Source organism: Equus caballus, chromosome 1 (genome assembly GCF_041296265.1).
Source record: "Equus caballus isolate H_3958 breed thoroughbred chromosome 1, TB-T2T, whole genome shotgun sequence".
NCBI classification, from domain to species: Eukaryota; Metazoa; Chordata; class Mammalia; order Perissodactyla; family Equidae; genus Equus; species Equus caballus.
Genome location: NC_091684.1, coordinates 45,041,283 through 46,137,765, shown reverse-complemented (window position 1 = coordinate 46,137,765; position 1,096,483 = coordinate 45,041,283). Strand labels below are relative to the sequence as shown.

Genomic DNA, 1,096,483 nt, shown 5'->3' with positions numbered 1-1,096,483 from the left:
CAGAAAATTTTATCTATACTCGGATGAGTCATATTCAAACAATGCTCTGAAAAATGGGGGGAGGTGGAATGATGTAAAATTATTTTTATATTTTAATATCAAATAACAATCTAGCAAACTAACAGCTTGGCTCTGGCTTGCTGTCTCTGGCATGCTCTGACACCGACCCCTAGTGGTGAGATAGCCTGTCCATTATGCATTTCTCTTGCTTCTCAGCTTTCTTTTTTTAAATAAGAATTTGAATCACAATTAGAGGAGTAATAACCAAATTAGGTAATTAAATGAGAAAATGAAACAAGAATTTTAAGAATCAAATTCTGCTTATGTTGCTTAGTGTCCCTAGGAAACGTGGAGTAAAAGTAATTGACAAAAAGCCTGAGTGAGTGAATTAGTCTGCATAGCAACACAAGAAATAGCATAACTACTCCTTACATTTAAATTACCGCTACCTTTCATAGAAGTAGGGAAATAAAAAATTCAGCACTTGAAGCTGTCTTTTGAAATGAAGTTATATTTGTTTTAATCATTGTACCCTTTGTAATGTAACTCTCAAAAGATACACACCACTGAGTACTTAATCTACTTAAGTCATTACCCATAATGATTAATTCACTTTAGACCTCTCCTGTAGCATTAGCATTTTTTAAAGGTGCTTTTCAAGACTTTCAATATAGGAGCACTATAGGAAACGGTGTTAAATGTTATTAACAAACTGTACAGAATGGGAAACTGGCCATAGTTTTTTTTCCCCTTTCTGCTTTTCACGTTAATGAAGCCCCAAATGGTTTCTTTAGTATTATCCATGACAAATGAGATTTTTCAATATTCAGTGCAATTAACAACAGTCATGTAAATAAACATAGGATCATTAGCTATTTTTTCTGTCTGAAGTATGAGGGCCATTATGTTTTGAATAACTTTATTACAAAATCCCGACCTGCTGTGACTCTTTTCCAAGAGTATTATAATACTATTTCATTTTTGAAAACTATCCATTGCATTTAAAAGTTCTGAGACCATAGTACAAAGAATTAATTCCATACCTTATAAAGAAAATATTATCTATCATGTTCTGAGAGATGGTTCCGCAGAGAGCAGTTCTGTGGGATGGTATTAGGTGTCTCCACTAAAAGAGTCCTGTAGTCAAAAAAACAAGAGAAAAATATTAGATTTAAAATGGTTAAAAAAGCTTCTTTATTATAGAGGCCTTAGCACCTTTAATATTCTAATGTCTAACCTGAGAAAAGGCTGTAGACTGCAATGTTTTCCAAATTATTCTAATGCAGACATTTTGCAAGCAGCATATAGTTGAAATAACATCAAAAATGCTGACCTCTATGTTCCTTCAAATTCTCTGAATGTTTTATTCTCTTTGATTTCCACATTGTGTTTGTGTTGATATATATGTGCAGAAGTGTATGAGGTCAAAGAGCTGAACGTGCTAATGGAATAAGGCAATTTTTTTTCTCCCAAGTGTATGAAACAGGGTGCTCTCTCCTTGAAGGTGAACAGTTCTCATCTCCTGCAGCTTATGGAAGGACAACTGTATCACTTTAATGTGCCCCTTTAAGCTGCTACCTACAATCATAACAATTTTACTCCGGTGTTAAATACAGATTTAGCTCCAGGGTAAGACCTGAGGGCAGTGTGATCCTAGCCCTGTGCTCTGCTAGATCGTGAGCAGGCTTGACTGTAAGATATCATCCTTTTATGTTAAATAGCAAGGAAAATATGTGACTATTATTGCAGAACTTTTCCCTAAACCTCTACATTCTGCTGAAATGAATATTGCCCTTCTTGTATTTGTATTTTTTTTTTAATTGGATACCCTAGACTCCAGTTACTGGTGAAAAACTGAAAACGTTGATGCTTTTCCATGGCAACTAATGAAAGGTTCATCTATCCTATAGCGTTTATTTTTTATGTTGGAAACATTTTTTAAATTAATTGAACCAAAATAATTATTCAGAATATTGTAGACTTCAGCATTACTTGCATAATTTGCTTGCAGAAATTATTTTTCTTTAAAAATATTCAATGAATTTTCATGTTTTTAACAGCAATTAAATGTATCTTTATGATTTTACCTTCTAATAAAGTGAAAGACTTAAATTATTAAATGTGGGCTTTATTCCCCCTCTATCAGTGATATGAGTTTATTAAGAATTTGAACAATCACTTCCAGATTTGTGTTGTGAAAGAAGAAACTTTTATTATTTTTAGATAACCAGCAATAATAATATTAACTTTCTGGGTAAATATACTTTTAGGGAATTGAACTCTTGAAAAGGCATCAGGCATTTTCCCCGGATGAGCTGTAGGCTTTGCCACGAGGTGTAGACCAGAGCTCCATGCGTAGTTTTGCTCTCCAGACTCTGCAGTACAATAGCTGTGTTTTCTAAAGGTTTTCTCGAAATATTTTCTTATTTTATTTTCACAGAAATCCAGTGAGGAAAGTACAGTCCCAGTTACTTCCAATTTAGAGTGATATAAATTCTTCTGATTATTGTGAGGGGTAGGATTTGTTTATTTTAATGAAAATCCTCCATCCTAGAGAAATACAAAATAAGATTTCAGAGCCCCTGGGTTAATTTCAGACTTCAGATTGCAGGTGTGCTTCTGCTTTTGTTTTTAATTGGAACTTTTGCTAGACAATTGGAAAAATCAATGTGATAACGTTACTTCAGGCTATATTAAGAAGAGAAAGTAATATTTTTGCTCTCTTTTTGTTTTATTTTATTAGGGTAATTAGTGTCATTTAACTTATTGTTAATATTATAAAGTGACAAAAAGAGTTGCTTTTAAGTCTCTTAGGACCGCATCTGCTTCTGTTTCATGAATTATTTTATTTTTTTTTTATTAATGTTATGATAGATTACAACCTTGTGAGATTTCAGTTGTACACTTTTGTTAGTCATGTTGTGGGTACACCACTTCCCCCTTTGTGCCCTCCCCCCATCCCCCCTTTCCCTGGTAACCACCGATCAGATCTCCTTGTCAGTATATTAACTTCCACCTATGAGTGGAGTCATATAGAGTTCGTCTTTCTCTGACTGGCTTATTTCGCTTAACATAATACCCTCGAGGTCCATCCACGTTGCTGCGAATGGGCCAATTTTGTCTTTTTTTATGGCTGAGTAGTATTCCATTGTGTATATATACCATATCTTCTTTATCCAATCATCAGTTTCTGGGCATGTAGGTTGGTTTCACGTCTTGGCTATTGTAAATAATGCTGCGATGAACATAGGGGTGCAAGGGACTCTTGGGATTTCTGATTTCAGGTTCTTAGGATAGATACCCAGTAATGGGATGGCTGGGTCATAGGGTATTTCTATTTTTAACTTTTTGAGAAATCTCCATACAGTTTTCCATAGTGGCTGTACCAGTTTGCATTCCTACCAACAGTGTATGAGGGTTCCTTTTTCTCCACAACCTCTCCAACATTTGTCGCTCTTGGTTTTGGATGTTTTTGCCAATCTAACGGGTGTAAGGTGATATCTTAGTGTAGTTTTGATTTGCATTTCCCTGATGATTAGGGATGATGAACATCTTTTCATGTGTCTATTGGCCATATTCATATCTTCTTTCGAGAAATGTCTGTTCATGTCCTCTGCCCATTTTTTGATTGTGTTGTTTGATTTTTTGTTGTTAAGCCGTATGAGTTCTTTGTATATTATGGAGATTAACCCTTGGTCGGATAAGTGGCTTGTAAATATTTTTTCCCAATTAGTGAGCTGTTTTTTTGTTTCAATCCTGTTTTCCCTTGCCTTAAAGAAGCTCTTTAGTTTGATGAAGTCCCATTTGTTTATTCTTTCTATTGTTTCCCTCAACTGAGGAGTTATAGTGTCCAAAAAGATTCTTTTGAAACTGATGTCAAAGAGTGTACTGCCTATATTCTCTTCCAGAAGACTTATTGTTTCAGGCCTAATCTTTAGGTCTTTGATCCATTTTGAGTTTATTTTGGTGTGTGGTGAAAAAGAATGGTCAATTTTCAATCTTTTGCATGTGGCTGTCCAGTTTTCCCAGCACCATTTGTTGAAGAGACTTTCTTTTCTCCATTGTAGGCCCTCTGCTCCTTTGTCGAAGATTAGCTGTCCATAGATGTGTGTTTTTATCTCTCGGCTTTCAATTCTGTTCCATTGATCTGTGGACCTGTTTTTGTACCAGTACCATGCTGTTTTGATCACTGTAGCTTTGTAGTATGTTTTGAAATTGGGGATTGTGATTCCGCCGGCTTTGTTTTTCTTGCTCAGGCTTGCTTTAGCAATTTGCGGTCTTTTCTTGCCCCATATGAATTTTAGGATTCTTTGTTCAATTTCTGTGAAGAATGTTCTTGGGATTCTGATTGGGATAGCATTGAATCTGTAGATTGCTTTAGGTAGTATGGACATTTTAACTACGTTTATTCTTCCAATCCATGTGCATGGAATGTCTTTCCATCTCTTTATGTCGTCATCAATTTCTTTCCAGAAAGTCTTGTAGTTTTCATTGTATAGATCCTTCACTTCCTTGGTTAAGTTTATCCCAAGGTGTTTTATTCTTTTCGTTGCGATTGTGAATGGGATTGAGTTCTTGAGTTCTTTTTCTGTTAGTTCATTGTTAGTGTATAGAAATGCTACTGATTTATGTATGTTGATTTTATACCCTGCTACTTTGCTGTAGTTGTTGATTATTTCTAATAGTTTTTCTATGGATTCTTTGGGGTTTTCTATATATAAGATCATGTCATCTGCAAACAGTGAGAGTTTTACTTCTTCATTGCCTATTTGGAATCCTTTTATTTCTTTTTCCTACCAAATTGCTCTGGCCAACACCTCCAGTACTATGTTGAATAGGAGTGGTGAAAGTGGGCACCCTTGTCTTGTTCCTGTCCTCAGAGGGATGGCTTTCAGTTTTTGTCCATTGAGTATGATGTTGGCTGTGGGTCTGTTATATATGGCCTTTATTATGTTGAGGTACTTTCCTTCTATACCCATTTTATTGAGGGTTTTTATCATAAATGGGTGTTGGATCTTGTCGAATGCATTCTCTGCATCTATTGAGATGATCATGTGGTTTTTGTTTTTCATTTTGTTGATGTAGTGTATCATGTTGATTGACTTGCAGATGTTGAACCATCCCTGTGTCCCTGGTATAAATCCCACTTGATCATGGTGTATAATCTTTTTGATGTATTGCTGTATTTGGTTTGCCAAAATTTTGTTGAGGATTTTTGCATCTATGTTCATCAGTGATATCGGCCTGTAGTTCTCCTTCTTTGTGTTGTCCTTGTCAGGTTTGGGGATCAGAGTGATGTTGGCTACATAGAATGTGTTAGGGAGTACTCCATCTTCCTCAATTTTCTGGAATAGTTTGAGGAGAATAGGTATTAAGTCTTCTTTGAATGTTTGGTAGAATTCTCCAGAGAAGCCATCTGGTCCTGGACTCTTATTTTTGGGGAGGTTCTTGATTACCATTTCTATTTCCTTACTTGTGATTGGCCTATTCAGATTCTCCATTTCTTCCTGATTCAGTTTGGGGAGATTGTAGGAGTCTAGGAATTTGTCCATTTCTTCCAGGTTGTTCAATTTGTTGGCATATAGTTTTTCATAGTATTCTCTTATGATCCCTTGTATTTCATTGGTATCTGTTGTGATTTCTCCTCTCTCATTCCTAATTTTATTTATTTGCGATTTCTCTCTTCTTTTCTTGGTGAGTCTGGCTAAAGGTTTGTCGATTTTGTTAATTTTTTCAAAGAACCAACTCTTTGTTTCATTGATCCTTTCTATTGTCTTTTTTGTTTCAGTATCGTTTATTTCTGCTCTTATTTTTATTATTTCCCTCCTTCTACTGACTCTGGGCTTTGTTTGTTCTTCTTTTTCTAGTTCTGTTAGGTGTCGTTTGAGGTTGCTTTTGTGAGCTTTTTCTTGTTTAGTGAGGTGAGCCTGTATTGCGATGAATTTCCCTCTTAGGACTGCTTTTGCTGCATCCCAAATGATTTGGTATGTCGTGTTCTCATTTTCATTTATCTCCAGATAATATTTGATTTCTTCTTTAATTTCTTCAATGATCCATTGTTTGTTCAGAAGCGTGTTGTTTAGTCTCCACATTTTTGCACCTTTCTCTGCTTTTTTCTTGTAGTTGACTTCTAGTTTCATAGCATTATGATCAGAAAAGATGCTTGATATTATTTCAACTCTCTTGTATTTATTGATGTTTGCTTTGTTTCCCAAAATATGGTCAATCCTTGAGAATGTTCCATGTGCACTTGAGAAGAATGTGTAACCTGCTGTTTTTGGATGAAGTGTTCTATATATATATATATCTATTAAGTCCATCTGGTCTAATTTTTCATTTAATTCTATTATTTCCTTGTTGATTTTCTGTCTGGATGTTCTGTCCATTGGTGTTAATGGTGTGTTGAGGTCCCCTACTATTATTGTATTGTTGTTGATGTCTTCTTTTAGTTCTAAATATATACTGTCCCTCTTTGTCTTTCTTTATCTGTTTTGCTTTGAAATCTACCTTGTCTGATATTAGTATAGCGACACCTGCTTTCTTTTGTTCATTATTAGCTTGGAGTATTGTTCTCCATCCCTTCACTCTGAGTCTGTGTTTGTCTTTGGGGCTGAGGTGTGTTTCCTGGAGGCAGCATATTGTTGGATCTTGTTCTTTGATCCATCCTGCCACTCTGTGTCTTTTGATTGGGGAGTTCAATCTATTTACATTTAGAGTGATTATTGAGATGTGGGGGCCTACCACTGCCATTTTATGTCTTGTTTTCCGGTTTTCTTCAGTTTCCTTTGTTTCTCGTCCCATGGTTTAATCTGTTCTGATGAAGAGCTGCTACTCTCTGTTGTTGTCCTTCTACTTATCTCCTCTGCTCTTGGTTTTGTAGCCCCTTTCCTTTTTTCGATTTTTCAGGAATGAGGGTTTTCCTGAGGATTTCCTGAAGAGGAGGTTTTGTGGCAATGAACTCCCTTAATCTTTGTTTATCTGGGAAGGTTTTTATTTCTCCATCGTATTTGAAGGATAGTTTCACTGGGTAGAGAATTCTGGGCTATAGGTTTTTGTCCTTCAGATTTTTGAATATATCATTCCACTCTCTTCTAGCCTGTAAAGTTTCTGCTGAGAAATCTGCTGATAGCCTGATGGGGGTTCCTTTGTAGGTTAGTTTCTTTTGCCTGGCTGTCCTTAGTATTTTCTCCTTGTCGTTGACTTTTGCTAGCTTCACTACTATATGCCATGGGGTTGGTCTTCTTGCATTGATAAAGTTTGGAGATCTATTGGCTTCTGTCACCTGAAGATCCATCTCTCTCACCAGATTTGGGAAGTTCTCAGCCATTATTTCTTTGAATAGGCTTTCTGCCCCTTTCTCCTTCTCTTCTCCCTCTGGTATACCTATAATCCTTACGTTGCATCTCCTAATTGTGTCTGATAATTCTCGGAGAGTTTCTTCATTTCTTTTTAGTCTTACTTCTCTCTCCTCCTCTGCCTGCAGCATTTCTATATTCCCATCTTCCAAACTGCTAATTCTTTCCTCCATATTATCAGCCCTACTGTTCAGTGCATCTAGATTTTTCTTAATCTCCTCTATTGTGTTCTTCATTTCCAGTATTTCTGTTTGGTTCTTCTTTATCGTATCAAACTCTTTTGTGACATAGCTCCTGAACTCGTTGAGTTGTCTATCTGAATTCTCTCTTAACTCATTGAGTATTTTAATGATGGCTGTTTTGAAGTCATCATCATTTAGGTTATATATCTCATTTTCTTTGGGATTGTTTTCTGTGTATTTGTTATTTTCCTTCTGTTCTGGAGATTTAATGTATTTTTTCATATTGCTTGATATTGTAGGTTTGTGCCTCCGCATAGAGATAGAGTTTAGTTTCTCCTTCCACTTGTTTCTGCTGGTGTGGTGGGGGAGCAGCTGTTTATACTGCACCAACCAGGAACCCTATCTGCAGTTGCTAACTGGGCCTGGGCCCCTCCTTGTAGTCACAGTGGTCCTTTGGATTCCCTCTTCTGCCGTGGGGGCTGTCACGGGGGGGGCTTTAGGCTGCTTGTGCCTGCTGTTGCAGCCCACCTAGACGTGCTCCCTCCTTGGGGTCTGCAATGGTGTTATGGGCTTTTCCAGCGGCCAGGGGTAGGATCACTTATATTTGCCGCTCCGTCACTGTCAGCACCCACAAAATCTCACTTGTCCACTATGGGTCGCAGCAGATCTATTGGCATCTTCTACAGTCTGTGGTTAGCTCACCTAGCTATGCTACTTTTGTCCTGGGGTCTTCCAGCCTTGTGGCTGCTGGATGGGTGCTCTCTACTAGTGCTGTGCAGAGGCTTTCCCTGAGGCTGCTGTGAGCCTGTAGGGTTTCCCCCTAGGCTACAAAGCTGGGTCGCTGGAACTCCACCCAGCCCCAGTCCTGTTCCCCAGGAACTCAGGGAGCCCTTTGCCCTGTCTGGGGGGATAGCCAGAGATCCTGATTTCAGTGGTAGCTGGTCAGCTGCTGCCCTACCTGATATTCTCCTCTCCGGGACCCTCCCGGTGTTGTGGATGCTGGGTGTGGCCCTTCCGCTAATAGCAGACAGAGAGTTTTGTCTGCTGCCCGGGCAGAACTCTGGAGCTTCCCCTCCGGGCTGCAGAGCCGGCCTCTGGAGCTCCCCCCAGCTCCAGTCCTCTCTGAGACCTCCGGCAATCCCTTACCCCACAGGGCGGACAATGGCAGCTGGGGGTCACCTCACTCTCTGGGATTCTCTCCAGGACTTTCCCGGAGTTGTGAATGCTGGGCGTGGCCCCTCTGCTAATGGCAGACAGAGAGTTTTGTCTGCTGCCCAGGCAGAACTCTGGAGCTTCCCCTCCGGGGCGCGGAGCCGGCCTCTGGAGCTTCACCCAGCCCCAGTCCTCTCCGAGATCTCCAGCAATCCCTAGCCCCATGGGGCGGGCAATGGCAGCTGGGGGTCGCCTCACCCTCTGGGATTCTCTCCGGGACTTTCCTGGAGTTGTGAATGCTGGGCGTCGCCCCTGCGCTAATGGCAGACAGAGAGTTTTGTCTGCTGCCCGGGCAGAACTCTGGAGCTTCCCCTCCGGGGCGCGGAGCCGTCTTCTGGAGCTTCACCCAGCCCCAGTCCTCTCTGAGATCTCCGGCAATCCTTTTCCCCACCGTGCAGGCAGTGGCAGCCGGGGGGCCGCCGTACCCTCAGTGATTCTCTCTGGGACCCTCTGGGTGCCGTGAACACTAGGTGGGATCTCCCCGCCGATGGCGGGGCGAGACTCTCCCCGCAGGCTCAGGTGTGTAACTCTAGAGTTTCCCTCTGCGTTTAGGAGTAATTGCAGGGGGGTTAGGTAGGGTTCTGGTCACCTGTTTCCACCGTCGCTCCTCTGGTGTGTGCTCGCTCCTGCCCTAGGTGTGTGTTGAACTTCTGGGGGCGTCCATTGGAAGAAAGCCGCTTGCAGGTACTAGGCTGTTCGGTCTGGGTTGGAGAGTTTTCACCTATCTCCACATCCGCCCAGAGGGAAGTCCGTCTGCCTTCCGATGTATAGTCGCGTGGGTCTCTCAGACATCCTGAGATGCTGTCTGGATGTCCTTTGTTAAGTGATGAGTGTCCAAATAATTGTAGACTCAAAGGGGGAGAGACAAAGAGGTCTACTCACGGTGCCATCTTGGATCCTCCTCTCATGAATTATTTTTTGAACTGTTTTCAAGTTTTTATTCAGTTGTCTCCAGTTGCAACATAATATACTTTAATGCTTGAACGTTCAAATCTTACGAAAAAATAGATTCTTTGCCTTTGTGAAGGACTAGACTAATGGACAGCATAAGACTAGAGGAAAATTAAAATTTCAGTCATATAACCTTATTTAAGGTTCTTAATGTCTTCACTCTTTTTCCCCAGGATAATTATCTGCTTGGAATAAAATCTTTTTTTTTAACTGAAAAGTTTTCAGTTCCCTTAAATATATATTTCTCCAAAACAGAAACTAAATAAATGCTTTAAGCTTTGCATAATATTCAAAAATAGTTGTTTTAGGGTTCTAAATATTTAAAGTTGAAATTGTTATGAATATTAATGAGTTGACTCCTAAATGGAGAGTACTGTTCTTTGGGAAATTGGATATAAAAATTGTGAGTTCTTTTGGTCAAAATATTATATATTGTGTTTTTTAAATTACATATTTAATGCTATAAATAGACTCATATCACCTTAAACGTATAATACATATGTAAATATACACACTCACTCACACATATATGTACATACGTTTATACATATATATGTATAAATTCCAATTTTATATTACTGTTGTTCTGTGACAGTCTTCTTCTTGAGTATCCCATAATTTATACAAAATTATTTTTAAATGCATGCCTCTGTAGCAGTTTAATCAATTCATACTAAATCATTTAATATATTTATGTAATAATAATGATATGTATCACTACAGTTAGCTGAATTGGCTCATATACATATACACATACATTTGTCTGTATAGATACATACAAATCTTTTATTTCCTAAATTTAATCTAATTAACTCATATACTTTATTAGATTTTTATTTTTATTTTTTTATTTTTATTATTTTATTTTTTTGAGGAAGATTAGCCCTGAGCTAACTGCTACCAATTAAATCCTCCTCTTTTTGCTGAGGAAGGCTGGCCCTGAGCTGACATCCATGCCTATCTTCCTCTGCTTTATATGTGGGACACCTACCACAGCATGGCTTGTCAAGCGGTGCCATGTCCGCACCCGGGATCCGACTGGCGAACCCCACCACTGAAGCGGAATGTGCACACTTAACCACTGCGCCACCGGGTGGACCCTAGATTTTTATAGTTAGACATGGAAAGTGGAATTACTCATTGAGTTTGTTAATTTTTTCCTGCAACTATAATGTATCTCTGGATGATAGGATCTCTGTTCTGATTTCCAAGGCTTCAGATGTCCTGTTGTGATCTACTTACATTTCCAATTTAATCATCAATATCTTCTACTTCTGCCATTGCAAAATTGAAAATTCACTCTTTCTTTTCCCTTTGAGCCATTACCACTTGCTTTCATCTCCCCAATACCTGCTTACCATAACAGACTCGAACTTCTCTTTGACGTAGTCAGGTCAACAATAAGCCAAACAAGCCTATACCTAGCAGGATAAAAATGTCATTCTCTTACTAAAACTATTTCCTATTTCCTATTAGTTCTCCAAACTCTGTAGAAACAATGCTTTTCCACCTCTCACTTCCATTGCATCTCACTAAAAACAGCCGCTGACTAGTTGGTATGTCTCAGACTAATTTATCTGACTTGTTAGCCAAGCGTTTTGATATTTCCTACTTCTATTGCTTTGTGCATATATTTATTCTTTCTTTCAAGTTATCTTTAAAGGCGTAGATCAGCTAGTTTCCTTCGGAAGTCCTGAGTACTTGTCGTCACCTATGGATTCAGAATGTTAAAGCAGTATATGATTTCATATGTGAACATATTATTGACAATATTCCACTATTTTATAAATGAAGACACTAAAACTCAGGGGAGAGAAATAAAGCCACTCATCTAAAGTTTCATATAGACCATCTAAAATAATTTTCATTCCTTTAATAAGCATATTTTTAATGGGATTAGCACTCAATTAATTTACTCATGTATATTATATGGCACCCCAAGCAATATTTTAACCACTTGAGAGAATAACTTTCTTTTTGTTTGGTAAAATCTCTAAAACCAGGTAGAAGAGTACAAGGAACATTTTTATTTCTGAACCATTTGAGAAGTTGCCATACAGTGTCCCTTCACCATAGAATGTTTCAGAGGGTATTTCCTATAAACAAGTACATTCTTATACATAATTACCAAAATCAGGAAATGAATATTGAAATATTTCAGTCTTCTAAACATCAAACTTTTATTTGTAAGGTATATAACATTTATTTATGTTTCTAAATTAAATTAAATGTGACCTAGTTTTGCATCCACTAATGGCAGGAAATTGAAAGTCAGTCATTTTAGAGAAGGTCCTCTCCATCTTCACAGAGTCTCATTTGAGTCTAGGGCCTTTCAGTTGGCCTTAAAAAATTCTTCTTGGCCTGTGACTTTTCACAGTGTTCTTTCTCCTGGCTTCAGCCTTTGAAGGTTGACTGCTCCATCACTCAGTAGGTTCAGGGCTGCGTAGGTTTGCTCAATGACAAATATATCCATAGCCAGAGATGTGTCTGAGTTCTTAGAATGTGTGAGCTTAGGGGTGAGATGGGGCAGGGAATGTCCATTATTAGATGGTGCCACTTTTTGACTATGGAGAATTAACTTTATATTACTTACTTACCTATAACTTTTTGCTGATCTTAGTGCTATGCAAGCAACAAGAACTTAATTCATTCTCATATGTGCTTATTTTCTCATATGTGTTGTACAAGTATTTAGAGAATAAATTTTTCAAATAGTTTTCATCCAAAAACATGTTAAATTACACTTCAAAATATGACAGTGGTCACAAGGAGCTAAGTAGAGTAGAATAATCATTTCTCAGAGAGTTTTAGCCCTGATGTTCTTCTAGAAAAGTGAATTCAATCAGGACTTTTATGATCTCTAGTAATACTTGGGAAAAATATCTTCCAGCTTCTTCTTTAAGAAAATAAAGAGAAAAATAACATGTTAAATCTATCCCCCCAAATTATAATTTCAATGGATTACATATTTATATAATTTAAGAATACTTGACTATTAATAGACAGGCTAACAAATAATAGTCAAATTACTTGACAGATAATATAGGAATAAATATTTAATCATATACATATATGTATTCATATGTATATACATATAGTCATTATATAACATATCTTTAGTCATATGAATGACTACACATAAAGATTGAAATAATCTGATTTTACTTAATATGTTTGAGGTAATTGTAACCATATTATCAACTAACTTAATTTGATTGTATATTTAAATAAGAAAACGATAGACCTTTCATCCATAACTCCTTTCAAACTTGCTCTGATTGATTTCTTTCACGTAATTTAACAATATCTATGGGAAGATGTCATAGACTTCTGATAACTTTCAACTGTAAGAACACTTTCACTTTCAATAATTAAAACTACCTTCTAGGTATTCATCAATCTAATCCCTTTAAAAGTTCACTCTTACATTCATTTATTGATTCTCTTCCTCCTCCACTGCAGACCTCATCCATAGGCCAGAACCAGCAGTGGAAATTTGGTCACGATCTCTTCTTTCCTTTTTTGGGTAATCATTACTGTTTTGTTTTTGAACCTGCATGGTTATGTTACCGAGCAAGGGCTCACTGCCTGATGCACATAGAAGCCAATACTATGGCACTGGCTTTTGAGAGAAGAAAGAGCTTTATTGCAAGGTCAAACAGCAAGGAGACAGGAGGCAAGGCTCAAATCTGTCTCCCCAAGCTGAAGCGAGGATAGACTTTTAAGGAGTTGAAAAGGGAAGTGATTATGCTAAATACTATCTTGATGGAATATGATTGGAGAGTGACAGTGTAACAGTCTTTTAAGTCTGGGGTGCAACAAATCAAGGGACCCCTCACTTCCTATTAGGTTCCCCACACCACCTTTTCTTCACATTGAGTTCCACAGTTAGGGAACTTTTGATTCCTAGACAGCTCAAGGTCATCTGAAGACAAAATTTCCATCTTCTGATCGTGATCCAGCTACGTGACTTGCAGTTTTTGGTCATTTCCCCTGCAAAATGACTTTGATATTTGGTTATTGATATGATATTATACAATTGGGCAGGTATGAATTGGTCTACGATGGCTACAATTATGGGCAGAGGAATGGAATGAGAGGAAGAGGGACTGGGTAATATTATAATCTGGCTGTCTGTGACTCTTTTATGGCAGGTATCCATATGCTGACAACTTCATGTAACATAATTCACGGTTATTTGAATTTTCCCCAGGAAAATCAACTCTACACTTTCCTTTTGATTCTTCAGTGGCCAGCTGATTTTTGTGATAACCTCCACCTCCTATCCTCTTGCATTCTGTCCCTAGATCTACTTGATAATAGTCCCCTGACTCCTGCCAACTACACTTTGGGGGACCCCTAGTAAAGTGTTTCATATCTGCCTACATTCTGAAATGCGTTTTCCCAATAGCTGTCCCCATTCTTCCATGCCATGATAGATTACTTCAGCCACCTTCCCTACCTTTAGCTTTCTCCAAGTGGGACGCATAAACAGATATCCATATCTATGTTAGCCCTAAACTCATAAGGTCATCATTTTGATTCTTCTAAGAACTTATGCTTAGCTTTTCACTCGAGTGAGAATACTAAATGATCACTTGGATCAATGAGTTACCCTGGAACGTGAAGATCATTTTCTCTTCTTCTAGACACACCCCATATGGAAGATAGAATAATGGCTCCCAAAGACATCCATGTCCTAATGCCTGGAAATGTTGAATATGTTACCTTATATGGCCAAAGAAACTTTGCAGATGTGACTAACTATTGAGTCATCCAACATGATGTTTCTGAGAGGGTAACATCTGAGCTGAAATCTGAATGATGTGGTTGTCAGCTTTATCAAGTTTGGGGAGAGGAACTGGCGTTAAGGTTTCTGGTCAGAGGAAAAGGGAAAAGGAGCTTAACATATTTGACGGACGATTCAGGCCAGTGTGGCAAGAGTTTAATGAATGGGAGGTGGAGTTGGATGGTAGGAGATAAGGTCAGAGTGATAGGAAAGAAATTTTAGGGCTAGATAAGAAATTAGAATTTATTTAAATATAGCAATAAATCAGGGGAATGACATGATCTGACATATTTTTAGATTATGATTTTTGTTGGTTTGGTGTCTCACATTTGTATCTATAGACATATCTAGTTGCTAAGCTGCTTATGGACAGCCCTTCCAATTAGCTTGCTGAATTTTTTCAGTTTTCATCCAGATGTTTTGCTATTGGCTGCAGGGAGAGGACTGATGAGAAAGGGAAATACATCTCCTTGAGATATTTTAAAAATTTCTGTTTATTATGAGAATGATTTGAGAGCCTGTTAAAAAGTCATCCAAAAATAAGCACTGTGCTTGTGATGTCTCAAATGAGAATAATTTAATGCTTTTATTTTCACGTACAGTTAAAATGCCTTTGTTTTCGTTTGCTTTGCAGGTATAAATTAGTACTATGAAAACTCTCATAAAGCTTTGTTGATAAAGAGAATCAGAAGTAAATGACAACTTATCACTATATTATGCTTGATTTGCTTTTGACATCCCAGGTCATTTGGATCATAGTAACTTTCAAAGAAAAATATGCTCCTAACAGCATTACATTTTATTGTAATATTGCTAGGTATCCACTCAGTGAAAAACTCTATTTTAGGAAACAGAAACCCAGAAACTGAGCACTTATTAACCAGATGACACTGAATTTAAATTTTTCTAAGTTGTATGATAGAGATTATGTGCTCCAGCCTGTGTGTGTCTTTTGTGTGCACATGTCTTTGTGTGATTTTCAGTGTGCCCATGAGTATGTGCAAACACGGCATTTATATGTCACTATCGTGGCTGAAGAGTAGAAGCAGGCTATGCATTTGTCTACAGGTTATTAGGTAATCTGTTAACTCTGTAAAAAGAAAGATCAGTCCATTAAAAATCCTTTCGAAGCATAAATTCAATCACCTAAACAAATTTTTTTTTTTTTTAATAACTCTTAGATGATTACTTGTGTGTCATGTCCTGGAAAGAGTCAAAAAGAATCTTACCAGTGTGCTCCTCTACTTGGATCTTACAGGTTTAGAGACTTAGTAAGATGGGAACTATTACTTGCACACGGCACAACCACCATGTTGAGTCACTTGGTTCTGGATTGCATCATCTAAAATGCATGAAACTTAGAATATTTAATGTCATGGCTTGTTCCCAGAAAAACATGAAATATTCAAGCCAACAACCTTTTGTGGAAAATAGGCTATTTTTATATCAGTTGCTTACCTTCTAATATCTTTGAAGTCTCAGAAGCATGACTCTTTCTATTTGAGCGTTGGATTATAAAGTATGTGTGAATGTAGAAATAATTTGGACAGCTTTATGAGGAAATTGACTTGTAATGTTATAAAATGAAATAAACAGGTTGATTTGAACACTTCTAATGTGATTTATAATGTTTACACATATCTGTTGGTTTTGCTTTTCAGTAAACCTGCCAATTAATTTTAGTAACACAAGAAATATGCCCTCTTCAAAGGAAACATACAAGCACACACATTGTACAGAAAAAAAGTAATTCTCCCCATCCTTGTTTTTTGATGCCTTGTAACTAGTACAAGGGAACAATGGCACAATAAAATATTGGGTAGAGGTCTCAATGCTGTTATGAAATTATATTCTCACTAGCAACATAAGTGACAGATATGTTCTTTCAGAGTTGAAATGTGAAAGGAAAGGACAGAAGATTAGAGATGTCCAGGTGTACTATGGCATCACTTAGAATAATGAGTTCACTGGCTAGGAGAAAGAACTATATTTATAACACACCTAGATATCCCGAGTTATAGGAAGTATTATTCAGAAAATTATTAAGATCAGATAATAACGTCCCTTTTCACTTAATAAGAAATATATATTGACATGGCAAATTGTAATGATTCAAAGCACGGACTTTGTAGTCACAAAGCCCAGGTTTTATTGACAATTTACCAAGTGTGCTTCTGGAAAATTTAAGTAAACATTCTGAACTTTAGGAATTATAAATGTAATATGGAGATTGTAATTACAGAGTTCATGAGAGTGTCCATTTCATTCAATCGTTTTGAGGATGAATGAGATTACACACATTAAGCTCATATTACAGAGTCCACAAATATTGGCTATTATTATTTTTGTTAAAGAAACGAAATAAGCTATTAAATATTCTTAGTCTATAAGAAAACTCTTGGTCTCCAAAATCTTATTTTTAAAAGCAATTGTTGGCCTGTAATTTTTTTGTTGTTTTATTTAACTTTCACTAGTTGCCATTTTTCTTGTCAAATTTATTCATTCAATTTCGGCTGCTATTTTTGTGCAAATATATGTGGAATCCAGAAAGAGATGAATTATCTTTATTTTCTAGATTTTCATAGTCTATTTGTATTGTATATGTGTAAAAATAGCTAATGTTTAAATAGCAGTTGTCGCTTTTACAGCATTATCTCACTTGACTTTGAATATAAACCTGAAATATGTTTTGTTTTGCATTTCAATTTACAGATGTGGAAACTAAGGTATTGCTCTAGGTTATACAGATGCTAAGTGGGAAATAATAAAGGTAGGCCTTCAGATTTCAAATCCAAGGCCTTTCTAACGTAACAAGCCAAGTCGGTATAGGAAAAATGCTATTTGAGTAATGATGTCAATAAATACTTGCATGCATCTTGAATAATGATTCATACATGCCAGTGCTTGTGTTACCTCTCCTTGTACAGATCGATTAACTGCGACTATTTAATTCAATAATGGTTGAGAAAATTGAAAAGGAAATTTCCAAAAAGCTTCATATCTCTAGTAATCAAATGAGACTATTAATGCTTCGCTTTATGGGTATTCTATTATTTTCATTATTACATTAAACTCTGGTGATACAATGTGTGATAGAACTGAAGACTGGAAATTTGAAGTAAAGAAATAAATCGCTCTAATTTACCTAATTCTTTTTTACTTTATCATGTGCTTCTAAATTCAAGAAACATTTGCTTTACAAGATTAAATTTAAGCAATAGTTTCATGATGAATATTACTTTTCTATTCTTTTATCTTTTACTATAGACATTTTAAAATACAAAGCAACTTTAAATTTATATGCAATATTATTATAATTATATCACCAAAAACATTAAATAACATTTGTTAGGGGCTTACTGCATGTCCAGGAGCATTTATTAGGTGCTAATGTGTGAATAGCTAAGTATTTTCCACATATTACCTGCTTAAGCCTCATTATAGCCCTTTTATATATATATTAGTGTCAGTATTATTAGAATTACAAACAAGAAAATTTAAGTCCTAAGCAGATTGTCTGACAATCTGAAGGCCCTTACACAGCTGATCAGAGACATGCCCTAGTCTGAACCTTCTACGTAACTTTGAATTTTAGATTTTAATGGTTTCATCTGTTGTACATGTGACCCCTTCCTTCCTCATATCATGTATCTCGTTTAGCACAATTGGTGCTGAGTAGGAAACTGTAATGGATTAAAATTCAGATATTAGCATGCTGAAGATTCATTCTTTTGTCAGATAATATTTTAGCGCCTATGGTATTCTATGCACAGAATCAGTTCAGAGGCAGGTACAAAAATGGAACATGTATAAATATTGTTCTTGGGGAATTTTCGATATTAAAGCAGAGATACAAGATGTACATTAAAAATGACAATACAGGGGCTGGCCCCGTGGCCGAGTGGTTGAGTTCGCGTGCTCTGCTGCAGGCGGCCCAGTGTTTCATTGGTTCGAATCCTGGGCGCGGACATGGCACTGCTCATCAAGCCACGCTGGGGCAGCGTCCCACGTGCCACAACTAGAAGGACCCACAACGAAGAATATACAACTATGTACCAGGGGCTTTGGGGAGAAAAAGAAAAAAAATAAAATCTCTCTAAAAAAAAAATGACAATACAAAATTTATTTTAGTACGTTTCTTCACAATTATATGGGTAGTGAGAAAGATTTTCAAAGTACTGTGGCCTCTTTTTATCAGTGTGGCCACATTGCCTCCAACCACGCCTTTCAGAACTCCACACACATTTACCCTTAAAAGTCTTTTAACTTTGGGTAAACGCAATGTTGACTTTATTCCTGTACTCCAGTGACCATTTCGCAGTAGTACCCACAGAAAGCAATAATTGGCTCCAGATCTAGCACAGGATTTCAGAGGGCAAGATTTAACTACCTTCTGGAAATTCTCTACTCCGTGGATTTATGTGATTCTAGTACCAGATTCACTAGGTGATTCATATCTCCCAACACAAATATTCTCACAGACAGGCTAGTCTAGGAGTCAAACATTTATCACAAAGTTAATGTTGTATATAACTAGAGGAAAAATCATACAATTGTGTAAGACTGAGGATTTTGTAAGGTTAAATCCATCCAATATGGGGCTTAAAGAACATTAATCTCAAGCTTCCCAGAATTAATACTAGCTTCCCACAGGTGACCTTTCTAGAATATACATATGAAACAATAGAATATTGCAGACATCTCTCCATTTTAAGACCTACTCAATGTGATAAAATAGCAAGAATTTTTGAAATGTATGTACACAAGAGGATATGGAAATATCTATTATGTATGCATGTGCACTAATTTGAGTTGTGTCCATGTGTGAATATGTTGGAATATATTGTATAGGATACATTGGAACAAAGAAGGAGGAGTGATAAGTGGATGGTGAAAATTTAAAATAGACTAAAATAGGATAAAAGAAAACGATTGTTAAAGAAACAAAATTACACCCACACCCATTTGAATAGGTACATAGATATCTTTATATAGATACACAGATATCTCTAGTATCTTTCTAAATGCTTTCTATAAATGATAACACATTTGAATGAGTAGAATATTAAAATGCATGGAACACAAAAGATAGAAAATAAAGACATAATTAAGATAAAAGAGATACAAGATCCAAGTTAATAAAACAAAGAATTTAAAAGTCAATAATATGATAATTAAAGGATAAAGGACAAGAAATTTACAGATAATGAGATATAAAACTGTGTAAATGTTAAAAAATGAAAGATCATTTAAAAGTGGAGTAAAAATAAAAGTAAAATAGGATTGAAAACAAGATAAATTAGCCCAGGGAGGTAGGATAAGGCTTTAAACTCATGCCAAAAGGAAAAGCCAGAGAAAAAGAAAGAGAATTTAGCACTTGGGTGGGAGGCAAATAGATAGGAAGAGAAAGAGCTGGCTTTTCAGCCAGAAAACCATCCTTTCCATATTTTAGTCTTCAATTTTCCCACAGCTACTTTTAAGGTATGCAGTCAGGGAACTGTGGAAAAAATCAGGGCTCAAATTATCTCTTGGGTAAAAACAAACTCCTGATAAACATAAGAAAAATTGTTCAGCTTCACTAGTAACTTTAAAAATGGCAATACAAATAATGACAAAATCCAGATTTATCTCCAAATAGCAGTATTATAAGAACAAATATCCAGTGTTTGTGGTCTTTTTTTGCTTTGGTTTTTGGAGATTTTTTTTCGTACTTAACAAGTTCATAGAATACCAGTACACAGAAATAATGTAAAGGGAGTTGCAATCACTAAAGTAAGAAACAGCTCAAGGATTAAGGACCAAATGGTAAATTAGAAGAAGAAGACAAAAAATGATCTGAGACTTAGGTGGGAACCAGACCTCTCTACAGTGTAGGCATTTATCTGATGATAACACAGGACAGAGGAGAATATAAAATCTATTTATCTTCTACTCCTTTCCCTCAGACACGTTTGTTTATTCCTTCATCCAGCAATATATTAATTGAGCTTTACTGAGCAATTGTGATCGGATACAGGGAAATAGTGTGGTGAACAATACAAGATAACATGATACACAAGTTCTTGTATAAATATGACCATTTCAAATAGAAAAAAAAAACTGAAGAAAATAAAGCAGAAGCTTGTTGGGGTGGATGGAAAAGAGAAAATTCAATTATGAAGTCAGGGAAAGTTTCCATGAGGAGCCCCTACTTAATCTGCTAAGTCATTATGAGGAGCCAATCATGGGAATTTTAGAGGGGAGATTTTCATGGGAAGAGGATAGAAAAAGTACAAAGGCTTAGAGGCTGGTCTGAGGAATGGAAAGTCCTGTTTGCTGGATTATAATGATTGTGCTGGATTATAACAAACTAGGAGGAGAGGTGTGAGATGAGATCAACCAAACAGAAAGGGATTGATACCCCTAGGGTTTTCAAAACCTGTGGGTTAGAAATGGTTTTGTCTACGGTGGCATTATTAAAACAAAACATGCGTTTACCAGCCTGTATTTTATTTCTGAGCCACCCTCCTTTCATGTAAGAAAAAGACTATGCAGTATATCCTATCAAAATGTGTAGTGGTGGTAAGGGGATGACTATATGGAAATTCTAGTGTCCTTCTCTTCCAAACAGTAAAAGTCACTCTTGTGTAAACCTGCCATATAATTTAGTAACTAATGTTGTCCAGTCATTGGCCCTTCCCCACGTACACGTTCGTTGGGCAGCTGACTTCCTATCTCTTACATACATCTCCAGTCAACTGAACTAATGCTTTTCAGCCACTCGAAGTTTTGTTTTCCCCCTCACTGCTCATAGTGTTTAATTTTCTCCCTTTTTCTCCAAAGACCAGAAAGACAAAAAAATTAATTCTAGGAAAATCAACAAAGAGCTTCTAAATAAAAACAACGGTTCTTCCTTTTACTGGAAATTGTTGAATGCTTTAATCATAATGGTTAGCCTGTACTGAGCGCCCACTGTTTGCTGAGCACTTTGCGTGTGTTTTCTTATTTAGCCCTCATCAACTCTGAGGTGCTTGTGCCGTCAGCACCTGTGCTGTGCACATAAAGAAAATGAGGTTGGGGCGTGCAGGCAGCGCAGCAGTTAAGTGTGCACATTCTGCTTCGGCAGCATGGGGTTCACAGGTTCAGATCCCAGGTGCAGACATGGCACCACTTGGAAAGCCACGCTGTGGTAGGCATCCCACATATAAAGTAGAGGAAAGTGGGCATGGATGTTACCTCAGGGCCAGTCTTCCTGAGCAAAAAGAGGAGGAATGGCAGCAGATGTTAGCTCAGGGCTAATCTTCCTCCAAAAGAACAAAAACGAAAGAAAGAAACTGAGGCTAAGGGTGGTTAAAAACCTGTCAGTTAATCAAACAGCTAATAAAAGTCAGAAGCAAAATTCAAATGCAAATAATACAAAGCCAATAAGATAGAGTCTGTTGGCTCACGTGCATATGATTGCAGCATTTCTCTTTCTTAACAGAGACGTTTTTGTCCCTCACCTTATGTTAATGTTGAAGTCAAATACCTTCTACAAGTACTTTGAACCAGACAGCGATATCTCCTGTCAGAGGGTTTATTTGGATCCTGCTCATGTACTGTCTTGATGTAGCTCTGCTTCTGTCAGTGCTGGGTTAGCATGCTTTGATACAAGAGGAATTGAAGATGTACTGCTCTGAAATTGAGCCCTGCACACCTTCTAAACCTTCAGAGCGCTGCTTTGTAGGAGCATATCTATCAGATGAACTTCTACACTGGTACCTAATTAGGCTGGCAGTCAAGTGTGCGCTCTTGAATAGGAAATCATGTTGAGGAGATTTTTTTTTTTTTTTTTTGTCCTGTAGATTATATAGCTCAGAAAGGTGTGGAATTTATCAGGCATTTGTAATAAGATTATAATAGGCTTTGGTGAGTGCTGTTTGAATGCTGGGTTCTCATCATCTGCCATTAGAGATCAGGTACCTTCTATCTCTCACCAACCTGGTAGTGCACATTTAAGCAATGTCCAAATTTATTTTCAGCTCCCTCCCTAAAATATTCTACTGAAATCTTTGCTACTGCATATCAGATTTCATCATTTAGCAGTTGAGACTAGTCTGAGAACACTGTGTTCTTTCTCTTAAGGCAAATGCCCCCATAGTCACTTGTGATTTTGACCTTAAGAGTTGTGCTATTTTCTGGGGTTTATGAAATTACTATAATTAAGCAGACTAAGTGTTATTTGTGATGAACCACTAAGAACTTTATCTTGGATACTTTGATATATTCTCAATATATTTTTTAAGCCCAATGTATTATGTTGATAATGTCACTGTTCATTTCTACAGTGACTTTTTTTTCTTTTTAAAGTGTTTTTTTCATTACCTTGAAGAATATCCTCACATTTATTTTTCCATTTGATCCTCCCTATTGAGATCAATCTCTGAAGCAGTCTGAGTGAGGCAATGGGCTATTTCCCCAAGGCCAGAAAGATAATGAGAAACCTAATGAGCACTGGAACCCAAGTATGCTGGATATGTGTTCATATGCTTGCATCCATCTTGTTGTTAACAAAATGATCATACCCAAGTGTAAGAAGTAACTGAATAGATCTGCAGGAAAAGCCCGAGCTTTGTCAGTGGCTGACTTTAGGCAAATCATTTAGCATGTCTATGACACGTATTTTTCCTATATCAGGAGAGGGAGTTGAGGTCAGTTATTGTTACCGTTTCCATATGCTCTAAAATTCTATGATTTTATTTCCGGTTGAAGTCAGACAACAACACACCACCTGTGAAAACGAAAGAAGTAGAAAATGGTGACAGTGGTTAGGTCTGGAGAGGGGAACTCGGTACCTGGGACTCAGGGAAAGGCAAGATTCACTTTTAGTTTAATACTGTTTTGGTATCCTTCTGTACTTTGTATAAATAAATGGATTACATTTTTTAAATACTAAAGATTTCAAAACAAAAAAAAGCTGGTAGAAAGAAGAGTATTAACTACTCTTTGCCATATTAAAAACTATCAAGCAGTCACCACAAAGTTTTCATGAATCTAATTCTCTGACTTGTCTAAACACTTCTACATCAAACAGTCTATCTATTTCATTGCTTTCTTTAACATAACTTTTCCACTTAAAAATACTTGCCTAGGGGCTGGTCCTGTGGCCGAGTGGTTAAGTTCGCATGCTCTACTTCGGGAGCCCAGGGTTTCGCCAGTTCGGATCCAAGGTGTAGACCTAGCACCACTCATCAGGCCATGCTGAGGTGGTGTCCCACATAGCACAACTAGAAGGACCTACAACTGGAATGTGAAACTATGTACTGGGGGCTTTGGGGAGAAGAAGCAGCAGAAGGAAAAAGAAGATTGGCAACAGATGTTAGCTCAAAGCCAATCTTTAAAAAATAAATAAAATTACTTGATTCAGTATTGCAGTTGTATTTTAAGGAAGATAATTACTCCTTAAATTTTTCTGTTAGTATTATTTAATATATCATTATAAATATTGCAGCATTTAATATATATAAGATGAACCTAAATTTATTGTCCAAATCACAATATTATTGGCAGTAATTAGATTGTTTCAGTAATAATGGGTGTAAACACTATGATTTCAAGCAAACTAGGGTGTATGATTATTGTAAATATATGGAATATTGTATACAATTAGTAATAAAGAGTTACTTGGCATGAAGTTCTGATGTTATTGCCTTTCTTGGGGTGAAACTTACGGAACAAAATTGAAGAATAAAACACTTCTTAGCATCATTGGAAACATTGCTTATAATTAATGCATTACAGGTTGGCAGTAATACAAATATTAATGGCTAGCAGAGTAAATTGAATAATTTCTCCCCCATCATGAATTTGCAATTTGAAAAACTCTTGAAAAGATCCTGTAGGATTTTCAGACTGCCTACCTAAGGACCGCAGTCATTTATTTGACAATATTTAAATGAAACAATAAGTGATTTGAAAGGAAAATGAGTGCAGCAGAAAGCAAAGTAAATGTAGTGGGTTTGACAATACAGCTTTGGGAGAAATACAGGGCAGTAAAATGCCTAGGATGATGTTTGCTTTGTTTTGATGCACTTTTATGTAAATTTGTCATAAAGAATGTTAATTGCAATTACTAAAATGTATTGGATATTTGCCATGCAAGATACTTTGTTATGTACTTTACCTGGCTATCATTTTAGAGCATCTAATTAGATACAATTATTATTCCCATTTTTTGTTAAGCTGACTAAAACTTAGAACAATTAAGAAAGTTGGCCAGAGTCTCATGTCTTGTAAGTGGCTAAGTTGAGAATCAAACTTAGGACATCCGACTCTGAGGTCTTACTAATAACTTCAAGCTCATATTGTCTCTATATGTGTTCAACTGTATATCCTCGTACATTGGAGGATGGCTTTGACAAATATTCTTAATGGTCATTGTTTTCCCCTTTAATTATGCCAAACTGAAAAGAATAAATAAAGTCTACCCAAAGATTTTGTCTACTAAACCCCCAGGTAAATAGTCATATCTGAAGCCACGTTTGGAGGTAGGTCAACAATTGCAAGGGATATATTCAAAAGGCATATATTTCACTATCATTGAAAGTTCCAATTAAAAATCCAAAAGAGAGACAGAAAGATTTTATTATAAGTATTGCAAAGGAAAATAATCTTACTTGCATTGTACAAAATTGACAGGGATCTGGGCATGTCATCAGATTTTCTGCTAGATGGAAAATGGTTTTATAATTCATATTGTTTATTTAAGATACAAAAAAGTTAACATTCTCTTTATTCAATATTCTTTTAAGTAACCTTTTCATTTTATTGCAAGTAAAGTTTTAAATTATGGTAATACTTTTCATAGGTTGACTAAATTATAGGCTTTAAGAGTACAGACACCTTATGTGTTTGTCTGTTTTGCTGAAGTTGTTATCTCCTTACCTAGCATACTGCCTGCCATATAACTGGCAATCGATAGTTATGTGTTTAATGGATAAATGAGTGAATGAAAGAATGCTTTATTCATATTCTTTCCCAACCCTTTATTTTCCTCTATGAGGTTTTAAATGATATGAGGAATACCATAATCGTACATTAATTTTATCATGAACACAACTCACATAATCACGAAATAATAATGATATTGCTTTTTTTTCGTGAAAAAGAAATATAGCTCAGCCATGGTTTCTCTCACTGTATCTCTGAGAAGGAAATGCTAAAGTTTCATGTTTTCTAAAAGTACAGTGTAAGTGACTGAAGTGTACTTTTTATGCTGTGTTCAAGAAAGTGAAATACACGAAGAAACTCAATACCTCAGTGCCCCTATTGCATGTGAAAGCCATGAATCACTGTTTTGTTAGAGTTTATTTTGCAACTCTCAGTCAGAACGACAGCTTGGGTTCTTTGAAGATAGAGACAACATCAAAAATGTAAGACTCTGTGACCACTGGACTAAGAGTTTCATTTGAAAATTCATTCTGATCATTTATACTTTCCCTGAAAAGTAACTCTTAAGAATGAGGCAGTGATGGATAAGTGAAGGGAAGGCCTCCGTCTTCTGCTGTTTCTCAGCTCCTAGGGCAGCATGACTTAACATTTAGTAGGTGTGCAAAGTTATTTGTTCAATAAACTGTTGAAAAAGAAAACAGAATCACAATGAATGAAGATAATCCAGAATGAAAATTTCTATTTATAAACCCCAGGATCTTGTTTTACCTTATATATAAAGGGAATCTCTGTTTGCTGAACTGAATAAAAAGTAAGCTGTGCCAAAACTTCATAAAAAAAACAGTGCTGGAAGGTAAAATAAATACCATTTCTAAGTTTAAAGACATTTTTATGGAAATAATATAATACAAATCAGTACAATGTTAAAGATTATGCTAATGAACAGTGATATGTTATAGCATAGAAAGGGTAATTCCTAGAGTGAGCTTATTGTACATATCTTATTTAGTTGAGTACTTTGAGATCTATATGTTTTAGATCCATGTTTCTAAAACTTTGGCTTGCACAAGAGTTACTTGGAGAGCTGCTTGAAATGCATATTCTTAGCTCTACCCCCAGAGATTCCAATTCAGTAGGTTTGAAGCAAGGATGAGAGTTTGCACTTCTCACAAGCTGTCAGTTGATGTTGATCATGGCAGTTTGAAGATAAGACTTTCTTCCTACTTTAGATGATTTTAGAGTTTTCAAATGTTCACTTTATTTCAAATCCAGATGTTACAGATGTGGTAGTGTGTGTGTATATTTTATATATTATATAATAAATAGTATAATATATATTTTTAAACATAATTTTATAATTTTATATATATATATATATATATATAAAATTTATCCCCCTAAGAACAAATTTTCCTTTCTCTTTCACAGTTTTCTCTGTGAAGAGGGTGGCGTTTTTCCTCTTAGAATTGGGTAATAGACATTTTAAAGTAAGCACAGTAGCATGATCCCTTCTTGAAAATGGAAGCAAAGATTTTTGTTGTTTTTATCTTTGTTGTTCAGGAGGTCTTTCCAGGTACTCAATAAATGTCAAGTGTATGTGAACGTAGGTAATGTTATGCGACAGAAAATAGCCACACAGTGGCAACAGGGCATATACATATTTCATGTCCTTTGGGGATCATAGAGAGCTAATTAACTTCTTTTAGCCTCAATTTCCATTTCTGTTTAATATGGTAAGTAATACATTCTTCAGAGTTTGGAGGAGCTGGCACAGATAGAGGAGATAATACAAATAAAAGCGCATCACCAACATTAATGAGAATATGAATTCTGGTCTGATTAAGCTTGTTGTTTTCCGGCATCTGATGATTTTCAAAAATCATTAATTACTGAAATTTCAACTTAGATTTCTTGGGAGTTTTAATGAATCTAGAACACTATGAAAAGTAAAGTACAAAAACGCTTACTGATTTAAAATAAAAATAGTTAAAAAAAGATTTAGTTCTTTAAAATGGCTGAAGATATGAATTTTAAATACGAGAAATTAGGAAAAGGTGAAGTTTGAGTTAAAAATGGTCATGACACACCATTTGATTGAAAGTTCATAGTATGCAGTTAGGACACTTTATTTTCTAAGTTATAATGTGTAACTAGTTCTTATAAAATTAATATTAAGAGAGGCATGAATTTTGCTATAACATGTTATTTTCTCCATTAATCACTTTATCTTTCTATCATCTATCTATCTATCTCTCTATCATCTACCATCTAACTATATTTTTTGTTTTCTTGTAGTTCTTTCTTGAAGTGTTTGTTTGCCTGGATAAGTATTTCTATTGAACAGAACTCAGGTTGCGTGTTTAATGCATTGGGCCATGTGTTTATTTCTTTGTCTTTAAGGTTTTATAGCTTTCAGAGGCTCTCTTTTGGAAGAGTGATTTATGTTTTTCATTATTCTCACCTTTTTATTTTCTTAAATATGCAAGAAATGTCAGGTCATTCAAAGGGCTAGTGACAATGACCACCTGTTGCTCTATGGTACCTTTCTTCAGTTAATGTTCTTCAATTAAAAATATTCTTTTTTCTACAATAACTTTGTATAATACTGATAAATCATTACTTGTAAGATGAAGATTTAGCTATTGGTTACCACTTTTTCGCTTGGTAATACAATAAATATATTATTTACTAATTAAAGTCTTGCCCAAACTCATGTTTCCAATATTAGGGAAAATAAGTTTCCTGCTAGATTTCTCTGATAACTGAAATCACGAAGGACTTTCAATGTAAAATTGTAAACTCTAAAACTGAAGAACAATGCAGGCTTAGAGTAGACATCTTTAAAAAATGAGAAGGAAAACATTTGCTTTTTGAAGGATAGGGAAATTATATGCAAAAAATTGTGATCTACAGTTCATTTTTCCCCAGTCTAATTCTCCATGAATATTTCCCTAATTGTACCTCCTAAAGCATCCCTGTATCTCTCCAAACCTTCATGCTAGTCAGTTTCCCCCTTTATTCCCACAGGATGCTGTATATGCAACCAATATTACATTTCCTCACTGCATTTCAATCAGTTATTTACTTGTCCTTCTTTGCTTAATTCTGAGTTCTTCAAAAGTAGGAATGATTCTCATTCATTTAAGAAAATATCTGAAATACAATAAATAATATGTAAATGTAAGATATAATCTGATGCAGTTAGTTCAGACTGATCAAAGTCTTCACTTTTAAGCAATAATTGTAAAACATTCACAAAATTTTATTATTAAGAATCAATGCGAGGGATGTATTTTTGTGTGTGTGTGTGAGAAAGATTGGCCCTGAGCTAACATCTGTTGCCAATCTTCCTCTTTTTCCTTGAGGAAGATTGTTGCTGAGCTAAAATCTGTGCCAATCTTCCTCTGTTTAAGTGGGATGCCGCCATAGCGTGGCTTGACAAGCAGTGCCAGGTCTGCACCTGGGATTCAAACCTGAGACCCCCCAGCCACCAAAGTGGAGCACGCGAACCCAACCACTAGGCCACTTGGCCGGCCTGATGTGCAAAGGATATTTTTTGTTATGCTTATGATACTTCAACTCATAGATAATTTTAATAATTTTAAGTATTCTAATTTATTTGATCTTATAGCTATTTCATTTTACTGTATATGAATGAATCTTTGATACTTACATGTAAGCAAATAGCACTTTTTAAGAATTTCAACTATAATAATAATGCACCAGCTTGTCAAAGTTTAAAGACAATGCAGTTTGACACTTTGGATGAATATTAATCATATAACATTTTGTTCCTTCATGTAATTTACTAAACCACTGCTAATTAATCTTAAATATTCTACTGACGCATGAGGCTGTCTAGAAGGTGGGAGGGAGAAAACAATGCTGCCAGCTGCCATGTTTTTACTAATAAGAGCAACGTTGAATATTGATGAACTGGTAATCTTACAGAGGCATTTCTCTTTGCTTTCAACCTCATTACTTTAAATTAATAATGTATTGCGATGTGATCGATAGTGCTCTAGTCATATAAGATGTCAGAAAAATCACAATGATGCGTTCTAGGAAGGTGATGAGGCCATGTGGTAAAAGTCTAAGAAAGAGATGACTTTATGCACTAGTTCCTCACATTATCTTCACTGCCATAACTTTTTCAATTAAATTTCAACAAAAATGTCAAATCTAAAGTGGTTTCAAATTCCTCATCTGCCTTTTGTAAAGTGATTCGGTTTCTGTGCTGTGGGAGCCACTTATTATAACATGTTGCTGAGTCTGCAACTCTGACGCAGTCAGCAGTCTGGAAATTTTCTCAGATCTAGACCATTTAATGTAAATTATTTTCTTTTCATGACCTTACTTTTTATTAAGTGCTTGCCAAAATTAGGATTGAGTCTCTTCTTTAGATTAGGCCTAATGTGAGTCCTTACAAAATTTATAATGAAATTGAATTTTCTATTACCCAGAGTTTTAGAGGCAAGTTAAAATGGATTTCTATTACTCTTTTATTATCTATTTAAAACAATAGTACACGTGACTCAGATATTACCACACAGGGGTTTTGTGAAAATTATATTATTTTTCACAAGTCTGAACAGTTTTGAAGCCTCCTGTTTTTGGGCTGCTAGGCACAGAGTTTTCCTGACAAACAAATGTCTCCTTTGAAGGAGGGTGGACTGCATCTTGTAAACTCTTAATGTAAAAATGAAAATGATTACCTATATGAGCACAATAAAAACTCTATTGCTTAACGTGAGGCAGCCACAGTGAACAAATCCTTCTCTGTGCTTACTAATGTTAATTACAGAAACTGGTAGATTTTGTGGGCAAATTTACCCACAAGTATTTTGCAAATATTAAATTACCACTTCGTGCAACAATGTAAAAGTTACATGTCTGGGGAAGTTGCGTATGTCTTTTGATGAGTCTTACCAGAGTACAATGTTTCACAGTAGTCTTGCGTATTCCTATCTCTTTCCAAGAGAAAGGCAAAAACCCCCACAAAAACCAAAGAACACATTTAATGGTGAGTGTCAGGGGGCTTCAGGCTGATAGAGGGGAATTATAGCCAACGTTTGCCTGAATGTTTCTCCCCTTTCAACTGGAATTAACGGAAGTTAGCTTTTCTGCAATCTGAAAGTGCTCTATCATCAGCCGTTCTTTATATTAACGTGGATTAATTTTGTTATTCACTCATTTGTATGTGCCACATTGACAGTTTTGTTCTCCAAAGGAGTTTATGTGAATGAAATAAAAGGATATGTCATAACTGCCCACCCAAAAGGAGATTGTGAATGGATTGACTTCTTCAGAAAGAATTAAAGGCTTCTCCTTGTCCTTATATTTCTGTGACCTTGTTATAGTACTTAGGATATGAAATTATTTATTTGATTTATTATTATAGATGATATGAATATTGACAGCGAGTAAGCATAGATTTTTCAACAACACCTGACACTTGTATCTAAGAAAATATTTGTTAAATGAAATGAATAAATGAAGGACAAAATCAATGGTGAAACATATATTGAGTTACCTAAGTCCTAGAAGACATGAGACTGGGTGCAAAGGAAATGTTTAGATTACTAGGGCATCAACTCTGCTGTTGAAATATAGTCAAAATGGAGAAGTGAGTAAACTAAATATGCAAGCAACCATTTTATCAGAAAGTTTAATAAGACAAAATATTATGTGCTTTTAGAGTTGAGTGGCATTGCATGTAGTAGAGAGATTTCTGGACAGGTTTTGTGAAAATGTTTAAAGAATGAGTATTATTTGCAAGTGAATATGGGAGAGGTGAGCCTATTAAGAGAAAAATTTATTTTTTGTGTGAATTTTTCTAGCAGTGCTTGGCTGCTTGACACTGATAACGGTGGGGAAGCAGTAGCTGCCCAATGTTACTGCTGGAGGATGAGACCAATGCAGGCAGGCACTGGGACCGTCTTGTTGCATAGGTTCCTAGACTGCTGCGTAATACCTGGCACATGGCACACCCTCAAGGGATATTTGCTTAATGATGAAATGGATAAAATGTTGGGAAATTTATAATTACAATTCAAAAACTATAGTTGGAAGATCTAAGTGTAGAAGCACGTGTGTGAAAAATAGTGAACAATGGACAGTGTATAATTTTGTTCTGTTATGCAATTATAGGGAGAGAGATGTTTGAGTGCAGATCTCATGAGAATTGAGCCTTTTAGAGTAGCTCAGAGTCTAGTGAAAATGGAGGTAGGCATTCGTTGAATTGACATAATATGAAAAATTATTTAGAGGTAGTAGGTTTTTGAGACAGTTGCTAGACTAAAATAAATTAATTCATTTTGTGGAATACTGAAAAGGAAGTATAGCCACAATTTGGAAGACCTTGAATGTCAATATATATATAAAGTTTTCCATCTAATACTAGGGGCTACTGCAAATTTTCAAAAAAGAATAGATTGAAATATTCATTTATTTCAGACTAGAAAAGTTAAAGACTAGTTAGGTAAAATTTAAAGACACCAGAAAGGAAGAATACAGTGTGTCTAGTAACTCTCTGCAACAACAGAGGTATACCCACAGTTGCTCTGGCTCATGGGGAGGTTGTCAAATGCTTCTGGACATTACCACCTTGTTTAGGGAACAAGATTTCTTTTCATGTTTCCATCCCTCCACAAGGTATTGAAATTCCACACTGTTTGTTCAAGGGGACTTTTAAGTGTCACAGCTGATGGATAGTGGGTTGTCCACAGGGATTAGCTATTGAAAGGTCTATATTCTGAATCTCTTTCACTCTTTCCTTGGGTCTTCACATCACATGCTTTTTCTTACTACTCGTTCTTTGATGCACCTTATTTCTCTATATTTTTCTAACTCATTCCAATACCACATTTTACCACCTCTTACCACCTCTCTTTGCTGTCTCTCTCCTCCCACAGTGCTATTGATTCTTCGCTAGCAGGGCAACTGGCTCTGTATGCATGCAACCGTATAAATATTCTTTGACCCTCACTCAGGCAAGAGGTTTCTATGAGGTTTTTTTTTTTTTCCTTTTTCTGTTTTCATGTAGGCAGAGGATACCCTCAGGGGATCAATGAGAAAGCAGAGAAGTGAAACAGTAAGAAAACAAACAGATTAATACTTCCGGATATAATCCTGCAACTCATCTATAAAAAAGCACAAGTGACTTCAAGATAGAAACCTGGTGAAAATACTAAAATATTTTAATGAAGAAAGAGCAGATATTTGGGTCGAAAGCTAAGGAAAATATATTGACTTCTATGCAAAATTTTACCCTCCCTCCAAAAAAAAGAGAAGAGAAAAAAATCGCTACTTTCCAAAAAGCTCTTCTGCAAAATTCTATTAGAGCAACATATTGGATATTTCAGACTGCCAGCAAAGAGATGATGAGTAAAGTTATGAAAATGAATGAGCTCTCAAAGGGGAAAATAGACAAGACAAACAGAAGGTCAAGAATGACATGCAATGCAAAAAAACAAAAGAAAAATTATGTTTAGCTTATGCCTATAGACCAACCACAAATTTAATTTCCATGTAAATTAAATATGGCTTCTAGTAGTCTTCAGGGATCAAAATCCATTTAGTAAATTTAAACTGAAACCCTGAGAGGTAGGCTACACCTAGGGTTTATACAATTATGTCAAAACATAGTTGGCTTCTGCTCTATCACTGCCTTGACTTAGCACTTCATTTTCTCATCTAGCTGGTGCTTATGCATGAATTCCCTGAGAGCCATGGCTTTGAATGACTTAATTTAATAAAATTAACTCTTTGACTTGTTTGGGTCAAAACCACTACCATTAGCACTAATGCATTTTGAATTACTATGTGGGAGTGTACCCTAGTGTTGCATGACTAAATACATGTCTCGATATATAAATAGATAAAATCTCTTGCTTTTACTCTGTGTCTACAAAATAAATCTCTTGAAATAAAATGTGTGTCACTAACTCTTCCTCTCTGTTACATAATCTCTTAGTTTTGACAGCAGTGATCTCGCTGTAGCCTGTATTCTTATCTGTCATCCAACAACCACTTCATTCTTAATTTTTCCAAAGCACTATTTTCAGTTGCCATGTCTTACCAATATATTTTATTCACTAGCTTCTATTTCATACTGCCCTAATTCTGTTTTCAAGAAGCTCCCCAAGAATCTCACCTTCATGTTTATGAATCTTACAGGTTTTTAAGACCAAGCTCAATTCTTATCTCAAATACTCAAAGGGAACTTTGGCTCACCACACTGGCCACTATTTCTCTCTCTCTCTTCTGTCTATGAGTAAGCCTTAGTGTACAGCAAAGGTCAACTTGAATAATGAAATGGTCATACAGTGTATACTATTATTTTGAGTATGTTAGTTCAGCTTGTTTATTAGATGTGACAATCTTAGATAAGGGCAAGGATTTATATATTTTGCTGTTCTGTTTAGGGCCTGGGGAATGACAACTCACTATCTGCTCTGTTCTGTGCAGAACATGTCTATAATTTAAAAAGAAAAAAGGATAAAAATGGTTTCCTGGAAGAGTTCTCTTCTTTTGAATTCCAACACAGAACGTGCAAACTTAACAGCTGCACCACCGGGCTAGCCCCTAGAACAGCTTGATTTTTTATTTATTTTTGTGGTGAGGAAGATTGGCCCTGAGTGCTAACATCTTTTGCCTATCTTTCTCTTTTTGCTTGAGGAAGATTGTTGCTGAGCTAAAATCTGTGGCAGTCTTTCTCTATTTTGTATGTGGGATACTGCCACAGCATGGCTTGATGAGCGGTGCATAGGTCCACACCCAGGATCCAAACCTGTGAACCCTGGGCCACTGAAGTGGAGTGCATGAACTTAATCACTACACCATCAGGCTGGCCACTAGTCTGACTTTTTTCACCCTGGAAAGATTTGTTTTTCCAATCAGGATTCTTGTAGAATTCTTTCTTTATACTTGAATTTCCCTAAATTGGGAATTATGATCATAGCTCTTTTATATCAAGCTTTATCCATCTATTGGCCCATCTATTATCTATCTAACTTTTGGACACTGTATGACATTTTCCAACATTTCAAAATTGTTTTTTATTACATATTTGAAGACTTTTTGTATTTCATTTGTTGAATTTTCTAATTTCAGAACACCCTTGTTTTTATTTTGTATTATTTTGTCATTAGATTTTACCTTGTAACTTTTTATCTCTGCATGCATGTTACTTTTACATTTAATGTGATTATGAAAATCCTTTCTTCAGTTGCATAATTTAAATTTCTATCATGACTATTCTCTTCCTAAGTTAGTTACTATTTCTTTTATGGTGCTGTTTTGTTTTTGTTTTTGTTTTTTCAAGGAAGATCAGCCCTGAGCTAACATCTGCTACCAATCCTCCTCTTTTTGCTGAGGAAGACTGGCCCTGAGCTAACATCTGTGCCCATCTTCCTCTACATTATATGTGGGCTACCTGCCACAGCACAGCTTGACAAGTAATGCCATGTCTGCACCTGGGATCCAAACCAGCAGATCCTGGGCTACCAAAGCAGAATGTGCAAACTTAACTGCTGCGCCACTGGGCCAGCCCCATGTGGTGCTGTTTTGATCAGCTTGTACCTTTTGATCTATAATCATAATTTGTATTCAATTCTATTGCTCTGTCTTCTCTTTTGTAAGCCTAAATTTTAATGATTTCATTATTTTATTAAGTTCTAGAGTACAACAAATTTGAAGGAATTTTTCTGTTAATTTTTGCATTATGCCTTCTTCAAATTTTAAATGGATCTATCTAACTATTTTAGTATATTTTCATGACTGCTATTTATCTGTGTTATTTACATATTTAGTACATTTGCATGATACCATTCATTTTTTTCTTGCTTATATTAAATTTACATCATCCTGTATATACTTATTTCTTCTAAAATAGTGTGAGTGAATTCTCTATTACTGTTTTCCTACCATGAGATACTTACAATTTGAAGAGTGAGTTTTCTGTTCCATGCACTTTTATGTAAATTTGACACTTACTGGGATGAGTTGTGGCAGGTACACAGAGCCTTGTGCTTTTTTCCCAATAATTCAGTTCAGTATCACTTTGCCATAAAGACTTAGTTTAGTTTACTAAATCATTGAAAAGAGCTATAACCCATCATTCATTGAAACTTGTTCTGGGTTGTACAATTTCTCTTTGTTTTTCGCTAGTCTCTGCACAGTTGCCACTGTTACTTTCTCTTCCATCTCCCTCAGACTCTCCCAATTAGAAAAAGAAAAAGGCCATGGTATTATATTACTACTACTTCTCTTCAAATTTAGGAATCTTAGTGAATTTCTCAAGATTTGCCTAAATCACAGCTTCTGAAGGGTGGGCTAAGGGTTTAAAACTATGCTAACATCAGCATCTTCTGATTCTTTTCATTTGTATAAGTTTTGGAGAGCAAGATTGTTAGAACTGGCTTCACTCTCCCATCTGTACTGGAAGATCAATAATCCTTAGAGACCTGTCTAAAGAATCAGGTCTTTCATTGATGGGCTCTTAGGTTATTTCCAACTCTTGGCTATTGTGAATCACGCTGCAATATATACATAATGGAATACTACTCAACCATAAAAAAGATGAAATCTTGCCATTTGTGACAACATGCATGGACCTTAAGGGCATTATGGTAAGTGAAAGTAAGTCAGATGGAGAAAGCCAAATACTGTCTAAAAACAACAACAAATACATAGATGCAGAGATTAGATTTTGGTTACCAGAAAAGGAGAGGGGAGGGTGAAGGGGGTGAAAGGGCATATGTGTGTGGTGACAAATAGTAAATTACTCTTTGGGTAATTAATGTGGCCTAGTCTTCACAGAAATGGAAATATACTGAGGTACACCTGAAATTTATATAACCTTATAAATCAATGTTACTGCAATAAAAAAATAAATAAAAAAATAAATATTCAGATCTTTCCCCACCTCTTTAAACTATTCTTCATTCGTGTCTTCTCATGTCTCATTTGTTTCAGTCTCTCCTTCAGGAACATAAATTGTCATCAAATAAGCTATTTTTTTTTTTCTGCCTTCAGTATCTCTCATCTTCTTCATTATTTATCATCTCTTATTTTTTTTTTCTTCTTCTCTATTCTTCTCTATTCTAGATCTTTACAAGTTTGTCCCAATCTAACCTCTCTAATTCAGTTTTCTATTCTGTGATGATTTTGGGACCTGAAGCTGAACTGTATTATGATTTTGCTTTTTTTTTTACTTCCCTTATTTTGTTTCATTAGCTCATCCATTTCTCTTTTCACTTTTTTGACACTCAGCCAGCTCACCTTTTATCTTAGTCTGTTTTCCTATTTTAAACATTTCTTTGCTTGTAAACATTGTGCTATTTTTCTCAAATTGGGGAGAAAATACAGCAAGTTAGGTTTAAAATGTGTTTCTTTAATAAATATATATTATATACAATACATAAGATATATATAAATAATATAAAATAATATAGATATTTATGTATTTGTAATAATATTTATTTTTAGATTATAATCTATTTTCAGAATTGCTTGTATGTTTGTTTATTTCTTATTTGCGCATCTTGTCCTGAAAAGAGATCTATCCATTTAAATGTTATCCTAAGAGTAAGTTGGAAATTTCCTTTTAAATAGCCTCACTAGCACCTCTGCTGGTCCCTCTCCCAATCTCTACTTCAGTTGGCAGACAGGATTGTTCCTAGACTTCTAACCAGTGACACAATCTACTTCAGAAAGGAGAAACCCTATGATGCTCAAGGGGAGCCTTGCTCCCTCGCTGGGTTTGGAATAGCCACATAATTTCAGGCTTCTGCTACCAGTTGTTTTCAATGCCGGTAATTCAGAATAGACATGGAAACTTTAAATGATGTGCTCTAAGAATGTCCCATGGCTTTTTCTTTCTGAAAGCCCTAGTTCCACATCAATCGTGGAGTGTTAGCAGGGTGCCTTTTCAGGAAAGTTTACATTCATTCTGAGACACTGTAATGCTTCCTCACTTGAGGAAAGTGGCTTTACACAGATAACTATGGCTTCATTTAACCCTATCCTATCTGTATGATATTTCACATGATGTCTTTACAATATCTGGATGTGGATCGTGTTCTTTTCTCAGTTTCAGTGTTGATGTAGATAGTCCCTTATTTTTATATTCCTGTGATGATTTCCGTTGGCTTCTGAAAAGATGTCCTTTCTCAATTTGTTATCTTAGCTGAAAGTCACAACCATTTATTTTTGTTGGGTCTAATTTTAAAGAAATTAAATACAGGATCGTTTTTTATTTGACAAAAGAAAATGACCAAACCCAGAATTAATATTTTAAAATCAAGTATTTTAATCCTTGAAAGAGAGGTTTCTCTCTAGAAATTCAACCATAATCAATCACAAGTATAAAAAGAAAAGAAAAGATTATTATTATAAATTAGTAGGTTTCTAATGTCATGTTTAATTTTTATATCTATTGCAAAGTAATTTTTTAACTTTTAGCCTGTGACTGAAAAGTGTTGTGAAGAACTCTTACAAATCTATTCAACAGATATTTTTAAGCTTCTTCTATGGATCAGGTAAATTTCTATAAGTTGATCAAGACTGCAAAGTCCGTGATATCAATTTATACTCTAATGGAGGATAAGCAATTACTCAGTTAGAGATATGTACTATGTGAAGTAAAATGGAGTGGGGGATGGGAAGTGACAGCTAGACTAGGCAAAATTTTATATGATCCAGGAAGGTCTCTGTAAGAAATTCTTTTTGAGCTGACACCTTAATTATAACAGAAAGGGGAGAGAGAGACAGAGAGAGAGTCAGCCAGCCATGCAAAAGGCTGGTGTGGATGGAAGAGAAGGGATGTAGGGATGTGGGATAATGCTGAATTAGAAGAATTCGAGAAATACAATCACATGTACTATTCGAATTTAACACTGAGCCTTTAAGAAAAGAAGAAAGAAAATAGAAGGCTTTACAACACTGAAAGTAGACAAAGAGGACCTGGCATAAGCTGCTTTTTCTCCTCCTTTCTTCCCATTCTTGATTTAAGAGGATTTTCACATTTGTGGAATTCTCTTCTTTAGGTAGATAAGGTTTCCTGCAGATGAGATTTCAGTAATCTCCATTCCTAGCCTTGATATATAATGATTGTTCTGACTGTCTTCCAGAACTCCTGCCTTGAAAAACTGCAGATTTCATCACCCAAAGTGGATGGATGTACCACTGAGCAGTGGGGTTCATTATTTTAGAGTCCACCTCCCAAAACTGTCCTTCAGAATAGGAATTCCTCGATAATGCATCTACTACCAGGCTCTTATACCAGAAGAGGAAAATTCTGGCTTATTGAATGTTTTCATCCAAGTCTCACTTATTGAGAGCAGCCAACAACCACAACCATTCGGTTAGCATGAACATGTTAGTAATGCTTGACTCTCCTTGAGCAGTACGAAGATTTCTCTGATCCATATATATTCAAAATATTATATTCAATGTCAAAAGGGTAACTATAATTTTACTTCTCTTATGAAGATTAGGTACTTCAGACAAATCTATTATGAAGCATTTACAAAATATCTATGGAAAAAAATCAGCTTTGGAAAAGCAGGAAACTTTTTATTCTGTAATGATTGATCAAATTCCAAACGTATCACTCAAGCATATATTTGCAGTTATTTTTTGCTATTTTGAAAAAGTAAATATATATGTGTGTATATACGTAATGTGTGTGTGTGTGTGTGGGTAGGTGGCTGTAAATAACTAGTTCAGGAGCCGTAGATAATCTGATAGTAAATTCAGAATAAATATTAGATTATTTGATGTTCAGTCAAATGTTCAGTATATTTTATCTGAATTATTTTTGTGCTGTTGTGTAATCACTTTGTAATTAATTTAACACACATTTTTGGATGTTACTCTTTAAAAATCTAGGCAGATTAAATAACAGGGGAACAAACTTCTAAAAATCACATTCATTAACTCTCAGAACATCAATATGATCATTTGTTTGGTACCAAGATGATCACTATGATGAGAATAAGGATTTTAAGTTTAAGAAAACAGATAATTAGCTTACAGCTAATAACTATCAGATATTGAACTAAAATAATCTAGCTGTAAAACAAGTGTTTAGGACAAACACTATAATTCTTAAGAGTCGGGAATAAAGGTGGAACTGCCACAAGTCCTCCAGACATTTTCCATAAGATAAAACTTTAGCTAGTTGTCTTTAATTTCAGATCCATGGTTTCAAATATCCATTTCTATGGTTTTCAAAGACATTTATGATTAATTTTTAAAATTAATTAAGATATGATTAACAATTGACCTACTTATGTAGAAGTGAAAAAATTAGATTTCTGTGCTATTTTTCTTCTTTCTACTTGGAAAGAACAATTCATTTAAACAAGCTTGAATTTCACCTTCCAATTCTATGGGGAGTAAGATTATGTCTTCTGCTTCTATGAAGGTGAAAAAAGTCAAACCAGTTATTTCTCTCCAGCGGTGAAAGTTGAATTTTCAATTCTCCACATGCTTCTGACAATCAGACATCTGATTCATAAGATACATAATTATATTAGTGCATATTCAATAATTTTAAAAAATGTGCTCTATCTTTATTTCCTGTGTAGGCTAACACAGATAAACATAGATGATTAAGCATCCTTTAATTCTCCATATGCAGTGTGAATTTTATATAATCCACTTCAAATAATTGACAATATTTCATCTAAACTCGTTAACAATGCTTTTGTTGTTTGAATTTATTCTTTGTGGTTTACAGCTCCAAAATACATTATTTGAAAAGAACTTGGAAAGTTAAAATTAAACATTGATTAATTGATCTTCTGAGAACAAAGATTCTTTTATGGCTAGGCGCAGAGCAAGTCAAGGGAGTTTTAGTTCTTTTCAGAGTACAGGGATTGAGAAGGAGTGGCTAAGGAGATAGACTACCACAAATCTTCCATAAGCTGGTCCAGGATGAAATGAGGACTGGACCACAAGCTCGGCGTTCATATATTCTAGTACCTGGAAGTAGATTAAGTTTCTGTATCAAAGAGTGGGAGACCACATCTCATCCAAGTCAAGACTCTTGAATCCCTGAAAGAAATTTCGTGTTCTAAAATGACCCACTATACCTTTTAAGAAATTTTTTTCATGGTAAATATAAGGATGTAGAAACAAGAAATAATTATTAAGAGAATGAATAGGATCATTATATTCATTCGCTATCTTCATTAATCCATCTGTTAAATCATAGCTCATGACCAAATGATCATAAAAAATATATTGAACATAAAAACACTAGCCACTACCTATGTCCATTAGTTAGAGGATTTTCTCTTCTATTTTGGTTATATTACCATACATGGCCATAAAATATATTAAAGACTTTATCTGTCCTGTCTTTCTGTTCAACCAAAATGTTAGTAATGTCTTTGACTGTTTGCATAATTAGTATGCCTCATTTACTGAATAAACATGTATTGAGCATCTACTCTTTCCCAAGTATTCTATAAGATAAGAAGAAAGCCAATGGAAATGAAATCTTGCTTCTGGATTTTGCCACAAAGAAATCACAAAGTAGAAGAGAAAACAGACCATGAATAGCTAACTCTATCATATGTGACACTTGTTATAGTAGTATTATGAACACGTTGAAGGGAGCAGTGATTTTTATTTGGGTAACAAGGTAAATATTTACAGAGTGGATAATATAAGCTAGGCCTTTAATCAATAAGAATTCCAGGGGCCAGCCCATTGGCGCAGTGGTTAAGTGCACACGTTCTGTTTCTCGGCAGCCTGGGATTCGCCGGTTCGGATCCGGGGTGTGGACATGGCACTGCTTGACACGCCATGCTGTGGTAGGCATCCCACATAGAAAGTAGAGAAAGATGGGCACAGATGTTAGCTCAGGGCCAGGCTTTCTCAGCACAAAGAGGAGGACTGGCAGTAGTTAGCCCAGGGCTAATCTTCTTCTTCAAAAAAAATAAATAAATAAAGAGAAAGAATTCCAAAGATAGAAAAGATCCAGAAGGACATTCCAGAAAATGGGTCAGTATAAGGAAAGATAAGAAAGTGTATATGCAGCAAGTTTTTATTGTAGGAGGAGTGGCGTTTGGGGGAGTAGCATGTAGTATAATGTAATTAGAGAACAGAATGCTAATTGTGTGCAGGAAGAATGCTATAAGGACTGAATGCAGTTATCTTTCTTCCATTTCAACTAAGCATGCTCATGTTTACCCTGAATTTTGAAATTAGATTTAAATCAAGACCTTCTGAATTAAAAAAAATTCTTATAGATCATATATTTAGATCATTATATTAACCTCTCTTTGTTAGAATTAATTTATGATTCTAATAGACAGTATCTATATATTCCATGTAAAGATATGTAAAGACATTTCTTTTTTCAAGGAATCTGCCACAATGCTTTGTGCCTAAAGGAAAGCAACTGTGTCCTCCTAGATTTTGACTCCAGTGCAACTGACTATTATTATCAGCATCTTCATTAGTATTCTTCTCTCCAATAGCCTTTGAATTATTCTGGGTTTAATTTAGAATCTAAATATTAGATCATTATATGTAGAACTAAATTTAATTCACACTATATATGATGCATTAATAAGCATAAACAAATGCATTGAGTATGGCATGAGAGTTCGTTGAAAAATATGTTTATCAAAATTACATATTACAGGTTTCATAAAATATAATTTTAAGTTTTCTGTAGAGCTTTTCTTTCCTCTGTTTCCTTCTAGAAACAAAATGTAAATGTGCCATTTTATTTACTCCAGTTGATTTTACACTCTCCTCCAGTACTAAACATTGCAAACAGGAATTGATCTACTCAGTCTATCTCCAGTGCCTCCTTGAGTTTATGCCTAAAGATAAATGTCTTCCTAATTCTTCGTATGTAATGGAGAGTCAACAAATATGTGTTAGATAAATAGATTTTGGAGGAAAGAAAAAATATGCCAAAGTAATCTAAGGAGTTAGCTATAGCTTTCTCAAGTTCTTTAAATCTGTGACAGTGTGTACAACTGGTAACCTTAACACTGTCAACGGCAGGGGTTGCGCTACCTCCCTATTTCATGAAACAGCATTCAACTCTCTGTTGGAAATGCTTTCTCATTCAGAAAAATTAATCACACACATGTGTGCGCACACACACACATGCACACACTCACACACACACAACAAAACAGAAAACCAGATGATTTTTATGCATTACAATCCTTCAGTGTTGTTCATTGGGTAAGTCACTTGCTTCCTCAGAAAGTAGTATAAGAAAAAATAGTCTACTTCTTTCTCTGGATACCACCTTTCCTGAATTTGACACAAGTCCTATGGCAGACATTTTAATGCTAGTATGACTCATACCTACAAATCTGTAAAACTTTGACTCTTGGTGAGATTTTCGAAACAACCAATTTTTGTACCAACTAATACTGAAGCCCACCCGGCTTTCAGTTATATGAAAAACTGAATTCTCTATATTGTGCACTTATTTCATCAGTGATTCTCTTTCTTCTCATCTGGAGTATTCTAGATACTATACATCTATTAAATCCAGTTTATTTAAATCTTGAGTTTATTCACGGGCTTATACAATGTATACCAGTGTATTCTGAACAAATGTTTAACCATTTTTTCCTTAATAAGGAAGATTATGATACATGTACCCCTTCAGAATTCAGTATTTAAATAATAAAATACTAGTTAAAAAAAAAAGAAAAAGGAGATAGGCTTCAAACCCAGTTCTCTCTGCCTTTAACCTCTAAACTATAGATGGCAAGTGTAACAACTTCACCTATTTAAGATGCAGGACCTCCCCCAGGCAAGGTCTTGTGTACCTACTTTGAGTCACATAATATGTGGTTGAGAAAAAAAATCTTCCTTTCTTTTTAAAGTACGGTGTAAGTCAGAGTTTCCTCTAATTTTCACTGGCCTTATCCTAAATTGTATTCGATTAGTGTATTTTTGCATTATTTTGGAAGTTTAGATTTAGAGTTTACCTCCTGTTCTAACATTCATCTTCCATACAAGTGTATATAATTTTGTCGTCTGCAGCTTCCACAAACATTACCATTCTAATCCATCCATTTGTTTTGCTCCCATTACTTCTAATTCTACCCGAGTGAAAAAAGAGCAGAACTTTTCTGTATTGCTGCCTATGGCAATTTGCTATTTATTTCAAACATTTTTCCTATAAAAAAAGAATTCTCTAATACGATGATTTATTTTAAAATATAAATTTGAGAACTATGATGTGTTTCTTTCTTAGTTGATTGACCTTTTTTCCTTAATGATTTTGTTTTAATCAAACAAATGTTTTTATGTCTGTGCTCGTTTCTTTCTGAGCTCAAAGTCCACCTTGCTTCTCTTGTCAGAATTCAGTTTGCTAAGCCCTGTATTATTCAGGTGTCCTTTGGGGCTCATTTCACCCTCTGAAATGTTTTGAATTCTGGAGTCATTCCTTAAGGTATCCCTCCACACAGTGGTGAAACTATAGAAACCTCCCAAAGAGAAAGTGAAACAGGCAGGTGACGTGAGAAACCAGAAAGTCTTGCTCTCTGAATCAGTCCTCTGCCCTCTGGTAGCATTTGCAATCTTGCTCATGGTGGGAATGACTGCTCTGTGGCTCTCCTTTGCATTAAGTACAGCATTGCAAATGAGAAAGACGCACATGTGTGCCAGTTTGCACCAGCTGCCTACATATTCGGCTTAAATTTTTGGAAGGAGATGTAATTCCTTTGTGGCCAAAACATTATAAAATCTTAACCAACTTGTCAGCCTAACTTCTGTAAGACGAAATATTTTAAACTCACAATCGCTCGATCTTTTTAAAAGAAAATAATTGAATGAAAGAGAATAACATTATACTTTGGATGTGAACTTTTATTCACTTGTTTGAAATCTTGTGTGTAGCTAGATCATCTTTTCCTGCTCTAGGATTAAGGAAATTCAGTTTTATTTAAGGTATTAATCATTACTGGCAGAGTTTTCTTTCCCAGAGCCAAGTTCTTTTAGACCCCCAGGGCAAAGGCTGCTTCAACTGTTGTTCTTTGCTTAGTCTCTTATCTTTCCTCAACTGCATTCTCTTAACCACCATTGTCCCCAAAGAGGTGGCAAGAATAAAGAGAGGGAAAAGCTGGCATAGCATTTCTCTGAATTATAAACACACAAAAAGAAGCAACAGGAATAGGAGTAAAAGGCAATTAGCATTTGTGATTGAATAATGTCATATTAGGGTGTTTTCTAGGGCATTAGATTTTTCCCCCTAATATTCTTTAACAAAGTTCTCCCCATCTCTGCAACTTTTCTTCTATTGTTTGATCTCTATTCTCTCCGCTTCAGCTCAGCACAGAACTGTTAATTTGAGTCTAGTACACATACAGAAGTTATTCAAGTATACTTGCCTTCCGAATACTGTGTACCATTTATTAAAACCTGATTCCCACCACCGCCCTAGATTTGCTGAAGCAAATTTTCCAGTAGCTAGGACAATTCAGTACATGTGTGTGTTTGACCTCAGACACTATTGTATTCCTTGAAATACATAAAGGAACAGCCCAACATCCTTATCCTGTGGAACTTTGTTCTAGAAACAGGGACAAGGGCAGAAAATCTGCTTGGAAATCCTATTTGGAGATTGCCACTGAGGAGTAAGAATGCTGACCCAGAGCAATTTATTCTTAATTACAGCTGTCAATTTTCAAAAATATAGGGTGGCTTAGAGAAAGTTACTCAAACACTCAAAGTCTCAGCCCTTACCAGTACCATGCAATGTTAACGATACCATCCTAATTGCTTTTGTAGGGACCTGGAATTGGCCACCCCAAGATATGTCTCTTTGGCATGATGATTATTTGCGGCTCTTTACTTTGCAGACAGGAAAGCAACTGAAAAGTAGAATTTACTTACCCTTTGTAAGAGACATTTACATCGTGAAGGAAATGTCCATTTGTAAATATATCTCCCTCTCTACCAGGAAGAAGGGGGGATGACCTTATCTCTAGAAACTCTTAATCAATGGTGAAGGCAAGGACTTAAATCTGCATTTGTTTATTGTGCTTGTCTGGTACCCTCCTGTAACTGACTTCCCCCACCCCCAACATCTTCCTTTGTCTTCAGCTGGATATGATATTTCAGCGGTGGGGATTTCAGCCATTTTGGCAAGTTGCTCAGCTTGCCTGAGCAGCTCCCAGGTATACGTTGACAGATAGAAATGGCAAGCAATAGGATACATTGGAGTACATGAGGAAGCCATTTGGTGTAAACCTAATTCGCCCTGACTTTGCTATTTTTTCCAAAAGGGCCTGACTGTGGCCATTGAGCACACATTGTATATCTGCTTTAAAACATTTACTGTGGCAAGAACAAAGGCCCTTGAGATAAAGGTGCAACTTCCCTCCCCCTCCCAACATCGGCATTTCTTTAAGGATTAAGCATCTTTCCTTAGGCTAGGAACTGATTGCTGCACTCACCTGTGACCACCCAGCTTCAGGCAATAGACTTGCCTCCTGCTATGCCTTCCGAGATAGCAGACCCACTACCTGCTGTGTCCATCAAGTGTTGTGCCAACAGGGCAATCTTGTGACTATTGTGGGAGGGACATCAATCATATGTGAAACACCCTGTTTGGGGGTATATAACCACTCTGTGCACCCCACTTCTTCAGTGCCCTTTCTTCCTTCGGGAAGAAAGGCCCTGGGCCATGGTCCTCATAAAGCTTTGTTTAATTTTCTCCTGCTATTCTGTCTCCTGTGAATTTAATTCGTTCTCCAGCCAGACGAACCCACATTTGGTAGGGGAAATGTCTTCCTCCCCTACACTTTCCAAATTCTTGTGAAGATTAAAAACATTTTAATAGAACTTTAAAACTGTTAAGTACTGTATTTCATCATGATCACATAAAAAAGAGCAACTGTGTCAAAAGAGAATTTGGATTCATATTTCATAAACAAGATATAGGAAAGTTGCCGTGAAAATGAAGTCAGATATCACTAGAAGCAAATTAACATGTGGCATCTTCTTTAAAAATTTCATATAGAACAGGATACGATGAGATAGAAAAGGTAAAGGCAATTTTACAAAGGATCTTAAGCATGAATATGGTTGCATTTGCATGTATCATCCATACCTTTACGTTCAGTTGAGCAGCCCTGGAAGATGAACACCAACTTCAAGAAAATTTCAATAGTGATTACAATTTCAAGAAAACAATGGGAGTCATGATCTTGCCTGTATGTTGACACTTTGTGCTTTTATATTTAAAATTAAATGTAACAGTTTTTATGAAGTCATGATAGATGGTTGAACTTCCAAACTTAACACTTGTCTTTGATATAAACGTAAATCCTTTGCTTTTCAGGAAGTATGTGTTTATGTATCTGAAGGTATTCTGTTTATTCATTTGCTTTTAGTTTCAGAATTGTAGTTGAGCTCAGATATTGCCTTTCTTCTGAGACATTTTCTTTTTTTGTCTCCTTGCTTTTATTTTCTTTCATATTTTTCTAGTGAAATATACCACTTTTGGAATCACAAAGAGCTTGGTTCAAGCTGCTTCCATCATTTTTAGCCATATTGGCTTGGGCAAAGAACTTAAACTCTTTAAGTTGGTCTCTTCATCTATAAAATTGGGAAAATAATAGTATTACCTCATAAGGTCAACCTGAGGACTAGATAAGAGAATGGGTGGGAACAGTTAACTGAAAATGTGCCACCAAGCAAGTGATCAATAAAGGGATTCAATTACTTTTGTAAATATTGGCCTTTGCTTGGGGTTTTAAAGTAAAATCTGTCACAGGTTGAGTTTTTTGAGGTCAAGTATGGAACTGATATTTATAAACTTTGTGGGATGGTGAAGTAACAACCTGCTTTTTCATCTCCACTACTTAATACAGTGTTGGATAAAAAGAAATGCACTCAATAATTATTTGTCAAAAGAACTTGTAAATTGAAAATATATATGAAAATGTTGACAAAAAACTATTCTACCTCACCTTCTTGGATGATAGCTGTGTTATGGTAAATAGGAAATTAAATCTATTTGAGAAAGTATTATAAACACAACAAATATACATGCTAGCAATAATTTAAAAGTATTTTCCTAAAATAGTGTCCTATCACTTTGTTATAACCACAATCTATGTGTGTTGAATACCTGTAACTACTTGAGAGGGAAATCCTGAAACTATGTTACATTCCTTTACTTAACTCTGAAGACTCTTTTCTACATTTCTCAGAATGCCACTTACAAGTCTTTTCTATCCTACATAAGCCCTTAGTGACACTTCAACCCTATCCTCTCTTCATGTGTCAAAAATTTCTATGTCTCTAAGTTGTGATGACATCCAACAGCAGTTTCTTCACATCTCTCTGCTGTCCTAATATATCTTTAGTTATACTCTCCTTTGTCTCAGAAAATGAAATAGATCTTCTGACTAAATCAAGACACAATGACTCTGCTCCTAATCTCGTTTGCCCTCTTCTCTTCTGCAGTCCTGCTCTACCGATCCTCTTTTACTTCTCTCGTTGCGTTTTAATATTCTCATTACCAATTTATTCTTTCTGTAACCGTAACAAACATGCCCACATACCTATCTTATACTGAAAAAAAATAAAAAAATACTCACTGATATATTTTTATCTCTAAGCTTATTGTATTATCCCTCTCTTTCTTTCATGATTTAAGACACTATTGAAAGTTGTCTTGCTATGTCTGTTTCACTACTACCACTGAGCCTTTAACCCATTATATTATAATTCACCTGTCAGTTTCCTCTCTCTCTCCCACTCCCACTCTTCAAATGCAGATGTCCCTCAAAAATACTAATCAGTTTTTTTATATGCTCCTTCTCACAGAATACAATGGCTTTAATTATCATCCCAATGTCTATCCCATAAATCAAAATTTTAGGTAGTAATCTGTCATTCTTTTCCTTTTCAATCCTATCTTCTTCCACCTCCTTGAGCTGAAATTTCATATTGTAAAACTCTTCTACCTGCATATTCTTTTGGCACCTGAAACTGAAAATTGATTATACCCTCTTTCTTCTCACAAAAAGTATTCCCCACATATTAACTCCCTCTCCTTCAAACTTTCAGGCACCAAATCCTCTCTTCATTTACTCTTCAAAGCCACCAATAACCAAGTCTTACCACTTGCATCATCTGTTATTCCTCATCCATTCCTAAGGCCATTTTCCTAGGCCAAGTGTACATTGCTTGGGCCATTATTTTTCCCACCATCTCTGCTATGTTTTTATATTCATACGTTTGTATTTTAGTCCCAAACAAGTCGCAAAGTTGTTTAGTGAATTTGTAGTTAACCCAGCTAAATCAATATGCCTATCTGAAAACCAGCAAGAAAATGCTAATTCTTAGGGAGTTTTAAGTAATGAATATCATGTAACATATGTGATATAATATAATATATATAATACTAAAATGTATGTATGTGTCTCAGGCAGTATATGTATCTTTCGGCTCACTGCATAGAGCATTTTTAAGCATTTGATAAATGCTGTTACCTGATGTTGTTATCATAGAATGATTATTATGTCATGTCCATAATCCTGCAATCTATTTTATATAGTTCTACGGGCTTCATCTTCTTGCAATACAATTTTAATTTTGTTCTCCACTTATTGAAAATATTGAAATGGTTTGCATTGTGCTATAGAATAATATAAAAACTTGTTAGCCTGAAATTCCGAGTTCTCTATAATTTGATTTTCACCAGTTACAAGCTTATCTCCTACTTTTAATTTTTTCCCTCAAATTTCACTCAAGCTGAATTAGTAATTATTCTTGACTTTGCGTTCTGCTGTATCACTTCCAAAGGAAATTTTCTGCCCCAGAATATTCTTTCCACTCAGAAATTCTGCCAGTCTAACAAAGACCTGTTAAAATGCAAAAGAAAGAAATAAAAAAAAGCTAGATGTAATCTATTGATTCTGATTTCCTATTATACTTGATTTCTACCTTTATTGTGTGAATCTTTTTATGTTATTTTGTAGAGCACTTATTTAAGATACACTAAACACCAAATACATGAATTTTTAAATTCTAATAACATTGTATTGGATTGTGGGGGCCTGGAATTGGCCACCCCAAGATATGTCTCTTTGGCATGAGGATTATTTGGGGCTGATTGCTTTTAATAAACTGCAGACAGGAAAGGAGGCTCTGAGGAGTGGAACTTGCTTGCCCTTTGTTAGGAGACATTCACATTGTAAAGGAAATCTCCATCTGTAAAGTTGTCTCCCTCTCTGTACCACGAAGAAGGGGGATGACCTCATCTCCAGAAACTCCTATCAATACAGAATGCAAGGACTTAAATCTTCATAATAATCTTATTCCTGTTTATTGTGCTTGTCTGGTAACCTCCTGTAACTGACTCCCCCCACCCCCAACATCCTCCTTTGTCTTTAGCTGAATATGATATTTAAGGTGGGGGCTTCAGCCATTTTGGAGAGTTGCTCAGCTTGCCTAAACCTCTCCCATGTATACATGTTATAAAGCTTTGTTTAATTTTCTCCTGCTATTCTGTCTATGTGAATTTAATTTGTTCTCTGGTCAGAAGAACCCACAGTGGGTAGAGGAAATGTCTTCCTCCCCTACAGGATGAACTATTATATTCATGAAACCCTTTATAAAAGCATAAATAGTCATAATAGGTTGCTATTGAATTCTAATAATTTGGTGTTTGATAAAATATATCTCTTATAAATCTTCTAAAGATATAAGTGATATTAAGCTATGATTAGTCCACACATTTTGTCCCAAAGTCAATATTTATTCACTGACCAATTATGTTTGACTGTTAAATAAGAACCTAGAAGTTTTACAAGTGGCTAACTAATACATATATATGTCTATGTATATACATATACATAGACATATACAAAGGCATATATATATGTCTTTGTAGAAATCTTGGAAAATAGGAGGAACACAAAGAAGAAAGCAAAAGTCATGAGAAATCTCATGAGCCAGATGAAACTACAGTGACATTTGGTTTCTGTGACAGTCCATTTCTCTTCTCTTTCTCTATCTCTCTACCTTTCCATCTCTCTGTCTTTCTCTGTTGCTGTCACTTTCTTTCAACACACAGATGCAAACACACACACACACACACACACACACACACACACACACCCCTATGGAACTATTAGAATGTATAGCATAATATCTGAAAAATGGCATGTTAAGAGAATTTGGAGATACAGGGAGGGGGAGTTGTACGCCTCCTAAAGTGTTTAGATTTTATTCCATGCAGGCTGGGGATTTTAAGTAGAGGATGATGTAATCTGATTCTGCTGCCAAAGAGGTATTTCAAAAATGCTATTCTGATTTTTGGGCAAAAAGAAAAGTTTTGCCACAGCCTAGAGAATGAATTGAAGAGGAATAGCTGTAACTGTTGGCAGGCAGCCAAGTTAAGAGATTGTCACTGCAATCTAGAGGAGAAATAATGAAAGCCTGGAATAAAGCAGAGCCAGTAGCAGTAGGGGTGGTAGGAGGAAATCACATTTGTGAATTTATAAAGGTACACGTGATGGGATTAGGTGCCGATTAGATGTTATCTTTAAGGAATATATGGGAGTAAGGATAATTCCAAGATTTCTGGATCAATTGACCAAATAGATGGTAATGTCATTTCTTGAGTTGATGGGGGGTGCATAGAGGAAGAAAGAAAGAGGAAAAAGGGTTCAGTTCCAAACCTGTTGAATTTGAAGTGCATATAAGATGTATAAGTGATAATCGTCAAGAAAAATTTGGATATATGGTCCTGTGGTTTATGTCTGAATCATAAAAAAAGACTACAGACACACGTATACACACACACCCCTCCACAATATATTCACAGGGTGTTTGGGGCTATGTCCATGAAAGCACTAAACAGAGAATATTCCTTGTAATACTAACTAGATGATTAGCTTTCTTGAAGTTAGGAAACAAATAGGTCTTCCATTTCAAATAATGGGATCTAAATAGGAAAATTATTACCTTTCAGCTTAGCATTTGATTTCATTTGTGTCTGAGAGGAGAAGAGTGGATAAAAGTTTACCTAGTTATTTTAATCCTAAATGTTTACATTGTAGCATCATTCAAGAATATGTGCTTATTTTGTTGTAATTAGGAAATTTATTTACCCTTTACATGTAAAGATGCAGTATTTCAAAAATGTTCTGTGATAAAAATAAATTATTAAAATGGCTTTTCTATTGATAATAGTCTTAAATTGCAATCAGAATGCATGATACTTTTGTTTGACTTGAATATTAGTTTCCTTCACTAAATTAGTAGTATATACTCAATTACCTTTTATATATTGATTAAAATTATAACCATTATTCAAAATCAATTGCTACTTTAAACCATAAACATCTACTGTTAAAAGTGTGGATGATTTTTTCTAAGCAGTGAAAAATGTTAAAATTCACATTTTAGTATTTTATCAAATAGAAATAAACAGCCTAAGAAGTTCCTTTTTCTTGAGTTAATGATTTTAAAATATGCCATAAATGGACTTGATTTAAACTAATTTATGTAATAAAGGAATAGTCAGAAGATCTACAGGCCCGCTTATTACTTTGAAATGTACTTTTCTTCAGAAGTGACAGCAGATTTTTAAAAGCATTGCAATGTTCAATATACTTATAAATGAGTACACAGATTTGCATAGCTTATTGCATTTTCACAAATTGACCATGCCTACAGACCCAACACCCACATCAATAAACAGAACATTTGTGTTATTGTTTTTAAAAAACTCTGATACTTTAATATCAGATATATTTTTTAAATTTTATCATATTTTGCCAGTGTTTTTAAAGGTAAGAACACTTCTTTCAAGGACAACCAAGGAAAGTTCCACTGAGAAAACGTTGAAAAAACGTCAAATTCTGAAAGATGGTCTTGGACAGAAAAATATGTAAACACATCCTTTATTTCATCATGATCAGTTGCTCCTCTCAGTCTCTTCTTATCTCTACCTCACCTTTCCAACTTATTCATCTTATTCATTGACTTTGTAATGGAAAATAACAGGAATTAATGTTAGCACAACAGGGAGAGAAGTCATTTTGTGGGTTTCTAAATGTCCCTATAAAGAGTGTAAATTGTCTATCATTGGAGAAGCACCATTTTAAGGTTTTGAGGAGAAAAATAATACCATAAAGTGAGAGCTCAGAAGATGAATTTGGTGGAATAGTGCAAAACAGATTAAACTGAACAAAGGGGATTAGACATAAAGAATGGCCAATTAAAAAGCTGTTGATGAGGCCAGCCAGTAGCATAGTGGTTAAGTTCCCGTGCTCTGCTCTGGTGGCCTAGGGTCATAGGTTCAGGTCCTGGGCACAGACTTAGCACTGCTTGTCAAGCCATGCTATGCCAGTGTCTCACACAAAAGTTGTTGAAATTATCTAAGGATAAAATTAAAAATGTAGCAATGGAGGATCAAGTAGATCCTCTGGCTTGGATTTGTGCTTTCTTTTCCCTTCCTTGTCTCTTTCTCTCCTATTACACCAATCTCATTTGAAACTAACCAGTGCTTTCAAAGCTCACCTAAAACATTACCACATATCCTCCAGTTGAAATCAAGTCTTCTGTCTTTTGCATTCTCATTACGTCACATTTATGTCTCATTTTAGCACTTACTATACTATGTATTTCATTTTTTTTTTTTTTTTGAGGATGATTTGCCCTGAGCTAACTACTCCTATTTTTTGCTGAGGAAGCGTGGCCCTGGGTTAACATCTATGCCCATCTTCCTCTACTTTATATGTGGGATGCCTACAACAGCATGGCATGCCAAGTGGTGCCATGTCTGCACCCAGGATCTGAACCAGTGAACCCCAGGCCGCCAAGAAGCAGAACATGCAAACTTAACCGCTGTGCCCCTGGGCTGGCCCCTATACTATATATTTCAATTAATCTTTATTACATGCCCAAATCCACTCATATTTTGCATAGTAAGTGCTCAGTAAAAGAACTTGAATTAAAAGTTTATTCAAATTAATCAATTGAAAGAGTAGAATAAGATTACAGAAGAAAAGAAGGCAGGAAGGAAGACAGACATTAAATGCCTGACTGACTTATGGTACAAATGAGAGATGCATATTGTTGGTGCCATGTGGGTGTGTAAGCTATATACGAATGAACAAGTTTGGTGACATATCAAAATGCAATTTTATTTTACTGTCATGGATTCTTGAAAATCTGTTCATTGGAATGTGGCTATTTGATATAATTTAGATAAAACTGGCAGGCCCATTAATTTTCTTGAAGCCATTGATTAATAACCTTCATGTGCTCTTTTTTGTCATGAACATGATTTTAATTTGAAAATAAGAATGTCTAGTGCTACATCATAATTTTAAAAACTCAAATCTAATTTATCATTAAAGCTTCCTCCCACCTCCTCCACTGCCAAACTAGATGCTACCTCAACCAGGTATGTGAAGTTAAAGAGAGAGCTTAGCCCTCATTCTTTTCTTTTTGTCTTGCCTCCCTCTAAAATGGTTGCAACTTCAGCCCCTTTGGGGATGGGTGAAGGTAGAGAGCAGGAAAAGATCAAGAACATTTCTTCTTTGTTGAAAGCTTTAAGCCCTCTGGGGCTCAAGAAGGTTTGTATTAATTCTTTCTCTTGTGAGGCGTTTTTGAGAGTTATTTAAAGATTCTTGTTACAAGGACTTCAGCAGCGGTAACTCTTATGGTGCTTGTGTTGCATTCCTTTCCTGTGACTGAATTTTCATCCTCAGGTTTTAGTTCATTAGTGATCTATCCCATACAGACTCTCTTTGCAGTCCTTTATCTTCCCAGAAGGTTTTGTTGGGAAATATTTGATTAAAATGTTAAGTTTCTTCTTTCACAAGGTCCCGTTTTGATTCATGGGAAGTAGGTAATTGTCTCTACAACTCAAGAAGTACAGAATTTACCTGCCTCTGCCAAAAAGGCAATTTGTTTCTCAACTGATTTCAGACTTCTACACAGAAATCAGATGCCTTCTGAAGTGTCTCCAAGAGAGTCCAAAAAGCCTTATTTACTTTAGCCTTAAATTAGAAAGTAACAACCCACTACCCTTTTCTTTGAGAAGGAAGAACCCTTAGCAAGACTCTCTTTAAGGAAATCTTCCGCAGATCTTCTGCATTGCTTTTTTGTGACCCCTTTATGTAACCTTGATTTGACTGGGACTCCAAGAGTAGTGGAAGAGGTTCTCTTACAAATTTACTGTTTATCTTACAGTTATTTTTGTTCTTAATATCTATTTTATTGGCATTGCATTGAATATTAGAACAAGAATTATCCCACTTCAACATGATGCTATGGATAATTTTAGTTTTAAGTTTACAAGAGTGGATTGATTTAGGGAAGTGAGGAGCTGTGCCAAGAATTACGAAGGATCTGAGTTGTTGCCACGAATTCAAGCTAACGAGTTAGTCAACCACAGTTTCATGGTTGCTGGTAACTGTCATAAGATTCCTGAGTTAGAGACTAAGGGTGATTTATTACTCACTATAGCAATAGTAATAGCATGAGAATTTTGGTGCTGGTCTTTCAAGCTCCGCTTTCCAAAGGGTGACATGAAGAGGGCCAGATGATACTTGCACCCAAGTGGGTTGTGTTTCAGGCAGGGAACCTGAAGCTTTTGTAACTGGCAGTAAGTATGCCTGTCGTTTGCTCCAGAGGGAGATATTACCATCACTAAACTGGAAAGTAAGCATGCCTGCCTGTCATTACAAAGCGAAACAGTATTTCTCTCTTCTAAGATGCTTGCTGTGTGAACCAACCTGAAAAAATAGTGAGGGAAAAAGGATGGTCAGTGCCTCATCATAAGTCAAGCAAATGAACGAGAACCATGGAGAATAGCCTCCTAAAAGATAAAGGTGGTTTGTGAGAAAAATATTAGTTGGATTTTTGTGTTAAATTTGAAGTGATAGCTAAATATTTAGATGTGAATTTTGCATAAATAGTCTGAATGTGGAGGTTAGAATTTATTATGTTAACTTATTTATGTTAATTTAACTTCAGTGGAAATCAATTTATTAATCCATAATAAGAAGGAATTTGCCCTTAGGTTATAGGTAACTTTAAAATTTCATGACTCTGTGTTAGTGACAGATAACATAATCTTATAATAAAAAGAAGATTTGGAACATTTTTTTAAAGGTGATTAAGATTTATAAAATAAGTTCTTTTTAATTAAGAGAATAAAATTACTCATGTAATCTTGTGATCTGATAACATTGCAGGTTTTGTTATGATACTTGGTTTTCTATCGAGTAAAAAAAACTATATTAAATTATGTCATCTTTTTTGTTCTAAAATACCCTTAGAAAAATCCTAGTGTTCCATTCATTATAAGGTCTATTTTTTATCACAGAGATAAAATAATCTAGGACTATCACAAAGTCTAGCATCACTGTTTACAAAATGTTCTGAGTGTCCTTGCAAAACAAATTATATTTATCATTTTGTTCTAATTTCTATTTTGAAAAAGCATTTAACTCCCAAGTCTAAACTCTTCAGAGATAACAATTGTTTTATTTCTTTAAAGAGTGTCCTAAAAGAATGCTAGTTTCCTTTTCCCAAGATTTTATCCTCATTCAAGCACATTTATTTCCTTATCTACAGACTATTGCAATAGTTTCCTAACTGTTCATCATAGATAAACTTTTTCTCGTGGCTTTTTCAACTTGCAACACTGCCAGAGCAATCTTAAAATACCCCAAAACTTCAATGACTTAATGCATCAGTGAAAACCCCTGGTTTTTAGTTTTTCTATGAAGTTCTCTATGCCATCAGCTTCCCTTTGCCTCTGTCTTTCCTGGGGTGCTCTTGGAACCAGATCACTTAAAATCTTATCCCTTACTATTCAAAATGAATTTCATTTTACTTCAGGTTTGTTTCAACATAAGTTGCCAGCTTCCCAGTTTCTACTGTGCACCGTTGTTTTGGAGTACAAACTTAAATAGTGTATCGATGTTTCCTTTGATATTCATTTGACTTTATTCTATAAACATTATTTTGGCTATTGAGTTATATTAGAGATACCAATGATTCAAAGTGAAGAATGTCAGCTGACCACTGAGGTACAATTCAAGTTTGATAATTGCTATCACATTTTTTTCCTCTTCCAGCTACAAAAGCACTGAACTATTGGCCTATAGACAACTGAGTTCTTTGTCACTTCATATAGGCCTTTGGGGTACATTATTCTGCTATAACTTTGCTCTTAAAGATTTCTGTATATGTTTATACTCTGTCCACAATGCCAAGCTGTATATTGTAGCTACAAAATAATTATTTATTGATATTTAATGCTCCAGAAACATATTATTAGATACCTTCTCTTGGCCATAATAGAGATGGTCTGCTGTTGAACATTCTTGTTTAGGAGTGCATATGATTTTCATATATATATTTTTTTAAACACCCAAGTATTATGCTTTCAGGCAACAAAGTGTATTTTACACAGTGGAAATGTTTCCAGTTATTATATTCGTTGGAAATCTTCTCTTCTTCAGTTTCTAGAGAATATTGAGGTTTTTTTTTTTTCTTTTGAGGATGATTAGCCCTGAGCTAACTACTGCCAGTCCTCCTCTTTTCCCTGAGGAAGCCTGGCCCTGAGCTAACATCGTGCCCATCTTCCTCTACTTTATATGTGGGACTCCTACCACAGCATGGCGTGTCAAGCAGTGCCATGGCCGCACCCAGGATCCAAACCGGCGAACCCCGGGCTGCCGAGAAGCGGAACGTGCGAACTTAACCGCTGCGCCGCTGGGCCGGCCCCCAGAATAATGAGTTTTAGTTCATTATAAAACATAGGAAAAAAAATGTTCAATACATATAGATGAAAAAATTCCTGTGTTATTTTTTCAAAGTGTATTTTAGATACATACTACATTCTTATTAGTGTCATCATCTGAGTTAAACTATGTTAGAAGAGCTAGAGGGAAAATGGAGGTATGGGAGACTAGAATGAGACGAAATTGATTTCGGTCTGAAATATGAGTTCCCTTTTATGCTGAAAGTGTTCCACTTGCCCTTTTGCTCTGTGGCTGACTTATAAGAACTACATAAACGAGTCCCCTTTCCTTTTGGAATTCAGTTGATTCAGCCAATGGAGAACACCAACAGTCTTGAGAGAAGGAAGAAAGTGAAGTTGAGGTGTCTATTTCTCTTTCTCCTCTTGATGGTAGATGCAGACACATAACTCCTTTGATTACTTGTTAGAGCTTCTATCTAATAGCTTTTTGTACCCAGTTCTCTCTCTGGGAGTTCTTGTAGCTGCTCTCTCTTCTTATCTCTTAGGGCTCAAGGTGTATCTTAATTTGGTTTTTCCCACAAAGACTTGAATTAAGGACTTGGGTATATAGGTAGTTTAATCAAGAGCTACCCCCAAATCCTCAGGACAAGACAGGAGGGATAGTCAATAAAAAGTATGCTATTGAACTTGATAAAACTTTGAGCAAGTGGGGCTCAAGTGTGCTGGAGACTCCCTAGGGAACCGTGTGGGATGTTCCTCAGGATTTTTTCTCTGAAGGATAGAAAGCTTGGATACTTATATATAAATTCCCACCCCAACCCTATTGCTCCTGGAGTGTTAACTCCCCTGCACTTTCCTGCGATTTCTACCCGCATAAGCCTCCCAGGGCTTCAGAAAAATTCTTGAAGCACAAGGGATGAATGGCGGGCAATGTGTACAAAATTGTCTACCATACTTGGGTTGAAATCAAAAGTAGGCTAAGGAGATGTAAAACAGGGCACCAAGCATGTCTGCTGCAAGATGAAAAGAATGGGGCCACTGTTACTAACGTTAGCGCACAGCACCTTACCCTGTGGTTTCCTTATTTTCTGCCCACATCTTTTAAATTGTGTCCTTATTAAACTTTTCTCATATTGCCCAATTTGAGTGTACTATCTTTTTTCTGCCAGGACTCTGATGGATACTCCCTCTGTCAGTAATGGTTGCCACATGACATAATGTTTCTAGATATCCAGCAGTTGCTCTAATCTTTCCTCACCTTTGACTGGACTTCCCAAGTATATCGAATCATAGTCAGTATTCAAACCCACCTCCTAAATATGCTGCTGAGAGCAGTGGGTTAATTATATGTCATTAAAGTATATCTGTGTTTGTCAGGTTTTGTGTCTCTCTAGTGAATAAATAACGTAAATGTGTTTAGGGGTGCATTGAGGTGGAGTAATCTGCTGTAGTAGGAGAAAGACAAAAAAATGTATTCTTTATGGAGACTACTGGCCAAGAAAGAACAGATAGACAATGTTAACTTGAGAAAACTTAGCTCTGACAATGTACAACTAAGAACGTGGCGGCATACTGGTTTTAAGTATTTTCTATAATAGAAAACTTTTATATAGTATGGTCCTTGGAGGTCTAATTTCAATTATAAAAGCATTTCCAAAGTTGTGTAGTTATTAAACATAGTAAAGGACCATGTGGCTCTGTTTGGTAAGGTATCTGATTAGTATGCTTTGAAGAAACATTTTTTTTCATTATAATCAACATGAGGATTTCTTTGTTATTGAGTGAATTACAAATGAGAGGACTACAAATTTTGTACTATAGTTCATGACAAAGAAAATATAATATAGTATATCAAAAATAAATTCTTTCTTTCCCTGATATTTTTATTTTTGTCACTGTAGAAAAGTGCTGTTCACCAATAGAGTAATTTATTAGAGAGAAGCTACCTTGTTTGGTTTTATAAACATAGTTTCTCTCTATATTTTGCAAAGAGGAGCAGAACTTGTCATTTGCAATATGATTTTTTTTCCATAAAGATGGAGTAAGAGGCCCATAAACAATAATGGTAAATATTGTAAGGGTGGGGACACAATTACCAAAGCTGAGGAAATAAAGTTGTGTTGCACCTTACTTAGTTTTTTCTGTATTGTAGACAAGTGTTTCTCTTTTTTAAAAAAAATTGTAGCACAAGTTGTTGCTATTAAAGTTACACTCATAATAGGATGAAATATTATCTCTAGCTGTTTTTCCCCTTTTGGGAGGGCGAGTAGTATCCAATTAGCTTTTAACATGCTGAGTTACTTTCTCATTTATGCAAAAATGGTAAATATATTTTAATGGGTGATATCCAATTCCTTTTTACTTTTGTGTTTTGCTTTAAGCAGTTTTGCATTATAAATTGTTCAGTTTATTTTCATGTCATAACATCCAAATGAGTACTAAAATCTGAAAGAAAATTAAGTGGCACGATTAAATTCATAAAGGATGTAAGATTCAATGAGATTAAATTGTCTAAAATTTCAGGAATATAATGAATAGATCTAAAAATGTTTGAGCATCTCCTTTGAGCCAAGCATTCTGCTATTTGCTATGGGTGCAAAAATTGAGCAAACGTCATGAAGCTAATGTCATGGACCTTGCAATTTAGTGAAGTAGACTGACATTAATCAAATAATCATACAACTATTTAATTACACAGTAATAGTTCCTTTACATCTAAAATATGAGTATAAGAAAGGATGCTATAAAGAGTCTTGAAATTGTCTATGGGATCGCTGAGCTGAGGTCAGATGGGCTAGTATTGCAGTTGACTAAGCAAAGAGAGTGGGGGCAAAGTTGCTGAAATGTTCTGAGTTAAGGAAAAGATTTATGTCCTGATGTGAGAATAGTGAAGGTCACAGTGGTAGGAACACCGAGATGGATAGGAAAAAAGGTTCAAAATGCCTGGAGTGGTAATCAGGTGCTGATTCCTACAGAAACTTAAGAGTCTGATAAAAATCATGCTCTTTATTTTAAGAAAAATTGGTATGACACATTCAAATCTGCATTTTCAAAAGTTCTTTTTTTAGTTGCCATATGCAGAACTATTTCGAGAGGCTGGTGGAGGATGAATATTTGCCCACTAGGCTGCAGTTTCATTGCCTGTGTGAAAGGCCACATCCAGAAGGAAAATCAAGACAGAGAATAGATGGATGGATTTATGAGATACAGTTAGGAAGTAAAATCAAAGGGATCTGGCAGTTAATTGTATAAAGAAGAGGAAGTCATCAAATGTGATTCTTATGTTTTCATCTTGAGTTAAATAAACTCACAGTGCCTTCTCTATATTGAGTTAGAGAACACTTGCACGTGTTTAAATTCTTTGAAAGGGCTGAGCTATATGTTTAATTTAGGATGTATTGAGTTCGAAGAAATTTGGACAAAGGCAAAAAGATGTTTAATAGACAGTTGGTTATATTGATTCTTAATTTAAAAGTCTGGACTAGGTCCACATATTGAAAAGACGTCCATGTAAATATTACCATCGTGGGCAGATTTTTCTACGAAGAGAATCTGAAGAGAAAGGACAAGGAGGTCTTGAACTTTTTCTTGAGATACACCAAGATTTAATGGTTGATAGAGGTGAATGAGGCTTTAAATAGGCCATATATTTGAGAAGAATAAATAAAAAGACATGATTTAGTGAAAGTAAAGAGAAGTGTTTGTCTCTGACAAACATTGAATGAAGCTCAAGATGATAATATTTAAAAACACCATTGAATTTAGAAACACAGAGGCCACTGATGACCTTGGTGAGAAGTGTTTCCATTGGATGTTAACAGACTGCCAACTACCTTGGAGCTGAGGAAATGGAATCACTAACCAGAAACAAACTTTTAAATATTGGCTTTATAGAGGAGAGATATATGTTAACAGCTACTTGGATAGTTAAATTCCTTTTTTATACTAATACCTCACAACAGGTCTTTACCATTCAAAAAGGGCTTCTATAATTTTTAAAGTTCAGTTATAACCAGCTTCCCTAATTTTGAACATTTTTAGAAAAATATATATATTGTAATACCATATTCCAAAAGTATGTGACAGAGTTATTAAATGATCTCTATCATTCTTTCTTTTATTACAAATTGTATTCTCTCCCCCCATCCTCTCTCCTGAGATCGTGGTCTGTCTCTACTAGTATAGCTCTAATTATTCCCCATTGCTTTCCAAGTATTGTGTTTATTTTGTTTTAACTGAAAAATAGAAAGAGAAGGAAGAATACTCTGTAATTAATTCTTAAGCTTTAAGGAATTTTTCAGTTTTAAACCACACATGATTTAAAGTGTTTAAAATCTTGAGACAAACAAACTTGAAGTCTCTCTTTGTAAATGTTTGTATCAGGAATTGAGAGTACCAAAATCATCACAATTGGAAGAGATATTAGTTTACTATATGTCAAGAAAAATAATTCATAGCTCTAATTATTGACTAATCTTCATGTTTAAATATATTTACCTTTAGAAAATTTTTCCATATTTGAATTTCATAATTTCCCAAGCAGTTTTGTTTTAAGGTTATATACTATGTCAAGTTCAGAAATAGAAGCGTTACCCATTTGTATAATATGTCTTCATGTCTGAGATCTTAATTTCACATTTTCTAGCAATATCTTCTCCACTTTCATACTCCTAATAAATTTAACAATTTTTCGGTATATTCAGTCTTGTATTTTTTTAATCTCCTAAATTGCTCATATTTTAGTTCCCTAAAATGTACGTATATGCATGTTTGCATGTGTGTGTGGGAGGGGGCAAGAAAATCTATTGAGATATTTATTTGTGCTTTCTCTGCTGTTGTATTTCTCCCATTTCCACTTATTCTCTCTTTCAAAAAGTATGGAGTGTTTTTGCACTTCGTTGCTTCAAATGAAGGGTATTCTATTGGGTTGAAGGCATCAATGTTACATTCCTTGCCTTTGTTTCTTTGAAGGCTGAGTGTCATGTGTGAGTTTTACTAGGGAAGAAGAATAAGCAAGCCCTCTGGGGAACAACGTGAAAAAGAGGGAGAGCCCTGAAGCCTAGAGAGGAGAGGAAGGTCTGATATTTTGAGATGAGTGGTGATATAAGCGTCGCTGTTTTGCTGAGCTCCACAAAGTTCATGGCATCTAGGGCCAGGGTCCACAAATAGCTGCAAAATATCTAGGGAGCTTGTCACCTAGGCCTTGGGTTTCCAGGCTTGGCAGAGTAACCTGTGCCCTGTGTATGACAAAGAACCAAGTCTCTAGACCTTAAGCAGCCATGTGCAACTTGGGCAGTGGACAACTCACTGAAAGCCAGCTGTAGGGACCTCAATGAATGTATTGGACACCTTAATAATGACAGATTGAATGTTCCATCAGCCAAGTGAATTGGAGGACAGGGAGTCACATTTAGTTTGAAAAAAATGGGAAGTTTTGGTTACTACACATAATATTTTAAAGGAAGTAATAGATGGGTTGATAATATAATATTGATAAGATAGTTACCAGTCCCTTTCCCCTTATTTGCTATGCATCAGCAAGATTATCCTCTTTCTGTTTTTATTTGCACTAAGATTGCTTCTGTGTGAGGCCTTTGTACTTGCTGTCCTCTCAACCTGAATGTCTTAGCAGACTCCTTGTTATTCAAGGCTGACTCACTTAACACATCACCTCCTCAGGGAGACTGTCACCGAAAGCCAAATATTTATTATGCCTCCTACCCAGAGTCACTCTTTGTTATCTTTACAGCACTTACTCTAAATGAAATTATCTTGTTAATTTATTGATGTGCTTATATATGGTTTAAATCACCCACTAGAAAGTAATTCCCTTGGGCACAGGGGCTTTGTCTGTCTCTCCTACTCATGTAAGCCAATCACATAGTTAGGCCTTCATGAATATTTCTTAAATGAATGAATACTAGCCTTATAGTCTATTTGCATACTGGCAAACTTCCTGAGTGTATCCATTTATAATTTCACCTTTTATGATTTTTTACTTCAGGTTATACAGTTTTTTAGACTCCCTGGAGCTGGATGGGTTTCCATAATCACGGAGTGGTCTATTGCTAACCTTATCCCCATTGTAAGGTTTTGAACAAGCAGAAAGTATTCTCAATTTTTTTCTCATATTATTTATATAAAATATGTCAGGATCCTAACACTCTGTTAATGCAGACAGTGAAGGACTAAGTAAGAGACAAAAGAACAGAAGATTTATCAAGACTTTAAAAGAAACATCAACAAGTTTTGCTGTTTTCCCAGGCAGGCTGTTATTCAAAAGAGTTAATGAACTAGAGGTATGTAATTCTGAGGAACAGATGCAATTAAGTAAAGTATTGACTTACTCATTAGAAGACAATTAATCATTTTTGCTGTAAACTAAATGAGAAACTTTGGTTGTTAATCAAGAATTTTGTTTTGCTCTTCAATTTTAGCCAGCATTGGTGGTCTAGTGGTTAAGATTCCATGCTCTTATCATTGAGGCCTGGCCTGGCTTTGTCTCTGGATCAGGGAACCGCACCACACTACCCGACCCCTCTGTCAGTTGTTATACTGTGGTGGCTGCGTGTTGCTGTGATGCTGAAAGCTATGCCACTGATATTTCAAATACCAGCAGCATCACCCATGGTGGACAGGTTTCAGCAGCGCTTCCAGACTAAGACAGACTTGGAAGAAGAACTTGGCTACCCAATTCCAAAAAAATTGGCCATGAAAACCCTATGAATAGCAGCGGAGCATTGTCTGATATAGTACCAGAAGATAAGAGGATGGTGCAGAAAGACCGGGCAGGATTATGCTCTGCTGTGTACAAGGTTCCCTGGAGTTGGAATCGACGCAATGGCCCTAACAACAACTTTAGTTTTAGATTGCAAGGGTAAATTCAATTTTTTTCCATGTTCAGTAATACTATGGCTATTTCTTTTAGTCTTAGAGCAAGTGATGCATAGATAACAAGGACCCTTGTAAATAATATGAAGAATGGTGAAACATAAAATAACTATTAATACAAAAAGAGAAATTACACATCACAAAGAATCAGCTCTGATAATAAATATTAATTTTGTTTGTGATCCCAATAAATGAAAGAGAATGTGGCTTCAGTGAATTTTCTCTAACTTCATAACTGCTGAGTGTAAAAGAAGATTTCATAAACTTCAACTTTTATTGGTAGATGGATTTTACAAATCTCCCTCCATTCTTCTTAGGATAGAAAAAGCAGAAAAAGGATCTAGGCTTGCTAGTTCTCTGCTATCCCTTCAAGAATTAGAATCTTTAAACTTTTTTGACTGTAACCTAGTATAATAATAAATTTTCCATTGCCACCCAGATCATGCATAGGCACGTGTGTGTGTGTATTGCACACACACTCACACAGATTGGTGTGTGCAGTTAATCCAAGATTTCAAAAGAATAACATTTGTCTTTACAACATGAGACATGTTTTAGTCAAATCTATTCTGAACTAAAAAGTGCTAGGGGAATGACCTCAAGTTTGCAAAATCCTGTCTTAGATTGAAGGAGGGCTTTGCTGTGCATGTGGCCCTGCGTGGATTTATATAGCACTGGGTTGTATAGCTTTCTCTTGGCTTTGGGAGGCCTTTGTTATTTTTCTTTCAGAGAGAGAGACTTGTGTAGAGGAGCTAAGGTTGACATTCTTTAGAGGTGTCCTTCCTGCTATTAGCATGGATCATGAGAGAATTTTTACCAAGATCAAGGAAAGGGTGTCAGTAAACATTATAACTGATGATATTTAGTAATTTCAGTATTCATTAATTCCAACTAGCCATGGGCACTTTTTCAGAAATTACTTGACTGATCACAAGCACCGTGGCAAGAAGAAAAGTGGTTCCTCAGTTCTGGTAGCTGAGGAGGAGTAACTAGAGGCCTTCATGCCTTTGTCTCCACTGGCTTCCCTGTCATTAAGAGTATTATGCTATGTCCCCATATCAGGTGGCATTTTACAATGACTTGTGTATGGAATAGTTACTTTGTCGCATTGCAGTTACTACAGCTAGCAAGGCTAACTCCCAATATTGAAATCAGGCATCTTATAAAGATGATCGATCTTTCTTTAGATTATACTTGGAGAACGGAAGATTGAGCAAACGTCCAAATTATCCCAAACTGTGTGAAGTCATTAACAGACAGTTGAAAGCACAAGAGAACCAATACATCCCTGTGACTCTCCACAGGAAATGATCCGAGTGATCTGAAGATCTTGCCTAGAAACACTGCTTCTGTGGTAGTTCTGATACTAAGCCTATTACTGACCGGTGCCCATAGGGTTAACATCAAGAGAAGACGGTGAATGTAGTTTCTAAGAGGTTTATCCACAAGGCGATTCAGAATATATCAGTGGAATATCCGTGCCTAAATTGTCTGGTTCCTCAAGTAGAATATTGACCTAAGTAGTCCAGATTTGCAAGCTGAGTCTTTTAGAAGTTTACACTTATTTAAAACCAGCAGACTTTCAGACTTTGAAATCTATGGCAAATATTCCTTCTGGTAATAGTGTTTTGCTAATATTAAGGAATTTGGGAAAGTAATCATAACTTTAAATACCAACATTTTTGGAAATGGGGGATGCTTAGTTTAAAAAATAATTTTGAAGCACAGCCTAATCTCATGTATACAAACCAGGTTCGTGCATGACATATAGTTTTACCTCTTCAGTCCCATTTCTATTTGAACAACTCCTCCCCTTATTTATTTTTTGTGCCATTTACTTTTTGAAGAGAGAAGCTCAGTTGTCTTTTAGAACATCCTGTATTTTGGCTTTGTGTGATTGCTTTCCTGTAGGATTTTTCAACTTGTTCCTTTAGACCCAAAGTCAGTGAATTATGACCTGTGTGCCAAATCCAGTCTGTAACTTGTGTTTATACAGTATTCTAGCTAAGAATGAGTTGTATAATTTAAAGGTTGTTTTAAGAATGAAAGAATGAACAAGCAAATAAGAAAAAGAATATGTAATACAGATTGTATGTGGCCCAAAAGGCTACAATATCTACTATCTACCCTTTAGATAAAAACTTTGCTGACCACTGTTTATATAATTAAATTCATTTAAACATTTTATAAGTTAGAACAAGATTAGTTTATCAGTTGAATGGGCACTACGTTATTACGTTATCTCAGGAATCAAAGTTGTCGCACTATGAAATATGCCATTTTTGAGAATTTGATTAAGATGACAGCCAGGTAACTCCTTTCTAACAGTATGTTTCCCCTTTACAAGTAGCATATAATGCTGAGAGTACCTCACAGGGGCATCTTCGAGATCTTATTTCCTTTCTGTCTTTCACAAATTGGTTGTGGTACCCACTGATTATTCTTGCCTGAATCAAGTATTCCATTAGTGGCTTCAAAATGTGATTTTCTAATTCTGTTATTCTTCCTAGTTTTACTGGATGGTGTTCTTCTGTAGTAAGAAATGTCCCTTAGTTTCTCCTAAAGAGAAATGGTGGTAGTTTAATTTGAGACTTAATCATTAACTTTCAGAATAAGGAGTTAATATTACAGTTTGCACCAGTGACAGTAAATGGATTATCCCTCAGTGCTAAATTCCACCTCTGACTCTAAATCCAGTGCTTGCTCATTCTACCTTTTCACCTGTGAGTACTTTCCTAAAGTTCTTTTCTTAAATATGTTCAAATTAAAACATGCCTAACAGCTATAACATGCATTAAATAATTAAAGTTTTATCTTTTTCTGAATTAAGAAGGCCTTTGCTAGTTGACTTGGATGGCTTAAAATTATCTCTAGGGAAATATAAATTTACATATTTTTCCCCAATAAATTCCCTATGGTAAAAATAGAGATTCCTAATCCTTGTCTGATTTTTCTTTTCAAAATATTCTTTGCAGAATCTCTTACCAGAAAGAACATTGGAATTTGATATCAATGACATGCTACTATAAACAGTTTTGTGACGTTGACTAGGTCACTTAATGTCTATAAATTTGGTGGATAAATTATTAAGTTAAAATAGGTGTTGACAAACAAATAATTCTAGATGAGGAGGATAATGAAATATGATAATAACAAAGTAGTTCTAGTCTAGTTGCCAATGTTTCTTTTTCGCTCTGTGACTAACAAAATAGATTTTAAAGTTATGGTAAAAATTTTGCCCTTTATTTCTGATTGAATTGCAATCTGTTCTTTTGTTGAATTATCACATATGATACAGCTTTAGACATACTGTTACAATTATTCAGTAGGAAAGAAAACAATGAAAACTGTTACTGACAGTGCATATTAATAATGAATGAACTCAGGGAAGATTTGAGGATAAAGAAAAAAGAGAAAGAAAAACTTTGAGAGAGTAGAGAATTAAAATGCAGTGTAGCTGGGCAACCGGGAAGGGATAAATCAATGAACTAATTAGAGATAAGCCCCTCAGAAAATGCCCGACTCTAGGGATCATTCAATAAGGGATGTATATCCAAGTAGATACTAAATGGATCTCAGAGAGAGTACCTTAATAAACACAAGTTTGAGGATTCAAAACTTACTAGAATTTTTATCTTCTACTAAAATAATTCAAATTTCTTTTATTCTGGATTAAAATAAGTGACTCATTTTGGAACATGTGATAATATACTATGAAAGAGAATTCCTGTAAAAATATGATTGCCCTTGATTCAGAGAGTAGTGGTCATATAGTAATGGGAAATTTGGAGTGTGGGATAGTCATACAGTTCTACTACAAAGCTCTATTCATTATGATTGATGAAGCCAAAAAGTGATTTCACCGCAGTCTTCCTCATTGCCTTGTTATGACACTTGAAAATTCCAGTATTTCTATGATTCCATGTTTTATACTGTGGAAACACCAATATGTTCATTGTGAGGGGCAACAAATTTAAACTTTACCACCCATCCTGACATAAAAATATTGCCTCATTTTGTTGTAAAAATCTGGACCTATCCCATTACTCCAACTTCAAAATTGTTATCCTTAGCATATAGGAATAATGAAAATTCTGAGTGACACTATTTAGTTAGCAGAGCATTATAAAGTTTTTATGGGCCAAAGGGCCCCTCCTAAACCATGGGATTTGAGTAGTATGCCAGATCAAAAAAACTCTAAAATCTTTACAAAGATTTTATCCTAACTGAAATTAAGATAATTCCAAAGCTCTTTTCCCACAATATACTATAACCATAAAACCTACTATTACTACTTACACTCTTATATCTTCAGATGTGGTCATTAAAAAACAACTCAACTTTAAGTTTTACTTGGTTCCCAGAAAAAAGATATTAGCTTGAATATAATTTATAAATTTACTCTTTTATTTCTAAATGATTAGTTTATACTGGAACACATTGAAATACTAGTCATCACGTATAATCCATGAAAATTTAATTTAAGAAAAGAGGTGAGAAAAGCAATAGAAGAGACACAAATATGGTTATAACAGATTTTTTCTCCTAAAAAATACATAACACATAAATGACTATTATATGCGTATTTATAGTGATAATGGCTACCCGTTTAAGAAAATTATATGTATGCTTGTTGGTTTGTGAAAAAAAATATATATGTATGTATATTTTACATACATTTCTAAAGTATATATATGTATATTTTACACATCCATAACTATATACACATGCACATGCATTTTATAAAACAGTTTATTTTAGGATTGTCTGATAAAGATACTAATTTTTTTTTTTCCTGAGGAAGATTTGGTCTGTGCTAACATCTGTTGCCAATCCCCATCTTTTTTTGCTTGAGGAAAATTAGCCCTGAGCTAACATCTGTGCCAGTCTTCCTCTGCTTTGTATGTGGGATGCTGCCATAGCATGGCTACTGATGAGTTGTGTAGGTCCATGCCTGGGATCCAGATCCACAAACCCGAGCTGCTGAAGTAGAGCTTGCGGAATTTTAAACCCTCAGCCACGAGGCCGGCCCCCAAAATACTAATCTTGTAAATGTGTGTTGTAATAATACTTGGGTTCACATATTCTATTTTTTACAATCTGAAAATAGGGAAATGAGTAAATTTGTAAGAACTTATAGAGATCTCCACTAATTTTACTGTATTTACGAACTATGAAAATATTTACATTTTATATTTTCTAAGTAATTTTTTCCAATACTTTTACATTATGAAATAAATCAGTCTTTCTTTTTAATGATTCTTTGTATCAGGAACTGCTTTGTAGATGCTAGGATGCCATTTTTGACATCTGAAGTTAATGCCCCAAATTCACAATTTAAAGCCCTGTACTTACTTTTGTGGATTTGCCTTTGTAAAAATGACATTTGTTGTACATTTTTCCACATTAATTAGGAATGACAAAAGATCCGTTAGGTCCAGGTTGAAGTAATAAAATATTCTTATGAATAAAGAGAAAAGAGATCTTTTTTTGAGGCTACATATGTTTAAATTTTGAAAAGACTCAATATCTGAGGATTCTCTTTGGGATTTGGTATCATATTTTTGACATTTAGGTTTATAAATTTGCTCCTTTCAAGTGAATGTGAATTTAAATAGCACCAAAATTATACTCAAGAGACCAGAAGGATTTCAGATGGAAAAGTGTTTGGAAAAATGTTATTTTCAGAATAGCTATAAGTAAGAAACATTTTCCAGTTATTGCTGTAAGTTATAAGTTCTGGTTTTTTAATTTTGTTGGATGAAGGATAGTTGATATTTTCATGACATTAAAGTAAAATTTATCTCATTCAATTACACAATTCAATGTATTTTCAATGTAGGTTCTCTCGTTTCTGTATTACTAATCTCTGTCTCTTTACTGGACCATTTCAAGGTGCATTCAAGCATGTTCTGTATCTGGCATTTTAAGAAGCTCCAGCATCTCTTCTCTTTTTCCCTTTAAAGCAAAATTATTCAAATGTGTTGTATGCATTTCCCATCACCACTTTCTTACCTCTAGTTCATTCTTCAGCCACTTAAATCTGGTGTCTATGCCATTATTCCAGTTGTGTCCATATTGCCAAATGCAAGGGGCACTTCTCTGTCTTTTTACTGTAACTCTCAGCAGAATTTGATAGAATTGGTCACACTTTCCTTCTTTAAACACTGTCTTATAATGGTTTCCAGAACATCATATATTCCCTAGTTTTCTTTCTCTGATGAAGATTAAAATTAATCTTCTCTACTACCTTAAATATTGGAATTCATCAAGGTTTTCTCCTAAACTCTCTTATCTCTTATCTTATATTGTCTTATTATTCTAGTGTTCCCTTGTTCCCTTTGAGACATAGACATTCACACCAACATATCTAGCTATCAATTGATTGATCGACTATTTCATTTCCAGTTCTCAAAAGATAAATTCTCCCCCATCGTTGACCTATTTCTCTGTGGGCTTATAATGTCTTCTATACAGTGGAGTCCATTTGCCATAATAGTCTTCTGGTTCTTAGATTGTGGGCAGATTCTTTTTGAAGTTGTTTTGCATTTGCCTCAGCAGCGCACAGCAGGAATTCATTGATTCAGGACTCGTTTTATATAGATTTCTCAGTTTGGAGTCCCTAGATTTATACTTTATTCCCATGAGTGAAACAGGCATGGAATTCCTCTACATAGAAGAATATATCTATTCTTACATGATTCCTTCATGCTTTCCAGAGCTAGTGAGCAGAATGTTTCAAGACTACTTCACGGGGGGAATAGACGAGCAGTTATTCATGACTTCTTGTTTACTGTAGATTATCCAGTTCTAACTCTCAGGTAAGATTGATAAAAGACAACAGTTTTATTTTCAGCTCTACTGCTAAACAAGTCATATAATTTTTGACAGGCTTCCTCAATATGATCTAACACCTGTCATTTACTCCTAATAGATATGTTGGGAAAGTCAACATACATATCACAGCTATTTTTTTTTTAAAGATTTTATTCTTTTTCCTTTTCTCCCCAAAGCCCCCAGTACATAGTTGTATATTCTTCGTTGAGGGTCCTTCTAGTTGTGGCATGTGGGATGCCGCCTCAGCGTGGCTTTGATGAGCAGTGCCATGTCCACGCCCAGGATCCAAACCAACGAAACACTGGGCCACCTCCAGCAGAGCGCGCAAACCCAACCACTCGGCCATGGGGCCAGCCCCCACAGCTATTTGTTTTAAATGAAAAATGTATGAAACAGTAAGACATTAGTATCCTTGTGATAAAAAAGCACAGGACAGGGGACCAGAAAACCCATCTTGTGATTTACCATTTTTTAATTAGGCCTGTGACCCTGTGTATATGAAATTAATAATTAGTCACAAGGCCAAGATAGTCTCCAATTTCAGTTTTTATATCAGGTTACTTTTTATAGACCCATTAAACTAAAAATATTTGGTTATATATAGTAGTCAATAAGCCTGGCTTTTTTCTTTTTGTAATAACCTCAATTCCAAGGTCCTGAAAAGAACTTTTCCTAAAATAATTACATCTATCAACTCAATGAGTGGAATAACATATTTATATGAATCCAGTTATCATTGTTACATTAAATTAATGTTGAAGACAAATTACACTCATTTGTTGATAATAATGTTTTTTGTGCAATGAATTAGCACTTTTCAAAAGACTGTCCGATACTATTGATTAAACAACGCATGTGCAAATAACCATCCCTGCTGAGCACTCATTCAGTACAAAGTGTCTTTTCAAATCATGTTCAATAGCATTTTAAATGCGAGATAAATGAAAATAAAGTGGGACTTCAAAGCAAGAAATAGAAACTTGCAAAGAATATCGTGAAGCTTTGTTATTTCATGAATGATTATTGCTAGGAATTGGATTTTTTTTTATTTTTAAATTTTATTCAGGAAGATTTGAATTGCCATAATAGATTAGAGCAAGCAACTGGGACTACCTAATGTTCTTTCTTAAATTACGACAAAAGAACTAAAACAATACTGCTATCCCTAGGGGATTTCTTCTTCCTTTCTATTTAAAGTTCAGATCTGATCATTTGTCATTTACCTGACTGGAGACCCATCCAGAGTAACACTAAAAGGATGAAGAGAGATTTGAATTTTGCCAAGAACTTTGAACAACTGACTAAATGGTAACAGATTGGAACATAAACATCTCGTTGCTCATCTCAAAATTTCTAATTAGCAATGATGGTTTATATAAATATGTACTATATATTCCCTAATTTTTAAAATATCTTTGTATAAACAACGCTGGGTGGAAATTGAGAGGAACTTGAAAACCAGTAACTTATTTTAATTGGATTAATTTATTTTCCTTTTATACTTTCAAAGTTGAGAATGCTAAATATATAGAAAGGTAAACTTGTTAATTCCTACTTCATGGTCCATATGTCACAACATCTTACCAGTCACTAGGTAAACTGTAAAATAATTTAGGGGGGCAGTTTCTAAATCTACATCTGTATTTTAATACTCCTTAAACACTCTTCTTTGAGATGCAGTATATCATTAAGAAAAAGTGTTCCCCATTCAAATAGGTTTAGGAAATGCTGAAGTAAATGAAGTTACATAGGCATATTTGTTGTATAATTTATTAGAGCCTTTAAGAAGCTAATTTTCATAATAAACGTCCAATAAAAGAGTACAGGTTACATAATTGTCTTTCTGTCATTTCAAATCAAATTCTTAGTTATCATAAAAGCTTTCTAATGTCTTTGTTGTTTTTAATTTGTGTAGGCCAGTTTACGTAAAATCAATAAACATTTTATAAGCCTTTTATTCAAAGTGTATTAAGACTATCAGAGCACTATATGATCACATATAGATATTTGAATAAATGTATGCGTATCACCTCTTCTTAAGTATGTCTTATGGAGGGCTTAGTTAACTTTAACTCAGCTTCTTTGTAAAGAAAATAGAGACATAAAAATATCTGTCTCTCTGGATTTTAGTGACAGTTCAATTACATAATCTATGTAATAAAAGTAGAACAAAACTTGGCTCATATTAAATTACTATTAACATAGAATCTTGAATTTTTATTACGTTGATGATGTCTCTGTCACATTAACTCATTGCTATATGTTTTTAGATGGTCAAACTTGGATTTCTATTCAACCCCTTCTCTTGGAATATCTGCATTTTCCAGAGGACTTCTTGATTCCTACTAATTCATGTTGCCAGCCTTCATTTGTAAAATAGCTTCTTCTCCTACCTGATCCATTTCTTACTGCTTTTCTCCAAATCTGCCCTACGACTGGCTCTATCCTGATTCCAGCTTCCACTACAGCTTGTTATGCAGGGGTTATTTTGAATAATTGCATTCTCCATACTTGAATAGGATCTGTCCACACAGTGTGTGTGTGTGTGTGTGTGTGTATGTGTGTCTGTGTGTTTGTATGTGTACATGGGTATCATGAGTATATTTTAAAACAAGTAATTTTCCACATACAAAATCAGCAACCTCTTAAACTTGTTTTTGAATTGAAAAAAAATTAAAAATGAAATCTCTGAAACTAATCCATTTTCAAAAATGGAAGGTAGGGTAGTCATAAATGATTTAGTAGGGTGGAGGCAGTCACAACCTAAAGTACAACAGGATAAGTGAGCTGACTTAACCTATAGAAACTAAGAGACAGAATTTGGAGTCACCATGCACTGCAAAATGGAAAGACAAGGTAAAGGAGAGAAAATAAGAAACTGATTTAAAAATCTGTGTTTGGAACAGTCCATTTGAACTCTGCTCCTCCCACCCCTCAACACATACAAATCGCAAGAAAAAAACAAACATCTTGATGGTTAAGAATTAACCCAAGTGACAGATTTCCTTCTAAAGTCATCAAAACTAATCTCCTAGTGAGAACTGTTGTCACATGGTTTGAAGTTTCGAATTATATGATCTACCTAATTCTGGAGTCTCAAAGACTAGAAAATGGATTCAATGTGGTTCCAGTGTTTAACCAGGGTTCTAGAAATAGAGAACAGATAGAATTGGGGAGGGAAAAAACGTGAAGAAAAAAACGGATGAGGATTTCTAAATCTGGTGAGAGAAATATTCAGATTCAAGAGGCACAAAAAATCCCACATAGAATAAATATAAATACTTCCCAATTTAGACATATCATAGTGAACTAGAAAAACAAATAAATCTCAAAAGAAAGAGAACAGTTATTTTTTTCTGCTATTGGATGATAGACTAACAGCAGATATCTCAGTAGTTTAAGTAAAAGTCAAAAAACGGACAGTGGTTAAAAAATTCAAAACATCAATTAAAAAGACTATTAACTTAGAAATGTATACACAAATAATCAAGTAATGAGGAGGCAAACAAAGCTATTTCAGATAAAAGAAAACATTCAAAAGAAGGACGAAGAAAGAAAGAAACTTGAACATCAGGCTAGATGGAAAAATCACAAAAGGAGCTAATGAACTAAATTCATAAGATTATGACTAATCATAACAAATGTCAACTTTACGGTGTTTTCAGAAGCCTTCCATAAACCTGAGGGCACAACTTGTAGACAACAAAATGGGCAATGATATTTATTAATGATATTTTATGCAAATATTAAAAGCAATCTGCTTTGGCCATATAATATCAGAAAACATACTTTTAAGACAAATGTATTACACATATTATCTTCTTTAAACATTGTGCTTAGGTCCTTGCTGTCATAATGTGAAAATAAACAAATGAGAGGGAAATGAAAAAAAAAAAAAAGGTGTGATATGTTATATAGTACAGTAGTTAAGAGCTTGGGAACTTGAGTTAGAAAATTTAATCCTTACCTTTGTCATTTATTAGCTATGTGACACCGAGCAAATCACTTGATCTCCCTGAATTTCCCCAATCTAATTATTAAATGACAGCCATAACAGTAACTACTTGATAGGGTGACCAGCTGTCCCATTATCCTACTGAGAAGTTTCCTGGAATGAGGGACATTCAGGGCTAACACCAGGACAGTCCTGGGAAAGTTAGTTGCTCTAACTGAAGAATAAATAATTTGAAGCACCTTAAGATACTTAACATATTTTTTGGAAGAGTAGCTATTACTGCTACAATCAACAATGAAAACATGTGAGTTCTTATATTTTCATTCATTCATTAATCTATCTAATCATTGAACATTTATTAAAAACATATGATATCCTATATCCAAATGTAATAAATTGAGTCAGAAAGATAAATAATATAGGATTCTAAGTAGAAGAAAACAGGCATCTTAACAAATACACATGGTGACTTTTTTCTGCTGCAATGCATGTTACAAAGCAATGAGCTACATAGGGGAAGGGAGTTGCCAATTACATCCATGAGTATTAGCGTGGGAGTAAGGAAGTATTCATGGAGGAAAGAAAATCTTGATATGGAAAATAATACTTTAAACACTTGAATGATATGTAGGCTTCAGCCAGTTGAATTGGATGGGGAAGTCTTGAGGAAGAAGAAAGAGCTTGAACAAGTCATGATTTTCCACAAGTTTCCAGCTTCTTAGCTATCTCCATACCAAATCTCTTGAACAAAGAAACAAAAAATCCTATTTTAGAAACTTAGCTTTCATTTATACTGTCATGGCATAGCCCTGACCTACGTATTTATTTATCAGGTGGGTTTTGATGTCCAGATAGTTAAACTGAGTTTTCTAGTTACCCAGAATTCATAAAATCAGAGAAGTACATTTGATTCCTATTCTCCAACAACAGCTTTGGTCATTCAAGAGATGAGAGTAAAGAAAACTTTAGCAGATACAAGCACAAAATTGCCAAAGGAATACAGAATGAAATTAATATCACTAAAATTTATGTGCCAATTCCAAGATTGTTGAGTAATTGGGTACTAACATTTGAGGAATATTTTTTACCTGAAAACAGTAATAAAGCACCAAAGAGTATTAAGACTATGCCAAAATACAGTCCAAAAAACATTTAAATTACATGAGTTTAGAAGTAAGAACATACTATTTTCTCTATGTTCTTTTCAAAATTGTGTAACCAGATAACTCCATGTCTTTCTTACTTGTTGCATGCATATGCAAGTTGTTTAACCTCTCATATCCTTCATTTCTGATCTAAATTGGGAATACCAAATATACCCCATCTGTTTTTGTGAGGATCAAAATAATAACATGTGTGAAACGTATCAGTCGTTTTCTTGGACTTGATCAATAGTTTTCCATTGCTCATAATTTTAAGATTTACTAGACATGCCTAAAAGGAGTGGAGGAGATAGAATTCAGATTTCTTCCTTCACTCACTCCCTGTCACTTTTCCACCAGGACAGTTGATTCTTACTTTATTTTTTATTTTTATGTGTTTTAGCAAGTATTAATTTTAAAAAAGAATATTTCTAAATCTCTGGTCTATATCTCTATATTAAATGTTAAGAAAATATTTCATAACATATTTCATTTATATATATGTATATATAAATTTATTGACTGTTCGATTTGCATGGATATAACTTCTCTTCTCCAAAGAAACATAATAAATCTAAAATAAATGCAAATGACTGCTAGACAAATTTACTAAGAAGCACCATATGCTTTGAAACATATATCTAGTTGTGCACTGCTGGAAATCATTTAGAATTGCATTTCAGGGGAGTTGTACCATATTGTATGGAACCCTTTTCCCAGTTCAGAAAATAATAAAAACAAATGGGAACCATACCATGGATTTTTCTTTTAAAAAAAACCCCACACACACCTTTTAAAGAAATATAGATGTAGGGGCCGGCCGGGTGGTGCAGCGGTTAAGTTCACACGTTCCGCTTCTCGGCGGCCCGGGGTTCGCTGGTTCGGATCCCGGATGCGGACATGGCACTGCTTGGCAGCCATGCTGTGGTAAGCGGCCCACGTATAAAGTAGAGGAAGATGGGCACGGATGTTAGCTCAGAGCCAGGCTTCCTCAGCAAAAAGAGGAGGACTGGCAGTAGTTAGCTGAGGGCTAATCTTCCTCAAAAAAAAAACCCCCCAAAAAACAAAACAAACAAACAAACAAAATATAGCTGTAAACCAAAATGTTTTGATGTTCTTTCTGGCCAATCTTATAAACATAAAGGCCTTGTAAACAGTAGATTTACATTATCAATCATTGAGTACCTCATTATCGAATATCTATGACGTGCTTTTCACAATATTTATTTAGTGCTTAGACTACTTACAAAACATTGCAAGTGCTTATCCAGTCTTTGCCAAGCTCCCGTGCTTGGTCCACTGTAAGTCCAATGGGTCAATGTGATGCTCTGATTAAGTCTGCCTTGCTGTCATATAGGCTATTGCATATCAGTAGATGGTTGCTTGATGTCCGTTATCTTAACAAGGTAGGCATATGTCCTAGTGTGTATGAGTTTTATTCTAATCATGAATGGGTTATCTCCTCATCGCAGTAGAGGAGAAGTTAAAATGTGAACAGAAGTTTTATTCTCAGAACAAGTTAAATTGCACCATAAAAAAATTACTATGCAAATTTGAAACCTTGTGACCATATCATTCAAATTGAATTTCATAACTTAACTGTATTGACACACATTTTGCTTGAATCTATTTATATTTTCCAACTGCAATAAATTCTAGCTTACTTATAATTTTTGGAGAATTTACCTTTTAAATATTTTGGGTGTTTTGTTTAATCTTTCTATCAACTGTATTAGTCATAGCACTTTTCTCACATGATTGTTGTGAAGATCAATTAAAATAACTCATATGTGCACTTAAAACTTATCTAGTGTGAATTAATTGCTCAATAAACTTAGCCAATTCTATATCTATTAATATGGTTTAACTTATCACCCTAACAATGATATTGAAATACTGTCACACCTACTAAACAATTCAAATCCAGATATATTTTGAATTTTCAGAATTTTATCTAGTAAGAAAATTCAATGTAGAAAGAGAAGTACAAAACTAGGTATAAATAATATATTAACATATTTTCCTTCTAAAATTTCAAAACACATTTCATATTTCCTTTCTCAATAATAGGTGCTGATGAATTTTTGGCTGTATTTTGCACTTGTGCTGTACCTGTGTATTTTAGGTTTTGCCTGTTTACTTCTCTGGCTTGGCAGAAAGCAGCAGTGCAGTCCCTTAGCATCCTGGGGACCAAAGCGTCTCCCCCCACACTTCCCCTTGCCGCCTTCCTTCAGCTGGGGTTAGATGAAAGCATTTTTCCAAGAGAGCGCTCTTTTAAAAAGAACATATAGCACATTGTGTGTGAGCATAAGACAAAAAGATATCTTCCAAATCTCTTCTTCCCATCTGTCAAACTGCCAAGGAAGGAAATTCCATGGAGGATTTTAAAAATAGGCCTCTCCTGCAAAGCACAGATTTTGCCTTATGTTATTTCAAATCAGATGCTCCTAAGGCCTAACACTATCGAGAGTCAAACTTTAATATTTAAATAAGGCATTTGCTTGTTTTTAAGCTGTGATTTGATAAATGTTTCCACTTCATTATTTTTAAAATGTAAATATACTATTTGCGTGTGTGAGATCTACTACACATTAAATATATACATACACGTGTGTATACATGCATATATATATATATATATGAATATATCAAGCTTCTATTCCCACTTATCAGAAGCCCTATCCCCTTTCAGTTTCTTGAAAGTTCATTGAGCTTCACAAATTCTGTATAGATCCCATAATTTAGTAAAGGCATGGGATTAATTACAGCAAATCTAATATTGAACATCAATTTATTAGGTTAAGTCATATAAAATTGCTGGTTTTGTCAGTCAAAATATAATCTAATATCTGTAACTTGATGTGGTTCCACCTAATATCTAGGTACCATATTGTTGGTGAAAGCCCGCTTATAGCAACCGATGCTAGGCATGTTCCAAGGGCTCCAGGAAGGATGAGGGTACGGCATGACTTGTGCAAGGAATAATAAGTTGTCATTTGCAATATTTTTCAATGACAAGTTTAAGGCTTTATTTTGCTTCCACTGTAAAGGGACTGTTTAACGTTAGGTAAGGGTTTATTTAAATCTATCTCAATCTTTATGGTTCAGATATGGGGTTTTTCCAACCCGCTTTAGAAATCCCTTCTTTAGCTCATCCTTCTATAACAGGGGAACAAGTTGGTATAAATCTAAATAACCAGGTTGATATGTTTCAATAATTAACTCCAATTCTTTGATGAATTTAATGGGATCTTCTTTTGGGTCTGAGAATCCCTTAGCAGGGGCCAATAACTCAGATTTTATCCAGGGGGTAAAAGTGACTACAGAAGAATTACTTTCCCTTGGCTTGACCTTCAAAGGGGCAGTTATGACAGGAGGATAAAGCAAAATTTCAGGATCATCATTATAAAATGGGAGTTCAGCCAAAAAAAGGGTATTGGGCAGGGGGACAAGCGGGTGGAGGAGTGGAGGTAGTGACTATAGCAAGAGAAATGTCAGCTGACGTTTCTAGTTTTGCAAGCGTTTGAGAGAGGTCTGAATTGGCCTCAGTGAGTGTAGGATGAACAGTTTGCAGTGAAGCAACTTTTCAGTTTTGTTTAGAGGCCTCAAGGTACCAATTGAAATAAGCTTCCCATTCAATACTTTTTGCTTCAATAACTTTTCCAGTTGAGCACACAAGTAAACCAATTTAAGAATTTCAAAGGAGCCCCATTTTGGCCAGTGAAGCCTTAAATCATCTCAAGTAATGTGAGTTCAGCAGGACAAAAATCTACATGGAGAAGGACCTCATTCTTTAAACATAAAACCAGAAGGAGTCCCAAAGGGGACCTGCCCTTCAGTAGTCGCCTTAGGAAATCGACTTCCCGTTTGTAAGAACTTACCAGATATAAGAACAAAGGAAGAGAAGTCCATAACAGAAACTAGCAACAGAGGATACCCAGAGAAAGGTCTGAACCTCTACCAAGTGGGAGGTTTGGGCCCAGGAGGACTCACCAGCAGGAGCCAGAGCCTCCAGGGGAGATGACAGACACAAAGTACTCTTGCAGACACCTTGCTCGTGTCCACCCAACTGGCTGGAACAGTCTTTCCAGATGCCACGTTTCTGACACCATGTAATGTCAATGAATAAGAGGCATTCATTATAAGAGAATCAAAAATGTTTATTTGGAGTCTTAGGAATTGCAATTCAGGAGACACAGATGCCAATAGAAACTCATTAACGTGTTCCGAAGAGAACAGAAGTGGCAAGGGTTTATGAAAGTGAAAAGAGATAAATTCTAGTTAGGTAACTTAGGTTGTCATGCAAGATCTTTGATTGGGGCTGGCAAAATCTATTGCTTCTTGGCTATACGTGATTGGTTGCAAAGGCCATCTCCAAGGCAGAAAATTCATATTTATGGAAGGAAGTGTGTTTCTTTGAAAGAGGTCACGATGATAGCAGTGACCTCAGTTCAAAAGTTTATATTGCTCCTGAGGAGAGCCGTGCAAAACCTCCACTTCCCTAATGGCCTCCCTGCTCCATTTTAGGTGCCCTTGATGTGTGTGACTCCATTTTGTAATCACCTTCCACACTCTGCATATCTGTACTGTATGTTTATTTATTTATTTGTTTTGGAACAGCATTAAAGTAAAGAGAAGAGCATCCATGAATCAAAAAGGCTGGGCAAAATGAAGAACTATGTAAACAAACAAATTCCACAACTTGGTGGCTAATCACAATAATATTATTTCTCATGATTCTGTGGGCAGAATGGAGAATTTATTAACACAAGAAATATTTCTTAAAGTTAGACTAGGTTTCCAAAAGTCAGCCTTTTGTTTTCTTTTGTTTTGTATCTCTTGGTTATCAATTCTCTTGGTGTTCTGGCTTGTCATAGACTAAGCCTTACTGCTTAGAAACTTTAGCCAGTATTGGTTTGGCATATACTGAATTGTGTGGCAATAGCTAGTAGTAATATCATAGCTGTTTTCAGGATATAAAAATTGCCTAATTCCTAGTGGTAACTTGCAAGTACCTCTTTATAGAGTTTTATAAGATAAAGAACTTTATCAATCAGAATTTTCCAGGGAGTGGGCAAGGTGAGTGAGGGTAGAGATAGATATTCGTGATAGTGTAGGTGAGTAGTGTGGCAAGAAATAAAGGATTTTAACTGGTGAACAACATGTCCACAAAGGGACTACATTGATGACAGTAAGGAAGGAATTGGAGATTTTTGTACCTGCTAGGAGTGAGGGTTTGGAAAGAGGATATGTATCTAAAGAGGATTTGTTGAAGTTTTTTATTTATTTATTTATTTTTGAGGAAGATTGGCCCTGAGCTAACATCTGCTGCCAATCCTCCTCTTTTTGCTGTGGAAGACTGGCCCTGAGCTAACGTCATGCCTATCTTCCTCTACTTTATATGTGGGATGCCTACCACAGCATGGCTATCCAAGTGGTGCCATGTCTGCACCCAGGATCTGAACCAGAGAACTCTGGGCCACTGAAGGGGACCATGAGAACTTAACTGCTGGTCCACTGGGCTGGCTCTAGATTTGTTGAAGTATTTATTTAATACATTGTATAAATCTCCTTTGTGTTACCAATGAGGAGACCTATAATGTAGATACATTTTTTCTTCAAGGCTTCTGGAATCCAATGTGAATATTAAATATTTTTTATTCATTTATTTTTAGAAAACCTAGATGGACAGAAACGTGTTTCAAGATGCCCAACTGGATTTGGGTTCTAATAAGAGATATGTGTTTTATTTCATATTTGAAGAGAGTCTACTTTGTTTCTATGAGCAATCAGGTAGATTTTTACTTATTTGTACATACTATTTCCCTGAAAAAGCAAACTCAAGGCCTTTATGATATGCTATAGTAGAATTTTAATATGTATAAATTATATAAGTTATCTATTAGAATAATGCTGCTAAAATAAAAATCAATCTGGGGTATATTTTAATACCTTCCATAGAAAAGGCTAACAGAAACAAAAAGAGAGAGAATTGCACATAAGAAAGTAATCAGAATCTAAAAGATCTAATGAGACAAACTTGTGAGTTTGTTAATGTCTATATTATATCAAAATCATAGTTCAAAATGGGGGACAGGTAGTTAATTATCCAGACATGTAGAGCCAAATTGGCAGCAAAATGTGTTACTAAACACAGAAGACTGAAGGAGAGAGGAACACACAGAAAATAAATAAGAATTTAGGGGAAATGATTTGGTGCTAACTCAATAGCATGAGCTATGAAGTAAAATAAGGAATATTCTGCCTAGCAATTTCTTTTTTTAAGAAAAAAGAGCATAGACTCTTTATCTTCCTTAGCTGCATTGAAAGTATAGCAAGTAAAATTAGATGTAGAGATATGCAAATATTACACTTAGAGCATGCTAATTGGCTTTTTGAGGACATAAATGTCCCTTCTGAAATGGATTGCCTATTGGTATTAAGGTTTCGGATCCATAATGGATGACCGCATATCATTGCCCATTTAGAGTCTAAGGAGAACAATTGCAGATGTTCGCAAACATTAAGAATAGCATAAAAAATATTGTTGCTATTATTGAGGATGCATTTAGCTACAGTTCATCCTTGAACTCTGTAATTCTGCAATTTTATATATCATTAAGGAAAACCTGTCTTAAGGAAGTATTCCATTATAACGTCTTTTTTTTATTTGTGTTAAAAATATACCTCTTTTTGTGTCCTAGTCTTCCTTTGGAGCCATAGAAACAACTCTGCCTCTTTTCCAAGAACTATTCAGAGTTTGAAATCAGTTATATACTTCAGTAATTTCTTCTACAAGCTTTTGTTTCCATTTCAGGTATCCATTCCTCATGTAATATTGTTATCACCATAACCAGCCATTCCCAAATGCTCCTTTGAAAATGTAGTGTCTTGCTTAAGAGTAGTAATTTTGGAGTGAAATTGCTCTGTTGCTTACTTGCTATATGATTTGGGGCTGTTATTTAATCTCTGTGCCTGTTTTCTCACCTGTAAAATGGAGATAATAATAACACTTAACCTCATAAAGTTGGGAAGATTAAATAGGTTAATTTTATTACGGCACTCATGCAAGTGTTAGGCATTACTGTTATTATAACAATTATTGTTATAAAATTATCACCACTCTCATTCTGAATACTAGTTTAGCATGCAAGATTTTTATTTGTTACAGGACATAGTCAACTCATTGACTATTACTAAAATCCCAGCTTGAATTCCCTCTGCCACTTCACAAGCCCAATTGCTAATCTCAGATTCCCTTATACACTTGCTTTACTGAGCTGAGTGTGGAACCTTACAGTAATCTGTATTACATTTATTTTTATTAGTTTCAGCCCATCATTTCACCCTAGCAAATTTAGTTGGAGCCTGACTTCATCATTTAATTCATTTACATTTTTTAAAAAATAATTTATAAAAATCCTTTCGCATATATGATTAATGAGCATTCTAAACTTTAACTCAGGTCGTAGGTAAGAAAAGTAGAGAAGAGCTAGGTAAATTTAGTAAATGTGTGAGAGGCTTCTCTGAAGACTGAAACTGAACATATTTTAGACACTTTTAGACATTGTCTTTCTGAAAATTATCCATCTAAATATTCTTACATTAGCCAACATGTACCTAGACAGTTATGATATTTCTGTAAGAATTTATCAAATACCTTTAGGATAAATACACCATTATGAATATCGTATACGTAAGGACCCTTGTACTCTCATCATCTTCCAATCTCTTAGCCCTGTTTCAGAAATGAATGAGTTCAATCTGTAATAACTTATTCTTAATGCAGCTGTGCAAGTTCTCAGTGAATATTTTTCTAGACCATCACTTACTATCCCATAAACAAACAGTTCTAGAACCAATATTGGGATTGATTTGAAGACTAGATCTGACATTTTGGTTTCTTTCTGTGAAAGTAGTAATATTTGTCATTTCCCACTCTTCTAGCACTTCTATTCTAATTCCTCAAATATCAATATTAGTGATTTAGTAAAATCCTGACAACATTTTCTCAAAATTTTCAGAGGAACCAGGTGTTTTCATACACTTCTGGAGTTCTGTGGTGCAGTTAGGAATGGAAGGAATGGTTTTGGGGATGCAGAATTATCATGTACATCTTATCTCAACTTAAGGACAATGTTGTTCCAGAAAACTTGGATTCTAAAGCATATAGCCGACAACACAACCAATGTTAGTAATTCGGGGATCCCCAGCGTGCTAATTTCCAAGTTATATGCATCTCAAAATAATTCATGGCATCGCTTTATTTTCTTCTATACACTTTCCTCTCCCAGCCATACTAAACTTTCAATTTAATTCTCCTACATATACCATATACCAGTTCGCACATAATTAAGAGACTTGGCCACTGTGTTCCTTGTTCCTCTTTTTGAAGGAAACTTCTCTCCCTCTCTGTCTCCTTATCTCCCTCTCCCTCTCCATTTACCTTACTAATATCTACTTATCTTTAAAGTTTATCTCTTCAGTCACTTCCTCTAAGAAGCCGTCTCTTATGCCGTCTCTTCCCATCCCTTCATCTACCTGGTCTCCATTAAGTGTCACTGCTATGTACTCCCATAGCTCTCTGTATGACTTATATGAAACACTTATTACACACTATTATAACATTTAGTTCACACATCTATAATTCCACTGAATCCTAACAGCAATAAGAAAAAATTATAACTATTATTTATTAAGTGCTTATTATGTACAAGTATACATATAAACATGTATATTTCTAAGTATATAAATGTTTATCTTTATATCCATATATAGATATAGATTTATTTTTCTTAACATCTCTATGAAGGATTTATATAAAAAATAATAGAAACAGGAAATTTAAGTAACTCATGCAAGATCACAGAGCTATCAAAGAATGAACTGAGAATTCCCTGCTGTAGGCACCTAGTAACTAATTAATGTTAAATGAAAAGTAGTTCCCAAATGATCAAAATATGAAATAACAATACCCTACCCCCTTTGCAGTTATTTTCCCAACAAGAAGCAAATAGACCCAATGATAATATACTGGAGACATTCCTAATTTTCTTGCAAAAACTCATTGTTGTGTGCCCAGAGGAAAATGCTCAGCATGGAGTGGGTGCTCCAAATATTCCATGATGGAAGTAGTCATTTTTAGGAAGTGTCCAAAAGAAGAGCTTGCACCTGAGAAGATGTGTGCTTTGCTTGCCTTGTGAGGTTTGACCTGAGATCTCATTTAGGTATTCCGTGACACAGCATACCTCTGTGTTATGTAATTTTATCAATCTTTAGAACCGCCCCTAAATGCAAGAATTAGGATTCACCTGAAAACTAAATAAATATTCATGCAAAGATCTCTCAAATTCAGATTTACTTTCCATATGCATTAAGAGTACAACATTAACTTTAGTATTTCTAGGACACTGCATTACATGGTAAAGATAAATCTGTATTAAAATGTATGTCCTTGGTGGCTGCTCAGAATTCTGAACTTATTCAACCTTTTACAACTCTGAAGGATTTTGATGGAAATATATATTACTGAGTTCAGAAGAAGCATTTCATTAGGAATAGAAGGCCAGAGTATTTCACTGTTATGAAAGAAGCAGGCTGCATGGGAATATTATTTATGCACAGTTTGAGTATAAAACCTTTTGTCAGGCTTTACGTTTATATACACACACACGTATATGTATATAAAACATCTATATTTCACACTAAGATATTTACAAATTTTACAGACAAAAAGTGTCAATGTAAACAGAGCTTTCCTAGTCCAGTATACTATGCAGAACTGTGTAGTACTTCTTTAGCTGGATTTTGTTCCCTGAGTTTTACCAAAACTTATCAAAGTAGCATGTGTGATTTTTAATTGGAAAGAGATTTGCTTTAATCTCTTGGGCTACGCCATTGTCCCTTTGTTATTTGTGTGTGTATGTGTGTGTGTATGTATGGTGTGAGTGAAATTTAGGAATTTCTCCAGTATTTTATTATTTGGTCTATTTGCTTTGTTTTCTGGCTTGGAAGATATTATACAAATGTGGCATATTTATCTCATAACTTGACATAATTGTGAGTATGTATCCATCAGGCCAGGATAGTGTATGTAAGTCTGCATGTGTGTGTGTATATCTGTGCATTTACCTGTTTCAGCTATTTGTTCCACAATAGAGTGTGTTTCTTTCTTCAAGATCTGGCTTGGTGATCTAAAGCTGGTCACTCCCTTAAATAATTGTAGCCGTCAGGATGTCAGTAAGGCTTACACTTCCTTCACATGAGACGTGGCATGTGTTTCATTTAAGTTAGTCCTAATTCTGCCATTTCAGCAGTCTGCTTGTGTAAGCAACGATGAAGCTCAGCTAGTCACCCTTGTTTTCTACAGTTACATTGAGAGATTTTGAAACTACTGTCAGTAGACACGATTAGAGCATACTGAAAGGGGAGCATAAAATAAGAATTTCAAAGCCTTCAAGAGCTCACTATACAAAATAGCAGCAAATTATCAGAGTGTTGCTTATGCCACAAGCATAGATGCAAATTAAAACACCCTTGAGTTACAAATGTGAATGGTTTCCTTTAACCTAGAAAAAAATTAATTTTTAGTTGCGTACATAAGCCAAGCATTGGACAGAGATTTCAAGGAGTGAAAACTGATTTTCCATAGCTGCAAATATGGTCCAAATTAAACCAAGCTTTAAAATATATAGTTGATATGCAAAGAGCCTTTTTTATAGCAACTCCTTCTCTAAATATGTGTTTGTGTATGAAGAAATTTTCACCATATATTCACCTTAACAAATCAGTTGTTTTTATTATTCTGCATTCCTTTCTAATTCTTATTCATGTGTGCACATATTTTAACATGCATCATAGATTCATTTTCATGTTCTGTACACTTTTACTTAGTTTATTAATCCTAACCTTTTTCCATGCACTACAAAATATTCACAATTATGATTTTAATAATCTAATTTAATAATTTCTATAATAAATTCTATCATTTTTAATTTATGGCTGTTATTAAATATCCTATGATACTATCTCATCTTTTTTTCCTTAAAATAATTTCAAGGACTGGGGCCAGCCCTGTGGCCGAGTGGTTAAGTTCTTTCACTCTGCTTCGGTGGCCCGCAGTGTCACCAGTTCGGATCTTAGGCACGGACATGACACTGCTCATCAGGCCATGCTGAGGTAGCGTCCCGCATAGCACAACCAGAGGGACCTGCAACTAGAATATACAGCTATGTACTGGGGGGCTTTGGGGAGAAGAATTAAAAAATAATTGGCAATAGATGTTAGCTCAGGTGGCACTCTTTAAAAACAATAAAAAAATAATTTCAAGGACTATATTTACTAGGTGGAAATGTGTGTATATTTTTATAAGTCATATTGAACGCATTTTAAAAAAGCCTCATAAGTGGCAATATTGTGATTTAGGATGTCACCAGATCATGAGATTTTATAATTTTATGTATCTTGAAGTGCTGTCCCTGTATAACTTGAAATAAGTAGATTTTTTTCACTGCTGAAGCCCTGGGGTCTGTAGTTGTCAGAGTGGTGCTAACAGTCTGAAACTAAAGAAGTTCCTCAGAAGACCTATAAAGTTCTTGCTCTTGATTATGTTTGTACCTGGAGTTAGTGACATCTAGAATTTAGCAGTGTCTTGGGGGCTGTGGGGAGCAGGATATGATTATTAGCTTCACAACTCCATCACATGTAGCTTTAACATCTCTCAATTACTCTAGCAAATTTAATGCCAAGTTATATTTAGAAATCTACACTAAGCTGAAAAGTTAAGTTTATATATCTGCATGAGCCTATTTAGTTCTTAGCCATAACCATCTTTACGTCCTAATGTGTCTTGTCAAAATACTCTTACCTTCAACAGTTTGTTATTAACTGATTATTTCATTGAAGATTTCATGGGAAGATATGAAGGGTTTTACATTGCACTCTTTACAAACAAACAATAAAAATATCTTTGAAAAATTAAAAAATCTCTGGGAGATTTCTGCTTAAAGCCAGGATAGTATAACAGACAACAGATTTTCCCTCCTACATGAGTCAACTAAAAAGATGAAATAAAATATGTGGAATAACACTTTTCATATATTGAATATCAGGAAAGTGATTCCTGCAAGAGGGGAAACAGATTAGGTGAGCACTATGATTGCCTTGAGTTAAGGTCTGGAGAGATTTTCCAAGCTATACTGTGCAGGGATAACCCACGTGAAGCCTGGCAATCTCTCTGAGTTTAGGAGACAGAAGTAAATGACTGAGAAGGCCAGGGCAGCTAGAGTTCAAGACAGAGGACTGGAGAGAAAAGAGCTTCTCAAAGAGACCGCTCCTGAGATTTGAAGAGTCTTCCCCAAGTCTTAAGCTGAGTATTGATTGGCACAAGCATGTAAGGAAACTACCTGAGGCTACATAAAGAACCAGAAAAGAACAGAGGAATACTCTTCAGGGCTCACACAGGGCCAAGAATAATTCATGTTCTACCTAACCAGAGTGGAAAAAACTCTACCGTGGTTACTCAGAAGAATACTTCTTAGGAGTGGGGAATTATTAGTCCTAAACTGAACACTGCTCTGGGCACAGCTAAGAAATCAAAAAAACTGTTTCAGAAAGAATCACACTAGTTCCAAGTAATGTGCCTGCCTCCTAGAACAATGCTCAAGAGTATTCAGAGGAATACAAAACCATCTATGATGGAAGGTAAAATTCATAATGTCTGACATCCAGTGAAATATTAGTTGATATTCAAAGAAGTAAGAAATTGTGAACCATTATATAGTAAAAAAATAAATTAATAGAAACAAACTCCTACATTATAGATATGATGAAGCAGTAGACAAGGGCACTAAACAGTTATTATAATTATATTCCAAATGTATAAGATGGTAGAGAAAAGCTTGAGTATCATAGAGATATTGGTAGACAAAAAAAGATAATGTCTGATAGAATAATAGAAACTATCTGAAATAAAACACAGAGCAGTCAAAGACTGAAGACACAATAAACAGAACATCAATGAGCTGTGGGACAATAGCAAGTGGGTGTGTGTAATTGATGTAGCTGAAAAAGGAATGAGAGGAAAAAATTTGTGAAATAATGGCTGTGAATTTTCCAAATTTGATGAAAACTATATACCAATAGATTAAAGAAGCTCAAGAAAACCTAAGCATGAGTAACATGAAGAAAAGTACAAGGCATATTGTAGTAAAATTACTCAAAAACCAAGGATAAAAATTAAAACTAAAAGCAGTCTGAGTAAAGCAGTTAAAGATAAGATGAGAGTAGATATTTCATCTGACACTATACAAGCTAGAAAACAATGGAAAAGCATGTTTAAAATCCTGAAAGGAAAATAACAATAACTGTCAATCTATACACTATACTCTTAACACATCTCTTTAAAAAATGTAGGTGAATGAAGACTTTTTCATCGCCATCAGATCTACATTAAAAAAAATTTTAACTGCCCTTCAAGTAGATGGAAAATAATACGAGATAGAAGTCTGGATCTGTACAAAATAATGAAGAGAAACACAAATTGTAAATATGTTGGAAGTATTTCTTTTCTCTTTTTTCAATCTCTTTAACTGATAATTGACTGTTTAAAGCAAAAATAATGAAAATGTACTGTGATACTTATAACATGTATAGAGGTAAAATATATGAAAAAAATACAACAAAGGCCAGGATGGGGAATTTTAAGTATACTATTGTAATGTCATTGTACTGTAAATACTGTTTATGAAGTGGTAAAATATCACTCCAAAATAGTATGTGATAAGTTAAAGATGTATACTATAAACTTACTTCAACCATTATAAATTGGATTATAGATAATAATCTCACAAAGGACATGAAACGCAATCATTAAAAATACTCAGGTCGGGGCTGGCCCCATGGCCGAGTGGTTAAGTTCACGCGCTCTGCTGCAGGCGGCCCAGTGTTTCATTGGTTCGAATCCTGGGTGCAGACATGGCACTGCTCATCAAACCACACTGAGGCGGCGTCCCACATGCCACAACTAGAAGGACCCACAACGAAGAATATACAACTATGTACCGAGGGGCTTTGGGGAGAAAAAGGGAAAAATAAAAAATAAAAAAATCTTAAAAAACAAAAATACTCAGGTAATCCAAAGACCAAATGTATACAGAGAATATATATAGCAAGTTTGTAGATTTAAATCAAAGCATATCAGTAATCACACTAGGGAACTCAATTAAAAAGCAAAGAATATCATATTGAATAAAGGAGCAGGGTGAAATAATGTTTCATGAAAGAAAGCCATTTAAATATGAAGACATGACATATTATAATAGAAGGACAGGAAAATATATACCATGGTAGTATTAACCTAAAGAAACTGAGGTGGTTATATTAATATCAGACAAAATCGATAAAGAAAATAATATTACCAGGACTAAATAGTAGTTTCATAATGACAAGAGTTTAATTCACCAAGAGGTCACAATAAACTTACTAAATATTTAAAAACCTAAATAACAGAACTTCAAAATAATGAACCAAAATGTGATAGAACTGCAAGAAAAATAAAATGACAGTTACCATTGGAGATTTCTTGACCTCTCTCTCCATAATTGATACAAGAAATAGACAGTGGGATGCTGGTAGAAATGGTAAATGATACAACTGCTTTGGAATATAATTTGTCAGTCTCTTAAAAAGTTATACATACACCAGGCAACCCAGCCATTCCATTCCTAGGTGTGTGTAGAGTTGTACCTCAGTATCTGTGGGAGATTGGATCCAGGACTCCCCTGGGATCCCAAAATCCAGTGACACTCAAGTCCCTTAGTTGGCCCTCTTTATCCATGGGTTCTGCAGATACAAAGAGACAACTGTATAAAATAAGAAATAAAGCATATGTCCACACAAAGCCTTGTGTTATGGGCTGATTGTGATCCCCCTCAAATTTATATATTGAAACCGTATCCCTCAGTACCTCAGAATGTGACTGTATTTGGAGACAGGGCCCTTAAAATGGTGATTAAGTTAAAATGAAGCCCTTAGGGTGGGCCCTACTCCAATCTGACTGGTGTCCTTAGGAGCAAAGGAGATTTGAACACAAGGGAAGACCCCAGGGATGTGCACACACAGAGGAAAGTCCACCTTTGGACACAGCAAGAAGGGGGCCATTGGCAAGCTAACGCGAGAGGCCTCAGAAAAAGCCAAAGCTGCTAAAAGCTTGATCTTGGGCTCTTAAGCCTCCAGAACTGCGAGAAAATAAATTTCTGTTGTTAAGACCCCCACTCGTCGGTATTTTATTACGGCAGCCCTAGTAAACTAATAAAGCTGGTGTATGAAGATTCATAGCAGCTTTATTTGTAACAGCAAGAAAATGAAAACGGACTAAACATTTACCATCAGGTAAATGGATAAACAAATAGTGATATATCCATACAATGGAATACTATTCAGAAGTAAAAAATATGAACTATTGATACATATAATGACATTAAATGAATCCCACAATAATTAAGTGAAAGAAGTTAAAGAAAATACAGTGTTATTTCATTTACATATATACAATTCAAAAAACATGCAGGTTATTCTATAGTGACAGAAAGCAGATCAGTGGTTACCTGGGGATATAAGTGGGGGTGGGGCGGATGTAAATGATTAGAAAAAGAAATTTGGGTGGTGATGCGTCTAATCATCATCTCGATTGTGATGGTTTCATGGGTTCATACATACGTCGACATCTATCAAGTGGTACCCTCAAAGTATGTGCAACCTAATGTGTATCAATTGTGTCTCGATAAAGCTGTAAAAAGCAAAAACTAGAAACTAAACAAACAAACAACAAAAGCTCTGTTCTTTTTTCTATGTTTTTTCTAGCCTTCTGTATTATCTCTCTACCCAACATATCATAGAACAAATTTTCTTTAATTTACTTAGTAATCCAGCTCTTGTTCTCAGGCTGCAATCCCAGCTCATGAAAGCTAAAGCCTCACTAGTTCCTTGAATGCTGCTGACCATGTTCCTTGAGAATATCCTTTAATGATTGGTGATTTCAATCTCTATTTTACTTGTTTTCATGTGGTTTCCTCTAATAAATATGTATCTATACTATATGCATAATAGTATGCATATAATATCAATTATATAACAATATAATTATATATTATAGAATATTGATTATATACAATACTTGCTTATATGACATGTACGCATATACTTTGTACTATACTATATATGTGTGGATATATGTGTGTGTGTATGTGCATGTTTTGTATATAAATTAAAATATGTATTTATATATACACACATGCACTCACAGACATAGACATACTACATTGTGATGGCAGCAATTCTGACATTGTTTTTCATGAGTAGGCTCATGAAATTAAAGAGTTAAGCTATGTAAAATCATGTTAAGTAGTTTATTTTAGTATAGATTCACAAGAAAAGCTGTTTTTAATTAGGACTACCTCACTGAGGAAAATTTTTGAATTGAAATGTGGTTGTGTTATGGAGAAACATTCATGAGGCTTTTCAAAAGACAAAGCAAACCAATGCAAAAGCATACATAAATGAAGCAAAGCTTCACAAAACCGTACTGTGTGAGATGCATGCTGATAATGTCTATCTTACTGTATAATGTTTCATTTGTAAATAGAATAAATTGATTCCTTGTTGTGACTTACAGTGAATATGCTCAGATTTATTTGTACATATTTCATATGTATACTATAGCTAAGATTTTGTTTGCCAGGCTTTAGCACAACTTGATGTTGTAAATACAGTTGAAATGTCTCTTCAAATATTCCTAATCTACAAATTAACATCTTTCCCATGTGTTTGCAAAATCTACAGAACTTATAACATGCTGTCTCGAGTTGGCCGTTCTTTATGATTGCTGGGAATAAATTATCATTTATTAGTGCCTTCCTAGTGGTCTCTGAGGTTGTTAAAACTTTTCTCACCTGATTGTTAAGGAGAATTGGAATTAAAGGCTTTATTGCCTTTCAGAACTTGACCTCAACAGAAAAATAATGTAATATTAAGCCCCAGGGGAAATGACCTCTTATATCCCAGAGTTCCCTTGCAAACCCTAGCAATGATATTATTATCATAATTTTGTCTTCTAAATGTTTCAAGGCATCTTATAGACTTTGGCATATTTGCAGTGTGATGGACTAGAAAGGGACAAGGCCCTCTTCATTTCTGTATCTTCATGTGGGCACAATGAGGCCACATCCTTTCTAAAATTTTTGGAACATATAATTTAGTAATGAGAATCTATAATCAGAGGGACCACTGAAAAACTTGTCATATTTTCCAAACCAACATCATTCCCTTCTGTAAAATTGACATGAACTGTTCTTATAATAGGAAAGTGCAAAAAATTGTACAAAAAGTGATTAAAGTCACTAATATTTTCTAAATGTTTTGGGGCTTGGAGTCAAAGATACACCAACATTCTAGAATCTTTGCCAGTTCTTCTGTGCTAATAAATGTTAGAGCTAGCATTGCTGGCACTTTATTTTACAAACACATTAATGAAGGATCAGATCCAAAAGAGCACAGTGTGGAAAGAGAAACTGATCTGAACAGGAAAATTGGAAGGGTATGCAACTGGAGAGGGGAATTCCAACAACCCAGCTAGACTAGGGTCCTGCAGAGAGATGATTGGTGATAGCCTTCAGTTGGTAGCGGAAGGATTTTTAAATACACTGTTGCTTAATATTCACTTTTATATTGTTTGTTGTACTGCACAGTAAACAAATCCTTTGGGGTGGCCTGGTGGCGCAGCGGTTAAGTGTGCATGTTTGGCATCTCGGCGGCCCGGGTTCACTGGTTCAGATCCTGGGTGTGGACATGGCACCACTTGGCAAGGCATGCTGTGGTACGCATCCCACATATAAGGTAGAGGAAGATGAGCTCGCATGTTAGCTCAGGGCCAGCCTTCCTCAGCAAAAAGAGGAAGACTGGCAGTAGTTAGCTCAGGGCTAACCTTCCTCAAAAAAAAAAAAGAAAATCCTTCATCTTAAAGTCTTCAGTTAAATGCCTTGAATGAATTGGTTTTGGGCAAAGCAATCAGAGTTTCCACAGAATAATAGGAACAAAATATTGTGGGAGGTAAATTGTTAGTGAGATCTAGAAACTCAGAGCCAGAGAGGCCACTAAATTGTAATACTGAAATAATATGCAGGGATTTTGGTGAGAATGTGGGATAAGGGCCTCAACCCAGTCTCTTTCAGTTACAACCATCAGAAAAACACTATTTTATATCTAGATTAGTATATCTGAATTTCACCAATGGCATATTTCAATACGTATATATGAGATGCTAAAATAGCAAATGAGAAAATGAACATCATCAAAATCCCATAATCACATCCCGTAAGGCAGAAATAACATCCTACTTCTGCCTGAAGTGGCACAAACATCTTGGGTCAAAGGCAGGCCTTAGTCCTTTCCTGCTCAGTATCAGGATGGTTGTGCCGATATTAAATTCCTTTTTTGACTCTGGAACTTTCCAAGAAGAATTGCCTTTGTAACCTAGAGCCATTGGAAGTGGAAACTGGAATTATGGTGGCAGCTAAGGAAAGAAGGGAGGCCAAAAATGTCACGACTGAAAAACAAGTTCTTGAAAACATCTTTACCATTCTAGAGTCTCCAGACATTGTTTTGATTCCAAGCAAGCAGGACCTCCTCTGAAAATCATGAGTTTGACTTGCTGGGTACTGGGGACCACAATTTAGCATAAAATTCATAGAACTTATTTCATAAATTGTATGGTAATTGTTACAGGGGGGAAAAAGATGGTATTTAACAACTTCCTGCTCTTAGATTTGTGACATAAAATGAGAGTTGTCATCTTGGGGTAAAAATCTATATCCACAAGTATTTGACCTGAAATTTAATAAGTAAAGCCCAAATCCCCCTCAGATGTTCAAGTGTGCATTTTTTTACAGGCAAAGATCAGTTTGATTTTTTTCCTGTAACTTTGAAAAATATTTATTACATTCTTTGTTATTATCGCTCTTCGTTTGTTGGTTTGTTTTAAACAGAAGCATGACATCAGAATCAAGACCGACTTAAATTCGAGGTGACTAGCTTGAGATGTGTGTGCCTCTGATCGGTAGGGTGCTCTGTGATCTGTTAATCTGCAATGCACCAGCCTGCAGATATATAGCCTCATAGACATATTGCCATCTTTTCTCTACATTCCCAGGAAAATTGGATCCACATGCCTTTTTAATTTTATGACTGAATTTACTGTAAAGGAGCAAAGATTTTAAAAAAAGCCTTCAGCCATGTCTTTCTACTGCAGGTCCGAGATTCAATTGTCTAGTTAATTTTCTGAAGCTATTTTGTCATTGCCAATAACATCTTCTTAATAGTGGGTTGCTAAAAGACATTTCTTATTTATTATTTAATTTACTTATGGAGAAAAATAAAAGGGCTGAGTATTGCTTATCTTCCTTGATAATATACATATTGACTTAAACCAGAACCACAAATTACAATGGAACTCAATAAAATAGCATGGGTTGCAAGTTCAACACTATTAATTTTGCTTATTGGTCCCGTATGGAGGTAGTTTTCTTATTGGCACCTTTGTGAAATAGTGTCTACCTCAATGAGGGAAATTTATATATCCATATGCCTAAATGACCACTGAGCAAATTATCTTAAGTACATTATTTCACAGATGGCAGAATCTTTCATATATTCCCTTATTAGTTTATTAGAATAGACTCACAGGTAGATTAGCCTGGTATTTTAATTCCTACATTATAGGTAATAGGAATAAGGCACAAATTAAATTATGGGCTAAATTTGCCTAGCTAGTCACTGACAGAGATGGTATTAGAACTTGTGATGTTTATGTGAGTCGTCAAATATATAAATGCAGAATGGAGAGTCATTCATATTCAAGTAATGAATGAAAGATATGAAGAGGACATTTTCCAGAGGGAGTGGAATAAAAGAAGAGCAAAGGTCATAGGACTAGGCAATGTGAAATTTGGGTCAAAAGAAATAAACAACCAATTTTAAAGACAAGAGGACTGTGACCACTACTGCAATCATCCCAGCCTTTTTTTTAGGCGTTGTCTCCAAATATTATTGCCTCACCTCTTGGCTTATTAAGTATCAGGAGAATCAACAAATTGATATGATACTGTTTTCTCTTTAATATCTTTTGTTCTAAAGAAATCTCTTCACTTTATCTTTCCATGACATTTTCAAACCAGGCAATTTTTCTTCTAGGATATTTTTGATTTGTCTGATTATTTCCTCTTGGGGTCTTTTACACTGTTCCTTTATTTCCTGTATTTCCTATAAATTGGAAGGTAGGTCTAAAGGCTAGTCTGGACACAGGTTAAACTTTTTTGGCAAGACAATTTCTTAGATCATATTATGCACTTAGTAATTCACTAACAGGTACATAATATCATGTTTTCCCACTATTAGTGATGTTAATTTTCATTACTTGCTTAAGAAAGTGTTATGAGATGTGTCCACTTTAAAGATGTGTTTGTCCATAGATATTAGCAAACTGTGCTGTTTTACCTTGTCTCCTTATAACTGTCCTGTTTCAAAATTTAATAAATGTAATATCCATTTGTGGTTCTTGCTTGAATCAATTACTTGATTAGTGGTTACAAGTGGTGATTTTTCTAAATCTATCATTCCTTCTAAATATGTTAGTAGGCAGTCTTCTGAGAAGTATCTTCCCTCATTAAATAGGGATAAAATGCTGTTCTTCATAATAAGGAATAGAAAATGATTAACAGAAATCACTTTTTTGTTAAATGGTTAGATAATCGTCACCTCCAGTAGTTTTTTTTTTTCTTCCTCCTCCTCCTCTTCCTCTTCTTCCCCCACAAGTCTTTATATTATCACTATGAACTCATTGATTTACAGTTATTATTATGAGTTTTTCCAATCAACTCTTTACTGAATAAAATGTGTCCTTTAGTTGACTTCCTAAGAGGGCTGTTATGTACAGTATGTTCCCCTGTTACTGCTCGTGTGTAACTCTTTCTATAGCCTAGAGGAGATATGTCCATGTATGAACAATTCTGGGTCAGTTTTACCAGGAGCATAGTGCACTATTTTAATATGAGTATTCAGAACATCTATTATGTCATGAACATTTTTTTGAATTTTAACTTCAAGTTGTATTCCTTCTTGAAGGTGGGGACTTTTCTTTAACTGTCCTTTTCTCCAATTCATTTTATCTCATTGTTCGCATCATTTTCATGCTCTTGGCTCTATTTATTCTTGTTTTATATATCCTTTTTTGTACATCCAGTTGTACTATTCTTGGCAACTTTATAGTTTAATTATATTAATTCACGTGGGAAAGTCATCTGACAGTTTTCTTCTGTTTTGTTTCTTTGCTTTTAGGTCAATTTTGTCTGCTAAAATTTAAAATTTTTTTCTACATTCTTCTTAAGGTAAGTTGCTGTGTACTTGTTTTAACAGATTATGTTTGTGTTTGATTTTCTCGTGCATTCCGTGAGACACTGGTATATTTATCATTCATCTTCCTTTTTGACTTACGCAAGCTTAAAGTGGTTTCTGATAGATTTCCCCAGGGAATCTAACTAATTCAAATACATTCTCTCATCTTGATCTTCATGTTTTCTGACTTTTCTCTTCCTGCTATGGAGACAACTCCTGCTCTGCTACCATTCCACTTGACCTCTGTGTGAAAGCTGCAATATTTCTTTCCTATTCCTGTGTTTCAATGATGTCCTCCTTGAGATTTCAGTATTGCTACTGCTAATGCTACTTTCAGGGTTTTTTCCTGTTGACTTCCCCCCTGAAATGCTGCTCAGCCACTGCTTCACTGCTCTAAAGCTGCTCTGTTGAAGTAGAGGAAAAACCTTTTATCTTACTAAACACATTTCTTTGACATACTCTCTTTCGTATTCAACTCAAGGAAGAGTTCAAGCCTTGTGCTCTCTAGATCTCAAATAAATTAACTGTTATATGAATACCACTCTTTCAATTTCTGCCTGCATTTTCCTCAGAGGAATTCTACTAGCCTCTAAATGTCACCCTCTTTTCTTTAGTACCAATTCCTTCTGCCAAAATTCTCCTCACTTTCAGTTCATCTACTCTGTGTACACAAGGCATGTGCTTTACTTAGATGTTTCCACTGCATTTTCTTATGTCTGTGAAGTAGAGGACACAAGTGTGATTATGCCCTTGGGAATAGTTGAGGGAACTGAGAGTTACAGAGGTCAGATAATTTTAATGATCACTTGTCCAGGGTTCAGAATGCTAACAAAAATTCATATCCCACTGTGGGGCGTTTTCTACTATACCAACTACTTCATCTAATTGGTGACAGTATAGCCTAGTGGTTAAGCATTGGACAGACACAGATTCTCTTCTGGGCTCCACGATTCTCTGACTGACCTTGAGCATGTTACGTTCCCAATGATGTCTCAGTTTCTTCATCTATAATATATTCTAACCATTTCATTGAAATAATTATTAGTTTGAACTACAAAAAACTCCTGAAATGCAACTATTTTTATCCTAACTAATGGCAAGCATATGATGTGTGCTAAGTGATCAATATGTGTTAGGTATTATTATCATCAATTGATCTCGTGTCATTGCTGAAAAATGTATATTAACGCTAACAATTTTTAAGAAGAGTTCCATCTCTTGGATAAAGAAACAGGACCAAGTGTAATAAGACGACGTTAGTTTTTACATATTATTATTAAGTATACCTCTTTCTTTGTTCTTCATCTAAGACAATTTCTTCTTTGAAAAAGTAGAATTCTCTAACTTACATCCTTTACAATGGAAAATGAACTTGTGATAATTATAAATATTCCTCGTGCTTTTAATACTATTTAATTTTAAGTAAATTTAAATGAATTTTGACTTGTTATGAGTTTGTAAATTTGAAAACAATGCTATTTCTTGGATTATTTGTTAATATAAACAAATCTCCCACTCATAGAGAAAAACCATTAGTTATATAACCCATTGCTTATCAAATTATATTGTCCCATGGTTGCTCTGATTTCAGGAAACAAATTTGAAATAAGCAAGGTCTGGTCTAAGAAACAATTTCTAATGGAGCTTATAATTTTAAATATAAATTACATTGAATATGAGGCATGGCTGCTACATTAGAGACCAGGTCAGCAAACCTTTTCTGTAAAAGGATAAATAATAAATGTTTTAGGTTTTGGGGGGCATATGGTCTCTGTCATGACATTTTTAGAGCAAAAACAGCCATTAGCTATATTTAAAAGAATGGTTGTGGCTGTTTATCTACAAAAACAGGAAACCAGAAAGAGTTGTCATGCAGACCATTATTTGTAGGCCCCTGAGAGAGAGGCAAGGTTACATCTCTTTGAATGAGAGCTGAGACAGATATCAACAATAAACCTGTGTGTTCTATGAAATGGAGGAGGGGTAAAGAAGGGAGTAGATAGGTACTTAGTGACACTTTAGGTAGGAAGAGCGCTAGAGGATAGGTATTTGTAAGGAGCCTCTGATGTCAGTGGAAACACATATATAATTTTGGTGATGCAATGGGGTGAAGGCAAAGGGGCATATGAATGACCGGAGGTTCTAAGAAATCAAAGTAAACTTGCTCATTTAAGAAATTTGCTTGAGTCTTGGTTTAGTTAGAGCATGTTGCTAACTTACTCAAGGTTATGAATTAATTGAGCTCCTGAAAGCATCATCTATACATAACTCTTGCAAAGCTACATGTTTAGTTTCAAGACATGTGTAAGAATGATTTTACTTTGTAACTGACCTATAAAATCATAGCTGTGAAAAATCATTTTATTTTATAACTGACTTACAAAATTACCTTTTGATTATTTACATAAAAAGTTACACGCTTCATAAAAGAGAGAAAATCAAATTGATTTTACAGATATAAGTACATATTCTATAAATGGTTTGGGATATTTTTCCTCTTTTCTGTTGAACATAGCTCCATTTGTAAAGGAAGACTATGGAACTAACAGACCTTGTCTACTGTTGTTATCTATTTTTCTTTACTAGAACAATGTAAACATCAATTTAAAAGTTTTGAAACTGTGTATAAACAAAGAAGTCACTCTGGAGAAGTGATTACAAAAACCAAAATACTTTCCTTTCTTTTCTTTTGATGTCTGATATAATAATTGTTTGAAAATATTGGTACAATTTTGGAATGAAGGAAAAAAGAAATCACAAAAGAATAAAAAAACTCTTCCCTTTTTATTTCTATAAATTGGGGAGCAATAGGATTCTTTGATGGGTTAATTACATCTCTATGTTTTAGCCTTTAAGCTTCTCAGTAATTTACTGTGTATTATTTTAATTGATTCAAACAGCTCTAGTGCCAGAGTTTGATTTGTTTTTTGTTACCAATAAAGTTTCTGAAACCAATTAATGCAGAGAATTCTTTATTTAACAATAAAGAAAGGAATGAGTGATGTTAATAGTTTATCAAATTTAAAAATAATCTCAAACCAGAATCCACATGATTTTTCTGGATTGTCTTTTATACATATCATTAAAATAAGAAGGTCCATGTGTTTATATGAAACATATCCACAAGTCACATATATATCTTGTTTAAGTGTATTATTCTCTAAATTAGTTATCCTCCATTCTATTGTAAATATTGTATCAAGAAACAAAATTATTGGAGGGCTTGTCTACCCTAACCAACTTCCTCTTTTATAATCCAAAAAACTTAAATGAAATGCAATAATAACATTGAAACAAGTAAAAAATATCTTTGGTAAATTATAAGATTATAAAATCCTAAAAGATAAAAGTTCTGCTATAAAGAAGTTAGTAGGGTAACTCACTTTAGTAGGACTTTCAAGAAGAGAAAATCTTTTAAGAAGAGTATAATAAGGACTATGAGAAAGTTACATATATTATAATGCTGATAGGCATTCAATAGAGATAAGAAGGTGGGATGGAATGACCTGTACGAAGGTGTTAGGATATAGTCTTTTAAAGTTGACCGTGCTCGAGTTACAAAGAGCCCAGGAGAAAAACGTGTGTTTCAAATTTTCTAGATTTCTGCAAGAATTGAATGAGCTAATTCATGCAGAGTTTAGCACAGCGCTGAGATAACAGTAAGTACTCAAGAAATGTTAGCTAGTGCCATGTCTTATCACTTGTTATTATTCTCTCTTTTTCCACCATAGTGCCCTATACATAATAGCTGTTCAGTTTAGTAGTTGATTAATAAATAAAGAGGAGACCTACAGTGATGCATTTTAAATTAGCCGGTCTGCAAGGAAAAGGAAATGTAGTTGTTGCATTAACATTTCACTCATTTGTGTTTTAGAACAGAGTTTACTGGTAATTATGAATAGAGCACTGCTAATACAGATGTACCTCATTATACACAGCAGATGAAGTTCTAAAATGTTATGTTCTATTCAAGCTTTTGTGAATTGAATCATATATTTTTCTCTCATTCTGTTAGAGGAGCACAAAGAATCTGAAATTATATGTAGCTATCAATTGACAGTGATTCCTAACACCAGTTTTAAGGATCTTGCTAATGTAATTGCCCCATCAAGTAGTAAAATAACCTATAAAATGCTTAAATTTACTAGAGAAAGTCGCTATTTAAAGATACCATATATTGAGTCATTCTTCAAAATTAAGAATCACTTTTGTATTTAAGCAATTATTTTGTATATTAGCAGTTTAAATTTTAGAGGGTACACAAATTGGTTTTCCTGATGGCTGCTCACAGCGATGTTTCTTAAATGACCCAGTGATCACAGTTATTTAGCTATCAGGTATTTTTTGTGTCACAAATGTAAAAATGCAATGCGAGAGCATTGTTCTTTCCCTGTGTTCATTATCCAAAGGAACCACATGAACGAGTAAGAAGACTCCTACTTTGGGATCATTGTTTCAACCAGGGCAAAAATACAGATTACTGAAACATTCAGGTAAGAGAAAGAAAGGTAAAACTTGAAAGTGAATACCCAAGGAAGTCATCCAGAAGAAGAGAACCTAGACCGGCCTATGTCATCTCTTATCTACATGCTGCTGATTGCACAATATTTGGAGATGAATTCATCTTTCATAGTCAGTGAGGTCTTTAGTCATTTGGTTCATCTAATGAATTTCCCTTACTATGACTCATGAAGAACATCTCCAATAACAACATTGGCTTCCTTATATAGTTTGTACTGAGAGAGAATTGGGTAACCAGAGGGGAATTGGCTAATATATTTCTCAAGGTAAGTTAATGAATTGGCATTCTGCTGTGAATTCAGAATGCTTGACTAATTCATGAACTGGGGAAATCGATGCACACATTATACTTATTTAAAAGCAGAGGTCAAGCATTACAACAAAGGAGTCACTTTTGAGAGTGTAAACTAAGCTCAACCATTGCTTTAAAGTGAATCTTCAGGTGCCACTACTTGCTGACACTTTTAGTCTCATTCGTATAAGCCTAATGCAGCCACTGGATGAGGTAAAGTTGAGCCCCAAAATGGATGAAAACGGTACTTCTCGCATCTTCCAGACTCCAACGGCTGCTTGGTTGGCCATTTTTAGAAAGTCTAGTGCTTAGAGCAGCAAAAAAAAAAAAGAAAAATCCTTTAGTAGTAAAGCTTAGTTTAATAACGTAGCGCTCAGTTTATAACTATTTACCAGCAAGATTTTGTACTTATATCTTTGTCAAATAGTGATCAATAGAATGTCTCATATCAGTTTCTCAGGCAGAGAAAAAACTGAAGTACAACAGTAAAACATCACACAGGAGCCTTCTGCAGGTTTTTACAAGTTGGAAAGACCTTCTTCAGTTCTCTTAGTCTTCCCGTAACTATCTTATTCTATCTTCCTCCAAGGAAGATTTGACTGGTGCATAATATATGGGAAGGATCAAGTCTTATGCAGCAGGGAGTCAAACTTTACAATGATACAGATATGAGAAAAAGTAACCTTTTCTATTCTCCGTGACTGAGCTTATCTATTTCTAGTGTCCCCAGATCTGCTTAACAGTGTAAAAACAAGCAAAAAGAAATTCAAAAAGTAAACTTATCTGTTCAAGTTATCTCAGTCTTTTCTAGTTGAATGTGGTCTTTTTAAGGTAGACTCAATCTCATCTAGATAAATGCTCAAGATTCCATGGTTTCTCCATCACTTCCCTCCCCTCCTCCATCCACACACACTTGCACCCATCCTAACCTCACATATGCCACATCAATAAAATTTTGAGGGCATACAGACCCAAGGGAAGCTCATATCATAGCCCGAGCTGGGAAAACAGAGATTTTTGTGGATATTTTTCCTGGCTTCTGCTGACTTCTGGCTGAAATGCAGACTGATCTTTAGTTGACAACTTCTGTGTTCATGGCTTAGATGCCGAAACTCACAGCTGGTATAAACTGTATATTTTTTGCCTATATAATGCCTGATTTTTGTCTCATAAAACTGGACAGTTTCTCTGACTGGCGTTTAGTGAATTATGCTGATTCTATGCTTCTCAACCATGCCATGCCCCCTGCTTTTAATGTAGACCTACTATGAGGCTGCTATCAGTGTGCCCCTCACCACAGGAAATCTCTAGCAAGTCACTGACTTGTAATTCACGGAAACCTTTTGCATCCCACAGTGTACATAGGAACATAAGGATTTTTATCAATGTCACTTGCAGGCTGCAGGAGAATAAAGCTGACATTCTATCAAGCCCTTTCTTAGCTGAAAAACATGATAGCACATTTCTACTCTGCCATAATCACCTCACATGGTCATAGATCATTCTAGAAGGTCAGAGTTTTAAATGTTTTGTTGTCAATCACCCCTTTCACTTATGTGAGATCTTAATCCTCAAAGTCCAAAGGTTCACTCTTTGGACCTTGCCTAGTTGAGTAGGTCATAGATTCTTCTCAGGAGCATAGACAGAATTTTAACCCTCGTTTTATCCCGTCTGAATATTTCCTCTTGGCTAAACTACCCACTGTCTAGAAAGGCTTTACTTCTTGCTGTGGAATAGAAACTCCCTTTACACCATATCCTTTACTCTTTCTGTGCATGGCTTATAGTAAAGTGCTTTACTCAGACTACCCTACTTTCCTCGTTTCTAGCCAAGGAAAACTCTTTGAGATTTACAGAAATTATTTTATTCTCAGAAAACCCTGGCTTCTAGGATGGTACTCTTGCTTAAGATTATCAATTTGAATCTAATTTGAATATCTAATATCTAATTTGAATCTCAACCTGAGCAATGATACATTTGTTAAGGTGTAAATTGTACGTGCTCTCTCCATAAAACAATGGATGTCATTGATACAAAAGATGTTGAGTCACAGAAAAACAGGATTTACAGAATATAAAAAATATGTTGGCTTTATATTTCAAATGCATGATACCCATTACAATGCTCTTTCACATACTCAATTGGCATATGCTGACAATTTTCTCAGTAGCACTTGATATTTGAATTGTCATTGGATGAAAATCATCTATTTTCAAGTTATACCATACCAGAGGCAAATCGTTTACATCTCTTTTTTTTGTCATGGATTAAATGGAAATAAAAATATACCCACCTCCTATGATTTTTGTAAGGATTAAATGATATAACAACTGCAAAGAACTTACCATATTTCATGGTACATATTGCTCCATAAAAAAGCTACCTGCTATATTGGTTAATGGTGATGACGATGATCATGTAACACAAACCCTGAATCATCATGTTATATTTGTCAGGGTGATGGGAGTCAAATAAGAAACTTAAAATATTTTCACAAAAGTTGCATTCAACAAAGTAGATTAATCAAATCATAGAGAAAAGTCTATGACTGCAGCAATTTGTCCAGGACTCTGGAAAATGGCAAAATGTAGAGTCGTAGCCAACTAATTCTAATTTAATGTGGGGAAAGGAAAATATTTCAAATAATGATTCATCTGACAATGTTCACTAAAGCAAGATTAGAATTCAGAAGTTAAAATATGTTAGGAACTATGGACTATTGAAGAAATATTGACAAACTCTTGTGAAAATTTTATGATATTTACAATATACACCTGCAGAACTATTGTGCTAGGAATAACTTAATTACAATACAACCAAATATATAGGTGAAATTCAGGATCAAGGGGAAATTACTATAGCCCTCATTTTTAACAGGACATTTATGAAAAAACATGTTCGCCATAGAAACACTACATAAACATCGAGAGTATGTGTAGGCAGAATAATAATCCAAAAGATATCCATGCACCAATCCCTAGAATCTGTGAATATGTTAACTCATAAAGCACAGAGGAATTAATCTTTCATATAGAATTAAGGTTGCTAATCAGCTGACCTTAAAATAAGGAGAGTATCCTAGATTATCCAAGCGGGCCCAATGTAATCACAAGGGGACTTAAAATTGGAACAAAGAGGGAGAAGAGAAGGTTAGAGTAATATCATATGAGAAGGATTTCACCTGATGTTGCTGATTTTGAAGGTGGATGTCATGAGCCAAGGAATACAAGAAACTTGCAAAAATTAGGAATAGCAATGAAGCAGATTTTCTCCTTGAGCCTCCAGAAAGGAACATAGCCTTCCTTACTGACAGCTTGAACCCAGTCAGACCAGTGTTTGACTTCTAACAAATAGAACTGTAAAATAATCAATTTGTGATGTTTTAAACCACTAAATTTGTGATATTTTTTATAGCAGTAATGGGAAATTAATACAGTATCTGGCAACCATGGAACACAATAGCAATATTCTCCCACAGTAACTTTGTTTTAATCTAAGTAATGACTTAAGAATCAATGAACTCATTCTGAAAAATAAAGCACTATATCATACATTGTCATAGAGTATCTATGACACTCTCTAATGTGCCTTACAAAGTAAAGTTTCCAGTTGAGTATTTGTTGATGACAATAATAGCAGCAATACTTTTACTTGGCTCACATATTCTTCAGTGGTTTTCTGACATTCTATTAAACAGTATTGATAATAAATTTCAACAATGATTAGAAATTCTCTTTAAGGGCTCAGCCACTCTTTAAGAAACTAGGAAATTGTAAAAATAAACCTTTGATTCTGTGCTACACATTTAACTCAAAAAATATTCATTGAAGTATATTGTGTGCAAAGCATTATGGTAAGTCATTCCAGGTATAAAAAATACAATTAAGGTTTAGGAGCCACCCTTCAATTATTTTTGGTATCCAAAGAGCTACAAAACAATGAGGAAGTTTAAAATATGTTATGAAAATTCTTTGAGAACTGACTTCTGGAATGGTTATGTGAGGAACTCCATGATCTTGATCCCCAGCAAAACAAACAAAAATCATCACAATTATTTTAAAAAACACAGCCATTTAAAGTCTGAAGAAGTTGTCCAAAGAATATTTAGCCAATAGAAAAATAATATTCAAGAAAATTTAAGTATTGATAAGAATAGTAAAAGTCTATGGAAATTGAGCCACAACCCATACACTCCCCCCACCCTAGCATGGCAAAGGTCTTGTTTGGATTGGTGCAGAGCACAGAGTTATTGCTTTCCACAGTTCCTGGTCAAGGACTGCAGTATCCCCCAGGAGGGGCACATTATCAGTATTTCCATTCTCTTCAGCTGCATATTGTAGAAGCTCTACTTGAGGCAAGAGCAATGAGAGGACTGGGGTTTCCTTTCTCCACCAAGCCTTCACTCTTGGGTGAAAGCTCGATCTCAGGGGTGGCAAGCTGGAAATACTGGGCCTTGACTGTCCTCACTCCAGCTCCTGGAGTGGTAGAGGTTCCATTCTGTGATGTAAGCTGAAAAGACCAGAGGTTACAACCACTACTCAACACACCACATGTAAAGCAGAAGAGAGACAATGTCCACATCTGCAGTGACATAGAGATTTGGCCTTGGGGTTGTGAAAACAGAGAGCTTTGTGTATCATTCTAAGAGAAATGTAATTTTTGGAACAAAATATATGGAAGTTTAAGCAAAAGAGCACTGTCAAAAACAATGGAGATTTCAGTGGTAAGCAATTCAAAGGGGGCTAGTAGCTCCATGAAAGGAAAAGTTAAACCATAGGCCAGGTAGAAGCTTGTCAGACAGAAACAGCAAAATAGAAATTAAACAAACAACAAAAGTACTTTTTCTATAAAATAATAATTATAATTTAAAAATTTTAACTTTAAAAATTATTTAAAGCAATAACTACAGCAATATAGTAAAGGGTTTTAACATGTATATGTAATATGTGGAACAATAACAGCACAAAAAAAGGTGGAGAGAATAGACATGTATGGATTAATGTTGCTTTATCACTAGAGATGTTAGTATAAAATTGCAGTAAGTTCTAATAAAATATGTACTGGAAATACTGGATTAACCACTAAGAAAATAACCACTAAGAAAAGTGTATATACTGTTAAAGAAATTGAAAAATGATACTAGAAAATACTTACTTAATGAAAATTAAAGCAGTAAAGAAGAACAAAGGAACCAAAAATATGATAGAACTCCTGTACAACCAGTGGATCAGAAGGGAAATAAAAAACATATTGAGACAAACAAAAATGGAAATACAACATACCAAAATGATGTCATGTTGTTAAAGCACTTCTAAAAGGAAAGTTTATAGCTAGAAATGCCAATACTAGGAAAAAATAAAGACCTCAAATATACAACCTTACATTTATACCTCAAGAAATTAGAGAAAGAATAACATACTAACCCCAAGTTAGCAGAAGAAAGGAAATAATAAAGATTAGAGCAAAAATAAATGAAATAGAGATTGGGAAAATGATAGAAAAGGTCAATGAAGCTAAGAGCTGGTTTTTTGAAAAGATGAACAAAATTGACAAGCTTTTAGGTAGACTTATGAAGAAAAAAGAGAGAAGACGCAAATACATAAAATTAGAAGTGAAAAAAAAATGAGTCATTACAACTGATACCACAAAAATACAAAAGACCATAAGAGACCACTATGAACAATTACATGCCAACAAATTGGACAACCTGGAAGAGGTAAATAAATTCCTAGAAATATGCAACTTACCAAAACTGAGTCATGAAGAAATAGAAAATTTAAACAGACAAACACTAGTAAGGAGATTGAATCAGTAATCAAAAAACACCCAATAGGGGCCGGCCCCATGGCTGAGTGGTTGAAGTTTCATCTGCTCTGTTTCAGTTGCCTTGGGTTTGCAAATTCGAATCCAAGGTGTGGACCTACTCCACTCATCACCCATGCTGTGGAGGCATCCCACGTACAAAGTAGGGCAATATTGGCTCAGATATTAGCTCAGAGCTAATCTTCCCCAAGCAGAAAAAAAAAAAGGAGGAGATTTGGCAACAGATGTTAGCTCAGCATAAATCTTCCTCACACACACACACAAAACTAAAAAGACCACCTCACAAAAAAAAGCACAAGACCAGATAGTTCCATTGATGAATTCTACCAAACATTTAAAGAAGAATTAATGCCAATCCTTTTCAAACTTTTTTAAAACGTTGAAGAGGAGGATTACTCCTATAACCATTTTAAGAGGCCAGCATTACACTACAAGAAAAGAAAACTACAGGCCAGTATCCCTGATGCATATAGATGCAAGAAATCTCAACAAAATACTAGCAAAGCAAATCAAATTATACATTAAAAGGATCATATACCATAATCAAATGGGATTTATGTCTGGGACGTAAGGATGGTTCACCATACACAAATCAGTAAATGTGATAACCCACACTGACAGACCGAAAGATAAAATATATATGAGCATCTCAACAGATGCCGAAATAATAATAAAAATAAAACTATCTCTATTAAAAATGTACAAAGGACAAATAGACATTTCTCCAAAGAATAAATAAAATGGTTAAGAAAAAATAAAAATGGCTAATAAACACATGACGATATGTTCATAATTATCCATTATGGGAAAGCAAACCAAAACCACATAAGGTACAACTTCACAAACCCTAGGATCCTATAATCAAAAAGACAAATTGAAAACAATGTTGGTGAGGACGTGAAGAAATTAGAGTTACCGTACACTGCTGGTGGGAAAATAAAATGATGCGGACACTCTAGAAATTGTTTTGGCAGCTAGTTAAAATTTTAAACTAAGAGTTACCATATCACCTAGCAATTCAACTCAGGTATATACCCAAGCAAACCATATGACTATACAAAAACTTGTACATGTTATTATTATTCATAATCCCCAAAGTGGAAACAAGCCAAATATCCATCTACTGATAAGTGGACAAATACAGTGTGGTGTATCCACACAAAGGAATATAGCAATAAAATGAATGAATATGCATGCTACAACATGAATAAATCTTGAAAACTTTATGCTAAGTCAAAGAAGCCAGTCTTAAAAGACAACATATTGTATGAGTCCACTTATATGCCATATCTTGAATAGGCAAATCTACAGGAGCAGAGAGTAGATTTGTGGTTGAGTAGAACTGGGAGAGTTGAGGGGGAGTAAGGAATGTCTGCTAATGGATATGGAATTGTTTCTGGAAAGGAGATAAAGTTGATTGTGATGATGGATGCAAACATCTATGAATATACTAAAAAACACTGAACTATGCACTGTAAATTGGTAAATTCTATGGTATGTGAGTTATATATCAATAAATTTGTTAAAAATGCTTTGAGAACATAAAAGGAGTGGTTTTATCTCTTCGGGGGCATATTTCACAGCCATGCAACTTAAGAGTAACTTAATTTAACTTAATGACTTTAATTCTGGTTAGATTAAATAATATGAGCAAAAATGCGGAGATGATAATGAACAGGAATTATGTGGTAAATAGTGTGAAATCCTGATGATGGAATGTAGGAGACAGAAAGGAAAATAGTGAAATATAAGTTCAGGAAGTTAATACGTGAGTAGACTTTGGATGCTAAAACTGCCAAGGTGAAAGAGTTAATGTTTTGTTTTACGTGTAATTTGGAGCAAGCAAAGGTTTTTGAGGAGAGAAAAATGGTGGTAGCAGATGTGGGCACTATACTGATTTTTAGGATCCAATTCAGTTTTAATAATGCTAATGCATTGGAAGGGTGTATTTTAAGCAACCCAACTCTTACAAAATCCATTATACAAAGTGGCCTAATTCTAGAAACATGGGCAAATATATCTAATGAATGGTTCACAAGAAATGATTTGGTTGATGTATTGTCCCTTGGCACTAATGCATAGGTTAGTGTTCTCTCAAAAGTTGCATTGAACATAGTGTATTAAGACAGAATTTTCATCTGTCTCTACATAAACACCTGTGATGTGTTACCTAAGATGATTTTTGTCTTTGATTTTTACTGAATGCATTGCATGTTTAGAATATCCCAGAAGTAATGAGAAGAGTTCAAAAAATATGTATTTCCTACATTTCTAGACTTTATAGCCAGCCTGTCAATAACATAGCACTATTACTATGATGTCTTCGTGCATCCACAGTGGTATTTTGTGCTCCTCTCATGCTACGTATTTTTTAAATTATTCTTAAATTTGGCAATAAGTTTAAGTTCATATAAAGATAAAATCTGTGTCCTTAGTAAAAGCCATACAAGGAAACTGTAAAGACAGATAATGGAACAGAAAACATCTCACAAATTTTTAAATACTATAGATATCAAATCACAAGTTTATTTACTAATGGGAAAATGATTACCTAAAAATATGATTTGCAGTTTACATATAAAATGTTATTTTAAGAAGTCACTTACTTTGCTACTAAAATCATATTTTGATTGTCTTTCTACATCTTAATTCTTTGCATTCAGTGTACATTGGAACAAGAATGCAAATAAATGGACCTTTTAATAGATATTGATAATGAGTGATATCAACCTAACCTTGGTACTTCCTGAACACAGGAATAAGTGCTAAAGCAATTGTCTGTGGGTAAAGATTTACTTTTGCTTTACATAGCTTTCAGAGTTATTACAGAGTCAATGTAAAAGTAAGAGTGCTACAATATAATAAGAGTTGTTCACTGATGAAGCTTGGACGTAGAATCCATAATTAAAATATCCAATTAATGTTGCTTATCTATAGCACATGAGTTTATAAAAGGCCAGCTTTGTAGGGGATTTTATCAAGATTTCCTTAGCAGGAAGAGGATACCAATTAAGGGAAGCAAGTATATGTGCTAAGTCTCAAGCTGCTAATTGGCTTGATACTGATAAATTTCCAATATCAGAAAATTTTTCAAGGATGGAACAATGGGATACCTTCTCCTCTCTTCTACTTTTCTGTTCCTATGTGCATGTGTCAGGGTGTGGGAGATGAATTTGAATCTTTATATTCTACCCCTCAAGAATGATCAAGTCTTTCTATTTCATAACTGCTGCTCTTAGCAATTGGTGGCGAAAAGAAAAGGAAAGAGGCCAAGACCAGGAAGCAACATAAAACACTTCATTTATATAAAACTGCCACGGTCATCAAATCCATCAAACACTTCAATCATAACTACTTGCAATTACTTGTCTTTTTGTGGGTAATTAATTATACACAGTTTAAATTAAGTGTGAAGGCAGAGTGGTCTTTAAGATGGTGCTGTATTCCCTGTCCCAAGACTTGGCTGCAACTCCTGATTTGCTGTTTACCGAATGAGTCTGGACAATGTCCTAAGCCTCTTTGAACTAGGGGAAACAAATGAGACAAGGTACATTAAATGCTTTCTGAAACTACAAAGCACATGCATGTTTACTGAGTTATCATAATGATATTTGCAAAAAAAAAGTAAAAGTCTGTATAATCATAAAAAATGAGGATTATTCTAACAGTTGCATCATTATTTCTCTCTTAATGTCAGCGCTTCTCAAAGTTTAGGATGGATAACAGTGGTTCCCAACGATTTATAGATTGTGGGACACATAAAAATAATACTATTTGTATGGCGTGTTGAAGCAAGTGGGCTGGGCTGCTTAGACTCAAATTGGCCATCTGCTCTGGGGAATTGAGGGATTAATAACACAGCACAACCAGAATCCACTTGTGGCCTATCGATGTGAGGCAGAAAACTCTCCCTGTGTATAAGAATATTCTAGGGATCCTCATTTCTTAGGTTTGGTGTAGGGCTCAGAAATCCACACTTCTAAGTGTTACCCCATGGGGTTTAACACCACACTGCAAGGGAGGGACGTATTTATGACTTAATTGCAACTACTCAATTGAACAACAAAGAGGAGAGTTCTTTTCAGAACCCAATTAAGAAAGTAGTTCTAAACTAATTGTGACTGAGAACAGTAATTTGCCGATATCAAGTTAGAGTAGTATGGCAAAAGGAATAGCAACTTTGAGATCAGAAGACCTTGTCTGCTTCCTACTTGTGAAATGTACCATACCCTGGGAAGATCGTTTGACCTGAGTTGCCTTAGTGTCCTTGACAATCACAATGGGGATAATTAAAATGCTCCAAAGTGTCTTGGTAAGGATCAAGAGAGAGAACATTTGTGGAAACATGTTATAAGCTGCTCAATGTTTTACAATTATCAGAAGTTTTGTTGCTATTATTACTATTAGTATTTCTATGATTGCTTTTGCTTTGGAATGTAGAGGTTAATTTCTTCTATGAGTTTTGGTGAATATTTTGAAAGTAACTGCAAAGTCACATAATGATTTATTTGAAATAAATCACTTGTTTCTGCTCAACAGAATATCTTCCAGAAAACATTTGCAATATGACAAGCAGAAATCTATCAGAAAGATGGAAGTCAGAGGATAATGTAGCTCACCACTGGAATTCTTCATAACGCTTTTCAAATACTCCTAAATGTGATTTTGAAATAATTTTGTGTATCTAAAATAAACATTAAATTGTGATTTGATAAAGTGGGCCGATAGTTTGAAAATAAAATACTACAGAAAAATGGAATGCATTTCCAAAGAAAATTAAGTAAATACATAATCTCTCAATCTTGCCAATTGTGTTACTAACTCATAATTCTGACAGCAATGCATTGCAAGTTATTCATAAGGGACAAAAATTGCCAAAACTTTTTATTACTCAATTAAGGAATCCATATACAATTGATTACATCTGTCTTATTAAATGTTGTGTCTTGGTAGAAGATTTATTCATTAAATCAAGCATCAAATATTAATTGAATTCTTACTCTTTATCAGGTATTTGAATTGTAAAGAGGGACTCAGGCTAGGACCTCAGAAAGCCTGCTTCATTGATGGAGGATTAATATAAGTATATTAATAGGTAAATATAAAATAATTATAACATGGTAATTATAAGGCTTATAATTTCTGTGAGAATGATAAATAAAGTACTAGATGCAGAGTCATTAACAGAAAATCTAAACCAAATGAGGGAGGTGAAGATACGCTTGCCAAAGAGGTCATACTTATGTTAACTCAGAAATTCCAGTAAAAGGAAGACCAAGAGTGGACCAATGGTGGAACAAGACAGAAATTAGAAATAAATGAGTGGAGCAGCCATAAATTAGAAAGTAAAAGTGGGAGAAACTGTGGGGAGCTGAAGCGTGAGCTCCTCACGCAGTTCCAGGTGATTGTTGCCATGTAAGATGCAAACCTACTAATAGCATATATTCTAATATTTTCCAGAAAAGCCAGATATTCAGACTTTTGTGTGAAATTTCCATTTAAAATATTGGCAATTAATCTAATTATTTTATTAACCATTTTTAAAGGGCCATACAACATATGTCTGCTGACCAAATTTGGCCCATAGGCCACAATTTTCAGTCTCTACTGTAGTCAGGAACCATGATAGATCAAAGAAAGTATAAAATAGTTTGGGATATGAGACCCATCAGGATTTCTAAAGTGATTATATGACTATGAAGACTCGTGTCTACACTAAAATCTCTCTTTAGCATCAGGAAATCATAAAGTATATATAAGAAAAAATGTATATGAAGGTATATATTTGGAGTATGGAACTAGGAAACAAACAAAAAAGTAAAGTAAAATTCAGACAAGCTTTTCTGGAAGAAAATCTTAGTTCATATTTCACAAAAAATACTGTGTAAACTCTAAACTATGGGGTTACATACACTTGGTGGGGGAAACACCAGAGAGAAATGTAAACATGCCTGCAGTCTAAATTTTAAGTTATGTCCTAGCTATTCAGCAAGCATGTACTGAGTGCTTTCTATGTATCAAAACAATACAGACACAGAAAGACACAGGAAGTAAAATAGAGAATTGTACTGGAGTGTGGGAAAAGCGAAGATGGAGATACGCATGAGGTACTTCATAAAACTTGGGGGGAATTTTATATTTCAGGGTTCATATTTTCGGGTTCATAGAAAGTGCCTTAAAGGCAGTATGGCTGGAAGTTGTTCTTAAAGAAGAACTAAAGGTAAATCAGGTACAGAGAGGGTGAAATCATTCAAGGCTACCAGAGTTTATGGCAAAATGGAGCAAGCAGTTTCCATAAAAGAATATTCAGAGAATATAAATTTATAGAAGAGAATAAAAAATTCACACTGGAATATGTTTGAAAAGGTGACCGTTAAGGAATAGAGTATATACTTTCTATATATTCATAAAATGCAAGTATGTTTATTTTGCCTCTTATGAGAAGGGAAGAATATCGGGATGTAAGAGAACAACGTATCTACTTGTCATTAGAAGCGAGTGCTTGATACAGCTCATGCCAGAGTTGGTGCAGTGACCATGCTAATAACAGAATGTAACACTCTCCACTGAAAAAAAAACAAGATACTGAAGTTCAGATATCTCATTTGTTAAAGGAAACGGCTGGTCCTGATACTCTAAATTATTTGATAAATTTAACATTCTATAATTCTTTAAAGCATGTTTGTTTTTTCCAAGGAGAATAGCTCTCCATTTTGAGATACCCTTAAAGGAAACCTTATCAACCCTGTATTTTATGCTCCTGTTTTCTGTAACTTCTCCTGGTTCCTCTTATCCCATGTTCCCTGAAGGGATATGGCATATCTGATTTTCTCTTTAATTTCAGATAATGATATTTCATCATTCTCCACTCATGGATGGATCAAGGGCTCAAAGAGTTGAAGCAGATTCTGTAGAAGTATATGGTGGTACTCCCTCAAAATAAAGGCCTTAATAAGCTACAAAAGCTAGAAAATCTGAATTTTGGATACGTGTCTCTTGGATCTTAAAGCCATTAGGACAAATACTGAACAACAAATAACTTAAAAGTATGGAGGAAGAGAAAAGTTTTGAGTAAAACGAAGGAGAAGATTACTATCATGGGGGGGAGAAATTTTAAATATCAATTTGCCCCAAAAAAGCCATAGATATATAACCACCTCATGGAAATGTATACTGACGTAACTAGTATTGATATCTTCTGCAAACATATAGAAGTACAATTTTATCACATTCTTTTATCTTTGAAACCATTTGGATGTGCCTCACCTCACCAATCTGTCAAGCAAACAGAGACTCAGTCACATTCAGAAAACTCTCCCCATTTCCATGATATTCTACAGGAATCCTGAATTTAAATCATCTAGAAATTTGGGAAACCATCTCTAGGGTTAAGTTCTTTATCATATCAGGTTCTGGCACTCCTTGTTCTTTAGAGGCAAGCTTGGACACATTAATTTTTTGAGTCACTGAGTATAGTTCTAGCTTTCCTGGAACTATCTTACTTGAGTTGCATTCTCTATGTGCGCTTGACCGAACAGTGCAAAGTACAAGGACGGTAATCGTGGCACAATACACAATGAGTTAGGTTTCAGATTATGATGTGCTGTGTTTGCATGTGGTTTGTTTTACTCTTCATTATGTTGCTGGTATGAGGAAAGAGTCCTTTAATGAAGTCATCTAATTCTGTTCTTAGCAGAAATGTTTGCTTATTTGTTCAGACGTCGGCTGTGTTCCTTGCATAATCAATTCTTACAGTTTCAGGACTGTAGACTCTCCTCTGCATTTCATCTTCATCTCTTTCTGACAAAGAAAGTACTTGTTAAATTCTCTAAATTAATATATTCTATGTCTACTAAATGTAGAAAATATTTCCTGCCATGCATATGTAACTTCTTCATTATACCTTACATGTCTTCTAGCCAAATGTGTGTTACATACTTATTGTCAACCTAATACGTTAACTTTGTCCAGTATAATAGGCTTCCTTTCTGATCAGTTCAACTCATCACTCTTCCATCTACAGCATAAATCTTCTGAATTTCTTATCTCTTGATGAAAAGAAGCCCCCTCTACACTTATCTTCTTTCTGCTTTTCTGCTTCTTGCTTCCTTTCACAGTCATCTTCCTATTGGGGCTCACTGATGTGGTAGCGAGCATTATTTGTCAGGATGTGAGCCATCTACCTGTCTCATCATTTGAGAAAAATCTCAAGAATACCCCTTGCCAGTTTCAGGAGAAAGCATAAATCAGGGATTGTGCACTCTCTATTCAACTCAAATGACCAATTTTCATCCTCTTTCAACTTTGCAAAAACCAGTTTGATCGCTGTTGATGGACTTCAAAAAATGAAGAACTTATTTGGAGGAGATAGGACATATAATGTGATCTTGGGTCTTAAGATTTGTAATGATGGCTTCTGTTCCTCAGAATGGAAGAAGATGGGGAAATTGTGATCTTTTCTTCACTCATAAATCACTGCCACAGCTTCAAAACATAGCACATTTTTTTAAAAAATCACTCTATTAAACTTGTTATGCACTTGAGGCAAAGAATAGATTTGGTAGATATGGATGTTTATATAGATACCAGCTGGGGAATAACATTATACGCCATCCGTATTTGAACTAGAACTCGACTTTTACTGTAGTCACCTGTATACCAAAAATGCATTAAAAAGAGGAAGCTAATAGAGACAAAATTGTTTAGTGATTGTGTAAGTGCACTTTGGAGGAGAGATTAAATGTTTTTAGCTAAATGACAATGAAAAAATTGATAGTCTTAAGGCATTTAATGTATACAAATTCTAGCGGCTTCAAGAATGATTTAGAGGGTTTCAAGATGGGTTAGAAATGTTGGTAAAGCAGATAAATTCATCTTAAAGAACAAATTTTTCTGCTGGTCTTTGAGGCATCTTGTCCTTGAAATATGCATGATTTTCAAAAATTCTTCCAGTTATGCATTTTCTCTGTGAAATTTTCTATCAGTGTTGACACTTTATGTAGACTCTACACTCAACAAAATAGTTAGACTCTAGCAGAAGCCTATTTCATACAGGCCAGTGTTTCTCCAAGTGAGGCTCTCAGACCACTTATAACAATATCACCTGCCAACATCCCAACAAAGGTGCATTTTTTTCCAGCTTCCTCTGCTTCACACATTACGATTTTCATTTTACATGTAATCCATAAATTAATTAACGAATACATGATTTCCCCACCTCCCTGAGAAGGAAAACTTCAAAGCGTTGCATAAGATTCATATCTGTGAAAGCTCTCGTCTATCTCATGAACTTTTTTGTTCTATACAATTTTGAAGGTTTTTAGTTACACATATTTACATCATTAATATCTGAAACAGATCCACAAAAATTTCTTGAGGAAATAAGCTAATTAAAATGAAAATGTGAAATGGCAATGGAGAAATTTAATAATTAACCTTTTATAATTATTTTAGAAAAATACAGATTGGATGACATATTGAGTTGAAAATGTTATCAAATTCAGCATTATTAGAAGTCCAGGAGTTAGGTCTACAATTCTAATGTATGGTTTTTCAGTATCAGCTTGATTAGTTCTGGTGATAACTACGCTACAACTTCAGGAGACAGACAATTCTATTGTAGAGCATGTCTGTTAAAATTTTTCTTCTTGGGGCTGGCCCCATGGCCTAATGGTTAAGTTTGGCGTGCTCCACTTCAGCGGCCTGGGTTCAGTTCCCGAGTGTGGACCTACACCACTTGTCAGCAGCTATGCTGTGGCGGCCACCATATACAAAATAGAGGAAGATTGGCATGGATGTTAAATCAGGGTGAATCTTCCTCAAGCAAAAAGTTCTGCAACAGATGTTAACTCAGGACAAATCTTCCTCAGCAAAAAAACAAAAAGTTTCTTCCTTACAGTTAGCTTAAATTTACTACATAAAATCTAATTTTCTTTGTAGAGTGACACAGAGTAAGTCTTCATCCTTTGGACACATTGCAGTCATTTGGAAACACCTGTCATAGTTTTCACATTATTTTCTCTACCAACCTAAGTATTCTTAATGCTTTAATTATCAGTTATATTATATTAGCAAATTTAAGGCCTAAAGACTGCAGTCTTACATATGACTAGTCTCAGAGAAGATAAAAAGTGACTTGCCAGTATTTATATCCCTAGATAGAAAGAGTTGATGTTAGAACTGAGGTTCTATGCATCAGGAATAGTTTTAACTGCAAAAAAAAAAAAAAAAAGAATATTGACTATAGTACCTTAAGTATTCTAGAATTAGGCAGTTACTGGTGTTGGTTGATATCTCAGTAACGTGAGGGCTGAAGCTTGCATATTATTTTGGTTTTTATTTCATGGGTACAAATGACTGTTGCAACTGCCTCCAGTAAATCTACGTTTTAGTGGAAGGAGTAGGAAGGAGAAAGGGTCTTGCCTAGGCAAAGAAAACAAAGGCTCGCTCAGGAATCTCCAGAAAACCTTCCATTTAGTGGCTTATTGGCTGCAAAATGGAGTTGTGAGGTAAGTTATTGGTCAATCAACCAGCAGTGTATGCCACAGGAGTCTTCAGATCCTAGACATGAACCTTGTTTTTGATGACATTCTGTCTAATTTATTCCACTTATGTCATGATTTCCAGAATAATAAGATCCTGCTCATCTTTTTAGGCACATAATACTATATTAACCATAAAAATTATAATAACTAATTGAATACTGGGGTAAATTGTGTGATTGTTTCATGTTATTTGATGATTATGCCTGTGACACCTGGCTAGTCTAAATGTCTTGCTTTGGCCAGTGATATGGGGTCAAAAGTGACATAGGCCACATCCAAGGAAGCCATCATAAGATTCCATGTTTGCTTTTTTTCTGCTGCCACAAAAATGGCATGCCCCAAATAACGACTGCTCCTTCAGCTTGATCTTTGAACGAAGACAACAGATGAAAAAGAACAGCAGTCAGCATCAGTCAACAAGTGATATGCATGAAAAGTCTTTGTTGTCATAATTCACAGGGATTTGAAGGGTTTTAGTTATTCCAACAAAATCTAGGAAGAGCTGACTATTCTATGAACAGCTTAGCAAATGCTTCATATATATTTTCTAATGTTATCTTCAACACAGATCTGTGAAATAGGCCCAGTTTTTGTCATTTCTCAAAGAAGAATTAAGGATCAAAGAGATTTAATGCATTTCCTAATGACCCACAGTGGGTAACTAAGGGACAGAGCTAACTTTTCCAGAATGAGATTCACTATTCCAGATGTGTTCTGACTGCTAGGAAGTCCTTGGAAAATGAGCAACTTTGACCTTGATTGTATATATTTATTAAGGAAATCTCAGATTGAATTAAGACTTTTTAGTACATGATTAGCTCAGATGGGGGTAAAATAAAACTTTTCTGGTCTTTTCAACATAAGTATTTTCAAGCTATGCATGACAGTGAAATAACTGGAGCAATAAATACTTTTTGAAAAAATTAGACAGCATCAATCTCTGTAATTCTACCACATAGATTTCCTAAAATATTTCATTATCGATTTTGAATTCTTTCTCTAAAAGCAACTATTTCTTTCAATCTATTTTATAGCCAGAAGGTGTACAGATAAAGATTTAGTAGAAAGCTAGTACTGTATTCACCCTTGTATCTGAATCGCAAGGGGAAATTTTACACATAGTACGCTTTCTAGAAGAAACATAATTATTTTTAGAATTGCTCGTATTGTTGGATGTCCCACATGCGCCATTGAAATGGCCTGTCCCTGCAGAACAAATTCAAATTTGAACATGTGTTTATGTAATTCAAACATTATATGCAGTGTTTTGGGAGGCTTCTTAGATTGGAGGTGTGATGCTCCAAAGTTTCTGAATATACTCAACTGTGATTAGTGGAAGAATGATGATGTAAGCGCTTCAGAGAGCTGACATTGATCATGTGCTGTTTAATATATTTTCTTTTCACTGCCTAATTTAGGGCTGCTGTGAACAGCGTGTGGCTCCCACCTCTTCAATTTTCTCCATTAATTTCTGGTAGTTGAATATAAGACTATTACAAAAGATGGGGGTATGCATCCTCTATTTCCCATGATTTGCAATTCTCCCACCCAGGCTCTACCCCAGAGCGAAGTGATTACAGAGTTGTCTTATCGAGACAGTCAATTTAAGGATGATGAAATGCAGAGAATAATTATAAGCAGGATTCATTAGACAAAATTAAGGCAGGATCTACAATAAATCTGATCCCTTGCACAGCATTTGGCTTTCTAGACTTTATATGCATCTTTTCCTCCAAATGCTTAATTAGATAATAGGACTTTCTGGTGATGGTTACAACTAAGATCATTCAAAAGTAAACTCATAAACACTCTGGAGATTAGGAAGCTTGTCAAAGATGAGTCTCTTTTGTCAATGTCTCTACTCATTGGCCTGCATTCTTTATCTAGGTACACACATTCTCTCTCTTGCTCGCTTTCTCTCTCTCCTTCATGCAGAGGCATACACCCACACATACCCCACAGTGCCAAATCAAAATGAAACTTCCCAAAACGAAACTCACAACACGTGGCAGAGTTCAATTTCAAATGTTGCCTAATGTTGGTTAGGAAGTTAAGAGCTCAATTTATTTAAATAACAGGAAGAAAATAGTGTGCAGGCAGGTAAACTAAGATGCCAGATAGAATTAGATTTTTAAGTACACACATACTGCAATTCACCCCACTCTATTCTTCATGTATTAGAGAACTGTCTAATATCCTAATCCCCTCAAAGGGGACATTTTGTTTTGCTATTATAATGGTCAAGCATTTTCTGTGTCTTTAATCATGTGTGTTGGCTTTTGTAAGCAACAATTCTCTTTTTATTAATAAAAGAATCCCTTTATAAAATTCTTAACTTTTTTCCAAAATAACATTTTAATACAATATTTGAAAAAAAAATTAATGCAAAATATCTACAATACGAAAAATATAAGAATTTTAAATAAAGACAGGACCATATTATTTATTTGTTCTTTTGTGTCAGGCTCCAATCTTAGCATGGCACTGTTATTGGTTTTTGTTTTTGAAAGCCTATTAGATTTTTTTTCTTGTTATCTTCCCCCCCATCTTTATTGAGATATAATTGAAATAGAATATTGTGTAAGTTTAAGGTGTACAATGTAACGCAACTTTTCATATCATTGGTAAATACATATTTTAAAATCATATAGCATTCCTGTTATAATGTTTAAACATATTAGGATGAAAACCCTTAAAATTTTTGGTACTGTACAATTGTATTTACTGTATCATGGCAGACAACATAGGAAATCAAAAGGTCCTGGACAAAAGTGAAACGAAATTAGTGTTATTAAAGCTTAGGGTTAACACATCTCATCCTCTTCACATTCTTCACTGATCGAATTAATAGTAATTTTTAAAAATCATAGTTTACTACAGTGAAAGACCAATGGATAGTTAATAGAGTAGCATCCGGCAAAAAGGTAAAAACTCATTTTAATTAAATTCTTATCATTGTTTTTAAACAGTACAATTAATTAAAATACTGGAAAATTTCACTGCATCTCCCTCTAGCTACTGTGCTCTGTCTTTCTATCCTTTATTTGCTGTATTTGAATTATGCTCTTTATACTCATGTGTATGTGTATATTTTGTAGCTTACAGGCTTGTGGATATTCTTCACTCAAGACATTTCCCCTCATCTTTTTTGAGACCTCACCTGCTAAGTATACTGAAGCTTTCTTTGGGCTTTGGCTACCGCGAACTAGTCTTGCTTTATCTTATTTCTCTCTGGCTGTTGTGCTTAGTGTTTCCTTTTCCCTGATTTCAAAATTTATCAGTTCCATTCTTGTTTGCTTATGTTTATTTACAATTTCTCAAGATACTGTGGACTGGATTATTTTTGTGCTGTGACTCTTCCTTTTTCCCATAAGAAAATACATAGAGGCAAGCACAGAATAATTGGGAGTGCAATTGTAAGAAGAAGTGAGAGGAGGGAGGGGTTAAATTTTCCTCACCAAAATAGGTAATGGTTGATGTCTGAAGGTAAATGTTCCTACAGTGGGGGACTATCATAGCCATTCTTGTGTTTTATTTCCTAGACTCACGTTTTCTCTGTCTTCATTTCTATTATTTTTATTTCATGTCCTTCCTATAATCATTTAGTAAACTTCAGGTGATATTGTGGAAAGGGTGAGTAGGGTTTTGTAGTAAACTCTACATTTCACTTCTGGCTCATCTAGTTATTATGAGAGTCAGAGCAGGGGGGTGGCTAAGAGACTACTCCAGTATGAATTTTGGCGCTACTACTTTCAAGCTGTTTAATGCTGGCTAAGTTAAGTTAACCTAGCTGTACCTAATTTTTCTCCACCTGCAAGATGGGAATATAAATTATAGCTATCTCCACAGTTTTGTGGAGATTTTAAATCTCGTGTCTGAAAACTCCAATATTTTCGTCACTATGGCTCTCTTTTCACTGTTAGTACTTTCTCTAAGGAGATAGAGTAACCATATCTTGGTATTATCTTTTGCACCTGTATATCCAGCCATGTGTCAACTTTTTATTTATATTCACCAAGCACTTTCCTTAAGTCAGTATCTTTTAAGGATTTCTGTCACTTCTAACAAAAATTAGTCCTAATTGATATCAAGGCAGCTGAAATTCAGCTTCATTAGAGAACATGTCTCTTCCTTCAAAAGTAACCATGGTGAGAAATAGGTGCTCCTATGAAATCTGTGCTTAACTACTGGAACTGTAGCTTAAAACATGAATAATCTGCCTCAGAATGGAGCTGCCAGAAAAAAGCTGGTAGAGCGAAGCATAAAGACTTGATAATTAGGTACTAAAGCAGGTGTCTTACTTCCTCATTCCCTGATTAATCTTTTTTGTTTTTCCCATTTCATGCTTCTCAATGAGTCTTGTCCTGTTATTTAAGCACTCTTCCCACCTCTGACAAGCCTCTGTGTTCCCTTCTTTCTGAATAGCTTGATCCACCCTGTAATTATTATGGTGTTTGCTGACCAGTCCCACTTGCCCTTGCACCATGAAGTCTGGCGAACCCCAATTACATAATGCAGACCCATTTATTACTGAGAACTGACCTCTAGAATCCTGTCTCTGCCATTACTGTTGTTTGTTCATTCACTTATTTATTCAATAAATAGTTAATAGTTTACTTATTCAATAAATATTTAATAAAGGTCTGTTCTTTTGTATGTCTTGTGCTGGATACTGAGAATAAAATCAGTGAAAAATGACATGGTACCTACTCTCAAGGGATTTTTAGTGAAATGGAGGGAGAGTCAGCTAAAGTTTCATGATAGTGAGATGCTCTAGTGGGGGTAAATATATGGTGCACAGGAAGCACATAGATAGAATACTGATGTCACTCCCGAGGGTCAGGGATGTGTTATCAAAGATAACATCTGTTTTAGTCCGACTGAAGAGTAATTTATTACTTCAATGGTGAAACTAAGAATAATTTCGCTTTTTTCTAATCACGCAGACCATTAAGCAGAGAACCTAGACAACCAAATATAAGGGAAACAGAAGATACTTATAATGAGAGCTTCTCCTGACCTTCAGGTCTACAGTAAATGAAACGTGAATCAAGGTCTTTGCTCAGGAAGATACAACTCTCCCCACTTGGTGCAGGGGACAATATACTGATGACAGAGGCAGGCATTAGGGGTGTCTCCACAGCCTTTGGATCCCTAGCATCCTGGATCTGCCTCTTCCAGGAAGGGAAAGGATAACTCTGTCAGAGAATTTCAGCAATGAAACAGCGGGCTTCTCCAGAAAGAGTCCAGGACCCTTCACTTCATGAGGCTAACTTGGGGTTGTCCTGCCTTTCACTGAGAATACTCAACTCTCGTAGGATATGATAAACCTGTGCAAAATCCCCACTGGTTCTTGAAAATTATGTCTTTATGAATCCAAAATTGTTTATAGTATAAAAAGCAATTATACTTAAATCGCATGATTGCATAATTGCAAATATGCATCATTTGATTTATTTCTTTGCTAACAGACATAAACACATTTCAGGGACAATTTTGGGAGCAAAGAAAGTAAATTTCATAGTTTTTTTGGAGAGCGTCCACTCCGCATGGGCAAATGTTCCCATGGGACTTTGACAGTAATAGTAGCAACAACCAAAACAATGGTGAGGGTTCATGTGGACTGAAGGTCAGAGACCACTAGACGAGATAGTGAAAACACAGGTAAAAACTTCCAATAAAGACTGAGTTCAATGTCTGAAGTCTTTATCACATGATAATGCGTTTTGGGAGGAATTGTCAAAAATGAAAATGCTGAGAAGTGTTTGGAGGGGGCTTTTAGTGTGTGTGGAGGAAGGGTTGCTTTCTCATTCATTTTCTCCTCAGTGTATTTTGGAGAATAAAAGCAAAGGAAGAAAGACATATATAACTATACTTAGTGAAAATCAGAGATTTCCAGGCTTACCCTTTTGGAAACATACTTAGAATACGTTTGGAATATATTTAGCATGTCATGTAATAATGAATATAATCAATTTTGGTTTGGTAATTATATCCTCTTTTCCACAGGGAAAACTATGCATTTGAATTCTAGTTGAGTAGCCTGTGTTATACCAATGCACACTCATGGAAAGGAGTCATCTCCTCTTTTCTCTGTAACTTTTGCCTTGAAAAAAGAATGCAGATGGATGGTGCACCTACAAAAAGCAGAACATGAAAGCTACATGGTCCCCTGTGGATCCATTAGTTTTGTGGCCTATATATTGCAGCTGTACTCACATTTATTGGATACTTGCTATTTTCCAGACAATATGCCAGGTTCTGAGGAGACAATGATTATTAGGACATGCCCTCTGCACCTTAAGACCTAAGGAAACAGACATTCCTATAACTTAACTGTCTGCTTCACTGGCGATGTTACCTGGAGTCTACGCTGCTTCAGAGATGGAGGGATTAATGGTGGGGTTTTGAACATTTCTCAGGAAAACAAAAAAGGCATTTGAATTATTGCTATGCATATGACAGAAGGGGAATGTTCTTTCCCCCGAAGAAAAAAACACATAATAGCATAATATTCTATGTGAGGTTGTCAGTTACTACACCCTTGCTGCCTGGTATTCTATTATACCAGAGTTTATCTTTATAAATCAATGCCCATTTTATTTTGCTTTTCCAAAAATGTTTTGCACCCTCTTTCACTCTCCTCCAGCTTATTTTCCAAGCAAATTGACAAAGGGAGGATGGAGGAAGACTGTCTTTGAGAATTAGTTAAGAGCCTAGCCCTATGCTAAGTATTTTACATACATTATCTCTTGCAATTCTCACTCAAATCCAGAAATATTATAATTCTGAAATTAACCAAGGAAAAAACAAAATAAAACTTGAAATCTTTGATCTCTGCTTTATGTATATGTATATGCATTTCCATAGGCATGTATTTATTTATTTACCTTCACTTCAGCTCGGTAAAATTACTAGCTGTGTTGAATGAAAGTATATTTTAATTGTTGCAGTTGAAATTAAAGTGGAAAGGAAACAAAAATGATCTAATCAATTTCTGACCCGCTCTAGACAAGGCTGTATTTTAAAGAGCACATCCAGAGAGAATGGACACCTCCATTCTCCTCCACTGTTGGTAATCCTGGTGCTGGTTGTCAAGGATGTAGGTAGTATTCTGGCACTGTTTAATTACAAATTGGGCTTTGGATTCTCTTTGCTACCTGGGAAATTCCTGAACCACCAGCATTTGATTTCTCTCCCTTACTGCTTAGGGAATAGCAGGTTTAGTTCTTTTGTAGTTTAATGCTGATAGGAAGCTTACTTTGACCTTAGGGTGAAGGAACGGAATTTGCCTCTTTTTCCTTTGTTTTTATTAGAGACATCCTTCCGTGTAAACTTTTGGATTGTGCATTGTTACCGCATGTGAGACCAAATGGGATTCACCAAATTAGCTTAATCTGAGTATATTTAGAAAGTAAATCTGAGCATATTTAGAAAGTAAATCTGTTAATCTGCTGCATTAAAAATGGCTTATTATATTCAAAATGGAATGCAAGGAGAGAGCAGATTCTGCATTCATGATACACATGCAGCATAGTTTTGATAGAACAGTTTTACATTAGCCAGAGTGCTTCACCCCTGTTCCTTCCCACAGGGGAGCACTGAACCTCATATTTACATCGGAAAAGGCAACTCTATCCAGCTTTCTAAGGATTATAGCAAACACTTGTTCGTGACCTAGTTTCCTGGAAAAGCCTTGCTGTCTGAGACTTCCTGTAACAGTCCTAGGACCTGGCATTTCTTAGGTTTGCAAGTCATCTGACATTGTGAACTGTTGCAAAGTTTCAGAAATGATCCAGAAATCAAGTAATTGACTTGCATCAGAAATGAAGAATGATATGGAAGAATTTATAAATGCATGATTTTATTTCTTTGGCGGCATGTTTGGAAACTGCATTAGTTGTGTTCATCTCATAATTTCTCAACCAACTTCCTTGGATATGCTAGGATTTTATACATTTTTGTGAAAGGAATACAACATTGTTTGTATGTGTTTATGATGATAAAATAATGGCTAAAAGAATTTAAGGAATTAAAGCCTGTGCCCTACTTCTGACCTTAACTTTTTGCTAAATCCTGGTGAGGGAAAGGAAAAAGAAATGTTTTTGATATTGTTTTTCTATCTCAGTGCGTCAACATCTTTATAACATGGCATGATACAGGTGGGAAAAGAACTTGGACTTTGAGGTCAAATCTTGGCTCTGCCATTCATTTATTAACTGTGGGACTTCCAACAGCTTCTCTGAGCATTGCTTTCTTCATATGAGTTTGAAAGTGTGATAGTAATTTCTACTTCTTAGTGTAGATATGGGGCTGAAACTGAAATAGGTGATACAAAGTGCCTAATCTGTAATAGAACAAAAGCTAATTTAAAAAAATAATTTTCTCTGTATTTTATCCTAATCTTTTTGGCATTTTTTTCCTTACATCCACCCTTTGCCTTGTCGCCACATTTTACCTCTTTGTCCTTTTGGTGAGCCAGAATACCCAATGGGACATAGAAATTTGTCAGAGCTAAGAAGGTGGGGTGTGGCTGAAGTGATGTGATAAAATTTGAGGATTGCTAGAAAATTGTTCAGTTTTTGTTCATTTGCCTGATTGGTAGTTTATGTTCAGTTTTTCCTAATTTTAAGGCAGCTAAGTGCCATGGTCCACTTTGATGTTAGAGAAAGACAAAGAATCTGTTTCTTTATGCTTTCATTCATCATGCTGTTATGTAGATATAGCATTGTAAATATAGATTAATAGAAGCTATGGTTGGAGTAGTTGTGAAATGATTTTGACACCTTACAATGTAGATTTTGTTTCAACTTGAAATTTTTAAAAGTTTGCTATGTCCTTAAACCTAAACTAAATTAACCTAGTAGAGGAAAATATTTAGAAGAGACATAAAAATAAATGTCTGGCTGCCACAAAGATATGTTATAATTAAGTATCCTCTTCTCTGGTTATATTTGGATACAATATAAAATTCTGTTGGATGCATTGTTTAAAGTATAACCTTACATAAATGAGCAGAAATCAACTATTTCAGAATTTCTTTCCACCTTAAGATTTAAAATTAAAATATAATAATACTAAGAAAATATCATCAAATATACTTCATTGCAGATCTTCTAATAATTTTACAAAGCTCAAGTTAAAAAGAAGAAAAAAAGCCCAAAGGGCAAGGACTTCTGATTTTGCTTTGCTTTTATCTTTGCTTAATTTCAGAGCATGAAATTACTTCCTTGACATATTTCAAATTCAATAAAAGCGATCAACTGAGGGCATCAGTATCTTGTTAAAAGAAATGGAAAAACATCATAATTAAAACCAGGCAAAAAGTGTGTTCCAAAAAAGGCAATTCTTATTTGCACCATAATAGCAATACCATTTGACCGGCTAGAGTGCCCGTAGAGTAAATAGGTCTGGTGTTGCCAATTATAGAGCTTGGCTTGGCAACCTGTTGTGTTATTGACGTTGTAGAAGAGACCGAGCTCTTCATATTGCCCTGGCAAACGAACCACATCATTTAAATAATTGTTGAAACACTGCCATAAAATAAAGAGGTACAGAATGTTGTGTTTACGTAAAAAAAATTACATGAAATCTGTTTTCTTTTTCGTTTTTCTTTTTATTTTTTAGTTTTCATTTTTGTTTTTGCAGGAACAGCACCATATTTCGCCTACACAGAGAACACTTGAAGGGGGAAACAAAGTGATCGTTGTATTCTTAGCTGTTATATTTGGAAGTCTGAAAGCTCATGAATTTGATACGTTTTCCTTAATCAATGAATAAAGAATTTAGCTTCAGCTTACATAGAGATGACTAATGCTTCACAACCACTAAGTTAAACACTTGGAAGGTTACGAAATTCCACACTATACTTTCAAAATGGTCACGTATTCAGTTTGATGATGTAGCCACTTCCCATGGGGAGTACAATCCTGTTCATTTTATCACTAGGATATCCCTTCTTTCACATCCATTCCGTCTCTTCCTTCACACCCACCCACCAACATCTTTAGGAAGGACTCTTTTTTCTGCATTTGAGTAAGGGAAGGGCAATGAAAATTCTTATAAATATTTGGCCAACAAGGGAACAAAGTATAATTTGAAGGATAAGAGATACAGGCCACTATTTTTTAGAATGTTGGGCTCTGTATTGTTTGTTGCGAAGATAAGCCCCCTAACACAGAAAGAGGAACCTGTCACTCCAGGAGGTGAAGCTGCTCCCCAAGGGCACAAAGCCCAGGGATCGCACAAAGTGCAGCACAAAAATGAACATATATGACTCTCTGTAAAGTCCAAACTCTTTCCCTACGTCTCCTTCATTTAAGGCAGTAAATAGCTAATGAGAAAGTGCCGCCAGGGCTCAGGCGTGCAATGAACTTACAATATTATGTATCAAGAGCAGATTACAACCATTTTGGGGGAGTGAGGAATTATGCTTCCCCAGTAATGATTTTGAAACTTCACTATGGTAACGTTGCATCATCTCCTGGTTTGTGGTGTCATTATATCAGTTCCTTCAAATCATGTAGCGAGACCTGCCTCCACATTTATTTTTCTTACCCTACACGTTGATGTATGAAAGCAGGTTTGAAGTTTATTGATGAAGTCCAACAACTCAATATCAAGATGTAAAATATAATCTATTTATGGGATATAAATGAGAGGGGCATTTTTGGTTCATTTGAGTTACATTAGACTGTTGGTAAATTTGTGGCTAGAATTTTATCAGTTCTTTGGAGAATGTGTAGTATTATGTTGTCAAAAAGATTTTGACTGGGTTTTACCAATATGAATATCTGGGAAATTTTATTAACACATAATTATATTCAGAATCTTAGGACACATAATTAGACAATTATGACTTGTTGCTGAGAAGAAATTGATCTCTACTTCTTCTTAGTGAAATTAAATATTTCCTAAATATGTTTTCTATAAGTTATTTGTAGAACTTTTGATAATACTTACATTAGATGTAAAAAAGTGACTACAAATATTTCACTCTGACTTCTCAAACTGATTCATTAGAAGAAGTGATAAGGATCTAAACTTTATATTTGACGAATGTTATCAAGGCATTTTCAGTGAGCTTTTCCTACAGAAGTAATGGATTATGATGTCACTCATATAAGGACTTCATAAGAGCTTCATTGTTGGTGCCAGATAATTTCAATGACTGGATATTGAAAAAATATGACATTTAAAGTGAAAAGAATCTCTAAGATTATATGGTCATGAAATACATAATACGCATGTGTGTGATTTTCTAAAAAGTGAGGGAATGATATTATATGATAATCTACATTCTTGAGTAAATCGGATTATTGACATGTATATTATCATTAGAGAATGAAATTCTTTCTCTTATAAACACCAAAATCTACATTCGAAAGCAGTACTAGAGATATTTCATAGAGACTCGATGCTGATCGATGATGCTCTGCGATAAAAATCTTACCAAATAAATAAGAAAATTTCAACCTCGATGCACTTGCTTTGTTCTATTTTAACATCTACTTGATGCTTATAATCACGAGGCCTAGAGCACAAATGTTATCTTAGTGGATGCCATAATCTAGTGGTGTGTCTTCTCATAATCAATCCCTAAAGCACTAGAACATCCCATGGTGACTGATACCATCCTAATTCCCTCATTATAAGCTAAAGGGGAGTGCTATGAAGAAGCTTAGCCTGGTTAATCTGAAAGCAAAGCGTTTTGTGAGAGGAACTTTTCTATATTGAGACTGAGACATGGACTGAGCCACTTAAGTTAACTTCTACTCCGTGTTCCTGCACAGCCGTGAACCTGATGCCTAGAGCAACGCATTATTGCCATTTTATTTATGTCCATATGTGCCCTTTTTTTAAGGCCGATGGGGATATCTCTTGGTGATGTGTTTGTGTTTTAAAAGAAAGGTAGTGGCAATGCTTTTAACGTCCAAGGCAATCCTGAAGAAGTCTGCAGAAGGCAAAATACCCGGATATTTTTTTGTGCAAAAGTAACGAAACAAAATTAATTTCTTCCTTTTGAAATGCAAACAAGTTAGATTTTTTCTCACTAATTTAGACAGTGCCTTGACCAAAAGCTAGCAAACTTTATTATAGACTTTCGATAAATTAGACAAAGATTATTTAAGACGTTGCTCAAATCTACTCCTGGTCCACTCTATTCAGTATTGCAAGCTGCTGCCACTCCACTCACAACTGCCTTTCTCTACCCTGACCATTTTTCACCTTAAAAGGTACCACCGTCTAAAATTATATATGATTTGCTTGTTTTATGCTTATTGTGTACTATTTCTTTCTTGAGTATATATTGAAATTACCACCCAATGAGATTTTTAAAAAATTGTTTCCTGATATAGTCGAAGTGCCTAGAAAAATGCCAATTACACAAGCCACAGAGCGATCAATAGATACGTATTATGTGAATAAATAAAACATTTAAACAATTAGAAGCAACAATAGCAAATCCTAAGAAACTCTGAAATTTGTCTACTTTCAATGGGAATACATATTTGAAAGTATGTCAATCTTGTGATAAAAGTTATAAGAATACAAATAGATATTAAATTGTCTTCAGTCATGAACCAAAACAATTATAGTGATAGATTTATAAACTTATAAATCTGTTTTTCTCACTCAGTTGCAGCTGAAGAACAGAAGTAGCACCATCGAATCAGTCACCATATGTCACTGTATCCTTGTGATGAACAATAAAATTGGAAAATATTAAGCTTAAAATTAACAACATTTAAAACATCTTAAGGGGGAACGATTTCGGCATCAGATCCTTGCATCAGGTTAAGATATTAGGAGATAACTTAAATTCACCTTATGTTCATCTGATGTCAACAAATAAGTATTCTTAATCCAGCAAGTGGATTTTTTACAGGAACTTCATACAGTTGAATATTTCCTGTAAAAATTTTTTTAAGTGATCATAGTTATTTTTATGATGGATTCTAATACCAGTCCTTTACAAATGTGCTCCATGACCTTAAACAGTAACTGTCTTTCAGGGCATTATTTTATACCCCCAAAAATGTGGGGTTCAGTCTCCATGACCTCTGTGTTTCCTTCTGCTGCTGTGTCTGTATGCCTGCGTGTCTTCTGCTTCTGTGATTGTCTCTTATTGTACCATATGTGATTTTGTTTTATGTTAAAACCCTTAGTGTTAACAGATATATCTGGATCTGCTTTTAATTTACCATTTCTACATTTGAAAAAAAAGTGAACATGCTATATTGAAACAACAGTTTTAGAATTAGAATCTCTTATACTATATATTATCTCTATATTAAAGTACGCTACATAATTTATATTATACTACATTTTATACTGAAGATATTTTATAAAAATATATCTTATATTTATAAATTTATATTTTATATATTAAAGACAGAAAATGTTTCTGTAATATTTCCCTTAGAACTATAATTTATAAAGGAAAATGCTCTGATATTTATGAGGAGCCTGCCATATGAGGAACTAATTCAGTTCTAGGTACTACATTAGGCATTTTATTTCCACTATCTCATTTACTGAGAGAAGATAGAGTTGCTAAAAAACCTGACAAATTTAAACACAATATGTTGTTCGTATCATCTTGGAGGAAACTTAGTTATTTTATCTCATGTATTAACTTAGATATCTGGTGCCAAAGCCCACACAATAAATTTTATTTTTTTCAATATGTGAAATATAATACTAAACAAGTTATTAATGTTTCAATTATTTTGCCCAAAACTTTATTTTGATTGTCTCCAAAAGGCCAAAATGTTGCATTGTGAAATGTACTACCCTTGCATTTTTTAATTAATTAACGTATTGAGTATAGGTATAGAAAGAAGGACATTTTTTGGTAAAGTATTTTATTTTCCTCAAGTGTAACCATTATATATGCATTTAATATATATATACAAATATAAATATATATTTAAGTATATTTATTGCCCAATTTAGTTAAAACATCTTGTTTATCAAACCTAACCATAATATTCTTTGTGCATATCTCCATATTCGTTGTGAAATTTAAAGAATTAGCTTCCAAATGATCCAGTATCCAGATGTAAAAACACTCACAAGTTTCATGAATACAAAATTTAATCAGAAATAATACTTTTTAATGGTATAGACACACATTACATTTGTTTCTGTCTGTAGGAATATATAGGGCAATGTATAAAAATTTTACCAACACCAGAAGTTGTAAGAAAATATTTGATAGTTAACAATAGTGTGCCCTTAATTACGTAACTGTTGCTCAGATTAAAATTTGAAAAATGAGTTTGACTTATCAGTTCTTTTTATTTACAGAAATTTGCAATGTCATGTTTCTGAATACTCTGCACAAGATCTACAAATAAGGTATAGTATATTCTATTTTATAGTGAAGTTTACATTTAAAGCCTCATGTCAATAGTTTAGTAACTAAGGGTTGTATCTCATGAAGAGAATCATAAGTAAATTATTGGTTTGGGGATCCAGATTACAACCATCATCTATATGTTGGCAATTACTTGGTGATTGTTCTTTTGTTTTACTGAAAACCCACCTATGTGGAGGTGTCTACCATTTGTTGCTTTTCCCAAGTCTCAGTTGTTTTCAGCAAAATAGAAATGTTTGATTGATTTAGTCTCTCTGCCATTCAGCAAAGACTTTCTTGCTAAACATCATGAGACAGCTGCGACGCTGTAATTGATCCACTGAAAGGAGCACATGTAGAAACATTTGTCCAAATTCAACAGCCACCAGGACAAAACCATGAGAAACATGAATTGATCAATGTCAGAAAAAACATAAAATCTAAAATCTGAGTGTGGAGTGATGTTAAGAGACTGAAAGAGTCCCTTTTTTTTTTTTTAATTCATAGCTCTTTATTCTCAATAGAAAATGGTTGATCTCAGTTATTAAAGAGTGACTAATGTTACATTGAACTCGTGTTATCTGAGACTATAAATTATTGGTAGAAGTATTGTTTATCACTTTATATATTCTGGGGAAAATTTTGTATTTAACAACAAAAGCATTTTGATATGAAATCTGTTTACTTGCTGCTCTTTTCCTCTGAAGAGACTCTTGTCAATGTACTTCTGGCTGAGTGCTTGTTAAAAGGAAGTAAGGAAGGAAGGAAGGGCAGAGATGTTGAAATGTGGAAAGTAAATGCCAACCCTCAAGGCACTGGCTTTTAGGAAAGTTGAATGACAGGAAGCATATTTTTTTTGAAAGCCCTCATTGGAGTGACTTGGGGTTCAAGTTACAAATAAAAATCTAGGAAATAAATCAAGGAAAAAGCATCGCAGTTCGTCGTTATTTTAGTCATGTTTTCATTAGCTTCTCACTAGAACTTTCAGAAAAGTTAACAGCTGGATAGAAGAATTTGGAATCTTTTCAGGCCTCGTATTTCCAGCTGTTTCTCCTCTGGTTTTGGAAGGAGGCACAATTGGATGTGAATGCTTTATGAGTATAACTCTAAATGCATATTTCTAATTTAATATTGTAAAATAAACTGGAAAGTTAAATGAAAGATAGCTCTTTTGCATTTATATTTCAACTGCTTTGTTTCTTAAAAAAGTAGTTTGATACTTTTCAATTACTTTATCACTGCTGGTAATATAAATTTTAAAATAACACTAGAGTAATATGTGGGATTTGAAAAAAAATCCCTGGACATATTCAGCTTGTCTTTTCTAGGGAAATATACATTTAAATAATAAGAACTAGTTATTCCTTCAATCCCTGCCATAGCTAATAACAAAAATAGCAAAACATCTTGCAATAAAACAATCCCAAATTAACCAAAATAAGGTTTCACAGAGGACATTTCTTGCCTTGTTTAAGAATCCTATTAGTTGGCATAACACAATTATATTTTCAAAAGAATTTTACTAGTGCCTGACAAATGAAGTCCAGCACGTAATGCAACGTGGCACAACCCTCTTCTCTAAGATGTTATTTAGAGAAAAGTAGTTGTAAAAGTACAGTAGTGGTGAAAGAGTTTATTAAGCATTGAACTTGTACCTTGTCTTTGAGGCATTCGAGTATACAATGAAGGCTCATTCAGACAGTCAGCTCCAAAATTGCTATGACTTTAAAAGTCTTCTATCCGTGTGTTCGGCCCAATCTTCCCACTGCCTGAGTGGCAGTGGGAGACGAATAATCTGTTGAAGTATAATCACCTAGGCAGTAACTCTAGGATTTCCTATAAATGAGCTCGTGCATTATTGACTTTTAGGAGAAGAAAGAGGAATTAAAAATACCCACAACCCAAATGATCAATATATGCCATTGCTCTGTGCTTATCAGGATAAAAATGAGGATGCACTGTGCTTATTTTTACTGTTCATTCTAAGAAGCTGTCTTTGTATGTCTATTTTTATGTATGTCCCATATTTAAAAGATAAAGTAATGCACATCATGTTTTCTTATCTGAATTTTTATTCTTGATGCTGCTGTCAGAATGATGAATATGTATAGATAGGCACATAGCAAGAGAACTTCTGAAAGTAAGGGAGATAAGAAAATACTCAGTATTCTCAGTAGCAGATAAAAGAAAAGGAAATCTGGTGGTTACATTGGTATTCAGTTCTTTTAATCAGTGCTTGTAAGGCAGGCTTACAGATCTTTTTAGAATATTTGACATTCACTGCTTCTTACTTGCAACCCCAAAGGACAGTAACCAAGCAGAAGATGACCCCTTTGCCTAGTTCCATCTATTCCATTTTTGTAATGCTTCATTTTAAACAACCTTCCTTCATTCAACTGTTATATGTCTTATTTCTTTATGGATCTTGGTTTCTAGTTGGCCATTGGGTAACTGGATTTTTAACACAGAAATAAAAATCATCTTCATCTCGTGTTATTTACAAGTTGCAATACAGCCAATCAAATATCAGATATTTGAACTCTAGAATGTTTTGACTTTGAAGTTTAATTTTCAGGGCAATCTGAATTACTTGTTGATTCTGTGTCTCCTTTTTTCTTTCTTATACCCTCCACTCCCAAGTCTAGCTAGTCAACATGTCCTTTGCTTTGGTTTATGTTGTTTATAAAGTGACTTCTAGATTCCTCTATACTTAGACTGCTCATCACTTAAGGTTAGTTCAAGACTGACTCCTATAAATTCTTCCCTGAACATTATAGCTTTGCTAACCCAAAGTAATTTTACCCTTATCATATACACTCTGTAAATAACCACACGTTATAAATTCCTTGTCTTCTAAGTGCACTGAATAATATATTATTTTATTAATACACTTTATTGTCCATTGACTTTGCATTGCATTAATGTTGTCTCCCAAGCTAGAATGCAAGTTTCTAGTGGGATTGACCACATTTCTATGAGAAGAAAGAAATGAAACAAAAATGTTCCGAAACCAAGTAATAAAAATGGTCATGTCATATTCATATGCTTTACAAAAGTAGTTGCTAAGAAATTAATTGATAATTTATTAAGGAGAGTTTCTTCTTATGAGAACCAGGCAAAGAGCTTCTTATAAATGTTGCTTTTGCAGTGATCAGGCAGGAAGGCTATAGTGAGAGGAGTAATATTTGACATATTGCAACCAAATAACTTATCTAGAATTTGTAAACTGGTTTTCTTCTTCACATAGTTGTATTCTAAGCATCTGTCAAGAGCCAGATTTGATTTGACTGCTTGTTTGGAGCTGTATCCATATTCGGAAATTCTGTAACATTTCTGCCTTCAAAATACAGATTATTATGTTTTATATAATCAAGGAAATTTTTACACTTTATTTTGTAAAATGTGGAATAGAGAATATTTACTTACACAACTCTTTCTTAGTATTTATTAATTTGGGGTTATAAATGTCATTGTTTTCCTTTTTTCTTTTTTACAAATATGTATTAACTTTTTCATAGAAATACATACACACACACTAACCAAAAAAAATTATCATGCTTAAGGAGAAGTTACTTAACATCTGTAAGTCATCAGTGAGAGTTTTGGGATAGAAATTAGGGCTAGAAGTACTTACCTCATGCAAATGATGTAGAGATTAACTATATTATTATAGTTAAAGAGCTTAACAAAATGTCTGGCACTTAGTAAAGGCTTAATAAATATTATATTCCATTAATAGCAATCACAGAAACATTAATTATTAAAATTCCACTTTCAGTGCATTATAAAACACATTTTCTAATTATTTCAAAATTCTTGATTATTAATTATCCTTTTTGGTCTTCTTTCGGATTATTTAGAAAGGATATCTCTTCCTTTATTGTCTGTGTCCTTGTATATCTCAAAGTATCATTCTAGGGGCTGTGCTCATGGTGTAGTGGTTAAGTTCCTGAGCGCTGCTTCCTGGGTTCATGGGTTGGGATCTCGGGGGCAGACCTACTCCACTCATCAAACTATGCTGTGGTGGCATCCCACATACAAAATAGAGGAAGACTGGCACAGATGTTAGCTCAGGGCCAAAGTTCTTCATCTAAAGAGAAAAATATCGTTCTACTTTGAGTATAACAACGTATTTGCTGGAATAGAATTTTAAGCTGAAACATTTTTCCCTTGTAAGTTCTGCATATGATTGTCTAATGTATTCATATATTTAATGATGTAGACAGTTTAGGGGCTAATCTAATTCTTATATCTTTGGTTGTTTATCCCTCTAAGCTTCTATTTTTCTTTGTCACTAACATTTGAAAATTCCAGGAGATTATGTCTTATGTAACACTTCTCATCAAGTTTCTCTGGAAATTCTTAATTTTTAAAATGTGATCTATAAATGAGGAAAATGTTCTTTTATAATTATTTTAGTTTTTCTTTCTGTCTTGCTCCCTTTTCCTTTACTTTCTCTAATTTGTGGATTGAACCTTCCAGATCAATCTCTCATCTCATTATTTTTTCTTTATTTATTGGTTTATTCTCTACTCTTTGTCTTTGAATTTCTGGGAGATTTTTGTGTATTATCTTCTACTTATGTAGATGATTGTGTCCTTTCTTCCAACTATTCTTATTGCTTTTTTTTGTGATTTTTGATTTGACAACCTTGTTTTCCCTTGTCACACTATCCTTTATGTGTTCACATTATTCTTATAACTAGATCACATGATTTTGTTGACAAAATTAAACCTTGGATCTGCAGAGAAAATGAAATTTCTTCTCTTTAGACTGTAACTAGTCTCACCTACATCTCAAGCCTCCATGTTGTTGTTAGCTACAGGGAATAAATAAATAAGTAGTTAAATTCAAACTTAATTATCCTAAGTATTCAGTATTCGGTCTCTCTTGGATTAAAAAAATGCTCCATGTTTTGGTGATGCCAAGTCCTCCTCCTGCCTCTCTCCCTAAAGGAGTGTCTGGGTGTGCAGATATGTGTGGAGGTGTGGGACGAGAAGTATGAAGTATAGTGTAACTGAGAAGATCTCATGATGATATAAAAAAATTGTGGTTTTAGGCACTCAGCTTCCTCTCGTCTTTGATATGACATTCCTGGTCTCCCTGATTCTCTTCCTCTGAAGTCTGAGCCTCTGTATGTTTTTTCATCTTGGGGAGGGCCCAGTAGTGACCTACCCCTTGCTCTGTGATGAAGTCTTACTCTGAGTTCCATTAGCTGTGATGAATGAGGCACGCTCTATGGCCTTCTGCAAGGCCACCTGTTCCTGCTACAAAAACCCTTCTGGTCCACTCCTTAGGCAGAGTCTCAGCTAAGATGATGATTACGAAATTCAAAAAAGCCGAAATTCAGAGCTTCTCTCTCCCTGACAGTAATAAGTTTACAAGTTTTCTTTGATGGGGCTTCCAGAGTCGTCAAGAATATTTGAGGGCAAGAGATCCTACTTTGCCCTTGGTGTTGCCCTCTCTTACAAAAATAAAATTTCCCTCTCTGAGTTTGTCTGCATTTGTCACTCTTCTGTCGTCCTGATTTTTTCCTCACAAATATCGTCGATTAGAAAAGGGGGAGGGCAAGGTTTTACTTCCCGTCTTCTCTCTATCAGTCAGATGTGGTAGCTGTGATAATCTAAAGGGAGATAGCTAAACCTGAATCTATAGGTTCAGTTACTTTTATGCTAAATTGAGTGTGAAGACCAGAACATTCTCTCCCAGTACAGTGACCTAACTCTCATGGATACTGACTCACTCCATCAAGCTGATTTGTATGTTAGAAGCTAACATTTTCCTTGTTCCTTCTCTCAACATTTCTTCTAAAATATATCTTAATCTTTCCTGGAAATACTGATGTCCTGGGTAGAGTAGAAGTAATGGTTAGTACCTGGAAGACATGAGAGAAACTCATAAGTAATTTTCAAATGCCTCCTGCACTTTGTCAAGTGTGTTAATACCCTATTTTTCAATCACCTCCTCTATTTCCACTAGTGAATCTGTGTCAAAAGGATTACTCATTTCCAATATGAGATGTTGTGCCTTTTTCTGACAACATTTTCCCTAATACACTCCCTTTCTTTTCTTGACATTCAGACTTTTGATCACAAGGAATTATTTTCATGTTATCTATATATAATTAAATAAGAGTAAAAGTGTGCTTTATCTAAGGTTGGATTTCTTGCAGCTGTAATCTTTCAGAGAGGGAGAATTTTAGGTTCAGGTGAGTTGCATGAAAATCTCTTTGGAATAGTTGCAAGCACCAAAGGCAAAACCACAATAAGTTTAGATGATCATCTGTGCTGGGCTGATCACTGTATATTCTGCATAATGCTGGGATATTATGAATATTTTTGATGGATAAAGATGAATGGTATCTCAAGTAATGTGCTACCTCCCCTTCATTTCATGGTCTCTTGAAGTGTTCTGTTCTTTTGTCGTGAACTTCATAAGGATCTGTGATGTTCAGCCATGTAACCTGAACGAAATGTTCTCTCAATTAGCAGTATAGGACCTAGGGCCTCACAGCCTTCCTCTAATGCTTTCCCCATCCTCATAATAACCCAGAGAAATTCCATGTAGTGTCTGTTAAGTGGATATTGACATCCATAAATTTAAGTACTAGTGTAGTTTTATTCTTCATTGAATTTTATATTTTATTTACACGTTTTTGTTTTTACTTTGTCTTGTTTTACTTGCTAAATGGGATATTAAGCTCAATAAAATATCTCACAATTCTTGAATATTTTTGGAATCCTATGAACTTAATCATACTTCTTAAACAACTATATTTAGAAACATCAGCTTTCCTTTTTTGAGCTCTATTTACGTAAAGCTGTTATATCTTTTCCCAGGGTCACTTAATAATTGGCAATTTTATTTTTATTTTGAAATTCTTTACTAAGGATTTATAATCACACTTACTGCATATCATCTAAGTTTGTCAAAGTGATCTTTTCACTCCGAAGACCAGAGGCTGCCTTGAGCTGTGTTTGTGCAATATCTGATTATATGGCATATTTCTTTGAGTGTGTACATTCCCTCAGTTCAAACAGTATTATCAAGGGCAATATTTCTAAAGTGAGTTTTTCCCCCTTTAGTCAATTGATCAATTTAAATAAAGCATTAAAAATGATGTGACCTTGGCTCAATAGTTACTCTTTCTCCAGTTTTGTTTGAATATACTATGAGTGCTGTGAAGTTTGGTTATGAAGTACTTTGTCCTCCCATGTATAAATGGTATTGTGAAATTTTAGGGGTTTTCCCCTAACAGTAAATAAACCAGATCATTCATATCATATTCTCTTTTAAAAAATGGTAATGACTATTGATTCAATATATTTAACACATTAAAGCCTTATCTCTGCAGTCTCTCATATTTGCCTCTCAAGTTTATCGGAATCATTTTCCATGACCCACATCATACAGAACACAGAATCTTTAGAGTTCTTGAGCTATCCTAGGTAGTCGTATTATAAGCCAGGGTGACTCATCCATGTATGGATTTATCAGGCTCTTCTCATATACAGGAAAAGAGAGTTATAGTGTCTCTGTGTCATCTTGATCTTGTACCCAGATGATGGCTGTGCTCCACAATTAGTTATTCAAGAGACTTTATAATTCACATCTATCTGACCTTTATTTTCTTATGTGAATTCTTTCTTTGTGTGTGCACATTTGGAGCAGGGTTGAATTTTCAATATCATCATCAATACTATGCTATTGATAATAAGGTAGCACTCAGTAGGTGTTGAGTGCTTGCACACAGATTACATTTTAAACTCTCTGAACAATCCATAAAAGAGGCATTGTTTCTCCTTCTATGCATGTAAGGAAAGTAGACAAAATTACACATGATTAGCAGAACTGATATTGCACAAAATTTTTCTCACATCAAGGACCATTTCTCTCCAAATTTACTTTGTTACTGATTAACTGTATTAGTAGTAAAAGTATGGGAGTTCTTGAATTTTGAGAGTCATCAATTTTTCAATGAGCCAGGTCACTGATGCATATTACACATAACTTGGCATCTCTTTGTGATGTAGTTATATTAATATATATGGCTTATTGGAAACATCATTTATAATACATTGTGTCAAGTGCACCACGTGGAACATTTAACAAGACAGACCATATTCTAATTGCATTTTCCCAATACAATTAAAAGGGTACAAGTCAAGCCAGAGTTTGGAAGAAATTATTTGAAAATCCCACATTTGATAAAGAACATGTATTCAGACTATATAAAAAAACTCTTAAAACTCAATAATAAGAAAACAACCCAACAAAATAAAAGCAAAATATTTTAACAAACACTACACAAAAAGATATATGGATGAAAAATAAGAACATGAAAAGATGCCCAATATCATTAGGAAAATGCAAATTAAAAACACAATGAGGTCCCACTACACACCTTATCAGAAAGTCTAAAATTAATAAAGTGGCACAACTATTTTTGGAAATCAGCTTGGCATTTTTAAAAATTATTAAAAATATGCTCACCATGTGACTTTGTATTTTTTCTAAATATTTACTTAAAAGAAATAAAAGCATATATTTATGCAAAGATTTGTATATGAATATTTACAGCAGTTTTATTTGTAATAGCACCAAACCAGAAACAAACCCAAATGTCCATCAACACATGAACATATAAACAAATTGTGGTATATCAGTGCAATGACATATTCAACAATGAAAAGGAAATGAAATATTTATATACCCAACAACATGGATAACTCCCAAAATAATCAGGTGGAGTGAATGAAGCCAGACAAAAATAATAGTACATGCTCTATGTTCTCATGGATTTGTAATTCTAGAAATCACAAACTAATCTATAGTGACATAAAGGAGATCAGTGATTGAGAATGGGCAGTACAGAGAGAAGGGAGGGCTTAAACAGAGGCATGAGGAAGCTTCTGGGGGACATGGATATGTTCATTACCTTTGTCATGATGATAATTTCATAGTGTTACATATGTAAAATTTGTCAAATTATATACTTTAAATATGTGAAATACATAGCATTCCTTAAATAAAAACTCAAAAGCAAATTAAAATTCAACAAAGCTATTTGAAAGGTATTCATTGTGGAGAGTATTTAAAGAATCAGTAACATGGACAAAAATATCAAAATGAAATCCTTGATTACTAAATCTTGATTGTGGGAGACCAGAGGTGACTTCTAGTTGGTAATTTCAAAAATAAACATCTTTCTTTACTTTCAATGGGGTTACATTCTGATAAACCCCTCATAAGTTGAAAATGTTATAAGTCAAAAGTGCAATTAATACACATAACTTGACAAGCATCATGGCTTAGCCTAGCCTACCATAAATGTGCTCAGATCATAGCCTACAGTTGGGCAGAATCATCTAACACAAAGCCTATTTTATAATAAAGTGTTGAATATCTCATATAATTTACTGAATATTATACTGAAAGTGAACAACAGAATGGTTGTATGGATACAGCGGTTGGAAGCGCCTTGGTTGTTTGCCCTTGTGATCGCGTGGCTGACTGGGAACTGTGGCTTGCTGCTACTGCCCAGCTTTGTGAGAGTATTGTATTTCATATTGCAAACCTGGGAAAAGATCAAAATTCAAAATTCAGAGTATGGTTTCTATTGAATATGTATCGCTTTTGCACCACAGTAAAGTTGAAAAATCGTAAGTTGAATCATTGTATATTGGGGACCATTTGTATGTCCAAGATAAAGAAAAAATTATATATTTTCCATTGTTGAATGGAAATGAGTTATCATTTTGCCTGGAGTATGTTCAGGTTTATTTGCTTTTCCTATAGTTCACTGAAGAATAAACTAAGACTGAAACCAACAAAAGAAAAATCCAGCCCTCTATTCTTATAGACAAAATGCATCACTTTTAAATAGCATTGCATGAGAAACATTCTAAATATTCAAATGAAACTTCTATTAATTTCCCAAAATAAGTATCTTCTTAGTTATGTTTAATATTTAGACAGTATTTTATAATTTATTCCCATTTAATTTAAAATTATATTGCATTACTCTTTGGTCTATATTTTCTTTATATTCTGTTAAAATAGTGTTGACATGGGAATGATCAGGCATGACTGTTAATGGACTTGCATATGAATCACTTAATTGAGGGAGAAAGAAGGATGTAGCTAGTTAGAATTTCAACATATAAACTTAAACACTTTGTCTATATCAAGTTCTTTTATGTAAATCTGTACACAACAAGAACTGTGAATATATATATATATATATATATATTTTAAAAAGTTATCTCCTCACAGTAGAAATTTTCACGTGACTTCATTAATAGTTGCAAAGACCTATTGATATGATGTGTTCCCAAAAGATCCCAAGGCAGGCGGCAGGTCCAGTAAAGCAGTGGTTAAGTTTGCATGTTCTTCTTTGGCAGCCTGGGGTTCCAGGTCCGGATCTCTGGCACGGAACTATGCACTGCTTATCAAGCCACTCTTTGGAGGTGTCTCACATATAAAATAGAGGAAGATGGGCACAGATGCTAGCTCAGAGCCAATCGTTTTCAGCAAAAAGAGGAGGATTAGAGGTGGATGTTAGCTCAGGGCTAATCTTCCTCAAAAAATAAAAATAAGAAAACATTGGAAAGGAAGTAGAGCAGATATAGAGACTTCTGATTTACTAACTTTAGATATTTTGACAGAATTGGATTCAGTCCAGAAGTGCAAATGAAGTGATGCCCTATTTGACCTTCAGCCTATTTCTAGTCGTCTGATACCTCTCAGTCAATATAAAGGGAATCAATGTGCTTAGCTGAGCTCTGCCCCCTCCTCCTTCCCTATCTAGTCCCTCTTGGCAATTTTGTTAGCGATTTGAGCTTCCAAACTAATAAGTGCAGGACAAAGTACATCTGTAATTTTTAATAGAACAAGCTTTTTAAAAAGTCTTATTCAAGAGATTTATAAATGTATGAATATTTTGTAATCTAAAACACAAGCTAAAATTACATGTTTGTGTATACACAGAATTCATAATTTAAGATACACACACGATTTCCTCTGTTACTTTAGAAATGTGAACAGAAATAGCAGAAACATGTTTCTTGCCTTGAAAGATCTGTCTTTCCAAAGTAAGTAGAATACAGAGGGAAGAAAACTGGCAAATATAATAGCTAGATCGTGTTTGAGGTAAATAGGCGACTGGAAGAAATAACCGCAAAATATCTAATAATTCTTAGATATCTTTCCTTGTGCAGAACTCTAAAAACAGGAGTTTGGAACTTTCCTTAAGTCAGATATTAGACAGTTAATGAGAAAACCTAAGTCTTTTAGTTCTATAAGTTTAGAAATCAATTTAAAGAAATGTTTTCTTGGATGATAAAAAACTATTCTAATTTTTAAAATTAAAATAAAATAAAGGAGGAATATTTTCCCATTATTAACTATAAATGAACAGTCCTATTTATGTTGATCTTTTAATTTACCGGCATTCATGTGAGTTTCACTTAACTTACAGCGAAGTGTCTTTGCGATATATAAAAACAATGCTAACGAATGTAGTTCATTGAACTGTTTATTCTGAAAACAAATTCTTATTAAAATAAACAACTGGTGATGAGGACAGACTGACAAAGAGAGAGAGAGAAAGAGATTGTGTGGGTGTATATGTTTTTTGATTGGGTGTGTTTAGATGAAGTTAGTCAACTCTCTCAAACACTCTAAACTGTGGAAAATTCATGAATGTGCCCTTTCTTCCTATTGTTTATAAGATGAACATAACTGGTTCCAGCCTCACCAGCCAGGGAGAAAAAATGCATTCATATTTCATTTAACTTCCAAACTATCCTGTCCTTGAGATCTTGCTCTTCCTTTATGTAGGACCTTAGTGTCCCCTGGGCTTGCTTTCCCCGAGTTTTTCTCACAGGATCCTACTGTCAAGATTCAGAATGTATGGAACGGTCAGAAGCAAAATCCACTACCAAAAGATCCTATTAATGTCTTACATTTTGCCAAATATGAATATATTTAACGTCCAGGTGAGTAGGCAATTGTTTACAAATTTTAGATTATATATTAATTATTATTTTTCCTGTTTTTTTATGCCTTTTTAAAGTACCTGGAAGGTTTTGCCCATCAATTCTCCCACTCCTTTCTTCTTCTATTCCCTCCCTACTGGGTTCTGTTTTCATCCTGCCAATCTGCTTGTGACCAAAGCTAGCAAAAAACCGTATTTTCAAAACCATCACTTCCTTCCCAGTGGAGTAGTTACAAAATGAAGTCTTTTTCTTGCTAATATCGATAGCTTCCTATAGCATGATTCTGGTGTGGCAGTATCACATTGTGATAAAATTCCAAAGTGTTCCAAATACCCTCTATTGTCCCTATCGAGATTTCAGTCATCTCAGTGCTGCATGAGAGTCGAGCGCTCAAACTCAAATTTGTTTTCTTTCCTCTTTCTTGAAGCCCTCGCAAGTATGAAATTTCTCTCCAACACCTAACCTAGGAATAGGACCATTACTGGTGTAGTACTTCTTCTGCTATCGCCCCAAGAACCAATGGCTTTTTCTTGGTCATATCCGTTTAACTATTTAGTTTTCCCGTTCATTCATCCATTTATTGTACTCTTTGTTGGCACTAAAACTATGAGTAAAACAAACAAAAATCTATGCTCTTAAGGGGTTGACATTCTTGGGGAGAAGAGAGTAAATCAATTGATAAATGTCATAATGTTATATATATATGTATATATATAAAACATTCATATATATTTAATGTGTAAGATTATTAGAGCTATTAGGGCAAATAGAGTAAAGTACATAGAGACCTAGGGTGCTATTTTGTACAAAATTGGAGATAGGGGCTGGCCCGGTGGCTCAGCAGATAAGTGTGCATATTCTGCTTTGGCGGTCGGGCATTCACCAGTTCAGATCCCAGGTGCAGACATGGCACCACTTGGCATCCCATGCTGTGGTAGGCGTCCGACATATAAAGTGGAGGAAGATGGGCATGGATGTTAGCTCAGGGCCAGCCTTCCTCAGCAAAAAGAGGAGGATTGGCAGCAGATGTTAGTTCAGGGCTAATCTTCCTCAAAATAAAATAAAATAAATAAATAAGAAAAAAATGGAGACAATCAATACTTCATTTTAAAGCAAACGTGTAATTGAATCAAGACTCTTTTCAATAAATATTTAAGAACATTGAAATGAAAAATGGTAAAATAACTCTATTGATGTGCAAATTACCAAGATTTAACTTTAGTTCTCAGATTACCAGAATCATATTTATTTTAAATTCATATTACACTGAGAAAACGATTACTTTCAAGACATTTCAGATAATTTGGCTAATCACTTCAGTGCATCTCTTTGTAGTCCTACAAACTCTCATTAAAGCCTATTTCTCTCTTCAAACCATTTGAAACATGAAACTTTTAAACCTTGGCCCATCTCTGATTCAGCAGTATGCAAAGAATTTACTCTCTCGAGAGTCTGGTCTTAAGGGATTAAATATGTCTAAGAGCCATTTGATAAAAGTCATAAATATGCACACACACACAAATGCTCATTTTAGTATTCAGCCCATCATGGCTCTTTATGCTTTTTGTTTTCACTCTACTTTTTGTTTTAAGCCAAGTTGTAAAAATCAGTGGTACTTTATTGGTTTGGGCTTTCTTCCTCTAAACCCTATTATAAGGTAGAATATGAATTAGTGTGTTTATTTGATTTAATGTGTCTCTTTACATTTAGTGTCAATAGGCTTTTTTTTTTTAGATTGTCATTTATCCCCTCACACCAGGCGCTGTTCTTATCTGTCAACTAAATTGCTTAACATTCTAACATAGGAAATCTCATAGACATAAAGATACTACTCATAAAAAAAGAGGTTTTTAGGACATCCTTTCCCACTGTTTTCTTGTCACTCATAGACTTAGGGCTCTAGAGCTCAAGCTGTGATCATAGTAACAAAACTGATTTGAGTGTGCAATCAGACCGTTTTGAGCCACACAAGAGAATAAATCTCATAATGTTACCTCATTTTTAATCCAAATAATGTGTAACCAGATTATCCATTCTGCTTTTCTAGTTCTAAATAATTTATTTTTACATAATAAATTAAGCTAGAATGTAAAATAATTTTCCATCTTTAAAGACTACTTCTCACATACTTTCCACTTATGTAAAAGCATTATGCTGAAAACAAAACCATGTTGATAAATATTCGTTTTGTGTTGCCCCTTAGAATCGACAAATAAGAAAAATTGGCAATCAATTTTATTGACTGATTCATTGCTGAATAAAAATCATGACTAGGAAAAGTAATTTGAAAGTTATACGTTTCTTATTACATATAACAACCTATTTTAAAACCATTTCTTTCCAGAGTGAGAATTTCTACGGTATAATGAGATTTGATAACACATAAAAATGCTAGAATTCATACTTTATATGATACTCTTTTCCTTTACCTGAAGTTAATGTTTTCATACATTTTGTCTGTTGGGATATATAAATATGCAGGTAAATGCTTTTTAGATAGGCATATTTTCTTCAAGATGCTTTCTGTCATCTAAGTATAAAGCATAGATTGGAAATATTATTCATTCCTTTCATATTGCCTAGAGAAAACCCTCCAAATTTAACTAAATTAGACTCCAGGGTATTATACTAAAATCTAAGAATATATACATTTAGAGCATTCATACTATAAAAGGATCCAGTGGAAATATATTCTAAATATTTTTTTATTTAGGATAGAAATGAAATGTGTATGATAGAAATTCTGAAATTGGTTTTGCATCTCTATGAAGTAATATTTTGAAACATATTTATTTTAGTCCAAAGCTTTCTATCAAATGAAGCTTAAGTACTTTTTTAGGGCTGTAGTTTAGTTTTGGAATATAAGCCAGAATAAATTCAAGAGGGTAGCTGTTAGCTTCAGTCTTTCCTGGATGACTATTGAATAGGAAGATAAATTTAGGTCCAGAAGGAAAAAAAACACCTTCTGTGGTCTTAAGCACCAACTTGGGAAGTCAAAATATATCACAGAAGTTCTCCTGCCAGCATCATTCACAGCTGGTTTTCTATGGGTTCCCTAGCATCTCATTGAACTAGATTACAAACAAAATCAGTTTGGCAGGAACTACATTCACTCTGAGGACGTGAGTGCTCCCAAGCTCACACTCTGATTAAACATGTAAATTGACTCCTCATGGCTATCGTGACAATATGTCCTACTAATTCACTTTCAGTTCCATTGTCCTCTCATGGCAACTAACTAATGTTGCAAGACTCCTACAAGAGACCTTTCGGTTGCTGGATTTTCAGTTAGCTAGATAATCCTATCACTATTCTGAACAGCATTGTTTTTTGAGGACTTCGTTTCACATTTTGACTGTAAAGGGATACAATGGAAAGCTTACTGTAGTCATTGAACAATAGATTCTTAAACCTATTTTACATAGGTTTTTTTTCACAAAAGAAAATATTACTAAAAGTATTTGAAATAAAATTATAGATAATATATCATTGGGAGGAATATGATTCTTAATGCTAGATTGCTTAGATGAAAGTCTAATCATTTGGGGGGCTGGTGGTGATGGAATTTTCTTTTATTCACCATCCTCTTGAGGCATTAGGAGAAACTTAGTTTTGCAACTTTCTTTTCTTTTTTTTTGATAATGAGATCTTTTGATCCTTTGCCAGCTCTTTCAAACATTAGTAAGAATGTAACTGTGGGAAAGAAGATATTTTCCAAGTTTATGAAGCTGTCGGGAAAATTCACCATTTAAGACATGGCTCCTAGGATATTACTTTCAAAGGTAAAAGGATAAACTATAACAGTCGATATGAAGCAAATTTTAATTATTAGAGGTGAAAAAATAAAAATAGTTGTCCAGTATGTTTATTCACAACACTAAGAAAAGCGATACTGTTAAAAGTCTGTTTCTTAAATCTATTTCTAATAAAGATTATGAGAACTTTTCTCTTCTCTTTAATGATTTTTCAATTCTTTTTTAATGCTAAAATAAAACTTTGTTTTATAGATTTAGAATCAAATAATAAAGATTCAGTCATTTGACAAGCAAGCACAGCTAGGGGCCATGAACTATTCTAGACTCTGAGGATATGGTCGTGAGCAAAACTAAAAAGTCACCTGCCCACATGGCACTTACACTTAAGCAATACTGATATTTTCTAATTTGCATTACTAATGTGTTAGGTTTAGTTTAAAAATTTTAACTGGGAATATTTCTGTCTGTTATTTCAACACATCTTTGAGAAAAGACTTAAAATTAAAATGACATATTATTTTTAAACTTTGGCTTTAAGACGGAGATATGTGAAGAAGCACCAGCAACTGATTGACTTAGATTTCATAATATTCTGATAATTCAAGTTAATCCTTAAAACTGGAGATACAGCCTAGTCCATTTCTGTTATTTGTTACTAGGCTGCCGGTTACACCGGCTTTTGAGGTGGAAATTATCATCTGTGATTCCCAGTGTTAATTATGGTGCTTCATTTAGCATTAACTTTGAAGCAATCCAATTTTAGGAGGTAAGAGGTAAAAAGAATTAAAAAGAAAAAAAAGGAAACAATTCTTTTGCTAAACAGTGGTTGAGGGACTCTATGCTATTTTTATACCCTAATATGTGGGAGGCTCCCAAATTATTTTATTAATAAAGAAATGAAAAGCACACCCTTTAAGCTATTAGTTCAATACCCACTCTCTGAACTCAAATAGAAAGTGAATTAAATATTACTTCTGAAAGACTCTATAGAGACCATATTCATATGCCTTCAGGCATAGAAAAGGCAAAGCCACTTCCTTACATTCATTCTCCCAGAGGGAAGTACAGGTCTGTTTGTCACTCCTCTTTAATTCTTACTGACCCCGCTGAGTTATCCCTTAAAGGGCCCCCGCTAGGAAGCTGCTGAGCCCACATGGCAACCAAACCATGTTCTCATTTTACCCTGGAGAAAAACCCAAAGTATCAAAGACATTTAAAATCATCACAAATCGCAGCGACTGTCCTTCTTTATTTTTCAAGTGCCCTTTAGAAGTCAGAAAAGATGCTGGAAGTCAATGCTTTATTTAAATTCAACCCTGGCTATGTATCTCCATCTGAAATCTCAGTGGAACTTTTATCACAGATATAAAATATTCTTGGCAAGAACCTGGAGGTTTATTCTTTTACCTTTAGATATAATGCTCTTAAATTACATAAAGAAAAATGTAATTTGTACAGCATCAATAAGAAGTCAACCAAATGTTAGATAAATGTGTGTTTTTTTTTAAATCCTGTGTTTTATCCTATTAAAGACTAAAAGTTTTCTTTCACGTATGTCATTTTAACATAAATATTACTAAAATCTGGTAGGCACCTCTCTAATTCCTTATATGAAAATGTGAATTTAACATTTTCTTCTTGATTTAAAGCCATCATTAAAATTTTGATTATTATAGCCAATTTTAATCTGTGAGATAAGAAAACATAAGCTAAGCTACTCAGGGGAGCCATGTAAATAGCAGTCTGAAGGTCTTCACACTGCACATTCTGTTTTAGCTGTTGTTGGTTGATGGAAATGAGAGGTGGGTATGTGAGATATTTAATATGGAATCTGGATCTAAAACTACTGAATCAAGATTTGAGATTTATCCTAAACATACATGGATCTACTTCATACATTAAACTTAAGAAAGGTGTAACCACTAGAGAGAGAGGGAAAAAGCTGGAGTTTAGCTGAATCTCTAATGTTTTCTTTGTTTATTTCTTTTATTTTTAATAGATCTGAAGTTAATTTGGAAAATGTTAACATTAAGAAGTTGTGGTGATTATAATATAAATCTGTAACTCTATAGCCATAAACTTAAAAGCAATATATTAATATTAATTAATGGTTTTGTACAAATATATATTAGTTATGTTAATTATATATAAAATATAAATCTGTGTTGGTGTCGCAATCCAATGTACACATCAGGATAGATGTGGAGAGGGCTGATGGCTAATCTGAGTTTATTATAACCAGTGTTTCAATATATACATAGCTTACAGCTGTTAAACATACACAGGTGTTCTGGATGAAGTAATTAGCAAATGCCAAGAATTCTTAGCAATTTCTCAAGGAGCCCTCCCTCGGCCTCTGTTTTGATATTATCATGTTATTGCTGTGCTCGTATATTTTTATCTCGCAGCAGGCAAGGTCTCCTAGGTAAAAGCCCCTCCTGCTCCCAATATCGATATCCTGTCTCCATCTGTGCCCCCAGGCGACTGCGCCTGTCTTAGGTTGCCCTGCCATGGAGGTCCCCGACATTGGCTGACCAGCCTTTTCACCTCTGGGTCACAGTTTGGTGGTAAGACTTTTCCAGTGATTATTAACCCTTCCTGCATCAGGGGCAGCTACAATCTGCATTTCTTTATGAATTATATTTTATGTTAAAATATTAATATAATTAATTGAATTAAATCTTTTGTATTAAAAAGAAAACCAACATTCAGTTGGATTTCTATTTCTAACATCAACTTATATAAATCAAGCCTCCTTCTGTGCTCCAATAGCATTTTTCCATTATAGTTTATTTTACTAAGTAAAGTACTACAGTTTTCTGTTTTCATGTTTTATTGAATAAAACATATCTTTAAGACAGCTCTTAGTTTGAACCCAATCTCTACCACTTTCTAAGTATGGTCATTGAAAAAAACCAGTTAAACTTGGTGAGCTTCAGTTTCTTCAGGTGTGAGATGGAGTGTGATAACATATCCATATTATGTTGAAATGTTTGAGATATTCTAAGCAAAATGCCCAGAGCATATATATAATATGTCTTGAAAAATGAGGAGTTATTGCTACCATCTCTAACGAATGTTCCCATTACACCTGAATGCAAACTAAACACATATGTGCACACAAGCACACACAAACACACACGTATATATAGATATGGTCTGCTCTTTACTTTGCATCCTGATATAGAGGAAGTTGTTTAAAGTAAGTGTATTTGAACCCAAAGTTCTTAATCAAAGACCTATTTATTGCAATTGTCAAATATCAACATACTGTTATAATCTGTTTGCTACTCCTCATAACCACCTGTCATTTTGATGCTAAGATGTAGTTTTATAATAAAAATAATATTGGGCCCAGTCTGGTGGCACACCGGTAAAGTTCTCAAGTCCTGCTTCAGCAGCCCAGGGTTCGCCAGTTGGGATCCCAGGTGTGGACCTATGTACCACTTATCAAGCCATGCTGTGGCAGGTATCCCACATATAAAGTAGAGGAAGATGGGCACAGATGTTAGCTCAGAGCCAGTCTTCCTTAGCAAGAAAGAGGAGGATTGGCAGCAGATGTTACCTCAAGGCTAACCTTCCTCAATAATAATAATAATAATAATAATAATAATAATATTGATTCAGAGTAAAATGATAGAAACATACATTGAGCACTTAATATGTGTGACGCTCACGAATTATAAATACATTATTTTATCTGCAGCTCACTTCTCTATGATATAGGTGCTATTGTTATACACATTTTAGAAAAGAAGAATGTACGAAACACAGACTTTGAGTAATTTCCCCAAAGCCAAAACTGTAGTTCTAAAGAGTTGAGAGTTGGTTTAATCCCCGACAAAGTGGAAGCTATGGAATGAACTCTTCTAGGCTAAACAGAAATGGAGGATGTGGCTAGGCTGATTAAGTTGTGTAGGTTCTGACACTCGCCCTATGGAATATCTTTGTAGTTGTAAATAGCGATTGGCACCAATACTATGTACAAGTGATAAGGAAGTATGTCTAGATGATAAATACATTATAAATCACTTTGCCCCTAGAATTCTTTATTATAAGCTCTTTGAGGTAAAGATTCAACATCTTATTTCATTGTTTTATCTGTCACAGAACAAATAATTGCTTCTGTGTATGTTTTGTTTCCTATACAATGCTTAAAAAATTGTTAGTATAATTCACAAGAAACTATTAACAATGATTGCCTTTGAGGAAGGAGCTGGCGATGGAAAGGATGTGAATGATTTTGTCTATTGGTCAAAATACAGATATCTTCTCTCCAAAACTCTGTTTTAACTGAAAATGCATATATTTCATGCAAACTGTTTTATATATGCATATGTGCTCTTATCTTTACTAAGTAATACGACATTATCTATTTCTTTGAGATATTCAGTATTTAATAGTGCAGGAAATGGCATTATTAAAAACTTCAATTGTACACTGACCTCAGGGATACAATTTGTCAGGCAGAGGTTCTTTAGCAAGAAGTAAATTGGTCAAAAATAATATGCATCATATTCATGGGCCAATATCATAGAGCTCATATTTTTAATTTGTTTTATGGAAGTTAGATAATTGTAACCTTAATCTGTAGGTAGCTATTTTCATTAGGTACTGAATTTGGAAATATGTAGACCGTAAATCAGCTTTGTTATCAATTAGCTATTTGAAAATCTGACTACAATATCAAATTGAGTACATAACCAGAAATGTTCAAGTTTATTTCAATAGACAATGAGATTTCTCACAGCTGTGGTTCTATTAGAAGAATAAAACATGAATCATATGAATAAATTATTTCAAAGTGTAAAACATCGATTGATAAGTGGCTACGGTTGTGAATAAATTAAGCAAAAGAATACATTGGAAATTTAGGATGGTCATTATTTCTATCAGATAGCGATTTTACCTTGTAAGATACTTTGATTTGCATTCTAAATTTTAAACAAAATTTCAGGCAATAGTTTCTTCCCATAGTATTTTTTCCTCTAGTCATTTCACTTAAACAGGACTGAGTACAATGAGGTTATAATTTATTCATTAGCATAAAGTTTCCAAATCTATTCATCGTCCAAAATGTGCAGATGATCACTTGGCTCGATTGCCCACTCGATAAACCATTGTTCTTTTACTTGTATCAGCAGAGCCAGCTAATATAAGAAAACAATAAGAGGGGTTTCTTTACAATCTATCACAAAACTATCACCTCAAGATAATTTGCAAGAGAACATACGGGAGGATTATGCATTTTGTAGAAGATACCTAACACAATTCCATTTAGTTCTTTTAACAAATTACCAAACTGTATTTCACAAGATAATCTTTGTTTAGGTAGATTTCATCAATTGGTTATCTCCATTAAAATTTATAAATACTCATGAACTTGTTGGGTAATAATAATATAAATATACAATAATTTTAGGAAAAAACTAAGATATATGAAAATACTAAAATCTACAGATTTATAAAAAAGTACACTTTAATAAAAAGTATTTCAATTCATTTCAGAATTTGTAGCATTTATGATACCTAGAATGTCAAATTTACTGTTTGTTTGAGACAAAGCTGCTCAGAAAATTTGTGTAACTTAAGGAATTCCTGACCTTTAGATAATTGGCTCATCTTTTTCTTTAATGGTTAGTAGCTTTTAGAATCTGTGAAGTGGTCCTAAAACATTTCCAACTTGATGGGTTTGTCCTGTCAGACCTTGATTTGGTGCATCAACACTGTGAGCTCTGCTTGGCTGGGAATGAATGCTAGTGTTTCTTTACCACAGAGTTCTTAGAAATAAGATGCCAAAGATTAAATTTTGTAGACTGTACCTTCTTTGCTACATCTTGCCTATCAAACATTGATGATTTGCTCGTGAGATTTTTTTCTAATCCCAATAGTTTCAAGATACTTCGTGATTCCAAGAAACAGTCTGCCAGTAACACAATCTCATAATCTATACCTACCATGATACAAGGATATTTGTTGATGAGGGGATCAGAGTTTATACTGTCTTCATCATAAGGCTAAGATGGTGACTGTTGAACCTCTTCAGGAAGCTCTTTGTAGTTCTCCATAAAACGTCAGATGATGAGTCAAAGAATCACTATCACTTAATTAGATGAAGTAATCTAGAGCAAATGAATGGAGAGTTATATTAAAATATAAACTTCTGTTATGCCAAAATACTTCATATAGAAGTCTACAAACCCAAATAACTTATTCACTAATATGTTTATAATTAATAGATCGAATAGATATATATTGGTTTAAAGTACATAGAATAGATATAGATTTTCTTTGAAAATTTTACTCGTGACTTCTGTTTTCAGAATATTTCCAAGCAGTCATTCAGGTTGAGTATTTTCTGAGATACAGTGGGTCTCTTTTTCCTTGTAAATAGAAGAAACTAGTGAAAACATCAGGCAATTGCTTTCTCACCAAATATGACAAACATTTATAATTTCTCCCCCTTCTGCTTAATAATTAAATCTAGTAAATAAATGTCCACTTATTCTGGGTGAAAAGTAAAGTTAGGTGAGACTAACAACCTCTAAAGTAGATAAAAGTGTCTCAAACAGTTTATTTCAAACCTTCTTAAAGATTACCACTTGGTTTGATTAGATTTCACTAGATCGAGTAGATTGGAGCTCTACTAGTTCTTCCTGACGCATAGCCATGCCCGCATCGTGCTTACTCCAATTTGTTGCAGCAAAATCAATTCTCTTTTCACCCGTCTTACCTTGAAAGTGTTACACTCGGAGTAGTTTATTCATCACTAGCTTATTTTCTTTCAGGTACTCTCATGGAGAGATATGCAAGGATGTATGTGTATTTGTGTAGAGGACACTGAGGTAGTTTTTCAGTCCTGATATATTTAATTGTTTAGTCTTTAAGAGGATGAAAATACACAGTTAAAATCAGGAACTAAAAATAATTTATAAGTCTGGGTCTCACTTATTATTATAAAGTAATATTGATTCATTTAATAAGAACAATTTATTCTAAGCCAAAACATATTCAGTATCTAAATCGAAACATGAAACATGAAACTTTTTTTTGAAGATTCTTCCCATTTGTTAAATTTATTCTGTTAGAAGAGAGGTCCCAGGCAAACTAGAGTTCTGTAGAAGTTTCTCTTTTTCAGCGTATGCTCCCATTCTCTTTTGATGTTAAGCTAATTATATGTGGGTTATAGTATTTTCCTCCTCTTAGACTTTTTCTCTAGTTTCTTTTTAGTGCCACAGAGTCGATTCCAACTACCAGCGACCCTGTATAAAGTACAGCGGAGCCCAACCAGGTCTTTTTGCGCCATCCTTTCACCTTCTATATCAGACAACGCTCCACAGCTATTCATAGGGTTTTCAAGACCAATTTTTTCAGAAGTGTGTGGTCAGGTCCTTCTTCCTGGTCTGTCTTAGTCTAGAAGTTATGCTGAAACCCATTCTCCATGGGTGACCCTGCTCATATTTGAAATCCCGGTGGCGTAACTTTCAGCATCACAGCAGCACGCAGCCACCACAGTATGAACATCGATAGACGGGTAGTGTGATTCCCTGACTGGGAAGTGAACTGCGGCTGCGACAGTGAGCGTGTTCAATACTAGGCACTAGATCGCCATCTTCTGTAGTAGGCCATTTTTTAAAAAACAATCCTTTGTTTCCGAAATTTGGAGTGCAAAAGAGTTGTTACATCTCATTGTCTATAGCCTCATGCTTATAGACATATTCTGTGAAGAATTCTGAGGTTATATGAGTTCAGAGAATCAGACGATTCAGAATCATAGGAATTTTCTTCCTATTGTCAGGCAGAGACCATGGTCATAGAGCCTCTGATAAATCTATTCGGTTCAGGCAGTGTTTCTCAACCCTGGCTGCACATGAGAGTTAATTTAAGCATCCCTATGCCCTGGGACTGAACCAGAAATTCTACTAATTGGTCTGAGGTGTGGATATTTTAAAGCTCCACACGTAATTCTAATGTGCAGCAGTGGTGATGGGCCACTCTTATAATAGGGCTGCAGCAACTAGAGCAGGTCCTAAGACTACCCTGAAGTTACAAGTAAAGCCTGAACTCAAAGGCTTATTTCCAAAATTATACTTTTGGCAAAGTAACCACATGGATAACAGTTTGAGGATTTTTTTTTGGTACATCTTGTTGAGCTGAATGGGGGATAGGAACGAGAGAGTGGTATGGGAGATATGTTTATGTAGAATTTTGATCTGAGAACTTGAAGAAAATGGGGGATTTTAGACTTTAATGCCTTCAGATATGTTTCAAAAATATCTCTAAAATGAAGCTGGTAGGCTCTAGTGGATCGAAATCTCACACAGGCCAGCCTCTCTCAAAGCGCGACTCCCAGACCACCTGTAACAATATCACCTGGAGAACCTGTAGAAATCTCAATTTCTAGGTCCAGATTCTGACCTTAGGAATTGTAATCTCTTGAGGGTGGGAGCTGGGCTTTCCAGATGATTACTAGACACACACAGTTTAAGAACCACTGATGTCAGCTCAAGCTCTGATGGCTGCTGAAGCGTTCTCCCACTTCTTATATCCTAACATCTCTGAGCAATGCTAGTCTGTCTACGTGATCCTCATTTTATGTAGATCTTCTTTCCTGTTTGACAAATTATTGAGCTTCAACCATGTGCAAGGCGGTGTGCTCTCTGGGCAGATATACAGGTCAGGAAAACACAAGAGTCTCATGAATTCAATGTGGTGTTACTGCAAAGGGAAGAAAAGGGTGAAAAAAGTTAGTAACTTACCTCCAAGCCCATTCATATATAATATATTATGTACCTCCCCATTTTCAAGAGGATAGAGTGATGCTAGGGAGAATTATATGCATCCAGGTGCTACTGAAATCCTGGTATTGGGGTGACTTAATGTGAAAATGCATCAGTGTGCAGAGCAGCCTGACATCTGAGAGGCGCCAGCTGTTCTGTGGGAAAGAATAAAGATATTTATCGATTATGTCTTATATCCTAAGGGTCATTTCACTAAATGTGCTCTGACTTTTAGGGTCACTCTTATGAGGTCATTATATTTGAATAAATATAATATAGGTCAGTTATAGAGCTCTTACAAAATTCCAGGCAATGTGACAAGTGCTTTATACGCATTATTGTTTTTTCATGCTAGAACCAAATGAAGAAGATACAATTTTTATTTTCATTTTTCACGTGAGTAAATTGAGATTTGAAAAACATAAATAACTTGCCCAAAGCCACAGTACTTCATGGTGGAGCTGAGGCATAAGCCCATCCTTTTGATTCAGAATGTGAACCCCTATCCTGTAGATATACTACATGCTCTATGGTATAGAATAACTCAAAACACTTGTATTAGTTTCTAAGTGTTGCTGTAACAAATTAAGTGGCTTTAAACTACAGAAATTTATTGTCCCATAGATCTGGAGGTTAGAAGTTTGAAATCAAGGTGTTGGCAAGGCCATGCTCTCTGTGAAGCCTCTAAGAGAAGATCCTTTGTTGCTTCTTCCAGATTTTGGTAATTCCCTGGCAATCTTTCTGATTCCTTGGTTTTCAGCTGCATAACTCCAATCTCTGCCTTCATCATCATATAGTTTCCCTGTTTCCCTATCTGTGTCAAATTTTCCCTCTTATTATAAGAATACCAGTCATTGAATTAGGGCCCACCCTAATCCAGTATGACCACATCTTAACTTGGTTACATTTCAAAGAAACTATTTCCAAATAAGGTCACAGTCACATTTTCCAGGTAGACATGATTTTTTGTGTTGGGGGCAAGGAGAGTGGGAGGAGCACTATTCAAATCATAGAGGAGTCGTCAATGCCTTGTGAAAACTCTGAAGCCATCTGACAACACATTTTGGAATTATAATGATGAATGGGCTTATATTTCTCCTACTCATCCTTAGCTCCAGTTTCACATTTCCGCTGAAATTTTAGTCTTTTTTCCATGTCATGTCTCCAGTGATTTCTGTAACATTTTTAGGAAGAGGAGAGTGGGGAGCACTCACTATATGTTAGAATATGTCTCAATTCGTTTATATCTTATAGATCTTCCAAGACAAGGCAGTTGTGTATGGCAGACTTTCACTAACAGGTCTGCTTAATAGTAACAACAATAATGACATTGATGACTCCATAGCTTTTTCCAAAGATCATGTTCAAGTTCTTTCTGCTAAGCTATGCTGTCTCTGTGATGCACTGATGCGTGATAAGAATATGGACATAATTTTTTGTGCAAGAGGTTTAAAGAAAAGGATGGACTGATTTACTGTATGAAGGAGGAGAAGGTCGGATTTACAAATTTGGGTGGAGAACAGAAAGTTGGTGAGGTGAAATGGGGAGGGGAGGGAATCGAAGTGGTTTGAAGTTGGTCTAGAACATAGAACGCGGTCTGGTGAAGAACCTAGTGTTTTAACACTCTAAGATGAAAAGAAGTGGAAAGGGCACAGTTGATCTGTAGCACCAGGGGGCAGGGGGAGGGGAAGGGAATTCAAGAAAGATGGAATTAAGTCATTTCTCCAAGAATATTGCTTATCCAAGAAAAAATAGTCTAGGTGCTTTAGAGAAGGTGTCTGTGTATAGTCCTCAAACCTAGGATTGCAAATGAACTGCAGTGATGCTAGGAAGACAGATACAGTGGAAAGTATTAGAATAACCAAGCTTTATGGTTGGGAACCATGAGCTTTGGGGACTATAGATGAAGACAGCCGTTTTCAGCCTACATCATACTTTTGCACTAAAGGACCAGTGTGTTAGATGCAAACTATAGAAAAACTAGCTTAGTTTTTTTGTACCTTAACTGCTTCCCAGTCTCATATGTTTGGTTAGAAATGAGTAGGATGAGAGAATTAATCATAATATATTAAAATGCCTGGTACGGTAATTCAATAACCATGATATCTATCCCTATTAGTTAGAGGGTATGTGCTATTTACAGTCCACATATCCTTTGAAATAAAGAATTTAAAGTTGAATTCTAACTCCGCTTGCTATACTCTAGATCTGTGCATTGTCACTGTCAAAAATGAGTGTGTCTATTAGATAACATCAAATAAGATGAGGGTGAAATATAGAACAGCAAAATGTGAACTGCCTGGAACCGGGGTATATCTATTGCAGTATTTTGCTCATAGTAGACATCAAATAACTATTTGCTGAATGGTTGAAAACAATCTGAAGATAAACAATCACCAGCAGAACAGCAAACACAAGGGCCACTAGTGATAGGATTTGGAGAGATGACAGCTCAAATTCTCCAGAGACTGAACCTCAGTGCACAGTGCTGTACCACCCAAGCTCTGAGAAGTGCTACAGAAAGCACACTATTTATTTTGATTCCCACTTTGCCATCAGGATTGGCTTCTCCATATTCCCCCAGCTCAGTATTTTGCCTCTTATAGTAATTCCAAAGAATTACGAGTGGGTAGCAGCAGTTGCTACTTGATGCTATACCATATCCCACAATTTATTTTTGATGGGCAGAATGCCTGAACTCTGAAGATACCACAATTACTGAAATAAGTGTTTATTTTTGTCTTCCCACAAACAGAAAGCAGAATGACACTGTGTTCATTTCTTGTCAAACAAGAAATATCCCTGAGAGACCTTTTCCTTGTTCAGTGCAAACTCTAATAAAATTTGACAGCAAAGAATGTTTTTCTTTGGGTAAATGTTTGGCAGTAAGTAGATATCTGCTACAGATGCCAACTTGTTAATTTCATACCACCAATCTACTGTCTTTCCATTTTTGCATTTCTTTCTCAATTTAGAGGTTAAAGGGATATAACATGTTTCTGTCTTACAAGAAAAGAGAAAAAACTGTTAATATATCTGGGATTCTATTCAATATTCTTCCTTCTAGAAATAGTGAAAAAGAGGAGGAAAGAAAAATAACTTTTAAATAAAAATTCTATGTTTTGGCAAAATTGAGAATTCAAGAGATGTTTTTATCTTAGAATGAGTTTATCCTGAAAATATTACTAGAGCTTTAATAATTAGAAAAGATTTGCTATCTTTGGTATTGACCTCATCCTTTGGCTAGTAACAAGATATAGCTTTTTTAAAGCTTTCTGTACAAATATCACAAAATCCAGGGGAAGAAGAGACATCTTGTTTTTCCCTCTGAGTCTCTCTTAGGAAAGAAAAAGGGTATTCTAGACAACTAGAGTAGACTTCTCACAAATCATTCTCCAAAAATGGATCTTAACCCACTTCTGAACAGATTGTCCGCAAAGGGATTGGAGTTACGATAATTGGCTTAAATTATTCTACTGGGGTAATAGTGGGTGTTAGGAAGTTGAACACAATGCCTTCTATAATCACATTCATTTGAATTGTTTTAATTAAATTAGAGAACTAAAATATTCAAAACTATGCCTGGAACATTATCAGAGCTCAATACATGGTTTGTATTCTTAAAAGTGTTCTGTGATTCTCAAAACTCATATCCAATCGACTGCCAAATTCTGTGTTTTGTTGACTCACATTTTTGAGAGAAATTTCTTATTTATCGGAATCTTCATAAACATCCTAATCACACCTAGTTTGTACTACTCTAGTTTTTATTCACCATCTTCCATCTTCCTATTTCCAGTATCAAGCCTTTTTTCATTTAACAAAAGTATTAGTTTTCTGCCCCCAACTTTTTTCCTTGCCTCACTGAAGTATACAGTGAGATTACCCTTCAGTAGTTACTTCAGAATAGCTCTAAATTTTCTTCTCTCCTTATCCCAAGTGCCCGAACCATTACATTACTCTATTCAATCTAGTTAGTTTTCTGTTTATTTTTCTAATTTAGTGTTCATTATTCTTTATGTGCTACCCATCTTAATATGTTCGTTTCCTTCCTTTGGCTTTGGTTTTCCTCTTAGCTTAAGTGATTGGATTGCCTACAGCACAATTCAGAGATATTTACTAATGTCTATCATGAAAGCAGGCTCTATGATAGCCCACTGGGATTTATACCTCCTGGTATTTGCACCATGTTTAGTTCCCTCCTCTTGCATGTAGACTGGACATATTGAATTGATTCTAATGCACAAAATACAGCTGAAGTGATGGGATGTCCCTTCTGAGATTAGTTTATAAAAGACCATGACATCTGTCTTGGGTACTCTCTCTCCCTTGCTGTTTCTCAAATTTATTTCTCTGGGAGATTCAGTTGACATGTTGTGAAGCAGCACAGTGGAGAAGCACAGCCAACAAGAAACTGAAACCAATAATGTGAATGAATTTAGAAGCGTCCTCTCCACCACCACCAGCACCACCAGTCAAGCTTTCATATGAAACTGCAGCCATAGTGAACAGCTTGACTGCAATGTCCTGGGAAAACTTCATGCAGATTTACCCAACTAAGAATTCCTGATCCACAGAAACTGTGAGATAATAAAACTTTGTCATTGTGAAGCCACTAAGTTTTGGGGTAATTTGTTACATAGCAGTAGACAATACATCTATCCTTGATGTGGAGCTTCCCTGTATTTTGCTGTAACCGCTCTATATTTTAACAAATTTCTTTCATTTCTACTTATGTAAGTTGTAGAGTTGAAGAGCAAACTGATTTTCTTCAGCAATTTTATATGTGACATTTCATATGAAAACTCTCTCTATTAGAAAAAAATGATTTAGGTTTTCTCCCTTTTTGTCCTTTATCTACTTTCTCCTAATTTACACATCACACTTTGTGGTCACCTATATCTTCTCCTATTTTCAATGCCACTAGTTTTCTGGCTATTAGGTTTTTCTTTCTGACTTATTTACCTCTTATAGGCAAAAAAGATGTCATGTGTGTGAAAGTATCATGGATATGCCATTTCTCTCTATTTCTAAATAGCATCAGATATATTACAGAATTTATAAAACTTTCATTTTTTAAAATTTCTAGGAGCTGCCCACTCTTTTGAAAATATTTCTCTGAATTTGCACTGATCTACATGGCATGATGGATTTTTAGAGACTTCATTAAGGAGAGTTTTACATATGATAGCTTATTTAACTGATTAAGTTCAATTAAGCAGGTATTCAAACACAACTGCTACATTTTTGACATCATTAAAAATTATTACACAAAAAAATATTACATAAAAAATTATTTACACCCCTCAAAAACTTAGTTATATCCTGGATACAGCCTTCCAAAATAACTTTATGGCTTTTCATTTCATTGGAGGTTCGACTGAAGGCTGAGTGCCGCTACTAACCCTGACTCTGACATCGCCCATCAAAAATAATGAAGCTTGACAAGTACAGCTTTGACTCTCCCTATCCTCTTCCTAAAGTTATTGTACCTCCAATGCTTCAGTCCCCTTTGGATATAAACAGCAGCTATTCTCTATTCTGGTTCTTATTTTCTGATTAAGGAAAATGGATGGCTCACATATTTATCTGTCTAACAACATTCAATAAAATCTGATATTTTAAAAAAATGAATCTTAAAAAGTAGGGACCTCTTTCAATGCCAGCTATTGATCATTTACAGGAAAACAATATTATCAGAAAATTAATGAGAGATATTGTTATACTTTGATCATCTATGAAAGATTAAAACAGGATAAAAAATTTCATGGTGTATGACTTAAGCATATCTTGATGAACATTAATGACAAGAAGATAAGAAATTAGAAAATAAAAAATTATGTGAAATGTTTAGGTATTTCTGTTATAATATGTGTGTAATTACTATAATTGATAAAAGTTTATTTCTGCCCTTTTAAAAAATGAATGACTGTAATTAAAATGGGCATCAAAATTACTCACTTCTCCTCATCTAAAATAAGTTTTCTCTCCTCCTATTGACAACTAATTTGACTGTACATGAAATTTCATTTTTTTTAAGATTATCACCTGAGCTAATGTTTGTTGTCAATCTTTTTCTCCTTTTTCTTCTTCTTCTCCCCAGAGCCCCCTCAGTAGATAGTTGTATATTCTAGTTGTGGGTCTTTCTAGTTGTGCTATGCATGACGAAACCTCAATGTGGCCTGACGAGTGGTGCCATTTCCTCGCCCAGGATCTGAACCAGCCAAACCCTGGGCCGCCAAAGCTAAGCACACGGACTTAACCAATCGGTCACAGGGCCAGTCCCAAAATTTCTATTTTTGTACTTAATATGTTTTTTCTAGCCTTTTACCAGCTTATGCTACAAACTTTCAAATTATTTTATATCTTGCAATTCCATCTACTCAAGACAGAAAATAACAAATTGAGTCAAATATTTTGTAGAAACAGTTATGGATGTGGATCCTAATACTTGCATTTTCACTGAATTTGCCTGTGATTATCTACACTCATCGTTTAAACCTTGTTTTCACACCAAAGCAAATGCATTGTATAAAGACATATTAGTAGTACCGAATTCTATACATGGTCTACTTCTGAAGATTCTTTAAAAGTCATTACATATTTAGTTCTTGGGCAAACTGACTCCCTAAGATACCGACATTCATACAACTTAATGTCATTGTAGCCGGTCCTATCAGGGTTAGTCCTAAAGTTAGCTAAAAATGTGTTTAACTAGAAACTGCCTGAAATGTCCTCCAGATCCACACTAAAATCTCATTTCCTGAGAAGAGCAATTACAAAGGATGTTTCAAGCTGCCTTTGCTTCAATTCCATATATCTGTTACTCCAGAAGACCAGGGCATGAAAGCTATAGGGGAGGATGAATTTCAAGTCCTTTAGGGAAAAATGACATTAAAATTACAGTGATTTCAGTTACTTTTCTCTAGATTATGGTGAGAGATGCACAATTCTCAATAAATATTATAAAATAAATTAGACAGATTGACCAAATTTGTTTAAAATATTGGAATGTAACACTTAACTGAAAAGATATCATTAAATAGAAGATTTTATATTTGGGTTTAATAAATCAATTCTGTATGGAAAAAAACTAGGGAGAATTACCTTAATAATCATTTATGCGATAAAAGTACCCAGAAAATTCAATTGCCCGTAAGGTTAATTTAAAGAAACAATGTTTTGAGTCTGCAAATAATCAAAACATTAGTCAAAATAGCAATAGATTGACAAAATGATCAATATATTAGACAAAATTGATAAGATCTTTCAAATCCTTCTAGCAGAGCAAAATAAGAAAAAAATGGTAGATCTTGTCAAGATGGTGCTGTGAGCAGACATTGAACTCGCCTCCTCCCATGAACACAACCAGGTTGCAACAACTTTGGGAAGAATCACCCTGGATTGAAAACTGAAAACTGGATAAAAAGAACCCCGACGACAAGGGACAGTCCTGACAAAAGCAGAAGAGGCAGTAACTCCTGCCGGAGAGGAAAAAAGCTACCTTTGGGAGCAACGGAGCTTCTCAGCTGGCCAGGCAGGAGCCACCCTAAGGTACGAGCCCTCCATGGAGGAGTGAGGTCCGGAGCTGGGGCAATACTGCTCTAACCATCCTTCAGACTCAGCCCAACTGAGATGGGGGTCTTACTGTCTGGCTTTGCTGGCTATTAACTGCAGTGAGGATACCCCCAGAAAAGCTACCAGCCGAAAGCCGAAAGATCCGGGTCTTAAAGGGCCCATACACAAACTCACTCACTGAAGCAACCTAAAATCACCAGAGAGAAGGCTGACTGTCCTTTGGGGAAACAAGACTCACCTGGTGGGCTCTGGGGGCATCTTGGTGAGAGGAGGGTCCTCTCCAGAGACTGAGACATTGGTGGAGGCCAATGTTCTGAGCTGGTCCAGGTGTGCTGATAGGGACATGACACAGGTGTGGGCCATTGAGGTGCATCCTTTGGGCTGTTAGCCCAGGGGTCTGCCACACCCACTAGAGCACAGATTTAATCCAGTTCAGCCAGGGCAGGCAACCCGGCCTAGGGACTGGCCCCGCCTAAAGGCAAGCCCTCAGGCTACTTTTCAGCCTGCAATGACTGAGTGCCTTGATCCTCCACAGGCAGGCAAAGGCATCTGCCTTTGTGGGGCAGGGCCTGTGTGAGGACCAGATGAACTGTGGGGGGCATAGGGGCAGAGGTGGGGACCTCTGCAGTGTGGCATTGGGGTACACTCCAGGGGGTTGAGAAGTGTACATGGACCAGAACTGTGTTGACAGTGTATGTGGTCCAGTGGGGGGTGAGGCTTATCAGCACCAGAAGTCTTGTACTTCACAAATAACCATAAAAAGGATCAGCCCCACCTTGCAAAGCCTGAAACAATTGAGTGCCCCCATGCCAAGGGCTGGCCCCACTCAGCTACACTCCTAAGAGAACTGACAACAGCCTTGTTGGCCTCAGGCCTATCACAACTGTACGCCCCTGAGCCTAGCAACCAGCTACACTGCGTACCAACCCAATTAAGAGAACAATTGCAATAGGAATGTGCTGATAGACTTTGTAGCCAACAATGCTGAGCCCCCCCACCCCCCAAACCGGATTTACAAACAGCTGGCCAGGGAAGGAAAGATCAGACTCCCTGGGTACCTGCAGTGGGAGCAACCCTGCCACAGCAGAAGAACACAAGTAGTCCACAAAGGGGTCACTCCTGGTTCTTATGGTCTGGTGACGAGAGGGAAGCAAACTGCTGGGCCTCACAAGGCATCTCAGACATAACGCCACTTCTCCAAGATCAGGAGACATAGCCAACTCACCTAGTACAAAGAAAATAGCACAGAGAAAGAGGCATAATGAGGTGGCAAAGGAATACTTTCCAAGCAAGGGAACAGTACAAAACCCCAGAAAGAGAACTAAGTGAAACAGAAACTAGTGACCTCCTCGACAAAGAATTCAAACAAAATATAATGAGGACACTCACAGATATGAGGAGAAGAATGGAGGAATACAGTGAGCACATCAGCAAAGAACTGGAATATATTAAAAAAAAAAAATCAGAAATGAAGAATACAATACTCGAAATGAGATATTCACCAGAGGGACTCCATAGCAGAGTAGAGAAAGCAGAAGAACGGATCAGCGAGCCAGACAAAAGACTAGAGGAAATCACCCAAGCAGAACAGAAAAGAGAAAAAACAATTAGACAGAATGAGAACAGTGTAAGGGAACTCTGGGACAATATCAAGCATGCTAACATTCAGATTATAGGGGTCCCAGAGGGAGTAGAGAGAGACAAAGGGGAAGAAAATTTATTTGTCAAAATAATAGAGGAAAATTTTCCTAACCTGAGGAAGGAAACAGACATCCAAGTTCAGGAAGCACAGAGAGCTCCAAACAAGAGAAGCCCAAAGAGGCCCACACCAAGACATATTATAATCAAAATGTCTAAAATTAAAGACAAAGAGAGAATCCTAAAAGCAGCAAGAGAAAGGCCACAAGTGACGTATAAAGGGAAGCCCATCAGGCTATCAGCAGATTTCTCAGTTGAGACCCTACAGGCAAGAAGAGAATGGCATGACATATTTAAAGTGCTAAAAGGAAAAATCCTACGACCAAGAATACTCTATCCATCAAGGCTGTCATTCAGAATGGAAGGAGAGATAAAGAGCTTCCCAGACAAGCAAAAATTAAAGGAGTTTATCACCAAGAAACGAGTTCTACAAGAAATGCTGAAGGGACTTACTTAAGTGGGAAAGCAATGACTACAAATAGAGATAAAAAAATTATCAAAAAAATCCAAAACAACAGCAAAAAGCAGGCAATAAAATCACTTGTAAGGTAAAAGTATAGTAAAGGCAGCAGATCAAATACCAGTGAAGATAATATGAAAGTTAAAAGACAAATGTACTAAAATCACCTATTTCAATGATAAGAGGGTAATGGATAGACACACACTAAACACAAGACTATATATATGTGAAAAACATAATGTGGGGGGAGGGGAGTGAAAAAGTAGAGCTTTTAGAAAGAGGTCAAGCTAAAGAGTCTGTCTACTCAATATAGACTGTTATATGCATAGTATATTAAATAGGATCCTCATTGTAACCACAAACCAGAAACCTATAACAAGCAGGAAAAAATGTAAGACAGAAGAAGTCAAACATATTACTAAAGATAGCCATCAAACCACAAGGGAAGAGAACAAGAGAAAAAGAAAGGAACTGAGAAGAACTACTAAAACACCCCCAAAAAAGAAAAAGTGACAAAATGGCAATAAATGCATATTTATCAATAGCTACTTTAAATGTCAATGGACTAAATGCTCCAATAAAATGCCATAGGGTGGACAACTGGATAAAAAAACAAGATCCATGTATATGCTGCATACAAGAGACACACTTCAGACCTACAGACACTCACAAACTAAAAGTGAAAGGATGGAAAAAGATATTCCACGCAAATCGCAAAGAAAAGAAAGCTGGGGGTAGCAATACTTATATCAGACAAAATAGACTTTAAATAAAAAAGTGTAATAAGAGACAAAGACGGGCACTACATAATGATAAAGGGAACAATCCAACAAGAAAATATAACACTTGTAAATATCTACACACCCAACATAGGAGCACATAAATATATAAAGCAATTATTAACAGACATAAAAGGAGAAATAGACAGTAACACAATAATAGTAGGGGATTTTAACACACCACTTACACCAATGGATAGATCAACCAAACAGAAGATCAATAAGGAAACACTCCCCTTAAAGGACACATTAGACCAGATGGATTTAGTAGCTATGTACAGAACATTCCATCCAAAAACCACAGAATACACATTCTTTTCAAATGCCCATGGAACATTCTCCAGGATTGATCACATATTAGGCCACAAAACAAGTCTCAATAAACTTAAGAAGATTGAAATAATACCATCCATCTTTTCTGACCACAAAGGTATGAAACTGGAAATCAACTACAGAAAGAAAACCAGAAAAGCCCCAAAAATGTGGAGATTGAACAAAATGCTACTGAACAATGATTGGGTCAATGAAGAAATCAAAGAAGAAATAAAAAAATTCCTGGAGACAAATGAAAATGAAAACACGACATGCCAAAATCTGTGGGATACAGCAAAAGCGGTTCTACGAGGGAAGTTTATAGCAATTCAGGCCTACCTCAACAAAGAAGAAAAATCCCAATTAGACAAGCTAAAAGTGCACCTACAGGTACTGGAAAAAGAACAACAAACAAAGCCCAAAATCAGCAGAAGGAAGGAAATAATAAAAATCAGAGCAGAAATAAACAAAATAGAGACTTAAAAATAAATAGAAAAAATTAATGAAACCAAGAGCTGGTTCTTCGAAAAGATAAACAAAATTGACAAACCCTTAGCTAGACTCACCAGGAAAAAAAGAGAGAAGGCTCAAATAAATAAAATCAGAAATGAAAGAGGAGAGATTACAACGGACACCTCAGAAATACAAAAGATAATAAGAGAATACTATGAAAAGCTATACGCCAACAAATTGGATAATCTAGAAGAAATGGATAAATTCTTAGAAACATACAACCTTCCAAAACTGGACCAAGAAGATGTAGAAAATTTGAATAGACCAATCACCAGTAAGGAGATCGAAACAGCAATGAAAAACCTCCCAAAAAATAAAAGGCCAGGACCAGATGGCTTCCCTGATGAATTCTACCAAACATTCAAAGAAGACTTAATACCTATCCTTCTCAAACTCTTCCAAAAAATTGAAGAGGAGGGGAGGCTTCCTAACTCGTTCTATGAAGCCAACATTATCCTGATACCAAAACGAGACAAGGACAACACAAAAAAAGAAAATTTCAGGCCAATATCCCTGATGAACATCGAAGCAAAAATCCTCAACAAAATTCTAGCAAATTGAATACAACAATACATTAAAAAGATCATACATCATGATCAAGTGGGTTTCATTCCGGGGATGCAGGGAGGGTTCAACATCCGCAAATCTATCAACGTGATACACCACATTAACAAAATGAAGAACAAAAATCACATGATCATCTCAATATATGCAGAGAAAGCATTTCACAAGATACAGCATCCATTTATGATAAAAACTTTAAATAAAATTGGTATAGAAGGAAAATACCTCAACATAATAATGGCCATATATGACAAGCCCACAGTGAATATCATTCTCAGTGGAGAAAAACTGAAAGCTGTCCCTCTAAGAACAGGAACCAGACAAGGATGCCCACTGTCACCACTCTTATTTAACATAGTATTGGAAGCCTTAGCCAGAGCAATCAGGCAAGAAAAAGAAATAAATGGAATCCACATTGGAAAAGAAGAAGTGAAACTGTCGCTCTTTGCAGACAACATGATTTTATATCTAGAAAACCCTAAAGAGTCCACTAAAAAACTTTTAGAAATAATAAAGGAATACAGTCAAGTTGCAGCATACAAAATCAATGTACAAAAATTGGTTTCATTTCTATACACTAACAACGAAGTAGCAGAAAGAGAAATTAAGAATACAATCCCATTTACAATTGCAACAAAAAGAATAAAATACCTAGGAATAAACTTAACAAAAGAGGTGAAATATCTGTACACCAAAAACTATAAAACATTGTTGAAAGAAGTCGAAGAAGACACAAAGAAATGGAAGGATATTCCATGCTCTTGGATTGGAAGAATTAACATTGTTAAAATGTCCATACTTCCTAAAGCAATCTATAGATTCAACGCAATCCCTATCAAAGTTCCAACTACATTTTTTACAGAAATAGAACAAAGAATCCTTAAATTTATATGGAACAAGAAAAGACCCTGAATAGTCAAAGGATTCCTGAGAAAAAAGAACAAAGCTGCAGGTATCACACTCCCTGATTTCATATTATACTACAAAGCCATAGTAACCAAAACAGCACGGTACTGCACAAAACAGACACACAGATCAATGGAACAAAATTGAGAGCCTAGAAGTAAACCCACACGTTTATGGACAGCTAATATTCGACAAGGGAGCCAAGAGCATACAATGGAGAAAGGAGAGTTTCTTCAATAAATGGTGTTGGGAAAACTGGACAGCCACATGCAAAAGAATGAAAGTAGACTATTCCCTTACACCATGCACAAAAATCAACTCAAAATGGATTAAAGACTTGAATGTAAGACCCGAAACCATGAGACTTCTAGAAGAAAACATAGGCAGTACACTCTATGACATTGGTCTGGAGCAGCATATTTTCAAGTCCCATGTCTGACCATGCAAGGGAAACAAAAGAAAAAAATGAACAAATGGGACTACATCAAACTAAAAAGCTTCTGCACAGCAAAGGAAACCATCAACAAAACAAAAAGACAACCTAACAATTGGGAGAAAATATTTGCAAACCACATATCAGATAAGGGGTTAATATCCAAAATATACAAAGAACTCATACAGCTCAACAACAAAGAAACCAAAAATCCAATTAGAAAATGGGCAAAAGATCTGAACAGAGATTTCTCCAAAGAAGATATACAGATGGCCAACAGGCATATGAAAAGAGGCTCAACATTATTAGCTATCAGGGAAATGCAAATCAAAACTACAATGAGGTATCACCTCACTCTGGTCAGAATGGCTATAATAACAAGACAGGAAACAACAAATGTTGGAGAGGGTGTGGAGAGAAGGGAACCCTTGTTCACTGCTGGTGGGAGTGCAAACTGGTGCAGCCACTATGGAAAGCAGTATGGAGTATCCTCAAAAAATTAAGGATAGATCTACCATATGATCCAGCTATTCCACTGCTGGGTATTTATCCAAAGAACTTGAAAACACAAAGGCATAAAGATACTTGCACCCCTATGTTCATTGCGGCATTATACACAAAAGCCAAGACATAGAAGCAACCTAGGTGCCCATCAAGGGACCAATGGGTAAAGAAGATGTGGTATTTATACACGATGGACTACTACTCAGCCATAAGAAATGATGAAATCCAGGCGTTTGTGACAACATGGATGGACCTTGAGGGTATTATGCTGAGTGAAATAAGTCAGAGGGAGAAAGTCAAATACCATATGATCTCACCCATAAGTAGAAGATAAAAACGACAAAAAAAAAAAAAACCACGTAGCACTGGAGATTGGACTGGTGGTTACCATTGGGGATGGGGGGAGGGGGGAGGGCAAAAGGGGTGATTAGGCTCACATGTGAGGGGATGCAGTATAATTAGTGTTCGGGTGGTGAACCTGATGTAATGTACACAGAATTCGAAATATGATGTACATAGGAAAAAAAATAAAAATTAAAAAAACAAAACAAAAACAAAAACAAACAAAACAAAAAAAGATACAAAAAAATGGTAAATACTTAATAAATTTATGTTGTCTGAAACTAGTGAAGAAACAAATTGTTTTTGCCCTGATCAAATCATAGCGAGAGTCATAGTTTACAAAACGCATCGACTAATGGGAATGCACACTGAAGAGGATGACAAGATTAGAAGAAGGCTAGAAAATTACATTAGTTGGAACTTAAAACACTGAGACTTTTACATAAAAAAGAGAGAAATGTGAATAACATCACAGCTTTATATTACTGTGTTCAGCATTAGATGTTCGTTGGAACTTGAACAACTTATTTAATCTTTCTGAGGTTTCGAATTACTTAACCTTCCTTTGTAAAATGAAGATGTCTACATCACAAGCACATGAGGGACACAGTCGTAGCTCAATAAATGTTAATGTTCTCTATATTTGACTAAAATACGAAACTATCTTATTGAGAACCAGCAAGAGAGAAGAAGGAGGTGAGCTGCAAGGAGCTTGGCAAATCTTTTTTCAATTTAGTTCAGGTACAACGTGAGATGAGTTTTAACTGAAAAGTTTTAGGGTAAAAAGACAAATCTCACAGTAAGGGACTGAAAAAACTTTCAGAAAGAAAACAGAAAAGCCTTATAAGGAGGAATTTAAACTCTGTTTCTAGGGACAAGTATACAGAGGGACTGGGAAGGAGAAAGAAGATATAAAAAGTGTGGGTGAGAAGGACAAATATGAAAGGATTATGCTCATTGTAATGGAAATGAACTATTACTAGTTAGATTTGGGATTTATGAATATTAATTTGGAGGAAAGTAAGATGTATAAATGAGACTTATTAAGGTGTCTTTACAAACAGAAGCAGCTTCATATTTCTTCCCGTGTAAGAAAAACGAGAAGGTGACGGAGAGCCATAAAGAGAAAACGTGGTGATATGAATTCAGTTGAGACATAGCTAGAAGAAGATAATAAAAAGAAGGCTTTGCCCTTAGGAATAATGATACACTCCTAACCTGTGGCCATGCTGGTTTAACAACCATATTAATATCTCATAATACATAAAGCTACATGTATATATCTCTTTTAAAATTAAGAGGAAAATGCTAATGGAGGAATTATCCCATTATGGTCCTATCATTTTCTTTTCTTATTCAGTGTATGTGAAATTCTCCAGTAGTTATTGTTTTCAAGTAAGCTGTCCTATTCTTAAAGTAAAATATGTGGAATAACGTCATGCCACTCACCACAAAAAAATGTTGTTATCCATTGCAAATTATATATTTAAACACACATTTATATACATATGCGTAACTATTTTATCAAAAGGGTTAAAAAGCTAAACCTGGTATAACAAATTTGTTGTTACTTAGCCACAGAGATTTGCATCACTTATAAAAGAATAACAGTGTGAAGGTTGCATATACATTCGAACGGTCCACTGACTGTTGCCATCACAGTCCAGGGCTGATATTCAGAGAAGGGCTCCCATCCAATCATGGGAACTTTAATCCTACAGAACATCAAAAAGTAGACTGTAACACTGTAAAAATATACTGCAGGTGAGAAAAATGATTGCAATTTGCTGGGCATCCCCATTACCAGGGTCCAAACTCAGATTTGAAAACTAGGTCACTAAAGGAAGGGACTGAAAATGGATTTAAAATGGTTTCATGATAGCTGTACAAATTAGGAAAAGCAAGTATATTCTAAGAGTGGAAGAATTATTTGTAAAATAGAACTTTAAAACATATTTAAACCAAATGAAATAACCAATCAACATTTTATGAGGAATCTTAGATTTATGATTCAGGAATTTTAGATAATAACTCTGATTTAGCTGTTATTAAATGGAAGACCTTTTGCAAATCCTTTAAAATGTCATTATTTTTTATTCTCTGTGAAATTCAGGGTTTGGATTAGCTCATATCTATGATACGACGTGAATTTAACAGTATATGATTCTAAAAATATATTTTTATGATTCCCTTTCTATCTAGCAAATACCTAATGCTTATTTGAAAGATGCGAATGTAAGTGATAGAGATGCAGGGGGGAACTCATTGTCCACTAAGCCCACAGTGCAGAGGCAACAAGTGGCTGACAAGCACTGTACAGAAAGTGCACACTTCAGATCTGCAGGTTAGATCTGACAGCCTTTACCGGGATTTAACCTCCTGGTAAAGTCCTCAGAGGTTTATGTCAAGACTTTTCTTCAGATTCAAGGATGAGAACGGAACATTCAGCATTAGGAAAAAGCACTTTTAGCGAAGATGTCATTCAAACCCATTATGATAAAGTCCAGGATCTGCCACGGCAGTTCTTGTCATTGGATTTCTTGCGATGTTGCTTATTCACGTGATGGAGACACCTGGGGTTGTGACACATCACAAAGATCCAAAAATGCTGCTTTCAGGCACTGAGGTTTTTGTGAAAGTACGCATACAATCACCAGATGGACATTTGGTGAAGCTGGTATTAGGCCTAGAGCTAGGAATCAAGAATTTTGGAATCAAAACCATATGGGTTTGTTAGGGATAAAAGCGAAGAACAGGCTGGGGTGGGTGGTCAAGTGTCAACGCATAGAGATCAGTAAGGATCATGGCATAAACCCTGAGGAACATTATATTGTTAAGTCTCAATCGTTCAGCTTTTTATTTATTTATTTTTTAAATGCATTTCCAGGGAAAGCAAAGTTTGCTTGAACAAAAGCTCTGGTTCCTTACGGGGTTGAATATTAAGGAAGCTGGGAACTAAGTGTAAATTTTCTATAATTGCCACTTTAGATCCAATTATTTGCTTTCAAAGATATTTTGAAGCCATATAAAGCCCTTTTGGGTCTGAATCTTTGGGATAGTCTCTTAGTTTTACAGTGATGAAGTCTTTTGATTAGGTCTTAAGCAAATGATCTTGCAAGCTATTCTATATTGGTGCCTGCCCTATATGCTTCCTGAGTTACAGGTAAGATGATGTTGTACCTTTTCTACTAAAAGTGTTGATGTCAGAAGACCTCTCTGCCCCCAATCTTCATATTAAAAAGTCCCCAAATCATTGTGTATGACTCTCAATTACCCCATACTGAAAAGAGAAGAGAGGATGTCTAGGTGATAATGTTTCAATTCATGGATCAATTTATTTGCCTGGAAAAGATACCACTGTTACAGGGAAGCAATATTTTTTCCCAGAAAATAGTCAATAATTAAGTTTGATATAGCTACCCCATGTATAACCAGAGTTCACGTCTTCTGCTTTCAAGAGCCACATATTAATTCAGATATTGAGAAATACGAAAAGAATGTAACCTATGTGATGCTATGCAGTAAACAAATGGAAAAAGGCCAAGAAACCTTGATGAAACGTTCACATTAATGTCCTGGACCTTTCTTGACTGAGCATATTTCTCAGGGTGGAAGATTTATTCTTAGAATAAAATTTTAAATTCTTTTTTATGTCTCTTACTGCAAGAGTCACAACTCAAAGCTAATGATTTGAAATAAAAAGATCCTCTGATAGTAATATTTGTGATATTTCATTTGAATTAATCTCAGAGTAATTTAGGAATTCTGTGGACTGGAAACTTAGTTGAGCCCGTCATGCCTCAGCACATTTGAGAAACGTTTTGGTCAGAAATAAAGATGACAAAGGGCACTTTGAAGCAGGATGCCATGGTGTCACACAAGTGCACAATCTCTTATCTTAAACATTTGTTGCCAAAAAACAGACTTAAAAAATTTATAAAGGAAATATGATGCATATCCAATAAATTATGTATTACCCCTGGTGGGTTCTAGACAAATATTCCATCCTCAAGCACATTAATATTTTTCCAGCGAAGATGTCTATTTAGTTCAGGTTTTGCTGCCAAATGCATTTAAACCAATCAGGGAAAAATAAAAGAAAAAAACAACTTTTGATTTTTCATAGCCTTTTAGATTTCAGGAATACAAAGAAAGTATTGTTATAGTGGCATCTTAAGATATTTTTATTTATCTCTATACTATCTAAAACTCATAAAACTGAAAAAGAAACTTATTCTGAATACTTTATCACAATATATTTTTTCTCATAAGAGTTATAATAAAAAGCTCAGGCATTATTTTCTCCAGGAAGCCTTCCTTGTAACATCAGCGGGTAGCCTGGGCTATTTCACCTCCTCTGTGTTCTCATATCCTCTCTCTGAGGTATTTTCCGCTTTCCATAATACCAGTCTATTTATGCTTCTGTCTCTTCAGGTTTTGTGTTCCCAAAGAGTCACAGTCCAGGGATAGGATGAGCCATCACCATGTCAATCAGTTGAGAGAAGTTTCTTTTTTTTTTTTCTGCTTTATCTCCCCAAATCCCCCCCGTTACATAGTTGTATATCTTAGTTGCAGGTCTTTCTAGTTATGGCATATGGGATGCCACCTCAATGTGGCCTGACGAGCGGTGCCATGTCAGCGCCCAGGATCCGAACCAGCGAAACCCTGGGCGGCCGCAGCAGAGCACGCGAACTTAACCACTCCGCCACGGGGCCGGCCCCCGAGAGAAATTTCTTTATGAAAACTACTCAACGAGAGCAGAACCATTAGAAACAATTCACTTAATACTAATGTTATGCTTCTTCATTCCTACCTCGTGACCTCACTAGAAGTGAGAAACAGTTCAGTGATGTTAATCTTTGTCCTTTGTGACTGCTGACCTACAGTGCTTATTTTCCTACATCTGCTAACAGAACAGAGCCTGGGAAAAGAGTAAAGTGTATTACCACTAGGATTAACAGCAATGTGTGCATTCCATTTAGGCTGTTGTTACAGCTACACTGCAATATAAAGGGGGATTAGCTCAGTCTGAGAGCAGGCCAATTCACAAAATGACCAATTTACCAGTTTCCAAAAAAAATGTGTTACCACAATATTGATTTTGATTAATACAAACATATTAAATACATATGATACTGAGAAAAATATATTTTGTGATCAGTAATAAAAAAATTCAGAATGTCATAAGGTAATATGTTAGTTTACATTGATTATGGTTAAATAATCTCTGAAGACAATTTCTATAATGCCATTTTTATGGTTTTTTCAACTATGCTGAGAATTCTTTTGCCAAATTTCCAAACAGCATATCAACCTTAGTTCATCATTTATAATAACTAGTAGTCAAAATTTACTATGATATTCCTCTTGTCATTTTCTAATTTATCTTACTTGCCTCTTTTTTAGTATTCTCAGCCTTTTTATTTTACTTAATTTGTTACCCTTTTATCATATGAGCATATTTATGGATGATATATAAGTTAAAGTACTAATCACAGTTTACTATGTAGTATTTTTAGGTTTTCTCAGTTCGTTTTTTCTACTTTGATCATCCTACTCTTTCACACTAGAACTTTCTGCAGTTGATTATGAAGGCAAAATTTTCTAATTGCTCCTTGTTAAAAATCAACATTTTAACATTTCATCTGAAATAGGGTTGTTTCAACCACTTCTGCTTTTTTCAGAGGTTTTTGGAGACCGTTTACTTGGAATCTAAATGTAACCACTTACATTGTAATTTGCCAATTTCTCAAGCAGCATCTCTGACTTGATTTTATACTCCTAGTGATGGGTAACCAAAACTGGCATTGCAATTTGATGTGGTGGTGTTAGAGCATTTCTCTTTGATTTTCTATTTATATTTCCTTATGTTTTCTATCTCTTTGTTGAAATTCCTGCTTGGTTCATGCATTGTTCTCCTAACCGCAGTGAGCATCTTTATGACCATTATTTTGAATGCTTTATCAGGTAAATTACTTCTCTCTGTTTCATTAGATCTGTTTCTGGATTTTTATCTTGTTCTTTTGTTTGGAACGTATTTCTGTGTCTCTTCATTTTCTGTGACTCTCTGTGTTGGTTGCTGTGCACTGGATAAAACAACCGGCTCTCCCACTGTTCATGGAGTGGGCTCATGTAGGAGATGAATCTTATCGTTCAACCGGGCCCTAGCTCTTGGTTGTCTCTCAAACCTTTGTGATTATCCAAGCTGCCGTCGTAGTGGCTCCTAATGAGGGTGTGCCAGGACCTGTCAGAGTCCCAAAGGGGAGCATCTCAGTCAGTACCTAGTTGCAGGCTGGTTGGAAGCCAGATCCTCAGGCAGCAGCTTTTAAAGTATGTATGTAGATCTCTTTCAGGCAGAGACTGAGAGCTGAGAGTTTGTGTGCTCCTTCTGTGCTGAGTCCTGGGGGATAGCTGGTTAAGAACTGTTTCTTTGTTTGCTACACTTCATGGGGCCCACAAACGCAAGGTCCATGGGCCACCAGATCCAGGTAATCAAGGGGCACATCCCTTAGGTGGCAGCCTCAAAAGTCCAAGTGTCAGATGTGTGTAAAGCTCCTTCCTGGAAGATATTGATGATTTGGAGTGGGCTGAAGGGAGAATATGGAGATGGTGTCTGATGGCTTCCTGGACCCTGGGAAGGATCATTGTTTATTCCTAGATACCTGCTGCCTGACTTTCAGGCTGCAGCTTTTAAAATATGCAAATAGGCCTCTTTCAGGGAAAGGATGGGAGATGGGTGTTTCATCTGCTCCCTCTGTGCTGAGCCCTGGGGGGTGGGGGGGGAGGTGGTAGGTAGCACAGTGGGTCCTTGAGAGACAGCCAAGAACTGTTTCTTTCTTTCCAGTAGTCCTGTGAGTCTCGTGGACGCAAGCCCTGTTGGCTTTCAGAGCTAGGTGTTTGGTCATGGAAGTGTTAAATGTTGGTGTGCTAGATATTGAGTCAAAATCCTTCCCTCCTCAGCGTAAAGCTGGGAGTTGTGAGTTCCCTCCCAATTGTATGTCACTGTGCCAGGAGTGAGGTTTACGGTGAGAATGCATCTCAGCCTTTCCTACCCATTTGAATGTGGGTATTTTCTCATTCACTGGATGTGTAGGAGTTGCCAGCTAGTTTCTGGATTTCTTTCAGAGGGAATTTTTCCTCATGTCCATGAAAGGAAGTGAGTTCAGTAGCTTCCTATGTCAGCATCTTCAACTGGAATCTGTCTCTTCAATTTTATATTTATAATGAAAATATCAGATCTGGGGTGCCAGTCTTATGCAAAAATTCAGGTTATATATACATTATGAGATATGCATTCTCAAATATTAAATATATTTATAAGAAGATTAAACCACCTTATGATTTTCATTGTTCCACAAATAAAATATTCATATAAATGATGATAATAAGACTAGATAAAATCTTGTCAACAATAATTGATAGAAATTATTAAAAACTATAAAAATGTGGCCAGCCCCATGGCCTAGCGGTTGTGAATGAATCAAAAGATCCAGCTGAAACAGCACAGATTTTTTTGGGAAAATAGCCAGCTAGAGAAAGGGCAGAACAACCTGGAGATGTAAGTGACAACTTAGCAGTAGGTACATTGGATGTTACTAATGACCTAAATTAAAGCTTCACATTTAGTCACAGAAGGAACACCAAAGCACTCTCTGCTTTGGTGGCCTAGGTTCACAGGTTTAGTTCCAGGTCACAGAACTACACCACTCATTAGCCGTGTTGTGGTGGCAACCCACATACAACATAGAGAAAGACTGGAACAGATGTTAACTCAGGGCAAATCTTTCTTGAGCAAAAAGAGGAAGATTGGCAACAGATGTTAGCTCAGGGTAAATCTTCCTCAGCCAAAAAAACACAAAGAAAAAAACTGTAAAAACCATTTTGTGCCACATGAATTGCATTAAATTTTTAAGCACTTAAAAAGTATTTTTGGAAATATAAATTTTGAAAATTTAGGAAATTTATTATCTACAAACTTTTAGCTAATTGGCCTAGAATCCCTATGAACATTTTTTTCTGTCTTAACGTTTGATACCTCTCCTAATCCTACCATTTATTTTACTCTAACATAGACCAGGTCATAATATGCCCTACAAAGCAGTCATAGAATCATTTAGTAATTATGGATATAAAATGATATTAACTGAAATAAAAACACACATCAACTCAACCACACTATAAATATTTGATAGATATTAGAGATACAAAGACACATGAATCAAGGCTCCTACTTTTCAGGAACTTACAGTCAGCTTCATTTCTATCCCAATCTAGTATGATTTGGGAGGTGTACGACTTTAAATTAAAAATCTATATACCTACGATCAAAGCAATAATTAGAAAATCATTTTTACTTTTAGTATTATATGGATGGCCAATGAATCAAAAGATCCAGCTGAAACAGCACAGATTTTTTTGGGAAAATAGCCAGCTAGAGAAAGGGCAGAACAACCTGGAGATGTAAGTGACAACTTAGCAGTAGGTACATTGGATGTTGCTAATGACCTAAATTAAAGCTTCACATTTAGTCACAGAAGGAACAGAGAGTAACAGCCAAGAGACTTGGAGAGAGGTTAGGGAAGATAAAAAGGAAGTAGATAAGATAATTAAGCCATCATTTTTCACAAAGACTTGACTCAAACAGTGCAGATCCCAGGGCTCAAAAGTAAGCAGGAGGAGACATCGAAAGGTCTTTGCGAGGATTTAACAGCTTGCTAAAGACCAACATGGGCAGAAATTCAGCAAGTGACTTTTTCTCATTATAAAAAGAAGATAAAATTTACTAAGCTTTACTACACATTTCACTGAGCATCCTATTAAAAACAAAGAAAAAGCAATCCTTAACACACATATTAATAAGCAAAGGAAAAATTTATAATTTTGGGAAAATAAATTACCCAACGTAATTTGACTTTTTAAAAGAATTCTGCAGATAACAGCAAATTAGGATATGTAGGAGAATAAAACATTTTACGCTCTGGCCATATCAATGTCATGTGGATCGTTAAAGAGTTTTACATAACATTTTCTCACTGGAATCTATTTCTCTCAGTTTTCTTCAGTCTTTGCTTGGCTAAATCCTAATAATGCTCTTCAGCTTGGCTTAAATATTATTTTTTCAGCAAGATCTCCTATAACTTTTCTGTCTAAATTAGTCCTGATATCTCAATTTCGTGACAGATTTCACAGGACTAAATGAGACAGATGTATTTGAAGTTTGTAGGATCATGCAGGCACGTAGTGAGCACTAAAAATGTTTTATTAGTAGTAGTGTGGTTATCAGAATCCATATTGTATCATAGAAAGTACATGCATTTGAGGATTAGACAGCAGTGTATTCAAATCTTGACTGCTATGGGGTAGCAATCCACCACTTGAGCAATTTTCTTGCAATTTTTGCACATCAGTTTTCTCATCTGTAAAGGAGTCAGGGGAATTATACCTAATTCTACAACTTAAAGTGGAAGACATATATGTAGATGCTCAATAAATATTCATTCACGAATACCTTTCTGCTAGCCCTCTCCACCATTGGCTTAAATGGTTTAGTATGTTTAATTTGTTGCAGCAGAGTAAAAATTAATACAATTTCTGTATGCCACTTACTGAGGAGTGAAAATAAGAATGTTTTTGAGGAATAAGAGAAATAAGAAAATAAGAATGTACTTGAGTGTATTTTATGGTATTCAATGTTATGAACACCTTGAGTGTTCAGTTTAATTCCAGGTAAATTGTAATCTCTTCCTCAGATTCTAGGTAGAGGGTATGAACTTGTAAGATCAGGGTAGCTCTGAGTGTAGTTAAACACTGAAACTAAACTGTGAAAGGAAGATCAGTCTTAATGGGAAAGAGAGGATAGAATATTAAGAAAAGAACTTAATATAATTCTAGAAAATAAATGGAAATATAAGAAAATTAAAATACGTGTCAAGATTATAACATACATATGAAACATTCTATCTGTCTATCAAAGTAACACATTATTGCAAAACTCTTTGTAAGACTGCATTTAGAGAATGTGAGGTTTCGGTTCTTTTAGCACAGGCATCACTCAGATTAAAAGGTATATCGGAAGACAAACATTGATTTAGTTTTCACAGTTATGAATGTTGAAGGTCAGAAAAGGTCTTTGCATTTTTAGCAGATTCAAGAAGAACAAGATAGAGATAGAGAGCAGTTAGTAAAATGCTGAAAGCATAGATCCATGACAAAACTATTTAAGGATATTCACTAACTTGAAGCTGAGACATGAATTCTAAGCAATAAACTTTACACAAATTGTGTTTCAATCAGTAAGCTTTGATGTGGAGTAGGATAAATGATATGGGTGATAAATGAAGTAATACATAACATATGGATAGTATGTACTTTGAGTATTATATCAGACTTGAATGCTATGTAACATCCACATTTGTTCCAGTAGGTTTTAACTTAGTTTTATATCACTTTTTGTTTTGTTTTTCAGAAGAGGTAGTTAAGTTGGGCAGGGATCACAAAAGACCTGTCACCTAAAGCAATTAGTGTATGGGCAGGGAAGGGTTTTGGCTTAATAATTAGATACAGGTGGAAAAAGCTACACTGTTAGAAACCAAGTGACAGGCAAAACCAAATTTTTCATATTTTGAAGAGGAAGTTGTTTGACATGATGAGCTGGTGTCAGATTGCTGGAAATTACTTTGTTGATAATCTTTTTTCTCCTTATGACTCAATGACCCTCCTCCCCCAAAAGACTTTCAAAATGTAGAAGAATTAGGTTCTAATATAAGTGAGGCGCACAGTCATTTTTAAGATGGAACAGAAAGGTTCTTCCATTCATCATTCATTCATTCATCAAAGATTTAGCAGACCCTGAGGAATCCGGAATTGAACAGGCCAAAAACACACATATTTATGTGCTTTACATAGTTGAACTCACAAATTTTTTCCATTTGACTATCATCCATTCCTTTCAACAATGGAGTACTGAAATAAAAGATAGCACATCATATTCTGGATGTAATTATATTGAAGCTTTATTACACAGCCTATCAGGTTGAGGTGGTGGTGGTGTTAAGTGATGTGGTTAGTAGTAACAACATCAACAATCGAGTTAGAGAAAAGAGTGTTTCTAGCCATTACTAGATTTTCTTTGGTGTTAACACTTAATCTGCAGTAAAAGTAAATAAATTAGTAGTGAATACAAAACTGTAGAGAATGCTTTTTAGGAAATAACGTATGTGCTTGATTTTTATGTAAATATTACACAGGCACTAGCTTGCAAATACATTTCAGGTAAGATTTCTGCAGTCTGGAAAAATTCCTGTTTCAAGTTGCTTCCCTAGTACTTGGGCATTGGAAGTGGTTAAAATATCATATTGAGGAAGCTAATTATTTCAGGTCAATTTCCAGCTATTTTGACTTCCAAAAATATTGTATATTAAAGACAGTAACAGATCCCCTTTACTCTATGCTATTTGTCTCATTTTTCTTGTGGTTTATGTTAGACCACTTTTACCGTTTGCATTACACTTTGCTACCTCCATCTGAATGTAAACTCCAGCAGAGTTAAGCGTCCTTCTCTGTCTATTCAACATGGCATTCAGAGCAGCCACAGTAGAGTGCTTTTGTAACGTCATAAAGAATATCAATAGAGCCAGCTCTGATGGCCTAGTCCTTAAAGTTCGGCTCTCTCACAGCTTCGGTGGCCTGGGTTCATTTCTGCGTTATGGAACCACACCACCTGTCTGTCAGTTACCATGCTGTGGTGTTGGCTCACTTAAAACTAGGATATACGACTGTGGACTCAGGCTTTGGAGAAGAAGACTGGCAACAGATGTTAGCTCAGGGCGCATCTTTCCCTGCAAAAAATAAATAAATAAATTAGCATAATAGATAATAAATTAGCATAATAGATAATATTAGCATAATAGATAGTAAATGCTCTCATAAAGCCCTGGCTATTCACTCAGCTGTATATGCAGAATTTTGACCACATCATGCAGTACAGCAGTTAGCGCCAATAGCACTTTTGGTTAAAGTTTAAAAGGGCATCCTTTTGGGTGAGCCAAAATAAAAAAAAAAGTGCTCCATCCTCTAATTTGACTCAGCCTTGATTCAGGGAGCAAGCACTAGGGAGTGAATCTCCATTTAGATTTCAGTATCCACTTGCCCTGTCAGCCAGAGTCCTTTGTGCAGTGCCCAAACTGCTCTACCATGCCAGATAATCCTTGGTTTCCTCACAAATATTACATGGCAATTTGGAAATAACTACTCCACTTTGTTTCTGTACTATTTTCTTGCCACAATGCATTAAATATCACTTAAAATTATAAAATTAACAAAACATTTTCAAGGAGGTAATGAAGCACACTGCCAAAAAAAAAAAAAGTTTTCCCTTTCCTAAACACTTTGATTCGAGGAATCGCTTGAAAAACCCTTAGTTAGTGTGATTTTAAGTTAAAAATATAAATCTTTATCCAAGCATATTTTTGAATTAAAAATAATACACAGAAGCAGAAAAACATAAAAGAGAACCATAATAATTCGAACCCTACTCTTTATCCTGCTCTTTGAGGCTAAAACTAAAACAATCGCTCTGACACATTTAAATTAGGCTCAAATTTTTAAAAATAATTATTTTAACACAATTTTCTGGAACACATCAAGTACATAAAGTGATAATCATCAGGCCGATAGAAGAAATTTATTAAAAAGTTCCCACAAAATTTATAAACTTTATTGGATATTTTAATAATTAAAAAACTGATGCAATAAGAATGAACTTTATTTCTAAACTTCTTAATGTTAATAGTGTTACCAGTGACTGCTGGATGTGGATATGTATTTCTACAGCTATTGTAAACATTCGTCAAAAAAGCATAAGGAAGACCTTCTCTAGACAGATGCGTACAGCAGAAGGAGAGTCAGGGAACGCAAAGGTGTGAGGGCATTATGAAGGCACGTGTCTGAATTTCTGTTGAAAGGATAAGGAAAGCAGTATATAAATGCCAGGGCTCCAGTTCACAAGATGTTGTTCTTGAGTTCAGTTCTCCCCAAACTGTACAGTTTTTTTCTTTTGGTGAGGAAGATTGGCCCTGAGCTGACATCTGTGAAATCTTCCTCTATTTTGTATATGAAATGCTACCACAGCATGGCTTGATGAGCAGTGTGTAAGTCTGCACCCGGGATCTGAACCCGCAAACCCCAGCCTATCAAAGTCGAGCGTGCGAACTTAACTGCTACACCACCGGGCTGGCCCCCCGCAAACCGTGTCTTAATATCTTGACTTCAGAGAAGACAGTTTGCTCTCTTTCTCTCTCAAACACATGTATCACTGTCCCCATCTCTCTCGAGAAACACAAACATGCATATTTCATGAAATTAAGATTTCCAACAGTGTTATTGTAGCTTTCTAAGTCTTCTAAATGATATAATACCTTTTCTCTAAGCTAAGTTCATTGTATGTGTATATCAGATGGGCTCTTTAGATATTATTATGCTTCATCATGTATCAAGTCTTAGTCATGACTGATTGAATATATAGACATATTTTTACTTCTTTTAAATTGTTTTTTTTAATCTTTGTGGAGGAACACTGAAATATGTATGAAAGGTCACCCCAGCCATACTCTGTATTCTATTATGAAACAAACATACTGGATTCTATACTAAAACTATTTGCTTGTTTTCACAGTCACAAGACATATTAAATTATTATTGTTTTGCTCATCCTCAGTTTACACGTATTTTCAAACTGGGGACTCATAACCCTGATCCCCATGTTTTGAGTGTGTGATACGTCAGGGAGTATTTCTGAAACTTCAATTGCTTATCTAGTAATTTTACTATAGATATCGAAGCAAACTTGTTTAATAAGCTTTGTCATTTCAACAATCCTCAAAATATTTTAATGAAATTCACTCTATGTTACGGAAACACTAAAATATAAGGATTGAGTGAAAGCAAGGTGTGCATATATAGAAAAACTTAATAACTATTAGAGTGTAAAGTCCATAAGTAAAATCTTCCATTTGAGTTATCTCTCTCAGGATATAGAAAGAACATTAAGCCAGTGAAAGAGTAAGTAAAGATCAAGTGTCAGCCCGTCAGACACCTATAAATCACAATTAAGTTGTTTTCTAATTATAAATGCATTCGTTGGCATTCAACACCAGCTCTAGCATGTCAGGAAGAAATGTTAATATTCTGACCCAGAGGTCTGGCAGCATTAGACTTGCCTGACTGTGGAGCTTACATATTAATATAGGATGTACCTTTGTTTGGCTCAGATCCGTCTCCCCTGAAGCACGATGCCAATTATTTTCCTTGCCGGTTTCTCAGCTGGCAGGGCACAGCTTACTTGTTCAGTTCTCCCCAAAGTTCATGAAGCCAAACGATGCAAAAACAATGAAAGGAATGCTTTATTCAGACTTTTTTCTTTTTAAGAGCTTTCTGGATATTGCTGAGGAGATAGGCTCCAGTAGTACATTTCAAAAACTATTTGAAATATATGATAGATTTCCCTGACTCTGTCAGGATTGTACAAACTGGTAAGGGCTCTTTCAGCTATGCTTTCTGTGGTCCTCTCTCCAGTCATCAACTTTCATTACATTTACATGTCATGGCACTTATTTTGTTTTTCACAATAGCGTCTGCCTTCCTCTTTCTTTGGCTGTATCAACCATATTCACTCTGGATTTCCGGATGACAGCTGCTTGCTATAAAATAGCTAAAATAGTCTTCATCCTCTGGTCTCATTCTGTACTATGAAAAGAAGAAGAGTTTCACTTATCCAAAAGATGCTTCAGTCTGTTTCAAAGAGATTCATTTAGATGAGATAGCATCATATAAAATAAAAGTTTAATTTTACTGATTATATACAAACAGAAACAAGAGATTCTCTGATGTTGTAGAAACTGGGTCAGGGGTAGTAAGCAGGTTCACAACTGCAAAGTCACACGTACATTAAGATCAGTTGACTTTGTTTATAGCTGTGGCACTTCATGTTATTCCTAATCTATGCTTACCTCTCAAATCTAAAAAGAGTTATCTTAGTAGAATTCCGTAACATGTATTTTAAAACTACAACCTTAGATGAGTCCCTGTGGGGCTTAATGACAAAGTTTTCTCCTGAGGTTTGAACCTTTATATTGTTAGCAAAAATTCATTGCTGTAAGAAATAGAAATAAAGGGCAGATCACAAATTACTAAGCATGAGTTACTAGAACCCGAGAAAATGATGTTCAGAAAGGCACTGAAGAAAAGATACCTTGGAGAAGGAGAGGATGCTAATAGTTTTAAGAATAGGCCTGGATAGAGAGAAACTATGTATTTATAAGGGCTCTATCAATTATATCGTTCTCATTTGTTCATTCTTTCTCTCTCTGCCTTTCTCTGTCTCCATCTGTCGGTGTCTCGCTGTCTCTGTCTCCTTCTCTCTCTCTCTCTCTCACACACACACACACAATTCCTCTTTCCCTTTTCTGCTGCCTTACAGATTTGACATTACCAAGAAAGTTATGAATTTTGTAGTGACAGAAAGAGACGAAGTCCAAGTTGCTTGGTATAATTAAAGCTCTTCATCTGTGACATGATATTATCTTAATTCTGACCCTTTTCTCCCTGTGGTAAAAATTATATATGTTCATTAAAATGAGGTCAAGCAGTGCAGAACTAATATATTGCCATATCAAAATAAGCGTGGTTTACGTCAGACAATTTTGAGTTTACACATCTTTATAGGCATATATGCAAGTAGAAAAAGAGACTGCTACAAGTTTAGCTGCTTAACTAGAATAGCAAATGTGTTTATAAAAATGGATTATAATCTGCATGCTATATTTAATTAAAATACTAAATTTAATTCTGTTTTTATTTAAGAAAAGAAAATAATTTAAATGGAAATTGAAGCAACTGATGAACTTCAGATAATTTTTTTAAAGATTCATTTAACAGGAAGACTGTGAAAATATTGCTAAGTTAAAGCCATTAAGTTTTAAACTACATTTTAATGTTGCGTAGTATAGATTGACTCCTTGATAGGAAAATTTGAGAAGACAGTCAATTATCATTTCTCCCAATTTTAGGAATCACACTTTTTAAAATCTTGTGACAATTCATAATAATTACCTTCAGTTTTTCAATCATATTCCCATAGTTTTTATTCTTATTTAATTACATTCAATTCTCACGTCTCATTTAAATATGGTTCTTCCAATACTGCCAGAGTTCATTATTTTTCTTACTTCTTAATTGGTTCAATCTGTGTATGTGTGTGTGTGTGTGTGTAAAAGACTCATGGTGATTGTATTGGCTAGTTTTTTCACATTTAGGATATTTTTATTGGTTTAATTTATTTTGTTTATACATAAGCAGTATCTTAGCTCAATATATCTTTAGGACATACTTTCTTTCCTTTAGAAATCCGTAGACATTGTCTGCTAAATTCAGTACTGTTTGTCACTTTGGAAAATTCTCAAGCTGGTTAAATTTCCTTTTTCCAGGAAATTTGATCTTTTGGTCTAGAAAACTGAAGAAAAATTATTCTTTATCCCTGATGTGCAGTATGTTAATGTGGCTATGTTATTGTACATGTCATTTATATCCACATTTTCCTAGGATATGACCTGTCCTTTCAAATCTTATATTCTGCTCTTTATATTCATTCTGGTGATCTCAAACTTTTCCTCTGTGTTAGTAATTTAATTTTCAGTCTGTCATACTGTTTGTTAATTACTAGTTCTGCAATGGTATCATTTTAGACCGTTTATTAACCTTGAAATTTTCTCTCTACTGATATCTGTTGTTATTATTTCCTTTTTTGAATTGACGTGTTTAATTCATGACATTATTAAAGTAGTTAGTAATGTGAAAAATACTGGTGAGATAATTTCTTTTGTTCTGAGAACAATGTTTTATTCCGTAGATCATATCATTTCTTTTTCAACAAACATGAAATATATTTTTCTCTATTTGGAAGATAAAGCTCAGCTAAAACACTGCAGTTTTATGCACCTGTGTATATGTGTGTCAGAGAGACAAGACCAAGTTTCCGTTCTTTCTTCTAAGATTTTGTTAAATGTGCTATAAAATATTTCACTAACCCTGGTATTTATTCTGCTCCAGTTAGGAATACCCTCCATTTCTGATCATTCAGTCAACTGACTTTGAAGCCATGGAATTTTTAATTCTGTCAGATTGAGTCAACCTCTGTTCTTCAATTCTTCCTAGTTAATCATTCCTTCCCAGGAACTCTAATTTTCTTCTCTCCAGATTTGAGTACACTGATGATGAATCTCAGGAATTTTTTGAACTTACCAGAATTATTTCTGAGAAGTGCGAATGGAATTAGGATCTTCTTGTGCTCCAATAAAATCTTTAGTTTCTTGCACCAATCGATTCCTCAGTTTCTTTGAAGACTATCACATTAGTTTGTAATCTTGTCTTTGTTAATTCTTCTTGATGGTCTTTTAAAGAGGTTTTTATCTATTTGTTTCTATTTTTGTTTTTTTTTTTTTACTCTATTTTTCTTCTTTTATAAGTGACAGATTATTTCACCATGTTTGGGGGAAGAAGATTTTATGACCTACCTACAGTCAAACATCTTTACTCAGCATTTCCTTCCAGGTGGTTTAAAAATATACATGTGATTTTTATATAGAATCCTATGATAACAACATCTTTGAACCTTGATGAGTTTTGTAATGCTGAATGCTGAAATGTTGTGATTCCTTTGTCATTCTTTCTGCTTTGTAGTGAGTGAGTGCTATGTGAGCATGGGGGTATGTGTGCACGGGCGTATGCATATTGGTTAGTGAAGATGTGTTTGTTGTTGGGATTGTGTGTATCAGTATGTGGGGATATGTGTGTGGGAGTATATGTATATTTTGTGTGGGGGCTATGTCTGCATATGCATACATAGGGATGTGTATGTGGAGGGCTGTTGGTGTGTATGAGAGAGAGAGATGGAGAGAGAGAGAATTTCTGTGTGAATGGAAACTTCTAATATTGGCAAAACCAACAGAAAGTTAAGAAGTAAATTTCATGTTATAAGTGTTGAATTTCTAGGTTTGGAGATACATGTTGACACTTTTGACAATGCTAGTGTTAACAATGCTAGTATTAACCTCATAATTGTGATCATAAGGATATGCTTGTATCCCTTCTGCAGTGCAGGTCTACTGACAGTGTTCTTTGAAATTCTTCATCATGCTGTTGTGTCTGTTCAACATACTGCTATAATTCAGCAGCTGGCTAAGCTATCATCCTTTTTGCTCTTTAGATTATAATAGCATAGAGCTTCTCAAGGTAGTTATTCACTTCTAGTTGCACCTTAGCATTCTTCAGTAAGAAACCATCAGGCATGAATCATGAACAATGAGTTTAACTCTCCCGTCATGTGCTCCATGAAGTTAGAAGTCCTCAGCAGATTTTTTAGAAGTTGAAAATACACTGGGTGCTGTATCAGTATGAACCTAAAATGGTCAGAGGTTAATACAATTCATGCCATGATAAAAGCCCCAAACACTTATGGAGCCAATATTGCAGCTTTAAAAAAGTTAATTTGCATAAGTATGAAGGACAAATACAATAGTAGCATATTTCAATGTTTCAATCATTATTAATCATTGAATACTGTCTAAACAGACCATAAAAGCTGAGACACTTTATACATGTATACAACCTATAGTATATAACATTTGTTTCAACATTATACCTTAAAAATGCTACATATTCTCTCTCCAAGAACATATAAAGACAGAAAATTAAGTTTAGTGTTTAAATTTTTCCTAAACTAACTAGTTTCCTCCCTGTCCTCTTTCTTTTTCTTTGTTTGTTTGTTTGTTTGTTTCTTTCCTTCTTTTTGCTCTCTCTCAGGGAATTATTAAGAATCTGAGTTTAAATCCTGGTGATAATAATACTAGACATATTTTATTGAGTTTTAGATGGATGGTAGGTACTGTGGAAAACACTGGATATCCATTACAGTATTTAATATATAAGTTAACATCTCCATTTTACAAATGAAGAAATAAAGACTCTGAGACGTTAAGTAATCTGACTAATAAGTGGCATTCAAAGCATCGAAGTAGGTTTTTCTCTTTCTAGAGCCAAAGATTCTTGCAATTTTGTCATATTGATTGTTAAAAGATTTCGGCACTAGTTAACGAACGGTCGGTTCTCCAAGACCCCGGTCTACCCACAATCAGACACTGAAGGGGAAAGTTCTGTTCTGAAAGCAAGTCTTCAGGAGTCCCATGAACTAAGACTGGAGTCCATTCTGATCATTGGGTGCTCACAATATATTGATTGCTAACAATTTTATATTACCCCGTGTACTATTCAGGGTTTTCCAGAGAAAAGCTAACAGGATGAATGGATGAGTAGATAGAGAGAGACATAGATTATATATCTCTTCCCAATGTAATGTTTAATCAGCCTATGGTATCACCACTTCAGTAACATTTATTTATCTCATCATTCATAAAACTCTTAACTCATCTCTGTATTTACCTGTTGACAGAAGGAATGTTGCTGACATATGGCACTAATGATCAGGCCAAAGAAGGTCCTCATTTTTCTAGTAGTGGGAAGAGTTTTGAGCCAGACCATCCACCTTTTCTTGTCTGGTTGCCCTGGTGACCAAAGTCATACATTTGTGGGAAATGAGGTCAGTACCCAGAGAACACAAGTTTTTATTTCAATGCAAATGTGCTGGCCAGGATTAGGACTGAGTGGCATATTAGCTCTTCAGGATGGGTTGTGCCTGGGCGTGGAAATGTATGAAAAAGAAGAAAGCAAACTAAATCTTTCATAATAGGTTTATACTACAAATACAGCTGTTTACCACTTCTAGTGTTTTCATTTTGCGGGTTAAAACATATCCACACAATCTCTCCATACTTATGCCTCTAAAATAAAATTGGCATTTAAAATAGACGTGTTCCAAAAAATGTCAATGGTGCCCATATTCCAGTGACTATTTGTGCTCAGATTTCGTTCAGGACTAACTAGACTACTGTGGTGGACTCAGATGGGCAGTCATGGAGTATCATTGCCAAAGCTTCTCCTGGGCTTCCTCAGCCTCTCCAAATCAGTCTCTTTATGTTAACAGCCAGCAGGGACGTCAGCTGTGTGAATAGGCTTTTTATCAGCCCAGTTTGGCATCAGCTTAGAGAATGGAAACATGAAAGAAGCTTTAGATGTGTAGACACTTCAGTAGCACTAAAAAAACCTGTAAAATGTTCGTATTTCCTGAATTCAGAGTATTTACATCCCAATGAAATTACACCTAAATGAACATACAAATATCCACTCTTCAGCTTGTGCATTAGGCAACTATTTTTTTGTTTTTGTTTTTTCTCTCAGCCGACATAAGTCAATATATCTGTCTTAGATTTGAGACTCTCTGGGAAAAATCCTTATATAATATCTTTTTTCTGTTAACGGGGTCTAGTGAAGTACTCTCCCCAGTTGATCGCTTAGTGAAATAAATGTTTTATGATGATAAAACCCCTAAACTCTTCAAACTAAAGAGCATTTAATTCCACTTATCTTCTTTCAAATGTAATTTGTGCCGTGCCCAGAAGTGAAAACATATCTATTGACATGTGGAGTTCAGGATCATTTCCCTTTTGTGTGATTCAGCTTTTGGTTATGATGCTGTGTTCACAGAATGCCAGTTTGTTTTCTGTTTCTAAAGCTACAGTATATAATTCATACAAGTGTTGAAAATTTGAGTTGTTTGTAAACCAAATCTGCACTCAGAACAAGTTGTAAATGTACTCCCACAAGTTAGCAGACATCACCTTGTGAAGACCTGCTAAAACGGAAAAAATAGTGACAATTTAAAAATTATCTAATGCTATTTCTTGTTGAAATTATCAAGATGTTTGTGTTTCCTTTGACGTGTATTTGATGTTTGTGCTGCCTGAATTATTTCAAGTGTGAAAAATAATTTTCTCTATGACTCCATAACCATGTTCTTATATTTTGTGTTCCCATAAATCCCACAAAAAATAAAATCTTAAGAGCATGAAAAAAGACGACATAAATAATTTTTTGTTAGCTCAAGAATGAAAAAAAATTACAGTTAGTTTTCATATTATAAAATATTATATAACATACATTTATATTATCAAATATATTGTGAACATATACTTATTAGAATTTTTTAAATTAAGCACTGGATACATTTGCATAGTGATAACCTGCTTCTTCCGAGGGTAAATTAAACTTCCATCAGGACAGTAACCCTCTGCTAAGGTATACGGATTATTTCATATTTGTGCATAACTGTATTGATTTTCTTGGTAGTTGCTCCGTTACTCGGTCCTTGCCTGTTCATTTTGTGAGGTACTAGAAGTTGAGGAAAAACAGACAATTAATTTGCTAGATTTTTTTCCCCATTATTAGAGAATATTTTTATGTGTGTTGATTGTATGGCGCAGCTTGCTATTTGCTTCGAGCACTTTTTCTGAGGTTCTAAGCTTTACTACAATTTAGAAGTAAAATAGATTTCAGTGTTTTAATGTTAAGATGACGGAATTGGATGACCTGAGTGGAACTGATAAAACTGCCCCTCTGCAACCTTCCTCTATGAGGCGCTACAGATGCTGGAGCAAAGAAACAAAGAAATGTTTGCAGATAAAGGGCGAGATTTCTCCACTTTCAGAAGGCACGCTGATAAATGTACTCCATCTTTGGATGGGACAATGCACAGCCAAAAAAAAGCCTCTGGGAGCGTTAGATACAATGGCCATATAATTTAGGATCAATCTGGGTACTTTTGAGAAGAAAGGGAGGGCTTTATTAATTAACAGGAGCAAACCAGGACTGTCTAACTGGTCCATATTGTCTTCTTTGCTTCAGACAGCTAGGAAACACATGGACATTTGGAAGCCTGGTGATCAAATGCACAAATGCTCTTTTCTATTGTAGAGTAAGCACTCAATACATACCATCTGAGTTGAGCACAGAAATTTAATTTGGGCTGACTAAATTTAATTCTTGGCTCTACCCCTTACTGGATATTCAACTTTGGGCGAGTTATTTAATGTCTTTGTACTTCAAACTTGTCACTAATAAGGGGGATAGGAAGAGTTCCTATCTCCTGCTATCATGGGGTGATTTTATAAGATTGTACACATGAAGCACTTAGAACAACGCAAAGCAACAATTATTCAATCAACAATATTTATTTCCACCAAAATAGTTTTCTTGGTAGTATTATTATTATTGGTATTGTTCTGTAATTAGAGCTTTAGAATGAGAATTTAAACTCCGAACTGACCTCATAATAGGTCTTTCTGTTTTCATTTTTGCCATTATTACTATTCCACTATTATTCACTTGGACTTTCTCTTCGCTACAAACAGCCAGAGTAATTCCTTTAAAACCTTCCAATGCCCATCCATCATGCTTGAAGTAAAATCTAAGTCTTTACTTATAAGGCCTGTGTACAAAAGCCAGTCCTGGAAATCTAATTTCCTCTCCCTCTTTCCCTTGCTCAACTCTGCAAGTAATACCCTGTGTTTTTGAGGTTTTTAAAAATTATGCTAAAGTCACAGACCTTCAGGGCTTTTGCCCTTGAAGTTCTCTCAGACAGAGAATCTCTTCTTCAGGTCCCCAAACCAGTCATTACATTCAGGTCTCTGTTCTAATCCCCCTCTGAGTCAGGACTTCCCTGGGTCCCTTCTGATCACTCTCTACACTTTCCCCTGCTTTATTTCTCTTTGTAGCATGTGCCACTATCCAATATTATGTTTCTGTTTATTTTCTGTCTCTACCATTAGAATGTAAGGTTCAATATGTCACTTGTGTTTGAATGTTGTATCCTAGTACATAGAACTCTGTCTGGCACATAGGAGGTACTGGAACAAATTATTTGTTTAATGAATGCCTGAATGAATAATGAATGAAATAATTGAATGAAAGAATGCATTTGTAGGAGGACTTATGTTTAAAGGAACAAATGAAAAGTATAGAAAATACGTTATCATCAGCAGTTCCATTAAAGGCTAGATCATTTTCTGGAGGAAATATATATATATATACATATACAAACTCACATATACACACATACATATATACATATACTTTTTTGCAACATTAAGAAGAAGATTTGATGGAATAGTTAGGCTCTAACTTGAAAAGTATTTTTCCCCCACTACAATCTATAATTATAAGTAATTAGGAGTTGTGTCTCTTGCTAAGGGTCAGAATGTAGGTCAAGTGCAAAAAGACCTATAGAAGTCATAAGCTGCATTATAGTGAATTTATAAGCTTGGCTGTACAGATAATCAAGATCCTAAATTCTAGTTCTGGATCTGCCATTACTGTTTTTAGTGCCCCTGAGAATGTTATCCCCTCATTCTCTAAGTCTCTTTAACAGTGGAATATTATCACTGGACATTCTGATCCCTCCCACACTCCATGAACAGGTAGTATGGGTCCAAGCAAAGTATTTAATCTAAGGCATTACTAGCAATGGTAGGTGTAACATAAGCCACAGGGTTTATGAAATATCCAGAGCAAAAGGAAGATAGTTTTCCAAATAATCTATTCAGTTTTACAAATGTGTGTGTGTATATTTATATGTATATATTTGTATATGTGTCTATATATGTATTTATATATATATGTATTCTAAAAAGAGTACTATTTGGGGGAAGTATAATTGATCTATATGAAAGCTTCATTCTTCCCCTGCAGCAAAGCTGTTTGAACCCCCATTCCCAAAACACCCATATTAAAAATCTGCTTTCTCATACATTCTTGAGCATCATGTTTAGAGAACTTGGAACATGGTAGATACAATAAATATCTGTTGTCTTTGCCAAGTAAATGAAAATGGCGACTAGCTCTATAATAATTTTGAAGGTTTCAATAAGCCCAGCAGGCAATTTAATAAGAGGCAGTTGTTTTCTGCCAGGTCTTCTGTGTGGAAAATCAGGACTCTGTTCCCAATGGACAGAAAGGAATGAAATGTAGTAGATTTAGCTGACTATGTACTGAAAATTGCTTTTCTTCTTACTGTCTATCTTGCAGACTTCAGGACAAAAATAATTAAAACTAAAAAGTACAATATTGCAAATTTAGCAGAATGAAGTTACTTTTAAGACCAAGACTTGGGAATCTCATAACAAGATGTTCAATGGATCATCTTCTAGTCACTGGTTCAAACATTGCCCAGTTAGGATTAGTGGATGTTGCCATCTGTTGTTCGACAGTTTATGAAGAAGGAAGCGTTCACTCCAGTGTTTCTTGAGCAAACATTTTAAAACAATTATAAATATTTGTATTCTGGCTAGTGGACTCAAGAGACTGCAGCACTTTCATACTCAGTAGCTGTTCCTGACCGCTTGAGCTGTATCAATGACATTGCTAGTATAGACACCACTATCCTGCTCGAGAAGCCACTGTCTTCCAGAGGTGAACTGGCTATCTGGCCGTCTGCTACCATAAGACCTTCCCTGGCTTCCATTCCCTACAACACAAGTATTCCCATATGTGTACTTGGAATCCAGCTCCTGGCGTGCTCAGAAGTCCAAGCAGAGTCTTGGTGTGTTTTCAGTAGGAAAAGCAAATAGTTTTCATCTCAAGCAATGATCCCTAGTGATTGCTTGTGTTTGCTTTGCTACATCCAATAATCTGAGTCTGCATCCAAGTTCAGTAGGAAAGAATGCTAGCATTAATTAGCTACACCTTCTAGGGAGGGACGAGTGGTCATATACTTACTTTATATCTGCATTCCCTGGTATAGATTATCTTATCTTTTATGATTTAGCAAGTGGGGAAAATGAGGACCTTTTATTGCCTCACCCTATATTTTTAGTGTAGACTTATTTTTAAGATGCGTCTTCACATGCTTAAAATCAAATACATATGATGCGATTAAAAATTATAACTCATTGCCTAACACGAAGTTTTTACCTCAACACAGTAATTTTGTTTTTAAGTGTAAACTAAATTTGATTTACAACTCCCTTTTTCCCATATTCAAAATATATGCCCCAGGATTTGGCACAGTGCTTCAAAAGATCCACAAATTATTTCTTTTGAGCGAATTAATCTCATTTCAAATATTCTTGTTTCATTTGTGTCTTGCCATTTCATAGTCTCCTCACACATCTACCATGTTAAGTCTATGATGAACATAATTAACTTTGATGTGATTAACCATACTTTTGTTAAACTATCTTAATGTCAGGAAGAATTTCTAAGAGGTGATCTAGGCTTATTGAAAGTTCCCAGATATCAGACCCACAAATTGATTGATTAGCTTATTCAGTAAACAAACATTAACTGAGTTAGGCCCTTTGCTAGGGCCTTTCACCAAGTAAGGGGTAAAGATTTCAAATGATAACATAGAGTATACAGAAGGAACTAACTATGTGAAAACATCAAGCAATGTCTTATTGAAGAAGGATCCTCTGCCTTGGAATAGAATTTTTAATTAAAAGCTGGGAGTACTCACTGAAAGATTTTAAACTTATGCCATGATAGACATACACATTCAAGAAATCACTCAAGATAAGAGGCCGTAAGAATGAGATCTAAGCTTTGTGAACGTATTATGCAGAATATGATGTTTAGTGACGTTTTCTATGTTAAGTGCACTATGTACAATGTCTATAGTATCATTATTAATTCCATATTTTAGTACAAAAAAGCACAAATTAGGGGCTGGCCCCGTGGCCGAGTGGTTAAGTTCGTGCGCTCCGCTGCAGGCGGGCCAGTGTTTCGTCAGTTCGAATCCTGGGCGCGGACATGGCACTGCTCATCAGACCACGCTGAGGCAGCGTCCCACATGCCACAACTAGAAGAACCCACAACGAAGAATACACAACTATGTACTGGGGGGCTTTGGGGAGAAAAAGGAAAAAATAAAATCTTAAAAAAAAAAAAAAAAAAAAAAAGCACAAATTAAGTGATATTTGCTGATTAATCAAGATGGCTGGGGTTAGGATCTTACCAGACATGAATAACATTTAGATTGTACAAATAGGGTATTTTTTAAATTAAAAAAAAATCAAAACACGCCATTTTCATATTTTGAGGGGAAAAATGTGGTGATATTATTACTACCCATATATTCTGTCCCTCTGGATTTTTTCCTAAGATTTTGGGTTAAATGAAGATCTATCGTTTGTGTGTTTCTTTCCCACGGAGACAAATAGAAGCACATCTGGGCTGCTGGAACATGCTCAGTCATGTCCACAGATCAGGTAAGTAAGGCAGAACCACATCTACTACTTTCTGGCCTCACATATCTTCTCTTTCCCCTTTCTTCCTATTCTAAGAGCTGTCAATTGATACACTTGATAGGAAATAGCAGAGGCCTTGATCTTTAGACCGGAGATCACAGCAACTAGCAAGAGTGCCTCCTGACATACTCATAAGGCCAAGTTGTTCTCTTTTGTCAAGGTGGCAAGTGGGAAAAAGCCCCAATTAACGATTCTAGGCACTCGCTGCCTGCCATCTTTTCTAGCGCTGTTGCTGTTATTCCTTTTTCTTTGATGGATCTTGAAAAATGACAGTAACTTGCGTCAAGCAAGGAATTTTACTTCTGGCTTCTTGTTCATTATATCGATTACAATTTACTAGTCCCTGCAATAGTGGGCTTCAAAACATGTGTCCATATCCACACATTTAAATCCTGTGGCAGCACTTTAGAATCCATAAACAAGTGATAAATTTATACAGAGACTGAGAGAACTGGAAAAAGGAAATAAAACCTCTCGAGTTTTATGACGGCACCCCTGCAGAAACTCTTCCACAGGCGTTTAGACAGAAGATGTAAGACTTTCCTTGGAACCCTGGGAACAGTAAAGAGATAGTGCTAATATACTTTGATAGGAGGAATATGGCAGGGTTTGATAGTATTCTAGACAAGTTGTAGATTTATAAGCATTGAAAGTAAATTCTTTTGTCTTTTCTGCTATAACCCTGGAAATTCAGGGAAGAGAAATTGCATAGACCGTTCAAAGAGGAGTCTACAAAAATCTAAATCAAGCATCATCTCTTGGGTTGTAAGAACAAGTTTTTTTCAATATTTTTCTTCCTCTGAGACATAAACAATTTCTGTTAGGTTTTCCTAATTTTAAAATTACTTGCAGGAGTAAGCTTCCATTCACAAAATGAGGTAGAATAGTGCAATTTGGTATAAGGTTTGTTATCATGTGGCTTAATTTTCACTAACAAAATAGATTATTATTAGACAACAGGATAGTATAGCCATTAGTAGCTCTGACTTAAGATCAGAGAAAACTGAATTCAAGTCTGATACTTCCTACCTATGATTACTTCACCCTTTCTATGCTTCATTGAATTTAACATGAAATATATGAATATAAAAGGTACTTACTTCACGAGGTTGTCACAGGAAGTAAGTGCAAAACACCTGTGACATGCTAAGAACAGTGCTGGAATGTCACCAGTCTTATTAGCTTTTAACCATTACTTAGCCACTCTGAGTCTATTTCCTCAGCTATAAAATAAGCATAGTAATATTATCTCTTCAGAGGTTAACACGAAGTACCCAAGTTGAATTTCAGAGCATCTTACTCTCATGCAGTGCCATGCCAAACCATATGAGATTCAGAAGCAGAATGAAAAGTATACCCATGGGTATCCGTGTGTGTACATGCATGCGCACATGTGTATCTACTTGTGTTATTCGAAATTTTGTATTAAAATATTATTTATCCTATTTGTTTTGATTAGTAAGTTATTTGGAGGCACTCAAATTTTGTGTTCAAGGAGAATGCTTCACGCGCTTTACCTAATCCTGGCCCTAATGTTATGGACCCTTCCAAGGACTGTGGCAAAGTGTTTGATGAATATCAATAATGCAAAGAATATTTAAGATTAGTCATCAAGCCAAAAAAAAACCCACCCTACTTTCATTGCCCTAAAATCTTACAATTCCTACAAAATGGAAATGTGTTAGAGAATTTACCAAATTTGACAACAACACTCAAAATTTATAGTTGTGAAGCTAAGGAAACTTCTGAGCTATCAATAGAACAACAAAAAGATAAATCATGATAGCTAGGAGGCTGAATGATCTTTCAGTTATCACTAGAGATATTAAAATTATAAAGATGCTGTCCTATTGAGAAGTCATCAAAAGTAATGAAGCTAAGACATGTAATAAAAATAAGTATCATAGACCTGTATCATGTGTGCCCTTCTAGTTTGCAAATTCTGGATATTGTGATTTTAGTGGTATAAGCCGACTATTAAAATAATAGAACTAGTCATGATTTGTTTTCTCATGTTAAATAAATGTTCACTTTTGATCTTAATTTTATACTTGTAAATTTGTGTTATTTTTTCTTAAAGAGAATCAGAAAATTGTATCAGTTTTAGGACCTAAAAAAATGAAACTGCCACCATACCTATATTGAGGTTGTATGTAAAGTATGTCAGTGTTTTGCATAGGGTTGTGCTGAAAACATAACACATTTTGATATTCAACAGGAGTTGTGATGCTTAGTCTAGAATTCCACTGTAAATATACACACAAACAAAGAACTGGAAAATATGGATATGGATTTTATCAATCACGGGTTGTATGCCGATGGAAAAGTCATCTTCTCTCTATTTCTTCATTGGAAAGCATAAGATGGTTGCATTGTATTTAATTGTCAATATTTTTCTGGAATTAATTAAGATTGGCTAAATAGAAGTACAAAGAAATGATAATAGTTTCATAGGAAAGGTACGTATTTGTCAAATGCATTTTATTTATATGTAGCATTTTCCATGTAAGTATTTACTTATTTCTTTTAACATGTGTAAGAAACATTAAGCAAAATGCTTTTAAAATGATGAAGTTTTTCTCTTCTTTTTGAGCAAATTTTACTATATATAAAATTAATATATCTCTTTAATTCAGGAGGGGGTAACTGAATTGATGACATGGAACTTTACAAATGTAGATTTACCTATTTGAACACCGTAATACAATGATCCTCCCTAAACTTCAGGTTCAACAAACTTTAGTTTTCTAGACTGCATATGGCCTTATGATGCTTATAAGAACTGAAGAAAGAATAGAATAGCACCATATTTAAGTAACATTTGAAATAAAATATAGTTTTATTTTTAAAAAGCTATATGATAAAAAGATAGCTTATAAAGTCAATGAAATAAAATATTAAAATCTATTTATTATCTTGAAAACTTGTGAAAATGATTCAATCATGCAGGACCAATTTTAATCAACATGATATCTTTCAGCTTTAAGAAGAATTTTTAAGAAGGAAAAAAATCAAAGAAAAGAATGAAAAAATGTCACATTCTTGCATCCAAAAAGACTGAGTGAGAACATCAGTGTAAATTAAAGTTGGCAGCAAAAGGAATCTCAATGTGCTCTAAGAAATAACTTCTTCATGCTGGTGAGTGAGTCATTTCATGTAGACTATGGTGATTGGAAAAACTAACTTCATGAAAGCCAAAAGGATGAGTTTCAGAGTGAGAATGCATATTTAGGTACCCGTCTACACTGAATTTGTCATACCTCTCATAGCATCAGATGGGTCTATTGAGGAAGTTTCTCTTGCCCTGCTAAGATTCTTTTCCTTGTCACTGTTGGAATGATTTCTGTGGGGAAGATAGCAAAATTTTTCACACATTTAGCATAATCATAGACCTTGAGATGTTTTCCTGGCTATCACTTGAACTTTTTTCAGAAAACTGGTTTTGGCCGCAGTCAAAGAATGCTTTCTCACAAGGTTAGAGGGCAGTCATTTCCATTACAAAGGCATAAAATAAGGAGAATAGAAAAAGCCCTCTAAAAAAATCTGTAGTATTTCCTTCTCTGTGGAGAAAAAGAGTAATTGATTTTAATCACATGGTATGTGCTTGACATGTGAATATATTGAACTAATCACTTCCCAAAGGCACATACGGTCCCGCAATAAAGAGAGGTGATGCCCTGTCTTGGGAGTAGTACCTTGGTATAGTTGTCTTATGGTACATAATCTCCTTAATAATTAGGCCTTTTATTTCATATTGTTGGATGCTACACTAAGCGTAAAAATTATAGGAAAGCATTAGTGAAACTAAGAAATATTTTTTTAAAAACTGTGTATAAAACAACTTACCTAATGAATTCTGTATTATTACTAAATCTTTATAAGAAAATAGCCTCCAAAATCAAGGACAGTATAATATCTAAAAGTGTTTTAAACAAGAGGAAAATATATAGGCTTTTATTTTTTTCAATAAATGATGTTAAATGAAAATCAGCTATCACTTGTAAGAATGAAAAGTGTTCAGTTTTCAAAATTTAAACTAACAGGACATGATTGAATATGAACAAGCATTATGAGTTAAAGACCCAAAATATGAGCAAGGGAGATAAGATACACTAATTGAATATATTTTTTTTGCATATAAGATTTTGAGAGTTTCTATTTCCTTATTATGTTAGTTATCATGAATTTTTTAAATGCATGTTCTAAATGAAATGGATCTGATCAAACCATCAGGCAAGTTTTTTGGTTTTTGTGAGGAAGATTGGCCCTGAGCTATTATCTGTGCCAATCTTCCTCTACTTTGTATGTGGGACGCCACCACAGCATGGCTTGCTGAGCGGTATGTAGATCCATGCCTGGGATCCAAACCTGTAAACCCTGGGCCACCAAAGCAGAGTGTGCAAACTGAACCACTACTCCATTAGGCTGGCCCCAAGTTTTTTTTTTTTAATACCTGCAGGTACCTACTTGTGTCCTTAGATGCTGTTCTGCAAGAATTTATATTCTAAGAAAAATCAGTGTTCTAGTTACTCAGGTTGTGTAACAAATCACCTAAAAACGTAATGGCTTAAAGTAACAATAAAAAATTTCTTAACTATCATGGTTTCTGTGAGTCAACGAATTTGAGAAGTTCTCAGCTAGCAGTTCTGGCTCAGGGTCTCCAATGTAGTTGCAGTCAGATGGTAGATGGAGTTAAAATAACAGGAGGATAAAGCAATTGAGAGAAATGTCTAGGTATATCTTTCTCTTCGAGTAATCTCACAGCCTCTTAATAGAATCTGTCTGCTTGGCCTAATTTGGGCTTCCTCACAGCATGGTGGTAGTCAGACTGCTTACATGGTGGTTCAAGATTCCAAGTGAGCATCTCAAGAGAACTGGACGGAACCTGGTTAGCCTTTTATCACCTAGTTTCAGAAGTTCTATAATGTCACTTCCACTGGAGTTAGAGTAACAAACCAGGATAGATCCAAGGGGAGAGATCATACACTCTAGGAAGAGTGCCAAAGACATTGTAAGAGAACGATGAAAGCACATTAGTAATCACTAAATAATTTTGCTGAACAGACCCTAATAATTAATCATGAATTTGATTCTCTCCTAAATAAATGAAAGCCTTTCCCTTAAAAATTTTCCATTCTAAATGGAGATGTATCACATTAACATTTTAAGCTAGTTGTTACTCAGTGTATTATGATGAACAGGTAGATTAAATCAAAGAAAAAGAATCTAGACTACACGGATAGAGGGATGGATGAAAAAATGAAAATGAAGAAAAAAAGAACTATGGGTTGTGCATTATAGATTTTGATGTACCAAACTTTGGAGTAGCAACTACATACAAAGTTGTATGCTAGGAGCTAGGAAGATATAAATAAGAATGAAACATTGTTTCTTCCTTAATATAGTTTACCATCCTCTGGGGTATTTAGGCACATAAATATAATTCAAGAGAGAATGAAATGTATACTTTTAGCATATATATGAATATAAGACAGATTGTCATATTAGTAATAGACGTAGATAAAGCTAGTAAAATGAAAAGACTTTCCAGGTGTTGGTGTCATTGTGTGAATGTTTTAACACTCTTGGTAACTTTAGCATTTCATGTATCAAAATGGGTTGATAGCGTACTTTATAAGAACGCATTATGTTAATGATATATGTGGGCCTCATAGTAACCCCAAAAGCATAGTGTATAATTTAGTGTAAGATGAATTCAAGATAAACGAGTTGATTGAAATTACTATAAGTTTCTCATCTTAATACTATTTCATGTATAATTTTACCAATAAAATTATCTCAGTGGTAAAGATCCAGGGCAGCAATGTTAAGTGATGTTCTGGGCCACAGAATTTATTTTCTCTTTTTGACAAATGAATGCTCATTTTGGATTTCTTTAATAGGGAGGCAGTTGATAGAGATGACTAAGAACGTGGCTTTTAGAGACAGGCAGATTGATTATCTTGCTCTACCTTTTAGCGGCTGTATGATCTCAGGAAGTTAACAACATCATTAGAGCTCAATTTCCTCATTCTCGGATTGGAGTTGAAAATATTTACTTAAAAAGATTCATGGTAATTGTTCTATACAAGGTAGCTATGCTATTATTATTATGGCTTCTAAGACTATTCTTTAAATGTAGTATACTACAAACACTTCTCACAGAAAGGTTTTATTACATTATATTTTCAGGTTAATTTTTCTGGAAATCTCTTTTAATATACTCCATATATTTAATGCTAGGACTTTACTATGTTCTCTTAGTATATTAAATAATATTTTAATGAGATATATCACAGCAAAACCTGGTCCTGGTTCAAAGATTGGCATAAATGATAGTTGAGGTTTAGGTTGCTTTCACTTCAATTAAGTACAGAGGAGCCAACAAATTAATTCAAAGAATACACAGAATGATAGACTTATTTTCATTAAGAAAAAAGTAAATATACAAGCTCCCTTGGGTAGTACTGCAGCCCATGCAGTGGGAGGAGGGAGCTGTAAGGTCAGTATGGCTCAGACCTGGCAAATTACTGCATTTTGTACCATTAGATAGTAAAGCCATATAGGGACAGAGACGTCATCCTAAGACCATATAAGGAATATTTCTAGACCTTCGGTATATATTTCTAATTAAATTTTGTATTGTAGCATGGGTCCTATAGCAGATCTGCTTGAGTCTGTGGGGAGGTATGCAAATGTACTTACCATTAATTTTATATATTATTTTTTATTTCATTATTTTTGGACTAAAAAAGGTAAATCCCTTTGGCTTTTGTTTATTCTCTTAGGAGTGATCAAATAGATTATTGAGTTGAAAACACGTTGTTTTTTCTGCTCACATAAATCAAAGGGCATAAAAACACCTTAGTTTCTCATTTCCCTTTGGAAAAAACATTACGTCCACAGCATGACTGGTATTTTGACACAGTGATTTATGTTAGCCTTCTGGTGCTGTGAAATAGTTGTTTCCTAAACAACTAATAAAGTGCCTTGGAATGCTTCTAACTTAATAATTAGGTCTTTCTTCCTCACTCAGCATCTTTTAGAGCATCACATGATCCACCAGATTTCAGTTACCTTCATTACCAATTGTTCTGCATCTACTCTGAAGTCTTAAGCTATGAAAGAGACAGATTTGAGGTTAAATACTAGCTCTTGTACCCAATTATTAATTCTTTATAAATATACATTAAACAGCTTCCATATGTTGGATGCTTCCTTAGATGCTAAGAATATAATGCTGAAGAATACATAGTCTGTGGCCTCTAGTGGCTTGCAGTTCATGGAGACAAGTAAACATTTACTATGCAGTGATGTATGTTAGGGTAAAGGTGAGTATTGGTTCTACTAGTGCACAGGAGGGGCATGTGGCTTAGAATTGGGTGATAAAGAAACTGTCACAATGTTGAATCTAGCTGAGATGCAGAAGATTCAAAGGAGTAAGCAAAATTTTCAATGCCTATGAGTGGGGGTGAAGGTCAAAAGAGAAAAAGTGTCCAAGGCGGAAGAGAAAGAAAATAGAAAGACTCAGAAGTAAGAATATTTTTAATGGAGGGACTGCAGTAATGTACTACAGCTGAATGTATAGAATATGAAAGGGGCAACAGGAAGAGGTATTTTCCGCTGAAGAAAGTGGTGGCCAGATCAAAAAAGACCTTCTATGCTCTTAAAAGGACTTTGCCATTTATTAGCTACAAGGCATTGCAAGATTATTTAACTTCTCTGAACTCAGCTTTCTCTTCTCTAATAATGGAAATAGTAATGACTGAATGTTTCTGTCCCTTCGAAATCCGTATGTTGAAGCCTTAACCCCCAGTGTGATGATATTGGGAGGTGGGAATTTTGTGAGATAATTAGGGTAAGAGGAGGTCATGCAAATACAGCTCCTCTGATGGCGTTGGTACCCTTATAAGTGGATGAAGAGACCAGAGCCCTCTGTCTTTCTTCACCATGTAAGGACACAGCAAGAAAACGCCCACCTGTCTAGTGGTTAAATTTTGGCATGCTCTACGTCACCAGCCCAGCTTCGGTTCCTGAGCATGGAACCACACCACTCCTCTGTCAGTAGCTCTGCTGTGGTGGTAGCTCACATAGAAGATCTAGAAGGACCTACAACTGGAATATACAAAAATGTACTGGGGCTTTGTAGAGGAAAAAAGGAAAAAAAGAGAGAGGAAGATTGGCAACAGACGTTAGCGCAGGGAGAATCTTTCCCAGGACAAAAAAAAGAAGGTAGCCGACCGTAAACCAGGAATAGGGCTTTCACCAAGAACCTCATCATACTGGGACCCTGACCTCAGACTTCCAGCCTCCAGAACTATGAGAAATAAGTGTTTGTCATTTAAGTCACTCAGTCTATGGTATTTTTGTTATAGCAGCTGAAACTAAGACAATGTCATTGAAAGATTACTTTGAGAATTAAAAATCATATATAAATATTTTTGCACAAGGCCTTACATATTACATACACATGTTCAATTTCTGTTTATGTTGTCATTTCTGTACTTCTCAATCAAGTGAAACTATTATTTAAAAGTAAATTCAAATAAACAGATATTTATCAGTCATCTGCTCTGTGCCGGTCATTATGCTAGATGCCAGGATATAGTATAAGAGAGACCCGGGTCTTGATCTCATTAGACTTATGGTCCTCAGACAAGATCAACACCGAGCAACAAATATAGAAATAAATAAAAAATATACCAGGTTATGCAGGCACATAAATTAACGTAAGCTATTTTAATTATTCAGGAGCTTGCAATATTTGAGATTTCAGGAACACAAAAATTAGCTGGCTGTAACAATGTATGTGGAGTATGGGCTGGGGATAAAAATTAGTTCTTGCTGGCAGAAATAATAGCATGTGAGCAGGCCCTGAATGTGGAGTGCTAGTGCCCTGCTTTATTAATTAAATAGTGCTCAGAGTCTCTAACATGCCGATAGTCAAGAGGAGAAGGGAATGAAATAAATCTGGAAGAGAGGAAGGCCAGATTTTAAGAGATTTCAGAGAACATTAATGGATTCTAAATGCGGTGTGACTTAATCAGAAATACTCTTCAGATGTCACTCTGATTGTGCTATGCAGAATTGATTGAGGGCATGCAAGAATGAAATGGAAGTGGAAAGTTAAGATACTCTTCCTCTAGTCTTGAAGAGCAGCGATTGTGGTACAGGGGTGATGGAGAATAAAGAATACATATGAGATATGTTTAGGAGTTATAATTAACAGCATTGTGTGTTTGATTGGAAGTCAGGTGAGAGAGTATTAAGAATCAAGAGTGGCTCTCAGATTCTTGGCTCAAGCAACTGTATAGATGGGAATATCTTTTATGGAAAGGAAAAACACTGGAACACATGAACACTGTAGGGAATAGTGGAGATGGTGGAGGAATTTCAATTTTTTTTGAGTTAGTAAAGGGTGACATCTAATAAGCAGATGGTATGTGGGAAGGGAGTTCTGTTCTAGAGATAAAAACTTGGGAGTCATGTGCTTCAGTGATAAATTCATTTATTGGAGTAGATAGAAGCCTATGGAGCAATAAAAGATTTAGTATGTCTAAAAGAGTGCCTAGGAAAGAATCTAAGTGTTTTTCAAATAAAGAAGGTAGAGAAAAAGAGCTAATAAAAGAGACTAAAAAGGAACAGCCACAGGCACATGAGAAAACCAGGAGAGTGTGGTGTCTGGCAATCCAAGAGAATAGACTCTAGGAGGAGAGGTTGTCAGAGATTCAGAAGAGTATTGAAAGGGCAAGGAAAGGGAAGATTGGGGATTCAGACATCTAAGAGAAGCAATGAAACGTTTGTTTGGTGGTAAGAAAGCATTCGAGCAGTAAGCGGGAGGTAAGGACAATCTTCTCGAAAAGAAGTTTGATATTTAAGGCGAGAAAGGAGAGTGATAGTTGGAAGAAGCCAATGATTTTATTTTTTTTACTGTATCTTTTTGGTTTTGACTTGGTATTGGGAGAGAATTTGAAGATCTGGCAGAGAAAACTAACTGGGTACAATTTTTGATATTTGGGCTTGTGATATGAGAATGTTTTATAACTGATGGTATAACATTTTCATCATTTCTGTTAGTTACCTATCTTACTGCCTTGACAAATGAAGAATTGTGAAGAAGCACTTAATCTTCGGAGGAGGATTCATAGTTAAGCTTCCTTAGCATTTTGGAGTGTGTTCAAGTATGTTTGTAAATGCTAGATAGGATTGGAGGTGAAGTTTTTTAAAAATGAAAAAAGGGGGCCGGCCTGGTGGTGCAGCGGTTAAGTGCACGCATTCCGCTTCGGCGGCCCCGGGTTCGCCTGTTTGGATCCCGAGTGCAGACATGGCACGGCTTGGCAAGCCATGCTGTGGTAGGCGTACCACGTATAAAGTGGAGGAAAATGGGCATGGATGTTAGCTCAGGGCGGGTCTTCTCCAGCAAAAAGAGGAGGATTGGCAGCAGTTAGCTCAGGGCTAAAAAAAAAAATTCTATTCTGAAGAGACCATGGTTTCAGAAACTACCATTTTGAAAACAACTGATTGCATTCATCTCTTTCAACACACATGACTATCAAGTTTAGTTACTTTTTACTGAGATAACTCTAAGAGTTTCAATAGATTTTTAAAATGTTAATCATGTAATTATCACTGAGTTATGATTTGGGCACCAGCAAAATTTTTAAGATTATATGGTTTCTTGTGATATATTTTAATATATGAATTCTGTAGTATAGTATGTATATGTTCCTTCAGAGGGGGAATTTGTTGTATATGTATTAATAAGCTTCTCTTAATAATGAAAAATGCTTATCAAATATTTTTTAACCAGTGTATGAATTGGAAGTCTGTAAATGTTATGTCTAGAAGGATGAAGAATGTCCATGTCTGGTAGATAAGCAGCTAAACCAACAAAACACACTGATGCAGGAGGCACACACTCCTTAATACCTAGGATAGTCCATTAGAGGCATCCCACCCCTGGGATAAGGAAAATTCTAGATCATGTACCAAAGTTGTGATAATAGGTGGAATTATTCTTGGGAATATCAAGGGGGAAGTAAAAAATTAATAATAATGTTTCTGAGATGAAGAATGAGAATCTGAGACTTATTATGCCTCAATATAGCACACAGATCTCCTTGTCACGGGAGGTCCCAAGAGTGACAGTGAAGCAAATCCAGAGCTGTGTTTATCATTGATTTTTGAAAATTGACTAGAGGTTCCTGAGGGCTCATTTTTGGAGGGAGCATTTTGGGACTATTTAAAAACACACAGATTGTTTGAGAAAACATTCAACAAATTATTATTTTTTTGGTAGAAAGAATATTAAATGATCAGATTGAAACTGAGGGAGATATTTGCTCTGAATATGAGTTGTTTCCCCCAAAATGTATTTTCAACTCTTAAATAACTAATGGTTGGAACTAACATATTTTCTCTAGCTGCGGAAATGACTGAAAAATTATCCAAACTTGTTCTAGCTTTTCAAAGGGAGCATTTTAGCTTGAGCAGATTGACAGTATCATTGGCTTCCTTGTCTACCACACTCTCTTCCCTTCATTTCCTCATTTGAGGAATATCTGTTCTTTCATATGCCTTATCCATGCCAGTCTTACTTACTACTGTGTTGCCAGTTCCTCCAGCTTTCCTTGGCACATTATTAGCACTCAACTTTGAGTGAATAAACGTTCAACACTCCTTTTTCAGATAGAGTATCTCTGGATTAAGAGGAGATGAGACTTTTGAAAATAAAATGATAATACCATGTAAATGTAGTATGTAATAAAGCTACCTCTGTACGAGACTAGATTCACACTATATTTTTATTGAAATATGTTTGCTTAACTCAATTTCCTGTTGACTATGTTGGCATTTAACAAAGCTATGCTAAGTATTGTGGTATTTGCATATTTTTATTGCTTGCCAGAACACCCCTTATGAGCTTCCCCGAAACTAACATTAGGTGACCGAACATTCACCTATAAATTTAAGTAGAGCTAAATCTAGAAAGATGTTACCAGCAGAGCCTGTTGATAAGGGCTTGATTAAGATTATAGCATTATCGGACAGTTCCAGAATCTAACAGCTTGCCGAGCATGCTAGAACAAGAGACTCTGTGGTTAAATAACTTATAACTAATATTCACACCTTAAAAATGTGCAGAGTGTTCCCCACTGTAATTTATACCCTCCTACTATGGCCATATTTATATCAGTTTTTGTCACCTGTATCAGATAGAAAAATATTGTTTCTCAGGCTGTCAGTGTTAGTATAGCTTTTGAATGCAATTTATTTGTTTGTTTTTTCAATCACTTAAATTCTGTTTAGAGCTGAATCAACATAAAAATGAAGGTGAGCATAGTTAAAAGTGTATGTGTCTTGGAAGGTATCCCTGTTTCTATATTTCTACATGTTTCCATTAACTGTAGAATTATCCTATCATATCACTTTGAGTCTGGAGTGGAACTTGACCTTGTTCCAAAATATGTGACATGGTAATCTGTTGCTATGGAAATTATGAAGCTCTTTTAAATGAAGCTATAAAGCAGTTATAAATTCCTTCACTCCAGCAGGATATGGATTTGAAGGAAGAATATACATTTTGGAGAGATTTGAATAATTGCCAAGAAATAAATCAACTGTTTATAATCCTTTAAGATCCAGGTGCTCATGGTGATGTTAAAAGGTGAAGGTAGGAGCTAAAGATGAGACTGCCTGGGTTATTGACTTGCTTAGTATAGTACAAGTGAACAAAAGGACTGCGTTTTGACTTCCACACTTGTTAGCTCGTTTGAGTCTGCTCTGCCACGTGAAAAAGCAGCTCACTGGGCTTAGAAGTAACTCAGCCTCTGCGTTCCCTCCGTCTGTGAGGCTGTTTGGGAAAGGCTGGCAGGTATGCTGTCTGCTTTGGATGAATGGCAATTTTCCTTCGACCCACTTGTCTTTGATTGCCTTTGGAGGAGAGAGCAAGAGGTGGAGAAGGGCCAAAAGACAGGATAAATTTGTTTACAAACTTGGGGGACAAGTTTTCCTCCCCAAATTCTGCTTCTTGAAATGGGCTAAAATAATGATTATTGAATCAAAGGGAAACCAGTATAAATAAAAAATTGAAGTAATATAAGTCTCAGTTATGGTAAACCCTAGTCATTTGTCTTATTTCATCTAAAATTAATATTTATACAAATGCATCTAATATTGCGTCTGGTATAGAAAAGTGCTGATTAATATTTGTTGAAACGAGGGCTCCTGAAGGACTATAAATTTGTATAAAATTTAAAATTATAATTTTAGAAATATACATCACTGAGATCACTTTAAAGTCAGCAAAATATTCTGCTGAGGATTTTGTCGTAAGTCCTTGATGCAGCAGAGTGATGCAGGTGATTTGTAAAATTCTCTTTTTTTCCCTATCACCTAAAGTCTAATGATGAAAGCTGTAAGTGACCAAAATAACTATCATTGCCTACTGAATAGCTTTGTGTGTGTGTTTATGTGTGTATTTATGCTATATATAAATAACCTGTGCTTGGTAATAGGCTTTAGGCTCAAGAAATCTAAGAGGATATCTTGGTAATCTTCCCTGGGAGTTTCTATTAAAGGCAGGGAGACAACACAAAGCTGATTGAAGTTTTATTTTACCTACTAACAAAAAAACTTTCCCAGTCCTTAGTTGATTCTATCAAAGTTCAATTCATAGAAGGCATTACCTACCTACAAGACACCATCCCTCAGTACTTCTGCCAAGGGTATCCTTAGGTTATATCGAGATTCTAACTTCTTTTTCTTTTTGGAAATAGTTTCCTCAACGACTCTGGTTTTAAATATGTCAACTAATTAATAATCAGAGTGCTTGTGGTTTAGTGGGAGTGATATTATTTCTTCTCTGATAAAATAATGTACAGTTTTACATATTAAAAAGTCCTCTAAGGTATGCAAAAATATTGAAAGTAAACTTTGTTTAGAATCTTCAACTACTTTTTTAAATTACTATTTATGCATAGATAGATATAATTTGGTGTCTAGCTGAACATATTAAATATATGAGGAGTTAATCCAGTGTGGTAGGCAGAATTCCAAGCTTGCCCCATGATCCCCACCATCTAGTCTTCTGTCCTGTATGGTTATATCCTGTATATCCAGGAGAGACATTCAAGGTACCAGTTCCTTGAATGTGGGAGGAATTGGTGACTTGTTTATAACCAATAGAATATGGCAAAGGTTGTGGGATATCAATCTTGTGATTATGTCACAAGAGAGATGTAAGGCTTTGTCTTGCTAGTCAACAGAGAGCTTCTCCTGCCAGCCTTGAAAAAGTGAACAGCCATGCTGTGACCTAAGAATAGAGTCACGTGGCAGAGGCAACAAAAGGCAACCTCTAACACCTGAAGCCAACCACCAACCAATAGTCAGAAGTCAAGCCCAGGCCCAGGCCCTCCGTCACACAATCACAACCAAATGAAGCCTGCCAAACAACCTAAATGAGCATATAAATGGATTCTTGCCTAGCCGAGCCTCTAGAAGAGAACTCAGCCCAGCCAATACCTTGATTACAGCTTTGTGGAACCCTGCCCTGGATCTATGACCCATACCAACTATGAGGTAATAGGTCGTGTTGCGTAAGCTGCTAAACTTGTGGTGATTTGTTATACAACGATGCAATACTAATACATCCAGCATATAAGAATTGGAATTGAGAGGAAGCAGCATAAGTGTTGCATTTTTTTCTATTCAAACCCGTTAAACTATATTGTAATGTCTAAAATTTTCTCTTTAGAAAGCAAAGTATCCCTAAGGCAAGTACAAAATAGGTAAAAGACAAGCATGGCATTTAGAAAATATTTTGTAATAATTATTATCTACACTTCTTCTTAGTTTTACTTTCCTAGTTAAAAAGATTTTAGATTATGTGAAATAGTCAAATAATTTGACTTTATAATGTCTAATCTCATCCAAGCTTAAAAATAGTTTCTATATTTGAAAGTCCATCAGATGTACATGGAGATAAATTTCTCATTCTATATTCAATATTCCTTAAGAATTGTTTAAAAAATGGTGTGAATAGTTCAGCATCCTCTTCACGTACCTTAGTCACATTATATATGTACATATGCAACGATATGTTTATGAAATTGGTTATTCCTTTCAGCATTGCCCTCGAACTACTGTATTATATCCCCAAATTGCTCTTCTGAAATAATAGTCTGCCTGTTGGAAACCTCAGCACAGCTAAGTATTAAATGAAGATTAGACTGTTCCTTATCCCTCGAGCTGTCACTATAAAACAGGCAAGTGCTAGGTTAAAAAAAGAAAGAAAGAAAGATGTTGCTGGCAAAAAACTATGTTAACTATAGCTACCTCGAATCAAAATAAAGTTGCTCAATATGAAATCATGACAAAGACTTACTGGTGTGAGAATACAGATGTCTCCCCAACCCCAGGTCCCTGGTTGAGGTTTTATCGTGTGGTGATACCCAACAGCTGTGAATCTCAAGTCTGACCACTGACAATAAGAAGCCTAGAACGGCTTGATCCCAGGCAATTTGGTGAGACACTGCTTGTAATCAGCAAGGCTATTTTGATAATACTGTGGAAGCTTTTGCTCACTAAAGCTTTAATCTGGGTTTAAAAAAAAAATGCCTTCTCTACTTCTCTTTACTTTGCAGTTCATGGTGAATCAAGGACTCAGTCCTCATTCTGGAAGGATAGCCAGATCTTCTTATGTCTTCCTTTCTCAATGAGATATAGTTGAGAATAATATATGAGTTAGTATTGGTTTGCTTAACTTTAATCAGATACTTCAAAATGCTCCCTACCAGCAGACTGGAGTCCAAAGCCCATAAGAAATATTCTATTTAGTTAGTATGTAAATTATAAATTTGCCAGAGCTAGTGAATGGAGTAAGCAGCATTTCAAGTCTCTTGATAACAAGAGAAGTAGCTTTGCATTATAATATAATATAAACTTACTGTTTATAGATATGATGTAAATCTACAGTTAAAACAGCCCAAGATTCCAAAACTTTAAATACAGAAAATAAAATTGACCAGATATTTGCTTTTTATTTTTCATTAAATACCAGTGCACCGATGAACTGGCATGAATGCAAAAGTTCATGGTAATCTTCACAGCTGTATGTAGGATGTGGCCAATTTACGACATACAGCTGGAGCAGTATGTTTTTCTATTTTATTGCTCTGTAAAATGTGTAAAATTCATTTTTATGAAAAATTCTCACCAAATGCTAATGAATTTTTAGAATAACACAAAATATACATTTTGTACTAACACAAACAAAAATACATGTAACATATACAAATGATTATCTATGGAAGCAAAAGTGACTGCGAGGAAGAGGTGCTAAAAGGAATTTAAGAAATAAAAATTCATTAAAAGAGACATTGGAGGAAAAAATTCACCACAATCTCTTCAATGATAACCAGCAAATTTATATTCAACATGATATTGCCAGTACATGTGTATGTGTGCACAGTGGCACGAAGTCTTTAAGAAAGAATGAATACCATTTTTCTTCAGCTTTAAAAGTTTTACATTTTATTTTATTTCTCCACGTTTTTCATAGATTTTTTGAATAGCTTAAGGCTGCATAACAATCCTTAAAGACTTATAATGTAATTTACATACCTACCTCTCCATTGTTGATTGACTTTATATTTGATGATTCATTTTTTAACTGTATATATCACTTTTTTCATTTTCTAAACTAAATGAAATTCTAATCTTCAATGTTTAAATGTTTTTAAATAGAAAAGTGTTTTCAAAGTTTAAAATCTTTTTAAAGCTTCTAATATAACCATTTCTTCTTTCATAAACTAAACCTAATTTCATGTATATGTGATTGACTACTACGCTTTAAAGAATGTCTTTGTCAGACTTTGTGCTATGCAGTTTATACATCTTATCCCATGTAAGAGAGCACTCTATTACAGACAAGCTATCTAGCCCACTTATACCACCATGAGATTTGGAAAAAGACATCTTTGGGTAGATGTGGACTGTGGGTAGCACAACATTGCCTTTGTGGGAAGAAAAAGATGCCTCTTCCTCTGGACAGACACAGCCGCAAGCCGGAACACATGGACTCATGAGCTGAGTACATTGGACTTCAGCCCCAGTTGACTCCTTCCCAGGCAACTTTACCCATGACCACGGTTAAAGGTAGTAAAATGGAAGCTCAGGAAGTTAAGTGTCTCAAACCAGGATTCAAACCCAAGTTTCTTTAACTTTTTTTTTTTTTAAGATTTTATTTTTTCCTTTTTCTCCCCAAAGCCCCCCGGTACATAGTTGTGTATTCTTCGTTGTGGGTTCTTCTAGTTGTGGCATGTGGGACGCTGCCTCAGCGTGGTCTGATGAGCAGTGCCATGTCCGCGCCCAGGATTCGAACCAACGAAACACTGGGCCGCCTGCAGCGGAGCGCGCGAACTTAACCACTCGGCCACGGGGCCAGCCCCCCAAGTTTCTTTAACTTTTAAAGCTTTTCTCTTTCTCCTGTTCCCATGAAAGAGATCATCACTATATAATTAACATTTATAGAATTCTTCCTATATGCTTTATATGCATACAATATATGCCAGACATGCTGTGAAATAATGCCTTATACAAACATTCTATGTAATTTGAAAACACTAATTCCATCTGTATTTTTCATATGAGAAAATTGAAGCTTAGAAATCAAGCAAATTGGTGTAGGTCAACAGGCTGGTCAATGTCAGGATGGAGTTTCCAATTCTCATGGTCAGCTCCAAAATACTAGTGCTTAACCACGACATGGTGTAGCATCACTGTGAACTTTAAGAGCTGGAGCTGTGACCACGGATCTCACTGCTCTACTGTGTACAGTGAATGGGCATAGACTTAGCTTCAACACTCCTTGGCTCACTCCAGAGCTTTTGATTCAGAGTGTCTCCAGGAATCTGCATTTTAACAATCACACCATGACCCTTAGGCAAATAAAACTTAGAACATGTGACATAACTGATCACAGGACTCCCTTTCCTGAAATTCTATAGTGAGTCCCTTCTGTCTACATGATAAAAACTCAACTTTAGAGCATTGCCTTACAAGGGTTGGCTTTATCTGGAACTTGCCACTCTTATATTGGCTTTTTCTTGTCTGCACCTATAGTCTAATCATAACAAAGTTTATGTTAAAATGATAATATTAATACCTAAAAATTCCCAAATATACACAATATTCCATTTACTATTGTAAGTATCTGCAAAATATATCACATTTAAATACGTGAAAAAGCCTTTGGGGTATGTATTGTTACTACTTTAGTATCCAGGTTAAAAATCAGAGGCTTAGAGAGATTAAGGATTTAGGTCAAGGTCATACAACCATGAGAGCTCAGCCCTGACACTCTTTCATGTGATGCTGATGTGTTTCCCAAATTATAGACATATTCACAGAAGCATGAGAAAGCATAATGTGTTTAGATAATAGCAAGCTCTCTCAATGAAATTAGACAGCTTTTTCAATTCTCTGATTTGTTTTGCTCACTGTAAATAAGGAGCCTGACTGAGACTTAAATAAGTCAGGCTACTTGCCCTTGTTACTAGCTAACTAGAAGAGGCGAAGCCAGAAATCAAATCCACGTCCAGTTCCTAACTCTTCACAGCTCCCAGCCTCTCTGATGCATGTTCTTGGCACAGCATGGTGCCACTCATTCCACTTTGCTGGAATCCTCCCTTTTGAATTACTTTCATATTTCTATTGCTGTGTTCCAAACCTGAGGTTCATCCTAAATCACAGTTCAACTGTGAGAATACATTCTATACATATATAGCACAAGTATTTCCTTTGTTCTTTATGAATTCTCGTAATAGTAAGAGGTACCTAATACATAATGGTTCTTGTTCCCATGTATGTCTCTCACTTTCACAGACTTTCTTGTTCTCTCTGTCTGGTCTTCTCTTGCTTGTCCCGGATTGTTGTTTCTGCTCCATTAAAATCTGTCTCCTCCATTTTCTGTGCACCAGGAGCTCCACCACTCTTTTATGTATTGGTAAGGAGAGGGGAAGTCTCATATTCTTTACTATGGAAGGACCATTTTATAGTGTTTCAAATAATTTATTTTAAGGGCATATTAGGCAAGCAAGATATTGGAGTTTTAGGTATGTACTTTGTGAATAGAATAATTAAATTCGTTAAATATTTACTATATATGTGAGGCTCTTGGCTAGAGTCACTAAGGCATACAAAGATAAGTTAAACAAATCCCTGCTCTCATGGAACTTAAAGGATTAGGGATACTAAGATACATACAAAAATCATTGTGCCATCTATAAGAATTCACTTGATAATAATGTAGGAACAACTCTCTTGGACCAGTCATTTCCATTCCTAGAGAATTCTGCTAATGATATTCAAAATAGAATGAAAAGTAGTTCTACAAATATATTAAAATTAGAAATTACCTAAATGTCAAAATGCGTTTTGTTAAATAAATTATATATGTACATATAATTAAATATCATTAATAATGAACATTTAAATATAGATTTATTGACAAACAGAATGTCCATGATATTTTGTTAAAAGAAAAAAGGAAGTTAAAATGTAGTGCAAAGAGCAGGATTCAGTTTGGCCTCAAAATGTGTATGTAAAAGAGAGAGAAAGAGAGCTTTAGAGAAGTCTAGGATATTATACATCATATTGTTAACAGAATTTATCTCAAGGTAGTGGATTTTTCAGTGACGTTTTCCCTTTTGCTTTTTGTGGCTTTTAAGTTGATTCCCTAAAATTTGCCTATACTCATCCTATAGTGCAGGATAATTAGTGCATGTTTTGCATCTTATTAAATATATTTTTCCTAAATCTAAACATGGTGATTTAAAAAAAAGGAAAATCAGCTATTGTTATGTGTAAGAGTTCAATCAGTAATGATCTAATTCCTTGTAGGAGGTGAGGAAAAGATGACATTTTCTGTATTCCAGCTATCTGTCTATTGTGTCATCAAAGTTATAATTGAACATCGCCAGGGATGATGTTTCTTAATAAAACTACTTTTATTATATTAACTGACTTTATTAAGAAAAACTGCTTTTAATAATTCTTATTGTTACTGGAACAGTCTTTGTAATGCCAGCTGCTTTATTTAACCAATATTGATGTATGGATTGTTTCACATACGTGATGTTTCACTGAAGTGAAAAAAGTCTTCCCAAACGTAATATTCACAACTCTGTTTAAACATTATTGATAAAGGCGTATTCAGGAAAGCATCAATTTGTAAACTTTTAAAACATCAATTCGTACAACTATAAACTGTGTCTGTCTCTTACAAGTCCGCACCACTGTGCCCCAATCTTCTGTGTTCTGAAGGAAGCAAATGATTTACGTTGTTTGACTTGTACGAAAAAGTAAGAGCATGAGGCTCTGCCTGAGGGACCTGGGGGTGGGGGGGGTCCACCTATGATTTTTCTACTGTTTGCCCACACACGTTTTACTGCTTGATGCTTATGACACATTTGGCTGACCCCACCTTATTTCCACGTTCTTCAAGGTTTTTCCCTCTCCTCTGAAAAACTGAACTTGCAAGATAAGTGAACTTTGTGTTAAATGAGATGTTCCTCTCTGCAAATGTATGTGTACAAATATGGCAACACTCTAGAGGCATTGTGTGCTATTGTTTTTTCTTAAATAGGGTGAATGTATCATAATGATAAATAATCCACTTTGCCCATGAAGAAAACACATGCTGTGGGGATTTTGTCTGTACTCTTAACCTCAGAATCTTTGCTGTGTCACACCACTGCTATCATACAGTCTGATATTGCTTGCGTTTTTAGATTCTTCCTTCTTAGAGGCTCAGATGAACACGTGGGCAAAATTTGGTATGAACTTGCTTAAATCCTAGGCATGGTAGATTCCTTAAGAAATGTATAAGCTGATTTAGACAACTGAATAACTGTTTTTTGGTCATAAGTTTACATGCTCGTTTTCGAAATTTTATTGTGGGCATCTCATATATCACAGTATTGAAGAAATATGCTCTTTTTTATAGTATGTTTCTCCTTAACATCCTTATATAAGTCATATGTGCCTATAAAAACCTAAAAAGTCTATTATTAGCTTCTATAGAATGTGTGAAGTTTCCCTATGCTCAAAAGATGTGGCGATGTGGAGGGATTGATCTAAGAGGGTGAATTTAAAGAGAGAGAGAGGGAATGAATGATGAAAGGAGCTTAAGAGATTATTTTGGCTTGTCAATAATATTGTCATTGAATGTAAGCTGCTAAACTTCTTAGTACTGATGAGGTAAACAGTAAAAACAACCACACAAAAGAGAACAGAGAATCACCACACAGGCTGACAGGACACAGTACAATAAAGCAGCCAACACTGATGATCCGTGGGGCATCCATTTGTCTTTTGGGCTGTAGCACATGCTCCTAATTGGTGCGAAGAGCTCACCAGTCACTGAGTGGTTTAGCGCCCTGAGCTCTCTCCTGTGTGTGCGCTGTGAGCAGCAGGACAGCTAATTGCTGTTGCTTCACTGCCAGTGAATCAACGAGCTGAGCTAACAGCCACAGATAGAGGGCAGACAGATTCCTGCTAGCAGCTCAGAGTTAGTTGCTTGTGGTAACTAAGGCAGTTGGCATACCTTTCAGAACGGAGAGAAAGATACTATGCCTCCTGGTTGAATATGTTGAGGTGTTTTGTTTTTCTCTAGTAGCATTTTCTTGATGCGAGACTGGATATGAATGCCTCACAGAAACGAGAAGAGTAATGTGCGAACGAATCGTCTTGGACCCAGATGATGAACATTAGTTGTTTTGAAAGGGATGTGCAGGAGGCAGTCTTGGCAAGAAAACTTGCTGCATAATCTTACATGGGCTAAAGATGAAACTTTGAACTGGCAAGTAAGTTCTTTTTCTTTTTCTCTTCCCTTTTCTTAATCTTTCAAATTGAAGGCGGCAGGGAAGTATGGAGAAAGTTAAGAGTTTGTTTCGGTACGATGGGTCTCTGTCATGATATCACTTTCTGTCATGCTTGTTCAAAGAAAAGAGTAGGAATGATGTACAAGTAATTATCTGCTGGAGGAACAAACGCAAGTCCTTGTCCTCTCAGTCGTCCTGATTGCTGTGTGGTACTGGAATTTTGTTGAGATGTCAATGTGTTATCTAGAAAGACACATGCTTTTGAATTATGATTCTGTATTGTTTGTCATCTTTTAAAAGTGTTAATTTGCAACCACTTTCTTTGCTTCTTTCTCCTTGACAAAATATAGAAAAAAAGGCATCAGGGTTCACAAGCTATGTTATGTTTTTGTGTGTGCAAATCACACATGTGTGATGTTTTGTTTTGTGTGTGGTAGTTGCTAGAGGTTATAGTTAGTGGGTAAGTTAAAGTGTCTAACTCTGCTCATAATTAACAGTATTACGTTTTGTGTTTTGTTATAGAGTGTTCTGATGTTTTCATTACAGATGTTTTAGTGTATTAGAATATCTCCTCCTTTATGAAATCATCTGGGATCATTAAGCATTTAGAATTCCAATCCAGGTGGACTTTATCCTTTTAATACAAAATTAATACTAGATATACTAACAGCTTTCCTGCTTTGTGATGTGGCCTCTACTTTAAAAACATACTTTGGTAGTTCTAGGGAAGGTGGACCCTAAGTGACAAGTTTCAGGCCCAGTCTGCCGGTACTCTGTGTTTCTCTAATGCACAGATGGTCATCAATGTGATGGAGTTGTAGCATGTATGCAGAGAACCATTGTTAACTAGAGTATAATATGACAGCTTCATGTAAGGTTAACTCCAAGTCAGTACTCATTTGCTTTCACAAATAGAGCTAATTGTCAAATCTAGTAACCAAATACTTAAGGGGTAGAGTTATTGTGTTGCTTAACATCAGAGAAACAAATAGTTTGTAAAAGAAGCGTATTTTAAGCATGGAATGCTTCCTGTAGTTTTCACAGCAAGTTCGAAGCTTTTTATTTATGCTCGTATGAACTTATTTTTCACTGCGAATTGGTTCTCCTTTCAGTTTCTTTAGTTTTCTTTAGTTGCGGCTAAGTGTGAGTCAGTGCATTTATCTGTACATGCGAGTCTTCAAATTTCAGCAACTTGATCTCCTTGGCTGTAGACTCATTATCCTATGAAATAAAACTGCAATTGAATGTGTGCTCAGTTGCATTGAGTGGAGTCACCTCTCAGCTGTTGCAATGATGCGCTGAGCAGGGAGTGTGAATCCCCGTCGCTTTGCCACAAAAATGACCCCTAAACATTAACCATTAGGAGACCTGAACAGATCAGAGTGTGTGCCATATTACTGTTTGCTACTTGTCTACATTATTATGGGGTAAAAATTCGAGTATTCTTTTGGAAGAGATTTGAATAAAACCTCTCATTTTCTGAGAGATTTTAAAAATTATAATATATCCATTAATAATATTAGTTGATGAACTTAATGAGTGTCTGAACTATAAAAGTAGTTTTCAAAAAACACTAGTAATAAATCTAAGAGAAAAAGAACTCAGAGTTCAAGTTAAATATCCATTACAAACTTTGTTCTTTGGTCTTTCCACATTTAAATTTTGCGTAGTATGCATTTTGTCTTTTTATCATGCAATTTTAATGGACAGAGAGACATAAACTGAAGCCATTTGCAAAAATTCCCCAGGATTTTGATCCTTAGCCTAAGTTTGAAGTTAAATGCAGAAGGTAATTATTACTTTTCTTGTCAAAAGAAATCACTATTTTTCTTTGATCACCAAATCTGTGTCAAGCAAATGTGTGTTGAGTAATTAATGATTCCCTTCCATAATCACTTCATCGTGTGGGCTTTTGCTTCCTGAATAAATAATGAGCCTTTACAATGATAGTAAAAAGTAAAACCAAAAATAATAATAAAGTAATCCCCTAAATGTGAATATTTTTTAAGAGTGTATGTGTGTACTCCCCTTTGTTGTAAATGTGCAGGTATAATTTCAGACAACAGGAACTCTTATTTCTACTTACATAGTGTAAAATAATACAAAGCTTCTCTCATAAACCAGCTGTTATCTCAACTTTCTTCTAGCACAAAAGCCCCCTGTATACATTTACATTTCATTGTAGCTTCAACACTGGGGAGAAATATATGGTTTTAAGTTTTACTCAGGATCCCAACCTGTGAGTAAATTCAAGCTGGCAGAAATAATAATCTCAACCAAGAGACCACATTACTTTTAAACGGAGTGGGAATGTTTATCATCTAAAAGTTTAAAATTTCTTGGGACTCTATGTTAAGAGTAGATTTTGGTCACCCTCGTTTCGTTTTTTTCTTTTTTCACTTTTTTAAAAGACTTGTTCTTACCATTGGGATCATGGGTATCTTTGAACTATTTTCTCATTCTGTGTCTCTATGGCTTCCACATGCATGCTTATGGAAGGCTATACAATTATAATATTGAAAACATAGTTTTGTTTGACAGGAGTGACTTTCCAAAACTGTTTTTGCTACTCTCAAGTAAAATTTGGCTTGATGTAGATATGTTTTGTAATGGGCTTTTTATTTGTTACTACTTTATAATATGGCAGACTGTAGATTCAAAACTAATGATGACATATGAGGCTTCATGTATTATTTTCATGCTCAAATATCACTGGTTGCATAAGGAGATATTGGAAGAAACTGTGGGAATTCATTAGTGCTCATAGCCAATTTCAAGTGAGAAAAAAGAGCTACTGTGAGTAATTTACTGCAAGATTATGTTCTCCTGGTAGAATCTTGTATAAATTCCAAAAGTTCAAAGCAATCAGAAACAGAATTAATATGTAACTTTCATTTAAATTGAATACTGGAGCCATTTAGATTGAAATGGTCACAGAACCAGAGAATGAAAAAATATACACAGAAATTTCAAATGCAACTGTTACTTCCTTGCACATATGCTTGGGGAGGGCGCTGAGGAAGTAATTTTGAATGTGAGTATGAATAGTATGGCCTTCAGGTAGACTCCACCTGTGATGCATAAACCAAACTGCCAGATTTGCAGGACTATGAAGATCAGTGTGACTTGGTCTCAGCCTGCAAATAACTCACACACTAATGAAAAAGATACACACGCACACACACACACACGCAATTTATTAATTGGTATAAAGAGCATAGAAACCTCAGATTTTGGTACAAAGATGACAGTTATTTTCCTTGTATAAGGCACGACACATTCCCAACATTTTTGCCTCAGTGTGCACATCTATAAAACTCAGCCTATGAGAGTTTTTGTAAGGATCAGCCAAGGTAGTGAAGAAGAAACCTGGAAATTGCTAAATAAAGTATAATTAACCATTCTAATCTTCTAGCAATTACTTCTCAAGGTGATCATATGTGTGTGTCTTTCTCTCAACAAACCATAGCAACAACAAGATAATTTCCACCCTCAAGAGTAAAAGTTTCTACCTGAGTACTGTGATGGACAAATTTCCTTTTATCTCACAAGTTGTTTAAAAGTTGCATTCAACCTTACATATCAGATCATTGCTATTGAAACTATAAATGTAAAAGGCAAAAGCAGTTATTACTTCAAGAAACAAAAGAAAATAAAGCATTTCTTTCCTTCAGACTGGTAAATAGAAAAGTTCAAAGCTTGTTTATTGTGCTCTTTGATGGATAAGAAATTGACAGGAGGTGTAACTTTCTTAATGGCTTTTAGAGTGTAAGCATTCTTAGGCCATGGCAGATGTGTAGTTGCTATCACTTTGAGAAGTCATTCATTCTAATGCCTAGTGAAAGGGCGGGTTTCAGATAGAATTAGGCACTGTTTCCTGAACAGGGGAGGACAGTGCTGTGTGCAATGAAGTGCATCATTCAAACGGGAGCCCAGTTAATGAATGCTCTCCCTGTTGTTTTCATGGAGGTGTCAGAATGAGCCTTTTCTGATTCTGCATCACTGAATCCTTATGGAAATGCAAATTGTTTATCCAAGGACAGTGACTTTCCTTTTTGCTTTATCATCTAAGGGACCGATGTCTTCAACTTTGCGGCACTGCACTGGAATCCGGAGAAGGTTCATTAAAACTGGATGAGAGGTTATTTCTTTAGAAGAGAGATACTCCCAGAGATATACACTCAAAGAGAAACACAGAGATAGCCACATGAAGAACAAGAAAAACAGACTCATAAAAACAGACATAAGGAAGTTAGAGACACAGAGTGAAAGATGGGCTTAAAAAGAAGAGGCAGAGAGAGAAACTGAGATACAGAGTGAGGAAAGGACAGAAAGTAAGAGGTGGAGAAAGAGAGAGGTACAGTTAGAGAGAGAGAAAAGGAGCAAGACAGAGAGTCAGACAGAGAGAAATGGGCAGAAAATAGACAGACATACTGGCAGAAAGACAAGTGGTTAAAAAAGAAAAAGATAGGGCAAGGGGAGTAGAGCCAAAAAATCTGAAGACAGAGACAGAAAGGGAGATTGAGACAGACAGACAGAGACAGACTGACAGACAAAACAGCAAGACAGAAAAACAGGTAGAAAGACAGAGGGGAGAGCCTGTGATCCAGAGATGGAGAAATGAGATAGAAAGTGTGTGAGAGAAGAGTGAGGGGAGCAGACGGAACTGAGCTTCACTTCTGCTCCAGTCCGCTTCTAGTGACGAGCTTGTTATCTAACCTCTCAGCCCTGATTTCTGTAAAGGTTGACAAAAGCATATGATTCACATATGTAAAGGACCAAAGCACAGGACTGGGAACAAAAGAATGTCTCAGTAAATAGAGGTTGATATTTATCATCAACATCATCATTTAGGTAGAATTCCGAGAGAGTCAATTCCTTGTCTCACCTCTTATTGCACATGCAATATAGTAAATAATTGAATATCAATAAGCTACAGTAGCCTCACCGGCAAAAGTCAGATATTATTTTCTACCTCATCATCTTGCTCTATGAATTAAATGAAAGAGCATATTTCATCTGAGGCTTTGCACAATGTGTTTTAGTAGTTCCACTAACTGGCTCAGTGTCCAGAATTTAGTAAGTACTCGATATTTAATCAATGAAGGCATATTTGCTCTCAATATTAGTTTCCATTGAGTAAGGAGAAGCTGAGATGATGTTTTGGTATTTTAATAGGAAACACTACAATAAAATAGCCAGTTTCCCCCTGTCTGCTTAGAGGAGAATGGTGGGACTGATTTGCAGAATTGCTGTGGCAGTCTCCCTGCAGTCCATCCTACTTCCTCAAGAACAATTAAAACAATGGTTTTGACCGTGAACATTTGTCTTGTCCTCCTGATGACTTTTGGTCATTTTTATTTATTTCTTTATTTAATACAGGGACTATTTGTAGAAGAGAGAGGTGGTAGGAATTTGGAGGAAGTGAGTGTGTAGTAGGAAGAGTGAAAATGAACGAAGGACAAAGAAGTGGACAAGTACATTAAAAAAAAAGCTATAAAACTGACAAATGAGACAGAGGATTTTGTAAAACTGAGATAAATATGGACTAACTTTCCTGAGTTCCCAGAGGAGATGGGAAGAAGGAGCATAAAAAACAATGTGTATGGTTTATAAACGAAAATGTACATTATAAAAGCACTAAAGTTATTCCTAGCTGTAAGGTAGATTATGAGAAAAGAAAGCACTTTGCCAGAAAATAATTGAAGGGCTCAAAATTTCAATTTCAGTTTTATGTCTTCTTTTGTTTGAACTTTTCTTTTATTCTGGAATTTTTAAATACTGAGCTTCTTTACTAGTATATTCCATATACACAGCTATATTTGTAGGAAAGCAGTCTAAGAATGTGTGCAAGAGTTTGATTTGAATGCTTTTTCTTTGTTTTCTTCGATGTACTGTTGAATTTGTTTGATAAATGAATGAAGAAAAGAATAAATTTTGAGTGCCTACTGGGTGCCAGAAATTATTCACGGTGCTTTTAACTATGGCATCCATTTAACCTCTGCAAGGCAGATGATATAGAAAAGATTTTCCCTCCCTGATTAATTTGATTTCTGAATATCTCTGCATGAGTCTCTTCATCTAAAAGGTGTTGACAGTCTGTTAAACAACCTTACTTTCTATCTGATGCTATGAGCATGGCATAGAGTGCTCTGTTTTGGAACATTAGCTATTGTTACAGTGGTGTGCCAATAGTTTACAGAAAATGACAGCAAAAATTTTAGGCATCTTTACAAGGTTTATTGAGAAATTTTCACTCAGGAAACACTGAGTTCTAAATAGCATAGATTATATGAACTCTTGTTTTGTATTCATAAATCAGGGTTTAGAATAGAATAAAATTCAACAGAGCTTCGGATAATAAGGCTTAACTTTATTATAGTTGCAAATAATTTATTCAAATGATGGCATCTTCAATGGAAAATATTGCTTGAGTGAGAAAATGCTAAAGCAAGGAGCATTTCTAGTATTTATGGAGGATAATAAATATTTAGTAAACAGTGGCCATTAGGATGTAGATTACTTTTTCATACACGCACACATACATACATACATACATATGTGCATGTATATATATATTTATATACACATACACAAATCAAAGAAATTTCTTAGAGCTCATGTTTATTTTAACCAAAGCAGTGGGTGTGAATGGTTAAAAAATCAAATTATGTGTATAATTAAATATACAATTTCCTACTTCTCTAGTTAAGTGCCCATAAACAACTTTGTTCAATGCTTCTTTGGGGTGTTTATTTATATCTATATTTCTAAATGATATGCTTATGATGCTATCTTTTGATTTATTGATTCAAAGCACTATTTATTTCCTATTACAGTATTTAAACATTTGGCTGCTTTATGCCATCACCACCTTTTTTCTCCTATCCCAAGTTCCCAATACAGTAATATATCATAAATTCTAGTTACTTTAATATGCTGATGCTATCCCCAAAATAGGCTGTTACTTTATTTTCCAATTTTTGTTTTTCCATCATGAACATATGGCTTTTTGTTCTTACTTTTCTGAATATCTGTCTTTAACTTTTTTTGCAAGCCATTCCACAGATCATTCTAGTCAATTAATTTTCCCAAGTCTTCAGGAATACTGGTGTCTCAATTCCATTGTTTTCCCAAAATGGCAGCCCTCCTTTCGGTAATATTGGAACACAGACTTCTACTGCCTCATGGCCTCTGAGTGGGATGTAAGATCAATTTCTCACTGAGACTCTGCAGTCACAGCAGGTGGCGGGGGGAGTAGATGGCCAAGTCACACTGCTTTGTTACCGTAGGGTTGGGGTGGAAACTCAGCTCCACTGAGCTGCACTGACAGTGGGTCAGGGGAGCATGAAGTCTACAGCTAACAAGCTCAGCCTTGCACTGCCTCCCTAATGAAATCTGCCTGATTCTCGGTTGGACAGGTGAGTGGAGGCTCACCTGGCTGAGCAGTGAAGGATCCGTCTTACAGCGTGCAGGGGGTGGGAGTTGGGGAATCAGAGCTCCTCCTGCTTCTGTCTGGTTGTGAATGGAAGATTCTACCAGGACTGAGCCTGGCAAACAGTGCTGTGTTAATCAAGGTTCTCCAGAGAAGTAGAACCAATAGAAGATATATGTATCTCCTATTGAGAGAGAGACATTTATATATATAAAGAGATTATTATAAGGAATTAGCTCAGCTGATTATGGAGGCTGAGAAGTTCCAAGATCTGTAGTCAACAAGTTAGAGACTTGGAGACCCAATGATGTAAGTTCCAGTTCCAGTCTCAATCCAAAGGCAAGAGAAAACCAATGTCCCAGCTTGAAAGGAGTCAGGCAGAGAGAACAAATTCTCCCTTTTTCATCCTTTTTGTTCTATTCAGCCCTTCAACAAATTGAATGAGGCTGACCCACATTAGGGAGAGCAATCTACTCAGTTTACAAATTCAAATGTTAATCTCTTCCTGAAACACCCTTATATACAACCTCAGAATAACGTTTGACCAAATATCTGAGTACTCCATGGTCCAGTTAATGCATAAAATTAACCATCACCACTACCTTGGTAGGGAAATTGGATTGTGGCTACCTGCTTCTCTGGGGAGGGTCAGGGTTGTCGGTAGTAGAAACTCAACTTCCTACTTGACCCTGCTGAAACACCTGGTGGTAAGGAAGAAGTGCAGTTTTCCCTTTGGTGTTAGGCTGAAGTAGGGCAGGGATTGCCAAAAATTTTGTCTGTTGTATCAGGCCAGCCTTTTCCCAGTCCTTTAGCTAGGAGGGAGAGACTTTTCTTGGAGCTTTTTGGTTCTTTGTATGTTGGCCATTCCTTGTTGGAGGCTTGTCAAGGAGATATGGGACCAAATAAGGAAACCCAGAGGGCTCACTATCATGTTGAAGCCATTCAATATATCTGCCCGAGGAGGCTCTGTGGAAACAGCCTACAGGCAGATGAGAGCAGAAGCAAAGAATTAAGGGGCCAAAGCAATAATCCAGGCAAGAGAAAATGGTGGCTCAGACTAAAGTATTAACAATGCAGGTGGTCAGAAATAATTTCATTCTGGATAGATTGTAAAGACAGAATCAACATAATGTATTGCTGGCTTGAATGTGGGATGTCAAAGAAAGAGCAGAATTTTCTTGGACGGCTCCAAGGTTTTTGGAGTTACTGAGATGAGGAAGCCTGAAATATGTTTGGAAAGGCAAATCAAGATTTGAGGTTTGAACATGTTGTGTTTGAGATGACTGTTGTGTTTGAGATGACTATAGTGTATACAAATTAGATGACTCTGTACGTTTAGAGCTCAGAGGAGAGGTTGGCACTGGATATACATGTGAAGAAAAGAGGTCTGAGGGTTGAGCTTTGGGGCCCTACAAAGCTTAGAAGGATCTATGTATTAAAGGGCATTGATGGTTCCAGGAAGATAAGAACTGAGAAATAAACATTGGTTGTAACAATTGGAGGTCATTAGTGACCATGACAAGCAGTTCAGGTGCTATGTTATTGACTGGAAGATAACTGGCCTGGAAATATTTTGGTCATTGTTATTGTCGTTATTTTTGAGTGTTTGTTTTAATATTTTACACTTTCAAGAGCTCCTCTTTGTTTCCAGTTACCTCATTTTATTTTTTATGAGCATTCTCTCTTACCTTTTTGAGGCTATTAATTATAGTTATGTTTATTTATTTATTAATGGGATGTTATTTTTCTCCCTCTGTATTATTTCCTCTCTCATCTGCACCTTTCATTATGTGTGTTGCCTTGTTTTCCCTTTTTCAGGTCCCAGGTTTTCTTCAAAGCGATTGATTGATTGCTTATTCGTGCCTCTTTCCTCCTTTTCAAGAAGGTGTTAGTTAGGGTATGTAGGCCATGGAAACAAATGCACCCTCACATGTAATTTTTCCACATTTATATTATGTTCATGTAACTATCTCCAGGTGGTTTGCATATCAACAGGATGTTGGAGTCTTCTACATGTGGCTTCCAAATTTTCTCTGAGGGTTTGTCATCCAGACAACCTTCTGTGGAAAACAAGAAGAGGCATGCAAGGGAGGGGTTATGGGTCAAGACTGGGCTGAATGAGGCACATGTGACTTCCTCTCACATACCTTTCCCTAGAACTCAGTTCCATGGCCACTTTTAACTGCAGGAATGTTGAGACATAATCTTGATGCTTACCCAGACAGAAGAGGGAAATGGATTGTTTTGAACAGATGTGTGCCTGTGTCACTAGTGGCAAGGCACTGAAACACTCTTTGGCAGTCCTCTGTGTATGTACGTGGCTTTTCAACAGGTGAACTTTACTGTGATGTATTCAAGCAAAAAGGTGGCTTTGTGTTTGATGACTCGAAATCTGGGGCTCTGTGACAATGTCTTAAGAAAAAACTCTAAGCTAGCGCAGGGGAAGGTTTGGGGAAAGATGCTCAGCACTTAGAGGGGGATCCTGGTAACTTAACCAACACCCTTGTTTAAGGTATCTCTGCTGACACCACAATGCTAGCCTTTTCTTCTGGTACTTCCATTTACTAAGTTTCTCATATGTTATGCACAGTCAACCGAGTGTTTGATATTATCACTATCTCCCCACTTTTGCGTTTTGCAATGAAATTTTCTGAACTCAGCTAAATAAGTTACTGGTATTCCACCCACTTTCAAACTTCAACAAATTTATTGAAATCACACACTTGCTTTTGCCACTTCTTTGTCCTTGTGGTTTAAGAATTCTTTTAATTCCTATAGTGAGCAGAGTTTGTGAAGGATAACGGATAATTGCTTTTGATCAATTTACGTCTTAATATCTCAAATTTACACTTCAAAATTAAGTTAAGAAAAGGTGTTTTGTGGAATGATAGATTTGTAAACAGTTGCATTTAAACATGGAATCTAAAAATTAAAATGTTCATTGAATATCCTTTCTTGATGACAAGATACCAGAAGTAATCAATTGCGCTCTGTAAAATGGTGATTATAATCATTGCTTGTTGGGAAAGATTTGGTTTTGAAAGTATTAAGTATATGTTAAGTCCTTGTCAGTGAATTATATTTGCAGCTATTAAGTCACTTCAAGCCTCTATCTTTTGCTTAAAGCGCACACACACTCACACACACACACACACACACATACACATGTGCTTGAGGCCAGGCTTACTATCACACATTTCTGCTGTTGTGCAATTTAGTGTTGAACATGGATGTTGAAGACATAGCAGGAGGAAGGAATAAGCTGTTACACATCTCATCAGGAAATTCTTTCTCCTGCAGCTTTTCAGCAAGTCACAGGGTAGGAATTTAACAAGGAACAAAATAGAAATAAGATTTTTGGATAAAGCACAGCACTCATGCAAAGAATATGTTTAGGGTGGTTTTTTCTTTCTCTTTTTTCTTTTTCGGTCATATCAAAGAGATTCTTGTAAATCTTGTAAAATAAATTTTGGTTGTCAAATCAATTTTAAATTATGAATGTTTTTGAAGCCACTCACTGTGTTAGAGGTGCTTATCTTTTTCATGTGGGAAAAATCAGCAACAATTTCTGAGACTTTCAATGTTGCCTCCTGTCTTGCATAGTTATGATTCTTCTTATGGGGAAAGTTATATTCTTTCTTGAGAGTCTCGTATAGGAAATGATCAGGTTCTCATGAGCTTGATTCTATAAAGAATTAGATTCATAAGTTGAAATTTAGCTTCAAATTCAATGACCCATTAAGTGGATTATCATAGCAGTTTCACTGTTTCCATTGCAGTATAGCTCCAAGCCCCACTACTTAGCTAAAATGCCTAATACCAGTATCACTGCTGGTCTGCTAGCTAAAAATTCAATGGAAGATTTCAAGCCTTATCTTATTTTCACCCATCTGTATTATTCAATATTGCTGACTACTTTTTAGTCTTTGAAACTCTCTCCTTTCTTATTTTTCATGGCACAAATTTCTGTTCTGTTTTATTGTTGTTGTTGTTCATTTTTTCCATCTTAATTCTCAAGACACATTTCAGGTTCATTTTCAGGCAGTTAATTCTTCCTCTATGTGTGTCTTTCATGTTAATGTGCTCAGATATACTTCCTTACTTTTATTCTCATCCCTTCTTTCATATTTCTTCTGATTTATTTCATGCACTGTTAAATTCTTAACTAATTTCTGTCTGCAGATGGCAGCTAAAATTATCTCTCTAACATCTCCTAGTTTCATTCAGCTCAGATCTGCAAAACCAACTGCCTCTTGGAACTTCCGTTTAGATATCCCATGAGTATTTCAAATTCATTAAGTGCAAGACTCAGTTCATGATCTCTTCCCCACTCCTGCTTCCCAGCCTCTCCTGCTTCCCTATATTCCTATTTCAGTGACTGATGGCAACCAACATCAAACTGCACACACTCAAAACTTATATAGCAGAGTTTGATTTCTCCCCCTCCATTTCTGTTCATATTTCATCAAACGCCACAATTTTCCTGTCAATTCTACCTTATTAATAGCTTTATAATCAAACTCTCCTCCCATCCTTTCCTTCAGGCCCTCATCATTTCATACCTGAAACCCACCATACCTGACTTCCCTTTCTCTACTTCCTGTGCCACTTTTCTCCCTTCTCTAGCCTCCATTGTATCTCTACAATGCTGCTAATCTCATCATATCTCTGCCTTGCTAAGATATTTCAATGTTTTCTCCTTCTATGTATCCAGGCTGTCCCTTGGATCCTGTCTCTGTCTAATCAAGTTTATTTAAAATAGTATAAAAGAAGTTATTGTTCTATGTAATTGAAAACCCCGAAATGTAGATCTGACTTGCTACAAGGATTTAAGGCTCAAATATGACTTTGGGATGCATCTCTTCATTTGCCTTCATTGCTAGCTGAATCTGTTCTCAGAATTCATATATTGACTATTGGCAGCTTTGAGACTATTACAGCACCTAGTGCAAGAGAAAACAGGAAAGTTCACGTTCTGGTAATTCAACCGAAAATCTCTACATTGGGTCTGTTTGGCTCTTATTTACCTGAATTAGCTCATGTGCCGTATGAGGGGAGGAGAGGATGAAAAATATAGATTGGCTTGTTCTAAGTCATATGCTGTACTCTTGGTTCCTGGAGAAGGATCATTTCTAGGTAGGATAGACATAGTGTGACTTGGCTTTCAAAGGAGAATACTTGAAAGTAAGTGAAGAGGTAAACACTTTAATAGTCTCTTACATTGAACCAAATTGTTTGGTCTTTTGACACCAATGTTGACTATCACATCATGAGGTGTGACTCCTTAGACGTGTTCTCTAAACAGTCAAATGTAAAGATTCAGAATATTTACTTTCTAAGCAAAGGACTGTACCATGAATCATATATATTTATCTATATAAGAGTCACAAATAGCATATATTAAGAAGTATGTTATAGATTGTCATGTGTGATCATTCAGATTCTTGTATAATAGATTTTTTTCTCTTTCCATTTTTATGTAGAATATTTTTGAAACCTTTTTAAACTTTGATGTATAATTCGCAATCTGTTCTTAGCATGTATTTGTCATTAATTCTTTAGAGACTTTTTGTTATTTTTCAAAATTAACAGTTTAGTTAAACAATTAATGTGATGATTCACTTGTAAAAGGGAGATCAAGTATTACTTTTATATCAAAATTGACATTCTCTGTGAAGGTAAGATCTTCAAAGGCAGATAGTTTAAGGGCACCAGTTTTTGATGTTACACTTCTGGGCTAGACAAGCAAAATCTAGACCAAACAACTCCAGTGATGTTACATAGCAATATAATTATCTTTACACAGTTGAGTTTGGAAGGAGTTAGCAAAGCTAATTGCAATAGGTACAAACTGTAAAAGCACAATTGTAGCAGTAAGATAATGTCAGGACCTGCTATTCCATGTTGATTTTATATTCATTGTTTTAAAATAATAAGAAATGTTATCTTAGTAATAGATACATGCTGAGGGGAAGAAAGCTCCAAAGTCGCATAGTAAAGAATAAATGATAAGAAACTATGGTTATTTCACTATATTAACATACATTTAAGAATTTATAACTCATCATATTCCAGACAGCATCCTCCTTATTAGAAATTCTGCTACTATACTTATATTTTTCATATTTATATTCCCAACAGCAGTGACCTGTATGGTGCCAATAAATGTTTATTAAATGAATAAATCAGATTTGTTTTTCAAGACGGCTGTTTCTTGTGACTAATCTATACCTCATATCTTTGATCTCTATAAACAGAGCATTATTATACACATTTGAAATCTGACTTGCTTGACTTCTTGGAAAATATTGTTGAGAATACTTTGTTTTTATCTGGTCTTTTGAAGGAGTCTTGTATTATGGAAGATATTTTTCTAGAAGCTCTGACTTAGGTGGTGGCGTGCAGTGAAGCAATATCAGAATCAAGTGCCTATTCTTGGTGATTATACATGTCATATATGATTCATTCAAAAGCTACATTAGAAGGTTTAACTGTGGACTTCCCAAATGATGCAATCATTTTAAAATATCTCCTAACTGATATATTGATGAGAGCACAGAAGTCAGGTTCTCATCTTGTTGCCAGTTTTGCTTCATACATTTTAAAATCACAGAATGATAACTGATGGTGATGAGACTTTCACTTCTTGTAATCTCAGAAATCAGTCACTGTTTCTTATGTTGATATACCTGGAGAAGTGAGAGGAGCATATTATGTCATAAGTGTGGCCACTCAGTACATTTGTTGAATGAATACATGTAGAATCTACAATAAGTACCTCAGACTAAGTCTCTAGGAACTCAAGAACACACACACAAAAAAAGGAAGGAAATCTTTAGCAATAATGTATTATCTTCTTACATCGATGTCAATGTCACTTATTTTTTCACTTCAATTAAAGTTTGGTGTAATACAGTTTTGGTATTTATAGTCAATATTTATTAATATTAGAAATATATCCTTTTTAGTTTTAGTGAATCAAAATGTAAATAAATAGATATTAAACTCTATATAAATTATTGCAAAAATTTGGAATATTGACTGTTTTGATGTCTTTTGAAGTATTGACTAGGTGTCAACATCTAAGGTAAGCTGTTCTATTGTGCAGTGGTACTTAAAAAAGGGACTTCATTAAAAAAGGAACTCATAGTGATGTTTAAAAATATATATATTTTTTCTGAGCTTCCCAGGGATTCTAATTGAATAAGTCTAATCTTTTTTAACCCACGAAAACACAAACAATACATTTGAATGAGACGAATATTATGTATTTCTCCCCATTCTACTCCTTTACCCATATCAAATTCACCCAAGCCCAGCCCAGACTCAGTTGATAAAAGTTTGCAAAAGAAAAAATAGATTTTCTATGTATACCTACTAATGATTCTTTTTTGGATATGAGAAAAATAAGTATGAATGATACACATCTCTGTGCAAATGGACATATTGATATTTATTGCAGTCGATTATCATTTTACATATCTACTGGCATTTTGATTAATATATTAGTATTATCATATGAATATGTTGAGGAAAAAAATTAAACAAACTTTGCCATAAATATGCTCCTAATATGATTTGTGTATCTTGAATGGTGCATAGAGTAATACCTACGAACTTTGCAAGTAGTGATCTCAATTAGAATTATTTTTGTCTTTATATGTTTTATCATTATGCTATTGTCTTCTTGTTTATGCATATTTATGTAATTTGATTCACAATTGCACCCAAACATTGGTTCTTTATATTTTCAACAAAGTTTTGGAGAATCTGACATGGTAATCTGTTGTTATTTTAAGGAATATGGACACTGAAGTGGGATGGGTGATCAGATATTAAAAATTGGTGTATGACCCATGTATCATTCATCCATTGCTAAAATACTTCTGTGTAACCAATGACCTCAAAACCTCAATGGCATGAAACAATAGCAGTTATTGCTCACGCATCTGAGATAGTCGACATGACAGCTCTGTTGACTGGACTGAGCGCATACTCAGCTAAGTGTTGGCTCTCTTCGCTGATCTAGACTGGCTTTAGCTGAGAATACTGGGGCTCCCTGGCTGTGCTTCACATGTCTTATCAACTAGTCTATCATGACATATTATCATGTTGAGGAAAAAAGCACAAAAGATAGGGCCAGCTCAAACGCTCTAGTGCTTTTCAAGCTTTTCACCGGTTACAGCAAGTCGCATGGCTGAACTCAGAGTCAGAGTGTGAGGATACTGCAAAGTTACATGGCAAAAAGAGAGGACACAAGGAAAGGTGAAGAATACAGCCTATTTGGGCAGCTCAGTTTTTTAAAAATTTAGTTCTAATTACCTCAAAATATTCCTACTAAAAGATTATATATCTTTTAGTGGGCTTATATAGCATTTTCAGCAGTGGAGCAAAGAAACAAGGAATTTAAGTGGTGATTCATACTTGGGAGTCAGGTGGATAGCACGTTTGAGAAATCTCTCCATGAATGGAAGAACCCCAATAACTGCCTAGGTATAGAGTTTAGGGTCTTGTCCTGAAGGACAGTTGGCATACCCTATGTGACCACTAGATAGTAGATTAGGAATTGGGGCAAAGTGGCATCGCAGTACTCCAGATTAGGCCACCAGGACCTGGAGGATATGGAAAAGTAGATGTGGATTGCCAGAGACCACTCAGACTGCTCGTGCAACAAGGAAAATTGGGAAAAACTAATCACCTCATCAGTTCTAACTCTGCCACCAGATTCTAGAATGGAATGAGAAATCGATTTCTAAACCTTGGGAGGTGAGGAAGCTAAGGCTATTGCTTTTTGTTGGTGGTGATTGAAGTGCAGAATAATGAAGAATCACATAGTACCCTCTTCCTAACTCAAAAAAAGGAATTGAGATGGGGGTGTGGTAGATGTTAAAATTACTGATAGGGCATATAGGGTTCCTTGAATTTTTCATCCCCATGCTCTTTCCAGTTCAGTTGTTCCTAGGTTTCTACTCATAGGAGGAAATTGTCTGATGTCTCCACACAAGATGGAAACAGAGAAAAATAAATGAGGGTAGAGGTTGGAGCATAGGATGTCTTTTCTAAAATTTCTGTCCATGAAGAGACAGATGGAGGTAGCTTTTAGCCCTGATGCCAGGATTTGAGATTTCTCCAGAGAACAATTTCTCCAGAGAGTACTTTTTTATTTTCTTGCCTCAGCCTGAGTTTGCAAAGGATTGGAGTAGACAGGCTTGAAAGATGAGCAGCCATTTACGTTTATGTTGATACTCAAGCTGATTACAGAAGAATTGTGAGATTCTGCCTTGAGGGTTAAAGAATGTTGGGGAACCAGCTCTCCCTTAGGAATGTTTGTCCGGACCAACAGGGGACCCAGCTACACTTGTCACAGGTGTGCAGGGAGTAACTTTATCAATTGTTTCTTAAATAATCTCTCTGGAAGGGTATAGGATGCTTATTAGGCATTACCTTATCTGTGAGTTTATTAAGGGGCTAGAAAATGAAGGTATTAAAAAGTGAGGGGTTTGGGGCAGAAAAACAAAGTGCCTTCTACTCCAGTACAATTCTGAGGTATGGGGCCAGGTAGAACAATAAGGAGGGAGAGGCTGAGGCAGGCTCTTGTGGATCAGAAAGGATTAAACAGTTATTTTTCTGAGCACTGAAGTTGCTAGAAGAAACAGTTATTTTCCAAGGGGAATAAATAAGATAGAAAGATATTTTTATGTAATTGAAACAGCTTTATGCTGTCTTTGCCTCCTATTTTTTTTTTTTTTTTCTCCTGATCTGTGTCTTCCTCTGACCTGATTTTTTGGTCACATTTGGGTGGCTAAAGGTTTGTTCTGTTCTGAAGTGCAGGCATACTTCTTTTCTTGGTCAGGGTTGTCTCAGGGCTTAGAGAAGGATTAGCGACTTATGTGACAGTGGAAAGCCATTGATGAGTTGGGCATGGGGTAAGAGGAAACTGAATGAAGTCAGAGGCAGAAAAATTAAAATAGCGTCACATATAACAAATGAATTCATCACCTATATTCAGCTTCTAATTATTCAAGGCCAAAACCAATATGGTATTAGGATATAAAGAAAGTAAAAAGCAGTAACCTGCTCTAGTTTTCGTTAATAAATGTTTGTGCACATAGCTGCTGCTTTTTGTCCCATATCCATTTTCTTCTTTTAGTAAAAGCACTCAAATTTTCCTTGGAAGACACCCCTCTCCCACCATTAATTCTAATTTATGGAGTTTGATTGGTGATATCCCACCAAGTTTTTTCCATGTGTAGACACAGGAACAAGCATGATGATTCAGAAGCACAGTGAGTGGCCAACATAGGAAGTGTGTTCTAATCCAAGCTAAATAGAGCCAATACATATCACACCTGGGAATTTAACTCTCAGGAGAATGTCACTATTTCTACTGGAATATATGCACACAATTACCTGCTCACACCATGTTCTAAAAAATAATGAGTGCATTCTCTGTACATATTTATTTAAAAATGTACCAGGGCATGGTTAGAATTGTTGGTTAGTTACGGTGCAACCAAGGCCAGTGTTGTAAATTCAGTATCTGTCCTCTATAGGTATACATTAATTTTACTTTTTTCTTTGCCTAACCCCAAGGAGAACATGAGTCTGAGTTCATAAAATTAAAACTAGTTTTATTTGGTCTCCTGAGGATGCCTGTGTCCTTAGGGATGGCTAGGTGTAGGTCTGAAAGAGAAGCACTGAGAATTATAATTGTGAAGTCCATCATGGGACACTCTTGGAAGAAAGTGGAATTGAGAGAATGGGCTCTTTGTCCCTCAGGGAAAACTGGAGATCCTTCCAGGGAACTGGGCAACTGAAGCATCTTCCTAGAGCAGGCCAGCATCATCTCATCAGACCAGAGTGCTCTTTGCTTGGGTGTGGGAGCTAGACTAATTCTCTTTTGGACTACCTGAGCCTCCACGAGATTGGGAAAAGTTCAGTAGGAAGGGGGAGACCAAGTGAGAGACACCAGACCTCTTTGTTACTAATGGTGAATTCTTCTGTAACTAAGTAGAAATAGGAAAGATTTGATGGTTTAGTACTTTGTCCTTTTACTTTGTTTAACATGTATTAATTGAACAATGCTCTTTGCCAGATGATGGGAAAACGATGGTTTTCCCATTGTTTTCTGAGCATTTCACAAAATGCTTACATAGGCAGTATTAGCTTAGCCTAATTTCAAAGATGTAGAAACTGAAACTCATAGAGTTTAAGAAAATGAATAACTCCAGTGGTAAATTCTGGAGTCAGAATTAGAACTCAGGTATGTCTGACTGCAAAGTCCATGCTTTGTCACAGTATCATACTACTAGACCAGATAGTCATATGGCATCCTCCAAATTGACATTTCCACTGGTTGCATAATCACTACTATTGAGTGAGTATCAATAGTTCTTTTCACACCAGTTAACTAAATCATCAGTGCTATGCATAATATTTCCAAAGGCTGGTCAATTCTGTTTTATAGATTTGTTCCATAACCTAGCCGATTAAAGTTTGCATTTTATTATTTATTTATTTATTTACTTACTTACTTATTTATTTGTTCTGAGCAATATTCACCCTGAGCTAACATCCGTAGCCAATCTTCCTCTTTTTTCTTTTTGCGTGAGCTGCTGACACAGCATGGCCACTAACTGACGAGTGGTATAGGTCTGTGCCTGGGAACCAAACCACGGCCAGTGAAGTGAAGCACACCAAAGCTAGTGACCAGGCCACCCACCTGGGCTGGCCCACATTTTGTTTTTGAAAAGCCCCTTATCTCTGAGACTTACAAGCTTATTTGAATTATTGGCACGTGTGTTTTTGCTGCACTATGACAAATCTAAATTACCTGATGTTGCACATACTTAAGTATATCTTTGTAAGCTTTCTTCTTTCTAAGTGTAAACACACAACACCAGCTGTTGAGGTAATTGAAAGAAGGAACCTTGTGTTTGAAACATGTCTTCATATGGGTAATATTCTTTCAAAGCACTGTCTTCCTTCCAGAACAAAGGATGTGTTTAGAGGAAGCAGATGGTAAAGATGTTTAGTTAGCTACCATATTTAAACTCAGTGGAAAATATAAAGATTTAGAGAACTGATACCCAGTAGTTCAAATATAGAAAAATAATAAAGTTTATCTGAAAAAAACTGATATGTTTTTTAAAATATTTTTCTCATGGGCTCAATAATTCATAGCACATTTATTGGAAAAATATGTTAATGTGATTGCTCCATAAAGATTACTTCATTTCAATGAATAACTTTCCATTAGTTGTAAAATACAGCATCATTTTAATAACAACATTACAGGGAAAAATAAACACATTTAGTATAAATGTACTTTGATGATAAGTACGTTATTATCACAAAGGCATTAAAATATGAAAAGGACACATTATTTTAAAAAAATGTGGTAAGTTTCTTCCTATGGTTGACAATTATCCACATGGTTGTGTTAATTTTTGTGAGTGATGTACGTCATGTAAAATATGTTTCACATTTCCCATATGGGCCAGATCCCAAATTTTTTATGTTGCAAACTACTAACGGCATTTACTTAGAAAGAGGCTCAGTTAGAAGTGAGAGAGAAAGTAGGATCTGAAGTGACTTTTCCATAATGTAGCTGTCATTTTCCTTTACCGTGGATAATGCATGTCAAGTTCTCTTCTTCTATATTTCTATATTTGGGACACTATGGCAATGCTGTTTTTTTCCTAAGGAGATTTCCGTTTTGCTGCAGCATTTTAGATTTCTGCTATGACACTGACCTTTGTTCCCAATCAAGCATCTCTATCTTTCAGTGCTACTATGATTAATCAGCTACCAAATATCTTTAGAAAAGATAATTTACATTCCAGAGTTTTCTTTGGCAGTTGCTTTATCAACTAATGAATACAAAAGAGGTCATTGTTTTCCAGGTTTATTGAGATATAATTGACATACAAAATTATTCAAGTTTAAGGTGTACAAGGTGTTGATTTGATACACTTATATATTGCAAAATGATTATCCCATACCATTAGCTAATACCTCCATCCCATCAAATAATTACCATTTCTTTTTTGTGGTGAGAATATGTAGGATCTACTCTCTTGGCAACCTTCAAGTATATAATACAGTAGTATTAACTATAAACACTTTGCAGTACATTAGATCACCAGAACTTGTTACTCTTCTAACTAGAAGTTTGTACCCTTTGACCAGTCTCTCCCCATTTCCCACCCACTCCCACCAGAGTAACCACCACTTTACTCTCTGTTTGTCTGAGTTTGGCTTTTTTAGATTCCATGTATAGTATAATATCATACAGTATTTGTCTTTCTCTGTCCGACTTATTTTACTTAGCACAATGTCCTCAAGATTCATCCAAGTTGTTGCAAACAGCAGGGTTTCCTTTCTCATGGCTGAATAATATCCCAGTGTGTGTGTGTGTGAAATATCTATATATATATCTTATGTCCTCTTTATCTATTCATTCACTGATGGGCATGAATAGATATCTGAACTTCTAAGTTCATTGCCGCATGTTCACAATAACCAAGACGTGGAAAGGAGGCCATGTTTTTATTCACATCTTGTATCTTGGTACCTTAAACCCCCTCCTTGGCTAGAAGCTTGATAGAGTTTTTCAGAGGCTTCCTTTCTCAAAATGTTTCCAAGAACTTTTGCCAGATTATGTTGATTATGCAATGAAATCTCACATAGTTTATTAGAAAGGGTATAAAGAATAATGCATGAAAAATTCCCCATCTTCAAGGGAGACATTTCTGGTTCCACATCTCCTTTTGAGAGCAAACAGTTGTCCTGGTTTTCAAGGCCTGTAGATTTTGCAGTAGACGCTTGGCCCACAGTCAGCTAACGGTAAGATTTCACCATGTCTCAAAGATTTCTCTATTTGTACTAGAGATCAGATTGATAACTTTCCATTACATTCAAGCTATAACAACAAGCTTACTCACATTTCTACCTATCATAAGCATGTTCTCTTTGTGGTAAGGGTTTTATTGCTGATCTTACTCAAAAGTGATCAAGTATTTTCCTGGAACTAGTTTGTGGCATGTTAAACCAATGACTTTCTTACTTCTCTTACATAGATGACAGGGAGCATATTTGAGAACTACTTTGGGGAACATGTTGTACATTTATTATTGGAATCAAGCAAAATACATCAAAGGGCTAAACAATTTAGTATTTTTCTGCTGCTTTATATAAGAATAAGTGCAAATCTTTCTCATTTGTTTGGTATGCTCTGTTAATTATGATTTTTTTGGTTGCACTAACAGAAATGAGCACTATCTACTTTAATCATAAAAGGAACTTATCTGGAGCATATTAGCCCACAGTGTTGGTGAGAATGCTGAAGAATGAGGCTAGTATATGAAAATGCTGCGGTAAAACCTGACAAGTCTAAGTAGCAAAACAAATTGACAATGTTGTCAGAGCACCACCAATTGAATGAATGACGTCCGTTCATGTTTCCCATTCTTGTGTCATTGCACTCGCAATTCAAATTCCTGGGAATGAGAGTAGGATTCACTCACGCTCGACTAATTATCTGTTGTGTCCACCTTTTGGCAAGTTGAGGGCAGGCCTCTTGACTTACATTCCAGCAAGAGTATCAGATAGCAGAGAAGAGTCAGGGTCCTGTTATCATCAGAAAGTGAAAGAAATACTGGAGTAGCAAAAACAAAAGTTAACTACAGCTAAATGTGCTTATGTTTATGACTGAATCCTGGTCCCTGTTGCTACCAACCCTGGCAGAGCTGATATTATAAAGTATGTGGCTTTGTCCTTGATGTAGAGTTCTGCTCACCAGGCTAGGCTCCTTATTTCATCACCGTATATTTTGGCTCTAGAATATAGTTATCTTTTCCTAAACCTGGTCTTAGGAAGGTGTAGTGAGGTCTGTTTTGTTTTTAAGTCCTGCTACTTAAAAGAGTGTTAGACTTTTCTGTCTCTCCTGAATTAGAAGTTGTAAATATATAAGTAAGAGGAGAAAATCTCTCCACACACCAGCAGCATCTTAGTCCCTTAAAACCAATAAGTACACTGGGGTCAAGGGGAGGATGAAACCCACATCTGCCTCTGGGTAGCACCACCAGCACTGCCAGTGGTCCCTTTCCATGCACTTTTTCACTCTGGTGGCTTAATTTAATGTAAATCAAATGCTGACGCCTTTGACCTCTTTACAAATAGTACCAATTGGGACTATGTATTTGATCTGCAATTATCAAGGGCTTTTAAACTTATTTCATTCATTACTATGAGATTCAATCAGACCAATCAAGAGTACAGAAACACTAAGGAGAATTTATTTTAGAATCATATTTAATGAAACTTGATGTATTTAATATCCCAGATATATCCTTTTTTTTTTTTTTTTGAGGAGGAGGATTAGCCCTGAGCTAACATCTGCTGCCAATGCTCCTTTTTTTTTTTTTTTTTTTTGCTGAGGAAGACTTACCCTGAACTAACATCCATTCCCATCTTCCTCTACTATTTTTATATGTGAGATGCCTACCACAGCATGGCTTGACCAGCAGTGTGTAGGTCCACACCTGGGATCCGAACCTGTGACTCCTGGGCCACCAAAGCGGAATGTGTGAACTTAACTGCTGTGCCACCAGGCCAGCCCTCAGATATATCCTAATTTTAAGGAGAATAATATATTATTCCAAAATTAGAGTAAAAACACCAATCAGAAACAAAAGCATAAATGAAATGAAATCTGACCTTACAGCCTCTATAAACATGAACGAGAACATAAGCTACTACCTAGCTCTAGTTTTATTCCACAGCGCTTCCATATAGCAGAAAATATTTAATGATACTTACCCAGAGAAGCACTAGCTGCCAAACCTCCAATGGAACTATAATGGGTTTTGTGACTAAAATTTAATGCAACCACAATATCCTCAAAATAATTGGCTAATGTAGTCTACATAGGGAGTGTGCAGAAAACACCTATCAAATTCATGCTGGTAAAAGCAAGGGAATTCATCACTAAATCACCCTGAGGGCAAATCCTCATATTGAACTTACCCAGGCAAACATACGGCATTTGTGTTAACAACATTTTCCTTTGCTTTGCCCGGTGTCAGCAGATCACTGCAAGATTTAATGAAGAGAAGTTACCTCTTGCGAGTGGCAATTGAGGTGTTACTAATGACTCCTTCCTTGTTTCACAAAGTCTTGGCCAGTAACTTCTGATCCTGTGTGCATGCAGTATGCACATAATTAATAACTCTTTTCAAGGTTTCCATTCTTTTGCTAGCTCAGCTCTACTGATCTCCTGAACTGACTCCTTACTTCCAGCAGGATTGACTGCAATAAAAGGTCTAAAACCGCATGCTACTAGCTGACGTACTTTGGAAAACTCATAAGGGGCCCTCATTTCCAGCTTTGCTGTAAATTACCTATATTATCTGTTAGCAAAAGTAAATCTGTTTGAATTTTCTCATTTTTTCCTTTTCAATTGTTCTTCAAATCAGTACAGAAAAGAGTCACAGAAATTACTTAAAGTTAGAAACTCTGAGTGAAAATTTGTGTGAAAATGAGCAATGATAGAGGAGAAAGAGCACCTTGAAACTGTAAAAGGATAAGTACACTTAAATTGGACGGATGCTTAAACTGAAGCAACAAAGCTTGTATAAGTCCACGTTCCCTTCTTTCCGTCTGTTTTATTTGGAGGGGAACCCCCCCATATCCTTGAAATCCTCCTCTAACCCAGATGAGGGGACCCTCTTATAGGCAGTCTTGGCTCTTGCTTCAACCTCTCCTTGAGATCTGCTTCACCTGTTGTAATGGATACCTCTAAGATTGCTCTTTTTTTTAATTGAAATATATTTGAAATATAACACTGCGTAACTTTAAAGTGTACAACGTGTTGATTTGCTACATTTACATATCGCAATATGATTGCCACCGTAGTATTAGCTAGCATCTCTATCACTTGATATAATTATCATTTATTTTTTGTGGTGGGGAATTAAGCTCTAATCTCTTAGCAAGTTTTATGTTTATAATATGTATGGTTGTCTATAATTGCTATACTGTGCATTAGATCTCTAGGACTTATTTACCTACTAGTTGCAAGTTTGTACCCTTAAACATCTCTCCTATTGCCTAACCCCAGGTAATCACCAGTCTACTCTGTTTTTACAAGTTTGCCTTTTTTAGACTCCACATGTAAGTGACATCACTCAATATTTTTCTGTCTCTGTCTGACTTATCTCACTTAGCTAATGTCCTCAAGTTCCCTCCATGTTGTCACAAATGACAGGATTTCCATTTTTCTCATGGCTGAATGATATTTCATTGTATATATACACTTATGTACTGCATCTTCTTTATCCATTCATCCCTTGCTGGACCCTTAGTTTGTTTAATAGACACATAGACTAATAGAACAGAAGAGATCCCAGAATTAAAATCCTGCATATACGGTCAACTAGTATTTAACAAAGGAGCCAAGAACACCCAATGGGGAAAAGATAGTCTCTTCAACAAATGGTTTGGAAAAGCTGGATAACCATATGCAGAAAAATGAAATTGGACCGCTATCTTACACCAGTCACAAAAATTAAGTCACATTGGATCAAAGACTTAAATATAAGACCTGATGCCATAAAACTCCTAGAAGGAAACACAAGGAAGAAGCTCCTTGACACTGTTCTTGGCTATGATGTTTTGGGTATGATGAAAAGCTCAAACAGCAAAAGCAAAAGCAAAACTCAACAAGACTACATCAAACTTAAAAACTTCTGCACAGCAAAACAAACAACAAGATTGCTCTTTTCATTTCTCTAACCTGTCAACTCTGCTGATAGATCTGAACTCATTCCCAGTTTAGAAACTGTCTTCAACAGAAGAGAGCCACTGTGACCAAGATCACACCCACACTCTGCCAAGGAGTCAGCATCCAATGACTGGCCTGGTAGTGGTGTTGGGATGAGATAGAGGGTTTTATATAAAGATCTACAACAACTCCATCAAGGTGAGACAGCTCATGGGTGTTAATTCTGAAATAATTGCATGCAAATAGCTCTCTGAAAGTCTGTTCCAGGGCAACCAACCTAAGTCATCCTTCATGGTATCTCCCACAACAAATCCAACACATCTACCAGAAATTGATATTTTAATGAGGCTTGAGCAAAATGATTGAGAAAGGGATTTATATCATACTCTACACAGCATAGACATTTTTTTTTCTCTTAAGATATATTTCTTCTCTCCACTCCCTTGTTTATTCTCCTTACAGACCTCCTTTTGACATTTGTATCTCTCCTACTGCCTCCAATCTCCTTCTGTTGTTACACTTGGAATGTCTTCTGCTCCTCGTCATGCCCAGTGCTGGCCTCACCTACCCCCACCTGTAAGAGACATATGAAACAAACAACAAACCTAATAAACCAAGCCTAACACCTAACAAACTCAAGCCTTCTTTTAAGCGAAAATTCTGCTTGTAGGAATATTTTAGATCTCCCTCCCTTGCTTATTTTATTTTATGTTATTTTTTGCATTCCCTTAGTCTGAACTGGAAACTGAAGATTTTCATGAGGTACTCGCCCATGAATTTTTACCAGAGGCTCCTATTCTTCCCCAGTTGCACTCCACCATCAGTATTTACCTCCACATAGATGTCTTATAAAATATTGGTAGAAAGTCATTGTCCTCAAATATATTAGAGTAGACTGAAGTCAGAGGCCTGCAGGTATGAGCTGCTATTGAATCTTTTTTTTTTTTTTTTCTGATAGCATGATTATGGGTCTTGTCCAACAGTAGGTAAATGAACTGGGCTTCTAGATCCCGTATAACTTCAGCTGGGACTGGTCAATTTTATCAGCCAGTTTTATGAACCATCCCTTGAATTAAAATGTCAGCTGATGAAATAATTTCATTGCGTTGAGATCCTATAAACAGAAATACCAATAAAACTTCAGTATGTAAAGTCGATCTTGTTAAGATAAAAATATAACAACAATAGTAAATCACATTATTTCTAGGATTACCCTTCTGCCCAAGACTTTCTGTAAGCTATTTATTATCAAGTTTTTGAGGCATTTCTCTCCCTTGGGTTCTTAATAAGTTAAAAGATGTATTTTTTAGCAGACAGAAACAACATCTGTATATTTCCCACATAATTAGATTATACTTTTGTTCTGCTAAATTGCTTTCAGGTTTTAATAAAACATTGATATGATTCAGTCCACTTGCCTTAGAGGGCATATTACAAAGGTGAAGCTTGTATTTAAGTAAACCTCAAAGAAAAAATAACTTTTTTTCTTCTTTATTAAATAGATTATCTTGAAAGCAAGAGGATATTTAATAAGAAATAAAACTAATATGAAAAAAGGAGTAAATGTCAGATACTAAAAGTAGTAAGCCCCTGATAATGACTTATCTAAGATTTCAAGAGCTGTGGTTTCTAATATTTATCCACTCATTAAACACTCTGCTACATTTTGACATTTAGATTTTGCCTGCTAGCGGAATTTAAATGAAAATAGTCTTCTCTGAGGCTTAGTAGATAATAGTGTCTGGAATAAGTAACCATTGGTGAATTTAAGTATATGGGGTTGGCTAAACATAAGATTTAATATTAATTTATATGTGTGTGTACACAAATATGCCTGTGGGGGTGGTTATTCTTGGAGAAATGTATATTTAAAATTTGTGATGCTTTCTTCTCCATTGTTTTTAGTTTCATGATATAATAGATGCATATAAGCTCATTCATTCTAGATTTCAATCTGTCAGTTTATAGTAAACCCTGACTGTTTTCACTGCCCTCAATGTTTATGACATGAATGTATTTGTAAGACTGTGAAGAATTCCAGGTCATCTAGACGTGACGGTTATGACTCACTAAGCAGCATGTGTTAAGCAACAGATCGCCCGAGATAAGAGTCAGGTCTTACACAGTTATACAGCTGACTATATAAGAAATCAACTTCTTCTTACTGTATGATGCTGCTAGCTTTTTTTTCCATAGATTATTTTGGCAGCATTGCATGATATTTTCTTGATATTTTTGAAAGTGATAAAAATAAAAACAGCTAGAAACAGTCAACAAAGAACTCGAAAAATAGTCTTTCTAGTCAGAAGTGAGTAGGACAAGTTATTGATCTATTAGTAATGAACTAACATATTTATAGAAGAATCAAGAAGTGCTGGAAGCAGCAAGTCTCCATGTGACACTATAACAGTTATCTCTGCCACCTCCAAAGCACTCCTAGTTGAAAGATTTAACTAGATCTCTTCGTTCCTAATGTGACACTGGGAATGACTGGGGGTTGAGACTGCATCTGTAGATGTGGGTGATTAATGATAAAATCTAGTGAGGTCCCAGCAGCCAAGTATCAGGGACATGGATGCTAGCTGTACCCACATTGTGAAGATGGAAAAGTAAGATCTTTCATTTACATTTTTGGATGGCCCACATGTGCTGATGAGCGCAGTTCTAATTTATTAGGAAAAGAACTACAGATTAGGGGAATTGAGCGTTTGTGTATATTTATATTTCATTTGTAATCAATGGCTCATTTATATCCAGTGTCTCCCTCTAAGACAATATTTCTAAGCTATAATTATATTATACATTCTGAATGTAGTTATAACACAAGAGCTGTTTAAAATTATTTATTCCAGGAAGTAAATCTTTAATTATTGGGATATATGTTTGGACATGAACATTACAAAGAGTAAAATGTGCTTGAGAATGTGCATTTAATGTCTCTTCCTAAATAAACTTGGCTTTAGCTTTGGAATGTAACGGAAAGGCTGATGAATGAGAAGTAATTACTTAAATTTATATAATACTTAGCTATAAAAACTTGGGTATTTCATTGATTTCATGTTCTTACGCCTCTATTTCTTTCTAATATTCCTCGAATATCTCATACAACAGGGGAGAGGAAAACACACTATCTGAATAGACGCCTGAGTGGCTTTTCCTGTTAGATGTTTTACATTTAATGGCTGGCATTTATAGCATGTTTTATACTGTGATACTTAATTCTGCCAAATACTTAATTTGCAGAATCCAAACGCTGTCTCGTTTGCAATGTGATACAATAGAGAAGATTTTTAGACATGACTTTGCCTGATTTTACATGTACAGATACCTCTCATTTATTAATTTATATTCAAATGGTGATATAGACCAGTCTACATGTGTAAGTAGAAGATGCATTTTGTAAACTTTTTAGGATGGCTGTGTGAATTTAAATCAAACGTTAACCTGTCTTCTATAACCTGAGTTTAGATATCAGTATAACCAATACTTACAATTATGCCTAATTTGTATTTATCAAAATAAATATTTGCTTGATGTTATTTCACAATGGCAATTTAGTTAAGGTCTAAGCCCTTTAGAGTTTGTGGAATTATTCTTAGCACACCAAATTTTTCATAATGTCTGAACAAATTCAAGCCTATTGGTAAAATTTACCTACAAACTAAGCCCCATAATTTCATCACTCAATCCTGATTAGTTTAAACCATTAGGTTTTAGAGTGATTTATTTGTCTTACGATAAACTGCAAAAAATGGTTTGGGAAAATATCTTACATTATTAAATGTATGACTTAAAGATATTGGCTTACATGCTAACACAGAAAATAAGAGTTAAATATATGTTTTCTCCACATTGATCACTTTGGGAGTATGGTTTCTTTAAAATCTCCAACAGATTTGACAAGGTTCAATCTATCTAAAATAGTCATTTCTTTTCTTCCCTTCTCTTTGCCAATGTCTCTGATAGCATAAACGGCTAAACGTTTAACTTCAGATAGAATTAACAATTGTGGGGGAGATTAAAGCAATGTTCTGGCAGGAGTGGGCAGGACCATGATGGTTAAATTATTCCTAAGCTGCTGAATTCAAATTACCCTTCTGGGCCATGATGGGTGTGTCACCAGTGCGTGAAGCCACCGTGGCAGAGGGCAGGGAGGCACGAATGGCATTTCAGAATGTCAAGTAGATATCCGAAGTGGATTCCAATATGGACACATCAATATTTAGGGCTCCCTCCAGTTCTAAATACTTTCCCATAAACCAACCTGCTATGTTAAAAGCAAAATATTTCTAAAAATGGTTAGAAGCTTGCAGAAAGACACGTATTCAGATGACAGGTTAAGCAATCAAATTTTAGGAAGGACAATGTGAGCAGAGCTCTGGGGTCTAGGGAAGACAAACTAATGAAGATCTCTTCCAGGTAACTGCTGTTGTGATGAATTAATTCCGTTCGATTTTGCTCCTTGTAAATTCCTGCAGTATGATCCAATTGGTTGACCTGTTTCCAACGTCAAGTTCTAGGCTGGCGGGGGGGATGGGCAGATCACCTTGACTGACAGAATTGTCAAGGTTGCATGTAGGGAGATTTTAAAAAATATAGTACCCTTAGCAAAAGGAAGAGAAGCATATGCTAGGCAGGTATAAACAGTAAATACCCGCCTCACTCACTGTGTTTTAGGCATCATTGAACCAAAAAGAACATTCAAACATAAGCTGAATGTATTTTTCTAAAAGGATGAGTCTGTTAGTGTCATCCTTTAGGTTTTACTAATAGAGTTTAATATCATTCATGAGGAGGTAGCTGTGAGGAAGCCTTCAATGTTTGGTAATGAGTGCTAATGAGATTTGATTTTTGTTACTCTGAAATGAAGTGGGCTCTGTATCTAATTTGATCGCTTGTAGCCTTACTAGCAAAATCAAATAGAATAATGGAGTGAAGGATGAATATAATATCACATGGTATCAAGGTCCTAACTTAAAACTGTTAACAGAATCAATCAACCCATTAAAAAAGTCTTCTCTAAGCTAAATGGAGTCACTTATGTTCCAGTCAAGTTGTCTATGCCTCAGAGCAGCACTGTCTAATAGAACTTTCTTCAGTGATGGAAATGTTCTATATCTGTGTTGTGAAATACAATAGCTGCTAGCCACATGTGGTTATTAAGCTTTTAAAATGTGTCTAATGTGACTGAAGAAGTTAATTTTTAATTTGATTTAATTTTAACTAATTTACTTTAAATAGCTAGATATGTATGTTGACTACAATATTGGACAGCAGAGACTTTCAGTGTTCACTTTCGTCAGACAAGCAAACCAAAAGTAGAGACCCATACAGAAAAAAGTTGTATTTGCTAAGGAATTCAAGAAATGCAGTCATGCATCACTTTACAACAGAGTATGTCCAGAGAAATGTGTCATTAGGCAATTTTGTCATTGTCCAAACATCATAGAGTATACTTACACAAACCTAGATGGTGTACCCTACTGCACAGCTAGGCTATAGGGTACCACCGTTGGATATGTGGTCTGTTGTTGACTGAAATGTCATTACACAGGGCATGATTGTAAATTGCCCGAATAAGAGAAGGATTGTATCTATCAGTGTTCTGAGTTGCAAAAAGTAGATCTCACACTAAGAAAATTATATAGGAAAATATATTATTGAGGGATATAGCTTGCCTGCTGACTCTTGGGCACTGGATTCCAGAAACTTTGTCATAACTGCTTTCCAAAGGGGGTTACTTCTGCTTTTGCCTTCACCAGAATGGATTCTGTACAGAATCTCCTTTCTCATACCATTTTGAATTGATGTCTCCTGTGAATTATGCAACATTTGTGGATCCCAGGTTGCATGCTAGCATCCTAGCCATAAGGAAATCTACATAACTGAGTTTGCCTGTTCTGTCTCAGGATGCACAGACTCATGAGGTGAGTTTGCATAGTGTTGTGTTCTCCAAAATCACCAATTTTCACAAACATAAGAATGAGTAAAACTTTATTATAGCCTCAGTCACCATATCCTGAGAAACATCCCTACAGATGTTGCAAGTATTTTTAACTTACAAAAATTCAATTATATGTGCTTGGTAAAAAAGAAAATGTAGTGGAAATTTTAAAAAATACGTTTATATTCTTTTGGCAGATGTTCCTGCCAGTCTATTCAATAAGTGTATGCTCTGGAGGGACTGGCAATATGAACCCACTGTTATCTTTATCTATGGCTGTCTCCTGTAGCTCTCAACATGAAGGATCTTGCAACTTTGATTATGACTATTGTTTAAAATAGTTATTTTTTATTCCAGTTGTCTTCTATACAGGAGCTAACTACTCATGGAAATCTGATTTCTTATATACAGAAATTTCATTTGTCTTCAGATCATTTGGTTGATTGAGAGAAACGATGAATTTGTCATTTCTGTGGGCTCAGATGATGCAGATAATCTGGGGAATTAAAATTAATGAATGTTTCTATACCAGGTCTCAAAGCTTCATCTTTTCCCAGCTAGAGTCCTGTCCTCGGTATAACAGACTGTCTAGATTTCAAATGTAACCTTTTCTGGAGTTCTGGAGTTTTAAGTTGAAATCTTAGTCCTACTCTTTAACTTTCTCCGCTTTCTGGCTGCAGGAGATGAACTCTTCTTTGTATGCTACTAGGAGCCATCACACATAGTCTTTAGTCTTTAAAGGACAGTTAATCATCCTCAGTCTATTACTGTGTATCTCAAAGTACTAGTTGGCCCTAGCAAGAACCATGCCATTTCATTGTTCTAATAACTACTGTTCTCACATAGTTTCCAAATATTTGATACTTACCCCCTCCTAGGGCATTTCCTTCTGCTAGTACCCTGTCTCAGTTCATTCCCACCAGTGAAAATTTTACAATCATAGGCTACCTTGTTCCATGAGTTCTCTGTGATCTACCACACCCCAGTGATAGGACTCTCATTGCCTGCCAGGCAGCAAGTAACCCAGCTCCAGAATCTTATCTTCATGTCAATTTTCTCACTTGTGGCACCAAAAATTGTTACTTAGTTTCCCCATAAAGGAGACTCTGAAATGGAGATTATCTTGGAGGATGTGTGTTAGGAAGTGCTCTAGGACCAATGTTTGTTGGTCTACATCTGACTATCTCTGTTTTCTTTGTGTTGTCTTTTCTCCTCATGTGCCTGACTTGTGTGTGTGTGTGTGTGTGTGTGTATGTGACATAATAATTATGAAATTGTTGTAGAGAGAATTTGAAGCTTGGAAAGATGATATTTGCCTCCAGAGAGTATTTACATTTGCTTCTGCCAGGAAAACAGTCCAGGACACCAACAATCCAGAATCACATTAATCCAGTTTCTGGAAGTGACAAAATTAACAGCTGAACTGCAAACTATGTGAAAGGCTTTATACTTCTATTTCACTCTACTTTGTGGGTAGGAACTTTCAGATTCCCAGCTAAAAGTAAAGGACTGAGCAGTTCCTATTTGTCAGGCTATGGGTTGCAAGTTCTTTCTCCTTACATCCACAGGAATAGTAAATATCTCACTTCGCCCTCTCAGCCTCTCAATGGTCCCCTGTGGAACTGGAAAATGTCCTCAGGAGTGAAACATACCCAAAAGCTCAGCTCACCTTCCTGGATTTCTATCATACCTCCTGGTCCCCAAATCCTGGCCTGGCAATTCTTCACCATTTTGTTAACTCTATGATGCCTTCGAGCAGATGTTTTAAATGTTTCATCTAGCTTTTCTGATAATTCTCAGGAGATAGTTTCATGCAAATTATTTAATCCACCATTAACAGAAGTCCAAGTTGGTATTTTCAAGATATATTTACATTGTAACTGATCTTACAGGTACTAATCTTAAGAATTCTTAGCTGAAAATGCGTTATATTTATTACCATAAACATTATAATGCCACAGTACAAAGGCAAAGAAATGCAAATTCAGAAGATTACAATCTACACTGTATATACTACAATTTGTCCTGGAACACTGTATGTACATATGTTTAATAATCATCTAACTAGAAAAAAATCTATTTTATGTGAAACACACATCTTCCATGTACATAAGGTAACTAGGATACAACTACAGTTTTAGAAAATTAAATTGTGTTTGATAAGTTGAAGGAGATGTTGAAGAAGGCAAATAATTAGAATAGATGGTGGGGAGCTATCACTCTAATGTAATGCTTTTCTCTATAAGAATGCGATATGCTTCTTTCCCTGGATTAAGCTGAGGAGTAGTGTCCCTGTGCAATCAACACAGAAAATAGTGTCAGTGGCATTTCTATCTTTCTTTGGTGCATAAAGAAAAAATGTTTTGCTGACTTAAGGACAAGTCTTTGCTTTCAACTAATCTCTCTCTCCTAACTTCTCAAATACCACGATTAAACAGGAATTTAAGATGCAAACCAAAGAAAGTTGCATTTGGCTTGTAGGTCGTAGGAAAGAAAAGATCACTGAAAGTATAACCTTTCAGGGAGAATAAGGCAAGGAGGAAAACAGAACAGGTATTCGTTTAACTTCTGTGGTATTTGCTGATTCCTGATTGGTGTAGTTACAGAATGACTGAATAATGTAGATACTTGAAAGACACAAAGATTTTAAAAATATTATTATGAATGGATCACAGCATCATGGAGAGGGGTCATCTCCATGTTTATCTACGATATCTATCCATTATTGTGATGAACAGCCATATCCGATTCATCATGACTTTCACTTTGTTCCTCCTAGACTCCCATTACATTTTTTTATTTCAGTAAGATTTTGTGCAATGAATTTCCTCAGTTCAACCAAAACACATATTTATTGGGCACATATATGTGTTCAACAAGCAAGTAAAATAAAATGAACTTAGAGTCACACAACCTAGTTTTAATTCAAAACTCAAATGTGTTGCATGAGACAAAGCAGACACCCAATAACAGAAGTGATTATCAGTCTTCACTACCACCGTCACCATCAGCATCATCATGATCATTATCATTGGTTAGGTTTGGATTTAAATGCAAAGATTTATTTGACATGGCCTCTTTCAATGAATGGGAGCAGGGAAGTTAGCCAGCGCTTGCAATATTGAGGTTAGTGAAAGATGTATTAGTTGACCCCTGTGAGAGGGTAAATGAGGGTATTTAGTGCTCTTGATGGAAGGAAATTCTAGAAGAAGGAATGGAGTTTTCAAAATTACAAGAGCATCTAACAGTATGGTTTGTGCAGGAAACTTAAAGCTGCTCAGAATTTCTCTGTGTAAATCAGTTCCTAAGTGGCATGATAGGGGTTTGGATTGCTGACAAGGGCAAGGTCAGGGAAGGCTGGATATGCCATGCAAGTCACTTGGGTTTGGTGCTATAGATGATGGTGAGCCACTGAGGGATTTGAAGGGATGGTTGATCTCTGTTAAAATCTGAAAGTGAAGTGAGAAATTAACATAAGAGTCGGATTGCAATTATTTGGGTTTTAGCGTGCCCTTCACCTCATCCATACCCATTAGTTTTCTAAAGTGGTCCTTCAGTCTTACCCACTCCTTAATTCTTTTGTAAAGCTGCTCAGTTTCTCTGGGGTCCTCAGAATATAAACCCGCAGAATATGACCTCAACTTTAGCTCTTCTCCTAAGTTTGTTTTGGTTTAATGTTGGTGAGTGTAGTTTTCTCACATAGATTGTAATCTCTCTGAAGGTTACATCTTTTTACGGATAAATTAATACAATAACAGAGCTAGGTGGGGCTTTAGAACTCTTATAGTTCTGTTCATTCATTTCATAGCAAACCGGGGACCAGAGGAATTGAATACCTTTCCTAAATGTACACAAGCAGCTGTGCAGAACAAGAAGAGAATGGCTTCCTGTCAAGTTCACTAGACTGTGTACTTTGTGTTATTTCTATGCCCCTATGTTGTTATGCACCTAATATTTGCACATAAACGCATTGATGTTTAGAGTCACATAATATCAAGGCTATGTCCTATCAACATGATTTATGACTGTTGATACTGACCTTGCTCACCTGGCTGAAGTAGTGTGGGATTTCTCCACTGTAAAATCACGCTTTCTTATCGCTTTCCATACTGTACTCTTTGGAAGGAAGTCACCTCACACAGTGACACTTAAGAACTGAGGGTTATGCTCTCCTTCCTTTAGCATGGAGTAGCTACATAATTTTTTGGAATTCTTCTTAATGGGAAATTTTTCTTTTTTCCTTCCAATTATTAGTTAATTTAATCATTTATTTTTGTCAATATGGATTCATATAAATAAATGCATAGATAGTTGTTTTATGCTTTGGATTATCACCCAATATTAATAGGTTCTTTTTTGTTTCCTTATTAGAATTAAAGGAGCTTTCCCTAGTCCTTTTTAATATTTATAAGAATTCTTTTCAGTTTACTAAATTTTCATTCAACATTTTAAAATATTTTATCATTTTAATGAAGTTTGAGCCAGTTAGTTCATATTTTTTAAAAGTCTGAAACAATATCTACAGGGTAAAGAACATGAAAGCATTGTCATGTGTCCTTTTTAAGTAATAATGCTATTAAATCTATAATGTTAAAATTTAGCATTTATCACTGCAAAATTTAGTAAATATGCTTACATGTTGATAGGAAGTTTATATTAAGAACAAAATATAGTATAATGGATAGATTTTTAAAGATGTTTTCACAGCCTTAAAATTAACTGATTCGTATCAATTTAATACATATCATTGATCCAGCAAATATTCATTAAATACTCAGTATGGTCCCTGGCCTTGAAAAGCTCATAAGTGTAGAGAGACCTAAAATAAATAATCTTTTTATAGTATGATAAGTGGTATAATACAAAGATATTCAAAATCCCTGCTAAAAGTCTTTAAACTTCTATAACCTGGGTACAAAGTGTGTATTAAGAAGATGAAATGTTATAAATGTTTTATCATGATATTAATCAAAGCAAAAGAGATTTGTTGTTGCTGTTGCTATTTTTTTCTTCTAATTAGAATATAGCTTGTTTTAGATACCTCATAGTTGTTCAATAAATGAATGAATGGATTGATGAGTCTCATGCCGTATTTCAGCTACAGTTAAAAATCTCAGGTCAGATATAAAAGGGCAATTACTGAAGAGCGCGCAAAGTGCTTATGTAATAGTTTTCTGAAGTTTGTTTTTAACCTGGCTTACTTAGTTCAGTTGTTTTGCTATTTTCAAACATTTTCCCCAAGACCGCTTAATTAAAGCACTCTTCGTTAATCCTTCAAACTCACGCTTACACAAGAGGATCTAATCTTTGTAGTTCTCATTAAAGTAAAAAATTACAAGAGGATATCATACTGTGTCATAATTTTTAACTTTAATTACAACCATCTATATAAACGATAACATACAGGATAAGTTGAGAGAACAAAGGAATTTGTAATTTTGTCTTGTATCACAGATCAGATAACAGCTGAGTGGGGTCCCTATTTCACCAAGTTGACTGTTTTGATGATAAAAAATGATAATTTATTACAGATAATAAAGCATGATAATTTATTACATGCATATGGTTTTAAACCTTAAAATAAAAACTTTTATATTTTTAACCAAATGATACAAAGAACAAATGTTATATAAAGGTTGGTTTGCATAGATATTTAACAAAAGTGCATACATAACATTTTAAACAATGTATAAAGTAATGCACTTTACAATATCCAATTCAAGCAGGATTCCATCTTTTTAGAGATAAAATGGAGCATCTCTTGTTATTTATACTTTCTGATGCACCACTGCAGATCACACATAGGCTTATGTACTTTGTGAAATCACTTTTAAAAATAGCAAGTTGATGTCATCCTAATTACTTGGAGACATGACATTTTGGATTATTTCCCCTTGTGATTATGGGATTAACTTCAGTTTGAAATTTAAGATGTTTGAAATCCTATTACTATGTGTGGGTTCCTAACTTCTATTGCCTTTTTTTTAACCTATGTTGTAGTGTTGAGATTATTCTCATGAAGACCAAAAGAATTTCCAATTTTCCTATTAAACAAGAAGTTTCTATGCTTAATACAAATATCAGTCGAAGCTCCCTCTCTCGCGTGGTTAGTGCCGGACTACAGGAGGCTCTGGAATAGATGTTCAGAGCTGAGGGTGGGAATGCCAGGGATAAAACTCAACTGGAGCAGCCAGACCTGCCAGATTCACAGCATAAGTTCCCATAATGGAGATACAATAACTGTTTTACTAGTAGTAATCATTGTCCTAACTTAATGACAAGAGTTAATCTGTACTAAGAACTTATTATGTACCAGCTGCTTATTTTTATTAAGAGTTTTTAAGGCAATGTCACAGGTACCTCATGCTCATTTATCTCAACTCCAAACAGCCCATATAAATAGGATGCCAGCCCCTAAACAATGATGGATTTGAATATTTGAATTTTATTTTGCCCTTCATAACTGGTTTTGAATTCTCTCAGCTTTCTGAACTCTAAAATGAGGAAGATTTACGGATTAAAATAAATTGCTTATTAGTTCAATAAATACTAGCAGCTATTATTATTGTTGAAGTTATCGTTATTTTACAGATGAGAAAACTGGGGGCTCAGAGAAGACAAGCAACTTGCCTAAGACTGTGCAGGTATTAAGTGTCAGGGGTGAGATTTGAACATGCATCTTGTCTAGATCCAAAGTCAAATCTAAAGGACAGAAATACAAAGACTAAGTTTCAAATGAGAATGTCATAAACAGGGGTTGGAGTCTTGGGTAAGAATCATTTCAGGAACTTAGTTGCCTAGGACCGTATAAAAAAAGAACAAGGGTTGTCCTCTGTGTTTAGTACATTTTGTTTTGAAGTTCCTGAAGCTTAACCATTGCGTATTATCAGACTGATGTAAAGGTCAAGAATGAGAAGAGAGGCCAACCCAGTGGTGTAGTGGTTAAGTTTATATGCTCCACTTCGGTGGCCCAGGGTTCACCTGTCCAGATCCTGGGTGTGGACCCTACACACCGCTCATCAAGCCGTGCTGAAGTGGTGTCTCACAAAAAAGAACTAGAAGGACATACAACTAGGATATACAACTATATACTGGGACTTTGTGGAGAAAAAAAAAAAAAAGGAAGATTGGCAACAGATGCTAGCTCAGGGCCAAACGTCCTCACCAAAAAAAAAAAAAAGAAAAGAATGGGAATAGATGGAAAAACCTAATTTCTTTGTATTTGTTAACTTGTATACTGTTTGATTGCTAAGAACACTGTCATAGTTCGGTGGTTTCCCTCCAGTGGTACAAAAACCAATCATGCAACACAGGAATTGTAAGAGTGTAATGCTAGCTTTTCATACAGTTATTAAATTGACACATCTTTAATCAAATTTTCAGACCTAGACTGCCATGTCTACTCTTATTAACCTTGTTTTCCAATAATTCCCCAACATGTAACATCTTTGCTTGCTGCAGGAGAGAGTCATCCTATTTCCACTGTTAAGGAATTATATTTTATATGTCACATTACTAAATCGAATCCACTTTTATTTGTTTCAAAAAACATATTTGCCAAATTTTAAACACATTATCAAAAAATCTATAAACATACATACGTCCTTCTCATGAAATAATTGAATAAAATCCTCCTTTTATTTTTATCATCATAGGACTCAGGCTCTTGGATACGATAATTTCTGAGACGTAAGTTCTACTAGATAGCCCATGAGATTCCATTAAAATGAAGATTCTTTGAATTCAAAATTCCATATATTGATCTTGTATAATATATGCAAGTCGGTGTTTTCCGTTTTCTTTTAAATTGTATAAATTTTTTCTTCTTGGACCTGAAATTATATTTTTTGAGGTATAGTTAATGGGGTCTAGTAGTTGGTTGTATGTAATGTTCAACTTCTTAAATAAAAATAGCAAAAGATGTGCTAGGATTTTTCCAATTTGACCTGCCACAAAATATTTACAAGGTCTGCCAGAGGAAAGGAGATGTTTAAGGTTTTGAAGCTCCCGGATGCATGCATGAGGTTTTTCTTCTCATGAATTCTAATCTACCTTGAATAATAAAATATTATCTCTGCATTCAACTGCAACAAGACAAAGCAAAAAAGTGCTAAAAAGTAAGAATGGCACGTATAAAGTGTTGTTTTGGGTTTTTTTGTGAGGAAGATTGGCCCTGAGCTAACATATGTGCCAATCTTCCTCTTTTTTGTCTGTGGGACACTGCCAAAGCACGGCTTGATGAGTGGTATGTAGCTCTACGACCAGGATCCGAACCTGCAAACCCCAGGCTACCAAGTGCAGCACGGGAACTTAACCACTACCCCACTGGGTTGGCCCTATCAAGTTATTTTAAACCAATTAATTAGTCCTCATTTTATTACATAAGGTTTTGTATATTTTTGAGGACATGAGCAAATAGAGCCCAAGTATAATCCTGAAATAAAGCCCTTAAAATAATCCTCTAATAAAAGCCAAATGTAGTCTCTCTTTTATTGATATGACATGGCTAATCTGGAAATGTCTAAGTAGAGTCAAGACCTGAACCAATGCATCCTCAATAGGATTCTTTCCTGTTTTATACCTGATACTGGCAAGAAAATTTGAGAAGTTTAACATAAAGAAAGAAAAGTAATAAAATCATAAAAAAAAAAATCTGAGGTTTTTAAAAGAAAATATTAAAATATTCTATATTGTTTTTTATAGACAGTGTGATAGTTCATAGTGGCAGCTGAATGAATTATTTTTTAGGCTGTTTTAGAAAGTAGCTGTTCTCCAAAAGGCTTGGTAACCTATCACTCCAGTGGGAATGTTTTCCAATCATTGCTTACTTACATAAATCCCGTCACGCTGCAATGTGTGTTTAGTAAAAACTGAGAAGTAAAACTACCATAGTGGATTAATATATAGATAGATTATATGATCTTTATCTTCCAAGAAACTAATTCATGCATTGTACTGCTAATATAAATTTTAATTTAAATTCATTAAATAATGATTTTCAGTAATTGAGATTATTAATTTATCATATAATTTCTCTATATATTTAATTCATTTCACTTCTCTTGAACTTATATTTTTGTGATTTACTTCATTTGATCCCTTGGGAGCAATGCAGAGTTATATTTAATTATTGAGAAAAGAATAGATTCTACTAGCAAAAATTCTCAAGTTGTTAGGGCTGGCCCCGTGGCTGAGTGGTTAAGTTCGCGCGCTCTGCTGCAGGCGGCCCAGTGTTTTGTTGGTTCGAATCCTGGGCGCGGACATGGCACTGCTTATCAAACCACGCTGAGGCAGCATCCCACATGCCACAACTAGAAGGACCCACAACGAAGAATATACAACTTTGTACCAGGGGGCTTTGGGGAAAAAAAGGAAAAAAATAACATCTTTAAAAAAAAAATTCTCAAGTTGTTTTATTCAATGTAATCTTTAGTGCTCTGATATACTCTTGATTTAATAGGATTATCAGGGGGCTGGGCCCGTGGCCAAATGGTTAATTTCATCTGCTTCGCTTTGGTGGCCCAGGGTTCACTGGTTTGGATCCTGAGTGATCCTACACACTGCTCATCGAGCCATGCTGTGGAGGCATCCCACGTGGAACTATCACTTACAACTAGGATATACAACTGTGTACTGGGGCCTTCCTGAGAAAAAAAAAGAAGATTGGAAACAGATTTTAGCTCAGGGCCAATCTTCCTCACCAAAAAAGCAATAACAAAATAGAATTATCAACACAGATGTCTATGTCACTAAAGTCAGTAGCCAGAAATCGTTTGAGGAAACTTATTTGTAATATGTTTTTGATTGAGAAGCAGGCAAAGAGTACAAAGGAGAAAATGAATGTTAATGATATAATTGGTCAGTGTTTATTCTTCTATTTTAATATTTTTTAAGTTGTTATGAAGCCTATTATTACTAGGAAGTGTTAGAAGTTCCCAAGATTGGATATAGTACTGTGATGGATATAGCCCCCCAAAGATATCCACACCTTAAACCCCAGAACCTGTGACTGTTACTTTACGTGACAAAAGGAATTTTACAGATGTAATTCAGGTTACAGGCCTCAAGATAAGGAGATTATTCTGTATTTGCTGAGTTTACTCAGTCTAATCACTTGAGTCCTTAAAAGCAGAGAAATTTCTCTCAGTGGAAACAAGAGAGCAGTGGCAGAAGTCAGAGAGATTCCAAGTGTCAGAAGGATTCAACAGGCTTGCTCTGAGATGTTGGAGGACAAGTGTAGGGACCAGAAAGGAGCCTCTAGAAGCAATGAGCAGCCCCAATGACAGCAGCAAGAAAACAGACCACGGTTCTACAACAAGAAGCTGAATTCTCCCACCAACTGAATGAGCTTGAATGCGTACTCTTCCCAGTGCTTCCTTTTCAGAGCCTTGCTGGCCAACACCTTAGTTTCAGCCCTGGGAAACCCAGAGGAGAGAAATCAGCAAATCCAACCCAAATGTCTGACCTCCAGAACTATGATATAATAAATAATGTGCTGTTTTAAGCCCCTAAGGTTTTGGTAATTTGTTATGGCAGTGATAGAAATCTAATACAAGCAGCATCTGCCGATTTCCATTAAATCAATAAGATATCGTTACTCTTTTAAACTGTTCCATTCAAATAATCTCAAATAAATATGTACTGTGGGCTATTTCATTTTAATAACATGAGATAGGAAAGAGGATACTTAAGTCACTGAGCAAATAAAATAACCTTTTCAAAATTCCTAAATAAAAGTTACATACTCAACAGTCTTTTGTCAGCCCATTTGCTCTCATGCTGAGGAATATTGGATTATGAGTATGGTAGAAATTTCATGATTTTTAAGTCATATTTAATCTTCAAAAAATTTTTCCATTTATTTTGTCTAAATGGAAATTATTTAGAGTGCTGGTGAGTTGCTTTATTAAGGTGATCATTGCATTCTTTACATCAATAGAAGTGCAATCCTGATATTAGTAGCATTCTATTTTAATGGAACTTTCAAAAATGACTCTATTTCTTAGCAGCTCTTCGCTAATTCCTTGACTTTCTTGGAGAAAAGTAGTAATTCAGCCTAAGAGCTAAGAGCTAATGCTCTTTTCCCACTTCTTCCCAGTTCATTTGACGGCCTTTCCATATAGAAGTTTCTTTGTCATCAATAATGGTAATGAGTAGCTGATTAATTATTTAAACTAATCATACATTAAGCAATGTGTTAAGCACTTTACATTGAAGAATCTTAATAAGACTATGAAGAAAATTCCATTAGTTTCTCATTTTTACCAATAAGAACTCTGAAGCCCGATGAAGTTAGCCCATTTAAGTAGAAGAGCTGATGCTCTAAATCATAAGAATTTAAGACAAAGTCCATACTTCTAAGCACTGTTTTTTCCTGCTTTCCAAATAGCCAATGTGGGTTTGGGCTTTGGTGGTATTTCTATCTACTAAATAATAGAAAAGTGATTCAAATATTTTACTTGAACACTAAGTATAAAGCATTCTGTGCTAAATAGTTCTGATTTAGATTAATTTTCTCATTTTTTAAAAAAAAGCATAATGTCAAATATTTTTGGTTTTGTATACATTCTGTGAACAAGTATTCATTTTTTAATACAAAAACATCTTTATTCAGCATTTAATGTGTAATAGGTATTAGTTTAAGTCTGAGCATACGACAGTGAAAAAATATGCAGGAAATAGCCCACAGAAAGTTTATATTCAACTTTGGGTCTGGTGTGAAGTGATAGACAAACAAATTAACAAGTGAAATATATAGTAGATCATATGGTAACAACTGGTACAAATAACAGCAGATCAGATAAATAAAGTGTGGTGAATAGGGGTGCTATTTAAAATGCTGGTCAGGTAAGATTTTACTAGTGAGGTGGCATTTGAACAGAGACTTGAATAAGGTAAGGGATTAAGCTAGTTGGACATCTGAAGTAAGAGCTTTCCAGGAAAAAAGGAAGAGCAAATGAAGCCTGAGTGTCCTTGTGATGTTTGGAAGAATATCAAAAAAGTGTGGTTGGATCAGAATGAGTGAGTAGGAGAGAAGTATACTATTATGACATAGTGTTTCGGGGAACCAAATCATGTTCTAGTTTGCGGATCTGAGTGAGTTGGAGTGACGTGATCTGACTTGTTTTGGCAGAATTACTATATCTACTGCATTATGAATAACCTCTATGGTTGGCAAAAATGGAAAGATCCCTATAAAAAGGCTAATTCAAAGAGGAAGTCATATGGCTTGGACCAGAGTGGTGGTGGTAGAAGTGATGAAATGTGGTGGATTTATTGAAGTTAAAGAGAGAATCAAGAGTATATCATTTTAGATAGGACACAACATAAGAGAAAAAGAGAAGCTAAGGATGCCTCCAAGGATTTTAGCCTTGGCAACTTGAAATATGGTGTTGCCTTTGAGTAAAGTGGAGAATATGACAGAAGGATCTGGTTTGAAGGATGAGGAACTTGGTTTTGGATGTAATGTTTGTGATCTCTGTTGGACATCCAAATGGAAATGAGGAGTAGAGTATGAGTATGAATATGGAGTTCAGAGAAGAGGTTCACATTGGAAATGTAACCTTGGTAATCTTTAGATTATAAATGGGACTTCAAGTCATAGGACTAGATGACATTACAAAGAGGAGTAAGCGTAGATAGAGAAAAGAGCAAATCTAAGCACTGAACTCCTTGTACCCAATGTTTAGAGATCAGAGACAGGAGGAAGCACCAGCAAAGGAGACTGAGAAGTTAGATAGAAAGAAATTCTGGAAAGTGTTGAGATCTGGAAGTGTAATGAAGATAGTTTTCAAAAAGTAGAGAGTAATCAACTGTATCAAATGCTGCTAATAATTCAAGTAAGATGGCTATGGAGAACTGGCCATTGGATTTAGTAATCTGGTGATTAATAGTGCCGTTTTCGGATTGTGATAGAGATAAGAGACTGATTAGAATGGGTTCAAGTGTGAAAGAGAATAGAGAAATTTAAAAGAGAGTATAGAGAGCTCTTGAAATAAAATATTATAGATAAGTTGCAGAGGCTCCTGTAAATGAATCCTGTGAGGTTTGCAAAGGAATAAAGATATGAGACTGTATGCCAATGAGTATGATATAATAGAGAGGAGATGTTATGATGCTGAGATAAAGGAACAATTGCTGGAGTAATATCCTTAAGTTGATAAAAGCAAAGTTAATTATAAGAGCATCTAGAATAACTTCATAGAAAGTAATAAAACACCAGAAAATCTCCTATCACTTCCTGCCATTATTTTCTCCACTGAAAACGTAACAGAGCAAATGTTTTGATTCACCGTCGTTTTTCCAATTTGAGTACATCCAGCTTTTTGTTTTTCTTAGTGAAATACTAATTTGAATTTTTTTCCAAATCAAAGTATTTTCTTTAATTTCTGACTCAATCTGTTTATAATATATCAAAAGTTTTTATCACTGTTTGATTGATTTGTATAAAGGGACCTGCTTTTTCTTGATTAGTAATGTCATAGTTTGCATTAATCACATTCACTTGGGTAATAGAAATTTATACTTAGATTTTATGCGTGACAAGACGCTAACACCATCAGTGATTTATAAATTAATTAGTAATAAGTTTTAAAAGGTAGTTTAGCCTTGAAATAATTTAAAGTAGAATCAAGTCAGAGGAGAATTCAATTCAGTATACTCTTTAACTCTTGAGTGTGAAAGTGTAAAATATTTCACAGAATGCAATGCTCTCAAAATGAAACTCTTTCTTTATCTTATTTCACTACATTGAGATATCTCTCAATAGATAGGTAGATATCTCTCAATAGATAGGTAGATAGACAGATAGATAGACACATAGATCATTACTCCTTCCCACTTTTTTTTGCTCTACTCATCTCTTTCACCTGTTCTCTTTTGCACATTTTTCTTTCAATAGAAACTTTAACATATTACTCATTTTTATTCTCCTATATTTTATTTTTGATATAATTTTTCTCTTATTCCAGGTGTATTGCATGATTATTTTCCTTCAACTAGGAGATATTCAAAGTATTCAGACTATAGTTCACACAAAGACACTGCACATACTGTTGCAGAGAAAAAGTCATGATTCTTTTATTACTATTTAGACAACAGAGCATAGAGTACTTAACATGAAGTTGTGAATTCTAAGAACTAAGAGCAGAATTTCCTTGCCATGTGAAGCACGTAAGGTAATGTGAACAGGGCCTTCTCCTGTCTTCCATGAAATTGTGTGTTTCCATTGACAACGTTTTCTCAGTATCATTACCCTCTGGAGGGTTATGCCATGTTGTAAAGGAAAGAGTGTGTATTTTGATGTCACTGTGGCTTTGGACAATTTACTAAGATATCTGAAACTCCTATTTGTCTTCTATAAAATGAGGATAGTACCACCTTTCTCCAAGGTTTTCGTAGTGATTCTGTACACAGATTAACTTGTATAAAATACTTTGCAGAGAGAAGGGCGCATAGTAGAAGGTCATTAGGTCATTTATTCACTCTAATACAAGTTATTTCAATCTTTTAAAATTTGTTCAGTCATTTGATAAATCTGTCGAGTACTCACTCTGTGCAAACACAACTCTGAGTAGTGGGGACACAGCAGTAAAAAGAAAAGAAGAAAATCATTCCTACTCTCATGAAAAATTATATTCCAGTGTTTGTTTCACGTCATTTTGCATTTGCCCTTCTGTTCTATTTATGATTATTATCGCTAGTCCTTTTACTTTTTATCTCAAGTTCTTTTTTGCTAAATGAGTTTGACAGTGGTTCATAGAAGTCATTACTCCTTGGAGGTGTGTAATAAATTCTGAAGGGAAATAGGTGAAAAAACCTTGCCAATACGTTTACTATACCACAGTCCTGTGCCTCCTATTACTGCTTATTGTTTTCTTCTCTTTGGCATTAGCAGATCTCAAAAGTTTTGTATCTGGCATGGCAATATCACTCAGTGAATCATTTCTCGATTCCTCTGTGCCTGAAACAAAGCTAGATACTTTGAGTCATAAAGATCATAAAATGCTTAGAGACCGTTGAAAGAACATGTATTTATTTCCTTTTGTCTTATTTTCCACTTCAATTTACTTTAATCATGATGTGTTGAGCTCAGGACAAGGAAATCTTGGTAAAAGTTCTCTCTCTCCTTTATGTTGGTTTAAAGATATCTTTTCACTGTTTTTATTTTTAAAGATTTTATTTTTTCCTTTTTCTCTCCAAAGCCCCTGGGTACATAGTTGTGTATTTTTAGTTGTGGGTCCTTCTAGTTGTGGCATGTGGGGCGCCGCCTCAGCGTGACTTGATGAGCGGTGCCATGTCTGTGCCCAGAATCAGCGAAACCCTGGGCCATGCAGCAGAGCTCTGGAACTTAACAACTCGGCCAGGGGGTCAGCCCCCCTCTTTTCACTTTTAAATATTGGGTCTACTAGATCATATCTGCATGTTAATAGGCCACCGTCCAGTTCCCCTAGGAAATCTACAGGTTTCTTTTTAAATTTAAAAAAAGGCTAAACATTCTGTATTAACATTTTAACTTAAATGCCACTCATTCCCATGATTACTCTCAAGAGCTCTTTTCTGCAGTTAGCAATATAAATGCAGGCACTTTGAAAAGGGGAGTATTTCATGGTAATATTAGATTCTGACCTTATTGAACTTTGAAACTTCTTAACATCTGTGTTTTCAGTGTCTCATGGAATCTGAGCTACAAAATGGGAGTCCTATTCTGGCTTTGTACTCGTGTATACCATAGGGATCTCAGTGGTTGCCACCTGTTGTAGTGCACAGCAATATTGCAAAGGTTTGCTGGCAGAGCCCTGGATTTTTTTCCTCCAGTATAGTTCTTTGTGTTTATCTGTACCAACCACCTGGCACTCTCCTGCTTTCACAAAAAGCCAGGGTGGGCCCTTCCTCAAAATGACTCTCCCTATTCCCTGAGACACAGATGAAATAATGTCCTCTCACAGACGGTCTTCGATGTATACCTTAGTTGAATATCTAATCATGACAAGTAGTCAAGGATTAACTGCAAGTTGCAAGAATCAACTTCAACTGTGACACAAACCTATGCTGGAAAAGCAAAGAGCAAAAAGATTATTTCAAGATGACAACATTGGCAACTATCCTCTATTTGAAATGTGTGTTTGGCAATAGCATTTCATTTCACTGCAACATGTCTAAACAGCTCAAATGTGTGAATGCAGTTGAAAAATATTCCTGTTCCATTTCAAAAACATTAGTTTGCATGATTTTTTTTTTAAATGCTGGTTAAAATTCTTAAGACTTTTATAAATGCTTACTCTAAGAGGAATGTTTTCACTATTAGAGTGGTTTAGTAAAAAATATATATTGGATTTTTCAAAGGATTTTTTTTTAAAGCAGACAAGCATAAACTTATAGCTAAGATCTCAATAGTATGGCATTTGCTTTGAGAGATTCAAGAAAGTTTTTGTTTGTTTTTGTTTTACTGAATAATCTATCAAATATGCCATGATAATTAGAAATATAAACTCTTGGGTTTGTGATTTGGGGAGGAAAAAGTTTTTCTTGACCCTCAGAGTCCCTGGCTAGGGTCCCTGGCTGTCTAAAAATTAAACTGACAAAGACAGATTTCAGAAAAGTATACACATGCAAGTTTTACATGACATGGGAGTCTTCATAAGGAAATGAAGACCCGAAGAAACAGACCTGAGTAGTTTTGTTTGATGAAGGGTGGACAGTCATGGAGAAATATGATATAAGTCAAGGAGTATTGAGGTAAGTGTAGTAAACTGGGGGAAACTTAGCAAGGACTGTTTGTTCAGATTTTTCTCCATGTCACTTTTTCTCCATTGATAAAGATGCTGCAGAGAGGGCACCTTTCATAAGAGGGTTTTATGACCTGTTTTAGGAGACAAGGGTGGGCGAAGAATAGAGCGATCGTCCTGCATCTGCTCTCTGCTCAAACTCCTTCAGCTTAAGATATGCAGTGTGCCAAGCTGCCATGTTTTGGAGTAGTGTGTCCTCAAGCCCATCAGTGAGAACATTTTAATGTCTTCATTGTCATCAGATATCATTCAGGAGATTTTAACCTAACTTTCCTTCAAATGACTGTCTTACTCATAACCGTATTCAACCCAGCCTAGACCAAATTCTCGCATTGTTGTTGTTTTTCTTCTGAGACAGGGAAGTACAACATTATTTGGCTAGTATCTCCAGTGAAAATTTTTCTTGAAGTTAATTTACATGTAAATACTTTTTCAACATGAATTTTCACTCTAATTAGCATTTTAGCAAGCTAAAAACAATGAGCTGTGAAAATTTCACTCTGTGATATTCTTTCTATATGAGTATACTTATATATACTTCTGACATTTTGCTGTAACTCAGAAGTAGGAAGAATGTGATTCAAAGTTAAATTAGTTGAATAGTTTATCTGAGTCCTCATTTGACTAGTAAGAAGATTGGTCTCCCAACCATGGCCAAGGCCTGCTGTCAGTGGTAGGCATACTGTGTTTGGACTAATGTTAGGATATACATATTTTGTTATCACTGCCTGGCCTTCTTCTTCCTTGACTTTTACTACTGTCCAATCCGGGGAATGCTCCAACTTCTTCTGAAGAATGTTTTAGTTCTGTTTTAAAGATTTTTCTGCAATGCTTACATTTTGATTATAGAAAGCAGTTGTTTTTGACTGACCAGAATCCTTCCTTCATTATTTTGGTAAAAGAATGCTAGTTTTCCTTTGGAGAATTACCTCTCCCTTATTCCTAGTCCATTAGTTTCAAAACCTTGCTCTCTAGATCCAGAGTTGGGTATATTATCTAGATCATTCTGTTCCATGATAACAACTAGTTTCTATGTCGTAAACATGACCCAAGTTAGGCAAAAGTAGAGTCAATCTTAGGATTTTTTACTGGAAATTCCTAAGAAGTTCTCTTTTGAGAAGGTCATGAGGAGGAGGGCAGGGGGTGTAGGATATGAGAGTTCATGATCATTTTAGCCGCCATTATTGGGAAAGCTAACATGAAAATTAAGCCATCACGGAGGACGGCAGAGAAATAGAGAGACAAGTCCCTAATGACATTGTTTGAAGCTCTGAATGTAGCTTCTCTTCCTTTGAACTACTATTTACTAGAACTACCAGTTATTTGAGTTAATAGCTTCACTGTGTTTTATGAACTATTTTGACATTGGATATTCCCACACAAAACATGCATGCTTATTATTCTACCCTAGCATTCACAAATTTGAACTCACATAATTCCCACCTTCCCCAACCACTTCCATTTTGTCTGAGAAAGAGAACTTCTATTAATAAAGAGATAATAGATACATGAGAATCATGCTTATCAATTTTCCCTAACTTTGCATTTTTCTGCCGTCTGAACTCAACATTTAATTCTAAACATCTTAAATTGCTTATGATGTTCACAGTCCTGATAAATAAACACAAAGTATGGATCATTGAATTCACTAGCTTCAAAGACAGAAAATGATCAAGAGTGCCAACATCATCAAACACTGCTGTTAAAAACCCAGGCTCAGGCAGCAGTTTGTGAATTGCATGGATACTTCCACATTTACACTTGGATGTGAGTTAATTTGAGTAAGATATTTAGTAGCCACTTCTGATTTTCTCATTATCCAAAGTGTTAACATGTTAGATGAGGCATGAGGTGGTATGTGTGGGAGAAGATGTTCCTCACTGCCATGGCAAATAGAACTTCAAAGAACTAGCAAAGTAAACTCACAGGGAAATGTGATCAGTTATTTGGTAATTTGTAAAAGATATTCTCGGAAAACAGATCAAGGTATTGGTCCCCTGATACACTGTATAATTTTAGCATTTACCACTTCACAAATTATGATCAAGGTTTTCAAAACTTTCTAAGTATGTACTCATGAAACCTTCTGAGACTAAATACAGGCAAACTTCACCAAATTTTTTGGAGCATTTTTTAGTAAATATAAGCCATGGCCTATAAGCCAAGCTATCTATCAAGTCTCTGTTGTCTTGCTAACACCTGAACTCAATGTGAACTGACTCTCCTTTGCCCCACTTGAGGAGCTCACAAGATGAAGAGTATCTTCTCCTAAAGCAGGAGCAGAGGAGAAGGTGTTTATCCACTCCTGTAACCCAAGGCTGTCTTTGCTTGAGGAATAGTAGAGACAGGATCATTCTGAGGTGCAGCTACACAGAGGCACCAATAAGTTCAACAAATTCAACCCCAAAATGAGATAAGTGTAGGACAGATGAGAGAATTTACACATAAATCTATTCCCTGGAGACAACTTTAGGATTTCTCTAATAGTTGGAGAAGATTTTATTTCTTGGTGGTTTGTATTATTGCTTGAAGGTAAGTATGCATCTTAGATAGGATGTTGTCCATTTCCTCATTCATGGAGATTTTAAAAAATACTCTGCCAAGAGACACATGACGTCCTAATTCTGTTCCCAGGCATGGTCTTGATATTTTCTAAATGAAGACAGGGAGAGAATAGGGGCATATACGGTTAAAGAATTTAACTGCACACATGCAAATTGTTTCTGTACTAACAGAGAGAAAACAGAAATATTAAAGGGAAGTATGGAAATGGAAATTTCTTTAGGATTTATATATTTTATGAAAGGTAAACATCTTTATTATGTAATATCATTTCTATGAAGCTAATTCATATTTATTCCTATTAAATTATTCATTCATATTTTGAAAATTGTGTTCTGCTTTATTGCTAAATTGATAGCAAATTTCAAAAACTCACATTTTGCAACTTAAACAAGGGAAAATTCAGATATTTGCTTGGTAGTGTTTGAATGGAGTTGAACATTTCTGGAAGTGATTTGCTTTGAATATCACATATCATATTCTTCATTGTAAAGAAAATGATGGTAATATCTTTCAAATGCCTTCTGAAAATCTAATTTATTATATAAAATGATTTTTTTTTCTGTTTGTACATGAAGATATTGATAAGAAGTAAGATAGATGGAGGGACAAGGAAGGAAGGGTCAGGAATAGAAGTAAAAGGAAAATAATAGGTAGTGAAAGAGATGCCTGAGGGCATTTGCCAGAGAGATAAGAGAGGAAAGGTCAGTGGGAGATCAGAAAATGAGAGAGCAGAAGCCAGACCTGGAGGAGGCTAGGATAAAAAAAATTCAGGCAAGAGCCAGGAAACTTGGAAGGATAATATCATGCAGAGAAATAATATAACTAGGAAAGCCTCTGCTAAAGAGAAGACTTAAAAAATATAATCTAATATTTACCAGAGAAAAAAATTTTATAAAAACATGTTATTTCGGATCTCATCAAGATAGCTTAAGCAGGCTCTGAACTTATCCCCTCCCACAAACACAACCAGGTTACAACTATTTTTGGGAAAATTACCCAGCATAGAAAACAGAAAACTGGATAAAAAGAACCCCCACAACAAGGGGCAGTCCTGACGAAGGCAGAAGGGGCAGAAATTCCTGCTGGAGAGAAAAAAAGCCACCTTCGGGAGCAGCGGAGCTTCTCAGCTGGCCAGGAGGGAGCCACTCTAAGGCATACAGCCCTCCCTGGAGAAGTGAGGTCTGCATGCAGCAGGGCCGATACTGCTATAAGCATACTTCAGACTCAGCCCAACTGAGACAAGGGTCTTACTGTCTGGCTTTGCTGGCTATTAACTGCAGCGAGGATACCCCCAGAAAAGCCATTAGCTGAAAGCTGAAAAGACCCAGGTCTTAAAGGGCCCATGCACAAACTCACCCACCTCAGCAACCTAAAATCACCAGACAGAAGGCTGACAGTCCTTTGGTGAAAAGAGACTCACCTGGTGGGCTCTGGGGGCATCTTGGTGAGAGGAGGATCCTCGCCAGAGACTGAGACTTTGGTGGGGGCCATTGTTCTGAACTGGTCCAGGCATGCTGAACAGACCCCAGCAGACACCATTGAGGTTATTCCCCTGGCCTGTTAGCTGAGGGGGCTGCCACGCCCAATAGAGCACAGGTTTAATCCAGTTCAGCCACTGGCAGGCAGCCCTCCCTAAGGACCTGCCCCACCCAATAGCAAGCCCTCAGGCTACTTGTCAGCCTACATTGACCGGGTGCCTTGATCCTCTACAGGCAGGCAAGTGTGTCCACCTCTGTGGGGCAGGGCATACGTGAGGACCAGGTGAACTGTGGGGGGCATTGGTGGAGAGGTGGGGGCCTCTGCAGTGGGGTATCAGTGTATGCTCCAGGGGGTTGGGAAGTGTGCACGGACCAGGACTGTGTTGATGGTGTCTGTGGTCCTGTGGGGGGTGAGGCATATCATCAGCAGAAGACCTGTTCTTCACAAATAGCCATAAAAAGCATCAGCCCCACCTTCCAAAGCCTGAAACAATTGAGTGCCTAGGGCCAGCCAACTCAATATAGATTGTTATATACATAGAATATTATTTAGGATCCTCATGGTAATCACAAATCAGGAACCTATAATAAGTAAGCAAATAAGTAAGACAAAAGAAATCAAACATATTACTAAAGAAACCCATCAAACCACAAGGGAATAGAACAAGAGAAAAGGAACAGTGAAGAACTACTAAAACACCCAGAAAAAAAGTAACAAAATGGCAATAAATACATATTTATCAATAGCTACTTTAAATGTCAATGGACTAAATGCTCCAATCAAAAGGCATAGGGTGGCCAATTGGATAAAAAAAAAAAACAAGACCCATAGGTATGCTGCATATGAGAGACACACTTCAGACCTAAAGACACTCACAAACTGAAAGAGAAGGAATGGAAAAAGATATTCTATGCAAATAGCAAAGAAAAGAAAGCAAGGGTAGCAATACTTATATCAACAAAATAGACTTTAAAACCAAAACTGTAATAAGAGACAAAGAAGGGCACTACATAATGATAAAGGGAACAATACAACAAGAAGATATAATACTTGTAAATATCTATGCTCCCAACATAGGAGCACCTAAATATCTAAAGCAATTATTAACAGATGGAAGAGGAGAAATAGACAGTAACATAATAATAGTAAGGGACTTTATCACTCCACTCACACCAATGGATAGATCGTCTAAACAGAAGATCAATAAGGAAACACTGGCCTTATACGACACATTTGACCAGATGGACTTAGTGGATATATATAGAACATTCCATCCCCAAACCACAGAATACACATTCTTTTCAAATGCACATGGAACGTTCTCCAGGACTGATCACATATTAGGCCACAAAACAAGTCTCGATAAACTTGAGAAGATTGAAATAATACCATGCATCTTTTCTGACACCAAAGGTATTAAACTAGAAATCAACTACAGGAAGAAAACCAGAAAAGCCACAAAAATGTGGAGATTAAACAAAATGCTACTGAACAATAATTGGGTCAATGATGAAATCAAAGGAGAAATCAAAAAATTCCTGGAGAAAATTGAAAATGAAAATACGACATGCCAAAATCTATGGGATACAGCAAAAGCGGTTTTAAGAGGAAAGTTTATAGCAATTCAGGCCTACCTCAACAAAGAAGAAAATTCCAAATAAACAATCTGACAGCACATCTAAGGGTACTGGAAAAAGAAGAACAAAAAAATCCCAAAATCAGCAGAGGGAAGGAAATAATAAAAATCAGAGCAGAAAGAAACAAAATAGAGACTAAAAAACAATAGAAAAAAAATTAATGAAACCAAGATCTGGTTCTTTGAAAAGATAAACAAAATTGACACACCCTTAGTTACACTCACCAAGAAAAAAAGAGACAAGGCTCAAATAAATAAACTCAGAAATGAAAGAGGAGAAATTACCATGGACACCTCAGAAATACAAAAGAGAATAAAAGAATACTGTGAAAAGCTATACCCAACAAACTGGATAATCTAGAAGAAATGGATAAATTCTTAGAAACATACAACCTTCCAAAACTGGACCAAGAAGAAGTAGAGAATTTGAATAGCCCAATCACCAGTAAGGAGATTGAAATAGCAATCAAAAACCTCCCAAAAAATAAAAGTCCAGGACCATTTGGCTTCCCTGGTGAATTCTACCAAACATTCACAGAACACTTAAGACTTATTCTCCTCAAACTCTTCCAAATAATTGAACAGGAGGGGAGGCTTCCTAACTCCTTCTACGAAGCCAACACTGTCCTGATACCAAAACCAGACAAAGACAACACAAAAAAAGAAAATTACAGGCCAGTATCACTGATGAACATCAATGCAAAAATCCTCAACAAAACACTAGCAAATCGAATACAACAATACATTAAAAAGATCGTACATCATGATCAAGTGGGTTTCATTCCACGTATGCAGGGATGGTTCAACATCCACAAATCTGTCAATGTGATACACCACATTAACAAAATGAAGAATAAAAATCACATGATCCTCTCAATAGATGCAGAGAAAGCATTTGACAAGAAACATCATCCATTTATGATAAAAAGTCTAAATAAAATGGGTATAGAAGGAAAATACTTCAACAAAATAAGGCCATATATGACAAACCCACAGCAAATATCATTCTCAGTGGAGAAAAACTGAAAGCTATCCCTCTAAGAACAGGAACCAGACAAGGATGCCCACTGTCACCACTCTTATTTAACATAGTAATGGAAGTCCTAGTCAGAGCAATCAGGCAAGAAAAAGAAATAAAAGGAAACCATATTGGAAAAGAAGTGAAACTGTCACTCTTTGTAGACTACATGATTTTATATATAGAAAACCCTAAAGAATCTACTAAAAAATTTTGGAAATATTAAATGAATACAGTCAAGTTGCAGGATACAAAATCAACATACAAAAATTGATTGCATTTCTATACACTAACAATGAAGTAGCAGAAAGAGAAATTAAGAATACAATCCCATTTACAATTGCAACAAAAAGAATAAAGTACCTAGGGATAAACTTAACCAGAGAGGTGAAAGATTTGTACACTGAAAACTATAAAACATTATTGAAAGAAATCGAAGAAGAAACAAAGAAATGGAAAAATATTCTGTGCTCTTGGATTGGTAGAATTAACATAGTTAAAATGTCCATACTTCCTAAAGCAATCTATAGATTCAACACAATCCCTATCCAAGTTCCAACAACATATTTCACAGAAATAGAACAAAGAATCTTAAAATTTATATGGAACAACAAAAGACCTCGGATAGCCAAAGGATTCCTAAGAAAAAAGAGGAAAGCTGGAGGTATCACACTCCCTGATTTCAAAATATACTATGAAGCCATAGTAACCAAAACAGCATGGCACTGGCACAAATACAGAAACACAGATGAATGGAACAGAATTGAAAGCCCAGAAATAAACCCACACGTTTATGGACAGCTAATATTCGACAAGGGAGCCAAGAGCATACAATGAAGAAACAAGAGTCTCTTCAATAAATGGTTTTGGGAAAACTGGACAGCCACATGTGAAAGAAGAAAAGTAGACCATTCCCTTACACCATGCACAAAAATCAACTCAAAATGGATTAAGGGCTTGAATGTAAGACATGAAACCATGAAACTTCTAGAAGAAAACATAGGCAGTATGCTCTTTGACATTGGTCTTAGCAGCATATTTTCAAGTCCCATGTCTGACTGGGCAAGGGAAACAAAAGAAAAAATGAACAAATGGGAGTATATCAAACTAAAAAGCTTCTGCACAGCAAAGGAAACCATCAACAAAACGAAAAGACAACCTAACAATTGGGAGAAGATATTTGCAAACCGCATATCAGATAAGGGGTTAATATCCAAAATAGACAAAGAACTCATACAGCTCAACAACAGAAAAACCAACAAGCCAATTAAGAAACGGGCAAAAGATCTGAACAAAGACTTCTCCAAAGAAGATACACAGATGTCCAATAGGCATATGAAAAGATGCTCAACATGATTAGCTATCAGGGAAATGCAAATCAAAACTACAATGAAGTAACACCTCACTCCGGTCAGAATGGCTATAATTAACAAGACAGGAAATAACAAGTGTTGGAGAGGATGTGGAGAGAAGGGAACCCTTGTTCACTGCTGGTGGGAGTGCAAACTGGTGCAGCCACTATGGAAAGCAGTATGGAGTATGCTCAGAAAATTAAGAATAGATCTACCAGATGATCCAGCTATCCCACTGCTGTGTATTTATCCAAAGAACTTGAAAACACAAATGCATAAAGATACATGCACCCCTATGTTCATTGAAGCATTATTCACAATAGCCAAGACTTGGAAGCAACCTAGGTGCCCATCAAGGGACAAATGGATAAAGAAGATGTGGTATTTATACACAATGGAATACTACTCAGCAATAAGAAATGATGAAATCCGGCGATTTGTGACAACATGGATGGACCTTGAGGGTATTATTCGAAATGAAGTAAGTCAGAGGGAGAAAGTCAAATACCGTATGATCTCACTCATAAGTAGAAGATAAAAACAACGACAAACACATAGCAATGGAGACTGGATTGGTAGTTATCCTAGGGAAAGGGGGAGGGCAAAAGGGGTGATTAGGCTCACATGTGAGGTGATGGTCTATAATTAGTTGTTGAGTGATGAACATGATGTAATCTACACAGAATTCAAAATATATTATAATGTACATCTGAAAACTATATAATGTTATAATCCAAAGTTACTGAAATTAAAAAAAGATAAAAACAAAAAAGATCCGTCTTTAAGAAGAAATGTGGTGTGCCGTGAAAAGAATTTGACTCACTACTTCTGGCTTAGAAGACAGAGGAAGAGGGCTACCTGCCTATGAATGTGGGCAACTTCTAGAAGCTGGAGAAGGCAAGGAAATGGATTTTCCCCTAGAGTCTCCAGAAGGGACACAGTCCTGCAGACACCTTGACTTCAGCCCAGTGACACTCATTTCAGACTTCTGACCTCCATAAGTGTAAGATAATAAATTTGTGTTGTTTTAAAAACAACAACAACAACAACAAATATGTTATTTCATTGAAAAGGGACAGTTCAAAACTCAAGCCAAAAGTTCAATGGTTAGGTTTTTATTTGGATTTCCTTTGTAATGATATCATCCAAGCTTCTCTCTAATCTGAATCAATTGAGTATTCTCATTCATCTGGTTCTACTTCCTTTACATGAAGGAGAAAAGCACCCACAATTTAAGTATAAAAGAACGGTTTATATTAATATATGAAGATACTCAAAATTGAGTGATTCGATTTATTTACACACTAAGAAATTTTAATGTGAGGAACTATTAATTACCGTTAATAGACTACAGAGTATATAATTTGTAGTTTAAAAATTTAAGGGGCAGGGGCCACCCAAGGGGCACAGTGTTTAAGTTTGCATGTTCTGCTTGGGGCCCAGGGTTCGCCGGTTCCGATCCTGGGTGCAGACCTAGGCACCACTTGTCAAGCCATGCTATGGCAGGCATCCCACATGTACAGTAGAGGAAGATGGGCACAGATGTTAGCTCAGGGCCAGTATTCCTCAACAAAAAGAGGGGGATTGGTGGTAGATGTTAGCTCAAGGTTAATCTTCCTCAAAAATAAATAAATAAATAAATAAAGTAAAATAAAGAGCTACATTAAAAAAAAAAATTAAGGAGCAGGCCTAATGGAATAGTGGTTAAATTTGCATGCTCTGCTTCGGCAGCCTGGGGTTCATGGGTTTGGATCACAGGTGCAGACCTACACACCACTCATCAAGCCATGCTGTGGCAGTTATCCCACATATAAAGTGAAGGAATATTGGCATGGATGTTAGCTCAGGACCAATCTTCCTCACCAAAAAAAATATATGCAAAAAACATATATAAGAAGGAAAAAATTTCAATTGACTTCTTTTATACCAAAAGCATATTCATATTTATATTTTTTATAGATGTCCTCTTCAATAATCTACTCAACTAGTGTTAATTTAGGGCTTCTTTGGTTATAAGAGAAAACCAGCTCAAATAAGCTTAGGCAATAAAGAATGTTCCAGGGAATTCTTCAGGCATGGCTACATCCTGGGACTCAAACAGACTCCTGTTTTGATGTTTTTCTCCTTTGTGTCCCATGGTGTTGGGCTTTTATTCTCAGTCAAGGTTTGTCCACCCAGATATATGTTAAAGCTATTGATAGCCCAAACCTTAAACTCATGACTATAATTACTAAGGAAAGGAGGCCTTCTCCCTCCTGGCATGCGTAAATAAATCTTCAGGGAATAATCCAATTGGTGGTATCTAGGTTCCTTAGTTATCATTGGTGATAGGTATGGCACTGTGACTACTACAAAGAGGGCAAAAGAAGTGGTCCCCCCCCCAAAATCATTTAAAGTAATAAAAGAACAGATGCTAGACAGGGAAAAACTGTACCTCTCTCTCTCTCTCAATTTTTGATAGCCTAACATACATATATTTATTTCTATTAGAGATAATTTTAAATTGCCCCCACCTAGGATAACACAACTATCCCAAATACAACTGAAATTATCCCTGCCTAGAAGGATAACATTCAAAGCTGTATTTTATACTTCTCATTTATCTCTCATGTTATCTGAAAGGTGTTCGCCATCATGTTTATTGAGACTATGGTTATTCTATTGAATGCAAGTTGCTTAATAAAGCCGATACTTACCAAAGCATTGTCTATCGTCAAATAAAAGGAATTCTAAATCCTAAACATGTTCAAACACTCCTCCCTACCACTTATGAATTTTATTTTTTATTAACATAAATTTCACAATGCAAATATGAAAGAATAACTCAGAGACAATTAGTTAAAATTCTGAGTATTTACTTACATATAAATTGGAAAACTCTCTGAAATCTTTCGCCCTGATCAAATGCAACACCAAGACTTATAAGTCAAAAGACTCACACAGACAAAATCCAAAAAATTTCACACACAGAAAAGTGACTGTTTTGTTTAACAAATCGTTGGTTTGGCAGATGGGTTGCAGTGGAGCTCTGAATAAGCCCTTTACTGTTCCACCAGGTCCATTAAATTGAGTTTTTTCTAAGATCTATGTGAACCCATCTAGCCCATTAAGGCTTTTAGTTTGGGTTTTTTTATTTCTTTTTTTTTTTTTTAAGAATTCACATCCATGTGTGGCTTGTTCTTAACTTACAGTAGAAAAGTCAAACCGGAGCAGAGAGCCAAACAAACATGGAGTCCAGCACGGCAGTCAGGATCTTTTTCTGTGTATACCTATTCAAAAAATGACTGTTACTGCCTCCTGTTGTGTACCTGACACTATGTAAGGGGTGGGTGCTAAGAAGTAACAGGTAGCGTTTGTTCTTGCACTCCTGGAGTTTACATCACAGGGAGAGTGCAAGTAGCATTTATTTACCATCTGCTATGTTCTATGCACTGTACTAAAGAAACACTTCACATGCCTTTATTATTATGAATACTATCTATAATAACCCAATGAGGAAAGTAGTGCATTCTCCTTATGAGCCAACAAATATCTTTAGTTCATTCTTATTAATCTTATGCAGTTTGTTATGTAACTAACTTAACTGCTTTAAAATGAAAAATACACAGCGGGATCTTTATATATGGGGCTCTGTTTAGATTGAGCCATAATTTTTAATATGGTGTCAATAAGACCTGTAGTATCTTACCTTTCTTATATCTTAACAACATGTATCTTCCTTTTCCCTGTTTTTTCTATTTTTTTTTGTAAAACCTGCCTGGGATTTTAAGTAATTTTATTCTCCAATTATTATACTTTGTACTAAGGTATAACTAACTAGTGCATATGACTGGTTGATTTATTTTACTCTCTACACAAATCTGTATAACATTAAGCCGTGTTTTAAGAAAAAATCGTATTAATCATTTCCTGTATTTTGTATCTCATGAGAAGATTAAAACATTGATGTTGATTTCCACATAAAGAGAAACTATAAGCATGAACAAACATGACAAATAATTTTACCTTAATCTACTTAAAATATTTAAGAGATTGTAGCTTGAATCTTAGAAGAACATACATATATGAATTGGCTGTGATTTTTTCCTGGCATGTTATAATAATCTAATTATTGTGTGAACAACACTAAATTGGTTATTTCCATCATTGTTTTTGTTTCTTTAAGTAAAACATTTTGAAAAGAACTGAAATATCCATATAGAATGCTGTCTTTGAATTGGAATCTAAATTAATCAAATCCACTAAATATACCTTAAAGTTTGTTAAACTGATAACAGTTAAATGATATGCCAAATATCAGTGTCTAGATTTCTTACTTAGAATTTCTTTCTAGTAAAAATCTATTTCTGTATTACCAAGCAAAAATTAAGGTAAAACTTCCTTAATTGAAATAATTTTATGTGTATCATATAAATAGAGTGTATTGTTTTAGTCTACCAAAACTTAATAAGAATTTAATTTTGAGCATCATGGGCTCAAATTACATTTTAGTTTGATGTGATACTGTATATTTTTAATACAGATTGCAAGCCATTGAAAGAAAGATTTCATCCATTATTTGCAAAACAGTATTTACCAAGAATAGCAATAATGCGTCCTTGGCTCAATGTTTGTTGATTGCACTGTCTCAATCCACTAGAATATCACCCTTAAACTAGAGTTTTATGAAGAGTTAGCAATGCCCTGGTGATTTTAGTCTAAAGAATCTAATCTAAAGATTCTATCTTAAAGAAGTTTGATGACCAGTCTTGTCCAAAACCACTAGTAAATTACTCAATTTGCCACTTTGCTTGGCAGCAAAGATCTGGGTAATAAACTCCAAGTACAACGCAGATTTAGGGAAGTGAGCCAGCGCTCTGCAGTGCAGGTGACCTTTCTCTGCTCAGGGACATGCCACTAAGGGAGACCATTTTAGTCTCTTCTTAGTCTGAAGTGTATTAGTTTATTCCTTCTTGCTTTTCAGAGAATTTTTGCATATATTACAGCATTTCATTCTTAAAATAGCACAGTGGGAAAGAAAAGATATAGGTTTTTCTTAGGTTGCAGTTAAAAAAAATTCAAACAGAGATTAAGTGACTTGGTAAGATCAAATAAGCAGTTGGGATGAGAATGTAATTTAAGGAATTTTTTAATCCACACCTCCTTTTTATTAATCCATGCCAGCCAACATCCTCAGGTGCTATATGTGTCTGAATAATACCTATCTAATATATCTAACATATGTCAATGCAATATTTATATGTGGGTAACTCCCTACTTATCGGTATCTCTGCTATGTGACAAATATTAGACAGACAGTGTATAGCTGCTTAATTCAAAACTAATCTTTGACAGAGAACCATATTGTCAGTATATTTTGTGGTTGATTTTCAAAGATTTTTTATTCTTTTTTCTCTATTCAGGTGTCTCTGTTGCTACTTTGTTTGAATCCAAATGAGTGGGTTTAACTCTATATGAATCACTGACTTTTACCCTTTTCCACATGTACAGACTGTGCACCCTGCTTCATGTATTTCAACCACGTGTGCCACTGACTACAAGAGAAGATAGGTGGGAGAGTTTGAATGATTGCAAATTCCTCATGACTGCTGATAAACCAGCAGGATACTTTCCTGTCAGTTGACTACATGACATTTTCATTGCTTACAAATCCTAAAGATACATCGGCATCATTTTTTTTAAAGCATAGAAGAAATCAAAGAATGTAATAGAATCAGCCAGTTCAATGTATTCATTCAAGGATTTATATACCCCATAAAGACTATAAAGCAAAAACGATTTGTGTGACACATAGGAAAGATTGTTTTATTCTTCAAGGTGTTTCAGATGGCATTAGCTTTATACAACTTCTGCAACAATTGTTAACGCTTATACATATTCCTGGTAATACAGATGTAGCTTGCAATGCAAACTATAAGTACTGGAAATGTTCTTAATTTCCATTTCTCTGGATAAAATTTTTGAATAATAGTTTCATAACAAAACAAGTCTTTTCTAGGCATTTCATTAATTACAGACTTTGAAAGAGGGCTATGAGGTTTATTGGTACTAGGTTTTGTTTTCTTAATGGTACTAACTAGAAACATATAACCATATCCTTATTAAAATATTGGGAAAGATTTTTAGGCAAAAAGTTTTAAAACTAAATGTTCTCTCTTTTTAAAAGCTTTTGCTAATGTGGAAGATGAAAAGATGCAATAGTTCTGAATATTTTCTTCTTGTTTATTTTTGAGAATTAGCATCTTTCTCATCTTAGATTGAGAAAAGAAACTGTAAATATTATAATTAAATCCACATTCTTGATATAATCCAGAAATTTCTAGAAAAGGATTCATGAAACTGGCGTTGAATCTGGTCTTGAAATTTTCTAGGTAGCAAATTGGCTAAATCGTTTAACTCTCTTTGTGAAAGTTTTTTCTAACATAGGGTGTTGGACTAGACTGGTTTTTAAGATTCTTACTAGGTGAAATATATCATGTTGCACATTTCCAAACTCTTTCTTTCCTTGTGCTGGATACTCTTGAGTACTTGAAAATATCAGGATGTTATTGTTATATGTTTAGCAGATGCCATCTGTTTGTGCATATTTTGTAAGCAATTTTAAAAGCACATCTCTGAGCAACAGCAAGATGTAGTGGAATGATCATGGACTCAGAATTCCACAAACCTAGTTGTGAATCCTGGCCCTCCTATGAAGTAGTTAAATATATCAGGAAAATTTTTAACCACCTGGACTTAAATTTTAATTCTTCAGCATAGTAGGATTAATAATTCTTATCTCACGGGGTTGTAAAGAATAAATGAGCTCCTGTGTATAGTGCTTATACATGGAATACTTCCTGCTAATTCTTAGTAAAACTTTGAAAACCATCTATCTAATGCAAATATATTTTAATATTATTGATATTTATAGTTTTCAAAAGTGTTTACTGCAGTATTTGATAGAAATGTAACCCCATTAAATGTTATTAACTCTCTTGCTATTTCTCTCCAATATGCTTTTAACTCATATTTGTTTATTATAAAGACATACATTTTTTTACCACTGTTGCCATTGCATGTAGAGCTAGCATTTCTAGGCAAATATAAACTAGATACAACCACCATCAATAAAATTGAGAAATTATTAAACTTTTATTGCTAGCAATGACGTTTGAATTAGGAAGAGCATTTTGAATTTTAGGTAGCATTGAATTTGCTGCTGGCAATTTTCAGTCTTCTGTTATGTAAGCTGGCAAAAATTTAGATATTAGTGTCTATGAAATAAATATAAGCCTCTAATATTATTTTTACCAAGCAATTTTCCTTATGTATTTGCACTTTATCCTGAATTCAATAGTATTCAACCTACATTAAGTACAGAAAAATGTTTACTCTTGATTTAAAATAATGTTAGAAAGAGGGTAATTCATAACAAAGAATGTTTGACTTTTCTCCAAAATTTGTTTTCAAAGAAATTGAAGTTAAAATAAAAAAATTAAAAATTTAAGGAAAAACCTTGAGGGTGAATTGTATAACACACTGTAGTAAATCATTACAATTTGATTCATCATGGGGGAAATTGATTCTTTACACGCTCGCTACCAAATCTTTGCCCTAATTGACCTGTATTCATGGAGGAGACTGTTTCCTTTTGTTGGTTGACTAGAGTGGTTAAAGAGGAAAGAATTTAGCTATGATAATTAGTTATTTATCCTGTCTTTAACTTATTTAGATCCTGTGGATAAGCTGAGAATTTCACATTAATAATATGAACCATCTCTCTCAAATTATTAATAGAATAAAAGAGTTTTAAAGAAGTGAAAAGGAATAATTGTAAAAGCAGATATAATAAAATTAGACTTGGGAGAACAAGGAAATTAATTTGTCCAACTGTATTTTAAATTACCCTTAAATAAAGGAAGACAGAAAAAGCAGGAAGGAAGGAAACAGAAAAAGAAGAAAGACATTGCATCCATCTGGGTAGTAGGAACCTTGATAATGAGATAATAAGATTAATGTTTATTACTAATGAGAGCACTAACATCCCCCCTGCCCAACGTTCACACACACACACACACACACACCGCCGCTCTTTAATGTGTGAGGAAACTGAGATCAGAGAAGTTAAAACAGATGTTCAAAGTCACTAATCTAGGTATTGGCAAACCCGTGATTCAAACCCAGATCTATGTTACTTCAGAGCTCGTGCTCTTGCCGGACACTGCAGGCTGGGTCGTAATCATTTACTCAAGAAAAACAAAACCAGACAAACATCTAGCTTTTTAAACTTCAAACTCTTCTACCACACATTTGTCAGTTGCATTGACATTTGTGACCTTTGCTTAAAGACACAATAATATCAAATAATAAGCAAAAGTACTTGGAAAGAAGTAACTGGCTGATTTCTGTTCGTATCTAAGAAGAACGTGTGGAGCCAATTTGAAGAGCTTCCAAAACAGTGTAGCCATTAAAAATGAGTCAGTGGGGCTCTGGATTTTACAAAAGGAACTGGAGATGCTATAATATTAAAATATTTCAAACATAAATTATCTTCTTGTAATCCAGCCAAAGAATAGCTAGAGTTTTGGATTCTTCTAGTATGCTCCTTAGTGTTACTGGGTGAACTTTTATCACCATTTGGGATCCAGGAAACAGTTTATTTAAAACCAACTACTTCATAATGTATTTCTTCTTAGTTCTCAAAGTAACAGTTTCTGCAAATTGTCATTATTAAATATATGGTTATATCGCTGCAAAAGCATTACATTTAGTTTAAACTTCTTAAATAAAAAGTTGTTATCCGAGTAGTCACTGAAGCACCTTTGCATATAGTGGAAACACTTTCGTCTGGGAATTAGAAGGTTGTTTTTTATTGGCACATCTAACTAGTCCTTACTCCCTGGGGCTCTATCAGGTTTCTTCCCTTAACTTTGTGACCTCAGTCAAGGTACCCTTGCAGACAGGAGCATTTGTTGAGCCCTTTTCACCTGCTGAAAAATAATGGGTCAGAATAGTACCCTTAAGGTACAATTTTTCACAAAGAAACCAGGATAGCTAGCTCAACAGAGAGTGTTAGAATGAATAATACACAAACAAACTCATGGCCATGGGCATGGGGCCAATGCATTTTAGCTGTCTAACCAGGAATAATGGTACATTAAAAGGAATGAAGATAGCATTTAAAAGCAAAGTACTCCATCTAATGAATGCTTTCCAGCTCTGTTTTGAAAAATTGCAAACACAGAAGATGATAAATTTGTTGCACACACTGTGGAAAATGTTTGTGCCTATTTACATTAGAGGTGACTGGTACAGTGTTTCGGCAACCTACGGCTTTACCAAGCCCTCTTTAGAATCTTCTGAATGAGATCAAGGTCCACCTGAAACCCATTCTTAGCTCAGCTTAGAATCAAGGAAACAATTCCTATAAGGCATTCTGTTTTGTCTTTATTACACTTAAAAAAAGAAATTCCATTTGCCTTTAAACTAAAGATCTAAAAACCCTGGGAACACATAGACTCTGGACTATGATCCTTATAAACTTTTATTTTTAAATTTCCTTCCAACAAATATTTGTTAAATGGTATTTGCCACATACTATGTAAGGTGCTGGGGAGACCAAGGTGAGAAAAGAAGAGCAAGGACTTGGCTCTTATTAAAGATGACATTCGTGTGGCGGGAGGGGTGGTGAGCAGATGATAATCCAATAGTAAAACCTAAACTAACCCTTAGGACAGTAGTTACAAAGGAGGATCACGTGGTCATGGGAGATGTTTTGCCATTCATTGTCATGAAAAGAGTGGTGCATTTGAATTTTTTAAAAATCAGATGAAGCTAATTTTCTCAAACCATCCTATTAATCCAGAGCAGTTTGTCTGGACTGAAGAACACTATACAACTCAATTAGTCCCAAGAAAGAAGGTAAGCATCGAGTGATTTTTACCTTTAAAAATGACCTAGGCTTCTTGGCACAAAATGGTTGTTGATGTAGTTTTAGATTCAATGTAAATTCCTCATTCTCTTAGAGATTGGGTTTGGAAATTATATGACCAGAACATTACTATATGCCATTTCCCTTTCACTGAAAATGGACTCCTCTGTGGCCTATTGAATTGTTTGAAGATTTTCTGGAACTGCATCTCAATCTGGCACAATTAAATTAACCAAAATCTTCTTCTATTTAATTATAAAATCTGTGATTATGCTTCATTGCCTGAAAGAGTTTAAAGAGGAGGATTTAGTGAATTTGGAGGTATGTATCTCACTATTCAGAGAAGATGTTCTGACTACCATTCCAACCCATTATATTCCTATTCCCTAAAATAATTCCGTGCTAGACTACCACATCTGCAAGAAAATATCTCATAAATATCTCTTTTTTTCTGTAATTCCTGGCTCACTCAACAATGTCATTAACTAGTGATTAAGCTTCCCAGACATTTAGAAACTGTTAAACAAATGTGCTGGCCAATATTTGAAACCACTCGTGCCTTCACTGCAGATTGATTTTACGTTCTCCTTTTATGTATTAGCCAGTTTCTAAATCAGTGAGTTCTGCTCACCATTCCCTCCCCCCTACCCCACACACACACTTTTTTTAATGAAGTGCTGTATTGACCAGTAAAAAAGTGTTTCTAAACCTGCCTAGAGCACGGAAATCCCAGGAAGTAAAAAAGTGTTTCTAAACCTGCCTAGAGCACGGAAATCCCATGAAGTAACAGCACTATGTGGAATCCAGCCAGAAATTCCCTGCCAATCTTTCTAACTGATTTCAAGGTCAATGTGAGATTTGGTACATTGTGAAAGCAATGCATTCATGCAGCATACCTCAATAGACTCCTGACTGGTTACACAGACAACTTGTTTACCCTTATGAGAGAGAACTTGTTTACCCTTGTGACAGATATTATGTACTTGTTGATTCTTCTTGTCTGTTTTGTGCAATACTTCTGATTAGATCACTTTCTTTCCCTTTTATGTTGTTTCACTGTGTATGTAAAGGATTTGGTTTTCATCTCACCTTTCTTTGAAGAGTGTTTCCTATGGTTAAAGGCAATCAGCAATCTAAAGTTTCATCTGCACTCTAATCACATGCAATTTATAAAAATCTTAGAGGAACACGGGTAGGTACTAAGTAGTCATCAACTTAGCTTTGGAAAGACAATTTAATTGTTTTTATCCACCACAGTCATAAGCCTGGTGAGTTGATGTAAATCATTGAAGTATGATCACTTTTGAAAGACTTTTGATTTTTCGCCTTCTTATGAAGTACTTATTAACAAAATGAAAAGTCTACATTCAAAAATTAACATAATTTTATGTCATGAAGGAAATTTTACTCATAAAATTCAGTTAGTGATCGAATTTAAACCTTGTTAAGAATAGAGGCCTTTGCAATTTCTTGGAATCATTCACAGAAGAAACATTTGTTAGCAGACACGATGTTTTTACTGAAGTACGGGGTTGTCATTTCCTGTTCCCTCATTGAAGGACAGGTGCCTATTCACTTGGGTTGTTGCTTAGTCTTGCCACAAATTTGTTACTCAGAACTTTATTTATTGTAATAGTATTAGAGTAATAATTACTGGGAGAGAAGACCTTTCTTTTGGAATCCTTTACATTTTCCTTAAAATACAAATTCTGACTTTGAATCTTTGAATAATTTTTATGACTGCTTCCTATAACTTCTCTGTTTTCTGTGTCTTTCTTAACTTCACAGTCTATAGATTTCTGCCACATTCTAGCTTCCTATTAGAGTGTTTAATATAAGGAAAAGATACTTTATGATTTTCACGTGCTATAATCAAATAACATGTTGAAATCTGATAATTTACGTTAACTGCTACTAGCTCCTGCATCTAGTTTTTTCTGCTCAAAAATTGTGTTCTCTCTCTTGTGTGTTTGTATATTTTTATGCTTTAGTTATACATTTCTGTTTAACACATTCTCTCAAATCTTAGTCACTAAAGCAACAAACATGTATTATCTCACAGTTTCTCTAGGTCTGAAATCCATGTGATGCTTAGCTATGTGCTCTGGGTGTGAATATCTCACAAGCTACAGTCAAGCTGTCAATGGGGGTCTAGTCATCCCAAGACTCAACCAGGGAGTGAGTGGATCGACTTCCACCTCCACTGTCACTCAAGTGGTTGTTGCCAGGATTCAGTTCTTCCAGGGCTATTGGCCAGAGGCTCCCTCACTATTTGATCACATGGGTCTTGTCCATAAAGCAACTCAAAACATGGCTTCAACAGAGCAAGCAAGTAAGAGGGCAAGAAAAAGCAACAAGAAAAATGTCTCAGTCTTTTGTTATCTAATCTTGGCGGTGATTAATCTCAAACCCACTATCAAGGGGAGGGGACAGGACATGAATATCAGGAGGGGATCACAGAGAGCCATTTCAGAAACTACCTACCACAGTGGGTCTGTGTGTTGTGTGTGTTTTATGAAAATAAAATTCTTTTTTTTTTTTTTTTATTGGCACCTGAGCTAAGGTCTGTTGGCAATCTTCCTTTTTTTTTCTTCTTCTTCTTCTTCTCCCTAGAGCCCCGCCCCCAGTACATAGTTATATTTTCTAGTTGTAGGTCCTTCTGGCTCTCCTATGTGGGACGCTGCTTAAGCATGGCTCAATGAGTGGTGCTAGGTCCGTGCCCAGGATTCAAACTGGTGAAACCCTGAGCTATTGAAGCGGAGTGCATAAACTTAGCCACTGGGCCAGGGTGCCGGCCCCCCAAAATTCCTTCTTTTAAAGAAATTTGATTTTATTTTCTCTATTTTCTTTATACACCAAATATTTTAGAAACTAACACAAGAGGATAAAAGTAAATTTTAGTGTACACCATGTCACGCTCAATATGTAGAAGCACAGCATAACACATATGTTAAGGATGCTGCTTCCGCCCATATATTATATTGGAAAGGATATATTCATCTCTTGCTCTCTTTTTTTCTCTCAAGTGGTGGTCATTTATAATGACTAGATTAAAATAGACTTACAAACCAAATTAAGAACTGTACTTTAGGGTATTAGTATAAGCTTATTAAAGTATGACTAAGTGGCGCTGTGTGCATTTTCATAATCTCCAAACTTTTTTTTCCTATTGAGTCATCTTTTTGTATTTGTATGAGTATGGCATCTGAAATAGGAACTTTCGGATAAAATAGAAATCAATTATAGCATACTGCTGTGAAGGAGTCATATAGCAACATGTAGGGGAAAGGTCTGGCTTGAAAGATAAGCCCTAAATAAACTTTTAAGTTCTTCCAAAGTATTGCACCTTCTCCTCATGTCTCCAGCACATATATCTCAGATTTCACTAGTCTGAAATCATATTTTCCTCAAATACCTAAATAAAAAGCCTGCCCCAATCTTATTTCATTATATATAAAAGTTTATTTACCAAGTGTCCTGAGATTTCCAAGGACAGGTATCTCTTCCAGAATCTTTCCTGGTCTTCACTTGCCACCTCCATTTACTATCTGGTTCCAGAACAGAACCTCTAACCACTTTTCTGGAGGTTACTCACTTCTGGCTTTCTTTATGATCATGTCACTCTTTTCTAAACGCTGAATTCTAGACATCTTTCCAACCTTTCTGCAGATACAGTTAGAAAAAAGGCAAGTTTGTAACTTTTAACAAAGTTATGCTGAAGATTGTGAGAGTGATGAAAATTTCAACACGAGGACATTTAAAATTTAGCACGCAACATGGCTGTTCTCAAAGAACGTAAATCCATAAGTCTCTATAGCTGTCCACTACTGGTTAATGCATCACCTGTGAAAGAAGTGGACTTCTTACCTAGCCCCAAGCTGCCACCCTAACACAGGAGCTAACGTACCACTGCACTATGGAAGTGCCCTTGGGCACACCTCTCCTATCTAGTAAGCAGGTCTTAAATACATGTCTTTGAAGAAAGAATATATCTGGACTTCATGCCGGTATAAGACCTGCCTCCTTGGCCCTAATATTCTTACCCAGGATATGTCACTCTTAATATAGAAATTTACAGTGGAAGTCTATAATCTCTTCAGGAGAAAACCAGTGTTCCAGAAGCATGGGTGGATACCCTTTCTCTGTCTTTCACACAGCAAAGTCTTCACTATTCAATGTATATGTTTCAAGTCTAGCTTCTGCAGTCTTGAGTAACATCATCATTCATTTTAAGTATTCTTATCATCTAACGAGTACTAACAGTGAGGCTTGCGCACATCCCATCTTTATGTCCTCTACTCCCAATTTCCCTAGTCCCCTTCCAAAAAATAAGACACATACCTACACTCCAAGAATAAGTGATATTAAACATGTATTTGATATTCTAGGTTCGTAATTTGTGAAGTCTGCTGCATAGCTAACTTCTCTCATGATCACACAGAGAAATGCGGTAATAAGGGCAGAGTGGTAAAATGTTTGTTGGTTTCTATAAAGAAAAAGTAATTAAGTGGGATAGTCTTGAAATAAGTGGTAGCATATATATTTTACTACATATATTCAGATTGATTCTGACAAAAGTTATGATTAAAGGGGAAGATTTATCTAGCAGTCATCACCTTAAGCCTATTTCACCATTTGTAGTGGGCAGAATAATGGGCCACCAAAGATGCTAATGTCCTAATTCTCAGAACCTATGAATATGTTATGGTACCTGGCAAATGGGAATTAAGCTTGCTAATCTGATACTGCAATGGCGAAATTATCCTGGATTATCAAGGTGGACTCTGTAAATATAATCATGAGCGTCCTTTAAAGTGGAGGAAGGAAGCAGAAGAGGTCAGTGCAAGAGCGGCACAGATTGAAAAAGACTCAACTGACCATTACTGGTTTTCAAGATAGAAGGGGGCGAGAAGCCAAGAAGGGTGGCTAGCCTTGAGAAGGCAGAAGCAAGGAAACAGGTTTTCCTCTCATGCCTAGAGAGGGAACACAGCCCTGCCACCATTTTGATTTTTCCCAGCAACATATGTTTTTCACTTCTTACATCCAGAACTAGAAGATAATAAATGTATGTTTTAAGCCACCAGTTTCTCAGTAATTTGTTCAGCAGCAATAGGAAACTAACATACTATTCTTCATATTTCTCTGCCACCAATACGTAAGTCTCCCCTTTCACTTTCTATGTGAACTTGACCATGTGACCTCCTCTGTTAAGGGGGACATTAATGATCTCATGACATTGAGAAGAATATATGACATAATACTTGGAAAGAAAAAAATTTTAATAACTAATACACAAAATATATAATCCTATTTATCTTTTTTTCCTTTTTATCATATTACTTAGAGCCATAAATCACCTGTCTGCGATAGTGGCGTTTTACCTCTGGATCCCTGGAGAAAGTGTTGTGGGCATCTAGTCTACTCTGGGATAGGTAGAATATTTTAGCCACCCTGATGGTCACAATGTAAAAAATCTAAATTAAAACACGTGGAATCATTTTAGCCAGGGTATTAATTTTACAGACATTATTGTGAGTTGTATCTTTTAGAAACTATTTACTTCCATACCCCTGTTTACCTCCTCGCCCCATTATAATCTATACTAACACAGCAGCCAAAGTGATCCTTTTAAAAACCTATGTCAAATCACATCATTTCTCTGCTCAAAATCCTCAGTGACTCCCTATCTCATTCTGAATAAAAGCCAAATTCCTTGAACATCTTATGGGTGCTACATGTTCTGACCTCCTCTTAACTCTCTGCCATCATCCCGTAATAGTTTCCACTTCTGTCACTTGGCTCAAGTCACACAGCTCTTTTTCATTTTCTTGGAACATATGATGTACGCTCCCTTCTCAGAACACTTGTACTGTTCTCTCTGTCTAGGATACTCCTTCCCCACTATCCAATTGACTGGATCCCTCACCTCTGCTTTTCAATGAGAACTACTCTGGACACCCTACTGAATATTGTACCCCACCTTTCTGGCCTTCTTATGCACCTTCCCTTCCTTTTCTCTGTGACTGATCACATTCTAACCTACTACACACTTGTTTATTTTGCTTTGTGACTTTCCACTCTAGATTTAAACTCGAATAGGGCAGGATATAAGTCTCTTTTGTTCTTTACTGTGTCTTGTTAGCAAGAAGAAAGGTGCCTAGCACGTGACTTGTGCTCGATAGTAGTTATTAATGTTCAGTTACTTCTTTGCCATAGATTATGATCTTAAACAAATCAGTTTCAAAGTTTGAAAAAAATTTATTTCTCTAACATCACAGATGGAATAAATGAGGCCCAGAGAGGTCACACAGCTGTTGTCACCAGAAGTAGAATTAGAGAGCCGCCCTGACTTTCTTAACTGCTTAACTACACTGAGTACAAGTCACCTACATACTTATAGCAGCAGCCTAAAACTCCTTCCAACCTTAAACATTTAGAAATGACTAACCTATTATGTTTATTGTATTTTATTTTACTCTTAATGGAATTGTTCACTTCTAATGTGACATTCACTCTTAACCTTTCCATTCCGCTTTCTTAACACTGTTATTTATTCCGTATTTTATAACTGCAATGTGTAAAATACTCCCATAGTACCGTAAGTATTTCAAAGATGGATTTTAGCTTTATGTTTACAGCTTTATGATACATATATACTAAATCAGACACCTCTTATGGCCACCTCAGATCCTTTCGGTCTCACCTGTCTCTCAGGCAGATGACCGTGGAACAAAAACTCTCGGTAGTTTCTGACCAATTTCACAGGTGCAGGTCCCGACAAGGCTTACCTCAGACTCTTGCTGCATTTCTCTCCCCTCTTCATGTAGGGCTTCAGTATTGCCACTGAGGCATGTGATGCTTTGGGACCTTCTTAGCACCAATATGAATGCAGCTCAGTTGCACAGGGAGTTACTGCTCCATTGGATAAACGTTTGATCAGTGGGAAACGGGAGCTGGCCTATGATTTGTGCCCCTGGAAAAAGCTTATTGGACCTCTTTGAATGCAGTCCTTTAAAACCAAGTGATCCATCACCCGTGACGCCAGCAGTGTCCAGCTCAGTAACACACTGTAATGTTGGCTCTGCCTCCTTCCCTGCCTCACTCTACTTTTCCCTCCTCCTGCTGCTCTGGGGTTGTATTCCTAACAAAATGGATGGGACACAAACTTCTGCCTCAGGCTCTGCTTTCTGGGAATGGCTGAGAAACTGCCTTTAAGGACCTTGAGACCTAGTAAAAGAAGGTATATTCAGACATACATGACTACTACAAAGTACCATGGGATATTTCTTAACAAACACATGCAAAGGACTACGCAAGTTCAGAGAAAAGAGAGCTCTTTTTTTGACTGAGATGTAGAAGAGGTTTTGTTAAGAAGGTGAACTTCATTAGGTATTGAGAGATGAACTGGCTTTTGCTAGAAAGGGAGAGGTAAGGACAACAAAATCTATAACACTGGGAATGGTCATGGCGTGTGCAGGATTTGAGCATGGAGTGCAATTACTTAGGGCTGATTACAATTCTAAATACAGAGAGGGGTGTGTGTATGTTGGAGAAATATGTTGAAATCATCTTTCAAGAGCTACTTTCTAGACAAAAATTGATCATTAGACACTTTAGATTGATAAAACAAATTTGCAGACCTGACTCTGAAACGCGACTTGTATCCTCTAGTAAGTTAGGGATTACAGCACTTATCAAGTACACAGGTGGCCATACTTCAGAGAAATAATACATTGATACCACTGCGTATGTTTATATGCTACAGAGCAAGAGGCAATCCCCAGTGTGTGAATGGCCAGGACTGTTGTGCCTTCTATAGGCTCGAGGCAGATAATCTTAAAATGGGATTTGACTTGAGGAAATTCAAGATCCTGACGTTCAGAAAGCATGGTTCTCCATTTCCTGTTCATTTTTGTTACATTACACAATTGTATGTTTAGTGCTTCAAATAGATGAAAAACAAAGGAAAGCAGAAATAAGCAAACTTAACAGCCACTAAATTAGATAGGCCCTGTAATGAATTCCAAATCAAACTGGACTGATTGACATTCTCATATCTTTTAGTGGCTGACAAAACCAAATCAGGAATTGATTTAGTGGATCTGATGTCTGATCAATGAATAACTACGTGGAGGTGTGAGTAGCCTTTCTTAATTAAATATGCTTGGAAAGACTATAGGTATTTTCTTAAGAGAGAGCTAATTTGCTATCTTGATTCTCATTTATGGTTTACATGGTTTTTGTGGAGCAATGCAACTTCACATTATTTTTTAAGTGTATGCTTTGTCTCATTAGTCTATTTTTACATTATTTAACATTAAACTGAATATGTTACACTCGAATTTAAATGAAGATTACCTCACAGACTTTCTAAAATTTTGTCTGGGATTTTAAAGTTTGAATCCAAGTTGGAAGAAGGAATAATTTGTGGGTCAAAATCTCAGAAGATCTTTCAACCTAAGTCATTTAAAATGAACCATTTGAATATTTTCATGAAAATAACAAGAATCAGAATGGTTGCCCAAAATAAGGTTTAAAAATGCTACAGGTAGGTTCATATATCTGTTAGCTGTGTTTAATGTTATCTTAAAGTACATACATTCTCTCAAAATCCGATGAGGGACTTTTGAATTACATTTCCTACAGTGTGTCCCTCTTAACCGACTCCTTGCCCAAGTCTCTCCTCATTAACTGAGAGTGTTGTGATCACGAAAACCGGTGAGGGATGAGAAAGTGAAGATTTTATAGGCTGCTGGTTATGTTGTCACAGGCAAGTTATATTTCACAATTATAGCTTTGAGAACAAGAAAACAATGGTAGTACATCATTAGTTTATTTTACTTATCCGGAATCTTTACCATCTCTCCATTGCTCCCACCCCAGCCAACATGTACACTTCATTCTCCTGAGATTTAAATCAATCAAAATATTTAAATAATTTATTTGTCAGCCTATCAGTGATTCTGTCTATAGTGGCTATGGACGAGTACTTTCAACGTGTTTTATTAAACAGATACTTCTACTTCTGTTAAATAAAACCAGATAAATAATTTGATAGCATGAAGATTAGAAGAAACTTTGTGAAGATAATGTTTTGTTTTGTTTTCTCCCCCAAATCTGTTGACAGTAACATGCACACCTGATAAAGGTGCAATCTGTGGGTGGCTTTCTTGAGTCTGGGTCAATGTTAGTTGCTTTATTCATGTTATCCCATATAACCTCCACCTCTGTTCTATACAATATGTGATATGACCACCATTTCTCAGATTTTATTATTGACTATCAGAAAGGTAAATTCAGTGACTTGCTCGAGGCTAACTTAAGGCTAACTAGTTAAGTGGCAGAACTAGTTTAAAACCTAAGTCCATCCGAAAACCATATCTGTTCTCTTCATAATGCTGTGAAAATCAAAGTATAGGAAGAAAATATAACTTTGCTTGTATATTTGTTTTAAAAGTAATATTTGTCAATACATGTGTGGCTGTAAATACGCCACTATTTTCCTTTCCCTTTTAATGTTTTTTAAAATGTGATTGAGTTCTCTTGGACATTCTCTTGGAATTTCCCCTCAAAACAATATAGGGGACCTGAAGGCTACAAAGAACCATTTATCCATATGACTTAGACAATAGACAAAATGATTTGGAAAGTTCTAAAATAATAAAATATTAGGATGAAGTTGGTCAAAAATAAAAACTTCGTACATAATCATGGTTTTGAAACTGTTTGTTCTTGTACTATTTTCCTATGCACAAAACTTATATAGATTTTAACACAAAGATCCATCTAAGGGATACTATAGTAAAATAACTAACAGTATACCAGACATTTTTTACGTCAGTTGTATTGAGATATAATTTATGAGTAATAAAATTTATTCTTTTTAGGTATACAATTTGATGAGTTCTTTTAAATTGTACTTTTAATTTCCATACAGTAAAATGCATACTTTGAAGTGGGGAGTATTATGAGATTTGACAAACATATAGAGTTTTATACCCACCACCACAATACAGATACTGAAATAGTTCCATTACTTCAAAGAAACTCTTCTTTCTGCTGCTCTGTAGCAAAACTCTCTCTTCCCTTATAGTTTTGCCTTTTCCTGAGTACCATATAAATGGAATCACACAGTTTGCAGTCTTTTGAGTCTGACTTCTTTCATTTAGGATAGTGCATTTGATGTTCATCCATGTGGGTACTGTGTATCAATAGTGCATTCCTTTTTATTGCCTTACAATGCTCCATTGTATGGATTACCATAGTTCACCCATCTGCTCACTAGTTGAGGTGCATTTTGATTTTTTCTAGTTTTCTACCATTATGAATAAGGGCATTACAGACATCTGCATACACAATTCTGAGTGAATATAAGTTTTCATTTATTTTGGGTAAATACCTACAAGTAGGGATGCGAGGTCATTTGGTAATTAAATAATTACTTTATGAGAAACTGCTAAATTCTTTTCCAAAGAATCTGTATATTTTGTATTTCCATCAGCAATACATGACTGTCAGTTGTTCCACATCCTCACTGGGACTTACGTTGCAGGGCTGTGGTTAATGTCTTACGGGATTGGTGGGCCGGGTAACACTTAATGGTATCAGGTTTGGTTTTGTTTTATTTTAGTCTGAATTTTAGCTTGTTTAGTAGGTGTGTAATGCTATCACATTGTGGTTTTAATTTGTATTTTCTTAGTGACTATTGTTGTTGAGCACATCTTCCTATTTACTTAATTGTCATCTATCTTTACTTTTGGAGAAATGTCTGTTCAAGGCTTTGTCCATATTTTTCTTTTTTTATTATTGAGTTGTGATAGTTCTTTACCTATTCTGGATGCATGTACTTTACTAGATCAGTGATTGGCAAATATTTTCTCTCAGTCTGTGACTTGTCTTTTCACTTTTTATTTATTTATTTATTTTTCTTAAAGATTGGCACCTTAGCTAACAACTGTTGCCAATCTTCCTTTTTTTTTTTTCTCCCCAAATCCCCCAAGTACATAGTTGTATATTTCAGTTGTGGGTTCTTCTAGTTGTGGCATGTTTGACGCCGCCTCAACATGGCTTAATGAGCAGTGCCATGTCCTCGCCCAGGATCTGAACCCGCAAAACCCTGGGCCGCAGAAGCAGAGTGCAAGAACTTAACCACTTGGCCACGGGGCCGGCCCAGTCTTTTCACTTTTTAAATAAGTTCTTTCACAGGACAATTTTAAAAATTTTACGTAAAGTCCATTTTATTACTTTTTTTCTATTGGTGTCATATCTATGAGAGCTTGGCCCATTCCTAAGTCATGGTTTTCTTTGACGTTTTCTTCTAAATGTCTTATAGCTTTACAATGTAAGTTTAGGTCTAGGATTCATTTAAAATTAAATTTTGTATGAATGAGAAGCACAGGTCAAGGTTCATTCTTCTGCGTATCGATATCCAATTTTTCTGGCACCATTTATTGAAAACAATTCTTTCCCCTAATAATTGCCTTTAAAGCATCTTCTTCAAAAAATAAATGTATTATTGTGAGTCTATTTCTGTGCTATCTTTGTTGTTCCTTTCAATTGTGTGTCAATCCTTTTGCCAGCAAAACACTGTCCTGATTACTATAACTTTATAATCTTTTAAAATCAGATGTTGCAAGGCCTTGAAATATATTCTTTTTAAAAATGTTTTAGCTATTTTAACTATTTTTCCTTTCTAGTACTTCAACTTGGAATGTGTAGAATGTATAGATCAATTTAGCAAGAACTGATAATTATGGGAAGTCTTAATAATTATGGGAAGTCTTAATAATTATGAGTCTTCCAGCCTGTGAACACAGTATATACAGTTGTCCCTTGATATCCTCAGGGGAATTGGTTCCAGGACCCCCAAGGATACCAAAATCTGGGGATGTTTAAGTCCCGTGTATAAAATAGCATAGTATTTGCATATAACCTACACATATCTTCCCGTATACTTTAAATCATTTCTAGATTACTTATAATACCCAATACAATGTAAGTGCTATGTAAATAGTTGTTGTACTATATTTTTTAGGGAATAATAACAAGAAAAACATCTATGTATGTTTAGTACAGATGCAATCATCATAGGCCTTTGGATCTGTAGTTGTCTGAATCCTCACGTGTGGAACCCTCACATTTGGAGGGCTGATTCTATACTCATTGTTTAGGTCTTCTTTTGTTTCTTTTCTTGGAGTTTCGTATCTTTTCAACATATAGATCATACACATATTTTGTTAGATTTAAATCTAAGTAATTCATTTTTGTTGATATTGTACATGATGTAGTTTTAAATTCTTTCATTTATAGACATTCATTGCTAGTATGTAGAGATACAATTGAGTTTTGTATATTGTCCTTGTATAAAATTCCCTTATTATCCCAGGAGCTTTTAAAAAATTATTTATTTTTGTAGATTCCTTGTGATTTTCTACATAAACAAATCATGTTCTCTTTGAAGAGAGTTTCTTTCTTTCCAATCTGGGAGTGTTTTATTGATTTATTTCACCTTATTTTAATGTTTAGGACTTCCAATACAATGTTAAATAGTAGGGATGAGAAAAGACATCCTTGCTTTTTCAGTCTTTCCCCATTAAGGTGTTAAGTATAGATTTTTACAGATGACCTTTATCAGGTTAAGAAACTATCTTAGTTTGCTGAAAGTTTTCATGGTAAGTGAATATTGAATTTTGTCACATGCTTTTGTCTAGAGCTATTGATTTTTCTTTATATTCTGATAATATCAAGAATTATGTGGAGTCAGCCCTGATGGTCTAGCGATTAAAGTTCCATGCACTCTACTTCAGCTGCCTGGGTTCAGTTTGCCAGCACAGAACCACACCACTTGTCTGTCAGTAACCATGCTGTGGTGATGGGTTACACAGAAGAACTTATAACTGTACACAAGTATGTGTATGTATACTATGTACTGGGCCTTTGGGGTGATGAGGGAAGGAAGAGAAAATGAGGAAGATTGGCAACAGATGTTAGCTTAGGGCAAATCTTCCCCTGCAAAACAAACAAATCAAAAGAATTATGTAGACTTAATTTCTGATGTTAAAGCAAGTGCACATTACTGGAATGAATTCCACCTGACTGTGATATAATAAGCTTTGTACGTGTTACTGGATCCAATTGCTTGATATTTTGTTAAGAAATTTTGCATCTATGTTCATGACAGATATTAATTAGATGTTTTCTTTTCTCACCAAGGTTCTTTGTCTAACTTTGGTATTGGGTCAACAGTGGCTGTTATAAAATCAAGTGGGAGGTGTTTCTTCCTCTTCTATTTTCTGTAAGAGGTTGTATAGAATTGTTATTATTTCTTCTTTAAATGCATAGTAGAATTCCCCAGTGAATCCATCTAGACTAAAATTTTCTTTTTTTGAAGATATTTTAACCCTAAATTTAATTTCTTGACTAAATGTAGGACATATCTTAAGTTATCTATATTTTTCTTAAGTTTAGGTTTTTCTCTTTCTCTCACTTTTGTCAGTCTGGCTGTAGGTTAATCATTTTTATTGATTTAATATGCTCCAGATCATTTAGGTTGATATCAGCTGATAGGATTTTTGAACTTAAGTTTCTCTGCTTCTCACTCCATGCTCTCTATAGTATACTGTCCTGCTTCAATTACTTTAAGTATAAATTTTGCCACTCATGCTCTCTCACTCTCTTTCTAGAATTCTCTCTTATCTTCTTCTCCATCACTTTCTCTCTATACCTATTCACTCTCTAGTCAAGCACACACACACACACACACACACACACACATCCCTACGTGGGTAATTATAACAATAATGAGATTTATTTTGAAGCTTGTCCTGTAGAGTCAATCTCATTATTTTATAAACATAGAATATGCTTATCTCTTTTTTCATAAGTGCTTACCTGTAATAATACTTACTTTCTTGAGAGATTGAAGTAAGTTTTTCTGTGGAATTTGCTTACTTATTAAATATTTCTGAACTTGTCACCAATATTTCTTTTTTTTACAAAGGGATGTAAAAGTCTTTTAATACTGTCATTCACCCCCAGCCTTACAAAAGAGAAAGAAAAAGAGTTAAAATGTTGATCAACTAGAAAACTCTTCCTCTGTAGCCTGATCTTGGGCAAGTCTTTGTTAAAAAGGAAGAGTTATGCCCTGAGGTTTGCATGGTTATACTTACTTGTTACGGTTGCCTACATGAGTTCAGACAGATTTCTGTTTAAACCTCCCTTAGTTGACATGCTGACCTGTGACAACCAAGTCAGTGCATATCAGCAGTATTTGTCCCCAGAAGTGAAGTCTGACAGGCAACTCCTCAGAATTCTGGGCCCACGCTTTCGTGCTCATCTTCCCTGTCAACTGTTATTGAGCTCAGCCACTCACATGGATGCTATGATCCCTTCTTTCTCAGTTTTAGCTTGAGACTGCTCTTTTGAGTTAAAAAGAAAGAAAGAAAGCAAAGCTGTAAAAATATAATTTTCAAGTTTCTAAATAAGCTCTTAATGGACTTAGAGTGAAATGCAAGCTGTGGACAATTTCCATATGAACACTACAGTTGTAGTCTTAATTATATTTCTCCTTACATCAGAGAAATGAGCCACTAAATTGTATCTTTAACTGTATCAAACTTAAATCCTTTGCTTTGCCATAGTCCCTCTAGCTCATCTCTTTATAATTTGTCTTTATTCACTGTCTAAGAACATGGATATTCTTTTCAATGTTTTTCAGCTGAATAATGTCTTCTTATACATCTGTAATTTAAATACGTGTTTGCAAATAAGTAACCTTCATTCATAGGGATTTTTATTAGAAATGGTCAAAGTAGTAGTATCCTTTATTATCATCTATTTTTCAAAATGACCCATGAATCCCAAGAGTTCCACAACTCAATGTGATGTGTCTTATTTTGACATTCAAAGCATATAAAATTCATTTTTGTGTTTGCAGCTACTAAGAAGGTAGATAGATAGATAGATAGATAAGTGATAGTTTTGGAGGACGGGTTTGCTGACCCTCTGTCTGACTTTTCTCTCCTGTTGAGTACTTTATTTCAGAAAACATTTTAAGAAGGTAAAAATTATATGTATTTTGCTATTATTTTTATACTTGTTCATATTTTTTGTATATTTTGTTGAAACATACAAATTTTACCCATAATCTTTCAGTGAAAGTATACTACTCTCTACAGCTAACAGTAATTTATTAATGGATAGGAAAGTCAAGTCTATTCAGATAGTTTATATAGTTACCTTTTGAGATGATAATTATTTTAATTCAAGTTCAAATAAAGCGTGTACCACGGATAAAGTGGTGGACTAAGACAGATATAGTTCCTGCCCTTGTGAGACTCACTGTAGTTTCTGGTATATTTTTAGTTTGGGAACAGGCCTAGAAAAAAACAGTAGGAATTACCAATCTCAAGGTTTGTCTTAATGAATATGTACTTAGTACTTTCTATTAGCTTAATCATGAAAACATTGGGGTTTTCACTTTTTAAGAAAATGTCTTCTCCCCAAAAAATAAATATAAAAGCATATACTACATGACATCATGTTAACATTTTTTGGACTTGAATGTTCTTGTTTACATCATAAACGTAGAAGTTACAAATATGTAACATTAAGTGAACAGAAAAATATGAACACTGCAAAAGTTATGTGTGTGACCTAGAAAGGTTATAGTTCGGGAATGATAGGAGAACGCCTATGAAATTTGAAAAGATGTCAAATGTTGACCTTGAAAGGTAACCCTCTTAGACATGGAATGAAGAATTTAACTTCCCAAATCCCATGGCCAGTTAATGGAGCCAAATCATTATGAAATGAAGTGCTGTCTTTAAGGAATTTCTTAAGTTATTTAAGAAGCCTATGAGATCATTTCATTATGCACTTCGGAAAAAGTTACTCAGTCAAATGCAGCTTTTCAAATGTTATGATTCCTATACTGGAATTCTATCATAATGCTATTAGTATTAAATTCAGTGATTAAGGCTTTTTAGAAATGACTATGTTGAGTCTTACTGAGGATAAACAGTGAGTATTTTATAGGACATATGTGTATGATATTTGCACACCTGAACTTGTACATAGCACATTGCACACAAACAAAATCTGAGAGTGTGCTATAAGTTCTGTTATTTTATGTACGTATCTCTCTCTGCTCACCTCTACACCACTGAAAAAGGTTCCCCTTTGGTTGTGGCTAGAGAAGCTATTTACAGAAACCGGGGATGTTTGCAATAGACAGTTCACCTCACAGGATACCTGACACCTTTCTCAAAAAGAGATCTCCTTCTCTGATTACAGTGCTGTGTCCCACTTTAGTCTGCCTGACATTGTTCTTTCTATGTAGCGTATAGCTGTGAAGTCGTGAACGAAAATAAAACCAAAGAAAAAAAAAGGCTGCTACATGGTCAATGTTTCTGATGTGAAATTGAAGCTAAGCGAAGTTAAGAAACTTCAGTGGGAGACATTGTCAACCACACAGCTTCTGTTCTGCTCATGATGCTATTCTGCTTCATTGACAAGTGTCAGATATGCAATTAAGATGAGCTGCTTGGTTCTTCTGGGAAATCAAAATATGAAAAATTATTTCAAAGGTCTTCAAGTGAAAATTCAACTTGAAGTTGGTAGGAAAAGAGTTTAATCTTTTTAATACACCTAGTACGTTTTGCTTCTTTGAGTCAAGGGAAATAAATTTGTTAGGCAAATTATTTTTTAGTTAATTTCTCAACTTAAATAAATAACACACCTATAGAATAAAATACAACCTAACAGAGATATGGCCAAATAAATTCAAATATTCTTAGAGCTTTATCAAGAAATATTTAAGTATTTCGTAATAAAGTTTTATGCATGTTGCTACTTTGCATGGACACTGATTATATTCATGAGCTAAAACATATACCAGGTTCTAAAATCTTCCATGGTTTGTAGAATTGTGAATAATTAATCAATCCAGATTGTATTTGAACTGTTGTTTCTTCAATTCTAAGAAAACCACAACAACACAGCTGGAAAGAGTTAGCATGTATTAGCAATTTGAGCAATACTTGCTACACTGTATACAAAATGGGATAGTTTCTACCTTGTACCAATCTTATATACCTGAATATGCTAGTCTTCTGCTTCTGTCTGCAGTGGTAAGCTGCAGAATGACATGTGTAACTAGTTTTGTAATTTGATGGTATTGAAAATTTTTCTTTGATGTCGACTATTAAATGCAAACAACTTTAAATTATTCCCTTCGTTATTTTGAAACTTTATTCAGTTACAAATGACTATGTCTAAGCAAGCATGTCAAATTGAATGAATTCTATATAAAAAAAAATTTAAATGACTGTTCTAAATTTACTCCAGTGCAGTGAGGGAATTTTCAAATGTATCCGTTTTGCTACTGGTGACTTATGTTACCAGTACCCAGGGGCATAAAGGGACAATCTCTTTAAATGTTGAAGTAGGAATTGAAAGTTATCTTTGAAAGTCTCATTCATGCCACCTTCTTCTGTTGTACACCTGATATATGTCTATTTTAAGCATGGAATGCTAAAATCTGTTTTATTGCATAATCAGGTTCAAAGTTCATCTAAACTATCCATCTATTTTATGATTATCATAATAGGTAAAATTGCAGATGTGAATCTTGATACAATATAACTCAGAAGAATATTAATTCTGTCTAGTTTTTTATTTTAGACCTATATTAATCTGCACTCCAGTTGATTAACTGTTTATCTCTATTCTTACCATCTTACTGGGTTTAATGTTGCTGGATTCAAATGTTGTTCTCCACAGCTATATGAATGCTAGTTTACGGCTACCTTGGTTTTCAGCGCCAGAGCCCCAGTGAAATCTCTCCCAGCCACAGAACAGGCTCCACCCATCAACCTTGTTCTCCCTATTTGTAATGACATGCGGAGTTCTTTCTTCTACTATAAATAGGAGAAATTTTCTGAGACATTGTCTATAGTAGTTGGACTTTTTCAATAGATCCCTTCTTATCTCAAGCCTTCTTAAAGTGTATCTTTTCCCTGTCATTGTCTCTTCTACCTGTGTAGTATTTCTCCATGTGTTTCCTCCACTGCTTATACTTGGAATACAGATCTTTTCTCTTAGCCTAAATGCCCAAAAAGATTTTAGTTCTTTCTTCCATTTTCTTACTGGCGGTTTCTGGGTTATACTCAGTATATTTTTATTGTCTTCTCTAAGACCTATGTTTCAAATTGAAGACTAGTGGAAAGCATATCAGATGATTTCCATAATATCTTTAAAGAAAAAATAATTCCTATTCTCTCAACATTCAAATTTAAGAGTGCCTCAGAAGACCCCGTTACCCTGATAATACATGAAAAGGAAATATCTGTAGGTATTTCAAAGTTCAACAATGTTTAACACATAGTGTCATAATCAAGGACAGAAAAGCCAGAACCAATTAAACATCATACAAATCTAAACACCACTAATGATACAAGATCTGAAAATTAAACTGTGAGAAACGATTATAGAAACAGAGGATATTGCACATAAAAATGATACTGTATTGCAAATTCAGTTGTTTCTAATTCTTGAAGGTTAAAGTTTTAAAAATTGAGTAAACTCTTACTGTATGACTACAAACATTAGAACTAAGGTTGAAAAAATAATAATATACATTTGGGTTTCGAATTAAGGTAAACTATATAATTAATAAATGTATATATTTTTAATTGGGCTTTCTTTTGAAAAAGTGATCTGACATTTCTGGACATTTGCATGCAGAGAAAAGCTTACTAGAAATCACAGATATGGTAGAGGTGATTTTTTTTTCTTTTAGTGTAATGTTGGACTATATAATGGACTGTAAGGTCTATATACCTACTCAAAATTGTTTGGTTCTTTAATTTTCATCCATGTAATAGCTGAGAGACTTTGTGTTTTCCTTATTGTAGTGTCCTGAGAATGGATGTTTAAGGTTTGTAGAAAGCCGTATGTGTTCAAGAAACTCATGATGACAATTTATTCCATTTCAAAGTGAAGCTCACTTGTTTCCAAGTGTTACAAGTGCAAGTTTGTCAGATTAAATCTCTGAAAGGGAATGCCACTAGACCTGCTCACATCATTACTGAAAAAAATGGTATCAGGACCTCCTTAATGCTGCTTCAATTATATGTTGCAATGACTTGAAGTATCAGAGGGAAGGCATTTTCTTTCTCTAGAGTGATAAATAGATTAATCAATAGAACTAAACTCTTCTGACTATTTGTTCAGGTCCAGAATGTGAATAGCCTGAGTTGTCACAACAGGCAGCCTCTTATCTGTTTAGCAGATCCAATAATCACGTGGGTCAAGAAAGTGAACTTTAAAAGAATCCCAAGGTGCTTCTAAATACAGTATTTGCACACTGTCAAACACTGGAATAGAGTTCCTCAGATACAGGTGATCCAAAACCCTGGTTTCCTCGAAGCAACTCCAGTTTATGCCTGCTGGGCAATCATTTACAGCACTGCCTTCACTCTCAAAAGGATTCTAGTTTGGAACATAAGTGAAACAGTCACCTTACTGCTAATCAGAAAATTTGAAATGATAACAATTAGGTGGTAGACTAAGAAAACTCCTGAAAAAATTGGTCATTCAGTAAAGAAGTAAGCAAAATATGATCAAAACTTTTGCTGTATGTTTTTTGTTATTTTTTTCCTGCTCTTATAAATGAAAGCTTCATTTTGTTCTAAACTAAGGATTTCTTGCAATGCCAATTAGAGAAACACTTCTGTCCTGCCTCTTCCACTTCGTGGTAACAAGTTATGGCAGGGTGGGAGCAGGAGCTAGAAGGGAAGTATAATTCAAAATCCTTTTGGCACATGCAGGCTGAATTCTAGTCTGTGGCCATTTAGAGGCTGTTATTTTCTACAGCAGCCAGTAGATAATGAACAGGCTAATAATACATAAGATATTACTATTCCAATGCTCTGAGTGGTGCGTAGTCTTGAGAGAGGAATGTTTCACTCAGAAATTTGACCAACAGTAAGAATCAAATCATCATTATTAAATAACGTTAAACTAAACATGAATAATTTTGAAACCAGCAGTATCCATCACAATACTTTTCCAGAGCTATTTATTGATTTCTTAGTGTTGGTAACCCTTAGAGGCAAGCTCTTGTCACTAGATAACTGATGTTTTCCTCACTAGTTTTATAAAGAGTCATCTCATGATCCTCCTCTGGAGTAGGGACTGACAGCATCGATTGGAATCAGTGCCATCAGAGGAAGAAGGATTACTCAGACGCTTGCTTGGCAAGATCATGTCAATATCTTTCTGAATGGCTATTTTATGCAACTGATATCACATACAATTATGGATTGTTAGTAATTGCAAAGGCTTCTTGAGTGTTTCCTTGTGCCGGGCATATCACTAAGGGTTCTTTCTCACGTAATCCTCTCAACAATACAGGTAAATGCTATTATTTTTATCATAATAGTTATTAATATTATTATCCTCGTATCAATTTTACAGCAAATAAAATTGAGGCTTAAAGAGATTAAATAATGTATCTTTTGAAGGGCATGTGTATTTGTTTACTAGTAGATAATAATGTATGGAGTAGATTTTTTTCCCACTCTCCTCAATCCATCCAAAAATAAATGTAGAATATTGGAACCAAGCATAGGATTCTTAATTTACTAAAAGTAGATTGATACATAAATAAATAAGCTCTTTCTATAGCATGTGATGAAATTTCAGGCACTATGAGGAATATGTTTGCAAAAATCTTGTTTCACTGGTTAAGCAACTAATTTCTAATAGGAGAGAACGGTAACTTCCATACAATGCATTGTTTACCTTTCTTTTTCTTTGGAATGAAAGAAGTTAACCAATGATTGTGAAAAGTTAAAGCAAAACTCCCCAGCCATGTCTCCATAGTCAACCTAGAATTGTTCTTCCCCAAAGCCAGGGCACTTCACAACACGATACCTAGCTCAAGGAGGTGAAAACGTCAAACTCCTCTGAGGAAATGGTAAAAACTTGTGTGTGCTTCAGAGACTTTGTTCCTAATATTTTTTAGTGATAATTAGAATTATTACAGCTCATTATCTGAGAGAACAGTTATGAAATTCTGTTCAAGCATTCAAAGAACGAAGGTGACCTCACACATATGTATACACTTTATTCTGACCTCTATGTGGGTGATGCTTACTAACTTAATGGTGTGCAAATAGGAGGAAAATATTTGAAGTAGTTCAGTTTAGAGCCTACAAGGACGCCAATACTGTGAGAATAGGTAAAATCAGAGCTGAAAGATAGTCTGGATAATCAGGTAAAAGTCTTGATTTTGGAAAAAGAAAACAAAGAGGAGAGGAAAAACTTCAAAATGAATAGCAGCAAAATTCACAGTTCTGGCAGAACGGCAGAAAGGAGAAGCAGAAAGAATGAGTGGAAAGGAAAAGGAGTTCTACCTCTGAAATCTCCCTGAAGATAATTTAGATCTCTATTTTTTATATATGGACACCTGACTCTAGTAAAATATAAAAAATGAAAACGATAAACTGTCACCATTATTTTATTATACTAATAAAAGTAATTAGACAGGCATTTCTCAGAAATATTACCAAACTACTTTGTTCCAAAGCTACTGACATTTCTACATTCATATCTTAATTATTTCCTCCATTTTGCACATTTTAATTTATTACAGTTTAATTTTTACAGTTTTCCATTATTTCTCTCTAAAGTTTTTAGGTGTTGGCACACAATAAACAGGTTTTTATTTTTTTGATGCATATAAGACTTCTTTCCCAAGAAGATACCTTATCCAAGAAAATCTCACTCAAAAAATGAAGGTGATGCATCATAGACACATATACACACATGCACACACACACACACACACACACACACACTCAAGTACTTTATTCTAGACAATTGCATAAGTGTATGGGGGCACCGACTAGAAATTTGGTTGAAACACAACTATGAAGTCAGCAGTCATTTTTTTCTGTAGTATTTATGGATTCATTATAAGCTGTTTTTTAGCATCAAAACTGAAACCTTTCTGTACTTTGTATATAGTTACGTAGATGCTATTTATGCCATTTAGCAAGTTACATATTCTATCATCTCAATGAAAACTACTCAACTCTGTAAGATTCAGCATACTGTATTCTCCATATTCTAACCTGGGTTTGTCTGCTTTACTGATTGCAAATTGAATAGCAAATATAAGCCATATTTCTTTGCTTTATATCTTGCATCCCTGAAGTCCTCTCTCTGCATTGTTGCCATAGCGATTTATCTGCAATATGACACTAACCTTATCACCCTTCTACTTAGCATGGCTGTGGCTCCATTGTGATCCTCCATATGACATACAACATGTCCTTTGTATCATGGTCCTGGCCTGCTAACCTGACCTTTTTCTCCAGCACTCTCCAACTTGATGTTTATGTTATAATAATATAGAACTGTTTATAGTTCCTCAAACACATCTGTCTTTTACAATTGTCTGAATTTGCTCGTGCTTTTTTCTTTGCCTAAAACATGACAGCCCGTAACATTTATTTAGCAACTTCACTACCTACATTTAATGTTTATGTTAGATATTGTTTCCTCTAAAAAGGCTCTTGACTAGATCAAAGGGTTCAGTGCCCTTGCTCTGAGTTTACGTAGTGTCACCTCTTTCCTTTCTTAAAATTGTCTGTTTATGTGTTTATTCCTTTAGATTGCAAATTCTTTGATGGGAGAGCAAATGTGTTTTTCATCTCTGCATGCTCATCACTGAGCATTGTGTCTGGCAGACTTAGGTGGTAACGCATATTGTTGAAATGAAATAGCCAAAGCTTTTCATGAAATCAGAATTTTGCCTCAAACCAGTTTGAGTATCAACAAAGTAATCTTGCAATATTTTGAAATAAAGGCATGCATAAAAGAGCAAGGTAGGCTAGATTTTTCCAGTAATCATAAATCCACACCATACTCTTTTTTTTACTGCTTTCAGAAAATTCCTTCATTTTTTCATTCCTTTGTTTGGTCTTCATCTGTTATTTACATAACTTCTGAGGATGGGGTCCAGGCCTCTGTAGTTGTTTCAAACTGTCACCAGTTTCTATACCAGCAACTTACTTCCAATAGGAGATATACCAAAATATGGTATATTTAGACCCCTTTATTCCTTAAGCCCATATGGGCTTGGAGGAGTAATAAGATATTGCTACCTGAGGCACTATTTGTTTCTCCTAGGGCAAGCTACTCTCATTGAAGTTTGCTTGCAACAAATTGCATCAACTGTCTTACTTAACAAGTTCTCTGGTCTTGTTTTGGGGCTGACCAGGCTTGCCTGCCACTTTGAATAGCTCTTAGGTCAATGGCATAGGTAGATAGCTCAAGATCCAATCCATTCATAGCCTATAGAGATCAGCAATTAGGAGTACACCACAGTGCTCCATAGCTCTTATTATAAACATGTTGAAACCCTTTTAGAATTGCATTAGAGAAGTAGATCTGTATACCGTCATGTAGTTAGGTTCTGTGTTCTTAGTAGGTTTGTCTGCTTCCTTTGTTCTAAGGTCTAATACATATCCTCTGATTTTTCATTTCCTGAGAGTCAAGCCTCAAATACCTGCATGCTCCTCAGGGATGGTGGGTAAAAACTGAAGAATTAGGAAATATAGCACTAATTCCAAAATATTATATTATCCTCCCTTACCCGTCTAAGGCATTTCCTCTATCAAGATCAGCTCAGCATATCCTCTAGTTCTTCGAGACTTCAATGCAATGTAAATTCTAATAATGACTCTGGGTAGTGTTTAATCAGTAGACTAATATTGAACTTTCATGTCTAGAGATCTTACCTTTTTCAATTAGACCACCAGTTCCTTGAGGGCGGGGACTAAGTTTGACATTATTATCAGTCCTACAAAGCAACTAACAGAGATTTTGACTAAATGCATATTTACTAACTTGGTTCTTCTAGAAAAATAAGCTCTTATTGTTCAGTATGGCTGAAATCTGAGGGACTGGTTCATTGGGTTCTTCTATACGTTTCTAATATCTAATATTATATCCCAATATTCTCCAATATATTTGGGGACTAATTTTAGGAAGTGATGTGACTACAAATAGTTTTGCATTTCTTATGCTTTGGACACATTTTTATCCTTATTCTCCTTTTCCATTATCAGCAAGTGGGGATGACCTTAACAATTTCATACCTCACTATGCACAAGACGCATTCAGTAGCACTATATTTTAAAGTCATTGGTTGAGACTTAATCTCATTAGTTTATGTTGGAAAAGTAGTTGTTCAGTTAAAGCTCCAAAGCCAAAAAATATTTGGTGAAAAAAATATTACATTTTGTTTCTTAAAATGTTTTTTTTTATTTTTAAAATTTCTCTGGAGGTGAAATTCTTTAATAGACTCCCACCCCAAATTTGTGTAGTCATCTACATATCACTTTAAAAGCCGATTAAGAAACAATTTGTTCACATTATATGACATTTTATTTATTTATTTATTTTTCTTTCCTTATTTTTTTTTTTTATTGAGTTATGGATAGGTTACAATCTTGTGAAATTTCAATTGTACATTAATGTTTGTCAGTCATGTTGTAGGTGCACCACTTCACCCTTTGTGCCCACCCCCCACCCCACCTTTCCCCTGGTATCCACTAAACTGTTCTTAGTCCATAATTTTAAATTCCTCATATGAGTGGAGTCATACACAGATTATCCTTCTCTCGCTGGCTTATTTCACTTAACATAATTCTCTCAAGATCCATCCATGTTATTGCAAATGGAATGATTTTGTTCTGTTTTGCAGCTGAGTAGTATTCCATTGTATATATGTACCACATCTTCTTTATCCATTCGTATATGACATTTTAAAAAATAAAATTTTTAAATCCTCAAGTGTCAAAACTTGGTTTCTAGGGGCCAGCCCGGTGGCGCAGCAGTTAAGTTTGCACGTTCCACTTTCGTGGCCTGGGGTTCACCAGTTTGGATCCCAGGTGTGGACATGTCACTGCTTGGCATAAGCCATGCTGTGGTAGGCATCCCATGTATAAAGTAGAGGAAGATGGGCACAGATGTTAGCTCAGGGCCAGTCTTCCTCAGCAAAAAGAGGAGGATTGGCAGTGGTTAGCTCAGGGCTAATCTTCCTCAAAAAAAAAAAAAAAAGCTTGGTTTCTAATCAATTCATTATTGCAATTATTGATAAACCATTGCTATTTAGAATGAATTTGTTTAAAAAAATTATGGAATTTTTATTTAAATGAGACTTTTGCATTTTTTCCTTCTGCTTTTTCTCCCCAAATCCCCTCAGTACATAGTTGCATATTTTTTTTAGTTGTTGGTCTTTCTAGTTGTGGCATGTGGGATGCCACCTCAGCACGACCTGATGAGTGGTGCCATGTCTGCGCCCAGGATCCGAACCGGTGAAACCCTGGGCCACCAATGCAGGGTGCTCAAACTTAACCACTCGGCCATGGGGCGGGCGCCAAGACTTTTGCATTTTAAACCAGAGTTCAGTGTAAATCTCTCATACTCTTTACTTTTTCACTTACTACTACCTCTGAGAGCAATCGAGATTCAATTATCCTCAAAAGTAATACATCTAAGTAATATAATTTATTATAATATTACAGATTTATTATGATGTTTTAATCTAGTCATCATCTTCTCTTCAGTTTAATTTCTCTACTCACCTGCTTCGAACTCTGTTTCAGCCGTAATTCATCTTTTCAGTTCCTCTAATAAACTATTTTTTCCCACGTCCCTGGGATTTAACATCAGCTCGTTCATATGTACATGGAAAATCACTTATGCTGTAAAGTATTTCTAGCCTTTAGCAGCTCCCTTCCTCTCACTTTACACAAAAATCAAGTTCAAGGGGTTTGTACAGTTAATAAAGATTCTGGAAGATACCATAGGAGAGTATCTTCATAAACTTGGGTAAAGAATTATTTCTTATATGAGAAACAAAAGCACTAATTGTGATGAAAATATAGATAAGTTGTTCCATATTAAAACTAAAAGTGCTTATCAGAACACATAATTAAGATAGAAGGCAATTCATCGAATGGAAGGATATAGTTGTAACACATATAACCCCAAAAGAGGTAGTATAAAGAATACATGGGAAATTCCAACAAGTCAATAAGAAAATTATTGATAAATCTTGGAGAAAAATGGGGAAGAGACTTCAACTAGAACCTCACAAGAGGACCTTCCCAATAGGGAATAAACTTATGAATAGGAGGCCAACTTTATCAGGAAAATGCAAATTAAAACTGCAACTAGGCACCACTGCATACCCATGAGAAGGGCTAAAATTGAAAGATAAGTAATGCAAAGTAGAGTGTGAAGCACTCAGAATTTTCAAAAACTGCTTCTAGTAGAAATGTGTGAAATCACTTTAAAAAACGGTTTGACATTATCTTCTAAATTTAAATCAATGCATATCCTATGATCTGAAACTTTTCCTCCTAGGAGGATAGTCATCAAGATTGAACTAAAATATCAACATGTTTTTAGCAGCATTGTTTGAATAACCCCAAACTGGAAACAACTCAAATGACCATCAGCAATAGAATAATGGTGGTATAAATGAACATAAATGGTGATAAGTGAGTAATTTATACCCACAGATTACAATATAACTAAATTAATATTCTCCAGCCTCCTGCAGGAATATGGATTGATCTTATTGATAAATGCTGAGCAGCATTATCCAGACACACACAAAAATACTGCTTTATTTCATTTACAGAACATTAAAAAATAAACAAAACTATTTTATGCTATTAAAAACCAAAGGGGAGGAGATGTGACATGGGTTTCTGGTGGGTTTTGATATTATTTTCTTCACCTGTGTGGTATTTTCATGGGTATGTTCATACTGTGTCAATTTTCTGAACTGTACTCTTAAATTTCTACATTTTTGTGAAGTCTGCTGTATAGTTATAGTTCTCCAGAGAAACACAACCAACAGGATATGAATAGAGAGAGGTATAAGAGGAGATTTATTTATAGGAATTTGCTCACGTGGTTATGGAGGCCAAGAAATCCCACAATGTGTTGCCTGTGATCTGGAGAACCAGGAATGCCAGTGTCTGAGGGCAGGAGAAGAGGGATGTCCCAGCTCAAGCAGAGAAAGTGAATTTGTACTTCCTCCACCGTTTTCTTCTTTTCAGGCCCTCAGAGGATTGGATGATGGCCGCCTGCATTGGCCTCCATAGTCTTTTCCCAGTCTACTGACTCAAATGCTAGTCTCTTCCAGAGACATCCTCACAGGCACATCCAGAAAAAATGTTTTACCAACTATCTGGGCATCCTTTAGCCCAAATTGACATAAAATTAACCATAACATATGCTATACTTACAATACATAATATTTAAAAGGTTTTAAATATCTTTAGAGTCCGGTGAAACCAATATTATCACATGCAGTTAGTATGAATTTAAGTTGGTAAGAATGTTTATGAAGGGAAACTATGTAATGTGCATAATGAGTATAGAAATAGTATTAATAAACTCTATTTCTAAGAATTTGTGTAAAGGAAATGATCATTGCCTCACTGATATTTATGACTAAGAATGTACATCCTGGTATTACTTGATAGAAGTAATCATTCCTATCTTAAAAAATGACACCATTATCTACCTGGGATTTCAAGCCCTAAACCCATGAATTGTTCTTCTGTCTTCCTCTTTCCATTAATCCCACGTCCAATTCATTCTCAGAGCTGTCATTCTTTTTGTACCTACTACTAACTTGTTCACTACTCCAGCCTCTCATCATCTCTGGTCGTCTCTGCTTCCACACAATGCTTCTTAATATCCATTATTCAAAAGACTGATCTTTACAAAGATACATTAGATTATATCACTTCCCTGAATACACTTCTTTGAGCAAAAGGAGGGGGCTACAATATAAAGTAAGTCTCTCCAGACACTCTCAATCATAATTTCCTTAGTGCTCTTACAGGAATTATTGCTATCTGGATTTTTATTTATTTTCTGCTTTGATTTCTATCTTTGCAATAGAATATAGGCTCTACGCAAGGAGAGAGATCTCAGTACCACAAAACAGAGGGAAAAGATGACAGTGAGTTTAGAATAGATCTAAATGTCCAGCCATAGTGTATTTAAAGCATTAGATGAAGTATTATGTAGCCATTAAAAACAATATTGAAGATGAAATTTTCTTCGTACAGAAAACAATTCAATGCCCTATTTCCCTCTCTAAACCAAGATGGAAATTTTTACTATTTAAGGCTTTTACTGAGCATTAGTTGAAAGAATGTATTTAAAGACTTTTTTTATTTTTTCCTTTTTCTCCCCAAAGCCCCCCGGTACATAGTTGTATATTCCTTATTGTGGGTCCTTCTAGTTGTGGCATGTGGGACGCTGCCTCAGCGTGGTTCGATGAGCAGTGTGCCATGTCTGCGCCCAGGATTCGAACCAACGAAACACTGGGCCGCCTGCAGCGGAGTGCGCGAACTTAACCACTCGGTCACGGGGCCAGCCCCGAAAGAATGTGTTTAGAATTAACCTACAAAAATAAAAACACATACAAAATAATTTTAAGACATAGCTGATTTTTATATATTCATGTTGTCCATTTGTTTTCAACTATATAAGACCTAGTTGACTAGTAAGATACCTTTACAAAATATTAAATGGACAAAGAAATTAAGAAGTATTTACCTCCATTAAGATGTTAAATTGTGTAACACTCCAAGTATATTATTAGAATACATTAAGAATATATATTAGAATTAGAATTAGAATTTTTCCCTAATAAATGTGAGATGGGAATGCAGAGTTATCATTATCATTATAATACAGTAAAAATCATATTAGCCACAAAGGAAAACATGCAGAAATCCTTCTCCTCAGGACTCTTGTTACAGCTGTTTGTATTCACGTAAGACAGGATCTGAATAATGAAATTTGCATGGCATCCAGTTCATGACACCTTGATAACTTTTATTCCAAAATATGGCAAACTTTTTCTTCTGTAACATATGAGTTAACAATTTGATGAAGATATATCATACTTTTACACATAACCTATATTTCAGAATTGTCAAATCATATTACAAAACCCTTACCTTGCTTTTGCTGAGGAAGATTCACCCCGAGCTAACATCTGTTGCCAATATTCCTCTTTTTTTTGCTTGGGAAAGATTAACCCTAAGCTAACATCTTTGCCACTCTTCCTCTACTTTGTATGTGGGTCACCACCACAGCATGGCTGATGAGTTGTGTAGGTCTGCACCCAGGATCCAAACCTGATAACCTGGGCCACTGAGGCAGAGCACTGCAAACTTAATCACTATACCATGGGCCTGGCCCCCCAAACCCTGTCCTTTTAAAAGTGGCAACATCACTGATAAAGATTTTGAAATATCATACAAGTGCATTATATTATGTGGAGCTCATTTTCCTTTGTCAAATGTTATTACCACTTCAGACATTAGATCTTTGTCCTACGAAGAGAAACAAATTTTGGCCAAGCTTAGGCTCCTTTTATTTTTTCTTTTTTTTTATTCTTCTGAGGAAGAGGATACTACTTTTATGAACATACTTACTTGATTAATATTGACTCCCTTTTAAATGGGAAAGAAGAGGATTTTCCTGTTTAGTTCTTTAGTGAGGGAGTCCTTTCTCAAGAGCATGAAAAAAATCACCATAATTATCACCATAGTTTCAATAAGAAACTTTTACACAAATGGCACTAGCAATAGTTAAAGTATGACTGCTCTCTGTAGGCAAAAGAAAAGGTGGCTCAATTGTCATGGAAGAAATAACAATAGATGGTACTCATAAATGTTGGCTATTATGTGCCAGGCACCGTGTTAAAATATTCATCTGTGATCTCTGAATTCACTGTAGCCAATCAGAGTAGCTATTATCTTCATTTTACAAGTGATACAATTAAGAATAAAGAATTAGAGAGGTTAGGTAATTGAGCAAAGTTATAGAGCTTTTAAGTCACTTAGAGGAGACTTAAACCACGTTCTGCAGGCAGGACAGCTGAGGATCTTTGCACGACCCCATGCGTGACAAATATCCATCTTTCTCCTTTCCTCTGGCAGATATAGCAAATAAATTACAGGTTTTGTTTCTGCTCAGCAACACACTCCCTTAAAATCCTTCTAAACCCGAAATCTATGTAACACTTATCTATTGACTAGATTTAACACAACTGATAAAACCTAAGGAAACATTCTATCAAAATGTGCCAAATAGTCTTCTCCAGTTTTCCTTGAGTGGTCACATGTCATTGTATCTGTGAGTGATTTCTTAACTATTTCAATAAGCTTATTTACATATTACTTTATCCCAACCCTTCAAATATTCTCTTCCTCTCTAGTTTCCAGACTTTCCAGACTAAATTTTCTTCTAGCCCATGAAATCAATCTATCTGGGTGTGATTTCTAGCCAAGTGAATGCCAACTCTGTTTCCTTACAATTCTCTACTTGGTTGACTTTCCCTTACTCTAAATGCTTATGACTAGGTTGAATGAAAGGTTGATTGTTCCAGATAATCACGGATCTGTTTTATGTACAACTGGGATATACAACCATGCACTGGGGCTTTGGCGAGGGAAAAAACAAGAGGAAGATTGGCAACAGATGTTAGCTCAGGGCGAATCTTTCCCTACAAAAAAACACGATGGACCTGTTTTTCCTCTTGTTTGCATCATCACTTATAAGCATCATCCACCCCATGTTAAGACTTTCTCCCAGATAAGTATTGATTTAGGAGTCTCTCTGCTAATGATGAAAAGAAGAGGTGCAGAAGCCTCTAAATAGAGAACGTCGCAAGTGCCTAATTTGTATCTACTTGTCTCACAGAAGAAGAAATGACCAATAAATGGAAGAGGAGTTTTAAGTAAGAAAACTTTTTTTTCTCTTTCTCTCTTCCTTTTTTGATATATCTTGAGAGGTTATGAATGGAATCAGCATAAATAAGCATAAACATTTCTACAGGGGTTGAAAATTGCAAGTGTACAAAGATGTGAATATGTGTATTTCAATGTTCATAGCCTTGTACATAGTGGAAAATTAGAAACAACATAAATGTCTAATATAACAATAGGTTAAATAAATTGAACTGCATTCTCAAGAGAATCATATACTTTAATTATTAATGAAGATTTAAATTTATATGTGAATATATCTTTGGATATATGAGCTTAAATTTTAAAGATCATGTTATCTGGACAAAAAGAGTTTCAAAGCAGATAAGCATATCTGGTATGATGCTATTTTGAGGGCAAAACTTACTTTTTCAAACTCTCAAGGATACGTAAATAATAATAGAGGCTATATCTGAAATTTTAAATGACTTACCATTTTCATCCTATTTGATAATCTGTGGTTACTAAAGCTTATCTATCAAAAAGTCACTCCCTATGTAATAACTACAAATAAATAAAAAATAAAGTCATCTCTGCAAAGACTTAACGACAAAAACAGCAGCATCAAAAATTCCCTCTGCATCCTGTAAGACCAGCGCTTGATAGACAGGAAAGATGTTGGGAGAAAAACACATCGATAAAAACATCCCTGAGAAGACTTATAACTACACTATTTTATTTAAGGAACTAAAAGCTTTTGGAATAGTTATAGAAGTCAAAATCAAAACAAAACTAAAACATAAGACGCGACCATGCCAAAGCAGAATTTAGAATACTGAGCTAATTATCGGAAATAGTCTCTGTTAGGTCAGAAGTCAGGGAAGGGTTTAGCTTTCAATTGCCAATGTATTTTTCTTCTTACTTTTTTTTCTGACACCTATAGTAGATTTAAAATAATTTTTTTAAATGCAGTATTTTGTAGCTAATTAAATAAAGAGGATATGTTCCTATAACTTTCTTTATCTTAAAAATAATATATATCATTTATTGCTAATATAACCTATTTGGCAAGTACACTGGTTATCCTTTATAGCACTTGTTTTATTACTTTGATGACTTGATTTATTTATTTTTAGTTCGTTAGATTTGAACACATTTCTCCTCAGTACATTTTCCTCCCTTCAGGACAGAGACCACGCCTTCTTATAATGCTTGGCTCATATAACATAGTAGGTTTTTAATTTATTTTGAGGATTCATTTAAAGTATTGGCTCATTTATTCCACAGATTTCCTAAACATGGAGAAATTTTCTTAGAAATTGAGTAAAAATGTTGAATATTATTTTGTCCCATTCACTCTCGACATTGCCCATGTTGATTTTTACACTTTGCACTTATTACTTGACATCCTTATGGTGCATCTTGGCATTCATTTGACTGTATCCATTACTTCTTCCAAACAGAATAAACCTTTCCAAAATGGACTGTTTCTATTCCCATTCAGATCATTTTAATTGTAGTCTCAAAGCATATCATAATAATAACACAAAAGTTCATTCTTATTGAGAATTTATGTGCTAAAATATTTATCTGTATCATTTCATTTTAATCCTTGAACTGTTACGATTATCCCCAATTATATAAGTGAGACACCTGAGAAAAGGAGAACATTACATTATTCACATGAAAATCCTGGACTGAATCTCAGGTCTAGCTGAATCTGAATTCATGGTCTTAAAACTGTTTCTTGGAGAGAAAGAACTCTACTGTTTTTATTTTCTTGGCTCTCTCGTCCAATCTCTGAACCCTAGAAATTTCACTCCATAAGTGATGCAGGCTGGCTGTGAATCAATGAAGTGTGAGAATTGCCCCCAGTAATTATCTTAGCATTAAGTCCTGTTCTGGTGGACATGGTCCCTTTGCCACCCAACACTCCTTAATCTAGTCAATTCTAGATCTCAGATTGATAGTCTTTCTCTATCCGTCTGAAAATACTTCTTTGGGGAAAGGTGAGTGATATAAAACATAGATTTCAATGCAAGTTGAGTTACTGGAAAAGCAATACACTTTTAGAGCCCATTTTTCGTTCAGAAACCAGGTTAGAGAATCAATAATCCGACACAGCTCTGACGTTTCCACATACTTCTAATTCATTAGGGTCAGACAGAGTGTTTGTTTCTACCCAAAAGGTTAAGAAACCCAGATCTCAGAAAATGCTGCCAATTTAGGCTTTGATCATTTGCTTTTTAAAATAGAAATAACTAATATACAGTGTTGCTACATCTTTTAGTATTTGAATTGCACACTTCACATCAAGAGCTCATTTACTTACATAAACTAAGATGTAACTAACTATAAGGAAAGAAACATAAAAAGAAGATCGATTTTCAAGATTGTAATTCTTCCTGGTGCAAAAAGAGAGAGAGAAGGAGAAATGTTGTGATAAGAATTGCTCTCATTTACTTGAATAATTACTTTGCGCTTCTGTTTATGTTAAACATGGGACATCATCTCATTTAATCGTTATTATACCATTTTTATTTTGTTCGTGATATACATGATATTGTAGTTCTTACCTGATTGATGAGCTTATTGTTTTGAGTTCTTTATCACAGATGTTTGGAATTATTCTGTTTTAGGTTTAACGGTAGCTTAAGCATATGACAGTTTAGAAATTATGGAACTTATATTTCTAGATCTTAAGTAGCTGAAATCATAAGCTTTAACCATTTCTTATTTGTGGGCTATTTTCTACATGTGAGCTGGTTCAGGAAAGGCTAACCAGAGAAAAAGAAGATTGTTTAATCCAATTAGGTTTCATCTACCACGCATCTGACTTGAGAGGAAACCCAAATTTAAATGCCTAAGAAATTATTTTCATTTTTAGAGTTTAAGCAGTAAGACATAATTTGAGTCACTGAATATTAGTAGAATTAAAATCCTGCCAGAAACAAATGTATACTAGTTTAAGACTTGAAAAGCAGTGATAATTTCTGTAGATAAATTGAATCTGTCATTACTATTTTTTCTTTCTTTCTTTCTTTCTTTTTTGAGGAAGATTAGCCCTGAGCTAACATCTGCTGCCAATCCTCCTCTTTTTGCTGAGGAAGACTGGCCCTAAGCTAACATCCGTGCTGGTCTTCCTCTGCTTTATATGTAGGATGCCTGCCACAGCATAGCTTGACAAGCGGTGCATAGGTCTGCAACCAGGATCCGAACTGGCGAACTGTGGGCAGCCAAAGTGGAACATGTGAACTTAACAGCCCACTGTGCCACCGGGCTGGCCCATCATTACATTTTACCTTATATATACATGACTATATTAGGCACAGAGCAGGTAGCTGTGTAGATATGACCTTGCCTTTGAGGTGGTCTTCACCTGTGTGTATGTGTGTGTGTGTGTGTTTGTGTATACACTATATATAAATATATATAGTGAATATATTTAGCTCTGTAAGAAGATGCACAGATAAGAATTGGAAATACAGCTCTTTACAAGTGGCATATCCTGTGAGCTTGATCTAAATGAAGAAAGTAGTCTACAATTTCAGTTCAATGTATGCAGATGAATACAAAAATGAAGCTAAAAGACCCTGAATCATGGTTTAAAATTATATATCGTTATTTCTCTCTCTGCAAGTTTTTGGAAGAAATAAAAATTATTGGAGACATTTAAAATCATCATCTCTGAAATATAGTTATAACTAAATATTACTTTGAATTTCACATGAATTTTTAAATGTATTCCTTTTTTTCCTGTAAAATGGCTGAAGAATTTTCTTATGCACTCCATATGTGAAGGAACATGCAATTTCTATTTCTTAAATTTGATGGTTTCTCCGTTTCCCCTCAAAAAAGATTGTAAGGTCAGTAAAGCTAAATTTCTGAGGGACTTAAACTTCATAAGCAGGAAGCCTACGGAAGACATAGTGTATTCTCTCCAAAGCTGTCAAACTGTTTCTCTGAGCCTCACGTAAGACTCACAGGAAGGGTATAAAGAAATTTCTCCTTCAGAAATCCAATTTCCTTGAAGAATGATGTTCATATCTACGGTGTCTATAAAATACCAAAATTTAGATGATCATGTGGCTGTAAAGTTTAGCATTGTCATTACTTGCCATTTCAATGCTCGCAATTCCATACCTGGAAGAGTACTTTCCCAGCTCCTGCAGAAGAAAGTTTTCACAGTTAATAAATTCCTAGAAAAGACTATGCTTAACTTAAAATTTATTGGTCATGAGCTTTGTAATAGTTTAATCGGAGGCTGTGATATTGAAGCAGAATTATAGGAACACTATGGGTTCCCAGCTAAGGTGTTTTTTGGGTTTTTTGGTGAGGAAGATTGGCCTTGAGCTAACGTCTGTTGCCAATCTTCCTCTTTTTGCTTGGGCAAGATTGTTGCTGAGCTACCATCTGTGCCAATCTTCCTCTATTTTATGCGGGATGCTGCCACAGCATGGGTGGACGAGTGGTGCTAGGTCCGCACCTGGGATCTGAACCAGTGAACCCCAGGCCACCAAAGCAGAACATACGAATTTAACTACTATGCCACTGGGCCAGCCCCAGGGGTTTTATGGTTGAAGAGTTAATGCAGGAGAATTTCACAGTTTGAAAGCTCCTAGTGGCTATGAACTATACCAATCGCACCTAAAATATCACACTGCAAGGAGATATATAGTAGATTACCACTCATTAACTATTTTTAGTGAACAGGATTATTTGTAGGCTGCTCCTAAATGCAAATGAAATAACACATAAAAACAGGGAATGTAGTGTTTTCAGAGACATATCTACAAATCTAGACACTGAAGGGACTGCTTTTTCAATGAAGATGCATTTGACTTGTGGATTCTTCTATCTGAAGTTTCTATTAAGAATATTTTGTTAGTAAAATGGATTAGAAAAACAGTTTCCTCTCTTCTTCTGCTATGCGCTGTTATGAAACTGCTGTACGCAGTCGTGAATTATTTCATTCTTTCTTTTCCACCGTACCATATACCGTCTCTCTTGGGACCATTTGCAAATCATGAGTACAGACCCCACTCTACCTACTTAGAGGAACTCCTCTCTCTCACGGGCAGAAACTTGAGGGGAAAATCTGGCATTTTTCTCACTGATTTTCATCTCCTTTAACCTATTATCAGATGCTATGAAGGACAATAACTTATGTACCTATTGTACTACTTGCTTTTCTAGGGAAACTGAGTGAATAAGCAGAGCTTCAAACGTAATAAGTGATTTCAGAAGTTAATGAATGATGTTAACTGACCTGAAGAACTTTAGTTGATCTACTATTATTATTAATGGTTTGGAAACTTCTTATATCTTAAAATGCATAATTTGAATACTCTGGCTTAGCACAAGAGAACTTTGATATTAGACCCCACCACCATCTCCCCGTGCTATTCCCCCACAGCTCCAGCCATGTGTGTACACACACGCACACGACTTTCGGTACCATCAATGAACAAAGCTGTTTCACGACTGCTTTTGACTGTGCTTTTCACTTTAACTGGGTATAAATTGTCTATTGCAAATTACCCAAACATAGCAGCCTATAAAACAAACACATATTCCTTCAAACAGCCCATGGATAAGAATTTCTGAAATGTCGCAGTCAAGCTGTTAGTTGTGTCGCTGCGGTAAGATCTGTTTCCAAGCTCACTAATGTGACTGTTGGCAGGCCTCCGAAAATCTCCTTCTAGGATCCCTCACTAGTTTCTGGCAAGCCTCAGCTCCTTGCCACGCGGGCCTTTCCACAAGGCTACCTCATGACTTGGTAGCTGGCTTGGAACATAGTTTAAAAAATGAATTTAGTGCTTTGAGAAATTTCCCAATAACTGTGCTCTCTGTTCCATATATTACGATCTGGCCTCAACCTGCTCTTCCAACCTGCTCACAACCAAATGTCCTAAAGACCATTGATATGTACACTATTTCTGGATCACACTGTGTTCTTTATACTTCTGTGTTTTCACGTGGTCTACAGTGTGTACCAGGAATGTTTTTGTCTGTCTGATGACCTGTCACTCATCCTTCAAGAATATTCTCCAAGACCACCTATTCTGTGAAATCTCTATCTACTACCCTGCCCTTATCCAGAACAATTGTTTACATTTTCCCCAGTACCCATGGGACTTGGTATTTGTTTGTATTATAATACATATTCTGTTATATTATTATTTACCTCTGCTTGTAGAGGTGAGAAGTGCTCAAAGGCAAGATTCTAGCTTCACTGCTATCTGGTCTGTGCCCAACATCGTTCTGCAACTATTATTTGATATTTGGGATAGACATCATTATTTAATGTCATTTAATAAATGGATTATAAAAATGTCAGAGATATCCAAATATATTTATCTCCTCGATCCTTTCTTCATCGGCAAATTATTAACTTACGTAAAGTGCTTACATAATGCTTAAGCTCTTCGTTTCTGGGAATTTTGTAATTACCATATCCAAAAAAGAGTGCTTCTTATTTGAATCTTTTAAATGAAGAATCCAACATTTCCCATATTTATTTGTAGACTTGCTTATATTACCATCATTTAGTTCAAAAACTTAAAAAAGATCTATTTTATACCCATTTGAATCTATCATTTATATAGATAAAGAGATATAAATACTAATATTAGCAGAGATTCTTCTGTTAAGGTTTTGGTAACTCTGATTACACAATTGCAGTAAAAAAAAAATCTAAATGTGGGGGCCGCCCCGTGGCCGAGTGGTTTTCTCACACTCTGCTTCTGCAGCCCAGGATTTCCCCGGTTCGGATCCTGGCTGGGCTCCTAGCACTGCTCATCAAGCCATGCTGAGGCAGTGTCCCACATAGCAGAGCCAGAAGAACCTACAACTAGAATATACAATTATGTACTGCAGGGGCTTTGGAGAGAAGAAGAAGAAGAAGAAGAAAGATTGGCAACAGATGTTAGGTCAGGTGCCAATCTTAAAAATAAGACAAAAAACTTAAATGTGATTAGAAGAGAAGGAAAACATTTTGGAAATGTCATTGAGAAAGCCGGAAGTCAATCTAGTAGATAAAAATATTGAATTACTCTTGAGCTCTGGAATTTTTAAGCAGGCTAAGTTCGCTTTATTGAGTCATCTAGTTTTTACAAAATTCATTAACTTTATTGTGACTTTCTAAATGCTCTTAATATAAATATTGACTGAACTGGTCCAGATTTTCTCATTCACAATGGCCAAGTATAAATACAAGCCTTGGTTCTTTTTCCTGTGGAGACACAACTTGAAACTGCTATGTCAAATTTTCCTCATGAATTTTTCTTATTGAAAAAGTAATTGCCTTCATAGTTGATTTAGAGATGCTGCTTTTAGAGTTTAACTTCTGTGCAGTTCTTGAGTTGTAATGGAAATTTTAATAGGGGTTAGCTTATCTCTGCATCATCACTAACTAGCAACTCTAATTCCACATGCCTAGATTCTCAAAACTAAGAGGAAAGAAGAAAACAATGTAAGCATGCTAATCTAAGCACCTTCCGACACATTCAGTAAGAGCTCTCTGTATCTTTCACAAGTGTATACTCTTCAGACAATACAGCATTTACCTTTAATATCTAGACCTATTAAATTTTGGATCCTGAAATGTAAAGGTTATATTGTAATTCTACTTGTATAAGAATGATGGAAATTTATTAAACATTTAGTTCAAAATGTTTTTAGCCAGAGTCAGATTGAACTGCCATTTGTTAGTGACTGTTTTAGCATCGTAGCAATCATCTTGGTTTAATATGAGTAGCCCAACTCCGAAGGAGTGAAATTAAGGCTTAGAGGAGTAAGTAATTGGCCCAACCCTACCTAACTAGTAAGTGCAGTTGAGAGGCTCAAACATAAGTTTTAGAACTTCAAATTCCATCATTTCCATTATTCTACTCTTCACACAATTATCCTAATTTTTAAAATTACATCTTCATCAAGCTCACAATTTTTTGATTAAATTGAAACTTCAGAAATAGCTTTAAAATCATTTTAAATATTTTGAAGACTTCTTTTTGCTAAAAAAAAATTAGTTGAGGACTGACCCCAGTAGCCTAGTGGTTAAGTTTGGCATGCTCCGCTTTGGCGGCCTAGGTTCAGTTCCCAAGCGAGGACCTACACCACTCAACAGCATCCATGCTGTGACAGCAACTCACATACAAAATAGAGGAAGATTGGCATGGATGTTAGCTCAAGGTGAATCTTCCTCAGAAAAAAAAAACAAATAAACAAAATAAATGAAATTAGTTGAAAATAACTCAGTAAAGCATGTCTTATTAGTATTTCCTTAAAAAATAACAATCTAAAGCACAACTCATTATGTTAAAATTTTCAATAATACCCCCAGAAAACCTGCCAAAGTATTAAAGAGACTTTGACCTTTCTCTGTCTAGGAGGTATTTTGTATATTTATAACAATAATTCATTCATAGTAGACAATTTTAGTTTTCTAAAACATAGAAAATATAGACCTGGGTCATTATTAAAATTGGATACCCTGCTCTCTTGGATTTGGATTTCCATACAAGAATTGGAAAAGTAGGAACATTAATTTGAAATATATATATATATATAAATACAGATTATTTCAATTATATATTGATTATTTATATGAAATATATGTATGTATATATATGTGTGTATTTTTTTATCTACACATGTACACACATATACACATACACAGAGAGTGGCATATTTGGAAATGGAGTGAAGTGGATGAAGCCGAGGGATACTTTGAAAGGAGAAACCACAGAACTTCAGGAATAGATTGAATAGGGGAAAAGATGATGGAACGATAGAGGCAAAAGATGGATGCAGGGAGATGAGGATACAGAGGACCAAATAGTGAGACATGAGTGCATACCCAGCATGGTAAGCAATGCAGTCGAATTGTGGATAACAGGACATTTAATTAGCTTTTTCTATCTACTCTGTTGTTTCATGTTGAACAATTTAACATTAACATATTTTTCAATGATAAAAGTTATATAAATTTAAGTATAAAAACATGAAAAGAGAATTGCTGAATTATTTATTCTGCTACTTCTTGCAGAGATAAGCATTTTTTCATTTCTCTGTTTAAATGTATGTTGACATACTATTCTCATAAGTACTTCTGTTTTCTATGGGAGAGCACTGTGAAAATTATTTGATTTGGGGATAAGGTGTAAATTATTGTTGCTGTTAGATTTTCTATAAAGAAAATGCAAACTTTGGAGACTTAATTTAAATACACAGGTGGTATTGTCCTAAATGTTTTCCCTGCCTCATGGGTATTTTTTAAGTATAAAAGTGAAACTTGGAACATCTTTCTTACAATTTCATTTCAATAAGTTTAACATGTTTAAAGCTACTTTTTCTTATTATATATCCTAATGTGTACAGATTAAGAGGAAAAATAAAATAAGCTTCTTTTATTGTCATGGTGAGATATTAAATTTCTTCTGTTCAGAGAATATGCACCTGCTATTGGAGTGTGAAAGAATTTTTGCTTTAACTGATAAATGTCTGACTCTTGTAATGGTTTCAACTTGTGTTATTAAGGGAAAAATAAAAGGAAATTATTTTTTGTGATTTCAGGTAAAACATCTCATATATATGTTCATATAAAATATCCATGAAAATACATATTTATATGTATTTTATTGAATGGGACATATAACTGTAGTTAGATTTTCTTTCAAGAAAATGTAAAACTTTGAAAATTCAATATAAACAATCAGGTTTTATAAAACTAAGTGGTTTCCTTACCTTCTCAATAATATGTCTTAGAAAAGCTTTCCATTTCAGTGTATAAATATAATTTTTAAAAAATGGATACAGATAATATATTCCATCCATACTATAGAATTTCATCTATCTATTTATTCCTTAATAGTGTGTGTTCCGACTGTTTCCAGTCTCTTGGTATTACAAATGATACCTCAGTGAATATCCTCAAACCTCATACCAAGCGATTTGGAGATATATATGAGCATATCTGTAGGACAACTTTTTAAATATAGAATTGCTATCTAATGTAACACGTATTGTAATATTTGATAGATATTACCAAATTATGTTCAGTAGAAGTTGTAGCATTTACATTGACATTAGCAATGTATGAGAGAGTCCCTGTTTCCCCACGCTTTCTTCAACATAAATTGTGTATGCGTATATCTAGATACACAGATATAGTGTGTGCATGTATACATATATATTATATATACTATGTGTTTCATGTGTATATAATGTATAGTGTGTGTGTGTGTGTATGTGTTTGTGTCTGCATGAGCATGTGCACTAAAGGGATTATTAACAAATAATCCACAAATTACAATGACTTAAAAGAACAAAGCTTTATTTCTAATACATGCAAATCTTCTCTGTATCCTGTATTTATGGGAGCCATACTTCATCTGTGATTCAGGAAACCAGGCCGGATTTGATCCTAAGGCTTCATATCAGGCTCCTTCCATGATTGCCATCCTTGGAAAGGGAAAGACTAGATAGCTGAGAGGGGACTTTTTACTTCCGCTGTCCAGAAATGATGTATATCACTTCTTCTCATGGTTCCAATTGTCTTACATGATCCTGACAAATGTGGGAAGCAAAATATTCCATTTTCCCAAGAAGGAGGGGAGAAATGTACAGTTGCAAACTGATATTTTCTACCATCTTGAATTTCTTTTACTCAGAAAATGCAATCTAACTTATTTTTATAATAGGCCCATGGGGAAATAAAATTCTTATTATAGAATTCATTTTTTTTTTAAAGATTGGCACCTGAGCTGACAACTGTTGCCAATCTCCTTCTTCTTTTTTTTCCCTGCCATTTCTTTTTCTCCCCAAAAGCCCCCAGTACATAGTTGTAGATTTTAGTTGTGGGTCCTTCTAGTTGTGGCATGTGGGATGCCGCCTCAGCATGGCCTGATGAACAGTGCCATGTCTGCGCCCAGATTCTGAACTCTGGGCCGCCGAAGCGGAGCGCGCAAACATAACCACCCAGCCACAGGGCCGGACCCTGTAGAATTTCTTCTTTGCTTTAAAACAATAATTTGTCAAGCAACATTTCTGAAGTCAAACTGATTTTTGTTGTTGTGGCATTTGTATAGTTGGCACTAAAATTAGATAATTTAACTTCCAGGGAAATTTTCCATGTCCTAATTTAGCTACCACAACAAAACTGGATATAATCTTATAATGCCTTTACAGTAAAAAAAAAAAACAAACAGCAGTTCAGTCAACGTACATGTTTCTCTATTCAAATTTACAGTTAGAGATGGTGTAGTGTGTTTCCTGTTTTGTTTACATTTGTTGTCATGTGAAAAAATAATAACATTGTTGCTAGATATTCCTCTGGAATACTTTTGAAAAAGATTAACATTGTCAGTTGTGGTTACCAGAATTCCTTACCCTGAGGGTTACATCCCTGTAACCACCATGGACATTGTTGACAAATGGCTCTACTTTCACTATCTTGAACTTATAAAATATGTAATTATCTATTTAGGTTTTTTACACATATTTATTTCGTTTTTACACATATTATACATTAACATGTTAAAAACTCAACCTATATCAAAAGTATAAAATAAAATAGCTTTTGCCTGCAAGGTTGGGTGCCACTAAATATATTAAATATTAAAGTTTATTTCATTTTCAAATACTAAAAATTGTTTATTCAAAATTCTGAAGAAGTATTTTCATTTTGTTATCAACAATTAAAGGTTTTTTTTAGACCAGAGATTTATAAACTTTATGAGTAATGACCACTTTCTGGGAACTTAGATGACCCTCCTCCATAATTCACATAAGTCCATTTATAAGAAATGTTATAAACAAAGTATTCTATTGTATTTTGAAATTGAAGATTTATTTTACTCAAACAGAAAATAAAGTTGTATTCCAACATGCTAGGTACTTTCAAACTTGTTTTATTGAAAACACTCATGTCCTCTTACTGAAAATAAATAAATCCAAGCTCCACATATTTTTACAATTGTAAATTTTGATTAAAAAGATTTGCAATAAAATTACTTTTTTTGAAGTGAGAAATTGAAATGCAGTAGTTTTTTGGCATGACAAAGACTCATGCTCATGAATTTGTTATATCCAAATTTTTATAATTTCTCTTTTAAATGGCAACATGGGACCAAAATCATGAATTAACAAAAGTTTGTGCAGCATAAGAAATCCAAACTTTATGGGGCCGGCCCAGTGGCGCAGCGGTTAAGTTCACACATTCCGCTTCTCAGCGGCCCGGGGTTCGCCGGTTCGGATCCCGGATGAGGACATGGCACCGCGTGGCACACCATGCTGTGGTAGGCGTGCCACATATAAAACAGAGGACGATGGGCACGATGTTAGCTCAGGGCCAGGCTTTCTCAGAGGACTGGCAGTAGTTAGCTCAGAGCTAATCTTCCTCAAAAAAAAAAAAAAAAGGAAATGCAAACTTTGTACTTTTCTTTGCTAGAAGAGATTTATTTTCTTTGTTAAAAAACATTAGAATTTTCCAGTTCCATTTTTATCACATTGTTTTCTTTGTTGGGAAAGACTACATAATGAATGCTGTTATTGCCATACTCTCCAACGTTATTGATATTTTCATCTTAAAATCTGTCATCCAAAAACAGTGAACTTAAGTAGATTGCTTCAAGAATATTGCTAAAATATCATCACTGAGCCCTAAGCTGCAGGAGCACTTTCTCCAGCGTTAGAACATTTGGTAGCCTCTCTTAAGAGTGGCTACTTGGTCATTGTTTATTTTTTTATTTTTTAAACAGAATCCATATTAGAAACTGCCATACGTCAAGTCATTGAAATCCTTCACGTCAAATTCTTCCAAGGGAGGGCTTTTCTGTTATGTCATCCAGTCTATCGATTAATTTCAAATATATTCTTGAAATTTAGTTAATTACTTCAAAAGAGCCTCCAGAAAAATCAAGTAATTCCTAGGTGATAGGACTATTATCAGCTTTCTTTTGCTGTTTAAGCCCCTTGACAATGTGGTGGTTTGGAATCCTGGTGCTGCTCTTCACGTCAGTGAGAAAAAAATTTAACATTTCTTCTAAAGTAGTTGGTAGAGGCCATGAGGTCAGCAGAAAACAACATTTCACAGCAACAGGGAACTTAGTTCTTCACCAAAGAAGCAAAACCAGATGAGCTGTCGTACAGAGTGACTCTTCCACTATACACCAGCTTCTACCAAAAATACTCAGTCAAATACTTTCTACCTCCTATTTGAAAATGTTAACTATTTTTGAGGATTTCAAAGGAGGCTCCATGATAGAATGCTTCTTTAGTGAACTGTTGAAAAACATAGTAATTTCCTTTTTATGAATGCTAAAGGGAAATAGCATTAACTATTTGCCCTTCCAAGCCATGCTTCAAAATATTGGATGAGCTATCAGCAGTCTTTTAGCAGACATCATCCTTTCTTTACCTCTTGAAAGCTGCTGACGGGTTTGGACATTTCCTGGTGTGTCACGTTATCAATATCTTTCCACTTACGTGGATTTTTATGATGCTTCAAAACTAAGCTTTAGAGATAGGACAAATCCGAGTTTTAGTGTGATTACAGCTGTCAACTTAAAAAGCAAATTCGCTGTTATTTTATTTCAAAATGAGTTTATCCGGGAATACCGAAAGAATTGCAGCTCAGGATGTTCATGCTATGGGAAACCACAGGTAATCAAGCAAACAAAGAAGGGGAGCTGTTTTTATAGAGAAAAAGAGGGAATAGGGAGGAGCTGTTCTAAATGAAAGTCCATTGGGGGAAAATGGTTCAGAGTGGCAACAGCTTCTCATTGGCTGAGCTGTGGCATTTCTCATTGGCTGTTCTCTTGCGGATGGAGAGAGAAGTCTTTCTTCAGTAGTAAAGTAGTTTATTTCCTGTCCAAGATGCAAGTGTAGCTCTCTTCCTGTTTGGTGCAATTGACTATGTATGGAAGGATGTGAGAGCTGCCTCAACAGGTCTTCCGGACTCCAAGTTAGCTAAGGTTTCTTTCATTTATTTCCACATAACTTTAACAATATATTTTAATTTTAAAAAACTTGCACTGCTTAATTTATTTTCAGGATGCACATATGTAATATGTTCATTCTCCTTCATTGGTCTCATTCCTGCACTGTGAAGGAAATTGCTATTCATGAATTGGATATTTATACCATTACATTTGACATATGAAAGCCAAATTTTTGTGATATTTTTTCCTTTCTCATTTTCCAACTTAAATGAGGTCTGTTTTAAATGAAGATAGATGTCCACATTCCTAATAATAGTGTCGTTTTCTTTAATTCCTATCAAAAGGAAAATAATATATTCATTATAGCACAAAACAATAAAAGTATCTTATCTTACAGCACAAAATAACATCCTAAGTTCTATTAGATATGAATCTTTACCTTAACACTATAATATAGTATTTCTTTTTTGTAAAGACAATTTTGAGAATATCAAATAAAATACATTGCCAATATATTCCATTTCAAGCACTGTATTAGCTTCCTAGGTCTGCCATAACAAATCACCACAATCTTAGAGCCTTAAAACAACAGAAATATATTCTTTCTCAGTTATGGAGATCAGAAGTCTGAAAACGGGTCAGCAGGGCTATGCTTCCTCTGAAAGCTCCAGGCAAGAATCCATCCTTGCCTCTTTTAGCTTCTAGGACTCCAGGCATTCCTTGGCTTCCCACAGCATCACTCCAACCTCTGCCTCCGTCTTCACATGGCATTTCCTGTCTTTCTGTCTGTGTCCTCTTCTTCCATCTCTTATAAGGACACATATCATTGGATTTAGGGACCACCCAGTTAATCCAGGATATTTCAACTCAAGATCCTTAACTTAATTACATCTGCCAAGACCCTTTTTCTAAATAAGGTCATGTTCATATATTCTAAGGGTTAGAACTTGGACATATCTTTTTGGGACCACTGTTCAACTCAATAAAAACTTTAAAATAAAACCCTATGGGTCCCATTGTAAGAACCATGATATAGTGGAAAAAATATTTCCCAAAATATGATAGTAATTAAAATTTAAAACATGATGTTGTGCATATATTACTCACAATGTCTGCTTTTGAAAATAACTACCCATATATTTTCACTCATCCAAATATTATCTTCACTTTAAAGGTTCATCTCAGATATTTTCCCAAGAAATCTGAACTCCCTTCCAGGTATAAAGGATTGTGTTCTTATTAACTCAAAAAATCCTATATTTTTTATTTTTCTTATAACACTGAAAATTTTTTTCTTGTGCCGTAGTGTATTAAATACCTCTTCCTACACTATTTTCTAGTTACCATTTTAACAGTTTACAAAGGAGAAACTAAAGCATTGAAGGGCTCAAAAATTCACCCCAGGTGATGCAGCATGAAATGGGCAGAATCAGGATTACATGTCAGGTTAGTCAGACACAGATTCTGAGCGTTTAATCATTGCATATGCCAGTACTGGAGACACCTTGGGCTTCAAAGTGTTGTGAAAAGACAATGGACATGGACTTGAAGACTCACTTCTAGTCTTGTCTCTAATGTGTGATCTAGGTGAGGCCACCAAACCTCTCTGTGTCAGCTCCTGCCTTGTTCGTAAAGAAAGAAAAACACTTATTTTTATAATTTTGATGTGTGAATTAAAAGACAACATCTATTTAAAGTACCTAGTTCAGTATCTAAAAATAAAATATAGATGCAGAATTACTGTAACACGTGAAACTTGATGATGGAGTCCGTTCTGAATGCGGTCCAATATCTTGTCCCTGACATGTACTCAGTAAATGTCTATTGTATAAATGAAGTTTTTTAACTTATTAGTAGCATACGATGATGGATGAGACTCATAGTTCTTGATAAATAGTTCACGTCAGTTTTCCAAGCACTACTTCAGTTGTTTAGGCCAAAGTGGTGGTTAATACAACAGAGGAGAAAAAGCATTTTCATTATTTGCTGGTATCCAAATGTGGTGAATGACTACCGCCTTTGAAAATGTTTATTTAGGATTCAGTTATGAGATTTAAAATATTTTGTTAAATAGAAAGATTTTAAAGGGATTATTTCAACATAAATTAAATGTAAAAGAAACAAACGAAATTAGTAGCATTTTACCTACTCTAATCCTGCATCCCGATAGCTGATGGTGGCTAGAGAAAAAAGAAAAAACAAACTTCAAGCAACCTGTTATCCCTCTGCAGTAACTATATTACATTTTCTCGATTAATTTTTTGTATTATTTTCCAAATGAATACTTCATACCTTCTCTTTTTCCTCAAACATCCAATGCACCTTTCCCATCCCCAAACTTCCACATACCCTTAGCCTTCTCTCCAGAAATAATGAAGGGACTCAGAATGGCCACTGGAACTCATTCCCTTTTACCAAACTAAAGACATCTTTCTTGCAATTTTGCCCACTCTCTCCTACTTTGCCTGCACTACCCTCTCCCATGGAGTATTCCCATTAGTAACAGTCCTGTCTTTCAATATAGACACACACGCACACAAACATACACATATGCACACACACACACATACACCCCAATTCCTTGACAAACCATCACCACTCTCTTCCTGGACCCACATTTTGCTGCTCACTTATACAGCAAAAAAACACCAAAGAACTGTCTAAACTCTCTATATTTCTTCGAAATATCTATGAATGCTTCTGTTCCCACTGCTCCACTGAAACTACTTCTGTTCAGGACACCAGTGACCTCTGTTTTGCCAAATACCCAATGGTCAATATTCAGTTCTTATCTGCCTCGACCTGTCAGCAACACTTGACACATTCACATCTTCTCCTTTTTGAAACCCTTTCTTCACTTGGCTTCAGGGACTCTCTCTCACTCTTTCTCAGTTGCTTTAGCTAGAGCCCCTTTATTTTTCTGATCTCCAAATATTTGCATGTCCCTTTTCTTCTCGCTTTATACTCACTCCATAGATAGTCTATACCAGTTCCATGACTGCCAACTTTGTATCTCTCTTGCCTTCCAAATTCAGTGATATCAATCTGTGGGACATGTTTACTCGGTAGTCTAATAGATATTTCATTCTTTAACTTTACAAGCCAAACTCTGGCTTTCTACTCTGAGTCTACTCCTCCTCCAGCATAACACATCCAAGAAGGTGGCACATCTAATTTCCTGGTTTCCCGAGTCAGCTACTTCTCTCATCTCATCTACGACTAATTCTCTCTCATTCATTGTGCTATAGTTAAACTGGACTATTTGCTCTTTCTTAACCATTTCTGGCACGCTCCCAACTCAGAGCCTTTGAAACTGGTATTTCTGCTTCCCAAGGATAAGATTCTTTAAAATGTCACTTGCTTTCTTTGGATCTCAGTTCAATTGTCATTTTATCAAAGAGCTTTTCCTGAATACCTTAAATAGCTAGCAACCCTCTCCCTACACCAACCTTCTTTCTTTTCCCTTACATCTATCTTCAAGTAGTAACACTACTTACATTATATTTGTATATTTTGTCTTTTCTCACAAAAATACAACCCCCATAAAGTCCTTGTTACATAATGGTTTTCAAACGAGGTTGAAAGAGGCTAAAAAAAGACAAATATGTCTGACTATTGTATTTTTAATACTTAATATAAGGAGGAATGCATCTCAGTATGAGATGGTAAGTCAACACTCCAGGTTTGTTTTCCTAAGTTGTAGAATTTCATTGTAGAAGGGAGGAAAAATAAGCTTAAACAGTGACACTGAAGAGTGTCTCTGGAGACACACTGCTGAATTGTTGGTCTTTCATTTCTGTTTGGTTAGAAGCTCCTCTTTATTTTCATTCATCTCCTACCACTACATTTGCCACACAATACAAGAGAAATAGAGAACTCATCACTATTGTCCTTGGGGAGAAAACCTAACTTGCTTTCAAAAGGGAGCAAAACGTATAAAGAAGTGAATATATTTCATCAAAGTTCAATAACATATGTTTTGATTAGGTATATTTTATCTTGGCAGTTTAACATACATCTTTTAATATATCATGTTCACAAATAAACACATACACAGTGATCTTAGAAAAATGTTCTCAATCCATCAAGTATGTGTTTCCCTCAAGAATTAAAATTATACTCAAATTCAGAAGTTTACAAGTTACTAGAAAATGATTGTCTTAAAATTTGTTTTTAAGAAACTAAAGTAACAATACTTTTTAAAAATAAGCAACAGGGATTCATTTCAATTTGCAGTAGTATTTTGCTTCTATGCAAAAGTTTAAATAAAACTTTCGTTATCAAGCTGAGTATTTTCATTCTCTTATTAGATTTTTGTTCATTCTATAAACAAATCATTATTGCCAGACTCTTACCTCCTCTGTGATTACTGTTGCTTAAGAAAGCTTCATTCAGAAAGAAATTACCAGAAAATTATAGACATCAGCCACACTTAAAGTTGTTTAACATGACAGTTAGAATAGCTTTTTCCCTCCATGTATTACTTGACTGGTAGAAGATAGTGCAGGACTCAATTTTAGTTCTCACTCAAAGCATTAAAATTAGTCTATTGCTCATATATTTTCAAGAAAAGTGATATTTTAGAAGCTAATCTCTATACACAGTATTTCCCATTTTAATTAACAATGCCTCATAAAACAGTATGCTTTGCTAGTGCTTTTGTTTGTCTAAATCCTCTTTTGGTAAGCATCACGACATACAAGCGATTTTTTTCTCTTGAATACAGTAAACTCCAGAGAAAATTTCTAAGATTATTCTAACAAATTCCACTATATCATATATTTTACTATCTATATATATTTTGAAATTCACATTTATGACAAAAGTTGTACCAAATGTTTCTACAATTCTAACTATGTCATCAGGGCTTCATTGTTCTATTCAATCTTATATTGGCACTGTTTCCTGCCATATTTAGATATTATTTTGCTTTTAAAAAGTTATATTTTCTCCAAATATAATACTATATAGGCCTTCTCCTTTCTTTTTTTTTTTTATTTTGGTGAGGAAGATTCACCCTGAGCCAACATCTGTTGCCAATCGTCCTCTCTTTTTGCTTGAGGAAGATTTGCCCTGAGCTAACATCTGTGCCAATACTCCTCCATTTTGTATTTGGGGTGCCTCCACAGCGTGGCTGATGAGTGGAGTAGGTCTGCGTCCAGATCTGAACCTGTGAACCTGGGCCGCTGAAGCGGAGCATGTGGAATTTTAATGACTAGGCCATGTGCTGGTCCCTCCTTTCATCTTTATAATCACCTGCAAGATAACTTTCAAGGTGGTTTTAATAACATTCTGAAAGTCATTTAGAAAGGCTTCCTTTGAGTCCAATTTATTGAAAAATAGAAAAACCTACAGGGAACAAGTCTTAATGATTGCAATCATTTACTTCTTTTTCATTCTCTTTTTGTTGTTGTTTAATAAGTGGGGGAGCAATATGCATAACTTTACAATTAAGTATGCGCTTTCATTGGAAGGTGAGATGCCATTTGTATTGATGCTCACAAAATGGTAAGCAGAAAACACCAAAAGCTAGTTTAAAAGGTTGTCTAGAATCATCCATAAATCCTAAAAATTATAGAAAAAGCATAGGTAAATGTCATCTGTATGAGTTTAACCTGGAATTTTGTATGATTTTTAAAACTGCTCACGTGATTACAAAATGATAGCATAAATTGACACGAGACAAGAACAACATCTTCACTATGATGACTGTGCCCTAAAGGCACACTTACTTTGATACAGTAGCCGTGCAGCCAAGAAAATGTTTGTGAATATATATGTATGTGTGTATTATATGTGTATTAGTTATTAAAGTAACTACATGGCATTTCTGAAAATTTCATTTGAGAAAATTCTGACAATAACAGTCCTAAAGTTTCCGCCTAGGAGCCTGGGCAAACTGGTGCACCCTAAACTGTTATAATTCTCAAAGAATTTGACTATGAAAAGAGGTTTTGTGGGACATGATGATAGTACTGTTGCCCTAACTATATAGAGACAGCTGTGATTATGTAACTGGCATCCATGACAGACTCTCAAACCTGAGGTTTCAGACTTGCACCACGGGCTGGACAGCAGAAGCAGTTATGGTTTCTTTGGCCAACACTGTATGTTAAAAATAGTTTAACTTAAATAATTTATTGTTGCAAAATTCACGTTAAAATCTAGACATTCTGCTTTATCTAAAATATTGGAAGACCGAAAAAAAAAGGAAATATTTGTCCTTCCTCAAAGAAGCTAGTATCAATTTAAATTCAGCAGTCTCCAGCTCTCCATTTTCTCTCTGCCAGTTTCGCTTATTTACAATATCTTCCCAAACCTCGTAGTTTTATTTGTTTGTGATCCCTTCTTTAAACAACTGTGCTTACTTAGATTAAATAATGCATGTGACCTAATACACACATAAACACACACACATCTTCTTTCCCCAGTTTCTCTTTTCTACACCTTAACGTTCATTTTCATCCCACCACAATTATATCTTATCATTTTTTAATCTTCATACAGCCGCTGTTTACAAGCTATTAACAAAATATACTTTTGAAATGCATGACATTGCTGGATATAGACAGAGGTATGGAATTTGTTTCTTCTTCGAGTCTTCCTTTCACTCTACCGTTATCATTATTAAAATTGCAACTTCAAAGTCATCCATAATATCTGATTTCATCTTTGCCCATGGGGATCACATTAATAAGTTTCTAATCTTAAGACTTCTACTTCCTTTCATCCACAAAAATTCCTGATTCTGATTTATTCACCCATGTCTGAAAGGGGAAAGTGGGAGAAAAAAAAGTCCAGCTATTAATTTGCATGAAAGTTAGCACTTTTAATGATATTTTTTCTAAGAGAAATAGCTTGCTAAATCATGTGAAATAGGGGACTTTTCATAGTTTTGAAAGTTACATTGCATGCTTTATAATTAGTAATTAAAAACTTGAACCTTTAAACTTCTGCAATAATTTTTGAGGGGAAAGCATGACTTTATAAAATGATTATTGCTTAATTGGACAAGAATGCTAATTAAGTAGGAAAAAGCCCTATAATTTATATTCCCATGCATGCTTTGTTCAAGCCTTTGCTTTTGTTTTCCAAAAATTCTTCTTAAAGAAGGTACTTGTCACTTTCCATTACTTTTTCCATGTCAACAAAAATGTTAAAATAGTACTATCTGGCTTTTGTTCACTTTTTAAATTGACTTTTCTATGAAGACCCATATCAAAAATAGACATTAATATAGGTTACAGAAGGCTCTGCTAATATCAGCATACTCAGATATCGGGGGAATTTGTTCACTTTATTACTCAAAAAGCCTAACCTGCATGAGTAAAAGAAAATTATTTAAATCATGTTTGCCCCTTAAAAGTAAAGACTCTGATCATTGTACTAAGTTACCACTATTAGATACAGCAGAATTTTAAAATTACGGTGCTAGCTATCTTTTATAAGGAATGCTCTAAGATCAGCCAATGTTCCTTTATGTTTATCTGTCCTGCAAATATTAAGCAACCCTGCTAGAGGATTTAAACAGAGGATAGAAGTGAAGTAATGACAACATTCCATAGCACTTAGTTTGCCTGTTACTCATCTTTCCCCTCTCGAATCCATTCTACAGATCTCTACCAAGAAAATCTACATATCATCCTCTTCATGCATCTTCTTTTCTAAACATCTCAATGGGTCACTATTGCTATTGAAAAGAACCCCACTTCAGTAGCCTAGATTTTCCAGTCCCATATGATTTGTTTATTAATATGTGCTTTCAAAGTTGTCACTTGCTCGTCCACTATGTAGACTCTATTTCCAGGTAATCTTTTCTTAAGATTCTTTTTCCTCTGTTTTTTAACCTTATTCGTCCTACTTGAGTGATTTTGCCTCCTTCCTTTTTCCCACCTAGATCTTATTCAAACTTGGATGCCCTGTGGAAGTTCCATTATATTCGTGAAATAATTTTTGGCATTCCAGTTGTCAGCTGACACTTGCATCCATACTACTACCGAAGAACCATCTTTACTCTTTTCCTATACTACATACTATTGTTTATTATGTTTTGACTTGTATATCTTTTATTCTCCAAGCTAGTAATTCTTAAACAGTTGTCAATTTTTTTAAAAATCTGCCGCAGTGACTTGATGACCGTTAAAGAATTTACAATGTATGGGTTGATTGAAAATACAATATTGTTTTCTCTTTACAGTCTTTTCATAGCCATAATTTAATTTGTATTCATTTTATCATCAACATAAATATTCAAAACTTTACATTCTCAATTCAGTGCTATAATTTGCAAACATCCAAATATTTAAAATATTTTATATCTTATCTCTCTTGTCAGCTCTTTCAGCCACATATAAATTAGATATATTTTGATATAAAATTGTCCTATGATTATTTTTCTAGTTTCTAGAGAAATTGCTGCTTACCAGAACTTCTGTATAATAAAATAAAACTCAGCATTACGTTAAAATGCAGCCTCTTTAGGAAAGATCACAATGACTTTGATGGGTTTGTAGTGTAAATGAAGGCCTTACATGGCCCTTACATAGTCAGTTATTTTTCTAAGTCAAATTGCTCATCTTCAGACTTTTGCCATTTGAGAAGATTGAACACTTCCTTAATCATATAGGTCTATAAGATACAAGCAAAAAGCTTAAAATAATTGCGTCAAAACAAAGCTTTGACATATTTCTAAAAAACACTTTCTTATCTGTATGTCTTTCCCTGTTAAACTATTATTTGTGTTGCTATTTTTGAGATAATACTTTTGCATATATCCAAGACTATAAATTTCGCTTATAATTCCTTGGTATAAATAAGAAAAGCACAAAGTGAAATTAAACAGAACAATCTACCATTTGTTTATCAAAATTAGTAAAATATGTCTAACGATGTTAATAATAGTAATATCTATTATACTCAAAATATTCATCTTTAACAGTATTTTTATTAGTATCAAACATACAGATTTAGCTCTTAACAGAATTTTTCAATTTTAAAATATGATAAATGAAGTAGTTTCATTTCAATGTGCCAGGGATCTTACCTAAAAAATCCTGCAAAAACAATACAAAATAAAATGAGGATATGGAGTAGTTTCTGTACATACACTGACATAGTATGCAACTTTATGATCCCTGGTTAGCATTCATATAATGTGAACTATAAATAAAGCCTAGAAAAGGCGCAACTTCTAAGACCATTATTATAAGAAGGGGGGCAACTGAAGATGAACTTAGTTTCACTGATTCTACTTATACCTCACTTAGCAAATTATTTAAAACATATTTTCTAATCCATGCACATTAAATAAAAGTTATAAATAAAATTTATATAGTAGATATTGAAGCTACATAGTAAACAAACATTTTATTAATTAGAAGTCCTGTTTCCCAATCAGTGTTTACTCTAGCCTCTATTATAACATTTTAGTATTTAAGTAAATATTAAGTGATGTTTCCTATTATCACCAACTATATGTAATAAAAATGGCATGCTTTATTAAATGACTTTCCATGGTCTTAATGCAGGCAGGTTTGGAAGAACAAATGAAAAATTTAAAAACTACCGTTTGACATGTCATTAAACACTTGTAATTTTTTCTTAAAATTAGAACTGTCATAAACTTTCATCCTAAATCTATCACTTACTTAAAAAGTTATTATTTAAAACCATATTTCTTACCAAGCTTTAGCAATTGCAAATCAAGTAAAGTAATATGACTGAATTCTAGGACAGATTTTTTCAATTAAGGAAAAATAAAGAGATTTATCAGGAAAAATGAATTTTGTGTGTAACTGATCATATATAAAATAATTAAATCTTAGTGTTTCCATTTATTTTCAAACTGCAATTTATAGTGCAGAGTGCAATTTTCTAAATATTAAGAATTATTGTAATTTCTGTAATTTCCAACTTTATTTTAGTACATAATTGCACATAGCAAACCGATTTCCAATTTTACTTATCTAAATAAAATATTAGTGCTTTGTTTTTTAAAAGCAAATTGGAACATCATTCAAGTTTCCATAGTCTAAAACACAAGAGTAATTTGTGTGTATTGTCTAACTTTTTAGTTATGGCGTATAGCAGTTCTTTGTAACTCTAGCATTAAGGAACATATTTGTGCTTCCTACTTTTATTTTATACCTGTAAATTGGTTTATATTATCATTACTGAAATTGTTATTATGCTAGTAATATAAATACAATTAAAATATATTTTACTCTAAAAGGTTTGGCAGTTAAGGATATAGTTATATCATTCTGGTTAATTTGTTTTGTAAACAATCTTCTTAAAAGAACTTAATTCAAGATCCAAGAAATAGAATAAGGTAGTTAAAATTGACTGTTTGGGGCCTTTTATTCTTTAGTGATCTTATCACTTACAAGTAACTCCAGGAAAACAGTGTTTGTGCATGAGACTTCCATGTATACCTCACCACAGGCACCACTTATAGAATTTTTAATCGTTGTACCACAGTGCTGGAGGTTGTGTTGTTCATACACTTATTTCATTGAAACTACAATTGGTCTGTGCAAGATGACTTTCTTCTTTGTTGCGTGTATATTTCCCGCTTCAATTGTGTTTAATACTTCCATTCGCATCCTCAATCCCAGAAGTAACCATCATCTAAAGATTTAGAACAAACACTGAACTGATTGACATTTTGCATACATACATTTTTCATTAGATCCTTCTGTGTATTAATTTCTATTGCTAGATACGAATTGCTTAAAACAACTCACGTGGATCATCTCATAGTTTCCATGCATCAGGAGTCTGGCCACAACTTACCTGTGTCCTCTGCTTAGTGTCTTCCAAGGCTGCAATCAAGTGCCTGCTGATCTGCATTCTCATCTATAGCATTAATTGGGAAGAATCCCTTATAAAGCTCATTTAGATAGCTGGCAGAATGCACTTGCTTTTGGTTGTATGACTGAGGGCTGTTGTCTGGAGGCCACTCTCAGGTACAAGTAGTTACCTGTAATATGTCCCTCTCCATAGGCAGTTCTCAACATAAATATTTGCATCTTCAAGCTCAGATGGAAAATGTCTCTTTTTCCAATGTGCTAAGAGTGAGTCTTAAACAACTTAACTGAATCGGGGGATGGCATCTCATTACTTTCACCATATTCTATTAGTTATAGGGAAGTCGCAGATTCCACCTGCATACTATAGGAGGGGATTATAAAAGCGTGCAATTCATTGTGGGCCACTTTAGGGTGTGAGTCTCATACCCCATTAGACTGGAAACTCCACATGGACCATTATTTATTTATGTATTCATTCATTCATTCATTCATTCACTATTCATTCTTTCAGTTTTTTTCTCACACGTCTGTAGTTTCTGCATCTTATAAATTATACTGTCCAGAATCAGCATTCAATAAACAGGTACACAGTAAAACTTGAAAATGAATATTCTTTAGTGCTCCTATGATTTTTTTTTGTCGTTCAGGTTTTCATCTGTTAACTACAGCAGAATAAAATGGATTTTATTATCCTAATTTTAACAAAAGTCTCACAAGTTCTCACTAGTTTACCATTTATATGGCAAAGAAGTGCAGAGCTAGGAATGCGCCATGAGTCTCTCTCATCACAAAGTCAGGACTTTTTACTATAATACATCAAAAAAGTCACTTGCGGGGCCGGCCCAGTGGCATAGCAGTTAAGTGTGGACGTTCCTCTTTGGTGGCCCAAGGATCGCCAGTTCGGATCCTGGGTGCAGATATGGCACCTCTTGGGAAAAGCCATGCTGTGGTAGGCGTCCCACATATAAAATAGAGGAAGATGGGCATGGATGTTAGCTCAGGGCCAGTCTTCCTTAGCAAAAAGAGGAGGATTGGGAGTAGTTAGCTCAGGGCTAATCTGCCTTAAAAAAAAGAAAGAAAAAAAAAAAGTCACTGGCGTTTTCACACTTTCACCTTCAATCTCTCTTGACTGTCTTAATACTTTGATTTTTGTTAATGGATTTACTCTAAGAGAAAAATAATTTATTCATTAATCTATTTGTGTTTCTTGAAATGTTTAACCCTCATCAAACAATAATATTAGTCATAATCTGCTTCCTATGACAGAAATATTACACAGAACTCTCCTTCAGGCTTCCTTTTAAAACCATGCATACACTTTCCTGAGCTTTCAAATATAGTTTTAAATTTACTTGGTTATATTTTTATGTTAAGCACCCCACAGAGAAAATAATGCTTGAGCTTTTTCTATTTCAGAGTGCTGGCTCCTTTCAAACTAAGCTTTTTCTTGTTATTTTTCCAAGAAATTGTGAGAAATATCTTTATGTTTAAGACTAGCTTTTAGATTATAGTTCAGAAAACATGGATTCATTGGAAATCCCTTAAAATTGGAAATTAAAATTCATTGCTTCCCTAATTTAGAATCATTTTCCTAAAGTACTTTGAAATGATATGTTATGGCAAGTATGAAATATGGTACTTGCTCAATAGCAAAGTCATTGCAAGGAAACTAAACTGATTTATTTCTGCAGTAGAAGCAGAGAGTCTGACGTGTACTCAATATCATACAATAAATTCTTATTGAGTAAATGCATGTATAAACACTAGAAAGAGTATGCAATAAGATAGCAATAGTGGACATACATATTGAAATCCACTCTCTTTTTAAAATTTTGATTTATGCACATTTTATTAAGCAAACTAGTATGACTAGCTTATTATTATAAAATAATGGTTTATACTTGTATTGATTAAATTAAAAATTGACCTTTTTCTAGTAGGATACAATCTATAAATGTAAATAGGCTAATTACATTTGTCAGTAATTTGTTTTCTTGGTGAGGAGTATTACCCAAAAAGAAAACCAATATCTCTTCCTCCTTTATTAGAGTTTTATGATTAAAACTACCATTTAAAAAAGGGTAGACCCTTGCTGTCATGTTGTTACTGATTGAATTTTCTAAAGGTGCACCAAAGTTTGTAGAAGAATGTCCAAACTTGGACTTTCCTTATGTATATCATGTGGTTTCAGGAAATAATGTATTTTCAGTTAAATCAGTCTCGTTTAATGTTTACAACTATTGAGTATATAATTAAAATGTTTAAAACTGAAATTCAGCACATTGTCTATAAATAATTGCAGTGACGGCAAGATTAGTTCCTATGGATTTCTTCTCTTCCGCATTTTGAAATTATTTTCATCAGCTTTCTTTGATTCTACCACATTGAGAATGTATGTGTATATATAAATATATATATATAGTGAGAGTGTGTGTATGTGTGTTTATATATATGTATATATACGGAGAGAGAGCAAGAGCACAAATAAATATACATTTTAAAGTGGACAGCCAAGGTATACTCAGACGTTGTGGCATGTCAACAAGCTGTAAGCTCCAGCAAAGATCAGATAAGCCTGATTTGTCTGGGCCAGGCTGGTGAGGAGCCTTAGATCTCACAGTGCCCAGTGAAAACATAGGTTAATTTACTGCCCTTGCCTGGAATTAGCTACAGTCTGGCCATTTCTGTCCTTGAAGCAGAATCCAGCTCATGACTGAAAGAAAATATAAATGAGAGATAATATCATTATTTGTATATGGATAGTATAAATTTCAATAAAATATCAATGTATTTCTGTACATAGATTTTATGTGTAAAAATGTGATATAAAGTTATATAAATATATTTTACTATATTTTATATTACACAAAATATGATATACTTTGTATTACATAGAAACATATTTCATTATATCTTCTATATTATATGAGTATATTTTATAAATATATCATATGTAGGTATGTAATATAAAAGTATAAACAAATATATTCTAGATATATTTAATACAAATTACATATAAATTATAATAATGGAAAAAGTATAAAGTAATCTAGAAAGAGGGCATATATCTGAAAGAATCTCTGAAATTTATTTCTTGAAGTTCATATTACAGAGAAAGAAAGAAGCAAAAGAAGATTCATCCAGTCATGCATATGAGTGATAACGATTCTCTGGAGCAATGAAAATCTTCTTGATGTTTCCCACCATGGTGAGGTGGAGGAGAGCTTTCCAACCAGTCAGTTAAGGAAATTCATATTTGGTGTGGGGAGATGTGGTGACTCTGGAAAGCCTCGTGCTTTCAATCTGATAGCTGAGGCTGCTTTGAAGGAAGTTTGCTTTATTCTAGCATGTAGACAGTATATATTTCTTGTAAGGAATACTGAACTGTGACAGGTTTCATTTTTATAGCTCTATCTAGATGCTGTCAGAGACAGGAGGCACCAGAGTTTGAGTGAACAGACTGTTGAAGGGCAGATGCATGTGTCCAAGTCCCGCTTCACAGAGAGATTCCAGCTTCCTGCCTGACACGGTATTGATAGGGGATTTCTCAACACAGTATTGGCAGCAGGCTCCAAACTTTGATATATCAAGGAAATTAGTGGTTTTTCACATAGCAGTCAGAGACAGAAGCTAAAAAGATAGTTGACGTTGTCAAAAATATTTCAGTGGGAAAACCACCGTGATGTCAACTGTGGCTGCTTTTGTCATGTGCCACCGCAACCAACTCGGATGCAGCGATCAGAGATAAACACGTGAAGGGCAGAGCTTTGTGCATTGCCAGCCTTGAAATTTATGCTGCTTGAAAGTAAAACGTGGTGAAAAACCTTTTTTCTCCTTCCAAGAGATGAACAGCAATCTGTACTCAGGGCAGTAGATGCCATCAAGGGTGCTTTCAGCCAGGGCTGTTGGAATAAGCACTCTTTCCTTGTAAAGTTCTCCTTCAGTTACATTATCAGAAAACATTCTGGTTTCTTCATATAATCTTACTTCATTTTCTCAACGACAATCAAGTGTAAAGTGACAGTATAAAATTTTTAAAATGCAAACTGATATTTTCATGTTACTTACCTTTTAACATGTTATGTAACTTGTTTATGCGTAGTGTTTGTCTATCTTCATGTTGAATGTAGGATTCTTGAGGGCAGAGATATGAGTGGGCTTTTTATATTGATATTTTCCAACTACCTGGATGAGTGAGTGGTACTTCATAGACTCTCCATGAATGCTTGTTGAACAAATGAATTTCTGAGAGCATGGAATGCCATGGAAATGAATGTGAGCTTTATCTGGTGGGGGATACAAATGATGTGAAATTCATACTTGGTATATTGCATCCTGAATAATTGTGGTAAAATATTCTTAAGCCTACAGAAAACACCTTGAAAATTTCAGGAAATTCAAGCCACTTACATGTACTACTATAACGTAACTGGGAAAGCTGTTTTCTTTCCCAATATTTTTAACAAGACAATACTATTCCCAAATCGCTATTGCAAAACCATATCTTTATTAGCTATACCAGAGTGTTGAATATGCCAATTAAATTATCTCCTGAAAACCAAGTGCAATGAACTTACTGATGGGTCAGTTACATTCCTTTTAAGAACTAGACATGCTTTAGATTGCCAGAGCATAATGTTATTGGCCAAGGAGATCTGGGGGGAAAATTTGTACTTAGAGAACAATGGCAGAGTTTGATATGGAATTTATTATAAAGGTACAACATTGGAGGTGTTGTTTGAAATGCCTTCATTTACCTACAATCATTTAACAAGATTTGGGGTTCCATCTCCCATAAGAACTTTGTCTGTAATTCTAGAGATTGTAAAACTAGTAATGAAATGGTTGCTTGTCTAAAGTGTTCTATCTGTTCCAACTTATTTGATGACAGAAGTACCACTGGAAAGTAGACTGTCATGTGAGTGGCACAATAAGTCTATTGAACATGCTGGTCCTTAGTCTTTTGACTGGAGAATCCTAGCATCTTTCCAGGAGGTATCTTCTCATTATGTCTTTATTTAGAAGGCAGGATTTTCTTAAGTCAGTATGTGCTCTATGTTTTGGGGTATCAGGTTGATGTGGTGAGTCATAACTTTCGTTCAGGTTGCTATAAATATTGAGCCCATTAAAATTATTAAAATTGCAAGGCTGGCCCAGTGGCGCAGTGGTTAAGTTCACACATTCTGCATCTCAGCAGCCTGGGGTTCGCCAGTTAGGATCCCGGGTGCGGACATGGCACCACTTGGCACGCCATACTGTGGTAGGCGTCCTACATATAAAGTAGAGGAAGATGTTAGCTCAGGGCCAGGCTTTCTCAGCAAAAAGAGGAGGACTGCCAGTAGTTAGCTCAGGGCTAGTCTTCTTAGGAAAAAGAAAAAAAAGAGAAAATGATTAAAATTGCTTTGGAAATAATGCAGACAAATTGAAGAGTAGAAAAAATAGAAAAGTTACTCTCTTTCTCATTATTCCAAAATAAACAAGTGTAACACATTCTCCAGAATATTCTTATTACTCCAGGTGGTAAGTATTGTATCTATTCTAAATGAATTTTTATGCAAGTTTTTATTGTAATGTTCTCAAAAATATAAATATGATCCTCTAAGAAAAATGTGCAGGATCACATATCAAGACGTTCTATTTCTGGAGATACAATAAAAACAATGGCTTTAATGATTTTAAAATTATGACCCATCAGGTTGTTTTCATCTTGAAGGCTGTTAAATGAAACCAAATGGTTTGAATCAGAAGCAAAAAAAAAAAATAGCATATTTGTAAAAACATAATAGTGAAAACTAAGCTGGTAAGAGGGAAGTCAAGGTGGTAAGTTAAGGACCCACCAAGGAACACAACTTAGTCTTTTTGCCATTTGTAAAGATATTGCTTTTCCTCTAAGTTTTTTCTAATAAATATCCTTTAAGTGTTTTTTCTTTATTTTTTAATTTTAAGCACTATTTTCTGTTTCTTAATCTTGTCATTTACAAAAAAAAAGGAACTGAAGCCATTATTTGCCTAAATTTTAGTAGGGCTCTGCTCCAGGTTTGGGAGGAGGGAAGCAATATTGCTCCCTAAGGGTACAGGGCAGCGATACAGCTGGCCGTCTAGGCCTCAGATCCCTCGAAACCTTCTGAACCACGTGTCCTCTTGGAAATTTTCTGGTCCTTTTCTGTTATGGAATGAGCAGGTCCATTCTGTTATGGAATGATGAGATGATGGGATGTCATCTTGGTAACCTTGAGCTGGTGAGCATGACCTTTTCTCCACAGAACCGAGATAATAACACCTACCTTAAAAACTGTGCTAAAGACAGATAGAGAAAATATTTGTTTAAGCACTTTGAAGATTCTGCAGATGCTGAGTCAAAAATACCCATATTAAGCTCTATGGAGTACTCACCCTGTTTGAGGCGCTATTCTGAGTGTATATTTATAGCCATTTACTTGTTTAATCTTCAAAATAAACATGAGGTAGTTACTATTTTATCTCCACGTTAATGACAAGGAAAGTGAGACAGAGATGCTATTTAATGTACTCAAAGTCATATAACTGGTAAGCTGAAGAACTTGAATTTAAAAAGAAGCCACACTCTCATCCATTGCTCTGACAACTACTGACATTAGTCAGTTTTAGTTTTCTTTTTCCTGCAAGTGAGCATAGATCATTATGTTCTCTTGATATCTAACGATGGGCTCTTCTTTGGGCTATCTGTGCCTGGAAGTTATAAAAGTAGAGTCTGCGTCCTTTACCAGTTAGGGGAAAAAATGTGTGAGAGCCAGGTAAAAAGAAGGCTTTCTTTTTAGATAAAGAAACACAAGAAGAATAGATTCTATTTTTAAATGTGTGTGATCTAGTGGAGTGACCTTTGAGATTTAAGGAATGTGTATTCCATGAGTAAAAAAAAAATTGAGCTTGCCCTTTTAATATAATTTTAAAATAAATCACATATATTTGTATATGCTGTTGTGCAAATAAACTTTATAAAACACACAAAAAATAAAACAGAAACATGGATGGAATAAAATGCATGTGAAAACAGAATTCAAGTATTCCTTTGTACATTCTTGTGAACCTTATCCACAACTGGTCTAGGAGAGAGAACCCTGGGCAGGAGTCATAAACTGAAGGATCTCAGGGAACAATATGGCCTGCCAGAAGCATTTAGTTTATAAAGAGGATTGGACAATCATCTAAACACTGAGCAATCTCACATGGAAATTTGGATTTATACCATCTTCTGGAAAACCAGAATGACTTGTCAACACTGGTTTGCATTCCCATATGACAGCCATTGAAGGATGCTGAGCATCTGCTCTTCCCTTCAGATAAACCCGGGACTACACAGTGTAGCACAGCCTTCACCGTCCCTCTTGTCTCTTAAGGCTAATTCACCCTTTTGTCTTCTTGTCCCCTGTAGGCATTTGAATTTGGAACCTCTGAATCAGAGAAACAGACTTCCTATCTCTGTGATGCTATGATCTATAATCAGGGTCACTTTGAGCAATTCCATGTGAATAATTTCTTCAATTTACAAGGAAACTGAACACATCATTCTTTCAGCATGACTTTCTGGTGTGCTCACTGACCGCTAATATCTCATTGAGTTTCTTTACTTATTGGGAGTTAGCAAAGAAAAACAAAAGAATTAAACTGAAATTAATTCAAATGCTTCAAAAGACAGATGTGGTAAAAATTGATGCTTTATCCTTATTCTTAGTTGGCATAGTCAAGTCACTCTCTTATCACTCTACCAGAAAGGAATTAGCATTTCACTGATGGGTTTTTCTACTTGATTGTGTAAAACAAATGTCCATTGAAATTTTCATGTAGTTTCACCATCTTAAATTACTGTAGAACAACTTATGGTATAGACAAGATAAATTTAGTAACAAACTGATTAACATTTGATTCACTCACTGGGTCTCAGTTTTAAAGAGGGTGTGGTTCCAATATTATCAGTATGTTAACTTCTCAACTTACTTGCTTGAAAAATAAATAACAGAAAACTGTCCTTACTTCGAAATTGCTGGTCTGCAAATTCATGTAGATAAAGGATTCCAGCGCATTAAACAAGTGTGTTACTTTGTTAATGGATAGCATGGCACAGGTAATTAACTATGAAGTCATTAAGGCTTTTCTACGCTGTGACGGTTGTGTTTACCTGTAACAGATTAATGAACCTGTCAAATGTGTCTTCTCTCTCTTGTTATTTCAGATCAGCCTTGAGTGGAATTTGACAGAAGATGTTACAGCAGTTTTATCTCTGGAGATGGTTAGCTTCAGGGATTATCCTTGGCTCTCTCTTCGCAATCAGCTTGGGCCAGTATGATGATGGTAAGGCTGCTTTGAGTCTGACCTTTAGAGTTAGCCAGATTTCTGTTATTAAACGGAAAATGAAACACACTGCAGAAAATGAATAATGCTAATTTGTAGTTCATTTCTAAAGGTTAGTAGCTCCATGCAATAATTTACCTTAATTAAAATAATCTTACAAAAGTGGCATCCAAAGTACTTTGTTTGTTAATAAGGACTGCAGAATGGTAGAAAATTCAACACAAGTAAGTGCTCTACATGGACACTTACTCATTCTCACTAAGGGAATGCTTAACTGCTATGCAAAAAATAAATTTTAAATTTTAGTGCCTAACCCTCAAACAAACACAAACAGTGGTCTCAAATAAAGCTTAGCAGTGGAAAAGATACCACGATTTCCTATGAGAAAAGATCTCTGAAGGACTGAAAAGTAGAAACCGTAGGTGCTTTTAGTGTTATTGCTTTAATTGGCAATGTGTTATTTCGTCTCCCACTATTTTATTTGGAAAGAGTGAAAACATGTAAAAGACTTGGCAATCAGACTTTGTAAGTCATTTCCTACCAGTAAGTCAGTCACTAAAATGATATATCAGTCATCCAGCTACTTAGGGACCACTTACATCATGTCTTCAGTGGCCCAAATGTGCCCATCTTGGATATTTTCATATTGGAGGAATCTGTCTTTGAATACCACATAATGAGAGTTAGGAAATACATAATACTCTAAGCTTAAAGGAAGAAAAAAAATGGACAAATATCCTCATCCTAGAGCTCAAGAAAACTGAGTTTTGTACTCTTCTATGTTTTTGAAAAAATTTTCATTGTTTTTAAAAATTTTTCACTATTTTTACTCAATATTTGTTCAACATTCAGGGTGCATAGGCGGTTTCCTGATCTTTTTTATAGTTGCTCTTAGTGGTAGCAAAGAATGTGAACTTTTTTATGCTTTGCTGGGCTGAATTGAATGATCTGAGGATAGATGACTTAATTTGACTTTATTGCAAACAATGTTCAAATTGTGCACTTATTAAGACATTCCCAGTCCTCCACAGTTAGAAAACTATGCCTCTTTTGGGATTTGCAGAATAATTCACAATAACAACAATTTTCATAAAGTCAACACCCTGAAAAGTTCTGCTAATTAGCACAGTGTTCACTTCAAGTGCATCTGAATTTAATGCTCATGTTGTTACCATTTATGGAGATTGTGAATCTCCAGTCTAAAAACAAATTTTAAAAAATAATGTAACTAGTTCTTTGAAGCAAAAGTAAAAATCAAAGAAACTTAAAAGAGTGTGACTTTATGTTAAAAGAATGCATTTTAAGTGGTACCCCAGGAACAGATGACAAATCGGGATGTTGAGATTTCTTTGTCATCAGACATTCTATTTTTGTTCATATTTAGTGTTCACACTTAGCAAGGAAGGGGTCGCTGTCAGTGTACACATTAGACAGTCACAAACCCTTTAGTTCTTAGCGATGTAATTTAGGTTATCAGAGGAAATCACTCCTGGTTTAACCTGTAATGTGATGGATTGGCTTCCTTAACAAGTTCATTATAGCTCTTAGTCTTCCTAAATGTGCTCAAGTAGCCTGCAAAAGAAGATTACCAGGTCACTCTTGGCCATCAAGCAGTCTGCTTTCTGAAGCAGAGTGCCACTTCACACCTGCCAGGGGTGGGCTACAGTGGGCTGCCCCCTGGAGTCCTGCACGGTGAAGACTCCCCTACAGCCACAGTTAGAAAGCCTTCTCAATTCTCTCCTCCTCGAGGTAGGTGACTCAGTTCTTAAGAAGACTGAAGGGATAGGCGCTGTGGCAGAGAAATGTAAACTTATTGCAATGTTTTATAGAGATTTCTTAATTGTATGTGCTTTTCAGCATTCCTTCCACACTTGCATCCTCCAATGTGCCCCCAGAGGTAATAACACAGTCTATTCACTTAGGTACTCCCCAGGCCTTTCTTCTCTCAGACCCCTCTCAATTAGGGACTCTTGACATCACTTTTGTTCAGTTTTCAGGTATGGGTGCCTGAAAATGGTTTTCATAATTACTATTTTTTTGAATCTGTATAAAATTGTGAGCCCATACTATATAGGAATGAAATCAGAATTCAGTACAGCGTGGATAACACAAAATAACACTAAATTGGAATATGTGATAAGAATTTCTTGAAGCAATTTTTTTTTACCCAAATGCTTGGGAATGCAGGGATGTGGTTAGATGGAAGGAAGACAACGGTAATGATCACAAACATGATAGAAATATGAGAGAAAAAGTGAAAATGAAAGGAACACTTTTGCCATAGATAATCCACTGGTTGGATTAGTCTCTTAGGATAGTTAACAACTGATTTATGTTCATAGTTGGGATTTTCAGATAGAGAAAAATGAAGGAGAAAAATTTTAAACTACCCTAAGTCTATCAGTATAACAGTCTACATTTTTCCTATATTAAATAATAGGATTCTTCTGGACTTTTAAGAATAGTTTCCTATGCTTTTCTATGCATTTCCTTAATTAGGCAAAAGGGAGTTGGAAGGAAAAAAAAGATACTGTTTATTTAATAAATATCTTAACCTAAAATGGAATATTCTAGTCTTACCCAAATGTGTGAAACTGCTTCCAAGAAAAACATACTGTATAATTATTATTTTTAATATTTTATAATTACTTGAGGACTTGGCTAAGTTTTCAGTCTTTTTACATTTCTCATTCAAATTGCTGGGATAAGGTTTTAGATTCAGTAACAAAATTTGTAGATGGCCTATTCCATAATGGACATTTCATTTTTTTGATTACTACATATCTAAGCAAGCACTAATAATGTAAGTGAGATTGATAGTATTATATTAAATTTAAAAAGTCAGAATTTAGCCAACTGATAGAAAATTAGAAAACATAATAGATTAGAAGTTTATGGTATTTTTCTCCTCCTCTCCATAAGAAAGCCTTAGGATTGATATTTTAGCGTATAGTTTTATGCATTACCAATCATGACAATTTTATTCGAATGGGAGCATGAGAAGGAAGTGTCATGAGAAGCAGGGCCATCTGCTAAGTTGTATGTTGTGTGAGATAAAAGATATGTAAAATATATACCTTGTTCTAACATATTATTCATAGTGAGGTAAATTAACCAAGTTGTCCACGGGGTTTATGTTTTTGTTTATTTTGGTTTGATTTTGAGTTCATGAATGAATGATGAAAGGGAGGGAGAGAGAAGAAGAAAGTAAAATTATATATGGGTAATGGGTATGTTTTATTTTAATTTTTGTTATTTCCTCTGCATTTTCAAATTGTCCATATTGAATATATATTACTGCCATAATCAGATAGGAAAGGTATTTGTTGAAAAACAACTTTATGTCATAACATTATGCCCAACTTTGAACCAAAATGTTAGAGTGTTACTTTTAAAAAGATATATGTGCCAATGAGTATGTGTGTGTGTGAGAGAGTGTGTGTTGAAGACAGACAGAGAGAGAAAGAGAGAGGGCAGACCGCAAACCACAAAAGCCAACATGAGTTTATTAAGGAAAGGCTTCTCCCTGGCTGCTGGAGCATTTAGCCTGGAAGCCAAAAATCTTTCATCTTGCCCTCGAGCTGTTACATAAATTAGCATATATCTATGATGTGAATGGAACCCTCACATAGTGCACAACCAGAACAACTATATGGGGGGACCTTGTTTATAACCTCGAAAGTCACAACACTTCCTGAGGCTTGGTGCCCTTATAAATAATAATAACTCTCTGAAACTTGATTTTATACAGTTTAGTGCTGCACCTGACATATGGCTAATGTTTACTGAAAAAAAATTCTTTTTATTGCTATTATTATTTCTCATTATTTCTAAATTATTATACTTTTAAAAATAAATTTAGATATTTATTTATAAATGAATACTTTGTGATCCTCTGCACTATATGTGTATTCTTTCTTCATCTCTCTCCAAATTTACCAAACACCTTGAAGACTTAACTTTGTTAAATTACATTTTATTCTTAAAAGTATTAATGACTATACCCTTTCATTTTTATCAATGCATCCAGAGGTCATGAAGTAGAGTGCCACTGGCTTATGCTAATTAGACTTAGAAGAGAATGACAGACACATTATGATGCTGATCATAGAATCATAAGGAAAACCTCACTACCCAGTGAGCTGAAACACATATTTCTGAGCAAGATGTTTCAGCCCTTTAGATGCCTTAAGAAGAGATGGTTAAACAAACGTAACAGCTCTACAAGAATAGTTCAATGCTCTTAAAGATCCCTGTCACCGGGCTGTCATAGACTGTCGCATGGAGCACTGTTGTGGTAATATCTGTAGTGCCTCGAGGACTGCGTGCTCTATTTGTGGGACATTCACCGTCTCCCCTGCATTACGCTGAAAATCTTAAAAAAATTCCTTATCCCTTGATTTTGTTATTTATAAGCTTAATGTAGGTTATCTTCATCTTCTTATCTTTCTCTGAACATAGGACAATGCAATAATTTCTTATGAGTCTGTTTCAGTTATAATCAAATTAAATTAAAGGTGATTATTGGAGACTGTACCTAAGTAATTTTCAGTGAACTTGGTTGTCTCTGAAACTTCTTAATCCCTCATTTAAATATGATTCTTCAGATAGCATACATAGAAATGGAACAAATATATGTGCACAGACACGCACATGTATATAGTACATAGATAATACACATCTTAGACAAAAATAAAACCATGTACTGCATACATTTTTATGCAAATTGTTATCTTAATATGTTGTAGACATCTTTTCATTGAAAGGAATACCCCTTTCAGGTATTCCGTTTTATAGAGTGAATTTTTATTCTGAGAGTTTAAATTCAAGTTTTGTTTCCCCTACAGGCTTAGTTAAAATCCTGAATGTTTGTCTTTATTTTTTGAAGCTTTGTAAGCTATTAGATTTATATACATTGTCTAGGTTACATTATAATGTGACATTTAGAATGGGATGACAAGAAAGAGCATTGTTAGTCTCAATGCTTACTCCAATAAAGCTTTCCTAAACAATCTAACTTTCATCTCTAGATGAAAGCTTGGCTGTTCCTTTTTTTAGGTTGTACTCACACTTGTATTTCTCGTCACTTCTTTTCTGAAGGTGGGTAATCTTGTGGATGACTGTACCCTCAAAATGGATTTAGTTTTAGAGCAAAGGTTTGAAAGGATATGTCTTTTCTTGTTTCAACAACAATTTCCCACTAAGCAAGTTCAGAAATATAAACTCTGTGTCTTCTCTAAGCTCTGACCTTGTGGCTAGAAGGATTACTTCAATAGCTTTTGTATATACCAGTAGTAGGCTCACTCAAAACGTATTTGCATATCCTGGAAGGCCAGAGAACTAAAGAACCAGAAATAAATAAACTCTGATAAACAGAAGACCAATTATCGTACTTAGAAGATTCTTTGCTAGCATGCGCATGCATGCGTGCGTGCACACACAAAAAGGTTATTTCTCAGATAACTTAGAATAGCAAAGTACTGATGCTTCAGATACTCTCATTTGTCCTGTTGAGACAAGGAAAAGAAGTAAAAGGTCTAATTCAGTGTCTAAGCTGTGCAGATAAAATTAATGATAACTGGTATGGTAGATACTTCCCTTTGTGCTTTAACAACCTGAAAAATTTGAACCCATTGAAAAATAAAATGCTCACATCCTCGTTGCATGAAAAGGCAGAACTCATTTTAAATGTTCTTAATAGAAACAGAAATTGAGCAAAAATGTAATTATAATCTTGCTTGGCTCTGAGTCATCAATGACTCGTACAACTCATAATAGAGTGGCTTTTCTTAGTTGGATCTTTTCCTGTCAGATCTCTCTACTTGTCACCACCACTTCTTCACCAATTCCCTTAAGCTCTGCAATTTCGTTTTTCTCACAACTCTACTAAAACTGCACTCTCTAAGGTCTTCAATGACTACTTTCTTGCACAAATCCTGTAATTTTCTACCATTTCAGCAAACAGCATTATTGATCTTCCTTTCAGTAACTTCCTTTTTCTCAGACGTTCTTTGTACTGACTTTCTCTGATTGTCTACGTATCAGAGTTCTTCTTCATCTTCTTGGTGAATATTCTACCTTTTCCTACTCTATGATTTCAAACTGTCCCACTCTTGTTTATATTTCCATAAGGAGCCATACTCTATAATAAACAAATCTGGGTATTTTCTGATTTTTAAAAGAGATCCTGTCTTTTGTCATTTTCTGTTCCCTCTAAATTCCCTTACATAATGCAGTCATCTAACTGCATATCCAATGAATATAATTACTTTTTCTCCAGTCCACATTTTCAATTCTCTGTAGAATATTTATTTAGTTAATATTTTATTGAATATTAACTCTGGCAAAAATATTAGGGAAACAAAATGAGGCAGTCTCTTCATTCAAATATAATAATGAGAAGGCCAGTCAATACAATGTGATCTATATAATAATAGAATATATACAGTGTATATGTTTTGGGAGAATAACAAATGGAAAATCTGACAAGGAATTTGGGGTAGAGATAGTGAGAAAATGTTCGCAGGACAAATTTTGAGTTTTCATGTTAAGGAACTTAAGGAGACTATGAAAATTTTAGACAAACTGAAAAATACCCAACTAATGTTCTGAGTTAGGATGTATACAGTTATCTCTGTGCAGCACGGAGGGTTGTACATGCTGTTTTATAATCTCATTCAAAGAAGGCTAGATTTTAAAGTATCCAAAGGTAACAAAACAACGTGTACTTGATTGTGATCACCGTCTATCCAAGGCTCATTTATAAGCTCATCTCCTTCATAGAACTCCAGCTAAAAACAATCACGCCTGTGTCTATCTCTGTCTCTCTCTGTGTCTCTGTCTCTCTGTCTGACTCTCTCTGTGTTATACCCCTAGAAGCTATCCATCACTTGCTTGTGGTGCTCATTTTTGTAAGTGATTTTATTTAACGTCTTTTCATACACTATTAAAAGTCTTCCTTCATATTTCATACACATATTTCCTACATATTCAACAAATTTCTTGAAATCATGAATCATATCGATGTGTATTTTATGTGAAAACAGCATCTCGTTGTAATAACCACTAATATTTATTTATCATTTATTAATTAAGCCCTTCATGCAAATTGTTTAATCTACACAAGAACTCTATGAAGTCCTTGTAATTCTAATAATAATTGCATGCCATTTCACTACTGTCATGCCTCATTTATAGGTCAGGAAACTGCAGAAGCACGGAGAAGTTAAGTTAACTTCATGTTGTGATATTAATCCCAATATTAAGTGGCAAAGCTGAGACCAAACCGATTATCTCAGCTCCATATGCAATAATCACATGCAGTGCTATTATATTATGACATCAAGATCTTAACCTTTCCTTCCAAATTTTACTCAAATTCTACTTATTCCTTGATACTAACTTTTTCATTATTTTTCGATGTTGTTACTATTGACACTCAATCAAAATTAAATGAGGACAGGGGTCGGCCAGGTGGCGCAGTGGTTAAGTGTGCACGTTCCACTTCTTGGTGGCCCGGGGTTCGCCAGTTTGGATCCCGGGTGTGGACATGGCACCGCTTGGCAAGCCATGCTGTGGTAGGGAAGATGGGCATGGATGTTAGCTCAGGGCCCGTCTTCCTCAGAAAAAAGAGGAGGATTGGCAGCAGTTAGCTCAGGGCTAATCTTCCTAAAAAAATAAAAATTAAATGAGGACAAGTTGGTCAAAAGGTACAGACTTCCAGCTATAAGATGAGTAAGTTCTGGAGATCTAAGTACAGTATGGGGATGATAGTTGATAATACTGTGTTGTATACTTTAAATTTGCCAAGAGAGTGAATCTTAAGTGTTCTCATCACACTAAAAAAGAAAAAAAAAGGTGACTATATGAGGCGATGGATGTGTTAATTAACCTTGTTGTGGTAATCATTTCACAATGTGTAAGTATCAAGCCACCACATTATATAAAATTTTTATTTGTGAATTATACTTCAATCAAGCTAGAAAAAATTGATGTCCATCTTCCCCTTTATATTATAACATGTCATAGAATGCCTGTTTTGATGTTTGAATTATAAATCCTGAAGACAGAGACTGTCTCATTTACTTTAGTTTCCCCCAGCCCTTGGCAGAATGACCCAATTAGCAATTATTGAAACAAGTAAGCATTAAATTAAAAAAAGTAGATTGAGAGATGAAAGCTCTCTTTAATAATATAGAAGCAAGTTGGTGAGCTGCTTTTCATTTAGAAAAGTCTTTGTAGAAAACTCAGGCTGAACTCTCCTTTCTTCAGGTGTCTTTCTCTTTCTGATTATCAGCTGCTGTTCTGGGCATTTGTTCCTAGGGTTGGCAGATCACACTGCAGCGATGGTTCCTGAGATTAGCAGCCCAGTCCGTGCTACTAATCTTCCCCACTCTGGTAGGATCCTGTACTGCCCCTCAGGGCTGCTCAATTAGACTGCTAGGTGATTACGGTTCAGATACTCAGAGTTTATTAAGTGTCTTTATTGAGCAATTGGAATACTGATGAGACCTGTTCAGCCTCAGACTTAGATAACATGTGAAAAAGACAATGTTAACTCAGTCATCAATATTTTGTTGGTTTTTATTTTTTTGAGGAAGATTAGCCCTGAACTAACATCTGCCACCAATCTTCCTCTTTTTTTTTTTTTTTTTTTTTTGGCGAGGAAGACTGACCCTGAGCTAACATCCATGCCCATCTTTGTCTGTTTTATATGTGGGATGCCTGCCGCAGGATGGCTTGACAAGCAGTGCATAGATCTATACCCAGGATCTGAACTGGCAAACCCTAGGCCACCGAAGTGGAATGTGTGAACTTAACCACTGCACCACTGGGCTGGTCCCTCAGTCATCAATATTTTATGCAGTTATATCCAGGATTTGGCCACAGTTGGCCTGTTGGATACATAAAATGCAATTCTGGTGATATCCCCATAGGGAAAAATATACAGCATTTTAAAGGTATATTAATCATGCTTTATACTCATTATTTTCTTTCATTCATTCATTTATTTAGGTATAGCAAATATATATAACATCTATTATGTGCAGATTAATTTTTTAATAATTATAGCTAACACTTATCCAGTGACTTGCATGTGCCAAACACCTTACACATACTACACACTCTACTCACATTCCATAATTATATTGACATGTGTAGTATATGTACCATTACATTTCAGTTACACAAGCTTACATAGTTTTATACAAATATTTTTAAGTGACTGCTAAGTGTCAAGCCCTGTTCTAGGTGTTGCAGATGTAACAAACCACCAAATAGACAAAAATTCTCATCTTTCTGGGGTTTGCTTTATATTGGAAGGAGATAGAAAATAATCCAAATCAATAAGAGAATTATGTAGTGTGTTAGTATGTGAAGAGGGTTATATCAAAAAATACAGCAGATAAAAGGAATACTGGGTTGGGATACAATTTTAAACAGGGCAATGTGGGAAGGACTTACTGAGAAGGTACCCTCTGAGCAAAATTTTGAAGAGCAGGAGGGGAAAAGCCGTATAGATTCCTAGGGGAAGAGCAGGGAAAACAGGGAACAGTGAGTTCAGAACAGAGTTGAGATGGGGACATGTTAGTGTGTTTGAAGAACACAATCTTGCAAGCGAGCTGTGATGGGTGAGATGTGAGCTGAGAGGCAAAAGTGATAATCAGAGAGATGAGAGAGGAAGCAGATGGGGCAAGGCCTTGTAGGCAATTCTGAGGACACTGGCTTTTTCTGAGCGAGAAGGAAAGCTCCTGGAGTGTTTCAAGCAGACAAGTAAAGGATTTCACTCATTTTAACAAAATTGCTTTGGCCCTCATATTGAGAATCAGCAGTCAAGATCAGGGTGACCAGTGAGAAGTTTGTTAACCATATTCCAGGCAGAAAATAAAGATACCTTAGACCAGGTCTTCATGACAGAGGTGGTAAAAATGGTTGACTGTAGATATATTTTGAAGGTATACCCAATAGAATTTGCTAGTGCATTGGATATAGGGAAAACAAAGATGGCATTTAAGGTTTGTTATCGATATATTTGGTCTAACTCTCAGGAGAGACTGATCAACCTCATCAAAGGAATAAATGTAGTTAGAACTGAGCCATAAGAACACATAAAAATATAGTCCAGGAAGATGAGGAGAAATTGAAAAGGATATTGATCTGGAGAGACAGTTAATGAGAGGAAAACCAGGGGAGGGTGGTTTACTAAAAACCAAAAGAAGAGAGCATCGCGAGGGGAAAGTGATCAGCTTTGTCAAGTCGAATCAAGTAAGGTGAAGTATAAGAAGTGAATATTGAATTAGCAATGTGGCACTCGTTCCTGACGTTGACAGAAATAGTTGTGGTGTAATGTTGAGGGTGAAAATTTGTAGTGTTCTTTTAAAATATTTTTTCTTTTATACTTTTTTTTTTCGTGAGGAAGATTGGCCCTGAGTTAACATCTGTTGCCAATCTTCTTTTTTTCTTTTCTCCCCAAAGCCCCAGTACATAGCTGTAGATCCCAGTTGTGTCATTCTAGTTCTTCCCTGTGGGATGCTGCCACAGCATGGCTTGATGAGCAGTGTGTAGGTGTGCATCCAGGATCTGGACTGGTGAATCCCAGCCCACCGAAGTGGAGTGTGTGAACTTAACCATTCAGCCACAGGACCAGACCCTTATAGAGGTTTTGAGAGAGAGTGGAGGAAGAGGAAAAGCAGGCAGTTTGAAGATATAAGATGTAAAGGTGTTTTTCCCAGAAAGTGTTTTTTCCTTTCCTCTTTTTTTTCTCTCTGTTTTAGTTAGAGTGACAGTGTTAATAGAGGAGCAGGAGTAAAAGTTCAAAATCATATACTCCACCTCAGGTGCTGGTAGTGCAAGGATATGGTAAAACAACCACCACCCCTGAGAGAACTCCCGAAAAATAGCATCTTATGGGAAGAGCCAGATTTCTAGTAGAGACAGAAGAAAGGAATGTTCAGCAAAGTGTACATTCTCTAATTTATTTAATCTTCACTAAAATATCATGTGATAAATTCTGTTAAATTCGCTAAAGTCCCATGAGGTAAATTATTCCTATTTTCCAGATGAGGAAACTAAAGCTTTAAAGATATCAAGCCATCTTGCTTAAGGGCACACAGCTCCTACATCTAAGAACCATGATCCTAGCTCAGGCAGCCTGACTCAGGCTGTCACACTCTTAACCACTATATCTTATAGTCTTAGTATAAAGTACTACAGGACTCGTGAAAGTACAATACTATGGACCCTGATCCATGGGACCTTAGGAGGATGATGGAAGCTATTATCAATTCCTTTTATATGTCCATTTATTCAATATGTATTTATCAACATCTATCATATGCCAGCATTTTGCTAAGATCTGGGGATACAAATATAATACATTTTGTGTGTGTGTGTGTGTGTGTGTGTGTGTGAGGAAGATTGGTCCTGAGCTAACATCTGTTGCCAATCTTCCTCTTTTTGCTTGAGGAACATTGTCACTGAGCTAACATCTGTGCCAATCTCCCTGTTTTATGTGGGATGCTCCCACAGTGTGGCTTGATGAACAATGCTAGGTCTGCGCCCAGGATCCGAACCTGCAAACTCTGGACCACTGACATGGAGCATGTGAACTTAGACACTACGCCACCGGGTCAGCCCATTAACATATGCTTTTTGACCTTATGAATGTTAGAGCCTAGTTCACAAGAAACGTCAGCAAAAGGGACAAATTGAGATCACGAGTATAAATCAATATACTGTAGATTGTGAGCATCTGGAGTTAAGAGGTTGCCTGCTGAGAAGTGTGTTAAAGTTTGTGCTAGTTGTAGTTAGTCATAGAAAGATCTTAGGATCAGATAGTTTTGAGTGTCTTGGAAAATGACCGAGGAGCTACATTCAATTCAAACTCGATATGTTATAAATTCATATGTGCAGTCAAAGCAAAATGGAACAGGAGAGGATTAATAGATGATAAAGCCTTGGTAGTGCGTGGATATGAAAGATTATCTATGGCACAGTAGTTGAAGCATGAACTTTGGAATCAGATGGGCCTTTTTCAAATCTGGGCAAAATCAATATATGATTTATGATGAGTTATGAAACTTTTCTAAGACTCAGTTCTCTGTTAAAAAAGGACAGTAACAACTCTGATTAGATTGCTGTTAGGATTAACTGATGTTATGTATGTAAATTTTTTAGCATGCTTTCTAGCATATAGGTAGTGATAAATCCATGTTTTTTGGTATATTAAAATAATTATTACTATTTGCAAATGAAAGTAAGGTAGACTTAATATTTCCTCATCATTAATCAATGTTTCTTTAGGTTTCCTTTGTCTGAAAACATTTACACAAATATACACACACAATCACACAGTATATGTTAAATTGACCACACTTTTCTTAGAACAATCACTATACCTTCTAGGTACTTCTTTCTGTGTACTGTAATTCTTTGTGTGCTTTTCTCCCCATCTAGCCAGTGAATATCTAAGCTGCATTTATTAAGGTAACTGGCATAGAATAGAAACTCAATAACCATTTGGCATCTGTACGTTTTCTATTGTTTTCTTATTTCTTCTACCTCCTTCAACTTTCTGTCAATTTTCATTAGTTCTTTCTTATATAATGGAACTGCCTTTAGTTCCTTCTTATTACTCTTTCTTCACTCATAAGTGGATGTCTCTCTTATCACTTTATTCTCATTTTTTTTAGTCTGTTTCGCCCAACCTCTCTTCTGTTCTAATTTTTCTATCTCCTTCCTGTGTCTTTGTCTTGTCTTCTCTCTCCCTCTCTCGGAGCACTTGCTCAACTCTTGTTATCTTTGTGCCTCCCTTTAGCTAGTTTAAATTCTAGAAAGCACAATATGTATTTTCTCAAGTCCAGTTATTTCATATTTCTCACTGCTGGGTCTACTTTAATAAAGGTAATCTTAATCAGACTTTTAACCTCCCTTGTTGCAGAAAGAAATAGGATAGCACTTTAGAAAAAAGAAAAGAAAATTCCCACAGTAGCTTCTTATAATATAAAATTCCCAGAGTGCACACACACATATTTCAATGCCTCTAAAATCTCCTTCTATTATTAGATGAGGAACACTTTAAAGGAGATGCCATCCAATTTCCTTCCCAATGATAGTGAAGTTTGAAAGATTTTCAATTTATTCTCTAAATTTCTAAGATTTAAGTTCAAACGAGGATCTTTGTGAAATAGCGATTGTTAAATATCAATTCCATGGGAGTACGTTTGAATATGTAAGGTGAAATACACCCACAGAAAAAGAAAACTAGAAGGAATATTCTCCAGTGACCTACCGACACTGGAGCCAAGACAGCGCATGCAATCTGTATTTATCACTGAGAGTTCCCTGGATCCATTAAACCTGATAGAGCAGTCCCTCTCTCCAGCCAGTTTAAATGTGGCTTTTGACAGCAGGCCCTCAAAAGTGTGACCTTTGAAGACAATCATGATGCGTTTCTGTTTGTTGTGTAATATTAACTGCTTCATTCCATAGCATACCCAAAATATACACAGAAAGGCTAACTTACATATTAAAAACAGTAAGATAATCAGTTTCTATTTACCGAAAATTCTTTATCTAAGAGTTTTCTGGCAGCAATACCATGGCAATGTTAAAAGATACATCATGCAAATATCCTTGCAAAGAAACTCTGTAATTCTGGATTATGTACTAGCCCTATCCCATCACTAGAGAAGATTAATGGAAATAACAATAGGCCAATGATAGAATTGTTAATAAGAATAACTAGAACCTGGAAGTGGTTCAAGATAGTAGCATAGGAAGAGCCTGAACTTACTTCATCCCATGGACACAACAAATATGTAGCTACATATGGGTCAGTTTCCCCAGGAAAGAAACTGAGAGCTAGCAGAACCCCTGCTCCAATACAAAGGATAAAAAAGAGTGCATCGAGATGGGTAGGAGAGGCAGAGAAATGCTCTGGCCAAATACCCCACACCCAGTATGGCAGCGGCACATAATAGGGAGAGATCTCATCACATGAGTGCTTCTCTGGGAGAAGTGAGGAGTTGGTGCCTTATATCAGGCACCCAAGACCCTGGAGTTTGCACCAGAAAGATGAACCCCCAAAATATCTGGCTTAGAAAACCAATGGGGTTGATGGCCGAGGGCCCCAAAGTGCTATAGGAAAGGGAGATTCCCCTATTGAAGTGTTTGTGTGTGGTCTCCCTAGCCCTGAATAATGCCAGTGAAATAACAGCATTTTGAAAAGTACAGAGACTACATATGAAAGAGAATCATTTGCAAATCTAAAAACATATACTCATCAGGAACCCTGATATTTGCAACTATCATCCAGGGGACTCCTCCAGATCTCTTGGTATGAAGGCCAGCAAGGATTACAGTTTTGGCCCCATAGGACTGTATATATTTGCATAATTTAAAAGCTGCTCCCTGAGGATCTGGCTTCCAGTCAGCCTTAATCCAAGTGCTAAATGAGATTCCTCCCCTTGGAACACTGACAGGTCTTGGCATGCCCTCAACAACCAGGGCATATCAAGAATAAATCAGGTGATTTAGACAACCACAAAGGTTCAAGAGACAACCAAGAACTAGGACAGAGTTGAACGGGAAGGATCATCACCTACACAAGGTCACCACCACTGAGAGAGGTAGCAGTTTCCTCTAATACATAGAAACACACACAGAGAGCCAAGCAAAATGAAAAAGAAAAAAACACAGAAATATGCTCCAAACAAAGGAAAAAGACCAAACCTCAGAAAAAAGACCTTAATGATATGGAGATAAGTAACCTACCTGATAAAGTATCCAAAGTAGTGATTATAAGGGTGCTCACCAAACTCAGGAGAATAATGGATTGACACAGTGACAAATTCAACAAAGGTTTAGAAAATATAAGAAAGAACCAATCAGAACCAAAGAATACAATAACTGAAATGAAAAATACACTAGTGGGAATCAACAGCAGATTAGATGATACAGAAGTAGGGATCAGTGAGCTAGAAGACATGGTAGTGGAAATCACACAATGTGAATAGCAAAAAGAAAAAAGAATTTTAAAAAATGAGGATAGGTTAAGGGATGGCTAAGACAACATCAAGCTTACTAACATTTGCATTATAGGTGTCCTAAAAGGAGTAGAAAGATAGAAAGGGGCAGAAAAATATTTGAAGAAATAATGACTGAAACCTTCCCTAACCTGAGGAAAGAAACAGACATCCAGGTCTAAGAAGTACAGAGAGTCTCAAACAAGATGAACCCAAAGAAATTCAAACCAAGACACATTATAATCAAAATTCAAAAGTTAAAAATATAGAATCTTAAAAGCAGTAAAAGAAAAGCAACTAGCCACATCCAAGGGAAGCCCTGTAATGCTATCAGCTGATTTTTCAGAAGAAACTTTATGGGACAGAAGGGAGTGGAATGAGGTATTCAAAGAACTGAAAGGTAGAGACTTAGCACCAAGAATTCTCTACCTGGCAAGGTTATCATTCAGAATTGAAAGAGAGATAAAGAGTTTCCTAAAACAAGCAAAAACTAAAGTTGTTCATCACCACTAGACTGGCCCTACAAGAAATGTTAAAGGGACTTCTTTAAGTGGAAAACAAAAGGCCATAGATAGAAATATAAAACATATGAAAGAAAAAACCTCACTGGTAAAGGCAATTATATAGTAAAGGTAGTGAATCAACCACTTATAATACTGCTATGAGGTTAAAAGACAAAAGTAGTAAAATTAACTCTAGCTACATTAGGTAGATAAGGGATGCACAAAAAGATGTAAAATATGATCTCAAAAACTTTAACTGTGGGAGGGGGGAGTAAAAATTTAAAGCCTTTAGAATCCATTTGAGCTTAAGTGACTTTCAACTTAAAATAGACTGCTATATGTATACAGATTGTTATATATGTGGTCATGATAACCACAAACCAAAAGCCTATAATAATACACACAAAAAAATAAAGAGAAAAGAACTCAAACATAGCACTAAAGAATGTTATAAAACCACAAGGGAAGAGAGCAAGAGAAGAAGAAAGGAACAGAGAACAACTACAGAGCCAACTAGAAAATAATTAATAAAATGGCAATAAGTACATACCTATAAATAATTACTTTAAATGTAAATTAAGTAAATTCTTCAATCAAAAGACATAAGATGGGTGAATGTGTAAATAAACAAGACCCATCTTTATGTTGCCTATAAAAGACTCACTTCAGATGTAATGACACATACAAATTGAAAGAGAGGGGATAGAAAAAGATATTTCATTCAAATATAAAGAAAAAACTGGGGTAGCAATACTAATATCAGAAAAAATAGGCTTTGAAACAAAGACTAACAAAAGACAAAGAAAGGCATTACATAATGATAAAGGAGTCAATTCAACAAGAAAATATAACATTTCTAAATATTTATGCACCCAACATACGAGAACCTAAATATACAAAGCAAATATTAACAGACATAAGGGGAGAAATTGACAGTAATACAATAATAGTAGGGGACTTTCATACCCCACTTACGTCAAAGGATAGATATCCAGACAGAAAATGAAAACCGAAATATAGGCCTTAAATGACAAACTAGAACAGATGGATTTAACAGATATATACAGAACATTCCATCCAAAAACTGCAGAGTACACATTCTTTTCAAGTGTACATAGAATGGTAGATCACACATTAGGCCATAAAACTACTCTCAGTAAATGTAAGAAGATTGAAATTATATCAAAAGTCTTTTCCAACCACAACAATATGAAACTAGAAATCAAGTACAAGAAGGAAACTGGAAAAAACACGAATACATGGAGACTAAACAGCATACTACTGAACAACCCATGGGTGAATGAAGAAATCAAAGAAGAAAACAAAAATTACCTTAAGAGAAATGAAAATGGAAGCATAGATTTCCAAAAATCAATGAGATGCAGCAAAAGGAGTTCTGAGAGGAAAGTTCATCGTGATAGGACTATCTCAAGAAACAAGAAAAATCTAAAATAAAAGATCTTACTTTATATATAAAGGAACTAAAAAAGCAAACTGCAAAACTAGTAGAGAGAATCAAAGAATGAAGATTGAAGTGGAAACAAATGAAATGGAGACTAAAAAAACCCCAGAAAAGATCCATGAAACTAAGAGCTCATTCTTTGACAAGATAAATGAAATTGACAAACTTTTAGCTAGACTAAACAAGAAAAAAGAGAGGGTTCAAATAAACAAAATCACAAATGGAAGAGAACTTACTGCAGAGACACAAAACAATCTTGAGACTGTTGTGAACAATTATACACCAACAAATTGGATGACCTAGAAGAAATGGATAATTTCCTAGAAACATACAGTCTTCCAAAACTGAGTCAGGAAGAAATAGAAAACGTGAATAGACCAATTGCTAGAATAGTTGGTTCTCTGCATCCATGGGTTCCACATCCATGGATTCAATCAAGCTTGGGTCAAAAAATACTCATACCTACACTACATAATGATGCTTTGGTCAACAACACACCATGTATGCAACAGTGCTCCCATAAGATTAGTATCATATAGCCTAGGTGTGTAGTAGGCTATACTATCTAGGTTTGTGTAAGTATACCCTATGATGTTTGCACAATGATGAAATCACCTAACAATGCATTTCTCAGAATTTATCCCCATTTTTAGGAGATGCATGATTGTACACTATATTTTTGATCCACAATTTGTTGGATCTGTGGATTCAAAACCCAAAAATAGGGAGGGCCAATCATAGGGAGTTTAGCATCTGTGCATTTTGGTATCTGCAAGGAGTCATGGAATCAACCCCCTGAAGATACTGAGGGATGACTGTAATGAAATTGAATCAGTAATTATAAAAAACTACCAAGAAACAAAAGCCCATGACCAGATGTCTTTACAGGTCAATTATACCAACTATTTCAAGAAAAGATAATACCAGTCCTTCTCAAATTATTCCAAAAATTAAAGAGGGAGGATTGCTTCCAAGCTTATTTTATAAGACTAGCATTACCCTGATACCAAAAGAAGACAAAGACACCACAAAAAAAATAAAATTAAAGGCCAATACCCATGGTGAACATAGATGCAAAAATCCTCAACAGAATATTAACAATCTGATTTCAACAACACATTGTAAAGATCATACACCATGATTGAACAGGGTTTATCCCAAGGATGCAACATCCGTAAAGCAATCAACATGATACACCACATTAACAAAACGAGGGATGAAAATTGTATGATCATCTCCATAGATACAGAAAAAGAATTTGACAATATTTGACATTCATTTATGATAAAAACTCTCAACAAAGTGGGTATAGAGGGAATGCACCTCCACCGAATAAAAGCCTTATATGACAAACCCACAGCTAACATCTAACACAGCCAACAAAAAGCTTAAAGGTTTTCCTTTAAGGTCAGGAACAGAACCAGCTAACTGTATCCTGAAACTTGATTGTTTCAGCACCATATTTATTGAGCTCATGACACACACCAAATAATTCATTGTGCCCCTTGGGATAAACAGAATAATAGCTCCCCAAATATTCCCACGTTGTAATTCCCGGAACCTATGAATATATTGCATTACATGGCAAAAGACAATTAAGATTTCAGATAAAATTGTTAGCTAATCAGCAGACTTAGAATAAAGAGATTATCCTGGAGTATTCAGAGGGCCCAGTATAATCACTAGGGTCACTAAAGTGGAAAACTAAAGCATTTAATTCAGAATCAGAGGAAAATGTGACTATGGAAGAAGTGAGAGTGATGTGCTGTGAGAAGAACTTATATGACTGTTACTGACTTCAAAGATGGAGGAAAGACCATGGACAAAGGAAAGTGGGCAGCTTTTAGAAGCCGGGAAAGACAATAAGATGGATTCTTCCTTAGACCTCAGGAAAAGAACACAACCCTGTCCACACCTTGATTTTAGGCCAGTGAGACTTGAAATATAAGGTAACAAATTTGTGTTGTTTTAAGTCACATAGTCTGTGGTGATTTGTTACAACAGCCATAGAAAACTAAACACATCCCTTAAAGATTTTACAGCATAGTTAGGGACACAAACAAGAAAACTCATGAAACTGTCAAAGTGTCATTTGCAGAGTATTATGGAAATACAAAATAGCTAACTAAATCATCCTGGAGTTAGCCACAATAAAATTTTTTTTTAAAGAATTATTCTTAGTTGAGTCTTGAATAGGAGTAGCATAGGCAGAGGCAGAGATATGTGGTAGAGGGAAAAAAATTAGCTCAAACAAAGAAAATAGCATATGCTACAACAAAGTTTTGAAAGACATTTACATACTTGGGAGAATCACAGCTTACTGAAATCCTCTTTACTTCTATTTGCTATTAGTATTTCTCAATATAGCTACGATTTTCCTTTACATGATTTTGGGTGAAACAACCAAAAATTTGGCCCTGTTTTCTAGTATTAGAAAATGATAGGGGGACTGGCCTGGTGGTGCAGTGGTTAAGTTTGCATGTTCTGCTTTGGCGGCCTGGGTTCTCCAGTTCGGATCCTGGGTGGGGACCTACACACTGCTTGTCAAGCCATGCTGTGGCAGGTGTTCCACATATAAAGTAGAGGAAGATAGGCACGGATGTTACCTCAGGGCTAATCTTCCTCAACAAATAAGAAAACAATAGGACGATAATATTTGAGAACCTAAGCTTTTTTATTAATGTTATAAAATTAAAGGCCTTAAAAATTTTACATTGTATAGACTTGAGTCTCTTTGTATCTTTCTATCATTCTAGTTATTAATTCTGAAAAATTAAACAGTAATGCTAGGCTGTAACCTGGCACCCTTACCTAGGTCCTTCTATCGATTTTGCTCTTTTCCCCCTTCATTCTGTTTTGTACATTTCAGAGACCTGACCTAAAACCGTAAAGCACACTGTATTTTTTACCATATGTGGCTTCTTGAAAATATATTTGTTTGAGATAGCGTCATGGTTTGTCATCATTTGTGATATGTATAAATTTCAGATCCAGAGGGAAAATGTGATATATCTAAAAAAAATGCAATTTAGTTATACAGTGTGCAGAAAAGAGACCTGAGACTGCTGACCATAGAAGGGTCTGCTTAGAAGGATGGTCTTTGTCTGGCACCGGGAGAGTGGTGACCTCTGGGGGTGGTGAGGCAGGGGGATGGGGGACCAGAAAGGTTCAGATGTGTAGTATCAGTAATGTTGTAGTTCTTGGGTTAGGCAAGTTGGCAAATGTTCATTACATTATATAAATAAACACCTTTTAAGAAAAGCACCATTCATTGATTAATCATATGATTGACCTAATAATCTAATGAATAATCTAATTAATCTAATAAAGTACCTTTAAGATCCAATTTAAAACGTTAGCAATGGGAAAAGAAGACTTTAGAAACAGACTAGTATTTGACTCTTAGAATTACTGGATTACTGACTTCATGCCAATTAACCTGACATTATCTCTTTAAGCTTCAGTTTTGTTATTTCACAAATGTTAATAATGAGTCTCTCAAAATGTTTTTTTGTGGGAGGTTAGCCATTAGATCTATTATCAAATATTTTTGGTTCTCCATACAGGCAAGTTACAGGATTGCACTTCTGTGGGGTTTTTTGTTTTGGTTTTGGTTTATTTAATTGATGCACAACCATGATATTTGTAATTTAGAGTGAAGTTATGAGAGTCACCTCTGAAGGACAACTTTAAGAGCCAGTGTATAATTTACCACACTTCCTTCCATCTGCTGGGTGTCATTATTCGTTTCTGTCAACCTGCTTTTCTGAGCAACTACAACAGCAGAACCATGTGGACATGGAGAATGAACAAGAATATATAGTTTTTGTTGTCTTCAGTTTCTTTTATTTTTTATCTATTACCACAGCATATCTTTGCCTATTTTAACTAATAAAATTTTTATTAAATGAGATAAAATAATGTGGAGCACTCAGCACAATGCCTAATATATTATATATGATTGACAGATAATGGTAATTATATTGTGAATTCCACTTATGTAACAGAGCTCGGACAGAATACCACAAAAAATAGGTAAATTATAGTGAGCAAAAGATTAGAAAATTTCCCAGTTTATGGAGATATATATGTATCCAAATGATAAATCAAGAGGCATTAAATACAATTCTGTCACCACTTTTTGCCTGGAGCTGTTTCTTATCATTTGAATTGTTAAAGCAAAGTTCAGCTAAAGAAGTAGGTGTTTTACATGAATTTCTTAAATGATTATTTTCATTCCAGCTTTGCCTTGACTATGAGTCAGGAAAGCAAGTCCCAGAATAATTTACTTATTTATAATATGAGATCATTTTTGTACATTTCAAAAACAAGCAAAACTAAACAGTATATTGTTTAGGTATACTTATATATGTGATTTTTTTTCTTTTTTAGCCAGGAAAAGATAACCATAAAATTCCAGTCAGTGGTTACAGCTGGCCATAAAAGTTCAAATTTGAGTTGATGGCTGGATATCTCTTTCTGCCTGAAGAGGCCACGCACACTTACGAATTTACTCTTTAAAAAAAAATCTCTATTTTTCGGCTTGTTATCCAAAGTAGTGACAGCAGATATTATGTGATATTTTAGAAGTGCAGAGAAGAATGAACTGTAATTTTATGATTGTAAAGAAGCCCAAACATGTGTCTTTTCTTTTTCACTGAGCTTAAAATGTTTGTTTTATATCTCCAGAGCTGAAGCCATTGGAAGATAGCATACATGCATAGGCATTGTTCAAATTAACTGCCTTCATTACCAAAGTTAAAACCAAATATACAAAATTTCTTCTTAGCTTCTTTTCCTGTTGTTTATGTTGCTTTCCATTCTCCTCATCCTCTTTTAAGAATATTTACAGAACCCTGACTCATACAGTAAGAGCACAGCTACCTCTTGATTAACAAATAGATAACTCTCACTTTTCCAAATGAAAATGTATACTTTTGGAGAAAATGCAATAAGTCCAAGGACTTATTTCTCATTCAAATATTAAAATAAGCAAAATATTCTTCATTTTCCATAGCTACAACAAAGTGGAATTACTGTTGACATCAATGAAGGAACATTTTGAGATTTTAATTATTTTTAATTTTTTTATTTGCTGTATTGACAGATCATATAAATAACATTCCTAAGTGTAGAAAACAGCGTCAGAATCTCATAATTTCACTTGTAAAAGTTCAGTTCTCTTGAAATGCTCTATTGTTTTTGTCTTTAATAAGAATAAATGTTGCTCCTGATACAAGGATATGAGAATGAGGAGCGTTGGTGAATTAAACTTAGTTATATGTCTGTAGGCACAAGGAAACCAGATATATAGAAAGGATTGTGAGGCTGAGGAGTAGCTCTCAGAGAAGGAGATGGCTGCAGGGCTTGTGTGTGGGCATCTTGGAATATCAAGGGATGCCCGGATTCATGGGTAGTTCTGGCTGCGTCATTTATAAATTTTTATAAAATCTCTCTATATACCTATACTCTTTCTATGATTTAGATTGTTTTTCAGATCTACATGTTTATTGTAGAGAGATCTCTCCACAGTGAACATATTCATTAGCGTTAGGTTAGAGGCATAACTGATTTATAGATCCTTATATTCTGAAAGCTTGGAGATCACAGTCCCATTTCCCTCAATGGGTCAGTGTTTGTGCGGGGAGTGGGAATTTACACTGTTTCATTGCATTGTTTTGCATTTTGCATCTATCCTCTTATAAACACTTCTTTTCTCCAGAGTCAAGGAGTTCTTGACTGTAAATTGCTCTATGTTCTCTCCAGTCTCCTCCTTGGGTTCAGACTTGCCCCACTCAATACGCTACTGCCCTTCTCTGCCTGAACGAGAGAAATAATATGATAAACAACCAACCTTCTTTACTCTCTGACATTACTATTTTTTATAAAACAAATTCACCAGACTTCCGGGTCATGCAAATCTCTATGCTGAATGATGAGATCAACTTCTGAAAAGAATTAGAATTTTAGAGGGAAAAGAGTTGAAGTTCTATTTAGAACGCAATATTCTTTTCCTCTCACAAAAGAATACATCTGAAAACAAAGGCATTCAGGGGAAAATACACAATAGATAAGCCTTCGCTTCTTACTTGGCTCTCTGACCTTCAGGTTTACCCATGTTCCCTTCTTCAGATTACTGTGTTTTTAAAAAATGGTCTAACTCCTTCTGCAGGAAGTTATCACATTTACTGGGACCTTCTTCAATCTCCATACTCCTTCATGGTTTTAGACCAAATAGAATTTGAAGTCAAAACTCAGGCTTTAGTCTGGTAACCAGAGATTCTCATTGAGCTATAATTTCATTTGTGCAAGTGAGAATATACTTTTCATTCCCTGCTTCCTTTTTAATCTTCCCGTTAGTGAGAGTACAGGCTATGTAGTGCTTATCCTAGTTGACTTATAAAGCATACACAGTTCTCACAAAAAACTATAGTAATATTTTTTCTTGAAACATACTGTCCAAATACTTTTGAGGCAGGATCCAAGTCTGATTTTAGAGTCTAAGGCATATTTTTTGATTTGGAAATTTCAGATAAGTGATTAATAAACCTGTTTGTACTCTCCTTTTGATCCAATATTGGGGAAAGCACAAATTCTTATGTCTTAGAGTCTTCCTAAAAATGGAAGAAGAATAAGGATGCCAATGCCCCAATCCTTAAACCACATTTCAAATGTCTTTTCTTTAATGCTGGGTTGTTGCATTTCTTCCTTTCTGTCTTTTTAATATACTTTCATAAAGGTTTTTTGGTTTTTTTGTTTTGTTTTTTTTTTTTTGCTGTGGAAGATTAGCCTTGAATTAACATCTGTTGGCAATCTTCCTCTTTTTGCTTGAGGAAGATTGTCCCTGAGCTAACATCTGTACCAATCTTCCTCCATTTTATATGTGGGATGCTGCCACAGCATGGCTTGATAAGCGGTGTGTTGGTCCACGCCTGGGATCTGAACCAGTGAACTCTGAGCAAAGCAGAGCACACAAACCTAACCATTATGCCATGGGGCCAGCCCCTAAAGTTTTTAAATATTTAATTAAATGTAACATACGTAAGTATTAGCAAAAATTTTATTAACACTTGCTGACTTCCACATACAAAAATGATGTTGTTTTCTCAGAGTACCACTTAGTAGTTTTGCACTTATACCTGAGTGCACTTTTTTCAGACTGAATTTTTTCAGGGTAGTTAAGATGAAAATCACTCAGGAATTCATCATCCTAAGACCTTGACATGTGGTGTAAATTTGGCTCCTATGTAAAAATTGTTTGTGTGTGTTCTTGTGTGGGCTTCCATTTTAAACTAGGAGGGAGGGGCCAGCCCGGTGGCACAGCGGTTAAGTGTGAATGTTCTGCTTCAGTGGCCCAGGGTTTGCTGGTTCAAATCCCCGGTGCGGACATGGCGCTGCGTGGCAAGCCACAATGTGATAGGCGTCCCACATATAAAGTAGAGGAAGATGGACAGGGATGTTAGCTCAGGGCCAGTCTTCCTCAGTGAAAAGAGGAGGATTGGCAGCAGTTAGCTTAGTGCTAATCTTCCTCAAAAATAAATAAATAAAAATAAAGTGGGAGGGATATCAAGAGGGAAAAAGGGGGCATTTCTACTGTCAGGTGAGTAAACTTCTTTGTGTTCTTTATCTAAAGGTAATATTGACTAATCAGCACCACCTGTTGATTTACCCAATCTAGACCATTCCTAATGGAAGCAAAGGGGAAAATAAAGAACTGAGACGGAAGTTTTGGTAAGAGCAGAAGGTATGCCTCCTTGCATTTAGTGAATATATTCATGAATATCTAGTATTCTCACCATCTCCAACCATAACCAACTGTCTCTTGGACAGTGATCTCATAATGTCATATTCTTTGTTCGATCCTTTGTATCCAATACACACAAGAGCCACCATGGGCTTTCGGTTTCTCTGACATGAACTGATGAAAGACTTCAAGTAACGAATCAGATAATTGTCTATACCTATTCCAATTGACACTTAAATTTAGACTAATTTCTTAGAAGTATAACTTCTAAGATGTCCTATAACATCATTTCCCATGTATCATTAGGTTTAAGATTTGTCTGCTTCCTTATAACTTCTAAGTGAAGACTTATAAAAATAAATTCAATAAAGGCTTTAAAAAAATAGGATTTATGTGATTTTAGTGCCCATATGATAAAGGAAAATTTCTATTTCACTGAAAGTCCAGAATAAGAAAAACTTACTTGAATGATCAAGTTGGCAAGCCTCTGGGAAACTTAAAAAAAAAAAAAAAAAACAGAGAAAAGGTTAATCTATAGTTCATGTGGGAAGAATATAATGCCAACATGGGAAATTTTGTCTCCCTGCTCCTCCTTACACACAGTGACTCTTATGGTTGATGTCTGCAGTCGTTCTGTGCTTTTCCCACGTATTCAGCTGCTTCCAGCACCTACCCTTGCTCCTTTGATTCCTATGCATGGTGCTAATTTATGAAAAGACAGTTTAAAGAAATGAGGAAAACGTTAATTCATCAAAAAGTTACTTAGTCTTTACTTAGCCTCTTTTAACCTGTTACCACATTTCCAGTAAAGTCAGTAATCATAGCATATTCCTCAGAGGGCAGCATGGGAATTAGATAAGAATGCTGTAATCTACTAGCCCAGCACATGACACATGCTTAGCGGTCTATATTAGTTACTGGTCTATATTGTTACCGGTTTCTTGTGACAAAGACTTTCTCCCTGATCAAACTTAAATCAGGTTCCTCTCAGCCTTCCTTTCAACCAAGCCTCAAATTTGGCCAATGAGAACTGCAGACTCTCAGCTCAAATGATTTCGGGCACCCCACACGTTAAGAGGCTTGAACAAACACTAGCCTAGTTCCTAAGAGCTGAAGACTACATCCCTGGGCTGTCTATGACAGCCCCCTTAAGAGCCTGTCTGAGAAAGCTCAACACCACCAAAAGAATTTACCTTTGTTCCAGCCCAAACCTGACGAAAAGCCCTTGATCTACCTTTTCTTAGAGCATTTACTTTAGAAAACTTGCAATTGAAAATTCTTCCTCTGTCTCTTTGAGACGCGTCTTTTACAACCAAGGAATATTGTTCTCAAGGACCTGGGAGCCATCCCTTTGGAATGTAATCATCAAGAAAGATAGAGCCCTGTCTCCCAGTCTCCGTGGAAGGGTAGGAGCCTGACTTTGATGAGTACGAGTTAAACACAGGTGGCCTCATCACATTGCCCACCTCCCTTAAAGTCCTTCATTGCCTTTCCTTCAGCATACCCAGCATTTGAAAAGCCTCCTGCCTTTTGCTTCAGTAGAGTTAAACCCAATTTATACTGAAATCTTTCTCCCAAACTATAGCAGTCTGAATAAAATCTTTCTTGCCGTTTTTCACGTGTTCAGCTTTGTTTCTCTTTGACATTTGTAATGTTTGTAATTTGTCATCAGATAGCAAATTCAAAGCCATGGGCAGTTTTATATTTTGCAATAGTTTTAATACTTATCCTTTAAAATATCAAGTAAACCCCAGACAAATGGTTCTAAATCTTTTTACCATACTTCTCTTCTCTTTTTATTCCTCCACTATAAACTCCAAGTTTAAAAGATGGCATAAGCCAAATTACATTTAGAGAATTATAATGAATTTACTTACCCTGTTTTAAGTAGCCAAATACATATACAAGTATCTCTATAGAGAAACAGTATCACAAAATTAATGAACACAATTTCAGCATGAACAAATAAATGTCTGATTACCTAAGGGCTTTTATAATCTAAACATTTTAATTTTAATTTTCTTTGGGCTTTTAAAAAGATTTTTAAGAGCCCCAAACATGCATCTACCTTTTTCTCTTTGCGATCACTATAATAGATCCTGGCAAATTAATTTAAAGTGATTCAATTTCAAGAGATACAACCTTGTACATATATAAACCATCAAATAGTTTCCACATCTTTCCATGTTTGTGACAGTAAATATCAGAGCAGGTAGCTAACAGAGTCCAATGTGTAATTCTGAATCAACCAGCAATAAATGCTTTTAGAGAGAATTGATTATGCAAATTGTAATGGTTTAGAAACCAAAATATCTCAGCTCCATCCTGATTAAGAACATGGATTTTTAGTGTGACTCGCCTTTTAACTGACAAGGCTCAACTTATGCAGGTTAGTGTTCTAGAGAATAGAAGCTTGGTTTTAAGAGTCCAAAATATGGCATTGTTTATTTCTAACTAAAAAAATAGATGAGTCAAGATTTTTCCTCACTAATGTTAAAAATAATAATAATAATAAAATTTACACATTATTATCTAAGATTGCACTACACATCCAATTAGATAGAGTATAAGTGAGGAAAAAAATGAAATTATGATTTTATTTTTAACCTGCTTCTTTAGGATAGATGAGGAGAAATGAATAATGGATGAAGTGAAGAAATGAATAATGGAAGAATTCATGTCAAATGAATTTGTATGTGTGTAAGAGAAAATATGTGTAAATCCTCAAAAGGAACTTCCACTTACTATTTTTTCTTTATCACTTAAATATGTGGACTTAAAGCCCTGTTAATGCTCGATTATTGAGATAAGAAAGTCATTTCCAATTGCCCATAGCTCATACATAATGTTGTGACAGATGGGGGAAACCAGTAATAATTGTATGCCAGCCACTAGCAAACCACTAGCAAAAATGGATGCAATTTTATTCCCCTCATAGCTTGAACGTCCACAATAATATCATGAGTGTGCCTGTTGTAATTATTTTAGAATGTTAAGTTCAGCTGTACTGGGTGTCGTTCAGGTAACTATTGACCGTATAATTTTTCTTTGATTGAATGCACATGTAAATAATTGATAAAGTAATATGGTGCATTATATTTTTAGTTGTTTTCTTAAATCATGTAATATAATAGTACTTATCCACTCTGGTGATAGTTTCAACTCCTTTAAGTGAAAATAAATTGTGGAATATGGCAGAAAATTGAAGAAATATAATGAAAAATGAAGGAATATAATCAAAATAGATAATCCACTGAAAGGCTTTGCAATTTGAATTTTAAAATGATCAAACCTTTTAGCTTGACCTGTAAGTGCTCCAGAATTTACCCTGCCTTCATTTCAAACTCACTCACTCAACTTCTACCTGATTAACAAACATGCCAAAGAACTTAGAGTTACTCAAACAAAATAAGGAATTTATGCCTCAGTATCTTTCACAGAGTTTGTCCGGTATCTCACTTGGAAAGCTCCTACTCATCCTTGAAGAACCCCCTCTGGCATCTTTCCCTGGAAGCTTCCCTTCGTCTTCATCCCTTGTGGAGTCATTTACTCTCTGCTGTATGTGCCTAGTATGCTTTGCATGCAACATAGCATTTATCACATTGAATTACTAATCTGTTTCCCCAACTAGACTATCAAAACCTTGAAGGTAAGAATTGGGTCATATTTATCTGTATATATGGGTATTTTTTATCAAGTTGACTCTCCAGCCTGGTAGTTTGCCTTTAAGGACTACTTATTTTGCCTGCGGGCTTGGCTGTTAGCTCTCTATTAAAGACTCCTTCTATCTGATTCGGCCAACATCTCCATGGTTGGAATCATAAAATTGCTTGCGTTTTGCACCTGTCTTCTTTAGCAGACCCTTTAATTTGGATTCAATTCTTGTTAATGGTGTGCCCTCTTAGACATGGTTACTTAGACTGTCTCTTTTTCTTGAGACTTCCAATGTTCAGCCTTGCCAACATGGCCACGTACATCCATTTTTACTCCTAGATAAAATTCAGCCTGAGTCTCATCACATTGCTAGGTGGATAAATTGTGCATCCACAAATATACCAATAAATAAATGTTAAATGAGTCAATGGTTAGATGAAAATATGTATATGTTTAAAAATATCTTAATATTTGAATATTTTCCTTAATTCTGGAAACAATGTTATTTTTCTTCCTTTAAAAATTCTTCTTATTCCAATATGTGAATGAGAAGAAGTACAAATCATTTAAACTCTGAGTTTATATTTTTCCTTATTCCTTTGAGAGAAAACTGCACGAATATCAAATCTCTAGTTTTATTTTTTAGACATGCTTTATGACATTCCAAACATTGAGTATAGAAAACAAACAATAATAATTAATCAAAGTTGATTTTAGTTGTCTGAAGCATTATCTGTGAGGAAAATAGCATAGCAAACATTCTCATAAAAATATTCTGCTAATGTGCCTCCAAAACACAATAATAAAACAAAAGATTATGAACTCCTCCTCACATGTAGTTTCTTTTATCTTTTTATTGTGGTTGGTTTCTTTGCCAGGTTTTGACAGTTTCTTTTCCTCATAAATGACAGTTGTTTTTTGTAAAATTCTAGGACTTATTGTATTTCCATCCAACTCTTCTTTCCTTCTCTTTTTGTCTGGCCATTGTCAGCATTAGCAAAAGGAATACTCAAAGACAGAGGTTGATTTTCACAAAAAATAAAAAAATAAAAACCACTCAGTTTGCCATAATCAATGAATTTTTGCAAGGTACTAGACCTCTAAAGGAGAAATGATTGTTTTTAATCAAGAGTAAGCTGAGGAGGGGCTGGCCCCGTGGCCGAGTGGTTAAGTTCGCGCGCTCCGCTGCAGGCGGCCCAGTGTTTCGTTAGTTCGAATCCTGGGCGCGGACATGGCACTGCTCATCAGACCACGCTGAGGCAGCGTCCCACATGCCACAACTAGAAGAACCCACAACGAAGAATACACAACTATGTACCGGGGGGCTTTGGGGAGAAAAAGGAAAAAAATAAAAAAAATTTAAAAAAAAAGAGTAAGCTGAGGAGGTGGCAAAAAACGTGAGCCCTCTTGACCTTGCCAATGGGTGGTGCTCTTCGCTTTGTCCTAACATGCTGGCCATCAGCTCCTGACATCCTCTAAGGAAGAACAGCTGCCTCTGTTTCTAATTAGCAAAGGGAAAGGAATACACGTAATTTCATGCAAAGCAATTCTGTGCTCTTTCTCTCTATAGGAAGCAAAGAATGAACTTCCCTATCTGTTGCTTTTAGAGTTGTTTAATTTCCCTAACTGGTTTGTTTGTGGGTTTCTGAGAAAAAGGAGCATAGGTGATGGCATATATCCAGTGTGAAAAATTGCTAGGAAAAGATCAAGTAGGTTGAAAAACAGGACACGTTTACCTAGAATCCACCCAATGTCATGTTCTCCAAATGTTAAAAGAGTATGTTGATTTCTATGCAAAACTCTTTAATCCTTTAATCTCTGCTTTTCCAGTCATTTGCTCCTCCAAAGGATATGCCAAAATTCCATTAATCTGTGAAAATATAAATCTCTCAATGATATTAAGGAAAGCCAATAATAGGATAATAGGATTGATAACAGGATGCATGGATATGGCAGTTAATAATTTTAATCTATAACTTAGACTTGATTTCTTTTTCTAAGAAAGACCTTAAAAACAGCTAAGATGTGCCAACCTGCTTAAAGCTTGCTCTCAAATTCAGGTTATGTAGTTACTAATATTTTCAAGTAAAATTTAGTAACTTTTAATAAACATTAAACCTGTCTAATTCTATGAAAAAAATATACACACATAAATATATGCATATAGATATATGGATACATAAATATCAACCTATATAATTGTCAAAAGGTAGGAAAGGCAATAGTAAATGAGAACAAGATTGTTACTATGTACAAATAAATACTTTGTAAGGTCCGTTATACTGTCTACAACATAAACACCTCATAAGGTCAACTTTTGAAAGTTTTACAAAAGCTATTTAGGAACCATGGACTCTTCCCAAACTTTAAATTTCACTAACATTTTAATACCCAGATACATACGTTGTATCCTAGTAGTTATTCATTAATTTATCAATGCATGTATTCAACAGACACTTAATTGTCTTCTATATTCTGCCAGACACTATCCTAGGTAAAAATACAGTGGTGATAGGACTTAATGATCAAAGATTACTATTGTAATCACAAAAAAAAGGATTTTTTACTAGACTTTTAACATCCTAATTAAAACCATGTAAGCCCCTGAGGCTTAAAGAGACTAAATTATCCAAGGTTATTAGATGAGACAGACAAGATACAAGTGTAGGCACATCTTACACCAAAGTTCATGACCTCTATTGCCCACCACAGCAACCATAGGTCTCCAGTTGCCTACAAGTATGTTCCAATTGCCTGCCTGCCCGCCTTCCTCCCTCCCTCCTTTTTTCTATGCCCCTCCTCTTTAATCTTTCAATTCTTCTTTCCTATTTTTGTAATTATTGGTAATAAACAAACATACAAAAACAAAATAGTAGATTCACGGTCACGTAAGCTTCTCTGTGGATATTACTTTTTTTTAATTGCATCTATTAAATGGTTCTAGGTAGTTTCACCATAAACATCTTTGCCGCAAGCATTTTCACCACATGACTAATTGGCTGTATGGCAATTTTGCTGTAAAAGATTAAAAAATAACTGATGGACAGGTTGTTTTTTGGAAGCTTGGTTTCATTTCTCCATTGATGAAGTTCTAGCAGTTACTCCCATTTTTATATGATACAAATCTTAGCTAGCCCTCATAATGGTCTATGGATTGAGGAGGAGACCTGACGGTGGTGGTGGTGGAAGTGGTCTTAAAATAGCAGTTCTTCCAGTTAGCAATGTTTTAGTGATGGTTTTATCAAGCTGACAGGTATGATGATTTGCCCCAAGAGTTGACGCCATATTTTGCAACACTGCATTGGAGGAGAATGAGAGCCAAGGGCCTCTTCATTGAGGTCACAGAGTTGAACCAATATTTCCCATAGTGCTTGGGAGAAGTGCTTGGAAAGGCACAATGTATGCAAAAAAAATAAAATAAAATCAGTTCTTTGTGGGGCCAGCCCCACGGCATAGTGGTTAAGTTTGGCATGCTCCACTTCGGCAGCCCATGTTCGCAGATTTGGATCCCAGGTGCAGACCTCCACCACTCATCAGCCATGCTGTGGCGGTGACCCACATACAAAATAGAAAAAGATTGGCACAGATGTTAGCTCAGGGTGAATCTTCCTCAGCAAAAAAAAAAAAAAAGTTCTTTATGCAATATTGCCATGAATCTACATATACACATTTTAAGTGTATTCAAATACCTTGTATTTCACAATAAATTCTTTTTAATTCTGTTGTTTATTTGTTCATGTTTTATTATATTCTTTTAAATAAATTTCCCTCTTTTATTTTTCATGATCTTATCTCTTATGGCAAAATTGCCTTGTGGCCAGTTAGTTATATGGGCAAAACGTTTGTGGCAAAGATGCTTGCAGTGAAACTACCAGGCATGCTACTAAATACAGCAAATGTTGGATGACTTTACAATTCTATTTCAACTCTAAATTATTATCTCCTTCTATATCCATTCAATTATAATTTAGAATCCTTGTGCATTTTACAAGTAAAGTTCAGTATTGAATATTTAATATTTTATTTAAATTTTTTATTATGAATTTTTAAATATAAGTTTTTTGTCAAGGAAAATAAGGATTTTTTAGCTTATAATAAACTCTGTATTTTTCAGATTCTCTTCTTCATTTATAAATATATTCTACGTTATTTAATTAAAGGGGCATAGTTTTCCCTGTGCTGCATTAGTGATATTTTTAATTCTGCTAAAACATCAATATAAGCTAAATGCTTTTTTTCCCAAAACAGTGTAAAATAAGGTTAAAAAAACTGAAAATACAGATACTTTCATAAAGTTATCCATGAGATAGCACGTATAACATGAGGCACAATGGAAGTGTGCAGAGCTTCTGCCACCCTCACATCTGAAGGGTCAAAGGAGGCCAATAGACAACTGGAGATTTGAGTTTTACTCCAGTAGTTGGCATTATTTGCTTAGAGGGGTAGGGCTGGAAACAGTGATTTCAGGGAAGAAGTCAACACAAAGGGGAAACTAGTCTACCTAAAACAAACTAATGGAAAGTCAGGGAGGGAAAGTAAAATCAATTGAACCAAACTGTGAATAATTAGGCTGATGAGATTGGACTTTATTCTGAAGTAATGGGAATTCAATCAAAGAGCTAAGAAAAGAAGTATGATGTTTGAAGAAAATGTTCCTGAGAGTAGTAAGCAAGATGCCTCAGGTCTTGGGAAACTGAAAATAAAGAAATTACTATGAAAGAAACCACAAGGAAAGAGGAGATTACGGAAGGCATTGGTAGAAATAGGAATGGAGAGGAACTTATAGATGTGTGAGACATTATAGAGGAAATAACTACTGGATTAACTCATGGATTTGTAATGGGAAAAGAAAAAAGGATACACAGATTACACTGACACTTGACAGTAGGATTTTGGATAATGAAAGTAAGCATTTAAAGTCATTTTGCAGAATAGGTTAAAAGCAGTAGGATAAATGACACCAAACCAGCCAGAATGTCTCATTCCTCAAAGTAGGATTAAAGTCTTGTCACTGATTATTGTATTTTTCAAAGTCAAGGGCATCAATAAATTCTCTTTAGCATTCAGTTTCCCTGCAGCTACAATGCCTCTTTTCAGAGATAGGAAAAGCTTAGGGACATCTGACACCTAACTGCTCCCTCCTCACTTCACCCCTGCCCCCACACACAGACAGGCATAAACTTCCTCCAGTAGATACAGACAGCATTGGCCTTGACCTCCACACACACCCTTATCAATGTAAAGAATAATCTATCTCTTTTTACAAAAGGGAGATTACTCCATAATATTCTCCTTTTTCATCTATGTATGCTGCCTACCCCTCTCCACAGAACCTCATCCTTACTTAGCCAAAATCAGTTACCTTATAAGAAAGACTGGTGACTGAATAAACAAATAACTTGCATAGAAAACTTAAATCCTCATCCCTCACTAATAACTCTAACTTTCAAAGTTAAAACAATGACTCTCCTTGTGCTAATGGAAAAGCAATACCTCTTTTCTCCTTTCCTTATAGCATTTGACGCTGTCAACCAATCCCTTTCTCTAATTTCACTTCTCCTTGGCTGCACCCATGTCAAATATCCTGTTTTCTTCCCTTTCCTGAGGAACATTCCTCCCCTTCTCTTTCTTTCCCCTCACATTTTAGCATTCATTAAGTTTTCCATGTGACTCTTCTTTTATTGAATCACCAGTCTTTCTTATAAGGTAGGTGATTTTGGCTAAGTAAGGATAAGATTGCCCAGAGAAGATTGGGATTTGAGGAGAAAAGATAAGGAGTTTGAAAGTAAAAACAATGCTGAAGGACTGTACTATGAAAAAGAAAAAAAATGATTCTTTTAAGATTAAAAATAAGAAAAGTGGGTAGGAACTGAGTATTCACAGCCAGGGGAAATAGAAGATATTTAGTATTTTCTGTCGTCTGAATAAAGTACATGGGATTATCTGCTTAAAATGTCTGACTTTAGATGGATGAGAGACTTCAGAAAAATGGGCCTGTAGGGACTTCACGTTTTGTGAAGCCCTAATAAACTTACTCTTTGCACATGTGATCTTGGTTTTCTCAAGCAAAGTACACTTCCTTTACGCAACAATCTTGGAGATATACGACCATATCAGCATATTTAATAAATCGAACCATTTACGATACAGTAGGGGATGTATTTTATTAATAATCGTAATTGTTGCTGCTGGCACAAGGTTAGGAAGGTCACTAATCAATAGATATTCATTTACTTGAAATAAGAGAATCCTGGCATTAATCCATTTTAAGATGAATGTTGCTTTTGTTTTGTAAATAATTACAACCAAATTTAGCGTTTATGAGTGAATTAGATCTATGTCCGCTGTATCATTTAAAATAAATAATAATTTCTCCACCTATGCAGTGAAATTTAGGGAACAGGCTATACTTAAATCTGCTATTTTAGTGTCTTTCAAAGAAGGGATGTATTTTCTGTCCACTGAATATTTGAAGATTAGATATTTTTATTCTTACTTGTTCAATAAAATTAGTACTAGATCTTTTACTGGATTGTATTTTTACAAAGCATGGTAGATTGTTTTATGAACAAGTTTTCACAAGAGGGGCATAGTGGGAACATCGCATGGACAACTTTCCCCTCAAAATGGCGATGGCATTCATACAGACTGCCTCTTTTTCTTTGGCAAACAGAATTCTATTCCAAATACAGACAATCCTACAGGATGTATTGGAGACATATAGATGACACAATTGTAAGATACAATTGTAAGATACAATTTTGCAATAAAAGGTATTCTATTATCATTGTTGTAATTATATACTAATAAGAACAATTTCTGCCTCAATTTCACAGTGGCGTCTATCATAAAATGTGCTTTTCAGCTTTCCCAGGAAAGCAGACAATGAAAACATTCAGATTTAAATGTGCTGATACAGGCTTCTTGCTAAAGTGCCCTGGCGTATTCAGTATCCTTGACCTTCACAGGAGAGTAAAAAGAATCAATTTTAGAGCCCAACCCATATAATTTGTTTTACATGATCATTTCCCCCCAAAAGCTTTATTTGGGCTCAGTTTCATTTATAAGACTAGAAGTATCAGAATCTTTTTACCACCCTAATATCTATGTAGTAGAATAAATCCATTGTATCAGAGTTTTCCTATTTAAAGTAATAAGATGAATGTTTTATCAAACTTTGCCTAGATAACGTTCTCATTACTCCATGATTATATCGTAGGTTCACAGCCTGATTTTCTCCAAAGCATTTCCATTCTATGCATATTTAAAAGAATTTCCTAGAGCAGGGGGTCAGCAAACTTTTTTCTGTAAGTACTAGAGATTAAATAACTTATGCTTTGTGAGCCAGACGGTTTTTGTTGAACTATTCCACTCAGCCATTGTAGCATGGAAAACCATCAACGATATATAAAGGAATGGACAAGACTGTGAACACTGAAATTTGAATTTTATGTGATTTTCACATGCCAAGAAATATTATTCATTCTTTGATCTTTTCCCAACTATTTAAAAATGTAAAAATCATTCTTACCCTGTTGGCTGTACAAAAATCAGTTAGGAGGCTGGATTTGTTCAGTGGGCCATAGCTTGCCCACCCCTGTCCCAGATGACACAATGAGCAAACCTACTCTTAGAAGCCCAGTCACAGCTTTAGAAGGATACAAATGTAGAAGAATACAAGTATGAAGCAGGAGATATTGTAAACTTGGTCCGCACAGCAATGGCTCCAGAATTTCCATGAAGGAGAGTCTTCACTGTGGCAGTTTAGTAAATTAAAGATGCTAATATACGTAGAAATGGATTATAATGGCAATGTCAGCAGTTAGACACTTGTTTTGAAGCCACTTTTTGCAAAGTAAACATACTTAGATCCTGTGTTCATTTAGGGTGTCTTTGGTGGGAGCCAATCCTTCTTCCTGTCATCCCTGTCCCCTCCATTCCCCACCCCCAGTGCTTACTTAAACATGAGCAATCTGTTACAAGAGTACACAAGAAAGGAAAACTAATGGTAAATCTATGTGTTTCTCATCAGTTTCATCATGTGTAATATTTGTGTTAAAATCCTCAACCTAAGACTTCTCTCAGTGTCACTATGAAACCATCCATTTCCCTTTCATTTCTTCTCTTACACCAATCAATGATTATCAACCTTCCTTCCTTTAAATTATTTAAAAGTTTTTAGTCATTATTAACAGATGTTAATTAGCAGTCTGCCATGCAAGGGAGTTGGGGATTCTTATTTTAAATTTCTTAAAAATATTAATTCTGAGGACTCAGGGCCCATCTTAGTATCTTCACTGGTTTCTCCAGGAGAGGACTTCATTTTTAATTACCTGAACATTTTATTTTTTTAATTGAATCAAGCCTGTAAGATGAAATGTGAAATTTTTCCAGGCTCTTAACTATTCATACTGAAGATCAGTGCTTGGCCCTCTTTTCTCTGTGCAAAAGGGAACATTTCATTAAAAATAATAGTAATAATTAACAGCATGGACCAAAAATCAATTTTAAAAATTCAATGTGAATATTTTGTTTTAATGAAAATATCCGTTTGATACTCTGATATCTTCTTGGGGTGCCCTTTTATCTACGGATATATTTTGTCATTTAGAATAACATGCTACTTATATCTCCATATAAAGCCACCTTTGTGTATCTTCATGTACAATTGCTTTCAAGTGAGGTTATTGTGACACCAAAGATCTAAGTCTTTTTTATTTTGTTAAGGCACATAAATTTTTATAATGATATTTAAGCATAATCATGTATTCTAATTATAAAAGTAGATAACATGTAGCAATTCATGATTTCACCCAGCCTGCATCTGTGTGTATGCACATATGCTAAATGGATAATATGTTATTACAATATATATGCTTATTTACATACAGGGATAGCTAATGAAATAATAATAATGATAATCATCATAGTCATAGTAATACATTAGTTGAATTCTTACTGTGTGCCAGACATTCTCTTAAGCACTCTACTTGTATTTTCTTATTTGGTGCTCACAGCAATCTTGTCGATGAAACACAACTTCATTATCGTTGCTTCATTGCTATTAAGAATGAGTTTACATGAAATATTTCCCTGGTTCTCCCTCATGATGTATGTCCTAGCATGAGGCTAGCCAGCTATGAATATTTGCATGTGGGAAATGTACCAAATAAGGAAAGAGCTGAACTCAATAGAGCTATCGTTGTGGCCTAAATATCACTTTAGGAAGAATGTGTGTGTTCATTGCTTCAGCCAAACAGGTGGTTATGCTCTTATTTTGATAAATATATTTCAACCACAAATACTGATCTGTTTTATTAATATATGTAATCTGCCTATAGCAAAACTAAAGATATCAAAATATACATTGTCTATTCTCATATCATGCTAAAATGACAGGGGTTTTAGCACATATTTATAGTGGGAAATAGCTTATGTAGATGAACTTCTTAATACTTCAATACCTCCTAAAATGGAAAGTTACAGCTGGGCTGAAAACTCATTTCAGATGTTTATTTGGATGATTTATAGACCCTTCTTCTAGCTCCTCACCCTCCTCTTCCTCCTCCTATTTTTGTTCTTTTCCCTCTTTTTCTCTTAATCCTGCTTTATTATAAATGGTAATGGCAAGTTACATTATATATTGCATTCCTTATTCATCACATAGGTTTATAATCTCTAATTTTCTCACTTAGATGAAGTCCAGATTCCAGGTCACAAAATTTTAGCTATATGAGCCTATGATGTAGTTACTTTCCATATAAAAAAGTGCGGGTTCTCTTTATCTTATGTTAATATGATTTATTTCTGAGTAAAATTGTTTCTAAGACACAAATTTACTACTTTTCAGAGACAGGTTCACATATAGATTAGATAAGTAAAAAATTGCTAAATACATCATCTTGAGGAGCTAAAATTTTATCCATGAGTTGTTCAGTGGTTGCCATGGCACTAGAAATAATCTTACTAATACTCTTAGGCCTTTTGCGACTTTTATCAAATATTCATGTTTTTAAAGTTACAATGAAACTGAATCTGCAATAATGATTCATTGCGTATTAACTAGGTTTTCTTTTTTATGCTGAACTTAAACTATAGGTCTAGAAATGCCATTTTGCAAAAAAATGAAATACTTTCAAGTTACTAATTTTATTAATAAAAGTGGGCAACCAAGAAACATTAAAAATAAGACTGGACTATAATGCGATAAAATATAGAGTCATGGATCTGAACATACATTCAGATCACCTAGTTAAGCTTGTTATAAACAAAGATCTCTTGGGGCCCACTCCCTGGAAGTTCCAGCAAGTCTACACGGGGCTCAGAATTTCTAATTAAAAAGTGTCCTTGGTGGCTAGTTTCTGGATCAGTATTTGAGAAGCTCTCAGTCTAGTGGTATAGTTACAAACATTTACTTTGTATTAAAATTAATTAAAGTTTCTTATTTAAAAATCCAGATTTTTATTTAGAAATCTTATTTAAAAATGCCACAACTAGAAAGACCCACAACTAAAAAATATGTAACTATGTACTGGGGGATTTGGGGAGAAAAAGCAGACAGAGAAAAAAAAGAAGATTGGCAACAGTCGTTAGCTCAGGTGCCAATCTTTAAAAAAGTTAAATAAATAAATAAATAAATAATCCAGGGCCGGCCCAGTGGCGCAGCAGTTAAGTGCGCATGTTCCGCATTGGCGGCCCCGGGGTTCGCCGGTTCGGATCCCAGGTGCGGACATGGCACGGCTTGGCAAGCCATGCTGTGCTAGGCATCCCACAGATAAAGTAGAGGAAGATGGGCATGGATGTTAGCTTAGGGTCAGTCTTCCTCAGGCAAAAGAGGAGGATTGGCAGCAGATGTTAGCTCAGGGCTAATCTTCCTCAAAAAAATAAATAAAAAGCCATATTTTTGTGCCCAACCAAAACTATTGATTCTGTAAATCTGGAATGGTGTTCAGGAACATATATTTTAACAAATGCATGAGGTGATTCCACTGTTGGGAATCCATAGACATACTCTTAAAAATAGGCTTATCCATCAGGACACACTTGGACAGATTTTAGTCAAATAATCCCAAATATATTAAAATTTAAGGCCTCCCCAAGCAGGATCTTCTATGATTTCACTCATTTAAAAAAGTTTCTCATCTATCTCAGAATATTTTCTTTACTACTGATCTAATTTTGCATAGAAAATTTAAAGAAAGTTGCTCTTTCTTATTGTTCTTCCTGTGCTTTCAAACTTTCTATAGTTTCCACGGAGCTCTCCTTCACACTTCTCTTTTGTGTTATAACCCTTGAGCTCAAGATCAAATATTGGAAGCCTGAAAGTTGATTTCACCCACAGACATAGTTTTGGGATTTATTTATTTTTAAATTTTTTGCCTACTCAGTGTTTGTGTTTAAATTGAACCAATCGTTAAAACATTTGCAAAAGCAAAAAATTCTAGATTTATTTCCTCTCTTAAAAGTATGAGATAATTTGATAATACTGAGTCTGTAGTTGTATTTGGCAATGATTTCTGAGTTGAAGCCACCTGCTGTAAACAGAATGTGGTATATCTAGTATACTAGTATCTCTACTGCTCCTTGTAATTTCTCTGACACTGAGACCAAATATCCATGGTTATTTTTCACTGAGAATATTTTTTGTTATTGAGAAACTTCTCTCTGTACTCATGTTTCTATAAAAATTCATAAACCATAAAATTGGAGCGAAAAGACTGCATATTTCAAGATAAATGAGGGAGATAATTTTTTTGTGAAAGTACAGTATTTTACTTGTCATTTTGTAAACCCGAAACGCTTCACTCATTTTGTTATCTGTAGTCATTTGAGTTTACAATTCCTGGTTTGCATATTTTCTCTGTGATGTTTTTATGCAGACTCATGTTACTTCTTATTCATCTCTGTGCCCCAAGCACCAAGCTAGCTCTGAAAAACCTGGTTTAGAATAGATAAACATATGTGTGTTTCATTGATTAATATCATTGTTTATTTTTCTTTTGAGGAAGATTAGCCCTGAGCTAACTACTGCCAATCTTCCTCTTTTTGCTGAGGAAGACTGGCCCTGAGCTAACATCCATGCCCATCTTCGTCTATTTTATACGTGGGATGCCTACCACAGCATGGCTTATGCCAAATGGTGCCATATCCACACCCGGGATCTGAACTGGCAAACCCCAGGCTGCCAAGAAGCAGAATGTGCGAACTTAACCACTGTGCCACTGGGCCTGCCCCAATATCATTGTTTTTTGAACTTTGTATCACCATTATAGATTGCTTTAGTCCAATTATTTTATTTTTTTCTTTGCCATATTTTCCAATCTATTGCATACCTGTTAAATTGTCTTTTGCATGTTCTATTCCTTCTGTTCCTTACCTCATTCCATAATTTCCAAATATTTCTCTTTAGTTAAAAGAACACAAAGTAAAAAAATCTATCAAGCCTACTTCCACATGGAACAGTGTATGGAGTACAGAATAATGATCTCATGTCTCAACTGCTATAGCCTTACGGCTACCAATAGAAATCATCCACTTCCCATTTTCTACTTTATGTACTCAATTCATGTTACTTTAAAACTTACCTAGTGCATGTTTATTCTCACTTAATTCATATTATCTAATCACTCACCTAATGTATGCTTATTCCTTTAGATAACAGCCACATTCCAGTGTGCTTTTATCCCTACCTTTAGCAAGCGTGATGAACACTTAGACAACATTGTGTGAATGGATAAATATATGTCCAGCACATAGTAAAAATTAAACGAAATCCAAGCCTGAGTGAGCAGTAGTAAAAACAATCACTATTTACTTAGCACCTATTCTACGTTAGGCATTACACTAAGAAATTTCTGAACAGTATCCCATTTGATCCTCGCTACAACTCTTTGGCATGATTATTCCTCCTTCACTGAGGAGAAGATACAGGTTCAGGGAACAGGTAGTAACTGTCAGAGCCCAGGATGGAATGGCAAACTCTTTGATCCCAAACCTTTGCTCCGCCCATAGTATTCTGGAGTAGGACTTGACCTCCAGGTGACACTTCCTGTGGAAAAGCAGGGAGGAATTCAGGAAAACACAAGGAGAAGGTTGAGGAATAAGAACACCCCAACAAAATATTCATTTATGGTGACAGAGAACTTCATCGGTGCTTATTTTGTTTAAAGCGTTAACGTTGAGGTCAGATAGTGCAGGCAAAATTGTGATGTAAAATCATTGCTTTGTGGTTATTTTGATCATGAAAATTATTCAAGTTTAAATTGCGTAAAGCTTCCAAAAGGATAAAGTTCTGACGTTCAAATGCCTTAAAATTTAAGTCATTAAAATTTCTTTAAAGAGCAATATTGCCTTGATAAAAACCCTTTAAAGATGAATAAAACTTTCAACATTTCCAAGGGCTTTTACATCGATTTTAAAAGTTCTTGGAAGAAGGAAAATAGCATAGATTTGCTACTGGCAGGAAGTTGGGAAATGCTTGAATGATCCGACAGATGGTAAAACTCAAAGTCACTGCTGACCTCACAGCCCCTCTAGGCTAGCGATGGCTCAGGATTTTTATTGTAACATTTGAGATATCTAAGCAACTATTTTCTGTAATACTAATATACCGTTTAGGGACATAGCAATGCCATGTTTACCTAAAATAAGCAATACAGAATATAATTATTGTTTCTAGGCCTAAATCAGTATTTTTTTCTAATCATCTTGATTTTCTGTTTTCCCAAATATAATGACTGCTTTGAATTAAAATCTAAAATTATACTGTGCCACTTACGTGTTTAAAGTGTAATTAAATGAAAACATACACTTTTTTTGTCTATCAGTGGTATTGTTTATGCAACTGAGAAACATATAAGAAGCTAAAAAAGATTTAAATGGACGTATTTAATTTTTAAGTATCTGCTGCCGTTTTAAAGGAAGCAACGAAGATTAGGTAAATAAATATTGTCTCCAGGTGACTTTGTTAATAACTAGGTGCAGTTAACTCCTTAATATAGAAATCTGATCATCTTGCATAGAATAAATATTCTAGTTAAAGGTTAAATAAATATATCTTCCTTGTTAACTGACTTAATTCATTTGTATGGCCAGCATTATTCTAGGAATTAGGGGTAGAACAATGAATCAGATAAAACCTCCTGCTCTCTTTTGGTTTGCAAAGAGCTAGAGTTTATTTATTAGTGTACAATGTGTTCCTCCATTTATGCTATTGACTTAAAGGGCAAGAAAATTAATAGTAAAAAGAAATATTAAAAACATAAATATCAAGATGGACATTGCAAAGTAAATCTAATTAATAGCAATAAGAAACTTGCTTAGAACTCATAATAGAATGTATTCACATAGGCTTTTATGCTGTGTAAATTAATACTTTAATCCTCTCTCCGTACAACTTTTTACCCAATTTTTAGGTCACAGAAGATATATTAAAGTGTGTTTCTGCAACCAGTTTTATTTACCTCACAGAAGTAAGTCAAAGGCAAAATTTTCATCTCATATGTTAGAACATAAAAAGAACCACAAACTATATATTTTGCTGTTTGCGTTCCAAATTTTTAAATTATGATTTTCTCTAAAGATTACTGTCTTTACTTTGTGGGGTATATCGATAAGAAGGTATCATTTATCCTCCCAACACAACTTGATCTAAAATTAGTCTAAGAAAATAAAAATTAGTTGTTTTATTTGACGGAATAACAATTATTAAACGTTTAACAATGCAAAGAGGGGAGTAGTTTTTCTGCAGGTGATCGAGTTTTGTGTTAGTGAATAGCTGAGTTTAAGTACTTCATTTTTCCATGCCACTCTGTAATACCAATTTATTTGAATAAATGTATTTTTGTAGAGCTTTAGAAATATGTCTCGTTTCATTATGCACAAAAGGCCTTCACCAATTAGGTATTTTTTGTTAAACTGAGGGTTTCTGATTTTATTTCATTTTTTGTCTCTGCTACTTTGGGGATTGTCTAATTCTTCATCTCTGTTTAAAAAATGATTTGTTATGTTCCTCCTCTTCCAAAGATACAAGGGCCACTGTATAAAAACAGCCAGAGAGGTTTAAGAACTGTATACCTTAAGAAAAGAAATTTAATAAAGGAAGACGGAGTTCATTATTATTGATTTTAGTTTTTCCGTTTGTTTTGGGGGTTGTTTACTCTGTACTCTTTGAAGGGTAGAATACTATAGAAGGGGGGTGACTAAGAAGAGAGATTATTAATCAATCATATAATTTCTTCTTTTGTCATTTTTCTTCTTACTCTCTTCTTCCTGGTTGAAGAAAGTTTTAAGTACAAAAGGAGTAGGAATATGTCTATACCAGGGAGATTGATGTCAAATACAGGAAGCTAAGATGCTGATTGACTAGGCTATTCACAAATCTGCTTTAGGTATCACGTCTGGACTGCCCCTAAATTGCTTGGATTAAATGCAGAGTAACTAAAGCTTGATTTTGTTGCTCTCCTACATTTATCTCATTGTCTCTTCCGATACCCACCTGCTTTCTGTGTTCTATCTCCGGGCGAAAGGACAAGACCTTTCAAATTCTGTTCTCATTAACATATTTGTTCCTTATTGGCGGGTGTGCCATTATCTCAGCTTACAGAGTCTGCTCTTGATCTAATTATCTGGGGAAAATAATTCTCCTGAGGTATGAATAAGCTTAAACATCTAATGGTAATTTTTATTTTAAAGAGGACTTTTAAAGTACGTGCTAATAGGATTCTAAAGAAACAGAGGAGATACTTTTGAAGAGAAGTGCTTCTGTATCCTTTGTTCCTATTTCAGTCACTCTCATTCCTTCCACTTAAATTGTCTAGAAGTTAACAAAAAAGCATAAAAACATCAATATTCCTGATCTATATCATCACTTCCTTGCTAATGTTTGCAAAGGAACCCGATAGTGTCTAAAGACACATGACTTGGGGAGAAAATGGGAGTTAACACAGAGAATTACAAAATGGGAATCACAAATACTTAAAATCAAATTTTCATCTCTTAAAGTGTAAGAAAAAATACTATGTTGTGTTTGTTTTCATTTGAATTTTTTACACTGTCCATTACTATGCTCACCTATGTCTTGCATCTGTGGTTACTTAGACTGTTTAGGTAATCTAATAAAGTGATAGTCACAAAGATCTCCAGAAGTCATGCACCCATGTTGTTCCATCCTAGAGCTGTGTTGTTATTTAAAAAAGCAAAGAGGAATGACAAAGAAAAAGAAACAAAATGAAACAAAACAAAAAGCAAAACAAATAGTATTGTGTCTTTTACATGTACTTTTTGATTACTACCAGCAGGATGCATTGTTCTAGAATATAACTTTTCATTTCTTTTGCATTCACTGGCTGCTCCCTTAACCCATTCTCTTCTATCCACTTCATCTTCAGAAAATCTTCTCCCAGGTCCCAAGCCTGACTGCCACTCATTCTTCTTATGCCCCTCTTTTCTTACTTTATTTATTATTACGAAAGCCCAAAAGAACCAGTATAGCAAAACATAACTCTACTCAGAGGCCAAAAAGAATGGAAAACTTAGGTAGGCTAAGCTAGAACATTTTACAGAGAGGAAGAGGAAAGCCTGGGAGTGCTCTTGGCTAAAAAGACCGAAAAGTGAGGGTAGAAGAAATACAGAGTTAATGATATAAATTTTGGACTCAACACAGACCTGGGCTTGAATCATACTCTGCAACATACCACTTATGTGACCTTGAAAAAGTTAGTTAACCTCTTGAATCCAAATTTATTTGATAGTAAGATGGCTAAAATGTACCTATCTCATGGGATTGGTATACAAATGGAAGGAGATAATGTGAGTTAAAGGTTAGACAGTGCCTTGCACTGTACACTCAGTATAAGAAAATATTTTTTGAGATGCCAAATGTTTGAAATGCAAGTTCCAGGGTTAAAACCATAGGACAAATACAAAGGCAGTAGTTTTTAAGCCATAAGAGCTAATACACAGCATTTCTGAAGAGATTCTTTGAAACAATCAGAATCTGTCCTAGTAAACAGGGTCCTTCAGCATCTGAAGCCGTGATCTGACCAGGCTATTTTTACATGCCCTAGGAGGTGGAGTAGGGACTGTGATGGTTATAGTGATAGCAAAACTGATGGAATAAGATAAACACAAAGGTAGTAATTAACAATTTCCTGTGGCGATTTTACCTATGACACACCCTCAGTATCGCTGATGGAACTATCCATAAATACAAATGAAAATAAAGCACTTACAGAACTTATTTTAATGACATAAGTATATGAAGATAATTAAGCTACATAAGAAGAGTTAAACTAATATTTAGCTATCTAATATATTGTAAATAGCTCTGCCTTTGCACAGATTTTTCTCTGGGGAGCAAATAGAGTTATATACTTTCTCTAGATATTCATTGTTTTCCAAAGTGTCTTTCTTATAAGAATGTTAAATTAACTGCAAGGGTCGGGGGAGGAGGTTAAGAAAACACACTGCCTTATACTAGCACATATAACTATGTGATTTATATAATGAACGCAACCACCACGGCAGTATATTTTCTGGATGTTAATAGCCTGAAATTCCTTTCAGTAGCAGCATTAATCAGTCAAGGATGGGTTATTTTATGGTCTTTAATGGCCTTCCTTGATAGATGGAGATTTTGTTTACAGATTATTCTTCATTGAACCGCCATACATTGCGATCTACGATTCTTAAGAGATGTTCTCAAAATACAAATTGTGCTGCTGAGAAATCTGTTCACAGCTAAATTAAATTAGATGGCTGCATTCTGCATGAAGCCTAGGTAATGGAGCAGTATGCTCAAATGCCTTTTCCTGAAGCATTAGTGTGGAATGTCTTAAACGTACAATTTTTTCCCTAAGAAATATTTCTCTGCTTGTGTGCAACTTTATGAACCTACTTGCTGTTGCTCCAGAGTAATTTATGTAGAATACACAACATTTGAAATTTGCTTTATGATGTTTGACTATTATAATGAATATCTGCCTTCAGGTCAGACATTACCAACAATTTTCATTTTTTAAAAATGAACAAAAACAGAAGTGCCCATTAATATTTTCCAAATGTTTTAATATTGTTGAATATAGTGAGTGCAGTAGTGAGAGTTTTAATAGCGGTCGCAGTTAATGTTTTGTTTCACAGAGAATACTTCTTTATTGAACATTTGAGGGTAGCATTATTCACATGCTTGTAATACATGATTATCATTCATCTTGGTTCTAATAATATTTTGCTCACATACGTCTTGTGGATTGAGTTCAAAGTCTAAAAGTGTGGGTATGAGTACATTACTTCAAAGCACATTTTTATTTCCCAAACATTATTGACTTTTAAAATCTCTACTTAGGGATTTAATGTACAACTTTTTGTTGTGTTTTTTGAAGTTTTTTTTATAGAAAGCAATAGCTGTAGAAACAAATGTTTGTGTTTGAACTACACTAAATAAGTTAACTCTTAATTTAATTCAATGTGGAAGTTGGAGTTTTAAGACAATTTAAATGCCTGGTTTCCTAAAGGATACTGTTTGACTAGATGACATCACTTTATATGGTGCCTCTCTCCCTTTTTTTTTGAGTGAAGTTTTACATAGAGTCCCTCCCAGACCAGAGCTGTACTCTCTCCTCTTTTTAGCTCTTCTTAGGACTTTTACACAATTTGTCAAAGAAAAAGATTTTGAGTTAAAATTTTTATTTTGAAAATTTCAGTATTTTTGCGAGTCTGCTCAAAGAAACCACAATGATATGGGCAAAACCTTTCCAAAGAGAAATATTGAGTGCAGAAGTAGCGTGATTAGCAGTCTGGCCTCACTTAGTCAATAGACCTTGTGGCAAGGCACTTTTTCCCCACCATCATTCCTAAACATCTGTAAGCATCCTTTGCCCTAGACAGTAAAACTTTTTAAAGTTACTATTGATTTAGCGAAATGATCTTAGTTCTAATATATATATTAAGATAATATAAATTTGAAAATCTCCGTTACTCTCCAGTCTATTTCCTCACTGAGTGAAGTCTTTTTATGCTAAGGCAATTCTAATGCTAAGGATCAGAGGTTATTTTTTATTCCGAACCTGAAACTAGAATAAAATTAGCATGCAGACAAATATGCAAGAAGTAAACATATGCTGGGAATTGAGAGGTCCCTGAGGGGAGGGACCTGCATTTCCTGTATGTTTTCCAACTCTCTTCTCCCCATATACTTATGCCATTCTCCCATACTTGTTCCATATTTAATAATTTCACACACTATCATATATTAGGTGGGGGAGGGGGTACACAAAAGACCAAAAAACTTGCTCCAAGATCCTCAAAGAAGAAAATTATTAAATTTAGATAAGTTGTATAGTTATATCACGTTATCAATGGTATTTCACATGTTGCACACATAAATTCTATAATTCAATCCTATAATTATCTTGTGACTAGATCAATTATATTGTGTCATATTTTATGATTTGATGTGTGTAAAAAGTGTTAATTTATTAAATATAGACGTTGAAAACAACTCATTTTCACAAATATTTTTCAGCATTATTTTCACTTTTAAAAATTGCACTAAATCTTAAAAATACGAATAACCTCAACAGCTGAAAGATCCTATTACTGATCTTAATAAACCTTCCTATCTAACTCACATTGGTATACTATATCTTTTTTTGTTTGATACCTTGTCTTCTTATCGGTATTTGTAACTACCCATCATTTCACCTTAGGGTGATGACATCGGCAATTGTGGATAAAAAGCTTTAGACTAGTCAGACTCTATAACAGAAGACAGAGCTTTTGAAGCTTTTTCTCACATCTCTCTGTTCCTGCCTCATCCTTCCCTCAGGAATTCTGCTGTGCTCTTGGTTACTAATTAGCTCTGATTTGACTTTGCCTTGAGTTTTGACCATCCTTTCACCAATCTGTATTCCCTGCTCTGTGCTTTCTGAACAGGAAAGAAGTCTGACCCGGCTTCTCTGTTTGCCTGATTTCTGATCCCTTCTCCTCTACTTAGGATTTTGGTTGCTGATTCTATTTTAAGGCATTCCTGATTTTCCTCTTTCAGCTCTAAACTTCGGCCTTTTTACACAATCTTGATCCTGACCCATTTCTTCCATGTTCAAAGCAGCCTACAGGGACAAAAACTTTTCTTCAGTTTCCTTCAGTCTTCCTGTCAGCAAGAGAGATGCAGACTAGGGAAACACCTCTAGGCAGTATGTGAATGCTGGCCAAGAGAGTTGAAATTATTCCCCTGTATCTCAAAACTGAAGTTGATTCTTGTCCTCTGTGAAGGCTTTCTAGGAGTTGCTTTTAGAGTTCTTAATTTGTCTTCTTCCATCCTTCTATCCATGCCAGGCATTCGCAGGCAGCAGTCTCCACCTGTTAGGAATTACAGTTGTCACACTCATGAGCAGCTCCTGCAGACAAGCTAGGGTACAGCAATAATAAATCCCCAAAGAAACGTGAACTGCAAATTGAAATGAATACTTTTCTTTCTATGCTTTTGTGTATTTAATTTTGACCTCCAATTGGTATCCTGAATATCACTTTTGACATTTATTCACCATTCCTTCCTATCAACAAGAGAGGGATATATCTCTTCATGGTTTCATACACTGTATATCTCCCATTATGTCCACAAATGTAGAGTGTTGCTATAAGGATTTGACTCTCCTTGGCATAGGTTCAAGTTCAGGTCATAGCTGTCTTGTTGGAACATTCATTGTTATCATACATTCTGTGGAGCATCTGCTGTTAGATTTAAATTGGGTTCTGATGAGACTGGCTTGTGTTGAGCGTAGTTAGGACTGACTGAGACATAGTGATATCATTTTTTATAAGGATATAATGACAAGTTTTCAGGTGAAAGATGATTAGGCAAGCTATATATTTCTTCATATTTTTGAGAGCATATTATAAACCTTCACAGATTTATTTTTTATTTATTTTTTAAGATTGGCACCTGAGCTAACATCTGTTGCCAATCTTCTTTGTTTTTCTTCTTCTTCTCCCCAAAGCCCCCTGATACATAGTTGTATATTCTAGTTGTAGGTCCTTCTGCTGTACTACGTTGGAGACTGCCTCAGTGTGGCCTGATGAGCGTGTCGTGTCTGCACCCAGGATCCGAACCAGAGAAACCCTGGGCCACCAAAGCTGAGCATGTGAACTTAACTACTCAGTCATGGTGCCGGACCCCACAGACTTTTTAAATAATTCAAATTTCTCAAATACATAATATAGAAATACTCTAGGTTACATTTTATTTTTTCATCGTATTTTCATTTTTGTACATCAGATTTTGGCATGCTGTGTGTTTTTTAAAATTTATTTTAAAAATAGTCCCTAGTTGGGGTTAGCCTGGTGGTGTAGTAGTTAAGTTTGCTTGCTCTGCATCAGTGGCCCAGAGTTCACCAGTTCAGATCGTGAGCACAGACTTACATACTGCTCATCAAGCCATGCTGTGGCAGCACCCCACATAGAAGAAGTAAAAGGACTTACAACTAAGATATACAACTATTTACTTGGGCTTTGGGGAGAAAAATAAAAATAAAAAGAGGTATATTGTTAATAAATGTTAGCTCAGGGCTAATCTTCCTCACCAAAAAGCATACCTAAAAAGAAAATTAAAAAAAAATAGTCCCTAACTATAATAGTTATCTATTGCTGCTGTTGTAAATTACCACAAATTTAGTGGCTTAAAACAACATAAATGTGTTATCTTACAGTTCCATCAGTCACATGTTTGACACGGGTATGAAGGGGCTAAAGTCAAGATGTTGGCAGGGCCGTGTGCCTTTCTTGAGGCTCTAGGGGAGAATCTATTTTCTTGGCTGCTCCAGCATTTAGAGGCTGCCCACATTCCTTGGCTCCAGGCTCCCTTCCTCCATTTTTATATCCAGCAATGTTAGATTGTCCTGACTATTCTTTCGCAGTCTCATCTCCCTCTCTGACCATAGCCAGGAAAGACTTCTTACTTTTAAAGACTCATGTGCTTAGGGCCAACCCAAATAATCCAGAAAGATCTCCGCATCTCAAGGTTCTTTTAACCTTAATCATACCTGCAAAGTCCTTCTTGCCATGTAAGGTAACATATTCACAGGATCCAGGGCTTATGGCATGGACATTGGGAGAACGTTATTCTTCCTACCACACAAGGCATCTGGGTTCTAGGGGGTTGAGGTATCTGCCTAGTGGCTGTGTCCTAGGGCTGAAATAGAGAAGAATCAAGATGTATGTATATATATACATATATATATATACACACACACACTTTCCCCTTTATCAGTGAGATTAAAAATTATCTACTGGTTATGCCATTGAATATTTACCAACTATGTATATCTATAAATACTATTCCCTTTGCGTTTTTAGCTATTTTTCCAAATGTAGTAAAAGAAAGATATTTTGTGTTTGTTTTTGCTTTTAGTTTTATTTTTGTTTTTGTGTTTTAGTACAGGGTAGTCACATCGAATGTATGGCTATACAAGGTGCAAAGCACTTTTGTGCAAATTAACTCATCAGATTCTTACAACAATTCCTTGAGGAAGGCAAAGCAAGTTTTATGGTGCTTTCCTCTCTGCCTTTAACAGAGCAGAGTCTTTAACAGATCTTTAACAGATCAGGAAATATGACTTAGAGTCACAAAGCATCTAATGTTGTGGGACTTTTCAGTGCTATCATCAGAGCGTATCTAATTAACTTTCCTGGGAGAGACAACTTTCCAAAGATGAAATTTGGCTGCCAGAAATATTTAAGCCATTTTCATAATGTTGGCCCTGAATATTTGTAAATCTCTATACTCTAAATAATCTTTTGCTTATCAGAGTTAATAAATGATGGAACCCATAAAATTATCAAAGTCATCCAAAACACCTAATTTAAGCAGGAAATAATTTTTGGACCAATATAGCAGATCTAACAGACTTTGAGACATAATGGAATCAGCCCAAGTTTTGGTGTCAGGTAAATACGTTTCAACTTACTGTTCAATCAATTTTTATTTATATGACTTTGGGCAATTCAGTTACGTTCTTTCAGCCTGAATTTTTCTATTAATAAGATGGGTATGATAATACTTGGTTGTTGTGTGCATGCAGAATAACATAAGCAGAGGCATTTGATTAAAAAAAAATATGTGCCCTAAATGGCAAAAATTATTAAAATAATGTTTAATAACACTTAATAACATTTTTATTAGGAAATAAATAATAACCAAACCAAATTGGAAAAGTGAATAGCAGCCTTTGTCGTTTTAAGACTCTTCTCGTGGTCTAGGAGTAAACAGTTAATGGCAACTGAGATAATAACAATGCCCATTGCCATGGTGTATAGATTAATCTAATACCCAGAATTTCCCTTCAAAGGGATGCTTCTTTGTTCCTTCATTCACACTTATTGAATGTTTGCTATAGGCTGGACACTTTTCTGTAATCTTGAATTATCAGTGAATAACACAGAAAAAACTGTCTGCCCTCTTACAGTCTACATTCTATTGAGAGACATAGATAACAGAGACAAAAATTAGATAATAAAGAGTTTATTAATATGCCAACCAGTGCTAGGTGCTATGGATAAAACAAAAAAGAATGGCCATGGGGGGTTGGGAGAGGGGGTTAGGACAAATTGGACAGCTGGGCCTCACTGAGAATGAGATGTTGAAGTACCGGCTTGAAGGAGGTAAACAAATTACCAAATTTGATTTCTTGGAGAAGGGAGTTCCAGGGAGAGGGAACAGCAATGTAAAGTTCTTAAAATGTTAGATATGTTTGATGAAGAAATAAGCATGACTAGAGTAGAGTGAGTGAAAGGTAGACTGCTAGGAGATGTGATCAGAGAGAAAGAGGAGGTAGAATCTTTTGGGATATTGGGGGAGCATCATATCTCAGTTTCCTTCAAACTATCCATTCAAAAACATATGTATTGGGGCTGGCAAGTGGCATAGTGGTTAAGTTTGCACACTTTAATGTGAAGAAAACCACATTAAAGCAGGTAAGAGAGGCTGGGACACAATTTTGCCATAAACCCCACTCCTGGAATGGCAAACCACAACCAGGAAGGAACTCAAACCTGGAGCTTATCCCTGAGGAGTGAAGGATTCAAAACCCACATCAGGCACCCCAACTTTTAAGGCATGCTCTTGAGAGATGAGACCTCAAAGCATCTAACTTTTAAAACCGATAGGGTTCACATTCTGTGATCCCACAAGACTATAATGATCTGAGAGGTGCCTCTTAAAGGGCTAATGTGTTCAGACTCACCCACCCCAGGGCCCAGCTCAGAGGCAGCTGATTTCGCTTAAAGTGACTTAAGGTGAAGGGGGCTCACCTGCTTATATTAAAGTGTTAGCCTAAAGGACAGGCATATAATTGAACACACACATCCAGAAGCCTGCTGGAACTCTCTCTGGGGACAGAGACTGGTGGGCACCATCTTCACAGTGTCCCCTTGCTGAGCTCCAGAGCACCAATATCTCCCTTAAAGGAGGCTTTACATGCATCTGGTGTCCCAATTTTTGCAGCTGTCACCCAGGGGGGACCTCTTGATCACCTGGCTCTGAAAGCCAGGGGAGCTAGCATTTCTGGTCCCATGGGACTGTAACAATTGATGTCGTTCAAAAAGTAGCTCATAATCCTATCTGGCATCCTAACTTTTGTGACAGCTGCCAGGGGACACCTCTACATCACCAGGCTCTAGTGGCCAGTGGGGCTTATACTCATGGATCCCACAGGACTATAACCAACAGAGAAAGGTTCTTAAACAGCTACCATCCCCAGGGCACAGCAAGATGCAACAGACCCAGGAGATTGGTCTTTCTGTGAAGGAGGCCTATGAGCTAATCATCATGACTGTGGCCTGAAGGGCAGGCTACTAATTAAACATACCTTTAGGGGCTGACTCTACTCCTTTCCAGAGACCTTGGAGGGCAGGTGCTATCTTTGTGCTTACCCTCTGCCACACTCCAAAGTGCCAGTCTCTCCTGGAGGGGAGCTTTATATGTGTCTGATGCCCTGGTTTTTATGTTTTGTGCCCTAGTTGTTGCAGTTGCTACCCAGTGGATGCCCCTTGATCACCTGGCTCTTGTGGCTGGGGGGGAGGGGGGCACTTGCATTCCTGAGTCCCACAGGATTGTGCTAATTGGAGAGGTGGTTCCTGGCAGGACAGCACTCTCAGGGCACTGCACAGACAGTGGACTGAGACACACTTCCACCCTTTCTGTGAAGGAGGTCTTTTTACTTGTCCTGGAGCTTTGGCCTGAGAGGTCGGCTTCAGGTTTGGTACACATCTAGTGGTCTACAGAAATATTCTCAAGGAACGTAAGTTCTGGATGCCATCTTGACACTCTCCTTCTGCTTTGCTCCAGCTTGCCAGCGTCTCCCAGGAAAGAGCTAAATACTCATCTGGAACCCCAATTTTTGTGACTGCCACCCAGGGGACACCTCCAGATTGCCTGGCTCTGGTGGCCATCAGGGCTTATGTTTGTGGTTCCACAAGACTATATATATATTTACATAATTTTAAAAGCAGCTGCCTGGGGCTCTGGCTTCCAGTCAGCCTGAATCTAGGTGCTAAGATATTCCTTTTTGGGACATTGACAGGTCTTGGTATATCCTTAACTATGGGGAGATTAAAAATATAATAAATAGGCTGCTAGGACAAGCACAAAGTTTTGAGAGACGACCAAGACCTGAGGCAGGGTTGAATAATAAGTTTCTTCTCCTATGTGAGGCCAATCTTTCAAGACTGGGAGAGGTGGTTGTCTCACTTTCTGTATAGAAATCAACACTGAAAGTCAAGCAAAATGAAGAAATGGAGGAATATGTTCCAAATTAAAGAATAAGATAAAATCTCAGTTAAAACCATAATGACGTGGAGAGAAGTAATTTACCTGATAAAGAGGTCAAAGTAATAGTCATAAACATGCTTGCTAAACTTGGGAGAAGAATGGATGAACACAGTGAGAACTTCAGCAAAGGGTTGGAAAATATAAGAAAGTACCAAATAGAAGCCACACAGCTGAAGAAAACAATAACTTAACGAAAAAATACACTAGAGTGTTTCAATAACAGATTAGATGAAGCAGAAGAAAGCAGTCAACTTGAAGACAAGGCAGTGGAACTCACCCAATCAGAGCAGCAATAAAATGCAAGAATGAAAAAAAGTGAAGATAATGTAAGGGACTTGTGAGAAAATATCAAATGGACTAACATTCACATTAAGGGCTCCCAGAAAGAGAAGAGAGAGAGAAAGGTGCAGAAATCTTATTTGAAGAAGTAATGGCTGAAGATTTCCCTGACCTGGGGAAGGAAACACATCCAGATCCAGGAATCCCAAGGAGTTCCAAACAATAAGAAGAACCCAAAGAGACCCACACCAACACACATTAGAATTAAAATGTCAAAAGTTAAAGACAAATAGATAATATGGCAAGAGAAAAACAATGTTATGTATGAGGGAACCCCCACAAAACTATCAGCAGGTTTTTCAGCAGACACTTTGTAGGCAAGAAGGCAGTGGTATAATATGTTTAAAGTGCTGAAAGAAAAAACTTCCAACCAAGAATACTCTACCTGGCAAAGTTATCATTTCGAATTGAAGAGAGATAAAAATCATTCCAGACAAGCAAAAACTAGAGGAGTTTATCATCAGTAAACCAATCTTACAAGAAATGATAAGGGGACTCCTTTAAGCTGAAAAGAAAACGGGCTAATTAGTAACAAGAACACATGTGAAAGAATAAATCTCACTGGAAAGATAAATATGTAATAAAGATAGTGGATTAATCACATATAAAGCTATGGAAGTTGGGGCTGGCCCAGGGGCATGGTGGTTAATTTCACATGTTCTGCCTCTGCAGCCTGGTTCAGACCTCAGATGTCGACCTAATGCACTGCTCATCAAGCGATGCTGTGGCAGCATACCACATACAAAAGAGAGGAAGATTGGCACATATGTTAGCTCACGGAAATCTTCCTCACCAAAAAAAAAAAAAAAAAAACTATGATGGTTAAAAGACAAAAGCAATAAAAAGAACTATGATTACAATAATTATTTAAGGGATACACAAGATAAAAAGTTGTAAAATATGATATCAAAGACATAAAACGTGGGGAGAGGGAGAGTAAAAATTTTGAGGTTTAGAATGGGGCCAAACTTAGGTTGCTATCAACTTAAAATAGACTATTATAGACATAAGTTGTTATATGTAAGCCTGAAATGGTAACCACAAATGAAAAACCTACAGTAAATACACAAAAGATAAAGAGGAAATAATATAAGCATAGACTAAAGAAAGTCATCAAATCACAAACAAAGAGAGCAAGAGACGAATAAAGGAATAGAGAAGAACTACAAGAACGTCCAGAAAACAATAAACAAAATAACAATAAGTACATACCTATGCATAAATTAGTTTAAGTGTAAATGGACTAACCAAAACACATAGAGTGGCTGAATAGATTTTAAAAAAAACAAAATCCATCTATACACTATCTACAAGAGACTCAGTTTAGATGTAAGGACATAGACTGAAAGTGAAGGGTTGGAAAAAGATATTCCATGCAAATGGAAACCAGAAGAAAGCTGGACTAGCTATATATGTCAGACAAAACAAACTTTAAAACAAAGACTGTATTAAGAGACAAAGAAGGGCTTTATATAATGATATAAAGCTCAATCCAATAATAGGATATGACACTTGTAAATATTTATGCACTCAGCACCCAAATATAAAAAGCAATTATTAACAGACCTAAAGGGAGAAGTGGACATCAATACAATAATAGTAGGGGACTTTAATACCCCAGTTACATCAATGGATAGATCATCCAGACAGAAAATCAATAAGGTAACATTGGCCGTAAATGACATGTTAGGCCAGATGGTCTTAACCAGTATTTACAGAACATTCCACCCAAAAGGAACAGAATACATATTCTTCTCAAGTGCACATGGAACATTTTCCAAGATAGATCATATGTTAGGTCACAAAACAAGTCGTTAATTTAAGAGGACTGAAATCATATCAAGCATCTTTTCTGACCACAATGATATGAAATGAGAAATTAATTACACAAAGAAAACTTTAAAATTCACACATATGTGGAGGTTAAATAACATGCTACTGAACAACCAAAGGGTCAAAGAAAAAATCAAAATAGAAATAAAAAAGTACAGGCATACCTTGTTTTATTACGTTTTGCTTTCTTGAGCTTCGCATATATTGTGTTTCTTACAAGACCCTCCACCAGCAAAAAGATTATGACTCCCTGAAGGCTTAGATGATGGTTAACATTTTTTAGAAATAAACTATTTTATTAAGGTATGTGCATTGTTTTTTTGGGCATAATGCTATTGCACAGTTAATAGACTTCAGTAGAGTGTAAACACAATTATATGCACTGGGAAACCAAAAAATTATTGAGATTCACTTTGTTGAAATATTTTCTTTGTTCTGGTGGTCTGAAACTGAGCCCACAATATCTTCAAGGTATACGTATACCTTGAGGCAAACAAAAGTGGAAATATAACATACCAAAATTTATGAAAGGCAGCAAAAGTGGTTCTAAGATGGAAGTTCATAGTGACAAATAAGTATTTCAAGGAACAAGAAAAATCTCAAACATCCTAACTTTACACTTCAAGGAACTAAAAATGAACAAATGAAACTCAAAGTTAGTAGAAGGAAAGAAAGAACAAAAACTGGAGCAGAAAGAAATGAATAGGGACTAAAAAGACAATAGAAAATATTAATGAAACTAAGAGCGGATTCTTTGAAAAGACAAACAAAATTGACAAACCTTTAGCTAGACTCACTAAGAAAAAAAGAGAGAGGGCTCAAATAAAATCAGAAATGAAAGAGGGGATGTTACAACTGATACCACAGAAATACAAAAGATCATAAGAGACTACTATGAACAATTATACACCAATAAATTGGACAACCTAGAAGAAAGGGATAAATTCCTAGAAACATGCAACCTACTAAGATTGAATCATGATGAAATAGATCAGAACAGACTGATTATGAATAAGGAGATTGAATCAGTTATCAAAAACTTTCCGACAAACACAAATGCATGAAGAGATGGCTTCACTGGCAAATTCTTCCAAACATTCAAAGAAGAATTAATACGTATCCTTCTTAAACTCTTCCAAAGAATAAGAGAGGAGGGAATTCTTTCAAACTCTTATGAAGCCAACGTTACCTTGATACCAAGAAGACAAGGATGCCACAAGAAAACAAAATTACAGGCCAAGATCCCTGATAAACATAGATGCAAAAATCGTCAACAAAATATTGGCAAACCAAATTCAACATACATTAAAAGGATTATACACCATGATCAAGTGGGATTTATTCTAGGGATACAAGGATGGTTCAACATCCACAAATCAGTCAACGTGATACATCACATTATCATAATGAAGAATATCATTCAACAAAACAGACAAAGATTCTATTACTTTCTTGAACTCTGGAAAAGCTTATGAAAATAGTCCCAGCTTTATAATATCAACATTTTCTTCCACTAGCAAGCAAACATTCTCAGTCTTTTTCCAAAGTATGGCACACTGCTTTAAGAGGAAAAGTTTTTTAAAAATTAAAGATATAAAAATTTTTTTAAAGTAGTAAAATTAATATTTTTGGCACACTGTAATTTACATTGAGAATTAAAGAATCAAAGTCAGCTACTTTTTCTATAACTCTTTGCATTCAACTCAAAATTTACTTCCAGCATTATTATTAGCATTATTATTTATGTCTCTCTGCTGCATTTTCATGTTTGCTGGCCAATTCTCTCTTTTGATTGCATTGAAATTAAAGAATTAAAGTTTTTTTGTAAAAACCACATTAAAAGCAGTTTGGATAGTGCTTGCTCTCTTCTCATCTTATAGTTTGTTGTATGGAGCGAGCACCTTCTCTGTGCCTTGACAAATTTGCATCATCTTCCTTATCTTTTGTCCTTTCAAGTTCAGTGTTATGAAGTATCTCTGTGAATAACTTTAATGTAAAGTGTTTGTTTTTTGCTTTTTGGAGGTCTTTGCTGGCATCACTTTATCTGGAGCATCTTCATCATTTTCATCACAACCACTTTCTTCACTTATGCTGTTTGATAAGTTCATCTTCGCTAAGTTGCTCTGGCTGCAAATCCAGGGTCTCTAGAATGACAGCAGTGTCAACATTCCTACAGTCAGCTATTTCTCCTATAATTCTATTTGCCTTCAATTCAAATTTTTACTTCCTCATTTTCCATCGTTTTTGTCTTTACTGTACTTTCCTCTTCTCTCTGATTCTCTTGATTATTCATTTTTGAACAATGTCACTTGGCTTTGTCACTGGAAGACAAGGAGACAGCATCACTGCACACTCCTCTGCCTGTGCATGAAGTGAGTAATAGACGTGCAATGATCAATCATAGGCTGACTTTGAAAGGAATGACATGAGTGGTCATTGATCATGAGGCACATCTCGTTTACATGGTGATTTTTGGCTAAAGGGCAAGGAGTAAAGATGGTACTTTATGTAATTACTCACAGTTAGCATTCTGTGGTAACTGAAATCTGAACTTTGTTCTTGGGAACTAGTGTAATCAAACTAGACCATGGTGTATTAGTCAGCTCAGGCTGCCATAACAAAATATCATAAACTAGGTGGTTTAAACAACCGAATTTACTTTTAGGATGTCCAAGATCAAGGCGCCAGGAGGGTCAGTGTCTGATGAGGGCTCTCTTCTTGGGTTGCAGATGGCCACTTTCTTGCTGCATCCTCACGTGGCCTTTCCTCTGTGCTCTCATGGAGAGAGAGAGGGAGAGAAAGGAAGCAAGCTTTTCAGCGTTTCTTATAAAGATACCATCACATTGAGAATTACAGTTTCAACACAAGAATGTTGAGAAGACATAATTCAATCCATAGCTCCTGATAACTGAAATTTGTGCTTATGGGAACCGTGCAAATTAACAACTACCCATAATTAGGAGCTCATACTATAGAGTCAGATCCTGCTCAAATCTAAAATTTAGAATTTACTAGTTATGTGACATCAGGAAGAAACTTTACCTTTCCAAGCCTTAGTTTCCACACCTGTAACATGGGATAAAATGTGGTTTATATTACAAGATAGTTAAAAAGATTAAGTCCAATGATGCATGTAGAGCAAGCACTTGATGGACACCGAATAAATATCCAATGTGTATTAGTTATCTGGATTATTATTTCCACTTTACCAGACTGTAAGCCCCTTGAGGTCAGGGACTATGTTATCTTTATTACCTAGCACAAGACCTAGAACAGGTAGGCACTCAATCAAGCTATTTTAAATGAATGAATCTTAGTTTCTCCAGTCTTAGAACAGCACTATCAATAAACAGAATTATGTGACACATTTTTTTTTCTTATCATGTCAAAATTTATTTTCAGGAAAATTTCAGGATTTATCTTATGTCCTCCTCTCCTGCACATCCAGTATCTAATGGAATAGCGATAACTTCTCTTTTTTAAATGAAAATTATATGACTTGTGTGAGCATAATAAATACTACAAAACTAGGTCTAATTTTCCTGAAAACTAGCCGTAGAGGAAAAACTGGGAGTAATTTTGTTTCTAACTTGATTTAACAGTTAGTTTTATTAATCTTATTCTCTCTTCTTGAGACAGTACTGTCTTTGCACAAATCTACTGGGCTTTTCCAGATACCATCAGATTAACTCACTCGTGCCTTTGAGGCAGAGATGAAGTGGCTATTTTTCAAATCTCAAGTGGTCTACCCACTGGAAAGCAATACTATTTTTTGTTTAATGAGCTTTAGCACATGAACAATTAAGATATAATTGAATGAAGCTAATCAGCAAAAAGCAAGAGCTTGCCTCTGGGAACCCGCTGGAGTTGGTTGAAGCTCTTATCTGTGGGTCATCTGTTAAGTTGATAGTTCTAATGGGTGGAAGAACACCAACTAGTAATTGTACAGCTTTGGTACCCCGTGTTTTAAAATGGCTTTTTAAAAATGTATAATACTAGGAGGACTGATGATGCTGATAGTAAGAGAATGAAGCTATCGGTTGACCTACAACTGTCAGATTACTATTAAAGAAGGCAAGTAGATTTTTAAAAAAATTCTTTTCGTTAGCTAGTGCTCTGAGGGTCAGCTTTATTTACTGTGAGGGAACTTTCCTTATTTTAAGGTAAGTGGTAAGCCATTTAATGAAGTACAGATTGATGAGTACTTTTGTTCAAAACTTAATAAAGGCTGAGTTTTGAAATATTCAGCTCCCTAAAACAACTGGGAATTTCTGTCTCTCTTGGTTGGGAAATGGTAATTCTTAGGAAATTGCTATATTGGGAGTACCAAAATCAAGAACTGGAAAACCTCGCAGGATTGATGTCCCAATTAAAGTAGTTTAGCTCTTAGTTGGGGTGTACAGTGGGGGGCTTGTTTAAAGTAAACCTTTAGGGCAGCCAGCTTCTTTGAGTCATAGACAGCTTTAAAGAGACAGAGAACTTGTATATCTAGAGCTCCTGAAAAGTGGCTTTCTTCAATCAGGCCCTAGATTAAAGTACATGTGCATGGAGTTCTTGGGATAGTTTTAGGTTTGCAATTTGGTATATTTTATAAGTGGATGCTATAAAATATATATTTGCTAATTAGATTTTCATATAATGGAAACAAACCTATTTCATCAATACCTTTTTATATTTGTAACTGCTTCCAATGTTTTCCTTTGGTTTGTTTTATTATTTGAAAATAGCCATATTTTTTCTTTATATGACTAGACTATCGTTCCTAACGGGAAATGGCCAAATTCGTTTTATTTATAGCCATAATTTTAATATATATTCACTCACTACTTGATTCCCGCTGTTTCACACAAAGACATCTGCCAGCACAGCTAGCTTTCTCCACAGGCAGGAGATGAAGAAAGAGAGAGGAGAAAGATGAACTGGGGTGAGGAAAACAGAGAAGAAAAATGTAATGAGGGTATGAGTAGAAAAGAGATATGAATTAAGGAAGAATAAAGAGAAAAGATTCAAGTCACTAAAGCAGGAGAAAGAGTTAATTGGTAAAAGAAAAAAAGAAGCAAAAAGACGTTATTGTGGATAATATTTTTCCCATGATGAAAGATTTAGGGGATAATTTTTATCACTATTGTAGAATTTTTAAGATTTGTTTCATTTATCTCAACTTTGAGATAATGCTACTGAGTGTTTGCAAACTTTTGAACAGAAGCAATTCTGTTTCTAAAATCATTTCTTATGCAATAATAATGAAGTGATTGATATATTTTAAAAGAAATTAAAGTAGAAGATAAGTTTTGAAGAAATTAAAAGTAGAAGCCATTTTTCTTATTCTGAAAGTTGTGTACCTTTTTTCTTTTTAAAGATTGTCACCTGAGCTAACAACTTTTGCCAATCTTTTTTATTTTTATTTTCTGCTTTATCTCCCCAAATCCCCCCTGGTACATAGTTGTATATCTTAGTTGCAGGTCCTTCCAGTTGTGGCAAGTTGTGTATCTGTATGGTTATTTGTTTGTTTGTACATCTTCATATCCTAAACAAAGGCACATAAGATATTAATATCTTAAGATCAAATATTTTCCTATTAACCTTTTAGTTTGGTCTTAATTTAAAACAATATAATAGGTACTTACTTTTAGGCAATAGTTCTTGTCTACTGTTTTAACTTCAAGTAAATAGTTATAGCTGAGTAGCTCTATCTCAGAAGGGTTGTTGTGCAGGTGTTGAATCTACTTTAGACAGTGTCTGTTTTCACATGTCTCCATTGTGATAGCAGAAAACAAAATCAATTTATTTCCCTTCCAGACTTGTAAATATGGTTGTTAATGAAAGCAACTGCTGCGGTTGATTAGCATATGGACGTTATATTAGAAGGTGTCTGAGAGCCGATGATCTCACCTACTACATGTTGGAATTTATGTGTGTTTGGATACTATTACACCTACAGTTCTGCGTGTCCCCTTTCCGTCTGTAGGTCAGATGATTAAAGCATTTGCCAGTTGTAATACCTTTATTGACATATACCCCTCCCTATGTTCAATTTAGTATTCTCTTCATGCCCATACCCACACTCTGGCTATGAGTGATCCTTAATTTTGACCTGACTGTGAAAAGGTAACATAAAATAGTATACCAATTAGTAAAGTAAAATGGGGGAAAAGAACAATTATTCAAGTAGAACAGTACAAATAAAAGAAATTCTACAAAACATTTGACTTCTTTAATTGTTAGGTATAGTAATCTATATATTATGCCCACTGGGTCAAATTTGTTAATTGCATGGATCAAATATTCTATATTCAGAGTGTTTGGTCTGTTCGATCTATCAAAAGCATTTCATGTATGTAAAGTTGAAAAAAGTGAAACTAGCCCATAGATTGTTTAGGTATGTATACATTGTAGTGTATCTATCAACTGAAGTAAGTAATAAATAACACAAAATTCAGGATAGTATAGGAAAGGGTATGTAAGAGATTTGGATGGAGGTACTATTTCTTAAGTTGAGTGGCATCATATGTACATTTTTAACTTGACTTTTATTATTTAGTAAATAGAATATGCATACTACTTTGTGTGTGTAAATTTTTTTTCATAAGAAAAAGAATGATTAAAAGAGTGTAATTATGACAAGAATGCAATGTCTTGGTTGTGAGCTAACGACATATAGGTCTCTCACTAGGTTCCACGTTTACTACTTAATCACTTCACATCTGATGTCACTGAGGCTATGTCTTTTACCAATTGCAGATTCAATGAAATAATCAGATGATCAAAGGGAATTTAACAATTTTTATGAAAGCAGACTAGAGTTGTTTTATATAATTGTAAGGATATGCCTATATAGTAATAAGAATTTTCCTTTTCTTTACAAAGGTAGAAAACAGAAATTTTACATCTTTAAAAGAGGACACTAAAAAAAATAACACTAACAAATGAAATAAATAGTGAAATATGTAAGGAAAAATAAAATGATTGGAAAATAGCGTAAGTAATAAGGTTTGTTAATATTATTATGTATTGTATTGGTACATAGTTCATCAAATACTCTGTGTGTGTATGTATTATTAATCTCCAGATCAATACAGTATATCTGGTATTATGTAGGTAAGTCTTTTAATCCCCGTTGCACAGAAGACAAATGGAGGTGAAATGAATACTGTACATTGCATTGCAAGTAAAGGGAATAATTTAAATGTAAACAAGTAAACACAAGTATTTAAAATATGTTACTATTTAGGATACAATGATAAAAATATAATTATTCAGTAATCTTTGAATAACAGAATAAATGTTTACTAAACTCATTTATCTCCTTATATCTAAAGTGAAGAACCTATATTTTAAAAGAATATAGAAATAAAATTTTAAATTGCATAATGTTTCCATCTTCCCAACTAAATCTCATCTATTTAACTCCACCTATCCCAAAACAGGCCCTAGATTTCACAATGCTGTCCTAGAGTCCAATTTTTATAAGGGGATATATTTTTCCTTAAAAACCCCTTGAGACCCTTCATGGGTGTAAATAGACCTTGCTATATCTTTTGGAGAGATTTCTGTTTTAGTTTCAGCTTGGTTGTTTTAATCCGACAACTCTAGACAGAAAGCTTTTTGATATTGAACTATGGGTCTACCTTTTCAAAGATTCTTTTATTCCCCTGTAGGCTGACTTATACGCACAACCTAAGGATACTGTGGTCTCTTGCAGTTTGCTTCAGGTCTTGTTTATTTTAACTCTCACTTTCAAAACAATGGAGAGAATGGGGGAAAAAAATTAAAAGACCAAAATATGGCAGTGGAGTTGAGATACCCAAACTATTTAATTTTCAAGATAAAACAAGAATTAATTCTCCATAACAGCAGGAAATCCTCCTTCACCCCCCCCCCCCCACAGCTTTATCTATGAGAGATAGCCTAGTAGGCACTCAATAAATCTATATTGAGTGAATGAATGAATGTATAAACTAGATTAAATTACTGCTGAAAATGTATTTAACTCTGGGTTTTCAAGGATCCATTAAAGCTTAATGACTTCATAAAGACATTTTATTTAAGAGTCGTTCCCCAGGTGATTTTTTTGTTCTCACTCTCCCGAGTCAGACATCAAAAATTGACTAAAGTTGCACAGAGAGATGAGGCCAGTTGAGAACAAGAACTTGGGAACTGAAAGAGACCAGCACACTTCTCACATTTCACAATGCATCTTCAATGATTAGAACTATTTTGGGGCCTCTGAGGCTCAAACAAAACTGGAAAACATCTACTCAGTATTTTTTAAATAGACGGTTCAAAAACTACCCTTTTAACAACTTTCTTTGTGAAGAGGTGGCAGCTAAAATAAAATAAAATCGTTTTACATCTGTTTTTCAAATATGTTGTTTTCTCTATCGTGATCAATGTTCTATAAATGTCACTTTCCCCTACTCCTTTTTAATTTAGTTCTTCATGATTCACCTAGAGGAAAAAATAGCAGGTTATATCTCTACATCGTGTATTAGTGAGATCTTGAGTGAGGGCACTTTGGTGTTATTAAAAATAAATACGTAAGTAGAGAGCAGCTAACAAAACTATGAGTGCATTTCACTCCATAAATATTGCTTAGTATTTTTATACTACCAAAACAAGTTTGTAGAGAAGTATGACTGTGATACAGGCCAAAGTCCCTGGGCGCCTATGATGGAATGGGTTAGAGTAGGCACTTAGGGACATTTTGTTTCTGCCCTATATTTTTCCAGTAGATCAGCAGTCTTACCGTTATCTTTTTCATGATGATACTATGAAAGCAGTCAACGTCTCTTACAACTGCATAATAGCAGTCAGTCTACTACTCTATTAAATCCAGTGTATCAGCAGCAGGACTACCCTTAGGAATAGGAGAAGGCAATATGATGAGATGTGGAAGGACATGCCCAGCCTCTGAGCTTCTGATAGCTCTCTCCCTGGCATGCTGTCTGTTGCTCACCATTAACATTTAATTTCTTAAGATCTCCTTGATTCCTCAGGGTTATCTGATAAAATGCTAATTTCCCTAAACCTTATAAGGGAATTTTTTGGTTGAGGTTACTTTGTCATCCATCCATTCCTTCCTTCTTTCATTCATCCATTCATATTTGAAAGGTGTTGCTCTGCTGGTGACTGGGGAATTGGATTCATATATCAAGTCTCAGCTGAGTCACATCTGTTTGAAACCTTCACAGCTACCGCTTCCCAATCTCAATCCCCTTGAACAATCAGTCATTCCTTGTACTATTCACAATGAGTTGAGTTTATATTTAAGTTTTTCTATTATTCACACTGTATTAAATTATTTGGTTGCTTATCTTTCTCCTTCAATAGAATTCAAGCTCTTCAAGGACTGTGCTACTGTCCGTCCAGGTCCATCTATTATCCAATCAGTGTAGTGCCTAGCACCTAGTGTTAATTGTTAAATGTTTGTTGATTGACAAAATAAATGTATGAATAATTAATAAAGATAAGTGATAGGGTATCTGCTTAAAGGCACTTCTTTCAGAGACAGATATATGACATAAATAAATATAACTATTATATAGCAGGACATTTGTGCCACAAGGAAGAGGTCAGAGGAAGACATTCTTGACTACTTTCAACCCAAGAAATGGTTCAGAGTCGGGTCTTCTCCAGTTTTATAATCATGATGAGTAGAACTTTCAAAAGAACTACATCAAATGTAAAATGTAGCTTTTTGAGATTAAAAATGCTAGAATTTGATTTTATATAGATTTATTAGCATTGAGTTAGTTGGCTACTTATTTGGAAAGCTTGTACTTACATAGTTCCAAAGCAGAATTAAAAATAGTTAAAATTTGAAATCATTTATAAAGAAGCGTCATTTTTCATTAGCATCTTTGGTCAACAGAAGATGGATCACATTGTTCACCGATATTTTCCAAAATAAGAATGAAATTTACTACACAAGTGGATTTATTGTGGTCATTCAATTTTCGATCCTAATTGAAGTTCTTATTTAAGTATTTCTGAATCATTTATGCCTTTCTAATTTTGTAACAAAGAGGGAAGGATAAATAGGATTTAAAAAATGGTTTAGATTAAGTTCTTATGGAAGAGTTTGACTGCTCCCTGTTCGTCTTCAACAGGTAAAGGAGCTTCACAATCCTATTATACACTTTCATCTTTCTGAACAGGAAACTGACACCGATTGATTGATTTAGAAGAACAAAATAGTTTCTTGATTTGAACAAGCTATGTTTACTATTATTATTTTTAACCACGCTGGTTATTTATTAAACCTCAGGGGAGTATTTATTAAAAAGATCTGTTAAAATCATTCCCTTTAGGATTTCCTATAAGGTTAATAATTCCTTTAATTAAAATACAGAATGTTAAATACAATTTCCCATGTATCAGAATATTATAAAGAGCAGTTTCTTTACAATCAAGGGTGTCATACTCACATTTGTAGAAATGATTGATGACACCACATTAATCAGAGCAAAGGCTGATTTGTATGCCCAAGACCAGCGGCTCTCAATCTTTGGGGAGCATGAAAACTGCCTGTAGAGATTTCTTCAAGAAAGGCATGTCTGAGTTTACTTAAGGGATTCAGAAAGCACTTCAGAAAGTACAAGGAGTATATGAATCAATATTTTTAAAAGGCTCCACAGAGGATTCTAATACGCCCTAAGGTTGCAAACCACTGTGGTCAAGCATAAAATTTTCAAAGTGTCTATAAATCATCCAAGATAATGCATGAATTAATGTTGTACAATTTTAGTTTATACTAATTTAATTTGGCTTATTTAATTTAATTATGACATGCTCTTTGGAAGGATTCATCAGGGCTGTGGGTAAGCTGCTAGCAGACTCTTGGAAGTGGAATTATTCTGGAGGCCGGAAGCCAAAGAATCCTGTCACTGAGTGGAGCTCTTCTGAGTGAGGACCATGTGTAGAGGAGAAGGCCTTATGCAAAGAGTGGATGCATATGGGTTGAGTAATCTAATCTGTTTATTGGTTCCTGTAAGGGCTATAACCAGTAACGTGATTATGATGAGAAACCATCATAGGAATGATCGGCTTTGAACTTCATCTCTACAATTTGAAAGTTCTTAGTTTTCATGAAGTAATGATATGTGATAGATTAATCTTGATATTATTTTCTTTTCTGTATTCTCTCCAACAAAGCATTTTATGATCAGAGAATATCTGAAGGCACTTTTTGAGCCCAGAGTTTCTAACAAGAGAACTGTTGACGTTTCATAGTAACTTGCCTCCACATGAATCTTGAAAGCATTGAAATGCTTAGAAGAGAGTGCACCAAAGAACAAGAGTCAAGAAAATTAAATTTTTTCTTCAGATCTTCCAGGTCTCCTTTCTTTGCCCCCTTTTATCTTGGCTGCATCTCAGTCTCCCAGGTTTTCAGGCATCAATCCAGACATTTTTTCTTTACCTTTGAATCAAATTTTCAGGAGGAAAATATCTTAGCTAATTCCACCAAAGGCAAACTTCTCAAAGGCAGGACTACTAATATAACTTTTGCTAAATGCCTGCCATTGAGCAGATATTCAATAATATTACTTGTGTCGACGAAAATAATCCATAACCAATCTGTAAACGAAAATTTGGGTGAGTTTATTCTGAGCTGAAATCTGAGGACCATGGCCCGGGGCCTTTCTTCCCAAAGGAAGAAAGGGCACTGAAGAAGTGGGGTGCACAGAGTGGTTATATACCCCCAAACAGGGTGTTTCACATATGATTGAAATGTCCCTCCCACAATAGTCACAAGATGGCCCTGTTGGCACAGCACTTGATAGACACAGCAGGTAGTGGGTCTGCTATCTTAGTGGGCATAGCAGGAGGCAAGTCTATTGTCTCGAGCTGGGCGGTCACAGGTGAGCGCAGCAATCAGTTTCTAGCCTAAGGAAAGATGCTTAATCCTTTAAGAGCCGCCAACGTTGGCAGGGTGAGGGAAGTTGCACCTTTATCTCAAGGGCCTTTGTTCTTGCCATAGGGAATCTCTAAAGCAGATATACAATGCATGCTCAACAGCCAAGGTCAGGCCCTTTTGGAAAGACAAGGTCAGGCCGAATTAGGTTTATACCAAATGGCTTCTTCATATTCTCCAATATATCCTATTGCTTGCCATTTTTATTTGTCACTTGAAAGAATGAATGAACTCTTTACACTAAAGTGTAAAATTCTTGATTGTACTAAATATTTTATGTACACACCTTGGGTCAAAGGGATATAAGTCAAGGTTTTGATTTGATGAGATGAAATTAGGAAGGAGAGAAATCTAAGACATGGCAATCACACTGATGGCTAATGGAACTAAAATGTTTATGGAAAACATCCTGATATGTTACCATACTATAATTTTGGAGAGTGATGTTGATCATAATGTGTTCATCAGTTTCTAAAGTTTTCTCAGGATCTGGATGCAACCTCCCAAGACTTGACATCTTTTAAGACTGAGTCTGATTGAATTCTCTGTACTTGAAAAATCATAGGAAAAGCACAATTATAACCTACAAATCACTTTCTAGTTCTCTTTGATAACTTTATGACCTTAGCAGAGAGAATTTCCCCCCCCCCCCCAAAAATGCAAGATAGATTATAGTCCAAGAAAGCCTTACCCTGAAGCATGGCAATGAGTGGCTTTATTTACCTTTTTCGTTTCCAAAAAGTTGTCTTTACATGATCAATTATCATTCTGTAAGACATAGTCTTACTTTTGAAAGAAGATGCCACCAGTCCAGTGTTGTCATCTTAGGTCAATATTTATTTCTTCAAGCTCTGGTGCTAAATCTAACACCTAACCAAAGGAGTAATCTAAATATCCAATGCTGATTTTTATAGGGAGTGGGCCATTTTGTACCCAAGCCATATGTTTTAGTTGTTTTAATTCATGAAGTGAGAGGATAGAAAGGAAGATTTTTCTTTCAAAATATTATTAAGCATCAAAAAACTACTAGCATCCATCCTTTCACTATAATGTACTTATGGTCATGACACCGTTTGTGCAATATTTTAAATCAATAACACATAGAAGAGCTAACAGAACATATTATATTATATGGCAACTTTTACACCTAAAAACTGCTCAAAGGAGATAGTTGTCAAAATGGGAAAGTAATTCTACATAGCAAAACAAGATAAGTAAAGCAAATTATTAAATTTAAGCAACTTACTTTGAGCTTCAGGGCTTGTTTGTTTGTTTTTTAAATTGTGAAGTAAAAGAAAAGACATCAATTCCATAATAGTACAGGATTTCAATACCCAACTTTCAACAATATATAGCTCTGCAAGACAGAAAATTAATATGGAAACATTGGACTTAAACTACGTGTTAGACCAGATGGACCTGACAGACATATATAGAACATTTTATCCAACAGCAGCAGAATACACATTCTTCTCAAGCACACCTGGAATATTTTCAAGGATAGATCATATGTGAGGCCATAAAACAAGTCTTAATAAATTTAAGAAGACTGAAATCATATCAAGCATGTTTTCCAACCACAATGATATGAAACTGCAAATCAATTACAAGAGGAAAACTGGAATTCACAAATATGTGGAGATTCTACAACATGCTCCTGAACAACCAGTGATTCAAAGAAGAAATCAAAAGGGAAATCAAAAAATATTTTGAGGTAAATGAATATGGGAACACAACACATCAAAACTTATGAGTTGGATCAAAAGCATTTCTAAGAGGGAAGTTTATAGTGATAAACACCTACAATAAGAAAAAAGAAAGATCATAAATACACAACCTAACTTTACACCTAAAGGAACCAGAAAAAGAAGAACAAACTAAGCTCACAGTTAGTAGAACAAAGGAAGTACCAAATATCAGAGCAGAAAAAAATGAAATAGAAACTAAAAAGATAAGGGAAAAGATCAATGGAAACAAAAATTTCAAACCATTTTTGGAAAGATAAACAAAATGGACAAACCTTTGACTAGACTAAGAATAACAGAAGGCTCAAATAAACAAAATCAGAAATGAAAGAAGAGACATTACAACTCATAATACAGAAGTACAAAGAATCACAAGAAACTACTATGAGCGACTGTATGACAGCAAATAGATAACTTAGAACTATATAAATTCCTAGAAACATACAACCTAACAAAAATGAAGCATGAAGAAATAGAAAATCTGAACAAACAAGTAAGGAGATTGAATCTGTAATCAAAAACTTCCCAACAAAGAAAATTCCAGGACCAGATGGCTTCACCAATAATTTCTACCAAACATTTAAAGAAGAATTAATACCACTCCTTCTCAAAACTCTTCCAAGAAATAGAATAGGAGGGAACACTGCCAAACTCATTTTAGAAGGCCAATGTTACCATGATACCAAAGTCAGACAGGGACACTACAATAAAAGCAAGTTACAGGCCAATATCCCTGAAGAACATAAATGCAAAAATCCTCAGCAAAATATCAGCAAAGTGAATTCAGTAGTACATTAAAGGATTGTAGGCCATGAGCAAGTGAAGTTTATTCCTGGGATGCAAGAATGGTTCAACATATGCAGACGAAAAAGTGTAATATACAACATTCACAAAATGAAGGATAAAAATAGTATGATCATATATGACAAGCCCACAGCTAACATCTTACTCAGTGGTTAAAAGCTTTTCCTCTAAGATTAGAAATGAGACAAGGATGTCCACTCTCACTACTTTTATTCAACATAGTAATAGAAGTCCTAGCCAGAGCAATTAGGCAAGGAAATGAAACAAAAGGCACCCAAATCAGAAAGGAAGAAGTAAAGTTGTTGTCATTTGCAAATGACATGATATTTTATAGAAAACCATAAATACTTGAAACTAACAAATTCAGTAAAATTTCTGGATACAAAATCAATATACAAAAATCTGTTTCATTTTTATGCACTAACAAAGAGCTATCAGAAAGACGAATTAAGAAAGCAAACCCATTTACAGTAGCATCAAAAGAAGAAACAAGTAAATAGAAGGATAGTTCATCCTCATCAACTGGAAGAATTAATATTGTTAAAACAGCCATGCTAACCAAAGTCATCTACAAATTCAGTGTAATCCCTATCAAAATTTCAATGACATTTTTCACAGACATAGAAAACCAATCCTACACTTCATACGGAAGCCCAAAAGACCTTGAATAGCAGGCAAAACAATTTTGAGAAAGTAGAACAAAGCTGGAGGAATAACACTCCTGATTTCAAACTATATTAGAAATCTATAGCAATCAAAACACTGTGGTACTGGGGTAAACACAGACACACAGATCACTGGACCAAAATAGAGAGCCTAGACATAAACCCAACCATATATGGTCAATTAATTTTGGACAAAGGAGCCAAGAATATACAATGGGGAAAGGACAGTCTCTTCAATAAATGGTGCTGTGAAAACTGGATATCCACATGCAAAAGAAGAAACTTATACCACAAGTATCTTATACCACACACAAAACTCAGCTCAAAACACATTAGAGAATTGATGGTGAGGCTCAAAACTGCAAAATTCCTAGAAGAAAAACATGAGGGTAAGCTCTTTGTCATTGGTCTTGTCAATGATTTTTTGTATTTGTTACCGAAAGCAAAGGCAACAAAAGCAAAAATAAACAAGCGGGACTACATCAAACTCAAAAGCTTTTTCACAGCAAAGGAAACCATCCAGAAAATGAAAGGCAACCTATGAAGTGGGATAAAATATTTGCAAACCGCATATCCAATAAGGGGTTAATATCCAAAATATACAAGGAATGTGTACAAGTTAATAGCAAAAAACCCAAATAGCCCATTAAAAAATGGGCAAAGGACCTGGATAGACATCTTTCCAAAGAAGACACACAAATGGTGAACAGATATGTGAAACAGTGTTCAACATCACTAATCATCAGGGAAATGCAATTTAAAACCACAGTAAGATATCACCACAAATCTGTTAGAACGGCTGTAATCAAAAAGAAAAGAGAGAAATGCTGGTGAGGATGTGGAGAAGGGAGCCCTTGTAACACTGTTGGTGGTAATGTAAACTGGTACAGCCCCTGTAGAAAACAGTATATGGACTCTCCAAGAAATTAGAAATAGAACTGCCATATGATCTAGCAATCCCACTTCCAGGTATATACCCAAAAGAAAAAAAAATTACTGTCTTGGAGAGGTCTGTACTCCCATGTTCATTGCAGCATTATTCACAATAGCCAAGGCATGGAAACAACCAAAGTGTCCATCAATGAAGAAATGGATCAGGAAAATAAGGGATATATATACACACACAGATATATACACACATACAAACAAATATAATGGAATATTATTCAGCCTTAAAAAAGAAGGAAATCGTGTCATTTGTAACAGCATGGATGAGACTGGAGAGCATTATGCTAAGTGAAATAAGCCAGATAAAGACAAATACTTCATGGTATCACTTATATGTGGAATCTTAAAAAAAGAAAAAGTCAAACTCATAAAAACAGAGACACAGAGAATAGAATGGTGGTTACGAAGGACTGGGAGGTGGGGGAAATGGGGAGAGGTTAATAAAAGCATAAAAACTTACATTTATATCTGAATAAGGTCTATGTAAACATGTAAAATATGTAAAACATGATGAGTAGAGCTGATAATACTGTATTATATACTGGAAATTTGGTAAGAAAGTAGAACTTAAGTGTTCTCAACAAAAAAATTTTAAAAGGTAAATATGTGAGGTGATTGATGTGTTAACTAACTCAGCGATGGCAGTCCTTTCACAATATATACCTCTCTCAAATCATCACCTTGTACACTTTAAACATATTATAATCTTCTCACTCAAGTATACCTCAATAAAGCTGAAAAAAGAAGAAAATAGTGAGGTAAAAGATGTTTATATAACTTCAAAATTGGCCATTGGCCAGGACAATGAATTAACTCTCTTGCTCGGGCAGAAATGCTGTTGTGACTCTAATGACCATGGGCAAAACTGTGTAGTTACTCACTAGCAAGTCTCATTAAAATCAGTGTTGTATAGAATTAAATGTGGTACAAAAACGTGGGTCATTACTCCAGGGCCAGCCTTCTGTTAAAATTAGCAAGTCTCACGTGAAAGTGTCTGAGAACTACTTTAGAATTCTCGTGAGCAAGCAGCTCACTTGTTTCTTACAACATAAATGGTCTTTTGTTCAGTTTTTCACTTCTTTCAGTTTTTTTATATTCTGCTTAGGAATTATCAATTTACCTAAATACTCTTTGAGAGTAAGTACAATACAGCAAGGTGTTTAAGGTGAAACTTTAAAAGACTAGGGAAAATAAAAGCATGTAGATATCGATCAGATATAGATGGAAAAGCTTTCTCTGTCCAAGATATATTGCTAAGTCTTGTTATTACAGCATAAATACAGTACAATTTCTTCATATCTAGTATTTTAAATATTATGCCCAAATATTGAAGCCAAATGTTTTGGCTATAATATTTCTTTGCAATAAAATAACTTAGTTAATATTTAGGAATTAGCTATAATAAGATTTGGTTTAGGATATTATATCAGACAAAGATTTGAAAAGAAAGAGATGAAATTATAAAACAGGGCTAATTAGGATTATTTATTAGCTAATTAGAGCTAATAAAGGGATTATTTACCTATTTTTATAAGTAAGGATTTATTTCTAGGTAAGGGTAGAGTTCAGGGACCACTACAAAGGATGATGCCATCAGTACCTGAGGCTACTGTTAGCAGGACGCTGTTTCCATCTTTGAATCCGGGCCTGTAATCCAGAGAGGGAAGGATAAGGTGCAGTTACCAGGATCTGAAGTCAGAGAAAGCTATAAAGAGAACGCCACCTAATAGGTGCTGTGGCCTAGATATTGACTTATACATTAATGAAGTCTGTGTAACTGTTTATAGTGTTTTTACATGCCTTTTAAATTTAGAGAAGTTCACTGTAATGCAGAGAGTTAGAAACTATTTTTGAGCAAATGGCTCAAAAATCAGCATTTACCCTCAGGCTAATAAGCCAAGGGAAATTGTCCAAATTATGTGCTTTATTAGACACAGAAAACATTAATACTAAATACTGAATCTTTATGAGCACCAAATTAGTGTTACCTAACCTTATCTTTTTCCTTCTAAGTGTGTGTGTTTGATGGTAGAGAGAAAAGAAAAACAGCTTGCTGTAAACTCAGCCTCAGCATTCACATTAAACGTTTTTCATGAAAAATCATGAAAAATCAAGAAAAATAAAAGAGAGACAGAGTATATTCTGTTTTACTAAACAAAGGCTACAGTTTCTCAGATTTGGAGTATGTGGGGTAGTACTTCTTTTAGGAAGAGACTTGATAAGAACATGGGTCAGGGTCCTCATTTATCCGCTCTTCCTGAAATTGGGGGAAATTTATGTATACAAAATTATACACATGCACACACAAGTATGTATACATATATATATAAAATTTTCCAGCAGGTGCAAGCCATGGTATAATTTGAACAAAACATGAAGAAATAAAACATTGATGTATAATATAGCCAAGTAGAACATCAGGTTGTGATTATAATCTTTGATTTGCAGATGAAGAATTGAAAAGGTATGTGATTTCCTCAAGGATACAAAATTAGCACCAGGGTAGAACTTTGGATTACCTCTTCTAGTTTTGCTGAGTCTGATCCATGTACAGGAAATGCAGAAATTACAATAGAGAAATGAATACTTTTTCTCTCTTACTTCTGTACTTATCTGCTTGAATTTAGCCTATCTTCATAATGAATTTTCAGAATGTCTCCCACAGGCCGGTATTAGAACTCATTAATTTATTAAGTACTAAGGGAACTAGAACTCATTGTAATTATACTTGAATCAGCAGCATAATGGGTTCCATTTGGAAGTGTCTGCCATGATCATTGTCACTGTCATCAAACACAATAATATGTTTCCACAAGCAGAGTGCTTGACCTCAAGAGGTCTGTCTCTACTCATATTTGGAGAGAACTCGACAAGATTAAGTATTTGCACAGGGAATGACCTCCCTTTTAGATTCTCTTTTTGCCTCCCTTTCAAATTGTCATTTTGTTTGGAAATTTCTAAATGTAGGAAATTGAGTTCTTTCTTCTATTCCATAGAGATTAGGATTAATGCTGCTCTTCTGTTTCTAGAAGATGGGCTATGAGATGGAGCCAATTTTCTGTGATTCTCCTAGTCTTTGATGTTATAAGCAGTATTAGTAATTATAGCTGACACCTGCTAGAATGTAAGCACCAAAAAGAGCAAGAGTTTTGGCTTGATTTTCTAACTGCTTTATCCTAACACATAAGAGGTACTCAATAAGTAATTGTTAATAAATGAATAAATTTATTACACATTCCTATATGATAGACATGGTATTTTTTCATTTAATTCTTATAATAAACCTGAGTGCCATTACTATGACACGGTTATTGGTGAACAAGCAGAGGTTTTAGGAGCAGAAGTAACTTGTCCAAATTCCCCAAATAATAAGTTTCAGAAACTATTTGAGACCAGGTGTGTATTATTCCAAAGCCTTTGTCCTTAACCGCTGTTCTTCACCTCACACTCTGTTTTCCTATCTGCTGAGAAGTCCTGTCATCATTCACTCTGGAAATTTTCAGACTTTTGATTCTTGAAGTTGGTACATAAATCCAGAGCCTAAGCATTTCTGTCTGATTTAAAACAATAACGCCTTTTGAGGCCAGACCTAATAAAATGTGAAAAAGGTGAAGCATGTACGTAGTAAAACTGTAACTTCTCATTTGGTACAAAGCTTGCACCCATCTCTTTGCACCTGGCTGTTCATGAATCCTGTTTTATTTCTCAACCTTCGGAAAGCTTATTTTTCAGAGCCTCCACTATTTCCCATTTCAGTATTTTTTTAGCTCAGTCTAGCTCACGAAACTGTACTGAAGAGTTACGTGAGTGCTAACGGGTTAGTGTGTTGCCTTTCCAGGTGTTATAATTGTGTTTTAATGAGGGTACTGTGAAGATAAAATATTAATCCTCTGCTTTGCTTTTAATGATGAGATTTATCAGACACTGAAATATTTAACAGAAAACGCATTGTACTTACTATAATCATGCTTTCCACCAGGAAACCATTTCTCTGCAACTCTTTGAAATTACAGTTATTCTCTCCTACCGCCTGCATCTCAGAGCCAGGAAATCGAACTGGTACCCTTTTCCTCTACCCACTTGCTAAAATTCTTGCTTTTTAAAGGCCCAATTTCTCCATCTCTTGTTGTTGATGCAGCTCCCAACTTCTTATTAGTCCCTCCTCATTCAAAGTTCTAGCTCAAAGGTCATCCTCCCTACCCCAAGTTCTCCCATAATTCTGACGCCTTTCCTGTCTACATTGATAATCTGATGCATTGGGCCCTCAGTTCCTTGATCTGTTTCCAATGGCCTTTACTCCACCTTAGGCACCCACAATCCAAGGTCAAACCTTAGAATTTATTAACCTTAGAGACACTCATTTAAGATGCAAAATTTAAGGGATACCAATAAAACTCAATAATCAAGATAAGTCATATATATGTGTATTGTGTGTGAGGAAGAATCGCCCTGATCTAACATCTGTTCCAATTTCTTCATTTTGTACATGGGTCACCATAGCATGGACAACAAGTGTAGATCTGCACACAGGATCCGAACCCACAAACCCTGGGCCACCAAAGCAGAGCACACCAAACTTAACCACTACACCATGGGGCCAGCCCCAAGATAAGTCATATTTTAATGCAGTATTTAAAAAATGAAAAAGTGAGTTAGAATTCCATATGAAACAGTTTATTAAAATATTAAAGTCAGGATCATTAAATTGAAGTTAATAGTTAAGATCTTGGTGAAAAGAAATTGTGAAACATAACAATTCTATCAGTTGAAAATGAGATGAGCAAAGGAGTAGATTTTATTTTATTTTATTTTTTAATTTTAGCATTTACTCTTTGTGTTGTAATATGTACCTATGTAATGCAAGTATATACTGTACTAACATACCCATATTTCCAAATAACATTATGTGGTGTAGTGCAGACTCTCTGCAGTAGCATCATGGGTAAGCTGTGCCTTTACAGTTTACAATCCACTGTTGGCTGCTATGAAAAGTATGATAACAGATGAAGAAAAAAAGAGCTAATTATGAATACACTTTTCCAGACATACATACGCACAGCTTACAATGGAACCCCAATGGAAACAAGTCAAATGGTAACCTTTGATGTCATGTCTACAAAATGTAGACTCTGCAATAAAAAGCCAAAGGCGCATAAAAATATATTTTAACTTTAAAAATAACAGTTACAGTAACACTTTGCTTGTGACTTACCAACATGTAGCTGACAGCCAAAATTTTGTGGCATAGATATACAGTAATATTGAGGGATATATAAGAACTACAAGAAAATCCCCCAAACCCATAAAGTTGTTCAAATGTGAAAACAGAAGTGTTAACACTGAAGAATTTGCTGTGGTGAACCCAAACAATATAATATAGAAAAGAGTCTAGAAAAAACCTTAAGTGTTAAACAAATTTTGACTTTCTCTTGCTCAGAAAGTGCAGAGCCAAAGAGTGGATTTGAAAAATGGTATTGATGAATTTGCTTTCATGAAAGACAGAAAAGTAAAACTGTAATATATCCTGGCTCTGGTATATGTAAAATATTTAAACTTAAAAATAATATTGTATGTTTTAATATCCTACTTTTCAATTTTTCATTATTTTTTAACTATTTTAATGTGCTGGGAAAAAAGAATTATTAAAAAACATGAAAACTTGTATATAGCAGCGCACATTTTTCCTTTTGCCTCAGGATCCAATATGGTTGCACATGGCACTACTGATCACCACTTGTAATTCCTCCATCACCTCTATGCGTTTCCACCTGTCACCTCATTGCCCACTCCTAGGATAGTGAGATACACACGTAAACACAAAGAAACCCTTGTAGGATTGACAAAGAGATTCTACTGCTTATGAAAGATTAACCTGACAGGGCCCTCATGTCCATTTAGTAGTCTGAATTACTAATCTTGAACTCCAGAGCTTATCTAAAAACCCGGAGTGTTAGAACCAGCATAATCTCTGACTCCTGGTGTGTATTGAAGTCATCAACTACAAGACATTTTACAGCAAGACTGTTGTGTATCTTAACCTCTTAGGCAAGAAACTCTGAAAGAACCTTGTGTGTGACAAATTATTTCATGGCAGAACTCTCATTTTCTTTTTAAAGCTTTCTTATTGCAGTGTCGCCAGCATATTGATGGTTCCCAAGGAGTAGAAATTATTCCTGTCAGACCTATTGCCCAAGCGTCTGGCTTCTAACTTGATCTGGAAATCCCCAAAACCCAACTTTGGGCTAGAACAGTTACTGTATTTTGTTTTGTAAAAACTGCATTAAGAATTTATTTTGGCACAATTATCTACCCCAATTCCAACTTCCCCAACATCTGCTTACTGGAATGGAACACTTTAAAATAAATTAACTAAAATAATAGTCATCCTCGTGTGCTATTGATATTAATGTCTTAGAAAAATAAACATCTTTGTTCTTTTACAAATATCCAAGAAATGTTGATTTTAGAGAGTTTTGTGCCAAAAATTTTCTTGTGAAAATTGATAAATGAAAATGTAATGACTATCAAGCAAGGTAAAGTAAAAATGAGATTAAAACCCACACATAATTGAAGGGCATTTGTGCAGGAATATTGCTGTAGAGGTTTTCTTCACAATATAATTTTTTGTATATTTTCTGTCATTTTTTAATATATATTTTAGTGAAAAATTTTGACACTACCAAATTATTTGCCTTCACCTCAGCATGTGTAGTTGTGGTTTTTTTTATGTGAGGATTAAAACATGCTAAAAGTCCATGTTTTCTGCAAACATGATTGTTTCAATATAAAAAGCGATTTAAAATTACATTAGAGCGATCTGGTTTTACAGATTATTCTGAAACGCAGATTCCAGATCTGAGTCCCACATGAAGATAAAAAAATTTATATATTACAAAATATAAAATTACAATATGTAATTTTTTTAAAAAATGATTTATGAAGTTTACTAAGATCTTAATTTTCACTGATGGTTGAGTTCTATAGTTTAGAAGAGTAATGGTAAGTTTAAAAAATTCTCATATTTGCTTTTCCAAATCTCTTTAATTAAAATAGAAAACAATACCAATAGAGGATATACATGTTGCATAAACTCAACACACTAAACAAACTGTAAAATCCCATTTATATAAAGTTCTACAATAGGCAAAAGGTCTATAGTGGAATAAATCAGACCAATGGTATGCCTTTGTGGGGAGGGGAAGATATTGACTAGGGAGGAGTATGAGCAGACCTGGGATGATGAATTGCGCTGTATCTCCCCAGTGGGGTGAGTTCCACAGGAGTACACATTTGTCAAAACTTTTAACTGTAATGCTTAAGATCAATGTACTTTACTCTGTGATAATTATACGATAATAAAAAAGAAGCAAACAAAACATAATCTTAGCTGAAGACTATATTTTACTGATTTTGTAGTCTAAAAAGTCCAAATTTGAATAAATAAATGAATATATAATATGTCAGGTAGTGATATGTAGTATTAAATTAAAAAAAGAGGAATGTAAGACCTGAGAGAAGGAGTAGTGGGCTATTTAGAGGGTGGCAAAATCGGCTTCTTTGAGAAAGTGACCCTTGAGTGGAGACAGGAAGTAAATGAGGCCCGAGGCATGCAGGCAGCTGAAGCAAAGCTTTTCAGGCGAAAGCGAAATACAAAGGCCAAACTAAAATGGGAAAATGTTTATCATTTTTAAATTAGCTCTAAAAGGGCTGAAACCAAGGGAGTGAAAGGAAAAAAATATTAAAACTAAGTTTTAAAAATATGCTTTAAAATATAACACAATATCTTATGAACCAAAGTGCACAAATTAGTCCTCTCCCTGTTAGATGTAATTTAGCTTTCCAATTGGGCACAAGGCTCTATTGCTTATAAGTGAGCTTATGTAACTGTATGTAACAGAAATGATTTTAACAACATAGAATCGCTCTATGTAGTTTCAGCAACTGCTGGAAACCATGCAAGATGAAGGCTTCTCTTTATGTTGAAGGAAATAGCACAGCAGGAGTGCCCTTCATGATAAAACTCTGCAACTTCTTCACCTTCTGCCGGGTGCCTCTTGACATCTTAATAAGATTACTTATATATCTTGACCTATTTTGGTTTCCTTATCGTTGCCTCTATAAATATACTTATAACTAAAGTATAAAAATCTTTTTGGAATAATTAGAAAATTCTGCAGACAGTAAAATAGCAGTTTCAACATTATAATACTTGATTATATAGCATAGAGTCCTTGAACTGTTAAAATAGATGCAAAAGTTTACGCTAATTTACTGTGGGATTTTTTTTTTATCCTTGGCCTTTTAAAAGGTAAATCATTTGCTTTCATAACATGATAAAAAAATGACCACTTCATAATGGTTTTGAAGAATTAAAAGCATGAATAGAAAATGTGAAAGGAGAAATTATACAATATAATTAATTATATTTCTTTTTCAAAAGTATTGTTTTTATTGAAAACAATTATGCCACAAATTGCAGTCTTTATCCAAGTCTTCACGAACCATTTTATTTATGCAGAAGAACTACTGTAGATATTTCTGCTGAATGAACCTACTGATGTATAATTTACATAAAATAACATGCAAGAAATTACATTTTTAATTTCATGAGTTTTCACAATTGCATACACCTGTGCAAATACTAACTCAAAGAATAAAACATTTTCAGCATTCCAGAAAGTAACATCATGCCTTCCCAGCCAATTTTCTCTTCCATTGTTATCATCATCATCATCATCGAGATCATCGTTCCGAAATCTCCTATGCAGCCATATTGATGCTCAGTTTCTGTTTCAACATTTTCTTAGGATATAGACTTAGTGCTGCAATTAGAGAAAGACTGGCTACAGCTGTTCTCCAGAGAGGCTTGCTGGCTGACCAGGCCAGACCTCAACGGATGGAAGCACCTAGGTGGGGAAATCAAGGGCCAGAGGCTGATCCATTGTTCTAGAAATTCAATTTTTGTCTGCATACCCAGACACAAGTGGACTCAGGGGAAGGGATCACACTAGCCAAACCCATTTCAGACTGATCCATGTGACAAAGTGCCAATTTGTTGATTACAATAAGGAATATAACTGACAAAGGGGGTAGAATGTTTGAATCTATTAGGTAATACAGTTTTTCCCTGTGGGAATATAGAAATAGGAAGCCAAGTTTCAACTCAAAAACTGCAATTAGAATCAGATTTAGTGAAATGCTGATAATGATTTGGGTTCATCAAATTTGATAGCCACATGCATCCACTTGTGTTATAGAAAATAGATATTTCAAGGTGTTTTTTTATGCATCCTTTCTCTTGACACTGCTGAAAAGGGACTGACATAATTTTTTTGCTTCAATTTTTGTAGGTTTTTTTCAAGTATGTAGCATTTCTGCTAACACATAATATCCACATTTAAAAATAATTATTAGTAAGTGACATTTGCAATAATATGGAAATAAACAATGATTTGTAGAGCATTTTCTTTGTATTTGGTTCTATGCTAAGGACTTTCCATACATTATTTTAACTTAATCTTCATGACAACCCAAAGAGATAGAAGTATAGTCCCATTTTATTGATGAAGTAACTAGTGTAACATTTGCCCATCTTGCCCTAAGACGTAGTAAATATTCATTTTTATAGGTTATATTGGCATCTGGCTTTCTTGCTAAAATAAATAAATAAATAAAGGATTGACCACCTAATTCTAAAATGTGAGTCACAACTTCAGTATGCAAATGAAACTGGTAAATGTGGGTGGTACGTGGGATTATAGTTTTTTAAAAAATTTATTATTACACGCTAAAGTTTACAGTCATTTTAGTCAGAACATTCTATTTAAAATAGTCTCTATCTATTACACTAAAGGTAAATCTGAAAATAGCTTTCACAAGACATCTTCTGCTATTTTTAACATGGCACAATTTTAATATAATTCCGTTAATGTAAAAATTATGCCAGATTTACCCTAATTCCTATTAGCTGAACTTCTGAATCCTCTCAAGGTGATGCAAAACTCCACTCTTTCTGGATATTTTAGGACTTTCAGATATAAACATATGACTCAATTTAATATCTCAGTAATCTTTTCTTATATATAATCATTTGGAATGAATAGATCAAAAAGTTGAGCTAGCTTTAAGATTTTGGTGATAATTTTGGTGGATTCAATAGCATGTGGAAAAAATAACAAATGTAGAAAATTACTGTGAGTTATTTTATTTTGGGTGATTCAGCATTAATTAATTAATTAATTCGTAATTAAGAAACAGCACTCTTGTCCTCTCTACTATTTAATCTCTGTGTTCTTGAGAACAAGCCAGTGAGCCTCTCTTGGGCGTTTTCATTTGTTTTGCTTTGTTCTTATTTATTTATTTATTTTTCCTGTAAAATAACCAGCAGAATATTTATTTTCCCTCAACCTTGACCAGAGGAACAAGATCTGTTAAACATTTAATTTCTCAGAGTGATGGTTGTGCTTTTTAAAGTATTTTGCTTTGGTACTGTGTTGCTTTTATTGCTGCAAGACACACGACAGGAACAGGAAGTGGATCTTCTACCTGCCACATTCTCAGATCTCAACCTGGATCCCCAGTTAGACAATTTCCCTCCCTTGCTGAAGCAAGCACATGGTCTGTCTTTTCAAAGATATTGCTAATTGGGCTATATCCCACTGGCCTAATGACACTTTCCTACAACTATTTCTAGAGAACTTTTGTCTGAGAATTTGTCTACACTGTTCAATTAATCTGTGACTCCTTGCCAGCTGAGCAGATAGCTTGGACTCTTCCAGGTATCAAGATATCTCATTGGCCTAAGTACTTTCTTTGGTGGAAAAAGTAACATAGTACTTTCACTGGATTTACATTTGGATCTGTTGTCGGTGACACCTGCCAAATCCAAGTGCTAATGCAATTACACATGTAAATCCATGGTTTCGTTCAATTGCATGTGCAATCGTACCAGAATGGAAGTGGTACAAAAGCCATGGACTGTGGGTCCATGGCTCACGTTCACAGTAGACCCAGCATGAAGCTGGCGACATTAACAGTAACTGGGCTTACTTCAAATCCTGGGCAATAATTTGAATTAAAAAAAAAAAAACTTTTCAAAAGAAATGTATCTGTGATAAAAGAAGGATCAGAATGGTAACCAAAACATAAGTTGCTTTAAAAGCAATCTTGGTAGCACTTGTTTTTGTATCATTTGTCAATTGTGATAAACACCTTCAAGCTCAAAAGTGAGTTTCTCAGCCCACTAAGACCTAATGCATTAATCTTTTCTCTCTGGTACAGGAGTAAATAAATAAATAATAATTTTCAATACTGTTTCTTAAAAGCCTAGATTCAATAAACTTTAGGTTTCCAAGTGTTACTTTTCTGCAATTCATATAGACAAGTTCATATAGGCCATTGAGTGTAATATTGACCTATCTGAACGGGAAAATGACCCTTTCATTTTTTGGACCTCTAATCATTCAGTAACTCTCTCTCTTTATCTCCATGTCCATCTCTCTCTCTATATATATATCTATATCTATTGATATATTTAGAGAGTTGTATAGAGATATATAGAGTTTTATACATATGTATAACTGTGTTACACATATGTATATGTATATATGTATATATCTCCTCATACTCATTGTTTTTAAATAAACTTTCCTAGATATTTGATATATAAGAGATAGGCTGTTCTGTATTGCATGACCTTGTACATGATGAGGGACTTTTTGTAAAAGTAATCATTGACTTCATTATGCATAACGTTGCCTTTTCCTTGATATACATTTCTTGATATACAATATTGAATTCCTGGATTTCTTTTAATGCATCTCATTGAATCCTTACAATTCTTACAAGATTCAATGTGATGATACAATCCTTGCATGATATAATAAGAAATTACCATCAGATAGATCTTTCAAAAAAATCAGTGAGTTAATCTCTTTTTTTCAGGAAAAGGGATCACTGACCAAAGACTGACAAATACTTGATAACAAATACTAAACAATTTACTTATGTATGTCAATTACTGCATAAAGTGAATAGTGACTTTTCAATTTAAATTAAGAAAGTTTTATAGAGAAGATGAAACCTAGAAAGTGAAATAATGTCAATTTTGAACAGACTTTTCTTCCACCCCTTCCTTTTACCAAAGTCATCACCATAGCCCCTGCTCATCGGTGTGTGTATCTGGGAATACAAAACAAAACAAAACAATGCTATTAGAGTCGCCAGAATCAGATTCAATCTGACCAGTTGCTTTTTTCTTTAAGCCAGATGTCCCCATTTAACTAGAGTAGTCTTTGCCGCCAGATGTTTTGGTTTTTGATAGAGATTACACATCCTGCTCCTTTCAGCCTTCCTTGCTTTTGGCTCTTGCTCATTATTAGATTACATTTCTACAATTAACATTTTACAATGTATGTTTTCAAGTTGTAAGCCCTCACTTGGAAAATCATGCGTTTTTTTCCCCAAATTATGGCATCAAAATTGCATTAGATACTATGAAAATAAACTTCCTAGTGCCTGGATGTTATGAGTGTCCACACTGATTATTCCCTGGATTGCTTCTGTGTTGACACGTGGTAACAGCTAAAACAGGCATGTTGGGATTTTAGTTAAGATTTTTAAGCATCTTTTAATTTTTTTCATAGAACCTGGCTTGTCAACTTGTTTTTGTAGGTTATTTACTTTCATCATCTTACTTTTGACTAATTTTTAGGTTCCGTTACGGTGCTCACATTGTCGGAATTTCTAAACCAGTGAGGGAGAAAAGGATTCCAACTCTAACTTATTCAAAATCATTGTGCAGAAGGTAATGGATTTAGAGATTTTCCAATATATTTACTAGTTGGCAGGAACACATAGGTAAGCTATCCAATGTCTTTAATGGCAGCTTATGTGAATCAATTTTAAAAAATACAACACTTCTTGCTTATCTGGGGGATAAAAGAGGGACAATTTTCATTAATATCATAACATGTAAATTTCTCTTTTTTTTTTTTTTTGAGAAAGATCAGCCCTGAGCTAACCACCACCAATCCTCCTCTTTTTGCTGAGGAAGACTGGCCTTGAGCTAACATCCATGCCCACCTCCCTCTACTTTATATGTGGGATGCCTACCACAGCATGGCTTTTTGTCAAGTGGTGCCATGTCCGCACCCGGGATCCAAACCGGTGAACCCCGGGCTGCCTAGAAGCGGAATGTGCAAAATTAACCCCTGGCCACTGGGCCGGCCCAACATGTAAATTTTTAAATTAAGTATGCAAAGTGTATTCTTTATAGCAGAAAATTAGAGAGATTTTCTTTATAGCATAAAAGAGCGAAAACTATAATGCAAGAGACTGTTTTTATTGAAATTGTTGTGAAAATGCAGGTGACATCTTTACATATGATTTATGAAAAATGAAATATGTACATCCTTTTGAAAGGGCAATTTGGAAGATTCTAACAAAATTTTATACCTGTATATTATTTGATGTACATTATTACAGAAATGCTTGTATATCATTACAAAGTATCATACATAAAAGGTTTTCCTTGCAGCACTGTTTTAGTCAATAATTGGGAACAAACTAAGTATGTAGCAATAGGAAAATAGTTCAATGCTATGCAATGATTTTAAAGCATTATTCTCATATCTATGTGCTTTGCAAAATATCATCCAAAACACTCTCAAGAACACTCACTTTTAGAAATCCTCACCTAAGCCAAGAAATAGAAACAATGTTAATCATACTTAAGAATTTGGAGAGGAAATTACTATAATTTATGCGTTTCCTGATGTAGATTAATCCTCAGGTCATCCTGTGCAAAAAATACCTTATGAGCAGACATTAGGACTATTCCCTGAAAAACTAGAGCAAAGGCTTACACAAGGGCACTTTTTCAAGTTATATAACTACAAGGTTATATGATGAGTCAGCCCAAATTCTAAAAGCTCAAAGCTACCAATTTCTTTCTCAAATGCAGTAATGCAATTGATTAAAGGCAACAAACTGGGTCACTTAAATGGATTTCTTTCAATAGACATTATGACATAACTAATGACATATATGCAGCATTGTATAGAGTGACAGAACTTTATTTATGGAATTAATTTAAATTGCCTTAATAGCATGGGATGAGAAATTTTTCACTATAAGACAACTAGGATGTTAAGTAAATTTATCGCAGCAGGGGCATAATTCTCCTTTATGCCAATCATCTCTAAAGTCAGAAACTGATTCTGTCTAAAGCATGCTTGTTTTGTTTTCAAGAGGAGGTCATCGCTAAAATCTGTACATCTAAAGTGGTGTTTCTCATTGGTGGTCTTGCAGGACATTTGTTATTGGACCATATCCATCTTTGTTTAGTCAATGAGAGCTTTTGGTGGAAAAAAATATTCAATCTTATATTTCATTCCCTGAAGGGGATTCAGAAAATATGGCCTTGGTCATTTATCTTCAGAGTAATAATCAGACCACATACACAAACACATACTCAATGCCTTGTACTGGCATTTTTAGAGCTATGACTCGATCTTGCTGAAGATGCATCATTGAAGTTTTGTGAAATATTTTGAGACTTGACCTCTACAAGTGGTTTCATTTATACAGAGGTTGTTGATCCACCTGGAGTATTAATATCAATAGCAAGATTAATAGCTACTGTTAAAAGAGTACACAGTAGGAATTTTAAATACATTATCCTTTGGCCTCACAGGAGCATTTCAAAATAATGAGGACCATTATCGAGCATGTAGGGTGTGTCAGGTCCTGTGCTAAGCTCTACCCTTGTTACATATTTTGATTTTCACGTCTAATCTGTGTATAGATAGTAAGAATTAAAAGAAAAAAGAAATGGACTAAATAAGCAGGTGAAAACAGACAAGTTTTTATAAAATAGCATATGGAAAAATCATCAAAAAGAAAGACAAATTGTAGGGTAAGCCTTTGGAGATATATATAGAGGAAACAAACACCATAGTTTTAGTGAATAAAATATATACAAATGATTTTTTCTCACATCTTTCGGCAAAAGTATATGATGGAAAAATATCATAATGCTAGTAATAAAAATAATAGCATAATAACAACTATTTGTGTTTACTCTGAGGCAGATACTGTGCTAAGAAAATCTATCTTTATTGGAACTTACTGCAGCAAGCATAAACACTACCCTGACAAAAGTTACCAGTGTCACAGAAAGGGGAAATCAGAAGTGAGATACTTATGAGCTTTGAAGATTGGGCTAAAGTGATTTAAACTAGGTTACCTGAGACAGGGAACTAATTGAGATTGGATTAAGTTCATGATATAATACCTTAAGATTGGTGGGAGTAGTGAAGTGAGACCCTTGATAAGTAAACTGTTGTTTGATAAATAAGCTATTTATTCTGATGAGCAGAATGTTGTCTCCAAAAAATTGACTATAGGAATTTCCTAAAGCAAATAATAATTTATTCGATTATGGTTTTATCTTTCCTTGGAAAAGGTTTCTGTTTGTTTTTGTTTTTTTAATTGAGGTAACATTGGTTTATAACAGCATTTCAATTTCAGGTGTACATCATTATGTTTCAATTTCTGTGTAGACTATATCATGTTCACCACCCAAAGACCAATTACCATCATTACCATACACGTAGGCCCTATTACTCCTTTCTCCCTTCCCCCTCCCCACTTCCCCTCTGGTAACCACCAATCTAATCTCTATCTATATGTTTGTTGCTGTTGTTGTTTTTATCTTCTACTTATAAATGAAATCACATGGTATTTGACTTTCTCTGTCTGACTTATTTCACTTAGCATAATACCCTCAAGGTCCATCCCTGTTGTCTCAAATGGCAATATTTCATCTTTTTTATGGCTGAGTAGTATTCCATTATGTATATATACCACATCTTCTTTATCCATTTGTTGCTTGATGGGCACTTAGCTTCTTAGCTATTGTGAATAATGCTACAATGAATATAGGAGTGCAAATATCTTTACATGTTTGTGTTTTCATGTTGTTTGGATAAATACCCAGATGTGGAAGAGCTGGATCACATGGTAGCTCTATTCTTAATTTTTGGGAGAATCTCCATAACGTTTTCCATAGTGTCTGCTCCGGTTTACATTCCCATGCTTTCATTGAAAGCATTTCAAGCTTTCTTGAAAAAGGCAAGGAGTAATAATGTAAGGTACAAACCAGATAATATGGCTACAAAATAGGCTATGGTTGTGTTCCAGTCTCCACTGGCTGTTGTGGAAGCCTTACCAACTGGAAACTGTGGAAAATGAAATCTCTTAATCCAAGTTTTACTTCCCTTTCCTCTGTGTCTTCACTGGCTGGCATGCTGCTGGAAAGTTCCTGTACAGCAGCTCCTGACTCAGTGGTAGAGTGATGAGGCCCTAGGAAACTGTCCCTCTGGGCTTCCCACCCTTCGCTAAAGCCACCATCATCGCTCTCTGTCACAGTGTATGAGGATTCCCTTCTCTCCACATTCTCTCCACACATTCGTTATTTCCTGTCTTGGTAATTATAGCCATTCTGACATGTGTGAGGTGATATCTCATTGTAGTTTTGATTTGCATTTCCCTAATAGTGATGTTGGACATCTTGTCATGTACCTGTTGGCCTACCGTAGATCTTCTTTGGAAAAATGTCTGTTCAGATCCTTTACCCATTTTTTAATTAGGTTGTTTTTGTTGTTGTTATTGAGTTGTATGAGTTCTTCACATATTTTGGATACTAACCCCTTATCAGATATTTGATTTGCACATATCTTCTCCCAATTGTTAGATTGTCTTTTCATTTTATTGATGGTTTCCTTTGCTGTGCAGAAGCTTTTTAGTTTGACGTAGTCCCATTTCTTAATTTTTTCTTTTTTTTCCCCTTGCCTGGTGAGATATGGTATTCAAAAAAATACTGCTAAGACTGGATGTTGAAGAGTGTACTGCCTATGTTTTCTTCTGGAAGTTTTATGGTTTTAGGTCTTACATTCAAGTCTCTAATCCATTTCAAGTTAGTTTTTCTGAATCAAAGCAAACAAAGTTATGTTAACAAAGATGGTCTCTTATTTCTCAGACTTTTCTTGTGGTCCAGCGTAATCTGGAGGATGAGCAATTATCATCTGGATAAAGGATCAATTCAGATCCACACCACTATTTGAAGGATCCTGATTGCATAACAGGTTTCAGGTGGGGAACATTTTGACCATCAGGTACATCAGATTTTTCTGTTCTTTTGCTGGATGATCATTTGGTGGATCATATATGGCACAGTAGCTACACAGAAACATTTAAGACTATGGAGATCACACACATGAATGTTGAGTTACCGACAGATACCAACAGAAGGATTATGACCAGAGTATTTTACACTTCTAAGCCACGAGCCAAAAATGTCCAAATTAAAACAAGCAATGTGGGGATATTAGTCAAAGTATCTAATTTTATTATTATTTTTTATTTCCTCTTGTCTTAGTAACATAAAAGACACCAGAATGATCTGTAGGGTATGAGTAGAACATTCTTCCTCTAAAATGCCTCATATTCTATCTTGATTGGCTGATACTATTTCTGGGACTGCTCTGTTATAGAGCATCACCAGCCCAATATTATGAAATTCTCAGATGATGCATTCTATGTCCTTACTGATATCCTCCAGTGCTGCTGACAAAATCTGAGCCATAGTATGGTTTAAAGACAAAAGCAAACTGGTCATAATTGCATATGAACTTTTTTATGAGAGTCTACTTTTATGATACCCACCTTCTTGAGAAATTCATTAAGCTGTTGATTTCTTTTAGTTGGGGTTTCTGCTGATGTCAAAAGCCCTGTTGTTCTTGGAACATTCCAAAATCATGGAGTATTCCAAAGATACATCTGTACACTCTCTTAGCACTTGGTAATTGACAAGCTCAGGTTACTAGGATAAGTTCTGCCGCCTGGGGTGATTTTATTCCTGATTATTCAAGGCAAAGTCAGTTTTTGGACAGACTTAGACGGTCATGGAACTCCCCTTCTTAAACGGGAACAGGGTAGCAAGATTTTCAATAGTAAAGGAATGACTAGAAAGGGAAAAATTCATAAAAGTTCATAGGAGGTAAGCCTCCATGCTGAGAAATGTATATTTTCAGCAAAAAGAACCAAAAAAAAGCAAGTATTGCACAGCAGGAGGAATCAAGTCCGTAGAAGTCTCTACTAGGATAATTGCTGATATTGCTGCCCTTACGCAAGGTCAGTAGATTTTTTGTCACTAAGTCTAGGAAAAGGTTATAGAATACAATTGGCCTTTAAAGATTCTGATAAGATTAAGTCAGCATAACAATGGCTTGTTCAGATTGCCCATATACAAATTGGCAAAAAGATTCAAGATAATTAGAAAGGCCAAAGAGCTAATTTAAAATCCTGCACATGCATGTGTAATACACACACACAGACACTGATTATGTTAGAAATTGAGGGAAGAGATTCAGTTACCGAGGACTAAGTTAAATGTTATAGGTGAGGCAATTTCAGAAATGTTGGGAACGTCTTACATGCAGTAACTTATGAGATCCAAAAATCTGTTATTTTTTTTTTAAATCTTAACACTTCTAGGAAAGTTTTCATTGGTTTGTGGTACCTGAAGAGTGATGGATTTATTCCCCTGGGATAATTATTTCCTAGACAGTACGTTTTCTTCTGACAAAATAATGACTTTTCTTTGGAAAATTTGTTTGTTTTCTGAGCTATAAGTAGTAGTTAGATTCAGTCTCAAAGCCCATGTGATTGTTAGAACATAGTAAAAGTTAACCTGCATATTGAATAAAGGTAGAATTAGAGAGATTCGCGGTCCTTTAGATTCTGGTTGAGGATTTGTGAAAAGTAGGAGGGTGCCCCAATACACCCTTGAGGTAAAACTCTCCAGTATATTATTGATTGTCCCAGGAAATGACTAACAAGTATTTACTATCTTGATCTAAAAGGGACAATAAGCAAGTCAGAACATGGATTTAGAATGATAAAATACATAACCTGAGGTGACATGCAAATCAAAGTAATATAGGGGTTCGTTGACCACGGAGGAATAGGGACGAATATTTTATTGATGATACCAGGGTCCTAAATGAATGGATACTCCAGTCCATTGGATTTCTTGGCTGGAAGAAGAGGATTGGTGCAAGGACTGGTGCAAAGTACATTTACTTCTGTCTTTATTAGATTTTTAACTGCTGGCTTTTGTTCTCCTTTTGCTTTTGGTTTTAGGGGTCAAATGTGGATAGAGAATTAGATGAGTTAATCAGAATGTGATGGGTTCTTCTTCAATTATTCTGCCAATATCAGTAGGTTTTTTTTTGTTTTGTTTTGTTTTGTTTTTTGCCCACAAATAATTAAAACCTTCCAGAGAAATTCAATTTAAGCTTGATTTAGACACAAGACTAAGTTAGGTATGATTTGATTAAGAATAGGTGATCTTCAGAAATCTCAAGAGAAAGATCATCTGGAGATTATTTAAGTTTATAGTTCTAGTTACACAGTCATCTGCTATGGGCTACAAACATAGGTTCCCCACCCACCATACAAGAGGGGCCAAATAAAAACTGGAACCAAAAGCATATGGCAAGGAAAGGGTTTTATTTCGGGTGATGTCAGCTGGGGACAAGAGTGAGCCCTCAAATCCATTTGTCTTGTCTCCCTGAAAGATGGGAGGTGAGGGGTTTTAAAGATTGCAAGGAATGTATCTGCTTGTGCTGGGGGGCTGAGGGGGGGGATCTAGGCCTTGCTGGTCGGAGCTTTCCCACCAGCCTGCATTCAGCCTTGGGAGGCTGCTTACAGAGGGAAGGATGATAAGGGAATTTGCAGGTGGATATCCTTGGCAGTTTGTCTCCCCGTGACAGATAGTGGATTCTAGAGCCAGTAAGGAGGGAGTAAGCAGGGAATGAGTGCTTTGATTTTAACCCCATATATGCTGAGTTTAATGTAGGGGAACTGATATCAGGGCCTGTATCACACCTATACTCATTAAATGAATAGATGTGCTGCCACAGAGGAGAAAATTATGTTAAATGTCTGAGGGTAAAAGATATAGACTGACATAAGGGGAGCGTCTGTGGATTTTTGCAGATGTCCATCTCCTAAGTACTTCATTAGCTCTGAGGAAGAGATCATATGACAGGGGCAGGGTTTGTGAGGTTTGTTACTATGCCTGAATCAATTAAAATCTTCAAAACTATCTTTTACTATTTAGAGAAATTTGTCCTTTTGACTTGAAGGATAAAATGGGAAACCAGGCACATAATAACCCCTCAGATCAGCATCATCTTCCCTGATCATAACCTCTTTTATTTGTTTTCCTTTATTTTCATAGTTAGTACAGAATAACTGTTTTGTTCAATGCCCTTTCTGCTTACAGTATCTACCAATGTCTTTATTCAATAGGCTTCCTCCTCTGATGCTTGAAGAATTGGGTGGAAATATCTAGTTGTTTTATCTGTAAGGTTATTAATTTATTCTGAATTGAATGCTGTTTTTGTTCCAAGGTTTTTTCAAAATGTTCACTGAGGAACTGGTTATCTGTCAATGGAGCCATTTCCAATTTCAGTTTTTCATGTGTCTTGCATACCCAAATTTCAGACTTGATTTCTTCACAAAAAGTGAGGAGAGAATTAAAGTCCCATCTCTTTCAAGATCTACCCCCATCTTCTAAAGATTTTAGATCCTATTCCTAAAATTTCCAGAGGACTCATCCTTTCTTTTTAGGCATGGATGGAAGTCCAATCTATTTTTACAGGAAAGTGTTTGGAGTAGACTCCAAAATATTTTCTCCATTATGTACAGAATTCCTATATAATTCTGGTGTTCTATAAAATTTAGGATCTTTTTGTCACCCTCGGATTATCTTGACTATGAATTTTTTCATCTGATATTTTTAACATATAATTTTCTTACTAACATAAGAATTTATGTATATCTGTGAACCATAGATTGTACATTGTTAGAACTATTCTAAATTCCTCTATAAATTTCTGTCAATCTTGTCTAGGCTTTGGAAAGTCTATCACAAGGATTCCTAGCTCAGACTGAGATGAAGGCTAACAATGAACTGTCCCAGATCCAATAATCTAAGATTCTTGGCAAACAGAAACTTTTTACAGGAGATTTCATACAGAACCAGACCCTCATGGACCAAACAAAATAAGACCCAGGAACATTCATATGAAATTTTGCTAAGCTATCCCTGGCAAAGTTTGTCCAAAGGATACCAGTCTGAGAAGGAATCTTTTGAACTTGTCTGCCCAGAGGCTGACTCTAGGAATCAATTTATCAGGACCAATGTCTGACCTTTTCCCTAGAAACTTTCTGTTATAGACTCATAAAAATGATGGGGACAGAAGGAGACAATGAGTAGTGTTGGTAATAAGGCATATTTTTATCAAGCATTTAAATTTTCAAACCTGATTAGATTACACAAGTTGTTCTAAAATAGATTCTATTTCCTAGTAGATAAAATAAAGTTAGCATTTGGGCACTTGAGGAAAACAAATCAAAGTTCAGACTCAATATCAATACTTACACTCCACTCCCACAGTTGAAGAGACTTTATCAAAGATTCTCCAGTGTGCATGATATTTCCAAGTCAAGGGTCTTGAGCCAACATAGAGAGGAGGTGTCAAGTGAATCACAGTTGTGCTTCCAGGTCATTTATCTCAAAATATCACCAGATAATCTGTTAGTAAAGCATACCTAAATTTATTAGAGTGTATGGTAATCAGAGAACGCATCACCTTGAAAGAATCTTAGCAATGTCTCAGAAGTGTAAGCCAGAGTGGGGTTTATAGGGCCTTAGAGTCTGAGCTGAAATAATTTAATGTAGATCTCTCAAGGCAAGGAAATAATTGGGATTAGGGAAAGTTAGTATAATAGTTTAGGATATTGAGGTCATATCTTGTGAGGTCATATCTTGAAGCAGTAAACTATTGTTTGATAAGTGAACTGTCTGCGCAAATGAGCGGACAGTTTTATCTTCAAAAAATTCATCTGTAGGAATTTCACAGAAAAATAAACAACAGTGAAGCTTTTGATTGGTTTATAATAAATTGATGGGCAAAGGTTTCCTGACAACAACTAAGTCATTGTCATATACTTACTTGAGTAATGTTGACATAGCTGATCACCTGACCTCACCTCTTAACAATCCTACATAATAGGTATGAACAGTTAATGCTTATCTTACCAAGCCAAAGTGTGTCCACTTCTTGGTGAGTTGAAATCAAAGCCTTCACCAGAAGTAGTTGTCACACAAAGTAAATTTATTTGCAGCAAATAAGGAGCCCACAGGGAATTATTTCCAAGCCGTGACTCCCTGATCAAGGGAAAGCAGGGGCCTTTTATTTCGCCTGGGGAATGAATATTCAAAAGGGAAGTTTCATCATTACATGTTGAGGTGGGTATTCACTTGTGCAGGAACAGTTGGAAAATATGCTTCCACATACATTACATGTTATGGTAATAAGGATTAAGTTCCTCTTGGAGCAGAGATCTTAAAATTAAAATGAAGCAAAGGTAATCTGTTGGTCACTTCTCAGCCCGTCTGGGCAGGTGCTGCTCTTGTGGTGGGCTTTGGACCAGTTCAGGGAGGTTGGTGATTGCATCTCTTAATATAGCTAAAAAACAATTTGGAAAAGCAGTTAAATTCTTCTGAAACCTCCTTTGAATTACTCCAGGCAGGTAGTCAGTGACACTTACATGTCACATACAATGTGCCAGATATTGTTCTACCTGCTTTATAACTACATCATTTCATTCTTGCAACAACTCTATGAGGTAGATACCTTTATTATCACCTTTTTTACGTTAAGGAAGTTGAGACCCAGAAAGTGTAAGTAAGTTTCCCAAAACAAAGCAGGAGAGAGCTCTCAGCTGGGATTCAAACCAAGCAAACGATTATTAGCGGCTGTGTTCTTAATTATTAAATTTTAATGCCTCTAAGATATTAATAATTCCAATTAAGTTTTAGAGACAATAGAGAACTGGCAATGTCGTTAAAGGGTTTCATGTTAAGAGAAAGCATGGACATATACTTCAGAGAGAGGCTTGACTTCTCACTCTGCTGCTTGCAATTGGCATAACAGTGGAAAATTTCCTTCATGTGTACGACCTGCCTTCCCTTGAACTATAAACTGAGGATAATATTTTTACTTTTCTAGAAATTTGAAAGTTTTCATAATGGAGCTAGTACATGAAGAATAAAAAAGGTTTAGTTGTATAGAGGGTAGAAAAGAGAACGTTCTGGAAGGGAAGAGTTTAATCATCAAATATTCAAAATTGCATATAAGCCAAAGTTTTCAGAAAAAATATTTCCAACTTGAATAAAATATTCATGCTGGGTAACATGAGGGAGAAGTAGTTGGTGTCAAAGTAGTCCCATTATATGAGTCTTGAAATCATTTAGTGGAAGTTCTAATTGACGTGGCTGAAAGGGAAACTCCAAATAAAGTTTCGATCATTTCTTCTTCTTTCAAATTATATTAGCATACTTTATATTTATTTTTTATTTAAGAATAAGCTGTGTAGGATTCAACAAAAACTTACAGACATTAAAATCAATGTATTTCTAACTTCTATGTGTGAGCTGTAGGTCAGTTCAAATTCTTTTGAGGTACAAAATACATTTGTACTTTTTTTTTCTAGGAAAACATACCATTTTTGAAGTGACTGTAAATGAGGAGAATTGAAAGAAAGGCATTGTTACCAACAGGAATGAAATATTTTTAAAAATGTGATTGAAGCAAACACAGTAATGAAAATGATAGCCTGATACGCTTTAAAGTCAATCAGTGTATGCACATTTTTTTAAAACAAGAGAATAGGATGCGAGTTAGGATGTGGAGGCATGCTGGTATACTGGAGTAAAAATTGAATTTTGGTCGCAAAATTTTCTAATGTCTAAGTATTTATTTTTATTATATTTTGCTCAAAAATTATTCTTTTAAATCATATTCCAATTGGGTTGTTTTATTTCATTTTAATATGCTCCTGTCTGGTTATGATACATAAACATTTGCTTAATGCCGTTATGCCCAAAGTATCCATGCAGTAAAAGTAGCTGTTATACACTTGATTTCTAGATTAACATCCCTTCCATTTAGATTAGTACATCCTGTTTTTGCGCGGAAAATAAATTCCTTGATTCAATATGGATTCAAATTTCTCCCCACTGCCTGTTTATATTTGTGTGAATATGTTTTTTTTTTTCTTTTAGCATTTAGAGAATTTTGATGTTTACTACATTTGTGGTATTAAAAACGTTTTTGAGAACTAATGTTAACTTGTTCTAAACAGAGAGAAATTTTGAATTTTGTCTTAAAATTTAAATTTAATTGTACCATTCAATGCAAATTAGACACCTCGTTTAGATTTGCATTGTATTAAAAGATCATAAATAGCAACGTCATTTATTAAAAATTCATATATTTTTTAAAAATGCTGATTTTTTTCTAAAAAAATTCTAGGATAATTTAGTCATCCCATATTTTTAGGCACTTCCATAGAAACCTGATGTAGCAAGCAATCTGTCTTTACATCACATCATTAAGTAACTTTTACATAAGGCCAATTTCAAGTTTAGTCACAGTTCACAAGAAAACAACAAAAAAGCCACGCGTGCTCACACACACACAAAACCACACAAACACAGAAAATGGAGATCACTGGTTCAAGAGGAGAATGGCAAAGGAGAGTTTTCCAAATTTAAGTTATGTATAGTCTAATTACATGCAGCTGACTTAACAGAAATAAAGTTTGTATTGCAATTTTTTTTAGGCTAGTCAAATGAAGCAGTGGGAATAAAGTTTGTGTTTTTTTTTTTTTGAGGAAGATTAGCCCTGAGCTTACTACTGCCAATCCCCCTCTTTTTTGCTGAGGAAGATTGGCCCTGAACTAACATCCATGCCCATCTTCCTCTACTTTATATGTGGGACGCCTACCACAGCATGGCGTTTGCCAAACGGTGCCATGTTTGCACCTGGGATCTGAACCTGTGAACCCTGGGCTGCCGAGAAACTGAACGTGCTAACTTAACCACTGCGCCACCGGGCAGGCCCCTAAAGTTTGTATTTTGATACTTACAAATACCCTTTTTCTAACTAAAGAGAGGTCATTTCTAACTAAACGGAGGTAGTAGAAATTGTAAGAAGTAACAGGGGCTTTCTGTTTCCAGGATAAATGTTGACTGGAATTTCAGAAAACCACTCCTTAAAACTGCTGATAACTAGAGCCAGCCCAGTGGCATAGCGGTTAAGTTTGCACGCTCTGCTTCGGTGGCCCAGCATTCACTGGTTCGGATCCCTGGTGAGGATCTACCCACCACTTATCAAGCTATGCTGTGGCAGGTGTCCCGCATATAAAATAGAAGAAGATGGGCATGGATGTTAGCTCAGGGCCAGTCTTCCTAAGCAAAAAAAAGAGGAGTATTGACAGCAGATATTAGCTCAGAGCTAATCTTCTTCAAAAGAAATTCTGATAACAAAAAGAACAAATCGAACTCTTTCTAAAATGTGGCTATAATGTGGAGAAAGAAAAAAAAAAAAATCACCCTGAGGCCAGGTAAAATAAAAACGCATGAGTCTATTGATGTAACCAAGTTTTGAAGTCCACATTTGTTTTGGAGCATCTGTAAATTGCCTGTTGTCTGGATTCTGTGCTTTAAGATTTTGAGTTTTGAGTGATTATAAAATTCAGAAGATAAAATCTGGTGCCTGACTAGGTGGTGAAGCCTTAAGGCAAAAATATATTAGCTGTAAAGATAGCCATCATACAGTGATTTAAAAGATTCAATTCATAGCTTGATTTGGGAATCATTTCACATAGTACAGTATAGTAAATCATTATATTTTACACCCTTAAATTATACAATATTAATTTATCAGTTATACCTCAGTAAAGCTGGGGAAAAAAAGTTCAATTAACTAAGAAGGTGTAGCAATTCTAAACATGCATGTACTTAACTGCATGGCTTAAAAATATATAAAGAAAATTCACAGAAATACAGAGGGAAATTAACCATCATAGTAAGAAATATAAACACATTTCTATCAGTAATTGGCAGATCAATAGCTACTCTATCAATAGGATGTAGAATATGTCAACAACATATCTAAGATCTCTGATGGGCATTTATAAAAGCCAGCTCCCAAAAAATTGTAGAACATACACTACTTTTAATAATCCATAAACATTTTTTAAACATTTATATGCTAGGCATTAAAGCAAATCTCAGTAAATTTCAAAAAAATCTATTAGTATATCCACATTCTCTGACATCAACATAAATTGTTGAATAATTCAGTAACAAAAATAATAGAAATTAAATACATTTGTAAATTTTTAATATTATCTCCTAAATAATTCATGGGTAAAAAGAAATCATATTTAGAAGATAATTGTAACTAAATGATAATAAAAATTAATTTTAAAACTTTTGGAATGTAGTTATAAAAGTATGCAGAGGGCAATTTATATATTTAAATATTTATATTCACAATGAGAAAGTCTGAAAGTCAGTGAACTAAGCATCCATCTGAAATTGTGTGTGTGTAATTAAAAGATACTATTATCAAAGAAGATAGAAAAAATAACAAAGACCAGAAAATACCAAAATAACATAGAATCAACAAACCCAAAAATGAGTTTCTTGATCAATTTATGAAAAAATAAGCAAAAAAAATTAGAGACAAATACAGGAGAAGCCAACTAAACAATATTAAGAATCATATGGGAGAAACTAGCAAAAGAGATTAAAAGATTTTTAATTGAAGATATTATGAAAACTGTATGCTAATAAGTTGAAACACTGGAGGAATAAGTACATTTCTAGAAAAATATTAATTATAGATATCAACATATGACAAAATAACTTGAATTCTAGAGGTGGTACTTAAAGTTGCCCTACACAGAAAACCCCAGTTTCAAATAGTTTTACACATGAGATCCAAGAAATATCCAGGAAAAAGCAAATTACAGTGTGACTCCAGAGAGACACAGGAAAATATTGTCACTGAATTCATAGAAGGGCAGTATGAAAAAGGAAAGTTGAAGACCAATCTCACAAAGAGAGAGATGAAAATTTCCTAACAAATCATTAATAAGCTGAATTCAGCAGTGTAAAAAAAGATACAGCATTCTGGAACAAATTTGGTTTATTTCAGGAAGACAGGTCATTTCATTATATGACAATCTATTAATGTAATTTCTCACTTTCATCAATTAAAGGAGGAAAAGTGTTGTTTATCTCAAAAGCTGTAATGAGTGTACTTGAAATGATTTAGCCACTATTCAAAACTACGCCAAAACAAAAAACTCTTAAATAAGATAGAAAAGAACTTCCTTAAGTTGATAATAGCTATCTACAAAGAGCTGAAAGCACCATCTTATTTAATAATACATCAATATAAGGATTATCTTCAAAATCAGGAGGAAGAGGATAGCATCTCACTACTTTCGTTCGACATTTCATTGGAGGCTAAGCTAGTGCATTAAGGCAAGAAAAATTAAATCATTTCCTTCAGAATGGAAGAGTCACTAGTGACTTTTGCAGATTTGACTCTACCTTAAAAAAACAGTAATTCACAAATTATTAGAATTAACAAAACTGTTAAGCAAAGTTGCTGGTTGAAAAATCAATATGATAAATTCAGTTGTGTGTGTATTTTTTATTGCAGCAAGTGTAAAATGTAACAATAAGGATTTCATTTGAAATAGTAACCAGAGTATGTTACCATAAAATAATATAACAAAATATAAGTGAGATCATTATTTGAAATTAGTAAGGTTTATTGAAAGATGTTAAAGAAGACTTAAACGTATGTGTGAATGCATAGATGGCATTTACACTGTCTAGGAAAAGCCAATAGCTATTAGTGTAGAAAGTGATCTACAAATAAATTGCAATTCCAGTTCAAATTCCAGTAGTTATTTTCTCTGGAACTTGACAACCTGATTCTAAATTTATTTAATAGAGGGGAAAAAAAATCAAGGCCCATCAAGAAATTCCTAAGGAAAAAGAATAAAATGGGTGGATTTTCCCTACCAGTCTTGGAGATTCATTTTGAAAGCTGTAGTAAATAAAGTAATGTGATATTGGTGCAAGCAGAGACCAAATAGACCAAAGAACCAAATGGAACATGCAGAAACTAATCCACACATATGCTCTGAATAAATAGAAGTGTAAACAGAGGTGGCATTTGCAGATCAATGGGGATATAATTAACTCTTTCACAAATTGTTCCCAGATAATTGATTTCTCATATAGAAATTGAAAACTATTCTTCAACACTTATTAAACAATTACAAGTCAGTTTCAAATACATCGATCGCTTATGAGTAAAAAACGAAAATCTAAAACTGTTTGAAGAAACTGTAGAAAAATACATTTATGACCTTATGACAAAAGTTTTCTTAAATAAGACATGTGAAGGAAAAATGTGTAAGTATGCTACATAATATAAGAATCTTCTTTGTCAAAAGACCCAAAAGAGGATGTTAGTATGCTCCATAAACTGGTAAAAGATATTTTTGACACATGTAACTAACATTCAATTAGTTACCAGAATACATCAATTTAAAAAAAGATAAGCAGTGCAATAGGAAATTGAATGAGCATTTCGCAGAAGAGGAGACACTCAAGTTCATTACACATGAGAAGTTTCCAAGTAGTCAGAAAAAATGTAAATGCAAGCACATTCATGTCACAACAGTCAAAATGACAAAAACTGAGCATCAGATATTATGGAAGCTGAGGAGAAAGAGGAACTCAGAAATTGCTGGTAAATGTACAGCAATTTAGGAAGCCAATTTGAAATTACTTAGTAAATTTAAATATGTACCATACTTATGACCAAGAACTTCTGTTCCTACGAATATGACCTAAAATACTCTTCCTACTACACACCAAGAGAAATATGCCATAATACGTATTGGGACTTTGTTCATAGAACACAAAAAAATCTTAGAATAATAATCCTACTAATAGGGGAATAGGTAAATGGAGTGTAGTCTGGTTATACAATGGATTAATCTATAGCATCAAGTCCATAAAGGTACATGCATGAGTATAGATAAATTTCAAAAGATAATATTGCAGGAGAAGAGGCAAGTTGCAGAACACATTCAATGTAATTCTATTATACAAAGCACAAAACCTTGCAAAATTCCATCAGAGGGCACACCAAAGATTTATGAGATGCTAGTAATATTTTATTTCTTATTGTGGGTGGTAGAGACATAAATATTCATTTTATTATAATATTATTGACTTTAAAGCTCTACAAATATAGTAGGTGCCCCTTTTTTGTATATGACATAGTTGACTTTTTAAAAAGGAAAAACAATGTTAATAGTAAACAAAGAGAATAGTGACAGAAGATGGATGGCAAGATGACTTGCTGTGTAAATAAAACTTTTTGCTTGAGAAACATTAAGCAGTGTTAAATGTCATGTTAAACTGCATGGACAAGTATTTTATTTTCTCTTTCAAAAATATTACTAGCTTACTTTGTTCATAGTGGAAGGTATCCCACTGCATGATAAATGGAAGAAAAATAGAGTAGAAGTAGAGGAAGGAGAGCTGAAGTATTTTGAACACAGTGAGTGCCAACAAATACTGACTGGATGATGGCTCTTCCCTGGTGTGTACTGGCCTTTGATTTGAACACGAATCTCCTGTTTATAGCTTTCCCACAACATCATGGCAGCCTTCATGGAGTGGTCTACTCTAGCTCAGCTGCCCCAGTGAATACCAAATCATTGATCCTTTGAGATCCTATCTTTCATGCTGCCATTGGTGCCATATACCAAATTTCAAAATCTGAATTGATGGGGATCATGCTGAGCTGAAGGAGGCATTAAAAAATAACTACTACTCCTCATGTGGAAATGGCAGCCTCTGGAGGTCTGCAGTATGGCAAGTGAAAAGAAGTCAACTCTCAAGGCATTAATTAATTTTAAATCTACATGTGTTATAATATAACAGATTTCACTATTACAGCATTCTGTATTTATATTGTTTATAGGCTTATTTATTCTCTTTAGAATCTTTGTGATATTCCCCATAAGTATTTTTCTAGATAATGTAGTTCCTTGTTTTACCTTCCAAATTGGGTTTATCACATGTTTTCTTATTATAAATGCAATGCCCATGAACAATTTAGGAATTTAAAGCAATAGGAAAGCCCTAATATCAATAACAATAATAAACACAGTGGTCATCTATTAGCTTTTAATATTGACAGTTTTATATAAACTGATCATAACTTACACACTTCTAAAACCTGCTTTTAATTATTTTTAACTTTTTATGATCATTGCTCATGACATCAGAATTTCTTCAACAATGTGAATATATTTTTTGATGGCTGATTTAAAATTGTTAGATTTTATACTAGCCTCTTTCATCTGGAATGGACTTATTAACATGTATCAGGTGACTTAGAAGGATCAGAAAACTAAGCTAGGATGCTACAGACACAAGATCAAAAGAGCTGGAGGAACACTGAACTACAACTCTGGACTTTCTAGTGGAAATCCCAGTGGTGTACCACCCACCATGGCACCCAGGATACCTAAGCCTGACAGTAATTTATTTACCACAACTGCCCCCGCAGAACCACACACTTTCTATATTTTGCTTACCTGAGTTCCCTTTCGTTCACTTCATCTTTTCTTTCTACCAAGTGTCTTGAGAATGTGCTCTGTTTGGCAGGTTATCAGGTAAAACCCACCAGCAAATGATTCTAGGAAGTGCAAATTTAAGCATCACAGCCTCTGTAGTACAAAAAATCGTGCTAGAAAAGGGGTTGGAGTAGGTGGACCAATCTACAATATTTGTAGAGTATGTTTGAATCATAATAATTTCACAGAGTTGTATAATCTTTTACTACAGTATATATTTTTAGTAGCACTCTATACTTGTCTGATTATTTCTATATTAGCGTATTCCCCAAGATAAAATTTTCCTATCAAAGGGTGCTTTCTTAAAATTCTTGACCAATTGCTTTATGATATTTTCTTTCTTTAAAAAAAAGTATAGCTTCACCAAAATCACCTAGTAATTTTTATATCCTTATGCTCTAACCAATTCTGGCTATTATTCTTTTAATAAAATTTTTGAAAATTTGACAGAACAAAAATATCACTTAATTTTAATTAGCATTTGTTTTTATTATAAGCCTCGTGGATGTAAATCTCTCTAAAATATATTGTATACTTTTCCATTACTTTAAGAGTTTGCATAAATTAAACATTACGGTGATGAGTTAATGTGATTAACATAATTATTAATTAATACAATGCACCATAAAGCCGCAGTGGAGCTATTTTAGCACAGAAGGGTATTATTTACTCCAGGCAACTAAGCTTTGTAAGCTCTTGTATCTACTTTTAATAATTTTTGTTCTCTCTGTCCTTGCTTTCAAATTGAAATTGTGCCTTCCTCTCAGCATCTTTTTTTCTCACACATTTCCTACTATTTTTTAAAAAAAAATCTATTTTGGATTAGGAAAGAAGAAAATAAATTATATTATAATAATATCGAAAAGTAGATTTGGTTCTCCTGATGACCGAGGGCTTGCTCTAAGTGTCAAGTTCATGAGCTGTAGTATACAGACATTTGGAATCTTGGGGAATGTGTTTTTCTTATTTGCTGGTTCTTGACTCTGACTACGATAATTGAAATTTTTCAAAAAAAAAGACCTCCTGATGATAGCAATATTACGAAAGTTTATGGGAAAAAACTGTTCAATAATAGAATAACAAGTCCATCACTGTATTCAAGTAAACTAATTTGAAGAGAAGTATAATAAAATTCTCTTAATGTAGCGAAAGTCTGAAAAGATTGATTTTGGCTTTTTGTAGTGTTGCCCTCTTTTGGGGTATCATATGTAAAGCTCCTATGTATAGTCCATTACACATACAATACTGAAAATGGAAGACTGATTGTAAAATATAAAATCACGTAGCTTGGAAAGCAACAAGGGAAGCAATTATAACTATAAAGTGTTCTTTGGGCTCCCGGTTGGCAAGATATGTGATATGAGCAAACACAAAGAAAGAAAATATGGAATCTTACCCTTGAGAAGGCCTCTTAACTAGCAGCAGTTCTTCAAAACTACAGGTATCTGTATAGAGAAGATAGTCTAAAAATGAACCTATGAATGATAAACTGTGCAGCACATAAAGCTTTTTTCATCGTATGTTGCACATGTGAAGAGCAAACTGTCAAAAATATCATCTGTAAATGCCAAGGGTAGTAAAATACTTGTCTTTCAGTACTTTAGTATTTTCAGTTTTGAAGAACTCTAAAGAAAAAAACTTCTAATCTCCCCCAAAACTCAGTTTATGAATGATATGTTTTTATTATTATGGCCATGGTCAAAAAAGTGAGGCTTAGCTCACTTTTCTGGAAAGAGTTAATTTGCGCACATGCATCTTTTCAACTTGGGGCCATAGTATGTTCCGCCAAACTTGCCAGCAAAAGTTTTCTTTCTACCCAACATATGTCAGATCATATTGCAAGTCTGATTTGGCTTTGATATCACTCTCTACAAGGCTTATGATGCAGAAATGGATGATGTGTTAACCAAAAAAATGTCATTTTAAAAATAATTGACACATGCAGACATTACCCCTCTGACACATTGTGCTCCCTGTGAAGTAATGGAAAGAACATAAATTCATATGAAGCTTGTGTTTCTGTGTTCAGCTTTCCTCTGGAATGACTTCTGGCTGTATAATCCTAAGCAAATTAAGTTACTAGATGGAATTGTATCTGAGGAAGAGCTCTGAAAGCAAGATGAGATACATGGAGAAAGTAGGAAATGAGTGTTCTGTGTTTTTTGTTATCTTTTACATTCTTCTTTTCTATAACTCTCAGTCTCAGGCCTCTACCCATTTCATTCTCAGACTTTCCCCTTTGATAAAAAAACCTCAGACCTAACTTTCTCTATGGCATTGAGAAATGAGAATATAAGGTAATGGAAAAATATTGCTGGATTTCCTGTTATCTTTATATATTCAAATATATAAAGTTTTTCTGCCAGACAGAGAAACCAACTTATTCCTGCTTCCTCTAACAACTCCCCTGCTTTATATGTTAATAAAAATAGTTATATCTTAAATGATGAAACAGGAAGTTAAATATTGGTACACTCTTCTGAGGTTCCAGAAATATAAGCCAATATTGTTTCATTTAAGTAAGAAAGTTATTTCAACATGTAGGATCTTATAATTTTGGCAGATCTGCTTTAAATGAAAGTCTGTTATACATGGAAAACAAATATCAGGTTCCTGGCCCACCCTGGCGCTGGCTGGCTCCCATGAAATCCAGCAGGGTTCTATGAACCCAGGCCCCTGGCTCGTTCCAACTTCAGCTGTCTCCTGCTGACATAGGCAGTTCTTGTGGCACCAGGCTCCCAATTAACTCCCATGAACTCAGGCAGTAGGTGGGTACCCACAACCCCAGGCTCCTTGCCCAGGCCAGCATCAGGCCACTGCTACAGACCCAGAATTTTGGTCCACCCCAGTGAAAAACCAGCCTCCACAGACCTAGAATCCAGAGTAGATCCTGTGGACCCAGACTCCCAGCCCAACCCAACACCACACAGTCCCCCACAGAACCAGCCACCACAGAACCAGTCTCCAGGCTTACACTAGCACCAGGCTGGGCCCCATTCCCCCAGCCTACAGGGCAGCTTCTATGAAACCATGTTCCTGGCCCATCTCAGCACTAGACTGGATGCTGCAGACCCAAATGCTGAGCCCACGCTAGTGGTAACTGGCACCTGATTGTTCCTTGTGAAGCCAGAATCCAGATCCATCCATGCAGACCCAGATCCCAGGATATCACTTCAGACTCAATTGGCAAGCCTACCCCAGTGAACCCAGGCTCCAGCTCACTCTTGTAGGCCCAGGCACTAGGTTGGTCCCCGTGTACTCAAGCACCAGGCCTGCCCACCTGTTGCTCTGGGCAGCAAACCTGCACACTCAAGGACTCTAACCGCAAGCCTTCTCACAGACAACACCAGACCACCCAACCAGAATCTCTGGTTGGGCTGACTGGTGCAAGGCTTTGCCACTATTTAAAGAATGGAAGAGGTGCCTACTTCCTCAGTTGTACAGACACCAATGCAAAGCCACAGGGATCACAAATAATCAAGAAAACATGACATCACCAAAGGAAACTAATAAAACTCCAATAATTGACCCTAAAGAAATGGAGATCTATGAACTGACAAAGAATTCAGAATAATCCTCTTAAAGAAATTCGGTCAAACACACATAAAAACTAAATTAAATTAGAAAAATAATAAATGAATAAAATGAGAAGTTCAATAAAAAAGGAGAAACTGTTAGAAAATAAAAAGAAATCCTTGAGTTGAAGAATACAATGATTGAACTGAAGAATTCAATAGAGAGCTTCAATAGTCAACTTGACCAAATAGAAGAAAGAATTAGTGGACTAGAAGATAGGTTATTTGAAATCACCTTGTCAGAGGAGAATAAAAAAATGAGAATTAAAAAGAGTACAGAAAGTCTAAGTGAATTATGAAATACCATAAAAAGAAATGATCTATGCATTACTGGCGTGCCAGAAGGAGATGACAGGGAGAAAGTAGCATAGAGCTTATTTAAAGAAATAAAGGTTGAGAACTTCCCCAATCTGGGGAAAGAGTTGTACATTCATGTTCAAGAAGTTAGTAGATCACCCCCAAAATTTTACCCCAAAATAGTCTTCTGAAAGACACATTACTGTAAAAGTATCTAAAATCAAAGAGAGAATTTTAAAAACAGCAAGACAAAAAAATTCCTCACATATTAGGGAATTCTCATAAGACTACTGGTGGATTTCTCAGCAGAAAACTTGTAGGACAGGAGAGAGTGGGATGATCATTGAAAGTCCTGAAAGAAAAAAGTGCCAACCAAGAATGCTATACCTGGCAAACTTGTCTTTTAGAAATGAAGCAGAGATGACTACACCTGACTTACAAGCAGTGCTGAAAGGAGTTTTTTAGCTGAAATGAAAGGATGCTAATTGGTAACAATAAGACATATAAAAAATTTAAAAAATACTGGTAAAGGTAAGTATATAGTCAAATTAAGATTATTATAGTACTGCAATAAGGTGATGTGTTAATCATTTAACTTTAGTATAAAGTTAAATTATCATAGTATAAGTTATAATAACTTAACCTTTAGTGCAAAGGTTTAAGGGATAAATGTATTAAAATAATTATAGCTACAATAACTAGTTAATGGATACACAATAGAAAAAGAAGTAAATTGTGATCAAAAATGTAAAATTATGGGGGCCAGCCCCATGGCTGAGTGGTTAAATTTCTGTGCTCCACTTCAGCAGCCCAGAGTTTTGCAGGTTTGGATGCTGAGTGAGGACCTAGCACCACTCATCAAGCCATGCTGAGGTGGCATCCCACGTAGCAGAGCCAGAGGGATCTACAACTAGAATATACAACTATGTACTGGGGGCTTTGGGGAGAAGAAGAAAGAAAAAAAAAATTGGCGAGAGATGTTAGCTGAGGTGCCAATCTTTAAAAAAAAATAGTGAAATTACGGTGAGGAGGGAGTAAAAGTGTAGAGTTTTTGTATGTGATTGAATATAAGTTGTTATCAGCTTAAAATAGGCTGCCATATCTATAAGTTTTATGTAAACCCCATGGTAACCAAAAAGTAAAAATTTTCAAGAGATATACAAAAGATAAAGAGAAGGAAATCAAAATGCTTCGCTACAGAAAATCATCAAATCACAATAAATAAAGCAAAAGAAGAAGAAAGGAGCAAAGGAACTAGAAAACAGCCAGAAAAGAATTAATAAGAAAGGATTATAAGTCCTTACCTATCAATAATTACTTTAAATGTAAATGGAATAAATTCTCCAATCAAAAGGCATAGAGTGCCTGAGTGGTTAAAAAAACAAGACCCAATTATATGCTGCCTACAAGAGACTCACTTCAACTTAAGAACATACATAGGGGGCTGGCCTGGTGGCTCAACGGTTGAGTGCGCACGTTCTGCTTCGGTGGCCTGGGGTTCACCAGTTCAGATCCTGGGTGTGGACATGGCACTGCTTGGCAAGCCATGCTATGGTAGACATTCCACGTATAAAGTAGAGGAAGATGGGCAAGGATGTTAGCTCAGGGCCAGTCTTCCTCAGCAAAAAGAGGAGGATTGGCAGCAGATGTTAGCTCAGGGCTAATCTTCCTCAAAAAACAAAACAAAACAAAAAAGAACATGCATAGGCTCAAAGTGAAGTGATGGAAAAAGATATTTCATGCAAATAGAAACCAAAAGAGAGCATGTATAGCTATACGTATATCAAACAAAATGGACTGTAAGTCAAAAACTGTAACAAGAGACAAAGAAGTTTATTATATAATGAAAAAGAGGATCAATTTAACAAGAAAATATAACAATTGCAAAGATATATGCACCTAGTATCGGAACAACTAAATATATTAAGCAAATATTAACAGATCTGAAAGAATAAATAGACAAGAATACAATAATAGCAGGGACTTCAATACTCCACTCTCAACAATGGTTAGTTCATCCAGATATAAGGTCAGTAAAGAAACATTGGATGTGAATCATACCTTACACCAAATGCACTAACAGACATATACAGTACATTGCACACAACAGCAGCAGAATACTCATTCTTTTCAAATGTACATAGACTGTTCTCCAGGATAGCTCATTTGTTAGGTCACAAAACAAACTTTATCAAATGGAAGAAGCCTGAAATCACGCCAAATATCTTTTCTGACCACAATGGTATAAAGCAAGAAAATAATAGCAGGAGGAAAATTGGAAAATTCACAAATATTTGGAAATTAAGCAACACACACTTGAACAACAAGGGGTCAAAGAAGAAATCAAAAGATAAATTTTAAAAAGTTGAAATAATCAAAAATGGAAACACAATATACCAAAACTTATGGGATGCAGCAAAAGCAATGCTAACAGGAAAGTTTAGGGAAAACTGCCAACATTAACAAAAAAGAGGGTCCAGTCCAGTGGCACAGTGGTTAAGTTTGCATGTTCTGCTTTGGTGGCCTAGGGTTTGCTGGTTCAGATCCCAGATGCGGACCTATGCACTACTTGTCAAGCCATGTTGTGGAAGGTGTCCCACATATAAAGTAGAGGAAGATGGACATGGATATGAGCTCAGGGCCAGTCTTCCTCATCAGAAAGAGAAGGACTGGCAGCAGACGTTAGCTCAGGGCTAATCTTTTTCAAAAAGAAAGAAAGAAAGAAAAATCACCAATAAACAAGTTAACTATACATTTCAAGGGACTAGAAAAAGAAGAAACTAAGCTGAAGGCTAGCAGAAAGAAGGAAACAACAAAGATCAGAACAGAAATAAATGATACAGAGAACAGAAAAACAATAGAAAAGATCAATGAAATTACGAGCTGTTTTTTGGAAAATATAAACAAAATTGACAAACATTTTACTAGACTAAGAAAAAAGAGAGAAGATTCAAACAAATAAGATCATAAATGAAAGAGGGCTCATTACAACTGACACCACAGAAATACAAAGGATCCCAAGAGATTACTGTGAACAATTATACACGGACAAATTGGATAACCTAGAAAAAATAGATAAGTTCCTAAAAGCATACAACTTACTAAGACTGAATCATGAAGAAATAGAAAACTTGAGCATATCAATAATAAGTAAGGAGATTGAACCAAAACCTCCCAACAAAGAAAAACCCAGGACCAAATGAGTTCACTGAATTCTACCAACATTTAAAGAATTAATGCCAATCATTCTCAAACTCTTCCAAAACGTTGAAGAGGAGAGAGCACTTTGAAATTCATTTTATGAGACCATAATTACTCTGTTAATAAAGCCAGATAAGGGCACTACAAGAAAGGAAAACTACAGGCCAATATCCATGATGAATATAGATACAAAAATTCTCAAGAAAATACTAGCAAACTGAAACCAACAGCACATTAAAAGGATCATACACCATGATTAAGTAGGATTTATTCTTGGGATGCAGGATGCTATTCAAATCAATAAATGTGATATAGCACATTAATAGAATGAAAGATAAAAATCATATAATCATCTCAAAAGATACAGACAAAAGCACTTGACAAAATTCAACATCCAGTCATGATAAAAATTCTCAACACCCTGCGTATAGAAGGAATGTATTTCAATGTAAAAAATACTCTATGTGACAAGCCCATAGCTAATATCATACTCAATAGAGAAAAGCTGAAAGCTTTTTCTCTAAGATCAGTAACAAGATGAGAGTGCCCACTCTCACCATTCCATCAACATAGTACTGGAAGTCTTAGCCTGAGCAATTAGGCAAGAAAAAGAAATAAAAGACATTCATATCAGAAAGGTAGAAGAAAAATTGTCTCTGGTTGCAGATGATATGATCTTAAATAAGAAAATTCCTAAAGACTCCACAAAAAAAGTTTTAGAACTAAAAAACAAATTCAGTACATTTGTTGGATATAAAATCAACATACAAAAATTACTTGTATTTCTATACACTAACAATGAATTACCTGAAAAATAAAGCAATGCCACTTACAATACCATAAAAATGATAAAATACTTAAGAATAAATTTAAACCAAGGAGATGAAAGACCTGTACACTAAACACTGTAAGATATTGATGAAAGAAATTGAAGAAAACACACATAAATGGAAAGACATCTCATGCTCATGGATCAGAAGAATTAATATTGTTAAAATGTACACACTACACAAAGCCATCTATTGATTTAATGCAATCCCTATAAAAATTCCAATGGCGTTTTTTCACAGAAGTAGAAAAACAATTCTAAAATTTGTATAGAACCACAAAAGACCCTAAATAGACAAAGCAATGCTGAGAAAGAAGAACAAAGCTGGAGGCATCATGATTCCTGCTTTCAATCTTTATTACAAAGCCATAGTAATCAAAACGGTATGGTACTGGCATAAAAACAGACACACAAAAAAGCTTTTTGACTGGCCTTGGCAATGATTTTTTGGATATGACCCCAAAAGTGCAAGCAACAAAAGCAAAACTAAACTAGTGGGCCTACATTGAACAAAAAAGCTTCTGCATAGCAAAAGATACTATCAGCAAAATAAAAAGTCAACCCATGGAATGAGAGAAAATGTTTGCAAGCCATCTATCTGATAAGGGATTAATATCCAAAATATATAAGGAACTCATACCATTCAATACCAAAAGAACAAACAATCAGATTAAAAAATGGGCAGAGGAGCTGAGTAGACATTTTTCCAAAGAGAATATACAGATGACCAACAAGTACGTGAAAAGATACTCAACATCACTAATCATCAGGGAAATGCAGGTCAAAACCACAATGAGATATCACCTCATACCTGTTAGAATGACTATTATCCAACAGACAAGAGATAACAAGTGTTGGTGAGGATGTGGAGAAAGGGAATCCTTGTGTGTCATCAACAGGGATGTAAATTGGTACAGCCATGCTAGAAAACAATATGGAGGTTCCTCAAAATATTATAAATAGAACTACCTTATGATCCAGCCAGCCCACTTCTGAGTATATATTCAAAGAAAATGACATCGCTATTGAAGAGATATCTGGACCCCCATGTTCATTGCAAGATTATTCACAATTGTCAAGACATGGAAACAACCTAAGTGACCATCAGTAGATGAACAGATGAAGAAAATGTGGTATATGTATACAATGTAATATTATTCAGCCTTAAAAAGAAGGAAATCCTGCCTTTTGCAACAGCATGATGGACCTTGAAGGCATTATGCTAAGTGAAATGAGCAGACAGAGTAAGGCAGATACTGTATGTTCTCACTCACATATAGAATCTATAAAAGTTGAACTCATAGAAACAGAGAGTAGGATGGTAGTTGCCAGGGACTGGTGGGGAGGGGTGGCGGGGGGGCTGGGGAAATGGAGAGATAATGGTCAAAGGGTACAATCTCCCAGATCTAAGATGAATAATTTCTGAGGGTTTAATGTACAGCATGGCGACTATAATTAATAATACTGTATTATATACCAGAAAGTTATTAAGAGAATAGCTCTTAAATGTTATCACCATTAAAAAATGTTAATTATATGAGAGTTTGTAGATGTTAATAAACCTTATTATGGTAATCATTTCACAATATATACATGTATCAAATCATCACATCATACATCTTTAATTTACATATGTTAAATGTCAACAATATCTCAATAAAGCTGGAAAATAAGAAATAAGAAAACATATGTGATGTTTACATGAATATTTCCTTTAATATTATAAGCAATTAAACCTTAAAATTTTTTCCTTATAATTTAATCCATAGAGTTTGCTTTTTTGTTGACAGCCTTGGTAATTGGCATGCGGCAAAGAATTTGGTTTAAATAGGCAAAGTAGGCTGTAAACAAAGACTTATTAAGAATTCCTGTTTCATGAATACAATTTCAAAAGTGACGTTGATGCTGCAGCTTCTATCTTTTGACCTTGTTGAGTATCTTAGTAAGACTCATGATTGAGAATTTCCTCTGAGCTAACTCATTGAGAATAATTAGAAAATAAAATAACAAATTAGCTTTTGGAAATAACACGGATGCAAACTCTTTAACTGCTTTTCATAGTGTTCCTTGGATAATTTTCTTTTCCTCATTGACACAAACCCTTATCCCTTTCTTTCTCCTTTATATTTCAATTATAAAATATAAAGACAAATTCGATAACATGGTAAAACAAGATAACCAAGAGAAAAAGCTGTTTAGGAAGATTTTAGAATAAGAGAAAGCAAGGTCTGGCAAAGAGCTTTTAGAAGGAGTACACGATCTACTTTGTATTGGATTGTCCAAACAGAGTTTTGAATTTTATTTTAGTTGCAAGCATTCCTCTGATAATTTTCAAATAGAGATCCTTTCCATGATTCAGTTACCCTCAGCAATCTGCGGCCTTATAATTAAATGTAGTGTTTCTATTCCAGTAGGTTAAATGCCTATCAAAAATGCTAACATATCATAAACTTATTTTGATCTGCTAATAAAATATGGCTTTCCTTTGAATGTTGGAAAATGTAATAAAATGCTACTTCATTAAAAATATGTAAAAGTCATTGCTTTTAAAATGTAGAGAGGGACACATTTTGTAAGTGATTAGGTCATTTAGTTAAAATAGAATTTACCTAACAATAACATATAAAGTACTTCTATATGTCAGGCACAATTCTATAAAACAGCTTGTGTTTTACAAATAATGCAACTGAGCTCCAGAGGGTTTAAGTAACTTTCAAAGGCCCTGAAAGCTAACAGGTGGTAAAATGTGGTTAGTATTGAACCTAGACAGTCTGTCTCCCAAGGCCACGTCCATAACCACAATACCATGCTGCTGCTTCTGATGTCGGTGGTGACATTACACCTTGGACTAAGAATTATTCCTTCTATCTTAAATTTCTCAAATGTAGTCATGGTTGCTCCCTGGAAGTTTAGACAAGTAAGGAAAAGCTGTCATTATCAATGGAAAGAAATCCCAAACATCTTCTAACTCACGCAGTGTAAATTATATATAAGAAAATTACATTTGGGTCCAAAGAGTAACATGTTTGACAATGGATTTACATGAAATTATAAAGTAATGAAGTATAGTAATATATTCGGTGAACAAAAATAACCTTAAAAATATTTATTTGGGGGCTGGCCTAGTAGCGTAGTGGTGAAGTTTGCGTACTTCACTTCAGCAACCCAGGGTTTGCAGGTTTGGATCCCAGGCATGGAGCTACACACTGCTCATCAAGCCATGCTCAGGCTGTGTCCCACATACAAAATAGAGGAACATTGGCACAGATGTTAGCTCAGGGCCAATCTTCCTCACCAAGGAAAAAAAATTATTTGCTCTTCTAATTAGACTTACACTGACAATTTATTTCCTGCCCTGCCTTCTTCCTGCAGCCCTGACTTATCTTTCTTGGGTTACTCAGATTCTTTAACTTCTTGAGAATAAGAATAGGTTTCTCTCTCTCACAAAATGCCATCCATGTACAAGTTTACTGTTGCTGATAGACAATTAGAATAAAATGAAGTAAGTAGTAACCTTAAAAAAAAGTAGAGCCTGGCGGAGTCATAGCCACTACAGTAAACATTGCTAATGAAAGCAGTGTTGTACAGCAATAACCATTAATGACTTCAGTGGTCATTACTAGACCATGTTGTTGGAACATATTGATCAAATTATATAATCCAATTAATGATGACACTAAGGCATCATAAAATATACCTTCCTCCCTCCATGGTAAGATTTGAAATCTAAATATCAGTGCTGACAGAGTAATCACCAAGAACATATTTTATTCTTGTATTGACTTATTGCCATGTCTTAGTTTAACCATTTTGTTTTGCTTTTCTTTAGTCATGGCCACATCTTTGTTGACTGTAGTTTTAGACAATGTAACTTAAAGTATGGTTCCATTGATCTTATAAATTTCAAGGTCAAACTCCTTTTCTTTTGAGTGAGAGTTGAAATATAAAACAAGGAATTCCTGTCTTAAGATTTCACTCCTATGTGTATTTTCCTGGAAATGAATATTCTGAAGATCAATAGAAAAAATGAGAATAGTCCCTCTGCTGCTGCTCATGACAAGCAAATTGAAAGTAAAATGTTTGTGCAGCATGAAATTTAAGGAGAGTACATTAACCCTTTGAATGAGAGGCCAAATTGCTTTGAACTAAGCAACTGATTCAGTGTGTGTGTGTGTGTGTGTGTGTGCACGTGCATGCAAACACAAGCTTTTAAACAAGAGAGACTAGATGACATTGAATATCCAAGTAGATAATAGAAAAATGTTGAGAAGAGTAAAGGTTTCAGGAAATCTGTAACTGTTTCTTGATCTTTCTGCTTGATCATTTGGTCATCAGCACATATGAAGACTAGCGCAGTGGGACCAGTGGATGACAGTGAGCACGCCATCATTTTTTTAAACCTAAGGTTCAAGGATTCTGTTTGCCTCTAGTAAATTCAATCAAGGTTAGTGTCTCTAGATTGATATCTGGAATAGGAATTCCAACGTATTTCTGTCCATGCAGACCACCAGTGACATTTCATGTGACTCCCCTTATTCCTAATGAGAATGCACTTCAAAACAATGTACATAAATAAAATCAGCCCTCGCTGAATACTTAGGGAGAGCCAAGGGATTCTCCACTGTCTTTTGATTAAAGGAAAAAAATAGGAAATACTCTCCAAATATATTTCTTCTGAAAATAATAATAGTGTAAAAATTAAAGGTGTATCTATCTATTCTGCCTGTACATTTTGCCAGGCACTATTCTAAGAAATTATCATAGATTATTTCTTGTATCCTTGTTGTAATAAATCTAAGAGGTAGTTATATTTACTATTATCCTATTTATGTAAACTGAGGTATGAGAAGTTAATAGTCTGTTCAGTATTACACAACTATTAAAAGCCAAATTTAGCACTCGAAATTAGGTTTTTTGACTCCAAAGCTCATGTTCTTAACCTCTATACTATACTAGGAATCAATTCCTTCAGCATCCTAAAATACTCCCGCATAAGATTTGGAATGACTACTACTAAGGATTTAATAGGTTATTTATTTTATTCATTTGCCATGTAGGAGGATATTCCCATGTTCACCAAATATATTGAATGATAACAATACATCAAATAGGGGGCTGGCCCCGTGGCCCAGTGGTTAAGTTTGTGCGCTCTGCTTCGGTGGCCCAGGGTTTCACCCGTTCAGACCCTGGGCGTGAACTTGGTACCACTTGTTAGGCCACGTTGAGGCAGCGTCCCACATGCCACAACCAGAAGGACCCGCAACTAAAAATATACAACTATCTACTGGGGGGATTTGGAGAGAAAAAGAAAAAAAAATACATCAAATACTCTGCTGAGTGCTATTCATTGATAACCATAGGGAGCTGGTAAGGAAATAGCCGAGTAAAAATTCTAAGGTGGCGCAAAAGTATTTGTGATTTTTCATGTCATGGAAGCTTTGGTATCTGAGGTCTTTGAGTTTTATTTCTTTAAGGTGCAATTTGATAAAGTCATGAAAGAGCTAAGAATGCATCCTTGCTATTAATAGGATATTGGAGTAATCTTGCTCCATAATAGTTCTTCAGGCTAGGCAATTGGATGATCAGAGTGTAGAATTCTAATAGAAACTGTAGATAATAGGAAGCAAATGAAAAATTTCTCCTTCCTTCTCTTTTCATTATTCCTCTTTCTCAATTTTTCATAACTAATCCCAAAGAAACCCCAATTCCTACAAAATCATCTATATGTTACTGAACCAGGTTCACTTTTACTCACCGCCTGGGAAGCCAAACACTGAGATGATGAGATTGTAGCACAGAAAGAGCTTTAATCACAAGGCAGCCAAACGAGGAAACAGGAGAATGGGTCTCAAATCCGCCTCCCTGAAAATGGGGACTCAGGGATATTTATGCATTAGCGGGCAAGGTGGTCTGAAGTGTGGAAATAGGTGATTGGAGGTGAAGAGATGTGACATAATTGATGCTCTGCACGGGCGGAGTCAGACATCATGCCTCTTCATAGGACGCATGTTCACAAAATGGTGGCGTTAGCATGATCTGAGGGTGGAGTTTTTAGCCTCTTAATGTCAAAAGGTCACTTACCAGGCATCTGCATGGGCTCAGTTGGTGGGTTCATGGTCTCAGTTGGCCTGAACTGGAGAAGGGGACCATAATTCCTGAAAAACAGCTCAAACACCCATTACCATGGTGACCCAGGTGCCAGGGAGATTTTCTCTATAGGAACCTGGTGAGAGTCAGATAGCATATTGCCTAAGCAGCACAGTTAACAGTGGGCAGGAGAACAGCTAAAGGCTATAATCAGTAAATGCAAAAATAGAAAAAAAACTTCAGTTACTAGCTACCTAATCATTAATGGCTAACTGTTTACCAGTTTCATATGCCTTTCTTTACTTTAGTGGTAGCTTTTCACTTGTAGGGGAGGAAAAATACTTTTCCCTGTATACTTATAGGTTCTTGGCTGACATCCCCCTGTATAACAAGACAGATTAACAGGAGGAAAGCAAACTTCGTTATGTACAAAGATATGACACTCAAAGGCAGCCGGGCAGTTGAGGCTTATATCCCACCCTGAGCTAAGGAAAGGGATGGGGGTGTGGGACTTCAAAGGGGAGGAAGGCAATTCATAGGAAGATGAGAAGAGGAAATGTTTGGTAAATAAATGTTTTCCCTGCCATGCAGTCAAGTCTCTCAGATGTCCTGTCTATGACCTGCTCTTAAGCTTCAGGTTATGATAACAACACGGTATCGCAGGCTTAGTACCTTTGAAACCAATCATTACATATCTTTCGATTACTTCTTTTTGGTTTTAAATCCAACCTGTGTCTGAGATTATTTAAAAATATATGGCTTAGTTTTAGCTTGATGACAAAAATGCAGAAATAAATCACACTGAGTGTTCAGGTATTTGTATTCACGTGTTGTGCTTTACAACAAATTGGATATGGGAAGTGGGTAGGGGCCTGAGAAGTTAGAAATTTGAGGCATGAAAAACAATGAATTTGTGGTTTAACCAGAACAGTCAAGGGTGAAATTAAATAGATTAATGAAGTCCATTTTCAAGGTACAGGAGTCGTCAGCTAACCTGTGTTTGCTGTGGCAGACGGATTATCCACAGACCAGAGAGAACAGGATCTCCGGGCCCCCAAATTGCTTTCTAGTCTTCACTTTGATCTCCATTTGGATATTTTGCATTCACAACACCTCCCTGGCTATTCCATTCAAAATTACTTTTTTTCAAGACAATTCTTAATATACTTGTTATTAAAAATATTTTTGTGCATTTCAAAACTAATGAATTATACTTTCATGAATGTGTCATCCAAAACAAACACTTTGGCTGTTGTGAACAATGTTATTAATAGTTTATTTTTCTGTATCTGACTAATCTCTCTTCATTAGTCCTGTGAGTCTTTAAAATTTTTTTTAAGTTATTTTTTGTTTGATCCAGAGTAAATAAAGTATTTGTTGGACGTGAAAACATCTTATTGGAGAGATCTGGAACCTGCTGGAGGAATAAAGCTTAGTGCAAGTCATCTAAAGAAATCTGACCGGGAGGAACTGTAGCTGAGCCTTTACTCCTGGGCTGTTTCTGCTGGTGAGGACATAATGAGAACAGAGACTTCTGAGCAGCTCTCACATAGGGATGTCCAATGGAGATTGTAGCTGGGCAGACCATAGTTCTGAAAAATCCCACACACCTTCTTTCAGGATCAACCCTTGCCAGGTTCTGAGGTTACTAAGAAGAATGTGACACAGACTTGGTGTGAAGGAGCTGTTGTCAGAAAGACACACTATTTTCTCCTGGAATTTAGTGTGTACTGAAAGAATACAGAGAAGAGGCATTTAATTTAGACTAAAAACAAGGAAGATTTTCTAGAAGAAGGGAAGCCTTGCCAGGTTCTGGAAAGAGAAATAGAAGTTAACCAGGGGAAGAAGAGGAGGAAGGGTGTTTCAGCAGATGGCACAGCAAACATAAATTTGGTTTGTTGTGGCTGGAGAATGAACTATGAGAGCAGAAAGAGTAAGAGGGTTAGTTAGGCAGCGCTGGGATATGGGGAGCTGTACTTGGCTTAGCTGTATAGACAAAGTTCGTCCATAAATTTAATAGTAACCAATTGGTAAGTTTTAAATACTTATGCCCAACTTCCTCCTTCTTTCCTTTTCCTTCACCCTGCCTGCCCGTGAAGTTATTGGTTAAATATCTACTCCTCCACCAATATTCACACACAAGTACACAACACTTTATGTCTACTCTCTGCACCTATGATGGTCTTAACTAAGACAGTGGCCATATATATAGGGGAAACAAATAGTCTTGAAAAGTAAGTTCTCTCTGAAATACAAATGGAAGAGATGTTTGGTAATCCAAGAATTGCTTCTTGTAAGAACTAGTTACGCTTCCTTTATTCTTTCCTTCACAATCCTCCCCTGCCTTCTTGTTATCCCATCTCTACTCTCCATATATATTGTCTCTTCTTTCTTTTAATCATTTGTATCATTAGCTAATTTATTAAACAATTGACTTCACATACAGGACATTGTACTATACCTGTGTTTGTTTATGTGTCTATGTTCTATTTGTTCTCTAACCTTCCCCACCTGAGATCTTTGAAGAAAGGAGCTATTTATTTTTTATTCCCATGTTCAGAACAGAGTAATTCATCTACAAATTTGACTGAATCATGAATAATTTTTGAATGCGTAAAGGAATAAGAAACTAGATGAACAACACATTATGAGAACATGGGAGTGAAATATAAATTCTTGACTGGGGATGTGGACCAGTTTTCAAGGAATATGTGAAATCTAGTTCTACCAAGAGAAGAAGGGATTTGCCAGGCAGAAGTAGAGGCAGAAATGAACCTAGGTAACAAAACTTCCCTAAAAATACAAGGTATGTTCCAGCAAAAGTAAGGAGTCTGATGTGATTGAAGGGCATGGTGCTTAATTCTACATAAAGGATGATGAGACCGTAGCATCCTTTGAAATGTTACCCTAAACTATTTAGGTTTGAAAAACTTTGGTATCCCCCCAATTTTTTCTTTTACACCAAAGGAAACATACCAGGTGTTTGTGTAGAGAAGTGTCATTATTTATGCATGAATGGTGCATGAACATAATTCACGTAGAATGAATAGATGAATGTAGGATAAGAACAAAGCTTCTGGGAGATAGGTGAGGAAATCATTGCAAGAGTAAAGGTGACCAAGGGGTACATATGTATGGTGACAGATAAAAACTAGACTATTGGTGGTGAACACCATGCAGTCTAGACAGAAACTGATATATAGTTATGTACGCTTGAAATTTACACAATATTATAAGCCAATATGAACTCAATAAAATAATTTTTAAAATTAGGGATGACAAATAGTGAGCACCTGTGCCATGGCAGCAGATATAGGAAGGGGAGGAAGGAGTGTAATGAGTATGAAATATTTTAGATCTAAAAATGTTGTAACTTGAAATTCCTTGATTATTGACAAGGATGAAGAAAGAAAAATTGTAGATCTCCAAGATTTTCAGCTTCATGTGAAAGACCACATACCTTACAAAGTAGAATAGTCCTTGTCAAAGGTCTTATTAGTCATGCCCATGTGCATAATAAATAGAATTTTAATAAGCAAATAAATAATGGAGCATGAAATCACCTTTCAAATAACACATATACTTGGATGGCTTTAAGCAGATTTGATTTACACTGCAGTCACAAAAGTGTGCCATGTACATTTAACTGCATAACACAGCCCCGTAAGACTCACCAAGTACCTCCTAGGAGAGTGCCTTACTTCTCAGAAGTGTACATTTGACATCTCACAGGCAAAGCGTTCATGTTTTAATTATCATGGATATTATAGCTCTTTATAATATTTATATGTTCGTTATCCTGAGATTAATGGCAGGATATTAGCAGTGTTTGAAATAATGAATTAGTCGTCACCACTGATTGACAGGCAGTATTCTTAAGGTTTGTTCAACACAGGGACAATAGACTATTCATAAGTAAGTCGTATTTACCTTTTCATAGCAAACATATAGATGTACTTTGTGTTATTTTCAAGTCTATCTATAATAAATTTTTAAGATGCTAAAAACATATTTTATAAAGTTAATATATTTATATTATATTAGAACTGCAATATCTGATATAAGGATTTTATATATTTCTTTTCCACAAATCATTTGGTGATGTATCTGTTATTGTATAATGCTATTTATGTCTTTAAATCCGTGCTAAATATATACATATATTCTTTCTTCCTTTCTTTCCTCCATTTTTCTGATCTGCTTCCATTGATGACTCTATACTTTTGACTCCAGACTGGCAATATGAGGGTAAGATGACAAAAATAAAAATTCCAAACAACCTCATGAGCATTGCTTGTCTGTCTTTGTTTTATTCTCTTTAGAACATTATTAGAATTCTATTCGCTCTCTTTAATTAGACCCTTTATCACAATTAAAGTCCAATTATGTTTGTTTCTGTTGTGAAGTTCTAATTACAATTTATCCATGGTAATCATTCCTTTATGTTATTTCTTTGGGTTAAATTACCATCCCATTATCTCTGTCCTGAAGGACTTCTGCTCCCCAGTGGTCTCTACTGGTGTTTTCTAGTAAGAATTGAACAGTTTCTTGGTGTACAGAGTGACTGTGTTATAGTGTGGTAAGGAATCTATGTGGTTCTTACGAAAATTTTTTAAAAATAAAGAATTGTTAAAAGTAATGATGCATATTAATTTGATTGTAGGATTTTTCTTTTTAAATATCAATATACATCTCAATGAATTTGATCCCAGAATGAGCGCCCCTGCATTTGTGACTTCTTACCATTGGTTGTTTTCTCTCTTTAGATTGCAAACTAGCGAGGGGAGGCCCACCAGCTACCATAGTTGCTATTGATGAAGAAAGTCGGAATGGTGAGTGAGCTTTATGTTTTACGAATGACTTATCTAAGGGGGATTTCTGCTAATTTCAACCCTAGATCTGTTATGTGTGGAAGTACTAAACGAAAGCTTCAATCCAAATCCACAAACAGTTCACCTTTAGTTTTTTCCCCGTATGCATTTAAATTACGCCATTCCCTGGAAATGCTTTACTTGAATTATATTCTGATCGCAACTCTTTCAAAGACTACAAGTGTTGTTTAGTTTTGCATGTGAGGGAGTCATTTGATTCAGGATCAATCTAAGAATGCATCCAGATGCCTCCTGGAATTTTTCTTTGTCAAAGGCAGAGTTGACTATCATGCATACAGTCACCTAGTCATCTAAATGAGACTTGTAGTATTCCTCCAAAAGAAGTGGACCACAAGGTAAGACTTACACACTGCTAAGTTCAATTGACTGGAATCTGATAAGGATTAAGATCCATAGCTTATTAGACATGACAATTGAGGAACGGTTAACGGAAAATGGAAAGTTCTTAGAGATAGAGAATTTGACAAAAGGTTTAGAGCAGAGGAAGAAGTCTGAATTTTCATTTAGGTTGTCAGCTGCAATTAACAACTGATACCTAATTCATATTAAGTTCTTCCTCCAAAAGGTAATTTTCTTTATCAAACCCCAAAATAAACATAATTAGCACTTTTGTTCCACAACACTCTCCTAACCTGTCTAAACTTTAATGTACAAATATTTAAAGATTCTCAGTCTCTCTTAGGTGGCAGTAAAATGATAATCTCTTGGGTCTTGGTTTCTATTTTAAACTAAGTGTTAGAATGTGCACTGTGGCTCATTTTGTCTACTAATTCCATGTGGAGCTTCTCTTAGGCCTGTCTGATTTATGATTTCTGTCTATTCTAAACACTGTTTTCCAGATTTATATTGTTAAAAAAAAAGAATTTATCAATTGGCTTGTTAGAGAATGACATTTTTCCTGGAATTCAACCTACATATTTTTGAAAACTCCTATAATATACAGAATGCCTTCATTGGTTCACTTCATCATGGATTTATTGTGCTGCATTAGAAACGTTCCCTTTACTCCTTTGAAGAGTTGGCATAAACTTTTTTTCTGGCACATACTTTGGAATTGGCCAAAAATGCCCACAGCATTGCTGGTGCCTGTTTAAACAAATTTAAGTGTCTATGTTAAATTTTAGAAACATTAAAAAAATCACAAAAATTTGAGTTTTGATGATTTCTAAAAAGTCAGGCCCTTTTGAGCATGAAAGCATATGAAGTTAATGAGTGGTTATGATGCGTTTAAATAAATTAGAAATAAATCTTGTATGTGTCTGCAGAAAAGAAAAAATAAATCTGTATTTTCTAAATGTTCTACAATGAAAACAGTTTGCCTTTTTAACCAGGGACAAAAAAATAAACATGATAAAGGCCAATCTATATTTGATTTTCTTACTGTTCCATTGAATATATAACCAATTCCCTTGAATGTGTAAGCTGAGCTGAACTAAAACATTTAATTTTAGTAAATAATTTTGTTTTAATGAGTGATTCTATACAGAGCTTATTTTGCCAAACAGATAATTATAGCTATGGTAATGATGATATTTGATCTCTCCTTGTCATGCTTAGATCCCCCATTTCAGAGGAGCTCAGTAACTCTGCAAAGATGTTGCCCTAGCAGTGCTGTGTGGTGGCATGTGGTGAAAGTTCGATATTTGTGTTTTAGAAGAATGTGACATGATACAGTGTGGTCATTTGTACTCTTTAGTTGGTATATTTTGTAGAAACTGCCAACTACTCAGAATCCTGCCAAATTATTTGGGTGTCATCACAAGGAGCATAAATACTGATCTAGAGACTAAATGTTTTACATTTTTCTTTTACATTAAATTTTGAAAAATATAGTGATCAAATGAATCTCTGCCAGATATTACAATATAGTATGTAATTCTCCTTGTCTTAAAATTCTAAAAGAAACAATCCATAAAAATGTTTTTCATATTGGTCTTCAGGTAATCTAAGAAACTTCCCAATTAGACAGTTAATTCTAGTCCTGCTCTGAAACTCTCTTAATTTCTCTTTTCTGAAATAGTTCAATTGGTAGCAAGAAAACACGTGGGTATCCTATTTTACTGGTATAATAAGTGCTCATTTTTAAAGGTTCTGGAGCTTCTTAAAAGTAAGGCATAGCAAATCCTTTATTAAGCCAAACTAGTATGTTTATTGTGTGTCAACTTGCCTTTGGCTTACTTTATTGATGTCTACAGCTAAACAATCTCTATGGTTAAATACACCCTCTACCAAAGTATAGCTTTTAAATAACTCAGTTTTCTTTAAAATCTATACTTAAATTTCTGATGTAAGTCACTGAGGTGCATTTATAGAATGTCCATTATTTGTCACACGCATCTGCGTCTTTCAAGGTTTTTACACTCTGTGAGATGGAAATATTTCCTCTTTGTGAATATCTATGCTAAATGCATTTGCATGCATGTATATGTTTGAAAGAATTAAAACTTTAACAGGTGGCAACCCATAAACTTCCTTCTCAGCCTGGTCCCTGTTATATCCTTCTTCTCCTTGATTATTGTCCTCAACAGCATGTTGATAACAGATTTATTATATCACCTTTGATCTGAACCAAGAGTTCATTTTTATCACAACTAACAGAAAATCAAGCTTATCTTCTGAGGACACAAAGTTAACACATAAAGAGACACCTGTTGGTTCCTGACAACCATCAGAATGCTCTCGAGCTTGTATGCGGAGCCTGTTTAGTGTGTAATTACATTTGGAGGGGAGAATGTATACAAGAAACAGACTTAGGATATATTATCCTGTTTAATAAAACGAGAATGTCTGAATATTCTTCCTGGAAAACTTATGTCCACACAAAAACCTGCAGATGGATATTTATAGCAGCTTTATTCATAATTGCCAAAACTTGGAAGCAACCAAATTGTCCTTCAGTACAGGAACGGATGAATAAATTACAGTATATTCAGACAAATTCAGTGCTAAAACAAAATGAGCTATCAAGTCATGAAAACACATGGAAAAACTTAAATGCCTATTACTATGTGAAAGAAGCCAATCTGAAAAGGCCACACACTGTATGGTCCCAACTATATGACATTCTGGAAAAGGCAAAACTATGGAGAAAATAAAGTTCAGTAGTTGCCAGGGATGGGAGGGGAGAGATGAATAGGCAAATCACAGAGGATTTTTAGGGCAGTGAAAATACTTTGTATGATATTCTATTGATGGATATACGTCAGCACACTTTTGTCCAAACCCATAGAAAGTATAAGACCAAGAGTGAACTCTAAGGTAAACTATGGACTCTGGGTGGTTATGATGTGTCAATGTGGGGTCATCCTTGGTTAAAACAAAGTACCCTTCCTGCGAGTGATGTTGATAATGGGGGAAGCTATGCATGTGTGGGCGAAAGGGGTATATGGGAAATCTCTGTGTTTCCTTCTTATTTTTGTTGTAAAACTAAAACTGCTGTAAAAAATACTCTTAAAAATTTTTTTTGAAATATATTTTCTAGTTTCACTGGACTCTGAGTTGCTTATGGCATTGAGTCCTCCCTGGAAGGAGAGAGGAGCAGTTACACTGGGGCTATTTCAAGCCCGCCTCTGAATGCCAGCCAAACCAAAGTCCTGGCTGCTTTCCAACAATTATTGAATGGCATTCAAATAGGCTTTGGAACAACTGGTTCAGACTAATTCTCAGCAACTGAATAAATACATAGGTAGTGCTGAGTCAAGGGGACAAGAAAATGATTTGAAGTCATGATTAAAACATAACAGTGTGATTGTACAAAAATGGACAGGTTCAGAGGCAAAAGGATAGCATTATTCATGTGAGGGATTAGAAGGCCCATCCTTAAGGTTCTTTATAGTTTTAGAGTCAAAAAGATATTGTGGGCTTGCAGCAAATTTGAGAAATGAAAGATGATATTGAGTGTCTACAGTTTGAAAGCAGCCACTGACAAAGGAAGCCACAGCTGACTCAGTGAAGAACTTTCTTTTTCCTTGTCAGGGCACATGAGCCAGAGTGTGAAGCAGGTTGAGAATTACAGACCCTAACATGCTTTCAGGGAGGTAGGGGAGGTCTTAGAAAGGAGCGATGGATTCAGTTGGTCACTCCTTCCCTGGAGTTTCTCTGACCCAGGCACACAGTTAGAGGAGGGTGGGAAAGGATGGAGAGGTTGGTCCTTTATTTGAAACAGTTATGGTACTGAGGTTGCTCCTCAGCATTCTTTTCCTTCCATTGTCAAAACCACTGGGCTTGGAGGAGCAGGAGACTAAATTTTTATATTGATATTTTTCCTTCCTTATAGTTGCCAATTACATACCCCTTGGTTTATAGGAAGGAGTTAGCCAAACTCTGCCCTGCACACCTCTAAGGGTCCCAAATGAAAATGCATGCACTCCTAGTGAAAAACGCCTTGCACTCATGGACAGGAAAACCTCAAATAACCAATATGTTTTTATGACAACTCCCAAAGTGTAAACAAAGTGTGATGTGGTAAAATTTTTGACATCTAAGTGTTCAGAACCCTCCCCATTTTGTCTACGTTTCTTCATTCTTCTTCCTTCTCTAAAGACAGAAGAGTCAAATCTTGCAGAAGGTTTTTGCGAGAAGAATCAGGGTGGAAGAAGAGTAGAGTCTGTATGGAATAGCTCAGAGTAGAAGATGGCTAGAACCTCAGATGTGAGACTGAACAAGGTGTTCAGAAGGGAGGGGACTGAGGAACCAAGATGGTGGTATCAGGCAGCCTGGATGACAGTGTTCTTGCGGGGTAACCCAAAAGACTCTCAAGAAGTTGTGGATGCTAGGAATATACAGTAGATGGAAGAATGTTTCAATAATAGTTGCCATAGACAGAGTCCTTGGCTCATGTAAATATTTGAAGAAATGTTATTAACGATTGAAATTTTTCTCTGGGCCTGTCCTTGGGCCATGCCTTTTGCAATGTGTCAAAACTAGGACACCAGTTTAAGATGTCTCTAGATTTAATTTTCAGTCTCTCTCTCTCTTTGATTCTTTCTCTCTCCATCAGTTCTATAAGTAACTATTTTGGTTATTTCAAATAAGGCATGTAACAGAGTGTTGCCTACATAATTTACATATTAAATGAAATCTGAATTATAAGATACTTCCTAAGATATTAAGCTTTTGAAAAATTGTCTAGAGTTTTACTCATGAAAATAAAAGGGAGAGGGGGGGATCTAGTATATGTCTTATGGGGGGACAGTTCTAAGTGTTTGATTTGAAACAGTTACTTTCCGTAGGCACTTTTGTCCTGCCTCTATTCTGCGTTGTTGTTTTATTGCTAAGGTAGACAGCATCTCTTTCTTTGGCATTTTCATCACCAAATCTCAGAATAATTTGATATGCAAAATATGAAAAATTAAAAGGCAAATTTAAAACAAATAAATGAAAATATGGCTTTATGCAGCAGACTACACACTTATGAAACACAGCAACTCTAACAATAATAGAAATTCTATAAAGATTAAGGTAAATAATGGATGGCTGCACAAGCTTATAAAATGAGACTAATATTTTATATGAAGTTATATAGCATCATCAGTGTTGACATCAGGCAGATGATCTTTAGCCCAAGATGGCAGTTTTATTTTTCTGGTTAAATAGGAAACATATTTTTTTAATTCTATAATTTTATAACATCCTAACTTGATTCTTAATTGCCAAAAAATTAAATCTTTTATGACATTAGCGATCTTCTGGCTAGATTGCTTGTGGATGTTGCATAGCACCAAAATAATGATTACAATCTTCTTTATTGCCATTCTACTGTTTTCTTTTCCCAGTCATCATCAAGGCATTCTGAGTTATTTCCAGTGAAAAGTACACAGATTGATGAGGAAATAGAACTTTTCCATAAATTATGAAGGAGGAAATGAAACTATCCAAAATACATTTGCCAAAATTAGGCCTAAGTTGATGTAAAAAATAATCATGTCCAATTCCTCATGTATTTTAATCCATTCATTATTGTGACTGTAAGACAACTGTTGTAATAGAAAACAATTTGGCTCTGCTCATTACTACTGAAGCTACGTAGGCAGTGATGCATTCCATTTCTTTTCATTTGTGCCAAAGAATCATTTTCTAAAAGGTCAGCAGCTGCAAACCTTCTGAATACACAACTGTGAAATGATAAGTAAATGGAAAAGTTTCCAGGCATTAAGGAAATAGATTGTTACTTAACACATCAAGTTGTATAGAATTTTCTTGACATTTAGCCATATATTAGATTACATTTATGATGTTTTTCTCATTTGTTGACTAAATAACACCCAATGTGCAATGGGATTGCTGGGGATAATGGAATGATCATAAAACAAGGGACAGAAGAAGTACACAAAGCAGACAGAAGTCAAAAAGGCCAGCAAGCTAGGGCATTTTATACAAGGAAAACAACTCTGTAAAAGTTACCAGCCTCTCATTTACTGTTTAAATTTCAGAATGCTAATGTTATTAATGATAATGAAAAGATTAAATTGTGCAAAGTAACCCCTGGTTTCTAAGGAAATGAAAAACACCTTTAAGGAAAATTCTATTCTAATTGTATCTTTCCTTTTTGTTTAAATCCTCTATTTTAATCTCATGTCTAATAGGAGTAAATCTGAATTATATAGAATTAAATTATATGCCCCCCACACACGTGCATACACATGCTCTTAATCCCAATTCTGCTGTTATAATGACCCATTTTTCGATAGAAAGACTATCAAAATCGTAAACCAGTAAGGCAAACAACTGAAGCTATGATTGATTTTCATTGGCATAGCCTGTTGGAACATGGGTCGTGGGCTTGGTCAGCAGTAAGAATGGGCCTGTGTAATATAAGGAGGAAAGGCCTGTTGGGGTCTATCCACTTGTAAACTTGTAGAAAAGAAGAACTTTCCTTTTTTTTTTTTCAGAATAATTGGAAATTCTGTATATTAAAGATAAATCATCCTAATTTAAATTTTGATTCCTTTTTTTAAGCCAAACAAAACACATCTGTCTGCCTCATATAGCCTACAGGCTAACAGTATTTTGACTGTTAATTTAGAAGACAAAGATGAGAGAAGTGAATTCGGATAATGTTAAAGACAGAGATTCTTCTACCGGGGGAGCAGCATCCATAGGGTGACACTTTTGTTGGAAGGCAGTGAGGGGACTCGGCTTTCAGCTGTCTTTGCATATCCAGCACTCTGTTTATACTTAGGTTGTGTGGTTTTTGCGTTTAGGCGGGGAATGAGTCCCTGATGGATGTTATTTAGGAACTTGGGGATGGAAGAAGCACCAAAGTTCAATGACTGGTTTTAGAATAAAGCTTCTGGGGTTTTTCTCAGTCCAGAACCTTCCTAAGCAATGTCTACCTCTTCTTTTCCTCCTGTGTGCTTTCTTGAGGCCTTAAATTCCACCATTCTCCTGCCCGCCAAAGACTTTCTTTCCCAAATTGCCTTTTAGCATAAACGGTTCTCTCAGTTCTTTTGTTCCTCATGATCAAATATTGGTTGCTACGCTATTGATGTTTGCTGCTGAGGCTGTAGAGCTAAGAATTTTCTTCTCTGTTAGGACAGTTGAAATCTGAAACGGGTCACTACTCTCACTTTTGAATAAAGCACAGTCATCCACAGTATGAAGGTTCTTAACAATCACTGGATGAAAACTGTAATTTCCAGATGATTTGAAACATTTCTTGGTCTTAAAATACTGCCTCCCGCAGTTTTCAAAACAAATGTTCAAATGCCATGTGTTTCTAACTGGAATTGCTAATGCAATTCAATTCAATTTGCTCATAAGGATCTGGCCCCGTGGTCCACTGGTTAAGTTCGTGTGCTCCACTTCGGTGGCCCGGGGTTCGCTAGTTCAGATCCTGGGCACAGACATACATATTGTTCATCAAGGCATTCTGAGGTGGCATCCCGCATAGAAGACCTGGGATGACTTACAACTAGGATATCCAGCTACACTGGTGCTTTGGGGAGAAAAAATAGAGGAAGATTGGCAACAGATGTTAGCTCAGGGCCAATCTTCCTCACCAAAAAGCATACCGTAAAAAAAATACTCATAAGTGTGCTATGTGTATTAACTAATATGAAGGTACTTGGTATTCCTTCATCTATGGGTATGTCACAAAACTATGAAGGATGCACGAGAGTTAGCATTTATTTTATATTTATATCAGGTGGTACAATGTAAGCAACTAGTACATACTGATTCCTTAGAACAAATACAAATGAATCTCTAAATTGTATTCAACAATAAAAGGTTTGGAGAATTGTTATAGCTGTGCACCATTAAAGAACACTCAGCTTGGTTAAAATGCAAATAGTTTTATTAAATAGAATGTGGAGACATACTGATATATTAAAGCTGCTTTCTTTTCTTTTTTTTTTTTTGAGGAAGATTAGTCCTGATCTAACATCTGCTGCCAATCCTCCTCTTTTTTATTTTTTTGCTGAGGAAGACTGGCCCTGCGCTAACATCCATGCCCATCTTCCTCCACTTTATATGTGGGACACCTGCCACAGCATGGCTTGCCAAGTGGTGCCATGTCCACACCTGCGATCCAAACCGGCAAACCTGGGGCTGCTAAAGTGGAACGTGCGCACTTAACCGCTGCACCACTGGACCAGCCCCAAAGCTGGTTTCTTTTTAATCTACCCAAACTACTAGCCATTGGTGACCAGAGGCAAGGGTTTTTAGTAGTAGTCCTCATTTTTCTTTTCTATGTTCTGCATTTTGCCAGACAGTAATTCCTAGTTCTCAAGTCTCAAATGCTGGTTGGTTAGCATTGAACTCTCCTTCTTAACTCATGACACCCTGGGAACAAGGCTCTTTCCATTTTAAGAGCAGTAAACAATTTTCTTTTATCTGCTCATGCTTTGGGTGGTATTTTTTTCCTTGTTTGTTTGCTTTTGAAAATTTACAAATTTACGAAACACTGATTTGAATTGTGTGTAGTTGAGAGGGTTGCTTCTTAAAACGGTTTTGAGTAGGGAAGGAAGGTGTTCTAGAAAAATTATCCTTCCAATTTTCTCTCTCTCCTACTTTACAGTAGAACAGGTGCACTATTACACAAGTGGAGACCACCTGCTTGCAATTCTCCCACTATTACAAACAACCTGTAACACATGCCCACATAATTATTGTTGCTGCTATTTTAATCAATCACTCGGTTATTCAATCATTATTATATTCAACCATTTGTTTATTTAGTCATTTCTTCAAGAGATACCTACTGACAGTAAGTGGTGTGAGGTCCTATTCTAAGCACCAAGGATGCATCAAGGAGGAAAACAGGAAAAGCCTCTTCCACCTGAAGCCAGGGGCAGGCCCTCTGGGGAGAAAACGTGGAGCAAGAGAGCTGCAAGTCATGGGAAAGTGAGAGGCAGTGGTGCTGTTCCAGGTAGAGGAAGGTTTCTCTCAGGAGATGATATTTGAGCAGGGCCCTGTACAAAATTGAGACTGAAGATGTGAGCTATGCATTTACGAGGAAATTTACATTACAGACAAAGAAAAAAAACATTCAAAGGCTCCAAGGATGAAGATGGTTGGCAAGTTTAAGATGTGGCAAATAGTTGGCTGGAGAAGATGAGTGATAACAAAAGTGGTTGAAAATGTAAAGAAGATAGGTATTGATTGAATATTTGTAGTTAATCAGAATTTTTTTAACTGATTTGCCAGCAAGTCAGCTGATAGTGATTTCATCTAGCAACCTATAGTTTGGTAAAGATAATTCTCCTTCCCATCCCTCACTCAATGTCCTAGCTTGGCGTAATTCAAAATTTGAATACATAGCTATGTTTTGTATGGACGTTTGTTTAAAATCTCAGATAATCTTATCCTTTGAAAGAAATCTGCTCCACTAAAAAAAAAATAATTAGAAAATACCTTAACTCATGCAATTTGACTCTGTGGTATCACTGTCTCATTTAACACGCAATAGGAGACTACTGCAATCATTCCACAGGTCAACGTGAACATGATAGTTTTCAATCATAAATGAATACTGAGTGTTTGAAAGTTTGATAGTGTGGTCCCATCAAAATGATCATCAGTGATCGTTTTGTTATATTACATTGTTTTCAAAACATCACTAATAAAAAGAGGAGATTTAATGCTAGTGGATTCACATTTCAGAGAAATCCTTGCAAACATATTCACTTTACTTGATAAAATGGTCATCTTTATACAAGAATATTTTGCTGAAAATGTTGATTAATGAGCTTGATTTTATCTTAATACTCAAGGACAGGCAAGGTGTGGGCATTATTAGTGAAGAAGGAGCGTCCCGTTAATAATCCATATAGGGTCCATTTCCTATCCTTAAAAGTGTTTATTTAGGGATGATGTAAGGACACTTATTGACAATAGTCAGGTTAGAGGTTATAAATTAATAAAAAACAAAGTGAATAATTTAAATGCTATCCTTGAGACTTTGTCCCAAGTCTTAGAAATAGTCAGGTTAAGATTTCTTTGTAGTGAGTAAGCTCTATGGAACCCTGTTACAAGCTCAGTTTTTCTTTCTATTTTGTGTTACTAATGACCAGCTAATACCTCTATTACGTTTCCATCCTATGGTAAGTAGCAAATATGAAAGTGAAAGTATCATTTGTATTATTTGCACACTCTTTTGACTCCTTGAATCTTGATGTCTCTCAAATGATGTTTCATAATGAATAGGTTCTTGTCGGTTAATATCATTTGGTTTTTGAAATCTATTGAGTCCCAGAACAGTATTTCAGTTTGATTTCAGTCTGTTTCAAAATGCCAACTAAATCTCATAAAATATCGTTTTTTCCCATACTTTTTCATTCTTCACCTTATGCTACTCCTTGCTTTTTTATTTTTTCAATTGAGGCAAAATGAGTATAATTGATATCTGACTTTGAGGAGACCAAATACCAGCAATTGGATATTGAATAAAAAATAATTGTTGTCTTCCCACAGAATCCTAATGAAGCTGCTAACCATTTGTATTTCTCTGATTGGAAATTCCTATTTTGGCCATAGAAATCTTTATCATTTTAGGTGAATGAAACATTAATAGGAAACTGTAAACAGTCTTTTGGCTCTACATCTGCTTTTGTTTAGAAGGCTTTGCAGATCATATTTTAGGCTTCAGTTTTATAAAAGCATGCTATTTAAATTTTTGAAATGTTTTAGTATTTTAAGTACTAATGTGAATTTAGCATTCTCTTCCATGGTATGTCTATCTTCAAATTAAATTTTAACTTAATTTTTAAATTATTGACTATAAGTTAAAATTAAGGCTCATTCTGTGACACAGTCATTCAGGGATGGCACAAATATTCCTGGTATATGTAAGAGAAATTTCTGTCTTCTGTGAGTCTTATTACACAGATAAGGCATATAATGGTATTTATTTTAACAGTGGTTGAGAAAGAAGGAGAATCCCTGCAAATATACGGAATTCAGTTTGCCTGTAAATAAAAATCTGTTGTCTAGGGGAAGGACGGAAGGCAAATATGCCTGTGGCTAATATTTTTCTACCAACAGCATGGTACCTTTTAACTCAAAATGAGGAATATTAGGATCATTATATTACATTGCAAGGTTTGTGAGAGCAAAGACTATATCTGCTTTGATTCATTACTATAATTCCAGAATGTAGTGAAATGCCTGATGCATAGTAGGCATTAGAAAAGCATTGTTTGAGTGAGTCATTAATGTGATTAACATCCACCATCAGAGATTAACAGCTACCATCAGAGTTAAAGGGCAATTACCGTCTATTTAGGATAGTTTGGAGTATTATTATCATTAAGATTGTTTAGCAAAATCAGCCTTTCATCAAAATTCACTGTGCTTATATAAAAATATAGTGTCCTTTTTGTTTGTTTGTTTGTTTTTGTGAGGAAGATTGGCCCTGAGCTAACATCTGTTGCCAATCTTCCTCTTTTGGCTTGAGGAAGAGTGTCACTGAGCTAACATCTGTGCCAGTCTTCCTCTATTTTATGTGGGATGCCACCACAGTGTGGCTTGACCAGTGGTGCTATGTCCACGCCCAGGATCTGAACCTGCAAACCCCAGCCACTGAAGCAGAGCGGGTGAAATTAACCACTATACCACCTGGCCGGCCCTTAGATAGTGTCCTTTTTAATTTCAAGTGTTCTTTTTGCCTGCATGACCACGTCTACAATAATGAGATAAATTTATTTTTGTATTCAATAGGATTTTATCTAAAATAATAGGAAATAGCTATGATAATATTCAAAAATAGGGAATGCTAATATACATATAAAAAGCCATATTGAATGTTACCTCAAATCCAAGAAAAAAATAAATCTAATTTAGAAAGTCTACATTGTGTCATCTTAAAGTATGAAATACACATATTTCATGTATTCATACTTTTTACTTTTTTGCACATTTAAATGTATTTCATAAAATAAAACCTGATTATATAATCAATCAATTAAATTTACAAAAATATGTCTTATTTTCATTATTTTGTAGTGTTAGATAGTTTGGGGTAACCAAAATTTATCAGTCTACTGATTTAGTATGATATCAAGGTGTTTATGTAAAGCTACCATCTAATTCTAGGAAAAAATCTTATGTTTCAGTTTTTAATATTTGATGGTAAAAAACTTTACTTAGATCTATTAGCCTTTAAGGGAACGGAATAAATTAGACACGTCTGTCATGGGTTGACATTTTCAAAGAGCATAATTAGGCAAAATAGAATATTTTGAATTACGGGGGATAATGGAGGGTCATGTGATACTTTCGCTGGTAGCTTGCTATGTACTCATCATGTGTCAGTAATTTTAAAACAAGAAATATTGTGTATAAGTAAATATTATTTAAACCTCCCTACAAGCAACCACAAAATATTTAAAACAAGTCAATTTGCCATGTGAGTTTACAATTCATTAATTGGAAAAACATCTCCATTTCCAATTTTACAGTTCCAATTGTTTAAAATTAAAATTCTAGAAACAGTGACTATTTTACTGATTTCTTTTTTTGAGGAAGATTGACTCTGAACTAACATCTGTGCCAGTCTTCCTCTGCTTTGTATATGGGATGCCACCACAGCATGGCCTGATGAGAAATGTGTAGTTCCGTGCCAGGGATCTGAATCTGCAAATCCTGGGCCACCAAAGTGGAGTGTGCGAACTTAACCACTATGTCACTGGGCCAGCCAAGTAACTGATTTTTGACAACCCATTTCTTCACTAAAATAAAATAAAATAAAATTGAAATGCCATTTTTTGTAGGATAGCAATGTATGATATGTTCAGAAAAAGAATAGATACATGTAATCTACCAATAATATCAGTTGCACACGTACCAACACACACAATACCCAGAAACGTCTGTGCCATATTAAAAAGAAACGAAGCTTTAAAATATTCAGGCTATGATAGGCTTCCTAAATCCTTGCCTGCATATCTACTAGTGAAGAAAGTATACTCTGGATTCTAATAGATTTCTTACTTGAATTTTAGAAATCTGCATTAAGTGCATATTATGGAAACTCTCTATTTTGTTGGACGTGCTGGCGGAGAGAAGCATATTTAGAGAACAAAAAGCCTAGAAAGACTGCTGGGAATTTTGTCATTTAAAAAAATTATTTGTTTTAAAAAATTAAAAGCAACATCAAAGGTCCACCTGGACTTAGACAAATGACATAGACCTTTAGGCTCTCACCTCTTAAGCTTGCAGGTGTTAGTTCTTTTATATATTCAAAATAGGGTTTATTATGAAATAGCTTCTTAAACATGTGGTTAGTATCTATTCTTGCCTTTAAAATTCATTTGTGAACACTCTCCCAAGGAAAAATAGATTGAAGCCCTCCCATATTTGACCTTACCTATAATTTTATAGCATTTTGGGGTCACAGTAAATATGTCTAGAGACATTGTTAAATATTGCTATTAAAAAATATGGAGGTCTGACCCCACAGCCAAGTGGTTAAGTTTGTGCGCTCAGCTTCCACGGCCCAGGGTTTCGCCGGTTCGGATCCCAGGTGTGGACATGGCACTGCTTGTCAGGCCATGCTGAGGCGGCGTCCCACATAGCACAACCAGAGGCACTCACAACTAGAATATACAACTATATACTGGGGGGTTTTGGGGAGAAGGAAAAAAAGGGACGATTGGCAACAGTTGTTAGCTCAGGTGCTAAGCTTTAAAAAAAATATGGAGATAATTTATACCTGAAATATAATAGCATTATAAGTATATTTCAATCATATCTTAGAGAGTGAGGCTAAATATGTGTTTGGTTTGTGGCTGAGAGTTAAATATCCATAGAATTTAAAGTTCCTTTCAAATATCATGTGATTGCCTGATATGGGTTATGTATGAAGTAACTATAGTCAACCTTAAAAATAAAACAGGGTGCTGGCCCAGTGGCATAGCAGTTAGGTTCACATGCTCTGCTTCAGTGGCCTGGGGTTAGCCTGTGTGGATCCTGGGCGTAGACCTACATCCCACTTATCAAGCCACACTTTGGCAAGTGTCCCACATATAAAATAGAGGAAGATGGGCACAGATGTTTAGCTCAGGGCCAATCTTCCTAAAAAAAATAATAATAAAATAATAAAACAGCCAGTTATTTTACCAGCGAAACAAGTTTATATGGGAATAGTAGAATTGCAATTCGGGATGTGCATGCTATGGCAGACCATAGGCAAATCAACAAACAAAGGAAAGGAACGTTATTTTATAGATAAAAAAGGAATAAACTGGGAGGGGTTGTTTGGAATGAAAGTCCAGTAGAGAAAACCAAGAGCTCAGGGTGGTAATTCTCATTGCTGAGTTGCTTTCTGTTTGCGATGCAGTGTACATTTTCTTCCTGTAATTGGCAATTCTTTCCTGTTGACTTCTTTCTGTTGGGGTCTGTAATTGAATATCTTCCTGTTGATGACTTCTTTCTGTTGTCGTCTGTAATTGACAATCTCTCCTATAATTGACCTTGAGTGGTACTGCATGGGCTCTCCGCCTTCCAGATTCCCAGCCCCATTTTAAATGAGGTCTCCCTTTACTAATTTTCACACCATTCATATATAAACTGAATGTTTCAGTTGGGATTTGATATGGGAAGCCAAGCTACAAAAATCAGTATGGAATAAGAGATTTCTTGAAAGGAATAGACTTTAGAAAACTGAGGAACTGGTGAAGAAATCTATGAAAGAATGCCACCTCTGCATCTAGTGTTAGGCATGGAGAAGCTGCAGGTAATCTAGGCTCACAGTTGGGATTGCCTGCTATTCAGGCAAAGAATAGCTGTGGAAATAGACTGACTGATATCCTCTAAGTGGGTCATCTTTACCATCTGCTGAGGTTACCCTTTGATTAGCATCTATATATGACACACATATCTTCAAGCTCCATACCCAGGTTGAGAGAGTTGACATAAATCTTCTTTAAACCTCCTTGTCACAAATGCTCCAATTGTGTTGAAGTCCTAACTATCTAGCCAAACCATTAGCTCCTCCCAATGAATCCATATGGTTGTGTACTTTGGCTATCTCTCCTTTCAGGAAAAATGAAGAACTATATATGCTGCTCACAGTTCTGCTGACTTCAAGCGTTTGCCTTCACCACTATCCTCAGGGCCACTCTTAGTGAGTTCATAGTGTTGGACTTGTCTACTTTCAGATGGTACCAGCATATCATGCAGAATTATCTCGAAAACAGATAGTTTTATAATTCTTCAGTCAACCGGTTATAAGGGACTCCACATGAGCCCATAGATGCTGATTAAGGCAGAATTGGAAATGTAGCAGGAGTGGGGATTATAGTTATGAGCAACTTACTCATGCAGTTGCATCTGCCTTAAAAACCTTCTTGAACCTAATTTTATATATCAGCACTTCTGTTTGGTGGTAGGGAACTTCTATGCACACCCAGCTTTATGACACAACACCTTGCTGATGATGGCCAGCTTAGGTCTCATAGGTACTGATAACCTATGGTCAAGTGTATAAATTTACTAGAGTCCAATAGCAAACCATAAGGGAAACCGTTTTCCGCATAGAATGACAGGACTTGGTTACACATTTCTAAGGTTTTGTCCTGTGATTTACTTATAGGGACCTGCCAAAGGGATATCTGTTAGGGATAACACTATTGAATCTATGGTACAAATCCCCCACATGGGGAGATTTTTGAGAAAAAGCAACCATCAGTAAAATTATGCCAGAAATATAGGCATAAACTGAGATTATCTTAGGTAAACCAAAATGTTTGGCAGGCATTTGTAACTAGATTTTGTAAAATTGGTTGAGAGTCTTATGTAAAGAACACAATATTCATTTCTATAGTTTTAATGGCCTATGAAGGATTTGCAGAAAGACAGTCAGGAAAAGTGATAAAAGCAAAAACAAACTAAATCTAAAAACTAATAATTCACATGCACAGTGTGTCCAAGTTACCTCAGTTTCTAGTTTCCATCTGCAGTTTTACTTATACAAATTTAAAAATCAATACTTTCCATACTATTCACAGTTTAGAATCTGAATGGCTGACACAATCCTGCAAATTTTAGAGGCTATTTGGAAAATATTCTCTTATCTTCTCCTTATAACATGCCTTATCTGTCATGTTGTTTCCTTTTGCTCAGTCTTCAAAGAAAAGTTTCACACAGTTAATTGCCAAGGGCAAATTTGGAAAAGAGATTTGCCCTGTTCTCTGATAAATGTCATTAGCAATACAAAGAAACCATGTTTCTTAGTTTGCCTAGTGTGAAAGAGGAGCAGATAATTACTCTGTTATCTTAATCTCTGAATTGCAAAAGAAAGACTTTGGGTCCTTGGAAAAACAATATTGCTCAAAAACATATCTGAATGCTTTTGGTTGAGTTCTGTGATAGTCTGTGGATATTTTTTGTCACAGATAGTTATTTTCTCTTGACATATATAGGTCCAGCAATATATTCCCATGGAGGAATAGCATAAATCATAGAATGTTCCTAATACTTCCATCTTAGAATTCTTTCATTCATTTGTTCAATAAACACTTGTTTAGCCTCTGCTTTGACTTTGGCACTGAGTTAGATACGGTGGACACAAAAGCACTCAAGAAATGGTTCTTTTCCTCAAGTGGATAGAGGAATCAGAAAGTAAGGCAATAAATTACAGTGTGATATAAAAAATAACTATTATAAAGATACGGACACTATGTTATAAAAACAAAGAGAATGGATCAACTCAGTCTACCTGAAAGGACTTAGAAAGACATCATCATACCAAACTTCCAGGAGAGCTCCACTAAGGAGGCTATTGCCATATGAAAGATGCAGTCAGGAGTGATGTCAGCAACATGATGACATAAGATGTTCTTCCTTTTGTTCATCCTTTTTAATCAATGAATTAGACAATCATACACAAAGAAAAAGACCTTTGCAGATATTTTTGGACCTAGCACTTTACTCCAAGAGACCAGTGAGGAATCTTGCCCACCAGCCAGCCAATAAGATACAGACAAACCTCTCTACAGGTTACTGAACCAGTAGAGCCAGTAAAACTACCTGCACCCCTCTCACTGCTGTTGGATAAAAAATCCTAAGGACAATTGAATGAAATCAGGAGTAAAATATCTGAACAAAATGAGTTATTCACCACAGAGATTGAAATTTTAAGAAAGATCCAAACAGAAATTCTAGAGCTAAAGAATTCAATGAATGAGATGAAGAATGCAATAGGGCATCAGTAGCAGGGTAGACCAGATAGAAGAAAGAAAAATGACTTGGAGGATAGGAATTTTGAAATAACACAGCAGAGAAAGGGGAGCTGAAATTTTAAAAGAGGAGATAAAGCCTACAAGACCTGTTGGAATCCATCAAAAAGACAAACATCAGAATAATTGAGATAGAAGGAGAAGAGAGGGAGAGTGGGACAGAGTTTATTTAAAGAAATAATAGCTGAGGACTTTCCAAACCTGGGGAAAGACTTGCACAGACAAGTCCATGAAGCTAAGGGAACACCCTATTATCTCAATGCAAAGACTTTCTTCAAGATATATCATAATGAAATGATCAAAAATCAATGATACGAAATATTTTTGGCAGCCAGGGGAAAACAAGGATGTAACCTACAATAGAGCCCCCATTAGTCTATTAGCAGATTTCTCAGCAGAAACTCCAAAGGCCAGGAGAGAGTAGAATAACATTGAAAGTGCTGAAGGACAAAAATTACCAGCCAAGAATACTTTATCTGGCAAAGCTATCCTTCAGATATAAAGAACAAATAAGGCCTTTCCCAGACACACAAAAGCTGAGGGAGTTCACCCATTTTGCAATAAATACTGGAAGGAGTTCTTCAAGTTGAAATGAAGACACTAATCAGCAACATGACAACATATGAAAGTAGACAACACACTGGTAAAAGTAACAATGTATACAGTCAGGCTTAAAATTTATCTCTAAATTAGGATAGTGTGTTAACCACTCAACTGTAGTGTAAAGGTTAAAGGAAAAGAGTAGTAAAAATAACTGTAGCTACTATAAAGGTTTAATAAATACACAGCATAAAGAGAGGTAAATGGTGACATCAATAATATAAAAGGAAGGAGAAGAGGCTGGAGTCTTTATAGACAATCAAATAAACCAAATATAAGTTTTTATCAGCTTAAAATGGACTGTTTTATCTATAAGATGTTTTATGTAAACCCCATGGTAACCATAATACAACAACCTAGAGTAAATCCACAAAAGACAAAGAAGGAGTACCAAGCATACCACCATGGAAAATAGCCAATCTACTAAAGTAGACAGAGACAGAGGGAAAAAGAAACAATGGAAGTAAAAAACAATCAGAAAGCAATTCACAAGATGGCACAGGTAAGTCATTGCATATTAGTAAATATTCTTAAATGTAAATTTATTGAATTCACCAATCAAAAGGCACAGAGTGGCTGTATGGATAAACCAATATGACCCAACTATATGCTGCCTACAACAGACCCACTTTAGACTGAAGGATGCACATGGACTCAAAGTGAAGGGATAGAAAAAGATATTGCGTGCAAGTGAAAACCAAAAGAAAGCAGGGGTAGCTATACTATATCAGCCAAAATAGACAACGTTAAGCCAAAAACAGTAACAAGAGACAAGAAAGGTCATTATATAATGATAAAGGGATCAATCCATCAAGAAGATATAACAATAGTAAATATGTATGTACCCAACATAGGAGCACCTAGATATATCAAGCAAATACTAACTTATGTGAAGGGAGAAATAGGCCACAATACAGTGATAATAGGGGACTTTAATACCCCACTTTCAAGAATGGATAGATCATCCAGACAGAAAAACAGTAAGAAAATGGTGGACTTGAACCATATGTTAGACCTAAGAGACATCTTTAGAGCATTCCTTCCAACAACAGCAGAACACAGATTCTTCTCCAGTGCACATGCAACATTCTCAAGGATAGATCATATGATAGTACATAAAGCATGTCTCAGCAAATTTATGAAGACTGAAATAATACCAAGTATTTTTTCCAACCACAATGGTATGAAACTAGCAATCAATAACATGAGGAAAGCTGGAAAATCTACAAATTTCTGGAAACTAAACAATGCACTCCTGAACAACGAATGGCTAAAGAAGAAATCAAAAGAGAAATCAAGAATATTTAGAAACAAATGAAAATGAAAACACAACATACCAAAACCTGTGGGATGCTGCACAAGCAGTTCCAAGAGGGAAGTTTATGATGATAAGTGCATATATTAAGAAATTGCAAAGATCGCAAATAAACAACTTAACTCTACACCTCAAGAAACTAGAAAAAGAAGAACGAAGTAAACCCAAAATTAGCAGAAGGAAGGAAAATAATAAAGATCAGACTGGAAATAAGTGATGTAGTGACCAGAAATAATTAGAAAAGATCAATGGAAATGAGATAGTTTTTAAAAAAGATAAACAAAATTAACAAACATTTACTGAGACAAAAAATAGATGATTCAAATAAAATCAGATACGAAAGATGAGATATTATAACTGACACCACAGAGATACAAAGAATCATAAGAGACCACTATGAACAATTATACGCCAACAAATTAGATAGCCTGAGAACATTTATAATTTCCTAGAATCAGATGACCTACCAAGACTGAATCAGGAAGAAATAGAATGTTTGAACAGACCAATAACAAGTAAGGAGATTAAATCAGTAATTAAAAAACTTCCAACACCGAAAACTCCAGGAGCAGATGGCTTTGCTGGAGAATTCTACCAAAGAAGAATTAATACCAATTCTTCTCAAACTCTTCCAAAATATTGAAGAGGAGAGAACACTTCCAATCTCATTCTATGAGGCCAGCATTGCCCTAATACCACAGCCAGATAAGGACACTACAAGAAAAGAAACATATAGACCAATATTCTTGATAAACATATATGCAAAAATTCTCAACAAAATATGAGCAAAGAAAATTCAAGAACTCATTGAAAGGATTATACACCGTGACAGAGTGGGATTTATTCCCGGGATGCAACGACGGTGCAACATATGCAAAGCAATAAACGTGATATACCACATTAGTAGAATGAAAAATAAAAATCATATGATGATCTCAATAGATACAGAAAAAGCATTTGACACAACATTCTATCATGATAAAAATCCTCAATAGATTTGGTATAGAAGGAACATATGTCAACATAATAAAGGCCATAAACAACAAGCCCACAGCTAACATTTTACTCACCAGAGAAAAATTGGAAGGTTTTTCTCTAAGTTGGGAACAAGACAAGTGTGCCCCCTCTCATCACTCTTATTCAACATAGTTCTGGAAGTCCTAGCTAGAGCAATCAATCAAGAAAAAAAAATAAAAGTCATCCCAATAAGAAAGGAAGAGGTAAAATTGTCATTACTTACAGATGATACCATCTTATATACCGTCATGCACCATATAATGATGTTTTGCTCAATAACGGACCACATATACGACAGTGGTAAGTAAGATTAGTACTGTATAGCCTGGGAGTGTAGTAGCCTATATCATCTAGATTTGTGTAACCTTATGATGTTCCCACAATAACAAAACCGCCTAATGGCTCATTTCTAAGAACGTATTCCCATCACTAAGCGACGCATGACTGTATTGACAATACTAAAGACTCAATTGGAAAACCATTAGATCTAATCAATGAATTCAGTAAAGTTGCCAGATATGAAATCAATACATGGAAATCAGTTGCATTTCTACACTAACAATGAAATATCTGAAAAAAGAAATGAAGAAAACTATACCATTCACAATAGCATCAAGAACAATAAAATACTAGGAATAAATTTAACCAAGGAAGTGAAAAATCTGTACAATGAAAACTACAAGACTTTGCTGAAAGAAATTAAGGAAGACACAAATGGAAGGACATCTCATGTTCATGGACTGGAAGAATTAATATTGTTAAAATGTCCAAAGCTATCTATAGATCCAATGTAATTCCTATCAAAATTCTATGGCATTTTTCACAGAAATGGAAAAAACAATCTGAAAATTTGTATGGAACCATGAAAGACTGAAAATAGCCAAAACAATTGCGAGAAAGAAGAACAAAACCAGAGGCATCAATTTTCATGACTTCAAAAAATAATATAAAGCCATAGTTATTAAACGGTATGGTACCGGCAAAAGAAAAAAAAAAAATAGACATGTAGATCAATGGAATAGAATAGAGAACCCAGAATTAAGCCCTACATACACAGTCAACTAATATTTGATAAGGGAACCAAGAACATCCAATGGGGAAGGCATAGTCTCTTCAACAAACGGTGATGGGAGAACTGGATAACCACCTGCAGAAAAATGAAATTGGACTCCTATTTCACACCATTTGCAAAATTTAACCCAAGATGGTCAAAAACTTAAAAAACTTAAGTTTTATAACCTGAAACCATAAAACTTCTAGAAGAAAACATGGAGATGAAATTCCTTGATATTACTCTTAGCAATGATTTTTTGGATGACACCAAAAGCACAAAAAACAAAAGAAAAAATCAACAAGTGGGACTAAATGAAACTTAAAAACTTCTGCAGAGCAAAAGAAGCAATCAAGAAAACAAAAAGGCAACCTATGGAATAGGAGAAAATATTTGCAAACCATCTACTGGATAAGGGGTCAATATCCAAAATTTATAAAGAGCTCATACAACTCAATAACAAAAAACCCCCAATAATCCAATTAAAAAATGGGCAGAGAAACTGAGTAGATATTTTTCCAGGGAGGACAGCCAAATGCCAATAGGTACAAAGGTGCTCAATATCACTAATCATCAGGGATACGCAAATGAAAGCCACAATGAGATATCACCTCACACCTGTAAAAATGGCTATCATCAAAAAGACAAGAGAGAACAAGTGTCGGCGAGGATGTAAGAAAAGGGATTTTTGTACACTGTTGGTGGGATTCTAAACTTGTTCAGCCACTATGGAGAACAGTATGGAGGTACATCAAAAAATTAAAAATAGAACTACCATACTATCCAGCAATCTTATTTCTAAGTATATATCCAAAGTAAATGAAAACAGGTTATTGAGATACGTGCACTCCCATGTTTATGCAGCATTATTCACAATAGTCAAGATGTGGAAACAATGTGTGTCCATCAACAGATGAGTGAATAAAGAAAATGAGGTACATATATATACAATTGAATGCTATTTAGCCATGAGAATAGAGGAAATCCTTCCATCTGCAACAGCATAATGGACCTTGAGGACATTATGCAAAGTGAGATAAGTCAGACAGAGAAAGGCAAATACTGTGTGATATCTCTCATACAGAGAATTTAAAAAAAAACTCAACTCCAAAAAATGGAGAATGATATGGTGATTACCAAGGACTGGGGGGTGGGGGGATGGGAGAGATGTTGTTTAAGGATACATCCTTGCAACTTGTAGATAAATAAATACTGGAGATCTAATATACAACACAGCAATTTTAGACGACAAAACTGTATTATAAACATTAAACTTGATGAGAGACTAGATCTTAATTGTTCCCACCACTAGAAGAAGAAACAACAAATCTCTTTGTCAGATCAAGGAGAAATTTAATCCCAGGTATTCCATTTCCTAATAGCATGATCTTGGGAGAATTACTTAGTCTTTCTTTGTTCTTTTTTTCCTAAAGATTGGCACCTGAGCTAACATCTGTTGCCCATCTTCTCTTCCTCTTCTTCTCCTCAAAGCCTCACAGTACATAGTTGTATATTCTAGTTGTAGGTCCTTCTAATTCTGCTGTGTGGGATGCCACCTCAGCATGGCTTGATGAGCAGTGCTAGGTCGACGCCCAGGATCCGAACCAGCAAAACCCTGGGCCACTGAATTGGAGCACAAGAACTTAACTACTGGGCCACGGGGAGGGCCCCCTATTTAGTCTTTCTGCTACTCAAGTTTCCCAATTATATAATCAGAGATACAATATTTGTCTTGGAGAATGATTGTGAAGATTAGAGGAATTAATGTCCCTAGTGCTTCTGGTACACAGTAGGTGCTCAGTAACGGAAACTATTATTATTAGCAGCACTACTCCCACTACCAAGACCTCTACTATTCATCCCGACAGAATGTTTGTATTGTGAGTGTCGAGAAAGTTGCAATACTCCTACCTAAGTTTTCCTGTGAAGAGCCTGAAGCTCAGAGAGAGGAAGTGACTTTCACAGGTCAAAATGATAGTTAGTTGCCAAACTAGCACTGTAGGGAGTTAAGCCAGTGTTAACCAAGAGAGTGGGAAACTTTGTTTCTTTGTGCCTCAATATCCTTATCTGTAAAATGGGAAAAAATATACACCTACCTTAAGGAGCAGATATGAGGGATCATATGAGTAAAATGCATGCAAATTTACTATATACTTTATGAAACATAAAACGTACCTAATAAATATTAGCTATCAGTATTGCCAGCTTCTCATTATTCTATTCCATATACTTTGACAAAGCTGTGATCATAAAGTAAAATTCTATTAAGAAAACATGTAAAAGTATTAAATTGAATGCACATAAGATGCGTGTGTGTATATATATAATATTATACTTATGCAGAAATAAACATATTTTGTTATTCTTACTTAAATGGAAGTCTGTAAGATGAAAAAGCAAGAGACTTACATCAAAAGCACATTGAGATTCCCAAATAATGTGAGATTATTAAAGTACTTTGCAAGTGTAAAGCGCAAAACAATTGCTTCCAATAACACCCTAAAATGTTCTCATGAGGAACAACTCGCTATTTTTCTTTATGTATGCATGAAGAAAAGCAAGTTTATTAGCCATGTAATTATCAAAGGGATCCTAAAGGCATGCATTAGAATTATGTTCTTGTTAAGAAAAAGCCTGGATATTTAGAAGTAACCATTGCTTTGCTTATTTTTTTTTAAGATGAGTTAATAAAAAACATGTTTTAGGCTTTAAAAATATGTCTACTGAATTTACATCTACATATTTATTTGTTTCCAAATGTTGTAATGTCCTAGCACCTATACATAATCATTAGGATAGGAACAGGAACTTCTATGTGCTTTATTCATATTTTTAATTTTCTCTTACCCTTGGGAAGCATTGCTGCAGAATGCTGATGAGTTAATAATTGGCTTTATTTTTTACATTAATTTCGTTCACACGGAAAAAATTATTTTTCTAGCCCAGCTTTTGCAGTCAATTTAGTATCTACTCACAGTTTAGTTACTTTTTAAAAAAAATTATAAAAGTGTTTCTGCTTTGTTATTATACTAAACTCAAAGGTATTAACCTTCAACCTTTAAACCTTAGGGTGGAGCAATGGCCATTTATTACAGAAATCCAGCTCTATGTTAGAAATGACTTCCTAGGTATAAAGTCAAGCATTCTTTACATTCTGGTATATATTGTTCCAATATTTTTTAAAAACCAAACATCAGTACTTTCTCACATACATTTCTATGTAACGTGGAAATGATTTGATTTCCATTTAATATCTCAAAGAATAACTCATCTAAAATGTTTGAACTTGAGATACTCAATGTAATCCTACTTGCTTCCTTAGTCCTTAGTATTCATATTATATAAGGTACAGTCCCTTTGAATTATCCACCAAACCAGTAACTTTATAGAAATGATTTTTTAAGCCAGTCTGTATATTTCCAATATGCTTTATCTGGATTGAGGGAAAAAAATCAGTGTGTCATAGCCTCACTATTCTCTCACATCTCCAAGTGGCTCAGATGTGATCTCCCATAGAAAAGTCTTAGGGTTAGTAAATATTGATTTGTTGAATATTTAAAAGAGCTGATTTGAGCCATGAGCTATGCATTTGACATAGCAAATAGTATGATGGACAGTGTAAGATGGAAAATGTCTAACAATATAAGTTACACATTGCTACTCAGTGTCAGTAAAATTCTTCCAAATGGTAGTCCAAATATGCTTTTTAACTAACTGCTATTATCCCGAAACAGTCACATTGTTAACTAATATCACTATTATAGGAGAAGGAAGACCTCCCATATCACTGAGAATTCGGTTTTTATAGCAGTTTAATTAGGTCAACTTTCACAATTTGATTTTGTACCTCCTTAAAAAATATTTTAAACCCACAAAATGTCATTGCTCTTTCTAGTATCCATAAAAGCTATTTCAAATTATTTGAATTATATTTGTATGACCAAACTAGATAGAACTTGGAGGGGAAAATGTATTGGCATAAAATGAAAGTCTGTCTGGGTAGCATGTAAAGATTTTCATGTTATAAACAGGCAAGTGGGTTTTATACTTAGGACCAAGGGAAATATCTCCTTCCTTCCTTCACTTTATTGTAAATACATTTTTATATATAGATATATATAAAGGTATATATATATATATATATATGAAGAACTGAAGAGACCTTTGGAATATATGCATAATTCCCTTGATAAAGGGCCTATGTCCTTGACCTTGGATAAGAGAAAGAGATGAGAAGGATTTTCTTAAAGCAACCCATTTTAGAATGTGGCTACAACATCTTAATTTGGAAAGTACTGAGTTATCATTTATAACCCATGGTTCTGAGACAATGACTGAAAGGAGTGGTAGAGATTTAGGAAAAACAGTAAAGGATAAATGTCCATTTTTTTATTTTAAGGCATCTTCATTTTTTGTGATCTCACAACTCATCAAGTAGCCTACTCTCTCTCTCTCTTTTTTTTTTAAATTTCTTTTTTTTATTTTTAAAATTGGCACCTGAGCCAACAACTGTTGCCACTCTTCTTTTTTTTTGCCTGCTCTTTTCTCCCCAAATCCCCCCAGCACATAGTTGTGTATTTTCAGTTGTGGGTCTTCTAGTTGTGGCATGTGGGGTGCTGCCTCAACATGGCCTGACAAGCGGTGCCATGTCCGCGCCCAGGATCTGAACCAGCGAAACCCTGGGTGGCCACAGCGGAGCGCGCGAACTTAGCCACTTGGCCACGGGGCCGGCCCCTCTGTATTTTTTTTTTTTAATTCCCAAGTTAACACCCTTTTTTGACCTGAAGTGTCAACAGTGTAAGTTAATAATTTGTTTTGTATTATGTTAGTTTATCATAAGTGATTTTTCTCCAGTCAGATGTATTTACTGATGGTGAGGATCCAGACATATGTTTTTCTAGACTGAAAAATCATGAGTGAAGGTAGATAATGGCAACTCTACTTTTCCAACCATGCAAACCCTCTCTCCTCCCTATAAATTAAGACTTGGATTAGAGAACCCTATGTAGAAACTGATGTATGTGACGGAGATGAAAAAAATATAGAACCGAGACTTATACTTTAGTCTTAGGGTTAGCATAAGAAATAATGAGGTTCAATAATCATTTATTATTCACTTAACACGTACCAAGCACTGTGGGCTAACCACTGAGAATACAAAAAGTGATTAACATCATATCAACTCTTCTGGAGTTTACACTTTAGTTGTGAAGATAACAATAAAGAGACAATGTGAAGGCATTAAGATAAGTGTCTCCAAGGCACAGAATTAATACAGAGGAGAAATTGATTAACTGTCTGGTAGAAAAAAGGAGGAGTAGGGGAAAACTTGGGGAGGAGAGCAATACCTTAGCAATACCTGAGCAGGACTGTGAAGAATGATAGCATTTTTCCAAGACGAAAAGCTTAGATGGGGAGGGGAAGAAGTTCTAGCCAAATAGTCATGAAATAGGGGACCTGGTAGTTCTTCACGACTATATGGTATTTTATCTCACTTCCTGGGGCATGTGTTAAAAATCAAATTGCTAGGTCCCATCTCAGAAATATAGAATTTCAATCTTTGAATTCAAGACCCAAATATTTGCATTTTTATAAGCTCCTGAGAGACCCTATGTATTTTAAAGTTAGAGGACAACTATGAATATGTAAGTAGCCCAAGATACATGTGATGAGAGCTAAGAACTGACTGCTCTTCACCAAGAGCTTGTAGCATGTTTTATTTATTTATTTTTGGTGGGGAAGACTGGCCCTGAGCTAACATCTGTTGCCAATCTTCCTCTGTTTTGTTGAGGAAGATTGTTGCTGAGCAAACATCTGTGCCAATCTTCCTCTCTTTTTTTATGTGGGACACCACCTCAGCATGGCTCAATGAGTGGTGCACAGGCCCGCGACCAGGATTAGAACTCATGAACCCTGGGCCACCAAAGCAGAGTACATGAACCTAACCACTATGCCACCGGACAGCCCCTATAGTGTATTTTAATAGTGGAGTGTCATGATCAGTTTGCACTTAAGAGGATAATTCCAGAGACTGTGGATTGGTCAGGGGGACCAATTAGTGGGATGCTGTTTTGATCCAGGAGATAAATGATGAGGACTTGGACTGCATTCATTGCAGTAGGAATTGAGAGAAGCGGACAGACATGCCAGGTATTTAAGTGTTAAAATATATGATCAAAGAATGTTTCATTTGTTGTTGCCTCACATTCTACATAGTTCCCCTTCATTTCTCTCTGGCTATAAATATAAGAAGGGATTAACTTTCAATGTCAAGTTTTACATAAACCATAATTTTGCCAATCTGATGATTTAAAAGAGTGCATGCTATATATATTTAGGCACATTCTAGTGTGTCTTAGGAGAAAAGTTTCAGAGATCTCTTGCTTTAGTTTCACTTCATATAACCATCTGAGTCAAACTTAGTACAAGCACTAGCTTTCTAGATTTTTTTTTTTAATTCTCTCTACTCTGTTTCTATCCATGTCTATTTCTGGCTGAAATATCCTACTTAAGTTCCCTCGGTCATCACAGGCCCAGCCCAGCATCTCCCCTAATTTCCCTTCCTTCTCAAGCAGCAGCTGTCTCCAGCTCCTGAGTTGCTGTAGCATTAACTGTGTTTTCTTTCCATTGTCTTCTGCCTCTCATTTCCTTGCCTGAGATCCACTTTTGATGCGCTATGCAGGCTGAGGTTCAGAAACCATCAGTGTCTCCTAAGAGTGCCATCACCATCCCTTGCATTCCTGTTGCCAAATTAATTTTAACTACAAGCATCTACACTAACAAGTAAGATTTTACAGTAAGCTTAGAAAAAGTCATTTTATATGTGTGATACAGAAGGCAAAAGCATAAATCCACAGGAAAGAGAGAATCTTTACTAACAACAAATGCTTATTGTGAGCTAAGCATTGTTATATAAACTAGAGACAATAAAATGCATGATATGAATAGATTTACAATCTCATTGAAGGGCTGAATGTGTGGGAAAAGATAAATAACATTTGAGAAACAGTGGAAAGAATACGACATACAGAAAGGAAAATTGGATTCAAGCCCAACTCAACAACTTACCAGAACTTTCAAGAAAGCAATTAGCCTCACTTTCATTATTTGTAAAATTGAGGGAATAATACCTATCTTTCTTTATGGGTTATTCTGAGGCTAAATATAAAATGAAATCATTCATTCATTCAACAAGTACATATTAAAGGAGAAACTCTATCTTGTATGTGATATTAGGGAATAGAGACAGTATAGAACAAGACAACCCAGACTCCCACTTTCTTAGAGTTTAAGTTTTAGTGGGCAAGATGAGAAAAAAAAAAGATGCATAAATAAATAGATAATACAATTCCAAGAGTGAGGCACCCAGTGCTAAGGCCCTACGAAAAAGCTTGGCCTGTGGCTTAAGGAGCAGAGAGGAGGCCAGTGTGGCTGGAACACTGTGATACAGGTGAAAAATGCAACAAGAAGGCTGGAAAGGTAAGCAGGAGACAATTAATATCAGCTTATGTTGCTTAAATTTTATTTTTACCAGAAAATGTGTTAAGCACCTTTCATATATGAATACTCAATAAAATAATCCCATAATGTAGCAATTACTATTATCCTTATTTACAAGTGAGGAAATGGTGTCTTGCTCTAAGCTACATATCTGATGGGCCCAAGATTTGAATTTAAGCATTCTGCTTCCAAATTGATGCTGCTGACCATAGGAGGAGTAGTTCAGTTAAAGAAGATGAAGGGGAAGAAGACAGAGGAGGAGGAGACAGACTAGGAAGGGGAGTGGGTGAAGGGGAAGAAGGAAGAGGAAAAAGAAACAGCAAAAAGATCACATTAAGAAAACCAATCTAGCACGTGTTATATACTTCAATTTGTGCGAAATTACATATGGACATGTTTACATGCAGAAATTGGAAAACATAAACATTTGCTTACCTTTGGATAACCATAACATATTTTTAAAAAGTAAGTCACAGACTAATATGTATAGAATGATTTTGTTTAGTTAAAAAAGAGTCAGCCCTGCTGGCCTAGCAGTTGAAGTTCAGCATGCTCTGCTTTGGTGACCCCGGGTTGGTTCCCAGGAATGGAACCACAACACTTGTCTATCAGTAGCCATGCGGTGGTGGTGGCTCACACAGAAGAACTAGAAGGACTTGTAACTAGAATGTACAACTAGGTACTGGGGCTTTGGGGAGAAAAAAAAGAGAGGAAGGTTGGAAACAAATCATATATAAATTTGTACTTATATGCTTGAATGTATATAACAATGGAGAAACATATACATCAAATTTAATAACATTGGATATTTCTAGAGAAGGAGTTGGAAAACACCATATTAAAAAAGACGTTAAAAATAGAAAAATAGGCAAGTGGAAAGGGGAATGTAAAACACAAGTGACCTTTCTTCTCATCTGTCATTGGGTATGTTCATAAAATATATAGCGGATCAAAAAACAGAAAGAAGCGTAAGGATTTTGGCATTAGACTGGACTATAAGAGTCTTTTCAAGGTTGTGGGTTAAACACTGTGCAAAGTAATTATCACTTTTGATGGAATAATTTGGCATTTACTTTATCGGTTATGAATTGTTAACAAAGCACTATGGATTTGCAGACTGCTCCAGGCAAATTAGGGAGATATTTTTAATCCGTTCTCAACATCACTTCTTTTGTAATTTTCCACTATTCTCAAGACTTTATCATCCCTAAACCCTTGGATAGACAGTGTACAATTCTTCCATTAAAACCATTCTTGCTTTGCTTTTGCATGTACCATATGGAAGCTTCTCTGGGGAGGTCATCTTGTCCTAGACTCCTGTCCTCTCCTCAGTGACAGTAAATGACTTTTGGGTTAATTGCTTTAAGTGTTCCTTGCCAGTGTGTTTATTGCTGATACGTACGTACATTACTCTAAATAAAATAATACTTTAAGTAAAATATATACATTATGTAAAATAATACTTTATTCTAATTTGCACTTTTAAGATAAACCGTTTCTAATTTCCTAAAAAATAAATCCAGTGGTAGGAGTGGGAGCAGAGTGGGTAAAGTTATGGATAAAATGTATGAACAGGAAACCTCCAGAAACAACGACTTAATCAAATAAAGGTTTATCTTTTAACAGATGAAAGAAGTCTGGAGGGGGGCAGCTGAGGGCTGGTGCAGTGGCGCTATCATACCACTTGTCTCCTCTTTTTCTACTCTGCTGTCCTTAATGTGTGGCCCTTGTCTTCATGGTCACTAGATAGTTCCTATATCTCAAAGCGCCTCGACCACATTTCAGGCACTAAGAGGAAGATGGAAGCAACAAGAAGGAAAGAGTAGTGCCCACATAAGGAAAATAGAACTCTCCCCAGAGACTTCCTCTCCAGCTTCCTTGTCCAGAATTGTGTCATGTGGAAACTCTTAGCTTCAAGGGAAATGGAGAAATTTAATTTTAAGCTGGAAACATTGCCACTTCCCAGCCAAATAAAAGAAAGACTAGTGAGGAAGCAAAGAAGGTACACTGGGGAGGTGGGCAACAGTACCTGCTGGAGTCCACCTCTTTGTCTAGACGACATCACCAGGCAAACTTTTTCCCAAACATGGAGCATAATCCTCTCCTCTCACCTCCCTGTGAGAGACGATGGCCTGAAATCTAATCCAGCTTTCATATCTCATCAAACGTCCAGAAGTTTACTCTTATCTGAAACAGAATACTATTGTCAAGATTTCTACAATAATTTTGTTAAGATAGTAGGGGAATGCTTGTAGCTTACTTGTTAAGGGGAGAGTACATTCAAAAGAGTGTGTTGAAGAAAAGTCTGATTTGTAAAGGAGAAAGTAGCAGGCTATTGAAAAATCCAGATGAGAGACAGTTAGATAATGTGAGACTGAACCAAAAGTATGGAATGTTAAAGAAAATTTTTGGACATAGACCTCACTAGATCTAATAAATATTGAATAGATGGCAGGATACCAGGCAGAGGTGGTTAATGAGAGAAAAACCAAAGGTTATGCCAAGGTTTAAATGTGTGATGAATAGAAAAAGGCAAGTTCTCCATTTGTCTTCTCTATAATTTCTATTATCTTTATGGAAGGAACTGAGATTATAAAGTGCATCCATTTCAAGGAAATAGTAATATACTCTCCCACTTCTGAATGCTACTCTTCAATTTACAAAGGACGTTAATGGTAATAGAAATACTATTTATTCAGCACTTATCATGGGCCAAGTTCCATGCAAACCATTTCAACATTATCTCATTTAATCATCACGATAATGTAATAAGAATGGAAATATATTCTATTCTTCCAGATGCAGAAGCTATCTTAGAAAAGAACACAGAGTTGGGATTTAAGCTCAAATTTGCATTGCTATGAAGGACATGTCCTTCTTTCTGTATTATACTGCTTCACGTACCTTATCATTCATATCCACATATATTTGCATTTTTGTAGACTAGCTTTTAACCATGGAAGCATCTCTAAATTTTCATATGGATGTGGAAAGTACATTGGAAGAGAAATTTCTTTCTAGGGATCTATGACCACTATTAGCTCTTTTCCCCCTGACTCTCATATTCTCTGTGCTAGAACAAAAGGAACTTTGATCCATGATATTAGAATTTTGGAAGGTTGCAGACCTCAGATACAAAATATTGTCAGGACCACCAGAGAAAGCAGAGAGCTGGTAAGAGGAGAGAGTGGCTGGTGGGGGTGAAAGCTATTGGACCATGAAGTTTATGCTAAAGTCAAAGATTGTGGATTATGCAATTAAGGAACTTCAGGAAGCAGGGCTTCCAGAATTGAACCCTGGATTCAGTACCACCAAGACAAGCCACTTCTCATCCTTCCTTGCCTCTGCTCTTCCTTGACTGTGGCCCTCATTCTCTCAGTCAACTAAATAAGAGATCCAGACTTAGTAAGGAGAGACTTTCTTCAAAACGAGTTTTGCAAGGAGAGGCAAAGAACTATTGCAATAGGGAGAATGCTCTGACCGTAAGATCTGCAAGCTTCACAAGGGTCAGGTAAAAGGGGCTTTTCTTTTACTGAGAGGAGTGAACAATGTTGGAAATGGGATGAAAGGCAAGATTGGATAGTAGGTCAAAAATGTTTGACCCTGAGACCTGCTTATTCTCAGTAGGGGTTGTATGCTGGAACAGGCTGAAGATGAGTCAAAGTTAGCGTGTCTGGGAGAAGGAGAGAACCTTCATTAAAGTTTTATCAACAAACACTGTCTCCAATTGATCCGTGGTGATAGAAAAGTACAGCGAATCATGTACGAGGCATGAATTTGGACAGTCTGTATCTGTCCTTGGCACAGATAAATAAGGGGGTGTCCGTGATTCTTATCTAGGTCGTGGAGAAGGGTGGTTCTCTGCAGTGAACCATTCCCTAGGACACAAAAGGGTGAGAAAGTTTCTCAACCATCACTATTTTCCAAGATCACAGGACTCCGGTGAAGTCCAACATTGTCATCTATTCCAGATAAGTTTTCTCTTTGAGTAGTTTTCCCCAGACACACACTCTTAAAGTTAGCTTCAAAGAGCAAGAAAAATTTAGCTATTCTCTTCTGACTTAGAAAATTCTAGGCAAGGATTCCAACATGCCATGTGCCAATATCTGTGCTCAGTGAAAATAGGGTACAATGATATAAAATGCTGATTGCACGTGGTTGGGTAAAAGTGAGAGATGGCACAATTCATCTCTTCTAGGATTTCGTTTCCTAACAGAAAGAAAATACAGTTATCAGAACTAGTGAGATAATAAATTTTGCCGGGCAGCCAGAGACGATAGCTACTATGGTCCACCATGCCTTATTTCTTTATGATCATTTTGTAAATTTTACTTTGAACCACGTACAGTTGGGAAACAGTTTACTGAGACCTGAAAACTCACAGTATTTATCTCAGACAGCTAAGTGTCTTTGACGCTTGAGTGCCTCAGCACATCTGTCCACTTGGAGTGGTACAGGTCTTTACATCTCTCACTTCAATGTGCATCGAGATGAATGTGTGTTCATGTTGACACATCTTGCCTCTTCTATTATTCAAGGGGCTCTGCGTGAAACTGACATTTAAGCTACTCCTTGAAATAGGGTTCAACTTGAAGTCGTATATTGCACTTAAAATATGCAGCTTTGCTATTATTGCAGCTATCCTGCTCCTAATGGGAAACAGCAACAGTCGTTATTAAAGTACTGTAATACTAGATAGTAGAGAATAAATTACATATCTCTAAATTTTACAATCAGGGCATGTGTAATATCAGCTTGTATTATATTATCTGCTTTTATAACCAACCTTTTCAAACGTAAAATTAGATTCTCAATTGGTTATAGTGATTTCTCAATGAGAGTTTCATTCTTCATTTTTATGGAGAAATTAGTAATGAGCCAATAGAGGATCTTTCACAATATATCCCTAAAAGTGATAGTAAAAACCAGAATTTTGGTTTATCAGAAAACATCATAAAAATTATACCAGTGTCACTTTGATTTTTACAGATGAACTTAATAATATTCTACTGAACTGAATTTTGAGGTTCAATTATTTTCAAATGAGCATTTGGAGACTTGCAGTCTTTGAGAAAGGACTTTTTTTTTTAAGCGAAATGGATTCTAAAGTAGTAAAAACCAATCACTACCAGAACATTGCTTGCTGAATCTTTTCTGCATTACTCTTGAGACTGAAAAATAAAAATTAAAATGTTATGCCTGATTCCAACTACAAGAAATTATCGCCACTGCTTTCTATATTTTTTCCCTCACAGTTTCAAAGGAATTTGATAACTTCCTTTTCTTAAACTCTTAAGAACTTACTACTTTGTAAGCATCTACTCTATAAATATAACACATGGGAGGATTACTACGGAGTAGTTTAGATTTCTTTAAAACTATGTGGATTGTTGAAGAAAGAACTTTGAACTTGAATAAGGCTAAATTTAAATCCTGAATTTACCAGTTGCTGGTTGTGGGAACGTGAACAAATTTCTTAGGGTTTGTTTTTCAGTCACCATGTGGGAATAATACTTGGATTTTGTTAAGGATTCCAAAATATACAGAGCCCAGCAGTTAATACATGGTAACTATTAAAATTCAATCATCAACTTTAAACCAGTCCTATAAGGTGCCTTTTTTCTGATGACTTTGAAGTGATATCTTAATTCCTACCATCTTGGAATTCTATTGGCCAGCTGAATTTGCTATACTTGCCTCCCAAGAAGAAATTGACTGCTGAGAGCGGCCTTCCTTTCATATGCACAGGTATTTCCTAAAGCTCACACTTTGATGAAGACCATACTGTTGTCCCTAAGGAAATATGCTCTGGCCATGATGGGCTAAAAATAAAGCCACCACCCAATGCTACTGAAGGCAAGCCATCTGGATTCTCATGCAATTCTTGGGTTCCAAGGCATCATTTCACTACTTGTTTTAGGGAAAGGTGCCATCTTTGGAGCATCTAGATAAAATATTCTCTTCTGATTTTGTCTTCATAAACCCATTTTTTCAGTAAAGCCAGAAAATGAGAAAATTGGCAGAGTTCTTAGCATGAAGTCTTCTGTAAATGTGATCAGTCTTTCAACTTTTACTCCTCATCAAATTCTTTGGTGGAGATTTGTAAAAATACTCTACTTCAGACATTCTTATTCACAGATCTGGGGGAGAACGGTCTGCTTTTAAAACGCCATGACTGGTCCTGGCATGCATCAAAGTTTAAAATCTCTTGTTTTTACATCTTCAACATAAACTTGAAGACATAGCATATGCTGACTTTTAAAGTTCTCATATGAAAAGTTAGGAAGTAAAGATCCACAAGTACAAAGATACTCAAGTATTAATACTTTTACAATCATCTTTGTTCCTTTGGCTCCTGACAACTCAATGTTTCTCTGTAATTAAGTGTAAATAGTATTAGATGAGTCATAATAGCTGAGATATAATCGTAATGCTTCCCCATTATGAATTTCCTTTTTAGGATCAGATTTATAATTTATTTAATTCTTATCACATGCCAGTTATTGAACTAGACATTTTACATAGAGTACCTAGGATGTTATTTTCCTCATCTGATATGTCAGGAAAGTGAAGGTGGTAGAGTTGAGGATTGTTGAGAGAATGCCCAAGTTCACATTCATTAACAAGGGCAGAAGAAAGATATCAGCCTCATTCCAGACGATTCCAAACCTTGATCTCCCTCCTCTAAATTTAGCCTCTTCAGGAGCGAAATGAAAAATACAATCTAACAGTTACCTCTGGTTTGTTTCTGTTTAATTTCTAGCATTCCTCTTTCCTGTTTTTCTGCAGAGATCCTGAAACTGTCCTGTGTTGAAGATCTAATTTCTATCCTATTGTTTTTAAATGGCAAGCGTGAAAAGAAAGCAAAACTTTCCAGTTGGGTACATAATGATACAGCTGTGCTACATTTATTAGAGGACAAAATATATCAGAATAGAGTATAATAGAATCTTCTATTATGATATATTATATAACTATTCATAAGAATTCGTAATAATGTTTCCCTGAGGTTTAGAGTACATAGTAAGAGTATTTCTAAATCTCCAGAGTGTACAGTCTTTGGAATATGCATATCTGTGTGTGTGTGTGTGTGTGTGTGTAGTGTATGTATTTTAAAAATTGTATACTCTAGAGATTTATAAATATACATTTTAGCTGAAAAAAATTATCTTAGGAAAGGCTTTTATTTGACAAGTCCTCTCCTATAGCTCTCAAATAGTGTAGACCTGTGTAAGAAATGTGGAGCATATCAAACAACTATAATTATTTTCAGCGTTACTTTTTTTATAGAGTAAAAGAACAAACATTTATGATTTTTCTGTCTGAGACATCACAAAGATAGTATTAGGTAAGAAAATGCTTATCAGCTAGTATTTTCAGTAAGAAAGGTTTCTGTGTGTATATATATTTTTGTTGCTGTTTTCCAAAAACGGCTAGCACATTAGAAGTATTAGAAGTTCAGTTTATTTTCTAGATTCAATCAACAAAACCATATTAGGTATTTATACATCTAGCACCTTCTAGCAACTTTTGACCATGACTTTAAGAGGGCATGAGGACTTTGATTAATATATAGATCTTTTTACAAACTTGACTACTCAATTACCTTTAGAAATAATTGAATATATATATAATTTCCTTTGTAATTATTTTGACTAAAAGACCCACTTCATTTGTACCTAACCCTTATAAAGCTAATAAAGTAAAAGTTGTTGCAGTGATTTTTAAGATCTTTGAAAAGCTCTGACTTTATAATATAAACTAATTTAGCAAATTACTTAGCTTCATGGAACAGAAAATTCCCATGTAATAATAACTTAGGTGAGAATGGCAATTTGCTTCCTAGGAGGCACACCTGGATATAGGAAGCAAGCAGCTAATACTGCAGCTCCCTGAAGTCCTCACTAACTCAGACTCTTCCCAGCTTCCCCTTTTTCCATCCTTAAGGTCTGACCTTTATCCTCCTGGTCTGCAAAGACCGCTGGAGCCTAGGAACTCTAGAGTTACTAGAGTCAAAGACTAGGGAAGAGAATAAAGAAAAGAAGAAAAACAGTAAACTCCTGTGTCTCCAAAGACAGTTTCTGGAATTTTTACACAACACTGTGCTTACATCAAAGTAGTTAAAACTTAATTCCAAGGTCACCAATAATTTGAGCAGAAAGTGAAGAGTTTTATGGTCTTTTAGACTTATGACTAAAAATTGTGATTTTTACTGCTAAAGAAAAAAGGGAGAAATAGATATTTGGTGACAACTAGTAGCCTGTACCACATGTAATCATTGAAGTTAAATCTAAGTTTAACACCACAAATGTAAATCAATGACTTTATTATATGTTTTAAATTTGAATCACAAAGTAGAAATGTTACTCCCAAAGGACAAATTTTCTTAAATATTTTAAGAACATAAAATAGCAAATACTCAAAGACTTCAAACATTCATACTCTAGTATGGTTCTCTTCACTATGTATACACAGAGTTCAAATCTTTCCAGGGTAAAAAGATACATACTCGTTAAGGAAACCCTTTTGTATCACATTAAGTGTTTTTGATGACCTCCCTGGGCAATGTTTGTACTTGCCTTTTCAGCTTGTTGAAGTTCTTAATGACCAGCCAGGACTCGACCAGCCTGTGACTGGATTGTTCTCTGTGACACTGATGGGACTCACTGAGCACCGTTTATTGTTCCTATGTCAACGTGGCTTCATGTCCTGTATTACCTAGACTCGAATTACTGATTAGCCAATCGTTCTGACCACTCCAGGAAGACGAAAGTCAGCAAACTCCACCCATGATGCTACATCAGTGGCTGAACTTTACAATTGTCTTCCCATATAACCATTACGCATCTATTCCTCTCATGGCTTTGTCTCTGTCCCTATGTCTAACGTCATTCTATTACAAGAGAAATTTAAAGGATTACTTCAAACTCTTGGTTGCCAGGGCATACCTCAAGGATATAGTTTTGCCAAATTTATGGGCAAACAGTCGTGTTTCAGAACTGAATGTAAATTGCATGCACTGATATGGATGCTCCCTGCTGAGAACTGGACTTTTGAAAAATAAATGGCTAAAAAATTCGTGGTCTATAAAGGTGAAAAAGCAACTCCATCTGTTCTGTTTCCTTAGGCTGAAATTCTCCAGCTTGTTTCTTCTCATGAATATATCACAATTGAAGTCTAACAGCTGGCTAACTTCTAGCCTCATGAAAAATAGAACCAAGTGGCCTATTGTTTTCATTTTTCAAGGGACAGAGACAAAGTTTTTCCTAGAAAGAGGCAAACATAAAATGTAGCAAGCTGTATGCAATTTTGCATGTTTTTCCTAAACATTAGATATAATTGACTCCACTCACTTTTTCTTTCTCAATATTCAACTTTTAGCTAACTCCAATACACTGCTTATTTAAAAAAAGAGGTTCAGGGGCCGCCCTGTGGCCGAGTGGTTAAGTTCAAGAGTTCTGCTTCCATGGCCCAGGGTTTCACCAGTTTGAATCCTGGGCACAGACATGGTACCGCTCATCAGGCCATGCTGAGGCAGCATCCCACATGCCACAACTAGAAGGACCCACAACTAAAAATATACAACTATGTACCGGGGGGCCTTGGAAGAAAAAGGAAAAATAAAATCCTTAAAAAAAAAAAGAGGTTCAATTGCTTGGTTGAGGAGCTAGCCTCCCACATAACATATTTTGGAAACCCTTTCTAGGAACTCATTCAATTAATGGGATCCTTTGATTTCCTAGGGTAACAAAGAAAATGAAAGATTCTGGCATATAGAAACTTTTTTATTACTTAAAATAGAAGAATTTTATTACTCAAAAGTTCTGACTATTATGATCACTATTGGCAGAAATTACTTCTGTTTGATTCCAAAAATGTATATTCTGAACAAAATTTATGAGACAAAAGGTTCTTCTCTTACTATAGAATCTCACAATCCTTTCCCAGTTTCAGCCTTGTCTTATTACTATTGCAATTAGGAGTCTCTTCACAGGGAGAAGCCTCGCTTTCCCTATGGCCTTGACTTTTATATCTAAGATGTTTGGCCATAGAAATTACTGTTTATACATTCTTCTTTGCTATTTCAAATACTTTGAGTGGCCACAGACAACTGTGCAGTACTTGATAAGATGTCTGAAAAAGCTGTTTGGACATGTCATTATGATGATGTTAACACGATCAGTTAAGACTTCTTGGAACTTAGAGACTATTCAACTACAGAAGTAGATACTTTTTCTCTTTGTTTTTAATTTTTTTCTAATTCCCTACATTATCGTGTAATTTCTGACTATGAGTCTATTATACATTTTATTGATTTTTAAATTCATCCCAAGATTAAAAGAAACCCTTTCTTCATCCTCTGGGGAACTGGAATTGATTTTATTTCCTGCTTCTTATCTCAGTTCATTAATGTGACTTGAGTCTGACTTATGGCTACTGTTCCCTCTTCTGCTTAGTGCCTTCTTGACTGCTACTACTTGTGAATTTCCCATTTGAGATATTTCAGCTTCCTTTGAAGATTCTTCCAATTCATGTGAACAGTATTAAAAGAAAAAAAAAAGCATATTTGTAGAGGCTGCAGCTGAAGCCTCTACCCCGTCAAGTGAAAACACTAACTGGGGAATTCCATTACGAATGCACTGAAGGTTGGAAAGCACTATTAGGTGTTTGAGTCAGTCCCTTGAGAGCGTGAGAAGGAAAAGCAATCTCTTTGCTTCACGCTCAAATAAGGACACTTCAGTGCTTTTCCACACAGGTACTGACAAACAGCCAGTTTGCAAAAATGTCACTTATTATGCTCTGTTCACATGGTAGAGGTTATTTTTCTCTCTCTCTCTCTAAGACATCTGTTACTGCCCTTCTGTTCAATTCAAAGGGCTGGCATCACGTGTGGGGTTCCATTACAACAGCAAAATTTCAATTTCGGGTTGTATAAGCTAGTTTTCCTCATTAAAGGAGCAAGGGAACATTTTTGAAGATTATGGAGAACATAAAAGATTTTGAACAGTAAAGGAAATCATCTAAAACCTAACATGGTACATCAGTCTCATTTACAAATGAATCAGACTCAAGTTTCTAAACCAGCTCTTCTACTTACTAGCTGCATCATTAAACAATTGAATGCCAATTTCCTTATCTGTCAAAATAAATTCATAATATTTATTTGATAGAGGGGATGTTAGGATTAAACTGAAAATGTTTTTAGAGTACCTGGCATAAAACATTCATTCGCTTCCTCACATTTTTAGAATTAGAAGGGTACCTTTCAAAAGAAAGAGTGAGAAAAAGAATGGAAAAACTGGAGAGAACCGAAGTGTAGCATTCATTTCTTCTTGTTTTCTGTTTCTTTCTATCCGCTTCCATACAGTCCTGTCATCTTCCGGTAGACATTACAATTTGCTTGTGGAGCTGTTTCTCCTCCACTACAGTGCGACCCCAGGAGGACTCTCAATTTCAGTGCCATCTTGGAAGTTACATTGAGAAACAAAGTCACAAAAGGGCGGAAGGTGTTAGGGGCTGACACAACCTGATGGAAGCTTCCAAAACAGAAAACTCATAAGTCCTGCAAATGGGAAGACTCAACTAAAATTTAATATTCAGTCCTCTCCCTTCGGGAAAAATTTTGCTAAGAATCCCACATCAGTGTAACTTGTTCTTTGTCCGTAACATGATCTCTAGGCATTTGACTCTTCCTACATTCTAATTCAACGTTCGCTTGGCCCCAGACGGATCCTCTGGACAACCCCCTCGAATGTTGCTCTTCCCATATCTCTCTGTTCCTGATGACTGTTTTTCAGAGACAAGAATCAGGTTTTAGAATTCTCATATTATTTTCTTTCCGTTAAGACTTTCTCTCACATATAAGAATCTGGAAGATGATTCTGGAAGAAATAGGACCATTTCTTATTGTCGGATTCTCTTTATGGTATTTGATTGCTGATGCCTTTTATTAATCTGCCGGCCATTAAACCTCGAATCTCTGCCATGCATGGTTCTGATAGCTGCTAACTATATAGCTACTTATCATTGTTTTGATTCTGGCACCTGCTTAGCAATTCATGCTTTACTCCTTTGTGCAGCCCCCTTGCCAACTATAAATCCAAGCTTTGTTCTCTGGTCTGCTTCCTACATTTCTGATTCTGAGCCACAAATGTTTGGAGAACAGGTGAGTCCATGTGAACTTTTCCCACAAACATATGCTGTTCCGTAAACCTAGTCCTTTTGCCTCCAAAGAATCGTTGTATTCATTTATTTTAAAATGCCTTGATGAACTCACCATTTTGCTTCTGCTTTATTAAGAAATATGGGGCACGCCCTAGAGCATGTGCATGGGAGGCAGATCAAAAAATAATATAATTTTGCCGAAGCAACACAGTTTGGGTCTCCTACACACTAGCTATGTAATCTCAGGCAAGTTATTTAACCTCCTTGAGCTTTTGTTTTCTCATCTGTGAATCATGAGTAACAATACAACTTTCTTTTTATAACCTCATAACACGGGCAGTGGATGTTTAAGAAATTTCTGTCCCCAAGGTCTTCTGTAGGGGAGGAAAAATAATTTTCCAACTCCCCTTCTGAGTTCTTGGCTGCAATCCCTATAATAAATTGAGACAGATTAATAAGAGAAAACAATCCCTATGAAAAAAACAGATTAAAAAGAAATTAATAAGAGGCAGATTAATAACATATATACCTCATGTATACATGGGAGATATCCAAAGAAAAATGAGTAACTCCCCAAGGTGGCTTACATTTCAGGCCTAAACATCATCTTAGGGAAATGCAAGGAGGGATGAAGACCTCTTAGGGGACAGCAAATGGTTTTTAGGAAAGATAAAGGGGCCCTTGGAAGAATAGATGGGAGGTCTGATAGTTTATGAGAAAGTATTTGTCTGGGTGTGGTGTGGACTTCTAATCTCCTCTAAGAGTCAGTCTTCCCTGGTTGATAAACTCCCTGGGAGGGAATTTGTGACAATTGAGTTCCTTATAGAGGAAACAAAAGGATTTGTCTTTAGGCAGATAAGGGGAGTTCAGAGAAAGCCTCTACCAGTATCACTGTTTTTTAAGTGCCTACAGCTCAAAATAATCAGTGTATCAAAGTGGCATTTTTGGTGGGGCGGCATATTCTGCGACTCTTGACTACCTTCACCTCACTACCTCACCACTTTATTCCTCTTCCTCCCGCCATATATACTTGTTTCTCATCTCTGTAGGATGGGGGATATATAGACAGGGGGAATCTAAAGTCACTTCAATGAGAGTTAGGGAAGATGATTTGTTGTCAAAATCTTCTTACGAATGTTTCAGTCAATCTTTTAAAAAAAGAAATCCCAACCTCACCCACATTGCCTACTGAAGTATTTAGTGCCTTCTGTACTAAGACACTGAGACCTTCCTGAGAAATTGAGGTGCAAATACTGGTGCTTCTTGTTGACTCTATCCCAGTAGTTACCTTTGGTTTTGGTTCTCTCAGCTCTGCTAAATCATTTACACACTTGTTATTATCTCCCAATCTTCCTTAATTTTGTTGCCATCTCTCAATCTTGATTATCTCTTTCCAAGTGCCTTTGTTCTAATGAATTAGATCTTTCTATTCGATTAGATAGGGCTTCTTGGAGGAGTCCTAATAAGTTCACATCAATACTTCATGTTTTCTGGAACTCTAAGGAGATAGTCCGTTAAGGATTCTGCATCTGAAACTATTATAGATTACTTTCTGTGATTTTAATATAAGTATACTTTTATGTCTGTATTTTCATAATCTTTATCCACATTTAACTCCTTTATTAGATGTTAATTATATAACACAGCCCATACCCACTGAAAATGTGCTCTTGCTTTGGGAACTCAGTAGAAAGTGATGCGGGGTCAGTGAGGCGAGGAGTCAAAAGAAAGATTTCTTAGACTCTTAAGATCTGGCAGTAGTGCTCTTTTATTTAGAGAATAGAATAGCATGGGGACAGGACCCACGGGCAGTCAGAGATGCTGCTGGCATGGGGAGCTGCTGCTGCCACCGCTGGCGTGGGGACAGGACCCATGGGCTGGCGGAGCTGCTGCTGGCGTGTTGCTGCTGCTGCTGCTTCTGCTGCAAACATGGGTGGAGAGTAAGGCTAAATTTAAGGCATAGGTATGTCAGTTATCTCTTTGCAAGACAAAGGAAAGAATATGTAAAAAAGTTAAAATGGTATCAGTGCCCATAGGGTCCAACCATTTGGCAGTCCCAGAACTTTTAGATAAGAATCAAACCAGATTGAGTAAATGGCAGAAGTCACACTTGAATATTATCCTCAGCTAAAGACAAAGGAGGATTTGGGGGGGGGGGGAGTTGGTTACATGAGGTTGCCAGACAGTAACCAACTTAAGTTCTTGCCTTCCCCATTAAGAGTTTCTAGAGACAAGGTCATCTCCCTTCTTTCACAAATGCAAATGTCTCTCAAAGGGCAAGCAAATTCCAGTCCTCAGAGCCTGCCTCTCATGTGCAGTTTAAAATTAACCGGCCTAAAGTCCTCATCAGAAAGTATTTTGCTTCAGTTTGTTTATTGAGATTCTTTTATTATGTATTTTTACTTTATTTTCAAAACATAATTGTTAGAAATTTCTTTAAAATATTGTTTCGTTATATAAGCAAAGAAAAATTTGAGATGAAAGGTAGAGTTATAGTACACTGTGTACATTTCTACCAAACTAGAATTTGCTCTGTGTTCCAGAATATATGCAGAGTCTCAACACTGGTTATTAGAACTGTGTAATATCAAATTTTTTTCCTAGTGGGTGGTTTGTATTCTTATTGTAATTTTGGAGGCATAGTGAATATTAAATGGCATGTATTTCTACAGGGACACCAATGGGGTGCATCTGAATAAATACATTCTCTGCTTATCTACCCAGAATAAGCTTGGAAAAGAGTTTTTTTTTAATTGGAACTTATGGTAATCCTCAGGTCAGTCTTGTAATTTAATTAGGGTATCAATCTGTAGCTCTTGAACCTACATTCATATTTTCTCTAGAATATAACATCTGGTCATATGATGTAGTTGATGTTGCACCTCCCCCACTTTTTCAACATTATTTTGTTACTGTAGAGACTATACAAATTTGAGTGATATTTTTCTATGAATGATTTCCTAATAACTTAAAAAATGCATAGACTGGGGCCAGCCTGGTGGTGTAGTGGTTAAGTTTGTGCACTCCACTTTGGCAGCCCAGGGTGTGCTGGTTCCGATCCCAGGCACAGATCTACACCACTTGTCAACCATACTACGGTGGTGACCCAAATATAAAGTAGAGGAATATTGGCACAGAGTTAGATTTCCAAATGAAAATTTTTTAATAAATTTTCTTTAATAAGTGTTGGAAATTGAAATGATTGGCACATTTTAATCTTTTTTAAATTTATCTTTTTTTTTTTTTTTTTTGAGGAAGATTAGCCCTGAGCTTACTACTGCCAATCCTCCTCTTTTTGCTGAGGAAGACTGGCCCTGAGCTAACATCCATGCCCATCTTCCTCTTCTTTATACGTGGGATGCCTACCACAGCATGGCTTTTGCCAAGTGGTGCCATGTCCGCACCCGGGATCCGAACCAGTGAACCCCAGGCTGCGGAGAAGCGGAATGTGCACACTTAACTGCTACACCACCAGGCGGGCCCCTAATCTTTTGTTAAAAATCTCAAATGTGCAGGACTTTATTGCCAAAAGTCAGTTTATTCCCAGTGAACCATACTCTGGAAAATAGCTGTTTTGCTTAAGGAGAGTTTATTTCTGCAGTGCAGTGGTGATCTTTCTAGTACTGTATGAGATTTGGAGTCTGGGCCTAAATAGGATGATTCATTTTTCCTCTGTTTTAACATTTACCTCTGCAGTAACATTAATTTCCAATTGATGGAACTTTATATAAATATACTATACACTAACTTGCTTTGGGTATTGAAATCCAGGAGCTCTATGGAAGTGGTATTACTCACTTATCAAAGCTTGGATAAAAGTTAAGTATTGAATAATAAAAACAAAAGAGAAATAGGATAATTTAATTTTTAAACACCTCAAAATCATATAAATCAGGAAATATAAAATAAATTTACATGCAGTCCCATCATTCAGAAATTACCAATATTGGCATATGAATATATATCTTTCCAGAAAAAACAATCATTCAATATATGGTAGCTATTACAGTAAGCTCTAGACTAGTGAGCATCCAATGAAAAGCAGCTATGGGGGCTGGCCAGTTGGCATAGTGCTTAAGTTCTCATGCTCTGCTTTGGTGGCCTGGGGTTTGCTGGTTTGGATCCCCGGTGCAGACCTACACACTGCTTATCAAGCCATGCTGTGCAGGTGTCCCACATATAAAGTAGAGGAAGATGGGCACAGATGATAGATCAAGGCCAATCTTCATTAGCAAAAAGAGGAGGATTGGTGGCGGATGTTAGCCTAGGGCTAATCTTCCTTGAGGGGGAATAAAAAAAGTAGCTATGATTGCAAGTTTTTGGTACAAAAAAATGTACAATCTTATAATCATATTGTGAATCTTTATAATTAGTTGTATTATTTTCATTTTCTTAATAAATTTTTAATATTTCTGTTAATTAAAATTTCATGGTATATTTATATATAAGTAGCATTTATTTATATAAAAAGTATGGTTAGCTCAGGCAAATCACTATTATTTATTGGTAATTTTCATATAATTTGAAATGAATTTCCAGTAGAACCAGACCAATTTAGAGTACAATGAATGCATATTGGAGAAAAATGTACAATATAAGAATTTTTGTGCAAGAAAAGATTTCTTCAAAAAGTATTTAGGACGATTTTAACTTGACTAAAGCATGATGAACATGACTACTTTATTATATTTTAGAAGGAAATTAAATACTGAATGAGTGGATAAGAGTCTTTAAAGTTCTTTTAAATTCAGAGATTCTGTGATACTAAAATCTGAGTTTAATATCAAATTATAAAATCATAGATTATTAGATTTGGAAAGAACATAGATATTTATTTTCAAGGAACCATCATTTCAAATGTCTCCAAATATGGACAATATGTAGAGCTCTCATACCTTTATTCAAGTTTCACACTGTCAACAGAAAAAGTTGAAAATCAATGTCCAGTATTTGCTAACGTTTATTAGAAATACATGTTTTCTTATGTTTAGCAAATACTTTTGACATTTCTCTGAAAAAAGAATGCCTGTCATCATAATAATCATAGTTACTGAATTTTAATATTATCTCTTACTTTAGTAAGTTGCCAAACAATTACTTCTTCCAGAAAACTCTAGGAAACACCTCTGTGCCTAATAATATTTGAAATTTCAATCTTTAGCTTTAAGCTCCTCCATTTCGGTTTGATAATGGGGATGGGATACACCCTAGTCTCAGTGTGCATTCATGTAAGTGTTTGACTGTGGTAAGGTTGATATTTTGCAAGTGTGACACATTTTATCTTGGGATAAGACCTCTTTCTTTGTATATTTTGCAGAGAATCTGTTTGGATTTTGAGTGGTAAATAGCCCTTTTATATAGGTTCAAGATCTTTGATTTAGGTAAGATGATGAGTTCTCAGTTGCACTAATGTTTCACAATCTCACAAATCCACCTTTGGTTTTGGTCAGGTCAACTATTGCTGTAGAACCTCTTTGATACTGATAGGCTGTTGAGTGTTTAAGTGTACACAAGCTTCTGGACTAGTTAGTATGTTCTAGTGGTCGAATCGTTTCTTCTTACTCTATTCACTGATGTAAATTCCAAAAACAGCTCAAGGCCACCAATGAAGATTTAATTATGCAATAAATTTAAAATTTTTTATTTATAATTATCGACATTGGCTATTACGGTCTGCTGATGGCTGGTCAAGATGGCATCCTGTGTTTCAACCCAGCTGAGCTCCCAACAGAATGTGGTTAAATGAGTGACTGAGTCCTCACCATATCAAGGAGAAGAATGACCCAGCAGAGCTCAGGCAATGCTCATAATCCTGAGAAAAACTAAATTGTTGTTTAACGCAACCCCCAGAAAAAGATGACATCCTGTTACCTGATCACTATTCTATCAAATAGTTAGCAAAATTGCTATGCTTTACAACAGTATGTGGACTTAATAGTTTTGCTCTTTCAGTTGATTTTAATAGTGGCTTTTATTCTGGGGGCTGGCCCGGTGGCGGAGCAGTTAAGTTCCCATGTTCCCCTTCTCAGGGGCCTGGGGTTCGCCGGTTTGGATACCAGGTGCGGACATGGCACTGCTTGGCAAAAGCCATGCTGTGGTAGGTGTCCTACATATAAAGTAGAGGAAGATGGGCATGGATGTTAGCTCAGGACCAGTCTTCCTCAGCAAAAAGAGGAAGATTGGCAGTAGTTAGCTCAGGGCTAATCTTCCTCAAAAAAACAAAAAAAAATAGTGACTTTTATTCTGACTAATGGTGAATGCTTCACAGTTCTATTTTGAGCCAGAGAATTTCACACCCACTCTTTTAGTCATCTCAGGCTGCTATAACATAAATTCCATAGACTGGCTGCCTAAACAACAGACATTTATTTCTCATGGTTCTGGGGGCTGGGAAGTCCAGGATCAAGGCACCGGCAGGTCTTGGGTGTGGTAAGAATCCACTTCCAGGCTTGGAGGCAGCCACCTTCTCATATCCTCACGCAGCCAACAGAGACCATCTCTTCATGTCTCTCCTTACAAGGGCACTAATCCTGTGCTTATAAGAGGCACAGAATGAGGGCTCTACCCTCCTGACAGAGTTACCTCCCAAAGACCCCAGCTCCAAATACCACTATGTTAGACATTAACGCTGCAACATATGCATTTGGGGGAATGCAAACACTCAGTCCACAGCACCTAATTAAACCAAATCACCAAGAACAGAGACTCAAGAAAGTTTTTATGGAGACTGGTACTGATTCTGCAAGCTGTAGTGGCTGAGGGAGTAAACTGTGGATAGGAAGTGTCATATGACATCACCTACAGTCACAGTTGTAAGAAAATGCTGACTATGTCTTTAAATAATTTGAGTTCTTTTCAAAGTCTCCTTTCTGCTGGGGAGAGGTGAGGTCTTTTTCCTTTGATCATGAAGAGAAGTGGGAAATTTTAGTGAAGGAATTGCAAAGTTGCACTTCAAAGGGCATGAGTAGTGGGAGGGTGAACAGATAGAGTCAGTAGTTTTACCAAAAAATACATGGTTTACCTATATTTCTTTTTTTCTTGCTTATCATCTTCCATAAAGAGAGAGGATTCTTTCACTTTTTCATGTAAAAATGTTATTTCTGTAGAGAGAATTCCTTCTGGATTACAATCTAGAAGAAACTCAGGCACTTAGTGGATTATATAACGTATCACACACCTTAGCTGATTGATAAAGTGTGTCATTAGAGAATTGCATTGAATTATTTGTTCAATAAATTATTCATACATCTTTAAATTTCAACCACAAATATAATGCGTTTGACTTAGATTCCTCCCCAACCAGACCTGAAACGCCAGATAAGGAAGCTCCTCTATGAACAGCATTAGGGTGGAATTTAATTAGGTCCATTCAAACTGATAAATTCACTAAAGTAAAATGGATTTTTAAAAATCTCACAATCCAAAACATTTTACAGGCCCGTATTGATATAGAAGAAATTTTTCTTTGATTGAAATTTTAATAAGAAATCCAGTTAATGTACAACTTTTTTCCAAAATTTATTACCAGATCAAGATTAAAATGTTGCTGTCTTTCCGCTTACGTTGCTGGCACAATTTCCTGTCTCTCTCTTTTGTTTCTTCAGGTAGAACATATTGTGCTAATTTCGTGAGACTGGATTCCAGTATGACACACATGATGACTCTGAATTTATATTGCATCTGTTATTTCTGTTTTGCCTCTAGACTTGACTATGATCCCAAGCAACACAATATGTTACCATTTAATTTTATAACATGCCATTTGCACAGCTTTTTCCATTTTTTTTTTTTTTTTGCAACAGTTTATTAACGGAACTGCTAGCATAACTCTTTGGAAGACATAGGCCAGAAAGGAAAATGACACCACCAATGAGGGTTTAATTCCCGAATTATTTTAAAATTGCTTATTGAGTTTGTTCTTAGGTGAAATGATGGAAAGATGGTGTGGCGCAAAATATGACTTATACTAATGAGTTAATGTGCTCTCCTGAAATTAAGCAAATGTTTATTTTTGTATTAAATATGGGCTTTATGTCACTTACTGTAGTAGCTAAAATTTCTTCTGTTGTCACAATATGGCTTAAAGGAATGAGATAGATCTTTACATTTCAAACTTGACAATACATGCTGTTAACATATTTTGTTTCCCGAAAAAATAAAACGTAAATAACAGACTGAATTTTGGTGCTATTAGCTATCATTACAAATTTGAGCATTTAATTTTTAGGGTTTGCAGCTTACTGGTTTTCAAGCTTTTCTCCTTAAGATATGTCTTCATTATTTCCTCTCTGTAGACCCTATACTTTAAAATTTTCATTTTATTCTTTCAAAAAATTTTCAAATCTACATATGCCTGCCAATCAGAATCTCTCATCAAAATGAGACAACCACTGGCCTCACTATAAGAAAAAAGTGGATGTTTTTGTTAGTGTGTGTAGCTGTGGCTGAGCAGTGGGGAGTGGTTAGTAAATAAATGGTCAATATCTTTAGGCTTTTGTAAAATAATGGGAACATTATTAGGGTGACTAGTTATTTGGGCCCTTTGAACTTGACCTCCTCTAAAGTACCCTACAGCAATAAAAATACAAAAATCTATGAACCTGAACTTCAATATCTAAAATTAATGTCAGGTTTTAAGGAAGATTTGATTGCTTAACGGTAGGTGGTCTCTGCCAAGTGAACATTTCAGATTTTTTCTGTATTATATTTGTTTATTCATTCAACTCAAGTGCTTTATAAGCATCTAGTATGCAGCAGGCCCTGTTACATTCTGTGAGCAAAACATAGTCACTGTTCTCAAAGGTCTTATGTTTTATGACAGACACAGATGTATAGAGAGGCAATTATAACAGCTTGCTATGAGTGCAATTATAAGAACAGTAATAATAAAAATAAAAGGAACACATAAGGGCAACCAACCCAGACTTTAGGGATCTAGGAGGGCTTCCTGACAGAAGTGATTTTTCAGCTGAGAACTGCACATCGTGTAGGAGTTTGCCAAAGAGGAGGAGTATGTATGTGGGAGGGGAAATAGGAGAAAGTTTACAGAAAAATGGAACAAGAGGTGCTTTGAGAAAAATGCAGATTGTTCAGCCTATACTGTGGTATTTACGTGCATAAACTGTTGGAGATAAGACTAGAGTGATAAGTTAGAGTTGAACCTTGAAGGCCTCACTTTATTGTGAAAGTAACCATGTAAAGGGTTTAGCACCGGTGTAGCATGATCCCACATGTGGATTTGAATGCTCCCTCAGATAGCACTAAGGAGAACAGATTAAACGAGTTAATGCTAGAGTCAAGGAAACAATTGAGAGCCTGTTACAGAAACCAGGCAAGAGAAATAGTATCTGAAATAAATTAATGACAGTTTGGGAATGGAAAAAAGTATTCAGATTTCACATATACTTAGGAATTGATGATAAATTGAAGATGGGAGAGAAGAATGATGATGGAGCCAAGATTACAGGTTCAGTGTTTATAGACCTGTAGGCTTGTTCATTCAGAGATGGCTACAGACCAATAGACAAACACAGATGACCTCAAAAAGAACCCAGATCATAGAAAAATATTGGGGTCTACATCAAGGAGGAAATTTTGCCCTCTCAATCCCGTCTGTTGGTTTCAGAACACAGAGAAAAAAGAACATAGAGATACAGTTAAATATGGTAGTTTCTATTTACCAGTTTTCTTTTCTGTGGCAGCCACATGAGGTCGCATGAGAGACCAACAAGGATAGGTACCGTGGAGTCTGAAATGCCTACTTATGCAATCTGTTTCTGCGATGTATCTTAGACCAGGTCCTTAAGTAATTCATTTACTAAGTAGGAATAACAATCCCTAAATTGGGATAACAGCCTCCTCATCGTGTTATGAAAAGGACATATAACACATTATGAGTGAAAGCATTACAGCATTCAGCACAGGCCGTGGAAGTGCCCTGGACATTTTATCACTGTAAGTATATATATGCTATGTTAAGACCTGGCCTTGAGGGAATTCGTCGAAAATTTACATACAGATGGATCAGTGTAAGTTTATTACCACTTGTGAAATAATGCCCGTGGCATTCCCTGACAGTAATAATCATTTCCTTTACTTGCAGCTATGTATACAAATTTCACAGACACCTGTTGTTTATTACTAGTCTCTCCTCTGAAGCAATGCAGAAATGATAATAAATTACACTGGTTTTCCTTTTGCTAATTGACTTACATTTTGCTTGTCTGTGTAAGTATGTATAAATAAGATACATTTCAGAAAAATATTGTATAATTGCTATGTTTAAATATTCTATAGGTTCAGCAAAATGAAATATAAGTAAATTAAGATTTATTATCTACTATGTGCCAAGCACTTTGCTAGTTACTTCATATGCATTATCTGAAATATACGTGAGGATCTTGCAGATAGGAATAATCAGAATTTTATAAAGATATTGGGGTTTAAAGGTATTAAATCAATTGTCCAAATTTCTACAGCTGAAACAATGATGGAGTTAGGAGGTAAACTTCGAGAGCAGGTCACGCTTTTAGATGAAATTTAGATTAAAGTTAAAATAAATGGTGACTATTATAATAATTTAATTTTTTTACCGTCCATACAGTGCAGTAATCATTGGCATTATTTGTCACTAAAATATTAAATAAGTAAAATCAAAGGTTCAGAGCTAACTTAATTGCTGAAATACAAGTTAAATCTGCATGGTAAAACAACATTTATACCAAATATTTGAAAAATTAAGTATAATAAAACATTATATTCCTTGTTATGAATACCCCAGTCCAAAATGTAACTAATATACTTTTAAAAAACATTCCAGAAGAATAATTCCTAGGTTATTTAAAGTTGTGAAAACACACCAGTCTAAGCTTAATTTCATACTATCTTCCATGTAAAAGAGGTCGAGAATAATTTGTAAAAAGAAATTAAACTTCATTTTTACATTTTTAAAGAATTTCTTTACTGATGAAGACACTCTATCAAAATCAGTATTAACTGTTCTGCAATCTATTTAATAAAGTATGCCAGAATTTCAGTCATCTGTCATTTGTAGCTGGAGAGATGTTTACGTTTTGTTCTGTTTTTTGTTAATAAATCAAATATTTCCAGAGTATGGAAGCAATACCTATGGATAACATTGGGTTGGGTAGATAACTCAGTCTCAGAATATTCTCCCTTCTCATCTGGCTTTAGATCTCTGTCTATTCATCAGCAGCCTGTCCTGAGAGCCTGTCATGTGCTCAACCCTGCCTTTCGGGAATATTGTGTTAGTTGGTTTGATTTAAAAAGCTTGGTGATCCTGTGAACAACTGAGCTAAATACTTTCAAATAGATGACTCAATGGCCTCAGAGAAGCTTACTCTAGTGGCTTTAGCATAGGATTTAACACCAGAAACTCTGCTTCTTGTTCTGATCCTGAAATTCCTACCTGGTGACTTTGGGCAAATCACATAATCTTTTTGGATCCAGTTTTTCCTCATCTGTGAAACAGAGAATAATTTGAGACTTTTCTTTTCACTTCTAAGAATCTAAGTTTAGATCTCTCTCAAACTTTGTGTTTTTATCCCTAAGATTTATTCTATTTGAAAAATATGGATACTATTGTAAAGTGATAAGTTCAGCAGATGTCTTGTGCCTAATATACTGTATCCATATATTTCATAAGCAATACAAATAGCATATTCATTGTTGACAAATTCTTTGCAATTTAAACGTAGAAATGAAAGTCTCCTTTCTTTGTATTTCTGTTTACAGTAAATTTGCTTTGGCAAGAATCTCTCTTTAGATTTTAATTGTTCGAAAGGTTTATATACTTAATTTAATATATTGTCTTGCTAGCTTGCAAATTATTGTGACCACTTAATTTGATTGTCAGTTTTACAATTATGTTTATAGAGACTATTTTTGTTGAGATATAATTGATATATGTTATATTAGTTTTGGGTGTGGAATATAATGATTTGATATATGCATATATTGGGAAATGAACACCACGGTAAGTCTAGTTAGCATTCATCACCATACATAGTTACAAATTTTTTTTCTTGTGATGACAACTTTCTTAGCCATTTTCAAATGTGTAATGCAATATTGTTAACTATAGTCACTGTACTGTACATTATTCCCCAATATAGAGAATTATAAAATAACTAAATATTTAATGCCTTGGAAAATCTAATAGAATTTGAGATAATTGTCCAATATACAGAAAAGTGATTAATTAGAATTCTGTGTTTACAAATTTCCTATAAATTTAGAGACACATTTTTATATGCTCTAAGATTTATATATGCATTCCTTGTGTTTTTGGAGATGATAAAACAATACACTAAGGACAAAATATTGAAAGATACCCTTTCAATGGGTTGTTACATTATTTTCTACAGTATCTTGAAAATCCAAGGTCTTCTAATAAACTGAAGAACAGCGTGCGATTTGAATATTGAACATGCAGGCAAATAATTAAAGCACTTATTTAACCAAGCATGTTAGTGAGAATTGATGTGTTAATATTAAAATAAAAGTGAAACTTGAATCTAAGTAATATTATGCTCAAAAAACATTGAGAATCCGTCTCAAATAGAATGATCTTTACAATTTTTCTCTCCAGCTCTTTTTCCATTGCTTAACCTAATGTTTGTAAGTCCTAAAATGAGTTTCTGAAAATCTCTCTTCTCAAGGGCATATCTTTGTTTATGCTTTGGTTGGCAACTTTTCACTTGATATGTTTCCAGAAAGCCCCTTAAAAAGAAATTTTTGCTTACTATGATTTTACTTTCTTAGAACCTCCCCCTTTAAAAGGTATCTTTGACATATATCTGGCCAAATCAGCAATCAGTATTTGCATATGTTTTCATTTCATTCATTTTAAATTAGTGCTTCTTAAATTTTTTAGCTGTTGATCATTCCTCTGGCAATCACTAAAAACTGATCTAGAAAAATTCTGCGTAACAAAAGCAAAAGCACCTCACCCTGATTTACCTGTTCTCTGCATTCCAGTAAAACACTGTACACAGTTACCTAATAGGCTGCATTTCCAATATGTCTTTGTCAATAATTTTCTTCCCCCTGAAAGCAGTGAGGGATTGTTACATGGGAATTTATTTTAAAAATTACTTCTTCAAACAACACAGGTAATTTATAGAGTCTTCTATATATATGATATATTTCACCATCTGGTCATTCTTCTCTTTCCGTGATTCTGTTTATGTGCCTCTCCATGTGATTTTCTTTCCACACTTGTTCACTCTCCTCTTCATCCTCCAACTGTGCCCAATCATTGCCACCTCTGGAAGCTTCTCTTGACCCCATGTCTTTCCATACTATAATCTACTGTGCCTACACTTCTGTCCCTGACCTACACACATTTTTTTTAAATTTTTGTTTTTCTGGTTTTGTTTCCATCTTATCATCTCTCTAGATTTCGAAGTTCTTTTGGGTTCTGATGCCTAGCACATTGGCTAGCACCTAATAGGTGTCAATAATCATTTATTACAGGAATTTCTTGTGTCTCATACACAGGTCATTTTATTTATTTATTTTTTAGCACAGTGGCTTTTTGGCTACAGTTTACGAAATAAAAGAACATGCGGCCTAAGACCCCTTGGCAACTTTCTTTACACTCACTAAGACTGTGGCTATCGAAGGTGACAGAAGTTAGGTGAAAACTCTTAATAAACCTAATACCAAGTAACTGATTTGACTAGTTTTCCCATCAAAATGATTTTTTTGCATGATATTTGTGTAACAGCAACAAATACCTTTTTTTTGTTCAAAGTTACCCAGTTTAGGCAAAGCATGTTGATACAACCCAGACTTTAGCACATTAGAAAATAAATAGAATATTCTGCAACAGGGTAATATGCAGAATCTCTTAAGATACGTTTCATATTTGTAAACAACATTTCATATTAATGTTTAAATAATATTTTTATGAGATAAACATAAGATCGTATTTTTGTTAGACCTTATTCATGTCCTACTAAGTTGCCTAGCCTTTTCCTCTCTCTGTCTTTATGTTTGGAAAGTGAGCAGCATAACTTCACTGGCTTAATGCTGAAAATCCATTTTTGCTGTCATAAAATAGATTGTCCTATAAAAATCATGTTTTTTTTTTTTTATGCCATGGCTGAGTATTATTCAGCAAGCAACAGCATAATTACTTTTATGAAAGGAATGAAATGTTCAAAAGTATATGACACTAATTTAAAAAGAAATAATTTGCAATATTTATCAAACTACATCTTTTTAATTTATGAAATTAAGTCTTTTAAGTTTCTGATTTAAGGAAATACCGGGTTATACTTAATTCATTGTTTCAAGGTTAATTATAAACATAGCCCTCTACTTTCATCATACCTCATGTTTTTTTACCATTAACATATAGGAAACCATACTCTATAGCAAACAAATGTATTTCTAAAAAGATAAATTTTAAATGCCCCCTTCTGTTCTTGTTTCTATAAATCAACCATTTGTTAAATGCCTACTACGTGCCAAGGGTATAAAATCTTCTATCAAATAATTTCAGAAAAATAAATAAAAGTGGATTGGAATAGCGGCTCACATGAAAGAGAAACTGTTCTAAGGCTTCATGTGAGAAATTGCTAAATAATGTTATGGACAGTAATTGCTGTAGTAATTAAAATAAAGAAATATTAATTCAAATTTGGAGAGCTTGGAAAGTGTTTTTAGATAGAATGGAATATGTGATTGACGAGTAAAAAGATAAGGGAAGAACATTGCAGAGAAAAGCAACAGTGTGATTGGTGTCCAAGAGTACAGAGGAAGGAAAAGGTAAAAGAGTAAAGCTAGAAGTCAAGCTCTAAGTCAAGGCCTGTTAGTCCATAAACCATGTACAGTAACCTCAGTCCCCAAACCTAAGTTTAGTCCCTCCTCCCTCACTTAGCTTAACGAAGCTTCTTTTTTAACTGCTTACTCTCTCTGTCTTCTATGGCAAGCTCTATTTGACTTTTTGTTCCCAGAGAGAAACGCTTGATATATCTAGCTTCCTGAAATAGCACCCATTCTCTCAACCGATCCTGGTGCCCCAGGACTGTGCTACATGGCTGGGCTGGTGGAGCCCTGCACCCAGCACAAAGGTTCTCCTTCCTAAACCACCAAGACTCCCCATCCAGAATCTTCTCCCACACTGTCTCTGACTTCCCCTACATCCAAACCCCCATTACCTAGATATATCAAGTGTTTTCCCATTTTCAGGCCTCTGATCACACATATTATTTTTCCATCTAAAATGCCCTTTGCTCCTGAATCAGTTCCTTGAATTCTTGTGTTTACTTTTCAAGACGGAGTTCCAACGTCCCTTCATATATAAAGCCTTCTTTCTCTAGCTCTGCTAATGCTTTGTCACCACTTTGCCATAAAAAAACAACATGCATTTAATGAGGTCCTCTACGGGGTGGGCGTTGTGGGAGGCTCTGGGAATAAGGAGTTAAATAGAACATCATCCCTGTCCTTGAGGGTCTTGAAGTATGGTGAAAGTCTCACTGCCTGGTGAGAGTGTTTATTCCTCTCTTACAATACTTAGACAGTTTTATTAAAAGAGTATGCTTACTTGGCTTCCCACCAGAAGATAGTGAGTTTTCCCTGGCAAGGATTTGGCATATGGTTAGAAAGTAGTTTCTAGACTCTTAGAGCAAAGATTCTGAAGTCAGACCAGTTAACTGTGTGGCCTTGGTTAGGTTAATTATGCTCACTAGGTCTCAGTTTTCTCACTGATAAACAGTAGCTAATTTTTTTCTTCTTACTAATATTATCGTTCGTGCAAAATAATTATTGTTAATTGGTTCAGATTTTAAATTATCTTTGTTAGATTATATATTTTAAAATTTACCCTATAAGTGAATTCATTACAATATCTAAAATCAATATTAGTAGGATCAAAGCAACATTTTAAGACATTCCTACATTAATATTTACTGACCTATTTGTATTCACCTTATAAGTTTTCATCTATAAAAACTTCCTTTATGTGTAATATATATTATATATTAGCTTCTTTAATGGGTGAGCAGAGTTGGGTATGAGCCTCTCCTCCTTACAGAGTTCTAACATGGCCGGAATGATCTTTTGGCACATTTGATTTCTTTTAGTATCCAATGTGTGTTGAAACTGCTGTTAAACTACTTAGAATATTGTCTTACGTTGAATGTAAGTTTTAAAAGGCTTTGAAAAGTTTTGGTACTATAGTAAAAAGTCAACACAACAGGGGTCAGCCCAATGGTGTAGTAGTTGGGTTTGCGTGCTCAGCTTTGGCAGTCCGAGGTTCTCGGGTTTGGATCCTCAGTGTGGACCTACACACAGCTCATCAAGCCAGGTTGCAGTGGCATCTCACATGCAAAAAGTGGAGGAAGATTGGCTCAGATTTTAGATCAGGGCCAATCTTCCTTACCAAAAGATTTTAAAAAAGTGAATCAACACAACAGAATCTGAAGGATAAGAATGTGAAAAATATGTCAACCCAAACAGCTGAGATGTAACAACATCAAGGTTTACAAACAGGAGCTGAAGAATCTGGGAGTGAGTAGTTTTATAAAATATTCATGTTCAGATGAAAGAGAACTGACATGACCAATGCAAAATAAACACACATTAAATATCCAACCAACGTGCACTGTTGGTTTGAATAAAATAGGACCTCATAAAATATATATATTTTCTTCCAGAAATTGGTATACAAATGTTAAATATAGTAGTTTAGCTCATTAAAATCTAACTTCACAGAAAGTCCTAAAGTTTGCCAACATTGCCAAGAATTATAACATATTTGAAGGAGATTTCTCAGATTCCAAAAGTTAACTACCAGTTGTATTCGCTTTGAGACTCTGAGAAGTAGAGAGCCTAATAACATAAAGGAATCCCAATTAAGGTTATTTTTTCTTTGTGTTAACAAATATCTCAACTCACGTAAAATGCTTATGTATTAAGCAAACTACTGTATAACAGAAATAACTAAACTTTACTAAGTTTTTATCATATACAAATCTGTCTTCTAAGAGCTTTGCATGTGCTAAATTATTTAATTCTTACAATAGCCCTATGAGGGAGGTTCTGTGTTATCATTGGTTTCATTTTACAGTTGAGGCAACAGATACACAGACTGTTGTAAAAAACTTTTTCAAGGTATCAGTCAGTAGTTAAGATCTGCACACAGTTAATCTAATTCCAGAAGTCCCCACGTATGTGACACATAAAGGGCTGTTGTTGTTAATATATGTTCCTGTGTATGCTTGTAAAAAATCTCAGGAAGCTTGAGTATTCTAGGCACTGAGTCATAAATCCAAGAGATGGTCTAATCCCAACAGTTAAGACTCCACAGTTAAGCCCCACATGGAGGTACTCACATTAATGTGATTAGCAGCAGTGCTAAGAAAAGTCTTTTTTTTGTTGGCAAATCCGTGTAAAAAGCCTAAAAAAGATAAAGAAAATAAACGTGATGTGCTATACATGAAACATTACTATGGCACATAAATTCTTTTCTGAGCTTATGTTGCACTTGGTGCTAAAATGACCCAAACTTATACTCATTCTTTGTAGAAGAATGCTGGCTGGAAGATGCTGTCAGGCATTACATTTATTTATTTATTTATTTATTCATGAGCAAGTTCATGAACACAATGAAAAAAATTCTTTGGTATTGCTTCTGAAATGCATAGCTAAGCATGAATGCCAGTGGCAATTATTTTGTCACTCTTTTAATAGGTGATATTAAGTAGCAATTCTATACTATAACATCATTTAACTAATGAATTAATAATACGCAAAGAGCAATCATTTAGGCACCTTATATCTGTTTATCAGGCACTGCTATAACTGACATTGATTTATCTTTACTCCTTCTCATAGAAATATGTTTTTCAGTGAAAGTTGCTAATTACATTTGATTAAAAGTATGTATAAAACTATTTAGCACCCGCACCTTGGATTTCTCAAGTGCACTTCAAGTTCATTTTTTCAAAATCACATAACTCTTCAACATCCCCTGGCCCCCACACACAAAAAGATTTTCCTCCACTTTCTCTATGTCATTAATGTCACCACCATCTACCTAATTCCTCAAGCCAGACAGATGAAAGTTGTTTCCAATGCCTTCCATTCCCGCATCTCCCACATTCAGTGCAATAGAATCGAATTGTCTATTTTTTTGTGTAGGATAATTATCTATTATGCTACTTTGTGTCTCTTGATGATTTTTGTTTTTCTTCTGCCACAGACAGGACTTGAGCACCATGTTTTGACCAACAGCAGGGCTGGACATGTAGCAAGTGTTTAGTCAAAGTTTGTCAAACAAATGAGTGGCTGAATCTAGGCAGGAAATCACAATTCCCAGATAGTTCAGTATGGAATTATGAAAGTCTTATTAGGCTTCCTCGTACCCATTTTATTCCTCTGTTTTAGTCCAACAGCCATCTCCCTCACTACTGAGATTAGACCCTATTATTCCACTTTCATTACTCCCTCAACCATCTGTGGAAAAAGGAACAGACTTGAATGTTTTTATTTTGAAAGACTTCAACACAGCCTTATAATGATACATGTAAAATAAAAGTAAAGGAAGATAGTTAAACTAAGTGGCCAATGAAAGGTCATAAAATGCCCCAAAATATTAGTAGCAAGATTTGCCACAAATAAGATATATTGCAGATTTTAGCCAAGGATAATACAAAAGTATGAGTGAAGAGACCACAGAAACAGAAATTTAGTCTAAACTTCTTGTGTGACATTATAGGGCTCCAGTTTCTTCATCTAGGGATTGGAGAAGATTTTGTATGAAATTCCTCCAGTAGTGGAATTCTATGATTACTTATGAAAGAATTATTCTTTCATAGGAATAATGTTTCTTGTATTTCTTTCCCTTATTTCTATTCTGTCCCTCACTGCTTGTTCCCAGTGATAATCTTCATGAAACACTGTCAGTCTCAATTCTAAGATCTTTATATAGGATTAAGTCATTTATTCCTCACAATAACCTAAAAAAGTATGTCTTACCATGAGTATGTTGTTGACTAAACTAAGACGTTGAAAGGTTGAGTAACTGGTCCAAGGTCAGCAAAACTAGTACATGGCCTTGGGATTCAAAGGCAGGAATCTTGGCCCCAGAATGTGTTGTCCTAACCACTAGGAAACTCTCCCTGTTGAGTTCAAGGACAGAGGTATTTCTCGAAGGGAGTCAAAGGGAGGCACATATGGTGGATGCCTGTCATCAAAGAGTAAGTCCTGCATGTAAATATTTTAAAACATGAGATAATCTACGATAAAGGATGGTTATGTAAAGTATTAGGTAACAAGGAGAGAAGATTCACTCTGCAAGCATCAGAGTGTGTTTTCAAAGAGGCGACACTTGAGCCATCTATCCAATGCTAAATACAAGTTAGAGACAGCCTGACAGGTGGAAGAAAAGTCAAGAGAAGGCAAGGAACCGTGAACGGAAATAAAATATTAGGTTTTGAGGTTGAGTGAATAACATGGGGGGAAGAAGAAAACTTGCGTTAGGTTAGAGTGTGAAAGGCTTTATCTTTCAGGCTAGGAATTTAATCTTAATGCCAAAGGCGATGTGGAATTATTAAAGTTTTCTAAGCACTGCACTCATGCATTTTGAATTTCTAAAGACAATAACTTTTATAGTGTGTGAGAGAAAGTAATTGTCCATGGACTAAGGGATGCTGTTGAACTGCCTTCATGTCCAACAATGATTGGTAAGAAACAGATGGAGAGAGTCTACAGAGTGAGCAATAAAATATCATTGTCCAAAAGTAAAGGAGAACAGGATCTACAACTCTAATACGAGACAAGCATATGGAAAGACACATCCTTTAAATAATAGAGGTACATAAAACACGCATAAGGAGCACGCATACTAGTCAAACTAAAGTCTCATTTGGCAGTACCTATTGCAAGCATGCCCTCATGAAAACAGAGCATGAGTTTCAGTTTTATTCAGTGGCCATTGATATATGTTATCAACATCCCATATACAGCCCAAACTACTTGCTTTGAAACAGGAATATTGCGTTATGCTCACATGTAAAACAGTGCTGAATGCATAGTAGAAACTCGACACATAGGTTTTATAGACTTTGTAAAGAGAGAACTTTTGCATTACGTTTTTCCCTATAGCACACACTTTCGTGTTCATAATTATCATTTTGATACTATTTCATTTTACATCCTTACAACTATGATTTATCATTAAATTTTAAGTATATTTTTAAAATGTTGTTTAGCAATTTTAGATGTGATTGTATATTTTTTATCCCTAGAATTTTCCCATCAAAACACATTGCTAATTAGCTTTTACTTACCAGAAGAAAAAAATAAAATTTTAGATAATCCAGTTTTTTCTAAACGTGAGCTGAGAGCAACAGCAGGTGGTTCACACACTGGGGAATAATCTGATAACGTTCCAACTGTGAGACAGGAAATTGTGAAATGGTGCAATATAGGAATGAGATATGAAGGCTAAGGAGAGCTTAGTGGTTCAGCACAAATTCGTCTCCTCTTGAAAAGAAGATGCAAAAGTTAACTGAAGAGTAAAGTGTCCAGAGGTAAGAGAGGAGAGGATGTCATCAGTCCTTGGCTGTCACCACTACATTACATGTTAGTTTTCAATCTTCCTAATGTTGCTCATTGTTTAGTTGTTACTGTTTTTTAGTAAAACAGTGCATACATTTGTGAGGAAGGCTGACTTTGACAGCTCATTTTCTTATCACTGACAGTTGGAGTTGACATCAGTCATCCGCAATAGATCGTGTTGTACTATGCACAATACTGAGACCTGAATTAACTGCTGAATTCACGATTTATGTAAGTCTTTGCAAGGCTGATTTACACTTCATTATTCTTGCCTTGTCTTGAATTGCACCCCTAAGAATAAAAGCTGAAAAAGATATGAGCAAAAATTGTCAAGTATACTAAAATATTTTAAAACTAATGAGATGCAGCCAAGATATCCTTGCAAGATGTCCAAGCACAAGGTTGCTTGAAAGAGTGAGAAAATAAAAGAAAGGAAATGTATTGTAAAAGCTCTCTTTTCACTTAGAATTGTTTGTTTGGTTTTCTTTTTAGAAAGCAAGAGTGTTTTATTTCAACATAAATATGTACTCTTTTTACCTGGAAATGATAGGCTAAGAATGGAGCACCCTATTGAAGCATATATGTACAGGTCTGTCTACACATGTGCATACTGGAAAAAAACCTTAAAGGAATAGTTTGCACAAATACTCCTTAATTCTTGGTTGAATTAAATTCTGAATATATTATGTTAAATATTTTAAAATGTTACCATGTGCTATTTTCTCTTCTGTAATTCATGCTTTAGAATTTGAGAATTCTAAGTTCTAAACTTATATTTTTCATATACAGACAAAAACACCTATTAAAAATAAAGACCTATGGGCCAGCCCCGCTGGCCCAGTGGTGAAGTTTGGTGTGCTTTGCCTCGGCAGCCTGGGTTCGGTTCCTGGGCATGAACCTACACCACTCTGTTAACAGCCGTGCTGTGCTGGCAACTCACATACTAAAAAATAGAGGAAGACTGGCACAAACGTTAGCTCAGGGTGAATCTCCTTCAGCAAAATATAAAAAAATAAAATTAAAGACACACATTTCAATAATATTGAGTGTGGAGGTAAACAGTTAGTATATTAAAATGACAATAAAACCCTACATTTTATATAAATTATAAAAGGATGAATAAGTTCAAACAAGAAATGTTCCATAATAATCTTTGAATGCTGTATATTTAGTATGATGCTATTTTTGGAAATTTTTTTTATATAATTGTCCATGGATACTCTTTATAATCTATAAATGAAAAGCAGTATCATTATCTTATATAATAAAGAATAGGTATTATCCTGTTTGGTCATTGGTTTGGCCTTATTAATTGATATTCCTTTTGAAAAATTTTAGTAACTAAAAAATAAAATGTATATAATTTATATTTATATAAATTTTAAATATATTTACATTTACATGTATGTTCACATTTTTATAAATATATATATGACCTCCTTAAGACCAATAGCTTGGAGAGAACAATACCATCTGTATGAATTTTCTAGGGCTGACATAACAAATTACCATAAAACTGGTGGCTTAAAACAAGAGAATTTTATTCTCTCATAGTTCTGTGGGCTAGAAGTCTGAAATCAAAGTGTTGGCGGGTCATGTTCCCTCTGAGGGCTCTAGGGGAGAAATCTTCCTTGCCTCTTCTGAGCTTCTGGTGGCTCCTGGAAATCCTTGGCATTGCTTCTTGTAGCCACATCACTCCAGTCTCTGCCTCTGTCTTCGCGTAGCCTTCTTCCCTGTGTGTCTGTGTTTCTGCATCTGAATTTCCTTCTCCTTTCTCTTGTAAAGACACCTGCCATTGGATTTAGGATTTAGGGCCCACCCTACTCCACCATAACCCCCTCTTAACTACTTCCATCTGCAAAATCCTATTTCCAAATAAGGTCACATTCTGAGATTCTGGATGGATATGAATTTGGGGGTGGCAGGCACTATCCAACCTGGTACACAATCTAATTTTTGTAAAGAATATAGTCCCAGTCTTCAATCTAGTTTCTTTCCTTATTTCTGCTTTGAGTTCCAAGAAAAGAATTGAACCCTTGAAAAATTCCATCCCTTTCACACCTTCAGTGCTTCTATAAACAAGAGCTTTTGGGGCGACTCCAGGAGAATCTATTCAACTGTTTGAGGGATTGCTGTGCATCGACCCTACAGTGGAAGATAAAAAGTGAAGGGAAAGATAAGAAGTATAGGAGTTTGGGCCAACTGACTTTATTCCTAGGATTTTCTTGATCATGTGATCTTAAGAGTATATATAAATTCTTTAAACTATAGCTGCTTAATTCATTTATTAGGATAAAATATGACTCAAATTCTATCAATCGTTATGAAAGAAACAGAGAAAGCCAGTGTCTAGGTGGTAGAACTTGCTGAAGTTAACAAGACAAAGGCAATTGTGAAATTCTACATAGATACTCAAAATTTTCATGATTAAAGTACAGGATGGAAGAGAATCATTTTACAGGTGGCATATGAAAATTACTCATGCTTTCTTTGCCTCAAAGATAGACAAGAGTCAACAACAATGTATGTTCATATGCCCCCTTCCCCTCAAATACCATTCAGTTATTTTAATGCAAAAAGAATGTTAAACCTGACCTTGTCTCTCTGCCAAGTCAGAATATACCTCAAAACCAGGTGCCAAAAATTGAACTGTGAGATTTTGAGGAAATAATTGTTATATAAGTATTCTATATTATGATGGACATTAGTAAAATGAGTTCTACATAGTTTAGAGCTCTTGAATTAAGCAATCTAACAATAACTTGAAGGAAATGAGTGTTTCTAGCCTGGACAGGAAAAGTCTTAAGGGAGTATTTGATAGTTATTCTTAAATATCAGACTGATCATCATGAATTACATTGACTGGATTTGCTCTGGATCTGAATAAGTTGCGGGATCAGTTTTCAACTTGTTACAATGTAATGGGGAACATTCTTATTGAAATCTCTTCCAAAGTCTACTGGAGACTTTTAAACAAAGTAAATGTAAAGTAACATCTAAGTGATATATTTTTATTTGTATCATAGAGCTTTAGGGTAGAAATAACTCTGTAGTTTCCATTAATTCGTCTTAACTAGTTGACATTGGGGAGGATAGCTTAAAGAACTACAAGTGGAAGAGCTATTCAAACTTATTTTGATCTTCTCTAGTATCCCATCAGTTTTATTTAAGGTTAATTTAGTAGCCACCTAGTTCTCAAACTACTGGAGAAAGTGGCAAAATAATTTCCAGTTCAACTTTTCAAAACACAGACGTTAATTGTATAAATAAAACTCTTTCCAAATAATTTGACCAGAATCCACAAAACAGAAACATCTGTTATTCAGATTCATCCAAGCTATACCTTATTCTGTATTCTGTATTTATGAACCACAAAAGATAATGCATACTACTTGGTGAAGTCTATAGGCCTTCATGCATTATTTATAAAGTCAGTAAAAATTTCAACTATTTACATGATAATTGATGTTAGCAGTAAGAGTATGAGGTTATAAATAGTTCCCAAGTGCCAATAAATGCCAATGGTAGAGAGAAATAGAAAAAGGTGATTTTATCACAGCTGATTTAATGTTGTTTTTCTTTTATATTTCTACAAAGCCAGTGGGATCTTGGCAATGAAAAAGATAAATAGGAACAAATTTTACATTGTTAGAAATAACATTTAAATTATATTTGTGTTTGTGAGCATTGTACAGAAAATGAGTATGAGAATTCTAGGTTTTTGAGGTGTTAGGTAAATTTAGGTATCTTGAGTAATTTAAGTTTATTGACAAGATTTTGTATATTCACTCAAGGAAAACTTCACGTTGAAAATTGCTCATCTTTCTTCATTAATTGGTAAATCCAACTAAAAACTTTGGAATGTACATTTTGGCAGAGTTGTGTTGCTGTTGTTTAATTGTATTGAATAGGTCCAAGAGACATTTTGTTTATGGAGAATTAGTAAAATAAAATATGTGATGAAATATGTGGATAATTTGAGTTTATTTGATTTTCCTTTTGAATGTGAAGACCAGAGGAAATATGGTAAACTACACAGAATTCTTTTTATTGAAGCAGGTAAATTCCCTTTGTTTATGAATATCTCTATAGATCTGAGCAAAATTATTCTTTGTTCACCTTACTGATAACTTCATAAGTTGGTTATGATTACCTATATGTGTCTTTAGTAACTAGTTATCTAAATGACTAACTTTCTTTGGAAGATAGCTCATATAAGTTAAAGGAAAACAAACGAAAAACAAAAAATTAAATGGTATAGTACCATTACACTGGTCGATTCAGTCTTCAATGACTTCCGGCAACATTACCTGACAGAAAGCCATGAAATATTTTCAGTAGAGGAAGGAACAATCATCTGTCACTTCAACTTGCTTCTAAAAATGGGAATGTTTGTCCCTAGAGACAAAGAAATTCTGTTTGGTTGATTTGAGCTCTTTGTATCTTGCTATCTCCAGCACCTGTTCAAATCTTGGGAAGATCTAGGCTTTCCAAGACTCTCAATACCAAGGGTAAAGCATGTACTCTCCCTAAAATCAGCAATAATAGATCAAATAAGTAATACAGTTTTGTAGATTCTGCATATTTACCAAGAAAAAGCAAGAAATCTTTGTATGACAATAAGGGAATATTCTTCTAAGTTTCTCTGTGTGTGTGTGTGCTCATGAGTGTTTTATTTATTTTGGTTGCTGGATACTGGATAACTCCACCCCCACACCCTATAATACCTAGGAATTTATGGATTCAAGGTGAATGACTCAAAGGAAACAATGGATATGAATTAAATTTATTATTTACATCATGTTGTTACATAATAAACAGCAAAAGCATTCTTCAATGAAAAGGCCTCAGATTCAATGAGAAGTGAGACATAAGAAGTGTATGGTTCTGGTATTTAATGTAGTCAAGGAGTGAATCTGATTGAGTCCCTCTGCCTCCCTGCCTCTCCTGCAGTGGGCTGAGGTTTGCATGGTTTGAACTTCCCCATCATAGCGAAAGGAGGGAGACCCAGGGTTTTCCTATTGCTTGCCTAGATGTGAGGCAAAAGGGAAAGGGAGAGGGATGGGCTTGAAAGTTGTTAGCAGTCAACATCAATAATGAAGTAAGACTCTTTATCACAGGAGAGAAAAACTCTCAGAAGTAAAATAAGAGATGTTGTCTCAGGAAACTTAAGAATTTCAAATTGTGCCAGAGAGCCTAAGCATCCGTTCATTTATCAGTTAAAGAGGAATAGAAATTGGGTTTGGTTAACTGACAATATGAGTGCTACATATAGACATCTTCTAGACTTTCAGAGAGAAAAGTTTGTAAGGAGATTTTTGCTATCCGTGTTTGCCTTTGAAGTTTAGAGAGGATTACAGTCAGCATGCAGAGATAATATTGTTGTAACGTACAGTTTCAACAATAAATTCTATTGTTAATATTTCCTCTCTCTTTTTGGTTTTATTTAAAAGAGTTCATAAGATTCTGGTCATTGTTTACCATAAGAATCTTAGGACCTTATGTTTTCTATTGGATTCTTCTTAATTATGGCCACTAGGAGGGGCCAGAATTGATTCCATTAATCTACTCTAAAACTTAATTGCCCCCTCCAATTTAAAAATTGAATGTTTGATTACTGGCAAGTAAATGATTCTACAATATTGGCAACCTTGTAACTTGCTTGAGAAAGTAATAAAATGATTAATCAGCTAAGGCATGATTAATAGACGTTCCAGGATCTGGCTTCTTCTCTTCCCTCCTCTGATTACCTTCCTCTGGGCATGTCACAGCTCACAATCATCTTAGAGTATATGTGAGACAATTAACCCACAATAATGTTTCAGAACACTTTATTACCTGTTTCTATCCATAGTCTGAGGTTAGGTTGGGGAGGCAGATGCCACTCTTATAAGGGGAAATAATAAATGATATGTTTTAATTATGCATGCTTTTCATGTGGACCAATTATCACGAGTAATGGACAAGACAGTATTCTTTGAAGGTAATTAAGAGCAAGATCTTGGAAAAGTAAGAAGCATACAGACATTCAGTAATACTTAATAGCTTAATTTCACAGGAAAATATTAGGTATTCATTAGAGAATGTATTTATGAGGAAAACCAGAGAATGGAGAGAAGCATTAGCTTTACTCAACTTTAATAATTATGGTACATTGGATTGTGAAGGAGATGTTTGCTAGTAGAAGTGATGGTATTTTTCTGAAAGCAATCTAGCCTAAAGCATATCACCCACTACCATCCCTTATGCTCTTTTTAAGCTCTTGAGTATACATTTGCAAGCTCATAAATAGAAGCCTATAGCTTACCCCCAAGATATTGGGGTTACAGGAGCAAATCGGTGCTATCATTGGCTCAGGGCGAGATTTCCTGTTTATATTCTGAACAAAATTTTACTCCTAACTCCTGCAAAGAGAGATCTGTTTATATTCATTTCCTGCATGGTTTGGCATATGAATAAAGGATGAGGGCAAATATAAGATAAAAGATGGATAAAATTTTCATTTGGAGTCTTGTAGTAAGTATGAAGTAAGAAAAGAAAAACAAAAGAAAAGAAAAAAGTCACAAAACAGTTGACAAATGAAAGGACAAGATCTTTGACTCAGAGAAGATGAATGCTGCAGTAAGAATCCTCAAGAGATATGAAAAGATGGAACCCAGGGTGCAGAGTAAACAACTGACAGTTGAGAAAAGGAGATACAGCTCCATGGAAACAGCAAAGAAGGATTCTTCCCTTGACCTCAGGAGAAAGAAAACTATATCCATATAGATTAAGTATGGATTTCTGTGTCCATGTAAAGACATATAACGTAGTACAAGAAGGAGTACTTCTCACATGTGGCTAGACATGGAAGACGTTGCTGATCAAAAATAGGCCAGGAGCTAAATTTGTGCCAGTTTACAAAACAGAATGGTCCCATTAAATGCCAGCTACTACACTTAAAGCAAGGCATTCGTGCTGTTACTGGTGTATAATAAGCTCACAGTCATTTCAAATAAATAAAACATTAAAAGATGCTTAAGGAGAGAGTGGCTGCATGGCTTAGATAAATGGCTAAACATTTAATGATAGGACAAGCTTCTGTTTTAGTCTCTTTTAGCTCAGAGAGACAGTTAGATCAGTGTGTCAGGTGCTTCCAGAGGGTTGAAATTGTATGAAATTAACATAATCATATTTCAGAAAAATATGTACAGTATGATACTAGTTACAGAATAAAATCCTCCTATCTGAAGGAAGGTAAATTGGGAATGCCTATACAATGGGCTCTAAAGAAAGATATTAAATTAATTCTACTTTTTACTTGGCTACTGGTAAGGGTTCAGGGATCATCTCTGTGTGTATCTACAAAGAGGAGAAGGCAGATAAGATGCTCAGATGTGTGGCTGTTATTTGTGCCATTCATATCATAGTCTATGTGAATGATGCTCCCTGCAATTACTCAATGCACAACTTGCGTTTTTTGAGGTGCGATGGGTAATGCTTAAGATGTAAAGACAGTCTTTTTCATTATGTCTTCTATACTTTATTTATTTATTTTTTCACAACAAGGATTCATTCAGGCAAAACTTTTATGAGCAAAAATGATATTGAGATAAAGAATTTTCAGGTAAATATGTCCCTACTTCCTGCTTGTTGCAGAGTGTTAATGAGTTATCTAGACGGCCTGAGTTAGTTGTGAGAAATGTAAAGATTTTCTTGTTAGAATACTATTATTTTGAGGAAAAAGACATGTGAGGACTTTGTTATAGGTTCAATGAGGAGGTTTTCAACATGTGCATGTGTACTTGGCAGACACAAGCCACTTGCGCCTGGAGAGATGAGTAGCACAGAGGAGAGCTGTAACAGAGCGTAGAGCCCTGTAAAAGAAAACTCCCAGCAGAGGGCAAGAGACAGTGGTGAACTGATGTAGATCAAAGCAGCCAGGATAACTATGACTCTCAATAAACACTTGAAGAAAAATAAATGAGATGGTAATCCTGGGGATTATTAAAATAGAAATCAAGGAGTCACTACCCAGCTATGGCCCCATCACAAAATCAACAATTTTTGATATGAAAATTAGAAGCAGAAGAGAAATTAGCATTTTATGGATAGAGACAGAACTTTGTGGTCAAACAGATGGAAGTTTAATTCTGGAGTCCTTCTATTTATGAGGGTTAGTTTATCTTCCTTTCTGAATCTCAGCTTCCTCTTTCATAAAAAGGGTTTAATAATAATTATTTCATATAGTTTTTGCTTTGTTGTTAATGTACCTGTGTGAGTTACATGAATAATGTAAGTGCCTAGGATATTTCCTGGCACACAGATTTCATTAAATGACAGTTCTCTTTTTGCTCCGCCATCAAATCTGAAAAAAATCCCACTTAACAAGGGACTTAGGAAGATGAGTATAAAGTCATCTTAGAGGGAGGAGTATGTATCAGGCAGGCAAGAACACTCAGAAAAATATCCCACTCTAAGTATTTCAAGTAAAAAGGTATTTAATATAGGGACTTGGGGACATCCAGTGATTGAAAGGTCTGGGTAGGTGAAGAAAGGAGAAAAATGCTGCTATTTTTATGAAAGCTGAAAATGCAGGAGAAAGTTGATACCAATGATTTCAGGTGCCTTTCAAACTTAAACAGATCACTAGAAAAATGCTCTAAACCCATTCTCTATTCCTTGCCCATCTCACATTAGAGCTCTTTATTAGCATAATCTCACTTGGAACTCTGGTGTCAAGAGAGCTTTGGAAACATAGTGCCAGGTTTCTCCCTTACAATTCAAGGAATTCTCTAGAAGTTGGAAGAGATGAGTTGATAACAGGAAACCTGATGCAGGATGAAACTTGGCTAATATTATTTCCTAACCATAAGTTTGGTGATAGAGAAAAAGCCAACAAAATGGGCTGTCTTTCTCTTCTTAGTATTTATCACAGTAATAAAGAAGTAATTGTGTAATTCTTTGCTTAAGGTCTGAATCTCTTACTAGACATTTAAACTCCATGAGGACAGAGACTCGGTCTGTGTTTTACATTATTGTTTAGGACTCCAACACTTTAGTTAGTCAAGGAAGAAAACAAGATTTTCTTTTTCTAAAATGAAGCAATCTGCAGAGATACAACTCTATTCTGAAGGAAGGCAACTATTGACATAATTATGGAGAAATTCCTTATCCCTTAACTGGGTTTTTGCTATCTCTTTCTATAAACAAATGATCTTTAAAGTAATTTTTTTAATACAAAATCAAAGATTGGTATCCCTTCAATAGTGAGTTGTAGCTTCTACCTATTGTGTAATCAAAACTTTTTGAAGTGTTGAATGCATTATTTTCCTCCAAGATTTCAGAGAATCCAAGTCCAATATGGTCAAAGCTCAAGATCAAAGAACCTGGGCTTCCCTCTCAGCCCACCTTTGACTTCCACACTCCACCAAATACCGTACCTCAGAAGTTTCTGCTAGAAGAATAATTTACCTAAGTACATTGCAATGAAGTGGATTACAGCAGTGAGACAGACATGCAGGAAAATATAATACCACATTCCAAGGGAATCCCTCTTTATTTATTTTCATTTTAGAAATTTTTGCTGTATCCTGAGAAGTTGTCATTTTAATCAATTTTTAATGATAGATTAATAGCTCTCACGGAATCATACAATATGCTTTCATCCCTTGGTGGTGAACGCAGATGGAGAGGAATGTATGTTTCTTTCTCTCAAACCCCCTCTAATGCTGTCCTTTAAGCTTTACTCACCTTCTCCCTCAAGCTTATTTCTTTAATCAGTAAAGATGGTTCTGCTTCTGTGTCTCTAGGTCTCCCTGTCACTCAATCCCTGTTGCTTATTATGTCTTATCACCATAATAGTGTCTGCAGTGATTTACCTCACTAAAATGTATCCTGGAAACTCAAGAAATGTGTGTTGAGTAGAAAAGGATTCTCAAATTTGTATAATCATGTATAAACTCTACAATTACAAATTGTGATTTAACAAACATTTATTGATACAAGATCTTTTTTGCTTAGTTTATCTCACTGAATTCTGTGGCCAGAATTACATGTGTTAATAACTTGTTGAAGGGTACAGCTAGTGAATTGTGAATCACAATACAGGGACTTCAACCGCCCTCCAATGGCTCACCCACAGCTGTTTCTCACGTATCAAGCTGGGACTCAATTAGAAGGTTGGAATCAGTGACTCTAGAAGACTGCTCAGAGGGTCAGTAGAACTGACTCATGAACATTCTCATTGTAGGTAAAGGACACATTGAGTTTAATAGTAGTTCTTATGTCTTTAGTTTCTTAAAAATAACAATGCTGGTATTTTCCAGATGTAGTTGAATTTGTTGTTAACTAGTGTATAGTGGAAGAAGTAATACAGTAGAAAGACTTTCAACATCCTTTGTCCCGCTGAAGTGATTCATGAATGAGAAAACTTGAATTACTACATATTCATATCTTTTGCCAACCGCATGCCTATATGAGTCTTGGGGAAGACAGGAAAGGGAGAGGAGATTGAGAGTGAAACACTGTCTTAGAATATGATCAGACAGTTGTGTATTGCTAAGTTATTAATTGATATTTCAAGTGTTTCAAGTAAACTTCAAGCACCTTTCGTGAGCTGAGTGCTTAATTTTATAGTCAAAGCTATTAGAGCTAGAATGATTCTTAGTAGCAAATGTTTTTTACAGGTAATGGAAGAGAAGTTAAAGGAAGGGAATAAGATACCTAAGGCCACATGGAGAGTAGATGTCACGTGGAAATTTGGCAATGGTTTTGTGATTCTGGTCCCTGTCTTTTTTTTTCCCCAATATAAACTTCCCTAAATTCTTGTTTTCTGATATAAAGCAACGTTATGACTATATGTTTAGTTTTACAAAGTGTGGTATTTTTGTTGTTTATTGAATGAATTGATAAAAATAATTATGACCGAAATGATAAGCAGTGATCAAGATATTTATAAAAATGCGATTTTTAAAAAATGGATAACATAAATAAGGGGAATGTAGGAGAAAGAAAGCTATAGTTCAAGAAAGGTATTTCAAATTAAATGTTCAATGCTGTTCTAAGAATTTCACTCTCTAAATTAAAGAATGGAGATGAAATTTGATAGCACATTAGAAGGATAGACGTTAGAGAAATAAATCTAGAATCATCTAGAATTTCCTAAATTCTTGATTAAGTCAAAATGGGAAGAATTTTCAAAGCGACTGCAGAACTAAAGGGCAAGTGATTTGGTATTCACTTTACTTGGGAAATAGCATAATAAACTTTAAGGAGGTTTTCCTGAAACTGTTCATTTTTAAGTGTAGAAAACTTGACCTAGTTTTTTATTGATATTTTACCTCCTATCTAAACGCCACCTGCAAATAGCTTATTTGCATGGGGATAAAACACAAGGGCCTTCATCTTCCTTTTACTTATTGCTTGGATAACAAACCTCCGTTCATGAAGTACAGCATCGTTTTTGTTATAAATGAAGAATCAGCCAACACTCTGCCACATCTGGCTGCTGATCTATAAGCTGTGAATAAACACTAGACATTCCATTGCCAGCATCCATTCTTTAAAAATGAGAGCCTCCCCCCCTCAGTCAAATTGCCCTTTACTATAAGTGCATTTTATCTTTCAGAACAACCAAGACTTTAAAAAGAGATCGGATTTTATGATGCAGGGTGGAAAACATTTATTAGATCATCTAAGGACAAATTTATTTGTAGTTCATATACTAAATCTTTTCCCAATGTCCAATTACCCATAAAAGTTAAAATGGCTACCACAGGCAGAATATTTTCACAGTATCAAAACTAGCATTTGCATTGAAAAGTAATTTCTACTCCTTTTTGAGAAACTTACAGCAAAGTTATTAATTTTATGAAGAATAGAGAATCAACCTGAATGAAATCTTAATGGCTTTCTGCTGGGCGAAGAGGATGAGGGCAATTTGAACACAACAGCTAAAGGGTATGGCATTTACAAAGTATATTTAATTGAAAAATAAAGAACATCTCCCGCATCCATAAAATTCAACGTCCAATATTAGCATTTTTTCCCACTGCTTCCAAATAGATCTCATCCTCCTTACCTTAAACTTTCAAAACACTTGCCTATAAATAGAGGTATTAGTCACAGATGTGTGGAAATATCTATCAGTGTAACTACATAAAAGTTCACTAGAGCAGGGATCAACAAACTCTTTTTGTAATGGAATAGATAGCAATGCCTCATTAAAATACTTCAGCAGATTGGATGCAGCCATAAAATACCAGACTGTTGTTCTCACGATTTGTTTGCTTTTATTAATAGAGCCTCATAATAGGACAGCCTGTTTTTCTTTTAGGAGCCCCATCAAACTGTTGACCCCCATTGTACTTGTAACAGTAAAACATGGATAGCTTTGTCCCAAGTCTTCTTTTTGAGTTCGTCTTATATCACTCTTAAATCTCTTCAAGTTTCTTCAAGCCTCTTTTTCAAACTGAGATTATGTTGAATTTTTATGCATATTTTATGTTATTGTCTACACTCCCAGCTTACTGTGATCTGAAAATTAATATTAACTTCTTTAATAATTGATCTATTTTTCCTATCTGGAATTTATAATTTTCATGGAAGGTGTGAAGAATGCTTTCTCATGTCTCCAAATTTTTATTTCATCCCGAATGAATGATGGATACTCTTAGATTCTCGAGAGGAATGGACCAGTCTTTGCAGGATTTAATAAAAAGTAGCCAGATGAATTCTGTGACTCCCAGACTTTCACTGATCTCAATCAACTTGAGGTTGAGATTCCTCTTTTATGTAAAGAGGAGTCAAACAGAGAATGAGTTGTCTGCTTATGTGAGGGCTCATTCAATCATTTCTTCATTTGGGTGGAGAACTAAGCTTCCATTTTATGGACAGGTAGGAAGAGAATTCAAAGAAATTGGAGTGATTTCAAAAAGGAGAGAATGAGATATCTCTCTTCTGTTGAATTGCAGACCCGTATAGGTTGCCTGTGGTGCAATGGAAGCATGCATGATGAGATGATTTTAGGAAAGTTTGATATGTGTCCTCAAGAATTCGAGGATAAAGCCAAACATGGCTAGATCAGTCCTAGTATCTGCTGCTTGCTTTCAAAATTCTGAAGGCTAAATGCCTGTTGAAGCCTTCTGTAATGGCAGGGCAAGGAAAGAGGAAAGTCATCAGATTACACTTCCACATTTTGGATGAGTGAATATCCTTTAGGCCAACTAGATGCCACAGAAGATGGAAGAGGCATATACCCTCAGCTTGCATCCACTGGCAGGATGTTGTAAGAAGTCAGTGAGAGAGCAAATTGTATGGGTTAGAAAATGTGTAAGGGCTGGGTTCCAAAAAGCTCACAAATCCTCTCTATGACAGAACCAGCATTTGGATGTCTACCTCTCAAGAGAGCAAAGGCCATATTGTTTAAAAAGCCTCCTGCTCTTTTCTTTTAATTCTTCCTGCTATAATCTTCCTGCACTTCCTGCTACAATCGTGAGCGAGCCATAAACACTAAGGAAGGAAAGCTGGATAAGCAAGGAACCGTGGCAGAACCAACCTCACCTCTTCCTGTTGCGTATCAGTTCTGAGCTGGGAGTGAAGAGTGAAGAGGGAGAATGTTTTGATTTGGTGACAAGATTGCAGTTTTGGTCTAACATTAACTAGATCTTTTATAAGCTGAAAATAAGTCAAATTTACCCAAATTAAATTTGTTTATGTAACATAAAAATTCTGTTGAAAAATCTTTTGAAAATTACTAGATACCTGGAGCTATTGTCACCAAATGGGGAAATGAGATCCCAATGGGTGTGTCTGAAGGCAGTGATGAGAGTGGGGTAAAAGTATTTCTTCCTTTACACCAATAAGTTCAGACTGACCGATGAATCTGCTATATAAGAATTATGAAAATATTAACCAGTACTCATTTGCTTTTTTAGTCTTGTTTCTTTCTCAAACATCTGCATGTTGACATTATTTGAAAGTTGTTTATCTCTTCTTCCTTATATAGTAAGGATGATCTCTCTCTCTCTCTTCCTGTATGTGTGTGTGTGTGTGTGTATATATATATATATATATATATATATATATGTATATATTTCCCCCAATATGTATAGTAAAAGTACATCCTGATTTCCCTTCTTATAGATGGCAAAGGATTAGGATCTAAATGCATAATGTACCTACTTTCTCAGGAAAGTCCTAAGCTAGTTAAAGGCCAATGAGAAAACAAACAGAATGGAGTACCCTCATCCATGGTTTTGGATGCGACTTTTGTTTAATTCATCACTCCAGGCTAAAATAAATCTCCATTTTCCTCAAGTATATGTTTATTTTCAAGATTGAAGTGTTATATTTGTCTGACACCTGTGTGTCTGTGTGTGTGTGTACATGTATTTGCGTTTTGTTGTTGTTATAGTATTTATGGCTTATAGAATTAAACTGTGCTTTGGGAGGTAAGTCCCCCAAAAAGCTAGGTGCAAAATCTATTTCTTATATTTGGTTAAGGAAATAAATATAGAACTTGTTGATGGTTTTTCCAAATTGATTATAGAGAGGACACAATGATTTTAAAAACAAAATAAAACATTGCTTTACTTCTAAATGTAAACATGTGGTTTACAAGGAGGTCCAAATTATATGAATGAAGGAGAGGCCCTAATTCTCTGTAGCTGTATTCATTTCTCTTCCTACCGTGGCCTCTTCATCCACTAACTATCCCATGAAATGCCCTGAAAGGATTATGAAATAGATAAGGAGAAGTGCAAAGAAATTTTGGGTTCTTGGAGTAGAAGACTGGGTGAAAAATGAAAATTGGCACTGGACAGTGAGAGTTGGGTTGTTTAGAGATACAAGAGAAAAAATAAGTCAGAGTAGGACCTTTTTGTTGTTTTCTTTTTTGAAGTAAAATAAAATAACCCTCAAAAATAAAGATAAGCCATATCTTTTTCTATGCTCATGGGCTGTTCCCTGAGTTTGCTAAAGGAAAAAAAAAAGACTAATTTGTAAAATTGTGCTCTTTATTCCATCTCCTTACATTGAGTGACATTAAGGTATTTCACTTTTTCTTTTTCTTGTGTTTCTTTATCTATTAAATGAGAAGATATTATGCCTTACCATACTGTCAAAGTTCTTGAAAACATTTAATTGGTATAATGTATGTAGGATTTTGCAAATTAAAAATTGTTATACAAGTGGAAAGCATTTTCTCCTTCACTTTTTACTCAACCACAACCTCACTCTGTCAGGTCTCTTTTTTATGATTTTTATTTTAGACCCATTTTAGTATGCCTGTTGAGGCCAAAACCATGTAGCTAGCATGCACAGAAACTTGAACAAGCAGTAAATTATAATTAAAAGGCATACTGGAGCAGAACACATGAGAAATAAAACTCAGAGGGAAAAAAAAAGGAGAGAAATCCCTTACATATGAATTTACACAATAATTACAACCATAACCAAAAAAGTAACAAAGGCTTATTTACTTTAGCTTTTGGAACTTATGGCATATTTTCCACTTCTAGACAGAGTGAAATGTTCTTCATTTTTCCTTGAATGAGCTATTTTATAAAATAAGCAGCCAATTTTGACTATCTCATGGTCTGTTAACTACTTCTATGTAAACTGGCCCACAAAGGTGAGCGTGACCCCTCACCACTAAAAGAAAGTTGGAAGTCAACTCTGGAATCAAAGCATATTTTCGATAATAAATAAGAAATTAAACATTTTCAGAAAGCGAAATATTTTTAATTTACTACTCAATGTGTTAGTTTGTGGGCTGCTTTTATAATGAAGTGGTAAATTTACTGTTTGAGATTATGCAATATAGTAATAATTATTAAGGAGTGCATTATAACAAAAGATGTCTTTTACTAGATTTCTAATATAGCATTTTAACTTGTTTTCTTAATAGGCATATTAAAATATAGATTTAATGAATATACCTAATCAGGTCAAAAGACATAAAATTATTCAAATTATATAGGAACTACATGTAATCTAGTTAAATATATTTCCCAATCTCTTCTTCAGTTTTTCTAAGAACTTGAAGGCATGCCAGCACCAAAGTCGAATTAGCATTAGATTGCTTTATCCAAGGGGAGTGTGCAGAAAGGCACGGCATAGAAAACAAAAGAACAATCTAAGATTAAGAAACAGATTTATATTAATTCTGTATAAAAAAGCATCTTCTTGCTTATTTTGACAATTGGTTTTCCCCATGCCCTATCTTCCATTTAGGCACTTCGTTTCTATATTTCTATTACCTCCCTGATACCACAAGGCTCAAAATGTTCTCTTAGGTCAAGTTCAGGAAGAGTCACTTTTTCTGATTAGGATATCAATTATAAAGCCCACTTGAAAAAAGGAATATATAACTAAAACAGCCTTGTTAAATAGATTTTTACCCCATTAGACTACTCTTATTGATAGAGACTTATATGAATCTCTATGTTGAAAAGGTTTCTGCTGCTCTATCAAGACTCATGATGTCATGGGCAAGAGAAGGGAAAGAGACGGCACATAGCTATGCAATGTTAGGCATAGTTAACCAAAATAGGTTAAATAAATATTTCCTTGAAATACTTTGTTTACTTTCTTTGACTCTATGTGTCTCAATTTACTCATCTGAAAATGGAGTGAATAATAGATCGCTCTGAGTATTGACTGAGTTAATATATGTAAGCTTGCTTAGAAAAGTGTCAGTATGTAGTAAGCACCCAACAAACGTCTTCTGTTAGTAGTGGTAGTAGTACTAGTAGTAGTATCCTCTTGTCACTTTTGGACAATAAAGCCTACACCTGTAGAGAGATAATGTTATAAAAAGGGATCAATCTTTACATTAGTTTTGACCATTCAATCTTTCTCAGTTCATGAGGTCTTCTCATCAAAAGTGCCTCTAATGCCAAGTTAGGCATGATTTTAATCTGGCATACAATTAAATCTAATAAGCTCTGAGACATTTTGCGGATTTGGATAGAGTCCATATACAGATGTCAAATGAGATACTCAGAATGAGGGGGAAAATGTTGCATGTTTGGCAATAATGGATTTCAGTTAATATCTGAAACATTAATTAGGGCAGTTTTTCCTCCTTTGTCCACATGCAGAAGCCATTTGCTAGCCAGTTATGCTGTTGAAGTAGCTAATAATAAACAAAGCTGCCAGGGCTATTGCCAAATTTTAGAGTTTATTATTTTGATGGTTGCTTTTTCCACATCAGGCATTTCAATAATTGTGTTTTGTTCAAGGCGACAGACAGAAAGCTTGTTTTATGGACTAGTGAGGAATTTTCTAAAAGCAAGCAACTAATTTTATTAAGATGATTAGATTAGGATATTGGACATTAAAGCAATGGTTCATATCTATAGCATCCCCCCGCCGCCCCGTACAGTCCCCATATGGTCCAAGAGGTAATATGTGCATCCACAACATAAGCTACAGATGATTTTGTTCATCATCTTGGATGAATGTTCTTGGTTTGATGTTTCATAATCTGTGCCATTCTTCCCATTAAGCAATTCCTATATTCTTTGCTTTGGGTGCCTGTTAACTCTGCAAGATATGTGTAGCAGTGTTCACTCACTATCCCAGTCAGAGAAGAGATCTTGTTCAAATGAAGATATGGGGCAATCACATTTTTGTGATTGCTGGTAAAGAGCATGAATTTTTACAGGAACAACAAAAGTCCTTTGCAGGGCTTCCCTCCTCAATTTGGAACCCATATTATCTAGCCAGGAGGGAGAAGAAAGGCCTTGTTCAAATTTCTCACGTCTTAAATCAGGACTTTACGGGTTTTGACATAATTGTTCTCTGGTCCACTTTTAATAACCATTCTCTGTGGATCAATTGGCAACCAAAGTCTCCGAGTGCAGACCGGGGCTAAGGGTAGTTGCAGTAGAGACAAAGTTGTGCGTTGTGTTTACTATCTTAAATTATTGGAGTACCATACTTTGTTTTTCCCACAAATAAAAAGAGATTTTGAATCTTGGGTTTGTAATAGGTCATCTATTTAGTCATAAAGATGTCTTCGTAAGTTCCACAAACGGCATCTTAACCTTACTAAGTACTTAATAAATACACATGTTTGGGAAACAAAATGTGTGTGAGCTTTCTTTTTTTCATTATAGCATACTTGGTGTGTGGGTTAGAGAAAGTCAGAACTAGCATAAAAGATGAAAAAACATGCATAAAAATCAATTAAATGAACCACTTTGTGTGCTTGAAATTTTAATGAATCCTGTAAGAATTTCTGGAGCTATAATGGCCCTTGGACTAAAACTTCTCACATCATTTCTTATTGGTATATATGCCTTAACTTATTAATACTTTAGAGAACCGTGCTATTAAGCTCTAGGTTTTTCTGTATGTTGCTTTTTTTCTTATTTCTTTTGTTTACTGATAAAATGTTTTATCTGACTAGTAAACCAAAACGTACAGTATATAAAGGTCACTGGCTTGTCTTTTGTTATAATATCCAACTTTATTATAAGCCAGGGTAAATTACTTTCCTCAGTGAAATTTGTAAAATAAAAAAAATTAGCAACTATAAGAACCTCATTCGATCAGGATGTGTGTTGTGTTTGAGTTTGCATTCTAATTCATTTTCTGACTGACTTTCTTTCCCATTGCTGTACCTAACTCTAACATTCCCTTTCTACTTTATGTCTATTTGTAGCTTCTAGTTTGCCTCAGGTTAGAAAAATAAGAAAAGTAAACTTGGAAGAATTGTGTGTTACCCAAGGTTAATGAGACCCAGAGCTGAGTCTAAAATAAGGAATCCTTTAGGCTTTCAGTAGATATTTTTTGGGCATATACTTTGGTACTTGTTCTCTGTAGCTTACAATTTAGTGCAGACAGCACCATGGCAAATCACAATGCCATGAAGTCCTAGAGGTGACATGAGGCCTAATCTAGGCTATGTGATAAAGCTTCCTTAAAGAAGGGACATTTAATTAAGATTGAAGAAATAAATAAAAATTAGCTAAAAGAGGAACAGTGGGGAGAGCAAATTCCAGGCAGATGGAATCATAGCTCAAGACTTCGTGCTGTGTAAGAACCCTCTAATAAGGCTGGTGTGGCTGGGACATAGAGGGAGACGAGATGGATGGCGTGAGATGAACTGGAGAAATAGGAAAGAAGAGAAGTTACATAAGTTCTTCAAAAATTTGCAGTCCGTCATAAAGATTTTATATTTAATCCTAAAATCATTGAGAAATCTTAAAAAGTTTTAAACAGAGAAATAAGGTATATAAGTTTTAAAACACAGAGGTGCAGCAAATAAATACATATATTGTTTCTCACTGAATGATCCTGTGGAAGATATTTTTAACTGTTCACATCAATTTCGTCCTAGTAAAACAGGTATTTTCATAGACCTGTATAAAGTACCCCAAGCAATTCCAACTGCTTACAGTAATTAATAAAAAGAAATATGTTTTTTATCTTTGACCTAAAAGAGTAAAACGTGCAAGGAAATGGTGGCATCAGTTTTTTGTGAAGAGATCCTTTTTACTTACTGATAACTCTAAAACTTTGTTATGGAAGGTGAAGTTGTCAGAAGGCTGATCTTGGATAAGTAAGATGGTTTGCTACGTGTGTTAGGGATAGACGTGTGTACAACCAAGGTCTCCTTAAAGCATCAGCATTTGTATTATAGTTTATGCTATTAATTAAGGTGTAATTAATGCTATTAAAATGCAAGTGTAAGAAGAGATGTTAGTTCAATACAAATAAATATATATAAATCTCTTCATCTGAGATATATTAGAAACCATTTCGATCTTCTATTGGGTTCCTTTGAAAAATGCTCTGAGATGGATATGTGCAAAATACTTACTGGAATGCTCTTGGGATACATACCTGTAAGAAAGTGAGGAAGGCAGAACTGGCAGAGGGAGATGCTCACCTACAATGTGGATGCAGCCTAGGTATGGTTACTAGATTTAGCAAATAAAATTACAGGATGCTCAGCTGAATTTAGATTTCAGACAAACAATGAATGATGTTAGTATAAGTAATTCCCAAATATTTCATGGGGCATATTTATATTAAAAGATTATTTGTTTTATATCTGAAATTTAAATTCAGCTGGGCATACTGTATTTTATCTGGCAACCCTAAACTGAGTCCTCAGCCAGTGCTACTGGGAGCCCTTTAGAGTTGTCCCAAATCCAGGCAAAGGGGGTGAGCCTTTGTATTGTTACATTAGCCAGTCATGGGCCAGTGGCTCCCCTCTTGAAGGAGGCAGAATCTTGGGAGGGTTAGTTTCTCTTAGTTTGCCTTCGGGCAATGCTCCGTGAAGGGTACAGATGTGAAAGTCAACTGAGGACATTCCTTATGATTGTGGGATGGATGTGTTCCCAAGAAGGGGAGACCTGGATGGTGAATCACACTATCCGGTACAAGAATTTCTCTTATGTCAGTTTCCACAGTGATGGCTTGGTAATATTTTTTATAGCATTTTTGTTTGTTTTTATTGTTATGGCTTTATTCTCTTAACAACTAATTTTCCACCTTTGTGTGAATATAGAAAGCTGACGAATTATAGATACAGATGATGATTGTAATTTAGAGAGAAGGAGGTTTCTGCTGACCTCCTTGGAGGGCTTCTTCTCTTTAGCTTTTAACAAGTCAGGAAAAAAAATCATAAAAATGTATACATTTATGCAATTTCAGTCTATTGAATTTCTTGGTGAAAGTAAAAGACATTATAATTATGGCCTATTTTATCGTGAAAGAAGAAAAATCATATTCAATATTTCTGTAACAAAATTAATTTTTTAAAGGACTATAGACTGTTTTATATAAATGGCTTAATTTGACATCCCCTAAGGAAACAGAGAGAACAAGTTGGAAGAAATCAGGAGAAGGAGAGGTGCTTACAAGAAAAAAGAAAGAAAATACACTTGATAGCCGTGACACGTAATAGACACTCTGTAAAATGAACACCTGGGTTTCATGAGATACAGTGTAGCAACAAAGGTCTAATTTCACAAAAATACTAGCTCAATATAAAATCCAATCTTATCCTTATATGATTATTAATTCTGAAAGATGGAACTTTTAAAAACCTTTTGTTTGGTCAAAAATTTTGTTAAGTAAAGCACATTGCATAGTATTGGCACTTTTAAACACTCAGCAAAGGTTTTTTTTGGTTCTTGTACTGTTACTATCGTCATGTGGAAAAAGTACTATTTTAAATATTCTGTAATTGCTTGCTACGTTTTATCAAGTTAAAGTATCTAAAAGTAGATATGTTTTGATATTGAAGATAAAATAACTACCCTAAAACAGAAGAAGTGAATTCAAAGTCAATTATCCTCCAGGTCAGACAGATAACACAGAAGACAATAAGGACTGTGGAGAAGCGGAGACAGCATAGTCAATGTAAAGATATTCAAATTCCATTATGAAAATAATAATCTACTTCCCAGGTAGCCAGACTTGTGTTGAAACAAGCAATTTATAACTCTTAAGAGAGAGACCATCAGAGACTCAGTGTCATTACCAATTTGAAAATGTTATAGTGTAAAACATAGTTAAAGCAGTCATAATTGAAATGAAGATGCCCTAGATATCATTTTCTTGCAAGAGGTAGAAAAAGATTTAAATTGGCCTTAGTAAAGCAGGAGTTCAACTGAAAGGATAAAAGAATTTCTTGAGGACTGGCCCGGTGGCACAGCGGTTAAGTGCGCACATTCCACTTCGGGGGCCTGGGTTTCGCTGGTTCGGATCCTGGGTGTGGACGTGGCACCGCTTGGCATGCCATGCTGTGGTACGTGTAGCACATATAAAGTAGAGGAAGATGGGCATGGATGTTAGCTCAGGGCCAGTCTTCCTCAGCAAAAAGAGGAGCATTGGCAGCAGTTAGCTCAGGGCTAATCTTCCTCAAAAAAAGAAAAGAAAAGAATTTCTTGCACTCCCTGGAAGTGGAAAACCATTAGATCGCTGCTCATTTTTCTCTATTTCTGAGTCTCATATGGCTTCTGGTCTCTATTCGTCTCTGCTACTATCCTCTCTGAGATGAGATTCTTGTACAGGCTCTTAGTACTTTCTCCTCTTAGCTTACTTGACTTACGGCTTTGAGTTGCCATGGCGCCACATCTGGTCTCATGCTAGTGGACTCCTACTTTAAATGCCTGTAATTAACACAGTGGAATATCCAGTCTCCTAAATCAAATTCTTGAGAAAAAGTCTTATCTATTATTTGCTTCTCCTTGAGTCAGACTTCCATTCCTACTTTACTGAGCTGTAACCAGAAAGCAAGGTCATGTGGCACAAATAGGACCTGCTTTAAGCTCTCTGCTTTATTACAATATCAAATTAAGACATTTAAAGGCTCTGAGTGCTGAAAAAATTTTGTATTCAAAACAAAACATTTTGAAACTCTAAAATACACACTTGCAGAAGCTAAATAGCTAATTCTAAATTACAAAGTTCTGGATAAGACCATGAAAGTCAAACCTTTCTGTTTTTCTGTGTGTATGGGTACATTTGGTACCCTAAATGCTGAAGCACATTTTCAGCCTGTTTGATGGTAATCCAGCTGAGGTTGATCACTTGTTCAGGTCTAATCTCACTCTTCATTAACATTCCTCAACCCAGATGGTCCCTCTGCTAACAAACAAAGATTTGTAGATATTTCCTTCCCCCACGGTAGGTTGGTAATAGCTTCCTTGGGCAAAGAAGACAAAGTACAGACTGATTGAGTACTTGTACTCTGGTCTGTTTGCTTCAGACTGAGGTTCCAAGCTCAGACTCCCTATGAAAGCCTCACTAGGGCCAAAGTCCTTAGCAATGATCCATCTCCCTCCCACATCCCATCAGGTAGGCCCTCGTTCTATCTCTTCCTCCCCAAATTTCTCTAGCTCTTTCCATTCTGTCTTCTGTCTCCTCTAATTCCATTACGCTAGCAAGTTATATTAATGTCAGATTCCTAATTCATTCAAAGGGAATAATGGTAAGGAATAAGGCTAAATACTGAACTGTGCCATCCTACTTTTCCCCTTTTCTTAGCTGAGAATCCTTGGATAATTTAGTAACCAAGGGAAATGTGTGGAATGTCTCCCAGTGATCTAGTGGCAGGGTGGCATCTGGCCTGGGTGAGTCAAACCCTGAATTTGCAAATATCACCTGGTAAATAAGACACTATCAATAAGTTTCAACCTGCTGCTGGTTGCTGAAGCTTTACAGAAACTTAGAAGAGTCATAAGGCACCACCTTAGTAAGCTTACATAGAAGAAACCTTAGGCTTAGAGAAAAACGGCTCTGACTAAAGCCAATCACAGAAGACATATAGCAAAAAAGGATTGAAAAAGAGGAAATTAGGCAAATGGGATCTATGTATATACGTTTCTAATGGTTTATAAGTTTCTTATTCCAAGGTGCTGTTTAATGAAAATTTCCACTTTTTTAAGAAATAGAATGCAAATGATCAATGCTTTAACAATACAGTAGACTATTAGCACATGCGCAGGATTTGCAGAACTGCAAGTCTCTGCTTCCCTACTTGGCAGTGCCAAAATCAAGTCGAGAAGCTTCCACTTACGCCTATTGGATAATGCTAGTCAAATTCAATAGAAATGTTTGATTTTGTCTTTGAATTGTCATTTTCATTCCATGGTTCTCAACCAGGGGCACTTTGATCAGTCAGACGATATTTGACAATGTCTAGAGACATTTATGATTGTCAAAAGTTAGGGGGAACACTACTGTCATCTAGTGGATAGAGCCCAGAGGTGCTGCTAAACATTATACAATGCTTAGGACAACCCCCCTGCAGTAAAGAATTATTCAGCCCAGATGTTAATAGTGCCAATGCTGAGAAGCAAGTGGTGCTCTAAATTGTCCTTCATTAGTCAATCATATTATTGTGTGAAGTGACTGTCACATATCTAATAGTAAACAATATTTTACTGAGCGTTTATTTAAGATATGTCATTCTAAGAACTTTACGTGCATTAAGTTAATTTGTCTTCGCTACGTTATAAAATGAGTTATGCTATACTCCCCATTTAACAGATGGAGAAATTGAGATACCGAAGAGGTAACTTGCTGATGATCACATAGATAGAACCCCACTATTAGCTACCATGTTGAAAAGAACGAAATTCTGCAAGTTAGTTCCCTTTACTTCTCCCCATGAGCTTGCAGCTCTAAGAGGACCTCTGCAGATCTCCATCTACAGAAGAGCTTGTAATTCTGGGAGCTTCTTAGAAAATAAGTATTCTATGCTGTATACAGGGTTCCACCACAGGTGTACCAAGCTTTGTCTGCAAAGTTAAGTTTGTTTTGTTTTCTTAATTAAGGCATAACTGATTTATTCCCTCATTCCTAAGACTGGATTAATTCAGATTTATGAATAATAAGATTAAAAAAGAAAATATAATCTCAAACTCAAATTATTAAAATTTAAATTACATAGGTCCAAAATTTAGGGAGGTGAGTTTGTAGACATTTTACACTAATTATCTAACATTTTACTTTTTCTATTTTATTGCAATATTTACTTACTATATTCATTTTATAATATTCATATATAAAAATTAAATTGTAAATGTAATGAAATTTATTTTATATAGTCTAGTATTTTAATATGCATTAATGCCTAAGTGATAATGTTAAGCAATTTCTTTAGTTTTATAATTTTTAGATGCAGACTCCAACCAGAATCCATATATTGATTTCATGTTATAGTATTGAAAAACTATAGTCAGAGACTATTTCTAAGTATTTTGCTTATGGTTTCATCTAATTTAAATCTTTTCATCATATTTTAGATTTTTTTTTTGTAATAGTCATCCCATTTTTTAAGTGGAAAAAAAACAAGCAAGAATTTTGTTTCCCTTTACATGTGATAATTGTGTTGAAATCTTCAATAATAATTGCTATGGATACAATATTTAACAATAGACAACACTATTATTTAGTGAGGCAAAACATACAGTTAAATAACTGGAAATGGCAGAAAGCTACAGAGTATAGCAATAATGCAGAGCATTATTAATAATGTGGAGCAATGTGCTCCACCTTTTTCTGTGGTATTCTAAGTCAAAGGCCTATTAGAGCCCATATTTACCAATGATCATGTTTTGTGGTTCTATATTCGCCAGTTTCTTGAAGTGTATCTATGTCCCACTGGTGGTATATAAAGTGTTTATTTAAAAAATATTTCTGGATGTAATATTTATTGGGAAAATATATTTGTTTTCTACGTATGCTGAGAATTTTAGCAAATCCAGTCAACTGGCCTCAGGACTTCCTCTTTTCAGTACCTACTGCTACCACTAGAGTCTAAGCCACCATCATGTCTTCTTGATAAGTGTGCAAGTCTCTGACTCTCTCTCTTTGCTTCCATCTCTGCTCCTCTATATTTTGGTCTCCATGGAGCAAAGAGATCTCTTAAGAACGTAAATCAAATCATGCCACACTTCTGCTTAAGACCGTCTCATGCTACTCATTCACTTAGAACATCAGCCAAATTCCCTATTGTGACCTGTCCCATGAACCCCGTTCAGGTCTCATCACTTACAGCTCTACTCCTGATTCACTTTTCTCCAGCAAAATGTTTTTTTTGTTGTTGTTTCTCAAACATCATTCCTTAAAACATTGAGCTTATTCTTGCCATAGGACATTTATACTAGGTCTCTCCTCTGCCAGAAACATTCTTTTCCCAAATCTTCTTGCTGACACCCTTGAGGTTTCGGCTTAAATGAAACCTCCTTGGCATCTTTCCTGAAGTAGAATAGAAGCTCCAGGAGAGTCGGATGCAGGGAAACCCATGAAGAACCTATTTTTTTTTTCAGTTTGGTATTTTTTGAAATAAACATTATGAGCAATACATTAAGTAAATGTAAGATGAAAGGAACACTATAGGTGTCTTAATTCCACAAATTTCCTCAGTTATTGTCTATGTACCTACCACCTGTTGTTGGCTAGAAACTTCTCAGGATTTCCATGTAAACAACGTATATGTTAAGAGAGTTTATTCCTTCTGCGCCAAATTCTATTCAATATCTTTTATTTTATGATTCACAGTGGTTGCTTTGCACCCCTTTTCCCTTAGGGTCCTAGAGCATGAGAGTCTCCGTGCCTCTTAAACACAACTCTGCTCTCTCCTCCACACGGCCACAGGAGGGCTGTTGGACATTTCCTCTGCCTGAATTCCTTTTGCTCATCCAAGGCTTTATAGTAAAAATCTGCACTCCTGCTCGGCCATCTGCTTTTACTATTCTTTTCTTTGTTCATTCCCCAATTGCCACTTTTACTGATTGTCCCCAGCAGGATAAAGCTGTTTCTAGTAAAATTCTGCTTAAGGGGAATTGATGACTGGGGAGAAATAACTGTTGAGTGTTCGGTAGTATTTATCAGAAGGCAAATCTATTGTCTAGAGGAGAGAAACACATTGCTAAATAGAGTATCTTGAGTCAGGAATTCAGCAAGTTTTTGGAAAACACTTTCGTGATATAGAACAGGAATTCACATTTAAATTCTTGAACCCACAAGATTGAGTTGAACAATGTAAGCAGAGTTTGACCAAGTAAAGCAATGAGTCTAGGTAAGAAAGTTCAGGCATCAATCCTATTTGCTGCTTATAAGGGTCCAAAAGAAAAAGCAAATGCAAATGGAGGAATCAGAGGTGGAGTTACAGGTACAACTGCTGGCTCTATATTGGGGAAAAGTCAAGAAGAACTTGGGAGAAATGTGTATGATAAACAAAGTATGACTTATGAAAGGATTGGAGTTGGACTCGAGCTGTTTATATGTATATATGTATATTATATACATGAGCACATGCATATCTGCGTATGTATGGTATATGAATATGGATATGTATGTGTGTTCTAGGTGTCTAAAATTTAAATTGTTCTGACAATTTAACGTTATCATGTAATGTTTACCTGTGCCAATAGAGACACCTTACCACCAGTTCTAACATGTTCCCTGCTTGTCCATGCCAATAGAGCCATTCTTGTATAATCTCTAGTGGCCATATAATGTACTTATATTTAGCTTTTGACAATGAATTTTAGTATCCATTTGAATATTTTGATTGTGCACAACTTTCTTTTCTAACATATATGACTTCAGTCAATATCATTTAGTATAAACTTAACTATTTTCTAAATTCCTACAAAGGGAATTACTGCCAAATAGCTCCTCATAAATGTTGTACTAAAAGTTGTATTCTCAACTAAAATTAGAGGGTCTCCTTGCCTTCTTGCCAACATAGAGTATTTCTTTTCTTCTTTCCACCTTTCCTTCTCCCACTGTTTTCTACCCTATTCTTTTTCTCTCTTTATTCCCTCCTTCTCTGTTTGAACGTTATTTTTTTCAGATATTTACTGACCATTTGATTTTTTAAAGTTCCCTCAATTTCTATTGAAACATCCATGTTTTTTCTATTGACCTTTAAGCTCTTGTTTAATAAGGGTATTAACTTCTGTCTATAAATAGGGTGACCAAGTAATTTATTGTTCAGGTTGGCACACTTTTAGGGGTGTTTTGAGGTAGTCTTAGTAATTATTCTGGGACAAGAGACATAAACCAAATACGTTACCATATCTTATAATATATAAAGCAAAATACTTTCTCTTCATATTTTGGGATTTTCTTTTTTTCATAGATTTTTTTGAGTTTGAAGAATTTTAAAATTTCTATGTAGAATAATTTTTCTATCGTTTCCTTTATGTATCTTTAATATCATACTTCACCTTTTACTACCTCAAGTAATGCACATATTTACCCTCTTATTTTTCTTAATATGCTTTCGGTTTTATGTTTGTCATTTAAATGAAATGAAGTTCCATTTGAAATCTATTTTGGGAATAAGAATTTAAGTAAGTTTTAAATTCTTCTCCTCAAATAGCTAGCCTAAATCCTATACCATGACAAGTCTGCTTTGTTTTTGTTTTTGTTTAAGGAGGAGGAGGATTGTCACTGAGCTAACATCAGTGCCAATCCTCCTATGTTTTTTCTATGTGAGATGTAGCCTCAGCATGGCTTGATGAGTGATGTGTAGATCCACGCCCAGGATCCGAACCGACAAACCATGGGCCACTGAAGCAGAGTGTGTGAACTTAACCACTACACCACCGGGCCGGCCCTGACAAGTATGTTTTAAATAAAGATATATTAAATTATCCTTTTACTTGAAATTATAACTTTATCAAAAATTTAATTTCAAAGTACAATGTAAGCTATGTGAGGACTTCCTATTTTGTTCCACATTTATATACCTATTTCTGTGCTATAGCTCACCATTATATTAGGTTTATAATTCAAAAGCAGGCAAGTCTGTCTTAATTACTCTCATTTTATGAAATTGTCCAGTGTCTTTTCATGTTTATTCTGTCATATGAACATAAGAACCACTTTTCCAGTTCTAAAAACTCTCAAAAATGTTTTAATTGGAATCTTGTTAAAGTTGGAGATTAATGTTCAATTTGTGGAGTAAACTGACAACATCAACAATATTCAATCTTCCCATCTAGGATTATGGTATGTCTCTCACTGTAGTCAAGTCTTCTCTTTTTGGCCTTCTATGACATTTTATTGTTTCTTCTTATATCTCCTATGCATACCTTGTGACGTGTGAATTTAGTTATTGTTGCTATTATAAATGAGATCTTGTTTTTAGTCTTTTATTTTTGTACTTTTTTGAGGTTATGATATTTTAGAACCTTGTGAAATTTCAGTTGTACGTTATTATTTGTCAGTCGTATTATAGGTGTATCACTTTACCCTTTGTGCCCACCCACCACCCCCCTTTCCCCTGGTAACCACTAATCTGTTCTCTTTATCCACGTGTTTATCTTCCACATATGAGAGGAAGTCATACAGAGTTTGTCTTCCTCTATCTGGCTTATTTTGCTTAACATAATACCCTCAAGATCCATCCATGTTTTTGTGAATGGGATGATTTCATCCCTTTTTCTGGCTGAGTAGTATTCCATTGTATATATATATCATATCTTCTTTATCCAGTCATCAGTCGATGGGCACTTAGGTTGCTTCCACATCTTTGCTATTGTGAATAATGCTACAGTGAACATAGGGGTACATGAGTCTGTTTGAATTGCTGATTTCAAGTTCTTTGGATAGATACCCAGTAGTGGGATGGTGGGGGTCATATGGTATTTCTATTTTTAATTTTTTGAGAAATCTCCATACTGTTTTCCATAGTGGCTTCACCAATTTGCATCACCACCAGCAGTGTGTGAGGATTCCTTTTTTCCCACAACCTCTCCAACATTTGTTATTTTTTGTCTTGGTTATTTAGCCATTCTGTCAGGTGTAAGGTGATATCTTAGTGTGGTTTTGATTTGCGTCACCCTAATGATTAGTGATGATGAGCATCTTTTTTTCATGTGCTTATTAGCCATCTGTATACCTTCTTTGGAGAAATGTCTATTCATATCCCCTGCCCATTTTTTGATTGGGCTGTTTGATTTTTTTGTTGTTGAGTTGTGTGAGTTCTTTATATATTATGGAGATTAACACTTTGTCAGATATACAATTTGCAAATATTTCATAAATGATCTTTTAAAAATTTTATTTTCTAAATAAAAAAATAATTTTTGCTGAGATATAAGAAAGTGATACTTTTTTTGAAACTGTCATGTGTTTAATAGGTAGCTGAATCTGCTTCCTGAACAGTTTCATTATATGTGGTGCACCTTAGTCACAAAATAGAGCCTGAAAGCAGTGGGATCTTAAATCAAACTTGTCCTCAGCCTATGGGTTGTGATTGCTTCACAGTTCCACTTGAGATACCACATTGTCTCTAAAGTTTAATTTACAGCAATCTTAGCAGTTGAATGAACTTTACAAAAAGAAAAAACAGTCAGCTACTTGTTGCTAATTTCATCCTGGTCTGAATGTTTATGCATCAGCTGTTTCCCTGTCAGCAGAGGAGCCCTCTCTTGCTCTCTCCAGTCCTTCTTCGTTGCTGGTAGTGACAGCTGCTGCCTGAAGGGCATTGCTGCTGGTGATTTTTTTTTTTTATTAAGATTATGATAGTTTACAACCTTGTGAAATTTCAGTTGTACATTATTGTTAGTCATGTTGTAGGTACACCACTTCACCCTTTGTCCCCTCTCCCCACCCCCCTTTCCCCTGGTAACCACCAATCAGTTCTCTTTGCCTATATGTTTAACTTCCACCTATGAGTGGAGTCACAGAGTTCGTCTTTCTCTACCTGGCTTATTTCACTTAACATAATACCCTCAAGGTCAATTGAAAGTGGTACATTTTTGAATGTTTATTTTTCAACTGGCTACATAACTAAACTTACATTGATTCCAAAAGGAATTTTTCTTAAAGTTGATTCCTTCATTTTCCTAAATAGAACATCACTTCGTGTGTAAACATGATCATTTGAACATATTTATACAGCTTGTTGCATTTGTTTATCTAAGTGTGTAAACTAACAAAGATTTTGAAATGTATTGTGTGTAAAATCACCTGAGTAGACTCTTAATTATGCTGATTCCTAGGTGCTGTTGTCAGAGTTAGAGGTCAGGGGTGGGGAGAGTGGGGAGGCTGAGGGGTCCCAGGAATCTGAAATTTTAAGTAGCAACCTAAGTGTCTTTTGACCAAATAGTTCTTGGACTTCCCTTTGAGAAACATTGGCTTTAATCTTGCAGAACCGTAGTCACAAAGAGCCTCTCTCAACAGCTAGCCATTCATGTATTATTTCTCATTTGAATGAGAAGACTCCTAGTTATTTTTCTGTTAACAATACTATTTCCTGTTGACTGTGAGAGATTTGCTATATTGTATTAAGCCTATTCATTCATTCAACAAATAATTAAAATATCTTCTGTGTTCCAGGCAACATGTTAAGCTTTAATTTTCCTGGTGAACCTACACCCATGATCCCTGTCCTCACAGAACTCACAGTTCAGTAAACAAGTATGTAGGCCATGGCCAGGTCTGAGTTTCTTGTTCCCTCCTTGGCCTGGAAGATGTAGTGCACGTCAACAGGTTGCGCATCCTTATGTATATGCAATATGATGGCACACAAATGTAGCCTAGTCCTTATAACATAGCTGTAGACAGTTGAACAAGATAATGTTGGTAGCTGGAACCTGGATGGTAAATCCAGGTGAATGGCTTGATAAAGGCAGATTTCTCAGTAATAGGCAGTAACGCTAGAGTTTTAGAGTCCTGAGTCTGAGGGTATTAGAGGACAGGTAAGCTGGGAAGGAACGCATTCTGGACAGGCAAAATATCAACCATCACGGCTGGCCTGGTGGTGCAGCGCTTAAGTTCTCATGTTCCTGTGGGGACCTGGAATTGGCCATGTCAAGATATGTCTCTTTGGCATCAGGATTATTTGAGGCTGATTGCTTTTGATAAACTGGGACAGGGAAGGAGGCTCTGAGGAATGGAACTTGCCCTTTGTTAGGACACGTTTACATTTGTAAGGTAAATCTCTATCTGTAAAATCTGCCTCCCTCTCTGTACCAGGAAGAAGAAAGGCGATGACCTACTCTCCAAAAACTCTTAATCAATACCAAAGGCAAGGACTTAAAACCTGCATTTTATTGTGCTAGTCTGGTAACCTCCTGTAACTGACTTCCCTCCCCCTCCCAACGTTGGCATCTCCTTAAAGATTAAGCATCTTTCTTTAGGCTGGGAACCGATTGCAGCGCTCGTCTGTGACCCCCCGCCAGCCCGAGGCAACACACCTGCCACCCTGCGGTGCTCACTGAGACGGCAGACCTATCTGCCTCCATCAAGCGCTGTGCTGACAGAGCGGCCTCGTGACTGTTGTAAAAGGGACATTTCAATCACATGTGAAACACCCTGTTTGGGGCTATATAACCACTACGTGCACCCCACTTCTTCGGTGCCCTTTCTTCCTTCGGGAAGAAAGGCCCCGGGCCATGGTTCCTCATAAAGCTTTGTTTAATTTTCTCTTGCTATTCTGTCTCGTGTGAATTTAATTTGTTCTCCAGCCAGACGAACCCCCATTTGGGGAGAGGACATGTCCTTCTCCCCTACATTCCTCTTTGGTGGCCCAGGGTTTGCTGGTTCAGATCCCAGGTATGGACCTACACACCATTTGTCAAGCCATGCTATGGCAGGCATCCCACATATAAAGTAGAGGAAGATGGGCATGGATGTGAGCTCAGGGCCAGTATTCCTCAGCAGAAAGAGGAAGATTGGCAGCCGATGTTAGCTCAGGGCTAATCTTCCTCAAAAGAAAAAGAAAAAAAAATCAACCATCACATCTAACTTCAGCACATGTCCCTTGAGGAATTTGGGAGAACTGATATGTCTTGCTTATCCAAATCCCCAGCTTGAAATTGTCTAGAATGCTTGGTTGAGTATCATTCTTTTGGCACTTTAGAGAAATTTATAGTAGCACGGATCAAGTTTCTGTGGGACAACTCTGGTGAAGGCCATTTTAAAGACATGATATTAAAGCAGACCCACGAAAGTGGAACTTCCTTCAGCAATTCCTATTTTATTTAAGATTATATATATGTATATACATTTTAATTAGAGGTTTATTTTTAATTTTATCAAATGCCTTCACTCACTTTTGTTCTTTAATTCAGTTACTGACCTCTATCTATTCTGAGTTCCTCGGTCTCCTTTGCCCGTCACATGCCCTCAATCTGCAATACACACTCTTCTGCTAAGCACCTTAGAGTTTTCCTTCTTTAATCACTTCACATGTCCTCGGGTCATCATTAGAAATGAATAAATAAAAGATGTGGCCCCTAAGAGCTAAATAGTCAATGCAGCATACTCCCTCTACTGTCATTCACTGAAGTAAAGGTAGAAAATAAACAACCGATTTAGCCCCAAGAGCTGAAAGGCTAATGTAGCATATTCCCTGTTTCCATTAGCTGACGTAGAAGTAGAAAGAGGTAAAAGAGAATGAAATAAATTACCTAGTCAAAGTAATGAGGGTAAGCTGAGGATATGGCCGTGCTGGACTCAATATTGGTCTCTCCGATGAGTCATATCAATTCAACTAAGCGTTTTGTGTGACTGCTGTGTGACAGGCATTTTCTTGGGTACTGGGAACCCAGAAGTGAATAAGACACAATTCTTGTAATCAAGGAGCTTACTGTCTAGTCTTACATGAAAAGTATTGGTAGTTATCCAGAAATATACTGATAATGACGATACTAACAAACAGCCAACACTTTTTAAGTGTTATTTCAGATAAAGTGCCAAGAGATGTACCTGTATGCATGATATCATGATTTTCAGTTTGTAAATCTCAACAGAGATTCGGTAATCTTCTCAGGATCACATTGCTGGTGAATAATAGGGTTGTGATTCAAACACAGCAGTCTGATTCTAGATCTTTAGGACTTTAGGGAATATTTTCTAAACTATGCCCTACAGTTATACTAGTCTTTTTATTTTATTTTAAAAAACCAATGAGATTATAGTTATTCAAAATCCTTTCAGTTTTGATTTTGTGACTAAAAAAGATTCCGCGTATATATTGGGAATTAGTTTTTAAAATCTGCCAAAAGAAAGAGTCTAGTACATTAATTCAGAAGCACAGTGGATCCTGTATATGATTGGAATACGAGCATGGCTATGGTTAAATATTCTTTTATTAATGCCCCGCTACCTGAACAAATAGCAAGAATTAACCTAGATGATGCACTTCATGATAAGGCCAGGAACTTCTCCTTTGAATAACTCAAAGTTTTCCACAGTGCTTGCATGCACGTGTGTGTGCGCGCGCGCACACACACATTTAGACTCTATATATCATTTCTTTGCAAGTTCTACAAGTTATGTTGTAGAGTGGGAGTACCCCAGCTATTCTTATAATGGAAGCCTGCAGAGTCAACTGTGGAATAGCAAAGCAGAGCCCTGTTTCAACAACGCCAGCTCAGCCAGACTCATTATCTTCTCTTTTGCTCACAGTGCGTCTGTCAGTTTTGAAAGTGATTGTTACCTTTGCATTTCTAACAGAATCTTCACTAAAATTTGCATGTTAGCCTAACTTGCAGAAACTTACCTTCAGGATTTGAAAGCAAAGCTAATCATATTATTGTATCTTCAAGAGGCCTCCTGTTTTCATTTTCCTCAGAAATTTTGTATATTGTGAGTTTCATCAAAAAGTGAACGAGACTATTTGGAAATAGATAAAAACAGGACTGAGTAATTTCTTTCAAAAGAAAGGTGTTTCTGTGCAATTATTTATATAAGTGCTAGCATTTCAAAAGCTTTTACAATATCTACAAGAATTACCAAACCCATCTGTTTCTGTTAGAATATTCCCAGCTAAGTATTTTCTTTGAACACATGATTGCCTCTGAACTCTAGCTCCCAGAGCTTCACAGTCAAGCAGAGGCTAAACGAAATAAATGAAAAGTCATAGCCAAATTCAAAGCCACGATCATTCGGCATCCTGGCTTGTTTTGTTAAGAAAGGTAAGTCAGAGAGCTGCGATGTGCTTTTAAGCAATCACAAAGGAAAGAAGAGCCCGATTTTCCCCCTCAGGTTTATGTGTATAGAAGCAAAAACTAGATATGCAGGCAGAAGATGCTTCAAATCCATCCTTTCCCAGAGTCAAAGAGGCAGCAAAGTTTATGGCCATATTATTAACCCAACCCTGCTCTCCTGATTACTGGAATAGCTGAAATTTTGTCTAAATTCTAAATTAATAAGACGCCTTATGCAAGAGGATTGCAGTTTTGGCATTCTCATAAGGTGTACAGAAAACTGGATATGAGATGGGGCGATGGTTTCACTAAGACTGAGAAAACAGTGGAATGCGTCATAAGTGGTTGTAGCAGTAAATACTATGATAATGATTTGAGTATGAGGTTGATAACGTATATAGCAGGGAACAGCTACTCCTGGGAATCAAGTACTTTGCCAAGATTGCTGACTCTCTCTCATATCCTGTGTTGCTGGGGGAAGAATCTTCTACCCTCGTTAGTCATCTTCAGCAGTGATTTTATGTGAAATCTGTAGTATTGATCAGGGACCTTGGTTACGAAAAAACAGAATACACTCTACCTTGTTTAAACAGAAAGGATTTAATAAGTGGTGTAAATAGCTCACGTATTATTCTTGAAAGGTTAGAAAAGGTAGACTCTGTTTCGACCTTTCAGGAACAACTTACAAAACTACAACGAAACTAGACGGCCATAGGAAATTCTGCCCTTGCCATGATCCAGAAGAGTCGAATCAGAAAGCTGCTGCCACGGTTGCTAACTCCAGAACCACACATTTCTGCTATGATCTATACTTACCTAAACAGATGCCTAATACCTGCTTTTCCCCGTATAATTCATTCTGAACAATGTCTCAGGCAAAAGCATCTTGTCAATGTAATCCAATCAGACATAGAACCCTAGCTTCAATTGAATCTTGTAAGAATAGCTTTTAGCTTCCCAGTTTATGCATTTCAGGAACATGTGCAAAGAAGGTGGTTACAATAAATATTGTGTCAGCTTATCCACAGTATCAGCCACAACTGTTCCAGGCTGGCATGTTGTCGTCTGTCTCATGTATGGTAATATAAGCAGAGTGCAAGTAACATGTAACGTTGTGTTAAAACTTATGGAAATAGATTTTATTTTCAAAATCACTGTGGACTGTGAAATATATTAGGAAATTATTAACATTTAATTTATAACCTTTGGTTTTACACCAAATGATTCCAGTGTATATTTTATAGAAATGGGATAATCATCCTTGTGATTTGAATGAGATTGTGTATTTACCACAATATATTTTGACATTATGAGATGTTCATCTCTGTGATAGTACTTTTAAGAGAGGAAATTGTACTATTATGGAAAAACATTGTCATCTTGTAAACATCATTAAAACTTCTACATGATGTGCCTCTGTACATAGAGAAAACAAGCATGTGTAAGTTATTTTTAAACATATCTAGTTATGTTCCTAAATATAGTAAAGGGAACTCCTCAGAGTTATTCTCCAGAAAGCAAGTTTGCCATTTTCTTTGCTCCTTGGCTCCTTCTCTTCTTTAGCAAAAGAGATTGGAAGCTAATTTAACGTTCAGAAAAGAAAAAAATAATCCTGGGTCTTTTTTCCCCTAGTGACACAAGTGGATGACAGAAGCCCATTTTTCTGGCAAAAAGACAAATCACCTCTATAAGTCTTTTTAGTTAAATGAGAAGCTAGAAGAAGCAGTAGTCTATCAAAATTATGTAACAAATACTTTTCACTTGAGGAATCATAAAATTTCAAATATATACATTAAATTTTGTGTTTGGTAAGTGGCAAGTGTTGAGGTTAAATTTTGTTTTTCATATGGCTACCCAGTTGTTCCAGCACCACTTGCTGAAAAGATTTTCCTTGCTGCACTGAATTCCTTTGAAGTTTGTCAAAAGGCAACTGTAGAGTCAAAAACTATATTTTGACTTTATTCCATCAGTTTCCAATTTATGACTCATGGCCTGTTTTTGCATGAGCCCCAAACTAATAATGATTGATGAATACTTAAAGGATTGTCAAATAAAAAGAAGAAGTGGCAACAGGCATCTCATATGTGGCCCACAAAGCCTAAAATATTTAACATCTGGCCCTTTACAGACAAAGTTGGCCAATCCTTGATTTAGTCTATTCCACTGATTTATTTGTCTAGTTCTTTGCCAATCTCTATTTATGTCTGTAGCTTTACGGTACATATTAAAGTCAGATAGTGTAAGACTTCTAGCTTTAATATTCTTTTTCAAGCTTGTTATGTCTATTCTAGATCATTTGCATCCCCATATACAGTCATGTGTCACTTAACAACGAGGATATGTTCTAAGAAATGCACCGTTAGGTGCTTTTGTCATTTGTGCCCACAAGGTAGAGTGTACTGAAGGGGAAAAAAATTTGTAACTCAAAAATGTGTCTCTTTAACATGAGGATTATTTTAGGCTGATTATTTCTTTTTATTTTTATTTTTTGTGGAAGATTGGCCCTGAGCTATCTGCTGCCAATCCTCTTCTTTTTGCTGAGGAAGACTGGCCCTGAGCTAACATCTGTACCCATCTTCCTCTACTTTGTATGTGGGACACCTGCCACAACATGGCTTGACAAACAGTGCATAGGTCCACAACTGGGATCTGAACCTGCGAACCCCAGGCCGCCAAAGCAGAACATGCAAACTTAACCGCTGCGCCACTGGGCCGGCCCCTGATTATTTTTAAGAAAGAAAAAACTCAGAAAATTTTTCTTGTTACCTCCCCCTTATTGCTTAAAAGAATTCAAATAAAACAACAACAAACAAAGCAAAACAAAGAAAGAATTCAGATAAGAAAAACCTGTCTCATGAAGTGAGCTGTCACCTGAGCATAACGTGAACCAGGTGGTAGACAGGGAAGAACGCAGTAAAGCCTGGTTGTTGAGCCCCCTTCTGTGTTCTTCTCTTTCTATGTGGGCAAACAAATACTTTTTTTTCAAACGTTTACTCCTTTTTGCCTACTTGTGAATTGCCTTCCTTCCCTTTGAAGTCCCTGACCCTCCCCACCCACAACATCTTCTTTTGTCTTTAGCTGAGGATGGTATTTAAGGTGAGGACTTCAGCCATGTTGGTGAGTTACTCAGTTTTTCTGAGATTCTCCCACGTATACATGTTATTAAACTTTTGGGGGTTTTATCCTATTAATCTGTCTCAGGTCAATTTAATTCTTAGACCAGACAGAAGAATCTAGAAGGGTGGAGGAAAATTTCTTCCTCCTCTTCAGTGCTTACACAAAACTAGATGGTATAGCCTACTACATGCCTAGGCTATATGGTGCTAACCTTTGGGACACCATTATATGCGAGGTCCCTCATTGATCAAAACATTGTTATGTAGCACATGACTGTAAAGTTTTGAGTCAGTTTACTAATTTCTATGAAAATCTTGCTGCAATTGCAATTGAGATTTCATTGAGCCTATAAATATATGGGTTAAACTGACATCTTAACAATATTAAATTTTCTAAACCACAAACACAGCATGTCTCCTATTTATACAGATCTTCTTTACTTTATTTCAGAAATATTTTGTAGTTTTCAATGTTGAGGTTCTAGCAATCTTTTGTTAAATGTGTCCCTAATTATTATGTGGTTTTGGTGCTATTGTAAATGAAATTTTTTATAGTCTAATTTTCAATTTTTTCCATTTAGAATCTTTTCCTCATCTTATAGTTTTAAATATTTATCTTGTGTCTTGAGGCCATGATAAACTTATGTAAAGTTCTAGTTGTTATTTTGATGCTTTTTTAAGATTTTGTGGGGCAGGCCCCACAGCCAAGTGGTTAAGTTCACATGCTCTGCTTCAGCGGCCCAGGGTTTCACTGTTTTGGATCCTGGGTGCGGACATGGCACTGCTCATCAAGCCATGCTGAGGCAGCATCCCACATAGTACAGCTAGAAGGACCTGCAACTAGAATATACAACTATACAACTGTACTTGGGGAAGGGGGTGGCCTTGGGGCAGAGGAGAAAAAAAAGATTGGCAACAGATATTATCTCAGGTGCCAATCTTTAAAAAAAACAAAAAGATTTTGTACATAAAAATCATGCTGTCTATAAATAGGAATAGTTTACTTCTTCCTTTTTAACCTATTTTTTTTTTTTTATTCCTTGCCTTATTGCAGGGGCTAGGATTTCCAGCGACCATGCTGAATAGAAGTGATAAGATTGAATACCCTTCCACCTTGTAGGTGTTAGCTGTAGTGTTCTGTTTTTTTTAAAGATGTTGCTTATTAGAGTGAGAAGTTACCTTCTAGTCCTAGTTTGCTGAATTTTCTTTTTCTAATATTGAATAGGTGTCTAATTTGACAAATAAATTTTCTACGTTTGAGTAATTTTTTTCTCCTTCATTCTGTTAATAGGATTTGATTTACTTTAATTGTTTAATTTTTTATACTTTAAAAAATTTAAATGAAAAAGATTAAACCAACCTTGCATTCCTGGTATAAAACCAACTTGGTCCTGAGGTATTATACATTTTATATATTGCTGGATGTGATTTGCTAATATTTTTTCTAATAATTTTATGATTAGGTATTTTTCTTTCTAAGGTAATGAGGATGTTAGTCAACACTTATTTTTCTTTGGCAGTTTTGGTATATTAAACAAGATAGTATATGTTTTCTCCCCCTCCAATTTTTGTAAGAGTTTGTTTAAGATTATCTCTTAACAAGTGAAGAATACTATCTTATGTTTTGATAGAATTAACCAGTGAAGTCATTCAGACTTGAAGTCGTCTTTGTGAAGTAATCGTAGTGAAAAAATTCAATTTCTTTGTTAAATATAGAACTATTCAGATTTCCTGTTTTACCTTGTCTCTTTTGGTAAATTTTGTTTTTTGAGTCAGACATATTGGTAGAAAGTTATTAATGAGAGTCTCTTATTTTTTTAATGTTTGTAGGAGCTGTAGTAAAAGCCTGTCTTTCATTCCTGACATTAGTAATTTGTATTTTCTTTATTTTTTTATCTGCCTTACTAGTAGTTTTTCAATATTATTTTCTTTTTAACTACTCAAAGTTTGATTTTGTTTTTTGTCATAATTGTTTGTTTCCTATTACATTGGTTTCTGGTCTTAGGTAAAGATATTTTTGAACATTCATGATAGCAGCCTCTAGAACTTTCTAGCCCAGTACTCATAAGGCACACTTGTGTACTAAATGACTATGTAAGTGAGTTAAAAGAACCGATTGCTAAGAATTTGAGTTGAAACCCATAAGAACGTTAAAGCCCTGTTATTAAGGTTGATCTTGAGTGTTCGTCTTTCTCTTCTGGGGAGTGGAATTATATCAGAGGCATTGCCTCAACCACTAGACTCAAGGCTAGCAACAGGGACTGCTTTGCTGACCTTGTCAGCTCTTCATTTCCCAATGACGTTCATTTTTTACCAGAGATTTAAGTTCTCTCATGTTCTTGAGAAGCCTTTTTTCCCCCCACAGGATTTTCTAAATTTCCTTTTGCCCTGTAGATGTGATCTTGAAGCCCAGAAAATTCTATGATGAGATAATAGGAATTGAATGAGTTGATTACCAAATAGATTTGATTAATTTGAAGGAGACTTTCTCTTTAAATGAAATATTAGGAAGTGATCAGTCTGGGCTCAAAGTTAATTACTGTAGTGAAATTGTCCAGGCTGGCACTGTGAATACTGTGGGAAGCATGAACTTCACTAAGGTTACATGCTTCAGATGGAACTCAAGAGTGTCCATTTTACTTAAAATACAGCCTACATTTATCATGGATTGGACTGCTCATATAATACCTATATGCTTAGTAGTCCGGAATTAGAGATGTAGTGGAATTTTCAAGTATTCTGCACCTCCAGCAGTTATTTCTAAGTGGGGACTCAGGTTGAATTGAAGCATGTTACTTGCAAGATTTAGACAGCAAATATTTATTGAACACTTATTCTATGCAAGGTTTTCTGAGAGGATGTAATTAGGAAATAAATTAATGGCCAGTTATGATTATTGGCAACAATCTATCACCTAAAAATTGAATGATATATTATGAAATAATTTGTTTTATCCTATGTATTTTGCCCTTTTTCCCCTTGTTTCATTTTCAACATATGTACAAATCCATTCTTAACTTTGTGACCATTATAACCATAACTGGTTTTTGGATATTATAATTGTGGTCTAAAATATGTGAGATTGTTCAGGGTAATGTTATTCCAAATATCATTATATCACCATTTATTGAGCTAAATCACTCATAATTTGTTGTGACTTGGCAGCAGGAGATACAGCACATTATGTTTTTCTTCTTTTTTAACATTATCAACTCAAAAATTTAAATTAAAACTGCATTTTATCTTACATATGAACAAATATACAAAACTCAATGAGTTTTCATAAAATGTATGTAACTTTGAAACCACCGTCCATTTCAGGAAGTAGCTAAAAGGTCTGCTCATGCTCCTTCCAAAAATTTAACTCCTTCTGCCTCCACAAAGGTGCGTAGTATCCTGATTTCTAATCACAGCTGTATTACATAAATGGAATTATTCTGTATGGGTTCTCTGTGTCTGGCTTCTTTTGCTCAAAATTGTTTGTGAGATTTATATATATTAATGTGCATTACTCTATATTCATTTCTTTGCTGTATAAAATTCCACTGTATGACTATAAAAATGAATGTATTCAGTCTACTATTCATGGATATTTAATAACTTGTTTCCAGTTTGGGACAAATATAAATAGTGCTGCTATGAACATTCATATACGTGACTTTTGGTGTACATGATGCTCATTTCAGTTGTGTATATACCTTGCAATAAAATGTATGTGCCATCAGATTTGCCTATGTTCAACTTTAGTACTGAATGCCAAACTGTTTCTCAGAATAATTTTACAAATTTTCACTCCCATTAGTATTATATAAAGCAGGCCATTCTTGTCAATTCTTAATATAGCCAGTCTTTTTAATGTTAGCCATTTTGATAGTTGTTTATAATATGTTCTTGTGAATTTAATTTGCATGTATGTGGTTAAAAACAAACAGGCAGAATTTCTTTCCATATGTTTATTGACCATGTAGATATCCTCTTTTGTGACATATGTGTTAGGATATTTTTTCTATTTTTTTAATCACATGGTTTTTTTCTTTCGTTTTTCTTATTAAACTATAATTCTTCATATGCTCTGATCATAAGACTTTTGTCAGTTATATGTATCATCTCATGCTCTGGGGTTTGATGTTTCATTTTCATAATTCTATCTTTTGACAGCGTTATCAACTTTTGATAAGTTCTTCATTTTAATACCATACAGTTTATCTATCTTTCCCTTGGATTTAGTGCCTTTTGTTTTCTGCTCAGGAAACTCTTACCTCTCCCAAGATCTTAAAAATTCTCTCTTATCATCTAGAAGTGTTATTATTTTATCTTTCACATTTATTTCCACAATCTGACTGTTTTTGTGCTTTTATCAAGTAGCAGTCAAATTTCATTTATTTTAAATTTCCATATTCAGTTGACTCAGGATCATGAATCTTTATGAGTGAATCTCTTTCCAGACTATTTTGTTCCAGTTGACTATCTGTCAATCATTGCATATTCCCAAGTTGTCCTAATTACTGTAGGTTTTGAATACATATTGATATCTAATACTGCAGCCCTTCAATATAGCATGTTTTCTTCAAGCTCATCTTAAATATACTTGGCACTTTGACATTTTATACAAATTTTAGCATTACTCTAGTTTCTTCAAAATTGCTGGGATAGTTATTGATATTGCATTGAATGTATTGATTGATTTCAGGAGACTTAACATCTTTAAAATATTGAGTTTTCAAATCCGTTAATATGGCATATTCCTCCACTGTTTAGATTTCTTTAATTTCTCTCATTCATGTATTGTTTATTTATTATTTTTGTTTGCTTAGAGGCATTAAGCATATTCTTTGTACTTTTTACTAGATATTTGGTATTTTTTGATGCTATTATGAGCGACGTCAGTTTTAGCATTTTATTTTTCTTTGTTATTAGAGTAACGAGTTATTTTTTATAAGGCTGCATCCACCTGTATGTATGGTTTTACAATCCGGTTGAAATATTGAAAACATAATTAACCTAAAATGCATTTTTCCTGAATATATAATGACTTTATTTTTCTCGCCACAAATCTCTCATTTTCCCCCAAAGTTCATATACAGTGTTTCCTTGTAAGGTGATGTCATTATTCTGTAATTCTATAACACTGACTCAGAAAAACCTTCAAGGGCAGTGACCACCTAGAGTTAAAGTTATTTTTATACAAAGCAAGCCTTTAATATAGAATAGAGGTGAAAGGAATCTATAAAAGCTAGGAAATATCTCTGAGAATTAAAGACACTTTAATATGTTCCTTCTATTTTTCACAAATGTGACTAAATGTATTTAACTTCTTAATTATCAATTGTTTCAGGTATGCATGTGCTGCCCTGGAAATCACTGAATACTTCTAAGCACATTCTCATTAGTGGAAGTTTCCTGTGTATAGTTATTACATTCACTGCAAACTATAAGAAAAATACATGATCTCTATAAAAATAAATTGAAGGAATGCAACTTGCTTTTATTTGCATGGAACATATTCTCTCTCTCATTTTGTATTTTTGGTGATTTTTTGCTGGCAGATACCTGGAAGAAATATGGCCTTGGAGTCAATTTTGTTTGTTTGTTTTCATCTAATCTTTGTCATGGGAATGATACTTTGATGTTGAATAAGTAATTTTCAATTAATTTATACTCTGCAAGAATAATGAATTATATTAGACTCCCACTGCAGCCTTATTGAGGGAACTAGAAGAGTACATATTATTCATAATATTAATTTCTAATGCATATTCATAGCATAATTGTATATTGACCAAAAACTTGATTTAACCAAGGGCGACTTGCATAACCATCTTTTATGATATATGTGACATGATGGAAACATGTGCATCTTATAATTATCAGTTGATGGTGAATTGGTAGTGAAATAATTAGGACTAGCACAATGAAAAACTAAAAAAATGAAAAAGATAGAAGAAGAGGCTTTGTGCGTTTTGTTAATGGAACAGAAATGTATTGTCCACCTTCATAATTTTCATGTTAAAGCAACTTTTATTGTCAAATTAGGGACCATGCTAACTATTGGATTGGGGAATCACTGGCTTTTACTAATCATTACACAAGTATTCCTTCCTTAATTTTCTTGCTAATACTTTTCTTTAAACAAACAAATACTTTATCTTCTATTCTGAAATACAGTAAACATATAGAACTTGTAAGATTTAGCAGAACTCAACTTTATTATTTCCCCTGTGAATATCACTTTTGTGAACCTAATTCTTCCTTGTTTGCCTTATATTCTCGGGTTTGATGACTTTCTCTCCCATTGCCTTATTCTTCTCTGCCTCTTCCTCCAGCTTGCTAAGTACTGTTTTTCACCTCCACAGGTTTGAGAAGCAGGAGAAGTAAAGAGGAAGGAAGGGTCTTACTGCCATATTCTCCTGGGATGGTTTGACTACCTCTGAAACCAATTTGTGAACCATTTGGGTAGATTCTTCAGAGACTTCCAACTTTGGATAGCTCTCACTGGCAGTTTCTTGGTCAAGCTGGGGCATGCTCCATCTGGTCTCTTACTTTTGCTATTGCTGTGGATATGGCTGTACAGACTATCACCTTACTACTGAGGTCTCCTCACTCCTGGTGGCTTTCTTGGGCAAGACCTAAGATCATCTGATTCTCACTCTTTTGTGTGGCCCACATCTGATGTCAGAAATACTCACTTTAGACCCATCTCTACTTGGAATGCAGTTACCTCCCAACTGTAATCTCTTAATCTCTTGCAAGATCCCCTCATCTAGACTCTAACTCTCACCATTCAGAATCATCGAGCATGAGTCAGACACCAGGCAACTAATTTCTCTAAAGTCCCATAAACTCAATCCTCCTCAGAGATCTCCTTGGACCTCTTCTCATCAAGATTATGGAGAATTGTAAACAGTCTGAAACCTTACTCTTGGTAGGTTGGACCACACATTAACATCCTTTTCCTTTCAAATCCTCAAGCTTCCAAGCTCTCAGAGCTTCCCATCTTTGATCTTTTTATCCCATTAAATAGGTGAAGGGCTTAACATTACACACTGATTTTCAGTCACTTCTTTTCCTTGTCCTATAAAGGTTGTCTGGCAATATCTTCACTGGGTGAGTAGGTAGCAGTTTCAGTTGTAACAGTTTCTTTTTTATGTTCAGTCACATATGTGTTGGGAAGTTCTATGCAGCCATGTAAACAACTTTATTTTGAAGAAAATGCTTTCCCTCTGAGTGACAGTTGCTCAGAAAATCTGAAAGGAAAAAATATACACCAAATGCGTATGACAAAATAATTAGCAGTCTAAACTAAATCACTAGCATTTTTTTAGGAAACTGAAAACATCTCACTGTGGCAGAACACACTGTTTAGTATAAATTTCTGCAGCTTAGACAATGCTTTTGAAGTACGAAGTCCATTTAAACTATTTGAATTTTAAGCTTTGTGTACGTAAAACTAAAAGTTGTTCATTTATTTTGGCACTGTCTAGTCTAATTCTACCCTATGCTTTATTCATAATGCAACCCAGGTCCCTGATTCTTTGCATACCTAGGCTGTCAGAAGACTTGTTGGTTTTCTGATTTTAAAAAACAAACAAAAGATGAAACAAAAACAAAATGTGCCTTCTAAACATCATGGTTTTCTCTGTTGTTTTTTTCAGATTGCATAAGAAGTATAAGTTTCTCTAAGAGAAGGACACATTGACATGGGGTGAAATTCCATATGCATTTTTTTTTTTTTGGGTGAGGAAGATTGGCCTTGAGACAACATCTCTCACCAGTCTTCCTCTTTTTGTTTGAGGAACATTGGCCCTGAATTAACATCTGTGCCCATCTCCCTCTATTTTTTGTATATGAGTCACTACCACAGCATGGCTTGATGAACAATGTGTAGGTCTGCACCCGGGATCTGACACCATAAACAACAGGTCACTGAAGCAGAGCTTGAGAACTTAATCACTACACCACCAGGCCAGCCCCCATATGTAACTTTTTATTAGTTGAAAGTTGAAGGTATAGTCATTTAAAGACTCTTGACCTTTTCTAAAAATACCCTTTTCAAATGAATTATATCATTTCTCATTTTATACCTACACTGTAATATATTGGCTATCATTTTTGGAAAATTATATTGGGCATCAAGTTGATAGATATGAAAATTTTAGTCCTTGCTCCTAAGCATTCTTAGTGATAGTCTTTTTTTGTTTGTTTGTTTTCGCTGAGGAACATTAGCCCTGAGCTAACATCTGTGCCAATCTTCCTCTACTTTGTATATGAGTTGCTACCGCAGCATGGCTGATGAGTAGCATATGTCTGTGCCTGGGATCCGAACCCACGAACCTGAGCTGCCAAAGCACAGCATGCTGAACTTAACCACTATGCCATGGGGCTGGCCCCAAGTGATACTTTTTGACTGATGAAAGTTTACATTGAGATTCAGAGATGGAGAGAAAGTTTACATTGAGATTCACAAATTTTGGTTTATAACTCATCTTCAGGTGAATAGCATAACATTTAAAGAAGTATTTTTAATAATATTTCTGTGTTGGGGTTATAATAAAAAATGAAATACAACAAAATAAAATCATAAGCACTTTTTCTCTTTTTTTTTACATTTTTAATTTTTTTAATTGCAGTAGCATTGGATTATAACATTATATGGCTTTCAGATGTACATTGTAATATATTTCGAATTCTGTGTAGATTACATCATGTTCACCACCCAACAACTAATTATAGTCCATCCCCTTACATATGAGCCTAATCACCCCTTTTGCCCTCCCTTCTATTTCCCCTATGGTAACCACAAATCCAATCTCCACTGCTATGTGTTAGTTTGTTGTTGTTTTTATCTTCCACTTATGAGTGAGATCATACGGTATTTGACTTTCTCCCTCTGACTAATTTCACTTAGCATGATACCCTCAAGGACCATCCATGTTGTCACAAATGGCCGGATTTCATCATTTCTTATGGCTGAGTAGTATTCCATTGTGTATAAATACCACATCTTTTTATCCAGTGGTCTGTTGGTGGGCACCTAGGTTGCTTCCAAGTCTTGGCTATTGAGTATAATGCTGCAATGGACATAGGGGTGCATGTATCTTTATGCCTTTGCATTTTCAAGTTCATTGGATAAATACCTAGCAGTGGGATAACTGGATCATATGGCAGATCTATTCTTAATTTTCTGAGGATACTCCATACTGCTTTCCATAGTGGCTGCACCAGTTTGCACTCCCACCAGCAGTGTACAAGGCTTCCCTTCTCTCCACATCCTCTCCAACACTTGTTGATTCCTCTCTTGTTAATTATAGCCATTCTGACCAGAGTGAGGTGATATCTCATTGTAGTTTTGATTTGCATTTCCTTGATAGTTAATGATTTTGAGCATCTTTTCATATGCCTGTTGGCCATCCATATATCTTCTTTGGAGAAATCTCTGTTCAGATCTTTTGCCCATTTTTTAATTGGGTTATTGGGTTTTTTTTTGTTGAGCTGTATGAGTTCTTTGTATATTTTTGATATTAACCCCTCATCTGATATATGATTTGCAAACATCTTCTTCCAATTGTTAAGTTGTCTTTTTGTTTTGTTGATAGTTTCCTTTGCTGTGCAGAAGCTTTTCAGTTTGATGTAGTCCCATTTGTCCACTTTTCCTTTTGTTTCCCTTACCTGGTCAGACATAGTACTTGAAAATATGCTGCTAAGACTGATGTCAACGAGCATACTGCCTATGTTTTCTTCTAGAAGTTTCATGGTTTTGGGTCTTACATTCAAGTTTTTAATCCCTTTTGACTTGACTTTTGTGCATGGTGTAAGGTAATGGTCTACTTTCATTCTTTTGCATGTAGCTGTCCAGTTTTCCCAACACCATTTATTGAAGAGACCCTCCTTTCTCCATCGTATGCTCAAGGATGCTCACTGTCACCACTCTTATTTAACATAGTATTGGAAGTCCTAGCCAGAGCAATCAGGCAAGAAAAAGAAGTAAAAGTGATGCATATTGGAAAAGAAGAAGTGAAACTGTCACTCTTTACAGACGACATGATTTTATAGATAGAAAACCCTAAAGAATCTTTTTCTCTTTTTTAAGAATAAATTTAAAAATTAAGTTTGATGACTTTCTATATGTGAAATCTGGTTAAATAGTAGTTAAAGCAAGTTTTGTGGGAATAAGTCCAATGTGGAAATAATTACTTTAAAATGTCACCATCTAACTTCTGCCTGAGCTAAGACTTTAAAGTTATTTCTAGTAAGCAATAAATAAGATAGTTTCAGTGATAACAAAAAAATCATATTTATGACCAACTAAAATATTACATCATATTGATTTAATAAAACCTCACTCAGCAGAGTATTTGAAATAGAAGGGGCAACAGATCATTGAACAGGTCACCGTGAAACTTGCTTCTGACTTTTAAGAACCTAGGGGAGTTTGAATAATGACGTTCAAACAGATTGTCTTAAGTTTGAAAGTCTAAAATCCTTTCAATAATGACTAAAACTTCTGCTTTGTGGAAGTATCTTCAGGACAAATCTATAAGGAATTTTTAAGGGCATCATCATATCCAGTATGTTTACAAATCTCCACCAACACAAAAACTGTTATTATGACTTTTTATACCTTTGATATCCAGTGCCTGGTTTGATGTATATAACGTTTGTAGAAACACATATTTGAATTTTATGTTACTTTTGTGATTATTTTGGGTTTTTTTTGTAAAATGAAAATAGGTTCCAAAATGGAACTCATTTGCAAGACAAGACTTGGCAAAGGTTCTGTCAAAGAGAAATTGCACAGTGCAGAGTTAAACAGGCAAGGAAGATTTTGTTCAAGACTATTGTAATAGAGAAGAGAAACTGAACTCAACTCTTTTGAAACAAAAGACAAGAGGATTTTTAGACTCTGGGTTGAACTAGTGGAAAAGTATTGGAGAAAGTTAAAGGGAAGTTGGTCCATGTGACTAAGCCATGTGTGCTTGCTATTTGTTTCTTTGGGGAGTTAGGTTCCCATCTTCCCACAGAGACTGGGAGATAGGGACATTTTCTTTCTTGATGATTACATTTCAAAGGGATGACTACTAGGTCCTTAAGAAAGATATTCCTGGGTTGTAAAACTGGCAAGATGCTGGGAGAAAACTTACATGTCAAAGAAGCAGAGAGAGAATTTATAAGTGGAAGCTTTCTAAAGTAAATGCTCTGAGAAAAGGGAGATCAGGAGCATAGAGTCAGGAAGAAATTTTATCTAAAGTTTAGTCAACCTGAGGGGAATAGGGATATTAAGGCCATCTTGGTCAGTTGACTTCTCATTGTGATTCAGAAGCAATCCCATACTTGGATTCAAATTCTCTTTTATTTAAACTCATATTTTGAACTCTGAACATCATCTTTCCACCAGTCTAAGTATTCCTTAATGCTTACATTTTATTAGGATATATCTGTGCATTTGACATGAAAAATATTTCAAGATATTTCTCTGCCTTTTCTTACTTTGTATTTGCACATTAATTTCCAGAATTTAAAAAGTGACTTCTTTCTTCCATGTTTCATGTCAACTTCTAACAGGGAAACTGATTTTAAGAACTATAATGAAAACACATCAAAGGAACAGTGTTGAAAAGAGAATGAAATATGAACTCTGTGTTAATACCATTGCTCTCTCAGCAGGAAAATACTAAACAGACATATTGGTTCAAGAAGAACCTTTTTTTAAATGACTCCTCTCAGCACACATACACACAATTTCATATCATACAATCATGTGTTGAGCCCTCATATGCTGAAAGGTATTAGATATCTTTATGGGACTTAATAAATCACATCCTATGCATAATTGAATGCATTGAAAATGGGGTATTCATATATTACAAGATAGAAAAACATGGCAGTATATTTTATGTAAACATATCCTCAAATATATTCATCAAAAAGTTAAAAGCAGTTTTTATTTTTTTCTTTTTATTTATGTGTATCTTCAAAAAGTCTACATATCATATAATGTATACAATATCACATATTGTAAAAAGAATGTAAAGGTTAATGTAATTCACATAATTTATGGCAGTAATTCTCTATCTTAACACCAGACTTAGTTTTATATTTTTAATTTTCTTTATAATCTGTTCATTTGTTATCATGTGTGAGCTGCAACTATATTCTATTGCAGAGTTATGGCATGTCAAAGTTCTAGACTTGCTTACCTACATTACTATTTCCTTTCTTTTTTCATCCCTCTTTCTTTCCTTCAGCTACTTCCCCTTTCCTTCTTTCCTTCCTTCCTTTCTTCCTTTTCCTCATCCTAGAACACACAGTAAGCCATATTGTGGAAGCATAATATTAGATGTTACGGAGGAGTACAAAAACGTATTTTAGAACAGCTCTGACCCTCAAAATTGGACAATCTAGAAGTCGAAATTACATGTGCATTAATAGCTACAGGTTTATATATAATTAGAGCATTAAGAATCATGTTGATGTGTTATTTGTGTTTTCTCTTTGAAGAAGTGAGGTTGCTCTTTATACTGACAATATGAGGCCAAGCATGATGAAGAAAAGGACTCTTACATAAATCACAAACGGTGGATAGAATATTGTTGCAAAGTCTTGAGAGAAGAAAGTACAGATTACATTTTAAAGGTAAAAGGAAGACCCTCTAGTTTTGTTTTAAAAGTTTGTGAATGGAAAACTCATGTTAAGGAAATAAAACTTGAAAAATAAGTTGATTATAGATGATCTGAGTGGTATATTTTCCTATATCTCTTTCCCTAGAGTTCATCTCCAAATCTGATATTCTTCTTTTGTATTCCGTTTTGTTCAGTCCTACTGTTTCACTACTTTCCATGGTGACTATCAAGTTTTCTGAGTCTCTCACACTGCAAATAATTTGTAAGTGCTAAAAAAACTTGATAGTATTTCCTGGTGGTGTATCTATCTTACCAGAAATATTCCTGAGAAAGATAATTTCACCACCCAACACAGTAGTTCAAATGATAGGCATTTCAATTTCTATATTATAACAATTAGGGAGATTGTTATGTTGCCCCATTCAATAACTTTATACTACTTTTTCAATAACTTTTGACTACTTTTACAAAGAAATTGTCCAGGCTTCATAGTTCTAGTTTGTTTAGAGTAAAAAGTTTGCTCACAAATTGCATGTAGTGAGGCTGATTCCATACAGATTTCAAATATACGACTGAACCAGGCTTGCAGAATGTCTGAATCTAAATTCAAGAGGAAATGAGCCAAACATCTTAAATTATTAATTAAAATGCTCTCAGAACTTAAAAATTGTATTAAGAATTTCAATCACATATTGATGATAAGTTATGATGCACTTCCTTTAGCTGTGCTCTGGCTGGATTCAAAGCTTTCTCATTTTGCAAAAACGCAAGTGTTTTTATAGGCATCTCATTACATTTTATAAGGACACAGGAAAAAGAGAAACGACTTAGTATGCTGTGTCATCATTTTTTGTATGAATAAAGTCAATTTGGGGAATATGTGAGATTATAGAACTGAAGAAGCTTAATACTTTTATAAAGAGGTAACGTTCATAGAGGAAAAAGATGTCTTCATTTTCACCCTGCTGATGTTTCCTCCTTTACACAACAGGATAACATTTCTGCCTTGTCAAAACTTTTAAAGTAACAGTGAGATTAGCAACATATCTATGAATATTCACTATTATGTTGAGGAAGTGAGAACTCCATTCGTGTCTTTGCATGTCCTTCTCGGTCACATTGCTATCCATGCTGACATTCACATCTCATACTTCTTTGTTTGAAAAAAAGTTTGTTTAGGTTTCTTCATTTGTCAGCATTCATTCTCTCTCTCTGCTCACGTGTGTGTGTGTGTGTGTGTGTGTGTGTTTGTGTCTGTGTGTTTCTATATTTGTCACTTGTGATATGTGTATCCTTATAATGTGGTATACTTAAAACATTTCATGTCCATGTAGAGGTTTAAGGCTTAGATAGATGGATTTAGTACTGTTAACATTAGAGTTTTCCATTATTGGATGAGTTTCTTAGCCTGAAGGTAAAGCAGACAAGGTTTAAAAGATGGAATGGGGTGTGATAAAAGCCACAGGGTCCAGCGTTCCAGTGATGAACTCTGAGACTGCAATGACAGCAGTGACATTCATTCATGCCTCAAATGTTGAGGAGATAGGAAATAAGAAAAATATGTAGAATTTAAGAGTAATAGCGGAGTGATTATCATTGAATATCTCCAAAGCAAATGAGAGAGAAACACTTAACCACGTACAATTAATTCCCAACATCTGTTACATGGTCTTCTAGTACTTTGCTATATGAGAATTATTGTTTAAGCCAAATATGCTTAGCTTGAGGGTAAGGAACATAAACTATGTATAATGTGAATAGTCTTGAGTAGCATCTTTTACTTACTACTTCCTGAATCCCCTGTGTTCCTCCTGTAAATAAAGCTAATAAAGAAACGACAATGTGGCTTAGTATGTATTTCATTTATCTTAATAATTTTTTCCCTCATCTAATTACTAGTGGACATATAGCATTATATAAATGAACTTTTGAATAAAATTAGCTGAATATACTTACAAATAGAAAACCTCTAGCTTAATGCACATTGCCAAAAGTAGTATTTTTGTAATTATTTTGTAAATATTAGAATATTTCCTTGGAAGTATATAAACATGAGTAGGCCTAAGTTACAATGAGAGTCTGCTGGAAGGATCCAGAACTATTACATGGAATAATCTAGGCCTGACAATGAACATCACAAACTACAGTCTCGAACGCTGTTAGGACCTCCTCTCTCATCTCTACTACTTAATACTATTACATCTGTAGTATCACACAGCTGTGCATAGAAGCTTTTGTTTCCTTTCCTCTAAAACAAGTTTCTTCAAAAGTAGGAAACCTGAACTTTATATTTAAATGGCAGCCACATGAAAAGGAGCTGAGCTTTCTTTCTGGGATGCAAGTGCATAATTCTAGGACAGAGCTCTCTGATTGCTAACCGTGTGCCAGAAGCCCAGATGATCCGTGAATATTGGATCAAGCTGTATGAATTGGCTACTCCTGCACAACTGTAAAGACATGAGAGAGAAGCATTACTCATTCTTAAATGTATCCTATTGTTAAATTCGACTTTCCAAGCAGAAAAAGCTGTTTGCCTGTAAATACGTTTCTAATAATACATGTGCAGCCAGCCCTGGTGGTCTAGTGGTTAAGATTCGGCGCTATATCTGGTTCGTTTTCTAGTCAGGGAATCATATCACCCCTCTGTCAGTTGTCATTCTATGGTGGCTGCTTGTTGCTGTGATGCTGAAAGCCATGCCACCAGTATTTCAAATACCAGCAGGGTCACCCGTGGTGGACAAGTTTCAGCAGAGCTTCCACACTAAGACAGACTAAAGAAGGGCCTGGCTGTCCACTTCCGGAAAACCTGCCCATGAAAATCCTATGAGTAGCAGCAGAGCATTGTTTGATGTAGCACCGGAAGGTGAGAGGATGGTGCAGAAAGACCGGGCAGACTTCCACTCTGTTGTACACAGGGTTGCTAGATGTTGGAAGCAAATCCATTCCACTAACAAAAACAAATAATACATGTGAGTGGGTATGTGCATATGTTCATTTTTCTAAAAACTCAAATAAAATTTTTTTTCCCATACTTGGCTCTCTCTTTGTTATATACACACTTGCACACACACACACACACACACACACACACACACTAATACAGGTCTTCTGATATACATGAGCAAGAATTTTTCTTCCTAATTGTAACCTAATTTACAAAGAGAGATGATAAATTTTAGTAACTGATTCTTGGTGCAAATGGTGCTCACAGTAGGAGGACATTTCTAACAGAGACCTCTGGACAAACGCGAGATATTTCTTGCTATACTAAGTAATAATTCTTAGAGCAGATGAAAAAATAAGGACTTTGACACATAACAGTATTTGAGGCACTCTTTTAATTGCTTTGTACTTATTATAATTTTGCTTTCTTGAAAAAGTTAATTACATATCTGGTGCCACAGCCACGAGAACAGCAAAAAAGCAAGAAGAAACAATGCACACGCCTAATTATATTTGTGTATTTATATCATACTTGTTCTTCTGGATAATTTTCAAATGTATAAAATATTATATAACAGCATTTCACTGAGGTGAAAGAAGGAAATAAAGATGGGAATAAAATGGAGTAATACTTGAGGCTAAAAAAATGCAGGTTATGATAATATATTTACCCGTTAGTGATGAGATATGCTTCTAGATCTAAGCTTTCTGATAGCCAGCAAAAAAAGAGAAACATTGCCAGTCAGAAATTTCAAAATGTCTATAAGTTTAAAATAAATCCATTACTTAAGAGAACTACAATTCGTAATGGATCATACAGGTTTTAATCCAGGAGAAAACACTTCCTGGAAGGAGCGGGGAATATAAGTATCTTGTATGTGGTATGTGAAGTCATTATAAATAGAGTGGTTAGAGAAGGCTTCATTGAAAAAGTGATATTGGAGAAAAAACCAGAAGTGGTAAAGGAACAAATCTTGTATCTTTCTGAGGAAAGTGGTTCTGGGTCAAGGACACAAGGCAAAGGTGCTAAGTCCAGGCAAGAGATAATGTTGGTCAAGAACAAGTTGGTAACCATAAAGATAGTAAATAAAAAAGATCAAATCTGGATATGTTCTGTATATAATAGTATTTTCTCACAAACTGCATATGGGACATGAGGGACAGTGAGTCAAAAATGACAAAAAAATTCTGCCTGGAAAAATTGGAAAGATGGAGTTTTCTTTAACTCGTCTCAGAAAGACAACATGAGGACTAGGCATAGAAGTATGTGGAAAGGTCCAGAGCTCATTTTGATCAGATCTCAGTTTGATTTGCTCATTAGACATATGAGTGGAGATGTGGAGGAGACAGTTAGGATGTGTGTTATTGGTCCAGGAAAGAGGTCTAGACTGGAGATTTAAATTTGGGAGTCCTGAGTCAAGAGTATAGATGGGATTGAATGAGACAATCAAAAAGAAAGAAGATACACAAAGAATAAAGTCATGGAGACAAGGATGAATAAGCAGGGGAGACCAAGAGGGAGCAAATAATGATGTTGAAGTAAGTCGGAAGAGTATGGTATCCTGTAAGATAAATGAAAAGAAGTATACAGAGGACAAAGTGATTAACTATGTGAAATGCTGCTCACAGATAAAGTGAGGTAAAGACTGATAACGATTACTGAATTTAACAACATGGGGGCCATTAATACCCTAGACAAGAGCTTTTGATGGGATATTGGGATGAAAGCTGGACTAGAATATGTTCAAAAGCATGTAAGGTGAAGCTGTGGAAGAAGGAATATTATCTTTTTTTGAGGAGATTTTCTGTGAAGAAAAAATTCTTCAATTACTAACACAACCATGGCATGTAATAGGTGTTCTGTTTTGAATGTGTTTTTCTTAGATTAAGGGACCTTTATGGGGCCACACAATAAAGTTGTAAAAGAATTGGTTTAGGGCTGAAGGTAAGGATTTCCTAAGGTGGAGTGTATCCCACACGTGTCCAGCCAAACTAACTTGGTCCAAAGTAGAGTCTACTTAACTTATTCTTTAGAAAGTTAAGCCTACAGACTTCTGAGTCCATTACCCTGTTCTGGAGTTGGCCTAACACTCAGCAAATGAGGATCCTCCATGACATTCACTGGAGAACAAATAAACTGTTTTAATGGTAGCCTATGAATTCTTTTTTAACTTTAAAAAGTTTTATAGCAGCACTGTTATATGGAGTATTGTATGTTCTTTCAAAGGAATATAATGAGGTATTTGATATTTATGACATGGAGCAAAATGTAGATTATATAATGCCATAAGGTCTGTCAATAGGATCTAAGCTTATAAGTATAACATTTTTTTGCTCACAATAGAACCTTGTTCTTTATAGAAACTAATAAATTTGTTTTTCTTAAGCTAGGTTAAAAAGGTGTTTGCGCTTCTGATAGTGGGGATAGAGAGAAATGGAAACAAAGCACATGTAATGCAAATTAAACAACTTAGAGCTGATTTTACATGGACACATAGAGGAAACCATAACTAAATAATGTCAAATGCCACAACTTTATCATCCCTAATATTTATTATATGGTCCTTACTGTCCAAAGCCAATCACTCATACTTTATTTCATGAATTTCTCCTTATTTTCACATGAATTTATGTTCCATAATTCACTGCTCTTAGATTTTCTCAATAAGATATATTCAGGAGAGACTTCCATGATATAAGGTGGATCAGTGCACAGAGATAGACCATTTGCCCTTCATAGCCAATTTCCACCTGCATAGTGCTCTGTGGATTACATCAGAAGGCCCCTGAGCCCTCTGGCTTTCTGTTGGCTTCCACCAATGGGCAAGGTTAAGAGAAGAAGGAAGGAGAGAGGAGTAAGTGGTAGATACGTGTTTCCTTGGTGCTTCTCTATAGGTGCACCCCTACCTTGCTGCCTTCTTCTCTAAATGTGGCTCTTATGTTCTCCTTTTGGATTCTGTATTTTTTTTTTTTTCTGGTAAGTTTTACCTTCTGGATTTCTTGTTGTTTCGGTATATGACATTACCCTTTTTTGTTTCCTTATACCCTGTCCACACCTCTATCATGTATCCATTTACTAAATCCACATTAGACTGGCCTCATTTGAAGGTGATGACTTTTTCCTGCCGGTACATCAACTAATACAGTAATTGGTACTTGAATTGTTCCCAAGAAAAAGGAAATTCAGAATGAAATTATCGGATTGGATTGTGCATATATTTGAGAAGTAAGGGATTATGCCCATTTCTGGGGGTTGGGAGAGCCAAATGGCATATGGCTAATCCATGCCAAGCATGGCATGACGATTATTCAAATTAGCATGTGTAGTAGCATGAAATGAAGTGCAGGTGTAGAGTTTGGGCAAGGAAGTGGCTGAATCGTTTAATCACCATGGCAACAGTAATAATTATGATTACATTTGGTTTCTCCGGACAACTCCAGAAAATAGTCATAGGGAAAATGTCAAATTAACAGCTATGAAATACAGTAAAACTACATGTGGAAAACCAGAAATTCTCAATGGCAGCATTGAAGAAGGCTTATATCATTTTTGTAATTTTAAGTCTTTCAGAGATGCAAGGCCACCTCAGTTTTCAACACTTTCTGGTCTCTTAAGCTAACAATATGGCACTGCATGGGAGTAAGAGAGATGTTGAGACACAAGATGGGAAAATGATGAGGCCCAGAACATTGAACCTCTAAATTCCATGAAGCTCTTTGGTCAGCGAGGGTAAACCATCCCTCTTTCTCTAGTCCCCAAGGAATCAGCCCTCTTCTACTTAATAGCCTTACACTGACTGTCCTTGCATAGTTGTCTCAAAAGCTAATGATGATGCTTCTCAGGAGCCACACCTAGCATCACTCGCTGCCTTTAGGTTCATAAGAAAAGTTAGTTTCAGACAGCTCAAACAGAAAAATAAGACCAGCTTCAAAACAACATAGCCTATACACCAAAATAGGTGTAAGACATTGTCAAACTCTATTGACAGGGGCCAGAGGGCATGTATGAGAGTGAATTCTAACAATGTTAGACAAGGGAAAATGAAATATAATTCTTGCTTAGGCTGACTTCTTTTTCAGGAGTTCACTCACCTTGGATTCATGGTGTAATGTGTTGGCTGGCACTCTGAAAAGTGGTGTTAATAGCCTGCTAGATTGGCTAATTGAAGCCGGGTCTCAATGGCAGTTTACACGTAACAAGGCCGAAATATTTAAACTTTCCCAGCATATTATAAAACAGAAGGTCTCTAACATTAGCAAGCATCAGAATTACATGGGTGGCTTGTTAAAACACATATTCCTAAATGCCACCCTCCAAGTTTGTAATTTGGTAGTCTGGAGTGGAGACACAAATAAGGAAAAAAGTTCCCATATAAAGCTGATACCCTGCCTGGGGACCACACTTTGAGAGTCATTGTGATAAACTTTAGTTACTTAAGGTGGGTTATGCAGGCAAGCAACCTTAGCATCAACAAGAATACATCTATTATAAATACTAAATATATCTGCTAAACCAGAATTTGTAATTCTAACAAAGATCCCTAGAAGATTCGTATGCATATTAAAATTGAGAAGCACTACTTTAGAGAAGGAGAATAAAGGCTCAGGGTGATGGAAAAGTGAAATGGATTTATTTTTATGAATAATCTGATAAGCCACACTTTATCCAAGCCCTTCAAGGGTTCCCAGAGGACATCTATGGCAACAAGTTTTAGCAAATGTATTAATAAAGGGAGTATCCATTTTCCTTGAAGAGCTCTACGTACTGTTCTCTGTAGATTAGGGATGACACTGAAGATGTTGTAAGGGAATTTGGTTTTCTGATCTCAATAGGAATAAAGAAATGACTCTATGTACAAAGTGGCCATAATAATAGGAATGGGATTAATAATTGGCTCAACAAGGTGTTCTCACTAAGGCTGCTCTGGCTGCCTGCAACACAGGCCAAATCTGAGTCACTAATATGGTGTCATTCCCCAGGGGAACCAGGGTTGCTGTCCAGTGACACAGATCCTCTTTTATCATGGAGAGGACAACACATTGTTCCGTATGGATTTTGCATTACCTGCCTTCAGCACTTCTGTCTTTTAATTGAAGTACAGCTTTGCAGGAAAGACTATTAGTAGTTTCTTGGGTATTAATTAATATTAGATTATTAAGAGATACAAATGCAAAATTATAGGGTTTTTTTTGTAGTCTTAGTTTAGCTTATACAGCTTTTAATTTTATTTATAGTGCTAATAAGCCAAATGTAGAAAGTGGACACTTTCAAGTGAATCTCTGCTTAAGATAGGCTCAATTCAAGTTGAAAAACTTTCACTTAAATAAGAAAGTGATAGGATAATACAGATTCTGGGACTTTAAAATAGCTTCTTCAGTACGTAAAATGCTTTTCCTTGATGTTCATCATAGAGACTAACCAGATAAAAAAAAAAAAAAAAACTTTTAAAAATATCTGAGAGAAGCTTGCTTGATTTAGTTTGATTTATTTGATTTTTTAAAAATGAAAACTACCTATAGTATGGAAAAGGGATAAGAGTTAGAAAATTTATTTCATTAGTAGTCATAAAGCATATAAATTAAATTTGCTTAGCTGAATCAGCTTTTCGTATGATGGGCCTATCTTCCTATACCTGTTAGAGTTTTTTTTTTTTCAATCTGTTATTTAATATAATGTCAAGGAAAATACTTTAAAGAAGTAATCTTTTGTAGAAAACTTAACATTTGAGTGCATTTGTGGCTCTTTAATAATAAAATTGAAGCTTATTTACTTTTCTGGTGCAGAGACATTTTGATTAAAAAAATGACAGAATTTATTGTCTTAATACACGTCTGCTTTTATATACAAAAGTAAACTGCTTGCTCACATAAAGTGTTAATATGCCCTCCATTTAATTAATTGCTTCCAGGGGCAAACTACCTGTTGAAACAAAATATTTTTCTGTGATATCTTTCTAATTGTTACCTAGTAGAGTCATAAGATCCTCATGTTTTATTCTTTACTCCAATTTCTCTTTAAAGAACTTTGCCTTATTGTTTATGGCATGTTTCTTTGAATAATTTTAGAGGTGAGAAAACAGATTTAACTCTAGTTATGACCACTCAGAATTCTCCCAGAGGTATTGGAAAGCCGCATTGCTATTGTAAGAATTGGTCTACACACAGTGTAATATTTTAAAAACTTATTGAAAACTAAATCTGAAGTAAGAAATGACAGAAGACAATGAAATCTACCTTGCTGCTTAGAAGATAGTAAATCCCTTTTGAATCAACTGGAAACTCAGAAAATATAAAAAAATAAGTGAAGCTGTTGGAAGATATGTTCATTGTTTCATTATTACCATTAATTTTTCTCCCATTTCTTTTTACCATCTCCTTTCTCTTTTGTAACTTTTTCTGTGGTCTTTCATTAAATGAGGTGCTTTTGTTTATTTATTTTTTAACACTTTGAGTGTTGTGCATGAAAAATTGCTTGGTTTTAAACTAAAATTTATTTAAGTGGTACACTTAAAATCAAAATCATATTTGACTGTAAATTTAACTTATAAATCATATTATTTCTGTAATAAATGTAGGAAACTGGTAAAATAAAAAGAAAAAACACCTTCATTTATTTTTTGATTAATGTTCTAGTAGTTCATAAGTTTAATAAACTTAATTCCTCTACACTATTAATTTTATGTGCAGTCTTTAATAATTGAACTCCTGTGACATTTTAAATTACATTTATAGGTTTGATATAAACTCTTCAAACATCTAAAGGAATAGACAAACATAGCCAACAGACTTTTTTACCTATATGGTTAAGTAACTCTTTTAATCTAATCAATCACACTTATAAATGTACTGAATTGAATTCTTTAAAACATTGAAACACTATTTAAAAGCTTAGTCTAATCTCTATCTTAAATAACATCTAACAACAATGAAAACTTCCTATAGCTGCCAGTTCACTTAAAAAAAAAAAAACAAATTCACATTCTCAACTGAAGTTTTGGTAAAAAATTGGGATCTTTATCTTGCTAGTGATTTGATTTATAGTTAGAGTTGAAGAACTCTCCAGGATTCAGGGTTTCTAATTGATTCTAATGGAGCCACAGGTTGACAGGTTGACAGGTTGAGTCTCTTCAAGAACTTTTTGGTTTTCACCTTTTCGAATTACTCAGTTCCTCCTACGTGTTTTAAAACAGTATCTTCAATGATTTTTATTTCTCTCATTTCAACCAGTGAGATATTTTGTGAGCAGCAACTACCTGATCAGAGTCTATAATCTTTCCAGTGGTGGGGGGAAAGGGGGAACCTGCCTTGTTTTTAAAGTATATTTCTATAATCATTTTTAAAAATATATGGTACGATCTGTTTCTTTATTTCAACTGCATCAATTTGATGGTTTGAAAATAATGAAATCTTATAGTATTCTGAGAGTATGAACCTGTATCGTTTTCATATGCCTGAGAATTGGATACATTGTAATCAGTTAAAGTCTACATTTCATCATTTAGCCCATCTGACATAGGAAGCAAATGTTCATAAACATTTTGACCTCGGTAATATGACCTCCCTTGCTTGTTATCTTGTTCACTTTTATTTTTGCCAGGAAGAAATGGCTTTTTGCTTCATGACAAATTCTCAGTGATAACTGTGAATAAATGGTTACTCTCCCCCCTTTTATTTTCTGTTGTGCATATGCATGATATTTTTCTGTTGGTTTTAATATATGTTCTCTGCTTGTTTTAGCTCAATTGTAAAAAATAAAGTGATATTACATTTTAAAATATTGTGACTAATGTTCCCAATTTAATGAAATAGAATAAATAACCCCTTATATGTTTGAATCTATATAAACTTCCAGTGGCAGTGGGGTGAAAAGTATTACTTATTGAGTAACTACGTGCCTTTACTTACATGCATTACTTAGGTTATTCTTCATAATAACACATATTGCTGACCACAGAAATCTAGGGAACTTGCCTAAGATCACAGAGTCAGTAAGTAGTGGGGTCAAGATTTTGAACACGAATATTTTGGCTTTAGAGCTGTATTAGTTATCTGTTGCTGCATAACAATATTAAAATGAATAGTGTTTTACAACAACACACATTCTTTCACAATTTCTTTGCGCCAGAAGTTTAGGCACAGCATTGCTAGGTGCTCTACTTAGTCTCCCAGCACTGTGGTCAAGGAATCGTCAGGGTTACAGTCTCAGCTGAGACTTGAGTAGGGAGGAATCTTCCTGCATGCTCATTCAGGCTGTTGGCAAAATCCCCTTCCTTGTGGTTGTAGGACTGAAGTCTTCTATACCTGGGCAGCTGTCGGCTGAGGCTACCCTCAGCTCTTAAAGGCCATCACAGCTCCTTGTCACATGCATCTCCTAACATGGCTAATTGCTTTATCAAAGCCATCAAGGGAAAGAGAGAGAAAGAACCTCAACAAAATAGTCACTAGAATCTTATGTGATGTAATCGTATAATGTACGTGTAAATATGACTTCTCATCACCTTTGCCATATTCTTTTGGCTGGAAGCAAGTAACAGGTCCCACCCACACTGAAGGGAAGGCACTCACATGAGGCACAAAACCAGGAGGCAGGCATCATGGGGGCACCTTAAGAATCTGTCCACCATGGAGCTTTTACAGCTTCCCTGAGCTCAGGATCCAGCTTCTGTGTCCAGGATTCTTCCCTCTGCCACAGTAGAAGGAAGGTACCATAGTTGTTCCAAAGGACTCTCTGTCGGTGTTTCACTTCTTAAACTGATACTCCCAGTCTGACCTGAAGTTTTGTTGGGCTATCCTTAATGCCAACTATCTATTCTCTTTTATCAGTGGTAAGCTATAAGGTCAGAGACTATATCTGTATCCATATCTGTAATTTGGGAAAATTAGTTCTAGGGGCAAGTCACTGATGATTCCATTGTACACTTCTCCATATATCTTAATTCAAATTGTTTCCACTTTAACACTGTAAATCTTTGCAAGAAAATTATAGGATATGAAATTCCAAATAATGAATTTATACATCTACAGGATCTTTGCATGCGTTTCCCATCAACTCAAAACAAAACAAACAAGGTCTTCAGCATTTCATATTTTTCAAAATTGTTTGCCTATTTCCAAGGTGATAGCAAGATATAGGGAAGGGAGATCTAAAGTGTGAAGTAGGAAACCTGGGTTTTGGTCTTGGAGATGCTTTTTTTAGCTATACCACCTTGCTCAGGTCATTTCAATGCTTGGGACAGCAAGAGGTGGAGACACCAGACATCTGGCTTCATTTTCCTCGTACAAATACTATGACGGGATGGTAGGTTCTCTTCTAGTTCTAAAATTCTGTGATTCTATTTTTAGTTGATAAGTGACATATAAACAAAATAAGCATCATTTCAATACCAAAAAGCATAATATACATGCATTTACTTAATACTTTATTCACAACAGACTACAAATACTAGCACTTTTCTAAATGTCAAGGTATTTATATCAATTTCTAAAAAAAAGTTAAGAATAGCAGGAAAAGACCTTTTCTTCCTGGCGTTTTATACTTGGATGTCTATGCCATGCTTGATATATCACCTATCATACAACATAAAGTAAAAATCACAAGATAATAAAAGATATTGTTACTTAAGTAATGTGAGTGAAGTACACTTGAACAAAGCTGCCCATTTTGTAGTAGTTTGTTCTTTTGAGTTAAATAAAGTATAAATTGTAAAGATCAAAATAGTTTTACAAAGCAGCATGGTTTTAATTTTTGTAAGTTTTTGTTTTCCCACTGTTGACTTGATCGGTATAATTTTCCATCTTTAGCAAATATTGCGTGTGGTTAATATATCCCTAACATTCAAACAAAGCCGAAATAAAATTTGTATTTTCTTTAGAAAGTTGCTGGATACACATGTATTTCCTGCCCTATAAAAGTTTACCAAGTAGTTATCTAGATACATTATGAACATATGCTTAGCTGAAATTATATAATTGTAAACCAAGAAATGTGAAATATCAAAATAAAGAGACTATTTCCAGGAAAGCCCTAGAAAGTTTCAATAAAGAAGAGGAATTAAGCATGAGAAGAGTTTTGGTTGGTCTGTTATTCTTGGAATCTAGATTTTACTCAATAAAAACCATATAACGGTCATGCTTGTTTAACTGCTACATATCAGCTACATTTTCACTTTTATTTTTATTGTTTTAAGCAAATAGTGTACATTTGGCAGCTTTGTTTATGATTTGTTTACAAGGAATAACATGCAAAGAGAAAGCAATGGATGCTTCTGGCTACATAACGTAGCTGAACGTTCTTCCACTTGGCCTATACTGGGGAAAGATTGTTGCAGGAGATTTTATGCAATTCGCATTGGTTATACACCTTTCAGTAATTAATTGTTTTATAGCAACAAGTATAGGATTCTGTGCAGAGAATGATTTTATTTATTTTAATGTTTGGAATGAACCCAAACAGTCAATTACTCTCTCTCCCTGTAGAACTTACTGTTCCAGCTTCATTGAATTAGGTTAATTAGAAAAGCAATGGACCACCCCCCCCCTCCACTGCCACCTCCACAGAATTTTTATTTTTATTTATTTATATATTTTGGTGTGGAAGATTGGCCCTGAGCTAACATCGGTGCCAATCTTCCTCCATTTTGTATGTGGGACGCCACCACAGTATGGCTTGATGAGTGGTGTAGGTCCACGCCTAGAATCTGAATCTGTGAACCCCAGGCCACTGAAGCAGAGCACCCGAACTTAACCACTATGCCACCAGGCTAGCCCCTCCACAGCACTTTTAGAGAGTAATCCATTTGTGTTATAACTGCCTATTTAAAGAAGCAAATAAGTTTTGCAGGAAAACGTTAAATATTCAATTATGATTTATACCATATATAAATTTAGTTCATATAAGTTACATATATGTATTTGTATATGTGTATGTGTGTGTTCAGTTCCCAATAGAACTAAACATGTGCTGGAGATGAGTAAAAAGTGTTCAGTCTAAAGATCTCTACTCGTATGAATTTGTTGAATAAGATATTTTTCTTGACATCAAATTTAATTTGAGTTTCTACGAGAAAAATCAAAGTTGTCTGAGGTAGTAAATGGAAAGAGTGGGCCTCGCTCCCTAGTGATATGGGGCCTGGATGGATTGCCTATCAGTTGGAATGCAGTGTAGGTAAACCTCGCCATTGGAGACAAGGGCTTCTCTTTACAATTTATCTAGAGCAAGCATTCTCTCCCTACCTTCTAACTTCCTAGAATGATTATTTTGGATTCAAGTCTTTCGAGCCCATGTAATTCTTCCAGAGTGCTTGCCTTAACTATGCATTGACCAAACATAATCAATCTCGCTTTGTGACCCCAACAGTAAGTAGACTTGGTTTGTCATGACTTTTGGGACATAAAATAAGTCATTTTGCTTTAGCTTCAAACACTTTCCCTTCCAAAATGGAGTTAATAACATCAACAACAGTAGCCATAATTCACATTTTCAAGTCCTTATTCTGCACCAGAGCCTGCAGTCAGGACTACCCATGTGTTATCTCATTTAGTCATCAGAGTAACCCAACAGGCCCCTCTTTTATGCAAATTACCTTATATACATTGGTAAGTAGGGGAATGAAGTTGATATAATGAGGGAATTGTGTTGATTCATAAGTTATTTTATAGAATATTTACATTTTGAAATATTCTGGACAAGTTTTTCTCATAACTAAAAAGAAAAGACTTAACTATGTGAGAAGATTTTAAGAAAAAAGCTGAAAAATCTATAGCGCCTTTATTTAGTGCAAGTAGAGTCTACATTAGTGGCTATGATTGAGAGCATACTAATCTGGAGAAGCTGTGTGTACAGATGAAGGAGCTGCAAAGTTATGTCTCTGAATTAAAACAATAGATTCACGAGAAACACTAAATACGGAACCAAATTTTCAATTTTGATGAAAAAGCTTTCTATTTAGAAGCAAATGACCCTCGATACTTTTGCTTGAAGGAAGAAGCACAAACTGCAATATTTAAGGCTGTAAAAGCTTGACTGAGTGTGATGCTTGGTGCAAATATCATTAAATATTTAACTGTGCTAGTATTTTTTTGTGATTGTGATTGTTTTTATGTTTGTTAGTGCTCTGGATACAAGAACACAAACTTTTTTTTAGGTACACACGTATGGTGTTGTAGTAGAAATCCCTGTTCTATTGTGGTACTGATTTTGTAGAACAGAGAAATTGAGGGCGAGTGACGCTAAGTAATCTATCCATTTTCATGCAGCTGGTAAATGGTGGATACAGCATTAGAGTCTAAGTCTGTAAATTCTAGGACTAGCTCTCTTTAATTTCTACCATATGAGGATCAAACTAAGTTTGATTCCTTTTCCTGATTACAGCATTTTTTATCATGATGAAAGGAAATTTTCATGCAAGGGAAATCCCATCTTGGGTACCACCGATTCTTCAAGACAGGTCTCCTCAGGGTTAACACTTATTGATGAACTGACCCCTTTATTTTCATGAAACATGTCTCTTAACCTCTAATAATAGTCCTTGTTCTGGTATACTCTCTGGCAATAACAGAGCCATCTGGCTTTCTTATTAGTGTTGCGTAGTGTATCCAATCCTTTTATTTTATATGTATCTGTGTCTTTACTTTTAAAATGGAGTCCGGGATGGGAATGGATTTTACACATCACATGGAAGAGATTAAACAAGAGGTTTTACTGGAGAAAAGGGAAGAATTCATAAGAAGACAGGAAGCAAAGGGATCACACTGTCCCAGCATGCCCAGACATTCTGCTGGACAGCTGCTTACCGGCATTGTCTCAGAACACCAGCTGCCCAGATCTGGAAATCCTTGAACTTGTGGGAAAATACAGTCCCCACTGCTGGGGTAGAGAGCAGAGAAGTGCGCCTGGCTCTAAGTTAGCCTCAGCTTGGAAGTCAATTATTATTCTGGGAGAAGGGTGGAGGACAGCGTTGTCGAAGCAAGCCAGAGTGAACACCTATGTTAAAAAAGTTTTTTTTTTTTGAAAAATATTACCCTTTACATCATATGTCTCTTAGCTGTGCTCTCTTCTCTCTCTCCTCCAAACTTATGGTCTAAAGTAACATGTCATATGAAAATCTGGAGAGAGATTTGGTAATGTGAATGGAGTATTCTGCTGAAAGAAAAGCAAAGTTCTTTCTTTCTCAGCACACTAATGCTAGAAACACTGCTGAGTTTCAGTGACTGAAGAACACAGGGGTGAGGAGAGAGCAAGATAAACGTATTCAGATCTTCTCCATGAAAATGAAACAAATCATTAAATAAAATGTAAATCCAGACAGTGTTTTAGTTTCACTGCTTTAATAGTGGTTAAAATAACTATTACGACTTTCTCTGATTATAATCCATTTGCATCATAAAGGAGAGCTCATGGCCACTTCCCTTCATGTGCCTGTGTGGTGTGTACATATACTATAGAAAGACCTGCTGTTATACAACATGAGTCAAGGCATAAATGTTAATGTTAGTTGACCTATCCTTGCACATTTCTTTATTTTTTTCTTGATCAGAAAATAGAATCCCATTTATTTTCTTAATTACGTATTGAAATACAGACAAAACAATTTTTCAAAGGTTAGTATGTGAAGTAATTGTAAACATGTGTGTACTTGGGCCTTGAAAATATTAGTAGGTCAGAAAATGCCATCATTGTCTGAACTGTACTTTAGACGTATTATCTGTAGGTTAACTATTTACCATTTCACTAAAAAATAGGTCAGTTTCACTCAATATTTACATATATATGCACTATGTGAAAAAGTAGAAGAAAATCTACCATTTAGAAAAGTACATTTGTAGGAGAATGTTTGTGTATAAACATTATTTAGATTTATTGTTACAAAAGAATCTTTCCAAGATTCTCTAGGCAGATAAAGCTCATTAGAAATAATATGATAAATAAATATTATTTCCTTATTATTATTATTATTGTGCTGAAAAAATCTTCCAAAGAGACCCCCCCTTTTATTTGTAATTACACAATGATATAACATTTATCGAACTCCATGCCTTAAGAAAATGAGCAGATACACTTTACATTATTATTCTTCAGGCTAGATTCATATTTATGGATTATCTATATATTCTTATATGCTATCTTAGCGCAATGAGTCCTTTAAATATATGCCATTTATTCTAATGTCCTCAGGAGGGTACATTTTTGTTTGCATAGCCACAGCTCTTCTATGTGCCATAAGTTTAATAAAATAGATCAGCTGAAAATGATTGCCCTAAACTATAGTGCATTATTGTTGGCAAAGCGAGCAGTGATGTATGGGGGAAAAATGGGATTTGAATTGTATCAGATGCGTTTGCATTCAACTTGCAAAAGTTCGTGGAATCTTTAACAGTAGGAAAGATTAAAGATGTATTCTCTTTCAACTCTTACTCAACAAATGTCTACAATTCAGCCTGCTGAAAAAATAAATTAAAAAAGCAAGCATTGAAATGTTACATTGGAATAGTGTGTTATTCTAGTCGAGTACCGCAGACTTGTCTTAAAGAATGGCTTCTATTGTGTGTCTGCACACGAGTTTTGTCTTTCACATTAAGATTTATGTTTTATGGATTTGCCCAAAGATAAAAGAAAAAGAAACAGTTCTCACCATGGGAGACTCGGCTGCTTCTGTATCTCTTCTTTTTTCTTCCTTTCTCTTTTTTTCCAAGATATCTGCTTTCATATCAGAAGTCTTGCTGGGTGAATTGAAGTATCAGCCTCTGTTATTACAAGCATTTCCTTTTGTTCAGGATAGAATTCAGTGATAACTCCTATGAGAAGTGATGCACAGAGAGAGGAACAGATTCATGTTGATAAAGGGAAACAAGAAATAGATGATGAAACTCACCAAGTGTTTGACTCTCTGCCTCCCACCTTCATCTCCCCAAATTATCATTTATAAATAGCATAATAAAGGTATTTATGCCTTTTTCAAACAGGCCATTTTCTATATTATGCCAGATATAAAGTTGAATATTCTCTGCTTTAAGAACAGATTTGCAAGTCAGCCGGGGTTTAAGCATATGGTCTTTGTAAAGGATGCATTCAAGTAGAATATATTTTCAAATAACATTCTTTGGTTTGCAGGTACGATTCTGGTGGATAACATGCTGATCAAAGGGACTGCTGGAGGACCAGACCCAACCATAGAACTCTCTTTAAAGGACAACGTGGATTACTGGGTGTTGCTGGATCCTGTTAAACAGATGCTTTTCCTGAACAGCACGGGCAGAGTTCTGGATAGAGATGTTAGTGATATTTTTTTTTTCTTTGCCCCTGTATTACAGCTTTGTTATAATTTAAATATCTGCATATGTTTGTTGATAGAACATCAAATTTTCTTTATATATAATTTGAGTTTATATTCTGTGTTCATTAACAAAAACATTTTTTTTAACTCCTTGAAAGAAGAATAGGAAAGCAAGGGACCATCTGTGTCTGAGAGAACCACTGTATTTTGCTTCTGACATTCTGGAAGCTTGTCAGATTTCTGAACAAGGAGAGAAAAGAGTGATCAGAATGAAGGCGTGGTAACCTTGGAAAAGCAGGATAAAGATGGCGATAATCCATGAAAAAGTTGGAGAGTACAACTAGGTGTTGGCTCCAGGACAGACTTGGGTGGAATACTAACAGGCAGCTGCTCTTACAAGCAGTAAGCATTGGTGGAGAGATGAGTTTGTAGCAATGTGCTCACAGAGCTGTAAAAAAATTAAAAGAAAGTGAGGACAGTTTCCTGGCAATGTCCCAGTCCTATTGTTCTCAGGCAGCATAACCTATTTAGTTATTAATAACAGTTAAGTTACCAAAGTCATCGAATGTCTTATTTCTGAAAGGTTGAAAAACTTGAGTAGATTTAAGCAGCTCTCTAAAGCAACTTTAATCTCACTTATTTGCATTGCAGTCTTGAGTGCACAGAAGAGTGTGGGAGGGGAGAAGGCGGGGAGGTAGGGTTATAACCAGTAATTGTGCAGGACCTTGGGAAAACTAAGGAGTGCATCTAAACATGCCTACTCCCAAATTTCCACTTTATGAAATCCAAATGGCAGATATTCACCTTAGTGAACCTGAATCGTCTCACTACGTCGCTGAGGATTTATGATCCACTTTACAGCATGGTGTGGAGTAGATGATTCCTAATCTATTTCACATCTAAAGTTCAGAGTCTTTATGAGTTTTGTGGTGTAGTGGGGAGTACCTAGGACTCTCCCACCAGCATAGGTGTCTTTGTGCACTTGGGGAGGCCCATAATTCAGCTGACTGAGTAGTGGTGGCAGATGTGAAATGTGGTAGCAGTGGAGAATAGGAATGGGACTGTTGGGCTCAAAGTAGGGGAAAAAAGTCATCCTGATGGGGCCTCATCCCCACCACTGCTCCCCACTCACTATGTCCTTTTATCACAGCAACTTTCTTTATACCCCAGTTTACAGTTTTGACTGGGTGACTTAGAAGGTATAAAATCGAATAAGAACAGTTGTTATCTTAGAATTTATCTTAAGTCTTACTTTTATGAAAGTCATCTGGATAACGGCACAAATGGCAAGCTGCAGGAGTTCCCCCCAGCTGCATTACTCACAGACATCCTTTACTGGTCTTAATTAGAGACATTCATATCCAAGACCTATGAATTTTATAATGTAACATGTTAGGAGAACAATTATAGAATATTTATCTATTTTAGACCACTGTCATTTTATATTCTTTTCCTTTTTTTTCAAAAGCACCTATAGCTGATTGCAATAATTTACTGGTTTAATGATAAATTATTTTCTTTTTGGAAATTTTTTTTCCAGTAATTTTATTGAGATCATAATGATTTATAATGTTGTGCAATTTAGGGTGTACATTATTATTTATCAGTTTCTGAATAGACTTCATTATGCTCATCGCTAGTAGTCTAACGTTTGTCCATCACCATGCATGTGCACCCTTTTACCCCTTTCACCCACCCCCAAACTCCCTCCCCCTCTAATAACCACTAATCTGCTCTCTTTATCTATGTATTTGTTATCTTCCACATATGAGTGAAATCATGCAGTATTTGGCTTTCTCTGTCTCGCTTATTTCGCTTAACATCATACCCTTAAGTTCCATTCATGTTGTCACAAATGGGATAATTTTCTCCTTTATTTTAGCTCAGTAGTGTTCCATTGTGTGTGTGTGTGTATATATATATATATATATACATACCACATTTTCTTTATCCACCCATCCATAGAAGGGCATGTGGGTTACTTCCACATCTTGACTATTAAGAATAATGCTGCAATGAACATAAGGGTGCATAAATCTCTTTGCATCATTGATTTCAAGTTCTTTGGATAAATAAAATTACAACTAATCTAGCAGTGTAATACCTGGATTGCATGGTAATTCTATTCTTAATTTTTTGAGGAATCTCCATCCTGTTTTCCATAGTGGCTGTATCAGTTTGCACTCCCACCAGCAATGCATGAGGGTTCCCTTTTCTCCACATCCTCTCTGGCATTTGTTGTCTCTTGTCTTGGTAATTATAGCCATTCTGACCGGTGTAGGGTGATATCTCACTGTAGTTTTGATTTGCAGTTCCCTCATAATTAGTGATGTTGAACATCATTTCATGTGTCTGTTGGCCATCTGTATGTCTTCTTTGGAATAACGTCTGTTCATATCCTCTGCACATTTTTTGATTAGGTTGTTTGTTTGGTTGTTGTTGAACTGTATGAGTTCCTTACATATTTTAGAGATCAACTGCTTGTCAGATAAGTGATTTGCAAGTATTTTCTCCCAATTGGTGGGTTACCTTTTCATTTTGTTCATGGTTTCCTTTGTTTTGCAGAAGTTTTTAAGTCTGATGTAGTCCCATTTGCTAACTTTTTCTTCTGTTTTCTTTGCCCAAGTAGGCATGGTATTTGAAAAGATGCTGCTAAGACCAATGTCGAGTAGTATACTGCCTATATTTTCTTCCAGGAGTTTTATGGTTTCAGGTATTACATTCAAGTCTTTAATCCATTTTGAGTTCATTTTTATGTATGGTGCAAGTGAATGGTCTACTTTCATTCTTTTGCATGTGGCTGTCCCGTTGTCCCAACACCATTTATTGAAGAAACTTTCCTTTCTCCATTCTATGTTCTTGGCCCCTTTGTTGGAGATTAACTGTCCTTGGATGTGTGATTTTATTTCTGGGCTTTCGATTCTGTTCCATTGATCTGTGTGTCTGTTTTTGTGCCAGTACCATGCTGTTTTGATTACTATAGCTTTGTAGTATATTTTGAAGTCAGGGATTGTGATGCCTCTGGCTTTGTTCTTTTTTCTGAGGATTGCTTTGGCTCTTTGGAGTCTTTTGTTGTTCCATATAAATTTTATGATTCTTTATTCTGTTTCCATGAAGAATATCATTGGACTTCTGATTGGGATTGCATTGAATCTGTAGATTGCTTTAGGTAATATGGACATTTTAACTATGTTGATTCTTCCAACCCATAACCAAGGAATATCTTTGCATTTCTTTGTCTTTTTCAATCACTTTTGATATGTCTTACAGTTTTCAGTGTATAAGTCATTCACCTCTTTGATTAAGTTTATTCCTAAACATTTTTTTCTTTTTGTTGTGGCTATAAATGGGATTTTATTCTTCATTTTTCTTTCTGCTAGTTAGTGTACAGAAATGGAACTGATTTCTGTAAGTTGATTTTGTACCCTGCATGTTTGCTGTAATTGTTGATTATTTCTACTAGTTTTCTTATGGATTCTTTAGAGTTTTCCATAAAAGAATCATGTCATCTGCAAATAGTGAAAGTTTCACTTATCCCTTTCCAATTTGTATCCCTTTTATTACTTTTTCTTGCCTAATTTCTCTGGCCAAATCCTACAGTACTATGTTGAATAAGAGTGGTGAGAGTGGGAATCCTTGTCTTGTTCCCATTCTCAGAGAGATGGCATTCAGTTTTTCACCATTAAGCATAATGTTGGCTGTGGGTTTGTCGTGTATGGTCTTTATTATGTTGAGGTACTTTCCTTCTATATCCATTTTATTGAAAATTTTCATCATAAATGGATATTGGATCTTTTCCAGTGCTTGCTCTGCATCTATTGAGATGACCATGTGATTCTTATTCCTCGTTTTGTTAATGTGGTATATAACATTGATTGATTTGTTTATGGTGAGCCATCCCTGCATCCCTGGTATAAATCCAAGTTGATCATGGTGTATGGTCCTTTTAATGTATTGCTATATTCAATTAGCCAATATTTTGTTGAGAATTTTTGCATCTATGTTCATCCGTGTTATTGGCTTGTAATTTTCCTTGTTTGTGTTGTCCTTGTCTGGTTTGGTATCAGGGTGATGTTGGTCACGTAGAATGAGTTAGGAAGCATTCTGTCTTCTTTTTATTAAAATAAAATTACGTATTGTTTTTAAAGATTGGCACCTGAAGTAACATCTGTTGCCAAACTTTTTTTTTATTATTCTTCTCCCCAAAGCCCCTTGGTATATAGTAGCATATTCTAGTTGTGAGTACTCTGGTTGTGCTATGTGGGATGCCACCTCAGCATGGCTTGATGAGCAGTGCATATCCATGCCCAGGATCCAAACCAGCAAAAGCCTGGACCACCAAAGTGGAGCATGGGGGCTGACCCCTGTCTTCTTCAATGTTCTGGAATGGTTTGAGAAGGATAGGTATTGAATCTTCTTTGAATGTTTGTTATAATTCTGGAGAGAAGCTATCTTGTCCTGGACTTTTGGTTTTTGGGAAGTTTTTGATTACCATTTCAATTTCTTTACTTGTAATTGTTCTATTCAGATTCTCTATTCCTTCTTGATTCAGTTTTGGATAGTTGTATGAGTCTAAGAATTTATCTGTTTCTTCTAAGTTGTCCAATTTGTGACTTATAGTTTTCATAGTATTCTCTTGTAATCTTTTGTATTTCTACAGTATCTGAATTTCTCCTCTTTCATTTCTAATTTTATTTTTTTGAGTCTTCTCTCTTTCTTGGTGAGTCTGGCTAAGGGTTTGTCAATTTTGTTTATCTTCTCAGAGAACCAACTCTTAGTTTCATTAATCCTTTCTAGTAATTTTTTAGTCTCTATTTCATTTATTTCTGCTCTAATTTTTGTTATTTCCCTCCTTCTGCTGACTTTGTGCTGTATTTGTTCTTCTCATTCTAGTTCTGTTAGGTGCAGGTTAAAATTACTCGTTTGAGATTTTTCTCGTTTCTTGAGATGGGCCTGTATTGCTATGAATTTCCCTCTTATGACCGCTTTTGTTACATCTCATAAGAATTGGTATGTTTTATTTTCATTTTCGTTTGTCTCCAGGCCTTTTTAAACTTCTCCTTTGATTTCTTCATTGATCCAACAGTTTTTCAGTAGTGTCTTGTTTAGTCTCCACGTATTTCAGAGAAACTTTCCCAGTTTTCTCTTGTAGATTTCTAGTGGTCAGAAAAGATGCTTGAGATGATTTCAATCTTCTTAAATTTATTGAGGTTTGCTTCATTTCCCAACATATAGTTTATCTTTGAGAATGATCCATGTGCATTTAAGAAGAATGTGTATTCTGCTGTTTTTGGATGGAATGCTCTCTATATATCTATTAAGTCCATCTGATCAAGCGTTTTGTTTAAATCTACTATTTGTTTGTTGACTTTTTGTCTGGCTGATCTGTCCACTGATGTAAGTGGGGTATTGAGGTCCCCTCTTATTATTGTGTTGCTGTTTGTTTTTCCGTTTAGATCTGTTAATAGTTGCTTTATGTATTTTGGTGCCCCTGTGTTAGATACATATATATTAATAAGTGTTATGTCCTCTTGGTGGAATGTCATTTTTTCTCATTATATACTGCCCTTCTTTGTCTCTCATTGTCTTCTTTAACTTGACATCTGCTTTGTCTGATGTAAGTATGGCAAAACTTGCTTTCTTTTGTTTGCTATTAGCTTGGAGTATCATCTTTCATCCCTTCACTCTGAGCTTATGTTTGCATGTAGAGCTAGGAAGTGTTTCCTGAAGGCAGCATATTGTTGGGTCTTGTTTTTTAATCCATCCAGCTAATCTATGTCTTTTGATTGGAAAATTTAATCCGTTTACATTTAGAGTGATTATTGATATATGAGGGCTTAATACTGCCATTTCACCTCTTGTTTTCCAGTTGTCCTCTGTTTTTATTGTTTCTCTTCATTCATGTTTCTGACTGCCATTTCATTTTGGTGGTTTGCATGATGTTTTCTCTCTTTTTGTGAATTGTGACTCTCCTCTTATTTTTTGTTTAGTGGTTGCTGTGAGGTTTATATAAAAGATCTAGTATATGAAATAGTCCACTTTCTCATAGCCTCTTATCTCCATTAACCTAAGCAGGTTTACTTTCTTTCTTCTTCCCCTTCTGAGTTTTTATTGTCACAAATTATTCTGTTTTTAATATTGTGAGTTTGTGACTAAGCTGAAGTGTTTATAATTACTTTTGACATTTTCCTTACCTTGATGTTTTAAGTTTCAATTGAGTATTTGCTTCTATGATCTGATAGAGAGCTGCAGTTCTCTGATTTTTGTCTGTCTATTTATCTCCTTGTTCAAAGCTTCATAGATGTTTGCCTTTTTGTTTCCAGTGTGAGGTGGTCTTTAATTATTTCTTGTAGGGGTGGTGAGTTCCATAGTGGTGATGAGCTCTCTCAGCTTTTGTTTATCTGGGAAACTCTTATTTCCCCATTGTACCCGAAGGAAAGTTTCACTGGATAGAGTATTCTTGGCTGGAAGTTTTTGTCTTTCAGTGTTTTGAACATATCATTCCACTCTCTCCTAGCTTGTAGCATGTCTGCTGAGAAAACCACTTAAAGCCTGACAGGGGTTCCTTCATAGGGTATTGTCTTCAGCCTTGCTGCCCTTAATATTTTTTATTTGTTGTTGACTTTTGCCAGTTTTATTGTTATATGCCTTGGAGAATGTCTTTTAGCATTGATGTAATTAGGCATTCTATTAGCTTCAAGTATTTGTAAATCTAGTTTTCCCCAGGTTAGGGAAGATCTCAGCTATTATTTCTTTGAACAAGCTCTGTGCTCCTTTCTCCCTCCCTTCTCCTTCCAGAATATCTATTATCCTTATGTTGTTTTTCCCAATTGAGATAGATATTTCTCAAATAATTCTATCATTTAAAAAAAAATCTTAGTTATGTCTCCTCCCCCACGTATAGCAGGTCTATGTTTTTATCCTCTAAATCACTAATTTTTTCCTCTTTAACATAAGCTGCATTTCTAAGTATTTTAAATTACTTTTTATTTCATTAATTGTTTCTCATATCCAGAATTTATGCTTGAATTTTTTCTATAGTTTCAATCTCTTTGATGAAGTATTCCTTCTTCTCAATAATTTTGTTTCTGAGCTCATTGAACTATCTTTCTGTGTTCTCTTGTAACTCATTTAGTTTCTTTATGACAGCTATTTTGAATTCTTTGTCATTTAGATTGTAAATTTCTGTGCCTTCAGGGTTGGTTTTTGGTGAATTGTCATTTTCCTTTTGGTCTGAATTGTTGCTGTAGTTTCTCATGGTGTTTGGTGAACTAATCTTTTGGCAATGCATTTGTGGTAGTATCAGCCTGTAGATACCAGCTGCTACTGCTAGGGGGATTCGGGAGCAGATTTTTTCATCCCACCCTGTCTGCTGTAAGTTGTGGGGTACTGTGGGCACTTGCACTGGCCTGGAGAGCAATCAGGAGCTTGTCTAGATTGCACTTAGTGTGCAGGACTTCCTCACAGGGAGTGAGCCTTGGGGCTGCAGGGGTACAGCGGGCTCCCCCATAGCTGGGAAAGTGATCACAAGTGGGCTAAGGGCTGCCACCACCTTTTTTGTTTTAAATATTAAAATTAAACATTTATTTTATTATGATATAGAAGAAAACTGGGTTAGACTGGAAGTATTCATTCCTTTTCTTTTTAACTTTCAGGTGTACATTGTAATATATTTCTAATTATATGTAGGTTACATCATGTTTGCCACCCAAAGACTAATCACAATTCATCACCTCATACATGTGCCTAGTCACCTCCTTCACCCTTCTTCCTCCCCTCTTCCCCTATAGTAACCACCAATCCAATCTCTGTTGCTATGTGTTTGTTTGTCATTGTTTTTATCTTCTACTTATGAGTGAGATCATATGGTATTTGACTTTCTCCCTCTGACTTATTTCACTTAGCATAATACTCTCGAGGTCCATCCATGTTGTCACAAATGGCTAGATTTCATCATTTCTTATGCCACCACCTCTTCTTACTGTCACCCCAAGGTGTGTTCCCACTCTCAGGGCTCAGTGGTACTATGGGCTCTCATGCAGACCTGGAATGTGCTCACCCCAGCATGTAAATCTGCCACTGCCCATGTTTGTGGTCCCATTGGCCACTGTGCTTTATGGGCAGGGCTTCCTCTTGGAGACCAAGCTAGGGATACTGCTATGGGCCACAGCACATCATGGGCACCCCTACTGCTGGGAAAGCAATCATGAACATACTAAGGGCTGCTCCTGCCTCTTCATACAGTCACCCTGGGACATGTTCCCACTTTCTGGGTGCTCATGCCAGGCTGGAAAGCATTTGTGTGCATGCACGGGCTGCTGTGGTAGGGCAGAGAGTGCTAACCTATCTCCATCACTTCCTGGAGAGCCGGTCCATCCACCCTCAGATGTATAGCTGTGTTTGTCTCTCAGGTGTCCTGTTGTGCTGTGTGTGCTTCCTCTGTTGGCCAATGAATGTCCATTTAGTTTTAGTTCAAAGGGGGAGAGACAGGGAACAGCCAACTCTGCCATGTTGCTGACATCTGAAAACCTGGAAGTATTTTTTTTCTTCATTTTATATTAAAAGCACAAGTTCTAGGTCTGACTTATGACTAGAGAGAAAGTATATCCTTCAGTATAAAGAAGCTGTCCCATCACTCCAGCCTGTAACAGTGTTTTAATTTTAATTACTTACCAAAAATTATCTTTACTTTTTAAGGTAAGTATCTTTTTTTTAGCATTCTTTTTTATTTCTGATAAGGGCAATTTATTGAACATTGGCTAAACTGAGACAGTATTATGGCAGTACACTTAAAATTGATTTGACCTGAAAGTAAATGTAAAAATGTGCACAGGTATTATTTAAAGAACCATCCAGGCTAGTTCTTTAACAAAATAATAAAAAATAATTTCCTTTCCATTTAAAATATTCTTTTAGATTAGGAATGCTACCATCAAGTTAAACTTGCAAAGATAATTTGTAAATTAAAGTGTTGTCAATGGAAACGTAACTGAAATTAGCTAAAGATGCTGGAGACACAGGAATGTTAAATGTTAAGTGAATATTTCAGAGGAAAGTCTGTAAATAAAAACGAAACAAAAACACATGCTCACATACTTGCAATGTATTTACCATTTGGCAAATAAACTTGTTGAAATAATGGCAATACATTAAATAAAATATACTTAAACCTTAGTAATGTTTGATTTTAAGTTTGTATAGTTAAAGAATGTCATGCCAAAGATCTAACATTGCCATCTCGTCCAAGTACTCTCACCTGGTGGTGGGACTTAGAAAACCTAAATAAAAAGGGACTTGAAACTTCTATGAGTAGGGACACTTTGTGACTTTTTTCTTTTTCAAATAGAATTCATAATCATAGAGGAAAGAGTCACAGATAAACAGTAAGATGTTATGCCTTTGTCTTCTTTCCTGGCAGCATTAATTGAGAAACTGTGGAGGAAGATGCTTTTAGTTCAGAGCAAAAAATAGTGACAGTAAGAATTTCCTCAATCTAGAATATTGAAATGTGAAGTTAAATGAATGGTGTAGCTTTCTGTTACAAAATTAAGATGGTGAAGACCTTATTGAGAGAGTTCATGAAGAAGAGAGGAAAAGCCAGATGGTAATAACAAATGTAAGATCAAGGCAAGGTTAACTAGATATGGTGCATATTTTTAATATAGTATTATTTAAAGTTTGCTGAGTACAGATGTTTTACAGAATTATTGAATTTTAGAGCTGAAAGGAACATTAAAATTTTGCTAATTCAGTATTTTTTTCATAATCTATTGTGCTGTAGATTTAGATAGCCAGTCTTTAAAATTTAACATTTTTCTATGATGAAATTAGAAAAATAAAGCAATGGAGTGATTTTTTTCCTCCAAAGCTAAATGTACTCATTTTACTCTGATATCATGCCCTTTTTACATTTTTAGGTATTATAAATACTCCTAATTTATGTGGTCTTGTAGATCATAGGTGGCTTTTGTTTTTTAAAAGTCACTTTTTAGAGAAATAAAAGCTTATCTACTCTGTGTGAGCCTTCTTGTGTTCTTTGTTTGTTTGTTATGTGTTGTAGTTGTTATTGTTACACATTTTAATGATCCACTGCTCTAATGTATTATGCCTTTAGATGAAGAAAGCTTAATCTAGAAACTATAAATGAAGTCTACACAGCTAATTAACAAGGAAGCCTGTTTGCCAAATATTTGATTTTTAATACCAGGGAATTCTTGGATAAATGTGTGAACTGAATTTAAGCATAGAGTTAGAAGTGTAAGTGTAACAACAGCACTAGAAGTAGAAGAGTAGAAGGAGTGTAGAAGCAGCAGCAAGAAGTGTTAGAAGAATAAGAAGAGTAAGATAGTGTAAAATGACCTGTTGGCTGGTGGATTCCGGAGAGTTAAAGAGCAATGATACAAGGGAAAAAAGACAAGGCTGGTGTAAAGAAACAGCTAAATCTTTATAATATATCAGGAATGAATTGCACCATTAAGAAATATTTCTTTGGAGACGCACTCCATTGATATTAAGCAGTATTAAATTTCCATGAGTCAAGGAATTAACGATAATAGGCTGAAATGTACTTTTTTGACTCATGGATTTGTCAGTAAGTCTTCACCTTTGGGGGATGGAGCACTTAGTCAAGATTCTGATCAATCTACGGACTCATTTCTCAGGAAAAGAAGCTTGTTTGCACATGAATAATCATTTGCAATCAATTTCAAGAGTTTCACTAACTACCAAGGTTTTATAGACCCCAGGTTACAGATCTTACCTTGGGTATATAATCTTCCTCTCTTTTAGTCTCAAATTATTAGAGAATCTTGCATCACAAAATTAGTAATTCTAAGTAGAACTAAGAGAAGGAATGATTCTATAGCACATATGTGCTTTCATATCCCGTCTCCCTGGAGTAACTTGCTGTAGTAATAATGATTTTTTTAGATATTAGATACCTGCTGCATTCTCCATAATAGAAAGTTACCCTCATGTGACTTGGAAAAAATAAATCACAATTTCACCTCTTATTTCAGTGCAGTTCACTATGCCCTATATTACCTTTGAATTTTTTGAATCGTTGTGAATTGCTCTTGCTGCTGCCACATTGCTTTTAGGGCTTTATTCATTAAAGTATAAAGGCTTTTCTTCTGAAAATTCTTAACCCAGTGCCCATATGTTTTATGTGAAGCATAGACCATTGCTGCTATAAAAGTAGTGTGGTAAATCAGTGCTTTGATTCCAATATAATCACAACTAGAAATTATGGTTTCATTTAATCGTAAAATAATATAAGCTTACGGTAAACATATAAGAAAATAAAAAGCATATGTATAACCATAATTTTAGCTCCTAGGGAAATATTTAATATATATCCTGCCATATTTTCTCTCAAGCATATATGTGTGTTGGTGTTTTCGGAATACTTATAAAATTGGATCATACTGTACATAATGCTTTCAACCTACTTTTTAAATGTGATTTGTAATATAAATTTTTTCCAGTGAATGAATGTATGTTTATATAATCATTTTTAATGACTGCATAGTGTTATATTGGATGAATAAATCAGGGATATTTTTCAAACCAACCTCCTATTTTGGATATCAAGTTTATTTGCAGTTCTTGATGAATACAAAAATGCTGTAGTGAAAAATGTGTATATGCGTCTTTGTGTACTTGTCCAGTTATTTGTGATGATAAATTCACTTATCTGCATTAAATTACTGGGATACTGAGTAATACACATTTTACTAAACAGTCATCTAGATATATTATAGCTATATGTGTCCATATCAATATTGCTAAATCATTGCAGTGTTTGAAATAAAGTAATAATACATTTTAAACATTTGAAATGACTTTAGTCTACCTGGAGAGCTGTTGTTTACTTTATTGTTTTACCATCATTTATATTGATTTGGAGTAAGATTTTGTGTGTATGTGGGTATGCTTCTCTATGCTTCTAGTTAACAACATTTTCTACAAAAAATTAACAGATAATTCATTTGAAAAAGTGTAAGTGGCCATTTTTATATAGATTGCATTTATAAATAATGCGTCAGGTGTTAACTTATTAGTATTGCAAATATAAATATATATATGTACATATTTATAATACTTTCAAATTTTATTTAATTTCAAACATGTTTCTACTCAAAAACCAAATAGTGATAAATTATACATTATTGTTTAATAACTATATTATTATGGATACCAAAACATTTGTAGTTCTTTTTTTAAAAAATATGGTCTTTATCTCAAAGGTAAATCTTTTTTTAATTGAGGTATAATTAACATATAACATTATATTAGCATCAGATGTACAACATAATGGTTCAATATTTGTATATATTGCAAAGTGATTGCCACAACATCTAGTTAACATTTGTCTCTATGTGTAGTTACAAAATTTCTTTTTTGTGATGAGAACTTTTAAGATTTACTCTCTTAACATCTTTCAGGTTTGCAATACAATATTCATTATAGTCACCAGGCTCTACATTACATTTGCATGACTTATTTATTTTATAACTGGATGTTTGTATCTTTTGACCCCCTTCACCCATTTCGCCCACTCCCAGTCCCTGCCTTTGGCAACTGCTAATCTGTTCTATCAGTTTATTTTGGGGATGGATATTTTTGTTTTGTTTTTAGATTCCACATATAAGTAAGATCATCCGGTATTTGTTTTTCTCTGTGTGACTGATTTCACTTAGCATAATACCCTCAAGCTCCTTGTCACAGATGGCAAGGTATCATTTTTTATGACTGAATAATATTTCAAATAATATATATATATACCACATTCTCTTTAGATAATTATCCATTGATGGACACAGGCTGTTTCCACATCTTGGCTATAGTAAATAATGCTGCAATGAACTTTGGAGTTCATATATATTTTTGCATTAGTGCTTTTGTTTTCTTTGAATAAGTGTCCAGAAGTGTAATTGCTGACTCTCTATTCTGTTCCATTGATCTATGTGTCTGTTTTTATGCAAATACCATCCTGTTTTGATTACTATAGCTTTGTAATAAAGTTTGAAATCAGGGAGCATGATATCTACAGTTTTGTTCCTCTTTCTCAAGCTTACTTTGGCTATTCGGGGTCTATTGTGGTTCCATATAAATTTTAAGATTGTCTATTCTATTTCTGTGAAAAATGTCATTGGAATTTTGATAGGGATTGCATTGAATCTGTAGATTGCTTTGGATAGTGTGGACTTTTTAACAATATTGATTCTTCCAATCCATGAGTACAGACTATCCATTTATTTAAATTTAATATTAAAATGTTAATAATAATAAAAAGTATATATTTAAAAACATTTTATTGAGGTCACATTAGTTTATAACATTATATAAATTTCAGATGTGCATCATTATATTTCAACTTTTATATCGACTTCACAAACATCATTAATTATTAGGGAAATGCAAATCAAAACTACGAGATATCACCTCACACCCATTGGAATGGCTATTATTATAAAGACAAGAAATAAAAGGTATTGGAGAGGATGTGGAGAACAGTGAAATCACACACACTGCTGGTGAGAATGCAAACTGATACAGTCACTATGGAAAACAGTATGGAGATTTATCAAAAAATTAAGAATAGAAGTGCCATATGATCCAGCTATTCTGCTTCTGGATATTTATCCAAAACATTATTTTAAATTTAATATTACATTTAATTTATCTGTTTCTTTTTAAATTTCTTTCATTAATATCTTATAGATTTCAGTGTACAAATCTCTCACTTCCTTGGTTAAATTTGTTCCCAGGTATTTTATTCTTCTTGTATTGTATTTTATTCTTATTCATTTTGTATTGTATTTAAATGGGATTATTTTCTTATTCTTTCTTTCTGATAGTTTGTTATTTGTGTATAGAAATGCAACAGATTTTTGTATATTGATTTTATATCTTGCAACTTTACTGAATTTATTAGTTCTGACAGTTTTGGTGGAGACTTTAGGGTTTTTTCTATATAATATGTCATCAGCAAATAGTGACAGGTTTACCTCTTCCTTTTCAATTTGGAGGCCTTTTTTTTTCTTGACTAGTTGCTCTGGCTAGGACTTCTAATACTGTGTTGAATAAAAATGGAGAGAGTGGCTTCATTGTCTTGTTCCTGCTTTTAGAGGAAAAGCTTTCAGCTTTTCACCATTGATTGTGACACTAACCGTGGGCTTGACATATAAGACCTTTATTATGTTGAGGTACATTCCCTCTATAACCATTTTGTTAAGAGTTTTTATCACAGTGGATGATGAGTTGTATCTATTGAGATGATCATATGATTTTTATCCTTCATTTTGTTAATGTAGTGTATCACATTGATTGATTTGTGGATGTTGAATCATCCTTGCATCCCTTGAATAAATCCCACCTGAAATCATGGTATATGATCCCTTTAATATATTGTTGAATTCAGTTTGCTAATATTTTCTTGAGGATTTTAACATCTGTGCTCATCAGGGATATTGGACTGCAATATTTTTCTTGTGATATCCTTATCTGGTTTTGGTATCAGCAAAATGCTGACATTATAAAATGAGTTTAGAAGTGTTCCCTCTTCTATTTTTTGGAAGAGTTTGAGAAGGATTGGTATTAATTCTTCTTTGAATGTTTGCTAGAATTCATCAATGAAACAGTCTGGTCTTGAACTTCTGTTGGGAGGTTTTTGATTACTGATTCAATCTCCTTACTAGTAATTGGTGTGCTCAGATTTTCTATTTCATGATTCAATCTTAGTAGATTGTATGGTTCTAGGAATTTATCTTTCTCCAAGGTTGTCATAGTTGTTGGCATGTGATTGTTCATGGTATTATCTTATGATCTTTTGTATTTCTGCAATATCACTTGTAATGTTTCCTGTTTCATTTCTGATTTTATTTCTTTGAGTCCTCTCTTTTTTTTTCTTGATGAGTCTAGCCAGAATTTTGCCAATTTTGTTTATCTTTTCAAAGAACCAGCTCTTAATTTGATTGATCTTTTCTATTGTCTTTTAGTCTATATTTCATTTATTTTCACTCTGATCTTTGTTATTTTCTTCCTTCTACTAACTTTGGGTTTCATTTCTTCTTTTTCTTGTTCCTTGAGGTGTAAAGTTAGGTGGTTTATTTAAAACTTTTCTTGTTTCTTGATGTAGGCATTTATCAATATGAACCCTCTTAGAACTGCTTTTGCTACATCTTGTAGGTTTTGGTATATTGTATATCCATTTTCATTTGTCTCAAGATATTTTTTTATTTCTCTTTTCACTTTTTCTTTGGCCAATTGGTTGTTCAGTAGCATGTTGTTTAATCTTCTCATGTTTGTGAATTTTCCATTTTTCTTCTTGTATTTGATTTCTAGTTTCATAGCATTGTAATCAGAAAAGATGCTTTCAATTATTTTAGTCTTCTCAAATTTATTAAGACTTGTTTTGTGGCCTAACATATGAATGCTCCATTTACACTTGAGAAGAATGTACGTCCTGTTGCTTTGGAATGAAATGTTCTGTATATATCTGTTAAGTTCATCTGGTCTAACATGTTGTTTAAGGCTGATGTTTTCTTATTCATTTTCTGTCTGGATGATCTATCCATTGATTAAGTGAAGTATTAAAGTCCCCTACTATTATTGTATTGCTATCTACTTTTTCCTTAAAGTCTGTTAATATTTGCTTTATATATTCAGGTGTTCCTATACAGATTGCATAAATATTTACAGGTGTTATATCCTCTCTTTGAATTGACCTCCATATCATTATTAATGCCTTTATTTGTCTTTTGTTAAAGTCTGTGTTTTATAGTCTATCTTTTCTGATATAAGTATAGCTACTCCAATTTTCTTTTGCTTTACTGAAATGTAATTATTTAGGTTGTTTCCAAAGTTCTTTGAATTGTTCACTTTATAAATCCAATAAATCATAATAAAAAACACGAATGCCAAGAATCAGGGTTTCACCCTACTAACAACTGCCAAAGCTCCATATTATGGTTGCTAGGCTGGAATTTATTTTAGTCCTTCTTAGAGGAAAATTGCTCTGGAAATTTTTTTTTAGTGGAGATTTTTCCATTAAGTCTTCGGAATATAGTGATGCTCTTCTTAGTGTCTTAGTCCATTTGGGCTGCTAAAACAAAATATCACAGACTGGGTGGCTTGTAAACAACAGAAATTTATTTTTCACAGTCTTGGAGGCTGGAAATATCAGATCAGGGTGCCAGCATGATCATATGAGGACTTTCTTTCAGTTTGCACACTTCTCCTTGTATTTCTCACATGGTGGAAAGGGACAAGGGAGCTCTCAGGTCTCTTTTATCAGGGAACTAATCTCATTCATGTGCTAATCACCAGACTCCTGTTGTTTCAGGGAAATAAGAAATAGACGATGAAACTAAACAAGTGTGAATCTCTGCCTCCCACCTTCATCTCTCAAAAATACTTTTTATGAATAGCATAACAAATATATTTTTGCCTTTTTGAAATGGGACATTTTCTATATCATACTGGATATAAAGTTGAATATTTTCTGCTTTGAAATAGATTTGCAAGTCAACCAAAGCCCCCACCTACTACTAATACACCTAATACTGTCACATTGGTCACTAGGATTTCAACATATGAATTTTGGAAGGACATAAGCATCTAGACTGTAGAATAGGAATATTCTAATTTTAATCAAAGTTATTTGGCTTATAAGGAAGGCACAAAAATGCCTTCAAATAATCTTAAGTCAATGGGTGGAGAGTTTTAAGAATTTCTATATCATAGCTGGGAAAAGCAATTTCATTTTATCAAAATTGTAAGTTGACCAGGGACAGAGGGAACTACTTGGTCTTGGACCACATGGTATCTTAGCTATAGCTTTATCTGTGAAGATGCTCTATTTTTCTCCCTGCAGATCAAATTCCTTTGTCCATTTATAATTTTGCTCCTCTGTTTCATTGGTTTGCACTTAGCTTTGTCTTTTATTGATGTTCACTCCATTCTAGCTGCCTCTAAGATTTCAACGCAATGCCTACCACATACTGACCATAGTCTCTGTGTTTTTTCCAATTAGTGAGAGAGATTATTTAAATACCAACTGGCTTGAATCAATTATCGCCAGGGAAGTGGGGGTGATATCACCTGGTACATCCACATTCAATGATACTTGCCCTTTCAACAACAGTTAGGAGAAAGTGTATTTTCCAGAGGAGGCATTCCAAATTATGTTTTCTATACTTTGTTCATTGAACCCATAAACTATCATCTCTGAATAGAAACATTTGAACAATTATGGCTACAAAGAACTAAAAGAAAGTTTAATGTAAATAATAAATGTTTTTAAGATTAAATGTTAAAAAAATAAGCTAATAACATAATCTTCATGAAAACTTCTGAGGATAAAAGTAAAACATAAAAATTCCCAAGCCCCAAATATTTCTATTTAATTACAAAACTTTGATATGACATTGTATAAATATGAGCTGTTGACATTTTCAAGCTTGGTTCATAAGACTTGCCCTGATGGTCATCACTTTTTTATTCCCCATTTTTGTTTCTGTTCACTAAAGTTACATAAATTTTCTTCAATAAAAGAAAAAGAGAGAGGGTATAAAATGAGTCACAAATGATTTAAAAAAATATGTTGTCTGGCATGAAAAATGTCAATAATGAAGGAGCACCACATAAGATTTTTGAAAGGCCAAATTATTGACTCATTTGACCAATATTCTCTAATCACTCTTGAGTATGGGATAATAATGATCATGATAACATCAATAATGAAAATAGTAACAGAAAGAAAAATATGATTCGGACACAATTCTGTTATACTTATCTTAAAACTCTGGGCAAACTTTAACAGCTTGAAGTAGAGAGAAATTGTATTCTTGACAATCCCAAACATCTTAACTTCTCTTCTTTCAGACTGTAAGTTGGTAGCTTCACAAAGAGCTTTGATTCCTCTTCCCTGGCCAATATCCATTTAACTACTAAGTTTCGTTTTTGTGATTTTTTTCTTTGAGGAAGATTAGCCCTGAGCTAACATCTGCTGCCAATCCTCCTCTTTTTGCTGGGGAAGACTGGCCCTGAGTCAAAATCTGTGCCCATCTTCCTCTACTTTATATGTGGGATTCCTGCCACAGCATGGCTCAACAAGCGATGCACAGATCCACACCTGGGATCCGAACTGGCAAACCTCAGGCTGCCAAAGTAGAACATGTGAACTTAACTGCTGCGCCACCAGGCTGGCCCCCACTAAATTTTCTTTTTATCTCCACAGTGTGTCTTGCACTTGTATCCATCAGCATAACTCCAGTACAAGCACTCTTAGTTCTCACTTGGGCTCAGGAACTATCTCCTAATGTTCTCTTTACCATATTTCATGATTCAACCTATTCTAGATTCAGTGCCCAACACACAGTTCTGACCTTGTTAGTAGATGACTTTTCATTGCAACCTGGTTTATCTGGTCCTTGAGGTTTCCTAGATTCAAGCTGCAGCTTGTCTATCTCATTTCTTTTTATTTGGAAAATATTGACTCTAATCTAGGAAAACTGAGCTAACTGCTGTTCTCTATACATGATCTGTTTTTTCTTTGTTTGTTTTTTTTTTTTTATGTGCGGGACGCCTGCCACAGTGGCTTGATAAGCAGTGCTTGGGTCTGCACCCAGGATCCGAGCTGGTGAACTCTGGGCCACTGAAGCAGTGTGCACAAACCCAACCACTGTGCCACTGGGTCAGCTCCCCTCAATCTATTTTTTAATCATGGCTTCCCTGATACACTTTTGAACCTATGCTTTGAAATCCCCTTTATCCATTACTATCAGATGAATGTCATCTACTACCAAGACGTGTCTTAAATGCTACTGTCTACGTAAAATAATTCCTAATGATAACACTAATGTGTAATTCCTTGCTTTAAACTCCAAAGTCTCCAAAACTCTTTTTTAACTTGAATTATAGTTATTCATGTTCACCTCCCGTCGGTTTTACAGGATTTACTTAGTGCACAAGGACAACATCATATTAATCCCACCCAAGTTGAACTTTGCATATAATAAATACAATTAAATAAGCTGAATGTCCTTAATAACTGATTGTGAAAAATCTACAAATTTATCAACTATTATAGGTACTTAATTATATTTTCAAGTCAGTACTTTCTTCTTTGGGTAAGTTCTCTAAATATATCATTCATTTTCAAAGTTTAATTTGTGAAGGACACTCATAACCCTGGCCAGCCATTTCCTTTGTTTCATTATTTAAAAATCATTTCTACAACACGTCATGTCTTATTTCCTTTCACCATCTTCCAGCTTATTTGTGAAATGATGAAGACTTTTCATTTTGTAAAGGCAGTAAGTACACAGGAAGAAAAATCATGACAAAAACTTCTCATTCCTGTGAGGATTGAATAAACTTTGCCTTTGCTGAATGAAAAATAAAATCGATTTTTATACAGGTTTGCTAAAAATTTATTTTCCCCCTAGATCATTAAGCTCTCCAAATAATGCAGTTTCTAGAAAAAACTCCAATTCCCTTAAGATTGAAGATGTGTGTCATAATCGACACCATTTACATCAATAAATTCCTTATAAAAATTTTGCTTGCTGTTAAATCCTAAATGATTGTCTGAAAAACTCATAACAAAATTTTTTACTTTTGTCTTTTTTCAAATTACAAAATTCATACGTATTTGTTGGAAATTTTTCTTCCTTTATTTTCTACTCTCAGCCCTGCTTTTCAAAGATAACCTCCATCAATTGTTGGTATGTATCATTCTTGAACTTTTATCTCTGCATATCAAAATCTACACACATATATGCACTAACATACAAATATGCAAATACACTTTCAGAGTATTATGTTACACATGCATTTTTAAATTGGAAGAATCGTTTGCATGTCTAGGTGTATATGAATGCTAATTATTTTAAATAATTACCCCAAAAGAATTTATACATAGTTTTTTTTCTTTGTTTCATGAATGAAGCAATTGAAAAGAATTAGAGAAAATAAAATTACCATAACTTATTTATGCCACCAGTTATGAACAATAAACCAAATTTCCCGAACATGTTCCTAAGCATTTTGGAGTCCCTAAACTCTCACTAATCGACTTAGTAGAACTATGCTTGATATATTTATGACCTTCTTATACCACAGAATAGAATCTATTCCAACGTGAAATTACAATGTGTGTTATATATTAGCCACAGGGAATTCTTGCCTTCAACGTGATCCATTATGGTTGGAATTTATGGTGAGCTGAGTTCTATCCATGCTACCAACAGTTGCATAGGGAGCTAAAGTCGAGAGCGACGAGAGTTCCAGGTGACCGGGTTATATCTAATTTATGGGCACTTAGCAGAACTAAGTGGGAGCTCAGTGCACAGTGCATCCGATCCTCTGCCTGCAAAGATGGTGACCTTTCTGTCCCAGTGCTACCACTCAATATACAATTAGAAGTTGAGAGGAAATGGTTTTATAGGTCTCTCTTGTAATCTTTAGAAGATAAATAACTTTAGAAGAACATAATTCACCTGATTGTCTTCCAAGAGGTTTGCCAAGGGATAAAAGTACAAGTATTTATTCTGTTTTTTACTTTACAATGGAAATATGCAGGACTTTTCTTAAAAAGCCTATTAAAGCAAACACTTTTAAACTGATAGTAAAGATGGAGGTCATCTAATTCGAATTCCTCCCAGAAATCTTCAAAGACCTAGTCTTTTTAAATGATCTTTTAGCCTCAAGCTTGCAGATTTTCAGTCATGAGCTTGCTTTATAGGATCATCCATTTTATTCTGTGCTGCTTTGCATTAGTGGAAAACCTCTATTTATATTGAAAATATACGCTTTATAATACTTTTTATTCATTGTTCTTATTTCTGCTCTCTGGGACTCCAGTGAATAAACTAATGGATCTTTTCATAAGAACCATTCAGAGGTCTGGTTAATCTTGTGTTTTTTTGCTTGAATATCCTCAATTTATTTATTTATTTATTTGGCGAGGAAGATTGTCACTGAGCTAACATCTGTGCCAATCTTCCTCTATTTTATATGTGGGACGCTACTTCAGTATGGCTTGATGAGCAGTGTGTAGGTCTGCACCCGGGATCCAAATCTGTGAACCTCGGGCCACCTAAGCAGAGCATTCAAACTTAACCACCATGTCACCAACCCAGCTCCAAACACCCTCACATTTTATCACACATTCTCAAGGTGTTCAGACTGCACATCCTATTTGCCCATAATATGGTGCTTATTATAATCCACTGATCTCTGCAGCTATTATTAATGAATATGAAGTTTGTATTATGTTCCAGTGGCCCATTTGCAGTATTGGAAAGATGTAAAACTTGTAAATAAAAGATGTAAACTCATCTTTTATTCATCAAAATTTCACAATTACGTTTTCACATTAATATTTGTAGCCATTTATTATATTTGGGTAATTAAGTTTTTTTCAAATATGAATAAGGTGATAAATTTATTACTGTAAAAATATATCATTTTTGTAACCTATTATTCTGACATTAAAATGATTTTGAAACTTGATTTTTGTCATTAAATGTATTGTATGTTCCTTTTAGCTTTGTGATATTCACAGATTTTATACACCTGACTTTAAAGCCTTTATTTATGTCAGCAATTAAAAGTGAAATGATGTTAGATATGAGAACACAAAGCTATGTGATGCTTCACTAGATACCTTCCTCCATATGATAATAATGTTTCAATATATTCTCTTTAGGTACAGTTATTCAACCAGGTACAAATCAATTGAACTACTTTTTCTTTATTGGCCATAAAAATATCTAGAGACTAAACACTATTTGCTTCAGTTTGGATATAGTTTCGACAACATTTTGCTCATTTAGAAATGTGGTAACTGGCATTTTTAAGGAATCTATCCTAGCTTTCTGTAATAATTGCTATATCTTTAAATTGTTTTTAATACAAATATTTAATAATTTATTTTAAAATCTAGGATAGGTCATATTTTGTAGATTCCGCATTTTTCACTTCTTTGGAAATTTAGCTTTTTATAAGTAAAAAAATAGTTTACATCCATTATGTGTTAATATGTGCCTAGCACGTCATAATTTCTTATAATACTTAGAGTGATTCTAACATATCATCAGTGTTTATTATTATCCATGTTTCAGAGATGAGCAAACTAAGCACAGAGAGATTTTGCATCTAGATTATATAGTTAGTAGGCTATGAAACTAAGACTGGAAGTCAACTAGTTTGACTCGGGTAGTACACGATCACCTCTCCTAAGCACAGTGCTAGTTACTGAGTAAAGAGATTTAGTCATGACTGAAACGACACCCCAGGCTGTATGGAGTTTCCAGTCTAGTGAAATTTGTTTTATGTATAAAACAAATATATAAAATGTGTAATATGCCAAGTGGTAGATGAGAAATGCAGTAAATAACAATAAATAGGGAGAAGAGAAGTTGAAAGGAAAGAGCAGGCTGGTGCTGTGACATTTTAGATGGGGTGGTCTGAATAGATCATTCTGCTAAAATGATATATTTAGGGAAAAATTTTATAAGGTCAAAAAAGATTTAAAATATCACACAAAGGAATATTTTGTAGAGTTAAACACTTTAACTCTAGAGTCAAACAGGTGTAGATGTTCATCTCAATTTTGCAAGCCCTTACCCAAGGGATCTGAGTAAATAAGTGCCCCTTTGATCACACTTTTCCCATTTCAGGAATTTATCAAAAAAAAAAAATACACAAGTTATCACATAGTTATGTCTAGAATTTTTATTGAAGTATTTTTTATAATGACAAAAATTGACAACATAATAGGGGCTGGCCCCGTGGTGTAGTGGTTAAGTTTATATGCTCCACATTGGCAGCCCAGGGTTTGCAGGTTCGGATCCCAGGCACGGACTTATGTACCACTCGTCAAGCCATGCTGTGGCGGCATCCTATATGCAAAATAGAGCAAGATTGCCACAGATATTAGCTCAGGCACAATCCTCCTCAAGCAAAAAGAGGAAGATTGGCAACAGATGTTACCTCAGAGCCAATCTTCCTCACACACAAAAAAACTTGACAACATAAAACATCTCATTATAAGTCTTTTACTTAGACAAATTCTGCTATAGACTCATAATGGAGTGCTATTAAATCGCATAACGTAGCTTCATAGTCATATACAGCAAAATGTGACAGTAAATCTATATTTACAAATATGGGATGATATTCACTGTGTATGTGTTTATAATAGGTGTATATTTGGAGAGAGGAGTAGATTAGCACAATAAGCATTTGAATGTATAGAATGAGTAAATTTGGTTGGACTGTGAATGAATTCTCTTCTTTTGGTTATATTTTAATTTTTATCAAATGTGAGCATATAATATTTTAGCAAAAATATAGATGAACACAAATGTTATACAATTTCTCTTCTCCAAGGATTTTATCATTAACATTTTTATAAATTAGAAGTTCATATTGTTGCTTCTTTAACTTTTGAAGGCACAGAATTTGTTTCATCCTATCAAATCTCAGTGTTAATTCTGTGTGATTGTATTCATCTCAGTCCTCTAATTGTGAACATAATGCTACCTGAGACTCTATATTTTGAGACACAAAATTGAACAATGGAGTAATCACGATTGTCTTCCCCTGTCCTTAAAATAGTGCAAAATGGATCAATTTTAATAGGTTGTTATCATTTAAAAATGAACAAGAATAGAAAATTTTATTAAATAAAGTGATTTGACAGTAATGAGAAGCTTCAGTTTCAATTGATTTTATAAAGATGCAATTTCTGCATTGCAGCCACCAATGAACATTCACTCCATCGTGGTGCAAGTCCAGTGCATCAACAAAAAAGTGGGCACTGTTATCTACCATGAAGTTCGAATCGTGGTGAGAGACAGAAATGACAACTCACCCACATTCAAGCATGAAAGCTACTATGCCACAGTGAATGAGGTCAGTTTCTGTTTACTCTCTGTGTCCTTTTTATTGATAAATGTAACTAACTGTATACTATAAACAGTTTGAAATGATTGCTCTATAATAATAGGCTTAACTATTTAGAAATGTAAGGAGAACACTTTAAGGAATAGTGGTGTAGAAGAAATAAGGTCTGGATGACTCCTGATATGATTTCAGGAGTTCATTTTGCTACAGGAAAAACCTGTTAACTGTATCTATGTGTTTGTTTATCTTTTGCACAAGTCAAGTCATACTGTAATTGTCTTTCTCTGCCTGATTTATTTTGCTTAGCATAATACCCTCAAAGTCCACCCACCCACGTTGTCACAAATGGCAAGATTTCATATTTTTTACACCTGAGTAGTAGTCCATTGTGTATGTCTATATATATATACCATATATACCACGTACAAACGTATATATACCACATCTTCTGTATCCATTCATCCGTTAGTGGGCACTTGGGCTGCTTCCAAGTCTTGGCTATTGTGAATTATGCTGCAGTGAACATAAGGGTGCATGTATCTTTATGCATTCCTGTTTTCATGTTCTTTGGATAAATACCCAGAGTTGGAATAGCTGGATCATATGGTAGTTCTTTTCTTATTTTTTTGTGGAATCTCCATACTGTTTTCCATAGTGACTGAACCAATTTACATTCCCACCAGCAGTGAAGTGATATCTCATTGTAGTTCTGATTTGCATTTCCCTAATAATGAGTGAAGTTAAACATCTTCTCATGTGTCTGTTGGCCATCTGTATATTTTCTTTGGGAAAATGTCTGTTCATATCCTCTGCCTATTTTTCGATGGGGTTGTTTGTTTTTTTGTTCTTGAGTTGTATGAATTCTTTATATATTTTGGAAATTAACCCCTTGTCAGATATATGATTTGCAAGTATTTTCTCCCAGTTGGTTGGTTGTCTCTTCATTTTCTCCAGGGTTTCCTTTGCCTTGGAGAACCTTTTTAGTCTGATGTAGTCCCATTTTTAAATTTTTTCTTTTATTTCCCTTACCTTGAAGAGACATTCATTCAAAAAGATACTGCTAAGGCTGATGGCAAAGTGCATACTGCCTATGTTTTCCTCCAGAAATTTTATGGTTCAGGTCTTACATTCAAGTCTTTAGTCCATTTTGAGCTAATTTTTCTGTATGGTACAAGATAATGGTCTACATTCATTCTTTTGTATGTGGCTTTTCAGTTTCCCAACACCAGTCATTGAAGAGACTTTATTTTCTTCATTATATATTCTTGGCTCCTTTGTCGAAAATTAGCTGTCCATAGATGTGTGGGTTTATTTCTGGGCTCTCAGTTCTGTTTCATTGAGCTGTGGGTCTGCTTTTTCAGCTAGTACCATGCTGTTCAGAGTACTATAGCTTTGTAGTATATTTTGAAATCAGGACGTATGATACCTCCACCTTTGCTCCTTTTTGTCAGAACTGCTTTGGCTATACAGAGTCTTTTGTTGTTCCTTATAAATTTTAGGGTTCTTTGTTCTATTTCTATGAAAAATGTCATTGCGATTCTGATTGGGGTTGCGTTGAATCTGTAGATTGCTTTCGGTAATGTAGACATTTTGACTATGTTAATTCTTCCAATCCATGAGCATGGAATTTCTCTCAATTTCTTTATGTCTTTAATTTCTTTCAACATTGTCTTGTAATTTTTAGTGTACAGTTCTTTCACTTATTTGGTCAAATTTATTCTAGGTATTTTATTCTTTTTGTTGCAGTTGCAAATGGGATTATATTCTTGTTTTTTCTTTCTGCTAGTTCATTGTTAGCGTGTAGGAATGCAACTGATTTTTGTGTGTTAATTTTGTACCTTGCAACTTTACTGTATTCGCTAGTTCATTGTTAGTGTATAGAATTGCAACTGATTTTCGTGTGTTAATTTTGTACCTTGCAACTTGACTGTATTTGTTAATTATTTCTAATAGTTTTTTTTGGTGAATTCTTTAGGGTTTTCTATATATAGAAACATGTCATCCACAAATAGTGACAGTTTTACTTCTTCCATCCCAATTTGAATAACTTTTATTTCTTTTCCTTGCCTAATTGCCCTGGCTAAGACTTCCAATACTATGTTAAATAAGAGTGGTGAAAGTGGGCATCCTTGTCTTGTTCCTGATCTTAGAGAAATACCTTTCAGTTTTCCACCATTGAATATGATATTGACTGTGGGTTTGTCATATATGGACTTAATTATGTTGGGATATCTTCCCTTCTATACCCATTTTATTGAGAGTTTTCCTCACAGTGGAGTTGAATCTTGTCAAATTCTTTCTCTGCATCTTGAGATGATCATGTGATTTTTACTCTTCATTTTGTTAAGATGGTGTATCACATTGATTGATTTGCAGATGTTGAACCATCCCTGTGTCCCTAGAATAAATCCCACTTGATCATGGTGTATGATCCTTTTAATGTATTGTTGTACTCTATTTGTCAATATTTGGTTGAGGACTTTTGCATATATGTTCATCAGCAATTCTGGCCTGTAATTTTCCTCTTTGGTATTGTCCTTATTTGGTTTTAGCATCAGAGTAATATTAGCCTGGTAAAATGGGTTAGGAAGTGTCCCATCATCTTTAAATTTTTGGAAGAGTTTGAGAAAGATATGTATTAAGTCTTCTTTGAATATTTAGTAGAATTCACCAGAAAAGCCATCTGGCCCTGGACTTTTGTTTCGTTGAGATTTTTGATTGCCATTTCAACCTCTTTATTAGTGATTGGTCTATTCAGATTCTCTGTTTCTTCTTGACTCGGTTTTGGGAAGTTGTATGATTCTAAGAATATATACATTTCTTCTAGGTTATCCAATTTGTTGGCATATGGCTTTTAATAGTATTCTCTTATAATCTTTTGTATTTCTCTGGTATCCATTGTAATTTTTCCACTTTGCTTGTGACTTTATTTATTTGAGCCTTCCTTCTTTTTTTCTTAGTGAGTCCAGCTAAAGGTTTGTCAATTTTGTTTATTTTTTCAAAGAACCAGGTCTTAGTTCCATTGATTTTTTTCTATTTTCTTTTTAGTCTTTATTTCATTTATTTCTGCTCTGGTTTTTATTTCCTTCCTTTTGTTGACTTTGGCTTCATTTGTTTTTTTTCTAGTTCTTTTAGGTATAATGGTAGATTGTTTATTTGAAAAGTATTGGTATGATTGATTATATTGGACACTTTAATGTCTGAATCCACATACATGCTTACTGAGGCTCAATAGGAGCTATTTATTCTCCTTGTAAGATATTGAACTAATTTTTTTTGTATCTCTGAGGTGGTAAGTAAATACTGGAAGAAAATATTTATTTGAGATTGTATTAACTAAAGTCATTTTCTCAATTTTAAAACCAAGTTCCAGCATATTCAAAATATTTAAATATAAAGCACAACTAAATTCTGATAAGAAAATACTGATCAAATTATAATAAAATATTTTAAAAGTAATATTATTGCTTTTATTAAACATGCTTTTTGCTGTTTACTGTTTTGCTCTGTTATGTTTTCTCTTTGAGCCAAAGACTCCTTTTATGTTATTTTTTTAAACAATGGTTACTTTATTAATTTTTTATTATTCCATCAAGTTAGAAAATATTTCTAAAGCACCTCTAACATCGCCTATTATGTGTACTTTAGAAGCACAAAAATGAACCATATTTTTAATAGTCCATATTTTAGCAAATCATCTTTACTTCCAAGTTGTTTTTTTAATCTTAAAAAATATGTACTTACTTTATAGGAGGAAATCAGTTTGATATGGCTATTAAACACAGCATTAGGCCTTTAACCTCTACATGCTTTTTGAAATTATTTAAAATATCTCTCATTTATCTCAACATTCTTCTATTCATAAAAAATTGAAGAACTGATGCTGCTCATACTCTGAGACTTCCTAGATTTTATTACCTAAAAACATAAACTCTTCTTTTAAATTTAACAGGATGAGTTACTGTTCAGTGAATGCTTAACCTTTTTGAGCTAACTTTTTTAACAGGTTTCTGCTAAAACAGGCAGATTCTAATTAGTGTAATTAATCATGATACATGATTAATTATTTTAGCATCTTATTTGAGCATCTGAAGTATACTCTTTGAATGAAATTTCGCTTTGTTTGTTTGAGTGCTAACTTCATTTGGGTATAAAGTGATAGTCAGATGAATTATCTTAGGCAGTAGATCTAATTGTAAAATCAGTTCTTGTACCCTATTTAACCGTTCCTGGATAATTATCTTTAGTTCATTTTTCATAAAGAAACTTATAATGTTCAATATGAAATTCAAATTATCCCATGTGATTTGACTACTTGCACTACCCCCTCCAATAATTTCAGCACCTTGCTGAAAAATAACCTTTTCAAATACTATTTTAATCATGTCTCTCTCCTATTCAAAAATTGTGTAATTTCTCATTATTGTCAGGAAAAAGGTCAAATATTTCCATCAGCTGAGTTTCGAGGCCTTCCATAGTTTGACCTTTTGTCAATGTATTCTTAACTTCAAATTCTTTCTGATAATGCCTCACTCTGTTCAGATTAATTTCATCGTGTCTCACAAATATTTCCATTACTTGGGCTTTGCTCACACTGTTCATTTCAGTTAGAATAGGATCCTCCTTACCTTGCAAGTCTCCAAGTTTTCTTCATCTTTTAAAGTTTAACTCAAGCCCTGTTTCCATTTCCTATTTCTGTAGTCATCCTGGACTATTTACATTCATTGATCTTCAATTTCTCCAAACCCTAATGGTTTTCCATTGCAAAAACCATTGCATTGGCATTTCCCTATAGCCACCTAAGGCAATTTTATCCCACTGATACTATGGACATATCTTCTATGGTTTGATTGTATAGAATGTGTGTCATTGATGATCATATTTCCCCCTTTGATTTTGCTCCTACTCTCTCATATCTATTTTCTCAAAAAGAAGCAAAAGCTTATTTAAACCTCAAAACATAATCACAAGTAAAAAGTGAAGTTTAGCAAGTTTTCTCGTCCTTCATTTATGTGAGCAGTTCTTCCGTAGTCGTAGCTCTTAGTTGAATTGGCTTTAATGTATAGCTATATATTCACTGGGAAAATACACTGCAATTGTATATGCATATATGTGTTTGTGTGTGTGTGCGTATCTGTCTCCTGCAACTATAATGCTTTCTGTAAAATAAATTAAATGAAATCGATTTCACTCTGTGAAAGACTGAAAGATCTTTTCCCTGCTATTTCCCCTTGTAGTACAAGACATGCAGTTAATGCAGTTAAGACAAGAAAAATCTAAAAGTTTTTCAAAAAAAGATTATGCAGAGTTTAACGGATTGTTGGTGTCAAAATATTTTACGCTTCATTACAATCCAAAAGACAGGTATAATGTCATTATCACAGATTTATAAAAGAAGTCACCAAAATTAAAGTGCTGATTAGTCACCCTCCTTCTTCACTATGAGAAAACTAAGATGGGAGCAGTAGGGTGAATTGGCTATGTTACACAGTAAACTGTTGGTCACAAAGTTGAGAATAAAATGCAAGTCCTTAGTTCAAGCATCCTTACACTACTTATTAATAGACATCCTATAATGTTAAGTTATAACCACTTTCATGTAACGGATTTTGAAAACAAATATCAAGCTTTATACTTATGGTATTATATCATAATATTATAATCACAATCAGTACTTTTATGAATGCCTTAAATATCAGTCTCTTACACTCTTTGTAATCATGTTCTTCTATTACTGTGTCAAGAATTTGCTAAAACATTAATGGCTGTATCTAAATGTTGAGCAAGAATTATAACAAGGTTTCTATTTCCCTGTTTGTAAGACTTCTCAAGTATTTTTGTATCTTTGGGTAATTGGCAATTCTCAATTAATTTTGGACAATTGTTTCATTAAGTACTTAGTCTAGTTGGTTTGAAGAGCAAATTGCACAGTCAAATTGTTACTGATCATTCTTAAGCAACTTTTGGAAGATAAATATTTTCTGGCAGCAATGTCTTTACTAACACATGCATCCCATCGCACAAAACTCCTTTTGACCTAATAAAAAGTAAACAAGGGCAAGTCAAGGCAGACATAATGTTTCCTTGGGCCTATGAAGAATTAATCTCAAGATAATATATAGGTTATATTTGTCCTGGTCTTTAATGATCTCTTCACAGATGGGGTAATTTTTTTGTCAATATTAATTTTTCTCTTTATCACCTTGAATATCACCTTAAATGTACTTTGCTGCTATGACATGATGTGATTTATTGGAGATAATTTGTTGGCACTTTCTGGAAGAATGTTTCCTTGCATTTCTCTTGACAGGTAGATGGTTTACAGTCTCTTAGAAAGGAAGGAAGGAGGGAAGGAAGAAAGAGGGAGACAGAGTGAGGGAGACAGAGTGAGAAAGGGAGAGAGAGAAAAAAAAATCAAATTTTCAGTTATTTTAAGCCTATAATCTATAGTTTAGATAGCTTTTCATTTTCTTTTACTTTGCTTTGAAAATGTACTTACTGCAATATGCTTTGTAATTCTTAATAGATTAAAAGTAGTACACAATTTCATTGTATTATGTAGGATGTGCTTTATTTGTGTGATATTTTCCATCCTTCTACTCAAATAGAGATTACTTGTAATCTATTTAATTCTTTCCACTTTGGAAAGGAAAGGATTTAGTCCAGATATTGCCTATGCTTTCCAGAAAATGTACCTTTCTTCATATTTCACTAGTCTATATATTGTTTAGATTAATTATGGTTTGTTATTTTATAGTTTCATTTTGTTTATTTAATTAGGTTATTTAATTAATAACATCTTTGCTTTGGATATTACTTTTAAAAAATAAAATTTATATGTGTAATAAAATTGTCTTACATTGGGACAAAAGCGGTTGAGAGTTCTAAAACTATGGGTGATTTTTAAAATTTTTATGGTTTCTGAAATTTCCATAATGAGGTGATATTTTTCCTATAGGATATACAAATTCCTAAGAATATAAAAACACAAAGCCAAATGTAGGCAATTGACATGGAACACAATTAAATATAAGAATTCAGAAATCTTAAATATAAACAGATGGAAGTAGATATACCATATAGTCAGTTACCGTGCAAAAGCTGATTTAGGCTATACTATTATCAGACTAAATGGACTTTATGGGAAAACACATTGGTTGAGAATAAAAGGAACTTTTCATAATGATAAAGATTCAATTTGCCACAAAGTTATGGCAATTGTGAATTCAACTGAGCTTAATAATATGGCCTCAGAAATAATAAAGTAGAAATTAATTGAAAGAATTAAAAGAAAAATAGAAAAATCTGTTATCATTAAAGAATATTTTAAAACATGTGATAGGTAGAAAAATAGCTCCCCAGAGATGTCTATACACTAATCCTTGGCAAAAGAACTTTACAGACATGATTAAGGTATGGAAGTTAATCAGGAGATGATCCTGTATTATCCTGGTGGGCCCTATCTAATCACATGAGCCCTTAAAATGAGAGAACCTTCTCTGGCTGGAGCCACAGAGAATCAAGGGAAGAGGCAGCTGAAAATATGGAGCAGAAGGAGAGAGCAAAGGGAATCAAAGAGTGAGAAGGACCCAACCCGCCTTCGCAGGCTTTCAAGATGAATACAGCCTTGAGCGCGGATTGCAAGCACATTCTAAGAGCTGAGAAGGAAACCAGCTGGGAGCTCCTAGGTCCCTTAGCCCTAAAATGGCAAAAATAATAAACTCCGCCAATAACCTGAATGAGTTTGGAGGTGAATTCATTCCCAGCGTCTCCAGAAAGGAGCCCAGCCTGCAGACACCTTGATTTTTAGCTTGGTAGACCTGCCTCCAACTTCTGACTGATCTAACTCTGAGATAGAAAAGTAGATATGATTTTAACCCACTAAATTTATGATTATTTGCTATGGCAGCGGTAGAAAATTAATGCAAAACCACTCAGTAATTGACAAAATAGGTAAAGAAAAAATAGCAGTAAGGGAATAGAAGATTTGAACAAAATTGAGCTGGTAGGTTCTTATGGAAGAAACACTATGCTCAACAACTACTGAACTCATTCTTTTCAAGCACATGGAACATTTAAGAGAATTTACCAAATGTTAGGCTATAAAGGAAGTGTCAACATATTCCAAATGACTGAAATTATACAGAGTATGTTTTCTCATCACAGTGCGATTGAGCTTAAAAATCACTAAAAATAACAGAAACAAACTAGAAATTTCCCATATATTTAGAAAATGACATAAAACTCTCATGATCACAAATGGCATTATTGTATATGTAGAAACCTGAGTATTTACATAGAAATTATTACAGTTAAAAAATGAACTTGGCAAGTTTGCTGGAGACAAGATCAATATTTTGTAAAATAGAAGTAATTTTTTATAAACTGGCAAAAAATAGAAAATGAATTTTAATAAGTAATCCCCTGATCCTAGGACCTAGCAAAATGGAGTTTCAATTAATCCATTTATTTTAAGTTAAATTGAGCTTTTTTTAATTGATTGGTATCTGAGCTAACATCTGTTGCCCATCTACTCTTTTTTTTTTTTCCTTCTTCTCTCCAAAACCCCACTAGTACATAGTTTTATATTCTAGGTGAGAGTGCCTCTACTTGTGCAATGTGGGATGCTGCCTCAGTATGTCCTGATGAGCAGTGCCTTGTCCCATGTCTGCACCCAGGATCCAAACCCACAAAACCCTGGGCCACTGAAGTGGAGCACATGAACTTAACCACTCTGCCACGGGGCCGGCCCTCAGGCTTTTAATTTAAAGGAAATAAGATCCCATGTATTGGTAAAGATAGGGAGTAACCATAACTTGCATACATTGTTGGTGGATGAGTAAGTTGGCACAATTACTTGGGAAATCCATTTGTATTGTCTACAAAAGTTGAACAGATAGATACCTTATGACTCAGCAATTCTGCTCTTGTATATATACCCCAAAGAAATTAGTACGTATGTCCACCAAAATATATGTGCAAAAAGGTTCATGGAGATTTCTCCATAATACTCAAAAACTGGAGACAGAGCAAATATGCATCTAGATTTGGTTTATCATTTACTAGTTGCATTTAGCTTTAAAGAATTTTTAATTTTCTCTCTGCTTCAATTTTCTCACCTAAAAAATGAGAATGCAAATATTAGAATATCTACTTTATAAAGTTTAATAAATACATATAATAAATTTTAAAACAGAAAAGAAAAAACACCCCACAGATTTTCAGTGTATCACACATTTCCTATATATTTTGTAACTATTTTAAGAGCCTATCTGAAATGGGTTTTCTTTATACCACCTATCTACACCTGATATCATATATGTATTTATTTGTTACTTGTATATCTGCCCCATTAGAACTGAATCAGTGTTAGAGCTGGGACTTTGTTTTGTTCATTGACAGTGCCTGGCACATTGTAGGAGATCTATAAATAGACTTATCAATGAATTATGAATGGTACAGTCATGAAACAGGAAAGTGTTATTTAACATATGTGTTCACTTTGATTTTTCCTGAGATAAAAGAGTGAGAGTTTGTTTTGAGTTAAATTTGAAAAGAAGCTCGTACATGGTAAAGATTTTTAAGAAACACGTAAAACTTTTCTGGATTATTGTGATAAATTACATAGGTTAACACAACAGTGATGACAACAAAAGAAACACTTTTTTTTAACTTGGTAAATATGAGATATGTGAATTATAGTCCTTTTTACATAATTCTAGAGGGAAATTATGTATTTGGGTGAATTATAACACTTTTACATAACTCTAGGGGGAAATTATGTATTTATTCAGATATGACTATTATACTGCTTGAGAAGTTTTACCCTACTTTTCATGTCCCAGGAAAACTAAAGTGATATTGATTAAGTTACATTAATATAGTCCCCTTTGACCAGATGTCCCTATTTTTTCTACAAGACTTTCCTACATGCACAGCTTTACGAGGCTCAGTGCAGAGGGTCCCAAGTGCATCACAGTCAATTCATTAAATCGATGTTTGATCAAGTTCTTGAAGTTCTTAATAATAGGAAATAGAGGATGCTTCATAAATCTAAATTTAAAATGCCATTTACTATTTAGGAAGGTGAAGTTAGCAGTTTAAATAACCTTGGGTTTCAGGAACAGTCTAGTTGTCTCATAATTATTGACATTACAAGTATAATGAAAATCATATCCTGGTTAAGAGCTTAAATATCTGTAAACTTTAGATTCATGATAATTTTGTATTTAATTTTCTTCTTTTATTATTAGGCATACTCATTAGGAACTAACTTTATATCAGATCAATTTTAAATTTATTCTCACCAAAATTTGTTCATAGAAAGATTTTTGCACAGATCTTCTTGCCAATTTAGCGGCAGCATATCTCCTGAAGTTGAATGGAATAAGGACGGGTTACAATATTAGTAGTAGGTTAATTCTAACAATTATCATTTATTGAGTACATTTTTTAATGCTAAGTGTTTTCCATGAAATATCTCATTTAAAACATTCATATCTATGCATGGACTCAAATTATGTATATTATTTTCATTATATGGACGAGAAAGTACAGAAATAGAGATGCACTTATTAATTTATATTTATTAAAATGCCCAAGCATTTATTAATTTCAGTGCTAATAAGTGGCAGATCTAAGCCAGAAACTGAGGCAGCCTCGCTCCAAAACTGAGTGCTGGATCACCATATTGTACAAAGGCAAGAGAATAATAGAGCTCAGATATACATAGAAAATTCCATGCAGTTTTGAAAATACTTATTTCTTCCCCATGTCTTAAAATAAGGTTTTTCTGAAAAGTAAGGAATAAAAAGATAAGACCATTAACATGAATACTACTAACACTAATTCGATAAGAGTCACATGTGCTGTTTGGTCTAACTTATCACCTTGATTCACAGTTTAATAAAATAATTTTGTGCTAGGTAGAGTTATGAGACAAGAACAAAGCCTTTGGACTCAGCATTACCTATGTTCCAATTTCAGGATGATCACTTTCTGTATGCATAATCACAGAAAATTGATCAATTTCTAAAAGGCTTGGTTTCCTCAAGGGAAAAAAACCCACTGTATCTAGGTTAGTGATTGAAGACTATAGGACATGGAAAATTTAGAGTGAAGCCTGTGGTTCTGGGTACATTCTAGGGACTCAGTGAATGGTAGGAATGGCGACAATAGTGAACTTCCTGCTTATATCCAGCAGTCTCCAGCTCTATCCAATCCTGCTTCCCAAAACTTAATTTGCAAAGTAAGATATACCTGAATATTTTCACCATGAAACAGTTCTCTTTGCTGAAATGTTTTATTAATTTAATTTTAACTTTACCACCTTTTTTAGGATAATAGTTGTACACCTTATATCCATTCTAACTATATTGCCGGTATTGTATATGTGTGTGTATATATATTTTTAATACTTTTTCTATAGAATGTCTATAGGTTCATGAAGAATTATAAAAAGTAATGTAAAGATGAGCATCTTGATATTATTCATGTACAATAGTTGGCATACCATAGAGGGTATTTCACATTAGCTGGTATCATATGCAGGTTAAATTAGGATTTTTATTTTACTTTACTTTAAATGCTGTCATACTTATTTCTCCTGACATGGCATAATCATGTCCTTCAACAATACCCATTAGGTTAATGCGCTCGTTAATTTTTAAAAATTGGGTTCTAAAATATTTTAGTATTTTTTTAAGGTTTAAATGAATGATTAAAAACATTTTAATGATATTATCAATCAGCAGGAACCAAAAGCTGAACTTTAGCCAAATTGAACCATAGCGAAGTATGAGAATCTCTCCCTTGGTCTCTCTTTCGTTCTCTCTCTCTCACACGCACAAGTCTACCTCATTTAATTTTTTGGGTAAGAGTTGGTTCAAATGTATGTTATATATTTATACAAATTAAATGTAATAAAAATGAGTAAAGTTTTATTATCTTTAAAAAACTTTTTCTTATAATAAATGATATGTTCAAGTGTTGGACTTTGTTATAATGAGAGTGGCCATGGAAATGGTCTGTTTATGACCATATTTTCTATTATTTATTTAAACAGTTTCCTAACTATTTAGACCTAAGTGATATTTTAGTAAAGGTAATGGATTGCCCATATAGTCCACATCCAATGTCCCTTATTGTTAACATCTTTCATTAAGATGGCACAGATTTTCAACAACCAATGAATGAACAGTGAAACATTATTAACTCAAACCCATATTTTATTTAGATTTCCTTAGTTTTTACCTAATGTCCTTTTTTTGGTCCCAGGACCACATCTATGATCCCATATTACTTGTAATCATCATGTCTCTTTAGTCTTCTCTAGACTGCGGCAGTTTTTTACTTTCTGTATTTTTGGTGACCTTGACGGTTTTGAGTACTGGTGAGAAAATCTTTCTTTTTAACATATATATACTATATGCTATATATATAGCAATTTATACTATAAATTGCTTATGTGTACAAATACCATATAGTCATATACATAATATATATTATATATCACATATATAGATATATGAAACTATTTTTTCTCTATCAGTGAAGACTAAGTTGTACAAATGAAACCACTTAAATTCATAATACTTTATTATGTATTTCCTAAAAGCAAAGGCACTGCTCTACATAACTGTATCATCAAAACCAGGAAATTACATTAATACAGTATTAGTATATAATTCTTAGATCCCATTCAAATTTTTCTGAGTTTTCCATTAAACTCTTTTTTGGTCAAAGATTCAATCTAGGATCAAACATTGCATTTAGTTACCATGTATTTCCAGTCTCAATCTTAGTACTTTAGTATTTCCTTGACTTTAATGACCTTAATAATTTTCAAGAGTGGTAAAGTTTATAGAAAATTTCTCAGTTTAGATTTACCTGATATTTCCTCATGATTATAGATTTTGTTTATGAATACCACAAAAGTGATATCGTCTTCTGCATAGTCCATAATAAAGAGACAAGCAATGTCAATGTGTCCTGTTACTGATAATGATAGTTTTTATTACTTTGGTAAGAGTATCTGCCAGCTTTTCCACTATATTTACTAGTTATTTTGTACCTAACAACTAATAAGTAATTAAAACTATTTTGTGGAAGATGACTTTGACTTTGTAAATATCCTGATCCTCGTCAAACCTTTACCCAACATTTTATTTACTGATTTGTGAAACATTGATTTTTTGCAAAACCATTGATGAAAAGGCAAATTACTGTGGTTGGATATATTTTCTTCCTTCTTCTCTTTGCCCTTCAAGCATTTATTGAGTGCTTTTTCAGGCATTATGCAATGCACTAGCAATAAAGATTTGATTACTAATGAAAAAGTTAGCATTTTGAAATCATGATGAATTTGGGAATTCATGAAATAATTTGCTTATTGAGAACCAATCTGTTTTCAATAGTAATAATTATTTAATATGAGATGTCTATAATGCAGGGACTAGCTAAGTTGAATTTCTTTGCCCTTCTGTAAAATATCTCAAAAGTATTTTTCCTTAGGGCCAAACCTAATTTATCTTTGGTGGAATACATAATCCAAATTCTGTCATTTCAGATTATCTGTTTATCTTGGGTTCTATTATGTGCCAAGTTATATTTATTTCCCCTTTCATTTCTCTTTTTCTCAAAAGTTTAATAACTACAAATATGAAATTTCTGAAATAATACATTTCACAGTTCCTGAGAATTAACATTTTAAAGTTAGACAATCTGTGCTGCAGTCTTTCTCTACCAAGTATTAGAATTATGACATCAGACAGAAGCTCCCTTAGCCTATGATTCCTTAACTATAAAATAAGTATAACAACAAAAAATAATGTCACAAAGTTGCATTAAGGATTAAAAGAGATAAAGTTTTTGGAGCCGGCCCCCTGGCCACGTGGTTAAAGTTGCACATGCTCCACTTTGGCCTCCTGGGCTCATGGGTTCGGATCCTGGGTGCGAATCTGCTCTGCTCATCAGCCATGCTGTGGAGGCATCCCACATACAAAGTAGAGGAGGATTGGCACAGATATTAGTTCAGGGACAATCTTCCTCAAGCAAAGAAAGAGGAGGATTGGCAACAGATGTTAGCTCAGGGTGAATCTTCCTCACAAAATAAAAAGAGAGAGAGAGAGAATGTTTTTAAAGTACTTAGTACAGGGTCTGGTGATCTTTTCTTTCAAGTCGTCTCTGACTTGGATATATGCTTTAGAAATAGTAATGTATTTGAAAACCAAAGGGGTCTCCACAATTGAATTGCAAAAAGATTTGTAAACAGGCAGTACTTAGGGGAACAACATTGAAAACTTCAGCTTTTACTCACAGTGATGAAATGATGTTATCTCTGAATCTATTCAATTTGAGCTTTCACTTTCGTAATCAACCTCTCTTAGTTTTGAGCTCTTCTTTCACATTTCCTCAGGACTGTATCATCTCCTTCCATTTAACACATGCATTTTTGAACATCTGTTCTTATCAGAGTCATTCTCATAGATCTAAGAGCACAGATGGTCTCCATGAAGAAGCATAACAGTGAGATTCCATATACAGTTAACTATTTTTTAAATACATTTTATATGTTTTCTTTACATTCTCTAGATATAATTAGGTGATTTTTAAATACAAGTTAAGTAATTCTTTTTTTTTTTAGAAAAGTGGTCCATCATATTGGAAACTTGATAAATGTTTTCAACCACTCAAGGAATAAAAATCACTGGACCTTCAGAGCCATTCCCATCACAGAATTTCTTTGAACAGACAGTGCTAGCATTTAATCTACAGCTCACAAAAGCTTCTGAAGAAAGAAAGGAGACTAATTCCTAGTTCCTTTTACTTGTCCTCATTTTCTTCCTCAGCAGATTAGGCACATTCTTTCTGGGAAGCAAGAGACAGGTACAGTAGGAGAGGAAAAAAGAGAAGGAGATTAAGGCAAGGGAAAGAAGCACATGAAGATGTGTTTTCTACTTTAAGCATGTAAATGGGATTCAATCTTCCAGCTGCTTTAAAAGATTCAACTATTCAACTATTTAACAACTTTCAAATTTAATAAAGTCTTTCATCCATGTATTCTCTCTCTGCATGTATATGTGTAAACACATACATACACACACATATATTTTAGCTTCACTGAATTAAGTTTTTACTTAAGATGAGTAGAGCACTTGTCATTCTCTCTAATAATAATCCTTTATCTTATTTTGAAAATACTTATCTACGTGAATTTGCCTTTAATAATTTCTTCACAGGAAATGATTTTCAACATTAATTGTTTAGCTTTTATGATAAAAAAATGGAGTCAAGATTTTATACACAGTTGTAAAAACCATACTATGTAAATGGGAATATGAAGAACAAATGTAATTCCTTTCTTAATTTTTCTCTTGGATTTGAATAAATCATTGCAAGATAACATCTACTGAATGTGAATTCAAGAATGTGTACTCTTTGCCATCAATTCTAGAAAGTTTTAAGATAAATGTTAAATAGTCACTTGCTTTGGATAAATCTTTGAATAAAATAAATATTATATTAACAAGTTAATATAAAAACAACATAATAGTCACAGAAACAATGATTTTGCCCATAATAATCTTTCAATAAATAATCATAGATTTAGAGATAATGTAATTTCATCATTGTGAGAAAAAACTGGAGTTCTCAACAATGTGTACCTGTGTATAGATTCATCACCCCACTTCATTTGTGGAGACCCCCTTGCTTTTCAAATGTATCACTATTTCTAAAGTATGTTTCCAATGTAGGAATAACTTGTAAGATAGAGTCATGAAATTACTTTATTTGAGGAGGAAGTTAAAGGCTGAATTATAGCAAAGGATGAATGGCTTCTAATTTGGAAAGATTGTTATTATGGAAGCTGATCTTCAGACCATACAGTGTAATTGAGAAGACCCTCAAAATAAGTGTAAGGAGAGAAGAGAGTAATCATTTTAAAATAGGTTTGTCGTCCAGGACTACATAAATTAGAGTCCAGGAATTTACAACTTCTTGCATAGATGACTATGGAAGCACTTTGGGTAATCTTCAAAGGATCATGAAGTATGATCAAAGTACCAAAAGATTGTATGGTCCCTGTTGCAGTTAAATCAGCAATTTTTTCACAGAGTGTTACATAGTGGGTATACAGATTTTGGTCATTTAGAACATGGGAATCTAATCTTTACAACTGCAAAATCAAATACTCAATTTTTTTCTTCACTAATGAGAAACTAGATCAGGGATCTATTAGTTCCCTAGAGAAACAGAACTGATATGTAGGTAGATAGGTAGATAGATAGATAGATAGATAGATAGATAGATAGATAGATAGACAAAGATATAGCAAGGGAGATTTATTATAAGGAACTGTTTCATGTGATTTTGGAGGCTGAGAGATCTTAAGCTCTACAGTCAGGAAGCTGGAGACCCAGGTGTGCTGATGATATAGTTCCAGTCCAAAACCCAAGTCTGAGAACTAGGAGAATTGATTGTGTGTAACCTCTAGTCTGAATCTAAATCAGAGTCAAAAGAAGACAGATGTCCTAGCTCAGAGTCAAGCAAGGAGAGTGAATTCTTTCTCACCCAGCTTCTTTTATTGGATTCAAGCCTTCAATGGGTTGGATGAAGCCAACCCACATTTGGGAGGGCACTCTGCTTTAAGCAGTCTACTGATTCAAATGTTAATCTCATCTAGAAACACCCTCACAGACACACCTAGAATAATGTTTAACCAAGTATCTGGGTAACTTGTGGCCCAGTCAAGTTGACACATAAAATTAACCATCATAAGGGATATGGATCCATACTACACAAATGCAAGAGAATAGCATAAAATTGAAGTCTCATTGTTAATTAAACATGAGAGAGTGCCTCCATTTCACTAGCAATGATAACTTTTACAAAATGATACCTTCTGATGGGTGTTTTTTTTCTTAAGAGCATAATTGGTTTGAATTGGCTATCTAGTAGACAGTATATCAGATAACGATATTGGTATTTGAAAAATAAACATGTATTAGTCTAATATAGACTGATATGTAATCTTACTCCACTAAACATAATGTTTCTGCTTTGATCATTTCTATTGATATGAAGCCATCACCAGCTACCATTGATAGTGTTTCTGTCACTAAATTATTGTTATTATAGCAAAATCATTATCTAGTGAATCCTATTTCAGCTTATCTATTGTCCACACCCCTTCAGATGTTCTGTCTCTCTTTAGGGCATAGGGAAAAACAAAACAGTTGGATTCTTGATCAAGTATGTAAGAAAATAAAATCTCATCGATTGCATTTTAAATCATTCCTTATGGTGGCTTTTCCTTGGGCAGGTGTCCAAAGCTAGATAATACCATCATTTTCTATTAATGATTTCCCAGTTAAAGTGGTATTATTTTAGTTATACTTATTGTAAAATGTACTTTTCTTCTGGACTCTAGTAAAGTGTCTCTTTAATCACTAAAAACATCAAAGTCTATTAGAGGCGTTGGCTGGAAATACATGTGAAAAAGTATTTTAGATAACCAGAAATTATATAGTTTAGCATTTTATTTCTACTGAAATGTTTGTTTTCATGTAGATATATTACATTAGACTCCAGGAAATATTCAGTGTATGCAAATACCAGGAGATTATTGCTACCCATAAATATAAGGGGATTGATGCCAGTGGCATTCTCCAATCACTAAGTATATATATTTAACAAAATATTATGATTTATGGAGTGCTTTCCAACATTTATCCTTCCCAATATTTTATTCAAAGTGGCAGCATACCATTTCTTTGCTGAATATAGATTTGGTCTAGAGTGAAGTCAGCATCATGGTGGTATAAGATGTTCCTCCTTTAAGTTCCCCTTTTAACAAATAAAAATCAGTATCCATCCATGAACAAAAGTACCTCTTTGGTAGTTGTGGGATTTAGCACTATATGCCAAGGGACCTGGAAGTAGTCCCACCCACCTGTGTATTGGGTAACAGGCGGACAGACCTCAGTTTGGCCATGGATTCAGCAGAAGCCAGGGAACCAGCCCTAACTGCTCTCAACCATGGTCTAGGGAAACCTGGAGAATGCTGGCTTGCGTAGATACCTATGAAGGAGAAGGCTTCTCAAAGAGAGATTCTAGCACTCCATTAGAACAAAACTTAATACGAGTTTGAAGGTAAGAGGAAGTTTGCCAGTGCCACCCCTCCCTCCAAGGTGACAGAGTCCTGGGGCTATACTAGCCAGTGGGACCTCTCTGGCAGGGGAAAATCAGTGTCTTGCTACCCAAGCTGTGTCTGATGCTGCTGGAGAAACCCATTACTCAGGGAGGGAGGAGGTTAGGAAAGAGACAGATAGGAATATCAAAGGTCTTGAAAGGGATGAGGTTCCTACTGACTTTGTTCAGGACTCCAGCAGGATGCCAGTCCACAGGCTGCTTAGAGAACCTCATACACGGATCTCCCCAACTGGCCTGTGGGCATGCCCAGTGGCCCAAGTGCTAAACCCACACTGCTCCCTCTCTGTGCTCGACTCTTTGTGCACACTCCTAAGTGTGGTGGTGAAATTGAGCTTTGCAACAGCAAATATGTTCAGAAAATCAGGCCAGGGACTGTGGGCAAGGGAGAAAACACCAATTTGACTGTAGCACTACCTTCTGAGAAAACAGAAGTTTCCAGCAGCCAGCCTGGTGAGTTGTAACGACTGTAAAAGACGTACAAGCTTAAGAATTCAGCCACGCGAGGTAGCAAGAATGTGGAACAGGTGTATTCATGTAAGGTTGAAGAAAATCCCAAATGTGAGCAGGACCAACAAAAAATATCTCCAACTCAATGATGATTAGGGAAGATTTGAAGAAGTGTCTGCTACTTTAAATAAAAAAGCTGCAGCCCCAAACTCCAAGGCACATGAGGAATCAAAGAAACAGGTCATCACCAAAAGATAACAATAATTCTACAGGAATTGAACTCAAAAACATAGAAATCGGTGCCTTATCTGATAAAGAATTCAAAATAACTGTTTTGAGGAAAGTAAATGGGCTACAAGAAAACACAGAAAGACAGCTCAAGGAAATTGGGAAAACAACACATGAACAAAATGAGTTGTGGAGCTGAATAATTTAATGAACAACATGAAAAATACGATAGAGAATATCTATAGTAGAATAGACCAAATATATTACATAAAGTGCTTTTAAACAGAAGCACACATAAAACAAGGTCATGCATCGATCAGTTGATGAAAACGTTGGAAGCAGAGGCTTGTAGGAACCTAACTCTGTGTCCCCCTAGCAAGGTAATAACCTTGTATTTCCCTGAGGAGCCATGTTCAGTATCTGTGAATTCAGTGTTCATAGCGACTTCATGGAACATAACTACCATGAATAGAGAGAATCAACTGTATTTATATGAACCTGTGAATACAATGCTTCTGCGGGGAAGTATTGTAAGTAAGCTTAATGAAAACAAATGTTCTCTTTTTAGAGCATTGTTCATAATTTTTAGGCCGGCTTGAGTAGCTATGGCTCACAAGACATCCAGACACTTTACTGAGAACCGCTCACCTTTTACATTTACACTCTAATTTCTCTTATACATCTTCTTGAAATACTGAATTTCCTTGCTCTGATTATCTTTAACTTTTACATTTGCATTTATCTATGTGTTTTCTATATTTTCCAGTAGCTGTATAAAATCATTTGTGAAAAAAAGACATGAACTAAATAAGGAAGAGATACCCTCAGGCAGCTACCCATGCTGATAATCATCTCATGCATGGAATGCTCATCAAAAAACTAAATTTATATGTTTGAGACTTGTTGAAATGTTAAAGGACACAGAACATGGCCACCTGCACGGCAGATGTGCCCTGAAAACTGTGAATAATCATGTATAAGGCAAGACATTGTAATAAACAACCTGACCATCATGTGAAGATTTTCAACGCCCATGTAATATTCAGAAATTCATAAAGCACCAGTGTACTACGTCTCTTGTAATGAGAATAAATAATGGTGACATGTGTGAATTTATCTTTATGTAATATATGTGTGCATTTGTATGCGTGCGTAGATATGTATAGATTTCTGTTGGGTATATATATAAAAATAAATTAATGAAATAGGATGGTGAAATCTACTATTTTTGGAAAGCATTTTGTGTGCTCCAACTCTCTTTTGCTTGTTTGCATCTGGTATGGGCCATCTCATTGGAGCCTTTTTAGCCTTGAAAGACCTTCCACATTAGCACAAAATGCCTTCTCTACTTTTTTTTTTTTTTTTTTTTTTAGCTATTTCTCTTATATTAGCTTCAAACACTTCAAACCCTAGCTTTTATTGGAACAGGTCCACCATCTGAGTGGCAGATCATTGACAAATGTGTGCAGGCCAGTTTCTGAAACACTTTAGTATTGCATTTTACATGGGTTTGTCTATGTGTGGACGTTTGCTTATTCTCATAGTACAAATGAGTAGGAATAATCTGTGCTAAGATGTTTGGCCTCAATGCACAACTGTGGAAGAGAGCAAAACTCGCTAGTCTATACAAATACTGAACTAATGACTTGGCGTACTACCTGAGTCCTCTGCTGTCAACAACTAAATACCACATTTTCCAAGTTGGGGGAAAAATCTTTAATCTAATTTTTACTGAAATTGTAAACAGATACAGCACTGTGAATGAAATAGGATGCTGAAATCTACTACTGCTATCCTAATGCTGCCCATTTAATTTTCAAGGATATAAAGTCTTTATTTAAAAAGAGCTTAATGGGCCTGCCCATTGGCATAGCGGTTAAGTCCGCGTGTTCTTGTTCACCAGCCTGGGGTTCACCGGTTCGGATCCCGGGTGCAGATATATGCACCGCTTTTCAAGCCATGCTGTGGCAGGCATCCCACATATAAAGCAGAGGAAGATGGGCATGGATGTTAGCTCAGGGCCAGTCTTCCTCAGCAAACAGTGGAGGATTGGCAGCAGATGTTAGCTCAGGGCTAATCTCCCTCCAAAAAAAAAAAAAGAAAACAGAGCTTAAAATTCTATTTAGAGATCATTCATAACCTTATTTGATATCATTATAGAAATGATAAGGTTTATTCTCTATTTCCACAGCTGGGCAATTGTTTCTCTTTTATTTTCCATTCAAAAATATACACTAAAAGAATTTATTATAGAATCATATTTCTACTTGTAATTTCAAGGAATAATAAAAAATATATAAGCATATAAATTCTTTGAGGGACAATTATATGTGGTACCCCAAAATAAGCTAAAATCCTAAAATGAGAGGGATTGGAATTGAATTACTTTTTTAATTAACCATAAATAGCAACCACAAACAAATGCATTGTAAGTCCTTTTTCAATAACAATCTTTGTTGAACTTTGTCACCAAGCGTATTTTTTAAAGGCAACCAAAGAAAAATAATGTGGGGTTTATTTTAAACAGCTAGATATTAAAAATTATATGTATTTATAAATGTGATTTTTAAATGGTGAGAGACTGTCCGTGATGAAGAAAACCATTAATTGACAATATGTTAAAGCACTTCTATGTTGACTTTTCTGAGTTTCAAAAACATTTGGACAGCTAAAGAAAAATACAGATATTTTTCATAGTTAGAGTCTTTGATTTTGCAAATGTGTCTTTGGATTTGCAAATATTACATTGTAAGAAATAAAATCCTTCAAACCATCTATTCCAGCCAAATACTGTCATATAATGTTTATTTCCAGAAACTTAATCTTGAATAAGACTGGAAAAATTAGAAAATGTTGAGATTTAGAGAATATTATACTTTATTTTCTCCCTTACTAAAAACAGTTCTTTTCTTACAACAATTGCCGTTCTATTACTTCCACCAAATCATCAGGGTGGTTTCATTTATGTCTTGGATTCTGAGACTCAAATGTCAAGTTAGTTCTTTTCTTTTTTTCTACACACATAGGTAATACTTCAAACTTTACATCAGGTCAGATCAAATTTATGTTATTAAACCAGCATGAAGAAAATCATCTACCTGTCTTTACATAATTTAAAATTTCCCAAAGAAAATTATCATTGTGTAGTAAAAATGCATTTGAGCGTTAGAGAAACTGTCATACTATCAAATGAGAGGGTGGTAAGGCTTTTGTTTGTTTGTTTGTTTTAATTTTAAATAACTTTGATATGTGATCACTAATTGAAGTCCCAAAATTTCACAATGTATAGATGATGTACTGCTTATTCTGTTGCAACCTTTCTTTAAATTAGAAAACCTCTTAAAAAATAAAAAAAACCGGGGGCCAGCCTTGAGGTGTGAGTGGTTAAGTTCAGCGCACTCTGCTTCGGTGGCCTGGGTTCGCAGGTTTGGATCCTGCGTGCAAACCTACACCACTCATCAGCCATACTGTGATGGCGACCCACATACAAAATAGTGGAAGATTGGCACAGGTGTTAGCTCAGGGCTAATCTCCCTCACTGAAAAAAAAGGAAAATTGGTTTTAGTAATGATGAGTAGATATTAAAAAAATCAATGTTATAGCAAATTTTCCTTCATGTACGTATTAAGTGGGCTAGCAGAATTGATTAAGTAGGGAAAGTGTGGTTTCTTTCAGCACTCTTTCTGCTCACATTTGTTGCAAAACTCTTGTTTCCCTGGCTTCCAGCTGCTCATGGATCTCAGGAACTTCAACATTTTGGTACATGGTCTAAGCAATCCCTGGACCTCTTATGCTTTCCCTGTAACACCAATTTTATTGCCTGGGCTACGGCACTTCAGGATCCTGCTCTGTAATGAATCAAGTACAATAGTATATGTTGTCTCAGTGAGTAGGTTGAAAGAGATGGACACATTGTTTCAAAATTTCCAGACACTTACTGTTCCAATTTTTTCTGTTTGTTTCATTTTGTCTTTGTTTTGCTTCATTTTGATTTTTTAATTTAACCCCATAATACAGTTATGTTCTTTAGCAGCAAGGATCTTTGATTAAGTACTTTGTTTATTGTATTAGATATCGAGAAACAAATCATTCTCATTCAATTTTAAAATTTCATAATTTAAAAATCAAAGCCTAGCTACATAAGAATGGATAAATTTTTCTAAGAGAGTACGATGACTTTTGGAACGAGATTCCATTAAAAAATCTTAAAATGTTGGCTTGGAAACCTTTTAATTGACTAACATTTCCATGAAACCCATCCTGCTCTGGTCTCTCAGTGTTCTTACGTGTCTAGTTAAACCACCTTCTCTCACTTCATTCTCCACTCTCTTTGAGCTGTAGTCAAAGTTTGCCTTTTAAAACTGTCTGCCAGGAGGGCTGACTTTATAAAGATCCACCACTTTATACTTATGGTTTATTTCTTTACTCATAGTTGAATTCTTTTTCTAAATCAGAAGTTGAAAACGACTGTGGTTGCTGTGCCAATGCACGTATTTTGTTTAGCCCATTAAAGTCATAATTTAATTTTCTAAAATCTGCCATCAACCTTAGAACCAAGAGATTTCACATAAAATTAGAATATTAGAAGACCTAGTAACATTGGCAACACATCCCATTATGGCAAGTATTTGCTAGGGCCGAGGAGCAGCTGCCACTTTAGAAGGAGCATGTGCTCCCCAGTCGCCATCATTCCCATCAGGTTTGCTTCACTCATTTACATTACCTGATGGATCCCTGTAGACATTTGAGTCTGTAGTGCTGAAAATAGAAGTCAATGAGACGACTATTTTTTCTTTCTTGGAAACTGTTTGTCCGTGAAGGAATCCCATTTAAAAACTAACAAAACATATCTCACAACAAAATTTAAAAATCTCTGCTCTTTAGAGCCAAAGGGCTTATGTTTATTGACAAAACTTATTTATTCATGGTGACAATACAATGATTAGGGAAGAAAAGTGTAAAATGTAAGCACAAGAAAAACGTGCACCATATTCTGACGCTGGTGGAGAGTGATATATCAGGGATGGTTTAGAAGAGGGTGATACCTAGTTAAGTTGAAATGTAACTAATGAGTAGGATTCCAGCTAAAGCTTGAGGGACTGCAGACTCTGGATGTAGGAATATATTATGCAAAGACGTACAGATAGGAGAAAATAGTGATTCTCCGGTTGAGATCAATAAGAAATAAAGCTAGACACTTAGTCCAAATGCCAAATCATGGTCTTAGACGCCACATTTAGTTTTGTTGTTGTTTTAATACAAAATGAAAAGATATGAGCACTCTCTCCAACTCTTGTCACATGATAGCTTTCTACTCAACCAATATTGCAATCACTGAAGAAATTTCCAGCTTTCTCTCTCCTCTGATAGACAGGGAATCCATTGTCTCCAAAGCTCTTCCTCAAACTTGCCACTTGCGTGTAACTACACCCTGGATTTCATTGATCTCTCTGAAGTGGATTTTGATTTTGAAATAAAGTAACTAACTTCCTCATACAATTTAAATTCTAGCTTGTAGGTAACCTAGTGCATCAAGGTTTTTAAAGGAGGAACAACAGACACATTTTCTCCATGGGGGCTAAGATGCTAATCGTCATAAATTGGTCCAAATGTGCTTCCCACTGAATCAGGGCCTTCCATTTCTTTACCCAAAGCAAGGCCCATGATGTTGGAAATTTCAGACTTTATAAGAACTCCTATATGTGTAATAAAGGGCTGGTTTTTGTGCTGGAACACTTCTAGCGTGCAGCTGATGAAATAAGAATTGACAATTTTTCTTTCATTTTCTTTTCAGCTCACTCCAGTTGGCACCACAATATTTACAGGATTTGCAGGAGACAATGGAGCTACAGACATAGATGATGGCCCAAATGGACAGATAGAATATGTTATTCAGTATAATCCAGCTGATCCGGTATGTAAATACCTACTTGCAGTAGGACTTTACTATGAGGAATAAAGTTAATGTTTCCTTCAGCTGATATTTATTGTATTGTTCTGTTACTCAGCTTCTGGAATCATATTAGTAATCATACTATAATTAAACATTATCTCAAAATTACATTCTTTTTAATATTTGTGATGTACTTTTGAAAGCTAATTTTTGGTGATATTTGTCAGTAAAAGTTTAAAATGTATTTATAAGTAAAGTATGCCATTTCTACTAAATTGCCATGATCCTTGTGGACCCCTAAGCATTCTAAACAAATCAATGGAGATATAAAAAATATGATGCATATGCTTTATGGAGCTCACAAATTAATATCACCATGCCACTTCTCCACATAAACACACCCCAGACACATCTCTGGTGATGACAATCCCTGAAAATCCCAACCATCCCACCAATCAAAGCTAAAGTAGAGAAAAGGACAAAGCCTCTAGCCATAGGCTTTTTTCCTTTTTGCATTAGACCATGGGATTTCTACATTGTTTTCTAGGCTGTGAAATTATTTCTTCTAATGATATATTAAACAGTACAGATAAAATCAGAATTGTTTTCTTGAAGCTCAAGCCAGAAATTGTGCTGCTATCTTCCTTCCTCTTTTCCCAAGGAAACTTCTCAGAACACGATGGGCTCCTCAGAGCATAGTTTTAAAATCACATCTTAAGTGAGTTTTCTAAATTAACGCTTTCCCTTTATGTTTAATGTTAGAAATATAAAAAGTGGTAAAGTTAACATTATATCTTCATTTTTAAGTTACATGTTTCTTATATAAGCTTTAAACAAACAAACAAAACTATTGAGCTTTCAGAGACTAAGAACTCACAGTAAGATCTACCTTACAAAATTATTGTTAGAAGTAAGTGGATTGCAATGCATTTTCTCATTTTATTGTCACAAGTCAATTAGTAGCAATATCTCTATTGCTTAGGCAAGAAAGCTGGCCCATAAGTGAAGCAATTTGCCTAGTATTGCACAGCCAATTCTAAGCCATAGAGTCAAGACTCCGATTTCAAAGTAGCATGCGCTTCACTCTTCCTCTATTGTGTTCTAACAAAATAGTTGTAGTGATTGTGTTAAAATTTTCAAAAAATTTGGAGAACCAAAAGAGTCCATGGGCATAGCAGGGTCAAGGGAAGATTTGGGGGGATTTTTTTTTGTTTTAGTTTTTCCCCTAAAAAGTATGTCTCCACATGTTTGTAGGCAGAGACAATGAAACCAAGAGATAGGGAGATAATGAGAATGTGACAGAGAAGGACAGTAAGTATGAGGGGTTACACAAGAAATGGAGTAGAAAAGAGCAAAGAAAAAGCAGAGGAGAAAAGGGCAAGAGAAACACTTTTTCCTTAAAAGTAGAAACAGACAGCTGACTACACAATCTATTTCTAAACCATTTGTTTTTTTTACTGTTTAGGTTTCAAAATAATTAAGAATATGCATGTGCCATGTCTCTAGCTTACATTTTATGAAGATCGTTTCCTGATCTTTACTTGTTAAGTAGTAAAAATGCAACCTCCCAGCGAGTATAGAATAGCCAGGCTATGTATTTTAGGAAAATTTTTATTACATTGCATAAAAGAAAAACCTATCCAAGGTTTAGATATAATGCGAGACAAAAATGTGTTACTTAGAAACTAGCTTTTAGAAGTTTTGTGAGGCTGAAATTCCTTGTGAGCTGTCCAGTAATTCCTTCTGAATTCTTCCCTCTTTCGAGGATTTGTGGGCTTGGCATCAAATACAATACGGATCTTTTACTACCTACAGATTGGATAAGCCAATCAGTCACATGCAGTTTCCAAATTGCAAAAAAAAGAAAAATGTACTTTAGCAAGCTAGCACTACTGCGGAAGAAAGAAAGAAATTTTCTGGCGTGGTGCTATTTCAATGAGGCAAAAGAACACGACATCATGACAGCACCTAACTAAGGGTATCTTGGAGAGAAAGTATTAACCAAGTCACATCCTTACAGAGAATCCATCTTTAGCCATCGCAGAAACTTAGTGTAAACCTCAGTATCAGTTTTGTCTCTTGTAAGATCAATGAGAGAGAAATGATTTTTATATTCTGCCACTGTTACATTTCTAGTAATTCTGCTCATATTAACAGCATCATAATATTCTTCTGCTTATTTCTTAATGTCAAAAGAAAATTGTATGTGTTACGAACATATGTAACCTGAAAACGTGACTACATCTGGCCTTTGCAACCAAAATCATATTTCTTTCAAAGTAGTCTCACACTGTATAGTAAATGGTAAAAGGTGTAGATTGGTCTGTTCTACTTAAAAATCTTAGGTTTTCGGTTTTTTTTTCATTTGATGCTGCATTTTTCATTAGCAGAAATCACAAATTAGTGACCTGGAGTTTCATTCAACTCACAGACATTTCATTTGGCCACAAATTATTTTAAATAACTTTTTGAGCCAATATCTAAAAATCATGAAATTTCACATTCAAATTTAGGTTTCTCTTCTCTCTTAAGAAAGAGAAATACGGCAACACTGATCCTAATTTTGAAGACAGCAATCAGCTAGAGTTGAGTTCCAGCTTTCCCATTAAGATCAAACTTCTATTACCCAGGCAATATTTCTACATCCACTTATACCATTGTTGCTTCACTCAATTTACATTATCTACTTCATCCGTCTAGAAATTTACAAATGTAACTCTTCCCTTACAGTAAAACAAAGTATTTTTAATTGATTCTTCCCATCATTTTAAACACTGGCCTCTGTTTCTGATAAGAGAAGTCAATGGAAATTTGAATTTCCCCCTATGTAATGTGTTGTTTTTCTCTGGCTGCTTTCAAGATTTTCTTTTAATCTTGAGTGTTTGGCAACCTGACTGTGGCATGCCAAGGTGTGGTTTTCTTTGTATTTATCCTTTTTGGGGAGGCTTTGCTGAACTTCTATAATCTCTGAATTTCCCTTTCACCAGTTAAAAAAATTATCACTTGTTATTTATCTAATATTTTCACTCCCGTTTCCCTGACTTCTCTCCCTCCAAGACACCAATTACACGTATGTTAGGCATTTAAACATTGCTCCACAGGTATAAGCTTGGTTCAGATATTTTCAATATATTTTACTCATTTATCTGCAAACTGGGTATTTTCTATTGACCTATATTCAAGGTCTCTGCATTCTCTGCCATCTCCATTCTGTTGTTAAACCAATCCAATGTATCCATTGGTCTCTCTTTTTTTTTTTTTTAATTTTAGTTAGCATACTATTCAGGTCTAAATTTTCCATATTTTTATATTTTTCATATCTTTTCTGAGATTTCTCATCTTTTCATTTATGGTGAGCATATTATTTTTACATCTCTAAGCACAGGCATAGTTATAGTAGCTGCTTTAAAATCTTGGGCTTGTTCTAACTTTGGTCTTCTTTGATTTTTCTCTCTTGAAAAGGCATCATATTTCCTGGTTCATCCTATGTCAAAATGTTTTGGACTCTATCTGGGATATTGTGAATATTATGTTGTGGAGAGACTCTTGATTCTATTATATTCCCCTGAGGAGATTTTATTGTTTATTTGTTTGTCTTTAATTTTAGTAGAGAATTTGGTTGAACTCAAATTGAAAACTTTCTCTTGGGTACAGCTCAAATCTCAATTCAGTATATATTTTTTCTGAGTTGATCTGCTGTATGACCCAGGCAGATATGATTTAGCAAGCAACTAGAGATGTGGACATAGTTTATAAGTGGAATCTTGTTCTCTCTCTTTCTGGCTTTCTCCTTTCCAATATTCCCCCTCACTTTCTATCAACTTTAGTTGTCCCCAAATCTATCCCCTGATTCTTCAGGTCAGAAAGACTTCAGTCTTTCCATCAGATTTAACTGCCTCCATGAGGTGCTAAATTCAGCCTTCCCTCAGGCTAACTACCCTAAAATAGGAAACTCACACATGTTGTCTCTTCTTTCAAGTGTCTAATCTCTTCCAGAATATGCCTGCTTTGGTTACCTCTATGGGGATGTCAGGTATTTTTTTGTTTGTTTGCTCTGTAGTTTTTCCAGAGTTTATAAGTATTATTTGTGGAAAGATTGAGTCTAGTAGGAGTTAATCAGCCATATAGAAGCAGAACAATTGATTCCCCGTGAGTTCCTATCTTCAATATATCTTTAGAAAAATAATACTCATTCATTTTTGCTTCTGAACCATTTTTACTTTCCTAAATCTTAGGCAATAGCAACAATGATAGCATTTCAAAGTTTTAAGAATGAAAAAAACATGCGTTCATTTCATCCATGACTATGGATCTGCAGTGATGCGCTGTCTGCTAGTTTGCCACTGACACTAGTTTGTAACCAGAGATACTGACATTTCAAATCTACTTCAGGCTGTTTTCTCTATAAGAAAGGGAAAATTGAAGAAAGGATTGAAAGGGAAGGAGAATTGAGATGTCTATTCATTTATCTCTAGAAAAAGAGAAGATCACTCTCTCGAATACAAGAACGTATGTGAGGATACTCTCATGTCAATGTGTTCCTAAATATCAGAGAAGTAAAAATATAGCATCACTTAAAATTACTAAGTTAAAGACTCAGCAAATGTAGTGGTTATCAATTACCAGTACTAAATATATCCTTTAGACAAGTCTTAGGGAATAGCATAATGCATTAGCATCTGTTGCTGTATAACAAACTATCACAAACTTGTTGGCTTAGAACAACACATGCTTATCTTTGCACAGTTTCTGTGGCTGAATCATTGGACAGCCTGAGCTGGGCCCTCTGCTTAGGCTCTCACAAGGATGCATTCTAGGTGTTGACCAGATTAGTCCTCATAGGGAGAGTTGGCTAGGGAAGTGTAGAGGAGGAAGAACTTCTCCTCTACCTTCTAGGTCCTTCTGGCTGGTCTAAGAATTAAAGTGACATGAACCAGAGTAAAAGAGAAAATCAAACAACGTTTAATAACACATACACGTGGGAGAAACCCAGGAAAACTGTGTAACTCTCCAAAAAGGCCAAAGCCACCACTTAATTATTCAGCTAAAGACAAAGGAGGACGTTGAGGGTAGTGGTTTGGGATTTGAAAAGGGAGGAAGGCAATTTGCTTGGAGATGGAAAAGCAAATGTTTGGTAAACAAGTGTTTGTTGGGCCATCTATAGACAATCCCCCCCACCCAAAGAGATCTTTTGATGAAATGGCCCTTGCTAGAAGCCTTCCTGTCTACCATGCCTAGAATTATCTATGGTGATAGCTCCTTCCTGAGACAGGCCCTTCTACCTTAAACTCTTTTAGGCAATTTGGGGGAAGGTCAAATGTTCTTCCTAAGTCTTTTGTTCTTAAAAATAATCAAGCCATGGGGCCGGCCCAGTGGTGCAGCAGTTAAGTGGGCATGTTCCGCTTTGGTGTCCCGAGCTTTGCTGGTTCGGATCCCGGGTGCGGACAAAGCACCACTTGGCAAGCCATGCTGTGGTAGGCATCCCACATATAAAGTGGAGAAAGATGGGCATGGATGTTAGCTCAGGGCCAGACTTCCTCAGCAAAAGAGGAATATTGGCAGCAGTTAGCTCAGGGCTAATCTTCCTCAAAAAAATTTAAAAAATAATCAAGCCAAAGAGACACATTTCCTGATGGCAAATTCTGATCCCCCACAGAAGAGTCCCTTTCCGAGTCATCTCAGATTGCTGTCAGAATTCCTTTCCTTATGGTTGTAGGACAGAGGGCCTTGGCTTCTTGCTGTCTGCTGGCCAGAGGCTGCTCTTAATTCTTAGAGATCACCTTTAGTCCCTTAGCTTCTTACTCCATCAAACCTGCAAGTAGAGAGTCTGGAGCTAGTCTGTTTGCAAGTCATGGCCTCTAGACAGTGAACTAGAAGAATTTGTACTATGCCCATCATAGTTATTGTGAAATACTGTTTTTGCTTCCTCATGGTAATACAAAATAAGACCATTCATAAAGCTTTGAACTTATTAGATTTTTAAAAAAGAAAAAAGAGAGATAAGAAAAACTCTAAAATGTTTAAAATGGGTCAGTATTTGTCATCACATATGTGCAGAAATTCCATCTTGAGGAGTTTATCTTTTATGGAAAAAGGCAATTATAATAGATATCATTCTGATATTTTAAATCCCATTGTTAAGTCAGATTGATAAGACTATTCATCCAATAGCTTGTCATATCACTTTTCTTATCTTAATCGTTTTTTATAATGGCAGACTGAAGTGATGTGTATTCAGCATTTTAAATGTCTTGAACTAAAGTGGTAACCAGGGAACTGATGACATATCCCTTACATCAGTCTCCAGCCAACTAAAGAAGCAGTATAGCATTTCCTTTATCTACTGATGTTACTCAGAAAAGCACTGAGGACATTTAAGTGGTTGGCACAGGCAGCTTCTTTCCTGGGGGCAGCAGAGTGCTGTTTCAGTGGGTGGGTGGTAACGTCTTTTAACAAGTCCTGCTGAGTCAATTGTTCTTTTATGCTTAACTCCCTATAGTTTTGAAAGAATTGACAAAAAAGAGTCATCATTCTTTTGTAATGTGTAAGCATGTAATACCTTTGAATTTCCTGAGTCAGGAAGTGAAAATTACAGTTTAAATGCAAAAGATTTTTAGCAGATTATTATCCTAAAATAGTTTGGTCTATAAGTCAAAGTCAAAATTTCAAATATTGTTGAAATATTTTGGGCTAAGCAAAAACAATATTGCTACTTTTAGATAGGTCACTAAGAACATCGTTTTATACTATAGTAATGTTTTTACAGGGTGCATTGTATCATGACAGTCTCATGGCCTCATAAAGTCATATTATTCATATTTTACAATGAACACTCATGTTTAATTAAGTCATTGTCTAAAGTCCTTCTTTATGTAAAACTTTGAGCCCAGATCTTTTCACTGTAAGTCTGTAACATTTTAACTTCACAACATACATGCCTCTGAAGCCAACCGAAAACTTCTAAATACAATTTCTTAGGAAATTGGTTAGAACAAGGTGAAATGAACTACATTGTAATCTTTAATATATCTTTAAATGTGCATATATATATTTGTGTGTGTGTGTGTAGCAGGGAGGAATAAATTTGTATGAAACAAAGAAACAATCATCAGAGTGTCGATATTCTACTAGGAGCAAATTAATCTTTCTGCTCAAATCCCAGGCCCTTTTGAGTGGACACGGGCCACATGACCCTGCTTACTCATCCGCTTTTCACTTCAGGTAATTTAGTTAGAGGAGACACCCCACCAGTGGCAACCAACCTGTGGATGAATCAGCGGTTAACGACATGGTGACCTGATTTCATCAGTGACAAGCGGAAGATTGAATAGGGACTGATTAGGGCACAGAGTTGGTGCTGTTTATTGGAACTAAGAGATAAAGTCACAGCCATGTTCCAGATGAACAAATGAGGAAAGCCTGAAGAGAGAGAGAAAGAGGTTGGGGATGATGGAGAGAGACAAACAGAGAGAGACAGACAGGTTGAGAGAGGAGGGGAGAGACTTCAAAAAGATGGAGAAAAACAGTGATAAGAGAATCTATAGCTTCTGAGAGACAGGGAGAGAAGTCTTTCTTGTTACCTAAATTCCTACCACTTCCCAGTTACAGGCCCAGTGAGGCTTTCACATCTTCGTTCCGCCCTTAGATCACCAGGAAATAGATATAAAGATATGTGTTTATTTGTATGTGTGTGTCTGTGTGTGTGTCTGTGTGTGCGTGTTTGTCTTAAAAATAAATGGGTCTTCTTTTGAACTGAATATCTAGTCCTTACTGTTGAATGGAGAATATCACAAACAATATTTTTAAATATAGCATAGATGTGAGAGGTCAAAAAGAATCTTTCCTGCTTCCTAGGAAATGATGAATGACCAGAGCTTTCAGCTGAGAACAAATAGCACTAAGTACCCCATATTCCATTTCTAGAGGATCTCTAACTGTGGGGCCCAACACCTCCTTACAAGACTAGCAGAGAGGTGTCATTTTGTCTAATTGGTACTAACTCAGCTTCACGCATATTTAATCAAGAGGGTTGTCAGGGGATGGAGTCATCTCTGGAGAAACACAGATTTGATAGAGTATCAAAATTCCATCTCCCTTCTTTGGTTAAGTCAGTGTGAGTGTGTGGGGGGCAAGTGGGTACCACACATGCCTCTTACGCTTTATCCCCTACTTCCAACAGTGATAAAATCATTCAAACTGTACTATGCCCTCATTTACTAAATGGAGAATTGACCTTTGTCTGACAGTTGTTGAGTCACTAAACTGCCAGGGAGTTTGAATGGAATCTTAAAAATGTGTTATAGAAGCTTATTTTTGAGTTGAGGCTATAAGCAAATGCCAAAATTCTTACTTATATGCTTAACGTGGTCCTAGCCATCTCCTATTCCAGTATTTCTCAAAGTAAAACCTGGACCATCTACATGAGAATCACCTGAGAGTTTTGTTAGAAATGTAGACTTCTGAGGATTTCTGAAATTTGAGAGAATATATGCTTGGAATCTGCAATCTAAATGATACATTTCTGTGATCCTTATATGATCTAAACTTTGAGAATAATTGTCACATGCCTTTATAGCCTTATCATATAATATCTTTTTTTAAAAAAGAATCATTTTTTAAACTTAGGTAAAGCTTTAGAAATATTACTAGAATGGGAGATTTACTTCAAGTTGATCTAATCCAGTATTCTTTTCCCTAGAGGAAAAATAAAGAGCACCCTAAAGACACATTTCATATTTGCTTCTAATTCTTCTCATGATTATGATTCTATAGTTTTTGAGACAATTGATATTCCACAAATACTTGTTTAATTAATAAATTAGTTAATTTTAGTACAAAGGCTTTCCATATACAATAATTCATAAGCAACATTGATCATAAAGTAGATATTCTTTCTATGTTTCTTAAAACAGAAGTATTTATGAAACACCCAGCAAAATGAAAATCTCGGATACCTGTGAAAGATGGAGTTAGCTAATAAGAATTATGTTCAATTAAAAAGTGTTTTGAAGATGAATAAACTACCTAATTACTAAGTATATTATTTGTAATAATTCTACAAATGTCCATTGAAAATCATCAACTGGAAAAAGATCACAGGGGCCAGTCTGGTGGCATAGTGGTTAAGTTCACGTGCTCTGCTTTGGTGGCCCGGGGTTCACCGGTTCAGATCCTGGGCATGGACCTACACACCACTCATCAAGCCACGCTGTGGCCCACAAACAAAATACAGGGAAGATTGGGGCAGATGTTAGCTCAGGGCCAATCCTCACCAAAAAAAACCCACAAACATCCATTAAGTTACTTTGCTGGAGTCATAAATACCAGTATCTCCAGATCATAGACTGAGATGCTTGAGAAATCTGTGAGGAGAAGCAGAAAATACACAAATAACAAGTGTTGTTTGGAAAAAGTCATGTAATATGAGATCAAAGACTTAATCCTAAATTGGATGACAAAGAAGCTTTCACTGGGTAGGATTTGCAAGATTTACTACCCAGAGAAATGAGGGATAGGCTGTTCAGGCAGGAGAAAATAAGAGCAACTGTCAGATGTGAAGAGTAATGGCACATATGGAAAGGAGAGGAGACTACAGGATGAGGACACGTAGACAGGAGATAGTCATGTATCAAAGTGCTTTCAGCTGCAAATAATAGAAAACTAAATTGAAAGTGGCTTAGCCAATAAGGTCATTTATTATCTCTCATAATATTTTGTTCAGAGATGGGGTGGCGTCAGGATTTGCTCAGTAATTCAGAGACAACACAGATCTAGTCTCTTTCCATCTGTTCTGCCTTCCTCAGTGTATTATTTACTTTTAGATTAATTTCATCAATAGTCCCAAAATGGCTGCTAAAGTCCCAGGTCTTACATCCTTACAGCAGCTTCTATAAGCAGAAAAGGGAACATTTTTTTAATGGTGCGCTCTCTACAATTAAGAAAAATTCTTCATGTTACTTAGAATTAGATCTCATGTACATTTCCCAAACTATCACTGGTAAGAACCATGGAATTACCACAGCTGAGTTAGATTAATCAAGACTCATCCCTGTTAGGGACATCACACCCCCTAAAGCACAAAGCCACCAGTTATCTGAGCTCATTTGGAGTCCGGCGTGGAGGGATGAGGTGGTTTTTTGGTAAGCAACCCACAGTATCTCCCATATATATGCTAGAAATTGGCATGTCTCTACAGTTATTGAATCTCTAAAATTTAACAACCCTCTAACCACACATTGAATTGTGTTTTACCATGTAAATGGCAATTATTAACTAAAGTTTTCCCCATAATTAACATAGATGTTCAGATTAAATCATTTTTACTCTCTCCTGACATAGTTGAGAGTCCCACTCAGAGATACCAGCAATGCTTAAATAGGCAAAAATTTAGGGAAAATGTCAAATGCTTGTTTTTAATTGTAGATATCCTTCACCATACATTTTATGTACTTATATTTAAAAGTATTACTTTTAAATAACTGTATCCAAGAAAGATCTGCAAAGCCAATTATATGGGCACAGAGTAAATCATCTAAACATATACATCAATTATGTACTGTATGCGTGTGTGCATGTGTACCAGAAAGGGAGGGCGGAAGAAGAGAGAGGAAGAGGGAGAGATCATAAGTCTAGATATTGGAGGTTAATCCACCCACATTCCCCCAATGAGCCTGAGATGGGAGATTTGAGTCGCCTTTCTCTCATTAAGTCTCACATCCTGAGTGACTCTCCTTGTGTCATCTGCAGAAAGTGTCCACACACACACACACACACACACACACTTCCTTCCCTTTCACTTTTTCTCCTTTTCCTCCCCTACTTCCTTTCCTTTTTTGATCCTCCCTTCCTTTCTTTCCGCCCTTCCTTTTTCTCCCCTCCTCCTCCTCCTCCTCCTCCTCTGAAACACTCTAATGTAGGTCCAAGCTAAGCATTTCACCTGTGCCCAAAATCATATGCACAATAATAACTACATAAAACAACTAATGAAGCAAAAAAAATTCCAGTGCTGGAAGTAAACCTGATTTGTTGTAGTTATTGAGAGACTATTTTCTGAGTCTTCAAAATGGCACTAAAACACAGGAGTGATGTAAGATTTTTTCAAGGATAAAAGACTGATCTTATAAATTATATTCTCTTAAGGTGTGAATATACTATCTTACACTGAGGGCTGCTTATACCAGAGCAATGCTGGAAGGCATTTTAGAGATTGCCCTATGACCAGCATGTCACCAGGAAGAAACTCAATCTCGGACAGGGTAGGAGACTTAACCAATTGCAGCAGTTCTGAGGCCTGAAAAAGATTAACCTATAACAGATTGTTTTTTCACAAAAGCATGCTGTTTCAAGTTAATAGTCGTATTTAATACTTGAAAATGCTGAGAAAACAGAATAGGCACCACTGTTGAAAAGGGATGTTATGTAGAAATCACAAATTGCAATGTTTAAATCCTTTGTTGATAAAACAAGTGATGAAAAGATAATATGGTAACCAGGAAGATTTCTAGATACCTGCACTTTGACTTAGAAGTATCCCAGGGCTGTTGATGGATAACCCTAGTAATATATGAAAAACTATCACAGGAAACAAGTTTCCTGGTTATTATCAAAGGACTCTGGTGAAACCCATTGATCAAAATGGAAAGTTTTTAGAAATGATAAGAATATTCAATCTGAAACTTATGCTCACATTCTATTTTCAGCTGATTAGAATGCCAACTGTAATTTTCAAGGGGACTAAACTACAATATCGAATTCTTTAATTCATCTTATATTCAAATGATCCGAAATATGTATCTTTACCTTTTCACAGACATCCAATGACACCTTTGAAATTCCCCTCATGTTGACTGGAAACGTAGTGTTAAGAAAGAGGCTCAATTATGAAGATAAGACTCGCTACTTTGTCATCATCCAGGCTAATGTGAGTATTGAATTTCTCTTACTTTACTCCTGTGAACTTAGGAGGTAAAAACCTTATGCAAAATGTGTAAGTGCTCGTAGAGTGTTCAGTGTAATTTGCAACCTCAACAAGGTCGTCCTGCCCTCTGTGTAATTTATATATTATATCGTTCCAGCTGAAGAATGGGATAGGATGGGGTGAGAGGCTTGTTTCCACTCATTGTGTTCTACACTCTCTGAATCACTTGCACCCACTCTTCAATAATTTGTTTTTAGTTCAAACTGAAGTATTTCTCAAAGTGTGGTCCACCAAACAGCTGCAGCTGAATCACCTCGGGAGCATATTAAAAATGCAGATTTCTGGACCCAACCTCAGACCGTCTGAAGAAAAGTTGTAGAGGGCAGAAGTAGAATACTTGCATTCTTTAGTAGCTCTCTAGGGGATTCCAAAGTACACTAAAGGTGGAGAACAGCTGTTGAATTGGTAACCTTTCCCTCATGCCTATCGTTTATTGACTAGCTGCTCACCAGATATCGACTACTATAACCATAACTGTGATATGTGGACAGGAGTAACAGAAAACCTGAAAAACAGTTGCTTATATAACATGGTCATTTATTGTTATTATTATTATTTTAATAAAATCCCTAGATTTATGTGGTTCAAGGGTTGGTTTGACAGCTCAAGTATATCACCAAAGACTTGACTTCCTTCTCTCCTTCCACTCTGCCCTTCCCTGAAGTTTGGCTATTTTTCCAATGTCTTATCTGTTGGGTGCTGGGGACTACCACAGTCATGAGCATCACAGCTGTATTTCAAGTCTGAGTGTAAGCAAGAAGAAAGAGTTGAAAAACTAGGACTCTTTTTATGTTTATTGATTCTGTCTTCTTTTATCTGAGAGGAAACTCTTTCCCAGAGCCCTCTCCCACCCAGCTTCCCCCTACAGAACTGGATCACATAGTCAGCATAGTGGAAAGGAAGGTTGAGGAAGTCTGTGTGTGGTAAAGAAGAATGAGATATCATCTCTGGATGACACCAGGAATGGTTCATCTCCCGGGGCTGGGCACATTGATGACCTGGAAAAGAAAATTCAACAGCAAGGAGAAGAATGGAGCTGGCATTTTTGCAAAAAACCAGCAGGGCTGGCCACAGATAGCATCTAACATTGAAAAACTCCCATAGCAAGTGACAAGGCCACGTTCCGAAAGGTAGGCAGACCCTGAAGGCAGTCTGTGCCTTTAATGATGCCTAAGTATTAAAATCTTACTTATACAACAGAACAGAAAGACAGCCGTGAGAGGCAAAGGTAAATATCCTCCATCAGCTGTTCTGAGCCAGTTTATAGGCAACAAACTGTCACTAAATGGCCATATTTTGCCTTTCTTAGAGATACTTCACCAGAAAGTGTGTATGTGTGTGTGTATACACACATATATCTATAAATGCATATCTAAAATGTATATGGGTAAATAAAGACAGAAATCTAATATTTGAAACCCGAATTCTAGGCTTTCATTCAATTTCTTTTTTTCAATTCAATGTGGATTGTCTTGGTGTCCAATGGTAGAGACTAGAGTGAAAACTGTTGTTATAGGAAAAAGTAAAATCTACTGGAGAAGAGCCTTTCAGAGCTACTCAAAACACTGAAGTCTTTTAAAAAAAAAAAAATTTCTACATAAGTAAAAATGTGAAGGAAGTATTTAATTTCCCTGTCTGACTCAGAATTTCTAACATAATTTATGGAAAAGTCAGATTGCTGTGGAATGTATTTGAAAGCTAATTTTAATTGTGCTATTTAAAATGAGCTAATTTTTGTAAACAAATGGAAGCTAAAAGAAATCTTCTGAATTGTTGTCTAATTTGAAATGTTTATAAAGCCAAATAGAACAATTTGCATCCAGTTTGCTAGACTACTCATAACTGAGGGAGAGAGTGATACATTTTTAGCATCTGAGGGATAAAATTATGAAATAGAAGGCTATACATGAATGATTGAACAGATGGAATAGAATTGGTGAGAAGTTGAAGGAAGATTTGAATTTATCTGTAATAATAACTTCTATAAGAAATTTAAATTATACCATGCAAAATGTGAATATTGAATACAGACTATAAGCTTTTTGTTGTTTTTGAAGATTTTCAGAATTATATCCTTTTAATAGCTGTAGAATATACCAAAATTAGGATGTATCACGACTTATTCAACTATACTTTGAGGTTTTTTTGCTTGTTTGTTTGTTTTTGTTTTTTGAACTGGAATTGATGGCTACCCTCATGACTCTTATGAGAGGCTGTGAATGCAGTATGGTGGTAAAAAAACCTCTAGAACCACATTGATTGGATTGAAATCCCAGTTCTGCCATTTACTAGCTGTGTGACTTTGGGCATACTTTGTATGTTGGTTGCTTAACTAATAAAATGGAAATATTAGTGAAATATACCACATAGAGTTCTTGTATTAGCAAGTTAGCAAATATAAATGTACTTAGACTAATGCTTGGAATATATTCTGATATCATTACAGTGTTACATAAACCACTAAATGCTGGTACTTTATAGAATCAAAAGTGGATAATTAAAAACTGGCACTACTATGAGAAAAAGTATGCATATATATGTATGCAGATACTTTTAATTTTAGTAGACAATGCCATATTATTTTCTAAGTGTTATAACACATCACATCCCCACAAATTATAAAGCGGCATGCCCATTGACTTCACATTTTAGATGTATACTTTACTTAAAACAGTGGGTAATTGGAACCAGAAAACTGGTTTCTATTTGCTTGAGGGCTGATTGTGGGTGTCTCTTCCCAATTCCAAGTTCGCAATTCCTCACATTTGTGGCCATGATGGGAGTATTTATAGTAAGAAAAGTGACAAATGCTATGAATCAGGGCTTCTTGTCTCAGACAGCTGGTTGTTAAACCTTTACTGCTTTGTATATACCAATATCTATATAATTTATATCTTTATATGTATATAGGATAATGACATCCACATATCTAAAATATCTCTCTAATTATTCTTTTATAGTCTTCATTGTTTTTTGTTGTTTTATTGGTGGTATGTAAACCAAAGTACAATGTAAATTATGTACATTAAAAATCTACATATTATCTTGGAGTCATAAGGAGAATTGAAATACGGGCAATCAATTTTGCCTTTAAAGTCAGTGGAATCTAAGAGGTCTGATGATAAATTACTGAACATTGCTCAGCTTGGGCCTGGCTTTGCTTATGGTACAAAGGTTTGATTTGCAAAGTGAGGCATCAAATTTCATGTGGCTGGGAGGTTTCTTTTTATCCATGTGAACACGCTGTGATTCTTAAATAACATGGAAGAGTTTTGGTTGATCAATGTTAGAAAACATATCACTTGTTATCTTGAGAATATGTGCAGCAACATTCCCCACTGTGTTTATTTTAAATATAAATATCCAACGAGGGAATGATTAATTCTAGAAAACAGGAGAAAAAAATCCAGGAAAGGAAGTTCAGTGAAGTACAAAGATCAAGGAGTTTTCATTTTGTTGAAATTGCCAATACATTCCGTGACCAAAAGCTTCAATTTTGGTATGTTACTCTAAGTCACAAAAGAATCAAACTCCCCCATCCATACATTTTCTTCAAATCCACTTCTCCTTTGCATTACTGTCATCCTGTGGGAAATACTAAGGACTCTTAAGTACTCGAGAGCCCTTAAATAATTGTCAGAAAGAAAAAGTTTACGTTTAATTTAGAATCATTGCAAGAGCAATTTCTGAATTATCTTAACAATAGTAGGGCTATTCAATATTTTCTCCTATTCTCTAAATATATTCTACATTTTCTCAAATATCAAAAATCTAGAGACTAGCTGTCTTTCATGATAAGATATTATAATTCCTTAAAATATAGTGCTATTATTTCTTTTTTAGCTCTAGTCTTGTCTTTTAACGGCAATGCATACTCAAAATGTGTGTAAACATCGTGATCCTATGGATTTGGATATAAAAGTCACTTTCTATACTTTTGGATTTCAACCTATGTAAACAACTTTTCAGAAATAACCCACCCTGACCTTTCCTTATATCTGTTCCTTACCAATATGTGGAACCAGTGCTAATTTTACACCCATCCTTTATTGCTCTGCCAATTTCTCGGGCGTATTCTAGAGAGTGGGACTGAAATGAGAGGATAGTGGTTAATGAAGATATGTAAGCATGTGGAGATGTAAGATATGATACTATTCTGTCTACTAGTATGCATAAAAATTTAAGGAAAAGTAGGTAAATGTCTCAAAGACAGACTTTCAAGGGAAAAAAAAGAATTCACTTTCAAAGTGATTTAGAGCAACTCAATCTTGCTGCTGTTTTCTTTTCTGAATAAAGAAATCTAACAGAATCAAGTTACTGGGATAAGTTCTAAAATTTCTGTCAGTGATATTCCATCTATCATTAGTGAACAGAAGCAAAAAAAACACCTCAATGGTCTTAAGTAACTGAGTTAAGATCAAAAGACTCAGGGCAGCTCTGTAACTATGGCAACTTTTTTTTTCTTTCTCTACTGCAAATACTTGATAATGTAATGAAAGAGTCTTTAATATTTGTATCTACGAGCAATTCTAGTAGGTGCTTCTAGCCATTTTATTAAACTACAAACTGCTTGAATACCGAGTATGTAAATGTGAGAAATCTCTGTATTCCAAGGTTCCTATGACACTGCCTTAAAAATAAATCAGAACATCAGCATGTCTGTCTCATACTCATTCTAAATCCGGGTTTCATATAATTTCATAGTATCAGTTAGACTTTACGTGTTTTCTGACCCCACTTCACACAACTAATATTTAACTTAATCCACTTCTAAATACAGAGCAGGTAATTAGAAATTAGCATTTGCCTCTAGTTTGATCAAAGAATAGTGGGTAATTAAACTATTTTATAGCAAGAAAGCCTTTCAGTTGGGTTGAAGGAGTAGAAGTCTTACTTATCATCTGCCGGTTAGAGGAGTTTTACTGCCTTAACATTTTCGCAGTTGAAATATTTGCAATTTCATAAAAATGTGCTTTGTAAAGAGTGGATTGTGACAATGAGTTAGTTATCTCTGAGTTATCTATAAAAGTAATTTTCTTTTATAAAGCTCTACCAGGCACGTATCTCTTTTTTTTAAAAAAGAAATTGTTTCTTTCTTGCAATGTATTCATGAAAATTTCTACTTTTTTAATAAATAATTCATTCAAAAACAGCAGGTGTCTTTGATAGGCCAGATGTCAGGTTACAATATGATTCTGAAGACTTGAACATTGTGTTGCCGTTGGACGGGGCCAGAGGATTGGAGGCTTTGAATAAAGATGCTAAAGATTTAGGGACCAGGTCAATACCACTTCCTTGTGAGGCATTGACAGAATGCTTCAGCTAGGTCAAATCCCACACTCTGATGAATATTCCCATGGTTTTCTTGCTTCTGTGTTGAAGATACATGTAGGCTTTTAAATTTTTACATAAAAGTGCTTTTTTCCCCCCTACAAATAAGCTTTTTATTTGTTTCCATTAAAAGTCTGAATTTTAAAGAGATTCTTGAACTGGTGGCTCATATCCATCAGCTTGTTCAACTTTAGCACTTGTCTCATCCCCAGTAGCTTTTCCAGACCTAATACCTTCACCATGAAGTTCCATGCGTTTTCCTAATTCAAATTTGAGCTTCTTTAGCATTTTTACTTTTCTAACAAAGACATCATGGAGCAGATAAATAGTTTGGCAAGGCTTTTCTACATTAATTCCAATACTGCCTGAAATCAATTTATTGACCACTTCTTTCAAGTCATTTGTCTGCACCTCTTGGGTCATGACTTCCATCATCTTCTTCTGGATTTAGTGGACTTGTTGATGCTGAGTGTAAGAGATCTTCCTAATCTCCTTGTTACAAAAGGCGGTGCAAAGGGAGCCAAGAAGAAAGTGGTTGATCCATTTTCGAAGAAAGATTGGTGTGATGTGAAATCACCAGCTATGTCTAATGTAAGAAATATTGGAAAAACATTACTCACTAAGAACTCGAGGACCCAAAATTGCATCTGATGTCCTTAAGCGTTGTGTTTTTGAAGTAAGCCTTGCTGATCTGCAGAATGATGATGTTGCATTTAGAAAACTCAAGCTAACTACTGAGGATGTTCAGGACAAAAACTGCATAACTAATTTCCATGGCAGTGATCTTACTCATGACAAAATATGCTCAATGGTCAAAAAGTGACAGACCATGATTGAAGCTCACCTTGATATCAAGACTCCCAATGGGGGCCGGCCAGTGGCTGAGTGGTTGGGTTTTCCTACTCCGCTGGCCCTGCCCAGGGTTTTACTGGTTGGGATCCTGGGTGCGGACACCGCACCGCTCGTCAGGCCATGCTGAGGCGGCTTCCCACATGCCACAGCTGGAGGGACCCACAACTGGAATGCACAGCTAGGTACTGGGGGTATTTGGGAAGAAAAAGCACAAAGAAGAAAAGAAAGATTGGCAGCAGTTGTTAGCTCAGGTGCCACTCTTTAAAAAAAGAAAAAAAAGACTACCAATGGCTATCTGCTTTGTCTCTGCTGTGTTGGTTTTACTAAAATATGCATATAAACTTTTATGCTGGATTATTCTTTGTATCATCTGCAATTCCTTGCATAACTGTACTCGCAACAGTTAAATAGTGATTTATTTTTATGGAAGTTAATTAAAGGTTTCATGTAATTAAATGTTTAATGTTAGCAAATGTATAAATATGTGAAATAATATGCACATTAAGAAAATACAAATTTACCAGTCAGACTTAGATAAGTTTTAAAAGAGGAATATTCTTGCTTTCCAGTTACAGTACAGTTTCCTAAATTAATGAGATATTATCTTATTTTTAAATGTTTAAAATTTAAAATATTATCTTATTTCTTAAAAAAGGAAATAAGAGAAATGAGGAAGGAAAATGGGAGAGAAGAAGGAAGGAATTTTTTTGGTAGTTTTTAATATGTATTAGATTTTCACATAGCAATGAACAAAAATGTAAACTTAATGAAATCATATAAAATATTTATGCAAATAATTATGTTTTATTTATCACTCCCAATTTAGAATGCTATTTCTTTTACCCAGAGCAGTCTTGAGCAGTAGCATTTTACTAGAAAGAACAAAAGGTTTTTTGTCATTTTGTTTTTTATCTCAATTGCCAGGGGCTTTGTTTTAGACAACTTTTTAAGATCAAATTTGGTTCCAAACTGGGAGAAGAGCATCATGGATTAGCAACATCTTCCATGGGCTCACAAGTTAGGAGTGTGTATGAGACCTATTTTCAGATCTCTCTTTATGTTGCATGTATTGGTGTCAAATCATGGGGAATCTCCACATGTGTGGAAACCATGTTGATATTTTTTCATTGCTACCTCTCTGCTCAAAGTAGTGAAGAGGAGCAGAACCCAAAATGTTCCTCTTTGGCATATGGATTATTTTAGGCTGATTATTTTTAAAAACTAGCACACACCAGAGGAGTTCTGAAAATCATGTGTAAGTGACCCTTTTGTAAGAGCAATTGACACTTATAAGGGAAATCTCCATTTGTAAGGGTGTCTGCCTCTCTGTACCTGGAAGAGAAAGATAACTAAATTTGTAGAAACTCTTACCATTGGAGAAGGCATGCACTAAAATCTGCATAACTGCATACCCTTGTTTACTGTGCTCTGCCTGAAACTTTGGCTCCCCCTACCAGACACCTTCCTTTGTTCCCAGCTAGAGATGGTATTTAAGGTGATGGCTTGGGCCATTTAGGGGGTCACTCAATTTTTCTGGGTATCTCCCATGTATACAGGAGGTATACATATTGTTAAACTTATGTTTATTTTTCTCCTATTAATCTGCCTTTTATTACCTAGGGGGGCGATCTCAGCCAAGAACCTAGAAAGGTAGAGGGTAAATTATTTTTCCTTCCCCATAGTAGGATCTCTAGTCTTGTTTTTTTTTCCACTTAAAAATTTATGTTTCATATATCAACACTTTCTAAGCAATATCTTTTCCCATTATGAGATAAAAGCCTACATTATGTATTTTGGTAAATGTACACCATCTCTTATGCACTTGTATCCATTTTACGGTGAAGTTACAGTGATACAAAGCAGAAAGTAGTGAGGGATTTGTTGCTGACAGAGTGAAAGAAAGACAGGATAGAAATCCTCCACTTTGTGTATTACAGTGACAGGGTGACATATAAGGTGGGAGGCTGAGTAACATGCAAACTGTAGAAATGCTACTTCTGAGATATTAAAATATTTTTCCTACATCCAATATCACATAAAATTGTTATTTATTTAAAATTTTTCTTAGATTGATTCAGCTTTTTGTAAAACTTTATCCTAAGCAATCTTAATTTTAAAATGGTAAGTTTGATGAGCCTGTTGTGTTTTCTAAAATTTGAAAATAAACCCATAAATTTATGTTAAATTATGTTATTCTATACATACTCAAAATTCACATTTAAAGTAAAATTTTAAAAGTTTGTTTGTGGACCACCAAAATTATCTCATGTGTTACATGCTGTTCCCTACTGTACTTTCAACTGTACTAGATATAATAAATATCATCTCCTGGTTGTTCTCCCTAGAAACCCATTTTTTCTTTCTGCAGAAGCCTTTTTCCCCTATTCCTCATTAAGTTAGGTATACAAACCCAACTTTATAGTTTGTGGTAATGTATGTTTATGCAGGTGCTAATTGTTTTCTTTTTCTTCATGGCCATAAAATGCCCCCAGAGAAAGGATTCATGGCAGACTCACTTCCAGAAGTTTCTGTCTTTAGTGAGATAGGGGAAGCTCTGAGAAGGCTTCTTTCCATATATGTTCAATCTCAAATGTCTTTAGTTTTAAATAATTTTTATATCCACTCTGAGGATTCCAGTGAGTTTCACACTTTGGAAATTTAAGGGTTTTTTCCCCATGTTTTGGCCACAATGTATCTTATAATGAATCCAAACATCAAAGAATACTAGAGTCACAGAGTTATTACATTCCAGAAAGGTTGCACTTGCAAAATTCCACCAATAGAGCTTCCTGCTTTCTGAGATCTTACCGTAGAACACTTCTTTACAACCTTTCTTGAGCAACTAGATTGGGCACAAGCATAACTGGAATGCAGTATTGTGCACCAAGCTCAATAAAGAGGGATATTTTTAAATTGGTAAGCAAATATTAATGTCTGGTAAATGTCACATGAGAAAACATTTTATAAGCAACATATCAACAAATACCAGTCTATTGGTATATTACTTTTAAAAAAATTTTCATGAGGTACATTCACATAACATAAAATTAACCATTTTAAAGTAAACAATTCAGTGACATCTGGCACATTCACATTATTGTTCACTCTCTACCTCTGTTTATTTCCCAAACATTTTCATCGCTCCAAAAAGAAACTTTGTACCCCTTAATCAGTGGCTTCTCATGCCCATCCCTGCTCTCTCAGCCCCTTGCACCTGCCAATTTGTGTACTGTCTCTATGGATTTATCTAGTCTGATATTTAAAATAAGTGGAATTGTACAATACGTAACTTTTTGTCTGACTTTTTTCACTTAGCATAATGTTTTCAACATTCACTCACGTTGTAGTATATATATCAGTACTTCGTCCCTTTTTGTGGCTGTGCTATTGTATATATGCATTTGTCTCTCCATTCATTCACTGGTGGATATTCCAACTGTTTCCAACTTTTAGCTATTGTGAATACTGCTGCGATGAACATGCATGTAAGTATAATGACTTTTTAGAGTTGTACAAAAAAGAATTTTAAAGAGATAGAAAAATATAATGATTCTTCAGGATAATTAAATACTATGAAAGGAAGGCATTTCCAGATTCTACCATCATGAGTGACAATCTACCACCACCAGTTTCATGGTAGATGTTCTGGATGGAGATGATTGGGTCCAATGTTTCTTCTTTGTGTCCTTGTGATAGATATTCTTTAGATAAATATAATTAATGTAAATTTCTAATGAAATCATTGCTGCTCCTTCTAATGAAATCATTCCTGCTCCAAAAAAGAGATTTCTTTCCAAAGAAATGGAAAGAGAAAAAAGAAAGTAACTTTACAGTGCGGAAATCTGACGAACACCATCTCAGCCAGGTGATCAGGGTTAACGTAAGAGATAAATCATGTTAGTAATATACACTTTTTTCTTTTTTTGAGGAAGATTAGCCCTGAGCTAACTACTGCCAGTCCTCCTTTTTTTTGCTGAGGAAGCCTGGCCCTGAGCTATGTCCGCACCCGGGATCAGTAATATACACTCTTGGTATAAGGTGAAGAGATGACACTTTACCTTTGTGGTTTTCCTCCCTAAACTGCATAATCTCAGTCTAATCTTGAGAAAAACAACAGACAAAGCCTGCAGTGAGGGACATTCTACAAAATATCTGACTAGTACTCAAAATTGTCAAGGTAATCAAAAACAAGGGAAGTCTGAGAAATTGTCAGAGCCAAAAGGAGCCTAAGAAGACATGATGGCTGGTATCCTGGATGGTATCCTGAAAGAAAAAAATGGTAAAAGCTGGGTAAAAACTAGGGAAATCTCAATAAGTATGCATTTTAGTTAATAGCAATGTATGGTCAAAGCAAAAATTTCACTGGACAAAGTTAAATGGGGAAGGAAGACTTTATTCAAGACTGTGGCAATGGGGAGACCAGATTGCTGTCTGAACTCAACTCGGCTCAAAAGAAAGACTGGAGAGTTGTTAAGAGCTGGAGTGGGAGTTCTCAACACAAAGCAAAAACCTTTTTTTTTTATCTATATGAGATAATATTAACTCAACTTATTGTGGTAATCTTTTCACAATATGTGTAAATCAAATCATTATGCTATCCACCTTAAACTTATACAGTGCTGTATGTGAATTATGTCTCAATAAAACTGGAAAATAAAATAAAACAAGAAAACAAACCAAAATCAAAGCTAAAAGCCAAAAAAACAAAAAAAGAAACCTCTGTTCTCTTGGCAATATGTCTAATGGAAAAAAGTTCAAACATAATTCCCAAAACTGCTGCAAGGTCACTCTTCTCAGAAACTGTAGCTTTTTAGAATATCAGAGAATAAAAACAAAATAAAACAGTTCTCATTTAGAAACTTGGAAAATTAGGTTATTTTAGTGATGTCAGCAGACTACATGGAGACACAGAATGCTCTCAAAATACTTAATAATAGAAAAGCTTATGTGAAATATGAAAAAATACTTCCCTAATAAGAGTACAGCAGATCTGGTGGGTTTTCCGCTTCTTTCCTTCTCTTTATTTCCCTCTTCATTTTTCTTTTCTGAGGTACTTTTTTAAGTAACTAAAATTTATCTAATAAACCTAAAATGCCTGAAGTATCATCCAAAAAAAAAAAAAAACAGAACAAAAGATCTGGGGTGGGGGTGGAGGAATCAGGGGCCATCAGTGTTTGCTAATTGGCTCTCTCAAAGGAAAAGTTAACTTTTTTGTATCTTCCTGATGGGATAGTTTCACAGTTTGGAGGAGGCCTCCTGTGGAAGTTAGGCTCCGACCCCACTAAGGTGACTGGGAGGAGCTCTGTCTTCCATGATGATTACATCTCAAAAGAATGATTCCCAGGTCTTTGAGAAAGAATCTTGGGTTATGAAACTGGTGGCAGTTTGAGCTGGGAGAGGATTTACATCTTAAAGTGGTAGAGAAAGTATTTATAATCACAAGGTTCCTAAAGTAAAAGCTCTTAAGAAAAGGGAGGTCAGGTGCCTGTAGTGAGGAAGAAACCTGTCAATGCCTACACTTTAGTCAAGATGAAGGGAAGAGTAAGTCCATCACATTGTCTTTTTTCTTTTTTCTTCTCTCACAGGACCGTGCACAAAATCTGAATGAACGACGAACCACCACCACCACCCTCACAGTGGATGTTCTGGATGGAGATGACTTGGGTCCAATGTTTCTTCCTTGTGTCCTTGTGCCAAACACTCGTGATTGTCGCCCACTCACCTATCAAGCTGCCATACCTGAGTTGAGAACTCCGGTAAGTATACTCTCACTTTTTCCCCCTTCTCTTACCCCTCTTTAACCCTAATGAGATCCTGTTCAAATATTTTGAAGACATGTTAAGTGAGAACAGCAAACTTCACTATAAGGGTGTTGAAAAATATTTATGTTCAGAATCATTTTCAGAGAATATGGGCAAATTTTTGGTCACAATGCATAATTATATGATTTACAAAATAGAAAGTATGTCATGAAGCAACAATCCACTTAACACTGAGCATTTTATTTTTTCTACCTATAAATCATAACAGAATTCAGGGGCCGGCCCTGGGGCATAGTGGTTGAGTTCAGTGTGCTCCCCTTTGGTGGCCTGGGTTCTCAGATTTGGATCCCGGGCACAGACCTACACCACTTATCGATCATGCTGTGGCAGTGACCCACATGTAAAGTGGAGGGAGATTAGCATGGATGTTAGCTAAGGGCTAATCTTCCTCAAGCAAAAAAAGAGGAAGATTGGCAACAGCTGTTAGCTCAGGGCTAATCTTCCTCACCGAAAAAAAAAGGAAAAGAAACATCGTAACAGAGTTCAGTGTCCAACATATTCTGAGAAACTCAGAGAAATAACCAACATTTCCTGAAATTCACATATAAACATTCAGTCACAAGTCAGAGGATACACAGGTCAATAGGATACTCTTTAGCCTCTCAGAGTCCTGAAATATTATTGGAGATTATGCTTGGCTGTTTGAAAGTGGGAGCTAATGAATCCTGAATGCAAATATCTATCCCTTAAAGATGTATTATAAAGAAGCAGAAAGGTAAGGCATGAATACATATTTTCTACACTTGATTCCACATGTTTTGTTTTTTTTTAATTCTAATCGAGCTATAAATTACTACCAGCTTGGAATTCACATCTTGGATCTGCCTGGATGATAAATATTTTTACCTAAGAATAAAAATTATAAGGCAAATAGATATCCTGCTTAGGCCAAAATATCAATGTCTCCTATAAAAGTAAAAAAATATTAATTTTCTTTTAGAGAAGTCAGATTCCTAGGAGTTGACTATTTGACTAATGTTTTTGTTGTCCCTCTGGAAAGCATTCATCTTTCTGGGTTAGTAACATGGCTCATGATGTCAGAATTTGTTAGAAAGTATTTGAATTTTTTTGTCAAACATGTGAGAACTGTGGTTTTGGGGTTCTTCTCTGTATTGGAGATTTCTTTTAAGAATAAAACAGAAATTCCTTCTCCTAAACATCAATAGCATTACATTCTATTCACTTCAAAGAGTTCTTATCCATGTTATATCTATCAGCATTACTTGTAGTAGATCTTAAATGGTTGAGAATTACTTTTACGTCTCCTGGCACAAATAATTTCTGGTCTAGTTGACTTGCATAACCAAAAAGCCGGAGAAAAAAAGAATAAATGTTATGATGTGAATTGAATGAAGAAAATAATGTAAATTTCAGCTCAATGGAGTAATTATTCAGACCAAAAGGCTAACAAAGAACTTATCTAGACAAATAGTTGTAGATTATCTAAGGTTATATTTCAAGATATTATTTTGTTGAATGCTGATAAGAAGATTATTAGTGACGGTGAACATGGTGAGAAAAAAAATTTTTAGTATTAATTTATTTTTCCAAGTTAATTTATGTAGCTTGTGTGCCAGTGAGATCCCAACAGAAGGGATATACTGGTATAATATAGACTAAAATCAATGAATCAGTCTGGTGGCTGTTTAGCAGAACTTGATGTAGTCAGAGAAGTAAAGGAAGCCAGATGTTGCAGCTTAAGAAGCAGAATGCATTGACTTTATAAAGGATCTTTGAGTGTCCCTTCCTCTCTTTTCCTGATTACAGACTAAGTATCTTTCTCACTTCCATGCAGTTTCATGCTAGAGACAAGGCCATCCTCCAGCTTTGGGGTAACAATATAAATGATAATAATGACTAATCACTGTATAGCTTGTTCACTTTGTCATGAACTGTTGCTAAACTCTATAAAAATATTAATTGAAATCCTTTTGGCTAGTTAGCATTATTATAGTCATTTTACAGATGAGATCTCTGAGGTACAACAAGTTTAAGTAACTTTCCATCGTCTTACAGTTAATAAGTAAAAAATGTTTTCTTTTAAAGCATGTAGCTTGAATTAAATGTTATGCTGTAAATTCCAGAATGATCAAACGTATGCTTCATAATCATTTCTATCATATTGACCCATTCTTTACCATTCTGTGAAACAAAAAAGATTTTAGTTTTACGTATTCAAATAATTATGCCAAGTATTTGTTCATAAAAGGGTATATTTTTATTGCCAAGTAGAAAAAAACAAATATGTTTACTTGCAAAATTAGGCACTAGTTCTCATTATCAGTAGCTTCATAACAAACCATCAAAACTAAGTGACTTTAAACTACAATCTTTAAATTTGCCCATAAAACTGCAGTTTTAGCAAACTTCAGGGAACATCTCATCTCTGCTCCACGTATCTTTGGCTGGACCACCTTGCCTGGGGGCTGGGTACCACTTTCAGAACCCTTAACCAAACCAAGTTGATTCTGGCTGTTGCCTGGAGCTCAAGGAGGCCTGTGCTCTGGAGGCTTCATCTGCATTCCATATGGGCCTCTCCTAGGTTGTTTGGGCTTCCTCACAGCAAGGCCCTGGGTTCCAAGAAAAAAACTTCTCAAGAGAATTAGGCAGAACTTTTTTATGGACTAGCTTTGTAATTTGCAGCGTCTGCTGTAGTCAAACCTCTGGCAGATTCAAGGAGTAAAAGTACATACCATCTTCTGATGAGAGGAGTATAGAAGTCACATTGTAAGAAGAACATAAGGGGAAGGAAGTTTTGTTGTGGCAACCACTGGAAAGTAAAATCAGCCATAGTACTGACATCAGGTTTCCTTGTGTTCCACCTGTCATGTTGGATACCATCTGGATGGCCGGGGTTAAGAACCGGAGCTAGTTTTTGAGTTTCACATTCAAATTGCTGTGTTTATGTCTGTCTTTTCATTTTTTAAAACTTTCTTTCTTTCTATTTTCTTTTATATATTTTGTTAAAATTTCTGGAAATTTCAATGAGATCTTGCTATTCAGAGTGAGAGAACTAGCCATTTATGTCAGGCAAACAGGACTCTAATTACATACTTGCCAAGCCTTTCCTGAACTAATTCTTCAAATTTTGAAAGCTTTGACATCTGCTTACCTTCTGTGTTGATGTGAAATTTTCCACCAATTACCTCAGTAGTATTCTTGTCTTGAGAAAACATTCTTAGTTCTACTACAAGGTGTGCAGAGTTTATCAGCTCAGAAAAACTTTAAAAGCTAGTGTAGTACAATGTTTAGCTCATAAACTAGGATATAATGAAAATAAAAATTTACTGTTTATTGAAATGCAAATAATCATGTTTAGAGATAAACTTACGTAATAAATGTTTTCTGTTTTTCTACTGCAGAAAACTGCCTCCAGCACAAATTAATGTCCTCACAAACACTAAGATTAATATTGTATTGAATATGTAAATATATAAATCTGGTGTCTCAGGGGTCCTAAAGCAATTCATAGTCCTGTGCTAATTATTATTTATCTATTAATTTGATAAACATCAACTGGACCCTAATATATGCTGAACTCTATGCTAATTGAGGGGACTTGAAAACGGGGATGACATAAAATCCTTCCAATATATTGTGTAAATTTGTTCTCACTTTCTGACTCTCTTAAAATTGTTATTATGCCTGTCTAGTGGACATCTTTTAGTATTATGGAAAAATTCTATGAAATTTGGAGAGTATAGAATCCACGGCTCTATTTTCTCGATTTTGTATTGAAGCACAAATACACAGTAAATCCTTACACGTCTTTTTCAGAACACAGTGTTTGCATACTGTTTGGTTGGTTGGTTTTTAGCTGAATAATTTGTCCCTGTATTAATTTGATAATATTAATAGTGTTAATTTGATAATATTAACATATTATTAATTTGATAATATTAACATATTTTCTGTGTCTTCACTATATCTATACTTTTCTTTCTTTATTGTGCCATACAGTTTTCAGTATTTCAGCAATTGTTGTTTAGCAGACATAGTCATGTAGTAGCTAGAATGCACACCTTAATGAGTTCTTCCCCATCTGTGTTTAAAACGTTCGTTGTATTCTAGAACTGGCTAGCCACAAACACCTCCTCTAGAGTCTTTGTCATAAAGAACTTAGTTTTCAGGTAACTGTCAAAGATAGCCCTCTGCTATATTTATAGTGCTCTCTCCTTCCAGGGAAGATTTCTCAGTTATTACAAGGGTGGTGGTGATTTGCAGAGATGTATAACATTTAAAATTTCCTCTTGCCTCATATTCATTAAACGTATTATAATCGGGGAACTCCCTCCCCCTTGATGGCCCTAAGTTTCTCCTCTAAAAGCTTTGATGGTCTTTTTTTTTAACTGAATCTTTCTGCTGGATTCTTTTATTTGTTTGTTAGTTTATTTATTTATTCATGCTTATTCTTAAATCTTAGGGATTTTCTAGACTTCTATTCTTTGCAGCTTTTTTTCTTAACGGTAGTTTGCACGAAGATTCACCAAACTTACATTGAGTTCTATTTTTTTCCAAATAGGGATGATCTGTGTGTTGTAGAATTGTTTTCTGACTTGAAGTCTCTCCTGATTTCGAAGCTTACATTTTTCACTTTTTCTAGATATTTTTACATGTATTTCCCACAGATTCCTCATTATCCTTTCTCATGCATTCTAATGCGTCCACGCCTACTCTCATGTTACCTCTTGTTACCTTTGGGGTCATTGTTGATTTGGACCTGGACTTCAATGATCCCCTATCTCAAACTCAATCACTCTCCAAAGACACTTTCTGCATTATCTCTGAAGTGTTACTCAGTATGTTTGATGTCTATTTCCACTGCCAAAATACTCATTTAAAAACATACTCTGAACTCTGGACCCCCAGCCTCTAGTCTCTCCCTCCTTCAGCCATCATCTCACTGAAGGCATGCATTTTTCTGAAATACAATTCTGATCTGATCTTTCACTGTTTAAAATAAAAAGCTTCAATATGTTCCATCATAGGCCAAATAAGTTCTAAAGCTTTTAACATATCATTTACCGTAATGTTATATCTGGCCACTTTCCAGTCTCATCTCCTCTAAATTGCCTAACTCAACTCATCAGGAAACACAGAGCTTTGCATATGTACTTGAACTTCTCTGAGAATTACCCTCCCTTCTCCCCACTTTGTTTCATATTTTAAGCTAATTTTGTTATTCAAGTTTCATCTCAGTTAATCTGAAATGATAGGTCTTCAAAATTAAGTTTTTCTCTGTGTCCCAATGTTTTCCTACTCTAAGTACTGGACTTCTCATTGTGTAACAGTCCTGCACCCATTTCTCCTTCACTAAAATATGAGTTCTTTAATTTCCTATTTGTCATTATATCCTAAGGTGGACCCCATTCACGTCACATAGTAAATGTTCAGTAAATGTTGAATTAATTGATCAATTAACATTTCAAGAAATACATATTGGACACTGAGATACCAGATATAAATGTGAATAAGCATGGCTCTTGCATTCTCACTCACAGTGATAGTATATTTACCATAAATATGCATATGTAAAGAGTGTCTATATATACATATAAAAGTGTAGATGAATACACACACTTGTGTGTGTATTTATTGTAAGCATAGATTATTCAAATATTATCCATGATATATATAAAATTTTAATACACTTTTGGTGTTTTCAAATAAGAATAGAATGGCAAGCACTACCACCTTTGGTCATTGTCTAGTCAAGGATGACCTTCAAATAGGACTGTAATAGATAGTCTAGATAAAGTCAGCTGATTTCCCCATTGCCATGGAGAGTCTCAGTCTGTAATTTTTGTCCCAGCACATTGTTCATATTGCCTCCTTTCCCCTTCAATAATCTTCCAAATATTAAATTATATCCTCCCTCAGTCTTCAGGCGACTTATTTTCAAAATGTGTCCTGTGAGCCCACAAAGTGATGGATGAAGGAATAAAAAATTGGCAACTGTCAAACTGCCCATAACCTTCTAATGAGAAGATTGTTTGTCAAAGAAGTTTGAAGGGGAAATGATAAATAATACATCTAGAGTCAACATATTGCATTGTCTTCTGTTTTTTCTCCCACCAACAATCACACCCACATGCCACCAGCAGCAAGTGATCAAAGAAATTTCAGATTCATTTTGAGGAAACAATAGCCAAACAAACAAACGAAAACTTTAATTCAGCAAATATTGTCTAGAGTGTGAAATTGTATTATGGTAATTCTGAAAGTTATGTGTGAAATTATAGGAGAGCAAAGAAATCATTTGTTCTTTTCATCATTGGTTAATGTTTATGTTGAATAGGCTTGACTGTCTCATGTCTCCATTTATAGACAATGTGAAGATATTTTCAACTTTTTATGGAACAGTTAGGGATGGAAACAATAGGAAGAATTGAGTTTATCAATTTCAATTAAACGAACAAAGTCACTGTTCTGCTCAGTAGTAAGATGGAAGTCTACCTCTTCTTGTTGAAGAGTTTGTTCAAATTATTATTTTAAATCAACACTGGAGATGTGTTTTCCTATGAAACACACACAAAGAAAAAAGACAGTAAGTCATTCAAGTTGGACTTGATGTTTATAATTTCATAAACATTTAACTGGAACTCTTTGATGGCTTAGTAAATTATGTAGAAAAATTTTGCAAAGATGCTTACCATCACAATATAGGATAGTTTCTAAGAACTCAGAATTCAAGTTGAAACCTGTGTCGTGTTACGAATGCTGATAATGTCTCTAAACCTCAGTTTGAGTTTGTCATCTGTATAATAAGGATAATAATATCTAAAATGTGGAATTTTTATGAGCACTATAAAGGAAGATTCATGCAGCACACTTAACTTGTTCCTAGCAAATACTAAAGATTTAATAATATTAGTTATTGGTATTAATATTATCATTGTCACTGGAATTTCTTCATCTGACTGGGTGTTTACTTAGAGATTTATTGGAGGAAGTAGCTAAGTCAAGTTAGTTACTAAATATATAGCTATTTTTAATTGAAATATCAGCTTTGAAAACTCAGTTGTAAATGTCGATAAAACCTAATTTATTGTGATTGTGCTATTCCTAATTACTTCAGTCTAACTTTTGTCCTTTAAGAGAATGCAATACCTTTATCGAGAAGAACAGTAGCGTCGTTTTTTAAATAAACAGATTTGGCACAGTCACCGCTTGTGCTGAATTAATTATGTAATATATTATTGCTTTGGGAAGAGGCAGCAGCTGATGCAAAATGCCACAAGGTAATACTGTGAGCCAAAAATATATCAATGAATCAAGTTCTAAATGTCCTCAAGGGAAGCAACTATCCTGCTCCCGTTCTTTCTTTTTTTATGAATACAAAAACAATGGATTTCACTGAAGTTTTTCAAACTGTCCTATAAAACCTCCAGTTCTGCAGAGGCCCCCCTGGGGCATCTACTGCAGTTAAAGATAGGACTCCTACTCCGTGTAACATTTAAAATTCTGCTTTTGTCCCGCTTGCTAATTTAGAAAGTTTTTCATTATTTACTTTAATTAAAAAAAGATTGGCTGGTAATTGTAAATTATGCAAGAAAATTTAAAAAATTATACCCATCAAAAATTGGAAACCCTCAATCTCAAAGCCCAATCTCCAGGACAATCATTATTAATTTGATGCATGTCTTTCCAAACATCTGGAACCTGCTTGAGGCAATTACAGGTTTTTTTAAATTATTATTTCAAACAAACTAAATGACTCTGACCTAGGTAAATGTGAAGTATTAGACTTTCACTGGGGCCTCACTGAATCTATTGGTGACTCGTTTAAAGGGATTAGTAAGTAGAGACTGGGAAACACAAGTCATGACTATGTGTGTGGATGGAGGGGCAGGATCACATGGTCTCGATGTGCCCATGGGGATAGGAGTACTTCTTTGACCTTCTGTTCAAATGCATGCTAAAGGGAGACAGCATCTGATTGACCTAGCCTGAATCACATTCATTCTTTGACTAGAGGGGATAGAGCCTGTGAAGGTTAATTTTATGTGTCAACTTGGCTAGGCCATGGTACCCAGATATTTGGTCAAACATGTCTGGATATTGTTGAGAAGGTGTTTTTTTACATGAGATTAACATTTAAATCAATAGACTTTGAGTAAAGCCTGTTACCCTCCTAACGTGGGTGGGTCTTATCCAATCAGTTGAAGACCTTAAGAAAAATAGACTGACTTTGCCCAAAGAAGAGAGAATTCTGCCAGCAGACTGCCTTTGGAATTGAACTGTAACATAATTAATTCTTCTCTGGATCTCCAGCCCGCTGTCTTACCCAGCAGAGTTCGGACTTGTCAGCCTCCACCATTGCAGCATGAGCCAATTCCTTAAAATAAATCTCTCTCTCATCTCTCCCTCTCTGCCTCTCTCTCTCTGTCCATCCCTATCTCTCAATAGATAGATAGATATATGTTTATAATCTCTCTAGAGAAAGAGAGTAATATACACATATATCCTATCGGTTCTTTTCTCTGGACAGCCCTAATACAGAGGCCCTGATGAAACTGTGTCCAATGGGCAAAGGTAATTTCTCTAAGAAAACAGAGATACTGTTAAAGGGGAAATGAATCTTAGACAGCTGAAAACCCAAATATGTAAGGCAAATGTATAATCAAGACATTGCAAATTTTTGCCTAAAGTCCTACTGTAGCTGACTATCAGGTCTGCCTGAAGTCTACTCAGAATGGTATTGAAAAAAAGACATCAGATCATGTCACTTCCCTGCTTCAAAGCTGTGATGGCTTCTCATTAAATGGTTGTATCTACGTGTCTTCCTATGGCGCCCTATACAGTCCTACACCGTCCTTTTTCACTGACTGCTATAGACTGATGCTTGTGTCCTCCCAAAGTTCATATGAAGAAACCTAATCCCCAGTGTGATGATATTTAAAAATGGAGCTATTTAGAGGTGATTAGGTCATGACAGCAGAGCCCTCATTAGTGGCATTAGAGCCTTTATAAAAGAGACCCAGAGAGACCCCCTCCTCTCTCCCACAAGTGTGGACACCGTGAGAGGATGTACACCTCTGAACCAGGAAATGGGCCCTCATCAGACACTGAATCTACCAGTGCCTGCTCTTGGATTTCCCAGCCTCCAGAACTGTGGGAAATAAATTTCCATTGTTTGTAAACCACTCAGTCTAAAGATATTCTGTTACAACCCTTCGAAAGGACTGACACTGACCGCATCCCCTACCTGCTCCCTTGCCTCCTTTCTATCCTTTAACAAGCCATAGTTTTTCAACTGAGAGCATATGCCCTTATCTGCCTCTTTCTGGAATGTTTTCTTCTGATATTTTCCTGCATCTGGCCTCTTTAGTTATTTGGTTTCTACTCAAATGTTACCTCCTCCAAGAAGCCTTCCCTAACCACACAATGTTTGGTATCCTGCTTCCTCCATGAATTTGGTAATGCATGACCTTGTTTTATTTTCTGCAGATCAGTTTAATATGTAGAAATTTCTTGTACACTTATTTGTGTAATTGATTGTCTACTTCCTCAGAAATATAAACACACTATGAACAAGAGCCTTGCCTATCTTCTTTGCTATCTTATCCCGAACTCCTAGAACAGTGCTCAAATGAAGGATGATCAATATTTACTTAATTGAAATAAATTGAAATTTTCCTTTTCATGAATATATTTCTTACTTTATAAATAGCTGTGTAGAAATAATAGCTGCATAGTATGTCTTTGTATGAATGTAAGTAAATTTATTTATCTTCTTTATATTTTGGAATTCTGTGTAAATTATTACTTGAAAAAAGTGTTCCTATGTTAAAAAATTACATAAAATTTATTCTACTATAAGAAATATATTTTCATCTGATATGTTTTCTTCTTACCAAAATCAATTTTATATCACATATTCTTTTGTTCAGTTCCTCTTGATTGAAATAAATAATGAAGGGCATGGTAATATATTTTAACAGTTTAAACTAAGTTGAGGCTAATGTGTGGCCAAGAGATGATAATAAAATGGGTAGTTCAACTCAGGGAGGTCATCGCAAAAATAACCGAGTAAATAATACTAGGAAAAGTGATAAATGCAACCTGTCAGATTATTCACATACAGCTTTGCTTTTTAGAAACCATAAGTTAGTGAAGTCGGCTTTTTGGTAAAGCTTTTTCTGAAAGCATATTATTTCTCTACTACAATAGCTCTAAACCAATTTGATTTGTAGGCAGCCTAATAGTAATATTTCTGATTTGCACTTTACCAACATCATCTGCAAAGATACTGGAAGAAGGGAAATAAATAGACCATGGGCAAAGCAACTGATTTATTTACTTCCCAAATGATGTTGGTTCATGATGCCTTCAAGACCTTTAGAGGAAATCTGATATAAGCCACTGTCACCTGCTGTCTCTGCTTCCACTTTTGCTTCCTACAACCCATTCTTCACACAGCAGTCAGAATAACCTTTAAAAGCATAAATCAGTTCAAGTTAGTTTCCTGCTTTAGAATCCTCCAGTGGCTTCTGATTATGGTGAGAATAAAATCCCAGCAGAAGAATATGGCCACACGTGATTTAACTCCCGCCTTCTCTCTGCTCTACTGCCAGCACTTGGATTCTGTTCCATGGACCTTCTGAGTTTCTTCTCATGTCCAAGCTTTTGCTGTTTACTCTGTTGTGAAACACTTCTCTCAGATCTCCCAATGGTTGGCACATTCTCATCAATCAAATCCAGATTTCAGCAAAAACATCCCATCCTCAGAGACCTTTCCTGACAACTCTCCCTAATGTAGATTTTCTTTAGAAAACAACAGCAAATTCACAGAGATTAACAGAAGGATTTTATTTGTTTTCAGTCACTATAGAAAGGTGAATAAAGTTGATAATAACCCTGTTATATTTTCAGTGATATTTCCTTAAAGCTCACAGCTGTTTTGTGGCAATATTGGTGATTTAAGGTGAGAATCATATAGGTTAGTAAATAGTACAAAGATAGCTGTTTTCCTCTTAATGAAATTGAGAAAAATCCTCTATGTTAAGATAATCAAAGAATAATTATTATAGGTACTATAAACATTTATACTGATAATGTCAAAGAGTTATAATAAATACCAAAAAACTCTAAATCCTCAGTCAGTAAAATCTTGGCAGACAATTTATCCAAAGACATACAGAATGGAAAAAACACTCATTCCTAAAAAATTATTCTTAAGGTGACATTTTCACATGAGAGAAAAAGGAGAAAAATGTAGGATGATTTAAGTGTGGCTCTGCCAAGAAGCATCTCTTTAATATGATTTGAGGGTCATAAAAAGAGTTTGCATTTATCAGTATGGCATGCACGCATTGTGTTCAAGAGTTATTTTAAACACTACTTTCTACTCAGAATGCTTATTTCTCAGTCTTTGCTTGATATGAAGTGTCAGAAATAAGGAACTTCTTGGATTGTACACTTAAGTTATAAATATTTTCTGTGTTCAGAAGCACTTTAGTACCACACGGTGTTTAAAGACAGTATACACGAGATTGATATTAAAGACAGTATATACGAGATTGATAACTCACATTAGGTCTTTATAAATTATATTGTGTTGTATATACTGCAAAATATCTTACTTACAAAGCATGTGTGATATAGCTTTCAGTTGTGTGACTCTAGATTTTGAGTTCTAATTATTTTCACTATAAAATAGCAATTCATTTCTACATGATGAAATCTGCAGAGGAATTCAGGTGCTCATCCATATTAGGGACAAAAGAGAGTAAAGGTGATTATCTATTTTCAGAATAATTGTGCTCCATACATTAGTTTGTAAATTAGTTGTTTGTAACGTGGAATAGTTTCTCTTAGAAACAATGTTATTAATGATAACTAGAGAAACCTAAAACACAAAAGCTTACTTGTTTTGTAATATTTTTTTGATCTGTAGAAATATAGAGGCATCTTTCTTTGGGGAAAGAAAATACCATATAGACATTCAGATTGGAGTGACAGCAGTAAATCGACCTTCTCAGCAATTCTCTGAGCGGTAATTGTCCTTATACCGTAATGCTCTGCCTGCTGGAGGCGGGGGAGTGGCTCTGAGCCAAGGATGGTACCATTTCTTAAAGCAGCTTCCCTCTGAAGCCTTGATCCTAGCAGTGGGAACCATACATAGAAACTAACTCTAATTCATTATTCAGTAAGTTTTTCTTCTTTTTCTTATTACCCATGTGGAACTGAACTAAATTTGAACAGGGGCAAATAAAGTTTACTTTGGTTTTTCTTTTTTTAATTTTAAAAGCAAAATGAAAGCATTTTGAAATAAAGTTGTAAAATTCACCCAAAAGGTGGCCCAGAGTCACAGGAGGAGCCAACTAGTAGGATGCCACTTTGTGTTAGGTATGTTGTATGAAATATCTGATCACGACATGGGAATCGTCAAAACTCACAATCTAGAGAAACATAACTGAAGCATGTATCACGCATGCTCTATATATGCTATTGTCTTAGTAACTAAGGGTCCAACAGAAGTTGTAGACCTGGCATTTACTGTCTTTAAGTAACATGACCAATAACACATTTCTAGGAGGTAGGTGAGTAGGGATTAGGGTTCATGTATCTAACCAGTAAATATCATCTTGAAATAAAACACAGAGAGATTTCTGTGTAAATTCAGATTGCTAATTGTCATTATCTGAGCAGTTACAGATGTTTCTGTTGCTAAGACAAGCAATAGGTTGCACTGATTTTGAAGGAAATTCAAGAACATTAGTTTTGTATTTTATTCTTAACAGTAATAATATTTAACTTAGCTACTACAAAAACAACCCAAAACTACCATGTAGTCATTGTAATGGCCACTGCAACACTTCCGTATTGATTTGAAAGAGTGTGTATATAAGCAAAAATGAGGAAAGATCAAAAACAATGCCAGTAAAAATATTTCAGCCCTTTTAGATGTAGTGGATGCTCTCAAGCCTCACCTAAGTGCCCCTCTTCAGGACTGAGGCACTTAATTCTCCATTCCAAAATACCTCCTTCCCCAGGTGCTAGGAGTGTTGGTGACCAATGAAAATCACTGTGTCCCTCTACAGGTATTGCCCTTTGTTCAAAGAGAACCACTACCCAACCTCACGCCACATCCCTGGGAGCCCCCGCATCCAGTGACTTGTCAAGGGAATTGGGGCACATGTACAAAAATCCAATTATCTGGACTGAATGCGTGAACACTCTAGATGTCCCCCTGCTGAGATCTTCACTGGTTTTGTTGTGTCTGCCTGGACTGTATTGCTTTTCAACTCCTCCCCCTGCCCAATCCTATGTCCTGTATTCCTTTACAGCTTTACTCCCCCATAAATTCCCTCATGCACATATATCTGAGAGTCTGTTTCCCAGGAAACCATTCTAAGACAGTGGACTACATTTACGTTGTCCCCTCCAAAATACTTGAAAGAATTAGTTTATTTTGTATAAAAGAACGGTGGAAGATTTATATCCTGGACATGACTGACTAGCATTTTAACTGGATCATAAGATTCATGTAATGAGCTTGTTAATATACATCCTCAGCTCCCCAAATTCTGATTCTCTATGTTTGGAAGACACCTGGGAATCTGAGGCTTCAACTCCAGGAAATTTAGATTCAATACGTCCAGGATGGGGCCTACGATTTTGTATTTAAAACCTTTTTTTAATACAGGAATTTAAAGTATATACAAAAATAGAGAAAAGAATATCTTGAACACCCATGAACTCATTACTCAGTTATCAATTAATGAGCATTCTTGGTTCAACCATATCTCCTTTCATCCTTCTCCCCCCATTATATGAAACACATCTCACATATCACATCATTTTATCTGAATATGTTTCAGCGTGTATCTTGAAATGATGTCATGCTAAAATATAATCACAAATAAAAGAGGTTAAAGTTAAGAGTTTGTATTTTTAATGTGTCAAAATAATTCCAGTGATCCAGAAATACTGAGACGCAATGAACTAATTAAAGATTTAGTGTGTAATTCTTAGATGACTTGCCTGAATGTGTGTGCGTGTGTGTGATTACTCCTGCTTTCAGGTGGGCATTTTTGAATTATGCCAAGTGTGTACTTAGTCATGTCATAAAATCAATGACACATGTTGATTTTTGGTAATTATACCTGTGACTTAGTGAATTTGTATCTTTTGCCATCTTGATGAGTTCTGCTTTAATAAGATTAATATGCATAAAGTCCCTGTGAGACAGAATAACAATCTTCAAACTTTACCAGAGAAGTTTAGGATAGGTCGGTTGGTCAGTTACAACCCTTTCATTTGTTATTAGAGCTTCTCTCACTAACCTTTACCTTCCAGCATAATAACAGTACCCGTCAACACCTATTCTTTGAGAAAAAGACTTTCCCTCCTTCTCTCTCTCTCTCTTCATCATTATCATCATGAAATGTTCAAAAATGCTTATCACGAATGACAGTTCAGTTCCCAGTTTTCTCATTATGTGGAGAAGTGTCTAGGAGGCTGAAATCTCAGAACAATTTTTAATCTTAGGCATTTTATCAAGTGCCCAGAGTTCGTCTCTAGCCAGAATATGGTATCTATGTCACTCCAACCGTGAATGTGGACTGAACTTCAATTAGCATAAATAGAATTGAATCCCAAGTTTCTATTCATTTGGTATTTAGATTCAGATAGGAGTAATATCTGTTAATGAAACTAATGGCATAGAAATTAGTGGTATTAATCTTGTCAGAATTTCATGAATATAAAAACAACAGGAAGTACCAATAAACATCCTTTCTCATCCCCAGTCCTTAAAACATCATGTCTTTACTAACTAGCCTCAAAGCAAGAAAAATAGGCAAAAATGAGTTTTGTTTATAAAAAGGTAAATAGATACCCCTAGGATAAATTGGGTTCCTGAGGTTATAAAAGACCCCTGATGAGGAGAACATCAGTACGCACCTAGGAAGGATTCCAGGCCCATCAAGTTAACAAATAGAGGAATTAAACATTAGAATTCAGCTTTGCAGAATGAAGACTTTTTAAAACACATTTTAAAAGAAATGTGCTACACCGTGCAGAACTTTAATATTTCTAATATGTCCTCACATACTACAAAGCAAACAGATAAACAAAATAGTAGAATTGTTATTTGTCATAAAAAATTCTGATGAATAGCTAGAGGGAAGCCTAATTGTTTTCAGATGCCAAGTTCATACTTTCGTGACAATTTTCTAAAATATTTTTCCTGGGTGTATAGCTCATTAAAGCTTGAAATAATGTTTTGAGAAGTCATTAGGCTTAACCAAAAGTGTCATAAAATTTTGAAAATGTGGTATTTCTAACAGCAACAACAAAAGATTTAGAAGTGTTAGAGATCTTGAGCACAAATCAAACAAAATATTTAATCTATGACATATTGATCTGTGTCAGGCCTTGTACTATTGGTTTGTTTTTCATCTTGTCTATATTCTAAAATAAGATATAAGGAAACCTAACTGCACTAAGCATATTGAAAAAGAATGAGAAAATATAATGGTAGAGGTTCACACCTAAAATGCCTTTCCTTTTCTCAAATACCAAGAAGAGTCATATTTTTCAGAGGACTAATAGTACAAATTTCTATTGTAAAATAGTTAAACTATTCAAATTTTTATTGTGTTTATCCTGTCACTGCTTGATGAAACTACAGATGCTATTGAAATATAATATTTTGAAAGGATACAATAAATTATTTTTGTTATATTCAAAACCTGAATTTTGGCAAAATGGACTAAAAAAACATGGATCTAGGAGCCAAAAGATACTTCTTTTTTTTTTTTTTTTTGAGGAAGATTAGCCCTGAGGTAACATCTGCCACCAATCCTCCTCTTTTTCCTGAGGAAGACTGGCCCTCAGCTAACATCTTCCTCTACTTTATATGTGGGACACCTGCCACAGCCTGGCTTGATAAGTGATGTGTAGGTCCGCGCCCCGGATCTGAACTGGTGAACACTGGGCTACTGAAGCAGAGCACATGAACTTAACCGCTACACCACCAGGCAGGCCCCCAAAAGATACTTTTTTAAAATAGATGACTTATGTCTCATATGAATTCTGACCAAGTAGAACAGGGCCAGGCAAGTAGTAGGTTCTCAATAAGTATTTACTGAATAAAATTTATTGAAAACTATTTATTATTTAAATTTTATTGACTAATTTGTTGAGAACACCTTTTCACACAAAATTTTCATGAGCCACATAAAATTGTGTTTTATTTGCGTTATTTTGATGGGTACTATGTATCAGTCACTTTCTTCATTCTTTGAGCCTTTTGCGTAGACTGAAATGTGGAGGTGGTGAAGAGACTTTCATTACCACATGAACCAGGGAACTGGATCTTCAGACACTCTACTCCTGACTAGTTGCCTACTTTCCCTTTCAAGGCAAAAGGTTTTAGATGATGTCTTATATTATGAATGTTCAAGTTGGAGTGAGGAAGGCCTGCTGAGGCTCCTAGCTGTGGTGGAACTGTGCATCAACTTCTAATTGTGGCCAACTTGACCACAATGGGCAGCTTTGTGAGAACAGAAAAGCCAGCCAAGCCAGAGGAGTCTGAACGACATCTCAAGAATCACAGTATTACTTTTCCTGTAAAGGATTCAACCTTCAATTTATTTCAACCCTTTATGAAAGTTGAATGACTTGAGTATCAAATAGCGATCTATGGGATAGAGTAGTGAATTCCTCAGGTAACTTTTTTTCAGTACTGCTTAGATCCTTAGACTATCACTTCTGTTAATATGTTTATGACACACTGGAGAAGAATCCTAAAATGTGCTGTGAAATACCTAGTTGTAAGAATAATGACTTGAGAATAATTACTGGCTTCTGAAAAACTTGAAGAACTAGATTCTGCTATTTGTAAATATAATTAAAATAAGGGGGTAGCTTCTTTCAAAGAATGTTTTCAAATTTTTTCACTGATGGAAAAAGAAGAAGAGATTTAACAAGCATCCACACACAGACATACATAACTACATCTCCTCAAGGTTTTGAATTACTGGTCTTATTCTCTGGTTCATTCTAATCCATTTTATTAAAAGCATTTTAAATCCTTTATTATGGTTTTAATTTTGGCATTTCTTTACTTAATCCATTTATTCTCCCAGTTCTCCTGGGGTCTGAAGCATCAAATGAGGTGTATCACTTAATCTATGTCATCTCATTGAAATGCTAAATTCCTGGTTTTGATTTTGATATACTACTACCCTATGCAGGAGTTTTTTTGTTAGTATTTTTTCTTTCTTGTTTTTCAGTCAATATTTTTGATTATTATAATGAATATGCAAAGAAATAATTACCTATATTGTTATTTTTGAGACATACCAGCCATTTCTCAGAGAATAATCTTAAGATCTCAGTGCTCTAGTGACACTTGACCTCTAACCCAGCCTCTTACCTACACTGAGCTCATAAAACTGCCAGGATCTGTAGTTTCTACACAGCTTGACAGGTGACTGCCTAATTTAAACAGTATGAATTGTTAAATTACTCGCAAGAAGGACAAGAGGTTCAGGTTAGTTATTTCCTAAGAAGTATAAAAGGAGAGTAGATGAGTAAAAAATGAGACGTTAACATGAAATAAGAATGAGAAATACTCCTTTTCCTGTTTCTTGTCAAACAAACTGAGGATACTGCAGAGTCCAGCTTTACTGAAGTACCATCAGATAGTGATGGAATAAAGTTTTGCAGCCTTCCAAAATACTGCATAAATATCTATGCTAGTTTTACTTCTTCATCAACCTCTGTCGCTTACCTATGGCAAACATCTTGGGAGCCCTTCACACTGATTCAACTGGTAAAGACTATACTTTCTGTCTTTCGGTATATTTTCTTCTAGTGAGGTCTACATATTCTAACTTTATCCAGTGGATTCATCCTCTCATCCATCTTTCAATCTATTTATCATAAACAGTTCTTCACAATCTCAAACAGAAATCTTTCTCATATTTGTCCCCCAAAAAAGCACTGACCATTGTTTACCCACAAAAATCATGAAGATAAGCAGGATACAACTTGGTAAATTTTCTAAATTCTATCAATACTTACATCTACAAAATAGCCATTTGGGTCTATCTTTGGTAAATAGTCATTCAGACTTCCAACCTCATTTTTAGTAGGGTCGAAAAATCTCTAATTCACCAGAAGTATAATAAAATATTTATTTCTGCCAGAAGACTCCTCACCCTAATTTTCCAGTGATTTTCAAACTTTAGCGTGCATTGGAATCACTTGGAGAGCTTAATAAAACAGTAATTGTTGGGCCTTACTCCTAGAGTTTCTGATTCAGAAGGACTGAGGTGAAGCCTGAGAATTTTCAGGTTCCTAGGTGATGCTGAGACTAAACTGAAAACTGCTCATCTAGTTACAAATGACTAATTAGATAATCTCCCCTGTTGATAGAAGAAGCAGATATAAGAGTTTTATTGAAGTCTGAACTTAACAAAAGTTTTCAGTAGTAAATGTCAAAGAGCACTGGGCCTGCCCAGAAAGTCAGATGTTGTGGTTGGCTCCAGAAATTAAACTGTTGTTTAAGACTGTGGTTTTAACACCTTTAAAAAATTGAATTATACTCTGTTTTGACTGACACAGGCAGATGTTATTGCTTTTATTACCTTGACAAGAGAATATGTTTGATGAGTTACTAGATATTTTATTTCTTTAATTCCTGTAATATTACCTTAAATTAAGGGCCTGATAGTTATCTGCAATTATATAATAGTTATGTTGTGTTGGCATGGGCAAGAGTTACAGTTTAATTATAGACTAACATCGTTCCAGATTTATTAAGCTCTTTTAAAGATAGTAGTACTAAAATTATTCTTCCCGCCATACAGTTATCTTGGCACCTGGTATAGCTAAACATGATTTAAAAATACTACACTGAGGAATGTTATAAAATAAACTGTAAAACAAAAGGTCAAGTTTTCCTAGAGTCAGATTCTGTTCCCATTGTGCGTTCTGAATCCATTTAGTTATGACTTATGTCCCTATTCACCACGTGAAGTTCATTCATAGCGAATATTCCAAAGATCATTACTTTAAAATAGTGTTTTAGATGTTTAAGAGAGGATATTAATAGAACCAATGCTCATGTTTTCATTTAATTAAGTTTGCCAAAAATGAAGAACATAAATTAAGTTTTGGAAGCAAATAAAATTGTCGCCTTATTCATAAATGTTTTCTTTTTACTTTCATACATTTTTATTCACTGTTCCAGGTGGCGTTCTTTAATTGTGGACTTTTCCGGAATTTTTGTTTTCTTATTTTTCACACTGCGGAAAATATAAAAGTAGATATTATAGCTAATTTCTTTAAAATGTTTGCAAATTTGTTGCTAATGTAAGAAATTTAGCCCCCACTCCCCAACTTGGGAGCCATCCATTTACGTAGGCTGAGAAATTCTCTACCTAATTGAACACAAGGCTGTGTCCCTTCATATAATTAACTTCAAGTCAAGTTTTGGGAAACTTGACATACTGGCAAGGTAAAAATTCGCATGAGGCATCCAATAGTTTATAAATATATGCTTTTTAAAGTTATAAAGCCAATCACCCTTACTTTAAGCAAAAGCAGTTTTTTTAAATATTTCACTTAACTTGAGGGTTGCATTACAATTCAGTTAGGCAAACATTGAGTTTTTATAGACAATGCATTTACTATACTTCCATGATTACTTTTATATTTGTTATATCTATAGGCCAGGAAAAATTGAGAAACGGGACAGTTATTTAACTTAAGATGCTGATATGCAAGACTCCCCTCCAGCAGGAGCATCTACAAAATGACAATCCCTTAAGGGTGATAAGAGCACAATCAATAGAGCTGCGTACTTTATAAAATACTGATTTATAGGAAATTGAAAAGGAATGTAAGAAAAGATAAAAGAATCTATCTATATGAAGATAATATATGGCCACTGAGAGTAAAATTTCAGAGCAAAGACAGCAGATTAAGAGCTAAAGAACAAGAAGTGAAATGGATAAAGGCACTATCATAGACCACTCATTCCAACATGTAGGAGTAAAAAAAAAGAATACTGAAAATCAAGGGTCAAGAGTTGAGATCATGGGTCAGAACCCAGGGCTTGGTGAAGACAGCAGGGATGTTGTAGAGAAGGAAACGTGGAGCAGACTGATAACTATCTTTTAAGATAAAGATGCCTGGTTGTGGCTCAAGGCATAACTTAGAGAAGGTCTTTCATTCCACTGAGCTGCTGTAGAAGTAAAAAACAGCTAGAAATGTTGCTAATTAATTTCTAACAATAATATAGTAAGCCCATGAATAGGTGATCTTAATTTGCTCCTAAAATGCAAAGGAAATTAGAAGGAAATCAAGTAGAGGGTTATACTAAATCCTGTGAGCTTGTAGGTGACCTTGATTTTATTATTTTGAATTAGCTGGCTGTAATCTTCAAAGTTCTGTATCATAATTAAAAGGTAGGGGAATTGGAACTTTGAGCACTTTTTTACCAGAAATGTGCAATAGGTGATATGATGACAATGAAAACAGTGATCTTGCATTAATAGCATTTTAATGAGATACGTCTTTCAGCCATATCAAAACAAGTTTTGATGACCTAATAATTTTTAGGAAAGTCTCAAAGCACCATAGAAAGCATAATGGTGTACATTTATTATTTCTCTCCCCTCTTTTGATAAATCAGATGTCTACTATATGCAGTCATCTGATAAGTCTTTTAAATAAATGTCACTGTAAACAAGTGAAGCATAAAAAGGTTAAAATTGTAAAGATGTGAGTTCCAGGTAATTAATTTTTATACATCTGAGACTGCTCTAAGAAGGGCAGGGATAATTAAAAGAAACTACTGCTAATTGTAATGGGAAAGTGGGTGAGATTTGAGAAGGCAGTCAGTATCACATCCTCTTTAAGAAATGTGTTATGTCTAGAAATACTTATTAGGAATGAGAGCTATCTTCTATCATATTGGGACAACAAAATACTAGTGTTGACTTAAAATAGTAAAGTAATTTTACTTTTATCTATTTTATCTATTCTTATTATCTAAAACAGATATCATTCAATGCCCTTCTCCTCTGTTGGGCTCTCCCACAAGCAGAACCATTTTTTCGAAGTGTTGAGTTTCCAAAGTTACTTAACTATTAATATAGCACAAAACTATATATTTTATGCTTTATTGAGAGAGATGAGACATAATTTAAAATAAATCTTTTTAAAAACATTTAGAAATTGGAGTCATCTTAATATCAATATACTCAATTTTATCTTGTAAACAAGAGATGATTTTGCCAACTAAACATGCTCTTTTGTTATGGAACTTTAAGTTGAAATCATAAGATTTTGCCCAGAAAAAAACTGCCCAACTTAGCATGCCCAGCTATTTTAAGCATTCATTTATTTTTATTTATATTTATTTAATTAATATCTAATATAAATATTTTATACTAATATTAACTTGTTATTTTAGTTCATTTTGCCATTCACTAACACTTGTTAGTGAAAGATGATGGGAATATGTTTAAACAGGATGACTTAGAAGCAAGATCAAAATTGTGTCTTACTGTGCAGATAATATATGAATGTATAATTCTAGATATATAACAAGTGAGTCCAGAAAACTATGGATGAGGTAGATTGAAGTGGGTCTCAAACTAAGATTGTAGTGCAAATTTTTTGAAGTAGGAAAGAGATCTTGGAGCATTATGAGCAAATATAATAACACGAGAAACGGTACATGGATGGAAATTAATTCATTCTAAAATGTATGCAGTCAGCATGTTGCCAGCCTCCTCAGGGGTTATATATTTGTATGGGATTACTTTGACATTCATGCTCAAAATATAGTGCTGTAGTTGACAAAATGATCTCAGCTCTCTTTCACTCCAGTATCTCTTTAGAGGTCCCCAGGATGATGATGTCTCAATTGTGCTTCTTAGTTAAGTCAAATAACTCCATTTTACTTTTTTTCCTGCACTTTAAGGACCATGATCTCATGGGCTGCTGGTTTACCATCATGTTGGCAGTGAAGCATGAGGGGAGAAGAGCTCTTTTATCCCTTTCTAGACCTTAAACTTGGAAGAGGCTCTTTAAATATTCACAAGTCCATCAAGATCAAATATTTTACAGGATGTTAAGATTCATGGATAATGAAAGAGCATTACAACGTAAGAAAGAAATTTACAACACTGGGAACAATGGCAGGATTCACTGACTAGGCAATTGCTAAAAATTATCTTAGAGATCAGACCAATTACTACAGATTCAGGATGAATACAGCTTGAGTCCCACTTTGTAATATGATATTTTAAATATAATAATAATAGAACTAAAATTGTAGGATTGTTGTAGGGATTAAATGAGTTAATATAGAAAATATTTAAATCAAAGACTCACACATAACAAGTTCTATATAAATATGGGCTTTTATTATTATTTTATCTGTATCATCTTAGTATCCTATCATCTATATGCTGACAATGTCCACATTTATATCTTCAATTGGAACCTCTCCCCTAAGCCCCAGACCTATATATCCAACTTTCAATTTGATATCTCCAGTTAGATGACTAATGAGCATCTCAAATTAAATGTGGCTACAGTTTTCTCCATCTTAGATAACAGATATTTCTTCTTTCCAATTCTTCAAGCCATAAACTTTGGTGTTATCTTGGGTTTCAGAATATTCCTCTCATTCTTCAATCCTTTGTGAAATCTGGTCAGCTCTACCTGCAAAATTTACCAACCTAAACCACTATTACCTAAATCTGCCTCCTTTCTCACCTGAAGTATTTCAAAAGCCTTGTAACTGGTTTCCCTTCGTCTGTCATACCCTATTTGTTTTCTTTTCAAACAGCTACTGATGTGATCCATTTAAAATACAATTCAACTATGTCACATCTCAGCTCAAAATATTCCAGTTGTTTCCCATCTCATTAAAGAAAATCTCATGTTTTTAAAATGACTAGTGTTTTGGCCCCCTCCTCTCTGACTTCGTGGTCTTTCATAGAATCTTGTCAAATAACTTTAATAGAAACAAAGAGATATTACTGTGTTTCTATCTTAGAACATCTTCCCCTTAATAATGTTGCCAGGTAAAATATGGGACTCCCGGTTAGATTTGAAGTTCAGATAAATAACATTTTTTTCTTTAGTGTGAGTATGTACAATTTAGTATTTCATTTAGTATAAGTATGTACAGTTTTAGTATGGTATTGCATGATGCATACAGTAAACAGCATTATTTGCTGCTTATCTGAAATTCAAATTTAACTGGGTGCCTTGCATTTTTATTTGTTAAATCAGCAATCCTACCCCTGGAACTACAAGTTCATTAGGAATGTTATTTGCCTTCCATATTCTTGCAGGCGAAAATCTTACCAAAGTATTTTGCCACTGCAGAACATGGATCATCATGATTCCAGCCTCCGTAATTGTTACTTTGCAACTCACCCAATGACCATTAAGGCAATGCAAACATATTTTAGGACTCGTGGTAGGAATTTTAGTATCAGTCAGGATATGCTAGGTTATACTGTGATAAGGACACCTCTTAAATCTCAGTGGCTCAAAACAATTCCAGGTTATTTTTACTTGTGCTATGTTGCACTACCTCATTTCTCTCTGTTGTGCTCACTCGGGAACCCAGGAGGAAAGAGAGAGCACCTCTATTGCTGAAGCAGGAAAAAAAAATGTGCTAAATTTCAACCAGCTCTTAAACTTTTGAATCAGATCATTTTAATTTTTAAGAGATTAATTACAGAAATACGTGTAGCCATCACCCTGTCTGCCCAATTCTTTCTACTTTCAGATTTGAGAGACAGCAACTATCTTGAAATTGGTATTCATTTTCCTTTTGTATGTGTATACTTTTACTGTCCATCACATATCCATAAAAATATATTTACTTTGTTAATTTGTGTAAATAATATACTGAAGATGTCTACTACAATTTGCTTTCTTTACTCAACGTTATGTTTTTGTGATTTATCAGTTTTTTGATTTCCACTATATGAAGGTATTTACAATCCGTTTGTCCATTTCTTGGTTTTGGAGCATTTAAAGTTTTCTAATCTTTCATTGAATTAAAAAACAACACTGAAATATACATTTTTATACAGATTGTATTGTGTACATGTGCAGGGGTTTTCCTAGGATAGATACTTAGTTGCCGAATTTCTTGGTCATAGAATATGTACCTCTTTAAATATCTTACATGCTGTTAGTTTGCTGTTCAAATTGCTATATAACAGGCGTACCTCCTTTTATCGTGCTTTGCAGATCCTGTGTTTTTTACAAGACCCTCTGCCAGCAAAAAGATTGTGACTCACTGAATGTTCAGATTATAGTTAGCACTTTTTAGCAATAAAGTATTTTTTAATTAAGGTATGCACGCTGCTTTTTTACACATAATACTAAAATGTTTTTTTAAACATATTGAACACTTAATAGACTAAAGTATAATGTAAACCTAACTTTTATATGCACCGGGAAGCCAAAAAATTAGTGTTACTCACTTTATTGCAATATTCGCTTTATTTTGGTGGTTTGGAACCGAATTCACACTTATCTCCGAGATATGCTGTAGTCATTTATTCACATTCTCACTCCCGTCTGGTATTCAGAATTTTTAACGTTGCCAATATGATGGGAATAAAATTTTTTTATTAGCATCTCAATTTGTAGTGCTGTTATAATTGATAGCTGAACACCTTTATGTATTTCCTTTATGTATTCTGAACACAAAAGCTTTGCTAGTTCAATATGAGAGCATTTTCTACTACCTCTCTGCAGCTTCCTTTTCACTTTACTTTTGACATTGTTTCATATAGCAAAGTTTTAACTTTGAACATCATCAAAGGTTTTAATCTATTTATTTTTTTGTGTCTTGTGTAAGAAGCATTCTTTATTCAGATACCATAAAGATAGTTCTCTATATTTTCTTATAAATATTTTAGGATTTTACAAGTTGGTATTATGGTTTGAAGTCCACCTGGAATTGAGTTTTGTGTACTGTGTGAGGTAATGATCCAACTTTGTTTGTTTCCCACATTAATAATCAATTGTCCCAACTATTGTGTGTTTCCTCATTTACCCTCTGAGTTTTTATTCCACGTCTGTCGTAAAACAAATACCCTTATGTGAGTCTGTTTCTGAGCTGCTTTTAATTTGTGCTGGCTTGTTCCTCAGTGCTAGATCCAATCTAGCATTTCAGTAAGAATATTGTAGTTACAACAAGTCTTGGTGTTAAGAAGAGATGTATCTTGCTCTTTATTCTTCTCAAGATAGCATTGGAGTTTCTTCCACGTTACTTTTAGAATCGGCTTGCAAAGTTTTTGAAAATTTTGGTTGTAATGACACCATATTTTAACAGTAATTTGGGAAAAAAATTACTCTTTATGAACTTGACATTTCCCACCGTTCACTGTTTATTTTTTCTCTTAAGCTTTTATATAACATTTATAGTTATTCACAGTATGTAGAGACACAGCATGTTGTCATGTATGGGAGCACATACTCTGGATCTGGAGTCTTGTGTTAGAATTCCCTTTGTGCCACGTGCTAATTTTTTAGCTTATACAACTCAATTACTCTCTGTGCTTCAGTTTCCTGTTTTATTGAAATGAAATACTGTGTCACTTGCCTCCTAGGGTCACTGGGAAGGTTAAAGAAGTTAACATTTAATCTTAAATGAGTAAAACACTTCAACCAGAGTCTGGCATGATAAGCACTATGTATGTGCATTTTATTTTTATCTTTAAATTTTTTTCATTGAGGTATAATTGACAAAATTGTATGTATTTAAAGTGATGATTTTATGTACATATACACTGTGAAGTGATTACCATAATCAATTTAATTAACACATCCATTACCTCACATAGTTACATTTATTTTGGGAGGGTGGGGAGAACACTTAAGACCTACTCTTTCAGCAAATTTCAATTACACAATGTAGCATTTTTAACTATAATCACCTTGCTGTATGTTAGATCCTGAGAACATATTCATCTTATAACTGAAAGTTTGTACCCTAAGACCAACATCTCCCCATATCCGCCACCCCCAAGGTCCTGACAACCCCATTCTACTCTCTGTTTCTAGGAGAGGTTTTTGTTTTGTTTTGTTTTGTTTTTATAGTCCACATTTAAGTGATACTATACAGTAGTTGTCTTTCTCTCTGACTTATTTTACTTAGCATGAGGCCCTCAAAGTTCATCCATGTTATCATGGATGGCAGTAAATGGCAGCATTTACTTCTTTTTAAGGCTGAAAAAGATTTCAGTCTGATGTTTATTATTTCCCTCCTTCTGCTACCTTTGGGCTTAATTTCTTCTTTTTTAGTTCCTTGAGGTGTAAAGTTATGTTTTCTTTTGAGATCTTGCTTTTTTTTTAATTAGGCATTTATTACTATAAAATTCTCTCTTAGCACTGCTTTTGCTGCATCCCATAAGTCTTGATATGTTGTGTTTCCATTTTTATTTGTCTCAATATGTTTTGAGATCCCTTTTGATTTCTTCTTTGTTTCATTGATAATTCGGGAGAGTGTTATTTAATTTCCACGTATTTGTGCATTTTTCCAATTTTCCTCCTGTAACTGATTTTGAGTTTCATACCATTGTGATCAGAAAAGATACTTGATATAATTTCAATCTTCTTAAATTTGTTGAGACTTGTTTTTTTGAACTAACATAGGATTTATCCTAGAGAATGTTCCATGATTGCTTGAGGAGAATATATATGCTGTTAATATTGGATGGAATATTTTGTATGTATCTGTTAGGTCCATTTGGTCCAAAGTGTAGCACAAGTCAGTTATTTCCTGATTGATTTTCTGTCTGGATGATCTATCCATTGTTGAAAATGGAGTATTGAAGTCTCCAACTATTAATGTATTGTTGTCTGTCTCTACCTTCAGATCTATTAGTATTTGCTTATTATATTTAGGTGCTCCTAAACTATTGTAGCTATAATTATTTTTAATACTTTTATCTTTTAATCTTAATACTAGTGTTATTTATACACCATCGTTATACTGTGAGAATATTCTGTGTTCAACTATAAATTAACTTTTACCAGTGAGATTTATATTTTCATATTACTCATTAGCTTCCTTACATGAAGAACTCTCTTAGCATTTCTTGTAAGTCAGGCACAGTGGTGATGAACTCTCTCAGCTTTCGTTTGTCTGGGACAATCTTTCTCTCTCCTTCGTTTCTGAAGGACAACTTTGCCAGGTAAAGTATTCTTGGTTGGCGGATTTTTTTCTTTCAATACTTTGAATATATCATCACACTCTGATATATATCTTCTGCTGAGACATCCACTGATAGCATTATGGGAGTTGCCTTGTGGGATATGAGATTTTTCTTCTTGTTGCTTTCAAAATTATCTCTTTGTCTTTGATTTTTGACAGTTTTATTATAATGTGTCTCAGTGAAGTTTCCTTTCAGTTGGACCTGTATGGAGATCTATGAGTTTCATGTATGTGTATGTCTCTGTCTGTCTCCAAGTTTGGGGTGTTTTCAGACATTATTTCTTTAAATAAGCTTTCTACTCCTTCTCCCTGTCTTCTTCTGGGACTCACATAATATAAACATTGTTTTGATTGATGGTATCCTATAGTTCATGTAGGCTTTCTTCACTCTTTTTCTTTGATCTTCTCTGACTGGATAACTTGAAATGACTCATCTCTGAGTTCTTGGATTCTCCTCTGATTGATCAAGTCTCTTTTTGTGCTCTCTATTGCACTTTTCATCTCATTAATTGTATTCTTCACCTCCAGAATTTCTATTTGGTTCTTTTTTGTAATTTCTGTCTGTCAAACTTCTCATTTTGTTGGTGTACTGTTTTTCTTATTTCTTTGGGTTGTCTGTGTTCTCTTGTAGCTCACTCCGCTTGTTGGAATAATTATTTTGAGTTCTTTATCTGGCAGTTAGTAGATCTCCACTTCTTTGGGATCTGTTATTGGAAAAATTTTCCAGGATTCCTTTGGTAGTGTCATGTTTCGTTGATTTTTTTTGTTTCTTGTAGTTTTGAACTGATGTCTGTGCAGTTCACAGCTATCACTTCTTCTGGACTTTGTAGACTGGTTTTGGTGCAGCAGTTCTTAGAGCACTGGTGGATGGGTTGTGTCAGTTCCAGCTCTAGGGAAGCTCGATGGCATAGTCTCCATGCAGCTCTATCAGTTGAGGTCAGCATCAGCAAAGATTTCAGGAGTCTTCAACCACCAAGACTGTGGGTGTCTGCAGCAGCAGTGAGGGCTGTTGGGGTCTTTGATGACAAAGGCTGCTAGTGACCATCTGATCTCTTTTTCTCCCGTGTAGTATGTCATAGTCAAGGAGATCCATCTTAGTGCTGGGTCCAGCTTACAGGCACCATCACAGTGGTAGTGGAACTGGGGCTGATGCATAGTGCTTGTGGTACAGCAACAGATCCAGGGACTAGAGCAGGGGCACTTGCAGAATGACAGCAATCCTGGGGTCCAGGGTATTGATTAGCCCATAGTGGTGGTAAGTACAGCGTCTAAGGCATGGGAATGTGCAGAGCTACTGCAGAGCCAGAGACTGTTGCATGCGTGTTTACAGAGTGTCAGTGGCTCCAGGATCAGGATGCTGACTAGCCCACAGTGGCAATAAACTGTGAGATGCGGGTGTGTGCCAAGTGGCTACAAAGCTAGGATCTGGAATGTAGACAGACATGAAATGAGAGCAACTCTGGGATCAGGGGTACTGGCTAGCCTGAAGTGACTTTGGCTCTGGTGCTTTAAACGTAGAAACATGTGAAGCAGCTGCAGGGCTGGAGTCTGGAGCACAGACACATGTAGAGCAGTGGCAGAGCTGGAGTCTGGAGCTTGAGTGTGCACAGAAGGGTCTTGGGGTCCAGATCTGAAGTTAAGACATAGGGAATAGCCATGGTTCTGGGACATGAACAAGGCAGTGGGAGCTGGCAGCCATAATCCCAGGGCAGCTCAATAGCAGCTCCTTCTAAGGGAGGTGTGGCAGTGCCTCCCTCCCTGGGGGTCTTCAGCAATGATGACTGTTTGTTATCTAAGTGGCAAAAGCTGTTGGCGTCATCTGAAGGACAGTCCACTGCAGTCCACACTGATGAACGCTGTGGGGTCCTTCTCTGTGAAAGTTGCCAGGAGTCCATGGCTGTTGACGTCCTCAGCAGCAAAGGCTGTCAGGGTTCTCCACAGAGCAGGCCACTGGGGACCGAGATGGCACCCACCAAGTGGCTGATCCTGATAGCCCCCACCCTTCTTCTTTGTTCCTTGCCATCTCTGATGTCTCAGCTGTGCCAGTTTCCACAGCCATACTTTCCATGGGGTTATTCTCTGTTTTTTGCTCCATTATGTTACTGTAGGCTCTTAGTTGGACTCCAGAGTCCTCCCAAGGCTGTTCATTCATGGATAGCTGTGTAATTGTTTTTTGTGGGGGAGATGAAGGCTGGTATCTCCTGCTCCACCCTATTACTGATGTCACCACATGCAATTTAAATTAAGAAAAAAATGTATTTTTATTGCCTCTGAATGTTCATTTTTAATGTCTGCTTTGTTCCTAATTGGTTATTACAGAGTCATAGTAACATTGACAATTTTTACATGTTGTTTTCACTAAAGTTGCTGATGTCTCTTTTTGACTGTAATAGGTTGTAGTTTCTCTTGTAATCTCTATGTAAACAATTTTATTGCTTATAAATAATGACATTTTATATTTTCTTTGTGATCTGTATGTCTTTTATTTCTTTATGTGGCTTGGATCTCTTACACTATATTATTTGAAAAGACATCGTGTTGCAGACATCTTTGCCTTGTTCTTTATTTTAAAGAGAAAGTTTCTAATATTTAATTATTAAGTATTATATTACTATAGATTTTTCATGAACAAGTTAAAGGCAATTATCAAAGTTCCATTTATTTACAATTTAGTAAAAATTTTTATCATGAACAATATTAAATAAATGCTTTTTCTGCATGTATTGAGAATGTTTAGGGCTTAGATCTCTTGTTCTCTGAATATGATGAAGACACTAATGCATTATATAATTTAACACACCCTTAATTCCAGGCATAAAAAGTATGTGCTTATGGTGACTTTTTACACACACATACATGCACACACACACATACACACAAGCACACATTATTGAACTGAATTTGCTATTTTATTGAAAATTTTGTACTTATGAACTAGAGTTAAATTGACCTATAATTTAATTTTTTTTTTACTATCTACTTCAGGTTTAGAATCAAAGATCTGCATGCTCACCAAAAAATATTCAACACATTATATTGGTTGTTATTATGTCCCAGACTCTGTTCTAGGCTCTGGCGATGCATCAGTGAAGACAACAGAAAACAGTCAAGGAGCTCATATTCTTGCAGAGTGGATAGAAAATACACATGAAAAATACACAAATTATATGTTATAGCATAAGATGGAAAGTGTCATAGAAATTTTAGGTAGTCTAAGGGGTTTGGGAATACCAGAGAAAATGATAGAGTCCTATATGGGTAGTGACCATAGGCTTCATTGAGAATGTGACATTGAAATAAATATTAGAGAAGGAAGGCAAAGGATGTTCCAGAGGGAATAGCCAGTGTGAAGCTCTGAGTCAAGAGTATAGCTGGTTTGTTCTAAAATTGACAAGCAATTAAAAATCAGAGTTATTACTTAAAGTGTGCTTTATGTTCAACTGTCAAACTATCTGGGCCCATATTTTGAAGGGTAGATGTTGGCCATTCATTCATTCATTGTGTTGACGATAAGTGTATGTTAATTTTTTCTTTTCAAACTCTTCCTGAGTCATTTTTGTTCAATTGTTTTTGTAAAAATAACTTTTATCTATATTTTCAAAAGTAGCTTGACGATAAAGTAGTCTCATGTTGGTTTTTTTTTTTAAATCTCTGCTATCCCAATAGTTATGACTCTCTTTTCATTTATCAGTTTGTATACCATTGCCAACCTCTCTCCTTTTTTCTTTTCTTAATAATCAATTTGGCTAGAAACTTGTTTATTTAACTTGTGCCTTTAGAATCACCTTTTTTTTGCTGTAATATTTCATTTTTTTCTCTTTCACTTATTTCTGCTCCTGCATTACTATTTCCACTTACTTTGTGTGTTTATATTTCCTATATGCTTTCAGCTTTTGCTGTATTAAGTAGGGTTTTCCTTTTCGTATTTGGCATTTTCACTGTCATTCAGTTTTAACTATAGCATAATTTCCATTGTAATTTTTCTTAGAAATACAATTACATACAAGTATCTATTTAAGCTTCCAAACATAACAGTATCCGACTCTCTCTTCTTATTGGTTTTTAACTGTCTTACATTTGGATCACGTAGGTTTAGAATTACCTGATAGTAAGAAATACCATCATTATGTATATGTCCCACTTTAGACAATCTATCTTATTTTTTAAACTGTATTCCTTTACTGTATTATCAAATTATTTTAATTTTAGATTCTATTGTCTATAGGGGTCTATGTTGTGTTTACTCGATAACATCCTTTGAATGATCATTAAGTTATTGAAAACTGTCCCATCTTCCTCAAAATATTCCTTCTCTTTCATGTTCATCAGTTGTAAATAAAAAAAAAACTTGGCATCATAATAGGTTCATAGTGCATACTCAAAATTATTTTCAGGATAATTTGCTAGAAAGACAGTGCATGGAAATGGGGACATGTCTTAAAATAGTCAACAAAATTGTTCTCCTTAGTTTCATTCATAAGTGACATTTTAAGAATTAAAGAATTACATTTAAAAATATTTTTACAATAAAAACTTATCCATTGATTTTACTTTAGGAATGTGTCTCTGTAATAAACTTACTGTTTCTGGTAGAAATAATTTAAATTTCAATATCAATTGCCAGAATATTAATTTAGAATACAAATAGCTGCATATATACAGTCATTAAAGAATATTTTCCACTGTTGTTGAAACAGCAAGAGCCCTGAATGATTTGATAGCTATATAATTAATCAAATAATAGGCTACCTAATTGAATCTGAGTGAGCTATAGATAGAAAATATATCAGGGGATAGCTATAAACAAAATTAAAATTATATCCTTAATATCCCTGCGGGCCTTAAATGCTACAAAGACCAGCAGGGCTGATTTTAAATGATGATTCACATTTCTTTGCTAGTGGGTAGGAGGTCTGGTAGCAGGTTTCCTTTCTTACATGAGAATAAGAATGAGACAACCTGGCTCTAAGGACGATAATAAGATTATATGGCAAGCAATTACCAGAGCAAGGATTTTATTTGTATTGGCCTATGCCCCCAGGATATTCTAGGACAAAGATGTAACATATAGTTTCTTAAAGTTTTTTTTCAGTTTTCCCTTGTAGGTCAGTTCTAGAAATATAAAAACTATGTATAGTTGAACTATTATATGATGTAAGAGTAAATAGGAGTAGGAAAGTCATTACATTTTATTCGTTTGTATTTACTTCCTCTATTGGTTAAGTAAATAAAGACAAGGAACTGCTAAATAAGACTGTGGATGGTGGGGCTTGTCAGCTGCAGAAGACATGTGCTTCTCAAACAGCCACAGAGAGGATAGGTCCCACCTTCCAAAGCCTGAAACAATTGAGTGCTCCTGCACCTGGGGGCCCACCCCACATGGCTGAAATCCTGAGAGAGCTGAAAGAGCCTTACAGGCCAGAGGCCTACAGCAATTGTAATCCCCAGAGCCTAGAAGTCAGCCACCCTGCAGGCCTACTCACTTAACAGAAAAACTGCAACAGGAATGTGCTATCAGACCCTGCAGCCAACTATACTGGGGCTCCCCATGCCAAATAAAGTGACTGAGAGGTCCATAGAAGCCACATGCAGCTGAACATTACAACCAGCTGGCCAAATGGAGAGCCTTGCCTCCCTGGGCACCTGCAGAAACAACAAAACTGCCACAACAGAAGGACACACGTAGCCCACACAGGGGACACTCTAGAAACATTTGGAACTGGTGCCAAGAGGGAAGCACACTGCTGTTCCTCATAAGGTATCTCTTATATAAGGCTACCTCTCCAACATCGGGAGATGTAGCTGACCTACCAGTACATAGACATAAGCACAGAGAAAGAGGAAAAATGAGGAGACAAAGGATTATGTTCCAAGTAAGGGAACAGAACAAAATGCTAGAAAAAGAACTAAGTGAAACAGAAATAAACAATCTACCTGATAAAGACTTCAAACAAAAAATCACAAGGATGCTCACTGATCTTGGGAGAAGAATGGATAAAACCAGTGAGAACTTCAACAAATAATTAGAAAATAACCAATCAGAAAAAGAACCAATCAGAAATGAAGAATACAATACTGCAAATGAAAAATTCACTAGAGGGACTCAATGCCAGAGAAGATGATACAGAATAATGGATCAGAAAGCTGGACAGAAGACTAGAGGAAAACACTCAAGCTGAATAGATAGAAGATAATTAAAAAGAACAAGAACAGTCTAAGGGACCTCTGGGGCAATATGAAGCACACTAACATTCATATTATATGTGTCCCAGAAGAGAGAGACAAAGGGGCAGAGAATCTATTCGAAGAAATAATAGCTGAAAACTTTCCTAACCTAAAGAAAGAAACAGACATCCAAGTACAAGAAGCACAGAGAGCACCAACCAAGATAAACACAAAGAGACCCACACCAAGACACATTATAATTGAAATGCCAAGAATTAATGATAAAGAGAGAATCCTAAAAGCCACAAGAGAAATGAGGAAATTACATACAAAGGAAAATTCATAAGGCTACCAGTTGACATCTCAGCAAACACCTTATAGGCAAGAAGGGAGAAGGGAGTGGCATGATATATTTAAAGTGCTGAAAGGAAAAAACCTACAGCCAAGAATACTCTACCCAGCAAGGTTATCATTCAGAATGGAAGGAGAGATAAAGAGTTTCCAAGACAAGCAAAAACTAGAGGAGTTTATCATCAAGAAATCAGTCTTACAAGAAATGCTAAAGGGACATATTTAAGTGGGAAAGAGAAGACCGTAAATAGGAATAAGAAAATTAACCAACAGAAAGCAATAAAGTCACTGGTAAAGGTAAAACTACAAGAAAGGTAGCAGATAAACCGCCTATGAAGATAATATGAAAGTCAAAAGACAAAAGTACTAAAATTACCTATTTCCATGATAAGAAAGTAACAGATACACACACACACACACACACACACAGAGGTTAGATATGATATCAAAAACATAAAATATGGAAGGAGGACAGTAAAAGAGTAGAGCTTGTAGAAAGAGGTCAAACTAAAGAGACCATCAACTTAACAGATTGCCATATACCAACATTATTATATATGAACCTCATGGTAATCACAAACCAGAAACCTATAAGAAAAACTCAAAAACTTAAGAGAAAGCAACCTAAACATAATACTAAAGAAGGCCATCAAACCACAGGGAAGAGAGCAAGAGAAGAAGAAAGGAACAGAGAGGAACTATTAAAACACCCCAAAAAAAAGAAACAAAATGGCAATAAGTACATACTTATCAATAGCTACTTTAAATGTTAATGGACTAAATCCTCCAATCAAAAGTCATAGGGAGGCTGATTGGATAAAAAAAAAATGACCCAAATATATGCTTCATACAAGAGACACACTTCAGACATAAAGATACTCACAAACCATAAGTGAAGGAATGAATAAAGATACTCCCTGCAAATGACAATAAAAAGAAAGCAGGGGTGGCAATACTTATATAAGGTAAAATAGACTTTAAAACAAAAACTGTAACAAGAGACAAAGAAGGACACTACATAATGGTAAAGAGAACAATCCAACAGGAGGATATAACACTGGTAAATATCTATGCACACTACATAGGAGCACCTAAAGATCTAAAACAATTATTAACAGACATAAAAGGAGAAATAATAGTAGGGGACTTTAACTCCACTTACACCAATGGATAGATCATCCAAACAGACGAGCAATAAGGAAACATTAGCTTTAAACAACACATTAGACCAGATGGACTTAGTAGATATATGCAGAACATTCCATATAAAAACCACAGAGTACACATTCTTTTCAAATGCATATGGAACATTCTCCGGGATTGATTACATATTAGGCCACAAAACAAGTCTCAATAAATTTAAGAAGATTGAAATAATAGCAAGCATCTTTTCTGATCACAACAGTATGAAATTAGAGAGCAACTACAAGCAGAAAATCAGAAAAGCCACAAGTATGTGGAGATTAAACAAATGCTACTGAACAGCAATTGGGTCATTGAAGTAATCAAAGGCAAAATAAAAAATTATCTAGAGACAAATGAAAATGAAAACACAACATGCCGAAATTTATGGGATACAGCATAGGCGGTTTTAAGAGGGAAGTTTATAGTAGTACAGGCTTATCTCAACAAACAAGAAAAATCTCAAATAAGCAATGTCACAGTGCACCTAAATGAACTGGAAAAAGAAGAACAAACAAAGTCCAAAAACAATAGAAGGAAGGAAATAATAAAAATCAGAGCCGAAATAAGTGAAATAGAGACTAAAAAAACAGCAGAAAAGCAACGAAAACAAGGGCTGGTTCTTTGAAAAGATAAACAGAATTGACAAACCTTTAGCTAGACTCATGAAGAAAAGAAAAGAGAAGACACAAATAAATAAAATCAGAAATGAAAGAGGAGACATTGCAATGAACACCTCAGAAATGCAAAAGATTATGAAAGAATACTATGAAAAGCTATACAGCATCAAATTGGACAATCTAGAAGAAACGGATAAATTCTTAGAATCATACGTCCTTCCATAACTGAATCTAGAAGAAATAGGGAATTTGAGTACACAAACCTCCTATAAGGAGATTGAAACAGTAATCAAAAACCTCCCAAAAAATAAAAGTCCAGGACCAGGCAGCTTCCCTGGTGAATTGTACCAAATATTCAAAGACTTAGTACCTATCCTTCTCAACTGTTCCAGAAAATTGAAGATGAGGGGAAGCTTCCTACTCATTCTGTGAAGCCAACATTACCCACACAAGGACAACTCAGAAAAAGAAATTTATAGGCCACTATCACTGATGAACATCAATGCAAAAATACTCAAGAAAATATTTGCAAATCAAATACAACAATACATTACAAAGATCATACACCATGATCAAGTGGGATTTACTCCAGGTATGCAGGAATGGTTCAACATTAGCAAATCAATCAATGTGATACACCAGATTAAAATGAAGAATAAAAACCACATGTTCATCTTAATAGATGCAGAGAAAGCATTTGACAAGATACGGCATCCATTTATGATAAAAATGAATAAAATGGGTATAGAATGAAAGTACCTCAACATAACAAAGGCCATATATGACAAACCCATAGCTAATATCATTCTCAATGAGGAAAAACTGAAAGCTATCCCTGTAACAACGGGAATCAGACAAGGATGACCACTTTCACCACTCTTGCTTAACATAGTATTGGAAGTCTTAGACAGAGCAATCAGGCAGGAAAAAACAAATAAAAGGGATCAAAATTGGAAAGGAAGTAGTGAAACTGTCACTGTTTGCAGATGACATGATTTTATATAGGAAAAACTCTAAAGAATCCACTAAAAAACTTTTAGAAATAGTAAATGAATATTTACAAGTTGCAGGATACAAAATCAACATGCAAAAATGAGTTGCATTTCTATACACTAACAACAAAGTAGCAGAAAGAGAAGTTAAGAATACAATCCTATTTAAAATTTCAACAAAAAGAATAAAATACCTAGGAATAAATCTAACCAAAAAGGAGAAAGATCTGTACACTGAAAACTATAAAATATTGTTCAACGAAATTGAATAAGATTCAAAGAAATGGAAAGATATCCCGTCCTCTTGGATTGGAAGAATTCACATAGTGAAAATGTTCATACTTCCTAAAGCAATCTATGCAATCCCTATCAAAGATCCAATAAAATTTTTCATAGAAATAGAACAAACAATCGTAAAATTTATATGGAACAACAAATACCCTGAATAGCCAAAGGAATACTGGGAAAAAAGAGCAAATCAGGGAGGTATCACACTCCCTGACTTCAAAATATACTACAAAGTGTAGTAACAAAAACAGCATGGTACTGACACAAAAACAGACACACAGATTAATGGAACAGAATTGAGAGCCCAGAAATAAACCCACACATCTATGGACATAATTTTTGACAAGGTAGCCAAGAACACACAATGGAGAAAGGAAAGTCTCTTCAATAAATGGTGTTGGGAAAACTGGACAGAATGCAAAAGAATGAAAGAAGACCGTTATCTTACACCATATGCAAAAATTAACTCAAAATGGATTAAAGACTTGAATGTACGATCTGAAAACATGAAACTTCTAGAAGAAAACATAGGCAGTACATTCTTGGACATGTGTCTTAGCAGCATATTTTCAAGTGCCATGTCTGACTGGCCAAGGGAAACAATAGAAAAAATAAACAAATGGGATTACACCAAACTAAAAAGCTTTTGTACAGCAAAAGAAACCACCAATAAAATGAAAAGACAATCTAACAAATTGGGAGAATATATTTGCAAACCATGTATCTGATAAGGGGTTAATATCCAAAATATATAAAAAAACTCATACATTTCAACAACAAAAAAGCTAACAACCCAATTAAAAATGGGCAGAAGACCTGAACAGACATTTCCCCAAAGAAGATATATGGATGGCCAACAGCCACATGAAAAATGTTCAACCTCATTAACTATCAGGGAAATGCAAATCAAAACTAAAATGAGATATCACCTTATGCCCATCAGAATGGCTATAATTAACAAGACAGGAAACAAGTGTTAAGAGGATGTGGACAAAAGGGAACACTCATACACTGCTGGTGGGAATGCAAACTGGTGCAGCCACTATGGAAAGCAGTAGGGAATATCCTCAGAAAATTAAGAATAGACCTACCAAATGATCCGGTTATTCCACTGCTGGGTATTTATCCAAAGAACATGAAAACATGAATGCATAAAGATACATGAACCCCTATTTTTATGGCCTATTCACAATAGCCAAAACTTGAAAGCAACCCACGTGCCCACCAGTGGACAAATGGATAGAGAAGATGTGGTATATATACACAATGGAATACTACTCGGCCATAAGAAATGATGAAATCTTGCCATTTGTGACAACATGAATGGGCCTTGAGGATATTATGCTAAGCAAAATAAGTCACAGGGAGAAAGACAAATGCCATATGATCTCACTCATAAGTGGAAGATAAAACAACAACAAACAATCACATAGAGACAGAGATTGGATTGGTGGTTATCAGATGGGAAGTGGGGAGGGAGGGGGGCAAAAAGGGTGATTAGACACGTGTGTGGTGATGGATGGTAATTAGTCTTTGGGTGGTGAACATGATTTAATGTACACAGAAATCAAAATTTAATGATGTACACTTGAAATTTGTATAGTGTTATAAAACAATGTCGCTGAAATTAAATAAAATATATATATAAAAATAGGGAGAGGAAATTATATCAAATTGTAAGTTCACTCCTTTTTCAGTAACTAACCTCTAAATAGTGTTCCTTTTATGATCATCTGTTAACTTTTAGGGATCACTGGAAAAGAATTTATAATCAACTTGACTACTCACAGATGATGTCTAGATGATGAAAGAAAATGCTAGGCAAGGAAATCTACTTATCCAAAGGAAATTTTAGAAAAAGAAGAAATGTAGACAGAAGTTGTAAATAATCATTATAAAGGGTACGCACTCAGTTTAAGTGTTAATTGAAGCAGTAAATGTGCTATGGTCCCCTCACAAATTCATACACTGAAGCCCTAATGCCTAATGTGATAATATTTTATCAAGAGGTAATTTTATCAGGAGATAATTAGGTTTAGATGAGTTAATGAGGGTGGAGCCCCCATGATATGATATGAGTCTTTCTAAGAAAAAGAAGAAAGACCAGAGTTTTTCTCTCTGCCCTGTGAGTTCACAGTGAGAAGGCACCACCCAATCTATGTTGTTTTGTTATGGCAGCCAGAGCTGACAAAATGCAAGTCTTTGAAGTGGGAGTTTTGCACTGAGAATTCTATCTATGTATTCAAAAGAGAGAACTCTCTGCCGTTGCAGGACATACTTGTGATACTCGCAAGATCTTGAAGGCTCTATTAGGCCATATGTTTTAAAACATTGCTTAATTAGATCTTATAAGGACCCCCTGGATGTAAAGCTGAATCTGGATAAAACAGGAGCAATCATTCCTAGGCCATTGATAGTGCCCCCTTTCCCAACCATCATGTCCATTGACAAAGAAATCTTAATGTTTCTCAGAGAGTAGTTAAAAAATCACTGTCAAATGCCGTTAATCTTAGGTAGTTGAGAGCTAGTTAGAAATTTAGTAGATAGCTTCTGATCAAATCTCTAGACTAAAAACTCAGTCCTCACACATTCAGGCCTGGGTGAGTGAGATAACATGCATAAAATCTTGTCATGGTACCTAACATACAAGATGTCATCAGTAAATGATATAATGATATGATCTACTCTCTCCTTCCTCCATCCCTCCCTTCTTCCGTCTTTCTTTCCCTTTCTATTTCCCTCTCTCCCCCCAACCCTAGGCATTTTCAATCGGACGGACCTAATTTCTGTCCTTGTTCTGCCACTTTTGAGCTGTAATCTTAGGCAAGTATGTTTAACCATTCTAAATTCTCTGGTTTTTCATCTATAGTGTAAAAAGTATACTACCATTGATCTAACTCACAGATTTTATATGAGAATTAAATGAGATGATGCATGGAAACACCAATATATAAGATTGCACTATGGTAACGGTTGATGTTGTGGTTTTTGTCAAAACATTGGCTAACTAATACTTGATGATATATACGCAAGTTTTAAGTATTAACCAATGTTCGTGAAAACAAGAGTCATTGGAGATTCCATCAGTTGGAGTTTATAATCATAGACCATTGTTAGAGAGAACACAATTCAACTTTACTATGATATCTCAGCTTCTTCTGAACAAGGAGGCTTGCCATTTGTTCTTAAACTCAGGCCCTTCACGAGCTTGCCCCTGGATACCACTCTGACCTCCTCTGCTGTATTTCTCCTGTCACTGCTCGTTCCACTTAAGCCACACACCTTACTGCACCTTATGTTCCCCTCAGGACCTTTGATTGATATACCAAATATAGTATTCTCTTTCTCAGGGCATCCCTGTGGCTGGCTCTCTCTCTTTCTTCAGAACTTTCTCAAATGTAAACTTTACAAAAAAGCTTTTAATGACCAAACTATATAAAATAATCCTTCACTTTCTAGAATGGCTTTCACCTCTTGCCCTCTTTTATTTTTTTTTTCCTACAGCAGTCATTAACATCTGACATATATGGCTTTTTTGTGTTTGTTATTTTCTGACTTCACCCATAAAATTCATTAAAATGGACTTTTCATTGGTTCAGGGCCTATTTTGTTTACTATTATAGCCCAACTACCTAAAACAGGTCCTGACATTAAGCAGTCACCAGGAAATTCTTTATAGAGTCAACGATTATTAGGAGGAAAGGAGGGAGCAAAGTCAAATTTTTCATGTCTGTGTTTTTTCACAAAGTGATAGAGAGTAATATATTATTATTATGCACCAAATAAGTTAGAATCGTGGAAAACCAAATCGATACAATTCTTATTATACTATAGCTAGGGCTCCTTTAAAGACAGACAAACAATAATAAAGATACTTTGAAGTTTTGGGAGAAGAAACAGTGCTTTTACAGCTTCATCCCCCACACACGCTGATCCCCACCCTCTTCCAAAGAATTCCTAATGTTACTTAGAAAATAGTTGACACTATTCAAGGAGCGTTTAAGACATCAAGGATGATGACTGGCAACATTTCTGGTATGTTCATTTGTTCAATAGACAATAGCCAAACACGTACTACGCTCTGAGCATGTGCTGATTGCTGTGGTGGATACAGTGATACAGATAAAGCCCCCCTCTCTCAATGGAATAACAATCTAGGAATGAATATAAGGCCAAAGGTAAATGACAGTTCGATAAGCCAGTTTATTTAACTACCTCTCAGTACATTGCGTTAAAATAATTCAAAGAGAGAATGAACATATCTGAGACAAAATGTGCAATAATTTCACTTCAGGTGACATATTTTAAAATTACAGGCATGATCATACTAATGATTATTGACAAATTTATTATATGTATCATTTAAAAGTTTCTATAAAACATTTTGAATTTTTAATACATTTAAGGGCCCTTGTTGATAAGATCAAGGCATTCTTCAGAAATTGTTGATTGTAGGTTTTTTATCCCTAAAAAAAAGAGAAATCCAACATTTATAGATAATACCGTAATTAAGAGGAAAGAAAACTAAAGAGATTGCAGTAGACTGCTTTTGTACAGGAAAAATGAAATGCCGAAGAGGAAATTCTTATGGTTCTTTAATCACAATCATCAAATTGTAACAAATAGAACTTTCAGTTGAATTCCTCACTTTTACCTGAATTGTACGTGAGATTATTCCTGACTTCCAGGTGAAGTGTCACATTTTATAGTGCATTTCATTTGGCTTCCAACATAGTTATTCTGTTGGAGACATTTCTGTAAAGCTTGTCAGATTTAGAAAAACAATTTAATAAACACTATGATCAGATACCTATGCAATTCTTTTCATCTTTTTTTCTATATATTTCAATGCCTACAAGATCATTGCTAGAATAAAGCGTGTTATTCCCTCTTCACTTTGATTCATTTAACTCTATTCATTTTTCTTTACAAGATTGTTTTGGTACACCTCACTAACTACCAATTTGAGGAAAAGGTCAGTTGCTTTTGTTCTGTAGAAAACACACGCTCTTTAATAATATTGTTTCTTAACAACACATATGGGCTTGCTTTCCTTCAGTTTTTCATTTATCTTCATTTGTTCACCCTCACTGGAAGCTAAACATATGCTGCCAACAACAACTTGAACTAACTGAATATGCTTCTTCTGTGTACTCCAAATTAAGTTTCCAGTTGCTTACTTTTCCATGATTATGATATTGAGAGAATGCGGCTATGTTGGCTAGTATAAGAACAATTACTGAGAGATACCCAGTTTTAGTGCAGGATATATTCTAAGGATCTTTGAAAGTGGGGGGAGTGTCAGGTACTAGCCTGTATTCAAGGCAGATAGGAGATGAAAGTGTCAGATATCCACAGCAGGTAAGGCAATGGTCTTAAAAAAATAAGTTGTAGACATCCTTCCCCTCATAGACTTTGGAAAATCCTAGTAATCAAGGAATAGTTTAGTCCATGAGATTTTCTTGACCACAAGACAAAACCAGTGATGTTCTTAACTGTTTCATTAAATAAAATACGAGCGATGAAAAAACTGGAGCATGTGATAAAAGATTTTTCTTGTATCCTAGCATCCAGCTCAGTGATTAGTATGCTAGATTCCAACAAATATTTATTCAATGAGTAAATAAGGAACTGAGTTACTGGGGACAAAATTCTCTCTCTTGTGTACAGCCTCCTAGGAAATCTTTCGCTCTCTTTCCAGGGCAATCTGGGAAGTCAGGAATAGAAAATGGGAGAGCCCCAGCCTGGGTCACTAAGTGATACCTTGAACTTTCTCTGAAAGAGAAATAAACATCTGTTTTGGACCACAGAAATGTGGACATTCATCTTTTATAGCAGTGAATATTAACTTAACTAATACAGGGTATTTAATCGATTTATAGATAACAAAGAAGAAAAGATATAATTGACACTAATTTTCCATACCACATCCACCTTCTTTGATTTTCTCTGCTTTGGCAGCATTGAAGGACATAAATCAGTGGTCTTTCTGGCTCATGGCTCAGTTGAGTGGAGATTGTTCTCAACATCCAACATGCTGACAGGATGAATGTAGGAACAGTTTTCAGGCCAGTATCCAACATTTTGACAGGTTGAATGCTGTGCTAAACAGAACAGTAAAGAATGTAAAAAAATTTCAGTCTGTTTCTGAGTCCCAAACCATGCAAAGTACCCATCTTCCTCTCTTGCCTATAAAGAAGAATGACCTTTTCACCAATTTCTGTTCTACCCAAAAATGTTAAATCAAGACCCTGGTAACGAGAAGGGAAGAGATGTTATTGTTCTTGGCATATGGGTTCTTAAGACTCATGAAGAGGAGAGTAAGTAAATGACTTTGATATGTTTGTTAAATGACTTTAACTTAAATAAGAAGAAAACTTAAATACTTGTATCCTTCTTCTGGGTGGAAACGATCTCAACACCATGTTACTCCTTCTTCATTCTTATTAATTATACATTTTATAATTATGACAAAGGAAAGAACAGTTACAAGGAAGGAAATAAAAACTTCTTGATATCCTACACACAGCAGTAGCTGTCTTTTCATTGCTATATTTATGTATATAAAATCAAATAATTTCTGGGGCCGGCACAGTGGTGTAACAATTAAGTTAATCCACTGTGCTTCGACAGCCCAGGGTTTGCCAGTTCAGATCCCAGGTTTGGACCCATGCATCACTTATTAAGCCATGTTGTGGCAGGTGTCTCACATATAAAGTAGAGGAAAATGAGCACAGACGTTAGCCCAGGGCCAATCTGTCTCACAAAAAATAAAAGAATAAGTAAATAAAATCGGATAATTTCCTACATACTTATACCTGCTGTTTTATTCATGGAAATCTTTTTTGTGTATATTTTCCCTTTTTGCTTTCTGTCCTCCTCCTTTATTCTTTGTCCTGACACTGACTGATACATATTCTAACATTCAATTCTTAATACTCATATAATACAATGCATTTTATGTGTGTGTATGTGTTTCTTAAGAATATAATCATTCTATATACATTTTTAAGAACCTCCCTTTTCTTTTTAAAAAATACCTGTTGGAAATCCCTCCAGGTTCTCAGGTACAGATCTAATACATTTTTTTAACACTTGCATCCCTTACATCCCAAACTTTAATGAATCTGAGCATTTTTTCAAATGTTTATAGATCGTAAGATTTACTAATCTGTGATTTGTCTATTCATAATTTTGTCCATTTTTACAATTAGTCATTTGCTTTTTCTTACCTATATGAGGGAGTATTGTTATTATTATTAACTTTATATTAGTATTATTAAGGTATTAGGCTTTATTCTGATAAATGACAATATTTCCTGTAATATGTAAGTTATTCACTAATTGTATTAATATCTTTTTCATACAAATGTTTCGATTCTTATGTAGGTAAAACTCTCTTTTTAATAGCTATTGGATATCTATCTTATTCATTGGTTATAGATAACTCATAGATCTTATATTTCATATGTAGTGATCTATGTTTCCTTCTAAAATTTTATTTCTTTACAGCTTTTCTCTAAATTGTTTCCAAATATTTTGTAGATTTTTTTCATCTCTGAAAGACTAAGACCACAAAAATAGTCAACTTTTAGATAAAAAGAATGCTCATAAATAAAGTAACTGCTTAAATATTACGAAGGTTAACTGTCAAACCAACAGTAGACATCGTTTTTAATGATGAAACCAAAAGCCGTTTAAGAACATAAGAACGTAAGAATCAACACAGAGATGCCCACTAAAACAATTATTAGGAATGTTTTGGAAGTTCATATGTAAGATAAAAAAATGAAAATAATTCTTTTAAACATTAAGAAAAAAGAGGAAAATTTTGGCAATGATATAGTGGCATATCTGAATATCCAAAAGATTCTGTTAAATAAAAAAAAAACTACTAAAATTAATATGAATACAATGACCTTAATACGGTACCCCTTGGCTGCATACAAATTAAAATTAAAAAAAACTTAATAGGCTTCCTACTGTCTTTCCTAGGAATAGACATGTATATAAATCACAATAATAAATTTTAACACAAAGTTAATCTGATATACGGTAATCTGATATTCATTGTGTTTTAAAATATTACTTTATTCTTCAGTATTTGTTTACAAGCTTATTGATTTTATTTTACGTATAAATATCGTTACTGTCATTAGGCAAGTGATGGTTCATCAAAATGAATCAAAGTTCATGGTTTCTGTCTTTCCCATGATCTTCCCTGCTTCTAGTGGCATGAATTTAACAGCCATTCTCCTGATACTATCACAGAAAGTCTATCTTAATTCTTAAAATTCATAGGAAAAATTTTTATTTTAGTCTAGATTAAGGTCATATTTACATTTCCTACACAAATAATTAGTATTTCCATTTCCTTGACCTCCTCTGGAAAAGTCTAAGGCTTATTTTTTGTTAAGTTTATTGCCCCTGGGCCCAGGGATTTCTGAAAGTGGTAGAGTTTACAAGAATAGAACATAGAGAATGAGTTTCTAGGACAAAACTGAGTCTATATCTTACAGATTCCTCTAGGTTTCAGGAAACTCTCAGAGAAGAATCAATCTATAGCAATGTCCTTGTCCATTCCACTTTGTCTTATTTAGCTGGCCTATCACATTAATGGGAAGAGTCATAAGAATTATAGTAAAAAATTGCTGACCTTTACTCAGCCAGTACGCCATGCTACTCTCCCTCTACTTGATTCATACCTCTTCTCTTATCATCTCCTCTCTCTCTCCATCTCATTTGGCTTTGTTTGATTACTACTTTTCTGATATAGCACAGTTGGAATTGGTTACATTCACTTTACCCTTTCTTTGGTTTACTCTCTTGTATGATTCATGACAATTTTTTCTCATCTCTCTATGCTGCCACCACAAGCAAGATAAATCCTGATTCGGAACCCATTCAGGGTCCTCAGGACACAGCTCCAGCTAAAGCTTAAGTGACCTCTGACAGGGGCAAGTAGAAGAATTCAAAACATTGGCAAGAGGATCAGTGTTGAAAATAATTTTCTTTCCAAGCTGTGGCCTATTTAGTCAAAGCCTATTAAATGCTGTGCAATTTGTTATTTTCTAAAAGTGAAACTTTTAGCCCTCCTGCAGCATTCCATTATGGTGAAGACTACTTTTAAAGTAATTCTAGGTCACTGTGTCCTCAAATGAAGAAGTTTTATAATTTTTCAAGAAAATTTTCTATAATGCATGCATTTTACAAGATTGAAAGTGAATAAGAAAATTTTAAAGGATACGTGGAAGAAGTAAAAATGTCACTTTAATTTGCTCATATTAGAAAGCACGCCTTTCTTATTTCAAGATGAAACAAGAAACACAAATGCTAAATGGAAAATAGACTTTTTATGTTTTATATCAATATTTTGTATTGTAGGCCAAAGCATTAAAATTAGTGTTCCATAACATTATTTGCCAGATAAGATTTTTGGAGAAATATGGCTATTATAGTTATTGAAAAATATTTTCCCTTTTACCTTTGATATTTTAGTCATATTGGTTATTATTATTTTATTATGCTTATTTCTTTCTATCAAACTATTTTATTTTATTAGAAGAAAATTAAGTGCAGAAAAAAAAGAGTTTCAAAATAAATTTAAGAAGATACTGGTATTATTCACTTTATACACAAAGGTTGCTTTTATATAGAGAGTTCAGGGCCTAGCTCCAGTGTACTTTTGCCTCTGCCCCAAAATCAGCATTATGACGTGATTCCGCTTGCCCTTTAGGAGTCATTTCTATCTAAGGTGAGTTTGGGGTTTGTCCTCAGTAGAAACTATTACTTGGTCCATTTCACTAGAATAGTAAATGTTTAGGTTCAGAGTCTCTCAAGTCCAAATGGATTATTACTATAATAATAGTCACTGTGCTTTTCTTGATATCTATTATATCTTAGTGAATTTCATTCTATTAGTAAAATAGTGTCTTCTCTTCCTTGACTGTCCATATTTTCCTACTGCATCAGTAAAACAAATAAATTTTGCTTTCAAACAAGAACAAGACATCAATCTAATTCACTCTTTGACCTTTGGCTTCCCCTTGGCTACATGAGATTTGCTGTATCTAAGTAACCTCATCTCCAGTCCTTTCATCACTGTCAGAAATAGCTCTAGAATATTGGGCAAAAGTCGGAGCACAGAAGGATGTCCCAAAAAAGGAAAAGAATCACTGAAAGACTGTGAATTTACCAATTTACCAATTATCTTTCACATGTGAAACATTTGAGACTGTTTTCATCTCTAGGCTCTTTTAATACTGAACAGATGCCATCTAATAGGTCAGTTCAGGGCCAGGCCTCATGCGCAGAACTTTGCATATGGAAGCTGTTCCTTAACACTTTCTATTGATTATCTGTACATATAAATGGGCTAGTATGGGTTTCTTCCATATGATGTCAGTTTGGCAAGTATGTTGTTTGAAAACAAATGCTTCCATCGTGTGATTTATTTTAGATCAGTGGCTAAATATATTTGTATGACATCTCACTCTAACTCCATTGATTTACTAGAATGTACTGAAAGCACAGGTATATGCCCTCCACCGCTACACATATAAACCCACAAATTTTCTTATTGTAGGAAATAGATCCATGATGATTTCAGCAAGCTAAATACCAACAAATATCATGCATGTCATAACAGTGGCAGATTTTTTAATTTTAGTTCCTCATTTGGCCTATTTTTCCCCATTAATTTATTTCTCAAAAATAAACAAAAGAGGGTAGTATTTTCTACAAGTTCTATCTTCTTTCAGCAGCCTTATCTTACCACTGGATTTGGGCTTTTGATGTCTTTTAATCTCTCTGTGAAAATAATTGGATAATTCTCTGTACATCACACCACTGCAGTGAGGCTCAAATGAAATAAAATATATGATAGGCTGTAAAACTCTGCAAAACTGTAAAGTAATATTCATATTACTCAGGTTCACAGTTATCAACCAATCTTGGCCCTCAGAATAATTCAGTAGAAAGTTCCACACAGTTTATGCACTATTTTTAATTATCGCTATACTATATAGTAATTGATCTTCTCTTACAATTATGTTTTAAGCTCCTTGACAAGGGAAATCTTGACTTTTTTATTACCCAAGAAAGAATCAGTTCATCAGTTATAGATAAATATTATCTATCTATCTATCTATCTATCTATCTGTCTATCTATTATCTATCAGAATGAGAGAGAGAGAGAGAATGAGAATGAACGAGAGAGAGACTTTTATTGCAAGACAGTGTTTTGGGTGGTAGGAATGTAGAGATTGAGATCATACACCTTCAGGAAATGTACATTTTAGTGTAGAGAGACAGAAAGTTAAAACTTCAATAACAAAGATAATTTCAGGTACTTATGCATGCTATGGTGAACACAACATATAATGGGTGATATGAATGTGAGTGAATGAACAGATTCTATTAGCTAGAGTGCTCAGGGAAGGCTTCTCTGAAGCAAGAGCATTTTGAATTGAGACCTGAGTTATGAGGTAGAAGACTAAAGAAACAGAAAATGCAAAAACCATAGAAACAGAAATGTTTGGCACATTTTAACAAGAAAAATAAGGACTGTATGGAAAACTCCTATGTAACTAACTGCTTCAGGAAGTTTTTAGTCTCAGTGTTCTCCTTCTTGTACTTAGATGGATGATTGAGTGGTATTTATTTTCATGTTTTATACACACTGTTTAGATTAATTATGTCTGTTAGGATACAATCAGAGGAACAGAGCCCATGCCACGTAGTTAAATAGAAGGAATTTAATACAGGGAGCTGGTTACAAATGGATTGGAAGTGAAAGAGGGCATGGGAAAGCAACTCAGAATTAAGCAACAGCAGGAAGCTTCTCATATGGATCATTGTCCCTCAGGGTTCAATCTTGAATTCTACAACTATCTGTTGAATATCTCTTCATGTTATATACTGAGAGAGACACAAAAATGAACCAGACATAGTACTTGTGCTCAAGGATCTGAGAGTCTAGTATAAGAAATAAAATAAATGCAAGTGATCAGAAATAGACAACATCTTTCCTATGAGTATTCAAAGGAAGAAAGGTTCAGTTCCAACTGGAAGTTCAGAAAGAACCTCAAAAAGGAGGTACCATTTGAGCAGAAGCTTGAACTTTTTTGATATTGAGAGTTCATGGAGGGAACAGCATGAATAAAGGAGTGGACTTGGGGAAATGTAGGTGATTTACAGTGAATCATAAGTATTTTAGTTTGACTAGAGCAGTATGTGATGGAAATAGTGAGAACTATGGATGGAAAGGTAGTAGGTTGTAGCCAAATCTTGGAAACACTTTGAACACAAGCTTCAGCTATATAGACTCCAGGAACTGGGTCATGGGTTGGCAAACTACAGCCCACAGGCCAAATCTGGACTGACACCTATTTTGCTTAGGCCTGTGAGAAAAAAATGGTTTTTACAGATGAACGTTTGCAATGTTTTAATGATAGAGAACACTAACTTTGAACTCCAAATAAGTGAAATCTTACATTTCTTGGAAAAAGAATTCCATTCTCCTCATTAGTAGACCTGTATTACAACAAAAGTACTCATTATTATATGCTGAATTTTGTCAATACAAATTTTGGGGAAAAAATAAGAAAAAGTCACAGATGCTAGAGTGCAGGGAATGAGAAATACAATAGTGGGAGATGCACTCAGACAGGTAAGTAAAGACTAGAAACAGGGGCTTTGCTCACATAACGGTGGAAAGTCAAAGCGTTCCACAAAGCATAGGCTTTCAAATCAGATTCTGACTCAAGCTATACCACTCATTTCTTGGGTCTTTTACCAGGTTTCATAGCAATGCTGTTGTGATAATTAAATACATAGAACCAGGCATAAGTAGAAGATCAATAAGTGTTATTCTACTTCCCATCTTTTCACGTTCTTTCAATGAGTAGATGTGGGTTAACTGATCAGGACGACCTAACTCAAATATTTTCTAAGTAAATAAAGCTGACTATATGATTCCCCTTCATTTAAAAAAATATTTATTAATGTTTTTGTTCTTTATTGGGTCATTGTGAAGAATAGTGCAAATTCTTTTCCATTTTGTACTCCACTTTTTCCCCATATTTAATTACCAGCCTACTTGTTGCTGTGCTTGTTCACCAGTTAACTGAATTCAGTTGAGAAATAACACATACATTCAGTTAAGTTGTGGATCTGTGGATGTCTTATGATACGTTTCTACTAGTTTCAATACTTTCAACTGGTATTTTGGGGTATAAATATAGCAATAGGATTCTGAAAGTGGGCTGCCCAATTAGTCAAGGTTGGATATTTGGAAACATTTCATCACTAGAGTATAATTATGGTTTTCAATAATGAGAATCAAAAGAACACCTAAGGATACCCTAAGTGATGAGAGGTAGCCAGTACAATGTAAGTTCAAATGCAATATAAAGAGTTGCCTCAGCAAAATTACAAAGGAAGTAACATGGGCATGAGAATTTGTCCATCATCTCTCCCTTTTAAAGAGTATGGAGAAAGAAATAAAGGTCATGAAGTGGGAAAGATTGTCAGAAAGGGTTAAAAGAATATAAAGTGGTTTGCATAAATCTATATTGTACATAAAAATGTCCTGAGATGTTTTTCCAAAATGCAGATTACCTAGAGCTACCTTCACCTGTTATGATTATCTTTGTTTTATGAGGTCAGGCCCAACAGCTGTGATTTTTTTTCACCAATGCTTCCAATGCAAGTGTAATGGTACCTACACTTTGAAAAATTTTAAGAAGGTAGAAAATAAGAACATCCTATGTGGAAGACATATTTGCTACCAAAGCAGGAATGGAAGAGAAAAAACTATTACATAGAACTTTTGAAGAAAAATTGAAAAGTTTAGCTGAGGTTTCCAGAGACCCTGTGGGCAAATAATCAAGAATACCATTTGGAAAACATTTATGATGCATCTCTCAGTGCCCCGCAGGCATCAGCATTCGGAGTTATCAGCAGCTCCCCTGTTGTGGCTTAAAGTAGTAGCCTCTATTGTAAGGACAAAATAGAAGTCTGGAAACAAGCCTGGGTCATAGTTCTTTCAAATATTAAAACCAAGTGTTTCAGTTTGTGCTTCCACAAAAAGAACCAGATCTTCCAGGCCCCTTCTGTATGCTGGGAATTTCAATCCTGCTAATGGTTTAGTTTTGGGGAAGTTGCTATTCTGTTTGTGATTCCGAAGCTAGCTGTGGGAGTTGGGCAAAAGTGCTCAGGAAACCATGCTATTGTTGTTAGTGCCCTCAAGTGGATTCTGACTCCTAGTGACCCTGTGTACAGCAGAAGGGAACCCTGCCCAGTGTTTTTCTTTTTTGCACCAACCTCTCATCTTCTGATGCTATATCAGATAATGCTCTTCATACGGTTTTCATGGCTAGGTTTTTTTTGGAGGTGAGTGGCCGGGTCCTTCTTCCTAGTCTATCTTAGTCTAGAAGCGCCGCTGAAACCTGTCCTACGTGGGTGACCCTGCTGGTACTTGAAATACTGGTGGCATAGCTTTCAGCATCACAGCAACATGCAGCCACTGCAGTATGACAACTGACAGATGAGGGGGTGTGGTTCTCTGACTGGGAGACAAACCTGGGCTGCAGCCGTGAGTGTGGGAATCTGAACCACTAGACCGCAGGGCTGGCTCACCCACACTGTAGACTGTTCTTATATGTGCTCTGGCAAGTGTTTTATACTATTCAGTGAGGCAGATGTAAGCCCACCATGCCCATCTATTAAAACATGAAACTTTGTTTTTGCTCACCTTCTATTTTCAGGAAATTCAGGTGATATGAGTTCTAGAAAGCATTAGAACCTTATTGTACTAGTGTGTCCTGGCTTGCATTTCCATTTTGGTGTTGTTTTCTAAATTTTCTGTTTGTCAAGAGGAGTCTTGCCTAATCTTTATAAGTTCTTCTCCTTGCTGTTTAAGTCACACAGAAGAACTTTGGGGTGAGACAGTAGGTCCTTTTGGTAACAAGATGCTTCTTTTTCTTCACTTGACTTTCAACAACAAGAAACAGATTGAAAGTTTAAGATATTTTGTGTGCCAAATCAACATCCAATAGGATAAGTTTAGTCTTTTCAATACCTGGGATATAATATATATATATAATGATACTGGTCATCCCAAACTACTTATTTTGTATTCTGCATTTTATTAATTTCAGGAGCGTTTCTACAAAGCAAAATGGGAGTGTGGGTATAATTACTGTTAGTGTACTTTTCCTAAAGCTGATGTACAAATGGATTCTATGTTTAAAATTTCAATATGTCGGATTAAATATAACTGGAAAATGCCATTAACATCTTTTCCTCTAGCTAATATTAAATATCTATGTGGTCTATTAAGTTAAAAATAGAGTATTTGATATCTGAAATCCTGGTTAAAAAGAACTACAACAATATTTTTCAAACAAATCAAGAAAAGCAAAATTGATTTATATTATTTAATTTGTAGCATAATTAAATATATGAATATTTTAATATAAATAGTAAGATGGCAAAATTATTTTAATAGATATTCCTAAAGCTTCAGTTATTTGTATATAATCAAGCCATTAATCACTAATGTTTCTTCTTCACTGGTACAGATTTACAAGAAAGCAAAAATGGTTAATTAATATTTCTGTTTTCAATTAATAAAACAGTTTATTGATGTTCTTGACAAGTCTCCATTTGACAAAAGCTTGCAAGAAAGGAATATATAGGGCTCAAATACCTAAATAATGCTCTAACTTACTACTCTTAATAATAAATGTTCTACAACAAACATATCCATCTTCTTAGAATCATCTGATCATGAAATTCTTTTTGATTGAAATTCGACTTTCCACTATAAGTCTAAATTCATAATGACATCTTCAACAGTAGAATTTGAAAACAAGGGGAAAAAATACAGGAATTAAATGCAGGTATATAACATAGTCCATATTTGTGGCAAAGTTCAGAAATTATTCCACAAATGACGCTGTAAAAGTGTTATTACATTTTTACATACATATAATTATATAGCAAGGAAGTCTATTTGTGGAGCAATTATTATATAAGACAATAAAAGCTATGACCCAGTGTTGTCACAGAATTCTCAATATTCTCAATGTCCTTGAAGCATCTTCAATGTGCCAGGCAATTTGCTTAGTGAAAGATATTATTGTTATCATTACTATTGACAGCAATATTTGAATATGCTGACAGTAAAGGCTACTTTGTGTTAGTTTGGTATACAAGACAATCCAAAAAGATGTAAGAAAATGTAATAATCAATTTTCTCAAGGTCTAATCAATACCTGAAAGTTAATATAAAAATATTGAATTAATTCCACTCAATTTTTTTCCATTTCTTATTCTTTTTAATTTTTTCTAGCTCTGAATCATGAATTTAAAGTTTATTTTTGTTCAGTAAACTCAACCCACCATAAAATTGATCACCTGTCATTTTTTCCCTAATGTTTGTCTCTTTCTTTGGATTTCCCTAACTACCATCTCTATCATACTGTAATTATTTACTCCTGGAATTCATTCAATAGCCAAAAATTTGGTTTTCTCATTGAGTAAATGGTATTGGAGTATCTACAATGTGTAAGACACCAAGTAAAGGCTAACAATGAAAGAAACAGTCATGATTGTTCTCTTCAATGTATTTATATTCTAGATCAGAAATAAATTTTTACATAAATAGAATGATAAGACTTTTAAAAACTAACATTTATCGAATGTTAATTTGGGACAATTACTACAAGGGGCTGCCAAAAGTTACTTTTTTTTAAGCTGAGAAAATCTTGGTGATTAAGTTGATATGATATGAATTGATATAATTTGATGTAAATTACTGTTTCTATTATACATTTAGAATGCTGAATTTCACAAGGTATTCATATAACTAATGAGTTTTGGACCATGGTTTCAGAACTTGGTCTCTCTAGCTCTTTCCTTTGGACTTCTCTGCTCTATAATATACTACAATGAACTATGGGAGGCTTCTAAACAGCAGTCTAATGTAGGTTAAAGCGTATAGCCATGTAAGGAAAGAGCAATGATTCTTTGATCTGGAAAGTTTCTAGAAGACTTTCCCTTAAAGTGACACTCTTATTCACAGATGAAAACATAGTTTTATTTAAAACCTCTTTTATCTTGTCATTTTCCTGCACATAAACCTCGAGTAGAAAGGTCTGGATTGAAATGGCAGGTAGCTTTGGGTACCTACTTTATCTTTATCTGTGGCCTTTCTGAAATACTTGTAGAGACACAAAAAGAGATGAAAAGTTGCATTGACACTGGAAACAAGGAGTCTAAGTGAGATGTTTGCCAGGGCTAGGCTAATATTGCTGCGCTCTTGAAAGAGAGAGGGAAAAATGTACAGCCAGGGATAAAGATAGATTTTCAGGTCCCCCCCACAGAAATATGGAAACTTTACAGTCACAAAGGCATCAATCATCCACCTAATATGCTGCTTCAGACACCCATGAATCCCATGAAAGTTTCCCCAACATTAGAGGAGAACACTTTATATTCAAGATAAAAAGGAAAAAATGTCTTTAAGAAGATTTATTAGAAGAAACACAAGTTATTTATAAAAAGAACTTTGAGTTTAAAATAAACTCAAAGAATAGAATATATAAAAATGAGATTGAAGGTGAAATAAAAATACTGATCCTGGTAGAGAAGAAAATAGAATCGAAATAATAAAACTAAAAAAATTAAAGACAAAATACATAACTGAAGATGCAGAAAATGAAGAACACAATATTACTCATAACTAATCATTATAATATACCTATTTAGAACTTGCTAGGAGGATTGTGATAGATATTTTACAAACCTTTTAGTTAAAAAGGTAATATTGCTCTATTTTATAGATCAGCAAAGAGGGAAGCTCACAGAAACTAGTTAACTTGAGAGGCAAGACTCAGTCTGTAATGTTCTGGTTAACAAAAGAATACTCTTACCATCTTACAGTACTCCCTGACCTGTTTGGGAAATCTTCCCAACTACTGAGGAATTGACAAGAGGAATAAAACAATAAAAATCAGATGGCCAAATTAAAATATAATCAATTTGTGTTGATAAATAAAACAGGTAAAGTGAGCAAATGCAATAACGAAGACATTGTAAAAAGAAAAAAGAAAAGCCTTTAGGATTTTATAAAGCATCTATGTTTGCAAATGGAAAGTGTTCAGAGCATGAACACGTTTAAGGTAAAGAGAGTGATACGTACAAAATTTAGAGTATGGTATGTTTATGTCAAGATCAAAACAAATTTCTACCAGGCAGTTAAAGAGAAAACATAAAGAAACCTAATATTAGGTACAACTCAGATTTCTCCTCCTTAGGAATCAAAGCTATTTGATAATAGAGTTTGTGAATAGAGGAAAAGTTTGTAAAGAGAGAACTTAAAATTTAGTCAAATTTTCATTCAGGTATGACACAATTAACATTCTTATATACACAAGGACTCACATATTCTTAGTGAAAAAAAATACTCAAGGACATGTGTTAGTTGACTGTTTAATAAAAATAAAGAATTTAAAAACAAGTAAATCATGATGTAAATATTTAGATGTGAGCATTAAAACCAATAAAATAAAATATAAATATAAAATAAATGTCTAAATAAAACTTAAATCTAAATATATATGTTTGTAACAATGCAGAAATCTAAAATAATTCTTAAAGGAAATGTAAAATATAAAAACTAGTAATGTGGTTCTCAATTCTCAAATTTTGTTAATAAGGCCAGCAGTTTTGTAATGTGTGTGTGTGTGTGTGTGTGCATGTGCTTGTGTTTCTAAGTGTGTGTTTGGGACTGGGAGGGTAAGTTAAGTATGACAAATTAAAGACGGTAACAAATGCAATTAGATAGTATTTTCTTCTTTGGCATTCCACCATCTTTATCTAGTTTTTTATTATAAGTCCAGATTATTTGGAGCCTAATTCCTTATTTTAAGTCATTGTGTGTCTTTTCAATATCTAGTTTTCACACAGGCACACACACAATCCTAAACGTCATAAATCTTACATAATAGAGGCAATCTGAATTTGTATTTTAATCACTATAGACATGGACAAATTAAAATTTTTTTTTTCACTTCACAATGTATTTTATTCTCTCATTTTCACATTTGGTAATAATAGTTTCTAACATTGTGCTTGGCCCATTTGTAATTTTCTTTTTTTTTTATTAAGGTTATGAAAATTCACATCCTTGTGAAATTACAGTTGTACATCATTATTAGTCATGTTGTAGGTATACCACTTCACCCCTAGTGCCCTCCCCCCACCCCCCTTCCCCTGGCAACCACCGATCAGTTCTCTTTGTCCATATGTTAACTACCACCTATGAGTGGACACATACAGAGTTCGTCTTTATTTGTCTGGCTTATTTCACTCAACATAATACCCTCAAGGTCTATCCATGTTGTGAATGGGACGACTTTGTCCTTTTGTATGGCTGAGTAGTATTCCATTGTATATATATACCATATCTTCTTTATCCAATCATCAGTTGCTGGGCACTTAGGTTGGTTCCATGACTTGGCTATTGTGAATAATGCTGCAATGAACACAGGGGTGCATGGAACTTTTGGAATTGCTGATTTCAGGTTCTTAGGATAGAGACCCAGTAGTGGGATGGCTGGGTCATAAGGTATTTCTATTCTTAACTTTTTGAGGAATCTCCATACTGTTTTCCATAGTGACTGCACCAGTTTGCATTCCCACCAACAGTGTATGAGGGTTCCCTTTTCTCCACAGCCTCTCCAACATTTGTCACTCTTGGTTTTGGATATTTTTGCCATTCTAACAGGTGTAAGGTGATATCTTAGTGTAGTTTTGATTTGCATTTCCCTGATGATTAGTGATGATGAGCATCTTTTCATGTGTCTATTGGCCATCCGTATATCTTCTTTGGAGAAATGTCTGTTCATGTCCCCTGCCCATTTTGTAATTGGGTTATTTGATTTTTTATTGTTGAGTTGTGTGAGTTCTGTGTATATTATGGAGATTAACCTTTTGTCGGATAAATAAGTTGTGAATATTTTTTCCCAATTACTGGGCTGTTTTTCTGTTTCAATCCTGTTTTCCCTTGCCTTGAAGAAGCTCTTTAGTCTGATGAAGTCCCATTTGTTTATTCTTTCTATTGTTTCCCTCATGTGAGGGGTTATGGTGTCCGAAAAGATTCTTTTGAAGCTGATGTCAAAGACTGTACTGCCGATATTCTCTTCTAGAAGACTTATTGTTTCAGGCCTAATCTTTAGGTCTTTGATCCATTTTGAGTTTATTTTAGTAAATGGTGAAAAAGAATGGTTGATTTTCAGTCTTTTACATGTGGCTGTCCAGTTTTCCCAGCACCATTTGTTGAAGAGACTTTCTTTCCTCCATTGTAGGCCCTCAGCTCCTTTGTCAAAGATTAGCTGTCCATAGATGTGTGGTTTTATTTCTGGGCTTTCAATTCTGTTCCATTGATCTGTGCATCTGTTTTTGTACCAGTACATTGCCGTTTTGATTACTGTAGCTTTGTGGTATGTTTTTAAGTCAGGGATTGTGATGCTTCCAGCTTTGTTCTTCTATCTCAGGATTGCTTTAGCAATTCGGGGTCTTTTGTTGCCCCATATGAATTTTAGGATTCTTTGTTCAATTTCTGTAAAGAATGACATTGGAATTCTGATTGGGATAGCGTTGAATCTGTAGATTGCTTTAGGTAGTATGGACATTTTAACTATGTTTATTCTTCCAATCCATGTGCATGGAATGTCTTTCCATCTCTTTACGTCGTCATCGATTTCTTTCAAGAAGGTCTTGTAGTTTTTGTTGTATAGATCTTTCACTTCCTTGGTTAAATTTATCCTAAGGTATTTTATTCTTTTTGTTGCGATCGTGAATGGGATGGAGTTCTGAAGATCTTTTTCTGTTAGTTCATTGTTAGCATATAGAAATGCTACTGATTTATGTATGTTGATTTTATACCCTGCAACTTTGAAGTAGTTGTTGATTGTTTCTAATAGTTTTTCTATGGATTCTTTGGGGTTTTCTATATATAAGATCATGTCGTCTGCAAACAGCAAGAGTTTTACTTCTTCGTTGCCTATACGGATTCCTTTTATTTCTTTTTCCTGCTTAATTGCTCTGGCCAAAACCTCCAGTACTATGTTGAATAAGAGTGGTGAAAGTGGGCACCCTTGTCTTGTTGCTGTTCTGAGAGGGATGGGTTTCAGTTTTTGTCTGTTGAGTATGATGTTGGCTGTGGGTTTGTCATATATGGCCTTTATTATGTTGAGGTACTTTCCTTCTATACCTATTTTATTGAGGGTTTTTATTATAAATGGATGTTGGATCTTGTCGAATGCTTTCTCTGCATCTATTGAGATGATCATGTGGTTTTTGTTTCTCGTTTTGTTAATGTAGTGAATTACGTTGATTGACTTGCGGATGTTGAACCATCCCTGTGTCCCTGGTATAACTCCCACTTGATCATGGTGTATAATCTTTTTGATGTATTGCTGTATTCGGATTGCCAAAATTTTGTTGAGGATTTTTGCATCTATATTCATCAGTGATATTGGCCTGTAGTTTTCCTTCTTTGTGTTGTCCTTGTCAGGTTTGGGGATCAGGGTGATGTTGGCTTCATAGAATGTATTAGGGAGTGCTCCATCTTCCTCTATTTTCTGGAATAGTTTGAGAAGGATAGGTATTAAATCTTCTTTGAATGTTTGGTAGAATTCTCCAGAGAAGCCATCTGGTCCTGGACTCTTATTTTTGGGGAGGTTTTTGATTACTGTTTCTATTTCTTTGCTTGTGATTGGTCTATTCAGATTCTCTATTTCTTCCTGATTCAGTTTGGGTAGGTTGCATGAGTCTAGGAAATTATCCATTTCTTCTAGGTTGTTCAATTTGTTGGCATACAGTTTTTCATGGTATTCTCTTATGATCCTTTGTATTTCTTCAGTATCTGTTGTGATTTCTCCTCTCTCATTTCTAATTTTATTTGAGACTTGTCTCTCTTTTTTTTTAGTGAGTCTGGCTAAGGGTTTGTTGATTTTGTTAACTTTTTCAAAGAACTAACTCTTTGTTTCATTGATCCTTTCTACTGTCTTTTTTCTTTCAATATCATTGATTTCTGCTCTAATTTTTATTATTTCCCTCCTTCTACTGACTTTGGGCTTTGTTTGTTCTTCTTTTTCTAATTCCGTTAGGTGTCGTTTGAGGTTGTTTATGTAAGATTTTTCTTGCTTATTGAGGTGAGCCTGTATTGCAATGAATTTCCCTCTTAGGACTGCCTTTGCTGTGTCCCAAATCATTTGGTGTGGTGTGTTTTCATTTTCATTTGTCTCCAGATAATGTTTTATTTCTTCTTTAATTTCTTCAAGAATCCATTGTTTGTTCAGTAGCATGTTGTTTAGTCTCCACATTTTTGGCCCTTTCCCAGCTTTATTCTTGTAGTTGATTTCTAGTTTCATAGCATTATGATCAGAAAAGATGCTTGATATTATTTCAACCCTCTTGAACTTATTGATGCTTGCTTTGTTTCCCAAGATATGGTCTATCTTTGAGAATGTTCCATGCGCGGTTGAGAAGAATGTGTAACCTGCTGTTTTTGGATGAAGTGTCCTATATATATCTATTAGGTCCATCTGATCTAATTTTTCATTTAATTCTATAATTTCTTTGTTGATTTTCTATCTGGGCGATCTGTCCATTGGTGTTAATGGGGTGTTGAGGTCCCCTACTATTATTGTATTGCTGTTGATGTCTCCTTTTAGTTTTGTTAATAGTTTCTTTATGAATTTTGGTGCTCCTGTGTTGGGTGCGTACATATTTATAAGTGTTATGTCATCTTGGTGGAGCTTCCCTTTTATCATTATATACTGCCCCTCTTTGTCTTTCTTTATCTGTTTTGCTTTGAAGTCTACTTTGTCTGATATAACTATGGCAACACCTGCTTTCTTTTGTTCATTATTAGCTTGGAGTATTGTCTTCCATCCCTTCACTTTGAGTCTATGTTTGTCTTTGGGGCTGAGGTGTGTTTCCTGGAGGCAGCATATTGTTGGATCTTGTTCTTTGATCCATCCTGCCACTCTGTGCCTTTTGATTGGAGAGTTCAATCCATTCACATTTAGAGTGATTATTGAGATGTGGGGGCCTACTGTTGCCATTTTATCACTTGTTTTCTGGTTCTTTTGCATTTATGTATGTTGATTTTATACCCTGCAACTTTGCAGTAGTTGTTGATTGTTTCTAATAGTTGGATGGAGAGCTGTTACTTTGTGTTATTGTCCTTCTGCTTATCTCCTTTGTTTTGGATTTTGTAACCCCTTTCCTTTTTTTGATTTTTCAGGAATGAGGTTCTTCCTGAGCATTTCTTGAAGAGGAGGTCTTGAGGCAATGAACTCCCTTAACTTTTGTTTATCTGGGAAAGTTTTTATTTCTCCATCATATTTGAAGGATATTTTCGCTGGGTAGAGTATTCTTGGCTGCAGGTTTTTGTCCTTCAGAGTTTTGAATATTTCATTCCAATCTCTTTTAGCCTGTAAGGTCTCTCCTGAGAAATCTGCTGATAGCCTTATGGGGTTTCCTTTGTAAGTTATTTTCTTCTGCCTGGCTGCCCTTAGTATTTTCTCTTTGTCGTTGACTTTTGCTAGTTTCACTGCTATATGCCTTGGGGTTGGGCTTCTTGCATTAATAAAGTTTGGAGATCTATTGGCTTCTGTCACATGAAGTTCCATCTCTCTTCCCAAGTTTGGAAAGTTCTCAGCTATTATTTCTTTGAACAGGGCTTCTGCCCCCTTCTCCTTTTCTTCTCCCTCTGGTATACCTATAATCCTTATGTTGCATCTCCTAATTGAGTCATATAATTCTCGGAGAGTTTCTTCATTTCTTTTTAGTCTTAGTTCTCTCTCCTCCTCTGTCTGCAGCATTTCTATATTCCTATCCTCCAAATTGCTAATTCTGTCCTCCATATTATCGACCCTACTGTTCAGAGAGTCCAGATTTTTCTTAATCTCCTCCCTTGTGTTCTTCATCTCCAGTATTTCTAATTGGTTCTTCTTTATAGTGTCAAGCTCTTTTGTGACATAGCTCCTGAACTCATTGAGTTGTCTATCTGAATTCTCTTTTAACTCGTTGAGTTTTTTAATAATAGCAGTTTTGAAATCATCGTCATTTAGGTTATAGATTTCATTGTCTTTGGGATTGTTTTCTGGGTGCTTATCATTTTCCTTCTGTTCTGGAGATTTAATATATTTTTTCATACTGCTTAATGGCATGGATTTGTGCCTCTGCCTAGAGATAGAGTTTAGTCACTGCTTCCACTTGTTGTGACTTGTGTGGGAGGGGGGCAGCTGTTTAGACTGCACCAAGCAGGAACCCTGTCAGCTGTTACTGACTGGACCTGGACCCCTCTTCGTAGTCATAGTGGTCCTGTGGGGTCCCTCGTCGGTTGTGGGGGCAATCGCAAGGGGGCATCAGGCTGCTGGTGCCTACTGTTGCACCCTACTTAGACTTGCTCCCTCCTTGTGGTCTGCAGCGGTGTTGTGGGCTTTCCCAGCAGCCAGGAGCAGGATCACCTATAATCGCTGCTTTGTCCCTAACAGAGCCCACAAGATCACACTTGTCCACTATAGGTCCCACCAGAGCTATGGGTATCTTCTGCAGCCTGTCGTTAGCTCACCTAGCTGTGCTACTTTTGCACCAGGGCCTTCCCGCCTTGCGATTGCCAGTCGGGACCTCTCCACTAGTGCTGTGCAGAGGCTTTTGCTGAGGCTGCTGTAGGAACCTGGAGTTCCCCCCTGGACTATGTAGCCATTTCACCGGAGCTCCACTCTGCCCCACTCCACTCTCACGGGATCTCTGGGAGCCCCTTGCCTCGTCTGGGACACGGCCAGAGTCTGTGGGCCTGGCAGTGGCTTGTAAGCTGTTGCCTTGTGGGGAATTCTGCTCTAGGGAGCTTCCAGGTGTTCTGAATGCTGGGCGGGGCCTCCCTCCCAATGGCGAGCAGAGGCCCTCCCTGCTGGGGCGATGCAGGACCCTGGAGCATCCCCCCGGGTCACAGAGCCGGGTGTTGGAGCTCCACCCAGTCTCCAAGGACGTCCACGGGAAGTCCGGGCACCCCCTGCACCGACCCATGTGCCGGAGACTGTGGGCCCAGCAGCAGCTTGTGGTCTGGTGCCATGCTGGGGAATCCGCCCACCGGGAGCTTCCCTTTGTCCTGGATTCTGGGCGTAGAATCCCTGCTAATGGTGAGCAGAGGCTTTCCCTGCCGGGGATGTGCGGGACCCGGAGCCTCCCCCGGGGCTGCAGAGCCAGGCGCTGGACCTCCAACCATGTCCCCAAGCACATCCACAGGAGGTCTGGATGCCCCCTGCACCAACCCGTGCACTGGAGACCGTGGGCCCAGCAGCAGCTTGCAGTCTGGTGCCGTGCCGGGGAATCTGTCTGCCGGGAACTTCCCTTTGTTCTGGATTCTGGGCGGGGCCTCCCGGCTAATGGCGAGTGGAGGCCTTCCCTGCCGGTGGGTGTGGGACCCTGGGGATTCCCACTGGGCTTAGGTGTAATTGCGGGAGGCTTGAGTAGGGCTGTTGTCACCTGTTTCCACCATCGCTCTGCTGGTGAGTGCACACTCCCACCCTTGGTGTGTGGCGATGCTATGGGGGTGTCTGCTGGAAGAGAGCCTCCTGCAGGAACTAAGCTGTCCAGGGGTCCGGAGTCAGAGAGTTTTCATCTATTTCCACCTCCTCCCAGGGGGAAGTCCATCCACCTTCTGATGCATAGTAGCATGAGACTTAGGCATCTTGAGATGCTATCTGGATATCCTTTGTTAATTGGTGAATGCCCAATTAGTTGTAGATTCGATGGGGGAGAGACAAAGAAGACCACTCACTCTGCCATCTTGGTCCTGCCTATTAGCACACTCTTATTGCAATTGTCCTCTTAATTGCATTGGTACCCAGTGTAGCTGGTTGCTAGGCTCAGGGGCGTACAGTTGTGATAGGCCTGAGGCCAACAAGGCTGATGTCACTTCTCTTAGAATTGTAGCTGAGTAGGGCTAGCCCTTGCCATGGAAGCGCTCAGTTGTTTCAGGCTTTGGAAGGTGGGGCTGATCCTTTTTATGGCTATTTGTGAAACACAAGTCTTCTGCTGCTGATAAGCCTCACCCCCCTCTGGACCACATACACTGTCAGCACACTTCTCAATGCCCTGGAGCATACCCCACCGCCACACTGCAGAGGCCCCCACCTCTGCCCCATGCCCCCCTCAGTTCACCAGGTCCTCACACAAGCCCTGCCCCGCAGAGGCAGACACCTTTGCCTGCCTGTAGAGGATAAAGGCACTCAGTCAATGCAGGCTGAAAAGTAGCCTGAGGGCTTGCTGTTAGGTGGGGCCAGTCCCTAGGGTGGGTTGCCTGCCCTGGCTGAACTGGATTAAATCTGTGTTCTAGTGGGTGTGGCAGATCCCTGGGCTAACAGCCCAAGGGACGCACCTCAATGGCCCCCACCTGTGTCCATATCAGCACGCCTGGACCTGCACAGAACAATGGCCTCCACCAATGTCTCAGTCTCTGGAGAGGACCCTCCTCTCACCAAGATGACCCCAGAGCCCACCAGGTGAGTCTCGTTTCACCAAAGGACAGTCAGCCTTCTCTCTGGTGATTTCAGGTTGCTGCAATGAGTGAGTTTGTGCGTGGGCCCTTTAAGACCCGGATCTTTTCGGCTTTCGGCCGATAGCTTTTCTGGGGTGTCCTCGCTGCAGTTAATAGCCAGCAAAGCCAGACAGTAAGACCCCCCTCTCAGTTGGCTGAGTCCGAAGGATGGTTATAGCAGTACTGACCCCGCTCTGGACCTCACTTCTCCAGGGAGGGCTCGTACCTTAGGCTGGCTCCCGCCTGGCCAGCTGGGAAGCTCCGCTGCTCCCAAAGGTGGCTTTTTTCCTCTCTAGCTGGAGTTACTTTTGTCAGGACTGTCCCGTGTTGTGGGGGTTCTTTTTATCCAGTTTTCAGTTTTCGATCCAGGGTGATTCTTTCTAAAATTGTTGTAACCTGGTTGTGTTTGTGGGAGGAGGCAAGTTCAAGGTCTGCTCACAGCGCCATCTTGATGAGAACTCCCCATTTGTAATTTTCAGTGTGAGTTTAGATCAGGTCACTTTGTGGGTAGGGTCAGGGCTCAGCCTATATCTAGGATGAGAGCTCACACTGCTACTGGAATCATGGCTCAGACTGTGGTTGGGATCAGGGTTCATCCTCTAGCTGTGATTAGGGCTCCCACAAATTAAAATTTTTAAAACAGAATAATGGAATACAATAGAAACAGGATCAGTAGGTTTTCAAAGGAGATTAAATTCTATACAGATGTTCATTTAAGACAGAGAAGAAAGGGAAAAGCCTTGCAGTACATTTGGTCCTGTCCAAAATGTCCATAACACATTTGATCCACGTCAATAGATCCTCGATGTCTCCAAACTGGGGGGCAGCAAAGAGAGTTTTTGTTTTTGGGGTTTCTTTTAGGAAGATTAGCCCTGCACTAACATCTGCCACCAATCCTCCTCTTTTTGCTGTCGAAGACTGGCCCTGAGCTACCATCCAGGCCCATCTTCCTCTATTTTATATGTGGGATGCCTGCCACAGCATGGCTTGACAAGCTGTGCATAGGTCGGCGCCCAGGATCTGAACCAGTGAACCCTGGGCCGCCAAAGCAGAACGTGCAAACTTAACCACTGTGCCACTGGGCCACTCCGCAGAGAGTTTTTAAAAGTAGTTTTACTTCTGTTTTAAAAAAAAGGTTAAAATTCCAGCTACAGTTTGATGAATATTAAGTTTTTACTATTCAACCTTCTTGATAGATTGAAGCATTAAATTTAAAATGTTGAAACCATAATACCTGAAAGCAAATATAGTAAAAATAAAAATATAATTTATCTAACTTTCAGATGGTGAAAGACTAAGCAGAAATCAAAAAAGAGAAAAAGGGATATATTTGAATACATAATAATGCCAAGCTTCTAGATGTCAAAAACAACATTAGAACACAAACAACCAGCTGAAAATATTTTCAAGACTGATGACAAAGTGTTAATTTTTGTGCTATGCACATATGCCATGGAAATAAAATTTTAAAACGCCAAAATTAAAAAAGAAAATAGGCAAAATAAATGAGTAGAAGAAACACAGATAAATACATCAAATAAATTATGCTAGCAACCAAAGAAATGCAAAATTAAACTCCACATTTATTTAGCAATACTCTAGACATATATCACCCTCAGTATTGACAAGTATGTGCTGTTGCAAACACTCACACACTACTGAGGAAGAAATAAATCTTTACACTCTTTCTGGAAAGCCATCTGGCAATTTGTACAGAAGAGTTCAACGTGTTCTCATTCCTTGATCCAAAAATTCCACATCCAGGAATCTAACCTATGAATATAATTAAGGACACAGCACAGTAATGAATACATTATATGTGTCGTGAAAACAATGTACGCAATTTAGATGTTCAACTATAGAGCCTGATTTAAACACTAGTGGAGGTGGCATATTATTGCAAATTGTGTTTTTGAGGCATATTTATTGGCTTAGAACAATGGTCATGACATAAAGTGAGGTGAAAATAATCAACAAAATTTATATGTGCAGAGTGGTGGAATAACACGTGTGTAAATACAGACAGATAGATAATACATACATAGATGATAAATACTGGTAGAAAATACCTCAAAATATTAACAATAGTTATCACTGGATTGTAGGGTTTTAAATATTTTTCTTTTATTTCTCTGTACTTAGAAGATACTCTAAGATAATTTTTTTATCAGAAAGATGAAAACTAATATTTGCTATTTACTTATAGTTTTCTCTTGTCAACTAAATGAAAATTAAACTACTCTTTTTTAATGACTCTCTTCTAAATATTGCTGGATTATCCTATCTATCTACCTACAGATATCCCTAGATTATCTATCTATCTACCTATCTGTCTATCTACCTTTTTATCTATCATCAATTTGCTTTTTTTTTACTCTGTTATCCAGCATCTATCAGATGCAAGCATATCCTTTATCTCTACCAATCTCACCTTTGATATATAGATCAAAATTTGCTTTATTCAAGCTGCATATGCTTGAATATCTCTGATTTTTGTTATTTTGAATGATTCACTCATAATACTTGAATATGTGAGTTTTAATCAAAGCTCTCTCTTAATATTTATTTACAGATGTCTTTATAGGTAAATTCTCTCAATTAGCTTGTGTACATGTACTTTGAGTTCCCAGCCCCACGATTGTGTGTTTCTCCATAGTTCCAGAACTCTTATCTAATTTATTTTATACTGCTTGAACAATTAATAGAGGTTTTTGCACATACCAAATGTTTAATACATTTATATAGCTCATCTGAATATTAATAAATTAATATTATCAAAAAATTCTGTAATCAAAAGAGTAGGGAATGAGTTGATACATTGGATGTAAAACTATAATGTTGTCTGAGTCTGTAGAAAACAATTTCACTGAAGCTTCCTTTTATTAAAGTAAAATAAAATGTTCATTTTAAGTGCTATTCGACTCTCTGATACACTATCTTAAAATTATGTTGAAGTATAATCGTTAAATAATTTGCTTTGTAAGTTTTACATCTGAATATTGGTTTAAAATTAAACATTTGATAAATTACCCAATTCTAAATAAAACCTTCAAAATTCACATCAGTGTAATATTTTCAGGAAACTTTACAAGATATGGTCCCAAATAAGCTTGCACCTTGAAATAAAAAATTTTCCATCTCTGTCTGCTTATAAATGGGAGTCAATTTTAATGCCAATATTACATAACTGAAAACCAATAAAATTAATTTTAAATACTGACTATAATAGTTTCCACATATTAAGCGTGCCACTACTGTTTATTTATATGCATTCTTTCATGAATCCTCCCACCAATTATGAAACATAGATATTATTAATCTCACTTTGAAAATTAGGATTCAAGCTCTAAGGGATTAAGTAGTTTATTAAAAAGTTTCATTGCGACTTATTAGCAAGTTTGGCATTTCTTTTTTTTTTGTAGGATGCAGAAGTTTATCACTCAGTCTACTCAATTGTTTATGAGAATGTTTATTGTACGACCCAAAGGCCATCTCAGTGAAGCACTTTGAGCCCCTATCTGTATATTTTGATCCACTCTCATGGCCACATTATTTTTCCCTCTAGTTGGGTGCAGTGACTTTGTGAGTACAAAGATCTCAGTTATAACATAAAATATGAGAGTGTGTATTTGGATATCCTACAGGAAGCCAGAGAGCAAAGTTAGGGTCTCTGAGACTCAAGAATACCCTAAATAATCTAGAACTGAGAAACCAACACTTCTTGAGTGCCTGTGTGCCACAAATGTTTCTGGTGCTACAGGTGGAAAAGTAAACAGACCTTATCCCTGCTCTTGAGAAGGTTACAGGTAAGGAAACTCTGACACACAGTTAACAAGAGTGTTTGATAAATTTTCAATGGATGAGCATAATATTCTCTGTACAGAAATAGATAAGGGAAATTATCAACTATACCTCAGGTGGTCAGACTACGTGTACAAGTAGAGGACATAGCCAAGTATAAATGAAAAGAGAAAGGAATAAAGAGGATAGTAAAAGGAGGAACTTCTCTTCAACAAGACAATAGTAATAGGGCCTAAATGTAAGCCATAGAGTGGGATATAATATTTACAAAACATTAAGCTGACAAAAGACTTACATTGTAATGTGTAACAAACTCTTATGAATCAGTAAGAAAAAGATAGACAGCTCAATAGAAAAACAGACAAAGGAACATGAACCAACACTTCACAAATATCCAATATCATAAAACAGTTGTTTAATCTCATTAGTCATTGAGAAAATGCAAATTAAAACCACTACGAGATAGCTATACGCTAAACTAAACTTAAAAATATTGAAATTACCAACTGTTGGCACAGGTGTGAATTAACTAAAACTCTCCTACATTTATGGTAAAATGTAAAGTGATACAATCGCTTTAGAAAACTGTTTGGCAGTAATCTAGCCTATCAAAACATGTGCATATCCAGCAATTTTCTTCTTATATTGAACACAAATGCATTCATGTGTGTAAGGAGACATGCACAAGAGCATTTATAGTAGCAGTCTTCATCACAGCGTATATTGGAAACAATCCCAAGTCCATCACCAGTCATGACAAAGGAATGAATGAAGTTGGGAATATTCGTCTAATGGAATACTGTACATCCACTAAAACAAACGTACTCATACTACACTTAATGATGTACATAACTTTCACGTGCATGCATATCATGTAAGATGTAGTAATGAATGAAAAAAGCCAATAATAAAAGAATATTACTGTATGATTCAATTTCTATAAAATTCAAAACAAGTAAAACTGATCTATGATATTAGAAACCAGGTCATCTCTAGGGTGGAAGGAGTGGTAGCAATTGGTGGAGTATAAGAAGTGGGCTTCTGAGATACAGGTGGTATTCTATTTCTTCATCTCAAGGATGTTTACATGAACGAAATATAACTTGATAATTCATCAGGCTATGAACTTATGATTTATGATGGTATCCCATATATTGTACTGCAATACAAAGTTTATTTTTAAAAAAGCAAGTTGTATATTGTTGCAACAAATATTCTTATAAATACATCTCTGAACATATATCTTACTATTTATGTAAAATAAACAGCTCAAACCACAATCCTTATATGTAAGCAAATAAACAAATTTAAAAGGCAAAGAGATTTAAAGAAGTGTTTTGGAAACAAGGGAAATGTTAGCAAAAAAGGTCAAATATGCAATTGAAAGGATATTTAAATGCACATTTTGAATACAACAGTCACAATACATAAGGTAAAAACATATGTCTGAATAATTCAGATACATATTGGAATAAAGAGGAGTATCACATGGAAGGGGTCATGAAGTTTGCTCATGAAATAATAAAACAGGAGTATTTTTTGTTAGCTTCCTGAAGTGCTTTTGTTTGTTTGTATGTTTGTTTTAATGTGTGACATAAAGTTCCAGTGACCAGGCAGAAGCTGATGTGATTTTCGTGGGCCATGCTTATACGAGTATTCCACATGTGTGCTCTTTGCTCTCTCATTCTAGGGAGGATAATTATCAAAACTGTTTGGAAGACTTTGAAAAAATTAGGCATCGTGTATCTTGTAGCGTGTAAGCTTCAAAGATGGATGTAAATATTCCAGTAGTGTTTCTTCTGTGACAACATAAAATGTCTGAAGAAATGGCTTGGCCCATGTCACCCACCCTAATATTACATTTTTTGAAATGTTCACAGGAAGAGAACATTTCAAAATATCTGACACTTTTTCAAACAATTTGATATTTCTGCCACTTGAAAAAGCAAAACTAATCAAAGCAAAAACAGAAATGGTGGCTTGGCCCCTTAAGAAAATGTGTAACTATATGTGTCTATACAAAAGTGTGTGTGAACATGTTTGATTTGTCCTTCCTTTGTGTCCGTGTCAGTTAATATTCAGAAACAAACAAAAATCTGGCAAAACATTTTCAAAGCTTCTGGGAAAATAGTAGATTTACAAATATAAGATGACAATAACAATGGCCACCAAATTTTCTTTCCATAGTCTAAACCTCACTCTTTTGCTAAAGGAAGTGTATAACAGATTTAAAACACAAATTGGATATTAAGAGTTTTTTTTTAAAGAATATTGAAAAATAGAAGTGTCTAAGTATAAAGAACACAAATTTAATGAAAGTAATTTCATAGTAAGTAAATAATAAATTCAATAATTTAGGTATTAAATTATATAGTTTGCTAAACTTTCAAATTACTTAATTACCAGTGCTGGAATGTATTTATAGTTGATGGTGAAGTTTTTACTATGTTGACATAACTATCCTCTTTCTAAATACTATGATTATTTTTTAATTAAAATATAGATGACAAATCTAAGCAATGATGAGTCTAATATTATATAAATAGAAGAGCAGACATTTGCAACAGTCAAAATTAAGAATTATAGTAATTGAAGATAATATCCAAGTTTGGCTTCTATGCCAGAGACACAGTGATTCTATGAGCTCAATTTACCCTCCCAGGGTTGTCTCCAAATATATTCTTTCTTGGGTTTTCTACTATAACAAGGCAAGACTTTCTATAGGCCACTCTTGGAAATTGTTCTAATGATCTCATTTAATTTAAAATACTTTAGCAGGTTCAGTGTAATATTATGTGTGTGTTACTCATATGAAGACATCACTCCAATGCTGAGTTGAAGGACATTTAGAATTTAAACAGTGTTTCTGTTATCCAGTTCTCAGCCAAGGCTGGAGGCTTTACTAATCAATCTACTAAATGTCCACTATGGATTTTTATTTTTAAAATTTACTGCCCCATTGACTTCTACGACAAGTGCTAGATATTAGTTTCCATTGGTGAAATGAAAACTACTTAAGATATAAGGATTGGCTAAAATTTTACAGACAGTCTACCCATGCATGAAACAGATTTAAGAATCAAATGAATTATGAACCATTTTAACTTTAGGGGTGATAGCATAGGCTAAATCCTAAAGCTCTAGGGACGATGACTCTTGTTTGTCTGATGCTAGCTAAAATGGTGACAGTATCCTATGCCTGAAATCGCAGTGTTTCCCTTGAATGTACCTTTTATGCAAGGCAATAGTTTAGACACCTAAACCAACAAAGAGCTGGCACTTCCTTAAACCTACAGAACAGTTTTCTTAATATTTTATTGCTTGCTAAGACATTTTTATTTATTATGTATAAATAACAGAATTGGGGTTGAAACTTGCTTTCAATCTTGTTGTAAGTTAGTTGTAGAAGGAGTAACTAATCCTCACTCACCTCAAAATTCTACTTACCTACGGTTATCTTCCTAGAAAAATTTAGCACTCGAGCATAAAACATTGTCTTAGGTCAATTCAAAAGAGAAGGCACCTCTCCAGAAAAGCTAATGAAGATGAAGCATATATCCCTGGTGGAATAATCTTGGGTTTTATAATCATAGAATCACACAGTATTTCTACTGAAGACAATCTTTTTGTTATTGTTTAATAGTTTCTATGAATATCTTCACAATATGAATCTCTTTACACAGACCTAATTCATTTTAGGGGTGAATCACCATTACTAAATATGTCAGGGAGTTTAACACTGATGGTTCAAACAGCAGTGAAATGCAAGACTGCTATCTGATATGCTTTAAATGTACACCCATTAGTTGGAACAGAATTCAGGAGACGTGACTTCTTCTCAAAGAAAACGGGACTGCAAAGAAAGCAGATTTGCTTTAGAGGCAAGACACCAAAGAGCTTTCCAGTGTTTGTGTGGCTTTTTTATGTGTCTCCTGGGATTCAACCTGATTAGGAAAATATGTTGAAAAGTGTCAGTCCAGGCTGTGGGTTGTAAACACAAATAGGTATTTTCGTCCCACAAGCCAATAAAGCTTTAAGTAAAGAGATAATTAAGGCAATTATACTATGATGGAGGAACAATTTGATCCTTTCTTTAAGGATACCCAAGCTTATCTGAGCCATGGGTGAATTGCTAATTTCTTCAGCATATTTTTCCTCTACAATCCAAATAGTAAAATTAGAATATAAGAGAAATGAGGGGGAAAGGAGAAGAATAAGGAGCGGTAACTACTATCCACTTGGAAAGAATCGGTTCTTCGAGAGAAGTACATCTCTGAATTGCTTGCCTTTTCACAAGAACTGTGAAGTTGTTCCGGCAGCGACCACTGCTGGACTATTTCCTTAGTAGAGGGTACCACAAATTCTACTTGAGAGTAGTGATCTCTGACCAGACTGGATAATTCAAAACAATACAAATTGAGAAAAATATATTAAATATATAATATTTGCCAAATCTCATAAATAATTGTGTGTTCTTTCTATAAAATTGTTGCTTATTCTAAGGAATTGTTTCTCTCTGGGTTTTTCTTGCTTATATGTATACTCTTCCCATACCTGGTTGCATCTAATATAGAGATTTTGGTGGGAGAGAAAAGTTCAAAAAATGATGCATGTCATTAATGTTTCTCCTAATAGATATGTTTTTAATTTTCTAACTCTGAGTTAAATGCTACTTATCTTTATGAAAAATTGTATTAAATATTTAACAGAATTATCCTAAACAAAACACAGTGTCCTTTAATGATATATATTACTAATAGTAAAATTCCTTAATATTCAAAGATCACAATCTACTTGGGAGGTAATCTTAGAAATCATTATCTGAGAATTTTTTCCTTTCACCTTTAAATCTAGATTTTCTGAAAAACTCATTAATGGTAGCATAAGAACAAAAATGTTCTGGGGCTGACCCAGTGGCATAGTGGTTAAGTTCCCATACTCCACTTCAGCACCTGGGGGTTCACAGTTTCAGATCCCGGGTGTGGACCTAGCAGCACTCATCAAGCCACGCTGTAGCGGCATCCCACATAAAATAGAGGAAGATTGGCACAGATGTTAGCTCAGCAACAGTCTTCCTCAAGTGAAAAGGGAAAGATTGGCAACAGATGTTAGCTCATGGCCAGCCTTCCATGGCAAAAAAAAAAAAAGTTCTTAAGTTGCTAGTCTTTATGGGACAAGACAAAGGTTTAGTCCTAAGTTATTTAAGACAACTATACTTCTCCCAATTTTTCAGAAACTTATTGAAGCCTTTACCAAGAGAGTTTATTTTATTCTCATTAGTGCAATTTATTTCTTTATAATATTAAAAATAGTATAGAATGTAGTAACTACATAGTCAAACAGAACTGAATGGCTTTAAATAAATATCTTTCATCCCATCTATCCTTACTTCCAGACCCACTTTCTTGAGATATTTACATTTTGCTATTTCTATTTTTAATTCTGATGATTGCCAACATAACTCTAAATGGTGCACACATTTCTTTTCATTTCTTCAGTTCTCACTATACGATATTTATTAATAACCAACTATGAAAAATGAGGAATTTAATTAGCACTTCTCCCTCCCTCTTGGCTTTGTTTGCTGTGTTAATTTTAGTTTTTCTATTGTTTATATAACTTTCAATAATATGATTAAAACTCCATCGCTCGTTCCAATAACTTTAGATAGTATAGGAAAAGGGTTTTAAACTACATAACTAATTACCAAAATTAAAACCACTTGTGTGTTAGTTACTTAGCAGGGCCACAGAAACAAGCAGATGAAGGTGATCAGCAGGGATGCCCTGAAAATCATGGTCTGCTCACTTTTAGAGCTCAGATTCAATTTTTTTAAACTTCTAGGAATGTAATTAAGTAATTTCAAAAAACTGGAGACCATTTAGGATCACTTGGTTTATTTCCCTAACCGTGGGAAGTAGGATCAGATTCTGGAAAATACTGCATTTGAAATGCCTTCTGACTGTCTGAGTAGAACCACACTTTTGGGAAAGCTACTGTAGATTTAATTAGTTAAACCAGGACTGAAGAAGCTTAGCCGTAAGCTGACTTTGGCTGATATAGTCAGATTCCTTTGAGAAATGACTAAGAGCTAACCAACCAACATTCAAACATATGCGCTTTAAAGGGCCTCAGATATTTTTCAGCTTAGGGAGAAACACAGGTATTACATAAGAAGTAAACCGGCTATTGGGAAGTTACATGTGTATATGTGTGTGTGTTTGTGTGTGAGAGTAGGGGGAGGAGATAGAGAGCTGTGGGGGAGATGGTGAGAGAGCAAAAGGGAGAGAAAGACAGAAACAGGGAATGGGGGAAAGTGTTTAGGAAGAGTGTTGTATTGTGTGAGAATAACAGTATTCACCTGAATTTAATGGAGTAATTTTGATATTGATTTGACATTTTCATGATTCCAAATCCACATTTAAAGAAGTGAATGGAATATCATAAGTTATCCCTACCAAGAGCTCTTTATTCTTAGGAAAATTTTGATAGCATTTATACCACTGAGAGCTCATTATGATTACGAACTCAACAGAGCCCCTAAGATGTATGTAAGCTCCAAATTATTGGTCAATGATTATCTTTACTATTACAACCTCAATAGCTTAATATAACTTTATAATACACTTAATATAACTTATTAATAATATAGCTTAATAGCAATCAAAATTAAGTATTTAAGTATTGTACATAACAGTTTAATATCATTGTTCTTTTTTATTGCATACCATCACTATTCATTTCTGCTGAGATTAGAAAGCACTGATTTTGTATGAGTATGTGACATGTTTCGAGGTTTATTATTTGAGAAGAAATAATATAAAAGAGCACTGCAGTAATTCCTTAGAATATGAAGTTGTCAGATATCGAGATAGACTTTATTTTCCCTTAGAATACCACTTATGTATTTGGAATGAGGGTGGCAAAGAAGTAAAGCAGTATTTCTCAAACTGTGTTCTAAGGGTATTGGTTCAAGGAGATGTTAATGGGTGATTCTAGAAAATGTACAAATAATAGCCCCTTCTTAGACAGTCATCATGCAAATTAGCACATTTAAGTCTCTGAAAAGAGCTGCAGCTCAATAGATTAGCTTTTGAAACTTTATTTAATACCGTGTTTCCCAAGCTTAACTGTGCAGAGTGCACATTTGTTTTTTCAGCATATATGATGTAATACAGCACAGGGATCAACAAGCTGCATCCTAATCACCACTGGTTTTTGCAAATAAAGTTTTATTGCAATGTAGTCATGCCCACTTTGCTTTTGTGTTACAATGGCAGAGTTAAGCAGGTGCAACAGAGACTGTACAGCTGGCAAAACTTAAACATATTTATTATCTGGTCCTTCACTGAAAAATGTTTGCCAATCTGATAGCAGAACAAAATGTCACAGGACTTCAAATTGGGAAACATTGACTTACAGAAATATATTATAATTTAAATGAAATCTTCTTGCAGATCCTTATAAGTTAAATGTACATACCTGCATGATATGTAAATTAATTTTAACCTGGTGATATTTGCAATGATAGGGCTTTGATTTCTATTGAATTAAAGTATCCATTTTTAAAGGTTTTGTTTTAATGTAATCAATTTCTGTGGAACTTTAATACATGACTTAAGAAGAAAGAAATATAAATACTCTAACAAATCTCGTCTAAAGTCAAAGATAAAAACCGTACTTGGGGGGCTGGCCCTGTGGCCGAGTGGTTAGGTTCCTGCACTCTGCTGCAGGCAGCCCAGTGTTTCGTTGGTTCGAATCCTGGTCGCGGACATGGCACTGCTCATCAAACCACCCTGGGGCGGCGTCCCATGTGCCACAACTGGAAGGACCCACAATGAAGAATATACAGCTACGTACCGGGGGGACTTTGGGGAGAAAAAGGAAAAACATAAAATCTTTAAAAAAAAAAAGTACTTGGTAGCATTGTATTTCTTTTGATTAAATCATCTAGAGAAGATTCAACATTTATTGATATCTTTCTTCTAAAATTTATTGATATCTTTCTTCTTTGCTTTCCTTTTAGGAGAAATTTCTGATATAAAGTTCTGTGTATGCAGGTACAATGTCATGTTGTTTTGACTTTGAGGACACCTTGCTCCCGCTTCAGATTCAAAGTTAACTAGTCTGAGGTGTTAAAATACAAATTATGAATTTTGAAACCTGATTTTAAGTACTGGCTCGGAGGTTATCTAGCTGTCCAAACTGTAATAGCTGAATGCCAGTTCTCCATGACGTGTTAGTAATGAAGCTGAACTAAACTCTCTGAATTCTTTTCCAGGAAGAACTGAACCCCATCATCGTTACTCCACCCATCCAGGCCATTGACCAGGACCGGAATATTCAGCCACCGTCAGATAGGCCGGGCGTCCTCTATTCCATCCTTGTTGGTTTGTATCTGCTAACATTTTACACTCTCAGTTGTCGCTCTAGAATCATGTAGAAAAAAGTTGTATCGAATCAGAGGTAACATCTTTGATAGCAAAGAGTTTCTTCCCGGAAATTTTTATTTTTATGTATGAATAAAGTAAAAAATAAGACATTTTCTTCCTCAGAATTAAATTCAGTGAAATGTGTAGAAGCGCAAATAGGAAAACTTTTATTGAAGAAGCAAAACAACTTTAAAAATAGGATGTTAATTTACATATCGGTAGTGTTTTTTGTATCACCTTGGAAAGAATTCTTTAAGAAAATATGCAAAAATCAGTTGAAAAACTTACAGTTTGCTCTACTAGTATTTTATAATTGGTTGGATGTAATTACGTAATTCTGAAAATATATGACTGAATTAAATAAGGGCTCTTGGAGCCATATGGGAGAACCAGAAGCATCATGACTAGCCCAAGGGCGCACAATGCATTGTACCCTTGGCTCATTTTTCCTTGAAAAATTCACAGACGCTGTCTAATCCATCCTTGTGCAGATACCGCTAATTGTACCAAAAGCAAAAATGATGAGAATTTGATTATGCTACTCTTCCCAAATTGCTTTTGCTAAAATATGGACGTTGCTGATTTGCATGGTTTATAGTCTCTAGAGAGACAGATGTGTGCGAGACAGACCATACATCTCTTAATGAAGAAGGTGTTGCTTTTGAAGTGTGCTTGAAAATAACTTCAATGGAACTCGACATTATCCTCAATCCCTTCCTATCCCCATGGCTCCAGCCTGTGTGTATGCACACATTCATAACAACACCGCAACCTACAGACATTAGACGGATTTCAAAATATGACACTATAGCCTGCTTAGAAATGCTGTCTGTAAAGAAAATTCAAGTAATTCTGTTTCAAGCCTTTGGTCTCTAGAACTACACATGTATCATAAACCAGTTGCACAGATTAGACTATCACATTTTTAAAAAGCTCTTATGAACATAGGCATAAGCCTCTTTTAAGTCAAGAGGGACGTTGGCATAGATAAAAGGAAATAGGCATTGTTCATTTCATTAACTTAAGGCTTGATGATATGTCAATCATTGTGCGAGATGCAGTGGATACAAAGATGAGAGATAAATATTCTAAGTTAGGAAGGGGTAGAGTGTATAGTTAGAAACATATCAAGAGATAAATTAAAGCATATAGTTTTAAGCACTATAAGTAAAGTACAAGCCACATATCATATGGCCTCATGGGAGAAGAAGGCTAAGAATTTCTAAGAGAATTGCTGAGGAGGAGTTATTTTGAGAGAAAGACTAGAGTTTCTAGGTAGAAAACTGGAGAGAAATTATCTATATAGATGATTCAGTATGTGCAAAGTCCAAAGGATGAAATTTAAAGACAGTCTTGGGGAAGCATGCTGCTCAGAGTGGGCTGATAACCATTGGTATTCCTAAGTTTCTTTCACTTTTAAAAATTACATTTATTCTTTCTTTTCAATAAATGAGCACCTACTCTGTGGGCAAGGTGATTTCTCACTTTGTAGAGCTGATTTTCTGGCAGCAGAGAGAGGCAATAAACAATTAATATAACAAATAAATAAAGAAATGCACTCATTATAAATAGTTGGTGGTCAGTGCTATGGGAAAAATAGAGCTGGATGAGTGGGACTGGAAGTACAGAAGGGGTGTTGCAGTCTAAGTTGCAGTATTAAATAGGATGATGGGGATATGCCCCATTGAAAAGGTGAGTTTTGAGCAAAGTCTTGCAGAAGTTGAAAGATTTAGCCATGTTGATGTCCGAAGGAAGAGTTTCTAGGCAGAAATAAAAGCTGAGCTTGCTTGGTGGGTTTCAGAAACATCAAAGAGGCCAGTAGCATTGGAGAGGAGTAAGTGTGGGGGATGTAGAAAGAGCATGTAAGAAGGAGTCAGAAAATCTAGAGTCTTGTATACTGTTGATGTACTTTGTCTTTTACTCAGTGAAATGGGGAGCCAATGCAGGAATTAGAGTAGAAAAAGACAGCATAATGTTAAGCTCCAACTTTAGGATGATAGATATAACCTCTAATGCTAACTTTGCTTTCATAGCTAAATTAAATAAAATGATATTCTTTCCTAGTGTTTACATTTCTAGAAAACAAAGCATTGTAGAGGTTGAGAGTATGGCCTCTGAAATTGTACTGTCCATGTTCAAATCCTGACTTTAACACTTACTGGTCATAATAATGTTAGGCAAGTTGTTAACCTCTCTGCTCAGATTTCACTTCTTTAAAGTGAGGTTGATCAAAATAAACCTTTCTATAAAAGGGTTTTGAGGATTTGATCTAATATATGTAAATATGTAATAGTGCCTGGAAAAAAGTTAGCGTTCAATGAATGTTAATTGATGTTGTTATTACCATTAGGAAGAAAAACAAAGCATGTTTCCCAAGTCACAGAAGTCTGGTGTGAATAGAAGCACAACTCCCACCCCCACACCCAAATAGGATTTCCATGGGGCTGACTTTATTTCCTTTGCTAGAGCTATTTGTTTTCCTTAATTGAATAAAATAATTCTGAATGCATATGTTCCTTAGAGCTAGTTTTCTCAGTTATCATGTGGAGAGCTCTGCTGCTCTCACACTTTTTGATAGTCTATTTACTACATACGAGGATGTGGATGCTGATGTATATAAAAAGATCATCCAAGGACTGCTGCCAACTTCTTCACTGGTCCTACCATCACTATCATCAATGGTGGAGTTATTGTCACTGCTATTGATCACCTCCAGCAACCTAAGCCAACCCTATGTCACCTTGATCCATTATTTTCTTTGGTGTGTCCATTGGCTTTCTTTGCTGAAAAATGATATCATCATATCTGTGGGGGCTGGGATTCACGGGGATAATCTGAGTAAAGATACTCACAGTATAAGCAAAACCAAAAAACCCAAAATTGGCTCCTGTTTTAAATGGAAAATTGCTTTACCCCCAAATGGGGTGACTTTTTAGGGGGAGGTGAGTAAAACTGATGATCTGCCCAACCAATCCGACCAATGTTCCTTTCATGTCTAACTATTAGGAGGATGAAATTTAGGTGTAAGTTGGAGCATATACTGAAGGGAAAAAAGATCACAATAAAATCTCAACTGATAAATACGAAATAGAATTTTCTGGTGAACCAAAATTTTCCATCAAACAGACATAAACTTAAATGGACTGAATTATTTTTATTTGGGTACTCATGATTTCACAAACATTGAGTTATAACGTTAAGGAAGCCCCTCAAGACTGTTATTCTCAGTACAGTAAAATCAGTTATATCTTCAAGGAAGTCTCTCAAGATTGGCATACTCAGTATGACAAAATCATAGTAGATATAAGGTTAGATAAAAGTTTTAGTACTTAAAGGATGTATCCCAGGTGAAGTCATTGACAATAGTCCAGTAAGGACCTCTGAAAATATGCCCTTCTATAAAACCAATGAAAAGAATGGTAAAAAAGTCAAACTGAACTCTGATCATTAATTGCAGAGTTGACCAAGGCTTACAGCAATCCAGGGAGTATTTTTTCAAGAAAAACAGCTGAATCTTATAATAACTTCTTTTCTTTGAGCTTTGTGGCATTTTTCACTTTCCTGAGTGTCATTGCCTGCTCTTTTGTTCAGCAGCAGCATTAAAAAATGACAGCCTACATTTCCAAGGTAGCTTGGCAGCCATTGGAAGGGGCAGAACAAAACTGGAACTCTTTCAAAGCCTCATTTCCAAAGAATTGTCATGTGACCTGGCTGGTGATTCCCTCAAGAGCTCACATAAAATGCTACTCAGATCTCAACCAGAGCAAAAAGCATTCTTCTTGGGGTGCATTTATCAAAAACAATTGCAGGCAAGTGTTTTAACTTTGTCACAGAGTGAAGTGGTGGATAACAGTTGGGACAAGCAGTAGGTTAGCCAAAAAGCTTAAAAAGAAAATTAGGGATTAGAGTCTCTATAAAATTTTTGACATATTTCTAGGAATCTAGAAGGACAATAGCAGGAATAGTGCTGTGTATATTCTCAGAAAACACCTGAGAAGGCTTTAAGCTTTCATCTGTGGTGATCTTGAGTTTCTGCAAAGCAGAAAGATAAGTCTAAGATGGAGTTATTGAGGGCTAAAGATGTAATCCAACATGCACAAAGTGCTGCTCAAAAAAAGCCAGATTTCTTGCTTCCAAGTGTGTAAAAAAAAACCAAAGTATGTATACGTCATTCAGAACCATCCCAATTTGAAGATCTTAGCCAGAGAATAGGAGAAAGACAGTGGTATTCTGCCTTTTTGTAAAAAAAAAACAAAGTATGTATACGTCATTCAGAACCATCCCAATTTGAAGATCTTAGCCAGAGAATAGGAGAAAGACAGTGGTATTCTGCCTTTTTGAACCATCGAAGTGCCATGTGATGCATGACATTAGAGTTTCACTTAGCCTTGCTCACAATTTGTAGGGATATATTGAACTAGTGTATGGGAAAATCATATTAACAGTTATCAAGCATTGTTCCAGCGCTAAGTTAATTAACACAGGTAAGATAAAATACGTATTTACTTCTAATACTAAAAGATGTTCCACTGACTTTTGATGTTACTTTTTTAATATTATGTATCTATTTTACTGCTGCCATAATTTCTTTACCTCTATAAAACTGCATATGTTTAACTGATTAACACATAATATCTTTATGACTCAGGTATGTTTTAATGGAGAGAAAAATATAAAACTTAAAAATCCACACTTGATAAGAAAAAAAATTATTAAAATTCTTTGATCTTCCTTATCATACCATTTTTCTTTGGGCATTATGGAAAAAATTGAGAGTTAGAGAGTGGATGGGAGGGTCTCCTTTCCTCCATTTCTGAGGTAAATATTGCCAGTGATTTCCTTTGAACACAACAGAAAATTGAGATGTTGGATTAATTTTGGAGATTAAATGCATTCTTTCCATCGGGTCTTACCTCCACCATCCCTAGTCCCTCAGCTTATGGCTAATCATCCTACTTGACATACAATTGTTTATGTTATGGGTACAGGCACATTGATTTATTCCAGTGTCTTATTTAAATTATGAGAGTAATAGCTCTTAACTGTGTTTATTGCATGTTTATGGATGAATTGATGATTGATTCCTAGGGAACATTAAAATACAAGTAAAACTTTTGTAAATATATCATTAGTTCACCATCATTAACTACTGTCTATTAAACGTTATGGAGAAGATGCAGTGTACATATTTTTTTAAAATGATAAATTTATAATATTTCTTCATAAAACAATCTTTGCTTTTTCAAAATAATTATATAACAGAAGCCCATGATGCTAAAAATGGTCCTTGTCTAAGAGTTAAGGAGAAATTATTATATGTATTTTACTGTTATAACCTAATAGTAAAGATCCTGATTTTGAAGTCTGTCCATTTTTCAAGACAAATTTGTGTTCAGTTTTCTTCTCCATTCTGTTTCTCAATGGAAAGAATAATGTATGAGGTATTGATAAAATCCTATGATAAGCTTTCATATTGGTAATAATTTCCAAAAGAGTAATTTTTCAAAATTACTTGGCAATGCCATTGTGAAAAAATGACTGAGCTTTAAAAGTGGCTTTTGCGAATGTGAAAATGGCAGCTAGTCTTGTAAATCCAAGATAATGTGCATTTGTTTACAGAAGGACAAGAGCCGATCTTCCATCTGGAGAGTTAAGAATTACAGAAAGTTATGCAAGAAAAGTCTACGTCAATTTGAGAGTTCTCAGTTGGCTTTTCCTCAACCATTTTAAAGTCAAATTCATTCAACCTACAGAATCTTAACACTTGTTCTTAAATTGAGGGGAATACCTTTATATTAAAATATCCTTTATCCAGATATCTTTTGAGATTGTGTTCCACATTACTGTAATGTAAAATATTAAATAATGATAAGGGAAGATTGAGCACTTAATTACATCACTTCAATTTTCAGCTTTCATTTCTGTAGTATCTTTTCACCTTGCAGGGATAATGAGTGACTTCCCTAAGTCATACTCTAATCATTGCACATTCTATGGCATAGGCATGTTATGAATTATAGGTTATTGTGTATTTTGAGAAGGACAAAAGACAATTAAAAACTATTAAAAAACAAGTGCATCTTTTCCTCTAGAGTCCAGTGGAAAACTGTGACTCTCTTGATTTTTATAAAGATAATGAGTACTTTTAGTGGAATCCTTGATCAAATCTATGTTAAGTTGGATGCTGGATATGAAATATCAGTGTCTGGTAGACAAATGACAGAGAAGGTAATCCAGAAATGATGATCAAAGAGGCCCTAGGGAATTTATGCACGCAAGAGACAAAAATGCCAAGACAGGCATAACCTGTTGACTTCTTAATAGTATGCGCATATGAGTTTCCTGATCTTAATTATGTTATTGAGTCTGGCCATTTTTTCATGTAAAATTATGTTAACAGCTATCAAGCTCTGCTCCAGCAGCATCATTAACAAAGACATGATAGAATATCTATTTACTTCTAATAATGTAAAAAGGTCTACTGACTTTTAGCTTATAATATTAGCCTGTAATATTAGTATCTTGTAATGCTAGGTACTCTGACCTGAGCACTTACTGGGTGACAAGTAAAATGTATTAAATATAACTCATAGACAAGATGTATGTTACCAAGTAAAATATAAATATTAAAGCATAATTAATAACTACTTTCCCTTACTGTTTAAAGTAAGTTTGATGATTATGATAATATTGTGAATATTCTAGCAACTAAAGACTTAGTGTCATACACTGGTTAAGAATAGAGCCATTAGGGGCTGGCTCTTTGGCCAAGTGGTTAAGTTCCCACACTTGACTTAGGTGGACCAGGGTTTCATGGGTTTGGATCCTGGGTGCAGACGTGGCACTGCTCATCAGGTCATGCTGAGGCGGCATCCCACATAGCAGAGCTAGAGGCACTCACAACTAGAATATACAACTATGTACCTGGTGGCTTTGGGGAGAAGAAGGAGGAGGAAAAAAAAAAACAAGATTTGCTACAGATGTTAGCTCAGGTGCCAATCTTTGAAAAAAAAAAAATGGAGCTGCTAGAGCCAGAAATCTTGGGTTTACATTTTCTTTTACAAATATGTGTTAACTCTGATAAGTATTATTAAATATTAGTATTTTAATGGTCAGGTGTATAGTTTACTGATGTTGGAAAAGTCGTGAGGAAGATACTGACTTGAATGCATATTTCAAATTAAAGAAGGAATGCTCTGGGCTCCAAATTCCTTCTTTTGTATATATCAGATTTCATAAATACCAGAGGGAGAATCTAGATTCTTCGTTTTCTTTTTCTTTTCTTGTTTTGTTTTCCCAGTGCTACACAGCTTATAACTGCCTCCTTTTCCACATCCTGGCCTTTCAAACATTAAGTAACCTCATATATAGTCTATTAGGTGCATTTCTTTCATGCCTTTCTAGTCTCCAAAATGTTGATTCTAATTTTGAATAACCTCCACCAATTCTGAAATTCTTTTTTTTCTTTTCCTTTTTGGATTTTTAGGGTTATTTTTCTCTCTTCTTTTTGAGGAAGATTAGCCATGAGCTAAGTACTGTGAATCCTCCACTTTTTGCTGAGGAAGACTGGCCCTCAGCTAACATCCATGCCCATCTTCCTCTACTTTATACGTGGGACGCCTACCACAGCATGACTTTTTGCCAAGCGGTGCCATGTCCTCACCCAGGATCAGAACCATTGAACCCCCGGCTGCCAAGAAGCAGAACGTGCAAACTTAACAGCTGCGCCACCAGGCCCACCCCTATATTTCTTTTATCAGAAACTTATTACTGGCTAAGAAGCTAGGGTATTGTATTTTATTATTATTGTTATTATTATTATCATTATTATCTTTTAGGCCTGAGAGAAGTTTGATTTCATGACACACATTATTCAGAGGTTGTTTCTCCCACTGTGCAAGTCATATCTACTGAGTGTCAATATCATTAATATGTTTATCACTTCCCCTGAAAATTGTTCCAAAAGATTCATTTCCAATCATATTGAACTTTTTGTCTTTTCCACCATAAGGATCACATAGTATAGAATAATAAGCCTCAGAATAATAAGGAAAAATAGATTTCCCTAAAAATGAGAGCCTAGACTGAATTCAAAGATGAATACGTTATCAGTAGTAATGGGATGGATAGGGTATTTATTAGTAAAGGTACAAGCTGAAATGTTTTTACAAGAACCCTCCAAAACACAGTGGCTTGAATCAAATAGAAGTCTATTTCTTTCTCAAGTAACAGACCCCAAATTTATGTTCATGGGTTTGTGGAGTGGCTTCACCATCCCCAATTCTTGGTTTACTATGTTGCTCCAGTCATTAGCACATCACAGCCAGTGGGAAAGATAACAAAGTCACAGTGTAACTTTGTGGAAATGAACCAAAATTTGTCGAAACGTCGAAACATGAAGTTGTAGAGACAGTGGGTAGTATTTTAGATGTTTGTTGCTGTGCAACAAACCACACAAAAGATTAGTGATCTAAAATGGCAATTATTTATTATTTCTCATATTTCTGTGGGTTGATTGGGATCAACTGGGCAATTCTTCTGCTTTATGTGATATAGTTGAGTTTCTTCAAATATCTATGTTCAGCTGGGAGTAGACAGGAATAGACATCCAAGTTGATTACTCATCCCTTCTCTCCACTGGCCTTACCTGATTTACAGCATTGGTTGTTGGCTTCTAAGAGTGTAAAACTGAAAGCTACCAGTTTTCTCAAAGATTTGTCCCAGAACTGGAACAGTTTCATTTCCATTATCATCTATTGGTCAAAGCCAGCACAAGATTCAGGGAGAGGGAAAGTAGACTCTGCTTCTTAATGGGAAACAAAAACATCTGTAGCTATCTCTGATTTACTGCCAGTAATTCATGTGTATGTTAGCGGAAGACAGTTGCATTTTAAATTGAAGACATAACTTTTTTGATCTCTCATCCCATGAGTTAAAAGTATGTTTGAGGAGGCCAGCCCCACGGCTGAGTGCTTAAGTTTGCATGCTCTGCTTTAGAGACCCAGCGTTCACCAGTTTGTACGCCAGGCGCAGACATACACACTGCTCGTCAAGCCATGCTATGGCGGCATCCCACATGGAAGAACTAGAATGAGTTACAGCTAGGATATACAATTAGGTACTGGTGCTTTGGAGAGAGGTAAAAAAAAAAAAAAAAAAAAGAGGAAGATTGGCAACAGATGTTAGCTCAGGGCCAATCTTCCTCACCAAAAAAAAGTGTACCTTAAAAAAATAAAGCCCTCGGGGGGAGGAAAAAATATGTTTGAGTGAGCCCTCTACTATTTAAAAATTATTCAATAAAGATTATTATCTTTAGTTAAAATGTCCATACTTAATAATTGCATGGAGCCCTGATTATTTTTAATTATATAGAATATAAGTCCACATTTCAAATAATTCTATTAATTGTTTAAAAATGGTCAGTCTGACTCCATTTCAGGTCTGCTTGGATCTTCATGGTTTGACCTAATAACAGACTGATTAAGCCCTTATGCTAGGAGCATGGGAAGTGAGTGTCTTGTCCCTTTTTGATCTTCACTTTTGCATGCATCATAAGCATTATCTTAATCTCAGGTTCATTTGAAGAAATATTTTTAAGCTATTCACTCATTTTTGTGAATATTAGTTTGGTGAAAAATGAATACTACAAAACAACAGTCACTTTAAGTGGCCAAATGAAAACCAAAATCCACAGCAGTGTGGTGAAAGCGAACAGACAAGAGAGAGGGCTTCTGTTAAACCTGCCACACTGTACGGTAATTGCCATGCTTCCTTCTAGACTCCTCGCCTATGTCCCTACAAACATACCAAGAACAGCAAGTGTCAGTCTGAATTTAAATATTCATTAAGCTTGTTTTTGTATTTTTGGGAGGTAAAATAAATCTAAAATTAAAGTTTTAATAGGTGTGGTGATTACATGGGTCTATACAATTGTCCAAAAACATTGAAACTTATCTGTGCATTTTATTGTATGTAAATTGCACTACTAAATAAAAAATAGAAATTTGGCATGTTTTTCCCTCAATCCCACCTTGGGGATCATGTCAGTAAACACTATGTAAAATTTTGTCTAGATACTGGGAAATTGAAGTGGCATTCTAGGAAATTTACTTCACTGATTATAAGTGAATGAAATGTCAGAAAATTTAGGAGGCTATCACAGTGGTACAAGTATGAAAGGACAAGGCTCTGAATAGGAAAGAGAGTAGGACCATACAAACAAAAAAGCATAGCAGAGAATGACAATGACGAAGGGAAGAATCACTTGAACAATGTATGGAGAATTGTTTGAAAGGAATTTGGGGATTTGAACCTGCATAGTCAGAAAAATGTGGCACCATTAGCAAAAATTCAGTTTCTGGTTTTTGTACTTGCTCTTATGTCTGCAAAATAGATATGGGGCCAGCCCTGGTGGCCTAGTGGTTAAGTTCGGCAGCCCATGTTGAGTTCCTGGGCATGGACCCACACAACTCTTCAGTGGCCATGCTGTGGTGGTGGCTCACATACAAAAAGAGGAAGATTGGTAACAGATGTTTAGCTCAGGGCGAATCTTCCTCAGCAAAAAACAACAACAAAAACAGATATGAACGCTTCATATACCCTAAAGTGGTGCTTCTCAAACCTTCAAATCACCTGAGATTATCCAAAGTGTCCATTCCTGACCTTCCTTTTCAGAGATTGTGATTCAGAAGATCTGGGCTAAGATCTTGGTCTTTCTGATGCAGATGGGCCAAGAACTACACTCATAGAAGCACTGCGATAAAACTGCATAAGAATAACAACCCAGGCAAATCTTTGTAGAATTTTCCCAAGTTGAGAAATTGGCTACTAATATATTAATTTGGTTTTCTTGAGAGACAAGAAGAGGGGAATTTGGTAATTTGTTTTGGAGGGGGGATTATAGAGTTATTAGCAATATTTTGGATAAGAAAATGGAGTTTATTATTCATCAGAAATAGCTTAAAAGGTAGTTTGCAAAAGGAATGGATTTAGAACTGAGGTGATTTGGAAAATGTGGAATTGGGACAAAAGGGGTTTACTGTTTTCAGTTAGAATTATAAAAGAAAATTCAATAGCTAAGGGCAAAATGATAAATTTAAAACAAATGGAAGAGAATAATAAATTAGAGGTGGTATCTATCATATAGATTTGAACCTAGGGATAATTTGCTACAAAAAATGTACTTTTAAAGCATAAAGGAAACATGGTTAAAATAAAAAATTTTGACAAAACTTTAGTTATGTGAGGGATAGCAGATGAGTTGAATATCAGAGAAGCAGAATTTTAAAACAATTATCCCTGAGATTAAAATGAAGACAAGAACTAGATGGGGAAAACCCAGAGCTTTGGAAGTATTGTGGAAGAAGCAACATTTTTAGATGAATTAAGAGTAGCTTCGCTAAATTGAATAAATATCACATTATCTAAATGAGAAAATTAAGTGAATCTGTACAGTCCTTGAACTTAGACGTGTACTTTGTTCTTGGGAAACATTTTTGTACTTCAGTCATAACTTGACTTCTACACGAGATTTAACATTCAGGAGTCACTTGAAGGTTTTCACTGAAATCGTGTGGAGATAAGTTGTATGTTATAATTGCTTTTGTTCTCCCAAAGGAAATTATAGGTGTATTCATCAATAACATTTGATTAAGACTGAGCATATATTTTTACATGTCCATGATGTCAAAATTTGAGGAATAGCCATATGTTTTCCTAAATTTCTTTGCCAATCCAGTATTCTATGACACAAATCCAGTTTTCAATATTGAGAATGATAGAATTAGGATACCACAGAATTACTCATTTCATTTAGTGCAAAATGCTCCCATAATAATCATAGAATAACAACACCAACACTATGATTATTATAGACAGTTTAATACTTTTTTTGTAATTTCTATTGTTCTAAAGGTATATTACACTAAGGATGCGATCTCTAGTTACTATCTTTTAAAGGTATCTGAGATAGTTCTTTTCAGTTTGCATTTATGTCACCAACTAAATAAACATTTATATTGATTTATTTTATTTTTTCAGATGTCTTTAAATTTAATGTCTCATAATGATATATTTATATGGCTCCAAAATAAAAACATAGTGGTATAGTTAATTAAATTTAGTTTCAATGCCTATTCCCTTAACTTACTCCTCTTCTCTCACTGTCATATGTAACAAATTTTTTTTTTTTTTTAAAGATTGGCCCTGAGCTAACATCTGTTGCCAATCTTATTTCTTTTTTTCTTCTTCTTCTCCCCAAAGCCTCCCAGTACATAGTTGTATATTCTACTTGTAGGTCCTTCTGGCTCTGCTATGTGGGATGCTGTCTGAGCATGGCTTGATGGGTGATGCTAGGTCCACACCGAGGATCTGAACTGGTAAAACTCTGGGCTGCTGAAGCGGAGTGCATGAACTTAACTGCTGGGCTATGAGGCCGGCCTCTTTCTTTTTGCAACAATTTTTTAATGTTATGATTTACCTTTGTTTTTCTAATATTCTTATTATATGTTCTTTTATATTTTTGTGTGTGTGTATATCCTCTTTTTTTACAAGTTTGCATACCATATGTCCTTTTCTTCAAATTGCTTTTTCATTTGATATGTCTAAAGATGACTCTATAGTAATGGGCAAAGATAGTCATCATTCATTTTCACAACTGAATTATCATCCACTGCAGATGTGTCACCATTTATTGAACCAGACCACTATTGATCTATATTACGGTGATGGCTGATGCCGAGACCACCTAGGCAGCCAGCTGAAGGGGCGGATGGAATTAATGTACAGAACACATGTATATAATAGACACAACACACTCTATATTATTTAATGGGATAGGCGACCATCAGCCTCTAGGACTGAGGTGACATCCCTCTGATTGCCACGTATTTATTTGCAGGCCAAGAAGTACAAGCATAGCAGGAACTCATGCCAGCAGGAATATGCAAGTCAAAGCTCAGCAGTTCTAGTCTTCCCCCCTTCATTGTACCCCGGCCCTACACAAGGCCATTCTCTGAGGAAGTATCCTGGGAACAAACAATCTGGCAAGTTGTGCAGATGGCGTTCCATTCCTGCAAGGGCCCAGCATTCTTAAGCCCCTTGCCTTCATGTTTGATAAGATACTACCTTCCGGCCTTTGATTCCAAAGCACAAACAATCTAACACAGTAATTTATGAGAATCAGGAAGTTGCATATTTCTCAGTCACCCATTTTGTAATTTGTTCTTGCTAAGCTTAAAGCCTTGCAATAATGTTGCTATGCTCTCCTGCAACAGATTGCTTATTTTTTATTATTATAAAGTGAAAATTTCCTAGTAGAGGGATTTCTTGGTCAAAAAGTAAATTCTAATATGATTTTTCCCAATTTTTCTATTGTAGTAAAATATACATAATGTAAAATTTACCATATTAACCATTTTTAAGTGTACAGTTCAGTGGTATTAAATACATTCATAATGTTGGATCCAGAACTCTTTTTTACCTTATAAAGCTAAAATTGTCTAACCATTAAACAATAATTCCCCTGCGCCCCTTGCCCTTTCCCACAACCTCTGGCAACCACCATTCTATTTTCTGTTTCTGTGATTTTGACTGCTCTAAGTACTGCATATAAGTGAAATCATGTAGTATTTGTCTTCTTATGACTGGCTTATTTCACTTAGTATAATATCCTCAAGTTTCCTCCATATTGTAGTATATGTTAGCCTTTTACTTTCAATCTATTCATGTCTTTAGATGTAAAGTGAGTGTTGTAGAAGCATATGGTTGGATCACATTTTCTATCCATTTTGCCAGTCTCTGTCTTTGATTGTAAAGTTTAATCCATTTACACTTAAAGTAATTATTGACAAGGAGGGACTTACTTCCATCATGTTGCTATTTGTTTTCCATATGTCTTATAGCTTTTTATTCCTCATTTCCTGTATTACTATCTTCTTTTGTGTTTGCTCTTTTGTAGCGAAATATTTAATTTACATCAGCTTAAAAAAAAAACTCTACTCCTTTACAACTCAAGTCCCACCCTTTTCAGTTGCTGATGTCACAAAACTATATGTTTATACATTGCATGCCTGAAAATATAAACTAATAATTCTTTTAAATGCATTAGTCTCTTAAATTATGTAGAAAAACACAAAGTGGAGTACAAATTGCTGTTACTATAACACTACCCTTTATAATTGCCATTGTATTTACCTTTACTGAGATCATTATTTCTTCCTCCTGCTTTGAATTGCTGTCTAGTATCCTTTCATTTCAATCTGCAGGGCTCCCTTAAGCATTTCTTGCAGGACAGGTCTAGTGATAACAAATTCTCTTAGCTTTTGTTTATCCTGGAATGTCTTAATTTCTCTACCACTTTTGAAGGACAGTTTTGCCAGATATAAGATTCTTTTTTGACAGATATTTTCTTTCAGTGCATTGAATATATTGGCTCATTGCCTTCTGACCTCCAAAGTTTCTGATAAGAAATATGCTATTAATATTATTGAGGATTCCTTGTATGTTATGGGTCAAGTTACTCTGGCTGCTTTCAAGATTCTCTCTTTGTGTTTGTCTTTTGAGTCTGATTATTATGGGTATTTATGTGAATCTCTGAATGCATCTTACCTGGATTTCATTGAGCTTCTTGGATGTATATATTTATGCCTTTCCTCAGACTTGGGAAGTTTTCAGCCATTATTTATTCAAGTATTCTCTCTTCCCCTTTCTCTATCTCTTCTCCATCTGGGACTCTCACAATGTGTATGTTGGTCAGCTTGATAGTGTTCCACAGATACATTAGGGGCTATTCACTTTTTTCAATCCCTTTTCTGTTCCTCAGACTCAATAATTTTATTGCCTTCTCTTCATGTTCGTTGAGTCTTTCTTCTGCATGCTCAAATCTGCCTTTGAACCTCTGTAGTGAATTTTTCATTTCAGTTATTCTACTTTTCAGCTCCAGAATTTCTTTATGGTTTCTTTTTAGATTTCGTATCTCTTTATTGATATTTTCATTTTGTTCATACATCATTTTCTTAGTTTTCTCTACATCTTCCTTTAGTTCTTTAAGCATCTTTAAGACAGTTGTTTTAAAGTCTTTGTCTAGTAGGTCATCCATCAGGTGTTTTTCAGGGTCAGTTTCTGTTGATTTTTTTTTCCCCCATGGAATGCCATACTTTCCTCTTTCTTTTTGCAGCTTGTGTGTTTTTTAACTGAAAATTGGACATCTGAATCTAATAATGAGGGAACTCTGGAAATCAGATTCCCCCACTTTCTCAGGTTTTCCTGGGGTTTTTTTTTTTATGTTTATTTTTATTTTTGCTTACTGTTGTAGTCTATCCCTGTGCTGAGGATTAGTCTGAAGTCTAAACTTAAGGTCTTCTCAAGTGTTTTCTGAGTCTATACCTTTCCCTAGGCATGCTTTCTAATTTCCGCCATGTATATATATTTGTAACTATATATATGTATATTTATATATAAATATAATTTAGATACAGTTTACATCTTTGATGTAGATTGCAAATATATATATATACATAGTTGCTTTTGAATGTCCTAGTCTTTAATGTCTGGCTTCCAAAAAGAAAAAAAGGAGAAAAATGAAAGTGGGGAAAGGGTGCTGGTCCTTTCAATTCCTTGGCAGTTACTTCAGCCTAGGGGAAGGGGCTTGCAACAATAGGGGAGGCACAACAACAATGGCTGCCTGTACCTCTGTAATCAAAAGCAGCAATCACCCATCAGAGCACAGATATCTGATATTTGGAGGGCAGAGTCCTTTTGACCCACCCAGGCTCACGCAAATAGTGTGCAAACTGCTCTAGGAACATGTGCACAGCTACCTGCCAAAGGGCTGAGGGGTGGAGTATGAGTAGTTGCTACCGTGCTAAGAGCTATAATTGACTGAAATTAATCACAGTTTATTGTCCAACACTTCCTCTGAAGTTGCAAGACTTTGGTAGACTCCAGAGTTCCAAAATAGTTACAGCAAACAGATTTTGCCAATATAATTGTTGTCTAGGTAAAAACAGATTCCTGGTGCTTCCTACTCTGCCACCTCACCAGAATCCCCCAATACTCATATGATTTTGATATCTTATGCCTAACTCCCCATAATGGGATTTATAACACTCCTTTAATAATGCCAGCAATGTCTGGAAGTACATGTTCTCTAACAGGCTCACCAATAGAGTATGGTGTCCACCTTGGACCAGTGCTAATCTAAAAGGAGAGAAATTGAATCACAGTGTGGTTTTAATTTGAATTTTTCTTCTTACATATAAAGGCTGTCTTTGTATATGGTCAAGAGTCATTCACCTTTCTCTTTCTGTGAACTATCTATTCATTCTTTAGCCTGAACCTTTTTTTTTCTTCTCTCCAAAGCCCCCAGTACATAGTTGTATATTCCAGTTGTGAGTTCCTCTGGTTGTACTATGTGGGACACTAACTCCACATGGCCTGATGAGTGGTGCCATGTCCGCACCCAGGATCCGAACCAGTGAAATCCTGGGCTGCGAAAGCAGAGAATACAAACTTAAACACTTGGCCACGGGGCTGGCCCAACCTGAACATTTTTTAATGTACTGCTGAATTTTTTCTTTTCTAATTTGTAAATCCCCGTATGTTAGGAATAGGAACCTTTATCTCTGATATAAATTGCAAATATTTTCCCTAGTTTGTTCTTTATGGTTTTACTTTGTTTATTGTGTCTTGCCATGCAATTTTGTAACGTCATCAAATTTATCTCTCTTTTTCCTTATTGCTTCTTGATTTTGAGCCATAATTAGGAAAAATATGCTCGCTTACACATTAGAGTATAATTCATTCACATTTTCATCTATTACTAGCCCCTGCATTGTTTTACTGTTTATTATTCATGAATATCTTCTCCATTTGGCATTTACTCTAATGTACTGTATAAAGAATGGATACAATTTTATTATTTTCTGTATGACTCTCCTATTTAGTAAAAGCTCCTATTCAAAAATCCCATTTTCTCCTACTGTTTTGAGATAACTCCTTTGTCATATGCCAAATTTTATGTGCAATTTTGACTATTTCTGGATTTTCAAGTCTATTTTACTGGTGCACAATTTTGGGGTTTTTTTTTTTTTTTTTGGTCTCATGTAATGCCCAGGAGAATTTCCCTTCTAGTCTCAGAGTTGAAGCAAAAAAGTAGTAGCAATTAACCCATTTTTGGATGTGTTTGACTTCTGACAACTAGGATTTGAATGTGAGCTCTGTCTTACATTGTCTTTTTGACCTTGGACAAATCATTTAATCTCTCAAAACTCCCAATACTTCCTCTGTAAAATGGGAATGGTAGTTATTGATGATTGATGATTACTTATATAAAGCATTTAGCCCACAGTTGGCTTCCATAATTGGAAGCCATATTATTTTATTCTTATGGTTATTGTTTGCCGAATGCATATACTCTACAGTTATATGATTTGACTTCTACTGTTTCTTCACTTTGGGAAAAAGAATGTTGCAATAAACAAAGGAAGATGATACAATTGGAGGAAATTTTTGCAAGAAGAAATATATTTCAACCCACTAAAATGCCTGTATTTAGGGACTATCCTCCCCGGACATTAAGAGTATCATCAAAATATTTTTATTTAATATGATTAATGTAATTAGCTGGAAATTTATCATAAGAAAAATATTTGCCAAGCTGGAACAGAGTATGCTCATTTTAATTTCCAAGCATCTTGATATTTTGTACAAATTACTGGTCGAAGTTTATTACAAAATATGTTGAAAAACCATGCAAGCTATAATTAAGATTTATTCATGATTAAAATATAATTTTATAATTCAAAATTTGCTCTCTTTACCCTTAATGTCTCTTTTCATGTGATGAAGTTTCAAATTAATTAAAGAGCTCTCTTAATAAATGATATTTGGAAAATCAACCAAACAAGAAATATTTTCCATCCTCTTACCCATAAGCAAATTAATTATATACCACATTTGCCTCTGCTTTCCCTAGACTGCATAATTTTGAAACTTAATTTACTAATGAAATTGTGATTTTGTTCCTCAGTTAATGAAGGGAAATAGATAGAACAGATACACATATTACTTATTGTTCTCAATTATGTGCTGAAATCTTAATGTCTTTCAGGGACTCCTGAAGATTACCCACGATTTTTCCACATGCATCCCAGGACTGCAGAACTCAGTCTCCTGGAGCCCGTAAACAGAGACTTTCACCAGAAATTTGATTTGGTTATTAAGGTAAATTAAACTAATTTCTTGTTTCCTTGTGTTTATAATCTACTAATCAAACAAATCTTTAGAGGCTACTGTAGGCACTTTTATCTTATAAAAATTAAAATTAATTTGGATGGCAATTCGTCAATTTTTCATTAAAAAAAGTGAAGTGCATCGGTTTTAATACATTGTGTCACTTTTCTTCAAAGTAACTTTTTATATTATGATGCAATTTAAAAACAGTATAGTCTTATATGTAACAGATGCCATGGTCAAATTATGTAATTCTATATACTATGCTTTTTTTACATATTCTAACATTAATTTTTTTAATAAAAGGAATTAATTTTTGACCACAAAAGCTTAACCAGTGAATATATTTAAAATGTGCATGGATTTATACTTTTTTATTTTAATAATGTATTATTTTTTAAATGCTGTTGCTCTAACATAAAAAGAAATGATATCACTTGTCTAGAAACTTTTTAACGTATGTCTCATTATTTTCTTTATTTTGAAAGATGATCCTAGACTGGAAAAATTTTCAAAGCTCGGAGAATCCATTGGTCATTACAATGTTGGTTTAATAATATCTAATATATTAAAATGAAATCATTTAAAAGGTACTTTGGAAACTCAGATGATCTGTCACTTCATTCTAACAGACTTTATTGAGAAAGTAAGATTTGAACTAGGCAGTGAAGGAAGTGTAGGAATTTATCACATAGAGATGTGAGTAAGTAAAAGAATTGACATAAAAAAGCAAGGACACAAAGTAAATGCTGTGTGTATTGTATGACTTTTTCATATCTTCACAAACAAAAGAAATAGCTATAAAAAAGCAGGCCTATGGCATTCTTTTAAAATATCAGAGTGCTAAAGGAAAAGGAAATAAAATAAAGAAGCTCACTGAGATGTACATTGTGCAAGGTGTTTTATATACACTTTTCATTGAATTATAGCCACAACCTTAGTGGTATGCTCATTGGTGAAAATGTTGAAACTAACACTCAAATAGAATATGTGATTGGCTCACAATTACATCACTAATAAGCAGCAGAATTGAGACTCAAATTTAGGTTTACCTAAGCTAAAGGCATATTCTTTTCACTTCATCAAGATTCAGTTGCTTAGAAATGGTTGTCTGGTTTAACTATCTGCCGGCGCAACTTCAGAAAATAATATGTAGATGCATTTAATTTTAGCTCAAATTAGGACATATTTTGTTAGCACCAATTATATTATACATTCTGGATTCAGTGTTTATTTAGTGGTCTTTTGTTCTTGGAGAACTTGTAGTCTAGAAGTCATATAAGTTGATAAATCAAATATAACACATCAACTGCTAACAGGAAGAAACGTGAAAAGTGCTAAGGAAGCATAGAATAGGGTCGTTTAAATTAATCTGGGGACTCAGGAAAGATTTTCTGGAGACTACTCCAAACTAAATGTTGCCATATTGGAAGGGTTTGGACAATGAATAAAAGTGGGGAATATATTTGAACGAGAGGAAGAGCAGAGGTAAAATCTTGGAGGCATGAGGGAGCAGGCTACCAGTAGTTAACGGGGAAATGAGGCATAGAGCCAGACCATGGAGAGAGCCTTTTGTGACATCGAAATTTCCTTGGATTTCATTCATTAGGGGTTTGGGAGTCATTCGACAAAGAAAGACTCCTTCACCAGTTGTGTAAAATGGTCAGGCACAAGATTCATCTTCTTGCATTGACTATTTCATTTTAATTATCAGGAGACTATATAAAACTCAAAAATGTTTATCCATTGTCTGCTGTCGATCTACCTGGAGCCCCATGGTGCTGCTCTCTGCAGGAGTTAAGAAACTCAACAAAGCGCTGTTTCCAAACTGCCTCATATGAAACCTGAAATCAATTATTTTTCTTTATTATCAAAGTCAGTTGTCCTGGTGTACCTGGTTACAGTGAAACTTAGTCCATCAATTATAGAAACAAAACACAAGACACAGATCATTTTTTTGTGTTTTAATACCATTTTATATTATTAATGGAAGTTTTTACAGACATTATTAGATTCAAATTACTGTGTTTGGTGTTCAGTCAAGGGGATAATAAGCAACGGCATCAATCTGTAAGAATAATAATGTGCCACCTGCTTGAAGAAAGCTGAGTATCGTGGCTTTGTGTAGGGATCCAGTGAAATGCTACAATCTCACGGTTCTCCTCTGTACTAAGTCTTTCAACTTCTTCTCTTTTTCTGATTTTAATAATGTTTCATTTTTCAATGACCATGAAAGTTTTTATTAGACTTGATCCCAATTTCTGTTATGGAAGCTAAGGAAAAATAACATAAAATGAAGTATCTTCTCCTAGACTTTGAAGAAGACCTGCTTCAAAAAGCTAGATGCACATTGACCAACTGGTGAGTGCCACAAGTTAGAGACTTCTCATCTTCATGTCATTTCTTTCTGCCAGCGATTTATTCAATACACTGACAAATAAAAATGTAAAGGTGGAACTAGGAAGACAAAATGGAGTAGTTCACTAACTTTAGAATATTAAAGGATTAAAACACTTTCAATTAAAAGAGAAAAGGATGTTCCACTTCAAAACACTATTCCAAATTTTAAATAATTGCAATCATTTAAGCATACTTTAGAATGAAATATACATTTTGAATAAGACTCATTCATTTTATTTGTCCAGGGCAGTTCATTTGTATGCCTGTTGTCCTTGTATAATTATTCACAATACCTCTTCCACTCTCAAAAATATCCTAGTTTGGATGTAAAGTTATGTGATCACCACAGTTATAAAGCAAAAAATAACTATGAGCTAGAAAGAAGAAAGCACATTTTAGATTCTAGATAATAATGAATTAGTTCATGCATGGAGTGTCTATAACAAAACCCAGAAAATTCACCTTCATTATTATAAATGCAGTATTTTTAAAAAGATTGTTAGTTGGCATATTTACACTCTGAGCATCTATACAAAGTTTAAATGGATAAATTATTAATAATTCACTGTCTCTCAGTTGCTAAACGTAATTGTGTTTTTCTTCTAAATCCCCTTGATTAACAACTAGTAGCAAGGGTCACAATGACGTCACAGACATCGTTGAATCATGATCTCTCTGATTTTCCTGTTGTTACTCATTGACCTACCTTTACTGTCTTGCAGCCTGCCATACTGAACCACTTGCAGTGCCCTAAACTCACCATGTTCTTTCTAGCCTCCGGGCATTTGCCCATGCTGTCCTTTTTCCTGAACCACTCCCTTTTCTTATGAACAGTCTAATTCAATTGATGCTTCAGTAATTCACCTTGATGCCTCATGTGCTAAGAAGAAACTCCTCTGGAAAGGCATGGCCACTGGTTGGAAGCCCCTCCTTGCATCCTGCTTGTCTCTGTAGTGGCTCTGATTACCCTATATTGAATTACCCTGTTTATTTTCTCCTGACCTTTACAGATGGGCAGATTGTAACATATTTCTTTATATTGTGGCCCAAGGTCTTTTCCCTGTCCATAAACAGTGCACAGAAGATGTTCAATAAATATTTGTTGTAATGGTTTTCTCCTGGGTACAATAAATCTTTTAAGGCTGCTGGATTTTGGTACCTACATATTCACCATATTTAAATACATACCTATAAAGGTGTATGTATTTGATATAATTTTATCTTGTGTCTCTATCCAGAATTATGATGCAATGAGCTTCTCAAATAAATTCAACCCCTGGAAGAAAGTCCAGACCCACGTTAAGGCATAGTTTAAAACTATTTATGACTGTATTAAAAAAAACCTTCTAAAGAAAAGATATATTTTTAACACAGAAAATGAGCCACAGAATTGGGACTGGTGAGCTTAAGTATTAGTGCTGGTGTGCCAGTTCTCCTGGCAAGTTACTTTGCTTTAGTGATTGAGAGCCAGAGGACCACAGCATCCGAGAATGTCTGAAGCCTAGGAGAACAGCCACTGTAACCTTTGACCATACACGTGAATTTCTAATACCTCAACCCTAGAAAATGTTTTGCCTCTATTTGAATAATGGTATCAATTATCCTTTACATCATGGAGATTCAATAGAAAACTCACATTCACTGTTTTTAAGGCATATGGCATTGGCTAGTTTTCACTTTGCCAAATCCTTTCTCACTTCTTATTAAGTGCCTGACATACTGCTTGGTGTTAAGGAGACAGAAATGTATGAAGTCTCTGTCTCGAGAACATCACAAATATCGAAACCATGCTTTTGGACTTCTTTTCCTTCTGATTTCTACATCTGTATTTCCAATTACTGTCTGGATAACTACTCCCAGTATTATGCAATTGTGCCAAATTAAGATTGTAGTAAACTATATACATCCTTTTAAAATGCCAAGACTTCTTTTTTTGATTAGTAATATTACAATCAGCCTGTCACCCAAGCTGGGAACTTCCAGTTCCTCTTATGTGCCTGGTCCCATAGGTCCCCATTCAGTCACTTTTCAAGTCCTATCCAGATACCTCTGGAATTTCTCTTGAATATCTCCCCAACTCTCCATGCCCACTGCAATTCTCTAGTTCTCATCCTCATGACCCGCCATCTCACACCATGATCTCTCAAAGCTTAACCCCTTCTCCTTACATCCTGCCCATCTCCCCAATTGCTAACAGAGTATTGCTAAAACAAAAAAAGTAGATCACGCTGCTCTGTATTGCCTCCAAGCCACTTGACAATTTGCCCCCTACATGAATTTCCAACAGAGAACTTTGTCAATTTTAAAAACCACGGGTGTCAGGAGCAGACAGATTGGGTAGCAAGTCACAGACGATCAGTCATCACTTCTCAAAATAAAAAGAATGGCATCTCCCATGAAAATGAAAGAACTATCAAAATTCATTAAATCTGTTAAGCAGATTGTGAAGAATAAGTTACTATTCTTTCTGCTGTAGTGTATCATCAGTTTATCAAAAAAGAGAAACAAAGAGGAAAGAATAAAGGCATGGAGATTCTTTTCGGGAAAGATTGAACAGAAGTCTTCAGTGAGCCAGGGTTAGGAGAAGAAAAAAAAAACAAAAAATCAGAGCTGATGTTGTCCTGCCACAGGAAACAAGACAAATGCTATGGATGACATACTTTCATAATTCTGGAAATATTCTAGCCATGTGCTCCTCTCCCTATTCTTCTGGATTCTTGTTGAAAGAATGAAACACACTCATACCCTACATCTTAGTTCAGCAGATCAGTAAAGAATAAGCTTGTTTCCCCTGGCGCAATAGCAAGATGTCTAAGGTGAGGAAGTTTGAGCCCATTAAGAGTGAAAGTCGTTTATACATTTTAAAGAGAATTATCCTACAGAAACTTCAGGCATTAGTTCCTATTAGTAATGAAATAGCAATCCCTCCATGGATTTCTTAAAAATAATACACTTTCAGAAATCCGTTGACATGTTTGACACATTTGCCCAATGTTCATCTTTTATTTTTAATTTTGTATTCCATTTTTTAAAAAATTTGGTAGGTTGCCACATAAGACATTATTCTTTTTCCTCAAAAAGAACACGATATCCTTTTATTTCCTCCTGGTAGTCCACATTTCTAAAAGTTCTAAGTACTAAGCTGGATTAATTGAGTAGTATGCTGATTACAGAAATTAAAACAAGAAAGAATGTATGGTGTCCTCTTATTTCATGTTGTGTTCACCCAGATGGGTTAGTCAGAACAGAAATAGAAATTAGCAGTTGACATAGTGGCTATCCAAATGAGGGAGGCGACAAAAGACACACAGAGGTGATATTTTACTTGGCCTCTTTCCTTCTTCACAAGGTGACCTGCAACTGCTTCGGAGACGAAAAGCAATTTATCCATTCTTGTCACAGTACCTTGATTTTGGCAAGGCCCTCTTGTCTGCAAAGGTCGTTGTGAGAGTGCACAGAAAGTCCAAATGTTGTAAAATGTTCAAATGAGAGCCACTTTCTGAGCAGTCCTGGCTGCGTCTTCCTACTACACACCCTTCACACATCAACTGCCTTAGCCCTCCTGCATCATTGTTCCCAAGTTATCTTCCTTCATAAGCTTCTTGATTGTAGCATGACAAACTAAAACTAAAAGGATGTATCTAAAACTTTTAAGCTAGAGAGGTCTACTCACTGTTGGTTTTTTTTTTTTTTTTTTCCCAAGAAGAGCTTGGTACACAGGAGAAAACTTAAACTCTCACTCTCACCACCTTCTAGATTCTGAAGATTGATTTTTTGGGCGTATTGATGATTTTCTGAAATTCAAATATTCCAGGATGGACTATTCCAGTCAACCAATTCACATAAGGCACTCTCATGGAGTTTTCTCCTGGTTGAGAGAAAACTCTGTGAGAACGAGATCAGAACCCAACATAGGCCAAGACAGCTTTGCTGGTTGGGGAGATGACAAGCAGGGCAAAATAGGGGAATAAATCATAAGTTAGAAGCATTCCAGAAAGAAGTTACTACTTCATCACTCTTATAATTTTGTTTCTGGCTGGCTTTGCTATTGATAGCCAAGATAATTGCCATATTAAAAGCAGCAACCAAATAGTCTGACCTATCTATGATTAGCAGGAGTTTTCTAAATCTGTGGTCTTCCCCAGAGCTACTGGATTTTTCTTCCTTAAATCATTCAAAATTGCTTTAGTCATTCTAGTGTCCATTCATATCTCAAACTCTAAGCAATGAGAAAGATTTTTATTATTGAAAGGTATACAAGAGCTTTGAGAATTCATGTTTTCATTACAATAAATTATACACAGAATGGACATATTCTTACTTCAAGTGAAGAAAACATACACTGTATTTTATTAAAAATATTCCCTAGGTGGGAAGTGTGTCAATGTTATTTTGTCATTATAATATAAACCCTTTTTGGGAACATGTTGTCTATATTCTGTCTAGTGAAGATATCTTTTCTTTTTGTCAAACAGAAAAGGTATTTATTTCCAACCAAGACTATACTCTTTGGTGTATTTATGACATTACAAACAAATCAGTTATATAATATAAAAAAAAAATTCTTTGTATTTTATCTGATAAATTTTTGCATGGTTTTGTAAATTCTCAAATATTTTTAGTAACTGTCAGAAATAGAGTTGCTGTCAAACTCTATGCATTCTTTAATTTTTAGAGTATTAAAGTTTAAATAAGAGAAGCTCCTATAAGTTTTAAGGTAATATGACTTTATAAGTAGGGTCAAGAAGGAGGGAATAAACTTATTTTTAATCATTAATTAGTTTGTAATATTAGTAGGATCTTTGACTCAGGGAACACAAGCCCGCCACAGCCATCTCTCCTTAGGACATTCCAAAAGAAAAACGTATGTACATAAAAAACAAGGAAATGTAACCTCTTGCCAAGTCCTAAAGCCCTTGTAGAGCTTTTGTGAGCCAGGCAGGATCCTACGAGAACTCTCTCGCAAAAGTGAGGTTCTTCCACTTTCATTTCCAAACCTCAGGTCCAAGTTGAAATTTGAGACTTTGCTTAAAGGTGAAAAATAGAAACAATCACTTGCATAGTAGACTACAGCAGAGTTAGCGTAAGCTGCTCAATCTAGGCTTTTTGTGTGTGGAACAGCTGCCTACAAGCCTGTGTGAGAGAAGCCAAAATGCCAGGCCCAACTAATTCCCAAAGGACTATGGATTGGACATAGCGGGATCCTGTGATGTGCTTGTTTTTGAAAGCTAGATTTCAAGGCTCCACCCACTGAATCAAGATGCCTGTGTGATTTTCAGGGCACTAAAGTTTGAGAGCTAACTATACATTAAAATCACTTGAGAACCTGGAAAGGCAGGGTACAGTTAAGATGACAATTAAGGAAACAGACAAATAAAGAAATAAATCCACATCAGAGATCCTGAGTGAGCCTCCAGGAATCTATCCTAACAATTCCTTCAGGTGCTACTAAGACAAAAGACAAGAAACAGCTTTAGAAATCACAGTGTGCCGGGGTCCCGCCCTGGCAGAGTCCAGGTTCCTGAGGGATGGACGGCGTCGGCGCGATGAGGGAGGGGGAAAATAAAGGGGATGTGAGACTTGGGTTGGTGTTAGCAAGTCCGACTTTACTGTGCACAAGTGTCGTTTATATATTTTTCAGGATTAGTACAGAAATAGTTTTACAAATATTCTCAGAGAGATAAGGAAGTAAAAAACGAGCACAAGAATATTTATTAGCATTCCATTCTATAGAGCATAAGGTTAATGATCGTCTTCTCTGCAATTAACTAGTGTTTGTTGTCTCTAAGCTAAAGGAGATAGGTACCTAGGCGTCTGTTGTAATTCATGGTAAAGTTAAATCAAAGAGAGAAGGTCCAGGCCTCCGGACAGGACAGCAGTCTGTCTGGTTACATCCTGGTGGAGCCATCCCTGCCTCCCTCAATCATTTACGCCATTAGTGTAGATGGTTAATGGGAACAAAAGGCGACTCCAGGGTGTCTTATCCCCAGGGCTATCTGCATTCTCAGCGAGCAGTTAAACATCTTTACATTTTCGCACCCTTTAGGGGGTGGAAGCATTCCTTTGTCTTTTAGATTGTAGAGCTAACAGTCCCTTAAGTACACTGCCGGAGAAAGTATCATATTGTTAGTAAAGTAAAGGGCTGAAAAGCTAAGCTAAACTATATATCTTCAAGAATAAAAAAGAGAAATAAGTATACACATAACCTTGATAGAAAGCATGCATATAATTCAGAAAATATCAGGGGTGTCGGCCGGCCATCCTTCACCGAGGGGCATTCTTGCACCCCTCGGCCCTTCTACTCACCAATTATTTATTATTTATTGCTTTTAGGAGAAAACCTCTATAACATTTTAACAGAAAGCAGAAGGTCAAGAATAATACATAGATACTTCTTGATCATCCAATTAACCAGCAAACTTAGAAGGACGATGCATATGTATATTTAGACAAAGAACTGGAGGGAGAAGGAAACATTAACCAGACAAAGGCCATAAACCTAATTCGACATCTTATCTGGGCAGGATTCCTTTCTGATTGTCTCAAATAGGACTGTGTGCTCCTCCAATAATTAACTGAAAAATATCTTGAAAGTTACCTGCAGGTGGTCACATTCTCTTACGATATCTAATTTTCCCAGGAGGTAGTGCCTCCCAAGCAGCCACCCAAAGGAGTGAAAACTGGAGGTTAAGAAAGGAAAAGGAATGAAGGGCAATTAGAAGCAGCACAGGTTTCAGAACTATGTGAGGGGCCGGCCGGTATTCTTCACCAAGGGGCGACCCTGCACCCCTCAGCGTTAATCAGCTGGACCCTGTCAAACAGCCGATCAAATGATGTAGCCACGGCTCCCAGCAACAGTGTTTGAGAAATACGGGTAGAAAAAGTACAAAGGATTGAGTCTAGGGCCCGGCTGGTGCTGTAGCGGTTAAGTTCACAAGTTCAACTTCAGCAGCCCAGGGTTCACCAGTTCGGATCCCCGGTGTGGACCTTTGCACTGTTTGTCAAGCCATCTGTGGCAGGCGTCCCACATATAAAGTAAAGGGAGATGGGCACCGATGTTAGCTGAGGGCCAGTCTTCCTCAGCAAAAAGAGGAAGATTTGTGGCAGATGTGAACTCAGGGCTAAACTTCTTCTTCTTCAAAAAAAGACTGAGTCTACTTTTGGAGTCTGGCTTTAGTGAATATATACTTGAAGAGGCAAGCATCTGTAATGCAAAACTATCTTAATAATGTTGGGTTTTCAAGTCACTTCCTAGATCAGCCTTTTAAACTGTAGCATTTGGACTGGAGTTCCCAAAAACTAGTTTACAGTGGTAGGAGAGGGAGGAGTCACCTGTGTGCACATTTTGGGCCACTGAGTTCATAAAATTGTTTTTAGTAACATTTTTATTGAAATGCTGCTTACATACAGAAAAGTGTACACCTTGATGAGTTTTTATAAAGTGGATCACCCAGATATATCTAAAAAATGATACTACAAACATCCCAGATGACCCGTCACCCTCTCCTGGTAACTACCCCTCACACATGTCCAAGGACTACCACTGTATGTTTACTTTTTGTCTTTTTTCAAAAATTTTATAATTGGATTAAATTTTCATATTTTTAATCCAAATCTTAAGAGTTTTATGCACTTTTTAAAACACTGTGACTAACTTAGGAGGCATCTGTTCCACAACCATACACTTGACACTTGTGAAAGAATGCAATAACAATGTATTGTCTTTGTACAAGAAAATTTTTCGACTTTTATAAACATTTGCTTTCAAATAAAAGTCCAAGTAATTCATGTTTGCATCCCAAGACAAACATGTCTAAATGCCTGACTATTTAAAGTTTTAAACTAATAATATTGTTGTTAACAGTAATAAAAGTAATAAATAAATCAAGTGGTTGAAAGGTTAACAATCTATTTTAACAATCTAAATTGATTAGGAAAAATGTTAAATGAATGTAATTTCTAATCAAAAAGAGGAAATGGAAATATAAATTTAGTTCTCCAGCAAAATTCATGAAAACAAGCACTCCTCATTGTCTACTTGGGAGATGAAGTTAGAATTAGAAATAAAGGGATAAAAGGATCTGTGTGAATCCTGGATAGCTGCATAGACCTGCCAATGTTTCAGAGTCAGACTCTTATGAAGGTAAATAAGCAGCTTGTACTTTGCTAGGAGAGGTAAGCTTGAGACATTTCCTCCCTGGTGTATTGAAGGCTTTCCTGAAGAGGAGGATAGCAAGGGGTGTGGTGTCCAAAAAAGGACAGAGGAAGAAGAGGAATCTGAATTACACACTAGCCTTACATCTGTCTTTACGGTCCCTGGTAACACTAATGTCCTACTACCACTCAGAACTTTTTCATGATCTGTTTCCAGTGTACATTCCTTATGCATTACGCACTGACGAGGTACTAAAAACCTTGTATATATCAAATTCTCCCCCTTTGCCCCATTTTCAATCTACAGTTCCTTTTTCGTTACTTTACAATAATAAAAACAGTGAAGTAAAAAAATAGATGCTTCCACCCAAGATTATATTGCTGCTACTAAACAATCTGCTTTCGGATACAGTGAATTATGCCTCCTTTGAATTTTTTTTTGGAATCAAGGTTTTCAAAGGACTGCAGTTGAAGAAGTTTTCCCTTAAAGGTTAAATAGAGGTTTCCCCGGTAGTACTTTTCCATTACACACCAAAACATTTAGTCTTTTTTTCACTGAGGTATGAAGAAATGTGAGATAAAATTTATAGGCCCATATAGACAGATGAATACCCCTAAGTCTCAGAACCCTAACTAAGTCAACTAACCTAGTCAGAGACCCTCCCCGTGTCTCCAGGTGGAGGACTGGATGGAAGGTTTTGTCAATATTCCCACTTCTTAGGTTTTCCTAGAAAACTTGGAAGACTCTTTCATTTGAGAGCAACTTAAAAATATGTATGTACATATATATACACACATACATACATATTAGATTAATGCATAACTAAATTCTTATTAATTAAGTAAGGACAATAGACTATCAAGAGAATTAGACCAAGACATATGAAAAGTAACTGGGACTGAATTTATTATTTATGGAATATTCATACTTATATACAGGCAATCCTTTGTTATGCTACAGTCCGATGACAATTTTAGTGGCACTCAACTTGCACATTTGATAATTGTATTATTATATGTAGCATCAATTACCAGAATCTATGTAAGTCCGCTGACATGACAGCAGTGTCTTTTGGACATATATTATCCTGGAGCCTTGCTGGTCGTCTTTGCTCACCAATAGAGCTAAAAAGAAAGATTTCCTAGAAATTCAAGTTTGGGCATAGCCCAAGCATAAAGAAAGTAGCCAGACCCAGATGGATATCTCTCAAAGTACTCACATTATCACCACCTGAGAGAGTTTGATAAAAACGGAGAGTCCTTGTCTGTATTACAAATATATGAACCAGGATCTTTGTAGGTAGGATGTGGAAACCTACATTATAACAGGCTTTCCAGCTGGTTCTTATGCACACTAAGGTTTGAGAACCATTGCCCTATGTGGCTGCCATGATTTTTGAGAGTTACTTGTCAATAACTTGATGTATAGAGAAATGGCTTTGCCATTTCTTTTCCTTTCCTCCTCCTTCCATCTGTACTTTGCTCCTTCCTTCTCTCCTCCCCTCCCTTCCTCTCTCTCTGCCTTTCTTCCTAAAGTATCTGATGTTTGTGAAAATTGGTCAAGCACATCCTAAGAACTAGAGATTAAAGCCTGCAATTTAGCAAGAGAGATAGACAAGAAAATTGGCAAATAAAGTGTGTTAATGCACTATAAAAGTGCATTCAGTCAGAACCTTGCTAAAGTCCTCAATTTAGCTGTCTGACAAGAAAATGTGTCTAAACCATGTGTTAAGTGAAAAACAAAGTAAATCAGAACAAACATATCTTTGTTTAAGCCACTGCCCATTTAAAAAACACTCCCCCAAATCTAAAAATAGGTATTGGCTTATGTACATAAATATTGTATATAGGCATAGAAAACTTCTGGAAGATTATAGATCAACTTATTCACAGCACTTGTCCCTATAGAAAGGGAACCACAATTGGTGAGTGAGGAGGATAGGGTGAGGCCCTTTATATGGCTTTATATCACTAGCAGGAATGTGCATCAGTACCAATTATCTGTAGGTAAGCTTGGTCACATCTGAGAAACCTTTAAAATGCACAAATACAGACATTCTATAACTTAAGATGTTCATGTTATATACGCACATAAATTCATTTCTATTTCATTTTAATGTCCAAAAACTCTCTATAAATATCTATCAAATGGAGATTAACATCATGGCATATTTCATTTTATTTGTAGAAAATATTTAATGTAAAGCAAAGATGCACATGGCCTATCGAAATTGAAAATACTCAAAATTCACCCCATATACCAGGGACTGACTAAACATTGAGCAATGAATGAAACAGGTGAATTTGCAGTGTTTACTCTCATGGAATTTAAGTCTAGTGGAGAATGATGCCCAGACACTGTTTACAGTAAAGGTTTAGGTGTATAGCATAGAGCAAGAGAATTTGCTTTGCATGCAATATGATTCCATTTTTACTTTTAAATATGTATAAATATAGCAAAATGTAAAATTATCAGAATTCTCAAGATTAAAAAGTGATTTTACCTTAAATTCTTTTTTTAAAGATTTTATTTTTTTCCTTTTTCTCCCCAAAGCCCCCCGGTACATAGTTGTATATTCTTCGTTGTGGGTCCTTCTAGTTGTGGCATGTGGGACGCTGCCTCAGCGTGGTTTGATGAGCAGTGCCATGTCTGCGCCCAGGACTTGAACCAACGAAACACTGGGCTGCCTGCAGCAGAGTGCGCGAATTTAACCACTCGGCCACGGGGCCAGCCCCTTTACCTTAACATTTTAGTTGCAAAATTTAATTTTAACTTTTAAAAAAAGACCAAAATTCATAACGTTAATAGGACTTTTTTTTTTCATCTCAAGTTCGCTGACATGGAATATTTGATATATATGAAATGAGAAGATGGAAAGTAAAATTATTATTTTTTAAAAAAGTTTTTCACTTTTTCCCCATCTATCACTTGAAGCTGGAGATTTTCTCTAAATTATTTTTAATAACAGTTATACAACTAACAGTTATTGAGCAAGGCATTTTCTTTCAAGGCATTTTTGTAAATATTTTGAATATATCGTGTCATATAATTGTCAAACGATTAATAAGACATCTTGCAAATTGCCATTTACTGTGACTCAGGGAGGGTAATGGGCCTGTGGAGGGTTGTGAAGTTGGTTGGATGTAGACGGGGAGACAAACACTGCTCTAAGCCGCCTCTCATATCATTGTTGGCTTTGCAGTAACATGTGGCTTCCTTACCGAAAGGGCATCCGGTCGTTCAATATTCATTAACAGCTTACACTATGTTAGCTACTAGAATAAGCTCCGGAAATCGATATTAACAAAACAGTCACATAGCCTTGATTTCTTGAAAGTTCTATTCTGGTGGAATCATCCTGACAATAAATGACAAATATAATAAATAAATTTTAAATGTTAAGTGCTATAAAAATAGCAGAGTACATTGGAAATGTCAGCATGGCGGATGTAAGTTAAATGAGGTAGGCAATGTAGGTCTTGTGGAGAAAACCATTTGATCCATGTGGACATCTATGGAAAAAGCATTTGAGGTAGAGGGATTAGCCAGTGCAAAGCTTCTGTGGCAAGAATGTGCCTGATTTTAGTGGAGCAACATATAGGATGGCCACAGCATATTTAGTGAGAAGGAGAGTAATGTGATAAAAGTAATAAGAGGTCAGATCCTGTAGAGCCTGAAACAAATTGGAAATCATTGAGGGGTTTTAATGAGACAAGTGACATGATCTGGCTATTATTTAACAAAATCACTGGGCTGCAATTATGAGGATGGGCTATTGGCAAGGGTAGAAGCTGACAGAGAAGTTAAAATAATTTAAGTGACAGCTCATGGTAGGTTGGATCAGGGTGGTAACAGCAGACGAAGTGAGACGTAGTTAGATCTTGCGTATATTTTGAAGTTTTAGTCAATAAAGCTTCCTCAGAGATTAGATGTGAGGTGTGAAAGAATCAGGAGTAAAGGTGACTCCAAGATTCTTGGCCTGAGCAACTGGAAGAATAGAGCTGCTGTTAAAGTGGGAAAGACTGTTTCTGGAGCAGGTTTATAAGGGGGGAGAGGAGAATTTCATTTTTGCAGAGGTTGCATTTGAAATGTTTACCAGATATTGAGTATCTAATAAACATGTTAATAGTTATTAAGTAATAACTATTATAGTTAAATAATAGCTATAATAAATAACTATTGCAATAGATATTAATTAAGGAGAGTTATGTGCACAGTGGATATAGATTCTGGAATTCAGAGGGCCAGGATGGAGATATAAATTGAGAGTCATTACGTTACCGACATTTTTAAAGCCATGAGATTAGACAAGATCAGCAAAGAAGTGAGTACAAAGAAGAGAATACGGCTAAGACCTGACTCCTGAGGTACTCTCATTTTAAATTGAGGAAAAAAGAAGAAAGCAGCAAATGATAATGAGAAGAAATGGATAGTAATATCGGAAGAAAACAAAAAGAGAGTGTTGTCTTGAAACCCTAGTGAATAATGTTTTCAATGCTGATGATAGGTCAAGCAAGATGAGGACCGAGAATAAATATTACTTTGAGCAATGTAGGAGTCACTGGTGATTTTGCTGAGAACGGCTGTATTTGAGTGGTGGGGGTAAAAACCTGGCTGAAGTGGGCTTAGGAAAAATTGGGAAGAGTAAGTATAGACAAAAGTGAATACATAATATGTAAGAAATGGGCACTACAGACACAATAAATAATTGGTGACTTTCTAGGAAAAAATAATTTCCTTCCTCTTTCCCAGAATTTATTTAAACGTCTTGGTGATCTTTCCCCATTTTCTTTTTTCCCCCTAAATTATCATATCCACAAGGAAGGGTTCATATTAGAGATTGGGAAATTTGTTAAATTGCTTGCCACCAGCCAGCTGGACCAAAGTTATTCTGTATTCTCAGTCCTCTGGTGCAAGGAGCTAAGAGATTATCAATATTTGCTTGTTTTAATACTGAAAATGGAGTGGTTTGTCTCTTTCAATATTTTTCCCTCCAAAGTAACTAAATAGTGTATTTTTGATACTTCTGCTATTTTGGCTTTAGTTTTACTTTGGTCTCATTACTGAAAATAGGACTCATGCCCAGAAATTCTCAAAACAAAACCTGGCTTTTAAATCTAATGTTTAACATGTATCTACAGATTTTATAGATATAAGTAAGGTTATCTTTTGGAATTAAATGATTTTTTGAAATACTGTCTTGTTTCACTTGACCTACTTTTTATACTTCTCGCCTCATTCACTAGTGATTACAGGGGAACAGAATAGGTCAGATTTTTGAGAATTCCTCTCTATGTTATGTAGAAGAAGAGAGGATTAGATGAACGCTTTGATGCATGAACCTGTTAGAGAATAAAGTATAATTGCATTAATTTGTTTTTAGTGCCATATTTTAACTCTGATTCAATCTGGAGTATCTATATTTTTAATATTCATTCCTGCCACTAATTTCTCCCATGGGTCTTACATTTGGATATTCATTTGCCTTCTCTAAATTAGAGAAACATGTGGTGAATTTCCCTGTGTAGCTTCTCATAAATCAGGAAACCTGAGTCTGGGCCCTCATCTGTCTGTTACTGAGATGTGGTGTGGCCTTGAACATCAAACTATTCTGTTTGTTTCTCCATCAATATAAAAATGTATGTTTTCACATTTAGAGAGGCAAAATAGCATAGACTGTGAACCTGGGAGACAGATACCTGGTTAGCACATCTGGAACACCTCAAATAGGACAAAATATGCGGCAGCAATCCAAAAATATGAGTCATATTGGCAACAAACTAATGCTAGGGCGATAACAGAGACTTTACAAGTTATTTTTAAAGATATAGTGAAATAGATTGTTTCCAGAGATTTAATTTGAATTTTCTTTCTCTTTTTGTTGGATCACTTTGTTTCCATCATGCAAATAATATATGTTTTCCTGGCTTCACAGCTGGCAGTAAAAGTTAGCAACATATGAGCTGAATGTAAAATATAAGCTTCTTTCATTGTTATACAATTTACTTCTTGTTTTCCCCTCACTGTCCATAAACTGTGTGTGTGTTTATTGGGGAAGGGGGACAAATAATAAAATTTGAGATGTTTGATAATATTATTAGTATGTCCAGGATATGACATAATGGCATTTTAGAATAATTAGATACAAAATAAAAGGAGAGAGAAAATTTCCTGTTCAGAGTGATTTGTGTGTATGAACTGCTCCTGCTTTAATCAGATCAAAGTTATTGGGTTGGAACCCCATATGGACCAATTAGTTTCATCCAGTGGGTAGGCGACGTTTTCTAGTCACAGACTGCACCTCTCACCCTGGTCAGCTCTGTCTAGAAATCCTGCTGTGTGTCATAGAAGGAACTCCTAGAAGAACATCCATGGCTCAGCAGAAATAATCACAACCCATTATGCACAAAGAGTCTATCCACACTGATGGTGTCAGAAGCACATGTGGTTATGTGTGAAAGACACATAATCCCAGAAAAAGCCACACATTATTCTCCTTAGTGCAGAACAGGGGCTCATACGTATTTTGTGCCATGGATCAGTTTGGCAATCTGCTCCCAAATGAAAATTCAAATGCATAAGAAAAACTACATACCGTTACAAGGGAAATTTAATATCTTGAAATAGAGTTATCAAAATATTTAAAAACAAAGATAGTTTTTATTAATGCTTTATAAAATATTATTTCACAACAGGGTTGTTCATTATTATAGTTTAATATTAGTAATTGGCATAAATGATATTTCAAAATATCTTCAATATTAATAAAAATATGAATGATTTTTCTTGCTGCAAAGTCACCAGCACTTCCAAGCATCACTGTGATTTATCACCTATCGTCTCAGTTGAAGAAGACACTGAATTACAATTACCAGAAAGTGGAAAACTATCTTCTAGAGGCCCAAGTTCTTGCCTCCAGATTGAACAATCCGAGATTTCTATCTGAACTAATTATAAACCTTCATGGCCAAAATGCCACTGTATTTCACCCAAGAAAGCATCAGGGGTTTGACATAAACGATCTAACTTTTACTTTGAGTGGATTTCAAAATATAACTATTCCAACAGTGAAGAAAAATATCAATAAAATTTTATGACAGAGAATTTGAATCTATTTCAATAAATGTATATACTATCGAGTTATATCAATGGTTTCTCCTAAAGTCTGGAGGAGATTTTCTAGATGTCCATTGTGATAAAATTGTCCCTTAATTAAATTTTGTGGATTGCTATATTGTAAGACACCATTTTTAAAAAACAGAAAGTCACAGGTTGGTTTTTCTCCACTTACAACATGACCCATGTGGATATTTCCTAAGAAAATGTATTACAAATATAAATTGTCATCATTTTTTTAAACCGAAGAGGGAAAAAAAGAAGAAAACAAACATATTCCAAATGCGTACATATTAATTTTGAATAAGATATTTGTGGTCAAATAATATTTAAAATTCCACAGCTACTAAAATTATTTAATTGAAATTATCTATCTGTCTAGCCTTTATCCTTTAATTTTATACAGAATTATGACTCATTTGGGGATTTAATCATTAGTGTGGAATGAAAAGATGTGGAAGAGACACAAATAAGTATAATACTTTGAGTGTTGAATCTTTTTCTCTTTCAATTAAATATTTTTTCAGCAATTCACTCAAATGTCTTCACTTCTCAATTTTCTATCTTTAAGCATGGTTATCTCTAACAATATGCAATGATAAAATAATACATTGCAGTGATGATTATTATTATTACTTTGAAATATACACTGAGTTTGAGGACGAGACCAAGCAATTAATGAAGGCTCTCTGAATTTCCATTTCCTCTTTTATATTTTCTAAGGGCCTTTTAAATTTAAAGCATTTCTTTCAGGGCCGGCCAGTGGCTGAGTGATTAAATTTGCACACTTCTCTTTGCTGACCCAGGGCTTCATTGGTTCCGGTCCTGGGTGTGGACCTAGCACCACTCATCAAACCATGATGAGACAGTGTCCCACACAGCACAACCAGAAGGACCTGCAACTAGAGTATACAACTATGTACTGGGGTGCTTTGGGGAGAAGAAGAAAAAAAAATACATTGGCAACAGATGTTAGCACAGGTGCCAATAAAAAAAAAAAGCATTTCTTTCTGTAATGAGACCAGTTCAAAAGAGAATCTCCATATATGGTGTGGAAAGTGACACCCCAAAAGAATCTCATAACATATAATTTTCAAAGCTTTTTTCTTTTCTTTTCCAGGCTGAACAAGACAATGGCCATCCTCTTCCCGCCTTTGCCAGTCTACATATTGAAATACTAGATGAAAACAATCAGAGTCCATATTTCACAGTGCCCAGTTATCAAGGCTATATCCTGGAATCTGCCCCCGTGGGAGCAACCATTTCTGACAGTCTAAATTTGACCACCCCTTTAAGAATTGTAGCTCTGGACAAGGATATAGAAGATGTAAGTTAAATATAAATTTTGCTCTTGTTTTGTTAATACATCTCTTGTTATAGTTATGTCAATAGGAAATTTTACTGAGACCTGGTTACATGAGCTATAGAATAGAGAACAAAGTCAGTATAAATGAGAGTTTTGGTGTCATAATTAATTTTGTATCAATGATATTATTTTAAAAAGTATGTTTGAATTCCTCAACTATTCTTTTTCAGTTTACAGACATTCAGCATAAGAAAGGAAATGAATGCTTCACTTGTAATTTCCTAAACTAAAAGAGCAACTTTTTTTATTAATATGGGTTGAAAACTGTTTATATAGTTGCTGACAGAGAAAATAATGACATTACACAATGAATATAAAAAATCATGAAGGCAGCCCCAGAGTGTGAATCGGGGGACTTTTCTGACGGTATATTTTTAAAGAAAACACATTTGGGGCAGCCAATCCACTCACACTTCTGCCAGTGGCTGTGCTGATGTGAACACTCCTCCACTCCACACATCACTGTCCTCTGTTTTTCTGATCCTGACACTAGCTACGAGTCGGAAGCAGTCCAGGTTGCGTAGATCAGAGTATTTTACCTCCTTAGCTAGAGTGATTGCTATGAAGAGTGGACAGAAAATCTATACCAGGGCAGTCAGAGTCCTCTCAGGAATTGAAAGGAAGAAAAAATAGAGCTTGAAGACTTTAGCATCACGTATTAAAGAAGTGGAAATGTATTTGAAGCCATTGTAGCCAAGTCTGCTGAAATCACGGAGAAAGCCCATTATCAGTGGGAGAGAATGAAGCCTGATGGAGACATGCAGAGAAGAGTCCTCCTGAGTTCCTGTGTTTTAGGTTATTAAATCCCCAGAGCTATACTGATTCCTAAAGATTTTCCTCTGATTCTGTGACCTACCATAGTATTTCCCCAAATATCTTTTTTTTAACATACTTTGAGTTTGATTTCTGTCACTTGCAACTCAACAAGTCCTGATTCAGCAATTTCTTTCTCTTCAATAAATCTTTCTGTGATGACAGAAATGTTCTGTAGCTATGCTGTCCAATACAGTAGCCACTAGCCATATGTGGCTATGGAGCACTTGAAATGTAACTAGACTGAAAACATAATTTTAGCAGTTTGCTTAATTTTAATTAATTTATATTTAAATGGTCACATGTCACTAATTGGATAGCACAACTCTAAAATATCCCTAAAATCTCATTTCATGGAGCTTTGTCACCAGTTTAATAAATTAAGAGGGCACTTTCAGACTTTTTCTTTCTCTTTCTCGAAAAATTTTGAAACCCTTAGCAGAGGCTGTGACTATCCTGTGTGCACTCTACTTCTCACCAGATGTTTTATTTTACTCTTGATATCTCTCTCTGCTTTCTTTTGTTCTATCATCCCACCTTTTTGCCCTTAGTCTCTCTCATTTTCTTTCATCATATGTTTTAACAAGAGCTAACTGTAATTGAGTTCTTAGTAACTGCCAAACAATGTACTAAATGCTTTATCTTGAATTAATTCTCTTAAATCTCACAGCAAACATAATAGATGCAGTTTCCCATATTGCAGAAGGGGAAATGGGAGCTATTTTAAATGTCTTACTATGATCAGAGAATTAGTAGATGGTGGAACTGGACCTTGAGCCAAGGTCTATGGGAAACAAAGTCCTTGTTGTGAGCATTAGTCTAGACAGCCCGTTTTATATAGTCTGACTGTAGTCTAACTAAATCAGCTGATAAATCCTATAGACTTTCTTCCTAGAAAATTGCATATACATACACAATTTCACATCCCAGTTCAAGGGGTTTAGGGACCCCCTGAAGTTTAATGAATTTCATGAGTCACAGGTAAAGTCTTCGTTTAGCGAATCCTCACTGGGAAATTCGCGGAGCCACCTTAATAAGTTTTATCCAGGCTAAGCAAATATATGTTGTAGGCCTGGAGGTGTCCCACAAATATTGGAGTAGATTTTATCTCATTTTTTAATTTGAATGCATAATCATACTTTAAGCAGTGACTAGTTAATTTGGAAATTTTTAATAATTTAAGTCACACCTTTATGAACACAGTGGTTAGCAAAAGCAAAATCCTGAAGAAAAAAAATGGAGTTGTTATTTTTTTCATAATAGCAAAATTTGTGTATTTGTACTTGCTTGGGGTATTTATATTATTTAATGGCTGCATATTAAGCCCTGTGCTTGCTTGTGTACAAGCTTACTGGTCTGGATTGCCATTCACTTTAAAATTACAAATGTTAAAATTGTGTTCTAAGGGACTTTGTGTAAAACAGTGGGACTTCTAATGTACTGTTGAGGTAGGGTGGGTTAAGAGCCCTTGGGTCTAAAACCTTTGGGAAACACTACTTAGAATTCTGCTCTTGGAGATTACAATTCCAGTTAGGCTATTAAATGCTCTGAATATTTCCAAAGGGTGGGACAGCATGTTGTGGTTCTTAGGAGCTTGTGCTTTGGGGTTAGACAGCCCTGGGGTTGACTCTTGGTTCTGCCGTGTGACAGCTGTATGACACTGTGAGCCTCACGTTCACCATCTGCCCCCTTTCATTCAATCATCTATGATCCTAAAAGGCATATGGTAGCAATCATTGCTGCCTTGGCCTGCTCCTTCACTTGGGGCTGAAGGAGACGGGCAAGGAGAGAAAATTTCTCTTAAATGATGCCATATACATGGAGAATGGCATAATTACTATGTTTTATAAAACTATCAAGTAATTAAATGATGTGTGTCTGGCCATTTGTTTAATACTTAGGCCCATTGTCTTCCTAAAATTATCTGCAGTGGGTGATTGTCATTAGATTCTTAGAAAGTGAACAAGTATATCTAATCCTCTAGTGACTAAGATTTCTAAAATATCACATATAGCTTTATATATCTATAATTTAAATAAGTCCATACAATAATAAATACAATTTAATTCAACTTTCTCTGCTATGTGAAATGTTGTCTTAAAACCGACTCCTCAGAAATTGGTGTAATACTTCATTGTGCCACTCAAGCTTGAAACCTAGGAGTCATTCTTGACTTTTGTTTCCTCACAACAACTAATAAATCTTCAAGTTCTTCCTATTTTGCCCTCTGAATATTTCTTGACTCTCTTTTCTCCTCTCAATCCTTACAATCACCACCCTCTTTGTCTTTTATCAGAATTGCCTCCTGATCTGCTTGCCTCCAGTTTTTTCAATTCAAATCCATTTTTTCACTCAGCCACTGGAACAATTTCTTCAAAAGCTTAAATCTGACTATATCACATTTCTGCTTAATATACTTTTGTGACTTCAATTTTTCCATGGAAGGAAATTCAGGCTCATATGCATGTCTTTCTATTACTTGGTACCTGATAACGTCATTTTCTGAAGCTTCCTCCTTCACCTATTACATGTAGAAACTGCTTGTATTTTCCTGCCTATGCCAAGCTGCTTCTTATCGAATTACCTTTGTTTGTTACATTTTTTATATTTTGAAATATTTTGTCTTCCATAACACAAGCTGACTTGGATAACTTATGCTCAGTGTTTAGAATTCAGCTCAGATATTCCCTCATTCAAGAATCTTTTCCAGAGTTTTCATTCTCTCAGTTGAGTTGCATGTTTCTCCTTGGTACATTTCCCTGAAATTATACTTCCATCATTGTAGTGAGTGTCTTTCTCCCTCATTGAATTTAAATCCCTTGAGAATTGGTCATACATCTCAGTAACTTTTAAATCCTGAAGAACTGACAGTTCCCAGAACTTAGTAAGTTCTAGTAACTGTTTCATAAATCAACAAATTTACACATGAGTAAAGGAATGAGCATATTTAACATGTGCATTAAAAATTCTAATGATATTGAATTAACGATTTCACAATATGACCAATTCCATGGTCGAACAACTAATTCCTAGAAAGTTCTTCATCATACTGAGTTGAAATCAGCCTTCTTAAAACAGCCGTTATTCCTTATATCTTCCTTTTGCCAGCACACAAAATCAATCTATGAAATAGTCATTAATATATTTGAAGATAGATTTATGCACTTCTGAATCATCTCTTTTTCCAGGCCAGGTACTCTTTAGTTTTGAAAGTAAAGATCTGTGTCAACAAAAGGAAACTTTAAGGCCCTTTTAGTTCAAAGATAAGGATTTTACTACATGGTAAATTCTTGCTGTTTTTGAGTGTCAGGTTTAGTGAAATTAATCAGCATAGGCATAAAGGATTTAAGAATACAGACAGAGACAGATCACCTCATACTGGTGTTAGCAACAGAAATGGAGATTAAACATCAGGCATGAGAAGAGCAGTTGTCACTGCAGAGTTGGTTCTCCTGAGTTGCTTCAGGAACAGTTATGCCAGAGGGCAAATGCCAAGAAGAGGACAGACATGGCTCTATTTGTCCAAAAATTAAGTTGTGTTTCTTCCTTCAATTCAGTGGAAAGTGAGACAGTGTTTTAAGAAATATTAGAAAGGATTGGTGAGTTGTGGTGTTATTAACAAGGTGGATTTCAAGTCAGAAGGAATCTTAAGGATCACAGTGAAACTGAAAAAAAGTAAACAAAAATATTTGTACTAATGTTCCTTTTCTATAGATATACAGATGTCAACATACATACATATATATTACATATATATCAGTCACATTTATGTTTTTTCAAGTACTCTTGCCTCATAGTTTCAAAATAGTCCAGAATATAGGTAGAGCAGTAAGGCACAAGGCTTTTAAGAGGCATGTCTGAAATCACCAGGTTTTCAGGCAGACTCACTAAAAAGTTGATTATTGAATTCTAGTTGTAAAAAATGACAGGGGATAATAATCAACAGAAGTTATGCAATGTTTGTTATAATGTGTCATAATACTAAGAAAAAAGTACATCTAGGGAAGAGTTGTTAGTTTAAATGTACTGGAAAATGTTTTATTTTTTGCTTGTTATTAGTGTATATTGTATGCCATATGTATATTTACTTTTTTTAATTGTTTAATTTGCATATAGGTTCCACCTGGTGGAGTTCCTGTAGGTACTAGGTTTTAATTTTGTGTTTGCTCTTTTTGTTACTTGCTGTGGTTCATTGCCTTGTTCTTTTTCTTTTCTACTTTAATAAGTAGGCAGTTACTTAATTATCACTTAGAAAGACATCAACAACTAGTTTAAATATATATGTATATAAAGATATAATTTAAATTTATATCCAAATTGCATATGAACTTAAACAAAGATATCTTAATTATTACAAGTTTATTTAGTCCATAGCAAACATTAGTAATTCATCACCACATTGTTCCTGAAAGATTCTAAGCTTGAGGTCTAACCATTTTGAACAAGCTACTTCAGACAACTACTGTCAACTAATTCAAATTGTCAGATGAGGTTAAACTTTCATCACTTTTCCCATTATGCTTTATAATTTATATGTATGTACATAAGTATGCATACATATTTATGTGCAAATATATATACATTTTAGTGTTGTATGTGTATATATATGAGGATGCATATTGTGTGTGATAGCAATTTTGATTCCCATTGGAAACCCCAAATTGATTTCAAATCCAATAAACGATCATCTTTGAATGTTTTTCTTCTATATGATGGGATTTTTAAATTTTACATTCATATGTTTGTTTGCTTTTGCATTTGTATATGTGTTTTACTTTCACATTCAAGTTTTCTGTGCTATAAGTGAATATCAGAGTTTATTTTATGCTTTCAGAATATAATACACAAATCAATGAAGTGATAAACTTTTGATGTATACTGAATGTATACTTTAGAATAAAATAATATTACCTTATGTCGGGGGAAAAAGAAGGTTTATTAATCAGCCCTCTATGTACGTATTGATTTAGAAAACTAATATTTATTTTAAATAAATTTATAGACACAAAGACTATATAAAATCTACTGTCCCTATCAGAATAATAAGCCAGAACATTTTCTATTTACATTCAAAATATGCCACACCTGAAACTACTATGATCTTTGCAGATAAATCTCAAGTATTAAACTTTGAGTGATAATTGGCTGAACATTTCCAAATTTCCCTTCTTAACTTTTTGTACTTAAAGAAATACCTAGAAATTCACCAATTGCATCTATGTATGCTGTGTATAGATATAAAAGGTTACTATTTTAAATATTCATAAACTTCAAAAGTTATATTTTAATTAGAGATTGTGCAGGACAGATTAGAATAAGCTATAATATGCCACGTTCAATGCTAGCTTTATGTATTACATTATCTTTTGCATATAAAACAAATAATTTGTAGTTCTGGGAAATGTCGTTTTAATCTCCAGCTAGTTATTAGAAGAGAACTTGAAGTGGAGATAATTAAATTAGCAAAAGGTCTTTAATGTTTCTGGTTATCAAATTAGAGAGAGTCTGTTTCTGAAGTCCTGGTGTGTATATCATCTTCAAAGGGAAGCATTTGACAATGAAAATCTCGTGGCTTTCATAAATTGTTAAATTCACAGTGTTGTTTGTGACACAACCATGTTATACTACAGTCACATATGTGTACGCGGGTTCACAGCCCAGCACTTATTGCAGTATTGCACTGTCAGGATACCTGACATAAAAAAAGTGCTTACAAGTGATGAGTACGTGAATGAATATACCTAACTAATTTACTAACAGAGACTACGGTTGAAAGGAAGAAAAGAAATTGAGGAGGATTAGTTATAAAGGAAGTAGAGAAGGACTGAAGGATTTGAACAAAGGGAAAGAAGTAAATATTTGGTAACTAAGTCACATAGCAAAATTTGATTACCTTAGATTACTAGTGTTGTAAAGGGATGAGTCAAGGAAGCTGTGTTTGTTGGCACCATTGTTGGCACACTCAGAGAACAGAAAAAAAATATGAACTTAGAAACCTAGTAATTTTACCTTGATAGGTAAAATCACGAATAAACACTAAAAGATGGCAGATACTCATATTTATTTAGTTTTTTTGTTAATTGAAACTGCATGCTAATAAACACTTTTGGTGATTTAAAAATAATAATTGAATTTTATTACAATTGACTCTAAAGTATAACAAAATCAGGATCCTCAAAATGTGGCTCAAAATATGTTTAGTTGCATGTATGTTTGAATTTACTTTTTAAAATAAATAATTTAACTTTTTATTAGCTAACATATTTGATTAATCAAAATATTCTACTTCCTAGCCACGCTGAGCAATTGGGGTCATGACACTGAAATGCAGTTGCCTGTTTGAAAACATTAGTGTTAAGCCTCTTGACTTATTACAACTCTTAACAACTTCGATTATTTTACAATAAATAGATCAATGGAAATTATTATCTATAGTATTAATTTTTTATTGTTCCAAGATAAATGTAGCACACTGATCTTATATCAAAATCATGGACTTAGAAGCTACCCTGATACGAGATACTATGAATACAGAATTTGTATCAGGTTCAAGTGAAACCATTCAATTCAAAGTTATTTGAAATATATACATATTGAAGCTTTAAAAAGATGGACAGATTATCTTGTGGATCAAACCATGCCCACCTTTTAATATAATAGTGTGCATTTCTACTTTCTCACGTTTACATAGAAATTTTTAAAATGTGAATTCTAGTTTTTATCCAAATTAACGTATTTAACAATTCCAGACTCTCTACTTTGCCCTCAACTCTTGATACCATACTAGAAAAGTAATCTATTATATTAAATTACATTTCCCACCATACTATGTGTAATATTTTATAAGGTGCCACAATCTATAATAACACCTTATCTCCCTGTATCATCTCTATTATTTTTTTATAGCCTTCTTGGTATCCACTCTCTCTCAATTTTTCCTTTTTGTTTGCTCCACTTCCTTCCTATTCCACTTCGCAGACACCAATCCAAGACTCCTCACTTTGTGTCTCTGTTCCTTCTCTGAATTGCAGAGATTCATGTCTTATCTTTCAGCAATGGCAATAAAATAGTGAAGGGTTTCCAATGCTTAGTTAATTACCTCTGTTTTAAACTTTTGCAATTACTTCCTTTTTATGTATATATTATTTTTTTCTAGACACTTAGACACATGCAGTCAATTCATATATTTTCAATCTAATCATATGAAATATTTTAATTAACATAAATATTATGTTTCCCTTTAGAGAATCTTTACAGCATTAAAATAAGAAAGAGCATGCATGATATTTATAGGTAACGAATTATACATAACTAATTTTATTTCTATTTTACATTAAATGTGAGAATAGGATAATAATATACATACGTGCAGTTTATTACTGCAAATGAAGTAATTGTAAAATCCTACAGCTAAAATCTAAAATTGTGGGCTTCAATTTCCTTTTCTTGCATTTACTTTTTATATCTTGAGCCCAGTGAGGTTCTGGAAAATATTTATATTAAATAATCAATAAGAATATAGTCAATTAAATTGTCTTCTATCCTATCCTTCTTCCTACTCTTTTTCCTTTTATTAAGATTAATTATACTAGTACTTATTTCAGTATTTTGTTTCCCACAGAATGAGTCATTGTCTTTGAATAGTTTAGCTCAATTATCAGTAAATATCTAGTTAAATCTCTTTTTTTTAGATATTCTTAATACCATTATGTATATTTTGTAATAAATTTGAAAAATTAATGTCCAGGTAATGGACTAATAGCTGCGTTATTTATTCAAGATTTTAAATAATGGCATTCTTTTTTTCGAAGACGAAAGACCCAGAGCTTCACCTGTTTCTAAATGATTACACTTCAGTCTTCACCGTCACACAGACTGGTGTCACTCGCTACCTCACCTTACTTCAGCCCGTGGACAGGGAAGATCAGCAAACTTACACCTTTTTGGTAAAGAGATTTCATATATATATATATATATGTATATGTGTATGTAACAAGGAGATGTCTGTTTAAAATTGAAGAGATCAATGATGTGAGAGAAAAAAATGCAATATTTTCAGATAATATCATAGAGAATACCAGTAATAAAATGTTTCTCACGTGTATTTCTCCCGTTTCTGTTCTTAAGTTTGTATAGCTGTTACCATTCTTTCTGACAGAAGAAAAATAACTTTTGAGATGGAAACAAGAAACCAGGAATTTCATGTTTCACCATGCACTCATGATTGATTTCAATTAAGATATTATAAACTAGAAGCTGCAAAGTCAAGAGTTATTTCCTAACCTTTATTTTATTTATTGATTTTTATTTCATTTTTAATTTTGTCCTAGGGTTAGGCCAGCGGTTCTTAAATGGAGATGATCCCCATCCCACCCCCCACACTCATTCTGTCCTTCCCCTGGAGACATGTGGCACTGTCTGGAGACGTTTTGGGTTGCCACTACTATGAGAGGGTGCTATTGGCATGTGGTGGGTAGACACCAAGGATGCTTCTGAACATCCTATAATACCAGGACAGCCTCCCACAAGAAAGAATTAGCTGGCTCAAAATGTCAATAGTATGGAGATGGAGAAAGCTTAGCTTAGATTAATCAAGAAAAAAGAAAGAAGACTATTAAAGCTGTGATTGTAAATAGTAATTATGAGATATATATATATGCATTACTAGAGGTTTGAGAGGTGAATATAGATAAAAAGGAAGTTCTATCTATTATCCAAATTCCTGAACTAGATTTTATTCAGGTATAAGAGAAAAATGAGCTGATGGAAAAGTACGGGTGATGGGACTAATATAGGAGTTCTTTCTGGAGAAACTTACACAGCAGAACTAGAGCTTCCAGAAAACCTAAAGTGATAAAACTTGGATACCGAGTGGATTTCGGAAGTCATTCAAAAAAAGAGTAGTAATGTTGTAGGACTGATTTTGTCAGACCTTCTTAAAATGTTAACCATGTAATTAAAACATCACTATTAACTAACGCCAGTGAGTCCTTTAAAAATTGCCATCTTGTGAATTGCTAGAAAAAGATATTAGATATCTAGGTCACCTTTCTTGACTGATATAAGCACGTGGCTATAAAAGCAGCTATTGTATTGTATACAAAATATGCAAAAGTGGAAAATATTTTTTAGTAATTTTTTAAAGGTTAAATAGTGGTCAACTCCTAAGAATCACTTCAAGCCTCTAAGATATTTTGCATACCTGCTTATTTAAAATGTGCTTGGAATTGAAGACATTAAAAATAAAACAGAATCCTCCATAATTGCCTCTTAGCACATTCAAACACTTTGATTATATGTACTATTCCAGTTTTATCACTTCCTTTTATCAACAAACATTTTAGCACTCTTTTTAAACTGTCAATTACTTATAAGAACCTTCTTAAATTGTAAGGATGAATTCTGTACTGCTTATGTTTGCATGACTCTCTACTAAATGTATTTTTCTACCTCCAAAGATAACAGCATTTGATGGTGTGCAAGAAAGCGAGCCAGTTATTGTCAATATTCGGGTGATGGATGCAAATGATAACACTCCAACGTTCCCTGAAATATCTTATGATGTCTATGTTTATACAGACATGAGCCCCGGGGACAGTGTCATACAGGTAAATACCCATATAATCTGAGGATATATTCAAAGCAATTATTTCCATGGGCATTAACAACTGCATTAAGAAATTGGTTAAGAAATTGCTCAGGAAATGAAAATGAATTTCAGATTTATTGAATGGCATAATTTAGCTTAAACAGCTTTAAATTTATGTTTACTTTCCAAATAAAAGTATATTTATATACACTTTAAAGTAGAATTAACTAGTTATTAGATATAAACACAGCTCTTTGACCTATTTATACTTGACTTTTAAAAATGTAACATAAGGAATATATTTAATATACTGAAATTTCAAGTATTAGACATGTAGTTTAAAATTTCAAATTATTTTGAACTATTGTAGAAATGCGTTAAATTTCTTTTGGTGATGAATCAAAGGACTGCATTAATAAATTGGCAGATAATACCATTAGACATCGGTTGCCTAGATGTAAAATGGAATCATCACAACAGGGAAAATTAAGATTAGATAGTAGATGGTATCTTTGAAAGCACAGAAATCTGGCAAAATCTTCATCTTTGATTAGTATTATTTTTACCATTAACTGTACTTATTGCATTTAAATAAATTGTAAATTATCTCAAAATCTTTTTTGGTATTCTGCATATAAATCATAAACAAGTAATATTCTTTCTTGAGGATTTTCGTCTAAAGTGTAGTTGACTCTGGTATTTTCTAAACTGACTGCACATTTAAATCATCTAGGGAGCTGTTTAGAAATAAGATGACCAGGATTCACTTCAGCCTTCCTGGATCTGAAGCTCTATGAGCAATACTTAGGTAATCGATATCAAAAACCCAAACCCCAACCGTTTCAGTTGCCCAGCCATGTAAAGATTACTGATCTAGATTTTCCTCTAAATCTGAGAGTTAGAGGTAATACATTTAAGATACTCTCAGGCCAAGAAGGCCATGATTTTCTCTACTTTGTAGAGTATTTGAATGCCTCCAAATTGTTACTAAATTTCATATATTATATATTATATAACAATATGTTGTATATGATATATACTAATAGATAATAGTATATAATAGTATCATATGTAATAAATATTAATAAATAAATGTATGTATCTCTATATTTTACTATCAGATAAATAGTTCAGAATATTAAAACAGCAGTCCAAACGCCTCAACAACATACTCACATCTTCGCATCATGCTTCTTGTTTTCCTCTCCAGCTCCATGTTGGGCCCTCTATTCCTATACATATGCTTCAGTCCTATTGAACTACTTCCAGTTACCTGAATGTGCCTTACTCTTTCTCATTTTCTCTAATTATCTCCTCTAATTTGATCTCTTTGTCTTCTGTTTATGGCTTGATTACTTTCTTTTATCCTTTAGATTCTTTTCCTTCTAAGAAAGCGTTCTTTAGTAGTTTTCAGGTGGTAGTTCCTAGTAATTCTTCCTTAATAGTTTCTGTTCTTGCAACCCACCAGTAAACACAGGAGTTTGTAGCCAAGATACTGTGATACAGTGGTGTGTCCTTCTCAGTGTGAGCTGTTTGGGAAGAAACTTTAATAATGCCTCAGGGCTTTTGTATGCTATTTTCTGTTCACCAAGAACACTCTTCTTATCCCAGATTTTACAAGGTTGACTCACTTTCATCATATAAGACCCAGCTCAAAATGTCACTTCCTCAGAGAAAACATGGCTAACAGCTTTGACACTAGTCAGTAGCCTCCACTCACACTTTCTTTCTCTGTAACTCACCCTTTCCTCCTCACTGTCATAGCCACTAGGACCATCTGAAGTTATCTTATCTTCTTCTTACCACTACCCCAAATGGAAAACTCTAAGAGATCAGCGACTGTCTTGTTTGCCACTGTAATGCCAGCACATGCCAGATATACCAACCACGCAGTAAATATTTATTGAGAGGATGAATTATTACCAACTGTGCATGATATAATTGTTACTATAAATTGGAAATAATTCAGTACTATCCCTGTTTTATTTTACTTATGGATTAAAATATGCTTTCTTGAGTGATATAGAAAGGGGTGAGATCATAGCCTGGGCACTGGAATGCACCTCAAAGTGCATCTCATGTGTGAGCATCCTCTGCTGTGTAGGTGGTAGTGGGGGAAAATGTTTCAAACAGCCAACATACATTGTATTCATATCTTGGTTATGGCACTTGTCATATTGATGAAATGCACCTTTTTACCCATTTGTCTTGAGAGAAGAATTGTAATTAGTTTATTTCTGTACCCGTAGCATCTGTAATCATAGTAGTAGATGCTTCATAAATGTTGATTTGAGGATGAAAGGAAAACACGCAGACAAGTTGATATGAATGAATAGGAAGGTAGAAACATAACGGCCTTTATTTCTAGTCAGTTCATGAACCTGGAGAGCTATTTATCTTTACCAAGGCACTCTTTCATAAAGAGTAAAATTATAGTTTGTACAGATAAAGGAATGACAATTATTGTCATGATCTTATTTAATTAGACCTGATTCCCATCTCTATAATAACATAATTGGAAATAAAAGTAAGTTTATACAGGAAAATAGCCAGCAGGGAACTGGAAAGTGTAACTAAGAAAACGATAGCAATTATGTGGTGGAATCGTATCTCAAAAAACATTTGCCTTAGGGGATCAAGAGCTTATTTCTGGCATTTGCAGTCTACAAAAGTTAATTTCCCTTATGTATCTCTTTATAAAACAGATCTTGACTTGCCTTTAAAGATTCATATTTTATATATTTCCCTGAACTATGAGGATTATGAAGATAGATTGTTGTTTGTGTTTATATGCCTTTTGTTTTTTAAATTATTTACATACCAAGAAATAAAGCTTTATAATTAGTATTTTTGATGTTATTCCTGGTATGTGGTAAAAGAGTGGTATAGCTGTAAAACATCTTCCGAGGGCCTAAAAATCAAAGGAAATAGATTTCCCATTGAGAGAAAAATTTTAAAACAAAGCAAATGATTGAGAACTGTGATCTTCAACTGGATTTTAAGGGTCACAAAATAGGTTCTTATGCTCCACCCACCCTTAAGACCTCATCAACTCTGCCTTTCCCCATTATCCCAACAGAAAATCAGTTAGTTTATTTTTGGTTAGTAATCTGATGTCAAAAAGAGTGACAGTATTAGAAACAAAGGTGACGATGAGAACTCTCCAGCAAGGACAGCCTTGGATAACTGATTTTAAGTATCATAATGAGATCATTTTTTATCTATCATTTTCAGTGTGGTTTGAGACTATCTTGACTCAATCTAAGTACGTACTTAATTATTTGAGCCCAGTATCTTTTTGTTACGAGGTAGCTATCCTTGCCTATGAGAAGTGCATAGGTTGGTCATAACGATGTGAGTCACTAGGTCCGGCTTAAAAGTTCTCAGTTATAAATTGGTCTTCTGACTTTATCTACATCTCTTATGCTTGATTATTATGAAAAGGATGAGAGTGATTTGATGTACATGGTTCATGAACCACCCTAAAACGAGCACTGCGTAGAACAGCATCTGCGTCTTTCATAACTAGAAATGAAGTGTAATCAGATACTTAGCACATTTTGGGTTTAGGGAGAAATTACTGGCATGAGTGACAATGATTTTTTTTCAGTATATGCAGCATATTTTGTGCTGCATGAGAGACCTTTTTGTAGGCCATCAATGAAATCTTACAGGTTTACACTAATGGATATCATACTCTATTGTCTTAAGGTCTTATTTCACACATTGCTAGTTTTCTTGAAACACCAATTGCTCTATATTAAAGATATAGATTTTGATACACAGTTTAATATTTTGAAGATGTAGATTTTAATATCAGTAGTTAACTATCCAGTCTGTACTCCATAGATGCTATTCCTAAACTTTTACAATTGTCTTAAATCAATGATTCTTAATCCTAATTGAATATCAGAGTTCCACTTGAGGAACTTTTAAAAGGATCGATGCATGGACTCCACCCTGAGATGTTTCATGTAAATGATCTGGCCATTCATAGTAGAGTCACTTGGAGAGATTTTATTTAATAGAACAAAGCAGCTCTAATATGCAGCCAATTTTGAGAAGAACTGCCTTAAACTGCGACAATATTTTTATACCTCTGAAGATTGGAATTCTGAATTCATGAAGATGGCGTCCCATATGGAGCTGAGTGCTTTGGGTGTCACCCCATCTCTTTCCATTTTTCTCATTCTTCAATCTTCTTACTTTCTTCTGTGATGCTTCTTATGCTTTAAAGTTCACTCTTACCCTCACTTTCACCTGTGCTCCACTAATTATTCCATTTCTTTCCAGTTTCTTTCACTACAATAATCTCTTCCTCTCTACTGGTTCTTTCCCATTGGCCTATAAACATTCTTAAATCTCCCCACACCCTGCCCTAAACACTTCCCCTACATGAACCTTTATGTTGCTATCCCACTCTGGTATATTCAGGCACTTGGATTGGTTGATAAGTTTAGAGAATTTATTAATTTATTGTTATTATTTATAATTATATATCATTTCATTAATTTTATTAAAATAAATAGTTGTATAATCTGACTTTCCCTCACATCATACCACTAAAATCATGTAAAATCATAAATCTGAGTCTGTCTCTTATTGTCAAATGCAGAAGCATTTCCCAGTCCTTAATCTATGTAAAACTCTCAATTTTACCCTTTCATGGAAAACTTGCCTGGTTCTCATCCTACCTCTCTGGTGACTGAGGGACTTTGTTGCTGCCTCCTTGTTAAGTTCTCACTGTTTGGTTCTCTTCTGTTTCATCTTTTACCAAGTTTTCAAGCATCACCTCTATGTATCCTTGAGTCTCCCAAAGTTACACGCCCTGTGATGACCTGAGCATTAGGCTGACATTCCAGGTATCTGTTGCACATGGCAATGTAAATTTTTGACAGGCACTTCAAACTGGACATCTTCCAAGATAAATGAGCTAATTATTTATCTTCCTTTTAATACAGAAGCACACACACACAGCCTCAAACACATATATCCTGTCCTTTATGGAGGCCTTATATTGTGAAGGGCCCAATTAATCTTAGATTACACAGGCTTCAGGCTAGCAACCTCAGAATCATGTTTCTTTTCTCCCTCCTTCACCATGCATCTAGATGGTCATCCAGTTTCTGAAATTGCCATTTCAGACTGTATCTGTCTGTCGTCATTTCCTTTTCCGTGCCTATGCACTGCCGTAAGTTAGACTACTACAGTAGACTCTGACAACCCTGTTTCTGCAGCTTCTCCACCACCTGCTACAAAATGACTATTCTGAAGCAAGATTCAGAACAGGTCCCCATTCTTCCGGAAAACCCACCCAAAGAAGAGTGCAGTCTCCGCACATGCAATCAAGAAGATTTATGCAATAGTTCAAATATTTTGTCATCTCCTGCTACATTTCTCCATGGAGGATCTCAACTCTGAGATCATATACAGGGGGTTTTTTTTGTTTAATTTTAGCATGGAATATCTTTCCTGTTCTATGCCTATTGACATCTCTCTCAAGTTTTAAGTTTTGGTCCACATTACACCTTTTTTCATTCTGTAGTACACAGTTCAAATGTTACTTTTTTAATAAAGGCTTTATTTTGCTAACAAGTCAGAATTCATTGTTCTTTCCACCAGACTCCCACAGATCCAGCTAGTAACCCTGTCTATCGTACATTTTACTCTGCCTTGCATTAAGGTCAGCTTTTATGTCTGTCTAGCCTACTAAACTATAAATTCCTTTAGGACAGAAACTCTTAACAATCTCTAACCACCAGTGGTCAGCATAATAACTTCCACACAGTATGGAGTCACCAAATATCCATTGAATTTATTCCCTCCATTAATGTGCTCGCAATCCGTTTTAAAAAGTCTCATTCTAGAAATGTGTTGTTTGGCTTAAGAATTCTCTCTGTTATACATAGAGAGTTATCTCCCACAGCCACTTCTCAAAATGCTTTGTAACTTCACAGCTTCAGCCGCCTACCCCTTTAACGCTCTTGCTATGGAAAAATACCTTACACTGGAAACGTTCCTGATACATTTCTCTTAGTTGTGTCTGTCAAAGTTCATTGAATCTTACAGCTAGGAATTACTTTGAAAATATTTCTTTTTCACTGCTTAATTTTATAAAGAATTTGAGTTAATACGTTGATAAATAATTTGTCCAAATTCATGAAGTTTACAAGTGGCAGAGTTGACGTTGAATCCATTTAAAGACGATAGAATCTAGAGCCAGACCAGCAAGTTTTGCCCCCTTCTGCCACTGTGTACCTTCATGTGACTTTGGACAAATAGTTTAGCCTTCTATGCTTCAATTTTCTAATCTTTAAAATGGTGATGATAGTACCAGCTTCACAAGGGTGTCATGAGTATTAAATTGGTTATATGAACTACTACCACATGTGCACTTTGCAAATGATAGTCTTGTATAAATGTTATCTAGTTATTATTATGATTATTGAACCAGTCTCATGAGTTATATAAAAGATTTATGATTATTAATACCCTTTACTGCCTTATCTGAGTATATCTCTCTGTGTTATGTGCGTTATTTAGTACTCTGTGGTAGATGCACAAACATTACATATAAAATTATATATTAAAAGTTCTTAAAATAATTTCCAATATTATGACTAAAATTAGGATAAGCCTGTACAGTATTTTAATACCTTTTGACAATTTATTTTACATCAATTAATGATATTGCTCTCTGTGGTGTGTTTGTGATATCATAATTAAAGTTTGATGGTTATATTTATTTAAGGTCTTGGTGAGATTTAGTATTTCAGCAAATACCAGATAAAGATTTGCTGAGCAAAGCTTACAAAAATGTAAATTTTTACATTTGTACATAATTTTGTTTTTGATATTTGAAACAATTTAATTTTGCTAAAGACCACACTACAATTTCTTACCTAAACATTTGCTTTAGAATCAAAACATATAACCAAAATTATTATTCTTAATTTATATAGGGTACCCAATCATCTTGCAGACATTAAGTGAATTTGAAGTTTTGTTACATCATCTATATTTTGTTCAAACGGATGATATTCCTCAGCTAAGAAAATAACAACACCCTCCATTTAGTTATTCAAGCTGGACACCAGAGAGTTATTCTTGCCACATTCTCATTTACTCCCGCTTCCCAATCTGTTACCAAGTCTTACTAATTTCTCCTCATATACTTATTGAATACATCTACTTGATTTTCTTCCCACTGCCACCATCCTAGTAAGAGCCACCATCAGCTGTTACTTAGACAACTGCAATACCCTTCTTTAGATTTTATTCTCTCCTCTCTCTATCTTCTCATTCAGCAGACAAAGGGCTTTTTTAAATTTGAAATCAGATTAATAACTCCCATACTTAGAAAAAGGAACCCTCATACACTGTTGGTGGGAATGCAAACTGGTGCAGCTACTATGGAAAATAGTATGGAGTTTTCTCAAAAATTTAAAAATAGAACTGCCATATGACCCACCTATCCCACTACTGGGTATCTATCCAAAGAAATTGAAATCAGCAATTGAAAGAGACCCATGCACCCCTATGTTCATTGCAGCATTATTCACAATAGCCAAGACATGGAAGCAACCTAAGTGCCCATCGACTGATGATTGGATAAAGAAGATATGGTGTATATATACACAATGGAATACTACTCAGCCATAAAAAAGGATAAAATCATCCCATTCACAACAACAGAGTTGGACCTTGAGGGTATTATGTTAGGTGAAACAAGCCAGATAGAGAAAGACAATCTCTGTGTGACTCCACTCATATGTGGAAGTTAAACATGTAGACAAAGAGAACTTTACTCAAGTAGCTATATTTTTTCCTGTTTGCCAAGTTCGAATAGTTAACTTGAATAATAAAGAGATTAAAAAAGACTTTCTGAGAAATAAGTATTTTGAAAAGTGCTTAATTTTACAATAGACAATTACTTTGTTTAAAAGTCCAACTATTATTACAGGAAAAATATCTGCATGTTATTTATCTGTGTATATATATTTTTTATTACTTGTTACATACTTCTGCCACTTCTACATACTCTATCACTTTCATAACATGACTTTTGTCTACTATAATGAATAACCATATGTTGAATCAAAGATGGTTTGATGTATTAATGACCACGGGGCACCACATACCAGAATCTCAATGTACAATAATCCTAGAAGAAAAAATAGTCATAAAGCAAGCCAAGAAAAATAATTAATCATAAAATTCTTTTCCTATAATATTTAGGATTCTTTTGGTTGAAGCAACATATTTTCAAATTAAATTAGCTTTCTAAATTTATTGATTATTATTTTTTTTGGTGAAGAAGATTGGCCCTGAGCTAACATCCATTGCCAATCCTGCTCTTTTTTGCTAGAGGAAGATGGTCGCTGAGCTAACATCTGTGCCAATCTTCCTCTAGTTTGTGTGTGGAACAATGCCACGGCATGGCTTATGAGTCGTGTGCTGATCTGCACCCAGGATCCAAATCTGCGAACCCCAGGCCACCCAAGCTGAGCGTCTGAACTTGACCACTACACCACTGGGCCAGCCCCTAACCTAGCTTTTTTTAAAAAAGGTATATTTAGGGCTCATATATCAGGAAAAGTCAATGGTAAATTTGCTCAGGCATAACTGGAAACAGTGTTATCAATGATATTCTCTCCATATTTCCTGGTATTGTATCCTTCGCTCCTCAGTCTTAGGCAGACCCAATGCAGACAAGAAGATCAGCAAAAACATCAGATGTAAATTCACTAATCTAGACCCAGAGGAAATAAGAACTACTCTTTTCCTGTAGTTCTAGGAGTTACCCTGACTAAAGGAACTTAGATAACCTGCCAATTCTTGAACCAGTGTCCAGACCTGAACCTCACTCCCATAGCCGGAGCTAAGGCTCAGCGCCACGCAAACATGGGAGTGAAGGGGATAGATAGCTTCCCAAAGGAACAAAAAGGCCTCTTACTAGAAACAAGGGCCCAGGAATACACAGGAGGCACAAATGCCAAACAAGTAACACACTTATTCATCATCAATTTAGCCATAATTCATTTTCAGTGAAAACATATTTATATAAATATGCTATGTTCACACTTTTGTATTGTAGTTTAGGTCTGGTGATTATTTCTCATCAGCTATGACTTTTATTCTATCCCTGCTTCATTTTTGAGACTCCAATTTGAATTTTCTTGTTCAGTTTACGATCCAATATTCTTTACATTTGTTTTTTTGCATCAAACCATATTTGTCAATTTCTCAGACACAGGAAAGGGAGATTGAAGAGAGAAGTAAACTGCAGCCAGAATACAAAGGAAATACTATGGGCAAATCAGAATTTTTTTTTTTTGTGAGAGTGAGATGTGACTGATAAGGATGCCTGGAATATGTACATATCAGAACAGTGAGAGGAAGGAACTGTGGGAGGGTAAGATTAAGCTTCCTGAAAAGGACTGTAGCACATTACAGGAAAGAAAGGCAAACAATTTACTGTTTCTTACCATTTAAATATCATAACATTTAAGTAAAACAGAAATCATAGATTTTATTTTACTTTCATCTGATAACTTATACGGCACACTTTGGCTTCTCCATGTAAACTAAAGCCTTCTCTCCATTCTCTTTTTATTTAAGAGGTAGATTTCCCCTCTGAATTAGGATGGGGCTTCATATACCTCCGTCTCATAGACCACTGATCACAGAATCATTGAATTGTAATTGGATTAAATCCCCACCATAGTTTAGTTTCAGGGTCTTTCGAGGAAGATGTTACCATTTTCTTGGCATGCAGAGTCCCTGTCTCAGCTCCCTTTTCTTATCTCTGACCACCAATAATTGCTTCAAAGTATTTTTGTTTGCATGTGTGGTGATGCAATAATGTTGATTCTTAACCCACTATTTTATTATTGAGTACCAAAAGACTGAAAAATAGTATAAAGCTATTTAAGTAACCTGAATCTAGAATTCACTTTTGGCTTATTTGTTAAATTTCCTACTTGCTAATGGTTTCTGTGGAGCTGGTTGTGTTTCTCGAATATAGTCGCTTTTCTGTGATTGGCCGGCTCTGCAGTTTGGGGGGTATTTCTATGCCCTTCCCTTTGCAGTAATGTTTGGTATTTACAGCACCTCCCAGATGGGTGCTGTCTTCAATTTAATTATCCTCTGGCTTATCCTCCCTTCCAACATCATTTATGAAAATGTTAAATAAGACCAGCCATAATACCTGCATCCCTGAAGCACGCTCCCCAACACTTCTTAACTTGATGCATTGCCATTCATCATTAAATTCCTTTAGCCAATTTAAGTCCCAAGAAGAATGTTAATATTGAATCCAATTTGAGCTAAGTTTTAATTAAGATTTCGTGAGACATTGTGTTAAATGATTTACTAAAATCAAAATTGATATCTCCTCGGCTATCCCTATCCTCTCATTTTCTAATTTTATCCACACACAAAAGAAAATGAGTTTGTCTGTTTGGATAGTTCTCCATAAAAATACATCATTCATTTTGACTGTTTCTGCAAATAGTTTCCTTCTCCTTTGCCTTTAGGACTATGTCTGTCATTCTCATGTAAGTCCCAGAGTCATTTTATGAAATGCTTTCCCTTCTGGCAGCCACATCTGTCCACCCCAAATACCCAATCTCAGGCTTAGCTGAATTAATGTCACTTTCTCAAGTTTCCTTTTTTCCTCTCAATTATTTTTGTTGATGCTATTTCTACACATATTATCACTCTAAATGCAGTGGATAATAAAAATAGGACTAGAATATGAACAGTGTATCCCCTTAAGCATGATGGGATGTGTAAAGTACTTTGTTTATATTTCATCAGGATGGTAAACATGAGCCTTTGCATGGGCCATTAATTAACATGGCATTCCTGAAATTGAATTCGAGTTTCAAGGTAAATGTGCACACTCACGTTTTATCTAAGAAGGTACACCAGAATGTCCAGTAGCCACCCAAAGGAGGCTGTGAATAATAAAGAACTATTACTTTGTAGGAGTGAAACTCAGGGATCAGAAATACATAAGAAAATGTCAATAAAGGAGAAATATTTCCCTACAGTTTCATTTATTATAATCATGTAGTTTTCTTTATTCAAAAAGAAACTTTTAATTGTTTTCCTTTTTCGTGTAAACTGAGGTCACCTTTCTTTTCTCCATCTGTCATTTCTGGGATGACGGAAACAGAAAATTCTGTAAATGTTTATAAAATGGATATTATAGAATTTCCCAATAAAATCTATTTTTTGTTTGTTTTTTCCCACTTAAGTGAATTTATATATATCAGAAAGTCAAGGAGCCTTATTTAACGTATTTATTAAATCATTATTACCTTAATTTTACTTTATGAAATTAATAATGGTCATTCTCTTTTCACACATAATAAACCAGATATAGTCTTTAACTCTTGGGTACCAGGTGCTCCAAAATGATTATAAATTTGTGCAAATTAGCCTTATAGATGCTTGTGTGGTATTATTCCAGGGACTCTGAGTTGATTCCCTTTCCTTAAAAAATATTTCTTGGGCTCAATATTCTAATTTTTTCATTAGATATTCTACAATTGTAGATGCATTTGTTTGATTTTGAAAAGGTAATAATGTAGGCCTTATCAGTCCTTTATAAATCAGAGCAAACAAGATTATAAGAACCTTTCCTGAAGCCAAGTTTAAATAAAGAGGACTCGAGGACAAGAGCGTCTCTGGGAGACAGGAAGGAAAATATTATGAATGAAAAGAATGAGAGCGAAAGAAAAGATGGGCGCGTAAGAACGGAAAACACCTATTTCATTTTTTCAGGCCTCAGCCTCTAGTAAGATGTGTTTATATATCAAGAACAGCAGGTAACATAGAGAATAAAATTAAGTTTCCTATAGGAATATTAGGTTTGCTGTTAGGGCTTTCCTCTTTTTTTCTTTATTAAATTAAATAAAGATCGTCTTCAAGATCCCTCCATTTTTTTTTTATCACTCTCACAAGAAATAGAAAAACAATCCTTCTTGATGTGATTGCGTCAGTATCACAACGGAACACAGTAGCCTCAGTCCAAGAAAACATGAGGATAAATGCCAAGAGAACTTTCTTTACTTATTTTTTGTCTTTGAAAGTAAGCTCCTTTTGTTGGGGGAGAAATGACGCAATGGTGGGAAGTTGAGTCCCCAGAGGACTGATGTTGTGATTTTCAATTCCAGCTCACTGCAGTCGACGCAGACGAAGGGTCAAACGGGGAGATCACATACGAAATCCTGGTCGGGGCGCAGGGAGACTTCATCATCAATAAAACAACAGGGCTCATCACCATCGCTCCGGGGGTGGAACTGATAGTGGGGCGGACTTACGCCCTCACGGTCCAAGCAGCGGATAACGCTCCTCCTGCAGAGAGAAGGTAATTGATACCAGAACCAACGCGTCTTTTCGTCCCTCCCTTTAACCCCATGATTAAATTTAAGAAGCGCAGCAAGCATTCTTTTATTCTATAAACGTGTAAATTAGATCAGAAAATCCGAGAGACAGGATTCTCAGGAACTGCATATTCTTGTTTGTTTAAATTGTGGGAAAAGGACAATAAAGACAAGATTAAGCCACAAAATAATTAGGATTTCACAAATGTGAAAGATGCAGGTCTCTGTTCTAAGACTGAGGAATATCAGAGGCATGTATCCAATTTATTACTTAAAAGCAAGGTTGCTGATAGTGAGGGTCAGACGTGGCAGAAACAGGTAAGATCTCAGGGTTTTGAAGCCACCTCTCAGTGTCTGGGTAATTATTTAAATAGGTATATATATTCTGTCTCTAGATAAAAGTATATACATATATAAACATATATATACCGGTATACAAATATATATATATAATCTGTAGAATTTATTATAGAATTTATCATTTATCTATAGAATATATCTATATATTCTATATATATACACACATATCTATGTATTTACATATTCAAATATATAGACAGGAGACAGGTAGAGAGAGAGAGAATAAAAAGCAAGACTTCCTACTATTACAACTGCGTTTTTCTGGTCCCCCACCTGAGATATCCCTTTTATTAATTTCTTGCTTATTTTCAGTATGCGTTTCAAGTAAAGGTGAATGCATATTAATACATTCCTGCATCTTGCTGGAGTTTTTTTTCCCCCTCAAAACGTATCCTGGGGATATTTTTGCGTATGAATACTGGATAATTCCCTCAAAACCTTTTTCACAACTATATAATATTCTTCATATGTATGTAATACTGCTTAAGAAATCCACTATTCATGGACTTTTAAACTTCAGTTTCGGGGGGGCTCCGTCGCCAAGTGGTTAAGTTCACGGGCTCCACTGCAGCGGTCCAGGGTTTGGATCCTGGGCGCGGACATGGCACCGCTCATCAGGCTATGTTGAGGTGGCATCCCACATCCCGCAACTAGAAGGACCTGCAACTAAGATATACAACTGTGTACGGCGCACGGGGGGGCAGTGAGGAGGGGGGGTTTGTGGAGATAAAGCAGGGGAAAAAAAAAAGATTGGCAACAGTTGTTAGCCCAGGTGCCGATCTTTGGGGGAAAATAAAAACTTCAGTTTCTCTTTTACTGCCAATTAAGAAATAAATAACATTGAAAATGCATCAATTTGAATGTGTGCAAGTATATCAAAAGAGTAAATTCTCAAACTGAGACCAAATGGTATATGCAATTGTAAGTTTTAGAGATAACTGTCAAGTTGTATTCTATGGGGCTTTTAACAATTTTCAATTCCAACTGCCAAGTCTGAGAATGGCTAATTCTACACAATCTCCCTAGCTGTGTGTCATGTCAGGCATTTGGATTTTTGCCAATATGATAGGTAAAAAAATAGCATCTATTTTTTATCCATTTGCTAATGAGTGTTTCAGTATATTTCCTACATTTAAGAGCCAATTCTCTTACTTTTTCTGTAAATTGTGTGTTCATACTCTTTGTCCATCTCTCTATTGATGTGTTAAACCTAGATTAAAATTATTCTATGTTTTCTACTAGTGATTTTGTGGATTCATATTGTATATTTCATTTCATTATATTCATATTATATTATATTCATTATATTATATTCATATTATATCTTTGTCGCATTTGAGATTTATCCTACTGTACAGTAAGAGGTTATCCATGCAGCAGTATTTTTTTCAGACAACTATGCTATTTTCCCCACATAATATGTTGGATAGTTCATCTTTTTCTCAGTGATGTGAGATGTTACATTTATTATATCACACATTTTCTTAGGAATTTGAACGTTCGATTCTAGACTTTCTCCTCTAGTCCATTAGTTCTTGTATCTTTTCATGAGCTATTGTTACACAATTTTAATTGTTAAGGTTTTCAACTGTGCTTTATAATGTAGTAATGCTAACACCTCAATGCTGTTTTGCCCTAAAAAATTTCCTAGTTACTCCTTCTATTAATTTTTTCTTTTATTTATATAAACTAGTTCAGATTTGTTTAGTTATATTTTTATTAGGAACACATTAAATTTATAAATTAGTTACTTAGGGTTAAACTGCATATTTTGGATGTTGAATTTTTCTGTCAAATAACTTTCTGTCTCTTCATTTGTCCATGCTTTTTTTGCATCCTTTAGTAGCTTCTATTTTTTAAGTATCTTCTATATACAAGTCCTATACATTTCTTTGTTGGTCTATTTCTATATCCTTTTATTATTATTATAAATAGAATCCTTTTTCCTTATTCTTCTATCTAGTTGATGTTTCCACATATGAAAAGTATTAATCTCTTTATATTAATTTTAACCGAGGTTCTTATTTAATTCTCTTATGTTTTTGTAGTTTTCAGTTGATTCTCCTATATTATCCAGGAAACTATTTTACAAATAGTGATAATGTTATATCCTTATTTCCATTTTCTTTCCTTCTTTTAATTTTATTTGCTAGTCCGTCCAATGAAAATGGTTGCTTGTTTTTAATTCAAGTGGAAATGCCTCTCATGTTTTCCCATTATATTGGTTTATGGTTTTTTAAACAAAACTTATTATGTTTAAAAAATATCTATCTATTCTTGTTTGACTGACTTTTAAAAATAAAAATGATGGTTTATTCAGGTCAAATAAATATCCATCATCTATGAAGATAGTAATGACTTTTCTTCTTATGCTAATGGTATGATAATTAATCTTAATATAGTTCCTAAATAAATATATTTTGCATTCTTGATATGAATCCCACTAAGCCATGATGTTTTAATCTTGAAATAAACTGCCTGATTGTTTGTTATTTTGTTTAGTGGAAGTACTGTGTGCTTTTCTTTCTGAGAAATTTTTGTGAAAATTTTACATCATTGTTATACCTTATAAGATACAAAAAAATACAGAGAAACACAAAAAGAATTAACAAGTGTAACAGCAAGTATTATTGAGTTATAAACATCTCTAAAAACAATAAATAAATCCAAATTTGGTTCTCTGAAAAGAATCATAAAAACATAATTAAATGGATAAACCACCAGCTAACCTAATCAAAAAGGGAGAAAGGGCAACTTTACATAATAAATTCTAACAGGGAAATAATACAGAAGAAATTAAAAGGATCACAAGAAACAACTTTTATTTAACATATGCAAAAATTGAAAACAGTGAAATGGATAATTTTTCAAGAAGATATAATTTACCAAAATTGATCCCAAAGGTTAAGAAATCTTAAGAGATCGATTTTACAGAGGAAATAGAGAAAGTTCTCAAAGAGCTACTACCCAAAACTATACCAGGGTCAAGCAATTTCACAGGAGAACTATAACAAAACCAGTTTTTAAAATTTCCTTTTAGCCTCCCCCAGAGCAGAGAAAAGGCTGTGTCTCCCCTGCTGCACACCCACAGGGGGGATTTTTTTCTCCACACCTTTCTTATCATTAATCACGGAGATGTGGTAGGTGGACTCCTGTTTCCTCAGTGATGTTTCTAGACTATTCTTCCTCCTTCTCCTTAATATTCCCCCTTTGAATCTTATATCGTAACAGTGTACTATCCACTACCCATCTTTGTTACTGTCATCTACTGACACGTCCCTCCCCATCATCTCTTCTCTCTCACCTCTTCTCTCATGGTCGTTTACAGACCTTCAGGTCACTCTGGAAAAATTTAGTTCCTGCCTGTCTGGCATTCACTTCAATAGTACTTTTGTGAAAATTCTTGGTGGCTTCAATATCCAACATGTGGTTTAAGGTGTCTCTACTCTTGCAGTTGCTCTGGCCAAACACCCTTGGAGCCAGCCGCAATGTCTCCCTTATCTCAAACTCCAAATATAATCTTGAGCAACTCCTCTAAGCTCTACCCCAAAAACATATTTAGAAAACCAACAATTGCAATCACTCTTGTTAGTAACATCCCAGTCCAAGCTGTTGTTCTCTCTAGTCCAGAGCGTTCCTCTTCTAATTAGACTTCTGCCCATGCCCCCCTTCAGTCTCTTCTCCCTACAGTAGCCTGAGTGATTCTAATAACATAGAAAACAACTCTTTCTTTTTGCTCAAGATCTCCTGTGGTTTCACATCTGACTCCAAGTAAAAGGCAGAATCATTAAAAAGGCCAGCGGAGCCCAGCACAGTTTGCCAGCTGCCACCAGCCTCAGGACACTCCCTTGAGTCACCTCTTCATATTAATGTCATCTCCTGCTTAACTCTGCTTCTCTTAGTCCACTCCAGTCGTCACACTAGTCAGTCTCCTATCTGCCCCGAGGCTTGCAATTATCTTCAAACCTTTAAACTTGACTTTCGTCTCTCAGGCTGGATGGCTCCTTCCTCAGATTTCTCCATGGCCTCATTTCCTTCTAGTCATTGCCCAATCATCACCTTCTTTGGAAGGCTGCTCTGACGAACTGTTTACAATTGTAACAGCCTCTCAGTAATTTCATCCCCCTTTCCTGGCATTATTTTTATCCACTGCACTTATCACTAAGGACTACGCTCTTACGTATTTTCATTTAGGGTATGAAGTTTATCGTTTGCCTTGCCTCCTCCCCACAACAGTTTTAGCTCACAAGGGCAAGATTCATTGTACTTTGGTTGTTTCATGTCTCCAGAAGCTGGAACAATTTCTGGAACGGCCTAGGTTCTTAACAAACATCTTTTTTCGTTCATTTTTCTAGGTTCTTAACAAGCATCTTTTTTGTTTTTTAAATAAATGAATTGGAATACAAGATAGTGTGATGAAAAACTCAGTATCTTTAAGGAGACCCCAAAATGAGGAGGCAGATTTGAAATTGTTCTGCCTTCCCTCATACACCAATTCTGTCTAACTTTGTCACTAATAAGTCAAAAATTGGTGTCTGTGAAAGTAAATTTTCTGTTCAGTCCAACAAACCACTTATTTATTATGTAACTCTATTTACTATATTCTGGAAATACGGAGACAAACATAGTACTGTCAATTCTAGGCCGAAGAAAAAAATTACAGGAAAGATTGGAAAGTAAGACTATACATAAGTAAATTCAATTGAGCATGGTTAATTTAGGCTTGAGGTAAATTCTCGAGTTTCTGAGACATTGATGAGAGCACTTGTCATAATGAGCGAGTACTTAGATGGCCTCCTAAACAGGTGAGTTTAGGAGAATGAGAAGTTGACCAGATGAAAAAAGTACGTCACATTATTTGTACAGACTGAGAGGTCTGAAATCGCTTGGAGTTTATGGATAATTACGAGCCAGTCAGTGTGTGACTAGTGTGTAAACTGTGGTTCAAGGAGGCCGGGAGAGTTAAGGGCCACATCATGGAAAATTTAGTTTGTTTTGTTAAGAAGCGTGGGCTTCTCCAGTCAATGGATGAAATTCGTGGAAGGACTTTAAAGTTCTTTAAAGAAAGTCATGTGAGATGATTGGCATTTCTTGAAAATCACCCTGATGTTCTGTGGAAGACAGATGTGAGACAGACAAAATTGTAGAGAAATCAAGCAGAACATCACCAGTGGAAGAGTCCAGGGAAAATGTTGTTGATGGCTTGAACTGGGCACTTTAGGAAGAATAGAGAAAAGGAATTGTCAAAAAAAAAAGCAAAAGAGGGGCTGGCCTGGTGGCACAGTGGTTAAGTTCACGTGCTCCACTTCAGTGGCCTGGGGTTCGCCAGTTCAGATCCCAGGCATGGACCTATGCAGAGCTTGTCAAGCCATGCTGTGGCAGGCATCTCTCAAATAAAGTAGAGGAAGATGGGCATAGATGTTAGCTCAGGGCCAATCTTCCTCAGCAAAAGGAGGAGGATTGGTGGCAGATGTTAGCTCAGGGCTGATCTTCCTCAAAAAAAAAGAAAGAAAAGAAAAAGTAAAAGAATCTCCCAGGTCTTCCCTTTGTCTGAGTTAACTGTGTGTCGATGATGTCAAGATTGCACACATGGTTTGGGTAAAGGAGATGAGTTCCACTTTGGACGCATTTAGTTGTATGTGGCTATAGTTCATACATCCAAAAAGTAAATGGATGTATATAACTGAGTGTGAGAAGGCAGTTAAGGGCTGTTTCTTGTGAAGTAACACATAGAATACTTTTATATATTGAATAGTTACTGTATAAAAATATTTGAGTCAAAGTTTGAATGGATTTTCAATAATAGCTTCATCCTTTCTGGGTTATTCTAAAGAGAAGTTAAAGATGATTGATGCTATTTATTGATCATGCCCAAGGGCCAGACACAATGTAAGCTACTTTATATACATAATTTCTGGTCTTAACAACATTGTGATTTTTGCATAACTGTATTTATTTTTGCAGACTGGAAATCTGAGTCCAAAAGAGGGTAATTGACTTGGCTAACTCTCATCTTGCCTACACACCTACCCACCCAATAAAAAGTGGTAGAACCATAACTTGAACACAGGACAGTTGGATTCTAAAACTTTATCCTCTGCTCTGTACCATAACCATAACCTTTTGTAGTTATTGTTCTGGAGAAAAAAATACTATAATTGATTAATAGCAATACTAATGATGCTAATTATAAGAATAAAGGCACCTTTTGTTTTTAATCATTTTATCTTTTATTAAAGCTCTTTAATAGTCAACAATTTATTGTGTTACTTTTTTTATTTAGGGTATTTCCATGCTCAATAGATCTGATCTAATCTATAGTTGCTTATATATTATGATTGATGTGATTTAACCTCTTTATGGTTTAATGAATGAGATTTTATAATCCACTTCTTACTCTGTTCCTCTTTGCAAGTCAGGTCATTAATTTGCCTAGATAAGCTGTTGCCTGCAATAATCGGTACAATAATAGATTTTTACTTGAGTAAAATTGTATTCTATTCCAGGAAACAAAGTGCCATCTTCAGAATCCAAATGTACAGGTCTTTTCAGTGACACTAGGCATATGGTTGACCTAGCCTCATTGCTGTCTTTATAGGCAATGATTTGGGCACTAAAAGATCACCTTATAATGTTTGGTCAAACATCAGGTGGGACCTGCAGAGAATTAAATCCATGTACCTCCATTCTACCTGCTGGGATGAATGTCATATTCCCTGTAGGATAAAGAAATTTGCTATTTTCTGGAAGAAAATTAATCCTTCAAATTGACTTGATGAATGAACTAAAGAGTTGTGAGGCTTTGCTTTCAGTATTCCTTTGTTATTTCAAAATTATGACCATAAAAGTGTAGATTACACTATATTTTGCAAATTGACCCAACCAGCAACAGTGACATATAAACCTAATTAAATAGTGACATTAAAAATGGCAATTTTCTATCTTATTCTTTTAGATTGGCCTTTAATCCACAAATGTAAATAACATTGACTCTCAAAATAAGGGTGATATGAATTAACTATTTATGTATTTGTTATTCGAATTGAATAAACTAGCTAAAGTTTCAGAGCGTAAGAGGCGCAATAGTCTATAGTATTTTTGCTTTGGGTTATGTTTTAGTCTTTGATAAGCACAAGAGTACAGATAAAAACAAAAAGCCTAAAAAAGTAATAAGGTATTTTTAAATAGTATTTATTTATTGGTGTATCTAGGTCTCCTTATGCTTATTTAATTGAATTAAATTAAGTAAATATTTATTTAATCTTAATATGAATATAGTACTACTATTAGCTTTTATGGAGATACAGAGAATAAAAGGCAGTCCCTGCCCCCAAATATCTTTTAATAAAATTACAATAAAATTATGAATGCATGGCATGGCATACTTTTTTGATCCCAGTTGTTTTGGTGGAATCCAAAGCTGTTTCTAACACAGATTAAATCGTCCATTCTCAAATGAAATTATTTTTCCATTGTGAATAGATATTCTTTAAAATGCCTTCACGTAATATATTTAACATTAGTAAAAATTGATGGAGGTAATCACTTTAACAAAAAATATTGAGTTTCCACAATTCCTAGCCTCTTGGGGAAGAACTGAAAATTTAAGACAAGCTGAGATCTCTGCCCTCATGGCCCCATATGGAGGCACAGGTAAATCTGGAGATGCAATAGTAGATAATGACAAGTGCAGGTTAACTTGGGCGGGAATGATAATGGGCTATCCAAGCAAAGAAACAGAGAAATGACAAAGCCTGGTGTGTTGTGAGAACTACATATTACTTGGCACACCTGAGCATGTGGTTAACCAGCTTAATGATATCCTGCTTAACCAGTCCCCATTGTTGTCAAGATGAAGTTTTTAAATCAACAAGTATAGCACACGAGCCCCTGAATGATCTGGTCCTTGCTCACCTCTCTAGTCTGAACTCCTACCATTGCTGTATTTATACCCTTCTCTTTAGTGGTACAAAAGTTACAGTTTTCTTGTTTATTGTTGAATTTGCACAAGTGTTTCCCTTTGTCTGTAATGTCTATAGTTTTTATACCTAAGTACATCTTGCATTTTCAAACTCTCTCTCTCTAACTTCCCCTGAGAAGTTTCTCTGACTTCCTATGTTGGTTTTAAATCTAAAATCTCAGCTCCTGTAGACTCTTGTATATACTTCCAAAATAGTAAAAGAGAACCTGTGAACATTGTAAATATAGCTTTTCTAGCACAATATTGGTGGGAGACAAGAGAAAAAAGAAAGTAATTTCTCTGTTTTCCAGACTACTAGTGAAAGCAATACAAATACCTATAACCTTCATCTTAGAACTACAAGGTAGAAATGTAGAGTTACAAATAGACACCTTGTAGCGTATGTTGACACATTTAATAGAAAATTACAATACAGATTGTACAATTCTGTAAATGTCAGCTAGGTCATCTCATGACTACTGAGTACTATTGCCACATCCAAAAAATTTGACTTTTTACCTTTCTGTAGTTATATCATTTCCAAAATTAAAGTCCCTTAAGTCTATCTTCACAACTTCTTCCTTATTCATATTTTATTTTGTTCTTATAGGACAAAAATGCTATGGATGAATTTTCATTCATGGTTTAAATAATTAAAATTAATTGTGATATCATAGCCTGAGTCCAAGACATGAAATAATTTATGACTTCCTGAAAGAGAAAATCCTTCATTACAAACCGAGGATGTTTTATACTCACGCACAGAAACACACACCACAGATGACTAAAAAATCTCCAATTTACTTCCCAAATTTGTTCTTGTAGGATGTGGGGAGAAAGGGTAGGCCAACTTGGAATTCAGAAGCCTTGCCTTTTAGTTTATGTGCTGTTGCTAATTAACTTTGTAACATTGTTGATTCAGTCACTTAATCTCATTTTCTAATCCTCTTTTGTAAGATGAGAGAGTTAAATTAGATGGTTTTTAGAGTCTTTTAAAATCATAAGATTATCTGAGAAAATCAGCTCTCAGGCTCTATTTTGACCTTCATTACCAAATAAGAAAGAGAAAAGCTTTGTGATTTTCATTTTTAGAAATAGAGATTTATCTACATCATACTGGCTATACTACAAAAATAAAATTTGTATTATATATATGCTCAGTTTTATGCCTTTAAGACTAGCTATAAAATGGAAATATAAAATGTTCAAATAAAATATTATTTATCAAGTGACTGTCTGGTTTTATTATGTGCTTAACTGATGCCGTTGAATTACTGCTATTTATTATAGCATTAATGCTATCATTTTATTGTTAATACTATTGGTATTCAGTTTTAGGAAGGCTAACTCTGACACCATGCTGACATCAGGGATAAAAAGGAGATAGCATTTTAAAAGGCAATAGCCCTCAATAAGGTCGGTGCTTATTTAAATACATTACAGGGAATTGTCAGGATGTTGAAGATGAAAAATGCTAGACCTTGAAGTATGATCTTCCTCAAATAACTCTAAGATCCACGTCCAAGGGAGGGGGAAAACCATAATTAGCAATTCTAGCATTTGAAATACTGTGGAAAGGAGCAAGGACGGGTGAAGGAGACGGTGGTATTGGACCACATTTGTTCACTGTCTTCTGCCTTGGGGAATAAGGTTCTTTTTTTTTTTTTCTTGGAATTTTAAAGTTTTCTTCTCTGTGTGAGATACACAAGCTTCACCTGAGTTAGTTCCTACTGTAGCATTGTGGATGTAAACAGTTTAGTCCTCAAGTGGGAAAATGGTCAAAGCGAGAAGAATAAGGAAATACATAAAGTAAAAGTTTAGTGTAAACTATACTCTCATGAGCAGAAAGAGACTCATCTTCCAGGAAAGATTTTATAACGTATTCCAGAACAGGGAGCTGAAGCTCTAAAGACTATCGAAGGCAGGAAGGGCCTCACTTTTTGAAAGGAAGTTTTGAATTTGGAGTACGCTGTGTTCTAGGTCAAAAAAATGTTAATCAGTGAGAGACTCGCCTGCCTAGGGGATTACTGAGGACAGCTTGAGGTCAGTTTGTACAGGAATCTCCTGGCTACTAACTAAAGAAGCAGGTGAGTCTACATGTTACATTCGCCGCGAGCTCCTGGGGCAGTGGTTTTCAAAATCTACCGTGTGTAAGTAAAACCTTGAATATCTATGGAAAAACATAGATTCTTGTGCCCTACACCAAAAGATTCTGATCCAACATGTCCAAACCCTCATACTACCACACCCCACTCTGGGGAGAGGGAAGGGGTACACGCCTATAGGTATTTAGTCTAGAAAAGTCAAATGATGCAATTATATGTCTAAAATATTACAAGGGACATGAATAAGGCAAGTGCAAGCTTCTTTACTCCATTCTATAGACTAGACTAAGAAGCCTTATTTTGAACAATTATCAATAATAACTGGTAAATATGTTTTTTTAGGTGTATATATACACACATACACACGTATATATGTTTGATCTTATTTAATCCTTATGCTAACCTTGGATGTTATTGTTCTCGTTTATCAGATGAAAATAGTGAAGTTGAAAGAAGTAATTTGCCCAAAACACAGTGGCAGCATCAGAATTCTAACCCACGAATGTGTGGTTACAAATCCTGTGCTTGACATCACTTAGCTAGAGTTATTACTAATATAATAGAGGGTAAATGTTATGGGACTTATGCATAGAGAATGTGCTGGCAGGAAAAGGGAGCAGACTTATGAAATGTTTAAATAACTTGATAAATAACAGGCACTAATATTAATATTTAATATTAGGGCAAGTGTACATCTTGGGGCTGCTCTTGGAGCCAGATCACTGTCTGGGAGGATAATAAGTCTACTTCAGAATGACAATCCCTTTGTTCCCACAGTATGAGAAGTGGGACTCTGCAATGCACGTTCAATTTTGTAACTTCCCGATATCTTTCTTTCCACTATTCTTTCTTTTACATCTAGCCATATGATTAATACCCATAAGTTTATAAGCAACATTTTGTCATCCATTTTAAACGACTTTAAACATCTTACCTTTAGAGACTTCGTCGTAAAAAATATGTGTATATTTTGAAAAGAAAAGTAAAGCAATTAGAATTTGATTAATTTTACTGGCAAATTTTAGTAATAAAGTAGTAGAGTAAGAGACAAGAATGAAAACAGATATTTTACCTGATTATGAAAGTCTAAGAGATGTTAATTTAAACTGGGATTACTTTGGAACAATAACGTGATAAATGTAAATAAAAAATTCTTTTTGAGATGCTTAATATTCTATAGGTATCTAGTCTACTGAAGATATCTTCAGAAACAACTTGGACTCTGGAATATTATAAGGTGATAGGCTAAAAAATCTATTTTAAGCACCCGTGACCTGTATTTCCCTTCAAAGTTTCTCAAAAAATAGAATATTTTAGTACAATAATCTCAGAAAAATGTTTTTGGTGACCATGTCTTTTAATTGAAGCATGTAATAAAAAGAGTTTTGGGCTCCTTAGAGAAAATTCTAGACCCCAAGTAGAAATTATAACAAATGTGTTTTGAATAAAAATTATAATTTTGTTCAAATAAATTTAAATCATACAACTCAGGCAGTGGTGGTGTGTTTTTATAGAAGAATAACTGTGTAAATTACTAGATCTCATTAACATATTTTAGCAGGTTTCTTCTGTACAAACCTTGAACTTCTTGCTTCTTCAGCTTTTGCTCTATAAAGAAATCTCTGAGTTTAGAGATAACAAAAAAAGTCGATTATATCAATGCTAATGTTTTTGTCCTTATAATAATAGAGTTTTATCTTCAGAAAAATTCCCTATCAATGTAAGGCTTTAATTAAATCTCATTTCTAGCTTTTCATATTATACTCTTTAAGGAAGGTTTAAAAACAGTTTTGTTTGCAACTATTTTACACAATGATTACTTTATGATCCTGACTCTGATATGCATTTGCATTAAGCCATTGATGTCAGCAACAGAACTAATAAAACACAGCCTACATTTTATTTTGTGTGTTATTTTAATCAATACTCCCTCTGCTGGTTTAATAGGAAGAGAGCCCCAAGGACAGTGCATATTACCAGATATTTATAGAATGTTTTTTGCTATTAGAGAAGCACTGAAAAATAAGGTCAGAAGTCGAGGCAACTTAATTTATTAGCTTTATTTGTACAGTTATTCTTTTTTAATTCACACCATTAATCTAAGTAGGAAAAATCAATACCTGAGGCATTTCCTTTTCTTTCACTAGGATAATTTCATAAAAACGTTGTATTTTGGTGGTAGCTTTTATTTTTCCATGCTTTCATTCTGAATTATTTTGTTATTTGCTATAAGAATGCAAAATATACTCTCTGGTAAACCCAACAAACAAATACCAAATGGAGTCTGTCATTAAACGTGATGTCGAGTTTTACCCATCTCGTTCGCTTCTCTCTGTCTGCAGGCACTCCATCTGCACTGTGTACATTGAAGTGCTTCCTCCAAATAATCAGAGCCCTCCCCGATTCCCACAGCTGATGTACAGCCTTGAAATCAGTGAAGCCATGAGGATTGGTGCTGTTTTATTAAATCTACAGGTATGCCCCTTAGTATATATATAATGTTCTATAGCGACAACCTTGAAGGCTAATGGGTTTATATTTGTGCATGGGGAAAAAAAACTCACATGTCTGCTTATACTCTAGTGAACCAAATTCCATCTGGAAACGAAAGCACAGATAACATGGATAGAGGGTTTCCACAGCCAATCTATTGTATTGATTGCTACAGTTGAAGAACTAACGTTAGCTGGCAGGGCCTAGCTGCAATCATTACCGGAGACAATGAAGGGATTGTAAACAGGCACTTGAATATTTTGTACTTTGTATCCAAAGAGTCTGCTGCTGACTATTATTTTGTGTCTTGGATTTCTTTGCCCTGGCAGGATTTATTTTTGCCACAGTATTGTGTAGATAAAATATCTTTAGATTCACTGGCTGATGGTACAGCACTCTAATTCTGAGGCAATTTCATTCTGTGGCCATGGGCAAATCTTGTAATGGCTCCGCTTCAATTTATTCGTTTAGAAGAAGAGAGTAGGTTTAGCTGGTATTTCCATTTGCAGTTCCAGATTCATGGAGCTACTTGCAGGATGATAGCTTGGTTTTCACTATTTATATATTCCTGACAAAAGCACATTGGCCAGAAGAGGCTACATCTTCAACTGAACCTACAGCTTCAAGTTGGACTACAAGTACAGATAACTGTCATTTGCTGTAAAAATCATGAGGACCATAACATGGCATATTATTTTATCTCTGGATGTTCAGAGGACAGAGAATTTCTCTTCTCTTGGTATTATAGGGGCATGGCAGGAATTGCTGATATGAGAATTCAGGAAGCTGACCTTGAAGGTTAGGAGAAATTTTATTGTAATGATTTAGCAAATCCAAGCATCGATCTCTACCATCAAATGAGGTGACACAGGCATAGCTACATCTCGTTCAAATCTAATTTGAATACTGACACCCTCTCACTCAAATCCTGATGATGTAAAAGTGACGATTCCGTAGAATGTTTGTAGTGGAAAGGAGGTAAATCACATGAAACACATCAACTTCATTATCCAGATGTGGAAAGTGAACCCATAGAAAGTAAGTGAGGCCTAAGATCAGTTGACTGAATTCTCATCATTTCCAAAATAACGCTCATTTCCTTATGTCCCACTTACTGTCTGAGGCTGCCAAAAATTTTGTTGGTATTACCAGAAACTTCTCTGGCCCTCTGCTCTGGTATCTATAGTGTTGCTTTTCTCCAGGTAACTAGAGAGAGGCTGCTTCTGTTGTTCCGTTACTATTAAAACATTGGTAAACAAAATCATACGAAAGTATAAATATTAGTAATAAAGAAATTTGGGAGATTTTAATGGACAAAATAAAAGAAAGGAAAAAAAACCTACAGGAGGAGAAAACAGCTAGTTAAATCATTAAAATGATAAAATATGAAAAAACAAATATTAAGACAAGCATATTTAATGGAATAATGAAAATCTTTTCTTCACATATATTGGGAATATATTTGCTTAAACAAGAAGAAAAGAAAAATAAATCTTAGATTTGTAAGATTCGGGCCAAGAAATTTCACTTGTTTTACGTTTAAATATTCCTGAAGAATGTGCCTTTATATAATTTAACTTTCTACGAAGTGAGACATAATTTTACTTGTAAGATGGCTCAGGTTTCATTTCAATAAATCTCAGAAAAATCTAGGAACCATATTATAGGAGAATAATTCTACCTGTGAGTTAAAGATGAAAAGGAATTGGCCTTTTTCACATATCAAATTTCTCTAGGACAAAAGCTGAGAAAAATACTTGAAAAGACATTTCTATTCACCCTGTGTGCTTCTGGTGGAAGCGAAAGAAAGGGTGGCAATTGCAGTGGCAGTCTCCATTAGAAAGAACAAGGGTGACACCATCAAGGCATTTTTTCATAGGCCACCAACCATCCACTTTTGTTCATGATCAACTGAGACTGAATTTAAACTAGTGACCTAAAAGTTGAAAAGCTTCCATCAAATTACTCTTCCAAGGACTTCTAATAACAGAATGCATTAGAGGTACTTCTGGCTGCATCCTCATCTTTTTCATACATGGCACTATCCACTGCTGACTCACTGATCAATTTAGAAAGACAGAATTTGTGGGGAAATATGTTTTCAAAGATTACAGCAGACTGGCTTTGAAATAATCTGTTTTGCCTGAGATCAAAGTGGTTTATTTTCAGACAACAATCTTTGTTTTTCCCCTTCCTCTTCCTCTTTTAAGCATATTCCTTTCATTCCACCAAAAAGTTGTTTGAGGCTGTGATTTTCCTCAGTGTATTAAGGCTTTTTGCCTGGCTGCGTATTGACAGTATTCAGAAGAGAAAAATGTTACCCAGACTTCTGCTTTTTCAAGCTTCTTATGCTGATCAGGGTTAGTATTAGGTGGATCTTTTTTTCTTTCGGACTTGGTCAGATCTTGCTGTAAAACGTGATTCTATATAATTCTGTCCTGCAAGTGAAACCTGTTAGAGTGTTGTGCTGGAGCCAGACCATGCACTGGAGCCAGCTGTGTGCATCTCTCCCCAAGTCCATGTTCACATGTCACATTGTTAGTTTGAAATCTGTCGTGGTGGGTGTATTTATGCCACAGAAATTGACAAACACAACAATTCAGTATGCCCTCCACCCCCGCTGCAGAGCCAATTGTTAAGCTTTCACCAGTACACCATTGGATGTGGAGCCAATTTCCTCAAGGATTTAAAGCACTAAAATATCTTGATTCCACCAGCTTCCTCTGTCTTTGTCCCTCTGCAATTTTGATCTACTTTCATCTCTCTAAAGATGAGCCAGTGCTGCCAAAGAGAACTATGTGCTATACTCAAACACAATACATCTCAGCTTTCTCTTATCCTCACAAGCAAATTATTTCCTTCCAAATTAACCTTCCTATGGCTCACGTTCCCATTGACTGTTTGACCCACTCCTATCACCATTAATATAATCCTCATTTCTTACACATGAAATCTAGTAACATAACTGTCATCCTCGTCTTCATGTCATATTAAGAGCTAACACTTATGTGGCACTTAATTAGACAGACAGGCTTTAAGTTATTTAATTATTGTATCAGTAAGGATAGGTGATTATATTATGCATGCACACTCAAACTCAAAATTTCAATGATTAATAACTGAAAAAGTTTATTTCTTACTCACACTCTATTTCCATTGTGGATCAGTTCCAGCTCTGTTCTTCATCATTTTCACTCCACTTCAGAATGATGGAGCAGGCTCTATCTGGGGCAATGATTTTGTTCTTACAGAGGGAAAAGAAAGTCATAATAAACCATAAACTAGCTCTTAATGCTTCTCCCAGAAGTGATATACAACCTTCTGCCCACATTTCACTCACCAAACCAAGTCACAGGGCTGCCTCTGGGTTAATCACCATAGTGATATATAATCCTCACATGGGAAGCACACTCTAATCACATGACTATGTCTGATGTCAAGAACTATGAGGTCCTTTGGTACATCATTTGCCTTCCAGGTTATTGCAGGCCACAGCTTTGCTAACTGATTCATCACTGGCTAGCATGGTTTCTCTTCCTTACGGGATTCAGTAAGTGGCTTCACCACCTTCCACTCTCTTGAAGCCAATGCTATTTATTTTTTGAGTGTTTGTTGTGGCACACTTCAGTTTTAAGTACCAACCTATGTATCAGTTAAGATAGCTAGGTTTTTGTTGACAAATTTCACATTCAATGCCCATCACAAGTTGGCAGTCACCGTGTTATATTCAGTCGTCACTCCACAACCTAAGCTGATGAAACAGCCTCTATCCAGAACTTTACTGATAGTGACTGAGGGCAATGTTTGCTGTGGAAAACAAAGCAAAGTAAAACCTAGTTTGTTGTTGTTACCCAGAAGTGATGCGTGTAATATCTACTCATATATTTTTTTCATTGGCCAAAGTAATTCACATTGCTGCCCCTGAGTTCATAGGTCAAGAATGTATAGTCTTCACACAGGCAAATGTTTCCAAAAGTCACATGGAAAAATGTCAGTGGGGGCAGGGATGTCTTATTTTACCTGCAAAGAGACTGCCACTATTTTCAAAGTACTTACTTTGAATATTAAAAATTTGTATATATTTAATTTTACATAAAATATGTAAATATATTCTTTAGCACATGTGTAAGTTTCCACATTTATTTGTTATAAAAACCCAATGTAATTGGAGCTACTATCATTGTAATTTTACAAATAGGAAACAGAGCCATATAAAAGTAGGTGGCTCCTTTTCTAAGCTCACTGTGCTAATAAATTGTAGACAAAAGACAGAAACGTAAACAGTCCAGTTAAATGTGTATATGCTCACCCACTATGCCTATTCCACTCCCATGTACTTGAAGTGCCCCTGCAAGTCCTCCGCCATCTGTTCTTTACCCTACTCAAGTTGCTGCCTCCCTGTGGCCACTTTATAGTCTAGCTGATAACCATTGTTCAACATTCAAAAGTCTCCACCTGTTAATTACCCTCCCGTCACCCCTCCAAACGCAGAACACTGACTGTTTCACTTTCTACACAAACAGAACATATATATTCCCCTATAAACAGCTTACTGATAAGCAATCTCTATAGAAATAGCTGATTAGTGCACATTTCACAAAATTCATTCTCAAAGATGGAAGATTAAAATTAATCTTTTAATTGTCAGAACAATTAACTTTTAATTTGAAGATTTAACTTTTAAATTAATTAATTTGATTATCAGCAATTAGTTAATTTTTAGCAATAAATTAATTTAATTAAGTTAACTTTTAATTTAATCCTGTGTTACATCTATTGTTTCTAGTAATAAACAAAATCATAAATAAAAAAATTGGGGTTTAGTTCAGTAGAATTTGATAACTCAGAGTGTTTAACAGATCATCTTAATTCAAACTATTGGTCTTCCTCTACTATAATATTTCTCATTTATTTGATTTTGTTTCTAATATTTCCTATATAAGTTTTGATGCATTATTGAAAGTCAGCTACCTTAGACTGCTAAAAAAGTTACATCTCTTCAACATACGTGTAATGCATCATTTCATTTGGTCATCATCCTGACTCTAATAAATAGGCAGGTACCATTATCTTTACTATCTGGCAAATAAGGAAACCAAAACTCAGAAACATCAAGGTTTGTAAGCCAGAGTGTATTTTTTCCCCTTGATTCCTAAATCAAGACTCTGTCTACTATAACCCATTTTTTTAGTTGAGGCTGGAGAAAAACTATTAAATTTTATATTTTCCATGTTTGGGGGTGGGTGGGTATGTTTTATATTACATTAGTTTTGTGTTTTCCAAAGGCTAATTTTATGATGTTATATGAGGATGAAAGCTACCAAAGGTTGAGGGAAGATATGACTTATTTCAATGGTCCCAGAAAGAAGCAGTTAAGGAAATACTAATTGACATTTTTCCTCTCTCTCATGGAAGATATAGAATGAAATATAGACTATAACCTGGGTAGAGTTGAGTAAAAAAAGATATGAAATTCCAAGCTCCTACCTCAAAGAATAGAAATACCATATGACCCAGCCATCACACTACTGGGTATCTATCCAAAGAGCTTGAAGTCAGCAATTCCAAAAGTCCCATGCACCCCTATGTTCATTGCAGCATTATTTGCAATAGCCAAGACATGGAAGCAACCTAAGTGCCCATCAACTGATGATTGGATAAAGAAGATATGATAAATATATAAACAATGGAATACTACTCAGCCATAAAAAGGAATAAAGTTGTCCCATTCACCTCAACATGGATGGACCTTGAGGGTATTATGTTAAGTGAAATAAGCCAGATAGAGAAGGACAATCTCTGTATGACTCCACTCATATGAGGAATTTAAACATGAGAAAAAAGAGAACAGATTAGTGGCTACCAGGGGAAAGAGGGGGTGGAGGGTGGGCACAAAGGGTGAAGGGTGCACCTACAACACGACTGATAGACAATAATGTACAACTGAAATTTCACAAGATTGTAAACTATCATAAACTCAATAAAAATTAACTTAAAAAAAATGAAATAGCATGTAAATTGTATAACTCAGTGCCTGAAATGAAAAAGAAAATGCTTAACTAATGGTAGTTATTTTTATTCCTTTTCTCCAAGAGGAACATTACTATTCTTGTTTTTCTATTAACTCATGCTAAGATTTAGATTTTAAAAGTGAACAAGAATGTTCTGGGCATTTGGAATAATGAGTAGGAAGGTAAAATGCCAAAGAATATATTCACCTAGTTTATGATTTTACTAGCTCTTTTCTTGAGAAGCAATGATCACTTACAATTTAGAGAACAGAGTGACACTTTGGAAGCCCAAGAGTTAGATGACTAAGAGATCAATATTAATAGCATCAATATCTAATTTTATTTATTTTTTAATTTTAATTTTTACAGCAGTAACATTGGATTATAGCATTATATAACTTTCAGACGTACATCATAATATATTTTGAATTCTGTGTAGATTACATCGTGTTCACCAACCAAAAACTAATTGTAATCCATCACCATACATGTGAGCCTAATTATCCCTTTCCCTCTCCTCCCTTCCCCCTTCCCCTCTGGTAACCATCAATCTAATCTCTGTTGCTGTGTGTTTGTTTGTTGTTTTTATCTCCTACTTGTGAGTGAGATCATGTGGTATTTGACTTTCTCCCTCTGACTTATTTCACTTAGCATAATACCCTCAAGGTCCATCCATGTTATCACAAATGGCTGCATTTCATCATTTCTTATGGCTGAGTAGTATTCCATTGTGTATATATACCACATCTTCTTCATCCATTCGTCCCTTGATGGGCACGTATGTTGCTTCCAAGTCTTGGCTATCGTGAATAAGGCTGCGATGAACATAGGGGTGTACGTATCTTTACACATTTGTGTTTTCAAGTTCTTTGGATAAATACTCAGCAGTGGAATTGCTGGATCATATGATAGATCTACTCTTAATTTTCTGAGGATACTCCATACTGCTTTCCATAGTGGATGCACCAGTTTGCACTCCCACCAGCAGTGTAGGAGAGTTCCCTTCTCTCCACATCCTCTCCAACAATTGTTTCCTGTCTTGTTAATTACAGCCATTCCGAAGGGAGTGAGGTGATATCTCATTGTAGTTTTGATTTGCATTTCCCTGATAGTTAATCATGTTGAACTTATTTTCATGTACCTGTTGGTCATCTATATATCTTGTTTGGAGAAATCTCTGGTCAGATCTTTTGCCCATTTTTAATTGGATTGTTGTCATGTTTGTTGTTGAGATGTATGAGTTCTTTATATATTTTGGATATTAACCCCTTATCCGATATGTGGTTTGCAAATATCTTCTCCCAATTGTTAGGTTGTCTTTTCATTTTATTGATGGTTTCCTTTGCTGTGTGGAAGCTTTTTAGTTTGATGTAGTCTCATTTGTTTATTTTTTCTTTTGTTTCCCTTGCCCGGTCGGACATGGTGCCTGAAAATATACTGCTAAGACCAATGTCAAAAAAGTGTGCTCCCTCAACATCTAATTTTAATTGAATGCTACTATAAGCCAGGAACTACCCCAAGTACTTGAAAGCTTCCTCATTTTATATACTCCCAACAAAGCAGTGAAGTAAATTTTTCAATATCATATAGAACCCTGTTGCAGAGTGGGGATTCCAAATCAAGCTGTCTGACCCTGGAGTCTATCTGGAACCATTGTTCTATTCTGCCTTTCCTAAGGACTGAGATTTGCTTAGTCCCTTCAGTTTTCCTCAGTTGAGCGATCTCTTCAATAGCGGAGCAGATCTGGCTGCAAGGCCAATCATTCTTTTCTTTCTAAGATCTGCTTGATTTGCCTTGATTTTATTTTCTTTTGGTTGCTTCTCGATCCTTTACAAAAGTGATCAAAAATAGTATACAGATAATGTCCACTGAGAGTAGGAAAACTTAATTTAGCCACTGCTTTGAACTTCTGGTTCCATTTATAAGTGAGCTGACTGGTCCTGGCAGTTTGAACCTTTTTCCTTTCCCTGACTTCTCCTTGCTGAAAACTGCTGTAGCAAGTAAAACAGCTCAGACACACACAGCAGGAGAACATAGAAAATGCTGAGAAGCAGCCCAAGAGGTTGGCTATTGCCACCTCTGGTTACCTAAGAAAAAACAGGCATTTTAAAAATGAAATGACTTGGGTGTAAGTATAAGATGGTACTTTGGTCAACTTGCAACATACATTTCTTCTCATCTTTATCCATTCTTCTCATTTTTTAAGTAGTTTCAAAAAGCTGTAGAATTTAAACTATGTGCCTCAAGGAATTATTATTTTTAGTCTTGAATAAAACTCTCTGCTGCCTTGATCTCACTACAGAATTGATCCATTTCCAGAATAGTTTTAATGAAATGCAAACTGTCGCATAGCCTGTCCCTCTGTGTAACTAGGTCCTGTCAGAGGTGCTAATTTGTTTTTCTGACATTTTTCAAATGTTCTAAAGGTTTTTGGAGTTCTTTCTTCTCTTTCTTTTTTTTCTCTTTTGATGAATATTTCTTGTAAAATAGGATATATTTTTTCTCCTGAGGATGATAAGAGTTTATGATTCATGAAGGTTTCACAGCTGGCGCAGGTACAATGCACATGAATCATCAGCCACGTGTCATAGAATTTGCAATGTCATTTATGTCACGGGATCACTTTAGATATGTCACTTGGAGATTTGTTCTTCTGTCATCAAAGAAGATTTTCTGTGAGCATTCTGATTTTTTAATGTGTTACTGCATAGATTAACATTGCATATTGTACTAAAAGATGACTATTTTCCCTTCAGTTTCATAATATATGACTTACTCTACTTAGTAGATTACCCTGATTTTGATAAGTGTGAGAAATGAAAGTCTCATTCATTTTCCTTTTTATTTTCAGTTCAAGTGGTGGAAAGCAAATTTTCTCATCTTTCCTTGCACTAGACTTCAGATGGTTCTTTCATCATCAGCATTATCTCAAAAGAATGTCACTGTGAATGTACATAAGGACGCTGAAATATATTGAACACTGATATGTTACCTGGTTCCAAAGTATAATTTATATTTTGTATGAAGGATAGAGAGAGAGATAGATAATTTGAGAGAGAGAGGGCTTACAATGCCAAGCATCTGCTTCTTGCCAAAATTTGTAATTTGTAGTGTGACTTTTCTCCTGTAAAGCAGATGTTCTGATAGATCTAAGTTTCAAAAAATGTATGATGCCCTTGACACTGTGGGATGTGTACTGTCTAGGGATGATTTTTTATCTCTAGGTATATAAAGCTGTCAAAAGTGAGGAAAACATATTTTTTATGTATTCATGTACATATCTTTCTCTTCCCAAGGAATAAGTTAGCCCCATGTAAATCTTCTGTGGACAACAGTGTGCTCATAACCATAAGGCCAGAGAAGTGTCAGGAAGATTAGAGAAAGGAGAAATGTATCAGACATTTAAAACAGTTATCTCCTAAATCGTGTTTTCTTTGACCCTTCTTTCTTAAAGACGGAAATAAACATGATAAAAAAAAAATGTGAGATTTTGCCTCAGAAGATTTGTAGGCTACGACTTAATTGCACATTTTTAAGGGAGTTTGACTTTACTTCTACTCTGACTTTTGCTCTAGCAAGAAGTAGGGCACATAGGAAATGGGTGAAAATGATCTTTGCCGCTTAGGACTAGTAGGTTAGAAAACTTAATAGAGTACAAGAAATAAAGCCATATTCTCAAGTTTTTTAAAAAATAATTAAGGACCTTAAATAAATTAATAAGATGAAACTTTCTCTTCTGCTGTCACTGAGCGTACAGAAGAGGTGCCGTGGCTGGTGGGATAGGTGAACACAGATGGCGATTCGTGATTTATATTCAGCCTAGAGGCAGGGATTCACTGGCAAGAAGAATAGCTTTGTCTTGGCACCTCTCCTGCTCCATATTTTCATCAAACTCTTGGATGAAGACTTTTCCAGCCTGCCATCACTACATCTATCAGTCTCTCTGCACCTGTAATCATATGTTTTGTTTCTAATTCTGTGATTAAAAATTAACACTCCTTGTTCTTATCTAAATCATTCCCTTCACTTGCACACTAGATCTATGCTTCTCAAACCTCTGTAGAAGGAGGCATTTAAATGAATTACTAGAAAAACGCAATGCAAAAGACAAAAAATATACGCCCATTTTTTCCTATTAGATTCAATAGATATAAAATCACCCTGTCAAATCACTTTAAATTTTCTAGATTACTCTAAATTTTACTCTAAATTTACTCTAAATTTTTTATATCCTCATGATCCATAATAACCATTTTGCAGAATGACATTGCTCTATGAACCACACTTTGAATAGCAGTCAGGACCAGCAGCATAGTTTGCAGGTCCAGTGCCAAATGCAAACACAACACTTTTTAAGTGTGAGTCATTTGCACTGACCCTGATAGCACTCTCCTGGATCCTGTCCACTCTGGCCTGCTCAAACACATGGCTACAGAATTACCCTCTTACTTTCCTGCATCATAAGCATTTCTTGCTCTATCTGATCATTTCCTTCAGCATGAAAATCTGCTATGGTCTCTCCCAATTAAAGACAAAGCATCAAAAACAACAAAATGCCCTTGATGCCATAAACCACCCTAACTACTTACCCATTTCTGCACTTCCCTTCACTGTAGAACCTACTCAAATATGTTATCTCTACTTGCCTGGAGAAAATCTTGGTCATTTTCCCTCCTATTCTCTCTTGACTCCACTATAATCTGGATTTCAATCACATCCATCCTTTGATGCGGTTCTATTTGTGGTCCCAATACTCATTCCTTTGACAAATTCATTCCTCATCTTACTCTCTCCTTAAGCAAGATGTGATAGAATTGACAATTCGTTCCTTATTTAAAAATTTATTTGACTTCCAATACATGACAGTCTCCTGGGGTTTTTCCCCAGCCTCTCTGTCTGCTCTGTCTCAGTCTATTTTGATGGTTCCTCCTCCTTTCCCCAACTATTAAAGCTTGAAATGCCCCAAGGATCAAGCTTCTTTTCCTATTTATGTTCACGCCTAAGATTGTTTCATCTGGTCTAATGAGTTTAAGTTGTTATATGCTCGTAACTTCTAATTCATATCTCCAGCTTAGCTTACCACCCTAAATCTCTAGACCCGTGTCCAACTGGAAGATCAATATTTACTCTTGGATATTAAATAAGCAGCTGTCTTAGGTTGAATTTCCAGAGAAGCAGACTTTGAGATATAGATTCAGTTGCAGAATATTTATTAGGGAGTGTTTTGGGAATCAGCTTCTGTAGAAAGGAAAGAAAGGAAACAGGATTAAATTTAAGGAAAAGTTGAGCTTCAAAGCAGTCCCAATAAAAGCTTCAGCAGACCCCCTGGAAAGTTCTAGAGCTGAGACAGCCCTTTAGAGTTGGAAGGTTGTTACAAGGAAGTAGGCCCTTTATATGCCTGCATCAATGTGTCAGATGCAAGCTGCCTCAGAAAACAGCTTGACCTCAGCAAGGGAGCTGTCTCAGATGAGGCATTCTTCTAATAGGACCGGTGGCTGAAGCCTCTCAGCAGGTGACATTTCCAACATATAGGGAAATAATTTCTTCATTCCTTGAAGGGGAATTTGGGAAGCACAGCACTGTGTTATCACAGCATTTCAAAATTGATGTATCTCAACACCTGGTACTTACTTCCCCCACACCCAAAGCAAAACAGCTGGTCCTGCATTTTCCCCTACTCAGTAAATTGCCACCTCATTTGTCCAAATTCTCAAGCCAAAACCCTTCAAGTCATCTCTGACCTTTCTCTTTCTCCATAGCCCCATCCTCATTTCCAATCAACCAACGAGTCTGTTTGGTCCCCAAGTATTTCCAAAATGTCACTATTTCTTACCACACCTACTGCTTTCACTCTGAGCCTAGCCATCATCACCTTCTGCCTAGATTATTGCAATAGATTTCTACTGGATTTTACTCCCTTCCCTTTATGGTCTATTGCTCACACAACAGAGTAGTTCTTTAAAAATTACTGAAGATAACTTTACTTCTTTGTGAAAATCCTCCAATGGCTTCCCCAATCACCCAAGATAAAAGCAACTGTCCTTCGGATACCTACATGACATCATCTCATGCTTCTCATCCTCTCATCTTAATTCCCCTCAGCAAAATGGTCCTACATGACCACCTCATAAAAAATAACAATACCCCGTGTCCTGTGATCCATATCCACTTTGCTCCATTTGTTTTCACATGTGCACCCTTACTTGTTTATTGTATCACTATGTCAAATATTATATTTGGTCCACAATGACAGAGACTTTGTTTTATTCATGATTGTATCCTCATTAATTAGAACAGTGCCTGGAATCTGCTATATAATCATTAAAGAACCTTTGTGTGTCAAGTGGATCTGATTTCAAGAAAGACTGGAACTGAGGTTTCAAAAAATGTCATCAGTGCATGGCATTTTTCACCCTGGTTCTATTGCTTAGCTCTGTGTAGACTTTATTTTCAGATAGCTTCAGTAATTAGGACACATAGTTGATAAAAACCATCTTGTTCTCGATTAAATCTGAAATAAAGACTTGGGGTCTATGCAGCCTCAAGATGAGGTGAAGAGCTATGGATGGATAGAGAGCTTTCTAAAAGAAAAGATACGCAAATGATGAAATGTAATACATGTCCCCTGGAAATTCCAAAATAATCAAAATAAAACTAAACTAAGGTGGGGGTGAGGGAGGGGTAGGTTAAAGCAGGATTACCCACCCCAAGTAGTACTAAAACTAAAACACCCTTGCTCAGAGGAGTAAAGTCACCATAGCAGTAAGGTAGAACATCAGATCTTTATCTTTAATGGAGTTTTATGGGCGACCACTGGGGAATTGTATTAGCAATAAAGCCATATTTTTGAGATCTGGGCAAGAGACAATTCAAATTGACCTTTATTGCTTAATTATTGCTGTGTTTCTAGTCTTTACTTTTTTTTTTTCCTATCCTATCTCTTAAACCCATGGAGGACTATTTCTAGTTTTTTAGATGATAATCAACAGATACACCTTGGTGTCTTTTAGTCGAATTTTGTAGAAATGATGGAGAAATACTTTTATCAACTCCTTCTTATAAAAGATCCTTCAACAAAAGTTTATAACTATAGTAGGAAGTCATGATTTTTATTTATTTCATGCCAGAAGACTATTGTATGATCCAAAGAAAAGCTTACAATTTCTAAACCTGCTTGACCAAAAGAGTTTCTGTTGTTTCTTGTTTTTTTTTTCCTTTTTAATTGACTAGAATTAAACCATTCTGCTCTTTCTAAAAGTTAAATAAAAGAAAGACTCCTTTGGAATCTGAGTTTGAATGTGGAGTATTTCTTGGGCAACTGCTTGATAGCTACTGGTATTTTAATAGCAGTAATCAGTATTACCTTTAGTAACTTCACAATAAATGATTCTCTGTGCTGTTTTGTAAATAAACTCAGAGTTTATTGCGTGCCTGGAAGCTGTTTATTGCTTCACATACTGGCAAATATTGTTGATTAAAGCTTAAGTATGCAAATGCAGTTATTTCCCTGAGATTTCAATAAATAGGAACAAAAACAGTGTTACCGAGGTATACTCCATAAACAGCTAATAAGTGTCAGTCTTCTAGAGAAAACAACAGGAGATCCAATTGATGTTGAGAAGTGCCTATGGTGATTCTGCACTGAGCTACGAGGAATTAGTTGATTTGGAGCTAAGAAAACAATTTATTTTAGATTATAAAAAAAAAAAACAAAGAATGTTTGCATTGCAATAATTACTTAAGAAAACCGAAGAGTTCAATTACATGTCTCTTATTCCGGTTTTCAATACTTTTTATTTTACGTAAATTTCAAAATCTTGTAGCAGTTTTGAAAAGGAAATAGAGGAAAAAAAGTCTTCATTTCTGTGATCTCCATTCACACAAAAGAAAAAAAGATGTTTTTAAAAAAGCTCCAGATTAAAATAACATACGTTTCAAAGATAGAAGCAGAATTATCCAGCAATAAAAGTTAACACAGCTTTGCAACAGAGTTATTCCCCACCATCTGCCCCCAAATAAAAGTAGTTCATTTTGATTTTGATAAATAAATGATTAGAAAGGACAGCCAAACTTGATTGTCACTACAGTCCTTTTAATGTAGCCAGCATGTGCTGGGTGATTTTGAATGAAAAGTTTTAGAGTCAGAACTCAGTGTTCTAGTTAGCGTCAGGCAATAAGAACCTCTGAATCATTAAGTTCAACCGATACTCTTGTGGAATCAACTTTCAGGCACCATTCCAAATGACAAAGGAATCCCTGGTTTCTTACACTTGTTCATATAATCCACATTATCTTGAACAGCTCATTTCACCAAGTTTGCTCATGAGAAACATTTATTAATGCAATAAGCAAATCCTCTGTTAGTTATAGATAAAGATAACTGAGAAATTAGTTGGCCCTAATCAAATGCTTGCTAATACCCCTTCAGAATGTGTTTTGACATAGGATATTTATTCCTAAGATGTAGAATAAAACTAACATACACACCCATGCACACACACACATATACACACACAAACAGACACCCCTCTCTCTTTTCTGTCCCAAGTTTGGAAAAAATTGAGACACACACGGAGAGCATGTAAGATGAAGTTCAAAACAAGTTTGTTTGGGTTTTTTTTTTTTTACTGTAAATATAGTTGATTGAAGCACAAAACTAGATCACTGTACTTCCTTCATGGCACTAAATTTATCCTCTCAGTCACAGAAAGTGCAACAGCAGGTCCAAAGTCTAAGAGCTAAGGCATATCAGTAACAAAATAGACAACAGATCTGCCTTCATGGAGCTTACATTCTACTAGGAGGAGAAGAAAATTAACAAAATATGTAAGTGAGTTATGTAGACTTAGAAAGTGATAAATGCCAAGTGGAAAAAATACAGGAGGGAAAATGAAGAGGAGATTGCAATTTGATCAGTGATGCTTTCACTGAGGCGACATTAGCAAAGAGTTGGAGAAGTGAAAGGGTGAGCCATGTGGGTATCTCGGAAGAATGTTTCAGGTGCAAGTGCAAGGCTCTGATGTTCAGGTCCACCTGGTGTGTTCAAGCATGAGCAGATACTAGCGGGACTCAAGGAAGGTAAGAGAGGAGGAAAATCATAGAAATACAGTCATCCAGTAATCGGGGAGGTACAGCGATAACTACTCTGAGTGAAATTAGGTACTAATGAAAGAATTTGAGTACAACAGTGCCATGAATAAACTGACAATTTAAAAGAATCATTATAGATTCTCTATTGAGAATGGTCTATGGTGGAGGCATGTGAGAAATTATGGAAATTAGTTCAGGTGGTATTTCAGTAGTCCAGACTAGGCCTGGAGTGATATTCCTGGAAATGCTGAGAAGTGGCTTCAATCTCGTTGCATTTTATAGGTAGAAGCTATAGGATTTGTTGATGATTAGATATGGGAGAGAAGATAGAAGTTAAGAATGGCTACTAAGATATAGCCTGAACAACTGGAAGGACTGAATTTTCATTAACCAGAATAAAAAAGAATGTCACAGGAGGAGTAATTCAATTTTAGACATAGTAAATTTGAAATGTCTTTTGACATCTAATTAGAGCTATTGATGAGTGGGCAGTTTGGTATAAGCTTGGGGAAGAACCATGGGCTAGAAATATGCATTTGAAGTCTTGAGCATTTAAGCATTATGTATTCGCTTATTGTGATGATCTGTAAGTGAACCTAAGAGTTGAGATTGGATGAAATTCTTAAGGGAGAGAATGTAGAAGACATCCAAAGAGGAGGAATGGAGACCCAGAAAAACATATGTCCTGAAAGCCTAGGGAGGAAAGTGTATCAAGGAGAAGAGAGACATCAACTGTGTCTAGTGCTACTGACAGATTAAATTAAAAACAATCAAACCAAACAAAGAAAGAAACAAACCAAAACAAGGATTGTGAACTGATCAGTGATTTGACTAATATGAAATTTACCAGTGATGTTAAAAAGGTTGGAAACATGACTGAACTGAAGTGGTTTTAACAGAGAACAAGACAAAAACAATGAGAAAAAGTAGAATGCAAAACTCTTCCCCAAAATTTTGCCCTAACTAGAAGTTCAGACAGTACATTATCAGTACTAGGAAGAAAGAGTGTGTGGTTACAGCAAGGCATAAATATGACATCTGGGGAGCTTGTGGAAAACTGCTCTGATTTTCTCAGTGAAACAGTAATCAGGATCACCAGCTGAGAATAATGATGGGGTAGGATGAGTTGAGACCTGAGGAGAAAATGTTCAATAATCACGTAAGAAAGAGCGAGAGTGAATGAAGTAGCGAAATATAGTATAATAAATGGGCAGGATTAAAGGTCTTCAGGTAGGCTCATGTATTACAGTGTCAATCTAGATTAGCTGCATTTCCAAGTTTCAGATGTTATATTTACATATTATTTATCATATTATTTACTTTATATTTTTTAGAAAATTGAATAAACATTTTTACTTAAATGAACTTATCTCGAAAAGGAAATTTTATATCAGAATCATAAATGAAAAAAACCACACTACTTGACATAGAAAAGTATGCATCCATTCATATTGAAATGTATTCATCATCATTAACGTTTTGTTAAAGGGCCAACAATTTAACACCAGGAGTGTACACCAACATTTTTGGAAACGTTGCTGTGCTGAATTGAAAGCTTCAGCTCTTGCTCTCAAGTAGTTTAATAACATAAATCAGACTTGTTTGCCTAAGTGACAAATGAAAAGATCATCTAAATCCGTTGATTTTTATCTGTTTTAGAATCCCTAAGGGAAGATACTTCGTCTTAATGTCCTGCGAAATGTGTAGAGTCATTCTGCGTACATAAAGTACACTGTCCCAGATGGTATCTGATAGCTGTGTTCATCTGTAACATGAACAGAATATTAGTTTAGAGAAGACTTTCCTTTTTCAAAATTCCTATATTCCAGTATCTAAACACATTGCTTATTTAGATAAATATGTTTGTGTCCATATTGGTGCTTCTGAAAAATGAGTGACTCGTATTTAGATGTGGCAAGTAATCTGGTTGAGCAGACTAGAAAGACTAGTTGCTTTCTACCTTTTAGAAGTTGTTTGCCAAATTTTCACTTCCTGATAGCTTTTCTGATAACCTAGATAAGTACAAACCCTCCTCCTGCCCTCCCTATATGTCCTTACTGAATTATTGTATATATGGATCTTAAAACTCAGTATTTTAATTAATTTTTTTCTCTGTCTCCCCCTACTGCAATGTAAGCTGCACAAAGGAAGAATTTTTGTCTTTGTTATTCATTGTTGAAGTCCCAGCGCTTAACACAGTGTAGATGTTCAGTACATACCTGTTAAATTAATGAGTACTGTAGGTGTTATTATTATTAACTTCATTTTGTAGTTAGATATCTGCCTAAGAGATGGCACAGCCAGAGCTAGAGCCAGGTGGCTGGCTCCAGAGCCCAGCCAGTAACCTTCGTTAAGCCCAAGGAAGATGCCTGCTCCATTCTTCTCTCGGACCGATGGGCTCGGATTGGACTTGATCCAAAGTAAAGGCATGGGAAATGTTTTTGTACTAAGGATGTGTAATTCCTATCTGTTATATTATGGAAAATACTAAATAACACTACACTTTCCTTTTTTAAGATGAAACGGTTACTATTACCTCTAGATAAAAAAGATATATCTTCCGATTAAGTAAATTATAGAGAAGTCTAATTGGAATGGTGACAGTAAGTAATAAAATGGAAGTCTTTTGCATTTCCCACCTACCTATGAGATTACTATGAGGCTTAAATGCGACAAGGCATGCAAGTATAGTTTCTGACATATAGTAAATAAATATTAACTTAAGTATTCACTATTCGCTATCATATATAAATTTCTACCCATCATTTAAAGAAGATTTGCTAGACTCTTATGTAGGAAAAAAAATTTTTAAGATGTTTTTAGAAATATGTTTTAGGGCACATATGCGCATGTGATCAAATCTTAATACTTCCAAGAATCACTGCTTCTGTTGATTTTTTCAGTTATTCCTTTTATGCATTATTTCTCCCTTTAGATATTGGCAAATAGAGATATCTGGTGTTTGTACAAGTGCTAACACATGTCATGGGTAGATTTCAGAACTCTGATCTAGATAGCATAGCACCACTCCCCCTTGCTTAGTTGACTGAGAAATTATGAATCCTCCCTAATTACCACACCATTTGTCACAGATCCTGAGACAATGGCAAAGGATTGACTAAGAGGATAAAAGGAAGAAAACAATCAAATAAGGATTTCCTTCTAAATCCTGGGTCCATTATGGGTACAACCTCATATAAGAAAGGAGTTGGCAAATTATTGGCTCTCACAACCCCTGAAGTCCTGAGGTATTTAAATGGTCAAAGAAAACTAGGGAAATATTTCAAGGTAGCTCAGGGATTGAAAGTAATTCATTTGGCTGGAAAAATTGAGAATCTTCTAGGAATTCCTCTTGGAATTTTATGTTTAGTAATATAAAAAATAATGACATATAAATAAAATGATACAATACTCACAGTGCTCTCATCCTACAGTAATAATATTAAATATTCGAGTAGATCTGATGCATTAGAAGAAAGGTTCAACATTAATCCAGACTTAAAATTATTTACACAAAGCTATCTTGCCTCAGAATCTGTTTCTTCTGGCTGTTATGAAAACATAAGACAATAAATTGTCTTTCAAGAAACAACCACCACCACCACATACCGATGAACAGGCAAAAGGAAATTGATAATATCTGTAACAATATGACAGGTAAAAATGATTGATTGAAAGAGAAAAACAGAAAAAGTTTAGAGTGAGCTTTTTAGTGATAAAATACAGTCTCCAGATAGAGCATAATTCTGTTTCTTCAAAAAAGTTAACTGAGTATCATTATTTATAGTTCCATTTTATCCTTTTTGATAACACTTACCTGGCAAAGAACAGAAAACAATGGGAAAATATCAAGCATCTATTATCAATCCCATTGTGTTTTTTTAAAAATTCTTTTGTTTCTTATTCTCTACTCTTAGACTTCCATGATAATTAATTTGATAAAATTTAAAATTTTAGATTTAGATATTAATGGAATATTTCAATGGAAGATATTACCCAGGGTGGTTTATTATTTCATTCTATTTTACTATTTTATTTATTTCCATTTTATTTTAGTGTGTGTGTGTATGTGAGTGTGTGTATGTAACAATGCAATAGCATTACCTAAAAGAAGTAAAATCTTGACCTGAAAAAAACACTTTGTCTGCTTAATTGAAAGTTACTAGGGCCAGCCCTGATGGCCTAGTGGTTAAAGTTTGGTGCGTTTTGCTTCATCAGCCCAGGTTTGGTTCCCGGGCACAGAACGGCACCATTTGTCTGTTAGTGGCCATGCTGTGGCTGCAGCTCACGTTAAAAAAAAAAGAAAAAGAAAGAGGAAAATTGGCAACAGATATTAGCTCAGGATGAGTTTTCCTCAGCAAAACCAAAACAAAAAAAACCTGACTATAGTGAGGGTGCAAGGGAGAAAGCAGGGCCATTGTAAAATGGCTATGAACCCATGGAGAAGACGGTATTAGGAAAGGAGTAGAGATGCAGCAGATGCTGCAAATATTTTAAAGATGGATTCGATGGGATTTGCTGATGGTTTGCATTGAGAAGTAAGAATGAGCAGTTCAGGTCAAGATAGGAGGTCTGAGCAAGTAGGGGATGTAGTGGTCACTATTGAACGAGATAATGAACCCCGAAAGCAGCAGTTTGCTGTTTTCTTGAGGAGGGTAAGTGTCGGGGAAAGATCAAGATTTGGGAGCTTCAACATTTTAAATTGGGGATGCTTATGATTCATCTAATTGGAGATTCAAGTAAACAATTTGATATGTCCGAAATTCAGAGGAAACTGCTGGCTTAGAAATATTAGTATGAGAGTCTTCAGCATACAGATAGTTTTAAAGCTATACAATTCAATGAAGTGACTAAGTGAGTGAAGTCCAAGAATAAACCTTTGGAGCACTCCAATGGAAATATGTCTTATAGATGAGGAGAAATCAGCAAAGGAAAATGAGAAGTAGCCGATAAGGTAGAATTAAAAACAGGAGAATATGATATTGTGGAAGCCATGTGAAAGAAGTGTTTCATGGAGGAAATACTTTTATGAGGCACAGATTAAATAATCCTGCAAAGCTTCTCCCACAGAACCTGGCACTTAGTAAATATTATGTGTTATTATTCAGTTGTCCCTGGACTCTGGGGTTTGTGTAGTCCAAGAGAGGCTTGTTGCTATCCATCCATTGTGGTCGCTGAGAGGGCTGTTCTATGTTATACCATATGCCAAAGCCATCTGGTCTACCAGTAGAAACTGTGCCCCTCCTTACGGGTCTGGACATGGGATTTCACACTTGGACTCTACGGCTGGAGTAGTTATTGTCCACATCCATCTCACACATCCATCCCTTTCTTAGGTCCTGCCAACTCCAGACCAATGCCTGTTAGTCAGAGAGGTTGGAATCTCTGGCAGACCAGTGACCTAAATATGAAATTCCTCTAGCCCTTTCTCAGATATTGCACCTCTCCCTACTGACATGCTTAGCCGGATTCTTTTCACATTCCTTTTATGTATCATCCAGATTTCTTTCTTTGCTTATGTCTCCCATAAGGCAACTTAATAGCTCATTGGAAAAGGAAATTATTGGATGTGTTAGAAGGTCAAACTCCATACTCCACTTCCACAAAATAGAGTGTATGTGTTTATTGTGGGTATGAGAAACTCAGAACTCAAAAGTCAAAAGCTATAGTTTTTGTCTTCTCTGACTTGAATGAAGGAGGGAGAAGAAAAGGTTAATGTTGGAAACTTACAATGTGACAGATGTTAGTCTGTGTGCCTGGCCATAGATTATTTCAATGAAACCTCCAAACATTGATTAACTTTTGTAAAATTTTAGTTCTCATTTTACAAGTGAAGAAACTGAAAAATAATCACACAATTTGTAAGTGGAGCCCCATTTAGAATTAAGGCTTTCTGGCTCCAAATTGAGGATTCTTAATCGAATAGCTTTAATGATTTGATATATTATGAGTAGAAAAAGAAAAAATAAGAGCATTAAATACTTTCTTGACACTCTATACATTTATGTAAAGTTTAACACATTTGTTTAAATTGTAGAGATAGACTCGTAAAATCAATACATAAGCTTTAGGGAAACCATTGCTATATTTCCCTACAAGGTAAGTCTATGTGCACATTCAGAAGATATTAGTCTTATTCACTGTTACTACATCCAGATGAGCTAAAATGACAGAAATGCTGAGATCAGATATAAAATTCTTAATTTTACATCTTGCCATCAGCCTATTTTTTAAGCTTTATTTTTTAAGAACATCATGGATATTCTGTGCTATTAGTGTCAAGCTTCTATATTACACTATTCTGAATAGGAGCCATGTCAATTACTTGATAATTGAATTATATTTTCTCTCTGAAGGCAACTGATCGAGAGGGAGACCCCATAACATATGCCATTGAGAATGGAGATCCTCAGCGAGTTTTTAATCTTTCAGAAAAGTAAGTTAAAAATGATTTCTAAATTGATTTTTTTTTCCTTTTTTAAATGTTAAACACTGTACTGGTAGCAAGAGAAGAGACTTCTAATCAGAAGCTTTCAGCTGTTTGTAGTTTTATTTTACTTTTCTTTTCTCTGAACGTTAATGAGAGCTGGGAGGGATAATTCTGAATCCAGAAATCTTCCCCTGGAGACTATTTATTTATTTTAAACATTTTTACCAGGTAAAATCCACTGAGGTGGAAACATCCCATTTGCAGGCATAACCTGGGATTAATTAGATCTCTTTAAAGTTGTCAGCTACTCATAGTAACAAGGCCATTTCTATAAAGAGTAACTTGGCACTCAATTGTTCATTTGAGGGGAATTTTGTAAGACAAAGTGTAATTTCAACACATTTAAAGTACCACCAAAGGCCATCCTTCAGTTTTGGAGTAATGTGGGTATATTCTAAAAAGGCTAACATAAAAATATTACATGTCCGTGCTGAGCCTCCTTGAGCACAATATCAGTGTCATTCTACTTACTTCTCTGAACATATCAGAGATAATGTTAATCACAACTATCGAGAAAACCTGGAGCACGCATTAAAGACTGCATTGAGGTGAGCAGAGGGGTCATTTGCTCCCCCTGGGCAATAGCAAAGTAGCTGTTCTACTGTCACATGTGGCTGGTTGCTAAAGAGCTGTGATTGCTGCCTTTCTGATGTTTTCTGTGTGGTCATGAGTGGTTTTACTCCCTGAGAGAAAAGAAATCTAAACTCAGCCCATGATTATAAAATGAAAAATTTGACAAGTGAGTTAGGCATTGCTTCAGTCTCGGGAACAGCTGGTCCATAATGCCAAATCAAGGGAACTGTGTGTGGCTACTTGGTCTAGTAAGGAACTCCTGCGATTTTACATTGAATAAGATGTTGAAACCATGAGTTAGTATGGCTGCAAACAGGATTTCCCAGACTTTTAGATTTCACAGATGAATAAACGTCCATTTAAAAAATGAAAAGTTCCAGGGCGGCCCTGTGGCCGAGTAGTTAAGTTCGCACGCTCCGCTTCAGTGGCCCAGGGTTTACTGGTTCGGAACCTGGGCAGAGACATGGCACTGCTCATCAGCCCATGCTGAGTTGGCATCCCACATAGCACAACTAGAAGGATCTCCAACTAGAATATACAACTATGTACTGAGGGGTTTGGGGGAGAAGAAGAAGAAGGAGGAAAAAAAAGAAGATTGGCAACAGGTATTAGCTGAGGTGTGAATCTTAAAAAAAAAAACGAAAGTTTTAACTGTTTTGAATTTTTCCTCATAGGTATGTAGAAATCATAAATTAGCTACAATTTACAATTATCCTTAAAGATAGAAAACTTTCTTAAAGGGACACTTTAAGAGTCTAAAGGGACTGTGTGGTCCTGGTATGAGAATAAATGTATAGATTACCAAGATCAACTTAAGAGTCCAGAAATGACCCCTAACATATAAGGTCAATTGCTTTCCAACAAAAGGCCTAAGACAATCCAATTGGGAAAGAATAATCTTTTCAACAAATGAAGCTGAGACACCATACAAAAGAATGAAGTTGGATCTTTACCTCATAACATTCATGAAAATTAACTCAAAGAGCATCATAGACCTAAATATGAGATAAAACTATATAATTCTTAGATGGAATACAAAAGTAAATCTTCTTGTTTTGGGTTAGGCAATACTTTCTTAGATATGACACAAAAAGCACAAATGATTAATGAGAAGTTTGATAAGTTGGATTTCATCAAAATTTGAAAAAAATGTGCTTCACAGGACACCATCAAGGAAGTGAAAGGCAGCCAACAGACTGAAAGAAAATATTTTTAAATGATGTATATGATAAGGAACATATATCAAGAATATAAAGAGCTATTACAACTCAAAAGAACCAGAAAAATAATCCAAATAAAAATGGACAAGAATTCCAGTAGATATTTCTCTGCATAAGATATATGAATGGCCAATAAGCACAAGGAGATATGCTCATGATCACTAGTTATTAGGGAAATACAAATTAAAATCATAAAAATGATACCACTTCACACCCACTTAGAAAGGCTATAATGAAAAAGAAAGGAAATAACAGGTATGGGTGAGGAGGAGGAGCTATGAGAATCCTCATATATTTCTGGTGGGAATGCAAAATATGCACTCTGGAAAACAATTTGTCATTTCTTCTAAATGTTAAACATAGAATTACCGTATAACCCAGTAATTCCACTTGTATGTACTCAAAATAAGTGAAAATATACATCTACATAAATAGCTGTGCAAGAGTGTTCCTAACAAGTTGTTTACAATAGCAAAACGTGGAAACAACCCAAATGTCCAGCTACAGACAAACGGATTAACAAAATGTATATCCATACAATGGAATATTATATATCAGTAGAAGAGAAATACTGAAATATGCTACCACATGGATCAACCTTGAAAACATTATTGCTAAGTGAAAGAAGTCCTTCACAAAAGACCACATATGGTCTGATTCCGTTCATATGAAATGCCCAGAATAGGTAAATCTACAGAGACACAAAGTAGACTAATGGTTGCCTGAGGCTGAGAGTGGAGGAGAATGGGGAGTGATTGCTAATGGATACAGTGATGAAAACGTTCTAAAATTGGCTGTGGTGATGATTGAACAATGCTCCAAATATACTAAAATTCATTTAATTGCACTTTAAATGGATGAATTTGATGATATATGAATTATATGTTAATAAAGTTGTTAAATAAAAGACAACAGTGAAGCTTTCACCTGCCCAGGTAAGCAGGAAGCCCAGGTCTTACTCTCTGTGAAGGATTTCCATTCCTGTGTTTATTAGGTTTTCTCTTGATGCTGCAAGATTTTACAACTGCTGGTTGTGAGATATAATAAGCCACCGGTTTTACCAAAGAAATTCTCCACTTCTGCTTCTACCTAGCAAGTATTTATTACTTCTCTCATCTCTGCTTTTGAAACCAAAGAGACAACTGGCTAGGTCACAGAGTTTCTTAAGGTGTGAAAAATGTCAATGCAGCATCCTCTTTGTCTAAATTAACCGCGATTCTTAATATTTCAGGTCTTAAGTCAATTCGGAAGGCCATCTCCTTAAATGCAAACTGCTTCAACGACAGCTAGAGTAGAGCGGGTGCCTGTGATTCTTGCATGGTCTCTCTTGATGATCATTCTTGAATCAGGGTCCAGCACACTGGGCCCATTCCCTTCTATCCTATGGTCGCTTTATTTCAGCCACCTCATTGGTGTTGTTCTCATTGACGTTTATAGGCTAGCCTACACAATTAGCAATATTATTTCAACACAGTTGAGATGGGGAAAAACTGAAACATCAATCCCTTCCTTCTTTGAAACTTCTGGGATACTTGTGCAAATTAGCACCACCACTTTTCTGTAAGTTTTCAGGATTCGAATAATTTAGGTACTCTTTCAGAAAATAATAGAAAAGAAATAAAGTTTTCCTTTCTCAGGCTGTTCAATTCATACAAATAGAACTTTTGGTTATGTTTTCCTTCTTAAAACAAAGTTTATTGTTCTAAGTATTATATTACTTTATACTATGATGCAAATCTTACCAATAATCATTTCAATATCATTACTTTACCTTTTTTAAAATAAAAATATGCCAAAAATTTTGTGTAATTCTTTAAAAAAATATTGATAGTAATGAATAATCAATTCAATGCTAATATAAATTTATAAAGTATTGAATTGTTATATACATTTTAATAAATTGGATTGGGCATATGGCCAAGAAACTCTTTAAAAAAAAGGCCTTGTTCCTTAAAAATCCAGCCACTATGAAAATCATTCAATACCATGTATTAAATAGCCAGATCTGTATGGTTCTGTAGTATAATGCATTATTTTAATAATTTTTCACAGAATCTGTGTGGTTAGTCGCATATGATTCAGCAAATATTTATTCAACAAACATTTATTCAGCAAGTATTCACATATAAGTAAACATTTAAATAAGATGTAAAGAAACTTCTATAAGTTTCATGGCCAAATATTTAAGTTATTTACTGCAGGAGGTTGGGGAATTCTTATGGGTTGGCATCCTTGTAGCAGAGGGTATGTGATATGACGCAAAGGCTAAGTGCTAAACAAGAGAACCTCCAGAGTTATTTCTGCCCCTTGTTAAAATTTTATTTGAAAATTTTTTATCTTCACTGGTATTTTCATTTCTTTCTATGTGACTAAATTTATTTTCAATTTAAAGCTTGAATTTAAAGCTTCATTGTTTTTCACATCAGTTTGAACTTTATAACTTCGAAGATTAAATAACGTATAAGAAAAATGATATGCATTTTCTTTTCTGTCAGCTCTACTTTCAAAATACACACTCAAATCAAACTATCCTTACACCTTCTTTCTACCACCTTAGTTCAGTGTGCCACCATCTTTTCCCTGAACTGCTACCCTTGCCAAATTCATTCTCCTGGTCTGTGTTTATTAATCACTAATTACCATTTAGCATGGAACACCATGTCAAACTTAAAGCAATCGCATGTTCTAAAGTATACCCTAACCCCTCTAAAATTCATTATAAGGTCTGAAACATGATACCCAAAAGCAACATGATAAATCTCAAGTGTCTCAGACACTTTTAAGTATAAATGATGTTAAATGACAACTAGAACACATTAAAAAAGTTTAAAAGAAGCATAGAATACAAAGCATGGATCCTGTGAGAGAATCTCTCTGTCTATAATGATGCTTCTGCAACATTTCCTAATAAACAATGCAATTTGGGGAAATGGGTACTAATAGAAGCAGGTTTAAATGCTAGCAGGTTGGTTTGGAAGTAGCTCCCCTCTACTATTTTCTGTTCACATGGTTTAAACAACCTTTGAACACCATTTTTTGGTTATGCAAACCAACGCATTGTCTAAAAGAGCTTGATTTTGTCAAGCATAGTACATTTCCAAATACAGCCTTCAGGTTTGGTGAGGGAATTCTGCGCAATATAATTAACGTAATTCACGTGAAATTCGCATAATATCAAATAACCGTTTTTAAAGTAAACAGTGGTGTTTAGTAGACTCATAATCTTGTACAACTACCAACTCTAGTTCTAAAATATCTTCATCACTTTAAAAGGAAACCCAAACCCACTAAGCACTTGCTCACCTGCCCTTCCCCTCAGCCCCTGGAAACGAACAATCTGTGTTCTGTCTCTATGGATTTATTTATTCTGGATAGTTCATACAAAGGGAGTCATACAATATGTGACATTTTGTACCTGGCTTTTTTCACTTAGCCTAATGTTTGGAAGTTCACCCATGTTGTAGCAGGTGTCAGTAACTAGTTTATTTTTATAGCTGCAAATTTCCCTTTGCGTATATATACAACAATTTGTTTATCCTCTCAGAAATTGGTGGACATTTGGGCTGTTTTTCTGTGTATGCCTATTGTGAATGTTGCTACTATGAACACAGATGTACATGTATTTAAGTACCCATTTTCAATTCTTTTGAATATATACCCAGAACTGGAATTGCTATGTCATGTTGTAATTCTATGTTTACTTTTTGAGGAACTGCCGAACTGTTTTCCATAGTGCTTGAACCGTTTTACATTCCCACCAGCAAGGGGTCCAATTCCTCTGCTTCTTCACCAACATTTGTTATTTTCCCATTTGTTTTGTTTTGTTTTGTCTAGCTATAGCCGTCCTAGTGGGTGTGAAGTGGTACTGCATTGTAGTTTTGATTTGTATTTCCCTGATCGCTAATGATGTTAAGCATCTTTTCCTGTGCTTGTTGGCCATTCGTATATCTTCTTTGGAGAAATATCTGCAATCATGTGCCGTGTAACAACATTTCAGTCAACGATGGACTGCATGTACGATGGTGGTCCCATTGGTTACTACCATATAGCCGAGGTGTGTAGTAGGCTATACCATCTGGGTTTGTGAAGTACTGTAGGGGAGGAAGAAATTTTTCTCTACACTTCTAGGTTCTTCTGGGTGATCTAAGTATTAAATTGACGTGAGACAGATTAGCAGGAGAGAAAAAACAGTCGAATAACATGTATACATGGGAGAAACCCAGGAAAACAAGTAACTTTCCAAAATGGCTGAAGCCCTCACCCTAAAAACCATCATCAGCTACAGACAAAAGAAGATGCTGGGGACGGGGAGAGTAAGGGACTTCAAACAGAAGGAAGGCAATTCGCAAGTAGGTGAAAAGAAGCAGAAGTTTGGAACGTAAGTGTTTGGCCACACAGAAATAGAACAATACAGAGGGAAGCCCAACAAACAGGCTTTTCTAGGTTCTTCCCTGTCTACACCTAGTTCATGTGATGCTAAGGTGCTATCCCACTTCCTGAGACAGGGTTTTCATTTTTTTTAATTAATTCATTTGTTTGTTTATTTTTTAGAGTTCACTTTTCATTTTCTTTTCTTTTTTTTTTTAAGATTTTGTTTTTTCTTTTTCTCCCCAAAGCCCCCTGGTACATAGTTGTATATTTTTAGTTGTGGGTTCTTCCAGTTGTGGCATGTGGGATGCCGCCTCAGCATGGCTTGATGAGCAGCGCCATGTCCGTGCCCAGGATCTGAACCGGCGAAACCCTGGGCCGCCACATGGGAGCGTGCGAACTTAACCACTCTGCCACAGGGCCGGCCCTGAGACAGGGTTTTTAATCTAAATTCTTTTAGACAGTCCAGGGGAGGTAAGAAGAAAAACTTCTGAGTCCTTTTGTTTCTTATAAATAATCAGCCTAAATTAATCCTCATGTTAAGGTGACACGTTTTGAGATGGCAAATTTTTTTCCCCTTCAGTCTACTCTATGACATTTACACAATGATGAAATTGCCTAATGATGTATTTCTCAGAATGTATCCCCATCAAGTGACCATGACTGTATTCAAGTCCTTTGCCTATTTTTTAATTGAGTTGTCTGTCTTTTTATTGTGGATCCCTTATATATTTTGGAAACCAGACTCTTATCAGATATATGGTTTGCGAGTGTTTTCTCTCATTCTGTAGGTTTGTTTTTTCACTTTATTGATAATGTTCTTTGATGCACAAAAGTTTTTAACTTTGTTGAAGTCTAATATATTTATTTTCAATTTGCTGCTCATGCTTTTGGTGTCATATCTAAAAATCCATGATTAAATCTAAGGTTATGAAGATTTACCCCCCTGTTTTTGTCTAAAAGTTTTATGGTTTCAGTTCTTATATTTAGATTGTCAATCCATTTTGAGTTAATTTTCATGTAGGCTGTGAGATAGTCCAATTCATTCTTTTGCATGTAGATCTCCAATTGCCCCTTCACCATTTGTTGAAGAGACTATTCTTTCCCTATTGGATGTTCCAGGCATTCTTATTGAAAATCAATTGGCCACAGATGTATGTGTTTATTTCTGGACTCTCAATTCTATTCCATTAGTCTGTATCCCCCAGTATAAATGGGCACTTTTGAATGCTCCAATTTCCCAACAAACTCTCTACTTAGCTTTTCTCTTCAGGCCTTTGGTGCCCTATTGTATGCCTCACTTGTAATCTTTTTGCCTCCGGTGGCTGCCACTTGTTCCCTGCCTTACAATGTGTTCCAGGAATACCCACTGCTTTTCTGCCTTGAGTGAGCTCTGAGTTAGGCAAAACAAAGTCAAGCAGCATGTATAATTCCTCCAGACCAGCTGAAATAGACAAACACAATTTTTGTGACTAAAGGTAATTCTGCTCTTTCCCGAAATAGGGACCAGGGTGTCACACTGGGAATGTTGATTGCCATTTGCAAGGCCACTCCAAACCAAGGAGCGGTGGGGCAAGGACAAGTGAAAATGCCACAAAGCTTTACTACCATTTGGGGTTTTTTTTTGTTTTTTGTTTTTAAGATTGGCACCTGAGCTAACATCTGTTGCCAGTCTTTCTTTTTTCTTCTTCTCCCTAGAACCTCCCGAGACATAGTTGTATATTCTAGTTGTGGGTCCTTCTAGTTGTGCCATGTGGGACGCTACCTCAGCGCGTGGCCTGATGAGCAGTTCTATGTCCTCGCCGAGAATCCAAACTGGCGAAACCCTGGGCTACCAAAGCAGGGTGCAGGAACTTAAGCACTTGGCCACGGGGTCAGCTTTGACTACCATTTTTAAGTTGCATTCTTCTTGATGCTGCCTTCTCTTGTTTGCTGTCAACCTTTGACTATTTTCCAGAATTCTATTAAAGTTGGTTCTGATTTTTCCTGATTCATTTTTTGATGTTTCTGTGAAGAGATCATCTCTTCGAGCTGCCTACCTCACCATTTTCTTTGACATCTCCCCTGTGAAATGTATTTTTAATCATGTAACATTTAAGGAGCCCTTGATGATTAAATAGCACTTAGAAATTATTGGGTTTTTTTTTAAAGATTGGCACCTAAGCTAACAATCGTTGCCAATCTTTTTTTTTCTGCTTTTTCTCCCCAAATCCCCCCAGTGTATAGTTGTATATTTTAGTTGTGGGTCCTTCTATTTGTGGCACGTGGGATGCCACCTCAGTGTGGCCTGACAAGCAGTGCCATGTCTGCCCTCGCCCAGGATCTGAACCAGAGAAACCCTGGGCCGCTGAAGCGGAGCGCGCGAACTTAACCACTCAGCCACAGGGCCGGCCCAGAAATTATCCTTATGTATTTTTAATATAATTAGTTACAAAATTTACTGCATTCCTAAATGCAGCCCAGTATATCCTGGTCTGATAGCTTCCGTCCAGCAGGTAGTAAGAGTCTTCCTTGCTAGTTATTTCTGGAAGGATGCTTGTGGATACCCATAAACTGGTCTTTCGACTATGAATACCAAAAAACACTACCTATTCTTTCTATCTTTCTCCTTCTCCAAATATCCTGTACAGTTGCCTACCACATTGAGACACAAGGCACATGCTATCTTAAGCAAAGAACTATCTTCATCATAATCAACAGACTGGGAAAAATTAGCTGTTAATGTATAATATGGCTCTAAATGGGAATACTATATAAATTTATAGTGATTTTCTAATTTAATGTACAAGAAAGAATAAAAAGTCTTGAACCTTACACTCAGGGGGAAAAATAGAAAACAATAACTCAATTTTCTTCCTTCTTCTTCTTGCACTATGGCTAGGTTTTCAAATTTTCTATTTCTTAAGTTACTTGTGCATGAGTCTCAGAAGCAATAAATGTCTTCCTTTCTCTTTGAATGGCATCTTAGCTTGAGATTATCTGAACCATCTGCACTATGGGAAGTTGATCCAAACCTGATTGTGATGAACTTAACTGGGAATTGGTTTTCAGTTACTTTGACAAAACAGTTTAAGATGTACAAGAAGCAAGGTCAGTTTTTCATAGTCATACCGTATGTCTAGAACTTTTTTAAAATCCATATCGACAAAAGCAACAAAATAAAACAAATAGAGTAACTGTGACTCTCATTTTGATTCATTGGTATTTTATTCTGTACTCAACTACCATATGTGGTGTGAATTTCTTAAATTCCACTATAACAATAAAAGCACTTGTATTAAAAATAAAAGCCTTTTGGGGCTAGCCCGGTGCCATAGTGGTTAAGTTCATGCGCTCCACTTCATTAGCACAGGGTTCACAGGTTCAGATCCCAGGCACGGATCCCACCAATCATCAAACCATGCTGTGGCAGCATCCTCCATAAAGTAGAGGAAGATTGGCACAGATGTTAGCTCAGCAACAATCTTCCTCAAGCAAAAAGAGGAAGATTGGCCACAGACATTAGTTCAGGGTCAATCTTCCTAAAAAAATTTTTAAAAAAGCCTTTTATCAATCAGAAACAAATTATGTTTTTAAAATTGATAAATATTTTAATGTTTTATTATATTAATATAACCTCTCCTCTATAGTAAATGCATGTTAGGCCTCAATTAAAATGTCACGTACAATGTCTGATGGTAATATCTAAGATATAAATGTAGACTTTGTTTTAGAGAGCATTATAAGTGAGCGAACTCTTATAAAACTAATTATATTGGCGAATAAAGCTTTGAATACCTAGAAGCATTTATTCTGAACAGTGAAAAGGTAAGGAGTAGTATTAAAAATATTCTAAGTATGAGAATTTGTCCAAAGGCTCTTTATCTCCCATTATGCATAATAAATTAAGAAACACCTAAATTTCCAAAGAATAGTAAAATGGCAAAATTGTTAGTGTATTGACAAAAGAATTTTGTTTTTATAAATTATAATATGAGAGAGTGAATGCTCACAAAATTGTATTTTCTTAAATAGAATGCAAAACGTGCAGCTTGGTTCCTCTCTTGGAAACAATTATAATGTATTTAAATATGATTATAATAGAAAATTTAAAAAATTACAAAAATAACCATAAGACCTATAAATATGTTAATATTCCACTGTATATTTCCTAATTTTCTTCAATAAACCTCAATTATTTTGAAATTAAGTTGAAAAAATAAATTATAATTGCTAGTGTTTGTCAAAGTTGGAATTTAGATGTTTACATTTTCATGATGAAGATATATGCGATAATGAAAGGTAATGGTGATGTAGATTAGTTATAAGAAACCATTCCTTAACTCAAAGGATTATGAGACTTTGGGAATAAAGAATAATGGAGTCTTTTACCTTTGAAATAGTCACAAACAAGATAAATATATTTCTTCCTGAAATGAATTAAGCATAGTTTTTGTTTTTTTCCTGGAGCCTTGAGAATCAACTAAGTTGTCTCATTCAGTTTGGCAATTTTTCATTATTACTAAGACGCTCAACAGCCTTTTTTTTTTTTTTTCTTTTTCTTTTTAAAGAGTTCTTATTTTTTTTTTTTTTTAAAGATTGGCACCTGGGCTATCAACTGTTGCCAATTATTATTTTTTTTCTTTCTGCTTTATCTCCCCAAACCCCCCCTGTACACAGTTGTATATCTTAGTTGCATGTCCTTCTAGTTGTGGGATGTGGGACACCACCTCAAAGTGGCCTGACGAGCGGCGCCATGTCCGTGCCCAGGATCCTGACCCCTGGGCCGCTCAGCGGAGCGCGGGAACTTAACCACTCGGCCATGGAGCCGGCCCCGTGGAAGCTCAATAGCCTTAATAGCCTTTTTCAATCCCTAACATGAATCCTGGAACTGTACATCTTAAATAAGACTCAAGCTACGTTTGCTGAAGGGGAAAATGCTAACTAAAGGAGTTCACAATAGTAGACAGATTCCCTGTGACATAGTATCTTTTTGTGTCTTAATTGTTTTTTGTTTTCTCTGTCACTAGTACTGGGATTCTGACCTTGGGGAAAGCACTGGACAGGGAAAGCACCGATCGCTACATTCTGATCGTCACGGCTTCAGACGGCAGGCCAGATGGGGTGAGTACCCTCCCTGGGAATGGGTTTTTAAAAATAATCTTGAAGAAACTGAGCAAGACTTGTAGTCTTACACTCTAAAGCAATTTATTGCAATCATGAAATCTTGAATTAATATGTTTTTCACCTGGAGCAACTTCTTAAATTACTCAGAGCAGTGCTCATTTCTCCAATACGATCTTTCAATAGATGAACCTATACTCTAAATCTGTTATGGTGTTGCAACTATGACTTGACAGAATAGATAGTTGTGATTGGCATTCTTGCTTAACTTATGGGGAAAGTGAAATCTAACTTAATCTAAGGAGATTTCCATTGTGTCCACCATCAGCACAGCACTCAAATGCGTTCTGGCAGTTTTACTATGTTGGAACCTATTTCCTTTAATGCCACTTTTGTGGGAGTGCAGAAGGAATTTGTGAATACAGACCGTGAAGTACTCAGGAAACTAAGTTGATTGAGTTCACAGGTTATTTGTAAGCAGCACTCAGAATGCTGACTAATTCTTGATGATCGAAGTGGTTCAAATGGGCCCATAATTCTAGACAAGATAAATTTTATTTCCTCTGCACCTAGAAATCAGTTTTAAGAATAAATAAATTGTTCAGTCATTCTGGTGTGTTTTAAAATCATTTGATTGTGTTCTTCAAAACACCTAGCCCACAACCACCGCCATTCTGATTTTTAAGCATTGTAACATTTCAATTGGTAACATGCCATTAGACTGTTTTTTTCACCATCTCTATATTACAGGGTAGTTTTTTCTTTAGTCAAGTCCTTATGGGCTATCTCAGTACTGTTCTCTGGAAATAATTTCAAATTCAGCATGGGTGTATAAGCAAGGCTCACCCAATTCAAATAGCAACATATCTCCAGTTTACTTGACCTGACTTCTTGGATTTGTATGACAGATTGGTTGGGGGCATATAATGCTTTTCTCACACTTACCTGAGGAGAACTGCTGAGATAATTTTACCATGATTAAAAACATATAAAATTGGGGGCTGGCCCCGTGGCCGAGTGGTTAAGTTTGCGCGCTCCGCTGCAGGCGGCCCAGTGTTTCGTTGGTTCGAATCCTGGGCGCAGACATGGCACTGCTCATCGGGCCACGCTGGGGCAGCATCCCACATGCCACAGCTGGAGGGACCCACAGCAAAGAGTATACAACTGTGTACCGGGGGGCTTTGGGGAGAAAAAGGAAAAAAATAAAATCTTAAAAAAAAAACATATAAAATTGGCAGCTGGACAGTTGTATCATCTTAATTAAAAATTAGAACAATAGATAGGAATAATTAATTAAGCTGGAGAATTATAATCTGTCTATAATAAGCTATTTGCTATTTTTCAAACGTTAAATAAGCAGCTATGTATAAGAATAAAATATACACAAGAGTTTTAGTAAATAGTAGCTGCAAAAAAGGCATTTAGATATTAGACAAGAGAAGAAAAGTAAAATCTAAGATTATTTTTTATATTTTCAATGCCCTTGATTAATATAGTGTGCCTATGTTAGATATGTGTAAAGAAATCAGTGAAAGTCTCAAGAAGAAAATAATTGAAGAATTTGACTTATGATGAAAGTTTAGTGGGTAACTTGAAGAAATAACTAAGTGGGAAAATTCTAAGGAGAAACAGGAATTATTCGACATAGAGTAAGGAACATAATTAGAATGAAGTCAAATTAATAAGGAACATTCAGGTCAACCACTAGGAGAAAACAAAAAAGAAAACATAATATATAGCATTGAGATATGTCGCACTATAAATCAGAAATTAATGACAGTAATATTAGCTAGGATATTTTAAGTCTGACCTTAAAAATAAAGTTTCTAGGGCCGGGCAGGTGGTACAGTGGTTAAGTTCGCACGTTCGGATTCGGTGGCCCAGGGTTCGCCGGTTCGGATCCCAGGTGTGGACATGGCACTGTTTGTCAGGCCATACTGTGGCAGGCATCCCACATATAAAGCAGAGGAAGATGGGCATGGATGTTAGCTCAGGGCCAGTCTCCCTCAGCGAAAAGAGGAGAATTGGTGGCAGATGTTAGCTCAGGGCTGATCTTCCTCAAAAAAATAAAATAAATAAAATAAAATAAAATTTCTTAGACAAGAGAACAGATGGAAAAGTAATAGCATATTAAGTTATCTGACATAGTCTCAATCTACTAATTATGGTTTTGCCCACATCAAAAAATGAAAACTTCTGGGTTAAAATTAGTGGTTTAGTTAGTCTAGAGCATTTTTTTCAGTTATTTACTTGTGTATTTCAATTCCCCTTGGCTAGTTCACTTAACATTCTAGTTTCCCTATTTTTTCATGTTTATGATCAATAAGGTCTCATTCAGCTTTAAAATTCTGATCCCTTTAAGTAAATTTGTTTTATTTTTTGGAAGTTCGTATTGAGAATATCAGTGGAGAAAGAAACATTTAGATTTCAAACAAAAGTTTCTTTGGTTAATTTTATTATTTATATAATTTTAGGGATGAACTTGTATGTGGACACATAGAGTGGGTTCCTGAAGAAAGTAACTATAAAATAATAATATTCTCACATTTTGATAGCAATTTTCTTATCTAAACATTTAAATTATGTTCTTTTTATAGTTATAGTAAAATTAACCTTTAACTTCACTAATTATGACTTTCAAGAAAGATATTTAATGAACACAGACCCCAGGTGAATAAGTTTTCTTACATCAAAATGATTACCAGCAATTTGTATAAAACAAGTTGTGAAGATAAAATTTGAAAATCTCATCATGAAAAACCACCTCCCCAGGAATGGGGTTGGGGTAGAAGAGAGCTAATATTCTATTGGTCATTGCTAATTTTTTGTAGACAATATTGAAGAAATCTTACTTGATGTTCTTACATATTTTCCCTTTTCCACATTCACTTTGTCAGTAATAGTTGTAAAAATCTACACATGTAAGTTAAATATCTCATATAATGCATAATTATAAGTATTTAATTTTCTTCATCTATCATGAATAAAGATAAAATCACATTTTCTAGATTTTAATAATTATTTACATTTATTTGAATTACTTGCAAATTTATGAAGATGTAAATTCCTTAAGAAAGTCCCTACCATTCTTTATTCTAATATTTCACATTTTAGCTGAAATGGACATTAAAAATTTTATGTATCATAAGTTAGTTTTTTAAGCAGTTACATTTTACTTATTTATAGTAATAGAATATAAGATAGCTTTCAAGTGCATTTTTTTCCTTTTGAAGGAATGTACACTTGACTTCCTCTGTTTAGAAGTTTTCTTGTAACTTTATTTACCTCTAAGCTAAACTATGTCCAACAGATCTGAGCTAAAAAGGCATTTTATTGGAAAATCTGGGCAAAGTTTATTATGTTTATGGATATAATACGATTAACAATGTTAAGGAGGAAAAAGTTTTCCCCAACCCTCTTAGGGTCCCTGGCTGGGTCTGAAAATTAAACTGACAAACACAGATTAGCAGGAGAAAGCATACAAATATACTTAAAGTAAATTACATAATGTGGTAGCCTCCATAAGGAAATGAAGACCCACAAAGATGGGGAAACCTACTTGCTTTTATATTAGTTTGAGCAAAGAGAGGCAATTATGGAAAAGTGACTAAGGCTAAAGGATGAAACAAATTAAAAAAGATCTGATTTATAGAATTATCTCAGTCTTAACTTCTTGTCCTTAATGGTAAGAATGTTACTTTCCTTCTGATACAGGAAAGACATCTTTCACATAGGGATTTCTTCTCTTGGTTTTAAGAAAAAGAAGAAAGGCTAGGAATGTTTTTCCTGTATTTGATTTTTTTCAAGACAGTTTAACTCTCAAAATGTAGCAAAGCAGCATATTTTGGGGTGACATGCACTGAAATCCAATAATCAATGGCAGCATTAGCCTTTAAGAATATGGCTATGCTTTGTTTTGCCCAAACAACAGGAGCTTAAACAAAGCAGGGTTTATTTGTATAAAATAAAAAGAAGTGTAGATGTGGACAGGAAAGGGAGTGTGCAGGGGCTCAAAGAGGCCATCAGGGTGCCTGCTCTCTGTTTTCTGATCTACCATTTACAGCGTATTTATTTTCATCTTCATTCTCGTTACCTAATGGTCCCAATATGGTTACTGAAACTCTAGGCATCTGCTCTCCATTCCAGAAGAGCAAAGTGTGAAGATCAATGCCAGAAAAGTCTGCCCTCTTTTCTACGGGGAACCAAAGCTTTTCAGAAACCACACCTAGCAGATTTCCTCTTACATGTTATTATCCATGAGTAGCCACAGCAAGGTGAAAGATAACTAGTCAGTAGGGCTTGTGGATTGTGGTTATATTGATCTACCAATAGCACAGCAAGATATAAATATGCAAATCACAGTGAAAGATATAAATATGCAAATAATAATCAAGGTTTTTGTTTATTTTTTAAAACAAATTTATCAGTTGTCATTTCCCAAATGGCAAGCATTCCTATTCAAAGTATGAAGTTGTTCTGTAGTAAGGATATTTCTGACCAAATTCTATGTGTTAAGCAATATTGTTTTACTTCTTAAATGATGTGGTAGATAACTTGATTCTATCACAGTGTTTGCTATATCTTCTTGCTAGATGTTCTTGAATTACAATCTTGAATTACTCAATTATGGCTTTTTCAGTGAACGCTTGTATAATGCTTTACAATTTCAGATTGGCAGTAAGCTTAGCATCTTTGCTTTGTCCTTGAACCAGCATTATTCCCTAAATTTCTTTTAGATATGACAATATAAATAGACAATTAGAATCTATAAGTTGAACATTTAACTATTTTGTCAAAACTTAGGAAACATTGGCAGAAGGGAAAATGTATATATATGCAAGAATTGTATGTGAAATTCAAATAATTTTGAACTTCAATATAGTTGGTTTAATAAAATTTTAGAATACAATACAGATAGTTATAGAATAGTAAAATTGTATTTATTTGTCTATTTATTTATTTCTCAGTATTTTGAGGGGAAAAATGTGACAGATTTATTTGTGTATGTAATTTTATAAAAAGAAGTGGCCATATATTTTTAAAAGAGAATGAGCTACTTGTTCATTCTCTTTGAGAAACAAATTTATATTTCTTGGTTGTTGGGAATAAGATGCTGATATTTTAGTGTTTTCTGAATTAATCTTCTGTAATTTTTTTTTTAATTGTGAGATGATCTATAGTGCTCTACTGCTTTCTATTATGTTTACATTATATAACATATTTTATTTATATTATATGTCGTACTAATATATTATACTGTATAATCTCCACACACTACACTCAGATGGGCACAGAATAAAAAAACTTCGTTATTTTTTATGCCTAATCTAATCATCTTCATGAGTCCCAGTCTTGTAGGCCTAATTATCTACATGAGTCCCACTCGACAGTAATGTGTGTCTGGGCTAGGGGTGGGGAGAGGCTGGTTTGGTCATTTTTCTTAAAACAGTATCTCAACCTCTTCTGTTTTAAACAATCTTTTCAGGGTAAATACTCATTCACTAATTAAACTGCCAATAGTGCTCTTCCTTTCTTCCCTTATTCTCAAATTGTGTAGATGTAGGATATGTTTCCTAGTCCTTGGTGCTGGGGGGAGGGCAAGCAGCCCATCGCTCTCCATGCCTGCTGGTCTCTGTTTTGTGTAGTGTGTCTGGTTTGGTCTCTAGACTGCTGGCTTCTGAATTCTGTCCTGTTCTTTACTGACCTTTTGAATATTTAGTGGTGTGCATTATTGCTGAGTGCTGATGTTGAATTCACTTTGGCCATCAAGGTCCTTTACCTTCACCCAAGACCTTCTCACATAGCAATCTTTCAGTACCTCAGAGTCTTTGGGAAATTTAGGATCCCTGAGCTACCACAGAAAAACCAGGGTTCTCTCTGGCCAACTCTCTCTGCCATTGCTGCATATTTGCTGTCGTATCCTATTGATGTGATCTTCCATGGAACCTCTGGAGATTTACATTCTCCACAAAGCTCTGCCCCTGTTTTACCCAAAGTTCTCTTACTTTCTCGATAGCTATCACCACTTTCCTCAAACTGGTTTTACAATGACCCCTCTCTTAAGATGTGACCCAAAATAATGGGAGGGGTGCGAAGAGGAGAACCTTTGCATGTCTCCTCATTGTCTTCCTGTCTCCTTCCAATAATCCAGAATAGGAAGAACATCCCTTTCTCTGCCTTTCTGGAAGACACTCTACATTTTATACTGCTTTTTTTCTCAGAAGAGAAGAAAGCATCCCACGTCAGCCTTACTGGTAGGAGGGGCATCCTCTCTATGTCATGAAAAAGAACTCTATGATCTGAATCAGGCTGAATTGGCTCTTGCAGCTACAGGATGATTTGTAGCTACGAACAAAAATGTTTTAGATTAATATTGCTTAAAGAGTATGCCCATTACAGAGTACATGCATTTTCCTTGTCCTTTCGGCCTAAAAGAAAAATGACCAAGTCCTAAACAACACATCCTCATTGTCCCAGACTCCCCATTTTTATTGAAGGAATTTTAGAGGTATTAATAAACATTAGTTTGAACGTTACCTGTTTACAGAAATTTTTTAAAAGAATCTGTATATATATCTCTGGATACATTTTCACATTAACACCAAAAAAAGGCAACTGTCATTCCATTTTCTGTTCCTCAGCTGTGTAGTATATAGCACACATTTTTCTGTTTGTCAGTTTATGAGTATGCAATTTTGTGTAGACTCATAGCAATAGAAAATCATCATCATAATTTTATCTTCAGCAACTGGAGAATGAATACAATTTTAACATCCTAAATATCTTCTAGTTAAACCAAGTTTCCAATAATTTAAGAAATTAGCTTGATAGATTCAACAGAGTCCATCATATAAAACAAAAAAGGATTATAAAATACTTTTAATTACAGTATATTCTCATGAATTAAAAAACCCTTTGTGTAGGGGCTGGCCCCGTGGCCGAGTGGTTAAGTTTGCGCACTCCGCAGCAGGCTGCCCAGTGTTTCGTTGGTTCGAATCCTGGGCGCTGACATGGCACTGCTCATCAGACCACGCTGAGGCAGCGTCCCACATGCCACAACTAGAAGAACCCACAACGAAGAATACACAACTATGTACCTGGGGGCTTTGGGGAGAAAAAGGAAAAAATAAAAAAAAAAATCTTAAAAAAAAAAAAAAACGCTTTGTGTAGATGGAGGTGCATCATTTTTTGACTGTCTTTACATCTCACATTTTTTATACTATACCAAACCAAAGATGCTATATTAGTGTATTTCAGAGCCATATCAGTTTCTGAAAATACATGTGAATTAAAATTGCTTGCTACAACAGAAATATCTACCTGCATTGTTGAGACTGGAATATATGTTGTGCATTCATCTACGATATAAAACAAAATAAAATATGTGACATATTATAATTAAAATAGGTAATGCCCACAAAAGTGATAATTTATCCTACTACTAAAACACAAATATTTCCAGCTAGTGGAATTGTAAGTTGATATAACTTTTGAGAAAATAAGCTATAAGGCAAATTCCCTTAATAGGAAACAGATAGCTTTTCATTTATTAGGTTTATTAGTTGGGTATCTTATCTTTTTTATTTAATTGGCATAATAATTGATTTTTAAAATTAATTGTGAAAATATGTTAGTTGACGTATTGTTCTTTTCATCTACTTTACTTAAAATGATCTGAGTTGATTTCCTAATATTTAAACTTAGCTGAATGAAAATCTATCCTTAATAAGAGACATCAACATTCTGTAGGGCACAGATGCAGGGTATTAAAGCATATTGTTGCCACTTTTCTGAACCCAGCCAAAAATATTTACATGATTATGTTTTACAACTATCTAACTTATAACTATTTCAATAGATTTAAAAGAATAAAGTCAACAGGTCTAATGTGTAGCTCAGAAATCTGCATTTTTAATGATTAACCAAGTGATTCTGACACAAGTGGTCTTCAGACCATTTTTCAAGAAATATATAAGCTGGAAATTATTACTTATTATTAATAAAATATTATTTTTATTTGTTACTTTACATTTCTGCTAGAGACATGGAAACTATTCACTCTATATAAAATTCACTAAAATATGGAGATAGACATCTACATGTTCTGTGAATTTCAGCCCCTATTAGCACAAAAATGGTGAACATGTTATTTAACTCCTTAGTTTACTTAGTGATCCATTCTTTTCTGCATTAATCAGTTACGGTCCACAGTCTTTGACTGAGGACCCAGAATAGTCTGAAAACAACCCTTTCCATGGTGTCAGAAATGGGAATTTTCAAGAATAGGATAAAAAGCAGTACAATGGATTGACAGGAAAATACAGATAGGCTGACAAAAAGAGGATCAGGCAATTTGAAGGAAAGTTAGCAAACTTTACCGTGACTACTCTCTACTCTTAGATTTTGGCTCCAGGCTGTCAATTTTAATGTCTTGTTCACCCTCAGGCAAACAGGGAACTGTTGCTACTGTAAAAACACATCTTTTTAGTGGTTTTAACTCTAACACAACTGATAAAGAAATAACATTTGTTAAACTGCATTTTGTTAAAAGAAGCAATATGACCTTCTTGGAGAAAAGTTGGAAAACATATAAAAGTTAAAAGGAGAAAATAAAATTATCTGTGTTTCATCTAATCAGATAGCCTTTGAATTTATGCATATCCGCATACATCTACACACAAGTATATGTTTGTGTGCATGCATCTTTTAAAATAAATTATTTTGTGGACATGCGTACACAGAAGAGTGCACAAACCATAATTTGCAACTTAATAAATTTTCGCCGTGAACACTCCTGTGTAATCACTGCTCAGAACAAGAAACAGAAATTAATTAGCACCCTGGAAGCACAGCTGTATGATCATGCCAGTCCCTACTCCACCTTCTTCACAAATGTGACAACCATCATGATTTTTTTCCCAGTGGAGAGATTGTGCCAATCTTTGAAATTTGCATACTTAGAATCATATGGTATGTACTATTTTGTAAACTAATTTCTGACTTCTTACACTCAACCTTATGTTCATGAAATTCATCCATATCATTACTTTACACAATACAGTAGTTTGTTCCCTCTTGGTACTATATATTATTCTATTGTCTGCATAAAAAACAATCTGTGTAACCAAATACTACTGGTGGACATTTAGGTTGTTTCCAAGTTTTCACTCTACAATACTGTTCTGGTTGCCTTACACATGTCTTTAAATAAAATTTTTATTGGACTTTTAAATATAGAAATATGCACACATCATAATGAATAAGCTATATGAATTTTTGCAGCATAAGCCCACTGATAGCCAGTACACAAATAAAGAAATAAGCCAGTATCGATACCCAAGAATTCCCTACTATGCATGGTAGTTTTTTAATGACTGCTGGTCATTGTATATGAAAAAAATTACAAAGGCTTGGGATAAAGTTATATTGCCCAAAAGAGGATTTACTTTTGCTTCAGTTAAAATAGGGGCAGATCACCTTAATCCAATCAGAGTATGAATGTTGGGTTTTAATCTGAGTAAGGGCTGGTCTAGACTTCAAGCACCATTACTCATAGAGTATAGGACTTCAGTGATCCCAACAGAAAGGATGGGGCGTTCCTCAGGGCCTCTCCTCCTGGGTAGCCAGGAAATCCAGTTTTTGACCCCTTGACCCCATGACTGCTGCAAAATAACTTCAGATTCACCCTCTTAGTCACTTCTTTATGCTCAGCTTTTTAGCCTCTCACCCCACATCCCTTACAGATTAAGACAAATTGTGTCTGTATTTTTTAAAACAAAAGTTGAGTAATTGTCTCACGACAGTTTGATGCTTTTTCCTCCTTTTTATTTGTGTGTTATTAAATATTTAATATCATAGCATAATGGATTTTTCATTTTTCATCCTAGGGTTCTTTTTTTTCTCTAATTTTGGTCACAACCTTCTGTGATCTGCCCCACACTGTGACAGAGCTAGGTGGAGAAACTGTGCTGTACTCAGACTTTGATTAGAGATAGCAGTTTCCAGCTTGAGTCACGTATGAAGACCTTCCTTAATTGTGCAAAAGTCATTGACCTACATAATATTCTCTGGTTGCCCCAGACCAGGGATTGTCTTTTTAACCAGGTAGCATGTTCTACCGGTAGCTTTACCTGCCTCCCATTTCCTTATGCTGTGTAATCATAAGGTCAGCATTTAATTAGTGGTGTATGGTCCTCAAACTCTTGGTTTAGATGTGAAGCTAGAAAATTACTAATGTAGTATTTTCTGACAGCATTTGCCTACCTGAAAATATCCATCTGACATACCATGCTATTTTATAATGTACTAGTTTTATTTTTAAACAGTGAAAAATGTAAACAGTAAAAACTACAGAAATGTTGCATTTCAGAGAAAAAGGGGTTCATGTGTATATAAACAAAAGCTTGCCACCCATAAAATGTGAACAAGATAAAGATAAAATCACTTTCTAAAGTAAGCCTCCAGGACTTACTTGACATTTTCAAGATGATGTTTGCCCTTTAATATCATCATTTGCTTTTTCTGTCTGTTTTATGAAGTGTTTGAAAATTGTAAGCTTCCTTTTTTTTTTTTCTGTTTTGGAAAGTTAAGGAATAGGAATAGGAATGAGACGCAGATAGACAAATGCCAGATGACCAATTAAATGACATCAAAATAAAATAACTCCTCTCACATTTAATCTTTTATTTTTTCTTTAAGACCTCAACCGCCACAGTAAACGTGGTGGTGACAGATGTCAATGACAACGCTCCGGTGTTTGATCCCTATCTGCCTAGAAATCTATCTGTGGTGGAAGAAGAAGCGAATGCCTTTGTGGGTCAAGTAAGGGTAAGTGGAAAATATATATCTGAAATGTGTTTTGTAAAAGTGAATACATTTTTTATATTTTAATTTTGAAAAGATATTCCGCTAACGCAATGTGTTAAATGATAGAGCATCAGAGTTATTTGAAAGCAATTGGTGAGATCACTTGGGTGTAAGACAAGATGGTAATAAAGTGCATTCATTCTCAGTAACTGTGCTGGATACTCTTCAAGATTTTTTTAGTAAATCTAATAGGGTCCATTTGGATTTAACTTATTAAGCTTGTGGATTTCCATTTTATGACCATCATATAATTTAAACATTGATTCACTTGAGAGTATTCTTTTCTTGTTAATATATATATATATATATTTTTGGAACTATAATAAAGTATTTGTAGAGAAATCTGTAATTAGCTATGTCATTAAATATGAATTTGGAAATGCATACCTCAAAACACATATGTTTAGATGTAAATTCATTTGGTTGTATGAATATACCTTTAGCATCAACTACGTACCTTATATTTCACACAGATCCCTTGTCCAGCATACTCAACACTCATTCCGGGAATGTTCTCCTGATTACTAACTGGACATATTAGCCAATTTCTGTCCTTCTTTTGGTGAATAATTCCATTTTTCTTAAAACAGAGGCAGTGCTTCTTCAGTTGGGCCATGCTTGGTCTTGAACATAGTTAATGTTCTAGATGCCACAAGATGAGGGCAAGTTTTGAGGAAGTACACATATTTTGAAGTATCTACCTCAGATGAGGCATCTATGTGATCTCTCGGCAAGAAAAGAATCCTCCACTAGGAGGAGTGAGTCACCGAGGTGTCCCAAGTCCAGGTTTCAGGATCCTACCCTTTCCCCGTTAAGGCTTTGAGTTTTGAATAGGAGATTTACTGGTGCTTTGAAGTAAGTCTTCTCTACAATTCAGCTACTCTTACAATCAGACAAAAGGCCTGGTTTTCAGTCCAATTTTCTCTCAGGCTGGCAAAGAGGAGGGTTTCTTTCAATGCTGTCATAGAGGCTTTCTGACATTCACACCACGCCCTGAGATTTTGATTGGCTGGTTTGAACTCACCAGTTTTCTCTCAGAGCCTTGCCAATGCTTAGAACAGCCACCAACTCCATAGTCTTTATTATTATCGTTGTCGCTACCTCTGTCAAACACTGGAGAGATTGCATAAGGCATACATGCCCTCATGCCTTTATGCCCTCCCAATTCACCACAGGGAGTGTCTTGGTAATTGTGCTGATACAACATGCCAGGTGGCCTTGATGCTATGTGGCCAGAAAGCCATTCGACTCCAGAACCCCACATAATATCTCTGGTGTCAAAAGTTCTACTGTGGATTCAATAAGAAAAATATCTATAGACAAAACATTCAGGCATAAATAGTTTTTTGAGAAGTTCAAGTAATACTAACAGGGAGGGAAGGAAGAGGTGCAGAGAAGAGAAGGCAGCCATTGAAGGGATTGCTACTAAACCAGCTATCGCTAGGAGAACTGGAGCTTAACCCAAGGGCAAATTCTAGGAAATGGTACAAAACACACGCCCCAGAATTATTGATCCTGAGAAGCGATGGAACTGGCAAATTCATATGCAAAATCCTGAGAGTTCTTGGTCATCGATGCTATGGATGGGGGTACATTTTTGGCTCTTCCTGCCTCCAGCACAAGCAAGCAGCCAGCTCTCTGGAATTTTTATATAAGGGCATTCAGTCAGACTGCAGATACCAGCAGGAAGTTGGCTAGAGAAGATACATGCTCTGAGGGATGTGTCTGGGACACTGATGGTTTCAATTACACTAAGCAAAAGCAAACAAGATGATAAAGTCTATAAAATGGGCATGTGCAGAGAACACAGAAAAGGGGTTGATGCTGAAGTTGACTCATGAAGGATGAATACCAGTGAGAAGGAAATTGGGAGGGGTTGGTAGCTGTCTAGAGAAAAGTAATTGCATGAATAAAAGCATAGACAAATGAGAGCACATGACGTGTCATAATTAGAGTAAATAAGACGTGCCACATCTTAAACATTTCTCTATGCCATGTTGTAGAAGGTGCTGGGGGGACCCTGGAGGGTCAGAGGTGTGGCAACATAAATTTTTATTTTATAAAGATTAGTCCTGAGTAGATCGTAATAAGAGATTCTAAATCCAAAAAGCTGAATTACAAGGCAATTATAATAACCTAGACATATGAGGCTTGAACTAATATAATAGTCTAATCACAATGATAATTAAATTACATTACAGTTGTCATTCTAGGATGCCACACTGATGAAAACTGAAAAATCTGTTTAATCATATCTATCAACTATTCAGATAAAATAAGCAAGTATTGAAATCAATTAGGAAAATTATTCTTCTGAATTTACTTATCATTGGAGAGATAAAGCCCATATGGAATATACAGCTAATAAGACATAATTAACCATTAATATGATGATTAATTTTCAGTTGATTTTATTTTTCCTTTCTCTTAACTTGCTTTTGGCACTTTTCCTAGTGATTCTTTGTCTTGGAAAAAATTTCAGCGTTAAGTTTTTTTTCTGTCTCTGGTTCTTAAAATTGATAAAAAATGGTCTCCATAATTTATTTCAGCATTAAGAACTGAAATATAGACCTTAGCACTCATAATTTGTCAGTAATTTTCCTGGGCTTTAGGCAGTAACATATTTTCATAAAAACTAAAATGAGTTTGAAAGTACAAAGGAAGATGAAAACATCCAAAGCAGGTGCATCCAACTGACTCTACAGTTCCAGAGAAGTTATAATGTCCGTAGAACGGAATTTTGATGCATCATAATGGTCTCCTGTTGCTACCTAATGATAATTATGTAATACATTAATTTCACTAAATGACTCATGCTCCGCTTATAAAATTTAATTTTAATTATCACCAAAAACTATTAAGACACACTTAAAACCAAGATATGCATGGTTAGTTATTGCACTGAATTTGAGTTACTGACTTTGAGTTTTGTTCTAATGATGTTTTAGTATAAATAGTCCAATATTTGGTTTTAAATGCTGAGGGAAGTTTTATTTACTTTTTATTCATTAAGGTAGTGTTGTAGTATCAAACTTTGTTAAAGAGGGAATGCTTCTGAAGCTATATTAATGGATTACACAGAGAAAAAAAGTTTTGTTGCCATATTAAAAGATAAACTACAACCAGTAATTTTTTAATGAAGAACTTACTCTCCACAGGGATAGTATAGCACACATGAGTTTGAAGATATTCTCTATAGCCTCAAAGCACTTGCAGTAGCAGTGTAGTCGGGAGAATAGATGTATAAAACCTAGGAAACACAGTAAGAATGGACTCTGTGTCTCTGTGTCAAGTGTCAAATGTGTCATACTGATTATTTACTAAAAGGAATGAGAAGCACCACAAAGGACTAAGGTAGCTATGTCAGGGTTCATGGAAAAATGTATCAATCTACAGAGCCTTGACAAATTAGTGAGATTCGAGGTTGAAATAAAAAGGAAATAAAGATACCAGGTGGAAGTGATACAAGAAAGAATTGAGCTGAAGAGGCAATTTGAGAACAAGTCAACTGTCTGACCATAATGGAAGATGTGTTTAGAGGAGTTCTGGAAAATTCATTAAAAACATATTGAGTTCAGATGGGGAAGACCAGAAAGGCCTGATGAAGTAGATGCTGGTACAAAGACTGTACGTGTCAGTGTAAGGTTTACAGCACTTCACAGGAGATAGAATCTGGAGGGTCTGTATGCATATTCTGACTCTGGACCACAAGCATACCGACAGTTCATCTTCAAAGTGGGTCTCAGATAGAAGAGGCCTCACACCAGCTACTGACAAACTCTCAGTTGATCCCAAATCTCTGAGTATGCAGATACCAAGCAGAACATGAGAGAGAGAGAGAGATTATGCAGTAGAGAAGATATATATATGATATATACATAGATATTATATATCATATATATAAATTATGTATGTATATATTTACTTATTGTTAAATAAGGTAAATAGTTGAGGGTAAAGCTGGTTTTATTGTTGGGATTATGTTATTTTAAACAAGTTTGGTAAACTGCTTGGATGTGTCTCCCAGATCCTATTTATTCCTGGGACTGAAGCACCTGCTGAGAACAATTCATCCTAATGAGTAAGAGTCCAGCAGATGAGTTTGGTCCCATTATGAACCTTGGCTCTTCAAAAGTGGGGAATGATGACACTTAGTCCAATATGGTGTCTGTCATTTCCATTTGTTTCCCCAACTAATGTCTGATGGGTTCAATCTTGAATCTGGGCTGGGGAGTGAGAAGAAGATAAAGGGAGATCTGTTTAAGCAAACATCGTCTTCCATTCAGGGTCACAAAGAGAATTTCTTTGTACTTGTCTAATAGAATTTAGCATGCGGGAGAATGAGATGGTGTTTTTACGTTGGCACACCTGCCTCCTCAGCAGGGGCTTCAGCACACCGCTGTGTGGGCTAATTTGGAATGAGTGGAAGTTGAGGGGAGGGCAGTGGAGAAAGAAAGCCTTGGAGCTCATTTGAAGGGTGTCTAGCATCTAGTTGAGGAGTTTCTTAGGGGCTGGAATTCTTCATCTCTGTTTGTCAGAGTAGCCCTAGGCATGAGGGCGGGCACAGATGCATCAGAGCAGGCATACTTGGAAACAACATAGCCTGTTAAGTTTAGACAAGGTTCTTAGAGTTGTGTACAATATAGAGTGAGCCTCAAGCCTCTTCCTGGCAAACTTCCAATTAACGCCTTGTAGAAATTCTTATGCTGAACTGACTTCTTTTAGCTCTAAGTAACAAAAATAGAGCCCTGAGTCAACAAAATGTTCTTCCAGTTCTAAAACAAAAGAGGTTGAATTTATTTAACCTGAAACAAATATTTTCCCAATATGAGACCTGCATGCTAAATCTTAGCTGAAATGAAGTGGTAGAGATTCAGTTTTAAACCCTTAAAGCAGTTTTAAAATCATTAGTACATGGCAGTGTTTAGTAGGATAGTGACGGTGTCATTCTAAAAAGAAATTGATATTTCCTTCAACTATACGATTTAATACTAAGCCAAATAAATCTGAACCTCAGTGGTCTGTCTCTGATTAATGTAGTTGTCGTCTCCCTGTGAGGGGTTCTAAAAATGAAATGGAGGTGGGAGCTTTATGGTGTTTTATTTATTTTTTGTAGCACACTGTGACACTCAATAGTGTCTAAAACTATAATACTTCTTTTTTAAGTGGGCCACAAGCGGGGAATTTCATGTGTTCTCTTGTCAAGTTGAACTATATAATGCAAACACTGGACTCAGTCGAGCAGAGAAAAAAGCCCACACAATTTGACAAATTGATAACGTCCATTTTAATGCTGCTACCTAAGAATATTTAGAAAGGAGATTTTTCTGTTGCTCGTGAATGTTTTTGAAACTTGGTGAAACTTTCAGATGTTCAATTAAGAGTTTAAAAATACGTTAGAAAATTCTGTGCATGTATTTTTACAATATTTGCTTGGCGCCTACCCTTTCAGCAACTTTTGGTCTTACTATCAGCTACTATAATGAATATGTGGACATGTTCATGCATTTGTGTGTATGTGTGTATAAATATTCATAGTTGTATAATCCCAGATGTACAATGAATGACATCCAGCCCCAATCCCATGGTCACCAATGACATCTTTCTTGCTAAATGTCATGTTTATCTGAATAACTTCACTGCTGCATTTGAAATGGATCTCTCATCTTCTTGAGACTCTACTACCTACTTGCTCCTGGTTTTTATGTTAGAACTCTGCCTTCCCTTTATCTTTTTGCTCCTTAAACTATTAAAAAAGAATGTATTATTCTGGGGCCAGCCTGAAGGCGTAGTGGTTAAGTTCAAGAACTCGACTTAGGTGGCCTGGGGTTTGCAGGTTCTGATCACAGGTATGGACCTAGCACCACTTATCAAGCCATGCTGTGGCGGTGTCCCACATAAAATAGAGGAAGATTGGCACAGGTGTTAGCTCAGGACCAATCTTCCTCACCAAAAACACAAATAAATAAAATAATGTATTATTCCTTTTTTCTTGCTTTATTAAGTAAGGTATAGTTGGTATACAAAAAAACTGCACATAATTAATTTATATAGTTTGGTGTGTTTGAGTTTGGACATGTATATACACCTGTGTTACCATCACCACAATCAAAGTAATAAATGTACCAATCATCTCCAGAATGAACTTTCGATGTGGAAGTATCTTCTCTGTCGTTCTTCTGATTCTACACATTCCTTTTGGAAAATTCCTTTTACATTAAAGCTCACAGTTATAATTATATTTGAATGCTGATGTCTCCCACAGCTATATCTTTAGCCCCTTCTGCTCCTTTAGCCTACAGCTTCAAATAGATATTTATCTATAAAACAAGCCCACTTGAATGTCCTATAGGCACCTCAAATTCAAGGTGTTTAATACTGAAACTTCATTTTCCCCAGAAAAGTTTCCTTTTTCTGAATTTTGAATCTTAGTTAATCATTCCCCAACACAAATGTTGGGGAGATATCCCACAGTTTCCCCTTTCTCCCTCACTGTCCATATCCAGTCAATCACCAATCTTGATAATTTTATATGTTTCAAATTGTTCTCAAATTCCCTCCTTCTCTCTCCAAACAATCACAGTGAGGCTCTCATTATTTCTCACCCGAACTATTGTTACAGCCTCTTAATTGGTCATCTTGACACTAGTCTTGACACCTCAGTGTAGGTGCTGGAATGATGTCTCTAACAAACATAGTTCAATTGTAGGAGATATTCCTCAGTGCAGCAAACAAGGCACATTTCCCACTACTACTTTTACAAGCTTGCCTCCAGTAATAATAACCTGAATGTAATTACTAATACATGTTCTCATAATGGTCTTATGTTTCTGCCTCGGCTCATGCCTCCCGCCTTGATTTCTTCTTTCTCCATTCTTTATCTAAATAACACATCCTTGAAAATTCTAGTCATATATAATCTCTTCCAGAAAACCTTTTCTGAAATTTTCTATGTCCTAAGTGTCCCCTACTCATGGTCCCATATTATACTGTGTACAACTTTTTGATAGTACTTACTAATGTCCACTGAAGTTACCTGTTTATCCAAATTTCTTGAATGCAGAGACTGTATCATATTGATCTTAAAAATCTCATTACCCAGCCCAGTACTTGGCTCTTTAACATGTTAAATTAAGCTAGACTTAATGAATTAAAAGTATCAAAAAGTAAATTTTTATACCGAAGATTCATAAATGTAGTAGAAAGAAAAGAGATATTACCCAGCCCAGTACTTGGCTCTTTAACATGTTAAATTAAGCTAGACTTAATGAATTAAAAGTATCAAAAAGTAAATTTTTATACCGAAGATTCATAAATGTAGTAGAAAGAAAAGAGATATAATAAATGTCCACATCTGAATGTACATATTTGACTTACCTTACTCACATACCCACAAGTAAATAAGTTCTCTTGATAAACAGAGAAAATTTTTCGATGTTGGTTATCTATGTTTTAGATAGATACTTTTAGAATTTTAGCATGTAAAATAGTACACATAGAGTTGACTTAAAAAGCAGCATTAATGCAAAGAACAATTAAAATTTATGTTGGTAAAGGGCAAAATATTTACCATCCATAAGACAGGGAAACAAATAATGAAGGATATTCCCAGGTGTAAGAAGATTATGTGGAGGAAAACTGTAGCAGACATGCCAGCAGCCTACTGGATCCCATATTTGGAGTTGTGTTTCCCATTCACCCATTTAAAATATATACACTATTTAAATTATTTAACATTTGTCTAAGAAGAAATACCAACTATTTTTGCCTCCCAAACTCCCGTTCCATTCATTTTGCTGTGCCTTTTAATGCTATATTACTTATTGATGAGATCCAACTTTATAAAAATTTGCCTCCTGTTTCATAGACAGATGAGAATTCATGGCTTATTCACTTTAGATGGATTCAGGTATCTTTCTCAACAAATGTTATAGCTCACCACAATTACTTACTTTGACTTTACTGCCTAACTGGGGCAATTAACTTTAGGTTTTGCAGGAAGGATTCCAACTGTTTCTGAAGCCTTTCATTAAGACTAAATCTTGCCTTCTAAACTTTGAGAAACATCTGTAATATATAGAACGTGATTTAAACATAAATGCACAGTTAAATAAATTGTTATAAAGTAAACAGAAATGTAAGTAAAACTCAGGTATATAATGCATCACCAGGAAAGCGCTCCACATTCTTCTTCCCAGTCGTGACCAATTTCCTCCACCTACAATTAACCACTGTGATAGTTTCTTGCTTTCTATTGTAGGTTTCCCAACTAAATAAGTATCCATAAATAGTATAGTTTAGTTTTGTCTTTTTTTAATGTATATAAACAGAATTGTAAAGTATGTTTGCTTTCATATTTACCTTCTTTCCTTCATCTTTATCTTGTGAAGATTCAACCATATTTCTGTTTATTCATGTATTTTATTTTCTGTATGTGGCTATGCCACAATTTCTTTTCATATTCTACTATTAATAAGTATTATGTACAGTACATAATACTTGATAAGGACAATAAATGATTAAATCACTTGTTTATGTATTTACTATTCTATACTTTTTATTGCTATTTTAGAGTACACTCTACTTATATTAAAAAAATTTATAAAACAGTGCACTGTGTTATGATGGCAGCAGCCTCATACTTATCTGCGTTCAGTGCATCTCTTGATTGCCTCATTTTCTCTTGCACGTGATTTAATCCGATGTCATTTTGTTCGTCATGGCCCCTAAGCATACAGAATCCACTACCAATGTTGCCAGTAAGAGGTCACATCGAGTGATTGACCTAGAAACAAAACTAAACGTGATTAAGGACTATGAAGGTGGAAAATCAGTGATGGTTATTGTTCTCCTGTCAAGCAGTCCCATTCCACCATAGCTACAATCTTGAGGAACTAGAGAAAAGTGACTAAAGGTCTTAAAGGGTCTGCTTCTGAAGGCAACACGACTAACAAAATTTTGAGAAGACCCTATATCAAACATGGAGAAACTTCTAATGACCTGGATTGAAAATCAGACACAGAAGCGCATCCTTCTCAGCACCATGACAATCGTGGCCAAAGCACAAAGTTTGTTTGTGATGTTGAAAGAAAAGGCTGGACCCTACTATGATGAATTTACTGCTAATTCCGGGTGGATTAAAAGATTCAAGAATAGTTATTCAGTAGATAATGCAAAAGGTGGTGGTGAGTCTGTGAGTGCTGATGTGAAGGCAGCTGAAGAATTTTTGGAAACTCTAGATAAGCTGATTGTGGAGGAGAATTACTGCCCAGAGCAAATATTCAATATGAATGAAACCTCCCTATTCTGGAAACAGATGCCTGAAAACGACTTTCATACATAAGGAGACCAAGTCAATGCCAGATTTCAAGGTTTTTAAGGACAGGATAACAGTCCTGCTTGGGGACAATGTTATAGGCTATAAATTGAGACTCTTTGTGATAGGGCACAGGGAGAACTCCAAGGTCTTCAAGTATACCAGTAAGCACACACTGCCAGTAGCCTACAGAAGCAATAAGAAGTCATGGAAAACTCAGCTCCTCTTCCCAGATGCCCTCCTTTGTTACTATGCCAGCAGAGTAGGTAAGTACTGTTTGGAGAATAACATACCTCTCAAGATTTTGCTTATTGTCAATAATGCTCCCAAACATCATCTTTTTATTGGTGATCTTCACCCCAATATCAAAGTGGTGTTAATTCCTGCAAATACTACCTCTTTGATCCAAACAATGGATCAGGGAGTTATAGCAGCTTTTAAGGCTTAATATCTGAGGAGGATCTTTACCCAGGCTATTGCTGCAACTGAGGAAGACACTGATGCAATTCTGGAAGGATTACCGCATCTTTGACTACATCAAGTCTTGGTCTTGGGGTGATATCACCAAGGGGTGTATGAATGGCATCTGGAAGTAAACACTCAAGAGGTTCCTCCATGACTTCAAAGGCTTTGTTAAGGATGAGGAGATTGCAAAAATCAATAAGGGAGTGCTTTAGATGGCAAACAACTTTAACCTGGGTGTGGATGAGGATGACATTGAGGAGCTCCTAGAGGTGGTTCTGAGGAATTGACTGAGGAGTTGGAACTGGAACAGGAACGCATAACTGAAGAAGACGCAAGAGCAAAGGATACCATAGGAGAAAAAAAAGAAAAAGAACCCCCAAGAAAATTCACAGTGAAGGGTATAACAGAAGTTTTTGAAGACGTCAACAAGCTCCTTAAAAAATTTGAAAATATGGACCCCAAAACTGAAAGTTTTCCATTAATAGAGAGAAATGTTCATGATGCATTATCTCCTTACAAGTAAATCTATGATGAAAAAAAGAAACAAACCAAGCAAACCCACCATGGATATATTTCTGAAAAGAGTGACACCCTCTCAAGAAGAGCTTCAGGCAGGTCCTTCATGGGGTATTCCAGAAGAAGGCGTTGTTATCATAGGAGATGGCAGCTCCATGCGTGTTACTGCCCCTGAAGACCTTCCAATGGGACAAGTGAGGGAGGTAGAAGACAGTGATATTGGTGATCCTGGCCCTGCGTAGGCCTAGGCTAATGTGTGTGTTTGTGTCTTAGTTTTTAACAAAAAAGTTTAAGAAGGAAAAAATAAATAAATAAATTTAAAAACAGGAGAAAGCTTAGAGAATAAGGATATTAAAGAAAGAAAATAATTTTGTACAGCTGTACGATGTGTTTGTGTTTTAAGCTAAATGTTATTACATAAGAGTCAAAAAGTTTATAAAGTAAAACAATTTCAGTAAGCTAAGGTTAATTTATTATTGAAGAAAGAAAATTATTTTTTTTATAAATTTAGTGTAGCCTAAGCTTACAGTGTTTATAAAGTCTACAGTAATGACAGTGATGTCCTAGGCCTTCACATTCACTCACCACTCATTCATGGCTCACCTAGAGCAACTTCCTATCCTGCAGGTTCCATTCATGGTAGACGCCCTACACAAGTGTACCATCTTTTATACCATATTTTTTACTGTACCATTCGTATGTTTAGCTATGCTTAGATAAACAAATACTTACCATTGTGTCACAGTTGCCTACAGTATGCAGTATAGTAACGTGCTGTACAGACCTGTAGCCTAGGAGCAATAGGCTATGCCATATAGCTTAGGTGTATGGTAGGCTATACCGTCTAGATTTGTGTAGGTACACACTGTGATTTTCACACAATGATGAAATCACCTAACGATGCATTCCTCAGAAGGTATCCCTGTTGCTAAGTGACGTATGAGTGTGACAGTAGGAGATTTCAATACCCCACTTTCAATAATGGATAGAACATCTAGACAGAAAATCAACAAGGAAACAGCAGACTTGAACGATGCTATAGACCAACTGGTCCTAACAGATATATACAGAATATTCCACCTGAAAGCAGCAGGACACACATACTTCTTGCGGGCACGTGGAATATTCTCCAGGATACGTCACATATTAGGTCACAAAACAAGTCTTAATACATTTAAGAAGATTGTGCCTCTGCCTAGAACATTCCATCTCTAACTCTTCATGTGATTCACCCCTTCATTCAAGTTTCAGAGATCTTAACCAGAGGATTTATTAGCATTTTAATGTCCGATATTACATATTGGACTACCTATATTCTTTCTGAAGGAAGAGATTTATAATGCCTTTTTTTCTTTTCTACTACTAAACATTTACTCTCTGCTTTAAAAGAAAAACACATAATTCATTGACGTTGTTAGGCGAATTTCTGATTCACTCTAGGTCAGTCTATCTTTTTTAAAAAATCTCCACTGCCTAAACAATTCTTGATTTGCCTTGAGAAAAGATAATGCAAGGTTTCATGTCCTTCTTTCAAGGACCTCCCACTTACCACAGAAGAGCGTTATCAATTGGGGACTCTGTTTTACAACACATAGATTTCAGATAAACTTCAAAGCCACACCAATAAATAGGAATTTCTGAACAAAATGATATATTTTTCACAGATAACATGTATATATATTTTTTATATGTCACTTGGGGCCACTAGGGCTCTTGATACATAAACAAAACTGAATGAAATCTAAGATCTCTGGTTGGAGTTGGCCTATTGGAGGAAGTTATGTTCTCACGGACTGGTTCCGTCTCTAAGTTCCTACTTCAGTGAATACTCTCTCTCTTTCATACCCTGAAATTGTATGTGTAAAATTTAATCCCTGCAGTGGTCAATTTTATTGCAATAATGCTTTGTAACATGTAACATCAAAGTCTTCATGACACACCACAGTGAATATTCATTTTTCTCACTCTCTGGTCTGTAGGTAGGTAGGGGTTCAAGTGGGTTTGGTTAATCTCAGATGGGTGTGGCTCCAGGCGATAGCTGGGGTTGAGGCCTGCTTCACAAGTCTCTCATTCTCTTTGCCCTGGCACCTACCTTGAAGGTGTTTTCATCATGAAGGTCAGGAATGCAAGACACTATGCCTAATCACATATGTAAATTTAAAGTCTACTCTAATGGGAGTTACTACAATGTCACTTGGCAAATGGAATGGGATGAAAAATTGAATAACGGAGAAAGTGGAAAACTGAACACAGTAATTCAACTTAACTTAATCCCTTTTTTATTTCCACTAGAATCTATTTACACAAGTTATTCATCAGAGAGTGGATTATGCTAGGACAATTAGAGAAGGTAGGAGCATTCAGGAAATACAAATAGCTTCTTATTGTTCAACACTGGTCTTCAGATTCTGCTGAGTATCCCAGTACTGATGATTTTTCATTCTCTTCTCAACCTGTATCACACATAGCCCTCAGTAAGCCCATCTTTGTGACTTTTCTCCATCCCTTTTCTTACTTCTTCTTCCCTGAAAGGAGAAAAAAAAGAAATATGTATATATTTATTTTTTAACTATACAACACTTTAATAATTATATTTTGTCTAGACTTTTGCAAACATTTATAGCTTCTATTCCTCATTTTTAATCCAAGGAGTAGCAAATCGATGTATTTTCCTCTGGGGAAAAATTTATTTCCTTTCTGAGAGGTCATTCTGGTAGAAGTTGTTAAAGAGGATTTTATAAAATTGTCCATAAACTATTTTTGAATTGTTGAAAGTAACTTTAAATCCTTCCTTAATTATGCAGGAGAAAAAATCTACATATGTATTTTAAAGTATATTGTTGCAAAGTGATCACAAAAATCCTGTTACTTTAAAATGTTTTGTTTGTTATTTTTACTATGGTTGCCATCTATTTGCATGTGTACCACATTGACAAAAAATTTAAAATATAAATGTGGATGAATAAATGAATATTCATTAGTACATTTTTTCTTAGAGTACTGCAAGGGAAGTCACACCAATAATATTGTGTATTTTACTGATAAGGTAATCAAGGGTCGGAAAAGTTATGTGACTTTCCCATTTCAGGCATTTATTTATTGATCCAACTACTATTTGAATTTGATTGTTCCTACTCCCAAAGCCAATTATATTTTTCTGCCACACTGCACTGCCTGTGTTGAAAACCTTCACTCCTCACCTTATCCAGTTGAGAAGTAAAGACAAATTTTTGTGGATAAGGATGTGAAAAAATTCTTTAAAAAAATAAAAAAAAAATTCCCTTAAGCCAAATAAATATATATAATGTTGCTTTAAATTTAATTTACTTTTATACTTATTTTCAGTTGTACATATGTTTCGATCATATTTCACTCTGATCCTTTCAGAGAAAAAAGTCCAATCATGAAAACTTACTTTTATGGTGTGTCCTAGTGACTAATGAGGAATTTAAGGCAGCTTTTAGTAAGTCCGTTCATAGTAGTGTATTTTACTTAAATGTACATATATTTATATTTATGTGTTGTTCATTTAATTTTTTTGAGGAAGATTAGCCCTGAGCTAACATCTGCTGCCAATCCTCCTCTTTTTGTTGAGGAAGGCTGGCCCTGAGCCAACATCTGTGCCCATCTTCCTTCACTTTATATGTGGGACGCCTGCCACAGTATGGCTTGCCAAGCAGTGCCATGTCCGCACCCGGGATCCGAACCGGTGAACCCAGGGCCTCCAAAGCAGAATGTGCGCACTTAACCGCTGCACTACCAGGCCTACCCCTATATGTTATATTTTTGACAAACAGCTGTTGCCTATGCTGCAGAAAATCACGTCTAACTTTTATCTATCAAGACTGGCTACTGTTCCCTGAAGAAATTGTCTGAGCTATATCATCATTAGTTTGGTGTTAATATAAATATAGCAACTAAAATAAATTTTAAAAGTATAAAATCTTAAAGGTGGTGGGGCTGGCCCTGTGGCCGAGTGGTTAAGATCGCGCGCTCCGCTGCAGGCGGCCCAGTGTTTCGTTGGTTCGAATCCTGGGCGCAGACATGGCTCTGCTCATCAGACCATGCTGAGGCAGCATCTCACATGCCACAACTGGAAGGACCCACAACGAAGGATATACAACTATGTACCGGGGGGCTTTGGGGAAAAAAAGGAAAAAATAAAAAAAAAAATCTTTAAAAAAAAATCTTAAAGGTGGAAAGCAGCATTCAAATAACTTCTCTAGAATGATCTTTTAATTTTAAGAATTAGGAGAATGAGAACCAAAGACCACGTGGCATGTTAGAATGAGGGCTCAAACTAAGATCTTTCATTTTCAAGTTTAGTGTCCTTCCAACTACGTCACATAGAGAAATCTATCTACTTTTCCAGTGCCCAGTAAGAATATTCTCACAGATCTTCATGGTATACTCTGTGTTAAGTATCTAAATTATGTCTCATCCTCTTAATCCCATTATATGAGATTGTATTACAGTAATACCATTTATTTTTTATACTTGAGTCATAATATGCCATTGTAATGATAAAACTCATATATACAAAGGAAAATCTGATTTTGCTCATGTATTTTATCTCTATCAATATATTAATTTAATTTTTAAAAGAAAAAATATAATTCCAGTATTTTCTAGGGAATCTCTGACATTGCCATTTTGAGTAAGACAAAGAGATTTTCATAAACCAAATTTCAAAATACAATTTACCATAAACTACCTAGAAAAGTTTATTTTTAAAATACCAAACATATGTATAATGAACAAATTGACCAAAATCATCTAAGAGAATAGTTTAGATGTTAGTACTATAAAGCAGGCTGGAAGGATCTATGTTTAACTCACTTTTTTTTCATCCTTATTGAAGTATAAATAACACATAAAACGGGACAGTATTTAAAGTATACAACATGATTGATATGTGTATACATTGTGAAAGGATTCCCTCAATAAGTGTGTAACTCACTTTTAGAACTTAATATAAGATCCACGAAGGGGAAAAATCTCTAATTACTGCTGATAAAACAGGTAGTTTAAAATGGCATGAGATGTCAATGTTATTGAGCTTATTATGTTCATACCACAATAATTTAAATTTTATAGGAAATTCAAAATAGCTGACTAGTCAAATCCAGGTTATTAAAGAAAAAAATGCCATATTGTGCAGCCCAACAAGTTTCAAATTTATGTCCCTTTGGAGCTGAATTTAGTCTTTTCCTCTGGAAGCCCAGAATTTGCTGGGATTGTTTACCACCTGGCCATTATCTTTATAGCTAGAGCTATGCAGTAGGGTATCATCTATTTCTCTGTCTTTGAATTTTCTTATTATTTAATTATACAATCAACATTCCATGGGATATAAAAGGAACATAATAAACAGGAAAAAGTAGTGAAATTAAGGGAAACCAGCAGAATCGTGGGATTACTAAATACACATTTGGAGAAATTTATGGACACCAGGTACTTCTTACCATTTCATTGTAGATAAAAATTAAACATAGAACAATAAAATGAAATTACCACAAAATTGGTTATTTATGAATTGCTTCACTTTCATTTATTTGCGCTCTTCATCAGACTGCATGGTACTGAACAATTTCTGCTTCACAGGACTTCTCTCTTGAGCAGTGGAAAGTTGAATGCTGATCGGAGGAATGGAGTAAGCACAAAGGTGAAGACTTGGGGGGGGGGGTAGGGATAGAGACACAAAGGTAAAATAGAAACAATAGAAAGACGACAAGATCCCAATGAGCAGGTTCTTCTTTGTCCTTTCAAATAAGGAATTTTTTAAATAATTCCAAAAAAGATAAGATATCTACCTTTACTTCTGAAATCCTGGATGATTTCACCATACCCTCCTCAAACTAATGGGACATCTAATCCAGGTAGAAATATTCATACCTAGAAAACTTTACATTCAATTTATGGTCTCACTAAACATTGCAGCTGCTCCCAGTCCTGAAGAGACTAAAAATCAATATTAGTGGATTGAAATAACATTATTCACAGGAAGAACTTAATGACTCAACATAGCTCAACAAAGTTTCATTGGTGACATAAATTTAGTTGACTTTTCTAAGCAAGTTTGCTTTTATGATTTTTCTTTTTGATAGCCACTCAATTAGAAATCACAAATCCCATGAGCTCAAGAATAATTCACAAGTGCATAAAATCTTCCACAGATTTAATATGGATCACTTGGTACTTTCAATTTTTATTTTAAAGAGATACTATACATAAAAATATTTATAGAAAATATTTTAGAATAATATCATCATATATTTTGCAATTTTATTTGTCCTGTGTGTGGCTTACTGTCAGCTTTTGAAATAAGAGTTGTTGAGAATACCTGGGACCTTGTTAGGATTTATTTAAAATAAACAGATGACAATAAATGAGTGCTAAATGAATTTTTGAGAGATTTTCAAGATTCTACACAGATTTGTGGGCATTTAGCCATAGTTGAGAATGTAGGAAGACATTTGTTATAAAAAAATTTAAAATAATATTAGCATTATTAACTAACATTTTTGATTGTTTGCTATATGCCAGATGCTGTTCCAAGTGCTTTCTGTGTTTTACCTCATTCAATACTCACAAAATCTGGTATGGTAGCTACCAATATTATCTCTACACCTACAGACTCTAAGAGGTGAATTATTTACCAAGACTGAGTGCCAAGTGGCAGAATCAGTTGCATCAAGCTGTGAAATCCTAAAGAACCTGTGTTTACCTTTGGAGTGTTAGGGTAGTATTCTGCATAAGAGCACTGACCTTGACATTGGACAGTCTGAGGTTCAAATTCCAGCTCTATCACTTAGCAACTCTATGACTTGGGGCAAATTATCTGATCTCCCTGAATCTGTCTCCTCATTTACAAAATGGAGAGAGTAGTTGTAGTTCATAGAGTCCCCTAAGCTTGAAGAAGAGAGTTCACAATCCCCCAAGCATAACAAGAACTCTAATAGCTAATGTGATAACAATAGTAGCGGCAACAGCAGTAACATTTTTACACTTGAAATTTGAGATCTACCTTGAGATTTATTTTAATCTTCATTCAGCCATCTATGGTATGAACCATTTTGCTAAGCTTTGTATTATCCGTACATTTCAAAATCACGTCCTTTATGCCTTCATAAAAGAGCTGACAGTGTTGCACCAATCACTAATTACTTATAGAAGCTTGCTGCTTGTCATCAGAGTCTTGTCCAGTTTGACCTTCAACTCGGGGATGATTCTTCAGTCAGATCTGAATCTAAATCATTATGCCCTCATCTAGGAAACATTTTTTCTATCTTAACAACTAAAATGTAATGAAAAATTGTCTCAAGAATTTTGCTGAAATCAAACTGTACTATATCTATTGCCATGGAGAAAAAATACAATTATTTTGTCATGACTTGTACTTAGCACAAGTAATGTGAAAGTCACCATGAGGCTTCCAACCTTCCTGACATTATTAGAGATGCAGTTTAGGAGCCGTGATGTGAGTTGAATGCCATTTCCTTTTTTGGCCCCTTAAGATTGGATTAAGTGCCTCTGTATGCTATCATACTTCACTGTACTTTTTTTCATAATACTCATTGAAATTCAAAACTGCCTTTTGCGTGACTTTTTTACCTTTATCTTCCCCATTAGAGTGTAATTTCCAGGAGGGCAGGTTAGAAGCTACTATATGCTGTAATTGTGCAATGCATCTTTACTTTATTACTGGAGTTTATTATTCCAGTAATTTTTTAAAAGGCAATTATTGTTTAATATCTACCTTTCCTGCCATGCTTCAAGTGACAATAGATCAAAGAGCACTTTGCTCCTGCCCTTCTTTACAGCCCCAGCCCCTAAAATGCTGTCCAGCTCCAATTCAACAATATATGTGAATAAATGAGTGAATGAAATCGTGTATAATTTAGTCACATCAAATTTAAACAATTGTTTTGTATTTTTGTGCATCAATATGTTCTTTCTAATGTAAGAGTGGGAAAAATAACCATGTTCAAAAAATTCAGTTAATATTTTCTGAAATGGAATCTCAGTTCAACACTAAAGCATTCATGTGGACAAGGCACATTCTATGCTCTTTTAGAATTTACATTCTATAGCAGAAGAATAAATGCAAATAATTGTATACAATGCAATGTAAAAAGTGCTGAGACCAGCATGTGCAAAGTGCTATCGGATCAGAGAAAAGTGGAAACTAATTTTATTGAACTCTCAGCATTTAAAGATTATATAAATATGTTTTTATTTATTTTTGTTCATTTGGTTTTATTTGATAAAAATAGCATTGTTTCTGTGTCTGTACAATATGTTTTAGAAAAGTGCTCCATTGAGAAAATGCTCTTTTTATAACATGCTTTCCTGAGAGGCAAAAAGGATTTCCTGTGTCTTTACCCCTGCGGTGTTTTTTCCTCCTTTATTATTCTCAAGCGTAGGCTTTCTGATTTCAAACAATGTTTAGTATTAAGTGTGTACCTCTACTTTAGGGCTTCTTTAAATAGATTTCTTGCCTATTTCGATTTGTATGAAATCCCAAAACGCCTAGTTAAAAGTTTCCTCCAACAGCAGAACATTGCTTAAATTTTAGAGCAAGTACTGGCATCCAAATCTTTACATATTGACACACTCAGCTTTTCTGAAGCCTGCCATTATATAACTAGACAAAACTACATTCTGTGTGTGAGGCATGGACAATTTTACACAGAATTCGAAATCCACATTTGAAATGTGACTGTTAGTCTAATGGCCGTGTTTTTCCATCATCTCTCTGAACCTGGTATTATATGGTGACAAGCCTGCTTTTATAAAGCATCTACTTAAGTAAAACCAATAATGGCAAGGAAGAGAAGATGATCTTGGTTTATTCTAGATGCTATAGTGTTCTTTTTGAGACAGATAAAGATTAATTTTACTTTATGTCTGAGACCAGTATTTATCTTACTAGTTGAGCAAAGTTTATAATTTTTTCTTCATGTTCATGTCAGTTTTCAATGAAGTTAATTTTAGGTCATCAGAGCAGATTGGCATGAAGGGTGAGATTTAAGACATGTATGCTATGGTATTGTATATTTCTTAGCATATTAGTTATCATATAGATTAGCATATATCACTATAATAAACAGAGCAAGAGAGAAAGTAGGGGGAGTGATGAATTAGGAAAAGCAAAAGTTTTAAAATAGGAAAAATCTGGGTTGGAGTTTTATTTCTGCTACTTACTAGCTGTACAAGTTGGTCAATTTATTCAAGTTCTTTTAACATTGGTTTTTCCCATCAGTAAAGTGAAGGTGATTATAATAACTTCCTTCTAGTTTTGAGGTGATTAAAAGAGAGAATGTACACAAAAGCAGCTTATAAACTAGAAAGTGCTAAACAAATATCAGTTACTATGTATATGTTCACACTTATACGTGATTATGTCTAATTGGCACGTAGCACTTTATTAGCATGTTTACTCAACATCCAACTTTATTCACAGAACATATTTAGTAACGGAATATAGCGAAGTCTTGACATAATGCGTCATATTTTAGCTTATTTTTTAAATAAGTAATTGTGACATTTTTAAGAACAATTAAGTGGCTGTATTAGGAAATATGTCTTACTCTTCTGTATATATAGCACCAAGCATAGCACCTGGCAAATATTGCAGGTTTTAGTGCATGCTGGTAAAATAAATGATGAAAATAACAGTTCTGATATGAAGAACAAAGAGCAATGTAACAACTTTAGTACCCGTCAATTAAGTGAAGGGCTCCCTTTTCAAAATTTGCAGATTAATTGCAAACAGTGATTGTAGCAGATTAAGTGTTCATAAAGCACTTTAAGACCTAAATTATTTTACCACTTTACTGGCATGGCATCTCAGATAGAAGTAAATGAGTGGTAGCTGTAACACAGCTAATGAGCAAAGGAACTGGGAATAAAAAAGTGGACTTTTCAAGCCGAAAGTTTAGTATTCTCTTAACTGCACTATGCTAAAATGAAAATCTAGAAACTGCAAGAATATCTCGACCAGAATATTGTTCCTCAACCAACACAAAGCCAACATTTACAAGTGTTTCTGATTATAGTCTAAATAATGTCTTGCTTTGCTTCCCCTGAAGAGTTGGATTCTTTCTCAGTTATAAAAGAGAAAATGGTAGCATTTGTCATATGTTTTTCTACTTAATATAAATTGCATCAATATGTTAGATAATTATGATCCTTTTTATCTTTCATTTTTCCACTCTTCAAATGAATATTTATAAAGTATCTATTTTGTGTGGAGCACTGGACTCACAATGCTGGAACAAACCAAAGGGTCTCTGTTCTTATGAACCTCACAGAACACTGAAGTGTCAGACATTAATAAATAAATCCACCATTAGATACAAAAGTAAAAATTGTCATGAGCACTGTGAGGGAAGCAAGAGAGTACTCCAAGTTTAACAGGGATCCTCCTGTATGTGGAGAGGCCCAGGAAAGTCCCCCGCGAGAGAGAGCTATGTAAGTGGAGCTCTGAAGAGTAAGTAGATCGCTGCGAAGACTAATTGAAGTCGAAGAAAATTCCAAGGCTAAAACAGTTTGGCATCATGGGAAAAAATAACTAAAGAACTCATTAAGGAATGAGTGCAGCGATGGAAATGATGTATGTTGGTCTTTTTTTTCCTCCTGGAAGATTGGGATGTGAAGGCATTGTAGGAAGACAACAGATGTAGTAGGAAGTGATTCTCTTTTATTTCTTCATTCTTTTGTATGTGTGCCTGTAATGATAATTTCTTCAGAAAGTTTGAAGGCTGCTGGAAACAGATGAAACAGATTCCGTAAAGAGAGATGTAGAAGATGCCGCAGCATCTACCCAAAAGCATAGCCCCTGGGAACGTGAGAGGGAATTGACTCCATTGATGGAAATTCTCTCCAATTTCAGTAGCAGGAGAAAGGAGAAGATAGGAATAGGTGTTGGATGGTTTATAGATTTATTTTGAAATGATTACCTCCGTATTTCAAAGTAATCAGTGAAATTCATATCTCTGGGTACATTGTACACTGTGTTTCCTGAGATGACATGCTATTTTACTGAAGTATTTTCTTCCCCTCTGATATCCCTTCAGACTAGCTTGCAGCAGAGCAAGGAAGAATATGAGGGGAACCACTGACAATTTTCTGTAACCTAGGTTTTTATTTTTCTAATTGAATACACGTAAATTCTGAGATGCTATGTAATAATAATCTTCAAAGTGTGGATTTCCGTGATATGGTCTTAATTTCCATAATTAAAAGAAGAAAATAAATTCACTATCTCAGAGTGAATTTCAAATTCTTTCCAGATCATCTTACTGCATATCTCTGGGCTCCAATCTATCATGCAGCTAGAATAATTTATAATGCTACACCAATTATAACAGTCCCCTCCCTTAATAATCATCACAAATAGATGGCATATTAATGTCCTAAATTCAAATGCAAGTTCTCTTATTTGCTAGCTGCAGGAACCTGAACAAGTTTCTTAGCTTTTTTGCAATATTCTTAATTATAAAATGTGAATAATAATAACCTGTCTTGCTTTTCTAAAAAATAGAAAAGATGTAAAGCTCACCATATCTAGGATTTCTGCTCTTAAATGAGAATTAAATGCAGAAAGAAAATATGAGCCACATCTCTAGGCACAGGGGTAGAAACACACCATTTTTAGTTTGGGTCAGGACAATCAAACCGTAGATTTTGTTATTTTGATGCCGTACTGTAGCTCTGTAGCTGATTATTTCATTTGGGAACAATGAATGATTGATGTTGTAATGATTCTAATAGGCGCATATGCATGTGTGTGTGTATGATTCATTATATTCTGTTAACAAGGAGATTATAGTCTAATGAAAAGGCAATAAAGATATAGTGGAGGATGATGCAGGCTCGGCGAGCCGAGGAGTCGAAAGAAAGATTTCTTGGACTTCCAAGGTCTGGCAGTAGTGCTCTTTTATTCAGAGAATAGTGTGGAATAGCATGGGGACAGTACCCATGGCAGTAAGAGCTGCTACAAACATGGGTTGAGGGTAGGGCTAAATTTAAGGCATAGGTATGTGAATTATCTCTTTACAAGACAAAGGAAAGAATATGTAAAATAAGTTGCTAAAATAATATTAGTGCAGGTGGGGTCTGGTTATTGAGTGGTCCTATAATTTTTAGATAAGAATCAAACTGAATTAAGTAAATGGCTGAAGCCACCACCTTAAATATTATTTTTAGCTAAAGACAAAGGAAGATGTTGGAGATGGAGGGGGAGTCGATCATGGGAGATTAACACCCAAGTACAGTAAACAAGAGTTAGGTTATTATGCAGACTTGAGTCCTTGCCTTTCACATTGATGAGTTTCTAGAGATAAAGTCATCCCTCCTTCCTGGTACAGAGAGGGAGACACCTTTACAGATGGAGATTTCCTTTACAATGTAAATGTCTCTTAACAAAGGGTAAGTAAATTCTGCTTTTCAGAGCCTCCTTCCCGTCTGCAGTTTTAAAAGTAACCAGTCTAAAATAATCCTCATCAGAGGAGACTGAGAGGTGCCACTCAGATCCCGCTTCAAGGAAGGATGTTATGTTCTAGCTTCTGCAAGTGATGCAGGCAGACATCCTTCAGCTGTCAGCCACTTCAAGGATTCCCTCAGTTGTGAGGAGATGCCTTGCCTAAAGTCAGAGCCTTCTTAATGTAGCCCATATTCTGATTTATGCTCGAGTGTGAAGGCCTGGCCATTTTAGCTCAGTTCAGAGTAACTCTAGTATGTGTTTCTAATTCCAGCTCTCCTTTTGGAGTTGGCCAGTGTTGTTGGCCCCACAGAGTTAGATTTCTCTCTTAATCCAATTCTGCTTTTTCCTTCTGCTTTCCACACGTATTGATCCCAAAGGTACACCCCAATAAACCACTTGCAACCCATTTCTGTCTCATTGTCTGCTTCAGGGAAGCCAGCGTGCAAAGACTCTTATATAACACAGTGTTTTTCCTCATGTCATACAAGAATCAAAGATGGAAAGCTTTTTTTTTTTTTTTTAAATCTGAGTTCAGTCTACAAAATAAATAAATAAAAGCCAGCAATATTTCTTTGGCTTGTTTTCTCACTATTTAGTTTATGATATCTCCAAAGGATTCGTTCATTGAGATTCTGAAACTCAGGACTGGAAATATTCCCTCTGGGTATCATAATTCACGATGTGGATATATAGCAAATGCAGTCTCTTTTTCACCGTCTTATTCTTTCTATCTGAACATTTTTATGAGGCGCTCCTCTGAGCCTACAGTCTTCTCTAATGATTTTATGACTCCTCCGTATCATACTCATCCAAGTCTGCACAGACAGATTTCTGTCAAAAGCAATCAGTCTTTATGAAAGTAGCAAGAGTAATGCTTCCTCTGGGCAGACCAAATCAAAGTGGTTCAAACTTGTCATGTTGGACAGTAGCTTCGGTCTCCATTTAGATTCTTCAGACTCGAAGTTTGAAATAAGTCAGTAACTTTCTTCTTTATTATCTGCAAAGATTCTTGGTAGATAGATTATAGAGTTTCAGTTTCTCAGAGTAATACATTTTATTTTAACTTCTGAATTTTATCTATTTTCTTATGCCAGACTCCAGTTCTTTTATATCACTTAGTTATATTGACTAGACTGTTCCTAATAATCAGCATAATTCTCTAGAATAAATCTCATTATTCTAGGGAAAATTTCTGCTTGAACAGGTCATATTAAAATGCCCTTCTTATTGAGAATATGTTAACAATAAAAGAATGTATGTCCAAAAGAAGTTTTCCTCCACTTTTTAAATCTCCACTTGGACTTAGTTTTCTCTTATTTAACCAGAAATACTTAAGAATGTTGATGAAATATCTGAGTTATTTAGAAATCTGTAACTTTCAAAAATTTACATAGTTTTCTAATATTAGGGTGAATAGTGGTACCATGTTACACCAAAATTAAAGGAAGCAAATAGACAGCACCTTGCATGATGCCTGCTGCATGGTAATCATTCTAAAATAGTTACCAACTGTTCATACGATCATTGGCACACAGGGATGTGCTCTGAAAGTAAAGTGGAAGGAAGGCAGCTGGAAAGGAAGAGAGCAACAGAATTGGAATCCAAAACTTCGGATTCAAAATGAAGTTCTACATTTTGTACATCTTAACTCCCTTCCTCTACACATGAATGCAGTGCTAGGCAGTAAGTAAGGAAAGAGCAACTATTCCTTTCAATTAATTCTATTCTCCTAATTTAAATGAATGTGTTAGACAAGATAGTAGAAAATATTATCTTCAGTTACTTCAGTGCATTGTTGGCAGAGGAATGAATATAAAGTATACTTTTTTTTTTAAAGATCGGCACCTGAGCCAATGTCTATTGCCAATCTTCTTTTTCTTTCCTTCTTCTCTGCAAAGCTCCCCGGTACATAGTTGTCTACATTCTAGTTGTAGGTCCATCTGGTTATACTACTTGGGATGCTGCCTCAGCATGGCTTGATGAGCGGTGCTAGGTCCGTGCCCAGGTTCTGAAACCATGGGCTACCAAAGCAGAGTGTGCAAACTTAACCACTTGGCCACGGGGCCAGCCCCCAAAACATGCATTTTTAAGTCAACCAATTTGGTGACATCTCAGATTGAATGTAGGGGAATGAAACATAACTAAAAACTAATAGATTTTAGGCCTAGCTCAAGAAATGACAGATGACAAAATAAAACCAATGGATCAGAATCTGTATCCTGCTCTGCCTGAGTGACTTTATCAGGGTAGGTGAATAGGATAAGATTGTGACTATGTATATAAAATGGAGAAAGCTCTTTTCATTTTATGGTTGTTATTCGGGAAACAATGTGTGCTTATATCCAGTAAAAGGCATTATCCATAGTATTTGGGAATTGGGAGATACTTTTTTCTCATTAAATAGATACCATACCAGCCAAAGGCATTTTTATTTCTTTTGCCTTAGATATGGAGCTGATAATCTAATTTTGAATATTCTACAGAAAATGTAATTATGGAGAATTTCCAGAGATTCCAGCCTGGTTGTCACATTTTTTCCAGTTTCCAGTCATTATTTCCTTCCAGCACTGATACAAGCAAATCATTTGTGAGGGAACATGATGTATCAATGTAAAGCTCTGTGACAGATAAAAAGACAATACTCAGGGCATAAATTATTATTGGCTGTTTAGGGAAATCCGTGGGCATCTTTATATTTACTTCAAAAAGAATATTGGATAAAATGAAAACGAGATTAGTGGAGAGGATCATAAAGACATCTGATAAGCAAAATATCACATCTTCAATAAGCATAGAGGAAATTATTTAAAGTACTTTAAAAAAAAAACTTAGTGTCAGAACTTGACAGACAAGGTAATCACAAACAAAAGAGCAATGCCTGAGCCAAGCAGATTATTACATAAAATGCAATCCATGGTGATGGTATTTTTCTTACTTCATTCCTTAAAAAGTATGACTATTAACTGCAACTCCAAAGATAGCCTACAAGAGTTATCCTATATAATAACTTGGGCGAATGTTTTAGAAAGTGATGCCATTGTAATGAGTTTTGAAGGAACAATGCTTGCATTAAAATGTTTTTTAGTGGTATATTAGCAACTTACAGAGACCTTCCTTTTGACTAGAGTATTCATTTTCAACAGGGCATATCAATCCCAAAATGGAAAGAATCAGTTCTTGAGAGGCAAGAAAAGACTTACTCTTTTTGTATGTAAAACACTGGTAAACAGTATGTACATAAACAGATATGCAGTGTATCTGTGGTAGTAAAATTTCATGCAGGTGCAATTAGGAAGAAGAAATATCTTAAAAGCCTCTTTAGGGGGGTTATAATGAAAGCAAGTTTGAGTAACACTGGAATAGAGTGTTGAAAAAATAAAACTACTGTATTCAATTCCATAAAAACTCAAAGATGTGTGTACAATGCTTATTTTCAAACTGAACTAGAAATGCATTTCCTTAAAGGACTCTAGATGACTTAAAATGAAATAAAAGCAAGCAAGAGAACAATAACGTAAGTACCAAAATTCAGGGATAAGCAATTCTTGATATGATTGCTCACTTAATTTTCATCTAAAAAGGAAAATGTGTTACATCTCATCTAATAAAAGGAAAAAATATCAACTTTTAATAAAAGACTACAAATACTAAATGACAGTTTTAATTGCTTCATGTGATTGGGTGGTTTGGGTAGGAATGATATGTAAACTGTAAAATGCGAATAGCTTCAGATGAAATTTTTGCAGAAAATTTTGAGTATCTACTACCATCAGTGTGAATAACAGGCATGGTACAGATCTGAACAAGCCAGCCTTCCCTTAAAAAGCTCTTAATTTCATGGGGGCTATAAAAAAAAGTAATAAGGAGCCAGCCCTGATGACCTGGTGGTTAAAGTTGGATGCTCTCACCACTTCGGCTCCCCGGATTCATTTCCCCATCGAGGAAATAGGATAACTGGAAGGACTCACAACTAGGATTTACAACCATGTACTTGGGCTTTGGGGAGGGGGATAAAAGAAGAAGATTGGCAACGGATGTTAGCTCTGGGGAAATCTTCCCCTGCAAAAAAAGAAAAGAAAAAACCAAAGTACTAAGGCCTTTGGTAAAGGAATGTACACTCAGTTTCAGGAGCATAGGAATGAGGCTTTTAACTTACTCAGATGCTTCTGAGAGAGGTGACAGGTAGGCTGAAGAATAATCAGTTTGAGAACTAGGGGGAGGATTGCATGATCGAATAAGGCAGGCATGAACCAACATGGTTGGTTAGTTTGGCAAAATGTACTTAATTCAGGGCTAAAACAGGTTTGTCCATAGAAAAAGATGAGACTGAAGATGTTGGAGAAGTAAAAGTAAGAAGAGGTGAGAAAACAAAATATAATTCCAATACATGACTTACCACCATCACACAAAATAGTATATTACACACCAAACCCCACAATGCAGAATTATAAAATGCAAAGCAATAGGGGGAAAAATATGAAAATCATAAAATGAGTCCTCCCAGATTTTTCTGTACCCTTCTAGTACAATAGGGAATATTTGAGAAAGGGAAAAGATACCCTCACTATAGAACTATATAAAGACATTAACGAACATGAAACATTATTTTGGTTTTTTGTTATGTTAATATGAACCTGACAATAATGCTTTTCTGGAAGCATCGAAGTCCTAATCTCTGAGTGTTTACTCTTATGTGACAAATGAATATGTAAACATTTTTAGTGCAAGGCTACGTGGCTTCTTCCTAATGCTTACTTTTTAATCACCTGGAGTTAATTTACATTCTATCGTTAAGAGAACTGTAGGCTATGTTGTAGCTGCTTAAACTGGCTTGCTTAATTTGATACTCTCAGTTCATTTGCATTGAATATCAGCTAACTCTAGGAAGATAGGTTTTTCCATTTGCTTGCTGTCTATCTTTGTTACTTCTCTTCCTTATTTCCATGCCTGCCCCAACTTCCCACTTCTCATACATTGTACCTTCTCTTGCCAAACAGTTCACAGATTCTTTTCCCTAGTGGTGCCTCCCATTATATAATAGATAAGTGAGCTATGACTTTTAAGACTAATATTTAATTGCACAACATACATAAATAACACTAGAAAGTGGTTTGTGATAAGCACAAGAGGAATCAGAAGGTTAGATGGAAAGAAGAGACTTCTCAGAAAAAAGATGAGTGAAACTGGAGGTAGGTTTTGGAGAATTAGATAGGATTTAAAAACAGAGGACTATCAGTGAAGGTGAGAGAGAGCAGGGTGTGTTTCAAGGACAATGAGGATGGTAAATTATATTATTGTTTCTAATTTTTGGCTGTCTTACACTGTGAGAAGATGCTACTTCCCCACCAGCGCATTAACCTTGGTCATGTAAGGTTTGCCTTGACCAATGAAGCGGGAGTGTACGTCCAAGTTGAAGCATTAGGAGCTGTGGCTTAGTTATCTCATCTGTTTTTTTCCATCAGTCACATGAGCAACCTCTTCTAATAGAGGCTGTTCCTTCAGCCTCCTTCCCGAAGTAAAGGCAATACAGAGCAGAGCTGCGGGGAATTCACCATGGATGCTGTGTGGGCAAGAAATAAACTTCAGTGATGGCAAACCACTGAGATTTGGAGTTGTTCAAAAGCTGACTGATAACTATAAATAAACTATTTAGACTACCACATAGAGTTTGTGTCAAAGAGTTAGTTGTGGTAGACAGGTTAGAACAAGATCACGTAGAGCCTTGAAGGTTAGGATAAAATGTAATTGTGTAATTAGGAATAATTGCTTTGGCTACTGGTAGATTCAAGAAAACATTCAAGCAAGGCACCTATTACTTGATAAAAGGAACTCTTTACTTCAGCGTTTGTTTAGCAAATATTCATTCAACACTTATGAAGAGTAAGCATTAGAAAGTCTGCTATGAGCAATGCATTTTTTTTTTTTGTCCTCAAGTTGTGCGAAGTGTAGTGTAGGAGACAAGCAAGTAAGCAGTCAGTTATGTGACAGAGCTAAATAAAAACAGAATGACAGGAAGTCTCAGGGAAAGGACAGCTGTCTTTGCTTGGGGGAGCCAGGGAAAGAATCCCAGAGAAATATCCAAGCCCTTAAATACAGTTTGATTGACATTTGCTCCATGGCAGAGTGGAAAGAATTTAAGAATGCTAAAAGAGACGTGACTTTGGAGAAAAATATGGGCAGCTGTCAAACCATTTTTCTGAGAAAATACTATTTACAGATTTCTCTGGGTAGAATTTATCTTTACAGATTTGGAAGGAAGACTTGCAGTAGTTATGACAAGTAAGGAAATGTTTAGTGTGAAATAGCTCTTATACCCTTTTCAGCTCTCACTATAATGATTTTAAGAGCCTCACAATTTACGATCAGGTCGTGATCACTCACCCATTGACGTACACGTTTCTTTCCCAATCCATGATGAAATTACTTTAAAATGAAATGGGGAGTTATTGTCTCTTCTCTTCTACTTTAAAAAGAAATAAACTTTTATTTTTCAAAAATATAACTGATTTTTTTCAGGCCAGACATCGCAAACATTTCTCGTGTGGCAATATCCCGCAAAATCATCAGATGGACTTTTTCATAGAAATTCCTCTATCGTGTGTTTAATACTACCTGAATTTATGCATCAAAGGCCTTAAATATTCAGCATTTTTCCTTGTAATAACGAAAGTACTCTTTCATTTGTGTTATTTATCGACTGATCATGTGAGTTTTCCTTATATTTTTATTCGTTGTGCTAAAAACACTGTGTGGGCAGGCTTGATGATCTTTCACAAATGAATTCTTTAATTAATACAGACACCAAAATTCTCAGAAATTCTTGACAACACAAAGTTAATAGAACCTAGTAGACTCACGATACCAGGTTAAACATGATCCTAAGGAAAATGGGATGTATAAATAAGTCAAATAAAGATAGGCTGATTTGTTCTACCAAAAAATAGTCTTTAAGAACTTTAGGACAGAACTGAGTTTTTTTTAATAGTTTCTAAGTAGATATTGAAAACCTCAATAACAATAAACATAGCTATTTTTTATTGCTTACTTAATATGACCCAAGCAGGTTGATAAGTGTGTTCAATTGTCAAGGGGGTAGTGAGTTAAATACCCATTATCACCATCATTTTAAAGATGAAGGGTGGCAACCTAGAGTGATTGACGCACCCAAGGCCGTAGAGTTAGCTTGGGAAAGAGCTGGGCTTCTAACCTAGATCTTAAGCCCTTAAGAAATCCCTAGTTGGGGCTGGCCCCGTAGCAAAGTGGTTAAGTTTGCGTGCTCCACTTCGGTAGCCCAGGGTTTTGCTGCTTGGAGTCCTGGGCGTGGACATGACACTGCTCGTCAGGTCATGCTGAGGTGGCATCCTACATAGCACAACGAGAGGCACTCACAACTAAAATATACAACTATGTACTGGGGATGTGGGGCGCTTTGGGGAGAAGAAGAAGAAAAGAAAAGAAAAAAGAAGATTGGCAACAGTTGTTAGCTCAGGTGCCAATCTTTAAGAAAAAAAAGAAGTCCCTAGTTTATACATGGGTTTCCTAAATTCCTAGGGATTAAATATTTGAGTGCCAATATTTTATGAAAAACTATTCAGTCTGGTTATGTTTTTAGTGATTTGAGCTCAAGCACACTTGTTACCTTCTAGCCATTAAGCCTATTTGCCATTTTTCAATAATGAATATGAAGCATTTGTGTGGAGAGAGGAAAAATTTACCAGCATCTTGAGTTGGTAAATTGCTTCTCTCCTTTTACACTGATAATCACAGCCCTTGAAATAGCTCAGCTTCTTTAAAGAAATATAAACAACAACTATTATATATCTCCTCGGAGTTGGTGGATAATTAGAAAAATGTATTTCCATTAGTAGTGTCATTAAACATACGCTGCCCAACTTCTCCTCTGACCTTCCCGCTCAACAACTTTTATGGTTCCCTCTTGAAGGTGAGAAAGAGTGCACAGCCTCGCAAAATTGCCGTAAAGGACAAGCAAAAAGTAGAGCTACGCTTCCTCTCAACTTCACATCGGGCTAATTAGGTGCTATGTGGTGGTTCACACTTTTCTAATGGCTATATATTGTTTTCGTCCTCAAAGTTCTTTGTGTGTACTTGATTTTTGTGAGAATAAACGGAAATGATTTTGTATCTCAATAATGAATCTGAATGGATATGAGCGTAAAACATATTTCACATTGCAATTAATCATTGAAAAAATGCACAAGTGATCTACCCAGAGACTTCTCCATGGAAAAGGTGCAGATGTCAGCCGCTTCTTTGCTGTTTTATCCCAATACATTCCACCCATACAGACATGCTTTTAGATGGCTACAGAATTTGTAGCCCCCAGTGTAGGTATCCCGGTAATGACCTTCCAATTTTATTGACGGCAAAGAATGTAAACTAGACCACTCTAAAAGGATAATGAGGGAAAAAAAGGGATGAATATAATGTGTACGAAACATATTTCCTGCTTCCTTTTCAAGTGAGTGCTATAAAATGGTACTCAACAAATATTCAATAAATTTTTGTTCAATAAATGCCCTTGTCCATGATCTGGTTTCTTTTTTTTTTTTTTTTGGAGGAAGATTAGCCCTGAGCTGACATCGTGCCCATCTTCCTCCACTTTATATGTGGGACGCCTGCCACAGCATGGCTTTTGCCAAGCAGTGCCGTGTCCGCACCCAGGATCCAAACCGGCGAATCCTGGGCAGCAGAGAAGCGGAATGTGTGAACTTAAGTGCTGTGCCACCAGGCCAGCCTCATGATTTCTTTCTTAAGTAATGATTTGATTCTCTTTAATCTACTCTAATTTTGATTTTAATGATTAAGATTTTCCAGAAGTTTTTTAGACAAATATTCAAAGCTTTGGACAGTGCGGCAGTGTTTATTTGACGCAGACTATCGGTGGGAAATTTCCCAGCAATATGTGTGCACAAATAAGTAGCCACAAATCAGGCCCCATAGTAAGGTGTATATTACAAAATGTGTTAACCGTGGAGAGATGATTATTAAGGTGCAGCTATTACTATTTATCGCTTTGATGTAGTATAAGGGGAGAAGAGATGTGTGATTTTTCTTATTAACAATTTTAAATAACTTTTAATTGATTTCTAAGCAGATAAATGGTTTTATTACAGCATCACACACTGAGTTTCTTGGCTAGATAATAAACATCATTGCAGACTTCTTGACAATACTGCTGATAATAAGGGACTTTATGTTTGCTTACCTTGTCTAACATCTACACATTCAACTATAATAGTAAATAGATGAAACTACCTTGGATAGTCAGCCCATGTCACTTAACTTAAATGAGCTTATTTGTGCTCCTCAATTAATTAGGAGATAGCAAAGGAAGGAAATACCCCTGCATTTTATGAACATCCTAGTTTTTTGTCTCTGTTAAATGTGTGTCTGAGTTACCTTAAAAATTTTAGAGTATTTTCATACAGAATATCACAATCTTTTCTTCCATGAGCATCCAATACACTTCCTTTCATGGAAGCTAGGCGTTCAATTAATTAAGTTGTGGTAAATCACATCAAAATGTGTGTGTGTATGTGTATATGTGTGTACTTAAGTTTGAACATATTATTTACATTTTATACTTAAGCCAACTTAAAATTATAAAACTTTATTGATGAGAATGCCCCATCTAATGTTTATTTTCAGTCCACCTTTTGAGTATGTGTTTGGATATTTTCTCTCAACAAGTCTTCCCAATGAGTAATAAAGATTGCTGTATATTTAAAAATTTCGATATATGAAGAGTTGTGAGATGCAGTCCTGTTCCAAAGAACTTATGTTTGTGGAAAAAGAGTGTAAACTAAGAGCAATACAAGGAAGCATTCATCAAGTGTAAAATTCTGGTTCATAAAATAGCCTCTCTCTAGGGGCTGGTGGCATAGTGGTTAAGTTTGCATGCTCTGCTTTGGCAGCCTGGGGTTCACAGGTTCAGATCACAGGCACAGACCTAGCACGGCTCCTCAAGCCACACTGTGGCAGCATCCCACATAAAATAGAGGAAGATTGGCACAGATGTCAGTTCAGTGACAATGTTCCTCAAGCAAAAAAAAGAAAAAGAGGAAGATTGGCAACAGATATTAGCTCAGGGCCAATCTTCCTCACCAAAAATTAAATAAAATAAAATAAATCTCTAAATACTAGAAATTTTCCTAGAAGAGATGGAATTGGAGTTGGGATTTGAATAATGGATGAATGGTTGGAATTTGGGAGGTGGACAAGGAATCATCATGGCAAGGTTTGGAAGAAAATGTGAAAAAGTTTATGCTAAACCCTAGGGAAATGTAGAAAGTTGATTAAACTTGAGTAGAGAGTGTACACAGGAGAGTGACTAGTAGGAGAACACTGAAAACTTAGGCTGGAATTAAATCAGGCACAGGAGGTTGGGCTTCTTTCTTTAGTTTGATCAACATGAAAGAAGGCTCTATTTCTATTACCCAGGATTTCTAAATCTGATGCACACGATATCACCCTTGAGAATTTCGCCTTGCTCATTAAAATATTAGTGACACTTGAGAAGTTCTGAAGTAATGAAACATTTAAAATTTTCTTTAATCCCAATGTCTCAACTTTATTTATTTAAACACAGACCTCTCCTTCTCTCTCTACCTTCTCTTACTTTTTTCCCCTTAGAAAATATCCCAGTATCATAAGGGACATGAACTAACATTCCATGAAATGTAGTTGGTTTATCAAAGTCGTAACTAAAACACCATACTGTATTCTCTCTCCATAGTCTTTTCTATCAGTTTAAAACATTTTTAAAAACAACTCCTTGGGGCTGGCCCGGCAGTGCAGCGGTTAACTTCACATGTTCCCCTTTGGCGGCCGAGGTTCGCCGGTTCGGATCCCGGGTGCAGACATGGCACCCCTTGGCATGCCATGCTGTGGTAGGCATCCCACATATAAAGTAGAGGAAGATGGGCATGGATGTTAGCTCAGGGCCAGGCTTCCTCAGCAAAAAGAGGAGGATTGGCAGCAGATGTTAGCTCAGGGTTAATCTTCTTCTAAAAACAAACAAACAAACAAAACCCAATCCCTCATTGGCCCTGTTAAAAGCGTATATTTTTCTGGTTATCTTTTCTCTGCCATTTATTCTAGGTCCTTTTAGGAACCCCAACATGGTTGAGAGTAGGCGCCATTTGTTGTGTGAACCTAAGATAGTCATTTTCAAGTGCTGTGTCATGAAAAACAAAAAGTACAAAGTGGAACTATTGTGTGAAAAATATCATGGACAGACTATTAAAAGGAGGCCTTGATTCTGGCATTGCTCAGTGAAGTATAGCAGAGCTTCATATGCTGTATGTCCCTCAAGATATTAGTACGGATTCTGCTAAGCAAACAGCAATGAAAGACTTTTCAATAATTCATCTGGAAACTGTGGTATAAAACAGCCCTGGAGTTTGAGGATCTCAGTAACTAACATCCTATGGACCTTGAGGGTATTACATTAAGTGAAATAAGTCAGAGGGAGAAAGTCAAATACCATATGATCTCACTCATACATAGAAGATAAAAACAATGACAAACACACACATGGCAACAGAGATTGGATTGGTGGTTACCAGAGGGGAAGCGGGGAGGGAGGAGGGTGAAAGGGGTGATCAGGCACACGTGTGTGGTGATGGATTGCAATTAGGCTTTGGGTGGTGAACATGATGTAAACTACACAAGAATCGAAATATAATGATATACACCTGAAATTTATATAATGTTATAAACCAATATTACCACCACAAAAAAAAATCACGATAATAGCAAATATCCTATGCCTCACCCACGCTCAAAACCAATTCAGAGATAGACACAGGATTCTGGCAGATGGGTGAAACTGACATTGGAAGGAAAGAGGCTTAGTGTGAGAGCCAGATGGGTCATATAATGCTGCACCCCTCAATAAAACTCACCTGCCCACACCACTCTTCCCCTAGGGGTGAGACTGGAATTGTTTGTCTTACCCTTAGGAGAAGAGCTTATACAGCTAGAAAAGCAAATCATAAGACATCCTTGTAAAAGAGGCAAATTGTTTACCCTATTCCTTCTACCAAATTCAGCAATCATGAGTGAGTGAGAGAGCAGAAACAGGACAGTTGTATTGTTAAAATGTCCTTTCTCTTGGCAAAATGAAGCATGAAAGAAGAAGTTCCCATTCAATAACCCTAAGTAAAGAGGATTTTTTAATACAGCACTTCTCTGAGCTGAAGTACGTTGGGAAGTTCCCAAGGGAAGATATGGTTAACGTAGCAGTCTGGGAAATACCAACATGAAGCAAGCACTATAGGTGGTTCATTCTGAAACTGAGGTTTGTTTTCATATTTCAGTCTCTTGTTAGAGCAAGTGTCCTCAGAAACCTGAGCTCAGCAGTTTGCAAACATGGGTTGTTATAATCAAATTTGAAGTCTTTCCCAAGTCATTCATTACTAATAGAGATATGCATTTACATTTTTCTAATATTAGTTATGAGGTTATGTCTATAATAATGCCCATTCACTTACATTTGTATATATTTTATTCAGTGAAACAGAAAAATGGCATTGCAGCTAGACTACAAAGAATTATACAATAGCTGTGGTCTATCTTATTCATGTTGTAGTTGATGATCTGTGCCATGTTTGTGAATTTCATCTCAGACATGTATAATGGTGGGAAAAGAGATTCAAAACTGCTATGCTACTTCATGTATTTTATTTTATATTTGAGACACCTGAGACCTAAGGAGAAGAAGTGATATGCCAGAGTTAATGACATCAAAATATATATTTCAGTCTAGAGACACTGCAACTAATCTGCACTTCTATAATGTAGCAATCTCTTTTTGTGTATAAAGGTCAATTGCCGTCTTAACCTACATAGAGCCTTTTTGTCATTCTACTAGAATATTAAAAGTACACGAATATTTACTTGTTATCATACCCTTGTTTAGGTCATGATAAAATACCACTATGTACTTTTAAAAAATGCTGTTTTTCAGCATAGACCTGGAATCAGTAGTTTCACCAAGATGGTCTGATCCTAGATGCAATTCTAATAATTTCACAGTGTTTTTTGTGAGATTCTTTACCAAAATCTCAGAGGATGACAAAGCAAGAGATATAAACCAGAATAAAACCAACCAATAGATACATAATGAATACAACAATTTTAGGAATTCAATAGTACATAGCAGTACCAATACATTCACTGATATACGTTGATATATGTAATTCATTTCTGCATTTAAATATTTAATGCATGCCTACTATGTGCCAGACACTATACTGGACACTGAACATTCAGTAAAAACAAAAACAAAAACCAAAAACTGTACTCTCATGGATAACATCATAAAAAGGGAGACAAGTATTAAACAAATAATCACACTGATAAATATGTAATTAAAATTTATTAAAAGTCGTATAACTGGGGCCGGCCCGGTGGCGCAGCGGTTAAGTTCGCACGTTCCGCTTCTCGGCGGCCCGGGGTTCGCTGGTTCGGATCCCGGGTGCGGACATGGCACTGCTTGGCAGCCATGCTGTGGTAGGCGTCCCACGTATAAACTAGAGGAAGATGGGCACGGATGTTAGCTCAGAGCCAGGCTTCCTCAGCAAAAAGAGGAGGACTGGCAGTAGTTAGCTGAGGGCTAATCTTCCTCCAAAAAAACAAAAACAAAACAAAACAAAAAAGTCCTATAACTAACAGGTGTACGAATCTATTGGCATGTAAAACAGGAGGATCTAATTTACATTTCAGGAGTCAGAGAAGACTGCTTTGAGGAAGTGATATTTAAATTGGCACTTGAAAGATGAGTGAGTATTAGCCTGATAAACAATAGCGGAAGCCCTCCAGGTAGAGGTTTTTGGAGAAGTTTGGAGGTTGGAGAGGTTTGCAATATTCTGGAGCACAGTGAAAGCAGAATTTAATGTGGAACTCTTTGCTTTGTTAAAGGTTTGACTATTGCCCAAGGCAATGGAAATCACTGAAGGATGTTAAGCAGAGGACTGATGTCATTACTTTCTCTTTTATAAAAGATCTCTCTGAAGAGAAATGACGGAAAGAAAATAATTAAGAAGTAATTTAGTAACATAAGCCACAGTTGATGGTGGCTCAGATCAAGGTGGTTAGGACTGAGATATTGTATAAAAGTGGAAATACCACATTATTTATAGATAGAGATTTTTCTGTAAATGCCATTATGTCTTGGACCTTGTTACTCAATACATCACAAATCTCACAGCCTGGAGCTGAGCCTCATACATAGAATTAAATAAGCTTTTCTCAAATTATTGAATGAATGACTAACTAGAGGGTAAAGGGAGGAGATCTTGGAAATACCTTCTGTATTAATCTATTAGGTTGATAGGCCATTTACTGAAATAGGGAAGATTTGAGGTGAAAAGATTTGGACACAGAAGTAATTGAGAGTTCAGTCAGGGGCCTGTTAAGCTTCTGATGCTGTGGTAGACAGAATAATAGCCCCCCGAATACATCCTACTCGTGAATATGTTACCTTACATGGCAAAAGGAACTTTGTAGATGTGATTAAGGTTCACATGGGAAGGTTAGCCTGGATCGTACAGGTGGGTCCAATGTGATCATACAAGTCCTTGAAAGTGGGAGAGGATGCCAGAAGAGTGGGTCAGAGAAATGAAATAGAAGAACAAGGAGGAGAGATTCAAAAAGTGTGAGAGGGACTTGACCCACCATCACTGGCTTTGAAGATGGAGGAAATGTGCCATGAGTCAAGGAATGTGGGTGTCTTCTAGAAGCTGGGAATGGGCCTCACATGACAACCAAAAAGGAGATGGGGATCTTAATCCTACAACCTCAAGGAACCGAATTCTGTCAACAACTCAAATGAACAAGAAAACGAATCTTCCCCTATTGTCTCCAGAAAGGAACATAGCCCCGCCTACACCTTGGTTCTATTCTGGTGAGACCTGTGTCGAACTTCTGACCTACAGAGCTCTAAATTAATAAACTTGTGTTGTGTCAACTGCTAAATTCATGGTTATGGCAGCGGTAGAAAACTAATGTAGATATGTATGAGGTATCCTAGTGAAAATATCAGTTAAGCAGCTGGAAATGTATATAACAATACATACACAACATCTACACACACATGCACACATGTATGTACACACACACATACAGCCACATTAGTCAAATTGAATCATTCTATGAAAATAAATCTTCCATTATATGGATGAAGAAAAACATAACTTGAAGAAGAATCACTTAAATTACTGATTATATAAATAATTGGTTTTGTGATCTTAAGAATTCCCACAGAGAGAAAATGTCGCTGAAATTTTCAAGACTGTCAGTGCTATGAAATAAGACATATGTATATCACATTATTGGATTAAATTTTTCTATTTGTTCAATCAGTGATTTCAGACCAAAAAATATATTGTTTTTTTCTTTTTCAGGGGAGAGGGCAGTGTTGACATTTGTTTCTTTCTACTAAGATGACCAACTGACTCATTTGTCAATAAATTTGTCAGGCCAAATCTAGGCACAATGTAAAAGTAGAAGAAAATATGTCCACGGAAATTCTTCAACTCTTTTTACAGTATTTTCTTTTCCCCCTTCAGGCTTTCCTGTAATTCCTCTTCCATCTTTTCTCAGGTTTAAGCCTGGAGAGGTAATAACCACCCAGGGGCATTTGTGTTTTGATGAGTCAAAGGGACAAATCTTGCTGAACTGTCTGGCATTAGGATAAACAGAAGGAGCACAGTCACAAACTTGACTTTCACCTCTTGGGCTTTATAATTTCAAACAAGACACAAGCATTCAGCAGCCCCACTCCACATGCTTCACCAGTGTTTGTAAAGCTGGATATATGTCTGCATGTGTGCCGTTAAAATACATCATGTTGCATTCCAGGCTTTGTGGATATTAAGTGATTATTGTATCCCTGGCTCATAAGGCAGTCAGGTATCTTGTTGTCCTTTCTTTCCTTAGCGACATTTTGGGGCATAATTATATAGCATGTTATGACTCCTAAAGTTTATTCCAGTTTCTTTGAAGGACAATAATGCAGAACTATTTAACACAAAGTGCACAGTATTTGATACTGAGAGGTCATAATTTATATCACAATTGAATTTTAGATAAGATTAAATCTCATACACTCCATTAGAAGAATATTCACTCAAAATTTGCATTTTATTTGATGCAAAGTGATTTTATATGACTTAAAATTTTCAGTTAATGTGTTATTATTATAACATTAACAGTTCCCAATTATCATGTGGAGATTGTATTCTAATATTAAATGTCCCCTTGTGAGTGCTTTACAGTGACTGTACTTTTACTCCCATTTGGGTTTGGGAGAAGATTTAGTTTTAAATTTCAGTTCCATGCATTAATTTATTCTAACATTTCATTAATTCCACAAATATTTATCAAGGAGTTTTATATTTGAAACCTTATATTAAGAACTGGAGCACTGAGATGTTTATTTCTTGTGTAACTCTAAGCAAGAAAATTAAATTCCATAGACAGAGGATTACTAGGAAGATGGCAGTGTAGGAGAGCTCTGAACGCCCCTCCTCCCACGGACACAACAAATTTACAACTACCCTTCGAATAATTACCCATGAGAGGGAACTGGAAACTGGGTAAAAAGAACCCCCACAACAAGAGACAGTGCTGACTGAAGTGGAAGAGGCAGAAAATTCTTTCTAGAGAGGGAAAAGCCACATTCTGGGTGTTGGCCTGGTGGTGCAGTGGTTAAGTTCACACCTTCTGCATCAGCGGCCCAGGGTTCACCAGTTCAGATCCCAGGTGCAGACATGGCACTGCTTGGCAAGCCATACTGTGGTAGATGTCCCACATATAAGGTGGAGGAAGATGGGCATGGATGTTAACTCAGGACCAGTCTTTCTCAGCAAAAAGAGGAGAATTGGTGGCAGATGTTAGCTCAGAGCTAATCTTCCTCAAAAAATAAAAGAAAGAAATAAAGAAAAAGCCACATTCTGTTGTGGTGCTTCACAGCCAGGAGCAATCTTAAGCCACATAAGGGATCTGCTCCACCTTCCAACACCTGAAACAATTGTGTGCTTAGGGCTGGTTCCTCCATACTGCACTCCTGAGAAAGCTGATAACAGCCTCAGAGGCCACAGGACTAAAGCAGTTGTGAGCCCCTGAGCCTAGAAACCAGTCAGACTGAGGGCCTACTCATTTAAAAGCAAAATGGCAGCAGATATGTGCCATTGCAGCCAATGTTCTAGGGCTCCCCCCACCTAATAAAGTGACTAAAAGGACCATAGCAGCTGCATGCAGCTGAGGCTTATAACCAGCCAGCCATGATTGCAGACACCTTTCCATGCAACTGTAGTAAGAGCAACCTTGATGCAACAGAAGGACACATGTAGCCCACACAGGGGACATTCCTGGAACAATTGGAACTGGTGACTAGAGGTAAGCAGATTGCTGGGCCTCATAAGGCATTTCTTACATGAGGCAACTTCTCCAAGATTGGAAGATGTAGCTGATCTACTAAATACATAGATATAAGCACAGAGAATGGCAAAATGAGGAGACAAAAGAATATGTTCCAAATAAAGGAAAAGAAAAAATCTTCAGCAAAAGAACTAAACAAAGCAGAGATAAACAATCTACCTGATAAGGAGTACAAACTAATAGTCATAAGGATGCTCACTGATCTTGGGAGAAGAATAGATGAACACTGTGAGAACTTCAAGAAGGAACTGGAAAATATAAAAAAGAACCAATCAGAACTGAAGAATACAATAATGGAAATGAAAAATTCACCAGAGGGACTCAAGAGCAGAGTAGATGATACAGAAAAATGGATCAGTGAGCAGGAGGAAAGACAGACTAGAGGAAATCACCCATGTTGAACACAAAAAAGAAAAAGAATGATGACAGTCTAAAAGACCTCTGGGACAACATCAAGAACACTAACATCTGTATTATAGGTGTCCCAGGGTAAAAGAAGGACAAAGGGGCAGAGAATCTATTTTAAGAAATGATAGCTAAAATCTTTCCTAACCTAAAGAAGGAAACAGACATCCAGGTACAGGAAGCACAGAGAACACCAAGCAAGATCAACTTGAAGAGGCCCACACCAAAACACATAATTAAAATGTCAAGAATTAAAGATAAAGAGAGAATCCTAAAAACTACAAAAGAAAGGCAATAAGTTACATACACAGGAAACCCCATGAGGCTATCAGCTGACTTCTCAGCAGAAACCTTACAGGCTAGAAGGGAGAGGTGTGATATATTTAAAGTGCTGAAAGGAAAAAACCTATAGTCAAGAATACTCTACCCAGCAAGGTTATCATTCAGAATGGGAAGAGAGAGAAAGAGTTTCCCAGACAAGAAAAAACAAAAAAAGCTTATCATCAATAAGCCAGGCTTTCAAGAAATGTTAAGTGGATTTATTTGAGTGAAAAAGAAAAAAACACAAATAGGAATAAGAACGTTATCCAAAAAAAAAAAAAAAAGGGCTAACCTAGTGGTTAAGTTTGGGGCACTCCTTTTGGCTGCCCGACTTCAGTTCCCAAGCACAGACCTATATCATTCATCTGTCAGTAGCCATGCTGTGGCAGTGACTCACATACAAAGAAGAAGATTGGTAACAGATGTCAACTCAGGCTGAATCTTCCTAAGCAAAAAAGAAGAAAAAACACTGTTAAAGGCAAATATATAGTAAAGGTAGCAGATCAACCACCTGTAAAGCTAATATGAAGGTCAGAGACAAAAGTACTGAAATTATTGATTTCCGTGATAAGAAGATAGCAGATACACACACACAAAAGCACAAAAGAGGTTATATATGATATCAAAAACATAAAATGTGAGGAGAGGGGAGTTAAAGAGCAGAATGTTTAGGAAGAAGTCACACTTAAGAGACCATCACCTTCAGATAGATTACTGTTTGCGTATGTTATTGTATATGCTTACCATGTAGGTTATGGTAATTACAAACCAGAAACCCATAATAAATACACAAAAAATTAAGAGAAAGGAATCCAAACATAATAATAAAGAAAGCCATCAAACCACAAGGGAAGAGAGAAAAAGAAGAAGAAAAGTACAAAGCACTACTAAAACACCCAGAAAAAAAGTAGCAAGATGGAATTAAGTACATACTTATCAATAGCTACTTTAAATGTTAATGGACTAAATGCTCCAATCAAAAGACATAGAGTGGCTGATTGAATAAAAAGACAAGACCCATATATATGCTGCATACAAGAGACACACTTCAGACCTAAAGACACTCACAAACTGAAAGTGAAGAGATGGAAAGAGATACTCCATGCAAACGGCAAAGAAAAGAAAGCTGGGGTAGCAATACATATATCAGACAAAATAGACTTTAAAACAAAACTGTAATAAGAGTCGAAGAAGGGCACTATATAATGATGAAGGGAATAATCCAACAAGAGGATGCAACATGTAAATATCTATGCACACAACATAGCAGCAGCTAAAGATAGAAAACAGTTATTAACAGACATAAAAGGAGAAATAGACAGTAACACAGTAATAGTAGGGGACTTTAACACTCCACTTACATCAATGGATACATCATCCAACAGAAGATCAATAAGGAAACATTGGCCTTAAATGACACATTAGACCAGAGGGACTTAGATCTATACAGAACATTCCATCGAAAACCCACAGAATACACATTCTTTTTGAATGCACATGGAACATGCTCCAGGATAGATCACATATTAGGCCACAAAACAAGTCTCAATAAAGTAAAAAAGATTGAAATAATACAAAGCATCTTTTCTGACCTCAGAGATATGAAACTAGAAATCAATTACAAGAAGAAAAACTGGAAAAGTCACAAATATGTGGTGATTAAAGAAAATACTACGGAACAGCTACTGGGCCAATGAAGAAATCAACAGAGAAATAAAAAACTATCTGGAGACAAATGAAATTGAAAATTTGACATGACAAAATTTGTGGGACACCGCAAAAGTGGTACTAAAATGAAAGTTTATAGCAATACAGGCCTACCTCAACAAACAAAAAAAATCTCAAATCAACAATCTAACAGTGAACCTAAGGGAACTAGAAAAAGCAGAACAAACAAAGCCCGAAATCAGTAGAAGGAAGGAAATAACAAAAATCGGAGTGGAAATAAGTGAAACGGAGACTGCAAACACAACAGAAAAAAAACAATGAAACTAAAAGCTGATTCTTTGAGAAAATAAACAAAATTGACAAACCTTCAGCTACACTCACCAAGAATAAAAGAGAGAAGGTTCAAATAAAATCAGGAATAAAAGAGGAAAAATTACAATGGACACCTCAGAAACACAAAAGACTATAAGACAATACTATGAAAAGCTACACACCAACAAATTGGATAATCTAGAAGAAATGGATAAATTCTTAGAATCATACAACCTCCAAAACTGAATCAAGAAGAAATAGAGAATTTGAATAGACCAATCACCAGTAAGGAGATTGAAACAGTAATCAAAAACCTTCCAAAAAATAAGAGTCCAGGACCAGACAGCTTCCGAGGTGAATTCTACCTAACATTCAAAGAAGACTTAATATCTATCTTTCTCAAGCTCTTCCAAAAAATTGAAGAGGAAGGGAAGCTTCCTAACTCATTCTATGAAGCCAACATTATCCTGAAACCCATACCAGACAAGGACAGCACAAAAAAAGAAAACTATAGGCCAACATTACTGATGCACATTAATGCAAAAATCCTCAACAAAATATTTGCAAATCTAATACAAAAATACATTAAAAAATCATACACTATGATCAAGTGAGATTTATTCCAGGGATGCAGGGATGGTTCAACATCCACAAATCAATCAATGTGATACACCACATTAACAAAATGAAGAAAAAAATCACGTGGTCATCTCAATAGACACAGAGAAAGCATTTGACAAAATACAGCATCTATTTGTGATAAAAACTCTGGATAAAATGGATATAGAAGGAAAATAACTCAACATAATAAAGCCATATGTGATAAACCCACAACTAATAAACTCAATGGAGAAAAACTGAAAGCTATCTTTTGAAGAACAGGAACCAGGCAAAGATGCCCACTTTTGCTACTCTTATTTCACATGGTATTGGAAGTCCTAGCCAGAGCAATCAGAGAAGAAAAAGAAATAAAAGGGGTCCACATTGGAAAGGAAGAAGTAAAACAGTCACTATTTGCAGATGATGGGATTTTATATATATAAAACCCTAAAGAATCCACCAAAAAACTAGAAGTAATCAATGAATACAGTAAACTTGCAGGATACAAAATCAATATGCAAAAATCAGTTGCATTTCTATACACTAAGAACGAAGTAACAGAAAGAGAAATTAAGAATACTATCCCATTTATAATTGCAACAAAAAGAATAAAATACATAAGAATAAATTTAACTAAAGAAGTGAAAGACCTGTACACTGAAAACTATAAAACCTTGTTGAAAGCAATGGAAAAAGACACAAAGAAATGGAAAGATATTCTGTGATCTTGGATTAGAAGAATTGACATAGTTAAAATGTCCATACTTCCTAAAACAATCTACAGATTCAAAGTTCCAACAACATTTTTCACAGAAATAGAACAAAGAATCCTAAAATTTAGAGAATTTGAGGAATTCAAATACAATTTGAAAAACAGAGAACAACAAAAGACCCCAATTGGCCAAAGGAATCCCGAGGAAAAAGAGCAAAGCTGGAGGTATCACACTCCCTGATTTCAAAATATACTACAAAGTTATAGTAACCAAAACAGCATGATGCTGGCACAAAAACAGACGCACCAGATCAATGGAACAGATCTGAGAGCTCAGAAATAAACCCACACATCTATGGCTAGCTAATTTTCAACAAGGGAGCCAGGAACATACAAGGGAGAATGGGAAATCTCTTCAACAAATGGTGTTGGGAAAACTGGACTGCCACACGCAAAAGAATGAAACTAGACCACTATCTTACACTATACACAAAAATTAACTCAAAATGGATTAAAGACTTGAATGTAAGACCTGCAATCATTAAACTTCTAGAAGAAAACATAGGCTCTTCGACATCAGTCTTAGGAGCATATTTTAAAGTACCGTGTCTGACTAGGCAAGGGAAACAATAGAAAAAATAAACAAAAGGAATTACATCAAACTAAAAAGCTTCTGCACAGCAAAAGACACCATCTACAAAATGAAAAGACGGCATAACAATTGGGAGAAGATATTTGCAAACCATATATCTGATACGAGGTTAATATCCAAAATATATAAAGAACTCATACATCTTAACAACAAAAAAAGCAACCCAATTAAAAAATGGGCATAAGATCAGAATAACCATTTTTCCAAAGAGGATATACAGATACAACTGAGAAGGAGAAAGTCAAATACTGTATGACCTCACTCATAACTAGAAGATAAAACCAATAACAAACAAACACATAGATGACAGAGATTAGATTGGTGGTTACCAAAGGGGAAGAGGGGAGGGAGAAGGAGAAAGGGGTGACTGGACACGTGTGTGGTGATGGATGGTAATTAGTCTTTGGGTGGTGAACATGATGTAGTCTACACAGAAGACAAAATATAATGGTGTATACCTGAAATTTATATGATGTTAAACCAATGTTACCTCAATTAAAAACTTAATTAAATTTTTTCAAAAATTCCCTAAGCCACTATTTTTTCATTTGTAAAATGGGACCAATTATATTTAGTCATAAGAACATTGTGAGGATTAAATGAGGTAATATATATATAAAGTGCTTGAATAAAAAAAATTGCAGAGGGGCCGGCCCCATGGCCAAGTGGTTAAGTTTGCGTGCTCTGCTTCGGCCGTCCAGGGTTTCACCAGTTAGGATCTTCAGCGTGTACATGGCATCGCTCATCAGGCCATTCTGAGGTGGCGTCACACATAGCATAGCCAGAAGGACCTACAACTAGAATATACAACTCTGTGCTGGGGGGCTTTAGGGAGAGGAAGAGGAAGAAAAAACAATAATAAGAAGAAGATTGATAACATGTTAGCTCAGATGCAAATCTTTAAAACAAACAAAAAAAACTATAGAATCTTAAGTTGTCACTTAGTAGGTTGTGTTAAACTAATTATAAATTAAATATGTTTTTTAATTTTAGAATTCAAAATCTGTGAAAGAAATAATACTGGAAAATTCAATATTTTTTAATGTAAGTTTTCTGTCATAATGTAATATTGCTAATGATATCAATTTGTGTTATGCCTATTTTTAATGAAGAATATTAATTAAACTATGTTTTTTTCTTATTTTAGACTTTTGCATTACATTATCATTATCTTTTTAATTTTCTCTCTAGCGAAAAAAGAATATTCAGTCAGAAATATTTCAGCCGTAATTCATTAACTAGTCCCTTCCAGCAGGGCAACATAACAAAACTCAATGTGAAAAAGCGTAACAAAATGTACAATATGAATTTCTTTGTTTCTAATTTCATTTAGGCAACAGATCCTGATGCTGGAATAAATGGCCAAGTGCACTACAGTTTGGGTAACTTCAATAATCTTTTTCGCATCACATCTAATGGGAGCATTTACACAGCAGTGAAGCTTAACAGAGAAGTAAGGGACTACTATGAACTTGTGGTTGTGGCCACCGATGGAGCGGTACACCCTCGCCATTCAACTCTCACCCTGGCCATCAAGGTTTTGGATATTGACGATAATAGTCCTGTGTTCACCAATTCAACATATAGTGTTGTCGTTGAAGAGAATCTGCCAGCTGGGACTACCTTCCTTCAAATAGAGGTATGTGGAAGAAGCATTAATTTCATAAATTCTACATTATAAGATTAGTCATTAGGACAAGGTTGCCAGATTTAGCAAGTAAAAAACAACATGCCTAGTTAAATTTCAATTTCAGGTGAACTGAGTAAATTTTTAATATAAGTATCTCTTAAATACTACATATTGTATTTTATCTAACAACCCTACTTCAGTGATACACCAAAAATTAAGAGAAGGAAAGTTGCACTTGTAGGAAATTAAATAACACTTAATAGATTTTTAATTTTAAAAAGTAATGCTATATACTTATTAAAATTGACAATACAGTAGTTATAAAGAAAAAGTCAATAATCTCCCACTTCGTACCTCCGAAGTAAATTTTTATGTGTGTTCTGTCACATTTATCTTTATTCTCACACAAATGATCAAATAAATATTTACGTACATTTAAATATGTAGGTTTGTGGGTGTGTGCATATATACATATGTGTATATATATATTACATATACATGTGTATAGATTTTCCCTATATTTTACAAAAGTAGGATATCCCTGTGCCTATCATTTTGTAATTTTTTTTTTTACTTTCAATACACAACTGGCATTTTTTCGTAGGTCTAACTCTCCTTTTTAGTAGTGTTTCTATATCCAAACCTCTTTTTTCAGTTCTCAGCTGTAGTATTATCAGAAACTCTGAACATTCTGATTCATTAAGTTAGGTTGGCCCTGAAATCTGCATTTTAAGCAACCATCCCTTTAATTCTGATACACGTGGTCAACGAAGTATATTTTGGAAAAAAAAAAATTCTGGAGGCTGGCCTGGTGGTGCAGCAGTTAAGTGCACACTTTCTGACTCGGCGGCCCTGTGTTGGCCGGGTGCGGATCTATGCACGGCTTGTCAAGCCATGCTGTGGCAGTCATCACACATATAAAATAAAGGAAGATGGGCACGGATGTTAGTTCAGAGCCAGTCTTCCTGTGCACAAAGAGGAGGATTGGCAGCAGATGTTAGCTCAGGGCTGATCTTCCTCAAAAAAAAAAAAAATTCTAGTTCTTCCTTGACCTGCAATCCACAACTTGAATTTTGTTAGCATGGATTTTAAGAAATTGTATTTATTTAATAATTCAGCTCAATAAATGTTTAGGCAATAAACATTAATAAATCTAAAAGCAGCAGATGCTGACCAGGGAGAGGGCCATTATGTTGTCATTGATTCTTCTGTTTATCTGTTCATGCATTCATTCTTTCATTCAACGAGCATATTTTCAGTGTTAATTGTAAGCTAAGTCCTCTGCTAGACCTTGGAGATTCAAACTTGAACAGGACAGATTTCCTGCCTTCGTGACATTTTCAGTCTAGAGTAGCAAACAGACAAGTAAATTGGTAATGAAAACAGAGGTCCTCAAGGCAATGGGCCTAGGAAATCACAGGTAGAGCTTCTAACCTAATCTTCAGAACAAAGAGAACGTTTCCTGGAGAAAGTTACTTTCTAAACTATGAACTGAGGGCAAGGAAGGGTTATTCAAGCACTGAGGAGGAAACATTATTAAGGCAGTGGAAAGAACCTGCTCAAAATCGTGGAGGAGAGGAGAGAGTGAGGGACTGAAGGGCTGGAAAATGTATGGGTCCTTCTCCCCGTATTAAGGAGACTGGGCTTGATCCAAAATGGAATAGACAACAGGATTTTAGGCAGGAAAATGACATAGTAAAATCTATACTTTAATAATATCTTTCTAGCTGTGATGTCGATAATTGATTGGAAGGAGCCAAGACTAAAGTTGACATAGGAGATGTTTGCATTCTGCACGCACATTAGCAAAGCCTGGTCTTCCCCATTCCACTCTTGCTCCATTCTGTGTCTTCTACCAGAGTTGCCTTTGCCACTCTGAACCACTGAAAACAACAGTCATTCTAGAAGACTTCCATAAAACCTGTCCCTCGGCTAGACGGCTTCGCTCTCAATTCTGAACAGCTTTCAGCTGACCTCTCACTTTTTTTCCTTCTATTTTGGTATCTGTGTTATGTTTCTTCTTTGAGGCAGTTACCAGGACAAGAATTGTGTCTAGATTCAACTTGTGCATCCTTACAGCACCTCATGCATAGTAACTACTCAATAAATATTAGTTAAATGGAGGGAGTTACAATAGAGTGATCTCTAGAGCTGTATTATAAGATGCGTATGAGAAGAAATTACTGCTTATGTTTCCTTAGATTTCTTATAGTTCTTTAATAATCTACCATGTTTATGGGAAGCACTCAATAAAATTTATTTTTATTTAAAACATTTTTCAAGGTTATACAATCAGCAGGAAATAGTAAGCAATCATTTATGACAATATTTATTTTCTTTACTGTGGTATGATTCTCTTAATAAGTGATTTTTCAGGTAAAATAAATCTAGTAATAGGATCAACAATGACAAAATCTCATAGGTCTCTGTCTCTGTCTCTTTTTCTCTTTCTCTCTCTCCTCCTCCTTCTCTCTGGTAAATTACTTAATAAAAGTACTTTTCTCTGAAACATGTCTTTTGGTCCTCCTTAAATTCAGGCTGTCCTAGGCGCTGACACATGACTTCTAGGAGTCCTGCATTCCTCTAGTTTGGTAACACCTGATATAACCATTCTTCTGTTTCACTTGTTACAGGCCAAAGATGTTGACCTTGGAGCAAATGTGTCTTATCGGATAAGAAGTCCAGAAGTGAAGCACTTTTTTGCACTGCATCCATTTACAGGAGAGCTCTCCCTTTTAAGGAGTTTGGACTATGAGTCATTTCCAGACCAGGAAGCAAGTATCACTTTTCTAGTGGAGGCCTTTGATATTTATGGGACAATGCCACCTGGTATTGCTACTGTCACAGTGATAGTAAAGGTAAGGAATATAGATGACTGCTGGTTGCCTACTTTACTCTCTACTTGTAACTTCTGGTTTTTATACTATATCCATAATATTTGGGGGCAACAATTCATAACAACACAGTGGAGCCAGACCCAAAACATAGATTTTTGGATGTGAAGTATTTATGAAGGTTTGCTTGAGAAATAACTATATTGTTCGACTGTAAAAGGTAGATTTGAAAGAAGCACTAAATAAGAGTTCAAACACTGTGGCTGCCTGTCTGCCATTAGCTCTGTGATTTCAATCAAGTCATAATTTCTCCAGACTACAGTTTATTCCAAATTCCACAGCACTACGGGTAATAACTTCAGCCAAACCCTTTGATTTAAAAAAGAAAGATTAAGAGTTCTAAGGCCTCAGAACTAATAAGTTTAGTTTGGAACCCAAGATTCTGGAATGAAATAAGCTTTGGAATCAGATGGAACTGAGGGAAAGTTCTGTGTCAGCCATTTTCAAGTTCTATGACCTTGGGGACTTTGTTAACCTCTCTAGATGTGCTGTGTCATTCATTATAATACCCTGTGCAAATGATTGCCTGAAAGAGCATGGCATCTTCAACCTTTTGGGTTTCCAGTGATTTTTAAGTATACTCTTAAAAGAAGACATGAGGAAAGATTCATCAGTTCCCAAATATTAGTGTATATAAAGGTCATTTGACTTTCAGATTCCTCTACTTCTTTCCAAAGGAGTACCTTTTCCATTGGGAAAGCATCATATACGCATTTCTCCCTAGAATTAGAGAAAGTTAGCTTTCTGGAGATTACTCCAATTCTTGAAAGGTGTTTTCAGTAGACGGCAATACGTACACAAGGTTATAAGGTACACAATGTGTTGGTAAACTTTTCCACAATGCTCATTTTTATAGGGCACTGCAGTGTGTAAATGATGGAATAAGGAATCATCACTTTTCTTGAGTTTTCATTTGATTATTTAACTGAAAAATAATAAATTCTATTAGTTTTCTCAGACAGTAAAATATTGATAGAAAATGTAGAAGATTGTTAAAGATTTCATCAGTATGTAATTAGCATAACTGTATTTATCATGTAGGTGAATGCTGTAATGTTATTGCCTGTAAGATCTTTGGGTCTGTTTATTTATTTTTAGATAATCCTGCGACCAAAGTGGCACACAGGGATTATTCCACTGCCTTTTCTCTACACTTGACCTAGGCTTATCTGCCAGTATACGCATGGTGCCATTTTTTCCCTGGAGTCCTGCCGTCTCCTCTAAACTACCTTGGAAAGAGGAACATAAGTCCCTTCCATTCTCAAATGCACTAAAGCTGTCTGCAGAGTTTTATTAGGGTCTGAATTCCTTCTTTCCCAGGGGTCCACAATAACTCTGTTCCTACTTCTTCCCTTTAGTGTCTCTCTACCCTAAGAAATTTATCAATTTCAGGGAGTGGGAAATGTATATTTCAGGAAGGTAAAGTTTTATTCAGCATTAAGTCCTCTTTGAGAGTCGGAACTTGAACAGTCAAAACCTTTTCTTGGGTAACCTGCTTTTTTGTTTGTATCTCTCTTCCTGAGACAATGATTTTCTAATAGGCTAGGGAAGAATCAAGGGAGAACACAAAAATACCAAGGGCCTGTTAGGGGACATTTAGAAATTTGGAAATCTGTTTACAAAAACATTTTAGAAGATGATAATATTGGTGGTTATGAAGATGTCATGATAAGTAAAAAAGATGAAAAAGACTAAGATGAGTCTGATCTAAATGGACTAACTATAGCAAAATAGCTTCTGGACCAGGTGAAAAGTTTAGGACATCTTACTCTGATTGAGCCTTGCCTACCATACGGTTTGGTGGAATTGAACACTAAAAACATTTAAAATTTAAAAAAATGGTCCAATTGCTGACCATTTGGATGATAAGGGAAGAAAAGACTTGCCGCTAATGACCTTGCCCCTAGTCTTCTCAGAGCCAGAGATGGATACTCAAATGGAACAGCCTTCTTTCTCAGGATGGATGTGGTTGGTAATGGAGAGTTATAAACCCTCCTAGACTTTGACTCAGCTGCTCTGGATTCAGTTTAGGTTTGTTTTCTTGGATGTTTTTTGATAGGAGAAATCACTGGAGTCAAATTGGAGTCAAAAATATCATCTAAACAAGTAAGATGTGGATTAAATAATCTTCATTCTCTATCTGGGACTCGAGTCTCTTAAAATGCACTTCATGTTCCCTGACCACCTCTTTATTTTGATATAGGGGTAGCACTCACCAGCCTGTGGGAAGGAGTTACTGATGAGCTCATTCTTTCTTCAGAAATAGGACAGTGTTGATCTGATTTTTGTTGTCTCATTGCTTTGTCTTATTTAGACAAGTCAAACTAATTCATTGGTCCAGTCTTCCTGACTTATACAAAATTATTTCTGATTTATTGTACATTTAAAAACAAAACATAATGAATATTTAATTCTAGACATTTCAATATCAGTTGTTTTTTTTGTTTTTCAAGATGATATAAGCATAACAAGATTTGCAGACTATTTCCCCAAACACAGGCTGACACTTGAATTCCTTCCTGCTGATCACTCAGGGTGAGGTTATCACAAATAGAACTTTAAAACTCTATTGTATACTATTGGGTGCATAAAAATATCATGCTTGTTTGTTTTGAAGCAAAGAATGGAGTACAATTCTCATTTCTCCACAAATGCAGATCTTTCCCAAGCTTGTAAATTTTCTGCTATTGGTCTGTTTACTTGCAGCACTGACAAACTGTCTTGCTGATAACATAATTGCATGGTATTTGCTAAGAGATATTTCTGCCCAAAACAGTCACCACAGGGAAAGCATCTTGAAGATCTCTCTTTGAAAATGAACAGAAACAATTTCTTTTGTACGCAAGAGAAAAAGAAATATCAAGCACTTAATGTCTAGCCCATTCAACTTATTTAAAATTGAAGTGAGAATGGGAAAATTGAAGTAATATTTAGAAGGAGAAATATTTTCACAGTACAAAGAAAATAGAATTTTATCACAGACACCTGCAAAGAGCTTTCTTGGTGTCAAATTTCAGGGATCTGAAACAACACCAATGATGATCATAAAAATAATATGTATTTTTGTTGCAAAGTCTTTGTAGAACAGTGATAAACAAGGCTGTTTTCATTGTACATTTATTGAATATCTAGAAGAATTGAATCTGTGATAATAGTAAACTAGATGATGTAGGTAAATCCCTGGAAAATAAAAATAAAATTCTAAACAGTTTAAAGCATAAAATCCAGAGAAAAACCTGCCCTTACAAACTGAGTTGTAATATAGAATACAGAAAATACATGGAAAGAAAAGGTCTGTTTTCTATAGTAAGCCCAACACTGAATACTGTCAAAAAAGTTGAAATATGCAAATGGATATATGATACTGGGCAGCATGGACAGGACTTTGTAAAGGGCTTGTCTAAGATAGGCAGATGACTTAAGTCGTTCTGCTGATTGTAATTTTAGATAGAATGGCTGCATAGGAGTAGGAGAGAATCAGGGAGATGCCTCTGGGAAGGAAGGAGTCTGGATTTAGCCCTGGCTGTGTTTGCTTATCTTAGAGGTGCAGGTATGGGAGTAGGTAGGGATAGGTGGAACGATCAGAAGTGATAGAACATCCACAAGGACTGAGGTTGATGGGAAATACAGTGTGTTCTGGAAGATGGAGCTAGCATTTTCATCTTTAAGAGGAGTTTCCTCCTCCAGGAAGACAATACATGCTTCCTCCATAGAATATAGGAAAGAGGATGACATTTTTAGATAGCAACTCAATGCCCAGTACCAAGGCAGCATTTGCCATACCATGGACACTTGATGGGCAGTGATGTGCCATTGATGCTCCATGGTGACAGTATTGGTAGAATCTTGGTTTTGTTTTGGTCAGAGACCAAACAGAGCCTTAGTCAGACACCAAATGAAGCCTTGATGTTGCTTGTGGTTTGAGAGACCAAGAAGTAGTCCTGGACTCAAACAAATCAGAAACACTGGACATTTCAAGATTTACAGCATCCTTCCTTCACTGGCTCTGGAGGGAGGAAATTGAATAAAAGATGATTTCAATGAACCAGCTAAGGGAAGTATGATCTAACGGAGTGATGATTATTTTTTACAATTTGCTGATTTTTCCCTTAGGGAAAACACTTGTTTTGAACTATGACCTTCAAATATTTCCCTCAATTCTGTTCTGCATTGTCATGTTCTCACTGGTGTGTTCTTTCTAATGTATTCACTGCCAGGTTTAAAGAGTGTGGATACATCAGGAATAGCTTGTCATGAGGCTGAGTCAGATAGTTTCCTAAGTATCAATATACCCTGCTATTCTAGAGTTTTATGCCTAAGATATAACATGTTTCCTTTAAAGAACGAAACTAGAGGAGCTGGCCCGGTGGCATAGTGGTTAAATTTGCACCCTCCACTTTGGTGGTCCAGGGTTCACGGGTTTGGATCCCGGGTGTAGACCTACCCACTGCTAATCAATCCATGCTGTGGTGGTGTCCCACATGCAAAAGAGAGGAAGATTGGCCCAAATGTTAGCTCAGCGACAATCTTCTTCAAGCAAAAAGAGGAAGGTTGACAACAGATATTCGCTCAGGGCCAATCTTTCTTATGCACAAAAAATAAAAAGAACCAAACTAGGGGAAACAAATGAAATTATCCATGTCCAGAGTTAAAAATAGTATCTCATAAGCAGTAATAATTTATATTTCTATGGGTCTCTCTCGTGGCTCCCCAAATATCACTACTGATTTCTGGGAGTCCCAGGAAAGTGGCTTACCTGTATACATGATTAAGTCTTTTACGCTTCAGTGATTATCACATTCTCCCCTGCTTGCCAAAGCACACGAGACCAGGCTTACTATTGCCACAGATCTCCAGATTGAACTGCCTCCCAGTGGGGCAACGCATGCTGATGTGCCCTGTGGATACCAGTTTCTTCTAAGCACTATCACTATTCTCAGTCCCGTTGTCTCTGTAGCTCCTATCTCCACCCTGATGAACTGGCTGCGATGGATGGGGGTTGGAGGGGGGGACTCTCAATGCATTGGAATTCTCAATATATTCTCTGAAAACTTGAAGTCACCAAAGTCATACAATATTCCAAACAGTGATAGTTTATGCCTTCAATATTTCAACATTTTCAGGTTCTCTCAGGCTGTATTTCAGAGAGCGCCAGCTCCACAAGATGGTGATGAGTGTCTCACAGACAAAGAAGTTCGTAAAGAAACAGATTTGGGAAACACTGAGATATGCACAAGTAAACAGATTTCTACACTGCAGGGCTTCATATAGGAGCCTTCAATATGCTAGTGTACACTGTGAATCTCAAGAAAATAGAATATAACTTCCCACATTTCCTAAAATTCATTATGGGATTCTTTTTGTTTATAAAGCTTCTGATAGGACGAATTTTCCAAAGAATGAAATGTGGGGAAATCTTTTTCAGGTTTTAGTGAAAATAGCTATTGGTGAAGTTAATTATGGAATAAGTTATTGTTTTAAATGTACAAGTACAAATGCTATAAGTTTCTCTCTTTTTACCTAAAAAAAACAGCTTTATAAATAATTATAAAAATTATCTTCAGGGAAGTAAATTAACATGATGCAATGTTTAGATGCTCACTAGGTTGTCAAGATAAAAGTGTAGTAACTAGTTGAAAGAATTTTAAAAATGTAAAATATTTTTGGACAGAGATCTTTAAAACGTTGTGTGTGGAGTTTTTAGTGAAAAATCCTATTCAAGCCATCTTATACATAATCTTTTGATGACTTTACCAGTTCCATTTCTCCTCACCTGTAAATATCAGAATGATTCCTTCGGGATCTGACCTACCAGAATTAAATCATAGCTTTATCCTTTATTAGCTGGATATCCATGAGCAACTTAATCTCTCTAAGTTTCAGTTTCCTTATATTTAAAATAATAGTAATAATAATAGCTAACATATTTTAGACAAACTAATTTGTCTAAATTTAACACACTTAGAATAATGCCTGACATACAGTAAAAATAAACCATATGCACACACATGCATGCACAAATATAATTATTATGCAAGTGTAAGAAAGTCTGAAATAGGGTGATATGGTTAGACAGAATCTGTGCAAAGATTCTAGCTCAGAATATGCACATGTTCTCCCAATTGACTACAGTGTCAAGACTCAGGAAAAATTCCAAAAACTTATCAGCTCCTTTCTCCCCACATTACCATTCCCAAACAGGAAGACCGGATAGGAATGGAATGATGTATTAAATCACTGGGTTTGTCAACATTGTGCAGTGTCATCCTCCCACAACACAGCCATCAATCTTGAGGGACTGTTTTACCTGCCAGAGTGCGTGAGTGATGGGGCATTTTCTCAGATAACAGAGATGCATCTTATGTTAAATTTAGTTAAACTCCTCGCTATATGCTGTTGTCATATCCTTGTACTTCCTCTTTCATAACATCCATCACACTCAATATTATTTGTTTAATTTTTGCTTTCCACACTAAGCTGTAAGCTCAATACCAGCAGGCACTCTGCCTTTCTTGGTGGTAAGCATACCCCCAGCATCTAAAGGACAGCCTAATGCACAGCAGGAGCTCCATCGATATTTGTGATGCTGGAGCCGTGGTGTACATTTTGCTACTTGTGGCAAAGTGTGACTTTGATCACCTCTACGTCAGGGATATACTTGCTCCCAAGAATCCCAGCTCAGAAATAAAACTCAAACAAAATAAAAACAAATTTAGGCAGCTAAGAAGGAAGCTTCTAGTATAGGTTTTGATCCAGAAAAAAATGAGATGTTTAATTGAGAGCCTCATGCAAAATAGACAAAGAAAGATTTGTTTGGTTAGGGATGGGGCCTTTTTGATCCTATGTGCAAAACCGCAAGACAAGGGAGAGAATTTAGAAAAGAAAAAGCAACAAGCAGAGAAACTGAGAGGGACCAAACAGGTGGATTATACAAGAAACAGCAACTGGGTGTCTGGTAATGGAAAACAGAACTGGTAACAGGCAGGGGAGAAATCAACTGGGTACTCTGCCAGGAAGACGAGTTATCAGCTCCATAAACCTCAAGAGATTTTGGAGCACAGGGCAGCGAAACAGTTCTTCGTGGACAGTGCTAACGCTAGAGAATGTACTCTAGTCGTAACGGAAGTCATTCCACTCACTGGCACCCACGTCTGTGTCTCCCCATGGAGCACGTGTGACTGTTTAAGACCAGGGCCAGCATTCTGTACATTTTCATTATTTTTTCACAGATGATCAGAGTATAACCAGTTAGTTCTCTTTTATCACAAAAAAAGCCTCTTATCCAGAAAAGTTTTTACCCATGATTCCAGAAAATCAAAATTTTCATTATCTCTTTCCCTTTACGTTTTATGGAGAACTTGCTGTTAATTTGTAATCTCGTCAGCACGTTCCTGTTTTCCTAGTATGCTCATTAAAAAAGGTTTTTAAATCTGTGGTCTGCAAAGTAGAAATGGTTTCTGTGATTATTTTACACTTTAATTTAGAAAATAAATAAATGAAACTCATTTTCTTCCTCCTAGCTAACTGTACCTTCAGGTGTGCTTTTATTTTCATGGTACATGGAAACAAATTCCAAGTTTACTGGCACACCATTTCTTTTCCTGAGAAAAGCATGGTTGAGAACCATGGTAAAATTCAGAATACTCTTTAGAAACATGAAAAGTAATTTTTATTCCGACCAACAAAAATTATAACCGCAGAAAGCAAACTATTATGGGTCTTGATAAAATTGTTAACAAGAGGACAGAAAGGGAAATTTCTTTTTGCCAATACTGCCCTCTAGTGGAATAATGGGACCGTGGCGCTTATCCTTAATTTGCTGCATAATAGAGCGTTCGTACAGAAGCAAATTTATGTATGTTTTTCTTCAGACATCCCCGGAGCATAAATATAATGAACTATTGATTATGCTCGTTGGCATTGCATTTCAATAAATTTTCCCATTTGAAATAATGCATTGTGCAAGAACTATATGCACTGGCTGCATATTTTAGCCACAGTAAAGGATTCTAATCCCAAAATATGTACATTGTATCATAAAAAGAAATACTGCTGCAATAAGTGTATTGATTTATTCTTCATCCTGTCAATGGCAAGCAAACTAAAGGGGATGATACCAATCTCTTGATAGTCTTCAGTTATTTACAGCCTTAGGTTTGTATCTAATCAGTTTGTGAGGCTAGATGATAAAAACGTCCATTGTGCATTCAATTAGAAGGTGAATCCAGTGAATAGTTTCCAGCAAGAAAAGGTCGCTGTACTCTGCACTGTTAACAGCTGTATTGAGATCACTGAAAAGTCACGCATTTTTTTCCTGAAGAATCAGATTATGCAAAAAGTACCCTGTGAGCCAGCCCTGAAGGTCTAGTGGTCAAAGTTCATCACTCTTACTGCTTTGGTGGCCTGGGTTCGTTTTCTGGTCACGGAACCACACCACCTGTCTGTCAGTTGCCATGCTGTGACAGTGGCTCACATAGAAGAACTAGAAGGACTTACAACTAAGGTGTATAGCCACTCACCAGGGGCTTTAGAGAGGGGGAAAAAAGAGGAAGATTGGCAACAGATGTTAGCTCAGGCGGAATCTTTCCCTGCAAAAAAACCAAAAGTACCTTGTAACATTAAGGTTTTAAATGTCCGTTGAGGGGAAAAAAGAAGAAGAAAATTTATAGGAACGTATTGAGATAATGAGTTTATGACACTGGAAACTCATACACAGGAGACGATTGGGCTCCTTTCCTAACCTAAGTTACAATTTAGGGTACAAGAGGATTTCTACCCCTTCGGTTACGAGATTCACTCGTTAAATTAATTGGCACTCTTGAAAAGAGCAAGAGGAAGTGTGCATGCAAGCGTTTTATATATTTACGCCCTGTCTGGAACCTCAAGATCAATACGCAATGCTGCCCTCATTATAGAAAACCAGTGCTTCCTTGGTTCATTTACTTGTTTAGATTCAAAAGCTCACAATTTATAAAGAAAGCCTTCTGTTTTTACAGAGGAGGTTGTGAATACTATATATCAAGACAGAAGAAATGATATTTTTTATTTTTCAGTTTTGCTCGTAGTTCAACACTTCCTAATTCTTATTAGAGTCTGCAGGGTTTTTCATGTTCGTAACTCAGAAGTCAACTGTATTATGAACATAAAAGTGAGCTCTGTTTGATTGTAATAGATAATTATCCTGAACTCTTTGCAAAAAGAGGTTTTATAATCAGTTAATTAGTGTGTTTCCCATTCATATTGTACAGGAAAACTGTTGTATCAGAGCAACTATCAAAGACTATGCAGAATAATTTTTTCTTTTGTTTTTAATAGCAAGTGAGAAAAAGATGACTTGGAGAGTAAGATAATCACCAAATTTAGCCTTGGATTCAAATATACTTGGCCCAAAACAATGCAGGGTATAATGGTTATTTTAAAATAAGTAAATTTAAGAAATATGAATCAGTACTGGAGAAAAAGCCAAAAAAGATTGGCAACAATTGTTAGCTCAGGTGCCAATCTTGAAAACAAAAGAAATATGAATCAGCCATGTTAAAGAGCATTATTTTTGAGGAAAAAAAAAAATGATGTACTCTTGTTCTTAAAAGATAAAATGATTGAGAAAAAAATGGTCTTACTCTTAGGTGATCAGATTTATTTGTTTGGCTCTTCCAAACAAGTAGATTAATTTAGGCAAAGTCACTAACCCATCTGCAGAATCGGTCTCTTTATCTGTCAAATGACAGTTAAGTGACATGAAGTCAGGGACTTCTTTTTCTTGAGTCATCACAGTATCCTCAGTGGGTAGCATTGGGTCATAAAAGTGGGAGGAATTTGATAAATATTTGTTTAATGAGTGACACTACATGAATAACAATGCACTTATATCACTGCCTTGTGAAAATTAAAAAGATGTATAGAAATTATTTTGAAAAAATCCTTAAGTAAATTAACATTGTTTTCTGTCTATAAGAACATCTAATCCTAGCACACTATTGTGCTATAGGGAAAACATCCTTAAACCATTTTCCATTTGTGAAAATGTAAGATGGGAGCAAAGGATATTTCACAGTTTGCATTTGAAATGTTCTAATCATATCATTTGCTAAGTATATAAAGAATTTTCGGCTGCAACAGAAACTTTAAAAAGCTTTTTAAAAACAACAACAACAACAAAAGACATCTTCTATGCCTGTCTCATAGAATGGCACTTTTTATAAAATTTATTCTTTCTTGTTTTCAAAGTTCAAAACTGTATCATACTATTAGAAGTATCTTCAGAGAAAATTTTAAGCATCACTCTAGTATCTAAAAGGTGTATTTGGTGGGGTAGGGGAGTGACAAACTGTTTACTCAAGTGGAATGGCCTTCAATTGAGATCACACACATTAATGTTTTATAGGAACTCAAAATCTCCTCTTGGGTGCCATTCTGACGTGAGAGTAATGGAATTGAGAGGACGGAAGTCTGACAGTGGCAAATGGGTTGTGTGATATGAAGAGAGGGAGCTGGTCTAGTAACTGTGTGGTTAACCCGGTTTCAAGTGAAGCACTAAACTCTTAATTGTGTTTTACAGGATATGAATGATTATCCTCCAGTATTTAGTAAACGAATCTACAAAGGGATGGTGGCTCCAGATGCTGTCAAGGGTACGCCTATCACAACCGTTTATGCTGAGGATGCAGACCCTCCTGTAAGTAGAAGACATTGATTAATACTCTGAACTGTGGTGAGGAAAACCTTTGACACTCATAAATGGCCCAGTTCCTAAGACGACACAGTCTGGGAGTTTCACTCGATTTGCTCGATGCATTTTGTGTACTCTTGCCTGTTGTATCCCCAGGTAGGGACAGTATTTCAGATGATTATTGAACTTAGACAATTAGGGATTTGCTTTTTGTTATACTAGAATTCAGAATTAACTATTCACCAATTTATCCAGCACTAATGATAAATCTGTGTAGAAGGTATTGTCTCCATTTGGTATCAGTATCATTTGCGTTCTTTATAGAACAGTGTAAGCTTAGTTTAATCGAAGTAGATTTTAGGGGGCCAGCCCTGTGGCTGGATAGTTAAGTTCATGTGCTCCACTGCGGTGTCCCAGGGTTTTGCCAGTTTGGATCCTAGGCATGAACATGGCACCGCTCATCAAGCCACACTGAGGTGGCGTCCCACATGCCACAACTAGAAGGACCTGCAACTAAGATATACAACTATGTACTAAGGGGGATTTGGGGGAAATAAAGCAGAAAAAAAAAGATTGGCAACAGTTGTTAGCTCAGGTGCCAATCTTGAAAAAAAAAAAAAAAGATTTTACCTTTATGTGTTTTCCATTTTATTCATATATGGCTATTTTGTTAGCAAATTCTAAGTCAACATATGACAATGCTTATATTGAATGTATTAATTTTAGTAAACTAAAATCTTAATATTGCTTTAAGGACATATTTAATAGATTCCTTTATTATTCAGAATTTTACCTCTTTTGAGATATCCCAAATTGACTTTCAAGTTAGAGGATTTTCACTGGAAACATTGTTATAGCAGAAGTGAGTAAATTTTTCTTAATGTTGTTATCTTAAAGTATTAAAAATAGCATGTAGAAGTAATAGTATTTATATAAAAATGCCTTCTGTAAATAACTTGAGTGCTTTGTAAATATTAGTTATTTATTCTCATGATAGTCAAATGATGAAGATTTAAACTTTTACTTTGAGCGAGCTCACACTCTAAGTCAGTGGCTGATATATTCTAGAAAAATATTAAAAGTATTAAATAAACCATTTTAGGAAAGTGAGAGAATAGAAAAAGACCTGAGTTTTATAAGTGATTTAGAAGTTCTATTTTGTATTGCTAGTATAATTGTATTTATGTAATGCTATTTATTTAATAAAAGGTGAATGGCAGTCATAAAATTTTTCAGTCTCAATTATGACAAGCCATAGAAAGTCTTTTGTGACTATACGGTCTTGAAAAATAATAATGTTAACATGAAAGCAATGACCTTTCCCTCAGAAGCTTCTTTTCTTGAGTGCGTTAAAATGTCTTTGAAACTGATTTATTGCATCTTGGGAAATGTGATAGGCAAAATTTCATAGCCTTGAACACACCAATAGAGGCAGCGAATGTGAAATTGGTAGCTTGTCTGCTTTTTAAGTAAACTATGAAAGGTACAAAATACTTTGAAATTAGGGATACGTATTCAGTTCTATTCAGGCCATACATTTTGAGCACCAGCTCCATGTTGATCATTGTGTGAACCAGATTTTGCTCTACAGAAACTGACAATCTTATAGGAAAAAGAGAACTCTGCATAGAAATGATAACACACTGTACTAAATGAGCTTAAGCAAACCCAGCATCTTAAAACACTCGTATTTCTGAGAAATTTTCATTAGCGCAGAATTTAAGATAGTGTTAAGTGTAATGGCATTAATGATGAGAGACTAAAAATAGGCCTACTCTTCAACTATATGGGACAGAAATCAAAGTCTTAGCATGGATGGCAAAATCCGTGCTTCACCTTTTTGTACCTGTGACCTTGGTATTTGGTTTGACGTTCAGATCACTCCACCAATGTGAGAGAAGTTGTCTTTGTCTGTTGTCTGTTCTATAAAGAAGTTCAATTACTTCTGTAGAGTGTTTATCTGGAGAGAAGGCCCTGATTTTACACCCTGAAGCTCTTTTATGGAAATTTACCAGGCTCAAACTCCAAATTTCTTTGGAAGAAGTGCTTAGGCTTGCATTCCCAGTAGCAGTTTTTAACATTTAATATCTAATGCAGAGTTTTCAGTAGATGAAAGGTGGATGCCAGTCATTCAATGGCAAACATGAAGATGCTTATTTCAGTTACTGAATATATATTTTATCAGATTCAGTTTTGATTCTTGAATCACTAGTTATTTTTTGGTATAACTAATATTCAGCATTGAGGTTTCCAACTATTACAGCAAATAGGATCCCTTAAATTAGCATCATCACAATTTGGCTGTACCTACACCAATCCAAAATGAAAAGCTCAATTCCATGAAAATTTTCAGAAGATAAATATTATATTACCCAATTTTCAAAAATATTATGATTGATTTTTACTTTTATTATTTTATGTTGGTGCCGTAAATACAAAATAAGTATTTTTTGGTGGGGCTTACCTCATGTTTTCTACTCTGTTATTAGTATAAACATTTGTTAATTAGAAGAAGATAGCTTCAATTTCATGTCCTTCAGGGCTCCTGTGTGAGTTCCACTTCTTGGGCCTGTAAGTATCTGTGGTAACACCATGTTTATTTCATGGTTTCTCTTCCAAACTAGAAGGTAAAGTCCTTAAGGACAGGAATCAAACTTGTTCCAGTTTATATTCCCACATCTAACTCTATAGTTGGTACTTAGTAGTCTGTTAGGGAGCATTTGTTGAATAATTGAATAAACGAGTAAATTAATGGTTATTTCTCTGCTCTTCAAGATTGACAAAATGTGCCAGATCTTCAGAAATTTAGTTATTTGTAACTCTGGGAAAATTTCACAATATCTCCAAGCCTAAGTTTGGCCATTTGAGGGCTGTGAGAATGAATTGGGGTATGGGTATATAATGCTTAGCACCGCTTCTGTACCCTCATAAAGCAGGTATTGTTACTATTCAGAAATAATAATTTCCACCACGAGAAGTTGGCCACATCTTCTTCAAGGCATCATGTTTCTTTTGAATGAAGTGAGAACCACTCGTTTTTAAACTAGAAAATAGCAACAACAAAATCCTTTGAAGCATCAGATGGAGAAACTGGGTAAGGTCTTAAAGCCAGAGAGAGCATCGTTACTGAATATAAATTAAGAATTATAAAATGTATGATGTGCAAAACTAAAGTGCTCTAGAGGGAGACGAAAAAATTCTTCTAGGCATTTTTTTTCCCACTGAATTAAATCTGTTAGGACTTTTATTCTCTGCCTTGCTTTTGTGACATCATTGACATTATGTAGTTCACCGGAGATGTGAATAGTGAATGACTGATCATTTTGGATATTAAAAATTGCTAACCTTTTCTCTCTGCTCACCAGAGACTTCTCACTCCAGACTTTCACAAAACAAAACTGCAAGTGTGATTTCTATTTGCATATTTTTATTCTTTCTAAAACTGCAGGCCAAACCCCATGATACAAGAGTTCTCTTTGTGGATAGGGTAAATGTCTGACAGAATGATATCCTTTGTGGGCATGTGGACATTAGAACAATTGAGAGAAATAAATAAATAAATGGAATTCACAGTTTGCTCATTTCCAAGAATGTGAAATATGAGGGACCCCTGAAGGCTTACCTTCTCATTGTTGTATCATTCTTTGTATTGAATGCGTTTTAGGAATTTATAGGCTTCTCATTTAAAGTAAATCAGTAATTGGAACATATTTAGTAATAGCAATTTTGACAAACTTTCTTATTTGCATGTAATAGTGAGAATTATTTAGACATTGAGTACCTTTGTTTTAGGGTTTGATATGCTCCATAAAAAAGATCCCGTAAGTTCTCCATAGTAATTGGCTTTAAAAATCAGTGAGCATTCGCACCACTTTTTTCAGAATTTATTTTTTAAAGAGGACAATAAGTGCAGGTGTGAGGTTTTTTTTTTTTTCCCCTCTGTTGGGATATTGAGAGCTATACTAACATTTCAGAGTTCAGACAAGCTGCCTGAGGAGTTATTTTTAAAGTGTTTTCACAGGTAACTTTAAAACCCTTCTCAATCAGTCAAGGGCACTTTTGTTGATCTCTAGAAAGCAAAAAAAAAAAAAAGGATCAGTTCTCCTTTTGTGTGATGCATACCTTATGTTTTATTATAAATGTCATGACATCACCAAATAAGGCCAGGCAATTATGGCAATCTTCTCAGAATGCTTAACCCTCCAAATAGTCATTCTGTTGCAACCTATTAGCAGAGGGCATGACAGTAGAGTTAAAGCAAAAATTGCTTTTATCCTTGGTTTCTTGCTTGCTTGCTTTGTGTGCAAGCGTTAAAACTTCCGGCCCAGGTGTGTTATAAGATTATATTTTTATCTCCAGATAACATGGCTGTTCTGTATCATTTTCCATCTACACAGCTATTTTTCATCACTCACCACATACCGGCTTGTGTTGTTATGCTATATTGATTTAGGTTATTGCTAGCAGTGTAGCAGAAACTCTGGTTTTAAACATCTGTGCCTACTAGCCACATTTGCTGACCCCAGAGCATGTGGGGGCAATGTACCCAGCTCAGTGGGGTTTTTTTTTCCTTCACATCAAAGCTGTTAGGGAAATAATCAAGAAGTATTTTCCTGATGCATGTCAGCTTGTGAAAATTGAGATGATGTAGCTGCAGCCTGAGTCTCTTTGGTCTCAAATACTTAATTAGAAAGAAAGCACACCATGAAACAGTTGGGATTTGATCTTTAAAATGACAATGGGCTATAATTAGATTTGAAAGTGTAAATGAGTACAAAAGGGAAGGTTTTATGAGGAAGTTTATACATGATTAATGTCTAGAAAAAGCTTATCTAAGTGTTTTAAGAATCTGTGTCACTTTCTTTTTTGTGGTTTATAGATTCTTTTCAAGAGCATTATATTGTTAACATTACTTGAGATCAATATTAGCTTTAACTATTTCAGATGGAAGTGTTGCTCTTCTAATTAAGAAACTGCCATGCTTACCAGGGTGAAAGGGGGCATTTTTTTTCATTGTAAATGGAAATGTCTATAAAATTTAGGAGCTTTTTAGCTTTTACAAAAGTGTTCACCCAGCGATACATCAATGACTTACACCATTTTTTTTTTGACCATAAACCTCATAGGATTAGGATCCCAAGACACTTCAACAAGAGTGATTTCCAAGGGAATTGAGTAAAATATAACAGGATATGTATATGTGTGTATATATATATATATATGTATTTATATAATATTTATATAATTGAGAGAAATGTAACAGACTCTGGGGCTCACCCATAGGCCTCTCTTATGGCTTAAATGATGTGCTTTATTTTGAATTTCTTGCCAGAGAAAAAGGGAAGAGACCCTCTGAATGAATATCTTGGCTTCTCATGATCTGGATTCTTGGCCTCAACACCCTCAAGGCCAGGCCACTGTAACTCTTAGTCTTGTTGTTATCCACGTCACGGTTCTTCCATATTCTTGAATGGTGACAATACTTAGGCAGTAGACCTACATTCAAACATGTGCCTGGCACAACATAGACACTTCATAATGCTTATTGGATGAATAAATCAATATGAAAATGTATATTGTAGACTTAACAGATACGAATATGACAAGATAAAGACAGAGAAAAAGCCACAATAGTGCATATGAAAGATGCCAAGAAATGCTGTAGTTATTCAGAGAATGGAGAAATAAATGTGTTCTTGTGTGGTCTGAGCCTGTTCTGGTCAGGAATCCAACTTTAAAAAGTGTTAGAGGATTGACTTAAGTGAGAGCAGAAAAAACTGGCAGAGAAATGTATCCAAAAATTACAAGTCAAGAGCCTTCATCATATGTTCATGTATTTGTGTAATGTGATTTGAACTCTGTCTGATTCAGTAAGTGTTAGCTATTTAAAAGAATACCTTAGGACTGTATTTGGAAACTCATTTGTAGATAGGAAATGTGGCAAATATGGTTTTATGAATTCCATTTTATTATATAATGGGAGAAATTTAATTAGAATTAATCTTAATTTTCAATTAAGAAAATGGAAGCTTACTAAGGACTTACAAATAGGCAGTGACAACATCAAAGCTACATATTAGGACAATTAACTTGCTGTGATATACAATATTCATTGGAAGAGATAATAACCGAAAGCCAGGAGAGTAGTTAGCAGCTATTGCTTTAATTTAAGTATGATCAAAACAAAGTGGACAACGGAAATGGAGAAAATAGAAATACTTAAAAGCCATTGAAGTGGAAGAATTAAAAGTGATTGGGCAAGAGGTTGAAGATAACATAATAAAAGCACAATCAAAAGTGAATCAAGAGTTTCTAACTGGAGTGATAAGCATATTCATGATATTAGTTGATAGAAATAAGGTAGACAGAAAAGAACGCTGTTTTAAGGAGAAAATAATAAGATCAAATTAAACTTTAAATGATTCTAAAACATCTAAGTGCGATCACCTTCAGAATGATAGTTGACTGATTCCCTCCCCCAGACATGGAGGCTGAGTGAACTAAGTCAGGACGTAGCTAGTGAAGGAGTAATGCTCACTAGATCGTTCCAGGAACTACAGTGCCAGGGCTGGCAGGAAGTTTATCCCTTGCCCAGAGTTATAGGTTCATCGAACTAAGGTGTACATAACACCTAGTCTGAGAGGAGGCTGAAGGTAGATGGCAGGATGGGGCCAAGATTCCTTTGCAAGGTCAACAATGCCATGAGGAAGACTTGAGGCTGATACGGGGTTGCCTAAGCAGCTTTGATCTAATGCCAGGATCCTTTGGCTACATTGAGAGGGCCAGAGATGGATCAGGCAGAAAATACGGGAGTGAGGGCTCAGGAAAAAAACATGGAGTAGGAGCCACATGAATAGAAGTTGAAACTATGAAAGTATATACATTCTCCAAGGGAGAAATCATAATCAGGTAAAAGAAAAGCTTGGAAATAAGTCCTCAGGTTATGCCCTTTTGAGGATGAGCCAGGAGCTGAAGAGTGGAAAGAGCCAGAGAAAGGAAAGACCGAGAGCATAGAAGAAAAATCTGCTTGTGACGTGGTTCAACTGGAAAGAAGACATGTTCAGTGAAGGGAAGGAAATTAAATGGTAAAGGATTTTTTTTTACAGACAGGGCAAGGAGAATGAAATCCAGCTAAATACTGTAGTTCTGTTGACTAGAAACTCATGGGTATCCTTCATGGTAAATTGGCCTCTGCTCTCCGGCAGCTGGCTTAACCTTTTATTTTTCATATGTCTGAGTTATTTTGGGCTATTACTTTTATATATTGGTCAATGTTTTGTTTTTGACCCTATTAGTTTATTTTTATTGCATTTTCTTTGAAGAGTTACTTATGTGCACTTCCTATAAAAATTTTTTGTACCATTTTAATTATATTTCCTGGACTTGTTTACTTATACTTATGTCTGTATTTAAGCCTATACATGATTTATGTCGTTCCTTTCACATCCGAACCATCCATTTTTAAGTTCTTCATTTTGTTGTGTCCCTTGGTTTATTCATATGTCTTAAATATTTTTAGAAAGATATCTACCTTGTGAGTTCTTATACACATGAAATTTTCTTTTGCTTATACATGTAACATACAGCTTGGCAGACTATTAGAGTCTTGGGTTCAAACTTTGCCCTTTAAAACTACACATATGCTTTTCCACTATTCTGGTATTTAACATTGTACAAGCATGAGGCTATATTAATTTTCTCAATTTTTAGGGGATGTTTTTGTTTTTTGATTCTTAAAATGAAATGTTGTCACTAATATATATTTAGAGTTTTTCTCAGTATTAATTATGTCTGATGTATGATGGCCCCTTTCAATCTGCAAACTCACATAGTTCATCAACCCAAGAAAGTTTTAATTGGCTTCAAGCGTAAGAGCTCTAGAGTGAAATTGGCTGGTTTCAACTTCTAAACCTCCTACTGACTAGGCCTGTGGCCTTGGGCAATTCACTTAATTGCTTTGTCTCTCAGTTCTTAGATTTGTAAAATGAGAACAAAATAACATAACTGAAATGTTATACCCCTTGAACAGCAACTCTCCATTTCCCCCTTCCCCAAGCGACCACAATTCTATTTTCTGCATCTATGAGTTTGACTGTTTTAGACACCTCATATAAGTGGAATCATGCAGTATTTGTCCTTCTGTGACTGACTTATTTCACTTAGCATAATATCCTCAAGGTTCATCCATGTTGTTGCAAATGGCAAGATTTTATCCTTTTTTAAGCCTGGATAATATTCCATTGTATGTATATACCACATTTTCTTTATCCACTGATGGACATTTAGGTTATTTCCTCATCTTGGCTATTGTGAGTAATGCTTCAAAGAACCTGAAAGCGCAAATGTCTCTTCAAGATTCTAATTTCAATTGTTTTGATTATATACTAGAAGTGGGAAGTGAGAAGTGTCCTGTGAACTTCTAGCACAGCAGGATTTTATGAACAAATAGCAATGAGAATGAAATGTAAGAACCTAATACTCAATGAAAATAATAAAAGAAAATAATACCATTACATAAAGTTTAAAAAAACACAAAAAGCAAAAATGCACCCAATAGCATCAATTAAATTTTTCTACCAAAGTGCTACATAGTAAACAATACCAAAATATCACCAATTCATTCTAACAAAGGTTTATATTTTAGTTCATGGGTCTTTGAGGCAGCTAGAGGTTGGCTGGCCTTGGTTTCAGGCGGAAGGTTGGGCTCATGTCTACTGCACATGTCTCCTTCTTCAGGGATCCATGACTAAGCAGACCTGTTCTTCACACTGAAAGACAGGATCACAAGAGAACTTGCTAACCACACCATCACATGTAAGGCTTTTGGTTGTGTGTCACAGTCTCTCACATTCTGTTGACCTGACCAAAGCAAGTCACATGGCCAAGCCCAAAATCAATGGGGCAAAAAATAGAGGAAAAAGGAGTAGTTGCTGAACAATAATACAATGTACAACAGTCTAGTTAAAAATATTCTTTAAATGTATTAAAATGGTTGCCTTTGACGGACAAAGGAGGTAGGAGCCAGGTGTGAGGATGAAAGGAGATAAAGAAATGAGAAGTAACTATACTCACCAGATCCATTGATCACAATGTTCCATAAACTAGGAATAATATTTAACACAAATCTCTGTCCCTGTGCTCCAAACGAAATAAAAATCCCTCAATATTTATTATGTGTGTGCATCCAATATTATTTAAGAGTACTGAGTTAAGTATTAAGAATTAAAATTGTCACACTTCCTAGCCTTAGAATTTCAAACTTAAGGAGATAGATATTGATCCAAATTCAATCAAGTAAATAGAAATGGCAAACTGTGCAAAGCTCTTGAAAATAAATCTTTAAGGTGCTGTAAAAGCAGACAAGAGGGAGCCTGATTTTGTCTGGAGAGTCAAGAAAGGTTCTGGAGGAAGCGACTCAAAACGAGCTGAGGTCTGAGAGACAAGGAGACGCGACTGAGGCAAAGAGGCATGGCAGAATTATGCTCTCAAGTGGGAGGAAGAAAACAAAGTTTTAACAGCCAAAAGGATGCAATTTTGCTAGGAGACTAGAGAGGTAAATCTGAGTCAGATCCTTTGGAGTCTGGTAGGCCCTGAAGATAGTGTCAAGATTTCTTGTTTCATCCTAAGAAAAATGGAAGGCTTTAGGGCAGAGGGGGCAGTATCACTAAGGAGTAGCTCTCATTCAGGTTCATCCCACTTTTGAGTTCTTTTGGTTTTGTGAACTGGTTTTTGTGAGGGAAGCTGAATGTGTGCCAACTGTTAGCTTCATAAATTTAAAAAATGTAACTAAGTGAAGAAATTTTACAAGGAATGTGTTATTTGTTATGTGATGTCTTTAGGGGATTGAGTTGCGTTTACCTTTGAAAAACATATTTCCCAAAAGACTTAGTGGTAAATAATCTTAAAGCAAACATTTCTTAGGATATGTATAGTTATGTTAATACCATATCTGTAGAAACTGAACTATACACAGGCATTATATTAAGTCAGTGTCGTCTGGCATAAGGACCTTGCCTATAAGAGTTTTGACTCACTGTAGTGTCACAACATAGTAGTCACTCCAGTTGTTAAAAAGAGGAGAGGCGGAGAGGAAGAAAGAAAAGCACATGAACTTCTCAGTGGTTGCATGGAGATTTTGACCTGCAGTTATTCCTAGTCTCTTTTAAGGATAATTTAGAATGCAGTTAGATCCACTAAAAAAAATGACTAAATCATTATGACTGCAAAGAACACTACAAATGACTTTGCAGTAATCCTTAATGCTAAATCATATTTGGAAGATTTCGTGAATGACACTGTTACAAAATAAATCCCATTAGTTGCTTTCAAAGATGTCGGGAGGAAGAATTTTGGAAATCACATCAGGGAGAAAAATCTTTGTGTACTTGAAAACAAATTACTTAATATTTGGTGTAATGATAATAATAGGTTTAGTATTCCCTGATATAAAGTGATTGCCATTATTATGAAGAAAGTTATAGGGGTCTGAGTAAGTAATTTCTTCATAATTATGTATTTAAGAAAAATGACTAAATCCAAATATCCCCTGATATTAAGGACTTAATTATTTTGGTCCATTATAATCTCATTGAAATTCCCTATGTTTGCAAGTTTAGAACATCCTTCATACAAATCTGCAATTACCTTCTGTAGCAATTAATTACATTCTCACCATCATTAAGTCAAAACATATTGTGTTTTACACTCACTGTAAGAATGGAAATCAAAAGTAAAAAAATGCGCTGAGTACTAAAGAAAATAATTGAAATCTTAAGGTTCTATTTTCTTGATATAAATTTACATTTATTCTGCTACATTAATTATACTCGCCTTGTTATCGTATAGAAATATGTTACTTTTTGATTTAAAAAATCTCATCTAAGTACCATTGTGATAGGATATCTTGTCTGTCATGTTCTCATCATCTAGAAAAATTGCCTGGTTCAGAGTATTACTATATCACCATATTACTATATATGTACTGAATAAATGACTATTCCAGTAGTTTGTCTCATACTAATATTTCTTGAGTCTTCCACATGTCAAATTTAATAGATAAAAGGGCATTACAAAGTTAAAATCAAGCCTTTCTCAGTTTGGAAACCACACAGTATTTAAATAAGTCACATCCTACCTCAATTCGTATTTGGAAAGAAGCCTAATATATGAACAAACTAATGAATTCATTCATTTATTAATAGATGTCATAAATTATGTCCTTCCTGAGGGCACTTAGGGTTGGCAAACATCCGCAGAGTCCCTCAAAGCTATTGACTAATGTCACTGGTGTTGGTGTTTGTGTTTAACTAGGAACAATGGTATTGTACAGCAGTTACTTAATTTCTTGAAACCTTGCTTCCATATAAGAATGATAAGACCATTTCCCTGGACTGGTACTCGAGTGTAAGGAGGAATGAAAGCACTTAGCCAATGTCAGTAGAGATGTTAGTTAATATTTCCTCCTCTTCATCCTTGCTTTCAGGGTGATGGCAAACGTCTAAGTTTGCCTCGGGTTTGGTACAGTGTTTATATCCTCATCAAGTATAAACTAGTGCCTGGACTCAGGAAGTAATTTTAGTGCCCTTTGTGTATTTGATGTCATCCATTGTAAGATTTGAGAATAAAGTTTTCATGAAAACACTGTGCTAATAGTGTCTTTATAATTCCCCCCAAAATAAATATGTAGGTATTTTAATAAGGTTCTTACCAAAAATTAGCAAGGTATTTTGTTTAAATAGACATCGTTAACTTATGTCACTTCATAATGATACATATCTACTTTTACCCTGTTGAGTTTAAGATAGAATGTCCAAAATCTTAACACATAAATTAAATTTTAATTTGTCATTTTAATACTCAAATGATATACCAGTATGGACTCCACATATAACACAATTGCTACAGCCTCAATAAATCAAAATAAGTTTTAAGGCACATCATAAATGAACAAACTCACAGCCGACTGGGGGAGACAGAGTTCATGTGCAAGTGCCTACACAGTGAGGTAGAAAGTCACCTTGGCTATAAATCCAAAGATCCGTGCTCTAGTTCTAGCACCTTCATTTAGTGCTACCCATGCTTCTCCTTTATAGCATTTATCAGAAATGTTAGTAGATAATTGTGTTTACCTGTGTACCTTTTGTCTCCCCAACTGACCACTTATGAGGCCCATAAGTATAGAAGTATATCTGTCTTTCTCCTCACTGCCTATCATCTTGAGGGTTGAATATGAGTAGCTATGGATAAGGAGCTATGAACAGATACTGGTGAGTCTTAAATTGAAAACTTGCCAACAATTTTGCCACATTTTGTGATAAATAAATTCTTAAAATTCCTCTAAACCATATAGAAAATTACCTATGTAGCTATGATTCTTGCAATTACCAGAATTATTACTCAGAAATCTCAATCTTGTTCAAGTATAGGTTAACCCATTATATGACTCAGATTTAACACATTATGCAGTGTAGTCAGTATAAGAAAATATCATCTATATCCTATTAATATAGATTATCTAAGGATTTATGTATTAGAAAAATCCAGAGGATTGTGTTGTTATTTTAAAGAATTGGCTTAACAACAGAATGTATTAAATATAATTAAGGAAGTAACATAGAATATAAAGACAGAGGCCAGGAAGTAGGGAAGAGATAGTGCTTCACATTTAGCCAGTCTAGAAAAAAATGGAGGGATTTTCATGATGATAGATGGTTTCTTTTCTCCAATACTGTACTCAGGAATCTTTTTGAAAAAATATTTCTTCTCTTCCTATCTTCTACATTTTGGGAGCTGTATTTTCATGAGTTCTATTATCGTCTCTTTTATGAAGCCTCTTTCCCAAGCAAAAATCACTGATGTAAATTTGACTTTCTGCTCTCAAAAAATGTACATATGGCTACTGCAAAGAGGAATACAATTATACATATTTTCAACTATGGGGCATTACACACATAGCCATTCACATCTATATAAGAATGCCCCCTAGAGTTGTGTATGCTGGCATTCAGCATACACATATACATAAGCTTTGATCATATTCTAAGTATTCACTTAAAAAATTATTATTGACCTCTGAAGTAATGGCAAGCCAAAAAAATATCTGCTCTAATGGAGTTCACAATCAAGGGACAGAGATAGGCTGCAAGCCCCTTAAACAAGTAAATATGTAACATAAATTCAGATAAGGATACATACTATAAAGAAAATAAAATAAGGATTGACTCAGTGTGCTCTATGGGTAGGTATAAGCAGAGGAGGTGTCATTTGAGACTTGGGTGTTAGAAAGGATGCACCATGCAGGAATGTTGCAGGCAGAGTGAACAACAAATGAAAAGTGCTGAGCAGGAGTGAACCTGGTATTTTAACAGGCCAATCTGGCTGAATTATTGTTGATGGACATCAAGAAGGAAGGGATAAGAGATGAACTCTGTCTCCCTGCCTCGGCTGTGAGTTTGTTCATTTTCATACTCTCAGGACTCAGCAGTGTCCAGTTAGTAAACATGTTAAATGAATGAACATATGAATGAATAAAGGAATGAATGGGTCCCACATATAATGAATCTCACATATGATGATATTTAATATAAATTTATTCATATTAAATATCAAATTTAATATGCCATATGCCATATTAAAACATGTGGGCAAGATAAGTGTTAGGGAATAAATAATTTGATGTGTTAGGAATCAATTGCTAATATTTTATATAATTTTTAAATTTCTCTCTTAAAAATATGCTATATATGAAATAAATTTATTTTCATGAAGTTCCATGATGCCATTTTTCTAACTAAATTAAATTAATTTTGTCCAATGGCAAAACAAAAAGTCTTCTGGGATTTGTTCTAAATTGTGGTTAATTTCCATTGTCTATCTGATGCCAAGTCAAAGTTTTCAGCACCCTTTGATTGATTACACTTCTGGTGATATTATGGTTCTATTTTAAACATTTTTTTTCAGGAAAATACATCCCTCTTAAGGAGAGTGTGTCACTACTTTGAAAATTCAGGAAAAATATCAAAGGAGGTTTTAGTGAATGGAAGTTCACTTTAAGAAGGATTACTGTACCAGCAAGTCATTAGTCTTTTTAATTAAATCATAGTTATCTGAAGTAACACTTGCTTCAGTTGATGAGGTAGGCTGAATTTATAGAAATAACTGTCATGGTAAATGAGGAAGCTTCAAAAAAGCTGGCGTGCTATGCTTCTCACATGTCCTCAGTTTCCATAAAATTTTAAAGAAGAAACATTGTATTTACCCTTTGAAAGACCCAAAGAGGCAAGCTGATGAAAAATTCCATCTTTGCCACCCCTGCCTAGATAGAATCTTTGCAGACAATTTCATCACTTCCTATTAAATCAATGTTTATGTCTTGGTTAATTCTTTCTGAAATTTTTTCCTTGGATAATGCCTCTTCATCATGGCTAAGTATATAGAGCAAAATCCAAAATTGTTCAAATAGTTTTTTTATGTGCTATTACATACATTTTATGAGATTACCTATTAACTTTCCACTAAAATGTTGGATTAAAGTCTATTTTATAGTTTCCTTTTGAAATTTTACATTGCCTGAAATGGCAAAATACATTTTACCTCATTAGATTAAAAAACCTGTGCTAAGGAGAGGCATTGTAATCTAGCCAGTTGAACTAAAGAATAAAATTAAATAGATTCCACTAAGTGGATATCTAAAGTATTTGTTTTCTTTGATGGTGACCTAAAACAATATTGTTTTATTCTTTTGAATCCACAGTTTGAATACATTTCCAAAACAACTATGGTAAGTTAAAAGGGTCTGGAGAAAAGATATAAAAGCAAGACAACAATGCCTAGGATGATATGAAAACAATTAGAAATATCTATCCTAATATAGCAAGGCTAAGGGGTAAAACACTGGTCTTCAAAACTATGAAGAGTTATATTGTCCTGTAGAAAAGGAGACACTGTGTTCCATCACTGCTGAGGAAAAAAATGAGATTTGTTTTTAGCAGGTATTTTGATGAGGAAGATACTTTCTAATTGCCCAAGTCCGCAAATGCTACAATGGGTTTCTTACAATGGTTATGAATTTTCTTTGCTAATATCTTTTAAAAATTTATCTGAATGCTAAGGTTTAGTAGTGGTAGTGTCTGAAGACAAGGAGCTAACTAAGGACCTCCCAACATTTCTCTGGTCCTAAATAAAGACCACTACATTTGGTTGATCAGAGTGTAGCATCAACAAGTCATTTTTTTATTATTTGCAAATCAAACCACAGCCTAGTTTCAGTTTGGTATGAACTTTAAGAAAACAATTTTTGTAAACTTCTTTTAGTGTTAGTATTAGAGTGATTTTATTATAATTTAGAAATTTTGTAGAAAAAGAATCTACTGCCATAGTAATAAAATTTTAAAGATTGATTTCTTTCTAAAAGGATAGCTCTTCCTTCAATATTGATGACCCAAAAAATCTCTCTTAATAAACATATAAATACATATATAAGAGACACAATATAATTGATGTAGAAAGTAATAATTAAATATTTTCATCTCAATTTAAGTATATTTTTATAGCTTGGTTTATTTTTTTAAAAAATATGACTAACTAAGTAATGTATACAACGGGGAGGAATAGCAACTCATTGGGAAAGTGTAAGAATAAAGAAGAATCTCTCTATTTCTAGTACAACTTAAAATAAACAAATATTTGTTAAATTAATATTTATCTAGTGATAAATATTGAATATTCATGTCATATCACAGTCATTAAAATGTATAATTCATAAACTCGATGAACTATTTTATTTTAGTTTTTAAAATATAATTAATGAGTGAATTTTTTAGATTAGAATACTTTGATCATATCTCTTAAATTTTTAATGGAATCAAGTATTAAAGGATATTTAATAAGCAGTAATTTTAAATGAAGTTTATAATGATACTTTTTTTTTAGTGTTCGTGAACTTCTGGATTTCACGATGACATTGTTTTCCAGATTAAAGCCATAGTAATTTTAATTTTTATGACTGCTTAAAAACCTTGCATTTGACCTGATTCATGTTTTAAATGTCCCAGGGACAATGTTAGGTATGTTAATTGAAGCTATTTCCCAAAGCCAATTATCTTCACCTATTATATAGCTTAATTATTTAACTATAAAAGCAAGACTATTTAAGAAAGATTTTGGAAAGAAAGGAAGAAAGGAAACGAGGGATAAAGGGAGGAGTGGGAAGGGGTAGAGAGGAGAGGGGAGGGAGTGAAAGAGGAAGAAAGAGGAAAAGGAAGGAAAAAATAGAGGGAGGGAAGAAAACAAGGATGGGAGAAGAGAGAGAGAGAGAGAAAACCTTTTGAATTTACTCAAAGACAAATCTAAAGCATTTCAGGTGTTTAGTTATTGTAACATGTAATAGAAAATAAAATGTGATGCATTGATAACAAGGGTGATAAAGAAAAGAATTATAATGTCTCTTGTGGGCTAACAACGTTGTATCAGGGCCACACTTTCTTTATGTGGTAGTAATCTGTAGAATAACAAATCATAAAATAAAAAGCTTATTGATAAAGTTAACATATAATATTTATGTTCATATACATACAATCTTATCTGTAACAATCTTCTGGGAAGTTTCTAAGATGTTCTGAATGCCAAAATGTTTTAGGCATTTGAGAGAGAACAACCCACAATACCAAAAGTTAACCTATTTTTATTTTATCAATTAAATGTACCATAAATACCTTGGCTTTATTAAAGACAGCACGCTAGGTATAATTAACATATGTCAAGTTTCTTGCTATCTGTTCTGTGATAGTCATAAGAATTTTAGAACTATGTTACTGAATAGATAGACTGAATGGATACTGATGCTCACGGAAACTCTAAAATTTGTTCTTGATACAGTTTATGCTGTAATTTTGCTCTTTCATCATGCACCTCTTCACGCCAAGGTGGCATGGAACATATACTACATACCTTCCTGGGCAGTGTACTAGGACAAGATTTACTAGGGCCTTCAGTCCTAAAGCATCTTTCCCAAGTCCTTTTGCTCAATTGTATTGCCATGTATGGTCATGTTAAGGGACTATTGCCTTTGAGATAGCATAGGTAAATATTAAGTTGGTTTAATATTTAAAGATCCGTGTTTTAGTATGAAGCAAGTTTGGTCAGGTAATAACTCTCCCATTTACTAACTGAGGAAATTTCAGGAAATGAGTTAATTCTTAAAGCCTTGATTTTCTCATCTGTAAAGTATGGATACTATTCATACCAACTTCTGGATTTCTTGTAAGTATAAATATGAGAATACAGATAATTCACATTGCCTGATATGTAGTAAGACACTCAAATTGATATCTAACAACTCCTGTCATTATCATTATTGTGAAAATGCAAGCAAAATTGCCATTGTGTGTGATTATAATAGGTCTGATTCTGTCCAAATAGAAAAAGAGTATTCTAATAAATATGCCTCTTTTCTACACTCAGTGGCTGAAATGGCCACCCATGGCTAGGGGAAATCAGTTGTTCATATGTAAATATTTATCCCAGAGCTGACAGTTTCTTACCATTCTTTCAAGATTTCTACAATGTTTGATATTTCCAAAATCTTGAAATATGTAAATATTTTAAATATCAATTGGAGTGTCCGGGCATCCTTGATGCATGGTTATTCATTCACTAACTCAGGCATTCATTCAAATACTCCTTGGGTGCCTATGTGGGTCAGGTACCATTCAAGGTGTTCACATAGAGCCCCTACCCTTGTGACGCTTATATTCTTGTGTGGGAGACAAACAATAAAAAAGTAAACACATAGAATGTATGTTATGATTCCATGTAGTGTTGCTGAAGAGACATACATTAGAATGATGAGTTAGAGGGCTTGGTGAAGAGGAGGTTAAATTTAGTAGCTGGAAATCTGGCAGAAGAGCATGTCAGGCAAAAGGCCAAGGCAACGAAGTAGGAACAGGGACAATGTGGTGAAAGAGGAGTGAGCAAGGAGATGAAGTTGGATAGGTAAGCAGAAACCAGATGTCATCAGCATATGATAGCCCCTAGTAAGGAGTTTGGATTTAATTTTTGTGTGTGATGGAAAATAATTGGGAATTTGAACAGTATTTAGGAGATGGTTTATATTTTTAAGAGATAACTTTAATAGAATAAGAGCAGAGAGTCAATTAAGAGTCCACTGAAGGTAATAAGTGGATGGAAGAGATGAAAAGTGATCTGTCTACATAAGGGCATGCTTTCATTGAGGTCTTACGGAGGGACTTGATAGTAATTTGGTTGTGGAGTATGACAGCAAGAGAAGGCGTCTATGGTCATTCCTAGGCTTTCAGAGAGACCAACTTGGTGAAAGATTGGGCCTTTTGTGGAAAAGGTACAAGTTTGGGAGAGGAAATCAGGATTCTTGTTGTGGGTTTTTTTAGTTGAAAATAGAATGTCTAAATTGACAATTGTATATACTACTTTGGAATTTAAAGGATGAGAATTTAGCCAGAAATTTAAATTTGGGAATTGTGAAGGAATAGAAGATATTCAAAGGCATGGAACTGGAAGAGATTTTAGAGGCCTAGCATAGAGGTAGAGAAAATAAGTGTCTGTGATAGAGCCTTGGAACACTCCAGAAAGAGTGGGAACAAGCACAGTCTAAGATAGAGCAGCCAGATAGGAAGAAGCAAAGGCAGAAGAGTGAAAAAAGTTAAATGAGGAATGTGTTCAAGGAGGTAGTAATCAACTGTGATGTGTATTGTATGAAAGGGTTGGACTTCCAGATACTTATTAGGGAATTATACAAGTCCTAAAGGCTAACATATTTGACCTGTAGTCCAAATGTGATTCAGGAACCAACATGAACAACAGATTCCATTCAAGGACAGTCACAAAGAAGATCAACGACGCAAAGAACAATGTTCTTAGAACCATCCTTACACCAAAGTAGCCTTAGAGTCCAACCAAATCCACAGCCTACGGGGATAATGTCCTTACTTCTCCCATATCAGAATGATGCCAAATAGAGGTGTTTATCTGTAAAGAGTTTAGTGGTGTAATATAGTGTCAGTTTGGGTTTGAAGCCAAGCTGTACCACATACCAGCTCTGTGTCTGAATTATTTATTTGACTTCTAGGACTGGCTTAAGAAATTTTTCAGGCCTTAAGCACTGAAAAGATCATAGTTCTCACCCCAGTGTTACCCTATGTAATTCAAAATGAAACCAATCTAAACTCTAAGTAAAGACATCCAATGAATTTTGACTATTCTCATTATAGTCTCTTTTTTAAATTGTCAAATATTTCTTTCTTTAAAAATGAATCTTTTGCTTGATATTCCAGCTTATTGGTTTGTGTCTGGGATACTTCAACATTCTTTAATTCCTTATGAGCTTCAAGTTCATTAACTAAAAAATGAGTGATAGAGTACACATCTATCATCTATAGTGTGGTTCTGGCACGTAATAAGCATTCAACAAGGGTTACCTATCATGATTTTACTATTATTACTATCGTCATTATTAGTAATGTTATCCTAAAGAATTGTGAGGATTAATTTAAATTATTTATGAAAAAACCTAGCATGGTAAACAGAGCAGGTGGTAAATAATTTTTGTTTCCTTCACTTTCATATCTATTCCTCCGCTTTACCACAATCCTCCACACTTTATCATTCTCTGAGTATCACAGAGTTCAAACATGTATAATAAAAGAAAGCTTATAATCATCTCAGAAGATAAAATATTAAGCAGACATGGTGTTTAAGGTGGAAGGTGAGATTCATATAAGTAAGGGAAAGTGAAAGAGAAGATACCCAAGGCAACCATTAATTTGTTCTTTCACATAAATAATTTAAAATAACATGTAGGAAAGACACTTCATTGATTTATATTAAGTTATCCTAAAGAAATAAAGATTCTGCTACATTTCAAACCTGAAAGTGTGAAATGTTGAAGTATGATTTTTCCCTTCTAAAAGGCCATCTTAGAAATCAGTATAACATTGTCACTACAGTTTGTATTCATTTTGTGAGAGTGAATTAAATAATATATAATTTCATTTTAGGGATTACCTGCAAGTCGTGTGAGGTATAGAGTAGATGATGTCCAATTTCCTTATCCTGCCAGTATTTTTGATGTAGAAGAAGATTCTGGTAAAGTAATAACTCGAGTCAATCTTAATGAAGAACCTACAACAATTTTTAAGGTCAGTGAAGTGTTTTCCTTATGTTGTCTATTTGATGTTTAACTTTTGATTGCGGGTTTTGTTTAACAGATGACCATACTTCTTTCCATTTTTCTTTTTAATTTTTTAAAATTTCAAAAAAGTATATTTTTACTGCATAAACACTTAGAAAATACTTAAGTAAAACACTTAAGTAAAAAGAAAAAAAAAACCCTTGATATTTCACTTCTTGGAGGTAGCCGGAATTTACCATTTTAATCTCTATCCATTTGATAATATTCCATGCAAATACAAGTACATAAATATATGTTTTAAAATAACATGATCATATTGTTCATACTGCTTTTTTAACTGAATAATTTATTGCCATGACAATAAATACTATTAATACTATTATTTTAATAGTTGTATCATGTTCTATTGTATGAATTTACTATTATGGGGATTTTTTGTCTAATATCTTATTGTTGGATAATTAGGCTGTGTCCATTTTTTTGGTTATAATAATCTTTGTTATCATGAAACTCCTTGTGCAAATATCATTTGCCACTTGCTGACTTTTTTCCTTAAGATAAGTACCTAGAGGCAGAATTACTGGATGGGAAGTTTACATGGTCATGCTATGTTATACTTCCAGAATATTTGAAATAAAACCATCTTTCATTATTATCATAAGTAATTTATTTTATTTAATGTTGAGTGTTTCCATTTTCTGTAGTTACTTAGAAAAGTGTTTGTCACTGTGAATGAAGCCCTTTGCCCTACACTGGGCAAATACCACATCAGTTAACTTTGTGAATACCAATAGGTACTATGTCTTACATAATTTTACTATTGTTTGGAATAAATGTTCTGTTTGTAAAGCATTAACCCAAAGGTAAATCGTGGCTCTCAGGATGATCCTTGGTCATGGTTCCATGATCTAGTTCGAATTAGTTAGATTATTAACCTGCAGCTTCCAAATTACATACATTTCAGAGAAACGCATAGTTTTGAAAACACTTAACATTTCTTAAAATAGACATTAGAATTTTTCTTGACATATAGGTTATCAAAGAAAATGATCAATTATAAGAGCTATTTTAGTAATAAATAATACATAGCTGTCACGTCTTAAGACTACAGCTTTTCTTTAGTTTACCTCATTTGAACAATTTCTGCTTTACAGTGTGAACTTGGTTTTATATATTTTAATTGTTTTTAAGAAAGCGTATATCAAAGTGTGTTAAGCTATAAAGATTTCCAATTTTATCCTCCAGAGCAAGGTATTTCTACCCTATAATCTTACAGACTGTTAATTCACTGGAAAAATTAATTTCTTCTTTTAAGCAAGATAATTAGCTTTTTGCTATGGACAGGACTGACTTTAACACTTTTTCAATAAGTATTGGTGCTTATAAAGGCACATGTTTTTACTGTAGGCACCAGTAGGATTGTGGAAGAGAAAAGAGTTTATAATTGGAGAGATATAGTATCGTATACTTGTTTTACTGGTAGTTTTTTTATCATAGAGTTAGTAACTCAATTTCTTTGAGTTTTTTCATTTGGCAAGGGAAAATAATAACATCCACCTGACAGGCTTGTTGTGAAGATTAAATGAGACCACACGTAGCATTTCCTAGCACAGGGTCTGCTACCTAGTAGGCAGTGAGGAAAATGGTCATTGCTCCCCCTCCTGGAAGCAGGCAATCCCGTGATTAAAAGTATACAGAGAAAAATTATGCTTTTATTTTTCTTCTTGTTAATAATCTTTAACATGAATTTTTATTGCTTTCTAAGTTGGTGGTGGTTGCTTTTGATGACGGTGAGCCTGTGATGTCCAGCAGTGCCACAGTGAAAATTCTTGTCTTACATCCTGGAGAAATCCCACGCTTCACACAAGAGGAATATAGGTATTGATTCTATCAGGTTTAGTAATATATATAGGTTTTCATTTTGTTTTGTTTTGACCTCTTGAAATTGATGTGATATGAATTTATCAATGACGTGAGCTTCTAATTCTAGTTTGAGCATTTCTAAATTAATATAACGTTATATTTATTTTAAAAGTTGATATAGTTAAAAGTACAATTTAGTATAAAAATATCAGTTTTAGTAATGCGTTGATGAATAATGGATCCTTTAATAATAATTAAAGCATGCTTTGAAAAATATTATATTTTTGGATTTAAATTGCAACTGGTTAATGATCTCAGTGATGAGAAGTACACATTTAGTTTCTTGTTATTGCCAGATACATTGTATCATCTAATTTTCGTGTGCATCTGAAATATTTTCCATATAATCAGTGCAAGAGAGTGTGTGTGTTTATGTGTGTAATATTTTCTTATAGCTATAGAGTTAGTATATATATACTGTTTTAGTCAGGTCAGGCTGCCAGAACACAATACCACAGACTGGATGGCGTAAACAACAGGCATTTGTTTTCTCACAGTTTGGAAGCTGGCTGTGTAAGATCAGGGTACCAGCATAATCGGGCTCTGGGGAGGGGTCTCCTCCTGGCTTGTAGACGGCTGCCTTCTCACTGTGTCCTCACATAGAGGAAAGTGAGGGAAAGCTTTCTGCTGTCTCTCATCTTGCCACTAATCCCAAGATAAGGACCTCACCCTCATGACCTCATCTAAGCCTAAATACCTCCCAAAGGCCCATCTCCAAATACCATCCCATTGAGGGTTAGGGTTTCAATATATGAATTTTAGAAGGACATAATCCAGTCCATGGCATGTGTGTGTGCATCTGTGTGAGAGATATCGCCATCCTTGGGAAGTGATGAATTGATTGAAAGAATAATGAAATTAAAATTACTATATTTCATGATTGCTTCATGATTGGATATAAGTGATAGAAAGACTTATAATGCTCTCCTGGAAATATAATAGCATTTTCTTTCATGATGTTTTTGTCTCCATTGAATTCAAGCATTAAGGTACTTTCAATAGTATGTTAAGATCCGTAGGAGATGGTTTTCTCACAAACATTTGAAGGAGGTTCACTATACAACGTATAATTACTATTTACTTATTCTGGACACAGCATTAAATGGCAGTGAGTCATTGCATTCCAGAGGCTCACAACCATGAAGTGAAAACAAATAAGTACATGAAAAATACAATACACTGTGAAAACACAATAATAGAAGTTCACAGCACTGAGGAAGCGTGCTGGAGAGACTGTTAACTGTTTCTGAACACGATCAGCATAATTTTAAGCTGATCATGAAGGAAAGATAAGAGTTTAGCCTCTCCATAAAAATTTGAAAAGATGTTCCATGCCAAAGAATCAACATATACAGAGAGAGAAATAAGGGATATGAGAGTGTAGGGGAGGAGGACATTTCCTCTCCCCAAATGTGGGTTCATCTGGCTGGAGAACGAGTTAAATTCACATGAGACAGAATAGCAAGAGAAAATTAAACAAAGCTTTATGAGGAACCATGGCCCGGGGCCTTTCTTCCCGAAGGAAGAAAGGGCACCAAAGAAGTGGGGTGCACACAGTGGTTATATACCCCCAAACGGGGTGTTTCACATGTGATTGAAATGTCCCTCCCACAAGGGTCACAAGATTGCCCTGTCACACAGCGCTTCATGGACACAGCAGGTAGTGGTCTGCTATCTCGGAGGGCGTAGCAGGAGGCAAGTGGATTGTCTGGAGCTGGGTGGTCACAGGTGAGCTCAGCAATCAGTTCCCAGCCTAAAGAAAGATGCTTAATCTTTAAGAAATGCCAACGTTGGGAGGGGGAGGGAAGTCAGTTACAGGAGGTTACCAGACTAGCACAATAAAATGCAGATTTAAGTCCTTGCCTTTGGTATTGATTAAGAGTTTTTGGAGAGAAGGTCATCTCCTTTCTTCTTCCTGGTACAGAGAGGGAGGCACCTTTTACAGATAGAGATTTACCTTACAAATGTAAATGTGTCCTAACAAAGGGCAAGTTCCATTCCTCAGAGCCTCCTTGCCTGTCCCAGTTTATCAAAAGCAATGAGCCTCAAATAATCCTGATGCCAAAGAGACATATCTTGGGGTGGCCAATCTCAGGTCCCCACAAGAGAATGTATTGAATTTCAGAATATTTTAGTAGTTCAGTCTATCTAGAGACAAACTGGAAGCCAAAGAGTGATACTAGTTGAGGCTCAAGAAAAATGAAGATTTCATTCAGTAGAACTCTTAATCACATTCTAGAATTTGGATTTGATTGCTTTCATAATTTCTAAGAACTACTTAAGAATTTTAAGCTAGAGCAAGGGCTAAGATACTGAAGGAGGAGGTAGGTGACGCATCTGGAAACATGTTCCACGCCGAACCAAATATTTTTCTCCTCTTATAAAAAGTCATCTTTATAATATTGAAGTACTAAATTAAATTATGTAATATAATTACCATAAAATCCTACATAACGCATAATAAACCGTTGAGATGTAAATTATATGCGAAACAATAAATATTCTTGGTCAACCCGTTTAAAAGACCATTCTTTTTCTCATGTCCATTATTACCAATTCTGTTCCTTTTTTGTTGACATGGTAGCCTATGGACTCCAATTCTTTTCTATGGGACATACAGTTTTCTGCTTTTTGAGACTTCTCTGAATGTGTTAATTTTGGTCTTCTCAAGAAATGAGACGGATGTAAACTCACGTATGTTTCTCACTAACTTACCTAGATCAGAGGCTCACAAAAAATGTACTTACTATTTAAGATGGGCTCAAAAATCCCTCAGGGGTCAGCCCAACAAAATGACCATCGTTGTGCTCCCGAACTTACCCCTAATGACTTCTTGGAAGCCCCAAGAGAAGCAGACAGTGATGTGGTGCATAACCCTTGCCTTTTAAATAAACTCAAAAAATGGTGGCCTGTTTCTCTGGACTTTAATTTGGAGCTCATTTCTTTATTAATAGTAGTATGTCTCCAGACTTCTCTATCACAATCCTCGTTAACTCTTTTAACTAAAATATTGTGGCTTTAAGGCCAAGGTCATAGTTCTCTTTGTTTAACTAATGCTCATTTAGTTTTCCTTTTTTATGTATCTTTGTTTAATGCCGCTTTTTAAAAATAAAAACGTTTTGTTCAACGAATAATTTATCATTTCTTCCTTCTCTGCATAGAACTACTAACTGCAAATAGATTCTATTAATAAAGTTGTTAACTTAGAAAAGAAAATCTGTCCAATTATTTGGTGCTAAAATTAAGAGGGAGTCTCATGAGCACACGCAGAAGAATTTTTGACCTTCTAGAAGAACAGCTCCAACAATTGTAAATAGTGCCCTTGACTATCCCAGTTCATATGTTATTCTGACACATAAAGGCAATTTGGTAATCTTGGTGCATCCTACAGTTTATGAAGAGATTCCTATGTAAGAACCAGTATAATTGCCATAATGGATTCAGTAGTACTTGGGTACTGAACAAGTTTGTTTTGTTTTCTATCAGACACCCAGAATACTTGGATAATAAAAATGTCATGTCAAATATTGTCGGAAGACACTACTTTTTTATTAAATGCAAATAATTGATTGAAATGTTTATGTAGGCTTATATTATACATAAAACATGGAATTAACTATTGAGAAAACCTAAGGCTGATGATTATCTTCTTCATTAATTTTCTCCATGGTTTTGAAAATTTGGGGGGAAGTACATAGCAGAGGTTTCTGGATGCCTCCTAAATCCTTTCCTCTTCTTCCTGGGCATACAGCTAGACTACATTGCCTGCCCTCATATTAGCTAGTACTGTTTCAACTAATATAATTGGTCAACATTTTATTGGAATGAAACAACTAATCACATAATATATTAATCATTTAAAAACTTTTCTTATTTGTATTGCAATATTTCTTAGTTTATCATTTTTTGTTTTGTTTTTTGCGGAAGATCAGCCCTGAGCTGCCATCTGCCACCACTCCTCTTTTTGCTGAGGAAGATTGGCCCTGAGCTAACATCTGTGCCCATCTTCCTCTATTTTATGTGGGATGCCTGCCACAGCATGGCTTGGTAAGAGGTGGGTAGGTCTGCACCTGGGATCTGAACCAGCGAACCTAGGTCTGCCGAAGTGGACTGCATGAACTTAACCACTGCGCCACTGGGCAGCCCCCTCGGTTTGTCATTTTTAAAGCAGTATTCAGGGCGGAATATTTTTATTCTTGGATGCTGTTTTCTTTTTATGTGTTCAACTACTAACTTTGGCAAAATGCCTACACCATTTCAGATTTCTGCAAAGGCCAAAACAGTTTCTCTCCTTAACAGAAAAAAGTATATATATTATAGAATAATGCTGCAAACCTCATCTATCTCTTCTCTCTCTTATTTTTTTCAAATTCATTTACTGCCTCAGCTGGATTCACATAACTCCCGGAGATGTTAAACAATGTTATTGATCCTTGATTATCAGGATGATTCCTTGCATAGGAATTGAAGGATGGCAGAATATGCTCCCCAAAAATATACCACTTTGACATAAGGATTGTTTTGAGCTAAAGGCACTTAAGAAGCAGCAGATGCAGTGGCCAGCCCAGCGGCACAGTGGTAAAATTTCACTTCCCCTACAGAATTGTTCCTGGTGGAAAAACTTCTATTTTATGTGATCAAACATTGGGGGCATGCAAAATGATAATTCAAGATTTCTGTTCTTTGTAGGGTGTGGGGAGGAGGAGGCTCCGTGGTTTATAAATGGAAAGCAGTAATCCAAGATAAGCAGCATTGCAAGCTGAGGTACATATTGTTTTTACATCTCAGGAAGGTCTACATTCCAATACTGACTTTTGAATTCCTTATGAAAAATTAATTTTCAACAAATGACTAGGTGTTAAAGAGAGGTTCTAAAGTTAAAATGTTCATTTATTTTAGAATTTTGAACTGACTTCTTAACCTGACCCCCCTCCCTCAACCCAATTATCTTATCTTACTTTTGGCGTGGCCAGCCATTAAATCTTTAAATCTCAGGGAAAAAAAAATAAGATTTGTTAGGGTAAGTTAGGCTGCCATAAAAAGAAATCCTTAAATTTTACTGGTTCAAAGAACAAAAAAAAGCATGTAGTTTGGCTTGCATGACAGTCTAGAGTGAGTGTTTCAGGTTAGCAGTAGTGGTCGCTTGTCTTCACACAGTTCGTCCATGTCGTTAAGGCACCCGGGCCAATCTACAGTTTTCCATCCTTCACATCCTGTTTCAAAATCACTCCAGTGATTGCCGTTTTAGCTTATGGAAAGGGAAAAAGGGCACAAGTCCACATCCAGAGATTTCCTGAACCAAGTGAGATGAGAAATGCAAATTCCACATGAGCCGAACTTTCGTCTTGAAAATCCGTGAAAATGTCCACACTTACCTATGAAAGGACAGAGGAGTGCTTTCCTTGCTAGCTAGGCAGCTATGTCCCAGTTCCACCTCTTTTACTGAAGAAAAAAGGCCAGTGGTGCTGGTAGAGAACTAGCACTTTAATTTGAGACAAGTTATAGATTTTAATTTCTGTGGTCATTTTGAAATGACTTGGTTTCTGTTAAGAATGTACGATATCAGGTACATGAACTAATAATGTAAGAATATATAAACATTTTTATTTTTAAATATGTATTACCGAAATAGATTATATACTTCTTAAAATAGTAAGAGAATGAATATTTTTTCTTTGAATTCAGACCAATATTAGATGAACATTTTTGAATGTTTTAAATTATTTCTAGTGATTTCAGCTCATCAAGTATTAATATCGCACAGTTCAAACCAAGCCTTTCTGGACTTCAAGCTAAAGTTTGCATATTTGATTACAACTAATTGCTTTTTTCATTTTCCTGAGAACTCTAATTGTCTTGATCACAAAAGTAAAAGAAAAGGAAAGTGAAAAAGAAACGTTATAGGGGCCGGCCCCGTGGCCGAGTGATTAAGTTTGCACGTTCTGCTTCAGGGGCCCAGGGTTTCATGGGTTCAGATCCTGGGTGTGGACATGGCACCACTCATCAAGCCATGCTGAGGCGGTGTCCCTCATGCCACAACTAGAAGGACCCACAACTGAAATATATAACTATGTACAGGAGGATTGGGGAGAAAAAGGAAAAATAAAATCTTCAAAAAAAAAAGGAAAAAGAAACGTTATGGCAGAGTGTAAATGAGAGTTGTGACCTATAAACCAGCTTTGTGGAGACCATCAAAAAGATTTGAGAGATGGCATTGACAATTTGGTGAAACACTTTCCAATGTACCAATTCTACCTAAACAGAGAAACAAAATCTGTTATTCTTTTCACAAAATTAAAAACATTTCAATTCTGAGCTACTGGTATTTGCTCAGTTGCTGGAATGTAACAGTAGACCTATCATTATCTCGTCTAAAATTATAAAAGTACAAATAGGAACCAACAAATAATAAACATCATAGTAAATACTTCAATATTTACTGAAGGAAAAACCTACCACGTTGCCAGCTACATTTTTGATGGCAGATAATTAGTAGGTTAGCTGACCAATGTAAAAATAACAATATAACAAAAATTGTTAAATTATTATATAACAATATAACAAACAAATCTTGTTTGTTATAACAATATAACAAATAGCCAAACCCTCTTTTCACATGCTTAATTATGTTATGCCTCTGTTTCCTTTTCATATTTAAAAACGTCCTTACCTTCTGCTGATCATTCTTGGAAAATAAATAAGTTCGTAGAATTATTCAAAGGTTTCTACAAAGACTACCCTATATTAAGTGAAATAATTTAGCTTGTCAAGAATAGAAGAGAAATTTCTCATGTTATTTTCTCGTTTATAACTCACTTTGTTGGGATATTTTATATGTGTTGGAAAAAGATTTGATTTTGTCTTTCTTCAAATCCTGTGAACTGAGGTTGTTTCCTAATGGGCTAGCTTCAAGTAATTTTTAAGGGAAGGAAGACTCTCATAATGGAAAAGCAATTTGCCCCATACGGATATATGTTTATTTTTATAATGGCCACATTTACAGTAATTCTTAAGATAAGTACGCTCTTGATTCTCTTTGGTCCCTATGGCAATTGTAATACTTGAAACTGACTCATTTTATTAATTTCATGACCTCTTCAAAGAAACCTGTCGCTGAGTCAATTAATTAGGTTAAATAGAAGATCAAGACATCGTCTGCAACATCTCTTTGTCATTAGATGAACATGTACGTTTTCCAGAAAACACTGAGTTCTTAAAACTTTTGAAAAGTTTATAACCCTTCAGAATATATAATAGTCATTTTTACAATTGTAAATAAACATTCATATTTAGAAGCATAAACACAGCCAAACATTTAAAAATTATAACAAATTTCTAGTTTCATACCTCATTCCTGTTTTATTTGGCTCTTTCAGTTTCTCTTTTTGACAAACAAGGAAATATCAGTAATTTCAGTATCGTAGAGTTTACATGCCCCAAATCATCATTCTTTATTCTTTCTTCCCCCCTTTCCTAGAATGAAATTCTTAGAGTTAATAGCATTTCTTTATTCTTTGTTGTTGAAACACCTCTTCCTTCACAAAATCATCTCCAGCTGGCCTCATTTTTAAAAAGTTTTTTGCAATGAATTAAGTCCAAGTAATAGCCCATACCTCAAATAAATAATCATAAATTTTGAGTTATTAACATTCAGGCAATTAAGAAGTTTCTCTATATCCATATGTAGTCTCATATCTTAATTTAAACCATTTTCCACAATTTGATTTTCATTGGAAGTAGAGAAAAATAGGTTAATCCTACTCAGAAAAATTCTGTTCTGAAAGTCATATCATCTAATTGATGAAACAGACCATAGAGATCATTTAATCAGATCATTTAATACTCAATTTCTCTCATACCCTTGCCACAAAGTTGACTAGGCTATTTTAAAAAACTTACAGCAAAGAACTCACCTCTTCAATCTTTGGATAACTGTGAATGTTGGGAAGTCATTCCTTATGCTGAGATTATTTTTATGTACTATATTCTTTTAAATTATTTTCTATGCATTTTTCTCTGAGTCTTCATCAATTTTAGCATTCACTCCCTCTTTCAAGTGGTGTGACTGTGTAGGGGAGGACAAGTAATTCTCCCTGTACCCTTCTGAGTGCTTAGCCGAGCCCCCTGTAATAAAAGACAGGTTAACAGCAGAAAAACAAACAGAAGTTTACTAACTTGTATACCTCGTGTACACATGGGAGATACCCAGGGAAAATGAGTAACTCAAAGATATGGCTTTAGAATTCAGGATTAAATATCATCTTAACAGGGACAGGGGAAGGGGGAGGTAGGCCTCTTAGAGGAGGGTAAATGGTTTTTAGGAAAGATGAACGGGCCCTTGGAAGAATAGATGGGAAATCTGATAGTTTGTTTTGTAACTGTCTACAGCTCAAAATAATCAATAAACCAAAGTGGCATATTTTGAGGTGGCATGTCCTGAACTCCTACAGTCATATTTTGGGGTGACATATTCTGCTATCCTTCCATTGAAACTAAACTAAACTCCTTACCTAAGACAGGTGACAAATAATGCTGTCCTATCAATTATGAGCAAGTATCTTGACAAGGATTATGCTTACTGGGAAAAAGAACTCTGCATACCTGGTAGTCTGCCGCTAACGTGGAAGAAAGGAGTGATAGTAACTGTGTAGCTGCTGACCTGAAAGTAATGTAAATTCCAGTCTCATGCTAGTTTAATACATCCTGCAACATACGGCAAACTCTTCTACATTTTTACGATATTTAAATAATGGTAATTTATAACTGTCAAGGTTTTTTTAAAAATTTTTGTCTCCACATAAATACATATTAAATCTATTCAATTTATTCATCTTTATTTTAATATATCAGTATATAAATACCTATTTTAATGTATATTAAAGTTTTACATTAATATCTTAAATTTCTTCATCTTTATTTCCCCTAGAACTGTTTTTCTAAATGTTCATGAATATTTTGAATTTACGTCTTTCAAAATACTAATATTTCTTTTTGACTTTAATTCCCCTAATGTTCTATGTTAGTTCAGGTCCATCCTCTAATAATTAGACATCAAGATGAAATTTCAAAAGCAAGACTTTTATCAAGGGAAATACTTGTGAGAGAAACGAGGAGGAAGCAGGGTAAGGCTAGGAGAAGCTTCGGACCACAGGCATTCTGACCCCAAGGGAAGACGAGGAAGAGAAGCTTGTATAGAAACCTTCTAGCCTATTGTGTTATTTAAGTGACTGCTGTGTCATTTAAGTAAGGTTCTGTGTGATGATCAGAGTATCCTCCATCCATAGTCAGATGTCAGAGAAGTGCTGTGTCCCCTAGAAAAGGACCTGCCTTAGCATCTCTGCTTTTCTCAGTCATTATCTGCAAGCAGCCACTAGGAAGCATGACCTTCATATAAACACAGCAATAGACTTCAGAGCACAGCCACTGGGACCTCAGTCAAGTGCTTCCTACAGTTGGAGATCTGTGAGGCACACTCTCATTGATGCCACGTGTATATGTCCGATAAGAGGTTTTCAGTCAATTATCTACTTGGATCTTCTGGAAAATAGTTATGCTGTCATAGTCAGAAAATACATTTTATGTATCTTTCATTTAATCCAGACACAAACATCAAAATCCTAATAGTAGTTCCAACACTTACTGTTACTTGAGAATAGATAGACTCCTGTAGGTCAAGTGAATTAGGATTCGGAAGAATGACGTTTGACCTTCATCTCAGGCTGATGGACTAAAACTTAAAGGCACTGGGATTAACTTGTCATCAGTTTTAGAGGTAAATATCATGGAAAGGTCAACACGCCTTGGATGGATCATAGAGTCTAAATATGAATATTGATTTTGAGTGGGAAATGCAGTATCTTACACAACTTATCAAAGTTTAAAAAGAGAATTATTTACAAATTTTCCAAACAAATATGCTACCAATATAGATATACCTTTGGCATTTATTTAAAATGGAATTGTCTCAACATTGATTACTAAACTTTGCATGATTTAATGCCACATTTATATTCATTTTTAAGAATTCATGTATTTTAAAATGTCATTTCCATTAGACAGAAATTCAAAATTTATGTTTGTATATGTAGAAAAGAGAAGGAGCAAACGTTTCTAAGGCATTTTATTAACCTCTTGAACAAGTTGATATTTTGCTAACTCAGAAAAATATTGAGTCAATTTCCAGTATTATTCAAATTTAATATATTAAATCCAAAATAAGGATATTATATGTATAAATATCTTGACATTAAAAAAATTCAAATACCCGTGAATGAAGAAAATAATCTTCTCAGTTTTCCTGTCATACTAAAAAATTGATACTTTGCTGATTAATGTGAATTAATCTTGTATTAAATGACAATGCCAAAATTTTATGCAATTTATATTTAAAATGAGTTTCCTCAAGAGACTTTATACTGAATACTGAAGTATAAAAATAGAGTAGATTTTATAAGAACTATAAAGGATTAATAGTTCACCTCCTGATATGCAAATACAGAGAAAAAGTGTAATTTAAAATTCAGAAAGCCATTTTTAGATACTATGAATAATGAAAACAATGTTATCACAATGGCCAAGGAAATGGTGAGTGAGAAGTTCTAGTTACTATCTCATTGTTCAAGAGAATTGAAATTACACTGAGGAACATTGCCATCATTCTTTAAACCATGCAAGTTTGGACTTGAGGATTTTGAGAAAAGATTTTTAATCAGTAAGTACAATAATTTAGGGAGAACTATTCGTTTTGATTTCCAAGAATGAAAAAGAAAGGAAAGCTTGTCTGTAAACTATTAATATAATATAAAATAAACCCACATACAGAGAAGATCACTTGTTTTCTATTTTAATTTAGATTTATTGTCCAATATGAGAACTTAGGTTATCTGAAGATAACCTTTCCTGTCTTTTTATGGCACTACTAAAATTTTGTCTCAAAGATAGTAGATTTTGCCTCGTTAACTATTAAAAGAATGACTCTGACAATACTTCATTACAGCTTTCATAGGCTTCCTCTGTATCCACATGGAATTTAATTTCTCCTTCACAACTTCAAGGTGACGTATAGTTTTACATTTGCTCATATAACAGAGTGAAGCAAGTCTTCCAGCAACAAGGGACTCGAGTTCGAACAGTTCATTTTAAATTTACTGTTTAGAATTTAAAATAAGTTTTTCCAATACAAAGAGTGTTATGATAGATTCCATTCTTCTTTCAGTGCATTATACGTATAGAAAATTTTAGTTCAAGTGCAACATGTAAGAGGGCGCATCACTTTTGTTTTATTAATAGTTGATGCAAACTTTTTTTGAGGCAAAATAACATGATAGAATCCTAAGGTTTGAATCCAGGCTATATCACTTATTTGTTGGTTGAATTTGGGCAAGTTGCTTAAGCTCCCTGAGGCCAGCTTGTCTAAGGATACAATAATTACTTTATATATGAGACAAAGAGTTTTGTGAAGTACGTAGTACAGAGAACATGCTTAAAAAGGAGTTGTAATACTATTATTTAATAGGTTTATGTCAGGTATTTGGCATGCAAATGTTTTTAAAATGTAGTCCTAGTTCTTAAGGAGCTTATACACAGAAAGGAAAGATGTCATCCTAATTACCTAAATCCTGTGGCTGACCCCAGGGAATGAGATAAAAAGCCTTCGGCATCCGTGATTGGAAGAAAGACACAAGTTTACCATGTTATCAACACAAGAGAAGTGGGAGACAGTAACTGTCAAAAAAGCAAATTTGGATATGAGGAAGAAAATATAGATGTTAAGCAAACAAAAATGTCACAGGTCCATTTCTCTACCCTCGTTGGTTAATGGATCATCACTAGTTTCTGGATGAAAAAAAAAAAAAATCTTAGGGAGATATCGCTCTAATTGCAATGTGGAAAATGGATTTCTACTGAATTTGAATGTTAATTTAAATAATAATGCCTTGAATATATGTGTGATGGTTAAAGGTATATTGTTCTCATTACCAAATATGAATTTGTTATTCTTGATATCATCTTCTAATCATCTTCATAAACAAATTAACTCCTTCAACTATTGTCATATAGAGATGTATTCCCACATGTTAGAGTCAAGTTCCTGATGTCCAGCATGAACATAGCCAGGAGAGAGAAGTGCCCCTCACAGAATTGTTTGTGAAGACTATTTCTATCTCACTGATGCTATATTTTACTTGCCTATTTCCCAAAGTTCCCAGAATGTTCTGTGAGCTGTGATTTCAGTTGAGGATAGGATGAGCTAGAAGAAGTGAGAAAATTAAAATTATTTCTCCTTGAATTTTACTAATTCATCCAGCATCTTTGTCCACTAATTTCTGCAACACACATTGTTTATCCAGATACAATGCTATGTACAGAGTATAAAATAGAATGGTTAATAGGGCAGACGTGGTCTGTCTAAAGTCTACAATGTATTGGAGAAGACAAACATTGAAAACATTTACAAATGAGGTAAAATGACTGCTATATTCAAATGGTATTTGTTCCTTTCCTCATCCTGTCAATGAATAATTATTGAGAACTTATAGTGCTCTGGAAATAATAACGCTGAACAACATATACACTGTCCTACCCTCAGAGACCTTATAATCTATGTAGTAGACAGAAATTAATCAAATGGTCAGAGGAATCAGATTATAATTACAAACTGATAAGTGATATCAAAGAAAGGAACATGGTTCTATGAGCTCTTATAACAAAGTACACAACCATAGCATTGGGGGATATCCGAGAAAATTTCTCAGGAAATGGTAGGAGTTGACATATGAATGAATAGTAATTAGCCTTGTGGGTGAAGGAATAGTGGGCTCAGGAATTGAGAGGAAATTGAGTGCATAAAAATCTTAAATTGGAAAGGAAGAAGACCCATTCCAAGAATTTGAAGAAGGTCGGTTTGGCTAAAGAAGAGAGAATGAGAGCAAAGTACTGTAAGATGAGGCAGAAATTTGGGGCATATTAAAGATTTGAGTTTTATTCTATGAACACTGGGAAGCCATTGAAATCTGGTAAGCATGTAGTGGGCTGAGGAAGCTTAGACTGATAGAGATGTAAGTAGACGTGAACTTTAAAAAGATGACTGACTACTCTCTGGAAGTCAGATGGGAAATGAGTCAAAGTGGATGAGTATGAATTGGTTAAAAGAAAACTAGTATTTTAAGCAAAGAACAGTGACAGCTTGGCCTAGAATAGGAACAGTGGTGGAGGAAAGAAATGGATGAGACCCATAAGACAGTCCCCCAGACAAAGGAGTATTAAAGTGGAAACCTAAAGAGGGACCAAAAGAATTAGTCAGGGGAAGATTGTATGAGTTAGAGAGAGTAGCATACACAAAGGCTCAGAGGGAGGAGAACTGTAGAATGTTCTGAGTTCAAAGTCAATATAGAGCATAGAGATGTCTGGGAGAAAGTTGTTGGTTGGTGATGAGTCTGGAGAGATAGGTAGAGTCAGGTTGTGAAGGTACTCATAAGCCATCTTAAAGACTCTTCATTATCACAGAGAAATTTGAGGACATTGAATGGTGTTCAAAAGACAAGCAATGTGAGTAGAAGGTCACTCTGTTCTTCCACATTCTGTACGGAAAATAGATTTTTACGCAATTTAAGTGTTGATTCACAATCATGGCATTTTTATCGCCAATTTATAATGGTGGTCATTCATCTCCCCATTCCTCTGGTGCTTAATAGCTGCATCATTTACTTCACCCTCTTCTAATACTGCACTGCATTTCTGCATATTTATTTTTATTTATTCTATTTATTGTCACACATGGTTCTATGTCATTAAACAATATATTTAAGCCCAAATCACACGCCCACAAATAAAGTGATAGGAAAGATGTATCAGACAATCACAAACAAAGGAAAGCTGGAATTAGTGTATTAATGCCAACAATGTGTAATTCAAAACAGAAGGAACTAAACTTCTGATTATGTATGTATTTTGTCTCACTAAATAAAATGTAAATTTCTTAAGTGAGAGGGCTAAATTTTCTGCTTTACTATATCCACATAGTGTCTAATGTAGTCAAGACTATGTAATTTATTGTCTAAAGCAGGAGTCAAGGAGGGCACTCTATAATAATTAAGCTAAGGAAATGAGCGTAAACGGACTGTCACATGTAAGCTGAATCATATCATCATTGGTACCTCTAAATACGGGGCTTTGCTCATGATAGGTATCCTATAAACGCTTGATGACCACTGGACTGGTATATATGACCAGAGTTTTTATTCAATGCAGGATTTTTCCAGTTATCTTTCGCCACAAAACTCTCTTTCCAAATTTAATAAGTTAAAACAACAGTAATTTACTATTTCTCATGATTCTGTGGATTAGCTGGGCAGTATTTCTGCTGCCACTTACACTATTGTCACAGCAAAAAGTGCACCAGGCAAATTTAAACAGGAAAGAAAGAACTCATTCAAAGCTATTTCAATAGGAGAGTGTCTGAGTCAACTCGGCTGAAACAAAGGGCTGGAGAGATGGGGCCTAGCCACTACGGAAAACAGTATAGAGATTTCTTGAAAAGTTAAAAATAGAAATACTATATGATCCAGCTATCCCGCTACTGGAGATTTATCCAAAGAATATGAAATCAACAATACAAAGAGATTTATGCACTCTTATGTTCATTGCAGCATTATTCGCAATAGCCAAGATGTGGAAGCAACTCAAGTACCCATCAACTGATGAATGGATAAAGAAGATGTGGGGTGTGTATATATATGTACAATGGAATATTACTAACCCCTAAAAAATACAAAATTGTCCCATTTGCAAAAACGTGGATGGACCTTGAGTGTATTATGTTAAGCGAGATAAGCCAGACAGGAAAGACAAACACCATATGATTTCACTCACATGTGGAAGATAAACAAACACATGGATAAAGAGTACAGATTAGTGGTTACCAGAGGGGAAGGTGGCTGGGGTGGGCAAAAGGGCTAAAGGTGCACATATCTTTGGTGACAGATAAAAACTAGACTATTGGTGCCGAGCATGATGCAGTCTATACAGAAAGCAATATATAACAATTTACACTTGAAATTACTCAATGTTATAAAACAATATGACCTCAATAAAATAATTTTAAAAAAAGGAGCTGGGGTGGGGAATCATAGGCCATCTGTGTTTGCTAATTGGCTTTACCCAAAGGAAAAGTAAACTTTCTCCTATCTTCATGGATGGAGGAAGTTTTACAACTGAAGCAGGATACCTACCAAAGTTAGGCTCCTACTCTCCCACAGAAACCAGGAGATGGGAATGTATTTTCCTTCATGTGTCAAAGTCATGGCTCTTGGGTCCTTGAGAAACATCTTCCTGGGCTTGTAAAGTTGGCAAGAGGCTTTTTAAAAGATTTATATCTCCAAGGGGCAGAGAAAGAATTTACAATTGTGAGTTTTTGAAAGTAAACACTCTAAGAAAAGGGAAGTCTGCCTAAAAATACAATGATAGAACAGGAACAGGAGAGCCGCAATAGACACTCCTAACCATCGCTCCTTTTTTTTTTCATACTTCCTTATGTTCAGCTAGAAGAAGCCAGTAGACCTTTTCAACATTCTGTCTAGAAATCTGCTTAACCATATCCACAAGTTCATTAGTTCACAAGCTCATCTCCTCTCTTTGAAGTTACCATAGGTGACAATTTTGCTAATTGTTTTGCAGCTTCAAAACAAAGGTTGCCATCTTTCTAGCCTTGAATGACTATTTTCTCATCACTTTTACAGCCTTCACTAATGGTTTGTCCTCCCTTCCTCCACCTTCCATTAATAGCCTGCTTGCTCATTTCCTAGACGTTGCCTGCCAGTCAGTCCCCAAACAAATGCTATGTGTTTCAGATCTTTGCTATGACAGCACACCACTTCTAAAAGTCAATTTCTCTGTCTATTGCTTATCCTGAAACATAATGACTAAGACACAAACAATTTATGTTTTCTGAAGATACTCTGAGTTGCAAGGACCTGGGCATTATCCTGCAGCTGGAATGATGAGGATGGCCTGGCCTTTCTCTTCATGTGCTTTTCCCTGTGGTTTTTCATACTCAAATTTGCTACCCTGGAATTCTTCACCTGCAGTTTCAGAGCAACATTCTTCCCATGTATATGAGAGCTGAAGCTACAAGCCTTCACTTTCATCGAAGCTACAATGTCATTTTCATCTCATTCTATTGGTTAAAAATAATCGCAGAAATAACCTAGATACAAGGGGATGGAAAATAAACTCCACCTCTGGATAGGAGGAAGTGCAAGGAAATTTTGTCTAATTTTAATCTATCACATTATGCCAATCGTCTCTTATCTTCTTCAACAAAATTGGAAGAACAGATAGCTTAGAAAAGTAAAATATCTTATGCAAATATTTCATTGAGAAAAATATCTTCTTATGCATGATGACATAATGATTTTTTTTAAATCTCTTCAAGATCTTGTCACAATTTATTTCTAATTTTATAACACCTCAAATTTTTAAAAAATTGATTCCAGGATTAAGGGGTTTTACATGATTATCTTATTTATTTATTTTCATTTCTCAAATTATCATGTTTAAATTGCCAATCAGGTATAGTAAGCACAGTGAATCTGCCTTTGGTAAAACAACATTTAAAATCTTTAGCTGATGGATTCTAAATAATAAATTATCATATTTATGGAGAAATTTCAATACTCGCTTTTGTTTGTTAAAACAACCTCTTGGGCTTTTTTAGCTGTTTTCAAAGTTTAATAACTAGGGATGGAGAATGGATAAAGGAACTAGGTAGGGGAGATCTAGATGTAATTTTTTTCTAGTTTTATTGAGATATAATTGACATACAGTATTGTATTGGTTTAAAGTGTACAACATAATGATTATCTATATATATATGTATCATGAAATGATTACTACAAGTTTAGTTAACATCCATCAGCTCCTATAGCTATAACTTTTTCTTGTGATTGAAACTTTTAAGATCTGCTCTCTTAGCTACTTCCAAATACACGATATAGTATCATGAGCTATAGTTACCATGCTGTACATTACATCCCTGGAAGTTATTTATCATATAACTAGAAGTTTATATCTTTTAACCACCTTCACCCAGTTCCCCCACCCCGCACCCTCCACCTCTGGCAGCCACCACTCTGTTTTCTGTTTCTATGAGTTTGGGTTTTTTTTAGATTTCACATATAAGTGATATCATATCATACAGTGTTTGTCTTTCTCTCCCTGACTTATTTCACTTAACATAGTGCCCTCAAGGTCCATTCATGTTGTCACAAATGGTGGGATTTCCTTCTCTTTTGTGGCTGAATAATATATATATTCCATTATATAATACGTCTATAGATAGATAGATAGACCATATTTTCTTTATCTATTCATCCATCACTAGACACTTAGGGTGTTTCCATGTCTTGGCTATTGTAAATAGTGCTTCAATGAACAGGGGGTGCAGATGTCTCTTTTAGTTAGTCATTTCATTTCCCTCGGATATATACCCAGAAGTGGAATTACTGGATCATATGGTAGCTCTATGTTCGATTTTTTGAGGAACCTCCATACTCTTTTCCATCATGGCTGCACCAGTTTATATTCCTACCAATAGTGTACAAAGGTTCCCTTTTATCCACATCTTTGTCAACACTTGTTAACTCTTCTCTTTTTGATGGTGGCCATTCTAACATGTGTAAGATGATATCTCGTTACAGCTTTGATTTGCATTTTTCTGATGACTAGTGAGCTTGAGCACCTTTTCATGTACCTGTTGGCCATCTGTACATTTTCTTTGGAAAAATGTCTATTCAGTTCCTCTGCCCATTGTTTAATCAAATTGCTTGGCTTTTTGCTAGAGTTGTATGCATCCCTATATATTTTGGATATTAAGCCCCTATAGGATATATGATTTGCAAAAATTTTCTCCCATTCCATACATTGCCTTTTCGTTTTGTTGATGGTTTCCATGATTTTTTTAACTAAATACAAAATATATTTAAAATCAGTTAAATCTGGAGACAGATATGTATCTTATAGTAACTTCCTTATTTTAATTATGCTTGAAGTATTTAATTATTTAAAACATTTAAAGAAAAACAGAAAACTATTTTTTTCCTTTTTATTGCTTCATTGTTTTTGGCTTAACAATCTAGTGATTGTTCAGGGGAAGAATTTTGCTTATGGTTTTCCTCATCATAATAAAAACTAAATCTAGAAATAATGTATTAGTTGCAACTTCTTTAGCAAAAATTTAAATAGAAATGAAGTACTCCTTAAAATAGTGATGAATTTACCTATCTGAAGATATTGAATACTGACTATACATCGTCCTTTCTAGATGGCATGATTGTAAGTGTTTACTATCTTTCTATGGTATGAATAACACAATGAAAAAATTATCTCTTTTTTTTTCTAAAAATTCTGTCAGACCTTGAATGTCTATTTTTATTATGCTCTTTTTGAGGTAATACATTCATTTAATTGTTAAAGCAGGATTGAATTGAAATATCAAATGCTCTATCTAAGTATCTTTTTTTCTCTTTTTTGATGTTATTTGTATGACTATAGAAATATATTTTAAGAGTCTATGGTGATTTCTTATCTTTATTTCATAACTAAAGGTGTAAAATCTAGTCTAGTCTAGTCAATAGAAAATAACAAATAAAAGTATTGGAGATCCTGCTTAAAAAGTTTACTGTTATGCCCTTCAGAAAGCTCAAATGTACAAATTCATCTATAAAGGAAAAAAGGAACCACTCTTATATAGGTAAATGAGCCAAAATAAAAAACTGTTTTCTCAGAGATCATTACAAAGTATATAAATACCTACGTGGTAGCCTGCTTTTATTAAGTAAATCAATCAGCCAGAAATGAATATGCCTGGTCTAGCCATTCCTTCAAATTATGCAGCCCCCGATTCCACTCACAGTTAGTTTGTAGGTATTTGGGAAACATAAAATATAAATAGTGCATACCATGTTTACTACTGACCTTTCAACCAGGGATCTGGTATTAATGCAATTACCGCATTTTACTATAATTGTTTACACAACTGTCTGCGTTGTCTACGAGGCTATAAGCTCCATGAGTGAACAATCCACTTCCTCTCTCCTGTCTTTGAATCTTTATTGCTTAGTGGACGCCAAGCACATGGTATGTGCTCAATAAATATTTATGGAACATATGAGTAAACCACCATGATTAAAAAATTGGATTTTGAGTGAATTTCTTCTTGTTGTTTTTAAGTCTCAGAGCCAACCTCTACCTGTACCAATCCTACCCCATGGTCGTTGTTTTTGAATAAAGCCAAAAAAAGTCCATGGATTTAAAGTTGTAAAAATAGTAAAAAGGAAAATATTATCCCCATTTCAGATGTAAAATTGATGTATGATTGAGAACTAGAAAGGGAAAATCAGAGTGGATAAGATATAATCTACAACATCAGCCAGGATAGATATTACTTACTAAAAGTATTCAAGTTTTAATTGTCATTGTTCCTACTGTTTATGAGACAAACTTGCATATTATATTTAAGCTAAACTTCTAGAAGTAGAGCTTATAAAATAATGTATTATAATAGCCATAATTTATGGAGTACCTGCTATATGCCAGGTGTAAGTAAAGCTTTTGGTACACATTGTGTCCTTTAGTACACTCGAAAATCTTCTAAAGTAAATAATGTCCCCATTTTACAGATTAAGAAATAAGATCAGGGATGTTAAGAATTTTCCCAAGGTCACACAAGTAGTAAGTAAGAGAGCCAGAATTCAAACTCACATCTATTAGAATCAGAGGAGAGTGCTCTTAGCTTAATTCTAGTCTGTTGAAACGATATCCATCGCTCTAAGTTTTAGGGCTAAAGCTGGATGAGTAGAGTGAGGAAGGAAAGAGAAGGAGGAAGGCAACCAGAAGAGAGAAGTGCATTATGATTTTCAAAGTACCAGCATCTGAATCACGTGGGAACTTTTTACAAATGATATTCCTGGTCTGACCCCGTCGACCTACTAAATCAGAATCTTTAAGCATGATCCAGAAAGTCTGAAAATTTAAATAAGTTCTTAATAAGTTCAGCTAATTCTTAAGATTTTAAAGTTAGAGAGATTAGATAAACTCTATAAATGAAAACAATAAATGAAACACACACACACTCACACACACACACACTCTCTAGATAGTAAATTTAGCTTTCAAGTAGGTCTCTCAACTTGAGAAATTGTTTGCTCAACACTTCAGTTTTCTTGTCTTCAAGATGAGGTCACTTCATGAATCTGAATAGAAGCAAAACTCTTAACAACAGCAAGCACACTTTGGAAGATATGTGAAGAAACAAGGTCTAACCATTTGGTCCTTTATTAACTTTCTTAGCTGCAATCTATCTAAGAATTCTGGGAAAGCTGGCATCTCTCTCCTGATTCATGTACTTTTTAAACTGCTTTTCTCAGTTAAATATGTAAAATTAGATCACCCTGATGCAATTACTCCAAGGTTACAAATAATAGGAGTTCCAGTGGGTGTTTTTTTCCTTCTCATTTTCATTAAATTCCCTCATAGTAGATATAAAAACACTTCCTTAATTGGTACTGATTTGCAAATATATTGAATTCAAACATGTCAAAATAAATTAGATTTGTCTCTCAGTAGAAAGAAAGCAGTAGAGCCAGATTGAATCCCAGTGAAATTTTATAGCATCTATTTACAAACACTTTTATATCCTAAACTGCACGGCATTTAAAATAATTAGGAGCTTTATGCAACACATATAACATCTACTTTTATCGTTACTTCTTGAACCCAGCAATAAAAGTAGATTTTAAATTGTAGACTAATTGTTTCATCTATATTTATACTGTAAAAACTGGGTCTAACATTTGGAAACTGCAAATTCTGTTATTTTAGTATACTCGTTATTCAGATGACTCAGGTGTGTTAAAAAGTATTTAATTGAGAGGGATTTATTGCAATCCATATATTAAAAACATCAATTTGAAATGTTAAACAGATATCTATGAATAAGTTTATACATCTATAAGAAAATTATGTTGTACGTATTTTGCGTATATATTCTGCAGCAGCTAACTTTTCTGGGTCACACTTGCCTTATCTGCAAAAATGTAGTTCTAAACAACAAATCTGGAGTTATTTTGATCAATTTTCTTCTTACCGAAATGCAGCTGTTGGTGGTACATCCATACAATGTACTATGATTCAGCAATAAAAAGTATCAAGCCACAAAAACACATGGGGGAAGTTTAAGCACATATTGCTAAGGAAAGAAGCTAGTCTAAAGTGTACACACTGTGTGCTTCCAACTATATGACATTCTGGGAAAGGCAAAACTATACAGACAGTGAAAACTCAGTGGTTTCCAGGGTTTCAGGGGAAGGGAGGGATGAATAGGGGAAGACCAGGAGATTTTTAGGTCACTGAAACTATTCTGTGTGATACTGTAATGGTGGATATATGATAATATACATCTGTCCAAACCCATCGAACTTATGCAACACAGAGAATGAAGCCTCACGTAAACTATGGACTTCCGTTAATTGTGTATCAATATTGGTTCATCATTTGTAACAAACGGAACACACTAATGCAAGATGTTAATAATAGGCAAAACTAGGGTTGGGGGGTCCATATGGGAACTCCATACCTTCTGCTTAATTTTTCTGTAAACCTAAAACTGCTCTAAAACAAAGTCTATTAACTAAAACAAAAATATGCTGCTGTTTTACATGTAAAATTTAGAGGTGGTGAGAACAATGCAAATAGTAAGATAATGAACTAACAAAACTTAAATTTGATATCTATCTTAACTGACTTTTTTTAATTGAAATATTATTTAGGCTCTGTTTACGTAGTAGTTTAGGTGATTTGGGAATTTTAGTCGAAATGTATGGGTTTTGTTTAAAATGTCAGACTACCGCCCAAAGTGTTGCCCTTGGGGGATAAATAGGAGCCTCTGCTGCCATCAGAGATATGTCGGGACACATGGGCATCAAACCCAATTCAGATCAAGCCTTGTAAAAGAACCTCTGGTGAAGGCCCTTCCCAAAGGCATTTGAAAAATATGAAACTATCCGTCTCTCCAATGTTCAAAGTTGTTATCTGTTAAAAACAAAATCATTTCTTTTATCAATCCTTTTCTGGGGAATGGAAACCCAGTTGATCCCTTGACGCTTATGCTTCATCAGGAGAGCTGTAGAGTTCCCCTATGGAGCCCTATCTCCTTCAAGTGTCTTTTATTGCAAGAGTGCTTCTTTTCAATTTTATCGGCAGTGAAGCTAGCTTTAAAATGTAGAATTCTTGAATTTCAGACAGCCAACAACTATTTGTTTTGAATTAGATGTTAAAAAGTCAAATTGGAAGAGGGATAATGATGCATTGTTATTATAAAATAGGTGAATTGTAACTATATTAATTAATAGCAAAAGAAAGATTTGTAAAAAAAATGAAAAGACTTTTGCGGAATCCTTGATTTGGCCATAATTCTTTGCTTCTGAAATTAATCAGTAGATTTTGATTGTACTCAACAGAAAGGAGAGAGGGAATGATGAACCACATTATATCAGACTCAGAATAGTAGAACTGGAAAGTACCTTACGGATAGTTTACTCTAAAAATCATAAACTGTCAGCCCATTAATCAAATTGAGTCAGATGCTGCTTTAAAAAATAAATTCCCATTGGCTGCAAAAATGTAAAAGCTCATAGACTTCACAAAAAATTTGAATTTCTTTTTTCCATTTTAAAATCACAGTAGACTTGCATTATTGCATGGTAGTGACCCTTATTAAATAGAGCATGCAGGGTCCAGTTCTTTACTTCCATTCTTTTCCCATTAGTTTATGACCAGCCCATTTTATTCAATTTTGTTATCTTTCTGTCTTCTCTGTCATCTGATTTTATGGATCCTGATTTATTATACCAACTCCTTCATTTTGTATGCAAGTTATATGTGACTCCAAAAGGGATATATAATTTTCCCCAATCATTTAACTGATACTTTCCACAGCATAAAACAAAAATAATAAGAGTCCTGCCTGGAAATAAATAGGAAAGAATTGAAATTTTGTAATCTAATGCTCATTATCATAGAGTTTCCTTTCATTCTAGCCAGGAGAAAATTGCATTTTTATAGCATGTTTTGATTGTGGTAGAAACTGTGTTGGAACAATTAAGACAAAGGTTAATGAGGAGATATTTTGTAGAAGTAAATCTGTTTAAACATTTACTAACAAATAGAATTTTAAATGCTTTTAGTGGTCTGCATAGGATTTAAATTCCTTCTTAAATCATGCCAGCTACTTTTCCCAGTATTAATCATTTCCATCCTGATTGTACAGAAATAGCCATAAAATATTATTTTTGAAGTTTGAAATAAAAGATGGCATTTTTCGGGGCTGGCCCCATGGCCAAGTGGTTAAGTTCGCACGCTCCGCTGCAGGCGGCCCAGTGTTTCGTTGGTTCGAATCCTGGGCGCGGACATGACGCTGCTCATCAAACCACGCTGAGGCAGCGTCCCACATGCCACAACTAGAAGGACCCACAACGAAGAATATACAACTATGTACCGGGGGGCTTTAGGGAGAAAAAGGAAAAAATAAAATCTAAAAAAAAAAAAAAAGATGGCATTTTTCTAATGTAAAAGCTGAAGGTACGTTAGCTGCAGACTTCGTATTTCTGTACTTTATGAGGATTGAGAAACAAATCAACTATGAAAAGTGTAAAATTTAGTTCTTATCTCGTATAGTAAAAAGATAGACAAGTAAACAATTTAAGCGATACCTACTTCCACAAAAAGAAATTCAGTTTATGAAAATTATCCGAGAATATGACTAACGGATGTTTTCTTACATCAAACAAATTGTATGTCATTTGATCTGTGAGTTCATTGCTCTTAACATTCAAGCCATGTATATTAGTTGTCTATTGCAACATAACAATATTAACACAAACTTAATGAGTTAAAACAACACCTGTATCATCTTGAGGTTTCTGTAAGTCAGAAATTGGTTACCTGTGTCCTTTATTTCATAGTTTCACCCAGGTTTGAATCAAGTTGTTAGCTAGGGCTAGAGTCTTATCTGGGGCTTGACTAGAGAAGGGTCCACTTCCAAGCTCATGTGGTTGTTGGTAGGATTCAGTTACTTGTGGGATGTTGGACTGAGGGCCTCAGTTCCTTGCTGTTGGTCAGATATCACCTCCAGTATCTTGCCACGTGGACAATTCCGTATGTCCACTTACTTCATTAAATCCAGCAAGGGAGATGCTTAGAGTCTACGAGAAAGAAGAAAGTTACAAGTTATAATCTTAAGTAACGTAATCACCAAGGTGACATTCCACCTACTTTGCTGAATCCTATTGGTTAGAAACAAGTCATTATTTAGTCCTCTTGCAAGAGGAGAGGAATACACAGGGTAAGAATACCAGAAGGGAGAGATCATTGAGGATTTTAGAGACTATTGTATTTCCATAGCTTTCTGATATTAACTGTTTCCAGGTTTTTTATTTCACAATCACCATGGAGAGCCATTAAGCAATGTGACAAATAGCAAATTGTCTTAATGTCAATTTATAATCTAATATATAGTACAGAAATGTATCTATTCATAATAAAAAATAGTCCATTAAAATCAAGCTTAGTGTCACTTCTGTAAGTGTTTTTCTTTTTGTGGTTGACTACTGTTATTTTCAGTTCAAGCTTACCAGTTCAGTTCAAGGCATCTTTATTTCACTGAACTAATACTATGACAATGACTAAATAAATGTTTATAAAATGTAATTGTGTTATCTCAGACACCTTACTTAAGAAGCGACTACATAGACAATTGTATCATTTTCTAATCTACATTTTTTTAAATTAGTTGGTACTCTTTTGATTGGAAGTGATAGAAATCCTAGATAAAGGAGAAAAAGAAGAGAATTTGTTTTTTCAGTAAGTGAAATGATGAGCCTACCAGCTTCACGTATAGCAGCATCTAGAATATTAGGCAAAGTGTAGGGGATCTATTTTCAACCTTAGTCATTTCATTTATGTTGGTGTCATTAACAACAAGAACCTTCTCATAAGGTACAAACATTAAAATTCTAGCCAAAAAAAAAAAAAAACGTCTTTTTTTCTAATAGTTACAGTAAAATTCCTGGGCAATATTTTCATTGGCTATGTAGGAAACATGTACCACACGTGAACACTGAGAAAAGATAAATTGTCCTCATTGGCCAGTGATAGTTAATATGCCTTTCCAAATACCCTGGGGATTGGGCCAGCTCTACTCACCACTTAGACTGAGAATGGAGGAGGTGTGGTTATCTAAAGCAATATCTGGATGCTGTTAACAAGAGAAAGCAGAAAAGATGCAGGGGAGTAAAGTACATACATACTTTATAATTTTCATTAAAAATTCTATACATTAGTTCTTATTCTTTATCAGGAAATAGTTATTGACCATGCAATGAATATATGGACCACCATTAGGTGCTGGAGCATCTGTAAGATACATTACTTTACATTTAGGTAACTTAGTCATTTAAGTATATGGACTACAGTGGCAAAGAACATAGCAATTTGGACAAGACGTTTATGAAGGGTTGTATGTAATTAAGTTTTCAGACTATATTTGTAGCTCAGGATTTGTTATAAAAGACTTCAGTGAAGGCACAATATAATTCCACAGTGTAATCTAGTTTAGAAGAACTGAGAGGATGAAGAAAAAAATGAGAGATAATATTAAAAGAGTAAGTATTGAAAGAAAAAGACCATGTGAAAGAAATGACAATAAGATTTATATTATCAGTTTGAGAAAAGAGGCAAATCTTGTAGAAATCAGTTGGGTTAGATAGATTGACTAGACTATGAAAAGACTCAGAGATATTTTTTAAACCTTATATTTAATTATAGATCTATTGGAGCTGGATGATATAAACATCAGTGAATTATAAAAGTGAGATTTTTTGCATTAATTTATGAAGATAAAGTTATAATGGCCTAGCTACAGTGACGAATATTGTACAATAAAATTGAGATTTTGAGAATGAGATAACGTGTTGTTGAAAATATATTTTTGAAATTAAGTGAATATCATAGTACTGGGGACATAATGTGGCTACAGTTAAGCAAAATAAATGAATTCAAAAGAAATGTGAATTTTGTGGTGCCATTCATTCAAATACTTTTAGTACAGTTAGAACTTTACAATAGAGCAAGAATAAAGACTAGAAAAAGACATTTGGAAGCAATTTGCTTAAATATGGTAAACATTTTTTATGCACATCATCAAGAACATATTTTTATGTACCTCATCAACAACAAAAACGTACATTTTTATGTACATACATCAACAACACAACCAACATTTAACATTAGCAAGTTGAAGTAGAAAATTGTATCCATTTATTACCTTCAGTCCAGAAGATGCTTTAGAGACAAGTGAGGAAAATTTTGTATGACATTTGGAACATAATAAAATAGCAGTGTGTTCCATCTTAAACGAAAAACAAGGCAGGTGACAAGACATTCTTAACAGAGCATTTGCATGATTTTGAACATAATTTGTTAGAGCTGGAGTCTGAAGGTTGGTACTTCCTTAAAAACTTCAGAAAATAGTATTATTCAAATAAAGATGTACACACATAAACTAACTCATCCTGTTATTAAATTCAAAAGTCTGTCATGGCAAAATATGGAAAATAAAAAATTAATCATTTGCTCTAAACCTTCAGACCTCCTCCAGTAAGTGAACTTGCCACCAGAGGGACTATGGTTGGTGTCATTTCCGCGGCGGCCATCAATCAGAGCATTGTGTACTCCATTGTTTCAGGAAATGAAGAAGGTAAGCAGCTGTTTAGTCTGTGTTTTCACCATAAACCACTAAACTGAGATTTGGAATGAATTTCATACTGAATTATTGTTTACTCTATTCCTCTAATAATAACCTGTCTAACTGAAATGTAATTGTTAACTAGGTGCCAAATCTGATTAAATATCCAATTATATTAACAAAAGTGATTTCTTTCCCCTTAGGAAATACTAGATATCCAATTCTGGAAAGCTTCTCTTCCTATTCATTTAGGGAGATTTTAATGACATTTCTTCAAAATTAGTGCATCATACTTTTTTAGCTTTTGGTCATAATTATACTAGTCCCTTCCCTGTACCATCCATGACCCTTATTCCGTGTCATACCTGAGCCAATCCTGAAGAAATATTAGAATCATAAATGATGAGTGCCCAAAGAGACACATCTGTGATAAAAGCCACGTATGTCGTATAATATGATTTCTCAAACAGTTAAATTAGACATACAATTAACAGTTGTAAGTAAATAAATAATATGAGATTTGTCTACCGATCATTTTCCCCTGAGAATAGAACGGTTTGCTAGTCTCTAGGAGTAAGTCCATAGCTCAATCTTTCTCGCACATTCTTTGTTTCTCCCATTATCCACAGGTTACTTGTCCTCTATCTTTCCCTTTTGATAAGCTGGATGGTCTGGCATATTGTAGGCAGTCCAAAAATAGTTAATATATATTTGATAAATAAATGAATATTACATATTTAATAAGTGAATGAATATTAATGCTGTTAAGAAGTTTGCAAGGAAATTATGAAGGCCTTTTTCAAGTATTTCGATAACTAACCATTACTAGAAATTACTGCCCCCGAAGCAAGTTCTCAACATTGTACTTTTTTTTACTGCTTTCTTCTTTTTTTCTTCTGTGCTGCTGTGCCTCCTCCCTAAATATTACAAAACTTCCTTTCTCCTTGGACTTCCGAAATCTGACTGAAGCTGTGATTTCTCAGTCTGTTCTGCTACTTTATTTCTGTGATCCTGTCTGTTGTTTTTCCTTGGAGATAGGAAAGTGGCTCCACTTATTACCCTCTCTCCCCGACAATGACTATTTTCGCACTCATTCATTTATTAAATATTTCAACAGATATTTATTAATTCAGACAAGAAATATTTATTGAGCATCTATTATGTATTATGTACTCTTCCAGCCACTAGGCATAGAGCAGTGAATAACACAGATCCTTGCCTTCATAGAACTTAATCCTCCAATAAGAGGAGATAGACAATAAAAATTATTCAACTGGTAAATATGTAGTATTTAGGTAGTAATACATGCTATGGAGAAAAGTAAAGAGAGGAAAAGATAAAGAGTGTGCAAGAGGTAGGATATTATGAAGTTTACCAATGTCCCTTGCTCTTCATTCGAATATATATCAGCAAACTTATTTTAAAAAATAGACAGGACAAAATATTTTAAGATATTTAGAATATTAAATTATATTTTCTAGATAACCAACATATTAAATTATCTGTTTTTCTCTGAAATGTTCTTAGCAGAACACCAAATCTACAAGATAATAAGATACATTAAATAAAAAGTGTAATAATCCATTAAGATCTTAAAATACTTGGTTAAACTAAATTAAATGGGTTTCTTCAAAACAGAATTTCTGAAAGCCTTTGGTATGAAAGAGGACCATCTGAATCTGTAGTGAGGGATATAGCATGTATTGCTTCCCAAATGTTGTTGACCAAAGAAACATTGATTTCTGGGAGTATCTCAAAAAAACTGCAGCTTCAAGGCATGCACTTAAGGAAACGCTGATATTGATAATTTCTGGAACATAGTTGCCAAAGAGCTGGAACATAGTTTCCAAAAGCCAGCTTTTTGTAACTTTTATGCATTACTCTTATTACAAATACATGTTTTTCAAATCACAGTGCTTTTTAAAGAGATTTTTCCCTATAGTGGGAAGAAAATGACCAAGGAATTGTATTTTAATTTTAGATATGTTTGGAATTAATAACATCACTGGAGTCATCTATGTAAACGCCCCTCTGGATTATGAAACAAGGACAAGCTATGTACTTCGAGTCCAAGCTGATTCCCTGGAAGTGGTCCTCGCTAATCTCCGAGTTCCTTCGAAAAGTAGGTTATCTTACTTAAAGGTTTTAAAAGAATTTTATGATGTTTCTGCTCATTTTCTAATGAAATACATATGTCAAAATAAAGTTGTCAGTGTAAAAGGTAGGAAGATTATTAATACTCAGAGATGTTTGCCCATTCTTTTTAATATCTGATATATGGCAATCAGGGAGTGATTTCATATCTCTGAAATGTCATGACAGTAGCACACTATTTCCAAACTTTGTATACAATATTGTAGAATACTGTCACCTGTGTGTGTTAGATAATAAATCTCATTCTTAATTCCACAGAGAGGTTCCGGCTAACTCTCTGGACTGTGTATTGTTAATGGGTGCATGATCGCTAGACATTCCCTGAGTTATGTGGCTTCTGGTACCTATGTATTTTCTTAAAGCAGAGGAAAACATCTCAAAATGAGTGACTAACACTTGTCGTAATCTATATGTTGCATTATATTTAATTCACAGCCATTTCTGGGTGATGGGAATTTTTATCTTTATTTTACAAAGACATGATAAGAAAAAATGAAGTGATTTTTTAAAAATGACACTGTCAGTAAATGAAAAGTTGGAGATTCAAGCTCACATCTTGACTCCAAAATCTTTTTCCAACATTTCAGTGTGATATAGTTTACCCACACAGGGAAGCAAATAAAAGCCAATTTGTAAAGGGGGCCAGCACAGATTCTGAGAGATGTTATCAATAATGGGGTAAATGCTATTCTTTCCCATCTATTGTAGTAATACTCCTTTGCACTTTAAGCAATCCATCACTTTTTTTGTAATCACATCAACTTTTTAGAATCTGGAAGACTCAGGAAAATTAGATTTAATTGTAACCATTAGTAGAATAGAGGTGCAGATAGACTGAGAAGTGGGAAGCGGAATCTGAAACATTCGTCTTTTACTCTGGGACCATCCCTGGACAGCCTATCTCAGCACTCCATCAGTCAGCATCTTAGAAGGGGGATAGCAAAACAGAAGAAAGTGTGAGAGCGAGAGCAAGGTACACATGTTCATGCCAGAACGATAGAGCCCAGGCAGTGTGGGAGAAAGGAGAGCAAGATGGGAAGAAAAGATGGAAGATGCATTATAGAATATTCTTTATCAGTTCAGCAATTAATGATCGTAAAAATAAACCACTCCTTTTCATTTACTTCAAATCTCAAGGTCTAGTGTCGAGGAGTGCACAGTTGCTTGTACAGGTACAACCAAATCATTTGAAAAAATCAGATTATATACAGTGTATCTTTGGCATTAAAGGAATTAAGTTGTCTTCAATGATTATGCATCACTTGCATAATTGAATTGTTTAAAAATAGCAGACCAGTTCTTTGAGTCTGTGAAATCTTTAAACTGCAGGCAATTATATTTTTATAAAATATAGAGGATGCTCCGAATTGTAAATCTAATTGACTAGACCAGGAGTCAGAAGGCTAGAGAAGGTCCAAATTACATAATGTAAACTACTTTTTGCAAATAAATATAAATGTGAAAGTTAATTGAAAATTTGTCATCTTTCTTTGAAACAAAGGAAGAGTTAGATTTAAGAAGGAAATTTTGCTAAATATGTAGGTTGTAGAACTTGGCACTTTTCAAGAAATAGCTCTGATTTCTAGGAATAGAGATATATTGAGTTCTCATATGTAAATATAATATAACTAACTCCCATTGACTGTTGCTTATATGTAAATCTAAGGCTAATAAAAGTTTAGCTAATGGACACGTGTATACTTATATGTGCCCCGTTATGTATGTAGAGGTGACCAAATAGGAAATTCACGAATTATCCTCTCAGAAATGGGTGATGTCTAGAAGCTGAATGTTAGTTTGTTTAATGCCTGATTCTTTGAATATTGCTACTATCATTTCATAACTACCTTTTGCCTCTTGTGTGTGAAATACAAACCCATGTATTTCTAACACAGTTTCACTTATTAATGACTGTTAATGGGTTGTAATCAATCCCTAGTTCATTATACATGCAAATAATAAGACCGTTATGTAAATTGAGGTGAATTAATTGCTTAAAGGTTCGTCCCTTTTTCAGAATTAGTGGCCCAATGGTCTTTAGCTCTACCACACATCATATGAATAAAGGAGTACAGAGAATAAATTTAATTCATTAAAAAAGTATTTTATTGTGGTTTCTTTACCAAGAATTTATTAATGAAGCCAACTTTCAAAGTAAGTTTTACAGCTATACTGCAAATGCATTTAATATTTAAATGTAAATTAATAATGAAAATAGAAAAGTTTTAAAACTCATTTCCAAAATCTGACACCAGCAGTATTTAAAACATTTCAGAATTTTTGTATGGAACATTTCCAGCACAAATAAAATTACACAGGCTGTTATAATGAACGTCCACATATCAACTACCCAAAATCAGTATTATCAAGTCCTGGGAAATCTTTCATCTCTGCTCCCAATTACTTCCTCATTCCATTAATCTGAATCAGGGCAGAGACATAACATTTCATATGGAAATTTTTCAGTATGTATCTCTTAAATATAAAGACCCTTAAAACTTAATCACAATGCAATTATTACTCCCCCCAAATTAACAGAAATTCCTCAATATCAACAAATATCCAACCAATATTTGTGTTAAAAATTTGTTCACATCAAAATCCAAATAAGGTTCATACATTGCAAGTGGTTGGTGAGTCTTTGAAGTCTCTTTTAATCTATAAGCTTTACCGCTGTCACTCATTTTTATTCACCTTGATATTATTTGTTCAAGACCCAAGTTTCTCATTGCATATTTTACCCTGTCCCCTTTATTTCCTATAAATTGGTAATTAGATCCCGAGTCTTGAATAGATCCAGGTTTTTTAAGAAAAACTAAATCGCAGTTGATATTCACTGCCTCTTGAAGGGGGCACAAGTCCCTTTGAGGCTCTTCCTTTTGTGAGAGATGCAGCCTCGGATAGCCATTTCCTATCTATTAGTTCCTTCCTTTCCTTTCTCGTATATTTGTTAGCCAAAATATTTCTGTAAAGAGAGACTTCCCTGTATCAGATATTTGGTTACCCTGAGGTTCTGCTCCTACAGGAAAGGCAGGAAAAAAAAATGTTCTTTTATTCACTTGTTTTTAAAATAAGTTGATCCTCTATCATACTCAAAATGTGACTACTAAGATCAATATCTTTTTGGTCTTCTGGGCCACTGGGTTTCTATTGAAACTCTACTGTAGGAAGGAGAGAGGATATGTAAACAAAAGTGTGGGTTATATTCCAACAGGTAAACAAATGGATGTGGCTGTGCTCCAATAAAATTTTTCTTGCTAAAACAGGCCAAGGGCTGGACTTGACTGAGGGGCTGTAGATTGCTGACGCTTGTTGTAAGGCCTACTTTTACTTTACATAATACACCTAGCCTCCCTTTTTTGGCTATTGTTTGTATATTTCCTACTGTGAGCGTTGCTTCTGCTTCATCTACTTCCTTTTCCCACACGTCTGATTGGAAGTAATATTGCTTTATCCCTGTTAATACCAGTAAGGTAATCAGTTATTTAGTTATGTGTAGCTTGTCTTCTAGCAGAGTCCTCAGAGCAGACTCAGAGAAACATCATTTCCTATGTTCTTGTGCATTAAGTAAAGTTTCTCTGAGGCCCTTACAATTGAAGATAAATTTGGCTAGATATAAAAGGCTTGACTCATATTTTCTTTCTTTGACTTAAACATTTTGCTCAATTTTCTTCTTCCATGAAGGATTACTGTCAAAAAGCGTAATGACAAATCGGTTTTCTGTTCCAATGGGTGTTGCTCTTATTTTGAATTTCCAAAGAATTTACTCTTTTTCTTTAAAGTCCAATAGTTTTATATTATATGTATTATATATTATAAAACATACATTATGCATCTCTGTGTTGGCTGTTCTGGGTCATTTTCTGCATATATGTGGCATATCCATTCAAGTTTTTTTTTTTTTTCTTAAAGATTGGCACCTGAGCTAACAACTATTGCCAATCTTTTTGTTTTTCTTCTTCTTCTTCTCCCCAAAGCCCCCCAGTACATAGTTGTGTATTCTAGTTGTGAGTGCCTCTGGTTATACTATGTGGGATGCCACCTCAGCATGGCCTGATGAGTGGTGCCACACCCGCAGGATCCAAACGGGTGAAACCCTAGGGAGCACGGGAACTTAACCACTCTGCCACAGGATTGGCCCCTCATTCAAGTCTTATTTCAGGAAAGTTTTTTTGAATTCTAGATTTTATTATTTTTTCTGTTTTATTAATTTTTTCTTTGTCATAGGAAACTCCTATCATATGAGTAATAAATCTTTTTCTTCTATTTTCTGTATCACATTCTCTCTAACCTCTTTTAATGTCTTTCTTCATTTAGATGGTTACAGATATTTGGTCATTTCCAAAACATCCATAGCACAGTTGGTCCACTACAAAAGGTCCTTGACATTTAGTCCTGTCCAAAATTTCTATAAGCCATTTGGTCCATTAGACATTTGATTCACACCTAAAGGTCCTTGATATCTGGTCACATTTAGCCCTGTCCAAAATTTCCACAGAGACATGAGGTCCACTCCAAAAGGTCTTTGACATCTGCAGGACCATTTGGTCCTGTCCAAAATGTCCACTAGATATTTGGTCCATGCCAAAAGGTTATTGATATTTGGTTTTGTCCGAAACATCCATGGAAACATTTTGTCCATGCCAAAAGGTCCTTGATATTGGATCCTGTCCAAAACTGTTTGGCAGGGACTAAATATGCTAATGGACATTTTGGACAGGACTAAATGTCAAGGATGTTTTGGTGTGGACCAAATGTCTAATGGAACAAAAGTCTTGTGGGCCAAATGTCTTATGATGTTTTGGATGGGACCAAATGTCCCGCAAGAAGGGTTCGGATTTTTTAAATTTTCATTTATGGATTTTTCTAATTCTGATGTGTGTTTTTCTTCCATAGCTTCTCTTTTTTTTCATAAATTATTTTAGTTTGTTTCAAAATACTAAGCCGTAGTTTTCACCTTTTTAAAACAAATGCCTTCATTTTTTTAGGGCCATTATTTTGTTTGCTAATCTCTTTTTACCTTGTGGCTTTGAGCATGACCTTTTCCTGTCTTTCATATTTAAGTGAAATTAGTTTTTCCATACTTTTCAAAAAGGAAGGTGGGCTAGGATAGCTTTTCTAATTCATAGCTCTAGACTATCTGTTTCAGTTCTTTTCATTGTGTTAAAGAGTTTACCCTTCTACTTTTAGAGATCTGCCTGCTTTTTTCTGCACTCCAACTTTAATTGGAGAAATTTTCTTTCCTTTGCCCCTATTTTGCCTGTCTTCCTCCATTTCTAGTCTGTTCTCAGTGTTCTCTCCTTAGTGTGGAGTTTTGTCCTGCTACTTCTTTCAATTAGCTTAGTTACTTCTCCATTTAGTTCATGTTGACAACTTTGAGGCTCACTAGCTTTCAGGACCAATAGAAACTTTTAGTCTTCCCTGAACTTCCTCAAAAGCAATTATCATCACACTTGCTGATAACGCAGAGATCTTGTTTCTGTCGTTTGTTTTCCACAACTACTCATATTCTCTGATTTGGATGTTAGCTTGTTGCTTTATTTAGTTGTAGATGTTATCTGTAGCTTTTGGTTTGATCCTAGGATATTATCCTACTTAAATAAATTTGGTAGTGAGGAAGAAAAGCAGGAGAACTCCCACAGAAATAACTATCACAGGTTAATAATTTAGCCCTGCCAAAGTTCCATGGATGTTGATAAAAGACAGAAAAAGTACTGAGTCAGAGAAGAAGGACCTATTATTCACAACAAAAGTGTTAGCAGAAGGATCAGCATAGCAATCAGCATAGCCCTGCGGCTCCCTAAGCTCTAAACTTCATAGGCAAAATGTTGGACCAGGTAAAACCTGCACATGAGTGGAGCGTACCACAGGAGAGGAACTCTGAGTTTAGAGATTCTGCCACTTTTATAGCAAGTCTCTGTCAGAAGAGAGATCAGGGAATTTGCTGGACTCCGTGATGCATTCCTGCAAGACATTATCTCACTTGTCAGAACTGCCAGCTGCGTAAACAGTCCTGTGTCCCTGGTGAAAAATGTGATCAGGGCACTGCAACTCTGGCACCCTCAGCAAGATGTGTAGGAGTGCAAGGGGCCCATGGTATACTGTCTCCCAATATTTGGATATCCAAATCTTTGTAATGAGGGGAGATTCTGGAAGATTCAAACATTGCATTGTAACCTTAATCATCTTCCTCAAATCCTTAAATACGTATTTTAAAGCAAGGATATTTGAAATGCTTGTTGAATCAGTGAAATTTTGTCACCATAGATGAATTTGAGAGAACGGGAGCTATGTAGCCCTCCTGGGTTTTCATACTGTGTTGGCTGTTAACAAGTTTAGGATTCAGTGTTCACTCAAGTGCTTTAGATTTTTCATTCAGGGCCTCTAGATACATTTTTTCCCCCTTTCTTAACTACTAGCTTTTGTCTTTTAAACTTCATTAATCATACTTGGAAGTAGTGGGTTATATAATAAATATAAATCATATGAATGAAGGAATGAATGGTGAATAAAATAATCTAAATTAACGGAAAACATTTTTGAAGAACAAATTTTCCCAAGAATTGAAAAAGAAACATAAAGAGAAAGATAAAGTAATTTTCGTCTACTGGTTCATTAGCCTACTGCTAACACAAAACTAGTGAAAATAAAAAATATCCCAATAAGTCACAAACATGATATATCCCTTGTTTTGTTTTTTTCTTTTCAACAAATTCTAGGCTTAGCACATCACTGACTATTGGTCCAGCACCTACAGAGCTGGCTGGTGTTGGTACACAGTGCAGTATAGCACAGAAGAGTGAAAACTAATATATGAGTGACTAGAGAAAACTTTTCAAATGAGTTGACACTTGAGCTGTATCCTGAAGAATGAGTAGAAACAGTTTGAAAGGGCAATTCCAAACATAGTAAGCATATATTAGAAAGGATGAAAAAATAAGCATTAAATTGGAAGTTTTGACAAAGTTACCAAGATACAATAGACCTAAGATTGCAAAGAGATGTGCAAGAAGCAGAGACAGATTATCAAAGATATTTTTAAAAAACAAAAGAAAACAGTACAATAGTTAACTGCTCTAAAAAACCCTTGTTCCCAAAGAGCATAAAAAAGGTCCAGTGAATAGAGATTTAGAAACGATTTTGTGTGAAGTATTCTTTTGGGAAAAAAACGTTGTAAAGTTGTGCTTGCATTCTCTTCCACAACACACTCATACCCAGAAAAGGGGTGTTGTGGGAATATATACCCTTCCATGTCAAGTTTAATGTTGGCAACTGGAGTGAGAGCACTGTGTCCCTATGTTTCAGGAAGCGTAGTGAATTTGTGTCTGAGACCTGTTATATAAATCTAGAGGGAAAACTATAGAGCTGACAAGCTATTTTGATGTTTGGAGCAGAGGGGAGTTACAGCTACATTGAGGTAAGCCCGTGCTCGGAATTATGCAGTCAAAGAGCCACTGAATGTTACCCAAGGTCCGGATTTGGGACACATGTGAATGATAGTTTTCATAATCCTGTTCAGTAGGGTCACCTGCAGGAGTGATGAAAAGCAAAAAACAAAAGCTGGAGATGGACTGCTGAATTTCTACTAAGGTGACAAATGGGATTAATTTAAATGCACTTCCAAAATCAAGTTACTGCAGGAGAGCACACCAGCGCTGAACGTGCCCCATTGACAATGTCTGCTCTAAACACAGGTCTACCCCAAAGAGCATTTAACCATTCCACAATAGTAATATTTAAGTTGGAATTTTCCTACCAACCTTACCAATCTTTCCTCCTCAATCTCCAACACCAGATGATGGCAGACTGAATGTTAAAAAATCAGCTGCTAGTAAAGGGGTGAGGAGGTGATTAATAAAGAAAAAAGTCTCTTTCAACCTCTTCTCCAAAGGCAGGAGAATTTCCAGGAGCATATCTTAGCTTGGAAGGGAGAAAGAGTTTTACCTTTAAATGAAATTTGAAATATTGTTTAATACATTGAATTAGAGAGTCTTTTATTTTAAAACTTATTACGATATATCTATTACTTTCTATTAACTAGGATCGCTTGGTTTTTTTAAAGAAGTGATTGGATTTCTTGAGCTTTCATTCAACAGCAAGAAAAAAGACCATCTCAAATCAGTAGGATAAAAGGGATAGTAGAAAAGAAAAACCAGACTTTTATAATTATATTCCATCTGTCCATATTAAGCATACTGTTTCAGCATGGCTGGAGAGCAGAATGTAGTAGAAACATTTGTAATGAATTTAAGCTGCATGAGGGCAGGAGATTTTGTCTGTTAGGTTTATTGACACATCCCAAAAGCCTAAAATGCTTAGCACATAAATATACTCAATAAAGATTTGTCCAATGAATGAGTGAATCCGGAAAGTTAAGGCCAGATAGTGAAGGGATTTGAATATCAGAATAACAGTATACAAATATGAAGCACATGTACCACCAATACTCCCTATACATAGCAGACTTCCAGCCTTTTCATTGCTGTAATTTAGGTAGTCATTATGACAGACAGAGCTGGTAAACTGTTTTTAATCATGGGAATGCGCCCAGGAGCTCCCTCACAGAACTTGATATTGTAAGGACTCTGAAAAGCTTTGGAAGATTTTTCACCCTCCAATACAGCTGGAAAGTAATGTTGATTTCTCAGTTTTCCTTCATCACAAACTCTCTGGTTCTCCAGATTTCTAGTTTTTATTTCTCTTCTGCTGGTCCCATTCTGGCAGGTGTCCATATTTTCTTCCGTGGCTCCCATATTGATCATTATTTTTAATCAAATAATTATCTTCATTTTATGAATGAATGACAATGTGAATGCATTAATGTTTCTAATATGTTATTTCAAAATTATGAGTCTTCTTTTGTTCCTGTGATCTCTATCACCCCAGACCAACTCAGTTTCTCCTGTGTTCAGGGTAAAATGTTATTGGTCCCAAAGAGGCTTCAAGGAGCCTGTGTCAAGGAAAACATCCACAGAGTCATTGACTTTCTTTTATTTTTATGGAGAACAAAAGCAATAATATATATCTTTATAGCTCAGTTTAATTTATGGAATTTCACAATCGAAGTACAATTTTTTTATGGTAAAATTATAATTATCTTTAAATGTAAAAGAAAAAACCATAGGATTCTATAAATATATCATTGTGTTTTGATTTAATAATTAGCCTTTCTGTGAGGAATAAATGACAGGGCAATTAAGATAAACCTTAAACTGGTGAGAAAACAACAACTCAAACACTATTGATTTCATCTTATGGTTTTGCTTTAGGGTACAAGCTTATAATACATTTCATTTTCTTGGCTTTTCTAGGTCCAAACAGAAGGTCTGTGACAAATAATACTAATGACTCCTTTTACTCATGATTAACTGACTTACAAAGGCATTCCTCCTAGAACCTAGGTAACAACAGTGCAGCACGTCACATGTTACATTTTCAGTCCTACAATCACGTGTATGTTCAAGGCCTTATATTTGCATGATAAATATATGGCCACAGTTTTAGAAACTCTATCATACTCGATTACTTTCAAACTTGGAGACTTCTTTATGAAAACCAATACCTTAATGTTCTTTATGGTTCATTTGTTCCAAACATTCTAGGCATCTTATATAAATACATAGTTGAAATAATTACATTTTCAATGAAATAATTTATCTGTTCAAGAAAACAATTCAATTGTGAAAAATATCTTTGCTTGGAAATGTAATTTTTAAATGGCTTAAGAATTTTATTAATATATTTCTGAAACCAAGTACATTGAGGCAATGTTCTTTCATTGACCCCAAAATTGATGTGTTGAACTGACGACAATGATGTGTGATGAACTTTTAAAATTAGAGTATAGATTATACTATATATTTCTTCATATGTAATATGAAGGAAAAAATCATATTTCGTGAGGAAAATACTTTATATTGCTTTCATGTGCAATCAAAATGAAAATATTTAAGTCTAAGAAAGAATAAAGTGGTTCTCCTTAACTTACAACTAAGGCTAAGTCCTGGGGCCTAAAGCCAAAAGAGATAATTTTTTTCATTCTTGGGAATTTCTGTTTAATTAACAGAGTTAATGATTTATTTTTTCTTAGCTTTTTTAGTCTGCATTTAAATTGGGATTCAAAATAGAGATCATGTAGTGATTCACGAATGTTTTTGCCACCTTATATTTTGTTTTTGAGGGCAGCAATCATTTCATTAATAATGAAGCCCCAGAGCTATGCAATAGATACCCTATGCCCTTTGCTTCAGAAAACTCCCATTTCAATAGAGGCAAACTAAGCACATGAAACTATGCACAGAAGTGAAATTTGTTAAATCACATACATTATAGATATCAACTTTCCCAGAAAAGGAAAATGAAGCTGCTATCTGAATAACTTACGCATAAAATTCACTGTAGCCTTTAAAAATATGAAGGTAAATTATCAGAATTTTCTGCTAAATACATTAATTCTTTTTTAAAAAAGATTTTATTTTTCCTTCATTTCCCCAAAACCTCCCAGTACGTAGTTGTATACTTTTGTAGTTGTGGTCCTTCTAGTTGTGGCATGTGGGGTGCCATCTCAGCATGGCTTGACAAGTGGTGCCATGTCCTCACCCAGGATCCAAACTGGGAAAACCCTGGGCCGCCAAAGCAGAGAGTAAGAACCTAACCACTCAGTCGTGGGGCCGGCCCCTAAATACATTAATTCTTAATATCATTTATGAGTGCATTCATTGGCCATCTCCAGTCTGTTGTTATATAATCAAAGTCAGGTCTTCACTGTAAAGTTAGGCAGCACTAGTCTTTTTAATATTTCACTGAAGATTCAGTATAGCCGTTAGATTAACTTTCTTTATTGTTACCTCTTATAACAAATGGAAGGTGAACATTCATTTCTCTTAGTGATATATTCTATTTTGACCAGCCTTAAACAAGCAGCTGAACTTGTTGGTTAAAAAAAAAAATGTTTCCCATTAATTGGACAAAAATAAATTTCAGCATTATGTTTAAATAATAGAAAGAAATACGGGAAAAAGTACCACATAGAAGGAACTTAAATAGGATGAATCTTCAGAAGTTTTCTTTGTCTCTGCTTCAGTGGGGTTCTCAATCCTGCTTAGCATTTTCTAGGTCACTGCGTTTCTCAATTTCCATATTGATTGAGTTATTTTCACTTAATCTCAAGGAATAATTACCTCTTGCTCTTTTTGCTCGCACTATTCCTTCTGCCTAAAAATGTCTTTCTTCATTGTTTTCCAGATAAACTCCTAATACAAGGCTCTCCTCTTTTTACACTTTCCTTAATCATCCATTGTCCCTGTCTTATGGGGAACAAACACATCTTGTCTGTGAGTTCTCAAAAGCAAAGTTGTGATATCCAATTTTGTATTGATCCTGTTCCCATCACAGGAACACATGTACTGTGTGGGTGACCTCAGAGAAGATAAAATTTGAGATGGCTCCTGAAGGAGAGGATAGTATAGATAACAGCCTGGGGGTGGAGAAAAACTATTTCAGTGAAAAATAGTGATTGTTTTTTTTGCCATACAATAGAGAATTTGCCTAGTAAATTCTGTTTGATGCCATGGTCTAATGTGCCATCAAAGCAATGCTCTTGTGTGATCTGTCGTTCTACCCAACTTTCACTTTTGGACATTTATTATTTATATTAAAAAACCATGTTATACTTACTGTTAGCTCTTGTTATGATTGACTTTGGCCAAAATGTATGTAATTCTGACCTGGATTAATTAATAGAATCGTAATTTTATAATTCTCAGTGACTGTGAATTGCATCGCATTTACAGACATTTTATGAGTTAACAAGTGAAGTGATAATAAAATGCTAGATATATGGGCAAATAACAGAATCTAGTGCATTCCAAGATAAAAGTGGTAAATATACGGGCAGCGTGGGATGCTGGGATTGTGCTGTTCTGACTGTGAGATCAGATCTCTCTTATTATCTTTGATTGCATGTATTGGTGAAGGCTTTGTGAGTCCTCTTGTAATTGTTATTACTCTTTGACTAATGCTGGTATTCCTAATTACGATTATGCAGGGTCAAGATAATTTATGTAAGACACGTGAACACTCGGACTGTATTTCATATTTAATTATGCAGGGAAGATATATATCTTATTTTTAAGAATAATATCCTAAGTTGTACTAATGGATACATGGAGAAATATGTAAGAACAAAGAAAACCAAGCAATTATTATATATGTGGTTGTGTGTGTGTGTGTGTGTATATATGTGAATGTATGTATATATATATACAAACATATACATACATCATATAAACTTTCAAACAGACTAATACTTTTTCAGTTATTATTTTACTTGCAACAACTATGCTCATTTTATTTTTGAAACACAGTAACATGATTCTATTTCCTGTCACATGGCTCCTGAAACATTATATTCATGCTACAGGGATCATGATAAACTGTACATTTAGCAAATGTATTGAGTACTTGATAGGCATAAGCATTTTTCTCAGTGCTATAAGGGGATAAGTATCTACAAGATGAGCTCATTATCCTCAAGGAGTTTATATTCTAGTGGAGAAACTATGAAGCTTAAGTATAAAAATAAGTAGTAACACCAAAGAAGTACATGACTAATTGATGTAAGAGAAACATAAACACGCATGGTTTGAGTTTAAAGAGAATAATGGCTGCAATGGACTAAATAGTTTCTTCACTGAGATGGGAAATGAAAACTTTAGTTGAAGCAATAACTGGTTTTGTTTAGGTTAATGCATTCTGATTAGGGGAGGTGGAAGAAGGAAGGAGAAAGGATTGAGGGAGAAAATTAGAAGGAAAAGCCTGGAGAAAGGAATTTACAAGGGGAGTTCAGAGGACAATGAGTAGCATAGTGGTAATGAAGAATTAATGAAGAAAAGAAATTGGAAGCAGATAAGTAAAAGAAACATCACAAAGCAGTATTTCTCGAAATATGATCTTTGAACTACCTGATGATAGTCACTTGAGATGCTTTTCAAAAAATGTTTTCTGTATTGTTTTTTTCCCAAACCTACTGAATTCAGATATCTGGAAATAGAAAATGAAAATCTGAATGCTTAGGATGCTCCCTGTGTGTTTTTGTTTTGTGTTTTTTCAGAGCTATTTAAAATACGGATACAGAGATAAAGTGCTTGTGGATTATTTTTAGGCAGAGAAATAACATGACAAAAGTTAGCTCAGCATGTAGGGTGACTTGGAGAGAGACAGAATGAATGTTAAAAGAGTAGCGTAGACCTAAACTTGTATTGGGCCAGTATCTTAGGGTTCTCTGGAGAAACAGAACTGATAGAGTCTATGGAGAGATATATAGAAGAAAGATTTCTTATGGAGACTGAGAAGTCCCATGATCAGCTGTCTGTAGGAGGGAGGCCCAGGAAAGTTGGCTGTGTGGTTCCAGTCCAAATCCAAATGCTTGAGAACCAGGAAAACCAACGGTCATGGTGTGAGTCCCAGTCTGAGTCTGAAGGCCCAACAACCAGGAGCACTGGGATCTGAGGGCAGAAGAAAATGGATGATCCAGCTCTAGCAGGGAGTCAATTTGCCTTTCCTTCGCCTTTTTGTACTATCCAAGCCTTTAACAAATTGGATGATAACCAAGCACATTGGTGAGGGTGATCTTCTTTACTCAGTCTACTGATTCAAGTACCAAAACACTCACACAGACACACTCAGAAATAGTGTTTTGCCAGCTATCTGGACTTCCCTTAGTTTAGTCAAGTTGACATGTAAAATTAACCATCACAGCCAGCAAGATGGGGAAAATGTAGGACATAAGCAAAAGAAAAGTTGATAAGACTTCATGACTGGCCATGAAGAGAAAGAAATAAATCAAGGATAATTCTATACTTTTGATCTTGGGTAACATGGATTAAATCGAGAAAGTAACTGGAAATAAGGAACTGAACTTTTGAAGGCTGTTCAAGACTGGGCATATAGATTTTGGCAGAAGTCATATAGAATGACTATTTAAGCCAAGGGATTGTTACGCAAAGGGTCAATAACATCACATGGTATAAATGTAAAAAAAGATTTAATTGGATAAATGAAGCAGAAAGGAGTCAAAGAAAAAAAACATCTCTCAAGCTTCCAAAAACCACAGAGAGAAGAAATTAATTTGCACATTCCTGAATACACCATAATAGGAGGTAAAAGTGAGGGACTCAAAATCGTGCTACTCTACATATTTAAAGGAAATTTGGAGATGAGGCTAAGGAAAACTTCAATGACTGTAACAATGAGAGCTTCACGGTTTAGGAAATATGTCCTAAAGCAGAGGAGATGATGAAGCTAAGCAGCTTGTATCAGAGAGAGGCGGTTTGGATCCATTGAGCTAACCCAGATCCAAAGTCCTGGTTACTTGTTAATCTGCCGAACCAAAAGAATTAATGAGCCTGCAGGACCATCGGGCCTTGTCCGTCTGAGATACTGGCAGGAGAGAAGAGCAAAAGGTTGAGTTTGAGGGAAGCCCTTCATTTAGTGAGTGAGAGAAAGGAACAGCCATTGGAGAGGCCATGGAAAAGAGGAAGAAAATTTGTGTAATGATGGCCTGGTGCCAAAGGAGAGGAGGGGTTTCAAGAAAGACAGAGGATGGGGAAAACATCAAATGTTACAGACGTTCAGGAAAATGTACGGCTAAAGAAAATAAGTTGAATGACACTTAGTAGGGCCACACATTAACTACAGTTAATGTCAAATAAATAGAGAAGACTTGTATGTAGAAGAAAACAGGGAGGTTGTAGTAGGTAAAGGATTTCTTGGTTTTATCTACATAATAAACACAAAATTAAAAGTAGTGTATTCTCCAACATTCCCCGATTTTATTAATTTTTATATTTTTATGAGGCATTCATTTCAGCTTAATTTACATAGTATATTAATTCAAAAGCAGAAACTGAGCGTTTTATGTTTTAGAGATAAGAAACATAAATTTAGCTTGTCATTCTTTCTAATCATTATTCAAAACTGAAGTCTAGTAGCCAATTCTTCTTCTGAAGCGAATCCATTTTTTATCCCCAGGAAGTATTATAAGTTCAATTAATCAATCGTGTTCCTGTTTTTCTCCTTCTTGCTATATTGTACCTAATTAGTCCCCTCTGTAATATTTTAAAAATAATTACAGACAAATAATGTAAAGGAAATCATTATTTTAAATGCTGTCACTTTCAACTTTGAAAGTCTGTTACCAGTTATTTATAGCATATGCTTGCCATCAAGATTCCTTGATAGAGATTGCTATGTTTATGTCTTATTAAAATGCACAAGACAGTTAGATCCTTTAAACAGTCCAGCAGCTCAATTTCACTGGTGAAAGATTCCTATTAGATGATATTCCATAAATGGTAAGATATCTATGAGATCAAAGAACAAGAGGTAAAGGGAAGTTTTGTAAAAAATATTTATTAAGAAAAATGTTATAACTCAGATGATTTACTAGTGACACAGCTCAGATTCAAAATTACCTTAATAGAATAGCAGAGAAACGGCAGATACCTAAAAATTTAACGCAATAAATTGTTTAAGGTCCTTGACTTTGGTATCAGATAGGCCTGGGTTCCATACATATCCTTGATCTTTGCTAACCTCTCTGAGCTCTAGAATCTTCATCATAATATCAAGGTAAGTATTGCTATAAGGTTTGGGGTTTTGGAGAATGTTAATCAAAATGATGTCTGTAAAGTACTTAGAGCATTGGAAACATCCAATAAATAAAACTATAATAATTATTACTATTATTTTATTATTATTATTATTACTAGCTGTGATACGTTTGAGTGACACTTAAAAATATAGCGATGCCATACTAAAAGTGCTTCATCTACTCTGAATTAGTGTATATGTGATCCTATGTGTTTCTCTCTAAGTTCTTTGTGTAACCAATGGTTGTAGGTTGTGACATGTTATAAAAGCAGTCATACCGTCCTTTGGAATCTTTAGATTTGAGTACCCCTATCTTGATTGGCAACCAGATAATATATATACAAAAATACAGACATTTCTCCCCAAAAACAAGTCAAAATAATGTAATCATTCATGATGACAAAGGGGAAAATATGCTAAAATATAATACTTAAGTTTTGCAACAGTAAATGAAAACTTGGCATTTTATAATGTCTTTTGATACCTTGAGAGGGCAAATCCAAACTCAAGGTAGGTAGGGAGATATGGTCCCCATTGTCTGATGTGGACTAAATCGGTCCTTCCCAACCGCACTTGAAATGATTATTTAGTTGGAAGCAACAGGAACCACCTCTGCTTGACTTATACTAAAAAGAGCTTACCAGCAGAATTCTTGGTGGTTTGTACAATCAAAGAAAAAGCTGAATAGGATCTAAGGAAGGATAAACAAAGAGAGAAACTTCAGCAATCTTGATCAGAAACTCAAAACAGTGCTTTTTTGGGGCAGTGCCATCAACACAGCTGAGGTCATGCACCTTCAAGCAACCAGCAATCAGCTCAAGGGTCAAGTGTCTGAGAGAGAGAATCTGATCACCCCGGGTTGAGACATGGACCCTTGGCCACTGGTGGAGTGCAGAGCACTGTGGTTGACAGTTCCACTAAGAGCACTGGGAATATGGAGGTAGAGTAACCCAAGGGGGAAAAGATGGAGTTCTTAGTCCAAAATAAGGGAGGAAGGGATAGTGGGCAGACAAGAAAATCCTATTTTACCTTTTCAAAGTTATATTAGGACCTAAATGTGGTTGACTGAAAGCACCCTAAAACTTTTCCATTTCATAAATATAGTGTCTTCTCTGATTTTTACATTTTTTAACAAAAGTGCTAATATGGCTTTTGTAGGCAGAATAATGCTCTTTCCCCCAAGAGATGTCCATGTCTTATTCTCTGGAGTTCATGAATGTTACTTTACATGGAAAAAGGTACTTCCCAGATGTAATTAAATTAAGAATTTCAGATGGATCAATTATCCTGGATTATCTGGACAGGCTCAATGTTACTATAAGCATCCTTTTAAGTCAAAGAAGGCAGGATTGTCAGTGTCAGAGGGATGCAGCATGAGAAAGACTTGATTGTCCATTGCTAGCTTTGAAGATGGAAGGGGACCATGAGCCAAAAAATGCAGGCAGACCACTTCTAGAAGCTGGAAAAGACAAGAAAACAGATATACTCCTAAAGCCTCCAGAAAATGATGCAGGCTTGCCTACATCTTAATTTTAGCCCAGTGAGACCCAGTCTGACCTACAGAACCATAAGATAATACATTTGTATCCTTTTAAGCCACTAACTTAGAGAAGCAATTGGAAACTTACCTGATGCCCATGTTATCTTGGCATTAAAGAGCAAAGGCTTTCATTTGCATTGCTATTAAATGTTTTATCGTATTTTTTAAAGTGCTGTTTTTCTCCTCCTTCAGCAATTCCATAGGCATTTATAAATCCTTCCAAACATTAGCCATTAGTCTTATAACCAAATATAGAAGGAGTACTGTAATAGTCTGTTCTTTGAAATAGACATCTTTTCATTCAGAAATCTTTTATTTGGTTTCTACTATTTGTTTGTTTGTAATCTAGAAACTGGGAGAAAATGGTCTCTAGTCCCTAATGGAGAGTAACCATGTTTTTATTACAGATGTTATTTGCGTTATGGTGAGAGACCTGGGTATGAATTTTAGCCATGTCAGGATATAAAGCCTTATACTAGTTGACTTAATCTCATTAAGTCTCGTTTCTTTATCTGAGAACTAGAAGTGACAATATCTATTTCATGGATTATTTAAAAGGTTTTAAAGAGATATTGTAAACAAAGCAGCTAGTACAGGAACCAATGCAGAGAAGCTATTCAAAAAAGGAGTAATGCCCCTCCTTCCCTTGCATTAAAAGAGGGTAAACCATAGCAGGCTTATTAAAGTCTTCTTGATAAATTCTTCTATACCTTTTCAGATGCAACTCCTTTATAATCTCGAGGAAAAAAGGCACATTTCTTTCTTTTCTCTTTTTTTTTTTGTTTTTTTGAGGAAGATTAGCCCTGAGCTAACATCTGCTGCCAATCCTCTTCTTTTTGCTGAGGAAGACTGGCCCTGAGCTAACATCCATGCCCATCTTCCTCCACTTTACATGTGGGATGCCTACCACAGCATGGCTTGCCATGCAATGCCATGTCCTCACCCGAGATCTGAACTGGCGAACGTCGGGCCGCAGAAGCGGAACGTGCAAACTTAACTACTGCACCACCGGGCTGGCCCCAAAACATTTCTTTCTGATTGCACATGTGTGTGTTTATGTTTAGGGGCATGTATGAAAATACAAGACTGCCTATGTGACATTAGTCACTACAGTCAATGCACCTTTTCAAGTTCTTGGTGACTTACATTTCCAAGACACAATCTTTTGGTTTGTTGGCTTGATTTTTTTGCTCATTTATTATATATGTTACCAAATTTATCAATCATTACTTCTATTTAAATAAAAGAGCTTTGGGCTTAAAAATATACTTTAGCTTTTAAGTATATGTCAAAAAATACAGAGTTCATTTAATGTCTATTCAAACTATTTTTTCACAGCTATGGCTCTGCATTTTAGGATAAAATGCTTCTTTTAGGCTTGTAGTGTCAGCAGAATATTTTTACATTAAATATTGTACACTGTCTGTTTTTCTCAAAGACTGTTGACTTTTTAAAATGAATTTTCTGTTAATTCATAGTCTTGTTATTTAAACAAAAGTATGGCTATTTAATGAGGCACGTTTACTATGTTTGCCAATAGTATTTCATTACTATTTAAATTCTTCTATTTGCAGTAAAAAACTGTATTTTCTACTACACTATTTGATATTTCCTATATAATATCCCATATGAAACAATTTTTTGAAATAATTCCGTGCTAAGATTTTTCTTAATTTCATGGCATTGCTGTTATCCCTCCTTCTGATAATGATAATAATAAATAATAATAATAATAATAATAATAATGTTGCTAATGCTTTCTCCCTCCCACCTTGAGAGTCAAGAAGCTCTGAGTCATGTTTGAAATAGTGAAACCACCATTTAGCATTTAAGATTTTACACGTATCTGCTCGTTCTAGTTAATTATTTATGTTTACTACCATGTTATTGATGAGAAACTTTAGCTCAGAAAATGTAAGTACCCTATGAAAGGTAACACAGTGTACACGGGATATTACTGGTATTTGACCCAGCCTCTGCTTCCACAACTTGTGCGTAAATATTTTATTCCCCAGTTTATAGCTACAGCAGTTTGCTTGGTCCCAGTGGATCCTGTGTTAAGCTGCTTTGTGTAGAGAGTTGGTGTCTAATAGATACAAATGAATTAAAATAGTGTCTGTTTATTCTGGATGGAAACAGACTGAGTTAAAAGTAATATGGGGGGCTGGCCCCGTGGCCAAGTGGTTAAGTTCGCGCGCTCCGCTGCAGGCGGCCCAGTGTTTCGTTGGTTCGAATCCTGGGTGCGGACATGGCACTGCTCATCAAACCACACTGAGGCGGCATCCCACATGCCACAACTAGAAGCACCCACAACGAAGAATATACAACTATGTACTGGGGGGCTTTGGGGAGAAAAAGGAAAAAAATAAAATCTTTAAAAAAAATAATAATAATCATCCTGTTGCAAAAGCCTCTAGAAACATCGGTTTGGTCTCACAAGAATGGCACAAAATGCCAGCAATACCAGTGAAAAGAAACATATTGTGGTCTTAGCTTTTATTTTGATGGTTACCGTCTACAGAGAAACTCAGTTCATTAAATTTTCCCAATGGAAAAATATGTTAATATGGATACAAAGCCAAACAATAATTAATATTTAGAATATTATTCTTACGGTTATCTCATCGCTGTAGTAGTAAAATTGCCAATGTCATCATTTTCTTCACTAAAAGACTTAGGGGTGAAAATCAAGTATATATTATGCTAATCTGAGTGTCAGTTTTTGAAGCCAATAGTTGCATGCAGTTATATCCTTAATTTAGTTATTAACCTTCAGCAAACATATACACAAAATGTATGTTTTAGATGCAAGCAATTAAAATCATGCAAAAGCTAATTAAGTCAATGTCAAAGCAAAATTAGGAAACTATTAAAATGAACCTCAAAAAATTGGATCTCTCTGGGCTTCCTAGCTACTGAAAATAGATAGTGTGTATAAATATAACTAAATACAATTCCTGCAGAGTGAAAAGCTGAGAAATAGGAAGAAAGGACTTTTCCCGTTCTAACATAATTAGTAATTCATTTTTCAAAACATCATGTAAATATATTTCTGCTAATTCTATCTAATAAACACACTATAACATATTTCTAGCATATTTTTTCTTTTCTTTCAAATCCTACTTTTTTTTCTTAGTGAATAACTGTCTATACCCCTTAGTAAGATCAGATTAAGTGTTTATTTAGATGATCCTTCTATTCTAAACATTGCTTTATACAACTAGTCATTTATCAGATATGTAAACTAGGGCAAAGGAACAGAGAATAAATTAACAATAGTATAAATACCAAGAATCTTCAAGGTAATTCCAAATAGTCCATAGAATTATGAAATGGTTTCAGAATCAATATTTTCCTAATATTAAACTTTAAAAAAATCTGTTATCTTTAAGAGAGGTGTGCTTAACGACATGTAGTTGTTTGGCTCTGTGATTTTTAAGGGCTTAAAATACGTTATCTTATTTAATTTATGGGGATAAAATAGAGGGATTCATTTTTATTTAAGTGGGCACCAGGTGAGGATGTGGTAGCAATTTCAGTCTAATTCAATATTGTTAAACACTTACTGTGAGGAAGTCACAGGGCTTCAAAAGAATTAATTTGCCAGTAGAGCATATGCAAAAATAGTATTAAAGGAAAAACAGCATAAAAAGATATTTGTGGGTGTGTCTGTGTGTTTTAGTGAAGAACTAACTTTAATCTCTTGGCATCAGCAAAGTAACAAATGTAAGTCTGATGTTCCAAGCATCTTGAAAGTCCTCTGCGAGACTCATTGGAGAATATATAAACCATTTACCATCATAATGATACAATTCAAAAAATCCATTTAGTGCTTTAGACCATAAAGACTGTATAACAGTAATAAAAACACAGTCCACCTTGTAATTTCCTTCATCTCCTGTGGATCTCCTTCGAAAGCTTATATTGTCTTACCCAAACAGAAGGAAGACTGTAGGATGATACCAGAACATCAGGCACTTGTGTCCTTTCTTTTGCAATGTTCTCTTATCCATTTTGTCAACACTGCTTGCCCCCTCTCTTGCCCTGCATCTTTTTGTTGTTGTTGTTATGAACTTTATAACTACCTTAAATAAAGAATATGCTATGGACCTAAAAAGACCCAAAGATTCTTCGAATACTTAAGGAGATAATAAGTAGATTCTCTTAGAGAATTTAAATCAGATTTTCCTCCAAGTTTTTGCCTTTGAAATAATCAAAACTCAAATTTGGTGAAAGATCACAATACAGTCCTTAGCCCTTTCACACAGGGAAAGTGGGTGAGCCAAGAAAATCTACAGTGTCACGCATGTTGTGTGTTAATGAATCAAAACATCGAAGTAAATACTATTCTAGTGATTAGGCTATATGAGTACATGTTGTTTTGGTTTTGACCAGCCAACATTTATTTTACATTCTTTGATTAGACACATTGCAATTTTTTCCCCAACTTTATTCAGGTATAATTGACAAATAAAATTGCATCTATTTAAGGTATGCAATATGGTGATTTGAAAATACATATATATATTGTAAAATGATTACCACAATCAAGTTAGTTATCACATCCCTCAACTCACATGTTACTGTTTGTGTGTGTGTGTGGTGAGAACATTTAAGATTTACTCTCTTAACAGATTTCAAGTATACAACACAGTATTTTTAACTCTAGTCATCATGGTGTATGTTAGATCCTCAAAGACTTAATTCATCTTATAACTGAAAGTTTGTGTCTCTGACCAACATCTCCTCATTTTCCATGCTCCCAGCCCCTAGCAACCACCATTCTACTCTCTGTTTCTACAAGTTCTAATTTTTTATATTCCACATGTAAGTGAAATCGTACAGTATTTGTGTTTCTTTGTCTGAATTATTTCACTTAGCCTAATGCCCTCCAGGTTCATTCTTCTTGTCCCCCTGCCCTTCATTTTCTGCTTTAGCTACTGTATCTTTAAGATATTCTTTTATTTTCTGACCAAATCGGATGACTGACAACTGAGGACATTTCTTAAGTGGATATGGGTAAATGCAGGGCAAATAAAAGGACTTCTGTTTCACACAGTGAACTGCAAACTCATAAAATGTTTTATCTTAAGAGGGATGACTAGATTGACATCATCAACAGCAAAAGCTAAATATTAAGATTTATGAATCAGTTAATGTATTTTTTTGTTTACTTATTCAATAAAAACATGATATAGAACAGGCTGTCAAGTGCTTCGTATTCTAATTGAGGAGTCACATAATAAACATTCAACTAAAGCAATTTCAGAGAGAGGTAAGGACTGTGTAGAAAATAAAAACAGCAGTGGGATTGAAATGACTGGGGTGGGGGAGGAGTCAGTGAAGAGGTCTCCGAGATGGAGGTGACTGCACGGTCAATAGACTCCTTATGAAAAGTTAAAGTCAAGATGTTTATGATTGTAATCTTTAAAGTCATGCTTGCAAAAAAGTCTAAAACTTCTTTTCACTCGTGTTAAGGTACACAAATTTACATTTTTCCTAAGGAGTTAGAGGCTACAGTAGGCATATGTAAGTGTTTGGGTTCTGTGGTCAGATAACGGGTTCAAATCTCAGCCATACCATGTATTCCAGGAAATATGGACAAGTAACTTAACCTCTCTGTTTCTCATTTTACTCTTCTGTAAAAATGAGAATAATAATAGTTACAATATTAGTTTCATCTCACAGCATTGAATTCTTCTGCCACATACCGTTCAATAATTGTTAGCTACCAATATTGAATTTTAGCTAGACATAGAACACGTGAAGAGGTTGACTTGTGTTTAAATTCTTCAACTTTTAAAGAGAAATAAGGAACTATTAAAATAAATTATTTGTGTTCATGGTTTTGAATTTGGACAAAGTCGTGATTAAAATGAAAAGCATTTTTAATTAGTTCATGTAGATGCAAAAAGAATTATGCATACTATTAACTACACTTTTGTCCTGCTTTTTTTCTATTTTCAATAAAATTGTGATTCAAATAACTCAAACTTACAAAATGCAGTAAGGCAGTAGTTATGAAGTTATTTGGTATAAAAATAGACCAGGATGAGATTTAAATGGAACGCAGTAGTATTATATAACTGAGTATACATAAAATAATTGCAATATTTTCTTTCCATTTCTTTTTCTGGCAGATTAGTTAGAAATTATGTAGTTCAGCAGTGCAAATTTATGACCTAATTCCAATACTATTTGATTATGCTACAGAGTTGGTAGGCAAATATTTAAAAAATCAAGAGGAGAAACTAACATGAACTCATATTGCAAAGAAGTTAGAGGCAAGAAGAGCAACCAATTAAAAGCTGAGATCATTAGATATGTTAAATATATGTATATTTATTCTTATTAATATTATTGTATAAAGTTAAAGATAGCCAAACTTGGCAGGTGAAAATTAAAATAAAAAATTATTAAATACATATTTAAGTACTGTGATTGGTCTTCTATAATCATACTCTCCCAATATAATTTATGTCATGGAAATATTGTCATAATTTATTTTGTGATTTCTTTAAAGCACTAAATTGAACATGGTTAAATTCTATATCAGTCTCATAATAAATATGGACTTAAGCACAATTGATATGAAGATATGGTATTTTATATTGTAATAATGATATTTGTAAGATGAGTATTTTATAAAAGAAAGACTTGAAAAACTTTAGTTCAATTATTGAAGTTGGATAAATTATTTTATAGAAGCTTTACACTCATTGAATATCAATAGTGTAAATAGATATTTATCTAGATGTTTCCAATGTAAATTTTAGAGATTTTTAATAAATGCTAAATTCATATTTTAAAGAATTATTTTACTGCAGTCTCTCTGGAGTTTATAAAATATGTACTTATAATATTTTTATACAACGTCTAAGCATTGCCTTAAATTGCAGCACTGATTCTCACATTTTTTTTCTCAATACCTATGGAAACATTAGCTTTCTAAAAGATTTGCTAAACTACAAATTGTTCCTAATGGCATAACACATTTTTGCCTGGGCCTAACCTTCTGGCATCATTTTCTAAAGTGCCAGGAGGAAGGTAGGTAAGTTTCAGAGCATAAATCTATTCCTTTACAGTGAGTTGAAAATCAACCTTTACATTTTCCAATATTGCAAATAGGGGCCATAACTGATGTGGTCATCAATTAAGAACATAAAAAAGTTGTTGGAAAAGTGATATTATAGTCTAGGATTCCTTTTCTTAAAAAATACTAAATTTAGAGCTCATAGCTCTTTTGATTCCAGAGATAAAAATGGTGTGCTACTAAGATAAAAATGGGTTTCATTTTGGATGACCTCTGATTGTTGGTGGCTGACCAGGGTGCAATTTGGAGCTCTGGCACCGTTGGATAGAGAGGTGTAATCTGCCATTAGCCCTACTTCCCTGCTGGTCCCCTTCTCTGTTGACCTGGCACGTTTTTCCTCTTCCACTTCAGGAATGATGGGAAAGAGACAGATCAGAGGAAACTAAATAAGTAGCTGCAGGATAGGGTAAAATCTTAGAGCTAATGCTCTTGTCTCTCTGACCTTTTCCAGAGGAAGCAGAGAGCAGCCTGTTTCTAAGTTCTTACTAAGACAATGCAGGTTATTCTTTCATGTATTCAATCAACACAGACATATTGTACACCCTTGGTGTCCCTACTGAGCTAGTGGGTTGGTGTTCATTAGCTAGAGCTGGGGATACCATAAAGCAACAAAATTAAGGTGTCCCTGATAAATAGTTTGTAGATCAATTGCCATATATTTGATCCTAATTGAAATGTATGAGAGAAGTTCACTTAGGTAATATATTAGAATACTTATGTTATTTGAATCTACTTTTTGCAAAATGATGAATTACTTATTCCTCATTTTATGTGGTTTGTAATTTACTTTTACAACTTTGTAAAGGGTCATTCTTGGACTAGTGACAAGTGCTGCATTTCTCATTAAAGATGTAATGATTGAGAGGGTGAAATCCAACATTTGATGATGAAACGTTTTCTGTGTGGTACATTTAGTATGGCTTAAATTACAAAACCCAGAATTTATGAGTCATACAACAATTATCTCTCCAGCTACATCTTTTTCAGTGAATGATTCATAGCCTCTAAGGCATGACAAAGCTTGTTTCCCTTTTGTGGAATTAAGCATCTCACCCAACCATTGCTTACTGTTAATCTTAAAATAAAAATATTAAAGTACATTTTAAGCTATGAGAACATCTTTGCTAGTTTTATGCTTAAGAATAAAATATATATATTTTTTAATTTATGGTAGTTTCTATGATCACAAAAGGTGTTTATATATTTGTGTCACTTTGGTGTAATTGGTAATGTGTGTAAAGTGTTGGTGAACATGAACAGTTGAGTTGTTTCATTAAAATTAGCAGAACACAATACTTTAGTGCCTATTAAGTCAGCCAAAATGAATCACCATGACTTTGTAATTAAAAGAAATAGCAGAAGCTTAACATTATTATGCCAGAAGTATCATTCTTAGTCTTCTGTGGGTTTTGGGATATTAGGCATGCCATTTTTAGGGATGACCTTCTGATTTATGCTATTTCCATTGTTTCAAAAAAAAAGTTCAATAAGTGTTTACTTCAGTGCATTTTTTTCTAATGAATGACCACCAATAAAAAATATTTTATTTTTTATCCTCCAGGCAATACAGCTAAAGTATATATTGAGATTCAGGATGAAAATGATCATCCCCCAGTATTTCAGAAAAAATTCTACATTGGAGGTGTGTCTGAAGATGCAAGGATGTTTGCTTCTGTGCTCAGAGTCAAGGTATGAGAAAATTTATTAAGATGCAGAACTAAAGTAAATGCAAAAGCTCAGATTTTGCGGATAAACTATAACCATGTAGTTTGCCTTGACTGAGTAGTTATTCATGTTGTTTGAACAATAGTCTGAAACTTGGAGATATATGCATTTAATTAGCCAAACTAAATATAGATTAATTATGAGGTGAATACTAAGCAACATTTTGTGCTTTTTCTTTTCTACAGAAGTAGGAATAAAATATGTATGATGTTTTAGATTGAATAAGATATTAAAATGTGTTTTCCTAGTAGATTTTTATGCATCCAATAGGTTTAATTCAGAATAACTCCAAAGATTCTCAAAATGGACTTTCTAATGGCAAATATAAAATTAGCGTTTTCTGCTAGAAGAAATAATGTAACCAAATTCTCTATTTTTTTCTGCAATAATTTAAAGAATTCCAAATGCTAGTTAAACAAATGTGAAAAACTCTACTAATTTTAGTACTTTACTAAAAGTTAAAAAAATGGATATGTCAAAAAAATTGCTAACCTACTAAGAATTAACAAAATACAATATCTAAGATGAAAGTTGATAATTTTCAATGTTCCTCTAGTTAGTTATTATCAAATATGTTTAAAGATTTTTTAAAGGACTGGCAGTACATAAAGTTGCAAGTTTTATTACTAAGAAATAAATTTATATATTGCGTTGCAGTTTGGGAAACGTTTAGAGGCTAGAGCCTTATAGATTCTCAATTACAGAGTTATTTTTCTGAAAGTATTTTAATAATCGATTTTTTAATAGCTATTAACATACTCATGTGAAACCTAAATTTCCTGAACAAATCCAGCTGTTGTGTAGCTCTGGACTAGAATATAGGATTTATTCTAGATGTGCTAAAAAGAAAGTCTTTAAATGCTTTTTTCCAGAGGTGAGGCATAACCCAATATAAAAGGATTGTTCTAGAAGGATGTTGTGCAGGGTTGGGGGTGAGCGTGAAAACAGTGTTTTCAGACAAGAGTGAGAACAGAACTTGATGCATTACTTTCCAGGCATGATTTGATAGTGGCTTAGAGCATCACGGTAGGCTGGGGAGATGCTGAGAAGGGAGTCAAAAGACAGCCGAAGGATTTGCTGATGGATTCTGTTTGGGGCATTAGAAAAAATCAAAAATGACTCTGAGGTTTTTGTTCTGGATTGAACCCCATCCCTCCCCCAGATACTGTGTAGCAGGAATCAAGAGTTCATTTTTGGAGATTTTATGTGTGTGAGGCTTTTTCAGTATACAAGCATAGTTCTTGGCAAGACAATTGCAGATGCTGATCTGGATTCAGGAAAGAAATCACAGGCCAGGATGAAATCACCTAGAAAATGGATGTTGATTAAAAAAACAGTCCAAACACTAAGTCTTGAGAACTCAACACTTAGAGACCAGGAAGAGGATCCATCAAAGGGTACTGAGAAGTGGCTGCCAGGAGGTAGCAGAAATACTAGGCAAATCCACAGTCTGGGCGCCATGTGAAGAACAAGACTGGTAAGAGAGAGCGTGATCAACTACCAAATGCTCCTACAAATAGAATGTCCCTGTGGATTTTTAACGTGACCACTTATGATAATAAGAGTATGTTGTAGTAGTGGAGAAAAAAACCCAATAAGCCAGATGCTAAAGTAGTCTGTTAATGAGAGGGATTATTCAAGGGGTCTATAGATAACTGTAGTAAGAGAATTTAGTGAGTGATGTAATCATATGATGGCATTTATTTCAGAGGAATTGGGAGAAGGTGGCAAAGGAGACAGAATACTATTCTAGACACACCAATTCAGAGACAGAACGATACCTGCCACCTACCTACCTAGTCTCTGTGCTGTGTAAAGTATGGGAGCCACTGTTTGAAGTAGCTGCAGAAAGCAGTGTCTTCCGTCGGGGAGAGGTGTAGAGGGGTAGGAATCAGAAAGTAAAGGTAACGTTTAGAGGGAAGTTTGAATATTTAGGAGATATTGCTGATGATGGTATGAATTCCAGGGGCCCCTCTGGAAAGTTTGGCATTTAGAGGTAATGATGAGATGGGAAACTGAGTCATATTAGGGAGTGTAAAGAGCTGCATGGGAAGAAGTATCTGGGTGGTGAGAGATGTCTTGGAGTGAACACATGGGCTTCCTCTAATGAGGTAAACAGGATGGGATTGAGTGTTTCTCCAGAAGTACTCAGCCCCTTCGATCTATCAGCTATCACCTAGGGAAACCAATGTCGTGCAATGTAATATTCTATGTAGGTTAGAGGGGAGAGACAGACACACAGAGAGAGAGAGAAAGTTTAGCAATGAATTGATGCAAGTATATGCTATAATAATCAGTTCAATTAAGAAAGCACAAATCGCCATTCAGATTCAAAGGAGGGAGACATTTCAGTTAGTGAAAGAATATGAAAGGTTTCCCGGAGGATGAAGAATTTGAGTGGCACTGAAGGTGGTTAGATTTTCTCAAAGTGAAGCTCAGATGAGAAGGATGGTCTAAGTAGAGGAGGCAGAGTGAGCCAGGACTTAGAAGAAACCAAGTGCAGGGTGTGTTTGTGGAACAGTGACAGGAGGTGGGGACCTTAGGAGGTGATGGGAGTCATAAATCTTGAACGGTGAACATTTTCAAGTGCTGCCTTTAGCCTTGAAGCCTGGAATCTTCTTTCCAAATTTAATTAGAATGAAAGCAAGTTAAGCAGTTTTTCTCAATTCATACTTAGGGTAGCGAAAATGTTATTGGAAACAGCACTGAATCAGGGCCGGTCAAGCTCTGGTGCTTGATGGAAAGATGATTCAAATAATGGGAAAGCAGCCCACAATTGTGAAAGAGGCTTTTATATCACTTACTATATAATATTGGGGTAATGTAATATGTCATCTACCATACATACAAATTAATTATTTTAGTTCATTATAAAATGCATAATGATAAATTTTAAATTAAAAAATTGTGTTGTACGTAGGAAGGGGAAGAGGAAATATATTATAGAATTGACTGACAAAGGTGAGACTTTGAAATATCAATGAATAAAACTATACTTACTGGCTTAAAATATGGATAGTGGATTAAGGGCATTATTAAAAAATTTGTTAGGGAAAAGCAATACAATGACAGCATCATTTCAATTAATTATCCAATATAAGTGATAGTAAAGGAAGTTATATATATGCTCTGAAGTGGAGTATCAAATGTGCTTAGGGACTTGTTCAAAGTTCATTTTTTAAGAAAATATTTATTGTGTTCCTAGTATGTGCTGAAAATACAGAGGCAAACAAAATAGATTATCCCTGTGCCCTTATAGAGTTAAATTCTAGTAAACTAGACCAAAAAGATATAAATAAATAAGACTTTTATTTATACAGACATGTAGATATTTGGTTTCTGGTTCCACAATTTGCATGTTCATGTCATGTTAAAGTAATTCTTGGATTTTGTCAAAAGGAAACTATCTGCTACATTTACTATGGTTCAATGCTGATATCTGTGTCACAACTGGTTCCACCAAATTGATTTCCACTGCTCACAAGCAACCAGTCATTTTCATTGCAGAAAGAGGGGGAAGAAAATCAAATGGTAATTTTTCTCTTCAGTCTTTAATACAAGAATTAACATCAGTTAAAAGTGTCACCCTTAGTATATACTCAAAATAATTGGAAGTAGGGATGCAAATAGATATTTTTACATCAATGTTCATCATATTACTCACAACGGCTAAAAGGTTGAAACAACTCATACGTCCACTAACGGATGAAGGGATGACGAAAGTGTGGTATATACATCCAACAGAATGTTATTCAGTCTTTAAAAAAAGAAGGAAATTTTGACATATGCTACATCATGAATAAACCTTGAGGACGTTATGCTAAGTAAAATAAGCCAAAACAGAAGGACAAATATTGTATGATTCCACTTGTATGAGGTTCCTAGAGTAGTCAAATTCATAGAGACAGAAAGTAGAATAGTGATTGCTGGGGCTACAGGGTGGAGGGATTGGAGAGTTGTTGTTCAATCATTACAGAATTTCCATTTGGGAAGATGAAACAGCTCTAGAAATGAATGGTGATGATGGTTGCCAAGCAATGTGAATGTACTTAGTGGGACTAAATTATACCATTAAAATGGTTAAAATGGTAAATTTTATGTGATGTACAATTTACATGGTAAAAAAAAAAAAAACCCGAAGTGGAGGAGGCATTCCCAATATTGGTAGAACATGAAAACTCTTCTTTTCAAAGCTATTATTCCTCTTAAGTTGATTTGAAAGTGAATCTTACATTCAGATTCAGAAGTAAAGATTTATGTTAGTTTCTTTATTTTTCTTGATTACGTAACTGTGGTTTTTAACATTTTATTCCCTAACACATCATCAGTGACATCAGGGCCAGTTTCAATAGTTTGGCAGTGATGCTCACTGTGGGCTCTATCACCCCTTCTCAGCCTACAAAGAGGACACATCAGAATCTACAGTACCTTGTATGTGGAAAAAAAACCCCAGAAAATTCTCATCTACCTTTCTTTCTGGTTAGGCCATTAGTTGACTATCACTAACTGAAATGTCCTAAGCTAATGAAAAATGACTGATACAGTTTGTCGCATCAGTATAACAGAGTACTATGACAAAAGATCCTATAAATGACTAAAAGACGAGCAATAAGCTAAAAGCAAATATTTGCAACATATATTTTTTAAAAATGCAAAAACAGTGTCTAGAATATAGAAAGAACTTTAAAACAGCAACTATTTAGCCAATTAAAGCAAGCTTGAAAGTCATAAATATTTGTCCTATTACTCATAATTTTCTGCATGAGGTAATGAAGATTAAGCTAGACCTTTGAACATTAGTATTTTTGTTCCTCTTGGGCCTTTGGGAATATTAATCAATGAATATTCCTCATTAATAACAGTAGCTGCCATCTATTTGTCTGTTATTTTTCTGAGAACTGTGAAAAACCCTTTATTTATTTTAGCCTACAGAATTTATTTAAATGAATAAACAAGCAAACAAATAAAACAAATGAATAAATAAATAAAACACTTACTTACGAGTTAGGTGCAATTATTCCTTATTGTATTGTTGGAAAAAAGGAAGATTAGTAAGATTGAGGACCTTTCCAGGTATCGCTTAGCCAATCCAGTGAAGTCAGAATTCAAAGTTAGATTTACCTCCAATCAAGGCTTTTTCTTGGAATGTCTACATCCTGTTGCTTCCCATGGGAAGTTTAGAGTTAGGCTCTTGGCAAAAGTAGAAGGTTGGCAGAAAATAAGAGAACGTATTCAGTTTCTAAGAAAAATTAGGAAGTAATTAACAAGATAACTAATTGCTTTTCAAATTGAGTTGGCCTCTGTGAATTATGATCCTCTCTATTAAGGTAACAAGTCAGATCTGGTTTTAGAAAGCTTTTTCAATTTATTAATTAATTTTTTCAGTTTATTTCATGTCTTTTTAACTGCAGCTAAAAGACTAATTTAATGCAAACACAGGGAGAGGTTAAATATGATAAAGATTAGTTTAAAATCTCTGAATTATAAAGATATTTTCCAGAAGTTAATTCAGTAAGGATTAATCCCTCTCTCTGCAAGTTGCAGATATGAAAAACTCAGTGTCAGAAAAATTGAATTAACATGTTGACTTGATGTCTACTGAAAGTCAAAAAGATTATGACCATCGCGTCTTTGAGTTATTAAAGAGCCAGATATAAGAAATGTATGGAAGAAAAGAAAATAATATCTTGAAAAAGCATCAAGAAAGGGAGAGTTCTCACTCTCAAATCTCTAATTCATTATTACATTTTCTAAATAAGCATGAAATGGTGGCAAGGGGTTTTAGCAAAATGATACTGTTGAGACGAATAAGCCACAGCCATGGTTAGGAGGCACAGATTTCCTTGGTGGCAAAAAGTATAGAAATATGCAAGGTTAACCATGCAGAGAGCATTATAATTTGCTTCTAGACAGAGGTTAGGGCTTCTGAGGGCTCCTGGTCCCAAGTCCTATGCCTGCTCATGTGGATCTGATGAAAAACAATTCCAGCACATTCATGAGGGTTTAGTGTGTGTTTCCCCAGTGTACTGTCTTTTGCTAGGCCAGACTCATGCCTGGCTCATGGAAGAAGTGGTATTAACAACAAAGCCTTACGTCCTGTTTACACTATGCTAGGTACTCTAAACACTTCTAAGCAATTGACTCACTTATTCCCCTCAGAAACCCCATGAGGTAGCTACCATTGTTCTTCTCAGTTTGAAGATAAGAACACTGAGTCACAGAAACGGTACATGCCCTGCCCAAAGTGTACAGCTAGTCAGTAGTGAAGCCAGCATTCATAGCCAGGCACTCTGGCTAGAGACAATACTCTACTGCCTCCCAGGTGGCAGAGCAGTGGGCTGGGGGTCAAATCACTTGGATTCAGTCCCAGATCTGCTCTTAACTCTCTATGGTCCGTTACACTTCATCACTCTGGGCCACAGTTGTGTTCTCTTACACGAATATTGCTTTAAAACTAGGCGTCCTTTAACGTCTTTAACCATTTCCGATGATTTGTATGTTATTTACCTTAAGAAAATAATGGCATGGGAAAAAGAAATGCCGAGTGCCGTAAGAGAGCTCTTATATTTGAGAGCTACATTTTAAAGGTCAAAGGGTCTAGGTTACTTAATTCTGCAACCCAAAGCACCGTTTATGTCTTGCAGTTTTTGTGGTTTATGTCACTTGAAGCTAGTGCATTATTTTATGACGATTTTCTCCCTAGTTGCTCTTCACAATAGCGATGCAAACTAGTATCAGTTCAGTTAAAGTATCATTAAGTACTAACAGTGATTCCTCTTTGCCATCTATGGGAAATCCAGCTTTATACAAACACTTCGCATTGTTTCCAGAGAGTGGTGTTTCTTAGCAAATCTTACTTACCACTGGTTTCCTTCATAATTAGCATGGCTTCTGACCTCACATGGTTTGTACTTTGAACAAAACGAATGCACACAGATGCCTGAGGGTTCATTGCCTTCTTGGCTATGACCACATAACTGAATTACTATGTGCCAATAGCACTTAAATACATTATACTGTGTTTATGACATATATAGTATATGACATATACTGTCATATCATATATCTATGTACCTGTTTTCTCTACAAGAATTAAACTTCGTGTAAGCAGGTGTCATGCTTCCCCGCAAAGTTAATGATATTATAGCTATATTGGACTTAACATCTCAAATTGGTGTTTGTTTAAAATTTTGTTTATTTTTTCATATTGCCTTGCCTTTTAACCTGTTTAATCAAGACTCTCCATGTAATATTTGAGTGCATTATTGATTTTCAGATAAGTAAAATACTCTTTCAGTTAAACTCTCTCGGACCTGATTACAACACTGAGAGTAACAGAATCTATCATTTCCCTGGGATTTCCCTTCTTGTCAAAATTAGGAGCTTAGATTTGATGATATCCTTATGAATGTTCTGCATCTGTTACAGTTTCCCATTCATTTAACCCCACTGGAGAAACCAAACGTCAAGAAAATTGTTATATCCTAACCACTGGTATATTTTCGTTATATGGTCACAGATTATGTTGTAGTTAATAATGTTTTCCTTTTGGTTTGTCTGCAGGACCCTCAAAGTCAAATATTTGATCCATCTTTAGCAATTTTAGAAGATGAATGCAATACACATGTGGCATGCTCATTTTCTCTCTGGTTTCCTTGAGATATTCCACTTTTATTCTCTGTCATCTTTCCCTTTAACTATTTTTGTATTATTATATCTTATGTATTTTTGGAAAAGATTTCATATCTATTTTGAAATTCTGCGGGGTATATGCAAACAAACGCTTACTAAATACTCTAAGAGTCTATGCATTCTAAGCCTGCAATTTTCCCCTCTACAAGTTGAGAGATGTGAAGTACCATCACGAGTTTTTGATACATAACATTTATCCTTATTGGTCCAGATAAGTGCAAAATTAAAGTTTTGTTGTTATTAGTGTAAATGGAGAAGACCACATCTGTTTTTGTAGCCACCGTTGCAGTGTCCAGATAAAATAATTCTGCATATGTAAGTTTTACTCTTTCTCTTCCTCTTCTGTACACAGATCAGTCTTTTTATTGTCACTGAAGGGAGAATTAAAATCATCTCATTCACATAATAGTAACTCAATTTACATTGTTGGTTTGATTGTAACTTAATTAAGAATTACCTTAATTTTTGTTACTTAAAATAGAAACAGGACTATTCTTTCCAGACTATAAATGTCTGAAGAATGAGGAAAGTTTGGATCCCTAAAAGTAGATGGAAATTGGCTCTCATAGCTGGAAATTTACTTTAAAGTAGAAACTTTGAGGACATCTTGTGTTAATCCGTTGGACATAATACATGAAGCGAAAGTAGTGTATTTGGTGAATGACCAAATCATTTTGCCTTTCCTAAATTCATTGGTGGCTCATATATTTCGAAGTCTGATCATACTCTAGAGGGATTAGAATTTATTTAATGGCTGCATGTCTTTCAGATGATTAAATGTGTAACAATCCAGGGTATGGATGTAGAATATTATCTTTTGAGTCAAGCTTGCATTTTCTCGTAGACAATTTTCTATGTCGTAGAGCAGGGGTGACTGTGTATATGCTTTCACATTATGCTTCCAGGATGGTACCTTCCATCATCTTGTAGGGATATTGACACTCAGTTTAAAAATCTCAGAGTTCTCCTGAAATGCATGGCAAAACACAATTGCAAAGATAATTCAGGCAAATAAGAATTACTTTTGCTTGAAAATGTCCTGTAATTTCTTAAACCTCCATTTAACTTTGTGTTGTGCTGACCTGACACAGCAGACCTATAACACCAATCCAAGTGAAAATGGTAAAGTGAGCTTTTAAAAATGTTTTTATTCATATTTCTACAAATACATTTTAACTTTGAATTGCCTATTAAAAGTAAACAGAGTAAACTACTAGATTTTTAAAAAATGTGTTAGGAAGAAAATTTAGTTCCAAGTAAGTTATAAACAATGGATGGCTTTCTCTAGTGGTTCCAATTAATTTACATTAATGAAAACCAGCAGGCCTAGGGAAAGATTATGTACACAAAGAAAATATAATTTATATCGGTTAGCTCCTAAGTCACTGTACATCCGAGAATTCTAAAAAGACTTTTTTCTAATTATTCAAAAACAGGAGCAGCAATGGCTGGATTCACAAAAATACATTCTAATAAACTGGAACAATAAAACTTTAAACTGGAGATTCCTGAAACTTTATGTGGTAGCTCTACTAGTTTTTGTAAACTTAAATCTCTTTTTTATAGTGCTTCATTTTATTTGTGCCCGGGATTTCTTTCCTAGATAGTCATGATCTTTTATGATCCCAGTAAACTATAAAAAGACAAAGTCAATGAGGTTCATAGTAATTTTAAAGACTTTATTACCACCTAAAACCAATAGACCCAAAGATATGTTGCAAGCTAATATCAAAGATTTCCAATCCCAACTATATAAAAAACTCTAACAAATTGATGAATGAAAACAAAACAAAACAAAAAACCTGAAAAAATAAGATTGGAATAAGCACTACATGAAGAGGATATAAAAATTGGCAAAAAAGTATATAAAGAGGCATTCAACTTTATGAACTACTAAGGAATTACAAAATAAACCATAAGAAACCACCACATGTTCATCACTATGGCTGAAATACAAAAGACAGACAAAACCAAATTTTGAAACAACTGGAGTTCTCAGATATTGCTGGTGGGGTATAAATTAGTACAGCATTTTGGAAAACAGTTTGACATCATCTATTAAGTGTGAACATATGCATAGCCCTTGACTCAGAATGTCTACTGCTAAGTATTTAGTCAACTGAAATGCATACGTATACATGTACATACAAAATATGTACAAAAATCCACTATTTGTAGATATGTTCACTATTTGTAATACCAAAAAGCTGAAAACAGGGGCCAGCATGGTGGTGCAGGGGTTATGTTCACTCGTTCTGCTTCGGCAACCTGGGTTTCACCAGTTCATATCCCGGATGCAGACATGGCACCACTTGGCAAGCCATGCTGTGGCTGGCACCCCACATGTAAAGTGGAGGAAGATGGGCACGGATCTTAGCTCAGGGCCAATCTTCCTCAGCAAAAAAAAAAAAAAAAAAAAGGAGAAGGATTGGCAGCAGATGTTAGCTCAGGGCTAATATTCCTCAAAAAAAAAAATGTAAAAAAATTTTAAAAAGCTGAAAACAACCTAAATGTCCAGCAATAGTACATATATTAACTGTAGTATATCTATATGATAGAGTTCTATAGACTAATGAAAACAGATAAATTATTGCTACATGCAATGACATGGAGGGATCTCAGAAATATAATATGAGCAAAAGAATTCAGACAAAAAATACAAATTTCCTAAGTTCGTTTATGTAGAGATCGAAAACAAGAAAGACAAATCCGATCAAAATTGTTGTTATTCTTAGGGAGAGACTGATAGCGCTTTATTTCTTGATCTAGCTGCTGGTTAAATGTAGAGACATCATTCGAAAAATAAAGTTTTAAAAAAATGTTTAAAAAGCTCTAAATTCATAAAGATGAAAGGAAGAAGCTTATTTAGCTTTCTGGTAATTTTAAGGTGTTCTTCTTGGAAGATAAAATAATTATCTGATAAAAGGGGAGGGGTTCATATTTTTCTTGTTAGTCTTCAGTTTAGTTAATATTTAGGAATTATCTATTTTTAATGCTTGGTGAAACAGTGCCACATTTTTTTTTTATGATTTCTAGCAAAAAAGTATGTTTGGGGAAGATGGAACACTATAGTATGGGTGGCAGTGACTGAGAGATGCTGGTAATCAAATACAGTAGGTTGGCTGGAAGATGGGATTGGTAGAGAGAACGCAAGTTAGTATGAACGAGAACTTGAGTTTATCCAGTTCTTGGTTTCAGAACCCAGAATTTTAAGCCAGAGAGATGAGATTTGGACCTGAAAACTGTGTAATCAAGTCCACACGTCAGAAACAGATTGATAAGTCCTTACAGGACACATGAGCACAGGCAAAGGCCTCACTGTTGGTTTAAGATATAGGGCATTGATGAGGAATCCAAGCTGGGCAGGAAGAATAAGTGAAAGGGCACAGATTGAAGTCTTAGAAGAGCCAGTGGAAGAAGGATTTCTGCACTCAGCAGAGAACAGGCATCTCAGGAGAACAATGTGCCTTCCAGACCTAGTAAGCCCTGGGGGCAGCTCCGAACACTCTCACCTAGGGATTAAGTAACAGCTCAATAGGGCAAGGCCAGGTGATACTGAGTCCACTTTTGAGGGAGGGGCTCTTTGTGGGTTTACTCCTCTGGATTAGAGCTAAAGTTAGAGAGTGGGATGAGGCTGAGACCAAAGTCGGGGAAAAGGCCCCTCTCTAGGCAGAAAATGAATAGTAGCCCCTGCTCCTTCTGCCATGACAGGAATTACTAAGGGAACTGGGGAGCTTTTCATTTAAGGCAATATTGGTTAAAGTTTAATCAAATGTTATAAATATGTTAAATCCCAAGATCATGAAACATAAGGTTAATGAATACAAAACATAAAGGCCAAAATATAAAGTTTTAATATTTAAATTTATCTTTCTTTTCCAAAAGCATAATGACAAAGACAACCTGGATTTTTATCCTTTAACAGTCCTGGGCTGCATAACCTCGGACAGTTTCCTTAATTTCTGTAAGCATCAGGCCTGTAAAGTGATGAGAATACCATCAAATAAATTTGTTATGAATATAAATGAAAAAAATGCATATAAAGCACTGAGCATAGTGCCTGGCTCCTTGAAATCTCTCAATAAAAGTTCGCAGTCATTGTTAGTTATTTTATCTGAGTAGTTCTTTTTACCTAGTAATCTCACTCTCAAAGTAGTCTCAATTCAGCACGCATAGTGCATATAAGTTATCAAAAACGCAATTCTATTAGATGCTCAGGCATTTTGCTGTTGCCCTTGAAACCAAATAGTGAGCCAACATTTCTAGAACTCACCTTTAGCATCAGTATAGAATAGTAGTTTTTCTTCAGTATAGAATGCTGACATTTCCTTAATGTGTAACGACTACGTAAGTTCTATCTTTGAAATACACTTTAGTGTACTATTGTTCCTAAAATATTATTCCATTGGGAAATAATCAATGTATCTTTTTCAACTTGCATATTTTAAATGAGGTAGTCATTTCTCATATATCAGCAATGATCAGATTAATATTTATGGGACGTATCTATATGTTCTAAATGAGTATGATCTTAACACTGTGTTATGAAGTATTCTTGTATATATTTTCTTTAATAGTTATGAATGACTTGATATTTGCATAATTTCACTAATTATCAATGGCTTGGTATTTTCCTTTCAGGAAGTCACAGCAAATTTAAGGAATAAATAATCTCTGTTGGGTGTGAGGTTCTGAGCAACAAACCCGAATAGCACAGCTAGGAAAAATTTCAGCCTTCAGGTAGTACCAGTATCAACTCATCCAGAGAACAATTTTCAGAAGACTATTTTTTAAAAAGGGCATAAGGGGATTTTTGGTCTTCATCACATCATACCACAGAAAAACCATAAAATTGGGTGAGGTTATCTTCTAACAATTAATATATGTCTGAGAAGTGGGAGAAAATCTTGAAGTTCTCTTAAATAAAATACAAAAATAATCAAGAAGTCAGTAAAATTTCTTAAATAGGCTTTTTCAGGACGAAGGTGCTGAAGCCATATGAAGAAATAATTCCACGCTGGAAAAGGCAAGCAATTTAAGAATGTTAAAGATATCCCTTAAATTTCCCCCTGGTAGATAGGTACGGTTGAATTGCCATTTTTCAAAGAAAAAGTATTAATAGAAAGCTCTGAACAGCAGAAAATTTATCTTTCAAGATTATAAAATGAATTATCTGTTAAAAAATTGAAAAATGAAGCAGTCCTTTCTCTGGCTTTAATGAATCGCAGCATGACACATAATCTTCTCTGGCACCTCCTGAGCATATTAACGTTGTGTTATGTTAATAATCATCCTGAAAATTAGCGATAACTAATGAGAAAAGGAAAAGAACACAATGAAAATGCGTGTCTCACCTACAATATAAGGGTCTAATTAGCACTAAATGCAATTAAAACATTGAATTCTCTTTCAACATGTCATTTAATGGAGCAGCACCACTAGGATAAAGTTATAAACAACTCGGGTTCCTACCAGTGTTTGTGTTCTGCTTTGTCCTAAAAGAGAGATGTCGAGATGAAGCTCCTTGTTTTAATTTAATTCCCACTGGACTCTGATAGTATCTGCACAGAAGGAGAGAAAATTACAAATATTAAATTGCGATTTTTAATGAAATCTATCAGTTCAGTACAGGTGTCATCTCTCTCTGACGCAAGGAGCCCTGGAATAATCTTCAGCCTGCCACATACTCCTCTCAGTACAGCCAGTTTACTGGCAAACCCTGTGTGAGCCTGGGAGTCAAAGATTACAGATTCTGCTCACCAACTGTGTGATTTGGGGTCATTTACCCAGTCTTCCACGGTTAGGGAATGGCATTTACAGAATGGCCTTTGTTCGATCTACCTACCAGAGTTACGAAAATTAAATGATCCTTTATTCATAAAGTGCTTAGCCCAATGCAAGACACTGGGTACACACTCAGATTATCCCTTATGTTTTCCCAGATCTTTCTTGAATATAACCTTCTATTCATTATTCTTTTTCAGTACTGACGCTCAACCTGCATTTAATCATCCTGATCATTTTCAGTGCCAGGTTGTCATTGGCTGAAGAGCTATTTACATTAGAGCAGGTTGGCCAGTGGCAATTGGGGTAAAGATAACGTGCAATGTTATTTTTTTGGCCAAAACAAACCAAACAAAAACTAGCAATTTTATTAAATATAAATGCTATGGTGTTCTGTGGGGTGCTTTTAGAGCTTAGAGATTTTATTCATCCTTTTAAGAATATTTCTATTTTTAAAAATAATTTTACTTGATTATATTTTTAATTCTACTTTTTCTATTGTGTAGTGTTTGAAATAGAAATATACTCTCTTTTGTTTGAAATAAACAAAATTTCCAGTGGTTGGTTAATGACTGAAAATAGTAGCTTATAAAGCCGTAAGGATGGTATGATCTTGGTTATAGAAAGTATATGTATATATACTTTGTATATATATTGTAAACATAAAAAGACATATATAAAGATATCAATAATGGCTATAAATGACTATAATTATAGAGTTTTTAATATTCCTTTGTTAATTTTAGCTTTCTTATACTTTTCTAATAAGCAAGACATAATAAATGCTTTATATATTAGGCACATTATCAAAGACTATTGGCTATTCAACTTACTATAACTTTTCATCCTTACAAATAACAGAGCAAGAATAATTAGATGAAAATTATTTATGAATTTTTAAGAAGGAAACAGAGGGAAAAACTAAAACATTTTAATTTTGCAAAAATAGATTCATAAATTGTTACAGTTCCATCCATGGTTCTCAAAAAATAAAAATATTTCTAAAAACCAGTAATTGGGAATATTAATATTTTAGCAAATTTTCTCAAAATGGAATTGTAATGTTGGCCACTCTGTTTTACAGCATATTGTTTTGGGTCCAACTCTTTTTAGAATTTCATCCAACAAAAGACTATTTCACAGGAATTTTAGTTTAGTGTTACAATTGTTTCCTTTTAACAAATTTGTTAGATGGTGCATGTAGACATAAAATACATTATGTTATAAAATAGAAAGAATAAGTGTATATATGTATGTCTGTATATATGCATGTTTGCATATATATGTGTGTATAAATATACAGGGGGTGTGTGCATGTGTGTGTGTTTGTGTGTAGGTGTAGATATATAGAGAGAGTTCTAAAACAATACCAAGTTAAATGAAGGATATTGTGGAGAGGAACTTTTTTTGTTGAATGTGTTGTTTATTCAAGGTGACACATATTATTTCCCATGTACAAATAGCACCATTCCTATCTGTAAATATAGCCTTCTTTACAATTAGTGTCACTTTAAAGGCTTTTCTTGTGGTAATCCTTAGTTTCATTATAGCACTTTATATTCAATATATTTTTGAAAGTTCTCAATTTATTTTCCCAAGTAAAAGGTTTATAAATTGAATTCTATTTTTCCTAGACATACTCTTTTTCCTATAAAAGCAATGGAAAGGTTTTGCTTTTTCTAGTAAAGCTTTTTGTTTGTGCTTGTTAATTTCTTATTGGATAGACAATAAAACTTATCAGAGAGAATGTATGGAGAGTTCAACATTCAGATTTAATTTTCAAACATCTTGCTATTTGTTTCCCCTGATTTTCTATTAAACAGCAATTGAAGGATAAGTGGGCTCCTTATACATTATTCATATTCTAAATCTTTTTCAATAATGGAACATGCCATTAATCTTTTAACATTAACTTTGCTTTAAAGTTTCAAAAATATATGTGAGGATGTTTAAATGGAAATATATTCAAATCTTTTTATGGAGAATGGTGGTACAAATTCATCAACAAATGAAGGACACACTGTATTAAATAATCCAAAGATGGGGAAAAAAAGTTTATGTTCAAAGGGGATTTTTTAAAAAACATGTTATATATTCCACTTTAAATTTTCATTTTCATTTTTAAATAGAGTTTTCTGGTCAATCTGGATACCAAGTGACAAAAAATATAAAAGGTCAGAAAATTTAAAATAATCCAAATAAAAAACAAATATAAGATTAACCTTACTTCATAAATCTTGTATTCTTAAAATATTGGTTTATCTCAAGGTCAAATAACTTGTACAATTACATATATTAAAATAAAATCGTCTTCTCTATTATAAGTTTTGGGCCCATGAGTTAAGTCTGTGGCCATGTAATTCTGAGATACATGTTGGTTATAAACTATGCAGCTTTTGTTATATGTAATATACATGACAGATATTTGATTTGCGTTCTTAAGTATTCCGGCTGTTTCTTGATAGAACTTTTCAAAAATGGCAAGTTTGATCTCTGATAAGCATCTTATTACAGTAATATAACTACAAAAATTCCCTATTTAGATATTTTTGCTTTGCTGTCAGTAAAAAATACAGCATTCGTTAAAAAGACATGCAGAAATATATTAAGTAGCAGATTGATTCCTCAACAATATTTCCTAACTACATTCTATATGCAGGCACTGGCCAGTGAGTCTTTTGAGATACAAAAATGAGTTAGAACTAGTCCTGCTCCCATGAATTTACAGCCAAGTACAAAATGTAGAAAGTAGTGTGCCTTTAACTCTACAGTAAGTGACAAGAAACAAAAGAGATTAGCTCTGCAGCTACAAAGTATTTATAGAGAAGATGACAACGGTATAGTAACAATAATAACTAATCTTGATTGTTTACTTTGTGCCAGGCGCTTCATTTTACACTTCAGTGAATATTCACAGCCAGCCTATTCAGCATGTCCTATTTTCCTCATTGTTATAGTTGAGGAACTAAGCCCTAGAGAATTATTTTCCCAAACTCATATAGCTTATAAGTGGTAGAACTGTGCTCACATCTGTCAATTGTAAATATTGATTTCTAAACCACTCTGATATTCTTCTACTGACATTTAAGCCAAACATTATTTGACTGCTTACTGGACATGATGCTACAGTGAAAAAATGTGAACAGAAACAAATTTTATGTGTAATGGAGACATATAAATGTTGTAATATGCCAAGGTAAATGCTATAGTGAAAAATATATAAAATATACTACTGGAAACATGCAGTTGGAAGCAGTACTCCCTAGGGGAGTCAAGACAGCCTTCAGAGAATTAGAGGAATGTAAGCTGAGGTTTGATTGTTTTATTCAACATTGCATCTATTCAACATGTGTGTGGTGTGTGTGCCATAGTATAGTCCAAGAGTGCACATCATTTGGTCTAGCAGACAAGGGACATGTTAAAGGAGAAGAAACCATGTGTGCAAATTAGAATCATGAAAGAACATAGATTGTTCAGAAAAAACTGGGTAATGTGGTTTTGGGGAAATATCAATAGAGTAAATGTAGGGCAAGAAGTTGAAATGGTAAACTGGGATCAGACTGAGAACATTTCACGGACTTGTCTTAATGTTCAGCTTCTGGCAGGTGGGAGCTATCAGTGGTTTTTAAGCTATTGCTGGAGTCAAAAATGAAACATGAGAGCCTGAAATTGGACTGCCAGCTTGATAGACAGTCACAGAACTGAGAAGTATTGCAGAGGTAGAATGCAGAAGGCTTGCTGATGGACTGGAAATTAGGAGGCATGGGGTGAGATAAAATATTTGGAGAAGATACTGAGATTTTTAGCTCAATTCATTCCATAGGTAGTGATGCCCTTACGACGCAAAGAGAATACAGAAAGAGAAGCACATAGAGCAGCCAAAAGAGGCACAAGAGAGTGGGATTTGAGAAGAAGAAACTAAATTTGGTTTAGATTATTGAAGATAACTAAGGAAGAACCAGAGAGTTTGAAATAATGAATACATCATTTAATTTGCTTTGAAAGCTGAAGGATTTAGGCTAACTACAGAATTATTGCAAAAGTACAAATTTCTTAAACATTTTAATAACAAGTAAGTTTTCAGTAAAAATCCAGAAAATTTTGTGATTCAAAATCAACATTAAAAACCAGTTTCCTGGGGGGGCCGGCCCCATGGCCAAGTGATTGGGTTCTTGCGCTCCGCTTCCATGGCCTAGGGTTTCGCTGGTTTGGATCCTGGGCGTGGATATGGCAACACTGGTCAGGCCACACTGAGGCGTCATCCCACATGCCACAACTGGAAGGACCCACAACTAAAGATACACAACTATCTACCGGGGGGCTTTGGGGAGAAAAAGGAAAAGTAATATCTTAAAAAAAGAAAAGGAGTTTCCTCTCTCAAAAGAGGGCGCAAATTGTTTATGTGTTTCGTTTTGTTACTACATCTATTGAGTAGAGCACAGTTTCTTTCTCTTCCACATCAATGAAAAATTAGGACAGACGACTTCAGAGTTCATTTCAAAGCAAGATTGACGAATGTATGATCAGTCATTATATTATCAATAATGAGGAAAAGATCAAAACAATGACTTTTTGAAATAATAATGTTTATTTTCCAAAATATTCTACAAGGCAAAGAAAATAAAACTACAAAAAAAAAAATGCTTTGATTAGCACATAAATGCAAGTCTTGCTTATTTTGAACTCACATGCCTTCCGTAATACAGAATGTTTCAGTGAGTTAATTTAAAAAACAATAAAAGGAAGATTTTGTTATTTTCAGTTCAGTTTCTTTCTTTAATTTTTCAAATGATGTTATTCCGTCATATTTGGCACCACTCTTTAAATTAAGAGTAAACCTTGGCAAATTCTAACTACATAGAATAAAATAATAATAAAAGTCCTGTAAAAGTCTTTGTAATTCAACTGTGTTGCATGTCTTTACATACCATTGTTAAATTGTTTCTACACCAAGTTTTATTTTATTCATTAGAATATCTCTGAGTTACAGTAGACTTTTACTTAACATGTAAATAGTAAATAGACACATTGAAATTAGGAATTCTTAATATTGAACTGTGGTCCCTTCTTGACAATCGTATGAAAAAATCAAACACTAAGCTCTTATTTAAAATGTTTCCTCTCTTTTTTGTTTTTGCTGAAGCTTTGAATAATCTTATAAATAGATCAAGCTACATGACATTTTCCTTATTCATGTTTTATCATATGTTGTATGTATTGTCTTTAAGAGCTTTAAAATGATGGTTTCTTTGTAGTTCCTAAAACAGAAGAGCAAATTAAAGTAGTTGAAGAAGACAAAGCTCTTCTTTTTTGCCTCCTGCAAACATAGCTTGACATGCTGACGTTGGTAGGTAGAAATGTGAGATTTGAGTGTTTTTGCACTCTCTTTCAAGTCTTCAGTGCTGTTACATGTTAAAATTGGGGTCTAACTGAGAAGCTAAAGTTAAAGTTAGCATTATTACACTTTAATGGGCTTTGGAAGCTCTTAGGACAACACTAATTATTCCACTAATATTTCTGCATCCATAGTATTCATTTAGGCAACAGAGGGCAACAGTTATTTAGGCTGTTAGAAAATCAGTGGGCTCACCTACTCCCCTCTATGAGATAGGCAATTATTTGGTGATTTTCTCTTAATGTTGGGCACCTGCGTGCATTAAAATTTCCAGATGAGGCCTTAGAAATGTGTAAGTGGTTGCCTGTGTCTTAACTTTCATTTAAAAATATAATTGCAGCAACTATAATTACAGTAGTCACTTCTGACTTTCATTTCTTTAAAACAACTCTACACATACCTTTCCTGATTTTGCTCACTAAGAGAAATTCACAAGTCAGTGAATCAAATCTTCCAGGGTAACCTCTTTCACATAATGATGACTATGTCAAGACCCCAGTATAAATTTTTGATTATAAAGAAATTGACAGAATAGGTAAAACGACACTGATTCTTTAGTAAATTTGATTTATTTAGAGTTTCCATGATGAGTCAGTTTTAATTTTTAGGCATTAACTTAACTAAGTTTGTTAGATGTCTCTTTAAGAAATGAAGGAAGAGATTTATAACTTTTATTTACTTTTTCCCTTTCATAGACTATCTCTATGAATTTTCCCCAAATTTTAAGAAAACAATGCAGGCTATCTTCATAATAGTTTATTTATGTAAAAAATACCACATCACTGTTTTGCTTTATTCATGCTTAATTTGACTAGTGACATTTTAGGCAAATAATTTCCTTTCAAACCGGTTTTTCTCAGCAACACAGTATGCGTCAAGGACTAATTTATAACACTGTTAGAAGTTTAAAATGTCAGATCATTCTTTCCTTCCCGTCAAAAAGCCAGAAAGCCAAAATTCTACCTGAAAATGAGATCTAAATTAAAATATAAATGAATTTTGGCTTACGTTTCCAATCACTTTCCTTCTTATAGGGAGGATATTTTATATAGTAAAGTAGAGTGTGTTCTATCTAGTGTGAATAACCTTTATATACTTGAGATAATGGATATAAAGTCTACGTGGAAGATTGATTTATGTTTGTGGTAATTACAGATATAATAGATTCTATCCCTATCCTTTTATTTCGGTTTTCATTTATCCTGTTTCATTTTTCCCCCCTATATTTCTTTTTCTCTCCTTTTAAAGCATTCTTTTGGATGGATATATATTTTTTTTTACCCTGTGTGTCTCTAGCATATTTGAGAAGTTATATACAAATAAGGATTACCTTAGAAATTTTAACATACACAGTCCTACAAATATCAATGTCCTCTCCATCCTGAACATTCTTTAGAGACTTAGAACATTTAACACCAGTCACTTCCATTCCAATTTATATATTATTGTGGTTGGATATTTTACTCTATCTTTTTTTAACCACATAAAACAATGTAATTGTTGTGTTGTAGAGTGCACGCTAATACTTTCTTTGCTTTTCCATTTCTTCCTAAATCTTGGATCTTCCATCTGGAATCACATTCCTTTCACTTAAAATAATCAATTTGGAATTTTTCGTGGGTATCTTTTCAGTGATTGTCTGAAAAAGTGTTCATTTCACTCTTGGCTTTGGAAGACATTTTCATTAGGACTAGAATTCTAAAGGCACAGTTATTATCTCTCTGCACTTTGAAGATATAATTCCCCTACCATCTGCCATGCAATGTTGCTGTTAAGAAGTCAATTGTCAGTCTACTGTTTCCAAGACTGCTTTTGGGCTGGGGTGGGATGTGGACGTTTCGCAGTTTCTATGTGATGTGTGGGTTCTAGGTTTGGTTACTTGTTATTTACCATGTTTGTAGTTTATTGGGCTTCAATCTTTGGATAGCTATCTTTTTTTTTCTTAAAGATTGGCCTAACAATCTTAAAGATTGAGCTAACATCTGCTGCGAACCTTTGTTCTTCTTCTTCTCCTCAAAGCCCCCCAGTACATAATTGTATGTTCTAGTTGTGGGTCCTCCTAGTTCTGTTACGTGGGTTACCACCTCAGCATGGCGTGATGAGTGGTGCTAGGTCTGTGCTCAGCAACTGAACTGGTGAAACCCTGGGCTGCCGAAGCAGAGCGCCAAACTTAACCACTTGGCCATGGGGCCAGCCCCTGTGGATAGTTATCTTTAATCAGTTCTGAAAAAGTTCTGTTCCATTCTTTCTCCTATTTTTCTTGAAACTCTGATGGTTTGCTAAACCTTCTCACTCTTAATTGTATATCTCAAACATGTTTTTTGATTTTTCATCTTTGTTGCTCTGTGAAGTATTCTGGATGATTCTTTTTGCCTTATCATTCAGTTCACTAATTCTCTCATCAGCTGTGCCTAATCTGCTAACAACTTCATCTCTGAGTTTTTAATTTCATTTATATTTTTCACACCTAGAAGATACATTTATTTGTGTTCAACTAGTCTCTTTCTTCATATTTTTTAATATCTCTATTATTTACTGAAACATATTTGTTTTATACTCTATGTCTGTTAATTCAAATATCTAAGGCCTTTGTGGGTATGATTTTGCTTTTTTAACTCAATAGACTCTTTTTTGGGGGAGGAGGGTGAGGAAGATGGGCCCTGAGCTAACATCTGTTGCCAATCTTCCTCTTTTTGCTTGAGGAAGATTGTCACTGAGCAAATATCTGTGCCAGTCTTCCTCTATTTTGTATGTAGGATGCTGCCACAGCATGGCTTGTCAAGTGGTGTGTAGGTCCTCGCCCAGGATCCAAACCAGCAAACCCTAGGATGCTGAAGTAGAACGTGCAAACTTAACTGCTACACCACCAGGCTGGCCCCTCAACAGACTCTTTTTTGTTATATTTTGTTTTGTTTTCATTTTGAGAATTATTTTACTCTAGCTTTTCATCATTCTTGGAACTTCATTCATTAGAATTATTTGAGGCATAGTTTGAAGGTGGCTTTTTTGGAAAAATACTTGCTCTGTCAGAAGGCTATGCCATTATCAATTAAAGATCACTTTTCTCAAATTCTCAGGTTGTAGCTTTTCTATTCATTCAGGTAGAATCCAGGACCATTGCATTTACAGATTCAAAATTATTGGAGTTTCTCCCTGAGTTAGGCAAATTGGTGGTCTGTAAATAAAGGCTGCAAACACCAATGAGAGTTTGTGTTTGGTTATGGATTCTCAAGGAAGTTTTTTCCCCACTGCACTCAACACCAAGTATTAAGCCAGGCAGTTGTCTATGCAGTGTTGGGGTGGTGGTGGCCCTCATGGCTGGAAAGGAGAGATGAATTTCTCCTTTACCCTACAGTGAGGTTTCTGAGGAGGGAAGTCTTATTAGACCACTTCCATGAGTGGGCCTTGGCTCTTGCCTCCTACTCTCTGAGCCACTCGAGATCTTATAAATTAAATTTTAGGTTCACCTAGATGATCAAAAAGCCGTCTAAGTGAACCACCATCAGCACTAAGATTTTTGTATTCTTGCCTTCACTTAGTTTTCAAATTGCATATTTAATGTTTGCTTTTGATCTCCCTGATATATTTATGAAGAATTCTTAAGATTGTTTATCTGGAATTTGCTGTTATTTTCACTGAGATGTTAGTCCTGGTGCTTAGTCTGACATATTGAATATGATGGTTATAGTACAGGTTTTAGAATGAGACCTACATTGTGCTATCAACTATCTTTGTGATTGTGAGCAAGTTACTAATCTCTCTTGTGCCTCCATTTCTTCACCTATAAAATAATATCAAGAAAATTTAGGCAATGGAAAGGATGTCATGAGATGATATTTATAAAGTATTTACATAGCACTTGGAAAATTGTAAGAGTTCAATAAACGTTAGCTTGCAGCAGCAGCAATAACATTATATAAATAATGTAAATGGGCTTTGAGGTTCAAAGAGCACTGGACTGGGAGTTGCAGAGAATGAACCAGACTCAGTCTCTGACTCTAGTAGCTTCGGTGGCATGATAGGGACAGAATTCTAGCTGCCGTTAAGGGGTGATTATGAGGTAAGAAATTGGAGACTGATTGTAGAAAAATTTTCTGAGGAACTAAACTGTGACAAATAGACATAGAAGTTGTGGGAATAGTGTTAGAAGTGGGTATACAGTAAAAGAAAAGTCTCATTTTGTTTTAATGAGAGAGACAGATGTCTTATAGTCTGTAGAGGTAAAGCTTAAAAGAACAGACATAAATAGAGCCGATGAAGTGTTAAATGCAGAAGATATGGGAGGAATTCAGATCAAAGCATAAGTACCTTCAATGAGAGAGAAGAGTCAGTTGCTCCTCTGAGATATGAAGAAAGACAGTAAGAGTAAGTGCAGATACAGGTACTTTTTAAGTTATAGGATGAGTAGTTGAGAGACTTCACACTTGATAGCATCAATTTTTATGTAAATTAAAGCTTCCTCATCTCTGGAGGAGACTCTGGAAAAAAATATGTGATTTGAAGAAAAGGGTGAATTTTAGAGTGAGGTAGAAAACTCACACATGTAGCATAGATTTTCCAAATAAATCAAAGGCACAGTTGAACTCAGAGACCATGGACTCATAGCAACAATAGTCTGCCTGATTATTTAATTTCTTTCATCACTCTTCAGTCACCCAGGAGTAGGTTGATGGTTAAATTGATACCATGCTGTGGTAGACTTCCCACATGTAAAGTAGAGGAAGATGGACACGGATGTTACCTCAGGGCCAGTCTTCCTCAGCAAAAAGAGGCGGGTTGGCAGCAGATGTTAGCTCAGGGCTAATCTTCCTCAAGAAAGAAAAAATTGTTAAAAGTAGGAAGGAATAATTGTCTTTCTCCATCTGACTTATTTCTCTTAGCATAATACTCTCAAGGTCCATCCATGTTGTCACAAATGGCACGATTTGTCTTCATTATGGCTGAGTACTATTGCATTGTATATATATATACCACATCTTTATCTTTTCTTCTGTTGGTGGGCACTGAGGTTGCTTCCAAGTCTTGGCTATTGTGAATATTGCTGAAATGAACATAGGGGTGCATGTATCTTTTCAAGTTAGTGTCTTCATGTTCTTTGGATAAATACCCTGAAGAGGAATAGCTGTTTAATACAGTATTTCTATTTTGAATTTTTGAGAAATTGCCATACTGTTTTCCATAGTGGCTTCACCCATTTGCCTTCTCACTAGCAGTGTATGAGAGTTCCCTTTTCTCCACATCCTCTCCAACACTTGTTATTTCTTGTCCTTTTAATAATAGCCATTCTGACAGGTGTGAGGTGATATCACCATTGTAGTTTTTATTTGCATTTCCCTAATAATTAGTGATAAACTAGACTTTTGGTGGTGAACATGATGTAGTCTATACAGAAGTCAAAATATAATTATGTATGCCTGAAATTTATATAATGTTATAAACCAATGTGACCTAAACAAATAAAAAAAGTAGGAAGCAAAGAGATACAACTCTTTGCTGAAACTCCTGGTTGCTTTCCACATCTTGAACCAGATGTAAAATTGTGCTCTTAATGTTTTCATCAGTATTTTTGGTGTGACTTGGCATGTACTTAGATATATCATATCTTGTAATTGATTTCATAAAAAGAACATTCAGTTGTTAATTGTGAATGAATATACTCAGCTTTCGTCAGAGTCACACTTTATAAATAAGCTTTGGTCTTAAATCATGTTTGATGAAAATTGAATAGACCCAAAATTGAACTTGAAAATCCTTTAAATTGCTCATCAGTACAGTACCTATTGGAATTTGTATCATTCACTGTTTAGCTTACTAGTATTCAACTATGTATACTTAGGAGAGAGGGGGGAGATTTGAAAGGATGCTAATGATTCTGTCAACTATCCTCAATGAGTGTTTTCTGAAATGAGATCTTTGAGATTCCAAAGAGGATCAAGCCCATTAAAAGAAATAGAAATTTAAAGTGGAGTCGTTACTGACAACATATATGTGACAGTAGAGTTTTATATTTCTGAAAAAAAGGACCAGTAGACATGATGCTCCAAAGGTGCTATGAAAAATCATAGAAGAAAATAGATTTTTCTGAGTTATAATTACTAATTCCATACCCAAACTTTTGCATTAAATGATTATTTGTTTCAGAAAAGGGATGTTTAAAAAGCATCTAAAACTGTTAAAATATGGCTACTTTGTGATTATCATAATTTAACAAATTAGGAATAGTGTAAAGTGAAATTACTTGTTTATTGAAATTGGAAGTTAATCAGTAAGAACTGTGCAAAGAAACTTAATGTACCAAGCAATCACAAGGGTTTTATTGTAACTGCCTTTTCTTTCCTAAATGTGATTGTATTTTGTTAAAGAGTTTATTTTAAAATATAAGGGTTTGGAATCTCATGACACAAAATTGAGCAAAGGAAGTCAGACAGAAAACAGAACACGTATCATGATCCCATCAGTGTGAACTTTAAAAATAGGCATAACCTATCGGTGGTGTCAGAATTAGGCTAGTGGTTTCCCTGGGGAGCTGAGTATGAGTGGAAGAGCGTGAAGGACATTCTGGGATGCTGGTAATGTTTTATTTTATTTTTTTGAGGAAGCTTAGCCCTGAGCTAACATCTGCCACCAATCCTCCTCTTCTTACTGAGGAAGATCAGCCTGAGCTAACATTTGTACCCATCTTCCTCTATTTTATATGTGGGACTCTTGCCACAGCATGGCTTGATAGGTGTTGTGTACCTCCACACCTGGGATCTGAACCCGTAACCCCAGGCTGCTGAAGCCAAGTGTGTGAGCTTAACTGCTACACCACCAGTGTTTTATTTCTTGATGCACATGCTGGTCACAAGTGTGTCTATTTTGCAAGATTTTATGGAGCTATGTACTTATGATTTGTACATTTTTTTGTGCATGTCTGTTATACCTCAATAAAGTTTGCATTAACGGTAAAAAGTTTATTTCAGGGAAAATGCTCATGTTAATCATAAGTTAAAGGATATTTTCAACCAAATCTTTGACTGATTTGGTGTTAATTCCAAATGTGCTCATAGTATGTAAATGAAATGTCTTTGATTCCTTGATTCAAACTCTGATTTTAATTTTAGTTGGGAACATGCTTTTTATTTCTTATGCTACACTTTGCTGCGTGACTCCTTGGTTCAAAGCTTAAAAGGACACACTTTGATAACTATTTTTTTCTTTGTTCTTTTTTTCTTTTTAGTGATAATGTGTCTTCATGTTGAAATCGAATTACTTTTCCTCTAACATGAAAATTAAGCTCTGCCATTATGTAAACCATACAGACCATCTGAAGAGATGAGCTGTTAGCTGGAGCTTGTCTTATTCTAAAGCTGAGAATTTTAACTTAGAAAGTTTAAGAAACATTTTATCCTGAAGTGAAATATCTAGTTTTTTACTTTAAGTTACCTTGTCTAACAGGTGCATAGACTTATTCTGAAATGTTTTAAATGGTTAAGCACTACATAGAATTTGAAGCTGGAGAGTCAAGCTCATGCTGAAACTTACTACACATTTGCTATTATTTACTACTTTGTCATTATTTATATCCCTACCTTACCACTTACTATTTAGCCTTTGGCTATTTAAATTTAACTAAAACTGAAATTTCAGTTTCTTAGTCACATTAGCTTCAGTTCAAATGTTCAATAGTCATATGTGGCTAGTGGCTACTGTATTGGACAAAGCACATTTAGAGCATTTTTATCATTGCAGAAAGTTCTACTGGATAGCAATAAATTAAGTAATTAGATTAATACATTCCTCAGAGTTTGACTTTTATTAAATAAGATTTTTTCTAGAATTCTTAGCATTGTAATGGCAAATCTTAAACGCTTGATACATGATAATAATAATATCTTTGGTAAAAGTAAGAATAGCAAGATAATGAAAATAATAATAATATAAAACTTACATATCTAGTATTATGAATCAGGTGTATCTATAGCCTTGTATAAATTCACTAAAATTCTTCTATCCACCAATCCTCTTCCAGATATGTCACTGTGAAATAATTCTTAAATTGGCATTCTGAAAAATATCCCTGAAGAAGAAGCCATGAAGCCAGGCTAATCTATCATGTTCACAGCTTTATTAAAAAAAAAACAACAAAAAATGTATTCTGAACAACTGTTTACCTTTTTAAATTGTAAATGTTAAGAAATCTTAACATGTAGATCCTAAGAACCTTCAACCGGGAACAAATGTGGTTAATCTAGAGATAGAATTATGAAAATTGAAGCTGGATTAGTATTCTAACCCTTTCTAATTATTATATGGCATTAGCTAATTAGAATATTTTTGTGCATCTTTAGATTTATTGGTTAAAAGCTTTGAACTTTATCTTATTGCCATCTGAGATATTTTAGTTCATTATTTTATTTTTTTCCCTTTAGGAAATAGATTAGATCAAAAACACAACCACATATTATGCTAATTATACAAGAGAATGGTTAGGTAAAGAACCACCGCCTCCTTAAACCAATTTGGATCACATCCCAGAGCGGAACCCATCAGACATGCCCATCAAAACACTTGATTCATTGACTGGACTTCACTATTAGCAGTAGTGTCTATGTCCTTTGTATTCACAGTTCAGTAGTCATTATCATTCTAATAACAACCATTCAACCTGTGGACACAAAGTCTATAAATCTACATAATGATATCCCGAAAAATAGACTTTTAGGAGGGTTTTATTGTGTTATTATTACACAAGAAACATCAGTCTTACAAACAGAAATAAAAGGTTATTTTCTTCCTGCTTATTTATACTCTGTGTTTTTTTCTCTCCTAGGCTACTGATAAAGATACCGGCAATTATAGTGCCATGGCATACAGACTCATAATACCACCAATTAAAGAGGGAAAAGAAGGATTTGTGGTGGAAACATATACAGGGCTTATCAAAACTGCTATGCTCTTCCATAATATGAGGAGGTCCTACTTCAAGTTTCAAGTCATTGCAACTGACGACTATGGGAAGGGACTAAGTGGCAAAGCAGATGTACTTGTGAGTAGCTAAGACTTCAGATAAGGGGGTAGACCTATGCACTATCACCCAGTGTCAGTGTTTTCAGCTCAGAGAACTTTTCAATTTATTTGAAATAGGTTTTCTAAAACATATATGTGATTAATTTTTATCTAGGTTGTTAATAGCTATGATTTAGGATATTAAAAATATAGCTTTATGGGTTTTTTTTTGATGTTTGAAAAACACATGATAATATGTTTTATACATGATTATGATAGAGCGCCATAAGCACTGGATTTCTATTTGGTTTGCAGATCTCATTTTTAATAGAGAATTGACTGGAGCCTCTTAAGATTTTAAAAGGCTTCACAGAGTTGTGCTGGAGAAATTAAAATGGAAGAAATTTTTGTTTAAGTTACTTTAAGGACTTTTGTAATTAACAAAACAAAAGAAAGTGTTGTGGAGCAAATTAATGTTCCAATAGACGTGACTCCCTTGTTTGACCAAAATCCCTATTGATGACATTGGTGATCCCTGACTAAGTTATATTTGACTTCACCCAATAATATCACTTTTCTGTCCTGACCTTTTCATAGGCTGTACACAAGCTCAGTGGTAGATTGTTCCTAGGGATAATTTGATATTAATGTCTATTCAAAATATTCAACACCAATGCATCTATCCCATGGAAGCTCCAACAACTTGGAAGTGAGGATTATTTGGACTTTTCGCTGATGCATCTAATGAAAAATCTAAGTATAATTATTATTGGAAATATTTGTCACATAAAGACAGAATCAAGTATAATTTTTCTTTTGCTGTTTACGTCTTATTAAGTCTTCATTTTTCACAGTTCTCTTCACTTAGTTCTCTGGACAAGTTTAACCTTTATATATACGCAAACATCAATGATCAAATATTTTTCTTCTTAAATAACGGTGAAGACAAATCTCCATGATTGCGGTGGGCATGAAGACATGAACATCCTCATTTATAAGAGTAAAGCTGCAATGGAATTTAAAAAGGCCAATCTAAGCCAAGAAGCTTTTGACATAGAAAATATTAAGGTTGACATAGAATTTTGATCAAGTTAAAATCTGTAAACCTTATATAAAATAATGTCATTTTTCTTCCTGTTAGTTAAGATATGCACATTGTGGTACTTTAAGGTTAAACAATAAGGTCACTACATTAATTATAATTTAAGTGTTATAGTAACACAAAGAAAATATAAGTATTCATATTATATATGTACTATGTACTTAGGCAATGTGAAGGTTATGGATTTCTTATTTGGACTCTATAAACCATTGTATGGAAATTAAAAAGTATACTTTTAAAATTATCCAAAATATATTTAGAAAGATTCAATTCAAAGTAATCATAGTGTGATATATTTATAAATCATAACATATACACAAGGAAATTTTCCTAACAAAATGATATTTATGATAAGATCTGAAATCCTTTCAGTCAAGAGAATGGAGATATGAAGAGAAATAAGACTGTGCAGAAGGAAAAACATGTGCCAGGACCAAGAAGAAAAAGAAATGATACAGGTCTGGATAACTGATCTGTATTTAATCAGCTTGAAAGAGTGGGAGAGGAAAAGTGAATGAGAGCCAGGACTGGAGATGGAACTAGGCAGTTCATATAAAAGCCATGGGCCATATTAAAAATATTGGAACTTCTTCCTAAAAGTAATGGGAGATCATTGAAAAGTTTTTAGTATGAGTGAGTGAAGATAAGATTTTTAATTTAGTTGAAACCTAAGACTACTACTTATGCTGCTGCCTTCTCAAGCAGTGGCTTTTGTTTGTATTCTTTTCTGTTGTCCTTCTCCACAGTCGTTCGTTTAGGTTACTTGCCTGCCCTGAAGACATTGGAATTTCAGGCAGCTGTGGGCAACTATATGTAGAAAACAAGGAACCTATATCTACATGTCATCACGAAATTATTTCCTAATATAAATTATATTCAGTTGTATGATGCTAGTATAGCTAATCCAGAGTATTCGATTCATGGTCCTGGTGCATATGCATTTTCACAATTTTAATACTGTGTGATGTATGTGCAGAACAATATATGACTTGACTTCACATTTTTTATATCAGTTTTGGGTAATAGGAAAGAGCACATGTTCTGGAGTTGGACAGCCTGCACTTAAATTGGAACCAAGTTATTTGGTGTCTCTTTGTTTTATTAGTTTTCTTATTTAAAAATTGGAATGATAGTCATAACTACCTGATATGGCAGTTGTTAGAATTAAATGAGTTAAAGCCTAGAGAGTATTGAGAAAAAAGGTAAATGGTATGTTGTAAACAGATAATAAATGCTATTATTTTTCTTCCATTTTTCTAAATAAGAACATGGAAGGAACTCTGTAAATGTTAACTTAATAGGACGGACTCTTCAGCAGCTGTTAAATTAGCTCATCTTAGCCCCACATGTAAGTTTACATGTGTATTTCTCTTTATCTACACAAACATAAAGTTGGCTAAAGCAGACATGAAGGCTATATGTGATGATCCCATGGAATGAAGTATTCTAACTAGTAATATCCCAGATTCTTTGTCATAATGAATAAATGATCCCTGGAGACTTAGAAAATCTAAAAGCCAGTTTTGCCTGAGTGTTCTTAACCCAATTAGAAAACAAACAAAAATACCTTCTTTCATACCTTAGTAAATAACCAGGAAAACAAACACAAAACCAACAACAGTCAAAGTCACTTAAGTTTTGTAACTTCTAAGTAAATAACAAATAGTTTTCCATTCCCAACGTGCCCCAACATCTAGTGGAGATTGTGTCACTAAAAATATCATTTATTCCTAAATTTAAAGATAGGAAACCACTGTGTCTATACATACCAGGGAAGAAATAAAATGTTATTTTTTGATTATAGAAATGCTAATTAGTAAAAGCCAAATGAATTCTGTTTCTCTTCTTTCAGGTCTCTGTGGTCAATCAGCTGGATATGCAAGTCATTGTTTCTAACGTGCCCCCTACTCTAGTGGAAAAAAAGATCGAAGAACTTACAGAGTAATGGATTTTTGTTTACTTATATATTTATTTTCATATGGCTATAATTTTTATTGGATTAGGTCATTTTAATCATTGCAATATTCATATTAAATATATATATTAATACACTGTCTTAAAAATAATTTAGCTTAGCCTTTTCCTAGCTTCGTTTGAAATAAGCAGATTCTGAGAGTACCTTCAAACAGGGATGAAGATTAGATATGAGATCTTATCATGCGGAGTGCTTTTTTTGTTGCATCAACATAACCTCAAAATGCAGCATATAAGAAATAAACCATAATTTTCATTATTTGAGCATATATCTTGATTTTGTGGCCCCAAATCATTTAAAAAGTTCATTATCTCAGCAATCTAGCTTGTTCAGGGAATGCTGTTTCTCAAAGTGATGTGTCTCGATGTCTAAAGCTTATTATTTTTAAAAACAGAGATAACTAATTTTAAACAATATGTTTTTAGTTTTTCTAGAATATGTTCCATGCCACTTTGCCTTTTGAGCAGTGTGCACTGAACATGGCTGAATGTGTTACTGTTGACTCAGACAAAGTGGTGATTACTTTTTAAGCTGTAGTTCTCTAATATTCTGAAAGCTATCAGGGATTATCAAAATGTCTTTACTATTTCACTCTTAACTACTCTAACCCAGCTTGCCGTCATTTCATAATTTTTATATTGGTATGTATTTGTTATTCTGCGCTTTCTATTGAGTTCAGGTTGACAGACGTCAATTATTGCTGTCAATTTGCCTCTAGCAAAATATCTTCTACTTCTAAGTTTCCAGAAGAAGCTTCAGATAATCAGATAGCTAACCTTTTAGTAATTATGTGTCAAATAAAATACAATAGACACTGATTAAGGCATGAGTGATTCTCCTGTATTAAAAGCATATTACTTTGTCACAATTATTTCTTGATATTTCACAAATTTAACCTTTGGGTGTTACATAAAATGCCCTATGGGAAGTGATTATCAACATTTATGCAGAGAATATCAATCATAGAGTGTCTTGTTTACTTCTGTAAAGACAGTTTATATACACTTAACCTTAATCAAAATAATAGCTGATTATACCTGAAAAACGTTAGAATTATGCCTGTCTCTTAGCTGCTTTAATGTTGTCTGTTGAGGCAGGCTTTTTCTGATTACAGTACCCCAAACAGGTGATGCTCTCTTCAACCTCTAAGCCTTTATTCTGCTCTATTTTTCTTCAAAGCATTGTCTAATATTTTTACTACATGTCATGTCAATTTCCAACTAGAATATAAACTCCATGAGTCTAGGAAATCTGTTTTTTACTGCTATAATTCCAGTTATATAGTAGGCACTCTATGCATTTTATTGAATGAAAATTTTATACACACAAAATCATGATGCCTTTTTTTCATAATGAGACAAAATGTATGAAAACTGAAAAAAAAATGACAACTTAAAAGTAATTTCACAGTAATTTATATGATTTGTTCCTCTTAAGTGGATATGAAGATATGAATGAGAAAAATCAGGCAACTTTCAAGTCTTGAAAGAAATACAACACTGTGAAAGGAGCTTTGATTTCATATAACATTGGTCTTGAAACACCAGCTTGGGCAAATAATTTAAAGTTTCCCGGACAGTTTCACCATTTGTTGAGGAGAGCTATTAAAACTTATGTCATAGGATTGTTGTGAGAACTAAATAATACAAGCCATCTCAGACGATGGAAATGATGAACATTCAGTGAATAATAAGATATTCTATATAAATGAAGTTAGTGACCCAAAGTCAGAAGGGTACGGCAGAGAGATGCCAGAGTTTTTGCTCATTCTATTCAAAGAGCATGGTTTAGTAATGGACCTCAGATTATGGATTCAGACAGACAAGTCTGAATCCTGTTATAGCTGTATGACCTCTGGGCAAGATATTTACCGTTGAAGGCCACACTTCCTTGTCTTGAGAATTGAAATAAGGATGTCAATCTTGTGTTGTTTGTGATATAATTAAATATAAATTGCTAGTGCAGTAAGCATAGCAGGCACATGTCTGATTCCTTTTTGAAGATTTTTAAAAATCTGTGTTAATTTAAAGATTATTAAGCACAAAAATTTCTGATCCTTTTATTAAAAGATGGACTTATTTATTCTTTATGTTTTATTATTTTTTTTTTTTGAGGAAAATCAGCCCTGAGCTAACATCTGCTGCCAATCCTCTTTTTGCTAAGGAAGACTGGCCCTGAGCTAACATCCATGCTCATCTTCCTCCACTTTATACCTGGGACGCCTACCACAGCATGGCTTGCCAAGCAATGCCATGAGTGCATCCGGGATCTGAACCGGCAAACCCCGGGCTGTGGAAGCTAAACATGCAAACTTAACCGCTTTGCCACTGGGCAGGCCCCTGAACTTTATTTTTTAGAGCAGTTTTATGTTCACAGAAAAACTGAGCAGAAGATACAGGCAATTCCCATATATCCTCTTCTCCCCCACATACATAGGTTCCCTCAAGATCAACATCTTGCACCAGAGTGACACACGTTACAATTGATGAACCTACATTTTCACATCATAATCACCTAAAGTTCATAATTTACATGAAGGTTCACTTTTGGTGTTCTACACTCTGTGGGTTTAGACTAATGTATAATGACATATATCCATCATGGTGGTATTACGTAGAGTAGTTTTGCTGCTCTAAAATTCATCTATGCTCCCCCTATTCATCTCTCCCTTCCAGACTAACCCATTTTTACTGTCTCCATAGTTTTACCTTTTCCTGAATGTCATACAGTTGGAATCATACAGTGTGTAGCCTTTCTGACCCCTCTTTAAAAGCTACTTTAGTAGACAGAAGTGGTATTGATAAGGACTGTTAGACCTGACTCAGCATCATGAAGCCCCAAGCACTCACTCTTAATGTCCAGGGTTGAATAATAAAAATACACACATAACCGAGCTAGACAGCAAAGTACCAATTTGTTAATTAAAAATAAGAATGTATTGTACCAGTGGCCAGACTAACCAGCCCATTCGTTTCCTATAGACATTCTCAGATGACAAATCACATCATCATCAAAGCCATTTTATATATTTCCCATGAGACATCTTTACCCTATGAGGTAGAAAACTTGAATTCCTTATGATCATCACTTTTATTTTTTCCTTTAGGCAGACCCATATATGAGACCAGATCATAATCCAAAGTTTCCTTGGTAAGCACGAAACCAGTACAAACTGGGAGAGTTGATGAAAGAAAAATTTAATGACCTAATATATCCATTTCACAGTGGGGAGGGTTTGAGAGTTTTAGAAAGAGAGTTAGTATCCTTTGATGGCTAAGAGCCAGTGTCTGAAAAATAGAATGCTCATAGCACATGTCAGCTGCCAAAGTGATGGTAATGATTACTCCCCACTCCCCTGGAATTGGCTAAAATGACTCTACTGAATTTTTTAAATTACTTTTGTTATTTTATTCTTATGAATTTAACCAATGCAACCTTTGTAATGAAGCACATTCTTTTTAAATTATATTGATATATTCAGCAAATTCCAATGGGAATTTCTGCCACTTACAGGTGGCCTTGCATAACTATGTTCCAAAGTATTTTAGGTTGACTTTAGCGTTTATCTCTTTGTGAGTCTTGTGCTTCTCTTATAAATTCTTGAGATTAAGGAGGAGGAGAAACAGCTGTGAACATAAGGATAGGGACACTTTACTGTAACCAACAAATGATTGGCAATAGTGTTTAAAGAGGCAGCTGAGAAATGTTTGTAAATAACGTCTTCTTCCTTTCTCCTTCCACTTCACCATGAAGCCCAAACGAATAAAAGAAATTTGAGATTCTAAAATTCAAATCCTTAAGAATCTGAAGAAATGGTATTTTTGAAAAGTATAAATTAAAGAATTTAGAAATTCTGTGTTACGATATGAATCGGAAATGATAATTTCAGTCTCAGAGTTGCTCAAACATTTCTCTTACTTTCTAAATACAATATGAAAATTCAGTGATAGTAGAACTTTATTGAAGCAGTTATTGCTTTGGTGTGGAAGAGCCCATCTCCATGAAATATTTATATAATATTTGAAATATGTCTGTGAAGTTAACTTATACCTCCTGGAATGATTGCAAAACACACTTAGAAATCTAATGAAGATATGTATTTCTAGATGAGAATTATGACTTGTCTTGGGAATAGACTCTATGAAACAGTAAACAATAAATGCCAACATTTATATTTTCTTAAATCAGTGTAATAAAGACTTTATATTGAGAAGAAAGGTTAAGTTGAAAGGCAAATCAATAAGCACATTATCTTTGATCATTTTTACCTTCTTTTTTTTTTTTAGAGTTGGAGGGGTTAGGGAACTTTCTGTAAAGGAGCAGATATTAATATTTTAATAATAAATTTAAAAATAATATTTTATAATTTTTAATAATATTTAAATGTTTTACTAAATTATTTTTATTATAATATTTAAATGTTATTAATAATTTAAAATTTAAAAATAATAATTTTAAATTAGTAATTTTAATAATAACATACTTTATAACATTTATAAATAAAAATTTATAAATAAAATTTTATTTCAAAAAACAGGTAGTAGGCTGGATTTAGCCTGTGGACTTTAACTCGTCACTCTTAATTTAGAATATTAGATTTTCTAAATTGAAAAAAGTTACAATGCTTATTTATTCTATTCAAATTCCCATAAGAAACCACTTTGGGAAAAATCTCACATGAAATTTCTAAGCAATATATTAACTTTTTATCCCCAGGAAGGCTGTTGTTCCTTTTGAATTGAGAAGACCTAGGCTCTAGCCCCAGACCATCAATGACTAGCTAGGAGGTCTTGGGCCAGTTAATTAAACTCTGTGAGTCCTAATATCCATGTCCTGAAGGTGGAGATTTATTCATTAAATAAAGAGTCCTTCCTGGTGGTAAGCGCTGGAGATTTAGCAGTGAACAAAGCAAACCCCCTCTTCCCATGGAGCTTACATTCTATTGAGGGAAACAGCAAATAAAATGATAGTAATAAGTTAACGTATAATACGATGTTAGGTAGCAATAATTGCAATAAAGACAAATAGGAGACATAATATGAGATCATGGAAGAGAGGCACTATTTCATATAGAATGTTTGAGAAAGGCCTGTCTAATGATCTGAAATCTAAATAGAAACTTGAAAGAAATGATGGAGAAAGTCATGTGGCTATGATGATGTTGCAGGAGTGGGAGAAGGGCTTGAGGAAGTTATCCAAGAAAGAGGAAACTGCAGATATGAAAACTCAGATGTAAGAGCATATTTGTCATATCAATAAGGGAAATGAGTTATATAGGACCTCGTACTTGAAGGATTTAACATTTTATTCTGTATAAGATACAAAGTCTTTAGAACTGTCCAATATAGTACTCACTAGCCACATGAGGTTATTGAGTGCTTGAAATGTGGCAGGTCCAAGTGAGAGGTGTTGTAAGCATAGAATATACACCAGATTTCAAATACTTAATACAAAAAAACAAAAGGAAAGTATTTCATTAATATTTTTATATGGATTATATATTGAAATGACCATTTTTGGATATATTGAGTTAAATATATTAAAATTAATCTCACCATTTTTACTTTTAATTTTTTAATGTGGGTACTAGAAAATTTGAACTTGCATATGTGACTTGCATTATATTTCTTTCGGACAGTGTAGCCTTAGAAATTTCATGCAAAGAAATAACCTTCTGGCTTCTGTTTTAAAAGGTTGTTGACTGGAGAGCAGGTGACCAGTTATGATTCTATAGCAATAGTCCAGGAATGACATCACTGTGGCTTGGACTGGTGTTTGCGGTGGACATAGGGAGAGGTGATTAGATTAAGGATATATTTTGAAGGTACACCCTGCAGAATTTGTTATGGATTGGCTGTATAAGAAAAGGGAAGACATAATAATGACTCCTAGATTTTGTGTCTGAGCAGATGGACAAAACAAAAATAGTGTTTGCCTTACTTGGCAACTGAGTAAATTGATAAAATTATACATGTGAAAGTAATAGTATTCTCTTCTTGGGGAGGATTGATTTTATTTAGCAATATTTGATTCACATCGATAAATGCCCTGGATGTCGGGTTCTTCTCTCACCATCATCCTACTGATTTCTCAACTTGGCAATGGGTTAAAACTCCATTATCTCCTCCCCACAGGCACTTTATTAGCCCTACACTTAAGTTCTTTTCTTTTTTCTCGTTTATGTCCACATAAACTGAGTATATGATATACATCAGGTATGCTCCTATCCTATGAAACTAGTGAATATCTGTTAAAATATATATATATATATATATATATATACGCACATATACATATATACATAAGCCAAGCTGGAACATATGAAATATATTATGGTATCTGAGAGTTTCTTTAGTTGTATAGTCTTTTTTGTCTGCTGTATTCTAAATTAAATTGCTGTAAGTATTGCCAATCACATACCAATTTCCTTTAAGTGTACTTATCACAAAGATGAAGTTGAAGCTGAAAAGGTTATCAACAGAGAGTGATCATAAATGATCTAAATTTTATCTGATAATGAAACACAGACATTTCCATAATACAACTTTTGAAAATAATGTTTTGTGTAATAGGCTCATAATATCTGTAAAATATTTTGACACTTGTTGTCGGCGTTGCAATCCAATGTACACATCAGGATAGATGCGGAGAGGGCTGATGGCCACTCTGAGTTTATTATAACCAGCGTTTCAATATATACATAGCTTACACCTGTTAAACATACACAAGTGTTCTGGATGAAGTAATTAGCGAATGCCAAGAATTCTTAGTGATTTCTCAAGGAGCCCTCCCTTGGCCTCTGTTTTGATATTATCATGTTATTGCTGTGCTCGTATATTTTTATCTCGGAGCAGGCAAGGCCTCCTAGGCAACGGCTCCTCCTGCTCCCAATATCGATATCGTGTCTCCATCTGTGCCCCCGGGCGACTGATGCCTGGCTTAGGTTGCCTCCCCCTGGAAGTCTTACCCGTCATTGGCTAACCGGCCTTCTCACCTCCAGGTCACAGTTTGTTGGCAAGCCTTTTCCAGTGATTATTAACCCTTCCTGCGTCAGGAGCAGCTACACTTGTCATAAAAATAAAACCCAATGTCAATATAAAATGAAATCCTGCTTTTTAATAGTCAAAGTATAATTCATGATTCTTTAAACAAAAGATAAATGTGATTTGGTTTTATTCAAAGTCATGGTGATTCATTGTTTCAATACAAAGGTAATTCACCTGCTATTTTTCTGAAATAGTTTTGGGATTTATTTTGGTAGAGAAGGAGAAGTTACCCCTTCTCTTTGCAAGAAGAAATACTTATTTTCAACTTCTGTTATAAGTAGTCATAGTTCTTTACACAACTGAAGATAGTGCAGAATGCAATTAGACTTTTACAAAATAGTTTTTGATATCGATACTCATGCACATTGCAGTAGTATCTTTAATGCTTAATTCCTTGAAATGTGGAAAAAAGTCGAAATTTAAAATCCAATTAGTTTTTAGTGTCATATGGCAGAATTTTAAATTATTCCCAACGTGTCAACATGGAACAGTAGTTACAAAGCAGGATGTTCCATGACTCTCACTTTCTGTTGTTCTATTTTAGAGGCTCACAGAGTCTCATTTTTAACGAATTTTTACTTGTTATTTGAAGGTATGCTATCCTAGCACAGTAAGAATAAATTGTTTACACTAAGGATTAAACTTCTGTCAAAATGGCTCAAATTCACAATAATTAGTATTTTGTCTCTGATAATATCTTTCACATATATTAATTTTTTCTTTTCTTATTTTCCATCACTTGGATTTCCCAAATTTACATGTATGTTCCTATATACAGAACTAACCAAAATCAAATGACCTTTCAGCTATATTTTACTTTTTCTTAAGATTCCATTGTATGTTGATTCAGTAAAGAGTCATCTATGCTGGGGTACTTGCCTTCAATAGGTTTGTTTCCTATTTTAATGGTCATAATACTCATCATTCATTAATTAACAAATATCTGAACGCTTACAGTCAAAATATACCAGTTTCTATTGGGAGAAATAAAAAAGTATTGAAGGATAATAAATCAACTTCCTCAGTTAATATTTTCCGTTTAGTCATATGATACAGAAAAATGTAAATACATAATTGTGCCCCTCATCTATCTTTCTCAGCAACATATTAAAAAAAAAAAAGAATGGAGCTTAGCTGTTACGTTTAGATGGTATGTCTTGTCAGAATCAAGATTTTTTCTCTTTTTTGCTTTTTTTGGTACTCAGACTTTTGGAAACAATGAAAACAAAGCCAAAACCAAACAAACTACTTCCTATAATTCCATTGAGGATGCTTTAATTTTGCTTTTACTTAAAAATAATGTTTGAAATATTTGAACTATTGCCGTTGCTTTCAAGATGAGATAAGTAGGATCTTCCTTACTTGAAAATATACTTTGATCAAAGACCAATGAAAAACACTATTTTTTGAGTGTTTGAGCAGGTAGAGACATTCTCACATTGCCTGTGTTTGCGCTGTGAGAACAGTGTAAGCATTAAAGAATAAAGTACTGTTGGAGCAAGCATTCTGTTCAAGAAAATAGCAACTTGAAGAATAAATTGAGATCGATTATGGAAAAGAAAAATCAACTTATTTCATAAGAGGCAATTATAATGAAGGTACCCATATATTGGTTCTAATATTCTTATTTCAACTTATGATTTGTGCTATATATTTTTAAAGAATTTGAGTAAGTACTTACTAGCATGTAATGGAGGAACAAGTTAATATATACAGATATATTCTATCTTGTGATTTGAAAGGGAAGTGATTATTCATGTTGCAAATGTGAGATCCATTAATAAAAACAGTGAAAAAAAGGCATTTTATAGCTTCCTATTACACTTAACTTTTCATCAAAAAAATCTTTAGAAACATAGATGAAGAAAATGAAGAACAAAGCAAAAGAAAAGGTAGAGTGTTATAATCTCTGATTTACTTTTCCCAAATATCACATCATTAAGTTCACTTTATTTTTCAGAGCTTTTGCTTGCACCAAATAGAAAATAACTAGAAAGCAGTTGCAGGGTAAAAATAAGGTCATGATATATGGTTCCATTAAAACCTTTGAATCACAGTTGCTTTATAAAGATTTCCAAAATACATAGGAGCATTTATTTCTCTCAAACTTCTTCTATCATATTATTTTATGTCTTATAGTCCAGAAGTTTTGCCAAATAGAAAAGCTTATTATTTTTTATAATTCTCTCCAACCCATGGTACAAGATAAATATACCATTTCCTTGTGTAGCCACTCAATTCAGATATCTGATCAACAAGAGCCAATTCTTGTATTCTTTTGATCGCATTGATTGTTCTTTTCTTAACTTTCTCCAATTTAGACACAATTTACCTCTGTCTGGGCTGCTGTTTTTTTAACATGAGAAATAAATTCAACCACATGTTTATATAAGAAAATTCCATTTGTATCAGCAGCAACAGAAATGGTATTTTTAGATATTTTCATTTATATCTAAGTTGTATTAGAGGCTAAATTTAATTCTTTTTTGATGTTCCACCTTATTCAAAGAGAATTTAAGGCAGTATATAGTGATTCATACAATAAAGCAAGGTAAAATACATTTAACATGAGTCAGAAAAATAAAGCAAAGAGAATAGAAAGAAATTTCAGAAGAAGTCAGAGTGAGACTAGTAATTGAGATGCTACAAAGCCCTGCAGAGTCCCTGGAGAGTGGTCACAAACTTGGTTTCTGTCATTTCATCATCATTTCATCAGGGCCAAGGTGACACAAGCAAACAAACGAACAAACAAAAAAGAAAAGCATCAGTTACAAAATTCAAAAGGCAGAATTATTTCTGAGTCAACTGCCAGATTGGATGAACATGTTTTTATCCTGTGCGACACCCTAGAGAGGATAACTCCTAATGTCGTGAACAATATGGTCCATGACACCTGGAGCGTTACTGAGGTATGGTCTGGGTGGAGTCTGCACAGGTCTGCATTAACAGAGGAAATAAGTTCAGGAGATCAGGAAAGCCTGTATTGCATATCCCTCCGGCCAGCTGCAATGCCTATTGATTCTTTAATCAGGCTTTTGAAAAAATATTGACAAGTTCCTGAGTTGGAACTCCCTGCATTACCAGTTATACATAAACCTTTTACCTCAACAAAAGGCTAAGTAGGACTTACAATCTTTAAACCTGAGGAGTTTCTATAACTATCACTGCAAATAGCTAACATTTGTGGTGCTTTTTTCTTTGTTGGGTTTTGTGCTATCTACTTAACTTCTCACAGAGACCCTTTGTGGTAGGTCTGATTACTCTGCCCATTGTACAGATGAGTTCCCTAAAACTTTGAGAGGTTGAGAAACGTCCACAAAGACATGGATAGCAAGTGGTGGAGGTTCCATTTGAATCTACATCTGTGGGCCTGCAGCAGGCTGGAATCCTAATCACTCCCTCTTTATGATGCTTCTTGGGGGCAAACCTAACTAAAAATCCAACCCGTCTGTTCTTGACAGTGAGCTGCTGTAGCACACAAGGCCGGAAAGTCTCCTCAAATGGTAATTTCAGCTTGGCTCATTCCCTCAGATAGGTAACTAAGCAGATGGCTGCTTTAATAATTTTAGTGTGAAAAAGAGAAGTTAAATCATCCATAAGCAAACAGCTGTCTCAGCTACAAAACTATCTCAATAAAACCTCTGCACTGAATTTTTATAACAGAATTACTGGTTGAAACTATTCGAAGATGGGCGTATAGTAACTGGTTAAAGTGATGTTGTAAATTAAAAATTAGGGACATCTACCAAAAATAACTTGGTTTGAGAATAAATTAATTAGCTGAGGCAGTTCTTTATTGGTACCCTTAGTTTGTGATTTATAAAAAAGTGTTCTCTGCGCAGAAAAAGTTTCAGTTAAATATGCTTTCCAACATTTATTATAATAAAGCTATTTAGATAAACTATTGCTAGTTTAATTTAGAAACTAGTTTAAGCTTAAATTAATTAGTTATCATGTGGTAGCACAGTAAAACATGTTCATATGAATATATTCGTATATGAAATATGTATATATAAACATGTAACATATGTAACATATAAACACATATATAACACATATAAACATTTACGTATATATAAATATATTAACATTAGAAATATGTTAATATATTAACATAATAGTATATACTATATACATATAAAATGTATGTGTTAATATATGCTAATTATAACATATTTCCCTAGAAGTTTAGACTTTTTGAAACTTTGTCTAAAGATGACATAGTAACATATTATTAAATATTATGAATATGTTACAGATCACTTAAAGTAGAATAATAAACCCTAAATGAGAATTTAATTTTTGTTTAATGATTATAATTATTACACTAATTCATTTGCTCTACATTCACTTCTTAGAAGATCAAAGACAGTTCTTTGTTTTGAGAAAGTTTGTCATAATCAAATAACCTTCTGTGATATATTTGATCATACTACTTGTATTTCAGATTGATCTATTGCTCCCAAGAATTTAGATTCAGGACAAATTTAAATGGATTTTTTTCATACTACAAATTATTATCAAACTTATCATAAGCAACCTTCCAACTTTAAGAAGAATGCAAAATATGTGATCAATAGAATTACAGAAGGTCTCCTAGGCCAATGAGTCCTAGACTGGGACGATAAGGTGGATATTGCTACCAAGAGAGAATTAGAAAAATGACTCATACTTTGGTACCCCTGGACGTTAAAATGAAACATGCATAATACTAGTTCTAATGTGCTAGAAATCAACTGAGGCTAACTTCAGCAAAGGGGACTTTATTGGAAGGCTGTTGGGAGCTGACAATATCAGTAAAAGGATGGAAAAACAGGCTGGGAAATAATCAAGAACAAGGGTTGCTGCAGAGGCCTGGGAAGCCTGATTTGCAGGAAGAGGTGAATATGCAAATTCAGTCTGATGAGGATGTAGGACCTCCAGTGGATGAGTTCCAACCATTCTAAACGCTTGTGTCTGACTCAATAACCAAATTCCAGAGAAATTGGCTTGGTCTGAGTCACATTCAGTCTGGTTTGGCATGGATGACAGGAGGACAGGACCACTGATTAAAGTCCTACCAGATGTGACTGTTGGAGATGAGGCTAATTCCTCAAAATCAGGGTGTTTTCAGGGAGAGAACATGAATGCTTTGCAGCCAAAAAGCAAGAAAGTCCACTTGTGAAAGGGAGATATCAACGCCTTTTTTTATCAATGACTTCTTTCCTTGGATCTAATGAGGATTAAATACAATTCTTGTGGTATAAGTAGCACAGTCCCAAGTGTGTAATTTAATCCACAATGGAAATAATTCATCAAAAGAGTAATGTAGTTTCCATTCACCAATGAGTAGACAGTCCACAGGGTGACATTTCATTAGCAAAATGGGGAATGGGGGAACTTCGTTAAGCCCTGCTTGTTATTATTTGTCATTTTTAGTGGTAGAAAAAAACTTTTAGAGATTATTTATTATTTTACAGTTTATTTGAGCAGTTTTTAATTATAATTAAGCAATGTTGACCAAAATTCACACATATTAACTGAGCAAAAAGCAGCAAATGCAACTGGAAATTTTGAGGCCTCCTGGCTGTTTCCCAGTGGAAATAGGAAATTAAGGAAAGGGAATCACAAATAAGTTTTTGTTTCATGCACAGTTTACTAAAAATTATTTTCATATCACCTGCTTTGGCTGGTAATACAGGTTCATTTAATAAGACTACATAGGAGCATGAGAAGCAATTTCCTTTAGCTACTTAGATGAACCATGGGTCAAATAAAAACAAATCTAGATTTAGAAGAAAAAGAACTTGGGGCGGGCCCCGTGGCCGAGTGGTTAAGTTCATGAGCTCTGCTTCAGCAGCCAAGGGTTTCGCTGGTTCGGATCCTGGGCGCCGACATGGCACCGCTTGTCAGGCCACGCTGAGGTGGTGTCCCACATGCCACAACTAGAAGCACCCACAACTAAAATATACAACTGTATACTGGGGGGACTTAGGGAGAAAAAGCAGAAAAAAAAAAAGATTGGCAACAGTTGCTAGCTCAGGTTCCAATCTTAAAAAAACAAAAGGAAGAAGAAAAAGAACTTTATTTAAAAGGATTATTCTAATAGGGAGGAAGGCAATTAATGCACTAGAAGGAGGGGGACTTGTAATAGGAAGCACTCGCTGACCAAGAGATCTGCCAGCACTCAAAGTTTAGGCAGAAAAAGTCCTTCCTTTTATAGGGAGGAGTAAACAAGCCTGCGAAGAACCAGCTGTGGGGGAGTGGGATGACCAGGCAGTGGATCAAAGGATGTTTTGCCCAGACGTCAGTCTCTTCTGGGAGGGGCATTTTAGAAGGGCTTGCATGCTGTCTCAGGCTAAGGGTGGGTCAAAGTTCTGGGTCAAAGTTAGCTAATCACTTATGAGGCAAAAAATGGGAATTTGCAGAATCTGTGTCTCGCTTTGTCCCAGGTAAACAGAGGGACATCCATGAGTCTTTGTGAGTCTTCTCTAAGCCATAGGGGAAGGACGGTTCTTTGCAGTCGGCAGTTTCCTGGAACACAACAGGGTGGAGGGACTTCTGAACCACCACTCTTTTCCAGGATCTCGGGGTTTAGGTAAAATTCAACACTGTCAAGTGTAAAAGGAGTATTGTCTGAACCCAAATTTTATATTTCCAGGAACGTAATTAGTCAATATGCTTTAGTATGTATAATATGTATTTCCTTGTTTTGTTTTATAATACATCTGTATGTATATGTATTTCCTTGTTTTGTGTCCATTGGAGGTCCCAAAACATTATGCAGTTTATGTCAGGTATTAAACCACTTGGCAATTATGATGTTATAAAATATAGGCCCGATCCTCATCATGATCCAAAACAGAACCCTAGATTTCCTTTTTTAAAATTTTTGTATGACATACATCTTCAAAATAATTCTTCTCTAAAGCCAATGTGAGGGGAAGGGAATGTGACTAAACATTGTAGAAGAAAATCAGTGAGAGTACTATTAGTGGAAGCTTTCATTTGAAAATGTCAGGCACAGGAGGAGGTCTCCCAAAGACCTTGGGAAGGAGAGAGGAGTGTTTCACAGGGCATTAGCAGGAGATGATTGGCTGAAGTTCAGCTAGTTTTGAGAACAAAAGGACTGTTCTTATGGATTAAAAGCCTGTTTGGATAGTCTGGGTCATCAAGAGGGGTGCAGGGGAGCAGATAGGGACCAAAGTTGTGTGCAAGAGGTAGTAGGGGAGGAATGCCTGTGGGGACTAGGACATGTGTGGTCTAGAGTGGAAAATTCTCGGTCCTTCAGGGTCTTTCACATAATATTGTAGTCAATAAATGCTTCTCTATTGTTATTATTTTTATTTTTGCATGAGAGTGCATTTTTCCCCACATTATAAATCAAAGTATCATCAAACAGTACTTATAGTACCTAGTGGTCGTGCATAATCTCTACTTTTCTTGAAATGTTAACCAGGCTTAATACCATATTGTATAATACCCTGGATACCGCTGCTACCAATAAAACTTTTCCTCATGTACAAAACACTGGACTTCACAAAGAAACAATTCAGATAGTTCAAGGTAATTGAGACTAAGCAGAGAAGGACTCTGTGCTCCAAACTCAATACAAAAGGCAATAGCAAAAAGCAACCTGAACTCTGAAAAGATGTTACCCTCTTAGAAAAACCATTTGTGCCTAGATGCACACCTCAAGAAAGATAATGAAGCAACAGAAATTGATCTCTAAGCTTTAGTCGCTCCTTTATGTTTTCTTTAAACAAAGAATGATCTATAAAAATTGACCTCTTTCAAAATGAAGAACCACAAGAGGCCAGCACTTATCTAGGTCAAGCTTTAATTAATGTAAGTATGTTTCCAGTTAAACATTTCATTTCTTTGTTTTATAAAATGTATGCCTCTTGCATATGGATACATATTTAATCAGGCATAATGACAATGCATACGATAGAACTTGATTATACGATTCATATATGGCTGATAATCAAGGATTATGTTGTGTCTTCTCTTTCTCCAAATCGTTGAGTAGATTGATCATTTAATAAAACCCTCATCTCCTTAAAGTCTTTACTAATTAGTTGTCCTGATTCTACTTCAGCTTGTTCTTATGATAGTGGCCAGTGTGCTTCTTTTAAATGTAAAGTAAATCACATTACTTCAATGTTTAAAATCCAGCAAGGGGTCCTTATTTTACTCAGAACAAAAGGCAATGCCCTTACAAGTCTTAAAATTCCCTGTGTGATCTGCCTCAACCTGTTCTGCTGCAGCCACACACTTCTGCATCAGGGCTTTTGGACAACCAGTTAGCAATTTCCTCTTTCTGGAACAGTCTTCCTGAGAATATCCACGTCACTCATCATCTCCTCAAAGTCTGCTCAAATATCAACTTCTAAGTGATACTTTTCCTGAAAACTCTTACCAATTTTATCATTTTATGACCTTGCCTGTCTTTCTCGATTAGAATGCAAGTTCTATGATATCAGAGATCTTTATCCTGTTTACTGATGTCTTCCGAGTGTCCAGAGCAAGCCCTGGTCCATGGTATACATTCAGTAAATATCTGTTGTGTGAATAAATGAATGGGTGAATGAAAATGTTCCCACTTGACACTCTCCTGAGTTTTGCTGTAACTTTATTAGACAACTATGAGTCCAACTTAATTTTCTACACTTTCAAACTCTGAAAATAGAGATTTACATAAAGATTCTATTTTTAGGATGGGAAAGAGGAAATAAGGAGTTAAAGAGTTTTTAAAAATATGACTATATTCTTTGTTATGCCCATTATAAGAAATTCAAGCAACAATGTATAAAGAAGAAAAATTTTATAAACTTTTTATGGTAAACTCAAAATCAACCACTTGGACCTAAGCAATATTGATGTTATATAAACATCATTACAGACGTCTCCCTTGATGATCCGTAGGATACAGATATTATAGATTAAACATCATTGTAGATGTTTTCTCTAACATATATAATATAAATTATAAATATATAATTACAGAACAATTTTTTTACTAATTAAAAGCTTTAAACCAAAGAATATAGTAACATAAATTGACAATGTCAGGGTCTCACACAAATGCTTTTGGCTGGAGAGGCACGTTTCGTTCTTGGTGAATTTATCTGCAGTAAATTCTCGTGACATTTGATTCCAAAATGTATGTATGAATTGGCTTGGCATGAATAATAATTTAAAGTAAAAACTGAATGTAAGGGCAATTTAAGCATTGGTATTAACTTACATGAGTCAATTCAAGGGCCGTGACCAGCTAGCTATATTTTCAAAAATCTGAAGTCTCAACAAAGTTTTAGGAAGCAACCTTGTACCTATATGAATTTGAAGATCAAGGGCTAAAAATCTATTCTCGATGAAATTCACATGTATGTAATGGAGATAGAGATAGACATTGTACAAATGCTTAGATACACAGATATAGATGATGAATGGAAAGATAGATTTTTACAAAATATTTTCTGATTTTAAAAGTATTAAATTTAGTTTTACATAAAATTTAATCAGAATTGCCTTTTTATCAGAAAAAGATACAGAAGGAATTCAAACTTGGACATACTTTCTCTTTATCATAAGAGATATTTTATTCCCAAAGATCTGTCAACATTTAAGAAGAAATATTCAGGGAGAAGACATTGTCACATTTTTAAATGACATAACTCATTTTTAGACTTCATTGATTTATGATTCTTTGCTATGACAAAGGAATTAGTACAGTTATATTTCATTCCATATCAATTTTTTAGTCGCATATGATTCTGCAATATTGCACAGAAATATAGAAAAAGACACAAGCTCAATAGACAGGTTTCTTCATTGTAGGAGAACATATAGTTTATCTATGCATATATGAAGGATTTCCCTGGAACGTATTTAATCAATATGTAAATGCACTCCAGCAGTTGTAATTTGTTAAACTGCGGTTTGGGGACATATAGGCACCTTCTGCAATATATTTAACAATGTACTTGGATTTGCTTGTTTGTTTTTGGTTTGTGAACTAACAGCACTAGTGAGAAACAAATTCTTACTAATTCCACAAATTCGTTAAATGTCGTGCATGAATTGGAGGCAGAGAAGGAGCTTATTAATGCAAACATTTAAGCCAAATTAATAATAACCCTAGTCATATTTTATGGGACAGTTACTATGTGCTAAAAACCGTGGGAAGTTGAGCAAAAGCTTTAGCTCATAATGCACACAACGATTCCATGCAGTACATGACTTCCTCATTTTTCAGTTAAGGACACTGAGACTTTGAGAGCTCAAAATTACTGGCCTAAGTTTATGCAGTTGATAAGTTAAGGAGTTGAAAACTGAAGCCAAGCCTCCTTGCTCTTCACCACTATGTTATTACTGTTTGTGCCTCCTACAAAATGTCAAGAGTATAATGCCGTTTGACTCTGAGGCCTCTCATTTTTGTTAAGTGAGCATAAATCTCTCAGGAAAAGAATCCTAAAACAGGCTGAATGATATTAGACAGTCCAAGTCTCCTAGTACAGCCGTGCTCTTGGGTTCCCAGGGAGGCCGCATTCAACTACCAACTGGTCTTTGCTGAGTGGACTTACTCCTCCTTCTGTTTTTTCCATCTTCTTTTCTTTATTCTACAGCAAGGATCTCATCAAAAAAGGTACTGTAAGGCAGAGAAATCAGTGGGTGTGGAGTGGTGAAAGAAGAAGAGAAGAATGAATAGTACTTCAATAAGAGAGCCTTAAACTATGCTGGTCTATGCAAATTTAAAAGCAAACAAACAAAACACTTCATTGTCATTGGCCGTGTCCCCTGGTGTGCACACAATAGACTTGTGTTCAGTGGTACAGCCATGTCCTCCAAAGTTTAGTATTCTGTTTATCATTTTAACAAGGACAAACGAGGCACATGCCAGACTCTTAAGGCAACATTTTTTAACACAGCAGAGCTCAATTTTGGCATCTGAAGTAAAAGTTATTTCCTGATGTATCAAAAGACTTTAAAATATGTAACCCCTTTCTCCCCAAAAATGGCTCACAGCATGGACTCCAAAAGGAGCATTGACTCTATAAATATATTTTAAAATATTTGCCATGTATAATTATTAAAATTAGTTCACTTACATTTAAATGTCAATAAGTATTTAATAATATGCATTTTAATATTAATCTTCAAGGATTAATAATAGAGTTTTTAATAAGGAAAAAGATATTTAAGGAAATTGCTGTTTGTGATAATACAGATAAATACTTATACGGCAATAATTTGTATTCTCAATAAAAATCATTATGAAATTTAAAAAAGTACTGTATTTTCCAGAAAGTTACCTATAGGTTAACATTATCTCTTTCTTTTCTATTGAATATTACTGATTCTATCCCAAATAATATGTTTTCGTTGCTCCTATTCACCTAAATAGCTTCTGAGATTTGTGTGAAACATTTTTATCTTACCTGGTAAGCCTGCCATAGCAAAATATCTCCACATTCTCCCATTGCTATAATGCTCTAAGAGTCTCTATACCCTTTGAAAGACGAGTATCCTAGATCCGCACCTTGGCATATATCAATGCACCATGTATCACAAAATCTAGTAGAGTGTAATTTATAACATCAACCATATGAACTCAAGAGTCTAAGACCCCACGGCTCCTATAAAGCATAGACAGCTTTATTTGTACAACACATTTGGCATTTCCCATGAGGCATGTAAAAGCTCAAACAGTATCATAAATTCAAAAAGTCTAGACTTAAATAGGACATGGTTGATGACCTCTTTCTACCTTATTCACCTTCCAGCATCATTGGGAGTTAAGTGCTAAAAAAAATAGACTTTTTTCAGGGGTTCATATGCAGTAAACATTAGCAAAAACCAGGCTGTCATCATTTTTCATTTACTAAATGTCATTTCAAGTTGAGGGTGATTTTTTTTTCCCCCAGCAAGCCCATCAGAATGTCATGTTTGTTCTTTATTTGATTTATAGGATTTTGGATCGCTATGTTCAGGAGCAAATTCCTGGTGCCAAGGTTGTGGTGGAGTCCATCGGTGCTCGCCGGCATGGAGATGCCTTTTCTCTAGAAGATTACACCAAATGTGACTTGACTGTCTATGCAATCGACCCCCAAACCAACAGAGCCATTGACAGAAATGAGCTTTTTAAGTAAGTATTTTTTTTTTATCTGTAACAGCTGTCTGGTTACCATACCACCCATAGATAATTCTGATTTAGGGCTATGAATATAAATACTTAAAGTTAAAATCCACCAAATTGTTGTTGGAAGGGTAACAAAAGTAAAAAATCTAAGAGATGATACCTAGGGTCCTCACATCTAGAAGTTTTGAGGTCCAAGCATGGAGTAGAGTGACTTTATTTATTCAAAGGGTCTGTTCTCCTTATGGTATCAGAGTGTCCATTATACTTAAGAGCAAGGAGCAGTTTATTGAGATCACTGCTCGTCAGCTCCCACTCGTGCTCCAAGGCCCTGGCTGTTTGAAAGGAAAGCACAGATTCCTTCTTAAAGTGGCAGTTTGCCTGCAAAGATGCCCATAGGCTTGAATTTTGAGAATAAATCCAGCTTTCTTCCAGGAATATTGAATCAGCAAAAATCAGTATTTGATTTTTCCCTTGACTTGGGCTTGGGGTCAGAGGGGATAATGACTTCTGTCTAAGTCCACACCCTAGGTGATATTTCGTCCTGGTGTGTGTTTGAGTTAGAAATCCTAAAAATAAAGAAAATACAGAATTTTAAACAAAATGCCACTACACATTCTCCCTTGGAAATTACTCTAGCATAGCTTAATACTTTTTTTTAAATGTTGATAGTTTCTGCTTTACTCTAGTGACACCTAGCGTTCAACAGATTCTTGGAATGCAATTCCTATCTAAATGGAAACACATTTTTAGTTAAATATATATATTGATATTTAATTATATTTATATATATTATAAATAGCTTATATATTCAGATAGCTTACACACACATATATACCAAAATCCATAATTCCAGGATTTAGTTTTTGTCTATATATACTAAGCTGCAGATAAGTACATGCATATACAAATTTACATATGCAGTATATCTATATATGTATGTATGCATTTATTTAGTAAATTTCTATTTATTCATTTATTTATTAAAATACATAAATTCTGAATTTAGTTTTACTTTAAATCTGTTGATCAACAAAATTTCACTGTTCTTATTTTAGCAGCAATGAAATAGTGGTTTAATTTCAAGTTATTTTTAAAAGAGCCATGATTATTAAGTAGTTATTCATCAATTTATATTTAATAGATATTTGGACCATATGCAAGATAGCATATTAATCATTGTGGGTAAATAGAGATGACTGAAGCAATGGCTTCCTCTTGGGCTCTATAATCAGCATCCCAATAAAGCAGCATTTAGATCTACCTAGCCAATATTTATATATTTTAATAATTTAAAAAATTTTACTTAGGAATATACTTTATAAGTAATTCAAATATTCTTTATTACTTGTCATTATTAACATTTTTCATCTTTGTATAAATCCATCTGTGTTCTGTGTTTTTACAAACATTGGTTTCATTTTTAAATTTGATGATAATTTGAATTTAGAGTATTTTTCTTAAATGTAAAAACATCTATATTTTTAGGCTGTTAGCCTGGCTTTAAAGAGTAAAATGATGATGATTATAATTTGAATTATACTGGTAAACATTTTAGAATAAAAGAATTGGAAACTGAAGCCAATTGAGTTTCAAATGACTCGATGAAGTGCAAGATAAACATCCTTATTCTAAACAAAACTTTCCTAACCTAGATGGTATTGGGAAGAGTAAAGTTCAAAATTCAGTTGAATAACTATTGTAGCCAGGAAGGAAGGGAAAAAATAAAGAACAACTATAAATCAACTTTTTACGTTGAGGAGAGGATGGAATAGCCATGAAATATTAAAATTTTGCTTAGCAGTCTTCATCTTGGACTAGTAGCTGAGAAATGTTGGTGTACTTTAAACCCTAGAATAGTTTCTTGAAATATTTTATAATGAAAATATATAGATATATTTCATAATCCAAGGCTGATAAAGCACAGATATTATCTATTCTGTAGTTATGAAAGTCAATAAAAGTTTAGTTTTTAACACAGAATATACCAGAACATTAAGATTATTGACTAATGCCCAGATCAATGGAAACAGGATTATTTTCCCACTTTCTCCTTATCCTAAAACCTAAGCTTCTGAGGATGTTTACATTCTCAGGCCAAAGAATTAGGAAAAAAAAAAAATGTTTCCTCCAGGGAGTTCACTTTGATTAAAAAAAAGTTGAGTTAAATACATCAAAAAAACTTTGAAAGCTTATAAATGTGTAGACAAGACTGGAATGACTTTAACGACATATTAATTATTTTGTACCACAAGTTTTTTAGGTATTTTGACTTTTCTTATTTTTCATTATCTGAATTGCTTAGATTTTCTGCAATAAATATATATTACTTTTATCCTGATATGATTCTCCTTGCGCCTCTTTGAGCTTCTTGGATCTGCATGTTTTATTTGTTTCTTTGTTGTTGTTATTGTTTTTATTTCTGAAATAGTCTCAAACATTATCTCTTCAAATATTTCTTACACTCTATTTTCTCTTTATTTCCTTTCTGGGGCACAAATTAAAATTCATTTTTTTGTTTTTTAAGGATTGGCACCTGAGCTAACAACTGTTGCCAATCTTCTTTTCTTTTTTTCTGCTTTTTCTCCCCAAATCCTCCCAGCACATAGTTGTATATTTTAGTTGTGGGTCCTTCTGGTTGTGGCATGTGGGATGCCGCCTCAGCATGGCCTGATGAGCGATGCCATGTCTGCACCCAGGATCCGAACCAGCGAAGCCCTGGGCCATCGAAGTGGAGCACACAAACTCAACCACTCGGCCATGGGGCTGGCCCCAAAATTCATTTTGTCTCATATCTGTTGGATGCTCTGTTCCTGTTCTCCCCTACCCCTGCCCCACACTCTTTTCTCTTTGTGCTTTATATAATTTCTGTTGTCCTGTTTTCAAGTTCCCTGATTCACCTTCTTAGCCTACTGATAAGCTCATTGAAAGAATTCTTCATCTTTAGATGCGTATTTTAAATACCAGCATTTCTATTTTATTTTTTCTTGTAGTTTCTACCACTCTACTGAATTCCCCCATCAGTTCAAGCATGTGTTGCACTTTACACTAGATTCTGTGAAGGGTTAATCAGAGTTGCATCAAAGTCCCTGTCTGATGGTTCTAAAACCTGCGTTATCTCTGTCTGTGATTCTGCTGTGTTCTTTCTCTTTTCAGCAGTCCCTGCATGTCTATACCATGGAAGGGGTTTCTCTCTATTCTCTTTTCTTCCCCCAGTGGTAGCCTGCTCTTGCTTGTTGCTTGGTTCTGCTCTCACGGTGGGAATGCAGCGAGGGGTTAGGGAATGCTCTGTTCTCCTTGTCCCTCCAGTCTGCCTAGGACTTGGGGTGGGCTTTTTCAGCTTTTCTTCCCCTCCTTCCCATGGCAGCCATACTCCACTTCATATTGGTTTTAGGACTTGGGTTTAAGAGAGTTCCCTGTCTCTCCCCAACAGTCCCTACCTAGCAGTAGACCTCTACTTTCCACTGGTGCAGAGTCTTAGGCCCAAGCAGGCTCTTGCTCCCAAAACACAGGAGCAGTGGATTTTTGCTTATACATCTCCCCAGAAGCAGAGGACCTTCACCGGGGCCCTAAGGATGGGAATACTTTGTCTTTCTCCTCTCTATGGCTTAAGGCTCTTGCTTTGTATGCTTCGTATGAGATTCAGATCCAGGGAATTGGGGAGTGCCCCAGCCTTAGCTGGTTACTTCCTATGTCCCTGCACTATGAAGGAGATTTCTCTCTTGCCTCCTACCTTGTTCCCAATCTCTTATGGAGATCCATGGAAAAGAGTCTGCGACTGAGTGCAACCTCTGCCCCCCGCCGGCCGTGTGTTTGTGGATGTCTTGTTCTAACCTTACATGCTGGTACACCCTTAGCTTTTAAAAATTTGCTCAAATATTTTGGGGCTAGCCTGGTGGCATAGTGATTAAGTTCATGTGTCACACTTCAGTGGCCCATGGTTTGCAGGTTCAGATCTGCAGCACAGACCTACACACCACTCATCAAGCCATGCTGTGGTGGTGTCCCATATGCAAAGTAGAGGAAGATTAGAACATATGTTAGCTCAGGGCCAATCTTCCTCACACACAAAAATATGTATATATTAAAATATTAACTGATTTCTTTTGTTTGATCTTATGTCGCCTTTACTTTGATCTGAGAAAGGTGAAACAATGCATGGTCTTATCTCACTGTGGATGAAATTGTCATTCTTTGGAATTTGGTTTTTTGCTCACAAGAAATTCATGATTTTAACATTACCTAAATTTTTTGTCATTAAGTGTGGCATCCTAAACAGAAACATCTTCATCCTAAACAGAAACAGACCATATTACTTTAAACTAAAACCTAATTAAATTTTTTGAAAACCAAATACAATTTTACCTTGTGCACCTTTCTTATATGTCCAACCTGTTCAACATTTGTTGATCCTGATGGTAAATGAGAGATGAAGAAGAAAGTAGAGAAAGCCTGAATACTTTACAAACTGCTTTTAAAGATACAGCATTTAAAAATACACTTATACTTTAAAATGGAATCTGACTACCAAGCTATGGTAAAGCTTCTTTCAACTTCTTAAGTCCAGAAAAAAACATAAAAATTCAGAATACTGAAAATTCAAAATGGAAAACTAATTATTAGAATCTAGTTAAAGTAATTGTGGAACTGTATAGAGGAAATAGAGGTCCACCCTTGATTTGCTTTATTAAGCAAAACAACCTTTTCTAAGTGAAATGGATGCAGGCAGGTGTGTCAACCATTGCCCACTCTGTAAACCTGGGGCAGAGACCCAGACTGTGTGCCTACCAGGAAAACAGGCAGCTGCCACTCTAACATCTGGTTGTGGGGTTTTATGAACTACAGAGTAACCTTCTCCTGCTCACCCTCCCCTTTATTTCCACATCCATGTGCACATGGCAACAGCAAAATCATCAAGGTAAAATGGAGTAAACTGCTGGTTACACATTGTACTTTGAAACTTGTATTCATCACAAGTTAATGGAGGCAGGAATATGTGTTCGCATGTGCTCCATCAGTTGAGTAAATCAGAACACATGGAATTGGTGTAGGAATTTATTTCATTTCAGGAAAACAGAGCAGAAATCAATTAACGTTGGCTAGATATTCGGAAGGGATCTGTGCACCACGCCCTTAGACTTAACAAGGGTTTTCAACCAGCAGCTAAGTAAATTGTGGATGAGAATAAAGAGAAAATCGCATGTCTTCATTGAATCTGACGGATCTACCTCCTTTCTAGGATAAGTAAGCATGGGGAAAATGGGATCAGTAAAAATACTGAAAAACAAAGGAAAGGAAATAACATCCTGATGACTCAGAGGTACAATACATCTCTGGAAATATTTTCCTACGGAAAACAGTTTAACATTTTTAGTAGAAAGCAAGACAGTAGGGGACAGTGAAATGGAGGGTGCGTTTTACATGCCCTGAATCCTTCCCCTGATTCTGGTAAAAGAACTCCATGAGAGAATGGTAATAGTTGACACTCTCCAACATGGTGGTGCACTTTGAAGTGCCTCCCCCCTCAGGCCAATTGGAGTATGTCATTCCTCTGCTCACACTGACTGAGTGTGGGTTAGCACACATTTCAGGGATCACCAATTAGATTTCTTCTTCAAGGACTCCATGGATGTTAGGAGACAGTAGACTTCTCAGTTCTGAAATTACAAAAAGCATAAAGCAAAAGCCTGAAGGTTCTTCAGACCAATTGTTCCATCTCAGGGAGAAAATCTCCCTAAAACCCACTGAATGTCTGGATTCAACCTTGCCTGAATTGAGAAAACATCTGAAAAATAAATTGGCAGCATGAAGGATACACATAAGAAGCTCATAGCGTATTAAGAAAATGAACAAAAAGAGAAAAGATTATGAAAGAGATAAAACTATATTTAGAGGACGATCAAGATACAACCCAATAATAGCAGGTCTCTCTGAGGTAAAAAATTGTAGCAGTTATCACAGAAATAAAAACAGAAAATGAAGGACCTGCAACTAAGATATACAACTGTGTACAGGGGTGGTTTGGGGAGATAAAGCAGAAAAAAAAAACATAAAAAACGATTTCATTCCATTACAGGCAAAATCAATGAAAAGGTTATCATGTGTCCTGGAAAAGTATCTCAATATGTTTTAAAACCACTGAAACAGAAATAAAAATGACAATTATAAAAGAACAAAAATTAGATAAGGCTTACACATTTTACCTGCATGATAAAATGCCGAAAGGTGATAGAATCAAATCCATAATACTTTAAGGAAAAATGTTATGACAAGAAATTTTACCTAGGCAAATTGTTGTGCACGTGTAAAACAAAAAGAAAGATATTCTGGATCAGGTATACGTACAAAAGGGATCAACTCTTCTAGTAAACAGATACTTATGACATTTACCTAAATTAAAAAATCTACTGAAATGCATATAATGGAGCCATTGTAATGTGATGGAGCCATTATAGTGTAAAAAGACTAACAAATTTTCCTTTAGGTAGTTTGGATATCAAATGCATGAATCCAATAGAATTGTGATCAATCAAGTGGATTCTTCACAACAGGGGTAAATTTTTTCCTGCAATTAATGGTCTTCCTCTGTTTCTAATCCTTCCCAGTTTCTAATAATATATTTCTTGTGACATAACACAATCTACGTCGTTTGGAATTTCTTTCTTTGTCTGATAAACAATTCAAACAAAAAGTTTTACTGTTTTATTCTGGGACTTGGAAAAATGGTTAAACCTTTATTGTATTTATTAACACTTCTAAAAATGACCTAGGAAAATTGCTATAAAAAGTATATTTTTCATCAACAAAGGGATATTTGTAAAAAGAGGAAAAGCATTCTAATTGCCTTCTACTATGGAAACTTAAGTTAGAAGGTTTGTAGCTTTAAAACTAAAATTGAATTATCTGAGCCATTAGGTTTCTTCAACTGCAAGACAAATACACCACCCAGTGGAATTCATATCTATTAGGCGCTTCTGTATTTTTTTCTATATGGAAGCTATAAGCTATGAACAGTGTGTTAACTAGATTTAAAGTCATCATGCACTTGGAAAATTAGAATAAAAAGTATTAAAAAGCATAAAATAGACTCTAAGATGCACAAGCGTGGCATCATTGGTTATCATTTAATGATGAAATTTGGGGCCATTTTAATTTTTTCTTTCACATTTATTTGTGTTTTCCATATTTCCAACATTTATATGGTATTTTTATATTAGTAAATAAATTTCTAAAATAATCCTTTTTACTTTATGTATGCTGTAAAATCACAAATATATAAACTATTTATCAATAGCAAAAAAAAAAAGATTAGTCTTGCAGACACCAAAATGTTAGCAGTGGTTGTCTTTGCATTGTGGGTCTCTGAGTAACTTTGCTTTTGAACTATTTTGTGTTTTCCAATTTTCTATAGCAAGACATTTGACCTTTATAGCTAAAAATCTTTAAAAATTCGAAAAGTACCTAAGACACGTTCTGGTTTTGTGGTTTTAAGAACATAATTGTTGCATCAATATTGTAGGATTTGTAAGGAATTGTTCAAACATTCCCAAGGAATTTTGAAAAAATAATTACGTGTTAATCACAGCATAAAATATGTAACAAAATTGTTCATTCTAATAAAATTAGTAACAGTTATTTCTTGATTCTTCTCCCCAATGCAATGCCCATGACTGGAATTGCAGGATTTAGAGGAAGGGTTTGCAAGAACTACTGGATAAACTGACCACCAATTCTTGTCATCCCGGCTGCCTACACTGATTTGCTAACTGTATCATGTATTCGGTTTTCTCTTTCTAAGAGAAAATACCTTTTAATTTGTTCATCCCTTGCCCATAAAACGTTATTTTGGTTTGAGGTTTGAAAGTGTCGACATTAAGATGGTCTGGTGGAACACAAATAGAGACTTTGAGTCTGAAGGCTTGAGTTGCTGTCTCAGATTTGTTTCCATAACCAAGTAGCTTTGTGGTCTGCAGTAACTCAGTGTCGTAATATTCTGCTTTACAGGATTATTCTGAGGACCCAAGGAGATAAAATGCAGGAATATAATTCTAAATTATGCTATATAATTTAGAATATTGTATTTTTATTCCACCTGAATAACTTGATAATGTAAATAATCTCAACATAGTGCTATTAAGTTCATGATATTCGTAATTACTTTTCTCAAAACTGAAAGCATATTAAGGATCATTATTATTGATACTTTTGGGGCATGTAATTAGTCTTTTAATTGCTCTTGCTTTTTATGTATGCTTTTCTTATTTATTGTAAGACTTCTGTCTCAGCTTGTGTTTCAATTGAAGAAAATATTAAAAGATATTATCAAAAAGATTTTATTTAAAAAAAGACCTTTCTCTGCTAACATGATTGATTTTACTATTTATCTACCAATAAAGATTTCTGGATGGCAAACTGCTGGATATCAACAAAGACTTTCAGCCGTATTATGGCGAAGGAGGACGCATTCTGGAGATCCGGACTCCAGAGGCAGTGACCAGTATTAAAAAGCGAGGAGAAAGTCTAGGCTACACAGAAGGGGCCTTACTGGCTCTGGCCTTCATCATCATCCTCTGCTGTATTCCTGCCATCTTGGTGGTTCTGGTCAGCTACAGACAGTAAGTATTCATGGATGCTAAACGTGGGTAGTTTCTCAATAGGGAACCATCTCTGGTAACATGGCTTTGTAGTTGTAAAATATTGCTGGTGCAACTGTTCTGAGATGGCAGTATCTTTCTTGTGCCAAATGAGTTTCCTTTAAGGAGAAACAATACAAACTTCCAGTACATTTTTTCATGAATGGCTCAGTGTTCCTGTGCTCTTAATACAATCTCATCCAATGGGAATATTAGGTTAGCTCCTGTGGCTTTGTTTATGCTCTTCGTCAGGTTTAAGAGCCTCGGGAGAGACAGTAATGGGCATCTTGGGGGAAAGGTAATAGAATGTCATATGCAGATACTCATTTCGGCCAGTTCCCAAGGCAGGTCTGTAACAGAACTGCATTGTCATGATAGTTTTTTTTTATCTATGTTGTTAAATTTATCTCTGTGCAGATGATCAGCATTGGCAAAATCATTTAAAAATTATAGCACGCCATATGTAATTTTCTATATGGCTTCTTCCTTCTTGGGCAGCTTCACTAGAACCTATATCGTAACATCTGACAGCATATTTTGGCTGCACATGCCTTAAGTTTTCCTGGTTCCTATAGGCAAATCCGTCCATTTAAAATATTTGTATTATTCTTATTTAGGCCTTTCAAAGTAGTCAAGTAATTATAACTATTTTAAACATCTACATTTGATGTAGGCTACTCAGCTATTCCTTATTTGACTTGAGGTATGGGGCACCTTTGTGATAGAGGGCTATACATTTTAAGTGTACCCCTATTGACAATGATTGGTGAAAAAATTGGGGAATAGGTTAAGAAGAGAGGTAGCTCAAGGGTGCCATAAGATGAAAATAAATAACAGACGGAATCATAAATCACGTAAACTACTGACATAACAAATAGTAAAGAATAATGGTAGAACTGCTATTCATCATTTAAAATATCTATAGGGAAAGGACTAAAATAGTCCTTATGTATTCTTATACTGTTATCTTTGTTCCCTAACACTGAAAATTTTCTTTTGAATTAAAGTAAGGTAATTCCAACCTGAAAGTTAAAAATTACGCTCTGCATGAAAATGCTGTAGGAATATTTTCCATCACATAAGCAATGTGAAGTTGCAAATATAACATCTAGGTTGATATATTACAGTCCAGAATATCCTTAAAAAATCAATTGATATATCAAATCTAAAGCCAATGAACAAACAATACTGGACAAATTGTTTTAAATTATTGTCATCAACCCAATATTAATTTTCATGTTAAATCTGATCTATATTATTCTTATTCATCCCACTATTTCCCAAAACAGCTTTATTATATCCTGCTAGCAATAATATCAGTGAGAAAACTTCTTACATTTGGCTCCTAATGCAATTATCAAAACCGAAGCACCCTGGATGTTATACTCAGTGGCTTGAAATTTAACAAAAAGAATGAAGATGCTTAATATTTGAACATTTTGTAGATGCATTATTTATTTTTTAGTTCAGTAATCAGCTCAATACTCTGTGAATTAATTTTAGTTGCTGCTTTTGATGGATTAACAGAATTAAACAAAATGAGTTTTGCACTGCCCATGTTTCAAAGTAAAATTCTAATATATAAAAATCTAAGTTTTGTACCCTCATATGCTGCTTGTAAGTAAGATTGAAATGGATGGTTATTCTTTATATTAAGATATATCTTTGAAATTCACTATGCATGCAAAACTAAGAAACAAACATGAAAAAAAGTGTCATGAATTCACTACCTAGGAGTGGCACCTTCCAATTCCAGTTTCAGCTTCAAAGTGAGGCCGAGAGCTTGCTGCCTGACTCCATTCCTTTAATATTCTTCAAGCTCAGTAAACCAAGAAGCCAATGATAAAGATCGAATCATCTTTAATATTCCATTTCTCTATCCATGATAGAGGGTTGAAATTCCCATATCCATGTTTTAATCCAGTCTTTCTTATTCCATTTAGTTCATGTCTTTGTTTTCCTGTAATGAATGTTTTAACAGCTTGTGTGACTGTGACAGTAATAATAAAATGCCCACCGTTTTTACTTACGAGTTGAAATACTTAGTTTTCCTACTGTGTCATTAAGTCTATGTCATTATGTGTTTAACCAGTAAATTATTCATAATTTAGAATAAATCAGATGCTAAAATATTATGAATGCAATATTTCTAATGTAGCTTTCTCTTTTTTTCTTACTCATTGCTTTCCCAAACAGGTTTAAAGTGTAAGTATAATTACTAATATTCTGTACATGATTTTATGTAATGTGAAAAGAGAAACTCTGGGTAATACTGATAAAGTAGTCAACCTGCGCAGGCCCATGCATTATTCATCTGTTTTGTATTTGCAGTAGGCATAGACTTTTTAGTTCAAATTCCCTTGTGGTTTAGCGTGTATAGAATTGAGCTGGTTTTACACAATTGGATACAAGGAGAGGCAATGTGAAAAAGGCGGTTTGCCTGGTAGCTTCTACCTTTTGAGATCTTGGTTTTAAGGAAGGAATTAACAATCAAGATCCAGGAGAGTCAAAAAGAGGATCCTATCTCTGATGCAAGAATCACAGACACTTCTAGGAATCCAAAGGAAATGAAAGACAACCAAATCTCACTCCTAAATGTACACAGCCTCTGTAAACTAATGTCAAAAATGTTTCAAATCACCTTTAAATAAAATAGCTTTGAATAGATGGAAGATGAATGATAAAGGCAAATTATCTTCTGTATGCCTCACATTATGAAAGAGACCCATTAAACAACTACCAACTATCAATCACATTTTTATACATGTTTTCCCTTCTCCCTTTGAAACTATTATTATTTATACTATGTTTTATAAAATAGTATATCTTTTTAAGAAAACTGTTTTTTGTTTTTTGGAGGAAGATGAGCCCTGAGCTAACATCTGCTGCCAATCCTCCGCTTTTTGCTGAGGAAGACTGGCCCTGAGCTAACATCCGTGCCCATCTTCCTCTACTTTATACGTGGGACGCCTCCCACAGCATGGTGTGCCAAGCGGTGCCATGTCCGCACCCGGGATCTGAACCAGTGAATCCCAGGGCGGCCGAATTGGAACGTGTGCACTTAACCGCTGCACCACTGGCCAGCCCAGGAAAACTGTATTTTATCCTATTATCATTTAAATCTGCAAATATTTCTAATGAATTCCACCTGTTATTCAAGGGGTAAATATTTTAAAGAACTATGGGGAACCGAGTACCAGGAAATGATACCCTTTGGGGATGCTTTTGTAATTCCATCAGTTTATAAGTTCAAATACTTGTGTAAAAGATTTTTTTAAACATTGTTTCCTTAACTGTACATTATTATTAAAAGGTAGCCTATTGACAAGCATGTGATTTATAAAATGAGTTTTCCCAAACATCCTTACTTTACCAAAGACGCCAGGCTGAGTGCACCAAGACAGCACGAATCCAGTCCGCCATGCCCGCGGCTAAACCAGCAGCGCCTGCCCCCGCACCCGTGGCCGCCCCCCCACCACCCCCGCCACCTCCAGGTGTGCATCTCTATGAAGAACTTGGGGACAGCACAATGTAAGTAGACCATCTGGGGACTTTTAGAAGTAAATGTGTGGTGAGTATTGAATTTCACCCTGATGTGGAAGTACAATTTACAGCCAGTTACTTTTATTACACTTTTTAAACAGGAAATTGTTAAGATGAGAATCTAAGAAAAGTTAAATTGAAAAGTGATAACCAAAACCAAATAAAAAAAAAAAAGAAGATTAAAAAAAACTAGTAAGAGAAGGAAATATTCGATTTGAGGGCACATTTGCATAGAATATCTTAAATATTATATTAAATTCTAAACCTTCAGAATCATGCAGATATTTTTTTCCCACAATTAAAAATAGATTCTGAATTTTTTTTTTCCTCCAGGAAATGAGGAGAACAAAGCACAATCATGAAATAGTAATTCCTGATTTGGTATCAAAAGCCAACTCCTACTTGGCAATCAAAAACCAATTCATGGTCCAAAATCATAGACTGTCTTAAGATATTATTTTAGGATGTCACAAAAGAGTAATTAAAATCTGAATGAAAATAAAGAATTAAATGTTAACTACCCAGCCACTTAGAGAATGTTCTTTTCGTTATACTCACCTCAAAAGAGACTGCTGTGATGGCTTAGTATTTCTCTGATACTATTTGGAATCTCTAAGCAACATTAAATCATCATGTTTGAAAGAGACTTTTAAATTATTATTAAAAGACTTCACAGCTGTGTCTATGATGCTGCCCTCAAAATCTGATTCCTTTTGGAGATATTTAACTTGTGTATATTTTTAAGATTCAAGAGTAACTATTTCTGGATATAAAGTGTTGGGGCTGGCCTGTGGTGAGCGGTTAATTAAGTTCAGGCGCTCCACTTCGATGGCCCAGGGTTGCGCCAGTTAGGATCCTGTGCAGACATGGCATCGCTCATCAGGCCATGTTGAGGTGGCGTCCCACATGCCACAACTAGGAGGACCCACAACTAAAAATATACAACTGTGTGCTGGGGGGATTTGGGGAGAAAAACGCAGAAAAAGAAAAGAAGATTGGCAACAGTTGTTAGCTCAGGTGCCAATCTTTAAAAAAAAACAAGTAAAACAACCAAGGATATTATAAAATTTTGAATGTGACTAACTTAAATTCAGTAAACCTTTTATTAACTGGAATTTGGTGGAGTCGAGGGACTAAAACACATTGTTCTAATGTGTTACACTTGTAGCATTTACTAGTAGGAATAAAGCAAGCCTCAAAAATTATGAAATTTACCTTTTAATAGGAAAACTGGTTTTAAACGTATTTATCAATATTATTTGCTATATTAATACTATTATACCAGGTTATGTTAAGAATAGTTTTAAAAATGTTAAAACTGATTTTAATGTTATATATTTTAATGCTAAAATTGAACTTACTGCTTGACATTCTATTTCTAAAATAATAATATAATACAGCATTCATGTTTTAAATATAGCTTGTTTTCATTTTTTTATAAGTTGAAAATGATGGTGTTTTTTTGAATTCTTGGTGAATGTAGGAATTGAGCCAATATCATTTGATTCTCACTGATTATGTTAACCACCGCTTTCCAGCAAAAATGTGTATAAACTAAAAAAGATTTATATGTAAAGTTGTGTGTTTTTCATGAAATTAGTGAGGGCTATATATTCATTTTCTTTAACAAAAGCAAGTATACTGCAAAATCATCTGGAATCAGTGTAGTCTGATGCTGATAATTTTCAAATAGCAACACTTAAGGACTATTTATATTTTGAAATATCGTGGTAGACTTGGTCGAGGTTTTGGAATTCTAATATGTGTTTATTGAAGTATTTTAAGTTCTACACATTTACTTATCTTTAGCAAATGTTTAACTTAATCTATTCAAAACCTTTTTACAGGGATTCTAATTGTAAGTTACTAGAAAATGAACTAGCTCCAAATAAATTGTTGTCAAATGTTTTTTAAAATTAAAAAAAAATCAAAGGTTATTTTGAAAATTAAGCTTCATGAAATAATTATTTACTTCATGTGAACTTAACAATTCTCTGTAATAATCATCATAGTACTTGTATATTTACTTTCTTTCTTCCAAACGATACTTACATCTTCTTTATAAATCAGTGTGAACCAATTTTTCTGTTAAGACGTAGAAGCAATTCTTAGAATCTCATTTAAAATTTCTGTTTTGGGATTGAAATTATCCCTGTTTAATAGAGGTGAATTTTACCTATGTATAGGAAATAGATAGGTAAGTATAATTTTATGTGGTAAGACAACCAAATAAATGTCATATGATTTAATCTAAAACATTATATATTATTCTTATGAATAAATACAAAGAAAATATAAAAACATGAATTTTCTTTTTTGGATATACATATTAAGTGTTTAAAGAGACTTCCTGTTAGTATTTTCATAATCATCTCAAATTAACTATAGTTAAAACTTTTTTTTTCTATCACATGTTTTCTCTTTCTCACCTGTGGATACGTAGGCATAAGTAAGTAAATAATATCATTCTAATACAAGGGCATTAGAAACGAAAGATGCAATAGCATAGATTAAGTGCTTTTTTACTCTGTATACGATACTCTTCATCTTTTATTTTGGAGTCATTTCCTTTTAAAAAGAAGGTTATATCTTCCACACTTCATTCTCTTTTGATATCTTGAAATCGCGTGAGTTTAAACAAATGTTCGCAGTGAGAGCACCTGTGCCTACCAAGAGGCGTTTCGAACTTCTTTTTAATTTGTTAAAAATATTTATAGATATATTTCAGTCAAAAGGGATGTGGTATCATTATATAGATAATTCTTTCCAAGACAAATTAAACCAAGAACAGATCTACACAAAAACAACTGCTATATAATGTCAAGCTTGTTTTAAAAAAAATGACTTTTCAAGATCAGGAAAAGTAAGTGTTTGCTGTCCGTTTAATCCAAACGGCCTGCACTTTCTGAATTACTCAGGTGGTCCTGATACCCTAGGTCGCCCTGTGAGAATTCTCTCGTGCAGTTTACATCTTTGCCAAAATGACACAATAACAACTTTGGCTTTATGTATTGTTTTCTTGCCTCCCTGGTCATTCCTAACTTTTCAATGTGGCTGTTTAATTTTTATTCAACATATTTCTCTTTTATTTCATGCTCTGTGGGTAAATATTAAGCAATAATAATAATAAATCTGTTATTCTGTTTGAGCTTGAGAGCAAAGTCTAATGAGAGACTATTCAAAACCACAAGTCCCCCAACGTTTCTGGGGGAGAGGTCCCAATGCTTTCATTAGAAGCACTTATTTGTGCTCTTTGCCTTAATCTGTTTTATTTATGACTCACAGCCACTATGACTCAGTGTCCACGTATGAGCAAATCTTTCAAGGATATCACAACTATGTGATATTAACATACACCTTTTCACTAAAGTGAGTCTTGACTATAATTTGATCCAGATCACGTTCAAAAGAAACACCAACAGCCCCTCTTCCTCTTTGTAATATTTATAATATTTTAAAACTGATTAGGCATAAAATTGAAATAGAAGAAAATTATCTCTGTCAAGATTCTAGCAGAAATTCAATTTCTCAATTGTGATTTTAAACTCTAGGAGAGAAATTCTCCCGTCTGTCGTTGGGGGCTTTAATTCTCTTAATCTGGAGAATAGAGAAGCTCTTTCTGTATTCTCTTGCAAGCTTTAGCTCAGTTAGGAGAGTACTTTTAGCTCCAGGACAGAGTTACTGAGATGAGAGATAGTGGACAGCTACTGAATCAGATACAGCTAAGGATCCTTTCCCCAAAACAGTCAGCTCTGAGCATCCTCAACCAATGCAAAGGATATGAATCCATTAGCCAAAATGCTGGCACAATTTGGAGAATAGTGATTTATACTTAAGGGAAGTGCCATGTGTGGTCATGGATACTTCGCTGTATCAAACTAACTGAAAAAAAATCAGTGTACAGATTGACACATTTTTTAAAAAATGAAAATTTCTCATGCTACTCACAGCTTTCAAGCTTTTCCTGCCCTGCGTTTTTGAGAACAGGGGCATGAAAGTAATGTCTTGCTTTGATAGATTAGTATTATTTGGCCTTTTATATTTTGAAGTAGTAATGAGAGCCATGAAAACATCTTTCTCTTGAAAGCTATGTCACGGCCTGTTTCCTTACATTTCATTATCTTCTTTTCTTTCAAGTCTTTTCCTTCTCTACCATTTCCAACAAAGCAGGGGAAATAAGTCAGTCTCGGAAGACAGGAAACATCAGCACGTTGTGATGCCCTTTTCTTCCAATACTATTGAGGCTCACAAGCAGGCTCTCATAGATGGATCACTTAAGAATAACCAACCCACGTCTGCAAGAAAACTCACATTGATATCTGATGAGGACGCCTTAAGTACTCACAATACCCTTTATAAGGAAAATATAGATGAAAGATCAACAAATTCAGACTTTTCACTAAAGACGGATTTTGTAGACTCACCTTTACCCAAAACACAAGCCACGAATGAGTCTTTGAGGGGCCCAAGAGAAAAGGTTCAGAGGATGTGGAATCAGCCAGTCTGCTTACGTAGGAGACGACTTTGGGAACTTCCCAATAGACCAGAAACCATAGATCTGGAGCAACAACGAAACGACAGGCAGAGAGCTGAAAATGAAAGCAGTGGAACCTATCCAAACAGAAGAGGTAGCAGTAATCCCGTGCTTACAGCTGAAGATATAAATTTGACCGAGAAAGAGGAAATAAGGCAAGGTGAATCACTGATTATACCGGGAACAGAACAGCTGAAATCTCTGTCTTCAGACTCTTCATTTTCCTCTCCTTGGTCTCACTCCTCATTTTCTACTTTGCCAACTGTTTCAAGAAGTGTGGAACTCAAATCAGAACCTAACGTCATTTCTCCTGCTGACTGTTCCTTGGAACTTTCTCCTTCAATGCCTTGCATCTTAAATTCTCCACTCTTTAGGGGAGAGACAGCCACTTGTACGCTGACTGGTGAAACCAAAAGGAACGTTTTCGAAAATCTTCCCCATCCACCAAACATCTCTCCTCCTCCTCCTCCTCCTGCTCCTCCTCTTGTCTTTACTCCTTTTGCTCTTTCCTGTCCTCCTTCTCCTCCTCCTATTCCTCCTCCTCCCCCTCCACTTCTCCCGCTCTCATTTCCCCCTTCTCCTCCCCCTACTTCTTCTCCTCCTCTACTTCTTCTACCTTCACTTCCCTCTCTTCCTCCACCACCTCCTCCTTTTCCTTCTCCACTACCTCCTTCAACTTCAGTTCCATCCACTAAGTGTGTTTGTGTGCCAGCTGTTAAATCCACTGTCAACGTAATACCAGCCGAGGAAATGAAGTCCTCTGTGATAGGGTTATCACCACCAACAACAGCGTGTAATGCCGATCCTCAAAGAGAACCAAAAGGCATCCTCAGGCATATTAAAAATTTAGCAGAACTTGAAAAGTCCGTAGCTAACATGTACAGTCGAATAGAAAAAAACTATCCACCAACGCACATCTCAAAACTTCAAACCAGTTGCCCTTCAGAGGTAACAAATATGGAAATGGCATCTAAGCAAAACCAGGAGAATTTGCACAATATTGTCGAGGGAATTGAAAAACAGTCTCACAGTCAATCTACTTCACTTTAATGTTGCTTTTCCTCTTTTAACTGAACAATTCTTTTGTTAACTGTAGTCTTCACGTGAAGGCAAATTCGAACATTGAAGAAGATTCCATTCTTTTACCCGAAACTCAATGCAATACTGTTTTTTCCTCATTTTTAATTTAAAAGATTATTAACTTCATCATTACTAACTCATATTATAGATTTACCTTAATTTTCTTAACTACGAAGTAGCATTATTTGTCTACATTTATTTAAAAAGTAAGTAATTTCAATCTATTTTTCTGGGAATATATGGGCATGAAAGTTAGACATCCAGTTTAAACCAATGATTTATTTCTCATGTTAATGCAGTAACTTTTACATTAACTTTTTGATCATAGTTTTATATGAGTGTTCCAGGAAAAAAGCAAACTGTTACAAATAAGCTAAAAATAATATCATAGGTTCTGTTATTTCCTTGATGCCTATGTATTTGATCAGAAGAAGTACCATAAAGTAAAATGTTATGTGTCTAGAAATGTAGGAGATGACAGACAAGATGATTCCAAAATAAACCCCAGGTGCTATGAGATGTATTTATCTGTTTTCTTACAGAACATCCTTTACTCTGGCTTGCTTTTATCTTACTAGTATGCTTATACATTTGATAAATCTTTGACTTTTTTCAATTGCTGTTTTAATCTATTTTTTCCCATTGTGCTTTCCCTTCCCTTCTTTCTAATGAAAATAAATCTTGAGTTGTTGACTTTCATAAGAAATTTCATTCTTCCCAAAGATGTCGAAAGTGCTGTTTAGTTTTGCTTGTCCACATTACTGTATCATCTCCTTAATTATAATTTTATCATTCAATTATCCTTCCAAGAAAATATTCATCTCCAGTTTAATAACAGAAATCTAATCAGTTTCATCAAAAGAAGGTTAAGTAAATGTTTACAAATGTTTATCTCATATGAATTCAGTTACTGCTATTTCATTTGATGAAAATTATGAATATTTTCTGTAATATAAAATACTTGTCCATTAAAATTTTAGAAAAGTGCATTACTGACTTCATTCCTAGTTATTTTTAATTACTATGAATAAATCATCCAAATTTAGCCATTAGTATATAAATGAAATATAAAAACTTTGGTAAAAATCAAGAAAGAATATATTTGGTGAACTGTCACCAGTTTTATATACACCTTTACTCTTTATTTCAGGCAAAGAAGATAAAAATTTGTATTCTAGGAGGCAATTTCTATTGTTGTAATTGTTCTGTATCTTAGAGCTCAACTTTTTAAATTCTCAAAGGCATCAGCTAAGCTGACTCTTATCTTCCTAGCTTCTTAATGAAAGCTACACTTAACCGCCAAGTAATTACTTTGCTTTTCCCATCTAACACATGGAATAATTTTTATTTACTGGAAATCTTCACTTTGAATACAATTTTACATATTTCTTTTGCTCTGCAGTTTTAATATTTTAGAAGATATGTCTGCACAGAAAAAAGCACAATTCCAAAATATAGGCAAAAGTCTTGCTTGATAATTACTATTCTAGGCATATTAATAAAGGCTCAGGGGACTTCAACAGATCATTTCAAAGGTTTAGTTCAGCTCTTAAATTATGTGACATTTCTTCAAGAATTTGGTCTGGTGTCCCTAATTAGCAATATCAGATAAAAAAGCAATGTGTAAATTTAATTATTGTCATTGGCTCCTCCACTTTAGAGTCTTTTCATCCAAATCAAGAGTCATTTCTTTCTTGGGGTTCTTGAATGTGATTTTTTTCTCTCTTTCACTGAAAAACTTCATTTGGAGTTTTTGTTGGCTTCTGGTCATATGCATGAGAACTTGTGCTATTTGACGGACTCTGACAAGGTATTATTGACAATTGTGTAAGCCTCTAATATGAGTGTGTGTTTTTTTTAAGCTACTTTCTATCAACTTCTTCGAAATGTGAAAGAAATTCCCTGATAATTCCTTAGAATTTCTTGAAAATGAAATCTCTAAATAATTACCAAAGAAATGTTATAAGAAATCCAAACAACAATTTTGTGTAGATACCTATAGCCTTACTAATTGTTACACTGCCCTTTTCTATAACATTTTTATAATATTTGTGTAACCCCAACACTTTATGTGCATTTTAAACTTTTAAAATGAAATATCCATACCCATGTTTTATATTTAATCTAGTCTTTTACTGACACATTATATTTAGAGATTCCCAGCATCATCATAAAAGTCAACTTGAGTATCTTCTATATGAGACGTGCAAATATTCTTTGAGTACACAAGCCAAAATATTATTCCTCCCCTCAACCCCTAAGACCCTACAACCTGGCATCTGGCCTCTAGAAAAGGAACACCTTTTTTTCTTCTGCATTTATTAGGTTCCAATTAATGCATAAGAAGTTATTAGATACTTTCTTAAAAGACGTAAACGGGTTACCATTCATTTTCCTTATTTTTAAAAGTAAACTGTAATACATACAAATGGTATAAAATAAATAATTTTTACATCTTGGATATAAATTATGTAAAATATACATCATTATATGACTGCTTTGATAAGGACTAACAGAAAGTCATGTTAATTGAAAGCACATGGATAATTATACATGTTGACTCTGCTGTGTACCTCTTCAAAGTCACTTTTTGCCTTTGAGCTAAAACAGAAAAAAACCGAAAACAAATAACAAAAAGTTAATGGAAACAGTATAGTGCATCTGTTGATATTTTATTTTCCACATTTTTGTAAAATATTGCTAATGAAAAGAGGCAGTTTAAATACCCAAGAAATTAAAATCTAACTTCAGTTGGACATTTTATGTTATGTGTGTGACTCAATTGTCATTATTAAAACCTGAATATGAGCTTTCTCTACTTTATCTCTGTAGGATACATTAAGTGAAAGTTAAAAATGTCTACATTTCTAAATACTCTAGAAGAATTATCATTCCCATAACTATTGACAGAACCATATAAGAACTCTGAAAAACTCACCACAGAACCATTTCAAGTAATAAATTGCAGATAAGATTAAGTATGCATTACATTACCGTTATTACCAACCGTTTCCATCAACAATGCCTTAACCACTTAAGATGCTTGCAGATAAGTAGACTTATCTTGAGAAGGCCTTGTAATTTTTTAAAGAAATTTTCCACCAAGATTGTTTGGTTGGAGTGTGAAAGTATATGTAACTCTTCACAATAAATCTTCGTCACAGATGTCCATTAATTTCGTATAGCATGATCCACACCACAGTTTTAATACTTTAGGTCAATTTTTTAATGAATAATAAATAAAAGGTCTTCATAATTAGTGACATTCAACGTTGAAAACATTCTATACTTTTTTCCCTCTCAAGTACAGTCAAATGTTTCACCAACTTGTAGTCCATGTGCTTTTTCAATCTTGATATAATATTGAATGTTTGCCTGTTGTATATCTAAAAGCATTTTCACTTCGTGTCTAATAATGTTATTGACCCTTAAAAGCTAATCAAAATTTTGCATTCATTATTTTTAAAATAAATTGACACAAACTGAAAAAAGGCCTTACAAACGTTTGGAAGAATATCTTCTAGTCGTGGAGAGAATTTTTTCCCTGTGCCGATATGTTTTTCACGTATGTAACACATATTTTCCCAAAATGAGTATGTTATATGTATCAAGACTTGTGTAGGGCAGAGATGATATAGAATATTTTTTGTCCCAATTGATCATAACATAATCAAAGCATTTTATTACATACCATTGAGATAAAATAGATTTGTATGGTTTGGGGTTCATATGGAATGAGTGTTGGGGTGACCATTATTTTTAGTAATGCAGGCATGAAACCTTGATTCTCCTGTCTTAGTACTGCCACAAAGTATATTTCTCACTGAGACAACTTTTGGTAAAAATGACCTTCTCAGTTTTTCTCAGATTTCTTTAAACACCTTTATCTATAATTTTATTGACGCTGAAAATCCAAGATGTTTAATATTGATTTCTTCATTTCTGCCTTGCAGGAGAGGTTATGCATCCGAGGTAAGGGCTTTATGGTGTTATGTTATGTCAAGCTTACTAGGAAAATATTTGCATTATAGGCAGGACTGATTTACATTTTTTCAAAACTAAGGTATTTTCCTTTATTTCAAAAGATCTTATACGTGTGCTATGCTATTTATTTTCTTTCCTATTTCTTGCTTCTTTGTTTGGGGGTGTGAAGTCTGTTATGCAACAGGTGAACAAAGGATCTACCTTTTCAAGGATAAACTTATTTTTCCTGAATTACTGTTACTCAATGTTGTGACATTCTCCCAAATTTATTTTTCTAAGGCTATAAACCCAATTTAGAAACTGTAAGATTACTTAACTTTTATACTTTTTTATCAGTCCAGGGATCTTACCTCATATTAGAGCTTAAGACAACATTAAAGAGTTAAAAAAAAAGTTGGACCACTAGAAAGCTTTGGTTTTTTTATTGTGTTAATTTGACTTTCAGTCAACATATTGGGCATCCCGGCCAACATATTGGGCTAGCCATATTGTAAGTGGTGTCATCCATGAAGTCGCTGAGAAGCTAGTACAGTTTAGCATACAGCTTCTCAGTCAAGAGAATGAAATAAGAATATGACCTAATTGGCTGATAGTTTACAACGCGTTAAGTCCCAAATTATTTGGAAATCAAGATGAATGCCTTTAAAAATAACTGGTTTTCAGCAGTAATTATAATAGCTAACAGAGTGAATCAGAATATCTCTAACTTCAACTTTCCCCCCCTTCAAATGAATACCTTAACTAGATTAACTTATTAACAGCTGTGTCATGGAAAATCTATCCCTTTGGTCAAATAGTTGTTCTGCTGGCCATTTCAAACAGTTGGTTCATTGGTGGGATTATCTTCTAGAACTTCTCTGTCAACCTTCCCAATGCTTACTTTTTCATTTGTGTTATGTAACTACTTGCCCCCCAAAGAGTTGATAACCTAAAATTTGAGTTGTGTATCTTGTTTCCATCTGGTTAAAATAACTTATCATGAAAGAGACCAATAGAGACTGTTTCCTGAAGATAAATATGGGTGAAGTGGGCACTGATGCCTGTAAAATCTGAGGAAGAACAATTTCCTTAAATACAAAAAAAGTTTCTGAAAACACGCTTAATTCTTTAGTGCAAGCAATCCACATTTTGATAAAAAGAAAAATGAGGAGGAAGTCTTAAATATGACGAATATGTTACAACTGTATCATTATTTTGTGCGCTCACCCCTTCTTCCTAACGAACCTGATTACATTTGATGTGATTGGGGAGAAAAAAAGAGGGATAATATAAAACAAGGTTAAACTTGTTATAGAGAATTGTGTGACACTTACGGTGCTTTTAGAACCATAAATGACTCTTTGCATTATGAAGCTTAATCCAAAAAATTATTTATAGATTTTTATTTATTAAGGTTAACTTTGATGTTAATTAAAACAATGATGCAATTAAAACAGATTAATTCTTTAATATTTTAGGTTTCAATGTAAATAATTAGTCAAAATATTATTTAAAGCTGTTGGTAGCTATCACATGAATAATAAGTCATAATCTCAAAGTAACCAGTTTTAACCAGTCGCCTTTTTTTCTCTCTTTTCAATCATGATCTACTTTTTTCCACCTGAATTATTTTCTAAATCTTTTTCTATTTTAATTTCCTTTGGCAGCAACAACAACTACTGAGACCTTCTCTTCTTAAACCAGAGGTATCAATTTCCTTTCTCTTTTTAACCTGAGTCTTCACAATAACTCGTGTGACTTTAAAGTTCATCTTACGTGTAGCAGAGTGGGTGGCGGCCAACATGGCATAATTTTACGAGAGAGAAAAGGGATTTTAAACTAAACTAAATAAATAAACAGGCATGCAAATCTCTTCCCTACTGTTTGCTGGTGGCTAAAATTCCAAATTTTTAGCTTCACTCTCTGGGAATGAGACAAATAAGAACTTTGCTCCTGTTAAAAATAGGATATCCTTGAATAAATCAGTCCGTGAACCTGATCAGTCACTTGTCTTAATGAACCTAGATTCATCAGAACTGTTCCTGAGATCAGATTTAGATTAGGAAAAGTTTGAAGAAAGGATGCTGACATCAGTGCTCAAATAACAAAAAGTAGAAATTGGGCTATTTAATCATTTCATGTGATTCAAAATACTGGCTTTGGGCATGTGTCTATTTCAAATGTCCATGACATTTTCTTCTGCAATGAGAAAAAGATATTCAGAGTTATATAATGACTGCATTTCATTTGCACTTATCATGTTTATATACTGCCTAAATTTAAAAATTTAAAAAGTAATGTTAACTTTAAATGTCTTTTTCCTTTGACAAATTTATTATTTTACAAGCTCCACTTACAAAAAATTATTCCTCTTTCTTAACCACAGAATCTTAACTTTGCTAAAGAGAGGCATTTTGTGGTTAGAATTTATTTCCTAAAATCTGGAGGTTGAGTGGCAGGAATATTCAACTTTTGTAAATTTTTAGCAAAAATTTCCATGGAGACATCTCCATAGACTATTGAATCAGATAACTCAAAAGTCCAAATGCCAATTCCTAGATGCAAACCCTTAGTCAAAACACGCAGCCTGCTGAGCATCAATTTCATCCTCTGTAGAATGTTGGCAGTAATATTAAACCTATCAGCTCCTAGCTCAGCAAGTGGAATGTAATAAAAAGAAATTAGGTAAATGGTAGTCATTGTTGGTTTGGTTTGCATCAATATAAATATTTATGCTTTGGTCAATAAGATACTAAATTAATTCTATGTCTTCTCTGTGTGGTTGGGGACAATGGATTTTGAAAATAACATTAAATGTTTGATCTGCCCATAAAATCACTTTTTAGGATGTTACTTAGCATGATTTTCTAAATCTAGGATTCACCTGCTAAGGGCAACAAGGGACTGCCTGGGGCAGCAAAAAGGGCCAGCTGGCCCATACTATCCGTTCAGGCCGACTCAGGGATCTTAACGGTTATCACATCCTTCCTCAAAAACAATTTTTTTTTTTTTTTTCCTGAAAGGATGATTCCCTGCCCTTCAGTAGTGGGTGGTATGAGAATCCAAGTGGGACCCTTCAGATTATTCCCTTCTACTAGCTCCTACCTCTCCCTGCCCAACTCAGACCGCAACGTGACTGACTGAGTTAAGCATCAAGTTTACTGGTTCCTTTCCAGTTGCTTCTATCCTTTTCTTATGATTTTTAAGTCATCTAATGCCAGATACATATTGTAGTTCACAAGAGCTGAACTTTGTCCTGCCTTTATGAAAAAAGAATATGTCTATAAAGAAAATTATTTGATTCTAACTTTTAAACTCTGAAATCCACTAGGTTGCATTGTGTTTCCATAAATATTCGTTTTTTATTATTGCTAAAAGTTATTAGAATTCAATTTCAAAACCATTTTTGTTTTTAATTGTTGTGAGAACATATAACTTGAAATCTTTCCTCTTAACAAATTTTTAAGTGTGTAGTACAGTATTGTGAACTCTAAGCACAATGCTGCACAGCAGGTCTCTAGAAATTTTTCATCTTGCTTCCCCCTCTCTCCATCTCCTGGCAACCATCATTCTACTTTCTGCTTCTATGGGATTGATTATTTTAGATGCTTCGTGTAAGTAGAATCATGCAACATGATATGTCCTTCTGTGGCTGGCTTATTTCACTTAGCATAATCTTCTCAAGGTTCATCCATGTTGTGGCATATGGCAGGACTTCTTTCTTGTTTAAGGCTGTATAATATTCCATTGTATGTATGTACCACATTTTCTTTATCCATTCTTCTGTTGATGGACATTTACATTTCAACTTCAAAATCATTTGGCAGCCTTTTCTCAGTCCCTGTATGCATTAGATTAAACATGCATTGGCCAAGCAGTTTAAAAGTATTGGTTCTGAGATCTATTTGCTTCATTTAAACCAGTATAATTACATTAAGGTATTTAGTTTGAATAACTTAAATTTAGACTTTATCTTTGTCCCAATTTCTTATTGGTCTCTTGACCTCAGTTCCCACCCCCTTTCCTATAATAAACATTTTTTGTTGAAATAAAACTACAGACATTAATGTGTATAAATCATTCTGTGCAGCTGGGTGAATTTTTAAAGGGCACTTGCCTTGCTAGCTCTCCAGAAGCCCTTCACGTCAACACTCAGATATTATTTCTCCTTTTCCTAACCACTCACGTGTCTTCCTTTTTTCCCCCCAGATACATATTTAATGCAATATATATATATTTTTCAATTTCAGCTTTATTGAGGTATAATTAATAAATAAAATTGTAAGATATTTAAAGTGTGCATTGTGGCAAGTTTGATAGACATATACATTGTGAAAGATTCCCCTCGTCTAATTAGAACACCTATCACCTCACATATTCATGTTTTTTTGGTGAAAACATTTAAGTTTTACTTTCTTAGGAGATTTCAACTATATAATACTGTGTTATTAACTGTAGTCACCATGTTATACATTAGATCCTCAGGCCTTACTCATCTTATAGCTAAAGTTTTTACCCTTTTTCTGACCTCTCCCTATTTCTCCCAGCCCCTGAAAACCATTTTTATCTACTCTGTGTTTCTATGTTTGACTTTTTATTTTTATATTTTTTCGATTCCATTGTAAGTGATACCATGCAGTATTTGTCTTTCTCCGTCTGACTTGTTTCGCTTAGCGTAATACCTTCAAGTTCCAACCATGCTGTCACAAATGACAGGACTGCTTCTTTCTAAATTTAGGCATTTGTTGCACAGTGGCAATATTGGAGCCAATGAGGTTTATCCAAGGCACAATTATTGTGAACTGAAAACTTTAAACCTGGATTCTAACACACATATTAGTTTGTGTGTTTTTGAAGTTTGTATAAATAGAATAATATAGAATCAGATGTTTCATTTGTCCCTGACTTTTTTTGCTCATCTTTCTGTTTGACAGATTCATTTCTGTTGTTGTATGATGTAGTAGTGTGTTTATCTCAGGGACTTTTCCTTGGTTCCAGTTTTTGGCTACAAATGATGTACACAATTTGGTGCACAATTGTGCACATTTATGTTGGGCATATAAACTCCACTGTATTGAATTTCTGTGAAAGGATATGTATATATTTGACTTTAGTATTACTGCCAAAAATTTTCCAACGAGTTTGCTGATTTATAATCTCTCCAGAAGTGTGTGAGAGTTCCAGTGGCTCCATGTCCCTGCCAAAGCATGCCAAACTGCAAGGTCATCAGATAGTGCGTTAGCAGAGTAGAGGGATTGCAAATTTAAAGAAATATCGAGGGAAGTCATGTAAATGAATAGAGTTTATTAGATGTAAAAAAAGAGCAGATGGGAGATGCTATGATGACTATGAGAATAGATGGAAAACAACGTGGTTGAGGACACAGTAATACCCAGGAGAAAATATGATTACTCTGAGGAGTAGTACCACCAACTAAGTTCATGACATGGAAAAATACGAGCCCAGTCTTGCTATCTTTTTATTTTTCAAATCAAAATCCAGACTTTTGATAACATTTCCTGACTAGGATTTTGGCAACTATGGTAATTCAAGTTTTTAAAAATGATTTTTGCCAGTCAAAGCACAAGTGAGGGTCTTTGTCCTTATCTGCCATGCAGACTGTGAACTTGCACACTTTTTAAATGATACATTTGAGCCCCCTAAGGACATTGTTTTTCTGACTCGTTACTGTACCTGGATCAACAAAACTAATTCTTATAAATAATAGATGATCTTAGAAATAGATAACCATTTTCCTGTGGATATCTATATTTTTCCTCCTTCCCTTTTCTTACTTCAAGCCAAATTAATTTGGTTAACCTTTGCAGTTCAGCCTACTTAAATGTTAAAATAAAATTAAAAAGAGAAAAATAATGAAATTAAATTTAATAGTTATTTAAAAACCAGTTTCCTATGTATGCTTAAGGAAAAACATCCTTCTATGAGTAGAATGACAAAAATCACTATTGTCTAGAATTTAGAACTGTAAACCTTGAAAGCACCCCTGTTCTGACAAATTTCTTTTTTAAAAAAAAAAAAATTAAATCGAGAATTAGCAGTATGTTTAAAATGTAAACATCCTTGGGATATATCACATAACATAACATAATTTTTATTAGGATAAATGATTGTTATCAGATCCTTTCATAAGAGTAGTTTTGATGAACAGAAGTGCTCTGGGTATTAGAAAACTGTTTTTCAGGAAGATGAAACAAGGTTGAAAGTAATGTTATAATTTTAGCCTCAGGGCTAAAGTCTGTTAATAGTATGCTAGAATAGAGTGAAATATTAACTGCCTATTGATAGTTTTAAAAGTTATCCGAGAACAAGTAATATGCTCATCTGTAATCTTTAACAGATTTACCATTAGAAAAAATTTACTTTTGCGACTCCCTCAGTTCTAATAATGTAAATTTATTTCTTGCAAAATAGTTACAGCTAAAAAAAAAAAAATTTGAATATGTTCAGCTAACATTTGTAATTAAAGTTATTTTGGCAGGAGTGTCTTGAGAGTCATCGAATTCTAGGTCTGGAAATATGACTTTGAGCTGAAATGTGATAAGAATTTCTTTCAAATGCGGTTTCTCTTTTTGAACAATAGGAGTTATCCATGGAGTCTGGAATTGATCCTGGCCAGGAATATGGACAAGATTATTACAGTTATGAGCATGGGTACATCTTTAGATTTTTTATTCAGTATCTTGATATTTTAATGAAATAAAGAGTTATTAAATGATATTATTACTAGCATTTGTTTTATAAATGTCATTTCATCAGTTTCATCTTTGAAAATGAATTATGTACCTAATTTCAGTGTCAATCAAGTTTTAACCATTTTTCTATATTGAGTTCTACTTTGATGTTCTATATTGATATTGACTACAATTCTAAAAATGCAGTAAAAATTACTCAAAATTATTTAAATGAGAAACAAGAGTCAAACATATTTGCTCAATTCCTGAATTCGCCATTTCTTTCACATGAGATGTTCAACATTTTATCTAACCAGTCAGCCTTCTGATTTGCCCAAGAGAAATTAAGAAAATATACTTTAGAATCCAGTAATAAGCATTTCAAAAGTCACTTCTACACACATAAGTTAACTGCTTTCTAAAAATACAGTAGAGGAATGTAAGAGCATTACAGATCATATTCAAAGCAGGTCTTTCCTATAAAGATAGAGACTTTATGTTCTGAATAAGCTATTAAAATTTTAGAAAGAACCTATTTTGTACTCTAAATTCTTCAATTAAGTAACAATATGCCTTTCTTTTCACTCTAGTCTCTCCAAAAACTTAAATCTGTAATAACTGGACTCTTTTTATTGTTATTCCAGGGTACCATTATGGCAAAAATCATTGGTCATCAGGTTGTAGCTCTTACCCTGTGGTTTTGTAGCTAGTTTACAGGGAGCCCAATAGGTGCTGTATAAATATCTGTTGATTGAATGATGAAGAAAAAGAAGAAAACAGAAATCAGTCGTGGTTACAAGGACCACACGAAAGAGTTTTTACAGTTGTAAGTTTCTGTTACAGGTATGAAATGCCTCAGTATGGAAGTCGCCGTCGTCTGTTACCACCAGCTGGACACGAGGAATATGGTGAGGTGCTTGGTGAAGCTGAGGAGGAATATGAAGAGGAAGAGGTAATTACTGTAATTTTCTTATGTAAGCTGAGTATTCCAAGAATATAATTTTTTAGCCCTATTTGAATAGAAGGCTACAAAATACTTCAAAAAACAGAAATCTTATTCACTTAGAATTTATTTCCCATAGAAATTTGATAATGTAGACCATTTTATTGCCTTGTCTATAGAAGAAAATTAACTTTTATATAATTTTAATTTATTTTCTTCTATAAAATGTCAAACACCTGCAATAAAGCCACAATAAAATTGATATTTTTAAAAATCCTACATTTTACTCCATAAAGATAATAATATAATCAAAAATATTAAAAAGTATTTTGGAAAACAACAGTTACTTTTGTTTCCATATTGTCTAGCATACCTAAAACTCGTGAAAAACTATAGTCTCCATCTTTCAATTATCTACAGAAAAATGAAATATTACCACTAATATTTTTAATGAAATTTTGTCATTTATGTTTAAATTAGCATGAGTCATTTATATCAAATTCTTTTACTTTGCCTGCAATATTTGCTTTGAACATTTATCCAAAAACAAAACTCAAGTAAATGTCACTGTAGCTTTACCCTGTTCAAAATTAAGAAAATAGTCAAATTTCACATAAGCTATTCAGATAAGCTATCATAATTCCCTGATTATTTAAAATATTGTTAAAAAAATACATAAAACTATTAATCAAAGTTGAGAAATGGGACTCAGAAAGGGAAGAAGTAGTGATTATTTCTTTCTCCTTTGATCTAAGATACAAAATAAATTTTGAATAAGAAAAATATGAGAAAGCATTGGGTTTTGGTGTTATAAAGTACAAACCCAAATAAAATAATTCACTACCTTAATCACCTTCTGTCTGTATGTTAGACCACTGCTCTAAACAGCAGAGAACAGATGGGTTCTCTGAAACTGGTCATATAACTTGCATGAAGCTGTGATCCCACAGTTTCATTCATGCTTAACTTATGTGGGACAAGGTCACATCATAACCATCTCCCAGCTGACACTTCAATTGCATTTTCATGATTTTCAGGAAAAGGCAAAGAAAATTAAAAAACCAAAAGTTGAAATTAGAGAGCCTAGTGAGGAGGAAGAAGTAGTTGTCACTATTGAAAAGCCACCAGCAGCCGAGCCTACGTACACAACATGGAAGAGAGCCAGAATATTCCCCATGATTTTTAAGAAAGTTAGAGGCCTAGCTGATAGAAGAGGCGTCATTGACCTTGAGGGGGAAGAGTGGCAAAGACGCCTCGAGGAAGAAGATAAAGATTATTTGAAACTAACTCTGGACCAAGATGAAGCTACAGAAAGCACTGTGGAATCAGAGGAGGAATCCTCAAGCGACTATACTGAATACAGTGAAGAAGAATCTGAGTTCAGCGAGTCTGAGACGACGGAAGAGGAGTCTGAGTCAGAGACACCCTCTGAGGAGGAAGAAAGTTCTACCCCTGAATCGGAAGAATCTGAATCCACAGAGTCAGAAGGAGAAAAGGCAAGGAAAAACATTTTTCTTGCAAGAAGAAGGCCCGTCGCTGAAGAGGTCAAAGAAGTCAAAGGGAGAAAAGAAGAGCCACCTGAAGAACCAGAAGAAGAACCGCAGGTGGATGAAGAAGAAGAACACCCAGCAGAAGGAGAGGCAAGTGAGCTGGCTCCCGTGGAAGAACCAAGAGACCTGGAATCTCCAGACATCACTGAGGAGGGCAGTGCAGAATCAGCTTCAGTGGAAAGGAGTGTAGAAAGTGAGGAAGAGTCAGAATCAGGCAGTAGTAGCAGTAGTAGTGAAAGTCAGTCTGGAGGTCCATGGGGCTTTCGGGTACCAGAGTATGACACAAGCAAGAATGCCAAGCACAAGAAGTCTCCAAGAGCAAGCTCGGAAGGTTACAACACAGCACTTTAAAAGAGATCACAGTAGGTGGGGGTTTTGCTGTGACGAGTGCTCCTGTGTGCAGTGCCTTCTGTGTGCTCTATGAAATGACACTTGAAGGGGAGGAAATTGATCCTGATTTTGATCTAAGATTAGGAGCATGCCAGAAAAGTGAATATATATGCTATCTAAATGAATTTGTATATTAGAATATGTTAGGGTATAACTGACTAGTCTTTCCTATATTAGTAATTTAGAAGACATGCAATCAGTTAATCAATATTTAATATTTTCTTGTGGGATTTTTTAATGCAGTGTGGCATTATGTATTATCCATGATGCCCTGCCTATTAGAATAGACTATATGAATTTATATGTGGTTTTTATATCATCTTTACAAAATACATCCTTAGGACAAGCTGCAACAAATGAGATCTCTAAAAGTCTACTTTTGCATATATGTACATTTCAGCTGGCAAAGGTATTAGCAAAAATATCATGAACATGTTCAAGCAGTTTGTAGCTGGCACTCTCAAATCTTAAGGGTTAAATGAAATACATTTTTCAAAATTAAAAATTATACCTTTATTTTCTATTTTGGATATGAGTTCAAGTGAATTTAGAAAAAAATTGAACTGTAAGAGTTATAAAATATTCTTCTGGGTAAGTAAACATAATAATTTTGAAATATGTATCTGGAAATCAAAAAGCATGGTTTACTTACTACAATGCAGTGGTAGTTCACATATCTCTAAAATGTAATATTATTTTTAAAATAACTTAGAAGTGTTTGACCTCTTCTCTTTGCCATTTCTGACGTGCATTGATAAACGAAAAATAACTTTGTGAAAATGTCCATTGTGTTCCAGTTGCTTACTAAAGGAAAGTTAACAATAATGAGTTTTCAACTTTGTGTACTACTAAATAAATTATGCAGGATGGGAAGATGTTTTTATAAGTTGACATATATCCAAGTGGGATGACCTAGAAAACCAGAATATTTCAAGTAAAAAATGCATTAAATTACACAGAAAGTTTCGTTAACAATGGAGGATTATTTAGGAATTAGAATAATGTGGGCTTAAAAATATCTTTAAAATATTGGGAATGGAAATATTAGTATGAATAGAATGTGCTAATGCTGGACATTCCTTAACTTTCCTGAAGAGTGCAACAACTGTGAAACAATGGGTCAGATCATTGGTTAAATATAAATAATATGCTTTTTTTTTCATGTAGAGCAGTAATTTGATCTAAAAGAATACAAGTACTTCCTGAAATGTCTCCTTCTTAACTCAGCAACCCTTTCTCCAGAAGATATTGAGGTCTAAAATCAATGAAGAATTGGTGGAAAATAAACTGACGTTAATAAAGAGTTGCTTCCCTCTTCCACTCTTGAGTTATTTACCTTTGATGGCTTTCTATCAAAGGTTTTGAATTTCGCAAGCAGTGTAATCTTTGCCCTTTTAATTCCTTTGATAATGACACACCTATTGTTATTTTTATTTTGACAGTGGGCAAGAAAAAGAATGATCAAGTTAGTTGTTGATCGAGAGTATGAAACTAGCTCAACTGGAGAAGACAGTGCTCCTGAATGTCAGAGAAACCGTCTTCACAATCCTAACATCCACAGCACTATCAATGGCAATATATATATTGCACAGAATGGTTCTGTGGTGAGAACCCGTCGTGCCTGCCTCACTGATAACTTAAAAGTTACTTCCCCTGTTCGACTGGGAAGGCACTTTAAGAAACTAGACAAGTTGGCAGTGACACATGAAGAGAATGTTCCCCTGAACACGTTATCGAAGGGGCCATTTTCTACTGAGAAAATGAACACAAGACCAACTCTGGTGACATTTGCCCCTTGCCCTGTGGGGACTGACAGTACAGCAGTGAAGTCAATGGAGAACAGACTGAAAAGCACAGTTGAACAGGAGTCCATGGCTGACAGTAAGAACATCAAGGAGACTCTGGAATTCCATGGTGACCACATGCAGTCGGATGAGGAGGAGCTTTGGATGGGGCCCTGGAACAACCTCCATATACCAATGACAAAACTGTGACCGATTTTTTAAAAAGTTATTTTAATTTTTACGTCAGTTTTTAATAAACTGAGCTTTTTATTGTCACTGAGAAAACAATGTATGGAATTTATATCATGCACACAAGTTAAATCTTTGAACAACATGCTTTAAAGTTTAAAAAGAAGCAAATTTGCACTCATATTTGTATCAACAAATTGTCCTTCCCAAAAATCTTTTTGGACAGACTCTCAATTCACTAAATAACACATTTAAACATTTAACTGTTTTGTTGGATGTTGAAATTTTTTCATTTTAATAAACAAGAAATAGTTTACTAAGTAATCCTTTATATTTTGTTGATTAACATAGTTTACTCTTCATCTCTAGCTTCACAGAACTTTTTTCGATACATGTAATTTACTTTCATAAAAAATGGGAAAAAATTTATATTAGAGAATTTTTCAGGTAATGGGTTTATACAGTTGCTGTCCGTACCATCCTGATTTTTTAAATGAAATATAGAATTGCAAAGTGTAAGTAAACGTGGGAATCTTCTGTAAATTATTTAGAATCATGAGCCTGTTTTCCTTATTGTCCAATATAGAGTTTCTCAAATTTTTAAATATCTTTCTTTTATAAATATCACTTACAATTTCCCCTGTGGCTGCACACACGCAAGCACACACACACACACACACACACACACATACACACACACTCTATCCATACCAAACATAATAATTTAGTTCAGCCATTTGAAGTTAAATATTTGTTTGGAGCATCATAGAAATCTCACCCTCAGCAAAAGCTTACTGAGGTGGGAAAAGTTCAAACAGGCAATAATGCATCTAGAACCACAAGTATGTGTGGAAAACATAGTCAGATCAGAGAAGTGTCACATTAATGTCACTGGACATGAATATTTTATAAACTCAGTATAAAGGAATTGGCAGGGTTAAGAATTTATATAACATGTGAAATGCCTATATAGGCTATAAATCCATAGCTTCAAGTGTATTATAGTATTTCACTTCTCCCAGCTCCAGTTTATTTATAAAATATTTTAATGCACATAATATTTATGTGCATAAAGTTCAGAACTCGAAAATGATCACCTGAGCTTTTTTTTTTTTTTAAAGATTTTATTTTTTTCCTTTTTCTCCCCAAAGCCCCCCAGTACATAGTTGTATATTCTTTGTTGTGGGTCCTTCTAGTTGTGGCATGTGGGATGCTGCTTCAGCGTGGTTTGATGAGCAGTGCCATGTCCGCACCCAGGATTCGAACCAACGAAACACTGGGCCGCCTGCAGCGGAGGGCGTGAACTTAACCACTCGACCACGGGGCCAGCCCCTCACCTGAGCATTTTTTATCAAAGAAGACTGTCTTGATTTTTCACCATTGAAGAAAGCACAGTGTCTCATCATTAACAGAAGCAAAAACAAAATATCTTCTCAAAAATAAATCTCAAAACTTGCCTTGTGTATTGCATATTCTCCAGATGTAAAAAGGATGAGAGAAAATAATTTAAGAGAATTCAGAATTTTATTGAATAGGACTTAGCATGATGTAGATAAAGCTCACCTCAAATTTTGCACAGTTTTGACCAAGTTCAGATTTCAATAAAATTCTCTCATGCATGCTTATTAGTGGTTGAAAGATTGAATAATGCACAGCTATTATTTATTACCCTCTCATGTTTCATATTTTTAAAGTACTTAATTATAATACTATTTCCTTATTTCAAAGGTGAATGAACAGTGTGTAACAAAAACTTGCCAATTTATGTGAGTCGTATATTTTAATTTCAGATTTCAAAAAATATTTGAGATCAAATACAGCAACATCTCATTTATCCTACACTATTGGAAATTAATGCATTCTGTACCCTTGCTAGGAAAACTATCAGCATTAGCTGGGAGCTTGTTAGAAACATAGAATCCTGCCCACACCCCCAAGTCTACTAAACAAGAATCCACATTTTCAGCAGATCCCAAGGTGGTTTGTATACATATTAAATTGAGAAGTAATTATCTATACCATTGAACTCCAGGGCTTTCTCCTTGAAGGACCAAAGCAATTGTTTTTAGTATAAAATATTTTGGATAGAAGTTAGATTAAGCATACTATATTTTCCTACTTGCTCAATCAGAGATCACTAAATATAATTTCATATTTTCCTGATGTCCTAGGCTCATCTCAGCTAGCATCCCATAATATTCTTTCTGCATACAACTTTATATCTTTTTTTCTTTCTCCAATTTCAGACTGTGATAATTAACTAATTTCGTCACTGTGCCTCTCTTTGAAATTTATCTTCCAGTTTACTTCTAATCTCTTGATGAGAAAGTTTGTGTCTTTGTTTGTTTTGCTTGCTGTTATTGAAAAATCATTAAACATCAGATAGGAATCAGATATGTGGATTTAAGCAAAAGCTTTATGATGCTCACAAGATTTTTTGGTCACTATTGGGATCTCAGCACCGTTCTAGAAAGCTGAAGTTGGCAGAAGACTAAAGCCCTGACATATGAGATGTCACTGCATTTTAAGTTCAGTTTCTACAAGGAAATATGCAAAATATACAAGCTACTTAGCAGACATATTTTAGCAATTTCCTGTTGGTCATTTCAGTAAACACAATCCTGAAGTTGATCTGTCTATAAGTTAATGGAGATGGCGTAAAGATAAACAGTACTTACACAGAGCAACCAAATCAAATATTTAGTCAGTATATTTCAGGGTAAAGAATGCACAGCAGCAAAAGTATCACTAACCACATAAATCTGGACCAGCTGAATAGTTACTTTGATGGGACTTTCACTATTCTATAAAACTCTGACTCAGGATTAAAACTGTGGAACCAGGGGAGATATCCAAGCATGTTTAATCTTAAGAATACTTCATATAAATGATGTTTCTAAGTAAACGTTTATGAAGAAATCAGTAATTATTTTTCCTAGATAGGCATAGCAATTTTTTTGTTGTTGTTCTTAATGAGCACCACCTTTCAATCAGGTAGAAGAAACAGCAGATCTTGGCTGATTAAGATGAGATCTGACTAATATGACTATATTGCTAAACTTGTTGATTTCAGGAGAGGGTCTCCTGGCATGAAGGGCAAGGGGAGGAAGAATGAAAAAATATAGTCAGTGTGACATAGGTCATTTGTGACTCAATTCTATCAAATCACAGATGCTAATCTCTCTCTCTAGACTTCTCTTTTTCAGTAATTACAGACTCTAAGAGTTGTCATAGAATTATATCTGGAGGTTGGCCAAAAGCATCGTTTTAAATCCAGAAAAAAAGTTTGCCTTGAATTTTATATGTGATGTATCTTTCATGTTATTAGACGACATTGTTGACAGGGATGTTAAAACATGTTATTTATCCTAAGTGGTTCTTCCAAATGGGGTATGATAGCTACTATTAAAACATCATTAATTGCATTTATGATCATAGAGCCAGAAAAAAATTGAATATTGATCCTTGAGGGAAAACGTTTTCTTTTATTTCTTGAGCCTTGCTTTTTCTCCTGTTCTGCTTCACTTTCTGCACTTTATACCATAAATGGGGCTTATATACCACTTCAATTAATTACTAAAATAGGCAGAAAGTGCTAATAATCTATTCTCAGGGCAGATGCCCATTGGTGCCTGCAAATAACACAGCGATAAGGCTGAGGGGTATGTTCAAAATAATATTAGGACCTCTATTTTTTATTGATAGTTTCTCCTGCTTCTCAAATGATAACATGAATTCCTTGGTTCTACTTTTTTTCCTCTTGTTTTTGCATCTGTTGACCTCAGTCTTTACAACAATCTTTACTCTTTTAGACTGATACATTTTTCATTGCAATCTATTTTAAATTTATGGTAAGTTAAGCACATAAATGGAAGACTTGAACATTGTCTATAGTTTGGAAAATTATCAACACATTCACTGCTTTCCCAATTTCCTTGTCTAAACACCTGTTTTTCTTTAACAAATATTATGTTACTGTATGAAGAATATGAATTAGAAAATTTAAGTTGAAATGCATTGTTACTCACTACACAATGTTTCAAAAATAAATTTCCATTCAAAAAATGATTTCTCATTATTCTGTCAGGTGGGGATAAAGATCAGTAACCCATTTATGTGTATGGTGTTTCAGTTTGATAATACAAAGAAAAGCTTGCTCTGCAAGCTCTTATCTTAGAACAATTTGGAGAAAAGAAGTGTATTTTAAAGCTCTCTCCCTTTGTTATACATTTCAGTCAAGTACACATGCACCAAGTTCTAAGAAAAGTGGACAGTGTTTTCTAACATACTGCCTGTTCATTTATTTAAAAAATTATAATCACATAAACACTGAGATGTTAATATATAATCAGTTATGTTCATACAAATGCTGATATATGAAGAAGCAGAGTCAACATGAAGTTACATTGTCTTCTATGACTCAGTCGAATGTTTGAGAGAGTCATAGTTTGTATATTTATACCTATCTATCTATTCACCCAGCCATCCATCCATCTATCTAGCAAATGAAATATGCTCATATTTCCCTGATCACAATGCAGCTTTCTTTACCCCTATAATGCAGCTGATTATATAATAATTTCCATTGTCTTTTGTGTCAAACAATCAAGATTGGGAAGGATAAGTTCTCCAAAAGACTTATCTTGAATACAGACAGAATTCTTGGCCTTTTGCCCTTCTGCTCTTCGTATCATAGAACAGAATTTTATTTATCCCTGTATTTCCAGTGCCCACACACCTCCTTACATAAACAACAGCAGTTGAGAAAAATATTTCATCAAACAGAATAGGTTTATTCTAGCCCTGTCACAAGATAAAGTTGGATATTTAATCTGAATGTATTTTGCCATCTCTATAATGCTATACATAAGGAATAAAAGATTAGGAAGCTTCTTTTATATTTTTTTCACAAATATGGCCAGATTCTAATATTTTACTGCCTATGTGCCAGTGTAAATTTGACCGACATATCCCACATAGCAGATATTCTAAGTTATTAGAAAATGCATTTTCCCCATGCTACTGAAAAGGTATGTGTTTATAGGACAAAAGAAACCTATAAATTTTTTTTCTCCTCTCCCTTTAGCTTCTGTATAATTAAAAAAAAAAAAAATTAAAGAGCATCATACAATGCAAGAGGACTGGTCAGTAGTTTCCCAGGTATGCATGCGAGAGAATACTGAGAAATCTCATCTACAATATGTCCCATTTTACTCTAAATACTTACCCTAAATACTCCTTTCGTGTAGGATAATCACTAAATTAACAATGGCTCTTTTGAATTTGTTGTGGAAGAGACTAAGTTTTTGTCAAAATCAGCCTAAATTTAGCATAGAAACCTCAAGCTTTCTCCTTAACCTCAACAGGATGATTTACATAAATGAGTAATGACAAAAGATGGTTTGAAAAATGTAATATCTGCGACTCTACATCCTTCCTCTCTTTACTGTCTATTCCCCATCAGATTTCTTTATCTTTGCCAGCTCCTATAAAGGATATTGAATTTTCTAACTCTATAAAATTATCAGTCATAGTACAAGGAGGAGAGAAAGTGAAATTTTAGCCAGCTTGAATATATTTATTTATAAATAGTATGAGCCAATGTCTACTCATATTTAAATTGTTACTTTGGTTACATAGACATATTTAAACTTATATATATAAAACAATATATTAATATCAAAATATCACTTTTATAGACTCTCACATGTCACATAATTTTATTTATACTTTTGAATTCATCATCAATATCAACCACTACTTGTTTTTTCCAGAAGTACAGGTACTCATTCATATAGTATTAAGACAGGTTTTTTTGGAAGAAAAGGGGAGACTGAAGATCTATATGCCTGATGCAACAAATGTATGTCTTTTAAAAGTGAGGCATGTATACTGTATGCCTTTAAAATTAACCTTTAAAGGCTTACTTATGCTATCATGTATAATTGAGATATCATAACCATAACTTGCTTGGTGAGCACTAAGTATAGCCTGGAAATACATATCCAAATAACCTTATTAGGTTTATATCAGGTCCTTGGTACTGAGAGACAAATTTACTCAAAGAACCCTCTGTCTTGACCTTAGGGCTGAAACAATTTGGGTCCTAAGCCATCAACACATCATTATCTAGTCGTTTCCCAATGTTTGTATCTAAAAGGGAGCTTGAAGCATAAATTTTGGTTTAGTGATGCCTTTGTTACTATATTACATTGGTCAAATCCCAAACTCCCTGGTTCAGTTTCTATGCCTACAAAATGAGTTTGGATGTAAGAGTCCTAGGGCCATTTTGAATAGAAGCTGAAATAATGGGCACAAGATTACCTTGAAACAAGCAAACCTTGGAGTAAGTGCAACTGTGCTTTACAGAACCAACTGCTATGCCCATCCCCTGCCTGTGTTATTTATTATATATATCCCATTTCAGAACAAAAAGGCTTTATGGTAATTTACAAAAATGAATAGATTACAAGAGGTGAAATAAGGCTGAAAGAATGAGAAAAAGGGAAACAAGATAAAGGAAGAGTAAATATAGTGCTTACATTAACACCCAGATTTATGTGTCCCATGGTTCTATACATTAGTTATTTAGGCCACAAATTTAGCCCTAATCTCCCCCAGCTCTCAGATGAAAAACGAAAGTAGAATTAGTTACAAGATTCATAGCATGCATAAAGTTAAAAAACAATTATTGAAGAGAAATCAGCTTTGCTTGTTACAAAGACGTGAGAGAAATTTTTCCTAGGAGTCTTTATAAAAAGTACACCGTATCGTATATTGGCTGTGTTGTAGTCATTCAATTTTATTTCTTTCTTTCTCAATTTTCCCTTGCATGGCTCCCAAACATTAGCCTTTCTTCCAGGAGATCTTCAAATGTTTAAGTCACTGATTCTGTCACCCTGTTATCAATGTTTCCCGCAATGAGTCCTGGAAGGGTAGATTGCCAGAGTATTTTCTACTTTCGTTAGCATTCTTTCTTGCCAACAGATTTATATTAATCCCATTTTAATTAAGTCATTAATCAAAGGCTGGGTTGTAAGGGTCTGCAATTTCCACAGCTCTATAGCTGTGCTGTTCACTGATGGCATATGTAAATGCAGACTATTTCTTTATTTCTTCAGAATATAGATTGTTTATCCCCCTTGAAGCTTGAGCCTGAATTTAGGGAACATTTTTTTAGACCAGTGAAACGGACTTTTACAAAATAGGTAAAAATATGAAGAGTATGCTGTCCTCTTAATTGCTTGACTTATTTACCCTAATTGTATCCAGTATGTCAGAATTTCATACTCATATATTTGGACATTAAGGTGGGCATAATTAGTGTTATTTTCAATGATGTCCTGGTAAACTAACTCTCTAGAAAAAATAAAAGCAAATCAAAATGATATGGTGTGTTTTCACATTTCTGTGACATAAATACTCCTACCAAAGTCATCTACTCACGGCTTAATAACCAGATTGCCAAATTCCTAAAAATTTAGCAATTGGCTCTCACACGCTGGTGTGGATCTGGTTTACCTGTTTTGCACTAGAGCGATTATTAAGAGCACCTACTTTCACTCTCAAGAAAGGCAGCAGAAACTGCCTCTGAAAGTCAAAAAGTCTTTACAGACATGCCTGAAGGAGAATAGAAAATGATTAAATAGACATCAAGTGTTTGTATACAATGGAGAAGAGGAGAGACCAAGAGAATACAGGAGGATGCCAGTCAAACAGAAGACCATTCTTGCAAAGGCCAGAAATATAAGAGAATTAAATTATATATTCAAAAAACTATCAATAATTCTATTTCACATTTTAATAAAATGCAATAGAGCGGGGTGGGGTCAGGAAACGGAAAGATAAGGCTAGATGCCAGGCAAGAACTAGATCATCAAATAACCTATTTCCATCTCATCATATAGAGAGTGGGCAACCTCTTAAAAATATCTGAACAGGAGCGATTACTTAAGAAGTTTTGTATTTAAGAATGAAAGACAAGATTTATAAGGAAAAGATTATGAGTGATAAAGCAGAAAATTTTAACATAGAAAGCCCGGGTTCAAACTTCAGTTTGCCAATGAACACACAAATAGACCTTTCTATTGTTAAACCCAAGGACCACTAACAATATTATTATTCCTCACTCTTCCTTTTCCTGTTTAAATTAGTATCACCTGCTCTTATAATGTGGTTTTTCTCTTCTATTTAATCTCTCATCATCTGTAGGACTTAAGTAGTCTTCCCAGATCCTCGCATTCATTTTCATACTCAAGACAAAAGTAGCATGAATAAAATTTTGAAAATATTAAATTAGTGGATATTTCATTCCTGTGCAATTCATGTTGCTCAGTCAATACACCTAACCATCTGATAGAGAAGAAGCATAACTTAGACTTCAGCTAGACTGCATTGGTTTGAATCCTAGCTGTGCCGCTATGAATCTAAACCCTTTATCTGTTAAGTAGAAGCAACAGCAGTACTTATCTTGTGGGTTGAGAGGATTAAATGAGCCAATTTTCATAAAGCCTTTAGAACAACACAGGCATATTGTAGATGCTAAGTAAGTGAAACAAAAGGAAGTGTGGAGGGGGGAAAAATCACTTCAAGAACGAAAAGGATAGACATAGGGATCAGTTCTGCCTAGACAGGAAGAGAAAACAGAAAATCTATTTATTCCAGCCCCGGATGGATTGTGAGAAGATGGTGAAATGTCCATATCACAATTTCCCTTCGCCTTTCCCACCCTTGCCCACAAGTCACTGAATAGTGAAGCAAGTTAGAAGACAAGAGTTTCTGGTCTAGCTTCTTGCTTGAGACGTTGGGAACTTTTTCATGGAGGCAGGATGGTTCATGCCAACATGGACAAGCTCGTCGGAGTAAAATCATTACCTGTGGCAGTAGCCAGAGGCCTGTGTTTACCTCCTGGTAGTCCACTCTTAATCCCACACTGTATGGAATATGCACAGATATTCCCACAGTTCTGTTCAAGGATGTGGAAGGGATGAGAAGGCAACAGAATCTAACTTTAGTGGGCCTTGTAATAGGTCAGCATGGCAAGG

The 1,096,483-nt window shown here is 35.2% G+C and overlaps 1 protein-coding gene and 1 non-coding gene across 4 annotated transcripts; both read left to right on the top strand.

Moving 5' to 3' along the window:
- Positions 1-132,903: 132,903 nt before the first annotated feature.
- PCDH15 (protocadherin related 15) lies at positions 132,904-1,085,533 on the top strand. 3 transcript variants are annotated; one of them, XM_070262649.1, is made up of 36 exons: positions 219,549-219,687; positions 349,410-349,528; positions 470,876-470,890; positions 471,409-471,474; positions 601,644-601,804; positions 625,579-625,734; positions 650,408-650,527; positions 662,316-662,426; positions 674,252-674,422; positions 750,018-750,126; positions 768,278-768,390; positions 787,191-787,397; positions 796,061-796,195; positions 797,708-797,857; positions 810,024-810,217; positions 823,001-823,133; positions 844,609-844,688; positions 855,913-856,006; positions 866,705-866,833; positions 913,129-913,434; positions 916,059-916,283; positions 926,878-926,994; positions 947,019-947,159; positions 948,918-949,030; positions 975,775-975,884; positions 977,854-977,994; positions 1,003,872-1,003,999; positions 1,031,719-1,031,934; positions 1,034,849-1,034,937; positions 1,053,971-1,054,147; positions 1,062,535-1,062,753; positions 1,064,968-1,064,976; positions 1,066,150-1,066,302; positions 1,068,758-1,068,763; positions 1,083,427-1,083,535; positions 1,084,564-1,085,533. In XM_070262649.1, the coding sequence occupies exons 2-36, from the start codon at positions 349,438-349,440 to the stop codon at positions 1,085,425-1,085,427; spliced, it is 5,358 nt and encodes a 1,785-aa protein (XP_070118750.1). In that variant the 5' UTR covers positions 219,549-219,687; positions 349,410-349,437; the 3' UTR covers positions 1,085,428-1,085,533. The 3 variants fall into 3 exon arrangements, with proteins under 3 accessions (XP_070118742.1, XP_070118743.1, XP_070118750.1); XM_070262641.1 differs by lacking the exons at positions 219,549-219,687; positions 1,068,758-1,068,763; positions 1,083,427-1,083,535; positions 1,084,564-1,085,533 and adding an exon at positions 132,904-132,954 and having other exon boundaries at positions 1,062,535-1,066,302; XM_070262642.1 differs by lacking the exons at positions 470,876-470,890; positions 1,068,758-1,068,763; positions 1,083,427-1,083,535; positions 1,084,564-1,085,533 and having other exon boundaries at positions 219,326-219,687; positions 1,062,535-1,066,302.
- Positions 1,080,633-1,080,770, top strand: LOC111769805 (U4 spliceosomal RNA). Its single transcript, XR_002802615.1, has one exon. It is a non-coding gene; the product is annotated as a U4 spliceosomal RNA (small nuclear RNA).
- Positions 1,085,534-1,096,483: the final 10,950 nt, after the last annotated feature.

What these genes read in the sequence shown, in the direction of transcription:
- PCDH15 (XM_070262649.1), top strand. Translation starts at nt 349,438, where the DNA reads ATGTTACAGCAGTTTTATCTCTGGAGATGGTTAGCTTCAGGGATTATC. An exon ending in CAGACGGCAGGCCAGATGGG is followed by an intron (nt 856,007 to 866,704) that starts GTGAGTACCCTC and finishes TTTTTCTTTAAG; the next exon opens with ACCTCAACCGCCACAGTAAA. An exon ending in TTCACACAAGAGGAATATAG is followed by an intron (nt 949,031 to 975,774) that starts GTATTGATTCTA and finishes CTAAACCTTCAG; the next exon opens with ACCTCCTCCAGTAAGTGAAC.